Genomic DNA, 1,025,293 nt, shown 5'->3' on the forward strand with positions numbered 1-1,025,293 from the left:
GGCAAAGGTGAGTAGACAATGCTTATCTGTGCTACTATGAGAAACTGCCAGTACAATGTAATCTTGGCATGCCAGTGGCATTGCCCCCAATTCTAAAAGCACTGAGCTACATTCACTCCTGAAATCAATGGAATTACAGCAGAGTGAATTAGGCCTGCTGTCTTTACGGGATTCTTTCATCACATCTCCATTTGGATGTGTGGGGGACGATGAAGAAAATGAAAAAAAAACCCATATAACATGGAACTAGTGCATACTGGGCCAAATCCTGTAGTCCTGACCCAATCCTAACTTGAGCAAATCCCTCACTGTAGTCAAGAGGAATTTGGCTGAGTAAGAAAACCAAGATTTGGCCCTAAGTTAATTTCATGCTCCCCTTGCTTTGGACTGATAAGCACAAAATTAACTTTGTGAGTTAATTAACTATCAAGAAAGTAGAATGTAAAGTGCAAATCAATGATTTCTGCTGATTAGGCTAAAAAAGGAATATTTACACTATTTACACAATACACCAACATATTTCTGCTGCAGTAATTGGTAGTCTTACATTTTAGACTGTCCAGGCACAGAAGCTGGAAGGCTTGACAAGCCTTTTCCCCTCCAAAAAAACCATATTCAAAGCTTCTCCGAATCCATTCAAAGAGCAGCAGGAGGGAGAATCAAATGGAAAACCTTGTACTTCTGCTTTTCCTTTTTACCATATTCAGCACTTGACCTAGGCAATCAGTAAGCAATTAAAAGATTGTTTCAACTCCCCCATTCTGCTCAGATTCTTGTTCTCATTTTGCTTGCCTGATGCTCTGTGCTTTCAAAGGATTGCATATATATAATATGTGTAATATAGCATTGCAGTCAAGTGGTATTAAACAAAGCCTTTTGAGTTCTATCACAGTTCGGTCATCTTTGCAATAAACACATCCTTTAAAAAAATCCTCAGCCTCAATGCTTTTTAGAATGTCTCTAATGATTTCTAATTTACTGACATTTTCCCCGAGCCCCTCATCAATTTGACTATTCAAATTGCTAACACTGTTAATAACTTCTGTCACCAGCAGACCCTCCATAGACCTTGAATTCCCACCGCTGCCTATGCAGGCAAGAACATATCTGGTTGTGCATCCATCTCACACTGGATCAGGGTGTTAGTCTGGCAGTGGAAGCTCATCATCATGCAGTGTGATGATTAACTGCTTCATTTTCATCCTAGCCATGCAGAAAGACCACTCACTGGGTCTGCTTCTCCTCTCACTCCTTTGAGAGGGAGATCAGAATGAGCACCACTATTTCTAACAGTCTGTGAGGGAGATGTTCAAAGTGACAAATGAGAGTTAGGTAACCGGCTCTTCATGACTTTCAGTGGGAGGTGGCACCTAATTGCCCTTGATGCCTTTGAAAATCTCTGTGTGTTTTGTGCTTGGGGGAGGCTGGCCTATTATTTGCTTAAAGGACCACATTTTCAAAGTGGCCACAGTCTGGACTCTATTATGCCTTTGTGATATATACACATGCACATTGTTGACCACATTCATACCAATGGAAAAATTCCCCTTGACTTCAATGGACTCTGATTCAGGCCTTTAGTAGTTTGGCAATTCTATCTTCCAGATGAAGCATCCAGTCCGGGACAGCTTCTACATTGTGTAGCAGATATCCAGGGAGGGTCAGTGCTTCAGAAAAGACTTTCATAAGGGACAGTTCATGGAGGAATATAATGGGCTGTAATCTAGTTAATAGAGCACTGGGCAATCAATTTAAATTTCTGGGTTCTGTTTAAGACTTTGCCACAAACTTCCTTGGCCAAGTGACATAACTGCTCTGTGTCTCAGTTTACCTGTCTGTGAAATTGGAACAGTGAGACCCATCTCACAGGAGTGGCCCAGATAATCAATGTTTGCAAAGGGCTTTGAGATCCTCATAGATCCTTACTGTATAATTGGAAGGTATTGTTATTGCACATACAAGAATATGGGAGGCTTAATGTCTTTAGAGTTTCACCAGAGTGCTGGGGAGCAGCCACATGCACTTATATTTTTGATTCTGCCCTGTTGTCCATAAACTCTGGAAAACTGCAGTAGCACAAATTACTTTGCACTTTGAGTGGGAAATCCCACTAGGTCTAGGATTACTGCTGCTTGGGAAAGGTTAGGCAAATCTGGACCTATCCAAAATACAAATACATGTTTTTCTATTTCCTGATTTTTTTCCTTGAAAAACAACTTTGCTTCCACAAAAAACAGGATCAGAGAGACATCTATGGAAATATGACAGACTGAAGTTTTTCATCCCCACTCAGCAAAGCCTTCAGGAGGAGACCAAAGCTGACAGATTTATAGCACTATCGACTTCCTGAAAGGACTCTTAAATTTACACTGACTATAAGACCCTAAGTGTAGTTTTATCTGTCCAATATTGGACTTAAGTCTACTCTCATTTATACCAATGTAACCATCTTGAGTTGAGTTGATTTCACAGGAGTGATTAGGGTGACCAGATCTCCCGATTTTATAAAAAAGGAGTACTTGTGGCACCTTAGAGACTAACAAATTTATTAGAGCATAAGCTTTCGTGAGCTACAGCTCACTTCATCGGATGCATTTGGTGGAAAAAACAGAGGGGAGATTGATATACACACACAGAGAACATGAAACAATGGGTTTATCATACACACTGTAAGGAGAGTGATCACAAAGATGGACTACAAGCCGTCAGGAACAGTATCCCCGATAATGTCACGGCTAACCTGGTGGCTGAACTTTGTGACTTTGTCCTCACCCATAACTATTTCACATTTGGGGACAATGTATACCTTCAAATCAGCGGCACTGCGATGGGTACCCACATGGCCCCACAGTATGGCAACATTTTTATGGCTGACTTAGAACAACGCTTCCTCAGCTCTCGTCTCCTAATGCCCCTACTCTACTTGTGCTACATTGATGACATCTTCATCATCTGGACCCATGGAAAAGAAGCCCTTGAGGAATTCCACCATGATTTCAACAATTTCCATCCCACCATCAACCTCAGCCTGGACCAGTCCACACAAGAGATCCACTTCCTGGACACTATGGTGCTAATAAGCGATGGTCACATAAACACCACCCTATATCGGAAACCTACTGACCGCTATTCCTACCTACATGCCTCTAGCTTTCATCCAGATCATACCACATGATCCATTGTCTACAGCCAAGCTCTACGATATAACTGCATTTGCTCCAACCCCTCAGACAGAGACACACACCTACAAGATCTCTATCATACATTCCTACAACTACAATACCCACCTGCTGAAGTGAAGAAACAGATTGACAGAGCCAGAAGAGTACCCAGAAGTCACCTACTACAGGACAGGCCCAACAAAGAAAATAACAGAACGCCACTAGCCATCACCTTCAGCCCCCAACTAAAACCTCTCCAACGCATCATCAAGGATCTACAACCTATCCTGAAGGATGACCCATTACTCTCACAGATCTTGGGAGACAGGCCAGTCCTTGCCTACAGACAGCCCCCCAATCTGAAGCAAATACTCACCAGCAACCACACACCACACAACAGAACCACTAACCCAGGAACCTATCCTTGCAACAAAGCCTGTTGCCAACTCTGTCCACATATCTATTCAGGGGACACCATCATGGGGCCTACTCACATCAGCCATACTATCAGAGGCTCGTTCACCTGCGCATCTACCAATGTGATATATGCCATCATGTGCCAGCAATGCCCCTCTGCCATGTACGTTGGTCAAACTGGACAGTCTCTACGTAAAAGAATGAATGGACACAAATCAGACGTCAAGAATTATAACATTCAAAAACCAGTTGGAGAACACTTCAATCTCTCTGGTCACTCGATTACAGACCTAAGAGTGGCTATCCTTCAACAAAAAAGCTTCAAAAACAGACTCCAACGAGAGACTGCTGAATTGGAATTAATTTGCAAACTGGATACAATTAACTTAGGCTTGAATAGAGACTGGGAATGGATGAGTCATTACACAAAATAAAACTATTTCCCCATGTTATTTCTCCCCCCCACCCCACTCCCACTGTTCCTCAGATATTCTTGTTAATTGCTGGAAATAGCCTACCTTGCTTGTCACCATGAAAGGTTTTCCTCCTTCCCCCCACTGCTGCTGGTGATGGCTTATCTTAAGTGATCACTCTCCTTACAGTGTGTATGATAAACCCATTGTTTCATGTTCTCTGTGTGTGTATATCAATCTCCCCTCTGTTTTTTCCACCAAATGCATCCGATGAAGTGAGCTGTAGCTCACGAAAGCTTATGCTCTAATAAATTTGTTAGTCTCTAAGGTGCCACAAGTACTCCTTTTCTTTTTGCGAATACAGACTAACACGGCTGCTACTCTGAAACCCGATTTTATAGGGACAGTCCCGATTTGGGGGGCTTTTTCTTATATAGGCACCTATAACCCCCCACTCCCTTTCCCGATTTTTTTACACTTGCTATCTGGTCACCGTAGGAGTGATTGGCAGCAACATTTTGTCTTCTAAATCCATTATGGATGTTCTGTGAAAATGTAACTTATACTTTAATATCGGGGCAAATCCTGAGGTCCACATCCAGATACCCATAAATCCATGAGAATTTGCTGAGTAAGGAGTGAGTAAAGACAGAGAAAGGGCCTCAGGATTTGGCCAATGGGAGCATGTACTGAATAAAGACAGAGAAAGGACTTCAGGAGATAGCCCTGGATGAAGAGAGGTAATGGTCTAGGCTGATGTATTTGGGCTCTCTGGAGGGCCACATCTGCCAGCTGGGGTCACCCAGGGCTGCACAATATTAGGGACAATCAATTGTTAAATAACAGCATGTGTGGGTGATGGCAGGCTTACAGGCTGGAGATTTGCTGGTTTGCCTAGGGCAGCAGAACTACTAGATCCATCCCTGTTTCTCTTCATGGTTACAATCTTAGATACTGCTGAGACACTATTGCAAAGAGGATCTGTTTCCCCTTATGTATTAATTTGTGATATTAAAAATAGATCCTGCATGCCTAAAGTGTGAGGGAGGTGTTTTCCTCTTTTGTTCCATACCCTCTGGAGAGTCTCTGGTGTCACAGAGCTTTTTCAAACAAGCTGAAAGCAATACGGGGCTCATGACTGAATGCTGGTTAAAAAAGATACTCTTAAACTAGGAGGATGAGGTCAGCCCAAAGGGTGAACTTGTGGATGAAGCGGAAGATTTCTGTTTAATTAATGACTCTGCCACTGATTTATTGTGTGACTTTGGGCTAGATTGTAACCACCCTTATTCTGCCAAACAGATGAGTAAGGGGGGATGATGCCCCCTTAATTCCCTCCTTAGTTCTGCTCAGGTTCTCTCCCCAGAGATAGCAGGGGAAGAGAGCAGTGGCTATTCACTTCATTCTCCTCATGGTAAGCAAGTGGGCACATAGTAGGAAGAGCCTGCCTTTTTCCCCACCTTCTTTCCAGTAAGGCAGAGGAGCTGTCTGGGTTTATAGTGGAAATTAAGCTGCTCCACAAAAAGTCGTGAAGTAACTTACTTCGTCCCAGATCAAGGATGGAGGAGAAGCAACTGTAACTTTCTCTCTCAATTTGGTTTGTTGTTCCTCGGGCACCTTCACTGCTTCCCATCCCATACTCAGGACAGATAGTTTAACTTTAACAATCTTTTAAACTGCTCCGTATATCAATCTCCCATCTATAAAATGGGGGATAATAATACCTACCTGACAAGGTGTTATGAGGCCAACTAATAAATATTTGTAAATGCTCTGAGATCCTTGGATGAAGATGCTACATAAGAAGAAAAGATTAATCAGTGAGTAGTCTAAATATGAGAATGCAAGACACTAAGGGGAAAAAACTATTTTAAATGCCTTGACAAATTTCTCTTAAGGACCGGACAACCTTAACTCTGAATGCATTTGCTCTTGTGTGTGCCAGCTAAGTATGACAAACAAATGTGGTATAGTGTTTTATAAAACCTATCCCCTTTTCATGTCATTGCCTCGATGAGAAGCATTATTGTGTCAGCAGTTACACTTTGGTGGAAGGAAGTGAAAGAAAGCACCAGATAGATCGCATCTGACAGAAGTGACAACAGGGACCGGCAGTTTAACAAGCCTAGTCTACACAGGCAACCAAAGTCATTCTAAATTAACATGAATAATTAGCAGCCTTAGATAACATAATTGCTATGCAGAACTTCCCAGTTTTAGTTAGCATTCTGTATTAACTACTGTGTAATTATTAAGACACCACACTCAGCACCAGCAACTTAATTATCTTTAGTATCGCTGCAGTCTCAAGCTTGAATGCTGATGATTAATAAAACACAATTATTTACATTGTAATCGCAGCATTTTAATTAAATCGAAAATGAACTTAATTTGCTTTTCGCCACAGCCTTGATTTTTTAAATTAAGGTCAGATCTTTTAGTCAATCGTTTGTTTGAGGTTTTTTACATCCCTAATTGCAGGTTGGACAGACTGATCTCTTGTCATCTTAAGAAATCAGAGCTGCTGGTGACAAATGAATTCTGAGTTAGCAAGAAGGCCTCTTTGCTCTGAAGTTGTGTAAATCCTGGTCCCAGTGTACAATTCATTTATATAGTTAAGTAAGTTTGGAGTCTTTACAGCTCAATTATTATTATTATTTTGGAATTGTTCTTTGCAAGGGCATCCTTATTATTATTTGCATTACAGTCGCACATAGAAGCCCCAACCAAGGCCAGAGAATTTACAGTATAAATAGACAGAGTGGGAGCAAAAAAATATTGGCAAAGAGAGGTGTAGTGACCAAGTTCAGGGCAACTGCACCTATATTTCCCCCTCATGGTCCACCACGGGCACCCTCTCTAGACTCCTGGCTCCTCAGCCAACACATCTTTTGGGCAGAGACTCCCGTGTCTCTTTATCCTGACTGGGGGTTTTTCAGGCTGCACAGTCCCCTGCCTACACTGTGATATTCCCAGCAAACCAGTCAGTTTAAACAGGCCAGCATCTGCTCTGCACTTTCTCTTCCAAGGCTATAAACAGCATCATTGCCCACAGTTATACGTTACCATGCTGCTCTTTCTAAGCAAGCACATTTATTGTTAAGGTAAAAGCACAACAGAGAAAACATATTAAAAACAATAAAATAACCTATCCATATGCTAACAAGCTTACCAGAGATCTTCTGCACAACTCCAGCAGGGAGTTTTCTGTGATTACAAAGTTCAGACCAGCTTTACCTCAGAACAAGCATACTCATGGATAGGTTATTCTTCCCTTACTACAGCTCAGGCCTTTGATATTCAGATTCCAGGAACAGTTAAACAGCAGCCAGTGGTCCCCTTTTATTGCCAGAGCTTCAAATGGCTGGGCTTTTGCATAACTGGAGGTGGGAATTTGCACCCACCTCCCCCTAGAGTAGAGGTCTCAAACTCAATTTACCTTAGGACCAATGCCAGTCCTCAAATCCTCTCAGAGGGCCAATAATGTCACTGAAGATGGTGTTCAGAACAGAAAACGTTTATATTGTATTTTTTATTTTGAATTTCTTAGAAATAATAAAACTGTCATACAACTTTATACAATTCTTTGCCAGCCAGAGAGTTTTTAGTGTTTGTCAGACATCTGGCAACGCTTCAGTTCTGCCAGTTTGTTAATGTTTGGCCTCAGTGACTGAGCAGCTGAAACCTTCAGGATTGTGGCAAGATAGTTGTGTTCAGTATTTCGACTTGTTTATATTCATTGTGGGCAACTAATGATGCTGCCTCCATGGCTGATTCTGCCCAGCGACTAGTGATGGTATCTCTATCCTCTCCCCCAGCCAATGGGAGCTGCAGGGGGCAGTGCCTGGTGCAGACAGAGCCAGCCGCGTGGCTGCATGCATCTCTCCTCTGCGGGCCGCAGTGGGGAGGTTCTTGGGCCGCAGATGGCCCACAGGCCGAGACTTTGAGACCCCTGCCGAACAGATTTTTCCAGGAAAGCCACTGAACACTGTGTCCCCAAAATTCCATTCTTATCTGGCCCAATGTTCAATATAATTTTCTAAAGGTCATAACATGTCCCAGGGCTCACAATCATAAATAACCTCTGCATTTAATACAATGGTCTCTAAAGATACTTAAATGTAATTCAATAAGGTTTTACAAGGATAATGCAGGAAATTGCCATACCTGTTACAGCAGGTCATTATTAGAACCCAGGAATTAGAACCAGGTGTTTTGACTCCCATTTCCAGTGCCCTACATCCCTAAATTATATTTTCCCATGACAGAGACCCTGATACTGATTTTGATTTTGTCTTATCTAGCTTCCTGGGAATTCAACTAGTGTACAGGAATCACTGGCTGGCACAGCTGACTCTACTCCACCCCACTTGTGCCCACCTGGCTGGGAAAGGAGGTGCAAATATGGCACTACTGTGCACAAACAGCCCCTAGCTGGTGAAATGGCCGCTATGGGGAGGGAGGGTCTTTGCAGCCAAGTGCAATTTCAAAGAAATCTTGAGACTGCTATAAAGGGCACTCAGGGCCAAGGCAAACTGACCACAGCGGAAGAGTGAGCCCATAAGGTTTGCATAGCCAAAGGAAAAAAAACATTCAGCTTTGATTCTTGCCATGCCTAAGAAATCATCCTGTAGGGAAAGAAATAGGTAGAGTAGGGTGGAAAGAGATATTTGTTTGCCTACTCAATGTTTGTGTGATCAAAAACAAGACAGACACAATAAATATGCCAAACCCTTGAAATGGGTTACATGAGACTTGGGGAGTGGGAAATGAATGCTTATAATACAAACTGAATGATATAAACATGATAAAATCCTAAGAGATTACTATTGGGACCAATCCAACCTGAAACAAAAGACTCCCATTCGATTTCAGCAGACTTTTGAGCAAGCCTGTTAAGAGCAAATACTATAGTGTTGAAAAAAATCCACAAAACCTATAGGAAATCTACAAGCTATTTAAATATTGGGGATTAATTATATAGAGTTATATATTCATAAATAAGGCAAACTTAAAGAAATACAATCTTCATGCACTGAATGAGCTTAATTTTAATAATTAACACTCAGCATAGTTATTAGATATTTTTCTATTACCTATAATTAAAGAGCACTCCATTCTGCCCTCTTGCTCCTACACACATTTTCTTTCATGAAACGTCTGACATGTGATGTACGTCTCCTAATTTTGAAAAACTAATAAAAAAAATAAATTGAAAACATAAATAAATGATCCCATTTCACGGTGCGGTTAAGGCTGAGCACATTCACCTTCCACTTCACAGAGCTTGCTCAGAAGCAGGAGCATTGCAAAGGTCTTGAGATCCATATTTCATTAAACAAGTAAATACAAAGACAGTCATACTAAAAATGCATGGAATATTAAGCCACATTTCACATGAGTATAAACAATATTAGGTTTTGATCTAACCCATTATCAATCAGATGAGTATACACAACTCCATTTATTTTATGCCCAATTGCTTTTGCCACAGTTCCATTATACATCAATTCTTTTCAGTCTATTCATGGGAAAAATGGAGAAGAATGCCTGCAGCTCCTATCTCTTTATTACTATATTTTTGCATGAGGAGTTTGTGTTAATAAGTGTAATTTAAACAGGTCTTTCCTAGTTCGTATATATTTGCTGTTTGTGTTTTTTTTTTGGTGACTGCACACTCCTTAGAGCAATCTTTCTTCTCCAGTTAGCTGAGTAGAGCATCAGTAAAAGCCATTGTACTGCAGTGTAGTCAGCAGTCCTGAGACTACTTCATCCAAACCAGGATTTAGGGCAACTCTGGGCTAGATTCTCATCTTGCCACACTAGCCTGAATCAGGAGTAAATCAATGGAATTTAAATGATGTAAAACATCTTTAGTAGAAGAGGAGAATCAGGCCCTTTGTATGGCAACAGAAGGCAACACAGGCTCTAGTTACTCTGGGACGTAAAGACCCAGAGAACTAGAGGTTCTGTTCATGTCAGTAACCTCAATAAGTAATCCAATAATCCTCTTTATATTTATTGCAACTCAGGACGTTTTTTTCTATTGCCTTTTTTTAAATATACACACATGAGATTTGAGTCTTGTGGCTCTTTGACCTCTGAAGAATAAATGAGGCAGATTTATATGCTTTATAGGCCTCTTTCTGGTTTCCCTCATCTATTCTTTTGTCTAGTGTTGGAATGATATCAGGGTTGAACAATTACAAGGCCCCTTGGAGCTGTTTGCTTTAAAGTATGTTTAGTCACAAGGGCCCAGCTTTTTAAAGCTGTTTAGACATTGCTACGCTCAGCGTTGCAACACCTAACTGATTCAGGAGCCTAAATCTCATTTTCATAAAGGATTTAGGCACTTAGGTGTCTAAATTCCATTGCCAGTTGAAGTGCCTAAATCTCTTTAAAATAATATTTAGTCTCCTAAATCAGTTAGGCATTGCAACACTGAGTGCGACAACTCCTAAAGTTTTAAAAATCTGGGCCTAAGATATCCCTGTGTACTATAGTGAGTTCCATGAAGTGTGATCCCTGGTAAACAAAAGATACAAAGCTGAGATTTGAGCTGTGGGGTAACTGTCGTGTTGATAGTTAGCAGTAGTTGTCTTTAATACATTCTATTTGAGAGGCATTGATTCCATATATAAGAATGACCCCTATTATGATGAGAGGCAGACAATAGGACTTCCCCCTAGTTCTGGCTGCTGAATTCCAACGTTATTTTGTTCTGTGCTTGAACAGCTTTTCCTAAAATCTCCTTGTCTTTTTTTGCTCTTGCTTGTTTGTCAAAGTATCATTACACTGCCCACTATAATTGCTTCTTCGTGGCACTCTTAATTACTTTATTCAGCTTTGTTTGGATATAACACCTGTGTATGTGTTGATATCCTCTCCTGGAGTCACTATTGCAGCTATCTGTGTTTCCCTTGTTGCTAGCTAGTTTCACAACTCTTATCTCTTGCTGCCTTGACAGTCGGAATCTTGCACCACTGCTGTCCAAAGATTTCTTCAGATGGAAAGACTAAGGCGAATAGTTTTCTCCAGAGACTCTCATAGCTGGAGGAAAGTACATCTGGAACATGGTATTGAAAGAGAAGACACTTTAAACTTCTGTCCTACTTCTAAATTTTTGTAACTTCTAACATGTCCATCTAATTACCCAACTGGGAATACATTCCCTCCTTGTGGGTAGGGGAAATACTCAAAAAAAAAATAGCACCTTACAGTAACATCTACAGAAGTGAGAATGGTAGCACCACCTGTTAAGGTTGATTTATATTTCCTAGGATAGGTCTCTGTTTTGAGTTGCTTACAACATTGCCAAACATGAACCATTTGGGCTGAATTTTTCTATGGGATGAATAGAAGCCTCAGGCTTTTTATTTTTTTTTATTTTTTTATTTCAGCTAAAATGGTTCTGAGAATGAGGCTGGTTAGCCCATGTGGAAAAAAAAATCTGGCAGCTTTTTCTTTGAAAATCTTTAGCACCCCCATGCTTTGGAGTAGGGACCTGAAACTTGACAGGGAAGTGGAGGCAAGGGTGTGCCTTGTGCTGTCCCTGTGAAAATCTGGCCAAATTAAAAGTGTTTGAAAAACTGCAATTTGTGCATTCTCATGAGAGACTTCCTAGGGTTTAGCAGCTAAATTATCTGAAGATTCTGTCCACACTGATCAAGCTCCCATGCCTGCAATTGCAGCTCTGGGGCTGCTGCAGGCTTTTCTGGATCTGGGCTCTCTAACTGAGGGCAGGGAGACTTTCTATCCTGGTCTATCAATGAGTACAAAAATATGGACAGTGGGGCCCAGGAAGTAGGGAGGAGAAAGCTGCCTAATTTGAATATAGAGGAGATAAGAGTCAGACATGTGGGGTGAGGGCAAAGAAGTAGTTTGAGGGCAAAGAGCCTGCAAGGGTGGTGGACACAGGCAGATAATAACTGGGGCTGGAGGTTGGCAATAGTGGGAGAGGGGAGAAAGATGGGGAGTGGGAGGGAAGACTGGGAGCTGGGGGAGACTGGCACTGATTGGACAGGGAGACTGAAAGGGTAGGAGACTGGGAATGGCTAGGCAAGAGGAGTGGGGGAGAAACTGTGAAAGGGAATCCACAGGGATTCAATTAGGATTTGCTAGTTAAGGAGGCTGTGACTGGGATGAGAAGACTGGGGAGTGGAGACTGGGACTGGATAGGTGAGAAGAATGGGACATGGATGCGGGAGAGACAGGCAGGGACATGTCAGAGGGGTTGGTGTGGAAGCGTTCATGCTGGGTGGGGGGAAATGAGCACCCTAGAGCACATATCCCTCCAGCATCTGGAGTGGAACACAAGCTTCCTGAGTTTCACCATTCCTCTGCTGAAACCCACTGGCAAAGTGTCCCATCCCCTTCTAATGTTGGTCCACATAATGGAAGACAACCCACTACTGCTGTCAGTTACTCCATTAGCTCATGTGGGAGAGGTCAGCAAGGTGAATCTAAAGGTTCCAAGAAGGTTCTGAGAACTTGAAATAAATCCATTAAGTAATTAAAGTTAAAATTAATTAAGAACCAGGTCCTTCAAGAAATCTAGCATTTGTGCCAGTCTCTTCTTGGTCCCAAATGACCTTAACAAATACTGCAGACACTTCAAACTTCCCACATAGTTAAAATTCATGGAAATCTTTTTGCATAGGCTATGTTTGAAGAAATTAGGTGGTTGTTAACAATTGTTTCGATTATTTAGGCGACAGACAATCTTGGGTCTAGTTAGCCAACATCCAATCTTGGGTCAAGAGCCAACATCCATTTCTTGTTCTTCCAAGATGTTGACAGGTGCTAATGTGACCCAAGTATGTGCCAACATCTGGGAAGAACAGGAAATGGATAGTAAAGAACGGGCAACAATGTCTTAATCTGATCTGGGGAAAGCAACTACTGATTATTGGAAGGGGAGCAACAGCTAGTGTCAGTCCCATCAAAGGACTTTGAATGGGATACCAATACAAAGAGGAAGCCACCAGATTAATGTGTTTTGCTTTACTTTCTGCCAGGTGAAGCTTCAGCCATATAGTTTCAATTATTGAAATTTACCTAGGAATTAATACATACATCAAAGAGGCCAGGTCTGTGTCCTATTCAAATGGGACAATCTTCTGGTCAGTTACATTTAAATAGGCATTGTGCCAGGGGAGCTACTAGCATTTAGGGGGATTCAAATGGCTATGGACCATCTTAATTTGAGGGCAAATGCTCTCAGGAGTTGAAGATGTTAGGGGAATAAGGTTATTTGTGGTGCTTCCCTCTTTCAAGCAGCATCATCTCAATTATTACAAGGTTCAACTTTAGCAAACTATTTTTAATCCAAGTGTTTATTTCAGCGAGGTATTCAGAATTCTGGAAGACGTAGAGCTGGGTGTCATCTACATACCACTGGCACCTCAACTCAGATTTTCTCAACCGTTCTCCCAACAGCTTCAGATATATATTTAATGTGGGGGGTAGGATCTGGTAGTGTGGGACTCTATAGGTGAGGGTCAGGAAGAAACAGTTGCCTGTATCAGTTCTCTGGATTCAGTCTGAAGTCGGGGGGGTCTTGGGAGAAATGTTTCCTTTCACCCTCTAGGTTCCTGAGGACAGTACAGAGATATTTGTTTAATGTCATCAACTGCTGGAGAGAGGTCCAACAGAATGAATATGGATATTCTTTCCTTGTCTACGGGTGGAAGATTACCTACTAGTACCTTGCTAATGCCTGAAGTCCATCCTGAGGGATGCAGGATGCTGGCAGCTCACAGGGCCATTAGAAATTTTTGCTGCTCTTGATTAGCTTGTTTTCATATCTTCAAAGATGAGGGGATACCCAGATTGCTAATGCTTCCACTACTGATACTTGCAGTGAATGGTCCAAATTCTTGGGGAAGGCATTTGTCTACCTTTTTTGGTGGTCAGAGGCTAACCTGGGTGAGGTCAGCTTCTACAGCATAAGCTAATTCCTCATACTAGGATGTGTTCTGGGGTTGAATGCAGACAGTCCAAATTTAAGTGATTTATGCCCCAGCAGGGTGTGAAGTTGTTGCCGTGAAGTCTTTAAATCATGATTTCAGGATGTCAGAAACTCAGCCAAAGGTTAGGGGTCTATTAAAGGAGTGGGTAGGTGAGGTTCTGTGGCCTGTAATGTGCAGGAGGTCGGACTATGTTCATGATGGTCCCTTCTGACCTTAGCGTCTATGAACAGTGATAGCTGGCACAAAGATACATGAGACTAAACAGCTGGCAGTTTAAATGGCTCTCATTCTTCGAGGGGTTGCAGTGTGCTCTGGTGTTGTCTCTTGCTTGTGTCCCTGCACCCTTTCAAATCTTAGTCTTGGAGAAGACTCTCCTGCCTTATCAGCTAATACAATTGTAGCTGAGCTACAGCAATGGGCAAAGAAGAATGTGGACCCTGATCTGGGCTGGCTAATATGTGTTTTGAGGACACTAAGTCTTCCTATGCCAATGCCCATCAAGAGGATGAAGGCAAGCCTATACTTGGATTCCAAGGTGACTCTGCTACTCACAAGAATAGAACTGTGGTCTGTGACGATCCATTACTAATCCTTGTTCAATTTTATTGCTGCCCTTTAATATCCATAGTAGTTACTTTGGATGACCTATACTTTTATAAAACTGAGCCCCCTCCCCAAAGGATCTTATTTATTTTAGACAATTAATTAGTTTTAGATAAAATTAACTTGAAAGCATGTTTGTGTGTGTGTTGCCATTGGGGAGACTTGCTGAGCTGCTCTGAATAGATCTGCCCACAGTGCATATAGTAGGGTTGGGAGAGGTTTACTGGAAGGTTCTGGAAACCTCCTGCCTCGTATTAGGGACCTAGAACTCCTCTTGACTTCTGTGGGAGTTGAGGGCACTGGGAAGTGCCAGCACCTCCCAGGAACAGGCTTAAGATAATACTGAATCCTCTTAAGCCCTTAGTTTAGATCCTACTAGAACTTTCTTGGGGCGGGGTGGGGGGGCAGCTTGTGAGTCCTGTTTAAGGGCTGGGACTGAGACAGTGATTTCTCATGCGGTGAAAAACAATGGAACTGGCTCTCATCTAATTTCACCAAAGTAAGCAATTGCAATCAACCGGAGGGGAATCTGCCCCCAGTGCTTTCATAAAGAAGTTCTAGTGCATACGTTCTCCCCACAAGGCAAGCACAAAACTCCCATGTGTGGGAATAGACTCTATGCAGGCTCAGAGAGAGAATATAGTTGTAAGATCTAATTCTTCAACTTGTATACTGGCATTGTTTCCATTGACATCAATGGGAGTTCTATGCATGCAGTATGCAAAGCCCACTGAAGACAGTTGATTCCAGGAGGCACTAGATTAGGCTCCGTCTGGAAGACTGATGTCTATGTACTGAAATCAGAATAAATGTACACAAACTATTTTATAAAGTGCTTTGAGATCTTCTAAGATTATATAACTGCGAAGTGTTTTTACACACAAAAATGGAAAAGTGATCAATAAAGTTATGGCCATGTTTATCATAAGGCTCAAAACTCTCTGTTTGGGTCACCAATCTGTTTTGGTGTACCTTCTGCTTTCTAAATCATATTAAAAGTGAAGGGTTTGCATATTTTTCACTCATTTCTTATGTGACTGAGTGAATGAAAGGGGAAGGGTTCTACTACCTTAGCCAAGGGAAAGGGATATAAAATATTTATTCCTGATTTGCTTCCGTTTCTTTAAACAAGTCCATCCTCTTTGAACTTAAGCTCCCATTAAACAACATCACCACCTACAGCTCAAACACCAGACTGTCCACTATGTGCTCACTGTATCTTATTTGCAAGGGCTTCAATCACAACTGACTGAAATCTTTAAAATAAAAGATCTTTCCTTTTAACAACACAGAGTATCTCTTTAAAATTATTTTTGCACAGTAGAAGTGCAGTAACTGCTGGGAAACAAAAGTAAAGGACTAAAAATGCCCATAAGCAACTTGCTGTTTTGGTTTGGGTTTTTTGGTGGCGGGGGGGGGGGGGATTTGTTTATGGTATTTTGTTCTCTACCTCTTCATTTTACACTTTGACCTGTTAAGTAAAAGCTTCATACAAGCCGCCTCTGTGCATCATAAGCATACCTCATTTTGAGGGATGTTACTCAGTTTAGTCCCAAAGTCACTCAAGTTCCTCACAAAATTTGGTGAACCTTCATCTTTTATTGCTGAAAGTTATCTACACCAGAAATATACAGTCATGAGCCTAACGCTACAGAAAAAGTTATTTGCCCTAAAGGGATGTACCCCCCAGCATTTTAAGTTTCCTCCCTGAATCGCTTTTGTGCATCCTTGTTTTGATTCTTTGTCCCCTAATGCTTCCCCCCCTTTTAGCCAGGTTAAAGTACATTTACCCCTGGAGTTAGTAAGGGAGAAGCCACCCTGGGGTGTGTAGCAAGCTGTGCTACACATGTGAGGGAACCATTGCATCACCAGCTACACTGAAGGAAAGAGCCCTACTGACTGGCAGAGAAGAGCGGTTGCAGAGAAATGTCATCCTGTGCTATCCTTCCCCTGTCCCCAAAAGATAACCAGTAAAACACATCCTGGGTCAATCTGCTCAGGGACCTTTACCTGTTACACTATTTGTCTTTTGTATACACCAGGAGAATGTGTCTTTCTGTACCCATGTAGTTCAGCTGCTGGGAGGAACCATGAAGCAGTAGCATAAAAAAGGGCCCATGTTTATCCCAATGCATTGTCTGTAACCCTGCCTGTGTCTTTATGCTTCGGTTTCCACCATTGTAATCAGCTGCAGAGTTGCAATAATGCAGAAAGACACTTACAAATTATCCCTGCGTGGCACCATAGGCAGGGGGCAGTTTTTCCTGGTTTTACCCCCAGTCCATTCAGAAAAGGTGACCTGTGCAGTCAGATCTTCTAAAATGCATTGTCACCCTATCAAGAAATTCACAGCCAAAGAAGGCTGTTTTGTCCCAGCTACAAAGTGTCTCATAAGTGTGTTAAGTGCACATTAGGTAGCAGCTGCTATAATGAAAACAGTGCATGAGAGTTTACTGACAGCTTTGTTTAAATATAAGTGTGTTAGGGAGAGATTGGAGCTGGAAATCCACTGGACAGTGGCATTTCTTTGTGAAAAGGGAAAGCTGAACTGAGGGACTAAGAAGCTGAAAAAATTTTCAGCTGAAATACTACACTCCTTGAAGTCAGTGGGGTGGTACTAATTTACACCAGCTGAGGATCTAGCCTTGAGGTCTTGTGGTTCCAGATACGTGCAGTATTCATGCCATGGTATATATTACACAAGTACTGTGGGGAGTTTGAGCTGATAGTAGAAAATTATTGCTGCCAGTGCTGAAGACTGATTGACAGTGGTTTGTGAATAGCTGCAGGCACAGGATTCTCTTCAGCAAAGTGCCACGGCGGTGAACAAAGAGAATCCAGCAGAACTCTGAAAATGCCAGACAGACCCATCTTCTCTGAAAAGTCTCATTACATTTGCAAAGAGGATTCTGAAGCATGTCTTCGCACCAGAGGTGATGGCTATTAAACCTCAAAAGGATACAGGTTGCTCCTGAAACTTAGAAGGATGGAAAAGTGCAACAGAGATGTGTTCACATGCTTATAGACATCACAGCTGTTAACCAAAATCCAGCATTCCCCACATCTTTTGTTCCAAAACACAAGTCTCTGCCAGTGGAGGTAAAGGAGGATCTCTTTTAGGAGTCTCTAATAGGGCAGTGCTAGCTTGTGGTCAGGCCAGGGCATGGTGGGTTGTCTTCATCCCAGGCTTCCCCCTTCTCACTTGGAGAGGGTCTGTCCTTTCAGTGACTCAGCACTCATAGACTATCAGGGTTGGAAGGGATGTCAGGAGGTCATCTAGTAGAACCCCCTGCTCAAAGCAGGGCCAATCTCCAATTTTTGCTCCAGATCCTTAAATGGCCCCCTCAGGGACTGAACTCTCAACCCTGGGTTTAGCAGGCCAATGCTCAAACCACTGACAATGCTCAAACCACTGACCTATCCTTCCCCCCCCCCCCACACTCTGGCCAGGTCATGCTCAAATCCACCCTGTTTGAGATACACAAAGAATCCAATGATGTGGCAATCTTTGGACAGCAGCAAGGACTCCAGGTCTTCCCCCTTGGGTTGGAGTTTTAGGATCTGCACCTTTGCACCTTCAGGGTCTTCCCCAATTAGGCTCCCCAGCAAAGCACAGACTTCTGTCATCCTGTCTTTAGGGGTTGGGAGGGAAGTCCAAGCTCACGCTCTCCACTGGGCTCCAATCCCGGCCCCAGTGGTAGGCAGTGGAGATCAGCACCTTAGGGTGCTCAGCAGCTGCCTTGCAAGGTTGCTTCCTACCAGTGTCCCCTCTTCCCACAGGGTAAATTAAAGAACCGAACACAAAAATTAAAGGTTTCAGAGTAGCAGCCGTGAAGTGAGCTGTAGCTCACGAAAGCTTATGCTCTAATAAATTTGTTAGTCTCTAAGGTGCCACAAGTACTCCTTTTCTTTTTACAAAAATTAAAGTCTCTGACCTTCAAAAGTCACCAGTTCCTCCTGCACAGGGTCAGTATGTTTCAGTTTCAGGCTGCAAGGGTTCCCAGAATGGACCTTCCCAAGAGTTCAGAGCAGAGGTTTGCTCCCTTCCATGGCCTGCCTCCTTCTAAGCTGCTCTGCTTCCCCTTTTTAAGCCCCAGCTCCAGCTCGTGCAAGAACAGCTGGGTCGGGCTGCCTGCTCCTTGACCCGCTGTTCTCTAGTGTGTGATTTGTAAACCCCCACCAGGGGCCTTTTAACTCTGGTAGGGCAGTCATATACATATGCCTAGCCAACCAGTACATTACAGGTAGAGGAATAGGAGGACTACGTGAACCAATTAAATTTAAAGTAAAAATGCAAAAGTTAAGAGGATGGAAGGCTATTGAAGACAGAAGAAGGGGCTGGCCCTGTCATTGCAGATGCAATCTAATTAGTAGAGGCAGGGTCATGAGACCCTGTTTGGACCATTGTGGGGCAGTGAATAATTTTGGGAGTCAAATGTTATTGATCAGCTCTGAGAGCCCACAACTCTGTCAGTCTGATTGTGTGGATATGTTCCAATTAGCTGGCTGCAAATATGGCAGCCATCCCAGAAGTATTGGAAAGCTGCTCAGCATTCCATCCGTTGCTGACGTGGGGAAACTCATATTTTGTTGCATGTTGTTTCTTTAAAAAATGTTATGCAACAACAACAATAAATGTATACGGCACTGTTGCCTGATGCTTTACAGAAAACAAAAAATGGATATGGTCACAAAGTTTACAGTCTAATTCTCTGATCCTGTAGAGATGGACGTGAGTAACTTTTGGCTGAGTTCAACAGGACAATTCACCTGCCTAAAGTTACTTATGTATGTAAGTCTTTGCAAGATCTGGGCCTAAATTAGACAAACAAAGAAGGTAGCAAAGTATATTTTCCCCAAACCGTTATAAGTTATTTAAGATCATTGGAAAGAATTTGAGTCCACTCACGATCACTCGTGCGGACATATCTTTCATCATGGTTTTAATGCATAAGGCAAGAGATTTTTAGTATATGGATGGAATAAAAATTATTTAAAGTGACCTTGTAACGAACACATCTCACTCACTCATTTCTGTACATGAGTTCCTCTCAAAAGCTCACCACTCTCCAAAATGGAAATCCCTGGCCAGGGCTTGCCAGTGGCATATATGTACATGCTACATTTTGGGAAGGACTTTTAAAACATTAAGATTCAGCACAGTTTGTCTGCAGCCTTACTTCATATTGTCTCCTTCCTTGTATATCCTATTCTCATCTGTCTTATCTTGTGTGTCCCTGTTCCCATTTATCTCTGTGTCACCTAGGGCCCTATCCACAGTGCATCTGAGACAGTGCAAGCAACAGCTATCTTTAAACGGAGTTATTGCTAGCACAGTTTCAGATATAGTATGGATGGGAATAATATGTTGGCCCTTTGATTTTTCCATTCTTCACTCTGACTTCGTTTTATTTGCAAAAATCACCTCCTATGAAATTGTGCCAACTTAATTACAAATCCGCAGTAGTCAGATGGAAATTTTTCCACACTCCTGGCTTTATAGTGTATATTACGTCTGTGTGCTTTTGCAGAAAATGTTTCATAATATTTTTGCCTGCTTCTGTGCCCTCCTGAGATTTCTTGATGAACAGTGGTCTTGTGGATAAGGCAATGGGCTAGGACTTAAGATCTGGGCTCAGTTCTTGGATTGGTCACAGGCTTTCTGTAAGACCCTGGTAAATTATTTAATCTCTCTGTGCCTCAGTTCCCTATCTGTAAAATGGGATAATAATCCTTCCTTTCTCCCACCCTTTGTCTATTTAAATTACAAGCTCTTTGTGGCAGGGAATGTCTCTTATTATATCTGTAGAGCACCTAGAATAGTGGCATCCTTACCTTGGTTTGGGCATCTAGGTGGAATCTGTGATGGGACCCACTAGCCTTCGTGAGCGCCCCACCAGCTGGGTGTGTGGGCATTTTCATTCCCTCTGTGCTGCTTGCAGTGGCCCCTGCTGGAAATTAACCTTCTCAGGCAGGTTTGTCAGTGACTTAGCTCATATGTGAAAGAAACACAAAATAGTTCCCTCTCAGTGTAAACAGTCCAACAGGGACTATCACAGTTGGTCTCTTCCTGCAGCCCTCCCAGGCTCAGTTCTAGTCCAGTGAGATCTATCACAGTACCCTCCTTTGGCATTGGCCTGCAGCCCCATCCTTGGACTCAGGTTCTCAATCTGTCCAACAGGGCCTATCACAATATCCTGATTATTTCCCCTCTTGGGCTAGTTTTCAAAGTGTCTCTTAGCCCCTCCTGGGCCTGATATGGAGCAGTGCCCCCAGGGCTTCCTTCCTGGAGACTCTTTGCTTGGTGCTCCAGCTGAGTCATTCTTTATAGTTCAGCCCCCTTCTGGGGGTAGGGATAACAAAATTCAAGAATTTCTGACCCTCTTCCATGTCCTCAGACTCCTCTCTCTGGGATATCCCTTGTTCAGGTTTTTAGCCACTTCAGCTATGGCTGCGGGGGAAGGGGAGACAACCTAGGCCCATCCACTGCTGTGGGTCCTGATCCAGAGACCTTACAAGTAGCAGCCGCCCATTGCTTCCCTTAAACTATTTGCTACTGCGTTTCCCTGGGACGCTTCCCTTCTTAGCCCTAGTACTTTTCTTGCAGGCCAACACTGATCTCTCCAGCCCTACAGACAGCCAGAAGCACCATCCTTGCTCCTCTGGCTCCAGCCAACACCTGATCTCTTCTGGCCAGCAGCTCCTTTTTATATGAGTCTGCTGGTCTCTGATTGGCTGCTTCCCCGCAGCCTCTCTAGGCAGCTTGGGGGGATTCACCTCTACCTCTTTTTCCTGGGGCAGGGTGTGGTAGAACCACAAAGCCTTCAGCAGGGCCTCAGGTCCTGGTATACCCCACCACAGTATCATAATATAAATAAAATAATAATTTCTAAATCATGATATTTAACATGTTTACACAGTGGAAACCATTTGTAAAGTGTCCCCATTCTGAGTAAAAATGCTCTTTTTCTAGTGATAATATTGACCAAAGTGGGACCAGATCTTCAGACAGTGTACCTCCATTGAAGTCAAATTGTGCCAATTTGTATAAAGCCATTTTACACCAGCTGCGCAGGGCCATCAATTGCTATGAGGCAAAGGAGATAGTTGCCCCTCCCCCCAGATTTTGGTTTGTCCCTCCAAGACTTTTCATAGGTCTATATAATGTTCTATATGCTGGCACAATTGGTGCCCCCCCCCCTTGAATTGATGAGATGAGATGAGATACTATAACAGACACAATTATTTTGTTACTGTTTTTCTGCAGAGTTTTAAGTAGAACAGAGGTCTAGTGTCCCATCAGTGCCTGCAAGTAATCTCTATTAACATTAATGGGAGCTATGTGTATGTGTGGACAAGGCCAAAAACTGAATTAAGAGTCTTTATTTCAAAGTGTCATGTAAATGCTGTAAACGCTTGAGACCTTTTTCCCTTTCAGCAATGAACAAGATAGATTTAGCAAACATCTTTGGACTTCTTAAAACCATTTTTTTTCTTTTTGCACTTTATAGTTTTGTGATTACAAAATAAAGCAATTCAGTGTCAGGGACTGGATGAGGAAAAAAAAGTCTCAGATAATAAAATGACACAGAATGGATCTTAGAAGTTTTTATTCAGATCTGCACATAATGGTCTGCAACCGGCCCGGCCTTGGTGTCGGGGTGGGAAAGGAAGGGAAGAAACCTAACCCTTGATCTCCCTTGTGCCTCCATATAGGGGCCAAGCACAATTTCAGTCTTTTCATCTTATAGGTTCAAGGACTGATCCCCTAGCATTTCCTGGAGCTCTAGCCACCCCAAAAAGGTGGGAGGGAACTGGCAGATAACAGAGGAGAGATGTAGCCATGTTGTGGGGAAGAAGGGAGGTCAAAGCACCGTGCTTCCCGGAATGTCCCCTCATGGAGTGTACTCTACCCCCAAGCCAGGCCCAAGCCTAAAAGGAAACCATTGTCCCTAGTTTGTGACCCAGTGAGAAAGAGCAGGTGACCCGATTTAGTACTTCTTTGAGAAAATAATGTTCTTTCCCTGTTAGAGAAAAAGGAAACAACATAGACCCTTCAAATGTGCTGCTGCTACTGCTGTAGAGGTGTAGGGATATCTATTAGGATTAACTGAGCATTTCTGTAAGAAGTTACAGAGAAGCTTTTCAGCCAGAGGATACATAAGTCACAGTGGAACTGACAGAGTTCAAACTAGACAATCTTTCAGTCCACTTACCTAAGTGCTTGTAGTTTCCACGGTGAAACAAAAATAAACAGTGAATGAACAATGTTCATCTCTACAATAGCACTTTGCATTTCTCTAGCATCTTTCATTCAAGGATTTCAAAATCTTTTATAAACATCGGTCAGGCCTCCCATGTCCCCTGTACGGGAAGGAAACTGAGACATAGAGAGGCTAAGTGATTGACCAAGCTCATATTATGAGTCAATGGGAAAGCCAGGAGTAGGGTCCTGATTCCTATAGCTTGGTTATTCAGCCTGTAGGCAGTGCTGTCTCCCTCCTCCTCTAGCCAGAGCATTGTAATCAATTTAATGTTGGGGTGTGTTTTGGTTTTTATATTGCCAGCAGGTGGGGATTTAAAAAGCACTGTGCTGTTCACCTTTTGGTTGGCTTCATAACTTTCATCTTCACACTTTTTTTACTTTGCTACAGGCTTTCCCAGTGGGCTGACGTTACCTCTGAAGAGTTGGGTTAACTGCAGAGCCAGGAACTGGGATCTTCTGCTATTTGAATGGCACTATAAAAATTTAATGTTTTTTTTAAAATATTTATTTATTTTTTAAGAAGTCTTTAAAATACAGAATTTAAAGGAGCTGAAATCCCTTCTCACTGTCTGCTGCTCTGTGGTACTAAAGTGCTTCAGCATTTGATATTCTGCGTAGGCTCTATTTGGTATTCCCTGGGTTTTGAATTCAGGAGACTTTTCAACCTCTGATAAATAGCATCTGTAGCAATAATATTAGCTGCAATAACACACCCTGATAATGCCAAATGTAAATATAGCATCACATTCATGATGTTGTAGTGAAAGTTTCGATTACAAAATCATATTTTCTGGGGTTCATAACCCTAAAACTATCCCACTAAGAAATTTGATTGCCATAGCATCTCAGGTCATGATCTCCTCACATCTCACAGGCTAAATAGCTTTGAGCTTGATCAGTACCCAGAAGAGAGACCTCCAAAGAAAATCCAGCTGCTGCTGGAAGTGGTGTTGGTGACTCAGTAGGTGATCCTCTTCTTTCTGAATCACTACTGGTGAATGAACCGCTATTAGAATAAAGTGGAATAGATTAGAATAATCGTTTTCAAATCATGCCCCACCTAACTTTTTTTTTTACTTGGAGCCCACCCCTGCTTTGAAAATGGGACTTTACAATGTAATATAGATAGAACTTGGGCCATTAATACATTGATTCTAGGGCTGTCAAGTGATTAAAATAAATAATCACATTTAATCATGAGATTAAAAAATTAATCATCATTAATCATGTGATTAATTGCACTGTTAAACAATAATAAAATGCCATTTATTTAAATATTTATGGATGTTTTCTACATTTTCAAATATATCGATTTCAATTGCAACACAGAATACAAAGTGCACAGTGCTCACTTTATATTTACTTTTATTACAAATATTTGCACTGTGAAAAAGAAACAAAATAAATAATATTTTTCAATTCACCTAATATGAGTACTGTAGTGCAATCTCTTTATCATGGAAGTTGAACTTACAAATGTAGAATTATGTACAAAAATATAACTGCACTCAAAAATAAAACAATGTAAAACTTTAGAGTCTACACATCCACTCAGTCCTACTTTTTGTTCAGCCAATCACTCAGACAAACAAGTTTGGTTACATTTGCAGGAGATAATGCTGCCTACCTCTTGTTTACAATGTTACCTGAAAGTGAGAATAGGCCTCACATACAATTCTCCCCCAAAGAGTTCTGTTAAAAATTTAATTAATGCATTATTTTTTTAACGAACATCATCAGCATGGAAGCATGTCCTCTGGAATGGTGGCCGAACCATTGAAGGGGGCTTCCTTGTAACACAAGCTACAAATGTGCCATGCGAATGCCTGTTCTCACTTTCAGGTGACACTGTAAATAAGAAGCGGACAGCATTATGTAAATGTAAACAAGCTTCTTTGTCTTAGCGATTTGGCTGAACAGGAAGTAGAACTGAGTAGACTTATAGACTCTAAAGTTTTACATTTTTTTGTTTTTGAGTGCAGTTATGTAACCAAAAAAAATCTACATTTGTAAATTGCACTTTTATGATAAAGAGATTGCACTATAGTATTTGTATGAGGTGAACTGAAAAATACTATTTATTTTCTTTATCATTTTTACAGTGCAAATATTTGTAATAAAAATAATAATATAAAGTGAGTACTGTGCACTTTGTATTTTGTGTTGTTATTGAAATCAATATATTTGAAAATGTAGAAAAACATCCAAAAATATTTTAACAAATTTCAATTGGTATTCTATTGCTGAACAGTCTGACTAAAAGATTTCTGCGATTAATCACAATTAATTTTTTTAATCATGATTAATTTTTTGAGTTAGTCGCGTGACTTAACTGCGATTAATTGACAGCCCTAGTTCTTATTCAGGCAAAACTCCCATTGGCTTCTGTTTGGAGTCCTTTCTGAGTGAGATCTTCAGGAGTTGATCCTTTTAAACAGAAAAGTAAAAACAAGCGTTAACGAGGACACAAATCAAAGCACTAAACACAGTGCCAGGGATAATTAACCAAAAGATTAACTGCGCGCTTAAATTTATGTTACCTGTTCATTTAAGCACAGGATGACCTAGAATAAGGTCAGGGAAATCATCCTACATCCTTCCCCAAAGATAACTGATGCACCCAATGATGGCAGAGTCCTGTTTTATTCAAAATGTTTCTGGGACATCAAAAACATTTGGATGAACAAGGCTTCAGATAATTGAGGGAATTGTTGTATAAGTAATTCACACCAGGGGGACATACTGTTATTTGAATCTAGGTTAAGTTTCAGATCAAAGGGGTGCAGATAAATGGGATTTTATTGTTAATGAAATAAACAGCCATTTGATTATTCAGGGATCAAGAAATGCCCAAACATTTTTCTAACAGAGTTCAGGAAGAGAGGCCAAAACTGTTGGCTAAATCCAAAAAGCAAGGTACTACATTCCTCCAGTGGAATGAAAATAATAAATAAATAACTGGGACCTCAAGGTTTTTCATATTTACTAGGTTTCAGAGTAGCAGCCGTGTTAGTCTGTATTCGCAAAAAGAAAAGGAGTACTTGTGGCACCTTAGAGACTAACAAATTTATTAGAGCATAAGCTTTCGTGAGCTACAGCTCACTTCATCGGATGCATTTCCGATGAAGTGAGCTGTAGCTCACGAAAGCTTATGCTCTAATAAATTTGTTAGTCTCTAAGGTGCCACAAGTACTCCTTTTCATATTTACTAGTGTTCTGGTGGAGGCTTGCTTTCATCTGTTCAAGGGCAAAAGTGGAAAATAAACCAAGTTTTCACTGATACTCCACCCGTGACACTGATTCTCACAATGTTGGCATCATGTGATGAGCAGTGTGGATTAGCAACAGTAAAATCAATAAGGTGCATTCCCCCAGAGCCCACCAGGAACCAACGAGAGATGACATGAGGAGGACTGTATATGGACAACATTGACTGGTTTCTCACCTTTTCCATTCCATGAAGGCTCATACCATTGTACAGTATCATCAGATATTATTCCCTTGTATCTGACCTTCACTTCCAGCCAAATTCATTTCACTGTCTGCAAATTGCTATAATCTAACACCAAATGCCTTTTAGAGTTAATGGGCTGGTTTTCAAAAGCTGTAGGTGTAAGTATATATCTGTGTTCATTTTCACCCAGCACATCGTTAATGTAGTTGTGTGAACAATTTGGATATTTGCACATGCAAATGGCAATTTAGACAAATAACTGGTCATTTGCACATGCAAAATATTTCTGAAAATCAGGCCCATAATCTTGCATTTTAGAATTTTCCAATGCATTCTTTATGATACACTTTTAAAATTTGGGGGGGAGGGGTGGAAACTCACTATTTAGGTGTGACATACTAAAAACAGTGGGCCAAATTCTCAGCTAGTGTAAATGGCTGAAGTTTGATTAAAATCAAAGCTGTTATACCATTGCACCAGCTGAGCCTCTGGCCCAGTAAACCAACTTATTCCACAGCTGGGCATCATATGCTAATTAACACTCTAACCCACAGAAGGAAACAGTAGGTTTTTGTCCCTCTTTATTGGATGGTCCATGTAAGAGGTAATGAATCTGCTTCAGTTTATTCCTCTAGCTCAGTGGTTCCCAAACTGGGGTTCATGAACCCCAGGGGTTCACAGAATGTTACAGGGAGTTCACCAGAAAAATTTCACCAATGGCGGCCAGAGGGTCCCAGGCATTGGAGGTAGCAGGTGGGACCCGGTTGCAGGGCAGACAGCCCAAGCCCCAGGGAGAGCGCGGCCGGGCAATTTGGGCTGGCAGCCTGAGCCCTGCCCCCATCAGTGGGGGAGCCAGCAGCCCGAACCCCAGCGCTCCATGCAGGGCTGGCAGCCCAAACCCCAGGGAGAGCGGGGCCAGGCAGTTGGGGCGGTCAATGGGGTCCAGCAGCAGAAGCCCCATGGAGTGCAGAGGAAATTTAAACTTAAATCCCTGGAAATATTCATTTTTAGGAGGGGATTAATGAGATTTCACAATTTAGTGAAAGGGGTTCGCGGGCTGTTAAAGTTTGGGAGCCACTGCTCTAGCTCAAGCAGGCAACACTTAAGCTTTCATTACTCAAAATCCTGTGTACAAACCATCCTGATAGCCCAACCAGGGTATGGTATCACTTATCCAGTGATGCCAGTTACCAGAGAAGCGTACAAATGGCAGGCATGTTAGCTTCTGTTGAACTACAGCAAACGTTAACTTTTATCAGGAAGAAAGGTACAACATTCCTTTGTTGTTTTCACTCTTTCAATAGGGTTCTATAAACAATAAGTGAGTAACAAATAAAGGACAGCTCTAAAAGAGAATCAACTGACAATGTCTGTTAAATCTTCAGCTGACCCTCTTGGCTTCCAGCCATACCTTGCTACAATGGGAAGATAAAATCCTGGGATTTTCCTGTTGGCTGGCTCACACCCAGAGACTCACAAATCAGGGTTCTCTCTATATATACTGGAAAAAAAGATGGTAGCAAACAATAACTATAAAATCAGGACTACAGTATCCCCTATTTTAAGTAAATGTAAGGGATCACGACAAGACAGAATTCAAGATCTGTCTTATTTGCAGACCACAGGGACAGGGTTCTTTCTTTTTTACTCCTCTCATCATCATTTTTGTGATTGCGGCATTACGATAATGGCAATTGTAGTGCTGCCAAAAGATCTTAGATTTTGGAGGCAGTCAGGACCCCCCGAGAAGTCATGGAAAATCCTGGGCTGAGAGTTCAAAACCAACAGGCAGATTTAGACACACAACTCCCAGTAAAATTAATAGGAGTGGTGTGTAGATATCCAGTATTAAACTGAAAAATCTCCAGCCAAAAGCTTGAGTTTCAGTAAGTGTGCTTCTTGCAGAAGTCACCAAAAGCAATCAAAACAACTCAACTCCAAACAAGGCTGTCACAGTAGCAGTCTATATTTGGACACACACACCATGAATCCATTCAAATAATATACTAAAATAACAGAACTTCAAGATTACTTATTACAGCTCACCTTGGCTGCTGTCACTGAGAAGCCCTTTATGGCTGTTGGGAAGGAACCTACCCCCGCAGAGAGACATCAGGATTGTCTGAGCTTTCTCAGTGGAGATTCTCGATGTCATTCTTGAAAACCGATTCAATCACAGTAGGTGATTCCTTGGAATCCATGCTGGTTGGAGGGCTGACCCTGAGAGCTTAATATATGTTGAATATTTAAACTGTGCGGTGCCAGTGGCACGCTGTAGACTGGTTAATAAACAGAACTATTACTGTGCTCCATGTGGCATCCTGGTTTTACTATGATCTTTTAATGACTACACTAAGACTAAGGACTAGACCCTTGGACTCTCATTGGAATACTCTATAGTGATGGTTTAACCAGCTACCTGAGGGTTTCCCTAATGTAAAAAGAATTCCTGGGTCATGTACAGCTGGCATAACAGCTCCATACCACTCCTTTGTAGCACCCAAAGGGTATTCATAGATTCATAGATACTAAGGTCAGAAGGGACCATTCTGATCATCTAGTCCGACTTCCTGCGGAACGCAGGCCACAGAATCTCACCCACTCAGTATTGCAATGGTGTGTCGAGAGGAAATGGGGCATGGCTTGAATGTTTCAATGCTCCGGCAACATTCAGCTGCTGGAATTGTCCCATAGAGTATGTCTACACCACACAGTAAGCATAGGTATGTGAGACCCATGCTGCATATTCAGTATTTCTAAGCCCTCACTTCAGCATCCACACTGCATTGGAAACACGAGCTTCACAACCAGGCTGGTGCATCCATACTACACTATGCAGACCCACGTCCAATTTCATCTTCTGTGAGTGTATACCATCATCTGGATTCCCAGCGCTCACACCAGCTGTAGTTGTTCTAGGGCTTGGTTCATAGTGGGCTGTGGGAGACGGTGACTGTCTGTCCTGGAGGAGTTGGCCCAAAGTGGTTTGGGTGGTTTTAACCTGCCAGTATATCTAACTGAGCCACTTTGTGTCCGCACACTTCTAGCAGCCAGAGCTATCAACATTGATCCCAACCTGATGGACGAATTCCATCTCACACTGTCAATCCTATTTTGGGAATCAGGCAGATCATCTGTGAGACACTGGTGGACATTTCGGCGGCAATTTCTGACTTGCCAAAGGCATCTCTCAGAGGGATGTACTGACATATCAGTCATGAGCCAGCTGATGCTGCTCATGTCTGTTGCCCTAGCTGCAGATTCCCCTGTGTAGACCAGCACTTCCAGAGCTGGGCCACAAGCACTGACTGGTGGGACCACATTGTCATGCAGACCTGGGATGACCACCAACGTGGGTCCAGAATTTCCATGTGAAGAAGCAGATATTCCTGGAAGTTTGTGAACAGCTTGTCACAATTCTCCAGCTCCAGGACACCCACATGAAGGAGGCCAGGCTGATCCAGAAGTGGGTCACAATAGCCATTTGGAAGCTGGCTAGCCCAGACTCCTACAGGTCTGTGGCTAACCAATTTGGAGTTGGCAAATCAGCCATGGCAGAGGTTTCTGAGGCAATCAGGACTATGATGTATCCAAAGGTGGTAGGCATTACAAATGTTCCTGAAATAATTGCTGACTATGAGAGAATGGGTTTTCCAAACTGCGCAAGGGGCATTGATGGGATTCATGTGCCTATAGTTGCCCTCCTCAAGGAGCATGAGTACCTAAACTACAGAAAGTAGTACTACATCATTATGCAGGCTCTGGTCGACCACAAAAACAGATTCATGGGCATTAACATGAAACACACTGGCAAGTTGCATGATGCCAGGGTGTTCTGGAGACTGGGACTTTACTTTCATGGACAAGCTTGGATATTATTCCCACTGAATGACATGGTTATAAATGGAGTCACTGTCCCACTATTATTCTAGGGAACGCTGCTTAGCCCCTGTTGCCATGGGTTATGAAATCATATCCTTATTTCAAATGACCTCGCAAAAGAAGGTTCTGCTACAAGATCAGTAGCTGCTGGTAGAAGGTCTGTTTGGTAGATTGAAATTCATTGGGTCTGTCTTTAAAACCGTTTGGATGCCAGCGTCAACGATGCAGTCTGCATTATTGTGGCCAGCTGTGTTCTGCACAATGTGTGCAAGGAGGAGGGGGAACCTTTTTGCCAGGAGTGGACTCAAGACTGTACTGGATTTCTGAACTAGTACACTCAGCCAGACTGTGGACCTATCATGAATGGTGCTGGATCCATATTTGCAATGCAACTCAGGGATGCTTTGTCCACCCACACAATAGATCTGAATAGGGAAATGAAATGGTGTTGGTATTATGAATTTTGTAAACACTTTCGTGAAATGTATGGAGATGTTATGCATTTTATAAATACGCACAATTTATGGAATGCTGTGATGACAGTTTTTAATTTTTATTATGACATTCATTGAGAATCAGCTTCTGATAACATTTATTAAAGTTTGTGCCACTTTTAACATTACATATAATAAAACTTGCCATTGTAGCCTGGTGTGCAAATTCAACACTTTATTTTACTCATGTATTTACATGCCAATCTAAGAACCAGAAAGGAGAATAGCTGCCATCAAAACATACAACACAATATCCAAACTCAGTGCCAAAGCAGTGAAAGGTGCGTGTTGCCAAATGACATGGCCAACTGTTTTTGGGTGTCCCCTGTCCCTCAGTTCTTTTTGGCCTTTCTGGGGATTTTTATACATGCAGGCTTTGATTGGAGTGGATGAATGCACAGGGTACATTTTTCTGTTCCATGTTCTAATGTTCATTGCCTGTGATATAGTCCAGCCAGACCCTGAATTGTCCAAAGCTGCATAATCTTCAGGACACAATAGCATGGAGGGGAGAGATGGTGTGCAGCTTGAGCAGGAAGTGAAGGTGTTAGTGGAGCCTGCAGTTTGGTAGCCATGAGTGCAAGTAATTGCTCAAACAGCTCCTTCTGCTGCACTCAACCTGTGGTCATGCTTCATGAATCCCTTCACCAGTCCCGCCTCATGAAATGCAGCCCCTTTCTCTCTCTATCCACCCTTTTTGCATCCTTATCGTTCTGATACTCAGTCTGGTCCTTCTGGAACTCTCTCTGCTGATTTGTTTTATCTAGAATCTCTCCCATCAACTCATCTCGGATCCTCTTTCTACTTGCCTGCAGTAGATGGGTCTGCTTCCCCAGGCTCCTGGTGTCATGTGTTTCCCTGCGGTGGTGGGGGGCCTTGAAAAGAAAACAAAAGAGCACATTATTATCTGGCCATGATAAAAAATTACATTTTCCACTTTATCAAAGGGGCTGCTTTAATTCAAGGTCAAAAGATGATACTTTTTATCAATGGGCTTTATTTTATTCACACAAAAAACAACAGCCACTTCAGACGGCCTCTGGAGCAGGACTGGAAACCATCACACATCATGGTAATGTACACCTACAAAATTCAATTGAAATTATTTCTGCATCCGCTTCATTTTTTTTCTGGGACGGGGAAGACTTATGTGGGGTCTAGTCACTAGCTATGGTTTTTCAGTCCTTTCAGGGAGGGGAAGCTCTGGAGAACACTGATATTCTGGAGGTACCCTAGTGGAAGTGTGAACTTCTGTTCCAGGCCAGTAGAGGTGATATTTAGGAATCTAGTGACTGACTAGCACATCTTGGAATGGAGGGGGCTTGTGGATTACAGAGGTGGTCCTAATAAGTATGCCCTGTCTTAGAATGTAATCAACTTTCTGGAGTTCCTACTCCATGAGAAGTTTGCTTTCATCATTCGCTTTTCATCGGTGAAAATTTATGGCCAAATCAACAGGATGCAGATTTATCATGAAGACGCAGTACAGTCTCCTCACAAGTACCCTGAGTCCATGCACAGCCTCAATAGACTGCCAGCCATTGGGACTCCTAACACTGCCTGCCAGCCACCCTCTGTTGTAATTTGGACTCATATATTTTAAGCCTGCAATGATTCAAATAGATACATTGGTTTTTTTGGACTCATAACAGCCATTTTTGCGGGGTCTTAGTTTGCAGATGGTCTAGGACAGTGGCCGATTTTTCAGGTGAGCTGTATAAGACAGGAGGGGTACATGAGGCAGTTAATGGTGGAGCCCCAACCCAGACTTACTACAATCAGCAAGGAACTAGTAAAAAATTCATAACTGCTTGTTTAACTTTTTTCCTCATTTGCAGTGTCCATTTTGAATCCCATGTGCTGTCAGGGGGGAAGTGTCATGTACCAGATATGGTTACAGAGCTTCCATCCCAGAGTGATACAAGACATGTGTCTTCCATGAGCTACTTTATACACACACCCCCAAGTATGGCTGAGCTAGTCTTAGGTGAGGTAAGTCACACACAGCGCTGCCTAGTGGCTGAATAGTATAATACAGTTTGGCATTCCGTTACAGGTGTGGGAGGGATGGTGAAAGGAAGAATACCAAAACCCAGGCTTGTATTAATAACAAAGCTGGAAATCCCTCCCATCCATAAATTAATAACAACAAACACAGATGCAGAAATTTACCTGGCTCCGGCTTTAGCACTTACTCTGATGCAGGGTCTGCAGCTGGCAGCTCCTCAGGGCCATCTAGGGTGACCAGATGTCCTGATTCTATAGCGATAGTCCTCATATTCAGGGCTTTTTCTTATATTGGGGCCTATTACCCCCCAACTCCTGTCCTGATTTTTCACACTTTCTATCTGGTCACCCTAGGGCCTTCCCCAAACAGCTCCTCTGAGGGCAGACCTAGGTTGTGCTTAGCCACTTTGGCAACATGGCATGCACCATGTTGCGCTCAGTGCTTGCTACAGTTCTCAGTTCCAGGTTGAATTCCTCATAAAAGAGGCAGGGAGTTCCCGAGGTGCTATTAGAATCTTTGACTTTGCTGTAGTTTGTCTTCAGCTGCTTGATTTGCTGTTTGTATTGTTCTGCTGTTCCAGTCAATTCCCAACACTGCTCAGATATAACTTTGTAGACATGATCATTTCTCATGCTGTTGCTGAAATTGAAAGTTTTTGTTGCCTCGCACCACAGGTTCACCAGAATCTGGCTGTGTTCCTCTCGCCAACTAGCAGCACACTTGATGCAGGACTTCTTTTAGTGCTGGCCATAGCTAATACATGTGAGGGTTTAACTGTACTTCCAATTGAGCAGTCTGTATGGAAATGAAGGGTTAAATGCTGAGTAGCTGTATTTGAACCTAGAGGTTGTTTCTGGATCCTGGAAAGCAAGTGGGAATTTTGAGATGGAAGAGAAGGGAAGCACAGTCCAGGGAATTATGGGATAGCATTGGCAGACTCTTTGGACCCACATCTGGTTACCTGGACTCGAGCTGCATCTATATTGCAAAATGTATGGGCTTCAACCCACATCACAGCAGGATACAGCTCTGATTCATCCTCCTAGCAGGGTCTGTGAGCCAGAATCCAAAGGGGTTCCTGGCACGAGTCAGACTGATTTCTGTGTGGACAGAAGGGAGACCTGGTCTTAAACCAGAGCCAGAGCGCAGGCTTAGTGTGCATGTCGACATACCCCAAGCGGCCACTGCAGCCAGGCATAATATAGAGCAGTCCTGAAGTTGCTCTAAGTAGTACTGATGGCTCAATTGCTGACTGGATGGCTCCAACCACTATGCCCACCCCCCTTAGTTGTGCTGAATGCAGCTGAGGATCTGGCATGAGTATTTAAAGCGAAGAACTAACAATTTGTATTGATGTATTCCTTCTGTCTATGCAGAACTAAAGTAAAACTCCCAAAGCCTGGTCTAGTGTTGCCAGCTCATGATTTTTCCATGTTTTAATATATTTTGTATTTTTCTTATATTCCTAGCTCCTGCGGTCATGTAATTGTTAGAATCTCAGCTTTTATTCTCTTTAAAGTAAGTTTCTGGCCCTCAGGAAGTTTCTGGCCCTCGTGGTTGTGGATAAAAGATTGGAAATGTGAGCCCTAAAGACTCAAAATACAAAAAGCAAATAAAAAGAGCACAAACTGTATGTTTCATTTTAATTTTTTTTTATTTTCAAGGCAGTCTCAAGATGTTTTGGGTTCTGCCTTTCAATGTTTAAATGCTTGTGGGGCTGGCAGTATTGCTGGTTGCAGTGTGCTGTGGGTCTTGTGTATAACCTGGATTAGATTTTTTATGGACTGGTTATAACTCAGCTGTTTCTGTGTCCTGGGAGCTGATTCTGGTCTAAAACTTACTTAAATCAGGAGTCTGTGTAGCTGCAATGGTGTAAGAGGAGAGCAAACCCTATCTGCCTCGATGGGCCTAATTATAGGGGAAGGGATCTCCCCCCCCCCCGTCCCCAAACCCCATACACTTTCAGCATGGAGACAACAGCCTCCCCCCTCATGACTTTGGCTGGGGGAGAAGAGGCAGTGGAGGGATCAGAGAGGGGAATACAGGCTGCTTGGGGCAGCCAAGGCTGAGAATGGCGGCCTCCCTCCCACTTCCCCCTGATGATCCGCTCTTGGGCAGCGGAGGTGCCCCGGAGGCTCCCTGCCCTCAGGCTCCGCTCTGCCTCCCCCCCCCCCCGGTCTGGGCCGCAGCTGTGACTCCTATCTGCAGCCAGCTCCGCTCCTCCCACACCTGGGTCTCTCCCTGGCTGGCTCTGAGTGAGGGTCTGGGGATCAGCAGGAGCCTGGCCCGGAGTGGAGGGAGGTGCTCTGGCTGGGGCAGCAGCTTCTCCTACCCTGTATCCCCCAGTAGGGTTACAGGGACATGAGGGGCAGGGACAAGGGGCACTACTATGGGGAGAGGGGCACGGACAAGGGGACATTACTGTATGGGGGATGGTGAAGGGGGCAGGGACAAAGGGGCACTGCTGTGGGAGGGAGGGACAACAGGGAAGGGACAAGGGGCACTGCTGTTGGGGGAAGGGCAAGGGGGCACTGCTGTGGGGTGAGGGAGAAGGGGGTAGGAACAAGGGGCACTGCTGCTGGGGGAGGGGCAATGGGGAAGGGACAAGGGGGAACTGCTGTGTGGGGAGGGGGAGGTGGAAGGGGCACTGCTGCAGGGGGAGGGGCAAGGGGGCAGGGACAAGGGGGCACTGCTGTGGAGGGAGGGCACAGCTATGCGGAGGCACTGGGAAGAAGGGACAGTTACTGGAGGACAGGCACTAAGAGGCAGCTGTGAGGGAAATTTGGGGAAAGGGAAAAGAAGAGGGGAGGCAGTTTGTGGAAGAGTGAATGAGGGATTTGGAGGTGAGGGAGAGAATGAGGCAAATTTGGGGACTGGCTGAGAATGAAGGGGGTCTTGGAGAGATGAGACTGGCATTTGGGGGGAGGAGAGTCTTGGGAGAAGGAGAAAAGTTACGGTAGGAGTTTGTGGGCAGTGGGGGAGCCTGGGAAGGTTTCACATACTATGAAGTCTGGAAGGGAGAAGGGAAAGGGGAAAGAGGAGAGACTGGGGGACTTTGTGGAAGGGTTGGAAACTCAACACACTGAAGGTTGCTGCAGCAGTATAGGACAGTAGTTAGAACAAGGCAGCACTGTAAAAAGAGAGGCAGGAGAGGGTCAAGGTAAGTGTTGGGGGTCTTGTTTTTGGGGGAGAAAGGAAATTATATTGGGACCTTTTGGGGGTTGCATTCAGATAGACTAGCCTCATATTTCTCTGCTCCTCCCCTCATCTGTCTCCTGCACTTTTTTGGATGTGGTCCACAGAAGGGATCTTCCATGGACTTTACACCCATTTATACATAGGTTTTGGATGACTTACTGTAAAGTAAATTTCACCTTTAGGCATTATCTGAAACATTTTTAGTTTACAAAATATTTGTCTCGCCATGTCTCTTTACTTTTTCTTCCTTTTGCAGGTTTATCAAGCGCTTCCTTTGTGACTGAGGAGTCCGTGCTATGTGCAACACTTCTGCATGCCTTCAGATGAGGGCATTGCAACCTAGGTGCTACCCGGGATGGAGAATGGAGCCTACCTATGGAGAGAAAGTAAATATGGAGGCTTGGGGTGAATTTCACTGGTGCTGAAAGGCATTACCTTGATAGTCCCGGACATTGAAGTCCTTTATATGGCCCTGAATCCACAAGGTACATAAGCATTTGTCTAACTTTAAGCACATAAGTAATCGCATTGACTTAATTGAGACTATCCAGGTGCTTAAAGTTACACACATGCTTAAGTACCTTGCTGGGACCTCTTTGCAGAACAGATACAGCCTGGGCTGCAGCAGGGCAAGCTTTCCCTATGTGGCCCTGCCCTTGTGTCTCAGCCCTAGAGAGACCACCTGTCGAGCTTAAAAGTTTCCATGATTCCAAGTTTCCTCCTTGGCATTTCAGTTGTGATTACGAACTGAAGTACCAGTTGTGCTGGATTTATTTATGTATTGGTCTGTACATTCAGCCCTACATGTTCCCCACTGAAGTCCAAAGCAAATCCTCCCCTGAGTTCATCGGGAGAGTGACCAAGCCCTGTTTTTCATAATAGTCATTGTTTCTGAAAGACTCCTTACAGAAGAAAAAGAACGGGGGGGGGGGGGGCTTGGGGCACCTGAGAGACCAACACATTGATTGGAGCACAAGCTTTCCTGAGCGGCCGCTCACTTCATCGGATGCATTTGGTGGAAAAATCGGATGCCTTTTCCACCAAATGCATCCGATGAAGTGAGCGGCCGCTCAGGAAAGCTTGTGCTCCAATCAATGTGTTGGTCTCTCAGGTGCCCCAAGCCCCCCCTGTTCTTTTTGCGGATACAGACGAACACGGCTGCTCCTCTGAAGCCTCTCCTTACAGAACAACAGGGATTAGAAATGCTTCCCATCGCAGCAGCATCCGTACATCTTCCAAGCAGATTGCTTGCCTCTTATAAAGACTGCCACAACCTCAGCATCATTTCCATGCTCGCTTTTGGCCAGGGACTTGCCGGGGCGAGGTGCCTGGGGGGGGGGGGGATAATTCACAGGCAGAGCCGTGGATGTGTGGGCATATGACTTTTAACACAGCTCCGTCCCTCTGTATCTGCAATGATTTCCCCTTCCCAGCAGGCTGCCGGCCACCGGCTTATTGCCACGGCCATCGGTGAGGACGCTCCCGCAGGCAGGGGCAGCAACCGCGGCGGAGCCGGCTGCCCGGGGAAAGGTAGCGGCAGGGGGGCGGAGCAGAGAGAGAGCGCGGGGGAACGGGGCGGCCGCCGGAGATTGGCTGCCGCTCATGTCGCTCAGAACGCTGGGCCCCCGCCCTTCCGCCGCTCGCGGGGCCCCGGAGCCGCTCCGAGCGAGAGAGCCCGGCGCGCGCGGAGCTGCGGCCGCCCGCGCCAGGCTCCCTGCGCTGGGATCCTAGCGCCCTCCTGCCGCTGGCCCGGCGAGCGGAAAGGGAGCGAGGAGGAGAGCTGCAGCCAAGGGGACCGAAGCGGCAAAGGGAGAGGGAGGAAGGGGCGGCAGAGCGAGAGAAACCCCAGCTCCCCAGCGCCGACTGACAGAGCCGGGGAGAGATGACATCGACGGGGAAAGACGGCAGCGCAGCGCAGCACGCACAGTATGTTGGACCCTATCGCTTGGAGAAAACCTTGGGCAAAGGACAGACAGGTTGGTTCCTTTGCAGCCGCCGCGCTAGGGCGAAGGTGCGGGAGCCGCTGATGGGGATGGGAGAGGTGAGGGTCCCTTGGGCGCCGGCGGGGGAGAGGCTGTTTCTAATGGATTTTGGCCGTTGTTTATTTCGTTCCTGGTTTTATTTTATTTTATTTCAAAATAACTAGCTAACGAACGAACTAACTAAATAAAGCAGAGGCTGCCTTGTGGGCATCACTCTTGCTAACGGGTGTTGTTCTGGTGACTGTCAAAGCGCATGCAGAGGAAAACGGGGGATGCCCTGCTGCTGGTAAATTTCATGCCCCTTACTTCACTGCCCCACTTTGCTTTCTTTTCTTTTTAATCACATTAAATGGGAATGAGAGGTGCACTGTGTGTGCCGGAGAGGAGGGGGGAGGAGGAGGAGAAGCACGGGGTGGGGAGGCGGGGGAGTCACCAGCAGTATTTCATGACATCATGATTGAAAAGGGTGTAGTCCTTAAGGTGCAGTTGGTGGGAGAGAATGTGCACGGTACAGTCTATGGCACTGGCTGCTGTGGTTATTTGGAAAGCATGAACGGATGGTGCTGTTGGGTATGTTTTTGTGTGGCATAGCTGGAATTTAAAAATAAAAAAGTGGTCAGCAGCAGAACCCACTCTAGCGGCTTGAGGTTTTTATTTATTTATTTATGTTCCCAAAAGCCCCTGTTTGTGAAACTGGCCCCCCCATCAGATTTTCCTGAAAGGAACAATGGTAAGAAATATTAAGAGGAAACGTAGTGGGAGAATTAGCAGAGAGCAGGTGCTTGTGCCCTACGTGGCATAATTAGATCTCCTAAATGCATTCAAAATCTGGACTCGCTGGTTGCCTGCCTGGATGTTATATTTACTTCAAGGGCAGGGGAGCAGTAATTGGAAGGAAGAGCAGTTAAAAAAAAAAATCCCCAAAGCCTTTCCCATTTTTATGTTCTTTTTTTAGTAACAGGTGCAATGAGCAATGGGATCTGGCAAATTGATTTGGTTGGGGGACCCCCGAAAGTAGATTGAGTCTCCAGGTTATAATTTAGAAGGGAGGGTTGGTGGAATCAGCCATAGGGGGCTTCTTCGGGCTTGTGGGTGTTAAGTGTTGTTCATTATGGTGGGACAATAAAACATGATGCATTGTGTTTTTTAAAAACCCAGCCAAGCTTTGCCCATCTGTTGTCTAAAGGATTTAATAGGCGTTTCCATCCCCAGCTGCTGCCTCTGCTCTGCCTGCTTCCTCGCTGCCCTGCATGGCAGCAGCTCTGCAGTCTGCAATTTTCTTAGGGACACAGTCAAAATCCAGATCTTTCTCTGTAAGGAGAAATGCTCTTCTGAGATGATTGATTATGACCCCCCCCCCCTTCTCATTCGTTCTTCTCTTCTCCACAAACCCCATGGCAACCATTGGAATATATGGATGGGATGTGAGCATCATATAGTCTTGAAATGAAAGTGACTTTTATTTTATTTCCCCCCCCCCCAAATCTTTAAAATACTACAACTGCTGAAGGTATCTAGCTGCTTTTTTTTTTTTTGGTCACCACCTTTATTCTTCATATTACTGAGTGAACCCGTATCTCTCCAGATGTAGTTTCCATAAAATCCGTCCTGGTGTTGATGATGATGATAAAAATACCCCACCAAAAAATTGCAGTGTCTTGGTGGTGATAAATCTGTATCCTGTTTCCATAGTTAATCTCTTGCTGGGCACTCTAACTGATCATAAAACCAACCCTAGATATACACGTTCATTTTCTATCTTCATCACCATTTCTTTCTTCCTCATCTTCTCGGCAACCCTCACCCCCCAATATATAGATATCAAATTGCGTCTAAGATTCCTGCACATTAACCTTTATGCTCCAAATCACATAACCTGATACTATGGTCCTAAAGGGTTATCTGCAGCTTTGGTTAATTTTTTTCCCCTTGATAATCTTCCTATCTTCCTCGTAAGTGATTAGAGAGAGAGAGAGAGAGGCAGGCAGGCAGGCAGCAGGGTAGGAGGGGAGAGAGTGTGTTTTTGGGGTTGTTGCTTTTGGGCTCTGCAGTTATTTGACCAACTGGATTAGCAGGAAAGTTGCCTTTTACCGTTTTACACTATAGCAAATCTATAGAGACAGGTTTCTGCATTGTGCACGCATGTATGTGCAAACAGGAAACACATTCTATGCACCGTTTCAGGGAAGATGGAGGGATAAAGCTTAAAAGTAGCTGATGCCAGCCTCTGTCTTCCTTACCTTATCCGCCCTTGATATAGATAATGCATGGAGGTGAAATTTGAATTGGTGTTAAATGTACATAGTTAAATACGGGAAAGATGCTTTCTGGTCTTCTGCATTTTCTGTGCTAATCAGATTCGGGAATGTGCAGAATTGCAGGTGTGCATGTAGCTCTCACCCTGCTAACTTGGAGGGTGAATGGGGAACCTGCAGCATTTTTGTTAGATGACAACAGTGCAGTGTGAGGACCTGATTGACCACTGCAATTTGCTAGTGTAACTCCATTGAATTTGATGGAGTAACACAGTGGTGAATCAGGCTGTGAGAATTTCTTTAGCTCATCTGAAGAGTTTAAGGCTTGGAAGGTTAAGAAGTAAAGGCTTGTTTGCTTGCGTGTATGTGTATGTGTGTGTGTTTTGTTTTGTTTTGTTTTTGTAGGGGCCTTTTGAAAGAAAATTTGGCAAAACAAACTTACAAGCAGAAGGAAAACATACAGTCCTATTAGACCAAGTCCTTTACCTTCTTCATTGATCTTCACATCACTCATTTTTCTTTTAAGTGAAAGAATCCTTCACTCTAAAGTTATTTCAGATTTGTGGCTCTTGCTGCTTTCCCATTTGTATTAAATATTATACAAACCTCTTAGTAGCTCTCATCTGCCCTGCACTCAGATTGGATAATTTTTAAGATCAAAGGAAGAGGAATAAGGGAGGGCATCAAGTACAGAATCTGCCACAGTTCATGGCAAACTTACAAAGGATGCTATGAAAGGGGAGCTTTCACGTTCAGTTGAACTCCAAATGGCATGTTTCAGCCTCCGTATAGCTATAGCAGATTTCCTTCTCAATCTCTGAGAAAGAGAAATGTTTACCAACAAGAGCTTGCTGGTTCCTGCAAAGAGGCCCAGATACTCTGCCTGTGATGTCAGTGGAAGCTGGTGACATCTAGTAATGGGGAGGGAGTTGGCAAAACTGACATGGAGAAGTGTGTTCAGATCCAGTTCAAAAACCGTGCTGATTTTGATTTAAAGAAGGATAGCCAAAGCCTGCCCTGAGGAGTCTACAGTGTTGGGACATCAGGCTCTCTGAGAATGACTGATGTCACAAAGAGAGGATTAAGGCCACTTAGTTTGGAAAGCAGGAAAGGAAGGTGCAGTGCAATGCTGAAAAATGTTTGCACTCCAATAATACTGGGAGTGGGACAAAAGCTAAGAAAAAAAATTTTTAATAATTCAGCACAAGAATTCTACATGTGAATAATTTGGAGTGCCGTAGTAAGACAGTTGCCCTTTTGTAGTTGTATTAGGTTCAATTCAAAGTATCTCTGCCATTGTTTCTGGCAGCTGGTCTAGTAGCTCATGGAATCTGTATTAGGAGGGAACAAGAATATAAGAAGCAGTGTAATAATTGAATTACCACACTCGTAACATTTTATTATAAGGAAACGTCATTGTAAAAGATGACAATACAGGATATATAAAGGAGACTATGAAGGGGTTGGTTAATGTAAATTTCATTGAATTACACTGTACTGCAGTTAATTATTGTAGTTTTTCACTGTAATTAACAGTAGTAAGCAAAAAGGTTGTTCTTTGTGTTTCAATAACACACCAGGAGATATTATGCTTAGAAAACAGTTCCGATTTGAACGCTAAGAAGAGATTCAAGTTTATTATTCAGATTAAACAGAGGCTGCTCTCCATTTGCCACTAATTCTGTATGAAATCAACTTTTCATGTATTCCTGATGCTTTTTTTTTTAAATTCCAGGAATATATTTTGTTTGTGACTTTTCTTTTGCCCTTGTTAACCTCTGTTTTCCCCTTGAAACCCTCTGCAATAATTCAGATTGACTATAGTGAATTTTTATTAGTGAAGGCAGAGATGTGGAATTGAAGTATTCCTTGGTAAGTGCTTCAACATTTCAGTGGATCTTTCTGCATTTTCATTCAAAGGCCAACTTATACACTTCAGTACTATTTTTGTTTGTTTGCCCTGACACCAGATGACAACACAGTTAAAATGTCTGAAATGCTCCTTTCTCTGCAAGAAAAGCAACACTATCCTGTGCTGGGAATTTAGTCTTTGATCAAGTTTCTTTGAAAGCAAAGAGCATAACATTGCAAATCCATTTGGTATACTCACACAACTTCTCTGATATTTGGGCCTAATTCTGCAGGCATTCCATACACAGAATTCCAATTGAAGCCAATGGCAGTTCTGCATTTGGAGAGCTTGCATGATGAGCCTTCCATATTGAGAGGGTGCACTCTTTATATACTCTGTTGTATATAAAGTACAATAATTTGTACATATAACACAGTACATATACCAGCCAATAATCAATCATATACTGGTATGATATTGAACTGTATAGCTGTAGAATTATGATCCTGCTGCTCCTTCTGATTTTATAAAAGTATGCATCATCAGTGTTATCCATACTGTCATTAATAGTTTTGTAGACTGTAAGGGTCAGATCCACAGATGATTTAAACTGGCACAGCTCCATTGAATTTGGTGACTCTGACTTACACCAGCTGAGGATCTGGCCAGAGAGATGTAAATCATTTGCAGTTTTCCTGTTTTCCCCAATACATGCAAGTTCCATTTATATTTTTAAACACATTTCTTACTTGGTTTTTAATTAGAGAGTCTATCTTGATAGCAATGAGACTTTTCTGAATCTGCATACCTTTCAGTGATAACCTGTTAGGACATCTTTCACTTAAGAGATGAACTAATTAGTAATCACACAATTGGAAATGTAATATTGGAAACAGTGTCTCAGACAATGGAGGTTTTACAAGCACAAGTTTTTAGTGAAATGTTGCTAAGATATGTTGACATCAGAATCAAATATATTTGTCTGGACCCTCAATGTTAAATAAGGTTCGAAAGGAGGTTGTTATACAATAAGGGCAGAACTTTAAAAAAGCTGCCATTGATTTTCAGAGACTTGGTCTTCGGACGCCCAATGTGAGATACCTCCAGTCTGATTTTCAGAGATGCTGAGGCTCTACATCTCCAATTGAAATGAGTGCTACCATGTTAAGTAGCTCTGAAAAACGGGCCTTTTGAAAGTTTTGTGTTAAAACTATTCTAGCAAACACCTCTTTGCCAAATTTAGTGCAAATGATAGGTAGAAGAGATCTAATTTACGTCCTGATCCTGCAATGTGCTACATGCAAATGGACTCCTATATGCTCTGCACGGGCATAGGGGTCTGACTGCACAAAGCACATTGCTAAATCAAGGCCTTATGACCCAAGCTTATTTCCAACAAAATTCGTGGCATAACTGCCATTGAATTCAGTGGGAATAGAGCAGGCTCTTAGTGTATTTTTAAAGTGACAACTAGCCTTTTGCCCAAGAGTTGTTAAAATTCAGATACTCTGTCAAACGAGTGGGATCATATAACTATTTTTATATCTAAATCTCAGACATCACCAGGTGCTGCAGAAATGGCAGTTCCACAAATACCATTTTCATGCTGCTCAAACAGCTTCCTCCTTTCCATCCCCACTCTAATGACATTTAGTGTCATTACAGTGGCGAAGACCATACATGAGAATGATGAGAGAGGTTGGAGAAATTAAAAACATTTCTCAGTAGAATTTATCTCTGGAGGGAAATTATTTCAGATCTACAGACAACTTGCAGCTCCATTGGAAGAACCAGCATAGTATTTTAAATGTGTCCTTATAACTGCTTTTGTATATTACGATATCCTCACCAGCCAGAGAATGTTCTGGATTCCCCAACATTCTGACGCACTTTACAGTATAGCATACGTCGATTTCATACAGAATCTTTCATGCAACCTGTAATGTTGGATGCTTTACAGAATTAAATAATAGATGCACTGTTTGAAATAATAATAATTAATAATCAATAACATAAAAAAGAGCAGAGAGAAATTAAGTGGCATGGACAAAGGAGAAAAAATGGTTTTCACATGAAATTTGACAGGGTATGGGGAGCCTCATCCAGGTCCTATTGAAATCAAATGAATTATTTTCATTGACTTCTAATGGGAGCTGGATTTGGTACCAAATGAGGAGAATGCAGTATGGCCATTCCAGAGGAACAAAGCTGAAAAGAAAGCTCTTGCATTGACAGTACTGAGATTACATAAAGGGGTAGAGAGTAAGTTGTTTGGCGAATGGAGGGACTGAGGAAGGGAATGAAGAGAGACAGAGGTTTGTGCAAGAGTTTTAAAAATGAGGAGGCTAAGTCTGAATCAAATCCTGAAATGCTCGGGGAACGAATGTAGCTTTTTGACTTTTGGGGGTTATTTCTTTGTATGTTTGAGACTGTGGGCAGCAGATTCTGCACATGCTACAACAAAGCTGGGACTTGCTTCCATTAGTCAAAATGAGAAGATATGGAAACATGGATGATGATCTGAGCGGAGGTGGACTCAAGGCAGGGGCATACCTGGTTGATATTACAGGGGTGAATTTGTAGACATTAATTTTGGGGAGTTTCATTGTGTGCTGCTCTTTGAATGCATAGTCGGGTTATAGGAATAAGTATTGCTCCTGCTCCCACTGCAGTCAATCAATACAAGATATGCCTTCAGTTAACTTCAATAGGAACAGGAATTAAGCCCATTATAATAGGTAAGGGTCAAACTTTTTCCTTCTCGAAGAAACTTCATAATGGAACAACCATCAAGAGTGTGGTTTTTTTGTTACAAACAGTGCAAGGGCATTAACAGTCTTAAATGATAAAACTGTTCATTTTGTTTGTGGGAAAGTGCCAGAATAGCTCAGCTTTTCAGTCCTCATACATGAGATAACACTCTTCTATCACAAGATTTGTAGAGTGAAGCAAATAATTCATCACAAATAATTTGTTCAATAAACGTAGCCTGCCTTCTTCTGGAACGTCCATGAGCAGATTGCGATTTCCTCAAAGTAATTTGTCATTGCAGTTTATTTGACAAATGTTTATTTTGATTTTTTTCCCCCTAAATGGATTGAGCCTGCTTAATCAATAATCAAAGAACTGAGTTGTGCTCTTGGATGCAATCTGTTGGATACGTTACAGAGTACTGTTCTGTTCCCTGGTTGGATGAGTGTGCGAGCATTTCCAGCATGAATATTTGCATATGCAAACATAAAATTTGGTTTCCCGAACACAGTTTCAAGAGTTGTTTCCCATAATGATTTGTGCCAGTATGACTCAAATGATCCAATGTTTGCAGAAAACAAATACAAAAGGGTCACAAATGTGATCAAATCAAATTCACTTAAAAATTCAAGTGAATATTCACAGAACTTTTTTACATTATTCACCCAGCTCCCTTGGCATGTATCATGATCAGTATATATGACTTGTACATAATGATGAGCTGCAAAACTTTTATTTGTTTTTATTTTAAATCTGTTTACATACCCAAATCACTACAGGTGAAATTCACCCCTGTGCAGAAATCTAGCACAAGACCTATGCAACCACCGAAGTCTGTCTTAATTCCTCAAAACTGGGTTTAAGTGAATATTAACTTGAGCATAGGACTTGCGCTGGCTATCTGCATAGGGACAAATTACACTGTAACAGAGCACACTGTATATATAGAGTTATTTCCAAATATTCTTACGTATTATTATTTAGTGCTATTTGTGTTACTGTAACACCTAGAGGCCCCTGTACAAATTCATAGGAAGATGCAATCTCTGTCTGAAATAACTTACAACATAATTTAATTTTTAAAACAAAATATTTGAAAGTGCATTCCCTCTTCACCACATTCAGGATCCTGACTTTTTTTCTGTGACAGCTGATAATATCTCAAAGCCTATAAACAAAGCAAGCAGCAAAAGAATATATTCTGTACAGGTGCTGATGAGGTCATTGGTTTTTGAAGGGTAAACTTAGGATAGTGAGTGGAGGAGGAAATAAAAATTACCATATGTTTATATTTAAAAGCTAAGCTAAGCACAGGGCATGATTCTTATGTAGAATGGGGAGTTTTGTAGTTCTCTGGCAGAAAGCATCCCTAAAGTCATCCATCTCAGCCACTGGATGCTTCTCTTACTATAGGAAGATGTTCAGGTGGTGTAGAGCCCGCACAGTAGCTCATAAATGGTCACCTCCAGCTATCAATGTATAAAAGCACAGTTTAGGAAAAGGGCATATAGCTGGTGCACCCCTTACACCTGACTGACCCCCAGTTGCCACAAAAGCTTCTGGGCCATTGCCAGCCAGTGTAAATTAGAATAGCCCTGAAACTGCTCTGAGTTAGGACTAGTCCTGCATCTGAACTCAAGATTGGGGAAACACAAAGGTGCCTTAAAGCCACCTTTTTACATACATGCCTACCCGAAGGTTCAGCGAGCATTTCTTAGCTTAGGATCTGTCTCATACTGTTACAGTTATGGCATCTTTAAATAAAGATTTTTGTATGGGTCTAGAAAAAAGCCTCAACTACTTTGTATTTCACCTTTATATTCTTATTTTAAGTTTTTATCAGATTATTCCCCAGTATAATTACCTATGGGCAAATGTTAGATAAGAAATTAGAGAGAGGAATCTGTTGCCTCGTTAATCGCTGGTTTGATTAATGAAGGCATCTGATAGTTTGCATTCTCATGATTAACTTGGAGGGGATTTTTGCTGTGACCAACTGTACTCCAAGATTTGTAACGGTTAGAGATTGTGGTTGAATTGATGGCAAAACAGCGTCTGAATAAGGTGGCTCTGTGTGTGTGTGTTTTTTTTATTTTGTTATCTAATCCAAAACTAAATATTGGGATTATAGGTATGGTTGTGTTTTGAAGTGAAGTGTTTTTTTTTCCCCCCTTTCACTTTTCAGAGGTTGGTGGGAAACAATTTTCAGGCATCCATTTAGTAAGTACTTTTCTAGCTGCCTGTACAATTGATCAACAACGTGTCCTCTGTTTCCTGAGGCTCTGGTGATTTGTTTCACTACTGTTTTGCAGTCCAAGCTTTTTGGGAAGACAAAAAAAATCTGTGTGATTTGTGTGTTTTCAGTAACGTTTTACAAACGTATTAACAGGAATTGTTTCCACAGAGTCATTCCTGTATGGTTGCATGGGGCCCCACAGGCCATAAACTCAGCCCTCCAGCCAACATGCCATTAAAAGTACAAATTATGGAGGAACTGGTCTCAGGTGGTGGGGAGTGACAAGGATTGGTCCACAAATGTCCTACTTTTGAGAGGCACTGAGAAACCTACTGATAGCACTGTAAATCCTAATCTGCCTGGAGATGGACTCGGATGCTTTGACTGGAGAGTGATGTGATCATTCTGTGCCTGGCCTTAATTTTGACCCAGGGGTAACTCTAGATATGATTCTGCAGATCCTTCTCTTCTTTCATCCAATTCCTCTCCCCCATTCAATGTTTGGCCAGAAATATACATGTATTTCTAGCCAGGTGCACTGTTGATGATGCCCCACAAAAAGACAATCAGGGAGGAGAGATTCAGAGAAAATCGCATGGGCATCGCTTTCCCATGTCCTTGCCAAGTCTGATGGTATCACCACCAGCATCAGTAAGAGCTTCTCCAGCGGTAAGAGTCTCAAGGTCGCTTCCGAATTTGGGGCTCCCACATACCTCTGCCTGTTAGCACCAAAACACAGGGCCGCTTATGAATCATAGTTATGTTTGAGATAACCCGGGAAAACATATTTTGTTGCTTGGTCCAGACAAAGCTTCCTTTAATAGGTTGGGATGTTTTGAAGTTGCAAGGTGAAATTGGCAGATGACTGCACTTATGAAGAGTAGTTTATTGCAGTTAAATCAAATAATAATAGTAAAAAAGTATAAGCAGCAAGAAAAAGATGACTTCAGTTTCCAGGCTTTTTAATGGGGTGAAATTGATCCCTGTGCAAGAAGCGAGCACAGCGCCTGTGGCCTGCTTAAACCTTCCAGTTAGAGCGTACATTGCTCATAGGCACTGTGCTGGCCATTTGTACCGCGTGAATTTCACCCACAGGGTCTTCCCTCAATATCCTTGGGCCAACTTATCCCTGTGGTAACTCCACTAAGGATACATTTGGCCCTATGAATTTACCAGCCAAGTTTTCTTCAGCTCTTCCAACATTTTCACCTGAAATTCATTTGTCCCTTTTAAGCCATGGGGGTCCTGAGTACTTGGTCCTCACTGAAGGCCTAATTCTGCTCCCATTAAATTTGGGATGTTTTGCCACTAATTTCCCTGGGAACCGAATTGGTCCCTCTTTTTCCTCTTGCCGTTGCTGTACTGATGTTTTTCACCCCTGGGATAGTTGAACTGGAAAGTTGTGAAGTTCATTGCTCTCAAATCTATGTACTCCTGAGGGAATGGAGCAGGGAGAGGAACCATGTTTGGCTTTTTCCATCGTTGCTGCTTCACACAGCAAAGCTAATGAAGACCTAAAGAAGAAAGACCTCTCTAGAATCTTCAGAAGACATTATGGTTTCAGGTGCAACTTTCGTCATCTAACCCCCATGCAATCACCAATAGAATCATCTCTACCAGGGCAGGTAGAAACTTGCAGAGAGCATGGTGTGATGGGTTGGATCACAGAAACCCCCTTGGAGCTGCCACATGATATGCCAAGACTACTTCTGCTCCTGCTTTCTTGCCCAGTCAGCTTAGGACTTCAGTGCCCTGCCTAGTTTGAGCCAGACTCGCTAGCCTGCTGCAAACCCAGACCCAGGTCTGAACCACGTCCCCTAACAGCTGTAGGCTTAACTGAAAGCAGCTTACAGAAGTGTGCCTGTCTTTAACACTCAGGTGCCCAACTCCCAATGGGGTCCAAACCCTAAATAAATCTGTTTTACCCTGTATAAAGCTTACACAGTGTAAACTCATAAATTGTTTGCCCTCTATAACACTGATAGACAGATATGCACTGCTGTTTGCCTCCCTAGTATTAATACATACTCTGGGTTAATTAATAAGTAAAAAGTGATTTTATTAAATACAGAAAGTAAGATTTAAGTGGGTCCAAGTAGTAACAGACAGAACAAAGTGAATTACCAAGCAAAATAAAATAAAACCTGCAAGTCTAAATCTAGTACAGTAATAAAAACTGAATACAGATATAATCTCACCCTTAGAGATGTTTCAATAAGTTCCTTTCACAGACCGGACACGATTCTAGTCTGGGCACAATCCTTTCCCCTGGTACAGCCCTTTTTCCAGCTCAGGTGGTATCTAGGAGATTTCTTATGATGGCAGCCCTCCCTTGTTCTGTTCCATCCACTTATACATCTTTTGCATAAAGTGGGAATCTTTTGTCCCTCTGGGTTCTCACCCCTCCTTCTCAGTGAAAAAGCACCAGGTTAAAGATGGAATCCAGTTCAGGTGATATGATCATATGTCACTGTTAGACCCCAAGCCTTCATTCCTCCCAGCCTGACTCACAGGAAGGCCTGCCTGCAAAACAGAGCCATCCACAGTCAGTTGTCCTGGTTGATAGGAGCCATCAAAATTCCAAACCACCATTAATGGCCCACACTTTGCATAATTACAAGAGGCCCTCAGAGTTACATTTCATATTTCTAGTTTCAGATACAAGAGTGATACATTTATACAAATAGGATGACCACACTCAGTAGATTATAAGCTTTGTAATGATATTTTACAAGAGACCTTTTGCATGAAGCATATTCCAGTTACATTATATTCACATTTATTAGCATATTTTTATAAAATCATATAGAGTGCGTCATATCTAACCCCCATGCAATCACCGATGGAATCATCTCTACCAGGGCAGGTAGAAACTTGTAGAGAGCCAGGATCCAGTCAGAAAGAGATAGTCAGGGGAATCTTGGATTCTATTTCCAACTCAAGTACTAAACTATTGTGTGACCTTGGGCAAGTCACTTCACCTCTCTGTGTCTTTGTTTCCGCCCTCACCCTTTGTCTATATTGTCTATTTAGATTATAAACACTTCAGATGAGGACTGTCTCTTTCTGTGTGTATGGATAGTGCCTAACATAGTGAGGCCCTGATCTCAGTGGAGACCTCTTCGTTCTGCAATAATACAAATTATTAATAAAGCACAAGGAGCTGTTCTGGCAAATGGGGACTATTGCAGCAAGTCTTTTTAGGAAATCCCCCGTACCCTGGTCATGCCCCATATGGCAGATCTGGGAAGAAAGAGTGGGTATAAAGCCAATGCTTGGGGAATCTCCAACTAACCAGCTAAGCTGGATTTCTTCCTCCTTTGTGTTGCCAGAGATGTACAAAGCGGGTGGAATGGAGGCCAGGATCTAGCCCTGTAAATTTGCAAACTGAGGGCTGATTTACATGATGCACTAATCCGCATTAATCTGGTATAAATTCTAGTGTGTACTAGTGTGTTGTGCACTAACCTGGCCTGAATGTAGCAAGATGACATTAATGCACACTAGTGAACTTCTTGTTCACACCAGCAGGGTCCACACAGGCCAGTTAGTGAGCAACATGTTAGTGCCCACTAGAATTTACACTTCTCTAATGTGGACTAATGCATTGTGTAGACAAGCCCCGAGTCTCAGTCATGGGGGAGAGTAGGAAGGAAGGCAGCTCTTTCTGTGCTTTCACTATGCCTACATTTGGGTACAGTGGCATTATCTTCAGTGGGCCTTTCCTGCACAAGGCCATGAAAGAAGATTGAGATCTCTGTTGTGTGTTCTCTATGCATGTCTGTGTAATAATGGTCACTAAAGACAAAGCTGAGCATTATATTCAGACTTGGCAATGACACAAGCACCACAGCTCAGTTAAACACAGGCATTTGTTTTGCTGGAAAGGCATGGCCATGAGTTGCATAGCTTTTGGGAATCCTTATGCTCTGCAGTGCACAGCAGCTGTAAACAGAATTCCTCTCATTTACTTTTCAAAGCATAGTTTAAATCCAAATATTAAAAAGAAAAAATTGGGCTAGATCCTCGGCTGTTGTAAATTAGGGAAGTGCCTTTGACATCAGTGCTGATTTATTCCAGTGGGAGATCTGGCCCAGGGTTTCTGGTTTCTATAGCTTATTTCACTCCTTGTATTTGTGCAATTCTATCTTTGTCACTGATTGACTAGGTCGGCCAAATTCTCTTCTCAGTTACACCGGTACAGTCCTACTAACTGAAAGGGGCTTAGAACAATTTATGAGAGGAGAATTTGGCCCATAAATGCATTTCTTGGTGATATCAGACATAGACTGCTGGCCATGTTCTAGTTAAGAGTAGCTCAGATTTGCATCTTGTTTCCTCTGCAGTGAAGAATTGAACGAATTAAGAGCATAGAGTAAACTGATATTGTGGAGTAGTTCAGTTTAGATTGAGAACATGGTCAGAACTTTTTACAAATTATTGAGAGGTTGATGTCCCTCCATGCCCCCAAAGCTCATGCATGCACTTAAAGTCTGTGCTCAACTATGAGTCCAATAAAGAAGAGCAGACATAGCAAGTAATACTATAACAGAATTGCTGTTACAATAGGCTATCGCACTTCCTCTTCAGTGAAGCCTCCTGACAAGTCTGCACTAGACATTGTTGTGTGAAATTGCCTGCTGTTGATCAAGCAACATTGCAGCTTCTTGAATGGTAGCAATAGTGGGAGCACTAGAGTGGATTGGGTATTGTTGCTCTCACGACCATACCAACTAACTTTGTTCAGAGCACGCCTAGGTGACACTTTGGCAAGAGTGCCAGTGGTTACCTGAGCCATGGTTTTACTACTCCTTCCACCATTGGTTCAAATCCCCCAGTGGTAGCAAACTCTGTGCTCTCAAACTCCCATTGAGTTAAGAGATATTGGAGGGCAATTGCAATTGTCCTATGACACTACACACACAGGATTTTATTTTATTTTAGGTAACTATTGGGAGGGCAGCAGTGGCATTGGTACAGGCAGGTTCTACTGCTCTCTTGGCCCACAGCAGGAAGGCAATGTAGTCTGGCAGAACCAACACATAACTGGGAGTTAGAAGGTTTCAAAGTTCTAACCCCTGGCTCTGCTACTGACTCACTGTGGCCTTGGGCAAGTTATTTCATCTTTCTCTCTTGGTTTCCCCAGCTGTCAAATTGAGATGATAATCATAAGTGTAGTTCGACTTCTATATTTGGGGGGGGGGGCAGCTCCAGTCAGGCCAATGGAGCCGCGCAGAGAGGGGGCAAATTCCATGCCTGACCGAGGCTTGCCGTTTGGGGTGGGGGGCAACACCTCCCTGCTCCCCAAACTATGCTCATGATTGATAATACTTACCCACCTACTTCAGTGACATTGTGGGGATTAATTAATATAGTGATTTGAACATACAAAGCAGTATGGAAATGTAATAAGTATTATTGCAGTTTATGGGTTAGCCTTGCTTTTTTGATCCTCTGGTCCAGTCTCTCGGCTAGTGTTAATAAATGTAGCTTCATTGGTTTATACCAGCTGAGGATCTAGACTATTTCTTCTTTTCCAGGTGAACTTGCTTTCTCCCTGCCCTTTCCCCTGCTCATTCCACAGCCTCTCATTTTGGTGATGATAATTTTGATAGCACAAGTGCAAAAATCTCTACGGATGCAATTTAAAGCTGTTATGTTAGCCCATTACACAAACAAGAAAAATTACTTCGATGTTCCTGGTTTGACAATTCCTGGTCCCATTGATTACCATCATTTCTTTCCTTAGAAGTATTTGTCCCTGATCTCTAAAACAAAATGTCACTGAGTAAACTATGTTTATATGACACTGTGTGTTCTACTTATGAAGGATTTATAATTCGGTTAGTTTTATTTATGGTCCTGTAAAGCTGATAGAATTATACTGCAGTGTTAAAATGCAGAAGCTTCATTTTCCTATAGGCAAAAGCCCTCTGGTTTTGAGAATGCTGTTTGGAGATTCTGACTGGCTGTTGAGAAACTCTGAAATGGCCTTGGAATTTTTAAATGCTTCTTACTGCCATCAGAATAAAGATGAATGCAGGTTAATAAAAGCAGCCACTTTATAATAGTGCCAGGCTTCTCGGGCAGAATGAAATACTTACACCAGATTCTGTTTCAGCGAGCTTTGGCTTCCAGAAATGTCACTGGTGAAGGGTTTGGGTGGGAGTGAGGTGGGTGGAGAGGCTGGTGGGTTATTTTTAAAGGCTGTCTGAATTGTTAAGGATGCAGGCATTTCTGAAGGGGCTGATAATGAACTTGAGAAAACTGAAATACTCAAGAATTTTTATAAGGGATGACCTCAAAAGTCTATATTGCAGATGTTAATGATGGTTATACAACAGCTTGATGGTTGGAGCAGTATTTCTGGTAATGGGAGAAGCGGGCTGGTGGCCCTTCCTTCCCATCAGCACCCTAGGTGTGAAATTCACTCCTTTGCCCACACAAAGCCTAGATATTACTTAAGGCCTATTTTGAGGGATTAAGTGATGAGCTGGCCTTATCATGACTCTTTCCATAGAGAAGCAAAAATGGGAGCTCAGAAATGGCTCGGGAGGAAACAAAACACGGCAGTAGTTTAGTTCCATTTGTGGGATGATGAGCAAAATTCATCCGTGGTGTATTTACACTGAAATCTTTGCAGCAACACCAGGAATGAACTTGACCAATTCCCTTTGTTTTGTATAATTATAATAAATGCCAAAATGAAACAGTAGCTACAGATATATTATATTAAAAGAGACATGAGCAATTTAATATGGCCCCAAATTGAAATTTTCTAACAAGCTTTTATAAAACCCAAGATCAATAGAAATAATGATTTCCAAAGGTTTTTTTTTTGAAAAAACAATTCTGATTAAAACAGTTGTTTTAAAACAACAAATAAACTTCCACCTGCAGTGTTTGAAACCCATCATGAGCGTGAAAGTGAAATTGACTCTAAACAAAAGTGAAAGTGGCTGCATTGATTTTCATTGTCCATGACGAGACTAATAGGAAAGGTAGGCAAAGAGAATTAAGAATGACAAGTAAATTAGATTTTAAAAATTCTTTAAACTTTTAATCATCTAAGATGTTATTAGCAAAATAGGTGCAAATGTGTATATATATATTTTGGAAAAAGGCAACATATGTGGCCTGATCCTCAGATGTGTCTGAGTTGTATTCAGTACAGGATCCAGATGTGGAATGTGATATATGCTTTGCAGCCAGCAGCATAAGTTTGAAAAGTCCCAGGATTTTCCTCTTAAGGGGCATTTATGCCAGCTGAGGTTCACCAGAGCAAAGCAGTGCTCCAGCCACACCACCTCCGCTGGGCATATCCCTGATACCTCTTATGCCAGCTTTACATAAGCCTCCAAGCCAAGGGTGCCTCCAAGAAAAGGGGAGTCTTCAGCTATTTAGTTAGGGCACCTGTATAGGACCTGTATAGCCCATTTGTACTTCCAGAATGGCACACAGGGCCTATTGCTGGGGCCAGAATCTGGTCCATGATTTTTGAATTGGCAGTATCCCTTTAATCTGTACCTTGAACTTTAACACAGAGGTATGGAAAGAAAGTAATTGGAAATGGGAAAGTTAGAGGAGTGCAATGATCTAAAACATGTAAATGATCAATGATTAGAGAAGGCAAAGTCCAATGGGGCCTGTTTTTGCTCTCAGTTGCATTGATGTAAATTGGAAGTAGCCCCATTGAAGTCAATGGAATTACTCAGGTATGAAAATGATATAAACAAAAGCAGACTTTTGCCCTCTATGTTTCAAAGGCCTTAGGATGTCTTGCACTTTTTATTTTACTCTTATGTATTTATCGGAAGAGTGGGATATGAAAAGAAAGTCACATTCTTCCCTCGGGTTGGTGTATCCCTTCCACCCCAAAAACATTGTGGTTTCAATTTCAGTTATTCAGTTTCTTGCTTGTAGCTTAAAATATGAGTTCATTGTAGTGCATGGCTGCAGCAGGTGGCTGGTCATTTAGTGTAAGCAGAGTAAGACCAAACTATTGCCATCTCAGGCAGTGCTATTAGAATGTCATTTAAAAAACTTAGGCGCTGGGATATCTTTTGTTTAATAGGATGACTTTTTGTCAAATTGGAGTTGAAGAGTAGAAGCAAAAGCAGCTATTCTGGCATTCATTAGACCAGAATGAAACAATCTTAACTAAATCCATAACAATGCAAAGATGAGGTGCAGATTTCAGATGCACAAAAGCCAGGACATGGGAAGTTATGGTTTTCACTGCATCTATACTATTATTATTTAATTTATTATTATTTATTTTATTTGTGTTACTGTAGCGCCGAGGTGCAGACCACTCTCCATTGTGCGACGTACTGTACAAACATACAGAAAAAAGATGGTCCTTGTCTTATACAGTACTTTGATTAGAAGCTCTCAGGGACAAGGGACAACAGATGGGTATAAACAGACAAACAGGGGCATATAAGGAAACAATGAGATAATATTGGTGAGGATGCAAGGTAATGGTCTAACAGTCATCATCTGAATCTTTGTTCTGAGTACATATGTGCATATGAATAGTGGAAGATCACTTCTGTGCATGTGTGGTATACAGATATGGGCATGCTTATAGCTTTATCTCCAAACCAAAGGAATGTGTTCATAGTGTTTCTTAAATTACGACTTTGGGCCATTTTTCTGCTCTCATTTATGCTGGTGTGACTAACCAAGGGTGAAATTCACCCTGATGAAGAAGGCCAGCAGAAGGCCATTTTAGTTTCACTTAAACCCTTTAGATTTTGCCCTGACAGCAAAATTGGCCTGTAGCCCACAGCAAGTTCAAAGATTAAAGAAGAAGCTCTTTTTGAGTTATTAGACTGGGGAGGGGGGGGTTGTGAGGAAAGTGAGTCATAGGTTATATTTCACATTTTGATTGTTCTAAATGACAAAATGAAATTTTCTCATGTTCCCAAGCAAAATTCAACTTTAGGCTGGGAATAGGCTTGAGGAATTAAACCCAAAGGGTTTAATTAATGAATATCCAGAAAGTTATAATGACCTAAATAGAGACGGAAGTGCCTCAGTCATGATAGTAACATCACTAGCTTGATGTTTTCTCAACTCTCATTCATTACATGTGATAGCTATGTGTCTGTCTGAAATGCCTTTCCCTTCCATTTCCCATAATCTTCTAACCCTGAAGTACTAAGTTTTGAAAGGAAATGCCTCCTTTGGGTTTTTAGTTCCTCTTTTCCCCTTCCACTCCCCATTTCCATACCTGGAAGTTTGTGATAATGTGGCCTTCCTGACACTTGCCCTGTTAGGGAGCATTACACAGCTGCTGTTTCTCCAGTGTTTTGAAGTTTTGTAACTTGAACTGGTTCATTTGGAAATCAGAAGTCTTTGATCATAGCTCTCACATGGTGATATTACTGTCCCAGACCTTACAGCCTCTTTGGTGGAATGGGCTGCCTTACATGAAAATCCTGCACCAGTCAGGCTTGATTTTGCTCTTACAGTGTTTTTTTTTTCCTGCTGTAACTCCAGTGAACGGTTTCAGAGTAGCAGCCGTGTTAGTCTGTATTCGCAAAAAGAAAAGGAGTACTTGTGGCACCTTAGAGACTAACAAATTTATTAGAGCATAAGCTTTCGTGAGCTACAGCTCACTTCATCGGATGCAGTGAGCTGTAGCTCACGAAAGCTTATGCTCTAATAAATTTGTTAGTCTCTAAGGTGCCACAAGTACTCCTTTTCTTTTTGCGAACTCCAGTGAAGTTACTCTTGATTTACAGTGGTATAAGTGACAGCAGTATTGGGCCCAGGTTGAGCCTAATTCTCTTCTTGCTAACGTCCATGTAATCAGGAGTCATTGTGTTCAAGTCAATGAAGTTATACCAGTGGAAAACCATTGTGAGAGGAGAATTGTGTAATCTGTTTCTCATGATGCTTTATGTAACTCAGAATTTGACAGTTCTAAGTACAGTCTTTCTGCAGACAAAGGGCCAGATTCTCTGCACTGTGGCTGTTTTGTGTTGCACCACTGGAGCTTACAGGGTCCTATGATATCAAGTCAGCATAGTGGCTTCTACATCAGCCCTATCTTGATTGCTAGTGGAGGGTGCATGGCTGGGGGGAGAGTTTTTCCCTGGCAAACCCTGGCTACTGTGTCTGCCCCCTGAGGTTATTAGCAGCTGGAATAAGTTATAGTGGCCCAGAAGTTGCTCTAAGTTACTCCCTGGTGTCTGTCCTGCATAAAACTGGTGGCCCAGTATCATGGGAGCACAAAGGCAGTTTATAAACTAGCTTTGCATCTGCGTCTCCTGAGCTGTGCTCTGCGCTAATCTGCTGCATCTGAGGATCTACGCCAAATACTTTAACATATAGGATATATGTCAAAATACTAGTCAAAAGCAACTTAATTATAACTGAGAGAAAAAAATCCTCTTATTGTCAACCATGCTTTTTATTTAAAGTAAGTCATACAGCAGAAATGTAGAGTTTAATAGTTTAAAACTAAGTGGATGCCTAAGAGAGAACACATTTTTAGCAGCTTTTTCCCCCCTACTTTTGTGATTCCAAAAAATCTCTCTCTCTTCTTCTGTCTGGCACCCATACGAAGAGCTATTGACAGAGTCAGGAAATATCATCACTGTTTGATTTCACTCCCCTCCCTATCCCCTGCCTATGAGGTCTTTATTCCATTGACTGGTGTTCACTGGGTCAGTGAAATAGGATCACTTTACCTCTCACCCTTTGATTTTCCTCTTTCCCCACAGCAACTCTCCCTGCTGGATGCATTTGAATTTAGCTTGATTCCCAGCTTCGCCGGCAGCACTGCAAAATTGAACCACAGCTTTCAAAAGCAACAGGGTCTATTTAAAAACAAGTTGGAGCAATCTAGGCTTGTATCAAGGCCTTTCCATCACCTTTGAAATCTATGTCACCACTGCCAATTTAGCACCAAAGTGTCTGACTGTGAACTAACTTACAGTCAGGAGTTAACTTCATGGAATCCAGTAGAATCACAGTGGTGTAAAACTGGTAAAGGAGCCCCCCACAGCCCTTCCTCTTCTGTGGGCTAAATTCTGCTCTCGCTTATGCTGCTGCATATGTGGCAGAACTCTCCTGAGGCCAGTGGACTTCAGGTTTGTATCAGAATGACTGAGAGCAGAATTTGGCAAGCCACACAGTTTACACTGTGATAAAAAACGGTCTCAGAGGCCAGACTCTGGCCCAAGCCCGAATGTCTACATTGCAGCTTTATAGCCCTGCAGCCTGAACCCTGTGAGCCTAAGTCAGCTGATATGGACTCCGACTTGGTGCAGTGGATTTTTTATTGCAGTGTAGACATACCCACAGCTTCTTTATCAGCCTGATTGTTTTCTCAATTGTACCAGTGTTACATCATTTTCACTCCATTAGCTTCAATGGAGTTATTTTTTATTTATACTGGGGTACCTGAGGGTAGAATCAGGCCCAAAGATTTCATGGGCCAGATCCTCAGCTGATGTAAATTGACATAGTTCCTTTGACTATACTAGGGCTATACTGATTTACACCAGCTGTGTATTTGGCCCTATACACACAGGCCAAAAATATGATTTTAAATTCTGAAAAGAGCCTAGATATTGGATTATTTCATTCCAAGCCTTAGTTACACAACAATTAAGCCAACAATTTTGTGACTCTAAAGATGTAGATAAGGTCGCACATTTTCTGCAAATACATGTCTTCCTAGTATGGTTATGTCATAAATATAAAGGGAAGGGTAAACACCTTTAAATCCCTCCTGGCCAGAGGAAAAACCCTTTCACCTGTAAAGGGTTAAGAAGCTAGGATAACCTCGCTGGCACCTGACCAAAATGACCAATGAGGAGACAAGATATCTGTGTGATGTTTTTGCTGGGAACAGAAAAGGAATGGAGTCTTAGAACTTAGTAAGTAATCTAGCTAGATATGCGTTAGATTCTGTTTTGTTTAAAGAAAAGGAGTACTTGTGGCACCTTAGAGACTAACAAATTTATTTGAGCATAAGCTTTCGTGAGCTACAGCTCACTTCATCGGATGCATTTGGTGGAAAATACAGTGGGGAGATTTATATACACACACAGAGAACATGAAACAATGGGTTTTATCATACACACTGTAAGGAGAGTGATCACTTAAGATGAGCCATCACCAGCAGCGCGGGGGGAAAGGAGGAAAACCTTTCATGGTGACAAGCAAGGTAGGCCATTTCCAGCAGTTAACAAGAACATCTGAGGAACAGTGGGGGGTGGGGTGTGGGGGGGAGAAATAACATGTTCTCTGTATGTGTATATAAATCTCCCCACTGTATTTTCCACCAAATGCATCTGATGAAGTGAGCTGTAGCTCACGAAAGCTTATGCTCTAATAAATTGTTAGTCTCTAAGGTGCCACTAGTACTCCTTTTCTTTTTGCGAATACAGACTAACACGGCTGCTACTCTGAAACCTGTTTTGTTTAAATGGCTGATAAAATAAGCTGTGCTGAATGGAATGTATATTCCTGTTTTTATGTCTTTTTGTAACTTAAGGTTTTGCCTAGAGGGATTCTCTACGTTTTGAATCTGATTACCATGTAAGGTATTTACCATCCTGATTTTACAGAGGTGATTCTTTAACTTTTTCTTCAATTAAAATTCTTCTTTTAAGAACCTGATTGCTTTTTCATTGTTCTTAAGATCCAAGAGTTTGGGTCTGTGTTCACCAATGCAAATTGTTGAGGATTTTTATCAAGCCTTCCCCAGGAAAGGGGGTGTAGGGTTTCGGAGGATTCTGGGGGGAAAGGCGTTTCTAAGTGGGCTCTTTCCCTGTTATATATTTGTTAGATGCTTGGTGGTGGCAAAGTCCAAGGTCTAAAGGTAAAATAGTTTGTACCTTGGGGAAGTTTTAACCTAAGCTGGTAAAAATAAGCTTAGGAGGGTTTTCATGCAGGTCCCCACATCTGTACCCTAGAGTTCAGAGTGAGGAAGGAACCTTGACAGGTTATTTGTTGCCTTCTCTGGAAATCACTTTTCTCCAGTCTCCTTTCTTTTTCTCCCCATTAGTAAACTTTCTTTGAACTGACAGCAGTCTTATTATAGCATCTAAGAAAGAATGTTATAGCTAGGAGTTAGATATTGCTTCCAATCTAAACACCCTTTTTACAAGTACTTACAATTTTGTCAGAGAATTAACCTTTGGGCTGAAATTTCTTATACTTGGTCTTTAGTCCAGAAGTGACTTTTTTCCCCCACTCAAAAATCCTGATAGATAAAAATCTGTTTGGCTGGTTTTAAGTTGACTGTAGGAGGCAGGAGGAAGGGAATAAGTGAAGGTCACTGGTTCAATTCCTTGTTGGAATTAAGTCCTTGAAAAATAGGGATAATCCTTCATTTTATGTTTATTCACATGGGTACTTCCCTATATTCAGCACTCTCCATATCAGGTTTTGTAATTTGTATATATTTTTCCTAAAAAGTCTGGAGGACTTTTAATTTTTTTAAAGTTAATGTTTACCTATTAATAAACTGTTTACTTGGGTGATAAGGTGAACAGGTAGACAAATGCTGTTCTTAGCCAAGTAAAACCTTAGCAAAGTTTAAACCTCAACTCCGAATCCCTTTGAATTTCCAGAGTGTGATGAGGGAAATGGGATACTCATATTTGAGGTTTGAATCCAGCCATGCATATGATTTTGCTCAAGGTCAGATCCAAAACTGGAAGGGGCCTGACTTCTGAATCCATTTTGGATGAGGCCAAAATCTCATGTGAACAACCCATGAGAATTCTGCACCATCAAAATTGTACCCCAGCCTCGCATCCCTGGTTGATCTCTGACCCAGACTCTGTTACATTGAATTTGAGTTCAAACACAGCATCCATAGCCCACCTTTAGCTGTTGTTGGACACTGCAGGAACATAGGAATTGTCATACTGGATCAGAGCAGTGATCCAGTATCCTGGCTCCAGTAGTGGCCAGTACCAGATACTTCAGAGTAGAAACCCTGGGGTGGACAATCAGGAATAAAATGTCAGCAGAAGAAATTTCTTCCCAGCCTCGTTTTGTTAATGGTTAGTTTATAATCTGAAATATAAGGGTTTATACCATTAGATATTTTAATCCTATCTAACATAGGAATGGATATTCTCATCAGCCACATAAATGCATCATTCTTTTTTGAATCCTACTAAACTTTTAGTCTCAGTGATACCTTGTGGCAAGGAGTTTTACAGGTTGATTATTAACTTTGTAAACAAAAAAGGGAAAATATCAATGGGAATGCCTGGTTTACTTAGTCTAAACCAGTCATCATCTTCTATTTCTCTTTATGTCCCCTCTTCTAAACTAAACAATCCTAATCTTTTCAGTCCACTTTCATGTGGAAAATGTCCCTATGCCTCTAATTGTTTTTGTTGCTTACCTCTGAAAATTTTGTTTTTCTGCTGTTGTTATTTTTGAATAACCATAACTGAGCACAGTATTCCAAGTGAGGCTATACCTACTGTTTTTTTTCTGATGGCATTATCATATTTTCAAGTATTATTTTCTATCCCATTCTTCATTCAACCTAATATTTTGCATGGTTTTTTGACCACCTTTGCACATTGAGCATATATTTTTATTAAGCATCCAACGTGATGACCAGGTCTTTTCCTGAATGACTACATTTAATTTAGAGCCCAAGAGTGTTTATGAATAGTTCCCATTATTCTTTCCATTATGCATTTGTCAACACTGAATTTCATCTGCAATCATGCTATCCATTCACCTAGCTTTGTTCTATCCCTGTTTTGAAGGCTTAAGAGGGAGTTCAGTGATAGATCGGCATTATGCTAGCCTCCTGCACAGGGGTGCGTTTCACCCTTTATGAACTGATGCAGCCTGTCAGATTAATTACAGATGCACTGTATATTTCCTAGGGCTACATAAGGGATCAAATTTCCCTCTTAACACTTTCATCCCTGAATTAAACTTTGGCACCACCTCTAGAATGTGCACCACAAATTTGATACATCAGCATCCAGGGTTTAAAGATTCTAGTGATCTGTACCACTAATGCCATAGTGGGAAGTAATAATCTTTTAAAAATTTGATATCTGAAATTTGGAAAAGGTAACTGTTATTGTATCTAGTTGCTGATTCTCTTTCTATTATATATCCACAGTCTAACATATCTTTTCAAAGAAAAAAAAATAGAAAATCAAAACAAAATAGCATTTTGAAGAAGCACTTGACTGAGACCACTGGGTTTTTATATTAAGTTGCTTAATTTTCTACCCATTATATCCCTCTTTGCTGGTACTAGAAAGCTATATTAATTCTTGTTTTCTATTTATTGAAAGGCTGTGTGGCCAAGTAAGTAGGCACTGGACTTGGTCTCTGGAGATCTATTCCCATCTCTGCCTTTGACCTGTTGTGTGACCTTGGGCAAGTCACTTCATCTTAGTTTGCCTCTGTTTCCTCATCCATAAAATTGTAATAACGATACTTCTTAAGCGAAGTGCTTTTAGATCTGCAGATCAAAATTGCTTTCTAAGAGCTAAATGATATTTTTTAGAGATAGCCAGGTTATGACGATATATAACAGGATGCTTGTGGTATCTGATTTGCCACCTTTCCTGTCGCTCAACAAAATATGTATTTGGTTTTCTCTTGTGCCAGAACACTTAAAAAACAACACCCCACGCCCCGAACACTCCACTGTCCCACCTGACAATGGAGCAATATAGCCATAAAATATTTGTCTGTAGCGATTCTTCCTCCTTCCTCCAAAAAATAACCCAACTTAACAAATAAATAGTTGAAAGGGGAAAAACTGAAGAGATGGAAGGTTTTGTTTATCATCCCCTCAAGCTGATTATTTATTTATTTATAATTTTTGGTGGTTCAGTTTGAGAAAGGATGTCATTGGGGGTCAGTGGTCACTGATTGCTTTAAAATCAGCAAACTGTGTCCAGCTGTTCAGTGGATGCATATCTGATCATGAAAATCCTGCTTGTGAAGTACTGTGTGGAGGAAGAGAGAGAAATATGTTGGTATCTGGGTGAATTCAGTTTTATACAGCAGCATCTGCTAAACATACAGTCGCTCTTTTACTTAGCAAACCGGACTAAAAACCATAATTATTTAATGAACAAACTCCCAACCACTTCCCCGCCTAACCATTTTGTCCTTTACTTTCTGCCCCCGATCTATCAGGATGTTGTAAGGCATGGCTTGCCTGCCTGAATGCTTTCCTGTCCTAAGTCTGATGTCTACAGTCCTGATTTATTTATGCCTCTTTATTTTTTAATTTTAATGAAATTGAGGGGGTGTGGGACCCTTTAAATGACAATCCAAAGTTTCCATTGATCACTGATGGATGCCTCTTGACATGGCATTTTCAGGACTTAGAGACTCTCAATAATAATACTAGTGGTTCAAAATTGACTTTGCAGATTGGAAGGTCTTCCTCTGTCATGATTAGAAAGAAAATTAAAATGGATTTAGCTATTTTAAAAAATAGTTGCTAAAAAGAGTGTTTCCCCTGCACGTTCTGATTAGAACAGCCTACAGATTGCGCTGCTTCTTGGCTTTATCTTTGGTTGTATACAAGAAAAGAAACAATAGGACCAGTACTAATTAGATTCCACAGTCTGCTTTTTGTCATATCCTCTCTTAAATGTAAGCAGGTGCTGCAAAAGATAAACCAAGTTCAGGGGTCCATGAAGCTGAAAATAAGAGCTTTGATTTTTTTTTAAATCTCTAGAATGTAGATCCCCCTTCTATTCCCATCCCCAATCCTTTCAAAAGTAAAGTAACTTCAAGGCTCAGTAAATCACACGTGGTTCTTAAAACAAGCCATTTTAGTTGCCCTATGTTTGTCTGTTATTTATATTTACTATTTATTTATCATGTTGGATAGGCGCCATTTGAAAAGCTGTCCCACATCCTTTCCTAAACCTACTTTTCCTTCCATTTATTCAGATTGAGAGGACATAGTCTTCTGCTCCCAATGTCACAATCTGTTGCTTTGGGGATGGTTATGATGTCACAAACCAGGGATTATGATTTAGAGTCCGCAGGAGATAATAGCATTACCCAGAAGGTGTGAGAGAGTATAACTGTCACTTAAGAGCAGTGCCTAATAACTAGCAGCTTGGAAAAATGCCGTTAGAAAGAACAGAAGGATGAATGGATTGGTATTTAAACAATACCTTTCTTTAACCCTTTTGACTGAGCATGAAAGTTCTTCTATTCTCTTTGATATTGGACCGTACACGTATGTAGGGAAGTATTACAGTTCTTATTTCCCAGCGTAGTGCTTGACCTGATTACAGTGCAACTTTTGAATGAATATTTACCACCACCTGTCTCTGCAGAATGCCCTGTATTATGCAGGTAACATCTGCAAAATTCTGACCAGGGGCTGGATTCTGATCTTACTTACACTAGTGTAACTCATTGACTTGAGTAGAGCTATTTCTGTTTTACACTAGAATAAGTAAGATCAGAATCAGGCCCCAGGACTTTGGAACAACTGAAAAAGAGGCTGACCCCAGAGAATTCTTCCCAGGTATTAATCTGAGTTTAGTACATTTTGGCACAGGAATTTTGGAGTGGATGACTGCATGGAAGCTGAGATTGGGTGAAATTCAGCCCTGGGCAGAAGGCCACCATAAGGGATATGCCCCACTTAAACCCATAAAATAGACACTTAAATAACACACAAGATTTGTAATAGCTGTCTGCAAAGGAGTGAATTTCACCCAGAGTGCAGACATGATCAGTAAAGCTCATTGTTTGTAGACCTTCACAAGTGAGTCCTGGAGTCTTGATTGGATGAGCTCCCCAGTAGTTGGGAGCAAAGCTCCACAATGTAAAGTAGAATGATTCTCATTTATGCAAGTATGGAAATGAGAGCCCCACTGAAGACTGGGGAGGTCTGAGGCCTAATAAGTTTTGAGGTGGGGCTGGTATAGGGGAATTCACTGTGTCTAGGGATCAATGAAGGAGTGCCATGTGATATCTTGGGCCTGAATTACTGAAGCCATGAAATGGGGCTGACTATGTGGCTGTACCACTCCTCCTCCTCCTTGCTATGGTTGCCAACCCTCCAGGATTGTCCTGGAATCTCCAGGAATTAAGGATCACACTCTAATTCAAGATTGTCGTGTGATGAAACCTCCAGGAATACAGCCAACCAAAACTGGCATCCCTACTCCTTGTATGGGAAGGAGGAAGGTGTAGAGGAGCAGCAGAACCTCACTTTTACCCTTCAGGTTTATTACAATGAGTAAGATTAATCCTTTACTGAGACTGATGAAAGAGGCTGGATTTTGGCTGTAAATGGCCAGCAGGGAACTCCCTGCCAGAGTAAAGTTAGTGGAGGTGGCTCCTGTGCCAGCTTCCCCCTTCACCGCTGCCCTAGTGGGTGTATCTGGAGAGGAAGGAAGTATATTGGGGCAGACCTCTGCCATGCTGATCCTTCACTGGTGTAGGGTCCATTAATGGTGTATATTACAGCAGCCCCATGTGTGCTCTGACTTTTGCAAGGACTGACAGAAACTGATCATAGAATCATAGAATCATAGAATATCAGGGTTGGAAGGGACCCCAGAAGGTCATCTAGTCCAACCCCCTGCTCAAAGCAGGACCAAGTCCCAGTTAAATCATCCTAGCCAGGGCTTTGTCAAGCCTGACCTTAAAAACCTCTAAGGAAGGAGATTCTACCACCTCCCTAGGTAACGCATTCCAGTGTTTCACCACCCTCTTAGTGAAAAAGTTTTTCCTAATATCCAATCTAAACCTCCCCCATTGCAACTTGAGACCATTACTCCTCGTTCTGTCATCTGCTACCATTGAGAACAGTCTAGAGCCATCCTCTTTGAAACCCCCTTTCAGGTAGTTGAAAGCAGCTATCAAATCCCCCCTCATTCTTCTCTTCTGCAGACTAAACAATCCCAGCTCCCTCAGCCTCTCCTCATAAGTCATGTGCTCTAGACCCCTAATCATTTTTGTTGCCCTTCGCTGTACTCTTTCCAATTTATCCACATCCTTCTTGTAGTGTGGGGCCCAAAACTGGACACAGTACTCCAGATGAGGCCTCACCAGTGTCGAATAGAGGGGAACGATCACGTCCCTCGATCTGCTCGCTATGCCCCTACTTATACATCCCAAAATGCCATTGGCCTTCTTGGCAACAAGGGCACACTGCTGACTCATATCCAGCTTCTCGTCCACTGTCACCCCTAGGTCCTTTTCCGCAGAACTGCTGCCGAGCCATTCGGTCCCTAGTCTGTAGCGGTGCATTGGATTCTTCCATCCTAAGTGCAGGACCCTGCACTTATCCTTATTGAACCTCATAAGATTTCTTTTGGCCCAATCTTCCAATTTGTCTAGGTCCTTCTGTATCCTATCCCTCCCCTCCAGCGTATCTACCACTCCTCCCAGTTTAGTATCATCCGCAAATTTGCTGAGAGTGCAATCCACACCATCCTCCAGATCATTTATGAAGATATTGAACAAAACGGGCCCCAGGACCGACCCCTGGGGCACTCCACTTGACACCGGCTGCCAACTAGACATGGAGCCATTGATCACTACCCGTTGAGCCCGACAATCTAGCCAGCTTTCTACCCACCTTATAGTGCATTCATCCAGCCCATACTTCCTTAACTTGCTGACAAGAATGCTGTGGGAGACCGTGTCAAAAGCTTTGCTAAAGTCAAGAAACAATACATCCACTGCTTTCCCTTCATCCACAGAACCAGTAATCTCATCATAAAAGGCGATTAGATTAGTCAGGCATGACCTTCCCTTGGTGAATCCATGCTGACTGTTCCTGATCACTTTCCTCTCCTCTAAGTGCTTCAGGATTGATTCTTTGAGGACCTGCTCCATGATTTTTCCAGGGACTGAGGTGAGGCTGACCGGCCTGTAGTTCCCAGGATCCTCCTTCTTCCCTTTTTTAAAGATGGGCACTACATTAGCCTTTTTCCAGTCATCCGGGACTTCCCCCGTTCGCCACGAGTTTTCAAAGATAATGGCCAAGGGCTCTGCAATCACAGCCGCCAATTCCCTCAGCACTCTCGGATGCAATTCGTCCGGCCCCATGGACTTGTGCACGTCCAGCTTTTCTAAATAGTCCCTAACCACCTCTATCTCTACAGAGGGCTGGCCATCTCTTCCCCATTTTGTGATGCCCAGCACAGCAGTCTGGGAGCTGACCTTGTTAGTGAAAACAGAGGCAAAAAAAGCATTGAGTACATTAGCTTTTTCCACATCCTCTGTCACTAGCTTGCCTCCCTCATTCAGTAAGGGGCCCACACTTTCCTTGGCTTTCTTCTTGTTGCCAACATACCTGAAGAAACCCTTCTTGTTACTCTTGACATCTCTTGCTAGCTGCAGCTCCAGGTGCGATTTGGCCCTCCTGATATCTTTCCTACATGCCCGAGCAATATTTTTATACTCTTCCCTGGTCATATGTCCAACCTTCCACTTCTTGTAAGCTTCTTTTTTATGTTTAAGATCCGCTAGGATTTCACCATTAAGCCAAGCTGGTCGCCTGCCATATTTACTATTCTTTCGACTCATCGGGATGGTTTGTCCCTGTAACCTCAACAGGGATTCCTTGAAATACAGCCAGCTCTCCTGGACTCCCTTCCCTTTCATGTTAGTCCCCCAGGGGATCCTGGCCATCTGTTCCCTGAGGGAGTCAAAGTCTGCTTTCCTGAAGTCCAGGGTCCGTATCCTGCTGCTTACCTTTCTTCCCTGCGTCAGGATCCTGAACTCAACCAACTCATGGTCACTGCCTCCCAGATTCCCATCCACTTTTGCTTCCCCCACTAATTCTACCCGGTTTGTGAGCAGCAGGTCAAGAAAAGCGCTCCCCCTAGTTGGCTCCCCTAGCACTTGCACCAGGAAATTGTCCCCTACGCTTTCCAAAAACTTCCTGGATTGTCTATGCACCGCTGTATTGCTCTCCCAGCAGATATCAGGAAAATTAAAGTCACCCATGAGAATCAGGGCATGCGATCTAGTAGCTTCCGTGAGTTGCCGGAAGAAAGCCTCATCCACCTCATCCCCCTGGTCCGGTGGTCTATAGCAGACTCCCACCATGACATCACTCTTGTTGCACACACTTCTAAACTTAATCCAGAGACACTCAGGTTTTTCCACAGTTTCGTACCGGAGCTCTGAGCAGTCATACTGCTCCCTTACATACAGTGCTACTCCCCCACCTTTTCTGCCCTGCCTGTCCTTCCTGAACAGTTTATAACCATCCATGACTGTACTCCAGTCATGTGAGTTATCCCACCAAGTCTCTGTTATTCCAATCACGTCATAATTCCTTGACATCACCAGGACCTCCAGTTCTCCCTGCTTGTTTCCAAGGCTTTGTGCATTTGTATATAAGCACTTGAGATAACCTGTTGATCGCCCCTCATTCCCAGTATGAGGCAGGAGCCCTCCCCTCACAGACATTCCTGCCTGTGCTTCCTCCCGGTATCCCGCTTTCCCACTTACCTCAGGGCTTTGGTCTCCTTCCCCCGGTGAACCTAGTTTAAAGCCCTCCTCACTAGGTTAGCCAGCCTGCTGGCAAAGATGTTCTTCCCTCTCTTCGTAAGATGGAGCCCGTCTCTGCCCAGCACTCCTCCTTCATGGAACACCATCCCATGGTCAAAGAATCCAAAGCCTTCTCTCCGACACCACCTGCGTAGCCATTCGTTGACCTCCACGATTCGACGGTCCCTACCCAGGCCTTTTTCCTTCCACGGGGAGGATGGACGAGAACACCACTTGCGCCTCCAACTCCTTTATCCTTCTTCCCAGAGCCACGTAGTCCGCAGTGATCCGCTCAAGGTCATTCTTGGCAGTATCATTGGTGCCCACGTGGAGAAGCAGGAAGGGGTAGCGATCCGAGGGCTTGATGAGTCTCGGCAGTCTCTCCGTCTCTCTGATCTGCAGAATCAGGGAGCCATAATTGTCCCTTGATGCCCTCCTTCCCCTCTGCACTGAAAATAGAGTTCAGCCACAGGAGAGAATCTGGCCTTAAACCTAGAACTTTAAGTGCAGATACGCTGTTTTCCAAGTGCATTTTAGCAAGGCTCTACTGTTTCTCTGTGTGTGTAGGAAAGGTTGAGTCAGTTACCTGGTGCCAGAATAAACCTTCTTTTAAAAGTAATTGTTCTATTACAAAATAAACTGGAATATAAGCTCTCTAGAGATTTGTCTGTTTTCCTTTCTGTAACTAGCAAAGTGTTGTGACATCAGCGCCTAACTCCCATTAATGATCTGGGCCTGTGTTACTATGTATGCCTTTATTGTTTAACATGATCTCAACTTTATTATTTTAAAATGAGAACTGTTATAGTAGTGTTTTGTAAAGTGCATTGAACATGTGAAGTGCTGTATAAATGTTACATATTACTATTGTAGTATAAGCTCTCACCCCTGGGGGTGGCAAATTCCATCAGGTTTAATATTTACTACTTGCTCCTCCTTAGCCCTGAGAGCGCTCATCTGATTTTTGCAGGAGTATGGTCTTCCCAAAAGCATTAGCAGTAACCACACTGACAGGTTTGGAGGTGGAATGTGTCCTGCCTTTTGGGTTCTCTAGGCTTTCCAATAACTGTAGAGCTGGAAGGTAGAGGAATACAGCTTCAGAATGACTCGCTGGCTGCCAGTTATCAAATGGTGAAAGGTAACAATCTCTTGACCAGTTTATCACTTTAAATTAGTGAAATCACTGTCTTTGCTTCTGCCTGTGCAGCATGTGGTTACAAAGCTGCATTGTTTGCATCTTTTATAGCTGATACTTGATAAATAAAGCAGCTGCTGGCAGGGATAATTTTTCTCTGCATTAGGTTTTCTTGCTCCAATTTTCAAAGTTGTATGGATGACACTTAATTTCATGAGCATTCTGCAGTCTTCTGTATATTTTATTTCTTAAGTTCTTTTAAATGACTATAGTAATTATTTTCAGAGTTTATTTTTCTAGCTCAGACGCAGCTTGCATTGCACACAGTCCTAGGTTTCTATGAAGTTGATAATAATCTGCTTCTTACCTGACTGTGTTCCATACTGTCTCGGTGATCAGTGCTTCCTTTGATCTGACATTTGAATTCCAGGAGGGACCTTCTTTGGCATGCTTCTGTGCCTTAGAAATACTGTAGAATAGAACTAGTCTTGTTCCTATTCTTCACATGACAAACTCACCAAATTGGACCCCGATCCAAAGCCTGTTGAAATTACAAGGAGTCTCTGCACTGATTTCATTGGTTTGGATTAGGCCCTTAGTCCTGTCAACAGTGGTAGCTCTTATTTGTCGCAACAGGGAAATAATTGGTAGGTTGATTTTAAAAAAGTGATATAAATGCAGGTGGGAAGGATAAAAAAATCCTCAGGTGGCAGCGTTCACATTCTCATTTTGGATAGCAAGGGCCTGATTTTCCTCTCACTTGCACCAGTGTAAACTAGGAGCAACACCAATTCAATGTGCTTAGAAACAGTGTGAGAACAAAATCATGCCTCCAGTGCTTCCTACAGACTCATTTACACATTGACCGTGTTGAAAGATAATAGTATCTCAGCCATCTTACAATAGTGGTCTTCTTCCAGGTGTAGATGGGAACAAACTATTATACTCATGATATGGAATTGTGTTACAGCCTTGGGGCCCAGTTCTCTCCACCCACCAAAGAACTCCCAGAACTCCCTTTGACTTCAGTAAGAGTTATTTCATATCCTACAAGTGCTGCACACTTCCATAACATGATTTTAACATGGATTGATTCTGTCTACATAGGTGAGAACAAACTGTGTAATAGCATGGTGGGGTCACTGTCTTGATACAGAGTGATCCCTGACACGATCAGTTTGATTGTGAAAATGATTACTTTTTCTCTTTCATTTATCACCTCTCCTCATTTTTGGATGTTTCTTCCGAGAAAATTCATTTGCAGCCAATATTAAACATGTCTGGCTGCACAGACTAAGCTGAAACACTTAGGTTCACAGAGCCGCTGCACACTTCCTGATTTGTCAGAACATCAGGAAGCAAAGCAATAAACAGGCAATTCACCCAGTTATAAATACCTTAGTTATTTTATTTATTTATTATTTGTATTTTAGTAGTGCCTTGATACTCTAATCTGGATCAGTGCTCCACTGTACTTACACACAGTAAGAGACAATCCTAGCCCTAAAGAGCTTATCATTTAAACAGTAAATCTAGTGGACAAAGAGAGCTGTCAAGAGCCAAGCTAACAAGTCTGCAGTGATTTAAAAGTATGTATTTATTTTTGTATTTTTACTTGGTTTGTAAAGCATCTAGCATGCTGAGGTCCTGATCCATAAGTGTTACCATAATACCAACAATAAGCAATAATTTTTGCTTCTGTTAATTTTCTGTTAATCTAATTTTCTGTCCTAAGTATTTGGGCTTTCATGTGCTTTGAAATGAGGACTAGTAGTTTGATAACAGATTAACAGATTGCCTAGTATCACTACCTTCTATCACTCCTTCTGTGTGTTCTCTGCTGAATTGGTGTTTTGTAGCTTCCTGAACTACAGCAGTACTCAGTGAATCGCAACAGATTTCCCTTCCCTCTCACAGCACCCGTACACTTTAGGGGGAATATTTTATCTTCTTCCTTCAGTGTTGCAAGTACACTTGTGTCACAAAAATCATAAGTACATTGGGTATTACCACTTTCTTCATGAATACAAACAGGTTTCTTCACTTATAGTGCAGACCAAAAAGTAGGATTTGGGCATTATACATGTGATTTTATTGGCTCATACCACTATGATTTGCATTTGCTCCCATTTTCAGTTCCCTAATACTGTTCTTGACCCTTAAGAAGTAACCTGTCTGAACAATTTTCTAGTGCAGGAAATCATGTGTTAGTGAGAAAATGATTCTGTCTCTACCAGAAAAAAGGAACTGTCCAGCATCTCCCAGGCTGAACATATTAAAGCACTGGTAAAACTTAAAGTGGTTTTTAAGTTTGTCTTTCAGCCATAAGAAAGCTTCTCATCTCTCTCAGGCCTATCTCTACATGCAGCACACACCTGTATTTGAACTGTGTAGTGGATACATACAAAGCACAATATTGTTTTTAGCTTGGTTCTACACATCGTTGTGTGGAGTGGGGTATGCAAACCCGACACATGGGGTTAATGAGCTAATGTGGGCTCAAATGACACTGCCCCACCACACCTGTAAGAGATGTCAGACTGGGAGGGAGAAGTTTAAAGGGGGAAAACACAGCACAGTTGGTGGCATGCCAGAGAGGAGAGCAGACCTCCAGTGCTCAGCTACTGGAGAGAGGGCTGACAAAAAAAAAGGCAAGAGCTCCTCAGATGACCACTGCCCAGCAGCCCCTCCATGAAGGAAGGGAAGGCCTGATTCTGATCCACCTTTTGAGGGGACTATTCTTCCGTGTTAGCCTGTGAGCCTAGTTCTGGCCACAGCTTAGCAGAAGCCTGTCTGAAGGAAGAGAGCCTTACCACACTAGTGGGACTATTCATTTGTGTTTCTTTTCATGTTGGTTGACAATCCCTCAGGGGGATGCAGGGCTGAGACTCTTACAACTGGACTGGTGTGGTAGAACACCTAGACACTGCAGAGCAGAGACCTGGAAGAGTGCAGGGGCCCGGTCCAGGTAGAGGAACCCAGTTACAGTGACACAAGTTAATTTTTGAGTTTCCTCATGAGTACACCATAAGCTATTGATTTGTGAGATGGCAAAATGTACAGAAACTTCATCATACTCAAAGGGATTGCAGTGCCGTGTTGTGACATGTCTAGGTATTCAGATTTAGCTCTGAAATATAAAGTTGTGCCAAAAATGAGATGTGATATCAGAAAAGCTTATGGGGAAAAATGAAGCGCTCAGTTTGTGAATTCACTTTATCTGAGTTTCACAGGATGAAATAGGTTTTTTGATGGCTGCTAAGGAGCAATAATAATTAATAACTTGCACCTGAAAAATTCAAAACTACTGATATACAAAATTGCCTTCCTCCTTTGTGGTTGATTTTTATCAGCCAGGAAAAGAGAGCATACTATTAGCTGTTAATTCAGAAGGACTCCACAAAGCAATCCTTAAAGCTCCATTGACATCTTTCTGACAATCCCCTAATGCTGCAAGTCATTGGCAGAAACTGCAATAAATAAGCCTGCCATCACTCTTGGCTCTGAGTGGTATAACTTGCAAAGATGTTCTTCTCACTCTCTCTGCAATACACTTCAAAGTTATAGCCTCTGAAGAATGTAACTCAGAGATGTGCTTCCTTGGAGATGATCTGATCCCAGTGTTGACCTGTATTGCAAGTTGGATTGATGGGTTCATCACTAATGCATTCAGTTTTCCTGTAGATGGACTTTATTTCTCTTACTCTAATGCATATGTTATTTGTATATACATTTTGTGTGTGTGTGTGTGGTTTTTTTTTTTTTAATAGGACCTAATCCAAAACCCATTGAAGTCAGCAGAAACATTTCCATTGAATTCTCTGGGCTTTAGATCAGGCTCTTACAGAAAATCTCACCTATAAATTACATGAGAGAAAATTCCATAAAATAAACAAAAGCCTGGAAACTCAGGAGCTGATAGAGCACAGCCCTTAAGCAGATGCTTAAGTCCCCTTAGCTTAAAGTTTAAGCCTGTGCTCAAATGCTTTGCTGAATCAAGGTCTGGTTAACGTTACATATTTTCTCTGATCCTGTCCAACAGTGGGATTCCACCTCAGGGACTTTACCTTGTTGTGCCCACATGTTGGAACATGTGTTTCATTTTCTGTTTTCATTAGCTCTTCATTTTTCTGCACTTTATTTGTGTTACCACAGCCTTAACATGCTTTGCAGTTTGTGTATCTATTTTTAAATAATCTACTTGTCTCTTATTTTCCTTCATCCTACACAAAAAACATGGCCTTTAGAACGAGACTTGCCTTTATAAAGGGACATACTTTTTGGCTTCTTCTTCAATAGAGAACTTTAATGGTGTGGAAGCCAAAGATTGGACTCATTAGTTTTCAGTCAGAAAAATTAATGCTGATTGGTGCCAGCTATAGTCCTGATCCAGCTTCTAGAGTAGTCAGTAGAAGAACTCCCATGCTCTCCAGAGGGAGCAGGATCTGGCTTTATGATAAAATGAAGATGTTGAAGTCCCTCACACTTTAAAGGGGTGCTAGAACTTTTTTGCCCAGGTGGTGTAGCTAATGTCAAGTGTTGTTAATATTAATGGGAAGCAGCTATGACCTATAGAGGTAAAGTTCTTTGTGTAGTTTTCCTATAGAAATGAATGGGAAACTTTTGTTGTTGTTTTATATGGTGTGAAAAAGATTCCCAACCACCACATTTGTTCAGTGATGAGGGAAGGTGTCCATGAACTGTGAACAAAAGCCACTGCAATCGTATGTGAGGTGCTGAGGTGTTCTGTCCCAGGTTGACTGATCCCCCTCTTCTGGGAGTCTTAGTTCAGAGAGAAGAAGGAGCTGGAGCCAAAAGGACTATGTAAAATGGATCTGCCCTTACAGCTGGTGAACTTTAGGTTGTTGAAATGGAAGAAGCCTGTGTGAAAGGTTTTGCTGCTAACTAATTCTTTCATATACATTGGTTTTAGTTGTATTGCCCTTCTTCTTTCTTCACTGAGTCTTCTTTTTTGAGCACCTTGTAAACCAAATATCACTTCACCAATTTCTATGGATGTTTTACTTTGGACAGCTGACTCTGAGATGGGTTCACCTGCTGGTTCTGAAACATGCCTTTTATCATAGTACCACACGCAATAAAGATTTTTCTCTTGCTGAGTGGTACAGTTGTTGCTAGTCTGCCCTCTAATTTCCATGACAAATTGCATAACGAGGAGTGACGTGCTTATATTAAAATGTACCATAATATTCTACAGTAATTGCCCCAAACTCTATAGTCCACAATAATGTCTGGCTGGCTGGCTGACTGTCTACCAATATCTAACATCTGTCCCATGGTCATCGTGGTAGTATCTAAATTCCTGACATTGTCATTTTTGAGCTATAACTGTAGCAAATAAGGGGTGAAATAAATGGTTGAAAAGGTGGGGAGTCGCTGTAATATGGTGGAGTTAGGTACTGTAGGACTTGTGTTGTAACACAGGTTATGTTTACTTTCAATAAGATATAGCTGGGTAAGGAGGAGTCTCTAATTGCAATAAAATATATGCTGAACTGTCATCGTGACTGGTTAATGGCATCTCTGGAAATTGAAATCCTTCTCTCTCTCCACAAGCCAGGCATCATGCAGCCAGCTGGAAGAGTAAAATTTCCATCAATGCTTTGCCAAACACACCTCAGTCCACGAGAAGAATGAACCCACCATCACTCCTCTTCTTCTTTCTAGGACTGACAAGTGGTTCACTTTACATATTCATATGATCCTTGGCTCGTTTTGAGCATAGCCTTCCAGTCATTCTGAATTATGTACATCACTGGTATTAAAACTTCATGTGATGAGCTACAGTGAAATAGATGTATTTTCTACCCCCCCCAGAGTGAGATGTTGGTTTATACCAAAGCAGTCTGGGAGGCAAATTGGCTGCTTATTTCAGTATGTCTTAATGAAACGTGGTGAACCTAAATATCTTGATTAGTATGAGTCAGTTAGACTTCAGAATAGGATGGCTTGCAATGCTGTGCTGTTGTTACTGCCCAACTGTTACCCCAGTAGCCCTAATAACTGAATATTCTTTATCGTGTGTTGGATATTTGTGTATGGAGAGAAGGACGGGGAAAGAGTAGGAGCCAATAAAAGGAGGGGGGAAATGACCACAAGTATAATTTTGGAACACATCCGTTCAGCAGCTTTCAGGGAAAGTATTTTCCTAGCAATGACAAGGTTAAAAAAAAAAAAAAAAGAGAGACTGGAATGATGGTGACATTTGAAAGGGGAAAAGCCTTGTCAGAGGCTTGAATTGGTGGAGATAGAAAATATATATTCTGATGGTGAGGGAGGTTGGGAGAGGCTGCTGTGCTGGGCAGATAAGAGGTGGGTCAGATGCTGGTTTATCTATAAAGAGACTGAGGCCTCTTTTCAGATTTGTAGTGTATTGAATTTAAACCAAAAAATCCCAAGGGATTTACAGCTAATCATAAAGTGGTAGAGATAAAATATCCTCTGACAAAATTTTATAGAGATATATGCTGTACATAAATAGACATAAAACATATATTTATGTATACGTGCCTGTCTGTGTGAATTAAAGGTCATTTTGCTGTACCAGCGAAGGACACATCAAGTGGCTTTTATGGGGAATAAATGCAGGTGTGCCAGGGGCAGGCATGATGAAATGTTTTAAAGGGCTTCAGTACTGTATAATTTCAGGAGCTGTATAATAAAGTTCTTTGCATTCCAAGCCTCCGGTTAGCCTTTACTTTCCAAACCCCATTCTCTCCACCCAAGAGCAGCAACTTCTTTTTGACAGTTCATTCTGAAGTGAGCAGGTTGAGTTAGTGCCTGCTGGAACTTAGGATGTGAGAAGAAGGGGTTGTGGGGATTGAAGAGTTCTCTCGCTTTTTTAATTTAAATTAATTATACTTTTAAGCAAATAGGTTTTGAGTTAATTTCTCTAGTTTTTATTTGTTGGAGGAAAACTAAAATCTCACCAAACTCAGTTTTAATGGCATAAAGGGGCTATAAACTAGTCTGCCCCCTTCCCCTGAGAATCCCACTTAGTATAAGGGGGAATGGTCCATGATGTAGGGTTGGCCCCTTCATAGCCCCCTGTATAGGGGGTATGCTAGTGACATGGCTATTCTATATTGTGGGAAGCCACCATAACTCTGGGACTGCACTAAATTGCATTCAGGTGGTATAAGCATGGCTTAAAGCGGCCTTTCCTCCCCCCACCACCCTATTCATCCATTTCCACACTTAGCAAGGGGGAGGAGTATTGCAGAATTTGGCCCTTCATTTTTCTATTTTAAGTAAAGGGGTTGGTGCATAGGAAAGTTGCAGAATTGATTTCTCTTATTTACAAAACAGGTCCCGCATGGGCAGTGGTAGTATAAACTATCTCACATTGCCATGCGATAACTCAACACTCGGGAGGGATCATCTTTAGACATGAGGGGGCAGTTTAATTTCCAAGGCCCATTCATTCCTTTCTGTGAAAACTGAAAATTGTAGGGCTATTTTTGTGACATGAAGACTTGCTAAGAGCTGAAGTGAGACCACCAACTCACTTCCTAAAGGCCAGTGAACAGCCACCAGTGTGAATATCATTTGGTCATTACCTGCCTGCTGGGATTTGAACAAAAGTACTGGAGGTGTGAGGCCCTGTGTCCCGCTACTAATCCCCAGAGGCAATGATTCATACTTCCTAATGTTGGCATAGCAAAACCTGACAATGTCACTTTCACAGTATAAGAGGAAAGGGAGCATTTTGTTTCAATATAATTTAAAATTCCCTTTTGCTTTGTTTCTTCCACACATCCTTGTTTCCATGCATTCTGCTAACGTATTCAAAGACACAGGTTTAAATATATAATAGTTGCTAGACATACAAACACACACGCATAGACTGAACTGTTGCGGCACAAGTGACTCTCCTGCTTGAATAAAAGGTGAATAATTTTAGTGATACAGTGGGAGAGGTGTAAATTTGTATGTAAAACCTCGGCTTTAGAAATGACTCTCAGGAAGAGCTATGCTGTTTGGTTATGAAAATACACAGCCTGCTTCAAATGCAATAATAATAAAAATGTTTTTTCTCTATTTTTTTATCCTCTTCTCCCTCTTGAAACCCTACAAACCTTATTTATTCCCTCCTTTCCTCTCCACACGTAAGATCCTGCAGTGTACATACTTTGTGCAATCCCTTATACGAGGCCTTGAACCTGCAAAGGATATATATTAGCAGATTCCCTTTGGGCAGAGTCCCATTGACTCCACTCAGGCATAAAAGGACCCCAGGTGGGATTGAGGCCTTTGTTTGGATTCTGTTGATGTCATTTCTTAATCAAGCACCAGGGGTGCTGTTGAGTGGTTCAGAACCTGCTACCTCTGCTGTGTTGTCAGAAAGTGAAGGGCCAAAGCGAGGAATCTAATTTGGGTTTCCTGCATGACAGTGCAGTTCATTGCCATTTAGCTGCAGCACCACCAAGCATGTCCTCCTTATATTATTATTTCTCACTTCATAATAATCATTTTTCAGCATAACGAGATATATTTCATAAGCTGCTCAGCATCATTTGTTTTAATCTGTGTTCAAACAAAAGGAGCAAACTTTGGGCTAGTGTAGCAAGAAGTGGCATAGGAAACCTATCATCCCCTCTGGAAGACATAGTTGTGTGGATCTTGCTGTGTGTCTTCTGCAGTCTTTTTATTTTTGAGAGGGTTTAAATCTGAGGAGGCTGTGATTAGGACAGAGGGCATGGTCTCCTGCTGGTGATTAAGGAGAAGGAACATGTTTCTTAAGAAAGTTAACTCAATGTCTAAATGCGTTTATTTGCTGAGATACACGGTAGCCTGGTGTGGCTGGCATAGTTCCCAGCTCATGAACAAGGTGGAAAAATTGTGCCTTCTATTACATTTCACAAACAAACAGCACACATAATTAGAGGGAGATTTTTGGTTTAAGGAAGAGAGAAAAGGGCATCCTGACTCACTGCAATCTGCACTGTTGCTTGTTCCTTAGGGCCCGACTAGTCAAAACAATGGGATTCATATGTTGACGACAGCTGAGAGACCAAAGGATGACCAGATGGCAAGGGGGAACAGAGCTGTCTGTTTCTGCAAGTGATAGGCACATTGTGGATATTCTCTTCTGGGGAAGAGGAGGTGGGAGTTGGGGGGTGGGGGGAGAGAAGAGAAAGGGGGAGATATTAGCTAAACAGTCTGTAGCCTGAATACATATGACATGTGGGAGGCAAGCTTTGTTAAGTAAGAACTGAAAGCCTCTTGCAGAGCATTAAGCGGCACTGGCTGTGTATTGGACCAAACCAAAACACAGACAAACCTAACCATAAACCTGTAAAACGACAGCAAGGCCAGTGCAATCCACCAGGACTCTGCAGAGGCACCTGGAGCTATGAAAACACCAAAAAGCTTTATAGGCAGAGATTCCTTCACTGCATGGGGCTCAGGGCCGTTTTAAAATAGCCTGGATGATTCACTGTATGCTGCTGAGTTCCTGATTAATTTTTCAGACCAAAGGACTTCTTTTTTTTTTTTTATTTGGAAGGAAGGGGAGTTTATTGAAACATATGCCAAGGATTTCTTTCTGTATCTTTATGACGTATAAGACATTTTATGAGTTGGAGTTGATTCATGAGCTCCATTCCTCTAGATTTTTAGTGTTAGCTTCCTGAATAAGGGCCTGATTTTATGAGGTACTAAGTGTTCTCAGCTGTCAATGAAGTCAGTAGGAGTTGAGGGCACCCAGCATTTTGCAGGATGTGCTGAGTGCCTTGCACAAGTAAGCCTTAATTCCTGGATTCTAAATCTGTGTGGGCTTGATCCAAAGGGCATTGAAGTTGAAGGAAAGACTCACATTTGAAGGACTTTGGATCAAGCCTTGTAAGATTAAAGTGGAGTTTTGTTTTATCGCTTATTATTGATAATTCACTTATCTAGAAATCTGCATCCTCTTTCCTCTCTGTTTCTCTTTCATCTTCCCTTTCCCGCTCTTCTGGCTCAGCACTGCAGTTTGCAGTGTTTGGAAGAATAGTTCACTTGTCCCATTTTCTTCTCATTATGCTTCCCTGATTGTTCTAATTGTGAGACTTGGGTTAATAAGTAACTGGAGTAATTGATACTTGTGTTACACAAAAAAATAGGGAAGATGGAGTTTTAATTATTTTATTTATATGTGAGGGAAGTGCCTGTTATTATGGTAATGATGTAGATTAATGTCTTATTGCCTAGAGAACTAAAATGAGACCATAAAGGGTGTTTGTTTGAGTAGGAGTTAACACGTCCCATATAAACATATGCTAGTAGCTTTAGTTATAGTCCTCCTCCTTGAAGCTTGTCTGACTCATTGACCTTCTGCAGTAGGTACTTCTTGAAAAAATGGATAGGATGATATGAAAGCAGCTTCATACTATTGTTTTCATGATGATCTGCTTCATATGAAATGCCCAAGTGTCCTTAGGGCGAAACATATGAGATTCATTAGACTGTAGCACCTACACTGCTGCTCACTAACCCACTGGTGTGGATTGAACATTGTCATTGGCTTGGCTGCCCTTCTGATCCCAGGATACTTTCTGGTGACATTGATGTGCAGAGAGAGAGAGAAGGGGGCTGATTTATAAATATAGCTTATTGCTTCTAGGGATGGGTCAGCTGAGACATTGCTTTGTGTCTGGCTTTGGGCATAGAGTAATACAAAGATGTCATGAGATCTTCTTTGCCCGGAAAAAGCAGTTGGAAAATTTAAAAAATGCCCAATAAGGCTCTGAAGATGCTTAAAAAAATCCAACAACCTCCAACCAGCTGTTGGAAAGATGCTGGGGGTTCTAAGCCAGTTTTCTATTCATTTCTTGGAAAACCTTTTGTAATTTCATATGGGACACCATCTTTTAGAACGCTGTTATTTTAATTAGTGAAACCTTCCCCCCATCCCAAAGTCCTGCTAGTTGCCAGTGGTTACCTACACAGAGCTCTTTAAACCCCCTTCTATTGTGTAGTAGTAACACTTTAGTTATACTTGCTGTATATCAGAAGATGCTACTGGTTAACTTTTTTTTCTTATGGTTAGAGGGTCTGATCCTGCATCATTGAGGTGAATAGGTATTATGTTCACTTCAGTGGGCAGAGGATTAGGTCCTTAATCTTTACAAAACTTCTGCAAGGCCTCATAAACACACACAACCTCACCATAAGTAGATGTGACTTCTCAATACAACAGTTTTCAGCTTTCATCCTGTTAAAGGACCAACATTCAAGTTAATTGCTTCAAATTTGACCTACTTTAAGGCTGTTTATAATTGGATTTGGAAAATATCCTCAATTATAAATGTGATGGTAGCCTTTGAAAAATAATCTAACATTTTGTTACTGAGCTAATTAAAATTATGCATAGTTTCAGTTTTTGTAGGGTCTACAAAAATAAAAGTGCTCTTCAGCAGCAGTTATCCTATATACATTAATAGAGTTTAGATAATACAAGGGACAAGGAGACTATGGTGAGGAGTGCCTTATAAATGCATGTAATAATGGCCAAGATTTTTAAATATGGGTGCCCAAAGTTAGTCTATATGTGTAGGTACCTAAATAAAAATGTCCTTATTTTCAAAGGCGCTAAGCACCTGCAGCTCCCAAGGACATCAGTGGAAGCTGAGGTTGCTCAGCACCTTTGAAAATCAGACCAATTTTATTTAGGTGCCTAAACATGGATTTGTGGGTCGAATTTTGGGCTTCTATATTTTTTAAATGTTGGCCAAAACTAATTAGTCTAGTGTACAAAAATGGTATAAAACTCTAGCCCTTTCCCATTCTCGTGGAAGTCAGTGATGGTTTTGCTATTGGTTTTAATTGGAGCCGGATGGGGCCTATAATATGTATTTTATTGTGGATGTACTGTAATATAATGTGTGTAAATCTTGCTCAAAGTCTTCTGTCACTTCCTCCTCCCCCCCCCCCAAATCATCATGAGATTTTTTGAAATTTTACGGCAGTCTTTTCTAACCTAATACTGAGTATTACTCCCTGTCATAGGTGTATATGTGCAAATGTCTACCGATAGGAGGATAGGAAGAGAATTCTTCTAAGCCCACAATTTTACCTGGCATAATCAACCACAGACAGTGAGGGCCAAGTGTTCTAAACATGAATTCCATTGGAGAATGTGCAAGCACATACTCTTTTCTGAGGGTCTGTCTGCCGAGCAAAAGCTGTGCATGGGGTAGCCTTCCTAAGCTAGCTTGAATCCAGCTAGTGCAGATAACTATAGCAGTGAAGATGGCACCATGGGCTTGCAAGCAGAATACGTACCCTAGGCCTGTACCAGCTTTTACTACCTGGCTGAAGGTCGTGCTGCACTGTCTTCACTACTGTCATTACCGGCGCTAGAGGGGTTCAAGCTAGCTCAGGTAGGCTAGTGCACAGCTTTTGCTGTGTAGACATACCCTGAACAGCTTCGCCTATGTCTCTGGGAGAGAAACTCTTGTTTCTTGTGCATGCAAGTGAAAGAATTTAGCCACACAAAACTCACAATGGGATTTAGGCATATAAATTTTCACTTACACACAAGGGTGATAGTGCTCAGAGAGCAGGTATGCATCTAATGGATGCTAAGTTAAGGGGCCTTTGGAAATCTAGCTCTTTGCTTTTCAATTTGTCCTTTTAACGTGCCCACCTTCTCCAGGACCCCCACTTTCAAGCTAAGGAAAGCAGGTCGTTTAATGATTGGAGCAAGGAACTGGGAAGTCAGGATTGGGGTTCAATTCCTGTCTCTGCCATTGAGTCACTGTTTGACTTTGGGAAAATAATTATGTCAAGCATGTCAAATGTTGGTGTCTGAAGCTGGGCACTTATATCTGTATTATAACTAGGCGCACAAATGTAACATTTAGACACCTAAATAAAAACGGCCTGGTTTCAATGTTGCTGAGCATCAAGACTTTCAGGAATTTAAATAAATAGTTACCCAAATTTGAAAATTTTAGCCAATATCTAAGTCTCAGTTTCCCATCTGTGAAATGGATAAAACACTCATCAACCTCACAGTGGTATCAAAAGGCTTACTTCATTAATAACTGAAAACTGCTTTGAGAGCCTCACGAGAGGTCAAGTATCAGGGGGTAGCCGTGTTAGTCTGTATCCACAAAAACAACAAGGAGTCTGCTGGCACCTTAAAGACTAACAGATTTATTTGAACATAAGCTTTTGTGGGTAAAAACCTCACTTCTTCAGATGCATGGAGTAAAAGTTACAGATGCAGACATAAATATACTGACACATGAAGAGAAGGGAGTTACCTCACAAGTGGAGAACCAGTGTTGACAGGGCCAATAGATGAGGAGGTGTCAATTCCAGGAGAGGCAAAGCTGCTTCTGTAATGAGCCAGCCACTCCCAGTCCCTATTCAAGTCCAAATTAATGGTGTTAAATTTGCAAATGAATTTTAGTTCTGCTGTTTCTCTTTGAAGTCTGTTTCTGAAGTTTTTTTTGTTCAAGTATAGCTACTTTCAAATCTGTTATAGAATGTCCAGAAAGATTGAAGTGTTCTCCTACTGGCTTTTGTGTGTTACCATTCCTGATGTCTGATTTGTGTCCATTTATTCTTTTACGTAGGGACTGTCCGGCTTGGCCAATGTACATGGCAGAGGGGCATTGCTGGCACATGATGGCATATATAATATTAGTAGACATGCAGGTGAATGAGCCTCTGATGGTGTGGCTGATGTGGTTGGGTCCTCTGATGGTGTCACTAGAGTAGATACGGGGACAGAGTAGGCAATAAGGTTTGCTACAGGGATTGGTTCCTAGGTTAGTTTTTCTGTGGTGTGGTGTGTAGTTGCTGGTGAGTATTTGCTTCAGGTTGGGGGGCTGTCTGTAAGCGAGGACTGGCCTGTCCCCCTAGGTGTCTGTTTTTATTTTTATAAAAGGTTGCATTTTTTTATAAAAGGTGGCAAATACATTTTAAAATCCTTCTCCTTCTCTGATTGTCTCACTCTTTTTTTTTTCCTCTCTTCTTTTTCTTGCACTTTTGTTCATTCCAAGCATGCTGCCAACTAAGTGTATTCTAATATCACCATATTTATGCTGTTACAATCTGAGGCTTTTCATCATTTGATGAGACTGGTAGCTATTAATGGCTACGGGGAGAGATACTAGATGGAGAGAATTCTTTCCCAGGTGTCAGACTGGTGGGTCTTGCCCATATACTTAGGGTCTAACTGATCTCCATATTTGAGGTCGGGAAGGAATTCCCCCCTCCCACGCCCCCCGTTTGGCAGAGACCCTGGGAATTTTTCGCCTTCCTCTGCAGCAGGGGGCACTGGTCACTTGAAGGTTTAAACTAGTGTAAATGGCTAATTCTCTGTGACTTGAAGTCTTTAAACCATGATTTGAGGACTGCAGTAACTCAGCCAGAGGTTAGAGGTCTATTTCAGGAGTGGGTGGGTGAGGTTCTGTGGTTTGCAATGTGCGGGAGGTCAGACTAGATGATCACGATGGTCACTTTTGACCTTAAAGTCTATGAATCTATAGAACTGATGTTAATTTCAGCTCTGTTGTGGAGCTCTGTGGAGTTTCTCTGCATTAACAAGTGCATCTGTGGGTCAGTCCATGTTTGCGTGGCATGTTTCAACAGTAATTTAAACAAAATGGTCTGAAAGTTGCATTGTTTTACAAGTGATCAATATATTGTATATGGAAATGTTGAGCCAAAACTTGGGCTTTCAATAGTTCTTAATGACCGTCCTTTCCAGAGAAAGGAGTAGAGTGATGTCAGTTCATATATAATGGGCAGTCCTTTTTGCGAGAGGAAGGTTTCTAAGTTTTTAGCAGTAAAGTTCTGAATGTTGTAGATTGGTGACAGCTGTGTAGAGGTATCATGTATATTGCATGTTTCTTTCTTGTTTATGTGTATATGGGTGCTCTCTATATATTTTCATACTGTGTACAGATTTCAGATAAAGCTCTCACACATAAATTGCCAGTTTCGTAATAATAATTAATATATCAATTGCATTTCTACAGCACCTTCTCTCTAAGATTTCAAAGCACTTCACAATCATGAATGAATTGAACTTCATGATTTCTCAGTAAGGTAAAGTGTACATCATTATCCATATTTTGCGATGGGAAAACTGAATCAGAGATCTTAAGTGTTTTGTCCAAAGCTACACAGGAGTATATGGCAGAGGTAGGAATAGAATGTGGGAACTTGATCTAAGTTGAAGTCAATGGGAATATTTTCAGACCCATCCAAATCCATCCATCCATCCTTTATCTCTATCTCTGAGGCTGCCTATTATAAAAATGCTCAATTTTTCCCTGAAGTCTTCCATCCTTATATTCCTCATCAGCAAACAACCTTTCATGCCCCTTTAAAATACTGACTTCATTGTAGCTTGCACAGTCCTTGCATTTGAAACTCAATATAATATTGGTGCATGTCCACATGAGATGAGTGAGGACACGGAAACCAGATGGATTGCATAAAACTGGTGTCTTTGTGCAGTCTCTTTAATGGTCGTACAGGAAGTGGTAGTAAATGGGGTCTCTCGTGTGCTTTCTCTTTTTCTTTATCTGTTTATTTGGACTCTGTGTGTAGTGAAAGCTGTCTTGACCATCACACTCTTAAGAAAAACCTAGTCCTGCCCAAAGCACAGGTTTCCAGCTTTACTGAAGCAGAGTGGGATTGGGACAGCAGCAAAATGTCTTCACTTTTCACCAACAAGAACCAGAAAAGAGGAGAATCTACTTGTCCAGGATAGATATAGACCTACAGGAAAACATACATCATAAAAAAGTGACATACATGAGCCCACTCAAGAGAGAATTTCTTTTGAGGGGACAAGCTGTGGCCTCAGAGTAGATGAGAGGACTGAGTCCTCACTTTATAAAAATGGCCTCTATTTCCAAATGGGGACATTGGAGAGGAAGATGGTCTTGTGGTTTAAACACAGGACTAGCACTCAGGGGATGTGTGTTCAATTTCTGCCTGTCACCGATGTTCTCGGGCAAGTAACTTAATCTCTCTGTTCCTCAATCCCCCATTTTTTAAAACGGAGGTAATAGTACTTCCCTTCTCTCACCATTGCCTGTCTTATCCATTGAAATAGTAAGCTCTTCAAGGCAAAGACCATCTGTCTCTTACTATATATTTACATAGTACCTAACACAATGGGGCCCAGATCTTGCATGAGGCTTCTACAGGCTACGGCGATACAAATAATTAAATAATAATGAAATTGAGGGAAGATAGAGACCCTTAGGGGAAGATGGCCTCCCCTGATTTCCATGGAATATCTGTTTATATTCATATTAGGACTTATTTTGAAAGCTTTAAAAGCATCCAAGAAGGCACCTGCCATGTTTATTCACAACAGAGGGTCATTCTGTCAATTTCCTAAGGAGAGGTTTTGAAAGCTAAATTTTGCTTGAGTTCGAAGGGTTCAAACAACAACTTTACTTGTTCCCCTAACAAAGCATAACTAGTAGGAGCAGGGAGATTTGCCTTAAAGTATCAGAGCCTTCCCATCCCTTCATCAATATTGTTCTGTGACTAGGATCATTGCAGAGTTGGAGTCCATGATATAAAATTACAGACCTGATGCCTGGTTCAGAAATGCAATTGATGGAACAAAGGAAGGGTTGGCTCTGTCTGCCACTTTAGGGCTTCTTCTTTGTTTTGCTTCCTGCAGCTTCCATTGGCCGGGAATGGCGAACCGTGGCCACTGGGATCTACGGTGGGGCCATGCCTGCGGACGGTCAATGTCAGCAAAATGTCTCGCAGCCCGCAATCCGATTACCTTGATGGGCTGCACGTGGCCCACGGGCTGCAGTTTGCCCACCATTGCCTTAAAGGGACTTTGAATTTTAGAGAGTGGTTGTCCAGAAAAAAATCAAGGCACCCAAAATCACTAGTAATTTTTATTGTTATTTATTAGTGGTGCCACTTTGACCATCTTATAGAACTAAAACTCAGAATTTAGTGTCTGCATTAATGAAATAGAATGGGGGAAAAGAGCTGTAGTTTTAGCTTTGCAGTGCTTCACCAGTGGCTAATATGTCTCCATCATAACTTTGATTGCACTGTGGTAGTAGGCAGTTGCTTTTACCCATGGCAAGACAGCAAACTTTTCTTCAATCTGAGAGCCTTCAAATAAGCTGTATGGCTGGAATAAACTTCATTCCTTTCTCTCCCTAGTAGCCTCATTTTGTCCATTCCCTTCTCTCTTTATTGAAAATGAAAGGTGATTGGCAGTCAGGGGAACAGAGGGTAGGATTTCGCAATTCATCTTCATTTTCATGGCAGACTGTGTATTCGATTTTCTAAAGTTCCCAGGTCAGTTTTGAGATGTAGAACACAATGAGGGGGCTGTTACTTCACTCTCAGCAAAGTCTCTTATAGATATCACAAAAGCCCTCCTCTGCACCCTAGATGTAGCTGGGGAATGGAAGAAGATGGCGGTAGAATGGAATATGAATACCTTGGGAAGGAAAGAAGACATGAATATTAGCAGCTGGTGGCCAGTGACTGTGCTAATTGTCTGTCCCATCCTTTGCAGAGTCACAGTTGTCTTATATATGCCAAAATCAGTGCTATTATCCAGCTCCATATTTTATGAAGCAGGCATAGTTATACTGCAAATGCAGTGCCATTAATAAACAGCTCTGTTGGCAAGAGAAATTCAGCAGTACTTTTTATTGCCAGTGTATTTGTGTATTGCTCAGTTGTACACCGTACTTGGAATTATCCTGATAGATTACAGCACAGCACGCACAGATCTGTGATTTAGCATAGGGCTGCATGTTAAGTATACTAGAGTGTCTCCTTATGACGGATAAACTCTGCTGCAGCCATTGGGTCAAATTCTATGGTGTTGTAGCTGCACTGATATCAATGGAGTTATATCAGGGATAAATTTCACCTATTGCTTGCTAGTGAAACAGAAGCAATGATTTGTGGTGATGTGGCTCATTTCAGGATTTCATTTTTGAGACATGTGCTCACTCCAAATGCAGAAACTGGCTGCCTCTGGTTCAACTCAATCCAATATGAACATTTCAGCTGCTTTCCCCCACCCCCCCACAGCAATTCTGCTATGTGGATCTTGGAACCGGACTTAATGCCATTTTGTTTCTGTCTGGTCATCTATCTGTCATTAATTAGTGTAGCTGCTATACCTAGCGCAGAAACCTAGTGAGTTTTTACAAGATCTGAGGATGACATTTTTCCTTTTTTACCTATCTGTTATAAAGTGTTTCCTGTTTTCTGATGTTTGAGTTGATCCAGGCCTCTGACCTGTCTTTGGTTTTTCTTCTTGGTTACCTGCTGAGGCTCTGAAGAGCAAGTATTCAACATGAACTTTCCTAGTTAATAACTGCTTGGTTTATCTGGCTGGATCATCTAGGAGCTGGTGGAATAAGGTGCTTGAGAGGTATGCTAGAACTGATCATGAACATGGCTGTCTTTAGACAAACAAGTCTAATTTCTATACCTCAAAAACACAGGCCACATACAGCTTGCACTCTGCTTATTGTGTACCTCAGTCCTGCTGCATGATTGGTTTTCTTGCAAGGGTCCCACTTGGCCATTTAATTTAAAGGCACAGATGCTTCTGCTGCTGCTGTTCTTTTCAGAAGGTGCTCACATGTAATTTCTGATTCTTAGCAGAGATGATGCAGCGAGCAACTCCCGTCTTCTGTGCCAGTTCCTTGAATCAGAGAGAATTCTCCACCAAAGACTCCCAAGTAAATGTCTATATAGTTTACTCATTTAGAAGACAAGCAGTGAGAGTAAGTTTTGACCTCTGTTGTGAAGATTGCCTGCTCCATTTCCTTTTTTACTAACTCAAACTTTGAGGCTTGTCATATGAAGTTTTTGTTCTTCATTAGCTACAGAAAGAAAGAAAAAAAGTGACACCAAATCAAAAATCCCCACAGTAATTAAAAAAACCCCTTCTACTAAGATCTTCCAAATATGAATGCCACTGTTGTAACTGCTGACGATAGGAGTCTCCTACTGTTGTTGACTTGAGGGAGTATTCAGCCTTGCCATTGTATCCATCCCAGAGTTGCTACAAGGAGGCTGTCTTCCTGCTGAGCTTTCATATGGGAAGTAACAAGCAAACCTCAAAGGAGCAAAGAAAAAGGAACATTACGGTTCCAAGTCAGCTGTGGAAATCATTGTGTGCAAATATACTTTGGCAGAAAACGTATGAAATCTGAAATCCAGTTCTTGGCTTATTTAGTGCTAAATCTCCTTATGGGTGGGTTCATTTGTCTTTTTTACAAAACTTTTCTTTCAGTTCTGAATTATTCACTTATTTCCTTCATACAGAATAGTAAGAAGTGTCATCGCCGGAGTTTGAGCTTGACCTTTTTCAGAGGAGTCACAGAAATATGAAGGAGGAGTCTGATCACAACGAAGCAACAGGGCCATTTGAGCTAGAAACCTGTCAAAGCAAGTCCCCTTCTGTGCTTTTCCTCACTAAAGCTGAAGGGGCCTGCCGGTGGCCCTGGAACACCATGAGAGACAAGAGCCTCCTTCTTCCTGCAGCTCAGGAGAATGTAAGTTGTATTCAAGGAAGTTGAAGGGAAATGGTGCAAAGGCTCCAGCTGGCACAAAATGCTGCTGCTTCCCTCCTCCATGGTTTAGACCACAGTGCCCACACCAGGTCTCAGCTACAATCCTTCTTCTGGATCCCAATCCACTTCCCAGGCCTTGGCTTGATCTTCAAAGCCATTAGTGATTCAGGTCTCAGCTATATTGGAGACTACATCCCTGTCTATGAACCACGACACATTTATGCTCCTCTGGGACAAAATACAGAACTAAGCATGTGAGAGTCAGGGACAAAGCATTCTCAGTTGAGCGTATCTGGCTGTGGAACAGATTTCCAGAGGAGATTCAACAAATCCAGAGTCTGAGCACCTTTACGAATTCTGCAAAATCTTCCTAATTTGATAAAACTTTCCCACAAGAATGGTATTGGGAACATGAGCTAGCTCCCTTTCCCCCATAAAAAAAGAGCTACCTACCCAAAGCAGAGCTTTTTATAAACTGAAAAGGAAAAAGAGCCAGGGGGTCCATGAAGTCCATTAGCAATATTGCTATTACCAAATATATGTGATGTGGAAGGTGCTCAGATATTGTGGTGAAGGACGGCAGTACAAAACCCTTAGATAGATACATTGAAATCCAATGAACAAGAGTTTCTTGCACCTTCCTCTGAAGCGTCTGGTACTAGCCTCTGTTGGAGACCGGACACTGAACTAGATGGACCATGGGTTTGATCCAGTCTGTCATTTTCTAGTATTCCTAAAGGGAGCACCTAGTTTCAACAAGGTCTTGCATCCATGAGATCATTTTAATTTGTACTCTTTGAGCTGCAGCTTTAAACATCTATAGTAAAAATCAATGCTGTGTATTTACATAGATTAAAAAAAATTCTCTTCCTTTGCTCTGCATTTCTAGAATGAAACTCAGAAATTTTCCCTGTTTCGCCATGATATGTCTGTGAAATTAGGCATCACTTTCTTTTCTTTTTGCTGAAGACCCCAATCATAAGATCAGGCTCTGGAACCATAGACTTTGGCTGGCATGGACATTCTGTTTGGGAGTGATTTGACTGGGTCTATGTATGTGTGCCACAACAGCGTGCTCAAACTGCTTTTATAGTTTATATATTATGGCTTTTTCTGAATTTGGAAACCCACTAGCCTTTCAGTGCTCTTCTTGCAAAAAGATCATCTAAACATGCTGACCATCTTGAAGATGTGCATGTTTACATAATGACAGTTTCAGAGTAGCAGCCGTGTTAGTCTGTATCCGCAAAAAGCCCAATGCCAACTCTGTCCACATATTTATTCAAGTGACACCATCATAGGACCTAATCACATTAGCCACACTATCAAGGGCTCGTTCACCTACACATCTACCAATGTGATATATGCCATCATGTGCCAGCAATGCCCCTCTGCCATGTACATTGGCCAAACCAGACAGTCTCTACATAAAAGAATAAGTGGACACAAATCTGACATCAGGAATCATAACAGTCAAAAACCGGTAGGAGAATACTTCAACCTCTCTGGCCACTCAGTAAAAGATTTAAGGGTGGCAATTTTGCAACCGAAAATCTTTAAAAACAGACTCCAACGAGAAACTGCTGCGCTTGAATTAATATGCAAACTAGATACCATTAACTTGGGTTTGAATAGAGACTGGGAGTGGTTGGGTCATTATACATGTTGAATCTATTTCCTTAAGTTAAGTATCCTCACACCTTCTTGTCAACTGTCTAAATGGGCCATCTTAATTATCACTACAAAAGTTTTTTTTCTCCTGCTGATAATAGCTCATCTTAATTAATTAGCCTCTTACAGTTTGTATGGCAACTTCCTCCTTCTATCTATCTATCTATCTATCTATCTATCTAAACTTCTTACTATATGTTCCATTCTGTGCATCCGATGAAGTGGGGTGTAGCCCATGAAAGCTTATGCTCTAATAAATGCCACAAGTACTCATGTTTACATAATCTGTAATCACAGCACAAGTGCCCAATTTTGTTTGTGCTGTTATTATTTTTAAGATGTGGAGAGGATAATATTGAAACTAAGCACATGACCAAGAGGATGTTTGCTTACAAAGGCTAGATTCTGCCATCCTTATTCACTCTGAGCAGTAACTAACTCTTCAAGTAGTTCCACTGAAATCAGTGGGGTTACTCATGGAGCAAGGTACTGCTCAGCATGAATACGAGAGGCAGAATCCGGCCCCAAATATTTTTCTTTTTAAAGGCATACTACTATAATAATAACAACAGAGTTTTATATAGCCCTGTTCATCTGAAGATCTCAACGTACTTTACAAAGATGGTAAGTATTATCATCATTTTACAGATGTGTAAACTGAGGCACAGAGAGGTGAAATGACTTGCCCAATACCACACAGAAGTCAGTAGCAGAACAGGGAATAGAACCCCACACTTCCCATCTAAATTCCCATCTAAAGTTCTGTCTAGCTCAGCACTCAGCTATATATCACTTTGAGGAAGGGAAGGCTGTGCTGCCTGATAGTGTCTCCCTAGTATTGCATTTCTTCCTCAGTACATATAAGGCTAAACTTTCAGTCATCTCCTCTGATTTTGCACCTGTGAAGATTGAGCACACGCCCATTTTTCATGTGCAAATGTGTATTTGAAAGGGAGATATGCAGCCAGTGAGATTTGGCTGGATATTAGGAAAAATTTCCTAACTGTCAGGGTAGTTAAGCACAGGAACAAATTATCTAATGGAATCTCCATCTTTGGAGCTTTTTAAGAACATGTTAGACAAACTTCTGGAAGGGATGATCTAAATAATACTTAGCCCTTCCTCAGTGCGGTGGACTGAACTAGATGACTTATCGAGGTCTCTTCCAGTACTACATTTCAGTGATTCTGTGATTTATGCACAAAACCTGGATGGTTGCGTGCACCATCTGCACACTGTTTTGTATGTGCAAAATTGGAGACTGGCTTGAGGTCAGAGGGAGGATCGTGGTTTTTAAATTATAAGAACTCTCCCTTTAATAAAAGAGCTGGGTTTTGTAATGCTATTTCCCTGGTAGAATGATGAGCTAGAGGTGAGAGAGCAGAAAAGAGTCAGATACTGAAGTGAGAAGACTTCCATTCTGAAGTACAATTTTTCTTTCTCTTACTCTCTCTCGTGGGCTTGGATGATGACTGGGACTGTAGACACCTAAGCAGGCAGAACCAGATGACCCCAGTATAAGGGAATATCACAGGCCTTGTCGTAGCTGACTTGCTTATTGTGTAATAACTAATAAAAGCAATCTGTGTAGACCTTGAGGTCAGGCCTCTGTGTCCCCTTCCATGAACTGTGAGAAACCAGTGGCCTGGCTAATGTCCTTCTCTATATGCTGAGTAAGATTTTTACATCAGTTGAAAAATTTCGTCTTTATGACTACAGTGAAATCTGATGCACTCATCCAGTACAACTGGTTTCACTGGTGGGACAGACACAGGTAATGAGGAAGTGTTTGCATAGATATGAGTTGATTGATATTTCCCATAATATTTTCAGCTATCATTTGCTGTATATGATTTTTTGTTGCTGCTTTAAATCTCCATTAAGTCATTTATCCCTGCATGGTGTCTGGTGCTGTCATTGCTATGCCTTTTAATATATTTATTTATTTCAAATCGTGTTAATTTCTCAGTAATGAGAGAACAGTTGCATGCAGTGTCCTGGAATGCCACTGAATCTGGTCAACCATTCAGATCTTTGTGTCCATTTTTTATTTAAAATGAGGAGTTAGAATGAATATTAGCTTTGTATCTGTACACATTGCATTGCAGAGTCCATGCACCCTGACTCCAGAATGGGATGGCGAAGACGAGGAATGCACGGTTTGAGATTGGATTATAGTTTTGGCGGGGAACCAAAGGGACCCATGTGGTGGCAGTATTTATAAATGAGCAATTATTTCAAAAACATGTCGGTGTGGGTGTGAGTGAGTGCGTGTGTGAACCCAGAATGCCACTGCGTGTAAATAGCAGGCCTGTGCTGACTGATGCTTAAGATGGCATGTGCTGTGCCCTGCCCATGGGGTTGGTTCCCATTCAGTGTATAACACAAGAAAAGGCACTAGACAAAGAACAAAACCAGAGGTGTTCATACAGAAAAATAATGTTTCCACCTTCTCAATGTGTTTAGTCTGCAGCTGGGCTGGAGCTATTTTTTACTTGAGTAGTGGGTGGGGGGAAATGGTATAAAATTGCTTCACACATTGAAGTTCCATTTCAGCCCAGTGGGGGTTGTTTGCTGTATTATTACTACATTAATGTTGTTCTTTTGCAAGCAATACCACCTGAATTGGCCCACACATGCATACATACAACTTTTTTAAAAAATCCATTGTGGAGGAACAACCTGGGTTGTTTTATTATTATTTTTAAGGGATAAGTGAGAAGCTTGTAATAAAACATGTTTCAATTAAACTTTCAATGCCTGGGAGGCTGTAGAAACAAAAAGGTGTTAAGACCAAAAGGTTTCAAAACCCATAAAGACAAAAATACTTGGCAGTCGGTTGTTTCCTTATTTTCTAACTATGCCAGAGAGTACATTTAAACCACCATGGTTTCACAGTATGCTGCATTCTCTATGCAGCTCTGTCTTTGAGTGGGCTGGGGATGGCATTCCTTATTAAAGGGAGGAGATTGTAATGGACTTTCTGAAATTATTAGCACAGCTACATTAGCATTACTGTATATATGGTGAGAGTGACAAGTTGAGGGGAAAATGTGTTGAGGGAAAGCGAGAGAGGAGTAAACAGAATGAACCCTTTAGGAAGGCACTGTGGTTTAGGTGGCTAGTTATGGACCAAGCACTCAGGAGACCTCCGTTTTTGCTTTGGTTCTGCTCTCAGCCTCAGTCAGAAGATGCACATGTGTGGTGAGGTGGTGGCCTTTGAGGGAATGGGGGTAGGTGGAAGGGGCCAGTCTGTCTGTATAAGATGGTGTGTTCTGCCACCAATGCTCAAGTTTCCTTCTTTCCAGCTTTTTCTGTTGCAGGTCTCCTGATAATCACGGACCTGATCAGTTTGAGGAGTTGGTGGAAAAGGTGCTTTGGTGCACAGTAGTCAGGGAATAATGGCTCTTCTTCCTTTATTCATCAGCTCTTTGACCTCTTGGTGTTGTAGAGCTTTCTCTGTGTCTGCTTTGGTATTTGACAGAGTTTCATATTTCATGGGCAGATAATGATGTTGGTTTCATAAGAACATAAGAATGGCCATACTGGGTCAGACCAAAATTCCATCTAATTCAGTATCCTGTGGCCAATGCCACTTGTCCCAGAGGGAATGAACAGAACAGGTAATCATCCAGGGATCCATCCCCTGTCACCCATTCCCAGCTTCGGGCAAAAAGGCAAGGGACACCATTGTTGCCCATCCTGGCTAATAGCTATTGATGAACCTATCCTCCATGAATTTATCTAGTTCTTTTGTTAAACTTGTTATAGTCTTGGCCTTGACAACATCCTCTGGCAAAGAATTCCATGGATTGACTTCCCCCTTGCCTTGTAGTAGGGAGAGATTTTACATTTGCCTAGAAGGTGAAGAGATCTTAACTAGCACAGGATGGGAAGTTTTAGAGAGTTTTTTTGTTATCTCCACATCCAGCTTGAGGGTCCAGTTCAGGATATGGCTGGCTGCATGTCTTCGCTCTGGAGATTACCAGGTGGAAAGTTTGAATAGGAGGTTTGGGGCTGTTGTAAGAGATTGTGTCCATTTGCATGTTGAAGTCTCCCAAGTCAGTTGTGAATTTCATTACCATGCCAGGCAGTGACTCTCTCAGCTCCTTTGGGAAGGCTTTAGTGTCTGGGGGTTTATAGATTAGCAGAATGTTCCGGTTAATTTTGTCTCTGGACTTGCAAATTAAGTGAGCACACTCAAAGCAATTTGATTTGAGTGAACTTTTCCTGTATTTGAGTCCAGAAAGGAATAGAATGGCTACTCTGCCTCCAGATCTGAGCTCTCTGGGCATGAAATAGAACTCTCACCCATATGTGCTCAGGGATACGTCGTGGCAGGGTGTCTTTTATTTTAAAAAGTGCTGCTTGCTTTTAAAATGATGCTGCTAGAATGCAATTAAAATAATTATTGTGGTTATTTTTTGTTTCCAGTTATTTACTGACTTGAATAGAGAGGAGGGAGCGGGAAAACCCTCCTCTGCATCTTTTCTGTTCAAAGACCAGGGCTTTTCTGGTCTCTTTTTTTTTTTGTGTGTGTCAGAGGAAAAGATCCAAGGTTGTTTCTGATGCTCTTATTAGGCAATGCAAGGCTGCATGTAGGCTTTCAATAGATAATTGTTGTTGGTTGGCCTGCTGAACCATAAAAATATTAGTTCATTGGCTGAGATGTGAGTATTATTCCACCTCCCCCTCAGTCTGTATTTAGATGCAACTCAGTTGGGACCTGCATTAGCAAATCTATGTGGTGAAACATGAATGGTGTGTGCTTACAGCAATTGTCAAGCTATAACCAATAATATCAGTCCCATGTGTTGCATGATGTCTTTCTGAGAAGAAATGTAAATAACTATTTTCAGTGTTAGAAACATCAGGAATAAACTTGTCATGAGTTCGTAAGATAACAGACGCCTGTTTCACACAACAAGGGCAGATAGTTTTAAAATCTAAGCAACTTTTAGCCTTGTAGCAGAAAGCCTTGCCCTCTGACTATATGTAGTATTTACACATCTACATATTCTGGTCTCTTGTGTTTAAAACAAGGTTCTAATTCTAACTTGGGACACACATAGGTAGCAGGGATATCCATTCTGTTCCATTCAGAACAAGATATTGGATGGTCTATATTTAAGTGCCCAAATTTCAGTAGGACTTGTGCTCCCTAAGTCACTTAAGTTCTTTAGAAAATCCAACCCATAGGTGCCTAAATATGAACATAGGAGCCTAGCTTTAGGATCTTTTTTGAATATTTTAGTCCAGGAGAATAATTATAAATAGTTCTTTTAAAAAATCTTGGCCTAGATTACATGTGGTTGAAATAGCTTTAACTGGAACTATGTTTAAGACTTTAAACATGATTCCAAATGTGATTAAAAGCCAGGGATTTAGTATCTAGTTTTCTCTTGGAAAAGATGAAGGACTTTGTAGTTTTTTACTCCAGCTATAAATCAAATCTCTAATTTCCTTGATTTGCGAGCCTATTGGCACAGGTCTAGGTATGGCTCTGTAATAATGGTAGCTTTTTATATGGTGCAGAACTGTTAAAAGCTTAAAGGAATTTTATGTATAATTGTCTCCTCTTGTTTTCTTTATAATTGGCTGTAATAAGATTTCCAACTGGAGAAGTGAGAAAACATAATAAATAACAGCTCACCCACATGGCATGTTCAAAGTCACCGAGCACACAAGACTTTTGGTAGTCTAGTCTTTTAAAAGACTGGGATTTTTGCAAGCCATTTCATAAAAGATTCTCCCAAGAGAAAAATTTGCCAGTGTACAGTATAAATAACCTCTTCTTTTTTTCTAAAAAAGGTTTTTAATTTGTTATAAAGATCTTTCTCCACCCCACTTTTTACACTATATATATATCTCGTATTTGTGTGGATATGTGTGTCCCTCTCTCTCTCCCTGTGCATATACCTGTAGGTATGCATATAATGTATATATGTAGCCTGAATCTCCCAAAACGACACAGATTTTCTCTTTTTTTCTTGGCGTTATTTAGGGTGATAACTCTAGCTATAAAGACTTACATAATTTTTATCTGGCTACCTGAGAGACATTCTCTGTGTGTGTGTGTGTCACCATGCCAGCTGAAATCAGCTGGGATGCTTGCTGACAATCACTAGATTTGAACATCAAGGAACTGAAGACAAGGTGTTTTCAGTTGCGCCCTCTGTTCCAGTGCTCACTTCCCCTACTGTTCTGCCACTTCCTGGCTTTCTTTGCCTTCAGGATTCATCACTCATCTCAGGGGTTGAACCAAAGGGGTTATTTGGGGGGTGCTCAATAGTTAATGGATGATAGTCTTTCATTATTGACAATGGCTGTCCACGTTAATTTTTAAAAATATTCAGCCCATGAGAATATTCAGCAAGTGAATCAGTTTATGAATATGTATCACTCCCAACAAAATGGGACCCCAGTCTCAATTGGAGCCGTGGAGTACAAATAAATAATAATGTGATCAGGTGTTTATCAATTCAAAAACTAAATACAAATTTGTAACATTAGAAGCGCCTTATTTTATATTTAAAAATTATTTTATAACAGTATGGGATGAAGGGGATTTGGGAAACAAAAGTAGGATGCTTGGTGGACTCATTTGCATTGTCAGTGCCCAGCATGCTTATTTGCATTGTCTGTCCCCAGAATGATTTTTTCAGCCTGTGGCTATTTCATAACAATGCTTTGGTGCCTGTTCTTTGGGAAATTAATAGGAAGGTCTTGTGTGCCTGCATTCTGTTGTTCTGTGCTTTTTGGACAAAAGGTGTGGACAACTTTTCCCATTTTTTGTTTCTATTAAGTAAGTGCTAATAATCAAGTTTTTGTAAACAAGTTAGACCATCCAGGGATGGGGTCTGCCCAGTGCTTTGAGGACCTTGAATGGAAGAGGCTATGCAAGTGCAAAGTATTAGTATTATGTCTATACTTACGTATAACACCCTGATCAAGCAAAATATTTAACCACATGCTTAAGTGCTTTTCTAGATCAGGACCTAAATACAGTAATGAAACAGGTTTTGGTTCTTGGCTCTATTTTGGAAGACTGGGATGTATTTTATTAATATAAAAAATGGAACCTGAATATGGAAAAAAGGGAAAAGCCATCTCTTAAAAACTGCAGTTATTGTTATATTTGTCTGAATCTGGCACTTTTAATAACAGTGCCCTTGATAGCAATCGTTGTATATGTAGGCTTGATAACCTGGTCCCACTGATGATAGTGGCAAAACTTCCATTCTCTCAATGGAATCAAGATGTGGCCTTAGGTCCTTTTCTCCAGAAAGTGCATTAAGGGGCATCCTCCTACAGGTTTGAGGCGCACAAGGCTCACGTAGAGTCTGATCCAAAGCCCCAGTGAAGTCAAGTGAGAGTTTTGCATTGACTTTAATGGGGTTTGCATCAGGCCCATAAAAACTCAAGCATTCTGTTGGGTAAAATTAGGGATAAAGACGTGCCAAAGTTGAAGAAGATGGGTAGGATAGGACACTCCTTGCAAAGACATGGCAAACTGACCATGAAAGTCAAGAAAACGTGATTAGAAATAGATGTCCACAGTCTGCATTTTCAAATGTCCTCATTCATAGGACCTTGGTTTACATAAGCTGAAAAACCCATTGAGAACAGTCAGTTAGAGGACATTTAGCCCTGGTCTACACTAAGCGTTGAGGTCGAATTTAGCAGCGTTAAATCGATGTAACCCTGCACACGTCCACATGACGAAGCCCTTTTTTCGACTTAAAGGGCTCTTAAAATCGATTTCCTTACTCCACCCCTGACAAAGGGATTAGCGCTGAAATCCGTTTTGCTGGGTTGAATTTGGGGTACTGTGGACACAATTAGATGGTATTGGCCTCCGGGAGCTATCCCAGAGTGTTCCATTGTGACCGCTCTGGACAGCACTCTCAACTCAGATGCACTGACCAGGTAGACAGGAAAAGACCCGCAAACTTTTGAATTTCAATTTCCTGTTTGGCCAGTGTGGCAAGCTGCAGGTGACCATGCAGAGCTCATCAGCAGAGGTGACCATGCAGAGCTCATCAGCAGAGGTGACCATGGTGGAGTCCCAGAATTGCAAAAGAGCTCCAGCATGGACCGAACGGGAGGTACGGGATCTGATCGCTGTATGGGGAGAGGAATCCGTGCTATCAGAACTACGTTCCAGTTTTCGAAATGCCAAAACATTCGTGAAAATCTCCCAGGGCATGAAGGACAGAGGCCATAACAGGGACCCGAAGCAGTACCGCGTGAAACTTAAGGAGCTGAGGCAAGCCTACCAGAAAACCAGAGAGGCGAATGGCCACTCCGGGTCAGAGCCCCAAACATGCCGCTTCTATGATGAGCTGCATGCCATTTTAGGGGGTTCAGCCACCACTACCCCAGCCGTGTTGTTTGACTCCTTCAATGGAGATGGAGGCAACACGGAAGCAGGTTTTGGGGACGAGGAAGACGATGATGATGATGAGGCTGTAGATAGCTCACAGCAAACAAGCGGAGAAACCGGTTTTCCCGACAGCCAGGAACTGTTTCTCACCCTGGACCTGGAGCCAGTACCCCCTAAACCCCCCCAAGGCTGCCTCCCGGATCCACCAGGCGGAGAAGGGACCTCTGGTGAGTGTACCTTTTAAAATACTATACAAGGTTTAAAAGCCGGCATGTTTAATAATTAATTTGCCCTGGCATTCGTGGTTCTCCTGGATATACTCCCAAAGCCTTTGCAAAAGGTTTCTGGGGAGGGCAGCCTTATTCCATCCACCATGGTAGGATGCTTTATCACTCCAGGCCAGTAGCACGTACTCAGGAATCATTGTAGAACAAAGCATTGCAGTGTATGTTTGCTGGCGTTCAAACAACATCCATTCTTTATCTCTCTGTATTATCCTCAGGAGAGTGATATCATTCATGGTTACCTGGTTGAAATAGGGTGCTTTTCTTAAGGGGACATTCAGAGGTGCCTGTTCCTGCTGGGCTGTTTACTATGGCTGAACAGAAATGTTCCCCGCTGTTAGCTACGCGGTGGGGGTAGGCAAAATGCGACCTTGTAACGAAAGCACATGTGTTATGTATGTAATGTTAACAGCAAGGTTTACTGTGAAAGAATGTACCCATTGTTCTATAAAATGTGTCTTTTCAAATACCACTGTCCTTTTTTTTTCTCCACCAGTTGCATGTATTTCAAGGATCACAGGATCTTCTCCTTCCCAAAGGCTAGCAAAGAATAGAATGCGAAAAAAACGCACTCACGATGAAATGTTCTCTGAGCTCATGCTGACCTTCCACGCAGACAGAGCACAGACAACTGCATGGAGGCAGACAATGTCAGCGTGCAGGAAAGCACAAAATGACAGGGAGGAGAGGTGGCGGGCTGAAGAGAGTAAGTGGTGGGCTGAAGAGAGGGCTGAAGCTGAAAGGTGGCAGCAGCGTGATGAGAGGAGGCAGGATGCAATGCTGAGGCTGCTGGAGGATCAAACTTATATGCCCCAGTGTATGGTTGAGCTGCAGGAAAGGCAGCAGGAGCACAGACCCCCGCTACAGCCCCTGTGTAACCAACCGCCCTCCTCCCCAAGTTCCATAGCCTCCTCACCCAGACGCCCAAGAACGTGGTGGGGGGGCCTCCAGCCACTCCACCCCAGAGGATTGCCCAAGTAACAGAAGGCTGGCATTCAATAAGTTGTAAATTTTTAAAAGTGCTGTGTGGCCTTGTCCTTCCCTCCTCCACCACCCCTCCTGGGCTACCTTGGTAATTATCCCTCTATTTGTGTGATGAATTAATAAAGAATGCATGAATGCGAAGCAACAATGACTTTATTGCCTCTGCAAACGGTGATTGAAGGGAGGTGGGGAGGGTGGTTAACTTACAGGGAAGTAGAGTGAACCAAGGGGCGGGGGATTTCATCAAGGAGAAACAAACAGAACTTTCACACCGTAGCCTGGCCAGTCATGAAACTTGTTTTCAAAGCTTCTCTGATGCGCACGGCATCCTCCTGTGCTCTTCTAACCGCCCTAGTGTCTGGCTGTGCATAACCAGCAGCCAGGCAATTTGCCTCAACCTCTCACCCCGCCATAAATGTTTCCCCCTTACTCTCACAGATATTGTGGAGCGCCCAGCAAGCAGTAATAACAGTGGGAATATTGGTTTCGCAGAGGTCTAATCGAGTCAGTAAACTGCGCCAGTGTGCTTTTAAACGTCCAAATGCACATTCTATCACCATTCTGCACTTGCTCAGCCTGTAGTTGAACAGCTCCTGACTAATCTCCAGGCTGCCTATGTATGGCTTCATGAGCCATGGCATTAAGAGGTAGGCTGGGTCCCCAAGGATAACTATAGGCATTTCAACATCCCCAGTGGTTATTTTCTGGTCTGGGAAGAAAGTCCCTTCCTGCAGCTTTTGAAACAGACCAGATTTCCTGAAGATGCGAGCATCATGTACCTTTCCTGGCCATCCCACGTTGATGCTGGTGAAACGTCCCTTGTGATCCACCAGTGCTTGCAGCACTATTTAAAAGTACCCCTTGCAGTTTATGTACTCGCTGGCTTGACGGTCCGGTGCCAAGATAGGGATATGGGTTCCGTCTATGGGTTCCCCACCACAGTTAGGGAATCCCATTGCAGCAAAGCCATCCACTATGACCTGCACATTTCCCAGGGTCACTACCCTTGATATCAGCAGATCTTTGATTGCGTTGGCTACTTGCATCACAGCAGCCCCGACAGTAGATTTGTCCAATCCAAATTGATTCCCGACTGACTGGTAGCTGTCTGGCATTGCGGGCTTCCACAGGGATATTGCCACTCGCTTCTCAACTGTGAGGGCTGCTCTCATCTTGGTATTCTTGCGCCTCAGGGCAGGGGAAAGCAAGTCACAAAGTTCCATGAAAGTGCCCTTACGCATGTGAAAGTTTCACAGCCACTGGGAATCATCCCAGACCTGCAACACTATGCGGTCCCACCAGTCTGTGCTTGTTTCCCGAGCCCGGAATTGGCGTTCCACCGCATGAACTTGCCCCATTAGCACCATGATGCCCACATTGGCAGGGCCCATGCTTTGAGAGAAGTCTGTGTCCATGTACTCATCACTCTCGTCACTGCGCTGATGTCGCCTACTCGCCCGGTTTCGCTTTGCAGGTTCTGGTGCTGCATATACTGCTGGATAATGCGTGTGGTGTTTAATGTGCTCCTAATTGCCAAAGTGATCTGAGCAGGCTCCATGCTTGCCATGGTATGGCGTCTGCACAGAAAAAAGGGACGGAACGATTGTCTGCTGTTGCCCTGACGGAGGGAGGGGCGACTGATGACATGGTTTACAGGGTTGGCTTACAGGGAATTAAAATCAACAAAGGGGGTGGCTTTGCGAGAAACTGAGTGGCAGCCTCAAGGATAGAACTCAAAACCTCAAGGATAGAACTCAAAACTGGGTTTAGCAGGCCGTTGATTTCACAGAGAGAGGGAGGAGAAAATGAATACAAAATAAATCTGGTCTATTTCAAACCACGGTAACTCAAGAAAAAAGGCGCAAAACAATTTTCTGCCCTTGCTTTTACGGAGGGAGGGAGGAAACGGGGGCCTGACGATATGTACCCAGAACCACCCGCGACAATGTTTTAGCCCCATCAGGCACTGGGATTTCTACCCAGAATTCAAATGGGCGGTGGAGACTGCAGGAACTGTGGGATAGCTGCCCACAGTGCAAAGCTCCAGAAGTCGATGGTTGCCTCGGTACTGTGGACTCAGTCTGCCGACTACATGCACTTAGAGCAATTGTGTGGGGACACACACATTCGACTGTGTAAAAACGCTTTCTACAAAACAGACTTCTATAAATTCGACCTAATTTCGTAATGTAGACATATCCTAAGTCTTCAAGACTAGTGGTCTGGCACCTTTCACCAGCACTAAATTCATTCCGTAAATGAAATGTACAGACAGAACTCTGTCCCCTGGAAATGAGTTCTTGTACCAGCGTGTTTCTATAACAGGTGTTCTGAAAAGTGGTTCCGGCTGTATTTCCTGATGAGGCAATTCCTGGGAGGTCAAATGGCTAAAAATTTAGGACTGCCCTTTTAGAGGTTCTGAGCCCCGTCTGCTCGCATTGATTTCAGCAGTAGTTGATGCCTGTAATTTGCAGGATAGGGCCCTTGCAGGGGAAATGAGGATTATAATGAGAATGTTCATTATCAGGAATGGGTGAATATCTGAGAGGAGAGGAACGCAGACTACCTCATCAGGAAGATATGCTAAACCCATACTAGCAATAACTCAAGTGTAAACTTGAGTTGTGTCTTTCAAGGTTCTGATCCCAGTGTGGGCTGAGTTCTATACCTCAGTCCAACTCCCATTAAAATCAGTGGATGGAATCCTATTGCCTTCAGTTTGAATTGGGCCCCTAATGAACTATGGAGACAGTTATCTAGCATCTCATTGTTTCTAATATAATTTTTTCTATCTACTGTCCAGCATATGAACTTTGATTCACAGCTGCTGTTTAAAGGCAACCAACAGCAAGCAGAGATCTGGAAGGAGTATGGATCTTGAAATGTAAAAACATTCTTACCCGTGTCAATGTATCTGTGAAGGATACAGTAAAAGAATTTCCACATGTGCGCTCCTGGTTCTCCCACTGCACCTCCACAACACTATGTACTAACAGCATAACACCCCCTGCCAAACCTCATTGTTGTTGTAAAGGCTATCCTCAGGAGTGAGTCCAGAGTCTGATGGGAGGGAGGACTCTTTGAAATGTAGGGATTGGGGAGAGGTAGTGGTTTATCACTAAGGCTACGATTTAGTCATGGGTATTTTTAGTAAAAGTCATGGACAGGTCATGGGCAATAAACAAAAAGTCACGGCCAGTGACCTATTCATGACTTTTACTAAAAATACCCCTAACTAAATCTTAGGTGCTGGGGGAGGGGCTCTGCTGCTCTGGGGTGGGGGTGCTTCAGCGGTCACTGCTGCTCTGCGGGCAGCCAGCCCGGGGCCCCAACACCGCTGCTGCTCCTCTGGGTGGGCTGTTCCTGTTGCTTAATCTTATGATCTCATTATGTTAGGAGAATTTTTCTTAGCATCTGTCTTTATACTGTAGATTTTGATTTAATTTTTTCCTTTTCTTTATTTAATTATCTACATGTTTAATTGAACAAACTTCCTAAATAAATAAACAGTTCTATGTGTGTGTCTGTGTGTGTATGTATATGCCGATAAAATAATGTTAAAAATTATAGGGTAGATCAACTCATGATAGATTTTTATAATAAATCTGTTCCTTTTAAAGAAATGTAACAACTTTTCAGCATGTTTGGTTCATCTGATAGCTCGAAGTATCTTGTTTGACTTGTATATTCGTAATTTCCTGTTTTTTCATTCCCTTTTCAAGACCTGTTTTCCTAAATTTTGAAATAAGGAATATTGATATATATTCTGCTTCTATGTGTATTTTAGCTTACTTATTTCTTGATGTAATTAGAGACTTGAGGATGGTATCCCATAGCATTGTTTACAAAGATCGGGGAGGAGGGGGTTACTCCAGTAATTTGGATAATTCCAGATTACATAGTTGCATTCTGATGGCCTGCATTGCCCTTATATTTTCAAAGAATAGAAGTTAGAGATGGAAAAGGCTTCTTAGATCACTCAGTCCATCACTCTGCCAGCGCAGGATTGTTGCCTAATGTACATTTTCTAATTTTTTGTCCTGTCTCCTTTTAGAAGTTGGAGAATTTGCGACTTCCACCACTTTCCTGTGGAGACCATTCTATAGCTTAATATATCTCATCTTCAGGAGGCTTTTCCTGATGATCAGCCTACATTTTTTCCTTCCTTAATTTCTTCCCATTATTCCCAGTTAATCCCCTGTTTACTACAGCAAATCATTCTTCTCCATCATTGGTTTTACATCCTTCCAACATTTGAATGCTCTTGGCATGTCTCCCTTTTGTTGTCTCTTAGCCAAATCTACATGTTTAGTTAAAAAAATTATTTTTCCATAAAGCAATCCCTTCAGCCCTGTTATCATTTTGATTTTCTTCTGTGGATCTCTTTCTGTTTGTCAGTATCTTCCTGGGAATATGGTATCTAGAACTAACTGAAATACTCCAGCGGAGTCATGCCACAAATACAGTGCCTGATCCAAAGCCCATATTGATTGGCCTCTCTTGCTGCAACTTCACATTGCAAACGTGTCTAGTTTGCTGTTACCTGTAGGCCTCTTTTAGCAATACTGTTTCACAGGTTTCTTCCTTCTATTGATTATTTGTGTTTATTTTCACCAGATGTATGTACTTCCATTTTTCCAAGTTGATTCTCATTTGGTTATTTTTCTGCACATGCTTCGAGTGTTTTTAGGATCCAATCCAACTTCCATTGAAGTCAATAGAAACACTTTCAGTAGATTTTGGATCTTGGTCTCTGTTTTTATTTCTCTGTCCTGATTTTACCCACCTGTCCCCTCTACTGAAGTCTGCATTCTTGGTTTCTGTTCTAAACTGTTATGTAGTGTTGCTATGTGATGTTAAATAGCTGTCAGGTGCCACTATGTATGTGCCTGTATTGACTACAGTAATGGGAAAATGTTTCCTGAATATGTAGTATGTAATTTATAAAGAGCTTTGGGGTACTTCCTGGTGAAAAGTATAAAGTATACGTCATTATTATTTTTGCTGAAGCTTAAGTGCCATCAGCTAGAACACTAAACATTAGATTAGTATTGTGTTGGGGATCATTGCAAGGTCTCAGATTCTAAGACTTCTTCTAAAATAAATCTTATGGTAAATTTAATGTATTTTAAGTACTAAGAAGTATTATCATGCTATTGAACCTAGACTGTAGGCTCCTGAAGGCAGGGAAATCATTACACCATGCACATTTATGGCACTGGAGATATAAATTAGCCAATTACATTTAGTGATCTTGCTTCTCTTTTTTCAACAGCATTTGTTCTCCTTGTGACAGACTTGCACCTTCTTGTAGTCCAGTACACTAAGCCTCAGTCACGCGGTCCACTCTATGTGGACTGGTTCCTGCTTCTGCACAAAGCCCTATTGACTTAAATGGTGCTGTGTGGTTGCAGGAGTATGTTAGCATGAAGCTCAATGCAGGATTTGGCCTAGGTGAAATTCTGCTGCAGTTATGTTGCCTTGTATGATATCCTTACTCTCTGGTGTGTCTGTATTATCCTGGTAAATTACATGAGCATATATAGGGAACACTGACTGGAAACTTGAACCGTCAGCTAACTCTATATTTCTCATAAATAACAAGCTGGTATTGGCTGCTAACTTTTAATGCACCTGAACCGTTTCACTGGGTGCGTTGCAGGGAGGAACTTGCTGCTTCTGCACACCATACTGGGTGTGATTCTGGATCCCTTATATTGCATGGTACTTAAGCATGTAGTCCCACTGAAGTTAATGGGATTACATATGTAAGTACTATATATAATGATAAAGGTTGCAGTACTGTTTACTGTAAGGAGTGATTTGACAACTTTGTTCCTTTATTTGAAAGAAAATAGCACTGCTGTTTCTCTATGGGCCAATAATTTTATCTGTTTGTGGGGACTACAGCAGTATAATATGTTACAGATATCACACCTCCCTATTCCTTGTTCTCCCTAGCTAACGTGGCTATTTTACCTGACATCATTGTGCAGCCCACAGATGTGACTGAGTGAATGCACAAAGTACAATCCCAGCATATATGTAAGTGTCCAGACAGTATGAGGGATGCAGGAAGGTGCATGTAACATACTCTAACCTTTTAGACGTTTAGTTCAGCCAGCAGAAATAAAACTGGTTTAGTTTTGTGTGTATGGAGTCAGGAATTAGATTCTCCTTCCTCAGATTCCCTTTCCTGCCCCCGTTTTCCATGCTTGTGTGTTTGTCGTATTGTGACACAGACAATTCTAGAGAATGATTGGGCAACAGCATGTACTTTGTATTGTCTTATGGAAGTTTTCCTTTGTGCATCATCTTTTTTTGTTTGTGAAGGGAGGTAGAGGTGGAGATGAGGGTGGAGGCATAAGGACAGTTGAATTTGAGGGGAAAAAAATCCTCCTAGTAATAAAATATTTGAGATAAACCAGAGAGGGGCTGCGGTCTAGGCTTCTCCAGAGGCTTATATTGCTGACAATAATCAGAAGAATATAATGCAGTGGTCTGGTTAGCTGAATATTTGCTTGTTAAGTGAAAGGGAAGGGGAAACAGATGTTTTCGCTTTCATTGAATGAATGTCACTTCTGGCCAGAAATGCCCTTTTAATTTTTTTCCCTGTCGTTATGGGCTGTCAAACTCTCTCATCTCCAATATGTTACCCTCCCCTTTCCCCCACCTTTCACTGCCACTATCCTCCTTCATCTGTGTTTGTGGTTTGAGCTTGCCAGCAAGGGGCTTTTATTAACCAGAGGAAGAGGGCAACTTAAACCAGTCCCTGATCAGAGAATAAATCTGTTTTTAAAGGAATATATTCATTGAGCAGTGATTGATTCGCAACCCTGTTGTTACTTAGGAGATTGTATTAGGGAGCTGTCTAATAAAGAAATAACTGTTCTCTTGGGTGGAGATGATCTTAGTCTTTAAACTGCTCTCAATGCATATAAACCTTTTCTAAGTGAATAAATCTAACGAACACCAACTGAGCTCTATAACAGAGAGAGAACTGTGCTTAACTAGTAATAATAATCTTATACTTATATAGCCCCTTTCATTTAAAAAACAAACAAACCCACTGACCCAGAACATTTACAACAGACTATAAATCATGGCAACTGTGCAGAAGAAGTGCAGCCATCTTTGAAATGAGACGTGGTGATGGTTTAACAATGCACAATAGTATAATGCAACAGCTAAGTAGGAAGGAAGTATCAAATAGGAAGTAACAGATACTGTATTCAATCAAAACTGCATGGGAAATGTAAGTACATGGCACCTTGTAATCTTTGATGACTACAGGTGTATCTTTATTTTTGTCTTTTCTGAAATATAGCACCACCCATTGCTCAATGTCCCTTACCACCATATTGGGATTTTAGTTCAGTACTGACACAGGAAAGTATTACCAGTACCACTTTCTTCAGCACCAGAGTTTTCGCTGGAGGGCTCATCTAAGGGTATGTCTACACTATGAAATTAGGTCGATTTTATAGAAGTCGATTTTTAGAAATCAATTTTATACAGTCGATTGCGTATGTCCCCACTAAGCGCATTAATTCGGTAGAGTGCGTCCTCACTACCGTGGCTAGCATCGACTTACGGAGCGGTGCACTGTGGGTAGCTATCCCACAGTTCCCGCAGTTTCCATTGCCCATTGGAATTCTGGGTTAAGCTCCCAATGCCTGATGGGGCAAAAACATTGTTGTGGGTGGTTTTGGGGACATGTTGTCAGTCGCCCCTCCCTCTGTGAAAGCAACGACAGATAATCGTTTTGCGCCTTTTTTCTTGGGTTACCCATGCAGACGCCATACCACGGCAAGCATGGAGCCCACTTGGAGATTCAGTCCTGCCTGGAATATCATGCGAACTGGAGGCTTCTGCCTCAGGCTGCTCTCCCAGCCGGCAGCACCGTGCGGTTGCATCTACCCCAGCCTACCCCTTGCCCCCATGGCTCATGAAGCCTGGACAGTAGTAAGGAGTAGTTCAACTATAGGCTGAGCAAGTGCAGAATGATGATAGAATGTGTCTTTGGACATTTAAAAGCTCTCTGGCGCTGTTTGCTGACTTGATCAGACCTCAGCACAACCAACATTCCCATTGTTATTGCTGCTTGCTGTGTGCTCCATAATATCTGTGAGAGTAAGGAGGGACGTTTATGGGTGGGGTGGGAGGTTGAGGCAAATTGCCTGGCATCCGATTTTGAGCAGCCAGACACCAGGGCGATTAGAAGAGCACAGCAAGAGAGGCTTTGAAAACCAGTTTCATGACTGGCCAGGCTTCGTTTGATAGTTGTGTGTGTTTCTCCTTGATGCAAAGCCGCCCCCTTTGTTGATTTTAATTCCTTGTAAGCCAACCACCCTCCCCCCTTCGAAATAAAGTAACTATTGTTTTGAAACTATGCATTCTCTCTTTATTAATTAAAAAAAAATGAAATAACGGACAAGGTAGCCCGGGTGGTTTGGGGTGGGGAAGGAGTGAAGGACAAGGCCACATTGCTTATTGTAGCCACACTAAAAATCAAACTGTTTGAATGACAGCCTTCTGTTGCTTGGGCCATCCTCTGGAGTAGAGTGGCTGGGTGCCTGGAGTCTCCCCCCTACGTTCTTGGACGTCTGGGTGAGGAGGCTATGGAACATGAGGAGGAGGGTAGGCGGTTATACAGTGGATGCAGCCGGGGTCTGTGCTCTTGTTGGCTTTCTTGCAGCTCCAACAGATGCTTCATTGTGTTTGTTTGCTCCCCCAACAGATGTTTCATCATGTCCATTTGCTCCACCCATTAGCCTCAACATTGCGTCCTGCCTCTGCTCTTTGCGCTGACTTAATCCTTTTCTGGCCTCTGCCACTGAATGCCTCCATGCATTTAAGCTGTGCCCTATCAATGCGGAAGGACTGCATGAGCTCGGAAAACATGTCGTCGTGAGTGCATTTTTTTTCTCCTTCTAATCTGCGATAACCTCAGGGACGGAGATGATAGGGGGAGCGTAGAAACATTCTACACTCTACCATTCTGAGGGGACTGCATGGTCACCTACGCTGCTGATTGCTGCTGAGTTCGCCATACTGACCAAACAGGAACTGAAATTCAAAAGTTCCCGGGGCTTTTCCTGTATACCTGGCTAGTGCATTGGAGTTCAAAATGCTGTCCAGTGCGGTCACAATGGAGCACTCTGGGATAGCTCCCAGAGGCCAATGCCGTCGATTTGTGTCTGCACTACCCCAAATTCGACCCAGCTAAGTCGATTTTAGAGCTACTCCCCTCGTCAGGGAGGAGTACACAAGTCGATTTTAAGAGCCCTTTAAGTCGACGGAACAGGGTTGGTTGTGGGGACACAGTCATTTTTAAATTGACCTAAGGTGGCTAAATTCGATCTAACCCAGTAATGTAGACCAGGGCTAAGTACTGTCCTGGCTCTAGCCTATTTAATTTATATGAGCTAATGAGATAACAAACCACAGCCACGTGACTTCAGATAAAGTGCTGAAACAAGTCATAGAAGGGGTCTTTACCTTTTCAATCTATGATATGGATGTTTTTAATTAGACTGACCCAGCCCTTCACAATTTCAAAAAAGAAAAAATAAAGGTTGTGATTTTTAAGGTCTCAAACTTGCTTTCTTCAAGAGCAGACAAAAATCCTCTGAAGACCTTCTCTGCTATCACTTTGACATCATTGGAAGTTCCTCTCTTTGCCCTCTACCAGTCTATTATACAGTGCTAGGCAGCATGACAATGTATATATTTTCCCTCTGCAGAGATTCCTCTCAGTCCTTTTTGCACAAATCCAGTTTCCATAGTTATATTCAAGAGACTGATGCTGGAAAATATAAAAAGCAAGAGGTCTTTATATGTGTGTATATATGTCTAGGTATGTATTTATATACACACACATACACTGTACATATAGCACCTTAATCTAAATAGAAATGTGAAAGACAATTTAGGAAGTAGCAATCACTGTAATTTTTTTAATTTGTGGGGGAATTTAGAGATCTTGAAAATTAAGAACTGCAGAATTAACACTAGCCTGAACCAAATATAATGGAGGGTAGGTGAATGCAAGCTTCCATCATGTCTCTGCTAGTTCACCTGCAGTCCTGGTTTGCATCTTTCCTGCTGGTCTAATCCTGAGTTTTTTCTCAACAGACACTGCCAGCCAGAAACCAGGATTTGACCACAGATGCAGAAAGTTAGTGAAGTAACCCATTGTGCCAACACACCTTGGACTTGTTTTTTTAATAGATTTTGGCATTGATATGTAGGGCTGTCAAGCGATTAAAAATTAATTGTGATTAATCACGTGATTAATTGCACTGTAAATAAAATACCATTATTTAAATATTTTTGGCTGTTTTCTACATTTTCAAATATATTGATTTCAGTTACAACACAGAATACAAAGTGTACAACGCTCACTTTATATTTATTTTTGATTACAAGTATTTGCACTGTAAAAAAAGAAATAGTATTTTTCAGTTCACCTAATACAAGTACTGTAGTGCGATCTCTTTAGCATGAAAGTTAAACTTACAAATGTAGATCTATGTTCCAAAAAAACTGCATTCAATAATAAAACAATGTAAAATTTTAGCGCCTGCAAGTCCACTCAGTCCTATTACTTGTTCAGCCCATCTCTCACACAAGCAAGTTTGTTTACATTTGCAGATGATAATGCTACCCGCTTCTTGTTTACAATATCACCTGAAAATGAGAACAGGTATGCTCATGGCACTGTTGTAGCCGGTATTGCAAGATATCTACATGCCAGATGCGCTGAAGATTCATATGTCCCTTCATGCTTCAACCACCATTCCAGGGGACATGCTGATGATGGATTCTGCTGATGACACCAGCAGAAGGTTGTTTTGCTTTTTTGGTGGTTCAGGTTCTGTAGCTTCCACATCAGAGTGTTGCTCTTGTAAGACTTCTGAAAGCATGCTCCACATCTCGTCTCTCTCAGATTATGAAGGGCACTTCAGATTCTTAAACCTTGGGTTGAGTGATGTAGCTATTTTTAGAAATCTCACATTAGTACCTTCTTTGTGTGTTGTGAAATCTGCAGTGAAAGTGTTCTTAAAATGAACAACATGTGCTGGGCCATCATCTGAGACTGCTATAACATGAAATATATGGCAGAATGTGGGTAAAACAGAGCAAGGGACATACAATTCTACCCCAAGGAGTTCAGTCACAAATTTAATTAATGCATTGTTTTTTTAATGAGCATCATCAGCATGGAAACATGTCCTCTGGAATGGTGGCCAAAGTACGAAGGGACATACAAATAATTAGTATATCTGGCACGTAAATACTTTGCAATGCCGGCTTCAAAAGTGCCATGCAAATGCCTTTTCTCACTTTCTGGTGACATTGTAAATAAGAAGAGGGCAGCATTATCTCCTGTAAATGTAAACAGACCTGTTTGTCTTGGCGATTGGCTGAACAAGAAAGTAGGACTGAGTGGACTTGTAGGCGCTGAAGTTTTACATTATTTTGTTTTTGAGTGCAGTTATGTAACAAAAAAAATCTACATTTGTAAGTTGTACTTTCACAACAAAGAGATCGCACTCTAGTACTTGTATGAGGTGAATTGAAAAATACTATTTCTTTTATCATTTTTACAGTGAAAATATTTGTAATAAATAATATACACTTTGATTTCAATTACAACACAGAATACAATATATATGAAAATGTAGAAAAACACCCAAAATATTTAATAAATTTCAATTAGTATTCTATTGTTTAACAGTGCGATTAAAACTGTGATGAATTGTGATTAATTTTTTTGAGTTAATCGCATGAGTTAACTGTGATTAATCGACAGCCCTATTGATATGTGTTTTTGTATAAAAATGCTTCATTTGGTCACGTTAAATTATTACTGAAAAACAAACTCATCAGCACTAAGCATGTGCTTATAGTGCTGGCATGTTTTAAAGCTGCTGGAGTATTAAAGATTCTGTGTCATGGTTCTGAACACTTTCTTCTTCCTTGTTTCTCATTTGTATGTTGGAACGTCATTTTTGTGGAGGTAGTAAATGGGGCAGGGTAATGTGGGGAAGTGAAACAATTAATGGACTGTATGTAACTGTTACATTTGCTGATCTGGAACAGTCTTATTTTGCATACTGTGAAAATTATAGTTTCTACTGAAAGTAATGGAAAACGATAAATAAATATTCTGTGGCAGGAAGCATTGAGGCAATGATATCACTTTGGAGGGGAGACTTTTAGGGCAAATCATCTCTTATACCTGGATTATTCACCTGGACAAGATTAGAAACTACATGAGACTTGACTCTGTCTTTACCTGATTACTCCCTGGGGAATAAGGGTCCAGAATAGGATGGGAGTTTGGCACCATAAAGATCTCTGGAGATCTTCCAGTGGTGCTTAGATATGCTGCACCTCTGAGCTTTTGTTATCAAATAAACTATCATCCATCTTACTGCAAAAAACAAACCTCCAACCCCCCACCCCCAAAAAACCACCACCCCCAACAACAAAACCCTTCTCCTTCCTGCACAAGTCCACTAGTTTTTCTCCTGGAAATTGACTTAGAGCCTTGTCCTGCACCACAGAAGTCAATAGGATTTTTGCTGTTGGTTTCAATGACAGTAGATTGGGGCCACTAAGTCTAGAAGCAACTCAAGTCCTAGTTAGGCAATATTTGAAGCAATACACAAGTTTGTGTTTTTTTATTATTGATGCCCAGTTTTGATGAAAATTTGGGTCCATCCCATTGTCAGTGCTGATGGACTGTTGTTTAGGGTGTTCACTACAGAGTCTGTAACCAGTACCACCTCACTTCTGCTTTTACAAGAGGGTGAGTTATGCCTCCTGCTTGTACTAGGAATTTAAAAAGATATTTCACATAACATGTAGTAAACATACATATGACTAGCTTCAATGTGAAAACGGTTGCTGCCCTGACATGGTGAGAATCAGAAATTGATTCTGATGCACAAAGAATTGATTTGAAAACCATCTTTGGCCTTTTGGGAAAATAGTACAAAGAAAGCTCATTTTATTAAAAGGACATTGGGAAAGCAACCAGAAATAATAGGTAGTACCAATGCCAACGAACCTGGAATGGCTGAAGAACATTCAAGTGGCACGCTCAACGTTAAGTTGTTTTAAAACTATCTAATTTAAAAACATTTTTGATAGTGTATCCATTAAGCATTAAGCCCTGACATTAAAAAAAACCCCACCATGATAAAGGTTTTTTTGCTCCCCTTTTTATGTTCAGAAGGGTCTTTTGGGCATGTCTGTGAGCAGCAAACACCAGATGTGCTCATGACCACGGCTTTTCCTCTCTGCTTTCTCTCAGTGCACATGTCCGCTTGCCTGTTAAGTTTCAGCTATGTTGCTTCTATTACTAGTCAACTTTTGCAGGGGTTCAGGATGGGTACGTGCCAGCAATGAAGCAGTAAAACTGGCTATACATAAAGTGCTTTCACAAATACACAATAAACAGATTGAAAAATGAGAGAGGGAAAAACAAAAAACCCAAATCAAAACAAATAAACCCAAACAAACCCCAAACAAAAAATCTTCTCTTATATCTTTCAATTACAGCAAGTTTAGGGTTACTTTTAACAATAATAGGTGCACATTTTTCAGATTGCAAAGTTATTTTCAAGTTGATGTTCTTTTGAATATCACAGATAATTGGGTGAATGCTACGTCTGCAAGGGCTTATAGGGAACTAGTGAGAGAGATAATTGAGGTTCATAGAATCCTATTTTAACATGGCAAAATACTGTCAAAAGTTACCTTTGGAATAATGGAGAAATTTGTTAACCATATAAGATGAAATTCAGTTCTGTGCTGAGGGCTGTACAAGGCCATTGGTGCTGCTGTAAAAAGAGAGGACTGAATGTTTCCATGATAAAACTTCATGATAAAACTTTTTATTGCTCAAGTTCCTTCAAGATGAAGTGGGATGGGAGGGCTTTTCCCATGTTTTAGCTGCTGCATTGTTTGCCTGCCTTAAAGGAAAGGTGTGATGACTAGTTATACCTTAGACCAGTGGTTCTCAAACTTTTGTACTGGTGATCCCTTTTACACAGCAAACCTCTGAGTGTGACCCCACCCCTATAAATTAAAAACACTTTTAAAATATATTTGACACCATTATAAATGCTGAAGGCAAAGCGGGGTTTGGGGTGGAGGCTGACAGCTCGTGACTCCCCATGTAATAATTTCACGGCCTCCTGAGGGGCCCCAACCCCCAGTTTGAGAACCCTTGCTTTAGATTAAACTGAGCCTTTGTCCACACCTGGGAACTGCACCTCCCAGTTGGAAAGTAACTGTGATTCAGAGTCCCAACTCTTTTCTGCTCCAATTTACTGCTGACCTTTCTAGGGTACAGCTTACTTCTCCTGTCTCAGCGCTGATGGCCAGTGCATTGGGAGGGTTGGGGTGAAATCCCTGTCTCTCTCCGCTCACCACCCACTTGCTCATACAGCGAAGTAATGGCCCCATGGTGCCTGAGTAGGCACCTGAGGAGAGGAAGGACTTGCACCCTTTTACTACCCTGTACGATCCTCCCCAAGTCTTAGGCAGAATATAACAGAGAGAATTCAGCTCCTGTTCGAAAATCTGAGAAGCCAGAGATGTTCCCTGGTGTTCACTGGAGCTGGGTTATTTTTTTTTAACTGAGACACACTGTCTTTGAGTAATTTACTCTTTTTTGTAATTAAACATAGCGATTAGAATATCTGTTACATTGCCCTGGAATCTTCCTTTTAAGAGAAAAAGGCAGTGTAGTATTTATGCACAGGTTGAAGGTTCTTTTCAACCATTTACTTCCCTTTTAAAAGAATAGAACCTGCAGAAAACTGATATTCATACATGTTCTTGTCACTTCTCCATGGCTTCTTTTATTATCCTGAGCACAGTGACTGTCCCTCACCTTTGCTCAGGGTCGTTTGAGGGATGTGTGGGGAGGCCTCCTAGCATGCTCTCCTGTTCCTAAGTGCATCCATGCCAGAGCAAAAGAAAATGTAGCCCAAAATAAGTAGTTCTTTGCTTCTCTTGTTAAAATTGGCCATTCCTCTAAGAAACGGGTGGTTCAAAGCTTTGGTAATGGGATACAGAATTTTCACCCCAGGCCATTGGCTCCACTATAAACCTGGCTCCTTTTTAGTTCCATCTGGTGGTTTGAGGGCATATGTGAAATAGGATTTGCCACAGCGGATCAGGCCACGGGCCTATCAAGTCCAGCATGGTAATAGCAAGTTCCAGTTGTTATCTCTCTACACTTTGATGGAGGCATCACTCAGTTTTGTCCCTTCCTCAGGCACCTTTTTGGAGTTCTCTCTGGGGATTGTTTTATGTGGCAATTTTCTCCCCTGAGCATGCAAGCATACTTGTTAGGATTTGATATATGTAAGTCATATATTTTATTAGGGTGGATGTGTTCGTATGGGGTTCTTATTGATTTTTTTTCATGTTACAATCAATGATGAAGTGAAACAATAACAAACTGTGTATGTGCTGGATGGGTTTTTTTTTAACCTCTACTGTGACTTGAACACACAATTGTAATTTTTTTTAAGATATGCCAGGTACAATAGAGAAATATTTTTTCCCCAGGAGAAACAATATAGAATTACACAAGTAACTAGGTTTAGCTGCTTGCTTCCTCTTTTGCTTCTAAGGCTCGTCTGTGTTTTTCTTTTCATTCTCTTTGTTCCTTCTATCGTCTTACTATGTACAAAGATGTTTCTTGGTTCTCTTTTATTAAAGAACTCAGTCCTGCTCGTATTGAAATCAGAGACAAAATTCCCATTGACTTGAGAGCCTGACCTCTAGAATTGATACAGTACAGTGGATTCTATTAAATGATGCTAGTTTCTACCCCACAGTGTTTACCTCTGTATCAATCTATCTATGGCAGTTCTAGAGGTCTCACTGCCATCATATGAAGTTGCTAATATCTGTGGATAGTCCCTACATGGAATCACAAACTCATTGGCCTTATCTGTCAATACAAAGTTAATTTTACCAGTGCTACAAAAACTAGAAGCCTCCATCGTAGTTGTTCAGTGGTTGGGTTGCCTCAACTGCCTTTATGCATAGCATCCATGCAGGAATATTACACACTCCTGATTAGACACATTTCATGCTGAAATCAATCATCCCTCACTTCTCTGCAAGGGGCCCAGAGTATTCAATACTTCACAGGTGATGCAGGATCTGGCCCAGTGGTTCCATGTGGTGGCCAATTCTCTAAGTGTCATTAGAAAGTAAAGTTCAGATAAGATGCTGCATTTGGTGCAATAGTGGGACAGAGGTGGGGCCATCAAGGAGGCAGCACATTGTAAGGTCAGCAGTAACGTGCACCAGTTGGCAATGGACTATCTGCCAGCTTGGCTTACTGGAGATTATTGTGTCCTGGCCATGTCTCTGGCACTGCCCTTCCCTCTCATCTCCAAGAGTTGCGGAGGGGTGGGGGAGAGGTTGGTGGCATAGGAGCAGACTGTGCCATCTATAGGTAAGTTAGGGACTCCCCTATAACAGGGGAATCTCCAGTGAGGGAACTGCAGCCAGTCTCTGCTCCTTTTGTGCTGAGTGGCTCAAAGCAAATGGAGAGGGTCAGAGACTATGCCCCAAAGCTGGCACGTCTCCACAGAACAAGATTTATGTGCCCAGAACATGAAATTAGGGTGCTTACATGAAAAGAGAAACGGTTAGCAGGGTGACAAATGGGGACATTTAGTATAGAAGATAGATACGTATGAAACCAATGATAAAACCAATATTCTGTGGTGCATGTTTCCATCAGTCTGCATGCAAAGAAGGGAAGATGGCAGTCTGGCCTCTCCAAAGGAGCAGACTTAAGGTAGTTTCAGTGCCTTGTTTAAGAAGTGCAATCTTTAACTTTGCGTTTCCTCTTTTCTAACATTTGAGAGTTTTATTAATAACATGGGCCCTGTTGTGCCTGAAAACAAAACATTTTCAAACCCCATTTAAATTTGAAAATAAAATGAGAGGGCAAAATTCTCTTGTCAGTGACATGGGTGCAATCCCAGGAAGATCGGTGGGGTCACATTGATGTAGCTGAGAGGAGAATGTGGGCCAGGAGATGTAACATCCACTGTTACCAAAGTTCTCAGAAGTTAGACTGTGAAAAGAATAAATCCTGTTATCTGACAAGTATGTATGTATATGCCAGGGGACCAGAGGCTCAGCTGGTGTAAATTGGCATGGCTCAATTGAAGTCATAGGTACTACAATCAGTTACACAAACTGAGGATCTAGCTCTCTGACATCATCTGAATATTTAAAAAAAACAAAACTGTCCCCCCTATCCCAACCTTAAGAAAGGAATACCAAGTCCTTCTAGATTCTGACCCACAGGGACAGTTTCTCCAGCGAGGCTTTGTGGTAAACCAGAATTTGCAAAGAACACCCATGCAAAGGATTGGTCGCATATCACAGACACCCGAGGAGATCTTGTTACCTTATTCCATTTACCATCATTGGTAGCCTAGCTCTGTCCCCAAGCTACATTGTTTGGTATTTATTTTGCTTAGGTCTCTGCCAAAGCCACTGAGTTTACCAAACATTATTCTCCTCTCTTTAGTCACACAGATGGAGATTGCACAAGTTCTGTGCCACCTCTGCTTCTGAATCTTTAGCTGCTTGTTTTGCTTTTGTTTGCTTGCTTTGGAACTCTGGGGATTTTTAAATATATTTTTTTTATTTTCCAGTGGATGGAGATTGCTTCTCTTCTCCCGGGGCTCGCTCAGGGTCACTAACAACTTCTGCAAGAACGATTTATTGACTTCTTCTCTCTGACCAGAATTAAAACTGTCACCAAAGGGTCTGTAATCCCTAGACAGTAGCTTTGCCTTCTCAGTCAATCCAAGGGAAAGATGGCTTTGGTTACAGAGCAATTAACAGACTTATTTCGTGGTGGATGATGGAGGCGGAACGGGGGGGAGAGGGGGGAGGACAAAGGAGAGACAGAGAGAACACAAAATCAGTGCCCAAATAGAATTATCTTCTTTCCCCTTGTCTCTGCTTCCTTATTTTCACCCTTCCATTGTATTCTGCATATAACCATGATTTACTGAATTGTCTTTTATGACACTACAGCTTAAGGTTATTGGGCTGAGATGTTGTTTTTTGTTATTGCTTGTAGACAACTGTCTGTCACTTTACAACTTACTGTATGATAGTTTGGCTGTAGACAGACTCATTTACTTACTGTCCCCAACAGGGACTATCCCAATGGAAATCTGTGTCATGTGCATATGGATATTAAAGGAAGTCATGTGATCCCTGGCATTGCGACCAAGCTCATGCAGAATTATAAATCTAAAGAGCTCCCTTTGTTTATGGTAGTTTTACAGTGTTTGGAGCATCCCTCTCCCTTCTCTTGCTATATTCTTCTGTTGTAATATACTGATGAGGGATAGTGCTCCTCTTTTTTAGGGGGCTGGCGAGGATGAGTGACACCCCACCTTCCTTTTCCCCGCAACCCCTTGGAGCTTTTTTTGTTGCTTTATGATTGCAATTTAAGGTAATGGATTGCAGATTTGCAACTCTTACAGTTTAGCATTTAGTATATTTTTTTAAATAATGGGGCTAGATTCACTAATGCAGGCCTCCATAGCTCTGAATTACACCCTTCCTCTGACTCTCTGGTGGAAGCTGCTGAGGAGATGAGCTGAATCAACTTATCTCCCAGCAACCCTTCGTATATCCTTTTCCCAGTGAGCACTTCCCACTTCTTTGGCTGTGCTGATCACTTGTTAACACACTTGCAGTAGGGCACTTGCAGCAGTTTTCTATTACCACAATTGTCTCCTCTGGCAGACTTTCCAGTGTCAGGGACCTGTGTCAGTATTATTTATTTTGTGTTACAGTAGCACCTGAAGGCCCAAGATGAGGTTGGCACGCTCTTGTGCTAGTCATGTTACACTAATTATTTCTGCCCCAAAGAGTTTACAGTCTAAATAGACAAGACAGAGAAGGGAATTACTAATCTCTCTGTTGTCCAAATGGGGAACTGTGGCACAAAGAGATTAAGTGATTTGCCCAGGGTCACACAGGAAGTCTATGGCACAGCTAGGAGTCAAACTGAAAGTTCCTGAATACTCATCCCAGTGTCTTAACTGCAATACCATCCTTCTTCTCATTGTGCCAGTGGTTGTCTGCAGAAGTTGGAGTGAACCACTCCTGATTTAGCCCTGTATCTGGGGGTGAAAACAGATCTTCTTCATCCTATATTTTCTCTTTGGAATAACATTTTGGCAACACATAGCGCTCATGAAAATGAGAGACTGATGGCACTTCATGGAGCCAGGCATAATGTAGGCAGCTGGCATGTAAGGTTCTCTTACCCTGCTGAGTTGATACACCTTAATTTCAACCTGACATTGTTTCATTGCTGGAACCTCACACAGCCCTGCTGATGCACCGTGGTTGTGACCTATAGTAAATCAGTCCCATGTTTCATAAGCAGAGGTGGACAATTTAGGGTTACCAGACAGCAATTGTGAAAAAAAACGGGACAGGGGATGAGGGGTAATAAGTACCTATATAAGAAAAAGTCTCAAAAAATGGGACTGTCCCTTTAAAAATGGACATCTGGTCAGATAGGACAATTGTTCCCGCCTGTGTGGGAATTTTATGTGAGGGAAACAACTGTCCTTCAGGACAAGACTAAGACAACCAAATTCATTTCACTTGTGAACTAACTTGTGATCCAAGCTCTCATAAACTCATTTTTAATACATCTTTTTAAACTCACTAAATCACTGAGTTCCCATTGGAAACTCTCCATTTATTCCACATTGATTAGATCACAATAAACAAAATATAAAAGCTATTTATTGCAAAGAGGAAAGTGTGTCGCATAGTAAATTAGAACACTGGTTTAAAACAATTTGCGGTATTGAATTACAAAATTGTTACTGAATTTAATCAAAACATTGAATTGAGCTAATTTAAAAACATTGAATTGCAAAAAAAAAAAACAGTTAATAAAAATCTAATAAAATCATCAGGCAGAATCTAAATTGGAAGAATGCCCCCCGCTTGCCACCAGTAATGTAGCAATCATGGAATTTGGTCTGCTTGGAAGTTTTTATGCATAGGGTTTGGAGGGTATGGGTGGATGAGTGGGAGAGAGGTCCATGCTGGCATACAGTGTTTGTGGTTATTCTGGAGGTTAACAGGTAAAAGATGAACGAGGAAAGTGAAAAGAAAAGGAGTACTTGTGGCACCTTAGAGACTAACAAATTTATTAGAGCATAAGCTTTCGTGAGCTACAGCTCACTTCATCGGATGAGTGAGGGAGACAGATTTATTTTAGTTTTATTTTTTTTCAAGCAGAACAAGACTTGTAAGAAGTAACAAAGCACCGTTTGCAGCTAAGACTACACGTTCCATTCGTAAACCTACCCATAAGATACTATACACAACCTTAATACCAGCCCCACAAACAGAGGACCCAGTGACTGGGAAATGTCTTCAAAATGAAAACACTCATTCCAAGTGGATCATCAGAAACACAGAATGTTAGTAAATCTCGAAGTGGGAGGGGGATCATTTAGAAAGAATTGTGGGCCCATTCAGTGAAATGGGACAGTGGGGCTGGCCTGTACAGGGCTGCTAAACTTCCAGCCCTAGGGCTCTCTGGGACTCTCACCCCACCATATACAGGTTATAATGCTGCTGTGATGTTTGCTCAGGCTCCAGTGCTGGCTGCATGGTATGGGGTACACGCTGTGAGCTCTGTAAGGGTGATAACTTGATTACCCTGATGAATCGTGATGCCAACTCTGTGTCACTTTATCTTGTCCCAAGCTGGAGTACATCACAGATTCCCTTCTTCAACTTCAACAGGAAACCTCCAAGCACTAATGCTCCTCACAACCACACACATTTATTCTGCATACTTTCTCTATTCCCCCATGCTTCTGACCCCTCCCCACTACCACCTGGCAGGGCTTAAGGGGTTGGAGATGTGGGGGCTGGAGAAGGGACTTATCGCTAAGGATAGAGCCCTGCGTGGATACAAAATTTGTATCTGTATCCAATCCGCGATCTGCAAAAATGGTCCACAGATATAAAGGGGATATCTGCAGATTTGCAGGGCTCTAACTAAGGCCTGCCCGCCCTGAATGTTTTGTTTCTGAATCTATATATCTCCATGCCTACTTCACTATGCCATTCTACATGATCAAAATTCCAGCCACATATGCTTATCCATGAGTAACTATAAAGAGATAAGCAGGGAAAGAAAACAAACAGCAAAAATGTCAGATACAAGAGAAGTAACATCTCACAAGACAGAAAATAAATGAAGGGTTCACCAGGCCCGGCAGCTGACAAAGTTCATAACCAAGTCTCAGGGACCTTCAAAAGCAAATTTTCAGTTTTCTTTGAGTCTTTTTCAAATGTGGACTTGAACACCAACTGGCATCTCCTGCTGAAGAGATAAAATATGTCTTCCTCATTTCTGATTTGAAGTTTTTAAGAAAAAAGAAGGGAATAGAAAACTTCATCTGAAGCTTCCTTCAGAAAACCCAACATCCAAAGAGTTGTTGATTGGTTAGATGAGCAGGGGATATGGCCAGTGGAAGAGAACATAGTTGGAGCATTGCATCACTCTAGAAATGCCAGTTTGGTGGAACAGCTCCTTGAGGGCTGTTAGCAGCTGATTCGACTAACAGCAGCTTTAAAACTCTCTGTGTTGCATTGCTGTCCTGGCTAGCGCCAGGTTGAGAGACGGAGGCATAAAAGTGGCATAAGAATCACTTTGCTCAACTGTGGCTGTGGATTGAGCCAAGTGTCTGTTACCATTTTCCAGTGAGAAGCTGATCCTGGCTAAAGCTCCAAAAACTGCTGCACTGGGTAAAGGGGAGACAGTCTTATTTCGTTCCTGAACCAGTTTTTTTCTGGCGCCTCTTTCTTCATATATTGTTTTATTTTGGTGATTCAGGGAGGAGTAAGCAAGCAAGCAGTAATATTTAGCAGTTACACAATCATCAAAGTGTGTTCCAATCAACGTGTCTTATTCAGCCCTGGTGTAACTCTTTTGACTTTGAGGGAGTTACAGCAGGAATGAAATTGGCCCATTAATTATTTAAATTAGCCCATTCATTATTTTCATCCACACAACACCCTTTATGTGAAGGAGATAAATAAGCATTATCTCCATTTTTGACAGAGGGGAGAGACTGAGATACAGAAGTGAAGGGATTTGCTGCCAAGGCCACATAGCATTAAAATTCAGGAGCTCTAGGTGTTGTGCTCAGACTACTAGCCCACACCTCTTTCTGATTAACTAGCAGTCTAAACATATTGCCTAATGACCATCTCCTTCATGGTATCCAGGCAAACAGCCAATAGAAACCACTGTGCCTAGGATCCACTTGACCGAGTGTTTTCCAAACCCTTGTCAGCATTATTGTAATTTGGAAAACCTCCCTCTCTCCCCCACCACCACACACAGACTCTCCCACTTTTATATCCTCCACGTGCATCCTATTTTCCAGTCGATTCCTTTCTAACCTTTTAAGGGCCTTTATTTCGTTTAAGTTCTTCCAAGGTAATTTCATGTGCTGAAGTTTTACTATCCAGATTGGCACCAAATTCAATTAAATGACTTCAGTTTGTATTCATCCAAGGAGACTAGTCTCTGGCAGAGAGTTAGTTGTGTGTTGCTTGTTGAAATTGTGGCACCAGTTGCCAGCATGAAGAGTTTCTGTAAGTTGAGGTCTCTAGGAAGGTGTGATGAGAAATAGTTTTCATTGTTCAGGTCATTATCTGGCCTGAAATGAAAAACTGCTTTCTTTTGGAGGAGTGGAAAGAGTTGCTTTGCGGAGCATTTTTAAACAATTCCACACACAAAACAAAGAAGTCTAAAAATGTCTGTGTATAAAATAAGTCTGACTTTGTGTGCCTAGTCAGTGCCATTTCTTGAATGAGATTATCATTCTGTTATGGAGGAAATGGCATCAGGGAATCACCACAGCACCTGCGTACTTTCCTTACTGAACCTGTCATCAGCTGTGCCCATCCCCACCCCCCCTTTCTGGTATAATAGCTATGCTCTCATTTCCAAGCAGTAATTGCATGAAAATGCAGCACTGGTCTGGTAACTTCAGGTGTTAACCTAGTATTCAATGTGCACATTCTTAAACAGTCAGTGATTCTTCTTTTTAAGGCCTTGGGCTAAAGAGTTGGTAGCCAGCTCTGTGTGTGATAAATAACCACAGATGTTTTCATGAAAAAGGTCTTTGGCATGATATAGGCAGTGAATTTTGTCTCTGGCTCATAGACTGTCTGGCCTGCTTGGGAGAGAAAATGGCAGATGCTAGCTGGTTCAGGTTTAATCAGGTTATGGGATTCATTATTATTTATTAAATTTCACTGAAGATGGTCACAAGGCCCATAATTCGGATTTTCATCAAGTTTTCAAATGCCCTAAAGTTTGGAGTATTCTTACTGGAGGTTTTGGTTTAGGTCCATCTCTAATTTTAGCAAGGAATGAGTAATATCAAATGAGTAAAATTACAACAAGTATCCTTATTCCTGTGACACAGCTGAGTGGCTGATAAAGGCTCATCTTAGTACTTTAGTCATTGCATTATGTAGTTGTATGCAAGAGCTGAACAAGGTATGAAAAGAAGCAGGTGTACAGTACAAAAAGGGCAAAAGATGAAGGTCTAATATCTGTAATGAAGTTGTGGACATAGATAGTCAATCCGGCACGACAGTGTACAGATGCTTATGGAGGGAAGTAATATTAATTCTGTATGTCCTTAGAGACTAGCATACTGTATCTGACAGTACTAGATGGAGGAAGAGTGTGTGTTGGGTGTACTGGAACCCTGGTTTTGTGCTGTGGTATGGGTAGGTCACTAGGGAACAATAGAAACTATTAATCTTCCTCCCAGACCCTCAGAGGTTGGGGCAGAAAAGAAAAAGAGAGAGGAATATAGAATCTTTTTTCCTCAGTGAGCAAACAGCTCTGGAATTTGTGGAGAGTGTCCATTTTCTCTTTGCACATTCAGAGTGGGTAAAAGCACGGTCTTCCTAAGAGGAAATTGAGACCTGGTGTAAGCGGGTGCAACTTCCTCGAGGCCATTTGAGTTTCATGGCTTATGTTAGGTTAGAATTTAGCACATGGAGTGCAATGACTGGGCTGTAAAAGGGGAGCGATTTTTGAGAGAGAGAAAGGAAAGTTAAACAGGAATGGAAAATGAGGGGCCATTATCATGCCTTTGATATACAGGAGAACTCCTGATTAACACAGTGGGGGGATATACTTAAAAATAAGTGGTCGTATAAGGCCCCTCGAAAGCAGAGTGTTTAATGGGATAAGCCTCACTGTAATTTTTCAGAGTCCCTACAAGCCCCTTCATACACTTCTCATTTACACATTTAAAACGATTCCAAACAAATCTTGCATATACTCTTTGGATAACAGGGGCAGGCACCAAGATGCGGTTTGAAATTAGGGATTTAAAAGCACTGAGATCATTATAAGGTCTGATGGAACAAAATGCCTGGCAGTTGTAATTTATAATATAACCTGGGCTTGAGATTTTAATGGAAAGTGAGCATCCACATCCTTTGAGCATCACTAAATCCCAGCCTAGCAGTGGAATTGAGTTCAGCCCATGAGTTTTGCTTTTCTTTCCTTCTGTGTTTGAGCTGGCTACCATCTCTTTAATCCGAGGCCTTAAAAAGAAGAATCACTGACTTTTTAGGAATGTGCACATTGAATATTAGGGTAACACCTGAAGTTATCACAGAAGATGGGTGGCTTAAGATGATATGCCATGATCGTTGACCCTAAGTTACGCTGTGAGTTTGTGTCCTACCCTTAGATGCTCAGATACTATTGTGGTGAGTGTGAGATATGATCCTATGTAGAATATAATAGAGCAAGTTTCTGGGTGCTCTTCTGAAGCTTCCATTACCAATATCCGCACACTGGATAAGTGTGAAAGACTGTAAACAGAAAAGTACAATTTCTATTGCTACCAGTTCTCCAGCTTTCACAAACTCAAATCTATCTTAGGTTTTTCTATAGTATTTATCACCATAGCTTCAGAGTTCTATAGAATACACTGTGAAACCTCTCTTAAGTGACCATCTAAGGGGGCCACTAAATATTAGTCAGACAGTAAAGCTGCTTTTAAACTGTCATTCAAATTAATACTGGAAACTTTAGGGATACTTTAAAGTGGTCACTTAAGGCAAGATATTCCCTACTGTGGCTGTGTTCCTAGGGTCTAATCCAAGGCTAGTTGCATTAAGTGGAAAGACTCCCACTGACTTCAGTGGCTTTCGATCTGACCTTTAGTGCATATTTTACTTTGACTCCCACTTCTCCTCTGAATTAATGTATGATAAAAGAGAGCAGAGTTTTTAACTTGATAGGATTTTAACTCAGCTGGTGGTGATATTGTTGAGTTTTTTTGAGTGACACGCATCTAATCCCTTGAGGAAAAGGTGAGCATCCAGCCAGGGTTGGGAGATGTCATGTGAAAAGGGTGGCATGAGGGAGGGGTTTCTAAGGCACTGGTGTCATGCTCTGTACTACTTTTAATGAGCTGTAGCCACGAGGGCTGTCAGAGCTGTCAGGGCACCAAAGAGGCTTCCCTGAGTCACATCTCCCTATTATTGACAAGGCAAGGAGAAAGAGTGGTGGTGGAGAGATTAGTTCCATTCATTTTGGAAAGGAAGAAGGAAGATGAAAAGTGCCAAAAAATGTTCTGTTTTCCCTTATAATAAATGCCCCTTCATGAAATCTGTGAAGTCGTGTGCATAGTGAGGCCATTTCTTCACTGTCTCTGATGGAATATCTGGCAGTATGTATATTTATAGATATGTGGGTGTATATTTATTATATATATATATATATATATATATATATATATATATATATATATCTTCGTCCTAGAGGGAAATTTTTTTGTAACCAAAAGCAGGGGTTTCTAATGGAAATGCTGACAAGAACCTTCACTTGAAGTATCTTGCCTGAGGTATTGTAATAAAATACCCAAAGTTCCAGTAATATCAAGCTTCTATCTTAACCTGATTACTATGAGTGAATTCATAATGGACGCTTATTCTCTCTCCTTGCATTATTTGTGTCCCATTATTGTAGGAGTTTCACAGTCATCCACACCTTGTAATCTTTTTAGGGACTGTTTCTTAGCATGTGTAGCAGCCTGGCACAGATGGGCCCTTTTTTTGGTTGGGACCTGTAGGCACTACTGCAATATAAATACATAATAATGAAAATATTTGGGCTGCAGGCCCTGTGCACAATGGAGTGAGTTAAGGATGAAATGATTGTCTTCATTCTGAATTTCCTTGCTTGTGTGGGTTTGCTAGTTCCCTGATGTGGTCTCTGTGGACTTGCCTTTTTGTAGTCAGTTTCCTTTGTTTTCTTATTTCAATAATATTAAAGTATTTTTTGCTGGCATCACTCCTTTGAACAGAGTGGAGTTCCAGCAACATAAAATTTGACCCATACATTTTCAGTAATACCAGTGAGACCTTGAGGCCAAATCCTGTGTTCCCTGCTCAGTTTTTACTTAGTCCTGACTCAGGTAAAACTCTTGTTGGGATAAATGGGAATTTTATCTGAGAAAGAGGAAAGCAAAAGGTTACTAGAGACTCACGGAATGCAAACTGAAAATGTCGGGGGAAAGACATATTGCTTTAATCTTAGAAATAACCGCAAAGAAAGCAACAAATTGAATGAAGAGGTATTCCGTCTTCAGCTACTAATGACTCCAGTGGTGTATGATGTCTTCTTCAGACCCTCATTGGAATTATAACCTACATGATTGATTATCCACGGCTCTTACAGATACAGAGTCATGTACAGACAGACAAAAATGAAGTATGTGCTGCTTGTCCATTATAAGTATTTAGGTTCATGGGGATGAACCTGTCTGAAGTGTTGTACTGGAAGGCTGACAGGCCATTAACACTCTAGTACCATGTTGTATCGGTTTCATTTCTTCTATGAGAGCCATGGTCTCTGCTTTACACCCTGAAGCCATAATCATAAAACTCTTGCGAAGAAATCATGGAGGCTAAAGTATAACGGAAGTTCTTCTGGCTTGAGTTGTGAAAGTAGCATCTTTAGCTCTCAAATAGCTGATCATTCCCCTAGAAAGCTGGGGACTTGGACTCTAGTCCTTCAGAAATTTCTCCCCCAAATCGACTCCTCTAGTGCCATCGCTTAACAATAACTGAACTGGCTTCCCTGGGACTATTTTTAAGGAGAAATCTGTCTTTCATTTCTCCTGGACTCACCCGTCTTGAGGGTATAGCTGTCACAATTTTGAGGAGCTCCCCCTCACTTGTGGAGAATGTTTCTCTGTTCTATTTAAGTCCCACAATCCGGGTCCAGCTACAAATTTTATACATATTCAGATCACTGGATTTTGTGAAGTAAGTAGCAGAAACATGAAGGTGTGAAGTGCTGTGTCTGTTGCCACATGTGCTCGTGATACATTCATTTGTAGGTGTGACACACTGGGAATAACCAGACTTTGAGCATAATAAATAAGGATTAGGTTCTCCTAAGACTAGAAGAGGAATTTTCAAAAGTGCTTTGTGTTGGCCTACCTCTGCTCCCACTGAGTATAAACATTGACTTCAATGGGATCAGAGTTAAGATAAAGCTGAGTGCTTCTGAAAATTCTTTAAAAATGTTTTGTAGGTATTTTTGCCTCCCTTTAGAGTATTAGAGAGACAAAGTGGGTCAGGTAATATTTTTGTTGGACCAATTTTTGTTGGTGAGAGAAGCTTTTGAACTTACACAGAGCTCTTCTTCTTGGAGTATTAGACATTGACTGTTACTGGAAGTAGGATACCACACTTGCTGGATCCGAGGTCCAATTTGGCTTCACAGGCTGTCTTTCCATAGAAGTGAAAAGTTGATTTGTAGCATAAAGATTGGGTGGGATAAATGGAGTTATCCAATGGTCGTAAGGATTTCAAACTTGCAAGTATAGCCGGCCCATTTCACTACTCACCACTGCTGTTGTCTGGTTACATGTGGCTGCTTAAATTCTACCTGGGCAAGGCTAGTGTTCTTATGTGCCTAAATGGTAGGTGTTGTCATTGTTTTTTGTTTTAATAGCAGAAACAGACTTTTGGGCATGTATGAGAATGAGAGCAACAGATAAAGAGACATATGGCAAAACAGAGTGCTGATCATTAGTTTGACCAGACCTCTGAATGAACTCCTTTTTCATTATTCACCTCTTTTATTCTTTCCTTCCTTTTCTCTTTCTCTGTTACCTTCTTTATCTTTCTGTATTACTTAACAAAACTAAAAAATGAAATAGAATAATTTTCTTAATCAATATAATTTTTTTAAAAATATGGTGTAGTGCTGTTCCTGCTATGAAAGGGAAAGTGTCTGCTTTGGGGTTTTGTCACAAAGTTAAAATCCAGCCCAGATTTTGCAAACCCTTTGGTGAATGTAAGCTGAACACGGTCTGGAGGAGACACTAAGAAATGTTGTGGTTTCCTTCAGTTTTGACACCAAGCCAGCTATTTTTGGTAGTTTTAGCTGAGTTTCACTTTGAGTTGTTTTGATTCTCGCTAGGAATTATTATTGGTAATAATTGGCATTGGGATGATGCCTAAAGGCCCCAGTCAAGGGTCAGGGCCTCATTGTTGCTAGGCTCTGAACCCACCAATGATTAAAAGATGGTCCTTGCCCCAAACAGCTTGTGGTCTAGTAAGATTACAATGGAGAGATGGTCTGGATCATCCCCCCTGCCCCTGAATCAAAGACCTTCAGCTGTGGGGGTGGTGGTGGTCCCTAAATAAAATTTAGGAAAATAGGATGATGCAAGCGCCACAGATGTCACAATTGGGAAGAATTTTTGTATGAACCCCTGAAAAGTGAGTAACCAATGAGTTTTGCACATTTCTAATTTCTGAATATGTTTGTTTAGCAAGGAAATTTGTTACATTTGCACTGGCGGCAATACATTAAAAGGAGCATGAGCAAGTTTCTTATCTCAGGTAGAAATGGCAAAACAAAAGTTCAGGTTTATTAAAAACAATTCATCCCTCCATACGCACAAGCATTAATCGCCAGAAGGTGGCATATGCCTGGTCTCCTTTATGCACTATCTGATGCCTCCATGATGTTGTATTACAAGCGCAAATTGAGGGGTCCACATTCAGGTCCTTAGCACAGAGAAATGGTTTAACAGACATTTAATATATTATATTATATGGAAACAAGGCTTCATTTTAAGAGGGTTTTCCTGAACAATTCTCTGTTTCTCTTCTGATTTTTGGACTTCATCCTTTGGTGAGCTGCCCTCCAGAGTAGAGTCATTCAGAGCATGAAGTGCTGAGTGCAGTCTTCATGTCGCAATGACCTGAAGGGCACAGAAAATGGATGCGGTTCCTGCTCCTCTCCTTTTCTGTAAGGTAAGAATGGATTGGTGATGCAGGGGTCTCCTGCTGTTTATTCTGCAGCCTAGCCAGCCATCCTCTCTGTCTGCTGAAACAAGAGCAGATGCTGGACAGCCAGGGCATTCACGCTCCTGCTGCTGCTTAATAATAGAGCATGTTATGCAAATGTTGAGGAGTTGTTCAAATTCCCCTTCCTCACCCCTGCCCCCCCTACAGGAACTGAATATGTACATATAAAGATGCCTGTATTAAGCATGCCGGAGGGTTTGGGCTTGATTAACCATTAGAATACCCTAGGAAATTTGTCGAAGTGCCTGGCTGAATGCCTTGCAAGTTGTTCAGAATACCTGCACACCACAGAAGAGAGGCCCAAGGGCTAGTCTGGAGTGCATTTGCTTTCCCTCATCTGCAGCTGTGCATAGCTGGTGAAACCAAACCATGTTAATGGATCTCTGTGGAGGCTGATAGAGTGAAGTGGTTTTGTCCTTGGACCTTGGCACGGCTGCTGCCTTCACTCACGGTGCTGTCGAGTATATGTGCTTCTATTTATGTGCTTTTATTTAGCTATACTTTCTACCTCCATTCCAATCCTCCAGTGCAGCACTCTGAAAGCAGCCTTTGCCGCCCAACCTTCAGGACATCTGTGACAAAAGTTGATAGAACTGGTGAGGGGGACTAGGGGATGGTCAGCAGAAAGAAGCAGGGTTGAAAGAAGCCAGATGTAGAAGGAAGTATGTCTGATAGGCTGAGCTTACGTATATTGTTTCTCAAAGGAAATAATACGGCAATCAGAAGGGATCACCTTTTTTCACTTGGTTTTGGAACTTCGAGATCCTGAGAAGGATGAGATATCTCTTTTATATTCTGTTATATGGCCAAAGTATATCAATCTGGTATTTTGCCTTCTCTTCTAGATGTATATCTTAATATTTGAAGGCTCTTTTCTTCTGTGGAGTTTTTTTCTTCCTTCAGCCCTCAAAAGGTAAATCCCTACTTTTGAATGTTCAGGGCCACATTTTCAAGAGGGGCTCATCCTCACTTCTAGAATGGCACTTCCAGTCTTTTTGTGACCAAGCTTTGACTCATGCAAAAACATGTGCACTAAATATATATGTACGTGCAGATCAGAGGTACATGCAAAAACTTGGGTATGAAAAGTTATGAGTACAATGACAGAGGTTACTTTTGAAATGTGACCCTTTACGTTCTGTGGGTTGTTGTGTTTGCAAAGTCCATTCAGAGCCCTTTGGCTTGGCTTTCAAATTTCATCTAATACCCAGTTTTCCTACATAGATTAACACAAAGAGGATATCAAATGGATGCCTTGTTGTCATCTAATTTATTTGCAAGCACTAAAAGATGCCACAACTCCTGAGTGGAGATGCCCAAAGTGGAAGCATTAGAGACTTCCATGACCAGCTTTTAATGGTGAACTGCAAAGCCTTTTGGGTGGCAAAATACAAATTCAGTGTTTTTCCTGCAAGAGCTAACAGCACTGGCACCTAAGGACTTGATCCTGAGCCCACTGAAGTCAGTGGCAAAGCTCCCAAGGGCTTCAATCGTGCAGGATCAGGGCCTAAAACAGCAATTTTCTGTCCTGCCAGAGGTGTCAGTATATCATCTGCTGCAGGGTGAAACATGGCATTTTGAACTCAAGCCCTGTCTAGTAAACAATGGAAGAGACAACATTCGACTATGTATTTATTTAAGTCAATGCTGTAGCTTTAGAACAGATTTTTTAAAAAAACCTCTTCAGTTCCTCTTAATTAATGAAAATCGTATATCTAAATGCATCCAGTAGGTTTTATTTACAAATGCTTCCTTGTTCTGCCTCATTATTTTGGCATCACAGATGGTACCAGGCAAAAGGATGAGGAGGAGAGAATGGTAAGTTATTGAGTAATCAGCCTGGGGCAGGTTAGTGAATTAAAATGTGTTTAAAAAAAAAATGTTACTCCAGCACTTTCTAGATGGTTGTTAAAATAACAGGATTTATTGAGCTGAATATATCTACCCTGATGTTTGTGTATAAATAGCCATGCTATAGAGAGATGGGGAGCTGTTTGTGTACTAATATATTCCACTTAATGTGGATTAACAGTGCTTTTGTTGCAGTCTTGGTTGATGATTTTACTGTGTAAGCCCTGGAGAGTGGAGGGGTGGGAGGAAAAAAGTCTGTATCCTGTCTCTTTAAGATATGGCAGGGAGTTTCCACAGCTTCTCATGCACGTTATGACATAACTTGTGAAAGAAATGAGGCTTTTTTGCTCTCTGTCTGATAGGTTAGATGAATGGATAGATAATAGCTCATTGTTTCCTGCTATTTGAATGACATTTCTCCATTGCCTTAAAGCCTCATTGGAGTGAACTTAACATACTGGGCTTTGTTGAAACAAAGAGCACTTGTGCCCTATGTCACCAAGTGAACTACAGTGGAAATGCTAATATGATAGCACTGCAAGCCTTTGAGGTGGAGCCACTGGACTAAATATTACAATCTCAGTGTCAGCTTTTCACAACCCTTTGCTTTTCAGGACTGGACGGGCAGCTTCTTTCATGGGAACATCAATTTTTGTGCCTCGTCATTTCACCGATTGTGTCATGCAGGCGGGCTTCAAATGCCTTCAGAGTAACCATGGTAACTGAGGGTCATTTAAATTGCTGAGGAAAAAGGAATTTCCCCCACACCCCAAACTCCCCCACCTCCTTAAACTCATGGAGACAGAAAGATACACATAAGGCCTGATCGTCAGGTGCTGTAAACCAACATAGCACCATTGAATGCAGTAGAGTTGCACTGATTTACACCAGCTGATGATCTCGCCCAGAAAGAGTGCGGTCACTGGGGGACTAAAATCAGCTCAGGTGGGTGCATCTTTCTCCTGAAGTCAGAGTTGTGACTGCTTGCGTAAAAGCAGATTTGTGTGTGTGTGTGTGTACACAGACATTATTTGAATCCTTCCTGTATTGCCAGACGTATATGTATACTATATCCTGCATAAAATCACTTCTGGTAGTTGAGAGAGAGCTGCTGCTGCTGCTATTGTTATTAGCTGAGCTGTTTAAAAATGTGTAGTTTTGCTTTGAGAGGGTTCCTGTGCCCGATTTAGGCTGGATTATCAATTGAGTTTTAGAAATACTGCGTCAGAGTTTTAATGCAATTTGATAGTCTCAATACAGAGTGCCAAGTGATACACTTAGCTATTCTTTAATCTCCTAAAAACATCATCCATACACTAACAGACAATGTAAGTCAGGTTAGAGCTTTCCCTTTGTTATAATGACCAGAAATAAATCCATACCCCCCCCTTGCTGCCCCTCTCAACTTCAACTATGAACTTTTGTACTATGTCTGTCCCATTTTTTGGTAAACTGAAAATCTGGATGCTCTGTTAGGCTGGAGGCTTTGAATGTTTCATTGAGAGGATTGCTCCAGTCGTTAGCTTATTGATTAATTGAATAATTCTCCCAGACTCATGCTTACATTGATTTCAATTAAACATAGTCCTGGTGGTTCTAAATACAATTCTTCTTTTGTTGTTCTGTAAATTGCCCTCCACCCCTATTCCTGCTTTAGATTGGAACAATGTAAAAGCTTTTTTTTTCTTTTAGTTTAATCGTTGCACTATTATCTTTGATGAATAAATAGGGGATCTAACATAGAAGGAGTTTGTGACTCAAATAAAAAATGGTTCCCACCAAGCTGAGAGAGCTGGTGAAGCAGCAATATATTGAGCAGAAAGGCTGGTATAGAGACATACTATAGAATACAACTTAACAAATGTACAGGCTGATAGTATCTCTGGTAGGAAAGCAAAAACGATTTGATCTGTGAAGCTACTGGAATTTTCCAATCAGATATATTGATAAGAGTTAAAAACTGGGCCAAGGGTTAAGAACATTTGTAGAGATTTTATATTGAGGATATCTGATAACATCTCACATTCAAGGCCAACGTTTTCAAAGATTGGTGCCTGAAGTTGGGTTTATGTGTAGCACGCAGAAGTTGGTTTACGTGGAGCATGCAGAGCCTCTTAAGATCAGGTAGCTTATTTAGATATGATTAGAATGTGAATTTAGGTGCCTAACTTGAGGAGCCCATGCCTGTAACTTTTCCCTCATAATATCTAGAATTTTCCAGTCTTTGTAGGAATTCAAGTATTTTACAAATGCTACCATTGCTTGTGTGCTCAAAGTGTAACAATTTACTACAACAGGTCTTCAAAATCTACACACAGACTCAAGCCTCCTGCTCAGCAAGTTGCCAGACCACTGCTGCTTACTACAGATAATGTTTTTGTCATGGGTGACAGCATCACACTTATTAATGTACACAACTCAGCATTGAAGTTCATTTCTGAGGATCTTAGCCCTTCTCATAGCTTTATGCTACAAAGTGGAGCATATATCTGCATGTATACAGGAATAATTTCCACATAACACTGACATACCACCACATCTATGCCTTTGTTGGACCAGCAGTGAGAGAAGTTATAAGTTGACTGGACTGTCATTTTTGTTCCTTTCCTTTGAATCCAGTCAACCCAGGCACTCGGTGCATTCTGTCTCCTTCCCAAAGCTCATCCCATGCAGGTTTCTCCCGATTTCTCTGTGACTTCATCACACTTTCTAACCCCCCTCACTTGCCACCTCCCCATTTTTTAGACAGTTGCCATCATCACATATTCTCTTCCTGCAACCACTGGAACTTGCAGGTTTCACTTTAGTGCAACTGTAACAATCAATAGCCTCTGTGCTTGAGTGTGATGAACTGGCGTGTTCAACCCAGGGAGTACTGAAGAGAGTAAAGCTCCTAGACCCTGTATAGACTAAAAAGGAAGTAGTGATTGACATTCATGATACTGAGTAGAGTAAGTTAAGGTAAGGAAGGGAGGGAGGGATAGAGAACTCTTAATGTCATCATCACAAGAAATCTGTGTTGAGTATCTCTTCTTCCTTGTAGTAGACATTACTGCTATCACAGTGTTTGCCACTGAAAGTGCCCATTCCTCCGCCACTTTTTTTATGTCACCTTGGTTTGTGATTGAGTTCTCTTTTAGTTTCTTCCTTGTCTGCTTTGTTATCATGTTTCTCCATCAAGTTTGTTTTTATTTCTTTAAAACCAGGAAAGTTTACTGAGCTATTGAGCAAATATGGAGTGTTTATAAAGTTAAAAATCATGGTTTCAATTGTGAAATGGCCTCAGGATCATCCACTCCAGCAAGAAATCCTTCTGGTATTTTTATGGTTTGCTTTTTATGAAGGCAGAGAGAAATTATAGCATCTCTTAGATATCCACAGTACATTTATGTAGAATAAACACAGTTAATTGGTTCTTTGGTTTTGACGTTGTTAACCATCAGAATTATCTAGACTCACTGGTCTAAATTCTGCTACAGAGAGACTCAAACCAAAACCCCAGATCCAAACCTAAATAAAACCTACATTGCTATTAGAGGGGCTGATCCAAAGTTCATTGAAGACAATAGAAAGAGTCCTCTTGACTTGAATGGGTTTTGGATTAGGCCACGAATGCTGGACATAAGAATGCCATGTAATGCAGTAGAGAAGCCTTCTGAGGTAATATCTGGACTCTCCTGTTAATTATTGCAGCATGGGCTGTTGTGACAACAGGAAAGATTGGGGGGGTTTCTTGAAAGGATCAGAGAAGAGCCTTTCATCCGCTTTTTTTCATATAAGAATATCCCAATTACATCAGAGATTGAGGGGAAGGAGATAGATGAAAACATCTCTGACCTTTGATCCTTTCATAAAACACTCCTACTGGGCCCAGTCCATCTCCAACTTCTTCGTTCTAAAGCCCGGCACAAGGCTTTGACCAATCATATTCGAATCACTACTTCTCCCAGCTACTGGAGCTTGTGGAACCAAAACTGAAGAAGTGCCTAAAGGGGAATGTGTTTGTACAACAGACAGCATCACACATATATCACACAAACATTTCAGGATAAAAATAAAAACACACATTTACACTTCCTGCCCCTGATTTTTGTGACAGGGATTTATGACCCTGTTAACATTTGCCCATCAAGCTATCTGCTTTTGCCCCTGTGGGATTGTGTAAACCCTGATGGTAAGTTGCTAATATGTCACTGCACCCTGCATGCTGGAAGTCTTGTTGCATATCTTGGCTCTCTTGTTTTTTGCCTGGAGTATAGCAGCAGATGTGCTGGGTGCACATGTGTTTTCCATGTGGTCAGGAATGCTGTAAATAATCTGAGTTTGGCTGTTTGAGGGTGTTTAAGTACTTTCCTGGTATATTTTATAAGCTGAGATGTGATAAAGTGGAAACAAAAGGGCCCAAGGGGGAAGGCTGGTATCTGTTAGAAACCTGTCAACTGATCTGTTTTTCCTGGCAAAGATGTTCCATTTCCCCAGACCAGTTTTCATGGAATATTGAATGCATTTTGTGCAAATGCAGCTTATTCTCCACTTTGACATCACAATCCTCTCAATGAAATCACAGTTTATTGCAATATAAAATGATTATGGACTAGACTGTATCTTTAGGCACAGTCCTGTGCAAGGGATGTTATGCAAGCTGGACCACAGCAGGTGTAGTCATAGAAGGAATTGTGATTCAGACACATACTTCCGAGTCTCAGTTCTTCCTCTTCTTTCTCTTTCCATCCATGGGCTAGCTAGCAATATACTGCTGGTTTATACCATCGTTCAGCCCTGATCCTACACAAACTTAGCATGTGCTTAATTTTGAATGCATCTTCTGCAATGCATAAAGTTAAGCATGTGTGTATGTTTTTGCAGGTCATCACTACCTGCGGGCAGTCCTATCTGTTGGCAAGCAGGGTAGAAAAGCCAAGGCTCTGTCAATTCCCTGCCCTTGAAGAGGTAATGCGAAGAGTTGCAGAAAGGAAGCCATTTTCAGTGTACTACTAGAAGTAGTTTTATTAGTCCTACAAAGCCTAGGAACTAAGCTACATATTTTGAGTGCCATCTGCTGGTATCTTGTCTATTAACTTATACAGACATTTCTTTTAACAGACCATTCCTGCCCACCTGTTCTGGGAAGGGAGTAAGCAGGCAAGTAGTTGAGCTTACTCTTCTGTGCCTGTAACCATGGTCTTGATAGTCTATAGAGTGGAATATAGGGCGGGGGTTCTTGTTAGGTTTTACTCCCCTATGTTGCAAAACAAGTTTTTGTAATAATCCCCTATTTGTACATACTGAAAAGTTTCTGAAACGTTTGACTTGGGATTGAACTTTCCTATGCTTGAGCTGTGCTAAAGAAGAAATTAGTTTGGAAAGTGTGAGCAACATCCCATTAGCCAGTGTTTAGTTGTTATAGAAAATATATGGTCTATTTCTACACAGTTTTTGCATGAGGTATTTGCTATTCTCGGCCTGATCACTGAGAATGCTCATGCTACCCCAGTCTCTACCCCCTTCCCTCAGTGCTAGCACTGGTACTGATTCAAGTTTGGTCTAGGCCAGGGGTCTCAAACACGCGGCCCGCAGAGTTATTTCCTGCGGCCTTCCATAGCTCCCCTCACCGCCAGTCCCCCCGCCTCCGCCCCCGAGCGTGCCACGTCCCCATTCCTCCGCCTACCTCCCAGCGCTTTCCACCACCAAACAGCTGTTTGGCAGCGCTTAGGACTTTCCAGGAGGGAGGGAGGAGGAGCGGGGACACGGCACACTCAGGGGAGGAGGCAGAGAAAAGGCGGGGCCGCGGTGGGGATTTGGGGAAGGGGTTGGAATAGGGGCAGGGAGGGGGCGGAGTTGGGGCGGGGACTTTGAGGAATGGGTTGGAATGGGGATGGGAAGGAGTGGGAAGAGATGGGGCAGGAGCGGAGTCTCATGGAAGGGGTGGAGTGGGGGCGGGACTGGGGGCAGAGGGGGGTTCTTTTGTATCTTTGTATGAAAAGATATCAGTGATGTGTCCCTTGGGCCAATGTACTAGTCCTCATGTTGCCCTCGTGGTGATTTGAGTTTGAGATCCCTGGTCAAGGCATGTCTCACAGGGAGGCACTAGCTGTGAAAAGTGGGATAAGTGGGCATAAGAGTCAGGAAAAGGGAGGGGGTACAGAGAGCAAAAAAAAGGGGGGGGGAGCTAATATGGAATCCTGGCTTATTTTCATTAATGTGAATAATACTCATTTAATTTAGCATCTTTAATTATTCACAATGTTCAAAGGGTATCCAGTAACTGAAGTAAGACTGCATCCAGGACAGTAGAACGTGGAACCCTTGTGAACTACTGTGTAAAGGAGTTTACTCCTTATTGGGAATAGTTTTATATGTTTCTTTGCTTAATGCAGATCTTGTCAAAAGTGCCATAAATATGATGTGTGTTACCCATGCATGGTTTCTGTCTATCATCATATACATCTATTTAAATGAATACCTGATAAAGGGAATAAACCTGGGTGCATTAAAGTCCTGTAGGCCGATTTCTTGTATCCTTTATGACAGTGCCCCAAAATACTTTTAAAAAAATCACTCAGTGGGAAATGGAGGGGGAGTGTAATGACAATAAGGAGGCCTGTTTGAGGTGGTACAGCAGGCACAATTAAAAAGGGTGTTCCACTTTTAGAGCTATTACCAGTTTCAATGGTTTTCTCCATTTTAGATATAAGGATTGTCTCTGGAATCAATAATACCACTAATACCCAAATGCACTTCTAAAATGTGCCCACTGTACATGCAGTGAGACACCCAGCAATGAAGACTTGTCACGTACACACGTTTACTTGGCAGGACTGCTAGGAGTTCAAGTAGTTTCCATTTCGTGTGTAGCTTATGTTGATTACTCTCATGCATGTGGTGGTGCTGTGTCCTTATGCGACCTCCTGAGTTTCACTAATTGCTGTGGGAGTGAACAAACTCAGTGGAAACTGCTGAGTTTCACCTGGTTTTATGCTGAAACTGCAAAAGTGCATGTTCTCTCCTGGTCAGGCCAAACTTTCAAGTTCACATATGGAATATCCTAGTTCCCCTCCCTACTTGGAAAATTGCATTGCTCCTATTCCTCCTGGTTTCTTGATCCACCTGTGGGTGGGCATCGGAGGCCATAAAGCCTCATAAATAGGTGAGGGAGAAAAGGATTTTGTTACAGCCTGACCAATCTCGGGCAAGCTGGAAATAGGAAGGAGAAGTGAGGACATAGGTGGCAGAGTGGGATCTGGATGGAGTCCCCCCATTCCTTATGTCTAATAAGGTCATGCAACAAGTTGTAGCCAGCCCTTTCTCCAGACCTCCTTACTCCTTCCTGAAAAAGGACTGGGGGAGAAATCATTCAGAGCCTAGATGCCCCCCACACTTGCCCTATCAAATATTTGGGACCCCACAAATTGTATGGTTTGCCCTGCAAGAGAGGACCCTGCTCATGCAAAATCATTCCATCAACCTGTTGTGATCCTTGCTCCCAAATATTCTAGGTCTATTTATTTGTGAAAGCTTGGTGCATGCTTAAAAGCCTTTCCCTGCATCTCTGTGCTGGCTTCAGCATCATACACATGCTGACCATGATCTCTTCTTTGTGATGTTGCCAACCATTCCCCCCAACAACAGACACTGATGTCACTACTAGCAGATTATGACTGCTTAGCAGAACCAGCAGGAGAGAAGGGTTTGGACTGGGGAAAGGGGGAGAGAAACACAACCCTTTATGTAAAGTTTGCTGGCCATTTTTGGGAGGAGACAGTAACAAACTCAGATAACAAGGTGCATGCAGAATTAGCTTGCTGGTGCTTTTTAAAAATTATTTTTCCAAGTGTGGTCATGCAATTTCCATTTGTATTCATTGATTTTTTTTTTCAAAGCAAGGTCATCCCTGCAGGCTTCTTTCTGTGTTACAGCAGGTTCTCTGCTGGGAATCTTGCTTTATTTGCACTATGTATAACCAAATTCCCTTCATTAAGGCCAGGGGTTGCAAGTCTGACTGAACTGCAATTAGCAAGAGACGTTTGGGCGGGAGGGGAAGTCAATAAATTTCTTGGTGTAGATAGCATATTTCAAATTAACTGGGTATCTAAACAGCCAGATTGAGATGTGGTAAATCTACTGGGGAGATGAGGCATGGCACTTCAAGTATATAACCATGTTATTTCATGTAATTTGTGATTGTGGTTATGAAATCAACAAGCTTTTTATATGGCTTCTTATATGTACTGCTCCAAAATCCTATCTTCTTTCCAATCCAGTAATTTAAATTGATCAATACATCCTGAAATGTTCCAGGTCAGGAAAGGCATAATGCACATGTCTCTCTGTTGTAATTAATTCTGAACTCACTGCACCGATGAGGTTCTGCTGTAAATTTCAAATAACTCCATAGAGTAAATCTGGATTTATAGCAGTGTAATTAGAAGAATTTGGCCATGAGTGGGATTTTCAAATGCTCCTAAGGGAGTTAGGTGCCTAACTCTCATCAAAAGTTAGGTGCTTAATTTCCTTCAGCTCCTTTAAAAATCCCACTCCATGTGAATATTGACACTTTCAGGAGGAAATAAGGATAGATGTTGAACCCATAAGTAAGATGATTTGGACTTTAAACTTCTAAGGGGGGAAATATTGTGGGCTAAATTCTTTCGTGGTGTGAAATTGACAGAGCTTCATTGGCTTCAGAGGAGGTACACCAATTTATTCTAGCAGAGAATCTGGCCCAGTAAATGTAGTTTATAAATTGGGGCTGTGCCTCCTAAAATGAGACTCTTGGAAAGTATAAAGAAGGCATGGGGATGGAGGGTGGCGGTGGGAGAGATTAAAGGATATATTTTTATTTTTCAGATACTAGAATTGCCTCCCACTCCTTTGGCTTGAAAAATATAAATGAAAAAAATAAACATTTCAGATGACAGGTGCACAGAAATGCAATTAAAAACAATTTTTGAAAAAGCCTTTGAAAATCTTTCCAGTGAAGAATGTGAAGTCACACACAACACCATCCAATTTCTGTGTATCAATGGAAGGTTCCATAGGGGATGGATGATCTTGTGGCTAAAGCAAAGGAGTAAGAATGAAGAGATCTGAGTTTCATTCCCTGCTCTGCCACAAACTGTTTTTTTGTGGCGTTCGGCAAGACATTTACTTTCCCTGTGCTTTGTTTTCTCTCTCTTTACTATGGGACTCATAAAATTTACCTCACATAGTTGTTTTGAGGATTAATGGTCCAGATTCTTAAATGCAGCCAGAGGGATGTGCCAGAAGTGAGCCTCTTACCCCTCCCTGATCCCAAGTGCAGTCCTACATTGTCTGTAGCTCCAGGGTAGCTTAAAGCAGGAGTTCCATGGAACCACCTGCCCCAATTACCTCTCCACTCACTGGAGACTACCCATGCCAGGAGGATTTGGCTGCTTTCCACTTCCTTTGAACTACAGAAAGGGGCTAGGGAATCTAGCCCATAATGTTTGTAAAGCATCTTGAGATGGAAGGTGCAATGCCAGTGCCAAATATAATGGATAGGAAGTTGAAATAACTGAGTGTTTGTGTTTCTTTAATGTTTTGAAGCTAAGTTGGGTGGCATGGTTGCATCATCCTGCATTCCATACTGCATGACGTTGGTTTGGGGAATAATACTGAATTATTGCACCTGCACCTATGACCAACGGGAGTCCAGAGGTACTTCTCAATACTTTTCAGGATGGAAGTGCAGCGTGAGTCTACTCACCCACTGGATGAGACTTCACAACACTATAAAGAAATTCATATTCCTCAAATCATAGCATAGCTATGAGTTGTTCCCCTTGTTCCTCGGGGAAAGTGCCTTAACAAGACAACGGGTTCCAGTGGATAGAGCACTGGACTGGGATTCAAAAGGCCTGTATTCTATTTCCCAGTTTTGCCACTGAGGTGCTGTAAGACCTCAGTCAAGTCACGTCACCTCTCTGTGCCTGTTTTCCTCCCATCATTCGTCTGTCTTGTCTATTTAAGCTCTTTGGGGCAAGGACTGTCTCTTATTACATCTTTGTACAGTGCCTAGCACAGTAAGGCTCCATATCAGTTGGGGCCTCAGGATGCTAATGTAATATAAATAACAAGAAAGCATGAGATGTATAACTCTGTCAGCATGTCTAAACTCCTTCTCTTCTCCCCTCCTAATCCGTGATGATCAATTTACAAAGCAGCATTTCTCCAATACCTCCTTGTCGTTTTCAAATATGAGGTTTGTATCTTTGCAGTATTTCACCGTGAAATGCTGACCAATTAGTTGAGTCAGATCTGCACCTCTATAATACCTGACAGCACAAAACTAGGGATGGTCCCAGACAAAATACCATATCTAAACACCACTTTGCTTTGGGAAGTTTGGATCTGGGTACTAGCGTGGTGACTCAGGCACATATGTGTGTGTGAAACGCAAAGCCAACTGGTTGATCCCTCAGTTCATGACAGCTCAAGAGACAGATACTGAATCTTTAGTGGATCTAAGTTTGTGTTATCATTACAGAGTTTATCTGTCTTTACCTTAACTGCTAGCACCCTCCTCAAAAGTATCCGAGTCAGAACCAAGAAAAACAGTAGTAAAGCAACCTTCTTGCAAATTTTGTCTCAACAATAGAAGCAGGAAGTGCAAAAGAGAGGAGTTATCTGGGGAAGATAATCATTGATGTATTTCCTTTGAAAGCCCATGTAAGGCTGCAAGTTAAACTGTACTGTTTTTTAATTTGATATTTACTAAGAAACTATCCAGTCTTTCAACTCTGTATCAGATGTTAAATTGCCTGATGACTATGCCTTGCTATGCTTTGATGGTTTTGTTAAAATTTCATGCTGTTGCTATCGCTGGAGCAGCCCCACCAGAGGTAGCAGCAGCAGGAACTTTAATGTAGACTGGCGGCTGTGTTACCTAACCTTGCTCTGAAACAAAAGTCTAATGTAGATACAGCCCCAAAGACTACTACGTGGGTAACTGGGGGAAGGAAAGGTGTGTACTTCCTACTTCCCTCCTGATGGGTTACAGAAGGTCAGAATGGTCCCTCCTAACAGGATGGATTGGACAATGTTGTTTGAATGTGAAATGCACATGAAGCTGCACAGAGAGAATATCTCGAGGCCCCATAAAGGTTGACGTAGCACTTTTCTGATCCTGGCTGCACCCAGTCGAGCTAAAAATGATGGCCTTTGTTTAGTTTGTGTGGGCCAGGTAAGGAGCTCAATCAGCTGTATGCTCATTTCCCTTCTGGTGCTTGGCGTGCTCTCGGCTAAGCTCAGAGGAGAGAGAACTCCACCTACTTAGCGGTTAGAGCTAGGTGAATTCCGTAAATATTTTCCATGTATTTTCTCCAGTGTAGTTCACACTCCTTTTGAGTTCACCTTATACACACACATACTCATGGATGCTCAGAGACAACAAATATTAAATTAATTTTCCACAACAGTTTGGACCAGAAATTTTATTATAAAATTTGTGGCCCTCCAATGCAGGGAACAGACACGATAGCATGTATCTGATTCAACCAATCCTAACTAAATAATACAGCTCACATTTTAGATCTGAAATAGCAAACCACAAAGAAAACAAAAATAGTGAAAAATATCATTGACTAAACAATAAGTTTTCAAAAACCACAGTCATTTGCAGACAAGAAGAGGCATGACATTCACAGAATACCATAGGCATTCTGAATTGTTCTATCTGCTTTGTTAGCAAGAGGTGGGTGTTGTGCATTCTGGATTAGTGGTTTTAAGAAACAGCAGCCTCTCTGGAAGTCCGTTATCTTCTACAGGCAGCTCACTGCCTGCTTTACGCAGCTGCATCATGAAACTCATTGTCTGCAGTGGTGCAACCACATTTAGAAGAGTTGTGTTGGGGCAGGAGGGAGAATGCAACAGCCTTAAAAGCAGAATGAGAGAACAGAAATAGGATAGCAAAAAGTTGTGGGTGGGGGGCTAAAGGCCCATCCATAATCTCCTTAGTGGCTGAAGCTGTGATTGTCTTCATTATTTTTCCATTTTCTGGTTCATGTTACATCTGTAGAGCTCTAGGGGCAGCATTGGGAAACTCTGCATTGCTCCTGTTCTGTAAATAAAAAGTGGGTTCGAGCCTTCAGCACTCAGAGATCTATTTGTATTTAATATTTTTTTCCTGCTCAAAACCGTTCTGAAATAAACCTATTTTGACTTCCCCAAGCTTGTGAGCACAAGCTAAAAGCTCTGTTTCCTGTGCCTGAAAATCCACTGATGCAGGATGAAATTAAAGGCTATAAATAGCTCCTGTCCCTTCAGCTTCATCATGCAAGCTTTGGCTGTGTGCTAGGATTAGAAGAAGACAGAATGGATTTCTGTGTGGCGTCAACAAGAGTCAAGGATTATGCCCACTGCGCACATTGCATTGTTCATTTCTCACAGGCCCTTGCAGGAAAATTAAATCCCTTCTGATACTCAAGGAGCAGGGAGCATAGGTGGCTTTGAGCTGGACACGTGCATTGTGAAGCAATTTTACACAGTGGCACCTAGCTTCCCATGGGGCCACGGCATCCAGCCCTGGCTGCATTTTCATTCAGGCAGACAACGCAGCATGGATCCCAGCGGGAGGGAGTTTGGACTTTCCTTGCTCTGAGCTGGTAGCAGTGAAGTTCATTTCTGCTGAACTGTTTTGAAAGCTGGCTGTTGCCACCATAAAATAATAAATAAATAATGTGGTGCTCCATCACTGCTTGCCTTTCTAGTGATGAGTATGGACTCTGATGACATGAGGTTTTCACTGAGTTAACAGCCAGACAGTGTGTCTGAGTTAATTCCAAATAGAATCTCTTGGCAAATATGAGACAACTGGAGACAGGAGTCAGTTTTTTTCATAATGGAACAGTTCAATTTGGTATGACCCTACTTGTGGTTTAGATTGCAGGTGTTTTTGTGAAATACACCACAACTTTCCTCTTTCCCCCACAGACAGTCTCTGTCTGCTTTATTTTTGTGTGCAGTCACAAGAGTGATTTTTTTAAACATGGAATTATTGTTAATTTCTCTTTAATGCCTTTGAATGTGAGCAGAGGGGACTGGCTTGTCAGGGAAAAAGCATTAGCCAACAGGTAGGTCATCTTTTGGGGCTATCGCCTTTGATAAGTATCCCTTTTTTGAGGTCCCAGTCCTATGAGATGCTTATTCACTCCTGTGAGTGCCCCCAGCTCCCATTGACTTAAATGAGAGTCGAGGGTGCACAGCACACCTTTCGGGTTTGGGTCCTACACTGTGTGTTTATTTAGTGCCTGCATTATAGCTGGTGCTGATAGTCTCTCTGCTGTGTGCACAGCAGCTTCACTGGAAACAAGGGAGAAAGATTAGTAACTTCGGACTGCCATCTCAGTTGCATTGCCGTGTGGAAAGTAGCTGTCTCCGCTGAAAGTTGTGTGTGTGGATATGGCGGTGATGGGTATCATCAGGAGATAACAAGACAACATGTATGTTTTATTTTTTTCCATATAAAGTTGCATCTGTTACAAGCTTTAGGCATATTTATGATAAGAAAAACAACACCACCACCGCAATGTGTCAGCAAACCAGCAAAGACCAAATATAGCCATTCCACAGTGAGTTCTCAGAGCCACATTAAATATATACACACAAATAAGTAACTAAGAGGCAGGGTGAGCAGGGAATGGTTAGGTCATGGGACTGGAAGCCAGAAAATCATAGTTCTGTTCTTCCTTACCCTGTCACTGATCAGCGCCAGATTCTGCCACCCGTACTCTTGCTGGGCACTATCTTATTCCTCTAGTAGTCTCATCGAGTTGGATCATGGCCTAGCCTATGAAGCTGCTCAGTTATATAAGAGGAAGACTAAGGCTCTGTGCTGCCTCTCTGGATCCGTGGCTCTGTGCACCTAGGGGGAGCAGGTGCTGTGTGCCTGCTGCTTCCCCTTCCTGAGTAAGGGCTCAGCTTTGCTCCCCCACTCCTATTGCAGCCATCAGCCACCAGCACAGCGGTGCAGGCCAGTAGCAGATAACTACTCTATGGAGCTGTTCCTGATGTAGGGTAGGGAGGTGTTTTCCCCCCAAGTTCCACTAATCCCAAATGTAAGGGAACTGTTGCCCCCTTACTAACATTCAGTGGGGGTGTTTTAGTTGCTAGCTTCCAGTACTAAAAGGGGAAGGGTCTATGGGAAATCAGGACTCTCAGACTGATAGTCCCCAGGAACAATGGGGAGAGGCCAGTGCTCCAGGTCAGCCTGAATGACAGGCGCGCAGGCTAGTCAGGGAGTCAGGAGCCCAGGGAGCTGGAGGCAAAGCAGCAGCAGCAGCAGTGCTGAGACAGAGAGGGGCCGAGCTAAGGAGAAAGCAAGGGCCCAAGCTGAGCTGGAGAGCAGAGCTGTGCCAGATCCAGAGGGACCAGAAAAGCAGCCCAGAGAGAGCAGACCCTGTCCTGGGAGCAGAGCTGCAGCAAGCAGAGCCAGAGGGGCCAGAAAAGCAGACCACGAAGCAGGTCAGTGCTGGGAGCAGAGTCACAGAAGCAGCCTGCAGAGCAGACCCTGTCCTGGGAGCAGAGGTGCAGCAACCGGAGCCAGAGGGGCCAGAAAAGCAGCCCAGGAGCTGGCGGCAGAGCAGCAGCAGCAGCGCTGAGACTGAGCGGTGGAGCTGAGGCTGGAGCAGTCCGGAGCTGGGTGCGGTGAGCTGGGGAGAGCGAGGGGGACCCTGGGCAGCAGGCCCAGCACAGGGAGACACTTCAGCCAAGGGCTCTGCACACTAGGCTTGGATCGTAACCCCGACAGGGCGGGGGCGACACTGGGAAGAAGGGTCCTACCATTTAGAGCCTGAGAGCGTGTGGCCACCACCAGAGCAAGTGTCCAACCCACAGCATCCCTGCAGCTCAGCCAGGGCCGGAGAAGAAAGCCTGGGACTTACAAGGAACAGACTGTGAACTGCCCGGACGTTCCAGAGACACTGTTTGTGATGTTCCCTGCCACAGAGCGGGGTGATGTTTCCCTTAATCTTTTCCCATTTCCCCCTATTCTTTTTAAAATTAATTGATTAAATAACTTGCATTTGCTTTAACTTGTATGTAATGGTCAGTGGGTCAGAGAAGTGCCCATTGCAGAGAGAGTACCCCGGAGTGGGGACACCCTAGCCCCTGTCCTAGGTGACCACAGCATGGTTGGGGGTTGAGCCCCCCAGGAATTCTGGGCCCAGCCTTGTTGGAGTTACGAGGACTCTGCCAGACAGGAGAGTGGAAGGGGAGTCCTCAAGGGCAGGGAGGCCACTGGGTAAAGGAAGTGGGAGCAAGGACTCAGATCCTTTCGCTAGCCCACTTCACCGGGGTAGTGCAGAAACCAGGAAAGTTCCCCACAATAGTGGGACTATTCCCCCGCTAACACAAGCATCCTGCCAGTGACATTTCCATCCCTTCGTGCAGCCCTTAGGAGAAGAGCCCCAGTTCTTTGGGAATTCATAAGTTAACAAGAAGGAAGCTGCACTCTTATATACCTCTTAGCTTCTTCCTCTTGGAAAGGATCCCTTATTCTGAGCATTCATTGGTTTTGCAGAAGTGGAATTCACTCCTTGTGGACCTTATGAGGTCAGCAGCCTCAGGACTTCCTCCACAGGACAAAGGATGGGAATTGTGGTCAGTGGGAGATTTCTTGGCTAGCAGACTTAAGGATTCACTCCTTCAGCCCCCAGACATCCTAAATTCTGCTGGACTGGGCCACTTTTCTTGTGGACCTCTTAGGATTTGCAAGGAAAGGGCTTTAGATCATTCTGAACAAACAAATGAAAAACCCCCGAATCCCTCCTGCCTCTCCAACCTATAGAAGTTAACACACACACAACTTTTGTTGAGGTGAAGATAAGATTGAAGGCACATATCAGTGATCTGAGTGCATATCGTCTTTCAAATTCATTTGAGTTAAAAAAAAAAAAGGGGGGGGTTAGCACTACAGAGTTATTGCAGAGTTAAGGTTGCACGTGTCAAAAGAATCATCCATCCAAGTTTCATTTTATCAGTGACCACTGCAACTAGAATGCCATGATCTTAATCACATTGTTAAGTTCTGTGTCCTTCTATACAGGCACACACGCTGCGCACAGAAGAATTCTATGAATTCCTATTTAGATAGCTAGGACGTTAAATGCAGTCTTTACATGATCTGCAATGAGGGCTCAATCCTGCCTACTTCTAAAGTCATTAAGCACATTATAGGAACTGTTCCACACTTTATAGGATTGTTACGACATTCCAAGATGCAATCCAGACTAATGAGGGACTGTGTCACCACCTGCCCTACAACCAGGGGTGCTTCACAATGGTTTGCTGCTGTAGCTCCCACCTGGGCTGCTCACTAACAGGAGGCAGGTTACATCCTGGGTGCCTATGTATAGCCACTGCCATGGTCCAGCAACTATGACCCCAGCAGTCTGTCAGCAAACATCAGCAACACTCTGGCTTCCAGCAGCCTTGGTTGCTACTTACGGGATGACCCCCAACACACTCCCAGTCCTGGATTTTCCCAAAAAAACATGTGTGCTGCACTGTCAAACCCTCTTCTGGACAGTCTGGATATATTAGACCCATTGCCCCTCTCAGGATGAACATTTGAAAGGTAATATGCATTCAGATCACGGACATGTGCCTGTAACCTCAACTTCATCCTAACAAAGTTTTTGTCTGAGAATCAGACATGCAATGTCTATGTACAGAGCAGGGAAAGGATACAATATATGTATACAGTGACTAATTGTAAATGTGTAACACAAGCAAGAAGACTGGAAGATGATGGATTATTGATGGAGATATTATTGTTTTTCCCTCTGGAAGGAGTCAGTATATCTCAGTACGGTCCTGTTCTATGGCTACAATAGGTCTTTGTATATTCCTGTTTTTATTTTTTAAATATTTCATTATGATTTTTTACCCGTGGACACGTCAGATCAGACTTGTGTCTCACTTATATATCCTTCCATGGAAACTGAAAGTCCATTTTTCTCTCCCTAGCTCAATCAAAGCCTCCTAAGGGTGACACACTATGCACTGTATCTGACAATTCATAGGTTCATAGATACTAAAGTCAGAAGGGACCATTCTGATCATCTAGTCCAACCTCCTGCACAGCGCAGGCCATAGAATCTCACCCACCCACTCCTACGAAAAACCTCACCTATGTCTGAGCTATTGAAGTCCTCAAATCGTGGTTTAAAGACTTCAAGGAGCAAAGAAGCCTCCCTCAAGTGACCCGTGCCCCATGCTACAGAGGAAGGAGAAAAACCTCCAGGACCTCTCCAATCTGCCCTGGAGGAAAATTCCTTCCCGACCCCAAATATGGCGATCAGCTAAACCCTGAGCATATGGGCAAGATTCATCAGCCAGATATTACAGAAAATTCTTTCCTGGGTAACTCAGATCCCATCCATTTAATATCCCATCTCAGGGGATTAGTCCTATTTATCCTGAACATTTAAAGATCAATTACTTACCAAAATCCCATTATCCCATCATACCATCTCCTCCATAAACTTATCGAGTAGAATCTTAAAACCAAATAGATCTTTTGCCCCCACTGCTTCCCTTGGAAGGCTATTCCAAAACTTCACTCCTCTGATGGTTAGAAACCTTCGTCTAATTTCAAGTCTAAACTTCCTGGTGGCCAGTTTATACCCATTTGTTCTTGTGTCCACATTGGTGCTGAGCTTAAATAATTCCTCTCCCTATAAAAGAAGAGAGACGTGATCAAATGTAGGAAACAGTAAAACTCATAAATGATTTATTCCATTAATGCTGGATCATACCTGTTTCTCCTTTCCTGTAATATTGTACACCAGAAATCCTAACAGACTGAAACAATAAGTGCTGTAGGCAGAGGTATATAAAAAAATTAATTAAAAGCACAGTTAGTGGTACTAGTTGGAAATAAGATACAATAGCTGCCCTGGCGAAAAGTCAACATTTTTGTCAACATTTTTGTTCCATTAACTGCATTAGAAATGGGTTTCTTCAAGAAGGGGAATCAATAGGTTTTGTGGTGCAGGGCCCAGTTCTTTTCCTGTTTAGAAGCCATTGAGTCAGATCTCAGCTTGTGTAAATCTGCATTGCTCTGTTGACTTCAGTGAAACAGGATCAGGTTTGTAGTCTTTAAAATGCTAACACTGCCACAAGAGAAGCCTCTGAATGTCAGAAATGCACTGCCAGTCCACATGTGATAAATGCAAAATGGGGAATGTGAACTGGGAGCCTAGAACTCATTGTGCATCTTGCCAGTGTGTGTGCAGCCTCTGTTCAAATCACCAATATAGGAACACACTCAGCGAACAGACACAGATGGTGTCGCCCACCATGGGACCATCAGCACCCTCCCCCATAGAGGGAAAAAATTTACATTCAGTGTTTTGTGAAGATACGGAGGAAATTATACAACCAAACTCTCAAAGAGACCTCTCAGATGCTCTTCTGCCATTCAGCCTGTGTCCCTGCCACAGATCCCCAGGACATAAATAGTGCAAAATGTCACCACCCCTCCCCAGTGAAACCTTAATAAATGTAGGAAGTGGGAGAAGGAGATAGTGCCACTACTCTTCCTAGACATCTATCCAGTCAGACAAACAGATGGAAAAGCACAAACCGTTCTCAGAGAGAGCAGGAAATATGGATTGATGCCTACAGCTTGATTCTCTTGCCAAACAAACTGTTGTGAAATAAGCAATGGTGGGAGCCTGGTAGGCAGAGTTACAAAATAATGCTCCATATAGTATCTGACAATAGAAGACCTGAAATACCTTGAAAAAAATAATATATTCATTTAGAATTCATCTGCGTGAGACCTTGGTGTTTTAAAAACATTTTTTAAAGAACAAGAGGAAATAAAATTGGACAGTCATAGAAATGGAACAGGTGTTTAGTTTGGAAGGTAGATCATCAAGACACACTTTTGACCTAAAGGATAGGGCTTGTCTGCTCGGCTCTGGCAAAGCACACCAGAGGGGTATGCTTTGTAAAATGCTGTAACATGCTGTGCTCTCACTGCCCCAGACAGACCCTGCTGCTGTACTGTGAAAGGACTATGTTAACACAAACTAGGTACCTCTTAGGGTTTATAGGGTGCAGTTAGAGCGTGGCATGTCCATGGGCTTCCATTTAAATTGTATTTTATTTTCCAGGCTGGCACTTTAAGTGCAAGGCATATTGGTCTCCATGCAGAAGTTGATGGCCCTATACTAAAAGTGACAGCTGGGAAAGTGAGGGGGGAAAAACACATTTCAGAGGCAGTATGTAGCAGGTGAGAATCCACAAAGAGGCCCTGCCCAAGAGTTCTTTAAAAGTCAATAAACCCCCCCAGTAGTTTTTTTTGTTACAGTCAGGATGGGGGTCCATATTCTCCCACAGAGGCTGGCGGTAACATGTACAAATGAGGGAAGGGTTACATTTTTTTCTTGGATGGGGAAAAACTGCCAGCACTCTCCAAAGTCTCCCCCATTATGAGGTAGTATCTATCCTGCCTCCTTTCCCAGCATGTCCAACTGGGAAGGACTATGAATCACAACAGCCCTGGGACCACACTTCCCAGGATTCCCCCATCTCTCTGAGAGGGAAAGGAAAGCCTGGTGCCACCCACGGGTCATGGGTCTGGTCCTAGGCAGTGTTAGCTGAGAACTGCCTGAGTTCTTAGATCACAAACTATCTCCCATGGGACAATTTTCTCTCTCTCGTTGATTGTTCTTTTGTCCCTTGGATTGGTAACTATAGAAAATCCCTGGTAGTTTCTCTCTGTCTTAAATGGTCAGTAGGAAGCAGATGAAGGATGTTCCAATGGTTTGCTCACTAGTCTGGGATATGAGAAACCAGGGTACTGTTCAGTGTGACCTATGAAAAGCCAATAATCTCTCTCTGCCTTAGTTCCCCATCTCTAAAATGGGGATAATAGCACTTCCCTACCTCACAGGGCTGTTGCAAGAATAAATACACTAAGGATTGTAAGGCACTCAGACATCCCAGTGATACTTGGAGGGGGAATATAATTGCTATATAAAATAGATTCATTATTCCATTACACAATGTATGAGCTGCTACAATGCACAAACTATCAGAACAATAGACTGTTATCAGGGAGTTAATGGACTAACGGCAGCATGCTGCATAATTAAAAATATAATGCTCCCTATAATCTGTTTGCTTTACCGCATGGGTGAAGAAATCCAGGAAGTCTTCTGGGAAAGGAGCTACTAGCAGCCATTTTTAAAAGTACCATTATATGCTCTCACTCTCTCTTTCCCCCACTCTCTTCAGGTATTGTATACTGTATGATGATCCACATACAGTGTCTCTTGTTAAATTTTGTATTCTTTCTTTGAGAATATCACATTTATCACTGAGCTTTCTGTGTCTCTCCTGATGAGGTACTGACCACTGGAGCATTTAACATAAGAAAAGTTATTTGCCAGTGTCCTGGCAAAATTTCAGTTTGGGAAAGTATGTTCAGTGTGTATTAATTTCCCTTGCAATTTCACTTGAATATAGTGTTCACTTTATGCCTTAAATTGTGTGGTAATATTGCCCTGTGTTGCTAAACAGCTACTACGTTTTACCTGAGAGCTGGCTGCATTTCAGTGATGGGTGAAGTGATTCCTGTACTTGTACTTTGAAAAGTGCTTTGGAATCCTCTGAGATGAGAAATACCAAATAAATATATGTTGTTGTGTTTCAGTGTGTGGTTTATTTAACCTGCTCTCCCTTCAAACAAGCAAACTCATCTCAGTTCCGACAACAGATGCCAGATATGACTGCAGGTTTACACACACTAGTGCATTTGAGGGCTTTTTTCATTGACTGAGAATATGTCCATAGGTTTAAAAATCATCCTGGCTGCATGCTGGGAATATATATACATATATTTCTGTTAACTAATTGTCATCAGCAGCCAAAGCTTATTTCAAATTTCTTTGTAATTATTTGCAGAATCATTTCTTGGTCTGCAGATTGTGAGCAATTTGATACAAATATTCAATATGCAAAATTGGAACAGGGTTCTTAAGTTTGACAGGACAAGTAGGTCGCATGGTATTACTTCTAGTTTCTGACGGGATGAATGTAATTCTTAGAATTAGCTATCTGGGGTGCATACTCGTATTTGCAGTTTGAAATACCCTTTTTTAAAACATTCTCCAGTATTTGCTTAAAGAAACACTGGCAACTTGAATGTAGCCACTTTAGAACCATCAATTAAAAGTAGTCTCAGGACTGCACCTATCCCAGAGTATCCTTGCCAATTTCAGTGGTTTTACAATCACATTTTCCTAACTTTTTTAAATGTATTTTTCTCCCCTGTTGCTGTGTGAAAGATCCACACAGACTGTGAAACTATCTGATTGAACAGGTGGAAAGAATGAAACTGACTGTACACAAAATACCTAAATAAACAAACTTTAAAAAGATAATTCCCCTCTCCCTTCTAATATCTTTCAATTACAGCAGTCCGGGGCATTGCTTATGACAACAGTATGGAAGAGATTTTCAGACAGAAGTATGATTTTTTAAAAATTATTTTTATTATTTTATTATTTATTAAGTTGATGGTATCCCTTTACAATTTGCTGTTTCCCTGTACACTCCTGCCAATAAAGTAATTTACTAAAATATTTCCAGAGAGGGAACACACAAGGGTGATGAATGGAGAGGAAGAAAAAAATTTTTTTTTCATTTGTGTGAAATTTTAAGGTATTTGTTTGACTCTGGGGTATTACCGGGACTCATCTCCTTTGCAAACAAGTAACACATCTTGATATGCTGTTTGCCCAGCTCCTCTCATAATGTTTAAAATAAAATGTTGGTATTCATCTCAGAAGATCTAGAGAAGAGGGCAGGGGTATGGGGAGCCAGATGGGTAGATTGGTCAGTGACACTTTTATATCACTGCTTTGCATCAGTGTCAGAAGGGGGCAAGCCATAGCAGAACATTCTGCTGTAGAAAATGACAGTTGTTTTGATTCTTCTATAGTGAAGTTCCAAAGATGTGGGAAAGGATGCATTTTAATAGTTCAGGGTGTCTTTGGCTTCTGTTTGCCAGAAGCTGGGAATGGGCGACGGGATGGCTCACTTGATCATTACCTGTGTTGTTCATTCCCTCTAAGGCACCTGGTATTGGCCACTGCCAGAAGACAGGATACTGGGCTAGATGGACTCTTGGTCTGACCCAGTATGGCCGTTCTTATGTTCCGACCCTAGTTAGTCCATTCAAACCCTTTGCGGTGGCAAAGAGGCTGGTGCTCCTGTATTAACCTGATTTTGGAATAGGATGTTTAGCAGTGGCCTTCCTCATAAAATTCATAACTTCCGAGAAACCGCAACCAAAGAGAAAGGGATAAGGAGGCTTTTGCTGTGCTCTGTAGCCTCAGTTGGGAAGAGGCAGCTGTGATAGCATGTCGTCACTGCCATCACAAATAGAACATAATGCCTATGAGGGGGAAGTGGCACTGATAAAACCCTGGGATTGGTTACAATCTACAGAAATCACAAAGCAGATGGATATTGAGCAGATAAGCGCTAATCTGTCCTGGGAGAGGATTAATCAGGTGAAAGATGTCAATCTGTGAGTGTGTGTGTGTGTGTGTGTGTGTGTGTGTGTGTGTGTGTGTGTGTGCTCGCTCCTGTATGGAGGGGAGGTGAGGATGGTGGGCAGCTGGTGCTGCTATCATCTTTTCAGGTCCTGTTTTTGTCACGCTTGTGTGAAAGAAGCCCTATCTCCTGCTGAAGGTTTATTCCTCTAATTTCCACTGTAGAAGCAGGAAGAAAACGTTACATATTTTAAATAGGCTAATCCCTCTTCTTCTCCTTCAGTTCTTTAGCTTTATAGAGCACCTTCTCTTTCATCCCAAACAGAACAAAATTGCAGTGGCATTTCACATATATTGTTTCATCCTGGTTTGGAAGCCCCACTTTTCTCTCCTTCCCCAAGACTAAGCACAGTGGTTGCAGTGTTAGCAATTAAAAATGTTATTTTACAAATCCAATTTGTTTTATCTGAGAATTGCTAAACATTTTACAGGCATTAGTTAATTAATCCTAACAACATTGCTGTGAGGTAGGAAGCTTTAGAGGTCTGATTTTTTTCAGGGCTGTTGAGTATATGCAGCTTCATTGCCTTAATATGAAGTTGAGGGTGCTCAGCACTTTTGAAAGTAAGACCCTATAACCTATTAACAGAACAATAAAACTGAGGCATATAGGGCAATGGGCCTAATCAGGTAGCATTCACTCATGTGAGTGGTCCTATTGATTGAAGAAGGGCTACAGGATGAAGCCGTAAGAGACTTGCCCAGGATTGCAGTGCATCAGGGACAGAGCTGGTAATAGAACCCAAGAGTCCTTGCTCCTAATCCCCTGTTCTAACCACAATATACAACATTTCTTCCTAGGTATTCTACATTGGATTGGTCTTTTCTTCTCCAAAGTGTGCCTGGACCTTTCTTCGCTTCTGCCTTCATGTTATGGCTTGCATGTTTTTCTCTTCTCATCCCACTTCATTCCTTGTCCCACACATTTTTCTTTAGCAGAGATGCCACTGCCTCATCACAGAAGTTAACATATCCTGCCAGGGTTATTCTTTGTATATCGTCTTTGCAACAACGCTGTTGCCAGGCTGTGTAAAAGATCTGGCAGTTTTGGATCAAACTAGAACATTATAAAACTATTGGGGTTACCTAGAGTACATAAGGGCAAACTGTGTTCTGATATTCTGCTTTGGGGCTTAGCTCTGAATGTCCTACCCTGACATCCCTAGTGGGAGGGTTAACAGCATGATTTAGCTTGCATGTGAGATATATAATTGCTTGCCATGGGCCAGATTTTCAAATGGGCCCAACCTGACCTCTATTTTTCTGTACTGTGAGCACTTATTTCCATATTCAAATGAACCTCATAGAAAAGTCTTATTGGACTGATTAGAAAATGATAACCTTTCTATAGAATCTTTAATCTGTAAAATTATACAGGAGGGATATAATTGTCTATTAAGTTATGTATTTAGTATTAGTATTTAGAATTTATTTCTATACAACCCTATTGCTTGCATCACTTATAAAGACAGAGAGAGAGAGGCCACATCTTGAAAATCTGGACCTATGTAGTTCTCTCTCTAAAAGCTTTACTGTGAATGGACAGCTACAGATGTTGTTCAACAGGTGAAGATGTTGTTGAACAGTTTCAATTGCTGTTGTTTTTTAAATGGATGCTCTGGACTGATTCCCTAATGTCTAATACTGGGGTGGCCAGCCTGAGAAGGAGCCAGAATTTACCAATGTATATTGCCAAACAGCCACAGGAATATGTCAGCAGCCCGCCCACATCAATTCTCCCCACCCCACTCCCAGTGCCTCCTGCCCACTGGCAGCCCTCCCCACACCTCCTGATCAGCTGTTTTGTGGCATGCAGGAGGTTCTGGGCGGTGGGAGGGGGAGAAGCAAGGGCATGGCAGGCTCAGGGAGGGTGCAGGAAGGGATGGAGTGGGGGCAGGGCTGTGGCAAAGCCAAGGGTTGAGCAGTGAGCACCCCCTGGCACATTGGAAAGTTGGTGCCTGTAGCTCCAGCCCCGGAGTCGGTGCCTATACAAGGAGCCGCATATTAACTTCTGAGGAGCTGCATGTGGCTCCGGAGCCACAGGTTAGCCATCCCGGTCTAATATAAAGTTTTCCCTATCCTATGTGCTGAAAGGGGAATGAGTTATTTTTGCCACGCAGGTGCTAGTGGTTGCTGTCAGTAGCCTTCTATCACATAGTCTATGAATATCACTGAAGTTCTCAGGATGTGTGTGCTACAATGTTAGAATTCATCTCCCTCCCTTTATTAAATGGGTGTGCCCTTTTATTTGTGCCATCCTGTCACTTTTCTCATTCCCATTTTTCTTTTGTAGTTCCCAATCTTGTTCTGTTTTACATTTGGTTTTGCAAAATTTTCTTTGGGGTTTGAGTTTGCAAAACCAGCTGTGGTTTGAATCCAGCTCCCATTTTATCCTAACCACCAAAGTTTAGGTGAGTTTGGATGAAAGGTTTTGCTTTTGTCTCATCTTTATAATGTGCCAGTTGCAATGGTTTTGGTCTTGGAAATCCTCGTCATCCAGGTTCTTGAATTAGCAATACCATACCGGGGCTGACTTTGATTCATGTTCCATTTTAGTAGAAAGTTCTTTAATTTAGCCGATAAAGATGTAACAAGATCCAGTGGCTGGAAGCTGAAGCTAGACAAATTTAAACTAGAAATAAAATGGAATTTTTCTGAGTGAAAGCAATTAACGATTGGTACAATTTACCTAGAGAAGAGGTGGATTCTCCATCATTTCAAGTCTTTAAATCATAGTTGGATGTCTTTTTAAAATTACATTCTATCTTAACCAGAAGTTACAGGCTTGATGAAGGAATTGCTTGGTGAAATTCTATGGCTTATGTTATGCAGTAAATCAAATTAGAGTATCATAATGGTCCCTTGTAGCCTTAAAATCAATTATCTGAACCACAAAAGTTCAGGGGGATTCACACAAAAGATTCCAGTTTTCAGTTACCTCTGGTTCTTTTCTTTTTAATCCTACCTCTGCATGTGATGTTATGAATGCATTGTACATTTTTATTCTTATAATTTTTACTCCTAGAGTGAGCTTGGAAAAGTTACTTCCCTCTCCTTGCTTCATGCTTTTGAATGTCCTGATGTTGTTTTACAAGCTTCCTGTGGTCAAGCAGTTTGCCAGAGTTTGCACTGACACATGGAGTGGAGAAATAAAAGCTTTTAGAGACATCAGGTTATTAAAGCTGAGAGGCCATGCTGGGAAAATAAATTGCCACCAGCATGAACTGAAGTAGAAATATTTGTTAACTTGTCTTCAGCCATGGATTTTTCCTTTTCCAAGTAAAAATACTTTATTTTTTTCTTCCATTCTGGTCATTTTTTTTGATGATCCAGAAAATTGCTTTGTTTTCTTTCCAGTTTTAACCTGTTTTCTTTATCACCCATATAATAATTTCCTGGGCTGAGAACGCTTATAGACTAAACTGTTGTGTCTCAGCTAGCACTTTTGAGAGATGGCAAGAAGAGAATCTTGCAGCAAAGGAAGATAAAATAAAAATCAGGTAAAAAAAAAAATCTCTAAAACTCCATAAACCCCATAAAGGGCTTGATCCAAGGCCTGCTGTACTCAATGGAGAGACTCCAATGGACTTTGATGTGCTTGGGATCCACCCTCCCTCTCCCTGCCCCAATTTTTTTTAAATGCTATATTCTAATTATCCTTTCAAATTGTTTTCTGGCCTCAATGGAGAATACCAATCAAGGGTTAACCCTTTCTGTTGCTTCTAACTTGTTGATTATTTTTTTACTTGTGATTTGTGTCAAGCTGCATTTGGATGGAAATTGGAATTCAGTTACAAAGGTGCAAAACTATCATTTTATTTTTTTTTACTAGTTACATAAAACTACCTTAAATGTGCTGGATACACAAGAAAAAAGTTTATCAAAATATGTTTTGCATTTAAAACTAACTGATTTATTAAACACAGGAAGTATTTTCTGTAGTTAGTGAACTAAACTGATTATTTATGGTCACCATGTCCCTCAAGATTTTAGAACTAATAGATCTCATCCTCTCACACCTAATTTTTATTCATAGATTGGAAGAAGAAAACCAGCTTTCCTGCTTTTGCAACTCCCAATCTGTTTCTCAACTTTGAATGAACTAGTCATTGAATTGAACTAATTGAATAAACTGAAATGAAGAAAATATCCTTTCTACCCCTGCAGAAGAGGCTGCTGCTGTTAAAAGCTGGTTTAGCACTTCAGCAAACTCCAGTTCCAGGTGCTGAGCCAGTGACTTCTACCAATTCAATTGTCTGACTTTCTTTAAAACTTGGCTATAAATATGTACTATTTAATATTTTTATTTAATTTAAATGATTTTAATAGATTATAATAAGTTTAGGCTTCAGTGTAGTTGGTCATAATTTCAAATTTAATTTTAAATAGGTTTATATTTAACAAAAACTTATTTAATTTCAATTAAAAAGCTGATTTAAATTAAAAAAATCTGTTTATTTTAATATTTTTTTAATCCACCCCGTACTGAAATCAGTAAAAATATTTCTGTTGACTTCAGTGGTCTTGAGGTCAGTCTCCTGCAGAACATCTAGTGGGCTACTGTGAAACTCACAGCGAATCAAAACAAACAGGGATATTACAAAAATCATTTGTGTATTCCTGTGCATGCTCGCTTTTTCCTCTACCAATTACTCATACAGTAGGTTAATACATCACTGGAGCATACGGCCTCCCATATTTTACATTCTATTATATTGGGGTCTAATTAAGGCAATGGGCCTCATTCACCATTCACTTACACTCTTTTACCTCCATTGACTTAAAAAGAAGGTACGCCTGATTGACACCACTAACAGTAAGGTGAGAATGAGGCTGTGACCTGTGGGTGCCCAGGGCAACCCTCACTGAAAATGCCAACATCTGTGCAGGTTGCAAAAGGCGGAGCAAATACTCCAAAGATTGGTGGGTAACACTGAAGTTATTCTCCTCAACCAGTCAAAAAATGTGCTTCTGATTCCCCACATTGGTTATCAAGAAGCAAAAAACAAAACAAAAGCTCACACAGCCCCCTTTATTGCATTCCAGTTCTCTGGTTCCCAATCAGCACCTAGGTCCAGTACAGGGAGAAGTTATTTAAAATAACTCTGCTCACATATACAAAATGTTCTTCTGACCCCAAAGGTTCAGCCACATTAGCAGGTCTGTATAGGTTTGGATCATACCCAAAATACCACACTGCCAGCCAATCCTTTAGTATTGTGACAAAGTTCCTCCTCTAACTTGGTGGGTCTTGTGCTTATTGGTGGATTTGCTTGCCTCATAGATTCACGGCAGCCCTCAGTTTGGCCGTTTTCATGAACCCATAGTCCAGGTCAACTCCTCCTGTGTCTGATCAGGAACTGGGAGGTTTGGGGAAACCCAGGCCTGCCCTCTACTCCGGGTTCTGGCCCAGGGCCCTGTGGAATGCAGCTGTCTAGAGTGCCTCCTGGAACAGCTGTGCGACAGATACAACTCCCTGGGCTACTTCCCCATGGCCTCCTCCCAACACCTTCTTTAACCCCACCATAGGACCTTCCTCCTGGTTTTTGATAATGCCTGTACTCCTCAGTTCTCTATCAGTACGCCTTCTCACTCTCAGCTCCTCACAGGCACACCACAAACTGAAGTGAGCTCCTTTTTAAACCCAGGTGCCCTGATTAGCCTGCCTTAATTGATTCTAGCAGCTTCTTGATTGGCTGCAGGTGTTCTAATCAGCCTGTCTGCCTTAATTGTTTCCAGAAAGTTCCTGATTGTTCTGGAACCTTCCCTGTTACCTTACCCAGGGAAAAGGGACCTACTTAACCTGGGGCTAATATATCTGCCTTCTATCACTCTCCTGTAGCCATCTGGCCCGACCCTCTCACGGTATCTAAAACTAAAGGTTTATTATAAAGAAAATAGAGAGAACAAGAAGAGAGATGGTAAAGCAGTTACATACATACAAAGACTTCAAGGTCCATATATTAGGTTCCTAGCTGTATTGGTGAGATTGCTGACTTGAAATTCCATCTGGATCAGACCCACAGCTTGGATGGGTCATTCAGTCCTTTGTTCAGAGCTTCATTTGTAGAAAGATTACTCCAGAGGTCAGAAGCAGGACTGAAGACAAAATGGAGAAGATACAGCTGCTTTTTATAGTCTTTTGCCATGCGGCTTGTGCTTCCTTTGTTTCAAGCACAAGCTGCCGAGCACATAGCTTGAAAGCCTTAGAGTTCTGTCCATAGACATGTCCCCGCATGCCTTGCTGAGTCATAAGGTGTATCTGCCTTCTTTCAATGGGTCAGTTGTATAGCTGATGGTCCTTAATGGGCCATCAAGCAGGCTAGGCAGTGCCAATGCCAAACTGTCTGGGGGTGTCACCCAGAAGCATAGCACAAGTTTGAAATACAGACATACATACATATCTATATCTCATAATACAAAGATGATACAAACACATACATGAGATGATCATATTTGGCAAATCATAACATTTTTACTCTTACATGGCATATCTGGCACAACTCATTGCAATTTTACAATATTAATATTCATAATATCCTCAAGTGTTCCCCAGATTCCATAAAGCATCACAGAGGCCTACAATATTCTTGAGGAGGGAGGTAAGATTTGTGAGTGGTATGTGTAGGGCTGTAGGCACTTGGATACCAATGTACAAAATTTTAAATAGATACATATACCCTTACATGAGATTAGGGTGACCAGATCACAAGAGTGAAATATCAGGACACATTGGGTGAGAGGGGAGGGGAGGGGAAGGTGCACAGGTGCACAACCCCGACCGGAGCCATGAGAGGGGGCACACAGCCCTAGGAAGCTGCAAGAGGGGTGTACGGCCCCTGCTGCAGCCCTCACCACAAGCCATGGGGCAAGGACTCAAGGACTCATGGCCCCAGCTCCAGCCCCCAGCAGAAGCCACGGGGCCAGGGGCACAGGTTTCTCTTCCCTCCCTCCCAGTGCCCTTCCCCACAGCCCCACCACCACAACTAAACATTGACCCACATAGACCTCCAGTGCCCTGACACACACAGATCTCCCCCACTGCCCAGCACCCCCCAACAGGCCCACACTGCCTAGCACCCCAAAACACACAAACCTCCCTCACTGCCCAGCGCCCTCCACAGCCTCACAGCCCAGCACCCCACACACACCTCCCAGACACTTACTCCATCACACCTGCCCCCTTCTCTGGCTGCACTCACCAGCCCTGCTGGGAAGTCTCTGCTTCTAGGGTCAGAGAGGCAAGGGGGGTCTCCAGACACTCCACGTGCTGCGCCTTCCACAAGCATGAGCTCTGTGGCTCCCATTGGCCGGGAAAAGTGCCAGTGGGAGTTGCCGGAGCCGTGGAGTGGGGCTTGCAGGTGGGAGCAGCCCGCAGAGCCCCCTACCCTCCCCAACCCTAAGAGCCAGAGGGACCTGCTGGGGGTGGGGGGTCCTGGCGGTGCCTACCTGAGGTGGCTCCTGAGAAGGATCTGGCAGGTCCCTCTGGCTTCTAGGATCAGGGCAGCCAAGGGGTCTCCACGTGCTGCACCTGCCGCAACTGTGAGGTCCGTGGCTCCCACTGGCCAGGAAAAGAGCCAATGGGAGCTGCCAGAGCCACAGAGGGGGGCTTGCAGGCGCTGGCAGTGTGCAGAGACCCCCTGCCCCCCACACCCCCCCCGCCACGACCCTAAGAGCCAGAGGGACCTGCCGAGGGGTGAGGGGGGGAGTCCCGGTGGTGCTTTCCTGGGGCGGTTCCCAGGAAGCATCTGGCAGGTCCCTCTGGCTCCAAGGGTTGGGTTGGGTCGGGTGGGGGGGTGGAGGGCTCTCTGCCTGCTGCTGGTACCTGCAAGCCCTGCCCCCCCAGCTCTGATTGGGCAGGAGGGAACTGGTGCAGCACAACTGGTGCAGCATGCGGAGACCTCCTCCGCTTCTGTGCCCAGGGGCTTCCCACATTGCAGGCTCCTGCCGGCAGGAGGGTGCGCGCGCCGCCGGGAGCTGCCCCAGGAAGCGCCGCCATGCTAGCCCTGGGACTTTGGCTGTGATGATGAGCAGTCTGTCCCCGATATTGGGACAAAGGGTGTCCCGACCAATGTGCAGTCGGGACGCAAGACAAATGGGTTAAAATCAGGACTGTCCCAATAATATCGGGACGTCTGATCTCCCTACATGAGATTCTAAAAGTGATTACTTTGATGCAGTAAATGTCAGGATTTTAACAACACCCTTTACTTTTTAGGTATTGCCAGTGCACCCAATAGATACCCAGAGCACCAATATTCACAATATAAAAACAAGTGTTACAAATTATCTAAGTTTATAACCCAACCTTGGTCCTTTTTGTTGTGTATTTGGACTAGTCAAGAAACTGAAATACAGATGCCATATGCTGTCAATAGTTGGATAAAATGACCTCATTACTTAACTTAGAAAGATATTCATGCTGGGAAATACTTAAGATGATGGGCCTTACCCTTATCTGATGTAAATCGGCATAGCTCCATTTAAGCCTCCAGCTCAGGACTAGGATTGATTGAAAAATAGGAAAAAACACTGTGAAAAATGTTTGAAATTTCCAATCTACGTCATTTTTGCTTCTCAGGTTTCAAAAATGAACCATTTTTATTTATGCAAAATGTTTTAATGAATGTTTTAATTTAAAAAAATTGTATTTGAGTTGGGGGTGGGGGTTTCCTGGTTTGGGATGGTTTTTTTTTTATTTTAATTTTATTTTATTTTATTTATGTATTTGGGAGGAGAGAAGTTCAGTTGGTTTTTCCTGTGTCCCTCCCACTCCCTCCCCTTTTTCTTTTCCCTCCCCTTTTCCCCGTTTTTTCTCCTCTTTTTTGTTGCTGAAAATGGAACGAAGGAAGAAAGGAGGGGCAGGTAAGGGAAAAGCCTTTTTTGTTTTTTAATTTTTTCTTTGTTTTTCATTTTCCAATTCTGTTGAAAAACAGCAAATTGCCAGAGGATGTTGTGAGGGCTGAGACTATAACAGGGTTTAAAAAGGAACTAGACAAATCCATGGAGGATAGGTCCATCAATAGCTATTAGCCAGAATGGGCTGGGATGGTGTCCCTGGCCTCTGTTTGCCAGATGCTGGGAATGGACAACGGGATGGATCACTTGATGATGACCTGTTCTGTTCATTCCCTCTGGGGCACCTGGCATTGGCCACTGTTGGAAGACAGGATACTGGGCTAGATGGACCTTTGGTCTGACCCACTATGGCCGTTCTTATGTTCAAAATGAATTTTTACAAAAATTCCAAAAAAAGCCCATTTTTCACCATGAACAAATTTCTTTTTTAAAATTAAAAATAGGTCAACAAATCTTGAATAAAGATAAATTAATTCATTTCACCTTTTTATATGAATTTTTCTTGCTATGTTTACTAATTTAAAGATTAGTGACCTGATTTTCAGGAGTCTTGAGCTCCCATTAAAATACTTCGCTTTTTTTTAAAAAAAGAAAGACACATCATATATTTAGGGTTGTTGGTGGTAATTGAGATATTCCTTCCAATATCTAGGAATGGCTGAGTGAGGCCAAGGAATATCCTTCCGCTCTGACTCATTTTGGGATATCACTTGGTTACCACTCCATTCCCTTCTTGTAATGTCAGGATGAGGTCACCCCAGGGGGAATTAGAATCCTGACACATGGCCACCTCTAGGCCAAGGAGACTTGTCTCCCCTGAGAATGCTGGCTCATAACTTTGAGACTTTACTTGCAGCAAGAGAGATCTCCAGCTTGCTCCTCGCATCCCCCGCCCTTTCATTTTTTTTAATGTAATTGTTTCTGGGTTTCTGCCTTCTCATTGTCAGAAATGTCACATTGTTTAGTTATCAGCACGCTCACTTGGAGAAGTTTATTAAAGGCGATGTGGAGTTTCTGACATACCAGTGGCAGAGAAGTAAAATGAGTTTCACGGCTGGGTTGCTAAAAAGCTCTTTTTTATATGGGTGTATTTAATTTGACTATTTTTTATTTAAGAAAATTGTTGCCCAAAAGGCACGGACTGGGTGGGGTGGGAATGGCAACTGAGGAGTGAAGGATATGATGGGGATGGGGAAGAAGATTCAGTTAAGTAGCACTGTGTGTGATGCATTGAAGAGTGGAAGTTGCCACAGTTAGCTAAAAACATACCATGTTTTATTGGCTTATATACCAGTATTTGGATACCAGATCAGCAGCACTGATCATTTTCAGTTACAGTGTCACACTTGAGAGTGTGGAAAATTACAGTGCCTCCCTGCATGCATTTCTTATTCATTCCTCCTCTTCTATCCCCTCTCCTTGACTTCAGATGGTTGCATTATATACATGCGGTTGGGGACTTATGCATAAAATGGACGCTCACGTATCTGAAATGTGTTATTTGAGAGAGTCTGGAGTCTGCTTACTGTACACTTCAATGCTTCCTGGCCTCTGTCTTCTCACTGAAGCAGGAAATCCAGCAGACTGTAGCTAGCTTTTTGTTTCAACCCAACATTTCTCAGATCAGAAATCTCTTCAAGCCCTGGTGGTTTTGGATAGGCAGAAGTCTACTGTGACTGAAAGCCAAAGTCTGGTTGCTTGAGAGTGAAAGAAGCTTACTGTAAGAGCTTTATAATGAGGTTGTTCGTTAAAAGGGATTCAAAAACCTTGACCTCATTCTTAATAAGTTACATAGAGAAGATAGTATTGGGACCTTTTTTCCATCCTTATTTTTGAGGGCAAAAACAATGGATCAGATTCTGCCCTCCATCATCCTGGGGCAAATCCTGCTGAAGCACATGATGATTGCACCAGTGTATGTGAAAGCATAATGTGGTGTGGTTGGTAGGGATTTACCATATAGTTATATAGTGGTTTTCATGAAAAAGATGCCAAACTATATATAGGAATCACTTTACTCATCTCTGAAATTCACTCAGTTCTGGGGTGAAATGTGGCAGCTGTTCAGCAGCTCTCAGTGGCATTACATAAGGGTTTAGGAACAGACAGGAACAAGAATAAGCATAGGCAGAATATATTTGCCAGGACACCTGCCTTCACATCTCTACTCTCAGGAAAAGAGATCTTCAAAGAGCAAAACCATTGAGGACCCCAGCTTTATATTTCATTCAAAATTAAAGGTTTTAAGCCGTAAAAGAAAGAACACGAGAACAATGGAATGCTACACTGCTCCAAGATGTGCAGGTGGGATTTGAGCCAAGTGGCAGGACCTGATCCTGGAGGTAGGTCCTGTCTATGCCACTGCTGTGCCTGGCTGGCTCCCTATTGTAGGAAAGAAGAGAATGCCATCACTTCTGTCTCCTTGAGATTTCCTAAGAGGTCTTCCATCCAAGTGCTGATCAGGTCTTGACTCTGCTTAGTTTATGAAAGCTGATTAGATCACAGCCCTAAGTGGTATGGCTTCAGACAGGAGCACTCTTAAGAATGAGTGTATTCTGGCCGAGGGCCAAGAAACTGTTCTCTTGGGCAGATTCTGTATAGAGAGTTTGTTCTTGCCTTCCATGCGGTGCGCACTGAACTTGGTGCCTGGGGGTCCCGGCTGCTTGCGCCCTGAGGCCCTGGAACCGCAGCAATGATGGCGTACTGGAGACAGGCTGGGCTCAGCTACATCCGCTATTCCCAGATCTGTGCTAAAGCTGTCAGAGCAGCAATGAAACCACAATACAAAGCTGAGGCAGAAAAAGCTGCTGTGGCTACTATAAAAATAGTGCAACCTAAAAAGGAGTAAGGTGATTGGCCCTGTGATGAACTGTATGGACAAAATATCAAGTGAAGACAAGGTCATGGGTCTGCAGATGTGCAATGTAGTCTCTCCATGTAGCTATAAAATCTGTATGTATGTGTAAATCAACATGCTAATAAACTGAACTTCTAGTTCACCATGACCATAAAAAAAAAATCACTCTCCCAAGGTATTGTTTAGGGAGATGGGAAGGAGGCAGACAGGGAGAACACTTTTCACTGAACTGGAGAAGGCGACCCTGTTGAGATTTGATTGGAGAGCAAAGGTACACGTCTGCTGTGGTTTTCAATCAGTGGTGTGTGAGGCCTGCGTGTGCTTATGTTCAGGTCTGAACTCTGCAGTCAGGAGTCATTCCTTTCAAGATGCTGCACAATGGTGAACAGGGGTTTTTTAACTGCAAAGTTTTCAGCAGCTGAAATGGCTGAGTCAGTTGCTCTTGTTATGGAATGCCCTTGACTAGTCCATCCGCTTCAGTAGAGGAGTCGTATTTAGTCCAGTAGCAATTTTGAATGGGTTTGTGAGATCAGTGAAAACAAGTAATAAAAACTTCAAACAGAGTCAAATGTATTTATAATTAATTTTTTTTCTTTTTTTTTATTCTCACAAGTAATGTGGGCTTTGATAGGAACAAGTGCAGGCACCTGCTGTTGACATTAATCAGCCAGTTGCTCTGAGGACTTGACACAGACCTTGAGTTCAGTAATGTGACAGACGGAGACCATATTATTTTTTGGGCTTGGGATGTTAAAGGTCTGATGTTAAAACAGGGTGAGGGTTTTGTTGTTGTTGGTTTGTCTGTTTTTTTAGAAATTGCATGTGAACATTGCTTATATTATTTTCAGGCATTTGATTCATTATTCTGCATTGCAAAGGCAAATGCTTTCTTAGATAGCCAACTTGGAAACCCATGAACAGTCATGATGTTTTGTGTGGAAGTGGGATATTGGCCATCTCTGGGGTTTTTCTTTTCTAGATTGAGATGAAGAGAGGTTCTCTCTCTCTCTCTCTTTTGGAGGGTGATAGAGCATAGAGAAAAATGCAGAAGGTGAAGAATGGGATGAAGGCCTAGTGTTTCAGTTTTAATGATAATTTAACTTGGATGAGGAATGGTGCTTGGAATGTTACGTTTCATTGTACAGAATGTGGGCAGGAGGTTAGCAGTGATCTTGTTCCATTTCTAAGGACCGTATCATGTAATTGGACACAACTCAAGAATATTCACGAAGAGATATGCTCAGCTCTGTACTGAGATGCCCAGTACCATGCTCCATGAAGAGAAGAAGGCATCAGAGCTTCATACTACAATGATGAATGCTGTATAAAACCGTAAAATAGATGCACATTTACGTGCGGCCACAGTATTAGAGGTAGACAAGGATACAACTCCAGCATAGTCCCCAGTTGAATTCTCTTCCCATCATTGTTAAATGTGTAGTCCTACCCAAAGGGTTGCTGATTCTGAACTGTACACTGCATGCAGACAGTGACAGGATTGAAAGTGAGAAAATGAAAGGTTAATAGAATACATCGAGAAGCAGTAACAGCAACAGAGATACTGGCTGGGCCTTCTTCACCTCAGGAGGATACCACATGTTTCAGAGACAAACTCAGTTTCAGTGACAGACCATATGGATTTAGGAGCCTGACTTTAGGTATGAAGGTTTGATGATTCAGATCTATCTATCTATCTAAAAGTGAGAGAGAGAGAGAGAGAGGGAGAGAGAGAAGCAGAGATAAAGTCAAATTTTCAAAATGTGACAGAGGCTGTGCGTGCAAATTTTATTATTCAAAAGTGATGGTGCACAAAAATTGTGAATGCAAATGATTTCATATGCTAAATTCTGCATATATAGTTGGAGGCTATGTTTGGAAAAATTAACCCATAGATTATCTAACTATTTATCAGACAAGGTGAGTGGGATAATAGATTTTATTGGATGAACTTCTGTTTGTGAAAGAGACAAGCTTTTGAGCTACATAGAGCTCTTCTTCAGGTCTGGGAAAGATATTCAGAATGTCACAGCTAAGGGTACGTCTACACTGGCAGAGTTACAGCGCTGGCAGTTACAGCGCTGCTCAGAGAGCGCTGAAGGGAAACCGCTGTTGTGTTTCACACTGTCAGCTGCCTGCACAATAGCATGTTCACACTTGCAGCACTTGCAGCAGTATTCGGACCGGTGCACTCTGGGCAGCTATCCCACAGAGCACCTTTTTCTCTTCTGCCACTAAGAGTTGTGGGAAGGTGGAGGGGGTTGCAGGGCATCCTGGGTCCTGTCCCAATGCCCTGTAATCCATTGCTTCACATCCCATTAGTTGGTGTTGGTCCTGTTTTGAGTAGGGGATTGGACTAGATGACCTCCTGAGGTCTCTTCCAACCTTAATATTCTATGATTCTATGATCCCAGCAATCCCTGTGCTTCTCTGCGCATTTGGCACCATCTTTCAATGGTTTATGTACTGCGCACTCTGCCTCTTCGGTCTGCAGGAATGGATCCTGCACTGTTGACCAATATGCTGCTCACTCTCACTAACACATCATGAGTGGCAGTGAAGTTATTCTTTAAACTACAAAGGCAAGAGGAGCTTGACATTGATCGTGCCACGCATAGTAGCTACAACACAAGATTGCTTGTGGCATTCACAGAGGTGCTGACCACAGTGGAATGCTGCTTTTGGGCTCAGGAAAAAAGCACTGACTGGTGGGATCACCAGTTTGCACGTCTGGGATGACGAGCAGAGGCTGCAGAACTTTCGGATGAGGAAAGCCACATTCATGGGACTGTGTGATGGGCTTGCCCCAGCCAGGCGGCACAAGGACACGAGAATGAGAGCTGCCATGCCATCGGAGAAATGCTTGGCGATTGAACTGTGGAAGCTGGCTACTCCAGACTGCTACCGATTGGTCGCTAACCAATTTGGAGTGGGAAAGTCAACCGCTGGACTCGTGTTGACGGAAGTATGCAGGTCCATGAATCGCATCCTGCTCCAAAAGACCATGATTCTGGGCAACATGCGTGACATTGTGGATGGCTTTGCACAAGGCTTCCCTAACTGCGGATGGGCGATAGATGGCACGCATATTCCAATTCTGGCACTAGACCACCTGACCACCGAGTACATTAAGTGGAAAGGGTATTTCTCTATGGTTCTCCAGGTGCTTGTGGATCACCGAGGGCATTTCATGAACATTAACACAGGCTGGTCTGGAAAGGTGCATGATGCATACATCTTTCGGAACACTGGCCTGTTCGGGAAGCTGCAAGCAGGGACTTTCTTCCTGGACGAGAAGATCACCATAGGGGAAGTCGAAATGCCCATTATGATCCTGGGAGACTGCACCTACCTCTTAATGCCGTGGCTTATGAAGTCATACATGGGGCACCTTGACAGCAGCAAGGAGTGGTTTAACAACAGGCTGAGCAAGTGCAGAATGACTGTTGAGTGTGCTTTTGGCCATGTAAAGGCCCGTTGGTGCTATCTATAAAGGAGGCTGGACCTGGCAGATGACAATATTCCTATGCTTATAGCCACATGCTGTACGCTCCATAATATTTGTGAAGAGAAGGGTGAAAGCTTCACTCAGGGCTGGACCGCTGAGGCTCAATGCTTGGAGGCTGAATTTGAACAGCCAGAGACCAGGGCTATTAGAGGGGCACAGTGCAAGGCCATAAGGATCAGGGATGCCTTGAGGCAGCAATTTGAAGCTGAAAGTCACTAATATTTGTTGCTATGCTTGGGAATGCAGTGCTTGTAATGCTAGGAGGTGATTGTGATTGGTGCAGACGATTCACTATGAAGGTTTAAGAAAATTGCCTGTTGCTTTGCAGGGCTCTGTTTGCTTTCAGTCAATGGATTAAAGATTGCTTTCAAACCAAAACAATTCTTTTATTAAAAAACAACTATAGGAGGAGAGAGACAAACAAAAAAACACATCAGCACTGAGGGGTATGGGGGCAGGTAGGGTCCCAGGAGGAGGTGGAGTCCCAGGAGAGTTAAAGATTTGTGTACATCCAGGTATCATATCCAACCTTCTCCTCTGGAGTACAGTGCAGCAGGTACTGTACTTCAGCAGGGCTGAACTACAGAGGGACGGGTGTTGAGTGCAGTGGGTTGTGGGAGTCCGCAGTGCTGGACTATGACGGGGGAGGAGTGGAATGCAGCAGGTACAGACTGGAGCCAGGAGGTTGCTAAGAGTGTGTTGGCAGTGTCTAGGGGGGGCGCATGGGAAAGAGTTTTGCGACAGTGGCTGCAGGGGAGGACGGGTGCCGAGCTGCTTGGTTTGCGGTGCTAGTAGCACCTGGAGCATGTCTGCTTGGTGCTCCATAACGTTTAAGAGCTGCTCCGTGGTTTCATTCTGGCACGCCGCATTCTCCTTTCAGTCCCTCTTCTCACTGTCCCACCACTCCTTCAATTCTTATTTTTCGGCCGTGGAGTGCATCATGACATCACGCAGAAATGCCTCTTTAGTTCTTCATGGCCACTTTCTAATTCTGCGCAGCCATTCAGCTAGCAATAACAAAGAGGGAGGCTGGGCTCTCAAGGTCATATCTGTGAAGCCAAAATGCAACATTTTACAGAATCAGTATTGTTTGCAACACACGGGCCACTGATTCAGTGATTTAAAACACAGCCACTATTCACATACCTATTGCTAACTGGCTGACCCCAGGCAAGCACACATGAGCCACAACACCCCCAAAATGGTGAGTAACCGCAGGGGCAGGGAAAATCAGTGTTCCAGGACTGTACTGTACACTGGGCATGTGGCTCTTGGTAAGAGCCAACACTGTAGAGGGGGACCTTATAATCATTACTGTCCCCACATTTTCCATGGGTTGTGTTCATTATGGAAGATATCTTGCTGCTGAGGGTGAGCAGGGAATCAAGGGAGGGCCTTCTCCAAGACTGTGGCTTCCGCCCAGGTCATTATGCGGCTCGCCTGTGTGCAGCAATGGTCCCCCCTCCCACCCCGTGACAGCAGAGTGGCACGGGAAAGTTACCCTTAATGGGGCAAGAAACAAAGCAGCTCTGCCAAATAACCTGTGGCAGCAGATTGCCCAGTATCTCCATCACAGTTTTGTGGAGATCTCTGAGGCAGATTCCCGTGAAGTGAGGGAGTCAATCGACACCCCGTTCCACCGCTCAGACTAGGCATGTGGTGGTACGTGCATCATACAGACACAAGCCTGCTTTCTGCAACCCTCCTGCCTCCACCAACTTGCTTCAGCAATTCCCAAAATCAAAGTCAATTACCAGGGGCCTCCTCTTCTGTTTGCGCTTTGCCAACATCCAACAGCTGTGACTGGCTAGCCTCCTCCAGGGTAGAGAAGAGCTTCTGGCTGCATGCATCTCTGACCTTCGAGTTGTGCTCTGCCTCTGGGTCCCTCTCCCCCTCCACATCCTCGTCCAAGATTTCCTCCTCCTGGCTCAGTCCACTTTCGACTGGCATGTGAGCCACCGAAGTATCCACAGTGGCCTTCGCAGTGGAGGTGGGGTCGCCACTGAGTATTACGACCAGCTCTTTGTCGAACCGGCAGCTCATGGGCGCAGCACCGGAGCGGGAGTTTGCCTCCTGCGCCTTGCGGAGGGCGTTCTGCAGCTCCTTCACTTTGACCCTGCGCTGCAGTGTGTCCTGATCATGGCCCCTTTCTGTCATGCATCATGAAATCTGTCCGTAGGTATCATAATTCCTGTGGCTGGAGAGCAGTTGGGACTGGACAGCCTCCTTGCCCCAAATGCCGATAAGGCCCAGCAGCTCGGCATTGCTCCAAGCAGGGGATTGCCTGGTGTGTGGAGCAGGCCTGGCCACCTGGAAAGATGCGCTGAGACCACTGCACGTGTCACGGAGCAAACAGGAAGGGGACTTTCAAAATTCCCAAGGAATTTAAGGGGTGGAGCTCACGGTTGATCACCTGAGGGCAGGGCAGCAGAGTTCATTTAAGACTCAACTCAGTACCTGGTATATTGTGCACCTCGTGTAACAGTAGTTCCAGTTATCAAACTGTTTGTTTAGTTAGTGCTGTAAATATGAACAGCTCCCTTCTGAACATGTAAAAAGTCAGGATCCAAAGAACTGAAGACTTGAGTCTCTTCTCACCTATATCAGTGCAAATCTGACGAAACTCCACTGTTGTCAAGGGGTTAATATTGCCCTAAAGCCAATTTAAGAGGTAAATTGGATCCTTAGGCTATACCCACACTACAAGATAGGGTGTGATTCCCCTGCTCATGTACAATTACTAGGACTAGCTCTCAGCGAGCTCGTGCAAGTATAAATAGCAGTGTAGCCACAATAACAAGGGTAGCAGCAGCAGTCTCATGGTTCCCCAAAATCCACAAAGACAAGTTGGTGTTTCCAACTCATTTTAACTGTGGAATCAAAACCGAACAGTAGATCACTGTTTAAGAAAGTATTAAAAAATGCCCCACCCAGTTTGAGACAGATAGCTGCATTTTTGAGGTTGTTTTTGGATGGTAGAGTGGGGAAGTTTCAAGATTGGGAGAGGAAAAACCATCACTTATCTTTAGAGCTCTTTTAAAGTGTCTTCATTTCCTCTGGTTTTGTACGTTCACCACCAACAGTCCTTCGTGCATCTGACCAATTGCTAACTGCGATCTAAATGGTGTTCAGTATCGGGTATTATTACTGTAATGTCGAGGAACCCTAGTTGTGGACCAAGACCCCATTGTGCTATATTGTGGAGTAATTCTGTATCCATTAGATATAGGCATGTATCTGTTGTTGTTTTTTAAAGAGTCACTTCCTTTGTGTGAGAGGTGTGTATTGGGGAGGAAGTAGAGAGGAATGGAAAGACCTGCTGGCAGAGGTTCTAGCTGACAAAACATCATATAGCCACAACAGCTTTTCTGAAATAATAATTCAACAGTTACAAGCTTCTTTGACATACCAAAGTCCACAATAATTAATAGTACCCATATTATCTGAGCACCTCACAATCGTTATCCTTATGTCGCCTGTGAGAGGTAGGGAAGTTTTATCCCCATTTTACAAATGGGAAACTGTAGGACATGTTGGATTAAGTGTCTTGTCCAAGGTCACAAAGGAAATTATCGTCTGAGCTGAGACAAAAACCCAGGTCTACTGAATCCTAGTCTAGTAGACTACCCAATACATAATGCTTTCTATCCACATATTGCCACCTGTCATACAGGCCTGTGCCTTACAGGCTCATGAGCCGTTGCCCTTTTGTAACATGGTTGATTCTCTAGCTATCTCATCTTCCTAGGGTCAAGCAGCTCTTTCATTATTTGACTCTTTTTTTTTTAATGTGTGAAATGTTTTTGGATCAGATAAATACATATGTAGTGGGCTAGTAAGAAGGAAAAGGATTGTGAACATATGTAAATATAAGCCCATGGAAAATGAATAAAAGCTCCACACCTTGCGGAACCCTAGCTGAGGGTAATTTAAAATAATATTGCCCTCAACATAATTCATCTCATTGTTCAAACCAGGTAGGCAAGCATGGGGTCATATTGATAATTTAAACAGTCTCCCCCTCAGCCTCCTCTTTCTTCATTCAGAGGATTAGCTCTTAGCAGAACACCATTGTTTCAGAGTCTGAAAACACTTATTGCATGTTTCAAAGAGCTAAGACCACATTCACACACATACTACACTTTATTCATTTTACATTTTCTTCGTAAGTGGGCTAAAGTCAGGTTTGCTTGTCTGCTTAGTGGTGTTTTTGTTTCCAAATGGTTACAAACAGTTTGGTGCATAAAGGAGTTGTCAAAATTGCTTCACATTTTTGAACGCAAGGGGATAGGTTAAGGTCTTGATCCCAAGCCAAATTAAGTAAACAGGATTACTCCCATAGACTTGCATGCAGCAAGTCAAAAAAGCTAACAGAATGTTAGGAACCACTGGAAAGGAATAAACAAGACAGAAAATATCATAATGCTGCTATATAAATCCAAGGTATTCCCACATTTTGAATCCTATGTGCAGTTCTGGTCACCCTATCTCAAAAAAGATACATTAGGATTGGAAAAGGTACAGAGAAGGGCAACAAACATGATGAGGGGTATGGAACAGCTTCCATATGAGGAGAGATTAAAAAGACTGGGATTGTTCAGTTTAGAAAAGAGATGACTAAGGGAGGACATGACAGATCTATAAAATCATGACTGGTGTGGAGAAAGTGAATGGAGAAGTATTGTTTACTTCTTCATGTACTACAAGAACTAGCAAAAAGAAAAGGAGTACTTGTGGCACCTTAGAGACTAACAAATTTATTAGACCATAAGCTTTCGTGAGCTACAGCTCACTTGAGCTGTAGCTCACGAAAGCTTATGCTCTAATAAATTTGTTAGTCTCTAAGGTGCCACAAGTACTCCTTTTCTTTTTGCGAATACAGACTAACACGGCTGCTACTCTGAAACCTACCAGAACTAGGGTTCACCCGGTGAAATTAATAGGCAGCAGCTTTAAAACAAACAAAAGGAACTGGGTCACAGTATCATAGGACTGGAAGGGACCTTGAGAGGCAGAACTCATGGCAGGATTAAGAATGATCTAGACCATTCCAGTGCTTAGCCACCTGGACAGTTAGGAAATTTTTTCCTAATGTTCAATCGAAACCAACCTTGCTTCAATTTAAATCCATTGCTTCTTTTCCTATCCTCATAGGTTAAGGAAAACAATTTTTCTCCCTCCTCCTTGTAACAACCTTTTATGTACTTGAAAACTGTTAACATGTCCCTTCTCAGTCTTCTCTTCTCCAGATTAAACAAACCCAATTTTTTCAATCTTCCTTCATAGGTCATGTTTTCTAGGCCTTTAATCATTTTTGTTGCCCTTCTCTAGACTTTCTCCTATTTGTCCACATCTGTCCTGAAATGTGGCACTCAGAACTGGACACAATATTCCAGTTGTTGCCTCATCAGTGAGAAGTAAAGTAGAAGAATCACTTCTAGTGTCTTGCTTACAGCACTCCTTCTGATACATCCCAGAATGATGGGTTTTTTTTTTTTGCAACAGTGTTACACTGACTCATATTTAGCTTGTGATCCACTATGACCTCCAGATCCATTTCTGCAGTGCTCCTTTGTAGGCAGTTATTTCCCATTTTGGATGTGTGTAAGTGATTGTTCCTTCCTAAGTGAAGTACTTGCATTTGTCCTTATTGAATTTCATCCTGTTTACTTTAGACCATTTCTCAAGTTTGTCAAGATCATTTTGAATTTTAATCCTATCCTCCAAAGCACTTGCAACCCCTCCCAGCTTGGTATCATCTGCAAACTTTATAAGTGTACTCTGTATGCCATTATATAAATCATTGATGAAGATATTGAACAGAAATGGACCTGGAACTGATCTCTCCGGGACCCCGCTTGATATGCCTTTCTAACTTGACTGTGAACCACTGATAGCTACTCTCTGGGAATGGTTTTCCAACCATTATCTTTACACAATGCATAGTCAACCTTTACACAATGCACAGTCAACCTGTGGAATTTGTTGCCAGGGGATGTTGTTAAGCCCAAAACTATAATTAGGTTCAAAAAAGTGTTAAGTTCCTGGAGGATAGGCCCAGAAGTGACTATTTGCCAAGATGATCAGGGATGCAACCCATGCTCCAGGTATCTGTAAACCTCTGGCTGCCAGAAGCTGGAACTGGACAATGGGATGGATTATTCAATAATTGCCCTCTTTTGTTCATTCCCTCTGAAGCACCTGGTATGGGCCACTGCTTGAAGACAGGATATTGGGCTAGATGGACCATGGTCTTACCCAGTATGGCCGTTCTTGTGTTCTTATGGATGGTATTTGGATCAGGGGTTAATAGCTTTGGTCAGAACCAAGCGCTCCTGACATTGTTCTGACAATACACTTCAGTCCTGTCTGGAACCTCCATTCCCCTTATGTTCCAATACTGCCTAATGCCCTGTTCCAGTCTTAAGCTTCTCTTGAGCAGAGAATACCAATTATACTAAATCAAGGAATTCTGTGATGTGGCCTAATGTCTATTAAGGACTAGGGTGGAACCACCAAAATCATTCCCATATATAAGCAAAGCTTTACTTAAACAAAGAGTCTGCAGAGTGGAAAAGCTTGTGTAAATTGACTCCAGTGGTGACTTCAGTGGTGCTGTGCCAATTTACCCTAACTCAGGATGTAGCCTGTGGTGTTTTAATTCAGTTTGCCACCGAGACTGCAACATGTGTTGACTATACGTATATTTCAATTTTGTGTATACTCAGCATAAGAGTATTGGGTTATCAGTAGAGCTGGGTGAAATTTTTCAGACAAAATGTTTTTTGCTGAAAATCACAGATTTGGGTCAACCAAAGCAGCGAATTCTTGTCAAATTTTAGCTAATTGTTTCAGTCAAAAAAAAAACCCGAAAATCAAAAGTCAAAAAGTTGTTTTGATATTTTCATTTTCATTTCATTTTGACTTTTTGATTTGAAATTACTTTATTTTGAATTTTACTTGAATTTTTTTTTTCCAAAAAATTAAAGCAAAACCCCCAAAACTCAAACAAAATAAAATGTTTTGTTTCACATTGAATGATACATTTAACCTGACAAGATATGTTTTTACCTATTTTGATTCCAAAAATTTTCAGTTTGTGTTGACCTGAAACAATTTTAAAAAACACTTTTTTTTGTTTTAGCCACTGAACTGAAAGATTGGTTATTCTCACAGCTCTTGTTATCAATACTTCAGCTAGCCATCTTAGGAAACCATTTGCTGTAGTGGATGTAAAATCAAACAACTGATTTGTGGGTCTTTCTTGCTGGAATATTTGTTCAATCTGCTGAGTCAATAAGCAGAGGTCACTGGGACTCAATAAATATCATTCTTTATCCTGTTCTAGAAGGAATAATTTAAGCCATAAAGATCTCATTGTTACCTGCATTTCACTTATGGAGGCAAGAGGATGGGTAAGGTAGGAGCCCCAGGAGATGACCATGGATCTCCTTCACTAGGCAGATATTAAATGTGGAGAGCTAGAGTAACAGTATTAGCTCCATTCCACCCATACTTTCCAGCCGCATTCTCTTAAATTTGCAATGGAATATTCTCCCTCCCTCTTTAATTTATTCTGTCTCTCCCTATCCCAGGTCTAGTTCCCTTTCTCTTTCCTTGTTGCCTTTGCCCCTTGTTTACATCTGGTGCCCTCAGTTTCCCCAGTTGTCACCAAATGCCATATCTGGAGCTTTCTTTTACTCTTCTTTCACCGTCCTAGGTCTAGTGTTCTCACTTCCTTTACTCCTTTTTGTTATGTTCACAGCATGCAAAAAGAGAAATTAGATTAAAAAACATAAATACTCTTGCTGGAAGGTAGCGATGTAACACTGATATTTCTTAGAATTCTGAATGATAACACCCAAGAACCCAAAAAACAGAGACAAACCAGGCTGCTCCCTAAAAACAGAAAGGCACAGCTTGCCCCACCTTACTGTAATCAGGCTGGCTGCAAATTGACTGCTGCTCCCAGATGCTCCACTAAGGAGTCCCGTAGCTTGCAAGCAGGACTAGAAAATCGCTTCAATCTTAAAGTGATAGTTTGCAACTCCAACACAGTCCTTAATAAATCACTGTCTTTCTTCAGTCCCAGGTGTGGTCCTTTATCCTCCACAGCACACTCCTGATCCAGCCTGCTTTATCTCACAGAACAAATCTGTGAATGTGTCAACAGCTCATTATTGCTCTGTGAGCAGCCCATAGGGGCTATTGTTCAGAAAGATGTTATAATACTTCTGACTCCTGCCAGCACCAGGAATGGTATTCACCATCAGTCTCACTTTGCCCACCTAGTGCCTGATCCAAAGCTCATTGAAGTCAAAGGGAGTCTTTCCGTTGACTTCAGTGGGTTTTGAATAAGGCTGATAGTGGAATGAATTTATTCTTGGGCCACCACATTGAGCACAGGTAGGTATTTTACAGTTTAAGCTTTAATGTTACCCATGTGAACCTGCAAGCTTAGGCTCTGACCCCTTCATATCTTGCATATCCTGGTCAGCACTAGCTTGGGATAACACCAAAGAAAATCCAGATGCTGTTGAAAGTGGGGGCCAAGTGATTCAGTAGATGGCATTTTCCCCAGTGAATCTGTATCAGATCGATATGTGCCAGTATGATGCCGGGGACACTGTGCTTCAGGAGATGGCACTTTTCAGATGATATACTAAATTGAAACTCTGACTTCTCAGGGGCATAAATATCTCATGGCACTTTTCTCAAGACTAGGAATATTTGACCCTGTGCCTAGGATGGGTAAATATATTCTGCCTGTCTGAAATTCCCCCTGCACAGTCTTCTGGATATGGTGTTTTTTTCTTCCAGGACTAAATTACAGTGCAGTGTTGCTGTGTACTTTTAAACATTTCCCACATTTCCTTCCAGAGGTGGCTGCACCTCACTAGTGAGTGAATTGTATGTGTAGGGCCTGTGTCATCAATGTATTACTCCAATTTACAAAGGTATAACTCCATTGGTTTTAATAGAGTTGCATGACTGAAGTATTCTAGCAGTGGCTCAAGATCAGAGTTTGTAAAGCACCTTGAGATCCCCTCAGGATGATAGTTGCTATGTAAATGTAACAAGCTGTTGTTACTTCTTGTAGGAGATTCTAATGCATCTATTGTTTCTTGTTTCTGAATGGCTGACAAGCAGGATTTTTAGAATATAATGTTTCATTACATACTTGTCATGAATAGCTGAAGACACGTATCTGTACTTAGCTGTCCAACTAGAGTCAAGAGCAAGGTCACAGCTGTGCTTGCAAGTGAAATTCAGAAGAATGTTCAATGTTTCCTCAATACTAATAAAAAATAATAATTCTTAATACTATGACACTTCTTTTCTGAAGATCTCAAAGATGGGAAGCATTATCATCCCCAAATTATAGATGGAGAAACTGAAGTGCAGCATCGTTAATTACTTAGCCAACATTACAATGACTGAGCTGTCCCCTTGACTTTGGGTTAAAAATTATGGCCTACAAACAATATCCAAAGTATTCCCATCTCTAGCGGATGCTCAGCCTTCCCCAAATAAAAATCTTGTTCACCTGCTGCATTCACCTGCTCTAATCAAACTTTGTATACTGGGACAAGTTCACAGCTGATATAAGCCCTCTGAAGCCAATGGAGTTGTCCCTGTTTACCTGAGTAGTATATTTGGCCTATTTTCTCTGTAAAGTTTCCCCAAGTTGATTTCCATTCCATTCTTTTGTTTATTTTGGCACCATGTTGGTGCTCCCTGCCCATTAACATTCTTTGAACAGCTTGAGAGGATGGATCTTGTTTAGAGATAGGAATCCCCTTTCCCCCGAGATTTGATTTAGGGGGTTGGAACATGCAGGCAGGCTGCCCTTTGCAACTGTCTCAAATGGGAGCCATGGTCCTGCCCTCTATCCCCCATCCTCTTCTTCCACAGTCCTGAAGAAAGAGCTTCCCCTGTATTTCCCGTGTGTGTGTGTTTTGTTCCTGGTGCAGATGCAGCTGCCAACGAGCTTTGCGAAGAGATCTCCAGATCTCCACTAACTGTGAATGCTAATGAAAGGTTTGTTTTATTTCCACATCTCAAGAGTAAACATTTCCATTGTAGTTGTGCTTAAAAGAGGAAGTTGCTAATTAAGGCTTCTTTTTTTCCTTCCCTCCTCCTGCCCCTTTAGGGTACCTGCCTCTCCCTCTTGGGTAGTTACTGTTGACATAGTAACAGCTTATCCTACTCTCATTTGTATCTCTGCATGGGTATATTTGGGTGATGGAGATGTATAAAAAGAAATTCTGCAAGAGTCTGGGAGCATAGAGGAAGGAATCCGACCTTCTGTGCACCTATCATGTGAAACATTTCACATTTTTAATTAATGTAAGAGATGTCTTCTCTGAGTGCAAGTGCTTGTCCTGAGAGATGCTCTGCCTGAACTCAATGAGTGGAGATAGAGGAATCCAGATTAAGGAATTTAAACAATTAAGACTAGATTTTACAAAGTGTCTAGTGATTTTGGGTGCCTCTGTTTTCATGTGCCCAACTTGAAACACCTTAAAGGAGGCTGGGTTTCTTAGTGATGAGCACTCACCCTCTGAGAATTCGCAAAAAGAAAAGGAGTACTTGTGGCACCTTAGAGACTAACAAATTTATTAGAGCATAAGCTTTCGTGAGCTACAGCTCACTTCATCGGATGCTGTAGCTCACGAAAGCTTATGCTCTAATAAATTTGTTAGTCTCTAAGGTGCCACAAGTACTCCTTTTCTTTTTGCGAATACAGACTAACACGGCTACTACTCTGAAACCTCTGAGAATTGGATCCCTTTAAGGTGCCTAAAGCTGGGCACCAAGAAGCTGAGGCATATGGAAATCACCAATTGCTTTTGGAAATCTTGGCCTGTCAATTGGCCTTCAGGTCTCTGTTGCATGTTTGATGTTTAAGCTCACTCCACACTGCCTCAAAGGGAGCATATCAGCCGACTGGGGAGTGTGGTGTGCTTTTTTGTGGCTGCCAATGCAGACAGGCTCATGGTTCCTCCTCATCCACTTTGGAATGGTTACTGCCTCTAGAGGGTCTGTCCTTGCACCCAAGTGAGTGCCAGGACCACACTGTCTCTTCCTCCTCCTTATGCATCCCATGCAGGAGTCAGGCCCCGTAAAGGATGCAAACCTCAATGTCATATCTTTAAATTAGTATTGTCTTTATAGGGTCAGTGCACGACCATGTTAACACCATAAACAAAGCAGATGTTAGCAAGACAGAAGGGATCCCTTTTGATTTTGTCATCAGTGTAGTTTTTCATTCAATAAAATGCTCAGGATGCAGATTTGTTTCCTTTGTCCAATATGAGTGTTCTTGTTTCACCTGCCTTGAAAAGGACAAGCTTCTTTCACAGAGCAGGGAGGGAGCCAAAGCACTGTCACTGAAGTGGTTAAACAAAAACACTTCAAAGGGCTAGTTTAGAGGACAGTCTTGCTCCTTGCATATGGTAAAACAAAAGAAGACCTCTCAGGTGATTGTTGTCCATGATTCCTTGAAATGTAATGAGATGTTTCTCTAGTTTCTTTGCAGCTTCTATAAGTGACTTGACGTCCTCTGCAGAAAATGAGCTTTTTTTTTCAGTACCTACAGCAACATAATCACAATAAATTTCACTCTGTCTTCTGCAGCATCAATACAATAAGGAAGCAAGGGGCGGGAGAAAATATTTACCCCTTTGTTCAGTAAGGAAAGAGCACCAATGCTACAAAAGGTTGTGCTAAACCAGAACACTGTCCTTTTCTGCACTGGGTACCAGTACATGTTGCACATAACCAAGGGAGCTCAGAGAAAAGAAGGCACATATCCCTAGGTTGATCACTTTGGGCAATCTTTAACTGGGTGGACAAGTTATGCTGCATCATGGTAGTAGGAGCATGTATTCTGAATAACTCAATAGGGGCTGATCTGGTGACATATTGAGTCCCCTCAATTCCCAGTACTTCAGTAGGAGTTGAAGGTGCTTCAGTACGTCATGGAAGGAGCTCCTAAATGCATCCAAGACATTGAGGATATGTCTACACTGCAATAAAACACCCATGGCTGGCCCATGTCATCTGACTTGGACTCACGGAGCTTGGGGTGCAGGGCTATGAAATTGTAGTGTAGACATTTGGGTTTGGGTTGGAGCCCAGGCTCTGGGAGCCTCCTCTCTTGCACAATCTCAGAGTCCGGGCTCCAGCCCAATCCTGAACATTTACACTGCAATTTTATTGCCCTACAACACGAGCTTCACAAGTCCACAGAAGCTGATTAGGGCCAGCCATGGGTGTTTTATTGCAGTGTAGAGATACCTGAACTTTAATAATACCTAATCTTTACAAAGCATTTTTAATCTATGGCTCTCAAAAGCACTTTACACATCAGGTAAATATTGTTAATCCCAGTTTACAGATGAGAAAACTGACGTATAGATGAGCAGTGAAGTGACCTGCAAAAGATCTCCCAATAGGTCAGTGGCAGAGCTGGGCATAGAACCGAGGTACCTTGAGTCTTAATGCTGTGCCCTGTCCAACAGACACACTGCCTCTCTAAAGATCAGTGATATGGAACCTCAGGGTTGCTTTGTGTATTTCACTTTGGATTGAATGTAGCATTATCCTGAAACATTGCAACAAAGATTTCAGCTAATTGCAGCTATAGCTGTTGCATTCCATTTGGTATTGAGAGGGGTAAGTGTGTCCTAAAATTGCTCTTGGTGTTAGAGTGCATCCAGAATGCTAAAGACATTGAACCAATTTCAGACTCAGTATACTTGACTGACTCCACTGAGGTCAATGAAGATATACATCTGCATACACCTGGTCTGAATTTGGCCCTTCCTCTTTAGCAGCAGTATAGCACTGCTGCTTGCTCTGTCAGCAAAAGGATATGTGAAGAGTGGCAGCCTTCCCCAGTTCAGCAGTTCTGGACAATGTGCTATTAAACTGTGTATATTGGTTAGGAAGAACACAGCCCTTGAGAGCAGAGTACAGACACATTATAAAGTGATCTATTTATATTATGGAGCTATACTGATAACCATACAGTACTTCTGAAACCTACCAATCATGGTTACACTCCTATCAAATGTGTGACAGAGATGAATGCTGTGGGTGGCAATAGCTGCTCTTATCTCTAAATAGAGGCTTTCTCCTTTGTCTTTCTGTGTTGTTTTAAGCATTTTGGTTGAATTTTGATGCCTGAGTGATAACTTTTAGGGCCAGGCATACAGTACTGCAGGCTACTATTGTGAAAACTTCTCCCAGGCGGCTCTGTCAAATGTATACCACTCCTCCTGATCTGCAGGCACCCTCCTGATAATCCAGTCTATGCCTCTCTGTGGCAGGGACTAACATGCATGTGGAAGTGTTTAATGGTTTCAAGGGTGGGCAGATATTTCCTTGAGACTGTACCAAGACCCTCCAGATGCATTTCATTTGTTTCCTGAAGCAAGTTTGAACCTAGGTTTCCAGCGGGGAAAGATCAGTGTGTTAAAACTACTGCATCAAATTTCCTGATGCTGTTCTTTTAAACTAAAAAAATATGAAGGCACTAGATCTGTGCAAGACCAATATGAGATTGCAATCCAAAAAACACCGAACCAAAAATTGGTAAGGTATGCATTGAATCTGTATAGTTGCCCTCACCCTGGCATCTGAGTACCTCCAGGAGAGGCTAGCCACCATCCTGTTGCATCAGATTTTTTAACAGTTAAAGCCTTATATCCTGCATGTTATAAGCAGAGAACAGTTACACAAATACCTGTATAGCAGAAAATCTTGGGATGAAATATGTTCATGGCAAAGAAGTATAAAGTCAACTATCAGCTTTGTGGGTGATTAAACACCAAAACATTCATCAAGATCAGCAGAACGGAGGGATTTCCATGATTTTTGTCGCCAACAGGTACTTGTTATATGATTGTATTTTTATAATGAATTTGTGTACAACAGATAAAAGCCTGATAGAACTAGGCATGGGGTCTCTCTGCTTGTCCAGCCCTATGAAAGTACTGCATGTCACTTAGAGGTGGCTCAGGTAGGGGAGGTTTTGTGGGGAGGAGAAAAAGTTTGATGAGAAAAAGGTTGATGAGGAGGAGTAAAGGATTGGGGCACTGCAACTCAGTCTGTTGCTAGAATGTTGAATTAAAATGTAAACGTGATTCAATTGGCTTAATTGACCCACCTCCCTCGGTGCTTTTTAGTGCTGCTGCATATACTTAAAGTTCTCTCTACTCACGGTACGCTCCTTAATGTAACATTTGCAAATGCAGATTGATGGCATGAGCTCTCAGTGAAGGGTTGTTGGTTCCGAGAGGAAACCAATTACATTGTTAATGATCAGGTGCTTAAGCAGGAATAAGCTTGGAGCCCTAAAACAGCCAAAGTGAGAGGCTCAGCTTAGAAAGAGCACTTTATCAGTTCCTGGCCTTACATTGCAGAATGAATGTGAACTGACTCAAGTGATTCCTGAAGGTGGCCTGAGTTGGAACCTGGCTATTGGCCATTCATGCGGTGAGTTTGTTCAGCCATATGTCTGCTGCTTACAGGATGAGAGCTCATACCATGTGCCTTGTGTTGTAGGTTCACTTTGAGGTGACTGCACTATCTCCTGGAGGGGAACTGGGTTGGATCTAGCTGCAGATAATAGATGTTTGTTCAACCTTTATCTGTTTCTGAGGGGGGATGAGAACCTACACTATCACTGCAGTTCAGTCGGGGTGAATAATTTCTAGGGGCAATTTTTCTAGCATAAGAAAGGAAAGTCTTTTTCAAGTGCTGAAGCTGGAAGTGTTGGATAACGATGGGGTAGATTTTTCCATTGCCCCCCTACCAGCTAATCATGCTATTGTATAACACCATGTCAGCAATGTCTAGTGGTGCAGAACAAATAGAGACTGTTGGCCTATTACTTTCTGAACAAATAGGGACTTCTCGGCTTTGTCTGGGAGGCTGTAACTGCACAATTGCATTAGGGCTTATTTGACCACACTACATGGCTACCTGATAATGTCTTTGCTGAGATAAAAGCAGCTGCATGTGTATTTTCTTTCTTAAACTGTAGCTGTGCCTGTTCTCACTGCTGTGAAAAGAGAGTTGGGGACTTCAGCAGTTCAGCAAGAAGAAAGAATTTAATTAAGCTGCATGGATGTTTGTTAGAGCCTGGGTGAGGAAAAGGATGAACACTAAGAACAGTTTCAGTCTACCTTTGTAATGTACCCCAATTTCAACTGTTGATGTAGCTGCATCAATGCTACTCTCTTATGTAAATAAGGAAGGCTGCAGTCTATCCTGGCAGATTTTACCTTCATTTCAAGTAGGGGTGAGCAGTTATCAATGCAAGTTACGGCTTTCTTTGCCTATATAAGGGGTTTGCACTGGTGCAGCTACAACAATGGCTGAATCTGAGCTCATTCCATGTGTAGATTTAACCTACTGGTCAATATGTGTGTGTATACATCCCTCTCCATGCCCGATTCACATGGCAGCTCTTGACTTGAGAGCCTGGTGTCCTAGCTCAAGCTGTAGAAACTCATGCTTTCAGCTTTGGTATTGGCCAAGGTGTGGGGGAAGGCTCGTTTGCAGTTTGAGTTGCTGTGGGGCTCAGATGCCTAAACTGAGCTGATTTTGGGCAAGAGAAGCATGTAACCCCCAGCGTAGCAGGTGTTAGGTATATCTGTGCCTGATCCACAGGGGATGTGAGTCTGTTACAGCCTCCCGATATAGAGCCTGGCTCTTCAGCTCAAGTTCATGCTTCTTAGCTCTGGAGGTCCCGAGTTAATTCCGGTGGTGTCCAAAATAACAGTGATCACATAGGCAAGGCCATATTGTGCTTTAGTGAATGTCGTGTTTCCCACCAGAGAGCCAGAGCTCTCACCCATCTTTTTTCAAGCTTCAGCTGAATTATTTTAGTGATACTGGACCTCTTGTTTTAAGTTCTTAGAGGACCCCCAGAGAGTCTTCTAGGGGGTTCTAGAAATGTGTTTATTATCCTCTGGTGATATTCCTTTGTACTGCTCCAAAGCCTTCACCCTACTGAGTCCTCTTGATTCCCCAGTGGTTTTCTGGGGCTCCCTCAGCATCTTTCTCCTATGGATTTTTCCAAGGCCAGGCCAGTATCACTCAAGGAAGTTGACATTGTGTTTCTTCCACAACTGAGGCACTTTTTAAATTCCTTGAGGAGAGTGATAGTCTTTTACAATGCGTGTCTGTGTTCAGGAGCTGAGGTCTATGTCTGTGGATGGAGTATTTAATGTCCAGTATCTGTGGTAAGATACCCAATGTATTTCATTCATATATTAACCTTCTGGTTGGTTTAATTTGATGTTTGCTATTCAAGTCCTGTGGGGAAGCAGATTTCCCAGAACTACAGGTTTATGTTCACATAGACCAAGTCCCAGAGGCTCTTTTTTGCGTGTTTGGATGATTCTGAGCTTTTCCCCATTCCCTAAATTAGCCCTGTCAGTTTTAAGCTTGAAGAATTGGGCCGTTTTTTGCTTTATAATTGATTTAAAAAAAATAAAAGCCCCACAAATTTCAGGACAGGCTTTATGGATACCCCCCGTGGAAGGAGTTGCTGGTCACCACCCTAAAACTGCTAGTGCTTTAAAGAGGGGGCGGGAGGCAGGGAATGAGAATTGAAAAACAGATTTAAAAATAAAAATTTAAAAAGGAATAAAAACAAGGCAAGGTCCATTGGGGAATACTGTGTTGCATTTTCTGTGCATTAAACAACATCTTCATGCTGCACTAATGATGTTGATAACAAGTCTGTCCTTTTGATATTTTTCAAAACATCAAAGAGATGGCTCCGGTTCATCAGCCTCCAAACCCCAGACAAAAAGAACTTCTTCAGTTTGGTTTAGTAGGTGTGAATATTTCATTACGCTTAATTTTGTGTTTTCAGGGGTTCAGGGAGAGGGACAACCAAGAGTTTTGATGTAGTCATGAATAGAGTTCAAACACTAGGTAGACCTGCAGTTTGGATAATTGTTGAAATCTTGCAAACCACTTTCCATTCACTCCAGCAGGTGCTGGAACCATTTTCAGTGCTGTTGTGTGGTGCCCCGAGATGAGCTGTGTCTGTGGGAGACACACATCTGGACATACCAACAGGGACTGTTGCTTCTTTCAGATCACTTCCTGGCAGCTTCCACTCTTCTCCCTTGCCCAGGCCAGAACTGTAACTGACCTTTTCACTTCAAACCTGTCAGAATCAGGGCCGGGTCCAGGCACCAGCGAATGAAGCAGGTGCCTGGGGCGGCCAATAGAAAGGGGCGGCACTCCGTGCATTATTGGGGTGGCACATCTGGTTCTTCGGCAGCAATTTGGTAGCGAGTCTTCCACTCCCTCTATTCCTCTTCGGTGGCAATTCGGCGGCAGCTCAATCGGGTTTTTCTTTTTCTTTTTTTTTTTTTTCCTTCGCCGTTTGGAGCGGCAAAAAAGCTGGAGCTGGTCCTGGTCAGAATGATCAAATGCTGACTCCTGCAGCCATTCTGATGCACCAGTCCTAGCACAGAGAGACTGGTTTTGTAACCTGGTCCTGTGTCATGTATACAAAGAGAGATAATGAGGCTTGTCTAATATTTGTAAGGTAGCTGGAATGCAGAAGTGCAGATTCTGCCATCAGGAATAGGTAATTTTAATTTTGGAGTAGTTTGCAAAACCCTCCACTGACATCATGAAACACAAGAAACAAAGAGCAGATTCACAATAATGCTTATGGTTTACACTCTGTTGCTTTTTGAACAGCTATGGACCCAATCCTGCACTATGAGAGTTTTGCCCAAGGAAAGGGGTCAGGATTAATTAAGCCCTTTACTTTGACTTTTCATGTCCTTTTTATGCAAAAAGGAAGACAATATAAAGGACATTCAGTTCACAAAAGTCTTTGTGCCCCCTGTGAAGAGCGTTCTCTCAGTGGATGTAACAGATACCTGATGGGTGCTCTAGAAATGGGTGTAATAAATAAATAACCATACATATTAAAATCAGCTATGGTCCAAACAACCAGCAAGTGGGGAGAGGAAGAGAAACAAAAGCAACCAAACAAGAAGAAACATGCAACTTGTGTCTCACTGTAACTTGAAACTAGAGATGGGATGTAGATCCGAATCTTGTAGATCTGACAAGATGAATACAGAGGGTTGTGTCAGAATCTGGTGCGTGGTGATGTCAGTTAATGATTATTCTTAATTACAAACCCCATGCCCATCCCCTCCTCCACTGACAAATGTCTGTCTTTTTACATGGGCAGTTTCCTAAGTGGGAGATCATTCTAATTGGTTTGGAGACATGGGAGTTCTGTGAGAAAATGAGGCTCCTGCCTGAAGTGGAAGGGATAGCAGATGCTGTACAAACAGAAGAAAAGAAAAGACTAATTACTTAGCGCAGCACATACTCAGTACTAGTGAAGGGCACAGAGAAGTAAGCTGGAATCAAGAATCTCACTAGAACATAAGGCCTGTACCGATCCAGTACCTTTTGAAGTTGACTTGAGCGATCTTAGGATCAGGCCCTTAAATTCTTTAACGTTGACCACAAAGCCAAATCTGGCAACAGCGTAGGAATTTAGTCCATAATTGAAAATCTTTTGCATGCTTCACCTTGCCAGCTCCAATAAAGTTCTTTGTGGCACAAGAATGCCAGGTATTTCAAAATGTCAGCACAAAACCATTTCCCCTCCTTCCGCCCCTAAGAATAATAGTGAAACTCCAGCACTGAATGATGGGAGTTAGAGACAGAGTACGCTTGTATCAGTTGTTCTACTCAATCTCCTGCCAATGCAAGGTTATTTGCTACAGTATATTTTCTGGCATACTGAAGCCATCCTGTGAATCTAGTTGAAATGTTATCACCCTGTCTGACATTTTACCTGCTTACAGAGGACCTCATGTCAGCTTTAGACTTTTCATGATGTTCTGTATTTCCAGAAAAATCCAGTAGCTATTGTTAAGAGGAACATTGTTCTGGGAAGAAATTGTGAGCATTGTTTGCTTTACACGGGATGGAGGAAGATATTTTAGTCAGACATTTCTAGATTCTTTTATACTTGTATTTTGAGAATGAGTGGTTGTTTTATTTTTAATGGTGAAATAACACAGATTGTCTTCTATTGTTTGATCGCACAGGTTTAAATGGATTCTGTTAGTGCCTGCCACCTCTAATAGTTGGTTCTGAAGTATGACTTATTTTCATTCTCTGGAATTCTCAAGGGCTTGTTTGTGATTTGGACAAGGTGCCTGCACAGGGGAGTAAGGATGCCATCTCTTACGCTCCTTCACGGGTTACCAAGACATTGGGTCCAGGCACATAAGAGTAAGTGGGGATTACACACCTGCTTACTAGCTCTCTGGAGTAGGTGGGTAGAGCCTTGGCTTTCTCTTTGGTTAACACAGCTAAGCCAATGCAGGGTGGAGACTGGTATAGATCAGTAGCAGATTACTTCCTACTTGTAACAAGAGAGCAACCAAGGAGGGAACTGTAGCTCTGAATTGCAGCATGTCCACTCCTGCAGAGGTATGCTCCGTTCTCATGGTTGTGCCTAACATCACAATCTAACTCTAAATTTCTAATGTGGGGTATTGACATTGTATGGAGGGCTAAGGGTGACATGTCAGGGACAGAAAGTTAAAGATACAAGCATTTTCCCACTGATTTCCATTTGAACGGAAGCAAAACACTGCAAGCTCCCGTCCTTTACAAATCTGTGGTTGGCAGTAAGCACCAGTAGAAGGTGCCTATTACAAAGCTTTTTTTTTTAAGAGTACTTTTCTCTGCATGACTTTTTTTACTTTTTTAAACAGACCAGTTTTCTGCATTTTGTCCCCATTATAATTTCCTGATTGATAAATAAATGATCTTTCCTCCTAAACCTTCCCTGCTCCCTCCATTCTCTGTCACAGTTGGTAACACCATTATCTTTCCTTTCTCCAGGGCTAGCAATCTTGGTGTTCTCAAGTCATCTCTCTCTTCTCAATTCTGCTGGCTCTTCCTCCGTAATATCTCCAGAATCTGTCCCTTCCAGTCTATCACTACAACTAAATGTCTGGTCTCTGTTATGGTCAGCTCTTCCCTCCAGTTTTGCAACCTTTGCCTTCAGCATCACTGCTTTTCACTTTTCCTCTGTCCAGCCTGTCCAAAATGCTCCAGCTAAAGTCATCTTCCACATCACTGCTCTGACCATGTCATCTGCTGATTCCCTACGATGCCTTTCTTTTTCTGTTTAAAGTCCAAGCTCCTTATCCACACTTCCAAGGCTCTGCACAGCTGTGCCCTTGCCTAGTCTCTCAGCTCTCATTTCCCCTGCACCCTGTGTTCTACTCGAATCCTCCCTCATAGGTACTACGTCTTCCACCTTTGGCTTGGTGAACAACACCCACTGTTCTTGGAGCAGCCTCCTGCTTCCCATGCATCAGGCAACCTCCTTTCTCTTCTCCATCAAATCCCTCCTTAAAACTCACTTACTAAGCAAAGCCTCCCATTGTGAATCACCCGTATGAGGTTATCTACTCATACTCCTATGCAGGATCCTTAATTGTTTGTGTTGTGAATGAGATTGTAAGGCTGGGAACTTGTCTTCATAAATATGCATTACAAACACACCATGTATACATATGAGACTCTCTAGCTGAGTATAGGACTAATACTACGTTCACTGGTGATGGGGACTGTTCAGCATACCATATTTGCTTTCATGCTTATGAAGACTGAGAGGGGAATTTTCAGAGTCTCATTGTCACAGATCTCTATGGGTCAGTGAGTTGGCATGTTCATTGTTGGAGTCTTGCTCCACTCACATGCTCTGGTGTCTTTTTGGTCTTTTGTTTAAATGCCAACCCATCAGCAATGCTAAGGGAGGCTGAGCAAACACTCAATGCAGAAGATCCATAGTCACGGTTGGAAACCTAGATGACTGTGAACATGACATTCAGAGATGAGTTTCAGAGAGAAGAAATTAGAGGGCTTTTAAAAAAAATAAATAAGAGATGCTGTCCAGCAGTCCCAGACACAAGTCCAGGCAACAGACTTAAAACCACTGAGCTGTTAACAGTAGTTTTGCCTCCTTTCGTCAATGGCCGCAATCATAGAGCCTCTGATAAGAAAGAGATTATAACTTCCAATGACTGCCCTCTGTGTGCTTCAATAAAGACACTACTGACTTTTGGTGATTGGGAACCTAACATGTCTAAAGACAACTCAGCAAAGCTAACAGACTGACCAGTCAGCTGTTTGATAGCCAGTGGTTGGTATTCTGGGAATCTTAGCATGATGAAAGTTGATATGTGCAGCACAGGCTTAAATGTTACACTGCAGATCATATGGCTATTCTATATCAGCCCAGGTAATTGTCCTCCATGAGCTTTACAACACGCAATGGCTGGTTGCCTTTTGTAAAAACAGATCATAATTAAAAGTAAAACAAAATCCCACAACCCTCACTTCAAAGAAATACAAAAGTGTTAAGAGCACACCCTCACTTCATAAGTAAATAGGAAAGATAGGGTCCCTCTCTCTCTCTGTATTCTCTCTTGTTATAGGTTTCAGAGGGGTAGCCATGTTAGTATGTATCAGCAAAAACAATGAGAAGTCCTTGTGGCACCTTAGAGACTTAACAATGTATTTGGGCATAGCTTTCATGGGCTATAACCCACTTCATCAGATGCATGGAGTGAAAAATACAGTAGGTAGCTATAAATATATAGCACATGAAAAAATGGGAGTTGCCTTACCAAATGGGGGTCAGTGCTAACGAGGCCAATTCAATCAGGGTGGATGTGGCCCATTCCCAACAGTTGACAGGAAGGTCTGAGTATCAACAGAGGGGAAATTACTTTTTGTAGTGACCCAGCCACTCCCAGTCTTTATTCAGGCCTAATCTGATGGTGTCCAGCTTGCAAATTAATTCCAGTTCTGCCGTTTCTTGTTGAAGTCTGTTTTTGAAGTTTTTTTAATTGAAGAATAGCCATTTTTAAGTCTGTTATTGAGTGTCCAGGGAGATTGAAGTGCTCTCCTACTGGTTTTTGAATATCACAATTCTTCATGTCTGATTTGTGTCTGTTTATTCTTTTGCATAGAGACTGTCCGGTTTGGCCAGTGTACGTGGCAGAGGGGCATTGCAGGCACATGATGGCATATATCACATTGGTAGACGAACAGGTGAATGAGCCCCTGATGGTGTGGCTGATGTGGTTAGATCTTATGATGGTGTCTCTTGAATAGATATAGGGACAGAGTTGGTTCCTGGGTTACAGTCAGCCCCCCAACCTAAAGCAAATACTCAAGCAACTACACACCACACAACAGAAACACTAACCCAGGAACCAATCCCTGCAACAAACCCTGTTGCCAACTCTGTCTGCATATCTATTCAACAGGACCTAACCAAATCATAGGACCTAACCACATCAGCCACACCATCAGGGGCTCGTTCACCTGCATATCTACCAATGTAATATATGTCATCAAAAACAGACTTCAATGAGAAACTGCAGAACTGGAATTAATTTGCAAACTGGACACCATCAGATTAGGCCTGAATAAAGACTGGGAGTGGCTGGGTCACTACAAAAAGTAATTTCCCCTCTGTTGATACTCAGACCTTCTGCCATGTACATTGGCCAAACCAGACAGTCTCTACGCAAAAGAATAAATGGACACAAATCTGACATCACAAATTATAACATTCTAAAAACAGGAGAGCACTTCAGTCTCCCTGGACACTCAATAACAGACCTAAAACTGGCCATTCTTCAACCAAAAAAACGTCAGAAACAGACTTCAATGAGAAACTGCAGAACTGGAATTAATTTGCAAACTGGACACCATCAGATTAGGCCTGAATAAAGACTGGGAGTGGCTGGGTCACTACAAAAAGTAACTTTTCCTCTGTTGATATTGACCCCTTCTTGTCAACTGTTGGGAATGGGCCACATCCACCCTGACGGAACTGACCACGTTAGCACTGACCCTCCCACCACTTGGTAAGGCAACTTCCATCTTTTCATATGCTGTATATTTATACTTACCTACTGTATTTTTCACTCCATGCATCTGATGAAGTGGGTTTTAGCCCACGAAAGCTTATGCCCAAATAAATTTGCTAGTTTCTAAGGTGCCACAAGGACTCCTTGTTGTTTTTTTTCTTGTTATAGTTTCTGTGTAGAGCTCACTAAGGTCACCACAGTGCCCTCTAGTGATTTATCATTGAGGCGTGCCTTGGTATCCCTGGCACCTGGCTATTTCTGTAAACATCACATGATGATTAGTATTTGTGCCTGTGCTGTACTTGGAGAGCTAATTACTCATTAGTGGAAAATGGTTCTGGTGGAAGCTTGTACCTGGTATGTTTTTCTTACTGGAGAGAAATCTCCTGTAAACACCAGCCAGAACTTATCAATATCTGTTCTAGGCATTGTTTGAGCTTCCATCTCTTAGTATATGAAGATGGGTAGTGCCAATCTGCTGTAGTTAGAGCATAGGTTGGAGGGAAGGAAGCTGTGTAAAAGGCAACCTTATTCCCCATCATACTTTCTATAAGTAGGTGTTCACATTTGAACCAGGGCTTACTGATAGGTTTATTCCTCAATCTGGACATAATGAAAACAAACAAACCTATCGCAAGAAAATGACTCACAAAATAGACAGCTCTTGTCCTGGGTCTCTGTCACTGATTTAAGATTTTTCTATGAGAGCGATTCACAAATGCTTGGTTTACTTAAGCCCAAGCCAGAGAGCTAAACTTTGTGAAATAACTTCCTTCTTTCTCCTTGCCTACAGACTTAACTCCTCCTGTCACTGCCTAAATTTTTTAAGCATAGTGCAGACTTCCTTGTTGTATCCTTCATTTTTCATACTGATTACTGCACTGTCCTCCTCTCTGGCCTCCCAGACACTTGCATCACGCCCACTCCAGTCTATGCAGCTGCTACTCTGCTGACACTGTCACTTCTTTGAATCCTTCCATGGGCTCCCCATTTTCCAACATATCAGATTGAAGCTTCTTATAGAATCATAGAAGTGTAAGACTGGAAGGGATGTAGTCCATCCGTGGACATGTAGTCCAGTCCTCTGCACTCAAGGCAGGACTACATAATAACTATACCATTCCCCACCTTTGAACTCATCACCACTTGTTCCTCTCACTGCATCACATGCCCTGCCTTCTTCATCTCACCACTGCTATGCCTATTTGTCTGCTTCTCCCACCGATCTTGACACACTGCCCCTTATCGCCTGGATTGCTCTCCTTTAATTAATCCATGACGCTGCATCCTCCTTCAAAACTCTCCTTAACGGTCATTTCTGGTTTACACCTACCAGTTCTCTGCCAGCTAATGATGACTGGGGGGAGTGGCAGGCAGGAATAGTTGATGATATTTATTTATTCATGTATTTTGTGGAAGATTAAATATTCCATTGATTCTGAACAGGCAATCTATATAACTGTATGATCTTTTTATTCTAACTCTCATCTTCTCTCTCAGCTTCCATTCTACTGTCTTTTGCTGTCACTTGTTGCATTTTGTTTCAGATTAGATTTTCATCTCTTCAGAGCAGTAGCCCTATCTACCTAAGTGTTTGTATTCCACAGTGAGGCCTCAGTCCTGACTAGAATCTTCCGACCTTGCTGCAATACAAGTAACAAATATTGCTACTAATAACAATTTTAGGATGGGGTTTTCAAAGGAGTCTAAGAAGACCTCTTTAAGCTCCTTTGATCATCCCAGCCTTAGTCATTATATTTAACGGAATATGTCCATGGAATTTCTCCTTTGGAATTGTGTCAGCATGATTCTTGTAACAGTAATGAAAACAGAGGCAGAAGGGTCTCTGGTGGAGGACCAAATAAGAGACAACTCTAACAGCTTCAGTGCATGAGAAATAGTGTCAGTCCTTTCCATGGAGATGAGCCTGCAAGGATAGCAATACTTATATGTGAAGTACTCGAAGAGACACCATGGTTCAACACTCCTGACGGATGGTGGCAGGGAAGGCTTGATTCCCTGACAGACATGGATCCTTCTGGGTGTTCATAAACTGCTTTGGGCTTGGTTGGATACATCCTGCCTTTCTAATTCAAGTTATAGGAATTACACTGAGGTGCATTTTTTTAAGTGTTGTACATTTCAATGCTCATAAACTGAGGAACTGAGAGTGCTAGATATGGCTAGGTGTATTGTAGACCCAAACTTCAAACGTGCTATCCTAATGCATCTCATTGCTGACCTGCAACATATGCTGTTATTCTATATAGTGGCCCTCTATATAATCCTGGTAATGTATCTGAGTCCTGGGATGCAACACATTTCTATAGTCCAGTCCTTTTACTTATCAGAGGCTCATAATTGTCCCAAATTGTTCAGCAGTTCTGTGGAGAGATGCTCATGAGATACTACACTTCTATAGATTCCAAGGGCAGAAGGGACCACAATGATCATCTAATCTGACCTCCCATTTATAGCCTTTTCTTTTCTGTTGCTACAGTTTCAAGCTCACCAGAGTGAAAATCCCCTCTGGTGCTTTTCTCAAATTTGGCGACTCCAGGAACACACAAAGACCAAGGATAGTGACCAAAGACACAATCACAAGCACAAAGTCTTATCTATACTACAGGTTTTATTAAAGTAATCAAAGTTACAATTACCCATGCATATATTAAATCCTTCAAAAACCCATGCAATGACTAATACTGTAGTCATACTCACGCTCCCAAAGATATTCTAGGGTCTGATGGATCTCTCAACAGATGATCATTGATACAGGGCTGGTTCCTACTGGGGTTTCCTGTGCATCTTCCCACTTTTACCCAACATGGTAACCTCTTTTATATTGTTGTTCTGACCACACCTAATAATTTATGCATATGGATGAGGGTTTCAACACTTTTCCTTATCTGTACTTCCATACCCCCATGAATATTGCAGTGCTCCATTTTTCATTGTTGTTGTTTTTTAGTTCCCCTTATTTTCATTCGTGTTTATGCACAATGTGTGTCCTGCTTTGATTGCAGGTTACCATGGACAGTCTATGATGTTACAGTCAGGTGTCTTGTGATCTTGGACAGTACTTTTCAATATATTTTTCTGGAACATGACCCATTGGTACATTCTTTCCAGTAATCTTATATCCTTATTGGCATAGGGTTATTCCTAGGTCACCTACTCATCTCAAGTGTTATAAAGCCTATGGCCTAATATGGCTAAGCTAAAATCTTACAGGCCTTAGCTTGTAGGCCTTGCATTACCACTATGATTTACTTATATACCTAATACACACTCATCACTCCTAAATACTTGTCGATTTTATACTTCTATAATCCTACAACTTAAATCTATTTATCATGCATTGATTATGTATGAAATAGCATATGAGTTGACCATAACATTAAACACAATGATAAATGGATGATTAAATAACCTCTTGGTTACATGTATAACAGAAGCCATAGAACTTCCCTAAATTAATTCCTAGAGCAGATCTTTTAGAAAAACATCAAACCTTGATCTAAAAGTTGTCAGTGGTGAAGAATATACCACAGCCCTTGGTAAGTTATTCCAATGGTTAATTACTCTCACTGTTCAAAATTTACACCTTGTTTCCAGTCTGAATTTGTCTAGCTCCAACTTCCAGCCATTGGATCAGGTATCTTTCTCTGCTAGGTGGAGGAGTCCATTATTAAATATTTATTCCCCATGTAGGTACTGATGAACTGCAATCAAATCACTCCATAACCTTTTTTTTAGCTACATAGATTGAGCTCCTTGAGTCTTTCTAGAAAAGGCAGGTTTTTTAATCCTTTAATCATTCTCACGGCTCTTCTTTGAACCCTCTAAAATTTATTCACATCCTTCTTGAATTGTGGGCACCAGGACTGGACACAGTATTAGAGCAGCAGTTGCACCAGTTCCAAATACAGATGTAAAATAACCTTTCTACTCCTACTCACGATTGCTCAGTGTTTAGCATCCAAGGATCGCATTAGCTCTTTTGGCCACAGTGTCACCATGGGAGCTCATGTTAAGCTGATTATCCATCATGACCTCCAAATTTTTTTCAGAGAGTCACTGCTTCCAAGGGTAGAGTCCCCCATCCTGTAAATATGGCCTAAATTTTTTTGTTCCTAGATGTATACATTTACATTTCATTATATTAAAACACCTATTGTTTGCTTGTGTCCAGCTTACCATGCAATCCATATTGCTTTGTTTCAGTGACCTGTCCTCTTCATTATTTACCACTCACCAATTCTTGTGTCATCCACAAACAGGGAAGAGTTTGTTTTCTTCCAGGTTGTTAATAAAAATGTTAAATCACGTAGGGCCAAGAACCAATCCCTGTGGGACCCAACTGGAAACACACCTGTTTGATGACGATTCTCTCATTTACAGTTACATTTTGAGGCTGGTCAGTTAACCATGTAATGTGTGCCATGTTTATTTTATATTTTAAATCAAAATGTCCTGTAGTACCAAATCAAATGTCTAACAGAAGTCTGTGCAGTATTGTAGCCATGTTGGTCCCAGGATATTAGAGAGACAAGGTGGGTGAGGTAATACATTTTATTGGACCAACTTCTGTTGTTGAGAGAGACAAGCTTTTGAGTTTACACAGAGCTCTTCTTCAGGTGTGGAAAACTAACTCAGAGTGTCACTGCTAAATACAAGGTGGAACAGATTGTTTAGCATAAGTAGTTAACACATATTTCAAGGGACAATTCAAGGTGAAGTGTCCTGTTAACACCCCTCCAGTCATAGGAAGTAAAGGAAGGCAGGGGACGAGGAGGGCAAGCAGATGGAGATGGAGGGGTTATTAGTGGATTACAGATTGTTGTAATAAGCCATAATCCAGTGTCTCTATTCAGTCCATGATTTTTAGTGTCAAGCAAAGTTACGAATTTAAGCTCCCAGGCTCATCTTTTGAAAGTGTTGTGCAGGTTTCCTTTGAGGATGAGGACAGAGAAGTCAGATACAGATTGATTTGCTTTGTGAGAAGTGTTCACCCACAGGTGATGTGGTGTTTTTGTCTTTTATCATTTTCCTGTGTGAGTTCATCTGAGAGCATAGTGATTGTCTGGTTTCACCCACATAGTTGCTATTGGGGCATTTACTGCACTGGATGAGGTACACTGCTGCTGTGATAGGCATGTGTAGGACCCATGGATTTTGAGAGCTGTATTGGGGGGGTGGGAGGGGAGTGTTAATCATTGTAGCCATGAAGATTTGTCTACAGGATTTGCATCTGTTGTTCTGGCAGGGTCTGGTGTCACTTTGAGTTGGTGTTTCCTGATCTGTGGGGAGCTTGCTTCAGATGATGAGCTTGGAGAAGCTGGGGGGGTTGTTTGAAGGGCAAAAAGAGGGGGTTTCAGGAAAGATTTCTTTCAGGATGTGATCCCCATTGAGTATGGGTTGTAGTTGTTTGGTGATACCTCTATGGGTTCCAGTGAGGGTTTGTAGTTGGCAACTAGGGGTGTGAAGTTAGATGGGTTTTTATTTCTGTATTGAAGCAGGTTCCCTTGGGGTATTTGGCGGTCCTGTTCCATGATGTGATCTACTTCTCTGGTGAAGTGTCCTTGTTTGATGAAGGTGGTTTTGAGTGTGTCAAGATCTATATCCCGGACTTTCTCCTGGAGCATATTCTGTGGTATCTGAGTGCCTGGCTGTAAATAACAGATTTCTTCGTGTTTGGGGTGATTACTGGATCTATGAAGGTAGGTGTGGGGATCTGTGGGTTTCTTGTATATAGTTGTCTGTAGGGTTCCCTTGTTGAAGCTGATTGTGGTGTCCGAGACGCTGACGCTGAGTAGGCGTGTTCTAGAGAAAGTTTAATGGGCTGGAGTTGGTGGTTGAAATGGTGGTGGAAATCTAGGAGGGAGTTTAAATTGTCTGCCCAGAGGATGAAAATATCTTCAATGTCTCAGGTATATCATTGGTTTCATCATGCGTTTATCTAGAAATTCTTCCTCAAGGTGGCCCACAAAGAGGTGGCATATTGGGGAGTCATCCAAGCACCCCATGGCTGTTCCTATGTTTGGACAAAATGTTTGTTGTTGAATATAAAATTGTTATTGGTATGAATGAAATGGATGAGTTTGGGAATGTGTTTGGGGTGCATACCATTGCCATTGTCCTGTAAATATGTATAAGGAAGGTGTCACCTTACTATACACAACATCCCTCACAGTGATGGCATAGCTGCCTGTCTCAAATATTTATTTAGCTTTCTTCCAGTCTTCTGGTGTTCCAAGACTTATTGAAAGTCAACATTGATGATCCATTGAGCTCATCAATCAGCTCTTTTTTAAAACTCTTGGATGCAAGTAATATGGACCTGCTGATTTTAAAATGTCTAACTTTAGTAACTGCTGTTTAACATCCTCCTGAGATACTTGCAGAAAAGAAAGAGGTATTATCATATTGTATGACTACATCATCTATTTTTCCCAAATAAAGAGCAGAAGTATTTACTGAATACTTCCACCTTTTCTGAGTTATTATTGACCTCTAAATTCATTTCACACACAGGTCATGAAACAGATTTGAAGCCATCTCCCTGTGTGTCTGATGGAAAGCCTATTGAGGTCAATGGAAAGGCTCTGATTTGTGTCAGCTGACTTTGAAACAGGCCCTGCATGCATTTGGTGCTGTAACCCTATTGTTAAGTTCCATCTGGACGAAAAGATGCTTTAGATTCTGGGCCTATCTGTGTCAAATTTTGTTACAACTGTGTGCACATGAGTAGTGGCTATCTGGCACATAGTGATGCATTTTCTCATGTTATCCTTCAGTTGTCCATATTGTTTGCAGGCGCACCTGTGGCAACATGGAACAGATTGTCAGAAGCCCAAGGCTACTGAATTTAGCTGCTCAAGCCATAGGAGAAAATACAGTGCAAATCTGTCAAAGATGTAGCCCTAACGCATGAAACATTTTATTTTTTAAATTGTTTTATTTATTTAACAGTTACAAATGAGATTGTGTGTTATATCTGTCAAGGAAAAAACTGCCTTGTATTAAGAGTGTTTCTTCAAGAGGTTAGTGGACTCGTTCTTTCCTTAAGATTCCAATCTCAGGAAAGAAGCAAAATTAGCTCTTGATGAGGGCTTGAAGATTTACAGTGAGGGAACAGAACCTGCATTAGAGCATCTGTTAATATTTTGATTTATTTATGGAGTTTTCTATATCTGGGGTAGGAGGAAAAGGAAAGGCAAAAGTTGTGCAAGGTTCAGAGAGTTATTTCAACTGCTGACTCTGCTTTTTGGTGTGTGTGTGTGCATATTTTTGCAATTATGTAACAAAATGAAAACATCCTATTTTAGCTTCTGAAGGTTCCTAGAAATTGGCTGCTTCCTTGTGTATTTGCTTGCATTGGGAAATTGAAATGCCAGAGTCTTCATCTCATCTGACAACCCCTCATTTCTATCATAAAAGGGAAAAAGTAACATAAAATAAAATTCAATTTATTAACAAAAAGAGAGGGATTTATTTTATTCGTATCTCAAGTGCATCTGGACTATGGCAGGGCTCAAGACATACAATCTTTTCAGACTTCCCATTTTCCTTCTTTTTTATTCATTGTCTTTTTCCATTTGCAGCATCTGTGACCCATATACCACTATAAGTCCTGAGAAATCCCCCCCCAAAACAAGCACCTTGGGGGGAAATTGTGAGGTTAGAGTAGTGCATTCCCAAAGACACTATTGCTGTCAAGTTATTATAGTTTATTATACATAGGATTGACATCATTTGATTTTTATATACAATTTTGGTTTATTTTGTTTGTTTTTTAAGCATTTTTTTCCATTTTTATTAATTTTAAATTTTAGCAGTTGTGGAAAATTATCTATTCTAAGCATTTTTATGGATTTACATTTTCAGAGGAAATTATGTGGGGGCAGACAATAATTATTTAATGATCACAGACAGATGTTGAGATTCAATAAGCTAAAGCTTTATAACCATGAAAACACAAATTGCAAACATCACATGTCAAAATATACAAAGTAAATATCCTTAAATCAAACTCTAATAAGTTCTCAAGAGCATTTTTTTTACTTTACCTATCTGCAAATTTCAATTATTACTACTGGAAATATTTTTGTCAGTTTGTGTGTGTGCGTGTGTACCATGAAATTGACATTTATCAATATTTACTGATAAAAATCTAATCCTTCTAAACCTAATTATATAGCACTATTCATGTCCCTAACCCTTTACAAAGCATTGAAAAACACAGGATCTCTATCCTGAAAATCTCTGAGTTGAACTCAGGCAAATAACGAAATGCACAGGACAATAGTGTAGGCATAGGAATGTGTGGAGACATGGCTGGGAGGGGATCCATTTAAAAAGGCTTCTTAGTAGAAGAGTAAGTCCCAAACTGACTTGAATCAAAAAATGATTCAGCAAAAAATCCTTCCTTGTCCATTATGGAAGTCAAGGGAGAAGGGTTTAAAAATGCTGGAACAAATGCCACATGCCATTAATTCACAAAAAGAAAAGGAGTACTTGTGGCACCTTAGAGACTAACAAATTTATTTGAGCATAAGCTTTTGTGAGCTACAGCTCTCTAAGGTGCCACAAGTACTCCTTTTCTTTTTGCAAATACAGACTTAACACGGCTGCTACTCTGAAACATGCCATTAATTATAATTGTTTGTATTCAGATAAGCTCCCATTCTGCTGGATTCTGCAAAGAGTCCTTTGCACTGGTAGTCTCACTGAGGCCTGCAAGATTATGCATATTAGTGGGAGTTGTAGGACCAGGCACTTAGAATTTGGAGAAGGATGCAGCAGACTGAGGAACCAAGCAGGGCAGGTGCAGACAATTAATGCATGAATTAGAAAGGAAACTCATAAGGTCCTCCAACACCCCACTGTGTTGTACATATGGTTATAGGAAATCTTCCCCATTTTCTCCTGCTGATGCTAGGTGAAGGGAGGTGGCAGCTGACAGAATGAATGATGGCTTCCCCTACCCCACTGCCTCATTGTGATGGAGTGACACATTTAACTTTCCCTGCTTTTGATGCCGCTGGTGAAATGAATTATGGGACCCTCTGCATCCCTTGTGGTGCTGGCCATCTCAAGGGTAGTAAGCAGATGCTGTAATTTGGGAGTTCTATTCCTGCTTTAATGCCAAGTAGAAATCGTGCACATTTCTCTGCCTGAAGACCCCAGGCTGCTTTGAATATGGAACTCATCTTCCTAGGGAATAAGGGGGAGGGGAGGATGGTGATGGAAGATAAGAAACCTGCACGGAATTGCTAATCAGGCTCTGCCTTGTGTCTTCCCAGGCTGCAGATGGCTTCTTGCTGTGTTGTAAGCCTATCAAAGAGAAACACCTTCATTGTCAAGCTCATGGAAAGTGCTTTGTGTTTCTACTGCACAGTCGGGGGTGGGGGCTGCGAGCTGTCCACTTTTTTAGGTTACTGTAGAAGCCTAATTAAGCCAGTAACTTGCTTGTTTGGGAAATGGTCATCAATAGCATTAAGGCTAATAGTGAATGACAATCTGTACCCCCTTTCATCTCCCTTGAACAATTACTATCACCTGTCAAATGACAGTTGCTTGTTATTCTCCCACTGGGCCAGTGCTATGAGGCTTTCTTGGCTTGATCCCTGTTTTTATATCTTAATCATTTGGTTATGCCTGTTATTTCCTTTTGGACTCCAGAGCTAAGCTTACCTGCCCTGAGGCATGAGTAGCAAGAGTGAAAGGGCAAGACGGGTCTGTAACTCTGGGAGGCAGGGAAACAAGAATGACGATACAAGAGAAGTAGGGTTACGTTTTATTCCCTGTAGGAATCCTCAAGAAAAAGTGATCTCCTCACAGTTAGATCATTAAAGAACCTGAGGAGGGGGCATAGGGAAGGTGTTAGTAGTGTGTAATTAATAATTAATTATTAATATGTTCTATATATTGAAATGTTCCATTTATATTCATTACATCCCTTCTTTGGAATGTCATACGAAGAGAATCAAGTACGTAAGTTGTTAAGTGATCATTTATTCTCCCTCACCCCCACTAAGACTAAGTTGGTCAGGTTTCAAGGTTCTTACTAGAGATGAACAGAGAGTGAAAACAAAATCTTCTGCAAAGATTGACTCAAATTCCCAAACAAACTTTCAGTTTGATGGTGTTCGGGAAGCTTTTGTGTTTGCTTTCTGGCAACTTTCAAATGTTTGAGCTTTGCTAGCTATAAATTCCTGGGAAAAGTGCACTGTTAGCTTGAATGTTTCCCAAAAGCAGATTTTGAGCCACAGTTTGTTATATTGATTAGTTATGTGCTGCGTGACACTGCTTCTTTTGTATTTGGTTAGTTACGCCAGTTATGTATGTTACTGCACAGCTTGTGTACTTGCTTGTAATAACTGCAGCTCTACCAACCTACAGACCAAAAATTATTTGCTAAAGAAATTCATGCATAATTTTGTTTAGCAAATAAACTCTGCAATTTGTCAATTTGTTCAAGAAAAGAAAAAGAAAGGGAAAAATACATGAAATAGATTATTTGTTTCTAATAATTTGCTCATTTCCAGTTCTTTATCAGTTTTTCTGGGTCTGTCTCTCTCTCTCTCTCTCTCTGTGTATTATAAAGTCTCCTATTGCCATACTGAGTATTTCTTTAAGTTCTTACTCAAACAAATTCTTATTGACTTTAATGGTGCAAATGGCCTTGAGTAAGAAAAAAGAGAGTAACAATTGTATAATGGCCACAGAATCTGGTCAGAGGAGGTGGTAGTGTTGGAATTAGTCTCCTGGAATTTTGGTTATGAACACAATTTCTTTTCTATGAGATTTGCCTCTGAAGGGTAGAATTCCTTCTTGGCCAACAAAGACATATGAGACCTTGAAATACTCTTACATTACTAACAATCTTCCTCTTGAATGTTTGTTTTATTGCTTAGAACTATGCTTTTTCAGAAAACTGTTGCTCACATTTTTCTGTAATTCCCTGAAATTTCATTAAACATTTTTTTTCTGAATAAAGTGATGGAAGGATACTTCGATTTTTCATGTTTGGAAGATATCTCACCTGAGCTGAATAATGTTGTTCTCTCACTCATTCTGAATTGGGAGAGACTGCCATCAGGAACACTTCAGGGAGCTCTAACTTGCTTTTATTGAGAAAAATGTGACACAGTATTCTACTAGGTGAAGATTTAGTTATATAAAATGGAAAATGATTGTTTTAGATTCTATTCCTGATTCTGCCAAAGACGACTTGTGTGACATCGGACAAATCACTAAAACTCTGTGTGTTTCAGGCTTCCTCTCTGTAAAATGGGAATAATGATATTTAACTATCTCACAGTAGTGTTGTGAGATGTACTTTGTTGATATTTATAAAGCACTTTGTTATCTTGATATGGAAGGTGCTATAGAAATGCAAAATGTTAAATAGGTGGAAACTGATTGATGCCCGTTTTTAGTTTTGTGAGTCCATCTTTTCTTCCTAGGAAGTGTATATTTGGACTGGGAAGGGGGATTGTATTCATTTAGAAAGTCTGGTAGAGAATGTTAACTGGACTAGTCAGAGTTTCCTAACCTTTCTGGGCAACTGTCTTAGTTTATCAGATTTAAGACCTCAGTGGATTCACTGGTATAATCTATCTGAGTGATGCAAAGCAGCCATCGTGTATCACCTTAACCTCACCTTTAATTGTGCTCTCTATAAAATTCCATTAATCTTGGAGTTGTTCAAACTCTCATGATTGTGAAACTGGAGTTAAGAGCAAGGGTAAACCCATGGCAACTTGGAGCATTAGCCCTTTAAGGCATGAAGGATAGCAGTTGTGCATGAGGCTCAACACAGAAGCTCAGCTTTGAGGACCCTATTGTACTAATCATTGAAGCTGGAAGTCTGAGTTCTCACATGCATAATAGTATTTGGCAAATACTGGTCTGCGTCATCTGTGGTGCTTCTACTCCTCAGAGTATGACAAAGACTGAGAAACCCGGGCTTAGGTTCCTTTTGGAAGCTGTTGTCATTTAGCAGAAGAGAATAAAAGAACATGAATTAATTAACAAGAAATGTTTTAGGCTCAATGGCTTCTGCTCAGTCACCAGCTGTCTTGCTGTGTACTAATATCTGTGGAACCAATACCTGCCAGGTGGCATCGCTGAGCCCTGGCTCACCATATTCCAATAATGTATAAGGCAGATATTCAGGGATAAATGCTTTACTTACTTCAAAAAGAAAAGGAGTACTTGTGGCACCTTAGAGACTAACAAATTTTAAAAAATCCACTCCATACGGCTAAATTCAGTGCCTTGCATAATGACAGGTTTCAGAGTAGCAGCCGTGTTAATCTGTATCAGCAAAAAGAAAAGGAGTATTTGTGGCGCACCCGTGCCACAAGTACTCCTTTTCTTTTTGCGGATACAGACTAACACGGCTGCTACTCTGAAACCTGTCATTACTTACTTCAGAGACTCTGCCTTTGATTTTCAGGCTGATCAAAAATGTTTCCCTGTCCATGGTGCTGAAATCGAGTGGTTTTATTCCCCCTATCCAAATGCTTTTCTTCTGTCTTTCTGAAACCTTAAAAGTGGTAATGGGAGCTGCTGGCCTCTATTGCTAGACTTACATGCAGCAGGGCTGAAAGGCGAACATGCTGAACCAGTGATAAATCAATGCAGACTCCTTTGCTGCCCCAATCTTCCCTTTCTTTTGCAGAGCTTCACCTTTCCCCCTAATTTTCTTTTATTAACTATCTCCTAGCTTGCTATCCATGATGAGTCGTTTATATTGGAACACCCATCACAGTATTTTGAAGTGCTAATTATTCAGGCTGTCTAGGACAGGAATGTAATATAGAAACATCCTTTCCCCGGTCCGACGTTGCAAGTTGGGGAAAAGTGGATGAAACTGTTGCTGTTTTATTTATTCATACTTTCATTTCCTTTAGATCTCTCTCCCACTCCTCCCCTGAAATATTGCATTTGAAGTTGTGCTGTGATCTTTACTACATGCAGTTTCTTTTTATTTTAATGATTTTTATTAACAATTTTTAATTAACATCTGCTCTTTCGCCTCCCAAACTGCCAGCAAAGAGAGAGTACCACTCAGGAAACAACTTAGAGTTGTTTGTATTCTACTTTATTTTCACTAGGCAGAGTGCAAGAACTGCTTTAGCATGATGCATTATGGATCATGAAGCAGAAGCACCTTTCAACATTCTGAAGCATAGTCCAGATAAATATTCAAAAATCATTTTGAATATGTATGGACAGCCTCTAGCCCCATAAGGAAACTGTTCTAGTATGACAGATTTTAAACTGTTTTTACCAATTCATTAAATGTTGGTAACTTGTCTGTGGACCAGAGCACCGTGACACATTTCCTGGCAATTGAAAGAGCTAATACCAGTAATTTTGGACCTGGTCCTGCAAGGTTTCTCATCTCTCGCTAAAATAATTGGGGAAGACAGGGCACCAGGAGGCACTCGTACCTTGTGGAATTGGCCCTTTAAGGCTTGGTCCCGTGCTGATGTAGTCAGTGGAAGCTTTGCCTTTGATTCAATGGATGCTGCAGGATCAGATCCTTGGGGACTAATTCTGTCCTGCTGTACACCTTGTGCAACTGTGTTGACTCATGATGGGGTATACATCAAGACAGATCAGATCCTTAGCCTGATATTTATTCAGTGCCACATCCTCAATTTTTAGGAAATTCAAATAGACTTTTAACTGAATAGCACAGGGTCCCCAGTGCTATGGGCCAAGGCTTAAGAATTGTCCAAATGGTTAAGCCTTTGGTTTTGTTTTAAAGTCTATTCTTGTGTCATGTTTAAGTCAAGTCAGTCAAGAGGTGTGATATGCTGTAGCATTACAGAGCTCTGGCTTGCTAGAGAGCAGGGCAAAAGAACACAGCAGAGCTATGGGGTACGTGAAAATTAGGCATGCCAGAGAGATAAGGCATTTGATTTTGGGTAGGGATAGCTAATGCTGACTATTTCACAGACGTTGTTCCATGCAGTGCTGTCACAGCATGATCTATGAAGAATTTTAGGGAGGAATTTCATTCATCCATATCAGCCATTCGCAGCCCACTGCAGGTCTAATGCTTGCCCAACACTATTTCATCACTCCACTTGACTCTATAACCATGACTGAGCTTGCCAGGCGCTCCCTTTCATAGCATTGTTCAGAAGGGAATTTGTCGGACTTGCTAGTTCCACCCTATCAGCTACCACTCAGTTGGTCTGGCATCTATGCCAGCTTCTAATATAACATAACGTTTTCTCTTTTACATAGTAAGCCATCTTGCTTTTCCGGTATTAATGTGATATTTTCAAATTGGATAGTATTACTGTTAATTTATATTGCAGTACTGCCTAGATATGTCATTATTTCACTATGCTAGGCTCTGTATAAATAGAGGGGAAAAAAACAGTTCCTGATCCAAAAAGTCAGACCTTTGGGGCAGGTGAATCTATTGCACACATCACTTTGAGGGATGCTTATTGTGAGCACTAAAGGCTGCACATATGCTTCATGGACTATGCAGAACTCTGGGGTGATGGATCTCCGTTTTTAATTTTAGCCTATCTATTCCATTTTTAAATCTGCAAGCTGAGACCAGCAGAGTTAATTTCTGTTTTACATTAAGAGAAAATAAAGGATTGATGGGGACTTACCTGGGAGAGGGCTGTCTTGGTTTTAATGCAATAGCAAAATCATAGGTTTTCAAAATAATGCTGGCAGTTCTGAAGAAACACTTTACCAAATGGAACCTTATTAGTTTTCCTTTGTAAATTCAGCTTAGTCCTTGTTCCATAAACACTCTGGTGTAAATATACCTACTAGTGGGATACAAAGTCATCTTTGTAACATTGAGCCCCAGATTCCTTTATGGGGCTTTCCTGCATTAATCTGAGAAGGTGAGTTCACTAATGTTAGCAATCACTGCATGATAAGACAGACCCCTTTGGCTTTTGCAAACAGAAGAACGTGGTGTTCATTGCTGTAATTTCTTTTTTCAGTCATGTTTTTCTCCATCTGAAGAGTGTAACCCAGTTTCAGGGTCTCAGTCATAGTTGTATCCTACTAAGTGGCACATAACAGCATAAAGTGTCATTCAAGCCCTTTATCTTGTTAGTTGTTGGAAAATACTCAATCAACAGTTGTGTTACATAATTAAACACAAAATGGGCAAAAAACGATTGCCATTGAGTTATCCACAAGACCAAATAGACTGTATAAAGTACCTATTCCAAGTAAGGTATGGGATGTATTACTCAAGGGTCGGATATTGATACCAGAGATGCATCTAATGCCAGACACCTGTGTATTTCCCTACGCAGTGTGCCAAATTCATCCGTGGAATAAACCCTGGAAATGAATGGAGTTACAGCAGGTATCAATTTGTCTTAAGGAGTCTAGCAGCACCTTGATCCTGCCACCTTCACTCATAGAATAGTACCTTGCTCTATGATTTCAACGCGACTGCTTACAGAGTAAGGCACTGCACAGGCTGAGTACGGGTGATGGAATCATGCCCTGAGATAATTACATATTTTGTTTTGTGTATTGACATCACAGTTGGCTTAGAATGTTTCAGCCTTTGAACTTGTTTCTTCCAGCACTAAATAGCCTTCCTCTCCCATTAATGCCCAAATGCATGTACAGGGCCAATTAATGTTTTCAATTGGTTAAACAAGTACGGTATCTTGAAACAAGGTCATACCTAACCTAGCTAAATATGGAAAACCCCACCTTCCCTGAAACCCTGAATGAAAGACTGGAGTCTTGATCATTCATCTATTTTAATTATTGTTGATTTATGACATTCAAAATGAGATTCCAGTTTTGGCCTTTCTCTTCAGCATTTGAACAGCTGGATTTTACAGCTCTGGAGAGAAATCAGTGGATAGTGGGAAGGATGGGCTAAGAGGTTTTTCTGTTGTTTTTAAATTTCCTTTCTTCTCAAGGGGAAGCACAAAAAGGGGGATAAATTTGAAGCAAATACAAATAAAAAATAACTCCCATATTTTCCTGCATCATTGCCTCCAACCATCAAAAAAAAAAAGCTTTATATGCCACGCAAGCTAAATAAAATAGTCCTACGAAGTGATGGATCCAACATCCTCTGTGGCTCGCAATGGCCTTGTAATTCAAGTCAGTGGATTTTAATGATTCTGCCATCAAGTTATTGCATTCTGCAGTGAGTTCATGGCCAGAAATCCTCATAGCTGGGTTAACTTTACACTCATCCAAGGAAAGGCAGCAGTCTGCAGAACTGATGAGGCAGCAGCCACATGTGATTTGCTTCTTCCCTTCACCTCATTCTGACCAGTGTCCTGTGGCTGTTTAGGCAACAGACAGGATCAGAGACAGTCCAGTCTGCAGTTTTGGACATTCTCAACAGCATTTTATTTTCCTTAGACGTAACCAGAAACCAGTGATTTAATGTTAATTATAGCCGGTGCTGGGATACTTTCAGAACAAATTATTGGCAATAGGAGAGGGCTGCCTCTGCATACTCTGATTACCCTCAACTGTGGCAGACAAGCCTACCAAATCCAAGGCTCTATGCTGGTCTAACTACCACACCAGCCTGCCTGACAATACCGCTCCATGACACGACTTGCTCGAGCACCTTAGAATCTTAACAGAAGTGAGCACTGCCTGCTGATACAACTGCTAGGCAGGGCAACCACTCTATGCCTTTTCCTCCACCACCAGAGCACGTATACCTCCTATGTTGTGCTAAGCCTGAGGTAGCAGAGCAGATAAAGGAACCAGATAAGGAGATGCTTCTATCTGTGACTGTCATTAGAAACCAGGTAAGAGTCTGTCCCTAGTGTATCAGCATCCTTGAAGAGTCAGCCCTCCGTTGTGGCTATTACAAGGGTTCCCCTCGAGGTTTTAAAGTGGATTTCTCTTGCACTGTGGAAAGCAGCAGGGATTCCCTCCCAAGAAGTTTTTCTTACTCCCTCTAGTTGGGTTCTTCTCTTTTTCTGGATCCCCACATAGAGAAAATTCTCCACTGTAGGAGATCTCTCAAACAATTGCTACACAGTGAAGGAGCTGCCAGTGACAACAAAGATACCTAACTCCTTTAACACTTCAGCCATTCACTGGTCCTGGTGTTGGGGTTAAATACTGCAGAGCAGAAAGACTTGGAGTTGGAAAGGGCGCCTATGTCATTCTCTTCCAACCCAGAGATCCAGTTTTAGTCTGCTCTGATTCTCAGCCCCTTTCTCCTTATAAACACATCCCACTGACCCCAGAGAATAATAAGCTAATTAATACTGACTTTGGAGCTTCAGGAGGAGCAAGCCACAACCCAAGTCTTTCTTTCTGCTCAAAGTCTGAGCCATCCTCCAGCAGAAGGTATTATTGTGGCATATTGAGAACACTTTACAATGGATGCTGCTATAACAGGCAGTCTATTCAATTTTACAAAATTCTGTGAAGTCTTCAACAGCTAAAGACACTGTAATTTTCTATGAGGGATTTCTTCCCCAGGGTCATAGAGACAGAAAGATTGGGGTGTCCCTCCAACGAGGAACTTTTAAGGCATCCTTGCTGACGTTTGTTTCTTCTACTGCTTTGCTTGAGCTAAACTATCTTTGGCTGCTTCTTTCATTGCTGATGCTCCCCTGGATGCTGTAAAGTTATTAGTGTGATCCTTTTCCTCTATTGTTGTGGCTAGGGGGCCCTAGTGGCTTCATCTGTAGTGAAGAGATTCCCACACCAAATCCTTGAAACAGTCAGGCTTAGTGATAACAAGTTGTATGGCAAGCCCATCAGAAAGGCAGTAGGAGAATACAGAAAAAGAAAAGCATGGTTTCCAGCTCCAGAGACAGCTTTCCTAGACAGAAGAGTTTGTTACTCCAGTTTAATTTCAGACACTCATGATCTTCTAGACTATGTGGACGCAACAGATATAGAGCCTAGCCAAGACCATATAGGGGAGGCAGCCCTGACTCATACCAAAGTGCCTTTGTGACAAGTAGACCAGCCGCATGACACCAGTCACCCCCTCTTCCAACTATTATCAAAAGTGGCCATGTGCCATCTGATCTAATGGCAGGATAGCAACTGGGTTCCAGAAATAGTCTCTGGGGGCTATGAAGTAATTCAGAATTGCTTCTGCATCCTTTGTTCCACTTGCAAAGTGCAACATTGGTCCCACTGCAAGGCCTGAGTCCCTCAGAGGTTCCACAGAGGCAGGAGAAAGAATTTTGTCCCCATGCACTGGAGGAGAACTAGAGCCACTCTTCAGCTGCTACTGTAGACTTGAGGATCCACAACTCTTGCTCTCTTTAGTGCCAGATCCACCAGGTTCCCTTGCGCAACAATGTGCCAGCCCTCTCCACGGCCAGAGAGATGGGCTGCTTAACCCACAGGGGGTTCACACCACTTGCTCAGGCTCCCCATTGTGCACAAGTATTGTTCACTTGGATTGCTTTAGTGTCAATCAATAACATTTATAAGACAAAGGCCGAGATTTTGATAGGTGCTGAGCACTGTCAACTCCAGCTTGAGTCAGGAGATGCTCCACATTTCACGGGAGCAGGCCAAAAGCATGTCTCTGCTAGCATTAAATTGCGGGGAGATTCTGCCACTGTAAGCCCCTCTCTCAAAATTAAAAAAGCTCCTTGATATTATTATTATTATTTATTTTTATCATCATCAAATTCTTCCATTTCCTCTCCCAAGTGATGACAGCAGGGAAAAACTTTCCAGAAGTGTTTTATTGGCCCGTGGAGGTCCTGTATCAGTAACAATCACCACTTCCTGTTCCCATTACAGCCCTGTGTTTAGTGATCATCTGATCACTTCCTGTTTCCTTTATGGTTCTCTGTTGGATACATTCCAGCCTCAAGTAGTAACAGACCTAATTTTTTTAAAAAAATCAAACCCTAAAACACCCACTAAAATAATTGTGGTTTTATTTTTACCCACGAGGAAATAAAAATTAGACAAAAGTTGGCACGTGTTGTCTCAGAGTTATAAAATGAGTTAAGCAGTATTGCTGCTGGAGAAGATTACACTTCCTTATTAGTGCATATAGCATGTCTGATTGCACTAGTGACAAGTGTCTGCTTCCTGCCAGGTTGTACCACATTAGTATTGGCAGGCAGATTTCTGGGGTCCAAGATGGTGAGTATAGTTATTGTGTTGTAAATAGATGGGCTTTTTATCTCCACAGTGCCTAATCTCTCAAGCCTTCTGTATGAGCACTTAATACTATTCTTTTTAAATGTCATCTGGAGGCTGCATTAGCAGTCCTGGTATTGACACTTGCCTACTGAAATTTATGACACAGAGACACAATTCTGTCACGTGGAAAAATATTTTTTTTAACCTTTTGAATAGCAAAGAAGTGACTGTTTATCTGTGTCAGCTCTCCCTGACTCAGTCCTCCATCTCCCTTTTGCTTACAGTCACTTTAGCATTTCATTATAGCCTCACAGCATTAATGCTACAGGTAAGGTTGAGATGGTGCTTTTCTTCTTAAACCTTTCTTCTCAGACGCTTATACCTTTCTCTGAAAATTACCTTTCAGGGTGAAATTTCTCATAGTTGCTCTCTGCCAAGAAATAAATGTGTGTATATGTGGGATACCTTTTTTTTTTTTTCAATCAGTTAAATTTTTTTCACCAATGTTTCTTTGGAAGGGATTGGATGATTCACAGCCATCATAGTTGGCATGTTTATACGTCCAGAAAGAGGACAAATGCCTTTGCCTTGTTTTAAAAAAATTGTTTGAAAATTACTCACTGACAACCAGATCGTGTCTTGGTCTGACATGGCCATTCAAGGGCTTAGGAAGGAGCGAGGACTTCCCCCTCGCTCCCCCTTGGACATTACTCACATTACTCCCCCTACTCACATTAAGACTTTTTGTGTCGTGGCACTGGATGCTGAGGGGGTGATATGCTTTTCCCTGGGAGCAATTGAGCCAGGAGGGCCAGAGAGTAGGAGGATATATGATTCATAGATTCATAGATACTAAGGTCAGAAGGGACCACTCTGATCATCTAGTCCGACCTCCTGCACAGCGCAGGCCACAGAATGTCACCCACCACTCCTATGAAAAACCTCACCCATGTCTGAGCTATTGAAGTCCTCAAATCATGGTTCAAAACTTCAAGGAGCAGAGAAGCCTCCCTCCAGTCAACCATGCCCCATGCTACAGAGGAAGGCAAAAAAACCTCCAGGGCCTCTCCAATCTGCCCTGGAGGAAAACTCCCTCCCGACCCCAAACATGGCAATCAGCCAAACCCTGAGCACATGGGCAAGATTCACCAGCCAGATACCCAGGAAAGAATTTTCTATAGTAAATCGATCCCATCCATCTAATATCCCATCTCAGGGGATTTGGCCTATTTACCCTGAATATTTAAAGATAAATTACTTACCAAAATCCCATTATATGGTAGGATTAGAATTCAAAATGACCGTGACAAATCGGAGGATTGGTCTGAAATAAGCAAGGTGAAATCCAGTGAATACAAGTGCAAAGTACAGTAAAAGCTGTTTTTATCCAACACTTCAACCAGAAAGTTCTATAAAATGGCATTTCTGATCTTCATTGAATTCTGGTGTATAGTCCAGTTGGCGTAGGGCCAGCAGGAGGTTGGGGCGCAGGCTCTGGGAGGGAGTTTGGATGCAGGAAGGGACTTGGGACGTGGGAGGTGGTGTGGGGTGCCAGATCCAGTGTCTGCTCACCACAGGCAGCCCCCCACAAGCAGCAGCCTGTTCCAGCTGCTCCTATGCGGAGGCGTGGCAGGTGGCTCTGTGCACTGCTCCTGCCACGCCCCGAGCGCTAGCAATGCAGCAACAATTGGCTGGGAACTGCAGCCAATGGGAGCTGTGGGGGCGGCGCCTGCAGACGGAGGCAGCGTGCAGAGCTGCGTGCCATGCCTTCTCTTAGGAGCAGCCAGGACAGGTCGCTGCTTATGGGGAGCCACCTGAGGTGAGTGGCCCCAGGATCTGGCACCCCGCACCCCCTACCGCACCTCAAGCCACTGTCCCGAGCCCCCTCCCACACCCAAACTCCCTCCCTCTTAGTTAAACAGCATTTTTCACTTACCGGCACCCTCCATTCCCCCAATATGCTGGATAAAACAGCTTTTACTGTATTACACTTAGGAGGGAAATATCAAATGCACAGCTACAAACTGGTTGGGCAGTAGCACTACTGTAAAGGATCGGGGGGGTTTAATGGATCACAAATTAAATGTGAGCCATCGATGTGATGCAGCTATAAAAAAGGCTAATATCGTTCTGGAATGTATTAACTGGAATACCGTATGGAAGACAAGGGGGGTAATTGTCCTGCTCTACTTGACATTGTGAGGTCTTAGCTGGAGTACGGTGTCCAGTTTTGGCCCCTCACTTTAGAGTCCAGAGAAGGGCAACAAAAATGAGAAAAGGTTTAGAAAAGCTGAGACCTATGTGGAAAGGTTTAAATAAAACTGGGCATGTTTAGTCTTGGGAAAAGAAGACTGGGTGGGAAGGGGGACCTGATAACAGTCTTCAAATCTGTTAAGGATTGTTATAAAGAGGACTGTGATCAGTTGTTCTCCATGTCCATTGCACGTAGGACAAGCAGCAATGGTCTTAATCTGCAGCAAGGGAGATTTAGGTTAGATGTTAGGAATAACTTGCTGACTATAAGGATAATTAAGCACTGGAATAGGCTTTCATAGGAGGTTGTAGAATCCCAGTCATTGGGGGCGTTTTAAAAGCAGGTTGGACAAAAAACTGTCAGGGATGATCTAGTTTTACTTGGCCCTTCCTCAGCACAGGAGGCTGGATTAGATGATGTCTCGAGGTCCCTTCCAGCTCTATATTTCTAGACCCATTCTCCATGCACTAACACAGTGCCCCCTGGTGCACCCCTATGTACCATCCCTTACTCAAGGCAGCACCTTAGAGACACAGTCTCTAGTCCTAAGAAGGTTACTTTCTATAACTTTATGGACCTGAAAAGGAGTACTTGTGGCACCTTAGAGACTAACAAATTTATTAGAGCATAAGCTTTCGTGAGCTACAGCTCACTTCATCGGATGCATTTATTTATTTATTTATTTATTATTTATTTATGGACCTGATTTAGCAAAACACTTAAGCACGTGCTTAAGTGCTTTGCTGAATTGGAGCCTAAGAGTATATTAAAGCATGATAATCTGCATCTTTGCACGTATATTTTTCACTGACTACAGGGAAGGAGGGAGAGGAGGCTTTGGACCTGGTAAAGTTTCAGACCAAGAAATCTTACTCTGTTTCATCCTGCCAATTTATATACTTACAGAGCTTTAGCGTTTCCTGATCCTTCTCCTGCAACAATAACCTTCCTTACCTTGTCACTTGAAGAGGGACTTGTACAGTTTTAAAGGTGTTGTTGTAACGTTCTGGTTGCATAGCAGAGACATGGATGCTGTGTAAGAGTTACAGTGCATTGCAAGTGAAGAGGCAGAATCAGAATACCTGACAGTGCACTACTTGTGGTGTGAACGAATCTGATTTGAATGAGTTTCAAAAGATAATCGGGTAGTTCTGGACAGTACTCCTGTGGAAGACCTGTAAGGTTAAAAAAAAAGTCTGTTATACATGTATCTTTTGTTCCCTCTCTTTTATTTACAGGTCTCAGATAGGACTATTGGAAGAGAAAGCAGATTTACCTTCAGTTCAGTAGGTTGCTTTACTGCTTTTGGAATCCTAGGTCCTTGGTTCAATTTCTTGCTGGAATGGATTCTTCACAAATAAGAATAATCCTTCATTTGATGTTTACTGTCTTGGTTACGTTTCAGAATTCTTCTTTGTCTACATCTGGCTTTGCCATTTTTATTTCATAGCAGAATGCACTTATTCATGAGTGATTTTTATTATAGTTATGCTTGAGATGGCATTTTCATTCTAAACTTCTATTTCAGTGGCCTTTTAAGATTCCAAAACAAATACCTTTTGTTGTGGTGTTCCATGCTTATTCTCAACACAAAGATGAATTTGGGTTATCTATATTTTATTTATTTATGGAAAGTTTAAGGAGAGTCTGCTTGGCTATTTTGGAGGCTCAGTCCTTCAAATAAATGCATGTGCAGTTTTTAATAGTACAGGACAGTCTTTTATTATGCTTGCATAGCACTTAACATAATGTGGGCTTCTAAGCATTACTATGATATGAGTATGATATGATATGATATGATATGAGATGCATCCGATGAAGTGAGCTGTAGCTCACGAAAGCTTATGCTCTAATAAATTTGTTAGTCTCTAAGGTGTCACAAGTACTCCTTTTCTTTTTGCGAATACAGACTAACACGGCTGCTACTCTGAAACCTATGATATGAGTAATTTGTTTTTTTTTTCTCTTTTTAGTGTGGTGATTAAAACAAACAAACAAAAATAATTAATTCCTAAAAACAGTATTAGTGCAATATTAAGAATGAGATTTTAAGTGCAGAAAAGGATTGATATTCAGATTTAAAGTTCGCACAGAAGCCTCTTCTTTGCTTCTTCAGCCTTGCCTACACTGATATATCTGTAGCTATGCAAGCGAATTCTCCTAGTGGAGATACAACTTATACTGGTTTGTCCACATGCAATAAGTTATACTAGCAAATTGATTTTTTTCTTGTTATACCTGCATCTACACTAGGGCTTTTGCTGTCAGACCTGTTTGGTCAGGAGTGAGGGGAAAATAACTTAAGCATAGACCAGGCCTTCAATTTTTTATTTTACAACCACATTTTTCATTTTTCTGATGTATATGGAGTAATATAATATGCTACATTGTAAACCTAGAGAGACCAGGTGGGTGAGATAATATCTTTTATTGGACTAACTTCAGTTGGCGAGAAAGACAAACTCTCTCGAGTTATACAGAGCTCTTCTTCAGGTCCAGGAAAGATATTAGAATGTGTGCTAACTACTTATGCTAAACTAAGGGACTATTCCGTGAAGTCCCTTAGAATATGTGCTAACTCCTTATACTAGACTATCTGTTTGATCTTGTATTTAGCTGTGACACTGAATACTTTCCCTAGACCTGAAGAAGAGCTCTGTGTAGCTCAAAAGTGTATTTCTTTTACCAATACAAGTTGGGTGAGATAATGTCTTTTATTGGACCAGCTTGTCTCTCTGATATCATAGGATCAACATGGCTACAACAAACTGCATACAACATTGTAAACATCTAAAGTTATACAAATCAAAGAAGAAGGTGAAGTTAAAACATAAATCACCAAGCCCCATTTAAACCTATTTACAAAGCTTTCCTTGAAGAGCAATACCAATAAGTGCAGTGCCTGTTATAGGCCTGGATTCTGTAAAGCATCTAAGCATATACTTAACTCTCATTGAAGTCAATGGGAATTTATTAACGTTTAAGGGCTTTGCTGAATCAGGACGGGATTACTCACTTGCTGTAAATTAAGCACATGTCTTTGGGTCAGAGCCAAATTGCTGACTAATGTCACATTGCCCAGTGTTATCAGATTATTTAATAAAAAACCCTGAGATTATTATTAAAAAATCCTGTATGTGTGTCAGATTTGGGGAGGGAAGGAGTGAAAGCTGCTGTGAGTCTAACTCTTGATGTTAATTGTATTAAAATCTCAATGTCGCATTTACATAGTCATTTACTTTAATCTTTCTCCCTCACACACTTCATGTAGCTTGCTAGATATACCATAGATAGATGCACCCATTCACAATCCAATTCTCTTTTTATATGTGTGTGTGTATATACAAGAGCAAACCTTATTTTTCATCTGGTTAGTTTCACAAATACACTTTTCCCTCCTTCTTTTTAATAGTTAAATTTTGAGCTTTGAAACTGCAGAACAGATCTGAGAGGATCCAGTCAAAAATCATTGAGAGAGCATCTTGTATAATGTTAAAATCCTGAAATATGGAGCCGTTTAGCCAGGCAGTGAAATGGATCAGACAGGCAACTGGGAGTGAGTGCACTAGTGGCAGTGGTTGATGATGGCAATGTGTCAGTGTTTAAATAACTTGTAAGTTGATTTCCTTTGTTTAGGATTTTATAAAAATTGTAATATAAGGCAAATTTCTTGAAATTGCCTCTAAATGTTCTTTAGACTATACTTTGGGAAGAATTGTTCATGTACATATTATAGAGGGCACTGGTAGTTTAGTGTGAAAAGGGCCAGTCCCGATAACCCTTACTCATGCTTGTGGCCCTATTCTCATTAATGAGAGTATTGTTTATTATTTCTAGTGCCTATAGGTCTCAACTGAGATTGGGAAGGGATGCCATTGTGCTATGTAGCATACAACTATATATTGAGACAGTCCTTGCCCCAAGGAGCTTATATTTAAAGTAGTCAAGACAAATAAAGGATGGGCATGAAAAGTTAGTATTATCTGAATTTTACAGATGGAAAACTGAGGCACAGAGAGTTTAAGTGATTTGTCCAAGATCACACAGGGAGTCTAGGGCACAGCTGGGAGTTGAACCTAGATTTTTCTGAGTCCCGTTCCAATGCTTTAACTGGAAGACCACCCTTCACATGAATAAGAAGGGTAAGATTGGACCCAAAATGTTGATATTTTAAAATAAGAATGTTATGAATTCCACTATGATTTACCATGATGACATGACTTTTACTGATGAATGTCAGTGAAAATAGTTTCGGGGAGGCATAGAGTAGACAGCACTGAATTTAAATATTTCCCTGCAAGGTCGGAAGTCCAACCCAATGAATAAAATTTAGTATAAAATAAATATGATGCTTGCTACTCTATTTTCATTGTCCAAGTGGAGTGAAATGTGATAAATAATCAAATAACAGTTGGTAAATAGTAAAAAGTAATTTAGAGTTTTTTAATATTTTTTCCATATTAATAATGTCATGGGATGGCAGTAGCAGAAGGCAATTTCTTTTTAAAATACAGTTTTTATCTCATGTGTGTTTTATAGCTAAATGTGTTTTGTGGGTTGAAAATGTGTAATAAAAATAACATTAGGGAAAAAACCCTCCTGTCATAACTGAGCTTCAGCCCATCCTACAGAGGGGCAGTAAAGGATTTTACTATCCAACCCCGATCAGCAGGACTCAATTAGTTGAAGTAACTACATCAACCACAGAAATTGGCAGCACATCATTATCTTGTCTGCCAATCAAATAAACAAGCAAACACTAAAAAAGAGTGTGAGAGAGAGAGTACACTTATGGTAGTTTGTGAAGCTTTACACCAGTAATTAAAAGAAAATGATTAAGTTTTGGCCAAAGGGTCTTTTTTATTCCTGACACAGAGAGAAAAGGAGGAAAGAAAATGCTTAGTTAAAATGAGGATTAGGCCAGAAGGAAGTGTTGATGATGTTATTTCCCCCCCTCTCCCTGAAATGATGAGATCCCAACAGGCTGAAAAGCCAATCACGGCTGTAAGTGTATCATGTGCTGTTACTGAAGGCAGGACTGTGGTAACAGTTCTAATGCTAAGATAAGAGTTCTTAATGCAAGGTGGCAATTCTCTATCTTGTGGCTAGCCAGCGTGCTGTGAAGGGGTTAAATAAAAATAAAAAAAAAACGCTTGAATTTGCCACTATGTCAGAACATAGTAATGGAATGAAGAGGCATTTTATTTCACTGTGCACTTTCATCATGAGGCTAAGTTACATAACTGCCTGTGACTCTCATGCCGTTGCCAAAAATGTCACAGCACTCTGGCTATGGAGGTTGTAGAATTCCTAGTTGCAGGTGCTGTGGCCCAGCTGTGTGCTAAAAAAATTCAAAATTTGCTGCTCTGGTCTGGCAGGGGGCGGGCCTGGCTGAGGGGGAGACAGCATTTTGCAGCCTGCATGAGCGCTCCTGCCAGCAAGAGGTTGGTGAATGCCACAGGGGGAGGGAGAGTGGGTCTGTGGGTACATTTGGAGGGGGTGAGCCTCTGGGAACTAGAGTTTTGCCAGGGTGCTGCAGCACCCCCTGGTTTTAGGTGGGGTTCTGATCCTGGGGTCAGGTCCAGCTGCCAGCTACCTGGCCTTGCGCGGCAGGGTCCCAGGGTCTGGGTCTGGCTGTCCTGTCCTGCCCCGGGTGGGCGGGGGCTGTGGTCCTATGGTTCTGCAGCCTGGCCCCACATGGTGGGGGCTCGGGGTCCGGTATCTGGCCCTACTGCAGGGGCTGGGGTCCAGCAGCCCGGTCCCACATGGGGGGTCCAGGTCCTGGCTACCCGGCCCAGTGCTCAGGCTCTGCTCCGGGGCACTGGGCATAAAGGACTGTGGGGGGGTTTTGGGAGGGGGGCACTGTGGTTCTCAACCTGCGGCCCACGTAACGCATTGTGGGCCACATATCTGGCCCACAGTGATAAACAGGTTGAGAACCACTGAGCTAGACTAAGTCATGGGTTCTCAGCCTGGGATTCACAAACAGGTACTGGGGATCACAACCATCCTGCCTTTTCCATTTATTGCTAAATTAGACTGGGGCTTCAGATAAAAGGAAGGGGGACCATGTAAGGGGAAGATTGACAACGACTAGAATAGGCCACTGTGTGAACAACAGCGGGAGCTGAAGCACATGGGAACCTGAGAAAGACCAAATTCTTGAAGCGGGTATGGCCGAACGCAAAGTGGATACCAATGTAAGCTTTGACATTAGGGGGCTGTCTCTTCATTGCCTCAGATCCTGTGTTGTTACCTACACTGGTGCAAAGGGGGTGTAAATGACTACAGGAGCTTCAAGACGCTGAAAATCCAGGTGTCTTCAGCTAAACAAAACAAAAGGCAAGTCTGAGGACTAGTGGAATGTGTGAGCACACATGTAGCAAAGGGCAGTTGGATCTTAGAGTGCTGACTGTGTTATGTAACCTGCCCATACACAATTCTGAAAAAGTGATGTGCTGCAGGCCCTGTGAGCCTTTCCGGTAGCTGACTACAGGCCTGCTTTTATCCCTGGAACAGCAATCTGAGAAACTCACCTCTGGCCATATACTAATGCTATCAACTGTGCCATCATTACAGCTTGAAGTTACTTAAGCTTAGTTACCTTGGGTATTGAGTGGAACCATAGCCAGTTCCCTAAATCCAGCTCATGCCAGAGGATATATTGCAATACTAAAACATCAAACAGTTTGAGGTTCTCTGAGCTATTTGCTGGAGAAAAAGGAAAAGAAAAAAAAAGCTCGGCAAGTTTAAATATTTCTTACCATTTGTTCAAGCTCTGTACTTTAGTACCCAGAGGTAAGGAAATGCTGGCTAACATACTGCAGTGGTGTCACACAAGCAAAGTCCCCTTACTTCTGTTCATGTCCCAGGCTTCTGTGCTTACCCTCAGTGAGTATTAAGGTTAAACCCTGGGAAAGACAGATTATCAAAGCAGGGGTATTGTAATATAGGCCGCAACTCTCGACAGTTTCATGTGTCTTTGACCCAAAACCAGGCAAAAGTCAGTAGCTCGTGTCTCTTTCACCTTGAGCTCTTGAGTTGTTTTGTGACCTAGGTGGATCCACATGAAACAAAATGAGAGAAAAGGTCACACGTAAACCACTGTGAACAGAGCCCTTGAAGGACTCCTTCTCTAGCCCCACTCCCCCAGTTCTATGGCTCCACAGCAATTATACAGAATGGCTGTTATATAATGGAAAATAATCCCATGTTTTATAATGATCAAAGAGAAAATACATGAAGGTTTCTCTCTCTCTCTCTTTTTTTTTTTTTAAATCCGTTTAAACTGTTGCTAGGATTTAGTGTTCTATTTTAATACCCACTTCTGTCCTCCATCCCCACTCGATTGTGTCCCTTCAGGAATGACAGCCCTGGTTCTTTTGTCAGATGCTGCATTCATTTCAGAGTTCCACTATGGATTAATGCCTTTTAGGCAATAAGGCGAGTGCTATCTGTTGAGGAATATAGTAACTTCAGTGGGACTTAAGTGTGCTGTCCTGAAATGGGATGCTTTCCTGAACTGGGGGTGTAAGGAAGCAGTATAAAATAAAATGCTTAGCAGAATAAAAGTGGTTCAGAACCCTTTGTATTTTTGGCAGCTGAGTTAGGCTCTGTTTCTGTTCTAATTTATATCAATGGCAATTTTGCTATTGACTTCAGCAAGAGAGCGTATGACCCTTATATATTTCATGGTGGCTTGGTTACATCACTCTTCACTGTAATTAATAATGTTGAGGTAGGATATAATGTATTAGAGGAGGTTCTCTTCCCTTCAAGTTGAACTTGGTGAATCATTATAGAATGCTAGAAATGGAAGATGGAAAAACGTTATTAGGTCATCTTGCCCCTTTCCCAGAAGCTAATGCAGTATTGTTCCCTGCAGTATAGTCTCCAGAACTTTATGTCCAATTTTAAATGCTTGAGCAGTAGGGATTCCACCACTTCCCTTGGAAGATTGTTGTTCAGTCTAACAGATCTTGCTTGTAGGAAATAGTTCTTGATATTCAATCTAAATTTTCTTTTGCTGAATTTAATTCCATTAAACTGAGTTATAACCCCAAACTTCACTAAATAATTCCTCTCCTTTGCCCCAACCCCCTGCCATTTGCATATTTGGAATTGATTTGCAATATATTTTGGATGCAAATAACTGTAAAATGGCAAAGTTGTTAAATCCTTTAAACAGCTAGGCATCCAATAGGAAGGAATAATGAAAACTCACACATTGCTGAAACCTTCTGTATTAGGTGCAATGACACATAGAGAATATAATAGGAATCTTGAGTGGAGTGTTCTAATACCCCTCAGTAGTTTTAAAATAAAGATTCTTGAAGCAGAAAGAAGTTAATATAACTGAAAATTCCATTTTGTTGGTTCCCATCCCTCTTTCTTCCCTCCCCAATAACTGAATTTTCTACCCTTTGGCCTCTTCTCCTCCCACTCTCCTCTCAGTTCCTACCCCGCCAGACAGGTAAGCTGCTGAATAGAAATAATTTAATGGTGATGCAGAAGCTTTTTCTTGTTTACAGAAATGATGTTATAGGCATTTAGCGAAGATCCATCTTGTGCTTCTTTACCTATGTCAACAATAAAAAAAACAGAAGAAATGGCCTTTCCAAAATCTCGCGAGTTAAACAGTGAATTTAGGCAGAGTTTCACCATGTGCAATGGCTTTGCCTGCCCCTCCAAGACACCTGCACTTAGAAACTCCTGGTAATTACAAAGACTTTTCCTTGATATCTGTTTGGTCCTGTAAGGATTTTTGTCTTTCTGATTTTCCTTTTCAGAGTAGCAGCCATGTTAGTCTGTATTCACAAAAAGAAAAGGAGTACTTGTGGCACCTTAGAGACTAACAAATTTATTAGAGCATAAGCTTTCGTGAGCTACAGCTCACTTCATCGGATGCATTTGGTGGAAAAAACAGAGGGGAGATTGATATACACACACAGAGAACATGAAACAATGGGTTTATCATACACATTCCACCAAATGCATCCGATGAAGTGAGCTGTAGCTCACGAAAGCTTATGCTCTAATAAATTTGTTAGTCTCTAAGGTGCCACAAGTACTCCTTTCCTTTTTACTCTAAGGAGAGTGATCACTTAAGATAAGCCATCACCAGCAGCGGGGGGAGAGGGGGGAGGAAAGGAGGAAAACCTTTCATGGTGACAAGCAAGGTAGGCTATTTCCAGCAGTTAACAAGAATATCTGAGGAACAGTGGGCGGTGGGGTGGGGGGGAGAAATAACATGGGGAAATAATGACAGGTTTCAGAGTAGCAGCCGTGTTGGTCTGTATTCGCAAAAAGAAAAGGAGTACTTGTGGCACTTTAGAGACTAACAAATTTATTAGAGCATAAGCTTTCGTGAGCTACAGCTCACTTCATCGGATGCATCCGATGAAGTGAGCTGTAGCTCACGAAAGCTTATGCTCTAATAAATTTGTTAGTCTCTAAAGTGCCACAAGTACTCCTTTTCTTTATGGGGAAATAGTTTTACTTTGTGTAATGACTCATCCATTCCCAGTCTCTATTCAAGCCTAAGTTAATTGTATCCAGTTTGCAAATTAATTCCAATTCAGCAGTCTCTCATTGGAGTCTGTTTTTGAAGCTTTTTTGTTGAAGGATAGCCACTCTTAGGTCTGTAATCAAGTGACCAGAGAGATTGAAGTGTTCTCCAACTGGTTTTTGAATGTTATAATTCTTGACGTCTGATTTGTGTCCATTCAGTCTCTACGTAAAAGAATGAATTCTTTAAGCAGTGCATTTCTGCTTAAAGGCTATGTGGAGTATGGCTATGATTTCTGTGCATAACAACATAGCTGGGAGAGGGAGGAGTGCTGAAATATTTGGGGTATGAATTATGTCCTTTACCAATGTCTCCCCCCCAAAGTAGACATTTGTGGAAAACACAGTGGCATTGATGCCCTTTGCTCTTCATAGATGTATTTGAACCATTGTTTCTAAGTCGTGTGCCTGGTGTCCTAGTCTATTCTCTAAGTCCTGATTTATATTTAAAATTTTGATCGACCTAGCTACTTCACTTGGGGGTGTGAAAAATTCCACATCTCTGGGCACCATAAATAAGCTGACCTAACCCCATTGAAGACATGGTTAGGTTGACTGAAGATTTTTTTCCATTAACCTAGCTGCCACGTCTCGGAGTGGTGGATTAACTACATTGATGGAAAAAAAACCCCTTTCTTGGATATAGGAACTATCTAGTCTTCATCAGCATAGCTGCAGCTGTGTTGCTGTAGCACCTGTAATGTAAACATGCCCGAAGGAAAGATCCCTCCCAAAGAGACCTACTTCATGCTCCAGTATAGTGACATAAAACTCCAATATGGCCCATGAAAACACACAATCATAGACTGAAAGGAGAGGTCCCATAGAAAGTTGTAATTAGGCAGAATGTATTCAAACCTTACCAGTCTAATTATAGAAATAAAATAAATCTCCCATGTTGCTGAGCCAGTTTTCTTGCTTGTTTGCTTCCTCTTGGCCAGTATTATTATTAATGTGTCTTGCAGGCCCCACATGAAGTTATTCACAAAGATATTTAGATTGTGAACCAGTTTAAATTTTACACCATTTTCCCTGCATCTGATATCTGGCAGAGTTAAAGACAGGAGCTCCTCTGTGCTCATTGGGAGACCAAAAGAGCACAACAATGATAGAGTGTGGTGTGGTTTTGCTCTCTGAATGGAACAATCATGGATTTATAGCTTAGTGGAATCCATAGCTTTATCTGCTCTCATGATAGTTTGCTGCTGTAAAATGTAAGCGGAGTAGATAACAGGTTTTTGTTTTGTTTTGAAGTGTTACTGAAATAAGACTGGTTTAACTATGGATATGAAAGCTGTCACACCATATGAATCTCTGTGAAAGTGTCTCTGTAGAGTTGCATATAGATACTTGCTCAATGACTTGCATGTCATATTTGCATGGCTAACTTGTCAAAACCAGTTTCTGCTACCCTCAGCCCCGAAGCACTAACCTGGCTCATGAGAACTGGGCTGTTGTCTTCCTGCTTTGTACATCATTGCCAATAGCCAGATGACTGTGGGGTGGGTAGGGAGAGCAGTTTGGGATTCTGAGTGATGATTGCTGTTCAGGATACAGGCAAGCAAGAGACGCCTCCCTTTGGGAGAGCTAAGGTTTGATCCTAAAGGGGCAGAAAGAACTAAACAACTTGATAGGACTGTTTGTTTTTCTTCTCTCTTCCACACACATTTCAGCTCTTGTTATATAAGGTGTTGATATGACTTGTAGGGAGGAAGGATGGCCTTTTGGTTAAGGTACCTGGAACCTGTCAGGTCTGGGTTCACCTGCCACTAATCCCCTGTACAGCTGTGTTAAACTCCGTTACAACTGTTAAACAGCTGCTTTACAAATGCTGCTCCTGTGGAAAAGCCCCCAGAGGAAGAAGGTCTAATAGAGAGAGAGAGAAGCTCCACCTTAGATCATTTCTTTGGGAGGGTTGGGGAGGAGCATCTGACAGATCTTGCCCCCTTGCAGAAAGGCTGGGCTGTTGGGTTCCCAGAACCTATAGACCTTGTGCTTCCACACCAGCTATGAGCTCCCTGCCCCACTTCCAGCCTCCTAGCTGTGCAGGTCCATTGGAGCTATGCTTCCTGAGTACCCCCATCCCTTGAATCCTTCTGAAGAGAAGTATGGAAGAGGCCCTATATTAAAGGTAATATCACTTAAGGGTGCATTAATTTTTCAGTGGACCACAGATTGTCAAGAGAGCCCTTGTGTGTCCCTCCCATCCCTGCTGCCAATTTGACACTGGCCTCATAGTTACACGTTTGCAGTTCCCTGAAACATGGAGAATGCCTTGGAGTAACTAGAGAGGATGTGGTATGGAAGTGGCTGACTCCACTTCCGTGCAGGAGGGGAAAGATCTCCACATATAGGGGACCTTCTCAGTACTGATCCTGTTGGAGTGACCACAGTCCTCTTTCCCCCACCAGTTCGTTCCTGGTACTCATTTAGGGTAAGTTTTTCTCACATCTACATTTGCTCAGCTCTAGAGATGTTATCGTTGCTTTTTCTTAGGGCCCTGGAGAAATATTGGGGGCAAACAATAAGCCATGTGAACTTAAAGGCTTATAGTAATGCTTTGATATATATATTTGATATATTCTAAAGCAATAAGGAACCAGCCCATTGAACTCTGGACTGGGTGAATGTTCCCTATCCTGTAGTTTTGCATTGAAGGTAAGAGCCTCTTCCTAGGAGACTAACTTCTCTTAGGCTTGACCTACTCTTGAAAGTTATATTAGCATAGCTCTGGTCAGGAGTGTGAAAAAGCCATGCCCCTGACCAGTATAGTTATGCTGACACAACCCCAGTGTAGACCTAGCCATGTCAATGGAAGAGTGCTTCCATCAAGGTAGCTAGTTTTTGTTTTGGTAGGTAATGTTCCTACACCAACAGAAAGAGTCCTTCCACTGGTGTAGAGTGCATCTACATGAAGGGATTATGCTGGCATAGCTATGCTGACATATCTATGCAGGTACAGTCTTCATAGGGTAGATATACCTTTAGATTATTCTGTTGTAACGCTTGGATTGTTCAATTGCAAATTTGCACTGGAGGAGAAAACATTTTGGATCTTAATAAAATGAACTCTTTGTTATTTCATGTTATTGTTTGTTTTATATTTCACTCCATTACAGCATATATTCTGCCTTGAGTGTGTCTCTGTTTTTATTATAGACTCGTGGTTCATCCAAAGGTAGAACCACTCATCTGTGAGGTGAAGTCCCATAGCTTGATCCAGAATTGTAAATGTGATGCTCTTTGTAGAACCTTTAGGGCACCGTGTCACTTTCTACTGTAGAGTACTATCAATGTTTGATATCTCGTAAGTGGAACAAGTTATGCATTAATATTAATTATCACGAACATTGGTCCCAGCTCTGCTTGCAATTGCACTGGGATGATTCCGTTGCCTTCAACAGTGATATTCCGTGTGGCAAGTGCAGAGCATTGTCTTGTGCCTGGCGAATGACTCAAGTTTACACAGGTTTCAGAGTAGCAGCTGTGTTAGTCTGTATTCACAAAAAGAAAAGGAGTACTTGTGGCACCTTAGTGACTAACAAATTGATTTGAGCATAAGCTTTCATGAGCTACAGCTCACTTCATCGGATGCATTCAGTGGAAAATACGGTGGGGAGATTTATATACACAGAGAACATGAAACAATGGGTGTTAGCATACACACTGTAAGGAGAGTGATCACTTAAGATGAGCTATTACCAGCAGGAGAGGGGAGGGGAGAAAACACAGGCACTCTAGGAAGGACAGACCATCAAAGCAGCTACTCCAGGAACAGGAGGAAGATACTGACTCTGAGAAGTCTGGGCTCTGAACTCAGGACTGTGGATCTGAGTTAGGATCCCCGTGCTGGGAACGTTTTTTGGTAAATATCGTGTGTTTTGTTAACTGTTCTTTCTGTGTCAGGCAAAGATTTCCCTGAGGGCAAAGATTTCCCTGAGAGAGAGACATGACTTGCTGGGCCTACACTGGGCTTTTTGTTGCTGAGTTGCTTCACTAGCCAGATTTGCACCAGTGTAGAGTGAGAGCAGAATCAGGCTCATATTCTATGGGGTTTATATCTGGACATTCAAAACACTTAGATAAATTCCACTCTGCCATTTGTATTTGCTCCTTGCCCTCATCTTTGCAACCAGTGTCTTTTTTTGGCAGACACGGCTATTTCCTTGTGAATATCACTAACAGAATCTTCTCATTACAGACCAAGGCCCTGTTGGTTAGATTTAAGTTCTTGGTTAACTTGGATAACACTTACTTTAAAGATTGACTTCAAGGGAACTGAAGCACATGCTTAAACTTTAAGCACTTGCTTTAAGTACTTTTTTGAATAGGGATGAACTTAAAGACGTACTTAAGTGCTTTGCTGAATGGGGGTCTAAATCCTTCACTGACATCAGTAGGGCCAGAACTTCGTAGAAATGGCTCAGATCCCCAAACGGCTCCCACCCTTGAACTTTTCAGATGTGGATCTGAAACCCTGGCTTTGTTTTTCTCAAAACCAACCCCTCCTCTGCATTTACAAATCATTTATCTAAATTCCTCTGCTACCCTCTTTCAACTTCAGTGGTTCTGGTCAAATGGGACCTAAGTCTGAATTCCTTCTGACTTTGATCCAAGCTTTCAACAACCAACATTTAACTGGAGCATTCTCCAAAACCAAAATCACTCCATGCCCCTTCCCATCACCAATTTTGCTCATGTCAATGTAGATTGCATCAGAGAAGAGTGCCTGGCACACCATGCTGAATTACATCATAAACTGAACTCGAGTTTCAGTCTACTGGAATGTACAGAGGGTGCTGAGGTAATCAGAATAACAAAAGAATCCATGGAAAGTCTGAATTCTTTTCTCATCCCCTCCTCCAGTGAAACTGTAAACTGAGAGATTCAGTAGTTCTGACTGATGTAAGATTCATGCTACAGAAGGCTGGAGGGGAAAATTGCATTTTGGTCAGACCACGTTGGAAAAGTTATGCATAAGGAGCAGGCAGAAGAAGTCCCTACCGGATACTTCAAAGAGTTTCCCTCTGATTTATGAATATCTTTTTAACGGAACAAGAACAACACTGCTACCACAAACACAAATTCTCGCAGTGTTAATAAAGGCTCTTAAGCCTCTAGTGTATTAATTACTGTAAAGAAAAGCAAAATATGCATTTATTTTATTTTTAATTAAAATTAAGAAAGCTTCTGAAAATTACGTTTTGAAGGCTTCTTTTGAATTTTACAGGCTGTCCTGTGTACGTATTTTCTCTTTCATTTAATTTTTTAATTGATTTTTTGAGTTGAAATCCAACTAAGTCTGAATCAATGCTCAGTTTGAACTTTGCATGCATTAGTGTAGACTCTACACTGCAGAGAAATAGGGCCATTTTTTTCTTGTATTACAGGTGTTGCAGCAGGTGTGTATGTGTGCACGATAAACTGAGATTTGAAACTCTGAGGCTATAGATTTCTTCTTTGACACATATGCAATAATTATTATTTATCATTATTATAGCTCCCAGAATCCACAACCATTGACCAAAACCCCATTGTGCTAGGCACTGTACAGTCACAGAACAAAAAGATGGTCCCTGTCCCAAAGAGCTTATAATGTAAAGTTTTTTTTATCAATATGTGATAGGATCAATGAAATTTTTATATATATGTGTGTGTGTGTGTATACACACACATTTCAGATTTCCCTCTTTCAAGCAAGGGGAATAAAGGGAGAAATTGTGACTGTATAAATCATACTTCATTCTCTGATCTGCTCCTGAGCTGGTGTAGCTATGCGCCTGTCCCTTTCGCAGAGAAGTTTGTAAGGTTATAGTCTAACTTCAAGTTAGTGGAAAGCTGCAGGGACCTGTTCTTAATAGTGTTGTTCTCAGGATTTTGTCAGATATGTTGCTTCTAATTAGAGCTGGGTAAATGCTGCAATATATGTTGTGCCCCTGTTAGATGAATCGGGCCTGGCTCATCCTTTCTCACTTCAGTACCAGAACTGCCCTGCATTCCCTCTTTGTGGATATGGGTTGCTACTCAGGTGTAACTGGATTTATGTAATAATCCTGGGGATACGAGGGGAAAATAACAGGGAATTTGTTAGCTTATGGACTCAAACAGAATTCCAGTGGGGCTATGACTATAGCAATGTGCGACTTCTCTGACAACTTGCATATTTTGCAGAAAGGGATAAACACCCAGTTGCTGGAGATGTGGGGATTCCCTGGGCTCCTTGAAACATATGGCATGGAACTGCCGATTGACTTAGATAACTAAATAAGATTTGAATTCAACAAACCTTAGTATTTGCAGTATTAAGAGAATTTCCTAGAGCAGGCATAGCAAAATACTGCACACACTGAGGTAACTGGATCTATTTATCTAAGGGGGAAATGAGCATATTTTTCAGTACTATCATTGTATTGTATGACAGGATCATTAATAATAGCTTTGTACGGCTAGATTTATAATAATGGCTGAGCTGAGATGACTTGGTTTGCTATTCTTAGTGTATGAAAAGTAACACTTTTCTTTTTCTGTCTCTCTCTTCCTTCTTTTCTGGTTTAGTATATGAAGATTTACCTCTACCTCTGTCTTCCCTCCCCTCCTCCCCCCAATAATACAGTTCTAGCAGATACATGAAGCTAATGGCCATGTACCTTGGTCTTCCATTGTTCTATTCTTCCTTTACTCTTATTTGTATGAAAAAAATGAATCTGAAATGATAACACCTAATTCAGAAATTTCCACAGTATTGACTCCTATTTTAACATTAACTTGTTTTAAACATTCTCTGTTCCATCTTGGTTTTGCTTTCCATGAACATTTGAACAACAGAATTTCAACTGTGTGCCTCATGTAACCCACTGGTGAGTGTGTGTTAGGGGTCTCCCTCTGAACCAATCTGTAAAGAAGATGAGTTGTTGCTGCCCCCAGATCCAGAATGGTGGTTCTTTAGCTCAAGCTACTGCAGTTCATGCTTTTAGCTCTGGAGGTCCCTGGTGTGTTGGCCGACATGTGGGATGTCACGTAATGGGGAGCTTGTCTGAGATTCGAACTGCTGTGGACTTTAGAGGCTCGGGCCTAGCTTCCTTTGAGCTGAAGAAGTATGTAACCCACTCTTGCATGTCTGTTACAGGTCCACCTCTGTGCCAATCCACAGAGTTGTTACAGACTGGCTCTTTAGCTCTGGAGGTCCTTGGTTCAATTCATGGTGTGTTAGCCAAGATGGCAGCTACCACACTTAAATATTTAGGCATTTTTTCACCAAGTGGTCTGCTTTTCTGGGATGTAACACAGGAGGGGGACAGGGATCCCCAAAGCCCTATTTAGAGCCCTGGAACAGAAGCAATTAAATGAGCTAGAAAAGGGTCTGAGTAGTAACACCAGGCATGAACAATGAATGACTTTGTGATAGTGATAGAGAATTACAGACCAGGAACTGCAATAACTCACCAGGGATATTTTACACACGGTGAAACACCGCTTGACATAGTGTGTGGGTCAGGGTTTTTAAATCTCTTGCTGGAACTCTGGCACATATGCAATTAAACAATTCTAACAGTGATCTGACCGTATCTTTGCATATATGACTTCCCATACACACGCAGTTACTTTGTGTGAAAGTGACAAGAGAAAAATACATTTATACTCTGCATTCAGCCAACAAATCTTATATTAGCTTCATTTTCCTAAAACTGATGCCTTGGGCGAGGTCTGGGTGACTCAGAAAAGTTTGAAATAATATAAAAATCCCAAATCTTGCTTATCTGCTACCTCTCGGTAAACTGCTCTCTCTCCCTGAGAGACGCCAAGCCTCAGTGACGTCTTTAAGACATGCTTCTAATGTTAAGAGTTCTGCTTATCCAGGTTGGGAACAGACCGATTCCTTACGATTTACATAACCCATCACAAATAACATAGTCCGAATTTCAAAAACTGAGTATCAAATACTTACAACAGAGTGTTTGTTTGTAATCTGTCTGTAGAGTAATTAAAAACCCCTAACAAATAACCCACAGCCAGACTATGATACCTGTACTCATATTGAGTATAATCTTACTCCATGAGAGGTCCCATTGACTTCAGTGGGGTTGTTAGTAGAGGAAAGTGCTAGTCAGTGTGGGTAAGAGTGTCACATCATGGCCTTTTGCAAGTAACTTTCTTATAATCAGAGGAAATTACGATCTGCTACTAGACATTCTGCAAGGAAGATGACAGGCTGAATTCATTGAGTACATTATTCATTGTAAATGATTCTCTCAGCTCTCCTGACCCACTGACTATGTGATGATATCAGTGATTTCTGGGTCAAGTAGTCATATGCATACCGTGTGGGCAGGCAGAACAAATCTGCCTATTTTTTATTGCCCGGTATGGCTCTTTGTTCATAGCCTGTCTCTATAATGAATTTCTATCCTTGAAATAACAAGCATGTTCAAATTGATGAAGGCAGGGTTATGATCTAAATGTTTTGCACTTCCACATTCTTAGTTTGACAAGAGTTTGTGAGTTTGTTTTTTAAGCTGAGGTTAGGATCAAATGACCCTGTGACCAGAAATACAGGAGCCTTTGCATAAAGGAATGTTAATGCTGCAGTATGTTTTAGGGAGAAAGACCCTATATCTGAGATGTTTACATTCTATTAGATGTTTGATGTGCTATTGAGGGTGCAATTCATTGAATGTCTGCTGTTTGTAGAGCTTGTCAGACTCAATAATAAACAAAAATCATGGAAAACGAGTAAAGATCCAGGATTAAAATTACATTTTAACAATTTGTAAATGTTTCTATGGGAGCTAGGTGGTGCCATCAGCCTGGGTTAAAAGAAGTGTTGAAATTAACTTGAGAGAGAAAATGTAAAAGACTGAAAATATTTTTGTTATGTTTATTGAAGATGGTTGCTGTCATTTGTATTTCAGTGGAGGCTAGAGGCCTTGGCTGAGAACAAGGTCCCAAATGCGTTATGTGCTATACAAGCATATAGTAAGAGATTATTCCTACCCTGACAATCTTACAGTCTATATAGACAACTCAGCCAAAAGATAGGAAGGAAAACAAAAGCACAGAGGTGTAGTGACTTGCCGAAGGTCACATAGCAGGTCACTTTTTGAGCCAGCAATAGAATCCAGGTCTTCCGATTCTCATTCCAATGTTCTATCTGCTTGACCACATTCCATCCCATTATTAATGAATGAGTTCTTGTTATTTAATACTTACATTATGGCAGTGTCCAGAGGGCTGGATCAGTATCAGGCCCTATTGTGCTACAAATATTGAGGTAGTCATGGTCCCTTCCCTGAAGACCTTATGATATAAGAAGTTCAGCTGTTGGATGAGATGCCTTGGCAGATGGAAGCTAGCACATGTGTAGGGGAAAAGACATTGTAAAAGCATAAATAAAACAGAATGGATTTTTACATCCATGGCCAGTCAAGTTTTGAATGTGTGGGTAAATTGTTTTTCAACATGTACCTTAATATCAGCGTTCTGTAAATGTACTTCCATAGCAAGTGTAAACATAATCATTGTTGGGTGAGTGAAAAAACTCAAGAGGTTAAACTACATAGCAAGAGCATATAGGACCATACATTTATTCTCTATACACTAGTACCTTTCTTTCAATGAATCCCTAAGTGTTTTACAGCATGGGTTTTCACCTGGGGTGGTGGTGGCAGTCATGATCTCCCTCCCTTTCTTTGGCCCCAATACAACAAACCATCCCTGTTCAACAAAGCCATGATTTATTTTAAGTCACATGAACTTGAATGGAATTTCAGCATGTGCTTTGCTGAGCTGAGGACTTTATGGCTGGATGGGAAGGGGTCCCTAAACTATTTTCTGTTGTAACATGGGATCATGGTGTGGATAAGATTGATAACTGATGCTTTACAGTTGTGGATGATTTCAGTAGACCTCTTATATGATGGTGGATGGCAGGCATGAAGCAGTATAGTAGTAATCTTGGTGCCAGTTATGCTTAGTAGGTATGGATCTAAATCGGGGCCTTTTAACCTAATATTTGGTGGTTCAGATAAAATGGGACCTAGATCCAAGCCCTTGGCCCTACCCTCAAGGTTTAGCATTTGCAAAACCCAAATCCTCACAGGCAGTCCATAGCAAAATTCCCCATCACATTTCTTCATCAGCACATTTGGGAGAAGGAGGCTGGGAGGAAGCGAGAGTGAGATCTTCTGCTCATCAGACAAAAATAACTTTTGCTCATAAGAGGTTTTAATATGCCTCTTTGATCAATTTCTGCTGACTTGATTTTCAGGCTTTGGAGCTACTCTTTTGGGGAAGTAAAAATCTCATAGGATTGAACTGCTACGGAGAGGTAATGTGTGATATGCTGAAAAACTGCAGTTATTTTTCTCCTGTGATTATTTTTGGCCAATTCAGCACACAGTGGGACATTCAGCTGCCTAGGAAACTGAATTGTATTGTCTCTTTTTCACTCATCCTCTGTTTATCAGATGAGTTGTTGTTTTGGGCTAGTTTAGGATAATATGTATATGCAGAGATTTGAGGATAGATGGATTTTAGCCCAGTTACATGTAAGGTTGTGGAACTGAAGTCTTAGTTGTTTTGTCAAAGGAAAATCCTTATTCCAAGTTGGCCTAAAAGGATTTGAGTTTGAAGCAATTGCTACTGGTTCTTCTTATTAGGGTGTGCAATGTTGCTTTCATTTATAGACCGGATCTAACAGGAAGTATTATTGTTTGTTTTCTTGCAAGGAGCTTGAAGCTGTCTGTTTTTGGGGCAAGAGCATGTGCTAGAGGATAGCTCTGAGTGGAAGATGAAATGATTATAGATCTGCAGTTGTGGCAGGTGGGAGCAAGAGGGTAATGGGAGAGAAGCAGATTGTACTACTTATTTCAGTTTATCAGCTTCCTGAGCAGAGCAAGCAGAGGTGGGGTTGGTGGCTGCTGGATGATCTCATAGTTATTTATTTAGTGTGTGCATAGTCGGCTAGCTGAGCGATGGCATCTTCAGTGACGTGATGTAGTTCTTCTAGGCCACCGCAGAACCTAATCAGCAGGCATTCATCGACAATGTGCGTCATCATCTGTGTTGCGCCACAGCTGCACAAAGGGCTGTCACAAAGGCCTCAGCAATACTGATTGGCTACACAGAGACCGTGCCCAGTCTGGAACCTTTTCAATGAGGACCACTGGCGATGGGGCAGGTCAAACCCAGGCGGGCAGATTGTGGGGTCGGCAACGAGGAACTGGTTGAGGATTATAACAGATATCCATTCCTCTCGCCAGAGGGTTTCTTCCCTAACATCCTGGTGTGCGGATGAGACCATCATAGGCGACGTGACGGCAAATGTGCATCTGGTGGCTTAAAAAGGTCATTGTGCAATGGCAGGCTTGAGTCGGCGCATACTTTCTCTAGTAACTTGCCAGTGACAACCTCTTGTCTGATATGAGGAGGAGCAATGTTGCTCCGAACTGGAAGCCATGAGAGTGGAGTTGGATGCAGAGTGCTGGAGATGATACGCATAGCAACATGTAACTGCGTATCCACCAGTTTGGTGTGTGACGATCAACTGCAAACCAGTGTGCAGTACTCCACCACCGAATACGAGGTGGCAAGAGTTGACGTTTGCAAAGTTGGAGCCTGAGCACCCCATGACGAACCTGCCAGTTTGCTAAGAAGATTGTTGTGAGTCTTAACTTTAGCTGTTGTCTTCTTCAGGTGGGCATGGTAACTCAGTGTGCGATCTAAGGTCATACCTAGATAGACCGGTTCTACTTCATGTGTCACCTTCTGACCATTCAGATAAATATTCAGTTCTCAGGTTGCGTGATGAAGATGGAACACACTGGAAACATGGTAAAGAGAACAGTTTGGTGGCTATCTCTGCTGCCTACACACTGGCTTTTCTTCTTTTGGACCTTTGTCCAAAAGCTTGAGCCTGGTAGATTGTTTGACCAAAAGGGCTGCTTGCGGCTGCTGTGAAACAGTAATATTCAACCATTGCGGCAACTTTTGTCTGAGAGGGAAGTTCTCTCACAGATGCTGGTGGGGGTGTGTTCATATTCCCTCTTACCTTTGGCGGACTAGAGAGAGGTTTCGGGAAGGGGAGGAGAACCATTCTAACTGTATGTTATGCCTTCTTGTTGCATTTGGCTCACCTCTGCCGGTTTGACTGGTTTGGACCATCTCTGTGGTTTGATCAGTGGGTTGCCATCGTCAATGTTTTCTTTTGACCTGAATATTTTGTTAAGCAGGGCTGAAGCATCAACCACACAAATCACGGATGGAGCGTAAGGAAATGCCCCGCAAACTGAGGAAGTGCTGGTGTGACCGTGAATTTGAAGGAAATCTCAATCAGTGCATTTGTTTTGAGTGCTGGATAGCATGGCTAATTCAAACTGCCTTCACTCAATGCCTGATTTGAGTCCCTCTCGTTCTGAGGAAACCTCTAATAATTTCGTGGGTAAAATCATGCAGATCCACACTGAACTCTCTGCTTCTGGGAATGCAGAGAAGTATCCTGACATGATAAACATGTTGGGATTATTTCCTCCAACAACCTGTCCTTTGGTTCCATATCCTTCCTAGACTACCCCATTTTATCTTGCTTGGGTGCAGCCAACTAGCTATTACCCAAGCCCCAATCTCAGCAAGTTTCTGAACAGCACTGTCTGGGCCTGACGTAATGAAGGCATAGGGCTGTCTACACAGGGAAGTCTACGCAGCCTAAGCTCGGTTGTAAATTAAAGTGCACTAGCTACTCTGCACTCATTCCCTGTGTGGACACTTTTACTGCACACTAAGAGTGTCCTCTGGAAGTGTACTAAACTAAACCGCCTAAGTGTATTAATCTTAGGTGCACAAAGGCATGACTGTGCACTGAGCCAGCAATTGTGGGTTTTTTCCCTGCGTAGACAGGCCCGTAGAGTTGAGTGTCATCTGCATACTGAAGACACCACACCCCCAGTGCCTAACTGCTCTAATGGAGTCTGATCCAAATCCCATTGGAGACAATGGAAAGATCGCCATTAATTCTAAATGGCTTTTGATCAGGCTGATACACATTGAGGAAGTGAGGTAACAGAACGCCATATGGAAGAGCCCTTGGGCAGATGAAAATCCACCCAATACGATCTCCTAGGACCTCTTTAGAAAGTCACTCAGGAGCAACATAATCTGCCTCTGTTAGAGTCTACAGGTGTGTCAACAGCACCTCTGTGGCATCTCAGATCTGAGAGATTTGGCATAGACACTTTAGATCTTTACCCATTACCAGAAAGAAGTACTCAGTTGATGCAACAAGTATAGTCTCTGTACTATAAACAGACCTAAAACCGGATGGACTGGGTGCTAGGAAGTCAGAGGACCCTATGCCAGAATTGCCCTGCCACAAGCTTTGTGATAATATTCCCCCAAAAGAATGATTATTAGTGGTGTTAAAAGGAATAGATAGTAGCCAGCTGTGACATCATTATTTGATTTGTAAACTGAGGAAAAAATGAGGAAATCACAGAGAGAATACATAGGAAATACCAGTATACCACAATGTTATATACCGTCATTTTAGTGGGGCCAATTTCAGTGTTAGTCACACTAATATAAACCTGGTGTAAACTGAAGTCTGGAGTTATTCTGGATTTACACTGGTATAACTGAGGACAGAATTTGGCCCTCTAAGAGCACTTCTGATTGTGGCTATGGGGAGAATTAAGCTGTGTGGTTCAGGAGTAAATGAATACATTTTGTTCGGATTCCTGTTAGTTCTGTTGTTGGCATGTTGGTTGAGATGCCCCATGGGTGCATTCACAGATACTCCCTAAGTGATTCTGAAATGGGGAACCTAAATTCTGTTTTTCAAATTGGTGAGAGCTTGGCTTAGCATGATCCTTGGCTGTCACAGAAAGAGAGCAGCCTTCCTCGCTAATGTGAGCCAGTGTGCAACAGAGTAGTCCTCATTTGCATAATCTTTTATTTTTGTTTGATTTGCATAATCTTGTGTGTGTGTGTGTTCCCTATCCTCCACAAAAAGCTTGACTGTCTCCAGTAAAAGGATCCCAATTATTAGCTGGCAATTTCTTTTTGCACCATACACTGAAACATTTTTCATAGGTTTGTTTGTTTTTCAAAATAAACTTCATATTAGTCAATGCACTGAGCTTAGGTTCTAAAGCAGATTTCCCTGCTGTAAGTGAATTGAGTGCATCCAGCTTTAGCCCCTGGTTCTCTCATTGGGATCAACTGCTTTGCATAGTTTTATCCATTTGGGAGTTGGGTTATCAACCTATAAAGCAGTATGTTGGCGCTGTCATTGTTCAGAGTACAGTCATGGTCAAAAAAGTGACAGTGAAATTACAGCTTCCTTGTCATAGCCGGTATGTACTCCCATTGAGCTAAATTCCTCTCTTATTTACACTGATTTAAATTGTGATTAACTCCACTGATCTCCATTACCTTACTCCTGATTTTTGTCATTTTAACTAAGATGAGATTTTAGCATAATGTGTCTTGCAGAATCCTGTCTGCTTTGTTTACAGACTCCTGTGTTTTACTGGTATCAGCACCACACACATAATGTATCTGTTGTGGAGCAAACCGTATTCTGTACAGGCTTGGACATCATCCTCTACTTTGATGGATAGTGTGCCATTTGGAAAAGGTTTGTTTGCCGACTTCCCCATTGGGTAGGAAGGGACTTGCCCACGGGAAGAACAGAATGTAGAATTAGAGGATAGACAAGTTCAGAAGAGGAAATCCCTCAGCCATAAAGAGGCATGACAAGGTATGTGGTTTATAGTTAGGCAATACTGGGCTATCTCTGAAGGGTAAAGGAAGAATCCACCTCCCATACAGGATATGAGGTGTTCAGGTTGCAGGGCTGTTTCATTGCTTTGTAGACTTCTGGGCTCAGAGACCCTCCCACCTCGCAAGGTCCTATAGCCCAGGCTCCAACCCAAGCCCAGCAGTCTACACAGCAATAAAATAGCCCCGCCGCCCAAGCCCCGCAAGCCCAAGTCAGCTGGCACGGCCCAGCTGCAGATGTCTAGTTGCTGTGTAGATATACCCATGCACACATCTCGTGGGACTCAAAGACATTTGGGCTCTGAGATGCGGGAGAGTCTCAGAGCCCAGGCTCCAGCCAGAGCCCAAACATCTACACTGCGATTTTTAGCCCCGCTGCCCAAGCCCTGCTAGCCTGAGCCAGCTGTCCAGGCTCTGAGACTTGGTGCCGCGGTTCTTTTATCTCAGTGTAGACATATCCATGGGCCTCATGAGTCCCAATTCTGTGTCTAGACCATAAAACCATCTTTCCTCCTCTCTTTTCCCACCTGTAGTCTAAAGGAAATGCCTTCTCTTCTTTGTAGCCCAGAATAAAACATATAGGATAGGGCTCAGCCACATCCCAAAGTAACTAGTATCACATAGATTCATGGACTTGGAGTAAAAAAGATCATAGCTGTTGATTTCTCCCTCTTTTTACTATTTGTATTACAGAAGTGCCTAGAGACACCAAGAAAGATTGGGGCTCCATTGTACTAGTTTCTGTTCAAACTGTTGTGAGAGAGAGCCCCTGTCTGAAAGAGTTTACAATTTATAAAGATAAAATGGATAAATGAGGCTCATGCACATTTCTTGGGGGATCACCTGCTAATCCCTCCATCCCATTTAGCAAAATGCAGGGTTGGTTGGCTCTTTGTGGAAGAGTTCTGTCTCCTTCTTTGCATGGGGACCCTTCCCACACACTGAAATGATAAACTACACCTCTCTTTTCCAGCATGATAGTTCATAGAACATTCCTCAGTGTCAAAGCCTCTCTTTAATTTGAAGCAGTAACAAATTCTGAAATGATTCCCTGAAGCTTAGTGGTTCCACATTAAGAAAAAAAAGTATTTAAAAAAAACCTGCAGCAAGAATGACTGAAATCCTTAATTGCAGAAGATGCCACTATGCCTTCAAAATTGAGCCTTGCTTTCCTGTCAGCCCTCATTTCCATAAAGGGAGCTCATTCCCAGGGCCAGCAGTGCTGGTGTGATGTAGAGTGAGATGAATATGTACCAGGGAGGATGTGAAAGGGCAGAGCAGAGCCTTGACACTGACACAGATAACTGAGTTGCTGAGTAGTTAGTGTAAAGGTTGACTATTTCTTAAGAGAGATGTCACACAGCATTCAGGCTATGGTGAAATTAATTATCCCTCTGGCAGCATTTATACTTGCCGTGTGCCCCTCATCCCCCATTAATGCTCCTAATTCCATTTGGCACAGATTTCCACGGCCTTTTGGAGGTTCCTGCTGTTTACTGCACTTCATTGTGAAAACTGACCATTTATTTTGACCCTTTGTTTTCTATCTTTTAACCAGTTACTGATTCATAGACAAGACTTTATCTCTTATCCCATGACTGCTTACTTTGCTTAAGGAGCTTTTGGTGAGGGACATTGTCAAAGGCTTTCCAGGTACACTATAACAACTGGATCACCCTCGCCCATATGCTAGTTGATACTCTCAAAGAATTATAATAGATTGGTGAGGCATGACTTCCCTTTACAAAAGCCATGTTGATTCTTCTCCAACATATTGTGTTCATCTATGTGTCTGATAATGTTGTTCTTTATTATAGTTTCAACCAATTTGCTTGGTACTGAAGTTAGGCTTACTGGCTTGTAATTGTCAGGATCACCACTTTTTAAAAATCAGTATTACATTAGCTACCCTCCAGTCATCTGGTACAGAGACTGATTTAAGTGATAGGTTACATACCACAATTAGTAGTTCTGCAATTTCACATTTGAGTTCTTTCAGAACTTTTGGGTGCATACCATTTGGTCCTATTGTTAGTGTTTAATTTATCAATTTTGTTCCAAAACCTCCTCTCTTGACATCTGTCTGGGACAGTTCCTCATATTTGTCACCTAAAAAGAATGGCTCAGGTGTGGGAATCTTCCTCACATTTTCAAAGACCAATGAAAAGAATTAATTAATCGTCTCTGCAATGGCCTTATCTACTTTGAGTGCTCCTTTAGCACCTTGGTCATCCGGTGGCCCCACAGCTTGTTTGGCAGGCTTCCTGCTTCTAATGTATTTAAAAAAATTATTGCTGTTAGTTTTTATGTCTTTTGCTAGTTGCTCTTGAAATTCTTTTGGGGGTCTGCCTGATTACACTTTTACACTTGACTTGCCCGAGGTTAAGGACTAGATTGTGACATTAGGTACAGTCATTAAGTAGCCCTGGGAGACATTGTGAATCAGAGTCAACCTGTGGGTCACAGTTTGTTCCCTGATTCCACTTTACTCTCAGGATGTGTCTAGACTGCACCCTTCTTTCAGCGGTGTGTAGTGTACATACACACGCAGTTCCCTAGCACGGGTAAAATTAGCAGCATAGACAGTGAGGCATGGCTTAGGCGAGCAGAGAGCAGGATATGCCTGAAGAATGTGGGTATTGATTCAAGTACATCCCCTGCATGGCTCTCTGCTCACCCACCCCATGCTTCGCCATCTACATGGCTATTTTTAGCCGTGTAGCGCCCTGCTGCCTCCCTGCTGCTGAAGCCTTTTCCCACTGCAAGAAAATACTCTGGCAGCAGGGAAAGACACTGGTGTGGAGGAGGCAGCGAGGAAAGGCCTTTCCCCTCTGCCAGAGCCTTTCCCCTCTGCCAGAGCCTTTCACTGACACATGTAGCTAAGCACTATAGAACATGTAGCTAAGCACTACAGTGTGGACATGTTTCAGAGTGGTAGCTGTGTTAGTCTGAATCAGCACAAAGAATGTGGAGTACTTGTGGCACCTTAGAGACTAACAAATTTATTTGAGAATAAGCTTTTGTGGGCGAGACCCCACTTCATCGGATGCATGCAGTATAGCTACACGTACACTACACGTTGCCACCAGGGGTGTGTAGGGTGGACATAGCCCCAGGGTGTGGTAATTTACTGCTGGCCCATATGAACAGCAAATTGTTATACCCCTGCTCTGGCACAATTACTCTGATCAAGGGTGCAAGCTTTGGCTTCCTCCTTTCGGTGCCTCATTCAATGCCATTCCCCATTCACTTGCTTTGGTGAGCCCTGTTCACTCCTACATTGACAGACCTTGGATCCAAGTAACTCATTCATTAATAATAATAATTAATAATTTATTATATTTGTACACTAGGGCTTACAGTTTAGGCAGGAAAGGTTCTTACTCCTTCATACTCCCTTGTGTGTTTTCACATTTAGCCCTTACAATTTTGCAGTTGCATGAGAAATTCCCCCCTAACATCAAAAAGCAAGAGTGAAGATGCATTCTGAAGATGCAAATCAAGATTACTTCTCTCCCAGAATTTCTCAGGGCAGGGAGAAGAGCACAGCCAAACACATACACACATTCCCCATGTGACATTCTTGCCAATCAGACTAGATGCAGTAAATAAACCAGCCCCTGCCACCAGTTGGTGCGTACTCTTTCAGAAGCTCAAATAACCCTCTGCATCTTTAAGAAAGGAAAGTAACTTCAGGCCCTCTGGAATTCTCCAAGTTGTCTGTGTATGCAGCTAATTATTTTGAGATGGAAACAGCACCTTTGAAGCATGTCCATGAAATACATAATTAAAGTATCTTGTGTTCGATCACACTGTTAGACAGCTAATTGAAAATCACATTGTATCTGCATAATGAGACAAATAATGTGTGTCTGTGCACTAGTGAAATGTCTCGTCCCATAGTCTTTTTCCCTTTAACTGCTATGAAAGCAACTGGCAGGAGACGACCACATGCTGGGCTGCCCTTGATCAGCAAATCTGGACTACATGGAGTCACTGGTCTGATCTCTGGTGGGCTCAAATAAAGGAGGACACTGCAAGATGGGGACGCTTCTTCCAACAAGTCATGTTCAGATGTTAAAGTAGGCTTGCCGTCCGCTCTGCCTCCTAAAGCACATCAGTGGGTAGCATGTCACTTACGTGGCTTCACAGATGAGCAAAATATTGGTATAATGATGGTACTATGCCAATATCATGGCGCTGTGAGATGCAGAACTTGATGCTTCACCTCCTTTTCAGAGACAAAAGACTATAGACAAAACCTATTCTGATCCCTGGTTGTGCTGCCTAAGCATAGTTGTCTCTCTTGCCATCTCTGTACCATCGATACTGTACATACTGTACATGAGAATTTGTGGAAGACATGCTGACCTTTATCAATAAAGTAATCTATAACTTGGTAGTATTGGTCATTCAATGTGACTAGCAGTCATTCAATCAATTTAACAAGAAAAAAGGAAATAGTAATACGATGGGCTGAATTCTCCTCTCCAAACTTGCCCAGAACTCCCATTGACTTCAACTGGAGATAGATGTCACATCTGAAGGCAGATTGTGACCCTCCTCTATGTGCAAAATGGCCAAATTCACTGGTGTAGGACCCTCAGAGCAAATTTTGGTCTTGTTTATTAGGTGAAAATCTGGAGTAACTCCAAATCAATGGAATTACTTCAGATTTACATCTATATAACAAGGGACAGAATTTAGCAGCCCTTTAGCTTTTGTATTTCCTGATTTAAAAAAAAAAGTTCACTGTGCGTGGTCCATTAATATGGGATTTCTTTTATTGTTTTTTTTCCAGTTAATAACAAAAAATACATCCAGCTTGCGTGGCTGTGTTTTCTCAGGGGGTTTCAGTGACTTGAATGCCCCCCTGTTTTATTTGCCTTTACCAATCAAAAATTGCCATTGCAAATGTCACAAGTGTGGAAACGGTTACCGTTTCTCCAACTGATTTTTCAGACTTGCATTGCGAAATGATCTCCTCTGGCTGGTTAACTCTTCACAAACAGTCTGTTTTCACACAAAGGCAAGTAGGAAAGAGTCACAGAGCAGACTGTCATAGAAGCCTGTCTTTAAAGCTACTTTCTTATGCCCCAGTCCATGCTGGAAGCAAAGAGACATCATCAGGCACCGATCTGCATTTTAAACAATGTTGAGGATTAGCAAAGGGGCAGCAGATGCACCTATTGAGCTGTAAAGGAAGAGACTCAAAAGCTGTGTTGTGCAGATGGGAGATTACAGTACTGTAGTTCCCCTCATGTGCCAGTCAGTGTTCCTGCTGCTCTACAGAGCAGCACTTATCATCTCCGGCAGCCTTTCTGTCCCAGGGCACATGCAGCACAATAAACCTGCCCTACCCGTGCATTGCAGGTGAGGGGATATTCAAACCAATCTAACCAGTAATCCTGCTGCTGCCGGTAGAAACGTGATATGTGGATAGGATGATTATTCCCTCTTCCTGCTTCAGTGGTTGAAGCACTTAACCCTCTCCATTTTAATAGCTACATCTTACTATATTGTCTATCAATTTGCTGAAGACCAGCCCTGTTGCTAGGATGGGGCTGGGAGAGTGAAAGTGAAAAGGAAAGAGATTTTCCTTTATGGCTTTTACTGTTTTTTTTTCCACTGTTGCTGCCTCAAACTAACATTTCTTCCCCTGCCTGAAGGTTATTGTCACAATTTACCATTTCATTTTTTTAATGGGACATAAACTGTAAAGTCATTCACCAAGTTCATATATTAACACACACCCATAGAGAGAGAATAGGCCAGAATCTACTCTCATTATGCTGGTATAAGTCTGGAGGAAGTCTAATGACTGGAATGGAGTTATTCTTTCTTTACACCCATGTAACTGAGAGTGGAATTTGGCCCATTATGTGATAGAAATGATGGTCCATTACCCAAGTATTTCCCCTATGACTCTAACTTTTATAATTGAAAATACACTATTACTGGGTCCATTTGCCTTGATTGTTGTTCTATCAGAGCCTCTAAATGCTGCTGTTTGACATTTGTATGCCCCTTAGAGACTAGAGTTTCCCTTCATTCTCTCCTACTGATCTGTCCCTGACCCCCATCCAATATGATATCCTAAACCCACAGCCAGCCAGACATATGGTTATAGCATGGAATTGATTCCCAGTTCCGCCACAAACTTTGTGTGTATACTTTGGCAAATCACTTAATCTCTTTGTTTCTCAATTCCACATCTTTAAAACAGGGATAATAATATTCCCTTTCTCTTACCCTTTGACTGTCTGATCTATTTAGGTAATAAAATTCTTTGGTGTAGAGACTGTTACCCACAGTGTTTCATGCAATGGGACCCTAACTTCAGTTGGAGTATCTAACTGCTACTGTAATATTAATAGTAGTAATAAGTAGATGCAGCACTAATATGTCCAGTGCAGTTTTCTAGCCTATTACATGTTTTTCTCTTTAAAGATATTTCCCCTGAAGTGTTGCCTTATCTTTTTGAGGCTTGAGAGCTATGTCAACAAGCAGTGAAGCAATTGCTTTTCTAAGGCATCCTTTCCTGCTGTGATGCACATTCAGTAAATGCATCACTGCCTTTGGTTTCTCCAATACCAACCTGGTCACCAGCTCCTACTTTGGATAACAGCTCAAGCATTGGTGTGTGGGAGGGAGTACAGATTTAGCACTTATGAAGGTAAGACAGAGCAACAGCTACACTGAGCAGACGTTGTACGAGCTTCTGTGTGCAGCTCTGCCAGTGCATTTCGGTCCTGACCTTCCATTTCTGGACCTGTTGGAAACCGGGTTTGTCGTGAGTACAGATTTCCACTTGGAACAAGGAATAGGCCATCAAACTCATTTAACTTGTGACCTAAGACAGAATTGGAACCTAATGCTTCGGAGGTGAAAATCCCAACTTTAATCTCTTGTGCTGCTAATCCTCCTCCTGGGTTAACTGTGTACTCCTTCCGGTAATTTAGAAAATGGCTTGAAGTGGGGTAGTGAAACTTTATCAGAGTGGGAGAAGAGTGTGTAATGGCTCTTTGACATAACCAACCTTTTGCAGTGCTGAAGTCCATGGAAAAACCCTAGGCAGAGAGATAGCAAGCAGTATGGCCCCATGCCCTCTAGGGGAATGTACCTTGAAAAGAGAGGGAAGGAACGTGAGCTTTGTTTCACAGACTCTTGGTGATAAAAAAAACATGAATTGTCCACAGGACTTGGCCATTTTCTTTGCTTCTTATAGGCAGAGCAGAAGCATGTAAAATTAATTTGAGCCGGTGAGGTCGCTGCTGTAGGAGAGCTTCTATAAATGGATTGTGCCAGGGCTGAAGGGAAGCAAACAGTTCATTCACCCCCACCCATCCCTACCCCCATGTTATACAGCTTCTAACTTCTTGTCACTTCAGTTCCCTTGCTTTGGTGAAAACCAAAGAAAATTTAGGGAAAATGTACATTTGAGCAGGAGTTAGCTTGGAAGGATTTAAACTATAGGCAGTAAACAGTATGTACAGAAGCTCTGTTGTTTAGTGAAAGGTTTATATAGTGACTTGAGTGTATTGCTTGTTCTTAACTGGCTAAAGAGGGGGAGTTGCAAGGAGCCCCCACATGAACCCCAAATCCCGGTATGCACTAAGGAATGTGCCTTGCCCTCACAGTAGTCTGTTGTAGAACAGGGCAATAAGGCTCAGTTGCGCAGAGAATACAGGGAAGAGTGAGCTCTTTAAGATAGCAGGCAGATAATAGCAGATTTTGTTGCAACTGCCTACTCCCACTAAACAAACACAGCCCCATAAAGTGTAAAGACCAGACTTGATTTGCCTGTCATTGATATCATAATTTCTAAACAGGATTTGCCTTGTAAACTTCTGCTACTGGTGCTGAAGGAATATCTCTGCTGGGCTTGTGCTTTGTATAATATGGTAATCCAGTGAATAAAGGGTTAATTAACAGAGTCTGTTGCAGGTGGCTTGATTAGCCCACCAGGTGGTTCTTTTGTTCCTTTAAGATAGAATAGTCTGAGAATGGAAAAAACATGATACATTATTGCAACAAATGTTCTAGCCTGCAGCTGTGTCTAAATCTGGAGACAGTCCTGCAGAATAGTAGCTTGGGGGTTGCTGATGAGAAGTGTGCTAGAAGCTTTTCAGGTGGTGACAGAGTTGCATTTGATCTTTGATTCATTTGCTTCATCCTTTATGTACCTAAGCATTTGTCAAAGAAAGACAAGCGAGTGCTCTGTGAATTTTCAATGCACAGCCCCTTGCATCTAATGGAGAAGAAGGTTAAAATGAGAATGAGTGCATGTGATAAGGTATTCCCCATATGGAGGTGACTTAAGAACTATGCAGTTGCATAGGACCATGTCCTTCCACACATCACATATACCACCCCTTGAGAATGCCATTCTTGATTCTCCATCTGTTATCCTGTCTGACTCCAGCTGTGGTGGGGACTAAATGATCCATCTTCCTTCCTTGTGCCCTCTCCAGCTTAGTAAATTGTGTTACAGCTCGTGCAGGCTCGGAAGATGGACAGATAGGCTGTAGTCCAGAGTGGACTGTAGACCTGTTTCCCAGTGGTGGGTCCTAGACCACTTGCATCAGTTAGTTCAGTCCATATCAGACAGTGGGCTGATCAGTTAGACTCCGAGACTGCATCCTCAGCTGGTGTAAATCATTGTAGCACTATTGAACTCAACAGAGCTAATACACTGAAGTTTTACCAATTTACCAAGTCTTGCTGCCAAGTGTGAATGCTTCCCTCCTTCCTTCCTCCAGCCACTGGTGATAGTGAAAGTCACTTTGCATTTTATTTTGTCTAGAAAAGCTTCTTGAAGTATTGCCCTAGCCCCATTGCTAATTCACCCCAAAGCAGACAATCTGGGTAGGGGATTTAGGGTGGGATTTTCAAAGGGAGCCTAAGGAATTTAGGTGCCCAAATGGGATATAATTGCCTAACTCTCTTAGGCTCCTTTAAAAATCCCAGCCTTACATAGTGCTTAGAGGATGCATAGGGCCTCATTTTGGCTCCCTGAGCTGGAGCGAATTTCTCCTTACATTTGGTACATCATAATCATGCCTGTCTGTGGTCATGTCTTAATTCCCTTTAATCTGACTAGAGCGGACCCCAATGCCCTCTATCCCAGTCCTTCCCTTTTGGCTGCAGCTGTGGCCAGCCTCAGTTTAGACAAACCTAATCTGAGAAATAAATTGAATTTCCTTGTTTCTCTCCCCCTCCCCCCCCCGACTGTCTCCCAGAGCCTGCAGAGGCTTGCAGACCAGTGAAGGGGAAGGAGGAAAATGCCATTGCCTGCAAAGTAGAGATGTCACAGACAGGCAGGAGGTGGCTGTGGGTGCTGGTGAGATTATGTATACACAAAGGTATAGATCAACAAGTAAAAATGGTCCCCATAAAATCTGGCACAGGTCCTTCTGCAGCTGGAATCTATGCTGGAGATAGGCTAGAAGCCATGCCGTTGTTAAGGAGCACAGGGCAAAAGCGTCTTCATTCACTAGGGTCTCTCACCTATGCAGCCCTCTCCATTTCATTGAGAGGCAGCATGATCTAGTGGGCAGAGCACTGGACTAGGACTCAGGAGATCTGGATTCTATTTCTGGCTCTGCCACTGACCTACTTCATAGAGCTCAGGACCAGAAGGGACCATTATATCATCTAATCTGACCTCCGGTATATCACAGAACATTAAATTTCATCCAGATACCCTGACAACTTCAGTTAGAGGAAAACATTTCAGTCCTCAGAAGACTCAACTGTTGTGTGCCACAACAGAGAACAGGAGGGACCGAGGTGCACCAGTGCCCAAGGCCCCTTCAGTTGCAGGGAGTTGATTAGGTGGTTATACCCAGATGATCTCAGCAGGCGATCTGCACCCCAGGCTGCAGAGGGAGGCATAAACCCCACAAGGTCCCTGCCAGTCTGACCTTGGGAAATATTCCTTCCCCACCCCAAATCTGATGGTCAGTTTGACCCTGAACATGAGAGCAAAATGTATCAGCCAGGCATCTAAGAAAGAGGATTCTCTGTACCATCCCAGAGCACTGGTCCATAGTAGTGCCCCACACCCCTGCACTAGCATTTGTGAAGAGGTTAGCATAGGGTTGCTTAGGGCAGCCCAATGCATTGTCTGTGTCAGAGTGTTATTCAGAGTTCAATGTAGAGCAGAATCCCGCCCTCTGTGAGGGAATGCTGCAGATTTTAACTTAAATGCCCTATAGGTTCACGAATAGCAAGAAATCTGCATTTTTAGTAGTTGACACTTACTGGGGGCTATCTGCATTGACCGCTGTTGGGAACAGCTGGGACTGGTATAGCTGTGAGCATCTCTGCAATCAACACTTCTGTCTCATTCCCTCCAGTAACACCTCTTAGGGCAAGCAGGGTCTGGGTAGCTGTGAGTTCTTGACAGAGGGTATGTCTACACTATGAAATTAGGTCGAATTTATAGAAGTCGGTTTTGTAGAAAGCGTTTTTATACAGTCAAGTGTGTGTGTCCCCACACAAATGCTCTAAGTGCATGTAGTCGGTGGACTGTGTCCACAGTACCGAGGCAACAGTTGACTTCTGGAGCTTTGCACTGTGGGTAGCTATCCCACAATTCCCGCAGTCTTCACCACCTATTTGAATTCTGGGTAGAAATCCCAGTGCCTGATGGGGCTAAAACATTGTCGTAGGTGGTTCTGGGTACATATTGTCAGGCCCCCGTTCCCTCCCTCCCTCCGTAAAAGCAAGGGCAGACAATTGTTTTGTGCCTTTTTTCTTGAGTTACCTGTGCAGACGCCATATCACGGCAAGCACTGAGCCTGCTCAGCTAACTGTCATCGTATGTCTCCTGGGTGCTGGCGGACATGGTACTGCATTGCTACACAGCAGCAGTTTATTGCCTTTTGGCAGCAGACAGTGCAGTATGACTGGTAGCCGTCGTTGACGTAGTCCTGGGTGCTCTTTTAACCGGGCGCCTGGGCTGAGTGACTCAGCTAGGTTATTTCCCTTGTTTCGTCTCATGGCGATTGAGTCCTACCGGCAGTGCACTGTCTTTTAATCTGCAGCTAGCAGAAGACGATGGCCAGTAGTCATACTGCACCATCTTCTGCCGAGCACCCAGGAGGTGACGATGGCTAGAGGTCGTACTGCACAGTCTGCTGCCAGCATGATGTATAAAGATAGATGAAGTGGCTCAAAACAAGAAATAGACCAGATTTGTTTTGTATTCATTTTCTTCTCCCTCCCTCCCTCCGCTCTGTGAAATCAACGGCCTGCTAAACCCAGTTTTGAGTTCTATCCTTGAGGCGGCCATTCAGTTTCTCGCAAAGCCACCCCCTTTGTTGATTTTAATTCCCTGTAAGCCAACCCCGTAAGCCAGGTCATCAGTCGCCCCTCCCTCCGTCAGGGCAACAGCAGACAATCGTTCCGTGCCTTTTTTCTATGCAGACGCCATACCACGGCAAGCATGGAGCCCGCTCAGATCACTTTGGCAATTAGGAGCACATTAAACACCACACGCATTATCCAGCAGTATATGCAGCACCAGAACCTGGCAAAGCGAAACCAGGCGAGTAGGCAACGTCAGCGCAGTGACGAGAGTGATGAGTACATGGACACAGACTTCTCTCAAAGCATGGGCCCTGCCAATGTGGGCATCATGGTGCTAATGGGGCAGGTTCATGCGGTGGAACGCCAATTCTGGGCTCGGGAAACAAGCACAGACTGGTGGGACCGCATAGTGTTGCAGGTCTGGGATGATTTCCAGTGGCTGCGAAACTTTCACATGCGTAAGGGCACATTCATGGAACTTTGTGACTTGCTTTCCCCTGCCCTGAGGCGCAAGAATACCAAGATGAGAGCAGCCCTCACAGTTGAGAAGCGAGTGGCAATAGCCCTGTGGAAGCTTGCAACGCCAGACAGCTACCGGTCAGTCGGGAATCAATTTGGAGTGGGCAAATCTACTGTGGGGGCTGCTGTGAAGCAAGTAGCCAACGCAATCAAAGATCTGCTGATATCAAGGGTAGTGACCCTGGGAAATGTGCAGGTCATAGTGGATGGCTTTGCTGCAATGGGATTCCCTAACTGTGGTGGGGCCATAGACGGAACCCATATCCCTATCTTGGCACCGGACCACCAAGCCAGCGAGTACATAAACCTCAAGGGGTACTTTTCAATAGTGCTGCAAGCACTGGTGGATCACAAGGGACGTTTCACCAACATCAACGTGGGATGGCCAGGAAAGGTACATGATGCTCGCATCTTCAGGAACTCTGGTCTGTTTCAAAAGCTGCAGCAACGGACTGTCTTCCCAGACGAGAAAATAACCACTGGGGTTGTTGAAATGCCTATAGTTATCCTTGGGGACCCAGCCTACCCCTTGCTGCCATGGCTCGTGAAGCCATACACAGGCAGCCGGGACAGTAGTCAGGAGCTGTTCAATTATAGGCTGAGCAAGTGCAGAATGGTGGTAGAATGTGCATTTGGACGTTTAAAAGCGCGCTGGTGCAGTTTACTGACTCGGTTAGACCTCAGCGAAACCAATATTCCCACTGTTATTACCGCTTGCTGTGCGCTCCACAATATCTGTGAGAATAAGGGGGAGATGTTTATGGGGGGTGGGAGGTTGAGGCAAATCGCCTGGCTGCTGGTTAACGGAGCCAGACACCAAGGCGGTTAGAAGAGCACAGGAGGGTGTGGTGTGCATTAGAGAAGCTTTGAAAACCAGTTTCATGACTGGCCAGGCTACAGTGTGAAAGTTCTGTTTGTTTCTGCTTGATGAAACTCCCCGCCCCTTGGTTCACTCTACTTCCCTGTAAGCTAACCATCCTCCCCACCTCCCTTCAATCACCGCTTGCAGAGGCAATAAAGTCATTGTTGCTTCACATTCATGCATTCTTTATTAATTCATCACACAAATAGGGGGATAATTACCAAGGTAGCCCAGGAGGGGTGGTGGAGGAGGGAAGGACAAGGCCACACAGCACTTTAAAAGTTTAAAATTTATTGAATGCCAGCCTTCTGTTACTTGGGCAATCCTCTGTGGTGGAGTGGCTGGGTGGCTGGAGGCCCCCGCACCACGTTCTTGGGCGTCTGGGTGAGGAGGCTATGGAACTTGGGGAGGAGGGTGGTTGGTTACACAGGGGCTGTAGCGGGGGTCTGTGCTCCTGCTGCCTTTCCTGCAGCTCAACCATACACTGGAGCATATAAGTTTGATCCTCCAGCAGCCTCAGCATTGCATCCTGCCTCCTCTCATCATGCTGCCGCCACCTTTCAGCTTCAGCCCTCTCTTCAGCCTGCCACCTCTCCTCCCGGTCATTTTGTGCTTTCCTGCACTCTGACATTGTTTGCCTCCATGCATTCGTTTGTGCTCTGTCAATGTGGGAGGACAGCATGAGCTCAGAAAACATTTCATCGTGAGTGCTTTTTTTTTCGCCTTCTAATCTTCGCTAGCCTCTGGGAAGGAGAAGATCCTGTGATTCTTGAAACACATGCAACTGGTGGAGGACAAAAAAGGGACAGTGATATTTGAAAAGACACATTTTATAGAACAATGGGTACACTCTTTCACAGTAAACCTTGCTAACATTATATACATAGCACATGTAGTTTCGTTACAAGGTCGCATTTTGTCTCCCCCCACCGCGTGGCTAACAGCGGGGAACATTTCTGTTCAGACATAGGCAAACAGCCCATCAGGAATGGGCACCTCTGAATGTCCCCTTAAGAAAAGCACCCTATTTCAACCAGGTAACCATGAATGATATCACTCTCCTGAGGATACTACAGAGAGATAAAGAACGGATGTTGTTTGAACGTCAGCAAACATACACTGCAATGCTTTGTTCTACAATGATTCCCGAGTACGTGCTACTGGCCTGGAGTGGTAAAGTGTCCTACCATGGTGGATGGAGTAAGGCTGCCCTCCCCAGAAATCTTTTGCAAAGGCTTTGGGAGTATATCCAGGAGAGCCATGAATGCCAGGGCAAATTAATCATTAAACATGCTGGCTTTTAAACCTTGTATAGTATTTTAAAAGGTACACTCACCAGAGGTCCCTTCTCCGCCTGGTGGGTCCGGGAGGCAGCCTTGGGTGGGTTCAGGGTGTAGTGGCTCCAGGTCCAGGGTGAGAAACAGTTCCTGGCTGTCTTTTTGAATTTCAATTTCCTGTTTGGCCAGTGTGGCAAGCTGCAGGTGACCATGCAGAGATCATCAGCAGAGGTGACCATGCTGGAGTCCCAGAATCGCAAAAAAGCTCCAGCATGGACTGAACGGGAGGTATGGGTTCTGATTGCTGTATGGGGAGATTTCAGAGTAGCAGCCGTGTTAGTCTGTATTCGCAAAAAGAAAAGGAGTACTTGTGGCACCTTAGGGACTAACAAATTTTTTGAGCATAAGCTTTCGTGAGCTACATCCGATGAAGTGAGCTGTAGCTCACGAAAGCTTATGCTCAAAAAATTTGTTAGTCTCTAAGGTGCCACAAGTACTCCTTTTCTGTATGGGGAGAGGAATCCGTGCTATCAGAACTACGTTCCAGTTTTCGAAATGCCAAAACATTTGTGAAAATCTCCCAGGGCATGAAGGACAGAGGCTATAACAGGGACCCAAAGCAGTGCCGTGTGAAACTTAAGGAGCTGAGGCAAGCCTACCAGAAAACTAGAGAGGCGAATGGCCACTCCGGGTCAGAACCCCAAACATGCCGCTTCTATGATGAGCTGCATGCCATTTTAGGGGGTTCAGCCATCACTACCCCAGCCATGTTGTTTGACTCCTTCAATGGAGATGGAGGCAACACGGAAGCAGGTTTTGGGGACGAGGAAGACGATGAGGGTTGTAGATAGCTCACAGCAAACAAGCGGAGAAATCGGTTTTCCCGACAGCCAGGAACTGTTTCTGTCTACCTGGTCAGTTCATCTGTCTACCTGGTCAGTGCATCTGAGTTGAGAGTGCTGTCCAGAGCAGTCACAATGGAGCACTCTGGGAGAGCTCCTGGAGGCCAATACCGTCTAATTGCATCCACAGTACCCCAAATTCGACCCAGCAAAACCGATTTCAGCGCTAATCCCCTTGTCGGGGGTGGAGTAAGGAAATCGATTTTAAGAGCCCTTTAAGTCGAAAAAAAGGGCTTCGTCATGTGGACGTGTGCAGGGTTACATCAATTTAACACTGCTAAATTCGACCTCAACGCCTAGTGTAGACCAGGGCAGAGAAGCTGATCCACAATCCACTGACATTAATGAGAAGTTTTCCACTGACTGTAGTGGGCTTTGGATCGGGCCCTGAGAACTCTCCTATACCAACCTTTCCAAAGAGCCCTGCTGGGAGAGGTGGAGACAGGGCTAGCTGTGAGATCTCCCACAGCCCACACTCCCTCCAGTAAGTGATTCCTGCAGGGAAAAACTGGAATGGGGACATGCTGCCAAGGTACATTTTGATAGCATTGCTTCATGCTCCTGTGCTGTAGTTTAAAAGCCAGTAGTCTCTGCGACTGTGTGTGTGCGTGTGTGTGTGTGTGTGCGCATGCGCATACATTTTTCTTCTGAAAGGAAATTGAAATTCTTTTTCTAGTTTTGCAGGCACAGCTGATCTGGCTCTGGAGGTGATAATATATTGTATTTCATAAGCGCTGCCTTAAAATAATGAGAGCTGGGGCCTTTTCTGCTCTAAAGGTGTACTGAAGCTGACCTCCTGCTCTCTGTATAAGGAACACAGTGAGCCAGGAGCAGTGCAGCTTGTAAAACCTGAGGTGGCAGTTTTTGTTCTTCCCAGCCTAGACAGCGACAGATGTATGCCACTCTGTGACCCAAACCATTACTCCCAAATTAAAAACAGTACATTCGGAAGCTGCGGGAGTGGGTGATATGTCTGTTTTTGCTGTTCATTCAAATGAGAATAGTCTGACTGTTTTGACCTTTAATCCTTTTTTGGTAGCTTTCCTTTTGTAAACTGGATTTGGGGTTTCAGTTCTTTCTTCTCCCCAAGTCAGAGCTATTGTATTATTTTTTGGTCTGTGATCTAATTGTGAGAACTCCATATTTTGGCATTCCTGCTCTTTGTACAGAGAAGAGTCCCAGGGGATGAGAAAAAACATCTTTTACAACTGTGTCATGGGGGCTCTAGCCTCACAACCTGGTTCCGTATAATTAATACAGTCTGCCAGAGAGGCAGGGAGGACGTAAGGCATTTAAAGATCAGTGGGCCTGATCAAGTCCGGATTAAGACTCTATAGGCCAGTGCCTACAGCTCTAGCTCCCAGAATGATGTGATTGTATCAGAATCTCAGGATTCATTTAAAAATATATATATGTTTCTTGGCTTCATGATTGCAAACAAACACTTGTAAATATGAACCAGATGTAACTGATACAGTGATGGTTGCCTGACTCTGAGAGGTCTGAACTGTTCATTCATCTCAATGGGATGTTAACTACTCTTGGGGATCCTGGCATCACCAGTCCAGAGGAGGACTCTGTATGGCAGGAGAACAGTGCATTGGGCTTGGCCTACCGTTTAAGCAGACACACTTTGGCTTCTTATTTGGGGAAAATACTGGAGGCATCTCTGTGTCTGGAGAAGGGACTCCTATTGCTCCTGAGGAAAATGAAGAGGGCCCCATGCAGTTTTCCCTGCCTCTCAGGGAGAGGAAGGAGGCTGCCACCGTTGTTACTCCAAATAGGGACTGGATCATAGCATAGGGGTAGGGCTACTAAGAGGGAACTATGTGGGGGCCCCTGCAGTCGTGGGTTTTAGGCCTGGGATTGCCTTAATCCAGCCCTGTGCCTGATTCTCCTCTCACATACGTCAGTACAAATCAGGAGTAACTTCACATAAGTCAGTGGAATGACACCAATATAAAACTGTTGTAAGTGAGAGGAGAATCAGGCCCAGGGCTCTCATCACTGCTGTCTTGTTATTAGTATTGATTTTTTTATAGGGGAAGAACTAGAGTTGTAGATAAGCCCACTGCCTTTAATGATTATTCCTTGCATTGATAAAGTGAGTTTTTCCTTCTTCATGCAGAACAATCCCAGTTAGAAAGAGATGGCCTCAGCTGTAGAGTGTGGATTTGGTTCCAAATTTCCCCAAAGATCAAGGAAGCTGCTTGGATCCAGGGCTTTGATTGAGGCCATTCTCTACTTTGTAACCTTCCTTCCCTGACAGAGGGGCACAGGTTCCTGTCTAGTCCTGATAAAGGACCCAATCCAACTCCCATTTAAAGTCAATGGGAATCTTTCCAGTGAATTCTGTGGGAGATGGATTGGGCACTTAACTAGGCTTTGGAGTCAAACCCCACACCTCATTGACTCCCAGGTGTCGATTCAGAAACCCAGCAAAGTTGGATGCACTGGGTCAGCTTCTGGTACTTAGCATTTTGTTCATAGCATAGATGCAGGTGCAGCGTATCCATTTTCTCCTGGGTCATTGCTAAAGAGCAGCATATCTGCAGTCGGTGCAAATCCTGTTAGGGATCTATCGGTGGGGGATTAAGAGAAGTCAGAAAGGCACAGCAGGCTATCTCAGCAGTGAGCTCATTGGATGAAGTGTTAAGTGAGCAGCCTCATTTTGTGAAGAGTGCACCCTCTGGCTTTTTTATTGGTTTCAGAGTAGCAGCTGTGTTAGTCTGTATTCGCAAAAAGAAAAGGAGTACTTGAGGCACCTTAGAGACTAACAAATTTATTTGAGCATAACCATCCGATGAAGTGAGCTGTAGCTCACGAAAGCTTATGCTCAAATAAATTTGTTAGTCTCTAAGGTGCCATAAGTACTCCTTTTCTTTTCGGCTTTTTTATTGGGGTCTTCTGTACCAAACCTCCTCTCCTACCTCGAGAGATTTCCAATTTTGGGGAATGCCATCCTTGTTGTGATATTAATTACATTGGAATTTAAAAATCTTCACTTGTTGAAGGGTTGAAAGGGGATGGGAGATCTCATTGGTTTTGTGACTACAAAGTGAATGGTAAGCTTGAATTAGTTCTGGGTTTAAACTAACTCTATGTTGTATCTGCAGCTGTATTTAAAGAAAATTCTCCAGGTTGTGGAATCTTAGAATGAACTAAAGTGAAAGTAGAACGTATATTAAAGAGCCAGTTCTGTTTTAATCCCAGGTTTTTTTCTTTCCTACTCCCTTCATGATTTAGCATTGATTGACCAAGTTACCTAAGCAGGTGCCTAACTTTAAGTATGTGAGTAGCTCCCTTGAAGTCAATTAAGTACCTTACTGAATTGGGGCTGTACTGATTGTGGATCTCAGTGTAAATACTTTACACAACAATAGTTTGCACTGACACAGCATTGTAAACTTTACAAACATGAAGCCCCACTCTTGATCCCATTGAAGCAAACACTGTATCTCCTGTTGTCTTCAGTGAGAACAGAGCCTAATTAAGAGTCAGACCCTAATTATGTCTCACAACATTCTGTGATAGACAAATATTGCTATCCCAGTTTTACAGGTGGGAAACTAAGGAACAGAAAAATTAAATGACTTTCTCAAGGTCCCAAACTGAATCAGAGGCAAAGTCTGTATTTTATATTATTATTATTTTATTACACAGCCATATGATTACCTGGTGCCCCAGAAAACAATTAAAGGTAGATTCTTTCTCCCCACAGAGCTTTCAACCTAAGACAGTCAAGAAAAGAAGGAGATAACAACACAGGGAGCAGTCAGAGATGGGAAGAATGAGGAAAAGACAATATAATGATGCAATCACTGAGGCAACTAATACTTGTGTCTAGAGGGCTGTGATAGTAAAGATTTTCCGTACATTGTTCTATTTAATTTATAGTCTTAGGGGGTTATCATCTTTATTTATTTGTATTGGCATAACACCTAGGCTGAATGTGCTATAAAGGGTTTATTGGTTTGAGTTTGAGATGGGTGCATTGCTCACAAGTGGCCGAGCCACAACTGAATTATTCAGGTTATCTCAAATGAATGATGATCAACCTATGCCTTCATGTATTATTTATATACCACATATGTTATTTTAGGAAGATTTCGGAGCGATTTCAAAATTGCATTGGGATTATTTCTTTTAGCCTTCTGCCTATAAACCCTGATGCCTTAGTTACTGTGAGTTCAGCTGTGTAGGACTCAGAGGAACCTATCTAAATGTCTAAAAATCACCCAAAGTAACTTTTCTATATCTTAAAAATGTCACACTTGTAAAAGCTGATCTCTCTGGCCAATTTTACATAAGAAGAAGTGTCAGGTCCCTTAGGGAAGCTGGTAATCATCCTCCTGTTTCTAGTTCTGTAGAGCCACAAGGTATTAGCCATTAAAGTGATGATATTTTTAGGTACAGAAAAAACAGTCACTTGTGCAGGATTGAATCTTGGCAATTCTAGGCCTCGGAGTGGGAGGGGGGAAAATCCAGCTGTTGGAAATTGCTCATGGCTTCAGAATGCTAAATCCAAGTGGAGTCAGATTAATGGGTAAAGGGCATGTGAAGTGATCAAAGGTTCATGGTAAATAAATGTATCGTATGACTTTGCAATATATTATGTGGTTCCTCAGTTTGTCACATGGCTATCACTTCTGAGTATGTGCTATACTTTCATTTTTATTTATTGTATTTATTTATTTAGTGTGAAGGTGACTACCGTCTATAAGTCCCTTTTTAAAGAGGTGGGTTTTGAGAGGGGATGCTGCAGTCACTAGTGGCTACATATGGCCTAAATAGGGGCTTGGGGGCCTAACTTTAGGCCTTTTAAAAAAAATCTCAGCCTAGAAACTTTGATAGGGTTCCCTTTTAGATTGCAGCTTCTTTGTCCTGGGACCCTGAGATAACGTAACATTACATCATGTGTGATGACATTGAATCATGAGGTTTGAGCCTTGTGCTTGATGCATATAATAAATATTATACTCTTAAATTGCCCAACTGGTTGTGGTTGGAAAGATGAGGGCCCATGAAAATTTGAGATGGGAAATAGATAATTTTCAGACCCTGTTTGCAGTGTACCTGGGCACATCCATTACTGGCAGCTTTTTGCTCTCTGGGAACTTGGGATCCTGAGACTGAAGATGGGAAATGGATGATGATCAAGCACTTCTCTTATTTTTTCAAACTCATCCCACCCTAAAGCCCAGGCTTTCCCTCTGTGCTGCAACTGAACCTAGAAGGCTGGTGAAATTGTCAATGAGATGAACTTGTTAGATAATTACCTGTGAAGGTTCCCTATACTGATTACATAAACCCCACTTGTTGGGGAAATCCTTTTAAAGGAATATCTGCTAATGGACTAAAACTCCTGCATATATTATTACAGGCTACTGGGATGCTGAAGGGTTCCTAGCTTGCTCCCACCAGATAAACCTGGTGCATCTCACCTCTTTGTCCCAAGCATTGCTCTTAAATGGTCCGTTCAACTAAGCTGCAGCTAATATGATGGGTACTACTGAGTTACGTTAAGCGCTAGATGTAATCATCCGCACAGTCCAATAGTAAGCCTCAGTCTCCTTGAAGCACCTACTCCCTTATGCTCAAGAGCACAGGGTAAAAAGGGACAAAGTGTGGGTGGAAGATAGGTGAGTCTGGAAAGACACACTAATCATAATCATACAAATAAGACAAATAGCTGAGTTCTCTCTTCTTTGGCCATGTCTCCTGCCAGTAACTGGGGGACCACACTGTGGTGTTCTCAACAGGTGTTTGCACCAAAGCCCACTGACAGCAGTGGGAGGCTTTCCATTGACATGAGTGGGTGCTGGATCAGGCCTAGATTTAGGATCTGGATCCCCAGTGCTCCCCATCCTGCTCCTTACTTTTGATGCTTGTGCTCAGTGTTCCTTACCTCTGCTGTGCAGGGTCAAGCCTCTCTAGTGCTGACCATGACATGTGTCAGGTATATCCTGCACTCACATTTCCACCAGAGCATAAAAAACTGCCCTTGTCATCTTGTGCCCAAGGCTGCGAGTTGCACAGCTCTGTTGTGCTCTATGCAAGGACTTGCAGGATGAAGAACATTCTGGCCAATTTGAAAACCGTGGGGCTAGTGTAACAATAAGGCCTAGGACTGCATCATTAGACTCATGGATAGCTAATCGCACAAAGAAAATATAAGGCAAGTCCCTGAAATGCAGGAGGCCCTTTGTCATGAGGGAGCCACACACAGGAAAGATGGAAGAAATGTGGGGAGAGCAGGAGAGGTAACAGAGAACATGAGAAATGAACAAAGGAAACAGAATTAAAACATCAATTCAATAAACATATGAAGAACAATCTGTGCCCCATTGTCTCCCTCCCACCCTGCCCCATGATATTCCCTCCTTGTTAGAGCAGGGGTTCTCAACCTTTTTCTTTCTGAGCCCCCCCCCCCCCAACGTGCTATAAAAATTCCATGGCTCACCCATGCTAGAACAACTATTTTTCTGTATATAAAAGCCGAGGCTGGCATTAGGGGGTAGCAAGCAGGGCAATTGCCTGGGCCCTGGGCCAGAGGGGGCCCTGCGAAGCTAAGCTGCTCAGGCTTCAGTGCTGGGTGGCAGGGCAACCGGCCCTGTGCTTCAGCCCCATGCGGTGGGGCTTTGGCTTTCTGCCCTGGGCCCCAGCAAGTCTAATGCCAGCCCTGCTTGACAGCCCCCCTGAAACCTGCTTGCGGCCCCGGGCCCCTGGTTGACAACCACTGTGTTAGAGCATCAGTCCTCCTCAATGGATCACTAGACCAAGGTAGGACGACATGGCTTATTACCCAGATGCGACCTAATTACACTGACATGTTTTTTAAAAGTTATCTTATGGGGGATAGACAGTCAGGGCTCTTCTGTACCTCGTACCACTTTCCCTTGTGCTTGAGAATAGCTGCCCTCTGGCACCTACTGGTAATGGATTAATGAGCTCTGAAGGTGGACTTTGATCTCAAAGAGGTTTCCTCAAGGAGGTGCACAGATCTGGCTGCTATAGGCAGGATGGGAGCCATGCTGGCTTTCTTTTCTCTCAGCTTCTGGGGCTGGCAGATTGGGGTCACAGGCAGAGTTTTCCCCGGGCTCATCCAGAGCTGTGAAGAAGGCGGTTTTCATTCACTATTGCAGCCATGAAGAGCTCTGTAATGTTGTTGTATCTGTTTAATTAAAAAATGAAGCCACTGTCCTCTCCTCTTGTCCATGATGAGCTTTGCCTGGGCGTTTTCACACGCGTCTTCTGGAAGCTGCCACCTGTGCCTCTCCAGTGGCAGCAAAGTGTAGTTCCCCAAGTGTTTTGTGAGGGAATGAAGAGCTGCTCTGAAATAAAAGCCCAGCTGATAGGAAGTCACGAGCTGTCGAAAAATCCCAAGAATCTTCAACCTTGTTTAGGTTGGCTTTTTTTTTCTCCACCTGGTGAAACAAAAGCATTTTAATAATGGTGGCACAAATGTTTCCATTGAGGTTTCTGCTCTGGTTTCCCAGGGGACACTTTGGACATGTGCAGTGTGTAGTAAGTCGAGGAAGGAAGCATGTCAAAGGAACTCCTCAGTCACATTCTCTGCTCCGTGCAGCTGACACAGAGTTTTCAAGAAGTACTGCTATGCAAAATATTATAAGCAAGAGGCCAAGATAAAAATCACTAGAGCTGATCTCAGTTCTGTGTCTTGATCCTGCATTGCTTGGAAGATGATCCCACCATCATCTCCACGGCGCACAGTGTGAAACCTAGCACTGGTGAACTAATGTATGTTCTCCCCACCCACCTTCGGCTCTGAGCCCTAAGAGAGTGAATCCAGGCTGTTGTGATTTGATGTATGCCTCCCCATTGTGTTCTGAGCCAGGAAGTGTGAATCCTGGCACTGATGAGCAGCTCCCTCCATGCTCATGCTGAAAATTTGAACGCTGGCTTTACTTCTACTGTAATTACAGTTTATTTAATTTAGAAGTTATTGCACAGGCTCCTTAGAACAGCCTTCCAGCCCTGGAATTTTTGTAGAACAGCTCATGGTCAAATTACTTCATTACAGAGCAGGATACCTCCATCCACATCTGTTTAGATTTATAGATTAAACCACCACACCCCCCACTTCCAATTATAAACTGATACCATATAATTTGTATGTCACTTGATATAAGACTGTGTTTATTTTAAAGACAATAATTAGAGATAACAATTGCTATAGAAAAATAAACATCTACTCAATGAGGGGACTGAGTAATTAAGGACAATTATTGGTTTCCATAAGCAAGATGCTCTGACACAAACTTATTTCAAATGCAGCTATGAAAGTAGGAAACGTACTATGGAGAACCATAAAGTTACGGGCCAGAAAAACGTGGTGAATGAAATAGGAGCTGTTAACAAGAAATGAAATAGATATTTCTTTTCAGAATTGTATTTTAGATGCAGTTTTGTAATAATACTTTAGAATTTACACAGGGCTTTAGATTTTTTTCAAAGTTCTTTATAAGGATTAATCAATTAATCCCCCTAAAATCCTTGCAAGGTAGGTAAGTAAGTATTATCCTTATTTTACAGCTGTGGAAATTGAGTTGCTGTGGGCCAAATTCTAATCCCTGTTACATCAGTGTAAATCCTGCGTGACTCCATTGAAGTCAGTGTTGCCATCTGGTGTAACTGAGTTGAATTAACCCCAAAGATATTTGTTGTGAGGGGTAGAAGTCTCACATTTTATAAACATTTTCCCCAGCTTCTTCTGTGTGTGAATAGTTTTGTTTGCTGCTTTTAGGACTTCATTTTCAGAAATGCTCTGTTTTGGGGCATGCAGATCTGTGTAAATACCTGTGTGTGTACTTTTTAGTCAGGAACACCTGATAGGATTTACAAACGCAAATCCCAGTTTATATGGGTATGTAAATTCTGTCATTTATATGTACAGGTTTTAGTGCTTGAAAAGTGCATACACAGGTGATTACATACATATACACATGCAGACTTTCAGAGCCATATTGAGGCCCCTGTGAAAATAGGACTAACTGGGGTATGACTAATGTAGTTTTTGCTCTAGTTTTAACTCAGACTAATTCATTGCCAGTGCTAGGCTGAGCCCTGAGGTAAACCACAAACATTTGTGTCCTGGAGTATCTAGATTAGCATTTGCAATTAGTTTATTAATTTATTAAATTAAAACGAGCAATATCTTTAGTCTGGACAGACTCTGAAGTGATAATTCAACTGAGCAGGATACTATTGTCTGGAATATAGCCAGGGCCCCTTAGTCCATTCATCTGATCTGATTCTTGATTCTCTTCCCTCATTCTCATCCCACATGCCCAGGATGTACAGGATAGGAATAAGGTACAAGACAGGGCCTCTCTGGCTGCTGCCTTTGCTGACTAGGCAGGGCAGCGAGCAGACCCACTGTTCTGGCAATCCTAGTGTCGGCATTTCCTGATTTTCATTATCTACAGCAATTTGAATGATGATTGTTTTTAACCCGTGAGTCCCTTTTTCCAGTCTTTGGGTTTCTCCAAAGCAGAGAGTGGTAACTGAGCAAGCTTTTGTGTGAGCTTTGAGATACTGATAGATGTCCCATATGGATTTGAGCAAGACCACCGGTGCTTCTCGCTATGGAATAGCATGGAGCCTCTCAACATTCAAATAACTCTTTCTAAAGTAGACGCCAGAGCATTTAATAATGACAAGAACTTTTTATTTCTATTGCTTCTTTCTGGACACATTGCACAAATCTGAAAGTTCTTACTGATATGTTATTCAGACAAAACTCCCATTGAAGTCAGGCAGAATTTTGCCTGAGTAAGAACTGAGTATTGACATGCTGGTTTTGATCAGTTATGTCTAAGTTTTGTCATTGCTTTTGGTGGGGTTGGAATTTGACTCTGTTTCCAGCAGCCATGAAGTGCTCAACCCTGTGGCCATAAGTAGCTCTTGGGCTTTGGTGTTTCATTTAGAGTTTCCAGAAACTTTAAAGTTGCTTATGTGTTGCTTCTCTGAATATACTGTACAGCATTTGTGCCAATTCATATGCCAGAAATTATCTAGCACAAAAAAGCATTTTATCCACTTAGTTGCCACTAGAGAGATGGTTACTAGCAGTTAATAATAAACTTGTTAATTTTAACAATGCTTGCACTTAAAGTATTATATGGCCGTATTTTAAAGTGTCCCTTTCTTCTCCACTAACTTGGTACTGGATATAATGGCACTGATCTAAATAAACCAAACTGTCCAAAAGCTCTGAAAAAAATTAAATAATATTAAAAACAAATATGCACATATGGAGTCTTTGCTGATATAAATGGGCGCATCTTTATTGACTTCGGGGAAGCTATGCTCGTTTACATTAGCTGATTATCTTGACCAAAGATTTAAAAGGTGCAATAATGCCCTGTATAGGCTGAGGCACTTCCCAACAATTAGAAAAAACATTAAAAACAAATTGGGCAGACAGGTCACTGAGCGGGCTTCTAAAACAGCTCCCAGAATTGGCTCCTAAATGGGGATTGCTCTTCGGTTCCCCATGCTCATGGCAATTTAGATTCCCAGAAATGGACAGTATGCAGTGTTCATTTTATAGGCCTTCTTTTTTAATCAAATTATTTAAAATCTTTTCAGCAGTTCAAGACCCAGTAGTCTTCCTATTACAGGCAATTATCAGTATTTACAAATACAGCATTGATTCATTTTCTGTTTGCAGAGATCTGAACACATCTCCCCTAATTAGTGGGGCATAATTTAACTAAATTGCTATTTATGTTTATAATGCACTCATTTACATAATAGTTTTTCAAAAAATCAGAACTATGAAACACACATGAAATTTCCTATAACACTGGAAGAACGGGAGAACTCATGTGCATCAACACAGAATGTACCATAAATACAATATTTAAAGGACAACATTACTTTTTGATTCATGATCTTTACTTGACCCCTTCCCAAAAGATAATCTGCCTTCTGTTGGCATCCTCAGGAGAGGCCAAGGTTTGAATAGGACTGAAAAAATAACTGCCCTATTACTCCTGGAGTGTCTCTCACAGTAGACAGAAGTGGGGCTAATGGCCACAGAAAGACCCTGTGCTTTTCTCTGGTTCACTAGCTCCTAGGTTAACACATTACACAGGGGTCCTTATTTTCCACTGCCTTGCACCTTGTGTCATCATTTACACCTGTGCAAAAATCACCATTCTGAACTGGTGAGGGTTTATATTCACTTTGTACTGATATAAATGATTATGCAAGGTGCACAATTCTGAAGGTTCTTACTGATATGTTACTCAGACAAAACTCCCATTGAAGTCAAGCAATCAGGCCTAAGTTGGCCTTAAGTCCTGCTCTGGATTGAACAGTAAAGGGACCGCTGACTACACTAAATCCCATACAGATGGGTTTGTGTACACTGAAAAAGAAAGTGTGTTCTTAATTTGGGTCAGCTAACTCAGGTTAGAATAGCAGAGAAGACATAGTATCTCAGCTTTTAACTCCGGTTAACAGCTCAAGTTCATCCCTAGGCTTACGATTTAACCATAGGTTTGTCAGTAGGACACTAGCATTAGGGCATGAAGGGCAAAGATATTTCCGCTCACTCTTCTTGTTCTCCTGTCAGCCTTTCCCTTGTATCATTGGTGGGTTTCCTTCTTTCTGTTTGGTGGAAAACAGCAAAATGCTCTTTTGAATTTTCAGTTTCTGGCTTCTAATTATAAATGAAAAGGTGATGATAGCTCCCCTCACTCCTTTCCTTCTCCCCCAACCTGAAATTAGACAGCTTCATTCCCAGTAAAGCTGAGGCCAAAGGAAGCCTGACAAATTGTCAAATGTCTGCATATCATATCCTCATCTGTAGCAGCCCATTTTGTAGACTCTGGATGTTGATACACCAGAGCTGCTGGGTACTCAGGGATAGAAAGTGGAAGTCCCTTTGGCAGTGAGAAAGGAGGGAGCAAAGTATGCGGGTGGGATGTTCAGATGAATTGTTATGTAAACCTTTTATTTGCACTTGCTTGATTCCCAGTGGTCTCTGTCTCTGCAGGGGCTCTAAAATAAAACACTGATCACTAGTCTATACTGGGGGTTTCTGCCACTGGTATGGCTGCACTGGCTCAAACCCTAAAGGTAGACTGGCAAAGGCATCATTTGCACAGGTGCACCTTGCCCCTGTTTAAATCCTGGATAAGCTGTGCCAATGCAAATTACAGCGTACTGTTACCTTAGGGATTGCACTGGTGGAGCTACACCTGTGGCTGGCCAGAATGTATGGACCACTTTGCATCTCCAAAAGTGTTGTACAAACAAATTTTTAATTAATGTACTCCTTTAACTCAGAATCCTAAGAGCTAGCTAATTTTACTGTAGAATAAGAACTGAACAGGAACCAATCCAGGGCTTTTATAACAACGCCTCTGCCATGGCCTATTAGGAAGGATGGAACCCTGGATCCTCTGCTCCAAATCACGAGTCTCTATCACTTCAGCTACAGGAGTAACTCCTTTAGTTAATTTGCATTATTAGGTTCTTATCCCCTAGACTATCCACTAGAGAGAAACACAACACACCTAACACATTACACACTCTGTGTGGTGGAAGAAGCTCATCCTAAACATCTGAAGCACACAGGTGTTAAAATTCCCTTACAATCCACCTCTGTTTAATAACTCCCCACTATGGGTTATCAGGAAGAATATCAGCCAGGACTTTTCAGCTTCAAAGCATAAGCCTTTACTGCTTGAACTAAAAAGCAACTTGCTTAACTACTAGCAGTAGTTTTGTGCTCTACGTGCTTTACGTGGATTAGCCACTAATAGGCCACCCACACACACAAGTGTCTCTTGCTCGTAGCCATCATGTGACATTGGCAAGCAAAAATCCAAAGGAAAGGTTTAATTTTTCTTTTTCAAATATACACAGTTAAGCGAATTTGGGGCTGGAGAAAGGTGCTGGATTGAGAGCTCTTAAGAATGTCGTCCTCTCTCTACCTGCTCGTCAGGCACAAGACAAGCAGCACTAGGGCAACCTTCCTTTATTTGTATTTTTTAAATTTGGAGGGAGAGAGAAATTCCAGTGATCTCAAATATGTAAGGCCTAATTCTGTTCTCTGTTACGCCAATGTAAATCTTGAGAAATTCCTTGAAGTTAGTGAAGTTAACCCATTGTAGAACCAGTGTGAAAGTACAATCAGGCTCATTGCCTGGTTTCTACAAGGCATGTAGTGTTTCTCCGTGTTTAACATTTATTAACGAGGTAGGCACAATGGTTAAGCTTGAGCTTTCAACGTTGTCTGACAAGTTCGTGGCCAGGGAGAGGCACTGGACAATGAGACACTGATGAGCCCTGAGTCCAGGTACCGCTTCTCTCATTGCCAGGGACACTTGCCTATCCAATATGATGTCATCTCATGTTTATGATCAAAGGCCCCGTTTTGTCTTGTGAGGATGTATGGCTGAGGACAGGGGAAATTTAATTTATAGATTGGGAATGTACAAGGTAATATAGACCAGAAAGGAAGATTCTTGTTTGAGTGCTGGTCCCTATGTGTATTCCACATGAGTATGCATGTGTGCCATGTGCCCGAGTCTGGAGATTCTTAGTAAGCTGTGTCTGTTGTCCCACATATGCGCAATTGTCCTCCTGGGGCTCCAGACCAAGGGCATAAGAGGCAATGCAGGCTGATGCCTCTCAGTTCCTACGTATTGCTGCTGGCCTGAGTCAAAATCCTCTGTGTTCACAGATGTCTCCAGCTTCTTTCTTATCAGATATTTCTTATAATATCTTTTATAAATAGCTCTAATATTTAGCATGACTAACACTGTGATATAGTAGTTTATAGTTAGTTTAGCTTAGTTTCTCCTCTTTCAGGGAGTCCCTCCCTACAGACTGGGACTACACCCAGAGTCCCGGGACTTAAGAATTACATCTCTTGTCTTTGCTCCTTCTTTGTGAGTGACAAGCACCAATGCTGCCTCTCCTTTCTGTGTGAACATGTATCTCAGCAAAGTGCAGCATTTGCCACTCATTTCCCCTGCAAACGCACAAAGCTTGTGAGCTTCAGTTTGAGAAGATGAGTGCCATGAGACCTGACTCTGATTTGGGCCAGGAAGACCCCCTGGTACATCAGCCTCCAGGCACAAGCTTAGGAGTGAAGCCTAGAATTGCTAAAACCAAGGGATCATCAGGACAGATCCCCCTCCAGCTGTGCTGCTAAAAGAAGACACTCCCTCCCCGAATTTGTCCTGGTCAGGTGAGCCTTCGCAAGCAGATTCTAAGGGCTCAGTATCACTTGAGAACTCCGGGCAGGAGGGTAAAGCATGAAATAAAAAGGATTATTCGGTATCATCATTGGTTCCAACTCCTAAACATAAAGACCAGCATCCACTGAGTTCATCCAAGAGTGATAAACCTGTCTCTTCAGCAGTATCAGCCCCCATCTCAAGCAGACAACTTCAGCAGGCAGTCCTCTGCAGGCCATGAGTAGGAAATGCACAACTCTGTCCTATGCAATATATTCACTCCATGGGTTTCAAAGTAGCAGCTGTGTTAGTCTGTATCCACAAAAAGAAAAGGAGTACTTGTGGCACCTTAGAGACTAACAAATTTATTAGAGCATAAGCTTTCGTGAGCTACAGCTCACTTCATCGGATGCATTCAGCAGAAAATACAGTTGGGAGATTTATATACACAGAGAACATGAAACAATGAGTGTTACCATACACACTGCAATAAGAGTGATCAGGTAAAGTGAGCTATTACCAGCAGGAGAGCGGGGCGGGGAGGAAACCTTTTGTAGTGATAATCAAGGTGGGCCATTTCCAGCAGTTGACAAGCACCTCTGAGGAACAGTGCAGGGAGGGAAGGGGAATAAACATGGGAAATAGTTTTATTTTGTGTAATGACCCATTCACTCCCAGTCTTTATTCAAGCCTAAGTTAATTGTATCCAGTCTGCAAATGAATTCCAATTCAGCAGTTTCTCGTTGGAGTCTGTTTTTGAAGTTTTTTGTTGAAGAATTGCCACTTTTAGGTCTGTAATCGAGTGACCAAGGAGATTGAAGTGTTCTCCAATTGGTTTTTGAATGTTATAATTCTTGACATCTGATTTGTGTCCATTCATTCTTTTACGTAGAGACTGTCCAGTTTGGCCAATGTACATGGCAGAGGGGCATTGCTGGCACATGATGGCATATATCACATTGGTAGATGCACAGGTGAACGAGCCTCTGATAGTGTGGCTGATGTGATTAGGCCCTATGATGGTGTCCCCTGAATAGATATGTGGACACAGTTGGCAACGGGCTTTGTTGCAAGGATAGGTTCCTGGGTTAGTGGTTCTGTTGTGTGGTAAGTGGTTGCTGGTGAGTATATGCTTCAGGTTGGGGGGCTGTCTGTAAGCAAGGACTGGCCTGTCTCCCAAGATCTGTAAGAGTGATGGGTCGTCCTTCAGGATAGGTTGTAGATCCTTGATGATGTGTTGGAGATGTTTTAGTTGGGGGCTGAAGGTGATGGCTAGTGGCGTTCTGTTATTTTCTTTGTTGAGCCTGTCCTGTAGTAGGTGACTTCTGGGTACTCTTCTGGCTCGGTCAATCTGTTTCTTCACTTCAGCAGGTGGGTATTGTAGTTATAAGAACACTTGATAGAGATCTTGTAGGTGTTTGTCTCTGTCTGAGGGGTTGGAACAAATGCAGTTGCATCATAGAGCTTGGCTGTAGACAATGGATCGTGTGGTGTTGTCTGGATGAAAGTGGAGGCATGTAGGTAGGCATAGTGGTCAGTAGGTTTCCGGTATAAAGTGGTGTTTATGTGACCATCACTTATAGCATCGTAGTGTTCAGGAAGTGGATCTCTTGTGTGGACTGGTCCAGGCTGAGGTTGATGGTGGGATGGAAATTGTTGAAATCATGGTGGAATTCCTCAAGGGCTTCTTTTCCAAGGGTCAAGATGATGAAGATGTCATCAATGTAGCGCGAGTAGGGGCATTAGGGGACGAGAGCTGAGGAAACGTTGTTCTAAGTCAGCCATAAAAATGTTGGCATATTGTGGGGCCATGTGGGTACCCATAGTCATGCTGCTGATTTGAAAGTATACATTGTCCCCAAATGTGAAATAGTTATGGGTGAGGACAAAGTCACAAAGTTCAGCCACCAGGTTTGCCGTGATATTATCGGGGATACTGTTCCTGACGGCTTGTAGTCCATCTTTGTGTGGAATGTTGGTGTAGAGGGCTTCTACATCCATAGTGGCCAGGATGGTGTTTTCAGGAAGATCATCAATGGATTGTAGTTCCCTCAGGAAGTCAATGGTGTTTCGAAGATAGCTGGGAGTGCTGGTAGCAAAAGGCCTGAGGAGGGAGTCTACATAGCCAGACAATCCTGCTGTCAGGATGCCAATGCCTGAGATGATGGGGCGTCCAGGATTTCCAGGTTTATGGATCTTGGGTAGCAGATAGAATACTCCTGGTCGGGGTTCCAGGGGTGTGTCTGTGCGGATTTGTTTTTGTGCTTTTTCAGGGAGTTTCTTGAGCAAATGCTGTAGTTTCTTTTGGTAACCATCAGTGGGATCAGAGGGTAATGGGTTGTAGAATGTGGTGTTGGAGAGCTGCCTAGCAGCCTCTTGTTCATATTGCGACCTATTCATGATGACGACAGCACCTCTTTGTCAGCCTTTTTGATTATGATGTCAGAGTTGTTTCTGAGGCTGTGGATGGCATTGTGTTCTGCATGGCTGAGGTTATGGGGTAAGCGATGCTGCTTTTCCACAATTTCAGCCCGTGCACGTCGGCGGAAGCACTCTATGTAGAAGACTGTTGTTTCAACCTTCAGAAGAAGTCCACCCAGAATCCTTCTTTTTGTAGTGTTGGTAGGAAGGTCTCTGTGGGTTAGTATGCTGTTCAAAGGTGTGTTGGTAATATCCCTTGAGTTGGTGACATCGAAAATAGGATTCTAGGTCACCACAGAACTGTATCATGTTCATGGGGGTGGAGGGGCAGAAGGAGAGGCCCCGAGATAGGACAGATTCTTCTGCTGGGCTAAGAGTATAGTTGGATAGATTAACAATATTGCTGGGTGGGTTAAGGGAACCACTGTTGTGGCCCCTTGTGGCATGTAGTAGTTTAGATAGTTTAGTGTCCTTTTTCTTTTGTAGAGAAGCAAAGTGTGTGTTGTAAATGGCTTGTCCAGTTTTTGTAAAGTCCAGCCATGAGGAAGTTTGTGTGGAAGATTATTTTTTTATGAGAGTATCCAGTTTGAGAGCTCATTCTTAATCTTTCCCTGTTTGCTGTAGAGGATGTTGATCAGGTAAGAATCAAGTGTTCTTACAAGTACAATACCCACCTGCTGAAGTGAAGAAACAGATTGACAGTCTCTACGTAAAAGAATAAATGGACACAAATCAGACGTCAAGAATTATAACATTCAAAAACCAGTTGTAGAACACTTCAATCTCTTTGGTCACTCGATTACAGACCTAAAAGTGGCAATTCTTCAACAAAAAAAACTTCAAAAACAGACTCCAACGAGAGACTGCTGAATTGGAATTCATTTGCAAACTGGATACAATTAACTTAGGCTTGAATAAAGACTGGGAGTGGATGGGTCATTACACAAAATAAAACTATTTCCCCATGTTTATTCCCCTTCCCTCCCTGCACTGTTCCTCAGAGGTGCTTGTCAACTGCTGGAAATGGCCCACCTTGATTATCACGACAAAAGATCTCCCGCTCTCCTACTGGTAATAGCTCACCTTACCTGATCACTCTCGTTACAGTGTGTATGGTAACACCCATTGTTTCATGTTCTCTGTGTATATAAATCTCCCCACTGTATTTTCCACTGAATGCATCCGATGAAGTAAGCTGTAGCTCACAAAAGCTTATGCTCAAATAAATTTGTTAGTCTCTAAGGTGCCACAAGTACTCCTTCACTTTGTGGGGAATACCTCAATGGGATCTCCTTGCATCCCAAATGAACAGGAAACTTCCCCTGTGCTGCTCCAGAGCAGCTGTGGGCCGCAATCACTAGGGTGACGCTCTGCTGTCATCATGGACAGACCGACTGAGATTTGCCTTTCCTCCCATCCCTCTTCTATCACAGGATGTGAGAAATTTCCATTACAACAAGGCCAGAGTCATTCTCATAGCACTGGACTGGTCCAGACAGTTCTGGACTGGTTCCCAGACTTTTGAGAATGTTACTCCATCCTCCTATCAGGATCCACCCCTTCCTGGATCTTCTTGTTCAGGAGAATGGCAAAATCAGACACCCTAATCCAGACCCACATCATCTCACAGCCTGGTTTTTGAATAGGCATCAGAACTAAAACAATTGTGAAGGAAAGATTCCATGCAGAACTGCTACCTAGCTGAATGGAGATGCTTTTCCGCCTGGGCAAGGCAAAGTCTTTCTTCCTCAGAACCTGCAAATATCCCAGCTGTTTTAAATTATCTTCTGCCATTGAAGAATTCAGGTCTTTCCATTAGCTCACTGTAGGTTCATCTCACAGTAGTCAGGGTCAGTACATAGGCATTCCTTTTCGCTCACCCAATAACAGTTAGATTCCTGAAAGTCAGGCCCTTCTTGCCAGTGGTCAATCCGACCTCAGTCTTGTCCTGTCAATAGGTACCAGACTACCATTTGAACTTTTTGCCACATCTTCTCTATCCCACCTTTCCATGAAGGTCGCATTTTCAGTTGCTATTACTTTGGCCAGAATGGTGAGCAAGATGCTGACCCACCATACACCATTTTTTACAAGGAGAAAGACTCTCTTTGCCATCATCCTTAGTTACTCCCTAAAGTAATTTCTGAATTGCATGTCAAACAACCTATCCATTTACTGGTTTCCTTCCTAAAACCCCACACATCTGTTGATGAGAAAGGAATTTATTCTCTGGATGTCAGACGAGCCCTGGCATTCTACCTGCAAAGGGCCAAACCAATCAGAAAATCACCCAGATTATTTGTCACTATAGAAGAAAGGTCACGAGGACAAGTGATATCTTCTCAGAGAATCTCTAAATGGACTTCTGCTTGCATCATTGTGTGCTACCAATTAGTACATATCCATCCCCCAAAAGGAGAGCACAAGCTACCTCCACAGCCTCTCTCCAGGAGGTACGGATACTGGACGTGTGCAGAGCAGCTACCTGAAGCGCCATTCACATATTCACAAAATATTATGTGATAATTCAGGCCTCCTCTGCAGATGTGGCTGTAGGGACTGCAGTTCTTCAAGCATCTTTACTGACTGCATTCTTGCACCCGCCCACCCATCCCCAGTCTGTATGCTGCTTGTCAGTTACACACAGGGACCAACACTCAAAGAAGAAATGGAGGTGATTTACCTGTAACTGGAAGTTCTTGAGATGCATGGTTCCTATTTGTACCTTCCCCTCTGCTTTGGATTTTATCTGATTCGTGGTAAGAAGAGGAAATGGAGAGCTGTCGGCTTGAACTATCTCTTATGCCCTCTGTCTGGAGCAGAAAGAGAGCAACTGTGCACATGTGGGCCAACGGACACTGCTTACTAAGAATCTCCAGACTTGGATGTGTGGCACACGTTTACCCATGTGTGGGATAAAGATAGGGAACTCGCATCTCCAAGAATTTCCAGTTACACATTAGTAATCTTCACCTCATCCTTAATTGTTAACACATTTGAATTCAGATCCTGCAATCTAAGGTACCAGCAATTCAATATAGTACCTTAGGGGAGAACACTGCTGCTTCAGGTTAGTCTTTTGTCACCTTCACCATCCTCTCGCAGGCAGTGTTCTGCATCGTGCAACCATGCAGTATTGTACCATTGCAACGGTGGGGCTGCTGGGAATCCAGCTATAAAGAATACAACTGGAAGTTAAGCCAGAGTATTTTAGTATGGGGCAGGGGGGAGAGTTAAGGCTGATGCAAACATGATGCACTTTTTTTTTTGTAAAAGACATTCAGAGCTCTGCCTCACATCGGAGCCCAGGGGAAAGCGATGGACAAAGAGTAAATCTGTGCATAGCCACAAGTGATTAGAGCCAAGGAGTCGCTGTCCAGTCAAGGAGTGGAGTCAAAGAGGAGCAGCAGTGGTAGCATTGCAGCTGCTGTGAGAGATGTGCACCAGCAATGCCATTAATTTATTGAGTAGACTGAATTTAGATGTGGGCGTGTGGTCCAGTCCTAGCACAGCTGGATGCAGGGAGTTCCCCAAGGCAGTGGACAGGCTGTTGCTGGACCTAATTTCAAATGGGTTTGTCATTGCTGAGCTCTTTGTTTCTATGACTTGTTTATGTTATGGCTGAAAGTAAAAGTGCTTTGTGCCATGTCAGCACTTGACCAGCTGAGCTTGAACACGGGATGTGTGGTGTGTGAAGAGAAAGTTCCAACAAACCTGGAGCAAAGTGCAGAAGAAGGAGGGAGCTAGAAAGGTGGGTGGGATTCATTTCCTGGGCATAAATAAGGGTATTTTCACAGTTCCCAAATTATGATTTACAGTGATGTAAAAAGTAGGCATACATCTGAGGACAAACCATTGGATTTAGTGGTAGAACCCTCATTAACTCCCCTGGGGCCAGATCTTTCTGAGACATAGGCTAAGATGAGTCCATCTGGATGTGTGGTTTGCCATGTGAAAAGGCCTCCCAAAGTTCATTGTCTCTCAAGGATCCAAATCCGCTATATTCAGCTTATAAGTAAAAAAGATGGATTTTTCCTCCTAACTCTAAACCCCAGTCTGGGCTCTGAATATTAAGCAGGATTTTTTCCATTTTGTGCAGTGCCATTGGTTGCACAGGTCTCACTGATTCAAACTTAATAGACAATTCTGTTGATGATGCACAAGAAGTAATAGACTCCAACATACTCTCCTGCAGCTGTGTTGGCTCTGCAGTGCTGATGGGAGTAAAAAGCAGCAAAAACTTATTTAGTCACTAAAGGCAAGCAGATCTGACTGAATACACACAGGGAGTAGATCTGTTGAGTAAGAAGGTGTTATTTTTATGTTGCTACCTTTCAGAGTAGAACCGTACTTTATGGAAGGGAAGTTGAAAGGTAAAGGGACAAATGCTAGTCTGACTAGTATAATTTGACTAGTATAAATTGAGCGATCTCATTGGAGTTACTCCAGATTTACACTGTTGTAAATGAGAGAAGAATTTGACCTATAGTCTGTAATAGCTATTGATATCCCTAATGCCAGTTACTGGTTGGTTTTATTTTTATTTCTTTAGGTTTGTCTCTGTCCCAAATGTTGTGGTATCATCTAGATAAATGGTTGGAGAGGGATTCCCTCATTCTGTTGCATGTGTGACCATATAACTGCCCTGAAAATTATTTTGGGACAGGAAACCATCAGTGGGTTGCAACATTGCATCAGAACATGTTGATGCTTTCGCATGCTGTGATAACATTGCATCACCATGTCCATTTGTCCGGCAGGAGAGACTGAAATAGAAAGATGACAGTCCCATTAATTGTGGCAGCACTGGGAGAATTTGGAAGTGATCTTAGGCCAGGTCTGCAATTTGGAATTTTGCCAGCACAGCTACGTTAATCAGTGGAGTGAAGAGGTATGATCCCTGATGGATATAGCTGTGCTGGCAAAAGCCCCCTCTTTAGACACAGTTATATGGGAAGAATTGCTCTTGAGCCAGTATCATCATTTCTCTTAGTGGGGCCCAGAATAAGCAATACTGTCAAAAGCTCAGTTTTACCGGTATAAGCTACATCTGCATTAGAAGTGCTTTGCCAGTATAGTACACTGATATAGCTATATTCTCAAAGGGTTCCTAGTGTAGACATGGGTTAAGTCCTAGTGCTGTAGCATCTTCTACAGTTTATTCATTATTCACAGGGTTTTTTTTTTCCCTTGGGAGTAAGAAGGATTAATGGAAAAACATTTGCATATAAATAGCCAAACTGCCATGTAAGACGCTACCAGCAAAGAGCTTAACGGGGGATGTCTCTAACCATCTTTCTCTCTCTATCTCTCTGTTTCTCCTACAGGGCTTGTGAAGTTGGGGGTTCACTGTGTAACATGTCAAAAGGTCGCGATAAAAATTGTCAACAGAGAGAAGCTCAGCGAGTCGGTGCTAATGAAGGTAATTTTCTAATGGGAGATTTTTTTGGGGCGGGGGAAGCATAGTTCTTGGCTCTGTGGCTTCTGTTCCATGCAAAATTAATATCTTTAATTATGTTTAACAAACATCCCTGTCAGTTCTAGGACTGTGCTGTGCATAATAATAATAATAATAATAATAATAATAATATAATAATAATTCTCATTCAGGGGTGGGGGCGGCTGGAATTAAAGAGAAGGAGTATGCATGTGCTTTAATTAAGAACAAAATTAATGGCCAGCCTCAGTGCTGTTACTGCTGGGCTATGGCAGATGCATGTGTTGGGGTTCTAAGTTCCACCAGATGGTGTGTGATGCCTGTTACTCTCGGAGATTGGTGAGAACATCTATTCTCTTATGTCAGTGTTCTTGCTGCTGTTCTGTGGTATGGTTTCATTCTGCTCTTTGATCTAATGCACCAGATCCTCGTCTGGTGTAAACTGGTATAGTTCCATTGATATCAATGGAGCCATGACATTTTAAACCGTATAAGGATCTAGCTCAATGAGTTTAATTACCAGGAGAATCTGCTGTTTTGTTTGTCTGATTTGATGAACATCAGGGCCAAATACAGCCCTGACATGAGTGGAATCAACAGAATTGCACGGTTTAAGACAGCAGTGAATTTGGCCAGTGTATGTGCAGTTTGCGGCCCATTGTTGACCACATATGGCACATTCCACATTAGTAGAAGACACATAAGTCTTTTCACTGTTGTCACTATGAAGAGTTTCATTGTGTGTGTGCTTATGTATAGTAGCTATTTTCCAATACTAGTAGGTACAACAACCTCACTGGGAATGGAAGGAAAATTGGGGATTGAAAGCACACCCTGCTAATTTTAGGTCCAAACTTTAGATTTAACGGAAAAAGGGGGTCAGCATAACTTCAAATGAATGGAAATATTTTCAGCCTTTGTTTTTTGGAATTTCAGTGATATATTTTCTTCAACCACCTGCAGCATTGGGAACTCAAATGGCCATGTACTAGTCTACAAAATCCAGGAACTGAAATAGACTGGCAACAAAACTAGAACTTAAAGGGCAACTGCCCAGTCTAGTTTCATTGTCTAAGAGGAGTAAAATGAAAAAGTAAACAAACTGCATACCTGGCAAACATTAAACTAGACTTTTAATACTTTGATTAATTAATAACATAGGTAAGGAATTTATTTAACATGAGTTTTATGTTAATTGTGAGATCCTTTTAATGTGCAGTGTCTTGTATCAAAGATGTTATTTATCTCATTGATATTTCATTGGGGGGGGGCAAAGCAGAACTTCTAGCACTGCAAATCAATCCCTTTGCTTTGAGCTGATTCACTGTTGTGTTACTCCAGTTATAGTGTAAAACTGGAGTAATGCATTGGTGGCCCTTTTTTCCAGGGATAAGTGTTGAAGAGTGTCATGTTTCCTGTGCAATTCCGCAAAATTCTTCTCTGCAGGACACCATGTATTGTGATTTCCTGCTGAACCTTTCACATCACTGCCCACAGAACTTTCTCTTACTAGGGCTCTCCACTGCATACTCAGTAGGCTGCGATATCATATGGAAGTGGAGTGGGTATCTCATTTATTACATAAATGTAGTGACCAAATGTCTTTTCAGGATTGCTCTATGTCTGACAGTCAGAGGCGAGGTTTTGGTTCTCTTAAATTAAGTTGGGGAGGACTATTAACTATTTTAATCCTCAGTTCTTCAGGGGAAGAATTAGAAAGAATTGGCTGAGAGCCTACAGGGCAGAGTCAGCAGCTACAGGGAAGAAGCCTAAGGCGGGACCTGATACTGTGTGGCTATATGCTGCCAGTCCCACCCTGCAAATGCTCCCTCTGGCTTCTCAGTCCCAATGGCAGGCCGTAGCTCTCTCTGCCAATGGGCCACTCACCTCAGTCAATGGATCCAAATGTTGCACTCTCCACAGACACTCTCCCAAACCAGGGCCCAGATCCATGGAACCTGCCTTAGTCTACCTCTGAAATGGATTTGACAAACATTTTCTCCTGCAGTATTGAGGATGCAGAACTGTGGCCATTTACCCTAGAGCATAAGGAAGAAGTCTGCCCTTCAGCATCTAAAATAAGCACCAGTGGCCCACACAACATGCAGCTGTCTCATGCAGAGGACTGCCATTGTTGTTCTGTCTGTATCTGCTTCTTAGAGCTTTTCTCTCTCCAGTATTTTTTCAGCTAGCACTTTTTTCTGTGTGTGTTTTGTACATTCAGGGAACTGGCCCTTCTCTCCACAGCTGCTCCTCATCTGAGCTTTGCAGAATTGAGAGGCATTTGGTAAAGTGCTTTCTAATCATAGCATAATACTATCAATATTTCTGGAGAGAATAATTCGGAATTGAAGCAGCTGGTCTCAATTAACAGAACTGCCGCTGTGGAGATGACACAAGAGCAGGCATGATGCAGCATGAAGTTGCAGTAAATGTATAATGTGAGCCCCATCAAAGGGACTGGATTGTAGGTAGACTGCTAAGCAGATGTGTATGGGTTGTCTGTAGAGTAAGCACTTGGTGTTCTTATACTTTCATGTTGTGGATAAATCCGAGAGCCGTGCTTCTTGCATAGGTCCACCTCTGTCATGTTTGGAACACTGATTTTAAGTTGAAGCAACAACAATTTATAATGTCTTAGACCTGTACAAAAGACAGAGGGACTGATTTTGACTTCACTCCACTTTTGCACTGGTGTAACCGATTTGAGCTGGATCATCCATTGATTTGTAGACACAGTGGGCCAGATTCTTCTCTCACCCTCGTACAAATTAGAAGTAACTCTGTTGAAGTCAATGATGTTATGGCAGTTTACTCCAGATGGGGACCTGGCTCATTAACTTCAATGGAGTTACTTCTTATTTGTCAACAAGAGGAGAACTTGGCCCAGAGAGTCCAATGTCCATAAATCAGTAGCCACTACTGACAATACAAATTTGCAACCTGTGGATTTGATTTTCAATGCCAACAAGGGAATTGAGCCACACAACCCCCGCTGAAATTAACGTGAGTTGCGTGACTAAACTGCCTAGTCAATTTTGAACATCTCAGCCTGTATGTTGCATGTTAAGTTTATATCCTCTAGAGCTGAGTTACTCTATGAGCTGCTCATTCACAGTCCTCCAAACATGGTGGAGAGATGGAGTTTGTGGCATCCTGTCGCTTTAAATGTACAAAAGACCTTGTGAACTCCATAGCTAGCATTCTGGATTCTACAGCACTCTGTGTGGTGCTGCAGATTGGAAGTTCTGCACCAGCATCATTTGCACTTTAAAAAGGAGGATTTTAATGAATTAAAAATGAAAATGATAGTACAGAATAGTAGCCCTTGTGTTATTTACTATAATATTAAATTCCATTTCATTTATGCTATCCTCGTATTTTCAGGTTTTGAATTTGCGGCAAACTTTTCTACTGTCAGTGCCTCACTGCATCATGTCAGTTGTCAGAGGTGATGCTGGAGCTTTCGGCAGATGGATTGGGAGCAGTTGTGGCTTTTGGCACCTGCAGAGGTGTGGAAAGGATTTAGGGATTGTGAGGTAGACAGAAAAGTTGGATATTTCTGCTAAAAATAATCAGCAGTGAGTTTCGTTCACAGTGGTGACAGGTTATTATTTTTTTGATTTCAGAGTTAATACCCCCTTTGAGATTAATGTGATCATGTCACCCCTCTCAGAGCTATTGTTTCAGCCTATCTGCAGATTCAGGCATGAGCTTATACTTTGTTCATGCGTCTGAGATTTTATACCTGACCATAAGAAACATAGTTATGTTTATTTAAATGGAAGTTTAGATTCTGGAGCACAATTTCTCAGCAGGGGGCCGATTCTACAGCAAGTTCTGCAGCAGTGGAATCACAGAACACATGGGGCCCTGAATAAATGCAGCAAGGGGTGCTAGTAATATTATAAAGAATTGGCCTTGTAGCTGATTGGCTAAATTGCAGCTTTAAGCCACTGCCACAGGGCTGGTGAATGCATCCTATCAGCATGTTATCCTGAAGCTTGACCTGAATCTTTATATATCCCTCCAGAGAAAGAGACGTGTAACAGGAGTATAGGAAAGACTCACAGGACATGATTTCCACTTGTGTTACAGCCTCTTTTCACTACCCTGGCAATCCAAGTCTAAATGAGCTGGAAAGTGGGCATAATTTTCTGCTACAGTGGTGTGAAGTGGTCTTAGTGCAATGGAGAATTCAGGATGTGGTATTTATTCATGAGTAATAAAACTTAAAAGCAAATCATGGTTCTTTGTTCGGTGATCATTATCTTGAATTGTAGCTCAGACCACAATTATTAAACCTAGGGCTCGGGTATTGGATTTCTACAGTTGGAGTGAGAGCTTACCAATGGTAGTATTACCCATTCCCACAAGGAGACTCTCAGAAGAACAGGAAGTAAGGTATGCATCCTGCTTCGGATAACTTCCCAAATTGTATAGGAAGGAGCCCTTCTGGGTTTACACAGTGAGTTGGGGCAGTGTGTGGTGTCACAGGGAATCCTCTCTCTGATATGGCTGAGGTGTATTTGGAAAGTTTCTGTTAGTCACCTGAAACACAGTCAGAATATGCACAGCTGCTTTTTTGTTGTTGTTGTTTGCTTCAATGTGTTTTTGGTGATCCGTCATGTGAAATGTTTTTTCCTGGAAAGGCTGTACTTGTGGAACCAAGAGGAAGGTAAGAGGTGAGTGGGAAAGAGACGGTGGCCTTTGGTTAGTTGCCTAGACACACAGGGATCCTGAGAAAACCACAGGCAGGCACAGGCTTGACAACAGAGAATTGACCTTCACTTGCCTTTCTTTGTGTGCATGTGTCCTTTATTTATTTTGCATATTGCCTTGTGCCTTTTAATAGAGGCTAGTATCTCAGGGGAGTGGACCCCCTTCATCATTTTCCCTGTAATGTCACACATCTAGGAACAAAGAATGTGGCCATGCTTATAGGATGGGGGGCTCTATCCTAGGAAGCAGTGACTCTCTGAAAAAGTCTTGGGGGGCCATGGTGGATAATCAGCTGAACATGAGCTCCCAGTGTGATGCTGTGACCAAAAGGACTCCTGCAATCTCTGGATATATAAACCAGGGAACTTCAAGTAGGAGTAGGGAGGTTATATTACCTCTATATATGACACTGTTGTCAGTATTACTGGCATACTATGTCCAGTTCTCGTGTCTACAATTCAAGAAGAATTTTGAAAAATTGGAGAGGGTTTCGAGAAGAGCCACCAGAATGATTAAAGGATTGGAAAGCATGCTTTATGGTGAGAGCCTAATGAGTTCAATCCATTTAGCTTATCAAAGAGAAGGTTAAAGGGTGACTTGATCACAGTCTAAAAGTCCCTACATGGGAAAGAAAAATTTGATAGTAGATTGCTCTATAATTTAGCAGACAAAGATACAAGAAGATTCAATGGCTGGCAGTTGAAGCTTGACAAATTCAGACTAGACATAAGGCACAGATTATACCATTGAGGGTAATTAGCCAGTGGAACAATTTACCGAGGATTGTGGTGGCAAATTTTAAATTGAGGGTGAACATTTTTTCTAGAAGATTCGCTCCACTTTAACCACAACTATTGGACTTGCGGCAGCAATAAATTCAGGGAAGTCCGATAGCCTGTGTTAAGTAGAAGCTCAGACTAGATAATCTCAATGGTCCTTTCTGACCTTAAAATGTATGTATCTATGAATTTCTAGGCACATGCACAAAAATCTGTAAAACTAACCATACTTGCCCTAAATAACGGATATAGTGTAAACTAATAATGATAAAGACCTTCTACCTGAAACAGCCTTCAGTTCCCCAGCCCGCACAGAAAAGCTCTCCTCAGGAAGAGACTGAATAAATACATTGCCCTGGCAACATGCCCTAAAGGTCAGTCCTGTCAATCCAAGGCAGGGAAGGGAATTCCAGAACCCATAGTCTTCTCTTGGAATGCCTAGCTTCCAAACATGTTAATCTCTGGACTATCAGCTTGGCTGTACGAGCTGACCACCATGGCTAAATTGGGTCTGATCCAAAGCCCATTCAAGGCAATGGAAGTCTCCTGATTGACTTTGATGGGCTTTGGATCAAGCTGTGAGAATACAAAGAAGCATTTGGTCGCAAATTTACACCGAAAGAGAACCTGTTTATGACTTTTCTAGGTTTTTTTTTCCGTTCTGGCATTCAGTTTGGAAAGACTGCTTTTGGTAAAATCTTCATAAATGACGAGGTGATAAGGGACATTTTGTGTGGGTTCAAGACAAGTGTGTCTTATCAACAGACCCAACCAAAACCTATAGCAGGAGTTCAAAAAAACTTCAGGGAGAAGCTAATCTCTTTCTCTCTCTCTGTTTCAGGGCATGTCTATACAATCCTGTAGTCTGAACTGTGGGGCAGTGTAGACATGTCCTTAGAGCTAAACAATGCCATTAGGGCCAAATTCAACCCCAGTGTAAGAAGGTCAATATTCAGTGAAGTCACATCCTCTTACACCAGGGCTGAATCAGGCCCAGTGGAGGGCAGGGGGAGTTCAGATGGACTCTCCATTAGCATAAATTTGCTGCAGTTGCAGTCAGCTGGAGTTTTACCATTTGTGGGGGGGCTGGGACTCTGAGGTGGCACCAAGCGTTCTCTCAGGGCTTGGCTGGCTGGTTCCTGCTCACCTGCTTTCGGTCTATCTGCTCTCCACATGTGGAGTGGGGAAGGAATTTTCTCCTAGATCACACTGGTAGTGACCTTATAGGTTTTTCACCTTCCTCTGCAGTGTTTGGGTTCAAGTCCACTTGCCAGAGTATATCTCATTTAATCATTTCCCTGCCATTGCGGGGGCCTTAAGCACTGGTGCATCTCAATCCCTCCTATTCTCTGCCTGTGGTACATAATGCTCTAGTCACCTGTGGGCTGCAGTGCTTTGGTCTCATTTTGGTTGTTGGTTTAGTGTGCAGGTGCCGGGTGGTGTCGGTGGCCCTGTGATACACAGGAGGTCAGACTAGATGATCTAGTGGTCCCTTCTAGCCATAAACTCGATGACTGTATGACTGCCTTGGAAGCAAAGTTAGGCCTCTTCTGAAAATCTCACCCAATAGGTACAGATTACCAGAGAAACAGAAAATCAGTTTATTTTGCCAATGTACTATGTTCAGATGAATCTAGGGCACTGGGACACAAGAGACCTGGAACATTTGTGTGTTCAAAATAATAAATGAGAGAAAATAATATTTCCTTATTTAAAAAAAAAAGCCTTAAGGAAAACGAGGGTTTTTTAAAAAAACAAAAAACCACCAAACCTGTCAGATTTCCTGATTTAGAAAAACTGCACTGGCCAGTTTGTATTGCTTACTGTTCTCATGATTGATAGATTAATTTTAAGTTTAGGAGGGTTGACTTACCTACAGTAAGCAGGTCTAGTGGTCAGGGCCTGCTGCTCCAGTCTCTCTTTTAGAAGAGTGTGTCCTAAGCCCCTTGAATGGAGTTCATCTGGGTCTGCTTCCTTGTCAATAACCCCCTAGTCCTGCCCATCCCAGGAATCTGAGATGGGTAGGGGGACCTGCACCCTCCTGCTCCACTTGGTGCCAGCCCAGGGCTCTGAAAGTGTGAAACTGTAGGATGGCCTATGTCCAGGCCACCTTCTGTTCACCTTAGAATCATAGAAGATTAGGGTTGGAAGAGACCTCAGGAGGTCATCTAGTCCACCCCCTGCTCAGAACTGGACCAACACCAACTAAATCATCCCAGCCAGGGCTTTGTCAAGCTGGGCCTTAAAAACCTCTAAGGAGGGAGATTCCATCACTTCCCTAGGTAACCCATTCCAGTGCTTTACCACCCTCCTCGTTAAATAGTGTTTCTGAATATCCAAGCTAGACCTCCCCCACTGCAACTTGAGACCATTGCTCCTTGTTCTGTCATTTACCACCACTGAGAACAGCCAAGCTCCATCCTCTTTGGGCCGCCCCTTCAGGTAGCTGAAGGCTGCTATCAAATCCCCCTTCACTCTTCTCTTCTGCAGACTAAACAAACCCAGTTCCCTCAGCCTCTCCTTGTAAGTCATGTGCCCCAGCGCCCTAATCATTTTTGTTGCCTCTCTCCAATTTGTCCACATCCTTTCTGTAGTGGGGGGGCCCAAAACTGGATGCAATACTCCAGGTGTGGCCTCACCAGTGCCGAATAGGGGGGAATAATCATTTCGCTCAATCTGCTGGCAATGCTCCTACTAATGCAGCCCAATATGTCGTTAGCCTTCTTGGCAACAAGGGCACACTGCTGACCCATATCCAGCTTCTCATCCACTGTAATCCCCAGGTCCTTTTCTGCAGAACTGCTGCTTAGCCAGTCGATCCCCATCTTGTAGTGGTGCATGGGATTCTTCCGTCCTAAGTGCAGGACTCTGCATATGTCCTCAGTGAACCTCATCAGATTTCTTTTGGCCTAATCATCCAATTTGTCTAGGTCACTCTGAACCCTATCCCTACCCTCCAGCGTATCTACCTCTCCCACCCTTCTTCTTGGTCACTTACTACCACACCCAATGCCTCAGTTTGGGGTATGGCTACTGTTTAGTTATAGTCCTTTGCTTCAAACCCCACAGTAGAGCCCTGTGCAGGACAATTTTTTTAATCCCACTCTTAGCCCGGCCCACAATACCCACTCCCATCTGCTTCCGCATTGTATCTTGCATTTTTATCCCACTCCTTCCTGCAAAAATCTTAGATCCTGACAGTCCTGCAAGAGAGACAGATTCCCTCATGCTACTAAAACATAAAAAGTTGGTTAATATATTATATATATAAACAGAATTCAGACACAAGTTTTACAATTAAAAGAATACAACAAATTTTGCTTAAACCATGTAAAATACTTTAACTCCTGTTATAATAGACGTCAAATCTTTCTATCCCTCGCTTAAATTTAAGTATTAAAACCTTTATTTTAAAAAAAAAAACTTCTTTTACATTGCTAAACTCTATTTATGACAAACTGCTGTCATGTGTATATCACACGGAATGTCAAAACAAATTGCACCACCATTTTGCTTAAAAGGTGCAGATTTCTTTTCATGATTATAAAAAGTAAGTTGCTTTAAAAAACCTGGATTTTTGTTTAAACCACTTAAACATCGTTTTTAGAACTTTGAAACATATCGTTCGAGTTATTTATATGTCAGGATTATTATTGCTTTTTGAAAAACATTTAACAGAAACATTGCTCACAGCACTAGCTTTTTGATAGTTGGAGCCTCTGTTGAAAATATATTTCTAAGTGAATGATAATAAGGTCAACTTAAACAGCAGGTGTAGCTAAACTTGCATTTTGTTTTCCCACAAATTACTGCAGTCTGGGATTTTTTTTGTCCACCTAATCCAGCCCACAACAAAGTACATTTTACCCACTCCCGCTATTATGGCAGTGGGTCCTGTGGGACCCACAGGATCCCTGTCTTGCTGCAGGTCTCTACCCCAGAGTCTCAGGGCTGATAGAAATGATCCTCTGGTGCCCGTCACAGGTTCTCCCTACCTCTTGGCTAATGCCTAAAAAAACGGTGGGGGGACTCACAACCAGACCTCCTCACTAAGCGCTCCTTTTCCTACTGTTGCAGGGCAGTGTTCCTCCAGAAGCTGACTTCTCTCCTCCCTCTTGCTTTCGCTGCTGGGCAGGAGCTCTTTGCACAGCTCTTTTCCCCAGGAGCATGCTTCCCAGTGCCTGAGGCACAGAGCTTTCCTGGCCCAATACTGCTCCAGCCTTTCCCCTGCTTCGGCCATGGCGTGGGGTTTGAAAACATTTTCACAATAAGGTTGTCATGTTGCTGAAGAAAGAGAACCACCCAGAAAACTTATATCCTTGGAAAAATCCTGATTAAATAGGAAAATTAAATAAAATCCTCCCCCCAAAACACACGCAAACTCTCTCACATTCACATTTACAAAGGCAGTCTCTTTCATGTTGTTGAGTGTGCACACACACTCTCACACAGTCTCAGATTTATATGAAAATCGCTTCCACATTGCTGAATGCATGCACACATACCTGCACACAAACACACTCCAGCTCGCTTTACCACTGGTGGTGTCTTGCAGGTTGCTGAGTGCACTTGTGTGCATGCACACAATCGCACACAAATCCTCTTTTTGGTTTATCTTCGGTTTAAAGAATTACAACTGGTTTTGTCGTCTTTTACCTCTGGAGACGAGCGGATTAGAAGCGTGTGCATTCCTGTGTGTGTGTTTGACAGTGCGTAGGTGGTGAACAAACTGTCAGAATGATTGGCACTCATCAAAGAGCTCAAGTTCACAAACACACATGCAGCCCCCCTCTGCGACCCTAGTTTGTATTCCAGTAACAACCCATTTAGCGCAGCACAACTTCATAAGTGATATTCTGTCTTCTAAGTTCAAAGAAACAAAAAAGTACCTTGCTGTATGGAAAACATGAGGAAATAAAAGGGTTATTTTCCCTGGCTTCCTCCTGCCACAGGGAGTTTGGGAGTAGGTATCTGTTACTGAATGTATAATGGAGAATGTTTTGTTTTAATCTGGAGCTGGTGAGTGGCACTGAAAGCACACTCACTTGTCATGTTTGAGCAGTTAAAGAAGTTGGATAATTGTGTTTTCCTGTGGAGAAGAATCGCTCTCCTCCTCCTCTTTCCACCACACCCACAACTCAGCACAGTTTGAGTTATTCTTTAGGAGGGGAATTAGACAAGAATCAAGAGCACATGCTGTACCTGTCAGAAGAACAAGCTTGTCAACAGTACATGGTGCCTTTCGCTCTCTAAATTTAGAGTGATCAATTGACGCATTTAGGCAAGTTATAGCAATAATTGGACCTATTTTTTCTCCTGCTTTTAGTTCCACAAATTGACATAACAGCAGTCTGGCTCAAACATCTATGGTACCAGCTGCAAACACACACACAATCTACCGCCTTCAGGCATTACTCAGGGTCCTACAATTATATGTGCTTTATGGCCCTGATCCACAACCTACTGAAGTCAACAGGAGCCTTTTTATTCATTTCAATGGGCTTTGGATCAGGCCCATAATGACTGGGTAGACAAATAGAACCTCTCCATGTGGTTGGGTCTCAGAATTCAAGGTTCAGACAGTCTGTATACCTTTAGCTAAGCCTGGCTTTCTATTTTATATCATCTATGTCTTCATACACTAACACCCTGACCTGGTGAGAGCGCTGTAAAAGCCACTTTTTTACCCATTCCTTTTGACTGCCTCCATCATATTCCCACCAAATGTCTGGCCCAGGGAGTAAGAAACCAAAGCTAGGCTTCAGACGGGTTTCTCTAATCTCCAATCAGACTATATTCTCGACAGGGCTTAAATTCTCATTGAGTATTTCCTGGAGCCCCCTGTTGAGGGCTCCAGGGCTCAGGGCTTCAGCCCCATGGAGGACATTGGTGCTCAGGGTTTCAGCCCCACAGGGGGCATTGGGGCTCGGGGCTACAGCCCACGGGGTGTGCCAGGGCTCAGGGCTTCTGCCCCACAAGTTTGAAAATATTTACCGGAGCTCCCCTCCAAACAGCTCCTGCTTAATTTAAGCCCTGATTCTCCAGCTGGAACTACAGTGGGAAATTTTAGGGAGGCCAAATTCTTATGTAAAGCACCATGAGGTTGGTAATAACCACAAGGGGTCAGGACCTCAGTTTTGCATCTCATCAGAAAGACAGACTAGTTTGTCACGTCCTTGCCTTGTTCCCAATTTTTCTACCCAGCGTTAGTGAAAACAAAGTCCAGGATGGATTTCACATGCAGGTAGTAAGCTGAGCACCGTTGTCATAAATATAAAGGGAAGGGTAAACCTTTAAAATCCCTCCTGGCCAGAGGAAAAACCCTTTCACCTGTAAAGGGTTAAGAAGCTAGGATAACGTCGCTGGCACGTGACCACAATGACCAATGAGGAGACAAGATACTTTCAAAGCTGGAGGGGGGGAGAAACAAAGGGTCGGGGTCTGTCTGGGTGATGCTTTTGCTGGGGACAGAACAGGACTGGAGTCTTAGAACTTAGTAAGTAATCTAGCTAGATATGCGTTAGATTATGATTTCTTTAAATCTGAGAAAATAAGCTGTGCTGAATAGAATGGATATTCCTGTTCTTGTGTCTTTTTATAATTTAAGGTTTTGCATAGAGGGATTCTCTATGTTTTGAATCTAATTACCCTGTAAGGTATTTACCATCCTGATTTTACAGAGGTGATTCTTTTTACCTTTTCTTCTATTAAAATTCTTCTTTTAAGAAACTGAATGTTTTTTCATTGTTCTTAAGATCCAAGGGTTTGGGTCTCTGGTCACCTATGCACATTGGTGAGGTTTTTTTACCAAACCTGGAAGGGGGTGCAAGGTTTTACCCCAGGTAGGGAGGTGCAAGGTTTTGGTGAGGATTTTTTGGGGGAAAGCCGTTTCCAAACGGCTCTTTCCTAATAAAAAACCTGGTTAGACTTTTGGTGGTGGCAGCGAAAGTCCAAGGGCAAAAGGTAAAATAGTTTGTACTTTGGGGAAGTTTTAACCTAAGCTGGTAAAAGTAAGCTTAGGAGGTTTTCATGCAGGTCCCCACATCTGTACCCTAGAGTTCAGAGTGGGGAAGGAACCTTGACAACTGTGCTGACCAAAGAATCTAAATGTCAGCCATGGTTGCACCACAACTCCTGTTTAGCATTCCCCTCTGTGCTGGGGCAGAGCGAGTATCCGTTTTGGCTTGATGTAATTTGTGTATCACAGGCAACTCTTCTCTGCTTTCATGTCAGCCATGCCACGAATCATAATGCTGGTATCTGTTCACAGCAAGTTTGTAAGAAGTTACAGGAGACTGGTGATGGCTCAGCATTGCAACAGAGAACACATGCTTCAGGAAGAGATTTCAAAAGGAAGCAAGGGCAATTCAGCCTCAGCTCAATAGGTTAATGCACATTTTTCCCCCTCCACTTCAAAACCTTTTGCTGGTTTGTAACTGAAATTATTTTGGTGGTCTCAGTTCATGGTAGTCCATATTGCACAGCCCAGAAACCTTACCAGCAGCCTTTGTTTGGGAGAGAACCGGGATGGGAATAGCAAGTGTTGCCTCTCAGATTAATGGTGCATTGGTCTTTAAATAGGATGGACTGAGCACAGACGCAGGCCCTGAGTTCTGAGTCCCAACACAAGCATCACAATATTGGTCCAGGCCCCATTAAGAACTATAATACATCCCTGCTTATCTGAGACAAGCCATTGAAGCAAAGACTTTACTTTAGTCTTGTCTACGCTGGAGATTACACAGTTTATTTGGTTCGGGTATAAGCCATACCACTAAAAGAACTCTTCTGCCAGCATGGGCTGAGTCTTCACACTGCTAACTGGGAAAGTTATGCCAGCAAAGCTTTTAAGCATAGACCAGACCTCAGTCTGTCTTTCCAGCACCTGGCCACAAAGAGCTGGCAAGAATTTGAGAAAAAGCTGGAAGGGCTCAATCCCGATCCAGTTAACAGTTAGGCCCAGAACCATCAGATGGAGCTGGAGGCAGCATACTTATCGCTTGCTTTGCCACGATTAGAGCATGCTCATCTGTCTCTCTAATGGCAGATTTTTAGGCATTTGGGTACTTCCTCTTTGCTTTTGGGAACCACCAGATGCTAGGTCTGATCATGTCTCCCTGCATCCTGGCATATTGGAGAAGCTAAATCCACTGTGGATACAATATTGATATATTGGTCTGTGCATGAAGCGTGCTCATGTGGCAGTGATCTCTGTCCATAGCCATTCTTCATGCAGATACTAGTGTCCTCAGCTACACTGTACACACTGCATTGCAGTGGGGACTAGAACTCGTAACCTTCAGTTGCAAAAACACTGGCCGCACCCTCTTCCACTAAAGGAAAATATTTTTTACTTATCAGGACTAATAGGCTCACTTATTCTCTTTTTAGGCCAGCTACTAGATAGTGACATAACTATAGTCATATGTGGGCTGATATATAGTATGGCAGTGGTATACATAATTGACCTGTCTGTATATTAGGACACCTTGCATTCCTGATCTGTTTAATACTTGATGGTAACCTGTGCCTCTGCATTGACTATGCAGTGGCTCCATGCTGAGGGATAACAGTAGCATCAGTTTTCAGAGTAGCAGCCATGTTAGTCTGTATTCGCAAAAAGAAAAGGAGTACTTGTGGCACCTTAGAGACTAACAAATTTATTAGAGCATAAGCTTTCGTGAGCTACAGCTCACTTCATCGGATGCATACATCAATGAAACAGTCATGTTGGGTGGTATTCACCCTAAGTTCACACAGACCACTGGGAAGATGGAAAGGAGTTTAATCTTAAAGTTTGCCACTTGTGCCAGTATCTCACTGCGTGATGTTTGTTCCATAGCCTCTCCAAGGGGTTCCCATGTGTTACCACAGATAGAGATGGAGATTTTCAAAAGCGACTCAAGATCTGTGGATGCACAACTTGAGACACTTTAAAGGGGGCTGCTTTTTCAGAGGGGAAGGTGCTCCAAGTTTGCTGAAAAATTAGCCCCTTTTAAAGTGTTTTAAGTTGGGCACCCAAAATCACTGGTCACTTTTGAAAATTTAGGCCAAATATGCCAGTCTACACCAAGGTCATGCAGTGGTTTCATACTGAAATGCCTGTGGATGTTTTCACCTTTCTGGAAAGTCCGGGCACCTCTAAAATGGGAAAGTCTTATAAGAAAGACATGGGATAGGTCTCCTCCTTCTATTTCTAACAGGTACCACTTGCAGGTGCTTCTTTTAAAACACCTGGCGCGCTAAAGATACGCTTCCCACATAACTCCAATTTTGTGCATTCAGCTAAAAACCCAGCATGTCAATCCTGAATTTTTCCTGACTTCAGCTTTCCCACTGCTTCAACAGGCAGAAACATGCCCAGAACTGTCATTTGCTGGTTCCCAGCAGAAAAGAGGACAGGCCCAAATGCCAAAAAAAGACAACAGTAGGGTTCAGCAGTGGCAAAATTAATCAACAGGACAACAGTGCCGAGTTTCATCTGATGCCTGTGAGCCAGGAAAGCTTCTGGCTGCTAGCTATATCTGGGGTGGTTGCGTTTTAACTTTTCGCCCCAGTTCTTGATGGCTATCTGTTGTGTGTTGCTGGACAGATTGCAGTTCTGTGTAACTAAGTAACCAGGGCTAGCAAGTCAAGAAGGGAGGGATATCACTTGGATGTGTAACTGTTTACTGCTTCCCTAGAAGAATTCGCTCTCGGGTCAGATCCTACAGTTTCAAAAGTACCTCCATGGAATCCAGGAGGAGATTGTCTATATAAGAGACTGCTGTACAGTGCTGATCAGTGGGTGGAAATGCAGAGTGTGGGGGGGGGGGGGCGCGGGGAGGGGTGTTTAGCATAAACTACTTACTATCGAGGAAGTCTGCGCCTATCACCCATCTCTCAAATATTTTGTGCTAAAGCTACTTTTAAAGTTTCTTTTTCTTCTCAGATTTCATTCCTAATGCCCCTGAAATAAATCTCTGCATTCTAATGTTCTTATCTCTTTTCTTTGATGAATTTTCTCTCTACCCTCCTACTCAGCTGTCCCTGAATTGCCTTCCTAAATCCCTTCTGTCCTTCGTTAACCTCCTGTTGGCTCTCACTGCCCAGGGCACCACTTTCAGAGCAGTTTTATAAACCTAAAAAAGAAAAAAAAATATCCAATTTTTTTAATTTTCAGGGTGTTTCACCTAACCCCCAACCCCCTTTTTTTTTTTTGGTCTTTTTACTCCCTCCCATTTTTCACTGAAAAAAAGAGAGTGGGATTTGATAAAGTGGGGAAACTCCATTTTTCAGACCTTTTTAATGTGCAATTAAAACTTACTTTTCCTTACTTCCTAATTGTCTTCCAACTTTTGCCAGTTAGAAAACATTACAAAAGGAGGGAAAGTGGGGCAAACCCCACAAAAAACAAACACATACCCAGGATTTTTTACCTATATATAGTATGACAAAGTTCCTCCTCTACCTTGGTGGGTCTTGCGCTTATTGGCAGATTTGCTCACCTTGGAGCTTCACGGCAGCCCTCAGCTTGGCCGTTTTCATGAACCCACAGACCAGGTCGACTCCTCCTGTGTCTGACCAGGAGTTGGGAGGATTTGGGGGGAACCCGGGCCTGCCCTCTACTCTGGGTTCCAGCCCAGGGCCCTGTGGAATGCAGCTATCTAGAGTGCCTCCTGGAACAGCTGTGCAACAGCTACAACTCCCCCCATGGCCTCCTCCCAACACCTTCTTTATCCTCACCATAGGACCTTCCTCCTGGTGTATGATAATGCTTGTACTCCTCAGTTCTCTAGCAGTCCGCGTTCTCACTCCTAGCACCTCTTGCTCCCAGCTCCTTACATATGCACCACAAACTGAAGTGAGCTCCTTTTTAAACCCAGGTGCCCTGATTAGCCTTCCTTAATTGATTCTAGCAGCTTCTTGATTGGCTGCAGGTTTTCTAATCAGCCTGTCTGTCTTAATTGTCTCCAGAAGGTTCCTGATTATTCTGGAACCTTCCCTGTTACCTTACCCAGGGAAAAGGGACCTACTTAACCTGGGGCTAATATATCTGCCTTCTATTACTCTCCTGTAGCCATCTGGCCTGACCCTGTCACAATAAGTAAAAATTTATTTTTTTGAAAAATTTCAGTTTCTTTGAAACCCTATTTTCCAGTTAAGGTACTCTTTGTCACAAAATTTTCAATTTTGAGACACACTAGTTTTGAACAGACTTTCACTGCAGCTACCCATGTGTTCCTATTCTGTGGCTAAATAGGGAACTTTAGTTTCCAGAGCAGTCAGTCCTTTCATAAACAGCAGAATTCCTCCCACCTATTCAGCAAAGAATCCAGTGTGGACAAGGTGCTGTTTGAATCTGGAATAGACTGCTACTTAGTATGATTATATAATGGTCCAGGGCACTTAGCAACAATAAGTTAGTGGGATGTTATATTAACAAGTGTAGAATATGATCATATCAAAATGTGTGTGTGTAATGTGGTGATTGTTCATAGAAAAGAGAGTACCTCTTGTATATAGGTTCAACTGTATGAGTAGGTAGCTCATTTTCAGAGTGAGCTGACTTGTAAAGCAAGTGGGTCAGATCTTTATGTGCAACTGGTGTAAATTGGTGAAGCTCCATTGATTTCAGTTGAGCTCTGCCAGGTTATACTAGCTGAGGATCTGAACTTGAGTGTGGGTGAATCATGACTTTACAAATAGTGTGGTATTTCCTAATTTCTCTCTTCCTGCCTAAATCATGGGTGATTAGTGTGCTATTTATTATGCAGGATTTCTTTAGTCAGTATTCTGATGTAGGTTAGTATAGGATTATTTAGGCAAAGGGAAAAATCCAACAGTACATGCTTCCAGTATCTGTTCTAAATACTCAATATACAGTGAGACTTTGTCAAGTTAACACTAAGGGACCACCAAAAATCAGTTGCTTAATGGTCTTCTCATAAAGATGGAACAGAATTGCAGTCAATATGGACCTGATCCAAAACCAAGTAAGTCAGTAGAAAGACTCCCCTATATATTTCCTATGTTTGGGGATACTTTAAGGTAGTCTCTTAAGAAAGTAGCTTGCCTAATAGGATGATTTTTCAATATATTTTTCACGACAGTAGAATATTTTGTAATAATAAGAATACTTAGTATTCAGAAAAACAACAAAGAGTCAAGTGGCACCTTAAAGACTAACAGATTTATTTGGGCATAAGGTTTCGTGGGTAAAAACCCACTTCTTCAGATGCAGTATTCATATTGCACATTACATGATCAAAGCACGATACAGAGATTAACTAATCCTTATAACTCCCCTATGAAGTAGGGGTGTAAATGTTGTTATCCCCATTTTACAGATGGAGAAATTGAGTCATAAAGATGAAGTGACTTCCCCCAGACCACACAGCAAGTTTAGTGGAAAAGCCAGGACTGTAACTCAGGACCGCTTGAGTGCCTATAATGTGCTCGTTCCACTAGATGACACTGCCTAATTCTCTGAAATGCTGCACAGCCAGTACTTTCTGGCCTGGAATATACAGCTTTTTTACTTCTAATTTCCCACATTTGCTACTCCCAGTGCAGCTCCTCTGATGGCATAGCTTTTAACCTCACTAGATGGCACTCCAGTGCAGTTTTGCCTTTGTTTAGGGAAAATGTAACTTGTAATTTTTATGTGTGCTTTTTACCATATAAATATACAGGCTAAATGTTTGTGTTTTCATTATCTCTCTGTCTAAGAGCTTATGTAATTTAGAAAGAATTAGAGAGTATTTTCTGTGCTGTTCGAGAACCCTCACATGACAAATTCTGCTCTCATTTATATCCGGATGAATTCAGAGTAACTTAGTTGATTTCAGTATAACTGAAAGAATTTTACCAGGCATGAACTGAATAGAGGACTTGAAAGTAAATAATTTAACAGCCAATCAGAATAACACACCGGGCAAATGCAGAGATGTAGTAAAAAGTTACCTTTTTTTTTTACGAGCAGATAAGATATTGCAGGTTCTAGCAATATTTCATATGATGAGTATTGATAAGTAGCTCTTATCTGCCTGAAAAAGGTTAAAAATCCTTTTTAACTGGGCCCATTGTAGAGGAATCAAGGATTTGGGTTTGAGCAGAATGGGAGGATTCAGGAAGTAGAGGAAGATAGGTCCTTATTGCGCACATGATTTAATCTATCCCTATTCAAAGCTTAGTATGTGCTTAAATGTTTTGCTAAGCATGTACTTATGTCTTATGGGTCTTAAGCACAGGTTTAAGTGCTGTGTTGAAAAGGGATGAGTTTGAACACATGCTTTAAGTGAAGTACGTTTTACTGAATTGGGGTCTTGGTGAGATTCAGGAACTTAAGGACCTGGGTAACTGGAAGTTTCAAGGTTGTTGCTGCGTGCACAAATCTGAATTTGACCTAGATGTTTTAGAATCATAGAAATGTAGGGCTGGAAGGGACCTTGAGAAGTCATCAAGTCCAGCCCCCTGTACTGAGGAAGGACCAAGTAAACCTAGATCAGGGGTTCTCAACCTTTTTCTCTCTGAGGCCCCCCCTCGACATGCTATTAAAACTCCAGGGCCCAGCAGGGGGGTGGGCAGTCTTGGGGCAGGGGCCTTGGGCATAGGTGAAGTTTGACTTCTCTTTTTGGAGGGCAGGGGCCAGTGGGGCTCGAGCCACCTCCACATGGTGGGGTCCAGGGAGGAAGTGCTACCTCTACCCCCTGAGTCACCTCAGCAAGCCACCCACCAGTCTGGGTTGTGGAGGAGCCTTGGGGAGGTGCAACCAAAAATTATAAACCAAAAGTGGGGGGCTTAGCTCAAAAAGTTTGAAAACAGCTTAGGGTGCAGGGAGGGGGTAGCTAGAGGCTGTGTACAGACAGGAGGTAGCCCAGGGTGCAGGGAGGGGGTAGCTGAGGCTGTGTGCACATAGGGGATAGCTCCAGGTGCAGGGAGAGGGATACTAGGGGCTGTGTGCAGGCAGAGGGGTAGCTCAGGGTGTAGGGAGAGGAATATTAGGGGCTAATACTGTACAGTATTGTGTGCTGGGAGAACTCCCCTGCGATCCCTGTTCCCAGAGGGGTCTGCCAGCCATGGAGCCGGATCTCCCCAGCCAGGCGGCTCTTACGGGAGCTCTGCGAGAGCAATGGGAGCTGAGGAGCAGCTTCAACCCAGGGTACCAGCAGGAGTAGAGGGAACGCGACCGCTGCATGCTCCATGGCACCAGCCAGAGCAGCAGCTGCCCCCCACTGCCTAGCTCCAGCTTCTCACCTCCGACCTGGCGGGGGGCGGGGAGAGGAGACAGGGGGAGGAAGGTGTGGAGCTGCCCCCAGGACTGCCCTGCTCTTGCGCTGCAGGTGGTGGGGGGGCAATGCCCTCCACGTCCGCAGCTCTGCCCATGGGCTCAGGGCTTCTGCCTCATAAGGAGCACCAGGGCTCTGGGATTCAGCCCCGTGCCTCCTGGCTTCAGCCCCACAGGGGATGCCGGGATTCGGGGCTTCAGCCCCGCGTCTCCCAGTTTCAGCCCCGCGTGGGGCGCCAGCAATCGTGGCTTCAGCCGCAGGATCGCGGACCCCCGGTTGAGAACCACTGACCTAGACCATCCCTAACATGGACCGTCCCATGTCCAACCTGTTCTTAAAAACCTCAGACGACAGGGATTCCACAACTTCCATTAGAAGCCTATTTCAGAGCATAACTACCCTGATAGTTTGAAAGTTTTTCCTAATATCTAACCTGAATTACCCTTAAGGTAATACCCTTAAGATTAAGCCCATTACTTCTTGTCCTACCTTCAGTGGACATGTAGAACAATTGATCACTGACCTCTTTAGAACAGTCCTTAACATATAGAGAGGTCACTCCTCTGTCTTCCTTTCTCAGGACTAAACATGCCCAGGTTTTTCAACCTTTCCTCATAGGTCAGGTTTTCTATTTTCTTTTATAGTTTTTATTGCTCTCTTCTAGACTCTCTCCTGTTTGTCCAATCTTTCCTAAAGTGTGGCATCCAGAATTGGACCTGGTTCTCCAGCTAATGCCTCACCTGTGCCAAGTAGAGTGGGACAATTACCTGGATATTATAGCCAGAAAATTAGGAATAACTATGTGTTGGTTGGCGAAGATGTGACCAGTCAGGTTACTTTGCCAGTCATCACACAGATTACTTTAATTCATTTTAATACAGCAATCCCATGGGTTTAAAATTCTATAAACGATATTAGGACAAAGTCAGACTTAGCATAAGCAGATGCAGCTCCCAATGATTTAATGGAATTTCATCCACTTGCACCAGGCCTGAATTTGGTGCAAGAGTGTCCACCCCCGTGATGTCTCTTGTGTGAAATAAATCCTGCAGATGATCTGATCCTGTAGCTATAAAAGATGATCTTTACTCACCTCTGGCACTTTTGCTCCACCCGTTACATATATTTTTTCAGACCATAATATCCCTCTTCTCAATGAGATTATTTAATTTTTGTTGCTTTTATTTTTAAGTGAGTTCCAGGTGGAATATCTGTGCATATACAGAGACTGTTAACCTTAGAAGCTGAAACTTTATTATGGTAATGTCAAGTGGCTGGTTTAAACTGCTCAAAGCCAATTTGATTCATTATGGTAAATGCAGCTATGGTTCTGGACACCTTCTTCTCAGTCCATGCCACAGTGATGCAAGAAGAATGCAAAGAGTTCTGTGGCATCTCGACATTCCACCCAAAGCACCACAGGGCATAGATTGCAATAGGAAATGCTTGATTGTTTATAAAGTTAGCCTCTCTTTCTCCACAAAGTCCAATACTCCACATGAGTCTTCTGATATGTTTGTACTAACAAAAAGGGGAGAAAAAACAGTGAAATCTCATCTAATCAAATCTGCTAGGAACTCATAAGTTCAGTGTAAAAATAAATAAGTTATAAGTGCTCTTGGAAAAGCAGTTTAGAAGGGGAATGTGGTCAGAGCCATGGTTGCTAAAATACACTGCAATGTGAGATATGCCCAGTGCGCCACACTTGATGCTATACAAATAACATCATTTATTTATTTAAATAACATTTAAAAAGTGGTTTAAATCCTGAGGTTCCTACTCATCTGAAAATTACTCTAAAAATTGCCTTCTGCCTCACTAAAATGAGAAGGAAGGCAGTTGCCTGGGCTGAAAACACACTTCAGGGATCATAGTATTCTGAATAAAATGGGATGTTATCCTTCTGTGTGTCCACAGTGGGAAAGCCCAAAAAGCAGGCTTTTCCCTCTTCAAACAGGATTGGAGTCAATCTCTAAGTTCTGTCTGCTTGCTCCAAAGACCTTTGACATTTGGTAGTAATTTTGGAATGCATACTGACATTTACCAATGAAAAAGAAATGCATGTATGTTTATAAGGCCTGATTCACCACTGTGTTATTCCACTTTTACATAGATATAACACCCTTGATATCAGTGGAGTTACATGGCATTACACTGGAGTGACAGTGGTGAATTCTCAGCAATTCCAGGGATTAAGTTCTGCAACACAGGATCATAAAATAAATATTCATCCTCAGATGGTAAATAAAAACCTAAAGTATTTCCCCTCACCTGCACTTCATTTCCAAGTTTTCAATCTGATTCCATCTTGCCCCCAATTTACCAGCTCTTGACACCTGCCTGGCTTTGCAGACTCATCCATTTAATTATAGGCTAAACTAAATTTTCTTCGTCATAAAGCAATGTAGCCTCTGATCCTCCCCCACTCTATGTGAATCTCAGTATTCTCATCCTTTTGCATCTCCCCACCCCTCTGCTTAAACTTCCTATCATTCTGGAAGTGTAATGTATTACTTGTGTTCCTTTATTGTTCTTTGACTTGATGAACCAGTGTGAGTGGAAGACAGGAACCAGTTTGTCACCTATGTTTGGGCTTCCAAGCCAGTGTTAGAAAGTGCTTGCCAATTGCATAGTGTTAAACTAGATGCCCGGTGTAAGTATGATATGGAATTCAGTTTTGAAAAAGGATGAGAAATGATTCCTGCCTTGTTGAATTTCCAGGACACTGCACTGGGCCAAATGGGTGTCGGGAGGATCGGAGCAATTTCATTATCACATCTGCTGACCTCAGAGAGGCATAGTGTGACTGATGAAGTGGGCTCCAGGTAGGCTCTCTGCACACATGGGCTGTTACTTTTATTCCCATCTCAGCGAGGACCACAGATCAAACATTTCTCTTAAGTGCTGTGTTCTTATTTGTAACTCCATTTGCCATCAGTGTTTCTTTCAGTTGTATTATTATTCTTGTGTTCTCCCACATCTTTGTGTCCTAACTTCACACTGGTTCCCCTGTCTTTCATCTTCCCCTCTACCACAGTGCCCCACTCCTGCGTAGCAAATGCCCTGGATGTTATTGGCCAGCTGGTCAGCTGGTGTAAATCCGTTCCTTGAAGCCAGTGAATCTACTCTGATTTATGCTAACTCATGAGCTGGACCTATATCTTGTCTTAAGACTCCTACACAAACAGGTACCAAACATAATTTTAGCTACAGTCTCCTGCTAAATTCTGGAAGTAGGGGTAGTATTATCCCAGATGAGATGACTGGGATTTAGGTAATCAGAAGACTGAGATGTAATAGCAAGGTACATAAATAAGAGCTTTATTGTCCGTGGGCTAGGTTCTCCCCTGCACTGAATGAAATTGGGACAGAGGGGATAATCTGACTCATGGACAGTAATGCTGTGAAAAGTGAATGGCATAAAAATGAATGGCATTGTGAGCTTCCCTGTTTATCGTGTCTCAGTGGCTGCCAGACCAAACAAACTCAAGTTTAGAAGGAAAATAGTGGCTTTTCTAATTGCCAGTCTCACAAACTCATCCAGCTGGGGTTCTGAAAGCCAAGTTTGGTTCTTCTTGGCTTATGCATTACCACCAGTGATCTTGACCCAACAGAGATATGCTGTAGGTGTACTTAAGGTGCAACACAGGTGTGCACCTGTGTATACCTCAAGGCAAAGATTCTGCAATTGACCATTAGTTAGTTTTATTGATGGTACATGAGCCAGAACAGAAACCAGCTCCTTCTGTCATGGTTGTGCTAGTTCTTCAGGACTAAGTATTAAAACTCATTTTTGCCCTCGGTTAAGTAGAGAACTAACTCTGAATACACAACAAGCAAGAGGACTTGGTTAAGAAGATACCATTTTTATGTAGTCACTTTTCTAACCATACTACTAACCAACCTCTACTTTAAGCACGCCTGATGCAGGAAGGTACTAATGCCCCCCAAAATAACAGGAGACAGATCTTTTTGGAAGTTCTAGGAGTACTGGAGTAATTTTAATTTGGAGACAGGCATCATCAACAGAAAATACTGCATGATAATCAGACCTTTCAGTCCTGCAATGCAGCAGTATGGAATTGGGGGGGGCAGGAAACGGAGAGGGGGAAACAACAGTTTTTCTCTCTGCACCCTATGGGGAACTCAAAGCAGAAGAACTGTGTATTTGGGTCAATTGAGTCCTCAAGGAAAATTTTCATGCAGTCTTTTCAACCCATTTTCATATATTATTGTAAAAGATGCCAAACTATAAAGGAAGCTGTGCAAATATTAATCAGAAGTAATAATATAATTGTAAACCGGCTGGTTCTGCTGCTGCTGCTGCTGACATCTGTTATTTCAAAGTAACTTCAGCTAAGTCACGGGTATGGACATGAATGTGTTCATTAAGGGCCTGATCCACTACCCACTGAAGTCAATGAGAGTCATTCCCTTGACTTCTGTGGGCATTGTAGTCATCTCCTCCCTGAAGAGTGCCTCTTTCCATGGTATTATGTATGGCTAGAAAGGCACAAACTTTTCATTGATGACACTAGGAAGAACACAATACAGAGAGGAATATGACACTGAAAAACCTTTAAATCAAGGAGGAGGACCGGATAATGTGCTACACAGGTTTTTATCATGTAACAGTTCCACTGGAAGGCCAGGCAATTGAAAGGGATCTCCCACCACTCTCTTCTGTGGAGAGTTTTGGCCTTGGATTGGACCCCCATTTCCTTTCTGGGCCCCAAGTTTCCTCTGCTTCTTTGCATAAGTCCACTTCTTCCAGTTCGCTCCAGCAGTCTTTCTTCAGTCCCATTGCTTCCCTCTTTTCCCAAAAGGGTTTCCACAGCCTTTCCACTTGTCTTTATCTAGCTTTCCAGCCAAACTAAGCCACCCCTGTTCAGGATACTATGTCAAAGTCCCACTGTTGATTTTGTCTGGATTGGTCCATTCATTCCCTGCTCTGTCTCCTTGTGGTCTTGTACCAAAACCAAAAGAAACAAAGACCAAAATAAACAACCTCTTTCCCCAGCCTACTCCCCTGGAGTCTCCAGGTTTCCACAGTGGGTCTGAATCAAGGTCCCAAAATAAACAAGCTTTCCTTTGTTGGGGATTCTTCTTAGTCATCCATCATTTTCTTTGCCTGGCTCCCAGATTCATCACTGGAAAGACCAAAGAACTCCTACTCTCTGCAGGCATCTCTGCAGGATAAGTAAGGGAGCTGTTTATAGAAATTGGTCCCCTTCCTGGCATGACTTGTGGAGACTTACAATTTCCATCTTCCTTGGGAACACCTATTCCTCGCATTTGCCAGGGCTGGGCAAAATGTATAATGCTGGACCCGAGGCCTATCTTAATGGGCTAAACACGCTGTTACACAGTGGCATTAATTTAGGATTGCCAATTAGTAAGAGTAGCAACGCTAAATTATGCCACTGAAACTTCTATATCTAACACATTTTCTGTAGCAAAATTCTGATTCCAAGATCATGCACTGTGAGTAAGAGGTGGAGGTGTGAATAAAATCATGGATTCTGACTACAGATCCTCTGTTCAACTTCACTGCACAGGGGTTGTGCAAACAACAGAGCTAAGAACACAATTGTTTAAAAAAATTAACAAGAAGGGGGCAAAAAACCCCTATCAAAACATTTATTTTGCCATGTGACATCCTTGTAGAACAACGTGGGAGCTGATTGACGACAAGGTTTATACTGTTTGGGCACCCCTGAGACAGCACACAAGCCCATCACTATTATACAGGTTAGGCTACTTGTCTTTTCCCTCTTCAGAAGATGGATGAAATGACAGATGGAAAGAGGCTCTCTTATGTCCAAATCCTGGTTTCATTGAAGCCAGTGGAAGTTTAGCAGATGTCTTAAATGGGATGGTAGAGTGTTGAACATCCACCGTCCCTGTTTAGAGGTTGCTGAAGACCAGTTTAGCCTGTTGACATGGGCTTTATTTATGCCTCTCAAAATAGCCCGCATAGTGGCCACTGCAGCAGTGCAGAGTCATCAGGTTGTAAGAATGCCCATGCCCCCAACATATCCCTGTCCTGTAACACCTAGGTGATGCAGGAGGATCTGCCTGTAATGGGGTACTACTTATGTTTTTGCTGGCACATAGGGGCTGTGAGGCAACATTAACTTGGGCCTGGAGACTCTGACAGTGGGTTAGAGGGTAGTGCTGGTCTATGAACCACCTCTGATTAACATCAAGTATGCCTTTTTTTAGCAAGAAGCTGTCATCTTCAAAGTCCCCCCCCCATCCTGCTCATTAATTTTAATATTTTTTCAGCCTTCCTGTTAAAAATGAATTCTTAATGAATGCCTATACTGTTTGAAATGCCTCGAATTCCCTCCATAATGATGCCTCTCCATCAAATTGAAAACATATTCTTCGTAAACAAAAAACAAAACCTTGTGGCATGCAATTTACATAACTTCTGTGGTGCTTTTTAATTTATATTATTCATTTTTATGTATTTTTAAATGATTTTTTTCTGCCTTCTTTAATCTGATTATGCCAAGTGAACACAAGGGGATTGCTGGGTTAGTTAACCGTTTTCATTTAGTTTTAACTCTGGCTCTGTTGAATCAATGTTCTAAATATAAAAACATTCTCCTTACTCTCTCTGTCTCTGAAGTTTTGATGTGTCCATCATCTTAGTATCACCTTGAGATCTTTTGTATTTCATTTGTTTTGTTTTGCTTTGCGTCCATTCTTCTTTTCAGTGTTCACTTGTCATTTTTTTTTTCAGGTTTGCACTTTGAGTGAATTTCTGCTCTGGGATGCAAGTGTGTTATTCACATTGACATGAGTGGGAACGAAAAGAATTTGCCCTTAAGCTCAGTTCCTAATGGTATCAGAGTAGAGAGAAACTTGGCGATAACAATGTTCTTACACTGCAATAGATACAGGAAGATGAATCTCTTTTTAGTATACATCTTTACTGTAGGGATATCAGCTGTGAATCTCAGAGTAGGACCGGAGGATAAACTGAGCATGAGACCGAGGACCAAATTCCGTCATTGCATGGCCACTCCTTCATACCAAAGGAGCCAGCAGAACTGGCTTTTAAGCCACTCTACCAGTCCCCCTCCCCATGGAATTCACCTGGCCTAGAGGGAGTCCTTGACAATTGTAGCAAGCTCTGTGGCAGCCCTCACTGGGGACTCCAATGCAAGAGGCATGTTGGGAGTGAAGGGTTGTGTGGCTGCAGTGTTCCTATGCTCCCACAGTTCCTGGCAACTTCAGCAGCCTATGGGGTCATCGGCATCTAGGTGCAAGTTAATGCAGCACCCTAGGCTGGCTTATCCTGTGCAAGCCCCAGGCTAGGGGAGGTGGAAAGCCACCTTCATACCTCTACTTGGATCTCTGCATCGAGCTCTGCTCAGTTGCAGAGATAAAATGGCCCATGAGAGCATGGAGTCCCTGCTGTAAATTCTCATAAGTGACTAGTAATGCTGTGGGGTGTCGCGTTTTGGGTAGACAATCTAACTGCCAGGCCCTTTGAAGTTGGGCCTCAAGATGGGCTTCTGAAAACACTACTCGCTTTTGAAAATATTGGTCCTGGAATATTAATCCTTGCTGTGACACAGTCTTTCTGTGGCCTTGGGTAAGTCACGTAGGGCTACATTTTCAAGTGCTGACTGATTTTTAGTGCCCAACCTGAGATACCAAGTTGTCTCAAAGTTGGGCACCTGAAAACTGCTGCACCCAAAATTACTGGATGCTTGAGAATCTGGGCCTTAATCTCTCTGCCTCCATTTTCCCTGGCTTTTGCCCCACTCCCTGCACCCTACCTTGCAAGGAGCCTGTCTGGAGCAGGTTTGCATACCTCCAAGGACATGTAGTGAAACCGCACCTGTTTGGATCCACAGCCCTCAAAGCTGAAGCAGGATCTGCCACTTAAAGTGCAATCCTGAAACGCTGCTTTTAAAAGAAAGGCAAACGTGTGAACCAGGCAGCTGAGCAGAAACTCTGTTGCAAGGCGAAGCGTTAGACATTTTGAATAAGCAGTAGCTCATTTCCAAAGTGGTTAGGCTCCTGGTAGTTTGACAGCTGCCATGGTCTCTCTTGCTCTGTTGTATTGCAGCCTTGCCTCCCTTGCACTTATAACCAAGAGGCAGGAAAGGTTCAGCAGCCTGCCTCCAAGGATAAATACAGACTCGTGTTTCTTTAATAATGATTTTTTTTATATTGGTAATAATGGGTGGTTTGTGTATCAGGGAAACTGTGAGAGCAGCAGAGAGGATTCCTAATGGGAGTCAAACAATCATATGCACGGTGGACAAGGGTGTAATTCCCAATCTGAGGCGCTCTAGGGGCTTTCATCAGCTTTTTTTCCCCCATATACTGGCAAGCATTTCATTTTCAGGAGTTAATTCCACCTGTATCAGCACAGCTGTAATCTGCACCCACTGCTGTGCCAGCCCATAAATCAGTACAGCTGGTTACTTGCCCTGAGTTACTGTGTGAATTCTCAGTGTGCTACCAGGGGCTCTTCTTGCATCGCCCAGTTTGCAATCAGTCAGCCTAATAAATTTATCTCTGCTACCTGTCTGAGGTTTTCCTTGCTGGTTTCCTTCCTAGTTCCTACAATTTAGTAACTGCTTTGGATCGCGCTGCACAATAGGAGCTCCTTGCTGATTGGCTGTCAGTGATGTCATACTCAAGTCAATGATACCTAGTTCTCTCTGTTATACTGTATCCTACCTGATGATGATGATGTGGGGAGGATTCACTCTTGGGTGTATCTCCCGCTCTGAGGTGTGCTCTATTCATTGGATCAGAAAAGTGACAGCTCTTAACTCCTCTTGTCCATCCCACTGACCTGAAAACAGGATTGTTCCCTACAGTATATTGCCCAGCAAAGCTGGTTGAGTTATTCATTGAAAATAAATTATCTGAGGAATTCATAAGTATGTGCCTGCAATTTTCAGCCAAACGGTTGTTTGCAAACCCTTTGCATTAGTCCATTGCTGTTTGCTATTTATTATTTCATGGTGTGGGCATGGTTTCCTAAGTCACATGGGTATTGTTTCAGCGCTCTGACTGGCTGACTGCAATTTTTTAAACAGGAGAGTAAAGAATTAGGGATGATGAATAACAAATAGCAGATGCTCTTGTTCTCACACAAGTAATGTGATTCACACAGGGAACAGCCATTCCCCAAGCAATTGGGCAAACAGATGCTCCTGTGCATGAATGTTTGCAAAGCGCCAACAAAAAAGAGCATGAACATGGCTGAATTGAACAGCCATTAGCATCCATACAAGCACTGTTTTTGCATGTCCCGTCACCAAGCTAAAGCAAAGCAACAATTAGAAATGTGCAGATGCACGGTGCACACGCAAAGCTGGGGGTTGTGTCCTCTCATTATGACGCTGTCCCTGACCTGTCTGTGGCCACAAAGGGTCTGGTTCCACCCTCAGTGTAATTTAATGGAAATTACATCCGTGTTACAGAAAGTAGAATGGGGCATGTGTAAGTGGTTAGTTGGAGGTGCTGCAGCACAACCAGGACCTGCAGCAGATAGAGGCCGATGTCAAAGCCCCAGCAATCCCACTTACCAATCTGAACCTCATGGCTCTGACTCAGGCGTTTTAATTGCCTGACATATTTTGAGACTATTTAGCAACCAGTTCTGAGTAACAGGAAGAACTAAAGATGCAGAAATAGCAGAATGGTGTGAAGGGGACGGGGGAGGAGGTCAGGAGAGAAGGCAGGGAGCTTTCCTTTCTAGCTCATGGACATTGCAGCTGGAAGAAACAGAGAATTTTTCTCCTCCAATCTCACTTACATAACCCTTCCCGCCAGCACTTGGGTTTTGCAGAAAGCCTTCAAAACTTCTGCATCTCTCAGCTCCTCTGTTTCACTGTAGGGATTATAATCTGCTTAGTCAACTCATTTTTTATGATATTTTATGAGAGAGAGAGAGCGTGAGAGGATAATTGGTTTCCAAGTTCTGCTCATCACATAACTTGCCAGACAGTAGTATGAACAGTCTCTCACTCTGCCCCCACTAAACATGAGTAAGACACAGTTGGTCTGTTTTTCAGAACCACTGACCCTAATGAATACCCACTCCCTGCTTGTGTTACCCTTCCCCATTTATGGCTGCTTTCACGTGAAATAATAATCCTATGTGGCCAATGCTTAATTTGTGCCAGGGTTGAGCCCCAGCACCTCTAGGCTTGGCAGTTCATAGCCTGGCACCTCTGGGCTTGATGCATCAGTTATGAAAGTAAAAATAGTGCTTGAGCCCCAGCACCTCTTTCATTACTAATTGTGAACTGTATGTGGCACTTCTTTTTCTCCACATTGTTAACATTCCCCATTTTACAGGTACAGAAATTGAGGCAGAGAGAGACAAGCTGATATTACTCAAGGCCACACGAGGAAGCTTTTGTTAAAAATGACATTTGAACACCGATATCCTGACTCCCAAGTCTGTGCTTCCTCTGTATGTACGTGCTGGTCATTGTGTATGGCCTTGCACAGGGTCTTGGGTGATGTCTTTTTAACTCCTCCCATCCCTTTCTGAATGGAAAGGAGGATAATCTTCCCCAATTCACTGATTGTTTGAGATCTTGGGAATTTCTTTTTGGGGCTTGTCTACACAGGGGAAATGAACCAGAATATCTATTGTGCAATAAGCTAGTCTGTAATAACTATTTCTTAGTAGCTCCCCACGTGGACATCCTTATTCTGGAATAAGAGTGTGCGCATAGGAAGCTATTCCAGAATAACTATTGTGCTTTAAATTCACACCCTACCTTATTCAGGAATAATTTCCCTGGGTAGACAAAGCCTTAGAAGGGGCAAGAGGAAGTGGTGCTAAAAAACAGTACAGGCTTTGCCTTCTGTTCTGGTTGCTAACCTTCTTCCCATTTCTTGGGAAATTTTTGCTCTCTGCATTTAGCTGGGCTGCTCCCAGGAGGCAGGCATGTTCTCTGAGTGTGCTCTGTGAAGCTTTCCCTACCTACATCTCCATCATTAATAAAACACATAGCTGTGGTGTTCTGTAGTCTGTCTGCCTCTCTCTTCTCTGTGGGAGCTGATTTTCCTACAAGCTGAGGTCAGCTTGGCTGTTTGAGAAGTCACTTTTGCAGTCAGAGTCTGGTTCCCACTTGGTGGTCTTTTTTTTGGGTTATGTAAAGCATGTTTTCAGTGAGCTGTCTGGTGCTGCCCATCCAAGACTCTGGTGTGTACTTAAAAGTAATTCTCATTAAAGCTGATCACTTACAGGCACCGTCTGTCACCAATTGCAGCTGTTTGTCTCCTAAATGAGAATTCCCCCATCTGCACCTGCCCTCATTACAGTTGAATCCCTGTGCACCTCATTGCCATGCATGTGTTACAGCTGAAGGTTGAAAAGAAGGATCTCTTTGTCCCTTGGGTATTGCACATGCCATGTGAGAGAATTCACTAGGAAGCCTCACAGTCCAATGGATAGAGCATAGAACCACAAGACTGGAGACACCTAATGCTGCCTCCAACTAATGTTGGCTGAGCCACAGACTACATGGCCTTGGGCAAATCACTTGAACTCTGTGTGCCTCAGTTAACCCAGCTGGAAAAATTGGGTAAAAAGCAGAAACTTTGTTGCTGCGTGTGAGCTGAGTTCTCCTCGGGAAAGATATAAATGGCAAGATGGTGAGTATTTACTGCTCTGGGGTTTTGTGTCATGTGAGGCTCTTGGATGATTGAGAGTGCCAGCCAGTGTAACTAGTCAGTGCACAGGTGCATCTAGAGTGGTGACACACGCTGATAATGTAAATATGTAGAAAGAGCCAGAGGCTGTTTGCATTTTGCATGTGGGACAGGCAGGAGCCCTCATTTACAGTGGAGATGGCGTCGAACGGCAGCATAACCTCTTCAAAATCCTGACAGGTTTCAGAGTAGCAGCCATGTTAGTCTGTATTTGCAAAAAGAACAGGAGTACTTGTGGCACCTTAGAGACTAACAAATTTATTAGAGCATAAGCTTTCATGAGTTACAGCTTACTTCATCGGATGCATACAGTGGAAAATACAAAATCATGGTGTGTCAGTGCTGCTGGGTTTTCTTTTTGGCATGTTCCTCAAGGAGTGAGCTTCCTTTTTGGACACAGTTGGCTTTGCCAAAATGTACAATGACTCTGAGAGGCAGGCAGAAGTCCATGAAGTCAGAGCTTCCCAAACTGGATTCTGCACAACCCCACAAAGGGCTGTGGGGCAGATGTGAAGCAGCCTGGATGCTGTCTCTAAAGGCATGTAAAAAGGGACCCCAGGTAGAAAACTGAATCAAGGGAAGATGTTTGGGGACCCCAGACACTTATTTTCTTTTACATATTTGGGGCGAATTTGATGGTACTGGTAAATCTGGCTAACATAACGGAGTCAAAAAAATGTGCACACTACCACCACACAACTCTGCTTCCCGCACCTCAATCCTGACTAGCAAGATCCTTGCTATTAAAGTTCCAGTCACTGTCCTGCAGTACACCCGTGCTATTCAAGGTGTGAAGGTTCCACCAGCTCTGCTACTGCACCTGAATCTTGACCTGCAGGACCTCTTGCTCATCCCAGAGTGCTAATAGCATCAAAGTATATGGCAGTCCTTGTGAAGTGGCTTGGGAGACTAGGAGGTGACCAGTGGGGAGAGGGAAGATCTGGGCACCTAGCCCCTTCCCTCTGGGGAAGGTGCCTCTTTGACATCTCTGGTCATTCACTGCCAAGTCACGATCACTCCAATAGCTCCAATGGAACCTTCTGTTTTATAGGCAGTCATTGGCTATGAACCTAAACAATATGCATTGCAATTTCTGGGCTCCGTTATATATCGATTGAGAATTGTCAAAGGAGGAGAAGCTTTGTTGGCTACCACCTTCAGTCTCCAAAGCGAAAAATGGCTAGTGCATTAATTCACAGCACCAGAGCTGTGCCACTGTAGCATCTGAAGTATAGACAAGCCCTGAGTTGCTACGTGTCACAAATTTTTGAAACATGTCATTTATCACAGATCTGTCCCATATCCTTTTCAGAGCCTTAGATTGATTTGGGGCATTGTGATGTTGCATAACATCACTGACGATGCCATGAGGTGAGGACAGCCCATCATGATGTAAAGATGCAGATTTGTGGAGCAAAATTCAGGCAACACAAGATGATGATTTTTGCCCCATAGGACAAAGACCAGGAGACATTCCTCTCCCCCTAGTAAAGCATTTAAAAATAGAAATCGGGATTCTTCCATTAGGAGAAATCTGGGAAGTTCACTGGGAAGTATAAGCTTAGAGACTATGGTTTGAGTGCAATCAAGAAAGCTAAGCAATAGATAGGGAAAGACATTCTAAGATGATGGACCATTAAGCAACATGCTAAGACAACTTCCCTTTTCTTCCTCCTCCCCTTCATTCTTCTCTGACTTGCTTGGATATAGGATTTACTCCCACTTCAGGTAGATCTGCCAGCCAATCAGGAGATGGTGTTCAGCATGGTGTTCATGCTTAAATGTCAGCCAACAATTAAATAATTTAAATGGCAGTAAAGATTCGTTCCACTCCCTGCAAATCCTCCATGTGACTGGAGTGGCATTCGTCCGGATGTCACCCCTGAAAGATTCATATTAAGAGCAGACTTGTTTGTGCTATGAAAGTTCATTAATCATTGGCCAAAGTCAGCAGGATAGAGCTTTCATCAGTAGAGTCTGTTGAGCATGTACCATTCTTGGCCTTCCCTTTTTGTGGTCCATCAAACTTGGTTCACCTGCATGTTTCCAAGTTTCCTCCCGTTTTGAACCTAGTGCACTTCTGACATTGCTGAACTTAGAGGCAGGCATTTTATCTCCATGGCTGATGCTCTGTGTCCAAGTGCCAGATTGTCTAATCCAGGGCTGATGCATTTGATTCCAGGCTGTGCTGTTACTTGCCCTGAGCTCTGCACCTGTCCAAGGTGCTCTGCCCATTTTGTTCGGACTAGCATCCCCTGTCTGCCGGTGCCCACTGGTTGTCTGCCAGTGAGAGAGGAAAGAGGGTGGCCTGTGTTACAAGGAGCCTGAGTGAGAGGAGGGGTAGGGAAACTAATAAATTACAAGCTGACATCACCATGAGCCAGCTGGAGAAATCCCCAAGGAAATACCGACATCAGAAGTGTTGCTTGTAAGTGGCACTGTTAACACCTTCTGCAGAGGAAAAGCTTTGTGAGTACTAGTGACCTCGGAAAAGTCACCCCCAGGAAGCTGGGTTTGCAGTAGGTAGTAATCCCATAGGACACCCTGTGCCGGTTAGAAATAGGAGAGTTATTAATCTCCAGAGTTCATGCTGGGGGGCTGAAGAGGGACCATCATTTTGTTTCTTACAGATGTTCATTTATCCAATCACTCTTGTATATGTAACAGAAGGTACCTGAGCAGAGTGATACTGGACAGGGATGTTAATCTAATAGGCTTTTAAAATCATCATTATTATTTCTATTACCTGAGGCCCTAACCAAGATTGAGACCCCCATTGGGCTTGGTTCTGTACAAATATATAGTGAGAGAGAGAGTCTGTGTCCCAGAAGAGATTATAGGTTAAATAGCCTAGACAGATAAAGGGTAGGAAGGGAAATAGAGGTACAGAGAGGTGAAGTTACATCTGTACGGTCATGTAGCAGAGCTGGGAGAATAACACAGGTCTCCTGACTTCCAGCCCAGCATCCTATCGACTAGACCAGGGACCGACCCAGTGACTGGGAATGGCTGGACCAGCGTAACCAATGTAAAATCCAGCCTGAACCATCACCTTCCTCGAAGTTCAAGATTGCTCTGGTTGACTCCATACCACATCTCTCTGTGTGGATCCTCCCTGCAGCTTCCCCCCATCATGCAGAGGCCCTGAGACACCCCACATTCCTGTGCTGCGGGGCTTCTCAAGTGCTATCAGTGCTCTGAGGCATTGCAGAGGGTATTACATTCAAAATGGGCAGCTCGGCACTGTTGCCTGCTGTTGCTGGGGGAAGATAGAGCCACAGACCCTCCTTGAAGAATCATACTGATGGGGAAGAGGAGTCCTGCTTGTGAGGGAGAGAAGGGGGTGGAACGTCCCCGAGAGAAGACTTGTCATTGCAGCGGAACCAGGGTTGCCAGGCCTCCCTAAAGAATGCTGCCGGCAGATGGGGAGAAGTGGAGGTGCTCCCATCACTAGCATGAAGCATTACAAGCATACACTGGTTTTTCAGGGGAAATGCATGTTACTCAGTGAGGAGAAATGTTACCTAAACACCTGCCATCTGCTGGGAGCTGAATTTCAGGTGTGTACCAGCTGCTGTCCCCGTTCCAGAAACTCCTATTCACTAGGGAGCATGCTGCTGCCAACTGACAGCAAGCTGCAAGCTGAGGAGAAGATGGAGATGCTCAGAGTCTCTCTCCTGACCATTTTGGCTGGTCAAAGTGTGTTGCCATGAATTGGATCCCCTGATTATCACAGGATGCAGCTGTGCACTGCGGGAAGGGCACCAGCACATCCCTTGGCCCGCGCCGCTTCCCACAGCCCCCATTGGCCTGGAACGGCAAACTGCGGCCAGGGGAGCCGTGATCGGCCGAACCTGCGGACACGGCAGGTAAACAAACTGGTCCGGCGCACCAGGGGCTTTCCCTGAATAAGCAGCAGACCGTCTTTGAGAACCACTGCTATAGACAGCAGAGAGACAATGGCCTGCATTTCTGTGGTTCTGTGGAAAATCTGTGGTTCCCCAAGAACATAAGCACTAGGGGCCTGAAGTATATCAGTCCTGAGTATTGTCAGGGGCTTCTCTCTCTCTCTTTCTTTCGATCCACATACCTGATTAGCGAGGCAACTTTGAATAAGTGACTTTGCTCCTTTTTCTAATGTTGCCACCTGTTTAGCAACCATTTTCTTGTATTTTAATTAAAATAAATGAGCTGAATCAACAGAATATATAGGCAAATATTATCCCTTAGGGTGAATATTAAGAGCAAGGGGCATAAAGAGCCAAATTTCTTTTGCAGGGTATTATAGGTAACTATATGCAAACTGTTAACAAGTTAATTAGGCTGGTGTAAAAATGAGCACTGTTAGAACTCCTTCTCAGGAGTCTGTTGTATCATCTGTAGCACTCACCTCTATTGTCCATCCTTTCACCTCATTATAGATTCCACCTGGTTACATATACGTATGCAGGCGCACACAAAACCATCCCAGCTGATGGGGAATGAACCCATCAGGTATGGGCAGGCACATGATGGGAAGATAAAAGCTGAGACCACTGGTTAAGAGATACAGCATGCTACAGTATCTAGGGCACAAGATGGGGACTCAGAAATCCTGGTTTCTGTTCCTGGCTCTGCCAGTGACTTTGGGCCCATCACTTCACCTTCCTGTGTCTCTATTTCCCTTCCTACACTTCAGTCTATTTTGGCTGTAAGCTCTTCAGGGCAAGGGCTGTTTTTTACTCTAGGTACATTCAGCACCTGGTGTGATGGGGCCCTGTCTCAGCTGGAGCCTCTAAACACTACCATAATACAAATAACAACAGTGCTTGGCAAATATCTCAAAAACTTCATCTGAGCAGTACTGTCTTTAAATAATCCCACCCCTAATAAAATTGGGAGCTCCCTGCCTCCACCGACTTCATGGATTCTGCTGTCTTTATGGTGATGGTAAATTGAAGTCCCTGGCAGTGATCTTTGACTTTCAGCCATTGAGTTCAATTAGATGCAGGATCACCACTGATAAGCCCATTACTTTGGGGGTGTGCTGCCCATCCATGCCTCTTTATGGATTCTAAACGACCCGGGGAACTGACAAGTGTGCAGAATGTGAGCCAGGAGAGCAATAAAACAACAGCTGCCTTTGATGGCTATAGAAGGTTTCATGCAGTAGATGAGATGATCACTGCTTCACTCTTGTTATGCTTTTGAGCGGAGGGTATGGCTCCTGCCCCTGCACAGCAGTCAAAGCTTAGCGCACAAGCTCGCTGCCATTAGGAAAATGCCCTTTGGAGCACACGATCATTTAGAGGACTCCTTTGTTTGATGAAATGTGTTTGGGGTTTGGTTGAGCGGAAAATGTATTCATTGCGGAATAGCTTTCTGTTGTAATTTTTACTTTTCGGTGGTTTGGGAGTTTATTCCATGAATAAGCTATTTTTGCTACTAGCATCCATCGATGAAGGACTTGGCTGTTTTCTCGGTAGGTTTTTGTTTGGTGCATCAAGTGCCAAATGCTAGTTTGTGTTTGAAATGAGTGATTGGTGCTCATGAGAGAATGGGCTGGTTGCACTGAGGTTATACTGCAGGCAGGCATCCTGCATGATTCCCCTTCACAACTCTTTCAGGGTACCTCAGTTTTATCTTGCAGTTCCCCTGGCTGTTCTAGTCCCAGGATCCCCATACAGGTCTGCCAATGCACCTTCCACCACTATGCTAGGCCAATTTCCCCCACCCCTTCTGCTCTGTCACTACTCCTCAGTTCTGACCTGCAGCACCTTTTGCCTGAGTCTTCCTCCTATGACTAAGGAAGAAGACAGCCTAGTGTGCTGACAGATGCCAGCTGGTATGTGTGTTTTTGTGATGTGAATAAACCTCAAACTGGGTCCAGAGATGAGGCCACCAAACTCCATTCGTCTAGGGTTGGAGCTGCATTTGAACCTACAATTCCAGCCATGAAAGGCTGAAGTGTGAAACCAATGTGCCACCAATGTCTGACTGTAGTGATGTGAGGACTCACCAGTACGGTGCCTCCTGCTGGTTGTCTTGGGAATTAGCCCTTCCAGCCCAGAACACCCTCTGCAGGCCAGTGTCTCACCTGCCACTGGCCCCCGTGTCCCTCCCAGACCCTGGTGCCCCTTTACCTTGGGGTGCTGCCCCCTGACAGTGCCCCCACACTCTGAGTCTCCCCTCCCCAGGGAACCCCCAATCCCCTCCTTTCCTCAGTGGCTACTGCCAGTCACCCTCTAGCCCCTGCTCACTGGGGCAGTCTGTAAATCACTCATCATCAGCAAGGGGGTTGGACCAGCTGCCTCTTCCCAGGCTCCACCTCTGTAGCCCCAGTACCTTTCCTGGCCTTTAGGAAGTCCTGCATCCTGAGGGTTTTCCAGGCTGGAGCTCCCCAGCTCCTCCAGCCTTCCCCCAGCCCTGCTCCACTCTAGGTATCCTGCTCAGCTCCCAGACAGCCCAGTCCTTCTCTCTCTCTCTACAGCTAAAGAGAGACTGCTTGAGCTCCTGGCTCACAGCCCTTTTATAGAGCCATTTGTGGCGTCATCGGGGCGTGGCCCGAGCTGTGGCTGTTTCCCCAGTCAGCCTAGGCTTTTCTCTCAGCTCTGGCCCTTTCCAAGGGCTGGCTTTTAACCCGTTCTGAGCCAGAGCAGGGTGACCGCCCCACTACACTGACAGAATGAGGAGTAATGGTCTTAAGTTGCAGTGGGGGAGGTTTAGGTTGGATATTAGGGAAAACTTTTTCACTAGGTGGGTGGTGAAGCTCTGGAATGGGTTACCCAGGGAGGTTGTGGAATCTCCTTCCTTAGAGGTTTTTAATGTCAGGCTTGACTAAGCTCTGGCTGGCATGATTTAGTTGGGGATTGGTCCTGCTTTGAGCAGGGGCTTGGACTAGATGACCTCCTGAGGTCCCTTCCAACCCCGATAGTCCATGATTCTGTGATTCTTGACTCCCACTCACCATGTGTTCTGGGCCTCTCCTGTGATCTGCATTTCTGCAAACTTTCTTTCCCCTAATGAAAAATGCATCAGAGTTTCAATACACTTTGAAATCCCAAGATGCAGCATAATCAGGATGAGGAATTGAAGAGAGAGGGCAGGGAGAGCCAAGTCCTTCTTATGCCCTTTATTTTGTCCCTTTCCTCTCTGCCAAGGGAACTGGAAGGTCCTTTAAGGGACTGGTGAGCCATTTGCAATGCTTTCCCATCCCCCGATGCACATATGATGGATCACCCTGGCGGCCCACTCTCTCTGCTGCAGTTGTTTTTTTTTAGTCCCATTCCGAAGAGCGGCAGTATTTAGGATTATGCAAGGATACTCTTAGGACAAGTGTTCATTTGCACATAAACCAGGAGGGACACAGGGACTGAAAGGCGAGGGAACAAGAATTGGGTCAAACAAATGCTTCCGAGGATACTTAGCTTATTTTGATCAAAAGAATCCAGAATAACAATTCATAGGACAGTGAAATTGATCCCCACCTCCCCCCCCCCCCGCCCCAGTCATCTTCTCTTCAGGATAAACCTGCTTTAGTCGATAGTGAATATTTCATGCAGTACTGAGTGTTTCCCAAATCATGGTGTCCTAGTTTTTTCCACCTCCAGCCCCAAAGGAATGTTTTACATCACAGAGCTTTATTTTTGGGAAGGGGAGGAGGGAACGGAGGCTGCAGCTTTGCAAAGAGTCAGCAATAAAGAGCAGTGCAGAGAGCAGCGGGCCTCTCTGGTCTGAGCTAAGAATCCCATCCCCTCTCCTCCCTCCAGACTTCATGGTGAGATGGGGCCACTCCCAAAAGCTTGAAGCATGATTCCATTGAGGAAAAAAACATAACTGTAAAAATGGCATCCTTGTCCAGGCTGTGTCTGCCCCCGACACATCTCCCAAGTCATAGCTGCTTAGTTTGCTGACAAAAACAAGCTGTTGTTCCTGTCGGCGCTGGAGGGCCAAGATAGCTACAGAAAGGAGAAGCTTGTTCTGCTCTGCCTCTCGCGTCAGCAGCCAAACCGCTGCCTGAGTTCTCATTCCAGATGCCTTATGACTGCAGAAAAGACCCCTGGTGGAGCTTTGCAGACTCGGTAGTGAGAGTCACACTGGGTCTGTTAAGTCCTGATCCAAAGCCTACTGAAGCCAATGGGCATTTTTCCAATTGACTTCAGTGGACTTTTGATCAGGCCCTTGGTCTGGAATGGAAACCCCCAAATCCTTTGTGGTGATTAAAAAGCAAGATATATGGAGTATTTTCTCTCTATGGTATTGTTCAAATGGAAGATTCCTCCCCACCACTATTTTCAAATTATTTCAAGTTTGAACTTGGTGAGGTGAAAGCTGCCTGGTTGACAGACCCTCCATGTATCCATCCCTGTTCAGCTACAGAACAGGCATGGCAGGGCAAGCTACCCTACTAACGTGCCACAATACTGAACTGCACTGAGGGCACCGAACTCATTAAACATGGGCCACCAGAAAGCCAGCAAATTGTAACGACTTTTGGTCACTACCAAGCTAGCCTGGTTTTGGGCTGATAGTTCAGACTGCTGTAAGACTCTCTATCCCATTACCAGTCCTTTCAGCCCTCCAGTCCCTTCCGTTCAGTGCTTAGATACTACAAAGAAGAGCTCTGTAAAAAATACTCTGAATACAGAGATCTGTGTTATAATTACAGTTGGATCTGAACTAATCCCTCCCCCATCCCAAACTTTGGGGGAATTTGGAATCCAAACCTTGATGTGGATCTGAGATTCACAGCTGCCCCTTCCCTCTGTAGTGGGTTAAACAATCCTGAACTCAAAGATCCTAGATATACTTATTCATATTAATGTCTAAAAACCATGATTTACCTGACTTGCTGAATTGTCTCCTACTCTAACCAAGACAGAAGCATAAATATTCAGAGTCTGACTTGCCCTTATTGCAGATTACAGAGCTCAGCACTTGCACTGTGCTGTTCCCCAGTTGGCCTCCTTTCTGCTGCCTAGTTATGCTCTCCCGCTTCCTGACACACTATCCATTAAGCTGTACATACTGGCAGATCTTTCTCCTCAGACCACTGGACTCTGGCTGCTCTACACCCGCTGCTACACCTACATTAGTACACGTTCTGAAGCAGTTCCAAAGTGGCCTGTTAGTGAATACCAAGGTATGTTCGTGCTCCCTGAAGGACGTGTGGCACAGAGTGAAAATGATTGGCTAGTTAAGGTTGATGGTCTAGGGGCGAGGTTGGGACTGGTGTGGAGAGGTCTGAAGACCTTGGTTAGCACGGCTTTATTGAGTGTACCACTTGTCCCTCTGCTGGTGGAACAATAACTGCTGTCTCTGAGCGCTGTTGTGATGGGAGCCAGATGGATAGGTACGGCAATTCCCCAAGGAGCCTGCTCCACCTCCAAGATGTTACAAAACAGTAGTTCAGCAGAGGATAAGGAGGCACTTGGGGAAACTGCAGCTGAAAACTAAGCAAACCTTTTGATCTACTTAGCACAGCACTCGCAGTTCCCGCTTCAAGAAGAAACAATCCAAAATATCTAGTAAAGGGAAGCAATCTCTAGCCAGAGCATTGTATGGAATGAAAAATGACAAACAAACAAAGGTCTTGTTTTAGATACTGTTAAAAATAAACCCTCATTTCTTACTCCTGTGGCATGTCGCGGCTGAGGAGACCCACAATGTTACTTACCTTTAAATTTCCATGCATCTTGAATTGTTTAAATCTCTCTGTGATCATGAAAAAGCTCCCTGCTTTTCAAAATGAGGCCTTCATCTTTATTAGAAGCCCACCTTCTCTGTGACCTGTCATCATCCCCAAATCCCACCGCACTGTCTTTCCCTGTGATGGCATTGATGTCACATCATGCCTGCTTCCCTGTTATGAGTGGGTAGCATGTTGACTCCTGGGGATTCTTTGTCCCCTGCCTGCCCATGAGTGTGGAACAGGAAACCAGTGACAAGGAAATCCACCACAACAGTGTTTGGTCAAATACTCCTGCCTGGATAGTGTACTTTGAATGTGCTACTTTGGGCCTACATTCTCTGTGGGTTGTGGACTGAAGACTATTATTGCTTCTATTACACTATTGCCTCAATGCCCCTTTGTGCTAGGCAGCGTACATACACAATTTAAGGGATCGTGTCTTCCCCCAAGAGCTTACAGTCTAAATAGACAATATAGATAATGGGTGGAAGAAAGGATGTATAATTTTTCTCCATTTTACAGATGGGGAACTAAGACACCAAGAAATTAAGTGACTTATCCAAGGTAACCAAAAAAAAAAGCTATTAGTAGAGTAGGATTTGAACCCAGGTCTCCTGAGTCCTACTCCAGCACAGCACAGCACCTAGTCATAGTTCAACATCTTAATCACAAGGCTTTCCTTTCTACTAATGTTGTTTTAACTAGATCTGTGCATATCTCTTATAAAGCAAGCCAAAACTCAGGAAAGGCTTCCCAAAAGGTTTCTCAGGGATTGTGACCCTTTACCAAGTTTTGAGACCACCCAGACAGATTTGTTGTTTGAACTGGAGACCATTCAAAATGCATTTGGCTTCTATGGTTTCTACCCAAAACCTGGCAAAATTTGATCATTCAAAGTAAGTTTCACTTTGAGTTGTTGGGTTTATTCAAAACCAGACAAGAGGTTCACATTTAACCTTGCAAACAGAGACTTCCAAGATTTGCACAGCTCTAATTTTAACTAAAGATGGGCCCAGGGGGTCATGCTTGGATGTGGATCTTGACTGAGCTCAAGTCTGAGGCAGAAATGAGACTTAGGTTTGGGATTTGACAACACTGAAATCTCACAAGCTGGTATTGTAAGATTTCAGCTGCATATGAACCAGAACTTGAAACAAGTCCTTTTCCTGTTTTGAATCTGACCCAGAACCAAAATCATAATGGTGGATTCAGAGCTAGAAATACAAATGTGCCTCCCCACAATTCTAGTTCAAAGGGCTCCAGATCTAAGGAGTCCATTTTGGCACATTTATCTAATTTCAGCAGAATCTATTCATTTATAGTTACACCAAAAATTTAAGCTGGGTCCATTTATTTTGGGTGGCTTTGTTTCCAGGTGTTCTCTGGAGACACCTAGTGTCTGAGCAAAAAGAAAAGGAGTACTTGTGGCACCTTAGAGACTAACAAATTTATTAGAGCATAAGCTTTCGTGAGCTACAGCTCACTTCATCAGATGCATTTGGTGGAAGTGAGCTGTAGCTCACGAAAGCTTATGCTCTAATAAATTTGTTAGTCTCTAAGGTGCCACAAGTACTCCTTTTCTTTTTGCGAATACAGACTAACACGGCTGCTACTCTGAAACCTAGTGTCTGAGGTTGTTTTATTTTTTGTTTTTTTTAAGATGATGAGCTCCCACAACCCCAGTGGCAGTCAATGGGAGCTGCAGGTGCTCAGCACCTCTGAAAATCAGGCCTTGGGGGCAAAGTTTTCAGAAGGTGTCAGTACCCACAACTGGGGCCAGATTTTTAAAAGTGTTCAGTACATTTGGTGCACATTGAGTGCTGTGCTCTTCTGAAAATCTGACCTCAAGTGTGAGTGCGGAGCACTTGAAATTCTGGCCTCACGGTGTTTCAGGTTGAGCACCCAAAAATAGTCAGCACTTCTGAAAACATAGGTCTTAACTTCTGCTGCCACCCACAGGACATCTTTTGAAAGGGAAATATATTCCCAGGGGATCCATGTGGAGTGTTCTCAGCATCTTGAGAGGTTTCCCCAGCAAGGGGAAATCTAAAAATGGTGGAGATAGGTCGAAACGCAAATTAAAAATGAATGCATTACTGAAAGCATTTAGGTGTTTTTCAATGGTGAAATCACTTAATACTGTGACTGAGTTTTTAACAAATATTCTTCCTTTAAGGAGAAATTTTGGCTACAGGTTCTTTTGTTTTGATTCAGTGTTCAGCTTCTAAAGCAGGAAAGTCTCAACTATTTCAGTTCAGAGAAGATTTTTTACAAAAAGGATGGAGGGGTGTGCCTTCCAAGAACCTGTTCTGAATTACACCAGCATACGCAGGTTGCTTTACAGGGATTGACAGCAATACCCAACCGGGAGAAGTTTAATGCTAGTGCTTTCCAAAACAAGCTACCCACTCACTTGTTCTGATCTGAGCCTGGGATCTATGGCCACATGATAATACCACTGCTCTGAAGTGACTGCATGTACTGAATGAAAAGAAAGGTGGTTGGAAGGGATGAAGGAAAGAAACAAAACATGGGTGATCTTTCTTGAAAGGACTGGCTCATGCTTGGCTCTTTACATAGCTCAGTATCTAGCAAAAAACCTCATGTGACTGAAGGTTACCACTAATAGGTGGGTGTTTGGATGGATGTAATGTGTGTGTTAAGGTAAGAATAGCCACCATAGTGTATCAGAGTTTACTTTAGCATCTTTCGGAAGCAGCCCCATTCTCAATCAGTACCCTCGGTTTCTCTCTAGGTCCCCATCTGTTTATATTTGTCCTGTCAGACAAAATAATCACATTGTGATACTGCATGGAGATGTCAGAAGCTTTTCTGATTTCTACTGTGTCTGTGCTTGGTGGTGCAGCATCACTGTGTGGGGGTGTTATATACTGACATCCAAAAATAAATGTGGGGCTCCTTAATTATCCTAATGACTAGGCAAAGATTGGAAATATACCTTATATTTTTGGGATGGATGGCAGCCACCTCTTGCTCGCTGGTCCCTCTCCAGGAATGCATATTCTAATCCGCTGCTGAGCAAAGAATCCCCATTGGTACTGTATCCTGTAGATTGCAAAGCATTTACATTTGCTGTAGAAGCTTAATAATAGCAGGAATGATTCTTAGTTACTCCCTTCCAGTGCAAACGATAGGGGAAAATGTGGCTTCAGCTTTAAGAAACTCTAAACATTCTGAGGCCATGAAGGGGCTGCCTGGTCCCCAGTGTAAGATAGGATAGAGTAGCTGTGAGGCCGTTCTATCTTCTGCTTCCCATGGCCCCATACCCTGGGGAAGAGAGAGAATAATTACAGTGCTATACATCCCATCCACACTCCCCAGCATGTCCCTGCCGTGTTCTTGAGCCATACCCTGTGCTGGGAGTTAAGCACAGGGTCATCGCAGAGACCCTACACCAGCTCTGCACCAATCAGGGAGGCCTTTTGTACAGGGAGACCTTCTCAGGTGGGGCATTTCAACATGGTATAAAGCCTCTCAATGCTGCCTGAGACTAAGTGTTTTAAAGGGGTTTCAATGTAACTGAGAATCCAGCCCAGAGTCTGTAAGAGTTGCAATCCAATGGGAATCACGGGTGTCCTGGAAAGGTCAGCACCTCTGTCTCTTTGTGCTGTGGCACAAAAGAAGGGAATTTGCCTTTAAAGGCATTAGAGGAGGGAGAAAAGCAGAAAAGCTTCGTGCAGCCTTGAAGAAACAACATCTTCATTGTTTAGTGAGCGGCTGCAGTAGCCACCACATCTCAAATGATTAATGAGCGGACAGGCTGTTTGTGAGGAAAGGAACATGAGCCCTGATGCAGAACTAGCTGTGAAGATCCCCAGGGAGAGGCAGGCTGCTCCGGTACAGCAGGGGAATGGGGGCGGCTTAGAGAAGCTGACTGCACAGAAGGCAGCAGTTCTTAATGGTGCTGATGTCTTAATTGTCATAGCTGTGCTGGTGGCTCCTGCGAAGACTTATCTCGCGCCCCCACACTGCTCCGTTGAACAAAGGAGTTGAGCAGCCTGGCTTGACCCCTTGGCATTGGGTGGGTTTGGAGATGAAAAAAGCAACTCTAAAGAAAATGCAGGGAGCCACAGGGGAGGGTGGAGGAGACAGGAGAATTCTCCAACCTTGGTTAACAATCAAATGTGAATTTCATTTTAACCCCCTGACGGCTGCGTTCCACTGTTGCAGCTTCAGGGCTGCAAAACCGAGCAGTCTTCTTTTAAAATTAGGCCATTTGTAGATGTGTAACGGATACATGCAGCAGAATTGGATTTTCATTTAGTCCCCAGTATGGTGTATGGTAGACTGGATTAGACAGCGCTGGAGCTGTTAAACGACTGCTGCTACCCAGGGTGTTGGAGCTGCTAGGTCCCTGGTATGCTCTGAAAAGGGAAGGTTTTATGGGGACAGCTGTGAGGCAGAGAGCAGCAGCCTTCTAGCAGGGGCATCTTCGGAGGGGGAGTGAACTGCCCCCAGGAGTCAAAATGTGAAGGACCCATATGGTGAGCATGCATTCACCCACACGTGTCATCCCCCTTGGTCACTTGAAAACCTTTTTGGTTGAATAAATAAGTATGAGAGGATAACTGGGGCTAGCCCAAAAGTGCAACGCATGGGAATTCAAAGTCTGAGATGCAAACTCACTCATTTACTCCTGAGACAGCTGTAGGTTCTTACCTTCTCATGTTGCCTCTCGAATCTTGGGTTCAAATTCTGACTTAGGTCTCAAAGAGAGTGGGAGAAATGTCCCAGTAGAAAGAGAATGCAACAAAAGGGGGAGACAGAAATCAAGATCAAAAGGAGAGCAGTCTTTCAGCACTTGATTTCAGAAGGCAGACATCAACCACGACTGCCAAACCAGGGGCTTGATATGAGAACATCACAAACCTACCGTGAGATGGGTCAGAGGAAATTTTGATTTCAGGAAAGCAGTGGACAGCCATGCTTCACAACATCCATCTCATTCCTCCTCTCACCTCCTCTCTCCCAGTCCTCTAGCAGGATGTTTTTTATATTTAGCCATGCTTACCCAACGTGCTGCTTTTTAATGTTCATTTTGGTTTTTTCTCTTTGTTTATTTTTGTTCTATTTCAAAACTAAAGGAACACTCTATCCCAGCAATGGCAGTTAGTACTATCTACTACTACCAGCTCTCCTATGTTTCGGGACCAGATATATCCTTAAAAGGGACTATAAATGGGCGCTTAATAGCAGAGACACTAGACTGCAGACTGGCTAATGGTAGCAAATGTCCCCATGTCAACTGTAGAACTGGAAACATCCACTCACAGGTCAGCAACACAAAGAGGGATGGCTACTATGCACATGGTGCTTTTGAGAAACACTTCAAGTTCCCCAGAACTCCATGATGACATGAGTAGGGCCCTACCAAATTCATGGTCCATTTTGGTCAATTTCATGGTCATAGGATTTTAAAAATCATAAACTGCATGATTTCAGCTAATTAAATCTGAAATTCCAGGGTGTTGTAATTGTAGGGGTCCTGCCAACAAAAAGAAGTTGTGTGTGTGGGGGGGGGTCCGCAAGGTTGTTGTATGGGGGGGTTGTAGTACTGCTACCCTTATTTCTGTGCTGCTGATGGCATCAGTGCTGCCTTCAGAGCTGGGCAGCTGGAGAGCAGTGGCACAGAAGTACAGATGGCCTGGTATATGGTACTTACTTCTGCACGGCTGCCTGCAGAGCTGGGCCCTCAGTCAGCCACCACTACACTCCAGCCGCCCAGCTCTGAGGGCAGCAGCACAGAAGTCAGGGTGTAATGGCATGGTATTGCCACCCTGGCTTCTGCGCTGCTGCTAGTGGGGTGCTGCCTTCAGAGCTGGGCGCCAGACCAACAGCCGCCGCCCTCTGGCCACCCAGCTCTGAAGGCAGTGCAAAAGTAAGGGTGGCAAAACCGCAACCCCCCTAAAATACCCTTGTGACCCTACTGGAACTCCCTTTGAGAAACTCTGGTCTCCCCCGTGAAATCTATATAGTATAGGGTAAAAGCACACAAAAGACCAGATTTCATGGTCCGTGATGCATTTTTCATGGCCGTGAATTTGGTAGGGCCCTACACATGAAGAGCTTGACAGGACACTGTCAATGTTGGCCTGACATGTTAGGCCTGACAAGTTCACTAGTTTACCTTGTTTCCTTGAAGTGAACACCAGGAATCAGCAAGAAAGGACAAAAAAAAAAGTTGCATTATCACCTGGGAAGGACAGAAATATAAAGAAAGGGAAACAGGGTTATTTCATACACAGGCCAAGCTTAAATCAGAAATAAATTGTACTAGGCATACAGGGGAAAATCCCTGACCCAAAAGATATAGAGGATACCAAAAAGTTTTATCCATTCAGGAAATATCTTGATAAAGTGATACAAGACTAAGCAAGAAGTATAAACATGCAAAAGCCAAAGCAAAGTACTCTCAACACCTTCACCATTTGATAACAGGGCAAGAAAGATCTGATTCGGCCAAAGGGAAATTGACAGAACATGTTTTGTTAGGGACGAGGTTTTCAGAAGTGACGGATTATTTGGATAGCCAATGTGAGACATCTTAAAAGGGCCTGATTTTCAGAAAGTTCTGAATGCTCTCTGAGGTTCTTTAATGGATCTCCAGTTGATCACCCAGAAATTGAGATACCCAAAATAATTAGTCATTTTGAAAATCTTGGCCTAAAAAAAAATCAGTGACAGGACAACTGATTATCATAGGCCTAAATGTCAGAGGAGTCAGTAATCCAGTAAAAAGAGGGAAAATATTTGACCTTTTGAAAAGCATGCACTGTTCTATTGGTGTGCTCCAAGAAATGCACTTGGAACCACAAAAATGCCAGGTACAAAAGGAGCTGAGTGTGACACAATTTCTACTCCTCTCATACTGAATCCAGTAAAGGGGGAGATGCCAATTCTCATTCACAAAGGTACAATCAGACAATTCTGGAAGGAGGATTGAGGGCAACTGAAGGAAGGAAGAACTCCCTTAAGTGTGTGGGAGAGATCTTCATTAAAGGTGTAATTATATATATCCCAAATGAAGCTTTTTCTAACTTTTGCAGCTAAGTGGTCAAGACCCAGACTGGTGGACTGTAGTCTCATCTCACCTGTACCCCAACTTCACTGTAGATAGATTATCCCTTGATCACTCACCAAGTAAGGGATCAAAGAACTTAGCAGACTCATGAAAGAACTAGGTCTAGCAGATGGTTGGGGTACATAAGTGCCAGAAGAAAGGATTGCACCTGTTTATCAGCTGCATACCAAGAATACTCTAAAATAGATCTGTTTCTCATCCTTTAAACAGATCTACTAAAAGTTACTATGTAAAATCTTCCCCATCTTCCTCTCAGATCACTCCCCTGTCCTGTCACTGCAAGCAGCCCCTAGACTGTATAACAAATGGCAGAGGCTAATGAATGCTTCGTTGAAATATGATGTTTTCTACCCATTAGTAATGTCATCAGCCTGAGGTAATCATTAGAAATAGACCTTAGCACCAAAGAATCACCTTAGGTGGCCAGAAAGGGTTAACGTAGAAACCAACACTGCTGACTTGGAATTCCAACACAAGGAAACCCAGCTTGACAAAGTCCTACATTTTCTAGACCGTTCTAGAATAGAATTAACCACCTAATAAGGGCCAGTTTTGCCACCTGTACTTAGGTTGAGTAGCACTTTACGCCATGGTGGTGCCTTCAAGTGGAATAAGGTACTGCCAATGTGAATAAGGATATCAGAATCAGGCCTTGAATGAAAAAAATTAGGCCACTAGTATGGATGTGTAAAAGTAACCTATTCTGAACATAGCAGGCCAATAGAGTTCAATTTGAGGAAACGACAAACCTCCAAAATAATTCTCCAAATCTTCCACCCAGGACAGAATAGCACAATCGAAACCTGGAGGGAATCACTTCAGCTCCCATTAAATGCTACAAACACTCTCCTAACCTCATCACAGTTTCTCATTGACTGAGCAGCAACAAACAGAGACCCACTGGAAACAGGATGAACTTGTCAATGTCACTAAATCTCTTGGAGCAAACCGAACACCACGTGGGTTTAGGGCAAACTTCTGTGAAACCTTCCAAATCTACTATAGGAAGCATTTGCACAAAACCTAAATACAGGCCAGCTTCCCTCAGCCTGGCAAACTGCAGCCACTATGGTGCTACCAAAGGAAAGGATCCCTTTCTATTGTTCTGCTGAGACTGGCAACAAACCGCAAAGGCCAAATCTTGCACCCAGGCTTATGTGGGTTACAAATAGCCCTAAGTCTTTGGAAACAAGACTTTGGGCTTCTAATCCTGAGAGCAAGGATTGCAGGGTGAGGTACAATGTGGTGGTGCAGCTCTCAACGCATGGGGGAGGGGATAAGTGGGTTGGCGGCACTCCTAAAAAAAAAAAAAAAAACCAGCACCCCATGCAAAGCCATATTTTGCAGCTGTGTAACATAACACTCTGACATCATGCATAAATATGATGGCAGAGTGATCAGCCTTCCCCTATGTGTCACTGGTTTGTTTGTGCCCACACATGCAGAAGACTGTAGGGAATGGAGCCAACATCTCTGAGTTACTTTCCTTCGCAATGCATATGTCTGCGTTAGGTTTCTGCACATAAGCCTAGCAGTGTGGCCACTGCCTCCTCCCATCTAAAGAGGTTGCTGGGCTTTCCCAGCATGGTTTCAGACCTCAGCAGATTTTTCACCTGTTCCCTGCTTGTGTGGGAAGCAGTAAAAGCTTCTCATTCAGAGAAGGGCTTTCTCCATTGGAGAGAGCAGCTAATTGTGTCTCGTATGAAGAGATATAATTTAGTTTTCTTTTCTGCTGAGACAGAGACAACATGTACAGCATCCTCTGCCTTTTGATGCTGAAACCCTGATGAGATTTTATTGCTGTGCACAGCTCCCCTGACTCGCAGGCCTGTGCTGCAAGTATTCCAAGCGTCCAGGAGCAAGGTACTCCTCAGCTGATAGATGTGAATGGGGGCTGAAGGGGCTGAGAAGTACTGGGGGATAGAGCTAGTCTAGCTATCCATTTCAGATAATGTTTGTGTCAAGTGTAACCTCTGGTTTGGTGAGCAAATCATTTGCAAACTAATCCTGAATTCTGTGAATGTAACTTGTAAGTATTTGATGAGCATCAAGGATTGTGAGAAGTATCGTGGAAAGGGGGCAGGATATCAGTGCATGTGCAAAAGAATCCTGGCATGTGTTGGGATGATGGAGATAGTGACAGCTAGCAGCATCCTTCTAATTTTCTTCTCCTTTTCTAATGCAGATTCATCTCCCTTCAGTAATAGCTCAGAGACCTGGGAGTCCACTCAAGGCATGCCGTTGTCAGAGACTGGAGATAAACTAGTTTGTTTATCATTATAACTTTTCTCCGCTCTCCCTCCAAGTGGCCTCTGAGTAGTGAGCGCTATCTTCATCAGTGACTAATTCTCTGGGACATCAAAGGCTGCATTCTGCGCTCTCTGTCCTTTGGGGGACAAATGATTCTGAGCCGCTTTGTAACAGGGTGTGTTGTGCAGAGGCTGATAGGAGGCATCTGGGGCAAACACAGGTAAACAGTGACACATAAGGGTACATATGCCATTCTGAGGATGCACTATTCCCAGCTGAACATAGAAGAGTAAAGAAAATGGGACAAAACATTCCTAATGTCTTCCTCTCTCTGTCCTTCTTTGGCTTATGGCATTTTGGTTGGGGCCTTTCCATTGCAGCCATCTATCTGTGATGTGCCTGTAACCTGTTTTGCAACAGTCATGGATAGCTCAAGAGAGAAATTTACCCATACTTCAGTGCTGGCAATCAGTGTGTCTGGGCTGGAGAAGATCATGAAGTAAGTTCTTTGTGGTCCCTTTTCAGCATTGGTTTGCTCTGATGAAGGTAAGGAGGTCTCTGCTAAGACACAGGGACAGTCTCCCATTTATGAAGGATCTCAGAAAGACAGTAAATTGCCTAATGAGTCTGGCGTGAACTGGATCTGCAAAGTAAATGTCCAAAGATGCCTAGAAGCCTCTGTGAAGCTCCAGCCTGCTAGCTAGCGTGGTTAGTTAGTGCTAGTGTGGTTGAAGCCCCATCACTTGGGATGTTTAAAACTAAAGGGTGGTGATTTTCAAAATCATTCAGAGTTGGACTAGCTCAGTCCTCACTGAAGATAGTAGTAAACTTCCCACTGACTTCCATGAGAGCAGAGTCAGGCCAATGCCACTGGGTGCCTTTAAAAATCCCACCCAGACTGGACAAATATATGATGGTTCCATCCTGCATTCTTCCCCCAGGGGATTGTCTAGAAGACCCTGTAGGTCATTCCCATTTCTAATATATATGATTTCATGCCATGGTTAGTTATATATATTCTATTGAAGCAGGAAGGATATTTTTCTTCTGTTTCCTCAGTGCAGCCCTGCTACCAAGCCTCCTACTCACTTCTACTTCTTCTTCGTCCATATGGCTTGGGTAGGTAGCAACGACTACAAATTTATATCTAGGTTTGATAGCCAGCACATTGCCACAGCAGTGAGCTGGTGAATGTCCTTCAGGCCCGTGACGAAAGAACGAAGGGAACACTCAGATATGATGTGCTCCGTTGTTTGTGCCTAGTGACCACAGTTGCATACAGGTGTTTGCCTCATTTTCCATTTAAAGAGGGTTTGGGAGCAAGATGACAACCTTCATGTGGAGCGTCTGTTAAGTGCTGGTGTTTTTCATGCTCTGTGCTTTGTGCAAATTCACTAATATACCAATGTCGTCAATTGGCCATTGAACGTCGTATTACCAACCTCCCAGTGAAAGTAGCAATGAATAGTCTTCCTACTCACATATAGTAAAACGGGGAATGCTCTGAGAGACATGTCAACATTGGAGGGGTTGGAGATTCACATCTGCCCCCCTGTGCCTCATCCTGCCCTCTTGTGCCCCTGCCCAGCTTATCTCAACAAAGCCTTGTAGGGTTTCACTGGCACAGTTATGTGAAAAGCATTGTCTGTCATGTGAATGTCATTGGAAAGGAGGACTGAGAAATTTGCTATATCAGAAATGCATCAAAAGTTTTTTTTACAGCTGTCTGCCTCTGTGCGGTATTGTGTGTGGAGTAGGGAAGAAGGTAGAGGTCTTCAGGTAGCATTAGTTTGGCTGGAGCCACTAAACCTCTTTCACTTGATGCATCTCATTGACCCTTCCGCCAGGACATGCACAAGAGCATTAGGAGCTTGCTTCCAGAGAGAGGAGAAGGAGAGCCAGGGAGATATAGAGCAGGAGCTGTTTGACATGCCCTAAACATCACAGGGCTATTTTCTCTATCCCCAAACACACAACAGCCGCTCTCCACAATGCCACTTTGAGAAGCTCCCATTTATGGGGATACCCTAGCTGCTGGAAACTCTTGTTAATATCGATTGATTGTGGTATGTCACTGGCATCTCCGGGAGCGAGGCAGGAGGGGAAGGATGCACTTGAGAAACAGCAGAGTCAAAATAACCCAGAAACAAAATGATCCTTCATAGCTGCTTTTGATCACTCAGCTCCCTGCCAGGAGAGATCTTGGATGGTGGTGGCAGCAATGGGCTAATTTGCTGCTACTACTGCTGCTTGCACAAGGCAGAGGACAATGTTGTCTTCACTGAGGGGGGCTGGAGGTCTGTTGTAATGTCCTTTGTTGTGTAGTGAACCTGGAGAGATGCAGCAGGTGAGAACAGATGTCTTTGAGACTGATGGAGCGATATGCTATTTTGCCTCTCTTTCTCTCTCTATATCGTCCCTTGCTGTGTCATGTTTAGCAGCTCTTGTGGCACAGTAAGAGCCAATGGAAAACTTGTAGGCTGCACTGAGGCATTGCTGCTTCCTGCTGCTTCCTGTGTCCCTAATATTGGATGGGGGCAGCAGATGTTGCAAGGGTCTTAGAGAATGTATTTGCATCCAGAACTGCTGCTGGGGTCCTTAGCTTCAAAGCTCACACCATTCCTCAGCACTGAGCGCTAATAGAGAGGGGTGAGTCCTGCAGTGTCCACTCAGCTGCCAACCAGTGGAGATTAGCTTGCCAAGCAAGAGCTACAGCGTGTGGCTGCAGGGAAATTGTGTTCCGATGGGGTGTTGTCGTGTTGTGCTGCCCCAGTTTCTACCAGTGGGCATTGTGGTTCTAGGAAGGAAACAGCTGAGGAACAATAGCAAAACCAGGCCATTTCTATTTGTTTGCTAAATTAAATCTGGTGCAACTCAAGGTTGCTGGATTGACCATCCTGGACACTAAAGCCTTATTTATCCTCAAGAGCATCATAGGCTTCTCCCAGGCAACTATACAGACAACATACGTTAGCTGTTAGGGACCACTTTGAGGGCTGAGAGGGTGATTCCGTTTCCAAGCCAATTCAGTCTTTGGCCTCTGTTGATTTTCTGTGTTGCTTGTCACCACAGTATCCAAATGCTTGCACCTCTGCTGGGCCAGCCGGCAAGGGTACCTGGTTGTTGTGATTGCACTGGTGGTTTCTATAATGTGGACACCTCTCACCTGGGAATTGGACTGAGACCATGGAACTCATCTCACAGTGAGTCACGAAACAGCTGATAGCAATGGCTTTTGGACACTATTATCCTTAGCTAGATTCAAACAAGTGGCCTAGAAGCAAAATCATTCAAAGCTGGTTGCTAATCACCTGAGCCATCCAATCTCCCGCAACAAGGTCACTTAAAGAAAGGTTTATTGCAGAAGTGGGCCTGCACTTCAAAATTTAGATCTGGATTTTAACCCCTAAGGGTCCAAGTGTGTGAAAGTAGGGGTTGGGAGTGTTCAGAACTGAGGGGTTTTTTTATCCCATTATAGTAGTTCATCCCAGTATAATTATAAGTATGGGGCCAAATTTTCAAATCCACAGCTGAGACCAAATGTTTCAAAAGGGATCAGCACCCAGTATGCACCCAAAATACTGAGCTCTTTTGAAAAATCTGGCCCCAGCTGTGGAGACTCCAGCCCTTCTGCACTGTTAGAATCTAGGTTCAGATCTCAAATCTCCCTCCTCTCAATAAAGTTAAGGGGTATTTATGTCTGGGAGCCAAATTCATCCCTGAGAGATTTCTAGGGGTTGGAATGGAATCTATCCCTAGTTTATCCTTTTCCCTGTATTGCAAACGCAGTGCAAGAGAGAACAGAGAATGCATTGAACAGGAGACTGCTGTAACAAGGAGCAGTGTCTGTACAGTGTATTCCTCAAACACAGTCTGTGCTTGGAGCACTCACTTTATGAATAAAACTGACTAGTTTCAACATCCTGGGTTGGAATAACTCGCTCCTGGGATGGGTGCCTTTGCCAAGTTGTACTCGGGAGTGCTAATATAGGTTAGGGAGGGGTTAAGTTAAGAGTATGTCTACCCTGCGGCTGAGAACATGCTTCCCAGCACAGGTAGACAGACACGCTAGTTCTGCTCAAGCTAGCAAGCTAAAAATAGCAGCATAGCACAGGTTGCAGCTTGGGATAGCTGCCTGAGGACAAACCCACCCGGATCCCCAAGATACATACTTGGGTGGCAAAGCTTGAGCCACCACCCATGCTATTCCACGGCTTTGCTGCTATTTTTAGCACAATACCTCAAGCAGGGCTAGCACATGTCTGTCTACCCAAAGTGTGAGGCACGCTCCCAGCTGCAGTATAGACATACCTTTACGGGTTACACTTATGAACTGCAGCCTGATCCACTGTTGCAACTTCACTGTGCAAAAAGGGCAGGGCTAGAAGGTACAGTCGGTCCCCATTGAAGACAGAAGTGCTGGCTCCACAGGCTGACACACAACTTCAGCATCAGGTTCCTCTGTCAGTGGCTGCCAGGTCTCCCTTCTGGGGTCCCTGTTCATTGCAGAGAGAGAAGTGCAAATACGAGTTTTGGGCATGCACTGCCCTTGGCCATTTCACAGACCCTGCTTAAAGGTCTGTGGTGCTGTTTGTCTGGCAGCGTTGTCACTGATTTCCCCCTGGAAGCTGCAGTTCTGCTTCAACAGCACATTTTTTAAAAAGGGAATAAAGGGGAAAGCTGTGAGTTGTGTCTGTGTCTGCTTCTGTCAATGCCAGTCTAAGGCATCTCAAAGGATGGTCCTGCTTAGAAACTGAGAAACTGAGTGTCCAGTCACCTGGCTGCATCTCCCCAAGTTTATTCACTAGTATGAAATGGACGTGGGGGGCTGATATATCAAAGGCTCCCATTCCTTTTTTAAAATTGCTATACGTTGTTGTTGTTGTCATTATTATTATTTCTATTATGGAAACAGCCAGAGGCTGCATGGAGATCAGGGCCCCATTGTGCTAGGTGCTATAAAGGCACATACAAAGAATTTACAATCTAAGGGTATGTCTTCACTACCCGCCGGATTGGCGGGCAGCGATCGATCCAGTGGCAATTGATTTATTGCATCTAGTCTAGACGCAATAAATCGACCCCCGAGCGCTCTCCCGTCAACTCCCATACTCCAGCGCCGCGAGAGTCGACAGGGAAGCGGCATCAGTCGACTCACTGCCGTGGAGACATCACGGTAAGTCGATCTAAGTACGTTGACTTCAGCTATGTTATTCACGTAGCTGAAGATGCGTAACTTGGATCAATCCCCCTGCCCAGTGTAGACCAGGGCTAAGAAGACAAGAGGCTGAAACAAAGTAGGAGCGGAAGGATGCAGTTGAATACATACTCATTTTACGCCTATAGTTGCCATGTTTTCAAATTATTGCTATCATTGGATTAAGGGATCCTCCACTGGTGTTGATGAGTCTACATCAGCAGATGATCTGGCCCAAGGTTCCAGCTATCATCAGCTTCCCCTGGAGTCATCATTAACTGGCTGGTTTCTTACAGGCACCAGAGATGGCTTTTAAGGAGAGATGTGAAGGTGCGCCCCAGCCTGTAACCAATCCCTTGGGAGTGACCCCGTTAGTGTGCCAGGCCCCAAGAACACATGCAGTTCCACAGGGGTTGGCCCCAAGACAGCAAAGCTGGGTCTTCAGGTGCCAGCGAAGCTGTCTCCCTCCATGGCTCCTTGCAATGAATCCTGTGGGGAGCCTTGTACTGCGTTTCTTCAGCACACCATGCTCTCAGCATTTCCAGCAGCCTTTTTAAAACATTAGTCACCTGACTCATATTGATTCTCTCTCTCTTTCTCTCTCTCTTTCTTTTGCCCTTAGTCCCAGGTGTGTGTCTGTCTCTCTCTCTCTCCCCAACGGCAGCTCTTAACCTTGCCACATGACACCTTTCTCCCTTGTTCTCCAGCTGGGGTCTTTGCTCTGCTTCCCTGCAGAGAGGTGGTGGAAAATCTCCTTCCTTTTGGCCATTGGTTGCTAGGTGTAAATGTCCTGTCCACTGGGGTTCCCATTGTCTTTCCAGATCTTCCACTGATATCGATCAGTTTCAACCAGTCCTTTAACGGACGCTTTCATGCCACCCTGGACAGATACATGACATAACACCTTATGTCCCCCGCTCTGCCCCAAGAGCAGCTTTTCAACCCTTTACACTCCATGCAAAGCCACACAAAGTACAGAGGGAAACTGAGGCATGCATAGACATCATGAACATATTACCAAAATTCCCACTTCGTCACCACCCTATCGATTAGTTCAGGGAGGCTGCAAGGGAGAAAGCATGGATACGTTTGTTGAAGAAACTGACTGAGATGAACAATGCTGACGTGATTGGTAGAGCAGAGGAAGCGGGGAGGGAGACTGACCCAATAAGAGACTAGATTAGAAAAATAGGTGGTGCTAAAGAGTCAGTTTCTTCAAGCTTTTCTAAAAATCACTTTCTGCAGTTCTCCCTCATTGTCCTTTCTCTTCCTCCCCCTCGCACTGACAGTGAATGCTACCCCCAAAGGGATCCATCCCACCGCACTGTGAGTATCTCTTCACTCTCCCAACCCATCTTTATGCCATCAGAGGCTCCTTTTCCCTATGGTATCCTTAGCAAGGCCATCAGAAGCCCTCCACTCACCTCAAGATCCTGCCTTGGGTTTTGAGAGTTTTGCTGCTTACCCCCAATTCTGCCCAGGTTGCTAGGAGCTTGTCTCCTCCCTACCACCCCATATCCTGCCTCCAGAATTAGGAGCTTCCTGTCTTCCCCTCTCTTCTCAGACCCTGCCTGTGGTGTCAGGCACACTCTCCAAGTGTTTGCAGCTGTCCTTTCGAAAATCCTTAATGTCTGTGCATCTCCATCTCAGCTCTTGTGAAAAGAACTCATCAACTGATATGCTTTAAATCAAACTTTCCATTCATATTTTGTGTGCACAATCCCTTTCTACTCAGTGCATCTGCTGGGCCTTTCCTTCCCATCCCACACCTCCGTACACCATCACACTGAAAGTGCTTGTCTGACAGCCATCGAAAAGATCAGCATCTGCTAACGTAAGCTAGGAATATGAGCTCCCAAGTTGCTCCTCTCTGTGCATTCCTGCACTGGAGCTGTCATGCCTGCTGCACATGTTGGGCTGCCTAGCACATAAATACCTGATCTGGCCCAGGACAGTGACTGGTGGACTTGCTTAAAGGATTGCTCATGAGCCCTGGATCGCAGACAAATGTGGAACTCAGGCACCTGGTGAAATGACCTTTGGTTTGATAGAGGTTGTGAGTGCTGGGTTCCTACATCTTAGTTTGATGGTGACTGTAGGGTAGCTCATGAGTGTTGGACCATAAAGACTCTGGTTTGCCATTGCAGGGTTGTTCTTGGTGGCTGGGCTGCTGCAGGTGGGTTTTTTTTTCCTCCTCAGAAAAATAACAGTGAACATTTTGCTTTGGGGCAAAAGAAGAAAACAGCACTTAAAAATGATAAGGTGGGTAAAGAAAGAAAAGGTCAAATATTGGGTCAGTCGTCCTTAACAGTGTCACTTGGATTTGTGTCCTTTGTTCTGAACTCTTTATTGATGGTAATTGTGACGTGGTGATCACCGGTAACAACAGGATGCACAGAGAGGATAGCTGGCTTCTGGCGTAGAGGGGCTAATTCTGCTGAGTGTTGTCAGAGAGTTGCACGTCTGCCACTTCGCCATGTACCATTGGGCGGCAGATAATCCCATGTACTGAATGAATAAATCCACTTGTTGTCAGCTCCCATCAGTGTCACATGCATGAAAGCCTGATGCTATTTAAAGAGACATACTGTGCAAATAAGTCTAAACGCCATGAGGGAACATGTTTACTGTCTGGGTTGTGATGGAGCACCACGTGTGTTGAACTTCCTGGTGTAAGACAGCAGTTCTGCACAGGGGCTACCATGAACCAGATTAGATGAACTAAGAACCAACACCAAACCAGACCTGTTCCCTTAAGAACTTTGGACTCAACCTATGAGAACAAACCAGTGGATCTCCTCTTAAAGTTCTGGAGCTGTGCTGAAACCGATAAGATTGTTTCACGTGAGGATTCTTGATGTTTCCATTTTGGCTGATTTCACATCCTTCAGATTTCTATCATGCTGTCAGGGGTCTGGTCCTTCAGCAGCAACCTCCTGGGTACTTGACAGGGTTGTATACTCACTTTGGGTCTGGTTGCTCAAGTGAGGACCCTAAATAGCACTCTGAAGGGGATGGAGTCTCAGCCCTTCAGCCAAGTCCCTCTGGATCCTCAGCCCTTCTGGGCTCCTGGGGAACAAACAGACAACTTAGGATCAGGAAAATAAAAGAACGAAAAAAATATACAATCCCAGGTGAGCTACTGGCCTCTCTTCCTTCAGAGAGGCCTTGGACAGGCCACAGTCTGTCTCAAAGTCTGCTGGCTCAGCAGGAGAGGGACCTTTGCCTCAGGGGACTTGGGCCTTCTTTTAGGAAAGGGAGCAGGCTCTGCTCTCTGCCAGACCTCTCCATGGGGGCAACTGGGAAACTCAGCGCTCTGCTCTGCTCTTCTCCCAGAGCTGCCTGCTACTGAGCTGAGTGTACCCCCTCTTGAACTCGTCCTCCATTCTTGACATAACTTTCAGACGCAGCAGGGCAGGGCCACTCCAGCACAGAGCAACTCCTTAACCGCTTCCTGCCTGGTGCGGGGTTTATAGAACCCTCTCAAGCATGCTCATTTTTCAGTTCAAATATCAAGCCCACCTTTGCACGTGCATTCCTTTTTTTTTTTTTTACTTGGAAATGGGCTTATTTTCATTTAAGTGAAAAATTTGCCAAGCGTGGCAATATGATTATTATTTATTATTTGGTACGTGATAGAATGGGCTTATTGTGACTTTGCAGCAAAATGAAAAAAACCTCAGATTTCCACTGATTTCATCTTTTGTTGCAAATATTTCACATACTTCTGTCCAGCAGCTTCTTTTAGGGATTGCCAGTGCCAATTATTATTTTTACTTAATTATCTTGTTGTTTACAGAATCAGTTTTAAACCTCAGATGCTTGGAGGAAAGCATGAAACCCCAGTTAGTCTCCTCCTGACTGTGCAAAACTGTAGAACGGGGCAAATAGATTTCTTTCAGACATCAGCTAATGGTCATTATGGGTCTGATCCAAAACCCATTAAAGTTAATGGAAGTGTTTCCATTGACCACAGTTACCTTTGGATCTGGCCCTATATACACTGAAGCATGAGATTAGTTGCTAATATGTAACTGCGTGAATTAATCTTCATAAATGAGCTAGATCCTGAGATCCTTAATCAGTTTCTACATAGTCCTTATTCAGGCAAACTCCCATTAAGTTGATTGCATGGGTAATAGCCCAGGCCAATTCAGGGTTCGGGGTAAGGTGTGTAAATGATTAATCATTTAAGGCCAGATTCTGCCACCTCTACTCCCTTTGAGTAGTACCTTATTGCTCAAGTGCTCCCAAGTGCTTGGGACTGTTTGTGTAGTATGATACTGCTCCGCATGAGTAAGGTCACCAGAATCGATTTGTCTCAACAATATCCTGCAGCAGTGAGTCCCACATGCCAACTACATGTTGTATAAAAACACTCACTTTTTTCCATGTTAAATGTGTTTCTTCTTTTAATTTTTACTGTCCTGTAGTTTATCCTTGTATTGTGGGAAATAGGAGCACTAGACTAGCCTTTACTAGGCCCATCATTTTGTCCTAGTCTCGAGTGTAGCCTAGTTTCACAAACTCTCCTCAGTCCCAAACCATGCTTATTTCCACTTGGGATGGAAGCAGAAATACCAACATGCCAGGGGGGTGGCTGATTTCGTGTTCTTTCCAGTGTGCCCAGAATGAGGACTTTCTAGAAGGCTTGGTATCATGCCTGGTACCATTCCAGTGCCTGGCACCACATGAAATCATTGACACCTCTGCAAAAGGGGTATAAAACCCCACCACTTTGATTTGACAGCATTTTACACCCACTCTGTGCTCTCATTGCACAGATGTCAATAACACCAACAGGTGCAAGGCAGTGGAGGATCTGGCCCCTTGTCACTGCAAGATTTCTAGCCCAAAGAGCTTCAGGTCCCATCCAAAATGCTTGGATTCTGAACCAAAATTCTTAATCCTTTGAAGTTCACCACACAGCTGACCATCCCCGAACTCTGGGAAAGTTCAGATCTGGATTTGATCTTCCTGGCTTGTATCCATCACCAGTTACTTAGGGGAAATGTGGGGCACTGATAACTGTTTAATTATTTAATTGCTTTGAAGTAAAGCAGGGTCAACACTAAAGAAAATTTCAGGCGAAACTCCAAACACCCCAAGTTAGTGAAGGTTAAGGGAAGTAGGGCAACCTGTAGCCTACCATCCTACCATGGCTTTATTCCCTCCCTCTCCCCCTCTCTCTCTCTCTCTCTCTCTCTTGCTGCTGTCTCAGGTCTGCATTTTACATGATATAGGACCCACTGGTATCAATGGAGAAAAGAATAGGGGCTCACCTTTGTGGGATGATTTGGTGCACTTCTACTGCAAGAGAAGAGAATTGCCTTCCCCCCTTCCCCAGCATTCTAAGTGTAGGGCTGTCAGCTGCAATTCACAGGGAAATATAGCCGCGAAAGGTGACTGTGTAGCGTTTCAGAAGAGCTTGCAGAGAAGCTACCGTCTCGTAACACTAGACAACCATCCAGCCCATTTAGCAAATGCATGCAGCTCCACTTTCCGGGCAGGTGGTACAGTCACAAATACCGGGCAGATGAATGTGAATGAAAAGCAGTTCCTCTGTACTGTTCGGACGGATCCCAACTCTGATTCCTGCTGGTTCCTGTCCCGGCCTCATAGCTACATTCGTGCACAGTGTGCTGTGAGTCAAGAGATGAGACAGGGCAGTGCCTCTCATCGCCAAGAACTAGTCAGATGAGATGGGCTTAAACCCAAAGGGATGCGAGCCCCTCTGGGGGGTGAAGTAGAGATGGAGGGGGGCAAGTGAAGGTTTTACATTACTCCTGCTAAGGGTTACATGGCCCTCGTGCTGGTCTCCATTATTAGCCGAGTTACTGGAGCGTCCTGACAGCTAATCAGCTTCCTGCATAGATCTTAAAAACCAGTGATTAGCACCTGCAAGGTCACAAGTCAGCAACGTGGCTCTATTGGCCTTGCACAGACTTTTGTAACCCCTCTCCCCAGCTTGGAGGATTTGGGGTGCTGCACAGGCATAATCCTCTGCAAGATGAGGGCACCCAGGTTGTGTCTGGGAGCCTCTCATGGAACCCAGTGTTTGTGTGATTATTTGTGTTCTTCATTTACTACAGACTCCCTAAGTCTCTCTGGACAGACTATTCTAGGCTTGGCCTGCTCTCTGGTAATTGCATCCACATTAAAGCAGACCCTCCCCCGACAGGGCTCTCCCTTGCCCTGTCCTTGCCGGCTCAGAGCTGGGCAGTGATACATGAGTTTTGGTAGAGCAGCGATGTGCAAAAGTGATGCCAGTAGCTGGCAAAGGTTAGGAGAAGAAGGCAAAGTTGTGCCCTATTTAAGGCCAGTTCTGTTTTGCTTTATTGCTCTTGTTTGCTAACTGTGTGGATTGCTACTAGTCCCTTCTAATCCATGCATCAATAGAACCACTGTTCAGAGCTACATACTATGTCTCACCCGTATCAATCATTGTGGGAGTGGGAGAGTGGGGTCTGGGGGAGCCGCTCATTACTGCAGTGGTAAGTTGAGAATTGAATATGGTACATTGCAGCTCTGTGGTGCCATGGAGTGGAGGAGGGGTAGGACTCTGCTGAAGCAAGGGTAAGCTATATTTAGGCTGCTGGACAGAGATTGTGTCATTCTCTCTAGCTTCCTAGCACACACAGCCTTCAGAGCCTACTTCCATTACATAGGGTCCTGACATAGACAATAATAAAAATATAATATTTTGCACTCATAAAGCATCTTTCATCAGATGACTGCAAAGTGCTCTGCAAAGGCAGGTAAGTTTTATTGTCCTCATTTTGCAGATGGAGAAGATAAGGGGACAGAGAGATCTTGTGACTTGCCTACCATCATAAACCAAGTTGGTGGCAAACTCTGGAATGGAGCCTGAAAGTATTAATTCCCAGCCCCCCTGCTCTAACCAGTGGGCAGTGCTGCCTTGCAGAATGGACTGCTGAGGCAGCAGTGTGATCCTGCGCCAGATCGCCATTCATTGTTTTGAAATACTGTGTAGAGTATCGAGCCTGGCGTTCGCCACAGATTTGGAGTCTGAATGTAGATAAACCCAAATTCCCCCCTCAGAATTCAGATACCAGAAGGTTATTATGCATTTTCCTGCAAAAATAAACATGGGACCCTCCTTAGGCCTGCACCAAAACTGCTGAAGGTGGCACAAGCAAGGTTAAAGCCGAGCATAAAACGGTGGAGTAGCAAGTGAATAATTGCTTTAATGTCTTATTTTCACCTGTTTCAAGAAGACCAGCTAGTAATATAACTGAATTCTTTCCTCCAAGTGATATTGTCATAAATCTCTGCCTCTTCATGCCCCCGTCTGCTCACACTTTCGGAATAGTAACCAAACAGTACCTTGGGTGAGTGCTGCAATCCATTACTCATTCATGCTGGATGTGTGGCCAGAGCTGCCACAACAGGGTTTTTTCCAAAGCAGTGAATCTCCCTTGTGATTAGATAACACAGGGCTTGTCAACTGCAAGGTGTAGCATCCTTCACAGTCATGGGAGCCCCTAAAGGGAGGACTGTAAAGAGAGATAAGTCCAGCTGTTTAGTTCCGTAGCCAGTATGGTGATCACACTTCTCATGAAATGCCTTGTTGCTCCCTCCACCCCCGGTAAACTTCGTTGTTGGTGTGGTGTCAGTCTCTCAGCTCTGGAGAGCTGGTGTGTTGAATGCCAGTGACTGAGCTCGGGAATGTGCTGAGAAGTTGGGGAGCTTTTTTGTGCCTAGTGTTGGGGACTCAGCCCTGGGAAATGTATGTACGGAAAGGTCATTGTGCTTTTGTGCATGTGTGTGTATGCACAGTGCTGGCATTGGAGCTATAGAATTGCAAAGAAAAGTTAGGTGAGCTTGTGTGCCCAATGCCAAGCTCTGGGGATGCTCTGCATGACCTTGTGAGCCTACAATACAGTTATTTTCTCATCTCATTTGCTGTGGATGTTTGAGATGTCTGAATCTTTGATCTTGCCTTCCCCTCCTATTAATGGTCCATCAGGTTGTGGTACTTTTTTTGTTCTGCCCAATGGAGTGTGCTCTCTGACCAGTCAGGTGCATGTCCTCTGCCTTGCCTCCAACCTCTGTTCGCTCCATTTATCTCCTCACCTGAGAGTGTGCCAGACCCTCATTCTGAGCCATCTGTCAAAGTGCAAGGAGATGTTTGCACTGTGGAGGCAAGAGGACACAATAATGCCCCATAGAAGAGCCCTGCTGCTCTGTGGATGTATTTTACAGCAGTGGCGTCCCCCCCAGTGCTAGCAGAAACAGAACACATGTTTGCAGTATTATTAGCTAGAGCTATTACTATTCATATAGCATAGTGATTCAAGAGTGTCCATGAGGAGAAAATCCCTTTCGCCTCCTGCCCACCTCCCCCGCTAAAACATAGAATGGGGAATAAATTGTGATGTTAGTGATGGACTCTGCCATGGATAGGTGGGCACGTGTTCCGGTTCATCAGGCATTCATCAGAAGGGCTGGCAATTTGGTCACTAACTATGGCATCCCACCCTCCCTCCCTGCTCTGATCTGACCTTGGAGAGTGGGTGGAATGAATGCAGATAGGTTGAGTTGCCATGGAGCATTAGAGGGATTTTGCATTCCAGTAGCGGTATGTCACTATCACTGTGACAAGCCACGCTGTATTTGGGCAGCTCCTTTCTCCGAGGTGCTAACTTGAAGACAGAAGGGGGAATTGATTTCAGAGAAATCTTCCTAAATATGAATGAGTCTCAGGGGGTGTTTTTTCCTTAAATGCAACCTTGTCAGGCCAAGCGCTTGATGAGACCCCTCCAAATACCAACAGGTATCTTGTGAGATGAAGGACATTGGGTCTTTGTGGAAGGGGTCAGAGTGAACCGGCTTCTTCACAGTAGTACAATAGCTGCATTTTTGTGAAATTGTTGTAGGATAAAACTGCATACTGCAGATTTCTGTTTTCATGGATTGCTTTCTGCTTAGTGGTGGTGATGGGAAGATGATGTCTACGAGTTATCACCACCAGCAATGTGTGTCACTGAAGCTTGGTTCATAGGAGAGTTCTATGAGAATTGCAGTACCACATGTATACTTACACACAAACAATGTGTGTGTGTGTGTGTGTCTCTTTCTCTCTCTCGTGGAATGTCATTGATTCCACTGGAGCTGCTAATATATCTCCCCTCACCCCAGCTAGGAAATAGATATTTCCTGAGATCACAAGTGTGGAAGTGGATCTATCAAGTGGCTTCTGATTCTGCAGAGAAGAATAAACACCTTGAAAGAATAAGAAAGGGACTGTCCCAGAGGCACATGTACCTTTTCTTCCAATGTGAGAGAGGCTGAGAGTTTCACTGGTTTCTGTCTGGGAGACGTGACCTCATCACTAAGGCTTGAGAACTACAGCTCCCAAAGTGCCATGCAGAAAGCTCTACCTGTCTGTCAGGAGGAGAAGTTCTATGCTTAATGGTTGGTGGAAGAACATACTCAGCAAGTTAAGGGACACCAAGAAATAAAGCTGTGTGGGAAGAAGTTCCTGGGGGGTTATCAGGTTACTAGGGGTTTGATGCTCTGGCACAGCATTGCAGTGTGTGTTGATTGCGAAGATGACAGCTGCAGGGCAACCAGTTACAGTATTTTTTTTTTGGGAGGTGGGGGGAAGTCTAGCTAGAGTCCATCCTTCTTTTGAATGGTTGGCTAATCCTGCCCTGGTGGACTTTTGAAAACTGGTCTTGCACCTATATATATATTGCCTGGTTTTGTCTGTACACTGCCTGCCTTAGGCTATCTCTTCACGGCAGAGTTAACTAGAGTTAGCTACACTCACCACAAATACTCACTGTGGGCAGGGGTGAAAGTAACTCCGGACACTTACTGGTACAGGGCCGGGGCTGGGCCTTGGGTGGAAGGGGCGGGGCTGGGGGGGTCAGCATCCCCCAGCCAGCCCTTCCAGGCCACCTGGCCCACGCCGACTGGGGCTCCAGTGGCAATTTAAAGGGCCCACGGCAGCAGCATCCGGAGCCCTGGGCCCTTTTAAATCGCTGGCCTCAGGGCAGCTGCTCCCTTCCACCCCTGTCCATCGGCCGCCGAGGGGGAGCAAAAGGGGCAGGGACGTTAAAGCACTGCCTGGTCCTTTGCTGCGGCAGCGTTTAACGTTGCTGTCCCTTCCCCCCACCCCTTCGGCAGCCCTGTCAGTATGGACCCTACCAGCAGGGCTGCCGACGTAGGAGGCAAAAGGGGTAGGGACATTAAAGTGTTGTTGCAGCAGCGCTTTAACGTGGGCTGCGTACGGGCCGGTGCGGGTTCTTAGCAGTACGCCGTACTGGCCCACTTTCACCCCTGACTGTGGGTTCATTAACTCCTCTTCAGTTAGCCTATCTGGAGTGAGAGCGGTCACGCTGCAATATAACTCTCGAGCAACACAGAGTGATTGTATTAGTGGCACAGGGTCTTGATGAGTTGTGCTAACTTGAGCTGCAGCTTGTACGCCCAAAGGGCCAACCAACTCGATTTAAAAGCACCATCACATTTGAGTTAAGGTTTGTGTGTATGGTCAGGACTCAAGTTGGGGGCCACGCTCAATTTATAACTACAGTTAACTCTGCATTGAAGACAAGTCCTCAGAGTAGCCATGTTTTGGATGGGTCGAGGACTGAGAGAAAGGATGGTCTTGTGATTAAGACACTGGACTGGCTCTCCAGAAATCTGTGGTCAGTTCCTGGGTCTGCATTAGACTTCTTGTGTAACACTGGGCAAATCCCTTGCCCTTTCTGTGTCTCACCTCACCTGCTGCAAAATGAAAGTACTTCCTTTCTCCCACTATTTGCCTGTCTTCTCTGTTTAGACTGTAATCTCTGTGGGCCCTGACTCTCTCCTACTATGTGTATGTACAATGCCTAGCACAATGAGCCCATCCAAGGCCCACTGAAGTCAGTTGTAGTTGGGATCATGGGTTAGACGTTCAGTCATCTGAGAGTCATGGCGTGAGCATAGGACTGTGAGACAGGAACCTCCTGCATTCTGTGCCGGTTCTGCAACTGCCTACCTGTGTGGATCGGACATGCCATTTAGTCCTCTGCCTCAGTTTCCCTATGAGCAAAATAGGGATAGTATTATTTACCAACTTTTATAGGGGAGGGGATGGTGAGGATGAATTCATGTTTTCTGAAGTGCAGTATAAATGCTAAGTACTATTATTATAGTTTCTGTTTGTTTGCTCATTAGTGCATGAAAGGGAGGGTCAGAAGGGGTGGGAAATGGGTAAGGGGACAATATGTGTTATGATTTCTAATGTAACCTAAGACATGTCTTCTAACCTTCGCTTCTGTTTCTCTTTTCTCTTCCAGGTGGAGCGGGAAATAGCCATCCTGAAGTTGATAGAACACCCCCATGTTTTAAAGCTGCATGACGTTTATGAAAATAAAAAATATTTGTAGGTATCATTGGCTTTTGCCAGGGAGTAAGAAAGGAAATTGAAGGGAAGGCATTTGGGGGGAGAAATGTTTGGAGACGACATAACAGTGCAAAGAGACTGGAATAGGATTTGAGGTCACTCTAAACTTTGCTGCCCATATGGTGCCTGCTATCAGCACTTGACTGAGAAGAGAATGGTTTTCATTGACTTGGTTTCCTCGTTCCCTCTTTTCTTCTGTTTTTCTCCCTTTCCTGCCTTAAAAAAAATTTAAATTACAAAAAAAGCCTTTTTCTATAATATTTAACTGATATAGAGGGGCAAAATCCAGGTTAGTAGACTCCAAATTTGACCTGCCTCAAAACTGTTATAATCTGGTGGATAAAATCCTCCAGATTCTAAATATTTTAAATTAAACCCTCAGCTCTTTCACCAAGAAAATTAATTTTTAAAATGTCCAAACAATAATAGCTATTGTTTTTGTAAGGCCTACATGTCTATACCCGTCAGTGATATTGGTCCACAGACAGAATTATTTTAGCTTGACAAGGTACCAGATACTTTGAAATTGTTGTCAAACAAACAAGACACATTAATCTTGGCTCAACTGAAAAAAAATCAATGTTTTTTCCAAATGGAAAAGGGCAAATCCAGAAGGTAGTTAAATGTGATTTCCAGGTTTTTAACAGGGAAGAGTGTTTAAGCTATTTTTGAAAATCACGTTCCAGCAGTGACCCCCCTTAATGTCACAGCAGTATAAGGGTGTAATCACTGAACCAAGGAATGTGTGTTGAATGGATGTAATAATCCCATATCGACCATACGACCAAGCTTGTTACTGGAGCAATGATTTCCTATTCCAAGAAGTGAGGCCTCGGCATTCAAGGGTTAGTTTAATAGAGCTGGTAGTAATTTCTTTTGGATTCCGAAGCCTCCTCTGGAACAGAGCCTGCCCAGGGTGGTGAACAATGGCCACCAGATGGCTTGTCACAGGTGCTGGATGGAGCTGGCTCCCATGTATCTTCAGCTACATGCGGTGGGCCAGATCCTTAGCTGGTATAAGTGGGCATGACTCCACTGAAGTCCAGTTTGCACTAGCTGAGGATGTAGCCCCAAGTGTCGTGGCAAGCCAGCCTTCTTTGCAAGGGAGGGGTGGTAAAGGGAGTGTGGGCTGACAGGAATAAAATTTCTATAGCCAATGCATTCTGATTTAATTGAGGAAAAAGAGGCACTGGTAATAAGCAGGGACCCAATCTTGCTCCTGTTGAAGTCAATGGGAAGACTCCTAGTTTATTTCAGTGAGGGATGGGATCAGACCTCAGGCTTCCTATTGGCTGAGTGAAAAGGAGTCTTTTTCATGTGTGAGCCCTTTTTTCTTATATCTCCAACCTGTCCATTGACGGGCAGTGTGCATTTGGGTGATTGATACAATGTACAAATGCCTGGAAAACAAAGGCCAAACTGAATAGTGCAGGGTGGAGTTTGGATTAAAATATCATTATTTTTGCAGTATTGACAGTCATTGTGCATCTCTTTTCTCTTAGATACAGATGCCTTGAACAAATGGTCTCTGCACATGTGTGCAGATATCTGCTGAAGTAGGTTGCATTTTTACCCGCTCCTGGATTCTTTTACTGCATGGAGGATGGTGCTGTTTAATGGTTAGAACGTGGAATTCATGCTCTACTGCTCTACTTCGAGTAGTGTCCCTATGGGTGCTCCACTGTAGTGTGTTTGCATCCCTACACTGTTGATCCGAGAACTTCCGTAGCTGTGTACGGCCAGCATATCCGCAGTCTCTCCTCATGCCCTGCCCCGAGGCTAGCCAGCGAGTGCAGGCCAACCCTCCTCAGTTCCTTCTCAACTGCCCCGGCTAGAGACGGAGCTATTCGCAGTCCGTTACAACCATTACTCTCCCTTTACATTTCTATAGCCAGTTAGTCTCCTAGTACGTAGTTGTAATTGTAGTTTTCTTTTTCTTTCTTATTTTTTTTCCCTGAAAACATCATTTAAAAAAAGAGACTTTATTTTTTGCCACTTTTTCTCGTTGGGGACCCTTCCCTCAACATGATATGCCCAGTTCACTGGGCTTCAGGAAGTACCTCTCCTGCAAAGAGGCGATCCATGTCACAGACAAGCACTCCCGGTGCATTCGCTGCCTCAGGGAAGGCCACATTCCACAAAAGTGTGGTCTTTGCCAGCAACTCAGGCCCTGGTCTCGTAAGGACAGGGAGCTGAGACAGAAGATCATCTTCTTGGATGCAGTATAAGGGTGCATCTTCTCCAGTGGTGAGCTGGAGCCGGTTCGCGTGAACCGGTTGTTAAATTTGGAACCAGTTTTGGAACCAGTTGTTACAAATTGTTACGGCTCCCTGAGCTTCCAGCCGGGGAGGCTCCCCTGGCCCCTCCCCCACCTTCCCCCCTCTCGCAGAGCCTCAGCGTGCCACCCCACCGGCGCCAGCGCTCTGGGCCGCTCCTGGGCAGCTCTGCAGCTCCTGCCACTTTGAGCCGAATGGTAAGGGGGTGGGGCTGCGAGCTCCAGCGGGCCACATGGCATCCATACACGCTGCCCTGAGCAGCGTGGTAAGGAGGCTGAGCCGGGGCTGGGAGGAGGGGTTGGATAAGGGGCAGGGAGGGGGTAGAGGTTCTGGGAGGGCGGTCAAGGGACTCAGAACGGGGGGGGGGGGTAGGTGTGGGAGTTCCGGGGGGTCTGTCGGGCAGGGCCGGTGCAACCACTAAGCAGCTGCCTAGGGAGCCAAGTAGTTGGGGGAACCAAAAAGAGGTGCCCCCCCAAATTTTTTTAAACAGCGGAGCCCAAGGCTGCCGCTGCCCCCCGGCTCCAGAGGGGGCCGCCCATGGTGCAGCCAGTCCCTCCCCCCGGGGGAGCAGTTGGCGGCGGAGTGGGGAAGGGGAGGGTCAAGCCCTAGTAGCTGCGCCTTCTTCCCCACACCGCTGGGTGTCTACTCCACATGCAAGGTACCTAGCTGGGCCGCGGGGAGCCACATGGGCCCGTGGAGCGCCGGGGGGTGGACAGGTCCAGTCCCTGGCCTGGGGAATGGTGTATGTGAGAGCAAGCCGGGCACCTCTCCCCCAGCCAGTGCCACCCCTTCCGACACCCACCGACCAGCTACCTTCTCCCCTGTGCACCCCCCACCCCAACAACCCACCCTGTCCTGCCACTTTTGCCTCTGGGCAACCTCCACCCGGCAACCCCCACTGCAAGCCACGGTCACCTTCACCCCTGCATCAACCTCGGGACCCCCCCCACCTGCCATCTCCCTGCTGCCCACTCCTCTCTTGTGCAAACCCCTCCCTGCCACCTTCACCCCACTGCAACAACCCCAGGCATATACACACCCCCACCTGCCAGCCCTTTGCAACAACCCCCTCCTGCCCAGTTTTCCCTTGTGCCACTCCCTCCCTGCCACTGCACCCACTGCAACGAGCCCTTTTTGCTTCTGTGCAATCTCTTCCCTACCACTACACTCCCACCACCTCCACCTCTTGGCACATCCCTTAAATCAGAACTTTTTATAGGGAACGGGTTGCTAAGATTTTGGCAGCTCATCACTGCCTCCGACCTTTTCCGGACCTGCACCAAGAGCTACCTGGCAGACATGAGTCTCCCCACAGGCCTCAACATCCAAAGGCTGTGGGTTGAAGAAACGAGCAGCTGAGCCCTCTCAGAAGTCCCCACAGTGAGCCCCGAGCTAGCCGTAAATGATCTCCGGCGTGCTTGGTGTCCTCGGTACCCTTGGCACCAAGACAATCCCATCCCAGTACCCAAGGCTCATGAAGATCTACAGCCGCAGATGCCAGTGATGCACCTACGGATCTGATGGGCACAGGCATCGAGTCAGTGGCACCCAGGGGACAAAGACATGAGTTAGCACTCCTCTAAGAAGATGTTGCTGGTATGCAATACTCCACTGGTACCATCATCGATGTCCCATGCTGCACCAGAGAGACCGGGGTGACCTAGATCTCCGTCCTTCCCGGTACTGCCAGTGGCACTGAGGGATCTCCATGTAGCCGACATACTGGAGTCTCCTTTTCTCGGTTCCAAGACCTCTGCACTGAGTCTTCATCTGGCACAGGAGTCTTCCCCGCTGTGTTGCCCTGCCATGCTCCCCCGTTTTCTCAGACTTGGAGAGCAAACCAGAGGAGGCAGTATTGCAGTACCCTTCCCAGGCTCCCTATGGTTCCCAGTACCAACAGAGTCCCTGAGCATATCCTCAGATGGCCCCACCACCACTATCTTGGTACAGTTAACCATGGGCACCACCACTGGGCTCTATGCTACCACCACTCAAGTGGCCATACTGGACCTCTTGAGCTTCTAGCCCCCCTCAAGAACCCTCGAGACGCACCCCGTCAGCTGTGGCATCCAGAGCTTCTGAACCTCCAGAAGAAATCGTGGTGGAACCAGAGGGCAGCACTGAGGAAGAGGTGACTATATCCTCCTCCTCCTAAGATGAGGCTATTATGTCTCCACTGTCTTTTCTGGCTGATGATTTTCTCTTCTTCCAGGACCCAGTGAAGAGAGTGGCAGACACTCTTCATATACCACTAGAAGAAGTCAAGGACACCCACCACAAACTCCTTGACATACTCCATTCATCCTTGTCCTCAAAAATTGCCCTCCCTATTAATGAGGCTCTCCTGGACCCCACAAAAACCATATGGCAGACCCCAGATCAGTGGCACTTATCTGCAAGCAGGCAGAAAAAAAATATTATGTCTCATTAATGGAGACAGAATTCCTCTTCTACCACCCTCCACCCAACTCCATCGTGAGAGACACTGTTAATTCTCATGGCCATCAACATCAGATGAGGTCTACTCCCTATGATAGGGTCTGGAGTTGTTTGTACCTTTTTGGCCTCGGCCATGTTACAGTTTTGAATTGCCAATTTCCAAGCACTATCGGTGAAATACGACTACAGAAACTATTCAAAACTGACAATTTTATTGAACCTCTGCCTGAGTCACACCATGACCAATTTAAAGCCATTATTCAAGAGGGACAGTTAGTGACCAAGACAGTGCTACAATCTGCTGTCAATGCAGCCAACACAGTAGCCAGGTACATCTCCACAGCGGTGGCTATATCTGTCAGGCTGCCTGAAAGAGGTGCAGTTCACGTTGAAGCCCTTCCCTTTGAAGTCACTAAGCTCTTCACGGAGAAGATGGATGCCTCTCTTCACATACTAAAGGATTCTAGGGCCACTCTCTGCTCACTGGGCATCTACATGCCAGGACAAAATAGGAAATATAGTCCACAGCCCCAGCACAAACCACGCACCTCCCAATACCCAACTCAGTGATACTACAAGCCACAGAGGAAGAAAACTAAGTTCCCGAGGCATAAACCATCTGGCCCACAATCTTCCACATCCTAGCCATCCACTTCCAAGCACCAATTTTGATGTATTGATCAAAGTGTCAGTAGACCACTGCCCCCGAACACTACAGCTGATCACCACTATCCGCTGATTTGGCTACCATCTGTCAGTGTTCCGCAACACCTGGGAACGTATAACATCAGACCGATGAGGCTTACAGATCTATCCATTTTACCTCTGTACCCCCTCTACAACACCTTTCCCTGTCCCTCTTCAGGGACCCTTCTCACGAGAGTTTACTATCACAAGAGGTAGATTGTCTCCTCCAATTAGTAGCCATAGAACCAGTAGCTCAACATCTACGAGGCAAAGGGTTCTACTCTCGCTATTTCCTAATACCCAAGAGGAAGGGAGATTGGAGAGCTATAGTAGACCTTAGAGCACTCAACAAGTTTGTCAAAGTTCAAAATTGAGGATGATCACTCTAGCAATGATCATTCCAGCATTGGAACAGGGAGAATGGTTTTCAGCCCTCGACCTTCTGGATGCCTACTTCCATATCTCAATTCTACCATCTTACAGACGATTTCTGAGATTTACCCTAGGACAAGACCACTACCAGTACAGAGTACTCCTTTGGGCTATCATCCGCCCTGATGTATTCTCAGAGGTTCCCTCAACAGTGGCCACGCACTTGCACTCCCAAGTGCAAATCATGATTTACCCCTATCTGGAGGATTGCCTCTTCAGAGCCCAGTCTCTCCATGAGGTCCACTGAATCACCAAATCTGCAATAGACTTTTTCTCAGAACTGGGCCTACAGATGAGCACCCAGAAAACAACCCTCGTTCCAGTGCAACACCTGGAATTCAAAGGCGCCGACCTCGACTCATTACAGGCCAGAGCTTTCTTACCTCAACACAGATTCCTCTCCTTGGCCAAACTCATTGAGACCATTCAAAACAGCCCACAAATATCAGCTGACACTGCCTCCAACTCTTGGGGCATATGGCAGCAGACACAGTGATAATACCACATGCCAGGCTTCACATTCCATGCCTCCAGATGTGGTTCATCTCAGTTTACAGACCAGAGACACACTAGACAAACCCCTGTCATTACCTACAAGGATCAAAAACTCCTTAGACTGGTGGAAGGACTCAGCCAATGTTTGCAAAGGGATCCTCTTCTCGCAACCTCCTCCCCCGCATCATTGCTTCTAACCACCGATGCATCGCTCATCTAAACAGCCTCACAATACAAGGCAGGTGGTCATCCATGGAGATATCCTTTCACATCAACCTTCTCTCAAGCTCAGAGGAGTCAGGAATGCCTGTGCCCATTTCCTCCTGCTGATCAAAGGATTACACATGAGAGTGCTAACAGGCAACACAGCATGTATGTACTACATAAATCAACAGGGGGAATCCAGGTTGCCCTCCCTCTGTGTGGAAGCGATGAGACTATGGAACTGGTGTATCTCTCATGACATCAGACTGTCTGCAGCTTACCTCCCGGGCACACAAAACTCCATAGCAGACCAGCTCAGTCACAAATTCCCACCTGACCATGAGTGGGAGATAAACCCAGCAATACTTCATGACCAATTCAGGAGGTAGGGGACACCGATCACAGACCTGTTTGCCACTCAACTGAACAGGAAATGTTCACACTACTACTATGGAGCAGGGGTAGGACAATATTCCCTGGGCGATGCTTTCCACCTCCCCGGGGACAGGGGCATCCTCTATGCCTTTCCTCCTTTTCCCCTACTGTCGAAAGTCCTATTGAAAATAAAAAGAGAAGGAGCACGTCATACTGATCACTCCCACTTGGCTGAGGCAGACCTGGTACCCTTACCTGTTACAGGTTGCGATATGCCCACCAATCTCTCTCCAATCCACTCTATCTCCTCTTGCAGAACAGAGGATGCACCCTACATCCGAACCTGGGGATTCTTCGCCTCAAGGCATGCCTGCTTCATGGTTCCAACACCTAGACAACTCCTGCTCAAGGGAGGTACAAGAGAGAGTACTACACAGGAGAAAATATTCGACACGCTGAACTTACCTGTGAAAACAGCCCAGTTCTAGATTTGCTGTACTTCCCATTAAAACTCCCCAACATGCGCGGTTCTTCCACAGATCTTAGGCTATGTACTGACCCTAAAAAGATTGTGACTATCTCTCAACTCTCTGAGTCCACCTGGCGGCCGTAGCAGCCTTCCACCAGCCAGTAGAGGGATACTCAGCCAGTAGAGGGATACTCAGTTGTCATATCCAACCACTAAAAGATTCCTCCAGGGTACAGTAAATCTTTTCCCACAACCCCGACACCCTAACCCCATGTGGGACCTAAACCTGGCATCGAAAAGACTGACTAGGACTCCCTTTGAACCCCTGGCCACCTGTTCATTTACATATCTCTCTATGAAAACAGCCTTCCTGATAGCAATCACCTAGGCTAGGAGAATAGGAAAATAGCCGCTCTGATGGCACATCACCTCTACTTGGTATTCTTTCAGGACAAGGTTACACTCAGACCACATCCAAAATTCATCCCTAAGGTAACCTCCCTGTTTCACATGAACCAATTGATTCACCTTCCAACCTTCTACCCAAGCCTCACCGAGACAACAGGGAGGCTATATTACGCACGCTAGATGTCAGGAGAGCCCTAGCCTTCTGTCTGGATAGGATGAAGGTTTTCAGGAAGTCCCCAGGGCTTTTCCTCTCCCTTGCAGAAAGATCCAAGGGCTCAGCAATATCAGCCCAGAGACTCTCCAAGTGGGTCTTGAACTGCATTAGACAGTGTTACCAAGTTCACAATAGGACCACTCCAGATACGGTCCATACACACTCCACAAGATCGATCTCCTCGTCCCTCGCTTTCTTCAAGAATGTCCCTGTCTCAGAAATCTGTAGAGTGGTGACATGGGTGTCAATCCAAACCTTCGCAGAACATTATGCAATCACTGGGGACTCCACCTCTGATACCATCTTCAGCTCCACAATGCTGTCATCTGTAACTGACCCAACTCCGAAGTCTCAGCCCTCCAGTGGTGGGTACTGCTCGGGAGTCACCTAGAGTGGAGTACGAATAGGGATACTACTCGAAGAAAAAGAAGTTACTCACCTTGTGCAGTAACGATGGTTCTTCGACATGTGTCCCTATGGGTGCTTCACACTCCACCCTCCTCCCCTCTACTTCCGAGCTCTTGCCAATGACTGTGGTAGAGAAGGAACTGTGGGGGTTTAGCCTGAATGTGGTGGCTGGCCTCATGGCAGGGCACAAGGAGAGACAGCACATGTGTGGGCTTAACAGACACTGCTAGCAAAGTTCTCCAATTGGCAGTGCAGGGATACAAGCATACCTACAGTGGACCACTCATAGCGACCACATCTTGAAGAACCACTGTGACTGCACCAAGCAAGTACCTTCGCCAAAACTTTCAAAAATAACTAGTGCCTTTTCGTGCCCAATTTAAGACACATGAAAAGGGCATGATTTTCAGAAACTGTGAACACCCTCCCTCTAAAAACCAGGCCCCTTTAAGGTATCTCAGTGTAGACACCCAAAAATGGAAGCACCCCAAATCTCTAAGCCAGGTTTGAAAATCTTGGCCGTGAATCCTGGATTCTAATCCTGACTTGGCGACTGACTCACTGTGTAATCTCGAGTAAATCACTTGCCACTCCCCGAGCTTCAGTTCCCCCGGTCTCTACAATGGAACTAATAATGCCTACTTCAGAGATCTCTTGATTCCTTCCAAGGAAACACACTGACTATGGAAATGCAAGAGATTATTCTTTATTATTAATCTTATTAGTCATATAATTTTAAAGAAATGGCGTAATGCAGGTTCTGTGCCAGATCTCACTGTTCAGAATTAGAACTGGGCATGGCCTTGAGTTGAATTGAGAAGTGGGAGAGAGAGTGTCCATGGAGGGTACAAGTGTGTGGGGGGGGAAGGTGCGTGTATGCACTTATTAAAGGTGGGAACTGGGGTGCTGATGTGACTTGCACTTTATTTGCACAAATAATAAAGCACTGTGATCCCCACCATCAGCAACAAATTGCTCTCTGGTTGCCGCAGCGCCTTTCCATCAAACCTGACATCTTGACAGTGGTGGCTGTGGCACGGTTTCTTAGGCAGCTTATGAATTATGGTTGATATTTCGGATGCCAGAGACTAATCGCAGCGCAGCGCTGGGGAGTATTTCCTCGATAAATGTTAATTTCACAAATCATGTTTGACTTTTGGTTTATGATTTAATTTGTGACAAGGGGCTTTGGTTGAGTAGATTCCTAATGCAGCCATGAATCAAATCCTTTTTCCACAGTTTGTTTAGCACTGAAAATGAGTTTAGAAAGAATAATAAAAATTCGGCAGCATAGCTGTGTTAGTGTAGCAGTCATATCTACTCTGGTTCGGTTTTTTTAATTGGGATATTTAGAGAGACAAAGCTGGTTATAAGGCTTAAGGCTTTCAGTTCCTTTCCAGCATATTGATTTGTCTTATTTAATCACATGACTGCAGAATATCATGCCAGGTACATAGAGCAAAATCACAGCTCCACTGTGTCTCACTTTGTACAGCACCCTCTATAAAAACATTACAGTAGTGGGCCAAAGCAACAGCACTGTTGTTGCCAGTTATTTTTAGTAGTATTGTTTCTTATTTGTTTTACAGGAGCATCAAGAGCCCTCAGCAGAGATCAGGGCACATTGTGCTAGATGCCATACAAACACATAATTAGAGACAGTCCATGCCCTGAACATTTTATAATCTAAATAGATGAGACAGACAAAGAGGGTGGGAGCAAGGGAAGATTATTATCCCCATTTTTCAGATGGGGAATTGAGGCACCGTGGCCTTGTCTAGACTTGATCCAATGTTGTTTAATATAGTTATTAACTACCTAGAATGGAGGGTGAGCAATGAGGTAGCAAAATTTGGAGATGGCACAGTTATTTAGGCTAGTTGAGTCCAGAAAAGACTGAGGAACTTCAGAGAGACCTAAGCAAGCTAGGTGAATGGGCAACACAAAAGCAAATGAAGTTCAACGTTGATAAGTGCTAAGTAATGCTCACTGGAGTGAAATACTTGAACTACTCACACACCTTGTGATGTTCTAAATTAACTGTATCAACTCAGAAAAGGGACATGGGCATCACTGTGGAGTGCTCAGTGCGGATATCTGCTTATTGTGCGGCTATTGTGGACAAAAGCAAACGATGTTAGGATGCATAAGGAAGGAGATGGAGAAAACTCAGATAATATGCCTTATTATAAATTGATAGTGCAGCCTTCTCTGGAGTACCTTGTGTAGTATTCATGCAGCTTCTCTTCTCCCTGTCTCAGAACCCAAGAAAAAGGGGACATTCGATGAAATTGAAAGGTAGCAAATTCAAAACTGATAAAAGGAAATACTTTTTCAATCATTATGTAATTAGACTATGGAGCTCATTCCCACATAATGTCTTTGAGGCAAAGAATTTAGTAAGATTCAAAGAGGGATTGGACATTTAAACAGAGAACTGTAATATCCTGAAGTATAACACTTTGTGCAAACAAAGAGTTTTGAAAGGGATAAAAAATAAAATCATGATTCAGGGCATAAGATATTTTCTAACTATGAGAAATCAGGATGAGATCTGCATAGACAGCAGGTTATCCCATAACTGCCTACTTTGGGATTCTTACACCTTCCTCTGAAGCCTCTGGTGCTGACCACTGGACTAGATGGATCACAAGTCTGATCCACTTTGGCAGTTCCTGTTTTCTTATGACTAGGATAAAGCGTATCTTTTAAATGTGTAACATTAACAAAACCCAACCTTTAGTTTTAGTCAAGACGAGAAATTAAGTGATTTGCCCAAGGTCACACAGGAAGTCTGTAGCAAAACTGGGAACGAAACACTGCTCTTCTAAGGCCCAACTAAGTTTCCTCTCTGCGTTGGGTAAGAGGGGATGCATAGGTGCACCACCCCAGAAGGAGCTCCAGAAAGGTATTGCAACTCACTGACACCCCTCTCAGTCACAGTGTCTCTGGAAGCTCCTGTTCTGCATGGGTGGGGGAGTTTGCTATGTAAACCCTTACCAAACACAGCATCCAACAAGCTTTGCTAGTACCCATTCCTTTCCCCCATCCCCGCACACACACACACACACACACACACACACATACATGCACACCCTGCCCCTTCTCATCCCACTTGTTCTTGGAGGGAGTGTCAGGCACTCAGGCCATATGCAGGTCATCTTTAAATGCCATGGACCCAATTCCAAAATAGACAACTAAGGCTGGTGTAGCTGAAAGCAGAACTTAGTCCTGTTGCTCATAGAACAACAATAGATGCTTTCCATGGATCTAGAGGGGAAAAGCAGGGAACACTGAGGAGGGGTGGAGGCAAGTCGAAGTGTGTGCAAAACCTGGGTCCAGAGCATGGGTCTATGTCATATAAAATAAATAGGTGAGTTGTGTAGAAATATCTGGGCTATATTTCTATGTGGGGTTTTCTGGTGATTTGTATTTCACCCTCGTGGTTTATAACACCATCAGCACCCCGCAGTGGGATTGCAGCCTCATAATTCATAGTTGCCTGCTTATTCCTTTCATAGCTCATAGCTGCTTATGCAGTATTCTCTGTCAAGTGTGTATGTACACAGAGTTTACAGTTACACAAAGGATGTCCACATACACACTAACACCTTTAGAAATCTGAAAGCAGATTTTTTTGCCCCCTCTTACTGTATATAAAGAAATTCCCTTCCCACATGAATTGGCCCTGGAGAGAAATGGTGTGACTAGCATGCAGGTAGAAGGGAGCTGTGTACACACCATTCATAGCACTACCACTGTGAGCTGGGGAATGGTTTCTTGTAAAAAACCTGTTGTGTGTTAAATAAGGGGAAGCAAAAAAACATGCTGCTCTTCACCTGTGGAAGTGGCCAGTGCATATTTTACTAGGGAGCAATTTAAAATCATATTTTAAGTCACTGATATGCATCTTATTATTCAATAGGCCTGGGCTTTCCTGCAGACTTGCAAAAGCAATTAACCTGCTATTCAAGGAGCTCTTAGCATAGCAAGCCCAGTGCCACGATTTAGCCCAGAATGTGTGTTATAATCCCATTTCCAAAGGAACTCCACCTGACAGATAGAACTTAGCAACAGAACCCTTTCAAGGAAGGATGGGGGCACTGTCTGTCTAGCTATTTTACCTATTTATCTCTTAGGTCTTGTTTGGATGTTGGGTTAGCATCTGTCTAGCCAGAACTCTGTTTAAGCATCACCATGAATGCTAACATACTTCTCTAGACAGGCAGGCTGACGACAGTACATACAGGACCACACTCTGACTTCTACTTTCACTCTCACTCTTTCCCTATGGCTATTTTTAAAACAATCTTGTAGCTCAAGAAGGCTAGTTATAGGACATACATTAGTTAGCTCCCCATCTCCTTGTAGACCTAATAATGGCAACTAAGAGTGTTCTTTCCACTTACCCAAATGCTCTCTGTGTTCTAGCCAAAGGACAATATCACTCCATAGCTGCCAATTTACAAATCTCCATCCCAGGTCAATGCCGAGGCAGATACCATGGTGATGTGCATGATGTAAAAGTATAGGTAGAAGTCCCCACCTCACAGCCATTATCCTTTTGGCTAAGGAGGATTTGATTCAATGCCTTCAGCCTGTTGACTGCTGTGGTTGACCATTCAGTGGGGCAATCACGTTAGACACATCACCACACCTCAGGATAAGCGTGCTGCTTCCACAGCACTCCCAGCCACCCCACAATTTGGCAGCAAGAGACAAAAGTATTATAGAGCTCTTGATAGTGAGGTTCACCTGATGTGACCATAACGAAGAGCAAACACACTCCGAGTAAGTCATGGGGAATAGAATTTGTGGTCAAAAAGCACTGTCTTTACTCAGTGTGCCTCAAAGGGTTTCACAAAAACCTTGAGCTATATACCGATCATGCACTGACTGTGCAGGAAAATTCAGTAGCCATTATGTGTCCAGAAACAGAGCATAGGTCTGGAAGACAGGATACCTGGTTTCTATTCTTGACTCTGACATTGAATCATGGCTTGAGCTCGACCAAGTCAGATGACTTTTGGGCACTGTTTCCTCTTCTTTGAAGTGGGGGAGGGATGATAGTATTCACTCACCATTTTAGAGGCCATGGGCTTAGGTTTTCAAGTACACAACCTCTACAGTTGGGCCCACATTTTGAGGAGAGCTCAGCTCCCATTGGGCACCTAAGTAAGGGCCAGGTTCTCAAAAATGCTAAGTACCCAGCAGCTCCGGTTGTGACACACATGGTCAGATTTTCAGAACTGCTCAGCACCAAATACACTGAAGTCGTGAAAACTTGGCCCTTCCAGCTCTCCAAATAAAAGATGCTATATCACTGCAAAGTGCTATTATGGCTGGTGGTGGATGAACCTCAAAGGTTTGGTTCTCTCTCACAGAATCAGGTTGTCTCATGGGAATTTGCTAAGAAACCTGATAAGGTAGAGAGACGTATCTTTTTTTAAAAAAAACATGTTTTAACCTTTACATTTTAGACTCAATTCCCGTTCTCAGTTCAGGTTTGATTATTTCATCCAAACCAGTTCAAGCATGCCATACAAGAACCCGTTTTAATTGATAGGGAGCATATTGGACAAACCACTGGGGTTATTCCCTACTCCTTGGAAAAGTGCCATTTGTTCTTTAACTCCCCCTCCAGGCACCGCAGAAGCCATTCCTCCATCCTGCAGGGCAACGTCACTACTGGGCATGAGCCCAAATCTCATTGCAGGACTTAAAACCCATAACCTTCTGACTTCAGCGATAAGAATGCTACACATTGAGCCAATTAACGAAAACAGAATATTCCCGCCTACCCATGCACAACTCACAAGTCTGGCAGGTGCAGGATCTATGGGCAGCAGGAGTCAAAGATCAGCAGTGTCTGCAGAGGCATTCATGTTGCCAGCCCTCTCCTGATTGTTTTTCTTTTAATTATGATTATTTCTGTTGAAAACTGATGCTCAGGTGAAAGAGGATGTGAGAGAGGAGTGGCACTGTTTGTGTCTTTTTTTATTGGCAGCCCTAGCTTCTGAAATTAGACCCACATGTGGGAAAACCCTGCGTGGATTTCAAAAGAAAGAGTGCAGGTGTAAACAGAGTGCATCTGTGTCACGCTCGAGTGTAGAGCATTGGACTCAGCAAAGAGTGTCTTGATCTTTCATTCTTGGGGTTTCCAAGTGCAGCAAGAAAGACCAAAAACCAGTTCACTTGACTCGAAGGCAAACAGAAAAACCCCAGCCTGGGTTACAACTTCAGTCAGGGGAGCTATACTTACCTAACAATTTTTGCCCCTTTGTCTGTTGCTGATTTGTTTTTATAGAGTGTCCAATAGTCCACCTGAGAGCTTAACTGGGCTTTCAGCTCTGCCATGTGTATCGTCATGGGTCTCAGCAAGGGGTTAACTCCTTGCTTGCCAGAAAGCCAGTTGGACACAGGTCCCTGTGACAGCAGCGCCATGATGTGGGTGAGGGTCAAAGAGAGACATAAACCTGTAAATAAAAGGGCCCCACACTCTCAAGAATAGGAACGAGGGGTGGTTTCAGGGTTCCAGATCAGCTGATGACAGATATGCAAGAGAGGACAATGTGCTAGCTAATCGGTGTCGTCTCAGCCTTGCCCAGCCTGTACTGAGCATCCCTCCGGCCGGATGCATTCCACATTGTGCTCCCACGTAGGAGACGACTGTGATGCTTTGGCATGCACGACTACACACCATAAATAGCAGCCACGGCAGCCCTCGAAACACCTTTCATCCCCAATAAATCAAAGGTAGAAGCAGCACAATGGCGTAACCCACCTCTCCACGCTCCCCCTCCCATCCCTCTATTCCAAACATAATTAGCAATCACACAAAAAATCCTTTCAAACAAGCAGCTTATGGTTAAAATTGGTCTTTTAAAAAAAGCACAAGTGCAAACATTTTCTTGCGGGGGGGGAATAAAAAGCTCCTGGCTCTGTGCCAAATTAGGGTTTAAAAATTCATGCCCACCATAAGAATTTATTTAGCTCCTGAATAATTTATAGGCTGTGCCAATAACAAGGATCTTAATATCTGATAGAGATTATTTAATCAATAGAAAATGGCACAGCAGAAAGCCATCAAAGAATTACAATATGTCAGTCCAGGCTGGGCAGTTTTTAACCCTCCTCCTGCTGAGTTGTAGGTGGTAGAACTTTTTGAAGAGAGTGATGGCCTACAGAAGAAATCTTTAAGCCTGCATTTGGCTGTAAGCTTGTCTCTGGAGCCTGGCATTTGGGATCAGTCTCTCACCAATGCACAGTTGCTTTGAAATGTAATGAATTTTCTAGCTCTCGGTCGAGTTGTTTGGGAGTAATAGTTAGTTTCTAATGAGCAATATGCTGGGAATTTGTTGGCGGGAGGGGAGTGGCTGCTATTTTCTGGTTGCTTGGACTTTTGCTGGGATTACTGAATATGTCTGGCACGTGATAGTTCTGATGCAGCCAACATCTTCACACAGACTGTCAGTGGGTATTCCTGTGGCCTAAGCACATGGTACCATCAGGAAGTTTTAAGATGTGTGGGTATTGGTGGGCTTGGGGTAGGTGAGGGCGTAGGGTTGTTTCTGTTCTTATATCTTGAATTACTATTTGACTCAAGCCTCTGACCACATAGACTGGTTATGTTGGTCTAATTGTGCATCCGTGTCAAGTCTAGAGTGTCCATTGTCTGTGCTGCATTCCTTGGTCTTAGCATTCTTCTCATCAGTCTCTTATAAAAGCCAAATATTAAGCTAGAAGTCAAGGGGGCCAGATCCCAGAGCAGACTTAACTAATCATTGAAGTGTCCTGCCTCGGGGCTGAACATCACCACCATGCTGCCAAATCTTAAAACAGGATCTTCATAGTCCGTCAGTATCAGCTCTACCAGATAAGCCCAAAGCCTTGCCTATTTGAACCAGTAGGAGCTGTGCTAAGCTTTCAAGCTCATCTTGAAAGTTGTTCTTTGCATCTATTCAGAGGTCTTTGCCTCACAGTGGAGTACAGATATCAAGTCATAGATTTTTAAAGTCAGGAGGGACTATTATGATCATCTAGTCTGACCTCCTAGAGCATAGACCATAGGACCTCACCCTGTGAGTCACAGATTGAGACATGCACAGACAAACCACCTTCCTGCCAAGGTTTAAGTGAGGTGGGATTTTTTTTCAGTACCATTTTTAATAAAAATCTCAAAAGCTAATTAGGACCAGACCTGGTCAGTACATAGATGAATGACTTGCAAGGATAACCCAGGTACTGCAGGAAATGGTACTCTTCCCTCTTAGTGTGTAAGCTGTTCCCCGATGTGCTGGTAGGGATCGTGTCTGTCCATCTTTTTGCAGGGAATTTACACAAAGGCCGTGACCTTGCTGATAGTTAAAATCCCATAGCTCTTTTTTTGAGAGTAAGAGTGTAAATCCCGTTGTTATCCAGTTTGGATCATTAATATTCCTCCTACTTAACATTCCCTTGTAGTTTCAGCAGGAGCAGTTACTTTTTTCTTCCTAAAATATGTTGTATAGTGTTGCTGCCACATTTTGCCACAGAAGTTGCTCATTTGAGTAGTGTATTAATGCTCCCTAGCTGAGTGATACTCAGCTCTAGATCACCTTCTCTTCGAATCCAGACAGTATTACTATGTAGTATTATTCTGCCAGGGCCTAATCAAGACAGTGATCTGCCTGAAAATGAACTGGCTACAACTCCTAGACATTGGCAGTGAGAGGTTTTCGGAGGAGTGAGAAAAGGAGGGGAATAGAGAGATACAGTATCTGCATCATCTATTAAAGGTGAATTCTAGCCTTTGCTAAAATGGTTTGCAGAACCATTCCTGTCCCTAGATAGTCCAGTTTGCCTTCCATTGCCAACAGCTAGTCAGGAATCAGTGATCATTCCTCTTGCAAGTGGACATTGTAATGGCCAGCCACACTTTTGTCACCTCCAAGATGGATTACTACAGTGCAAGGACTAACTCTGAAGTATAACCAGAAGCTCTGGCTAGTTCATCACACAACTGTCTCATGTCTACACTGGCTTCCTGTTCACTTCCCTCTGCAGCTCAAGGTGCTGGTAATAATCTCTAAAGCATTGATGGTCTGGAACTCAGTTTAGTGAGAGACCATCTCATCTTGTACACTGTGGTGGCATGGTATCAGCTTAAACTCCTCAGAGTCAAAGGTCTCTGTCTTATGTATTCACTCTCCTTAGCAGTCCATCAAAGCCCAAGACTTGCTTTATGCAAGACATTTCCATTTGGCCTAGCTTTTAACTGATTTGTGTTTTTAGTGGCGGTGGCAGGGGGAAGAAGAACCTGTTTGATTTTTTTCCTAGCCAAATGACTTTGGTTTATTCTTTATTTGCCCATTTGAGATGTTCTATTTAATTCTTTTAAAATGTTTACTATTCATCAGAGGCCTAGCTGCAACAGCCGTAGGCACTTCAATAATCTTTATAATACGCTATAGTTGGACGTTCATCTGAAAAGTGCTTTCAAATTCTTTGGGATGAGAGATGATATACAGTATTGGAACATGAGTCTGTGAGTCAGGAGTTCTGCTCCCACTATTCTGCTGACTTACTATGAGCCCTTGGACAAGTTGCTCCCTCTCAGTTCCTCAGTTTCACCATATGTAAAATGAGGATAATAAAATCTCCCTAATTCACAGGGGAGTGACAAGACTCTCATTATAAATGCTTGTAAGGTGCATTGAGATCCTTTGAAAGGTGACGTAGAAGTGCAAAGTATTGTTATTAAGTATTATAAATTCAGTTATTATTTTGCATTTATAATCTTTCATCCAAAGATCTCAATTTACTTTAATCAATAATAAATGTATGTGTTGCACTGAAGGATCTAATTTGTATAAGGGCAGATGTATCATAAATTGTGTGGATCTATAGGGCTGGGAAAACATGAACTGCATATCCATTACCAAGACTTAATGATAAGCTGCTGTGGGGACACTTAGGTGGCATGCACGTGTTTTTCCTGGCCATGCCTGCTAAGGGTTAGCAAGCAATTTGCCATTCTCTGTAATTATCAGGACTGGGATGACCTCCTTAGATATTGTGCCCTTGGTACCTGGTGATGGACGGATCTGGTTCTTCCTGGGCCAGTCTGCCTTTCTATAAGAATTGTTGGTTTCAGAGTAGCAGCCGTGTTAGTCTGTATTCGCAAAAAGAAAAGGAGTACTTGTGGCACCTTAGAGACTTAGAGACTTAGAACAGTGTTCCTCTGATATTCTTGTTAACTGCTGGAATTAGCCTACCTGCTTGTCACCATGAAAGGTTTTCCTCCTTCCCCCCCCTGCTGTTGGTGATGGCTTATCTTAAGTGATCACTCTCCTTACAGTGTGTATGATAAACCCATTGTTTCATGTTCTCTGTGTGTGTGTATATAAATCTCTCCTCTGTTTTTTCCACCAAATGCATCCGATGAAGTGAGCTGTAGCTCACGAAAGCTTATGCTCTAATAAATTTGTTAGTCTCTAAGGTGCCACAAGTACTCCTTTTCTTTATAAGAATTGTGTTTCCATAAATCACTCCAGGCTAGATTGTGCAATTTAAGCACAGCCCTGCCTTGGGGTGGCACAGAGCTGCCCTGCCCCAGACCGAGCACCCGGAGACGTTCTCCCAGAGCTCCCCAGTGTGCAGCAGGAGCACATACAGCCATTTATGAGGTGCAGCACACTTCTCTTACCCTGCAGCCAGTCAGGAAGTACGGGAGTGGAGTCATGGCTCTGCCTACTCTCCTCCTCTTTGAGCACAGGGACTTCAATTCTCACTCCTGCCGTTTCATGTGCTGCACAAGGTGGGAGGAGGCTCCTTGCTCCCTTCCCCATGCAGTGCCCGTATGGAAGAGCCAGGCAGAGTCTGGCTCAGCATCTGGGATTTGCAGGTGAAAATGAAAAGCAAGCTCATGAATTAATAGTAAATTTCCCACCAATAGAAATGAACCCAAGCCAAGATATACAGAACTGAAGGAAAATATGGCTCAGAATCCAAACTTGGAGGAGCAGGCCATGAAGGACCAACTTGGCCCCAAGGAAAATATCCCTGGGCAGGAGCAGTGTAGGCCCTGTGCTGTCTCACCTCATAGCGCCTGGCGTAGGGGGCATGTTGGGGCCAGGAAAAGGAGACAGTATTGTGCTCTCTGCTATGTCTGTTCTGGGCGGCAGAACAGCCCCTAGGCAATCATGGGGAGGCTACTGTAAGTTAGAACGTGCTGGGAGCTGTACCACCTCCTAGAACAGGCAGAATCTGGGAGGCACAAAGGTGGCTTACAGCCACATTTGCCTCGCACTGCTGCTATCCCTGTAACAGTTGCAAAGTTTATACAGTTTTGTTACCTTAAACATTCTATCAGAGGCTTTTTTTTAAAAGTCGAGCCTCAATTCTTTTCCAAGTTTCATGGGCTTCTCACATGATACCTAGATGCCACGTGAGGTTGGCAGCTTGTTAGCTTTGACTGGGGAGGATGATGAGTCTAGGATACAGATGGAAAAGTGGCCAAGGGGGTAGATAAAATTAATAAAACACATTGGGAAGAATCACTCGGCTGCTGTACATGATCTCTCTGCTCCTCTCTGATGGATGAAATCATTTCTCCTATTAAGCATTCTGTTTCTTTTCCTTTAAACACTGGGGTCTCGTCCCCTTCGTGTCTGAAGCTTTCCCTGAAATTTTTCATTTCATGTATTGGCTCACAGCAGAGGCATAAAGAAATTCTGGGCATGCATGGTGCTGGCATTCTGAAACCATGGCCTTGCCTGTTTGGGAATCTGCCCCACACTTAAGAATTCACCCAGTTGAGGAAATGTTTAATAATTTTTTTAAACTGTATGTGCACACTGCAAATTGGAGTTGTGGAAGCCTGACAGCTGCAGCCTCTGTCCAAATCCACTTGTTCCAAATGGACTCATGTATCAAAAAGGAGAGGCCAGCGCTGCAGTCACCATAATCACAGCAGTGAAAGCTAGAGAACAGGGGTGATTGATGTTCAGGGCTGTGTGGTCTAGTGAACATGAGCACAGGAAATCTTGAGTTCTAATCCCAGCTCTGAGACCAACTTGCCACATAACCTTGGGTAATTCACTGTGCCTCACTCCCCTGTCTGTAAAATGGGGGTGATGACCTTTACAGAGTGTCTCTCACAAGGAAAGTGAGAGGATTAAATTAGTTAACATTTGTACAGTGCTTTCAAGATGGGAGAGCTAAGTGTTCTGGGAGAGTCCTTCAGCCCGGGGTGGCTCCATACTCCCCTGTTACAATTATCACAGCGTGCGGCTATATAGCGCACTGCCTAGGGGCTGCCTCTGTTTTCTCTGCAGTGACTTTTCAGAGAGTGATGCATGGTGTGGTTTCCAGTGGGGAGAGCTAGGTTTCCACTGGGGAGAGCTTTTGACTGACACCATCAGTTTTACCATAGGCAGAGTTGAAAAACACCCTTTAAAAATTGCTGCTTTCCATTTTCTATATAACATGAAACTCAGGCCATGCAATGAATGGAAAGCAATAGCCAAGGCTAGTTTCTGGGAACAGCTGCTGGAGGAAAATGGTACCATGAGGTAATATCATAGTCAGGAAGGGGCAGAATGGGGGAGGAACGGCAGGAAAATCTCCTTTTCCTTGTTCATTTTTACAAGCTATGTATATTCTGTTGCTCATCTGCTCCCTGAATCAGCAAAGAGTCAGGCAAAGTTCCAGTACCGCTGCTTTCTATTAAAGTCATCAAGGGCTGTAGAGCAAGTTGATGGCTGGTCTTGTGCACTCACTGTTTGACTCAGGGAAAGTCACTGAGGGCAGGTCTACACTACGGGGCTCAGTCATAGAATCATAGAATCATAGAATATCAGGGTTGGAAGGGACCCCAGAAGGTCATCTAGTCCAACCCCCTGCTCAAAGCAGGACCAAGTCCCAGTTAAATCATCCTAGCCAGGGCTTTGTCAAGCCTGACCTTAAAAACCTCTAAGGAAGGAGATTCTACCACCTCCCTAGGTAACGCATTCCAGTGTTTCACCACCCTCTTAGTGAAAAAGTTTTTCCTAATATCCAATCTAAACCTCCCCCATTGCAACTTGAGACCATTACTCCTCGTTCTGTCATCTGCTACCATTGAGAACAGTCTAGAGCCATCCTCTTTGAAACCCCCTTTCAGGTAGTTGAAAGCAGCTATCAAATCCCCCCTCATTCTTCTCTTCTGCAGACTAAACAATCCCAGCTCCCTCAGCCTCTCCTCATAAGTCATGTGCTCTAGACCCCTAATCATTTTTGTTGCCCTTCGCTGTACTCTTTCCAATTTATCCACATCCTTCTTGTAGTGTGGGGCCCAAAACTGGACACAGTACTCCAGATGAGGCCTCACCAGTGTCGAATAGAGGGGAACGATCACGTCCCTCGATCTGCTCGCTATGCCCCTACTTATACATCCCAAAATGCCATTGGCCTTCTTGGCAACAAGGGCACACTGCTGACTCATATCCAGCTTCTCGTCCACTGTCACCCCTAGGTCCTTTTCCGCAGAACTGCTGCCGAGCCATTCGGTCCCTAGTCTGTAGCGGTGCATTGGATTCTTCCATCCTAAGTGCAGGACCCTGCACTTATCCTTATTGAACCTCATTAGATTTCTTTTGGCCCAATCTTCCAATTTGTCTAGGTCCTTCTGTATCCTATCCCTCCCCTCCAGCGTATCTACCACTCCTCCCAGTTTAGTATCATCCGCAAATTTGCTGAGAGTGCAATCCACACCATCCTCCAGATCATTTATGAAGATATTGAACAAAACGGGCCCCAGGACCGACCCCTGGGGCACTCCACTTGACACCGGCTGCCAACTAGACATGGAGCCATTGATCACTACCCGTTGAGCCCGACAATCTAGCCAGCTTTCTACCCACCTTATAGTGCATTCATCCAGCCCATACTTCCTTAACTTGCTGACAAGAATGCTGTGGGAGACCGTGTCAAAAGCTTTGCTAAAGTCAAGAAACAATACATCCACTGCTTTCCCTTCATCCACAGAACCAGTAATCTCATCATAAAAGGCGATTAGATTAGTCAGGCATGACCTTCCCTTGGTGAATCCATGCTGACTGTTCCTGATCACTTTCCTCTCCTCTAAGTGCTTCAGGATTGATTCTTTGAGGACCTGCTCCATGATTTTTCCAGGGACTGAGGTGAGGCTGACCGGCCTGTAGTTCCCAGGATCCTCCTTCTTCCCTTTTTTAAAGATGGGCACTACATTAGCCTTTTTCCAGTCATCCGGGACTTCCCCCGTTCGCCACGTCGACCTAAGTTACGCAACTCCAGCTATGTGAATAGCGTAGCTGGCGTCGATGTACCTTAGGTCGACCTTTTGCGGTGTCTACACTGTGCTGGGTCGACGGGTCCTGTCGACTTACCTTATGCTTCTCATTCCAGTCGAGTACTGGAGTCGATGGGAGAGCGATTGGCTGTCGATTTAGCGGGTCTTCACTAGACCCGCTAAATGGATCCCCTGGTAAGTGGAGACAAGCCCTGAGTCTCTCCGTTCCTCAGTTCCCCATCTGTAAAAAAGGACAATACGGTTTCCTTTGTCTTCCTTCTCTGTCTAGACTGTAAGATTTTGAGACTAGGATTCTCTTTTTATATATATATGTACAGCATGAACCATCTAAGCTATAGTGCACTAATCAAAATAATTAACAATGGTGCAATCCACTTGCAACACTTGGAAAATAATTATTATTATTATTTATTATTTTATGTATTGTTGTAGTGCCTCAGAACCCTAGATATGGACCAGGACCCCAAAGTGCTAGGCATGTACAAACACAGAATAAAAAGACAGTCCTTGCCCCAATGGGCTTACATTCCCCTATCCGCAGCCAGATTCAAAACATCATGTGTACTGTTCCCATGCCACATAAAATAACAAAACACTGGCTTGCACAGAGCAGGAGGTAGATGTTGAACTGTGCCATTGCATAATCAAAAATCTCCTAGCTGGGAGTGATCCTAAAAATAAACAATTACATTGCAGGGAATAGGGTTGGTTGGTGACTCTTCCTGGTACAGCAGCAAATCAAAACTATGAACTTCTAGATGTAACATTAACCATGCTGCACTTGTAGAATAATCCTTGCAGCATTTATTTCTTATACTTAACCATTTGGGAATGTGTTTGTCACCCTCCTTGCTCTTGTTACATGAGGGGATCTGTCAGATCAGAATACATTCTCTCTGTGCTTCTTTCTTGTTCTTCGACTCATCTCAGGCACAAATCTTTTTCAGATGTTTCTGCCATTTGTTTCCATTATTATATCTGGTGCTTCTGGGTGGTAAACAAAAATAAATACCTTTGTAAATGCACTCTGTATTTCCATTTGTTTTATTTATCATATGGCATGTTGGTGCACTTTGGTTGAGTATTTTTAATAAGACAAAGTTGATGAAAATAAATTGCTTTGCAGTTCCTGCTGAGGGTGACAGAAATGCTGAGCCTGTAATTTTCTGAAACTGCATTTGAAACTTGTGTAGAGGGGGGTCTGCAGGCTTGTACATATAAACATCTTTATACCATCCTGGAAAAAATTTTCTATTGATCTGTACTATGTCTGAAATCTTTGAGCCAGATTCTCTGCTATATCCTGCTTCTTCTGGGCACAGCAGACAGGAAGAGCAGTCAGAGAACAAGTTACATTTGATCCCAAGGCCAATTTTGGGTCTGCCGTAGGAGAGACTAGACCAGGTCAATCTCTGGTACAAGGAAGAGAATGATTTATATAGGGAACCCTCTTTCCCAACATGCCTTGCTGCCAAGGTCTGGATAGTGCAGGACCACTGAGACTTAAAAGGCCCAGACATCCAAATTCAGTCTCCAAGGGACTATGCATCGGATCGAGATCGCTGACATGCCACTTCTTGTCCCACATCCTGATATGCCCCTACACCAGAGGCTGCAGGAGGGGTGGCACAGGAACCAGCTATGTTAGCTGGACTTCCCCAAGCCAGGGGAATCCCCAGCTATGGAGATTTTCTCCCTTGGCATCCTGTAGCAGTACCAAAGCATTAGAGCAGGATAGAGTGCCTGGTCCTATATCAGTAATATCTCTACCATATAGACAGTGGTGATAGCTATATGATCCATTGAATTTTATCATACTTTTATGATGGTCTCACTGGCACTTTGCTCACTAAAAACACCTCTGTCTGGATTAGAGCGAGTCACAATTTTTGAAAATTTGATTTTTCAACACATATTTTCATCTGATTTTGGATCTTAATGAAAAAAAGAATTGACAAAATTTCCATGAACTTTTCTTGTGGCGTCTCAACAAGCACTAGAGAGCTCAGTCGGAATTTTTCTAATTTTGATTTAAACAAAAAGTGTTCCAACTTTTCCCCATGAGCTCTCTGTCACTGTGAAGTACCTATTCCGCCCCCTGTTACAGTACTATCTGAACACTCCACAATCTTTCAAAAATTTCAAAAAAGGAACTATCACCATCCACCTTGGTTAATGACCTGATGTCTCTGCATATGCAGCCTAACTCTACATTAGCTTTTGCAGCTGCCAGATTATGCTGGAAGCTCATACATAATTTGCTGCCCGCTATCTGTCTTGATCTTTGGAGGAATTATTGCTTTTCAGATATCATCCCTCTACTGGGGATGCTGAAAACTGAATTTGTTCCATTCTTTGGAATCACTGAAATGCCTGGAGTCCAAGCAGTGCTTGACTCCAACCCTGTTAAAAATGTTCACAGCTGCTAATTTTCCAATTCTCTTGTTTCACAGTATTTCACACAAGTTTAATTCCTAGAGAGAGAGAGACAAAGACAGAGAGAGCTGTGTGATCATGTGCTAACAAAGGCCTGTCTTATTTTTTTTCTAGGTATTTGGTGCTAGAACATGTGTCAGGTGGGGAGCTCTTCGACTATCTCGTAAAAAAGGGAAGATTAACGCCAAAAGAAGCCAGGAAGTTCTTCCGACAAATCATCTCTGCTTTAGACTTCTGCCATAGTCATTCAATATGGTGAGTACAGCAGGTTTATAATGGGTGGTGACTATGGCCTGGAAACTCGTAACAAAACAGTCATTGGGGCTGGGGCTCCTTATACTTCTGTTTGCTATTAGCAGTTAATGTTGTAAAGCTCTTGGGGTCCAAAAGTGCTACATAAATGCTGCTGCTGCTGCTACTTCTTGGTTATCTCTGTGAACACGCATCAATCACACATAGATTGTTCATGTAGGTTGTCCATGATTTTCCTTTGGATCTGTTTATAGAATGTGTAGAAAGGCTCATTTCTGATTTCCATTGGAAAGCAAGCCTGCTGTTTCATGGTGAGCATAATGGGAGGGGGCAGCTGCTGTCACCTTCATTTATAGTGAGTGCTTTAACCAAGAAAATCAAATTCCTGGGGGACCAGTGCTTCATTTCCATGAGTCTTGGGGGCACTTGCCAATAACCGAGAATAATATGTGCCTTATCAAAACTAGTCCCTGAAGAAACTTGGGACAATTATCAATACAACAACGTCATTTTATGGCCTCCTTGGGTTATACGGAAATGTGCTGGCAGTTGGCAGCCCTGCTTGGGCCCCTTCTGGGCATTTGAGTCACTGTTGCCTTTAATTTCCTTTCCAGTAGGGAGTAATTTTCTTTATCAGTCTGTTATTGTTACATATTAACTCAGTTGAATGATTTAACCATTGAGTGTGGTTTAACCTCTAACTTGCAGATGGTATTTTAAATTGAACCAGTTTCCACTTCAGCTTTAACAAGTTCGGGTAATTTAAATAATACTGAAATTGAGTGGTTGCAGCCAATCAAATCACAGGGTTTCTGTACAGTTACTGACCTGTAACTGCACGCTTATTTCTCAGTAATACAGTTCCATGCATTCTGATTGGCTAAGGTGCTGTGATTTACATAATGACTGCACAGTTGTGTCTTAATAACTACATACAGCATGCAAATTCCTCCATTCTGATAGGCTGAGGGCCATTGTTAGACAATGAGTGCAGGGATTTGCATAATGACTGTATAGTTATTTGTCAGTAATTGGGCAATGATTATCCATATTCCTCAGGTTTGACTAACTACTGTCCTCAGAATGCCCTATACATACACCCTAAGGTCAAGCGGTTAAAAAAATTAATCGCGATTAATCGTGCTGTTAAACAATAATAGAATACCATTATTTAAATTTTTTGTGTGTTTTCTACATTTTCAAATATATTGATTTCAATTACAACACAGAATATAAAGAGTGCAGTGCTCACTTTATTTTTTATTCCAAATATTTGCACTATAAAAAAAATAGTATTTTTCAATTCACCTAATACAAGTATTGTAGTGCAATCTCTTTATCATGAAAGTTGAACTTACAAATGTTGAATTATGTACAAAAAATTACTGCATTCAAAAATAAAACAATATAAAACTTTAGAGCCTACAAATCCACTCAGTCCTACTTCAGCCAATTGCTCAGACAAACAAGTTTGGTTACAATTTGCAGGAGATAATGCTGTCTACTTCTTGTTTACAATGTCACCTAAACGTGAGAACAGGCATTCGCATGGCACTGTTGTAGCCGGCATCACAAGATATTTTCATGCCAGATGCCCTAAAGATTCATATGTCCCTTCCTGCTTCAACCACCATTCCAGAGGACATGCGTCCATTCTGATGACGGGTTCTGCTCGATAACGATCCAAAGCAGAGCGGACCAACGCATGTTCATTTTCATCATCTAAGTCAAATGGCACCAGCAGAAGGTTGATTTTCATATTTGGTAGTTCGGGTTTTGTAGTTTCCGCATCTGAGTGTTGCTCTTTTAAGACTTCTGAAAGCATGCTCCACACCTCATCCCTCTCAGATTTTGGACGGCACTTCAGATTCTTAAACCTTGGGTCAAGTGCTGTAGCTATTTTTAGAAATCTTACATTGGTAGTTTCTTTGCATTTTGTCTGCAGTGAAAGTGTTCGTAAAATGAACAACATGTGCTGGTTAATCATCCAAGACTGCTATAACATGAAACGTTTGTCAGAATGCGGGTAAAACAGAACAGGAAACATACAATTCTCCCCCAAGCAGTTCAGTCACAAATTTAATTAACACGTTATTTTTTTAACGAGCATCATCAGCATGGAAGCATGTCTTTTGGAATGGTGGCCGAATCATGAAGGGACATATGAATGTTTAGCATATCTGACATGTAAATACCTTGCAACGCCAGCTTGGAGCTCGGAGCTTGGGGAGGCACGTTTTTTGCTTGGGGCAGCAAAAAACCTAGAGCCGGCCCTGGTTCTCACTTTCAGGTGACATTGTAAATAAGAAGCAGGCAGCAGTATCTCCCATAAATGTAAATAAACTTGTTTGTCTTAGTGATTGGCTGAACAAGAAGTAGGACTGAGTGGACTTGTAGGGTCTAAATTTTACATTGGTTTGTTTTTGAGTGCACTTATGTAACAAAAAAAATCTACATTTGTAAGTTACACTTTCATGATAAAGAGATTGTGCTACAGTACTTGCACAAGGTGAATTGAAAAATACTATTTCTTTTGTTTATCATTTTTACAGTGCAAATATTTGTACTAAAAATCATAATATAAAGTGAGCACTTTACACTTTGTATTCTGTGTTATAATAGAAATCAATACACTTGAAAATGTAGAAAAACATCCAAAAATATTTAATACATTTCAATTGGTATTCTATTGTTTAACAGTGCAATTAATTTTTTTTAATTGCAGTTATTTTTTTTTAGTTAATCACGTGAGTTAACTGCAATTAATCAACAGCCTTAATATGCCCATAGCGAAAATGGCCACTTAAGTGTCTGATCTGCTCCCCTCATTGTATAAATAACTGGAAATTTCTAAGGGAATGTATTACTAATGGATGGAAGAGGGGATCTAAGCCTTTCTCAAGGGGCAAGAAGGAGCTGTAGGGTGATATTAAGAAAAATGGGGTAGGGTGGGGAGCAGTTCAGAGGTTGAGCTGACAACATTTGTGGATTTCGAAGTTCTGAGGACAGAACGCAGTCAGCATGGACGGGTTTGTGATAGTCAAAAGAGCATGGAGTGAGCTGACAATGAACAATAATAACATGAAAAGGAGTACTTGTGGCACCTTAGAGACTAACAAATTTATTAGAGCATAAGCTTTCGTGAGCTACAGCTCACTGTGAGCTGTAGCTCACGAAAGCTTATGCTCTAATAAATTTGTTAGTCTCTAAGGTGCCACAAGTACTCCTTTTCTTTTTGCGAATACAGACTAACACGGCTGCTACTCTGAAATAATAACATGAGGGGCCAATCCAAAACCCATTGAAATTAATGGTGAGACACCCTCCTTCCCCCCAATAGACTTTTCTCTGATGGCAAATAATTCTTAACAAATAATCTGTTCTGTGAATGCCACATCTTTTTCTCTTTGCAAATCATTAGTGGGAGAATCATGATTTTCTCAATATATTTCTGAGAATAATTCATGATAGATTATTCAGGAGCAGTTTGTTTTGGAAACTGGATAGTGTGGTTCCAGTTAGGTTTGATTGGACACATAGGTTGTTTTTGTTCATGACTAGCAGAGCATATCTCTTAGAGGCCCTGATTCAGGAAAGCATTTAAGCATTAAGTTCCTAAGCACCATTCCTGAATAGGGATGTTTTCCTGAGTCTGCCCAGAATCAGATTTTAGGTGTCAACAGTCTCATTTACAAATTCAGAATTCATGTTCTGCAAATATTCTCAGTTATTCTCTTATAATTGACGGTCTCCACAAATATTGCTGCTGGTAAATTCATTCACTCGAATATTCACAGGAAGAACACACAAAAAAGGTGCAAACACAACTGATGGTAATTCATTTAATAATTCAAATGCATTAGCTCACGAAAGCTTATACTCAAATAAAATTTGTTAGTCTCTAAGGTGCCACAAGTCCTCCTTTTCTTTATACAGATGTTTGTGGTATTCGCGTGACTTGTGGGAATGTATATGTATCTACTGGCAATTAGGTACTACTGTGACAAGTGTGGCACAGGTAGATAGATGGACAGATGGCTTCTGGTGTCTGCCTTTAATAAACAGGGCTGAGGGTGGGGCTGAGGCCGTAGAAAGAGTGAGTAATTCTGGATAATTAAGGGTCTCTAGCGAATTTTCAGAAATAGCGAGTGCCTCTTTTAAGGATCCCCAGCTACCGTCTTCAACACATTTGGGCATTAAGGCAATATCCTTCCTGTTAAGAAGTGAGTCTGTTTCCATGATCTCTTCCTCAACCCCTACTCTACCACTGTCAGTGCAGAGTCAAACAGTGAATCAGGTCACTATGAGAACTGTGCGGCTCCTGAGACATGAGAGTCTGAGCAGTCACCACCAAAGGTTTTTTAAAAATCAGGTTTGTAAATATATAATAATTTAATGTGCTTTCCTAAGCAACGAAGCTTGACCTTGCCCTGTCGCAGGGCAGCGAGATGATAAATCATCTCATCAAGCGGGTTATCCAGTTATGACCACACTGAGTAATGAAGGCTTTTCCTTTGGCTAATGACTGGAGTGCCTCTAGCATGCTAGCAGAATAGATTGATAGCTTTGTGCCCCCCACCCAATATCATGCCACCTCTTTTTCCACCACCCCCAGGAGGGAGCAACCAATCACAGAGAAATTCTTAAGATTTACAGTTTCTTCAGCATCCTGGTAAGTTCTTCTTTCACTGCTTTGAATTTATTAATGGCTCAGGATTCCTGTATGAGAGAATCTGAAAGGTTTCCCCACAGTGGCCATTGATTGGGGGCGGGAGGGGGAGCTGTGCCTTCAACCACGGATAGAAATTGCCTTTGTCTGATGAAGAGTTTTCAAGGAAGCAGCCCCAGCAAGGAAGAAAATGGATTTGTAATTTTGCTTGTGTTTGGTTTAATGTTATTTTAAATCAGTATGAGTTTCCTGTTCCCATTTATTTCTTTTAATCGGAATGTGGCGGGAGCTTGGAGCGTCTCCCAGGCACAGTCACTGTATAGGATTTTGTAGTAGGGTTGGCTGTGGGAGAATTCACAGCGACCCTAGTTATAGCCCCGCTCAGGAGTGCAGGAAATGGCATAGGACCAATGGCATGTGGGAGCTCATGGCTACCCTAGCCTCAGGAGTCAGTGAAATGTCATAGCAGCACGGACAACATTTTTCAAAAGTGACTAATGACATTGGCTGCCCACCTTGATGCCTACGTTGAAACACTTCAAAGGGAGCTTGTGTTCAGCAGGTGCTGAGCCACTACTCTGAAAACCAAGGTCCTGTAAGGGGCCTCAAGTAGGACTCCTAAAATCAGTAGTCGCTTTTGAACACCTTGGCCACTGATTGTGTGGGACCTCTCAGCTACTCCAGTCCCAGCCGCAGTCACTGTAGGAAATGATACAGGAGCTCCGACCGTGGGGGAGTTTGCAGCTACTCCAGTCTTAGATTTCCCCTGGAGGAGAACCCTTCTATTTAGAAAAAGCAAAGATTACAGAGAGAATGGAATCTGGAAGGAAATAGGAGAGACCAGCTAAAAGATTCCTGATTGGCTGTATGTGACATCACCAACCAATGTTGTGATTGGTCTGAGTTGTGTTTTTTGTGTGTGTTGGGTTTTTATTTTGGTCAGGCTCCTATCTAGTGTCTGTATCTTGTGAGCTGACAAATAAAAATATGATTATGGAAAAGGGCCCATAGCAAATCTTATTAAGCTTCAGAGATAACTGATAATGCCAATTACTGCACAGCACAGTGGTGACATTGAGAGGAAATTCCCTCTGGTAGTGAGCAGCAGGATTATTATTTCATTTTATTTTTATTTTTATTTTGGTTTGGCTTTTTTTTCCAGGAGGGCACAAGGAGGGTTTGAGGGTCTGTATGAATATTGATAAATGACAATTACTAGAACCTCTTCTTTTATCGCCTGAGGCTATATGCTGGTATATGCAGAGGGGGCTCATGCTAAAGTGTGTGACATGGGGAAGGTGGGGGGTTGGGAGCTAAGGCAATGAATAGGAGCTTTGTTTTACTTTGCTTTGTATCCTTCCCACTAGTAGGGTGGGGAAAGGGTCATTATAAAAGTAATACTTCAGGATTCACAGCAATTGCACCAAAAGCTCTTGTGAGAGCACTCTGAGCTGGAACGGTTTATAGAATATCGCAATATACTTTTATTAATGGGGAGGGAGGGTTTGTGAGAAATCATGGGTGACATCAAGAAGCAGAGATGACTATGGCCTCATCTACACTACAAACTTATCCACACCCCTGAGTGACATAGTCATACCGCTCTAAACCCCGGTGTGGACAGTGCTATGCCGACAGGACAGCTTCTCCCACCTACGTAGCTACCACCTTTCGGTGAGGTAGATGAACTACGCTGATGGGAGAAGCTCTTGTACTAGCATCTTCACTAAAGCACTACAGCAAAGGTGGAGAGAGGGGCAGGATCAGACCCCTGCCCCACCTCTGCACCAATCCATGGAGTAGGGCTGGCACACTTTTTGAGCCTGCCTAATGGCTAGCACAAAATGTACACACCCCATGCATAGGAACACTGTGCTTGCTAGCGTTACCAAGGGCACTGTCTCTCTGGTGCCACTCCACACTGCCCCCACGTTGGGCTTGTGACAGAAAGCCACAATACAGCCCTATATGTGGAAGCGATAGCCCTATTTTCAATTTCATTGGTCACACATCTTGTGACTGCTTCACCTACACTCTGCCCACTCATCCATCTTAGTCTAAACATCCCAAATCTCTGAGCTTCAGTTATCTTCGTTCATATTTTCAATCAACCTAAAACAAATTTCCCCCTCTTTTCCTGAAATGCGGAATTGTCCCCCAAATTACACTGGCCTGAGGTCTGTGGGGAATATTTAGTATTGCACAGTGACCAGTTTAAAGATGCACATCTCACTGCCCTTCAGGAGTACAGTGCAGGTGCTGTACCATTGGGAAAAGGGAAATTGACAGCTTTCCACTGGGATACACAGCTCTTGATGCTAGCCTCCAGTAGTTGCAAGATATCAGATCTTGACATTGTGACATTATGATTTACAGCTCTCCTTACAGGTGGAAGAATATGAAAAATGGTACCAGTGTAGGAAGATTCTATAAATAATTTCTAAAATATTGTTTTTTCTGTAAAATACATAGCATAGACAGAATACGCGATTGTGTTTTATTAGCACTTGTTTGGGGTAACTTACACAACTCACTCATAACTAAGGCTAAGGTTTAGTCACATGTATTTTTGGTAAAAATCATGGACAGGTCACGGGCAATAAATAAAAATTCACGGCCCATGACCTGTCCATGACTTTTACCAAAAATACCCCTGACTAAATCTCTACTTCTGGAATCCCGCTGCTCCAGGGGGGCCCTGGTGGAGGGGGGGCCTGCTCCAGTGCTGGGTGTTGTCTTCCCCCCCAGCCCCTGCTCCCAGGGACCCCTCTCCGGACAACCTCCGGGCACCCTAGGGGTCCTTGCTCCAGCTGCTCTGGGACCGCTGCTGCTTGGGCGGTCCCCGGGACCAGCCGCACCAGCAGCTGCTCGTGCGGTCCCTGGAACCAGCTGCTTGGGGCTTCCCAAGCAGCAGCCAGTGCGGCTGCCCTCAGGTCACTCCACCAGTGGCCAGTGTGGTTGGCCATGGGGCCAGCAGCTCGGGCAACCCTGAAATCAGCTGCACCAGCTGCTGCGGAAGTCATGGAGGTCGCGGAATCCGTGACTTCTGCAACCTCTGTGAAAGAATCACAGACTTACTCAGAGCTCGTGAAGGAAGGAGACATCTCTAACACTCATGCTGATAAAACATTTATACCGCACCACTCTGTGGAGCATTATATATGTGCTTTCACTCTATATACACGCATACACACACACACACGGAAAGAGAATATACGATGGTATAGTGTGCATGCATCTATATATAGTAATGTGGTAGGTAAGCCATTGTTCATGTTGCATCAGAGAATTGTGTTTAATGGGCAAAAGAAAGGGAATATCTGCTGCACACATACAAAATAGACTGTAGGGAGGCTTTTAATTTTCTGTGCACTTTGTGAATTGTAGAGGAGTCAAATATATTTTGGAAATAAAAACAGATGGATTTTTAAATTGAGTCCCTAATGCCTCACTCTTTTATGGAACCCTTTTGCAAAGAGTACAATGGAGATTCTACACTAAACTTTGGATATGAATAGCTGCCCTTTACACAAATACAACATCTATGTTTTTTCCATGTTGGAATGTCTCAGAAAAAATGATTGTTTCATAATTGATTTGAGCTGTGCCAATTGAAAGTGTAGTGTGAATGATATGGTAACATTGTTTGCACAGCAGCAATCTGTCTATCCATGGCAGCAGATTCACCAAGTGCTGCCTTAACAATATGATGCCACTATTTACTCAGCAGCAACCTATGTGTGTACATGCTAGCAAATCTGTCAATTTCCAGCAGTCTTATTTACTTAAATGTTGACATTGACTTCAGCACAGGCAAACTGAAAACACCACGTCAACTAATAATGACGTTCTTTGCTTGGTAGTGTCCTAAGTGTTTTACACATGATAACAGATTTGCTCAGTTGCTGTGTCCACTTGTAATCTAATATCGACATTTCTCCATAGTCAAACTCACACTGCAGCCTTTGTGTTCACTACATTATCATGATTCTTTCTAAGGCCCTATATTAATTGCATTTCATATTGCAGCTCCAGTTTGCACAGTTTCTTTACAAACTAGGGAAATTCACACAGAAAAAACCTTTGTTTAATGTTAGTTAAGGTTTCTCTGTTCTACTTTAATACCAGTTTCCTCACAGACTGAAAAGCTACAAATACACAGTTAAGGTCAACAACCACACTTCCGTTTCTTGAGTGACAGCAATATAAAATGGATCAGCTCTTACCTTTTACTGCCTTCCTCGTACAACTCTTTGTCAATACAAAAGCAAGGCTGGATTTACACCTTACACGCCTCTAGGCATAGCATTTTCAGCACCCCCCTGCCTACAGCTGACCTTCGTGTTTTTCATAAAAAATTAAACGGAAAGAAATATAACACAGCCTCCCTGGGAAGGCACCAGACCCTCCGCCATGCAGGGCGCTCCCATCCCGAGCCAAGGCACAGCCCATCTGACCCAGGCAAGGCGCAAGGAGGGATTGTACCTCTCCCCACAGCAAGCTGTCCCCAGGTGTCTTCTGTCTCTCCTGCAGCCCGGCGCAGCAGCTGCGCTCCATCTCTGCCCGTGCAAGTGAATGGGGTGCTGGCCATGCCCCTCCCCAGCACAGGGCGGAGGTAGCAAGACAGCCGGGATTAGGAAGGGGCTGGCATGCTCCCAGCACCTTCAGCAGCCTGCCTGCCCGGTCGCAGCTCACAGCGCACCCAGGCGGGCTGACTCAGATGCTCACCCTGCTCCAGCCCCACACACTGGGCAGCCACCAACCCCTGCCAGGAGCCCAGCTGCTTATAGGAGAGCTGTATGTATTAACTTTTTAACTTTTAACCACTTTTAACTTTTAGGCGCCCCTAGGCATGTGTCTACTGTGCCTATATGGAAATCCGGCCCTGCACACTAGGCTTTAAAAACTACTATGTAATCTTAACTCCGTGTTGAAGGTTATCACCTCAAAGTTGCCACCTTGGAGTGAGAGCAGGCACCTCGCTTACCTCCTATGTCATTCTCTTGGCAGCCACAACCCTGTGGTCTGGTTCTGAGATATGGGGTACAACCCCTCAACTGTGCCTTTTAGTGAGTCCACCCCCTTTAGGGGGATAAAAAGCAGCCCACACAAATGGAAAATAATTCCCCGACCCACTTTCTTGCACAAGGGAGAGGGCAGCAGTCTCTCAGGCCTCGCAGACAGTCTTAGTTCCCACTCCTTTGTGTGAGAAAAGGTTAGGGCTTAATCATAGGGTGGGGAGGGGGGATTTCAGCAAAGAAAACCAGCCTGGTAGTCCTCTTCCTCAGAGGGCTTGGGTAGGTTGCATTCACAAGCCATAGGTCACTTACTGCCACACAGGGCCCCTAGTCTGGGAGCTCTGAGCCCTTACTTTGCTTGCTTCAGCATGTCCCCATTACTGCACTGAGTTCTCCCTTTTAAGGGCTCACATCCAGGCCTGACATACCCCAGAGGTGCGGCAGGTTGGTGCTGATTGCTCCTTAACCCTTGCCTGGGCCGGGGAGTCATCTGCCTCACTGCAGTCCAGCATAAATACAAGGAGGAGACATGTTAAATGTAGGCATACTTACGACTTTGAAGAGATGCTTTCTTTTACTTCTTAGAAGAAAAGAGAACAACTTTTAACATGTTTCCTTCTTGAAAAATCTGCCCTGAATGCAAGAAGGACATGCATATCTACTTATTACAGGCATAACTGGGTGAGGTCGGACTAGATGGTTTAATGATCGATTCTGGCCTTAAAATCTATGAATATATATTGAAAGTTATCCTTTTATTTGTGACCTTAACTGTATCTACTAATTTTACAGAGCTTGAAATTGTTAGTAAAGTAGAACAGAGCAAGCTTAATTAACATAAACCAAAGATTTTTCTGTGTAGAGAAACATACACATACAAATCTCCAATTTACAATAGCTGTTGAGTCATTATTACATTTCCAAGAGCAATGGAAAATGAGATGAAAAGGTTTTTGGTGCTCATGTAAATAAAAAATGGTGTTTCTCCTTATTATTAATTAGTATTTAATACATTATTCATACAGCCACAACAGCATACTCGGCACTTTTTAAAGCCATATTGTTGGACAATTCTTCTGTGGTCTAACTTCATTGGGTGTTTGGGGTCAGTGGGAAAAGCATTTGCAAAGAGGCTAAGATTTTGTGTATTAGAAATGACCTGCAATTTCTCCAATTAAAGGGTATCTTGGGTTAGAAATCTGGGAACTAAGCAGGGTTGTCATAGAAACGAATATGAATGTTTCAGCTCCAAAATCACTTTAAAATAATGGGCCAGTTCATCAGCTAGTGTAAACTGGCATAGCTCCACTGGGCCCAATATTCCAAATCTGTCTTTACCTCCAAGATCTGCTGTCTGCCCTCGGTGACAGTAAGAAGGATAGATTAAACCCAGTGTCCCCATATGCTGTGGCTGCCTGCAGTACAGATGAGTTGGTTTTCAGAGAGTAAGAGAGCAGATACCTCACAAACAGAATGAGAGAGGGATTGACAGCCGCCTGGAGAGCATCAATGAGCGTGGCCAGTGACTGGGGGGCAAGTTTGAACGGTCAGTGCTTGGGGAGCTATGAAGCATGTATGCAAATGCAGATCCTTCTGCTATTCCCCATCCACTAGAATTGTGCACTGGTTCCCCAGCAGCCCTCTTGGAATTCAGGGACACTCACACCATCCCTCTCTCACTCTGCAGGATTTTTTTTAGCACCCTTTTTGTACCAAGTGTCTTTGTGCATCTGTGTGTGTGTGTGTGTGTGTGTGTATATTACAGCAGCACCTTGCAGACTGTCAGACACTGTGTACCCTCCCTGTGATCGCTTGGTTAGTGACTCTCTCTTTTTCACATTCACTCTTTCCAAAAGTCTTGCCTTGTTCAAGCTCTAGCAGCTGGCTGCTTGCTCCACTGTCTTGGCTGAGGGGCTCAGGACGTTATATTGCCATCCTGGATGGGACTATACCAAGCTTTCTGTCATGCCGTGCTGCAGCTCTCTCTTTCATTTTCTTTCTCTGCCTGTGCAGCACACTGTGAGGGGAATTTTCCCTGCTTGTTCACCAAAGAGGCGGCTTTCTTTAATCCTTCTTTCCAGCCAATGTGGAGAAATGCCCTAGGGCATTTCAACCTCTGGAACAATGAAAGGGTAATGAGTCCTCACTTCACCTGCAGAGCGAAGAGGTGAAGCAGGTCATGTAAGACATGGAGTCAGAGAGATGAGCTGGAAGGGGACCAAATTAAGTTCATTTATTCGGCAGTGTTCCATTAAACGCCAAGTAATTATCACATGTGGTGGGGTTTTGTTTCATTTTGGCACAAGAGAGTTCTTGCTGAATATTAATGTGTTAAGCCATCCAGGCTGCTGGGTTCTTCGGCAGATTATAACAGACGCCCCCTGCTCCACATGTCCTCTCATTTCTAACCTGGGCATTTAGAGGAGCTGATGAAAGCAAGGATGGGGAATGCAAATGCAGAGTAGGTATCCCATCTCCACTGGCAACAATCCCAGTCCTGCCATTGTGGTCCAGATTCTCAGCCTCAGTTCTATCCCCTTAACACTGCTGGAGCAGTACAAAAGGGACATCATATGGATAGCTGAGAATTGTTCCTGGTAGAGGGGAGTTCTCACTTGGGGCAGGGCTTGTCTGTTTGTTATATGTGTGTACTGTGCTCAGCACAATAGGACCCTGATCCCTGAGTGGGGCTTCTACTAAACAACCCTAATAACTCGTATAAAGGTGGTAGAGCCAGCCCTTATGCCAACCACCCCTACTATGGCTTAGGGGCACATCAGGGGAAGGAAAGAATGTAACTGGATGAGGAATGAACAGAGGGGAGCAAAGCTCCCCACTATAATTCTCAACTGACTTAGGTCAGGGCCAGGGCTGGGGCATGTGAATGCATGGCTCCCTGACAGCGCCTCCCTCTCTGTACTTCCGAGTGTATCTTGGCACAGGAGAGAATCAGGGCCAATAATTTCCCTTGATGTTATTTTTCCTGATGTCTGGGGAAAAATGATTGCTTGAGACAATCTTGTTGGCAGTCGGGGTCCCCTTTCACACTCGTGCTACCCCATACCCAGAAGTCCCAGTGAATGGCTTCTGAAGTGCCAGCTGTGGTGAGGGCCATCCTGCTATGGCTTTATCAGGGCAGCTGCAGCAGAGGGGACTGAATTCTCCATTGCAATGCATTGGGTACCACTGCAAGGCAAATTCAGCAAAGCCACCATAGTTGGTAGGTCTCACATGCCTGAGTAGGAAGGGACAGAGCATGGTAGCTTTCTTTCTTCCCCTTCCCCCTGCATGTCCCTAATGAAAATGAGTGGCACATTATTATTATTTTTGCTATTTCAGAGGCATCTAATTTTTCTGATTGATCTAATTTAAAAAATAAAGTGCAAGTTGTAGATAATGTGCTACCGTTCCCATAACCCCACCAGCCTTCCACTGCTTCTAACCCGAGGAAGGCAGGAGAGGAACCAGTTGCAATGGGAGTGGGGTGGGAGGGAGTATCTGCCACTAGTGAGCCATGGTTATCCTCTTTCATAGATGGCACCCCTCACCTTCCCCTGCTATCAAGGGTTCGGTGAAGAGATCTTACTGTCGGGGGCTGGGGATGAGTCTGACTTCACAGTTCATCGTGTGTTTCCTTCCCATTGTGAAAAGTGATAGAAATGGGAAAGCTGGTAGATACGAGGCATGGGGAGAGGGTAGAATTTTTGCATGAGTTGCTTCTGCTACATCATTTTCTTGAAATTTCCTTCACTGTTTATCATGGGCCCACTCATAATGGGTATGAGTCCGAGCTTAAGGAACACTCCTGAGTCTTCTGTTTTTAAGTCACCAGCTCATATCTGGCCTAGGTCATTGGGACCGACAGTTGTAACCACATGAAAGCTCTCCAGTGGCTAACATAATGTGGTGATACCAATACACTTCCTAGAGAAATCACCATCACATTTGTCAGTCCTCGGCATCTTCGCCGAAGGCCAAATGACTGAACAGGCACAAATAACGGATTCACTTCGCTCCTTAGAGAGAGATCCTTCCGGTTCAGATTCAGGGGTGCTGGTGGGGAGTTATAGGAGAAGGCTGAATGCTGCCCATTGTGCATCTCATCTGGGAATGAACTAGAGCTGGTCAGATTTTTTTGAATTTTGAAATGTTGATGAAATTCTGAATGTCAACATTTAAAAACGTGAATAAAGCAGAGAAACTGGGGAAATGTTCACTTCATTTTTTCCCATTTTTGATTAACTATAGAGCTGGTTAAAATTAAATTTCTAAATGTAATTTAAAATTTGAATTTAAAAAAAACAGGAAAATAATTTGAAAGCATTTTTGCAAATAGTTTCCCCTAAAAAAATAAAAATCTAGGATTAACACAGAATTTCAGCATGGAAGTCTTTCGCCAACACTGCATTCATTCATTTAAGCATATACAATATATATAAGCAGCACATACTCTATACATTGGAAAATACGTGACTCATATCCGACCAAACAGCAGGTGGAGCTCTTTCATATATCATTCCACTCATATATTAAAACCTAACAGACCTGTGAAACACTGATATGCTTTCTGCATAGCTTCCCCTGAAGTGGAAGAGAGAGGACTGGAATAGCAGAGTTTATTGCAGGTCAGGAATGAAATATATTGACCTAGCTATGATGAAATCCAGAGCGATGACACATAGTTATGAGGGAGAGGTTCTAGGGGTTTGGAATTTAGGAGGCATAGCAGAGTTTGGATTTAGGGGGCACAATGACCCTAACCTAATTCTTACCAGTGCTATTGGCCCTTCGTCTTCATGAGCGATACAATAGACTGAATTTAACAAAACGGAGCATCCCCAACCTCTTGTGCATATAACTAGACTTGGAAGGATTAGATTTTTATCAGTAAATGTCAGTAAACATCAATTTCACCTTACACACACAAACCAACAGAAAAATATTTCCATCAATGATAACTGAAATTTGCAGGTAGGCAAAGTGAGAAAAATAATGCTTGAGAACTTCTTAGAGTGAAAATCCAACGATATAGACTTTTGAATTAGGCTTGTCACAAATGGACTATGCCAGTGGTTCTCAACCAGGGGGATGTGTACCCCTGGGGGTATACAGAGGTCTTCCTGGGAGTACATCAACTCATCTAGATATTTGCCTAAGTTTTACAACAGGGTACATAAAAAACACAAGTGAAGTCAGTACAAACTAAAATTTCATACAAACAATGACTGGTTTATACTGATCTATATACTTTACACTGAAATGTAAGTACAATATTTATATTCCAATTGATTTATTTTATAATTATATGGAAAAAATGAGAAAGTCAGCAATTTTTCAGTAATAGTGTGCTGTGGCACTTTGTATTTTTATGTCTGATTTTGTAAGCAAGTAGTTTTTAAGTGAGGTGTAACTTGGAGTACACAAGATGAATCAGACTCCTGAAAGGGGTACAGTAGTCTGGAAAGGTTTAGGACCACTGGACTAGGGAATGAATAGTAAAAAAAAAAAAAAAAGTCTGATCTGTTGGTTTAAAGATACTTACTTTCTACATTTTGACATGTGATATTGACAATTTGTGCTTTAATGGTTCATAAAATTTTTACTTTTTGAATCTCAACGTCTACTGTTATTACATAATTTTCTGATATTCCCATAATTCCCACAACTGTGAAAATTTAAATAAAAATCTAAAAAAAGCTTAAAAATAAACATTGATCTTATCTGTCAGAATGATCCAAAAAGAAAAATGGAGTTCTGCAAGCCCTACATATAACTAGTCCTTAATAATAGTCCTGTGAGAGCAGTTTCTGAGACTGACGCAAGGATAACTACTGCAAAAGGCAGAAGGAAACATAGTCTGCCTGGAGCTTTGAGAGGTTTCCAGTTACCTTTCATTATATCAACACCACTTACTTTGCAAAGCACTGTTATCACTCATCACCATACCCTAATGCTGATACAGGAAACCTTTAATCCACTCTCCCGTTGGATGAAACCTTCTCAGCACTCAGTTGCAAGATGAGATCGATCCTGGATCCCAGTTAGAGAACAGTAATCAAATAATGCACTGCCATCTCATTATTATCCAGCTTCCATAGCCCACTACAGGACCCTGGCCTCTTCTACTCTGTGTCCTTCATTATGCTGAACTGTTAGGGCAGGCACCTCCCCACATGGGGTCAGTACAGATCTGGCACATGTATGATCAGCTTGTATCTGTCAGGGACTGTTGTCCTTGATGGCAGCATTCAGAGGTTCTTTTCTGGGCTTCCACTGGTCATTCATGAACTTTAGAGTGTGCTGAAGGTGTCAGACCAAAGGATATGTCCCAGGTTACCAGGAGACTTTGATTAATACACAAAGGGCTTGTTTACCAAGTGCCCTCCAGTTCATCAGATACAATTATTTACAGATATAAACGCTACCACTCAGGCATCTAATTACCCATTTGCCCCTGCTGTAAGGCACCTAAATGGCAGCATGTTAATTATGTGTACAAAACTGGAGGTCAACCTTTAGGCCCTTTTAAAAATGAGGGCTCAAGGCTTGATGTTAAGATAAAGAACTAGCAGTTTTACTGAATGTTTCCCATTTTGCTGGAGGTCTGAGCAGAGCTGCCTAATGCTCCCGAAGTGACCTACTGCAGCAACAAGCACTGACTTTTACGTAAAACCTGAACTGAATTGTTCGAGAGCTGTTGCTAATTGATGTCCCCTAGACTCCTGGTCAGGAACACAAAGGAGGTAATTTCCAAAACATTATACCTTTATGTTTCTGCAATAGGGTCTAGAGGCACTGCCCTGTTCCTTTAAACAAGGGGTTAACAGGAAGTGCTCAACTTCCCCTTCCCCATGTGCTTGTTCCCATGAGCAGGACTATCTGAGTGTCTAATACAGGGAGGAAAGGGGAGATAATGCCTTTAAGAAGGTTAAGTTCCACACTAAGGGTCACAGGACTGACCCTCAAGCTGGGGTTTTTATTGTTCGGTTTCTGATTGTAGTTCTTGTCAAAAAACATGTAACCTTTGCTGACCGTGATTGGTTTTTATCTCATGCTGACTCATTTCACCCCCTGACAGCATAGGTGCTGGTACTAGGAGTGCAGGGCGTGCTGCAGCACCTCCTGACTTGAAGTGATTTCCATTATATACAGGGTTTACAGTTGGTTCAATGGCTCTCAGCAGCCTCACGATAAAAATTGTTCCAGCATCCCTGCCTGACAGGTTCCAACAGGTTTATTTTCTGACTGGGTATTGAAAGGGTCCCCCTTAGCTGCAAGAGGAGTTAAGTTCTCAGGTTTGGACCTTTTCTCACCCAGACCCAAAAGACACATATTCTGACCACCCAAAGCAGAGACCATGGAAGGGCAACTGGAACTCCTCATAAATGCTGCCTTTTGTTGTTGTTAAGATGCATCTGCCATCTTGGTGACTCAAAAACAGTTTTAAAACATGACAATACAGACACAAACCTCACAAATTTTGACCAAAATTTTGTGTCTAAATTTTTAAAAATTAACTACTACACTATATAAGAGCTATTTAAAAGTACTTATGCTAGCTAACATGAAAGGGAGGTGATGGGTCTATGACTGCCCCCGGCATGGGTAAGAGAGAAAAGGAGAAGAGGAGGGGCAGGTGTTTATACCCTTTATCCATGGCAGGAGTTCCCAACCTGGGGATCATGACCCAGAGTTCCAGGGTCACCACCACCTTGCCCATCCCCTATTTCTAAGTAGGAAGACAGTCAATGTTAGATGGGAAAGAGGCTTTCAAAAGTGTTGTGAGCCAGTGTTTTGTGGAATTCTGGGCTCAAGGGACTTCCTCATGCCAACTAATTACCCACAGCCATATGCCGAGGCTGGCAACTCCTAAAATGAGGCTCTATAGGGGTGGGGGATGCAATGCATACAGTGGCCTTTCTTTTCCTAAAAATCAGTCACTGAATTTTCTGCCATTCACAGAACATGTTGATACTGCTGTGTCCTGCCTCATGGATTGGTGTCTGATATCCCAGCCTTAAATGCCATCTGAGATCCCACTCCTACTGAGTATCCTGCATTTCTGTTGTTTTCAACGGGAGCTGAAGGATGTTTTGCACATCTTAGGGCATTGCAGGTTCAGGCCTTCAGAGGGTCAGTAATGGTTGGTTAATGGTTGCCGCATCCCAAAGACTGCATCTCAGACGCTATGTATTTTTCTGCCCCAGGAGGAGAAAAGTGAACTTGTGTGAAGTGAAATAAGCAGATGCTGGGGAGCTGCCCTGAATTTTTCTAACCCATGTTCCAATCCTTTCTCCACAGCCACAGGGATTTAAAACCAGAAAACCTACTGCTGGATGAAAAGAACAACATCCGGATAGCAGACTTTGGGATGGCATCACTGCAGGTCGGGGACAGCTTGTTAGAAACCAGTTGTGGGTGAGTGGCTCAGACTGTGTAATAGAAATCAGAGATTGGCAGAGACCTCTTGGAACAGTCACTCACTCTCCCTCCCCAAGTAGAGACCAAGTCGGACACATCTAGCTTTGGACTAACACTTATTTGTAGGATAAAGTGGGTGTGTGCACACAAGCGTGTGTGTGTATGGGGGAGATTATAGATGTATATGCTGTGCAGTATTTCAATTGTGGTCGCTTACATCAAGCTCGAATTTCCTCAGTACAGTAGAAAATCCATAAGCTACATACAAGATATGTTAACTAGACCAATATTCTCAAAACTGACTAATGATTTAGAGTGCCTCAATTTTTGGAGGCCCAACTTGGAATGCATTAAAGGGGCCTGGTTTTCAGAGGGTGAATGCTCAATATTTTCTGAAAATCAGGCTCCTTTAAGCAGGGCTCTGGAGTGGAGCCCACGGAGCAGCTCCGGAGCAGTGGAGCTGCAGGTTTTTGCCTGGAGCTGGAGCGGAGCCAGAGCACAGCTCCAAAGCCCTGCTTTTAAGGTGTCTCTCAGGTGGACACAAAAACTGAAACACTCAAAATCCACATCACTCCTGAAAATGTTGGCCTGTCTCTTCTTTCACTGGCCATATCATATTTTTGGGGAACTGAAAATTGATAAAACAATAGTGATCATTTTTCAAGAGTGATTTAAAAAAAATACCTGGGGAGAAAAAAATTGAAATGATTTGTAAAGATTTTGTGTCCTGCTCAGTCTGTCTGCTGTACATCTCAGTCTCATCACTTTTTCTTCATCTTCCCCACAGTTTGACTGCTTGGTCACAAACAGCACCAGGGTGAAAGGCAGTTGGGTTTTGCGTGGTTACACATAGGGTGGGAATGTAGGATACAAACAATAAATGAGACAGAAGGTTTTAAAAATCTTTTGCATTGGTTTAATTGTCAATGGAACAGCTGATTGCTGATCAAATGTATACCATTCGATATGACAGCCTTTCTAGGAAGTTCCAAGATACTAAAGCAGCCAAAAATAAACACTAAAAATTATTAAAAAGAGAAACTGAATACCAGGTTCCCTAAATACTCTTCTTAAATCACTGAAACACATAAGGATGAGATCCCCCATTTTTCAGGCTTCTCTGAGTGGTAGTGTTTGTAGTGACTCAATTGTAGATTACCCCAGCTCACCACTTGTGGAACCTGCTGTACACTAACACCACCTACTGGTAGTACTAGGGAATTGCTTTCCTGACCACATGCTGTCCAACAAAAGGTCACTTATGAGCTGCCACTTCCTACTGAAGAGATCACATCAAACAAGTGGTAGACTGAACAACAGCATGAAGGGGCTATAAGCTGCATTGTCCATATATGGGGCTTTAACTCAACACAAGTTTTGTATTTTGGTATGAATTTCTCATCACAATGAGCTCAGTGTTTCCAGCTTTGGATAGTGGAATCTGGTTCATGATCTTCCTCCCACACAGCTCTGTTCACTTCTCGCCTTCAGCACTTCTGCAGTTGCAGTGTTGAGGGTCCCACACAGTTTGCCATCAATCCTGCCATCGGTCCCTAATCTTCCAATCTAACATTCCCTCACAGCTATGCCAGCCTGGATGTGCAGCAGCCCCAGCTATTCCAGTTTGCAGCCCCTTTGCAACTGTGTCTGTGCACCTCAATCTGGACATTCAGTATCTTTTCCAATCCAGTCTTGGGTCCCCACACAATGCTGCCACTGCATTTCAATCCTGATTCATTCTACTCTTGTTTCTCCAGTCCTGAACCTCTCCTGGGCAAAGGATGCCAGGAGTGAATAATAGTGTGATGTTTGTGATGTGGACAAATACCTGTTAATGAATTGATTGAGATCCACCAGTTCCTTTACACTTGTACCCCAAGTCAGGATTTGAACTCATATCTACATAGATGAAAGGTGAATAACTGTGAGGCTTCATGTTATTGCTAACTGCTGCTTTCAAACTTAAGTTCTCAGGTAAGAAATAAAATTCTCACTTCAGTGACTGCAACACCTCTATGTACTTCTAAGGAAACTTTCTTTCCTCACCCAAACAAACAATCTTACCTTGCCTTCCAGGATTTTTCAAATTCCTAGGGAACCACTCAGCAAGGATCCAGCGCTTGTTAGCGGATGGCACTGTCAGCCCGGCCTAATCTTGAAGGGAGACCTCCTTTCCATCAGCAGTGCTGGAATTCAAACCTCAGTGCCTCAAGCAGAGCAAACCCCCATGTTGCTGCCTTAAAATGCACTAATAAAGAAATCAAGGGAACGGAAGAGACATGCCTGTAATAAATAGAACACAGCAATGCTGTGATCCCCTGCCTTGCAGATGCATTTTAAGAACGGCGCCAATCACTGGGCCTCCATGTGAGCTATTACACCACTTCATTAATTCTCCTGGCATGGGGCCCAGCATGGCTGATACTGGTGCCTTGTGATGTGTCTGGGTTAGGGATGAAAGAAAGGAGAGAGGAAGGAATATATAATGGCATGCCACATATTCACAAAGAAAGGCAGTAGATTTCTGGCTGCCCTTCCCTTGTAGACTTCAGTAACCAGCATCAGAGCTTTTCAAGGCTACAGTTTTACCTTCACTTGCTCCACAGTGTGTGTCTGGTGTTTTCGGCCATTGTGAAAATACAAAAAATGGCTGAATTGTGGCTGAGTTATTGCGCTTTAACGAGTGGCTTCTTCAGGCATCCATAAGTTAATTTGCAGGGGGGGTTTGTCTGTGCTGTGAACATGGATAATGGCATTCTGTAACATTCTGAAACTGTAACATTCTCACACAAAGAGTCTCCAGCTACTTCAGTAAATGGAAGCATGAGGATCAGATGGCATTCATCGATGTGGTGAAGCTAACTTTCTAATGATGCGGCATAAGGATTTGAGTGTGCAGTCACAGACCCTGATTCGATGCAGGTTAAGCTTCCTAGTATGACATCTAATTTTGATGCATTTCAGGTCAACAAGCTCTGATTGGCATCAGAGGCAAAGTTACACGGCTCTGAATGTTACCTTCATGAAGCTGCTGATATTTAATATTCCATGTCTCAGTTTTACTGTTTGATGGGAATTACTCATTGGATGAGCACAGATTGTTTTCTGTAGCACTGATGGCTACAGATAAAAATGTCCCTGAAGGAAATGATAAAACTGCAATCTGATTGTGTTAATGTGTGTCGGAGGACATGGAAGAGGAGTGGGGAGGTGGACTAGCTGTTTCATTGACATAATTTGTCACTAACTGACTCTGTGTCAGGCTTTGGTTGTAATAAATCCCCATTACTGGAAACTTGTATCTCTCAAATCCTCATGCACAATCCCAAAGGAATAACTGACACGCGTCCCTAGACCCCTGAGACAAGGAGGAACAATGCTTAGGGTCTGCAGGATGATAGTGACACTGCCAACACAACTTGCTGCAGAAATTGTACAACAAGGCAAGTCGTCTTCTGGAGAAACAGTCCCTCAAGTGCAGAAGTAACACAGCAAATCTTTGCATTCCTCCAAGAGCTGGGGAGGCCTATGAGCAGATAGCAGACAGCTGATGGAGCTGGGGACTTGTGGGATGCAGCTTTTATTAGTTCAGATTTCTTCATCTCTTCCTGGTCTTTACCTTTCCAGGAAAAGAAATCCCAGGCAATTAAATACTGAGAAGCTCTCTCATCCCTCTCAGTCATTTCTCCACTGCGTGCTATGTTGTGATATTGTAGAATGGTAAATGTAACTCAATGCATTTGTCTGTCCCTAGCTCAGAGGAATGATTGACTTATGGTTAAAGCACTGTACTGGAACTCAGAAGATCTGGGTTCTATTCCTTGCTCTATCACAGACTTCCTATGTGACCTTGGGCAAGTCACTTAATCTCTCTATGCTCTGGTTCCCCATCTATAAAAGGGGATGATACTACTTGCTGTCTCCCACCCCCTGTCTGTCTTATCTACTTAGCTTGTGAGTTCTATAGGGCAGGGACTATCCCTTGCTCTGTATCATGTATGTATCATGCCTTGAATAATGATGCCCCGGTCTCTACGTGCTACCGTAGTACACGTTATATTAATTTCTACAGAAATCTCAGAAAAGATATGAGGAGGTTGGGGGATTCTCTGGGACCCTACCCCATCTCAAGGTCTTAGAGGGGCAGTCTGAAAAATGGAAGGAATAAAAGGAGACGTTGTCAAGGTATGACTGTGGAGAGTTTGTAATCATCTTTCCTGATTTCCTATTGTTTCTTGTGCTGTTTTAGAAGCCTGGAAATCATCTCCCCCCTCCCCCCAATTCTTATCCCAGCTTAGAAAAACTCAGTCCCTGATGGAAAGGGATTGCTGCAGGCAGCTGGGTGATTGAGAATCCAGCAGCAGTGTTAGTAGTCTCTGTGCTGACTAGCTCCAAATCTCTGTGCCCAAAATGAACAGTAGCTATGGTAAAGTAGCTGACACATAGATGTGTCTCACCCCAACACCTGAAGAAGCAGTCAGTACCGAAACTTATGCTCCTGTTGACGGGTTCTCAATGAATTAGCTGTAAGAAGCAGTCCCCTTCCTACACTATCTCCAAGGGGACTCCCTGCCCTAATCCAAAAAGCTACATGGATGTGGTAAGAATGAGGATGATTATCGTCTCTAATTTTATTTAGAATGAGAAAAGAAGTCTTGCACCAGTCACTTTATAATGAGGAAGAAAGAGCAGCCACTTCAAACCCCAGCTCAGCCAATGCCTCCTGCCCACAGCACTCATACAAGACATTTCCCAATACCTCTTGCAGGCCCACAGACCCCCTGGATCTATCAAATAAGCATGTCTGCTCAATAAGGATGATTATCAGTTGAGTTTAAGCACAGGGTGTGTTCTCTTTATCTTCAGCAATCAAGGTAGTGCTTGATTGCACAAGGCCACAGCAGAAATTCCAGATTCCCCAATACCTATCTTTGGTGCCTGACCACACCCCTTGCAAGGCAGTAATTCAAGACAGGAATCTAGTGTTGCCACCCATCCTGATTTTCAGGAGCCAGTCCTAGTTCTGATGAAGCTGTCCCATGTCCTGCACACCCTTTTTCTGTATAAATATAAATATTACATACACAAAAGCTTTGTTAAAATAACATTATGAAGGTTGTAAAGTCAAGCACTCAGATGTTAGGAAATGTCGGGATTAAGGTTGCCTGTGCAGCCTTAACTCAGCCCCATTCTATTATGCATAAAATTCAGTTCTTAATTACTACTGTTTTTTCCACAGGGCCCCTGCCTAATTCAATGCACAGAAAGGATCTTATTCAATTGATGAGCAAGTGAGGAATTTTTTTTTCTTCTCATTGTTCAATGTGTGGCCCCTTGCCATTTTTACTGTGCACTATTTAGACCCATCTCTGAAGACAGAATTATGAATTTTCTCGTGGTCTTTTCTATGGCATTCATCACTATAATATCTGGGCACTTCACAAACGTAATTTATTTTCACATCATCCCTGTGAGATTAGGTAGCATTATTTTCCCCATTTTACAGATGGGGAATTGAGGCACAAAGAGATTAAGGTCAAAAGTACCTGCTTTCTTTGGGTGCCCCATCTTAGACACTGAGGACCTTATTTTTTCAGAGTAGCTAGCATTATATATCACTTTATATGTTCAAAGCAGAGCTCCAAAGACTTCAGTTTCAGCTTATCACTTTCTGCAAATCAGACCACAAGATCTCAAGTTAGGCACCGAGAAAATGAGGAACACACAATGATTGACCATCTGTGGAAAGTTTGGTTTAAGTGATTTGCCTGGCATCACATGGAAACTCTATTGAGCATATGCAAAGAGCAGTTTTTCAAAGGCTTATAACTTTGCCATATTTGGACAGATTTTCCTGGAGAAAGCAAAAGGCACATCCATGATGTAAAGGTCATGCCCCATTCCAGTCCCTGTTCCAAGCCATGGGAGTTCTAGAGCTTCTCATAGAAAAGGTTGTCAGAAATTTTTAACATGGGAAAAACAATGTATTTTTCACCACCCTTGTTCTTGAAAACAGCTGAATTTTTGGGGCTGATATTTTCCCAAAGCATTCAGCACGAAGCAAACACTAACAATGTATGTTTGGCAGAGTGACAACCAATTGAAAAAAGGGTTATATAATGGGAAGTATCAGCCAACAGTCCTTCTTATAATACATCCTAAAAAGCTGTGTTAAAAGAATGTTTAAGGTTGCAAAGTCAAGCACTCAAAAATTAGGAAATGCCCTATTTAAGGTTGCCAATACAACCTTAATTCAGCCCCCTTATGCATATGCATTATGATACCGTCTTTAATTATGTGATCACATATTATTTTTTCCACTGGATCCCTCTGCCTTATTCAGTGTTTATTTGGACAGTGCTCACTGATTGAACAGCTATTCAATATTTTGTTTTATGCTCATCATTCAGTGTCTGGTCTCTGGCCTTATTGACTGCACATTAATCAAACCTAGCTCTGATTACAGATATATGAATTTCCTGATGGGCTTTTCTATGATGCTTAGTTCTTTCTGAATATTAATGAATTTATCTTCACAACATCTCTGTGAGGAGAGATGGAATTATTATCCCCATTTTATACATTGGGAACTGAGGCAAAGAAATTAAAGCCAAAATTGTTGAGTAATTTTAAATGCCCAATGTGAGACACCTAGGGCCTGATTTTTCATAGTAGTTCATACATTATAGCACTCTATATGTGCAAAGCAGAGCTTCCATTGACCTCAGTTGCAATTTTGAGTGCTTAGCATTTCTGAGCATCCAGGTGTCCCAAGTTGAGTACCCAGAAAATGAGAAACACACAGTACCCACATGTTTAAAGTTTGATTTAAGTGACTTGCCCAGCTTTATATAGAAACTCTGTGGCACAGGCAGGGATAGAATTCACTTCTCCTTGTGGCATTCAGCAGCCTTAACCAGAAATCTATCCTTTCTCTTCCTGCAATTCCCACGTTCCCTGCACACCTTCCAACTTCAGCAACAAGTGAGGCAGAAGTACTACAGACAACAGCCTCACCCACTGAACAACCTGAGAGCACAGTGCATCCTGTGCAATCTTCATTCTGGCATTTTGCTTAACTTTGCAGCCTTATTATTCTTTTAATGCAGGGGAAGGGGAGTGTTTGGGGTTCTGGGGGAACGTTGGTGGTAATTTTCTACATTTTAAAAAATGTAAGTAGTTCTAATTCTGAATTTCCTAGGTTTACAATACTCGCTTTTGGGATAATTATAACATTTCTGTAATTTTTTTTACCTTGAAATTACTAAAATGTTCTCTCAACATTTACCCCATCTTAACATAGTTTTTTGCCTGGGAATTTCCTTGGTTTATTAAAATGTTTATGCCTGAATACTATATGAGAAACTCAAAGAGAATTCTACTATGTGATATTTCTAATGAGTTGAAGATATATGATATCAACCGTCACCTTTTTTTGGTCAATTTTAGTTATTTATTTTAAGACAGATAGCCCAGTGCACCAGATAAGCACAAAAGCATCCAGAGCTCAGTGGTTAACTCAGCTTGATTTACAACTGGGTGAGTGGGCCCAGTAACTCAAGTGTCTCATTGTAGTGGCTAACCCAGTTGCTCAGACCTGAGTAGTGATCACCCAGGTTAACGCTGCAGTAAAGACAAACTCATTGACATGTTCATTTAGAGCAGGGATGGGCAACTGGTGCTCCAGGGGCCACATCCGGCCCACCAGATCATTTTATTTGGCCCACCACAGCCCAGCTCAGGACGGGCAATCTGGCACCACCAGGATCAGGGAGGGGACAGGGAATCAGGAGAAAGGGCCACACTTGCACACAGATGTGGACATCATGTGGCACTGTGGCAAGAGCCAGCGGGCTGGAGCAGGGAGCCAGGCCCAGCCCCACGTTCGAAGAGCCACCACTGCGGGCAAGTGTGAGGTGGGCTCACTCTCCAAACTCACACACACACACACCCCTACCCCCACTAACCCCAGCCTGCCAAAGGGTTTTAGTGGGATATGTGGCCCTCTGCTGCCTTAAAGTTGCCCATCCCTGATTTGGAGCATTGGGCTAGTGTGAGACTGGTGCTAAGGGACAGGAGGGTTGGGAGAGCCAAGCCCCTGAGTCCCAGTGTCTCTGCACTTGAAGGGCTTCTTCTGTGCTCTTGCTTCTGTTCCCCCAATAGTGCTGCCTTCATTGGCAGTGGAGCCAAGGCAACAGTGCCATGGGAAGCCATCGATGCGGAAAGAGAAGTTTAACAAAGAGAAGTTTAAGGGTTACTTGATTACTGTCTGTAAGTATCCAGAGGGAGAACAAATATTTGATAACAGGCTCTTCAGTCTATCAGAGAAAGGTATAACATCATCCAATGGCTAGAATTTAAAGCTAGACAAATTCATATTGACAATAAAGTGCAAAGTTTTATCAGTGAGGGTAATTAACCATTGACCAGCTTACCGAGGGGTGTGGTGGATTCTCCATCACTAGCAATTTTTAAATGAAGATTGGATGTTTTTCTAAAAGATCTGCTCTAGAAATTATTTGGGGGAAGTTCTATGGCCTGTGTTATTCAGGAGCTATGAGTAGATGATCACAATGGCCCCTTCTGGCCTTAGAATCTGTGAATCTATAAATGAAAAAAGCTAGCATGTGTCCATTGAACTTTTAAAGAAAGAGCAGTGACCACCGGGTCAAGTAATCCACCAATGAGAACTCTTGACATGTCTAATATCCTTTATGCCACTGACTTATGTGAGCCAATAGAGTTATTGCATGCAAATTAGCTGTACAGGAAATGTGGAGATTGGCTGAGTTATCTCTGGTGTCAATGGCTCTACTTAAGACAGTGGTTCTCACACTTTTTAATATACTTAACACCATTATAAATGCTGGAGGCAAAGCGGGGCTTAGGGTGGAAGCTGACAGCTCATGACCCCCCATGTAATAACCTCCAGACCCCAGTTTGAAAACCCCTGTCTTAAGAGTTACTTTTGGGTGGTTGACCTGAGCCTGTCTGTAGCCTATGTATAATTAGACACAATTGTTAATAACTTAGCTTAATTACAACTTAATTTCTTATGTACAAGATTTCAATTAATTTTAACTCTATGGACTTTTTGTGTTGAAGCATCTATGTTATTCTCTCACTAAAATCATTTGGGATAGAGTAAAGACTGACACAGATGCTGGAGTTCTTAGAGGACCCAGTTTTTAATACTTTTTAATTCATGAATTAATTAATGGATTTCCTTCATGCTTGAAGAGTAAGTGCTGTAAGGTTGGGGAGGATATGCTGTATTTTTCATACAAAGCAAACAGGTTGAGTGCCTGCTTTAAGTGCAAAACAGAACTCAACCTTAAATATTGAGTTGTTACCAGCACCATCATCAGATAGCCCCTCTCCTAAGCTTAGACCCTGCCAGGCCGTCACTGTGTTGTTCTCCTTTCCAGTATATCTCTGCCACTTTGTCTCTACTGCCTTCCTTCAGTGGGATTTCTCCATCTTCATCTTTCTCCAGCAGAATTCCCCATTCCTCTTGTCCCACCCTTCTGGCACTCCCCTTCCTCTGAGCCCTTAGCACCCAGCCAATAGGAGAAGGTGTGGGAGGCCATCAGTGCTGTTATCTGACTTTCTGCCTCTGAAAGCCAACTGGGAACCAATGAAGAGCAGCAGAGGAGAAGGAGGGGCAGCGTGTGGCAGCCCCAGCAGTATCAGAAACAACAGCCAGTGGCAGGAGGAGAAAAATGCAGCCACACCTGCCCTCTTTAACTGGGGAACTCGGAGCATGAGGACAGCAGAGACAGAGTGAGTGTCTCACGCACTGAGAACACATTCCTTCCAGTTGTTGAGGCCTGAAGAATGGTCACTTGGAGAATCTCTGCTTCCCCCAGAGGTCATAGCCTATAGAATGACCATTCAGAGAATCATTGCTCCTGTGGGCAGGCCATGGCCCGAGGAAGTCAGTTTCACCTGTCAAATAAACAATTCACTGGCGCTTCTTCACAGCAGAGCCCGCTGGCAAAAGCTGCTTCTTGATCTTGCTTAGCGATATTATTATTTGTAATCAAAGACAGATTGTGGCTTCACTGCGTAGAGATGTAGCCGAAAGATGAGGAGAATGGCCTAGGGGGAAGAAGCAGAGAAAGTTGCTTAGACATACACACATTGAATAATTAGTGATAAGAGCCAAGGAAATATTCATGACTCTGTGGAAAGAGAAATAGATTTTTGATTAAATTTGAGTTTTTCTCTTTCAAGCAGTTGAAGTTGCTTTGTGATTGGCAGCATGGAAATGCATTTTCTATGTATTCTGGCTGGCCTGAGGATCCCATGTGGCCAAGATAAAACCACAGATATACAGCTGCCATACACTGGAAAGAATTCAGAGTGGCGATGCCAGAAGCCTATACTCTCTTGGCAGTTGCAGTGCAGCTGTTGAATGGTCAGGTTAACCCAGCTTCCTCTCCCCCAGCTTTATCCATGTACCCTACTTCCAAAAATGCCCCAGTTCCACAAGCATCATTTATTTAGGTAGCCCAGCCTTCTACGAGTATATTGCCAGTTTCTTCCAGTTTAATTGGATTTTTTTACACCTTCCACAGGATTAGTGGATGCTTCCACACATCTGTTTGGCGTTCGAGGGATTTTTGTATCCTTCTCCCCTCCTCTCCTCCCAGCTTCTGGGAGGATTCCAGTAGACTCCAGCAAGGGGGATCCTTTAAGAATCCTGTAAGATTCCCTTCCAATCTGGGAGAGATATGGGGACTGTGATGCGTTTGAGGTGCATGATGGCAGCATGCAAAAGAAGATACGTTGGTATGCAGGTTGCAGTACTGAGGTCCCTCTCTTTTGAAGGGATGAGTGTTGTCATATGGTGTGACTGGGGAGATTGTATTCCAGGCTTGCCTCCCTCAGTAACCATAGATAGGAGTGTTGGCACCTGTCACTGATAAAGTTGCCATACAGGAATAAAAACGGTGAGGCAATCCATATAACTAAGATAGAAAAATGTTATTCTATTCTCTCAATGCACCTGAAAATGCCATGTCCCACCCAGGAAACATTCTGTTCCTACAGAGTGGGAAGGGTGGTGTAGCACCCAGGACACCGAACTGGGGCTCAACAGACCTGGATTCAATGCCTAGCTTGGTTGCTGACTTCCTAGGTAACTGGACAAGTCATTTTATCTACCCGGTGTCTCAGTTCCCCATCTGTAAAACGGGGGTGGTACTTCCCTACCTTACAAGGATGTTATGAGGTTAAAATCCATTGAAGATCGTGAGAAATTCAGGTACTATGGTGATGGGAGCCATATACGTACCTTGACGGTGCCCTAGCATATTTGTTCCATCCTGATGTGCTTTTTCAGGTGGACGTTCCATAGGTAGCTGCTGTGACTCAGCAGCAGAGCATGTGTTCAAACGAACAAGTCCATTATTATAGTCAAGTCTGCACTACTGCGCTACATCGGTGCACCTGCACCAGTTCAGCTGTGCCACTGAAGACGCGCTATGCCAGTGGGAGAGCGCACTCCCACTGACGTAATTACTCCACCTTCCATGAGAGGTGGAAGCGATGTCAGCAGGAGAGCGTCTCCTGCCAACAAAGCGCAGTGTGGACAGCACTTTAAGTCGATGTAACTTTCATCGCTGGGGGGGGGTGTTGTTTTTGCACCCCTGAGCGATGTAAGTTACATCGACTTAATTTGGTGGTGTAGATGAGCCCTGAGTGACTTAACAGAATGGTTGGTTGAACCAAATGTCCAAGATCAGATGTAAATTGTTTTTATGCTCTCTCTGCTGCAAGCGGTAATTGATGTTTTCAATCCTCACATGCACTGACACACATCCTACATCTCCCATCTCGGGCCCTTACGCTGCTCTGACTAAGCACCTCAGTTCCAATCTGCAATTTTCTATGCTAGTCCAGTCCTGGACTCCAACCCGAAGTCTGTTACTGCTCTTCATCCCTGACTAGGCTCTCTGCTAAACCAAGACTGCCAACTCTGCAGTGGTTTTATGATGTGTAGAAATACCTGTCAGGGATTCTGTCACTCACCAAAATAATTTCATTTACGATCCATGGTGCATTTGATCGCTGGTCTGAAAGCCAGTCCGTTAACCCATTGCATCCCCCAAACCTCATCCCATATTATTATTATGAATCTATGACGCAGTAATTGTTCAGTGGAGGACAGCCTAATCAATCTGTTGAAGATGAATCTGCCGCTCTTTTTCTGTTTCCTGACTGGAGGATGATAGGACAGCTAGGAGGAGGGTAAGGCTCCATGGCAGTAGGGAGGACAGTTATAGACTTGGGAGGAGATGATGAAGGCAGCTGTTCCTGGCAGTGGCTCAGAATGGCTGAGCTGTATCTTCTGGAGTTACATGTGTGTGGCTGGGTATATCTTTGTTTAAGAGTAACTGGACTAATGTACCTAGCATGGATAAAAACATGCACTTACCCAAACTACTCTGCACCTTACGCTGACATCAATTTCTTTCCAACCAGGGTAAATGACCTACTGCAAAGCCCTGAAATTAATGGTAGCTTGGCCAAGAATATTGTTATTTTATCACTATCATACATGGGATTGTGATGTTTGAAAGATGCGGATATTTATATAGCAGCAGCCAACACTGCCATGTTCTGGGCCCGTAAGCATCCTCTGTGGAAATATCGAGGCCTCTATTTTGCCATGAAACTGCAGATCTATAAAACTACAGTTATACCAGTGCTGTTGTACAGCAGTGAAATGTGAGGACCAAGGAATGGCTGAAGACAGGCGTACTGATGTTTTTGATTCTCGCCATTTTCGTCAGTTGCTTCATATTAAGTGGGAGGACAAGATCAGTAATGAAGATATTCATAGCAACAGCCTCAGTACTGGTTCAATTTTGGTGGCTTTCTTGGTTTGGACATATTATTAGGATGGAAGACATGAATTTCAAAGCATATTTGCCAAGGAATGAAGATGAAAAGAGGTCTGCAATAGCTTTGGTGCTGCAATAAGATTGCCAGTGATGGACAAAAACTGAATATCCAGCCAGATTGTTATATGGACCTAGCTAGAGATTGATACGCTCCTTTGGGATTTGCCTTGATTATGATGATTATCATCATAATATGTTGCATTTCTATAGCAGTTTCTATCCAAGAATCTCAAAGAATTTTGCAAACATAGATGAATTAAACCATACAACACCTTTGTGAAGTAGAGAACTAATATTATTATTACTTCTATTTTACAGGTGGTGAAACTTCGGCACAGAGAAATTAAGGCCAAATTTTTTTCAAAAGTGGCCGTTAATTTTAGGTGCCACAAAACTGAGGAACTCAAAATCAGTGGCCACTTCACAAAATTTTGGACTAAGTAACTCACCAAAGAATATGCAGGACATAAGAGCCGGCAACAGAGCCCCAGTATCTTCACTCCAACTTCTATGCTTTAGCCACATGACCATCTTTTCCCTCCCAAATAGGCAGCTAAATGCCAGTACCAAATCCACTCAACTATGTAAAGACAGAGCCCGATTTTTATTAAATTAGAATTGAACCATAGTCTGTTTTGATTTAATAATCTAAAATTGCAAGCTCCCTCCTAAATGAAGACCCCCTGAGGACTACTGATCTGATAGCCCTGGTTAGAATGTCCCTTGTATTTGTAAAAACTACCTTCTGTGGACAGTTTCCAACAGTCCCAAACTTTGCTGAGCCTTACTTCACAGGTCTATATCACATTGCTTAAGCTTAGCTTGCAATATGATACGTCTCCACAGAAATCAAACACCTGCAGCTGGCCTGGGCCACCTGACTTGGGCTTGCAGGGCTTGGGCTGCGGGGCTGTAAAGTTGCTGTGTAGACAGCCCAAGCCACAGGAGCCCAAGTCAGCGGACCCAGGCCAGCCACGGCTGTGTCAAAGATCTTTTATTCCAGTGCAGACGTACCCTCAGAATCCTAAATATACCTTGGGTTTATCAAGATTCATCTTCCCAGTGCCATGGTATTGAATCCTCACATTGGGACATTGCGTCTGTATATTGTGTCAGGGTGGAAGTACAGTTCATGCAGTAATATCAGGCTTTAAGATTAAACTCGATAAGTTTATGGAGGAGATGGTATGATGGGATAACGTGATTTTGGTAATTAATTGATCTTTAAATATTCATGATAAATAGGCCCAGTGGCCTGTGATGGGATGTTAGATGGGGTGGGATCTGAGTTACTATAGAAAATAGTTTTCTGGGTATCTGGCTGGTGAATCTTGCCCATATGCTCAGGGTTTAGCTGATTGCCATATTTGGGGTTGGGAAGGAATTTTCCTCCAGGGCAGATTGGAAGAGGCCCTGGAGGTTTTTCGCCTTCCTCTGAGGCATGGGGCACGGGTCACTTGCTGGAGGATTCTCTGTTTCTTGCAGTCTTTAAACCATGATTTGAGGACTTCAATAGCTCAGACATAGTGAGAGGTTTTTCATAGGAGTGGGTGGGTGAGATTCTGTTGCCTGTGTTGTGCAGGAGGTCGGACTAGATGATCATAATGGTCCCTTCTGATCTTAATATCTATCTATGAATCATTGTGCATCAGTGCTGTGTCCCAACACACAGCTACAAACATTGTGACATAAAACAGGCATCACCAACCACATGATTATTTTGGCCCAAAGGGCAAATATACAACTGGGGCAGCCTTATAATTACCAGGAGGTGTCAGTAGGAGAGTTACTGAGTCTTGGGTAAGTGCTTAGGCCAACTTGGGTCCCTCCTGCTTTGTCAGGCTGCCTTAAGTGGATATTATAAAGTAAATAGTCATTGCTGTAATCTTTAGGAAGTCCATCCTTTTTAAAAAAAAAAACAAAGTTGCATGTTAGAATCATGGATTAGCAGTAGTTATGCCCACTGGAGAGGCCGAGAGCAAGTGAAAGATGACATTACACTTAATAATTGCAAAGGTGCAGGGGGATGATTCAGGTGCATGTATCTGATTGGCGTGAAAGTGGTTTTTTAAAAACTAACCTAGCATATGCCATGACTACCTTTAATTTTATACACAGGGCCAGGTAAAAATATCTGATGAGAGGCAACTGGGCTGCAATTCTGCAGGATCAGCGTATAGCTCTCCATTCCTCTTCTCCCTGGCATGTTATAATACAATTTGAATGGAGCACAATGGGTAGAGTTCTTTTCAAATCCTGTAAGTGTCCATCCCAGGAGCCTCTATCCTAATCTAGGTGGTGCAGGAGAATATGTGGTCTTTGGTGACTGCATCTTCACTGCAGAAAAGCGCTGTGATGATGGGTAAATTACCATACTGGGTTTGGCGGGGCTAATAGAGGCTCATGCATTTTTAGGGGTGTATTGCTAGGTAGGAGTTGGGTGGAAAGCTGGGTTTCCCCGAACCCTGACAATACATACAACTATGCCTCCCTCAATATGAGCTAGACCCTCTAGGTTCCAGATGGGACCCCAAGAACATGAGCTTCTTCAACGCAAGACCCTGGTCACAATGGGCCTCCAAAGCCCACTGAAGTCAATGTCTTTTCAATGGCCTTCGTGGGCTTTGCTGAAGTGGGATCAGAACTCAGAAATCTGTTCCTGAAAGAGATGCATCAGAGCCTGAATTAAAATTGCCTCTGTTTCTGAAGGTTTTCTCACAATTATGTGTTAGGATTATTCTTCCGGGTAGCCACTTCCTGGGTACGATTCTGTCTCACCAGCGGGTTTAAGCTGAGGTCAGGGAGGGGAGTGTTGTTCTGCCTCTCCTAAATTATGTAGAAGGCTCCCAGATACTACTGTGGTGGGCAGATTACAAATACATCTAATAAGTATAGGTTTAGATGCTCATTTGATTGTGTTTTGCTTTATAGGTCGCCACATTATGCCTGCCCTGAAGTGATCAGGGTAAGTTAGCTTGTACTCTCAGCATTTGTATAAAAGCATGTCACTCGTTACAAGGATGCAGGCAGGTACCCACTATAGGAAGTGATCCCAAGGCAGTCAGCATTGCAAATGCTTAATATGACTGTCATTTTCCTTCATGTGACAAGGCCCAAAAGCGAGTTCCACCATTAGTGTAAAGGTCATGAACATGTCATTCTCAGAAGGCAGAGGTCACTCATGGTGGCACAGCTACTTCAATCGCTTGACCAGCCAGAAATACAATGGTTCTGTTTTCCATGTTATTTCCATCCAGTGGGCCTCCATGTCCCCTGTGGAGTCCCTAAATCCCCAAGTCCCCTGTGGAGTCCTTAAGTCCCTCAAGCCGAAGAAAACCAGATTGGACTGTCAGCACTGTTACTAGTTGGCTATTGAGCAGTAGGAGATACTCCCTTCTCCTTCTCTTTCTTCTTCCCCTAAGACTGGCTGCGGTAGGCTCTGGTGGCCAAGGGCTCCCTAGGCCAGGCTTCCCACCTGTTGATGCACAGCAGTAATATGAAGCCAAGTGGTTCAGAAAATCAATAAAGAGAATTGCCAGAAAACATTACAAGTTAGCAAATAATATGACCCATTCCGAGCTCCATAAAGAGCTAACCAGGAGAGAATCAGCTTCTTGATATCCTGAAGGCATCTCTGACATTTGATTAAGTGCTGACTCCTCAGTTCTTTTACTGCTCCGTGGCCATTCGCTCCCTTCCCCATATTGCAGGCTTACATCCCTCAGACAAGGACATAACACTGACTTTCACAAGAACCCATGAGCCACTTTGGCCTGCTACTTAGGTAGCTCTCAAGAAAGCAGCTTCTTGGATCAAAACTTCAGGTCTCCCACTCTCCCCTCCCTCATTATTCAAGGATGGCTAATTCTCTTACTAACAAGCATTCATTTAAACTCCTATCTCTGTTGCACAGGGAGAAAAATATGATGGGAGGAAAGCGGATGTCTGGAGCTGTGGAGTCATTTTATTTGCATTGTTAGTGGTGAGTCATCATCCTTGCTACCTCCTTTAAACAGAAAAAAACCCCACAATGCTGATGTATTTCATGTTAAATCTACTGACATCATGTAAGTCTCTCTTGGGTTCCTTCTCTCTTTCTGTATCTCTCAGCTTCATCTTCTATCTGTCAGCATCCATCCCAAAAGGGAATGCAGGACAAATATTTTACTTCGTCTTTGAAGGGCTGCCACCCTGTACAGCAGAGCAGAGGGGATTATGGGAAAGCTGCTTTCCTATATGCTCTTTGCTCTGTTATTGTGGGGCAGCACTTTAAGAATCTGATTCAAAACTCACTGAAGTCAAATGGCCCCAGAGGGATAGGATAGTCAGGGTTGGAACTTCAGGACCAGGAGGAGCCTAGACTGCCCTTCACAGGATCAAGAAAGTGGTTTGGTTTGGCGTATTTTTTTAATTACATGTATATGCATCTTGATTCAAATGGTTTTGTCAAGATCTGAGTGAAATGTAACAGCTGTGCTTCATGCCAATTTTGAGCCTCTGTAAACTGCATTTAGTGCGGTTAAGAATGTAGAATTGAGCCAAAAGTACCATGTTTCAACACAGATAATAATTCCTTTCTTGGCACCCAAAATATGCTGTTTCAGAATTTGTCCCTGGCTCAGTGAAAGGTTCATGAGCTGCACAGAACTTGTTCTGAGTTACACAGATGGTCTGAAACCTCAAAACCAGACAAAAATTGTAACAAAACCTGAAATCAAGTGAGTTTTGCCTCTATTCAGCTTTATAAAAGAAATCTGGCTTGTACTCCCATAAGGAAGAAGTAGGTTGCCATAAGTAAAAAGTAGGATAGACTTAATGTGTATGAAATTATTTGTCTTGTTTGTAATATGTCAAATGATCATCTACAGTTACAAACAGCAAAACTCCTTGAGCCATATTCTGTTGTCCTTGCACAGTTATTATCCGGTTCCCTCTCAGGCAAACTTCTATTGAAATCCAGTGGGAGTTTGCCTGAGTGAAGAATGTGATTTGACCTTTTGAAACAACAGGAAAAAGAGATCCAGAAAAGCTGCCTGGGAGTTATCGGAGTGAGTACTCTATTCTCAAGAGGATGCCCCTTCGAGATTTTGGACTCCACTGTCTCAGGAAAATGTTTTGGGTTGTTTCTAGGTATAAACCTGAGCCTTTAAAGCAGTTGAAACAAGCCCATCACTGATGCTCAGTGCCAAGCATCAAGTTAATTACATCAAGATAAACACCCACTAAAAGTCTTAGGCCATAATAGAAATTGCTAATAATTAGCAGCCTTTAGTTGCTATATCCAGGAAATGCTGCATTTTATCATGAATTATATTACATTAGCCAAAATACCTAACTCTCAATATTGATTTTGCTTTATGTCCTGAATAGTTATGAGGAACTAGGTAACTGGAGGGATTGTTAATGAATATGAGGCCTTTTGCTTCTAGGCCACTAGTTTGAACAAACACAGGTTGGTAATGACTGATGGTTGTCAGCATCAAATGGGCTTTTGGTGGCTTCTGTAAATAGATTTGTTGGCCTCAGTCTGTTGTATACACCGGATTACACTATACAAGCTTATATGCACTGACGTAAATACAGTGTAAACACTGAAATTTAGAGCCTGGCTGTAAGAGTTGCTGAGAACCTGCAACTTGCATGGATTTGATGAGAATTGAGGACACAACGCATCTACCAGGATCATGTCAATAACTTGTGGGGAGAGAGATTCTCTGGTGAGACATGGGCTTGTGATAAAACCATATCATAGTTTCATCCAGTGGACCTCCAGAAGCCTCAAGCTCTTAAAGCATCCTAATTCAATCCTGGGGCACACAGGAAAGAATTCTGGAATAATGCCGATGTCCCAAACAAATTCGTAGTTGATGACCCCAGAAAATAATTTACAGCTTTTAACCTACCCTGGAAACAACAGTCTGCATTGAATCATTTCAGAACATCGCATGGCCGATGTTATCCTCTCTTACATCTCTGGAAGATGAGAGATAATGAACAATGTGACTGTGGTCACCAGTTGCAATCTGTGGATCACATTGTAATCAGTGCCCACTTCAACTGTTTGCTGGTGGCATTTTGGACTTGTGCCAAGCCGCTTCCGAAGCCACACATTCGCTCACTAATCTGAACTCGGTTACTTGAATGTTGCTGATCACCTTTCTGCTACTAAATGTTGAGTTGAATTTAAGTGGATCCCTGAGTCTTTTAAGAATTTGCTTGAGAAGGCAACATCATATTTTGCGTTATATTTGATTTTCTTGTTCATTTTTCAATTTTAAAAAGTTTAATATAAAAAGCTACATCCAAGATTCTATTTCTATGTTGGAAAAAGTAAAGCAATGCTAAGGAATTATCAACAGGTGAAGAAGGTGTGCTTTACTTCTTATAAGGGTACAGTGACTTTCTTAATGTCATTCTTTTCTTTTCTTTTCTTTTCTTTTCTTTTCTTTTCTTTTCTTTTCTTTTCTTTTCTTCAAATTGCTCAACTTTCCACCTTTTACCCTCTCCCATTCCTCTTTTCTCCTCTCTCCCACTCACAATTCCTCCATCATGTCCCTGCAGGGTGCCCTGCCATTTGATGACGACAACTTGCGGCAGTTGTTGGAGAAGGTGAAGCGGGGTGTGTTCCACATGCCACATTTCATCCCTCCGGACTGTCAGAACCTCTTGCGGGGGATGATTGAAGTGGACGCCTCGAAACGTCTCACGGTAAGAGGGTATTCACTGCAAATCATGTGATCAGTATGTTTTCAGGACGTTCTATCTATGTTTCTGTGTTCAGGATCCCCCTATCCTCTCTCCCTATATGTATTGTTGCACAATTAAAGTAACTCTCCACATTGCAGCTGCCCAAAGGCTCCTCTCCCTGAACCATGGATGAAGGGAGTGGATACAGGTTTGGGGAAGAAGCAGACTTCCTTCTCTTGCAAATGATGAGGGCGTTTTAGTTTTGTATTGTTACTCTGCTTTGATTTTCCTTTGTATCGAAATGTGTACGTATTTACAATAAAACTCCCCTGCTGATGGCACTGCCAAGTGGTTGGTGTATTTTGGAATCAGCCTTGGAACTCTGGCTCCTCAGCTTAGCAGACTGTGGGTTTGTCATAGAAGTGATGTACTATTAGAGGGCCAGAACTGCCCTTTCACCCCTTCCTGGTGTAAGGTCAGCATCTTTTGCACTTCTGGGTGAAGCAATGATTCATGCATTGTAGACTCAAGAATCTCATGGTGCTCTGCATTGTATCCTGGGTGTATTATAGTGTCCTCTGGCAGCCTGGATACCAGGTTCTTGGAACCATATCTTATAGAATCCTTATGCTTTGTGTGGTAGGCTGTGACACCCTGTGCCCTGGGCACATCATGTTGAGCCACCTGGAATTCTGCACCCAAGCTGAGTTTCACTGCTCCCTCAGAGACCTTGCCCCCTGAATGCGTTGGAATGATCATGTCCGTCACTGATAACATGTTAATGTTTTGGGGTATTTTGAAAATTTAGCAATAAAAATAATTTTGAAGAGCAAGATTGCCTGCTATTCAGTAGAGGTTTCTGGCTCTGTGGGTATTCTGGCCTTTATAAATCACGTTGTCAGTCCCCAGTGATGATTTTATACAGATTTACTAAGCTCGCAGATTCTGAGTGGGAGTATGTATAAAGAAATGTAAATTTAAAACTCCTCCTGGTTCTTCATTCTGCTAAAATATTTATAAATAAGCTCTCCTCCGATCAGTGCTTGGCGCCTCTGCAGAGACTGCTAACAGCAGAATCAGTCTGCACTGGCTGCGATGATGGCTTTGGGAAGTAGACACCTGTCTGCTAGGAAGTAACGGAACTCTTCCTACCTCCAAATTCCTTACCAAACCAGGTCATGTTCCATTCGGTGAGCCAGAGATGAAAAGCTTTGTATATTCTTACTGATATCCTTCCTGAGCCATCCTTCCCCTACAAAAGAGTAAAGCAGGTCAAAACATTTTCCAACAAAAATGTTGGTTTATTGAAAACAGGCCATTTTTCTGAAGAAAAAAAAGAAAAAGTCTAACAAATTGTCAACATTTTTCATTTTGTGTGTGAATTTCATGCCTATTTTCTATATTTTAATTGAAAACATTATCAAAATGGTAATCAAACCTATCCATTTCCTGAAAATTTTGTTTTCAATAAAAATCGGCAGGGAAACGGGGGGGAGGGGAAATTGGAGGTTTTTTAACAGAAAAATGGCTTAGTTAACACATTCAAACAAAAGCAATTTGGAAAGAGAGAATTTTTTTTACAAAAATAGGCATTTTTCAGCTGCATAAGGCCCTGATCCTGCACCACTACAGGCAGTGGGAGCTTTGGCATAGAGAGGAAGGATGGCTCAGTGGTTACAATGCTAGCCTGGGACTTGGAAAACACAGCTTCAATTCCCTGCTCTTCCAGAGACTTCCTGTATTGCCTTGGGCATGTTACTTAGTCTCTCTGTGCCTCAGTTTTCTATCTGTAAAATGGGAATAACAGTACTTCCTTACTTCACAGGGGTGTTGTGAGGATAAATACATTAAAGATAAGGCACTCAGATACTAAGGTAATGTAAATACCTGAGATAGATGGCATGCTATTCATGTAGGGATTGATCTATCTAGTGTGTCTTTTGCATACAAAGATTACTAGCTTGTTTAGGAGTCCATCACAAAGCTGAACAGTTAAAATGTTCAAACTTTCCTTATAAAGGAAATATTCGATAATGGACTCTTCAATCTAGCAGAGAAAGATATAACACAATCCAGTGGCTGCAAGTTGAAGCTAGACAAACTCAGACTGGAAATAAGGTGTAAATTTTCACCAGTGTGGGTAATTAACCATTGGAACACCTTACCAAAAGTCATGGTAGATTCTCCATCATTAACAATTTTAAAATTCAGATTGGATGTTTTTCTGAAAGTGATGGTCTAGGAATTGTTTGGGGGAAGTTCTCTATATTCTGAGTTATACTGGCTAGAGGGTCACAATGTTCCCTTCTGGGCTTGGAATCTATGAAAAGGTCCTGGTTCCAGTGAACTGAGGGTGATGAACCAGGTATCTGACACTAGACTCTCTTCAGTGTGTCAGGGCTTTAGGTTCACCTTTGAACCAAGCTCATTTTATAGGGCTGTCTCTGAATTTTCAGCATTATTTAATGCAGCAAAGCATATGCGATAAAGGAGAAAAAACGGTTAAAGTCATTCTGGAGTGACTCACTCCTCATCCTGATCAAAAAGCAAAGCTGCTATTTTCATTTTTCCATAGGAAAAAGCAAACAGGTCTGATGTACATTGATAGACAATATCTTGAGGACAGGGAATAAGAATAGGAAATGAATTTATTCAAGAGATAAAAGCTGCTGGGGGTGGGGGACACCACAGAGCTCTTCTTTATGGGACACAATTTGTATTTTCATTATTTTGGGGCTCTCAATTTCCTGTCCCCACCGTCTGCTGATGACACACTTGTCTTTCCATTGTGTTAGCATCTTCATCACTTAGACAGCCACTAATTGCACTAGGGCTAGGATGCCAGTTTCATTCTAAGGAGAGAGCTGGATTCCATGTTAGTTGTGGTCCATGAAGCAACGTATAAATGTAGGACTACATGCTACCCCCAATTCACAGCAGATCTCCCACTCATGCCAATGGAAGGTTTGCACAAAGATCAAGGGAAGAATATGGCTGATATGTAGTAACAAATTTTGAAGCTATTACTATTGTTTATAATTTGTTCAGTACCTTAATGTCATATTCACCATTGCTCATTGGGAAAATATGGTCACGCACAAGAGCACAACTATTTTTGCCCTCTTTACCCCTTCTCTCTCTGTTTTGCTCCTTCTCCCTTATCTTCTGTCTCACTTCTTTTCTTCCCAATGCAGTTTCCTTCTGTACAGCAATTCCCACTTCACACAGGGTTTCACACTCACTCCCTTCCCCATTCCATCTGCTAAAATGATCAACAACAAAAGAGTTAATGTTGACATTTAAATTGCCATCATTGGGCTATAGCGCCAACTCCCCATTAGGATTAATGGAAGGTGGGGCAGTTCACATCTTTGAGATTTAGGAAGATATCACTGCCTGTTTAAATACTCTTGAGCAGAGTTCTGGGCTGGGGATTGGGGTGCAGGAGCGGGAGCAAGGTGCAGGTTCCAGCTGGGAGGTGCTTACCACAGGCCGCTCCCGATTGACAGTGCAGCGGGGCTCAAGCAGGCTGCCTGCCTGCCGTGGCCCCACGCTGCTCCCAGAAGCAGCTGGCTGCTGGCACGTCTCTGCATGCAGCCCCTGGGGGGAGGAGGGGGCAGCGGGTCTCTGTGTGCTGCCCGCGCCTGCAAGCAATGCCCCCACAGCTCCCATTGGCTGGTTCCCCGCCAATGGGAGCTGCATGGACGGTGCTGGGGATGGCGGCAGCGCGCGGAACCGCCTCACCGCTCCCTCCCTTCCCCCAGGGGCCGCACGCAGAGACATGCCAGCAGCCAGCCGCTTCTGGGAGCCGCGTGTGGCCACAGCAGACACGCAGCCTGCCTGAACCCACTGCACCGCTGGACTTTTAGCGGCCCGGAGATTGCAATCGACTGGCCGAGGCTCCAGGATTGACAAGTCGATCGCGATCGATGGGTTGATGACCACTGTTATAGATGGTCTCGTAGTTAAGTCACTGGGAAAGTCACTTTAATTTTTCTCTGCCTCAGGTCCCCATCTGTAAAGTGGGGGAATAATGATATTCCCTTTGTCTGTCTTGTTTATTTAGACTGCAAGTTTTTCAGGGCAGGGACTGACTGTGTGTATGTGTACAGCACCTGGCACAGGAGGGTCCTGACCTTGGTCAAAATATCTAGGGCTTCCCTCTACCCTCAGTTTGAGTTCTGTTTGTCCACGAAAACCCATATTTAAACGTGGTACAACAGAGCAATGCTTGGGACATAAAGCTATTTTTGAATATAGAAGGGACTTGGTAAATGAGTTGGCCTATTAAAAGGGTCAGTTTACGGCACATCAAGGTTTGAAACTTTGCCTCCTTTGTGGCTGAGGCAGATTGGGAACTCTTGCACTAGCGCAAATTAGAGATGGGCCAAACCAGCAGCCCCCACCCCAAGATCCACAAACTTTTGGGAGTTCAGATTTGGATGAGAATTTTGCAGCTCTGGCCTGTCACTGAGACTAAGGCAGTTGATGTGCTGAGCCACTGCCTCTCACGCTGCCAATATTGTCTCATTGGTTCCTTCTGTCTGTATCCAGCTGTTGTCTCTTGTCTTGTACCTAGATTGTAAGCTCTTGGGGAGGACCTTGACTGGGGCTTCTAGGCGCTACTACAGTACAAATAATCAGAATAATTAATTATGAGGGTGCATTTTTCTGTAAAGCTTTGGTATTGGGAAATCCCACCTCCTTCCCAGGGCCACCATTCAAGCATGAGGAAGCCTCCATTAGCTCTGTGAATGTAGAGGTTGTTTTTGTTGTTTTAGAGTTGGCTTTTTGTGGCAAGTGCCTGCAGTGGAGAGGAGATATGGGGACAGAGCATTTTTACAGTCTTCATATAATGGCATTACATTCGGGGAAACCCCTGTGAGAACAGTGAGAAGATCCCTGTGGGAAGAGCTATTAAATGCTTTTGTCACTTAAATGCATTTAAACGTGTTTAAATGATGGAAGAAGGAGTAAGATTAACTCCCACTGTGGTTCACCCTCCCCATACTGCATACTAAAAAGCCTACAGTCTTCTTGTCAAAACCAATTGCCCTCCCATAACCCCTCCTGTCACTTTAATGCAGATGAAAAGCAACAAAGCATTAATTAATTACCTTAAAAAATAAAAAAGTCAGCGAAGATGTTGGCATCAGCAAGCACACTTGTATGGTATCATAATAACAATTCAATGCAAATCAGAATAGCAATTGTTTTTGTAAAGCACCTTTCATACTTGGGATATCCCAAAGTGCTTTACAATAATTATTTCAATATGGGCAGCGCTGCAGTTGTGTGGGCAAACAGCAGCCATTGTGCGCTCAGAGAGAGCTCTCACACAGCTTTGGATCTGTTTTTATGGCAAATGCAAAATGCTGTGGGATCTTTACCTTAAATTGGAATGGCCAGCAGAGCAGACCTCTGTTTAATGTCTCATCTGAAGGTCCTGTTAATGGAACATGAACTTGTGACCCCCTCTGACTGGGAAACTGAAGTGATGTTGCTGGAGCCATACTGACATGTCTGCTTAGCACAGCCACCAGAGGACAACCGGACACAGAGAGACAGAAAGGGCTGTAAAAGAAACAGGCATGAAAGAGACTTGGACATATCTTAGCCACATCATCTGCCTTCCATCCGAAATTAGTAATAGCTGCCCACTCCCTAGGGTGTATATTATGTACTGGTGGAGTATATTCATCCTGTGGGAGTCATCCATGTGAGATGGTAGCTGTTGCAGCAATGTAAAGGGGACCTGTACAACAGGGCCTTCTATAAGTATATATGGTAATTGGCCATGTTAAATCCTTGCTGTGGAGCTCTGGGAGGGAAATAGGAAACAGGGAAGATGTACAAACTGAGCTATCTTTTTAGTCTGTGTTTGTACAGCTTTAGAACAGAGGGGTCCTGGATCAGTTCTGGAGCTTCTAGGCACTGCTGTAATACTAACAGTAAACATTAATTAATACATATGGCTATCTTCTAGAGCATGGGTTCCCCTGGCTAAGAACCCATGGTCTAGAACATGGTGGTGTGTGTGAATTAATTAATTCATGGGGGCAGCTCCCAAATAGGTATCAGGATGTCATGACCCTGCCCTTACCAAAGGCTAAATGGGAGAGGATTTTTGGTGAAGGGGACATAGTATGGAAAAGGTTGAAAGCCACTACTGTTAAGTCCACATCACCTACTCCAACATAACAGGAGGACCAAACATGACTCTCGTCCCTTTTTGAGCCCAAACACCTGAGCTCCAGTGATTGAAAAACTCCAGGTGATAAGTGGAGGCAGACTCACCTACTCTTCTCGCTGTCACACCGGCATGGCTGCTGCTTCTGCTCTGTGGTGGTGAAAGGGAGGATGGGGAATCCAGTTGGAACCTTTTGTGTGAAGGTGGTATTCGCTGGTTAGAAGCAGCAGGCTTAACCCTTCCTTTCTCAATTCTAAAGAAGGTCATTCATCTCTCTTAGCTACTCTTCCACCCTCCCATCAGCTGCGTTTCTTTCTTGTCCTCAGATTCTAGGAAAACCCCTGTCACACTTAACAAACCCTCTCATACACAGTCATCCTGTTCTCTGCTGGGCTTTCCAGGGCGAGGAGCCATTGTTATATAAAACACAAAAACCTCGGTTTCCTCTCTCTCTCTGTCAGTCTCCTTCTCTCTGTCTCCAAGCATCTGTCTGTCTGTCCCTCTCTCTCTTTGGCTTGCCAGTTCTCATTAGCCTGGAAATGAAGTGGAAAGTAATAAGGGCAGGACAGCAGTTTCCGTTCTTGCTGACCGATTTAATGGGCCTCTGATTTCATCTTACAGACATTACGTGAGCTTCCTTCCAGCTCTCCCCTGCCTCTCACTGGTACACTGCTGGAGCCCATGAGTGTACAGTGCACACATATGCGCACACACAGACACACACACACAAAGGTTCCTCATGTGGTACAGTCTTTTGGCACCTGCAAATGGTCTTTTCCTGCTAGGATGCTGCTGCAGGCACACAGGCTTAGATTTGCTGTAGGGGTAAATCTGAGCAGGGCTTGTTCTCTCTGTTGATTAGGGAGAAGGGTTCAGCACTTCACTTTGGGAAGAGTGACTTTTTCCTGTGCTCGGAAAAAATGTAGCCATCACAAAACAGCCCCTGGGGCCTGCCTTCTGTAGGCAGACGTCCCTGCTCTCAAACTTTGGTAACTGGCGAGTCCTCCACTGTATTTATCATTGTCTGTCCAGCACCACAGTCATAGCAACCACTGTCTCACCATTCCCCTGGATGTAGCATGTAGTGAAGGGTCCCTGACTGCAATGGAAACGCTGTTGCAGGACCCAAGGCCAGCGGAGGAGATTGGAGTCTGGAAGATTTGTGCAGGGGCACTAAATTATATTACCATAAACTCACTCCACTTTGCCTTGGTGAAGCTGTTATAATGAACAAATGTGGCCCACCTGGAATGGGCCTTGGTAGAAATCAAGCTGCACAAGTCTCACATTGCCTTCACTTTACTTACCTTTGTGAACATATCTCTTGTCTCAAAGAAAAAACAAATCCTAGAAGAAAAGAGGCTGGAGTTTGGAGTGTCAGCACCATCCTGTAGGCAGGCATATGTCGATAGCAGGTTTTGGCTGACTTCAATTGGATTATGCTCCTCTTAGCTTATTTTTCAGAGCACTTGCCTGTAAACCTAGTGGAAGCTGGGTTCTACACCCGCCCTGTGGATCAGTCATTATGGCCTGTGTGCCTCCCTACATTTCAGGAGATACATTATGGCCCCCCTATATCTATTTAAAAAAATAAACTTTATACCAGTGCCTGGTGATTCCTGCTCCTTTGTTCTTGGTGTCCCAAGCGACAGGACCATTTGGAATTGGGCAGGTGAGCCAGCAGATGCTTTGTATGCAGTGTAAAACTCCCATCATTTGGGTGCAGTAAGATAATTGCACCAGGGCATCACAGCTGAGATTCATACTTCTGGACTCTAAGGAGGGTGACCTAAGCCCAGCTACAGGCAACCCGCATATTTGGTTGCTTTATGCAGTTTTCCTGTTTTTTGCTTTTTGTTTTTTTGCTGTACTAACTCCTTGTTTTCTCTTTCTTTGTAGCTAGAACACATTCAGAAACACATATGGTATATGTAAGTAACATTTTTAAAAATCTTATTTACTGCCTTCAATATTAGTGCTGTTACAGGGAGCTGGCAATCTAGAAATCTGTGAAATGGATTGACTTGGATGACATGAAAACAGCTTCCATACAGGCATAGGCCAGGAGATGAATTAGGGAACATCCAGTGAAGATGAAGCTTTAGCCTATGCAGTGAATACAGTCTCCTGTGTGTAGATTCAGGCTAGGGACTCTCATATACAGGAAAAACCTATGTGACAATAGTTTGAAATGGGCCCTGTTTAACTGTGTGCCACTTTCCATACCAACAAATTGCTGATTTTTTTCTGAATGCACTGTGCCTGAGAGGGTAATTCCTGGGTGAACAGCAAGGGACTAGTAGACACACTTACCTGGATATCCAAGTAACTGGAGGGAATCCCTAGCAAAATCTTAGTAAAACCCTCTTGACAGGCAGACTTTCATGGGTTCCTCTCTGGCATTTGTGGCTTTTCTCCAAATAGTGGGAATAATAAGAGACATTATTAGAAAATAAGCTTTTGTAAACAATCACCTTCTATTTCATAGGCCTTCTTCCCCCTTCTTAACACTGAATTAAGAGGCTGGCTCATGACCTCATAACCTGCTGATGAGCGATAGTTCCATGGCTTGACTGACAGCAGCAGCCTCACGCCATGGAAAAAGAAGTCTATAAGAAAAGGCCATTCCCTTCTGATGATCTGAGTGCGCGGAAGACTGCTAGCTTTTTAAAGTGACCTTGCATTTTTGTATAACTCAAATAGTCCTTCATGAAACATTGATAAATAGGACTTTTTCTTTTTACTGATGATATCCCAGTAAGACTAAAAATAATCCTTTGCAAGTGATAAACAAGAAGGTGGTGCTTTGTTACACACCTCTGGGAGGTCAGCACATCTGGAAGTTCCTTGCGTGTATGCTATAGAAAGCTAGGTTTTGATAGCCTTGCCACCACTGCTTACAAGATGTTTTATAGGATGCTGTTTATTGTTCCTGTCAGTCATTTTATTTTTTAAGCCTTTCACGAGGAGACAGCCTCTTAATGATTTTTCCTATGATTTTATTGTTTGGGCATTATTCATGCACTGGGCTCAGTTGACTTCCATGGGAGCTGAGGATGTTCAGCAATCTGCAGGATCACATGTTTTGTTGCTAGCTGGCCTGAAATGATGTAGCACTGTGTCCACAGCTTTTTCAAGCTCTCTGGAGTCGTCAGTTGACACGATGCTTTTTAATATCAGGAAGATTATACTGAAAGTTTGTTTGTTTGTTTGTTTGTTTGTTTGTTTGTTTGTTTGTTTGTTTGTTTGTTTGTTTTAAACCCTCACTGATGATCGTAGGCCAAATTGAAAAAAGAATTTAGTGTTATTCTCCCACACTGTGCCCCCAAACCAAATCCCACCCCCTGAGATTCCAAACTAAAATGGTGCTTGCAATAGATTGTACAGATGTTCATAATGTGATCATCCCACTTGTTCCTGGCATGCTCTGTATGGAATGACATTAGCTGATTGACATCCCTTTTCCTTCTTTCTTGCATGCTTGGATCTGAAATGAAAGTCTTAAAAGTTAAATTAAATTTTTATGATCATTTATATTTTCATAGTAAAGCATAAGTGTTAACTCCCCAGTGAGATTTAAACTGTTCATACCTCATGAAGCTATCGTTTCAGATTATCTGCGCACTCAGAAAGATAACACTGCATCACTTTAAACAAGGGTCACAGTTTCAAGATTTTACTTTGCAGCCTTAAAAGTTAGACTATTTTCTTTTTCAATGAGGGCCCAATTCCCCACTAACTTGCACCTAATGTAGTCATTTTCACCTGTGAAAATGGAGCATAAAACTCTACCATTCTGATTGGCCAGCGTTTAATGTCCTCTTAGCACTCACTTTGCATGGTCTGTCGATGCTAACAAGAAGAGAATGGCTGTAGATAGAATTGTGTAAAGACCACAAGCTTTGCGAAGCATTTTAAGCTTCTACCTATTTGATTTAATGCACATTACGATCGAATATAAAACCTTTATTCACAGCGATGGATAGTTTAAGATTGCCGATAAATGACGAAACTTGTACTCAGTGCTTGAGAAGTGGTTTCACTTAATTCTTGAAATGGATACTCATGGTCATGTTAATCTATGAAAAACATTTACTTGTAGTTAAGAATAATCATGCACCTGCACACACACACACACACACACACACACATATGTATGTATACACCCCCTGAAAGTTCCTGGAGCACAAGCTCCTTCAAAAGAAAGTACCCACTTACCAAGCTGTCACATGTTGGTCCAACTTGCCTCCTACTAATGTGATAGTCAACGGACTCACGTGTAGATTTCAGAGGGTTTTTTTTTTAAATTGAGATACGTTTTCCAAAATGCAGCTAGATTTTGTGAGAGAAGATTTTTGACCCAGAACATAGCTTGCTGAAAATCAGCAGATGAGCATCAATTCTCTTCACCTTTGCCAATAAACCAAATGGATGGATGAGATGAGCTATCATGGCACACCCAGGGCTGCAGAATCCTGTAACACTTTGTCGGCTACTTCCTGGCTGAGAAGGTGCTAGGTTTACTAAAAAAAAATGGGAAAATAATGGTACTAATTTTGATTTGATTAGCACCTGCATAATTCCACTGAGTTTACACAGTAGTAAGTGAGATCTGAATCAAACTCATTGTGCATATCAGTGAGATACAAGTTAGAAAATTTGTAAGAAGGTTTAAAAAGCCTACCATGAGTTGGAATCATGTCCATTGCATGTACCATCACTCATAAGGGTGGAAGTATTTGTAAAGCAGCATTACATTCAACTGGTCTTTTAAAAAATATGTGTGATTTATAGCAGTCATCCTGTGACATGGTTTGACATGCATGTGAGCTGAAGTGCAACAAAATTGTCATTTGCTCCAGACAAGGAGGAGAACAGACAGTATGGTAATACCAATCATAGCACAGAGCTGGTGATTTTCATTACATGAAGCAGTGAAAGCCTTGTAGGTGATGTTCAGTTTCATCACAGATTTTTCATTTACTTGAAGGAGTCTGAAAGTTTATGAGTTTATGATCAGACAAAGTCATGCTGTATATGAGTACATATACAGCATGACTTTATCTGATCATGATCATGTTCAGGTCACAAGGAGAGGGCATTCCACAGTGCACAAAAGATAGCCACCACTGCTCTGTAGGTATGGCTCATTGCCTGCCACAAACTCTAATGTAAATGAAGATTTGCGACGGCACACTGCAACAGATTAGGGATCCTAGCTGGAAATGCAAATTCTCCGGTGATTTTGAAAAATATTCATTTCTTTTTCATCCCTGTTAATTACACTGAGGTTATCTGCTTGTAATAGAATGAATGTTTAGCTGAGCCAATCCTGACAGTAAGGAACTTGAGGCAGATGAAACAAAAGTAACAGTTGCCTAAGAGCTCAGTCCTGCGGGCACCTACTACTGGGTATAGACTTGATCCCACATAGCTCACTGAAATCAATGACAAAATTTTCATTGACTTCAGTGGTTGAGGGTCAGAGACACAGTGTTTACCCATTTACTGTTCGAGGGCTAGATTCTGATAACCCTTCCTCTCCTTGGACAATGACTTACTCCAGGAGTAGTCCCATTGAAATGATTGGGACTGCTCCTGGAGTAAGGTATTACTCAACATGAGCAGGTGTATCAGAATCTGATGATCAGAATTCTGGTACCCTTAGTCATGCTGAGGAGTACCTTACTCCACAAATAATCCCATTGACTTCTAAAAGATTTTTAGGTGGAGTAGGACTCTACTCAGCCTGAGGAATGGGGTCAGAATCTGACCCTGAATGAGTAGTCTCCGTGAAGTCTGATCCTATTTACACCAGTGAAAATCCAGAGGGCAAGATTCTGTGTTACTTTTACTTGTGTTAAGTAGTCCCTTATTCCAGAGAGAGAGCCACTGAAATAAATGGGACTACTCAATGTAAAGGGTATAGAATCTGGTCCACGTTGATTTAGCATTACGCTGTATCTGTCCCCAGTGAAACTCCTGATCGTAGTAAGTATTACGGGCTAGGTGATGACACCCTTACTCACATGGCTAGCAGTGTCTCACCTCTGTTTGATTTCATTGAGTCACAGAGTAGCCCCCCATTGACTTCACTGGGATTATTTGAGTAATGGCTCACTCACGTGAGTAGAGGCTTCACAACCCGGCAGTAAACACTTGCAGGATTAAGCCTTGAGTGTGTTTTGTGTAAACTGGCTTTACCTGTATCTGCTGCACTGCATCTGTTGAGTACTCTTTTTCCAGAGTTAAAAATGGTTACACCAAGATGGGAGAGAGAGTAAGAATCCCTAGGAAGTCTTTCCAGGTGCGTCCAGTGATCTACGGTAACACCTCCAGTCTGTGAACCACTGCAGAGGATACATCTTTGAAATGAATTTTAGCCACCTCAATGGGCTGGATTGGCACCTTACCACTTGCACTGACCAAGGTGCAGTGCGTAGTTGCACTGCCCCAGCACACAACAGAGGCTGAATTGTGGCTCTGAGTCTCACAGTTCAGTCTCTGCTTTGCCCTTGCTCCCTGGGGGGAAGTAATTTGTACCTGCCCTTTTCCTGGCACAGCTTGCTCCCTACTCAGCGCTGTGTTCCGCTGCTCTGGCTGGTGCCTTGAGGAGTGGAACCTCTCTCCACTCACCTGTTCGGCCTTACCGTGGCTGCCATCTCCTGTGCATTGTGACCTGCAATGGAGGTAGCCCATCCAGGGACTAAGCGTGCACCTGCCCACCCCCCCCCCATCCCTCTCCTGTGTAGATACATGGACCAGCACAAGCCCAGAATGGGTTAAATTGCGTGACTATTTGTAGAACGTTTGGATTATTTCCTCCAGCATCAAAGGGAAAATTCTGCCCCCAACTCCACATGCCACAAAGGGCACGGAGGGACATTTGGTGCAGGTTCCTGTAGCCCACAGTGGGGAGTCTGTACCACATGTGAATCCACTGCCCATGTCCCTCCGCTGCATAAGGAAGGGAGACCACCATACCAAAAGGCTACTATAGACCTCAGGCTGCTATGGCATCCATAGAGCCTCTCAAGAAGGTGCAGGATTTTTCCCTGCCCAACTCCTGCAAGAACCCCAGCACCAAGTCCATCTGTCTGAGCTTGGTGCAGGTTGCAGGATTCGATGCCCTTTGAATGAACTCAAAGGATGCTTGATGTGCTTGCACTTTATATTATTCAGTCTCCTGGATCTGAAACGAAACCTTGGCATGTTATGTATAGCTAGAGTTTTTTGTTGCAGTGAATAATCAATATTTCCTGCTTCTAGTGAACGAAATGAGACAATTATATAAGAAGCTTGTTTTAGTCACCTTTTAAAAAGTATTGTGCTTCTCTTACTGATTGCTTTTGTATTCCTAGCTCTGTCACTGACCAGCTGTCTGACCTTGGGCAAGTCCTTTGGGCCAGAATTTTCAAACGTGGGTGTCTAAAGATAGGTAACTAGCGGTACATCTACACAGCAATAAAACACTTGTGGCTGGCCCGTATCCTCTGACTCGGGCTCACGGGGCTAGGGCTGTGGGCTATAAAATTGCAGTTAGATGTTCAGGCTCGGGCTGGAGACTGGACTCTGGGATCCCATGAAGGGAGCATGTCCCAGAGCCCAGGCTCCAGCCTAAGACTGAATGTGTTCACTGCAATTTTATAGCCTTGCAAGCCCAAGTCAGCTGACGCAGGCCAGCTGAGGGTTTTTTATTGCAGTGTAGACACACCCTAAGAGTATATTTAGGCACCTAAATAAAGAGCATGGTTTTTAGAAAGTGCCTAGCACCTTCCTCTAAAAATCAGGCCTAGTTAAGATTTCTCAGGTTGGGCACCAAAAAATTGAGGTACCTAAATCACTTTAGAAAGTTTGGACCTCTATAGGACTGCTCTGAAGCTCATCTCTGTTAAAATTAGGGATGGGTGATACCAACTTGTTCACAATTCAAACTTTGGAAGGAAATTGTTCAACTTCACTTAGCCCAAGATCTGATCTGCTCATGACACAGCACCTCTAAGCGGAGTGATTTATAATTGTATGGTATCAGAACACTAAGCAGCTAATAGTTCTTTTAGGGTTGGTACGATGGGAGCTCTTACTGCCTTTCTGCCCAAACAGGGAAGTTTCTCATTAAAGGCCCAAACCTGCAAGATGCTGATTACTCTCAGCTCCCATTGAACTTGTTCTGAAGGGAATTTCTGTCTGCCTTGCAAGGCCAGACTTCTCAATGGAATGTTGACACTCTTTTTCCATTTGTTGTTTTCACCTCTATCTCAGAGCAAGGGTTTCACTTGTTGTTCACCTCTCTCGGTCTGTCTCTGTCTCTTTCTCTCTCAATTGCAGAGGGGGTAAAAATGAACCAGAACCAGAGCAACCAATTCCTCGAAAGGTGCAGATTCGCTCTCTCCCTTCCCTGGAGGACATTGATCCAGACGTGTTAGACAGCATGCACTCCTTAGGCTGCTTCCGCGACCGAAATAAACTCTTACAGGACCTGTTGTCGGAAGAGTAAGCAATCACTCAATCTTAACATCGGGTTAACAGAGGGTTAGAGGGGATTAGAAATGGAATATGGAACGTTTTACTTCTAGAGCACTGATACGAACATGGCCCCGATTTGGAGGGACTGAAAGTCATTTCTCCTGCCCTGGCTGTTCAGTGGAAATGAGTTGGGAGGAAGGGGGAAGTCTCAGTGTACTACTTAAAGCATAGGTGCCCCCCATCACATAAATTACGGTTGCAACTGGCATCCTTGTTAGAGAGATATGGCAGGTAGAATTACCTCTCTCAACCTCCAGAATTGATCTCTGCAGGTGAGGACTCACATACATGGGCATGGGGAATTTGCACTGTTACTGCCTGTGCTGTGCCTGCATCTGTTGGTAAATAATATACTTCAGTTTCCAGAGCCCTGCCAGCTTTCCTAAGTATTATGAGGGATCATCTAGTGGGCACCAGACTAGGATCCAGGAGATCTAGCTTCAGTTCCTGACTCAGACACAAACTTCCTGTCTGGCCTTGGGCCATTCACTTATATTTACCCTGTGCCTTAGTTCCTCGTCTGTAAAATGGTGGTACATCTGCCTTCCTCAGAGGGGCCTTGAGAAGATCAAATCTATTGATGTTGTCAAGGCACTCAGATACTATAGTGCTGGGGGCCAGATAAGAAAAGAGATCATTAGATTTGGGTTATTTAGAACATTTGTAACTATTGTGTTTGATGGGGGAAGAGTAATTTGCATTTTTTTTCTCTGTGGCATCTGCAGCAAGTTAGAAGGTTTCTTCCTTCATTTATTGTTTTCAGAGAAAACCAAGAGAAAATGATTTATTTTCTTCTCCTTGATCGGAAAGAGAGGTATCCCAGTCATGAGGATGAGGACCTGCCCCCTCGGAATGAAATAGGTATTTAAATCATGGTCCCAGTCACTTTTGACCCATTTCAGTCTGTTCCTCTTGGGTTTATCTTCCTATTGTTGGCATTCGCCCTCCCCTTTCCCACTGAAACAAGCTACGATAGTACTAATGTTCTGTGAGGCTCCAGCAACCTGGGGAAGTCAGCTCTGCTGTTGAGCTAAACGTAAAGCGTCTGCTTCTCAGCTACACTAAGGCCCTTTTACACCTCTCTGGCAGTGCAACAGACCTTCGTATTTACTTTACATTGCCAGTGTGGTGTAAAGGAGCTTTAGTTAACTGAGAATTCAGAGCACAGTCTAGAGTTTAGACCATCTCCATCATTTGAAATGTAAGCACAGAAAGAGGGGCAATTAATCAATGAGACATGGTATTTTTTCTGCTCAGTAGCTGATCCCTTAGGTCCCAATCTTCTCTAGACTTAGTTTTACACGTGCAGGTATCCCCAGTGAAGTCAATAGAATTGCCCACATGTGTACAGGTAAGTATGCAGGATCAGGGTCTTTCAAGGAAATGACAGCAGTCACCTCCTCCTAGCAAACCCGCTCTAAATGTTAAAAGCAGGTAAAACAAACGAAACTCTGAAAAATTGAAAACTTAAACTTTGCGATAGAACTGATCACAACATTGGGGAGGGTTGTGAAAATGTCAGTTTCCCCCAGGTTTCAACAAAATTTGAAATTTCAAGGAATATTTTTGTGAAAATTTTAAAATTAGAAATATTTCAAAACAATGGGAGAAAAATCCACAAAAATGGCATCCTAATTTTCTCCCTCTCTCTCTCTCTCTCTCTCTCTCTCTCTCTCTCTCTCTTTTTTTAATTGTTGAAATTCAACATTTTGGTGAAAATATTTGTCCAAAAAATTGAAATTTGGAAAATGTTGACCAGCTGAACTTTTCTAATATATGTATGTGTCAATGTGTTCACCAGATCTCTATGAAAAATAGCGTAGGGGGAAAACTGACAAGTATGATGGATATATATATATATATGTATATACATATATATATATATATATATATATATATATACATGATATTCATATATACATATATGAAGGAGAGATGATGGTGCGTTAGAAAGGTTTTATCAGCCTGAAATACAGATGACCACATGATAGTTACACAGGCCATGCCAAATGAGTTCCACTGCAATATTTATACCACGCAGCTTATTACTGTATATTAAAGATATTTTTGAACAATTTTCACGGATTTATTGGACTTACACATTGTATCACTTTGTCTGTATAGCCAGGTAATCCTTTACCACTGTAGTGCTCTTGTAGTACTATTGTTACTTATTATTTGCATTGTGAAGCCACATGCATAGATCCGGACCCCACTGTACTAGATGCTGTACAAGCACAGAACGAAAAGACATTCCTGGCTCCAAAGACCTTACAGTCTAAATCAAGGGTTCTCAACCTTTTTCTTTCTGAGGCCCCTGCAACATGCTACAAAAACTCTACGGCCCACCTGTGCCACAACAGCTGTTTTTCTGCATATAAAAACCAGGGCCACATTAGGGGGTAGCAAGCAGGGCAGTTGCCCAGGGCCCCATGCCACAGTGGGCCCCACGTAACTAAGCTGCTCAAGCTTTAGTTTTGGGCTTTCTGCCCTGGGCCCCAGTGAGTCTAATGCCAATCCTGGTTGTCGGACCCCCTGAAACCTGCTCATGGCCCACCAGGGGGCCTCGAACCCCTGGGTGAGAACTGCTGATCTAAGTGACTTCAACTATACATGACTCAAAGGGAATCAAAAATACATAACTAATAAAATTTTAGAAAAGTACCTGAAATAGCATTTCTGTACTTGTTGTGGTTTTTAAGTCTAGTATCTCATGACCTTCAAGGCTAGAAGCAAGTGCTGCCTATCCCACTGAAATGCTTGGACTCTCCCAGTCCTGCTGTGTGATGAAATATTGAACTTTAAATCTGTCGAGACTTAATTCAAGACTCATGCTCTGGGCCTCAGGTCTGTGCAGTTTTTCCAAGAAATCTCATATGTCGGAGGAAACTATAAAACGCTTACCTAGCAGACTGATTTTTAACAATGTGACCTGCTTGAAGCTGCAGGGAGTATGGAACGTTAGCATGCTTCTGGCGGAGATGGGTTAGTAGGCAGAGTGTAGGTAATGTGGTCAAAGGTGCCTTATAAATGCAGTTTATCACATGGTTCTGTAATTTATCTATTTAATCACATGTACAGTATATCACTACCACACAAGTTTTGTGTATATTTGTGTGTTTGTATTCCTGTCTTCCTACAGTGGCTCATTGACTTTTGACTTGGGTAGATGATTTTGCAACACAGGGACAGGGTTCCCCTATGCCACAGATACTTCTGCTATTGAACAGTAGTAGCAGAAGTGATTGAATCATTACCTCCAATGCATAAGTGAATGCAAAGCCATGCCCTAAATATGTCATATACCTCTCCTCCCATCTCCCAATCCTGTACCTCCCACAACATTTTCACTTGCTGGTTCAAATACTGACCATCTGAATTGGAATTTTCTACACAGGATGAGAAAGAGTTCCCCAACAGCGGTAGGCTATCTTTGAGCCAGATATAGCACTGTGCTATGACAGCACATTGTAGAATCCCCGAGCATTATTATTTGAGTGTTAGTAAGATCTACTTCCTTTCCCAAAGGGGGTTTCCATCTCCTCTGCTCCCAGCAGTGTCTCTGGGAACATGGGGCAAAGTTTAAGTAAGAGTAATCATGCTTTTGATGAATATCTCCTCATTAGCCATGAGCACTGACCTTGCTCCAAGAGAAGAGGAAGGGTGAAAGGAAATGGTAATGGATTTAATCATAACTGCTCTGAGAGATCACATTCCTCAGAGATGCGTGTTGCCTAAGCACTTGCCAAATAAAACTACATGTACACATACTGAACTCTTCCTCTTTCTTTGTATGGTACAGTTTGGAAAGAATGGATGCAGGCAGTGAGCATAGGCTTCTGAATTCCAGTTGAAGCAAAAAAGGGGAGATCAGGCTCTATCTCTATAAACTCCCCTTCCCTTCCTGGTTTCCTTTTTGTGTTTGTTTCACTCTGTGTGCAGATATCTCTTTCTCAGAGAAGTAGGAGAAAGTTTTCTTTTTTTCATCATTTGAGGCAACGTTCTATTACTTTTCTCCCTGCAAAGCTTTACTGGGAGCAGAAGTGCACAAGCAGGAGACCTTCCTCCTTTTGCTCTCTGTGTAATCTTGTTCGTTGGTGATTTGTTGACACCAGTTTAGCTTCTGTGGGGAGGGTTTCTGTCCTCTGACTTTGGAGGTCGCAAATCGGACCTGGGAGGTTGGAAGCTGAGAAACAAGCTGACAGATCTTCTCTTGTGTCAGAGGAACCTTCAGTGCAAAATGATGCTTTGAAGGTTAAATGGAAAATGTGGTGGAAGGGCAGCTGTGGGGAATCTGCAGGGCCAGCCCTCCTATTGTGGCACCCTTTGTAAAGCAGAACATGTGACACAGCTTCCTCCAAATCTACAGTAGTGCCTCCTCAACTCTGCATAACCATGACACACTCCAACCTGCCTCCAACTTGCTTTCAGCTGCCTTCAGCCTGTGGCAGGATAACTGTATTTAATTATCAGTGCAACTTGGTTACTTCATTATCATCATGATCATCACAAAGGCAAATCCCAGAGGGATGTAGCCTCCTTGCAGATTGAGCACACCATTGATCAATCTCTCGGTAGGTCCTTAAGACAGTGTGGCTGAATGTTCGGTCTGTGCCCATCCGTGGCATTCTTATGCATCACCTCAGCTTTTGCTGACAACCTGAGTGGCATCCTGTAGCAATATTCCTTGGTAAATATGCTTCATAGTTTGTTGGTCTTCCATCCTAAGAATATGTCCATACCAACAAAGAGACACCAAACTGAAGTAAGACTCACTGGCCTGTAATTCCCAGGATTGCTCCCTCCAACATTTCCTCCCCTCCAACCCTCTGGTATAGTAACTGATTTTAAGGAGAGATTGAATATTTTAGTTAGCAGCTCAGCCACTTTATCCTTGTGTTCCTGCAGAAGTCTTGGGTATATCCCAGCCAATCCTAATGACTTGCTGTTATTAGTTTTTTGACAGTTCCTCATCTTTAATATGTTTAAAAAAATAGATTGGAGGTAGATATCGCCCCAACATCTTATGTGGTGGAGTTTAATGCAAAGGAATCATTTAGTTTCTCAGCAATATCCTTATCCTCCTTAATTGCTCCTGTTACTCTCTGATGGGCCAGCTGACCCACAGTCCTGTCCACAAGCTTCCTGCTTCAGATATATTTGCAAGATGTCTCATAATCTGTGTTTATCTTTGGCTAATTGCTCTTCATAGTCTTTCTTAGCTCTCTCCTAACTCCCAGCTTACGTTTGACTTGCCGTACTTAATGCTTCATGTTATGGGTGTCACTCGGGCTGGATTTCCATTTGCTGAAGTCTCCTATTTTGATCTGGTTTGGCTCAAATTACCCCTTGAACCTTGCCATTTGATTAGACTGTTTTTTTTTTCCCTTCTTGCTTCCTTTGTTGTTGAAGGTTAGCCATACCTTAGGTGACTCTGTTACTCTGCCAAAGTAACCCCTGTGCCACATCTGAGGATTTTCCTTTCCTTGCTTTTGAGTTAGCCTCTCTCAGACTGGCTTAATCTTTTATTTTATTTTTAAGTCCCCCTTTCTAAAGTTTAGTATCCCCAGGCTAGTCTTTGATATCATCCCTTTGCTGAAAACATTGAACTTAATTAAATTCCAGTCACTGTTGCTTCATGATTCAGCTACAATTACTTTTTGAACCAACAGTAGCATGTTACATAAGACTAACTGGAGAACAGCCTCTCTTCTTGATTTAGCTGTTTGAAGCAGCCATCATTAAAACTGTCAAGAAATTATTTCTGTAAACCTTGTCCCAATGTCACATTTGACCAGTTCATATGTGTGCAGTTGAAGTCACTCACTGTTATTGCTTTATTGGATCTTTCTGCCTCTTCAATTTATTGGTTTGTTTTTCTGCTGCCTTTTTAACAGGAGAAATATTATTGTTAATGATAAATAATAAAAATGATTAGAGGCCTCACACTGGTCGGACCCCATTGTGCTCCACATTGTTTGCATATATAGTAAATAATAGTTCCTGTCCTCTGGGGCTTACAGTTTAGAAGACATAAGAGAGAGATGAAACAAGCAAGTGGGTGGAGGTAGCAGTGGAGGATGGGGTAACAAAAATAAACAGAGTATCAATATTGATGATGATAATCATTATTAATAATAATAATTAATTAATAGAAGTATCAGGAATGTTAAAACTGGGTTCCCCTGGTTTAAATACAGGATCTCTTGATGGGGGAAGGGTCTCAGAGAATGTTTTTTGTGAGCTCTCCAATCTCAATGGAAGAGGCAAACGATATCTTCTCTCTAAGGTATTCATTAGTCATTGGAATTAGATAGGTCTTTACAGCTACAAACAAATGAAGGGTTTTAAAACAGTCTCATTTAAAAAAAAATCCCTTCTCCTCTCACTTGCTCAGCTATCCTTCTCGGTATGGGTTTGCTACCATCAGAGTCAGGATGATCCAGTGATTAGGGCACTGGCTGGGACTCAGGAGACCAGCCCCACCACAGACTTCCTGTGTGACCTTGTGCAAGTCACTTAGGGCCAGATTTTTCAAGGTATTTCAGCAACCAAAGATCCACATTTCCATGGGAATGAGGCACTTTGGTGCTTTTGAAAATCTCTCTAGGCACTTGTCTGCATCTTTAGGTGCCTAAATACCTTTAGAAATCTGGTTTCTAGTGCCTCAGATCCCCATCTATGAAATAGGGATAATAGCACTAGCCTACCTCACAGGAGCGTTGTGAGGATGAACACACTACAGATTGTGAAGAGCTCAGTTACTGCAGTCATGGAGCCATATAAGCACCATATATAGATACATTTCATTCACTCTCCAGTCACCATAGAGTCACCCAGGTTAGACAAGACCTTAATTTTTAATGTAAAAAGAAAGTAGGGGGGAAAGAAACCCCAAAACTTTCATGCCTTCTTCATACATCACTCTCTTCCCTCCACCAGTTTTCAGAGTAGCAGCCGTGTTAGTCTGTATTCTCAAAAAGAAAAGGAGTACTTGTGGCACCTTAGAGACTAACAAATTTATTAGAGCATAAGCTTTCGTGAGCTACAGCTCACTTCATCGGATGCATTTGGTGGAAAAAACAGAGTAGAGATTTATATACACACACACAGAGAACATGAAACAATGGGTTTATCATACACACTGTAAGGAGAGTGATCACTTAAGATAAGCCATCACCAACAGCAGGGGGGGGAAGGAGGAAAACCTTTCATGGTGACAAGCAGGTAGGCTAATTCCAGCAGTTAACAAGAATATCAGAGGAACAGTGGGGGGTGGGGTGGGAGGGAGAAATACCATGGGGAAATAGTTTTACTTTGTGTAATGACTCATCCATTCCCAGTCTCTATTCAAGCCTAAGTTAATTGTATCCAGTTTGCAAATTAATTCCAATTCAGCCGTCTCTCGTTGGAGTCTGTTTTTGAAGCTTTTTTGTTGAAGTATAGCCACTCTTAGGTCTGTGATCGAGTGACCAGAGAGATTGAAGTGTTCTCCAACTGGTTTTTGAATGTTATAATTCTTGACGTCTGATTTGTGTCCATTCATTCTTTTACGTAGAGACTGTCCAGTTTGGCCAATGTACATGGCAGAGGGGCATTGCTGGCACATGATGGCATATATCACATTGGTAGATGCGCAGGTGAACGAGCCTCTGATAGTGTGGCTGATGTGATTAGGCCCTATGATGGTATCCCCTGAATAGATATGTGGACAGAGTTGGCAACGGGCTTTGTTGCAAGGATAGGTTCCTGGGTTAGTGGTTCTGTTGTGTGGTGTGTGGTTGCTGGTGAGTATTTGCTTCAGATTGGGGGGCTGTCTGTAAGCAAGGACTGGTCTATCTCCCAAGATCTGAGAGAGCGATGGCTCGTCCTTCAGGATAGGTTGTAGATCCTTGATGATGCGTTGGAGGGGTTTTAGTTGGGGGCTGAAGGTGATGGCTAGTGGCGTTCTGTTGTTTTCTTTGTTGGGCCTGTCCTGTAGTAGGTGACTTCTGGGTACTCTTCTGGCTCTGTCAATCTGTTTCTTCACTTCAGCAGGTGGGTACTGTAGTTGTAGGAATGCATGATAGAGATCTTGTAGGTGTTTGTCTCTGTCTGAGGGGTTGGAGCAAATGCGGTTATATCGTAGCGCTTGGCTGTAGACAATGGATCGAGTGGTATGATCTGGATGAAAGCTAGAGGCATGTAGGTAGGAATAGCGGTCAGTAGGTTTCCGATATAGGGTGGTGTTTATGTGACCATCGCTTATTAGCACCGTAGTGTCCAGGAAGTGGATCTCTTGTGTGGACTGGTCCAGGCTGAGGTTGATGGTGGGATGGAAATTGTTGAAATCATGGTGGAATTCCTCAAGAGCTTCTTTTCCATGGGTCCAGATGATGAAGATGTCATCAATGTAGCGCAAGTAGAGTAGGGGCATTAGGGAACGAGAGCTGAGGAAGCGTTGTTCTAAGTCAGCCATAAAAATGTTGGCATACTGTGGGGCCATGCGGGTACCCATCGCAGTGCCGCTGATTTGAAGGTATACATTGTCACCAAATGTGAAATAGTTATGGGTCAGGACAAAGTCACAAAGTTCTGCCACCAGGTTAGCCGTGACAGTATCGGGGATACTGTTCCTGACGGCTTGTAGTCCATCTTTGTGTGGAATATTGGTGTAGAGGGCTTCTACATCCATAGTGGCTAGGATGGTGTTTTTAGGAAGATCACCAATGGACTGTAGTTTCCTCAGGAAATCGGTGGTGTCTCGAAGATAGCTGGGAGTGCTGGTAACGAAGGGCCTGAGGAGGGAGTCTACATAGCCAGACAATCCTGCTGTCAGGGTGCCAATGCCTGAGATGATGGGGCGTCCAGGATTTCCAGGTTTATGGATCTTGGGTAGCAGATAGAATACCCCAGGTCCTGGCTCCAGGGGTGTGTCTGTGCGGATTTGTTCTTGTGCTTTTTCAGGGAGTTTCTTGAGCAAATGCTGTAGTTTCTTTTGGTAACTCTCACTGGGATCAGAGGGTAATGGCTTGTAGAAAGTGGTGTTGGAGAGCTGCCTAGTAGCCTCTTGTTCATACTCTGACCTATTCATGATGACGACAGCACCTCCTTTGTCAGCCTTTTTGATTATGATGTCAGAGTTGTTTCTGAGGCTGTGGATGGCACTGTGTTCTGCATGGCTGAGGTTATGGGGTAAGCGATGCTGCTTTTCCACAATTTCAGCTCGTGCACGTCGGCGGAAGCAGTCTATGTAGAAATCCAGGCTGCTGTTTCGACCTTCAGGAGGAGTCCACCTAGAATCCTTCTTTTTGTAGTGTTGGCAGGAAGGTCTCTGTGGGTTAATATGTTGGTCAGAGGTGTGTTGGAAATATTCCTTGAGTCTGAGACGTCGAAAATAGGATTCTAGGTCACCACAGAACTGTATCATGTTCGTGGGGGTGGAGGGGCAAAAGGAGAGGCCCCGAGATAGGACAGATTCTTCCGCTGGGCTAAGAGTATAGTTGGATAAATTAACAATATTGCTGGGTGGGTTACGGGAACCATTGTTGTGGCCCCTTGTGGCATATAGTAGTTTAGATAGCTTAGTGTCCTTTTTCTTTTGTAGAGAATCAAAGTGTGTTTTGTAAATGGCTTAACGTAATGCCTAAATTAACTTAGGCTTGAATAGAGACTGGGAATGGATGAGTCATTACACAAAGTAAAACTATTTCCCCATGGTATTTCTCCCTCCCACCCCACCCCCCACTGTTCCTCTGATATTCTTGTTAACTGCTGGAATTAGCCTACCTGCTTGTCACCATGAAAGGTTTTCCTCCTTCCCCCCCCTGCTGTTGGTGATGGCTTATCTTAAGTGATCACTCTCCTTACAGTGTGTATGATAAACCCATTGTTTCATGTTCTCTGTGTGTGTGTATATAAATCTCTACTCTGTTTTTTCCACCAAATGCATCCGATGAAGTGAGCTGTAGCTCACGAAAGCTTATGCTCTAATAAATTTGTTAGTCTCTAAGGTGCCACAAGTACTCCTTTTCTTCCCTCCACCACTCACTCTCTTCCCATCCGATGCTCAGTTGATCAACCTTGACTGATTTTTGAATGTTTGCAAGCAGCAGCTGAGACATATGCATTGTTTGGCAGCTGTGAAGAGGTGAAATTTGTGACTTGGGAAAGAGGAGATTGCAAATGTTTCTTCCCTTTCATCAGGGGACAATCAGCTCGCTCTCTGTGGGGGCAGGTGTGTGAGGGGGATTGCTGAGGGAGGGCTGCCAGGCTAAAGCACAGGAGATGGGCCACAGCCAGACTCAGCTGACTGCATTCTCTTTGCGCAAAGATCCCCCCAGGAAGCGTGTGGACTCCCCAATGCTGAACCGGCATGGGAAGCGGCGGCCAGAGCGGAAGTCGATGGAGGTTCTCAGTGTGACGGATGGCGGTTCCCCGGTCCCAGCTCGCAGAGCTATTGAAATGGCACAGCATGGACAGAGGTAGGTAGCCCCCATAGCCAGGAAAGATGAACCCCGTACTCCTTGACTCCCCTACTTCCCCTCTACACCCTATACACAGGAGGAGTTCAAGAAAATGTTCTAGCCACACCAGCATTCGTAGAAACATCCAGCAGCACTCATGGTTACTGGCACCATTGTATCAGTTCTATCCATGGCATGAGGGTCCTGTCCATTGAACCCTTTTACTCAGAATCCTACTGAGACCCTTGAAACTGATGTCATGAGAATAGTATGAATCTGGAGAAACTCTACCTTTGGGTGCCTCTCAGGGCTGCTGTCAAACTCAGTATGACCCTGACGCTTGTAGCTCACTGGATTTCTTAAGCGTAGTGGGTATGTATCATTCCAGTTCTCTCACATGCAAGGAAACTGCTGCTGTTGTGGTATGCTGGAGAGGAGTGGGGGGAATGGTGTCCCCAGGGGAACTGCTGTGTGAACTGCCCTTCTGGTTGTGGTATACCATGGAGACGGTTTCCACGCTCATTACAGGAGTGCCACGCCAGGGAAAGGCAGAAAGAAAGCATGTGTATTTGGAACAACACAGAGATATATCAATCTGTATCAAAGAACATCACATGGACATATACTGTCAGTGCTTTAGCTTGTAATTCAGCTTTTGTGACATGGTCTTTTCCCTCAGCTGTTAAGATCTGCTCAGGAAGAGTCTCCTGTGCACAGAAGCTCCTTTTGCTGGCTGACAGCTGGGCGAAGAGCATGAAATAAAGACGTTCAGAGGCCCTTAGAACGGCCTGTGATTCTTGTTGGATGGTTGAAGCAGTTCTAACCCTAGAGTGAAGAAAGCTATTCCCCGAGAGCTGCTAGGATTTATTCCATGGCTGGGTATCCTTAAGATTCAGTGTCGGAAAGATTCCTCATTATAGGTCAGACAGGACATCAGCTTTATTCCCCCCTCCCCCCCCCCCCCGGCCCCGATACTGAAATAGAAGGATCTCTGTAGTGATCAGGGAGCTGTTTCGGGGAAACGTGTGTTTCACAGAGGCCACGGATGTTAAAGAAGGTAGAATGAAGAATAAGGCTGAGCACCCTGGGAACAAACAGTTACCAAGCAGTAGCCACTAGAATCAAACATCCACTTTTTCCCCATCTCGCCTTTAATCCAGTCCCAGTACCTGGAGGTCCTGCTTGCCCATGAAGTTCTCATGTATGAGACAGCCTCTGGTGCAGTGTGCGGACTTCCGCACCCAGCTGCAGACAGTTTGTTGCCTTAGTAAGCTGCTATACTCTGCAATTGCTTGCGGGGAGCATTTACCAAGGTGGAACAACAAAGAGGAACCGGGAATAATGGTGAGACAGACAAACTGAGTTAGGAGCAAGTCATTCGACCAGCCTAAAGCTTCCTGGCCTGATCCCGATGTGTTCTGATAGCTGGAACACTCCCTTCCATCTCTCACCTTTGGCTTGTGAGTCCATAACAAGTTGTCAGAAAGCTAAAAAAGGGGAAATCAAGGGCTCGTATTATCCAGCACATTCTGTTTTGCTTTGAATCTCCTATTCTCCCCCACAATTGGAAAATGTTGCAATATGAGGTGATCAGTGGAAAGAGACACAAGAGGAATGTCTGAGATTATCTCAGAGACACTGAAGAGAGATGCATTGGCGGCATGTCAATAAGGGATGTCTTTAGGTTAAAGAAGGCAGGACTCATGCCAGAGGTGTCAGGGTCAATCAAAAGGGATACACTGGGAGTGTGTGTGTGCAGCAGAGAATTTCAGCTAATGCAAAACATACAGATCTGATGAAGGACAGTGGAGGGGCACACGCTGACATTATGCGGGATGATGCCCAGTTCAGTGATGCATATTTTGGAAGAGGTTAAGGGGAAGGTGCTATTTTATTTCAGGCTTAGGCTTTCATTACTCAAACACTCTCCACATCTGTAGATGACAACGGCACAGTGTGAGTTGCTGGCAGTGTGATTATTTATAACGTGAGCCGGCTTCATTAACACGCCACTGCACAGAGTGTGTCTGGGGATGGTGCATTGCTGATAGGGGCACCATCTGTCAGAACAGTCAGTAACAAAACGCTAGGTGCCTGCGCCAAGAATCAGGTTTTTAAGGCTAGCTGTATAGTATCCAGCAGCAAGTGACCCCCAGACAGTGGATTTTGCAGCATTTCTTCTTAGCCCGGTAACTTTCAGGGGGGTGGTGCTGCCCTGATAGTCTCAGTCTGGGCAGATGGATATAAACTGCTGTATTCCAGGAGGTTTGTACTGCACTTGGAAGGTGAAGAGAGACTGAGGAGACAGTCCTAGTTAGAGATGAATGACTGTGTAAACACCAGGAAATATACACCCGTTGCTTCCTTCACAAGCTACCAGAGATGCTTCTCTAGCTCAGTGGGCAAAGCACTCCCTTGTGACTTGTGTTTTAGTCCCACTGTAGTGAACATCTGTTTATTTGCAGAAAGGGTATGCATGTGATAGGCTCCAGTTGTATGTGGATAAACAACACTCTTGGCACCCAGCCTGGGACCACAGGAGCCTCTAATCTTGATATTATGGGCTTGATATCCTGTTAGAGTAGCCACTCAAGCTTGAAATAGGGGACTCAAACCCAACAGGTTGGTAAAAGAGCTTTTGTGCTGAAAGCATTAGGAAAAACATAGCCGTTCAGTGACTTAGTCCTGGAGAAGAACAGTGGAACAAGTGAAGGACTGGCTTCCAGCTTACAAGCTGCTGCCCATCCAGCGCTGCTTGAAACAATGGTGTTGGCCCCTTAAGTGCTCTCTGTTGTTTCTCTGACTGTATGTGACACACTAAAAGCACACAAACACCCACTGCGCCTACAACTGGTGATTAGATTTGGCTTTATCCTGATTTTAGCCAGCCCGAACGTATTGAAGGGGAGAGTGCTACTGAGCTAAATCATTGCCAGTGCTTTTCTTTCCCACCAATTTCAGACTGTTTGGCTCCTGCTAGAAGCCACAGCTTCACTCCTGCCAGGAGAAACGTCAGAGGGGAGGGGATTGGTGCACGGAACACTGTAGACACCTCCTGGCACTAAGAATCGTGTGAAATGGACAGCCCCTCCTTTAGGTGGTGCCTGTTACCCCTTCAGCAGCTCGAACCTCTGCTGGGGTGCCAGAATTTTCACAGTGGCAAGGGTCAGAGTTGAGAAGATTTGATCAAACTTCCTAAAGTTGATTCCATCAACTATTCATTTTCCTTCCATTCTTTTTCTTGTGGGTTGCTGAGGTGGATAGCACGAATGAAATATCAGCCAGTGCTGGCAGGCTGTATTGTGAAGAGCAGCTATCCACATAACACGGAGCTAACACATAACATAGACCTCCTTTAGTGAGGCTTTTAGAGTCCTGCTTCTCAGCTACTGGGATTCTGACCCAAGTTTGGGAAGCAGAATGGTTCTTTCTGAGGATGGAGAGGGGTGTGGGACTGGCAGGAACAAGCCATGAAGAGAAGAAAAATAAAAGAGGCCTGTAAGAAGATCTGCTTGCAGTTTTCAATCTGTGCCTAGCGTGTGCTTAGTGTTAATGACTTCCCGGAAAGGCTTTCAGATTCCCAGCAGGAGTAAGGAGGGCTTTGCTATTTTCACATTCAAGCATGGTCCATCTCCAGTAAGAAATATGAGCAAGTGGACTCCAGCTGGGGTTGTCAGTGGAGTAATGGGGAGCAGGGTGTTGGGTGTGTTTGTTGGGGAGGTCACAGACCACGAGAGGCTGGGAGTCTACTCTTAGAGAATACTTCTACAGGGGTCTGATTCTGCCATGTGCCGAAGGTCTCAGCTCTCACCAAAGCCAGTGGGACTGGGAGTTGAGGAAGCTCAGCACCTTCACGAGATGATCAGCTCCATTCAGGATGGAGCCATAGTTCGGAAAGGAGTAGGAAAAGTGTTTTGGAGATTTGCTTTAAAAAGGACGTGGGTCGGGAGGGCTTAGTGTCAGGGATGCTTTCAGGTGAATCTCTTTTATGAATGTCCATATTAGTAACTCTGTTTTCTCACTTTGTTCCTGCCATAGTAAAACAATGTTCAGTAAAAGCCTGGATATCTCTGAAGCCAATCCCAAATTCAACAAAGAAGAAAGGTATAAACACTGACAATCTGTTCCTCTCCTCTACCTCACTGCTGAGACCTTAAAGATGCAGCACTTATCTTCTCCATGTGGGGATGCAGCTGCTCATGCCTAGAGAGAGCCAGGGAGGGTGGGCGGTGTTTTGTGGGGATTTGGGGGGATTTTGTGTGTGTCTTCTGCCGTAGAATGCTATGTATTTTTATATACAACCCTTCATATGAATCTGTCCCCAAATGCTTCATGCACCGGCTGTGTCTGTATTAGGATTTCCCCCTAAAATTTCATATTATCTCTACCACTGAATCAGCCCCCCCCCCGGGTGTTCACAATGGTGGGAGTATACCAGTGTAGAAAGGGGACTGGTATTTTAAACCACCATGTTACCTGAACCTGCTTTAAGAAAGGCAGAAAACTCTGTGCTTTAAAGGCCAGCAGCCATGTGGAGCTCTGTCTACACTACACTCCCATCATTGCCAACTCCAGTGCGGCTGAGGCAGTGGTAGCAATGGTGTGAAGTTTTAGGGTCAGAAGAAAAATGCCTTCAGCCAAGGGGCAGGCTCTTTAAGGCTGTAGTAGATACACGAGCCAGAGAGAGAAAGAAAAGGAATATTTATGGGTGAGATTGAATCAGGATGCTGCAGATTCAGTGACTCAGGAAATAGTTGCAGGTAGCTGGGAAAGATGGGGAGGAGGGATAGCTCAGTGGTTTGAGCATTAGCCTGCTAAACCCAGGATTGTGAGTTCAATCCTTGAGAGGGCCATTTGGGATCTGGGGCAAAAATTGGGGATTGGTCCTGCTTGGAGCAGGGGGTTGGACTAGATGATCTCCTGAGATCCCTTCCAACCCTGGTAATCTATTCTATTCTATTCTATTCTATGAAACTCCCAACTGCTGCAGAGAGAGGCAAATGGGGCAGAGAGGCCACCAAATTTGGGAATTTAAATAGAGACTCTTGGGCTCATTTACAAAATTAATTTAGCCTTTTGGAGGAAGAGGGTGCTATGAAACACTGAGCACCAGAGTGATGGAGTTCGTTTCTGGTGCTAACAGTAAGCTATAACACAATGCTATTCCACACCATATTGTAGCCCTCCTACGCTACATGATAAAGACAGTGCTTAAAAACCCTTGATCTTTCCCCAGTCCTTAGCTCTTACACCCTGAGCCAGTGTGGTTATGTCTTTATGGGATTTCCTGTCCACTGGGCCATGTGCACGTCTCATGGGGAAAGTGGGTGGCAGAGGGAACACCCTGTCAATTAACAGTCTGTAATAATAACAGCAATACTGAATATTTATATTGTGACATTAACTCACAAATCCATCCAGTTAAGGGGCCAGCAACAAAAGCCAAAACCAGAAGGATAGAGGCTGCTCCATGGCACTGAAGTGGGAGGAAAGTTGAAGGTTTCTCAAGGTTCCACAAAAAATCTGGAGGAACCCTGCTTCCCTTTATACAGAAACCTTTCCAGTTTAATATAATCATGGCCCTTTAAATATAAATCTTTTGAGACTTCCCATGTGTGAGAGTGACAGTCTTCCTATCAGCCTTTCACAGACTGACACAATCAATGGAACACACTGTTTAAGGGCCCTGCGGCTGCCACAGAAAAGATGCAGGTAGAGCACTGAGTTTGCCAGCAGACGGAGGGACAGATCCTGAGACAGCATGCCAGGTACTCGTATGAGACCCAGCAAGAAATGAGCAGGGGCACCCAAGCTGTCAGGATCTCATGAAAGCTCGTGTCCAGGAAGAGGTAATGGATTGCCAAAGGAGCACGCAAACTTGGTTCCTGAGACTTGCAGCCCTGTTATCGTAGATACAGACCTTTCATATCCCCCACTCTAATCCCTCACTGAACCAGAAAGTGAGATCTGATGAATGCCTGGAAGCTTGGGCATTTCTTTTTAGCCCTATCTAAATTATTCCAAAACTGCTCAGAAAAACAGCCCTTCCACAGCATTTAGGACTTGGTCATAGGTACAGAGAGGCCTTTTCATCTAGTCTGTGATGCAAGAACTGTCTGCTAAGTCTCCCCAGCTCCATTGGTTTTCCTTTGCACTTCTTCTACAGCTGTGCAAAGGGTGGAGAAGATGACACTTCAGGAACTGCTGGGAGAATCCCCTAAAGACACAACTGCACTTCTAGCTACATCACAGAGGAGATGTTTTCAGAGGGCAGGCGGGCTGGGCTGTGCTTCTGCAGGAGAACCTCCTAGGGGCCTCTTGATTGAAAGGAGATCGATGAGGAAAGAGATGGTTTGGCACATTCCCTGCCACCTTCCTCCACATTTTTATCTTTCTGGGTGTTAAGCTGAAAGGGTCTCCATGATGAGAAAAGAAGTGGGAGGCAAAGGGGAAATAGTCTTCAGATCTGATAATGGAGCAGGGAGAGGAAGGAAGGGCAGCAAAGAGAATCCCAGCAAAATGACCCCTCTGGGACTAACTAATCATGGTGGCCACTAAATTCTTGGCCAACATTTCATTCTCTGGTTTTTTTATTTCTCTTGTTTAAAAGGAATACTGCATCTTTAAGGATCCTCCCCCTCTAGATGCACATGATTGTCTTAATAGCTGAGGCCACTGTCCCTCTCCTCTCCTCTCTCTTTTCTCTCTTTTAGCTCCCTCTCGCTCCTTTCAATGCTTTCCTTCTTCTGTATCTGGGTTGCTGCAGCTCCGTAGTTCACTTGCTTCAATATTGCAAGGAATGCACATGTCTGCACTGCTGGGTCTATTGTGTTCTGGGTTTGTTATTTTTTTAACCTCATTTCCCATCTCCCTTTCCTCTAGTCTCAGTTTGCTTTCTGTTCGTTGTTAAAATCCTCTGTGCCTTTCCCTTTGGGGAAAATGACTCACAATGAAAGAAAAGTGGATAAATCTATATACGCACATTATGTATGTATTTCAGTACACTGTGTGTGAGTATGGGTGTATTTTACAAATATGTACACACACAGTAGGAGCCAAATCCTGCTCTCGGTTATATCCGTTTAAATGAATTTTCACTGATATAACTGAGAACAGGGTTTGGCCCTATGCATGTGAATTAGGATCTTATCCAAATTATAACTCGAAACCAAGTATCAATGGAGTGTCACTCATGCATATGAAAAAGCACTCACTATAATGCTTCTTTCCACCTCTCTGTCAATGTACAATATAGTGACATTTTTTTAAATTGTATATGAGTCTTAAGTTTTCTTAAGATCACCCCCATGTTGCCTGGCACAGCGTTCAGAACATTCACATAACAAGAAACACATCTGGCTGTGTTTATAAGTAAACTGTGAAATCGACTTGGCAAATGCTGAATTTGGCATTTATGGTGGGGATCATCTTGTGGAGGATTGACCGGCCATGGGTAACTCTGGCAGCTAGGGAGCCTATTACAGAAACTGGAGAGAGAGAGAGAGAGAGAGAGAGAGAGAATGATGTTTCTATCCTACTTGGAGTTTGGTTTAATATCAAACCAGAGCTTTTCATATTAATCAAACATCAGATTGGAGAAATAATAAGTATGGGTACTCTCCCAATCTAGCTCACAACCCAATCAGGGCATGGAGAGCTTAATAAAAATAATCCTACCTCTTCCTTGCGTGCTTTGATCAGCAGTGAAAAATGAAGTGTGTTGAATATTTGAATTGCTACCATCAAGCTTAAAAATCAACATACCATGGGAATAAATGGACAGTTCACACCTCTTTTAGGGTTGGTTTACACTCTGTTCACATTGGAAGACTATTTCTGCAACTTCTAAGGCCTGGAGACTTGATTTATTTTAAATGAAAAATTAGATTCTGGAGCACAGAATCGCATCCCCAGGGATAAGTACTGGCATGACCCAGCTAATCTGAATCCCTGATTTTAACACAGTAAATGCTCCCTCATGACTATTAAGCTAATATCAAAGCAGGTTTCAACTTTGCTTACAGTCTCACTCACTGGGGCTCCCAGACTGGTTCAGAAATGTGGACTTTAATGACCAATACCTTTCCCAGTATATGCATAGGAAAAAATGCTTCTCGCCAGGCCAGTTTGAGGGGCAGAGGGACACTGTGCTGAGCAAAATGGGTGCAAAGAGATCAGTCTTTTTAACACTCTGATATAACTGTTCTTCATCTAAGAGATGTTATGGAAACAAAACAAGGAACACAACCCCCCAACTCTGCTGACTGTTCAGTTGGGTGGTGTTGGTTTCTCTGAACACCTTAGTATATTCTCTCCCAGTTCCCAAATGCAAAAGTCTGACATTTCTGCATTGTTTGTGTGCAGTATGGAAATCATTGTCTAGTAAATGAAACTGTCCCCTAGCATTCCTGGTCTCCTGAGCGGGAGGCACCTATGGCAATAATTCTGACCATTCAGTTCTCTGAACAGTATTTCACTTTGCTTTTCGTACTCTTCTCTCCACCTGCCTCCACGTCGTCTCCCACCCCTCTTTCTCTCTCTCTCTCTCCCCTCTTTATTTCCCCCTTCCAAGGATGGCGAGTGCAGATGCATTGGGGTAAGCTCCAGTTTTGGATTATACCTGTTGTTGGACTTGTTATATCTTATAGAAAGATTTTGTAACTTGCAGAGTTAACAAATATAGACATATAGACTTGATCAAATGAAACTTTTTAACAATGAGAGAGATGTGGGAAGAAGCATTTTTGTGTGTCGGGGTCTGTGTGTGTGTGTGTGTGTTAGAGTCACACACTCTATATACGTCTCTTCTTCTTTTGTTTGTTTGTTTGTTTTTAATGTGTCAAGAGACACAAAACTAATCTCTGACGCTATTCAGATACTAAGACACTTTGAGAATGAAAACCCCTGCCCCACCTATTGCACTTTTCATGTCTGTATGGCACACCTGATTGATTATTGATATTTGAATAGCAACGTCCTTCCCCCCCACCACCACCCAAGATGAAGCTAAAACCCACACATGGTCTAAAATAATTCCTGGGTATTTTCCCTCCTCTTAGCACAAGTTCTTCTTCCATGAGAAAACAATCAGCTCTGACACCTTCAAAGCACTTTATTTTCTGATACAACTAGGAATATGGTCACACTTTAGATTGTTTCATTTATTAATAATTATTAAATTGACAATAAAGTATTAATATGTTTTAATAAATTGTAATAGATTTTCCAGCAAGTCAGTAGATGCTTAGACCCAGAGGTTATAACCATCTATAGCACCTTCTAATGATATAGCTATAACCACCTATAACGTACTACTCGGGTCAGGTTTCAGAGTAGCAGCCGTGTTAGTCTGTATTCACAAAAAGAAAAGGAGTACTTGTGGCACCTTAGAGACTAACAAATTTATTAGAGCATAAGCTTTCGTGAGCTACAGCTCACTTCATCGGATGCATTTGGTGGAAAAAACAGAGGAGAGATTTATATACATACACACAGAGAACATGAAACAATGGGTTTATCATACACACTGTAAGGAGAGTGATCACTTAAGATAAGCCATCACCAGCAGCGGGGGGGGGGGGGGGGGAAGGAGGAAAACCTTTCATGGTGACAAGCAAGGTAGGCTAATTCCAGCAGTTAACAAGAATATCAGAGGAACAGTGGGGGGTGGGGTGGGAGGGAAAAATACCATGGGGAAATAGAAAAGGAGTACTTGTGGCACCTTAGAGACTAACAAATTTATTAAAGCATAAGCTTTCGTGAGCTACAGCTCACTTCATCGGATGCATAGTTTTATTTTGTGTAATGACTCATCCATTCCCAGTCTCTATTCAAGCTTAAGTTAATTGTATCCAGTTTGCAAATTAATTCCAATTCAGCAATCTCTCGTTGGAGTCTGTTTCTGAAGCTTTTTTGTTGAAGTATAGCCACTCTTAGGTCTGTGATCGAGTGACCAGAGAGATTGAAGTGTTCTCCAACTGGTTTTTGAATGTTATAATTCTTGACGTCTGATTTGTGTCCATTCATTCGTTTACGTAGAGACTGTCCAGTTTGGCCAATGTACATGGCAGAGGGGCATTGCTGGCACATGATGGCATAGATCACATTGGTAGATGCGCAGGTGAAGGAGCCTCTGATAGTGTGGCTGATGTGATTAGGCCCTATGATGGTATCCCCTGAATAGATATGTGGACAGAGTTGGCAACGGGCTTTGTTGCAAGGATAGGTTCCTGGGTTAGTGGTTCTGTTGTGTGGTGTGTGGTTGCTGGTGAGTATTTGCTTCAGATTGGGGGGCTGTCTGTAAGCAAGGACTGGTCTGTCTCCCAAGATCTGTGAGAGTGATGGATCGTCCTTCAGGATAGGTTGTAGATCCTTGATGATGCGTTGGAGAGGTTTTAGTTGGGGGCTGAAGGTGATGGCTAGTGGTGTTCTGTTGTTTTCTTTGTTGGGCCTGTCCTGTAGTAGGTGACTTCTGGGTACTCTTCTGGCTCTGTCAATCTGTTTCTTCACTTCAGCAGGTGGGTATTGTAGTTGTAGGAATGCATGATAGAGATCTTGTAGGTGTGTGTCTCTGTCTGAGGGGTTGGAGCAAATGCGGTTATATCGTAGTGCTTGGCTGTAGACAATGGATCGAGTGGTATGATCTGGATGAAAGCTAGAGGCATGTAGGTAGGAATAGCGGTCAGTAGGTTTCCGATATAGGGCTGACCAACATATTAACCCACAGAGACCTTCCTGCCAACACTACAAAAAGAAGGATTCTGGGTGGACTCCTCCTGAAGGTCGAAACAGCAGCCTGGATTTCTACATAGAGTGCTTCCGCCGACGTGCACGAGCTGAAATTGTGGAAAAGCAGCATCGCTTACCCCATAACCTCAGCCATGCAGAACACAGTGCCATCCACAGCCTCAGAAACAACTCTGACATCATAATCAAAAAGGCTGACAAAGGAGGTGCTGTCGTCATCATGAATAGGTCGGAGTATGAACAAGAGGCTACAAGGCAGCTCTCCAACACCACTTTCTACAAGCCATTACCCTCTGATCCCACTGAGAGTTGCCAAAAGAAACTACAGCATTTGCTCAAGAAACTCCCTGAAAAAGCACAAGAACAAATCCGCACAGACACACCCCTGGAGCCCCGACCTGGGGTATTCTGTCTGCTACCCAAGATCCATAAACCTGGAAATCCTGGACGCCCCATCATCTCAGGCATTGGCACCCTGACAGCAGGATTGTCTGGCTATGTAGACTCCCTCCTCAGGCCCTTCGTTACCAGCACTCCCAGCTATCTTCGAGACACCACTGACTTCCTGAGGAAACTACAATCCATTGGTGATCTTCCTAAAAACACCATCCTAGCCACTATGGATGTAGAAGCCTCTACACCAACATTCCACACAAAGATGGACTACAAGCCGTCAGGAACAGTATCCCCGATACTGTCACGGCTAACGTGGTGGCTGAACTTTGTGACTTTGTCCTCACCCATAACTATTTCACATTTGGTGACAATGTATACCTTCAAGTCAGCAGCACTGCGATGGGTACCCGCATGGCCCCACAGTATGCCAACATTTTTATGGCTGACTTAGAACAACGCTTCCTCAGCTCTCGTCCCCTAATGCCCCTACTCTACTTGCGCTATATTGATGATATCTTCATCATCTGGACCCATGGAAAAGAAGCTCTTGAGGAATTCCACCATGATTTCCACAATTTCCATCCCACCATCAACCTCAGCCTGGACCAGTCCACACAAGAGATCCACTTCCTGGACACTATGGTGCTAATAAGCGATGGTCACATAAACACCACCCTATATCGGAAACCTACTGACCGCTATTCCTACCTACATGCCTCTAGCTTTCATCCAGATCATACCACTCGATCCATTGTCTACAGCCAAGCGCTACGATATAACCGCATTTGCTCCAACCCCTCAGACAGAGACACACATCTACAAGATCTCTATCATGCATTCCTACAACTACAATACCCACCTGCTGAAGTGAAGAAACAGATTGACAGAGCCAGAAGAGTACCCAGAAGTCACCTACTACAGGACAGGCCCAACAAAGAAAACAACAGAACGCCACTAGCCATCACCTTCAGCCCCCAACTAAAACCTCTCCAACGCATCATCAAGGATCTACAACCTATCCTGAAGGACGACCCATCACTCTCACAGATCTTGGGAGACAGACCAGTCCTTGCTTACAGACAGTCCCCCAATCTGAAGCAAATACTCACCAGCAACCACACACCACACAACAGAACCACTAACCCAGGAACCTATCCTTGCAACAAAGCCCGTTGCCAACTCTGTCCACATATCTATTCAGGGGATACCATCACAGGGCCTAATCACATCAGCCACACTATCAGAGGCTCGTTCACCTGCGCATCTACCAATGTGATATATGCCATCATGTGCCAGCAATGCCCCTCTGCCATGTACATTGGCCAAACTGGACAGTCTCTACGTAAAAGAATGAATGGACACAAATCAGACGTCAAGAATTATAACATTCAAAAACCAGTTGGAGAACACTTCAATCTCTCTGGTCACTCGATCACAGACCTAAGAGTGGCTATACTTCAACAAAAAAGCTTCAAAAACAGACTCCAACGAGAGACTGCTGAATTGGAATTAATTTGCAAACTGGATACAATTAACTTAGGCTTGAATAGAGACTGGGAATGGATGAGTCATTACACAAAGTAAAACTATTTCCCCATGGTATTTCTCCCTCCCACCCCACCCCCCACTGTTCCTCTGATATTCTTGTTAACTGCTGGAATTAGCCTACCTTGCTTGTCACCATGAAAGGTTTTCCTCCTTTCCCCCCCCTGCTGCTAGTGATGGCTTATCTTAAGTGATCACTCTCCTTACAGTGTGTATGATAAACCCATTGTTTCATGTTCTCTGTGTGTGTGTATATAAATCTCTCCTCTGTTTTTTCCACCAAATGCATCCGATGAAAGCTTATGCTCTAATAAATCTGTTAGTCTCTAAGGTGCCACAAGTACTCCTTTTCTTTTTACTCGGGTCAGTAACATACATATAACATCTCTTAGTGATTTATTAACCCTTTATAAAACAATTATAAATGGAACCTTAATATAAAGTGTAACTGGGATATTCTAATTAAACAAGATTATGCTGTTTAATATCACTAGGGTGTGCAGAAGGACGCAAGTCCCCTCTCCCGCACCTCTTTTCCCCATGTGTGTCTGTATCCAAGGGCCTGATCCTGCAGACATCTACTACATGGTGTAGGACTTACTACCATGATTAGACCCATTGACTTCACTTTAGCAATTCCGGGTAGCAAATGTGCCCTCTAGTAAAAATTAAGATTGGGGCATAAGACAATACAACACCACACTCTGAGGTGCCATCCTGATATTATATAATTGGTTGTATCCCTGCTATTTATTACTCTTGTGATCAACTTTGCACAGGGAAAAAATTGTTTCTGGTTGATGCTCAAAATTAAAAGCTAAAGAGAGATTAGGTAATAGAGCATGGCTTGGCATGTTTACAGACCAACCAGTCTACTGTCTCTTGGGTATTATATCATGTGGCATTCTGGAGGATTTCAGACCTTTTGTTGTGGTTTAGAAATCTTGATTTTTCATTTAAACAATCAAGTGAAAAACAAGAAGCTTAGTTTTTGTCTAATTTGATCTAATTTGTACTGTAAAAGAAATGAGCAAGTGACTGGCTTGGCAAGTTTGGCTGAGATTTTCAAAGCCACCTACAGAGTTTGGACAAATCCAAAATCTCAGCCACTGTTTGCACCAGGGATGCAAGTCTGACGCATTTACCATATGGTGCATGCATGCTGCAGGCTTCCATTCTTGGAAGCTTCTGGCTACGAACAGCTAAAATGCTGGTTGCAGGACTGTATCCTGCACTCACTAAACTCCATGGGCCGAGCCCATTTTGAAGGCCACAATACAAGGACCTAGGACCAAACTTACCCCATCCCGTAAAACTTTATTAGAAACGATCATTCTCCCAATATGAATTCACCACTGCTATGAGGCACTGAATTTTACCTTTGATCGTATTTTAAAAAATCTATGAGTTTTATTCAAAGAGAAACTGAGTGTAAAGTCTGATGTAGCTTCTACACTGGATTCTGTTTTTAATCAGAAGTAAAGCAATTATTTGGTGGTGCTTTTCAGGAACTGCCGACAGAAAAGAGACAAAACCAGTCTCTTGTCTTTTCTTAATTATAAAGGTTTTGAACAGTTTGAACAAATGAACCCCAGTATACTAGGAGTTAATGAGGTGCTTAGGTTGCTCACTGAGAGAATCAATAGGCCTGTGGTTATCTGAGAAGGTTACTAAGATCCAAGGGTAAATGGCATCGTACAGATTTTATTCGCGATTTGATTGGATGGTGCTAAAGAAGATGGCTTCACCAGAGGATGGGTATGAGAAATAGCAACAATTACATTTTAAAAAACTTTCTAAAATAGCTTGTTTCTGAAAAATATGTGGCCTATACAGAAAGGTGTGGTACGACGGCTAGCGTTTTCAAAAGCACTTCGGAGCAGAAAGCCCTTTGAAAATTAAAGGGACTTGTGCCGCTAAATGATTTAGGTGCTTTTGAAAATCCCACCTTAAAGGCTTTTTTCGGCACCTATTTAGGGTGGTGATAAATCACACCAGACTCTCCTGTGTAAATAGATACAGAGCAGGTCTACGCTACCGCTTAAGTCCATATAACTTACCTCACTCAGGTGTGAAAAAGGCATTGGTGCAGCAGCGCCAATGTAATGGTTCTAGTGTAGTCTAGCCCAAAGAGTGATGCCCAGAGTACTGGCACATGCACTATGTAAAACACTTTGAGATCTACCTGCATGTGGGAATGTAATAGAAATGTAAGGTGTTATTAATTATAAGGAATGGAGTTATTTGAGTAATTATACAAATGATACTTACCTTCCAATGATTCTTAATGGCTCTAGAGACTTTAAGATGGTTACACACTAACAGATATTTTCAGCTAAATAAACTTAGTTCATAATCATAGAGAAAAGATACTTTTCCTGCTCTGGTTTGCCATGTTCCTCCTTTTTCCCCACACAGTAAGATCGTTCGGAGTCTTCATTGTTCATGGGCTGCCTGCGGGGACTTCCACTTTCACTGTACAGTGATATATAGATGCAGATATTTAAATTCTTTCTATGCTTTCATCTTAACATTGCAGCATTGGGCCAGTTTTGATGACTGATGTTTGGCCCCTGCTCTGATTCTGTGCTCCTGGCTGACAGATGCAGAACGGTGCAAAGTCGTCCTGCAGTATTTTTTACAAGCTTTCTCAAAGAAGGTGGTCTAGGAGGGAAAAAAATCTCTCATTCTTGCTTGCTTTTTTTTTGGGTGAGAGCTGAAGAGCCACAAGTGAGTTTCCATAATCACTTGGGAATTGTGTCCCATTGGTAAATGCTGGAATTTGTTAGAAAGAGGAAGAAGCAGGTGAGAATTCTGGAAACTGTCCTTCCCCTTCATGTGAAGGGGAAAGATTTGAAAATGGTCAGCTCTCTTTTTTAAAGAGCATTAAAAATTGATCCATGCGCTCCCTAGATTCTGCCATGTGTTCCCAAACACAATTTCCAGTGTGAAAAAGCCAAGATACATTAAAGGATCTACTTTACCTCTTCTCTTGTTTCTTTATAAACCACCAGTAGCCACTCTGTGGAAATAAGGCTAATTGAATTAGTAGTAGTATGGATACTGAATGCATTTCCCATGAGATTTTATTCCAACCATCTCTTCTGACCTCTGCATCAGGCACCTAAGATTGGGGGAAGCTCAGTATATTACAGCTTCTTGCAAACCACTGTTTATGATAAGGAACAGGGGCTGGGAGATGGCGCCTGCTGTGTTGTTCCCCATGTATGTGTGACCACTTGTTTTTTTAATATGGGGAGAGGTTGGAATAAGAGTGGAGAAATCAGCATTTTTGGAAACAGACCTGATTGAGATCAGGTGGACAGAAGAAGGTTTGAAGCAACTATCCTGAAATTCAGGTGAATGTTAAAGATGAACTTCCAACCACGACTGAGTGTTGAGGGGATCAAAAGGCCAGGTACTTTGGTGCCTAAAGATGCAGATAGAAGCCTATGTGATTTTCAAAAGTGGAGCTCGTGTACAAAGCAGACCATACTCTGCTCTCATTTGCAATGGTGTAAACCCAAAATTACACCAATGTCCGCAATGGAGTTAAAGTGGGTTTACACCGGTAGAAGAGAATGCAAAGATTGGGCCAGTTTGTTTTGTATAGATGGCAGTGATGGATGGGCTGCACTGAGATGCAAGGAATGAATTCCATGGAGAGTTTCTGCACTGGACACAAATTGTCAGAATGGAGCTTATTGTATGTTAATTTAAACCTTCTTCCACTGCTCATCAATTTTGTTTGTAATGTTATAATTTTTTTTAAGAACAGATGGATGTAAAACATTTTGAATCTAAATTTATAATCTTATTCTTATATAATAGAGAGCGATACAATTGATACCCGGGGCAGGGACTCTAAATTAGCTTTGTGTTCTCTAGAAGGCTGTTTATACTTACAGGACTAATATATATAATGTATGTGCACATACCTAATAGGGCTGTCAAATGATTTTTAAAAATCTCAATTAAACTCAAGATTAAAAAAAACTTGCAATTAATTGCAGTTTTAATTGCACTGTTAAATAATAATAGAATACCAATTTAAATTGATTATCAATATTTTTGGATTTTTTTTCTACATTTTCAAATATATTGATTGCAATTACAACACAGAATACAAAGTGTACAGTGCTCACTTTATATGATTATTCTTATTACAAATATTTGCACCGTAAAAATGATAAACAAAAGAAATAATATTTTTCAGTTCACCTTTAGAGTCTACAAGTCCAAGCATGAAGGGGCATATGAATATTTAGCATTAATGGCACATAAATACCGGCTACAACCATGCCATGTGAACACCTATTCTCATTTTCAGGTGACGTGAATAAGAAACGGGCAGCATTATCTCCCGTAAAGGTAAACAAACTTGTTTGTCTTAGTGATTGGCTGAACAAGAAGCAGGATTGAGTGGACTTAAAGCCTCTAAAGTTTTACATTGTTTTGTTTTTGAGTGCAGTAATGTTAAAAAAAATCTATATTTGTAAATTTCACTTTTCCAACAAAGAGATTGCGCTATAGTACTTGTATGTGGTGAATAGAAAAATACGGTTTCTTTTGTTTATCATTTTACTGTGCAAATATTTGTAATAAAAAATAATCATATAAAGTGGCCACTGTACACTTTGTATTCTGCATTGTAATTGAAATCAATATATTTGAAAATGTAGAAAAAAAAAACAAAAATATTTATAATAAATTTAAATTGGTATTCTATTATTGTTTAACAGTGCGATTAAAACTGCTATTAATCGTGACTATTTATTTTTGTTAATCTAGTTAATTTATTTTGCATTAATCATATGCATTAACTGTGATTAATTGCTAGCCCTAATACCTATATATGCTTGTATATACACACATACACACACACCCCTCTATATGCGTGCACACACATATATGGTACTCACGGTTGGTAGGTCCAACTGTGAACAGAGATTTTTATATGTTAGTTGTTGGTTGGGTTGGTTCTCCAGTATAGTTTCCTCCTTCAGAAATTGTTCTTCAGGACCACCTATCCTTCCAGTTGAGGAGAGTTGAAAACAGCAGCCTTTAGAGCTGGTCAACGCTCTGGGTCAGTTGAACGTGGGAGCCACATGAAATGCTTTCTGCTATGAGGGACAGTTTTTGTCACTGCTTCTGTATTAATGTTCTCTGCTGTTGAGAAGTTCCATTGCTGAGCTGTTCATGTGTTTGGTCTGCATGGCCTTTCAGGTCAGAGCCACTGGTTTTGGCCCAAAGCATATGTATATTTTGATTGTTGTTATCTGCAGACAATTTTTGCAGAGGCCTTTGCTGGTGAATGTGATTCTGTATGGGTCACCTTGCTGGCAGGTGGAAGAGCAGGTTGGTCCCATAGGATGGACTTCACCTGAATACATTAGGGCTGTTGATCCCAAAATTGAGATTCTCATCATAGAATCATAGAATCATAGAATATCAGGGTTGGAAGGGACCCCAGAAGGTCATCTAGTCCAACCCCCTGCTCAAAGCAGGACCAAGTCCCAGTTAAATCATCCCAGCCAGGGCTTTGTCAAGCCTGACCTTAAAAACCTCTAAGGAAGGAGATTCTACCACCTCCCTAGGTAACGCATTCCAGTGTTTCACCACCCTCTTAGTGAAAAAGTTTTTCCTAATATCCAATCTAAACCTCCCCCATTGCAACTTGAGACCATTACTCCTCGTTCTGTCATCTGCTACCATTGAGAACAGTCTAGAGCCATCCTCTTTGAAACCCCCTTTCAGGTAGTTGAAAGCAGCTATCAAATCCCCTCTCATTCTTCTCTTCTGCAGACTAAAAGTAGTAGGAGGACTGGCAATCCCATAAGGGAGATCTCACTGGTGGGTAGAACAGCAGGCAATCACATAGGAGAGCTCACTGGTGGTTAAAAAGGTCTGTTATCCCATATGGGAACCCCATAAATGCTAGATTGAAGTGACACTGATCCTGTATAGACTTTATCAATGGCCAGAAAGGTCATTGCTTCCACAGGGCGACCTAATGGGTGGGCAAAGGCCGGGTGATCCCATAAGAGGAGCTGTTCTAGTGAACAGAAGAGTTGAGGTTTCCATAGAGAGGAGCTCTCCAGTGGGCAAAAGGTCCCCTAGGGGAAGTTCCTGAGAGGGCAGAAGAGATCTGTGATTTCAGATGCAAATCTCACTGGAGAGCTAAGGGGATGGCATCATGGTGAAGTTAGAAATGGTGGCTCAGCATCAAATAACTAGTCACTGTAGTCCTGAGCTTTGGTTTCACTGGGACAGGCCTCTGATTTAAGAAAATAGTGTGTCTGAGGCACTGCAGATTTGAACTTTTTTGGTGCCTGGTAGAATTTTCTGCTCTTGAGAGTTATGCAAACAGTGGTTTTCCATATCTCTGGGATCTTTTCCTCGGGCACAGCAAATGGAACTATGCAGAGAGAATTCTCACCACCAGTACTGGGCTTAGGATAACCGCTTTTGCCATGATCTGTTTAGTGTACACCGGCAGGAAGCAGTATCTGGCCATGCACAAATACTCATGACCCCGAAGTGGGTCGCATTGCACAGCTCCACTAACGGGTCACGGGATCCTCTCTGTGTGAACATAATTTCTTAGAGGATGGAGTTGAAAGGTGTGTCATGTAGTGAGAGGGTAAGGAAGAGTCATGTGCTTTTCCTGTGGAAAGCCTCCCTCCTGCTCCTCACCTCATGCCTGTGCATGTGGTGGCTGGTGTTCAATGGATGTTCCTTGCCCAGGGTTTCTGAGGGCCATCTCTCCCTGTTGTGTTCACTCAGGTCTCGGTCGATCAGCGGAGCTTCATCTGGTCTCTCCACCAGCCCCCTCAGCAGTCCAAGGGTAAGTGGCATTACTTCAGGATCTGTGGGTACCATTCCCTCAGACAATCTCAGTGCTTTTTGGCTTCTATGCCTGTAGAGCTGTGGTTATTTGTGGGGTGTTTTATTTTTCCTTGGTTGGTTGTAAATTTGCTTGAAATGGGGAGATATTGATTATAAATTCATGTGCAGCATCTCTTACCCTACATACGTTTTCTGTGCTACCCGAGGTGGTGCAGGAGTCTCTCTATGGCCCTGTCCATCCTCAGCCTCGTAACCACATTTAGGACCAAACATGGCTGGGACATATAACACCCCGTTGGGTTGTCTATAGCACGCCTTCAGCTAATACAATGCTTGTAACAAAGTCACAGTGAAGCACCATACCATGTCACTTTAGTTCTGCTTAGTATAGATCCATGCTTGACTGACATGGGTCTAGCTAGAATGGGGATGTTACTGAATATGGTAGTAAGCACCCTGGTTTGGTGCTCTAGGGAGGAGTGGGCTTCGGGCGGGGAGAAATTATATGGATTTGAGGGCTGAAGAGAAATAAGAAATTGGCACATCACAAGACTGGGGTCTCTGAGGAAACACAGAGTACTCACTTCTGTTTCCTGTCAATGAGCCAAACCCTGAGGTCTTTACTAAGTATTTAGCCAGTCCCTACTGAGGCAAAGGTCCCTTTCATTTCAGTGGCAGCTCACCTACCTAAGGATTGAGTACAACATCAGGGAATCATTCCCCAGGATCGGTGCACACACTGTCCGCTCCTCACATGGGTCTTCCCTTCTTGTATCTGGGGTTGGGAGGAGAGCAGTGAAAGACAGCTCCCTGTATGACACCATCACCACCAGCCTGGGAGCCAGCTCAGGTCTGGAGATCTATGCATGCGTAATAGAAAAGCGATGTGGGATGGCTTGGGGGGACTCACATCCTACCGCAGCCCCCTGCAATATACAATAAACTTCCCACAAAGCTATTATAGTCAGAGGGTGCACTTACTAATGCACAGAGGCCTCACTGTGGGGGGCAGCCTCTCTTGGAGTGGGGATGAGGATTCCAGGCATGGCATCTGGCAAAGAGAGCTTTGTCAATGTAGCCCCATGCCCCAAGCTGCAGCAGAATGATAGGTGCTCATTGAAAAGCTCATGGGGCTATGTCGATGTCTGGCCCAGAATGTTTCAGGGAACCTCACAGCCCTTCCTAGGCCCCACTCCCAGCAGTTGTTTCCATGAGACGGTGAGTGCACTCCCATCCTGTGTAAGCACTTAAGGATGTGTAGATAACTCCAACACCTCAAGCATTTCAGATTGCTATTTTCCCTAAACAGTCAGGTATAATTCATATTTTTATAGGGACATTGTCAAGTACGGGTTTTTAGCTTTGCAGACTTTCCAGCCTCACCATTGTTTCAACTATTTTCTTAAGAGCATCCAATTTCCAAAACCTTTTCCCATCAATTTTTCTCCTGTTTCGAAACTGGCAGACATTTGATTTTGTTCCTCCATGTCTTTAATACACCAGGAATCAACAAAGCTCCATTTCATAAGGTTCCTATTCTGTGCACTGGCCTCTCTGTTGTCAGCAGGACTGGCCAGAATTCTGAGAATAATATTAACTGCTGCTCCAGAATAAGTGGGAAAACGCACAAAAATAGCATCCAGTCCTGCAAACCCTAGTCATGTGAGTAATTCTTTCTCATGAGCAATTGCATTGATGTCAGTGGGACTATTTGGGTGAGTAAGAACTTCTCACATGAGTAAGGGTAGCAGATCTGGTCTACAGTGACTATTCTTTATAATTATTACTTAGGAGCAATTGATTAAATGCTTTTAAAAATCTATTTAGCAGCCAGGTGGCATTCTCAGAAGACCATAACCATTTTAAGGTGGTCAGATTTTGGTCTTAAAGGGACACTGTTGGGTTAAAAATCATATAGTTTAAAAAAAGTGTCCTTACTTATGCTTTTAGTAGCACCTGAGGTTATTGAAAAGGAAAGTATTTTCAAAATCAAATGTTTTTCACTATTTACACTGCTTGGGCTCAGTACTGCACCATGCTGAATTCAAGGACAGTTGAAAATGCTTGAAGCGCCCAAGATTAGGATCATGGTTTACTTTGTTGCACCTCTCTAACCTGAAGCAATGAGAAGACACCAGTCAATTTAGTAGACCAAATTAGGCTCTTGGTTAAACTGGTATAAATCTATTGAAGTTAATGGTATTACTTCAGGTTTTTAGTGGTTTAACAGAGTGCAGAATGGCTTTATTTCTTGTAAGCTTGATTCTCATGCTGTCATACATTGATTATGTGAGCTGTACAAATTGCAGGGGAATGCTTATAATTATTGCTTTTAACCCTGTTTTTGTTGGAATTAATTATAAATGGAGAATGATCTCTTCCTGATAGTGACCAGCATGAATTAGCCACATTCCTCATCTCTTTGTCCTTACATTCCTAATGGTGATTTGGAATTCATCAAAAGAGACAGGTTGTCTTAATTTTAAAGTGTTTTACAAAACCTAATATTAATAGAAATATTTTAATGTATTGGTTTTCCTTTAATTTTCAGAGTCTGATCCAATGTCCATTGAAGTCAGTGGGAAACCTCCCCTTGAATTTAGAGGGCTTTGAATCAGACCATCAGTGCAAACAGTTTTATTTGTTTGGCTTTAAACATTCCCCTGCATTTTTAAACATTGCAGCCTGGTGCTAGTACTTGAGAACCAGTCTGGTTTCCTTTCTGTGATTTGGGGATGCGATTGCTTTTACATCATATGTATGCACAATGAGGCTGGATTAGAGCCTTTAGAGGCTACAGCAGTATTAATAATGAATATAATAAAATATATTTGTTATGGCCACAAATGAGCAAGCTGAGTGCAGGGCCAAGAATAAACAAAGAGTATAAATGGTGAATTTTTACAATTATTTCAGTGCTTGTAATGTAGGATGTTATTACTAGGGCTGTTGATTAATCATAGTTAACTCACGTGATTAACTCAAAAAAATTAATCGCAATTAAAAAAATTAATTGAGATTAATCACAGTTTTGATTGCACTGTTAAACAATAGAATACCAGTTGGTTGTTTTGGATGTTTTTCTACATTTTCAAATATATTGATTTCAATTACAACACAAAATACAAAGTGCACAGTGTTCACTTTATATTATTATTTTTATTATAAATATTTGCATTGTAAAAATGATAAACAAAATAAATAGTATTTTTCAATTCACCTCATACAAGTACTGTAGTGCAATCTTTTCATCATGAAAGTGCAACTTACAAATGTAGATTTTTTTTGTAACATAACTTCACTCAAAAACAAAACAATGTAAAACTTTAGAGCCTACAAGTCCACTCAGTCCTACTTCTTAGAATCATAGAATATCAGGGTTGGAAGGGACCTCAGGAGATCATCTAGTCCAACCCCCTGCTCAAAGCAGGCACAATCACCAATTTTTGCCCCAGATCCCTAAATGGCCCCCTCAAGGATTGAACTCACAACCCTGGGTTTAGCAGGCCAATGCTCAAACCACTGAGCTATCCCTTCCCCCTAATTGTCCCCTTGTTCAGACAATCATTAAGAGAAACAAGTTTGTTTACATTTACAGGAGATAACTCTGCCCGCTTCTTATTTACAAAGTGAGAACATGTGTTCACATGGCATTTTTGTAGCCAGCATTGCAAGGTATTTATGTGCCAGATATGCTAAATATTTGTATGCCCCCTTCATGCTTCGGCCACCATTCCAGAGGACATGCTTCCATGCTGATGATGCTCGTTAAAAAAATAATCTGTTAATTTGATTTGTGACTGAACTCCTTGGGGGAGAATTGTATGTCTCCTCCTCTGTTTTACCTGCATTCTGCCATATATTTCATGTTATAACAGTCTCGGATGATGACCCAGCACATGTTGTTCACTTAAGAACACTTTCACTGCAGTTTTGATAAAACGCAAAGAAGGTACCAATGTGAGATTTCTAAAGATAGCTACAGCACTCGCTCCAAGGTTTAAGACTCAGAAGTGCCTTCCAAAATCTGAGTGGGACAAGGTGTGGAGCATGCTTTCAGAAGTCTTAAAACAGCGACATCCTGATGCAGATATTATAGAAACCAAACCACCAAAAAAGAAAATCAACCTTCAGCTGGTGGCATCTGACTCAGATGATGAAAATGAACATGCATCAGTCCATACTGCTTTCGATTGTTATTGAGCAGGACTCGTCATCAGCATGGATGCATATCTTCTGGAAAAGTGGTGGAAGCATGAAGGGACATATGACTCTTTCGTGCATCTGACACTTAAATATCTTGCAACACCAACTAGAACAGTGCCATGCAAATGCCTGTTCTCACTTTCAGGTAACATTGTAAACAAGAAGCAGGCAGCATTATCTCTTGCAAATGTAAACAAACTTGTTTGTCTTAGCGATCGGCTGAACAAGAAGTAGGACTGAGTGGACTTGGAGGCTCTAAAGTTTTACATTGTTTTATTTTTAATGGAATTATTTTTTGTACATAATTCTACATTTGTAAGTTCAGCTTTCATGATAGAGATTGCACTGCAGTACTTGTATGAGATGAATTGAAAAATACTATTTCTTTTGTTTTTACAGTACAAATATTTGTAATAAAAAATAAATATAAAGTGAGCACTATACACTTTGTATTCTGTGTTTAATTGAAATCAATATATTTTAAAATGTACAAAACAGCCAAAAAGATGTAAATAAATGGTATTTGATTATTGTTTAACAGCACGATTAATTTTTTAATCGTGCAATTAATCGCGATTAATATTTTTAATCGCTTGACAGCCCTAGTTATTACCAATATGTAAGGTAATTCATTTTGTTTTTAAAATGTGTTTTTATCCTGCCAATATCCCTTTAAAAGGATTTTGCTCCCTGAGTGTATGTATTACCCTGTTAACTGAACTCATCTGAACTACCTTTCCTAGACAGCCCCTGCAACTAACTTGTGAAGGTTTTTTTTCTTTTAACAACAACAAAAAAAGTCCTATTATCTTGTTTTTCTCTGTCAATGGTGCATTATGAGTAGTTGTTTTTTTCCTTAAACAACATAATCACTTCCATCATCCACAGAATGCGATACTGGGACTTTGTAGCAAATACTGAGCAGTGAATTTCTGAACAGCAGAATCAGGGTGTCATCAGACTGTCTTTTCAGTGCTGATTGGGAAATCGCCTTCTTTCCCTGTCATGTAGCCCTGCTGGGACCCTCAGGGAGTCTCTGTATAGCTAACTGTTTGCAAACCCCAAACTGACCCGGGTTCAGGGTTACCCCTGGTGTTTTGTGTTCAGGAATGTCCCAGCTAATGCTGAGTGGGTGATGTCACTCTGGAAGGGCAGGGGAGGAAGGTGGATGAAATGGTACTGCTCTCCCTCTTCTCTTTCTTTCCCTCATGGGTGACTGGAGCCTATGTGTGAGTTTTGTAGAGTTGGGGGGGGGTCTCTGAATGGTGTGTGCAGTAACCTGTGTGCCTCCCCCACCACCCCACGTGCACCACACACTTATTTTGAATTGCATCTCTCTGCTGTGTTTGATCAGGGGCACTTTGAGCTGAAAAAATCAAGCATCAGTTTCTGTGTGGCTTGAATGGCTCTTATTACCCCTTCTTCACCTCCCTTCAGCATTGTGCTTTTCTCATCGTGGGGCAATCCAAACAATGCCGGGGACGTGGCATCTTTCTCTTTTTTCCCCCCCTCGGTTATTTTGGAGTTTTTTTTCCCCCTTCTTCCTTTGTGTTCCTTTTCTCCCTGTGGTTTTTCTTTGCTGACACATGGTTGGTTAATATGATAAAGCCTGTTATGACATTGTTGTTCTTGCCGCCGCCACTGCTGCTGCTGTTGATTATGCTGCGTTCCCAGCTAACTGCATGTCTTTTTGTGTTTTGTTTTTTGTTTGTTTTTTGTTCTTGTTTCTTTGCAAACCCTCCCACCTGCCCTCCCCTTCACCTCCATCTCTCGTGTCTCCTTCTGACACATGATGCATCTTTGTGACTCGAATGGGTTTATTCTGACTTTCCTTTCTCTGCTCGCCCGCTGTGTGCGTGTCTCACTGTTCTCGATGTGCATGGACACTCTGTGTCTGTCTTGTAGCCTATCAGGAAGTTTTTCATCCCCCCTCAGACTCCTGACCTCCCTTTCTCCCCCCGACCCCAAGTCTCCTTGGACCCTGATGCTTGTAGGAACGCCTCCAGGCCTGGACATGTTCTCCAACCAAAGCCAACACTTCAGTCCAACCCAAAGACGCAGACTTTGCCATCCAAGAACAAATTGGCTGAGAAACCGCTCCAGTCTACCAAATCCAACCCGCTCCCTGCCAGCAATGCCAACGCCCCCTCTTCTCGCAATCCCCCTGTGCAGAATGCTCAGGGCCGCCCACCCACTGCTGGCTTTAGCCCCCAGCTGGCCATTCCTACAGTGCAGGCCAACCCTATGTCTCCTGTTAGATTACTCCCTTCTAGTACTGACCCAAGCACCAAATCTATCCCCATCATACAGGTCACCCCTCACCCCTCTCCAAGGGGAAGTCCCCTCCCTACCCCCAAGGGGACACCCGTCCATACGCCAAAGGAGAGCCCAGCAGGCACACCCAACCCAACACCACCATCCAGCCCCAGCATTGGAGGAATGCCCTGGAGGACACGGCTTAACTCAATCAAGAACAGCTTCCTGGGGTCTCCTCGGTTCCATCGCCGGAAATTGCAAGGTGAGTCCGTTCTCCAGATGAATATGGATGTCCAAATTGGGGCAAGTATTCAGCAAGGAACTGGCAGCTCAGACTGACTCAGCAAATCTAATTTGTGGAGAAGTGACTATCAGTGTTGGTGCGAGTGAGGTAGTTAATGCAAGGCCAAGACAAGTGTGGACTTGCTCTGTGCTAACTGCCACAGAACAGCTCCACTGCTGCACCTCAATCCTGGGCTGCAGCACCTCTGGCTATTCCAAATCCCCACGCAGCACTGCCTGCTCTCCCTGTCCAGTAGCCCCCTGGCAGCTCTGCCAGTGCACCTCAATCATGACCTTGCAGCATCTCCTGCTACTTCACTCCTGCACCTACCCACCTTTAGTCTTGTTCTGCAGCACTCTTGCTATTCCAGGCCTGGCCCTGTCCCAAGCAGTGATGGTCAGTTGGTAGGAATAGAATGAGATTTTCCTTCTGCAGTGTAGCTTGTTTGTATAATCCTGTTTAATTCTTTCTTTTCTTTTTCTCTTGAGTGTAATTGGTGTAAACTATCCCTTAATGTAATCAGTACTGTCAGACCTGTTTGGGATGTTACAGTTTTTACAGACCCTGGAATTCTAAGATGGACAAAGTTATTTGCTTCAAGATTTGGGTAGCTTTTTCCTCTTTGGCAAAGGGCACCTGAAGTCACATACATAACCCCAAAGGCTGTCAGAATCAAGCCAATTCCTTAGGGTTTTACACTCAGGATATTGGGGTCTGTCCTGTGGGGAAAGGAGAATAGCTACCATGCTAATGGAAGATCTAGAATATATACCCTGATTATCAGAGACTGATAATCTGAGATGGCCAGGGAAGAACTGAGAATTGTGACGGTGATGCAAGGATCCTTCTCAGGGGAAAAGTTGATCAGCTAGTTTTATTTTTGCCTCAGGCACCACCGTCTTCTGCGAACTGGAGCCCACTGGATTCTGTGCAAGGTGCTAACAGAGCAGGACTGATGTAGCAGCATGCCAACTTCTGATTTGCACTTTGAAGAGTCTGCAGGGATTCCCTGTGTATTTTCAGTGGCTATGGGGATTCTTTAGATGAAAGGCACTGTGCAAAATATGAATGTTAACCACTGAGTCTTATTTATTTGTTAATAAGAAAAAAGAATAGAAAGTGATTCAGACAGACCACAATGATAAGCTCAGTCTAAGGGCCTGATCCAAAGCATGTTGAAGCCAATGGGAGACTTTCCATTGACTTCAATGGGCTTTCAATCAGGCCCTGAAAGCATCGATACTTTAGAATAGAGTAGTCATGGTGATCTAGAAACACAAGATCAATATTTAGACATCAGGACTGGCTTGTGGTTTTTAGGAGATGTAAGCACGGTGGAGAGCAAGGGGTATGGTGCAAGGATTATTTCACTGGTATGGAAGGAGGAAGAGGAAGGTCTCTTTATTTACCATTTCCTATTTCTTGCTCCCTCTTTTTGTTTGTGTGCGCATACAGTACCTACACCAGAGGAGATGTCCAATTTAACCCCGGAATCTTCCCCAGAGTAAGTAATTCACTATGATGCTACTTATCTCGCCACTTTATGGTTTCCTTCCCGTGCTAATGGTGTGATATGACCACAGTCCATTCCTGGTCCTGAAAGGCTCTAGCAAATGGTCTAGATATTTGAAAGGGATCTTCCACTGGGGTCCATGGGCCCAATCCATAAGAAGATAAGAATGGCCAAAGTAGGTCAGACCAAAGGTCCATCAAGCCCAGTATTCTGTCTTCTGACAGTTGCCCAAAGGGAATGAACAGAACAAGTTTTCATCAAGTGATCCATGCCCTGTCACCCAATCTCAGCTTCTGGAAAACCGAGGCTAGGGACACCATTCCTGCCCATCCTGGCTAATAGACCTTGATGGATCTATCTTCCATTAATCTATCTAGCTCCCTTTTGAACCTCGTAGTACTGGCCTTCACAACACCCTCTGGCAAGGAGTTCAAGAGGTTGACAGTGCATTGAGTGAAAAAATACTTTCTTGTGTTTGTTTTAAACCAGCTACCTATTTATTTCATTTGGTGGCCCCTTGTCCTTGTATTATGAGAAGGAGTAAATAACACTTCCTTATTTACTTTCTCTACACCACTCATGATTTTATAGACCTCTATCATATCCCCCCTTAGTCGCCTCTTTTTCAAGCTGAAAAGTACCCATTTTATTAATCTCTCCTCATACAGAAGCCGTTCTATACCCCTAATCATGTTTCTTGCCCTTTTCTGAACCTTTTCCAATTCCAATATATCTTTTTTGAGATGGGGTGACCACATCTGCCCACAGTATTCAAGACGTTGGTGTACCATGGATTTATAGAGAGGCAACATGATATTTTCTGCCCTATTATCTCTCCTTTTCTTGATGATTCCCAACATTCTGTTTGCTTTTTTCCCCCAATGCCCAGTGAAGTCAATGCAAGTCAACAGGTGTGTCTAAGGCTCCTCACTTTTTTTGGAGTGCTGAGCTTATCAGTGTTGAAACCCCAGCCTGCTCTCTCTCTTCCTGTGTTTCTCCAGCAAATCATTCTCTGGGAGGAAGGTCTTGTAATTGGCCTTCCAATTAGTGCAGTCACAGCACTTCTACTTAGTATAGCACAGTTTGTGCTACACTGGAATAGGGTGTGAAGAGTAATTCCTGGAGCAGTTCAGAGAAGTCACTGCCTGTGATAGTGAATGCAGTGTTAGTTCCCGATAGCAGCACCAGGAGCTGCATGGGCTATTTAATATTCATCATGCATATTCCTAAAAATCAGTGCACAATTAAACCATTCCATTGCACAAATGTGCATCACTGCATGGTGTGCTTGGAAGACCCTGCTAAAGAGCAGGGCTCCAGACACTTCCTAATATGGGTAACAGATGCCAAATGAGTCCTTTTTATTTTCACAGTTTGTGTTTGTGCACCCTATGCCCATAGAATTTCCCTGCCAACTGAGGCAATTTAGTCCTCTGTCAAGAAATGAGTGTGAAATATTCATGAGTCCTTGATGAAGATTTGGGGTCCAAAGATCTCTAATTAGAGCTAGGGGCATTGCCTTAACACTTTTACTAGTGCCAGGGCATCGTATTGTGAAAGCTGGGCAGTCCATTTCCAAAGCTGCACTAGCAGGGTGAGTGGGGAATGGTCAGGGGGGCGGGATGGGGACTGAGGAGTGAAAAAAGAGGGAGAGGTCCAAGAGGAAAAATAGAACATGTTGTGTATTTAAAGCATGGGGTGTTTACTGCTAGGGGGGACTTAGGGAAACTTCATAAAGAGAACAGGTTCACACTGAAGAAATAAATGAAACACTTATGTCAAATGGTCTTAAGGGTATTAAAGCTGAAAAAGTCTGTGAGTGAAATCTTTCTTTCTTTTGTGTGCCTGTGGAAGCTCCTGCCATCTCTACTTCACACTGTCCCTTTAAGAGCCGGTGTGGTGAGGTAGAGTCTGTCATTTGAGGCAGTTTGGATGCAAGTCAAGTCCTAAGGCCCTCTCTCCCTTTTCTGTATAATTGCTGAATTAATGAGTTCAATTGGGTTGCACCCTGCAGGAAACATAATAAAACTCGTGAAAAAATAATGAACTAGATTTTATTTTAACCATAGATGTCTTGTTTCTCAGTGCCCACTTCCACATATTTTGGGTTTTGTTTTTGTTTTCCCCATAAGAAAAAAGACATCTTCATCAAGAACGCTATTGACTTCATGTACTGAGTGATAAACATGTATTTCCTTTCTCTGTTATGGCATCTTTTAATGACTCTCATTCATTCAGCAGTCCCAATGATTGGCTAATATACCATCACATGTCTAGGTAATGCTTGTTTTTCTCTGATGGAGAAGTCCTAGTTAATTTATTAGTAATGAACCCTAAAGGGATCTATCCTCAGCTGGTGTATTACACCAGATCCCCAATTCAGCAAGGCAGTTAAGCATGCATGTAACCTTCAGCATGTGAGTAGTGTCATTGGTATCAATGGAGCTAATCATATGACTAAAGCAGTGCTTGTGTTTAAGTGTCTTTCTGAATCAGGGTCCAAATAAGGTTTCCAATAGGGTTCTAGACAAATTACTGTAGAAACCTATCGCTTTTTAACAGAGAATGAGATTCTTTCTTTCTTTACCAGCAGGGATAGAATTCTCGATTAAATTTTATATGATCATTCAAAAAAAGCAATGGAAAGTTTATCAATATCTATTAAATCCTACCAAACTATTCCATATGGGATATAGATTGTTCTGTCCTCCAGTGACATCCCCTCCTTTCTCACTGCCCCCTGAAACACACCTTCCATTCTCATCCATGTCTGCCAGTAACAGCTAATTGACTTCTAGCTGTTCCTTATAAGGAGGATGTCTTTACTGCTACACATCTCCAGAAGGACCTATAGAAATTCAGAGCTATGAAATTGGGCAACATGGGGGCAGCTAGAATTCAGTATAAACCAGGGCAGACTCATTAATGCACCATAGAAGGAACAGTTGAACTAGACGTATGCACGGATGGAGTTGGCTCTTGAGAGATGTGGGTTCAGTTCCCTCCTCTTCCCTGTGTGACCTTGGACAAGTCATTTAATCTTTTTATGCTTCAGTGCCTCCATCTGTACGGTGGGGATAAGCATATTCTCCTCCTCACACCTTTGGTGTGTCTTGTGTATTTAGGGCAAGATTGTGACTTAGACTCAGATACTTGTGCAGGGGAGGGAGGGGAAGTAAGAGTCTGTTTTTCACCCCTGACTGGCCACAGAGCAAGGGGGAAGCCAGGAGGAAAGTGTGCCTCTGAGACGTGAACACCACCATTTGTCGTTTTAAATGTGCCTGGAAGGAAGGGGATAGTCCTTCTCTGGAGACCAGTAGGAGCTCTCCATGTGCCCTCTTCTGAACATATCAGAGGACGAGGCAGTAGACCACACGTGTCATGCTTCTCCCAGTATTTCCAAGTCTGTGTTTCAGTTTAAAAAAAAGAGTTATTGCCCTCTGAAACAGTGCCCACTACACACAGAGTCTAAACCATGGCCCCTCCCATCACCTAGAGAGGGTTTTCCATGTATGTGAGGGATCTAAAGACCAACTGGAGTGGAGAAATTAGGCGTCTCACCTCCTGCTGGTCAAACAGCTCCTGATAGGTTTTAGAAGAAAGAAATAGTGAAAGGATCTATAGCATGTGGGTCCATCACAAGAGAGCTGAGAGGGAGAGTTTGGTGGGTTTGTTAGTGAGAGACCGGGGAGAGAAGCGAACTAGAAACAATTAGGGAAGAGGTGAAAGCCTCAGCCCTTGTTATTTAACATAAGAATGGACAAAGCACTGGAAAATCTACTGTAAACTGGGAACTAACCCTGCAGTCAGGCCAAGGGGATGGACTAGAAAGATGACCCTGGGATGTTAGGTCTTTTCCATCTTAAACTTCTACTGCTCTTCAAGCAACAAAAGTATATGGCTCAGTTTTCACACATGGCATCCATTTGGTTAGTTTTACTCTGCAATTGAAGGTCTCATGTGCTTCCCCAGAGGAGTCCATCTGCCTCCAGCCCCACTTTGAGAAGGAGACAGGCAAAGAGGTGAGAGGATTGTCAGTGCCAGTCACTTTTGTACTGCAGGGAGGAAGGGGACTCTAGACTCCCAATGCCAGCTTTTGGGCCTGATTCTGGGAGATGCTTCAACTGAAGATCTCCTTCAAGGTGCTGAGAGCCCTTGACTCTTAAGAACTTCAGTTGGATATCAGACCTTAAAGTGCGGTTTTACTCTGAAAAATGATGAAGTACATAGGGCAGCTTTTTACTTGGCAGGTCTGTTCCGTGGTTATTTGCAGAGACAGATCTGTTGAGTTGGCGGAGAGAAGTCAGTTTGTACTGGTTTCTGATCCTGTGAGCTCTGCAGAGCCAACACAGCAACAGGGGAATCAGCTGGAGTCTATTCCATCTTGTGCATCACCAACACAATTGTTTACTGAATTCCAATCAGTTACAGGCAGTAAGGTGTCGGGGGTGTCATTGAGGTCTTAAACTGGCCTGGTGCAAAGTCTTTTTTCCTGGTGAGAATTCATGAGAAGGAAAGAACTCAGCTGGGCCCTGAGATCTCAGGCTGAGTTTGCAAGGTTAATGGCAAAAAAACCTCGTTATTGTACCTATAAAGGGAGCCCTTTTATCTGTAGTCACTGAGAGACCAGTAAATATAGGGGCCCACAAGGTGATTTTTTTAATGATTATTGTACACAGAAGAGCCACATTTAAATATGTACACCTTGGCCCACCCCAGAAGTGTTGGATACAAGCCTAGGACAACCAGACAGTTTAAATGGATAACTCAGGTGCAAACAGCTAATGAGCAAAAGGCCCTTAACATGCAGGGAGTGGTTGCCCCAGATTTCCAGGGAGGTCTACAGGGTTGTTCTGTCATTGGGAGGCACATGAGCTCATTAGTGTGTAATTTCCTTTCATACTCTAACCTTAGCTTCTTAACGACCCATTTAAATGAGAGGCTCTTTCTCTTTACTGCTCTCTGTGGTAATCTTTGGCTCACTGACTTAGTTACAGCTGCCTATGAATATTTTAGGGAGTTATGGTTTTCCAACCCACTTTTCCTGAGGAGGGTGATTTACCAAACTGCAAGTGAATCCTTTTGCACTCTGCTTTTGGTCACTTGGGACAGATGGAAACAGAAGCTGATTAACACTGAGCTGTCTTCCAGTTCTGATCTTTCCTCTGTGTGGATTAAATGGGCAATAAAAAGACAGTGCTGTGATGCATGGAGCAATCCAGTAGTGAGGGCTGAGTCCAACTGATTTCAAGACTTTGTTCTCCATCCCAGATGTCGAGACTCCAAATGAGTTTTCCAGGGTGTTCCTCTCTCTCCTTAACTGAAGTCTGGCTCCAGGCAGCCTAGATCTAACCAGTTCTGTTTACCCAGTGAAGCAGATCTTTAGCCAGGTGCCTATTGCTGAGCTGTATTAATCCCTTCTCCAGATGGCTCTTTACCAGAAAGACTTAAGGTTAGAGAAACTCTTCTCCTGTTATGTTCTGGAGCATTCTCCCAAGAGAAGTTGTGGAAGTCCATTACTCGGCGCATTGCAAACCAGACTTGACATGGTCACTATAAAATATTCTGCAGGGAATAATCCTGCATTGGCAGGAAGGTGGACTGGGTGGCCTAGTGGGTCTTTTAATCTCTAACCTCTATAGACAATCCATCCCTGGTGTAATTTGACTGGTTTCAATGGAGTTTCCTCTGAGATTAATTTGACTCAACAATGCTATGGCTGTGTCACATGACTGAAGCAATCTTCCCCCTCCACCACACTTTCTATAGGGGCTACCTACTACTCTCAAGCCCTGGCTAACCATGCATTGATGTAAATGACCCTGCATTTCTTCTGTAGTCCTTTTACTTTATTAGTGAATGTTGATGAAGCGGTGCTAGTGAAACCTCCGGAGTACACATTTGATGCTGCTGTCAGTGTGAAAACAACAAAGTAATTTCATTTATGGTGGAATCAGCATTCAGTGCTTGAGGAAACAGCAGGTATTGGCCACCATCTGTTAAAACCAAGAATGGTGGTTGTGTACTTTGATATCTCCCCCTTGATACTTGGTGAAATTCACCCCGGGCAGAAGGCCAGCACAAGGGCCATACATTCCTTAGATTCCCTAAGTGGGATTTAAGTAATATATAGGCCTTGGGCTAGCCCTCTGCACAGGGGTGAATTTCACCCACTGATATGGCAACTTGGAGGGTGACTGAGACATCCAGAACAATGTGGGTGTAATAAATATTGTCACCCCAGGAGGAGATTTTCAGGTTAGGAGCTTCACAACTTCTAGAAAACCTCAAGTGGGCTGAAACTGACCTGGAATGACCTCCAGAAAATCCAGAGTATCAGTGTCACCAGCACCTACCATGATGCCAGAAAACACAGGAAGAGCCTTGCAGGGGATCTCTGAGATCCGTATGCAGATTTTATATGCACTGTATAAAATGTCGTATTGATTAGTATATTTGGTTAGAACTGTGACAGCAACTCCTGGCTTTCCATTGCTGATCACATGTGCTGCTGTAATAAAACCACACAGTCCACAGTCTAGTGTTTGATTGAGTTATATCACATCACCTGTTGTAGCAGCATCACAGTGTAATGAAAGCCCATCATCCTTGTGTCGTAGGCATGTTTGTCCAAATGCCAGGTGTCTAAGAGATGCTTTTCTGTTCTAAACCTACTCCTCCTTTCTTTTTTCTTCATGTCAGGCTTGCCAAAAAATCCTGGTTCGGTAACTTCATCAACCTGGAGAAAGAAGAACAGATCTTTGTGGTCATTAAAGATAAACCACTAAGCTCCATCAAGGCTGACATTGTGCACGCTTTCCTTTCGGTAAGTCAATCTGGCCCGTGCTATAGACTTATCTCACTATTCAATTCCAAGGACATCCTAAGTCCACATATTCTTGGGCAGGGCCCCCACACCCTGGAATTCCTCCAAATTCCCCCACGGGACTTGCAAATCGCTAAAATTAAAGAGTCTTCCATGGACCTGCCGATGCTTGGGGTTTAAATGCAGTCAGAGCCTGAAGTGCTGCTGCAGTGCCTAGAAAGTCAATTCCCTTAATCGACTGTTCCATTAGATTTATGGCACATTATTTTTCCCTTCTCCTTCTGGGGATCCTCAGGATGCTCCCTCTATCCCTTGCACCAGGTGGGGAAATTTGTCTCACATCAGACTTTCTAGTCTTAATTTTAAATCTCCCCTGTATTTTGCACACATAGAAAGCTCATTTTCTCCTACGGCTGAAACATCTGTGGTTGGGGATGCTGTCTGTCTGAAGCTTAAAGTCTCCACACCTGGGATCTTGGGATTAGTGGGGGAGGGGGTATCTCTTCTTCCCAGACACAGAAGCCCTATTCTCTCCCACCCATAAGTACAAATGAAGAAAATGTAAATGAGAGTGAAACTGATTTGAGAGATTTTTTTTGTTCTAAGGAGTTAGGTACATTTTTTTAAAATTTGAGATGTGGGTAGGGCTTAGTTTATTTTATATGTTTTGCTATATGACATTGTTTTTCTGCAGAAAGGCACTAATTTTCGATCTCTATGATATACCTGCTGTAATGAATTCCATTCCATAGAGCAGTCAAGACCCCTGAACTTTTTTGCACACAGCACAGACCTGTAAGAATGGGCTATAACAGAATAGTCTGCATCACCCACTGTAAATGACCACACATTTATTTAAACTATGCCTCTCCCTTACATGAAGTCCATAAATTCAGCTCCGCATATGGGACTGGTATATTGGCTTTTAGTGCCAAGAAGTCACTGTGAATACCCCAGCTGCTCTCTCTCACAGCTAGCTTCCTAATTAAAGATAATGCAGCAACCTGCTAAATGAATCCCTAGGAACAGATTTTCAGAAGAACACCATTCCTATTTAGACACCCAGATAACTGGCCAGCTTTCTAAGATTTTTAGCATGTTGAATGCTGAGCCTGTTTGGAATTCTGGCCCTGACTGTCAATGCTGGGCACCTGAAAACCTTGCCCTGAACAGTTTTGAAACTTTGGCCCCACGTGTGAAGATCTTAGGAGTACCCTAGAGGTCATTCAGAGGTCTGTTTCCTATTAATAGGAGGTGGGGGGTAGTTAGGTTCTTCACAGGTAAACAGTCCCTGTAGAGTTCCCAGGTTCTGGTCCTGTTTATCTGTCCAGGTCAGATATTGAGTATCCCTTTTCCTGGTCTCTTTTTGGTATCCAGCTTTGAATTTTCTACCCCCACTTGTTATCATTTCTCACTGAGCCGTGAGGATCTACTGGAACTGATGCTTTGGAGGACCCACTATGCTCAGTTGTACAGCAGGGGGAGTCCCTAAGTATGTCAGGTAACTTCACCAGTATGCACTCTTTAAACCTGGCTTGATCTACAAAGTACTGTGGATTCCTGTGAGGTGCTGAGTGCCTCAACTCCCACTGATTTTACAAGAGTGCACAGCTCATTGCAAGGTGGAGCCCATAGGCAGCAAAGCTTTCTCTCTCCGATGGCTGGGAAGTCCAAGCGAGAGAGAGAGAAAGAGAGATCTTCTTAAATAGAGCTTTTGCCCTCTAACCATATCATCCCCTACCACCGCCCTGTTTCAGATTCCCAGCCTCAGTCACAGCGTCATCTCACAGACAAGTTTCCGAGCAGAATACAAGTCCACAGGGGGTCCCGCTGTCTTCCAGAAGCCAGTGAAGTTCCAGGTGGACATAACATACACAGAAGGGGGCGAGGCACAGAAGGAGAATGGGATCTACTCAGTTACTTTCACGCTCTTATCAGGTAACCATGCAATGGCTGCAGCCTGTGGGCAGTGGAATATTCACCCTGCCAGTGGGGAGATCGGAGCATGAGGGCAGACATGGGAGCAGAGAAGATGAAAGCCTAGAAATCAGGAAGAGAGGAAGAACTTGGGAAGGGAAGAGGAATGACAATTTAGACCTCCCGCGGTTTGGGCAGTGATAGGCATGCTGGGAGAGAAAGGGAAGGTCAATGGGAGCAACTACCATTGAAGCAGATGCCATCATGGTCAGCCAGACAGGTGTGCTAGAGTCACTGCTGCTCAATGCGTTGGACTTGAAATGCTCCATCTGTCTTGGCTTATTGTTTCAGAATCAGGTGTCTCTGAGCAAGGCACTGGGCAGTCACCCACAGGGCTTTTGCCCTGACTCAGAACATAAGTAACAGGGTAGCCACTCTGTTGTTTTAGCTGGCCACCAGGCACATTGTGAGAGAGGCAGGCCAGTCTGACTCAGAACTGCAGAACTAGGCCCTTGACTAACCTGTAACTCCCACTGAGAATCCTAATTCTGGAGGGCAGGGGAACTGTCTGAGGGAGGAGAGAGATTAAAAAGAGAAAACGAACATCACATTTAGAAAACCAGCCCCCAGGGCATTTCAGATACTAGGATGGGAAAGGAGCATCTAAACTAGACTCTTCCATGGAGTCCTTCACAGCCTAGCTCTAAAGTGGTCATTCAGTAGCTCTTCAGTCACACCCTACCACCAGCCCACAGACACACTATCCATTTGATAATGGGGGAGGGATGGAGATTGAAGGGAAGATGCTTGTTTTTCCTTCCCCTGAGTTATGCCCTTTGCCTTATGTGGGTATTCAGCTCCTGCTCTCTCACGGCTGTTTGCATCTTTTCTCCCCCGCAGGTCCAAGCCGTCGCTTCAAGAGGGTAGTAGAAACCATTCAGGCACAGTTGCTAAGCACACATGACCAGCCTTCAGTGCAGCAGTTATCAGGTATGTTGTTTTCACTGTTCAGTGCTTTGCTTCAGCAAGGACATGAAGGTGAAGTGCCTCTCAGTGGGGGGGGAGAAGGGGAGGGGAGAAAACATGGGGGAGTACATCCCTCTGATTGCAACCAGAAACTAGCTTCATTCAGACAGAACAATAACTCCCCCCCATTCACCCTACTCCTTCCACACTCCAAGTGACTTCCCGAAGTGAGAAGCCCTTCCCACCTCCCACCCCAAGAGCCATCTGTACCTGCTCAAAGGAAGCAGAAGTTCCAGATTTTATGTAGCTCCCAAATAGCAGATTAAAGACCCCTCTAGAATGCTGTAGAACCCCCTATATCCACTCCTGGAATAAAGCTTGGAGCTGCCTTTAGCAAGAAGTTAAGAGCAAAGGCTTTCTGAGCATCAGAAGGTGGCTCCCAGCTATGGGTAGTGGTGTTAGACACCTGGCCCTGTTGATCTATTGGTGTAGTAGATTCAGGTTCTGCAGGATCCCAGCTTTCATTTTTTTAAAATGCAAGTTTCTAGCCCCAATGATTGTAAAAAAAACAAAACAAAAACCTTTCCAAATGGGACCCCAGTGTAATTAATGCAGTCATCTTCCTGAGTCTGCAATCAGCCTGAAATGGTCACTCAGAGGTGCGAACTTCCATTAAGCATCTTGGAGTGTTCGCCCTAGAGTGCCTAACATTGCCTAGAGTGCCACATTAAAATGTCAGCATTACCTCTCATTGCTGATCATTTTAGGAGAATGGAACAGGGAAGAATGTGAGAGTTGAAACCCCTGGGAAGGTGGGAAATTGGGAGTTACCGCAGGAAAGGAAATGCAGCGGGAGAAACAGAGGAGACACAAGAGAAAGAAGGATAGGAAAGGAAGACAAGAAAAGGCAGAAAGAATGGGGAGAATTTTCCCATTTGAATGATGCTAACTCCATTACTGAGCAAATAAAAAATGTTAGTAACTAAAGGATATGTATAAGGGCCAGATCGTCTGCTTGACCTTTGTGTAAACCTGCCATTGCTATGAATCGGGGTTTTGCTGTGGATTTAGGTGGATATGGAGTCCTAAATTTATACCCTGGCCCATGGATTATAATTAAAAATGGAATTTGGCCCTCTTCAAGAAGGAGTTCGATGCCCTTGCTCTAACAGTGTGGCAGGTGAGTGAATTAAATCTGGAGACAGTTTGAGCTGGGAGGGCTATAGAGAGAGTTTTTCACAAGAAAGAAGTTGTCACTCCATTTAGGACAGATCTTTCCCACCTCTCCTCCTCCTGCCAGTATTGCCTAGCCTTTTTCCCATAGTACTGTAGATTTCTTCGCCATCTAAGAGCCACTAAAGGAGATGGGAATGGCTGGAAGTCTAGAGCTAGATTTGTTTTAGGTTAACTTAATCTCAAGGAACCAAGTGCTTTTTTATTTACTGTCCAGTCTTGCGGCATTAAACCAGACACCAGAAAGAAATGAGACCTTTCCCTCACCCGACACCTGGTGTCCTGCCCTCTCTGGTGGGGTTGAGAGTTGGGTGATCAGAGAAGCATCCTGTGGTAGAGATCTGGCCAATTCAAACTAGTTCTGCCATTCCTTCTGCTGTTTGACTAAAGGTCCCCCACTCTCTTGCCACTAAGGGGAAGAAATCCCTTATCCTCAGCTGACCAAACCCTATTAAAGAAATTCATGACCTCTCGAACCAGCACCATGCCCTGGCTCTCTGTGCTTCATCTACTGAGACTAGCTCGAGAGATTTAGACCCTATTTTTCCCAAGTGTTTAAAGCAGCCAGGATGTCCCCATTGGAGAGTCTTCTCAGTGACATGGAACAAAATGCACACGTCTCCCTGAGAGGTGAGGGAAAGCAGTTCAGGACAAGCTATGCTGTGGGAAATGGATCCGACATGCGGCTTTGTTCTCTCTCTCTCTCTTTTTCTCATGGGAAATCAAATTATAAAAGCAGAATTTCTTGCCTCTGTCCAAAGCTTCACCAGAGTATCTCTGCGGAGCAATGGAAACCCAGCCCATTCCTTAACATCACCTCCATGTCACTGAGAAGGGGGGGATTATGCATAGAAATCTAACGTACAACAGGAACAGAATGGGTGGGCTCTTGTAAGTAAGAATGACAATACCCTGCAGAAGGGCAGGGGAAGATTCCAGGCAACAGGACACAGGAGAGACTCCAAGTCAAACAGTCCCGCAGTCAAATATTCTGCTCAACAAGATGTGTATGTTTCTCAATAAGGAGAAAAAGGATGCCCCTTGGAAAATTTAGATTGGCATCTAGGGCCAGGAGAGAGGAATATGCCAGAGGGAAGGAGAAAAGAGGATTGTTTTCATTAAGGTGGCTGCAGCATCTGAAAGCTGGCAAGCCACGGAGCACATCTCCCCAGCTGTACTGGAGCGGGTGAAATGCGATAAGGGGAGGGGAGACAGAGAAAGCAGTGACAGGGTCAGTGTCTATTAGCTAGTCTAAATGAGCTCTGGTGGGGCAGAAGAATTTGTCTTGTTGGGTGGCAGCCGTGCCAGTCATGAAGTCACTTCCCAGAACCTACCACGGGATTAGTCAACTCTCTCTGAGTGGAAAGCAAAGATAATTTTGCTTCCTTCCTCTCTTCCCAAAGCCCGCAAAGGACATGGGCAATTGTGTTCCGAGTGCCTGTCCATGGGGCTTGGGGATGCTGTGGAGGCACAATGCTCAACCACAGGAGTGGCACCAAGCAGATCCGCAGGGAGCTATGCCCAGCCTTGCTCATTCAAAAGGATGGTTTGCCACAGGGTGGTGTCTTAGGGAGAGTCGAGGGGAGGACATGATTGAGAAGGAGAAGAGATTGAGACAGAGCTTGCCCACCCCCCCACTCTCAGGAAACAAAACAGTTCCCTTCCTCTCCCATGGCTTTGAAGAAGCTTCAAGTCTAATGATTGAGGCCAGCAAGACAGAGCTGCTGGTCTCATGCTGCTGAGGTTCTGGGCACAAGGGGGTCTGCCTGATCATTGTTAACACACCATGCTGGGCCTTGTCAGCCTCTCCTGCCGCATGAATTTGTCCCCAGTGCTGCTCCTGTTATCAGGTTAATAAGATCCATTGCACTTGGCCTCTGCAGAGTGGTGCAGTGGCTCACTTAGCTGTGCCTATCTCCCTACCAGGTCTGATCATCCCAGCAGTTGTATTGCATGTTAGATAGTACCTTACTTCACTGGTAGTCCCATTGAAAACAGTGGGAGTCCCAGAGTACAGTGCAGGTCTGCATAGGTACTGACTCCGCGGGTGCTCTAGGGCTGGAACACCCATGGGGAAAAATTAGTGAGTGCTCTACACCCACTGGCAGCCAAGCTCCCCCCCGCCCCACCTCATCTCACCTCCTCCTCCACATCCTCCCCTGAGCATGCCACGTCCCTACTCCTCCACCCAGCGCTTGCCGCCGCCAAACAGCTATTGCAAGCTCCGGGAGGGAAGGAGGAGCGGGAATATGGCACGCTCAGGGAAGGAGGCGGGGCCAGGGCGGGGATTTGGGGAAGGAGTCAGAATAGGGGCAGGGAGGGGGTGGAGTTGGGGCGGGGACTTTGGAGAAGGAGTTGGAATGGGGTCGACAGGGGGCAGGGTAGGGGTGAAGTCACGGGAGGGCCAGGGACAGAGGAGGGTTGAGCACCCACCAGCGCCAGTAGACGTTGGCACCTGTGCAGCTCAGCACAAGTAAGTCTGGCAGGATCTGTCTCCTGCTTGCTGCCACAGACCTACCAACTATGAAGTCATGTACCCTGACTTCCAGGTCAGATGCCGTTATAGGTGGGGCCATTGGAACAAAAATATGTAAAGTGAGAGAGGTGTGGGAGGATCAGTTACAACAGCTTTATTTTAGAGCAGGATTACCCATCACTGAAAGTGTCTCCAATTCCATCAGCATCAGTGAGGATTTGTAAGATCATGATGCTGATGTTTATTCTCTCTCCTGCCCCTCTTTGATCCACTAAGTGACATGCCAGCCCACTAAACCAGCTGGCCTGGGTTTCAGAACAGGACTCACCTTTCTCTGTCTCTCATTTCCCTGAGCTCACATTAGCATTTGTAGATGTTGCACTGTGTGTGTCTCTCTCTCTCTCTCTGGTATAAGTGGGTGTGTTTCTGTGTCACACCTCTGCACCCTCTGGTCTTACTCCCCAGGTAATATCCTCCCTTCATACCCTCATTCTCCTTCTTTGTTTATTCCCTCTCAACATCTCTGAAGCAAGAAAATAAATACATAAATGAATGAAGTTTTTAGTAGAAATTAAATTAAAATAGGAAAAATCCATTCAACATCAGAAACAGAGTCCAATTGGCCAATGTCAGTCCAACACACTCCCCCAGGCAGTGCAGGGAATTAATGTCTATATATTCTAACTGCTGGGGCAACATCAATAAATCCATTATGCTCTGCCCTGCCCTGGAAGGACCACTCTGTCCTGGTTCGAGAGAGAAGAATACAATCTCCATGGGCGTTCAGCCTTGATCCCGTTCCACACACTGCTCCACCTGCGGTACTCAAATTTGACCTAGACAAGACCACCCTCTGCTGGAACAAAAGGATCCTCGTGGGGGGCAAAATCTCAGTTCTTTGCCTTTGTCTCCATCCAGTACAATCTCTGCTAAAGTATACTGCACTTTCCTCTGATGCATTCTTACACAGGAATAATAAATACAGCTGATAAACAGGGGTCTGCAAGAACTAACAGTGATCATTTTACTGTGCATCAGTTTTCCCTGCATTAGCATTTCCTTTCCTTCCTTAGGCTTGTTCCTGGAGAAGGGAGTTCTCCACATACCCTTTTGTCCCATTTTCTGGGCAAACAGCATTGCATCTCTGCAGTAGACTTGCTGCTTCCTTGTTTACTTTTTTCTATTTTATATCAGTTTTTAACTCCTTAGTAACTGATGATTTCAGAACGTTTCAGTGTCACAGCTGAAAATTCCAGCTCCCAACATCAGCGTTAACAACCATATAGATGCACGCGCACACGCGCACACACACACACACACCCCTCCTCAAAACAAGGCCTGTATGGATGCTTTCTGCCATGTCTCTGTACTTACATCCAGAATATACATATGCAGTCTCCTGTTGTACTGATATATGTACTGTGCAGAATAAATGATGCTTAGCTGACTGAAATAGCTTTATTAGTTTATAGGCTTTTCTAGCTGTGCACTCACATTTTGCCCAGGAGCTGTAACAAACCTAGGAAGATGGATATGAAACTTGCAACATCCAAATGTGAAAAAGGAATTGCAGATTTTCATCCTCAGTCTGGAAAGATTGAGTACATAACTGAGCAGCAGGAATTTACAAGGAAGTAATTCCACCAAAGGGGTTCTGGTGAAGCTCTAAACCATAAGAATGAAGTTCAAGCATCCAGATCCTTGATGAGAGAACAATATACTTCAGACAAGTACCCAAAAGCTGGGGAATGTACTTGAACTACCTTGGAGCTGAGCAAACTAATGGCAATCAAGGGCACGCAGCACCTTGCAGGAGATGCTCAGCACTTGGTAGGATCAGATCCTTGATCTGGAAATCTCACAGGCTCTTGCCACAGTCTCTTGCCTGATATTTCCTGGATTAGCAGAAATCAGAAATACCAGGAAACCGGATTTTTTTTGCAGGCAAATATAGGAAGCGCAGAAACATATGAGAATGTAAAGAAAAGAGAAAAGAGTGAAAGAAAAGCTAAGAGAACTTCATCAAAATAATAATTATAAAAAATAAGGTTCAGGGCTGCTCTGAATTTTGATGCAAACCAGGGTATCCATATCCTCATGAAACACACTGGATTTGATTTATAACAGGCTCTTTGTTAAATCAGAAATCTGATTGCCTGCAGGAGTCTCTGTGGTATAAGGAGTACCTAAGATCACGAGCACAGATATTATTTTTTAATTAACATCTATTGTATACTTTAAGAAGTGCAGTTACATGACACACCCACACTGCTCAGATGGCTGAAGACACTTGGAATTCGGCCTCATTTGTCTCACAAGACATCTGGATTGTGCAGGCATCAGGGTCTAGATTATTATCTGTGGAGAGAAAACCAGCTGCGGACAATTTGCTGGGTTGGTTTTCATTAAATGTTCTATGGATAAAAATGCTATTTGTTAGGTTGTGAAACTTTTATAATCTAGAATATGTATTAGAACAAAACATTACAATATGATGGAAAGGACTGAATCTATTCAAACGGTTGTTATAAGGAAGACGGGGAAGGGATCTTTAGCCACTCAGTATTTAACTGATGTCCTCTGAACTACAGTCTCCAGAACGCATCTGTGTAGTGTTCTTTTTTTTTTAAAAAAAAACACCTGATAATGCATGAGGCAGGCATCAGAATGAAATATGGATTCTTATGCAGTTCAAGGTACTATACAACATATAGAAATGCAGTTACAGTCGTTTTGGTTGAACATTTTTAAGAAACAAAATGAGTTATTTGTTTTTGCCCTCCAGATATTTTTCCATGCTCCTGTAATTCCAAAAGAATTTTTGCATTTTTCCTTATCCATCACATACACGTCTATAACCTGCAATTATATTTTTTAAACAAAACTATTATATAATGCCTAAGATATTGCATTGAATTGCATCCACAAGGCCACGTTACAATAATATTTTGTTTTGTGGATTTGTCTTCTTGCATTTGAATCACTCAGTTAATATATTTGCAGCAATTAAACAATTGGATGGATCTAAATCAGATTGCAAAAACATCTATGATAGCTGACCACAAGTGACTTTTAAAAAATAAACAGTATTTGCACAAGATATCCATTGAAAGTAATATTAAGTTTTTGAGCCAAATCCACAAATGCATGGAAATATCCATTTCACTGGAGAAACTCCCCAGTATCTAACCCCCAAAAGCATTACCCAATATTCCCCTTTGTGTGTGGAGTGTTGGTAGCTGAGGATCCAGTCCAATTCCCTTGGAAGTCCATGGAAGTCCTGAAGTCAGTGGCAGTTGGATCAGCACTTACAAGCATGGAAATTGCCATTTAAGAATTAGTTTTCAGTCCTTTAAAGGTCTGGTTCTGCTAATCATTGACTAAATTTCCTGACCTTTAGCAATAGGTGGTGAATGCCCCCAGCAGCTAAGCAGAAGGGGACTATACCATTACACATCAGAGGTTTGATCTAATACCAACTGAAATCAATGGGAACTTTTCCATGGCAGGAAAAACTTTTTTCAACTTTTTCAGGGCAGTTAAACTGAAGATGGATCCAGCCCAGCTAATGTAAAACTATTTTTTCTTAGGTCCTGCAACATCCCTTAAGAACTCAGAGCCAAATTCATCCCTAATGTAAATCCATTGAAGTCAGTGGATTTATTCCACAGAATAAATTATGCCCTGTGTGCCTCAGTTTCCCTCATTGATAGAATGGGAATAATAAAACTAAGCTACCTCCCAGGGCTGTTGTAAGGATTAATGTTTGTATGGCACTTTGAATAGATAACACTATGGCATAGAAATCCTCCAGCCCCATTTGGATCACTGGTCCTGCGTAATGTCCCAGCATGCAATTGTGTTGGTGACATTACTTCCACCAGAGAACACAGCTGGGGCCTGTCCCTGCTCCGTGGCAGGTCAGGTGACTGCCATAGTTGGTTTGATTATATGGTGCAATTTTGTGAAGTTTGTAATAGAAATGGGTCTGAATTAAAACCTGGGAGTTGCCAATCTGGCTCCAGATTCTAGGGCTCAGTCCCATCACTGGTTCGTAATATTATTTTATAACCAAAGGGTATAAAATATCATTAAAAAGAAAACCTTTGTAACTCCAGACCACATAGTAAAACAGGCACATATCTGGCAAACACCTCTCGCCCCAGTCCTCTCCTGTCCCTCAGAACAGGAGCTGGCAATGCAGGTGGGGCTGGATATTGTGGTTGGCGGTATCTGCTACTGGAGGCCTTGGACACAGTTTGCGGCAGCTGAGGGAGTTCTAGCCCATCCAAACCATTTGCAGACTCACCTTTGATGTCCTAGTAAATTCGAAATGTTGTTATGTAATTTCAGTGAGGACCGTGATTTGTGCTGCACATACATAGGAATACATCTAACTCCTACCCTTGCCCTGTCAGGGCCAGGATGGCCAAGGCCCCTAAAGGACGATTAACCCTCCTGGCCCCCCTCATGTGCCTGATCCCCTTCTCTTTGTCCCCTACTCCCTTCCCTTGAGCCCCACACCACCCCTATGCCCTAGGCCTCCATCACAATCCCTGTCCCCTCCTCCTAGCCCCTCTCATACGCCCTATTTTTCCTCTGCTCCCTGATCCCCTTCCTTTTTTCCCTCTTCCCCAGTCCTAACCCTTCTTCAGGAGCCTCCCATGTCTGGTGGGTATTATTTCTCTGATGCCTCTGCCAGCCAGACTCTAACCTTTGTGTTGGGGATCGCTGGAGGTTCTTCTCTGCTGCTCCGACCAGTGCCAATGGACCCAAAATGCTCTCCCTTTTCCACGGTCTCTAGAAAACACCTATTGTGATCTCCCCACCTTGGTTAACATCTGGGGAGCATCTTATTCAGGCACATGGTTTCCTCTACATTCTTTTTTAATTATTTTTCTCAGCATTTTGGGGAAAGGGGAGCTGACAGATTACCCAGGCCTGCCCCCATCTTGGCTGGCATCAGGAAGCCTATCAAAGTGCTGGTAGAGAGTCAGAGCAAGAAGAGAACTTAAACTGAATTAAGTGCATTAGAAATCATCTAGCTGCTTGGCAGGCAGTGGGTGTTCAGGATTGCCCAGCATTCTGAAGCCATCTCCCTGGGCTCTGCGCATGGTTCCTGACAGACTGGGGAGGAGTTCCACATGGTCACGTTCAACCTGACTGGTCTTTCTGCATTAACACTTACATTTACTCTACCTTCTGCAGCCTAGTTTCCTGGATTTGGTTTAGAAGCACTTAGCTGCCATGGTGATGGGAGTTACAGGCAATTTTGATAGAAAACGCACATAAAACAATTTCTGGGCATATTCCACCATCCTTTTATGTTAAGCAGAACTTTAGTCTGTGAGCAATCCCATTAAAATCCATATGACTAAGGGACTACTCCGTCTGAATAAGGGAGGCAGAATTATGTTTATGACTGAGAGGCTATCCCTTGGAGTACATGAGGTGATTTTGTGAGGGGGATGGATGCCAGAAGAGTGTGGCTGACACCTAAATCACATACAAAATAGCATCCTGCCAACATGGTGGTGTTGCACAGATCAGCTGCTTAGTCACCATCTTGATTTTGTAGGGCTACTTTTGGGGCTGGCCAGGTGAAACAATGTGTTTCAAGATTTTTAATTCATTGATAAAGTTGCAAAACATTATTTGCTTGTTTTAAACATCTGTAACTGAGATAAGAGACTGGATAGAAATAGGGGGCAGTGAGGCAGATTGTGCTCTGTTACACCATGGGGGTTCCGCTGGCATAAATGGGGCATAGTTTGGCCTGGGTTCTGGGTTGTGTTAACTCCTAGCTTTGTGTGTTTCCTGCTCCAGGAGATAATGCGCTAAGTGTTTGCTTTGTGCACAGAGGTATGGAAATCTTTTTTTTTTTATTATTATTATTATCTTTTTCCATCCCTCCCTCCTCTTTCCATTCTATGATCCAGACACCACTAACTGTGTGGAGTTGATGACTGGCAGACTTTCCAAATGTGGTAAGAACTTCCCTTCTGCCTTCTATCCTTCCCCTAACCCCTGCTGAATCACATAATGTCCTCCTCTCCTCCCACTCCTTTTGCACATCTGCCCACCCCCTGACAACTCCCTGTACCTTCTGTACGTACGCACACCTACTCCTGTTCCTCCCCATCCATACCCCTACACACAGGGCCCATCACCGTTTCACCCTGCACAGCACACGTGTGCGTTGTTCTACTTGTGAATTTCTCCCCTCACTCTAATCCATGCCTGCTGGCATTTTTGCTTTTTCGCCTTTGACTCAGACTTCACTTTGAAGTCGCCTTTCTGTGGGTGAGGCTGTGCACCGCAATCCCTGCTTTTGAGTTGCTGCCTCCTTGTGTCTCCTGCAACAGAGAGAATACTACTTTAATTCTTCTCCTCATCACTCCCTTCTCCACTCCCCCATGTGTGTTTGGGGTAATCCCCTCTTTCTCCTGGAAGTCCACTGCATAAGACAGATCCCACATTATGGGCCAGATCCTCAGCTGGTGTAGATCAGCATAGCTCCAGTCTGACTCTGAGGATTAATATTGCCCTTCTGGGACCAACCATAGTTTACGCTTTTTACTAGGGATGGATTAACTTGTTTCTCCCAAAACTCACATTTGACCTTGCTTGAGGTTCCACAAATTTCATTTAAATTTACACACACACACTCTCTCTCTCTCTCTCTCTTTTCCTTTCTTGCTGTGTATTTGCCCTTCCTGGTGAGAGCAGAAGTGGAAATGCCTAAATACACAGAGGGAGGTTTTTCCCTTGGTACTTCTGGCCTGAACAGAAACAGGAAGTTCCTGAAATGACACAAGAGAGCCTCTTTTCTTTAGATGTCCAATCCAGAATGGTAGGCCTGAAACTTTCAGATGTTTATCTGAACCTGAAGTCCAAACCTGTTTAGGATCTCCTCACTGAGTCAAATACTGCTCTTGGTTACACCACAGTAAATCCCAAGTAACTTCTTCAGCTTCTGTAAAGTTGCTCTGGAGTTACAATGGAAGTAATAGCAGATTTACAGAAATCTAGCTGAGAATTTGGTCTGTTACCTTTTATCCACATGATCTCTTTCCATTAAATTATAGTTTAGTTGGAAGGAGTTTTTCTGTTTCTCTGAGGGGGGTTCATTTTGAATTATTATTTCAGTTCCTGGGTTACATTGTTCCCAGTCTCGGCCTGGAGGCTCATTTATGTCCTTGGCTGATCTCCAGCCTCTCTATAAAAGCATCAAACAGCAAATCTGTCCTCTCCCTCAAGCTGCAGTTAGTTACCTGGAACCAGCAGCAACATCATTTTCAGATTCCACTGATTGCTTGAAAGTTAATTGAACTACACAGAAAACCAGTCAGTGCTCTGCACTCTCTAAACAGTGTGTCTATTGCTGTTCATCTTCTGCCCAGCCACACCCACCAGCTGTCACAGTGTGAGCTTCAGTACTAGCAAGGGGAAGGGAGACTGGAGCAAAGGCCAGTGAAAGAAAGCATTTTGTAGGCAATGGAACAGAGGAAGTACATGGGCAAATCCACCTATGCAATAATAGGATTTGTGTGGCTTAATGGAGCCACTGTCTATGTGTCACACACACTTACACACACAGTAGCAATGACATATGTTGTGCCAAATTCTACCCTCATGTGTAACTCCAGTGTCATTCCAAAATTTGACACACACACACACACACACACACACACACCCCCCAGAGGCAAACTCTTCGCTGTGGCTTTGAGGACAAGCAGCTTTCTGTGAGGCTGAAGTGGTGGTTCATCAACTAGCCACTAGAGGTATAATAACAAATAAGCAACAGTGTGCAGACCCAAGCATCATACTCCATCTAGTGTCCCAAGTCGTCATGGTCAGAGAGCACCATCCTGAGGGGCTGTGTGGTTTAAGCTTGGTTAGACTGTTTTTAGGCTCCAACTGAAGTGGGCAACATTGCAATTGCTAATGTTGAGCCCCTCACTGTTATCTATACCAGGGGTGCAGTGGCAGAGAAGATCCTGAGCTGCAGCTCCCTTACGCTGACCCTGTAGGCATTGGACAGATAAGTTCTGTTCCCTATGGAATCCCCCCGCCATTTGCTCTGCCCCTTGCCCCCCCGACACAGGGGCACCTGCAGGAACAAGCCTGCCAATATGTGCTGCTCTCCTATAGCGGAAGACATGGCTCACCATGTTTGTGCTATGAGCCTGTACAGAAGGGAACATTTCGGTTTTTGATGAAATCTGATGTTTCTCAGTCTCCTGCTGACTATCAGCCATTACATATATAATTGATGCAATCGGATTGATATTGATACAAACTGTGACCCCAACTATGGGGGAGTGGATTTGGGGAAGAAGTCCACCATTAAAGATCATAATCCAATCAGGATTTAACTATCACAGGAAATACTACAGGCCAGAGTTTCCAAAGAGCTCAGGCCCAGATTTCCAAGTGCTCAATGCCCACAATTGGGGCCAGATTTTCCAAAGGGCTGAGCATCCAGCAGCTCCTATTGTGACACATGGGGCCAGACTTTCAAGTCTCCAACACTAGATATCTTCTTCTCTTAGTACAGCAATATGTCTGCCTGCAGAAAACTCAGAAACGTCTGTTTTGATTAGGAATATTGCCATACAATCTGCACTTTATTTATGTCAGTCAGTGCCTGTAAAGGTCCCATGTGAAAGTCGCAGTGCTGTGCTAAATAGGAGGGGCTTTCCTTTTAAATGAAACACAGTGTTGATGAGATTATGTCACAGGAAATAGGAGGTGAGAGACAAGAGGCAAGGAATGAAATTTTCACCAGTGCCACCTTGGGGACAGTTCAGGGAACTTAGAACTTGTGAGTTCACAGTTGACTGTCTGATAGGAGGAGCCAATCCTGTTCTTAAGTGCCAATATTGTTCTGGCACTGGGAGCATCAGATATGAACAGAAGATGGGGATTGGGAAACAAAGGCCTTTAAGACAATGGACAGTGGCAATGCCCATGATGCTGGTCGTAGCCATGGCTTTAAGAAAGAAAGGAAATCTTTCATTGAAAGAACTCCCTGTGATGAATTTCCTGTGTTTGAAGGCCAAACCATTTGCAATGAGGGTATCTTTCAACACCAAAGGCTTAGGCCCCGCCCCCCCCACCCTCTCCTGGCATGCTCTCTGCATTGCCAGCAGATGTTCAAATGCACACACAACTCCTTCCACTCCCCCCCCCCCCCCAGTCGGTTCACTGTAATGTTGTGTGGCAGTAGTGACTTGGCCGGTGCTAGTTCTTGGTAGTGATTTTTGTTGGCAATGATTAATGCACGTCTCTGGCATACAAAACGTTCCTGAAACGGTAGCAGAAAAGAAAGATGCAAGAGATGGAGAATGTGTGCAAGCCGTAGCAGCTTCCAAAGCCTCCTGACTCCTTTTTGTTTCTGATCATTCCGGAGCTGAGGTTCTTTATGAGATCAAAGCAGACACATTGTTCCTGGTGTAACCACCCGCTCTTCTTCAGTGAAGCATGTCAGCTTTGCCCAGGGTGCCTGTGGCCCCATTGGCACTCAGTCCATGTCAAGCAAATTTCTTAGCCATGGCAAATGAAATATGGGGTCTTGAGAGAGTGTCCATGCAGCCCATCCAGACAGGGTCTCTTCACCTCCTTGGTCTGGTGTCTGTCTGCAATTCCTTCCTCTTAGTGCTGGCTGTACCCAATCCATTCATAGTTGCAGCTTCTCTTGCGGCGTTAGGCAGAGTCTGTGCCGCACAAGAATTACCCTCTGCGTAAAGATATTTCTATTTCACTCCCTCAATGCCCAACCCCTCCATAGCTTCAGTACTTGTTTTCAAGCCTTTTACCCTCTGCAACATCCACCCCTACCATCTGGCTCAGAAATGCACATGCCCCAATCATGTCGCCGCTCAGTCTCCTCTTTCTAATGAATATAAACCTAATCACCGCATTGCTATGATGCTTTTTGCACTTTACCATCCTTGCTGCCCTTCCTCCGGTGTTTGTACTGCATCCACCAGAGTTTGTACTCAGGGTTTAAGAAGCTCCCAGTCATGGGACATTATCTCTCATTCAGAAATATTACACTAACCCTTCGAGACCCTGAGCTGGATTGGCAGATGTGAGATATCCCACTGCTTGTACCAGATACTAATAGCAGGAGACTTCTAAACATAACTAGTGATGGTCCACTAACTGCTGCAGGTTCAGGCCCCATTTTCCTGGCAGTATAAACCCACCCAGGTCTGGCAGTTAACCAGCATTCACCATCTTGGTGTTCTCAACATGCCTGACCCTTCTTTATTTATCATCACAGAGCAAGTATCAGTGCGGGTGCCCTTTACCCAATCCAAGACCATTATCTAAATTAGTCCATGGGTGTCCTAGCAGGCAAGAATATAGATATTGCCTGGCCCTGGGATCAGTTCTTGGTTACTAACAGGACAAGAGAGGATGGAGACAAACTATTTAATTGCAAGCTCAGCTACTGTAAAAGGCAAAGGAAAGAAAGGGTTAGTGAAATGGCCTATTTTTTTTCAATAGCTCTCTCTAAATATCCCTAAGGATTTCTCACTTCCCATTAAAATTTGAGCTGAGAACGCTGATTATAAGGAATTCAGTAGTGATATTGGCAAAGGGGAGGTAGGCTATTAAATACTGTTGGCCCAGTAAATCTCCAGACACTTGAGAGCCAGTAGGTCATGGGGGTGGGGGAAGAGCTGAATATTTAAATAGGAGGATTTAAAATCCTGTATCAGGACTCACCAAATGCAGAGCATTTACATATAAAATGTACTTAACGTTTTATTGGTCCATTCATGCAAATTAGACTTTTGTCTTCTGTACCTGTCTATGCAAAGAACTTAAACCTTCCCAATCCCCATAGAACTCTGCTTATTCTGCCCTCCCCCTTCCCTCTAAGCCTGTGGAATAAACTGCTCCGCTGAATCACTAGAAATACCCCCTCTCCTTCCCTCCCTACCCTGCATTTTTTTTAGTCCTCTCGTCCATTCTTTCCGTCTGCTGACTCCATTTGTGTATGAAGATGAGGGTCCAAAGCCACATAAGAACCTGCCCTGTCCACAATCCTGCATTCAAGGCTGAGTGTTACTTGCAGTCCGTGCCCTCTCACCCGCCGCGTCCACTCGTTTTTCCCACTGGAAGGGAGTAACCATCTAGAAGTAGAGAAGAGTCTGAGCAGAGCATGTGCCCGCAAGCCATCTGGCGAGGACAACTTCACTGAGCCTTAGAGAGGGGCCTCAGTAAAAATCCTGTGGCTGAAACCTCCATCCTTCTGAACTCTGGGGAGATTTCAGAATCCAAACCAGAATGTGTGTGTGAAATTCATGGCTTGTCCAATCTCAGCCACAAACTTAGGATCCAGGCTTCAAATTTCCCCCAAATCTGAAGGTGTCGGTGTTGGAGTCTGAGGTTTTGGTGTGGGCCATCTCTACGACTGAGTCAGGTAGCTAGGTCACACCTGTCCAGCAACTAATGATGGCTTGGACTTGACAGCTGTGTTCAGTGCAAAGAACCAGCACCTGCACTCAGTTAAATACTATACTACCTACCAGACAAAACCAGGCCTATAATTATGCAGGTAAATGAGGGCTCCTTACATAATATTTGTGCCTTTTAAAGTGAGGAAATCCCAAAATTAGAGAGACAAGGTGGGTGAGGTAATATCTTTTATTGGACCAACTTCTGTTGGTGAAAGAGAAGCTTTCCTGCCGACAAAGTGCTGTCTACACAGCGGGGGGTTAGGTCTGTATAACTACGTCGCTCAGGGGGTGTGGACAAAACCTTAGTGTTGTTCCATTGTACAACGTGCATGTGGGACAATGACACTTCATACACTAGAGAATCATATGGCAATGATAATGAAATGTATCGAGAGTGTTATAAAAAGGGGAAATGGCAGACAAAGAGATTTTTTCAGTGACATGAAAGGCTGTGTTCTGACAGATGCGCAGCATCCAATCTGTACCATAGCTTGCCCTAATCTCGTGGCTAAATTCATCAAAGTTTCCTAATGCTGTTGTCTATTAGCGTATGACGCTGCAATTCCTTTGACTCCCAACTCCATAATAGTGATGCTCAGTGGCTGTTTTAAAGAGGGTGGAGTGCAGAGTATATCAGCCTGATACTAGTTCTTGCTTTTGGCACCTTAGAGACTAACAAATTTATTTGAGCGTAAGATTTCGTGAGCTACAGCTCACTTCATCGGATGCATCCGATGAAGTGAGCTGTAGCTCACGAAAGCTTACGCTCAAATAAATTTGTTAGTCTCTAAGGTGCCACAAGTACTCCTTTTCTTTTTGCGAATACAGACTAACACGGCTGCTACTCTGAAACCTAGTTGTTGCTTTGTGGTCCCACCAGGTTAAATCCCAGCCAGAAACCACATGTGTACAGGAGCCTTGTCCTGCAGTCTGCTGAGCATTCTCAAATCCCGCTGTTGTCAATAAGGATTGAGGGTGCTCAGAACCTTGCGGAATCACAGCCTCACACATACTAGCTGAGGCTTGCCCCCTTGCATCCCAGCCCTACTCACGTCTCAAATGCTCGTATTCCCCTGGAATGCACAGGTGTTCCAGGCCAAGTGGCTAGCTGAAGGTGGATGAGTGGGTGTTCAGGGAGAGACCAGTCAGCGTAACTAAAGGAAGGAAGAAAAGCATAATGTCTAACACAGAACTTGCTAAGGCCGCAAGGCAAAGTTGATCATGCATTAATGCCCCACCTTTATCAATGCAGTTACACAGGAACTGCATCCCCTGAGGGTTACAGTCCACTCATAGAGTTGCCAGGTAATTCCAGACAAAAGGTATAGCTGTTTCCACAACGTGGTGCAGTGTGCCAGACTTACGTAGCAATGGAGTTCCCCTGCTAGGTAGGATCTCTGCTCCCAACCACATGGTAGGCAAGTAGGACATTCCCCCCTTGGCACGTTTTGCTCCCAGCCTCTTCACTGCCAGAGGTGTCCCATCCTAAAACTCTTCCTCTTGCTGCTCATCATCTTCATCCTCCACACACCCCCATGCACATGGCTCTGGATCTCTCATCACGTTCTTCTTGTTAAAAACCCCATTGTTCATTTGTTTGTTTGTTCTCTCTCTCTCTCTCTCTCTCTCTCTGTTTCTCTCTCTGTGGTGTGTGTTTTTTTTTTTTGTCTCTTCTGTTTTGTGTACCCAGGCAGCCCATTGAGTAACTTCTTTGACGTAATTAAACAACTTTTTTCAGACGAGAAGAACGGGCAGGTGAGCCATCCCCCCGGCACGCCAACCAAGCATAGCGCAAACAGCAAGCGGAGCGATTCCGATGCTAATGACTATGGGTCTAGAGGAGACAATAAGTACCCCGCTGGCAAAGACAAGGCAAAGATGGTCTCATCAGGCGGCCTACAAGACCAACCTTAAATAAATATATTTAAAAAAATTAAATAACTTAAAAAACAAAAAGCAAGAAAGAATCAAAGAATATTCCTTAGCAAGCTAGCCTCTAAACTAGAAGGATGTATATATCTTTCCACAACAGTACAAAACTGTCTATAGACAAATTTTGTAAGAAGGAATGACTGTATATATATACATATATATATTTATATATGATATATAATATATATCTCAGAAACAAACACACACAAAAAGAAAGAAAGAAAAAGAAAAAAAGAAAGAAAGAAAGACAAGGTAGCACAGATGACATAAACCAGTTCACCAGATCTTGGGTTGTGGCTTTTTTGCTTTGGTTTTTTTTGTTTTTACATCTCCCTGTATTTTGAGTATTATTTTTATTTTTTTCCCCTCCTGATGTTTTGTTGGATTTTTTAAATTATTATTTTTGTTTCTTGTTCTGTTCTTGCTCTCTCTGTTTCTGATGACACCACTTGTTTCCGCTCTGCTACCAGGAATTATCCCGAAAAGTTAACATGTCAGCCACGGCTTCACCTTCTGTGCTCTGCGGACACTTGTTGACGGAAGGAAACCGATGTAGACTGTCCAAGGACCAGTCCTGTTTGAGGTTCCCAGCCTCCCCCTCTGCCCCCAGGAAATGGGTTTCTCCCCCACCTCCTCCCAAACACCTCCCCAACACACACTTTTTCTCTTTTTCTTTTTGGTGCTCCACGAGGGAGATCTGTTCAGTAATGGGATTGCACAACCTGGGCTGGAAGCAGGTTGCAATTGTTGGAGCGACACCATTGCCCTTGACAACATTCATCGGTGCAGGTGAACTCAGACTGACAGGGGGAGGGGGGCAAGAAACAAGGGGAAATGTTACCATGAAACCAGGGAGCACTCTCAGCCAAAACCACCAAGGAGCGAGTAAAAGCAAAGCATCGAACCAAGACAATATCGGGGAGTTTCACTGTGGGATTTTCTCAACCTCCTTCCCCCCCCAACCCAACCCTTTCCTTTTGTTTTTGTTTTTTTTTTTAAATTGTGTTTGTTTTTTATACTCTTATCATTTTGCTTTTCGACCTGCTGGGGGGGATCCCCTCGTGGGGGTGGGGGGAATGAACAAACACAAAAACAAACAAACATTAAAACATAGGGAAAAGGCAACATTCGGCAGCAAAAGAGGTGGGCAAGGATTCTGCCTCGCTGAGAACAGTCTCTTGCCACCAACTGCCGTTGCCCCTGCTGCTGCTCCTTCTTCTTCTTCATCTTCCTCCCCCGTCTTCAACTCCCCGCCTACCACACTGCCGGGTTGGGACGTTTTTCCACCACCTGGATCTGCCAACACACCCTGCATTTGGATGCAACTGTCGTGTCGCTCGTGGTGCATCAATATCAGTATTATTATTTATTTGCTGGTTTTGATTTATTTATTTGATTTATTGGGCTTTTCAACAAACAGAAGAAGAAGAAAAGAGGATAATTTGGGGGGTATTTTTCCATGTGTGTGCATGTGCATACCACTGGCACTTAGTTCATTTGAGTGAGACGAGGAGTCAGTGCTATGGGCAAGTGAATCACGAAGCTACTGTAAACTTTAAAAATTACTGCAAGATATTTTTATAAATCTTTTTTTTTCAAAGGGGGCTGGTGGGTGGGAGTGGGTGGGTGAGGACTGTTTTTTGTGTTTAAGTTATTATTAGGTCTTGGTTATTTATATATACATATATATTTAAAAATTTAAGCTGTTAGATAGATCTTCTGTTTTGTTTAATTACTGTGTAGTGGCAACACTGATTCCTATTTATTTTGGGGAGGGGGGAAAAAAAGGTAGAAAAGACCTTAAATGTTCCTCTTGCAAACTTGACTTTTGGGGGGGGGGTCTTTTTCCCCTGGGAGCTACATGACCAAGTGTAATTTATTCTGGCCCAAGATCAAACAAACAAACAAACATGGTTGTAAACGTCAAAGACAAAAACACAATGAGAAAGACTTCTTTACTGAGGTTTTAAAAATGTAGGGTTAGCAGTAGAGTGCAAGTCTCATATGACCTTCAATTGCTGTTTGTTGGGTTCCTCTGGGTGTATGTTGTACTACAAGAATTTTTATTTTTTCTAAATGATAACGTTGGACAGTTTCTGTTTTTTTGTTGTTGTTGTTGTTTAGTTTGTTTTCCCCCTCTTCGACCAGTTTCACTTGTACATAGGTTTGAAGATTAAAAAAAATAAGTAAGGCACAATTGGGATTAACCCTTGACCTTTCCTTGTCCCCCCAAATATAAGAGATTTTATTTATTTATTTTTGAGTTGTTTTTAATTTATTATTTTTTTCCTATTCTTAAAATTGTATTGCTGTGTGCATGTCAGATGCCATGGGGGTGATGGCTGGGGATGGGGGGGAGGCCAGGGTGCAGGAGGGGGGGCAGTTTTAATTGCATGACATTGCTGTAAATTAGTCTCTTTTGCTTTCGTTGTCTTTCCTGCCTCTGCCCTCTCTCTCTGCCTCTCCTCCACGATCTCCTGCGACCACCTCCATCCTCTTTTCCCTCTTTTCTCTATGTGTATAGATTTTTGATGCTTCTGTTACATTGTACCTCTACAAAAGGCTGGGATTTCGATACAAAATAATAATAATAATTTACAAAAAACAAAAACAAAAAAAAACCTATATCAGCAAAATCCATGCAGTACAAGCAGGAAGGGGATTACTTACACAAGATATAAGAATAAACGAAAGCAATACCTCTTGTTATCCTTCCGATTTTGTACTTTGACGACACACATGCGCGCACACACACACACTCACAGAAACAAACTGACATTATTTAACAGTTTAAAATGGACAAAAAATCTGATGTATCCCTTGTTAAATAACTGTGAGCAACTTTAGTTCAAAAAACAATAAATTCATTCAGTAAAGACACTAGCTCTTGAGTGTCCTGTTTATGTCTATGGTGGAGAATCCATCCCCCTGCCTGCCAGCACCGGACTCAGGTAAGTACTGAGCAAAAGCCTTTCAAACCTAGACAGAGAAGTGTGACTTGCACTTATCCAAGTCTCCTCCTAATCATGAATTAAACACAGGTTTGTTACAATTTAGTAATTTATGTTTTGCCTGACCAAGCAGAGTCCTGCACCCACCCAGCAGGGCAATGACAAACAGCCAGAGTAGTTTAACCGTATGTATCTGTTTGTGTTAACACACATGCGAACACTGGATATGAATTAGAGATCAGCACAAACGAAAACCTCAATCTTCAGGAGTGTCTGCTCATTCTGGGCATCTCAGTTTTTGGCTGGCCAGGTCAAGCTAACTAGCTCCTGAGTTTATCAAAGGTGCCAAGCACCCACTGTTCTCACTGGAGTTTGTCTGGAGTTGTCAGTACTCAGCATTTCTGAAAATCAGGCCAGCAAATAGAAGCACCCAAAATGAATGGACACTATTGAAAAAGTTGACCTTTCATCCAGTGAGCTCAAATCACTTTACCAAGGCGCTGTAGCTATCACTATCCCTATGTTAAAGATAGAGAAAAATGAGCAGACATTGTGACATCAGCTATAACACACAATGCCTCAGTGGCAGAGATGCAAATAGGAGCCCGGTTTCCTGGCTTCCAGTCCATTGGAGCATACTACTACTTTACTGGGACATCTTCCAGGCAACTAAGTTAGCGTAATGAGAGTTCATAGGCATAATTGCTGTTCAATGGGGATAGTATTCGGATTCATTCTGCTTAAGGAAGATGTATTTGATTGGTGCCATGGGATTTAGGGGTGTTTAACCAGCTGTTGAATAGGGGTGAAATTCTGCTCTTTACATAAGCAGGTCTTGAAAGGGAAAATTGAAAGAATGAACACGAAGTGCACCGAATGCTATTTTTTGACTTTTGCATGATTATCGACTATGGTGTTTTGATTCATTTTCAGGCTTTTCCATGGCCTTTTGATGGGACCAGTTGGTTAACAATATGATGGTAGGCTGCTCCCTGGAAAACCCAAATAAGGCTTTTACTGTCTCCCTACTATGCCAAGTCCTGTGGATTACAGGGCCTCCTGCTCCTAGAGCGGGCTGTACTTATACAAAAGATACCTTTAGCGCTTTCCTACAGTAGGGCCATAAACCACTGGGTCTTGCACCTTGAGCTTCTCAGGTCTGTTCAGAGCTTTCCATAAGCACCCAACAGCCATGAGGTATGTATGTCTGCTCAGCCCATTGTGTGCTAAATGTGAGAAGTCAGAAGATAACATGCAGGGGCTCTCCAACCTGATCTTATTGATGGGTACATCTCACAGACCCCCACCCCCTATAAAACCATCATATTGCCATTGCAGTTGTTGCTTATTTGGAGAAGTGAGAGGAGAAAAGTATTAAGTTAATTGTAACTGTTCTGCTGATGGCTCCAGTCCAAGAGATGAATTTTTGCTTTCTCTCCTGCAGATTGAACAGCTAAACTGGCATCTTTTCCATCTCTCCAGCTGCTTTAACATGGATTCACGCTCAGGGAAGAGCTGCTTGAATACCTGTAGAAGCAGCTGGAAGTGGGGAGTTGTAGCCAACGCCATGCAACTTGCCAGCTCTTTGCAGACTGCCAGAAAGTATTCTGCACACTAACAGTGGTCCATAGACCACAGTTTCAGAACCACTGCCACTGAGGGATGTGTTCACTTCTGTAGCTGATGACATCTCTTGGAAGGCAGTTGCTGTATGAATGGGATTATTAAGGGATGGAGGATTGCATTCATATTGGTAGCAAAAGATATTTCTCAGAGTCAGAGAGGGTTATGTTACTTTAGGAGACGCCATCTCCTGAGGTTGTCTTGATAAAGTTGGTAGCACAGGGTATTTTCCAAGGAAGATGCTCACATTAAGTCTCTGGAGTGGATAGCATGATGATTGGGGTGATGCTAACACTGGTAAGATACTCAAGCTTTGTGGGGCAGGACAGAGAGAAAATCTTTAGCAGGAGTTACTTTTTGAGGGTCATAGTATTGTCAGTGGAGGAAGGCATCTTCATTTTAGGGTCAATGGCAGGCTCAGTTTTCTAGGATGTTGTGTTAGTGGCCAGTGGCATCTCTGCGGGGAAGGCTTTTGGTGAACATCTACTGCAGAAGGTGGAATGTGTAGACTTCTGCTGCAGAGGACATCCCCTGTGGATGTCACATTGTACAGCACCTCCTGGGATGAAGGGTCATCCCAAGGTCATAGCGTTTGGTGTTTATGATGATGTCTGATGCTTATGTTGAAACAAAAATATTATCTCAGGAAAAGTCACTGCTGTATTATTTTTTGCAGACCTCTCAAGCTGTTGGTGGGGTGGAATGTGTGACAAAGGCCCAAAACAAGAGTTCCAAAACAATCATTCATGCAGGGAACTTGAAATGTTGTGGAATTCAATCTCTTAGCATTAATGATGTGTTCTATAACCGCAATTCGTGATTCTGCATTTCTGATCTAAATAATTTTCAGTTACAAAAGTGACAGGAGATGCCAGATTGGTGTGGAGTGTAGATGACTGGTGCCTACAATAAGGGAAAGTAAAACTATTTCCCCATGGTATTTCTCCCTCCCACCCCACCCCCCACTGTTCCTCTGATATTCTTGTTAACTGCTGGAATTAGCCTACCTTGCTTGTCACCATGAAAGGTTTTCCTCCTTTCCCCCCCCCCACCGCTGCTGGTGATGGCTTATCTTAAGTGATCACTCTCCTTACAGTGTGTATGATAAACCCATTGTTTCATGTTCTGTGTGTGTGTGTGTATATAAATCTCTCCTCTGTTTTTTCCACCAAATGCATCCGATGAAGTGAGCTGTAGCTCACGAAAGCTTATGCTCTAATAAATTTGTTAGTCTCTAAGGTGCCACAAGTACTCCTTTTCTCTTTGGACATTTGAGAGACTTTGATCACATGCCTTAAAAAAAAAAAGTTTAATTTCTCTCCTCCCTAAAACAGTTGTTTGTAATTTCTTCCGTGTGGTTTCTTTATCCTCCCAATACTGATTTATACATAATTACATGCCAAAACGCGACATTAAAAGAAAGCTAAGTTGCCAAGTCAAGCACTCAAATGTTAGGAAATGCCTGAACTAGGGCTACCTGTGCAACCTTACTCAGCTTCCTGGGGTCATGCATGTCTTTAATTACATAATCACATATAATTTATTTCAATAGGACCCCTGCCTCATTCAGTGCACGGGATGGATGGTGCTCATTAAAAGAGTGGCTATTCAACATTTCTTTTCATCCTCCTCATTCAGTGTGTCTCCCCCTCTTCCCCCCCATTATTTACCTCATACCAGTCAAACCCTGCTCAGAAGACAGAATTATGAATTTTCTCATGGGCTTTCCTACAGTGTTCTCACTGTAGCAAGATGTTTGGGATTTTTTTTTTTTTTAAAGGTATGCTCTACTTCAAACATGAATAAATTCAGGCAGGTCTTATGGCCTGTGTTATAAAGGAGGTCAGACAAGATGACCACAGTGGTCCCTTCTGACTTTATAATCTATGAATCTAGTATTTTAGTGCTTTCCAAACATTAATTGATTTATCTTCACAACACACATGCAAGGTGATATTATTATCCCCATTTTACATATGGGGAACTGAGGCACAGAGATGAAGGCCAAAATTGTCCAAAGTGTCAACTAACTTGGTGTGCCCAATTTGAGCTGCCTAGGGCCTGACTTTCCAGAGTGTTTTGCATTTTATAGCACTCTACATGTTTAAAGTAGAGCTCCTATTGACCTCACTTGCAGCAGTGAGTCCTTAGCAATACTGCAAATCAAGGTATCTCACACTGGGCACCCAAAAATGAGAAACACACAATTAGCAACCACCATTGAAAAGTTTGGTTTAAGTGACTTGCCCAACATCACACAGGAGCTCTGTAGCAGAGGCAGCGAGAATCCGTTTTTCCAGGATGCCATTCAGTTACCTTAACCATCAGACCATCCTCTCTCTTTCTGTCTCATTCATAACACTCCTTACAGCTTCCTCAACAAATGGGGCTGGGGTCCAACAAACAACAGCCTCCTTTAATACACAACCCTGATTCATTCCCAGACAGCATGTTTCATCCTGTGCACCGAAAGAGACAGGAGTCCTGGCGGGGGGAGGGGGGAAATTAATGTAATTAAGGAATATGTTATAATGCATGCAGGCAAGGGGCCTGAATTAAGGTAGCAAAGGCAACCTTAATTCTGGTATTACCTAACTTTTGAGTGCTTACTATCTGGTGCCGCCTGTAATATATATGCACACTTTTTATATACAAACACTGCATCTAACTAGAGAAGCGTAATTGAACCAGAGCATAAATACGTACTGTATAAGCAAGATAATAAGTAACGTGTATTCAACAAATGAGTTGCTTGGGCAGCAATCATAATCCGGTATAACTATTCACCATTCATCAATACGCAGGAATAAGGAAGATTTTGGGTTGAAAAAGAAGTCAATTGTTGCTCACTTGAATGCACATCAGTCCAGGGCTTGCAAGTGAACATGGTTATTTCCTCCATAGTCAGGTTTGCTGTAATGAAATTGAGCCAATACAACGGACGGGATTTATCTTTAACGGTCTAGACAATCAGAATGCACCTCTAGGCCAGTATTCACAATAACAACAAAATGTTTGTAAGGCTGCCAGGTAGTGCTAATTCTGGCAATTTACATGTTATGGACCCAATCCTACTCCCATGGGCTCAAGTAGGAATGGGATCAGACCCAATAGGCCTTTTTGGGGGGTGGGGTGGTTAAACATTGGGGTTGATTCTGCAAACTGAGCAGAAAACCTGCTGCAATTGTCATGCATGGGGAGCAGGCAGGATCGGGCCCAGTGTCCATGTCAGCAACCCTGTACTCCACTGCAGCCCAATGCTAATCCATGCCTATGAACTCCTAATGACAGGGAAACAGATTTCACTTCCAAGTGCTTATTATAGAAAACCATAAATAAAAAAAAATGACATTTAAAAATTGGCAAAAGTCTCAGCTTCTGGCTGCGCCCTTTAATCTTCCTATTTCATTTAAAAAAAAAACCCAAAACACTTCAGCTGCTGCGGTTCTAGTTTTAATTCAGAGAACAAAACCGAGCAGCTGCACTGGCTGGGGACACTTGAGGCCATCGGTGGAGGGGGAACCCACACCCAGGGTAAGTCCTTTTCTTCTTCCTAATGCGCACCTTATTGTGTGGGTTATTTTTAGCACCATAATCTCACTGAACGCCCACTGTGCCGAATCGTGCCTGGCAGGCTTTGAGAAATGGGATTTCCTGGTCCACCGGGTCAGAGCAACTCTGGCCATTGTCAGGAGCTATTCTCGCGTGCGCCCAGCCAGAGCAGATAATGCCGTTTCAAGGGCAGGGAAGACAAACTCTTGTCGAGCAGCAATGTTAGCAGAGAAAAGAGTTCATCTGCAGGCAGAACTAGAGTGTGTCATCCTCGTTTGGTCGAAGGGCTCAAGGGCCTCTTCCTCAGCAGTGGAGACTGCTTCTCGGGAGCATAAGGGAAACACATTTCTCATGCTCATGCCCCAACTTGTTTGTATCCCAGTCAGTCTGGCTGCAGGAGTCACACATCCTCACTGCTGCTTGTCCCTCGCATTTTTGCATGTGAGATTAGGAGGCAGTCTCACTGCAGGACCAACAGAGAAAGGAAAGGAAAGCAGGGTTATATAGGGAAATTTCCGCCCCCACTGCAGGTGTGGGAAGTACTTTCATTTACTGAACTGCTAGCACAACATTGGGCCAGGGCACGTGTTGTTACTGCAGCAAAGTGTCCGGTGGAATCGGGTTCCATTTTCTGTATAAAGCATATTCCTTCCATGCTTCTGATGCGGAGGGCTTTGAATTACCTTTTTGATGACGGTGAAGCATTGGCAAAGTGCGATTCCAAGATTTATTTTGAGGAATTCAGAGAGGTTCCGCAAATAGCATTGAGTAACACACCAGCTTTAGCATTATACTGTAAACAAACGGCCTGATGTAAATCTCACAGAGATGTAGCTCTGTTGACTGTCTGAATTACGGTAATGCTTAGAGGCCCCAACTCTGTTCAAATACGTGATACACATTCCCTGCCCCCACAGAGCTTTGGTCCAGCTTTTTAAAGGTATTTAGGCATTGCTGCACTCAGTGTTGTGATGCCTCATGGATTTAGGAGCCTAATTCTCATTTGTAAATGGGATTAGGGCATTTCAGAGCCAAAATCAGAGGCATAGAGAGGTGAAGCGCTTTGCCTGGCTTCACACAGCTGGTCAGTGGCAGATCTGGGAATAGAACAAGTCCAGGACTCCTGCTGGCCCTAGTCATTGGCCACGCTGCCTCTGCCCGCTAGTGATTTAGCATGCCATAGCAGATAGACCACTGGTCTGGGACTCAGGAGACCTAGGTTCTAGTCCTGGCCTGGTGGGTGATTTCTGTATGCACCTCAGTTTCCCCCTCTGTAGAATGGGGCTAGTGATACTGAGCTCCTTTTGTAAAGCACTTTGAGATCTGCTGATAAAAAGCACAGTATGAAAGCTAGGTAATTATTATTACTGCTCCTGATTCCCACCAGTGTCAGAGAAAGGAAGAGCAGGTCCAGAACATCCCACCTATAATTTACTTTAGAACTAAACAGTTTTTTCTTGGGGTTCTTGATGTGGCCGGCTCCTCCTCATGAGACACACACCTCAGCAGGCATTTCTCTGGTGCTGGTACTCCCCATATGGTGCTCAGATACCATACTGGACATTCTCTCTCATGCTGGTGTAAATCAGTTGCAACTCTGGAGCTATACTAGTGTGAAACCTGCAGCGGGAGAAGAATCAGACCCAGTCAGTGCTGTTTGTAGCACATTGCATGGCCGGGCAGTTTTGCATTTCCTTGCATTGCAGTCCTATAGAAAAGAAAAATGTTGCTTATTTTTTAAATCCCCAGACCATTCACTATATTAAACTACTTAACGTACACACCCAGACTCAAAACAGATCTGACATCACTAGCTTTGTACATGCCAGGGCATTTCAGAAAGGGAATCACTGATCTAGATCTTCATTGGTTGGGGAAAAATCAAAAGCAATTGATACTCCACCTCTACATAGAGCACCGACAGAACAGCAAAGCTGGTGCATTTTTATTTATGCTTCTTGCAGATCACATGTGAGGCATTTTAACCTATAGGCTTGCAGCATACGTACCATTTAACAGCGAGAGGAACCAGTGGGAGAACAGAGTGGGAGAGGAGAAAAGTTCTATGACCAAGTATCTGTTTGTGTAACCCTGGGAGGAAATATAGAGCCATTCTGCTTACACACCCTGGCCACCAGAGCAGGTAGGTCTCATTAGCTCCAAGTCACGGAGGAGAAGTGATTGAGTCTCCCTTATGGAAGAGAGAAGGACCTTGGGACCGCGTTCTTCCTTTGTATCTGATCATACTTAGTGTAAGAATAAAGGAAACCCCCAGGAAGAAGAGCGTGGGTGAGTTTGGGGCACTATCCCTGTGCGTGCATGCATGCAGTGTTGCAAGAGGGGGAGGGGTGAAGTCCCCACTAATTTACACCAGCAATACAGAGAGGCAGCACAACTTTGACCATCCCAGCCTTGGTCTTGGGATGAAGTGCTTTTACACTGAGTGCTTGCTTAGTTTGTCAGAATTTTTTTTTTAGTTATGAAACTTACCTTATGACAGCCTCAATGTTAAGACCACTACCATCGAAGCCAGTTGGTTCAGTCCTACTTGACAACGGTCAAACTGAGCTCCCCAGCAGTAACCCCCCACTAAGCATTATATAAACTTTATGGAGGTGTCCTGTAGCTTCATATGGCATAAATCTACACTAAGAACTGCACCTCTAAAATCCCTCTGTTTCACATGTTTGTGGATGAATTTAGTCGCCTGATAGATAAATATATAGAGCAGGTCTTATTTCGTTTTTATTTTGCAAGTTAGGGCTCGATCCTGGGAGGGGCTGAGCACGTGCAACTCATATTGAAATTAATGGGAGATGAGGATGCTTGGTCCCTCTCTGGGTTAGATCCTGAAGAACTGCAACAAATCATTAGAGTTTTGCTTTCTGACATAGACTTGACAGTCACTACTAACGAGAGGAAGGCTGGTCCAGTAGTTAGGGGGCCAGCTTGAGACCCAGGCAAACCAAGTTCAATTCCGTGACCACAGACCCAAACCCTTGGATCTTAAGAACAATGAAAAAGCATTCAGTTTCTTAAAAGAAGAATTTTAATGGAAGAAAAAGTAAAAAGAATCACCTCTGTAAAATCAGGATAGTAAACACCTTACAGGGTAATTAGATTCCTTTCCCTAGGGGCTTTTCTATGCAACAATTCACCGTTCACAGAAATTTTGCCCTTACCCTCTTGACCTAGGGCTTGCTCTAGAGGAACACTTTCCTGAGCAACAACAAAACTCTTTCTGGGTCTCAGTTACATCCAGAATCACCTCTGGCCCATCAGGCGGATTCCTTCACAATCCTCTTTCATGCAAACTTACAGACTTCCTAGATAAAAGGTTAGAAGCATTCTCCTTCCCTTTGTCACACACAAGTTCAGGAATCTTTTCCTTCTTGCTACAGGTTTCCACACCTTCATAGGTAACACGATCAAATCACCTTTATGCTCTCCTTGTGCCCTGGCTGCTACTCTGAAACCTGATTAGACAGAGTTGCTACACCCTTTCCCAGCCACACATTAGCAACAGGCAAAATACAAGCACCAGAATTGTCTGATCTCTGGGATTTTGCTAGGACACTAACTGGATGCAACCTAGTTACAGCGCCATTCTCCCTAGCAGACACAAATTTAGGACCATTCCCTTCCTGGGCTTTAGTTGAATCCAGAACCAACTCTGAGACAACTGCGCTATTCTCAACCATCACAGGCTGAACAGCCCCTTCTGTCTGCTCCACAAAGAAGAGCCGGAGACGCATTGTCCTTTACCAGACACACAGCTTGGGATCTCTTTCCCCTGGTCCCAGCACACAGGGCTGTTCACAGACAACTGCTTGGAGACCAGGGTAGCTCCCTCCATAGGCAAGTCAATACCCCTGACAGACACAGGCACATTTCCTTCACTGTCCCAATTCTCCACCCAGGTAACAGGTAAGGTACCGGGACACTCATCTTCCACTCTCCTCGCCTTCCCACGCTACTGACTAGACAAAGCCATCAGCTCACAAGGCTGCCTAGGCTCATCCAAACTTTCCTTACCAAGCACCGTGCCACTCCCAACAGATACCCTACCCTGCCCTGCCTGTGTCTCTCCCCACTCAGCTAGGGTCTCAGCTCCCACTGTGCTCAGTGCTGCCCTTGCTGGCCCAGTGGGGGTAGGCAGCGAGCTCGATGCTTTCCTCACTGCATCAGAGCCAGCGTGAGTCCTCCTCTTTGGTGTGCAAGGGGGCAGGGAACATCTCTCTGTCCCACCCAGCCCCAGGGGTCTGGTTACAGGCAGGCAGGCATCCTGAGCCTAGCCTCTCCTCCCCACTGCTAGCCAGGTCATCTGCATTTTCACTAACCATTTCCCTCTCAGCCGATTGATTCCCTGGATTCAAATTCAAACCCTCGGCCGATACAGGAGTAGGACCTGGATCCTGTCCCAAAGAGACACAGTCACCCCCCAACAGGATCTCTCAGCTGATATCCTGGAGAACCCCAACAACCAGCCAGCCTAACCCCTCCTGTATCTGCACAGGGACCTGGGCCATGGGCAGGGTGAGGGGCTTCGTCCCTAGGACCCTCACCCAGCTCACACAGCCTCTCAGTATCTGGTGAGGCTGCACCACCCAGGCCTGACAACAGTTCTCTCTGTCCCAGGATCTCACCGCCCCAGGAATGTCTCCCCATTGACCATCATCTTCCGCTCCCACTGGAGGTCCAAGGGGCCTGGCCCCCAGAAACTCAACACAGACATATAGGTTGGGACAGGGAGTGGGAGCCTGTCCACCTCCCCACCCATCTGGCTGACGGAGTCTACGGCCTTGGGACCCAGCAAGGGAGGTAGACACCGGGTCTTTTCCGCAGGGTCTCCTGGTTCAAATCTCCAGCCTGCTCAAAGGCAGTGAGGTGGGCATCCACATCCCCCCATCCTTAAACAGGGGCAGTAATTTAGTATCGAGGTTCCCTGTTGAACTGGCACCCCGGGGTCTGTCCCCACTCACCCTTGGGAGGTCCCCTATGCCTCTCCACTCCACCATTGCCAGTTCATGCCGCTGCTGCTTCTGCAGCTCTTTCTTGGGCGTTCGCCATCTCTCACAGTCCTCTTGCTCTCTCGGACTCAGCTCCAATCCCGTCCGTCTCCGATCCCCTGATGGGGCACCCGATCATGAAGACCCCCATCTGGTCGGGGACAGGAGTCTTGGGGATGCCTGGCTACCTCTCCAGCTGCTCCCAGATCCTGCTCTAGCCCATTTGGTCAGGAATCTGTTCCTTAGAACAGTCATCTTCCTCCAGCTGCACGATTAACTGTGCTTTGGTGAACTTTCCAATGCTCAACCCTCTCTTTTTGCACAGGGTTACAATGTCCTTCTTAAGGAGACAGTGACAGGCCATCACTCCGCTGTTCCCAAGTTGCTGTGGACTCCCAGACCTGTGTGCTCTTAGTTCCCCACGGTTTCCAGGGAGAACCCCTAGTGTGCCAGCCCTTCTCGAGGTCACCACCTCTTTGCCAGGGCCAAGCCACAGGCTCCTCCACCCCTGAGACTGCTCACCGCAGTCCCCTGGGGGCCCCATTACTGCACAGTCCTTTTTGCTGGTCACACACTCCCAGGGGTTAACCACCCCCCGAAACCGCTCCTCTTTGAGCCTTCAGCACGCCTGGTCCTCGTCAATCCCCCTTCGTTTTACTGCTCCCCAGTCACTTACTGCAGGAAGCGACATCCATGGGTTGCAGTACATCCCACTGCTGCCACCCATTGTCACGGAGTCCACGGGCGATGCTCTGGAATTGCTCCCCGTGAAGCCAATCAGGACTCTGGGGAAGTCTCCTTTCTGTGAGCAGACTCTTCAGGACACACAGCTCATATAACTTCCACCTTCCTGGGTCTGACCTCGGAGCATTCAGCATCCTCTGCCCCTCCATGTGCTTCCCACAGTGAGTCCACCCAGGCGGGCTACTGGGGAAGCCAGAGGGTCCTGCACCCCAACTTCGCAGTCAGACATGGCTCTCAGCCAGCCAGTAAAACAAAAGGTTTATTAGACGACAGGAACATGATCTAAACCAGAGCTTGTAGGTGCAGAGAACAGGACCCCTCAGCTGGGTCCATTTATCCGTGCTCCACCTCAGACTTTGTGTGTTACCCCTGTGTAAAATAGCACATCAGAGGGGTGCTGTGAGGATAAATCAGAGGTGGGCAAATTACGGCCGGTGGGCCACATCCGGCCCACGGGACTGTCCTGCCCGGCCCCTGAGCGCCCGTCCCCTCCTCTGCAGCCTCAGTGCGCTGCGCCGACGACGCTCTGGCCTGACGCTCCTGCCGGGGAGTACGGCGGCATGGCTGCGAGCTCCTGCCACTCTGAGCGGCATGGTAAGGGGCAGGGGGTCCCAGGGGGGTGGACAGGAAGCAGGGGTCAATTGGATGGGGTGGAGGTTCTTGGGGGTGGGCAGTCAGGGGATGGGGAGCAGGGGGGATCCCGGGGGGTGCGGTTAGGGGTGTGTGGGGGTCCAGGCAGTCAGGGGACAGTGAGCAGAGGGGGTTGAATGACGGGAGGGGGCAGTTAGGGGCAGGGGTCCCAGGAGGGGGCAGTCAGGGGACAAGGAGCAGGGGGGATTGGATGGGTCGGGGGTTCTGAGGGGGGCTGTCAGGGGGCAGGAAGTGGGAGGGGGCAGAGGCCAGGCTGTTTGGGGAGGCACAGCCTCCCCTACCCAGCCCTCCATAAAGTTTTGCAACCCGGATGTGGCTCTCGGCCCAAAAAGTTTGCGCACCCCCTGGGATAAATACACTAAAGACGGAAAGGCGTGCAGGTATTACTCTTAGGGGGACCATGTCAGTACCTAACATAGACTGCAATGGGGACCTTTGGCCACCAGCTGGCAGTCGAGTACTATGTGAACACACATCAACCCCCCTGTATGTTTAGAAACCTAATGGAATTTTGTTTAGATCAGTGGTTCTCAAACTTTTGTACTGGTGACCCCTTTCACACAGCAAGCCTCTGAGTGCGACCCCCCCACCCATAAATTAAAAACACATTTTTAGATATTTAACACCAGTATACATGTTGGAGACAAATCGGGGTTTGGGATGGAGGCTGACTGCTCATGACACCCCCCCCCCATGTAATAGCCTTGTGACCTCTTGAGGGGTCCAGACCCCCATGTTTAGAGCTCTGAAACTGACCCCTCTATGAAGGCTAGTTCTTCAGTTCTGACTATGGTCATTACTCCTGTCAAAGTGTCAGGATAACCCTATTCTGTACACTGATATTAACATGGGACATCAAATAGGGGATTATTTAAAGATTATCCAGCCTATTCTATAGTAATCTCCCAAAATGAGAATTCCCTACTCATTATATTAAACTTTATTTACACTCCTGAGTTATAATTCATCGCAAATAATGACTCAGTAGTTATTACTTTGTTAAATAGACACTGCCCTCGTACAACTTGACTGCGCACTAAACCAGCTATATTGTGCAATATGTGATCTGATCCTTTCTAGTTTAATAAAATAATAACTGGGGACTTAATATTTATCTTTCAGGCTCAATCCATATGGTTCTTACATCACATAGGAGTTTTGTGGCTATGGTTAGTGCTCTGTGGATAGTATGATAGACCTCCCTTGCACTAGCATGGAGCCACGTTACAGTAACTGGATTTCCTTTTGGGTGCAGGTCCACCTACATGGATGCAGTTACAGAACCTGATTCTAAGAAGTTTCCACTCTTTGTCTGGTCATGGGTCATTTGTGCATGTTCACACAGAATTACAGGTGCATTCTTTTTTAAACACCAAATCCTGGTATTTACTGTACATATACCATGCATTAAAATGAAGGTGTAACGATACAGACAGTATGGTCTAGTGCAGGGGTTCTCACAACACATTTTTTGGTGGCCTCAGAGTGCGACCACCAACTCTTGCTGGTGGCCGCGCTGACAATTTTTCCTAAAATACTTAATTAACTTTAGGAAAAACAAAAAAAAATGCACATATACATGTCCAAATCATTGTAATTTATTTATGTAGGTTTTTTTCAGACTCAGTAATAAAAATAATGTACAGTGATCTCTATTCTTTGCTGGACCTAAACAGAATAGAAACACAAACAGGGGGCTTTCTTGACTTTTTGTTGTTGTTTCTTTTGGTTGCTTTTTTAAAAAAACTTGCTAGATAGTAAGTCTGCTGCTGTGACAAGAGATATTTGTATGTTTGTTAATATCACTTTTCACAGCAGTTTTACTCAGTCCCAGCGAGCTCTGGGACAAATTAAGCCCTAGATGGGGAGGTGGGCAGGGAGCCCACACGGCCCAGGGACGATTGCATGAGTGGTGAGCCTGGGACCAGAGCCTGGAACAAGAGCCTGCTATGGAGCCCGAAGCCCCATGGCCGAAGCTGGACTCTCCACCCCAGGGAAAGCGGGGAATCCTCCAGCATTTATGTCTCCAGAGAGGGGCAGGGTCCAACCCCCACTGAGCCCTGGAAGAGGGGCCACAGCTTCCTGCCCCCATCACAGCCCAGGAGACTGTGGCTGCAAGAAAAGCCCCTGGTGGCCGCCTTTGAGAAACACTGGTCTAGTGGGCAGGGCACTGCACAGGCAACTGGGAGACCTGGGTTTTAGTCCTAGCTCTGTCATTGACCTGCGTTGGGACCTTGGTTAAGTCACTTACTTGCTCTGTGCCTCTGTTTCCCCTCCCACCTTTTCCATCTTGTCTGTTTGGATTATAAGATCTGCAGTGCAGGACTCTCTCTTACAGTGTGTTTGTAAAGCATCTCACTCAATGAGCCACGACCAGTTGGGCCTATGGGTGTCACCATAATATAAAACGAATAATATTTTAAATATTTCTCATTCCTGGCATTTGAGTAGTGAACAAAGAGAGACATCTGAGCAGGTAAGACCTGCCCATGTTCCACTGAGCATTCAGTGGCAAAATTCTCATTGGGCCAAATTCTGCTCTCAGCTGCACAAGAGCAACCCCCTGGACTTAAGTGGGAACAGAAAAGTAGCCGTTCTCCCAAAATGGGTTGAAGCAGGGAGTGGAGACACATGCCTGCTTGGAAGCAACACTCTGTCCTGAAGATGACACTCTCCTTGGAAAGCCAAACTTTGAAAGCAATCCACTTTACTCTGAGCCTGTGTCAACACTGTGCTGACATGTGGACTACAGGGGTGGGAATCACAGTACGCCCCTAGGAGTTGCACTCTAATTGCCCTGTGTGGGGGCTCTTCTGATGTGAACTAAAAGGTACCTAGTTCATGTTATCATAGTCCTCTGTCTGAAGATCACCTTCCTTGCAGCCTAGAAGGGAGTGTGAGGAGAAAAACTGATCAAGTTCACTGTGTCTGCTGATAACAAATGTCCCTGGGTAGTCAACAGCCTATGACAACAATGGCTGTATTGTCTGTAGCTGGATATTCAGGTAGAATTAGGGGGCTGGGCAGGTGTGAACTTAATCTCTAAATGGGAATACATTGTAATAAGTTTATTATTTCGGGCAGTTCTAAACTGGGCTTCAGATGATGACAAAGCACTGCCCGCTTTCCTAACTGTCAGGAACCTGCCTATCCTTGGGTTGCATAAGAGAAGATGGGTATAATGAATAACGTTAAGTAATGGGGTTGAGATTTTTCAAGTATTGGCCCACCTCTACTTAAAAAAAAACCTCCCCAAATCTTCAATGGGAGCCAAGATAGGCCAGTGCTAAACACTTCTGAAAATCCCACTTTAGGTGCAGCCCTCTGCACTAAGCAGAAATAAGCACCAAGTCTTCAGCATGCTCTTGATGCCCTTAGCTATGTTGTGCCCTTGCTGGCCTTGATTCTGCCAGGCAGGAGGAACATAGTGTCAGTACTGCTGGCCTCTCATTAATGCACAGTCAGGTTCTCCTTACTCTCCCTACATTCATAGAAACTAAGGTCAGAAGGGACCATTCTGATCATCTAGTCCGACCTCCTGCACAGCGCAGGCCACAGAATCTCACCCACCCACTCCTACGAAAAACCTCACCTATGTCTGAGCTATTGAAGTCCTCAAATCGTGGTTTAAAGACTTCAAGGAGCAGAGAAGCCTCCCTCAAGTGACCCGTGCCCCATGCTACAGAGGAAGGCGAAAAACCTCCAGGGCCTCTCCAATCTGCCCTGGAGGAAAATTCCTTCACGACCCCAAATATGGCGATCAGCTAAACCCTGAGCATATGGGCAAGATTCACCAGCCAGATACTACAGATATTTCTTTCCTGGGTAACTCAGATCCCATCCATCTAATATCCCATCTCAGGGGATTAGGCCTATTTACCCTGAATATTTAAAGATCAATTAATTACCAAAATCACATTATCCCATCATACCATCTCCTCCGTAAACTTACCGAGTAGAATCTTAAAGCCAGATAGATCTTTTGCCCCCACTGCTTCCCTTGGAAGGCTATTCCAAAACTTCACTCCTCTGATGGTTAGAAACCTTCGTCTAATTTCAAGTCTAAACTTCCTGGTGGCCAGTTTATACCCATTTGTTCTTGTGTCCACATTGGTGCTGAGCTTAAGTAATTCCTTTCCCTCTCCTGTATTTATCCCTCTGATATATTTATAGAGAGCAATCATATCTCCCCTCAACCTTCTTTTCATTAGGCTAAACAAGCCAAGCTTCTTAAGTCTCCTTTCATAAGACAAGTTTTCCATTCCTCGGATCATCCTAGTAGCCCTTCTCTGTACCTGCTCCAGTTTGAATTCATCCTTTTTAAACATGGGAGACCAGAACTGCACACAGTATTCCAGGTGAGGTCTCACCAGTGCCTTGTATAATGGTACTAAAACCTCCTTATCCCAACTGGAAATGCCTCTCCTGATGCATCCCAAAACCGCATTAGCTTTTTTCACAGCCATATCACATTGGCAGCTCATAGTCATCCTATGATCACCAATACTCTAAGGTCCTTCTCCTCTTCTGTTACTTCTAATTGATGCGTCCCCAACTTATAACTAAAATTCTTGTTATTAATCCCTAAATGCATAACCTTACACTTCTCACTATTAAATTTCATCCTATTACTATTACTCCAGTTTACAAGGTCATCCAGATCCTCCTGTATAATATCCCGATCCTTCTCTGAATTGGCAATACGTCCCAGCTTTGTATCTGCAAACTTTATTAGCACACTCCCACTTTTTGTGCCAAGGTCAGTAATAAAAAGATTAAATAAGATTGGTCCCAAAACCGATCCCTGAGGAACTTCACTGGTAACCTCCCTCCAACCTGATAGTTTGCCTTTCAGTACTCCTCACTATTACCTTGTGCTTATCCATGCAGCCCTTGACACCTGCACTGTGCAGCACTCAACCCAACACCCACTTCTTATAGTGTTACCTCGGTACAAAATGCATTGCTAGGCCTTGGGCAGGACCCACTCTTCTCAGCATGCCTGGAGGAGTCAGGTGAGTGTTAACCAACCTTGCTGTATCAGAAGAAATCATAAAGAGACCTATCTAGTTCAGTGATGGGTATAAGGCACGATCTGAGCCCTTCAGACAGTTCAAGCACAAATTAAGATCACAACTTCAGGGGTTCTGTTAGCTTCTCCAGAGGAATTCATTTCTGTCACGCTAATTAATATTTAGAAAAGGACAAATGATCCATTGAATGTGGATCGGAAATCAGTGTAGCACCGGCTGCAGCAATAGGACATACAAGTGAATAACAACTTGCAAACAAATGTTTTTAAAAAGACAGAGAAATAAGCATCTTCGCAGCTGGTATAAAGCTACAGAGGGCCTTTGACCTCAACAGAATTACACTGACAGCAGCTACAGATCTGATGCTGAATGAGGAAAAGTTCTGCTTTTGGTCTCTCTGTTAACCTCTTGCCTGTCTGTGTTTCTACATCCCTGCTCCATTATGCAATAATCTCAGTTTACAGTACCATAGCGGACGTGAACCCTAGATCATCACACAGTTCCATTGTTCACTTCCTTCCTAGAAGAGAATGAAGATATGTCTGCCTAAAAGAAATGCTCAAACTCCAACACAAGTTATTAGGTTGGATGCAGGAATCACTTTGTACCAGTATGTGGCAGGAGGCAAGTCTGGAGGATTGTAATGGCCTGTTCCGGCCTTTAAAATTTATGAAAAGGCCTTGCTTTAAAGGTGTAAGCTTTACTCCCGCCACACGCCCTCCAGCCTATTCCAAGAGGGACAGATGTTAATGATAGCTTTTGATCCGTGTCTAGAACAGAGATTCCCAAATCATAGTCTGCAGAGAGATGGCTGGTCACACAGGGCTGGTTCTCCACCTAGTTTCCCCACTATTAGAAATATGAAACATTTTCCTAATGTTATTTTTCCATGTATGGATTTGATGTGGGAGTGTTACACAGTTGCAAATGGGAAATTATTGTAGGGTAGAGTGGAGTGTTTTAAGTTGTTGAGTGCCAAGGAATTTTATCCCCCTAATCACTAAAATCTACAGTTTAGAGAAAAAAGAAATGGCAGGCCAAACTTTAATAATTCTTTTTTAATGGCAGTTTAGGGATTTTAGTCATTTGAGTTTCTTTGCTGTGCTGTAGCAGAGACTGCAGTTAAAAGCAGGCAAAATTATCACTATTATTAACTGTGTCCTTATTAAAAAGGGAAAAGAAAGAAGAAAAAATTGCTTGTTTTTAAACAGTGGTTACTTCTGTTACAATCTCTTCTGTCAGCTTTGGGCTGCATTCCCAAGCAACCCGACTCCAAGAAGACCCGGTCCCGGCGCGCCGGGGGCCGCTACCGGCCTCACACCGTCCACAGGCTGTGCCTCGATCAGAAGGACTTGGGCCCCCGAGAGCGGCACCCGGGATCTCCCTCGGCCCCGGGATGCGGCGAGAGCTGCTGCCCGGGGGCTGTAACACTCCCTGCCATGAAGCAGGGAGCCACCTGCCCGCCGGGCCTTCCCAGCCGACCCAGAGCCGGTCGCGGCGCACCGCCACGGTGCAAATGCGCCCGACGGGGGCCGGGGATCCATCGCACCGGGCCGGCCGACCGAACCCGCCGGGTTGAATCCTCCGGGCAGACTGCGCGGACCCCACCCGTTTACCTCTTAACGGTTTCACGCCCTCTTGAACTCTCTCTTCAAAGTTCTTTTCAACTTTCCCTTACGGTACTTGTTGACTATCGGTCTCGTGCCAGTATTTAGCCTTAGATGGAGTTTACCATGCAGCTCTCGCCGCATCCCGGGGCCGAGGGAGATCCCCGGTGCCACTCTCGGGGGCCCAAGTCCTTCTGATCGAGGCACAGCCTGTGGACGGTGTGAGGCCGGTAGCGGCCCCCGGTGCGCCGGGACCGGGTCTTCTTGGAGTCGGGTTGCTTGGGAATGCAGCCCAAAGCTGGTGGTAAACTCCATCTAAGGCTAAATACTGGCACGAGACCGATAGTCAACAAGTACCGTAAGGGAAAGTTGAAAAGAACTTTGAAGAATCTCTTCCATATGCCTCTCTTTGGAGAGCTTTTAATAGAGATCACATGTTTGAGAGTGGGTCCGCTTCTGGTGGAGATGCTCTTTTCTGGGTAAATTAAGACCACAGCATATTATTTTCAAACTTAGTAGACAGTCCTGTTTTAGCATATCAAAATAACTAGAACAGTTTCATAGATGGGCTAAGGAATTTTGTTTAAGGCTAGGTGAGCCCTGTTTGATTTATCATGGATAACGTAAACCATTAATAAATGGGCAGAGATGAGTGATTTTAAACTAACTTCTGTGAAACCAAAGAAAGTATTTAAATTCAGTTACTTAAAGAAGCCATTCAAGGAGCTGTCTTGAGACAGGCAACCTAGTGAACATTAAGAATTTTAAATATTCAATTTAAATGTGCTATTTTTTCCCCCTGTTTTACCAAGGTTAGCGTATGTCTCCTCTCCAGGAACACACAGCCTAAAATACAGTCACCACCCTCTTTATAACATATTTGAAGACTATTACTAGGTTCCCCCTTCTGTCGTCTTTTCTTAAGACTAAAGATGCCCAGTGTTTCTAATCTCTCTTCATAGAACAGGTTTTCTCTTGCTCTTCTCTTTTCTCTTGCTCTTCTCTGAATTCTCTCCAGTTTGTCCAAATCTTTCCTGAAGTGGGGCACCCAGAATTGGGCACAGTACTCCAGCTATAGCTACAGCCAGTGCCAAGCAGTGGGCCAATTGTCTCCCATGTAATACATACGACACCCTGTTAATTTACCCCAGATTGATAGCAGCTTTTTCCAAAACTGTATCACATTGTTGGCTCATATTCAATTTGTGTAACCCTCAGATCCTTTCAGTGATACTAATCCCTAGCCCATTATTCCCAATCTTGTAGTTGTGCATTTGATTTTTCCTTCCCAAGTGAAGTACTCTGCACTTGTCTTTGAATTTTATCTTGTTGATTTAAGACCAATTTTCTAATTTCTCAAGATCATCTTGAATTCTAATCCTCTAATCCTCCAGAGTGCTAGCAACCCCTGCTAGCTTTGTGTCATCCAGAGATTTTATAAGCGTACTCTCCACTCCATTTTCCAAGTCTTTAATGAAAGTATTGAACAGCACCAGACTCAGGAAAGATCCTTGCAGAATCCCACTAGATACGGCCTCCCAGTTTGACAGCCAACCGTTGAGAACTACTTTTTGAAGACTTCAGAGAGTTTATAAAAGGAATCAGAATTCTTTGTGAGAGTTTAAAACTGAGGTTTCGCTTTATACAAGAGAAGAGGCTCCTGTCTCAGCTTTATGTGGTCCTGACAAACAGGTGCTGTACATCCCTTCTTTCTGAGATCCTTCGAAAGGAATATCTCCACATTCCTTAATTAGGGGGAGGCATTTGGCTCGTTGAGAAGGCACTCCTGTTAGGTATTTGCCTTTTAAACCAAACCATCCCCAAGATTACAATCTACAGTTGTTTCACCGACAATTCACAATTTAAAACTGCTCCCAAACACCCTATATGAAAACAAAAATCACAATTCAAATGTAAAGCTTCTAATATTACATAAAACAACCTATATAGACTATCACAACAAAATAGAAGTTATACAAGTGCATTCTAGCATCTGGGAGTTGGACCTGGGAGTGATAAGTACAGATTTATGGGAGAGGAGGAGGTATTCTTGCTGACGCTTCTCATGCCTGTCAGTTATTAGGAGAAAGTTTCTTTAATTAGCTTGAATACGTTGCTTAATAAAACAAACAATTAAAAATAAAAGTATTTTTCTCTAAGCACCACGTCTACGAAAGCACTTAAGTATTTCTTCAATTTTATCCAAGATGCAGGCAAATTTGTAACAACCTAACAAGAATAAATTATAATAAATTTTATTGAAGACCATTTTTGCATCTGTGTTGAGGATTACTACCTACACACCCGTGTGACACTCTATGGAGAGCTATTCCACATGCTGGTAAAGGCTGGGCACAGCTGGTCTAGAATGCCAACCGATTAAACTTAACTCCACTCTAGCCATTTAGCTTAAGTTAAAAGCTGCAGGTACTGAATCCATCTCAGAAATGGCTTTTGGGGACTAGCACAGCAATGTCTTTGTGTGTTTGTAGAGACCCGAACCAGGCCAACCACAACCATTTTAAAACCCAGTTCTGCCAAACATGGTTTGAAATATTCCCACCCACTTATGTTAGCAGAAATATGCTAGAGTGACTACCCCGAACATTGACTTCAGTGGAATTCAACCCACATTGAATTTATCCTAGCACGTGGAGGGAAGTAAGAAAAGAGGAGACCCTTGCTCAGGGACCCCATCCCTGTAGGGGACAAAGGAGATACCCATCTCAGGATCTCATTTGTGAAATGGTGAGAAGAGCAAGAAATCCTACCCTTGGCCTCTGTCTCTCCTTGGTGATGCACCATCCCTCTGTCAGGATGGAATGGGCTAGCTCATCTATGAATGGTCAATTACTGGTGCTGTAGCTCCAATTAGTTGGCTACATCCCGTGCTCAGGTATGCGCGGAGTATCTAGCTCCACTAGCTTGGACCTATACAGCATTGAAGGTTTATCGTTCCAGCCAGGGTCTGAGTGCTCCTTGCTCTACTCAGAAGTGCTGGGAGTGCTTTGCAAATATGTGCCTTGCAAGTGCACTAATGTAGTACGAATGGAGTTAAACCTGTCAGTCCCCTGGCTACTCCCAGAGCCTCCACTCACTTCCCTGCAAAAAGGGAAAAGCCCTTTTCTTTCTCAGTAGAGAGAATCTCAAAACAGAAATAAGCTCGTAGCTCATGAAGACCAACCGAGAAGCAACTGCAGAAGATGGTGTCACTGTGATAGGATGTCGCATGCCCATGGTGAGAAGAGAAGGCACTGGAGAGGTGTTCTAGACCAAGACTTAATGAAGGCAACGCATGCCCTGAATATCTGCCAACCACCTTCAGCTGGAATATTAAGAAGAACAACCTCTAGACTCAAAAGCCCGCTTGAAAGAGAGTGCTCTGCCTCCAGAGTTCTAGTCCAGGGTCTGTAGCAGAGGAGCTGTTTCCTTGCTTTGATCCATAAAGACCTGTATGGTCTGGATCCATTTGTAATTGCACTAGATGCAAAAAAAGGAGGCCACTGCAATGGACCAAATGCAGGTGTAATGTTGTCAAACCGGCTGCCATGTTCTCCACGAGCTGAAACTTCCAGGTAGCCCTTGGGAATTGCATGGTAGGGTGCATTATAGGAATCCAGCTCAAACGTGGCAAAATGCAGAGCTAACCAGTGTGAAATCTGTATGTGAGAGGAAAGAATGCAAAAAACTTCCTAATTAATTGCAGATGGAGAAGGGCAACCACTGTCTGAGAATCCTGCAACAAATGACAGTACGCAAGATCCCCTAGATTATTAATGTATTTATTACTTAGAGGTCACAATTGAGCTCAAGGCCACATTGTGTTAGGTGCTGTACAGACAAAGTCAGGGACTGTCCCTGCCCTAAAGAGCTTACAGTCTTAATAGATAAAACAGACAAGGGCTGGGGGATAGGAAGTGGTGTTATCCTCATTTTTACAGGTGGGGAACTGAGGCAGAGAGAGACTAACTGACTTGCCCAGGATCTCACAGGAATTCTGTAGCAGAACTGAGATTTGAATCCAGACCTTCTGCGTCTCTGGCCAGTGCCTGACTCATAAATTACAAGGCCAGATGGGACCATTGTGATCATGTAGTCTGACCTCCTGTATAACACAGCACATAGAACTTTCCCAAAAGAATTCCTTTTGAACCAAAAAAAAAAAATCCTTAGCCTCAAGACCAGGCTTCCTCTCTCCCCAATTTCAATTGTCCTAGCAGGAGAAGTGTCCTGTTCCCCACTGAGCAGGTTGTATGTGCAGTGGTGTCACAAAAAGGCAAATTTGCTAGCCTCCTTGAGACAGGTGTGCATAGATACCTTAATAGATTCTTCTCCCTTCTCATGACATCACCCTAGAGCAGCGGTTCTCAAACTTTAGCAACCCGAGGACACCCCTTTTGATTTTAAATTTTTCGTAGACCCCCAAGCCCTCCCGCCCACTCAGTGCCAGGCCCCACGCCCACCCTTCCTCATCCCCACCTCTTTCCGCCACTTCCCCTGCGTGTGCCCCATCCCCACTCCTCCCCTTCCCTCCCAGTGCCTCCTGCACGCTGCGGAACAGCTGTTCCCCAGCTTGCAAGATGCACTGGGAAGGACAGGGAGGAGTTGATCAGCAGGGCCGGCGGAACCCCTGGAGTACTCTCACAGACCCCAGTTTGAGAAATGCTGCCCTAAAATATACCCTGTGTATGCAAAATAAATAAATAGGGTACATTCAGTCTTTTGACAGTAAAAGAGAGATCACAGCAGACTCTTGGCACAAGATCTTTCTTCCCCCTTCTGTTATCCACCGTTCGAACAAGCTACAGTGTCACCGAAGTGAGAGGATATGGAGGAAGCCTGAGTTCACACTAGCTGCAAAGCAGCTTTCCTGTTGTACAAGTAACATGTTAAAAACAACAGGAGGCAGCGTGATTCTTCAGCACAGGCAAGACACCATTTTCCATGTGTGGAACAAGCAAAATAAAACAACTTTCTACAAACTATCCAAGCCATTTCTCTGAGCAGCACCTGGATCAGAAATGAACACTAACCACAGATAATTAACCTGTTATAATGGATTTTCTAATCTCCCTTCTGCAGCTGTAATTCAGCATTTCCCTTCATCAGGGAGATTATAATAAAGCAGGGAGGGTTGCTAATTCAATCAGAATCCCATAATGGGCTAGAACATTCCTTACTTTCTTATTTTGAGCAGTAGGTACCCCCATATGATTGCTCTGATTCCCATGGTCACCATCCTGTTATTAAATCCAAGCCATGCTGTGGCGGGGCAGAGAGGGAGTGGGCTCTGGTTCACACCGACCCATGAACGTACACAAATGTCAGTGTCTGGGACTAGGGCTACACTACAGCTTAAGTCGACATCTGTTATGTCGCTCAATGGTGGGACTTAGCCACCCCACCCTACCCCAAGCAACATAACTTATGCCAATTTAAGCGCCGGTGTGGATAGTACGTGTTGGCGGGAGAGCTTCTCCCACCAACATAGCTACCGCCACTTGCAAGAAAGTGGTCGCCTGTCGGCTTAGAGCAGCTATACTAGAGATCTTACAGCAGCGCTGCTGTAAGCTCTCTAGTTTAACCATAGCCCGAGTGTTACATTACCAGGTTGCTGACCAGTGGGTCTCCTTCCTGCCCCGAGTCTGCAGAGCCGGCAGGTGGTGCTCCCTTTATGTTCTGAACACTGAACAAACATTAGTGACAAAGGGTATTAATCATAGTTAGCTGCAGTCATTGGGACTCTTTCCACTGACATAAATGGGCTAAGAATCGAGACCTGGATGAGCCATCTTTTGGCTAAGGCCTTTCTAGCAGTGTTCACTTTGAGGGCTGTGTGTGTGTTAAAGGCCTGGGCTACACACATTAACTTTAACTAAAGGCGTATCTGCATGAGAAAGTTGCACTGGTTTTAATTAAATCTGTTTTAAAAAAGATTTAGTTAAACCAGTGACAGAGTCCATATAGAAGCTCTTATTAGGAAAATGTATGTGTGCTTTCCTGAAAATTTCATTTCTTTGAGTAAAAAAGTCCTAAGGTCCATTCCAATGGGTATGTCAGCCAGTTTGCAGGCAGACCCAGACTTGTCAGGCCCTGGCAGCTGGGCAATGCCCTGCTCCCCTCAATTTCCATCTAGTTGAGAAGGCTCCCACATCCAGGGTAATTCAAATCTACTTTCCTAACGTACCAACTGTGAAATATACTTTGAGAAAAAAGCGCTGCAATTTCTCACCTTGCAGAACTTGGCAAGTTCCATCTAAGGACAACAAACCCAAATCCTTGGGCGTCAATTTCCACCTCTATTCTGGATGATCCATTTGTCTCCAGGAAATTTTCAGGTGAGCACCAATACGTTTTGGTTTTTTTGTGTTCATCATACCAAAGTCTACACATCAATGACAATCGGATTTTTGTAGCACTGTGCCTGTAGAGTGGAAGCAGGCTCTTTAGCCTCCATCTTCTCCTGAGCATTAAAGCATGGAGAAGATTTCTGCCAAAAAAAAGGCATTGGCTAAAGATGACAAATATGTACAATTTTGGTGAATTCATTTATTGATGGCTATGAAGCTGCCTAGCAGATCTTAGTACAGGAGACATGACTTGTCTGCCCTGAGCCGTCAGGGCTCCTAAGGACTGGATTTTGATGCTTAACAGCAGAAGAACATTTCTTGGCTTGACTTGGGGAAAGAACGCAATGACAGATGTGAGGACCACTCATCTGAATTAAAAGTACAGTACTGATTCTCATAAACTCATCTGTTTGGAGATAGTGGCTACCTGGAGGTCTGCTCTAATGGGTGGGAAGTATAACAACTCCTCCTGCAGGAGTTCAAGCTGGGTCCTGTTGTAAGGAGCAGAAAGAGGTTCCAGGTTCAGGCTCTATGGCCTTTTGGGGCTGGAGTAAGCTTTGTGCCCTAAGGAAACCTTTAATGTTGGACTTTGTACAAAACTTCCTCAAACATGCTGCTAACAGTAGCCTACAGAGACTTGACCTTTTCATTTGGACACCTACATTCAGACCCCCCGGAGGGAACTTAATGCTATGTTTCAACTTATTCAGCATGGTAGTTACACTATGGACTTTGCACCATGCACTAGACCAAGGGTTGGCAACCTTTCAAAGAAGAGGAGCCATTTTTTTTTTGTCTTTGACCAAAGTATTTCAAGAGCTGCATCACATGCAAAGCTACTCGTAGAGTTAGAATTTATCAACTAATAATAATTGAACACATTCAAGTTATTACTCACCAATACTTTCAATGCAACTAGAATCTAGGTGCTTCAGCGAGGGCTGCACCAGACTGCCCACAGCCTGGGTATGTAGCCGCGGTGTTAAACCCTGCTGGCTCCACACCGCTGAATCTCCACTGATATCTTTAGCCAGGGGAGCTAGATTAAAGCAAGCAGAGCTGCAACCAGGCATCTGATTGCAATGTAGGCACACCCCCTGCATTTGTACATCACCCCCAGCACAATAGGGACCTGATCTCAGTTGGGGCCTACTGATGTTACGGACATACAAATAAGTTTGAACCCATCTCTCCTGCAAATACTTACATTTAGATTTGGGTTTGTTAAAATGCATTTGCTACAGGGCCTGCAGTGCCATGACAGTCCCTCAAGTGAGGCTCTAACTAAGGCCAGTATCCTGGCAGGGGGTTACAGTAAAATACGTGTGCTCCCTGGGGGCTGAGTGGTCTCTGCCCTGCTGTATCACAGAGTGCCAGGAACTTTGCGTTCCTAAGATGACAATAACTACACCCGTGCTGCAGTGGATTATGTGCTTATGAGAATCTCATCCTGGCTTTGTATCAGACTCCAAATCCCCTGCATGCAAACCTCCCACCTCTTCTGCTGGGTGCCAGTCTTCCTTGATCACAAAGCAGGGGATTGGGGTGCAGGAGGGGTGCAGTGTCTGGGAGGGAGTTTGGGTGCAGGAGGGGGTTCTGACCTGGGGCAGAGGGTTGGGGTGCAGGAGGGGGTGCGAGGTGAAGGCTCTGGCCGGGAGGCACTTACCACAGGGGGCTCCCAGCTGGTTGTGCAGCAAGGCTCAGCAAGCTGCCTGCCTGCCCTGGCCCCACGCTCCTCCTTGAAGTGGCCGGCTGCTGGCACATCTCTGCGTGCCCCTGGCGATGGATGGAGGGGGCGTTCCGCACGCTGCCCCCACCCCCAGCACCGTCCTCACAGCTGCGGGGGTGGTGATTGCAGGCACGGGCAGCACGCAAAGACTCCAAAGGGCCAGCAGCCGGCCGCTTCTGGGAGTGGCATGGGGCCAGGGCAGGAAGGCAGCTTGCTGAGCCCCACTGTGCCACTGGCTGGGAGTCACCTGTGGTAAGCACCTCCCGGCCAGAGCCTCCATCTCGCACCCCCTCAAAAAACAGCTGCCCGCAAGGGGGTGGCCAAAGAGCCGCATGCGGCTCCAGACCCGTGGGTTGCCGACCCCTGCACTAGACTATGTTCTTTTTAGGGTCTAGAACAGCAATCACCACTTCATCCTAATATCCATTTTAAACTTGTCTGGTCCCAGATGGAAGATTGGCTTTGCAGTAGTGGACATCCCCTGTGGGCTAGAGGCAGCAGAAGGTCAAATGTTAGGTGAAGCAGACCTGAGAACCAGAGCCTCTTCGGCCGGGAAGGCCTGCACAGTAGCACGCTGCTCTCTTGGTCTCACATTTTGCATTGTTCTGGGGTGCTGTGGGAGAGGTGGAAAGAAAAAAAAATCATCTCTGCTTTGGGAGAGGTCATTCATTCCAGGTCCTAGCACGTGGCGAGACTGCAGGGTACTTTGTGGCTGTGTCCCAATGCAGAGAGGTCAATCACCAGCTCATCCAATTGGCTTACAGTATATCAGGATATTTCTGGGTACAGGTTACACTCTTCAATCCAACTTCATCTTGATCGGAAGTAGCTGCTGGCTGATTTCATTCACGTCATGGCATTTCTATGGGTTGCTTCTGCGGTTCTTGCACCGCTGGGTACTCTCTGCGGGCAGCGTCCTGCCACCTTGTTTTGACCAACGAGACATTTGCTCCCACATTGAAAGAAGCTGTGGCCCCATTCTGGAGCCGAAGTCCAGCTTGAGCTAGTTGGGAGTCACGCAGATCGCTGGGAGGCAGTGGAGGGCAGCTGCTGTCTCGCCTCAGCACCCTGCCTGCATTTGTTCTAGGCACCATTTGCAAATACGTATTTTCTCCTGGTATTTCAGGGCAGGGGTGAAAGTAACTTAAAGGACTTACCAGTCCTAAGCAGGGGGCGAGGCCTCAACCAGAAGGGGCAGGGCCTTTAAAATACTCAGGCCCTTTAAATCACTGCCAGAGCCCCAGGCAACCGCTGCTGCTACCCCGGGGCTCTGGTAGTGGGGCTCTGGTGGTGATTTAAAGGGCCCGGGGAAGCTGCCCCCTGCCGGTATGGTCGGCTGTGTACCAGCCCTTGCTGGTATGTTGTACTGGACCAGACCGACTTACTTTCACCTCTGCGTCAGGGACTAACTCACCTTGCCATGTGACCTCTGTCTATAACGTTCTGTTAGAATTGTAAGTGGACACCTCTGACGACTCAGCAATAACCTCTACTTTCCCTGTAGCACTAAGAGAATTGAGCACAGATGTGCCTGAGCAGCTGATCTCAAGGAGTGAACCTCCATATACCCATGAGAAACAGATTTATATCCCGCTATCATTTTCAGGGAGAAGGCCTTAAGCCACTGATTGTTAGGTTGAGCATGACCAATCTGCCCACCCTTGTTAGCAATGCTTGTGGAGAGACACAGAGTGTGTAGGATGACAGGGCTGTCTTTTTTTCCCCTATAATGCCACTGGAGAGTTTTCCTTCTGAAGAGACAGGCTTTAACATGATGCCTGCCTGGACTTGGCTCCCCGTGAAGGGCTTGTATATTGAGGTGGCTGTTCTTCCAGGTAAAAACCTCCCTCATTTAGAAACAGAGTCCCTGAGCACCACAGAATTTCGGTAATGTTACCACAATGTGTTTGGATTGGAGCCTACAGAGGAACCTTCTGGCTTTATAGGATGGAAGGCAGTGGTGGGGAGGGTTAGAAAGAAAGAAAAAGTGAGAGGCCAAAAAGGCCCCATAGCATCTGCTTGTTCTTTCACAGCTGGGCTGCTGTCCATCTTGTCACACCCTGGCCAGCTGAGATGAAGCCTGGCAATCTGCAACAGAAGCTGAGGGGAATAACCTGCATACTAGGGAATGGTGACCCACAGCAGCAGGGAAGGACAGCCCAACTCTTTTCCTGTCATTTAGGTGCGGTAGAAAATCCTTTTGTTCCATCTTCATGAGTACAAAGCGGGATATATATAGCTATAGCTCGTCTAGGGTGGCTACAGGCCTCCTAAGTGTAGTTTCACTTTGCCTGATAGAGTCTGACCTTTGGGCGGGGTATATATTTGATCAAATAATATTTATAAAACACCCTAACTCTGCTTTGGACAGCTGCCCTCTTTCCCTGAGGAGGAATCCCATTTTGGGGGTCTGTGCATGCCTAGTGGAATCAGTACCTAGATGTGGCCTGGGTTTTTTCCCCAGCACTGAGCTGCCAACCTGCACTCCATGAAGCTGGATGCTTTATTCATTTAGCTCCTTCTGGGGAGTTTGTCCCTATAATTCTGCTTCAGAGAATGGTCCAAAAATATTTCAAGTGACTAGCTATCACCTGGTCCTCAAAGAGGCTAGATTTATTGTCTCCCCTCCCTTGCATGGGTTTCTCAAGGAAGGCACTGGCTAGGGCTTCAAGTTTGAGCTCCCTTGACCCTCTGCCTTCTCTTGTGCATGGAATCTATTTGGTCTGTTCTTTCAGCAGAGGTCCCAGCCTGGGATATCACTAGGGATCAGCTGGAAGGTCTGGGAAGAGGTGATATCAGGAGGAGAGAGCTGAGCTTGAAAGCCCCATCTGTGTCCTCCATCCATGCCAGGAGATGGTGGCTGAGCTCCACAGGCAGGAGCAAAGGCTCTAAGGACTTAGGCATGAACTTCCATCTGACACACTTTCCTCATGGAAATGATCTGTTCGTGCCTAAAGGCAATTTTTTAATCCTGTCTGGCTACTTTCCTATGAGCAGCAGCCTGACCCCAGAGCAAGTTGAGCTCCCCAAGGAGACAGACCTTTCTTTTAACTCTGGCGTTTTTAGCTTAGATTTATCCCTGAAGCTACATATGCCTCAGAGAAGGGCAAGTGGAACGGTGAGGACAATGTTATCAAAAGGCAGGGACAGCTAGGACCAAATTATTATTTGAAATTCTCCTCCCTAAACCGCTACAGCAGGGAGGTGTGGCTGAGTTGCTGGCTGCTGGTGAGGCAGATAAAATTAGCTGGAACTTCAGGTGAGATGCAGCCTACTGCCAGTGTCTGATAGATCTGATTCTGCCCCAAGCTACAAGCAGATGGGAATGTCTCAGTCCAATGTTCTGCAGACCTTATCACATAGAAGGCTTTTGTTTAATTGTAGTTTAAGTTGGTAAGGAACTGACTTAACCTAACAGATAGAAGGTGCTTTTAAACCAAGGTAAGCGTCTACATAGGCTTACCTACAATGCTTTTAAGACACCAGCACAAGTTTCCTAATAGGCAGGAGAGAAATTTAATCCCATGCTAGATGTAGGGAAATTCAAGCAGAATGGGTGAAGTCAGCAGGAGCTTTGCCCTAACTTTGATGAATGCAGAACTGGGCTCTAACACCTAAATATTCAAAACCAACTCCTGATTTGGGGTGCCCAACTCGACACTTTTATAGGTTTTGATTTTCAGAGGGTGAATGCCAGCACTTTCTGAAAATCAGGCCCCTTTAAGGGGTGTCTTAGGTTGGGCTCTCAAAAACGGTAGCCCCCCAAATTACTGTTTACTTTTGAGAAGTTGGCCCTAGCTAACTTACCCAGAGGTTAGGGGGCAGCCAGGATGAGAACTCAGGAATTCTTAGCTCTCACTTTTGTACTCTGTACTGGCTGCTCTCCTACCAATAGATTGCAATTGAAGACCAAGATACATTTAACACTGTTTAGTCATCTGTCTTTAATGGGAGGAATGTTTTTTTGTTTTAAATGGGGCCAGATGATGTTGTGGGCTTGTGCATGAATACTTAGTAGCTTTCTAACTTTTGTAAAGGCACTAAATTAATGAATTCCTAACTTGCCCTGTGTCCTACTAAACCAGCTTACTGGTTGGAAGTAACTGTCCGATGCTAATTATCCATTAACAGATGTCTCCCCTTCACATGGGCAGGGTACTGTACCTCAGGGCAGAGGCTTTCCCTTTAGATTAAGGACTGTCACTAGCCTTCTGTCCCTGACCTTGAGCAGGTACAGTGTTGTGGGAAATCTACGCCTGGCATATCATGGCATTTCTGAACATATAGCTGTCCAGCAGACAGGGTTGTGAAAGTTTATGTTCAAGGTAGCCCAAATAGATCAGCCCCTACCTTAACTTCAAAATTGCCACTATTTTCGTAACACCAATCAGCGCCTGAATGTCCCTTGAAGCAAGCAATTATTGGTCCAATAGCTGCTCTGATGTTTCTACAATATGGTGCAAACAAGGGAGTACATACAAAAGAACGATGTTTGCAACAGCCTCGATAGGGTATAAGATTGAGTATATCTTAAAATGACACTTTCCTTGAACTGATTAATAAGGTTACTGGTCTCTCCAACTCCCACCTCAAAACTTCTGCCACAGTGCCAACAAGAAATTAGCCAAGCAACTGGTGAGAAGTCTTTATGTAATTAGAAACAATATGCAGACTAAAGTGTGCATGTGCATGAAAAGTTCACACAGGTGTGTATATCCCTTGTCCCCACTACTTCGGAGATCGTAAGCTGTTCAGCACCGATTCTGTACAAACAGATATATGCAGTTCTTATCACACTGCAGCACCCTCTGTGGGTATTTGTTTATATTATGGTAGCAATGCATAAAATGAACAAAATGCAATGTATGGGTTGGAAAATAGCAGGTTTTTTAAAGTTGGTTGACATTATGCTTTCAAAATTAGACTCTGTGCAGGTACCTAGTCAGGCTAACAGTCTCCCATGCGCTCACCTGGCAAACCACCTCTGCATCTTTTAAGCAAACATTTAGTGATTTGTGTCGTTGCAGACAAAAACAAGGCTCGTGCCTGATAGAAATTTTTTTTATTATTATTGAACAGATGAACTAATAATAAGCCAACAATATAATTTTATGCCAACAGCCATCTCTCTATCACAGCCGGTGACTGACCCAGTGCACCCTTCTCCCCCTGACCCCCTTTTCTATGGGAAGTTAATGGTGGTGGCTCTTACAGACCCCAATGATCTCACTACTATTATTTCTGGATGTGTGCCTGGGACGGGAGGGGCAGAGAAACAAGTATATGTATTTTGTTGGAGCAACAAGCAGAAAGGCTTGTGGATCCTCTTGCAGGTTCATAGACAGATGAAGCATCACACCCACTACATTTGTAGCAAGCTCCTACTGCTACTGCAATCAAGCCAGGCATCTCCTCTTCCCATTCCAAGCCAGCAAAGGGCAAGATGCAATTGACTGGGGACTCTATGTAAAACTGGGAGGGGGAGTCTATGTAAAAACCAAACCCCAAAACCAAAATCTGCATTTAAGCCACTTCAAAGTAAAAGTCACTTCTTATAACATCATATATATTTTTAAAATGGCAGTACCACCATCCTAGAAAGACAGAAGTGCTTGCACGCAAGATTGAGGGGAAAAAAAACAAAACAAAACAAAAAAAAAAAACAGCAGCCCAACTCAAACACATGGTTCTTCTCTAAAAACAGCATTCGTCAGCCATCTGACAGGGAAAAGAAAGAAGGAACAGGAAGAAAACAATAAGATAAGATTGGTGCAACTTCTCACCAGATGGTGCATTAACAAAAGCTCCGTACAGTCCCACACGACTACACGTCCTGTGGTGGCAGCATAATTTCTTAAACTTTCATTGCTGTGTATGTCTGTGTGTGTGTGTATTATATACATACACACACCCACATACACCCACCCACCCACCCACCCATACACACACACACACACACACACACACACACACAGAATATACAATATTGTTTTTATGTTAATGTTAGCCAGAGGAAGGCTCATCTCTCCTTCACATGGTTCTGTGCTCCTGCACTGCTGTTGCCACTCCCATTACTACTGCTTCCACTGCTGCTGCAGCAGAGGATCTCCGTGAGATCATCCATGATGGTGGTCTCTTTAGGGTCCACCAGGTTGAACTCCCTGATGAATAGGATGAAGTGTGTATAGAGTGTATTTAAGTGTCCATGCAGCTCCAGTGCCAAAGTCTCCTTAAAGTGGGAGGAATAGATGTGGGCCAGCACATGGAACAGATACTTGCAAATCTTCTTCACTAAGGACTCAAAGGAGTTGGGGAATTCTTTGCCTGTGAAGAGGAGAGAAAGAAAACCTGAGACACACATAGTGCTAGGTGATCAGATCCATCGTTTCAGCCTAAGGGAAGCATCTGTCCCGTCCCTGCCACTGTATAGACTGTTGCAACTTATTTCTTTTTAAAAGGCAGGGTATTGTCTTTAAAGCTGTAATGGAGAAATAGAATTTAACTGGATGGAGCCCATCAGTCAACAGTGCCATTCCTTATTCCCCTTCCAGGGCTGCCAACTCTTGCAAGTTTATTAGGAAGCAAACAAACACCCAAATTTATTATTTTTAGTATCTCAATTTTGGGGGCCACAACTCCAGTGAAACCTGGCAGACAACTCCTCATCGGTCTGCCTGTTCGCCCTCCTCAGTTGTAACCGCACTTCTGCTCCACCCCCTAATTTTTCAGTCCACCCGTCTGGGCCTGGGCCTAGATGATGCAGCAAGTACCCGGAAGCTGCGGGATCTATTCATAGGTGGAGTGGGAACTCAAGGAAGTTCCATACCTGTACCATATTGCACAAATCTAGGCCCTGGTGTGTGTGCAGTACAGCTATAAAGTCCTCTACAAAGTTGTCCATTGCAAGGTATACCATAACCCAGAGCACTAATTTAGACTCGTGATATTAGGATTACTTAGTCCTAGACAATAGGACTTTTTATAGCCCGATGACATGCTGCAGTAGGATCTACACTGCTACAAAACAAGTCTGGAGAAACTAAATGTAAATTGCATACTGCCCTGTGGACAGGCACCTGAGTGCCACGTCCAGAGTCGTGCACCTAACCCAAGATGGAAAAATTATTTTCTTTTTAACAGACTCCTCAGTTTCCTTGTTAATAGCACCAACCAACAGGAGAAACAGATTTGCCTTCTCATGTTGCTACAGAGCTATGTTCCTCTGCTGGCTTGGCTCAGCCAGTGGTACTCCCTAACACACTTTGGGGAGAGTACATGCAAAATTAGAAACATACGCACACTCCAATTAAAGTGCAGGACACAACTGCTGTTTGATGGCACTCATGATGTCAGTTTTCAATTTTCATCCTAACATGCACTCAGGATTTAGGTGCAGACCAGACCAGCAGTCTGGCCTTCATCATCATCATCATCATCGATAGTAGTCATATTGTATTCAGTGCTGTTCAAACATCCAGGGACAGCAAACATACATGTAGGGGAGGACTTAGGACAGTCATACATGCAACTTCTCATTTGGCTCCTTTGTGACAGGCACATTTGCTTGTGAAGTATGCCAATATGAGATCCTGATGACCCCTGTAATAACTAAATTAAAAAATTTCATAGGCAGAAAGGGGTTAAGGAACTGTCTTAGCTAGGACCTAGTTGCTTTGATTGCCAGAAGGATATTCTCACCCCTGCATGCCTCTGGTCCACATTCAGATGCTTGTTATTACACAGCTAGTAGCTCCACACAACATATCTATGTATCAGCAAAGTCTCTCTCTGGGGGCTAAAGCAGCTGTTTAGTTCTTGATTACATCCATCCCCCAGTGTGCTGGCCATTCTAGTGTGCAGGTTCCATGATGAATACAAGGGGACTGTTCTCTCCCCCGTCCCCCCAATAATCTAGTTAATCACATCTAGAAGGTACAGTAATTCTTTCAGATTATGTACATTGTTGAGGCCTGGCTAAGTGGCTAAGATTGCATTTTTCCTAACATTTCAAGTCCTGGAGGGTTTATTGATTCACCTCTCAGTAAGACACAGATATGCAATAAGGTGGCAGGTACATCACTTTCTATGGGGGAGGGTGGGAGAGGGGGCGGTGGAGTTCAGACTAAAAAGGCAAGAGCAACCCAAACTCTCCCCACCACCCTGCTTAGAGTTTTTTGGGTTTTTTGTTTTTTTTTTAAATAGTTGTAAAAAGAAGTTGTTTCGTATCCTTCAGCTGCCTGCTAACTGGTTCATCCCCTTTGAAGTTCCAATGCTCCACTGGCAATGGTGTGAAGGGATTACAGAGGTCAGATGCTGGTGCTATCCAAACAAGCGTGAAGGTGGTCTCTACCTCAGTGAGCTCAAAAATAATTTCCCCCCTCTGAAAATTGGCTCCTCCAGAATAATTCAAAAGGACTTTGGGTAGGTCCACAGTTACGGTGGCCTGTAGAGAGTACAGACACTACACACCCAGCATGGGTGTAAATACAGCACAGGTGGTGAGGTACTTCAGTGAGTCGAATAGACAGGCCAGAACCCTTAGGATATGTATCCTACATGCCCAAGCAGTGCCTGCCATGTCTACGCTGCTATTTTTAGCAGTGTGGTGTCCTGCTGCCAGAGCTTTTCCCCACCCCAGTGAAAGACACTGGCAGTGCGGAAAGGCTCTTTCTAAGGGACACAATGGAGAAAGGTCCCAGCAGCTTCTTGCTGGCAGTCTCCCCTGCCAAAGCTTCTCACTACCACATGTAGCTACACATACCCTACATGCCACTACAAGTGTGGACAGGGCCTACGGGAGTGGAAGAAGATGGAAAGACCTGCTAGTTTGGCAAAAAGGTGGCTCTGCAAATCTCTAGGAGTTCATGGTTTCCTTTTCTCTCCTAGGGTTAAGCTACATGCATTGTGTGTTAATGATTTAACAGTTCCACAGTCCTTAGTCTGCAGAACACTTCCTGGCTTTCTGAGAAGATCACCAGCTAACATAGTGGTAACCCCAACTCCTTACTTCCAGCTACTTGTGCAGTGAAATAACTACTTCCTTGCAATTAAGAACCTAGATCCCTGTTAAAGCAGCTGGAAACAGGGAGGCCCAGCCTTGCTGCTGCATAAGGAGGAGTGGGGATGACTGGAGCCACCAACATGACAATTAGCAGTAAACAAATTGCTTTCCAAATATCACTTGTCTAGGTAGGCAACTGATGGTTCCACAGCAATGTTGTGCAGCTGTGAATGGGAGGGGAGGTGTACCCAGCACTATCCAATCTGTTTATAGAACATGAACCATGCATTGAGAAGCCCCGTAAAAAGTGAACACACTTTTCCTGGATTAACCATGGGACTATGGGTTTTCTGTGACTCTCTCTAAGGATGCAGTGTTTATTTCCTGCTACCTCAAAGGCTGTCTGTCCCCTCTTCTCTGCCTGTGGCACACAACACTTCAGTTTCCTAAGGGCTAAAACGCTTTGTTCGAAATGGAATCATTGGGCTAAATGTCAAGGTATTTGAGCAAAATGCAACGGCCTGTGATACTCGATAATGTAATAGTCCCTTCTGGCTTTCAAGGCTATGAAAATAGGAAATAATGGGATCAAATTGTCCCGTTGTCTCCTGCAGTACTGTTACTAGATCCAAGCTGTGGGAGAGCGTGCAAGGTGTGAAAAAGGAAAATGCTCACCATAGCAGCACACCAGGAGAGACTGAAGGATTGTGAGAATCAGGGTAACAACCCCAATGCACACGGCAAAGATAAACAGGCCATACTCACCACTGCAATTCAGAGATGAATCAGGCCCAGTATTCTCTCCCTCCAATCAAAATGCTTTTGTAACTAAAAACTGGCTTTAGAAGTTTTACTCTAGCTTTTCAAAACATTCATATTTGGGTTTAGACCAAGCATGCAAAATTTCAGCCCAGAAAGAAAAAAATTAGCAAGTACAAAGTAGTAAATTAAGAATAGACAGCACAAATGAAGTACACTTCTGCACTTTTAGTGCAGTTTTTGTGACTTCTGGATGATGAACACCCCTTTCAGAGAGATAGATCAGAGGACATTTCTCCCAGGAACAAACATACCATATTTTGTAGGAAAGACATCCTCGTCCGTCACTAGCTTCTGCACCGAACTCATGACAAAGTCAACGTACTGAGGGGCCGTGCACTTTATCTTCTTTCCCCGCTCATCATACCAGTAGTACTGTCTGTGGAGAGAATTGCCAGTGTTGTGTGTTACACTTAGGACCCTCAGCTTGATTTACACTTATAAAGTACATAGTACATACTTATAAAAGTACACAGGCACATGCTTTTGGCCAAGTAGCTTAACATTCTAACTAAACTATAAGAACTTCAGCAGCAGCAGATAGATTTCTTCTTTTTTTTTTTTTTTTTTTTTTTTTTTTTTAAAGGACACTTACAGATATAGGTTGATATTAAATTTACTTCAAAACCCAATGCCTGGCAAGAGACAACATGTATTTTTTCAAGCTGTTTGGGCTTTTAAGCGAGCCAATAACATTACTGAAGTATAGACCATGGATTCCTATAGCGACTCACTTCAGAATGTTTTCCTAGATAGGAAATCTGGACACTATCTCCTTTATAAAAACAATACAGAACTTTCCATTTACCATTCCACTTCTGCCAGTGAGCTCACTCAATGCTGTCAGCTGTACTAGCAACACCGACAACTTGCAAAGAAAAGTCTTCCATAAGTCAAGCCCAAAATGGAGGCCTGTATCACCTGAGCGTTACTTTCCCCAAACAGGACAAATCCACAGAAAAGGGCTAAAGATAATGCCAGGAGGCAGCTTTGTTAAAGCAGGCTCTCACAGTTCTGTTCCCAGCTTTGACAATGACATATTGTGAGGTTTGGGTAAGTCACTTACCCTCCAAGTGCCTATTTTCCAAAACATTTTGAGGGCTAATGATACCCACCACCCTGTACAGCTTAGTTGTTTGCTAAGTGCTTTAGAAAACTTCCGATGGAAGGCACTATAAGTGCCAAGTGCTTGGTAAAGCACAGCCACATCACTAGTAAATAAAGTACTTTGTCAATTATACTCTGTGACCCTCCCAATGCTTTAAACAAAATTACCAGAACTGGGGAGGAGGGACTCTAGGCCAGTAGCTCTCAAATGTTTTTTTAACTGGTGACCCCTGTCACATAGCAAGCCTCTGAGTGCAACCCCCTGTTATAAATTAAAAATACTTTTTTATATATTTAACACCATTATAAATGCTGGAAGCAAAGTGGATTTGGGATGGAGGTTGACAGCTCGTGACTCCCCATGTAATAACCTCTCAATCCCTAGTTGGAGAACCCCTGCTTTAGGCCAACACAATGTTAATTCAGTGTAATAATATTTGCTGTCAGAAGATGGCACCATAATGCTACGTACCCAGTTTTGGTCTCCCTGCAGTACCTGCTGCATTTCTTTATTAACTAGCATAACAGCTTAGTCCATCTTCAATCTAATTTTTGGGCAAATGTTAGAATCCCTTCTGCATCCCCCTCCATCTAACCCCGTGTTTGCATTTACATTCTCTACTCACTCTATGAACTTTACCATCTCTCCCCCAGCACTATGGAACATGTGAATGATTTGTTTCAAGGGGCATGGGACATGCAAACTGTTTCCAAGAAAAGATAACAAGTATAATTAATTAAAGTTCACTGGCCACTAATCATATCAATTAACAGCCTTCAAATAAATCCATTATTAATATATAACAGGAAATTTTAATAAAGAACCACAGATACAGTAGATCCTCAGAGTTACAAACACCTTGGGAATGGAGGTTGTTCAGAACACTGAAATGTTCGTTTCAGAGTAGCAGCCGTGTTAGTCTGTATTCGCAAAAAAGAAAAGGAGTACTTGTGGCACCTTAGAGACTAACCAATTTATTTGAGCATAAGCTTTCGTGAGCTACAGCTCACTTCATCGGATGCATTCGGTGGAAAATACATATTTACTGTATTTTCCACCGAATGCATCCGATGAAGCGAGCTGTAGCTCACGAAAGCTTATGCTCAAATAAATTGGTTAGTGTATTTTCCACCGAATGCATCCGATGAAGCGAGCTGTAGCTCACGAAAGCTTATGCTCAAATAAATTGGTTAGTCTCTAAGGTGCCACAAGTACTCCTTTTCTTTTTTTTTTTTTTTGAAATGTTCATAACTGAACAAAACATTATGGGTGTTTTCAAAATTTACAACTGAACATTGACTTAATACAGCTTTGAAACTTCACTATGCAGAAGAAAAATGCTGCTTTTCCTTTATTTTTTAGTAGTTTATGTTTAACACAGTACTGTACTGTATTTGCTGCCCCCCTCCCCCCATCTCTGCTGCTGCCTGATTGTGTACTTCTACTTCCAAATGAGGTGTGTGGCTGACTGGTGTTTGTAACTCTGAGGTTCTACTATACCAGCTCCCTTCCACCAAACAGAATGATTAGAACCATTGAAGTGTACGGCTGGAAGGGACCTCAAGAGATCATTTAGTCCAGCCCCTGCACCTAGGCAGGACAAAATATACCTAGACTGTCCCTGACAGGTGTTTGTCTAACCTGTTCTTAACCTCTAAAGATAGGGATTCCACAAGCTCCCTTGGAAGCCTACTCCAGTGCTTAACTATCCTTATAATTAGGAAGGATTTCCTAATATCTAACTTAAGTCTCCCTTGCTGCAGATTAAGCCCATTACTTCTTGTCCTGTCTTCAGTGGACACAGAGGACAGCTGATCACCAACCTCTTTGTAGCAACCCTTAACATACATGAAAACGATCAGGTCTCCCCAGTCTTCTTTTCTCAAGACTAAACATGGCTAGTTTTTTTTTTTAAACCTTTCTTCATAGGGTCAGGTTTTCTAAACCTTTTATCGCTTCTCTTGCTGTCCTTGGAACTCTCTCCAATTTGTTCAAATCTTAAAGTGTGGTGCCCAAAACTGGACACAGTGCTCCAGCTGAGGCCTCACCACTGCAGAGGACAATTACCTCCCAGGTCTTACATACAACACTGCTCTTAATATACCCCAGAATATTAGTCTTTTTCGTAACTGCATCCCTTTGCTGACTCGTATTCAATGTGTGATCCACTGTAACCCCCGGATCCTTTTCAGCCATACTACCACCTAGTTCCCCATTTTGTAGCTGTGCATTTGATTTACAATTATAATCATTAATCATAAATATAATCAAAGAGTGAATCTGAATTCTAATAATAATTGTGATAAAGTAATGTTTATTACCGATTTATATTATGGTAGTACCCCAACCAAAATCAGGGATCTACTGTTCTAGGTGCTGTACATGTATTTGTTAAGAGACATGCCCAAAGAACTACACTCTAACAGACAAAGGGTCGGAGAAAGAAAGTATCCCCATTTTACAAATGGGAAACTTCAACAGAAATTAATCATTTTGACTAAGGTCACAACAAGAGACTTGGGTTCATATTCCTTAGTCATCCTTTAGGAGGGAAAGACTCAGTTCAAGTTCGGGATGCTCCTCAGTTATCATCAGAGGGCTTGTCTTCACTACCAGTGTAAGTCGACCTAAGTTACGGTACTCCAGCTAGCTATGTGAATAACGTAGCTGGAGTCGACGTAGCTTAGGTCAATTTACCCCTGTGTCTTCTCCCATCAATTTACCTTAATCTTCTCAGGGAGCTGGAGTACCGGGGTTGACCGGAGGGCACTCTGTGGTCGATTTAGCGGGCCTTCACTAGACCCGCTAAATCGACCCCCTGTTGCATTGAGGCAGCAGCGGAAGTAATGAAGACCAGCCCTAAGTGTAAGAAATAGATTGAATTGGCGTCTCCCCCATTTCATACTTTAGGATGGACAGGGCTTGCCACGCATAATGGAGGCAGAGTAGAAGCCACCAGCCAGTATGGTTTGTGCATCTGAATTGACCAGGGATATTTTTCCTTACGCCAAGGATCAAGCACAGTCCTTTTGCACACCTGCCCAACTACTGAACTCTTAGCAGTCTTCACTGGACCAGGGAGAGGTGTTATCTGACATTTCTCAGAGAAGTCACTTTTTGAAAAGCATTAAAAGGAGATTAGTGCTGTATCCCTAGCCAAACTATTGCTTCACTACAAAGTTGAACAACCTATGTTATCAATAATCCCCGATAAAGTGGGTGTAATGTCCACCCAAGAACACCCACTCATATCTTGGCTAAGGAGCTGGGAAGACTACATGACAGATGCTGTCTGCCTGCTATGTGCAGAAAAATCTGCACTCAACTGGAAGGATGTGGGGTCACAGGCTGGAAAGTAAAGTTCCATGTGTACACCAACCGGGTGCACAGAACAGTCTCGAAACAATTTAAGGAAAACACTGATTTCAAGATTAAGGCGCAACTGAAAGGTTTGTTCTATTAACAATGAGTTTGTTTTTATTGTCCCAAATGCTTTTCTAGAAACACTAAGGACACTGTTCATGTCCCCAGTGCTAATCAGAAAAAGGAAACCTCATGAGATTCTCCTAGTGGCTGTTGTATTCTGCTCGACTGTAATACTTCAGCCTTCACTGCTACTGTTCTCCATTACAGAACTGCAGTTTCAACAGAGGCTAGCAGTGTCAGTGAACAGAGGAGAAGAAAACGAGGGGGAAAAAATTGTAGGATTTTTCTCAATTTGCAGGAAGTTATCAAGACTTCTGCAGACAGCTTTTTGTTTTAATACACTTATTCACTACATGGTGCTAGTCATTCATATCTTGTTCATAGTTACCTAAAGCAGCATTATTGACTCTAGAAGGGCATAAGGCGGCATGTTCAGGCAGAAAAGCACCAGTTGCAAGTTGCTGTGGAGCCACACTAGGTGTCTAAGACCCACACTTATATGTGGCCTCATTCTTGCACTCCAGAAGGACTATTCCCCACCACCACTTTGAATTCCCTTAAAAACAGTCTGTATGCTTGCATTAAACAATGGGTTGGATCCTGAGCTGCACCAAGCACACGTCATTTACCAGAAAGCCAATCTGTCCCAGGTTCAAGTTACTGCAGCCACAGGATTGGTGCTAACTTATGCTAGCCCTCAATTGCTGGAACACATTGTACTTTAGCTTCACTTTTCTGCCTTGGAACACTGGTGTGCCAAGAGGAGGAGCAGCTGGGGGAGAGCTGGCTATGTCAGCTTTACACCAGCAGAGGATTCTCCCATGCCCCAGAAATCCACAGCTGCCCAGTAAGAGCAACTCCAAGTGCTCTGTGCAGCAAAAAGGATTCTGAGGGATCTGGCCCTATGAGGGATCTGGCCCTATTTTAAAAATGGTCTTTGAACCATGCAGAGGGAACAGTGCTTAAAAGAAAAAAAAAAAGTGTTAAGACCCTCTTGATGCTGCCCTGATTTGTGCATGATGTTAACAGGGTTAAAGAAACTGTACATGTCTTGGGGACAGAGAGACGGGGTGACATAAACCTTTGGTGTCACTTCTACAGATTTCATTTGGCAAGCGAGTGATCGGCAGCAAGGTTTGTTTGTGCTTTAAAAAGAACCTGTGCCAATCCTCCACTGCAACTGCCACAGAGGAGAGACTAAAATTCAGAGGAGAAATTCCAAAAGGTTCAGTTTTGCACAAAGAACCCTGATCACCTTCCAGCTCAGGCAGGGAGACAGGAAAGTCCTGCTTTGAACAGTGCATGGAGATTTTGGAGTCATTGTGGATAGTTCTCTGAAAACATCCACTCAATGTGCAGCGGCAGTCAAAAAAGCAAACAGAATGCTGGGAATAATTAAGAAAGGGATAGATAATAGGACAGAAAATATCATATTGCCTCTATATAAATCCATGGTATGCCCACATCTTGAATACTGTGTGCAGATGTGGTCAGCCCATCTCAAAAAAGATGTATTGAAATTGGAAAAGGTTCAGAAAAGGACAACAAAAATGATTAGGGGTATGGAATGGCTGCCATATGACGAGAGATTAATAAGACTGGGACTTTTCAGCTTCGAAAAGAGACAGCTAAGGGGAGATATGATTGAGGTATATCAAATCATGAGTGGTGTGGAAAAAGTAGATAAGGAAGTGTTGTTTACTCCTTCTCATAACACAAGAACTATGGGTCACCAAATGAAATTAATAGGCAGCAGGTTTAAAACAAATAAAAGGAAGTATTTCTTCACACAATGCACAGTCAACCTGTGGAACTCCTTGCCAGAGGATGTTGTGAAGGCCAAGACTATAACAGGGTTCAAAAGAGAACTAGATAAATTCATGGAGGATAGGGCCATCAATGGCTATTAGCCAGGGTGGGCAGGGATGGTTTCCCTAGCCTGCGTTTGCCAGAAGCTGGGAATAAGCGACAGGGGATGGATCACTTGATGATTACCTGTTCTGTTCATTCCCTCAGGGGCACCTGGCACTGGCCACTGTCAGAAGACAGGATACTGGGCTAGATGGACCTTTGGTCTGACCCAGTAGGACCCTTCTTATGAAAGAGAGCCAATCTGACAGAAAGGACACAGAGAAGTGCTTCAGAGTAGCAGCCGTGTTAGTCTGTATTCGCAAAAAGAAAAGGAGTACTTGTGGCACCTTAGAGACTAACAAATTTATTTGAGCATAAGCTTTCGTGAGTGCTTGAAGACGATGGCAAATTTACAAAGTGCCTAAGAAGCCTAAGTCCTATTTTCAAAAGTCAATGGAAGTCATACACCTAAGTCACTTCTGAAAAAGGAATTTAGGCTCCCAAGTCACTTACATGCTTCTGAAATTTCCCCCAATACGCCAAATTTTGGCTACTCCTGTGCATATGCGCCTGACTGAATTCAGTACTGGGACTCTGAAGAAGTTGTCTGTCCTAATAGGGTCATTAGTGACTTATGATGGCAATTCCAGTAGAGTGGACAAAGCAAAAAAAGTCAGATTGGAGCGAAAATGTTAGGTGAAAGGGAGTCAAAACACTAAACATAGGCAGGCCACTTAGAGGTCTTGTATATATATAAAAAAAAAGTGGGGGAACGGGACATTAAGGCCAGAAGGGACCATCATGATCATCTAGTCTGACCTCCTGCATATCGCAGGCCACAAAGCCTTGCCCACTGAAAGTCAATTGGATTTAGGCCTTGCCTACATGGGGAAATTGACCAGAGTAGCTGTAGCAGAATCAGCGATTCCAGAATAGGTCCCCATTTGGACAATGAAGGAGGAGTGAGAACAGTCAGACATTGCTGATATCAGTCCTTAGCATTGCAATAATAAACTACAGCACCTTACCAATAACTTTCTCTTGTACACTTAGATCTGCATTCAGTTCCTTTTGCCACTTTTTATACAACTGCTGCTTACTTTCTGGCTAGTAGAAAGCTACAGCTGGTAGTCTCTCTCTTCATCTGTTTAGAATCTCATCTAATCAATACTCAGAAATTACAGTCTCCACTGACGCTCCAGACAGAGAGGGCAAAGCACACTCTCGATGAGGGAAGCTATTAAGCTTTTTAGTACTAAAAAAAAAAAAATCCATTAAAATAAATCAGATATGGGACTGGGATGCAGGAAAGAAATTAAAGCACATTTTTAATTTCTTCCTTCCTGCCCCTTCTTCTCATCATTCATGCAAACGCAACTCCCTCTCCATTTTGAGGGGACAGCTGCAGCCGAGAGAGAAAACATTTAAAAACACACGGCATCAGAATAATACCTCCACAACAAGATTTACATGCGATGTTTCTTCATTTATGTCATAGCAGCTTTAGCTACAGCACTCCCTCTGCAATCAAGCAGAGAAGCTGCTGACACTCGCTCATGTGATGGGAAGGACTACAGCAGGAATCAGCACACTAGAACAGCAGTTCTCAACTAGGGGTCTGGGGCCCTCTGGGGGACCGTGAGCAGGTTTCAGGGGATCCACCAAAATAAACCAGCAAAAAACTGTCGTTACTCACTGGGGCCCAGGGCAAAAAGCAGAAGCCCGAGTCCCGCCGCCCATGGCTGAAAGCCAAGGCCAGAGCAGCTTAGCTTCAACGGGGCCCCCTGTGGTATGGGGCTCTAGGCAATTGCCCTGCTTGTTACCCCCTGGCTTTTAATCTACTGGATATGCAGAAAAACAGTTGTGGCACAGGTGGGCCATGGAATTTTTATAGCATGTTGGGGGGGGGGGGGGGGGGGAGAACGCTCAGAAAGAAAAAGTTTGAGAATCCTTGCACTAGAAAACCACACAGCAAAGTTACTGGAGTACCTTTCATCCTGCTAATCAACATCTCCTTTACAAGGAGACAAGCGTTCTCTGTCCACTGATTAACTGATTTCCTAGCTTTTGGACAATTATCCTCATTTTTGTGTGGGGGAGATTTATCACTCTGCATTCCAGACTGCTTTCAGAATGTTCAGAAAGCTCATATTTCTTGGGTAATTGGATCTACGTTCCCTCTTGGTAATCATTAGTAGCAAGGTCCTTTTTTTGAGCCTCCTACTGGAAGTTACCCTGCTGTTAATTTTCACATCTGAAAAAATTATCCTTTATAACTTCACATACGCCATCTTCATGAATGCAGGAGTGCCTCTCAAACCCCCTCCCTGAAACAGTGTCAGTAAGAACGGTTAATACACAACTCTGGAGTTCTTCTGAAGTGCCACAGTATACACAGCAATCACCTATTTAGCATTACATAGCAATACATTGCAATCATTACAGGTCATTTTAATAGAGAGGCCTGTGTTTGCTGTGGATAATCTTTATAGCTGCTGGTGTGCTAAGACATTAACGACTGTTTTGTTTTCCCCTTGAAAACCCATCTTCACTACAGACTGAAGAGATCTCAAGAAGCATAATGGAGAAGGGGGTGGGATTATCAGTGTATGTATGGGGGGGTGAGAGGAAGAGAGGGAGGAGGAAACTACAGGAGTGCATCACACCCTGCTGGAGCTCTCAGATTCCCTCATGTCTGAATCTCTCAGTCAAGAGCAGCAGGTTGCAGTAAAGCCCCATTTTAAAATGGCCACTTTGAGCTAATTGCATTTTCCTCTGCGTCGTGAACATGTTAAAGCACCAATGCTCTCTTTCACATCTGACAGATAGCCAGCCTTAAAAGATTTGATCACTCCTAAAAACAGAACATTTCCTTTGCCCTTTGAGAAACTTCCACTTGTGTCCTCTGTGCCCAAGTGCAGACAATGGCTCACATCAGACTGGAGGTTATCTGTCAAATGGTCTGGTACCCGGTTCACATTCCAACCACAGAAAGGGACCCCTGAGGTTTTTACTATTCTTCTTTTATCCTTCCTGCCTTCTATAGATTCCCATCAGCTTTCCCAGACTACACGGTTTTACTTTCCATCCCTCCCCTACAAGACCCCAAACAAGGTATTTTCCTTCTGCAGTATGACCTTGCTGCTTTTCTGACTGAGCTGGTTTTTCAAGAGGTCATCTCTCCTTTACTGAATCAGCAGGATTTCCCCCTCCCTCCACTGTTTCCAGGAAGGGTGTGCACTTGTCATGTCCTTAACAGATCATAAGGAGATCTTTCCTTACTCCCCTGTCTAACCGCCTCCAAAACCCACACACCCAACCCCACCGAGTCTAGAGGTTCTGTTGGAGCAGTCTAAGCAGTGAACACATGCAGGCTGTCACTTACGTATTGCACACTGCCATGGTCTGACACGACTCTCCTGTGCAAAATTCTGAGATTGTACTATACTGTAAATTGATATGGTGGAAGAAGGTTGTTGCTGAAAAAGAAAGACAGGAAAAATAAAAATTTTAGAGATGTAAGCTACTTATCAAAACACTTACAGATAATCCACAAATGAACAGGTAAAGTGGCCTAACACTCCTGAACTTGGAGATCTTAATGTTACAGTGTACTGAATTAAAATCAGAATTCAAAACATGCTCAAGATACAAATATGTGTGTGCTGTCTGACTAAACCCAAATGACTATTTGTACACCTAACAAAACCAGCATGCAGTTTAGATTAATCTCTCATAATTAGCACACACTACTAAGAAATAAACATGACTGGGTGTGACTGAAGGTTAGGACTGGCAGAGCTATATGAGAAGCAGCAGGTGGTGTTGCAGGTCAGAATAGAGATGCAGTGGGGAACGTACATAGCAATAATCTTTAGTCAGCCACTTCTGTGAGTACTATCTTTGAGCAAACTTTAAAATTCAAAACAACTCCACAAGGGCTAGAAGGGGAGATGGAGAGAGAAAGAAAATCCAGCTAAAAGACTTGTGGTTTTATCTTAAAAAAAACAAAAAACTAACTAACAAAGGAACTTTACTGGGACTTGCCTGCAAGTCAGGGTCTTAAAAAATGATTTTGAAAGACCAATGTCTCCAACAGTCAAACTTGCTGAACCAGCAGTTTTAACAGACCCTTCAAAAGGAAAATGATGGTCCTCAGAGAGACCTCAAAAAAGTTTAATGTCCTCACCAATGTCACAATGAGAGGGGGAAGAAGGGGAAATGCACTAACATTTCCACCCTGTAGAGCAAAGTTGGTTTATGCTAAACACAGCTTAGTTATCACTCAAGATATTGTGACCTGCATTGCATAGTAAACATGCAAAAAACATTCAATGGCTTTGAGTGTTGAAACCAGTAAAAAGAGAACATGTAAATGAAAGCCTCTTTTGGGCACAGGCATCAGGCTGTGTGCTGTGTTCATACTACTTACTATTGCTGGCTAGCCACTCATTGAGGTCTATTTCTCGTGGTAACATCACTAGCTCCTTGAATTCAAAGTCAGTAATTCTCAACTTTGTATATTCTGGCTCTAGGTAGAGTTTCTTCTCTTCTGGTACTGGTTTTTTACCATTTGGTTTTCCCTTGGATTTCCTGCAAAGGGTTAGAAAAAGAGAGAAATGTTACCAAGACTCCTGGTAAGGAGCACACTGATATGGTCTGGGTTATCCAAACTCCCCCACTCATGTACACTCCATGTGTTCTCTTTGTAGTACATAGTCTAATTAATTTTAATATTAGCAAATAGAGAAAGATTCTATGCTATTAGACGCCTTGCCTGGAGCATACCATCAGCACTAGCAGAGAAAAGATATGCAACCCTGCAGGAACTCAGAATTACCAAACTCCAAGCAAGCAACCTTTATGTGTTTTGCTTTTTTCCACCAATTTATTTTATTAAGGTATAATAATAAAGCCCACATAATTAAAAACCCCATACCTAGTGACTTTATAAATCGTTCATAGAATTATGAAAGTTTTTGGATGCTTCATGAACTTCAGATTGTTTTAATTTATACATCTTTCGCACTGACTATTTAGATTGCTCAAGATACTGTGAAAACACATAGTGAGAGACTGTCACTGCCCTAAAGAGCTTGCAAGGAGGCACTGAGCTTGGTTGAGGCCTCCAGAAGCTACTACAATGAAAATTACTACAGTCTTTGCTGTATACAGCAGTATTTTGTATCTGTGATGGGGATGGATGGACAGAACAGATGTTGGGAATGAGCAATAAAAAGATTCAGAGCTAACGAGGGAACGACACAAGGAAATGCTTTGCAAGCTCTCCCCAACCCTTCTCTACCAGTATATTGTAGCTCATTCCTGAGCTGCAGCACTCCTTACTACTCCAGTTCTGCACCTTTCCTGAGTGGGGACTAAGAGGTGTTCTGAACTGAGCACTTACTATGCAGGCAAACATGCACTAAGAACTAGGATAAAAACAGACATCTCACTTTTTAGACACGGGTTCAAATCTGTATGGAGCGGTGATGTAGACCTGCATATATGGTACATTTTGCCTTTTTTCTCATCCAGTTTCACAAAGAAACAACAAAGCCTGTCCCAGTTACCACTGGTTTTCCTCATGGTCTGTCCTTAAGGTTCTCAGATTGAAAAAACTCAACCCAAGCCAACAATCCCATGGCTAGACTTCAGTGAATCATAGTCTGAATGTGCTGACTCACCACACGCTCACTGCTCCTGATGGTTTTTTAAACAAAAAAGCAATGTATGCTGTCAAGCTTTTGTTTATTTACCCGTCTCCCATGTCTCTGCAGTTATACAACTAACCTAACTAGAAGGAAACGGGACTATTCTGGTGCTGAACAAGTACAATAGGCATTGTACACTTAGCACTGGAACATGAACGTTGGGTACCAGATGCTCAGAGTTTATTTTAGCTCAGGCATTCTTGGTTTAGGACAAAATGTTTTTCAAATCTAGAAAACCAAGACAACTTCACCTTTGGAGATCACTGCTTTAAATTGCGCTACTGAAATTAGCCTGGATTCTGTCCCAAGAAAACCTGGCCTTGAAGTCATGCTGTAAAAGGACAGCATATAGACTTCAAAACAATCTTTAAACAGTGCCCGTCTGTGATGTATGTAAACTGTAATTATGGCTGCAAAGGATCAGACAAATCCTTCCTAGAAAGGGCACCTGAAGGTTCAGTAAAACCTGAATGAGGAGTATGAACCTTCCTCCACCAAAGGATGTATGTCTATCAGAATCTAACTCCTTAGGTACTCTAAGTGTACCCCTTTAAAAATGCTTTAAACACTCATGTGGCCCAAACCAATGAGCCAGTGTTCTGCACTGTTGTGTGGGAGACTTGGATTTGATTTCTGGTCTCTTGCTCCCTGGGATGGTAGAAACTAGGAGGCCAACGTAAGAGTGCCTCATATTACCCTGTGCAAGCTGTTCTCAAACTGTGGGTCGGGACCCTGAAGTGGGTCACGACCCCGTTTTAATGGGGTCGCCAGGGCTGGCATTAGACTTGCTGGGGCCCGGGGCTGAAGCCAAAGTCCGAGCCCCACCGCCTAGAGCTGAAGCTGAAGCCCGAGGGCTTCAGCCCTGGGCGGTGGGGCTCAGGTTACCCCCCCACCCCGCTTAGGGCTGAAGCCCTCAAGCTTTGCGCACACGTGCGCGCACACACACACACACACCAGGGTGGCAGGGGTCAGACTTCGGTCCCCCTTCCGTGGGTCATAAAGTAATTTTTGTTGTCAGAGGGGGTTGCGGCAATGAAGTTTGAGAAACCCTGCTCTATTCTGACTTTACATTCAAAGAGTTGTCTCCCCACCCCCACTTACTGGCCAGAAGGAAGGCACTCAAGACTTTGCATGTTATCTAAGACGGTTGTAAGGAAGAGAAAAAAAAATCAGGGAGATCTTCAAGGCTGCAGAGGATGCCTCATCTTGTCTATTTGTACATTTTACACGTATTTATGAGCCACAGATGCACAGAAATCTCATAACAAGTCCCAGTTAGGGAAAGGTCACTTCGTCTAACTACAATAATGAAAGGGTTAATGAGATGGCTGTGAAAGAGGACTTTTGTAACCCCAAATATGTTTTAACTAGTAGGAATGGCCTATAGAAGTAAGCTAGAAAACAGCTATACAAAGACTTTTATTATACTACTTCTCACCTCACTCAGCCTCTGCCTTCCCGTTGTTCAGAACGCTGAATTCAAACGAAGCTTAAAAAAGTCTGCAAGGTTTCTCTTCTGAGTTTGTCTAACAGAACCTGGCCTACAAACTAATTCTTCAGACTACTTTCCAGCCAGGGGACATTGTGTGTCAACTTGGATACATTTTCTTCATGTTAAAATCCTACCTTTTACAGTGGACAGAGGTATAACAGTGGAGGGCTGCAAAGTTAGAACAACTCTGGGTTTGATAACGTAACTCTTGCCTTCATCCCTGCAGCTGCAGTGAACCTCAAAGTATAATGTCAAGCTATAGACAAGAGAAAGGTTCAGGAAAGATGCATTTGCTGCTTTGAGAGACATAAACCAACTTATGCAATGATTACTTGGATGCTTTGTCTCTAGTTCTACTCAAATTTTCACAGAATTTGAAGTTTTCATCGTTGAAAAACTATTTTAACACCAGAAGAAACAGTCTTTTTCAGGAGTCTGTCTTTGGTTTTAATCAAAGTATCTTGACTGTAAACAGATGAAGCAGCTTGTTCGACCTCTTTCTTTTGCAGGAATGCTATACTCAGACTTGGAACCAGTTTATCCTGGCAGTAAACAATATAAATCCAGTTGAAACTATGTACTTAACCCCCAGCTAACCCAAAGCACTCAAGGCCACTGAATTCCAAGCAGAGACCTACATCACCCCACCACTACTCAAACCGACCTAGGCAGATTCTGTACTGCACCTTTACACCTGCAGAGGTTCTCAGTGGAAATTACCATACATGCAAAATAAAAATCATGTTTTGGGATTGTTCAGGGCATTTAGAACAACAGATAGATGGTGTTTTCAAAACTGAAACCAGTTTCAAACTGGAGCAAAAAGAAGCCTGGTGCATTCAATGTCCTCATCCCTGAGAGGCTGGCATGAAAAGTTTCACTAAATTGCTATTGGCTGAGACGAGTGTAAAACAATGCTCTGAGGGAGAAGGGAATCTGACTCCTGTCTCTTCTACAGGATAGTGCTACATCAAATGCCTAAGACATGGAGGAATAATGTATGCCACATCAGGTAAGAGCAACCTTCCATGGGGAGGAGGAAGGGGGAAAGAGGGATTAAGAGGTCAAAGCTGGCCTGTCGTGCAGACAGGCTATTGGGGGGAACCGCAGGAGAAAGCCAGACGTGTGGAGCTTGAGACAGTTTTTCAGTGAGTAAGTGGGCTGTTCCTACTTCATCCAATGGCTCTCCCCATCCAGAAATAATACAATTTCAGTACAGAGCAATTTACTTTCACTGAGTCTGCAAGTTTCTGAACATAGTTTCTTCACACAAAAGGCTATGCTCCATCTGAAAAAAATGTTTACCTCTGCATAGGAATAGCAATTTTATGCTGCTGACCATTTTGTGTCTTTGCAACATTACAATGGGCACCAAATCCCTCTATAAAATGCCCAGTTTAGATTTCCAATAGCCTGGAGATGAACTTCCTGAAGGAGAACTAGCTCCCTTTCCAATGTTTTAGTCCCCTTCTCAAAAATATTAATTTGAGGGAAATGTCCCACTTGCCAAATAGATACATGATCACAAAAAATGAAGTTTTATTCAAATCACCAAGGCTCTTGAATATCAAACTTCAGATGGCAGTAGGAAAAATTTTGCTTACCTTGTGCAGCTACTGAGGGCTTGTCTACACTACCGCTTAAGTCGATACAACTTGCGTCATGCAGGAGTGTGAAAAAACCACCCTCGAGTGACATATGTTACATTGACTTAAAGCTGGGTCTATACCACGCTCTATCAAGGGGTAATGCTCTCCCACCGATCTAGTTTCCACCTCTCGTTGAGATGGGAGTAATTATGCCAATGGGAGAGCATTCTCCTGTCGACACAGCATGTCTTTAGTAGATGTGCTACAGGGGCATAGCTGCATCGATGCAGTGTTGAACCACCACTATAGAAGTTGTTTCTACCAGTGAGTTTTCAGTGTGTATTGATAATAGGTGATATATAATAAAAAATATTATAGTGCACAATAATTAGGCTCAAAAGACTTAAGAACATCGAATGATGGACTGATCAAGCTTGTGAAATTGCAAAGCAATGCTCCAGCCTAGCAACCGAAGCTGAAATAATTGTTTTCATTAACCCCAGATACCCAGGTGCAAAGTGCTGGTTCTAGTGTGGAAGATAATAGCCAGTACTAAGTATTTTACATCTTTATATTCACTGCACCATGCCCCAACACTACAGAAACATTTTTAAAGGTGATCACACTTGAGTAAGAGCGCAAATGTTGATACTACGTTCCAAATAAACTGGGGTCAAAATGAGGCCCGTACATTAATTTAATGTTGACAAATATAGTTACCTACAAATATAGGTTAAAACATTACCTCCTCCTTCCTATCCCAATCCTTCAATCAAGTTTACAGTTACTTCAGCTGAGAGGCTGCTTCTAGGAATACACTCACTATGAAACATTTCCAAAGGCTCTTGATGAAATATTTTTCATGCTTTTTATAGGTTATAAAAAGCATATGTCCAGAAGCCCTTTCCACATTCTTGATTTAATATAAAAAAGCCACAAATAAGTAAAAAATGGCTTATGCAGCCTCTTTCAAGATATCCCAGAGCATTCTCTAGGATGAAGAAAAATACACTGATCATCATATCTACTAACAAATAGGAGCGCAGTAGCTCCTGGAGCCCTCGATGTTAGAAGCTGCTTAAAATAAGAGGGAGGGCGATAACCAGGACACTGGAATTATTACCAGTGTGTTCAAGGAACATCGCAGAATCCACCGTCTACCTGGGTAAATCACTAGAGAGCTTGATCCAATATCTCCTTAAAAATGTGACCTTGGGGGGGGGAAAAAAAAAAAAGATGGCACTTATCAAAAAGCAGCACTCCAAGCCCTGCACTGCAGTGTCGACACCTAGAACAAATCAAGTCTTGATTCAAATCCTGCATCTATGCCCTTCTAGAGAAAGGGCAGAGAGAAGTCGGTAATTAAGCTTTTCTGATATCAACATTTATCAAGCCCTAGCTGCACCTGCAGAGTATGTACATGCATTTGTCTTTTTGTATAAAAGTTTGGTTGGTCGGTAGCTGGATACAGTTAAGGAGGCTTCCTGAAAATTGGCCCCATATCAGTGTTTAAATGCCAGTGGAAAACATCCTTCATGAGGCGTCCAAGCATTTTTTCTTCCTCATCTGTTGTGATGAGAGATCAGTTCACATCTCCTCTGCTCTCTCCGAGGAAACGGCTCAGCTGTGGTTATTCACAGGTAAAGCAAGACTGCAAACTAATTCTTCATACTGCTCCCAGTAAAGGTTATATCAGAAAAGAGCTCTGTTGAAGAAAATGCCACAGGCACAAATCACACCAAACTGGGAATGAGCGCAGAGGGACCTGAGAGGGGTGGGGGTGGGGAGAAGAAAGGACACAGACAGTAGGGGGGTCACATGTAAAAGAAGAAGGTTAAGTAAACTAGCTTGAGCCAGACAATATGCTCATTACAGCTGTGCTTCTTGCAGGGTTTCCATACTCTCTGCTTTGTATTCATCTGAGAAAACATTTTAGCTGTAAGCCTGGGATAGCTCTAGAAAAACAGGAGGTAGAGAACAACCACAATGAGTGACAAGCCATCTGGGTCATTGATCGCTTCCTTTAACTAGCTGCATTTTATTTTTCTTAAAGAGATTTAGTAAAAATAGCTATTTCCCAGGTGTCTTTGTTATATCTGTTCAGTTAATCAAGATGTGAAACCCCATCTCTCTCCCCGACCCCTCTTTCATATCCTCCTTTACTAGAAGCCAAATAACTTCATTGGCCTAAATACCACTTTGGAGCTTTACATGGTCAAAGCACTGAACAACTGTTTAGCCTAAATACCATACGAAGTAAGTATTATCCCTATTTCACAAGTGGAAACTGGCTTGTCTATGTTAAAAAGTTGCAGCAGTTTAACTCAAATTTTAAAACTGATCCAGTGAAACCAACATAACCTCCCTCCCGCACAACATAGATGAAGTTTAACCTTGTTTAAATCAATTTAACTTGCACTGGTAATTTACTGAGTTAAAATGAAGTTATTTAAACAGATTGATGGGATTTTCACAAGTTTAAGCGATACCAGGCCTAAATAACTTCCCTAGCAAATTCAGTAGTTTACATTCATCTAAGTTGAGCATCACACTATTCCATTGTTCCAGTGTTTTATCCAACAAACCCATGGTAGCTATTTCTAAGGTGCTGTTGTGACACTTCATAGAATATATCTAACATTTGGATTTACTTAATAGAGACAAAATCTGCTTCATCACTCCTAACATAAATTAACTAGTTTTGCACAGTCACCAATGGCTTGCCTATCTGAGGTGTTTTTATAAACAACATTGCATCACAACCTTGAAAAAGTCTAAAGTGATGCTAATAGAAAGCAGTGAAAAGGAGCAGACACCTGCATGCAAGGCCCCACTTATTCTCCCCCTCCCCTCCCGCCCCCAGGGGAATGTAATCCAATGTCAAAATTCCAATCCAAGAATCAAAAGTGTTTGATCCTATGTCAATTTCCACTGAAGTAAGTCTGATAGGCATTCTATGCCAGGTTTCCTTCTCCCCATTAGCCAAGCCTCAAAACTCACAACCCATCACAAATCCCCAGGAAAAGGAGAAAGGAAGACAATGGATTAAGAATCTGGAGTTCAGGCCAATGAAATACTGATTTGAAGCTAGTAATTTATGGAGACTTTTTAAAATGGCTAAATCATGATCTCAGGTATCATTCAAGATTAAGGTTGTGCAGTGATAAATCCTAACAAAAGCCGGGAGATTCAGGGCAAAGCACGTCCCTTACATTGGGATCACTTGGCTTTAGTGGTCTGAATGTGCAATTTTTTTTTAAAATTAAGTGAACTCAAAAACTTAAAATAATGGATATAAAAATAGCATAGAAAAAAATCTTTACTGAGCAAACTGAATAAAAAAATCTTTTCAAAAACAATGTTTATCAATTTTTAAAAACCCATATAAAATGTACTAAATTTCATTTTGAAAACACACAAATCTATTTAGTTACTTATAAACTAGTCCAAAATACTAATACCCAAACTCTGCACATTTTCAAATTATTGAACATTTTGAAAATTGTTAAAGAAATGCACATGTGGATTTAAATGCTGGATTTCAAACTGGAACAATTGAGTGGGTTATTTACAAACCCAGCAACCCAGAAATGCTATAATGCCTTACACCTACACACATTTACTGCCATACTACTGTACATATTAACGTCATAAGCCAAGACGCTATACCAAAACATGTTTGTCTGGATTTTATTCTTGAGATTTCAAAAAGAAAAAGGAATGAATACACATCTAGATTTTTTTTTTTTAAATATCCACTGATAAAATTATAGTGTGAAGCATTCTTGTCAGATGCTACCTTTTCAGTAGTCTCCAAAGACACAAGTTGGCCTCTTAAAACATGAGCTAATGTGGAATTATACAGGCAGTGAGCCAATATTTAATCATATCTTCTAGGCCTTGAATTCCTTGATGTTTGATGCTTTGCAGGGAAGAGAACTCAAAAAGGGATGCAATTCAAGACGACAATTTTGTTGGATGTTTTAATTTCAGCTTCTCTCTCTCCACCTCCCTTCTGTGTAATAAATCAAATGGGAGGTGGGTGAAAGGCGAAAGTGAGTATAAACAACTTGAAGAAAAATCTCACGCTTCTATGTGTTCTCTCCGCAGAAGACAACACCAGAGATTTCAGCCATCCACGAGAAAGTCCAAGGCTTTATGGGGAAATGTAAATTAACCATTAATAGATTCCTTCATTACCGTTATCCTTTTCTCAATAATCGGTGTGAGATTAATTAAAAATGGAAAGCCCTAGGCTCCTCTACTGGAAATCAGTTATCAGTTAATTTCTACTTAGGGTTATTCTGCCCAAGTGTCAGAGTTTTGAATCTATTCACAGAAGGAAGGAAACAGTTTATGACCTAACATTTATGACTTCCATTTAAGTTCTAGGCAAGGAACTCCCATCAAGAACAATGAGGCAGCAAACAGCACTGATGTTTTTACAGGACAGAGGCGGCTGCTTTCCTGCTCTCAGCCCTTCCCTTCCCTGTAACTCTCTCCTCTTCCCACCAAACCACAGTCCCATCTACCCTTCCCCCTCACTTAAAAAAACACCACACTTCTTACTTTAGTTAAATATCAAGACTTAAAACAACAACAAAAACTTACTTCTATGGTAGGCAAGGCAACTGTCAATGCTGGGTTGCATTTGAAGAGACAAAGTACACCCACTAACTCTGATCTCCCTTGACAACAGTCTGAGACTATTCTCACATTTCCCTCTCCCTACAAAACCATTACCTATCAATAATGAAAATGTAAGATACAGCTTCTCCCTTCCTCCCCTTCCCCCCTCTCCCCCGCAGGATAGCAGACAAGAGCATACACTATCGTACTATGTATGGTTTCATCATCTGCCAGGATGCCAAAGTGGCAGCTGCAATCTCCCTTTCCTTTGGGTTGTGCTATATTATATATCAGGGCTCTAGTCCTCTCACAGTTGGTAATATTTGGCTTTGCATGTCAAGTGTAGATTTTAAAAGGCTAAATTTTTCTGCAGTAGCATAGCCTGTATTATCTAGAGTCAGTGCCACTCCAACAAGACAGACACCATCTGGTGCTAGATCCAACATATCAAAAGAAGTCTGGAAATGTGCACATTTTCAGTGTTGGAAAGGAAAAGAAAGGAAGAGCATCAATATAGAAGGGCTGTATAAAGTATCGTTACAAAGGAAGCCTAGATTCCATAATAACACAGCCAACTTGTTCGTAGACTGTTGTGATCAGATTATTTCCATGGGGCATCAGGAGGGGAAGGAGACAGTCTTTTTGCACAGCAAGTATTATGTTTTCCTCCCTTTCTAGCCTTGTGACAGACCCCACCTCAGAGTTTCATTCTTCTCTTCTCCCATCCCGAGTCATTTCCAGAACCCAATTACAGTGTAGCTCTAAGGGGGCCGTGCAGAATAAAATGTCTTTGGCAGCATCCCTGGCCTTGCTTTTTCATTTTTGTTCTGTTTTTAAAAGTTACTAATAGTTTATTTAAGAGGAGGAGGAAGGAAGAATGTTCCCTGCATGCCAGGGAAACTTTTTTCTTTCATATTCTCATAGCTGCTCTTTACCTTAAAAGGCAATCTTTACTTAGCCTCCGGATGCTATGCTGTAAACAGCCAGTGCCAAGGCATGGCAAGCATGTTAAGGATGACAAGTGCCATAACACTATTTCATAATGTTGCTTCTCAAAAAAAAGGGTACCAACATTCTATAGACGGATTTTGAGTTTAAGACCAAATTAAGCTCCAGCTGGCCTCACCTAGGAAGCAAGAGGAACAGGGTACATCTGGTACCCACTGCATATATTGGTACAGCAGAATTTCCCAGTCCTGTCTGCTCTTTTCCCCTGCTTTTAAACAAAAAAAGGAAATAAGTAGACAAGTGCTTATCACATTGCTTGCACATAGTGGTTACATGCTCCTGGCAAGCCACATAACTGCCTATCAGAACAGCTGTCTATTACAGAAGAGACTCAACTACAAGTCTTTGCTGGTATCTAGTTTCTGGTACTACTCCTCCTCCTGCCTGGTATTCCCAGCTTTCTCCATTGGTGTACCACTGTGAAGAAGGACTACAAAAGCAAGGCGGAGCTTGCAGAAAGTTCAGCTAATGCTAGAGGAATATGCAGTGTGGAAGAAAATAAGTAGTTAGGGTTTCCTTTTACTTTATCCTTAAATTAACTAAAACATTTACCCCCAAATCCTCCTTTTTCTCTTCTTCCGTTTCCACAGCAGAGTGCATTCTTGTGGAAAAACATACTGAACTAGAGTCTCCTTTTTCCTTCCTGAGCACTATCCACCAGTACCCCTCCCCCCAAAACTAGAGGATGCATCTAATTTCCAGTTATCTTTGATGACTCTTTTTGACTGTACAATCACCATGTCATTCTTCCGTGGTCCCCCTTCCATCAACTCTTCTGCGGGGCCGGGGAGAGCGAGTTGTGTGCATGGGTCAAAAAAGAAAGGTCAGCTGGAAGAACAGAACATTTTTGTGGATTTATTTCCAGGAGGCAATGCTGAAATACAGACGCAGCCACTTTCAACAGCTCAAAAATGTAGGAAACTGTCCAACCCAACAAAAGCATTCTACGTGGCCTCAATGACGTAGCTCTGCTTTACTAATTTAAAAATGTTCCTTTTCCAATGTCTATGACTCTATCCACTAACTCTATCCACTATAGTTAGCTCCTCAGTGAGCCAGTAAGCCTTCGTACGCCTGAACCAATAGGCAAAAACATTAAGGTTCAGCAGGTTCCTTATCCTGAAGGATATTTTGCAGTGCAATCTGTTTAACTAAAACTAAGATCACCTACAACAAAAAAAAACCTTCTGATTTCAGGCAGTGGGGAAGTAAGAGGACTACTACTCTTCCAAATCCTTGAACCATTCTCAAGAGCTCTCTGCACAGAGCTGTGATTACCCGTGTGTGTATACAAGGTAAACGCAATAGGTCACAGATGGAATAGTGTAATACACAATAAACTTATCTGAACTTCCCTAAAATAGAATTAAAAGGGATAACAAAAAAATCAAAAATAGTACCAGTTCCTGACCACCCCAAAATCCTCACATGAATGCCTTTTTTCAAAAGGCAACTAAATGTGGCTTGCCAGGAATGCAAGATTTGTAGTTTCTCTCACTCCCAATAATTTTTTTTGAAAGTAAAATATTATCTTTTTCCCTTAGGAAATACAGTTCAGCTGACTTTTAGTTCTGTATAATAGGTTAATCATAGAATCATAGAATATCAGGGTTGGAAGGGACCTCAGGAGGTCATCTAGTCCAACCCCCTGCTCAAAGCAGGACTAGTCCCCGACTAACTCATCCCAGACAGGGCTTTGTCAAGCCTGACCTTAAAAACTTCTAAGGAAGGAGATTCCACCACCTCCCTAGGTAATGCATTCCAGTGTTTCACCGCCTTCCTAGTGAAAAAGTTTTTCCTAATATCCAACCTAAACCTCCCCCACTGCAACTTGAGACCATTACTCCTTGTTCTGTCATCTGCTACCACTGAGAACAGTCTAGATCCATCCTCTTTGGAACCCCCTTTCAGGTAGTTGAAAGCAGCTATCAAATCCCCCCTCCTTCTTGTTAATAACAGTCTCAGGATTCTTGGCCTTATGTATAGGAGCTCTGACCATCAGTTTGAGGGGCACCCTGACTACAAGGTGGCTTAAAGCCTCCTGGGGCACCTATGTACCGTGCTGATCCCAACAGAAAAGGTACAAGGTTCAGGAAAGTCCTGACTATGCCAGCTACATTCATGATCTGTGCCCGCATCTACCCTGCTATTTGGACCTTCCCCCCACAGGAGATTCCCTACACTAGAATGATAGTCTGCTATGGGACTATTACTTTGCAACAGTGGTGTGGCATAAATCAGGCACAGCACAGTGGAGAATTTTGGCCTGGGTAGCTCTTCACAGCAGTGTCACTGTCTTTACCTCTCAAAAGCCAATCAGTTTAGAACACAAATGCTGGGAAACTCCAGGGTCCCATGTCTTGTCAAACAGGATGCTAACCAAGTAGTGTATTTCAGTAAGAAGTCCCCAGGACATGTACCCTACCTAACCCATCAAAGACCCTTAAAAATCAAGAAGGTAAGGGCACGTCTTCACTAGCAATGTTAAAGCAATGCTGTGGCAGCACTTTAACGTGGCTTGTGTAGTCGCAGCACCAGTGCTGGGAGAAAGTTCTCCCAGCGTTATAAAAAAACCCTACCTCCACAAGGGGAGTAGCTCCCAGCGCTGGTGCACCATCTACACTGCCACTTTACAATGCTGAAACTTGCAGCACTCAGGGTGGTGTTTTTTCACACCCCTGAGCAAGGAAGTTGCAGGGCAGTAAAGTGGCAGTGTAGACAAGACCTTATAATGTTACTGTATCTAATTCCCATGCAGAAGAGCCACTCTCATTAATATCAAATACAGACCCACTCCTCTTCACTCAAAAATATGAGCTGAAATTTACCCAGCTTGCAACTAGACAGAAGGGTTTGCCTAACAAAGACAGATCTTGCAGGTAAAGTTTCTTCAAGAGGGACAGGGAAGGCAGGGGTCACCTTGCATCTACTAATGTTTTAAAATGGTATATGAAACAGGAGTGCTGACCTCTTACATGTCTATTTGAACAAAAAAAAAAAGTCAGAGGACATGTCTGCTTTGGGGATTTTTGTACCAGTGTAGCTACATTGGTGCACAGCCCTAATGTAGATGTGCTGCACGTGTGTAAGCTGGTGACTGGCACCCACACAATTTAGCCCACGTTAACCTGTGAAAATCTACACAATGTCCTTGACTTACTCTGAGGGAGAAGAGAGAAAAAAATTGGATAAGTAATTATCCTTGCAAGTACTATGGAAAAGCTTCACTCCAAGCAGGAGAGACACATTGTTGTGAGAATAAGCAGTGTGTTTTGGCAACAAAATACAATCGTAATTTTATTTTGTATAGTGTTTTTCCCAGCTATCCCAAAATGCTTTACAGAATTAATACAATTGCAAAGTTAAATGAAATAGGGAGAGAGACAGGGATTCAGGCAAGGGTAAGGAGAGGTTTTCAACTGACAAAATGAGTAACAGAGATGCACAAACTGGTTGGGTTACAGACTGCAAGTAGGAAGCCTCCTGCAACAGGAGTACTGAACTTTCAAAGCGCAGAGACAAGCTTGTGCAAACGACCTATATGAAGATTGCTGGTTGGAAAAGAGGTGTTTCAGTCCCCCATGCTTTTGGGAAAGCAAATATCTCCAGATTGCAGCAATCCTTAAACATTCATAGAAAAGTTCCACTCTAAAAAGTGTGTAATCTTAGAAGAATATGCTCCCTTCTGTGTGTATTCAGACATATTGATGACTAAAACAAGCTTTGATATGTTTCCACCCCTGCTGTCTTGCAGAGCCAACACACGTGGGGGGGGGAGGGGGAAGGATTTATTTTGGTTCATTGATCATCAATAAAACTGAGTTCTAATTGTAGGACCAAATTCTGCTCTTGGTTACTTCCATGCAACTCTGTTTTCTTTCAAGACAGAATCTGAAGACAATGATGATGCATGAGTGAAACCAAGGAGAGAATGTGGCATGCAGAACCTATTACTGCAGATACTGTGCACACCAGAAAAGATTCAGTTTGACTCTCAGAACCCCAGATGAGTTTATAGGGCTGGCAGTTAACAAAGCTACCTTTTTACTTATAAACTGAGCAAATTTGATCAGGAAATCTTTGAGGCATCCTAAGTGTGGAATTTCACAATGCCATTTACATAGAGTTGAGAAGAATCACGCTTTAATAGCACGGAATAATTTCACCATGGCAACCTGGCTTTAGCAGTGAGACTTTTTTGCTCTATAACTCAAAACATGCAAATCCAGACAAATAGCTGTTTGCATAGGGTAGCAGGGTTTAGACTGGTTTGTCTTTGTACTGCAGCTGTTTTTCTTTGGCTCTCTGTTGTCTTTTTCCCCTACAAGCAATGATCACATCACACAAGTTTTGAGTATTACACTAGCCTGCAGAAAATTTATTGTAAGGCAAAAACTTTAGAGATGCAGACAAAGCCAGCAACAATCATTCTGACTTACCAACATCTTTCTGTCACAAACTTGATGGAAGACTTCAATTTTAGCTAGAGCATTAGGAGGCCAGGTTTCAGTATGCTAATGAACAATGCATTATCACCTCCAGTTCAGAGAGGAGTGGCTATATAATGGGACATGAGGACTGTGTTTAAACAGATTTAATATCTGAAGACAGTCCTGCCCAGAAAGAAATTTTAAATGTGCTGCTTTTATACAACTTATTGTAAAAAGTTCTTTTGGTTACTATGTATGTTCTTTAATCTCTTTTCTAGATCTGCTATAGAAGATAAAAATCTACCCTACTGAACTGGAGCAAACTAAGGGTGGCTGCAAGACTATTTCATTATTGAGTTTTGGGAGTGGGCAGGGCTAGTGTTCAGCTTTTCCTTATGCTTCTACTGTACAAAGTACAAAAATTGCTGCTGAATGAGATTTTTGTTTAACACACTAATTATGTCAACTGCAACTAATTAAATTGTTAGCCTGATTAAATAGAATATTTGGAAATGCAAAAAAACTCAACATCTTTGTAGGTGCACATAAAATTCTATATACTTGTAATTGGATTTCTAAAACAGTTTCTCAGTTAAGAAATCTGCAAAAATACTTTCAAAGATAATTTAGAACTGATACCATACAATTGAGGAAGATACTCATTCCAATAGGCTGAGCTCTTTGAAAGAAATATTTTTCAACATGGTGCAACATGTCAGCTCTCAGCTGAGCTCAGTCATAGTTGTTTCTCTCTCAAGCTCCCCAGAAAGGAGAAACAGTAAAGGGCTGTCTTTAGCTCTTCTGGCAGGACTGGACAAGTTTAACTATTCAGGCATGAAAAGCCTTGAGCTGAAGGGGTTTGGTTACTTTCTTTTGTGTGTGTGTGTGTGGGGGGGGGGGGGGGTCATTTATTTTTCACACCTGCCCTCTGCATCTGTCTTTCTACCTCTTACCACCCATGACCATCCATTACAGATACAGTTCTACCTTGGATAACTTCATCTCATGCATGAGCACAGAGTAATCAAGTTTGGGCTGTAAGGATCCTTTACACACAAAGGGTATTTTGTATCTGAAGAAGTTGCTACAGAGTTTAAACATTGTATGTACACATTAAGTAAGGAGATACTCAAATTGTAGCTGTCTTGGTTAAGGAAAAAATGCAAAGTGAAATTCTGTCACTAGCTTTAGCTTTGCTGGGTTACAGATTAAAAAACCTTACCTATAGAATCAGGGTTAAAATAAGGAGTGAGTATCTGAATGGCTGATACAATGTAACAGTTCTGTTAGAAAGTTAACACTCTGTACCTTAAAGTAGCATCCTGGACCCCCATATTCTCCACTGTCATATGATGAGGATATGTTTTGTACAATGCATGCCTTGTGAGGTATCATTTTAAAAAAGTCTTGATCTGTTGAACGTTAATATCCTGTTGAACTATATGTGAAGTTATGAAGTCTTGCTATACGTGTTACTGAAATATGTTGTGAGGTTGGGAAATGCCCACAGTTGCAACAAAGAACAGCTATCACTGACCAGACAGGCGTTAATGGCCCAGAAGAATCCACTCTCCCAGAGGCTCCTTAGGAGAGGGCACTTGCGCAGTGGGGACCGCCTGACCTCCAAGTCTGGGCAAAGTTCTTTCTAGCAGCTGGAAGAAAGTATAAATGAGGGACAGTGACATCAGCACTTGGCCTCTTCTTCCCCCCCACCATCCTCAACACCCAGAAGATCATTTGGAAGACAAAGCCTTTGAACCAAGGAGATTGGTCCCAGGCTGGAGAGGAGATCAGTGTGAGTAATGGTACTGAGAACTGTGAGATGCCTGTAACATCTATTAGGGTGAGACACTACTTGATTCAAATCTTGCTTAGTCTGCAGAATTTAGGCTGCAAATTTATTTTTTATTTCTTAAGTAACCAACACTGATCTCTATGCCTGCTACTTATAATCACTTAAAATATATCTTTTTGTAGTTAATAAATCTGTTTTATATTTTATCTAAAACAGTGTGTTTTTGGTTGAAGTGCTTGGGAAATCTCAGCTCAGATTACAAAGGCTGGTACATGTCCATTTTCCTTTGAAGAAGTGGCAAAACAACTAATGAGCTTGCACTATCCAAGGAAGTCTTGAGCAGTGCAAGAAGGTTTATTTCCAGGGTGCAAGGCTGGGGGCTGGAGTGATTGGCTGTGGCCTCTCTCTGTATGATTCATGAGTGCCTCAGGGAGCATTCATGCAATTTAGCTGGGTGTGGGGCTCTACATGCTGCTGGCTGAGTGATCACAGCACCTGGAGGGGTTTGTTACTTGTCACTGGCATAGCTTTGTGAGAGACAACCCAGGATGGAGAGTTAAGGAGGCACAGTGGTCCCACAGTTCCAGGTTGTACCCCACAGATTCCATCACATACACAAACTGGTGAGTGTTAATTGGTTTGAGAGAGAATAGGGATTTACGATCCCAATTAGAAGTGACCCCCAGAGTTTTGTATAAAGTTACAAACTACGGGAGACTGAAAAGAATCGTAATTAATAGAATTTTATAGATATTTACCAAACTGTTAGCAATTAAAAAATGCCTTTAACCTTGGGAAGCTAACTCAAAGAGCTTAATGAAATAAAAGTTCATTCATTTAATCAAATATATCAAGAACATGATTATATTAAAAAGGCACATAACTAGGACAAAATACCTTAAGGAACTGTTTTAAAATTAAAAAAACAATCAAAATCAGGCATATGTTAATGTTGGTTTCCAGACCTTATAAAGTGTGTGCCACTAAACCAACAGTAGCAGTTCTACAGAAAGAAAGTAAGAAAAACATAGGTGATTACTCCACCCACACTTAAAATTGAGAAATGGGTTTTCATTATTGGTCCTTCACTGTAGAGTCCAGTCTATTGTAAACTTCCTCACCTCAGCATTGCCAATAAATCCCAGTTCTGACTCAAGGTATACACTGTTATGTTAGTTTTAGATACACTTGAGCACAGACTGAATCAGGCTGATTAGTGATATGGATTAGAGACCACTAGAAAGTGGATGGAGCCACCAAAATCCTTCTTTAAATTTGATCTAAGTGGCATTTGAATTTCTGCCTTCAGAGAAGAAAGCCAAGTTTGCTAATTCATTGCACCAGCTACTCTATGAGAAATGTACAACTATTCATTCTCTTTGTTCATGATGAACAGATTATTTTGCTCAGAAATTTTTCACTGAAAAGTAGATATAAACACAGGATATTGGTACTTGTGTCGTGGGGTGAGAGGAGGAGAGCCTGTTACTTTCACAGCTGCTTCCTTGTATGCCTACTTTGTATTTTTCCCAACCCAAACACATGCACATCTGCTATGATACTCCTTCTGTCTGGAATATCTTCCCTTATCCCTTTAGTCAGGGAACTTCTCTCTCTCTCTCTGATCTAAGCTGTCCTCTTTGGACAAGCCCTGAACCCCGCTTATCCTGCAAAATGTGTGGGAGGGAACATGGCTAAGATGAAAGGGGAAGGGAGAGAAAATGGGAAGACTGCTCTGGAGTGGCATTTTCTGCTGAACTCTGAATTACCCAGTATCAGACAGATTTCCAGTATCTGTGGTCTCACTGAACCCTATACAGATCATTAAGGACTTACATTAATTCCTAAAACTTCATCATCTTTCTTCGAAAGGGTGGATGCAGGGCTAATCCACATTTAGAGGTTCCCTTTCAGGAGGATAAACACTCACTTATTTCTATAATCAAGTGTCAGTGACCAAAGAATTATGCAGACACACTATGTACTGGCAGTCCACAAATTAAAATCAACGGGTGCAGGACTTCAACTCACTGTTTTCTCTCACCAATAAAAATAAATTCCAACAAGAGAATCGATTTCTCATTTTCAATTCCATATCATAACTGCAGAATCTGTGCACATCAAGACAGGATAGTCTGTAAAGAATGGGCATTTTTTGTCAACGTTGGCCAGCAGCAAGAACACCCAACTCTCATTAATGTTGATGGGCCTCAGACAGGCATTTTGGATCAACTCAATGTTGCAATATTGTTTTCAGATGACTTCAAACTTAACGCTATGTTTCCAAGATATAAATAATGCAGCAGCAAAACCTGCACTAGAACTAGTGTCCCAAAAGTGATGGAACCAGAATGCAGATATTCTGAAGTCACCAACAGACTAAATATAAATTTAAATTTTGCTCGTTTACTAAAATAAGAGTCAAAGCAAGCTGAAGTACTTTAACAAAGCCAACTAGATTTCTGTTCCACTATTAAAGCACCATGCATACCTCTACATTTGGTGATATACACAAATATTAAATACAATTATTTAGCATTTATATAGCACCATAGTAAATAAATGTTAAAGTAAAGGCTCATTTTCTGCACCTTAGGATACAGAAGTCGGAAGTTTTGATGTGCCTGATAAGGTAGAGGATACAAACAAGATTAGAAAGTTGCTTCTCCTAGTTATCCAACACAAGGATTTCTTACCTGCTAATTATTTTCCGTGACTTGGCTACATTAGTGCAAACTGATGTTTGACTGGTGGGCAGGTAAATCCTGCCCTCTCTCTCTCAAAGACAGAGTGTCAAGCAATAAGAGCTCAGAGTTTTATTAAGATATTTCCAATCAGCAGCCTGCCCTAGAGTTATAAAATGTTAGTTAAAAAACAAGAGAAACTGCTCTGTCAAGAGAAAAACAGAACTGATTTTGTGACCTATATACTCTATTGGTAAAGGGTTTGGGAGTGTTTACACAGCATGAGAAAACATGGCACAGATGGACTTTCAGTTCACACAGAATGCTGGATACTTATTTAAAATCTCTGAGATAAAGGCACCCTCCCCCATCAAAGGAGAGCAAATACTCAGTAAAAGGATAGGTTATTAAAACATGGAAAATAAAAGGGGAAATCAAAGATTCCAGGGAATTCTCAAAATGATTCATGCTGCATGTTCATCACTTGTATGCATAGGAGTAGAGAACATGATCTAGGCAGAATTAACCAGTAACTGAAATGTAAAGCAACTCCTATGACACAGACCCACAGCAAGGAATCAAGAGATAGAGGATAGCAGAATGGTTTCAGCGTTTAAGATTATGAACTGTTTAATATTCCCAAAGACTGGTCCCACAGGGTCCCAAAATGCCTCAGATTGATCTTTAGAAAAAGATCAATTTCTGTATCAAAGCTGAGGAAAGAAAGGTTTAACCGTAAAAACTTTTTTTTTAAAAAAAACCACACACACAACTAGTAGGGAGAAAATACAGTAAGGGTTATTTCAACACACACAAACAAAAAAAATTTAGTGGTCCTACCCCCTCTGGCTACCACTTTGCAGGACAAAAAAAATATGTAACCAAAATACTTGCACAACACTGTAAATGCCTATGAGGGAAAACACTGACTCCACTCCATTAAGCTAACTCCAAAAGATGGTACACAAACATAAGCACTTTTATAAATACATATGGGTCATGACATTTCTACAGCAACTACAGATGGAATATCCTTCCACTTATTCAAGTGGAATGGAGGACTGCATGCCTCAGTGGGCTGGTAACAACATGTAGAGCCTCTCTCTAGATCACCACTTCAAATCCAGCCCAACAGGTAGATAAACTTTTTAGCATTCTTTGAAAGAAAAAACAGCATCAGATGGCTAGTAGCAGTCCAGTTCCAAGCAGAAAAACTACCATCAAAAAATCCACTCTTATTACCAGCACTAGAAGCAACTTTGTTGGCCACATGTGCAAAGAAAGTAAGGACTGATAAATCAAAGTAATGTTCATTAGAAAACATAATCCCAACTATATATATAAAATGATGGGGTCTAAATTAGCAGTTACTACTCAAGAAAGATCTTGGAGTCATTGTGGCTAGTTCTCTGAAAACATCCACTCAATGTGCAGCAGCAGACAAAAAAAGTGAACAGAATCTTGGGAATTATTAAGAAAGGGATAAAAATAAGACAGAAAATATCATATTGCCTCTATAAAAATCCATGGTATGCCCATATCTTGAGTACTGCATACAGATGTCATTGCCCCATCTCAAAAAAAGATATACTGGAATTGGAAAAGGTTCAGAAAAGGGCAACAAAAATAATTAGGGGTATGTAATGGCTTCCGTATGAGGAGAGATGAATGAGACTGGGACTTTTCAGCTTGGAAAAGAGGAGACTAAGGGGGCGGATATGATAGAGGTCTATAAAATCGTGACTGGTGTGGAGAAAGTAAATAAGTGTTACTTACTCCTTCTCATAACACAAAAACTAGCGGTCACCAAATGAAATTAATAGGCAGCAGGTTTAAAACAAATAAAAGGAAGTATTTTTTCACACAACACACAGTCAACCTGTGGAACTCCTTGCCAGGGTATGCTGCGAAGGTCAAGACTATAACAGGGTTCAAAAAAGAACTAGATAAATTCATGGAGGATAGGTCCATCAATGGCTATTAGCCAGGATGGGCAGGGATGGCATCCCTAGCCTGTGTTTGCCAGAAGCTGGGAATGGGTGACGGGGATGGATCACTTGATTACCTGTTCTGTTCATTCCCTCTGGTGCACCTGGCATTGGCCACTGTCAGAGGACAGGATATTGGGCTAGACTGACATTTGGTCTGACCCAGTATGGCCGTTCTTATGTTCGGAGTCAATCTAGAGAACTAGCTACATTTTCCCCTCAAGTAGTGGTCTCCCCATCAACACTGTGGGGAAGCCTACACTGCTTCTGCCTAGACTGTATCCATTCTGGGCATAAGTGGAAGAGTTCAGTCTCCAGGGATGGTTGGAAATAGCTCATTTTTGTTAGCACTTGATTCACACACCAAATTAGGAAAAGAGCCACCCACAGAGTCCCCTGTATACTTCTTCCTTATCATGCAATGGCAAATAAAATAAATCTTGCCTAGTCTCTAATGTCAGAGAGGGTTCAGTCCCAGGTCACTCCTTTCTATCTCTTTGCAATGATGTAATGAGGAAGCCTATAGTGATTTTGATTAAAAAGCAATCATGTTTCACTTTAAAAGGTAAGACACTGAACTCCTACTGCAGACATGTCACACATTTCTCCTTTAAACTATTTTAGCACAATGGAAGTTAGAAAAAGAACAAGACAAAAATAATCTGGACAGTTCTAATTGGCCCCAATCTACATTTAACCATGTTAGGGAACACTATTTAAAGACATTTATAGCTAATATAGTTAACATTGTAGTCTGGGACAAAAACTGTTAAAATAGTGTTTTAACCTAGGCTAGAAAAAAAAACTTAAAAAAAAAAGACACTGTTTGGCCTATCTGCACTGCACACGTCAAACCTCATTAAAAACCAGTTGGGATAGCTTTTAAATAAAGCTTGTTAACATGGTTAAAAGGCCAGTACAGATACCACTTAGTTTTCAGGTAAGTGCTGGGGGAAGCAAACTGAGCAACATGAAAAGGTGTGAGGGGCAGGAGATCATTCAATGACAAGAAGAAAGTGCAACAGGAGATTACAGTATGGATACTATCAAAAAAACAAAGTACAATATCAGGACTATGCTTTTTGTTTTCTTTTTAACCTCCCCAATACCATTTGGTGGTGAGAAGGCTAAAGGAGTGCAAGCTTTGTTTCTGAATTCCTAAATATTTTTTGTGTACAACATGTAAACAGATACTGCACAACTATGAGAATCTGACGCCAAGACAAATCAATCTATGAAAAAAAATGCATTCATGTATCAAGCATCAAGGCAAGTTACGGTAGCTTGATAAGAGACCAGACACATATTTATATTTTTCTGCTTGCAAATTGCCTTACATGGCTTACCACAAAGAAAGGGGGGGGGGGGGGAGTTCTAGCCAGAAAGAAAAGTCTAAAGTAGCCTATTTTTACAGACTCTCAGAGATGTGAGATATGTAGGCAGATGTAAAGGACCATGCATACTATGTCTAATAACCGGGGTCGTTAGATTACATAATTCAGGCAAGACCTAATTTACATCATAACATATCTGTGACACAAGGCCACTACCCAGGATGACTAGATTTCAGAAGAGACTTAAAAGGAAATGCAAAGGCATGGGAAGAGATGCTACATGATAAATGAAGTCAGGCATCTCTGAATATTGCCTGCACAGGATCTAAGCTGTCAGAGGAAAAGCAGACATACCACAGACCACTCCTACTCCTGACTCAGGTTCTGAATCACCTTTGGGTGTCTATTCACATGATGAAAATATTTACACAGAGAAAACTGTGTCTTAAAAGTATTAAAACACAGCTCAGAGCAAGTATCAAGAGTTCAGCTGTCCCAGGTCAATTACTAATGGGAACAGAATAAGGAAGGGTGGGCTGGATAGTTAGTGTTACTTCCTCTATTACCTTTTAATTATTCAAGGTGACTAAAAAGAAGGCTTTGATGAACAGTCTATACTAACCTCCTGCTTTCTTGTGCATGGAGTTTTACCAATATTTGAAGAGAGACACATGGGTAAACAGAGTTCAGTGTGCTTACAATATTTTGCATAATTATTTTTGCCTTCTCCCCCCCCCCCCAACATCTCCATCTTGTGCTAAACGGAAGCAACAGTACACAACTGTATCAGTTTAATTTTCTTTCTATAATTGGATAAAAATAACTGTCCAGAGTTCATCTATGTTTGGGGGGAAATATTTAAAATTAACATATTTCAAAAAGGCATTTATATATCAAAACGCCTTTTATCTGTTGCCTGGAAATCCTATTAAACTCCTTGCTAAGTGACATGTGCAACTTCAGGTCAGTTATGTTAAGATGAGTTTATCACTGCTCTAAAGGTATTTTTAATTTGTTACATCTTCAGCAAAAATCAGCAGGCTTTGTACTGGGGCTAGTAAGTTTTAGGAAAAGTTTGCAGGTTATAAGTATGGACAGGATGAAAAAGAGGAACTGAGCCCAGCTCTCCAAAAGACAAGCCCCCTTCAATTTAAAGGAATATTAAAAACACAAGAGTAGGTCTTATTTAAAACAAAATGAAAGCAGACAGACAATACATCGGCCACTTTTGTTGCCCCTACTTTCCCTTCCTGGTTTCACTTGGTTTTCCCCTTTTCTTTCCTATAAAGGATTATGGTTCTTATTTTCTTAAGCTATCGATTGTTTCTTCTTTTTCCTCTATTCACCCACTTGACATCCCATTCTCTTTCCATACTTTATCTTACACCTTCCCTATATATTCTCTCTCTTTTCCCTCTGTCCCAAAAAAATCTCTCTTTATTGTACTATTTTTAAAATGTATACATTAATCTTTCCCCACTGGTCTCTACCCTATGATTTGGAGACATTACCTGACACAACAACAAAAGATGAATTAACCCTAACAGAAGATAAAAACAAAGATGGGGAGGCATTGCAGTGCAGAGAAAAAGTTAATTGTAAAACATTACATTTAAGTAAAACAACATATTTGTCATGATTAACGTGTAATGCATCTGCACTAGAAAGTCTATCACTTGTAATTCTCAGCCTGTGCAGCTCCATGAAAAGTAGCAATGGTGGACTCTGTGTAGACAGTGGAATTTTTACCACTATTTTTTGTCACTGCTGAGCCACGTCCACATCAAAACTTCCAACAGTGGAGCTGCACCAGTGTGGAATTTAGGGTTCTAATTTTGCCAGACAAAATTAGACAAAACAAAAGGTCACAAACTATTTACATACTCAGCACTGGCACACACAAAAATCCACCAAGCCTTTCTCCACCCAGCAAGTAGCAGTCCCTTTGAGGTTCTCCACAAGTAGTTTCATGGCCTGATCTACACAGGAAAGTTACCGGTCACTGCCAATGGGCGTCATTCAGAAGTTCACACCACTTCAACTTCAGTGTAGACCACCACAAACAGAGTTTGGCATGGTTTAAGAAAGCCACATTCATAACTGCGCTGAATACATTTTGTCCTAGACTAGAACACAACAGGGTTCAAAATGAACTAGATAAGTTCATGGAGGATAGGTCCATCAATGGCTATTAGCCAGGATGGGCAGGGATGGTGTCCCTAGCCTCTGTTTGCCAGAAGCTGGGAATGGGTGACAGGGGATCGATCACTCTTTACCTGTTCTGTTCATTCCCTCTGGGGCACCTGGCATTGGCCACTGTCAGAGGACAGGATACTGGGCTAGATGGACTTTTGGTCTGACCCAGTAGGGCCGTTCTTATGCCCTACGCTAAAAGTCAGACAAGTACCAAACCAATGACACCAATCATTGGCAAGAAGAAAATTTTCCTATAACCAGGCCTATGTCTCTTCCACTTTCATCAACATCACTGGCCTCACGTTACTATGAAGTGCTAGCAGACTATTTCTGCAACAAACTTGCACACCTCACTCCTTAGATGAGAGGTAGTCTATTTTTTGTCAAGATCAAAATTTCTTGGTGACATTTTAATCAAGGTCCAAACTCCAGAGCAAATTTTTATACCACAACAACGGTAAGAAGTAGTAAATAAAAAATTCCGCAGTTCATTCAAAGTATCTGGCAGTCCAGATTTGGCCTGTGGTACACCTATTAACTTCCCCTGCCTTAGACCAATCTCAGACCTATGTTCTTACTATCCCCCATCATCCTAGTATCTGAGCTCTTTATAGGGTGATGAATTTATCGTCAACATTCTTAGGAGGTAGGGAAGTATTATTCCATTTCACAGCCTGCAACAGAGCGAGATTAAGTGATTCCACAAGGGCACATGAGGAGTTTGCAGCAGATCCAGGAAATGAACCCAGATCTGAGTCCCCAGCCAGAGTCCAAACAGGCTGAGCTGGGCTGGGCTGCTGTCTGGCAGGGACACAGTGAGGTGACTTCATATTTTCTTCTTTTTGGATGCAGAAGCTGGTAGCCCAGGACAAAACAGGTAAATACAAAAAAGGACAGCAACACACAATAACCATCAATTCATGGGTAGTATTCAAATGTAAGAGAAGAGAAAGTACTTGTGCATTATGACACAAAATATAGTACTTTATCCATACTTTATCCACTAACACCTGTCTAATAGTAGGCTAGGCAAAATAAAATCCACCTCATTTCTTCATCATCCAAGCCCAAAACATTACACATACTGCAGCAGCTTTTCCCTTTTCATGCTAGAGTTATGGTATATACTTTAGAAAATGAGACATGCCATAGCACAAGTAACTTCAGAAGAAATTACTCTGTGGTTACCAAAAATAAATTATACAGAAATGTAATATACACACTCTCAAAATGGGGGGGGGGGGGAATCAGTAAGACTTAAAGTTCATTGTGACTTGTCAAAATTATTCATCTCTCAAACATACAAATGTATATTTATTTCACTTGTAAGTCATGGGAAGTTACCTGTATTTAAGACCAGCTATTACAGATCCTGAACAAAGGCTTTGGCAATACTTTCCTTCAGAGGCACCAATGTATCTACATCTGGGAGTGCTGCCAATAGAACAGCTACTAAAACTTCAAAAAGGTTCACAACATGAATAGCCAGCCACTGGCCAAAGTGTTTTAAGATAGGACTTACTGCATACCAGCACACTGAATTACAGAATCTAAAAAAAAAAAAAAGCTTGCAAACAAAGAATGGAACCTGAAACAGTTCTGAAACACTCAACTAGTTGAAGAGCTGGGAAAGGAACTTACCATTCCTCAAAACTCTACCCCTTAGAAAGTATCAATGAGAGACAAAAGCATGAAAAGAGGAATGACAGAGCAAGCAAAAGGGAAAAGGGGAAGACAGCTGCTATTTACAATTAACAATTTAAAAAAATGCATCCCATTTAACTTAAGCTCAGTCAAGTTCTCTAGCAGAAATGACAGTCAGATCTTAGTCCAGTTTTTCCTGTCTTTACTTAGTTGTTACAAAGCTCAAGTTTAATGAACATCTTCACAGTGCAGACTGTCGTGTCAGAGAACCCATAAATCAAGGAAGGAAGATGTGGGATAATGTTTCTGTTGACAAACGTTTTTAACAATTTGCCATCAATAAGAGGAAACAGCCGCAAGCAGAGGCTTGCCAAATAAAGTTATGTGCATGCAACAAAGCCCCTCTTTGGCACTAAGGGCACTAATTCTTCATTTTAGAAAGATATTTGAGCTCATGTTAACAGAAATAAAAAGCTACATTTTCCCCAACATCAAGCCTGTTTCACCTAATATTTGTGATGAAAATTTCTTCTCAACCCAGAACAGATCAGACCTCTCTCCAATCAAGCTTTTATACTTGCCAAAAGTTTTCCTTTTGGTCTTGATATTTACATATACACATACAATCAGACCCGTAACAGTACGTTTAGAATACGTTAAAAAAATTAGTTCAGCATATTACCAATGCACAGACAAAAAAGTCACGTGCATTATGTAGATTCTTGGTCAAACTACTTACTCAAGTAACACTACCAATGAAGAAAACAAGTACCCATTCACCAACCATCCCCTTGAAACTCAGCACTCTCAGATGCCTTCAAACTTATTTCACTACAGTATTACATTTGACAAAACAGGTTTTAAACACTGGTATAGATTCAAGAAGTGTTTTTGATAGTTTTTGATATGGCTACCAGTTAAGTTTTTGAGACAATCAACACAGCTTTTGATTCCCCATTCCTTAAAAATGTTGAACAAGACCAACAGTTACTTTGCCAGTTGTCTACCTCACAACACTGTTTAAATCCCCCTCTCACAATGTATCTCCACTTTACAACATTGTCTTTACAGAGTTTCCCCCACTACATACTTATTTGTGCTTATGAAATCAAATGAAATAAAATAATGCTCCCCATTGTGCTGTGCATGCCAACTCCCTGCCCTGTACCTCTCCCTTAATTTCTAAAATGATGACAACCTGATTGTTACCTTAGCACTTTACCCACCGCCTGCAGAACCATTTTGCAGCTTAATCCAGTTTTGGGATTCTGGGAGAGTACAGGTCTGTCTCCAGAGAGGTTACAATGATCCCCAACCATGGTACAAAGAGAAAATGAGGGACGGGAGGGAAAAGCTGAGGGGAATGGCCAGTACAGCCTCACCTCCACTCTTCCAATCTCTCTCCCTGTAAAAACTAGTCCAACCACATTCACAGAGTGTACACAGCTTACTTCACCCAGTCCTCCCTCCCTCTTTTCCTCAGCCAATAAGCAAGCAGCAAGAGAGAAAAAACCTCAGCTGGAAAAGACAAACAGCTGCTCTTTAAAAAAAAAAAAAAAAAAAAAAAGCATATTCTGAGCCAGAGCCAAGTCTGAGGAGCCAGAGCCAATAAGGGAGCATCTGAATTGGCCTTTTCAAACCGGCGCCAGCCATGCAGCAAGACAAGAGTAGTAGTGTGGGGGATAAGCAAGCCTCTTTCAGCCAAGCTCTTTGCAGTACTGTGTTGGGAGACATATTTCATTAACTAATCCCTGTAGAGGAAAGGAAGCAGCACTTTTACACCAAACTTCATATTTTATCATTCTTATTCCCAGTGCACAAGGCTAGACCAGGGTGCATTGGGGTACACAGAAAAACCCAATGCTAACAACATCAGCTTCTGAAGTCCTCCACCATGCTCTGCAAGACACTGCACAATAATTTCATAATAAATTAATACCACAAGCAGAAAAACCCAGGCCGAGGGAGAAATTCTACATAAAGAAGTGAAATTGTTCCAAATACAGTGTAACAAATCATCATCATCTACAAAGTAAAAGTTTTAGGTATTTTTAAGTGGAGAAGGAAGGAGCGAAGATGGATGTGAAGGGGTTGGGGAATAGTATCCAAAGCAAAGACACAATTACCTAAGGCCTGATAGTGAAATCCCTAAAAGATATGTCCGGATAGAGTCAAGATGAAGTTCAAAATCATCATCAGCAACAGTCAATTTACAAATTTATAGGCAGCCAATAGTAAACTAGACCAAGTGGGCATTATAGGATCATGGTTGTTCAAGACAGCGAGCAAGCATGCTATTGTTTGCAGCTTGTGCAGAGTCCAATGAGATAACCATGCTGAAAGGCCTGCTAGAAGTGGGAATAATTATACTTCATTATCAGCAAGGTAGTGTGTTGATCTTTAGGGCTTGTCTACACTGGCACTTTACAGCACTGAAACTTAGGGATGCGAAAAAACACCCCCCTGAGCGCTGCAAGTTTAAGTGCTGTAACGTGGCAATGTAGACAGTGCACCCAGCACGCACTGCCATGGCAGCGCTTTAACCTTGCCAGTGAAGGCATGCCCTCAGACACTAGCTCAGCATAAGGGCACAGCCTATCAAAACCACAAAACTGGCCAGGTCAGTCATGTTAGACATAGCTTTCCATATTAAAAACATAACGCACAAAGGAATCCCCTAAACAAAAGGAGGAAGGAGTGTGCAAAGGAAGGGAGAACAAAAACAAAACAAAAACCACCTAGCAGATTATTTCACAATTACAATCTTTACAGCAAGCCTAGTCTTCCCAGATTGAGGACAAGTATGCCAATGGTTTAACTGGCCTTATATTCCTGCAAGACAGAGATTGATCTAACAAGGATCCAAGGGAAGACATACATTGTGAAAAAACAGCAGCATTCAGAATTTAGAAAGAAAAATCTCACCAAGAGTATTCATATACGCATTGATAAGTCCTTGAAGGGATGATGCATATCTGGTCCCTTAACAATGGCAAATGATCATTGATCTGGTGTCTTCCTGTTATTTATCTAAGTGTAATTTATAACTCTGTCCCAGATACCAGTGACCTACTAAGGTAGCAACGTATGGTCAAAATCACAAAAAAGGAAAGAGGGGCTCAAAACGGCCCAAAATATTCAAGGAAACATGATCTAAAAATCAGAGTATTATCTGTGACCCCGACAAGCACAAACTCCTCCTAAAGGCGCCTAGAACACAGACTGAAACCGCTCCAGGGTAGTTTTACATTAATCCAAAAAGTGGCCGTTTGATACAAGGTAACTACTCCCAAGCTCTTTGCCAACAAAAGGTTTCTGAGGAGTCTTCCTACAGCATGCACTTGTAGGACTGGCGCCCTGCCTTAACTAAGCAAAGCACTGACAATGCCAACAATAATGGCCATGTATGCACCACTTCCTTTAAGGATTCAGAATGGACAAGAGCATGTCTGCAACTGATGTGCATCAGAAGACTATGGACGTCTAATTATACCAGGGAGCCTGTGGCTCAGTCAAAAAGCTCAGGGAGAATGCTGTTTAGCATTTATGTAGTATCTTCTATCCACAGGATTTGTAATCCATTAGCTTTAGGCTCAATATCCTTGTTAAGTAAAGGGATGTTATAGTAGGAGGTATTTTTATCCTTGTTCTTCCAAGTGATCCAGCTGAGACAAAGGATAAGTGACTTCTACAATGTCACATAGGAAGTCTGTGGAAGGGCTGGAAAGAAAACTTCTCTCTCCAACTTCTTAGTCCTGTGCCTTAATCACAATATCATCCTCTCTCTTGGAAAAGTCTGGTACTGCCCAAACTTCCTCCCCCCCCAAATAATGCAAACTTGTTATATTAAGTCAATCACGCTACTAGAATGAGGCGGAATCCCCACAAAAGGGGCTCACGGTAGCAAGGGAAACCCACACACTTTATTCACCAACTAAAATTCACACAGACATTTAGCCCTTTTAAATCAGTCGTAAAACAATAAGCATTTAAAAAAATTTACAGTGCACTAATGGACAAAATATTAAGGAAAAACCTTACTGTTTCCAGGTAAGTTAAAGATGATTTCATGGATCAAATGAAGGTAAATATGAAATGCTATGATAACACTGTTACAATTTTAACAAGAAAGCTATCCTCTCCATGCCTCATTAGTAAGCTAAAAGATTCACACTATCAAATAGAGGCCCTCAACATCTTCATATACAGGACTCAATTTAGGAACTTTTGTGACACACCTCTTGAGAAGGATGTCAAACAAGAAACGAAGACTTGAACAATTTGAAAACATATGATCTTTTCCCCTTGACATATGTAATCAGTGATCCATTTGCAGATGGTTAACCTCTGTACCACACTTCTACTTTCAATGCTCTCTTTTGTGAAACATTTCCCCACTCCCAGAGCCCTCTTTCTTTCCTCTATTTCTCCAACTATCAGCTCTCTGTTTGGCAAGCTGCATCCCTTATTTGGGCTGATTGTACTATACAGTTGTACGCTTACATAAAATCCAACAACATCTTTTAGGTAAAGATGCTGTGTCTCAGTTCTTATTTTAGATACCCCAAAATCATGCAACTGAAAGTAAAGGTTTTTAGAAAGCACAACTCCACCACTTTGAGCAGGTATGTTTACAATGTATTGTGTCAAATTTAGTAACTTAAAACATATGTGCAACATGGCCATTAGGTGTCATGGAAAGTGATAACTTTGGACTTTCAGAATTTTAAAACAAGAGACTTTGATCACAAGTTCAATGAACAGACAACAGATTTATCTGAAAACAGTCATATCCAAAAAGGAGTACTCAAATGCAGCATGTTTATTTGAAGGTGTAATAACTGAAAATAATGATGTATGTTCATACTGATATTCACTTGAATTACAACAATGGTGTACCTTAAAGGTCCAATGGCAGACTTCATACTCAATTATATTCTTCCCCTTTAAATTCTCCTGAAAGTTCCTCCTGGATACATAGTCTTCATATGCTATCTAAAATTCTGTACAATTGTTTAACAGCTCCCGAGTTCCACCTTGGACATATGTGCTTTTCAGTAGTGGGAGAAGTGGTTCCAAAATATCCCTTTCCTACAACACAGGGATAATAATAAGGCTTTTTTTGGAAGGTGCACTGAAATTAGAGAATAAAGAGTCGGATCCCCACAGTGGGTGTGAGAGAGGGGTGGGCCAGTTACAGACACTATGCTTTGTTATAGTAGCAGAATCAGACATCTGAGCATAGATTCTCCCAGTACACAAGATAAATTATTAAGGTTAATCTCATAATTGATGACATAGGGTAAGAAAAGGTACCAATCAAAGACAGTGGGAAAGGCAGAGCACCCACTAACATCTATTCATAAAACACATGCATATACTGTATGCTGAGGGCACACTTTTCATAACTCCAGCCACTGCCAGACCAAAAACAAAGAGCTTTATGGTTGATACCATCTACACTCCGGCCAACATTCCCATCAGAGAGGTCTATCAGGTCAAGGAGTGATATATTTAGAATCTTATGAATAATGCTTTGTGTGTGTTTACAAACATTTTATAAGCAACTGTTGCTCAATTAGCTATTTATTTCCCTCTTTCAGGGTTCCATAAAAGCAGCATAAAGCAGGTACACAGGGAAGTATAGTTGTATCTAGAGGCTTGGAAAAGAGCAAGTCAAAACCACTCAAACAAGCGAATAACGTAAGAAACAAAAATAGAGGCCGTTAAAGTGCAACTCAGCATTTATATGAGAAATGAGGGCTTGTAATGTCGGATTGTAAAGTTCTGTTTTAAATTAAATTGCAGTCTATTGTGCGTCTCTGCCTGCCATGTAATATTTTAATTCAGCTAGCTAGCCCCTATTGTTTCACTTTAACGTGCTTGTGCTATTACCTTGCCAAGCAGCCTTTCTAATTACCACAGAACATATCCCCAGTGCTCTGGGACCACTCAAGAATTAGCAGCAGGAACGTTTACATCATTTAGTTTACCTCCAAGTCTTATTTACGTTGGAAAGTAATTTCAGTCTTCATTCTGCTATCATCCCAACAGCAGGAGGAGGGAGAAAGCACTTGGTGTTTTGTCCAAATCCAAAGTCTCATAGCTCCTGACAGAAACTGAAGTCTTGTCCACACAGAGCTGCAATGCGCTCTGCGGGGTTTGATTTACAAAGGGCTCCAACATGCTGTCCATTAACTGGTCTGTGTAGACCATGCTGGCATGACCAAAAAATTCCCTAATGTGCTTTAACATAGTACTGTTTTAAAGTGTACTACGGAACTTTTTGTTGGTGCTAGCAGGGTCTACTTGGGCCAATTAGCGTGCAGCACATGGAGGTGCTTTAGAAACCACACACCCATAGAACACATTGCCTCCCTGTGTAGAGGAGCTAGGGTTGCCACCTGGCTAATTTTTGACTGGCCTAGCCAGTTTTAATGCTGTCTTCCCTTTTACTCAGAGATGTGGCATGTCGCTGTGATGCTCAGTACATTGGGGAAACACCCAGCCCCCCCCATGTTCATCCTTGTAAAATGATTGTGTGGTATCCAATGCAAAGTGTGTCATATCAGGTGTCTTCAGAAGGCTCAAGATGCACTGAGCATTGTTGTTATAGTAAGGTTATAATTTCATGTATATAGTTAGGAGACTGAAAATGTGTCTTTGTGGTTTAAAATAAGCCCAGGCAAAAACTCTCCAAGAGCAGAGAGGCAGTTCACACCTCATCAAGGCATGTATGGGACAAACCCAGACCAGCCTCACAGGAACAAAGGATGCTGGCCTAGGCAGCAACAAAAGGATCTGTCGGACTCTCGAGTGAGTCACCCACTCCCCTTCCTTTGGTCAGTTTGGGATTGCGATGAGGTAATGCTCACCTGACTCTGAAGGGTGGGGAAGGGAGGGGAAAAGCCAAGAGGGAAGAAAGAACATGATAAAAGGGAGAGACATTCGCCATGCTCTTCCTCTCTCTTCCCCCTCCATCTACAGACATCACCACCAAGCAACTGAAACGCTGATCAAAGGGGAGAGCCTGGCTGAAGGGCAACCAGCCAGTCTGTGGTGAGAAGCATCTAAGGGCTAGTCTACACTGGCTACGTTAAAGCGCTGCCTCAGCAGCGCTTTTACGTGGCTTGTGTAGTTGCGGCAGAGCGCTGGGAGACAGGTCTCCCAGCACTCTTAAAAAAAAACAAAAAAACCCACACCTCAGCTCCACGAGGGGCGTAGCTCCCAGTGATGGTGCACTGTCTACACTGGCGCTTTACAGTTCTCATACTTGCTATGCTCAGGGGCATGTTTTTTCACACCCCTGAGCGAGAAAGTTGAAGTGCTGTAAAGTGCTAGTGTAGACAAGCTCTACGTTTGTACGGGCACTGAAAGCGTTAAGATCAGCTTGGAGTGCGTTTTGCTTTTATTTCATTTGACTAAATCTGCCTCATTATGCTTTGACTTATAATCACTTAAAATCTATCTTTATAATTAATAAATTTGTTTATTCTACCTGAAGAAGTGCCTTTGGTTTGAAGCGTGTCAGAGACTCTCCTTGGGATAACAGGCCTGGTACATATCAATTTCTTTGTGAAACTGATGAACTCATATAAGCTTGCAGCATCCAGCGGGCATAACTGGATTCTGCAAGACAGAGGTTCCTAGGGTTGTGTCTGTGACCAGAGAGATTGGTTAGTGTCATTCGGTTGCACAATCCAAAGAGCAGCTTACATGCCAGAGGCTGTGTGTGAACAGCCCAGGAATGGGGGTTCTCACAGCTGAGCAGGGTAAGGCTGGCTCCCAGAGTCAGGGATTCGAGTGACCTAGCAGATCACCGGTCCAGATAACACCAGGGGAACATCACAGATGCTTTTTGTTTTTGCTGCCCATGCAGCAGTCTTGGCTCCTGGGAGTGTCACAACCTGGATGATGCCCTACTCTGCATGCATGCAGCGTGCCAGGCCCTTGCTTCCTGGCTGCCCGGGCCACAACAGCTTCTCTTGGCGCTGGGACTGAAGTGGGGGAAACAGACCCATCATCCAGGGACAGGACTCATCAGCAGCAGGGTTAGGATAGGGCACACAGTCAGTGGCCCACTTTTCTGTGCCTCAGAGATAACAACCCTAACATAGGTCTTAAGAGTGAAGTCAACCCAGAGGCAGTTTAGTGTTGGGGTGGGGATCCTATAAGAAGGAAAGACGTCAGAAATGTACTTTCAATTCCAACCCAGAAACCTCAGGAAGGGAATATGCCCCCTTGACCACACAGTGTGCCGAGACAAAAGCTCATCAACTGATACAAGAATTTCAGAAAATTCATCAAATTTAATACTTTCAAAATGTTGACACGGTACCTAAACTGATCAGTATTTTACTGTATTCTTAAAGGTGTGTGGCAATGGTTAAGAGTCAGTATTTGGAGCAGCAACCACTTTCTTTAGCTTCATCTATTGCTATGCTTTGCTCTGCAACAGGCAGAGAGAAGAGATTGGCACATAATATCTTCACTAAATGTGGAACACCAGAAACAGCCAGCTATTCCGTTGGGGGCAAGAGCAGCAAGTTGGAGTGTGGAAGTCAGAAGAAGCCTAATGTGAACCTGCAAAAATCTTCAAGATATTGTTCAAATGCCAACAGGAATTCTTAAAGCGTTTGAATTGTGGGCAAGACCCACAAAAAGTAGGACAGTCATTGAGACTCAAAGTTAGACCTTACCAAAAACAAGAAAGTGAGTGTTACTGCATGTACTAAGCAAAAATAAATGATGAGTAGTTTGATCAGAAAACTTCTAGCGAGTATGTAGGCCTGCATCCATATCACCTTGTGCAGAGACCACTTCAGATCTCTACCTAAATGAAGTTAAGTCAGATCTGTATTCAGATGGGACACTTCTAAAGAACATGGAGGTGTTTGAGTGAAGATAATGGTTCAGCAGATGGTACTCTTGCCTGTGTCACTATTGAAAAAAAGCCTAAGAGTTGTTCAGGACTGCTATGCTGTTGGAGGGCCAGTCTCTAGAATTAGGATATGTCTTCAATGCAGAGCTAATGCAAGTTATCTACATTCTACAAATTCAAGTGAAAACCTTGCAATGACCCAATGCCAAATTAGACAGCACAGCAGTGTGTGGTTGGAAGGTGCAATTCACTTTAGACAAAATTTAAAAAAAACCCTTTCATTTCTCTACATTCTCTCCCCTTCAAGAAAAGATATCCACATTCTTTCTCCCTCAACAGGAAAAAGAAAAAAAAAATCCACAAACAAGATTTAGTTTCTACTAAAAAGTCAGGTACACTGATGATCTTTTACACGTGTCCTTCTGAAGGCACCAGCACATGGCTGCAACATACATACTAAGAGAAATGAAGTCAGAGGAAGCAATCTTACTGAAAAAACGTATCTGCCTCAATACAGCACGGATGAGTTGCTCCTAGTAGCCAGTAAAAAACGGGGTGCTCAGTTTATGTCATTCCTAACCATTGTTTGTTTTTTTTTTCTGGAGATCATAAGAGATGGGAGTTTTATCTTAACTATTTTAGCTTAACTATTCCTTTTATTTTCTTGCCCTAATTCTGAAGCTTAAATGGCCTGCTCTCCTCCAAGGAAGGATTAGTGCAATAATGTATTTTAATATTAAAGAGCTAAAGTGAAAGACTCCTGTTCTCCTTCCATCCCACAAACACACAAAACCCCTAGCTTCATATAAAAAGGCTGAGCTTCTAAAACTTGGCTAAGAAATTCTCCCCAGGGTCATTTAACATTCTGAACTACTTTCTACACATATGCATAACCTCCCTGTAAGGTGTACAACACAACTACTGTTTTCAGTTTTACGTCAATATGGCGTAGCAAACGAAGCCAAACTGCAAGCTGTCATGGAATTCTAGGCTGAGGGCTACAATGTGTAATCAGCGTAGAGAGGGAGGATCCTGGAGTCAGCAGTTCTCATTGGACAAGACTATCCATGCTTTGGGTGGGAAAGGAGTGGAAGGAAATAAGTGGAGACTGCTTGGAGTTTTCCCAGACACAGAGCACCATTCAAGAAGTACGAGTTTCTCCCCCTACTTGGTGTTATAACTCCAGCCTCATTTCAGTCTGCTCCAGGCAGCATTACTGTAGATGATTTTATCTGATAATGTCACACTTAGATGAGGGCACAGGGAAAACAAGGGTTCATAAAAGTAACTGTGAAATATGCTTGAGGAGAATTCTCTCCAGGCATGCTATATTGAATACATGTGGAAACACAGTTTACATTATGTGAGATTAAACAGTAGAAGCTATTCAGTGCAACTCACAGCACCTAACAAAAAATGTCTTAACTACAGTTATTAAAAGCAAGGTGACAAAACTCTGAAGGCACAAAACGAACTTGGTTCACCCCAAGCCCAGGACTTGTTAGCATCCCTCACAATTAGGCTTATTACAGGATTAGCTTTACCTATAGAACACGCGTGCTGCACCTTCACCTATTTTCAAAACACCCAGCAGTGCCAGCTTAATCCAGTGTTGAGATAGGTGCACATCAGCTCCTATGATGTAAAATATACCATGAGCAGTCTAGTTAAGACCAAAAATTGTAGGAGCTTCTGCGATCAAAAAGTTCCCAGATGCAGCTGGGTCTTGAGCTGTTTTACTGTTGTTTGTATTGCAGAAGACCAGTTTAGGGGAGAAAGGACCACTTTACAACCCCAAGGTAAAACCTGTTTGGACAGTGTGAGTGTAATGGCATGAGAGAGAGGCAAACACATAGCTGCAGAAAGAATTTAACAAGTAATTCATCCCAGTGAACTAATTACTGCTAAATGCAAGTCAGAAAGGATTGGTTAGAAATACAACCCCAAGTAATAATGCTGAGGATTCTTACTTTGAGGGACAAAGAGTCCTGTGGCACCTTATAGACTAACAGATGTATCGGAGCACAAGTTTTCGTGGGTGAATACCCACTTTGTCGGATGCATGTCACCCTCAAGTCTGACATATTGCTGAAATCTTATCGGTTGATTATGAAGTACTTTTGACAACTTACCAATATTTTTTAAAATGATACGGTAGGGAGGGGAAGTAAAATCTTAAAATTAAAAAAATATTTTAAATGTATATTTACAAGAAAACACAAAAACTCCACCTCCATACACTTTGTTATAGTTGAGTTGTACTTACAAAAATAGTAATGACATGGCTCCCACAGCAATTGCAACTTGGCTCCCTGTTAAGCATGTTCTATTTTCTGCACTTGCAAACTTTAGTGCACACAGACTCTGTGCACGCATGCATTTCCCCTTCCCCTCACCCCCATTTTCCATCTTCTTATGTCTCTGAAATCTTAATTACAAAAATGAATTTAGTTTTCACTTTGATGTTAAAGAGGACAGTGTTGGTACACTTGACTGACCACAATTTATCCATTTAATTCACATTAAATGCTTGGAGACTATATAACTCATTGTACCGCACTTTCCAGAGAACACAAAATTTGAACTGATTGTGCAATCTAATACTCACATGTTCAAACAAACATGGTACAGTGGATTCAGATTAAAGAATGACTGGCCAGTATCCAGAGTACTCAAGTGTAAGACTGGTTTATGCTGTATTCAGTATTTCATTCCCCAGACATTGATGGAGCACATGAATCTGGACCACAGCAGTCTGGTATATTAAGGAATTAGAAGAAAACAGAATCCTATGCATACTGTCTTCACATTTTTAAACTTACATAATTTGTAGATAAAAATGCCTTCAAAAAAGGACGACACTAATATTCATTGAACTAAATTCATGCAAAAGTGTAATTTAGGGTTTTTTAATTATCAAAGAGCATCTGAAAGATGGAGTGATAGAAACTACTATTTCTTTCTTCACACTATAATAAATCCACTTAGATACGTTTTTTGAATTTTCTCAAACTGTCAAGTTTCCTCCCTGGTCTCAAAGTTAGTGTAAGTAATTTTAGCCTAAGGGTAACTTCCCCAGAAAACAGTAAATGCTTGGAGAGGAAAAAAAAAAAACACACCCAAAATAAACCCAAACACACACCACTTATGATGCAAGTGCCTCCCATGCTTCTGTTAAAATATCATGCCTGTGATACAAATGTTATTATAGGGACACATGTACGCACTGCTATATACCCTGGTTTTTAAGAGCTTGTAACTTTGATATAGACAATGAAAAATTAAAAACCCAACAGATGGGCTATATCTTTAGAGATTGACCAAAAACTAAAATAAAGAAAGCTTTTAAGAATTTGAGTCTCATCAGGCCATGAGAAGGCCAAAAAAAGTGGCACAGAAAGCATATGGGAAGGTCCTGATTAAGAATCATATTAATTGAGATAAAAAGGGGAAATATGTAAACAAAGTTAGGTGCAGATGTGGATGGAGGTCTCCCTCTTTAAAGAGCTCAGGTTGCTGGTTTTGATGACATTGCTTGATTTGCTACCATTGTCTTGTCCAAACTTTTAAATTCAGATTACAATCTCTAATTCACTCACATGTACTTGACTAGATTTACGTTTTTTTTCCTTGTTAGCAGTTAGGGCTCTGGAATGGGCCTTCACTGGCTAGAGAAAGGAATAAAAAGCAGTGGATAGCAGAAGAGATTCACTATTTGTGAAGTTCTCTATTCATCACTTGCAGTATTTCTAGCTTTGTACTGCAGCAGATGATGTTTGCAGCCAGCACTATTATGTAGTAAAAAAATTCACCTGCCCTAACTGAAACTGGCTGCTCTACTAGAGAGAAAGTCTTGAGGTTAAGGTACTGAACTGGGACTTAGATTGGAGTTAAACTCTTGGCTTTATCAAAGACTTTGTGTATGAATTTCAAATAACCTAGTCTTTGGGCCTCAGTTCCCCATCTGCAAAAATACTACTTCCTTCTCTCATCTGTCTTGTCTGTTTAAGCCGTAAACTATCATCTCCAGGGACTGTTTTAATATCTGTATGTACAGAGTCTAGCACAACAGAATGCCAATGTCCTACCACAATATAAATGCTATACTGTTACCAATGCAGGTAGCAGACCTTCATTATAACCAGAATGAAACAATGTCAACATCATCTAGGCTTCTGAACAACAACCGCCAACCTGAACAGGGGACACTGTGTGAAAGAAAGGGGTTGAAAAAGGGGTTCAGATTCCTCAAAACAAGATAGACCAATTATTATTTACTATTTCATTTACTACAGTGCCTAGGAGCCCCAGGCACGGACCAATGCTCCATTGTGCTATGCACTGTACAAACACAAAATTAATGAGGCAGTGATACCCAACAGGATTGTAGGAGAGGAACAGAAGGCTGTAATAGAAACCTATTTTTTAAATGACTGATGAAAAACGCATTGCTACTAGGAGAAAGCTCTGCAGAAAAGGTTAATGGTGCCAGAATATGTAAGCAGGTGACAGGGAAAAGAGAGGTAATATGTTCTAATGGATAGAGAGTCAGGACTCCTACGTCCCAAGTCCAACTCTGTCTCTAATTGCAACTGACTTCCTGTCAGAATTTAGCATCCATTTGTGCCTCCTTTTCTGCCCACATCTGTAAAGTAGGGATTACCTACCTATCATAATAGGAAGGTTGTTAGAGGTGCATAAAGTAATTTGTGATCAGATGAAATGCACAATATATGAGAATTAACATTAGTATCAGGGCTAGTTCGCTAAAATATTTTTCGTAGGTTTGCCTTTTAGTGCAGAAGAGACATAATGCCAACAATATTTGGGGTGCAATATATGTAACTTATCTCCTACCCACTTACTGCACCTTACAAAGACAAGTTATGTGCATGAGGCAATTAGCCCCAATCCATAATAAGCAAATCTCGTGTCTCCTTGACATTTTGGTCTAAAAATTATGCAAAACTCTGGAAAAACACACTCCCTCTGGAGTATAAATAGCAACCTTACCCTTACAGTTACAATATATTCTGATGAGAACTGCATCATGACCAGGACACTTGCTACGAAGACAAATATTTATAATTATTCTTAGTGTGCTATATTTTTCCCCACATTATAAAAATACATACATGGACACTTAGTCCAAAACTATCTTTTTTACTTGATACTCTTGGTTAAGAAAAAGTTATTTGTAACTTCACTACTTTTTATAAAAATAGCATTATGCTCTCTTCACTTTTTCGCCACACAGGCTCCCATGTCTCTTTAAAGTCTCTCAATAGGAGTGACTTTTTGAAAACTTGCATAAAAATTAGAGTCCTGTCTTTTTCTCAGTCCTGCTTAAAGTTTCATTTCTTTTAAAAAAAAAATCAATCAGTTTGAACTATATGGTTAGCAGGGGAGAGAGAAGAAAAAAGGGGTTCCACTAGCATTCTTGCACAAAATAGGCACTTGCATGTTTGACATCAGAGAGGGGTACAGTGTACTTTTGATGTGTGTATGCACTATGAGCATTAACAGCAGTTACCACCAACAGAATGTAGTAACGTGCTGAGAGTGACATTCAAACTTCACAAGCATTTCTGTTAGTTCTCCAGTAGCATGAAATACCCCAGATCCTTCAGAACAGGGATAGCCCAGTATTATCTTATTTACATGCTTATCCCAGTCAATGCTTGAATCAACCGAAGTACCCATACTTGATTACATAAACCAGCACATTTTACTTTGAATACAAGGCCAACTAGTCTATGGGAGCCAATGACCTCAGTTGTGGTGGGCTTCTATTCAAGACAACAGCAACGATTGATAAGATTGGAGCAACCTTTAATCATGGTGATGCCTGGTCACAGAAGTACATCAACTCCTCACCCATCCACCCAGGTGGAAAAATATAACCGACTTTACGTTATTAAACAATGTACAAAAACATGGTGCAAGGTTAAAAACAGTTTTCCATTTAAGTGCTTTTAGAGCTTCAGAGAATGAATTTATTCTATAAAAACCTTTTTCTGAGGCAGGGTGATGGAGATTACAGTTCCTTATTAACAGGAACAGAAGGAAAAAAACACTAAAAATCAGTCAGCTACAGCTCTAATCCCTAGTATAAAAAAAACTTTGCATTAACCAAAATAAATTTATCACTGTGTAACACCAACTCCCAGAGTAAGGGGAAATCAACTGGAATAGCTATTCCAGAATACAGCCCTGTGTGGACCCACTTTTCTGGAATAAGCAGAATCCAAAATGGATTAAAAGCTAAACCAGAAAAAGGCATTCATTCTGGTGTCCACAGGGAGAGTTATTCTGGAATAACTATTGTGCTTTAAACCCATACTCTGCCTTAATCTAAAATAACTTTAAAGTGAAACAAGCGCAAAGACTCGTAATAGCTGTAATCAGAAATCCTCTCAGTGTACTGGAGGAGAGGGGAGGTGCTGTCAATCAAGAGGATAAATAGCTCCTTAGTTTATTTGTAAATCTTCCTGTCAGTGGGCTTCAACCATAAAATTGTCTCTTATACTGTTTCCCTTGAGTATTCTACAGAATTTCTCTGAATACTAATGTTACTTGTCTCTCTATTAAGAAAAAAAGTCTTTGCATCTCTAATCAGATTAGTAACAATGGCCAAGGCTCAATCCCACACAAGTTTCGCTATATCTGATCAAATATTCTTGAGAAGAAAAATTAACTCTGGTAATCCATTTGCTACCATGGACACTACAGTATAATCACTCAGAACACCTACACACATGGAGACCACAACACAAAATCGGATGTTTTGTTTCAGGCCTTGTCTTCACCACAAAGTTAAGTCGAGTTATTACTCAAAGTGTTACCCTAACTCTAGTCCCTGCCACACATAAAAACTGAACTACAGTGGTGGTTTACATTCAGACTGGCTGGCCCAAGGTGGAGTAAGCGCTAAAGCCTGAGAGAGCAAAACTCATCAGCTCTTAACATGACCACTCTGTAGTATGGACAAAGGCTAGTGCCACTCTACACCAATGTCCTCCCACAATTCCATCTGGGTGCCCAGAAAAGACAAACCAGTTCTCCCATAATTCACTGAGAATTCATTCAGAGCAGCTCACCTTACCACAGCATTAAGAACCAAAGAATATGCCCCTAGTAATTTCAGCACCACATACAAGTATAGCACCAGCATGTTACATCGCAGGGGCTGCTCTCACTCAAGTTATGCTAATTTGAGGAGTACTTTGAGTGTAGATAAATTAATTCTCCAATGAAGATATACCCTTAGGCACACATGTTCAAATGCCTCATCCCTACTTTGTTCTAATTTTTTGGTGAAGGAAATTTGGGGGAAGAGACAATGAACATGTTGCTCCTGACAGGATTACTAAAACTAGTTGACCAGGTATAATGTGGATATTCTCCATTCTGCACAATCCAACTATTCTAGTACTTAGCTTTTCCTGGGCAGAAAGATTGCAATAGTGCAAAATTACCAAACTGCATGGTGAGGTAAATAAGCTTACACTTGAAACAAAATAGATACTAAATTCATCCTAATTGTGAGTACAGTATCTGAACCCTGTATTGAAAAGCTAAATGCATTCAACCACAAAAATAATGGAAATGAAAGCCTCACCAACACAACAAACACACCCCATAGTCTCCAAGAACTGCTGAACCCTGACTGGAGGATGAAAAACAATTAAAGGTTTAGTGGATTGTTAATAGGTAAATCAAAGCTTGCTTATGTAATCCTCCACCTTCAAGATGTTCTATTATTAATACCCGAATGCAAATTGAGGTTAACACTTATTTGGTGCTTCATTTATTGGCTCATCTCCATTAAAATCAATCAACATGATCTTGAAAGCCAGTGTTTCTTCCTCATGTGACAGAAAAAACAAAAACAACTGTTTAACCCCCTCCTGTACAGGCCATATCAGCTTTGATATCAACTCCTATTTTGGCAGATTTAAAAAAAGCAGTCTGGGCAACAGACCAGCAGCTCAGCACTTGTTCTGCTTTTGTAGGCTTATACAAACAGTCTTGCATTTCAGATAAAACAATCAATTTCTGCTTTTCTGAAGGTACAGAGAATGTTTTCTTCATTTAATTTTATTCAACTAGTTCAGTTCAATGACTAGTTCATTCAAAGTTGAGAAACTGATTATAAGAGGAAAACAAATGTTCTTGTTTTTAAACTCCCAGTCTATGAAGAAAAATTAGGTATGAGAAGATGAGAGCTACTGTTGTAAAATCTTGAAGGACATGATGACCAGAAACCATCAGTTCTATTCGCTAATTACAGACATTTCCTTTGTTTAATAAAGCAGCTTTAAATGAAAAACATGTTTTGATAAATCTACTCTCTTATGTATCCAGGACATGAAGGTAGTTTTCTTTAAGTAATAAATTTTAAAATGCTGGGTTTTGCATTTTAATTTAATTTCAATTTCCATACAAATGTCGCTTGACACAAATCATAAGTTAAAAACCTCCACAAGCTAGTAAACAGAAAATGAATGATGCATTTCTTTAAAAAAATAAAAATTAAGAATCTGAATAAATGTTAAAATACATTTTTGCTTAAACAGATGTGTTTAGATATAGTGTACACTTCTGGGTAGCAAAAGAGTAGCAAATTATACCAATGAGAATCAACTCTTCTTGAGGAAAATAAAAAAATTCCTAATGTATAACAAGCTTAAAACTGATTTAAACCAAGGTTTCCCGCTTGTTGATTTAATTCATGATTACAATCAGTGATTTAAATTAATCCACCTCGAAGTTTAGGAGACATCCTTTCAGGGTTAGTATTTTATTGTAGATAGAGCTGATGGTGCCACCTCTAGTTAGACATGGCAGGATTCGATTTAAATCATTTGTCAGTAAACACTGATTCCACAAATCCATGAAAACATATCCATCAATGATAAGTGGCGAGGACAGCCTCCATCATAGCCACAAGGATCTGATGTCACTGGCCTTGGAGCCATGCAGGGAGCCCTCTGTAGCCCCACGGTCATAGATTTGCTCACTCACTGATGGCCAGGAGTGCAGGGGCCACCCCCAGGCAAAAGCCATTTAAAAGCGGGGTGGCCTCTCCCATGCCAAAGGGCTTATCCCTCTTCCCTCCTTGTGGCCCTGGCTGGGGGTCCCTACTCTGCTGGGCCAGGACCATGGCCTCCCCAACACCCAGGTGTCTCAGGCCCCCTGCAGCGTCACTGTCAGCACTGCTCTAACACTAACCCCTCCCCTTATTTTACTGCAACTGTAAAAATTAAAATAGTTAATAAAAATGCTTAAAAATAATCAACATTAAGCATCAGAATTATAAAAAATAAAAATCCAGGTGTGTCGAACCTATCTATAATTAAGGTAGCTAGACAGTTCCCATTATAAAGCTCTTGTATTCAGCAGCTTATACTTTCCCCAAACGTCAACCACTCAGGTTGAAATTTCCCATGCTGGGTGTATACCTCAAGGTCGAATATTTTAAGAAAGTATAGCTAACACGGTTCGGCCATTTCAGAGAATGAGATTACGGAAAAACACATTATGCCCAGGCTTAAAAAAATTCTGAAATCCATTTTGTTGAGACGCTCTAGTGTCTTCGTGCTTTTGGAGCAAGAGCTCAAAATATGGACGGTGGTTACCCTGGTATAACAACTTTTTGTGGTCCCATATACATATCTCCAAATTATGACCATCTGAAAATTCACATATGCTCAGCAGACTTGTTAAGGTTTGTCAGCTAAATTCTCTGAAGAGTGTCTGCACTCAGCATGCTCCATCCCCGGAGTGCCAGGGATGATGAGTACTTCCCCAGTAAATGGTTCTCCCTGAACTAAGATGAGAGATTGTCCGTTCTCGGCCCTAAATGCTTCCTCTCCTCACCCTGCTGGCATCCAGGCCTTAAATACAAACGAGTTAGAAATGGCAGGGAAGGAGAGGAAAGGAAGCTCAGAAGGGTGCGTAGATAGGAACAGAGAGGCTGGGGAAGCAACAGGCAACATTAATCCTGGCATATCCTAACTTCTGAGTGCTTGATTTTGTAACCTTAATGTTATTTTAAGAGTTTTTTGGATGCAATAATCTTATAGAAAGGTTAATGATGTCCATTGGATGCGACGATAATCAAAACATTAATAGAGTAACAAATACTTTGCACTTATGTAGCTCTTCCCATCCCAAAAATCTGAGCACATTATCCCTATTTTACAGAAGGGGTATTGAGGCACAGAGAAGAAAAGTAATTTGTCTAAGCTGTACAACAGCTGCTAGTGAACTACTATGGGAGAGGAAAGAGCTGATAGTGTCCAGCACGGTCACATGGCAGATGGAAGAAGAGAACCCTTACACCAAGGAAGGAGTTCCATTACTGGGTTCACTAAACATCTTAAATGACAGACCTGACAACATGGGGGTCCTAACACAACTAATCAGTAGGTAGCTCCACCATCTCCTCACTTTTTTTTTTTTTGCTTTAAATACTAGATCTACATTTTAAAATAGCTGATATTTGTATATAGAGTAACACACACACACGCCTGTGAAGCATGCATATGGAACTATAACTGTATACCTCATTATGTACAATATTATTGCTTACACAGTTCTCTTAACTGAAGCAGACTTTAAGCACGAATTAGGAGTGCTTTGAGCTACTGAAAGTATCTTCCACGTGAATGAATTTTTTTGTGGACAGAGCCTGATCCTCCACTGCTTTACACCTTGGGGAGTAATCTTTGCCAGCAGTAATCTATACCAATACAAAGTTCGTATGAAACTATCTTTTTGATTTGTTAGTATTTTACATCACAGTGCACAGATGTAAATGTCTGCACAAAGTGCAAGATGGTAGAAAATGAGGGTGAGAAAGTTTAAAGTGGACTGACAGCAGGTTGTGAGCAGGAATTAAGCTTACTGGGCTAGTTATATTTATTCATGTAATAGTTGAATGGTAGTAATGCCACAGCTGTTTTTCCACAGATTATACATGTAGTATATGAAAGGATACTCTGGAAGTTTGAGATAGTCTATTTTGTTATATATTCTTAGTACTGTAATTACAGGAACACAGGTTAGCAAAGGACTGACTGAAAGGCAAGAATCCTTATATGAAGTACGGGGTTTGGGGATTAAAATAAATTTGATTAAACTACAAAATAGGGGGGAAAAATGAGATTAAAGGAGGCAAGGAGTAAGAGGAAGAGTATTGGTCAGTGAAAGATGTGGAGGGGCCTCAGGAAAAGAAAGCTTGAGGTTGAGGCTACCAATATAAACCTGCACTTCAATACAACTTTACCAGACAGTTTTAGTTGGAGATATTATTCTTTACTCGTTGTGTATTGTCACGAACAGAAACAGCTTGTGTTACACCCTAGAAGGGATTATATTTCAGTAATGAGCATGTGGTCTTTCTCCATCCATCCTCCCTTCACAGGCCTGTTATTGGAGAGCTTCCCTAAAACAACCTTGGATATGTGGTGGTACGTTAAAAAGGAGGGCAATGGATTTTTGGAAGACCTGCTGCAAAAATACTGTAAGATACGGTTTTCACAGTTTCAAAGGGAAATTATTTTGGATCTAACTGACATAATAAAACAAGTGTCTAGCCCTTTGTTTCAACTGTCAATTTTTCTATCAATTTATAAAATTTTCAAGAAGTGCCACCAGTAAGATTGATGGGAATAGTGTTCGGTTTAGCGGAAAGCCAAAACAAAGTACTCTATCCTTCTACAGTTTGTACGTTCAACTCAAGCTTGTTTTAGCAGGAGCTGCATGTGCTTGTAGCCATTGCCTTCCATTTTCTCCTTTGTTTCTCAAAACAAGAAAATGCATCCAGATTTTCCCCTCCCTTGTCTGGGAAACAGGAAATAGCAGTTAGATAGATCCAAAAGTCTCTCCCACACAGACTCAGCAGGGAAAAAGGTGGAGTTTGGCACCATTAAGGTTTGTTCTTAAAATGAAGGCTATTAATTATTTGAAGGTAAGCAACAGGATGGCTGGATTTACTGATGTTTACCCCTCGCTCCGCTACAGTTCTTAAATTATTTGTCTTTCATGTAATCCTACTTACAAATTTTTAAAGCTTATTTCATCTGAAAAAAAAAAGTACTTTTGCTTGAATTTTCAGTGTTTGACTCATCTGTATAGAATTTCTCCATCACTCACATATAAACGGGGCAAAAAGCAGTATGGTTTTGAGTTTTGATCCATTACACTGGGCTAACATTTCAAAACATCATATGCCCAACAGAATGTGTCAGGCCTAGTTTGGACCACCACTATATAGCATTTACACAGCAATCTTCATTTTTTAAACCACTGTACAAACTAACTAGTCATTAACACTCCTGTGAGAAAGGTGACAAGACATTCTCATTCTCATTTTACAAACGAGCCTCTGCTGTTTTAGTCCTAGAGAATACATCAGATAACAAGTGGACATGACATTTATTTCTAGGGATTACATCTGATCCTAGAAACAAAAATCTATCTTAAAGAATGGTGAAGCACAGAAATGCTACTAGGACAAACTGTAATATGTTCTCTCTAGAAGGATGTCAATAACTTTCTTACAGAAACTGCTATCCTTCAACCCTTCTAGACACATACTTTGAAATTAATCACCACCTAAATACCAGGAATTTCTGAGCCTGAAACATGCAGCTTCAAAGTCAAATTAACCAGAAGGCAAATTCTCCTTTGGAGCAACTGTATTGAGGAACAGGTTTGAAAGATGTGCAAACAAACTACCTAGGGGAATCCTGAGATGACCAATTAGCAGAAAATCTGAAGAGTTTGACAAACACTGCTTCCACAGCTAAACCCTGGGGGTTTTCTGTTTGCTTCAGTCAAAAGTGCAGATGCTGGTTGGAAGAAACATTGTAGAGAATCTTTTAGATCTTTAACTGCATTAGATAAAAACCTGCCCTAAGAAAATTTCCAAAAACCACCCCAACATATTTTAAAAACTGATTCAACATGCAGGGTTTTACCCTGCATTGTATACAGACCACAATTTGGCTTTAAAGAGTTATTTATACACAATCTAGATTAGCCAAAAGTAGAAACTCAGATCCAAGACTCCTTTACGGTGCTCACATATACTTGACACTGACTGAATAACCAAGGATGCTCCTTTCACAGACCATGCCTCCTGTGTTCAGGACATTTTAAATATCAACAGTTTAAAGGGTTACTAAAAATTAGTATACCTGTTCCAGTCTTGCAAAGTTTTTAACAATTTGAAAATGGGGCCAGATGGGAAGGAAGAGATATGAACTTCCACAACTGCCCTACGTTCAAAAGCAAATAACTAGGAGTAATATATTTTTAAAGTAGCGTTAGCTCTTATTTAAAGAAGAGTTAGCAGATGTGCCTCAATGCCAACTGGCACAGGGTACACCATACTCCAACACGCATCAGGCCTGACGCACTCATTGCCCCAACACACTGTTGTAATAATCTGTATCTAAAAGGTGTCATGTAAATTATCATATGCAGACTGGTAACACGCTGGTCATTAACAATACTGTGTGATGTATGCATGGGCAGTATATAAAGAATTATAGATGTGTGCTGGAAATATGTTCTTAAAAGTTGTTTTGCAAGCAGTGCAGAAGCCCAACCTGTCCTAGACAAAGGACTGTTGCCTGTTTTTCTGTGTCTCCAATCAAAACTGAGTCAGGAAATACCTCAGAGGACAAGTACATCTACATGTAGAAGGTAAACAAAGCAATGGAGTTAAATGAGCAGGAGGAAGACCACTAAACAATCATGATTGGGTAACAGAGCCTGCATCCCCAGGAAGCCTTCCTGGCCCTTAAAAACAGACACGGCACACTTTGGGAAATATAAAACAGAAATAGAAAGCCATTTTGGCTTCCATCTCCTGGAGGACAAAGAGGGAGCAGCGACCTTCGAGCTCATGAAAAGTAAATTCTCTAGGCCTGAAAACCAAGAGAATCTGGAACGGACTACAGGTGAGAAACCTGCTTCAACAAAGATTGTAACTTACTGAAATTCAAGTTTTAGCCACCTGAGAAAGCATGTTTGGTTTTCTTTTACTTATAATCCTATCTGTGTCTTCTGTTCTTACTTATTACCACTTAAATATCTGTTCTTTGGTAATAAACTTATTCTTGTCCAATTATAAAACCCTCTCAGTGCTGTTTATTAAACTGAAGGGTGAGGTCCTCAGCTAAACTAAAAGGCTGGTGTGTGCTCTGTCTCTTTGGAGGCAGCAAGCAACTTCTGTGAGTATCCAGCAAGAGGCGCAGGACACTGCAGGGAAGATGATTTGGGGAAGATTCAGGACTGGAAGGGTTGCAAGGATTAGCCAGGCTGGTGGAAGCCACAGTGAGGCCAATGTGCAGCAAGCACGTTGCTAGTATCAAAGCCAAAAGCACAGAAGCAACAGGGTTAGAGGCAACCAGTGACAGGAACCCTACTAGTCTGAAGAAGCCCCAAAGCGTCATAGTGTCTCGAGAGAGGTGCAGGGTTGTGAACATATTAAATGAGAATTAAACTGACCCCTCACCCAGGGCTAAGAAATACAACCGACTCCAAAGCAATAAAACATTCAGGCACCTATGAAGAGGAGTCAGAATTCAGTGCAATGGAAAATCTTAAAATTGCTGGGGACTGCCTAAGACATGACTAGTATTGGAATCACCTGTTCATCAGCCTCTTTCCAGCCCTTCTGCTGTGCTCCCCCAGGGGAGAACGAAGAAAAAGCACATCTTTGTTTTAGTTGAGCTAGAGGCAGAGTGAAATTACTGATATTGCATCCTGCACTGTGGCAAGAGAGGATGGTTGAGAAGCAGAAGAGAAATTAATAGACTTGCATCTATATTTTCCTTTCATGGCTTTAGTAGAAGAGCCTTGATAGACAGATCACAACAAAGCTCTATCTTTTAATATAGCAGGAGGCAGAGATGCTGCAATGTATATCCCAGTTAAATGTAGGACATGGGATCCAGTGTGAGTAGAGGGGAAGTGAGTTGTTATATTGTTTCAGTTAAACACCTGAATTCACTGAAAAACTATTGAACAAGTTAAAAAGTTAAAGTCTTAGTATATCATCTGAAGAGAAGAGAAGTAAAGAAACTGTCCTGGTCCGTTCAACGTTTACACAGCAAGTGATTACATTTGGTATTCATGATCACTGGCGAAGGAGAGAAGGCAGGAATCTTAGTAGGGTTAATTTGCTGCCTCTACTTCCCTTAGATACTTATAATTTAGGACTTTGGTAATTCTGCTATACACCAATAAGTAAATTAAATACTCAGTTTTAATGAGCACTCTTCCACCTTTGCATATGCATTACCCTGGCTATAAGCCTTTTCCCTTCTCCCCACAACACTCTCCACTGTGCCGGTTACTAGAAGGTGTGAAGTCAACAACTGGAAATGTCAAGACTGGAATTTAGTGATAATCTATCTCCATCACCCTATCCTGAACCAAGCTTGAAATAGTAAGTACCTATTTGAAAATAAAACCCCAGCCCTGATCAGAGCATTTTAATTGGTTTAGATTCAGCATTAAAATATAGATGACAGCTTTCTAGAGGATGCACCATTGCATTGTTTACATAAAAAAGAATACTGAAAGATTTCTAGGTACAACAAGAACTTGCTAGGGGGAAAAAAATGATAAAAGGGACAGAACACATTAACACAGACTTGAGAATTCCTGGGATACCATGAGCTGTGGCTGTGAACCCAATTTCTGCTTCTGGAACCTTTTTAAATTAAGTACATGTTAGAGTTATTGGTAGGTTGTGTAATAATCCATTAGAAAGAATAATCCATGTAAAATATGATCACTGATTTATAATATTCCCAAAGGATGGGAGTGAAAGCTGGGGGAGAGTGACTAAAGCCCAACAAGATTAAGAGGTCTATTAAAGATAAAGATGAGCATCTTTCCATCTTGTGTCCTGATTCTTTCATTTTTTAACAGACTGTACGGTTTGCCTTTAACACAAGTAAGTTTTCCATTTAACAGACAAAAATCTTTAATTTGTTTTTAACAAAGTCTGACACTAAAGGATTACCATTCCAGACCTATGTTACAGTATAAGTCTATATTACATGCTCCGCTGATCTGAATAATTGGCTGATCAAAAGGGTATCAAAGACTATTTGATCATTAAAAAGTATACAGTCCAAGTCACCATGAAGAAGGGCCAGTTTCAAATCCACTTTGTCAAACAGTTTTGTTAATACCACACTAAAATTTGCAGAGCAAGTCCTAGTGAAATCTCATACTTAGGGGCTTGAAGTTTATATGTCACATATTGGAAGGGGACATTAGCCACTTCTGAGTTATGGTAGCTGCCCATTTCTCAAGTAAACAAGCAACGCCAGTACACTGTGGAAACATTCCAAACCATGAACAAGAAACAACCCTTCAGTAACATGACTGTCTGCAGTCATCTCACCACAATCCCAAATCAGAGTGCACTTTGTTCACGCTTTAGCTGGTCAGTTTCCTAATCTAGAATTCCATCCCCAATAGCTCTGTCACCATCTTAATACCAGCTTTCCCATCTTTGTGCCATCTGCAAAACCCCTTGCCCTTGTTGGCTCTCTCTAGTCAGCTTCAGATGGCCCCACACCTCTTTCCACTGCCAGCTACAGGCTCCCTTACCTCATTCTGAAGGCCTTATTCCTGGCTTCAGATACCCTTATGGCCCCTGAAGACTCCTTTTGCTACAACCCAGTCAACAATAATCATACCTAGCAATACTTATGATTATGAGGTAAGTGGTATCTTCTAGCCCTTCTCTGGAGGGACTTACTTCAGCCAATTCAATTTTGTGAAGTGTTAAGATACTATTCAATCAGGCCAGAGCCAATGTGGGCTATATCCAAGTTTATAAATATACATCCAATGTTTTTAGACAACAGCTAAATAAATTTGGCTTGAGTAAGCAAGTCCAGGTGTCTGTACTGATTTGTGGTCTTTAGCTACTCCAACATCACAGAATCATGTACACTGGAAAGTAAACAAGCATCCAGAAAACAGTTTCATCCACCTGAGATAGATCATGAATTTAAGACTAAGATTTTGTCACAAATGTTTTTAGTAAAAGTTATGGACAGGTGATGGGCAATAAAGAAAAATTCACAGAAGCCTATGGGGGATCAGAGCTGTGGGGTCCCTCCGCGGCGCTCGGGGCCCCCCATGGGATGAAGTCACGGAGGTCTCTGGAAGAAACATGGATTCTGTGACCTCTGTGACAAAATCATAGACTTAATCATGATAGGTTTAAAGAATCTCAGGTGGTTGTCAACCATATACACACAGTCTGCAGCGTATGTAGTACATTTTATAATGGTCCTGGGTAGAGTCAGCCCTTGGGTATGGTGAATCAGGGCGACCGCTCTAGGCCCCATGCTTTGGGGGCCCCTGTGGGCTGGTGCGATGGATTCATCACTTCTGCCCCAGCCCCTGCACCCCCCTAGGGACAGCCCTGGTCATGGGGCAGCACCAGGATACATAATGGCAGTGTATGTGTGGTGGTGGTGCTGGAGGAAAAATCAGTTGCTGGATTTCAGAGCTCACTTTAGCACGGAAGATGCTATTCTTTCAAACCATAGGTCTCCTCTCCATGTTAATGTTTCCTATTGTCTTGCTGTGACCTGGTGCACACTTTTCTTTCCTTAAGCAAACACACATACCCCTCCAACTCAAAATCCCTTTCAAACTTTGTGCACATGTTCACACACTGAATACTCTGCAACAACATGGCTCTTTTCACCTAACTGGGAAGCGAGGAAAGATAGTGTGATACAGGAAAAATTCCAATTTTTTGGAAAAGGAAGCTTCAGTGTGCTGGGAAAAATGATGCTAGGATCATTTAGGCAGATCTCACTGAGCTCTACTCTGCAATCAGAGTTTCTTCAAACTGCATAGATTTGGCTCGATATGCAAAACTGCCTGATTCTACTTAAACACGCTTAACCCTGGATCTAAAATTGCTGTTAAAAAAGCATTTTAGTGCCAGCATTTTAGTACAGCATTATGTACAACCCACACCATTCATTTGTAATTGGACTATAAACGAGTTGAGGTCACAATTCACTAGTGTACTGAAAATGGAAAAGCACCTCCCCAAACTTCTGCTAACTCTGGCCCATTAATAAGTATGAAATGGGCACAAATGGCCATTGCTGACCAGGAAACAAACAAGGTTCCCTTCAGCCTGAGTCACTTAACACTCAGTGAGCAGTGCTGGCATTGCACCTTAGCTTATGTCTTTTTGCCATTAAAACCACTTCCTTTAAAAGTCTTCAAAAAAATGTTTCCTAATATAGGGAAACATCTACGGTAGCCACATTCATTGTCATCCCTAGTTCTGACCGTCTACACAAGGTCTAGAAGAGATTAATTTTGGGGGCCAACAAAATGTTTACATCGGCAAAAGGAGTCAGTTAATCACAAGTTACTCTTAACCATTCCCTCTTCTTTGCCCTGACCCCAAAAAGCAGTGCATTGGCTCTTCAAGGTTCTGATTTGTAACTAAAGGCTCTTGATTATGCAAGCTCAACTCTTAGCCCTTTCCAACTATTAGTGAGCAAGGGAGACTGGAAAGAAACAAGCCCTATAAGGCAAAAGCGATACTACTAGGCTGTTGGGCCAACTCAGTTGGAAACAGGGCATCCCAGCACAGAATGTTATTTCCATAGAAATAACAGGCTCTCACTGCACTCATTCTTGCGATGAGCCACGATTTCTGGATTGTTAAACACGCGCTGCAGGGGAAAAAATAGTTTAAACCAAGCAGAAAACTCAACAAGACAGGTAGAGAAGTGACAACTTGGCTGCATACCATACAATGGAAACATACATAAACAAAGCAGTGGTTCTGCTTAGCGGCTTGTGGCTCAAGCTGCCTTACACACACTTCTTCTGAAAGCAGCCACCAACAATCAGAGATCTCCAACCACACGCTGTATTGAAAGGCGCAAACAAGCATTTCCAAACACAAGAGAAATCAAAGTGGTCTTGTCAAATATAGCGCTGGAGAGAGAAAATAAAGTTGCTCTGGTGTCTCAGCTGTTTGAATTTACAACAAAGCGACTTGACACAGCAGGCTGAACAAAGATTTTTCAAGAGTGTAAAATTAATGTTAATCAGCAACTGAGGTGCTAATTGACTGGTTAACCACAAACACTGCATTTTCAAGGCTTCATCCTGCCTGCCCTCTCAATGCAGCACCCCTCTGCATTCCTTTTCTCTTACTAGGGGCTCGTAATACATACCAACCAGCATTAACTTAGCAGCAAGTCGTCAAATCTGGGACCTACTGAAAATAAAAAACTGTCATAACTAAATTAAATTAAATATATCCATTATAGTGCAATGCTCCAATTACACAAGACAGATTAGAAGTTCAGCGGTCCTATAACAGACCAAGAGGAGACCGAGAAAGCCCACAAGCTCTTGCACACTCACTACAGAAAAACAATGGAAAGTTCCCTTCAGTGATAGATATTTTTTTCATTTCTGGGAAATAACCCATCTAAAAATCTTCACGTCTGCCTTAAAGTATAGACCATATAATGTGCTGCAAGATTTTTATTGCCATGAGTTTGGGATGATCACCACACATGAATTGCAGAGTGCACTGTTCAGACAAGCCTTAAGACTTTGCACATGTTTTGTACCTCTGTAACCATGTGAGTTTAGAAACTGACATTGCAATGTAGGTGTGGGCTAACTTTTCTCCAAATAGCTATGCTGGTCAGGGATGTGATGAGGCAGACAAACACAGCTGTGCCAGCAAAAGCCCCTAGCATAGACACAGCTTAAGCCAGCAAAATTGTGTTTTTGATGATACAGCTTTTTGTGCTGCGGGGGGGGGGGGGGGGGGGGGGGAGGAGGAGGAGGAGGAGAGGGAAGGGATGCCTGGAATATGCAATGCCAGCAAAAGCACGATTTTGCTAGTATAAACTGCGTCCACACCACTGGAAGCTCTTTGCTAGCACAGTATTGTAGAGCTATATCAGTAAAATCTTTCAAGAGTTGACTAGTTAAAACGGTACTACCCCATAGCGTGGCACCTTTATAAACAGTGGTACAAAAAAAAAAAAAAAAGTAGACCAGCCCTTAATGATTTAAGGAAACCAATGAGTAAGCAAGCCCAACACACAATTATTTTCAGAGTATACATTCACTCTAGGTGGGTCGGGAATCTTTTTTCACAGCATCCATGCCTGGTCGTATATCCTGCTATAATTAAACAAGCAGGGGAACAATACACATGAGGAAGGAGAGGCAGAATAAATAAAGCTAGAGATTTCCCAGGCCTCTTGTACAAGAAGAAAGGTGCTGACTAGCATGGAGAGGGTATCAGGGAAAAGAAATACTGAAAAACACAGCACTTGCAAACCGAATAAGTTAATGCACTGGTACATTTTTCATTGCCAATAAGTACAACACTAAGCAAATAAAAAAAAGCAGAGTTCGGATGACCTCAAAAGCACACAAAAGGAAAATATGCAATGCAAAGAAATATGGGCAACATACTGCAAACCAGAATTTTAGCAGTAAAGCTGACTTCACAGAAGTGCCAAGATGATGCTGGCAGCTAAAGTTCTGCTTCATTCTTGGCAGAATTAAGGCAAACATCTTCAGGAAGGATCCTTTGACAAATTCACTGAACTAGACTTCATTGCCTACATAAAAGATCTGCCTGCCCATTGCCCACAACCCCAATTTTACTTTTTACAAATACACACACACACACAGGTCCACAACACTCCTGTAATACCAGTTCAGTGAAAACTCTAGAGCCATGTATTTATAAGCAAGCTTATGGCTACTTAGGAGAGAGATTCCTGTTCACAGCTATGATTCTGCCCTCAATTAATGACAAAGTGCAGCAGGATATGTGAGAAGCCTGGAGCGAGCAGGAGCTATCATTTAAGTATATTATATTTAATAGCATTCAAAGGTCTTATTCCAGGCACTTCAACCAAATAATTCTTCCATCAACCTAGCTACTGCATCCTGAGGAGGTAGATTAACTATAGCAATAGAAAAACCCCTTTTGCTGCTGTAGCATCTGCTACATTTCCCCATGTTATCCCCCCCCCCCCCCCCACTGTTCCTCAGATGTTCTTTTTAACTGCTGGAAATAGCCTACCTTGCTTGTCACCATGAAAGGTTTTCCTCCTTTCCCCCCCCTGCTGCTGGTGATGGCTCATCTTAAGTGATCACTCTCCTTACAGTGTGTATGATAAAACCTATTGTTTCATGTTCTCTCTCTCTCTGTGTGATTATGATTTTTATATTATATATATATATATATATATATATATATAAAAATTTCCCCTCTGTATTTTTCACCAAATGCATCCGATGAAGTGAGCTGTAGCTCACGAAAGCTTATGCTCAAATAAATTTGTTAGTCTCTAAGGTGCCACAAGTACTCCTTTTCTTTTAGCATCTGCAGTGTAGACCAGGCCTCTATTTTACTACACCTTCATGGTTTTAGACAGCTTAGGATGGTTTGTATGAAATTTCTAAAGAGGTATTAAAAATCTTTCACCTCTAATAAGAGGCAGTGAAAGACAGAAAAGATGGGACAAGTTGTATTTTAACTAGTGTTAGCCAGTTGAGTTGAGCCAGCCCCTGACCATCCATAGCATGAGACAAGTTCCCAAATTGATTCAAACCTGGGTTTGAAGTTTCAGCACAAAAAGATACCAAGGTCAGCCAATAGTGCCTACATTTCAAGGATTATACAAGCTCACGCAACAGTACAATGACATGTCCCTTAATGCAGTGTCCCCTCCTAAAGTCAAATCTCCACTGCTCATGCCTCAGACCAATTCAGAGACAACATTAACTAAACATGTATCATCAAGGCATGGAAATTCTAGTTCAGCTGTTGGAGAAGAGGGAATAGGGTTATGATGTAGTATTTATAGAGGTCTTTGGATGTTTGTTGATTAGAACTTTAACATTAGGAACTGCTGTACCAACACGCATCAACTTATTCATTCATAAAAAAAAATTAAAAGAAAGCCAAAGTGAAAAGAATTACTACATTGTACATGAGAAAAATTCTGCCTTATGACTTGCTGAAGACAGAAATGGGTTGAATAAGTATCTGTTTACCTTCTTAGCACCAAATAATAAGATCTGGATCTTGATTAACCAATCATATCACAATTGCATCCTGAGCAGCTGTAACAGAGTTTAATGCAGTCTATTAATTTACTTCTAATGAACAAGTTGGCACATCCCCAGACATTTATTTGCATCAGACAGTAATGAAGTTAGAGGTGAAGAAAACAGCTATTCTCCCCTTTGGAATGTTATATTTAAGTGAAATCTGATGCACTTTTGAAGTTTAGTGTCCTAATGGAAAGATTTGTGGGTATTTCTGATTAAAACAGAATGTATGTGACTTAGCATACAGGTCAAATCTTTACACCAAACTCCACAGAAGTCAGTATCTGCTCACTAAATTCAGAAACTGTTGCAAGTTAGACTAATTGTGTTTTAAAAATATAATCTGTTGTTCAAAACATTTAGAGGTACAGTATATACAGGAAACTGCAACCAAACTGTTTTTTTGTTTTAAGGTTAACATTTCAACAAAATTCGAGCCCCCTTCCCCCCCCCCAGTAAATGATATACACAGCATTTTATTTAAATTTTAATCAATAGCTAGTCATTACAAAAATTAAGTATCTATTTCAATGTCTAGTTTCAAAGAAATCAACTGACTTTCAATCAAAAGTTAATTCACATCATCAGTTATACTTGATAACCATACTGACATTTTATTCATTCAGTTTTACACCATCCTGGGTACTCCAGTCATTCAGGATATTTTGAGTGGTGTGATAGAACTGCCGATTGTGGGGGTTATCTCTAAACATACTGAATACTTTTCGATACACTCATCTGGCTGTACAAATCCCCCTTGTAGTTACAAAACATGCAACATTCTGTGCACCGAGTTGAAAATAGATACCTCAGTAGTACTGCCTGCTGTTTGCAGTCATTTGACAGAGTAGCCTCAATTAATCTTTTTTTTTTAAAGTAATTTTTCTAATAGCCCTCATTTACCATATTACATTCCAGCATGCTGACCTTTACAGTTTGCCTTCCAAAGCAGCCTAAACCACAGGTCTGTCAATGCACCTGACAAATAGAACATGGCCTTCCAAACTAAAATGTGCAACGATCAGGAGCAAATCTTTCTGCTAACACACTAGAAGTGTTAGCTGAACATGAAAATAATATTTTCTTTAAAGCTCTGTTTCCTTTACATGGTGTTATTTCCCAGATCTGAAGAGCTCTGTGTAGCCAGAAAGCTTGTCTCTCTCACCAACAGAAGCTGGTCCAATAAAAGATTTTACCTCACTCACCTTGTCTCTCAAATAGCCCTTGTTTTTGTGAGTCTTTCACACAGCAACAGGGGAGAGAGTTTTTTTTTGTTTGTTTGAAACAGAAAAAAAAAATTTTTTAAACACATTTGACAGGGTGACTTGGGCAGTTTGAAGTATCTGAAGCTCTAACTTCGCTTGTTAGCAAACAGCACTTATTCACTACAAAACAAAGTTTAAACTTTTAAAATAATGATGCTCCCTCTAAAGGGAACGTAGTCAACTTGAAATTTAGTTTAAAAACTGAATTTAATCTCATAACTAACAAAGACAAAAAATTAAAACTTCAACCTTCCCCCACAGAGAGAGACTTCCTAAAGCTTTGTACCTTTAACTGAGCAGCTTCCTTCAACCCTCAGAATCACTGCCCCCACCCCACTTCTAGATGTACTCACTTAAAGCTGACTAAAAATGCTAAATAAAAATTTAACTAAGCTGCATGTTATATATTTGGACATCTACCTTTGTGTTTTGTTTTGTTTTGTTTTTTTAAAGACAAAACACTGATTTTTGTTGCAGTTTTACATGTCCTATCACGAGGAAAAAAGGGTTTGATTTTTGTGCAGATTTAATGGCAGAGTCAAAGGAGTATATATGTATGTAGTCTATTTCTTACCTGATCAATGTGTATGACCCATTCCTCTTAAGCCTCATGCTTGTGGATAGAAATCTTAGGAAAAAATCCAGAATGATGGTTTGTCCTCTATTTAGACAGAACAGAGGCACCTGTTTGTTGGTAGGTCTTTCTTTTGTTAATCAAGGGATCTCTTTCCTGTTTCTCTGAGTCATCAATTGGGAACAATGAGAAATAGCCAACAGAGCCAATTAGCAGGAAGCGCAGAGGAAGTCAGCCCAGGCAAACAAGAGCCTTGAAGTGTAAAATACCTCATCCCTCCCTGAAAAATCATAACGCCTCACTTTCAAAAGAGAAGCAGAAATTTGACAATTGGATAGGAAGATTAAAAAGAGTTGTATGGTACCCCACCAGATACAAATGTCAAGGGAAAAAGCCTTTGGAATAACGTAGTTTGTTGGTGGAATTTCTCTTCTTCCAGTTAGTTGAAACAACTTCAAATAGTCCCTCTTCCTCTTGCTATGACATATTACTCAAATATTCATCTCAACCTCAAAAATACAAGGTAATTCAGCAACAAGCCAGAGTAATAGTGTCCATGTTCCTTTAAAGTCATAAAAAAAAAATCAAGCTGAAGACAGCTGTGTGGAGGGGGGACACATGATAATTACAAAATATTTTAAAAAAAGGTTTATTTTTTGTAGGAGTCTAGTTTGAAACAAGCAGCTCCGAAGTCACACTTGCACACTGCAGAGAAAATCATCTTCCAGCTGCCCAGTCCTGGGCAATCTGCCCTGCATAAATCACAGGATCTACAGTGTCTCTGATTAGGTTGCTTTGCTTCCCTTCCTATTCAACCCACCCTTCTGTGATAGCTAGGAACTATACAGCTGCCCTGTGTGACGCCTGGAATAGTATCGGTTAAATAAATTGAAAATAAATTTCTCTAGATATTTGTTATTTTACCACCTGTGAAAGGATCAAGACGTTATGACACAAATGGTGAAAGTTACATGCTTTCCCCACAAATACTGTAAGCTTGGAAAATATTTTGTACTAAATAGTGAAGTAAGAACAACTGGAACCCTTTTAATTTCTTCATTACAGCTAGAAAACTGCATACATATGTGGGAAGATGGAATCTTTATTCTCATTGGGGAGAGACCTGGAATAGTTTTGCCACTTGAGAGGTTTCTCTAACTCATTAACATTAAAAATATATCTCACACATGACTTTGCATCTGCTGTACCCGTAACAGTAGCAAACTCTTCTGGCTATTTCTCCAGAAGCAACTATGAGACCAGTTTCCAAATTGTTATTTTAACCGACGCTATTACGAAGAGCTCTGTGGAGCTCAAAAGCTTGTCTTTACTAGACCAACTTCTGTTGGCAAAAAAGACATTACCCCTCCCCGGTCTCTCTCAGTATTACAAAAATTGCATTTCATAATGCACTTAATGAGAATCACCAGATGACAATGTATGCGTCTATGCATACTCACGGGAGACCCTCACCACAATCACAAGGTATGTGGTTCCACCCAATAACCTCATGCCTTAAATGTGCAAGGGTACCTCAACCCTGCCATTTAAGCCTGGAGTTAGTAGAACTATAGTTAGACTCTGCGTTTGTTAACCTAGGGCTGAGTGTCCACATTCATTTGTAACCCCAGATTTGGAATTTTTGAATCCTGGGTCCCAACCTGGGGTTCCAGCATCTACATAGCATTATGGGGGCCCAAGTCCAACCACCCATATCCCAGACTTCCTTGCCCTACAAAAAATGTGGCTGCTCTAGCCCTTCATGTGGGGTGTACTATCGGAAAAACTTGACTGTCTACGAAATTTGACTATCCAGAGGACAAAGTCAACCCACGGGATTATAGAATATTTTTGGCAGAATCCAAGGGCACAAGTCCCGTGGGGCTGCATCTACACTGCAAAGCAATAGGGCTACAGCCTGGGGTCCCGGCTTGACTTTGGCTTGGACTCTCTACCCTGTGGGGTCCTGGGACCTTGGGTTAGCATGATGTGTGCAGACAGAAGAGGGGTTTGGCTTGAGCCCGAGTTCAAACCCTGGGTTTATACTTCAGTGTAGACATACAGAGGAGTGGGCAAGACTACGTAATGAGCAGGAGTGTCAGCTCAATGGTGTTTGTCTCTGCACGAGGAATTTCCTCTTGCATACATGTTAGTACAAAAACTTCAAATTAGAAATTCACATGCAAGTTATGGTGGAGAAGAAGAGATACATGGGGGCATTAACTGTTTTACTTTACACATACTGTTTTCCTTTCTCTCATTCCCTCCTCTGCCTTGACATATCAAGTGTTCTGTTGTGCTACAAGTTGTTCTGATGTACATACTTTATACCGCAGCCACCTGTTTTAACTGACTCAAGTCAGCTGTTTTAAATAACTTGTGATGGTGAAAGTATGTACAGAACTATGGTAAGAGAGGACGACAACATTTTGCACTTCAAAACTATTTGAATCAATTTTGATTTTAAAACAAATGAAAATTAGTAGATTAAACCATTGTACTGTTTATAGGAATAAGTTGGCTCCATCTCACTCGACTGCACTAATCATCATAGAAAACGTACGCAAAAGAATACTCTAACGAATAGAGGCTACGGTAGCTTTTTTATGGTCATTTCTTAAATGCTGTATGCCAGCGTTTCTCAAACTGGGACCTGTGGACCCCTGGGGGTCCGCAAGGGTATTCCAGGGGGTCCGCAGGCACTGCTGATCAACTCCTCCCACTGCCTCTCAACATTTCCTGCACAACGGAGAACAGCTGCAGGAGGTGCTGGGAGGGAGGAGGAGGAGTGAGGATGGGGCACTCTCGGGGGAGAGGGCAGAAAGAGATGGGGCAGGGGTGGAGCGGGGGCAGGAACAGGTGGAGTGTGGGTGGAGTCTTGGGAGAAGGGGTGAAGTGGGGGGAAAGGCCTGGGGTTGAGCGGGAGGACTTGGGAGTCGGCCAAAAATTTTAAAATCAAAATGGGGGTCCGCGGGTTGCTAACGTCTAAGAACCGCTGCTGTATGCCAGTACCTCCATGGCACTGGAGGTTGACATTTAGCACTCCAAAACACTTGTAGAGGAGCACTTCCTTTTTTATTACACTTCAGTTGTATTTCACTGAAGGAAATTTCCTAACAACGAAACCAGTCAGGTACTAAAATAGCAAGATCTACTTAAAGGAGCAGTTATAAATTTAAAAGGTCAGTACTACGGGGAACAGATTTCACCTCAATCTCCCCATCCTCCCAAGTCATATAGGAGCCTAGATATGTTAACCCCTACACAGAGTATGGTATCTGTTCTGATTACCAGCTTTTCTGGATCTAACATCAGGGGGCTGTTGATATCAAGAATGAATTTAGGCTTGTCTACACTGGCACTTTACAGCACTACAACTTTCTCGCTCAGGGATGGCTACTCCTCTCGTGGAGGTGGTTTTTCTTAGAGCGCTGGGAGACCTCTCTCCCAGCACTCTGCTGTGACTACACAAGCCATGTTAAAGGGCTGCCCTGGCAGCGCTTTAGTGTTGCCAGTGTTAGACTAGCCCCAAGAGATACAAATACTGGATCTGAGCCAAGATCTTCATATACCAATTTGCTGCAATTGTTGGCTGGAAGCAAAGTGAGAACTGTGCCAGGTATCCACACATCAGACCACCTAGTCCAGGAGCTGACTGAGAGCCTCTTAAGAGAGGTGTGCTAATGTTTGGCTAATCAGACACCAGCTCAGTAAGTATCTTTTGAAACAAAGACAGTCTGGGGTGATACCTTTGATGCTGGAATTTGAGGACTGTAATAGTCCCTTCACTTGTTCACTCAAAACCGTGTTTCTGAAGGCTTTTAATGACTGTTAAGGGGCCTTGTGTAACACAAAAAGGTTGTCAAGGTTTTTTTGTATTCAGATTTGGCACATGTGCGTGCGTGAAGGGTTTGACATTTCATTTTCTAAAGACACAAATGTCTATGAAGTCAGACTCATTTGTGCTTAAAGGATTAAATTTAGTTGAGAGTCTGAGGTATCTTGCTCAAAGCTCGAGTTTTAGAGATTTCTCCTTTTTAGAGGAGAGACTCTTATGAGAGGTTTTAGCACTGTGTGTTATTCCTTTCACAGCTGATTCTGAGCAATATCCTTCACAAATCCTTGGTCCAAACCCCTGAGAGAAAAAGACGGAGGGATAGGAGATTACTAGAGAGACTGAAAGGACACCTTGCAGGTATGTATCCTGTTGGTCTCCTTAAGGAAAAGGGTAGCCACTTTCTAACTCACTGTGGGATCTCCCTGGAATCGGGAAGTGGAAAGACAGGTCAGTCTTCCTCCCAGGGAAGGGGATGTTAATAATTTTACACCACGTCCCCTGCTCCTGAGTCCAAGGTGAGTGGGAACTGAAAGCACAGACTTAGTGAGCTTCAGCCTTTGGAGACAAGTGACTCACTAGCATCAGAAAAATCATAGGAGCTGACACTTCATGACTGTTGAGGACTTGCAAGTTTAAAAAAAAAAGTTTTGGGGCCATCTCCACAATCTTAACATGGATCTTGCCTATATGCTAGCTGGGAGCAGGAATGTCTTCCTTTGGATTGCTACAAGGGAACTTGCCTGCTGTCAAGATTTGGTGAATACAGTTTCCATGTGGCCTGCTCTACCATCTCAGCATAGGCCTCACCCACGCTTTATGGCAGGCAATTTTACTGTGGTCCACTTAACTGTCTTGGCACAGATCTCTGCTCACATCCAAGCTGAAAGCTTGTTTCCTGCAGCCTGCTGTCTGCCAGCCATTTGAGGGGGAAAGAGGAGTTAATGATGTCCTTCAGACCTGCCTCAAAGCCCACAGGGTTTTTTGTTTTGTTTTGTTTTTTCTCTTCCCCTTTTAGTTCTACTTCACTATTTTTCTCCTCAAAATTGCCATGGAAGAAAATGAGGCAATTTAGTTAATCTTTCCAAAAAAAAGCTGTGAAAGCTCTGCTATACCATATGACCTAGAGTTTGCTGTGTGTGCCACCTGGCAGAGAAAGCTAGGAAGTCCCTCCTGATGTGCAGTCCTAAAGCCCAGGCTCAGAGCAATGATATGGTCCTCTGCCAGCTGTCATGATGACAGGAAACACCTCACTGAGAAGAATGACATGGAGAGGACGGAGAAATGACTAAACACTGCACGTATAACCAGTCGGAGATAACGAGAGGCCTGAAGGGTTTGGGGTGCATGCTAATTTGCACCAGCAGTAATAATACATGGAGTTGGAAGTGACTTTAGTTCTGATGACTATTAAAAACCACTGTAAAATTCCATACTGTAAGACGTTAGGAGAAAGATCAGAAAGGTTTACCCCAAAATGGACATTTTTTAGCTGTTCCTTAACTTCTCTATGCATGCACATTTAAATTAAGCTACCCACAGATTTTTATGAGCTTTTTGTTTTTACTAGCTATCTCACTACTTTAAAAATAAGTTTTAGCATTCCATTGCAGCAACCAGCTGCTGGCGATTCCAAACTCTACTCCTGCTGAAACCTATCAATGCTTTTTTCTCTTTCACACCCTCCCCCCAGGCTCTTCTGGGGATTACAGAAGCACAAGGGTATGCGTTCTTTAATATCTCCATCTGAAAGTTATTATAGGACACCAGCAGCTAAATATAAAATGCCCAATCAGAATCAGAGCTAACCACGCTGATGCTGAGGTCCCCGAGTGCTATCAAGGTCAAAGTATCTGCCACAAAAAAGACCCCAGTGGTCAGTGTAACAGTTCTTAAAATTAACTGGCTCTGCTAGTCCACTCTTGGTACATGAAGGAGATGTTGCTTCAGTTTTCAGAGCTAAGTTTTCTTTACCAGATTAGCTAAGAAATATCATCCTGTAGATCTGGTGTCTGGACTGGTATAGAAGATAAAAGATAAAGCTTTGCATCCATGGTTCAAGAGGGTTATCATGGCTGTGAAAGCCATTAGGTGACATGTCCACAGAGTGCATTCAGAGAGTCTTATTTATCTACACTACTTTTAAGGGGAGCACTTTTTAAACTAAATACAATGGGCATTCCTGATTGAAGGTAAAGATGCCATCAACACTGAAAAGCTTACTGCAAGTGCTTCAGAATGAGCAAGGACAGCGTCCAACGAAACAAAGGAACTGAAATAATACAGAATGCTCTGCCTGGAAATAGAAAAGGGTGGGTCCACACTATCCCAGGATAAAAGCCACGATTTTATAAATTTAGAAGAAAACCACAAAAAAAAACAAAAAAAAAAACCTTCTCATTCCGGAGCTTAACTCAAACAAAACTAGATTTAACAGCCTTTTTTCATCATTTGCCTAATCGTTCTTAGCAGGCATCTGCCCATGCACAGGAAAGAACTAAATTTTCAACATGGGCCAAACAGTACCAAAAAAGCTGCTTTGATCCCACACTTTTTGCAGCATACTGAGGGGTAGGTTCGTGAGTGAATGAACACGGGCAGCTTCTTTTTTTGGAGGGAATGTCATGAAGAGTTAAGTAATGCAAAATTTAACGTCAGAGCTGAAGCATACTTCACATGGCTTAGAATGAGGTTGACTTTGATTGCAGCTTTATATCTAAAAAGTACACAACAAGCAGCTAGGTGGACCTGAACACAGATTCTACCCTGCTGAAAAGAGGCTACACAGAGTTAACACAAGACACTAAAGAGAATCTTTCACATTTTTGGGCTAGATGTGAAAAAAGTTGCTGTGCTTCACAAAGACTGGTGATGTAATTGGGCATGTTAACAGTAGCTTACGCACGTATTTGTAATAACTAGCTGAAAATTAACTGCATGAAGACACCTATTCAGGTCAGCACCCAAGATCCTGACTAAGGAAGCATGTTCATAAAATGGTGTAAATAGAAAAAACATGGGAAGACTGATTTTTATATTTTAATTTTGTGCAAAAGCAGCAAGCAGGTAATTTAGAGCAGGCACTGCCCCTTCAGTCCAACAACAGGAAGCAACTGTATGACTTGCCAAACTGCTCCACCCAAGTTTTCCCAGTTGGTATAAGAGTCTTTGCTGCAAAATTTAGCCAATGATACTATCCAGGAGGAGGAAAGTCTGGAAGAACTGCAGAGGGAGAAAGAAAAGGAGTACTTGTGGCACCTTAGAGACTAACAAATTTATTTGAGCATAAGCTTTCGTGAGCTACAGCTCACTTCATCGCATCACATCGCTGTAGCTCACGAAAGCTTATGCTCAAATAAATTTGTTAGTCTCTAAGGTGCCACAAGTACTCCTTTTCTTTTTGCGAATACAGACTAACACGGCTGCTACTCTGAAACCTGCAGAGGGAGAGTGGGCGACAGATTTCTGAGAATGAGACTTCAGCTAAAAAAAGCCAGGCCAAGACAACCACTTAGAAAACCCTGAAGGTTATAAACCCAGTGGAAAAACACTAGGAAGTTTTGGATTACACATTATAACTTGATCTGATTTTTTTGGGGGGGGTGTTTAATTTAGCTAAGTGCTCTCACTACTAGGTTGATAAAATCTGCCGTACTGTACTTCTCCAACAAAAAAGTTTGAAACTGATATTAAAAAAAATTAAATCTAGAACTTTCAGTAAAAATAGTACATGATTCTCAACCCAGAGAGAGGGTGGGGTCTTTGTGTGTGCATGTGTTTGTTTTTTTAAACACTAGTAGAGACCCATTAGAGGGGAAAGGGAGAGAAAGATTTAAAATGTCAACAAGGAGGCTGTAATGTTGATCAAAATAAAGCTTAAATCTGAAACAGTTAGACAATGCATATGGATAATGTGTTTATTTTATAATACACTTAACGCAACAACACACATTAATATTAGCAGAACACTCCGTGTAGACTTTACACATTTAACAGTCTAATAGTAATTAAAAACATCATTTTTTAAATATATACACATTAAAATGGAGGGAACCCTCACCTCCAATTCATTGCCCTTTCAACTTTTTCTTGGCTTGACAAACTTTTCACCCTCAGCCCCCCCCGCACCCTCACCCATTAGCGCTACTGCAGCCAGAAGAGATTCTCAACTTCTTCCCTTCCTCTACCTAGGGGAAGGAATTCACAACAGCCATAGACTCAGACCTCCAACAGAACCACAGCTGCTTATTACCACACCCCAACACATGAAGAGAGCAAGTGAAGGAGTCACTGAAGTGGTATTGGATAAACCAACCAGGCAGGAGATACACCCCACCTAAAAGGTTTCATATTTGGACCTATGTTGGACAGATGAAAAGAAATTAAGCTTCCCCTAGATCAGCAAAGTGGCCCATGTGCCACCCCCTAGTCAGGTATGCCAAAAGTGATGGAGCACAGATCTTTCTGCCCCAAAATGTTTGTTTGGGGAGAGGAAAGGAGGATCAACTGTCAGCATAATTCACTGCTCAGCACAGGAAAGGTCAACCTACAACTAAGTTCTGCACCACTCAGGTGAAAAATCTGGGAATTCTGAACCAGTTTCAGATACATTTACAAATGGAGATTGCGATGGAATACACTCTTGTATTCACACACTCCATACTATTGTAGTAAACTTTGTACAAAACGTAAGGTATCATTTTAAGGTATCATTTGAAAACTCAATTTGCTGGTCAGTACTGTCCTGGTAAAATGTGTGGGGCAACATTGTATGTGAAGTTATAAGATTCCCCCTGTATGTTATTAAACACATGTCCCAAACCCCACAGCATTGCCAGGCAGAAGTCAGGTCTGCTCTAAACAAAGGAAGGAATATGTGTTTGCCTGAATTTGCATTTAAGCAGTAAACAGTCATCAAGCAAGGAAGGAAAACAAAGGAAGTCCAAACAGGTGTAAAAAAACCCACCAGAGAATATCCTTCCACATAGATTCTTTGTTTCCTGGGTCTCAGATGGAAATTATTTTCAAGAGGGGGACTGAAACTATAAAAAGGAGGGACAACCACCAAAAGGCAACCCTCTCTGTCCTCCTGCCCATTGCTTTCTTGGCACTTAAGACGACAAAAGGAAACAGCCATTGTACTTTGGGGGAAAGGGTCCTGACCTGAAAGTTTTGGTCAGTAACCTGCTCGAGCATGTGATGAGAAAGTTGCTTTGCAACTAAGATAGTTTCTTAAGTAGATACTAGTAAGCATTTTATCTTTATTTTTCTTGTAACCATTTCTGACTTGTATGCCTCATTACTTGTACTCACTTAAAATCTCTTTGTAGTGATTAAACATTTTTTACTGTTTTATCTAATCCAGTGAGTTTAAATTGAAGTATCTGGGTAACTATTTAAGGTAATAAACTGGCATATTATTCCCTCAAAGGAATAACAGACTTAATATATATATATATTTGTACATTCCAGGAGAGGGCTGGGCTATACAGTACAGGATATATATTTCTGAGGGAAGATCTGGGACTGGGGGAGCATTGGGGTCATCCTGCAGTATAACCCAGGCTGGGAGAGCCAGGACATAGCTGGCAAGCTACAGTTACATACAGACACTCAGGGTGTGGCTTACATACTGGAAGGCTGTTTTTGAGAGACCCAGGTGGGAACTACTTCAGCAAGGCATTGTAAAGCACTCACGATTGCAGGGCAAGGCGACACCCCCCCCCCACTAGTCCAAATTCTACCCCTGATACGTCACAGAGATTTAATTAAATTAAATACAAAAAATGAACACAAGTGAATACAATTAGTACAGTAACCAGTTTATTTTATGGTACACTGCACTATGTTTATGAAAGTGGCATTTTATATTGAAAAATGTATAACTGCCTTGTAGAAACTACTGGGGGACTAGATACCTGCGGACCAGATGGTTGGGGCTTTTGGCAGTTCAGTGGACATTTTGAAATTGGGGAGTAAGCACATTAATAGGGTGTTTCTGCAAAGTTTATCAGCAGTGACTTAGTTAACATGGACATTTCAAATCATCTTTAAGTTTCAGAATCAAATAACCCCTCAGATGAATGGGGACAATTCAACCCTTTCAGAACCATTGCTGCAAACTTCCTGCAAACTCAGACAGAAAACATTACATCAGTTAAACCTGAACATGTGAACAGAACTGTTTCTTCACAACAGTAAGGAATAGAAGGCTTTTTTTTTTTTTTTAAATTCTGGAGCATAAACCTGCAGCAAGGGAAGTGTTCTGCAGCCATGCAATACTCTTGGCCCTAACCACAGGGAATTACATGTCAGAAGAGTCTTATCTCCCAATGTATTTTATGCCCTGGTATGTGTGTCCACACACACAGTGCGAACTGTGCCCCTAACTTTCACCCAAGATAACTGCAATTTCACCCACTAATACAGCAATAAACTAAAAAGGCACGTTTAGCCTTGAATGATTATGCTTCTATAAAAAGTATCTCCTTTTCACTCTTAGGTCTTCATTACATTAAGATTTGCACTGGTTTAACTACATCAGTAGTTTCTTAACATAGTCAGGGCCGAATATTTGGCTGACAAGAAGAGCAATGTTGTACTGACAACATAAGAATTAATCTTGGACATGTCTATTTGTCCCTTCCTTCTCCCACAGCCCCAATTTCTGCGGACTATTTTAAGAGCCTTGCTTTTTAGCATACTATTGTGGATTTTGATTGTTTGTTTGCCACTGTTCCCTTTGCTTTAACATTATAGAACCCTGTAGCCTTATATGTGGATGCATCACTATCATGTCAGCCTTTTTAAAAACTGCAAGAAGACTTAATATAGCAAAGTCATTTTCTCAGGTTAAAAAGTAGAAAGAAAGCACCATTATTATTTGCAAGAACAGACATTGCCTAGTCCAAAAAACTAAAATAAAATAAGGTAAAAGAATCTGCTTAGCGTCTTCAGTGCATTGAAGAAAAACACATTTGTATGCCTTCCCAGGGAAAAATCGGTTTCTGTTTCTGGAGGAAAATCTGACAATTTTTTTTTTTAAACCACCACACAGCAGCATTTCATTCCTTTTCTTGCTCAAAGATAAATCAAACTTGAATAAAAACACAAAAATGCAAGGTCTCAAATATAAAGATGGGTGACAGCAGCAATAGATATAGTGAAATCTGCTGCTGAAGCATTTTTGTATAGTTCCAGAGGACATTTCTCACCTGCAATGATCCTGTACCTATGGCAGCTATTCTAAAATCAGCAATCCATTTGACATGGTATTCAGTAATAAGCTTGAGCAGCCACATAACTGATGGCTTGTCTATATGAAAGGAATACGAACAGTTAGTATGCAGTAAGATGGGGTGTAAAACTGCCTTGCACTAGCCTGCCCCACTCCAGCTGTCTGTGTGGATCCTGCTGCTGCTATAGGGAACTTTTAGTGTAGTGTGCTTTGATCTATCCCCTTTCAAAGGCACTAACCATTCTTACAGATCAACACTGAAGTCAATCACATTTGAGCCTCTGCCACCAAAATAATTCTTATCCCAGAGTCACATAAGAGATTTGATTTCTTAAAGCAACTTGGAGCTATTTAAACAGAGAAGCACTTAGAGGTCCCAATCAAGACTGGAACACAAAGACAATGTCCTGACCCCAAAGAGTTTACAATCATGGGGAAATCTTGGTACTATATCCATGAAATTTAAGTAGTTTAGCTGAACACAGACAGTTGACTATAGTGTTATTTGTGATTTCCCTTAAAGCTTTTCAATAAACAGATGTGAAAATCTGAGATCAAGTTTGTAGAAATTGACCCTTGCAACTGTGTGTCGGGGGGGGGGGAGGAGGGGAAGGAGAAGTGAGTGCAAGATTGTACTTCCTAGAGCTTTTAAGCGCGCTAGCATACTATTCCTTTTCATGCCACTAGATCAAAGGTGTTACGATTCTTCCTAACCAGTTGTGTACAGTTGCCAGACTTCTTAAAAAACAAAGTATTGTTTAATCATAATAGCAGAAAAACTATTTAGTGAAAAAGGATTTTAGAAAAAAAAAAAAAAAAAAAAAAAAAAAGACAGCCTATACATGTCTAACTTACCTAAAACTGTACACTAATGCGATAGCAGTCTAGCTTTTTCAGATTCCCCAGCGTGTGCCAGCGTCAGTCTTGTTTCTCCAAACAGCTCCCGAATGACTGCCTTTTCTCTTGAGAGAGCACCTTGACATTCAGCCTTTGGTCGGGTCAGTTCCCACGCTTTGACCCTGCTTGTCAAAAACTAGACGAGGAGGCTCAGGAAGTCAGGCCAGACGACTCAGAGCTAATGGCTCTGCCACTGTCTCTTAAAACCCATAAAGTATTTGCTAAGCAGTAGCTCTTTTACATTCCTGCTCACTTTTTCCCCCCCTTACAGCCTGCTGTTAAACTAAATCAATATATATTAATACAGTAAACATCTCAATAACCGGGTCAACAAACAGTATTCATAAATCACAGACCCACATCCATCATAAAGAGCAACTGTCCAACTGCTCCCACCAAGAATCGATATAAAAATAAGCCTGGCTAAACAAGTAGAATGATCAGTCATTCGTCTGTACCAATCCTGAATGGAAGATGAAATCCTTTTTATAGGAACACCTAATTGACAATGCAAACTTGGCAGGCCCTGGTTCTTTCAAGTTAATATACAGAGAGAAGTTACTGTACCTTAAAATCCAAACAAAGGACAAGCCAGTTGTAACAATACATTTACCTTCCTTCAGAATCCCTAGACTGAACATGCTTCCATTGCCCTAGCAATTCCCTCCCTTTGATAGCGAAATAAAGCCTGTGGTTTATTTAGCAGTAAGCCCAGGACCCAGAGAAAAGAATGAACAAATTAAACAAACAACAAACTAAATAGTCCAATACACAAATCAAAGCAAGAGTTTGAGTAAGAAACAAAGCTCACATAATAAAGCTATAAATGGAGTATAACTATTCTAACTATGAATCAAGCTGGCCATTAGTCCATCTCTGAAAGAGGATGGCCCATCACCAACAAAAAGGCATTCTTCTGTTCTTGCTATATTGTAGTCTGTGCGCCTTGATCAAAAAAATAATTTTTTAAAAAAAGAAGTGTACCATGATATTATTTGAGGCAATCAAAAAGCTATTGAAGCCAGAACTATAAGATTGCATTTTCATAGTCACACTCCTGTGTTATCTATCCACAAAGAAAAAACTTTAAAATGTCTAAAAACATGCAGAAGCTATTATATTGTATAAAACTCACCATGAATAGCAGTTTTAATCTTTATTTCACTGTAGTTCTAAAAATAGACAGGCAACTGCTTTTAAAAAGGAACAAACTGCAATATGATACCAAACACCATACACTTATCTTCCACATGCAAGCCATATATCAGACATGTTTAGCATCCCATCTCAGAGGATGGGAGTATGAAATTGACATCTAATAAAATAGTTAATTTCAGTGGTGGTTTTACAGTTTATCCATTATTATTATGTCTGCACACACAAAACAGCCTTTTATGTGAGCACAGAGTGAGCGATATATTATGCGTCAATGACACAAGCAGCAGCATGAATCACCCAAATGAGCAACACTGGCCTTTTTATGAAACTTACACTAACAGACCCGTCACTGAGTTGGGCTTTGGCCGCTATTATTTATATTTTCACAAGCACTGAAGTTTCCAGTGCAAGATGAGGTTTTTGCAGACATATTTAAAAACATCACCCAGCCTTCAAGGAAAGAAAGAAATGTTTCACCCAAGTCAGAGTCTAGGTGTCACATAAGGAAATATGAGAACACAGAACTCTACATTCCCCCCCACCACCACCACCACTGTACAAACATTAGTTAATCTTCACAGTGCCCCTGTGAGGTAGGTAAATATTATTCTCAATTTACAGATGGGGAAATTGAGGTAGGAAACAGCTGTGGTTCAGCAGAAAGGGCAGAGGAAAAGGAATTCCCATCTCTGCCACTGACTCACTGTGTAACCTTGGACAAGTCACTTGGGCCTTGTCTTCATAGGGGAAAAACACAGGCTCTTACCTCATGTTAGGTAAGACATGGCAACCAACAGAAAAAATCCTAGTGAAGACAAGACAATTTGTAGTTTTCACACAAGTTAGCAGGTCCAGGCAAAGACTGGCTCCTCTATAGTCTTTGCCTGTGTGACTTGTGTGAAAACTACAAACTGTCTTGTCTTCATTAGGATTTTGCCTTGTGTTTATTGCCATGTCTTAGTTCATAGAACGTAAGAACACTTTCTAGTGAAGAGACACCCTCAACCTCTATGTCTCAGTTTCTTTAACTGTAAAATAGGGATAGTTATACTTTCCATCTTTGTGAAGAACTTCGATATCTATGGATTAAAAGGGATTGTATCAGTGCTAGGGTTTTATTATTAGTGACCTGTGTAAAGCCACACAGAGAGTGAAAGACTCAAGAACAGATTTCAGAAGTCCTCAGGTTCCAGCTCAATCCTCATTACTCTAAAACACAGCATCTTTCAATGGACCTCTAAATCTAAAGTAATAAAAAGAGAACTCTTCAGCTCTGGCTAGTGGCATTTTTCTTCCCCCTACAATTTTTCAGCAGAAATCTTTAGTTTAAAAAAAAAAAAAAAAGCAGCAGCAGCAGCTCCACTCCCAAGGCAGGATATTTAGTAAATTGTAACCTTAAAAACCTAACTTTGTATCTTCCCAACCCTAAGTTTTAAAAAACTAATTCTTATTGCCAGCACTACTTTTCCCCCAACTGCTGTCTGGTTCTACTTCCTGCATGATAACCCTCTTAAATCCAATGAAAAGCAGCCTGACTTTGTCATGAAATGTAACTCAGGAACCTATCCTTGCAACAAAGCCCGATGCCAACTCTGTTCCCATATTTATTCAAGTGACACCATCATAGGACCTAATCACATTAGCCACGTCATCAGGGGCTCGTTCACCTGCACATCTACCAATGTGATATATGCCATCATGTGCCAGCAATGCCCCTTTGCCATGTACATTGGCCAAACCGGACAGTCTCTACGCAAAAGAATAAATGGACACAAATCTGACATCAGGAATCATAACATTCAAAAACCGGTAGGAGAACACTTCAACCTCTCTGGCCACTCAGTAAAAGATTTAAGGATGGCAATTTTGGAACAGAAAAGCTTCAAAAACAGACTCCAACAAGAAACGGCTGAGCTTGAATTAATATGCAAACTAGATACCATTAACTTGGGTTTGAATAGACTGGGAGTAGCTGGGTCATTACACATATTGAATCTATTTCCTTAAAGTTAAGTATCCTCATACCTTCTTGTCAACTGTCTAAATGGGCCATCTTGATTATCACTACAAAAAGTTTTTTTCTCCTGCTGATAACAGCTCATCTTAACTAATTAGCCTCTCACAGTTTGTATGGCAACTTCCAACTTATCTGTATGTATATATATTTCTTCTTATATATGTTCCATTCTATGCATCTGATGAGGTGGGCTGTAGCCCATGAAAGCTTATGCTCTAATAAATTTGTTAGTCTCTAAGGTGCCACAAGTACTCCTGTTCTTTTTGTGGATACAGACTAACACGGCTGCTACTCTGAGATCTATGACTGAATACATATTTTTATTCTCCTTCCCCACTTACATAACATCCCCTCTCCTTGCATAACAGTTTACTATTCCTAAAGCTCTTCCCAGGCCAGGATGGCTGATCTAAGATTCCTTTAGAGGAAATGAGTTATCTGATCAGATTCGCCAGTAGGTGTGTCCTGGCAGAGCAATGCAAAGTCACTCTTCCTCCAGGGCTAAAAATTATATTCCAAGTAAGTGCTGGAGTCTGTGTGTGTTCCCTGAAGTAAAATGCAGAACTCCTCTGGGACGCCACCAAAATTTGTAGCTTTTTTCTGTGCTTTGGCCAGACTGCATCCAAGTACCTCACACCCCTCTCGGCCCCCCCGCAAGTGACATAAGTTCCACCAATATAAGTGCCGGCATGGAAAGCGCTATGTTTTCAGGAGAGCTTCTCTCACCAACATAGCTTCTGCCGCTCGTGGGGGCTGGAATAATTAAACCCATGGGAGAGCTCTCCCCAGCCGGCTTAGAACAGCTACATTAGAGCGCTTACAGCAATGCAGTGCACCGCTGTAAACTCTCTCATGTAGCCGTGCCCTTCGTCACAAAATTTCATGCCACAGATTGAAGTTGCCACAATGTTTGTTGTGGTCAGAAAGGCTCTTGGGTGTTGCTGGGAAAGTTTAAACAAAAATCTTATATTCTAGGTTCAGCCATGTCCTTGCTTGCCCTTCTGGCCAACCAGACACTTTTTTTTTTTTTTAAATTCTCCCAGCTTTCAGCTCACATACCTACAATATTTGATCCAAGTTTTCCAGTAACGCGATCCATGCCTTGTATGCCAGGCAATGGGTCCAGCCTTTCCTCAACACAGAAAATTCTCTCCTGCCCACCTTGCCAAACTAGTTTAGGTCAAATTGTGTGTTCTTCCGCTTCCCTTCTCCATTTAATCTGATCTTCACTTCTCTGAATGGAAGTTCCTTGCGATCAGTTTTTATCACCTTCTAGCCTGCTTGGGCTAAGGGTATAGACTTGTAACAAAAGGGTATTAGGCTAAAGCACAAATCCATTAGCTGCAGTGGATGAACCACAGATCTGAATAAAGATACACCAGCAAAGAGGCAAGGGAACTCAGCTGCAAGGCTGGGGTACTGTGTGGGCATGTGAAAAGGTCTCCCCCACTCCTACAGAGTTGGAGTTCAAGGTTGGGGAAACAGAGTACCCTAAATCTTTTCATTGCTTGGTGGGGGAGTACTGTATAGCCAGAAAACAAAACTATTTAGATTTAACTAACCTAGATCTCTTCATAATTTAGAAGAGTGATATTGGGTGCAAGAGCCTTTCATAAAAACTACTCCGAGAGGAAAGGTTTTTAGGTTGGCCCTTTGATGCCCTTTCTGTCATAGTTCAAGACAACTACACCAGTATTCCTATTCTAGGCTCCAGGCTTCTTAGCCATCACGTCTCTTGGGTGAAGACAAGCATCTTTCCCTCCTGACTAGTGCATGTGCAGGCTGCTCAGTCCCCTGACAATACTAGGATATCTTCCAGCAAAAGACAGACTGCCTAAGCAGACCTGCTTCACTTCTCTACTCAGAGAAGGTAGACATTGTAATTGCCACAGTTAAGTTACCACACAGACCTTTATAAGCAGGCACATTTATTTTTAAAGTGAAAGCATTAAGCATTACAGACAAAAACATTAAGAACATTAAAACCTATACACATACTAATAAGCGGACCAGAGATCAACCCATCACTCCAACAGGGGTTCTGGTTGGTGATTAGTCCTTCAAAAGGTCACACGGGGTTTCTCCTGTGGTCACAAGTTCATCACAGTTCAGCTCAGAACCAGCAGCCAAGTCTTGTGGGGCCTAAGTGGGCCAAAGACCATTGAATCTTTTTCTAAGTGTTAGAGCCCCTGTAAACAAGACGTGCTGTCCTTTTGTTGGATCAGAAAAAAAGCCCCAAGTCAGTTTATCATCAGGTTATTGACCCAAAAAAATCTGATGGTTCCTGGAGAATCCAGTTTGAACTAACAAGTTTATGTGAACCTCTCCAGGGACTGGATATTCCCTGGAAATGTTACAACCGGAGTGACTTTAACTAAGTCACCACCCCACACTGTTCTCAGTTCCTGGAGGAGCTGTATTTTTACTGTTCCCATGGAAATACATACAATCTGAGGATCCCATAAACAATTGCTTTTTAATACAATGGGCTCCATGATATTAGGTTTAATTCAATGATGTTTAACTTAATTCAATGAGGTTTATCCAGATATTGGGGAAGATTACCCTATTTGTCAGACTTGTATAGCAAAACCAACTGCACAATCATTTTCTTTTGAGTTGCTATGTGGAGTATCTCTTATCTATGTTTTTGCTTTTGTTTTTTTAACCTGATTTACGTAAGAGAAACACTACCAATTAGAGAAGGTTACTATTTTCAAAGCTCTTTGCATACAATTAACCAACAATCCTTATACACTTCTGCAAGGCAGGTGAAATATTTCCTACTTCACAGAAGGGAAACGGACGCAGAGAATGAATTAAATGGCTTAGGATAGCACTAGTGAATTAGTGGTGGAGCTAAGTTTACAGCTTTAGAGTGGCTGGCCACCAGGCCACACAGTCCCATAGACAACACTGTATCTTTGTCCACCCCTGTATGTCTCCATCATATTTGAGAGAGTATGACCATTCACTGCAAGAATGAAACTGGGGCAGCAAGAAATATTCTGCATTGAGGGTGGACAAACACAAGTTAACTTATGCTACAATTAAGCCTCATCTGTGTTATCCAGAAAAAAAATATACACATGAAAAAACAGAACGTCTCACGTAGCCTCCTTGCAGACAGACAGCTCAAAAATACAAGCTAGTCTCCTTCAACATCCTCCAATCCTGAATAACCAGTGTCTATACACCTCACGGTTGAAAAATATATATACATGCGTCTCTGTGTGTGCGTGCGCGCACTCTTCCCTAGGAACGAAACAGTAAAAGTCTGTGGCTGGAAAATGATGGGTTATGGGAAGAAGTCAGAGAACCTCAGGTGAGCCTTTTTTCAGATTTTGGGTAGGCACAACCCTCAATCGGATGTCCGAGGGCAGGATTTGACACACAGACACATAGCACTGGGTGTCCTAGGTCTGCCCAATACTGCTTCTCAGTCAGTTGTCAGAGAACAACTCTACAACAGGCACATCCTCAGTTTATTATACTGCCAATGTTTCTCCAATCATTTATTTTTCTGGTTTTCCAGCTTTTAAGATAATATAGGACATCCAAAAAAATTACATTAAAAGAATATTAAGGCTGCAAAGCAAAGCACTGAAAAGTTCGGAAATGCTGGAATTGAGGTTACACAGCACACACTCTGTCAATGAGTTTCAAGCTATTTGCTGGTGGCAGTAGAATGCAGAGACTGAGGAGAATACTGTAGTGGTTGGAGACCCTGTGCTCTTCCCTTATTCAGCTTTTCCACTGTACCCCCACACTTCAAACCCTCCTCTCCCTGTACCCCAGTCCCCCAAGCTCCGGCTCTTTCCCTCTCTGTGTCCAAGTACTTCCCCTCCCCAGTTCCCTGCTGCTCTGCTCCCTCCTTCTCCCAGCTCCTGCAACCCCTTCTTCCTCTGCCCCCCCCCCCCCCCCCGGCCTTCGAAAGGCTGTTTCTCCCTTCTCCTTGGTGCTATAGGGAAAGAGACAGACAGACAGACTCTTTTCTCCTTTGCGGTGCCCAATGCCACAATGGCCCCAGGTCAATAAGAGGAGAAATTACAGGGGGAGTCCTGCTCAGCCTCAGGCTGCAGCATACTCAGTGCAGACAATCTTTGGAGAATTTAGCTGCCAAATTCTAAACAAGTCTGGGCATGTGCAAACAGCTAACTTTCCAAGGCTCATAACTTGGCCACATTTGAGTAGTTTTTAATACAACTGCAGAAGGCACGCCCCTGATACTAGAATAACCCCCGGACAAAATTTCAAGTCCCTGAACCAAAATAGAGCTCTAGTACGAGCTTCTAAATGAAACAGTTGGCACACAAAAAACAACCAAAAAAATCCCACAAAGGGCAAAGTAGTGGTGTTTTTCCTAATCTTGTTCTCAGGAACAGGTCAATCATTTTACCTGAAACTTTAAAAAAAAAAAGATTCAATTTGAGACAGACACCCAGCATGAAAAATTTCAGCTTGAACTGATCAAGTTATAAGCAACCGATAACAGGGTCTTATAAATGGAAAGCGTCAGGCAACTTTAACTAGAGGTGGCACTAGCAATGCTGCTCCGCCTTTAATTATATGTACACCCTGTGCCCCCTATGCCACCCCCTTTACACAAATCCCCTTTCCTCAGCCTCTTTAAATTCCTTTAAGAGAATCTTACAGGCATTCAAGAGAAACTCCCCATTTCTTGTTAAGTTCAGATCTGAACTGGCTCCAGAATAGATAACTAACTGTTACATTCCTGGAATGACTGTTTACATTCACATTGCCAAGACATGAACATCAAGAGTTCTTTAACCCAACATGTTACTTACAAATCCAATCTACTGCATTGTACTCAGGTAACTGAAATCCCACCTCTCATCTGAAAATTTCCAAATCACCATTCAGAAAACTATTCCCATTGCACTTTGCCTTCTTTCTTCTAATGCTATTTTGCTAATAAATTATTGAACTCCCTACACTCCCTCTGACTCCGTTACAATAACGGGTTATGAACCACCCCAGTGCACCCAAAGCAAAACTCAATTTACAGCCGTGAATTGACTGGTTGGATATCTGAGAAACAGTATGATCTGAAGACAGGGCTAGACGCCGGAACCTCCGAGTTCTAATCTCAGCTTTGCCAATGTCCTTGCCTAAATCTTTTAACTGCTGTGCTTGTCTCCCAATCTGTAAAACGGAGGCATATTAACTAATCAAATACTGCCTACTTGGTAGGTAACCTTTGCAAGGCAGTTTACAAACACAGAATTATATATTTTTTATATAATTTATAACCTAAATTACTTTGAGATAGCACAGCATGGTTTTCAGACATATTAAACAAGTCCAAATTGAAGGTCACTTTCCCCTGCTCCCTACCTGCACGCACACCATTTGACACAGTCACAAAGTGATGACTAACTCCTTTATCTCCGGGCACTACCCAGCATCCTCACTATCACAGAGAATTCGTCAACAGAAAGAGGCCACTCTCACACAAGGGTTGAACAGAAAATGCCCAAGAACCTTTTCCCACCACCTAACAATGCAGCATATGGGGGAAACTGAGGCACACAGTATTCATACAAAATATTACAGAAGACTCCCATTCTGTGACAGACAGCAAGTCACATTTTTAGACCACTAAGGTGTGCACGAGGTACAAGAAAACCACCACTTTTCTTTGGGCTAAATGTCAGTAGTACATCTACACAACCTATGGCAGCGAGTTTCCCAGTCTGGATCAAGAGACTGGGGTTTGTGCTACCACACTAAAAATAGCTGCATGGACAGTGCTTTGAAGTTGTGGCTTGGGCTGCAGCTCGGGCTTTGAAGCCCACCTGCCTCCTTAGGATTCAGACCCTGAGCTCTAGCCCGAGCCTCAGAGGCCACACTGCTATTTTTAGCAAGGTAGTGTGAGCCCAAGACGATCAATCTGGGCTGGGAGATCTGCATACCCAGTGAATGCAGCAATTTTAAGACTGTCTAGTTAAAGAGAAAAACATGGTGTTTTAAGCACACACACCCACCCTTCAGTACCAAGCTTTGCTTTGCAATACTGTCCAGTCACACCTCTTTCCTCTGGACTCCAAAACGCACCCTAACCGGAGAGCAGTTTACTACTGAGCAGAGTTAACCCTCAATTTATTTTAATTACAGCTCCAACATTGGCGGTGTACAAAGCCACTGAAATATTGATAGCCCTTCCTGATAAACAGGTCTGTGACAGTTATATACAGGCATTACAGGGAAGAGAAAACAAAAGGCAAATCTTTCAGCAGCAGGTAAGTCACTGTGGCAAATGTTGTAAGGTGCACAGTGCATGAAAGGCTCCCCCACCCCCGTCCCCAGCTCTGTTGGAAGAAGACAACAGGTATGCATTATTTATATGGTTTAAAGACTCAGAACTGTAGATCATTTGACAATTAGGAGTTCACAAGCATAAAGGATTTTTGTTGATTCAATTTGAGCTTTTAGCTACATAAGAATACAGGGGTTTCAGGTAGGACAAAAAAATTAATGGGGCAGTTCTTGATAGTATACAGAAAGGTTCTCTTTCTGTACCCCCACTTTCCTCTCCTACAACTACGTCCTCTTCTACAGATTACTAGATGTAAACAAAGCCACACGGTTTAGGTCTGCCGAATCACGTAGGTCTGCCAGTTGGATCAGAGGGCACTGACACAGAATCAGTTAGTGTTAGTCATAGCACCCACTAGAAATGGCATCTGGTGGCACAGAGACATACGCATTGCAATATCTTGAGAGAGGAATAACCTTACCTCATTTCAACTTCTACCTCCAAGAAAAAAAAAAAAAACAATACACAAAATAAACATTTACCAGATTCTAGTAGATTCCCCTTAATTAATATAAGACTGTGTGGAAATGAAAACATATCCATTACAATATTTCATTGCAGGTGGAAAGAGGTTTGAAAGATTAGGTGAAAATTTTGCTCCAGTGCATTATACATATAAACCACACCCTTTAAGCACCATTCTCACAAGTCAAGGAGGAAGAGTATTGTTCACTAACGTTAAACCCCCATTTACTATCTCTTAGTACAATAATAGACCTTTGTTCGTTAGCCTTACTATGGGAGGGGGGGCGGCGCGTGGAGGAGAGAACATGAGTATGTTAGAACAAAGAAGGCAGCACACATTCTGCTACCTATGAGAGCATCAGGCCACGTTCCAGCAAGTCAGGCCTGATGCCTCTTCTAGACATACAAACCCAGTCAAACTTTTTGTTTGGAGGGGGAGGAGGGAATGCAGAAGCATGGAAAAATTAGGTTTATGAGAAAGAAATGATTTATGTTAACACATTTAAGTACCAAAATTCCCTTAAACTACTGGTCTGCTAATAGCTAAGCATATAAGAGCTTTAAAAAGCTTGTTTATTTTGGGCAGATAAAGGAGGCGTTTCTATATAGGAAAACGACAAGGTAGGTAAAATAGTTCCGTGACTTAAAAAAACCTGCGTGCACAAGCACTAAATGGATTCTATTTAGGCCTGGAAAGGAAGGCTGTGTGCTTGTTAGAGCAGCACAGTGGTTTTCCTCATCTGCCTCTCATCCTTACTGCCATACTGACCTACAGTACAGTAATGCTAAGCAGCTCTCCTCCTCTATCCTTCCATGTCTCAGACACTTCCTGTCTCCACTGGACACAGTGCATTTATTTTCATGCCTCAAGATTCCTTTCTATATGTTCCAGGAATCCTTTAGCATCCTCTGTCCAGATGGCAACCTTCAGCTGAGGGGAACAAGGTCTTGGAGAGTCTTTTCTTGGCCTGCTTCTCAACAGGCTGTTGGAACAGCGAGAGGCAGGCTGAATATCACACAGACTCAGCTCTGTTGCACTGCAAAAGCCCTCTCTCAATTTCTCTAAAACTTTCCTCAATACCCTCTGTGTCTTCCATCAGTGTTTTAAACCTTTTAATAGCCTCTGCTTTCCAGGGCCACGCTTTGTATGATCAACTCTCTACAAAGCCCTGTAGACATCTGATCTGATTCTCTAGCAAAATCCAATAACAAAGCAAAGGAGCTCAGAAACCAATGTGAGGCATCCAGAGCGTCTGCTTCTTCACAGCATAGGTAGCTGTTCCTGTCAAAGCAGGGTTTTGCTTTCAAAATCATTAGTTCTTGGTTCCAGATTTAGTGAACTCCATCCTCTGCAAGAGACCACTCCGGGGGGGGGGGAGGGGGGGGAATTTATGAACTACAGATAACTATTACTCTAGTGAGCAAATTTTAATCTGACCATCCCAGATAACCATCACCTTCATCTCTAGTTTAGGACAATTGCACCAGATGGCAAAACCTGAAAACAGACAGAAGCTTTTTCACCATCCAAGGCATCATGGAGTGACCTTATATAGGTTTCATTCCACCATTTCAAAGGTGTGGCAGCAAAGGCAGGAGAAAACCTGCTAGTATTTTGCGTCTGACTGGGACATCTTGGGGAGATTAACAGAAATGCTACAGTGTTTGGGACTGGGATCATGTTCTCCTTTGGAAAACACCTAGCACATTTTAGCGCTACATTTGTAACATTACAAATATTCTCTTCTGTTATTTAACAGCTAAGTATTAAGCTGAAGTTTGGAGATCCAGTTTCATGCACTTCCTGTAGATTGTCATTCAAAGTCACATACTATTTCAGGAACATTTTGAAGAACTAATCATGGCTACCATTTTGCCACCATTCATCAAGCAGGCATCTATGCACCTTTGCTGGTGCTTAACTCACCATTCAGGAGTTAAATCACACATCTCTGTTAACAAGCGGGCAATCCCCAGCCAGCTCACATTTGTTAATTTTGTCATTTTGGTCTTCATGTACAAACTATTCATCAACCTCACAGCCCCAGTACAACAGCATCACAATACATGCAAAGCACACTGCTTTGAGAATGGCCAAATTAGCAACTATATCCAGGAAAGACAGGTTAGTCAAGTCATCACCCCAGCTCTAAAAACCAGACCAACTCTGACTTCCCAAATAAAGAGAGGACTGCCTTAAATCATGGTTCCAGCAAGTCATTCATGTTTTATTGAGAACAACTGTTAGAAAAGGAGCATTCCTACGGGGCCACTCAAATCCATATATTGTTTCATTATAATCACTTTAAGCCTATCCAAATGGTCTACCACCACTCAAGGTGGTGTTATGAGGCTTGTCCCTGAACAATCAGACTGTACTTTAAGAACAGCCTATTGGGACAAGTTCTCTGGTGAGTGAAGCACAGTCTTATACTTGCGTCTTGTACTTCACAATCAAAAATTCAAATGTTTCATTGGCGCTACTCTAATGTGTTGGATCATATTAAAGAAGTTCTGTATTAAAATCACAAATGAGCTTGATGCCCCATAGTTTAAATTCCAGGGTATTACTAATTAAGAGGTCTCTTGGTTATTGGTACTGTTTCTCTCCCTGTGTGTGTGAAACTTGCAAACTGCGAATTGTGTTAGTACATTCTAAGACAGAGTCTGTTCTCAAAGCAATTTTGTAACAACAACTACTCACACAGAGACTCAAAGCAATACTCTATAACAGAAACAGCACCCAGAGACTCCCCGCCCTTTTGTTGTATTCATCTCGCTTTGTTAACAATTGTGATTAAAATAGAGATAGAGGATGTATGTGGATGGATGCTTGGTGTGGATAATAACTGAATGATCAGGGAGGTGCCAGCCTAAGATTCCAGTGTCCATCGGCTGAAGAAAGCGTCAAGTGGAAATAACCAGAGGACCCCCGGAGGGCAGACTGGAATCCACCCAACAGCCTCAAGAATAGGAGAACCAAAGAACAAGATAACATCTGGCAGCATGGAGCCGTCAGGAACGTGCCATCTGCTGATTGATTCAGCAACAGCATGATGAAGCAATTCCCATAGACTCGCATAGGAAGAAATTCCTATAAAAATGGACTCTAGAAAGTGAGAACTTTGGGGTCTGATTCTGCAAACCAACTTCCAGGAGCGTCAGATGAGCATCTGACAAGGCCCTGCTCCCTCCCCATGTCCAGACCACTGGCTTGGCATGAACAACTCTAAGACTGGTAACTATGATAACAACCTTACAGAACCTCTGTGGGAGTGTGTGTATGTGTGAGAATGAACGAATGTATGAATAAATATGAAATTGAATGGAGTGTTATAGCTATAACTGCTTACTATGATTCTTTCTGTATTCACAATAAATGTGGCATTTTGCCTTTTCCCCTTTAATAAGATCCTGCTGGTTTTTATTTTATTGGCATAACAAATGTATTTAAATATTGAACAGTGTTTCACACATTTCCTTCTGTCTGAAAGTCAAACAATGCCAACTTTGGAGTTAACTGCATCCCATTAATGACAAGGCAGTGCAGCTGCTATTCAGGTGCAACATTAGCAGGCTATCACCACACAAGTCAATACACTAATATCAGTACACCTTTCCCATCCCATCTCATTATATTTAGCATTCTACCATCAGGTCCTTACTTGATATTTAATTGTTAAAATGCAATGGGGCTTAAAGGCAAGCTTTTACAGATTACAACCTCCCAAGGGGCCTTATAGAGTTTGCTGGTGGGCAGGACAGCTCCAATGCTCAGCTCTCCAGTTCTGCCCTTGCTACTTCCTTCAGTGACCTCTTCCCAGTTGGCTGGGCACAAGACCAGAAACGGGATGCGTTTCCTGCCAGCTCAGGAGACTCCCTGCCGAGACTGTACCTGCAACTATAGACAGGAGCAGAGAGAATAGCCTGAGTGGGCAAAGAAGTGGTCAAGCCAGCAATGAAGAAATTGAGCTTCTGGCCCAGCAGCAGCAACCAAGCAAGTCCAATTCCTACTCCTTCCCATAGCAAGTGTGGTTCATGGGGGAGATGGGGAGAGGGAGACAGGAAAATTCTTGGGGTGTTCCTCAAGTGCATTTGTTTATATTGTTATGCACCCAACCAAAAAAAAAAGCTAGTAATGGTGAATAAAAAAATGCTTTTATTGAACTGCTCTAATCTAGAAATGAATTAGTTTGTGTTTCTCCCTTCAATCTGCTAACCCATTTGAGTATGTTCAAATTACAAAAACCTACCAAATATGCTATGCTCTGCTTGTTTAAATTGTACAGCTTGCGAAAGGGGTTGGAATGACAGCCCTGTAAACTGGACTTCTCTGCTTATTCACACAATGGGTGCAGCCATAGTGCAAGCTTCCCCAGGATGCCTTGCTAATGAACTTAACCCTGACTTGGAGGAACAATCTCCAGGAGGTGATCAAATAGGCAGACCACCACTACTCTCCCTGCAGACTCATAACAGTACTAGAAGGTCTCACCCTACTGAGTAAGGCCATATTTACATTAACTAGCTTACAGCAATACAGCTGGACCGATGCAGCTGTACCACTATAAGATCGCTTGTGTAGCTGCTCTATGCCAGGAGAGCTCTCCCATCGACATAATAAAACCACCTCCACGAGTGGTAGTAGCTATGCTGGCGGGAGAAGCTCTCCCCTGCCAACACAGCTGTCCACACCAGTGCTTTCGTCCGTGTAACTTATGTCACTTGGGGATGTATTTTTCCCAACACTCGCGTGACACAAGATATACAACAAAAGTGGTAGTGGAGGCACGGCCTAAGTCTTATCTAGTAAACAAACTAATACCGATCTACCGTCAGGTTCCTGAGTGCCAAGGAACCATTTGAAAGCAGAGGAGCCACTCCATTTACCTCCCTCGTGCCGCTGGGGGATTAGAAGTTAAAAGCTGACAGCATGATTTTGATTCACAAAGTGGTCCTGTAAATTTTAAAAAAATACTTTATGATTACTGGGATAATTGGAAGAGCAAAATTTAAATAACTACTCCTGAATGCTGGTTAGTAAATCACACTGAAGAATTAGGGTGAATCCAGAAGCAGCTCTGGACATTGCTTTATTTAGGATCTTTTTGGCTCCATTCAGGTTAAAGGGTAGGTCATCACCAGGTGCATATTATTCATTGCTGTGAGACACTGTTTCCAAGAATCCCTGCTGGTTTTAATGCAAATTATTTAAAGCTACCAGCTCTGAATGCTGTAAAGTCTAACATTATCTGCTCCAAAACAAGCATGTTAGACCAGTGCCTGCTCTCCATTCAGAATGTGAAGCAACAAAAGATGATCTTAATGTAGTCCTTGGGCAGGAAAATCCTCATCTTTGACATGCAGGCACAATACAAAGAATGAAATTGTAGCATCCCAGAAAAAGCCCTTGAAAAGAAAGATGAGTTTGGGCTAGAGCCTGTCCGAGAAGGAAAAATTTCTCAATTTCAAAGGAAGTGATAGAACAAGTACATGCAATATTTCAAGTCCAAGATGGGGCTCTTCATCTCTCTCTTTGTTGAGGAGAAGATGATGGGGTTAAGTGCTATTTCCTCATATAAATTAAGAGAAGACAATATACAAAAGGAAACGTATGTATTGCAGTATTATGAGTCTTGTTCTCACTTGTTAAAGGAATTCAGTTCACATTTCAACAAACAAAGCTTTGAGTGAACTCTGGAGCTCAGTTAGCATTCGCTGCACAGGGGGGAAGAATGACATCAAGAGTATTTAAAAGGGTGGCCCTGAAGAGCTACAAAATAGACCTTAAAAAGATTTTAAAATGTCGACAGTTGTCACCTTTTGCTCCTTGAACTCTGTTGCCATCTGTAGTCCTTAGGCATTTCCTGTATCGCACAACAGCACTGCAATAGACACCTTAGGAGAGGAGATTCCCTTGTGTGTTATTTGGACCAAAAACCCTAAGTGGGGCACACTTTATAGACTCTCCCTTCATTTTGTCTCCTTTTCTCTCTATGGAACGGTTGGAATGAAATTCCCAGACCGTGTGGTATAATTAAAAACAAGATTTCATTAAGAAATCGGAAACAAAACCAGATTAAAACGTAAAAGGAACTGAATATGCACAACATGTTGATTCTGACATTTTGCAAGGCTCACTGAGATAGGCATCCCTTACTTTTAATTATAGTGAATGAAACATCACCTTATATTTCTAGAAAGCAGTCTTCTCTCTCTGATCCATTTGGTGAGCCAGAGATGAATCGATTCTCAAGTACCTCCTCTTTCAGCTATAGCCCATGATCATTTTGATTGTAAGGGCACTACCAACTTCAAAAGTAAAATCCCCCCTCCCCCCCCAAAAGGTATTACAGAAACAACTTCCTCAATGAGGACATCACTGCCTCCTAAGAAGTGTCCACATTATACTCCCTGTCCTTGGTAAATCACTTTGAGGTTCCTGTTTTTCCTCCTTGTTGCCATTATTTTTTCAACTGTTTGAAGGTGTAGCCCCTCCATGGATGATTTCAGTCCACATTTACATCTCCATACCCTGTGGATGATTGTTACTGAGCTGCATTTATTTACATCAGCGGAGGATCTGGCCCAAGAATTATAGTTCTCTCATACCAGTATATGAAAAGTCAGTTACGAGCAGATTAAAACCAGTTATCATAATACCAACCTCAGTTGAAGAAGATCGTTAATGAAGCATAGGCAAAGTGAGCCAGATTTCATTCGCTAGGATTGTCAGTGCTCTAGCTGCAGAGTCATTAGAGCACAGGCAGACACAATAAACTTCCCCACCATGACCTGGAGGGATCACCTTCTCCTTTTCTACAACCATAGGGAGTGGGGCTTTAAATTTATCAGTTACCTACTAACAAGAAACTACAGTAATATGAAAGTTGGAGTCCCCAGGCAGGGTTCATAGACAGCAACCTGGCAGGAATCCAACAGAGTACGGCATGACGAGGAATTTAGCTTGTGACCTGGATGTTCTCCCTCTCCACCCCACTTGTACAATTTCATATCAGCCTTTGGCTAATAGGTTTAGTCTTTAGCCTTTAGGTATCTGGAAAAAAATTCCAACACCTATGTGAGAACGAATGGTGAGAAGAGGGAAGAGGTACCATTTAAAAAAAAAAATAATTCCATCAGACATTTTGAGGAGGAGGGGGAGAAACAAGAAAAAAAATACATTGTACTATGAGAAAGAATATATGGTGTAAAGCCACAAAGGGAAAGAAGGTAAAACAAGAAATGATTACTTACCTGTTTCTGTAACAGTTCTTCAAGATGTGTTGCACATGTCCATTCCACTGTAGATGTGGGTATACCCAGTGCACCAATGTCAGATATTCTTCCATCAGCAGTACCATCAGGGCAACCCGAACACCCTCTGCTCCATCAGGTTACTGTGTCCAGGTATAGAGGGCAGAACCACCCTGATCCCTTTCAGTTCCCTCTTACCAAATACAAAGAGGAGGGAGGGCTGGAGAATTGACATGTACAACACATTTCAAAGAATCACCGTTACAGAAAAAGGGCAAATAGCCATTTATTCTTTAAGTGATTGCACATGTCCATTCAAGTGCAACTCAAGAACTTTAAACTGGAAGTGGGCTCAGAGTCTACTCGAATAGGGAATGGAGACCTATTTTTCCAAATCTGGCACAATCTCTAGACTGCTGATAGATAGCGTAGCAAGAGACAGCCATATGGAACGATAACCAAGTTGCCACCTTACAAATCTCCAAGATATGCATGAGGGCCAGAGAGGCTGCAGAACTTGACTCAGATCTGGTTGAATGAGCAAATTCTCTATTTGGGAGCATCACATTAGCCAACTGGTAGCATAAGCAAATACAATTAGATATTCAAAAAGAGTTCCTTTGGGTGAACACTGTCTGTCTGCAACTGCAATGAACAGTTGCACTGAAGACCTAAATGGCTTAATTTGATCTGGGTAAACAGCTTTGGCTTATCTCACATCTGCAGTGTGGCGCTTTTCCTCATCTTTATGCAAATGAAGCTTTGGGAAGAAGGTTCGTAGAAAGACTGATTGGTTAATGTGAAAACCCCTTTAGTAGGAAACTTCAGGCGAGGATGAAGGTAAACTTTGTCTCTACAGAAGATTGTATACGGTGGTTCCGATACTACCACTCAACTCCCTCACTCTTTTTACCTGAGGTAATAGCAACCAGAAAAGCCACTTTCATTTAAAAGTGTGGCAGGGAACAGGTCATCAGCATTTTGAAGGGAGTGGCCCATCATCTTTGCTAAAACTAGGAGAACAGGAGTGTTTGAAAACTGGACACTGAAGACAGCAGAGATCAGTGGGAGAGAAGTAAAATTTTTCACCCACATTCCGCCACATCTACCATAGAAGCTGACAAAGACGACCATACTTCTAGTTCATAACATCACCACCTGCCTGATACTGCTCCATCTTTGCTAGTTAACCTTCTATTCCCAATAGATTATATCTGTGTCCTGCAACCAACATTGTATTACACAGGGCAGAACTCTATAAAAACTATCCAAATGAAATCGCCTGTCACACCCTTCATGCTGACAGATATTTCTACTCGGACAGCAATGAACTGATGTTACAACATCTGGTGAATTTGAAAAATATAAAAAACAGAGGTGAGGGCATAAAAATTTTATTCTTTAGTAACAGTCCTGTGATAAAACATGTCGAGATAACGATCGCACTGTCAAAAATTAGTTTAAAGAAAGAAGGGCTCCTTGTCTAGCTCTGCCGAGGATCAAAAGGAAACATCAGTGACTGACTTGGACACCGCCCTGCTGGGTGACCTAGGCACATCACTTCATCTCTGTGACTCTGTTTCCTCATCTGTAATATGGGGATAATGATGCTTTTTCTCCTTTGTAAAGTGCTTTGATATCTGCTGAAGAGCGCTACATAAGAACATAGGTAAATCCAGAAAGCACCTTTGGGCCATTGCAGTTAGTCAGCCATATACACTCTGTTCCAGTGTTTTAAACACAGCCACCTTGTACTGCTCCCACTAGCCATTTGTTTATATGAACTACTTTCCCCTTCCCCTCTCAACAAGATCTAAAGAATTAGTAAATGTTATAATAAACAATGTACTGTTTTTTCCTACAGTCTTTACATGCAGCCTTGCTGCCTTTGTAGTGAATATACTTATTTTTTTGAATCTCATGCAAGTAGGTAAGACTTGCAGGGGAAATGGAGTCCGATTACACAGGAATGGGAAAATTACATACAAATATCCTAAATCGCACTATCTGCTGGCAAATATAACCCAGAAGTGTCATCAGAAAACAAAAATGCACTCCAAATTCATAAGTTCCTTAACATTAACGCCATACATCCCTTATCCAACAACACTGGGAGCCAAAGAACAATTGAACTGTGTCAAGTATTCACCTTTGTGTTAGTGAGGGTGGAGCAGGTGACAAACATTTCTAGTCAGAAGTTCTCATCCAAGTTGTTACAGTGTCCAGTTTGGTGGCCTAGTAACAAGAGTTCTGTACTGCCAAATGAGGAACTGTGACTAACTTCCCATCTCTTGCTCACTAACACCTTATCTGACCAATGCTACTGTCACAATGCATATAGTCCTAGGCGGGGAACAGCCCCGCATGCCTGGTTCAGCTAGGGCGCTGTAGCTACACCTCTGTAGTGCTGGAGTGCAGATGTTCCCTACAGTGATGGATGGGGTTTTTCCTGTCAGAGTAGGTAATCCACCTCCCCAAGAAGTGGTAGCTAGGTCAATGGGAGTATTGTGACCTAGCCACGTCTACACAGGGGTTAGGTCACCATAGCTACAGCACTCAGGGGAGCAAATTTTTTACACCCTGGAATGACGTTGATAAATGCAAAGTAATGCACATTGGAAAATTTAATCCCAACTATACATATAAAATGATGGGGTCTAAATTAGCTGTGACAACTCAAGAAAGATCTTGGAGTCACTGTAGATAGTTCTCTGAAAACATCCACTCTATGTGCAACAGCAGTCAAAACAAGGGAACAGAATGTTAGGAATCATTAAGAAAGGGACAGATAATAAGACAGAAAAATATCACATCGTCTCTCCATAAATTCATGGTATGCCCACATCTTGAATACTGCATGCAGATGTGGTCGCCCATGTCAAAAAAGATATACTGGAACTGGAAAAGGTTCAGAAAAGGGCAACAAAAATAATAAACGGGGTACAGAACAGCTTCCATATGAGGAGAGAATAAGACGACTGGACTTTTCAGCTTAGAAAAGAGACTACTAAGGGGAGATATGCTAGAGGTCTATAAAATCATGACTGGTGTGGAGAAAGTAAATAGGGAAATGTTATTTACTCCTTCTCATAACACAAGAACTAGGGGTCACCCAATTAAATTAATAGGCAGCAGGTTTAACACAAACAAAAGGAAGTATTTCTTCACCCAACGCACAGTCAACCTTTGCCAGAGGATGTTGTGAAGGCCAAGACTATAACAGGGTTCAAAAAAGGATGAGCAAGGATGGTGTCCCTAGCCTCTGTTTGCCAAAAGCTAAGAATGGGCAACAGGGGATGGATCACTTGAGGATTACCTGTTCTATTTATTCCCTCTGAAGCACCTGGTATTGGCCACTGTCAGAAGACAGGATACTGGGCTAGATGGACCTTTGGTCTGACCCAGTATGGCTGCTCTTAGGACATCACTACGTTGATCTAAAATTTTAAGCATAGACCAGTCCTCTGACTCCTCCAGCCAGTTAGTAAGTGACAAGACAGATTCCAAAGGATTCGCTATTTAATTCTCTTTTTTGACAAAGGAATGTTAGCTGCCACCTAGGACCTCACCAGTGGATGGCACAGAAGTGAGGAAGTGGGTCTTGTTGACTGAGGATCTCTTACATCAGAGCATTTAAGAGATGGAAACTACTATCTCATACAGATGGCAAAATTGTTGGTTACGATAACGCCGCTAGCACTTATTACCACAAGAAAAAGCTAGTTTGAGGCAGCAAAAACACTGGCTAAGCATTATGCTGACTGTTTTCTTTCCCTTCTACTGCTACACCACCACCAGACAGTTTTGAGCTAACTCTCTTCCCAGTTTTTGCCTGCCTAGGGAGTATCAATACATGCCCATACATGTCTGCAGTAGCGAGTGAATATAAAGAATCCTCTTACCAACCCCGGCAGGATGAGCAGATGATGAATTCCATTCCAACAAATTTAACAGCAGGGATTTTCCAATACGATGGAGGTGGAAAAAAAAATAAGGATAATATTTCAGACTGTTGTGCTAAAGCCTCAAGGAAAAGGATATGGGAGGTGCAGGAGTCTGTAGATCCTTGAGATCTGGTAAATTGAATAGGGCTTGAAAGATCACTTTTCCAGGTTTCAGCAAGACAGAACTTCTTGCAGGAGGGGGGAACTGGGAGAAGGATTATCTTCCAGTAAAAGATACCTTCCCTGATCTCTTCTATACAAGAGAGCTGCTCCAGAAAAGGGAAGGTGCAGCTTGCCTTTCTTTTCTCTATCAGAGAGCTGTTATCAGTAAGTTTCCTAATGGGTACTAAAATTACAGGCTCATATTTCAGGACAGCCTGTTCCAAGAAAGCACACTGCTCCCATCAGAAAGAATATTTAGCAAACTCCTCTCTGTACCTTTGTCCTCTTCCCTCCTGAAAAGCATTCAAAGACTCTCAATAGTGGGCAAAGAGATAAAACAGTTCTCCACAATGCTCAAGGCTAAGGTGGCAATAGAGTACCTAGAATAATAGATAAATGGTCTATTTTACACTTTTCCAAAACCTCACGTTAGGTCATGGGTCCAAAGGGATTGATACACTATTGAAGTTCAAAATATTTACTGTATCCTTCTGACAATTTTCTAACCCCTATTCCCTTACATTTAGGAAGTGCTAAAGTGCTCCAAGCCTGCTTTTCTTTGATGAGATTTCAGGGAATTCCCATCCATCTCTCTCAGCTTGTTGTTTAATTTAGGAAGATCTTTGATTGAAGATCTGTAAGGCATTAATGGCAAAAAAGAACCTGAAAAAAGATTCCAGGCACACCTTACTTACTGTAAACCAGAAGTGGGCAAACTATGGCCCGCGGGCTACATCCAGCCCTTGAGCTCCTGGCCCCTCAACAGCAGCCTCAACTCACTGTGCCACCAGTGCTCTGGGTGGCAGGGCTGCGAGCTCCTGATGGGCAGCGTGGTGGCATGGCTGGCTCTGGTTGGGCCACGCGGCTGCCAGTCCTGCTGCTCTGAGCGACATGGTAAGGAGGCGGGGGGGGGGGGGGAGGGAGAGATTTGAATAAGGGGCAGGAGCTCCCGGGGGGGAGTCAGGGGACAGTGAGTGGGGGGATTGAATAGGGGGTCGGGTCCCCAGGAGCAGTTAGGGGTGGGAGGGTCCTGGGAGGGGACGGTCAAGGGACAAGGAGCAGGGGGGGTTGGATGAGTGAGGGGTTCTGAGGGGGGCGGGAAGTGGAAGGGGAGGGAATAGGGGGCATTGGCCAGACTGTTTGGGGGGGGGGGGGGGCATAGCCTTCCCTACCCGGCCCTCCATACAGTTTCCCAACCCCGATGTGGCCCTCAGGCCAAAAAAAAAGTTTGCCCACCCCTGCTGTAAAACAAACAAACTATCAGGGGAATTTCTTCATGCAATCTACCAGGTGCCCAAATGCCTGTCTGCTGTTTCAATGGCATATTCACTAGAGAGTCAGCATTGCAACCTGCTCACCCATAGCAACAAGTACATTATGCTCCTGGAGTCAATATTTGTGTTTACTCTAGCACCAAGCAGCTGTGATTATACTCATGCTTCCTGGACGTAGCGTGTAGCAAGCACATTGCTTCCAGAAGCGGTGGCACAGCATTAAGCAGGTAGCTACTGGGCTCAATACCCATGCTATCCAGAGGTGTAAGGATGGGGAACCACAGACCTTTGCAAACTGCCTCTGCACGGCTGCCTGAAAATATGGCAACCCTAACTTTAAAGGCCTAAGAAGGGCACAAAAATAGTTAATGAAATCTATTTGTCTTGTAATACTAGACCAGTGGTTCTCAAATTAGGGGTGCCGCTTGTTCAGGGAAAGCCCCTGGCAGGCCAGGCCGGTTTGTTTACCTGCCGCACCCGCAGGTTCGGCCGAGCGCGGCTCCCGCTGGCCACGGTTCGCCGCTCCAGGCCAATGGGGGCTGCGGGTAAGGGTGGCCAGCACATCCCTACGCCCGCGCCGCTTCCCACAGCCCCCATTGGGCTGGAGCGGCAAACCGCGGCCAGTGGGAGCCGCGCTCGGCCAAATCTGCGGACACGGCAGGTAAACAAACTGGCCCGGCCCGCCAGGGGCTTTCCCTAAAAAAGTGGCGCCCCTAGTTTGAGAACCACTGTACTAGACCAACCCCAACCTTACCTGAGAATTCCGACAGCCTTCACAACCGCTCCCTAGGCTACTTATTAAAACAAAATCTTAAAATCACATTGAAAAGAAAACGTGCATAAAATTACGTTCTGTTCTTGCTAGACTGTGTGTAAACTTAACAACGGCCAGCAACAGGCTGTCTTCTATACACACTGCTTATAGGTAGAACCCTGTGTTTTTCACAAATGCAAACTAAATTTAAAAAAAAAAAAAAAAAAAAAAAAAAAAAAAAAAAAAAAGAGGAACTCACTCTGCAGCTGTGACTATGCTGTGGGGCTGGATCCAGCTCTCCACTCCAGGCATTATGACCTGGCACACAGGGTCACAACGCCACTCACTCAAATTTGGCCCAGCCACCTCTCTGTCATCACAGAGGGGCAGCCAGGCCAAATCTGAGTAACGCTGCAACCCCATGAGTCGAGAACAAAACCCATGTCAGTGAGCCAGGCCCAGCCCCACAGGACACAAGGTGCTGCTGTGGGATAGAGTGTGGGGCAGGCTCGCTCTGCAACATATCCCCCCACCTCCAAGGCAGTCCACCCTCCTGGGGGCAGGAACTTACCTCTCTATCACCAACACCCTGAACAAAGATAAAATGTAAAATGAATCCCCCGCAAAAAGTTATTAAAACAAAAAATTTCACAGGGCTCTACTTACAACTATTGCATTTCTTCATTTGAAAGATAATTGGGCCAGTGCTGCCCTCTAGTGAACAAAGTATTCATGTAAAAACTAAAAACTGTGAAAGCTACACCCTCTTCAGTATAGAAAAACTGTGTGTATAGCACTTCCCCTTTTTGCTGTAATCCCTTGTGTTTAGTAAATTTTAGCGGCTCTCTTTCCCTAAGGGAATACTGAAGCTTAGGGGGTAGGAAAGCTATAAACTTACATACTGCAGTAAGAAAAGGAGTACTTGTGGCACCTTCGAGACTGTCTCTAAGGTGCCACAAGTACTCCTTTTCTTTTTGCGAATACAGACTAACACGGCTGTTACTCTGAATACTGCAGTAACTGCATCAAAAGTTTTTACTTAGAACTTTATAGCGCAGTAGCACCTAGATGCCTCATCAAAGATCAGTGTCCCATTGTGCTAGGCATAAAATGATGGTTCCTGCCCCACCTATGACAATCTAAGTATATGATGTGGGAACAGGTAGATACAGACAAAGGAAGCACAAAGAACTGGTGTGCACACAAACCCAAAAGGGTCAGATTTAAGTCATCTAGTGTCAGTGTGACTGAGCCTTCAGCAGTTCTTTTGGACAGCAATGAATGAAATACCTAAAGGAACAATGTATTAAAGCAACACCATCCATTTGAGATTCTTATAAATTTTGTTTTGAGATTAATGTAGTTTCAGATAATCTATCTGTGCTAGAATCCTCATTACTAATGTTTTGTAGTTTTGCCACCCACACCTGCCTAGTTATCAATTTTAATTTTCTCTTTGTGTTGCTTTGTTAAAGACCATCCCAAACAGGGGAACAGTCTATACAGGAAGCACTGTCAAATGCAGAAAGTAAACAAAATGACAAGCTTTTCCCCGCCCCCTAATCTTTCAGTTATAGTAATGTTAGCTATTACTTACATAAATAGTGAAAAACTTCTTGTAAGTGTGAATTTTTTTTAAAACTGATACGTCTCTAAATGCCATGAAATAAAGTCAATACAGTATCAAGGTTCAGAGACCATGTACTCAAAAGTCAAGAAATTCCAGTAGTTCAGATTGAATTATGCAAGACCAAAAGCTTATCAGAAATTGGGGAAGAAGTGTTTTCCTCTCCCTCCCATAGCAAGATAATAATTCAAACCACCAGAATTAAGCAACAAAACAACAACAAAGAAAAATGTCAACCTTTGGTATTATAGCAAGCAATGAAAATTTGCACTCCAAGAGGAATTTCCCAAAAGGAAGTTATGAATAACTAAAATGAGCTAGGATAGAAATTGGAAGTCAACCTTGCCTGCACTGGCAGCTATTTGCAGCGTTTTTCCCAAGATATTTGAAAGAAGGTGGGTGAGGTAATATTGTGACGGGTTCCCCACCCCCCATTAAGGTGCCACCTGGTATACTGACATACCACTGAGCCCACCTGTACTGCCAGCCTGGGCCCCCTTTAACCTGTCTTGCTGAGCCAGGCTCTTAAGCCTCCTCTAGCACACATACAGGCAGGGCCACACCCAGCTGCAGAAAGACACTGTCACTGAGATCAGCTCTGGGAAGACTCAGCTTAAGGGACTTGCCCCAGCACTCAGGTGCCCACCTCCCTTGGTGTGCAGACCCAAGGATATATTGTCTTGCACTGTAGAGAGAGATCTGTACTGTGCAAGCTCATAAAAATCGCCCCCCCCCCTCAATGTGGAGGGAGATATGCACAGCTGTTTTTCCCCCTCCCCCCAGATCTGAATTGCACAAACTGGGTTTTGAAATAAACAATAAGTTTATTAACTACAAAGGGTAAATTTTAAGTTATAATAAGGGATAGAAAATGGAAAAAAGCAGATTACCTTCGTAAATGAACAAAAAATGCAAACTGAGCTTCACACACTAGATAGGTAGCATATAAATTAGCAAATTCTCACCCTGAATGATAAAGTCTGGCAGATTCTTAAGGCACAAGTTGCCTTGGCTTTCCCACGTTTTCATACACAAGCTAAAGATCCTTCTAGCCTGGGACCATCACCTCCCCTTCCCACCGTTCAGTCTTTGTTCCTCAGGTGTTTCCAGGTGTGTTGTTGTAGGGAAAGTGAGGTACCCCCAGGATGTCATTTTCCCCCTTTTATATCTTCTCCCCACTTGCTGGAAAGCTATTTTGCTGTGACCTGGGTCAAACAGTTCCCATTGAAACCTCTGAGAGGTTTCTATTGTACACAGTTCCTGGGGTAATCCTTGTGTGCATTTCCGCAATAAGCCATCAACATTTTTTGGCCTTTTTACTGTCGTACCTGAAGAGTTGCTTGTGGGTGTTTTCAACCTCAGGACATGTTTCAGTAACACATACAGAGCCAAACTTCATAACTTCACATACAACGATATCACATACAATCTAACAAGATATTACTGTCTTGCTGATCAAGACTTCTAGAACGACACCCCACAGGGCGTACTTTGTATAAGACATATCCTAATTACATTAGAGTGGTGAATATTGCAGTGTCAGGGTGTAACAAATATCTTTTATTGGATCACCTTCAGTTGGTAAAAGAGAAGTTTCCAAGCTACACAGAGCTCTTCTTCAGGTGCTATTTGTGCCAATAGTAACAGGTCTTTGCATTAGTTATGCACAGGTCAAGTTATTATCCATTCTTAAAAAAATAAATCTGCAAAGAGCCCATTTAAGTACTTGATGAAAGGTCACTACCCAGCTTTGATCAATATCCTTATTTTAAAGATTTATAAACTGTTCAAATACATGCATTTTATAAAAAAAAAAAAAAAAAGTTTCACAATGAAATAAGAGTCTTCCTACTACCTCTGTAGTCATTAGGCATTGTTGGGAAAGTGAATACTTCACATGCTTTTTCTTACACACCAATGTCACAAAACACATGCAGCTCGAGTGAAAGTGATCTTTAGCAAGCTCTCCATAACTGAAAATACCCTGCTCAAGGTCTCGAATAACAGTGAAAACTTGACTCCATGGTACAAATAAAATAGATGCCACTTTCATTTAATCAGTATCAGAACTAGAGCTCTTATCTTCCCACTTAGTTAGCAAAAGCAATAAAGAGATTTTACAATGGGTACAGCTATTCAGCAGTAATAAGAGGTATATTCCTCGAAAACCAGAAACACTTGAAAATTGAAATGCTCTCAATTTTACACACACCTTACCAGTGCAAATATAAGGCCGCATTTTCCATGCTCAGAGAAAACTTTCAATCGTGTAAGCTCCCTGGGGCAACTTTAATCTCCTGAACAGAATGGAATTCAATTAATTTTTACAGGTTTTATCATACTTCAGTTGCATTATAAAGAGGTTTCTTCATATAAGTCCTTAACTCACTTTTAGGTATTTTAGGGCACCTATTACCATGGTATCCAAGCAGTGAACTTTCTAGGACAAGTCCTAATGTGACTTTGGAAAGTCGCATAGTGTTTTCCCAATTTTTATGAGGAAATGAAGCAAAGTCTGTAAATGTTCATAAAAAAGTACTTTAAAGATATAAAGACACTATGAAGGTGCTAAGCAATAACCTCATTGACATTTATTGTTAAAACAAACCAGATCCAGTTACTTGACTTCTTCCTACATCCAAGCAGGAGACCTTGGTTCAGTGTTCTGCTACAATATCTTTGTATAAAGGAGATATTCATAGACTCCCTTAACAAAACTCACAGCAGAAAAAAATTTACTGAAATGCACACAATTCTTCAAAAAGCTGCAAGTTATTCATTTCCTCTCACCCCAGAGACAGAGTTTTAACAACCACTGAAGTATCTTATTGTTGGGAGATGTGACATGGTAGCCAGGCTCCTAAGGGTAGTACTGCCTACTGGTCAGTCCTCCCTATCATGCAGCATGGCCCTTTAAGACTTTGAGATGCTCTGATACACCTGGAGTCTTTCAGAGAAGGTGGGGCTGGGCTCCCCTCTCACCTTGCCAATAAGGTATGGGCTGGGAGAAGGAGACAGCATAAATGTTGCCACCTCCTTCAGCAGACAGAGCAGATACCTACAGACACTGCAGGAAGAAAGAAGGCTCTTGCAGGGCCCTGAGTGATCAAGGAGAAGACAGCAGCAGAGGAAGGTCTGCCTGCTGAACTCTCCTAGCTTGAGTGGAGAAGGGCTGGTAAGGAAAAGGGCCATCTAGAAAAAGCTGCACGAGACTCTACAGCTGCTCTAAAGTACAACTCCAGCTCCAAGGAAGAGAACGAAGACATTCCTGTCTTGAGGAGAGGGACAGAGGGATTGTCTAAAGTAAAACCCAGCTCTGAGAGGATGGCTGGGATTTCCTGAACAGAGAGGAAACAGACCAGGACTCTTACATGCACCCAGAGTAGGCATGAACTTGAGCCCCTCAGTAACTTATGACTGTAGGAGTCTCTTAAATAGATATGAGTGTACTCTATGAAAATCAGTAGTTTGGGATTGTTTGAGATTAGTCATTGATCATTTTATCACACACGAGAAACCTAAAAACTTAAGTTTTTAAGCGTTCATAATAGTCTGAAATGTTGGATACCTGAAGTGCTGAACAACCCTACAGTGCTGGAAAGCAGAACATTCCATTCTCAACAGCACAAAATGACATTTGCAGAATGATCCATCTGCTGGGGATGTTAGGGAGTGTAAGGCTTGGGTTTGTTGAACATGAGGTCTTTGAATTCATGAGAGATGCAAGCACAACATTTTCCAAACAGAGCTAAGCATGTCACTTTGGAAATATATTTGGCTTCTGCTGGCCTGGAACTTGAGAAGCCTGAATCTCATCCCTCAAGCCCAAAATCCCCAGCTGGCAGCTGCCAGCAAAAAAAAAAAAAAAAAAAAAAATCTTCCAAGTCAAAGGAAGAACATTCTGTGCACTTCGGCAAGTTTCCATAGCTGCAGGCTGATTCCATTCCCTAGAAATCATCCAAAACACACTTTAAGCCACATCATACTGAGCTGATTCCATAGAAGCACTGGCAACTCGCTGGCTGCAGAGGGAGCCATTTGCCTGCTTTCCCAGCTGCATGAATGGTGAGGCATGAAGTCAGCTTCCCCGAAAGAACAGGTTGTGTCAGGCTAGCTAGAGTGATTAGACCTATTTAGAATCCATTGCTTAGTTTCAGTCTTCTGCAATGACTGCACAAGAGTTCTACAAGTGGAAAAAGAGCCCGTGGCTGGTTGTGGAGAAAACAAAGGCCTGATCCTCTGCAGTGCTATGCAGTGATGAGCTGCCAGAAGCTGAAGAAGCGGGTTCTTCAGTCGCTCCGGGTCTTCGGCGGCACTGAAGGAGCCGCTGCTGATGGCGTGGAGCGAATGAAGGACCCATCGCCAAAGTGCTGCAGAAGGCCCACAGGGCCGCCGGGTGAGTAAAAATTCTCAGGGGAGCCTCCCCAGCTGAGAGCTCAGGAAGGACCGTCCCACGGGCTACATGTGGCCTGCAGGCCGGAGTTTGCCCACCCCTTTAACAACCGGTTCTAAACCAGCTTCAAAATTTAACAATCAGTTCGTGCGAATCGGCTCCAGCTCACCACTGGTGCTATGCATCCTCAACATCTATTGGTGTCAATAGGAGTCAAAAGTGCTCAACACCTGATGGAACTGGTCCCTAAAAATAATGACGCTTTAGTATTCCTCCACCATTTGGGAGGTATACCAACTCTTGGGCCCAAGGAAATTTCATTTCATGCAAGACTTCTCAAAAAGAAAGAAACCTATCCTTTCTACAAAGTAGTATATTTTGTGGCTTTGCAAGTTCATTATAAAAACCACACCCTAGAATGTTCAAGATAATTAGAACACTTCACTAGCTGAACATTCTGACATCTGCTTCAGAAAACAATGGGTCAGCTTGTATGGTACACAAATGGACCTCTCCATATCTTACTGGGGAAGATTTTAAAATACACTAAAGAGCTGTAACTCTTTCCATGTACTCACAATTTTAAAACTCCCATTTTATTCCCAAATCCCTACAACCCTCTCCCCGACACACACAGCAACAAAAGGGCCAAACAAAAAAAACCTACCCCAAGCAGAATTTTCACCCTGAAACAGTGGAGGTACCAGAGACTCCATTAAATCCACTGGGAACTTCACCATTGCTATTGATTTTATATGGAAAGTGCTCAGATACTATGGTGATGGATGACAGCATAAATCCCTAAAATACACAGAAAACTTAAGGAACTAGATATATCCTACACAAAACTGCATACCTGGACTTTTTTTCATTGCATCTCTTCTTTTAAAAAGAATATGGTCTCTGGGGAAAGAACATTGCATCTTCCAAGCAAGCTTTTATCTGAAAATACAAAAAACTTATCCTTCGGCCTTAGTTGGAAAGGAAAATAAGGATCCAAACTACTGATTCCAACAAGCAGACCAAAGTACAGATGAGAAGAACTTTCATCCCAGTAGCAGAGAATCTCCCTTCAAAGTAAGCTTCACCTATGATTCTTCATAATGAAGCCACAGTGAAAGTGGACTTTCTGTTCTATCTATAAAAGGAGTACAACATAGCATATATAGCACATGATGTAGTTTCAAAGACACATTCACTGTAGGCCCATGTAAGTGCATCATCAAAGTAGCTAGCCCGATTAAAACACTTTATAAAATTGTGTGAATTCCTTTTGTTCTCACCTTACCTTAGTACCTTCAGTGCTGCCGGTATTACCATTTTGGACATGTAACCTTAACCCGCCTGGTTACCATATGAGAGTGATTATTTGGATTACTTTGCTTGATGGTTATTCCCAAACACAAAACACTTATTTCACGCAAAATGTTTTAGTACAGATCTACAACTGCATATTTCTGAAACTATCAATACTGAATTCAGGATCTCAGCTAAAAAGTATTTTTAAAAAAGAATTCTTAAAGACAAAAGAATACAAGCGGAGCTTCATAAAATACATGCAGCCACGTGTGTCCTCTGAAAATAATAGCAGAACATCCATGTCAGCACAATAAGGATGAGACAGAACTGCTAGACAATCTATCCATTTTCTTTCCTTCATACACACAAGAGTTTCAGCACAGGTATCTGTAAACTTAGAGCAGGGGTGGCCAACCTGCAGCTCTTCAGAGGTTAATATGCGGCTCCTTGCATAGGCACCGACTCTGGGGCTGGAGCTACAGTTGCTAACTTTCCAATGTGCCGGGGGGCGCTCACTGCTCAACCCGCTGCTCTGCCCCAGGCTCCGCCCCCACTCCATCCCTTCCCCCAAGGCCCTTGCCCCTTCCCCGAGCCTACCATGCCCTCACTCTGCCCCCCCCCCCCGAGCCTCCTGCATGTGCAAAACAACTGATTGCAGCAGGTGCTGACTGGTGGGGCTGCCAGCAGGAAGGAGGCACTGCGGGGGCGGGAGCCAATGTATTACTGTGGCTCTTTGGCAATGTACATTGGTAAATTCTGACTCCTTCTCAGGCTTAGGTTGACCTCCCCAGCCTAGAGGATCACCACATGCTTTGTCACTGTAATAACATCTTTCTGCTTGGCAGCATCTCCATACTTTATCACCCTTTAACTCCAGCACCCATAAGCTTGGTTTCTCCAGCTGCAAAATAGTCAGCCTGCTACAACACCACTCCTGCACATGCAAGAGCATGTGCCATCAAGGAAGTCTGTGGACAAGGAAGTCTGTGGACAAAGCAATCCATTTATGCTGGTTGTCAATGCACCATACACAGTAGTGCTACGTGCTGCCACTTAGATTTTATGTATATTTATGTTCTGTTTCCAAAATCCACCATTTACAGAATTCCCACTAGGATAGCTCAACCTTGGCAATTGCACATTCATTAAAAACCAGACCAAAGATTCCCATGAGGCGCAGCAGTAAGTGACAAAGACTCAGTGGACCACAGAAGCGATGTGCTTGTTCAAGACGACCGGATATTGTATCCGCTTCTTCCAGCCCCTCAACCACGAACACAGTGAAAGCAGTGAAAATGGCAGCTTTGCTCAGACCTCTGGGCTATATAAGGCAATATAAGCAAGCAGCTTGATTACAAGGAATGGGGGGAGGAAAGATTCCTCAAAATTATGGTATGAAAATATGATAGAACAGGATAACACAAATCCACCAGGAGAAAGTGATCATTTTGAATTAAGCACACTCATGCAGTGTTCATTTTAGGATTGCCCTGACTTCACCTATTTAGCATAAAGAGGAACCAATTTAATTTGCCCTCACTAATACGACCATGCAGCCCATAACAACTAGGAACCCAGCATGTTTTAACTTGACCTGCAGGTATTTGTGAAGCAACACATCCTGGGATTTTCAGTCCCTACAGACTGCTGCTCTATATTGAGGAGAAGAGTCAGGTAAGTTACATGCTGCAACATAAGGCTCTAGATAAACGACACTTTGGCTATCCTTATCCTCTAAACCATGATGTTTTGAACTATTTGACACTTTTTCGTCATCTTTAGACAAAATCCCAATGGTTACATGCTTCCTGAGGTAGAGAGTAATGTGGAGTTTCTCTTACTACGTCTGTGGCTCTACGTTAAAAAAGGTTCACACCTTCCCCAGGGTCTCCTCTCTGCTGCAGCAAACTTTGTTCGAGAGTTATAAAACCTGTTCAAAATAGCATCACAATATACTGGTCCTTGTACAGTTTAAACCAGTCATCTAGCATAAGCTTCTGTAAGGTTACTCCTATTATTCTGTTGGAGAAACTAAACAGTTTCAAAAAGAAAAGGAGTACTTGTGGCACCTTAGAGACTAACAAATTTATTAGAGCATAAGCATAAGCTTTCGTGAGCTACAGCTCACTTCATCGGATGCATTAAAGCTTATGCTCTAATAAATTTGTTAGTCTCTAAGGTGCCACAAGTATTCCTTTTCTTTTTGCGAATACAGACTAACACGGCTGCTACTGTAAACAGTTTCAGTCAGTCTTGTTGACAACAAGAATTTAAGGGGGGAAATGCACACAGATGAAGAACCCAAACAGCAATGGTATGTATGGCATCAAGTAATCTAGAGTTTGACCACGTTATGTACCTATTAAGAAAGATGATCTATTTTTCCTACCTGATTAGTTTGCTCTTTGAGATCTTCTCAGGCTTCAATGATAAGACTGAGAGAAACTGCTAACTCCTTACCGACTACAACGCAATCAGAAGGCTGTGTGTTCTGTCTTCATCTGCGCTGGGAAGGAACTATAACCCAAGTGTCTGAATTGGTATAAAAGAAGTCCAAGAGAACCCCATATTTTATTATACATACTTGGGTAGAAATAGCTCCAACTAAAATCTTAAATCCAGGCACAAGAGAAATGGCTGCACACTCAGTCATCCTAGTTGATAGTCTATGGGGTAGGAATCACTTCCTGAGCGAGCCTTTTCAAGAGAAAGTCCTGTGCCCTGAATCAGTATAAAACTGTTGAGAACAAAAGTAGGGAAAAAGTAAGCGTTGCCTGCAATGAACTCCTAACCCAGGGGTGGGCAAACTATGGCCTGTGAGACCATCCTGCCAGAGTGCCCGGCCAGGGAGGTTACCACCGGTCCCTCCCCCCCCACCCGCAACTACGCCGCTACACGGGCAGCACAGCTGGCTCCAGCCAGGAGTCACGGCTTCCAGTCCTGCCACTCTGAGCGGCATGGTAAGGGGGCAGGGGGTTCCAGGGGGCAGTCAGTGGACAGGGAGCAGTGGGTGTTTGGATAGGGGGTGGGGCGGTTGGATGAGTCAGGGGCTCTGAGGGGGGCAGTCAGGGGGTGGGAAGTGGGAGGGGGTGGATAGGGGGCCTGGCTGTTTGGGGAGGCACAGCCTTCCCTACCAAGCCCTCCACACAGTTTCACAAACCCAATGTGGCCCTCGGGCCACGAAGTTTGCCTACCCCTGTCCCATTCATAAGATCTCTATTTCTTTTAAGACCAAGTTTAAGCATCTGCAAGGTTTAAAAGTGGTGTTTGAATACACTTTTACAGTAGTTACCTCCTGCACCCCTCACAACATTCTATGTGGGGCAGCCATGTGCTATTTCACTATCCCATTGCATGTGAGGCCAGACTGTTTTTTGCACCGTTTATGTATTTTGAATAGCAGTGCTCAATCTGTGATTATGCACTGAGGTAACCGTTTCATTTGTCCACCTCACTATTATAAACTTGCTTTCAGTCGGTGGTAATTCAGCAGCCCCAGTGAGTGAACTGTAGCTCACGAAAGCTTATGCTCCAATAAATTTGTTAGTCTCCAAGGTGCCACAAGTAGTACTCCTTTTCTTTTTGCGAATACAGACTAACATGGCTGCTACTCTGAAACCTGACATTAGGGGACTGGTATTCACTTTTTTGGTTACCCCCCATGATGTATCCTTCAGCAGTGGTGCCACTGTACTGTATTTAGCTGCTCAGTTTTATTCAATATTGGTGTTTATCCAGTGACAAGAAACACAAACCAAAGCCTGAAAATAGAAATGCTGAAATGGGCAAATGCAATACAATATTCATTAGAACAGTGTCCTTAGGAACTATTCATTCCTCCATCCATTATAGCGAAGGTGGCTCAAACAGGATTTTGTATGCTCAGCGCCAAAGTGCAAACTGCATAGGACAATTTGTCTGATGCACATGTATTGATTTTGGTTGAGGAGCTCTTTCCAGCAGGAAACTAAAGTAAGCTCTTGACACTGGGTGAACACTGGCAGTCATATTCATGTCAGTGGCTTGTGCAAAGAAAAAATGTCTTTTCACATTAGGGTTCATATCACTACTCACCCTCTAAATGTTTACCTATTGTTACTTAATGGATATTGTAACATGCTGTGTGAGCCTCCCAGCTGATACAAGGAACATGAGACCCAAAACATACAGCTCAGTTGCTTAATGCAGTAGTCCATGTCTGCGTGTACCCATATATTTGTACCCACGTGTCTGAGTACGTGTATTTCAGCCACAGGTATGGGAAGATTAGCAGATACAAGTACATTTTTTAAAGTAATGTTATGGAACCAGTTTGGAGATTAACAAGATTCAGGAGCAAGAATAAGGAGCACCAACTACTCTGATTCAGGCCTGGATTTAGCAGTCTTAGGGCTTGGCTACACTTGCGAGAAACAGAGCAATAAAGGAGCCCCGGGTGCACTAGCTCATTACCTGTCCACATTGGCAAGGCACGTAGAGCGCTCCGACTCCATGGCTACAGCGCTACTGGTATTCCACCTCGGCAAGTGGAATAACATTTGCTGCGCCCCCACTGGAGCGCCGCGGCGCCAGTGTGAACGAGGTGTTGCTTTACTGTGCTCTGATCAGCCTCTGGAAACACCTCATAATCCCCTTAGATTAAAGTAGCCACTCGTCATTGTTTGGAATCGGCTGTAGGAATGCAGAAATGCCCGTTGAAAGCTCTGTTTCTGACAGCCTGCTGCTTATCTCCTCCTAGACAAAGCAACCATTAGTGTGGAATGCTGTGTGTGAGAGCGAGGCGGTGTGGGGGGAGTCTGCTGCTGCTGAAGAATTTACAGCATGCTGACATGCTCTCAGCCCCCCAAAAACCCACTCTCCCCCCACGTACACACAACACACTTCCTGTCACACTGCACCCCCCACATTTGAAAAGCACGTTGCAGCCACTTGCATGCTGGGATAGCTGCCCATAATGCACCGCTCCCAATACCACTGCAAGTGCCACAGATGTGGCCATGCCAGTGCGCTTGAAGCCGTCAGTGTGGACAGACTGCAGCGCTTTCCCTAATGCGCTCTACAAAGGTTGGTTTAACTCAAAGCGTTCTACATCTGCAAGTGTAGCCATGCTCTTAGAAAACTGGCATCAAAGATCTGCAAATAAGCAATGCTGTAGCTCAGCACATTTCTAAAGCAACAATTTGCAAAGTAGAATTTCACTCTCCGGTGCTACTAAACAGCAGAAAAGTAAATCATAACCAATAGAGATTCTATGCATTACCACTCCATATGCAGAGACTGCTTTTCAGTTCACTTTCCCCATTCCTCTACATCCATGGAACGTGAAGGTACACTACTGTGTGAGTACAAGGTACTGTGGGTATGTCTACACTGCAAACAAACAACTACTCATGGCACCGAGCCTCAGAGCCCGGGTCATCTGACTCGGGCTTGTAGTGCTTGGGCTGCATGGCTTAAAATAGCAGTATAGGCATTCCAGCTCTGGCTGGAGCCCAGGCTCTGAAACCCAGCGAGGGGGAGGGCCTTGGCACCCAAGTGGGCACATCTACAATGATATTTTTAGCTTCGCATCACAAGACCTGGTGAGCCTGTGTCTTCCGACCCAGGCTCTGAGACAGTGCCACAGGTTGTTCCCCTCCGCCCCCCAGCGTACCCTGTGACTGTAGGTTTGGAGGACCATGCTCAACATCACACACATTCTTTGTCTTCAGTGCTTAAAAAGGTAATGGTGGGGGATTGTTTTGTTTTTTGTTTCTATACTGTGAAAACACATAATACTTATCTTGCTGTAAAATCTTAAGTGGAGACAAGATACTTTTAGAGTTTACTGTAAAATAGTTAAGCAAGGTCCGCAATATTCCCCTCCTTGGCCTGTGTTGAATTCTCAAGCATACCTCACAGAAAAACCATAGTGCCTTGTCTCCACTATGTTTTTACAGTGGGATAGCTAATGAATGTTAGCTATCATGCATCTGATGAAGTGGGTATTCACCCATGAAAGCTTATGCTCCAATATGTCTGTTAGTCTATAAGGTGCCACAGGATGCTTTGCCGCTAATGAACATTAGTATCCCCGAGTAAAGACAAGCCCTTAGTGTTCTAGTCTGCATGGATTCACAAGGGGTTATCCACAGCTACCATAGGGTTTCCCTTATGAAGGAAAAAAATCAGCCAGTCTTATAGTGGTAGCATTTTGTTTGCAAAAGTTAGCTAGGAGCATTAAGCCATTTTCATACATAGCAATCATCTTTTGTGCTGAAACAAACAGCTCTAAAGTATACTATTGGACTCTGCAAGTGATCCATTTTACTGATTACTCTGGTCACCCAAAAATATCAGTGTTAGACGGGTAGTCCCCAATCATTAAAATCAGCATTAAAGAACAAGATAAAAATGCTTTATGATTTCTGAATGAATCACATTGCAGGTTTGACCAACGGCAATATAGTATTTTTTATCTATAGGTTTAAAAGCGCTTTACCAAGGTAGCTAAGCACCATTATCGCCTTTTTATAGGCTGGAAAATTGAGACAGAGGTTAAGTGACTTGCACAAGGTCATACAAGTGAAATGGAGCATACATCGCCTTGCTCCTTGTATGGTATGCCTCATTCACCAGACCCAAGTTGACATTTCAGCCAAACGGACACTGCCAGCAGAAGGCTCAGATAGGCCAATCTGAATTTAAAAAAAATGTAGGCAAGGACTATTCACAGATTTCTAAGATATGCCCCATTACAGTCCTTAGGCAAATTTACAGTAAATCACAAGTCAGAAATAAGAGGCAGGAGAGTACATACGAGAAATTCTTTTTCCATCTGAAGTTTCAGAATGATGCAACTCAAACAGGGTACAGCTTCTGAAGTTAAACTGCTTTTTTTTTTTTTAACCAAGTTTTGTGGTATCCCAGAATTAAATAAAGCTGTGCTACTGACTGAAAGGAACCAAGCTGGGGAGAGAACCAAGCTACTGCTGCCGATTAGGGAACTACAGACACAAACGTAAGACTACTTTAAAAGGTGTGAAGAATACAGGACATTGAATGCAAGATCAACATGATTCTGATGAACAGTTACGTCAGCAGTCATACCACCAGCCAAAGGGCAGAGATTATACACCACAATTTCACTGGATTCAGTTTACAAACCCTGGTGCAGCAGTTATGACAAATACCTAATAGCTGTCCTCATAATCTGATCTAGGACAGCAATGAGTACACTTCAACAACAATCAAAGCTATTTGTATCTATAAGGAAAAGCAAATAACTGTTCGAGATCTGTCTACAGATGCTGTACTGTGGTCCCAACTACACTCACATCTTTCCTTTTTATTAATATTTTTAATCACTGTGCTGCTTAAAGGCCCCAATCAGGGATTGGGACCTTATATCAGATGCTGTGTGCGCGCACGCGCACGCGCACCTGCACGTGTACACACACACACACACACACACACACACACACACACACACACACACACACACACTTTAATGCCTACTTGATGCTCTTCCCACAAGGGTGAAGCAGATTTTAAAGATGCAGTTCTTATAGGATGTTTTTAAGCAATAATGCATTATGGTTTTAGGACTTCCTAATACCACCTTTGGAGACCAAAGCAAAAAGACAAGCAGTATACTCTACTGGTCTAGCAAGTCATCGTAACTGTGTAGTTCCAACTTCTTCACTAATACAGCATCCTAAATATGGCATGTAAACAGATATCAAATGGAAATATGCTGCTTCACAACAAAGACTTATCCCCAGTCTGACAATTTCTATTGCTTGTGCAACAATTTGGAGAATCTCTCCAATCATCACAAGAACTAATGCAGGAAATCCTCCACACTTCCTTCCATTCACATGAACTTCCATGGTTATGCTATTACTCTGGTGATAAAAGCAGTATCAGCAGCATCCTCTCTGTTCAACATTTCTGTTCTTGATTCATTTGAGGCAGTGCAGTGTACTTCTGGGCAGATGTGACAGAAACTAGAAATTTGAGTTACAACTCCAGAACTGACTTCCTCGTGGCTGGACTTTACAAAAACTAGACAAGCCATCTACAATACACGCTTTGCTTCCCTACAAAAGAAAAAGGACACTAAACTATCTAAACTACTACATGCCACAAGGGGCCACAACAGTGGTTCCCTTAACCCACCCAGCAATATTGTTAAACTATCCAACTATACTCTTAGCCCAGCAGAAGAATCTGTCCTATCTCGGGGCCTCTTCTTTTGCCCCTCCACCCCCACGAACATGATACAGTTCTGTGGTGACCTAGAATCCTATTTTCAACGTCTCCAACTCAAGGAATATTTCCAACACACCTCTGAACAACATACTAACCCACAGAGACCTTCCTACCAACACTACAAAAAGAAGAAGGATTCTGGGTGGACTCCTCCTGAAGGTCGAAACAATAGGATGAACTTCTACATAGAGTGCTTCTGCCGAAGTGCACGGGCTGAAATTGTGGAAAAGCAGCATCGCTTGCCCCATAACCTCAGCCATGCAGAACACAGTGCCATCCACAGCCTCAGAAACAACTCTGACATCATAATCAAAAAGGCTGACAAAGGAGGTGCTGTCGTCATCATGAATAGGTCGGAGTATGAACAAGAGGCTAGTAGGCAGCTCTCCAACACCACTTTCTACAAGCCATTACCCTCTGATCTCACTGGGGGTTCCCAAAAGAAACTACACGATTTGCTCAAGAAACTCCCTGAAAAAGCATAAGAACAAATCCACACAGACATACCCCTGGAACCCCGACCTGGGGTATTCTATCTGCTACCCAAGATCCATAAACCTGGAAATCCTGGATGCCTCATCATCTCAGGCATTGGCACCCTGACAGCAGGATTGTCTGGCTATGTAGACTCCCTCCTCAGGCCCTACGCTACCAGCACTCCCAGCTATCTTTGAGACTCCACTGACTTCCTGAGGAAACTACAATCCATCGGTGATCTTCCTAAAAACACCATCCTGGCCACTATGGATGTAGAAGCCCTCTACACCAACATTCCACACAAAGATGGACTACAAGCCGTCAGGAACAGTATCCCCGATAATGTCACAGCAAACCTGGTGGCTGAACTTTGTCCTCACCCATAACTCTCTCTCATTTGGGGACAATGTATACCTTCAAATCAGCGGCACTGCGATGGGTACCCGCATGGCCCCACAGTATGCCAACCTTTTTATGGCTGACTTAGAACAACTCTTCCTCAGCTCTTGTCCCCTAATGCCCCTACTCTACTTGTGCTACATTAACGACATCATCATCTGGACCCATGGAAAAGAAGCCCATGAGGAATTCCACCATGATTTCAACAATTTCCATCCCACCATCAACCTCAGCCTGGAGCAGTCCACACAAGAGATCCACTTCCTGGACACTACGGTGCTAATAAGCAATGGTCACATAAACACCACCCTATATCGGAAACCAACTGACCGCTACTCCTACCTACATGCCTCCAGCTTTCACCCAGATCACACCACATGATTCATTGTCTACAGCCACGCTCTAAGATACAACCGCATTTGCTCCAACCCCTCAGACAGAGACAAACACCTACAAGATCTCTATCAAGCATTCTTACAATTACAATACCCACCTGCTGAAGTGAAGAAACAGATTGACAGAGCCAGAAGAGTACCCAGAAGTCACCTACTACAGGACAGGCCCAACAAAGAAAACAACAGAACGCCACTAGCCATCACCTTCAGCCCCCAACTAAAACCTCTCCAATGCATCATCAAGGATCTACAACCTATCCTGAAGGACGACCCATTACTCTCACAGATCTTGGGAGACAGGTCAGTCCTTGCTCACAGACAGCCCCCCAACCTGAAGCAAATACTCACCAGCAACCACACAACAGAACCGCTAACCCAGGAACCTATCCTTGCAACAAAGCCTGTTGCCAACTCTGCCCACATATCTATTCAGGGGACACCATTATAGGGCCTAATCACATCAGCCACACTATCAGAGGCTCGTTCACCTGCGCATCTACCAATGTGATATATACCATCATGTGCCAACAATGCCCCTCTGCCATGTACATTGGTCAAACTGGACAGTCTCTACGTAAAAGAATAAATGGACAAATCAGATGTCAAGAATTACAACATCCAAAAACCAGTTGGAGAACACTTCAATCTCTCTGGTCACTCGATTACAGACCTGAGAGTGGCTATCCTTAAAACAAAAAAACTTCAAAAACAGACTCCAACCAGAGACTGCTGAATTGGAATTAAATTTGCAAACTGGATACAATTAACTTAGGCTTGAATAGAGACTGGGAGTGGATAGGTCATTACACAAAGTAAAACTATTTCCCCATGTTATTTCCCCCCCCCCACTGTTCCTCAGACATTCTTGTCAACTGCTGGAAATGGCCCACCTTGATTATCACCCCTAAAGGTTTTCTTCCTCCCTTCCCCCCCACCCCGCTGGTAATAGCTCATCTTAAGTGATCACTCTCCTTACAGTGTGTATGATAAAACCCATTGTTTCATGTTCTCCGTGTGCATATATAAGTCTCCCCACTGTATTTTCCACTGAATGCATCAGACGAAGTGAGCTGTAGCTCACGAAAGCTTATGCTCAAATAAATTTGTTAGCCTCTAAGGTGCCACAAGTACTCCTTTTCTTTTTGCGAATACAGACTAACGCGGCTGCTACTCTGAGAACTGACACTGACTTCCTCTGTGGCCTTGAGCTAGTCAGTATCTCAGTATGTTCATCTGTTAAATGGGGATAATATCTACACCATAAGAGTGTTGCGAGAAATATTATATTGCTCTTGTAAAGCGTTCTGAAGTTATGAAGAGCTATATAAGTGACAACATATGGAGGCATGCTTAAAGGGCAAAGCAAGCGACAAATGAAAGAATAGCTTCCTGTTTGGTAAATGCCTCAGTTCCTTCACTGAAATGTTATGTTCCAATGAGATGTATCTTACCACGTTAGATGCTATTTTTATATTTTGACAATGAGAAATTTGGTTTTAAATCAAAAATCCCACCCACAACCACTCATAAATCAGGAAGAAATGAGGTGATGTTTCATAACCACAGCACTCAGCAGCAAAATCTCTCCCTCAAAAAGGAAAGGAAAGTGATTCAAGGCTGAAAATTTAAGTTCTTTTATTCTGGCAGAGAAGGTAAGACCCTAGAGTGTTATGTAAATAAGTGAAGGAACTCCATGTGAGGGTTAAGCAAAAAGCATGCTTGTTTGTGGACATGCATACATTTGAACAACTCACTACAAGTGTCCTATGACCAATAAATGGCATCATTTTCTATGCTCTTGGGCTTCTGTTCTGATAAGGGGGTCCCAGTAAGAGATAAGATGTCAGTGAAACCCTTTTTCACTGTTACAACATTCAAAAGTTAATTGTGGTCTAGGATTTTGTGTAAAGTTACCTCTGGTTTACTGCCATTTTAACAACCACCATTCAAAATCATTTTAACCTTTTATAAAAACATACAGAAAAAGGAAAACATGTAATGCATTTGGAACTTAAAGAATTAAGGCAGGCCTTTTTAAAAAGCAAAAGAGATTTCCCTTGTAATTTTTTCTTTTCTCCTTTTTGAAAGAAAAGGGAAAGTTAATTACAAGTTTCTGAGTTGCTGAAGTCTGACCCCGTTGCCTTAAACATAAAACAAGGCAGCCACCATAAAGAGAAAGGATAGTAAAAAAATACCTGATGTGGATTCAGTCTGATACCTACTTTTGCTTGCAACCTAGCTGCTAAGAAAAATTACAGTCATGCATGTGGTTTCTCTCAGACTCAGAGACCTGGCAAACTTTTACCAATGTTGGACTGTAAGACATTGCTTGCAGTTTGCCTTTCTGGTCACAAGATCACAGCATTGCTGCAAAATGTGGAGTTGTCTCAGCATCTAAACCAGACATAGAGAGAAGACAAAGATATGAAGGAGACATAACATGAAGAGGGAAAATGACTAGGGAGGGAATGAAAGGAGGAACCTCAGATTCACATTTAGTTGTAGCTCAAACTTCAGTTGAAGCCAAGGGAGCTGGTGATGTCATCTATTTCTTTCTCCCTGGCTCAGGCCAAAAGACTGTGGTGGCAGCAGTAGTTATAACAGGGAAGCTCACTTCTTACCACAGTTTAATTTATATGATCCAGTATTTCTGTCTCTAACTTTTTACTTCTATAAACAACTTTGTAAGATGAGCCAAGTTGGACCACTACCTTTGACAATTTAGAATATAGGTCTTAGCACACCCACACACTTGTTTCTTGGGCTACAGCATGGTTGCTACTTATTTCAATGTACACATCTAAAGTCAAAGTGCAGCAACATTGACCACCTGGCTTTAAAAATCCACTTCTAATTTAGAGAAATGATTCTGGTTGCACATTCTTGGTATTGAGGAAGCCCAGATGGAGACATCCGTAGACAAAAATTTCAGCTTGTTTCCTTTAAGTGATTTGTTCCTTAACCCTTCCATTTAGTTTACTTAGAAAGATTTAATGCTGTCACTGCAGTACACATTCAGGTCTGGCACTAGCCAGTTCACACTGTGGCTGCAAATATGAGACAATAAGAGTGCCTGGGTTCTTCATTACTGCGTGAAGTATTGTTTCTTCAAATAAGGCTGTGCCCCAGCATTAGAATTGCTGCTTAAACCAAATGGTGTAAAAGCTGTTCAGAACATCCCCTTTTAAAATACGCTTCCTATTTAATTTGCAAGATTCCTTATAGAGGCTGACAACGGAGTTTATATCACAAACATAATTCCTCCTTTGGGCTTCTGGAACAGTGAATCTGGGTTTACAAGCCTTCTCTTAGCTCCTTCTCTTGCATTCCGCTGAACTTTCCCTTAAACGATTGTTATTCCCTATTTAAGATAGAAAAAATACTGCTGCTACATAAAAATGTACTTCATCCCCTCATCTGCTCTTCCCTCAAATACCAAATTGAATTAATACCTGTTTGATACTCTCCAAGGGTTAGGCTCATCTTCTTGAATAAAAGAAGACGGTCCTGATCCTGCTCTTTAAACACAATTTAAGTGAATTAAACGACTGATGTATAGTTTATTCTAGAGCATTTCTGAAAGGTGTGGGCACTGCACTGACAGCACCTAAATTGGAAAACTAAGTTGGTAAACTATCCTCAGAACAGGTATTTCACAGGCATCAGTAGGACAAGCTTCCACATACATTTTTGGGACAGGTTTCAGAGTAGCAGTCGTGTTAGTCTGTATTCGCAAAAAGAAAAGAAGTACTTGGGGCACCTTAGAGACTAAAAAGCTTTTGTGAGCTACAGCTCACTTCATCGTGAAGTGAGCTGTAGCTCACGAAAGCTTATGCTCAAATAAATTTGTTAGTCTCTAAGGTGCCACAAGTACTCCTTTTCTTTTTGGGACAGTTATTCCTAGAAAGGATTCCATCACTGAACAAGGATCAAAGCATTAAGATCAGTCTTGCAGACCACTCAGTTCTTTCCCAAGACTTGCCAACAAACGCATCAAATATAGTAGGTCGTATGATCAGTGAAACTGTCAGCTAGGAAGTGAACTGAGACCATCAAGCCATTTCTGAAGACACTGAATAGCCATTTGTCATAGGTGGCCCCACCTGGAGTGCTCTCTTGTGGCAGGCCATGGCATGTCAGGTGTGCTTGCCTCAGCTTCCCTTCAGTTCACCAATTAAACAAAAAAAAAGTCTCCCCCAATGTCTACTCAAAATCCTATCTTTGGACATAGTACCACGTACATATAAAATAATCCATAAAACCCTCATAGTAAAAGCCATTCCCTCAATTCCCCACAGTACAACACAGAAATGTACAGAAATTTTTCATGCTCCTCATGCACGAGTAGACTAGCACTCAGTTCCCAATTGCTCTCAGCCCTTGTTCCAGGTCCCCATTGTCCAGGCCATCCACCTGAAAGTGATCAGTCCCATGACTTATCTGCCTAAAACATAGTCCAACAACTCAGCCCTTTCCCCCCCTCCCAGAACTGGCTCAGGAAGGTCCACAAACCAGCCCCTTTGCTGGTCTCCTAGCCAATTCCTCATTATTACCCAAGTGAAGGTCTGCAGAGCTTCCTGCTCTCTGCAGACTGTCTCTCCCAAGCAGTGATTATCTGCCCTTTTCCTTTGCTCCACCAATCCATGATCTCAGATTCTTCTGAATCATGAGGTATCTTTCTCACTGACTCTCTCATTGGGAACCTTTATAGCCTCTAGATGCCACCCCACCCTTTTAAACTGACAGAATGGGAACACCTGTTCTGACATAGGGGAACAGGACCTACTTCAATTACAGAGGTCAGCCACCATGTGACACCATTAGAGTAAAAGCTCTTGTATCTGATAAGGACGCTGCAGCATCTCATCTGTTCTCTTGTGGCTGTATGCTCAGATTTGCAAGGAGGATTTCTCAAGAACAGAGTGTAGGCTCCCACTCAAGACTTGGTATGACAGTTGGTCCTTTTTTCAATCAGTTTTTCACATCTGTCTTTCTCAAAGTGTTCATAATGTTTATTGATAATTGCTATACAATAGGATCTGTCCCTGGCTGTGTCTTTGAAGTTCTCAACTTATGCAGCATAAATATTGCTATTCTGATTAAGGGGGAGGGGTCTTTGAAACCTTTACACTGACAACCCCTACTCCGCTTTCCAAGTTTCAGCTCACCATAGACATGAAGAATCCTCTAGCACCATCCACTCTGATGAGACTGTCCATCTAAGCTGAGCTTCAATCATTGCCTTGATGCTCGTTGGTTTTGCTCTTTCAAAGGACATGTGAAATTTTTCAAGTGGATGAGTCTTCAATGAACTGTTCATGTTTCACACCATAATAAAAGGGATGCTATCATACTGCACAGTACATCATCCATTTTGGCAGTTTGATGGTATGTTGGTTGAATATCCTATAGCGAAGTCGTCCAAAAGCCTGGATTGCCTTTCATATTTTGTTTGGTATTTCTTAATCCAGGAAACTGTCACTTGAGATGGTACTACCAAAGTGACGGATGCTCTTTAGTTCTATACCACCCTAACGCCAAGTGTAGATGCAGCCTTAGCATGCTGGGAATGGGCATTTATCCCTCATAGTTACACTCCACCTGGTTTAGACAGGCAGCGGAAGCAGTGTTGCCATGCGTGGCCGCTGCCACACATTTAACAGCTCCTTGGAGGCAGAGGCGAGAGCTGGATGCAAAGTGAGGACCAATTAAACAGAATCATTCAGCGTACTCCACACTGCAATTAAAACCTGCAGCTGGCCCAGGCTCCTTGGGCTGTGGAGCTGTTTAACTACAGTGTACACTTGCCGCCCTGGACTACAGCCCGAGCTCTGGGGCTCTCCCACTTTGCAGGGTCCTAGAATTCAGGCTCTAGCCTGAGCCCGAAATTCTACACTGCAATTAAACCAGCCCTACAGCATAAACGTATGTCAGTTGGCCCAGGCCAACCATGTGTGTAACTGAAGAGTAGACATACCCTCAGAGTGAAACTGTCCTCGCATTCAGAGATACTACCTCTCGTTCTATACCCCATATATATATATGTGTGTAGATTTAAAAAAAAAAAAGGTAGATAAGCCATCCCCATTCAACAGACGGGCAAAACAAGGTGATTTCAAGGTCAGAGTAAGTTATTGACAAAGAATCATGTTTAGCAGTACTCTGCAGGCAAATAAAAAAAAAATTAGCTTCACCACACAAAAATTAGGACTGTCAAACTATTAAAAAAATGTAATTAATGTATGGGAGACGATGCGATCAGCTTCTTATTTACCACGTCACCTGAAAGTGACATGGTAAATAAGCATTATCTTCCATACATGTAAACAAACTTGTTTGTCTAAGCCATTGGCTGAACAAGAAGTAGGACCGAGTGGACTTCTGGCTCTAAAGTTTTATATTGTTTTGTTTTTGAGTGCAAGTTATGTAAAAAAAATTTATGTTTTTAAGTAACATTTCCACAATAAAGAGATTGCACTACAATACTTGTATGAGGTGAATTGAAAAAATACTATTTCTTTTTTACAGTAAGAAATATAAAAAAAAAAGTGAGCATTGTACACTTTGTATTGTGTTTTAATTGAAATCAAAACGTAGAAAACATCCAAAAATATTTGTAATAAATTTAAATTGACATTCTATTATTAACAGTCTGATTAAAACTGCGATTAATTGCAATTAATTTTTAATCAAGTTAAATTGCTTTTGAGTTAATCACTTGAATTGCGATAAATTGATCACCCAAAAAAAAAAAAAAAATAGCACATGGTAAGTAAGTGAAAGATTTCAGACCTCAAGCAATAAAACCTATAAGTTACAGGAGCTGATTCCCTTAACTCATTCTCTCTGAGGAACATGAACAATACAGAAGCAGGTTAGTTTATCACCCTGCACCTCTTTGCTGATTTGCAAGTCCGTGCATGCACATTTATAAACATATTTCATGAAGCAACATCAATAGGATGAAGTGTCATGACCAGGCCAGGATGAAAGGGAGAAAAGTAGTCAAGTCAATCTATTCACGGAGAGAGAGACTGACACACGCACACGCATGCACACACGCAGACAGCCTGCAAGACTTCATGCTTCTCCAGAAATAACAGATAAATGCAAAATTTCTTCCAGAAAACTAGACATACCTTGAGCCTAAGAAGGTTTGCAGATTGTTTCACTAAAGCTTAACTGCAGTCTCAAACTGAAGGACATCTTTGCCATCACCACAGTATCATTCTGTCCAAAGCTGGATGAAAGTCTTGTGTGATAGACAGATGTTGCCCTCACTAAACAGAACCGACTGGCTGCCACAAAGGACCCATCAATTGGCTGATGGTCCTTGCTGTGCCTGCCAACCATTGATTTCTACCCTGTTGGTGTAGTGAATCTTCCTTCTGCACGTGTGGTATCATTTATCCCAACCTCTGCAATATGCTGCACCCTGCAGTACCCTCCGTTTTTGAAGAGTAAACCAAGATAAGTTACCTTCTGAAAAAAGTAGCTCATCTATCCATTCCTCTGTCTAGCTATTTCTCTCACACATTAATATCAAAGCATTCTTATTCAATCAATTGCTTATCTAGTTGATATTCTTAGAAGTATGAATAATAGCGACCACCACCTAGCTGTATGAGAGTCGATGAAAACAGCTATACAAGTACTTTACAAAGGAGGTTCCCCACTTTACTGACAGGGAAACTAAAGCACAGGGAGTTGAAGTCACTTGCCAAAGTTCACCCAGCAGGTCAGTGGCAGAGCCAAAAAAGGAACCCAAGTCTCACTGCCAGAAGCTGGGAATGGGCGACGGGATGGATCACTTGATGATTACCTGTTCTGTTCGTTCCTTCTGGGGCATCTGACAGTGGCCAATGCCAAAAGACAGGATACTGGGCTAGATGGACCCTTGCTCTGACCCAGTACGGCCATTCTTATGTTCAATTCCCTGTCCAGTGCCTTAATTGTTCTTCCTGTTGTGTATTTCATAACATCTTTTGATTTTAAGTGCAATTACCAGGAGAGAACCACTGTGGGATAACTACAAAAATGGTATTACCTGGAGTCTAGTTTCTAATATCTCCTTCCTCTTCACCCCACTAAAAAAAATATTCATATCAATCACCTGAATTGGGCTAGGGTAGAAATCCTTGTTCTAACAAGCCATGCAGCTCTTTCCATCCAGCGTCCCTTCGCCTGCCAAGTCAAGTGAAAGGGGAGATGAACTGCAGCTATTCTATGTACTTGCTCATAAATAGATGCATTCTCACTAGCCAGGGTTTCCCTTAACTTTCTCTTGTTAGAAGTGTTCAGTTTATATGTTGTTGGATCCTGTTGGACAGGTAATGGTAGTCTACCTTCTGGTGGAACTTTATGCAACAAAATAGTATATTTCTCTATCTGTAAGAAGAAATATAACAAATTAGTACATAAGGCTGATTACTTCGAAGAGCTTCTTTTTGATTGTCAGATGGCTCTTCAAACCCCTTATTTTTACCACATTTTTCTTCTTAACTATATTTAGGAGATGATACTTTGATATAAGAGCCCCCACATGGCCTGTACTCATGTATACATACATGGTAACCAGTAAAAAACTCAGACTTGCATAGTAGTATTAAACTTAAATTCTTTGTACGCTACAGCCACTACAGGGCAAGACTAGCAAAATGGAGTGTCAGATATGCACACATTGTATGTGTGCATGCTCTTGCACAGGTAGTACAGAGAATTTCAGAATGGATATTTGGGAAGTTGGTTAGGTCCAAAGTTTGACATACCTTTTTCTCCCCCAAAGAAATGGGTCTGTATTCTTAAACAAAAAGACCTGAGAGAGTGAAGGATGAAACATTTGAGTGTAACACTGCCATCAAGGTTTTTACTATAAATTGGGTAAAATAAGCCCTTAATCATGGAAGATATTTGTGGACTTACTTTGAAGGAAACCACTTCCTGTTATAGGGTATATGGGTCCTCTCTCAACACTGGCCGTAAGTACCAGACTATGCTAGCCAGGTCACTAGAGAACTGGGGCACCAATTTATATTCAGTATGTTATAAAGTAATACATGCAATCTCCAAGAGATCTTCTGAAACGAACAGCTGCACAGATCCAGGAATGAGAGCTGATGAGGCATGTTGGTAATGCTATTACAACACAAAAGAAAACTGGCTTTTCAAATTCAGAGGGCCTAATGCAAAGCCCACTGAAGTCAACGGAAAGGCTCCCTTTACCTTCAGTGGTTTGGACCAGGATCATACATCTGAACGCTGCTTCCCCCCCCCGCCCGGAGATATGCTAATGAGCCACTTCACCTTGAACGGACCCTTGAAATGTGTGTCAACTGCTTATGCTAAACAATCTGTTTTACCTTCTATTTAGCTGTGATACCCTAAACACATGCTCCAGACCTGAAGAAGAGCTCTGTGTAAGCTCAAAAACTTGTCTCTCACCAACAGAAGTTGGTCCAATAAAATACATTACCTTACCCACTTTGTCTAATACTTGACTAGTGATACAAGGAATCATTATTTTGCTATCAATTCTCTCTCAGGATTTTAAGATTAGGTTGAGTGGGGTAAACAATACCCAAGTATTCCAGTAACTTTTCACAAAGTGATCCTGCCCCATCATTTCTATTCTATTTACTTACATACAGTAAATAAATTGTTTAGTAACCCACTTACATCGTAATACAATCAAACTTCAGTAGATTCTCTTCAAACTTATAAATTTTGGTAGAAGACTTGCGTTAACTGTGATTGCCTGAACCCTCTTAGCTCTGCTCTGTCATTTCTCTCTCAGGTTCTGGTTATTTTTCCCCCCTTTCTTTTTTTCTAATCCATACTGCCAAAGAGTACTGCAGTGTTCCAGGGTCAAAGCACTATACAGGGAAAGCTGGCAAAGTATTGCAGCAATGTTCCTGGACTGCACAGACTGGTTGTCCCTATAGTCTGTTCTGTAAGGTGCGTCCAGGCAGAAGTCCTATAATCATTGTGCGTAAGTGCTTTGGAAAAAACATTGAATAATGTACGATGTTCCGAAATATAATGATAAACATTTTAAAATTTAAATATTTTCCTCTCTTATTTTTAATGTTGACAATTGTTGAATTTGTAGCTCTAAGAACAGAAGTTCTCTATCCACAAAATCGGCACTGCATGGATGGCAGAAATGCATCTTTTTACTCCACCATGCTGGCAATATATTGTAGCCTTGACCTGGAGGACCCACCATGAAAGAATAGGTCAGTTCCCATGGTCATTCACCCCCGGGCCCTCTGGTGAGAATACCAACAAAGGTTTCAGTTTTGATGCTGGTTATTACCAGGACACCTTTCTCCTAGGATGGATACTCTCCAACCACCATTTGATGGTGGTAACTTTAAGTTCACTTCCATCCTTAACTCCAGTGAACAAGGTGAAAGGCTCTGTATCCGACTACCAGTCTCTTAAGTTCTCCAGTTCTAAGAATTACTTTTTACGCTTCCTTTTACTTGCTCTCCCCTGCAAACTTCCTACCTTAGGTTGGAGAGAAGATGTTCCCTCCACATTCTACAGCTAGCTAGTCCATGTTGTTCCAAGCGTCAGTCAGAAAGGAACTTGCTAAGAAGTCTCGTTAGATAAATCCTCCCTTTCCCTGCACCCCAGCCCATACTCAAGATTAAGACTGTAGTCCTGAATATGGCAATTTAGACTAGGGAGGCAGTGTGGCCTGGTGAATTAGGTCAGAAGATGACCTGAAGAACTCTGTGTAAGCTTGAAAACTTGTCTCCCGCACCAACCAAAGTTGGTCCAATAAAAGATATTACCTCACCCACCCTGTCTCTCTAATCTCCTGAGACCAACATTGCTACAACAACACTGCATATGAGTTTACAGAGATATTCAGCACAGAAGCTTCTGTGAACACAAGAGATTTTTAGGACTCTTATTCCCAGGAAGGTATATAAAAACAGTATCAAAAGGGATTTAAGAGATTCGAAGGTGGAGCTGGGGGGGGACTGCATGGCAAAATGAAATGCTTTAAGAAACTGCTGGGCTAAGGGCTTTGTTTATTTGTACATTTCCGCTTTGAAACAAAGTGACACCTAAAGTAAATTTCCTAAAACAATGCTAAAATATTTGACATGCACTTGTCTTTATCCACAGGAAGCACCAACAAAATATAAACATTTCTAACTGCCCCAAGTCACAGCACTCAACCTTGACTCAAACTCAGCTGTCCAAAGAATCAACATAATGCTTCAGATCTGCCACCACCAGAATGTGTTATTGTAGGCAGAGGAAGATTACTTCCTCCCAAAGTGCTTTGCCACCTCCCCATGCTCCAACAGAGCAACGCACTTAAACACATATTTAACTGTAGATATGTGCTTTACTCTATTGGGGCCTTAACCATAAATGGTTAAGTACAATCACTCATGTCATTCACAAATCTGGAGCAGGGCCAAGTGTAAGCTCTTACTCCTGGGGAAATTCTGTGCCACTGCACGCATGCACAACTCATGTCCCCTACAGATTTCTTTGCTTCCCCACAGAAAAATGACTTTCTGGTGGGGAAGCAAAGGGACGCTGCAAGAGCAGCCACACCTCCCCTCCCTCCCCCGAGCAGCAAGGTGCATTGTTTCAAGTGCCCAGAGCAGCCAGCAGAGAGGTAAATTGCCATGGGGGAGGGAAAACGGGACACATCCATGGGTGTAGTTTGCAGGGGCAGAGCGGGCACTGCCCTCCCAAAGAGGGGAGAGGGGGCACGCAGTGTCACTGCCCCTGCTCTTTTCTGCAAGTGCTGAGCTACTCAACACTTGCTCTGCTCAGCCTGCCGGGAGGGAGGGTGCTCAATCATTCCCACGCTTCATCTCCCCCTGGGCATGTTTCTGGCTCCTCTCCCCACAAGCTGGGCCTGAGAAGGGAGCAGAAGAGGTGGCATAGAGCAGCTCCTCTCCTGCCGGGTGAGGGAGGGTGGCTGCTCTGGCTCACTGACTCTACAGCAGCCTCCTGGGTCCTAGTGCTGGTCATCTTCCCCTTCTGTGAGTGCTAGGTGCCCTGCATGGCCACCCTCCTGGTTCCAATACAATGGTGAGTGCCTCTGGTGGGGTGGGGTGGGGCGGGGCAAGAGAAAGGGTAGAAAGGGGGAGCCCAGCATGTGGCATCTCCTCAGCTGTAGCTGGGGCTCCCCCATTAAAGCAGGCCCATCCTCTCCAACACTGACAGCAGAGGTATGACTCCAGGCAGCAGTAAGGGCCAGTCAGGCAGGGGGAGAGAAGCCGAGAACTGGCACATACACACACCCCCTCCCAAAAATATAGCAATCAAACTATACCTATGATGCCCTGTCTGGTGGTTTCTACCCTGCAGTGGTCTCAACTACTAGTCCCAGTTGGGCTGAGGGTAGGGAAGGAGGAGACTTCCTCCTCCCCTGCAAGGAGCAGCCAAGGCTAGGACTGCCCCCAGAAACCTTCCCCGGCTGCAGGAAGAGCCGCACCCTCCCACTTCCTGCCCCCATCACCCATCAGCAGCAGGGGGAGGGGTCAATGTGTGGGGAGATGCTCCTGTCCACTCAACCCCCATGCATGAGGACCTTCCCCCATACCCAGACCCCCTTCCCCATGGAGCCTCACCCCTCCACACACAGAACCCCCACCAAGCCTCAGCCCCTGCACCTGACCCACCCCAACTAAGCCCCACCCCCCTGCATCGAGACCCCTCCCACCCCAAGAAGCCCCACCCTCTATACCTGAATCACCCAGCATGCTCCACTCCCCCAACACCCAGACCCCCTACTGAGCCTCCCACACACAGAGCCCCCTGCCAAGCCCCATCTTCACCTGGACCCCCCCTGCAGAATCCCATTGTCCCTGCACCTCGAATCCCACAACAAGCCCTTGTGGATCCAGATCCCCCCCTGCACTGAGACCCCCCACTGAGACACCTGCATCCAGACTGCTCCACACAAAACCCTTTCATCCCACATATAGACCCCTCCACACTTGGATTCTGCTGGGCTGAGCCTGCCTGCCCACATCTGATGCACCTGGCGCAGAGGAATAGCGGCCTGGGGTGTTTCTGGAACTGGCCCAGATCTTGTGCTGAGTCAGGATTGGGGCACAGCCTCACCATTGAGTCCATATCCCGGGGGGAGAGGAAGGCATGGGCTGCAGGGTCATCTCCCACCTCCGTGCAGCCTGTGGCCTGTGCTTCCCCCCGTCGTGCTGGAGCCTCCACATTTATTTCTTAACAAATAATTTGCAGAATTTTAAAATAGTGTGCGCAGAATTTTTTATATTTTTGGCACAGAATTTGGCAGGGCTTCAGCCAACTAAGACATCTAGTTCCATCTCCACACCTATGACTAAGTTCCTCTAAACTCATGACACTACACTGTCTGCCGCCACCACCACCACACCAGAGGCTGTTCTATATGAACCAGGAGGTAAGGCTGCAAGGGGAAAGAGAGGGATGGATATTAGGGAACACCTTCTTTGTTGCAGCCCTCTGGCAACAGGGATGCGTGGGATGGTGCTCAGGCTGGGTGTGCTCATCTGTTGTGGGGCTTTATGCAACCATGTAGGTAGCACAACCCTACTGCTGCCACTGTTCCCTATGAGAAGGGTGTGTCGTTGTTCTGTTTTTAAAAGACTTTATGGGAAGACAACACAATTTCCTAGTCAAATGCCTAGTCATTAAGTATACACTGAAGCTGTTCTCCACCTCCATAACTTTATTTAGGTGTTTGTATGGATGGGGGGGGACATTTTACAAATTCTAAATGCATACAATGAACAGTCATTTCAACTGGTTTTATGGGTCAAGTTCTAGTATTTTTAAAAGATTTACTCACCAAGACTGTTGTGGCATCAGCCCGTCAGGTCATTGCCAGTGTTCTTTTTATAATTACTTCACTTGACAAAGTTTAGCTTCCCCCTTTAACTACCACAACAATACACGACTCTAAACACAGCCTGCTGGATAGATATAAAATATCCTTACCACATCTTTCAATTAAAAGTAGGGCGTTCTGCTTCCTTAATGGTGTCTGAACAAACATAAAAAGCTACAGGAAAGGAGAAACTGTCAACTCTCATGCTATCTACAGAATTGATCAGCACACCACCAGAAGTTGCAAACCCAATTCTCTGTGGAAGGCTTTACTTAAAAGCAACCCAGACAAGCACCTAATCTGGGAATGCCTGATTGCCTGGAGAAGAAGTGTACTACCCTAAAACTGATTTAGAGTTCTGGACTTTCAAAGTCTCTGTTTACCGTATATTTTGCTTGGGCTTGATCGTAAGTTATTAATGCATGATGGTACCCAAGCCTAGGTTCATGGTATCTATGGAACTAACTCAGACCAGAGGAAATCAGATTTTTCATGGCCACAATTCACTGACTCTGGAAGTACAGCAACTAGCTGAACTCAGTGCCTGATCAGCACTGGTATTTGCTGAGCTGGGGCTGTCACCTGATCGCTCTTATAGGTGGAGGCAAATTGTTTCTCTTTAGAGAGGAGGAAGGTGACTGGCAGAAAAATGGTTTTCTTCATGAGGCTCTCTTAAACCCATTTAGCCTGCCCTTTACTCAGATAACCTATTGGCACTCTGTGGTGAGGCACTTCATGATAGAGCTCTTCCTCCATCAACACAAACAAGCCCACTGGTATTTATCTGGTGCATAAGCCCAGGATTCTCTTAGACAATTAGGAGGGAAGCTAATAATAACCCAGGAGACAAAACTGCCATGTATTTTTTTGAAATACGAAGTAGATTCAATTGACATACTTTTCTACGTTAGCCTTTGCTCTATATAATCAAGAGAGCAGGACTGACAGAGTGGCATTTTCTCCCTTGGCCACTGTGGACTGATTCCAGGCCATCTGTGTGGAATGCCAGACAGGACAGTCTATCTTTCCTGCAGAATAGCATAGTGGTGCCAGCCACTTCACTGCAACAAATGGAGGGGAGAGTGAGGGAGGAAGGAAGGGCAGGCAGGGAGCTTCTTTTGTTTTCCTTATTTGTTTGTTTGCTTTACTTGGGTAGAAAACAGAGTGCTTTCCTCTTGCCAAATTCACTCCCATGGTGAAATGTTCCCAATTACACTGTGGTGGAGAGAAAAAACGAAGTTTGCAATTAGAGCTGCAGGAGTTTGAACGTCACTTCTTAGGCAATAAGTGAGACTGCCAAGTATGCTGCATCTCTGCAAAGAACTCAAACCTGAGCAGATCAGCTACTACAATTATTTCTTCAATTACTTTTATAAAGTGCCTTTTCTTTAACAAAATACTCCAAAGTACGCTGAGTACTCATTATAAGCCTCTGTTACAAGTCAGCTTTCTATAAGCCATTTCACCATCTTTCAACTCTCCTCAGTTTTATATTTGCAACACCTGCAAAGAGCTGGATGGCTAATTCAGGGTTCTATAGAAACATAAAACTAGTTCTTACACTTTCACAGCGCACAGGGAGGTGGTTTTACATATCCTGTGCAAGTCAAATACTTCTCCTTGTGGGATTCTCTTTGTTGGAGCCCTAAAATCACTCATCCTTCGTATGTCTCAGAGCCCCAAATTGCAATGGTCTTTCTTCCACTCTCCGGAGACAGTCAATTCAGGGAGGAAACCTAAAAAGGCATTATACCTCACTCACATAAGAGAAGGAACTCACTCCCTGCATAGCAATCTCAGCTCCTGCCAGACCAGGAAACAAGAGTGTGGAATGAGATTCTAACCTGGACATTGCAGAACACTGTCCATGCACCAAGACAGTCCCAGGTGCTGGACTTTTTACATTATATTGCAAGACAATAGCCTCAGTTCCTTTCAATTTTGGTGCAATGGTGAAAGTTCCATTTGTTCCACATGCTGAGCAAATGGCAGACAGGAAAAATACAGATACAAGAGTCCGTTGGAGTTGAATGGTGAATCAACAATAGGTTCTCACAGGGCTGCAAGCCCCACCCTAAAAGATACAATCCCCCCCAAATATAAATACAATAATTCTGGGAGTTGCACAGCTGTTTAAGACTAAAGCAGAGCCAACACTAAAGATTTCCATTTGCAGACTAGGTCCTGAAGTCACACTCACCTTGATAAGTTTCACTGGACTTATCGTCCCTCTTTATGACCAATGGTTAGCCAGTGTATGTTTGAAGAAAAGGGTTAACCGGAGAGAGAAGGAGAAGAGAAGAAGAATGGCAACAAAAGCCAATGTTTAACCCCCACCTCCAAGGCAAAAAACAAAAACAAACAAAGCTACTCTATACCTACTGTAAGACCTCTGTCCAGTTTTGATTTTCCATGCAACTTCTGCCCACAAAAAGAGTGCAGCAATACACTAAAAGTAAACATATTTGGAAGATAAAACTTTGCCGTTTCCCACACAAATGTTCCAATCTTTTCCAGCAGAAACAGAGCAAAAAAAAAAAAAAAGGCTGTTTAAATCAGTTTGCCTAAAATAACCCATCTCTTATTACATGCCACTCCCTCCCTATGCTGAGGGATTTAGGAAGCATGTATTGCCATGATCTGACAAGAAGTAATCCAATAAGCCATAGATCCTCTCTTTCTCCTGGAGAAGGACAGAGCTGCTTTGACCCCTCCACCAAGGTCTTGTGTCCCCGCCTCACTTTTGCAACACACCAGCTTGCTGCATCGGCCACAGCTGGCGTTAGACACTCCTTTAAACAGGGTTATAGTAAGAACAACATGCATAGATACCCACATTCTGAAGGTTTCTTGTGCCACAAGAAAATCTTAATAGAATGTCTTACTTTTCTTCATCCTCCCTTCCCCCCTTCTACCTCCACTGGTCTAGTACTGTTCAAACTTGGTGGGCTTCCCAAGCAAAAAACTCTCACCTACCTGGTCTAATCTGGCTCTAGAGCTACCAGCTCCATTTACTCCCTCCTCACCACCAATGGAAACATTTAAAGAACAAAAACAGCTGCATCAGGATAAACCTACAGGGCTGCAACTCCCAGTACACTAGAGAGCTGTGAAACACTGTTGCTGAGCACAGTACACTTAGTTCTGCAACAAGTGTATCGAATCATTGCCTCTCATAACATGGTGCATAGGAATAATAAAGATAAAGCAACAAACGCCAGAATGTTTAGAAGTGGTTAAGAGAAAGCTCTCTGAATGGAGGCCAGGTTGAATGAACCTATTTGCACCCAGCAATTGCAGGCATCTTCTGTGAATGGATCTTACATACTGTACAAGAGGGGGTTCTCAAACTTTATTGCACTGTGCCCCCCTTCTGACAACAAAAAGTACTGCACCACCCCGTGAGGGGGGGACCAAGCCTGGGCCTGACCAAGTCCAAAGCCTCAGGCAGGGGGAGGAGCAAAGCCCAAACCCCATGCCCTGGGCTGGCGGGGGGGGGGAGGGGGGAGAGGGCAAAGCCAAAGCTCCAGGATTTCAGGCCCAGGCAGGAGGCCTGTAACCTGAGCCCCACAACCCAGGGCTGAAGCCCTCAGATTTCATCTTCAGCCCCGGCGACCCCATTAAAATGGGGTCCTGACCCCACAGTTTGAGAACTGCTGCTGTTGCACAATATGTTGCAGCACACCAGGAGGAAGGGGGTGAATTAACAGTTTCTATTTCTATAAGTTTAAGACAAGACCTTCCCCCTTAGAAAACAAACCCACTCCCTACTGTAGGCGAGTTAAGACTCATACAGCCACATAGCAAATCTTCTGAGAACATAATGCAGTGGATACTGTTAAATACTGCACATCCCAGTTTCACTTTCCCAAGTCATGTGACCAGTAGACTACCACCATGTGGTGCACAAAGGAGAGATCTGTGATGGAGGGGGGTTCTTTACCATTGTTCTTCTATAATCAGGTACTCTTATCAAGATTTCACTGCACATATAAAAGCAGCAGCAATCAATAGGCAAAAAGAAAAAAAGGTTGTGCGCACCAGGTCTGCTTTTATTTACATCTGCCCAGTCACACTGCATCTGATCCTAGAGCCTTCCATCTGGACAGAGGGAATCAATTCCTGTGCCCAATACATACCATATTCTCAGTTTACCAGCCTGATGTCTTAATACCAAGAGAAAGACCAGCGAGTGGAGACAACTAGAAGTAGGGACTTTTGTTGGATATCCTCATAGGTGGTGACAGAGCAAAGCAGAGATGGTGATGCTGCCAGACCAAATGATCATGTTGGTCCCTTCTGGCCTTATAGTCTAGGAGTCTAATATTGCAGAGTTTAGGTGCCTTGCTTTATTCACTTAGCAGCAGAACAATTCGTTGCACACATTAAAAACAGAATACTAATCTAATCTTATTTAAAATAATAATAAAAAAAGACTGAAATGCCATGCAAACTGCTGCTCCAGTCCAAAAATACTAATCAGTTTACAAAGCCTGAATCTTAACCTAGTGCTGTACATTTCTGGATACTGTGCCAGAGCTTATGTTAAATACAGCCATTTCACTATCACTTTCCAAAAAGTGCCCACTTTTAAAACTTTAATATTTGGTCAAATATTAAACAAAGTTTTTCCTTTCATTGGAAACTGGTTTAACAATCTGACAATGGATGCTATACTATTACCATCAGAAATTGTCACTTCCAGCAAGAGAATCACCAGCAGCAGGCAGCTTAGTAATGCTTAGTAATTCAAAGTTGTATATTCACAGTATATCTATACTGAGTAGTGCAGCTAACCTGGATTTTGCAGACTTGCTCACCTCAACCAGCTGCACATATAAAATACATAAATAGAGTCATATGTAGGGTAAAATTTAAGTTTCCTGTCCTAGACACTTTTTCTCTGCACTTACCTGCGGTTATGCAGTTTCATAATAAGAGTGAATACTCACACCACTGTCAGACTGTTTTATTCTTAGTATGGTATGCTAAGGCAATCCCCAAGATCACATGCTAACTGAAACAAGATTATATACCCTGGAAAAATTTCAAAACAAGCTAAAAATCAAACCCCAGCAACAGGCAAGAGTATTTCCATAAACCCATAAGCAGCACATGAACATGTGCATTTCTATACCAGCACTGAACAACTATGTTGGCTGCAAGAATGAGACTTCCTCCAGCTACATTTTTTACAGAACTGTTGTAGACAAGAAAACAGCAAACAGGATGTGTGCAGGAGGTATTCTGCACACATGTTACCAACTTGTTTCTGTAAGGGAGAGATTCTGGAGCTTTGGAAGGGAAGAAAGGAAGGACAGCTTCAAGCCTCGAGCTTTACAGACTGACAACACAGACAAAATATTAACAAGGGGAAGAGTGTGATAAGATTATGCTTAGAAAAGCTGTTGGCTTTGCCTTCTGGTTAGACAAGTAGCCCTACAAGAAATATAGATTTTAAGCAGGCTAAGAAAACACACCCCACACATTCTCAGTATGCATAAATCAAGATGTCATTGGCATTGGAAACACAAACCCAGCTTAACTCCATAGCTACAAGGCTTTTGTTAATCCCCCACTAACATTCCCACCAGGGTCCACAGCCTTCCTTTACTTCTATCACAAGACTTCTTGGTTTTATAACACACAAGGAAAGACCACCAAGTTCTCTTCTTATATATTCACTTATGAATGTTTCCTTCATGGGTATGACAACAAGTCACCCAAGGTTATTATTACAAGACACTTACAACTACTCCAATATCTTTACACATTAATTCATTGTAAATTCTTGCCGTAGCGCTCATGATTTTGGGTACTAACACAAGTGTAATTTAAAATACACCAACACAAAATATCCACATCCAATTGGTCTGATCTTCAAAAAAAAAAAGGATTAAGTTTTATTTATATATAAGGTTTGTTCATTCATCAATTACACCTTTTAAGAGATTTCAGTATGCAGGTAGTATTTACACAACAGCATTTAGCACACATTCATCTTTAGAGGTTATTTACAACAATCTCCCCCTAAACATCTTTAAAATAAGGCTGTTCCTTCAAATTAAAATATTTAGGTCCCTTGACCAGGTGTATTAAGTAACAAGCAATACAAACAGCATGCTGGAGAGGTAAATCAGAGTGATGGCAATCAACAACTCTGATCTGGTAAGTTTCTCTCTTGGCATTAGGCACATAAGATAGAAAACAAGGAGAGAGGGTTTTAACTTCCTTTTGACAAGATATGTAAGGAACATACCCTTAGTATGAAATCCTTAGGAAAGATACAAACAAGTCATTGGCACAAGTGATCTGAGAAAAAAGCCACTGAACCCTTTCTTCACATTTCATCTCCTGTATATGTAAACTATTTTCAAACACTTGCAGATAAGTTAGTAGCAATTTCATATGAGCTTCTTAAACCCCCTTTTGCAAATTTTTTGCAAATTTCGCAAATGTCTAAGTCCCAGAAGGAAAGCAAAGTGGTTTTACAGAACGTAGATGGATTTTCATGACAAAGGCCCATATGAGTTGCTACCTGAGGTCTGGTGCATTTCTGTTGAGAAGGTACCTCACATCTTTGTATGTACAAGAGTAGTGGCATAAGAGATATAGGGCTTTACGTTGTCTTACATTTTACATTTAGCTAAATGAGTGCAAACCCTGCATGAACACACTTAAATCTGTTTACAACTGGTTATCAATTCATCTTAATATAGTAATTTCTTGAGCAGGAGCGGGGAAGGCAAGGAAAGTTGTCAATTTAAAAACAAAGTTTGTAGTGAGGAAAGAATTCTAAGGAACAAGAAAGGGTCATCTTTAATAGCTAAACACAACCCACTTATCTTATGATGTGGTCCTGTTTAAGGCAATCTCTGGCTGATTAGTTGTTTGTGCTAGCCTTGCCATCTACAAGAAAACTTAAGTCCTATGCCTACCCCGATTCAGCCAACTGAATTTCATTTGGTAGTGCAAGAGTGTCATATATACAGTGTTGTACAGCAATGTTGGTTCCAGGATATTAGAGAGAGAGAGAGAGAGAGAGAGACAGACAGACAGACACACAAGGTGGGTGACATGATATATTTTAATGGATCAACTTTTGTTGATGAGACAAGCTTTCGAGCCACACAGGGCTCTTCTGATCTGAAGAAGAGCTCTGTGGGGCTCGAAAGCTTGTCTCTCTTAACAACAACAGGATTTGGTCCAATAAAATATATTGTCTCACCCACCTTGCTTCTCACATATACACATGAACACTTTAAATGTTTACTATGTAATAAGACAGTTTTTCCAACATTAATATAATCAGTGGAATGAAATTATACTTGGCCTGCTCAGTTAGGACTGGCCAATAACCGCATAGCTTTTCAAAACATATAGATTTCTTTTATGTTTTGAGTCAATGATTATTCTTTATATACAACAACATACTTGCTACGGCATGAAACTAAGAGTTAAAAGTAAGACAGCTACTACATTTCTTTTCCCTAAAGGCCTCTCCCCACCACCGCAGTTGGAAAAAAAAATAAAAATTTACACTTCAGTGTTAAAATGGGGTGATCCCACATAGTGATGTTATTTTTAGCAAAAGCACCCCCAGCCCAGGATCTCATCCCTGAACTGGATCTTCCCGGATGTAGATTCAGCCCAATTGAGGGATTACAATTAGCTAACTGTGCTTATAAAACAAACATTCAAGTGTACAGAGATTATGATTAAACAAAAAGAAATGCTGACTGATGCCAAACACTTCAAATTCAGATATAAAAGTCTACTAAAATCTGATCTTGTGAATCATCAAAAAGAAAAGGAGTACTTGTGGCACCTTAGAGACTAACAAATTTATTAGAGCATAAGCTTTCGTGAGCTACAGCTCACTTCATCGGATGCATTTGGTGGAAAAAACAGAGTAGAGATTTATATACACACACACAGAGAACATGAAACAATGGGTTTATCATACACACTGTAAGGAGAGTGATCACTTAAGATAAGCCATCACCAACAGCAGGGGGGGGAAGGAGGAAAACCTTTCATGGTGACAAGCAGGTAGGCTAATTCCAGCAGTTAACAAGAATATCAGAGGAACAGTGGGGGGTGGGGTGGGAGGGAGAAATACCATGGGGAAATAGTTTTACTTTGTGTAATGACTCATCCATTCCCAGTCTCTATTCAAGCCTAAGTTAATTGTATCCAGTTTGCAAATTAATTCCAATTCAGCAGTCTCTCGTTGGAGTCTGTTTTTGAAGCTTTTTTGTTGAAGTATAGCCACTCTTAGGTCTGTGATCGAGTGACCAGAGAGATTGAAGTGTTCTCCAACTGGTTTTTGAATGTTATAATTCTTGACGTCTGATTTGTGTCCATTCATTCTTTTACGTAGAGACTGTCCAGTTTGGCCAATGTACATGGCAGAGGGGCATTGCTGGCACATGATGGCATATATCACATTGGTAGATGCGCAGGTGAAGGAGCCTCTGATAGTGTGGCTGATGTGATTAGGCCCTATGATGGTATCCCCTGAATAGATATGTGGACAGAGTTGGCAACGGGCTTTGTTGCAAGGATAGGTTCCTGGGTTAGTGGTTCTGTTGTGTGGTGTGTGGTTGCTGGTGAGTATATGCCACAAGGGGCCACAACAATGGTTCCCGTAACCCACCCAGCAATATTGTTAATTTATCCAACTATACTCTTAGCCCAGCGGAAGAATCTGTCCTATCTCGGGGCCTCTCCTTTTGCCCCTCCACCCCCACGAACATGATACAGTTCTGTGGTGACCTAGAATCCTATTTTCGACGTCTCAGACTCAAGGAATATTTCCAACACACCTCTGACCAACATATTAACCCACAGAGACCTTCCTGCCAACACTACAAAAAGAAGGATTCTAGGTGGACTCCTCCTGAAGGTCGAAACAGCAGCCTGGATTTCTACATAGACTGCTTCCGCCGACGTGCACGAGCTGAAATTGTGGAAAAGCAGCATCGCTTACCCCATAACCTCAGCCATGCAGAACACAGTGCCATCCACAGCCTCAGAAACAACTCTGACATCATAATCAAAAAGGCTGACAAAGGAGGTGCTGTCGTCATCATGAATAGGTCAGAGTATGAACAAGAGGCTACTAGGCAGCTCTCCAACACCACTTTCTACAAGCCATTACCCTCTGATCCCAGTGAGAGTTACCAAAAGAAACTACAGCATTTGCTCAAGAAACTCCCTGAAAAAGCACAAGAACAAATCTGCACAGACACACCCCTGGAGCCAGGACCTGGGGTATTCTATCTGCTACCCAAGATCCATAAACCTGGAAATCCTGGACGCCCCATCATCTCAGGCATTGGCACCCTGACAGCAGGATTGTCTGGCTATGTAGACTCCCTCCTCAGGCCCTTCGTTACCAGCACTCCCAGCTATCTTCGAGACACCACCGATTTCCTGAGGAAACTACAGTCCATTGGTGATCTTCCTAAAAACACCATCCTAGCCACTATGGATGTAGAAGCCCTCTACACCAATATTCCACACAAAGATGGACTACAAGCCGTCAGGAACAGTATCCCCGATACTGTCACGGCTAACCTGGTGGCAGAACTTTGTGACTTTGTCCTGACCCATAACTATTTCACATTTGGTGACATGTATACCTTCAAATCAGCGGCACTGCGATGGGTACCCGCATGGCCCCACAGTATGCCAACATTTTTATGGCTGACTTAGAACAACGCTTCCTCAGCTCTCGTTCCCTAATGCCCCTACTCTACTTGCGCTACATTGATGACATCTTCATCATCTGGACCCATGGAAAAGAAGCTCTTGAGGAATTCCACCATGATTTCAACAATTTCCATCCCACCATCAACCTCAGCCTGGACCAGTCCACACAAGAGATCCACTTCCTGGACACTACGGTGCTAATAAGCGATGGTCACATAAACACCACCCTATATCGGAAACCTACTGACCGCTATTCCTACCTACATGCCTCTAGCTTTCATCCAGATCATACCACTCGATCCATTGTCTACAGCCAAGCGCTACGATATAACCGCATTTGCTCCAACCCCTCAGACAGAGACAAACACCTACAAGATCTCTATCATGCATTCCTACAACTACAGTACCCACCTGCTGAAGTGAAGAAACAGATTGACAGAGCCAGAAGAGTACCCAGAAGTCACCTACTACAGGACAGGCCCAACAAAGAAAACAACAGAACGCCACTAGCCATCACCTTCAGCCCCCAACTAAAACCCCTCCAACGCATCATCAAGGATCTACAACCTATCCTGAAGGACGAGCCATCACTCTCACAGATCTTGGGAGACAGGCCAGTCCTTGCTTACAGACAGCCCCCCAATCTGAAGCAAATACTCACCAGCAACCACACACCACACAACAGAACCACTAACCCAGGAACCTATCCTTGCAACAAAGCCCGTTGCCAACTCTGTCCACATATCTATTCAGGGGATACCATCATAGGGCCTAATCACATCAGCCACACTATCGAGGCTCCTTCACCTGCGCATCTACCAATGTGATATATGCCATCATGTGCCAGCAATGCCCCTCTGCCATGTACATTGGCCAAACTGGACAGTCTCTACGTAAAAGAATGAATGGACACAAATCAGACGTCAAGAATTATAACATTCAAAAACCAGTTGGAGAACACTTCAATCTCTCTGGTCACTCGATCACAGACCTAAGAGTGGCTATACTTCAACAAAAAAGCTTCAAAAACAGACTCCAACGAGAGACTGCTGAATTGGAATTAATTTGCAAACTGGATACAATTAACTTAGGCTTGAATAGAGACTGGGAATGGATGAGTCATTACACAAAGTAAAACTATTTCCCCATGGTATTTCTCCCTCCCACCCCACCCCCCACTGTTCCTCTGAGATTCTTGTTAACTGCTGGAATTAGCCTACCTGCTTGTCACCATGAAAGGTTTTCCTCCTTCCCCCCCCTGCTGTTGGTGATGGCTTATCTTAAGTGATCACTCTCCTTACAGTGTGTATGATAAACCCATTGTTTCATGTTCTCTGTGTGTGTGTATATAAATCTCTACTCTGTTTTTTCCACCAAATGCATCCGATGAAGTGAGCTGTAGCTCACGAAAGCTTATGCTCTAATAAATTTGTTAGTCTCTAAGGTGCCACAAGTACTCCTTTTCTTTTTGAGAATACAGACTAACACGGCTGCTACTCTGAAACCTGTGAATCATCAGTTCAGCATACAAGCCAGAAGCAGTATGTGAGCTGACAGTACATAAACTGTCCAGAAAGAAATATAGAATGAAATGGAGAGGACCCAGGTCAACATGCCATCTCAAAAAGTGCTGCAATCAACCCAGAGGAATTCTATATTAGACCTTATCCTAAAAGATAAAAAGAAACTGACCATAGAACTAAAAGTTAATGGTACCTTAGGAACAAGTGGTCACTACTTGATCACATTTAATATGTGCAAGTGGAATCAAGTCCAGATCAGTAATATGAAGGTGCTTTAATAGGACCAACAATTATGAGCCAATCTGGGAGGAAAAATTTATCAAAAAACCAAGTCAGTGATGATGAGAATAATTTAAAACTACCTTTACTAGATGCCCGAAAAGTCACAGTCCCACAAAAGAAAAAAAAAAGACTGTGCTCCTTAAATAAAAAAAAAACCACCACACACACTAGTTAGAGGGGAAGAGAAGGCAGCTGTGAAAAATTTTTTTTACAACAAATGGAAGAAAGGAGAATCTGATAGTAATGAGTATAAATCAGAAGTTAAGAATTGTAGAAAATTGATACAGGAAGCCAAGGATACAAGAATAAATCTACCGCCTGTAGCATTAAGGACAATAAGGAGTTTTTAAAATATATTAGGAACAAGGACACCTGACAATGGTATTGCTCCACTGCTTGATGGAAAAAAGAGAATTATCAGTAATAATGCAGAAGAGGCAGAAATGTTAAATATATCTCTTCTGTATTTGGTGAGAAAACAGCTAATGTATCTCATTGTATGGTGATAACGTTCTATGCCACTAATCTCTGAAGAATATTAAAACAGAAGGTACTAAACTTAGATATTTCAAAATCAGGTGGTCCAAATAAACTCTTGGATGCAAATTAAGAGGGGATAGCTGAGGAGCTTGCTGGACCACTAATGTGGAACCTCTCTGGAGGTGTTACAATCTGAGTGAATTTACCTAATCTCTTCGCACTGTTCCTAGTTCCAGGCCCACAACCATAACTAAACTTATTACAGTAAGAGCTCCCAAAGATATTGTAGGAAACTGCCACACCTGTCACAATGGAAACAACTTAAATTTAAATACCACAGTAATTAAGTGTCACAAGAGTCTGGGATACTTATTCAATCTCCAGAAAGTCCAACTGGATCTGGTCATGAGGTGGGGTGGTGGAAAGGGGAGTGTTTTAAACAAAACAATTCTGTCCATTCCCTTCCCCTAGTATCATGAAATCATTACAAGTTTTAACATATGCTCATTGACAGACAAGATCTCAAAGTTGTGACAACTTTGGGGACCAGTAAATATCAGGAGCATAGACTTATCCTGGCATCTTTATGGACCAAGATGCTGTAATTTACCTTACTTACAACATGGGAGGGATGAAACATAACAACAGGAGACCTGACCCATAGCTCCATAATAGGGACACTGTCAGAAGTTCACATTATCTGAAAAAGCATGGAAGGAGGGATAATTGTTTCTTAAGCCTCCAGTATGAAGACCTCAAGGAAGCGCAAATGCTTGGAGAGTCACAGACAGCACCAAGAAACATGATACATGAAATTGCCATTTTTTAAAACTTCCAGATAATAAGTTAATGAACTAGTGCACTTAATACTACTGTAAAAGTAGTAAAAATATTTCAGCTTGCAGCTAAATTGCAGGAGAGGCTATTCTCAAATAGGAAGAAAGGCTATTTCAATATATTTTAGAGAGATGTCTGAAACATAGGTCCAAACATACTGAAAAAGACCAACAGTCCACTGAGTCCAATATCCTGCCTCTGACAACAGCAATGATGAATTGATTCAGAAGGCAGCATAAACCTCTGTAGGGGAAAGTTTCTTGCTGGCTCTGGCTGATCAGCTTATGCCTTGACACACGAGGACAGAACACACTTGCCATTTTTATCATAGCTAACACAAATGCAGAGAACACTCTGGTTAATATGATCTAATCTTTACAGAATTATACTAAGCAAGTTGCTTTAGTGGTATTATACAACTTTCAGTTCCACAGGTTTATTAAGTATTGCATTTCATTAGTGTTACATCCTTGCAGATCCTTTTAATCAATCAACGGCACCATTGTACTTGTCTTATGGTAACAGTAAGCTGGAGCACAGACTAGCCTCCAAAATTCATTTCGGACTCTTCCCTCTTTATCCTTTTCTTTTGATCTTGCTATTGTGCTTCCATACTGTGAAGAGAAGCAAGCATTTAGGTGAAACTTTAATTCATATAATCTGTTTAATAGTAAGCGGAGCATAATGGAGAAATGACCACTGTCCTATTTCCATTGCCACTGACCTCCCTTCCGACACAGGAGCCAAATACCCAGCTTTATAGGTTGTGTGAAGAACTGTTGCCCTGACTAGATTCTCTCCCCTATGAGAACTTGCCTTCAGCAGCCAAACTGCTTTTCCCCCCCACCCTTTAAAAAAAAAAACAAGGTCTTTTTTAAAACTCTTTCTGTGCTGCTATTGAATGGTTAAAGGTCAAAATGACAAGTGTAAGTCTGAAGCGAGGCAATTTAGAACTCCTGAAGAAGAAGCTGTCTCAAGAATGGGGAAACTTCTAGGAGTCCAATTGCCCAAAATGTGTGAACAATCTCTGGCAGGAACATTTAATAAGACCAAGTTTATTCTTCATTCACTAGGGAGAGCTCGTGTGGCTCACTGATTTAACAATCCTCAACAGTACTAAAACCAATGCATCACTGCCAAGGCATCACATGCCTTCCTTACAGAGCCTGCTATGGCAAGAGAAGCAGCCTCAGCTTTTTGTATTCCAGAATAAAGTGTGTGGAATACTACTAACAAGGATGTTTAAAAACGGCATTCAGTAAACAAGCTTCACAGCCTCCTCATCTTGTTAACTAGGGAGCGGAAACAGTGCACTTCAGAAAAGGATACACGGCAATAAACTAGTTTACTTCACTAACATTTCACTGAGACCTGGATTAAAGTTCTGCCTTTGATCAACAACAGCCCCAGCATATGCAGAACTGGCAAAGGAGAGTTCAGATTTGCTTAATGCAGCTGTTTAAAAATCCCACAATCTCAAAGTCCATGGGCATCCAATGATTCTTGTACACAGACTGTTAGTGAATGATGCCACAAGCTTCCCATAGTGGGCAAAGCCATGCAGACCACCAAAACTTGAGCTGATCCAAACTGCCACTTTCTGAAACTTGTCCTGGGCAGGATTGCTGCATTCAGTCAAAAGCTCCCAAACCTCCATCTCCCCCCAGATTCATTACACACCTGTTTTCGCTAGGCAGAACTTCCTTTAGATCCATTTACAAATTTTTAATTACTCTCATGACAAACAAATATCCAGTTAGTTATCACCACATTTACTGTTTTGCCACAGAATGATTATAACAAAGATTTGAGGCCATCTCTTTATTATCTACTGTGAGATAACTAGCCCCCCAATAATATTTGTTCTTGGCTAGTCAGGGGCTCTCTCCAGTAGCCCACTAAGCTAATAGAAAAGATACATGATTGGGCAACCAGAGAATCAGCTCAGTACATTTTGTTTCAATGTGTTAACTGTTTGTACTTTTCATTGCAAACAGCTTAATATAATGCATGAATTGCTTCTAATATTTGCCATATGCGCAGATGCTATGGAAATGGGCAAGTGGAAGTCATCAAGAGTTACAGCCTAGAATGAATCTTCCCAGGTGTATCCATTGAAGGCCTGTGTCTGGGGAGGTCATTTGTGGGATCTAAACCTAAATTAACAAGTACCTGCTTCCTCATACTCTGCTCTCAGTCAGAAGAAAACATTGCCAACTGCTTTAAGAGTTTATTTACTTGTCATCATTGCATATGACACCCAAATGGAAGCTTGAAAGATTTTTTTTTCCAGAGTTACTTATCAGTTAGTGGAAATATAGTCCATACTTAAAAGGAACCTAAGTGACAGTGGCTCTGTTTATGCACTACTACTGATGTCAGAATAGTTCTAGGAATAGGGGTTTTATAGTAAACATATTGCCAGTAGACTGAAGACAGAACTTAATTTCTGCTTAAATTCAAATACCTTAAAATGCATCATTAGTATGATGAAAATATATGTCATGTTATTCAGAGAAAGGGTCAAGAGACAGTAAGCGTTTTCAGTATTTACTGAGGGCCACAGTCATCCCAGATTTACACCCTGCAGTGTTGCAGCACTGAGTTAGGAAAGAATTTGAATAAAAATCCCCAGGTTTAACAGATTAATTAAAATGAACAGATGCAGGGTGGATCAAGATATGAACTCCAAGCGCATGAAAAGCACAGTTCCCCCTCAAGTACATTTAATTCAGTTTTAAGGATCTGTTTACATATTCACATGCTTCTGTAAATGTTTTGTAGGAATGAGCATCCCTGTGCTGTGCCCTCTACAGAAAGCAAACAGGAAAGAAACTTAAAGAAGGGCCAAGTATGGCTGGATACAAGCAGTATTGAGAGTATTGGGTAGAAAAAAGCAAAAAAGCAAAAACAGCTTCAGACACATTCTCTCTTTACAGGAAGCCTTAATTCACTTATGTGCAGAGTAGTGCAGCTGCAGTGACAAGAGGAGGAAACAATTCATCAATAACCGAAGCTCAACACAGCATGCAAAGTCATTAATGTCTCAGAAGCATAGTAGAGGACACCAAGCTTTTTCTGATCTCCCTAGCATTGTAATTGCTGAATTGCCTCAATACCATCAAACTGCATCCTAACCCAAGATCTTAGCATAATGGCTAATTATTTCCAACACTGGAAACTTAGGGGGGAAAAAAAACCATGGGGACAGCCATTTTATTGTTCAGATGGAAAGCAAATGCCAAACTCAATGTGCAGTTCTGTAGTGAGAGTGTCAGCCATGAGGCTAACCCAAAGTATGTCAGAGTAGCAGCCGTGTACTCGAAAGTATCTTGACATTAAACTGGACCAAAGTTTGACAACATCTCATGAACATAACAATAAGATCTGGTCTCATGTCACGCTTATCGGGAAACTGGCCAGAACAGCATGGGGCTTCAGTCCACGGGCCCTACAAACCGGAAGTATATATTCTGCGGCTGAAATACTGTGCGCAAGTGTGGTCTCACAGCAGTCACACGATTCCTTGATATTCAACAATGGCATGTGCATAGTGTCAGGAATGCTCATATCTGGCTCCCAGTTCTATCGCACATCCAGCCTCCACAGATTAGAAGAGCTGCCCAGACATTTTGCTTTCTCAGCCATGTCAGGGCAAACATGAGGATCCCATTGCATAATGCATCACCTGCAGAACCCGCCAAAGACAAGATTAAAATCCCACAACCTTTATGGAACTGCATCAAGGCCTTTACACTCAACTTCAACACTGAGGCTCAATGGAGAGCCACATGGAGCATTTCGACTGCTCAAAACAAACAGATTGTCGTTGACCCTGCCGAGGAACCACGCAAAGTACTACACTTAGGAACGAAAAAATCAAATACACAGTTACAATATGGGGAGTAACTGACTTGGTGGTCATAATGCTGAAAAGGGTCTGGAGGTTATGGTGGATCACACATTCAATATGAGTCAACAATGTGATTGTTGCTAAAAAGATGAATATTCTGGGGTATGTAAGGCTCGGGAGGTAACTGTCTGGCTCTACTTGGCTCTGGTGAGACCTCAGCTGGAGTACTGTGTCCAATTCTAGGTGCCATACTTTAGGAAAGATGTGGACAAATTGAAGAGAGTCCAGAGGAGAGCACAAGACCCATAAAAGGTTTAGAAAACCTGACCTATGAGGAAAGGTTAAAAAAATTGGGCATTTTTAGTCTTGAGAAAATAAGACAGAGGGGGGGACTTGGAGGGTTGGACTAGATGACCTCCTGAGATCCCTTCCAACCCTGATATTCTATGACTTGATAACAGTCCTCTATGACTTGACTGGTGTAGATTGAATCTCATGGGAGATGTGGACAAACCCTGTTTAAATGGAAAATGAGGCAAACACTTGTATGTGACTGTGGTCACCAGGCACAAACAATGGAGCACATCATATCTGAGTTATTTCGCTGGGGGGTCTGAAGGACGTTGCCGCAGCAGTGAGCTGGTGAATGTGATAGCTATCAAATCTAGATATAAATTTGTAATGGTTGCTATCTACCGAAGCCATACGAAAGCAGCAGCAGCTGTATTATTAGTCTCTTTCCCATGCCTTCACTCGCCAGAAGAGATGCAAAATCCCACTGTGACAGTCTTGATAAACTTTCGGTTCCATTATCTGTTTCTTTCAAGCAAAACTATATTTAGTTTCACTTTAATAGAGTCTAGAGATATTTAGAGTGTCCAATGACATGTACAAATTTTATTTGGGTGCAAAGAGCATAGATTTAACATGTCCTTGGGTATTGTGTGTGTGAATGGAAAGTGAATGAGGAACATGTGACTCTTTGATAGGACCATGGAGATCTGTGTTTTATGAGTCTAATTTTCAACTCTCTCCAAATAGGGAAACAGCTCACGAAACCCTGATTTTGCAGAGATTATACAAAAGGGAAACACCTGTTGTGATGTCAGTTGAAAACCAAAATGAGCATATATTTGTGTATCTGAGAGGTTCAGCAAAGCTCCATGGGGGCGGGGGGGGGGGGGGGAGGAATCACCTTATAAAAGCAGAAGGGGAACGAGGGGAAACAAGTTAGCCTCCTTTTTAACGTCAGCTGATGGAAATGCTGGTACTGCAGTGTACAGAACTGAGGGTAGAAATGTAGTGTTTTATTTTATCCATACTTTGGGGATAGGGCATTCTGTTATAATTAGTTTCAAGGAATCCCCAAAATTAAAATACTTCCTTACACAAATGCCTGTTCTGCACAGGCCAAGAGTATATTGCTTTTAACCTTAATCTGTTCAATTGTACTGGGGAGCAGCCAACCTGAACACAAAGCATGCCACATACTTCTTCACTGTTCCTAGCTATATGCTGATTTCCTTACATTTAATTTATACTGTCCAAGCACACCCAAAGGGCTTGTCTACACTACCACTTGCGGTCGATTTAAGATACGCAACTTCAGCTACATGAACAGCGTAGCTGAAGTCGACGTACTTAGATCTACTTACCGCGGTGTCTTCACTGCAGTAAGTCGACAGCTGACGCTCTCCCGTCAACTCCGCTTGTGCTCCTCATTCTGGTGGAGTACCGGAGTCGACGGAAGAGCACTCAGTGGTTAATTTATCGTGTCTATATGAGACGCAATAAATCGACCCCCACTGGATCGATCACTGCCCGCCAAAGCGGCAGGTAGCGTAGACAAGCCCAAAATTAAATCTAGCACAGCTGAAAGTTAGCATATTTGATTCTTATTGGCTTGTAAAGTCAGAAGTGTTACAACTTAAGTGTTATTTGTATACCTTTAGTCTCTAGTTATTAGCTATTTAAAAAAGTAGCTCAGTGTTAAGACCTCTCCCCATAATAGGAGTCTGCATATGCTGATGAAGTTCATTTTCAATTAGACATTACCTCAAGAATACACAGTTTTCTAATAAAGAACTGCATTCTCATAAGCCTTCTTACAGTGCTATAGTTAGTAATATGCAATTCTGGTTTTGTTAACTAGCTTCTCAATCTACAAAACAGCAATGCTACCACTCCACAACTCACAGGATGTTCTAGCCTTCCACATAGTGGCCTGAAGAAGGAAGAGAAAGTCGGTCAGAAGCCTGCTGGTGGAAGCGAAGGTTTGCCACTTCATTTTAACTTAAAAATACATTGACCTTATCCAGGTAAAGGTAAGATCATGGAAACCTTCTACATTAGAGGACTAGATCTCTGCACAAGGTTACCATTGCAGCAGAGAGTCTCTTTGACTGATTCTTCTTCAGATGGATTAGTGTCCACACTAAACAGTTGTTTGTGAGGACTAATACACTGTGTCCACACATAGCACTTGCACCAACCTGTGCATTGTGCTACTTATCCCATAATTCCAGGAATAGGTATTTGTGGTAGCAAGTGTGTGCTAGGCAGGGAACTGTACGTACTGTGTAGACATATGACTGTACGTACTGTGTAGACATATGACTGTACATATATAATTTTTACACAGTTGCATGTGAGATTTAGAGAGAGAGGTGTTAAAGTTATGTTGGATTAAACCAATGAAATAACCAAATGATTATGTCCAATAGCTCTCCCCACTGTGAATGTATCATGAAGAGCAAGGGCTTTTCCCTCAATTACATTCAAAACACAGAAGACCACGAGTGCTTAGGTAGAACTGTACCTGGTGTCTTATATGAGCATTGCTGACTTCAGGTACCAATACTCTAAGATAAATGGCTTGGTTTATAGTCTCTAAATTCTCCATATTTTGGTGAACTATTTCTTCTTATCACTTCTAAAAGTCAGATACACGAGTGAAGGGAGGGCAGCCCTCCAAGCTGCCTAAAAATTCTTCACTCCCACAGCACATGTAATAATGTCCATCTCCTGGGGAAAGTACTAGGGGAGAGAGGTCTGAGTAGTGGCTACTGAAATACCATGGATATTTATGAGCGAGGAATTAAACCAGGGCATACAGTGCCCTCTTCAGATATTATAAGTCTGGGAGATACTGCTGAGGCAGCCACTTCACTGCCATGCCATTTCAACCCACAGTAAGGCACGCATTCATTTGTTGCTATAGAATTGGCATGTGTACATATGTATTTTTTCCAGGAGCTAAAGATCCACGGGCCAAAAATTATTGTAAAGTTTTACTGAATAATATTTATTGTAGAATAAAAATCGCACAACTAAATAGTTACTTTTAATAAGCTGTTGTGTGCTGCATTTCCCCCGGGAGAGAAGCAAGGGGTAGACAGTAGGAGTAAGAGCAAAAACAAGACCAGGTTAGTATCACCTATTCTGTATAAATCCAGGAATTGGTGGGAAGAAGTTGTGACAGCTTGGTGGGAAGATCAAAGGAAGCATCGTAGCTACAATGCTATCATGCTTGCACTGAAACAGTTCCAACTGAAGCAGTCTGGACAAATGCATTAAGATTTAGTCAGAGATTCTACAATCTTACTGGTACTAGAAATACCTTGAGAAACATCTGGACACAATATTGGGACACTGCATTTTACCAGCATTCCAAAGGACCACACTGGTACCGGGAATGCCACAATTCTCTACTGTGGATGGAATACGGATACATGGTCAACAGAAAACAATATCCACACAAGTCTAAGGACAGCATTTGATTGCGGCAAATTGACTTAGGTTGCAAGGTCTTTCACGTGGTAAAAGATGACAGCACAAAGAAAAATTAGTCAAGGAAACATTATAGCTTAGTGCAATACAAAGACGTTCTTTTTAATTAAACAATTTTCACTCATTTTTCTCCCTCCACCTCAGTCTTTCCATTAAGCAGTAGCTTGTTGTTAACAGGTAGTTTGTTGGCAAACTGATTTTTCTTTTTAAATGTCTATGTAACAAAGCTGCTCTGCATATTCAAAGTCATTCTTTGGATGACATAGATGTTACAATTTATGTATCAGAACCCCATATTTAAAGAGTAATCAAGGCTTGTGAGATTTACAACTGCATTTTCAAAAAAGTTTTTGTCCTTTACAATTAAGAGTTTTAAATTCAAATTAAAAAGGTTTCATAACTGAAGGAACAATATCTGTCTTTGTTGCTACTTTAAATTTAGTGTTACAAATAGAGCCAAAAATCTTTAATAGCAAATCAATCCTCTTTCAAAATGGAATACTAAGTGTATAGCCTGGATTCCTGTCAGATGTCAGTGAACACCACCATCCAAGCATCTGTGGTCTCCAGTCAAAGCCATGGTACATATTTTCTATGTACAATGGGAATACTTTTAGCTTTCTCTCTTCTATTTATAAAGATCCAAGATATTGCACAACTTATTGTTTTATTCTTTCCAGACAACTCCCATTGTAACTAATAGGAGTTCCACATATATACCAAAGAGAACACACCCTTCTATCAGTAACTTTGTTACGGCCATGTTCAGGAGAAAGATAAGACATTTTCCAAGGGAAAGGAGAGACTTAAGATTTAATTGGGTCTTAAACTAACATGCCAATAGCTCAGTTATGCAGCTTTCTCCCCTAGAACTTCCAACAGCTTTAAGGCATTTGAGAGAACAACAATTAACCAAGCTGATCACAGTGACGCTCTGGTGTGTGGCCAGCCAAGCTTACTGTTATTTGCCTATTCTTTGACAAATTCATCATTGTTTATAGGCTCCAGTTTCTATTTCTGTATTAAGTGCTCTGTGGCAATCTGAGACACTTAGGCTGCTGCCCTCTGTGGTATGATTAGAACTTCCCCTTCCCCCACTTCCCAACACAACACTCAACTGTACAGGACCTTTAAGGAATAAAGAGGTCTAAGTGCAATAAATGTGAGATGAGCGGGAATAGTGGGAAGCTAGAACATGGTTAGCTGCAGTTGCTGCCTAGTTTATATTTTAAAACAAAGAATTTTCATTTGCCTTTGAAAGCCAGTTTCTATAACGATACAAAGTTTAACATGTAGAGCACTTTCCAGTCCAGAGCATTCAAGAAAAAAATACAATTGACAACATGAGGAAAAATGGTCTTGGGAGTACTAATACATTTGACACAGTATTCAGAGTTGATTAAGAAAGAATTGTGCTCTTTCCATATTAGTCTCATTGATACACAGGGACATCAGAAAACAGACTGATGCAGCTCAATATGCAGAAGTGAGAGAGGAAATTCATTCAAAAAAAACTGTGGTATTCCAAAGTGCAACGTTTTGTTCTTCCCTCTTTGGGTAGGTTTTTCTGCAGCTCCTCCTTTCCCTTACAAGAAATTGGAAACAATTGCAGTTTTAGTTGAAGATAAGGCAGACTGACATTTATTCAAAGCTCTGCTGTAATAAACTGAATACCATAAGTTTCTTTTTCAGTAACCTGAGGAATGATTTCACTTAGACACACACAGTGCTGCTGATAGAAGCACCCACTTGGACAGATTGAGGCCTGGTCTACACTAGGAAATTGGGTCAGTAGAACTACCTTGCTCAGGGGGTGTGAAAAATCCAGCCTAACACCCGGCAAAGACAGCACTAGGACATATTCCCCTCTCAATTTAGTTACCACCTCTGAGGAAGGTGGAGTACCTACACTGATGGAAGAACACCTCCTGTTGGCATAGGTAGTGTCTTCACTGAAGCGCTGCAACAGTGCCGCTGTAGAGTTTGTGTAGACAAACCCAAGAGGTTGTTGTCGTCTTCTTCTTTCTTCCCCACATACCCACTGTTTTCCTTCCCCTTATTACCCACAAAGTCCACACAAAACTTCTACAAACTTTGAAAGAAAGAATGCGTCTCCAGAGTACAGTTAGCTGAAATTAGTACACTTAGATCAGGGGCATTGAAGCTAACGTAGCTCGAGTGAGAGTAACCACATTTCCAGACAACGTGAGTTACACACGGTGGATCTGATTAGCAGCATAGAATGACAAGACTATCTTCTGATGACATGTTGTAACTCAAGTTATTGCATCCCCACTGCGTTCCTAGCTCAAGCTTCAGCAGCACTCAGCTTCAGTCCCCCCACTGGCTAGCTACCGTGAGCTTAAAGCAGTTTTCTCGAACTATAGATTTGTGTGTGGGGAAAGGGGTCAAGTTAGGGGTAATATTTGAGTTATAACTTGATCTTTCTGTGCTGTGAAGACACACCCTGTGACAATGCAAAAGACTGCAATGTACACAAAGTTTGGACATTAACAGAAGTATCAGGTAACAGCAAAGAACAAACGTAATCCACAGACAAGCCAAGATCAATGAAAATTAATGTAGGCAAAGAGACGTTCTCCATTCCAACATGAGTTCACCCACCTTGGAAAGTTTACATGTACAGTGGCAGCAGTAATACATAGCAAACTTCCAACAAGCATAAAAATATGAATGATGAGAAAATTTACATTCTAATACAAAGAAAGTCTAGTAACATCACAAAGTTTGGTTTTTGGCTAGTTTATGATAATAGTTTGTACAAAATGTGTGCGAAAGGACCATTTTAAACCGTTTAAGTACAGGGATAAGCTTTTTTTTTTTTTTTTAAATGAAGCTTCCTTTCACTTAACTCTCCACAACAATACTCAAGTTTCTTTTAGATTTGTTTATATCAAGTAAATATGGTAGGCTCTAGTTGCCTTAGTAGTTGCTAAAAACACAATAAAAAAAACCAATTAGACCAACATCTTCATTAGTAGTAACAGTATTTCCTTCTAACTCGCAAGATGCCAGCTTTCCAATGCATATCACACAAAAAGGTCTTGCATGTCTCAAACACTATACTTCTATTAATTAATTTGTTGTAGGAAAGCCATATTAACAATCTACCCAGAAAATGTGCAGGACTCCATGCCCATCTTATTAGTCAACATTACAGTTAATACTAGTTATAGAAGTCTTGACAATTGGATCTAGAATTGGACATATCCAGTCCAAAGAAATCAGTCTTCTTAATAAAAGAGCAGAGCAGACATATGCTCTCAGTTTACCAACTATCCAGTTACTTCAGTTTCAGAAAAAGAAGTGGAACTGGGTAGTTTTTCCATGTAAAAAACATACTACCTGACCTAGCAACACAGATAGGCTGTGATCCCATTTTCCAGTGCTGTCATACTCTGGAGGATGTAACACAGATGATAAAACATCACACTGAGGATCAAACTACTGTAAAAAACCAAAGACCAAGTGTCACTGAATTATAAATTTACCACCCAACTGATTCTGCAACACAGTTATTCAGTCCAGATGAGTACAGGTCATCAGCAAAATTCTTGCAATAAGCTATCAAATCTCTTTCTCTGGGACACTGACAATATATCAGGTCACTCCATTCTACTGTACAGGTGTCTCTCTTGCTAAGATTTTTAAACATAAAACCAGTAGCAAATTGCTTTCTACTTCTGTCTCTGTGTAATTAGCACTATTAATCCCATGCTATCCAAGTCCCCTGGCACAGCACTGATTTGGTTTTAATCTCTGCTGAGGCGTCTTCCCCCACTCCCCAGCAAGCCATTCAGATTAGATCTTGGCAAACTCCTAGGTCAGAACTAAACTTCTGCTGCAGAAATAGCAGTCTCACTACACTGATAGAAATGTGTTGAGACTTCCTGCCTTTTTTATATCCAAAAAAAGGAAAAAAATTAGTTGCTTTTATAGAGATTAATGTGCAGAACAGCAAAAGTTCTTTTCTGCATCTCTCCTATCCTGTAAACCAGTAAACAGCCAATTGCCACATAGCAATCAATAGACAAGGTACCCAAATATAACCCCAAACGTTTTACAAGCTTGACATGGTGAAGCCCTATAAGCACATTCTAATACAGTATTTCTCCTCTCAATGTCACTGCTGGAGACCACACATACTGTCTTTTCAGCCCTGAACAATTGATTAGTCATGTATTTCTCTTGTCCCTTAGCAGGAAGAGGAGTCCCATGCTATTTCACTGTTTCTCATGCTTCCCAACCTGGGGAGCCCATGCTTCTCAGCAGGATAGAGTCCCTAACCACCCCAGTATGCTCCCCTCTGTTCACCAACTGCCACCTTTGAGGTGTAGCCAACAGTCTCTATAATGCATTAAATTTTATGGCCACTATCAGACGGCACTACATAGCTCAGGGACAAGTTAAGAGGCTTTTCACTCTGAGGTTTTTCGCTAATTCCTGTGCTCTCCGTGTCCCCTGGTATCCCTAGGCACTTCAAACTAGGCCATAGGGTCCCCATGTCACCGTATTCCTTGCCACTCAGGGACCAGCGGGTGGCCACCAGCTGCTCAGAGGCACCTCCTGACCCCAGATAAGAGGGAAAACTCCTTGCCACTCTTAGCATCCCCTGCATTCACAGAGAGGCAAGAAATCCCCAGGCCTCAGCACGCACCCCTTGCCCCTCCCGAGCCAGACGAGTTGAGGAGAAACGTGCCAGGGACCCATCGCTGGCGCGCTGACCCAAGAGCCTGCCTCCACTGGACAGAGCAAGAGGCTTCCCCGCCTAGGGCCACCTGCGCTTCACGCCCAGCCTCCCAGGCCAGCGCCCTCCAGCTGCACCCGCCCCCCCAGCCCCAGGCCAGCAGCCCCAAGCTGTACCTGCCCCCCCGGCTCCGGCTCCAGCTGCTGCCCCCCCCGGGCTCCCAGCTGCACCCCCCCCGGGCTCCCAGCTGCTGCCCCCCCCGGGCTCCCAGCTGCACCCCCGGCCCCCGCTCACCCCATAAGCCAGTCCATGGCTCTCCCGGATGCCTCCTGCTCCGCCGCTGCGCCGCGCGCGGGGCCGGGGCGGGGCCGGGGCGGGCTCCTGCGTCCTGCCCGAGCTCACCACCCGCTCCGACCTCTGGGGCTGCGCATGGGGCCGGGGCCCCGGCCCCGGCGGCGGGGCTGGGGCTGGCGCTGGCGCCCGCCCCCACCTGGCCCCTCCCCCCCCTGCGGACGGGCGGCTCGGCCGGGCTCACGCTCCTGCCACCAGGCTGCGCCGGGTCCCCTTAACCTCAGCCACACTCCCAGGGAGGCCGGAAGTAAACACACAGGCCCCGCCCCCTGCTACTGCTAACCCGGAAGTGTCCCCCCTCCCTCACCCGGGGCACTATGGGAAATGTAGTCCGCGCCTGCTGGTGTCCAGGCTGGGGACACGTGGAGTCCCTGCTGTGCGGAGCGCACCAGGCAGGGTGTCTCCTCCGCAGCCAGACGCCCCCCCGGATCGGGACTGTTGAATGACTGTTATTCCATGTATCAGAGGGGCAGCCGTGTTAGTCTGTATCCACAAGAACAACGAAGAGTCCGGTGGCACCTGAAAGACTAACAGATCGAACTCTTCGTGCACGCATCCGATGAAGCGAGCTGTAGCTCACAAAAGCTTGCGCTCAAATAAATGTGTCAGTCTCTAAGGTGTCACAAGTCCTCCTGTTCTCCTTGTTTTTGTTATTCCATTGGCTTCCGGTTTAATAATTGCATGGGGCCATCCCTGTGACAGGGTTTTACTTTATTACTGATCTGCCTGTTAGGGGATTACCCAGTTCTTAGATATGCTATCATTATTTATTTAATTATTTGCCATCCCTTAGGGGTGTTTTAATATTAACTATAGTTATATTGTTAGTTATCTATTGTTAGTAGAAGGCACTGTGGCCTAGCTGCTGAAACCCAGTGCGAGGAGCTAGGACTCCTGAGTTCTCGTTAGTGGGGCGTGGCCTTACCCCCTAAGAAGAGGCTACATGCATTTCCTACAGAGTAGTGGTTTTCAAACTTTTTTTCTGGCAACCCAGTTGAAAAAAATTGTTGATGCCCATGACCCAACAGGGCTGGGGGTGAGGGGTTTGGGGTGTGGGAGGGGCTCAGGGTTGGGGTGCAGGGGTGAGGGCTGTGGGGTGGGGCCAGGAATGAGGGGTTCAGGGTGTGGGAGGGGGCTCCAAGCTGGGCCACAGATTAGGATGCGGGAGGGGGTGCAGGCTCTGGGGTGGGGCTGGGGAGGAGGGGTTTGGGGTTCAGGAGGGGCCTCCAGGTTTGGGGGGGGCTCAGGACTGGGGCAGGGGTGTGGGAGGGGGGTCAGGGCTCTGGGCTGGTGTTGCAGGCTCTGGGGTGGGGCCGGGAATGAGGGGTTGGGGGAGGCTCAGGGCTGGAGCAGGGCATTGGAGTGCAGGTTTACCTCTGATGGCTCCTGGTCAGCAGCGCAGCCGGGGTGCAGAGGCAGATTTCCCACCTGTCCTGGCTCCGCAGACCGCACTGCGCCCCAGAAATGGACAGCAAGTCTGGCTCCTAGGCAGTGGTGTGCAAGCCCACAGGCCCCAGCTCCCAACCAATGGGAGTGCAGAGTCAGTGCTCGGGGCGGCGGCAGCGTGCAGAGCCCCGTAACCCTCCTGCCTATGAGCTGGACCTGCTGCTGTCCGCTTCCGGGGCGCAGTGCAGTGTCAGAACAGGTAGGGACTACTAGTTTTTACTGACCGGAAACCAGGGTCCCTGCGTGCTAAGCAAGGTGACCCAGTGCCTTGTATTCCACAACCCAGTACTGGGTCATGACCCGAATTTTGAAAACCACTGCTATAGAGCTGTGTCTCTCAACTTTCCAAACTACTCCTTTCAGGAGTCTGATTTGTCTTACGTATGCCCAAGTTTCACCTCACTTAAAAACTACTTATAAAAATCAGACATAAAAATCAAAAGTGTCACAGCACACTATTACTCAGAAATTGCTTACTTTCTCATTTTTACCATATAATTCGAAAATAACTCATGGGAATATAAATATTGTACATACATTTCAGTGTATAATATATTGCGCAATATAAACAAGTCGTATGAAATTTTAGTTTATTCTGACTTTGCTAGTTCTTTTTATGTAGCTTGTTGTAAAACTAGGCAAAAATGTAGATTAGTTGATGTGTCCCTTGCAAGAACTCTGTGTAGCCCACGGGTACACGGACCTCTGGTTGAGAACCACTGCATAGAATATGTGAGACATCCCAAGGGCCTGGGTTACATGTGCTCACAAAGAAAATGCAGTTGGGGGACGGGTGAATCTATTCATTTGTTTTCCACATTTCCTAAAACCAAGAAAGAAAAGTGTTTGCTCTCAATATTTATACTTGGTTTCTGAAAAATACATTGATGATGCTCCAATGTTTACACACATGCTTATAGTTAATGGTGGGCATAAGAGCTTGCATGATCAAAGGCTGCATTAATAGGGCTTGCAAAATGCTCAGCTACAAAAATTGTGAAGAGTTGGAGGTGAAGACCTCCATAGGGAAAGGCTTGTGGGGTTTGTTTGTTTTTTTAAACATCTGTCATTTAGTGCAGGCTGATCAATTCCAAAGGCCACAAAATTTCTCTTCAGAAGAATTTCTGTGAATTCCAGCAATAAATAATCTCTGGCTATAGTAAATTAGCAGTATCCAGTCTAAGAATGAGTGGGCTAGGGAAAGCATCCAAACCGTCCCTTCAGAATGGTATCAGAATTTTAACAAAGGACTCCAAGGTACCACTAGGAATTCTATTCCCAGCACTGCCACTGACTTTTTATGTGACCCTAAAACAGATCACTAGGGCTCACATTTTCAATAGTATCCATTGATTATTGGATGCCAAATTTGGGACACCTATGGCCTGATTTTCCAAGCTGCTGAGGAGAACCCACTAATTTAGAACTGCTGTGTTGTATTCTTGGTTTTGCCACTGACTGAGTGTATGATCTTAGCTGAGTCATATGGCTTCTTTGTGTCTCAGGTCACTTTCCGCAACTACAAAGAATATAATCATAGTTATCTATATCACAGGTATAACAGTAGCCATTCAAGTCAGTAGATCTTGACTTTTGCCGTGTGATGGGAGCATTAAACTATTGTAATCCTGACCCATGTCAGGCGACTAGATGAACAAATAAATACTAGTCTCCTACCAGCACTCCTGCCCCATCATACATTTTATTACAAACAGGAACATAGAATTATAGGACTGGAAGGGAGTCAAGGCAGGACTAAATATTATTTGGAGCATCCCTTACAGGTGTTTGTCTAACCTGCTCTTAGTGAAGACCTATTAATTAGCCCAGAGGCAGATTTACAGTGAAACACAGGGTGCCCGGGCACATGGCCCACCCAATGGCAGGGGGCCCCAGGGCTGGGCAGCTGCAGGGGCAGAAGCTTGGTCCTGCTGGCTCCCAGGGCTCCTGCTGCAGGCTTCTTACCCACCAGCAGCAAAGCTCCCCCCCGCCTCCTCCCCCTCCCCTGAGAGCACCATGTTCCCACCCCTCCCTATCCCTCCCAGCACTTCCCACACCACCAAACAGCTGTTTGCCGGCACTCAGGTCACTCCAGGTGGGAGGGGGGAAGAGCAAGGCCCCAGCGCACCTGGGGGAGGAGGCGGGGGCGGGGCCTTGGGGAAGGGGGTGGAATCGGGGCAGGGCGGAGCAAAGGTGGGGTCCCCGCACTCCCCCTACACATACCCCACCTGCCGTAAGCCACTCAGGGCAGGGGGCTGGGAACACCCCCACGACTCCAGCCCACACTCCCAGCCCCCTGTCCTGACTCCTGCACCCTCCTCACACACCCCCAGCCCCCTGCCCTCCCTGACTCCTGCACACCCCCCACATCCTTTCCACCCTGAGCACCAAACGGGAGCTCCTGACCCCCCCACACATTCCCACCTGCACCCCTTGCACCAAATGGGAGCTGCCCCAGGTAAGCACTCCACACCCAAACCTCCTGACCCAGTCCTGAGCCCCCTCCCACACCCTAACTCCTGGCCAGACCCTTCACCCCAACCCCCAGCTTGCTCCTGCACCCTGACTTCCTCCCAGACCCTGCACCCCCAGCCCGGAGCCCCCTCCTGCACCCTAAGTCCTGGCCAGACCCCACACCCCAATGCTTTTTTACGTTTTTTTATCCAAAGCGCTTTACAATCGTTAGCTAACGGTACAAACAATATTTGGAAAGATCTTTAAGCGGGCTGCCAAGACCCCCAGCAATTTTCAAGTGGTCTATGAAAAAATAAGGAAGACTACAAAAACAATCAAGGTACCTCACTTTATTTTCATTTACTTCCTATTACTTATAGGAGGAGGATGAAGAAAAAAAGAATGAAAAACGGGAGCAGAGGGGAGGTAAGAGAGAATGTTCTTTTTCTTGGCTGGGTCCCAAGGAGGGGCCCCAAAAATGAAGCTGAGCACCGGGCCCCACTAACTCTAAATCTGCCACTGAATTAGCCCCTTTATGGTATAAGAGTGTATAAAAAGAAAGGCTTGTGATTAAAGCACTGGACTGGGACTCAGGACATCTGGGTTAAATTCCTTGCTCTCCCGCCAGACTTTCCTGTGTGACATTGGGCAAGTCATTCTGCCCAGATTTTTAAAGCTATTTAGATGTTCTGGTGCTCAGCATTGCAAAGCTTAACTAAGTTAGAAGCCTAAAGCTCATTTTCAGAAAAAAATTAGACTTTTAAGTGCCTAAAGTTTTGAAAATGAAATTTGCCTAAAGCAGTTAGGCTTTATAAATATTGAGCACCATAATATGTAAATACCTTTAAAAATCTGGGCTCTAGTCTCTCTGTCTAAGATCCAGTCTGCAAAATGGGGATAGTTGTGCTGCCTTACTTCAGAAGGATGTTGGGAGAATAAAACCATTGCAGACTGTGAGGTACTTTGACACTATTGTAATGGGGCTACTCCAGTACCCTAGATAGAATTCTCAAAACTTTCTCTAAATTATTCATTTCGGGGGCTAGGTTTCCTCTCTCCAAACCCTTAACTCATAGTGAGTCCATCCACTAAACCAATTAATTTCCCTGGATCAGCATTAGAAATCCCCACAGAGTTGCAAAGGGGGACACCAGGTTTGAAGTGGGCTGGCTCATGGTTGTTCAGCAAGCTAGTACTTTTCCTTATGAGCTTCATCTCACGCTCCAGAATCTAATCTTTCATTTAAAACATTGAAGTCTTTAGCCCTTCTGGTTGCAAAGATAACCTTCCAAATGTAAACCAGATGAAAACAGATGCAATGATACTGCCCAAGTCTGCAGACAGCCTGGAACCATAGCTCGTAGGCATGGTTACCGCTCTGTTCATTTTAAGGAAGGTAATCATTTTGAAGCCTAATGACCACTATTCAAATGTCAACATTGTTTACTATTTAACTAACCACATACAAAAAGAAGGACATTAGTTTCATGGATATTTGCACACTCCAGGACTGGTCCAGGCACTGTTTTTGCAGCCATTTAGCAGATTCAGCATCCTCTCCATTCGCAGAATCAGAGGGGAGGATTAAAGGTGTCTCCAGTGGTAATAAATACTCACATGACAGATGCAATGGAAGTGTATAGTGTTATCATAAAGCTAAAAATAAATTGCAAAGGTAAGAATACATGTCATCCTGGTGGTGGTATTTCTCCCTTAGCTGAGGAAAGATGATGGAATTATTTTCCACCAAGGGCTATATTGTGCCATCAGTTTTTAAGCAGAACCCTCCATTTAAGTCAGTTGAGAATCTGTTGACATAACCTGGATCATTTACTTTGCCTCACTCCCATAATAAACCTCCTTACTGGACATTATTGCCATATTAGGTAGAGTGATAGAGACAGAAAAGACCAAAGCTCAAAGAGTATGCTGTATGTTGTCAGATAAAACATTTTTTCTTTATTGCCTTGAGTCTGTCTTTCCTGTTTCTCATTTGTAAATACTTGACGTGGGGTAGGAAAAGTTTCCTTTCTTTCTAGTGAAATCTCATATACCTAATGCAAAGCTGGTATGGGGATTTTTTTATAATTTGTAAAATACCAGATCAAATCATCTGTGGAAAAGAATTACACTGTATGCAGACCCTTGATTCAGTCATTATCTGCAAACATTGGAGAACAGATGTCCCTCATTTGAATGATGTTTTCTTGTTTCTCTTTGTTAAGAGTACTTTTGGCAGGGTGGTTAACGATGAATTCTATCCAATTTCACTGTGGGGTGCATTGTTCCAGGAGTTGGGTGTTTAGTCATATGACACCCATTTTAGTCCAGAGATGACTCCTAATACAATGAGTTTGTCATGGCTGATTAGCTACTTCCTGCCTGTTCGTAGCAAAGAAAATATATTGCAAATGGCAAAGGAAAATTACCAGCACAATACGAACTCAGGAATATTAACATCTATTTTATTAATCCTTTATATCACATCTTGCAATACATCACAGCATTAGCGTATATGTCACTAAAATTCTAAATATATATTTAAAAGGCTCCTAGGAGCCAAAATACCTAATAATAATTCTTTTCTTCATTCTGTCCCTAGGCATTGGGAACTCCAGAAATACCTCTGCCAAGCAAAATGTTTCACATTCCCATACCTGGTGAGTCTTCCCCTCACCAGCCCAGGAAAGAAGGCAATGCTTTAAGGGCATAGTGTTCCCTCAATTGTTATCCCCTTTGTCCCTTTTCTATTTATAAACCCTCTTAAAAACCCAACCCATTTCTTTCATGAAAGCTTCCTACACTGATCTTCTGGGCCATTATTATTTGTGTGGCAGTAGCAATCAAATATGACAAACAGAAGGAAAATAGTGAGATGGTCATGTGTGATATAATGGGGTCTCTGCACTGACTCACACCTCAACTGCTGCCCTTGGTCTCTATTAGGACCTGATGTACAAATCCTTCAGTGGCAAGTCTGTGCAAAAAATCAATAGGTGTTCCATGCATGCTGGATTTGCAGGATCTGGACTGTAAGTAGGGTGACCAGATGTCCCGATTTTATAGGGATAGTACCGATATTTGGGGCTTTTTCTTATATAGGCCCTTATTACCTCCACCCTCTGTCCCGATTTTTCACACTTGCTATCTGGTTAGGGTGTGTAAGCTCTTTGGCTCTTGCTGTATTCAATAAACTACCAAGTTTATTGACAAGGGGATTGATTCATCATTGTCCTAAGGTCCCCTTTTTCCCAAGCTAGCTGGGACAAAGGGGCTGCAGTGCAAGCATAAACCCTGGCCCTCCCGCAGGCACCGTGAGACCAATATGTCCAGGTACAGAATGGCTTCTCTAGTTCTGCATCACCTCTGCAGTAGTTCTGGGCACAGGGGACATTGTGGAATAGGCCAGAGGAGGGAGGGAACAGATTTGGGGGAGCGAATGGTAGAGGCACATGGTCAGTCCAGACCTGTGGCATGATGATTCTGCACTTGTGCAAAGCCCCATAGGGCTCAGTAAAGCAGAAGCACAATTAATACCGCCCTGAAGACTGTCTTAGTCTGAGCTGGGGGGCCACATCATCTCCCATAGCCCCAGAATAGAGGAATCCGTCAGCCCACTGAATACAGCTCAGCATGGTCAGAATTACCGTGGAATCAAACAGCAAGTGTGAATAACGATGTTTCCTACTTTCCTCCCCCTGTGCATCTCACAAACCAGATTTGTACAAACAGAAGGTTGATAAAAGAGCAGGTGTTTCTCATATAGAACTCTCACCTGATCTTTGTATTGGCTTTTAACTAAGCTTCTCTATACTTACTGGATAAAAAAGGGTATCGTAAAGGATGAATTGTCATGATGAATTAATCAAGGTGGTAGGTTTTATGAGGCTATGCCAGCTCACTGCTTTTATTTAATTGCTCTGTATTTTATCATAATTACTGTACTTTTTGCACCACAGTGAGTGCAACAGTTGAACAAACATTGATTTTGCATTGCAGGCTGCTAAAGATTGGAATTGAACTTTGCCCCTTTATTTGTTTATTAAACCAGGGAAGATAGGCCTGCCTCTCCTTGTGTTTGGTGCTTGCCCAAACTGCCCCATATATGATCACATGACGTGTGAAGGCAGAGAAAGTGGGCCAGATTCTCCAGAAGTCGAGTAATTATGAGAAAAAGATATGGGTTAAATAGATTTAGGTATTTCCTCTTCTCTCCCCAAATGGCTAATGATGGTATTTGTGGGCAAGGATTAGAGTAAGAGGGAGCAGACCTAAAAGCAGAGTGAGAGCTCCCCTTCCTTGTTTGAGGGAGCAGTGTTCCCATGGAGACCCCTCCCTCCCCAATCTCCTGGATTAGTGAGGGGAGGACTCACCAGGCCGTGAATGTGACACACTTTGCCTGGCTGAGACCTTTCCAGGGATCCCACTGTTCCTGGCAGTGGATGGAGAAGCAGGAGCATGTGAATGGTGTCTCGGCTAAGAGTTTTCCTCTGCAAGTGCCTCCACTACATGTGCACGTCAGCAGTGTCAAAAGACCAGTCCTACCTATATGACACCTTATTGATTTGGGGATATCGCTGCCCAGATAACAGGAATGGGATTAATATCGTACCTGAGTGTGCATTATCTCTGGGGTCAATTCCTGCCTCTTCAAAGGCTGTGGAAAGGAACCAAGAGTTTGGGCCTTGTGAGAGGCAGAGTTCCTTAACCCCAGGCATGGGTCTTTGGATTTGGAGACTGACCAGGAGCAAAATTTCAGAAAAAAATCTTGAGGGGGGGGGGCAGAAGCTGCAGTGGGAAAGTTCTGTCAGCATATAGGCCATTATATGTGAAATTATATTACATCCTGCAAAGACAGAGGTGGTGGAGCATATTGGCCTATTAAAAGTCAGGTGGTGGAGGGCAAACCCAGGTCCTTCTACTACCTAATGTATCTCACTGTCAGGAAGTCTTTTTTCTTAGATCCTGATTTTCCCTTTCTTAATTTCATACCACTACTACAAGCTATACAGTCAGACCCAGACCCTAAACTGGTGAAAATCAGCATAATTCCACCAGTAGAGCTACACCAATTTATATCATCTGAGGTTCTGATCCTCAGATTTTGATATTCAATAATGGAAGAAAATAAATATTTAGTAGAAGTACATAACAATTTGATAGTTTTGGGGTCAAAGAGGATATTTTGCAGTTTTCTTGAATGTGGCAGTGGCTCTTTAAATCAGCACCGTCCACTTATTCCTTCCCTAGTACAAAATGTCTTTGTCTGTGTGCATTATTCATGTTACGATTAAAATTCCTGCATAGCCATTCGAAAAAGGCAAGTGCATGTTGCTTGCAACGTGGGAGTGTCTGCAACTCAAATGTGATTGTTAATCATGCTGGATATTAATAACAACATCTTTTTCTAGGTGGAACATTTGATTTTTTATAAATAACCATCATGACTGGTTGTAAACATTGATTGCTGCCTGTGATAGTAAGAGTACTATAGTCATATAATAAACCTAGACTAGGGCCATATTTTCTAAAGAGCTGAGCAAGCTGGGTACTGGCTTTTTTAAAAAACCTGGGTCTTATTTAGATGTCTAAATGGGAGCTGGGACTTTTGAAAATCTGGTCCCGGAGGTGGGTGCTGAACACCTGAAAATGTGGCCTATAGGGGTCTTATTTTCAGTGATGCTGAGCATTTATAACTCTCATGGACTTCTGCGGGATTTGTAGGTGCTCAGACCTTCTGAAAGTCAAGCCCATACTACATGTAAGAACAGCAACATCTTAAAGTAAACCTCTGGGGGAAATTGTCCCCAGTATCCCAGTCAGAAGAAGAAAAAGAGTAATAGATGCTTCCTCTTTTGTAGAATAATTTATTATTAGTGATTAAACCAAGGGACTGGTCATAAGGACTTGTGGGTTCTATTTCTGTATCAACGACTCATCGAGTAATGTAAAGTAAGTAACTTTGCTTCATTTTCCTCATCTGTAATCTGAGATGATATTACTGAGGTAGTATTTCCCTACCTCACAGAGGTGTTGTGAGGGTGTTTGTAAAGTGCTTTCAGATTCACAGATCTAGGAGTGCCCAGTATTAGAATTATTTATGCACGTCTTACACCTGGAAAATGATGTCCTCCTACAAGAAAATTAAATTATTTTTTTTAAGAAGCGAGAGTGATCAAGTGAATAGTAGGTAAATGACATTTGGTTTCAGGTTTGGGAATTAGCTAGAAACCTTAGTGCATTTTGGTTCTCATCGCCAAAGTCAGTTTGCTGGCTTAGAACTGCTTGTACTGTACAGCCCTGTAGAACTAGTATAAGTGAAGGTGGTAGGGGAACATGGGTGGCAACATGTCACTGTGCAGTGGCCAGATAGGCTCCACCCAAACTCAGACTCAGATTTAGTCTGCCCAACACTGACCCATCTGAATGATCTTTCCCCAACCTCTTTACCCAGTCCTAGTAATGAGTCTCCTCAACATCAGCCTGAAGTGTATCTGACAGCCCTCTTCTCATCCAAGTACGCTCTGGGGTCTGAGAAAGAAAGAAGTCCTCTCCAAAGCCAATCCTCAATGTAATGGGCCAATGCAGTGCAATGACCAGAGCTGTGGTGGGTTTCAGTCAGGTTTTACCAGTCAAAACTCTTGCAAAGTCAGGGAAGGGTGGAACCAGAGTGGACTCCTTGGCCCTAAAGACAAGGCTTATGTTTAGGATCCATGTTTAGGATCATGTTTAGGATTCTTAGGCCTGGTGTGCACTAGAAAATTAGGTTGGTTTAACTTAGTTGGTCAGGGATGTGAAAAATCTACACCCCGAGCAGCACAGTTAAACCAGCCTAAGTACCCATGTAGACAGCGCTAGTTCAGCAGAAGAATTCTTCTGGCAACTAAGCTACTTCCTCTTGTGGAGCTCGATTACCTATGCTGATGGGCGAATTTCTCCCACCCACATAGATAGTGTCTACACTAAGCACTACAGCAGTGCAGCTGGGTCACTGTAGCGTTTTAAGTGTAGACACGCCTTTTGTCTTGCTGCTCATGTCCAGCACTGGAATACATACAGTCAGCAGATGGGAAATTGTGTTAGAGCCTGAATCTGCATGATGTTAAAGTCCCACAGCTGCCACTGATTTCAATGGGAATCAAAGGGACCACTCAGCACCCCCAGGAGGTGCTCAGCAACTTGCCTTTATGTGTCTTCCCAGGAATACAACCAGCTGCATGCTACAACCCAAGGACTTTCATACCCAGGGGATAGAATTCACAGGGAGCACTTGCTCCACACCCCAGATTTGTATTTGCTCCCCACCACTGTATCCCACAAGCTACAGCTTCTATGATACAATGTAACTCACTGTGGTTGGCCCTGCTTAATTATCAACTATCATGTGTTATTTAACCTGTCACAGCATCTATCAGGGAAAGAGGAAGGGCATATGGTAAGAAACAGAGTCTGTAACTTTAAATTAAGGACAGGATATCCGTCCCTCAATGAGGGTGGAATGTGAGCCCCCATCAACTGAAATGGAGCAGAACCTATGATTTTCCCCTCCCAGTTTTAGAGGAAGATGGAGACACTGGATTTTTCCCAGAACTTGTTCGCATTGTTTCATTACTGCAACATCCCTCTCCCACATGGCAGAAACTCCCCTGGGTCTCAACATAGAAGATACACCAGGCAGCAAAAGGAGCAGCTAAAGAAAGTTTTATCCTTTTTTTCAAGGTCCTGAGTACTTTTAGCCAAACTGAGCCTAGGGAACTTTTGCAGAGGCAAGAAGAGGGTTCGGATATTTCCTTCCAGTAATTTGCCACTGCAAAACCCCATAAGTAACTTCAGATTCTTGACACGTCTCTTGGAAAGTTAAAGAAACAAGGTTGGTGAGGTAACAGCTTTTACTGGATCAACTTCAGTGGAAGATAATGAATTTAGCCATCTTATAAAGTTGAAAGTCTGGTGATCTGCAGACTACCTTCCCTGTATTGATGCCAGCATCACAACCTATAGCATAGCACCCCCTTAAATCATGCCCTTGGGATTGGAACAGTGCTAAGCCAGAGAGAAAACACCCTTTACTGAGCCACCTGTACCACCTTTTGAAGCACAGCACCTCCTAATGCCAGAACTAATCTAGAGGGATGCATGCACCAACTGCATGCCCTGAAGCATGTGGTGTTTCTTACACATCACCTTTTCCAAACTCTGTCCACACTGACCATACTTAGCTTCTGGGCTCTGATGAGCGCACAGTGCAAGGTGGTGTTGCCATAGGCTCAGTCCTGCCTCTGTATGTACGAACATGTGCAAGCTGCCTATCATGTAAGACCAGTTCCTGTACCTGCAAGCCCAAATGGAGGACTTGGATTGTCAAGCCACATGGAGGTGTGTGCGATTCATGGTCCCCTGGACAGCATCTAGCCCAAGGGCTTGATTTATTGACATGCTGAGTGCCCAGAGTTCCAAGTGAAGGAGCTGTATGTGCACATCTCCTCTGACTGTCAGCGGCACTTAGTTAATATGTAAGAGGACAAACAAAGGGCTTGATCCAGTAAGTTGCTGGGCACCTGAATTACCACAGAAGTCAATGGGAACTGAATGAACTCAGCACCTTCCAAGTGCACCTCACAGGACTGGACCCAATGGGATCAAATGAGGCTTCCCATGACAGGGTTAAAATATTCCCACCCATCTCCTATCCCCATCCAATACAAAGAAAGCCTGGGAGAACAGGAGTCTGTCTGAAATGCTCTGCACAGACAGCTTCTTCTGTAACCACATCTCACATGAGCCAGTAGCCCAGAGAATAAAGAGGGTGCCATTTCTGCAGATTGGATCAGGGAAACATTATTTCATTGGCAGGGGACAGGGTCTAAATTGAAACAATTCTCTCTGCCTATTTCAAACCCCTCACTCCTTCCTAACTAAGCATGGGTTTGACTCTACAGAGCATTCCCTTTAATTCTCTTAGCCTCCTTGCCCTATAGGATGGAAGTAAATGGCCTGTCTGCAATGCATGTGACACTACCATCACCATTCTCAAAATAGCCCCCAGATGACAACTCAGCACCAAGTGTTGGGGAGAGGCACAGGTTGCTGTTTGGGCTTCTGTGAGACCATGGCACATTGAGAAGAGAAGTTATTTTAAGGCACACAAAGGTTTATGCTGTGAAATTGAAGTAGGCTTCCACTGGGCTTGGAACTCATCCAGCCCTGCCCAGCAGCCATTTGCATCACTGGCTAAACTCAATTTTCTCTCTGTCTCCTCCCCCCACCCCCACCACCAGTCCTCTCAGCCCCTCTTATATATATATATATATATATATATATATATATATATAATATAGCAATATATCAACTATTTCTTTATTTAGGAAGTTTTAACAGGTTTACAAATCCTTATGTAAATATCAGAGACAAAACAATAATCATTACAAGAGTGAGCTGCTATATTTTTTACTTACATCATGGACAATAAAATCAACCCTGAAAATATAATAACTATGATTATTTATTTGTATTGTGGTTGTGGCTAACAGCCCCATTCATAGACCAGGGCCCCCATTGTGGTAGGTGCTGCACATACACGGAACAGAAAAAGACAGTCCCTTGCCCAGCAGAGTATTATCAATACAAATGGCCGAGAACATCTGAACTTGTCTGGAAAAAAGATGTTACAGTTGGTAAAAGCCTCATGCAGTGTGTCCTGATGCACAAATCTCTGCATCTGGTCATTTCCAAATTGTGCCCCATGGAAAGGAAAGGAGCAAGAGGAGGCTGGGAAGTGTGGAAGCTACATCCAAATAGGAAAATGTGTACCATCTGCATGGCTGTTCCCCAGAGTGGTCATGGGTCTGGAGAGACCATGCTCCCTCAAACAGGAAGGCCTTGTCTTCACTAGGAAGAAAGGAGGCATTTTTACCCTATGTTAGCTAACATGGTCACTAACAATTAAAAACATAGTGTAGACAAGGCAGTTATTTGGTTGAGGTAAATACTAGTGTTTACCTCAGTGGTCTCCAAACTTTTTATCTTGCCCCCCCCTTCCCCCATCTGTGCCCCACCCCCCCCGCACCGGGGACAGGAGAGGGGTGACGGCTCCGGGAAGGGATACGGACAGAGTTATGGGGGCCGAGGCCCTGCCCCTCAGAACAAAAGGGTCTGTAGGGCAGGTATAAGGCCCTTGCCAATCTGAATAGCTCCCAGTTGAGGGGACCCTTACACCAGGTAAAGTGCCAACTCCTCCAGTTCTAAGTCACCTCGGCAACAGCTCCAAGACAGGGATGTTCCAGCATGGAGCGAGGGCAGATGAGGGGCAGCCAGAGGAATGAGGGGCAGATCTCTGGCCAGGGCATGCAATTCTGTGTCTCTGCAAAACCCAATAGGAGCCTCTGCAGCACAAATTAGGGTAGCACTGAGGGGTTGCTTCAGTCTGCATGGGGGCAATGCTATGCCCCACAACCCCTGAACAGAGGAGGTGCCAGCTGTATCTTCTCCATCCCTGCACTGGTTCTATTTGAGCCCCTTCTTCCTGGATCTGGGCAGATGTTGATGATGATGCTAGTGCACAAGCAAGGGAGTAAATAAACATCCATATTGCATCTCCAGCTGCTTTAAATGCCAAGCTACTGTTGGGGGGAGGGGTTATTTGAAAAATAGAAAAGGCCAAAACCAATAAGGAAAGAGAAAATACTTTTGACCTCCTCCAAGAGGAAAATGAGAAAGTAGTGCCCAATTGTCTCTTTAGCACTATCAATAAGTCATGAGTCAGCAATGCAAGCCAGTCTAACAGCTGATGACCAGAGCAAACAGGCCAAGAGACCGGGAGGGAAATGAAGCATTGTTATTATTGTTGTTTGTATTGTGTTAGCACTTAAGAGTCCAATTCACAGACCAAAGTGCTAGGCGCTGTACAAACAAAAGGAAAGGACACTGTCTGTCCCAAAAGCTTACAATCTAAGCTGTAATTGTTATTGTTATTTATTATTTGTATTACCATAGCACCTACAAGCTCTAGTCACAGACCAGGACAACAGTGTGTGAGGCACTCCCGTTCCTGTAGAGTTTGAAGAATAATTTTTACACTTACTTTAAAAATCAAAATGTGCCATTGATTATTTTCAATATTGAACATAAGAAATATTTTAAATGATTTTTAGTCATCTTAATCACCAAGTACGATGTTACAAATATTTAATTTTTAAAATAATATTAAATATTTCTTATTTCAAAAGCAGAAAACAACGAAAAATAATTTTCAATCAAATTACAAAAAAGTAAGTCTCTTGAAAAAAAAATGTTAAAAAAGGCATTTTGTTGGACAAAAAGAATTCTCATTCAACATTTTTTTTACCATCTTTTTACCATAGAAAGAAAGAAAGGAATTGGACTAGAAGACTTCTTAAGGTCTCTTCCAATCTTATGATTCTATAATTCCATGATTCTAAGAAAGAAAGAATAGAGAAACCAGGGTAAGTCACATCAGTGTAAGTCAGTGCTTAATTTGTGCCAGGACTGATCTCCAGCACCTCTAGGCTTGGCAGGTCATAGCCCTGGCACCTGTGGACTTGCTCCATCAGTTATGAATGTAAACAAATTGCTTGAATCTTGGCACTTCTTTCATTACAAATTAAGCACTGGCATAAGTCCTGTATTAAAACAGTGCAATATAACTACACTAGGGTTTCACTAAAAATCAAAACTGCCTGGAAATCCAAAATGTAAGTCTAGTCAAGAAGCAGATTTTGATGGGTCATTTTCTTGCATCAGTAAGTACTGTATTGGGCGGCTCTGATGGGATTTTGTTATCTTGACAGCCAGGGAGGAATTTATGTACCAAAGAAGACTCAATAGCGCCATCTGATGGTTATATAAAAAACAGAAACTGCAAATTAAATACCAAGATTTTCCTCCTAACCTTAGCGGGAGGTGGGGTGAGAAAAGCTGCTTTGAATATTTTCAGCCAGTTCATTGTTTTGTCCCAGGCCTTGAACAGGGCAGTGGGTGTGATGGGAGGGGGAGTGCATGGTGGAGAGCTTTGGTGGGAAGTCAGGAAGGTGCCTGTGGGACAGTGGGAGGATTTTGGCAACTTGGGGAAGGCAAAGAAGGGGTCTTAGTTCTCTCCTGCTGCAGCTCAGCAGGGCTAGGGGCATCTCTGAAGAAGGTTTACAGAAAGCAGGGGTCAGGAGGGGAGGAAAACAGGCATTGTAAAGACAACTTGACGAACAACTCTAAAAAAATGGGCAGGTCAGGACCCTACTCAAGGGGGAGAAAGAGAAGCATGAAACCAACATGTCCGGCTGGGTAGCAGCCAGGGGTACCTACCTTGGGCCAGGCTCTCCTGACTTCAACTAGCCTGCTGCTGTCAGTTTCACCAGTCAACTGGCCGATGGCTCTTTCAGGCTGCCTAGTCAAAGCTTGCAGGAGAGCATGCTGCAAAATACTGTTCATTTTTTAAATCAACAGGGACATTCATTATTTTCGGGCCACATGATCACCCTCACCTTGTTGGAAGGGTGATCATCAGGCCCTCAGTATAGACACACTGCGACTGGCCTTTCGGAGCAGCTGGAGTGGGGGAATTGGCAGTCTGGGTGCTCTATGCTCCTGTGTGACTTAGTTTCAGGCAGTGACCGATATGTGTTTTATTCTCTAGCAAATTCACAGAATATTTCGACTCCTCTCCCTGTACGTGTTTTACTGTGTTTACTCCACCTGTAGTTCTGAGTGTTAGCAACCTGCCTCTTTGTATTCTCCTTCTTTGATAATTCATAGCTATGAAGCATTATAATTGTAAGGGGTTAGCCTAAACGTGATCATCACACCTGACCATGCTACAGGGTTAAATCTAACAGAAGGATCAGAGGGAAAAAGCTTTTGCCCAGTGTAATTTATTCAGCCAAATTGAGGAGTCTGGTGGGATTGTAATTATATTTACATTACCTCACAGAGAAAACCCAATGAGGTTTGGGCTAGAAAGGGCTGGCTAGGATATTATTCTAGTTGAAAACAAGCATTGAGAGTTTTCTCTAGATTGGAATATGGGAGGATAGGAATCACCCTAGTCTGGATCAGAGCAGTGGCCCCTCTAGGCCAGTTCCCATCTCCAGCAGTGGCCATTACCAGCTGCTTCAGAGGAAGATACAAGAAACTCTGCAGTAGGAAGTTATGGGATTATCTTGTGTATTGTGGTTTTGCTCAGAGGCCCCAATCAGGGATCAGGTCTCCATTATGTTAGGTGCTGTACACCCACATAGCAAAATAATGATCTCTGCCCCAAAAGGGTTTACAGTTTTAACATGTCCCCACTTAAGGAGAAATAATGACTGTGTTAACAATAACACCACTAAACATTTGGTGTCTATGGAAGTTGTCTGTATATAAGTTACTATGACAAAAGAAAACACTTTTAATATCCTGGAATTCACTCCTTCTTGTGGTTTCCAAAGGCCGTTTAGAATTCCATGCATTTGTTCTGAGTGCTCCTTAATATGGCTGCTGTCAGGAGCATATTTATTTCCCGGGTGGAGCTAGTAGACGCAGGGGAAGATTTGACCTATCTGTTGTTGGCAACAAGTATTTGTGCTAATATCTGCAGCCTCTAGTTATTAATTTATAAAAGACTGCCCAGGCACTGAAAGTCTTTGAGGGCTTGTGTGCAGGGCCAGGCAACAAATCATTGTGTAAAACAAAGGTAAGAAGCCCAAAGCTAAGGACTCGCTGGAAATACAATTGACTTAGTTCCTCAGCACAGTAAAAGTATGAAGGAGTAAACTCCATCTAGCGAGGAGGGGAGGACCTGTAGTTAAGACACTAGACTGGGACTCAGCAGTTCAATTCCTAGCTATTTCCACAGGTTTCCTGTGTGATCTTGGGCAAGTCACTCACTACCTCTGTTCCCCATCTGTAATATGGAGATAAGAACACTTCCTCTCTCCAAACTTCTCTCTATTTAGAGGACAAGCTCTTCAAGTCCGGGGCGGTCTTCTTATGTGTTTATACCGCACCTACTCCATTGGGCCCTTTTGACACTGCACCCCATATTCTTCACAGTGATATTATTATGAGAGGTTTATGGCATAATTATGATGCATTTTGTACAAGATAAGTCATGTGAGATGGTAACTGTGCCTTTGTGGGTCACAGATGAGAATACCAAATTCTGGACAAACTGCTGAGAAATAAGGCAGCTACACCCCAAAACTGATGGTTATTCTTCCATAAGATATACCAAATCAGCAACAAAAGGAAACTTCTGTCTCACCACACTGGCTAACAAGAAGTCATAAAAGCAGTTTCCTTAAGTATTCCAGTCCTCATACCACCCCCCAAAAACACTGGATTTAAAGATGAGTAGTTCTTTACAACCAGTCTCATCAAATAAAAGGACCAACCACACACCCCGGACAATATATAACTCAGATCTTACCCCAAAAATCACACTGATGCCAAATCTTTAGTATCTAAAATCTAAAAGTTTATTTATAAAAAGAAAGAAAGGTGAGAGTTAAAATTGGTTAAAGTACTCAAATACACACAGTAATTGCAAAGTTCTTGGTTCAGGCTTGTAGCAGTGATGGAATAAGTCAAGTCTCTGGCTGCTTCCAAATCATTGGAAGGACCTCAGTCCATTGGTTAGAATGCTCCCATTTGCATAAGTCCATAGTCCAGAAGTTTGAGCAGGAAAGAGGCAAAATAGAGGTGTTTCCAGGGCCTTTTGTAGCTTCTTCCATGTGGAGGGAAACCCATTGTTTCAAACAAAGCCCTCAACACAGCTAGCGGAAAATCACAGGTGACCAGATAGTGTTTCGAGTCACATGGGCAAGTCCCATGTCCATGCATGATTCCGTTTGGACATAGTAGAAGTCATTACCTATACCCAAACAGAACGTTTACAGGACAGTCCATTCCATATAGATGGGCGTCTCCCATGGTCCATTGTCAGTTCAGTGTTGCTTGATGAGCCACTTAATTTGAATAAAGAAAAGGAGTGCTTGTGGCACCTTAGAGACTAACAAATTTATTTGAGCATAAGCTTTCGTGAGCTACAGCTCACTTCATCAGATGCAACTGTAGCTCACGAAAGCTTATGCTCAAATAAATTTGTTAGTCTCTAAGGTGCCACAAGTACTCCTTTTCTTTTTGTGAATACAGACTAACATGGCTGCTACTCTGAAACCTGTCATTAATTTGAATAGTCCTTCCAAGATGTACAGGCTAAATACCTTGTGGGTGTTGCCCCAGCAGCAAACATTTGAAATCCAGGTATAGAGCCAATACTTATAACTTCAAGTACAAAAATGATACTTGCAAACAAATAGCATAATCATATTCAGCAAATCATAACCTTTCCATAGACATCTTGCATTTTGCATTTTGTACAAGATTTGTGCAAATATAAAACAGTGATTGCAACAATGATCTATATAGTCATATTTTAATCAGATAACATCACAGAGGTATCATTGGAAAAGCTATGATTTTCTGAATATGATTATCCTATTTGTATGCATGTGTCATTTTTGTATCTGAAGTTATTAATATTGACTATGTATCTGTATTTCAAATGCCCACTAGACAAGATGCTGTCAGTCTAGATAGCTGGTTGGGAATAAACCATTAGGGAAAACAATAGGCCTTAGGAGAAGCTGATCTCCCACCTGGTGAGCTTTCCTGAGAACACTCCAGACAGCCTGTGAGTGATGGCTGCTATGACCAGGCCACATGATGCTGGTCTCCATCTTGGGATGTCAGTTTTTTTCCATAGACTGGTCTGGGAACCAAGCTTTGGAACAAAGTGTTCCCACCATATGCAAAAGCTATATAAGACAGGAAGTGACATCATCTGTGGTTCTTCATTCCCATACAAGACGACTCCTGGAAACACCTGAGGAACAAAGACTGAACTGGGGGAATTGCTGGACCCAGGCTAAAGGGATTTCTAGCCTATTTATGAAACATCTGGAGATTCCAACCTTAAGAATTTGCAGCCTGCTTGTATCATCTCTTAGGGTCATAATCTGCTAATTCATAGCCTATCTATATATTAAGCTTAGTTTGTGTTTTTTGTTTATTTGCTAGGTAATCTGCGTTGATCTGTTTGCTATCCCTTTAATCATTTAAAATCTATCTTTTGTAGTTAATAAACTTGTTTTTGCTTTAATCTAAACCAGTGAGTTTTGACTGGAGTGCCTGGGGAAAATCTCTGCTTGGTTACCACAAGTGTGTATTGTTCTCTTCACATTGAGGGAGTGACAAACCGGGTATTAAACACATATACTGGCCAGATTTGACCAGGGCAGGATGGTGTTGCTCTGGGCCCACAGGGTGGGAAGCTGGTGCTTAGAGAGCCTGTGTATAACTACAGCTGGGTGTGTCCCTACCTGTTTGAATGCTGGTTACTCCTGAGGGTATTCTGCACCAAAAAATTAAAAATTCTGCACACAATATTTTAAAATTCTGCAAATGTTATTTGTCAAATAAATGTGGAGGCTCCAGCCTGGCACTGGGGAACACAGGCCACTTGCTGCACAGAGGTGGGAGACCACTGTGCAGCTCCTATCCCCCCCAATGAGGGTGCACCCAACCCTGACACAGCTCAAGGACAGGGCCTGACCCAGTGACACCATATTGGCAGCTTCCCCACCCTGAGAGAGGATGCAGCGTGTGCTGCCACCCCTCCTCTCCCTGGGCTAGTGCAAGGTGGGTAACCCTAGCCTTGACACCCCCTTTAAAAAAGCTAGAGTCACTGACGGTGGAAGGTGTGCAGTGATCATGCTGCCCAGCCACACTGTTGCTGGTCCTGGAGCAAGGGCTTGAGCCTCCTCTCCTTCACTTTGCACAGGGCTTAGCCATGAGTTGGCCTGTATTGGCTGACACAGGGATCCTGAATGACCAGGTGTCCCTAAAGTTCCCACCCAGGGCTCTTCAATGCAGAACATTAATTCCATCTTGGTTGACACACTAGGTGGAAAAATGTGCTTCTCTTTTATCCTCCCTTAGTGGCAGAACACACCGCCAGGCAAACTATACAGACAATAATTGCCAAACAAACCCCACCCCTTTGCAGCTCTTCCAGCTACTGCCCTTTAAGTGCTAGTCCCAAGGTCTCCCTGAGAGAATACTGCTAGAGGATGGGGGAGGAGGGGAGACAGAGATTTCCTGAAACTGAAGCCCTGAGGGGGAAGTCTAAGTGGAGGAGATCGATAGCCACACTTCCGAGAGCCTCCCAGACACTCTAGATCAGCTATAATACAGAGATGACTTCATTGCTAACAGCTCTGGTGGGCACTGGAGCCAAGGGCCCCGTGCATGTACAGGAAGAACTTCGGTCTCTTTGCCTCATGTCTCCATTAGTCACTACTGTCAGTGGCTCTGCCTGCCCACATCCTTGGGAGACAGGCAGCCAGAGTGCCGTGCAAGGAGGAGATAGGGTATGCCCTGCCCAAAGTGTGCTCTGGGAGTTACATGGGGTAGGGACTGTCTTCTTCATCACTCATCTGCACGGCAGGGGCCCTGGCATCCCAATGGCTGGGACTAGCCTTGCCAGGGAATAATGTCCCTCCCTTACTTAGGAGCAGAGCTGCATTGAACTCAGAGCTTTGACCTTACAGAGGTCCTTAAATAATGAAAGTGAGTCTTCTATAGCAGTTTTCATCCACAGATCTCAAAAGGATTTTACAAACAAGGTAAGTATCATCAGGGGAAACTGAGGCACAGAGCGACACTGTGGTTTGCACAAGGTTGCAGAGACAGGACAGAACCCAGACCTCAAATTCTGGTCCAATCCCTCAATCCCACTGGGCTATAAATGTTTACAAATATTTTTTTCCCATTCACAGGCCTTCACACCCTGCTGAGCTTCCGTTTGAGTGCTGGTCTCAAGTGAACCCCACGATGTCCAAAAACTCAGCAAAACAGAAAAGTTTCTCAACTGCCTTTTCTACCAAAACCCTACACCACCACTTAAGTGATTCTGACACAAACCCACAACATAGGCTGTTTGACTTAAAACTTGGCCCAGATTCATTCGATTCAGCTCATGAGAAAACTCAGTACAAGGTTAAGTTTCCTGTGGTCTAGTGTTTCAGAGCCAAAATTTTGTACAACTCAAAGGAAAACGTGCACTTGCATTGGACTGTCACTAGGTGTTGCTGTCATGCTTCTTTTAACAGGTCTGGTCTCTTTCAGAGGGATTGATTGAGTTCTGCTGCCTAAAAACACTTCTTTTTCTTTGTCAGGTGTTTGACCTGCTAAGCGATCTTGGGCAAGTCATTTCATCTCTCCGTGCTTCTGTTTCCCCTTTATTAGTATTTATAGTAGGATTTATTAGTATTATTCTTCATAATTTGAATTACGTAGTGCCTAGGCACCCCAGTCATGGATCAGGGTTGCTTGTGATGATGGGTGCAGGGCTCAGCAGCCCTTGGGCTCACTTCCCATTTATATCTTATGTTCTTTAAGATCATGCTTCAGGGTTTCAGCTGGCCACTTATAGGGGTCAAGAAGGGATCCTTTTTCTCCGCCCAGTTTATTCTGGTTTTGTTTGTTTGTTTTATCTCCTTTCTCTGAAGCCTCAGGGATGGCCATGGCTGGTGATGGGACATTGGGCTGGGTGGGTCATGGCTCTGAGCACTGTCACTCTCAGGTGCTAGCTGGCTGGTTCTTGCTCACATGCTCAGAGTCTAACTGATCATCACATGTGGAGTTGGGAAAGAATTTTCCCTCAGGTCAGATTGGCAGTGAGGTGGGTTGTTTTTTGCCTTCCTCTGCAGCATGTGGGTGTGGGTTACTTACCAGGATTATCTAGTTCTCTCTCATGTAATAATTTCCCTGACACTTCAGCAGCCTCGGGGCACTGGGGCACCTTGGTCCCTCCTATTCTCTGCCCGTGGCACACACTAGTCTGGTCTCCAGTGAGTTGTAATACTTTAGTATAATTTTGGTTGTTGGGTTTAGCTGGGTGATGTTGATTGTCTGTGATATACAGGAGGTCAGTAAGGTCACCACCTTTGAAATGCAAAAAACCTGCCACCTCTCCCCCCCAACAAGGCAAGTCCACTGCAACTCCAACTACAAGGCAATTCCACAACCCATCTCCTTCAACAGCCACTTCTAGTATCTAGAGAGATAACACATATAGATAATAGTGATAACATTGCTTGTCTCCTCCCTCTCATGTGACTCAACCCCTCTCTCACACAGGTGCAGTGTACTGGTAGGAAGACAGCTGCTGTATATTCAACAGTTTTGATCTGTTACTGCTTAAACTGCAGAAGTGGAACACTGCAGCATCTTTAGCTGGACACAGAAACTTTTAACATTAGATATCCCAGTGTATTGTGATAATAATGCAAATCTTTATACCCAAGCAAAGAAAACAGCAGATTAAATTATTTTTCTGGCAACTGGCAAATCCAGAAAAAAATCCAGCCAGATCAAATACTGGCCAGGTGGTAACCTTAGAGTCCAGACTAGATGATCTAGTGGTCCCTTCTAGCCTTAAACTCCATGACTCTAAGGGCCAGGATCCCATTGTGCTGGGTGCTGTACAAACACACCCCAAAAAGACAGACCCTGCCCTGACAAGCTTACAATCTAAGCATCAGACAAGAGACAACAGATAGATACAGACAGACCAATGGGGCAGTACACGTGAACAATGAGACAATACTGGTCAGGATGATAGACAGTGATTTCTGTACACCGACAGCCTAATTGTTGTCAAGTTTTTTGTAGGCCTCTTAGCAAAGAAGAGTTAAGGAAGGATTTGAAGGAGGATAACGAGGCAGCTTTGCAGGTGTTTATGGGGTGCGCCACCCAAGAGTGTGAGGGCAGCCATAGGCGCCGACTCCGTGGGTAATCCAGGGCTGGAGCACCCACGGGGAAAACAGCAGCTCCCCGCCCTGCCCCAGCTCACCTCTGCCTTCTCCCCTGAGCGTGCCTTCCCCGCTTCTCCCCCTAGCTCCCAGTACTTGCCGCCGTGAAACAGCTGTTTCGCAGCGGCAAGCGCTGGGAGGGAGTGGGGAAGAGGGGGAATGCGGCACGCTTGAGGAAGAGGTGGGGCCGGGGCGGGGATTTGGGGAAGGGTTCCACATGGGGCAGGAAGCGGGTGGAGTTGGGGCAGGGACTTTGGAGAAGGGGTTGGAATGGGAGTGCGGCAGGGGCAGGAGGGGACTAGGCAGGGGTGGAGCCTGGGGTGGGGGGGTTGAGCACCCACCAGCGCTGGGAAAAGTTGGTGCCTATGGGGGCAGCACGGAAGAAAGCATGAAGCTGCTTGTTTGAAAATGTAACAAGTAGGCAGTGGGGGCTGGTGTAGTCAGCTAATCACAGGTGAGTATCAACGTCTCGAAATCTTCACCTTCCTCTGCAGCCTGGGGCACGGGTCACTTGCTGGAGGATTCTCTGTTCCTTGAAGTCTTTAAACCACGAGTTGAGGATTTCAATAGCTCAGACATAGGTGAGGTTTTTCGCAGGAGTGGGTGGGTTAGATTCTGTGGCCCGCGTTGTGCAGGAGGCCGAACTAACTGATCATAATGGTCCCTTCTGACCTTAGTATCTATGAATCTATGAAAGGTAGGGTGGGGAGCGACTGTGAAGTCCCTGAAAGTGGATATATCCAGCTTATGTTTGATGCGGTAGAGAAAGGAGTGTATGTACACTGTAAGCTCTTTCTACAGCATCAAGCACAATGCAGCCCTGATTTCAGAGCCTCCAGGGACTATGGCAACCCAAGTAATAACAATGATCATGTACACCCTTGAAAATAGGTGTAAAATGTGACTATTCTCATTTGGTATTCTCATTTATGTCACCTGGGCACTCACTTTACTCTGATGTAAGTGACCGTCCAAGATGCAGGGCAGTGGAGAATCAGGCTCCTTGACTACTATGGGACCACTGGTGGAGAAGGTACTGTTCAATGATGGTGCAGAGGTCAGAATCTTACCCATGGTGATTCTTTTAAGAGGCCCCCCCTGCGGTATGGGCATGTGTTAGTTGCCAGATAAATGTCACAAAAGCTTGATTAAGGAAGGGATCATCCAGGAGGAGGAGCAAGATGACAATGAAGAATGTTTCTCACCGCACACAAATATTATGGTAACTGGCAATAAACAGGAAGAACATGCAGCCTGCGGGCCTGATTCTCCTTTTACTTACACACAGCTGAATTCCACAGCGAGGCCAGATCTGCAGCCAGTAGAAGTTGGTGTAGCTCCACTGGCTTCATTCTTGTTCATGAAAGGCATTATTAATTATCTGATTCGAGTCAAATAAAAATAAAAAAAATCGGAAATCGCAGTCGCTTCCTCATGGTCAGGAGCAGGAGGGGTGTCCTGTGTTCCCCCAGTGCAGCACACGTGTGACTGCAGAGGGGTGACTTCCCTCTCCTGCTTACCAGCCTCCCCTTACCCCTCTGAAACACTGCATCAGCTAGTCACCGCCAGCTTCCCCTCAGCCCACAGTAAGTAACGTGGCAGCTGAGGACTTCCATGGGCTCAGCCGTACTGAGCTAACACACTCAGTTCAAAGAGACTTTCCTCCCATCAGTCAGTGACAGAAGATTTCTAGTCAACCACCACTCCCTTGCAGGTGCTCAGTGCACCAGTAGAACGAATGGAGGAGCTCTTGGGGCCTGACCCAAAGCCCACTGAAGTCAGTGAAAAGGCTTCCATTGGTTGTAAGGGCGCAGGATTAGGCCCTTAGAGTTTGATTTACGTAGCGGGACTTAGAACTGTGTTCCACCCCCCTTCCTTAAACATCAATCCACATTACTCCTAGCAGGCAGGACTGACCCTGGGGAGGGGTGTGGAGGCGCAAGGCACTGTCGCAGCTCGGCGGCCTGGCAGAGGACACTGTTGGGAAAAGCAATTGCTAGGGTGGCTGCTGTGTGCTCACCAAGTTGCTCCCATCCCGTTGGGTATGAAAATCTGATTGAGGATTTACCAGAGGCCATCCCGAGCAGAAGATGTTAGTTAGAGCCCATGGCCAGAGTTGGTCCAAATAGAAGGTCACCTCAACTGGCAATGTATTGGGAATCAGGAGAACTAGCACCTAAACTGGAGTTCTGTGATCAGCTGGACTGGACTGCAGGTGTAGCTCAGGAGAGAAGGACCTGATCCCAGACTCTCCTGGAATGGACGCAGGGCATAGCCTGCGGGAGAAGGGCCTGAAGCTGGGTGCTAGGTTTAGCCCCTGGGATAAGAGTTTGAACTGGAGTTTGGGAAACTGTCTTCCTCTTCCTGTACCCATGCCACTCCCCACCCGTCTGGATAAGCCCTGGCTTCTCTTTGTGCACTTTGATCCACTGACTTACTGCTAACTCGGCACATAAAGCTCAGAAAGACATTTCCTTGCTTGACTTGAATCCTCCTCACCTTGCACTGGGGGCTATTCCAAAGGAAGGGACAGGTATGGGGAACACATTCACTCCCTTAGAGAGAGCGAGACTCTAGTCATAGGAACATAGGACTAGTAGGGACCTCCTGGGCTATAGAGCCCAGTCCCTGGCTATTGCAGGCATCCCTGTCATATAAGCCTGTTAATAAACTTAGCAGGCTCCATCTTAAAATCACGTAAGTTTCTTGCCTCCACTACACTTATTGGAAAGCTGTTGCACAACCAATGAGACATTATGACATTTACCTCGTCACAGGGTGCACTCTGTTAGTGCATAAACTGCCCATCAGATAAACACAACAGATTAATTATGGCCCAGAGTCTCAAGTTGGTGTAAACACATGTAGCTAATTGGAGGTCTACAAAGCTACACCTATTTACATCATCTGAGAATCTGAGCCAAAATGCGTGGCTGGCTGGAGATGCATGTATAGACACACACATGGGGTCTGTGTGTGTGTCCCTGGCCCATGCCTGCTTGGTGTGGTGCTGTCTCCCTCTAGTGGCACACAGACCAGCTAGAGATTGATGAGTCTGCTACAGCCGTGGCTAAGAAAAAGGTGGCTTTTAGCTCATGCAGTAGAGGCTCATACGCTAAGCTTTAGAGGTCCCAGGTTCAATCCCATCCGCCAACAACCTGGGTCTGTTAGTGTTACATATACACACACACACACACACTTACTGACCACGCATATGTTTATGTGGGGTGTGTATATATTCATATGCATATGTTTACATGGGGGTGCCTGTATGTAGGTGTTGGTGCCTGTTTTCTTAGTGAAGTAATCCTCTGAACTGGAGTGATATGATGAGGTAATGTCAGCCCATTACATTCCCTGAGTAATGGATTCCAGTCTGCACAGATAACTCCTGGGGTCTGCATCAATGTCCCCATAACAGGCAGTGGGAGATGTGTTTTTAAAGCTGCAAATAATTTTTTCTGCCTTAAACCAATGATCCTTCCATTTCCTCTGCCGATAGTGACCCACTTCTCGCCCACCCCACACTCATTGCTGACTATGAATATGTTTGTGTGGGGTGTGTATATATTCACATGCTTCTCCTCCACCCACTGCCGACATTCCATGTGGCACAGGCCATCTTAAAGGTGCTGAATAACTGGTGATCTCCTTCTGTGTGTGCGTGTGTATGGGGACACAACGATGACCATGGGTACGGGTGCATACATGCACCAAGAATCAATCAGGCCTCCTGCGGGATGAACACTTCCCAGCTCTCATGACTGAAGGAGTGGAGCTGCTCCTTGCATCCCCAGCACCAGACATGCAGTCCGGTGATGCCTGGCCTTTTTGGAATCAGGATCTCTGCATTCAATCCTGTTGCTTCCCTCCAACATTCTTGCCCTGTACACTGAGAGCCAGACTCAGTCCTGCTCTAAAGGGGTGCAGCTCATGGCAGAAGCAGAGACACCTGAGGCGTTGAAGCCACTTACACCAAGTCTCTGTTTGCTCCTATGTGTATAGACATGAGTATTGAGACTTCACTTGTGAAAGAAAATTTCTGTGACCCTGACTGTTAGTTACTGCATACCTGCGCTTGTAGCAGGAATGGAGTGCAAATGGGGCAAGGGAGTTTGCTTTCCATATTTTGGGGTAATTTGGAGGCCTGTCCAGGCCCCAGTGCAAGTTTAGAGCAGACTCAGGGCTGCTCTAATGTATGCTCTGCTTTCCATGGCCCCTTATGGGCTTTGGGAAACGGGAAACAGCCATGGCACAGTGTGCTCCTGACCTGCACCCTCCACAGGGGGCTGAGAGCAGAGCCCTTATCCTAGATCAGAGGCCCCCTGTGCAGGGGGTATTCCTGGGGGCCCGTTTACATTCCAATTAAGGCCTCTATATGTCATCATAGTATATCTGAGAATCTGGCCCTGTGAGAGGGGAAACAGCAAAGAGAGAGCGGGAGAGGAGGCAAGTGGGGTGGAAAGAGTGAGGAAGAGGAGGAGGAGGACAAAGAGAGGGAGAGAGTATTAGAATGAAGGAGACAGAGAGAGAGCAGGAGGAGAAAATGACTGATACGGATAGAGAGGAAGAGAGGAAATGACAGGGTGTGTGTGAGACAGAGTTGCCTGCCCTGCTTTGCATTGGCTTTACAGTGTTGTTTACACTGCGCAGACCTATTACACTGATGTCATCTGTTTCTGCTGAAATGAGCCGACAATGACTTCACTGCAGTCAGTTCAGCAGCCAGAGTGCTAGGTGCTCATTTAGCCACGAGGCAGAGCAGAGCCATAAACATCGGCCTAGCAGATCGATCCCCTTTCAGACCGCTAATCAAACAACGACAAAGCTGCCTGAAGAGCCAGCGCACACGGACCACTGGAGCCGCTTTGGATTATTGGGTCATTGTGGCTCAGGGAAGGTAGGTAAAGAACAGAGGTCGACTGATGGTGCTGATCAGAGAAGTGTCTGAGACACCAAGAACACACCAACCTTGGGATCTGAGCTTCCCTCAAGATCGGGGTTATGCAGAGCTGAGGTTTTGGTTCAGGCCCATCTTTAGAACTGTTAACAGTCAGACAAAGAGTATATGAATACAATGTAGGGGAGGCCAGCACTGCGCAACTGGAGAGGAAGGACAGTCCAGTGGTTAGGGTGCTAACCATAGACCTGGGTTAGAATCCCTGCTCTGCCCCAGATTTTCCTGCCTGCCTTTGGGCAAGTCACTTAGTCTTTCTGTCTCTCCCTAAAACCCTTGCCTCATGGGGTGTTGCGATGATTAGAAAAGATAGTGAGGTTCTTTGATATGACTGTAAAAGGGGCCATGAAAGTGCCAAAGGTACAAGTCCCCTTCCTGCAGGCCCCCATTCTTCCACTGATCTCCCTATGCACTTTGATCCTGAGTTGCAACATGAGTTTCGTGTCCCACCCTTGCAACCTGCCAGCCTTGTCTGCTTCCAGGTCCTCTTCTGCACAGCCCCTTATGCATGCTATGACACCCCCTGCAACTCCCAAGCTCATGCACAAGGCCCCTGCCTGCTCCATTTTTCAATCCTTCGTAAAAACCCACCTCTGCCATGGTGTATCTTCTGGATTTGTATAGAAAAATCCTTTTTGTTGTTTCTTGACTTCATCTGTCGAGTCTGTGAACTCCTTGGGATACAGAGCTGGAAAGTGAAGGCACTACCACAAAGTATACCTCAGACCTTGCACCCCTCCAGGACTGGGATCCCACAAAATAGGGGGCAATGACTTTGTGGCAACAGCTAAGGATGAAGCCAACCACCTCATTCTCAGTTCTGACCTCCAAGCAAAAATGAAAGCTCAGACTCCAGAGGTTAAAGGTTAACTTCCTGCATACTGCAGCATCCAACCCAATTCCTCTGCCCTTCCCTCGGATTGTCATAGGCCACCGCCAATAGCTGGCAGGGCAATTAAGGAGTCTGAAAATATCTTTGTCCGACTTATTAGGCTGCCCTTATATTCAAAGTGCCATTCAGTTTTGACAGTGGCATTGGGAAAATAGCATCACGGGGTCTTAAGTCTATTGTGTCTCAACAGCTTCCAGAGCAAATGTGCTCATTTTACAGGTAAAAGTATGCTTTTTCTAACGGACAGCCCTGGAAATTCAGCCTGCAAAATCAAGCTGGGCCCTTCCTTTCTCCTGCGTCAGCACCGGTAATAAAGGTTCTGAAGGATAAATTCTTCCCTCGGTGACACCTGTGCAACCCCATTGTTTTCAGACTATGCCCTTCGCTGCACCTGTGCTGCCCAGTGGCTGCCTGTGAATTTGCACAGGTGTGACAGATTGTCCCTGGAATCAGAACTGGGTAAACAGTTCTGTTGATGAGGCACAAGCAGGAATCGAAAGCAGCTTGCTTTCCTGCAGCTGTGATGACTCTCCAGGGCAGACTGGTGCAAAGTCAGAATGGATCTTTGCCACTAATATGAGTTTCATAGATCCAGCTTTTAAACAGTCTCTTGGAGGAACCCCTTTGGTATGGTAGACCTCAGAGAAAGCTCACACAACCTCATTGCCTCCTAGATGGAGCCTCTGGGTTCCTGCTCTCCTTCACACCGAGTGAGTCCAATTGATACAAACCCCCCCAGTCAGAGACTTGTATGCTTTCAGGGACTAATGCACCCCACCCACTGTTTGCAGTGACACCTAACAGCCTTTTCAAAAGAGAGCAGGATTTGTTAGTCAGGTGGAGCCCAGCATTGGAAGTCCTGACCTTAGCACAGAGAAATCAAGGTTAAAGCATAGTCCATTCTGGTCAAGCCAGAGCAAACCACCAGCCAAGCTGTAGTGGATTCCATCTCAGTTTCTCTATCTCTCTCTGACCTCTTCAGTCAGGGGAGCAGTGGGTCATAGGAGATAGCAGACAGCTTACCAGGAGCCCACACTTTATCCCCTGCTGGTGGTGCTCAGTCCTTTGTTCTTGAGCTGGTCTCTGTTCAGCTTTCCTGATGAGAGCTGGGGGGAAAATCTCTTTCCTCTGGGTGGCTGTTTGTTAGGGGTCAATGTTCTGGCCATTGGGGCTTTTCATTGTCTCTGTGGGATCATGCATTGATAGGAGGTTGCTTTCCATGGGTTCCAGCCAGTTCCTTTATGACTGAATTGACTACGGGGATTGGTCCTGTTTGAGCAGGGGGTTGGACTAGATGACCTCCTGAGGTTCCTTCCAACCCTGATATTCTATGATTCTAGAGTCTATGAATACTCACATCTCGTATCCTGCACTGCCTCCAAGTACAGACTTCAAACTTTTCCCTCCACTGGGAAAAGTGTAGTGGGAAACTGAGGCATACATAGGCTTCATAAATATATTACAGAAAATTCCCACTGTGTCCCAATGAGCAGCTGTGAATCAGAATGCCTCTAGGGAGCAAATCAGATGCATATGAAGGGTTCCTTTTTTTCAGAGTTGTTTTTTAGAGTAGAAGTCCATTTTCATGTGGAAGGGTGGTTTGCAGAGAGGACAGTTCCCAGCATGCAAGGAAAAGCCTGGTTGCTGGGATCAAGGTGGAGCATTGCACGCTGGGAGCTGTTAGCTCTTTAATATTAAATATAGAGCAGTCCTGACTGCACTGTATGACTCCAAGAGCTGCATCTGGATTGCAGGTCACACTGTGCCTTCTCCTTCCAGAATTTATTTTTGAGGAGGGGATTTTATTTGCACATGGGGCCATAAAGCCTGATTTTGCAAGCACCTGTCTTTGCCCCACTCCCATCCCGACCAATGCTCTCTGGCATGGAACTGACTAAGAGAAGCATCATGAGGCTGTCAGTGTACAAGGGTGAAGCTTCTCAGCTTTGGGGCAAACAAATGGTTAGTGGTAAATCGTCAGATGGATAATTAGCTCTGCTAGCAGAGGGAGGCTTTTGAAACAAACAAGCAAGTAAAAGTGCCTTGAAGGGAGTGACACAAGCCTCATCCTTGGGACGGTGCAGACAGATGAGTAATGGAGCCCTCTGAGTAACGGCGTCACCAGCCAGCTCTGAGTCACTGAAAAAACAGAACCATCCTGGAGCCAAGGATGTGGCTCTTCTTAACCACACTGTTCCTGAGAGACACCTTGTATGGTAAAGAAGTAGATTTAGGGGCACAGGGAGGGGGATGTTCTCTCTGAAACTGCTGGCCATCCTCTTTTGTCTTATGACCATTCTGCGCTCTGCCTACGTCTCCAAGATGGTCTCCCACTGCTCACCTGCCTGCAGTGGTGCTCTGCAAGTCTGCTTCTCCCACTTGACTTTACAGGGCTGACCCCCTCTACGGCATCTGCCTCTTTGACAGATATTGCTGCCCTGGACTGTATCACTCTCTCTCCTCCCGCAAAGGAACCAATGGGACATGTATGCAGCAAGCTCTAACTCCTCACACTCCTCTTTCCCATACCCCCCAATTGCCCTTTGCTTGTCATCCCCATCTGCTTTCATCTAACCCAGGCCACTACAGTGTGGCTTTTTGGCCCCCTGCTAGTGCATCTACCATGTACAGAGCTTAGTGTATGCTGCTGGGGTGGGCTTAACAGAAGTGGTCCTTTAGCTCAGGCAGTAGCAGCTGATGCTTTTAGATGCAGAGGTTCCAGGTTCAGGCCTCCTAGATTACCCACCTGTGGGTATCATTACACTGTATCTCAGGTCGTCCTTGACTCTACCACCCTTCCGCACATGGAGTAGTACATGACTACGGGAACGAGCCCGTCCGTGGCAGGACATGGTTCCACTCTGTTAGTCAAGGTGGCAGATCTGGTTCCTTGAGATTACAAGCAGAGTTTGGGGTAGGGAACTGGGAGGCACTAGGCCACACCTATTTCCCTGCAGAGGTGAATAAAACAATAGGGGACCTGATTCAGCCCTCATGGTGAATAGCACCTGGCTCCCCAAGTAGCTCTGTTTGTTTCAGTGAGCCAGATTGCAACGGGCTATCCTATGCCTCCAGGCAGTAAGGGGATGTGAAAATCAGCCCAGCTCCCTGCCTCTTCGCTCAAGCACTGGAGAGCAGCTTCTGTGGGCACACTCCACCCCACCCAAGCAGGTGGGCAAAGTGGGTGGAACCTTGGCTTCAGCAGCATTGCCAGGGGGAAATATCAGGTTACACTTTGTGAAGGGCTCCCGAAAAATCACACCCCTGGGAGTGTGTGTGCCTGAGTCACAATTCCTTCCCAGGGGTGGCACAACTAGTGCACTTCAGAGGAGGGGCTGGGGCAGACATGTACCAATTCTCCACTGGGGAAAGACCCCTTAAGGACTACTCTGACACTGGGGCCAGATGGTGCAGGATCAATGACGTGCAACCAGCTTTCGGATGGCCTCGCCAGTCCTATGTTAACTACCATAAACTAGCTTAAGTAAACAAGTATAAGTTTGTGTGCAGTCAAGACTGAAGACCCCAGTCTTGCAATGAGCTCCACATGAGTGATCTTTCATTTAAATGGGGCTTGAGCTATTAACTGCTTTGAAGACTAGGGCTAAACTCTTGGTATCAGAAGCTGACTGGAAGCATAGGTTTGATGTGCACACAGAGGCCTGAGCCATGATGAAAGCAGGCAGCCGCCTTCTGTCCCAGCTGGAGCCTGTGTAGCATCTTCACATTCAGCTTCAGGTACAGTAATCCAGTCTAGAGGGGACAAATGACTGCAGCTGGGTCCGTGTCCAGGAGGAGGGGATGAAGTTTCCTAGCAAGCCAAAGGTGAAAGAAGGCATTTTTAGATACTGATGCTACCCAACCTTAATGAGGAGTCACACGGGACCCCACTGGGCTGTATGTGTCAGGGCCAGGCCATGGGCAGCCTGTGCGCAGCCGCTAAATTGCAGTCAGGAGATAAGTAGCGGGGTTGGGAGCCAGCCAGGTCAAAATGTCAGAAAGTCAGGGTCAGGCACCAAGTTGCAGGCAGTAGGCAAATAGTAGAGTCAGAGTCAAGCAGTGCCAGGATACCAGGAAGTTGGGATCACGCATGAGGTTATAGACATCAAGCAAATGGCAAAGTCAAGAACAAACCAGGGTTAGAAGCTGGAGTCTGGGGCAGGGGCAGACAGACAGTCTACATTGTTGCTCAGAAAGCTCCCCATGCTAGCTTCCTGGTTTAAATAGTAGCATCCGCCAATCAGTGGGCTATAAGGGGCCACTAATTTCTGACATGGTACTAGTAGTAGTGATGGTGGCTGCATCAGCTGAGAATGAGATACGCTATTGAATATCAGTGGCATCCAGTTGGCAGCTGAGCTCACTTTGTCACCCTGTGGTCACATGTAGATATTGAAGAGAAGTGAGGACAGTACAGATCTCTCTGGAACCCCACAGGCAAGGGGCTTTGCAGTGGAAGAGCAGTTACCCATCACCATTCTGAGTTCTGCTGGAGAGGAACAATTGGAGCCACTGTTGTGCTGGGCAGGCCATCTACTCCTGCTACATCATGTTGGTGTTTTAGTAGCATCTGTGATCCACCGTGTCAAAGGCTGCAGAGATTCCAGCAGTATGAGCATGGTGATTTTCCCCTGTGTCTATGGCCGTGATTTCAATGAGACTTCTATGTGCTTAACTTTGAAAGTGAGAGCAATGAAAGGGATCTTGAGAAGTCATCAAGTCCAGCCCCCTGTGCTGAGGGAGGAGCAAGTGAACCTACACCATCCCTGACAGGTGCTCGTCCAACCTATCTGAAACCCTTCTGTGATGGGGCTTCCACATATCATATGTAAGTCTTTCCAGGATCAGGGCTGATAACTCAGAGAGCTGTGGTCTGGTGATATAAACACAGCACAAGGAGCCAGAAAGTCCCAAGTACTAAGCTCAGCTCTGACACTGATTTTCCTCTGTAGCCTTGGGCAAATCACTTGACCTCTCTGCTTCAGTCCCCCATCTGTAAAACGGAGATAATGAGCATGATTCTCTTCTCATTTACACCAGTGGAACTCCATTGATTTTACAGAGTTCATTCAGATTAATATGGGTGTAAGTGAGAAGAGGATCAGACCCAATAACAATAATAATTACGTAGCTCCCTCCCATGGGTGTTGTGAGGATTAGTTCATATTAGTAAAGCGTTGTATATGTGCTAAGCATTATTAATGTCTTGGATTGCTCCAGGAGTGGATATAGCTTTCCAGAGAGTGACTGGGTTTTTTCCTTTGCTGGCATGGGTCTGCAGTAGAGTCATCACAGTCCAAGGTAAGCAGGGTCCTATTTCTGTTGGCCTTGGAGCACAGAGCAGCGCCTGCTTGCAGTACTAATGCTGCAAAGAGTTCTCATCTTTCTTTCCTGCTGTATTTTCTGCTTTGGAATGGGGGCTGTTCCAGAAAGATGCAGCTGTTACATCAATGCATAACCAACACAAATAATTTTCTGTTTAATTCTCGCCTGCTTATTTAGTGAGCTAATCACTTCGGGTGAAATCCACTCCTGTTCAGCATAAGCCAATGAACCATTTAAACCCGATGGGTCAGATTTGTGGAATAAATTCCCCTTTTTATTGTTATTCATATTACAATAGGTCCTAGAGGCTCCAACCAAGATCAAGGTCCCATTGCGCTAGGTGTTGAACACACACGCAGTAGAAGATAATCCTGGCCCTGAAAATCTTACAGTCTAAATAGACAAGATAGACAATGAGTAAACTGAGTCTCAGCGAGGGGAAGTGACTTGCCTGAGATCACCCAGCAGGTCAGCGGCTGAGCCAGGAATAGAACCCAGGTCACCTGCATCCACTGCCCTATTCACTTGGACACACGGCTTCTCTCCCAAATTGGTGAGTTCTACTCCTTAACCAGTTACAACCGTGTCCTGACCAGCTGAAGCTCAGGGCCTGAGGCTCCTCTCAGTTACACCTCAGTCACTTCAGTGGAGTGGCACAGATGTAACAAAGAGAAATCTGGCTCCTAAGCGCCAATTCTTCCTGCACTTAAATGGAGCAGCAAATGAGGAGAGAATATTTCCCCCACCACGCATCTCTTATACAACCAATGACACCAAAGATGAATTTGGCCCCTCCATACCATGGATCATATGGCATCCTGGAAATGGGGTAAATCCCCTTATACTGCAGAAAAAGGAATATCATTGTTTCATTAATGTTTGCACAATGCCTTGCAGATGTCCAGTGCTCTGTTAGAGGGAAATATCACGCTCTTTTCCAGGTTAAAGAGGAATGCTTGGCTTCTTCATTAAGGGTGATTTCCTTGATTTATAATAGTCTCACGGCAGTCCTCAGAAAGTATGAGAAGATCATATTAGGAACATAGGACTCACCAACCTGGATCAGCCCCGTGGTCCATCTACTCCCGTATCCTGTCTCCAACAGCGGCCAGTGCCAGAGACAGCAGAGGAAGGTGCAAGAAAAGCTGCACTCAGTAGTTACGACCTAACCAATCCCCAGGGATAGCTTCATCCTAACCCCCCTGTAGCTAGAGTTTGGCTTATGCCCTGAAGCCTGAGGGTTCATAACCCTTCCAAACCCCAGCTATTTTAAAATCCTTATTATCGTAACACTAGCTGTTCTTGCAATCCATATAACATGTCTGATTATTCTACCAGTCCTGTTAAGCTCTTGGTCTCAATGATACCTTGTAGCAATGGGTTTCACATGGAAAACCTAGCAGCAGTTCCATCGAGGTCTGTAGCGAGTCATGACTTTCTAATGGGGGTAAGGAGGCACTCCTTTATGCCGGGTAAATATGGCCAGTCAAGGGTGAGGTTAGGCATTTCCATGGAAGGCCAGGCTCTTTCTCCTGCTCAACCCAAGGTTAATGGCCAACAACCAAACTGGGAAGTGTGAGGTCCACTGTCTCTGGCAGGGAGGGGACAAGTGCGTGGCAAGGCCAGCAGCATTACAGTACATTATGAGTGCTGGAATGAGACTTCAGATTCCATTACAGAAGGGGAGTTCAGCTTCCTGCTGTTAGTCTGGAGCTCTTTATCTGCAGGGCAGCCGTCAGCTCTGTACGCACAAGCAGAAAGGAGAATGTGCTACTCTGCTAACCTCCCCTCCCAGTGGGAGGGTGGAATATGTCACACAGGTTCTCCTGGGAGACCCCAGCTGTCAAACCACTTTTTCCTACCCAAGAGATCCCATCTCCCCGGGAGCAGGAGTCCCAAGGCGTCTCCCCACATGTCCGCCCCCAGAGGCTACCCCAAGCCTGACAATATTGTCCCTGACATACATGGGCCCTGGAGGCTCTGGAAGGGAATGCCCGACAGAGGCTTTTTTGCTCAACCCCTCAGAAACGTACGCTACTTTTGGTGACCCTCTCTCCCTGCATTGACTCAATCGTTCACCCTCCATGGGTGGCCACAGCACGGTGTGGGACAACGCTAAGGTAGAATTAATCCTGGCTGGCGAGCTTTCAAAGAGTCCACAAGCTAAATAAATGGGCTGCAACCTATTTCAATGGCTGCTATATTTAGCACGAGAACATTTATTTATAGGCTTGGCAGCCCGTCTGAGTCAATAAAAGCCGGAGCGCTGGAAAAAGGCCGTTCCTGTGTTTTGCAGGCAGTAGCAGTTGCGGCATGTGGCAGGCAAGACGGGGTGTAGGAGCCCCCTGCCTTGGAACTAGGGCAAAGGTGACAGGACAGTCCTGGACATGTCAGAACGCACACACACATCCAACCACTCCCATCTCCTGCCCCACACGGGTATGCGGGCCAACATGTGTGCATGTGTATACACCCTGAGCTGCGCACACATGACAACCCGTCTTCACGTGCACCCCCAGCATGCACACAAGGAGACACATGTTGCTATGGGTGCCTATGCACCCCAAGACATGATAATCACATGTACATAAGCACACTCCTATTGCCATGGCTACACAAATCAGACGGTTACACTGAGAGCTGATTTGCTTCAACAGTATTAGCAGAAAAGAAATGCTTTGTCTTTCCTAGTTACAGATGGAGCTGGAGCCGTCCTACTGCAGAAGCCATACTCCAGTTACACTCCCAGGTCTCGAGTACAGTAGCATTTCCACACCTGGGCACTAGTCTCAGGAGTTACACTGCCAGCCTCCATGGACTGCAGTCTGCAATCGGTTTGTTACATGTGCTTCCATGCACTTATCCCTGCCATCTCTCCCCGGAGCAGAGGCATTTCCAGCATGGAGGCAATAGGACTGGTTAGTCCTGACTTTCTGTCTGATCCCTGACACATAGCCTCAGGACGTGAAACCAGTTCTTTAGCCTTAGAGCCAAGGACCTCAGGTAGCACAGACCCTCAATGGTGCCATTAGTGCCTGTGTTAGGTATTACTAATAATACAGGGTGGATCCTGGGAAGGACAGATGTTTGTGGGGCATGATACCTTGTGGAGACTGCTCATTTCCCCGGTTCAATGAGGGCAGGTACCTCACATTTATGGTATATTCCCTGCAACAAAGGGTAGCTATAGGTGAGAGGGGAGGGCTGCCAGCTCCTCTGTAGTGCCAGGCTCTGTGGCTGCCTGCCAGACTGTCAGTACCTGTGATGCAAGGGAGAGACACTTCCAACTGACCAGTTTACACCGCAGCCACTGGCTCAGCCAGGGCCAGATGCCCCTGCCATGCAGCTGATGGAGCTGCTGCCTTCTGAGCACAAGGGCACAGATTTGATTCTCACCTGAGGTGGTGTCTGGGTTACCCAGCGACAGACACAATCATTCCTAAATTATCGAGTTCCCCCCAAGCCTGTGGAGATCTGCCATCTCCTTTCGCAGCCCACTGAGCAAAGCTGGAGCGCAACCCTGCCTTTTGTCACAGAACTTGCGTGATGCAGCCACACAGATTGCCACATGGGATCCCAAACACACAGGGACTACTGTGCGTGATGGCAGGTGTTCTGTATGCAGTGGCAGGGAGCCTCCCAGTTACCCAAAGGTGAAGTCTGCAAGGCACAAGGGAAATGCCTGTGTGCACATGCCTGCATTAGAAGAGGCTGGTGGCCATAAAAGAAAGATAACCCTGGATAACCCCATATGGCTCTACCAATGCACTGCCATCCAGATCTGTGATACTCCCCTCTGTGGCACCAGTGAGTCTCCTCCCAGCTCTGCCAGACCACTGACGTAATAGGTACGTGCTTGCCCCTGCTGGGTGAATACTCATACAGGACACATGGCATGAATAAGGGCTTGCACCACTTTTCCTTTGTGCTTCCCAAGTCACACCCACTCTTAGTCACGTTGCACTTGGAGGGTAGGGGCCTTCTCTCTGGAGGAGCTTTCTGGAGCTCCCTCGCTTGGAAAGATGTGTGCACATGAGAGAGATAGAGAGCTCCTGCCCTTGCCTAAAAAACTCCCACCTCCCTTGGCCATGGCTGGACTTCACTGCATGGGAGAAAGAATGTGTCTGGCCCCTCTGAAGGTATAACTGATGGAGTCAGCCAAGCAGTGGGGCAAAGTTTTGCTCGCTGCTTCTGAGCCTGCTCTGTTGTTAAAAATCCCCTGCCGCTCTAAGTCTGTCCTCTAACTGCCCAGACAATGGAACAAGTATCTACCTAGGTCCAGCCATTGCAAAGTACAAGGGTGCAGGATCCCACTGTTGCTCCAGAATGATTAACTGAGAAAGGTGGTAGCCATTCCAGGTAATCTGCCTAAGGACTGTGGGAATGCATCAGGATTAATGATCTCCTGGTTTGACAAGGTTTGATTTGTACAAGACATCGAGATTTCACTGTGCCTGCAGTTACAGCTTGGCAATGGGTGGTGGCTCCAGATGTTACTAAGGCCTTGTCTACACTACGAAATTAGGTCGATTTTATAGAAGTCGATTTTTAGAAACTGATTTTATACAGTCAATTGCGTATGTCCACACTAAGTGTATGAAGTCGGCGGAGTGCGTCCTCACTAGCGTGGCTAGCATCGACTTACAGAGCGTTGTACTAGGGGTAGCTATCCCACAGTTCCCGCAGTCTCTGCTGCCCACTGGAATTCTGGGTTCAGCTCCCAATGCCTGATGGGGCGAAAACATTGTTGTGGGTGGTTTTGGGTACATGTCGTCCAGGCCCCTCTCCCTTCCTCCGTCCCTCCATGAAAGCAATGGCAGACAATCGTTTCGTGCCTTTTTTCCTGGGTTACCCGTGCAGACGCCATACCACAGCAAGCATAGAGCCCGCTCAGCTCACCGTCACCGTACGTCTCCTGCATGCTGCTGGCAGACGCAGTACTGCATTGCTACACAGCAGCAGCTCCTTGCCTTCATGGCAAATGGTGAAGTAAGACTGATAGCTATCAGGGGGAGATGTTTATGGAGGGGTGGGCGGTTGAGGCAAATCGCCTGGTGGCCAATTTTGAGCATCCAGACACCAGGGCGATTAGAAGAGCACAGCAAGGCACGCTGCACATCAGAGAGGCTTTGAAAACCAGTTTCATGACTGGCCAGGCTTCAGTGTGACAGTTGTGTGGTGTTTCTCCTTGATGCAAACCCGCCCCCTTTGTTGATTTTAATTCCCTGTAAGCCAACCACCCTCCCCCCTTCAAAATAAAGTAACTATTGTTTTGAAACCATGCATTCTTTCTTTATTCATTAAAAAAAAAATGAGATAACCAACAAGGTAGCCCGCGTAAGATGGGGGAGGCGGGAAGGACAAGGCCACATTGCTTATTGTAGCCACACTACAAATCAAACTGTTTGAATGACAGCCTTCTGTTGCTTGGGCCATCCTCTGGAGTGGAGTGACTGGGTGCCCGGAGCCTTCACCCTCCCCGCGTTCTTGGGTGTCTGGGTGAGGAAGCTATGGAACATGGGGAGGAGGGTAGGCAGTTATACAGTGGATTCAGTGGGGGTCTGTGCTCTTGTTGGCTTTCCTGCAGCTCCAACAGATGCTTCATCATGTCCGTTTGCTCCCCCATTAGATTCAGCATCGCCTCCTGCCTGTGCTCTTCACGCTCACTTAATGCTTTCCTGGCCTCTGCCACTGAATGCCTCCATGCATTAAGCTGTGCCCTATCAGTGTGGGAGGACTGCATGAGCTCGGAAAACATGTCATCGCAAATGCTTTTTTTTCGCCTTCTAATCTGCGAAAACCTCAGATGATAGGGGGAGCGTAGAAACATTCTACGCTCTACGATTCTGGGGGGACTGCATGGTCACCTGTGCTGCTAAGTTCGCGACGCTGACCAAAGAAGAACTGAAATTCAAAAGTTCCCAGGGCTTTTCCTGTGTACCTGACTAGTGCATCGGAGTTCAAACTGCTGTCCAGAGTGGTCACAATGGAGCACTCTGGGATAGCTCCCGGAGGCCAATACCGTCAACCAGCAAGGTCAATTTTAGCACTACTCCCCTCGTTGGGGAGGAGCACAGAAGTCAATTTTAAGAGCCCTTTAGGTCAACAGAATGGGGTTGGTTGTGTGGACGCAGTCATTTTTAAATCTACCTAACGCAGCTAAATTTGACCTAACCCTGCAGTGTAGACCAGGCCTAAGTGTGTTAAAGTCAATTAGTGCTTTAGTTTGCTGGAGTCTGATTGATACAGTGCCTGCTCATGCTCTCTCCCCCATGCTGAGAATGGAGGGATTTTGTTTCAGTTTAATAAAGTTCTTCAGAACTGGTCACTGATCTACACATCTCAAGGTTTTAAAATGAAGTGAGGACAGGTCTTCAGCTAGGGAAGGGATAAGTTCCAGGTTGACTCAGTATTGTGTCAGTCCTGGCTGGATCTACATGGGTAGCTAAGAAATAACTATCAGACTTAGCAATTACTGAATTACTTTGCAAACACTAACTAATTTATGCTCACAATGACCAGGGCAGGCTGTTACAATATCAGGCAGTGCTAGATCAAGAGGAAGCTGGGAGTGTTAGAGGTCATTGTTGGATAAACAACTTCTCCTTCTCTAATTTAGAGGGGGCATAGTTGGGTTGCATTACAAAAATGTAAACAGATACAACTAAACCTCCTGTGTTCCTGTGGCTGTTTGGAGTGAAGTATGTTCTGCCTCAATTATGACCAGGAACACCTCCCACCTCCCAGTCCGAAGCAGAGACTGGCCAGCTTTTCACATTGTGTGGGTGGGTGTTGACAGAGTATGTGCGTGAACAGATCATGCATTTTAAAGCCAGAAGGGACCTTTATGGTCATCTAGTTTGACCTCCTGCATAGCATACGTCACTCAGTAATTGCTGCATCGAAGCCTAACTTGTGGCTGAGCTAGCCAGCGATGAGCTGCCAAAATCTTAACAGGTTCCTGCTTCACCCCACGAGGGGGTCGTTGCCCACCCCTACCCCCGGGACTCCTGCCCCATCCAACCCCCTTGGGTTCCTTGACGCCCCCCCAGGACCCCTGCCCCATCCAGCCCCCACCCCTGTCCCCTGACTGCCCCCAGAACTGGGCAGGAGGGTCTCGTGGGCCAGCATAGTGGGGGCCCACCCCACCCCTAAAGAGCCAGAGGCACCTACTGGGGGGCAAGGTGGGGAGTCCCGGAGGTGCTTACCTGGAGCAGCTCCCAGGAAGCATCCAGCAGATCCCTCTGGCTCCTAGGGGTGGGGGAGCGTAGCTGGGGGCAGCAGAGGGAGCGGCCGCTCCCCCACTGATCACATCAAAAGTGGCGCCTTAGGCTGGAGCACCCACAGGGGCTGGAGCACCCACGGGGAAAATTTGGTGGGTACAGAGCACCCACCAGCAACTCCCTGCCCCGCGCCCAGCTCCAGCTCCTTCCCCGCGCCCAGCCTCACCTCTGCCTCCTTCCCTGAATGCACCGTCCTGCTCTGCTTCTCCACCCCCCCCCCCCCCAGCTTCCCGTGAATCAGCTGTTCAGTGGGAAGCCAGGGAGGGCTGAGAAGCAGGGTGGGGTGGCGTGTTCAGGGGAGGGGGCGGAGTGGAGGTGAACTGGGGCTGGGGGTGGGGCAGGGAGCTGCCGGTGGATGCTCTGCACCCACCAAATTTTCCCCTTGGGTGCTCCAGGGCTGGAACACCCATGGAGTTGGCGCCTAAGGCACCACTTTGGGCCCGTTAAATTTAGAAGCCCTTTTAGAACCGACTGTCCCTCGCTGAACAACCGGCTCTAATAGGGCTTCTAAATTTAACAACCGGTTCTAGCGAACCGGCTCCAGCTCACCATCGGAGCTAGCGCAAGACATCCAGTCTTCATTTAAAGAAGTCAGGTGATGGAGAATAAACCACATTCCTTGGTAAGTTGTTCCAATGGCTAATCACCCTCACTATTAAAATCGTGCCCCAATTTCCAGTTTGAATTTCTCTAGCTTGAGCTTTCAGCCAATGGATGGTATGTGGACAGATCTTCCAGCAGGGCTTACCTGGGCCTATGGATCCCACCCAAACCCATTTCTGTGCGCAACAGCCACAATTTGAGCTCTCCCAAGAGCAACTGTTCAGGATAGGATCCCATGGCACCCTCCACACGATGTCTCACCATCAAAGAACAAAGCCAACAGCGGCTGTTAAAACATCTTTGTGGGCATTTATTACAACACATTGTTCCAAAGTACAAAAGAAAGGAAAAGAAAGAGGGTAAAAAAGCATTGCTGTTTACAGCCTCCAGTAATTAATAAATAAAGACAGGGCAGGGCAGAGCTTGTCTCTCGGTCCTGCCAGGCACCATCTGACTTCAGCATTGGTGTAACAGGCAGGAGATGCGTTTGGTTTCAGTGACTAACTGAGAAGGGAATGGAACACAGTGGGCTGGTTGCAAGATACTGTCTCCCCACCTAGCACTTACAATGCATTCCAAGTGCCCCTGTCCGTTCTGGACCCAATCTCTCTGCTGAGGGGCGCTGTGTGTTTGCTAATGAAAGGCCTGGTGCTCTCCTGTACGGTATTGCACACCTCCTGAGCAACATTAATGGGGGCTAAGAATGCTCAGCCCCTCACATGATCAGGCCCCAAATCCACAGCATTGTCTGCAGGGCAGGTGATCCTCCACCTGCCCAGCCACATTTAACCCCCTAGCCATCTCTGCCTGGAAATGCACTTGAGAGAGGAAGAATGGAGCCCAAACTGGATTTCTAGAAAAGCTGGAATGGATTCTACATATGGCTCATGAGAAGAGATAAAGCCTGAACTGGATTTCTCTGCTCCTCTAGAATGGATTTTGAGCAACAAAATAAATTCAACACAGTACAAGGAAAAGACGACTCCAATCTATAATAAATCACACTCATGTTTGAGACGATAGGCCATTGCATGTCTGCTCTTGGAAGGGCAATATTAATCCCCTTGATTTAAAATGACTTCTAACTGGGCTGGCTAAAGAGATAATATTTGATACTGTGGTACAGAGAGGATTCCCTTCTTATTGCACTGATACTTTCTCCCAGCCCTCCTCCCCACCCAGTTGATTGGGTACTTATAAGCTTCAGGACCAGTCCAGACTATGAGTACAGGAACCACATGCTAGGTTTTGGCCACCAAGGTTACTCAGAAATCTTAACCCTGCTTCCTGTGAATTCTTAATGCTGGAAAACCATAGTTATTTCTGCCAGCAATGCATGCACTTATGGGGCTGTTCCCCCTCTCTTCTTGCATCTCTATCATTATTAGAGACCAGTCTGATCAGATCTCTCTTTGCCCACGGGCTGGTCTTCCACCAGGTCCCTTCTGGGCAGTCTGGAGCTCTGCTGCCCTAAAACTGAACATCCTCATTCCCTAGAAGGTGTTGCTCCTTGGACAAAGGAAGATCATCGGGCAGCTGGGAAACTGAGCCCAAGAAAGCCCAGATTGCTCCCTAAAGTAAGGTATGGTGGCTTTGGGCAGTGGGGAGAATGCTGCCAAAATAGCTGGTGGTGCCAGGCCATCAAACCATTGCTGGTAAAGATGAACTTCCTGGATTCAGCCACCAGAGTGGGGGACCCTAAGAGCATGTGTGCATTGACTGTTTCCTGGAAACCTGGTCAATTTTCCTTTAGTTTTAAGCTTGTGACTTTGAATTCTCCATTCCTGCTTCCTACAAACTTGAGTAGACTCCAAGGCATGCATGTGTGGGTGTGGGGGAGAGACAGGCATTACCCTGGGCTTTGTAGGTTTCAGAACCTTTGGAGTTTTCACCCTTACAGATCCACTCACATAGGCCTACCAGTGTGGGTGCCTTCTCCAGGGCAGCTAATGAGCTAGGCCTGGCACAGTATAGCGCAGCCAGCCCCAAACTGGTGGGGCAGGTACAGGGTTGATTCAGGTGGGGAATGGAAGGGTGGTTGCGGGGGTGGGGTCTGCACTTATTCACAACAGAGAACCAAAGAGCAATACACAAAGATTAAGAAGAAAAAATTACATAATAGTAATAATAATAATAATAATTAATAAATACTTAAATCTATAATTCATAGATTGCAATTACAACACTGATAGTTTATTATTGGTAGTTTAAGAGAGAAGGAAAAAGGGGTTTCTTTTGGGGTAGGCTTCCTAAAACAGAGACATGATAGGGATGCATGGCCAGAAAAAGAAACAAACACAGAGAGACAAGAGGTTGGGATCACAGCACAAGCTAGGAAAATACCTTTGGGCTTCAGTGTTGCCGACTCCTTTCCTCCCAAGCTCCCTCCTTTGCCAGTTCCATAAAGCTACAAAAGACATGGGGATGCTGCAGGCGGTCAAGGAGTTGGCCAGTTATGCCTGACTGAATGTGGCTCAGCCTTGCACTCCTTTAGAAGCTGGGAGATAAGGGGCACTCTGGAGGAGGGTCATCTGGGTAGCTTTACAATCTGCCCTTAAGAAGGCTGAAAATCTATCGATTTGCACCTGCACTCCAAGCAATGCAGCTAATGCAGAAAATGATTGGATGTTCTAAGCAGCAGGGCACCAATCAGATGCTTTATAAATTCATTCAATTGTCCAATGAGGGGACTCATTTACTCTCCTTAGGACCAATTCTGCTTCAACTTAAATCAGTGGGACAGAGTCTGATCTCACTTACACTGCTGTAAATCAGAAGTAACTCCACTAAAGGCAAGGGTGATACATCACTGTGAACCAGGCCCAAGTGAGATCAAAATCAGGCCAACGACTCTGTGGACCAGAGGTTCTGGCTCACAGAAACAAATGCAGTAAGGAACGGGGACCAATTAGGCAACAGATAAAATCCTCCAAGGTAACTAACCTGTTCCTTGATACAAGAGACAGAAAAGATCTATTAAGCCATGTAGAGCTTCATCCAAAGCCCAATGAAGACAATAGGAAGACTCTTATTGAGTCCAATGGCTTTGGATCAGTCCTACCGCTCGAGGCTAGAGGAGGAATCTTCCCTTAGAGGAAATTTTTTTTGTGTTTTAGCTTTAAAATGATCCAAGTGAGGGGGCTGCCAACCTCTCTCACAAGGACCATCAGAAAGGGCAGGGCAAATGCAAGCGTATTCACAACACTGATAAGATGGGTTATAAACGCTCCATGGCTCTTAAAACTTTTGGCTTACATGCAGAATGGACAGCAGAGTAGGTGTCACTGCAGTGTGTGCAGACACAGCACTGCTGAAAGACATTGCTGACAGTCTAGGGTTCTTTGGGGGAGATTAGACAAAAAAACAAGAGACCTCCATTTTTGCATGCACCACAACAGCCATTTCTCTAAAACACCACAAAATGGCAGCTGTTCAGAGCCCTGCTGCTATTTCTGAGCAGGCAGCTACTCATGTCGTTCTTCTTCACTGACCCTGTCTGCTTGTTGTTCGTAGTTATAAAGGTTGAGATTGCAGGGTCAGGCTGAGGATGGCCTGGATGTGTCCTAGAGCACACTCTGCAGTGACTTCATGCAGGACTAAGGGGTTGAGCTCCATCATATCTCATATCATGTCTGTCATTAGGATATGTCTACACTAGATTTTTAACCCCCAAATTTCCCACCATTGCAGCTCTACCAGTGGTATTAGTGCTGGGAGGGGGGTAATAATGTGGAGCTCATAATCCTGTGTACCACTGTGTCATCCAAGTCCACCCAAGTCTTGAGGTCATAGTGGTAAAAATGCCAGTGCCTTGTCTACTTTACAACTCTACTATAGCTATCATGGGACGGGTTGGACCAATGCTAGCAGTGGTGGTAAGACCCACTGCAACAGGCAAAGGGAACTCTTAATTCTCTCTAACGCTGTAGGGTTAAAAGAGGGGAGATAGCAATTCTAGGCTGAGCTGGTGCTGACAGCTATGAAGGGCCAGTTGTGGTGGAAGGGAAATACTCCTTATGGTCCCCTCCCTGGATCTCTGCTAGCCTCTGTATTGTGTCTTTGGGGTGCTGTTGCAACTGCTGCAGCTCATACTTCTCCCAAGCTTCAACCAATAATATGTGAATAGGAGTGAGGGGCTGCCTGGAGGCACCCTTGTTAGCGCCTCCCTTTGCACTGCAGTACAGCTGGGTCACATGTCATGGAGGAGAAGCTATCATGAACTTCACAGCTGAAGAGGTCTCTGTACTAACTCCAGTTCTGGTGCAGCAACCCTGGGAAGATCAAGGGCAGACCCTACATAAACAGATGCCTGTGTGACTTGCGGAACAAGAGTGAATCATTTACTGCCGCTAAGCAGCTGGATGGCTCTTCCCCCATCATAAGGCAAGTATCCTTTAGGAATGCTGATCGATACTGTTGAAATCGTCTAAGAAGCTGTGTTTCTCAATGGAGACACTTTGGTACATGACAGCCCTGCTTTCAGGTCAGGTTGATGGCAACAAGGATACACATGGGGATTCTCCATTTGTGGTGCATGATCCTGTACTAGGCTCATGGAACATAGGTAAGATGTGAACATGGAAACACTGTCCTGCTGGCATATTTCACAGTGTAACCACTTGCTGTCTGGGGCTGATCAGCCAATTGACCTGGCTTGGCTGAGAATCTCTGAATTTATCTGTTGAAATTTAAAAAGGGGAAAAAAAATGTAGACAAACATTTGTTCTCTTTTTTGTGACCAGCTCTAGGGCTGGTTGGAATTTTTCCAATTTCACTGAAAATGCAGCACAGAGAGAGAGAGAGAGAGGCAGACCAAAAAAAGGGTTAAAACACGAGACAGGTCATATTGCAGCCAATGGTTATTGGGGGTCCCAATGGTTAAAAGCTGAGTGGGAAAAGCTCAAGAAGCAGCTTGGAAGCTTTTCTTTGTTGTAAATCTCCCGATCTAGCTGGGATGCTACGTAATACCCTTAATTCCCTTAGAATCGCCACCTCCCCATGGTCTCCACTCACCATATCTCTACACTGGATGGGGATGCAAGAAAGAAAGGGGAAGGGTTCCTCCTACCTCCTAAAACATAATGGTCGGCAACACTGATGCTGATTTGAGGTGCTCACTGGAAATATGGATGCTGTGTTTTTTTAAGAGAGAGAATTGAAATGAGCATCTACCCCCCTTTCAAAACAGCTGTAGGAAAAAGAGGAATGGGGTAAGCAGAGGGATCCAACCATCAAAACTTGTATTTTATTAGTACTTCAACATGGAAAATCAAATGCATTTAATCACCCAACTTTCCCCTGCCCCACTACCAACTCCAGAACATTTTGGGGTACCAGAAGGGATTATTTGAGGTTTCCATGCTTCTCACTTAACCCCTTAAAAAAAAAAATCAAGAAGCTTAATGCCAGTTATAAGCCTCCTTGGAGATTCCCCTCCCCCGTCCGCCTAGGACACGTGCACATCAGCAGAGACAGACAATGGTCAGAAGGAAAGTGACAATCCGATGCCACCAGAACATTAGAATTATTATTGCAGCTCCTCACGGCTTCGGTCTGTGGTTAAGTTTTAAACCTGAGATCATTATTTTTGTCTTGTGTAGTTTGATTTGAAAATAAACACAAGCACAAAAGAAAAAGAAGGGAAGGTGAAAAAAAACCAAAGAGCTGGTTGGGGGGTGGGGGTCTAAAATTGCACACAACACACACATGAACAAAAACCCCTGAGGTATTGGCTTGGAAACCAGCATGATACTAAAAGGAGGAAAGCAAAGTCAGCTACAGAGAGCGAAATGTGCTTTGCAGCAGAGATAGATCTGTGCCCATAACACCAAGCAACGGCTCAGCAGCAAGGTCTAAGCATGTGTAGGAGAAACACTGTTTTTGGGGTGAAGGCTTTGCTCCCCTTTAAAACAGGGACTTTCATAAAGGGGAGAAGCAGCCAAATGTGTCTGAGAATCAGAACAGAAGCCACTCGCGCCCCTTTATCGTTTTTCTCTTGACTGCGCTTGCTAAGTGATGGAAGCTTTCTGCATTGTGTGCTCATTGGCCTGCTTGAGGGCTCCCTCTTGCATCCTTGGCTTCAGTAACAGCAGGACCTGGCCCTTCCTCAACACCTGTGTTAGCTTAAAGATCCCACCTGGGCCCTACGCCACCTCTAAAAAAATAAATCAAAGGAAGAATCCCATGCAGGAGGCCTTCCCTAGGAAATCCTCACCCTTTACCCACCCGAACTCCCAGAGGGAGACGGGTTTTTGTCAGGGATTCCCTTGGAGGCTGGCATCCTACCTTCTGCTGGGTAAGAACAAACCATCATTTGCTTCGTCAATTAAGAGAAACTCTCTGAAGCAAAATCCCAGGAAAAGAAAAACAGTGAAACCAATCTTCTTAGCAACACACCTGAGTGTGGGAGGATGCTGCTGCAGAGGGAAGGAGGGAGTGGGGGTTGGAGATAGGAGACTGGAGTGGGGTAAGGAGGGTTGGGTAAGGACGGAGGGGCATGTCCTCACACTAACATCCCAAATCTTGGGTTTGGTCCTTAGCCTTTCAATGCATTTCCTGGTGTTTCCTCTCATTCTTTTCCTTCCTGATTGGCTTCACCTCTGTCTTTGGACTGTTTTCCCTCTGTCCCATGTCACTTGCACACCCTCTGGAGCCCTATTATCATGCTCTCTTATACAAACACACACACACACACAGAACTGGTGCTGGAGTACTGAGCAATATTGTATGCTAAGCACTCAGAGGTAACTGTCTAACTGTCTCGCAGTGGGAAACCTGTCGCTGTCCTCAGGGTCCCCTGGGGTTCATTCTGGTACTATAATATAAATAATTCTATTTGTTCCTAAGGATGAGGTCTGTATTTTCCTCCAGGGTGCAGCCCCTCTGGACAGCCATGTGGAGGAACACTGGGAGAGTGAAAGCAGGGCCCTGAGGGCTTTTCATCACAATCTCAGCCATGTACAAGGGTGAGAATTGTTCCCTATTTCTCCTGGACCCCACCTCCTCCCCAGAAGCACCCTGAGCTAGTGGGAAAGGCAGTTGCTGATGGGAGTTCACCCCGCACAGAACCCCTCGAGCATTATTTAGGGAGTAATTTTTTCTCCAAAAGGATCCAGTAACCCCCAAATTCTCCAATACAACCCAGTATGGGGTTGCTGACCCTTTAATGAAAAGCCTCCTCTCCTCCCTCATTCCCCACATCCCAGATCCCATCCTCTGTTTTTTTCATAGTCTCACCCTTCCCCCCTGGTTTTCCCATAGACCAGTGCCAGCTCTTCTGTCCCACAACTGGGAGAGGAAAAGATTCTATGGCTTTGATGGAGACAAGAAAGAATCAGATAGGAACCAAAAGGTAGAGCAGCAGCTTTCAGGAGAGAATTTCCTGCTCAGTTTGTGTTGAAAGAAGATGTTTGTTTTGTTTTGTTTTTTCATTTTTAAAAAGTGCATGAAAGATGTTTCCTGCCCCGTTTTTGCTTTGTGCGCAGGGAATGGGGAGTCTGTGTCGCCGACGTACGCTACAGAAGGAGTCACAGGCCGCGGATATTGCTTAGAAACTCGTGTTTCAGATTTAAATACCATAGACAGTAAAAATAGAGCTGAAAGTACCGCCCCACAATGTTTGCAAATCATTGCCAGAATGAACAGCTTCAATAAATTAAAACAAAACCATTGAAATATTATTTACGTCTCAATAAAAATTGCAGTAAAACCATTTGCCTTTTTCTTTGTGTGGTTTTTTTATATTATATATAATATATATTTATATATGTATAGGGCTGCGGTAGTGCAGCATTATTAAGATACTTAGCCAGAAAAACCATAGGCAGAACATGTTTAGTGCACCAGGATGAGAAAAAGGCTTAGGGGGAGGAGCTAATGCAAATGTCCCCGCCCCACCTTTGAGAGGGAGCCACCTACGTTCCGTTCCCGACCCCGATACAAGGGACAGAGAGCTGGGGTGAGCAAAGCCTCTGCCATTTCCCATTGGTCAGGATAATGCTCTCTTCTAAATGAAGACACCCCTACTTTTTGATTGCACGTCTGCAGAGAAAATATTAACCCCCCTCTCAGAATTTTAAGCTGAGAATGACACAGCGGGGTGCTCAGATGTCTCCCCCACTTCAGTCAAAGATCAGCTCTTCCATTACCCCAGTGAGTCACTTTCTACCCAAGGGGCAGAGAATCCAGGGGTGAAAAGGTTAATAGGCTCCTCCCTCCCAAAAGGGAATGCAACCAGGGTGGAGGGTGAGGAGGGGAAAGAGAGACCAAGCGGGAGGGGCACTAAGCATGCACGGTCATGTTTCCTGACTTTGGATTCATTCGTCTTTGTTTCATTTTGGCGTGTGTGCACCTGGGAATACACACACATGGGTATAAATACTGTCCCCACCCCACCCGCACCTTGCCTATTCCCAGTTAAATATCCACCCCTCACTCTCCAATGCCCCAGGATGAATGTCAGGACACCTCAATGATCTCCATGCTGCCCGAAAAGCTAGACTGTTTGCCTATTTTGCCCAGGTCTTCCCGGGACCTGCCCTCTGACATGGTCTCCTCGAACTCCATCTGGCAGCTCCTCCTCTTGAACTGCTTCTCCGTGGCGGCATCCTCGTGCCAGCTGTGCCGCCCGTCCCTCTGCTCCACCCTCTGCTTGTCCCTCAACCTGATCTCGCAGCTGCCCTGCAGGGTGCTGCAGCTGAACGAGGAGTACGAGGCAGCGCTGGCAAACAAGGCCCCGCTCCCTCCGCCACTGCCGCTGCCCACCGCCGAGTCTGTGCCAAAGTACCAGGGATTCTCCGACGACGGGGTGCTGGGTGATTCCAAATGCACGCCCCAGGCACCTACCCCCCCTCCGCCGGCAGAGTTTGGTGTCGCAGCTGGCTGTGTGGGCTGCTGTCCCACGCCAGGGAGGCTCAGCCGCAGCGTCTGCTTGAGATTGTCCTCCACGCTGGTGCTTTTGTGCACGGCACACACCCCGCTGAAATTGAGGCTCATCCCGTGGGCAGGGGAGCCCGCCTGATGCCTGTGTTTCCGCCTCTGCCTCACCTTGGCTTCCAGTAGGAAGTCCGGCCCGCTGGGCCAGTCGGGACTGTCCGGCACGGGCGAGAACTGGCACAAGCCATTAGGTCCAGAAGGGCTGTCCAGCTTGCAAAGCTTGGGGGCTTCCCCGGTGTCAGCGGGGCCTGGGGTGTCCTGCCTCAGGCTGGGGGAGTAGGCTGATTTGATGTCGAGGGAGAAGGAGCGTTTTAGCCGGTTGGTGTCTTGGATGCGCTCCGAGGACAAGTGCAGGCCGTTGAGTCCTTGCTGTAGTGCTGTAGGTGAGAGAATTTTGGGAGCTCCTGCTGGCCTCTCGGGCTCACTGTGGGAGGGTGCCAAGCTTGTGCTTTTTGATAGGTCCTCGGACTTTTCTGAGGTAGAAAGCTTCAGGTGCCTGTTGCTCTCAGGCACTTCAGCTGGGTCTGGCTGGGCATCCCCCTCACTCCTATCACCTTGGGCCTTCAAGGCCTTGAGGAGCTTCAGGCTCCTCTCATACTCCAGGAGCTGGCCCAGAAAGTTGAAGTTGGGCGATATGGATGGGCGCCGGTCTTTGACAAACCTGCAAGGGTAGACAAACAGATGGGGTCATCACTTGGTCTTTGGCCCACCACCTAGGCTACCTTAGCTCTGCCGGCCTCCTCAGCGGGAGAAGCTAGTGCATTCTACCAAAAGCTTAGAAAGGAACAGGTGATGGGTGATCCACAGTGCCTCAGGGCAATCTGCAGAGAAAGCCAGGACTGCTTAGGCTCTAAGAAATTTACCGCCTCATTCTACTTTCCTACGGGCGCCACCCCCACCCCCCGTGGCATGCCGTCCATTGTGATATTTCAAAACTGCTCCTGAAGGACAGCCCTCTGCCTCCCATGAATGTAGGGCAGCACCAACCAGCTAGGCCAGCCTAAACCAGATTTCAACCTAGTCAAGGGTTTTGCTTCTTGAAGCTGAGCCCTTCATTTCCTTTGACTAGGGCAACAATGAGGGCTGTGCACGGGCACTGCTCTGTGGTAGGGCACACAGCATATACCCCACCCAGAGCCCAGTGTCAGCCTAGCAACATGTAACTCACTAGCACTCAAGAGATTCATTCAAAACAATTTTGAAGGCTTTGAAACCCTTTCTGACAGCTTCTCTCCGCCTGCGCCAGCCTGCTTCCCTTTACTAGAGCAGGGGCACATTCGCGTACTTCCTCATTCCCCTCATCCAGTCGCACCTACCTGTAGGCGTCGTCTGAAGACATGCCCATGGTCTTCATGATGTAGGCGATGGCAATGGTGGCTGAGCGGGAGATCCCTGCCAAGCAGTGCACTATCACTTGGCAGCTGGATACCTTGGCCTTGTCTGCAGCATGGTACAGAAAGAACAGCTTTCAGAGGGGTGTCCCTAGAGGTTGGACAGAGTCATTTCATCCTCTGTCCCTGTGGAACATCTTTGTGAAGCCGTATGTCTAGTGGCCAGCACAGAGGATTGGGAGACAGGACTCCTAGGTTCTCCCCCTGGCTTTGTCAGTGACTCGTTACTTGATCCTGAGTTAGTCTCTGCACCTCTCTGTGTCCCCATTTCCCCGTGCATAACATGGACATAAGGACACTAGCCTGTGTTTCTCACTGAGACCCTCAGATAAAAGGCTGTCTTACAGGAGTGGAAAGTATGATCATTTGCACAACGGTCACACTTTCAAATGACTTTGGTGCTAGTCGAGGTGCCAGGTTTTCTAAAAGAGGAAAGGCTTCTCCTAGTGGCTGAGTGTGCATGTTTCACTGTGGGTGAAGGGACAAGGGCTCTCTGGACTAAGAGAGGAGTTGGGGGAAGAAAAGCCTGGGTTTTGTTGGCTGGGATAGGCAAGGAATGAGGAGTCCAGCTCTCAATGTCTGGGGCCACCACAACAAAATCAAGACTGGAGCTGGAAGAAGTAAAGAAAGGCCAAGAGAGCCAGGGAGATGCCTCACCGATGAACTCAATGGACTTGTCCAGCCAGGGAAGCAGCTTCTCACAGTAGTTGTCATTGACAGGAATGCGCATGAAGTGACTGTCACAGATGAAGTCTGGCTTGGGGCAGGAGTTGCTGGCGTTGAGGACGTAGCTTATTCCATTCTGAGTCATCAGGTCCTTGTGACAGAGAAGACACAAATGATGTGGGCTCAGTCAGTACAAAGTGGGACCTTCTCATCTACACTCTCATAGGCCTCATGCACTCCAGTGTTCTTGCCCTGCAGTTCCCCCATAGTTGCTCTAGCCTTATTCAAAGTAGCAACCTGGGGAGCACCAGCACAGATGAGCCAATGAGGCATAAGCCACTGTCATATGGACCTGCTCTGGGCATGGTTAAGCTGCCTGCAGTCTCTCTGCACTAGTTATCCACCATTGCTCCTGCATTGTGCTGGAGCATGAGGTTCTCACATTTGGGGTCCTGATCAGGTACTGGGGGTGCTGACCACCTTGCCCTTCCCATACTGGTAAAGAGAAGTGGGTCCTGGCTAGATGGCAGGGAGTGTGCTTGGGGTGCGGGGGGCGTTCCTGGTAGGGGAAAGACTGAGAACCCGAGAGCTAGAACAATGGTGGGAAATTTTAAGGAGGAAAAACAGAATAGTCTCAGGGTTACATCTACTGTAGAAGAAAGCTTAGAGGGGCCAGGTTCAGGGGAAGAGAACATCTTACTAGCAGAGCTAGTATTCACTGAATGTAGCCCTCTTTTCTGTTCCCAAATCACCTGGAACAAGTCATAATTTCCCACAGATTTGTTCACTGTTTGAAACTCTCCACTGCATGATTTACCGGAACCAGTTTCAGTCTATAAGAAACTTGTAAACTGTTTACTGCTGATATCATTTCCAGCATAGGAGACTGGCAATTCAGAACATGAGCTGTTTTGTTTGGGACACATTTAGGTCATATAATTTCCTTTTGGGATGAATGTAATCATGGCTCTGGAGTGAACTCTTTGGACTAACCAATTGAGAAGTAGCTTTCCATTAGTGTTCTGCCATAGTCATTACTAGTCACCATTTCTTCCCAGCGCTCCTGCCAGTAACCTGACTCGCCTGCATGTTTACGGAAAGTGAATGAAAAAGTCAGAGGGCTAGATCAAAATGTCAAGTGAGTGTTCATGGATCATTTCTTGCCATGTTCTGCTCATTGGGCACACATACGTGACCTCTCATCCTTCCCTGAGACAAGGTTAGATTCACCAGTACGCATTGCCAGAGCAGCATAAAACAGCAAGAGTGTAGTGGTGAATATGACCCGTTGTTCCCCCTGAGAGCTGAAATCCAAGCCAGATTATGTCCAAAACTAGGGAGATGATCCATACCAAAGATCTGATAGTTCTAGTCCTATGAACGCCTGTTCTGTGCTATTTTGGGGAGAGGTGGAGGAACACAGAAATGAATGGAAGGAAGGAGTTGAGAAAGAAATAAAAGTGCCATAAAATAGACAGTGATTAGGGAAATGGAGAGATAAAAGAAATCTTCCCTGCCACAGGCTGAGCCCTGTAGCATGGCAGCAGTGAGGTGCAGAGCTGCGTAGGGTGACCATACGTCCTATTTTGGCCAGGACAGTCCCTTTTTTAAGCCCTGTCCCGACCATCCCAATGGTTTTTCCCAAAAGAAGGCATGTGTCAAGATTGCTCTTGCTGACTTGATCAGCTGGCAAGAACAAACAGGACAAATGGCCACTTTTGTCAAAAAAGTGGGGTGTGGTGCAGAGGGGGCGAGCAGAGAGGGGGGAGGCAGCGCTGGGGGGAGGAGGAGAGCATCATTCCAGCATGTGGGGTCCCCCGCTGGGTTTGAGCAACGAGGCAACAGCCTGGCGTGGGGGTGGGGGGTTTCCAGTTCCCCGGCATCAGCATTGGGAGGGGGGCAGCCTTGGACAAGTGGCTGGGGGTGTCCCGTTTTCTCTTTGGGAAACATGGTCACCCTAGGTTTGCGTGCTCACAAGGGACCGTGCTATCCCATCACAGAGGGTTGTTCTCTGCCAGCCCTGCCCTCTAATGCCCGAAGATACGAGGAGGGGGTGTCTCTTGTCCTCAATAATGATCACCAGGGCCCAGAGAGGGAAGCAAACTCCTCTCAGAATGAAGGGGCGAGCAAAAGGTCGTGCTGAGATGGGGGTGGGGGGCAGGGTTGAAGCCCAGTCAGTCCGACGCCTGACGTGGGGCTCTCAGGGGACACGGCCGAGATTTCCTCCCTGAATTCCATTTAATTCACCCTGTGGTTCCTGTCATAACTAAGCTTACATAAGAGTCTCTTCCTCAGCAGGCTCCCTAGAAGCCTAACCTCAGCTCCTAGGAGCCAGCCCAGCTCCTGAGCTCACATTCTTGGCATTTTTCTCTTTTATTTCCTTCTACTCCCTGTATCTAAAAATTTCTCTCTCCTCTTTCTGGTCCACCCCCTGCTCCTCTCAGATGCCTCTCCTCTGGCCCTCTCCCCAGGCGAGAATGTCTGACTGGCTCCCTCCTGCCCATGGTAGGCACTCAGCAGAATTTTAACTACAATTTCTGTTTCTTTCTTCTCTCATTTATTTTTTTCTTCTCTTAAAACAGAATTCCTTCCCCGAGATGACATCACTTCCCAAGCACTCCAGCACCTTTAAAAGGACAGTACCCCTCTTTTCCCTCCACCCTTCCCTTCCCGAAGCAGATCTTTGTCTATTTCCAGGCCTCTTTAAGGAGCTCTTTGCCTTGGACTGTGGCTGCTGGCCCCCTCCTCACTCCCCCCGCCACGATTAAACATCCCAGCCTAACCCCTCTCCCTCTGGCTGCCAAGCTGGGCATGGAACAGCTGAAGTCAGTGTTGGGAGCCCAGCTGGCAGGGGGGATTAGTGGGGAGAAGCTGGCTCCCTCTGTGTGAATCTCGCAGGGGATCCCTTGGGGCGAGGCACCCTGGCAGCTCTTCTTCTTCCCCCCTTCCCAGCTCCAATGTGCCCCTTCTGTCTCTTTCCCCATTGCTCCTCTCTGCCTTTCCAGCTCCCCTGCCCCTTTCTGGATTGGATGCCTTTGCCATTCACCAAGCCCAAAGAGCTTAAAACTTTTCTATGTGCATTTTCTTGGCCATGCTCCTGCACGCTTTGCCACTGCCAAGCATGGCAGTCAGGGGAACCGAGCAGCTCCCCTCAGGTTGCGGGGGGAAGGACGGTCCTTCCTCACACATCCCTTTAGGACTGAATCAAACCATGGCAGGACAACCCCTTCCAGCCAAGAACTCTGCCAGGCTCCTCCTGCAGATGTTCTCCACAGCCCCCCCCCCCAGGTCTTTGCATGTACGAGCCATGTCCGTAGTGCCATATTCGGCCAAACTAGGCAGGACAAGCCATTGAAAGTTACACAAGGATTGTCCTCAAAGAGGAAACATACAGCTAGCTTCTCTCACGTGCCACCTTGACCGGATAGGGCCTGTTCTAATTAATTAGGGGCAATGGCAACATGGAGCGGGCATGTCACCCCACCAGGAAGGCCATACCTTGTTTAGGACATCTTTCTGGGAGCCCAGGTAGAGATGAGGCAGGATACGGGTGGGGCCAACATTGGCTACTGGCAAGCACGGCTGGGAGATGCTCATTGGCAAGATGGCAGCTGGTTTCCCTTCGCAGAGTCCTGGGAAGCAAGATGAGAAGGTGGCAAAGCCCCCTGCAGACAGAAGGAGGAGATTTAGACTATGTACAACTCTCCAGGACAGAGAAGGTCTCTCACTGGGTGTGTGTAAAGCACCTGGCAGAACAGGATCCTGATCATGGTTATTGCTTCTTGGTGCTAGCATAAAACTGGAAGAAGATACCAACAGTCAATTATAACCAAGTCAGCCCCATAAGAGACCTGTATTGAGACCTGTAAGAGACCTGATGTATTATGTGTGTTGCCCCACTATTTCCATCTTGAGTTAGTACCATCTCCCCATGTAGTCACAGCGGGGTAAACTGTTCTTCATATATTTACCCAATACATTGATCACCCCCACTGTTGTTAGCAAGTTGGATGGGTGTGTAATAGTCTGCTGGTATTTAACTGATTGTAGGCAACCAAGTAGCTTAGCGATGGGCATCAGTGTCAACTTACAGATAAAGAAAATATACTAAAACTGCAGGGGGCTGTGGGGGAACGCAGAACTAAATGACCTATGTTAGAATTTGGCCAGGACCCCAGGGCTAACCGTCTTCCTCGTATGAATAGTTCCATGGGATTTTTAGTGGCTACAAGTGGTCAGCGCCAGGATTTTAGGTCTGATCCAAATGAAGCAACCCCAGCAGCACAGTGGTTTGTTAGCACTGGACTGGGCAGCGGCTCAAGGGAAGAGGGTCAGCTAGGGAACATGGCAACTGCTCTCTGCAGTACTTGTGTGTTCTTTGGAGGTCTTCAATCTAACCAGTCTGACCCTGCTTAGCTTGTGGGTTTTGACAGGACCATAGCACAAATAGCTGCAGGCCTTTGTACTTGAACAGGATCAGCATCAGAGTCATGCAGCGTTTTAAGTGGCATTTACCCCCCTTCCCCCAAACACACAGCTCCTGTCTCTTTCCTAAATGAATGGCTGCCTGATTATGCAGCCCTGTGTACAGTGCTAATTAGAAAAATGAGTCCGCACACAGAGGAGGAGGAGGAGGGAGGTGGGCGGCTGGGATGCAGAAAGAATTTGGATAGAGAGGGTGGAATCTGACTTTTTTTTTAAACAGATTCCTGAGCAATTTTTCATGGTCAGATGTTGATAAACGTGATAGCAAGTAGTGTCCGATTCACTGCGCCAGCCCCAGCTGCAGCCCTGTTTGTGTCTATTTTGCTCAGATGGCCTCAACCACCAGATTCAGAGGAACAGCTATGGGGTAGCAGAAGCAGGTAGAGGATGACAAGTGAAGCTAAAATTCTGAGAACTCTAGTCTGAATACAGAGCAGCTCTTCAGAGTCTGAAAATTATCACCAGGCTTACACAGCAGGAATGGTGAAACAGGGCAGGGAATCTTGTTGCACTTTCCAGCCAGGGATCTCCAAGCGCCATATGAACCTGTACAAATCCTCACCTCCCCAGGCAATTAGGTAACAGCATTAGTTCATTTTGCAGATGGTAACACTGAGGCTCAGAGAGGTGAAGTGACTTGCCCAAGACCAGTAGCAGAGCCAGGAATGGGAACTCAGGTTTCCTGCCGCCACACTTCTGCTAGGCTGTAGCATAGCCAAATGCAGGATTTACCGAGAGGAGCACACAACACGGTCCCTCCTTGCATTGCTTTAACTTTGTTATATATGCAAGAGACCTGCATTCTTGAGGGAGTTTCCTAACACCCACCGACCCCTTTCTCCATACACAGAGTTAAGCCTAGCAACCCTTAGCGAGAACTACATCTGTCTAGGTTACCAAGCTGAGTGCTGGTGTCAATACGAAGGGTCCCGAGTGGTGTAAGTCCCCACTCTGTGATTTTGATAGTTGGGACTATAGATAGAGTAATACAGACTGGGAGTTTCACAGAGGCTGAACAAAGTTCCTGACTCCCATTGATTTTCATAGAGATTTGGATGTCTAAATCCATTAGGTCCCATTGAAACTCCCAGCCATTGTTTCTATAGGGACTGGTTCTGTTTCTATAGAGATGGGTTCAGTTAAAATAAGAATCCCTGCCATTGAACCCAATCCATCTCCATAACTGTACTAAAACTTCTACTGAAGTTCACTTAACGACCTTCCACCAACCCCTCCCCCCAGGTCATACTCAGCAGGGTCCTGCCAACTTCCCAGCAAACCCCTCCAGGAGTCCCCATTCTTATCTTATTGGAGCCCAATGTGGGGCTCTGATGAGCTCTGACTAGTACTGAAACCAAATCTCCAGTGCTCTGGGGTAAAGTGGGGGAGGGGTTGACACAATGGTCTCTGCAATGCTTAACCCTCATGCAGACAATGTTTGACAGCAGCAGCCAGGCCTCACAGACTGAATGCCCAAGTCCTGGGCCCTGTCTCTGTTCGGATGGGGAAGAGGTCCTCAGTCCTCCAAACAAGGGAGATGCCTCATCTTCCATGCCATAGGACCCCAAGCTGCTTTGGACGGACACCAACCTCCTTGCCGTTGGTGCTCACTTTGAGTCCTTTGAAGAACAATGCCTTTTCCCAACACAGCCACACAGCAGGTAGCCCAGTTGTACTTGCCCAAAGAAACCACCATATTGGAAGAGAAATTGATCTCCAACCTGCAATATGGTCCTCTGGAAACTTAAGCTTCCCTGTCTTGCTGGCAGTTGCACAAGGACAGCTCCCAAGACTTTGGAGACGTGGGATATAAAGAGTTAAAGCACCTTCCAACACTTCCTCATCCCCGGTTCCCTCCAACATGACATCACCCTCCTCAATTGGGATATTAAGTCAGAGTGAAAGAAAGACACTTGGCACAGGTGCACACAAGCTCTGGTTACTTCTGCTCCCTCCCTAGCCACATCAATCGCACCAGGAAGTATAAATCACGAGGCGGAGTGGGGTGTGCACATGATGATTTGAGTGCAAATAGCCCACACCTGGAGGCTGCAGAAGAGGTTCAGTGGATACATGCAGCCCTCTGGGCAGCCAGGCGGAAGGGCTACCTGTTCCTCACTCCCAGAGACACCTTTCCTTCTATCAGTGCATCGGAGCCAAGGGAAGGAAAACAACCGGTCTCCTGGATTTTCATTTGGAGGGTGTATGTGTGGGGAGGTATAGCCTTGCAATGAATGCATGGCCTACCAGGGCCAAGCTTGGGCCCCTAGTCCTGTGTCCACTCAAAAGGCTTAGGAAGTCTTGGTAGCACAAAAAAGGGTGTTTTTTTATCTGGAGCAAGGTGTGCGCCATTCCCCCGGAGTACAGGCTGGGAATGAATGCTTGCCTCCCCGCCTCTCTACTTTGCTCGTATTCATTATTGGCCCATACAGCTCGAAACTCTCTTTAGGAGCCAGGCGTGTTAGAGGTGACATCATAGCAAAAGCAGGCTGGCACTTGCTGTGACTCTCCTAGCAATGCTCCCGCTCCTCTTGCCCCGCCAGCACTTGCCTGTCCGCAGATCCTTTGCTGGCTCTGCTGGGGAAAGCACAAGCAAGTGGCACAGCGGGGTGGGAAGTATGCACGGGGAGATTCACTGAAAGGGACAGAGTCACCCTTGCCTCAAGTTTGTATGTCCCAACCACCCCTAGGGAGGAGACATGCTCCTTATATGGCCAACAACAAAGCATCTAAGCACATGCTTAACTTTAAGTACGTGAGTCATCCCGTTGAAGTCAATTAAACTACTCTCGTGCTTCACTTTAACATCACACTTCTGTGCTTTGCTTGACAGGGACCTATCTGAGCAAAGCATTTACCATTTTCTGCTCTGTCCCTTCATAAACCTCTTCCCACAGCATTCTGATGGCGCTACAAGGCTGTCCTTATTTCCCTTCCCAAACATCACTGCTCACAGCTTTTGACCAATCCCAGGGTTTCAAAGGGAACTGCGGAGACAGCCTTGAGCTGAGGACACCAGGCCTCCAAACTTTCAGGGATACAAAACCCAGCCCTAGAACGTGCAGCTACAGCAAGTCTTTAATTTTTGGAAAGCAAAGCGGCTTCTTAAAATCACCCCAAAGGCAAGAACTGTCCCTGGCAGCATTCCAAACAATACTTGGGCTTTCCCTTACCTACACAATACTCCATGTATTAGCATTAATTCAGAACAAGAGGAGGCAGTTTTAGTATTTTATTTGTAATGCTAACACCTCCCTGAGGCTGGCAGTGGGATTCTCCTGGCACGTATGGAACTAAGAGTGGGGGTGAGAATCTGTATTTGGGGTGGAGTGGGTGGAAAGAGATCTCAGGTTTCTTCTAGATGCTCCCTCAAGCAGGAGCACTGGCTGAGGCTTTTGGATAAGGAGCTGGTCCCTTGCAATGCACAGAACCTTATCCTTGGCCTGGACTCCAGCATTCCTGAGGGCTTTAGAAAACATTCCCTATTAAATCCAATGTTTTCCTGGCTTCTAGAGTTACCTACATCATGCAAGGGTGGAGCCCAAGTGAACAGAAGGATGTGTGTGGATGTGGGGCCTGAGGCTAGGAGAAGTGCTGATACCTGCTACTCCCACTGAAGTGGAGGAGAGAAAATTACAGGAGATGAGCGCATCACAGGATCAAGACGCTGGTGGGACTCCCCACTTATCCCCAAGCTTCCTGGGTCAGTCTCTCTGAAGAAAGAAAAATCCTTCTAGCTGAGGCTCTCAAAGAACTTTACAGACAGTAAGGAACTTAGCGCCCCTGGGACATAAGGAATTGTTATTGTTCCCATTTAGCAGACATGGAAACAGAGGCACAGAGTGCTTAAGTGACTTGCTCAAGGTCACACAGCAAGTCTGGGAACAGAACCCTGGTCTCCTGCCTCCCAGTCCTGTGCTTTCACTACTAGGCCCTAGTCCTAGGCCCTCTCTCCCTTTGTAAAACTACCCAAGCATCCCTGTAAGAGGCTTTTCTCAATGCTCTAGACAGTTTGCTGCTGGTGGCAGGAGTCGTGCTCGCCCAGGGGTGCAGCATGAAATTCTTGCCTACTGTACACTGAAAGGAAAGAAGCTATTTCTTACTTCCAGCCCTTCTCCTCTTCCCCTGCCCCACATCCCAGACTCTCATCCCCCTCCCCCTGCCACTTCCTCCAGCCCCAGATTTTCACAGAGGATATCAGTGACAACCGCCCACTGAAAACAAATTTCACTGGGAAAACTGTAACAGTTCAAGGGTGAGGGCAGTGGGCCTTGGAGTTCTTTAAAAGCCCAGACATTTGTCAGAGAAAGCAGTTGCCGTTCTCTTTGAGTTGTAACATCTTCATATACCACCTGGCCCACTGGTAGATTGCGGAGAATCATGACAGTTTCCCCCCTGGGACGACAGGCGGGTGATAAATACAACAGTCAGCGGGTTACAGAGAGAACAAGGAGAACTGTACAATCATCTCACTACATGCCTGGATAATTAAGAGCCAATGCACAAAGAACATCTCAGCAAACACCAAGACAAAAATAGATGCACACTCGTAATGGTGCTTCGCTGCTTTGAGCCACCAACACAGGGGAAGAAAATACATTCACAGACATAGCCTAGGAAAGAGAGAAATATAGGTGAGGGTCTCCATAATCACTGCTGAATAATTATCAAATCTGGGATCTCAGGATTTAAAAGAAGCGCCATTGCCTGTGCTAGGAGACAAGCTTCACATGTGGTCTACCCACTGTCCTCAGCTGGCACAAATTGGTGTCGCTCTACTGAAGTCAATGGAGTTGATTTACACCAGCTGAAGATCTGGCCCATGATTTGAACAGTCATAGAAATAACAGTCGAAGGACTTTTCTCTAGACACCGCCACACATGATCCAGAACACCGTGGGCATTGTTCATGTTGAAGAATTTGGGGATAGTACAAACCTAGTGGGCCATCCAATCCATCTCTCTGCCAGTGCAGGACTGCTCCCGATGGTGTGCTCCATATGAACCTGTGCAAACTGTAACAAGTTCTAGGTGAAGGTAGGAGCAGAGTCCTATTGTTTCGGCTCCTGGGTGGTAAACCCCAGCTGTGTGGATATATACATCCATAAAGGGAAGAGTACTGTAGAGTATTAAGAACAGTAATAGACTAAGGTGCAGCAGAACAAGAGACATCCCCTGCTGTCCTTATTCACACTCAGCCAGGCAGCATAGAACCACTCCATCGCCGCTCTCACTATGATCACAGGAAAAGCCAGCAGTTGTGAAAGCAGCTGCAAGGGCAGGAGGAAGGGGACTTTGATAAAAGGTATGCACTCAGAATCAAAAGATACCAGCGTTTGCCATCCCAAGGGAGGATGGGGAGAGAGGGAAATGTGATCCTCATTCTCCTCTAGGGATTAAAGGGCTTGGAAAACCCTCTGAGATATGAAGCCAAGGCAGAGAAATGCGGGGAAGTGCTGAAGTGAGATCAAAAGGGACGTGTGGTACGTTAAACAGGGCCATCCGCATTCCCCACTGTTAGAACCAGGGGGACATTCCACTCGGGCTTATGGGAGCGTGTTGGGCCTTGTTAGCCGTGATGCTTTGCTGCTCCCAGTCAAGTTTCCTTGCAGGCTGGAAACAACACCTGATGCCATGGAAGGCCCAGAGAGAGTAACGGGGTCATCTTGGCTTGAAAACCTGTTACCCCTGTTGTTTTGAGGGCCTCGAGCTCCCTGTTTATTTCCCACCGCGTGGGCTCACCCCTCCAAGTCTCCACTGAAACACCATGCCTATCTGTGCCACTGGGGCCTCGGTCCTGCTCCCATTGGAATAAAAGGGAAAACTCCCACTGACTTCAACTGGGAAGGATTAGGCTTTATATAAACAAACAACCCCCCGGTAACAAGCGCCGAAGCGATGCTCTAACACAGAGACAGTGCTTTGCTCCTGGAGGTGCTCTCTGGCACTCTCCAGCTCCCATGGGTGCCTCTGATGAACTGGTGCACGTGCTTTCCGCAAACACCCCTCTCCCCTGAGGGCATAAGGGCTGTCTGTGGTAAGCCATCCTGGATAGCAGAAAAGTGTCCCTCCCTTTCTTTTGTGCATGCAACAGGGAAGGAGGGCTGCACTTTCACACCAGCAAGAGCAGAGCTGTCCTTAGCAGAGAAGAGGAGGGGGACGGAGGCACAGCCACAGAGCGGCAGCCTCTGTTTGAGCTAGCTGGCTCACGGCCATTCTGCCCCATCTTCCTCTCTCTCCGGAAGCAGCCTTGGAGCAGCCAGTAGACACTAGAGGTTTGTTCTAGGGGCAGGTTATGGCTGGTCCCCATCTTTCCAATAACTGCTGTTTAACCGCAGCGGCTGCTGTAATAGCCTTCCTGGTATGGCTGTGATGTTGGGTACCTGAGCCGGCACTGCAGCCTGAAGCCCTGGCTTCTGGTATGACCCAGAGCGGCACAAGACCTCTGCCTGAGAGATAAAAGGTGCCTCCACCTGGAGGGGCTAACGCGCATCCGCTCTAGGGCGAGACAGTCCCTGCCCCGCAACATCTCTGTGCCTTTGAGTGGGAGAGTCACCGCAGACTCCTCCCTTGCTGGGCATTGGTGCCAGTCAATGCAGGCGGCGGGCTCAGGATTCGGAGATGCTCCCTGATGAGCACGTGGAAAAGGTGCAGCAGTGCATGCAGTTGCACACACAAGTCAGGTACGGTCTTATGAACAATTAGTCTCATGTTGCTCCCGTACAACCCTGCCAGGGCTGGCTCTCACTCCAGGATTACATAAAGCCGCCTGCTTCCAGATCTCCTGCCCCTCGATAGGAAACAGCTCTTCATGCTGGTCCCTCTGGGATACTGCCATTTAAAACCTTAGTGCTCATAACTGTGCCTGGGGTTCCCAAGCTGCTTGGCAGTGCCAGCAACGAATCCACAGCCTCCGACGTGCCCGGGGATATTCATTACAGGCTTTTAATCCGCTGGAAGCATTAAGCACTCGTCTTTGAGTAACAGAGATTTCACTTTCCTCCTGAAGGGTCAAGGCCTCAATTCAGCAAGGTATTTAGACACATGCCTAAGTGAAAGGATGAGTCCCACTTAAGTCAACAGGAGATGCTTAAAGTTAGGCATGTGCTTAAGTATCTTGCTGAATTGGGGCACAGACCCGATAGTCCTTGCTTGGGCAGCGAATCAATGAGAGTTCAGTCTGAGTAAAGAACTGAGAACGGCAGGATCTGGCCCCTAAAAAATACCAGCCCTTTGTCTCTTATTCAGTCTCAGCTAAACCCACCCTGTTCTCCTAGTCAGTGACATGACTGAACATGCTGGCCAAGATTCCTTCGAAGCAGGGCAGAGAAAGGGAGAAAGCACATAGAGCAGAGGGGCTGGAGAAGGACAGCTGCCTTCTGATACCAAAGTAGCATCATTTTCTCGGCCTCTGGGAAAGTCCCTCACTGAAGCATTACCTCCCCGGCTCCTACCTCACTCTTTTGCTTGGTGGTGGCCCAGTCATGCCAGCTGCTGAGTGAGATGATGAAAAAGCATTTACTAACACCCTTACTCATCACCCTTTGGAAAGTTTCTTGGTGTGGGTCAGGGCTTTCTGCTCTCTGGGAAGTTTTAGATTTCCTCTCCGCCCTGCCATCCTCATCATTTCTCCATTGGACGAGATCCCATTTTGGCCCTTTTGTTTTTGCACAATGACTGTCTCAATGCACAAGAACGACTCCCACCCCACCAAGCTTCCTGCTGAAATAAGTGTTACAGCCACGGCTGGGTCTCAAGGGCTGGGGGAGCAAGTATCACAGTTGGTCAGGACCCAGCACTGCAATAGCAGGGGTGGCTGCAGGTCAGGACTGAGGTGTATGGGCACCTGCGTGGGAAATTTGTGGCTTTCTGTCATCTTCTCCAGAATTAAGAAATGAGTTCTGATTTCCCTTTTTCCCAACTAACTAAATATCCTGCCCTCCGCTCAGTCAGGTCAACTCACCCTGTGCTGGACAATGACTACATGTGTCTCCAATATTCGTTTTTGTAGAAGACATGGCCAGAACTCCTTAGAGCATTCCAGATGTGGCCTCACTGATTCCTTACACAGGGGCTAGACTAGAAGGCCCCCTCAGCTGTGCTTGCTGGCTCCCCAGACCCTCCTTCTGCTCTGTGTTTTATGGTCTACGAGCATATATTCTCTATTCAGGGTCTTCCTCCCTCCAACCTTATCACAGTGGAGAGAAACATACATCTATCCTCTCTGCTCCTAGTCACGCTGGATCTCACAGTGTTGTATCGACTGACCTCTCTCTTTATACCCTCCCACTCCCTTAGTTTGGCACCATCAGGAGATTTCAACACCCCATTGCAGGATCTTTCTTCCAGGCTGTTGGTATGAGAAGCAGATAAACTAGCGCCCCATTATTGATCCATGTACATTCCCCACTAGTCCACTTCCTTCCCTCCCAAACTGCTGCCACCCACCAACCTTGAGCCTGCTTTAGCTGTCCTGGCCATACTTATTCTTGATTTTTATGCCAGCAATTGTTGACCTCGTAGATTCATCCTACGAGCCTAAAGACCAGGTAAGCCTTGTTGCCTGCTCCTCCCCTAGTCTTGCCAACTGGTTTTTTGGTATGTCCTTAAAAAAGAAAGCTCCAGCCCCCAAAGTTGCTCATCCTGATTTTCCCCTGGTGACCATGCCTGCTCTGGACCAGCTTTACTTGTTCTAAGTAAAGAAGAATGTGTCATTTCCACGACTGACCTATTACTAATTACACCATCACTGGGTTATGTGGCTCACACCACAAAAACATGCCAAGCTCATTTAGCAGATTCCCATTTTAAGGGATGACGATGGTTGGGGGAGGGGGGGAGACGGGGAGCTGCTTGATTAAACCATTTGGTAAACTAGGTCATTCAAGGCTAGGCATATTTTAAGACGCTCTATTTAATTTCCCCCTTTCCTCCTCTCACCCTAGTGCTGTGGAGCTAAGACACTGCAAAATCGCTTTTTTGAAAAGACACTTGCAAGGGGAATTCAGTGATTGTCTCAGTTGGGGAGAAGTGAAACGGCAGCAGGGGATATTTGGTTGGTTGGAGGCAGGCTGAAGCAGTGTCATTTTCTTAATATTGTTTCTTTGAACACCCTGTCCGCAATCCTCACTTTCGTCTGGGGGAATTGCTTCCTTTGGTCCCCACCCCATGCCCACGGAGGACAGATGACAATTGCTTCACTGGCCCCTAGCAGCCCAGCAACTAGTGCACGATGCTGCTTAATGCTTGGAGTTGCCTACAGGAATGCACCATCTCCTCTGTGTCCTCCTGTCCTGGAGGAGTGCAAGTGGGGGTACATAAGGACGGAACCCCCCACCACTTTCCTCCTGGGAGTGTTCTCTTCCACCCCTGCTTAGCTACTCCAAATTTGCAGGATTTAGTCCCAACTTAGCTAGTTCCACCAAACAAGCAGCACTCCTGGTTTCTAGATGGGAGCCCAAGCAAGTCACAGGGGGAAACCCAGCTGACACCACCTCCTAATGCCAGTCGCATCCTTCCCTCTCCCCTTGCAGTCAACAGCAGAACTTCTGCCATGCTCTGCAGCAAAATATCTCATTTCTTCTTTTGCCACCCCCTGAGTCCCTGGAGGGACAGGCCAGATGCCCTCCAAAAAGCTTCCTGAAATTGCAAAGGTTGAAAATTCCTGGTATTCCACCCCCATCCAAAAATGTTCCCTGGATTCCTCTATCCTCATGCCTGCAAGATGCCAGCTGCCTGACACCTTTACATTGCCTGGACATAAGCTGCTCTGCAAAGACAGCCTCTTACAGCATGGGTCAGGCTCAACAAACAGCCCCCCCAGCCCCCAAAGGAAAGGAGCTGGCCAACAAACCTCGCATGTCCCTGCTTTCCTTCATCCTCCGCACCCTGATTTTCAGCTTCATCTGCCCCTCATGCATGTCCATCCAGAACTGGTCCTCGGAGGGCACAATCATAACATCCAGAGGCATCCAGGCAGCTGGGCTGCGTCTCACAGAGGCACTGCTTGCCCTAGCAAAACAACAGCTGACAGGCAAAAATAAAATAAAAAAAAAGCCTGAACTGCCCCCAAAATCCAGCATCCAGGAGGAATTAAAATAAGGGGGGGGGGGATGATGGGGAAGAGAGAGACCCTAACACCCTTTTCCAGCACTATAGCTTCTTTTCTCTCCCTTCTCTCCCTGCATGTGTGTGCGCACCTCCAGCTCCAGCGAGCCTGAATGAGCTCAGCACATGAGCAACAGCCCTGCTGATCACAGCTAAGGGGTCAGGCATGCAACCGCATTCCTTACTCAGCACATAGACACGCAGTTTAACTCATAGGCTACCCACTGACACATGCTTCACTCAGCTGCTTAAAGGGGCAACATCCCTTTTTTTCCCATTGACCTTGCTTGCTCTCCGAAATAATTGCTCCCTGAACGCCTGCAGGGGACGGCCAGCTCCCTGAAGGCAAGAGGAGCTGCAGCAAACAGACCTTTGTTCCATTTGAAGTGAGCATGATTTACTTTGATGAGTTAATAGTCCTACAGTGAGTTGAAGATAGAAAGCTCTGTACTGTCTATCTATTGCAATTATCCAGGGTCTATTGCTATGGAACCTAATCACCAACACAAACGCTAAGTGCAGTGTTTTTATGGTTCTGGATGGAGCACAGCAAACCTTTCCCCATCACGCAGTGTTCTCAGTGGTAGATACAATGAGGAGACTGGCTTGTTTCTTTTTAACTCTTTGATGTTCTTTTTCACTGAAGCCTGAGAGCAGAAGGTTTTTCTTGAGAAAAGGAACTGGGGGGATGGGAAGAATAATCTGGCAGAGATGTAGGCTGCAGGTGAGGGTTGCTTGGAGGCCCATCAATGATGAGAAGGGAAGAATGGTTCCAGCAGTTAGGGCACTTACCTAGGATTTGGGAGACCTGGGTTTGAGTCCCTGTTCTGTCATGGAGTGTGTGACCTTGGAGGAGTCACTTAGTCTCTCCGTGCTTCAGCTCCTCATCTGTAAAATGGGGATAACAGCACAACCCTACTTCACAGGGGCATTATGAAGATAAATCCAAGAAAGATTGGGAGATGCTAAAATACTGCAGTGCGGCAGGCCATATAAGTACCATAGAAAGAGCAAGAAGAAGGGGTTGATCTGGGATTAGTGGCTACACTGGATTTAAGTGGCAAGTCATGACACCCTGACTGATTTTGCGGAGGTGGGGCTGGAGTTTGAGGATTTGGTGGATCTGTTCAGTCTTACCACACCCCTAACCTCAGTGCCTGGTGTAACTGCTTACCACTAGACACAGGGTTCTGCTTGCTTCCTCTGTCAGAAAATCCTAGGAGGGTTCAGAGAAAGCAACAGGAACAGATTCTAAATGATTCTGTGGGCAGTGTTGTTGTAGCTGTACTGGTCCCAGGATATAAGAGACACCGCTGATGAGGGAATATCTTTTAGTGGTGTTAATGAGCCACTTCACTTTGAATGGCCTATAAAAAGGTGTGTTAAATGCTTATGCTCAACAATCTGTTCCATCTTGTATTTAGCTGGGACACTGAGTACGTTTCCCAGACCTGAAGAAGAGTTCTGTGGAGCTCAAAAGCCAGATCTACACTATAAACTTACATTGGTATAATGCCATTGCTCCAGAGCGTGGATTTTTCACACCCCTGAGTGACACAATTATACCAACCTAATCCCCAGTGCAGATGGTGTGATGTTGACAGGAGAAGCCCTGCTGTTGACATAGCTACTGACGCTCACACCGGTGGATTAAGGACACTAATGGGAGCTCTCCCGGTGGGGTGGCGTAATAGCATCTTCACTGAAGTGCTCCAGTGGCACGGCTGCACTGGCGCAGCGTTTTACATGTAGACCTGCTCTGAATGACTTGCCCAGGGTCACACAGGAGGTCTGTGGTAGGGCAAGGACTTGAACCCACTCTCCCAAGTCCTAGGCTAGTGCTCTAACCATTAGGCCATCTTTACTCTCTCCCCCCTCTGCTTCTTGGTCTCTATACCGAGTGGTGACACAGGCCATCCACACAAAGGCACCAATGCAGCCCAGTTACAGTGGTAGATTTTGTGACATGGTCAAGCATTCATTAAGACCTGGACTGAAACCTCCGAACTCACACGGGCCAAACACTCATGAGAAGACTACATCCAATAACTCCCAACCTGCAGTGGAGTCAAACCTGCAGGCTAGATGCAAACAGCTCCCTATTCCATCTGCATTCTCCTAAGCCACAGCCTCTTCTCTATTTGAGACACTCCTCCATACATACACCCTACAGTCTCCTGGAGGAGAAGCACACATTGCCTAGGCTTCTTTTCAGGTGTATGTAACTTTTCACTGTATTTTACATGAATGGTCTGTTGCCATTCATAATGCGGCTTGATTCATGAACTGGGACCTCATGAGCAGACTCTCTTCCTCTTTTGGGGGAGGAGTATTCGTTACCCTTCCCTGGCTCCCACAAACCCTTGGAACTCTTTAAAACATCTCATCACAGTTCTTTAAAGGTTTCTTGTTCTGAATTCTTCCCAAACCTCCAGGAAATTGCTCAGGATTAGACTAGGGCAGATGGGACGCATTGTATCTTTAAACTCTGAAGATTTACAGGCAGAGAAACACAAGGCTGAGTTATACATGGGAGATGTCAATGTTTTTTCTTTAAGTGACATCATGTGAGATGAGGTCACCAGCACTAAATGAACTCCCCTTCTCCCCATTCCACCCACCAGCTCGTGGAGCCAGTGTTTTAATGAGGCTTGTTATTGTGAGTTTTATTATTATCAGATGTGGGTTAGAGCCTCAGGTTGGATAATACTCAAAGCACATTCAAACCAGGTTGGAAAAAACAATCAGTGTTCAATCAAAAGCAACACTTGGGAACCTGGGAAGTTGTTCCCACAAGACAGGGTCTCTTCCCACCAGGCATGACATTGACTAGCAAAGAAGATGGGGACAAAGATGCTGTTGCGCTTCGTGGTGGTCCTGTCCATGCTACACTTGAAACAGTGATGGGGGAAGTGTAAAACATGCTTCCGTCACGTAGTGCAGATTTTCCTGTCTACCCGGGTGGGCAGCTGAATCATGGGGAAATTTCGTAGTCCTTTCTACATTGCATGGTCTCATCTATGCTGCAACCCTGTTGGAGGACAACTCTGCCGCAACCAGTTCTTCCAACACACTTGCATTTGCAGTATGAATGGGAGTGAAATTACACCCAGATGGCAGCACGGGCAATGGCTGGATAAATCCCATTTCCCTTGAAATGGTCTAATTACTTCGTTGGTTGCATCAGATGAAGTGGGTATTCACCCACGAAAGCTTATGCTCAAATACATCTGTTAGTCTACAAAGTGCCACAGGACTCTTTGCTGCTTTTACAGATCCAGACTACCATGGCTATCCTTCTGATACTGGTCTAATTATGGACTCCATGCAGGAATTACTGCGTGAAATCCTATGGTCTGTCCTAGGATACATGATCATAATTGTCCCTGTGGGCCTTGAATCTATGAATATATTGTCTTCCTTTACTACTCTTTAGTAACAGGAGGGGCTAACTCCCTCATGGCTGAGAGAGGCTAAAGCTAAGTTATTTTTGGGCTGCGGGTTCCTTCAGGAAGAGTTCGGACCTGCTTTTTGGCTCTGCCCAGCACCCTGGGGCATCTCTGGCTGAGATCTGTAATGCAGGATGCTTTATCGGAGCCCTTCATAAGAAAGGATGGCCTATGCTCTGCATCCCCGCTCGCCCTTGTAAAACACAAATGCGCCCACAGGCAACAGAACCCGTCTTCACGGGGAGCAGTAATTAATCCAATTCCAACTGAAAATTCCTCCCTAGAAATAACATCTCTAGCTCTCCCTCTTTTGAGTGGATCTACACTGCAGCTGGGAGGTGCGGGCTGATAGATATGTGCTACCTCCAGCAGAGCTAATGTGCTAAAAATAGCAGTGTAAATGGGATAAGGTGGGCGGGGGCTGGAGCATCTGTCTACCCCTGCTGGGAAGCATGCTTCCAGCTGCAGTGTCGACATTCCTTTAGAGGTGCCTCTCCCCTGCTCTGCTCCTGAACCTCCACTCCTTTCCTTCACCAGGTATGACCCTCGTTCGGGGGCTAATATGGGGGAGGAAGAGAGATTTCCTCAGTGCCAGAGACAGCCTCTCTCATATTTACCATTCCTTTTAGATCATTCTTCATAGACACGAGAGATGAAAAGAATCCCTCAGCCTGCCCGAGGCTCTCTCTCAAGGTGGCCACTGCAGGACTGGCCCCTCCGGTGTATGCCTCAGCATGTGGTTCTCTCTAGTTTTTAGTGGCTCCAGGAATAGGACTTCTTACAGACAGGGCTCTCCTGTTTGTTAAGTATATAATGGCAAGGGCAGTAATGCAACATTGGGGTAGAGGGGCTCTTCAAGAAGAGAAGGGGGAAAGATAAAATGAACCATTTACAAAGGAAAAGAAGTACTTGTGGCACCTTAGAGACTAACAAATTTATTGGAGTATAAGCTTTCGTGAGCTACAGCTCACTTCATCGGCATCCGATGAAGTGAGCTGTAGCTCACGAAAACTTATGCTCCAATAAATTTGTTGGTATCTAAGGTGCCACAAGTACTCCTTTTCTTTTTGCGAATACAGACTAACACGGCTGCTACTCTGAAACCCGTCATTTACAAAGGAGGTAACACACACTAAAATGATGATCAGAGAGAAAGCATGGTCTTGTAGGTAAGTCGCTGAGACTCAGAAGATCCGGGTTCAGGTTCTACCACTGCTCCAAACTTCCTGTGTGACCTTGGGAAAGTCTCTCTTTGCCTCAGTTCCCCCATCTGTAAAACAGGGACAATTCTTCCTTCTTGCCTCTCTTGTCTATTTAGACTGTTTGGGACAGGAACTGTCTCTCCCTAGGTGTGTGCCCACTGCCTACCTCAATTGGGTCACCTAGGTACTCCTGCAGCATACATTATCATAAATGCTAATGAGGGTCAGAGTCATCCTTGGTGTAACTCCACTGAAGTCGGCAGCATTATACTTGGGAGGAAACTGGCATGAAGCGTCTGCAACACCAAGGAGCAAAGAGTCTGTCTTCAGCACTTACACACATATGCAAGGATTGGCGATAACCCAACCTGTTAGTGTCCAGCTTTTCCCTCCCCCTTCCATCACAGGGAGCTTATAATCATCACAATTTCAAACCTTTCACATGGGCCTCAGGAAAAGGGGATGATGGGGGGTGAGGGGGGAAGCAGGCGTGGGGGAAGGGAGGGGGTACTAGGTTACTCAAAAGGAAGGAAATCATAACTGGGCACAGGTTCCTGTCCATCAGGATCCCTTACTGGGAAAAGTTTCCTTCCTCCCCTTTAGCTTTCCAGAAATGAGATATGAAATGACATGATGGTTTTGTAACTCTTGGCAACTTGTTCTCCCAGTCCCGTCCCCCCCCGCTCTCTTTTTCCTCCCCCCACATCCTTGTCTCCCCTTCTTCGTCCAATTGTTAAACATGCAGTGCGGGGGGCAGGGGGCTGTAGATCCAAGGAGTAATTATAGAATCAGGAAAACAAGTCCTCTGACGACAGTGTTACTAAACAGGGATGTTTAGAACATAGGCCAGGAATACAATCAGCTCATACATATGTGACCTAGCTTAACCCATCCCAGCAATGCAGCCACTGCTCCCCTGGGAAGAAAACAGGCAAAGATATCCATGAGTTCAAATGCAAGGGTGGGGTGTGATGGGAAGGGGTGAGAGCTTACCAGGATGCTACACCTCAGCCTGGAGAAACCACTCCTTCCTAGCACCCAAAAGGGGATTTGGATATTACGCTCCAATCCCCACTCACTTTGCTTTGATAACAAGTGACCATAGCTGGATTTAGGTCCCTACCAGAGCAGTGGTTGTGGGGTAGCGTAAGGTAGAAACCTCCATGAACACTAGCCTAGAAAGGTTCCATTTCCAAACAGCCTGGGCTCACAAAGCAGGCAGAGCATTCAGGGCCATAGCATCTCTGCCCTGGCTCAACCTAGGCAGTTTTACAGGACTTTGCTGCAGTAAAGAAAGCAGCTCCTCTCTTATTTTGAAACTGAGAACAGCCATGTGATAGAGTTAGTCAGTCAATGGGGCCACAATTGTTTAAAAAAAAAAAACAAAAACAAAAACAAACCACACACACACACACACACACACACCACTAGTGCCCACAGTTAGGATTCTAAGACCATATTTAGACACAAACTAGTGATTTTTTTTTTTTTTTAAGTGCCAGGCTCCCAGCATTTCATACTATGTTCAACTGTTATTCTGGATGCCCGGTCCCTCTGAAAATCAGGGGCTTGGGGAGAACCAAGAGGAAAAAACACACTGCAGACAATTACCACTCCACCAAACATAGGCATCGTCATAGGACATCCAAGTGATAGACGACAATTTCCTGCAGTATCTCCTGCATGAACTTTATTGAATTAGGTTTATACTTTTGGGGTCCATTGCATTAAAAAGACAACTGTATATTTGTTATTGGGGTACTACGTATTTCCATTGGAAGGGTAAACTACTGAGGTGGAGAAGTGCACATATACTGGTTCAAACTAGACTCTCCAGGGAACAGCAGACAAAGAAAGGTTTTTTTTTTTTATTTTTATTTTTTTTTTTTGGAGAAATAGCCTTGTTTTAAATAGGCTCAGGGCCAGCTTCCTGATTCAGAAAGTGGACAGGATCCCCGGGCGACAGAGGACCCCAGCTTTAGGGTAGGATTGGAAGGATTGGGCCTCCTGAGGCAACGTAAGAATGGGTGCTTGCTCTGAGCTTGAAGTTGTGATGAACTTGTCACCACAAGGAATCACCCTTGGGTGGGGATCTGAAGGACTGTTCCTGCCAGAATCCATGTTAAGGGTGGGGTGAATTCTGCTGAGCTTAATACATGCATGTAGTTTCTTCTATTGTTTCTAATGAGTTTTATCTGTAATGTTTTTTACCTTAAGAATAAAGTAGGCTGGCATAGGATATGCTGTGTGGAACCTTGAGTGTAGCCATTTCACCTGTTAACTGACTCTGAACAGACACCAACCAGTGTCCTGGGCAGCCTCTTTGTCCTGGGAAATACACACTGAAGGGAGGGAACTGGCAGCCTGGAAATACCCCCGTCAGAAGGGAGAGAGCTGAGGATCTTCACCCAAAAAGAGTGGGTGGTGAAGCGTGAGCGTACGTGCCTTTGCTGGACCGCTGAGGGGAAATACTGGTGCAGCTGCCCTGACCAGTGACACGCCACATCTAGACACCTATGTAGGTACAAGGGGGTCTAAAACTGGCACCTGCATTGACGAACACCCATGCAGGCATCCTAAGATGGGAGCTAGATGTTCTGTTAAGGTGTCTGATCGAAAGCTGAACTTCTTGCTATATTGAGTGGTATATTCTTGCGCTCTTTTTTACACACAGCTGAAGAGCAGTGTCCTAAGGCTGGTGCAAGCAAATTAGTTGGGCTGGGGTCCTCTAGTAATTATCCATAAAAAGAGCTGCACAGATGTACTGAAATGAGAGGGAGGCACATTTCTGAACAGGTTCAGAGGCACTAGTTGGACTTGAAACGGGGCTGCATGAGTGAAACAGAGGGCAGAATTTGGCCCAGTAACTGTAAATGACCTGGACAGCAAACATACCCTACAGTAATTGCACCGTGGGGTATTAAATCATCAGGACTAGGCTTAACATGTTAGCATGTGGCCATGTATTTTCAAGGTCCATATATTAAGTGCAGGCCCTATTTGCATCAGAGGAGGGCCACTGCCCTGATTTAACAGCATTTATGATTGTAGAAAGGATCATAAATGCTAGAGAAAGGAAATACAGTCCCTGCGTAGGAGGTGCAGGAATATCTGTTGTGATTCCTGCAGGAGCACAACAGTAGCTAGTTACACAAGGACATTTCAGCAGAGGATATAAAGATATTTACAGAAGCTACCCTGGAATTAGGTGACCTCTCAATCCGCTTAGCACAGTGCTGGCAGGTCTCCATTCAATCAAACTGCTCACACTTCCCCCTTCAAGGCAAATGAGACAATAATAAATATTGGGCAAAGTTATTCTGTGTCCAGAGCGTTTCATTAAGTAAACCAGTAGAGCCCTATGGGCTCCTGACAACTCCTAATGTTGTCTTTTTTCTGGCAGCTCCCTAGTGCTGCATCTACAGAGCCTTGGACAGGATACATCCCGCTTCTCCCAGACACCACCACTCTCTATGACCTCCTGCAACCGCCATCAATGGGAACAACTAAAAGAGCTCAGAAAAAACTCATGAGCTCAGGACAGAAAGCGTTCCCTGCAGTAGACTCTCAGCTGTGGAACTCCCTGCCACTAGATATCAGGCAATGAGTCTCTGCACCAACAGAGCCAAAAGGTGCCAACTTCTCCTGGCGCCAGTGGGTGCTTGCATGCCCCCGGCCCTGCCCTGACTCCACCCCTGCCCCATCCCCATTCCAACCCCTTCCCCAAATCCCCGCCCCCGCCTCCTCCCCTGAGTGTGCCGCGTTCCTGGTCCTCCCCCCTCCGACCCACAGCTTGTTTCGCCGCAAAACAGCCGTTTTGCGGCGGCAAGCCTGGGAGGAGAAGCAGGGACGTGGCGTGCTCAGGGGAGGAGGTGGCAGAGGCGAGGTGGGGAGGAGGAGTGGGGTGGGGTCAGCGCCTATGAACAGAGCTAAGAACCAGACATGCCTTCCAGAGCAGTCCTTCACTCATCTCACAGACAATCTGCAAACATAACTGGGCAACATCTTTAAAAATGTGATGAAAATCTGGTATTTTGAGAAAGAGTTTGTGGGGCAAATCTCCCCGCCCCTTTTCTTTGACCAACAACCTGGCACAGACTAGCTAGACACTGCTGAGTGCATGCTTGGGCTCACAGAATGAAAAAAACTCAGGCTGCTATGTCTAGACACTGCCATACCAGATCAGACCACTAGGGCGCCAACTAGTCTGGAATCCTGGCTCTCTCGGTGGCAAATACCGAACCCTTCAGAGGAAAGTGCTCGAATGTCCGCAATGGACAATGATGGAACAACCTGCCCAGAGGGCAGTTTCCTCCTCAGTGCCCCCATTAGTTAATTTCTGATTTGTGATTTGAAACAGGAGGGTTTTCATTTTTTTATCTTATCTAATGCTCGGTGGTTTGAGCATTGGCCTGCTAAACCCAGGGTTGTGAGTTCAATCCTTGAGGGGGCCATTTAGAGATCTGAGGCAAAAAAAACTGGGGATTGTGCCTGCTTTGAGCAGGGGGTTGGACTAGATGATCTCCTGAGGTCCCTTCCAACTCTGATATTCTATGATTCTAATGTCAGTGTGGATGCTCTCATTATCCACAGAAGTGCCCTGACCCTGGTTTTCAATCCTGCTAGGCTCTTAGCTTCATTGATACCTATCACAGTGCGTTCCGCAGCTTGCCTAAGATCTGTGTGAAAAAAAGTGTATTTTTCAGTTTTAAACTTGCTGCCTTTCCAATTCAGTGGCTGAACCCTTCTTCTTGTTCTGAGAGAAATAGATGTGCCTGATTTCCCATCTCTACCCCACCGGTTATTCTGACGCCTCCAGCATGTCCCTTATCCATCTCCCCTCTGAACTACACAGTTCCAGCCTCTCCTCACATGGCAGCCTTTCCCCATCTCTGTTGCCTGTTTCTGGACTCCTACCCTGGCCCTATCTTTTTTGAAACAGGGTGGTGACCAACACAGAACACCATATGCCAACTGAGGGCATACCACTGATTTATATAACAGCACGATAACAATTTCAGTACATTAGTCACAAGCAAATCCTCAGTTAGCATAAAGGCTTGTTTGCCTTTTTGCCCATCCACACCCACTGAGCGGAGGTTTTCATGGAGTTGTTCACAGTGACACACAGCTCGTTCCCCCTGAGTGTGTACATTTAATTCAGAACTCAGCAAATGTATGGGCAGTTCAAACTCCCTTTTATCTGTCACTGGTGAATTTCATCTGCCAGCGCATTGCCCATACACCTAAATTGGCTGGGTCCCTCTCAGGGTGGATAAAAATCAATGATTAAAAAAATAAAAATAAAAAATCGGATTTTTTTTATTTAAATGGGATTTTTTTGATAAAATGCTTTTTGAGGAAAAAACTATCTGAAGATAGTTTTAATTAAAATACATTATAGCTCAAAGATATCTCATCATGAAACAGGGATTATAAATTCTAATTCTATAGTGAGACACAATATAGTCATATAATGTTTAAGTAAAGTTTTGTAAATGAGTTCCAATATTTCATGGATTAGGGACCCAGTCTAATGGGGTTCCAAGGGCTTCTGTATAGATTATTTAGGTTAATCTTTCTATCTATCTAATGGGGCTCAGTCTAGAAGATACCATCAGAGATGCTTAGTTTTGCAGTTCTCAAAGTGTGGATTTGTGTCTCCAGAGATAACATACTTGTTAACAGCAAAAATGTTTTAAATAAATAAATATATAGAGGTGAGAAATAACAGACCTCAACCCTATTGTCCCTCTGCAAATTTGTGTACATAGAGTCAATCCCTTATCTCTCTCTAAAAGTGCAAAGTTTCAAAAAGTTCAATGAAGAGAAGATTGTTGGGGGCAAAAAAGATCTGGACAAGGAGACAAAGTCTGGAGATAAATGTGAGAAGAGAGGGACAGGCAGTAGAAACAAAAGTGAAACTGCTTGAGCAGCATATTCCAGAAGTCTTGAGGTCTTTCTGAGTGTAGCCTTCATTGATTTGAGATCTACCATACCATTCTCTCTCTAGAAGGGAAAACCTATAATGGCAGCAGGCCGTAAGAGAGACCCAGTTTGGGCATAAGAACCATTCAAGAAATACGTTTGCTGATGATGTTTTAAAGAAAGTCACACCAGCAAACTGGTGAAAGTCACTTAAGCACTTGGATTCAGAGACTGTTGGAAGTGATAGTCTCACTTTTAACAGTGGTAGCTTCTTCTGCCGGTATAGAAAGAATATTTTCTTCCTTTGGACTAATTCATTCCAAATTGAGAAATCGTTTGGGATCTGAAAAAGCAGGAAAGCTTTTTCTTCTTTTCCAGATTATGAACAAACAGGAAAATGAAGGTGAAGACGACTGAGTTAGCTGCAGAGCCAATATTTTTAAGTTTCTCATGTTGACTTGGTTGACATAGCCGATTTAATTTTTGTTTTTCTTTAAAAAATATTTCACTTAAAATTGTTTAACTAAAATAGTTAACAAAAACAAATTTTAAAAAATTTGCATGTTTAACTAAATTCAGATTTCAGAGTATCATCCGTGTTAGTCTGTATTCGCAAAAAGAAAAGGAATACTTGTGGTGCCTTAGAGACTAACAAATTTATTTGAGCATAAGCTTTCGTGAGCTACAGCTCACTTCATCGGATGCATTCAGTGGAAAATCCACTGACATGAGCTGTAGCTCACGAAAGGTTATGCTCAAATAAATTTGTTAGTCTCTAAGAAAAGTACTCCTTTTCTTTTAACTAAATTCAAAAATTCATATGCTTGTTTTGTTAAAATATTGTAAATTTGCTGTTGAAGAAAAAAATCCAGAATACATAACGTTGTTGTTTTAGTTAAAACAAACAATTTTAATGTCTGTTTGGTGATGTTCTCCTCCTAATACAGCATGGCAAGAAAATCCTCCAAATATTAATGATAAACCTGTTGAATTGAAGATATTTATGAAGTCATTGGGAGGTGAACTATCTGCTTCAATTACCTTTGGTAAATGAAATAACCAAACAATCATTCGTTTTCGGATATAGCTGTTAAACTAATCTGAAAATTTTTTAAAATAAATCAATGTTTAAAAATGTATAGTCTGTACCTTCTAAAAATGAAACCTGCATCTATCTCTGAGTTCTGAAGAATATGTATTAAGGTTATAACAACCAACAAGAATGCACTTTAATGTAGAAATCCATGATTAAAATCAAGTATTCCTGACTAGTGACTTAAATCATGATTTAAATAAAATCTACCCTGGTCCCTCTGGAGTTCTTCAGTCCTCTTTAGTCTTGACTATCCCACACAATTGTGTGCTTTCTGCAAATGTGGCCAAACCTTCCCTGTTCATCCCATTTTTCAGATCACGGATAAGCATATTAAGCACCATCACAACCTTGAGACCACTCCACACTGTTAATATGCTGCCATGATGAAGACTGGCCCTTCATTCCTATATTGTTTCCTGTCTCTGAGCCAGGTCCTAGTCCAGTACAGAACTTCAGCTTTCACCCCATGGCTACTTAGCTTCCTTAATAGCCTCTTGGGAGGGGCTTCATCAAAAAGGCATTTGGAAAGTCCCAATAAATCATACTGACTATTTTTCCCACATCCACTATTTCACTGACACCTACTCAATAAAAATAGGGCCCAGACAGCTTGTTTTTACACCAAGCTAGAGGGCAGACTCCTGCTGAGCATTCTGGCTAAAAAGGGAACAATTAAATAGACCAACCCAAATATTGGAGCTAGCTCGTCAAACCAGCATGAGAGGCATCTCCAAGGCTCTTAACACACCACGTGGACGCCTGCAGCCTTCCCCTAGTATTTATCTTCCTGCAGGAAGCAAATGAGAGGGTGAGTCGACGTTTAAGCTGCTCCTGTGGAAGATGCAGGCTTGCTACTGTACCATTGGGGCTGTACATGATCTGGGCCCCTCGCCAACTCTGTCAGGGCCAATCTGCTTGCCAAAGGGGGAGGGGAGATTTCTCACCGCTGATATTGCTACATTCTTTACGAATCCTGGGAGTAAACAGACGCTCCAAATTTAGAAAGAACAGGACTGGAAAATTTTAAAAAACATTCCTTGCAGACCTGGGACAAACTGAGGGAGTTGGGGACTGGGGATGATCTCACACAATACATCAGAGCCAGATGAAAAGCTAATGACTGGAGTTCAGAAAGCAAGTGAGGGGCCTGTTTCAGGTTAGTGCACAAGATGGGAAAGAACAGCTCCCCTCTCTTAAAAATCGAACGCCTATAATCCTAGTGGGTCTATAGAGGCACTAGGGTCTACAGAGGTCATGGCAGAGGGCCCCAGGGACAGCCATCACTCCATACCCCTAGTGCAGGCAGGCAAAGACACTATTTGAATGGGCACAGAGTCCCCTTTGCTTAATGCTGGCACCAGTTATAGCTTATGGTGGTTATAGGGGTTTGTACCAGCACAAAACACCAGCAGCTTGAAATAGGGCAACCCCTCAGCATAGACAAGGCCTAGATATTTCTTCATAGGATCCAAACACCTCCCCAAAATTAAAAATCACGCCTCTGCCCCGGCTCTTTCCCTCTTCTACCCTACAGGGGCAAGGCTCTCAGTCATCCCTCGTACATCTGGAGTAGCTTCCCTGACTCGATGATCTGTCAAGCACCGGGGGCTGTTCTCTCTTTTGCACCATGGAGGTACAGCTCGCCTTGTAAGCAGCATATCCATGCTAGGGGTTTACGCTGGTGCAGCAGCCTCGGAGTAAATCAATAAGGTCCCCTTTAAGTGGTAATTGGGAAGGGGTCACCGTGTTGCACAACTGGCTGTGCACCTGCCTTATTAGTCAGGCGAGTGGCTTCAGATTTGATTTTCAGAGGGATGTCCGAGGCCAGCCAGGAACAAAGCTCTTAGCTCTCGGCTTTGGGGAACGGGAGGGACTATAACAAACCGGTATAGGCTGTATGGCAGCGTGGGCCCAGGCATGCAAAGTGCCATGCAGATGCAACCAGCGGGGGAAGCTTCCCAAGCACTGGGCTGCAGATGCAAATTGTAAAATGGGAGAACACTGACATGGGAGTCTGCCAGGGACCCCCTTAGTCCCACCCATCCTTCCCAGGCGAATGCAAAGGGAGGAGAAGAGCAGGTGACACCCAATGGTGGCTCAGCCCCAAATAATACACTGGCTGGTGTCAAGTCCTCCAGTACGAGAGCCTGCAGTCAGAGGCCATCAAGAGCTCCTGCTGAACAAACAAACAGCAGTCAATAAAAAACAAAGACGGAGTTTGCAAAAAAGCAAGAGTTTTTGCTGAACTAAACAGAGGTTAAAGAACAGTCAGGCTCCTGCTGGAATAGCACAGTTTGGAGGGGAGGAAAAGAGGGCATTACGTAATGCAGGAAAAATGCTGGCTCCATTCAGTTTTCCACCACTTCATGTGATGTCAGGAAAACCATATAAATCAACAGGCTTTCTGCTCCCACGGATAGAGGGCAGCGAGCAGCACTATTTATACATTTAAAAAAAAAAGGAAAAGAAAGCAACAAGGAGATGATTTCCAAGACTGGGAATAATGGACTCTAAGGTTCCACCCCCCAGCCTCTTTGGAATCATCTTGCCTTCTGGTTTGTTAACTCTTTAGGGGCTCCCGCCCTCTATCTCATTACCCCCTCCTCTTCCTTTCAGGCCCATCTGCGGCTGCTGCTGCTTTCATGCACAACATGGCACTTCTTTGCAGAAGACTGGTGCTGAGGAGTCATGTGGGATTGTAGTGGGGCAGCTGCCCCACTCCAATAAGCAGGGGGTTAAAAGCCACCAAGCTAGGCTGATTGGGGAAGCAGCCACAGCTGTGGCCAGCTCCATTAGGGCCCAGCTGGCCCTGATAAGACGGCTGTGGGCCAGAAGCTGGAGGAGTCTCTCTCTAGCAGTGGAGAGAGAAGGACCTAGCTGCCTGGGAGCGGGGTATCAGAGGTAGAGTAGTGCTGGGAAAAGGCAAGGGGAGCTGGGGAGCTCCAGCCTGGTAAAACCCCAAGCTGCACGCCTTGTTAAGGCCTAAAAAAGGTACTGGGGCTGCAGAGATACAGCCTGGGAAGAGGCAAAGGCAGCAGGTCCTACCCCCTTGCCAAGGATGCGTGGCCATTACAGACTGCAGTCTGCCCCAGGAATGATGACTGGCGGTAGCCACTGAGGCAAGGTGGGCTAAGAGAGTAGGGGGTTCCCTGGGAAGGGGAAACCCAGAGTAAGGGGATTCTGCTGGGGGCAGAACCCTGAGATAAAGGGGCACCGGGGTCTGGGAGGGACACGGGCCCAGCGGCAGGCAAGACTCCAGTCTGCAGAGGGTGCGCTGTACGCTGGAAAAGAGCTAATTCCCAGACGACGAGCAGGAGGCGCCACACCAGTGAGTCATCACCTCGCTACAGGGATAAGAAGAAGAGGGCAGGGCTCTGAATTTACATAGCACGGGTAAACTCTATGTCTACACTGCAATAAAGGACCTGCGACATGGCCACACCTGGCCCAGGTCAGTTGACTTGGAATCACAGGGCTCAGCAGAGGAACTCTAAAATGTTCAGGGTTGGGGTGGAGCCCGGGGTCTAAGACTCGTGAGGGAAGAGGCTCTCAGAGCTCGGGCTCCATCCCTTCCCAAACATCTACACTGCAATTTTTAACCTGCGCCCAAGTCACGCAAGCCTGAATTACCTAACCTGGGTTCCGAGACTTGGTGCCGTGGGTTGTTGATTGCAGTGTAGACATACGCCCAGGCACAGAGAGGGGAAGTGGCTTGCCCAGCACATCACAATGAGGAATAGAAGCCAGCCAAGCATCTCCAACCTTGCTCAAGCTACTAGACCATGCTGGGAAAGCAAAAGGGGGAATTTTATCTATTTATATATTTATCTGTAATGGGGGAATTCCAGTCTGTCCAGGACACTACTGCAAGTTTCATTAGCCACCATGTTTCACTAGTGTCAGCCACAGGGAAATTCCAGCCAGATACTGCTGCCAGTGGGAGTAAGTCATCGGTGGGAGAACAGGACACATAGATTTAGTCCTCATCAAGGATTGCTCTCGATACACCTTCCCCATGAAGGTCACAAGTGCAATGAGTTTAGAGGTCTCATCCATGCCCCTTGAACCAGAAAATAAACCAGATGCAATTTGACTTAGGTTTTCTGTTTCACCTCAGCAGTCCTGAGCCTGTAAGATTGCACGGGGTGGAGGTCTTGTCTACACTGATATTTACCCTGCCTACAGTCTCCAGCGTAGCTGCACCAGTACAAACTCCTAAAGCAGATGGGCAAAGCTGCCATTTGTACTGATGGAGATAACCTGCTTGAAACCAGGGAAAGCTGCACTAGGGGCTTATATCCATGCAGCTATGTTGGGTCCAGCCACCAATCAACATCCACAGTGTAGACAAGGCCTCAGCACAGACTGAAGCGTCATTCTTTGGAAACTGAGGCCCAAAGCTCCCATCATCTCCAAAAAGCAGTGGGGGAAAATACACCTTTACGCTCCAAGGAGATGCAGGAGAACACCCCAGCATGATGCAGGCGTTAATACATCACGTACAGGAAGGGACCAAAGCTGAGATTGGGAGTGGGGGGGGGGGAAGGGGCGGGAATTGGTTTTTAATATCAGAATTTGTAGTTTTGATCTAAATGCAAAGCATGAGTCAGACCATCTGGGTGAGTCTTCCCCACTGGGACTTAGGTTGGGTTAGTCCTGCAGCTGGGACTTAGGTTGGGTTCCCCTGCATTTGACCAAATGCCTGGGATGAGATTAGCTTTCTTTTCTCCATTTTAAACAATGATTTCACCTCTCAGAAGAGCAGCGGCAGCAGCTTTGATAAACAGATGGAAAGGTCTGGCTCAGGTCACAGAGCTTCTGTCAGTGTCAACGTGTGCTCAGTTTAGCCATCATTATATAACGGCTCAGAGCCACACTCTAAAACACAGCAGATACCCCCTCTGTGCCCTAGCACAACGTGCTATTGAGAGGTCCTGGGAAAGGGGGACTATTCTTCCTTTTACCCCAGCAGTGGAAAAATACTGCAGCCCCTAAGCTAAAATCACAGCACTGGCATTTTCCGGGCCCTTTTTGACTTTGACTGGGAGTGCCGCTGAGCAGGTCCACGAGCCACCATTTTTCAAGAGTGACTAGTCATTTTGGGTCCCTTCATTGAGACACCTTAAAGGGGTCCAATTTCCAGAAGTGCAGAGCGCCCACCCTCTGAAAACCAGGCCCCTTTAAAAGGTGTCTCGCCCACCCCAAAATGGAGGCATCCAGAATCACGAGTCACTCTGGAAAATCTTGGCCCAGGTCTTTACCCCTCTGGGAAGACCCAGGCCTGCTATAGCACTAAACAACAAGAAGCCAGGACCAAGAACACCAGTTTCGAGAAGGGATCAGAGGATGCTTTAGTTATTTTCTCTTCCCTTCTCTCTTCAGCCTCTCTGGCGTTCTTCTTTTGCAGTTTCTTGAAGGTGGGTGTTTTGGCAAGTGAGATTGGCTGGCCAGAGATGGGTCATTATTAATTATTATTATTATTACAGCACTGCCAATTGGCCTCAACTAAGATCAGGATCCCACTGTACTAAGCACTGTATAGAGACACAGTCAGACACTATCCCTGTGCTAACAAGCTTTCAATCCAAAACAGACAAAACAGGACGACGATCCCCATTTTACAGATGGAGAACGAAGGCAGAGGATGAAGTGACTTGTCCATGATCAAACACAGGACGTGTGTGGCAGAACTGAAACACAGATTTCCTGAGTCCAAGTCCAGTACCTTAGCAACAAGGCCAGCCTTTGCAGGAAGAGGTTCAGTCTAAAACCTCTAGGAGCAGACACCCCAAAACCTTCACTGAGAATGAGCAATAGGATGTGGACAAAGGGTCAGTCATGGGCAGCAAAGCATGCCCCTAAGACACTTTCACTGGAGAGACTAAGGGCTTGTCCCCAATTTCACTCATTCGAGTGTAAATCCAGAGTCCAACCACTGAAGTCAGTGAGGTTATTTTGGATTGACGCTGGCATAAACAAGATGAGAATCTGGCTCCAAATCTCCATTGGAGGCTACATTTCTGAGCAACCCCCGAAACCTTATATACAAGCAGGAGAGGGGGCTTCATTCTGGTCCCCTTTACGCCAGATTTGCAGGTGGGTGATGCCACTGCCTTTGGTGAAGTGCCTTGCCATTGGCATAAGATCAGCATCAGTCCCAGCATGCACATCCCCCTCAGACCTCCCAAGCGCTGCTAACGTGCATCTAAAATAACTGGCTGCTGCCCACACTACAGGAAGGAGAAAACTGCATGTGTGCGCGCGCTTCGCCCCCCTACCTCCCGAATGTTTTTTGGCAGTATTTCTGAGTCACGATTTCCATATAAAACTCAGCAGCAATGACCCAGTGTTCTACATTTTGGTTCCTTTTTTCCACACATTAGTGGTCTGTGCTTCCCATTAGCGAACTGGCAGGCTCCAGGGGGTGCAGCTCACGATGCCACAGCAAAAGGAACGTGAGAGGCTTTGCCAAATCCTCAGCAAGGCAATTACCAGCCACTTCTGGGAACACGTTCTCCCCCCACCCCGCCGGCTGGCTGGAACTTCTCTTCCAGGGTTTCTTGTACACAACTATTGTTTTGGAGCTGGAAATGCAGAGGGCTAGACTTGGCCCATGCTACCGAACAGACCTATCGCGGCACAGAACCTAATGCTTGCTGTCAACGAGTAGGGTGAGTTTTAATTTACAAACAGAGTGGGCAAAAGGAGCAGCTGTAGTGAGGAGGGGGAAAAGAGTGAGACACACACAAGTAACGGGCACTGTAGGGAGGGTGAGGGAACAGGCCAGCTTTACGATTTGCAAACAAGACCCAGGATAATGGAACAGGCCCATCAGCACATAGCTTAATTTTATTTCCATTATTTCTTTGCTCCATCCTCCTCCCAGCCAACCAAGCTGTCGCTCACAGAGGTTAGGTCTATACTGGAGCTAAAGGTGTAAATTTCCAGCTTGGGCAGAGATACCCGCGCTCGTGCTAGATGGAACTACCGTGCTAAAAATAACAGCGTAGCCATGGCTGCACTGGCTAACGGCCCTGCTGCTAATCCCGTCTGACACCCTAGGGACGTACACAGGGCAGCTAGCCCTTCCCGCCACTCATGCAACCCCAGCTATACTGCTCTTTTTTTAGTGTGCTAGCTGGATCAGAGCGAGTGCTGGCATATCTTCTCAAGCTGGAAAGGATACCTGCCAGTGCCAGTGTACCCCTAGCGTGTGGCACCGGGGGGGGGGGGGGGGGAGGGTGGTAACAGGTAGTTCCGTGTAGAGGTAAAAAGGGGAGACCCATAAAAGTACTAAATGCTGTCCCGTAGCTGAGAAGACGCAAACCGAGCTCTGCCAGCCAGACAGCAAAGAGTATGGTGAGAAGTACACTGCCCCCAGCTAGCCATTCCCTAGGCACCTGTACAGCACAGGAGAGTTCGCATTTTGTACTTCACCTTATGGAATCTGCGAGCTAAAAAGAGAGGAGACGTGCACGTTAGCACAGATCCTCAGAGGGGCTGAGACACCCAACTCCTATTATTTGCAATGGGAGTTAGGTTCCTAGACACCTTTGAGACTCTGTGCCACTGTACTACCTGGTCATGCAATCCAGTACGAGGAGGGTGACACACCTTTCTGCTCTCATGTGGGTTACTCACTGCCTAGCCAGTGGCATGCAAATCGCTACACATCTGGGAATAGGGCAGCATTAGCAATAATTACTGCTCCACACCTGGAGCTGGGTCTCTGTTCTGGAGAGAGGGCTTGGGCGATTTTGCCAGCTAAATGCACTGAAAATTCCTCCTCTTCAACCCTGGGAAAGCAGAAGTGTTGCTGGTGCGTTAGGGGTCATGGCAAGGAGGATGCTCCTGACACATCCCCACTGACTGATCTGGCTCCTGCAGAGGTTGGTAAAGAGGTTTCTTTTCACCTCGTTGTGCAATTTATGCAGGGCTCTGCACTGATTAATGCTGCAGTGACCTTGGAGCTGCAGAACAGGCCCTGCTGACCACAAGCCTGGATTACTGCTATCTCCTCTCAACTAGGCTTCACTGCACTGGTGAACTGTTCAAGACGCAGCAGCATGCTTGCTCATTGGCCTGAGGTCCTCTTTCACATCACTCCCACCCTGTGCCCTACTACACTGGCTGCCTCTGAAGTGATGAGGGGGATTTTAATGTTGGCTTTGCTGGTTTTTAAAGCCCTGAGTACAGTCAAAGCCTTCTCCTTGAGCATTTCTTCTGCATACGACAGTAGCACCTTGAGGGCCCAACTAAAATCGAGGCCCCCTAGGCTAGGCACTGTACAAAGACAGCCCCATGAATCTCAGAGCAGTTCAGATTACTAAGGTCATATATTCATCACAGACTTGTCCATTGTGACAAAAGCCTATGCTTGCTATGTTGTTTCCACAACTAGATGCAGCCTTTGTACCTGGCCAGGATGGAACTGAGCCAGACTCTTCCATAGGTGCTAACAAATTTCATCCACCTTGCACAGAGGGCAAAACTGAACCACACTCGTTGCCAAAAAAACCAACCAACCAAACAAACAAAAAACACCACCACAGCATGCCACTGACAGAGTAAGGAATAGAAGCCGGGGTCCCCTGCCTTAACCTCCAGAGTGTGACCTTGAAGGAGCCAATGCTATGGCGGCGCCTACCAGCGCTAATACAGCTTGAGTTGCTGCACGGGTCTATATGTGCCTTGCGTCCAAGGGCAGGAGCAGGCTACCTGAGTCCAATGCAGCAAAGAATGCACAGGATGGCTACAGGATGGGAAAGAAGCCAGGCAGCCCTGCCTTCCTAGCTGCCAGAACGAACAGGAGTTTTCACCCTCTCAACACCCGCTCACCATCTCTTTATCCCCTTCTTTGTCCTGCCGGAGAGAGCATTTCATTCATTCATTCCCTACGCTGCTTTTCGTGAGCTTTGTCCAGGCACCGGGAGAACGCTTGCTCTGCAGCAAGGCTATAATTAGAACATCATGCTCATTTGCTCTCATGTGCTCTGTCTTCTTGGATAACACCCAGGGGACCCCGATTCATTCCAGCGATAACTCCTCCACCTCCACTCCTCCTTTTCTGAATGAAGAATCCCCCCCCCCCGCCCGTGTTTTTTTTTTTTTAAATAGGCGCAAGAATGAGTGGTGCTCTGGAAGGGGTCCTGGTCATTCATTCACTTTTTAAATATTAAGCAGCATGGGGTGGATGATTTCATCTGGGAGAGGGTAACTGGATACTTTCAACAACCTCCCTGCCCTCTCCGCCCACATCTTCCCATCCATGCTCCCTCCTCAGCAAAGCTATTCTGTTACGTAACAGCCCTGCTGGCTGCTCCGACTGTGGGACTGGCTCCAAGCAGGAGACAAGTGGAGAACGTCCCGTAAAAACACTGAGAGCTAGAAGGTACAAGAGGAAAAAGAGCCAGAAGAGCAAACAAACCCCTATCCCTACAGCCGCCCTGATGTCCAGAAGCCTTGCGCTTCTTCTTGTGGGAGCTTGGATGGAGCTGTTTTGTGTTGATGGACAACACCGCCCTCTACTGGGGGGAACACATAGAACAGACACCAATGTTTAATCAATGAGTTTCCTTTACTGACTGAGCTCGCGGAGCTGTTCCTTGAGCTCAATAGACAACAGCCATGCAAACTAATCCCCACATAGTCTAGAGAAAGACTGTATCATCCATGTATGTGCGCGCCCAGGAAACATTACAAGCTGCCATGCTGCCCTTCCACAGGGAATAATATCACCAGCCTACGGCTGGATTTGCCGTGCACTCCCCTGCCAAAGTCAGCCTTAAACCCAGGTCTCCCCTGTGGTCGCACACCGTGCTACCAGCCAAGCCAAGCTAGCACAGCCTTTGGCCCACATTTGTTTCCAAGTGACAGCTCCCTGGGGAAATGCAAGCTCAGGTGGCAGCCCAGCTTAACACAGAGGGAACAAGTGAAGAAGGGCACAACTGAGCGGCACTGGCAAATACCTCAAGAGGGTGCATGGCCCTGAAGCCCATTTACAAGAGAGACTGGAGACATCTGGCAAGCTCACAAATGGCCCAGGAGAAACAGCTGTAAAGACTGCAAGGTTCTCTGTGGGAGCAGAACTGAGCTGGCTTCGCCCATGCCTTGACACGCTCACTCCCAGCAGGGTGCTAGTGTTTTTTCCCCAGAGCAATGTGGGCAAGGGCTGTGCTGTGCTGGAACCAGGACATACACCCATGGCCTGGACAGAATGCTTACCAGGGAAGTGTGCAGCATGATTTACCTAGGACAGAGTTTGGGAAGAAAGAAAAGAAAAAAAAGAAAAAAAGACACCCCCCCCCCCAGGCCCATCTACCATTATGATGTATTCTATTTTGAGTGCCAAGGTCTCTCTGGAGAAATCATGCTAAAACCATAGCAGAAACAGTCATGGATGAACAATGCTTGGCCTAGCATTATTCAGATCCCACTCTGGATGGGGTCTCTGTCTGTGTGGAGCAAAATGCAGGCACTAAACAAACCCAAGGAGTTTTGTTCCAAGTGAATCTGGTCCTTTGGAGCCACCCCCAGCTCCCTCCTCTCACTCACACCCACCTTCCCTTGCCAACTGTATCTCAACAAGACCTTTATAGAGTCCCCTCTTTAGGGCCACGTTACCAATGCCTGGGCACTATGCAGAGGTAACAATCCCCGTAGTAGGTTTGACATAGGCCAGCACTGTAAGGTATCAAGGAACCATTAACACTCAGCACCTCAAGACACAGAAGACTGTCCATATTCACCCTCCATTCCCGAGCCAAGAGTAGAGACGGCCCCCTCAAACATTTGACAGCCCTGCATTGCTAATTGTGGGGTGTGTTAGTGAGACCCCGGGCAGCAGATCCGCACCATGGCACATGGGTCCCTCTTTTTGATATGTGCAGCACTGGGTGTGGCTGGGTTCCATGGGGAACACACCACATTTCTTCCCTCTCTCAAGCTGCTGAGCTCCCAGCATTGAGCCCAAGCGCTCTCTTTAAGAGCAGATCTAAAGAGGGTGTGCCGAGCACTTGTTGCAGATCCCATGGCGCAAGAGAAAGGGTGTTAATCCTATTGCCCAGGCCACATTCGAGCTCAAGTAATTACATCCTGCCTAACGCAAACTTCCTCTACATTTTCAACTGTGGTGATGTTAGTCTTCATTCCCTATCCTAGAATTCTTCACTTCCTGTCTTAGAAGCACTCTGGTATTTTTCAGTGTGGTATTAAACAGCTGCTGGGTTCCACCCCAGAAGTGGTTGCCTTACAGTGGCAGGCGAAAAGACGGACTCTCATACATAGACTGAGAAGTGCGTTGGGATGAGAGACTCTACAGATGTCTCAGTCCCCCATTATAGCACCTGCCTACAGGTTGCGGCACCCAAGGCCGGCTTCGACAGGGGTATGGATGAGCAGCACTGGTGATGAACCAGATATATGCTGCAGCCAGCGTGCCTTCTTGGTGCTATGACACCCTCTAAGGATGTCCCATCTCTGGGAGATGGCACCGTTGATCCAGGAGTGTCACCTAAAGGCATGGAGGCACTCCCATGGGCACCCTAAGGTGCTGGTGACCCAGTGCCTGGCCCGGACATAGAAACACTCGTACTCAAGGGAGACATCCTCCCCGTCCCCCTTCAGGGGCAGAGCTCCCACTTCTCCATGGCATCCCAGCCAGATCCTACCTGTGAGGATGGAGACGCTGTGGAAGCAGCTGTCCAGCTTGCCCAGGAGGATGGAGAGGAAACTGTCGGCAGCCAAGCCACTCACGTCCCGTGTGCTCTGGTCATAGACCACCACGTCCTGGTGTTCTTCCGCCTCCACCTGGGGGGGGAACCACCACAACAGAGCATTACAGCATGTAGGGAGCAGATAGCAGAGGGGCCAGGGATTGGGTATGGATAGTTCTGCTGCTCTCCACTTAGGCTCTGTGTTGCCAAGGCTTTCCTACTTCAGTGCTGGAGAAGAGTCCCCAGATGGAGGTAGGATGGAGTGAATCCTCCTGCTGCCCACACCAAAGGAGACAATGGTCCCTCCAGATCAGGAATGGAGCAAGAAACAAGCAGGGAAGCTAGAAAAGGAGGGAGAAGAGGAGCTGGTGGCCACAGTAAGTCATGGAGCTGATTAACTTTGCTCCTCCAAACTGAAGGAGCAAGGAGACTTGGCTCCCCCACTCACGCCTGAGGATGGCGGCTCTGCCAGAACAGGTCTGGAGTCTACTGGCAGAAACTAAGAGCTGAATGGACATGGAAACTGAACTCCCCAGGAGAAGATGGTTCCTGTAGGTCAGGTCTCAGGATCTACTGAGGCAGTTGGATGGAGAAGGCCTGTCCTGAATGGACATGGAGAGGGAAGCCCCCTGACCTCCATTATAATTCATATGAGAGATGGGAACTAGTGTCTACGTAAAGCAGAGGAATCAGACGACAATGACATTTACCTCAGCCCTGCCCCTGCCACCTCAGCCCGTGGAGGACTCTGTCCTATCCCAAGTGAGGAGGCTTCGCTCACCACTCCCCAGGCTAGCAGCTCTTATAGACAGGAAGGGTGGGGTGTTCTCACATGCTCAGCATTGGCCTCACTTCGCTCCCAGCTCGGTCACTGAGTGTTTTGCCATGGACTCCAGTGGGAGCTATCAGGCCAATTGTGAGCATGTCTGAGAATCCCACCCTCAAGCCCCCCCTCCCGCCTCCATACTCTGCCTAAATTTTCCATTCCTTCACTTCATCCCCATCCTCCAGTTATACCCACACACAAACCATTCCTCCCCTGCAGATCCACAGGACAAACACTCACGTCCCTGTTTAGCCAGCTTTGAACTGTCCAGCTCTTTCAGTAATTCCTCACAGGCAAACCTTCCAGTCCCCCATTTCCCTTGTCCTGGTCTACTCCAATCAGCCAGTCTCTTTCTGGTGCCAAGGTAGCTGGGACTGAACCCTGCACAGCAGAGATGCTCTCAGGGCCAGCCAGAGAGAGGGAGGCATGGGCTGTAATTGCCACCTTACAATCTCTGCACAGCCAACCTCAAGAATCACATCTGTTTGTTTTGATAGCACATCAGCTCATATGCGAAACAGTGTAGTGGACTGGGCACTGGACTGGGACTCAGGAGCCCTAGGTTTTATTCCTGGCTCTGCTACTGACCAACTGTGTGACCACAGGTAAGTCACTTCATCTCTGCCACCTTGGGCAAGTTATTCCCCCCCCTCCCATCCTCCGTCTGTCTTGCCTATGTCAACGTTAAGCTCATTGGGGCAGGGTCTCTCTCACTTTGTGCATGTACAGCACCTAGCACAAATAGGACTCCCGCCCAGGTGTTACCACAATGCAAATCAATTATAATTTGCCATCTGCTCTCACCAGCTCTCTGAGTTTCCTCTGTTAGGAGAGCTTAAACCAAGTCAAAGTCTCCCGCAGACCAAGCTTAGCCCTAGTACTAGAAGTTGTGGAAACATCCCACATCAGCTGTTTGCCATGTGGCCTCTCATTTCCCCCTTTCCCTAGGCATTCCTAACAACAGGGACTGCACACAGAGAGCACTGTGGGGGGGTGGAGGGGGTAGGAGATCATCAGCCTGATGCTCCCATGCACTTTTCTGTGCAGTGAGCAGTGCACAGACCCAGCTGCTGTTCCCAGATCCTCAGGAACCCACCCCAAGATTTGGTGACTTTAGGCACACCAGTGAGACGTGCCAGCTTTCAGGGCTTGCGCTTGGGGTTTCAGCCATTCTCAGGAGGGAGGGTGGAGAGAGGAAGAGATCACTCTCTGATGAGAGGTTACATGGTGCCCAGTTCATGGCAGGATTACAGAGAGAGCGGGAGGCACGGCCAGGGGCCGCTGTGTCTAATGAAAAGTTAACGCGTTAAAGGCTGATAAAATCCTTGCGATGCCATGGCTCAGTGCACCTGCTGAATAGGCTGATGGGTGGCATACGCCTGCCTTGCGAGCTAGCAGCCTCCCGCTCTTTGGGGCGAGGCACATTTATCATTCTGCGGTAGGTGGAGGCAGCAGCTGTGAAGCAGAGCCAGCATGAAACCTGCCAGCAGGACTTGGGGGGCAGAGGGAGGGAGGCAGGGAATGAACAGCCCTTTCCATTATATCCCTAAGAGCAGTTTATCACAGACACTGTGCAGCTGGGCAAGGAGTTTACAGTCTAGGGCTGTCTGTGTAGCGAGTTTGCTGTGCTCTGCAATGCAGGCTTGTATTTGCGTTGGCGATTTCAGTTCCCCAGGTATTGAGAGCTGGGACTGTCACTCACCTGCTCCAATCCAGTTTCGGGGCAAGCATGGGGAGGTGCCTGCCATTGTGCCACACTCATGAACCCTTCAGAGCTTTGATTCGGCAGCAACCGCCACAGAACGACACGCTTACCAGAAGTCCCTGGCCAGCAGCATCGCCTGACAAGCTACTGACTGCCCTGCAGACAAACATCAGAGCTGCCTTTCCCTGGCCCACCAAGCACTTCCTGCCCCATCTCTATCCTCAGCCATCGGAGACATCCGTGACCTTGCCCCGGCCCTGCTCATCACCCCCAACGGCCACCTGAGCTGAGAGCAGAGCCTGATGGATGGTAGCTCTTGCCACTGTTCTCGCAGTGACTTCTGCAGTCCTGCCCCCATCCCATGGTCTTTGGTGCCACACGCGGGGCTTTGTGCCAAATGACAACTGCCTTCAGTGTCGCCAGGCATACTCCACCTCAGCACCTCCCCTGACGCCCTGTCTGGTGCCCTCCAACCCATCTCACCCTGGGCTGCTGAGTGAAGCCAACTCCCCCGGGGCATAGCACAGCACTCAGCTTCCACCCCACACCCAGCTTCTTCAGCTCTGGTCTGCAGCACAGGGAGCTGAGCACTGTTGCTCTCCAGTGTCCTGAACAGCAAAGAGATCCACAGCTGCCTACATTGCCAGGCTCCAGGCCTGCAAGAACAGGAGAGGTGGGAGGTCTCTGGAGGCCAGCTTGTGAACTTCTGAACTTAGGACGAGTGGTTCCCCCGCCCACACAGAAGGGCTATCAAGACTGAGTGGGCCATCCGGGAACATCACAGCACAAAAGCTGGTTTAATGGTCCCCTCACACACGTGAAGGTGCTTGTGTCAGAAAGCACATCCCATCAGTTTGAATTCTACGAGAGAGAAATAAAGATAGCGGGCATGAAAATTATTCATCACTTTCCTGTTTAGTTTGGACTTCCAAGGGCTGGAGCTAAGAAACAAAAAGCAGAGATCTCAGGGTCAGCCCTAAAAGACATTCAGTGTGGACAGATTACTATATCTCTGTCACCTTTTGGAACCGCGACTGAACTCAGTTGTGTAAATATGTTGCCTGCTTTAACCTGTAAATAACTCTCTCATTTCCTTTTCCTAGTTAATAAATCCTTAGTTAGTTTACTATACAATTGTCTTTGGTATGAGATCTAAGGCACAACTGGATCTAGGGTAAGCGACTGGTCTCTTAGAATGGGGAGCAACCTGAATATTTTGTGCTTTTTGGTGTAAGAGACTATTTATCACTAAGTCCAGCTTGCCTGGGTGGCAGGATAGACTGGAGAGCCCAAAGGGACTCTCTGTGATTCTATGTTGCCAACTCTGTCCACATATCTATTCAGGGGATACCATCATAGGGCCTAATCACATCAGCCACACTATCAGAGGCTCGTTCACCTGCGCATCTACCAATGTGATATATGCCATCATGTGCCAGCAATGCCCCTCTGCCATGTACATTGGCCAAACTGGACAGTCTCTACGTAAAAGAATGAATGGACACAAATCAGACGTCAAGAATTATAACATTCAAAAAACCAGTTGGAGAACACTTCAATCTCTCTGGTCACTCAATCACAGACCTAAGAGTGGCTATACTTCAACAAAAAAGCTTCAAAAACAGACTCCAACGAGAGACTGCTGAATTGGAATTAATTTGCAAACTGGATACAATTAACTTAGGCTTGAATAGAGACTGGGAATGGATGAGTCATTACACAAAGTAAACTATTTCCCATGGTATTTTCTCCCTCCACCCCACCCCCCACTGTTCCTCTGATATTCTTGTTAACTGCTGGAATTAGCCTACCTGCTTGTCACCATGGAAGGTTTTCCTCCTTTCTCCCCCTGCTGCTGGTGATGGCTTATCTTAAGTGATCACTCTCCTTACAGTGTGTATGATAAACCCATTGTTTCATGTTCTCTGTGTGTGTGTATATAAATCTCTCCTCTGTTTTTTCCACCAAATGCATCCGATGAAGTGAGCTGTAGCTCACGAAAGCTTATGCTCTAATAAATTTGTTAGTCTCTAAGGTGCCACAAGTACTCCTTTTCTTTTTGCGAATACAGACTAACACGGCTGCTACTCTGAAACCTATGGTAAGACTGTTGCAGTGATCTAGGAGTTCACATTTGTTAGTGGATTGGTGAAATCTAATTATAGAATTTATCACCAGTTTAGGGTGTCTGCCAACCTCATGGCAGAGGTCCCTTGCACTTTTAATAATCTAAGGAGCTATTGTTAATAGAGGTTCAGAGTTTCATACTACAGGATCAGATCCTCAGCTGACATAGTTTGGAATAGCTCCAATGATTTCCAGGGAGCTACAATGATTTACACCAGCAAAGGATCTGGCCCAGGATTTTATTTGATTTTTTTTTAAAACATTAACTACATCCCTTTATGGCACTGTTTAATAACCAAAATCCAAACAGAGCCCAAGCGCTGCTGAGCCATCTGCAATATGAGCTCAGCCTCTCACGGGGCTAATAGTATTCTCCAAGCTCCTTCAGGAATGGTTTAAAGGGAGAACTTCCAGCCTCAATAATACTCAACGCTCCCTATAGTGTCTCTCATCTGTGGAGCTCAAAGCATTGGAGAGAGGCTAATTAAGCCTCATAACATCCAGCTCAGGTAGGGAAGTACTGTCCCATTTCACACATGGGAAAACAGAGGCAAAGAGAGGATATGTGACTTTCTAAGGGTCACACAGTAAGTATGGGGCAGAGCCAGGGATTACAACCTCAGGCACCCAACTCTCAGGTCCCACCTCAGACTCGTAGGCTGCCCACCTTCCCTGGCTGTTGGACAATCGACAGTCTGGCATAGCCAGCAATGAAGAAAGGAATGGTCTCATGGTCACACTGGACTAGGACTCAAGAGCTGTGGGTTCAATTAATCCCCAGCTCAGTCACAGTGTGACCCTGGGCAACTTCTTAGTCCCTCTGTGCCTTGTTCCTTTGTCTGTCTTGTCTATTTAGATGGTAATTAGGAGCAGAGGCTGTTTCTTGCTCAATATTTGTACAGCACCTAGCACAACAGGGCCCCAACCTGAGCTGAGGGTCTCATGCCGCTACTGTAACACTAACAACAACATTACAACCCATGCGGGTGGAACCTCCTGTTCAGAGCCTGGTCAACTCCCAGTGCTCCATGACACAGGAGGAGGAATAAATGTGGACCAAAACATTTGGAGGGGGAAGGGGCAAACAAAAGCACAGGACAAGGCAGCTGCTTGGCTTTGAACACATTTCCTAAAGCCTCCCGTCGCATCCTGGATAGACACTAAATGTCCTCTACTCCCAAAGAAGTCATACCCTGATCTTGTCAGGAGCCCATCAACCCTAACACCAGGCATCGAAATGCTCCAAATGATCCTTTCCCAATAGGGGAGACACACCCTGCCATAGAACATTATACCCTTAGCCTCGCACACCAGGGGTGCCCACTCAAGTGGCAGGGGGCCCCAGGGAGGAAACCGCTTGCCAGCAAAATTATCCACAATAGGATTTAGTGTTCCTCCACACCGGGAGGCTTTAGTTTTTGCCATCCCATTAGTGAAGCGTGCAGGGCACGGCAGATAGATGTGAGAGGGGTTTACATCTTCTTAAAGTTATAAGCTCTAGGGCAATATAACCGCCAAACAAGCCCTGGCCTTGCATGGCCTAGCTGCAATAAACAAACACTGCGTTTGCTGGGGAGAGCTCGGAAACAGGCTGACAGGAGGGCCGGCTTTCTTAAATATATTAAAAATTCCTCCCCTCCGCATTTTCCTTTGGGGCAAACAACAAGGGACAAATTCAACCCTGAGCTGGTGCTTTGAAGGAATAGAGGACAGACAGTTTGGGCCTGCCCTGACCAGCAGCTGCAGGCTCCAGTACTCCCTCAAGCAAGCCTCACTGCTGCCTTAATTACCTGACCCAAAAGGGCTTTGCAGGGTTATAGAACTGCTGGGGGACAGGTCCACCTCAGTCTTTGTTCTGTCCCCTGCCGCAGTGGGCAAGGGGACAGGGCTGGATTGATATACCAAGCTGCGTCATGCCGCTAGAATTTTAAAGCCTCTCATGGCACTGCTGTGGGGAAGCTCACAACGCTGGCAGAACCTCTCCTAGCACAGCTATAAGGAAGAACACAAGGCCGGAGCCTTAGCTGGCATTGTGCAAGCGTTCAGCGGAGAGGCACTGGACTCCTGTCTGAAGAGTCTGGAAGCGGTGAGATGGAGGAATCCGAGTAGATTATCTTGGCCATCCCTAGCCATGCAGGGCATGAGTGCTGTCTACAGTAAAACACACTTCTGACACTGTGACAGGCTAGGCCACCTTTGGGCCTAACCATATAGAGGGGAAAGTTGATAGGGGAGCCAGGTGTTGAAGCCAGGATCTGTGTCTAGATGGATACTATTTGAACAAGCATAAGCCTAGAGGAAACTCTACAAGAGAGTTAAAGAGGAGGTGACTCCTCCTCGAACATTCTCCAGGGAAAGCTGCAGCTGCCTGGGAGGTGATCCAGTGCTGCAGAGGGATCAGAAAGCACTGAGGCCAATTAACCATTTCACACCAAGTGATACACCTTGCTCTCCCAAGGGCCAGTCTTCATCTAGCTGGGTCCCGACTGCCTGAAATTATCATTCGAATGGAAGGACGCTCTACCCCTAGGATTCTGAAATGCCCATCATCATGGTAATCCACTGCCAGAAAGTGCCCCATTTGACACTGTCAAAGGGGTTAAGAGATCACACCCCAAGTGCATCCTGAATTACTGTGCGAAGACAAGGACTAGCGCCAGCTTGCAAACAAGAGCAGGTATTTCAAACCTTCCCACCCCACCCCAACCGCTGATTCCAATAGGTGCTTCTTTTTGTTTAGGGGTCATTGCCCGATACCAGACAAGACATCCTGTCCAAGGTACCCGTTGTGGCACCAAACAGGTGATCACCACTGGACAGCTGTCCTCTACTAACTGAGCTTCCTCAGTAGCTCAGACAGTAGTCTACAGTCTTCCCCAACATGCCTTGGCTCAAGACAAAGGGAAGCCCCTTTTTCAACTGGAGGAGGAACCTATTTCTCTCCCCCAAGACCATGTCTTAACTGCCGGAGGAATCCCAGGTAATGGAGACTTCCCAGAGTTTGGGAGACATTTGGCACAGCCAGCCATTTAACGCAGTTCCACACATCACAGGCAGCCATGCTGACATTTCCAGACACAAAAGGATACAGTCATTGGCCAACCAGTCAGATGGGACATGGAGACAGGGAGTTTCCTCTCTCTACACAATTGATATGAGCTAAGCTTATTTATGTCATGATTGCCTCAGCAACCCACGTCCTCACGAGAAGGATGTTGTGGGCATTCAGGATCACATGACTGCTCTACTGTATCTACAGGGTGCCCTGCAACGGGGCAGGGAAGGACTTTTAAATGATCCAGGCTGGAACCTTCTCAGTGAACCAGGACTGATGGATGTTTGCAGCCAAACACCTTCCACCCACAGTCCCATAATCTCATTCAGGTTCCTGTACTGAAGCCTTTGAGGAGGGGGAATACAAAAAAAAGCCAACGCCCCCTCAACCAGCTGCATTTCTGAGCGTGACTCAAAAGGTCTCCAGCTCGGTGGCTTTGGTTCAAAGAAGAGTTCACCTCCCTTTTCGTTCCAGCTTTGAAAGAACCCATCCGTTCAGAGTCCAGGTGCAGCTCAGCAGAGGATAAAGCCACAGCGGTGAGGACAATGCTTTTCAAACTTCTTGTGCTCAAGCCCCCTTTCCTCAGCATGAAGACTCAGACGCTGCCCTGCATCAAACAGTCACTGTCATAAAACTGACCCCACTTCCCACTTGCTGGTGCTGAGGATGGGGACTCTTGCAGGGCTTTTCCCTACAGGCTATTCTGCCTGCTGCAGCCTGGCTTAGGAGAGTTCTCTCAACCAGCTGACAGGATGCTGATCAGTGCTTTGCAGGGGGGAGAATAAAGCCTTTGGAGGGCACTTGGGGACATCCTTCTCTAGGGATTATTATTATTTAAACCCGCAATATAATAATCTGGGCCTTTGGAAAGGGGAGAGGGAGGGAGCACAGAATGGTGCAGAAGTGCCTCATCAGATATTCTCACATCCCTCCTCAGCCAGCTGTGAGAACTCTCTTATAGAGTCAGTACGCAGGTAAGAGGAGGAATTGTCAAGAAGTTGGGGTGCCAGCCTAAGACTTGGGAGACCTGGGGTTCCATTTTCTGCTCTGCCACAGACTCCCTGTGTGACCTTTAATGGCTTTATGCTCACAACACCCCAGAGAGGTAGGATAACAGCATCGGCCTATCTCTCTGGGGTGTTGTGAGCATAAATCCATTAAAGTTAAAAGACTGTATAGAACTCAGATCCTATGCGGATGGGGGCCATATAAGTACCTTAGCTAGGCAATAGCCTGTTTATCCCCACCCCGTTAAAAAAAGTCTAAACACTATTCTCTCAGAAGTGTTTTTGATTTTCATAGCACTCCACACCCAAGCAGGAAGCTGACGCTTTTACAAATGCTGCCAAGGTGCGTAGATTCTTGCAGCCACTTTTGGCATGATCCTGCCAGCTCTCACAAGCTTCCCAGAGGGCGGTCAGACCGCTTGCTTAGATAGTAGACTTCCACACAACACCCAGGGGCTACTGGGACTTCCCTACAAGTCAGTACTGAGCCAGTGCCACAGTATCATGGCAATGAAGATTTCAGATAAGATGGAGTATGTAAAGAATCGTAAGAGTCAGGATGCGAGTCCAAGAGCTTTAGCCAAATTCTTGCTAATCTAAACTCCCCCTGAAGTTTCAGTTGAGTACAGCTCCTAGCCCAAGCAGTTGAGTAATTTTATATATTCATTGGTTTAGATTACAGAATGACATTGGACTGGGGCTTCAGACCTGGGCGCTGTTCCCAACTCAGCCACTGGCCTGCTGGGGGACCTGGGACAAGCCACTTCATTTCTCTCTGCCTTGGTTTTTCCATTTGTAAAAGGCGATAATTATACTTATCCCTCTCGTTAAGTGCTCTGAGATCTACAAATGAAAAGGGTTACATGAAAGCTAGGTATCATCCAAACACGTTAGACACCTCATAACAATATTTCAAAACACAGTGACTCATTGTACCAAAGTAAACAGCAGCTCGGTATCACTTCATGACGTGCAGGCAGCACAAATAAAACGATCCCCCGCTTTCCCTATACGCATCACCCCTAACACAATAGTTATTTCCTCAGCAGCCCTTCAAAAAGATGACGGCAACATTAAACAAGAGTGACCATTGTTTAACCGCTAATGCAGTTCCACCCCAGAGGCAGCCGTGTTTCCGAACTGGGTAGCAGGTGGAGCTGGCTGCAAAATACTAAGCATTTCCTGTGAAAAGTTCCAAAAGCAATTAAATTTTCATTCCTCCTCCCTCCTGCCCAAGAAAATTAGCTAGCAGAAATTTTCCTTTAAAAAGCAAGAAACAAAAATACAACCATAAAATGTTGTTTGTTGTTGAAGAAGCTGTAAAAGTTGAAAATTTTGGTAACCTTTTAATTTAGTGCAAAGGCCATTTGTTAACTGGAAAAAAGGGCTCCAGACCCAATTTTGCAAACAGCTCTAGTAGCAGAGCTTGATGTTGGCTAAGAGGCCACACGGGTTGTAGATCTTCGATATTTCTCCTATTTCCCGGGCAAGAGGATCATGCCCTGTTGGTGGGTCCGCTGAGCACATGGGGTTGGGAACCTATGGCTTAGATATGGTCTTTCTTCTTACACTCACTCAGGCAGGTCAGGAGAAGCATATGCACATTTCAATACAAGCCCCAGAAAAAGCTATTTTAATTTTCAAGTACCTGCTGTCCAGCCAACTTGCCCCTTTGCCTGACATTTTAACAAGGGAAGCCAGGTGTCAGTATTACTCATCCCTGGCAACGATCCAAAGCAGGGCATCTGAAAGCATTTGTATGGGGGGGGAAGGAGAAAACGTTCCTGATGCCAAGATAACATGGCAGAGATTATTACCCTTCTTGCTGCAGGGAGGAAGGGACGGAAAGAGGGTGTGTCAAGAGCAGAGTGGGAACATCAGGACAGCCACACTGAGCACTGAAGAGGGGACCAGGTGTTTGAATGCAGGCTGGCACAGAGCCGGAAGAGGATACATGCCCCTCTCCATCAGCTCCCCTCTCTCACCAGCAGCCATGCCTACCTAAAAGAGGAGTGGCAGGTGGCTTCCACAGTGAACTTGCCCTACCTCCTGAGTTCTGCAATAGACGGGAGAGCATGGCACGGCAGGGGCTGCTGTTCTTGGAGTCGGTGCCTCCCCCTACTGCCCAATGAGGCAGGGCAAAGGCCACACCAACGCTGGGGCCAGCACCAATCAGGGAACCACACAGGTAACACAGGTTTCAGAGTAGCAGCCGTGTTAGTCTGTATTCGCAAAAAGAAAAGGAGTACTTGTGGAACCTTAGAGACTAACAAATTTATTTGAGCACAAGCTTTCGTGAGCTACAGCTCACTTCAGCAACCCCCCTCCTCCCTCAATGAGCCGGACAGCAAGAGAGGACAAGGCAGGATGGCGGGGGAAGGTGTCAGGGACACCTCCACCCCCAAACCCAGAAAAGTACAGGGGAGAATTGGTGTGGATCCCTGGCTGGCTTTGTCTCTCCAGCTCCAAACTATGTCAGCAGGAAACCAGCGAGGAAGGCGGGAGGCTTGTCAGGAAAAATAATGGGGTAGGACAATCAAGCCTATGATGTCACCCTTCCTGCCATCTGCTACTCAGCAGCAGCTTCCCTGGCCCCAGCCCCCTCCCCCACCAAACACACACCCACATGTGAGGGTGAGCCATTCAGCTGGTGCTCCCCCTCCAGGGACCAAGAAATAGTGGTGATCGGGGAAGGAGCATGTATTTAACACACTGGGCTGATATTGTTCAAAGTGCCTGGGATGGTGCATCAGTGGGGGGGGGGGGGGGCGGCGGCTGGGGCCAGGGAAGCCCATACCTTGAAACAGACAAGGCGGGGGACCTGGGTTGAACAGAGACCCAGAGGGAGCACCCACTGTGCATCACCTGAACTAGCCACCAGAGGGAGCTGCTGTTCCACCAAGGCCCAGCAGCTGGTATCATTCTGCGGCTGCAGACAACAGGGGAGGACAAGCCAACCCGACCCTGTCCAAATCCTCGGCGGTAAACCCAGCTTCGGGTCAGAGGTCATAGCCAGGGCGGGCTCCAGGCACCAGCGTTCCAAGCCGGTGCTTGGGGCGGCACTGTGAAAGGGGCGGTGTCCCCTCTTTCTGCGGCAGCTTTACTCTGCAGGCTGCACCTTGGCGGCCGTTCGGCAGCAGCTTCCGTCTTCAGACGTCCTGCTTGGAGTGGCAAAGATGGCAGAGCTGGCCCTGGTCATAGCTCAAGCCTCTCTGTAAGGGACAGCCTACCAGCTGGGAATTCAAACTGGGATTTCCAAACCTCATTCAGCACAGGAGGGTTCAGCTCTAGGGGCTGAGTTTGACCCATTAGAGAAGACTGGGGTGACCAGACAGCAAGTGTGAAAAATCGGGATGGGGGGGAGGAGCCTATATAAGAAAAAGAACCAAAAATTGGGACTGTCCCTATAAAATGAGGATATCTGGTCACCCTAGAGAAGATCCAGAATTCAGAGCTGAACTTAGCGGTGATAGCTCTGAACCTAGTCAGGCAACAACCCCTTCCCATGACTCGGCCCAGACCAGTCACCTCGTTCTGGCGTTACATTCCAATGCCAGTTTCCTCGGACAGATTCCCGGCCGCTCCACCGTGCGGCCAGCTTTCATAGAATATCAGGGTTGTAAGGGACCTCAGGAGGTCATCTAGTCCAACCCCCTGTTCAGGACCAATCCCCAATTTTTGCCCCAGATCCCTAAATGGCCCCCTCAAGGATTGAACTCACAACCCTAGGTTTAGCAGGCCAATGCTCAAACCACTGAGCTATCCCTCCCCCTCCATGGACCATTAACCCAGCAGGCTGGGCCACTGGCTTGTACATAGGACATAGAACGGGAAGGGACCTCCTGAGTCATGGAGTCCAATCCCCAGCTATCACAGGCAACCCTGTCTTATACTCCTGATCATAAATGTATCAAGCTCAGTCTTAACACTAGTTAGGCTGTCAGAAACCACTATAGGAACAGCGAGCAGGATTACTGCATACGCAGACAGGCAGCAGTTTCTCCTCTGGAAGTGAAGGTGGGTTGTTTGTCCTCATTGGTGTTTGCTCTGTTCGCGCTCCTGTCCAGTGAGATGGGGAAGGGAGTAATGGCTAGATTTTCACAAGTGCTCAGCAGCTTCTATTGTTCTCAATGAGAGCTGACGGCCGTGTGGAGGCCTTAGGAGAACTGACCTTAAATGCATTAATGCTCTTTTGTAGGGAATTAGAGCTGGCAAGAGCGTTGGTTTATTTATTTAATTTTTTTAAGAGTATGTATGTTTCCTGTTCTAGCTTTATGCTTCTAATTTGCAGTCACATTCAATTTCTGCTGCCCGTTCTGCCCATTTGTGCCAGCAGCCAGTCCCTACACCTTCCTTGCAACCCCAAGATCCTGATCCAAGTCCCATTCCCTGCCTCAAAAACCTCCTCTTAAAGGTCCCCTGCTATCCCATCCCATCCACCTGACAAGTGCTCTATCCCCAGCCCCTCCCATCATCCCAACAGCTTTGATGGGAGGAACAAAGAGGGACACTGGCAGCTCCTCCCTTCAGCCCTGCTCTGGGGGACTCCGGAATCTTAATCCTTAGCCCTAAAGGAGCAATCATCATCACCTCCTCTTCTGCCCCACTGGAAGCAAACACAGTAGCTCCTTCTTTCCCCAAGGGGCCAGTTATTAAGAACCACAAAACCCATAAGGCCCCACTCCTCTTGTGGTGCAATAAACCACCAGGTGGAATATTCAGCACTCCCCAGCTCCCAAACCGAGCAACAAAACTGAGATGCTCAATAAAAATGGAAGTGCTCAGCACACAAATTTAAGGGTTGGTGGGTTCTTTGGTGGGGGGGGGGGATTTTAGATTTGGGGTCTAAAATATGCTCTTAAAGGGACATCAGCAGGCTATAAAGCCCAGTGCTGCTCCTATTGAAATCAGTGGCAAACATCACTTTGACAGAAACTACTGAGAGCAAAGTGCATTCTTGACTAATCAGTTACTGCAGGCAGGCTGTTTTCATCAGCCCAAAGTGCACTTCCTTAGGAGAGGCACAGTTCAGAGGCCTGATCACAGGACTTGAAATCAGGAAAACCATGGCCACATCTGCTGCTGGTGCACAAATAGAGACAACAGAGCTTTACACTGGATTTATACCAGCAGAGGATCTGGCCCCTGGATCTCTAGTCCTAGCTCTGACAGGTACCCTCCGTTTCCTGGGACAAGTGGCTTAACTCCCCAAAGGTGCCTTGAGGTTTAACTCCAGTGCTATGGAGGTACAGCATGCCAGAGGATATTAACAAATGGCTCGCTCAGAAGTACAGCAGAAGAATGTTTGCGTCCGGCTTGGGAAGCACATGAAAATTTCAGCCTTAAAAGAGGTAAGAAGAGAAGCTAAACCAATGAACGTCTCCTCTCCCAGCACCGCAGTGTCATTCCCATGGGGATTATAATTCTGTCTCTGGTCAATGCCCACATCGCTATGTAATTACCCACTAGGGGGGTCTTCTGCACCTTCCTTTGAAGCAGCCACTGTTAGAGATGGGATACTGGGCTAGATGGATTATTGGTGCGAGCTGGCCAGCAATAAAGGGCTATGCATGCCCTGCATCAGTCTGAAGTTTGTGTGCCATCGGTGACTTTAAAGTGTCCATTGGGGGGGAGTGAGGATGGGAAGAGAGGAGCAATGGGGAGTGCTGGCCCAGTGCTGTGGGGATTTCCTCAGCCTGGCTGCAGGGATGCTGTGCTCCTGAAACCCTGCAGGTTTGCAAGCAGAGGGCACCGGCTAATCACCAGGTTAGGCTCTTCCCTGCCTAATACTGGTCACCGCCCCCATGCAGAGCATCCGTCCTGTGCGTTGCTGCTGCTGCACGCGACCATGCCCACTGCAGAGGTAACCCCAGCCCAGGGGAGGGTGGGTACACACCTCTCGCTCTCTCTTTCCCAGTTTGTAAAAACTGCTTATTCTGCCTTATTCACCAGCGGACTTAAGAACAGCTAAATCTGTGCAGGAGGAATTCTCTGCAATCCGCTCCAATCCTCTGGCCTGAAGCATCAGTAAAGCAGGTTGGAGGCAAGGCTCCCCCACTCCACCCCGCCGTGCAAACCTCCTTGATCCAGGCAGGGTGATGTCACCGGCAGCCAATCAGGAAGCCCGTGCGCACGCGGTGCATGGGGAGGGGGTGTGAGGACGCCACAGATGGCTCCAGCTGGGCCTAGCATTTGATTAATCGCCTGAATTACCCTCACTTTGCCATAAAATGGGGGGGGGAGAGAAAGGAGAAGAATGAACAGTAAAAGCAGGAGCAACTGCAGAGAGCAAGCCACAAAACAGAGAGGCCTCAGGAGAGAGCTTATTGTTAAACGCCCCAGCATACACCTGGGTTAATGCAAAGCATGGGGAGGGAGCAGTCCCGCAGAGAGAGGGCGAGAGAACAGCGGATGAACCGGGTGGCTGAGCAGTTGCTGCTGCTAGGATATCGCGTGCCCCCAGTGCGGGCAGGTTTTCAGCTGCATGTTGGTTTAAGCCAATGCCAGGGCCACCCTGCAGGAGGATGTACCCCTGGGGGGGCCTCTGGCATGTTACTCCCGAGGAGCTGCGTCAGTGTGAACGCTGCCTTGGAGGTCCCAGTCCAATGAGCCCCACGCCTGGCAGAGCAAGGAGCCGATCCCATGAAGCTCAGACACGGCAAGCAGCAGCTGGGAGAGATTACGGATCTCAGGAACAGGTCCTGGCGGAAGGGGCCAGGGCACCCCCTTTAGAAATGGGCATATTAGTACCAGGGGTAAATAAGCAACAAATGGGGCCCAATCGGTTTGGATTTTCCCCAAGGCCCAGAATGCCTCTGTGGGTGGAAGGGGGAAGGTCAGCACCAAACCCCACCAACAGAGCCAGTGTGGGAGGGACCACCTCCTTGTGGGCAGAGGTGAGGCTCACTCCTGCCCCTTAGCCCGATGGCAGGGCACAAAAAAGGAGCGGAAGACTGGCATGGCGCCCCATCAGCAGCCCAGCCCTGCCCCTGCCGTTTACCCTGCAAGCAATTAGCTCTCATTGACACGAATCCCACTTGAAAGGATTATCCCCCGCTTAGCCCCTGGACTCCCAGAGGGACAGCTGCTTGCAGGTGGGTTTTGCACAGCTGCTTTTGCAGGGGCGGTTCCATCAGGCAAGGAGCTAAGAGAAACAAATGAGGTTTGCACCATTCAGTGCGCAAGAAACTAGAGTAGTGTAACAAAGAGAGCTTACAGAAGGGTAAGTGCAGCAGCCAGCTGACTGGCTGCAGGGGAGCGAGGAGATGAACAGAGATCGCGTGCAGCAGTGCTTCTGAGCCTATTGGCAAAGTCCACCCGGGTGGGGGCAGGACTTGCTCCTGCCAGCACTGAAGCAACCATCAGGGCACCAGTGCCATTTTAAATCGAGGCGGGCCTGCACCCACACAGTTGGGGGCAATCAGAGCCTGATCCAAACTCCGGGGCTCAGCCCAACAAGGGGTATAAGCGAAAAAAAAGCAATGCCACTGGATAGGAGCACCGGCGTCCCAAGGGGGGAGGATTGCTGGTCCCTGAAGAGGGCTAGCAATGGAAGAGGGGCGGGAAGAGTTTTTAGTGGGGATTAAGTACTAGCTATGAGGGGGCTGGTTTGCTAATGCAATGCCCCTTGCCCAAGGCTGACACACCATGGCAGCCTCAGGCGAGGGGACAGTAAAGCAACACGAAAGGGCAGCCTCCTTTAATGGCTCAACCCCCCTCCTTGCCACATTAATAGGCAACACCTCTGTGGGCCGTGGATGCTGCGAGCGGGGGAGGGGTGGGGGGGGAACACGACTGCTCTGCCTCTGTGAGATGACAGGGCCGGAGGGCAGTGGCTGGGTTCCACTCAAAGGGACAGGAATAAGCAGCACAGCGAGCCAGCGGCAGGCACTTCCATCCTGATGCTCCATAGGACGGTCATGGGCCCTCTCAGGCCAGGCCCCTATCTGCTAGGTTGAGGAGCCCTAGTGGAAAGGCAGGCAAGGGCCGGATTAAGTACCTTCATCTTGGAGGCTGGCTGGATGAGCTCCGTGATGCAGACTTTGTCCTGCTGAAGCCGCCTCTTGACCAGCTTGGAGCAGCAGATGTTGACAGAGCTGAGGATGTGCCAGGAATTATACTCCACAAAGGAGCGGCTGTCAATGACCAAGGTGCCCTTGGCCCCATTCCTCAGGAGACTGGCCAGCTTCTTCGCATCCATCACTTTGCGTGGGAGTCTATCCCCGGCCATAACAGGCCCGGAGGGAATGCCGGGGCCAGAGAAGCCAGCACCAATCTCCCAGAGGAAAGAGGGAGCGGGATACAGCACGAACAGGGCAGCACCAATCCTGATCTTGCCACGCTGCTAGAGCCCAGGATGCCAAGTCATCGTGCCGAACCTGTTGAGAAATGAGGAGAGGGGAAACCCAGAGTCAGCTGTTATGAAAGCACAGGCAGCCTTGGGAATTCACCTGGAAACAAGTTTCCAAGAGCCAAGTCCTATCTCAGCCACATGGGCCAGAGGCCGAGTCCAATGGGGTTACTCTTGATTTACACCAGAGTAGCCAAGGACAGAACCTGGTGTGGACGGTGGCACTTTCTACATGTTTCAGAATAGCAGCCGTGTTAGTCTGTATTCGCAAAAAGAAAAGCAGTACTTAGACTTAGAACAACGCTTCCTCAGCTCTCGTCCCCTAATGCCCCTATTCTACTTGCGCTACATTGATGACATCTTCATCATCTGGACCCATGGAAAAGAAGCTCTTGAGGAATTCCACCATGATTTCAACAATTTCCATCCCACCATCAACCTCAGCCTGGACCAGTCCACACAAGAGATCCACTTCCTGGACACTACGGTGCTAATAAGCGATGGTCACAAACACCACCCTATATCGGAAACCTACTGACCGCTATTCCTACCTACATGCCTCTAGCTTTCATCCAGATCATACCACTCGATCCACTGTCTACAGCCAAGCTCTACGATATAACTGCATTTGCTCCAACCCCTCAGACAGAGACAAACACCTACAAGATCTCTATCATGCATTCCTACAACTACAATACTCCCCTGCTGAAGTGAAGAAACAGATTGACAGAGCCAGAAGAGTACCCAGAAGTCACCTACTACAGGCCAGGCCCAACAAAGAAAATAACAGAACGCCACTAGCCATCACCTTCAGCCCCCAACTAAAACCTCTCCAACGCATCATCAAGGATCTACAACCTATCCTGAAGGACGACCCATCACTCTCACAGATCTTGGGAGACAGGCCAGTCCTTGCTTACAGACAGCCCCCCAATCTGAAGCAAATACTCACCAGCAACACACACACAACAGAACCACTAACCCAGGAACCTATCCTTGCAACAAAGCCCGTTGCCAACTCTGTCCACATATCTATTCAGGGGATACCATCATAGGGCCTAATCACATCAGCCACACTATCAGAGGCTCGTTCACCTGCGCATCTACCAATGTGATATATGCCATCATGTGCCAGCAATGCCCCTCTGCCATGTACATTGGCCAAACTGGACAGTCTCTACGTAAAAGAATGAATGGACACAAACCAGACGTCAAGAATTATAACATTCAAAAACCAGTTGGAGAACACTTCAATCTCTCTGGTCACTCGATCACAGACCTAAGAGTGGCTATCCTTCAACAAAAAGCTTCAAAAACAGACTCCAAGGAGAGACTGCTGAATTGGAATTAATTTGCAAACTGGATACAATTAACTTAGGCTTGAATAGAGACTGGGAATGGATGAGTCATTACACAAAGTAAAACTATTTCCCTATGTTATTTCTCCCCCCCACCCCACCGCCCTCTCTTCCTCTGATATTCTTGTTAACTGCTGGAATTAGCCTACCTTGCTTGTCACCATGAAAGGTTTTCCTCCTTTCCCCCCCCCCCCCCCCCGCTGCTGGTGATGGCTTATCTTAAGTGATCACTCTCCTTACAGTGTGTATGATAAACCCATTGTTTCATGTTCTCTGTGTGTGTATATAAATCTCTCCTCTGTTTTTTCCACCAAATGCATCCGATGAAGTGAGCTGTAGCTCACGAAAGCTTATGCTCTAATAAATTTGTTAGTCTCTAAGGTGCCACAAGTACTGCTTTTCTTTTTACTTTCTACATGGTCAAGGTACATTCACCAGTCAGATCGGCCAGCTGGGCACAAAGGTGAAAATGGAGACTGCAGAATGGAGCCAAGAGTGCTGGTCTTCTTGGTCTCTGCAATACCTGCTACATCACCTCCCTACCTGACTGTATCCCTCCTCAGGGCCCGTTCCCTCTCACAGCCTGCCTTTACCACCACACAACAGCTTCTCCCCTCACAAACACACAAAACTTCCTCCTCAATCCCTCTCTCACACTCCCCACCCCCCACACCAGTCAAGGGTATGGAAGGAGGCAGCTCAAAGGAGCAGGGTTCAGCATACTGGGGGGAAGTCTCGTTAAGCGCCATAACCAGAATCTTTCCGCTCTCCCGATCACTCTAGTCTGGCGGTGGTCCCCCCCAGGCCAGCTCACTGAAGCACACTGTCAGAGGCAGGGCCCGTGTCATGTGAAGGGCAGCAGTTGCAGGGCCCCCACCACCGTGAGAGTAACGAAGAAGTTAGAGGGACGTGGACCAGTAAAGCCCAGCTCATGACCCCCTCGTCCCCACCCTGTAGCTGGCTGCCAGGGCGTGCTGTGTTCTCAGCAAGTGCTCTCCCTTCCTCCAAGGAAATGAAGTTATTCAGCCCAGATCTCATCAGGAGCACCCCTGCAGTGACCAGCAAGCATAAGCCGAAGGCCAGCACACAGCACGAGCAGCTTTTGCATTACCTTAGCCCTGGGGCCCTTGGGTTGGAAGAAGCAGCAGTCCAGCAAACTTTAACGCGAAGTTAACTGGGGAGATCAAGGGGGTTTGAACCCAGCACTTGGGCCAGAGTGATTAGCTATTCTGGGTGCCTTAAAAGGGGCCTCCTTTTTAGAAGGTGGGCGCTCAACACCTGCTGAAAAATGGGGCCCTTTCAGGTGTCTAAACTCTGTGCACCCACAAATCACTAGCAGCTTCCAAAAATATTGGACTCTGAACATTATTCCTGGCTCTGATGTGCTGTGTAACCTTGGGCAGGTCACTTAGCTGCTCTGTGCTTCAGTTTCCCCATTTGCAAAATGGGAATAATACTTCACTCTCCCCCAGGGCTGTTTTGGAGAGGGGCTCATTTGTGTTAGTGACGTGCCCAGAGATCCTCCAGGGAAGCGTCCGTAGAAGTGCTATACAAAGCCCAGAACTCAGCATCTGGGAGCATTCTGCTCACATCTGCAGGATGTCTGCCTGGTAGACACAGGGGAGAGGTTCAGGTCTCTTCAGTTTTAATGCCATGCATCACTGAAGGACACAAGGAGAGCCATTTAGAAATAGTAACCAGGTTATTACAGTGCAGACCACACTGTATAGAAAACCCACTGGCCATACCAGGGCAGCCCAATGTGTCTGAGCTGGGAAAAGTGAACACCACTTCTAGAGGGGCCAGTTCAGGGCAATGTCAAGATACATGCATCCGATGAAGTGAGCTGTAGCTCACGAAAGCTTATGCTCAAATAAATTTGTTAGTCTCTAAGGTGCCATAAGTCCTCCTTTTATTTTTGCGAATACAGACTAACACGGCTGCTACGCTGAAAAAAAGATACCTACTGACTTCCTTGGAGCCAGGATTTGTCGCAGAGACGGTAGCAGGCATCTCAGTCACTCAAAGGATGCTGGTTGTTCTCAGCCATTTCCATATTCTGATCCCATACACACTCTGATGTAGCAATTCAGAAAGGGCAGAGCAAGGGTTGTTATGTTCTCCCCCACGCCCCAAGGTGGAAATTCATAGATCATCAGACTATTCACATTTTCCCACGCATAGCATTACTCCAAGAGAGGAGCCTTTCAAATGACAAGTGGTACGTGAGTCCAGACACACAAAGGGAACCATGTAGACTTCCAATCTAAGTCCCGGCAGCCAAATCATTAACTCTGCCATCATTTTAATAGTAATAAACAGCTTTGATGTCAACTCCCACTTAAAGCCAAAAGGAGGGGGGAAAAAATCATTCTTCTACTGCTGCTGCTGCTGCTGCTGCTATTTCAGTCTTTACTGTTTATTTGTATCATGTTAGTTGCAGCTTCCAGCTGTCCCAAGCGAGAACAGGGCCCCATCGTGCGAGGCACTGTACTAAAAACATATGGTGAGAGATCATCTCTGCCCCAAGGAGCTTTCCATCTCAGTAGACAAGACAAAGGGTGCAAACTCAATATCACATCCATTTATATGGTGAAGGCCCTTCCTCAGCCAGGGGGAGCGAGAAATCCTTGCTCTTTAAAAGGTAAAAAGGTAAGTGATTCTAGAGAACACACTGAACATCCAGGAGCACATAAATCCTCAGAGCATGGGGCTTTATTCAGCATTGGAAGGCTTCCATTAGTCCTGCTGATGAACAACCCTACAATAATAAATCCCCTCTTCTGGGCACAGAAAGACCCACACCTCAAAGCACTAGAATCTATATCCCCAAACCTCCAGTGCCAAGATTCATGCTGCCAGCCTCGGGACATAATAGAAATGATACACCAAAAAACCACATACCCACAGCCACCACTACCACCCATCGCCATATTAAATTTAGCTTAAAACCCATCAGGAACTGATTGTGGCCCCCTTACAGCACAGAAAGCTTCTCACAGCTTTGTGCAATCGTCCCCTGTACATTCCCCTGCCCCATTGTGTGCTGGTATCGCTTTATACCTCAGCACAAGGATTCCAATCGGAGCTCAGCTACCCTTCCTGTAGTCAGCTCACAATCCCTCCCCACCACTACTGTTCACACACTCCCTCCTGGTATTTTTTCTTCTAGGGAGGGTTTCAAAATTGAAACAGTTCTAATTAAGAGGCCTGGAGGGGAGGGAAGGCTGGCTCGTGCTGTGATATGACACACCTCATTATGCAGTAACAGCCTCGCCAGAGACCCCCCGCTGCACTTGGGCTATAGAGCATGGGCAATCAGAAAGGATGCAAATTAGCCAGCTTTTGCTATGTTTCTCTCCCCCTCTCTGCTCCTGTCCCCTCTCCCTCAGGGAATACAAGCTGCCAATTCCCCTCCTGATTCCCCAAACTCCAGCCAGGAAAAATAGGAATTGGGAGAGAGAGAGAGAGAGACAGAGACAGACAGACAAAGAGGTGGAGAGAAGGTTCAGACTGAGGGATAAGTATGAAATGCTGGAGTGGGATGGAAGGGTGATACAACAGAGATGGGAAAGGGGGAGAAAGATAGCTTGTTATCCAGGCAGATAATAGGATCCATTCCCCTCACTCTCCAGCCTGCGCACAAGGGGTGGCTTTGGGGTTTTCAAACACAATCAGAGGGGCCTGGGGAAGATAACAGCCCCTTTATCTCCTCATTGCTCAAAGAAAAGCCTGTTTGGAAGAGGTTGTGCAGTGTTCAATTCCGACAGGCGAGCAAGCATTTAGATGGACAAAGCCAGAGATGGTGGGGAAGATGACGCAGGGAAAGGCAGCCAGGTCCAACCTATAACCCCCACTGCCCCAGAGAGGACTTTGGTGTACACAGGTGGCGTGCTCTCCCCACACGCTAGTTCTTCCAAAAGGAAGGCTGCAAGGATCGCCCAGCAGCTCAGTCCAGACAATCCACAATCCCTTGACACCAAGAGAGTTGTTTATTCTAGTGCACGTCCCACCCAGCCAGCATCATAGGAGGCAGAGCAGTCTATTGGATAAGGTAGCACTACACTGGGCCATGGGACTCAGGAGAGCTGGGCTCTTTTCAGGGCTCCACCTCTGACCAGCTGGGCGACCAGGGACAAGTCATCTTACCTCTCTGTGCCTCCTTCTCCTCCCCCACCCCTTGTCTTTGGGGCAGGGATTTTTTCACTATGCATTTGTAGGGTGCCTAGCACAATGAGATCACAATCTCAGATGTAATCTCTGGGCGCTAAGAAATACAAAAGTTAAATATGCTGGTTGTGCCAAACGAGGTGCCAAACAGAAGCTGGCACAATCCCTAATCTCCCCACAGAAACAGACGCCAGGAAGCTATCCTATCTCGGCAGGCATCAGGGCAGCATCCTCTTCAAGTGAGGTTCTGCTCTGGAGAGAAAGCTATGCAGAAGTAGATCTGCTTCCCGTATGATTCAGAATCACAGCTGCTGACTTCGATTGGACTACAGCAAATTTTGAACAGCTTTATTTATTTTATTGCTGATAGTCCTGCAGGGTCAATGGAAAATGGAGAATCAAGCCCAGATTTTTGGCTGCCCATTCAGGTCTGCTAAGGAGGTGAGCTAAAGTCTGGTCTGCTGGAACATCAGACTAAGTTCCACTTGCGAATCTTATTGCTGCTGATGCAGGAACCAGAAAATGCTGCATCTCTTCACTAGTCTCCCCCATCCCAAGCTTCCCACCATTGTCTACCACCTGGTTCAGCGTATCGGATGGTAACAGCAGCAGTAGTGCTAGCACAAGACATAAGCCGCTGGCTCTAGTTATTCACCTTACAGAAACACCCAGGAACCGTGACCAGCAAGCAGGCCCCATTGTACTAGGCCTGTACACACGAAGAACAGAGTTCCTGCTCCAGGAGTCAACCAGGAAGCAGCAGAAAGGCGGTCAGTGCTTTTAATCACTACACATGCAGCACAATGAGAGCGTGTCTCAGTGACATGGTGGTAAAACAGCACATGGCTGCTGCTATCTGCTCTATGCTATTGCTCCCAAACTTGCCAAAACCAGTGGGGACAGCAATTGGAGGAAATTGTAAGGGAGGGATGCAGGAAAGCTAGTGGAGGCAAGGCCAACAGAGCCCAGCTCGACTCTACATTACGGCTGGGCTTGCTTGCAGGGCTGGCAGCTAGAAGAAAAACTTTTATTTGTAACTAAGGCTATTTGGTCTACAGTCACTGAAAGACACTGAGCCGGACACCCTGCAGTCTGTGTTTTAGGAGAATCTTAAGAGCACAACCAACTTTAACATGAAGTTAATGAGGAGATACCCAGAGAGAAGAAATAAGGGAAGCGTCTTCTTCCTTCTTGCCAACTGGGTCAAAGTGAAGAAGCAGGAACGGATAGTGGATGCTGCTGAGCAAGATCCAGAGAGGTCTCCCATACCTCACCACCATGACAGGAGACCACAAGCTCCAAAGGAGGGGAAAAGTTTAACCTGAACCTAAATTGGGGTTTCAGAACAAAGCTGTGTCCCCTCTCTTATCAGTTTATTAAAGCTGCCTTACTCTTCTTGAGCATTCCTGAAGAACATTACCATAATCCTTTAATCCCACCTCTCCTGAAGTGCCTTAATGAGGAGATGGGACACAGGTTTAGCTGAAGGGGCAGCAAAGCAGGAGCGCACCATGCTGCCGCTCAGGGACAGAATGACAGCTTAGTGTGCATTATGCTCCCCATGCACCCCATCTCAAGACAGTGGGGTAGATTCGTCCCTGGCATGCAACTCCATTGAAATACACATCAGCGGAATCGCACAGGGGTCAGCTCCAGGAGTTAAACCACACGCAGTAGGGCGTGTCCTTCAGTGTAAGCCCAAAGTGGGGGCCAAACATTTCTATGCAATAACTTGGAAACACTCAGCTCCCTGGGCCTGAATTGTGCTGGCCCTGAACCTTGGGTGCTCATTGCTCAGGTGCACAATGGCCATATCCATGGGGGTGAAATGGAGAATCAGTCCAGGGTTTTTGGCTGCCCATTCAGGTCTCCAACTCCCCCATCAGCCCTCATATCCCCTCTATTACCTTAGGGCTCGACTGCTTCTTTTTCCTGCTGCTGGTGCAGGACCCTCCCGAGAACACCTTTCACAGATTACAGGTGGTTTCTTGGGGGAGACACCCAGCCAGGAAGCTTCAAGATGAGAGCTGTGGGAAATCCTGAAGAATGCCGGAGAAGGTGGTACCTGGCCTTCAGAACGTGGAGTTGGGTGAGGATCAACGGCCAACAGGCAGTCATCTGTCCTAATCCTTCTCCCCCCATAAAGGGCCCACAGGCATTTCTTCAAGGAGGAGGAATGCATGGGCAGGTATTTAATATTAGCAACACCCAGCTCCATTCAGACAGTATTGGCCCCCGCCCCAACATCCAAATCAGATTATTTCCCCACAATGGGAGTAATCAATCTCTCATGCCCCCCCCCCCCCCACATATACTATAGCATAGCACCTGTTCACACACACAGTTCTACACACTTAGAGAAGCCAGGCAAAGGTTCATGTGCCCTAGATGCGCACCTGTTTTGGCAGGTAAGGAAAGCACAAAGCAAGCTCTGGAGAAGAACAGAGCCTGAATTCATCCCTGTGCCATTGCAGAGACAGAGCTCAGCCTCTCAGGTCTGCCCTATCTTGCACCCTGGCTGCAATTAGGCACCAATGGGCAATTGCAGCAGCACAAAAAAGAACCCACTTGATATAGCAATGTCCTGGCCACTCCTGCTCCTGCCCTTAATATTTCACACACACCCCCCCCGGCTGCCTCAGAATGCTCCCTGCACTAGACCTCCTACTAGGGACATGTGCCTAGGAAGGGTGCCAAGCTGGTTCCTGCAGAAGGTCTCACGCTCGGGGGTGCTAATGAAGGGACCTCTGCAGATGTGCTGGTGTACCAACCATTAACCAGGCCCCAGGTAGCCAGTTTCAGGTCACCACATTGCTTTGCGCTAGCACTTGGGCCTCCATGATGGCTCTTCCCATCAGTACACTGGTCTAACTCAGGAACCCCCCCCCCCCCTTGCTACCTTTGGCAAGTCAACTGCGCTGCAAGAAGTAGTGGGTTCAACACTGTTCCTGCCCCAGCCTGTTCCTGGCCCTTTTGTTCCTGCTCTCCCCCATCTACTCCTGCTCCTTCCCTGTGTTTTCTGCTCCCCTTTGTTGTTCCCGTAAGTCCTAAATATAGATGGAAGCAGCCAAGGCTCAGGGAAAGAGAAACAATCTGATGGAAGGTTAACTTTTCCCTCGCAAGGCCAACGACTAGCTTGTGTTTCTCCTTCTATTTTCTCTTCCCCCTTCCCAGCCAGTAGCAAGCACAAGGGCCATCAATGGAAAGGGCTCATCCACACACTGCTTTCTACCTTCTACCAGAGATCTCCCTTGCTGGAGAACCATACTGAAATGCCAGAGACTATTGACAACCCAGGATCTGACTGTACTCCCATCAAAAGCAAAACTCACATTGACTTTGAAAGGGGCAGGATCAAGCCTAAACGTTGGACATGACTTTAAAGTGGTTAGCTTGGGCAGAAACAGCAAAAGCAGATAACTCCAGCCTGGATATAGTGCTGGAGAGAATACTGGAGAATATACCATAAGGGACAGCCCTGCACTGGGTGGACTAGACAGAAAACAAGTGATGGAGCAAACAGTTTTCCCCATCAAACACAGTCAGTGCACATCTTGACGCAAAGAAGCAAAAGGGCAAGGTGAATACCACCTAGATCTTTCCATCCATGAACTCAAAGTGCTTTACAATGAGAGGAAAGCATGATTATCCCTGTTGGGAAAGCTGAAGCACCGAGCACTGAAGCAATTTGCCTATCACACAGTGGCAGAACTCGGTCTTTTCACCCTCTGGCCAGCACCGAGCCCACCCACTGGGCTACGCAGCCTCTCAAGGGGCACCCAGGGCAGGTTTTGACAGAACTTGTCAGTAATTCTTGGCTCAGCCATCGGGGAAGGCAGGAGATTATCTGCCGGAAGGATTGCTGAGAAAGTAACTGTCAGCTTATGGCCTGAAACACTGGCAGGAGCATTAGCTTCAGAGCTCTCCAGGTGCTATTAAGATGTAAATTCTGGCACGGTTGCCAAGAATCGGCCCCCCACCCCCCATCCCCATCCCTCCTAGTACTTAGGCACTTAGCAAACTCCCTCTACCAGCTCACACTGCATGAGGGATCCCTAAATCATGGGACTATTACTAATTATTAGTATTTTGCAGCCACAATCAGAGATATGGGGCTCATTAACAAGTTAGCACCTCTGGTTTCCACAGCAACCATGTAGCTGCCAGGCAACAGCTGCGTCTCAAACCCCACGGAGACATTAACTGGGTTTCTCTGCAGTGAAGGCACCTAACAAACAGCAGGAGCTTTGCCCCAGTCTTAACTGCACTGGCACTTCCTGGGAGACTCCAACCAGCCTAACAATCTGCTTGGGTCGGGGGGGGGGGGGGGGAGTGAAGAGAAAGGAATGCCCTGACTCAGACTTGAACACACAGAGAGGACTACAGGCTGCTTCCACCCGCTTGTCACACACCAGCCTATCTGCAGTTTCTCTTTTGCTACCGAGGCTAAACGCGTACAACCTAGGTTAAATGGCAGCTGCGGCTTCCGAGAAAGACACCCAAACGCGCAGCTAGGATGGTATATGTTAGGACTATGGGGTGGTGATCAGAGGAGGCAGCATCAAGTACCACAGCTAGGATGGCCCTTGGATATTTGTCAGCAGCCAACTTGCGATGCCCTTTAAAAAGGGATTCAGCATCACTTCAGGGAATCTCCCCTCAGAAGGGGAGAGGCATTTTAGTTAACATATCCCTGGTGAGGATCTTCGTTAGCGGAACCTTGAAACACCGTCACCAAGATCTGTCAGCTCAGGCACAAAAATCGACTTAGCCTCTTCAAGGGAAAGGTGGATAATGAAAACAAATGGCCATTAAAAACCCACAGATGATATTTTACTTTCCCAACAAGATAAAATGACTTGCCTCAAGGTTGCATAAAGGGACAGATCCCTCAAAAAAAAAAAAAAAAAAAAAAAAACCAAAAAGATGGCCGGGAATTGCCTTTCCGCCTCCAAAATTAGGATATCTACCAGAGAGCAAATCCCCATACAGGGATATGTAGGTACTACAGTGGGACCTAGAGACCCCAGCCCAGCTCAGGGCCTCATAGTGCTAAGCACTGTACAATATATAACAAGAGCTTACAATCAAAATAGATCAGATCAGACAAAGGGTGGGGGTAAGGCAACCTGCCCAAGGTCACACTGCAGATCAGAGAGAGATCTGGGGAAAGAAGAGAGATCTGTCTCACAGTCCAATGCCCTACCTAACCTTGGAGAGGATTCTCCCAGGAGACAGACAGACAGAGGAACCAATAAAGAAAGGAGAAACCACCACACTCTCTCTCATTTGAGACACTTTCTCACTTGGTCCTTTGTACTGCCTGACCTCCCCCACCTTAAGACCAAGGCCAAGCACAAGTTGTAGTGCTCTCACTGCAGCACACTATCTGTGCAAATAAATCTCAGAACGCCTTAAGAAGATTGGAAGAGGAGCTTCCATTTTTGGCCCAGCACGGCAGCTCAGTGGCAGTTGGCGCATCTCTTGAACATACGCAGGCCCAGCTGCTGGATGGATCTCTTCCCCTCCCCCTCCTCCCACGCCACCCCTCTATGCTGCTGCATTTCTTCTTGCTTTATAGTTTAATTCCCACCCCCAAGTCTTATAATGATTTCTTTCTGGTGTTTTAATGCTGGCAGGAACACATGGTGGGAAACAGAAACCTCCTAGGCTTTACGTATGCCACTCTATGCTGCAAATGGATCATGGTCAATCTAGATCTGTACTTCTAAGGTTTGAATTGTGCACCAGGAACCACCAAATGGTCAACACACATTTGCATTCTTGGACACTGGGTTTTCTGTAAGAGTCTAATTGAGCCCCTAAGTCCAAAGGCACAAAGGTATTTCTGGTCATAGGATGTTACATGCACTAAGGAGTTCTAATCCGCTCAATGTGATAAATGGTGCATCACGCACCATAAAGAAGTGGCACGGAAGCCTGCCAAAAACTCTGGCACATACTTGCATAGGTGCAGGCTTTTGGTCTGAGACAGGGGTTTTTAAGGACTATCGCAGGCTTGCCTCAAGCACCTCAAGATCAGCTCAGCTGCAGACAGTCATAATTGTCAGATACCACTGAGCAGAGAAGGGGAGCAACAGGAGGAGGAGGAGGATGAGCCCTCTCCAGCCAGGCTATAAGAACATCTTCCATGTGTGCCCCTTAGTGGTCAATGTGGAGTACACATTGAAATCAGAAGGGTGCAGGATCAGGCGCTGCAGGGAGAACAGGGTATTTAGTGGGGGCCTAGATAACATGCCCCTTCCCACGTGTGGCCATAAAAGAAGTCATGATCTTGCACTGTCTAGAATGGGAAAAGCCCTTTGTGTGAACAGGACACTCATGTTTAAAACATGTGACAGCAGAGACCCTAGGGTTTGACATGACCAGCCGCCATGTTTTAACCACACGCTCAGGGCAAAGCTTCCTAGGACATTGTGCTAGTTTCCATGTTTTCTAACACAAGGCTCTCCCCACACTCAGAACAGGGAACTCCCATGTCTCAGAGCTGCAAGCACTTCCTACTCCAACCCACTAGTCGCACACCTTAGCTGCGGTGAGGGAATGGGCCATAGTATTTGTCCTGCCTGTACATAGCACTGTGAGGGACAAAGATCATTCAGACTTACACTTCGTCACTTCTACTATACTGGCTCCCGTTGCTTGATATTTTATAAGCTCCCTGCATCTTCTTTGGGTACCCACATGTTATCAGAGGGTTCATCTTGGAGGGTTTCAGTGGCTTGACCACCATGTCACAATGGGAATGGTTTGATGTATTGTGATGGGACTGGCCTACTTCTCTTTGTTCAGGGGCCCTGAACACCCTAAACATACACTGGATAAATTTTCTGCCTCCTGGGAAAAGAAAAGCTCAAAGCTCTGTTCATAGCTGTTCCTAAGGATATTCCCCACAATGTTATTGTATGAGAGGTAGTGATGCACAAGATTGAGCTGCAGGAGTCGAAGATGGAAGCTCTTCAGGGTTGGGTGATGTAGGTGAGTAAATGTCTCAGCATTTCACCACAGAAGAACAATCACAGGTGAGATGAGTTTGTGGGTCTCCACCCAGTCCCAAATGTACATTGTCTAAATCAGAGCTATTCAGAATGAGTGACGGTCACTAGTGAACCTGGGGACTGGAAAAAACAGAGGGGAGTGCAGCAGGTTAAGATCGAGGTGCAGTGATACATGTAGCCCATTTGCACTGTACAGCGTCATTAGTTCCTCACCTTTATGAGGAAAAAGATAAAAACTGAATCCACTGTTTAGCAGAAACAACAGTGTAACAGCCTTGCTCCATGAAAGGTCTTACACAGTTTCTAATGACACCCATTGCAAACAATGGACTTCAGCTTGGGTTCTTTGCTAGTGTAAGTCAGCATTCACCATTTCACCATTTTACATTATCTGAGGATCTGGCCCTCCATTTCTAGGCATCATAAAATCCAGAAGTTAAACTCAACTCCAATAAATATGCTACACTAACCTTCCAAGGGATTGCAGATCCACAAACCTAGTCACATGTAAGAAGTTTGGCTCTGTTTACATCCTGCCCAACTCTTCGTAGACCAAAAGAAAGTTTATCCCAATGCAGGGGAACAATCTAGTACTTTTCATTTCAGATTCTACCCTCCTATCAGAGCCACAAAAAGAAGCCACCATTCCTAGATTTTGAGTGGCTCACCTATATCTAGAAGAATACACCAGGTAGGACGAGGAACATCTGGTATGCAGTCATATCCTGTTCTCACCTTTTTGCTTAGGGCTTGTGATTTATTATAGGGTGGTTTTGTTTGCTCACTCAAGTCATGAGGTCAAACCAAGTGACTTCTCATCTCTTCCAACCCTCCTGTCCAACCCAGACCAATTTATGGGTAGTGGCCACACACAGTCAGGACTTGCTCTTGTCATGAGGCTCTCTTTCCTGAATAAGAAATCTCATTGTTTGCCCCATTGAAAGGGGGGCTGGATATTGCACATTTTCCAGAACAGACCATCTCCTGAGGAGCCATTAGTGTAATAACTGGCAAAATGTGTTTTATTCATTAACCAGTTCACCTGCAAAAGAAGGAGGGGGCTACACACCTCTATTCTCCCCTCCCAATTCCAAGGGGCGTTTACTTTTCAAGGCACACATGATTTTGCCATATTGTTTCAGATAACAAGGTGAGTAATACAAGAGTGACCTGATTCTACATCATGATCTGGCCAGTTCCAACATCAGTGCTTCAGTGTAATGAAAAGCATTTATGAAGTTTTGTCCTTTAGGACCCATTGCTGCCGCCCCAATAAGATCAGTTCTCTCTCCTCCCCACTTCTCTACCAGAGAGTCCTTCCGAATTTAGCCATAGCTCAAGCCCACCTTTGTGTCAATTACTGACTGGGGAAGGATTGCGCTGGCACCAGACACATGGAAATTGAGAAAGAAAACAAAGGCAGCCAAAATACAAAGAGACGTGAAATTACACGTGTCACTGTTTAGCGAGCGAACAGAATACCCGCCTCCACCTGCATTTAATGGTACAGCACAACTGCTTTGTGAGAATGTATATTCAGTGAGGTTCTGCACAATCTGTAACCAGATGCAGCCATCTAACGGGATGTATTAGTTTTGTGGGATATTCAGTGCAACTTAGGATTCGACAGTTATTCTGCCCTTTTCCTGCCTTCCACTCAACAATGTATAACAATTTTTGGGCCTAAACAGGTCGACACCAGAGTCCCAAGCTCCTTTTGACCATTTGGCTGTGCAGCTGCATTCCACCAGGATCAGTACAGCATCCGCTGAACAGCAAGCAACAAGTAAAGAAGAACTCAGTCAATTTTGGCATAACAGAGATTGTGCTTAAGTTCGGGGTCTCAGCCAAGGTGGACTGGCAGAGCTGTGGGAGACTACTGTATAGGACTCAATCGTGGCCCTGCTGAAGTCAATGGAAACAAGACCAGGTCCACAGCATGTGCCTAAACTTTGCTAGGCATTAGCCAGGTGAGTGCAACCCCATCCTCACAATCAAGGTGGGGAAAGTTGAACAAAGAAAAATAAGTGAAGCGTTTTGGGTTTCCATGTACATATACATTTTCATGCATTAGTTTAGTGGCCTGAAGTCAGCAGCGCTGGCACAATCTCTGAACCATCTCTTGACCCAACAACTTGGGGGTTCAGCATGTGGACAACTGTATTCCAAGGAGGGCTGCTGGCCAAGACAAATGAAGTTGGAATAAATACACACTCCAGCTACAACTCCAAGAAACAAGTCATATTAATAAGGAGTTCAGAAACAAGGGCTGCTCAAATCCTGCCCATCCACTGATTCTTCCTCCATTGTTTGTCTATTTATTAGACTGCTCTGGAGACCAGTAGACCCTCTTTACTTCAGCTGTAAAGTATAAGAGCTATCTAAGAGAGTTAGGAAGTCAATGGGAGTTGAGCAGCTTACGAAATCCCAGACTTGCATGCATTCTTGTTTCACTGGCCTTGACACAGGGACCACAAGCCCTTGGATAAACAGATTGAAAGCTTGGTATAGTTTCACCATAATTTCTGCCAGAGCCTCTGTAACCAAAGTTGAAATATAATTTGCTAACTTTTTGTAGCAGCAATATCCTCAAAGAATTCATTTTTTTAAAGATTTATTATAAACAGTGGATGTAGGCATGACACAACCCTACTAGCCAGATGACTCTCACTGCTAGCCAGAGGTTAAAAGGAAAGATGTGGTAAAGTCACCAGCAAGGCTCAGGGACAAGTGCTGGGAAGGAGGGCGGATGTCAAGAGTTCCAATAGGGTGCTCTTATTGGATCAGACCAGTGGTTTATCTAATCCAGTACCCTATCACTGACACTGGCCAAGACGAGGCACTTCTGGGGAGGGTAGAAGAAACGCTGCAGTAGGCAATTGTGGAATAATCTGTTCCTACACTAAAGTTGCCTTCTAACCTCCAGCTGGAGATTGGCTTATGCCCTAACATGAAAGTTTATAGTCTTTCCACAACTTCAGCAACTTCCTTTTTACTTTTAGAACTCAGGATGTAAATCCCTTGAGCTCATCACTTGGAAATGGAGAGAATTCCTCCTGCCAATTACTGTTACAGGACCCCAAAGTGCTCTACAGGCGTTCCAAAAGAACAGAAGGTCCCAGCTCCAAGGAACGGATAGGTTTATTTTACATGAGACGATAGAACACACACACACACACACACACACTAAGGTGAGGAAAGATGAGTTACAATCAGAGCCCAGCGTCCCTAGTTTAGGCATGTGCACATTTTGATGGCCACGTAAGTATGGGCTGGGTATGACCCAAACTTCTCCTGGTAGGTAACCTGGAGGAAGTGAATACATAGCAAGGATGCGACTGTGGAGAGGGTAGTGGCTTGGCAAACAGGAACCATCTGGGCATTTTGTGCCTAGGGAGCACTTGAAAGACGACATGCAATGAGAGTGGGAACAGGAAACAAAGAGGGTGTCAAGGAAATGCTTCCAGCACCAGCCCTGTAACTAATACACTATGGCTATGTCTACACTATGGACCTTACAGTGGCACAGCTGTACCATTGTAAGGTCTTCTGTGTAGCAGGTCTGTGCCAGCGGGAGACACTCTCCTGCTGACCTAGCACTGTCCACACTGGCGCTTTTGTTGGTGTAACTTATATCGGTCGGGGGTGTGTTTTTTTCACCCATGGAGGAACAAGCTGTGTTAAGACAGAGACATATTATCACACAGTGTCTTGGTACTCTGTCTTTTGCAATGTAGATGCTTTGTAAGCCTGTGGTTTTCAACCTTTTTTCATTTGCAGGCCCCTAAACAATTTCGAATGGAGAGACACCTTTTGGAAATCTTAGGCATAGTCTGCAGACCTCGAGGGGCCTGTGATCTACAGGTTGAAAACCACTGTTCTAAAATAAATTACTACCACATTCCTACATACATGGCACTTCCCAGGCATGCCTGAGAAAATCTCTAAGGAAGAGCTAATTTAGTTTCTTATCAGATGAATTATCTTGGCCTGTTCACCTCCCTTCCCCACCCCACTTGATTAGGTCAGGCGTCTCTTCCCACTTTGCATCAGGCGTGACAGGTGCATCTTAGAAGAAATTCGGAGCTTGAAAAACAGGTTTTAAAACCCAGCAGCCATTAGGATGCAAAAAGCATTTTCAATCAGTGCATACTTCTTCCCAATATTAAAGGCAATCACTACAAAGGTTTTGCACTCAGCAGTTTCAAAGCCATTAATACACCTGGGCATTTCGTGTGCAGCATTTTGCCGAACAGAAAGGAAGCGAGAAAACTTCTCATTGCTGTTGATTCTTGCTATCACCTTTTACTGTTGCCATTAAACTCACAACCCAGGATAAAAGATCTACAAAGGCTTTAGAATATTTTCATCCACCACCACCACACCCCTCATTAGCATAAACCATTATTTACTAGCTCCCTTACTCAATCACCTCCTCCTTCTCAATAGGTTTCAGTTTCCAATAGCTGTTCAAATACAATAGTGACAGGTGCCCTAGGAGTGGATGTCATAAATCAAAGGCACCGAGAGCCAGAATACTACTGCCTTTTTCCAAGTTTCATTCAGGATCTTTAGTTCCTTACAGATCTGCTCCATTATCACATGCACCTTAACACAGCCCACTCCCCACTTTTGGAGCCAGACTTCAATAGTGCTACCCAGCTTTACAGCAGCTGAGGATCTGTCTCAAACAGCCTGCTAAAAAACCCAGAGGGTGCCACCTATAACCAAGCCATGTGTGTATTATCTGTTGATGGGGGGGAGGGGAGGGGAGGGGAAGTGAGATGGAACATTGCTCCTTCCCACTCATACCAAGAGAAACTTCTTCAGTTTGCGGGGAGGAATACATTCAATCTCCGAGGGATTTGTTTGGTTTTTAGATCTAGGACTCTCAAATTTATCGAGAAGTAGTTTGGGAATAAGTGAGATGGATGACCAAGAAGTCTCACCCTAACACCGACTGTATTTTATTATCAGTAACTGTATGGGTGTCTACAGGTAGATTATAAACTCTCTCAAGGCAAGCACCAAGCATTATTTGTCTGCAGGATACCTAGCACCCTTTCTTGGGTGCTATGTAAATAAGTATTAAGGGCCATATTTTCAGGTGTGCTCAGCACCTAGCGGCTCCCTTTGCTGAGTGCTTTTGAAAAATCTGGCTACTTATGTTCATACCCAAGACCTTGTGTAGGCTAGGGATTTAAAGGCATGATGTTAGAGTTGACTAGAGTTAGTTAGCAGGCTAGCAAAGACAAAGCAATCTAAGGGCACGTCTTCACTAGCAACATTAAAGCACTGCCACGGCTTGTGTAGTCATGGCATAGCAAAAAAAAAACCCACCTCCATTAGGGGAATAGCTCCCAGGGCTGGTACACTGTCTACACTGGTACTTTACAGTGCTGAAACTTACAGCGCTCGGGGAAAGGAGGTGTTTTTTCACACCGCTGAGCCAGAAAGTTGCAGCACTGTAAAGTGCCAGTGTAGACAAGCCTGTCAGATGTGATAAGTGCCGGGGGTTAAAGCCTACCAGCGTTCAGTGTTGGTGTCTTAGAACAAATATCCGGTGGAGTGTCCAAACCACATTTTACAAACATTAGCCACCCTGAAAAAAGAAAAGGAGTACATGTGGCACTTTAGAGACTAACAAATTTATTTGAGCATAAGCTTTCATGTTGCATCCGATGAAGTGAGCTGTAGCTCACGAAAGCTTATGCTCAAATAAATTTGTTAGTCTCTAAAGTGCCACATGTACTCCTTTTCTTTTTGTGAATACAGACTAACACGGCTGCTACTCTGAAACCTAGCCACCTTGAGTTAACTTTAGGTCAAAATTCAAGTTTAGACTGAAGCCAGGTGTATACTAGAAAGTTTTACCAACATAGGTTACGTCAGTAGGGGTGTGAAAAAATAATCACACCCCCAACCAACATAACCATACAGCAAAAGCCCTAGATGCAGTTACACTGGCAAAAAAAAAAATCTTATTAATTATTTGTATTAACATAGTACCTGTACTAACACAGCACAAAAAAAGACAGTCTCTGCTCCAAAGGGCTTCCAGTCTAAGTTTGCCAGTACAGCTTATTTCATGCAGAGTACGGTATAACTCATACCAGCAAAAACTCCTTTGCTGGTATAAGCTGCATCTGCACTAGGAGGACTACAGCTGCAACAAGAAACCCTTTCTGGTGTTGACAAGGCCAAGCTTTTAAGTGGGAGCTACTGCGTTTATGGGCAGGTCTTGTTTTAATTTGTAGACAGCCATGCCTCCAAGGCTTTTGCCTTATATGAAAGTAACTAAGGCCAAAATAAGTCAACTGATACTGAAACTCATTGCAGGAGTGACCTCACCTGTTATTCAGGGGCAAAAGTGTATCAGATGGCCAATTAAAATCTTTAGCATTCTGAACTTAAGACCTCACTGGTTTTATATGCCTAACAAAGTCCCCATTCACTTATCACTCTGCCTACCTGCCTGAAACCTCTTCAGTGGCGACAAGTCTGCAGTGTATTTCAGATTGTAAGCTTTTTGGGACAGGGAGCATCTTCTTTTTGTCCTGTATGTTCACACCCCCTAGGACAATGGGGCCCAGATCCCACTTAGGCCCTACCGCAATACAAATAATAAACATGCATCATCATCTGCACCCAGCAAATCCAAACGTCCTTAACAGAAAGCCGTGCTGCAGCACCTCCTTCCTTACAACAAAAACCACAAATTACAGCCCTGCATCTCCCCTCATGTAGGCTGAAGCACTGACGTCAGCTTTTAAGTATTGACCAAGCATTACTTTTTTTTTTTTTTTTTAAAAAAGGGGTTTATTAACTAATAAGCAAAAAGACCCAAGAACCTTTCATCTAAACTCTTCAGGACATTTCAGTGCTGAACCACTGCACAAACACCACCATGGTTGCAAGCTTATGCTCCATCCGCGCTAATGCGGGGGGAATCATTTTAAGGGGCAAATTTAACTCCTTCATCGCTAGCAGCTCCCTCCGAGCAATGGCAGGGAAGCACTGCAACCCCCCCCCCCCCGCTGACCACACGCCCCTTTTCTTGGGTTCCTTGAAACGCCAAGGGCATAAGGCGACCCCCCAAACTCTTTCACCGTTGGGAAACCACAGGGCTGTTAACACCAGCAGCCTCCCCAGCATTGAGCCTGAGCCCAGGACGGAGAACCTGCCTGCCAAGCCCAGCCAAATTGGAGCCCGGCTCTTTCCCAGATCTTCTGTCAAACCCCACGGCATTAGAATAGCAAACCGCAAACATATGGTCCCCCCCCCCGCCGCCGCCACACACATGCTTTTAGTTCACGCGGGAGGATCATGTCATTTTCTCTGCACCCAGCATGAGCAGGATTTCGTTTAAACTCCTATCTAAATAAGCACGCTGTAATAAGCGTGCCGTTCCCTGTCAGCAGCTGCTTGCATTACAGCACCCAGCACGGGATTTGGTTTTTATTTGTGTGTGTACGTGCGCAAGGTGCGTTTCCCGTCCGTTTTGCAAAATAAGGATGCTTTTAAAAGGTCCATCAGCTCTGGGTAATAACACCACACACTCAGTTACACCTCCAACCATTCCCTCCAACGCCTGCCTTGCAATCACCAATTCATGCACCCCTTACTGCATCTTCCTGATCCCACCCCGCATGTATAATACAAACGCACGCAATGTAAATATCTCTGTGTTGCATTATATATAATTGGTGTCAGCATCAGGAAGATGCAGTACGCAGCTATATGAAAATACACCTCTGCAACAGAATTTCTCCCCAGCTCCAGCCCCTAGGATTTATTGCAGAAATCTGCAGGTCACTCAAATACAAAGCATGATTAAAAGCCCTAGGCCACCCCTTCTTCTTCCCTTACATTATAAACACTTACCCTCCCGTACTTCCTCTGCAGCCGGGGGAATCAGAGCTCCTGAGGTTCTCCAGCTGATTGCAAATTTCTGCACATTCGTCAGGATAATTAAACGCAATTACAGGATGATCAAATGAGAAGCCCTGCAAGGCTGGTGCCAGTGCTGATGATGCAAGTTCTAGCCTCTTGCAAACACATGCAGGTACCCACACTGAAATGTAGTCATAATACTAGTCCAGTAAGTGAGGGGCAGGCATGTCCCTGCACAGAGGGGGTGGTGGGGGTGGATGGCACAGATAAGCATTAACAGGGCTGAAGGGATCCAGGAAGACAGAAGGTTGCACTTTAGAACTAAAAATGAACTGAGGATGAGGTCATGCCTTGAAAAAAAAGCACCTGACGTCACCCCCAGCCAATCAGAGAGGGAGGCTCAGGGGCAAGGTGACGTCAGCCTCAGATCCTGGAGCTTTGGGTGCAGATTAAAGGGCGACAGGCAGGCAGAGCTGCAGTTTAAAAGGGGTAATGGCCTAGTTTCTCTCCCCCCCCCCTCGTTTTATTTATTCCTTCCTAGGCTGTAAGCTCTTAAAAGGGGAATGCACTGTCTTATCATCCACTGAAGGAGATGGGAGAGCGGTGCAGGGAGTTCTAGGCAGCGGTGTAAAGCAAGCCACTCATGCTAAATCAGGTTGGCATTTATTGTTAGAAGGGAAGGGTGTTTCATCAGCACACAGATATGCCCTGCTGCTCACAAAGGGGAACTGGGGAAACATTTTCCAATGCCAAAGGGAGCGGAGAATATTATTGACTAGACCTTCCGTACAGCAGCCTTACGTTTTCAAATCAGATTTCATTTTGGAATGATGCACCTAGAGTCCTCCTATGGGATTTTACCCTTAAAAAAATCCCACCACCCCCAGAGCCTTCCTTTTTGCATGCAGGGAGTGACCCAAAGCTGCCTGCTCAGTTTATGGTGCGCTGGGAGGAAAGAAAAAGTACAATTAAATGATAGGCCTTTAAAATAGCAAAGGAAAGGGGAGCAAGGAGATCCTGCTTTGTGGGTGGAATGTAATTTAGAACCTGAGATTATCCATCCCTTTCTGTACAGGAATTCCAGACGTCTGCCTCCTGGAGTTCCTCTGAAACAAAGGCCTGATTTTTTTTTTAAGTTTCCCTTACAATCTAATTTATTTCCCGTAGGGCAGGGGCGTTTTTCTCCTGGGCATTTATTTTTATTGCCCACTCAATGGCTCAGTCACACACACCAGGGAGCTAGAAGATTTCATTCTTTCAGTGGTGCTGCTATAACACTAGTGTGCCTGTTGAAGCACTTACTATGGGATGGGGACTCCCTTCATCTCAGGTACCCTGCTCTCCAACCTGCCAGGGTTCAGCCTTGGGAACACTGGGCACTGTTAAAAAGACAAGAGGACAATTTGGTGTTTGCTTCCCCAACTCTCCTTCTTTACAGCACTTCTGTCCCCCACGCCTCAGAGGCTTTCCCCCACATCAAGCAACATGCTGGCCAAGCAGAGCATGGTATTTCCATCTCACCCTAAACACAGGATAGCACCGATCACTCCCCCATCTGCAGCTGTGGGAAATTTCCAATAAGCACCTTCACCTTCCTCCCATGCTGTTCCAAATGCACAGGAGAGACTCTCTGCAAAGCCATTATGTTGCCTCCTTTAAATCTGTCCTGTACTGCATGCCTAAAACACACACTACCGTGCTTGGGCAGCTGGGGTGCTGTGACCACATTATGATTGGTGTAGTGAACAAACTGTCTCATCTACCTTCTACTCCCCCTATTTATTTGATCCACTTGCTTTCTCTCATCGTATAATTTGATTTAAAGTTATTTGGGGCAGGGACTGTTTTTTTCCTCATATGTGTGCAATAGTGCCTAGACAATGAGGCTTTGTTCCCTAATTGGGACTTTTAGGTACTACCATATAGAATGAACATTCATCAAAGAGATTGGTCCAAGCTGCAACGTTCAGGTTTGGATCTGAACTCCCCCGAAATCTGGAGATATGCCCTTACAAACCTCTAATTACAAGCACTGAAGACTCTAGACCAACTTCCCAGGCCTGCCCAAGATGTGCTTGTTGTAGGAATTAGGGTTGAGAGAGAAAGAGGGCTCTCAATTACAGCTATTTGTGAATTTTCCAACAGAACAGTCTCTCCATAAAATTTGATAAAACTGAAACATTTTGTTTCAGCTTGATTGCTTTGACTTTTCCATTTTATAATTTATAAATAAGAAGAGTTAAATAAATAAAGTTGAAAAATGTTTTGATAAGGTTGACATGTTTTGGGGTGTTTTGTACATATTTCTGAGATTGACAAATCTGGGGCAAAACCAAAATTCAAAATCTCAAATTTTCCCACAGGACAGAATTTCCATTTTTTGATCAATTCTACTCGTTACCTTTCTGCTTTGCTGATCTTGAATCTGAACCACCACCTAGATTAATTTAGAGCAGCCCCCTGCTGCTCTAAATTACATCTCTAAGAAAAGTTCTATATGAATTCTAAAGTGCAGCATACTCTGATCATGACCCCTGCCACCATGAGCCATGTTTCTGATCAGCTCAGGAATGCCTCCTACTTCTGGGTAGGAGGGGTGCAGAGGCAGAGATGCAATCCCCAGATGCCTTGTTTATGTGAATGGGAGGAAGCTCAGGACAGGATCTGGCCCTGTGGGCCCAAATTCTGCCTTCAGTTACACTGGTGCAACTTCCATGGAAGTCCGTCAGAGCCAACCCCATTCAAGCGAGGGCAGGATTGGGCCCTGTGTGATTCAGGGGCAAATTACTATTTTTATGCCATGAATTATTTTCTGTATGTAAATAGTGAACGCTCCACACAGGAGCCATGAAACCAGTATGTGAGGGGAACAGACTCTGGGGCCTGTTGTCATTTGACTGCATCGATTTAGAAGGGACGGGGAAAGAGAAAATGAAGGCAAGACTGGGAGAGAGATGAGATTCAAGATATCTGTTCCCAAGGCCCTCTGTGAGGGCCCACCAAACCCAAAAGCTAGCTCTCAGAGTCAGCATACATTTGGGCCCCTTGGAGAGCTAACATTGTCATATGATGTTGCACCGTAGTGGGCACAGAACCACCAGCCAGCCAAGATATCTGCAAAAATAGCAGTCATTTCCTTTGTGCCGTTGGATGTGGCCTGACAGCCTCCATCTTAAAGAGGGATTACATTTTAAAAGCTGAAGTTTTGCTAATACTTATGAAATCAAGGAAAGACTCCCTCCCCTTTCCTGCCTCCTTACAAGGACAGAGAAGGATTTTTTTTTTTTAACTTTTTCCTCTCCAACAACATGTACTGATCAGCTGGCCAAATCAGGATTTCAAACTATTACAGTTACTTAGATTGCAGGGGATCGTATTTTGTTTATACATTTGTGCAGTGCTGGCCTTTAGGTGCTTCCATGCTGCAAATCACCACCACCAGCTGGGAAGGACTGTGGTCCCCCTTTACAGCCACAAGAAGTTGATCACGGGAGATGCATCCAGGGCACTTGGACAGAGAAACCATCAGTGGGAGTAGCAGGGGCAAAGTTATGGAGGAAAGTTTATTTTATATGAACCTAAGATGCATAACTGTGCTAGTTACAGCTTTGATTACTCCAGGGATCACAATCATTGCAGGCCAGACCATTGTAATCACACTTCAAACTGGACAGTCTCTACGTAAAAGAATGAATGGACACAAACCAGACGTCAAGAATTATAACATTCAAAAACCAGTTGGAGAACACTTCAATCTCTCTGGTCACTCGATCACAGACCTAAGAGTGGCTATCCTTCAACAAAAAAGCTTCAAAAACAGACTCCAACGAGAGACTGCTGAATTGGAATTAATTTGCAAACTGGATACAATTAACTTAGGCTTGAATAGAGACTGGGAATGGATGAGTCATTACACAAAGTAAAACTATTTCCCCATGGTATTTCTTCCCCCCACCCCACCCCACCCCCCACTGTTCCTCAGATATTCTTGTTAACTGCTGGAAATAGCCTACCTTGCTTGTCACCATGAAAGGTTTTCCCCCCCCCCCCCCCCCCCCCCCCCCGCTGCTGGTGATGACTTATCTTAAGTGATCACTCTCCTTACAGTGTGTATGATAAAACTCATTGTTTCTTGTTCTCTGTGTGTCTATATCAATCTCCCCTCTGCATCCGATTAAGTGAGCTGTAGCTCACAAAAGCTTATGCTCAAATAAATTTGTTAGTCTCTAAGGTGCCACAGGTACTCCTTTTCTTTTTGCGAATACAGACTAACAGGGCTGCTACTCTGAAACTTCTGGTATGAACCCCTAGCACCAATAGGCAGAGCTGCTATTAAGGTGCAAATCATGGTTTACAACAGTCCTAACTGTCTGCACTAGGGGTTTGCCCTGGCGTAGTTATACTGGTAGCTAAAATCCCCAGTATAGCCAGCGCCCTCATTTCAAGCTGAATTTATATATATTCTCTCTCCCCGTCCACCTAGTTTCAGCCTTGTAGCACATTCCAGCAGCAAAGTGATGGGGTTTAATTCTGTACTGCCTTGCAATTGTGAAGGCAGCCCTTTATACCTGGTTAAAGTCCACGCAGCACATTGCGAGTCGAACGTTTCAAACCAACAACGGCCTTCTCTCGTCAATGAAAATTCATGAAGGTTTTTTAGGTTGTTCTTAGAAAATTTAAACCAAATGAGTTTGTCATAAAATGGGTTGGGTTTCCTCCACCCCCATACACACACCTTTTTTCCTTCTTCCACACCTTTTTCCAGTGGTAAATTAAAAAAACCCAAAATCAAAAAAAGGCAGCAGGGGGGCAGGGGAAGGAAGAACAATCTGAAAATGTTTGAAATCAAGGAGTTTAGATTTAAAAAGTGTGAAAAATTCAACTAGATGAAAAGTCATTGACTTCTGAAATCTGAGGAAGATGATTTCAAAAATGTTATAGAAAAAAAATTAACCATGATTTCCAATCAGTTGTAGCAAGATGCTATCCAGATCAGAATTCTCCATACAGCTGGCTGAGATGAGGACATCATGGCAGGCATCATCTGTTCTGAACCAGAGTTGCGTGAGCTGGGGATGAGGACGCTGAGCTTCCTATTTGCAGTGGTAGGTGGCTTCGGGTCAGAAAACAAGGAATAGGGAGATGGTAAGAAAAGTCCAATGGGGCAAGGGGCCCTAGGGGATTGTGGGAAGGCACTGCAAGGCTAGTGGCCCTCTGCTGTGGTACTGGCTTGCTGCATCTGCACTGGACGTCGTGAGAGGGAGTAACTCAATGTCTTCACTCTGCCGCCAGATGTGTTAGCTCTCTCAGGAGATGCCACCCCTGCACATAAATGACTGGTGGGCACGTCTGGAAGGGGGTCAGAGTAACAGGGACACTCATGCTTCAGTTCATGCTAAACCGCTAGAGAGGACAAACGCTTGGGAGACGAGATACGCCTAGCGCTGGGGCTCAGTTGGTGCTAGCAGGGGGTGGAGCAGAAGAGACCAGTCACAGATACTTTTCCCAAAGCTTCATGCCAATGCTCTGCACTAACATGACTGGCCACTGCCCTACCAGTGCCAGAGCAATGGCGGGGAAGCTTGTTAGTGGCAATAGGGCTGTCACACAAGGCACTGGAGAATGAGGTCCTTGATCCCACCCACTTCACTGCAGCAAAACACACCCTTGGGAGAGTCCAATACAAACGATTCACGGACATTAACCTGTTCTCAGGACATCTGAGGTAACAGCCAGATGGTGACATGGGCTTGCAAAACCTGTTCAATCGAGTTGAGGCTTTGACAGCCTAGAGCGGAACCTCCCGTTTTCAGGAGATTTGGACCCATGCAGGGAAAATGGCATCCTGAGTGAATTTGTATTTTGGTGCTCCTGGCCCCTGCGGGTGTGGCACCCCCCCATTTCCCCTGGCCCCTATGGGCTCCCCAGGTTCCCCATCCCCTTCACTCCTAACCCCTGCACTATGCTCCCTTTGTCCCAACCCCTACACTCCCCTCCTGTGCCCCTAATCCCTGCACCCTCCTTCACTCCTAACCCCTGCCCCCCCTCCTGCACCCACGTAGGGAAACTGATCTGGATGCATGGAGCAGCTGGCATTGCTGCTTGCTCTCCCCCACCCCACTGCTCCTTCGCATCCCACTAGGGGATTGTGAGGGAGGGGAGCGAGGAGCAGTGTCAGGGCTCCCTGCATCCAGATGACATTCCCTACCTGGGATTAGGGTTGCCAACCCTCCCAGTATCTCTGGGAATCTCCCGGAATCGGGCTCTATCTCCCAGAGGCTACTGAAGCCAAGATGGGAGATTTTAGGCGCTAAAAGTCCAATGGTGCAGTGGGACTAAGGCAGGCTCCCTGCCTGCCATAGCCCTACACCGCTCCCAGAAGCGGCCGGCACATCCCTGCGGTCCCTGGGGGGGAGCCTGGGGACTCCGTGCACTGGCCCTGCCCCCAGAGCCAACTCCATAGCTCCTATTGTCCGGGAACTGCAGCCAAGGAGAGCTGTGGGGGCAGTGCCTGCAGGCAGGGGCAGCGCGTGGAGTCCCCCCACCACGGGGCTGCACGGACATGCTGGCCACTTCTGGGAGCAGTGCAGGGCCAGGGCAGACAGGGAGCCTGCCTTAGCCCCACTGCACTGCCGAGCGGGAGCCGCCTGAGGTAAGTGCCTCCCGGCCAGAGCCATCACCCCAACCCCCTGCCCCAGCCCTGAACCCCCTCCTGCACCCAAACTCCCTCCTAGAGCTTTCACCCTGCAGCTACTCCTGCACCCCAACCCCCTGCCCCAAGCTCAGCCTAGAGCCCACACCCCCTCCCGCACCTCAACCCCCTGCCCCAGCCCTGTAAAAGTGACTGAGGGTGGGGGAGGGGGAGCGATGGAGGGCTGGGGGCAGGGCAAGGGTGTTTGGGTTTGTGCGATTAGACAGTTGGCAACCCTACCTGGGTTGTGTAAGCGGAGGACAGGAGAGCAGCAGCCCAGGTGGGGGAAATGATTTGGATGCTCGGAGCACTTGGTGTGCTCCTTGCTCCCCCCCTTACAACTCCTAAGGGGGCACAGAGGAATGTTGGGAGGGTGAGCAGAATCTGTGCGTCACCACTCACCCCTCCCCCTGCATGTTCCTCCTCCAGAAGAAGCAGAGAGAAATCTGGGTGCCCCCCCCCCGTGGCCCTGTCCTGCCACCTGGGAGCAGTTTCTATCTCTACACCAGCAGCGGGCACTTCTGCACGGCACCCCCTTGACCCCTAAGGCTGGCCCTGGACCCATGGCTCTGACTCGGGCATATTACAGGACAGTGACTCTGTAATAGTTACTATTTGTATTACATTAGTAGCTAAGGTCCTAACTACAGCAGGGCCCTGTTGCACTCGGCACTGTGCATACACACGTAAGCCCCTTTTGTCTCTTGCTATCTAAATAGACAAGTATGGGGAACGGAAGCAGAGAGAGAATAAGTGACATTGCCAAGGTCCCACAAGAATGAGGGAGCAGTGTCATGAGGTGATCCCAGAACTCTCAAGTCCTTGTCTATTATCTTAATCACAATGCCAGCCTCACTCCATTTCCCACAGCATACTCATAGGGAGCTTGTTCAAAACTGTTTACGAGGTGGATTGTTTGTTACTTGAGAGCAGGGGCAGGGTTTTGTTTCAGACAGACACAAACACACAATTCCCCCCATAAGCAAACAGCAGCCCACCTTACTTTTCTGTTCTCCCCCCTCCCCCCGCCATTTTTCCTATTGCCCGAATTTCAGGCATGTCTGAATATTGACTACATGTGAACTGTATGTCTGGAATACAGATTATGCACTTATGTGTGTGTGATCCTTTTCTTCCAATGATTCCATACATTTTATCAATTTAATCTCAATTCAAATGTACAACGTGAAATCTGGGTCACTTATTATTTTTACATTTAATAAAAACCTCAATGTGATCATTTGGAAAGCTAGGTAAAGAAAGCTGGTTTGCCAGGAATTCCTCAAAAATTTAAAGTAGGGATCTCAAACTCAAATCACCACAAGGGCCACATGAGGACTAGTACATTGGCCCAATGGCCGCATCACTGACACCTTTTCATACAAAGATACAAAAGCCCCCACCTTTGCCCCCGGCCCTGCCCCCATTCCAACCCCTTCCCCAAAGTCCCCACCCCACCTCTTCTCTGCCTCCTCCCCTGAGCGCGCCACGTCCCCACTCCTCCCCCCTCTCTGGAAAGTCCTAAGTGTTGCCAAACAGCTGTTTGGCGGCAGGAAGCCCTGGGATTAGGCAGAGGACTGGGGACGTGGTACACATCGGGGGGGGGGAGCGGGAGTGAGGGGAGCTATGGTGGGCCTCAAGAAATAACTCCGCAGGCCACATGCAGCCCGCGTGTTTGAGATCCCTGGTTTAAAGGAATTACTTCTCAACCTGACCATTGTTACCCCAAATTACGGGGGAGTGGCCCAGTTGCAGCCAGCTGTGTAGCTGCATCAGTGCAAAGACTTAGAATTGGCAGGCAGAGCTGTTGCCTACATCAGCTGGAAACCAGCACTATTTGGGGCTTATATCACCGTACTTCAGCTACACTAGTTTGTGCCACTGCAGCTATACTAGGGCTGAAATCAGGGCAAACAAAGTTAAAGAAAGTTCCATCAGTTCCCCTGAAGTTGTTCTCTAGTCTTCACTGTGCTCTGAAGTCTCCAAAATAAGGGCCCAGTCTTGCACCGTTTCAGTCAATAGGGAGCGTTGCCATTGACTTGAATAGATGTAATGTAGAGTCCTAGAAGAGCAGGCCAGCCCAGCATGGGGAGGTGTCAGCATAAGCAGCTCTGGGTTTCCTCTTACTGTAGCTCAGGGAATGCTAGCTCACATGGAGATCAGCCAGGAATGGTCCCACTGGAGTGCAGTTCCCTTTGCTGGCTGGCAACCTTTAAGGGCCCACAACAAAGCTCATTGAAGTGAGGGGAAAGACCTTCCTTGACTACAACGGACTTTGAATCGGGCCCTATAAGAGCCAACTCTCCCAGTTAACTGACTCCCTATTTACATGGAGGTTTTCAGTGTACTTCAGTCTACAGATATAGGCGGGGGGCTCACTCTTTTCCAGCCTAGCAGCAGGCCTTGGAATGGAATCACAAGGCTATATAAGAGCTTCACCAGGCTGGAGGTAAGTGGCAAGCCACCCGTATGTACCATTGCAAGGCAACTTTCAGGCTGAAAGAGAATGTGCCACGCAGCTGATCTGCAGGATGCCGGTCCAAACCCTTTGTGTACAACGCAGAGGCGCCACTCTAATCCAATGGCAGTAATTTGCTTGCTAGAGTGCCCATGCTAGCCTCATCCTTCAAGGGTACTTAGCCCTAGCTTAAGGGCCAGTTGTCAGTTTGGTAGCTTTGCCTGAGGAAGTTGGGGATCAAAGGAGCGATTTATTTCCCCTGTAAATAGAGGCCACCTGAGAACATTTTTACCTGTTAATTAAGTTGGGGAGGGGGAAGAGACCCTAAAACCTTGGGATCCCCATGCCCAAATCATAATATAGGATTCCCCCTGCTCACTGTTGCAGAGCAAAGCAAATCCTTCCTCCCTCCACTCACCAGGGTCTCTGACCACATACAAGTTGGGGGTGGGGAAGCTTCTCTCACCCCCACAAAAGAGCCATCAGTTTGACCATGTGTATGTCTGAGAATGGCTTTAAATCTCCTCGCCCATTTGTACCCCTGGGTGAACCTCAATAGCCAAGTTTTTGGCCTTTTCCCCCCGCAAATCTCAGATGTGTCATTTTCAATGCTGAAAGTGTCTGCCACCCTCCAGCCTGTCCTGTCTCTGCTCTTCGTTCTCCAAGATAGCCATGGAAATGCAGCACAGTGCCCTGGTCCTCAGCACATACTAATGGATTTGCAAAATGCCACTAAAATGGATACAAAATCTCAGCCCACATTGCCCAGGCAGAAGCAGCTTCCGCCAATACTTGTATTGTTGCTGGCTGCAACGCTTGCACTGATTTCCAATTATTAGTTTTACAATCGCACTGAGAGGCCCCAACTAAGATAAGGGCCCAGTGGTAGGAGCTGTACAGACCTCTAAAGAAAGAGCCCCTGCCCCAGGAAACCTACAGTGTCATCTGACAAGACAAAGTGGGGGAGGAGAAACTGAGGTGAAGTGACTTACCCAAGGTCACATAGCAGGTCAGTAGCAGAGCCAGGAATAGAATCTAGGGCTCCTGTATCCCAGGCCCAGCCCAGCCTATCCAACCAGACGGCCTCTAAGTGCTGCTGCCTAAGGGTCTCTCAGAACATCCTTCACCGAGCAATAGTGGAGCTGATGGCACAGTGGGGAATGTTTTTAGTGAGAAGCCATACGGTTACGATGCCAGGGGATGGTTGCATTGTTTATTGACTACCCAGAAAACAGGAATTAGATGCACACGTTATGTTACCTTGACAGGCCAGCCTCAACTTGTGCAGAGTTCAGGCCGTTGAGGGTTAAGTCTGCTGCTGCCCGTCCCTTGACTCACCAAGCTTTTCCCTGGCACTACAGCACACCTGCAACCTCTGACCAGCTCCAGGGTAGGCATTGCCCTCTCACTATGGGACCTAGACTCGACGGGCCGAAGGGCCAGATTCACAGACTGTGTAATTGACTCCAACCATGCTCAACCAGTTTGCATTAGCTGAGAGAATTTGACCCAGGGTCTGGAGCTGGCTTGACAGCATTTGCAGCAACCATGGCATCATCCAGAACTGAGCATTTGAGGGAGGAGGAAGGCAGCCAGCCAGCAGGGAAGTGGCCAAGCCAAGCATTGCATAACAGTAGTATGTACTTTTGTGCACATGCCTGACATACCCAGTGCTCCAGTTGGCCTTGGAGACTGCGGTCCCCACCCCGAATGGGTTAATATGTAACTCCACACACTGTCCTAGCGGATGCATGACAACATCAATACGTACATGTATGTGTTCAGTACAAACATGTGAAGTCAGTGCGGTTGAAAGGAACGGCAGTTGTCACATATTAGCCAACTCCTGGATGTTTGCACAACATGAAAACCGCCCCATTCCAATAGCTGCCAGTTACACAAGCCTTTCGCTCAGCCAACAAGCTTTCCCTGTTCTCTGGCTCAGGGTACGTATGTGCTTTCCCTGCACACACAGGTGCCAGAACAAGAGGAGGAATCACCTGTGAACAGCACAAGGGGGTGTGGGCTCCTCAGAGTAACGTAAACAATGATGGGAAGGGTGTTAAATGCTGGAGGCTGGGGCTATACTCTGAGTCTGTGCCAGGTAAGCAAAAATCAATGTCACGTTCTTCCCTGAGCTCCTCAAGGCTGGAGGCCTTTCAAGGTGTGCGCAGAAACCCAGAGCAGGTTCTGTTCCTCGTGTGCACATTGAACAGGCTGAGGGGGCCCTCTGTCTGTTCAACAGAGAACAGCTGTTTGGTTGGTGCTTCTCCACCAGTGACAAGCCCACGTTGGAGTTTTAACCTCATCCTCCCGCCAAGACAGAGTCTCTGCAGAGAAACATGCAGGTCATTCTGTGGCACTGTACAGCCAGAGAGAGTGGAGTAGGTCCACACAGGAACTCAGTGGAAATCAGCTGACTGTAGAAAACACTCCACTGAAAACAGGAACGGAACATCATTTTTAACTGGTGGAACTGGCCAAAGTTTCTCAGCCAAGGTGCCTCAGAGGTGGCTCCACCCCCCTCCAGGTAATTTCAAAACAATGTATATGAAAAACCAAAAGCCTTTCAAAGGTTTGAAATTCTGTGTCTCTCCCTAGTATCTGTGCCACTGTGTGCAATAGAGGCCATGTCTTCACTGCCAAATAAGGCAGGTTTTTACAAAGAGATCACTAACTTGAGTCAGCTCTTATCTTGATGCTGGTAGTTGCGATAAATCCCAGGTGGAGGGAGCATACTGTTGACCTTGACTAGCTACATCAAGGTAAGAACTACCTGTGTCTTGTTTCCTCTAGGATTTTACAGCAAGATAGTTAACTTGCATTATCCATCTTGCTGTAAAACACATCTTTTTTGGCTGTGAGGACATAGCGAGAGTGAGCTTGGCTTCACTAGGAAAAAAAAGTATGTTTAACTCAAGTTAAAATCCAAGCAAGGACAAGGCATGTTGTAGCTCTCACAAGAGTTAGCAGGTTAAGATAAACTAAAAATGTCTTGTTTTTGCTAGCAGTGTTGTAGCCATGTCGGTCCTAGGATATTAGGGACAAAGTGGATGAGGTAATATCTTTTATTGGACCAACTTCTGTTGGTGAGAGAGACAAGCTTTCAAGCCACACAGTGCTCTTCTTCAGGTCTGTGGTCTATGTAGCTCAAAAGCTTGTCTCTTTCACCAACAAAAGCTGGTGCAATAAAATATATTACCTCACCCACTTTGTTTTTGCTAGGTGTTTAACTCCAGTTATCTAACCTGAATTAAGACCACACCTTGATTTCCTGGTGAAGACACAGCCAATGAATGATTCCAAGGGTTGGCTGTCTGTTTTGTTTCCTGCCCCACTTTTGGAGAGTTTTTAGATAAAGCGTTGAAAAGTTTTGAGTGGCAAAAGGAAAAAGTGAAAGATAAAAACCCCAGAGGCCCAGCAAACAAACAGAAGTTGAAAAAAAGATGTTTGGTTGACTTTTTTTTGTGGCGAAAAAAGGAATTTCCAAGCAGCTCTAATAACTGGGTAGCAATTTGCATCTGTACAAAACAAATGATAAGGCCTGTTCATATTATTTATAAGGGTAGCACCTAGAGGCCTCAGCAGTCATCAGACCCCACTATGCTAGGCATTGTGTAAACACGTTGTAAGAGACAGTCCCTGCCCCCAAAGAAGTTCCTATCTAAGCTGACAAAGGAGGAAAGAAGCACAGAGTTGTGAAGTGACTTGCCCTTTCACATAGCAGGTTAATGACAGAACCTGGAATAAAACCCAGGACCCTTGGTCTAAGGCCCTGTTTACTAGACCACACTGCCTTTTAAGCACAAGGGCTTAAATTATTATTTCTTTCAATGCATAGATTTTCCCTCCCCCTCTGCCTTAGTTCTGGGCACTTTGATACAGTTTAAGATACAATAGCCACACAGTTCCACTCCAGACATAATGGGAATCTCCTGCAGCAGGCCTGCTAGGAGATAGAGCAAATCTGGGAAGGTTAGCAAATCTAGGCTCTGGCAGATCAAGGGTCAGAAGCAAGTTCCAAAGGCAAGATGGCTTTATTGGGAATGCCCTGTTAGCAGGCCTCTCATTTAAATTGAAGGGAACCAGCTTGAACACCTCCACTGAGAGGTGGGGGCCTAACCACCCCGACCTCCACTTAGACCACTGATGAAGCCCTGTAAACAGCTCTGGAGAGCAACCTCTCTTCTGTACTTCTCTTAACAGCACACTCAGGCAGTGTAGTGCTGCCATTTTAAGGGGCATGACCTTAATTTAGGGTCCCCCCAGACAGGGAAATGCAGTTAATGCAAAATACATGAATTCTACACTGAGGGATCCTTTGCATTAACACCACATCACTTTTCTCACTAAAGATCTGGACCTGCGAGCAGAGATACTGGAATCCACAATGGACACATGTATCCATATGTCATGTAGCTGTTCCAGGACAGGACAGCTGTGCTCCAGCTCTCCCTAGTGGTACATTTTCCACCAGAGATCTGTGTGTAGCAAGTCCTTTCCAACCCTCACACATCTGCATATAGGGCAGCCAGGACCCTAGAGGCCTATGCGCTACTTTCCTCTCACTTAAACCCCATTGTGAAGGCTGAAGGGATACATAGGTCTTGTTCTGACCCTCTGTGCCAATGTCACCCCTTGAATGAGAGCTGGTCAACAGCAAAGGTACTCGGCTAGGCCGTGATATGGCCAGAACCTCATGCCTCTCAACAAACCAGCTGGAGATCCAAAGGTGAGGATGGAGCGGGGCATGCTGAACATTCAAAAGGAAAGTGATGGAATTGCTCCTACAGAGGCATTTTGCCTGACCCAGTACTCTACAACCAGAAGAAGGGAGGGTCCAGCTGTTACTGGCCTGAGAAACCCGGGTTCAGTTCTGTGCTCTTGGGCAAGTCGCTTAGGCCCAGATCTTCAATGGCATTTAGGTGGCTAAATACTTTTGAGGATTTGGGCGTACACTCTCTGTGCCTCACTTTCCCATCTGTAAAATGGGGATAAAAAGCACTTGCCTACAGCACAGGCATGTTGGGAGGATAAATACAATAAGAATTATGAAGTGCTCAGATACTATGCTAATGAGGAGCACATAAGTACCCTGGATAGAATGACTCAAGTTACTATTACGAATGAGATGTCCTCAAACCACTCCACACCCCTGCGTGGCTCTGGCTTTAAGAGCCACAGTCTGTTCCATAAGCCATACATCACTTGCAGAGTTATAATAGGTTCTACTTTTCTGTCATCCGGTGTGTCTTGGCCTCACTTTGCCCTCTGATCCACATTCTTCCTTATGGGGCAGGGGCAATTTGGGTCTTTTAGACTTTGGCTCTCTGGATAAAGCAAAACTTCGCTCCTTCTACAGAAGTCCAAAGAGTACAAAACAATTCAAAATGGTCCTTTTGTCCTCACTGTGCTCAACAATTGCAAAGCCGGGCAATTGCTGCTGCTATCAGTAATAAAAGCATTGGGAGAAGCAGCTCCTGGCTACCTGGGCACTATGGGGTTCGGTTTCTCATTCATTTTAGGTTTGTTTGTTTTTTTTAAACATAGACATTTGAGGCACTGTTGGAGGGGAGCATAACTAGGCATGGGTGCTACAGGAGACACAAGGGCAAAGTCTGAGGCCTTTCAGCCCATCAGGAAGTGGCCCTAGGACTATGTCTATACTGGGGATTTGTCCAGATTCCAGCAACTGGTGGACAACATCACACCCATGCAGATGCATGGAGTAAACAAGGAAAGCTGTGATTTTCACTGGTGGATCTTACACACAGTCTATATTAGGCCTAGTAACACACACCTTAGTGCAGCTTATTGTGCAGTTAGAACAGAATAAAAAAAAAAAAGGGGTTTGCAGCATTAATACATATTTGGTAGTTCCCACCCCTCCACCCCTGTAAACCTCTTCCCCCAACTAGCACTCCCATGAGCAAGTACATCAGACAAGGGGATTGTTCCTGAAGCAACTAAACAAACTAGAATCTGAGGGAAGAAGTCATGTGCATCAAACTGTGAAAGAAGACATTGAGTAACTTGGTGGATAGCAGGTAGTCCCTTAGCTCTTCTTTGTCACGTAAAGTGAGTCAAGCGACCCTACAGAAGGTTGCTGCAGGAAGAAGCAGTAGGGACAGCTGTCCTGCTGGTTGTTAGACTGGGGCAGAATTCACTGACACATCCTCTTAGTGGTGAGGTCTCAACTGCGTATTCTTAGGAGTTTGGTGCAGGGCTGGAACATCACTAAAGGTCCAACTGGGAAATTAGAACACCACTTTGGGCAATCAGTGTGGCAAGGGCACATTGTGACTGAAGTAACAGGGCCTTGCCTGCCACTGGCAAGCCTGTATATGAGATAGGCCAGGCAGGTGAGGTAACAGATTTGATTAGACCAGTTTCTGTGGGTGAGAGAGACAAGCTTTCAAGCCCCACAGAGCTCTTCCTCAGGTCTGGGAGAGGGGCTCACTTCTCAGGACTTCCCTCTGGGCACAGGTCACTAACTCAAACACAGACCAGTCCCTTTGCTCAACATGTGCTATAGCTCCCAGATGATTTTTCCCCTGACTTCTCTCAGTGCCACAAGGACAGCACCAACTTCAGCACAACCCACCTGTTTTCTGTAGCTCCTCTCTAGCTGAGCCACTTGCTATGGTGTGCTGGCTTTTGTAATCATTCCATCCCTGCCCAGCTGGGTCTGATAATTGACCAGGGTTGGCTGGCCCCAGGCCCCCCTACCCTCTTGCCTGGCTATTAAAGGGTGGACCGCCCTGTTACACCAGAGGTATAATGAATGCTAACAAAAATGTTGGCAGGGATATTAATTAAACCTAATTTTTCCAGACTAAAGTTAATCCAGAACTGTTAGAGCTCAGGAGTCACAGATTTCAAGGCCAGAAGGGACCATTGTGATTAGCTCACCTGATCTCTAGGGTAAGACCTAAACTGCGGGGAAGGTTATTCTAGCTCTGCCTCTTTAGTGATTCTTACACCTTCCTCTGAAGCATCTGTCTGAGAAAGGATACTGGCATGGCTGGAACCTAGACCTCAGGTCTGATCCAGGCTTGCAAATCCTTCGTATGGAAAACACCAAACGCAGTGTAGATGTTACTGCAAACAAATAACAAATCTGATGACTATTATTACTACTAATAATAATCCACCCTCTCAGTCGCCAACAGTTTATGCATAGAGAAAAGATGAGAAGCCAGTTCAATATTCCCTGTAGTTCATTAAAACACCATCCTTTGTCTTTCAGACAAGACGATCCATCACAGAAAGAGACGATCATAACTCATTTGTTGCACTTGTTAAATGGAAGGAAAAGCTTGGTTTGGGTTAGTTCCAATGTTGTGTCAGCTTTTATTTTATCTGAACTGTGTCATTCATTCCCTATACAAGGTATGCCTGCCACCCAGTGCTTAAGCACTGTCACCAGGTGCTTAAAGCCCAAACCTAAAGATGAAGACAGCTGCGGAGGTAGCACTATTTCTGCAAGAGTTCATAGACTGTAATGCAATATGATTTCTGAATGGAAAGCATCCTGCAGCACAATCTGTGGCACTACAAGTCCCAAAGCATAACAGCACATATCAGCTAGTAGTATTCCTCTCAACTGTCCCTCCTTCCATTCAATCCCACAGTTACCTACATTCCAGACCAACTTGGTATCTCCTCACTTTTGTTGTGGTAAATGGATTACATCAGAAATGCAGAACTCCGAGGTTATAGTCATTCATATTAAAGGAACGGATTCATGCAGGACACAGCCGTCAGTGTCCTGCATGAATGATTTATTTATGCTCCTCATTTTGGATCTTTGTCACACACTGCGTTCTATGTTTGGGCCTTGGCAGGCAGAGCGGTATGACTTGGGGCGGGGGTATAGTTCTGCCCTGACTGGATAAAGAATATTGGGTTAGAACCTTCAGTCCAGCTGAGCTGAGCTTGGTGCAGGGCTCCAGGAGAGTAAAGGCAATGTTCCTCCACCTCTCTGCTCCCCTGATCCTAGGCAAAGATGAGGGGGGGCCAGTTCATACCCTGACTTAAGCTGGAACAGCTTCAGGGATGCTTTAATTTACACTGGCGGGTAACAGCCCACTCGATTGCAGCCCAGGATAGTTAGAGTGCAAGTCACTCTCACCACACTCCCAGCTGATCCCTGTCATGCCCTCTGAATGCTCCCTACTCCAAGGACGCCAGAAACACGTGACTACATTAGACAGGATAAAAAGGATGAAGGCTATAAACCCTCAGGCTTTGCTTCAGGGAATTAGCCAACTAGGAAATGACAGAGGTCAGGGAAGCAACATCAGCTCTGGGCAGATTGTTCCATAACTGTTCACTACAGGGATTCTTACATCTTCCTCTGAGGCACCTCGTGCTGCCTTGGGCTGTCAGAGACCAGAGCTGTGTGAATAAGGACTTGTCTACACGTGAAATGTAACAGTGGCACAGCTGTATTGGTGTCGTACTTCAGCGTAGATGCTACCTGTGCTGATGGGAGGAGTACTCCCTGAGAGGAGGTAGCTAGCACTATGTACACCCAGGGTTAGGTGGGCTTAACTACACCACTCAGAAGAATGAATTTTTCACATCCCTGAGAGATGTAGTTAAGCTGACTTAATTTTCTAGTGCAGTGGTTCTCAAACTGTGGGTCGGGATCCCTGGGGTTGTCAGGGCTGGCTCAGACTTGTTGGGGATGGGGCCAAAGCCAAAGCCTGAGCCCCACCACCTGGGACTGAAGCCAAAGTCCAACGGCTTCAGGGGCTCAAGTTACAGGCCTTCTGCTTGGGGCTGAAGCCCTTGGGCTTCTGCTTTGCCCCCACCCTCCGCCTGGGATGGTGGGGCTCAGGCTTTGGTCCCCCCTCCTGGGATTGTGTAGTAATTTTTGTTGTCAGAAGGGGATGGCAGTGCAATGAAGTTGGAGAACCCCTGTTCGAGTGTAACCCGAGCCTAACACATTTTTCAGTTTTGCTGGCTGTTTTGAATATTGTTTTAAAAAAGCATTTGGGGTTGACTGGAGACAAGACAATATTTTGGCAAGCCAAAAAGGACAAAAAAGGAAAAAAATCATATTGGGTCCAACGCAACACTTTGTTCGACCCAAAGTGAAATGTCTTGTTTTGTTTGAGCTTTTTTAAAAGGGTTTAAAATAAATAAAAAACCACCTGAAGTAAATATTGACATAAAAAGCCATTTCAAATAGAAAAAAAATCAAATGGTTTGTTTAGAAAATGTTGAAATGAAATGTGCTGTCGTTTTCAGATTTGTGTGTGTGTGTGTATGTGTGTGTGTGTGAAACAATTTGGCAGATTTGACAGGAATCAGTGAAATGTAGTTCACCTCAATCTGCATTTTTTTTGTGAAAAAAAGTTTGGGGTTGAAAAAGTTCACCAAGTTCTCCCAGAGACAGGATAACAGTGTTGATACTGGACTTGTGATCCAGTATCACCAATTTCTTCTTGTCAAGCAGGAAGGTAGATGGCTCAGGTTATTAATGGACTTCCATCTCTAGGTTATCCATTCAAATGCTGCCCAGGCTAGAGCTGGGGCATACTGGCAGGACATTAGAGAGAAGCTAGAAGAGCTGAGCTGTAACTAGACTTTATTCTCCAGTTTGGTCAATCTGGTGCCTTTAAAAGAGTGATACAGTCACTTTAGACCAGAACCCGGAATTGTCTGAGAAGAAGCTGCACAGAAGGGGCTCTGGTGTGATCGTTCATGCAAAGGCTATGGGTAATCTTACTGGATTCTACCAGAATGCATTTTATAGCAATGGCACACAGCATTGTTATGAGCATAACAGAGCACTCTTGCTGAGGAAGGCTAATGAAGGTGGTCTAATTAAGTTTTCAGCGAGGTACCCTTTCATGGTCTATTGGTTTGGCCATTTCAGTCTTAATAGCACAGCAGCGGCATTGTGCTGATATGATTGAGCAATTAGCGAAGAAAGATTAGTTGAAGAAAGCTAGGTGCCCATCCCATTAGTGGCTTGGGCACCTACCATGCAGGCGTGAATTCGTGTTGTACCTTGATTTCCTGCTCCTGGCGATGATGAGTCTGACCCAGATGCCCTGGGTCCTTTAGTTCCCAGCTTGAATCAGCATCTTGTCTCCATTAGGGATTTTTGCACTGGTGGAATGTACAGTAGTTAGAATGCTAAGACTGGCTCTGCTTGTTAAAATGATCAGCTCTCTCCAAGGCTGGGGCAGTGCCATGGGCATAGCCACGATTGCCGGGGCAGCTGCTGGTAAAGGAACACCCCTCCTGCATCCTCCCACCAGTCCATGGGGGTTTATCACATGGGTCCCATCCACTGGCCACTGCACGAGGCAGAGGAGACAGGACTGAGGAGTGGCAGCATTGAGTGGGAGCCTTGCAGGCTGAATCTCCTCAGCAGCACGTGTCCCCGTCTGAAGTTTGAAGAGATGGTACTGGGGGGGGCAGCCTGGAGCTGGGAACCCCATCCTGAGCCTCCCCACAAGCATCCTGGGGAAACTCCCTCCAATTCCACACTGGTTAGCGGAGACTGGAAACAAACAGGGGAGACATTGGAACCCAGGAATTTCTATATTGGATCAGACCCAAAGTCCATCTAGTCCAGTAGCCTGTCTCAGACAGCGGTCAGCACCAGATACTTCAGAGGAAGGTGTAAGAGCCCTGCAGTAGGCAGCTGTGGGCTAATCTCCTCCCCCACCCCCCACTTTAGGTCTCAATTCAGGCTCTAATAGTTCTCAACCAAGAGGATCCATTCCCACTCAGGGAACCCACTGTGCATCCAGCCAATCATTGCATGCCCACAGGATAAGTCACCTGCCATCTCCACTCCAGGCAGAGGCGGCAAGACACCTGCCTACCTCTGCTGTTGCTGTGTGGAACAGCTGCTAGTCCGAGGTGCCACTTGGTGGTGCTCGTGTTTCTATGACGTGCGGGAAGGGCAGGGGTCAAAAGGGGTGGGGGGTGGAAGGATTGATGGGTTCCGAGAGGAGGATGATTTTCAGTGGAAAGCACATTTTACCTGGGGAATGTAACATTTCCAGCTGAGCGAGGTGGCATGTTCTTAAGGGAGCTCCTTTGTTAAACTCTCAGCAGCGGATCACCATCACTGGTATGACGACACATTCCAGTCCATGTACTCCAGAGCGGCGTGTCCTCACTAGGATGGCGATGAATTTCACATGTGCCTGGTCAGGGGATTTAGAAGCCCCCAGATTTCCCCTAGCTCCTGGCACCTCTTTCCTCCCCTCTTCCAACTCCAGTCCCGACATTTTGCTGATACACAAGGTGGGAATTCTTATCTCCGCTGGGTTCTAACCGGCACCATCCCCTCCCATGCCTGCCACTGTGGTTGCTGCTTGTGTATCAGTCCCCTATTGCACTGCCTGTCGAGCTGCTCCCTGCCTGTTATTTAACTTTCTTTCACTTTAAGTGAGGCTGCCCAATACTCCGGGCCCATCCACATAGCCATTAAAGGTAGGGGATTATGGCTGTAGAGGCAAGTTATAGTGTCCAACAGGAGTTTTAATTCTCTTCTCTGCCCCTCATTGGATTAATATGGGACCGAAGGGGGGAAACCCCCTAATCTGTGGCAATCTGTGAAATTAACCAGAATGGCATCGGATGGGCAGAGGTATTATCATCTTTATTGAAAGTTTACAGAAATACAGTAGGAGTCGGTATACAGGATATATGCAAGTTCTCCAAAGGTTGCCTACGTTCTCAGCATTTGCAGGAGAGTCCCTGGAGGAGTTTTGTTTTATTTTAAATCTTTGGGGTTTATTGGGAGGCTTTAGGATTCTCCACTATGAACTCCCAAGGATAAAGCTCTCTGGGGACGGGGAATGGTAAGCTATTCTGGCCTTCAAATGAAATTCAATGAAAAAAATGTATAAAAAGAGGAAAAGAACAAAATATCCATGGGAGTGAGGGGAAGGGGAGAAGAGAGAGAGAGAGGACGTGGTAGCAGCCTGAACACATTTGATATGTCCTGAATCTGCCCTGTGTTACTCCTCAGTTTTATCTGGCAGTAGCAGGCATTTTCCCTCCCTCTCTTGAGCTCTAAATCAGCGCCCATGCTTCCCGGTAGATTTGCAGTTCAGCTCTCCCAATAGGCTATTTGTTGTTTTCAATCTAAAACACAGCTCAGCACTTGGGCTGTTTATGTAACTTTAATCAGCGGCTTGTTGATGACACAATGTTCTCTCTGATTCCTCGGCCACCACCGTGATTGCAGTGTCTAGCTGCACAGCTATTGGCTCATGTTGTGGTTAGTTCTAAGCGTTGCATGTTATCACATACTTTTGTTTATCATGAAAATAAATATTTTTCTGTAAAAAATGTAAAAGTAATTTCTTTTTCTACAGAAGTTCAAATACAAGTCAGGGTGGGGGGGGTTGCTTGGTGGGGTTTATTTTGTATTTATTTTTTTGCAATCAAGATGGATTGTTGTTTCATATCCTTGCTGGAGGAAATTCGGTGGACACTTCTGGCACTGAGGCATTTCGGCAGCGGCTGCTGGCCTCGCTCTAATAGTCAGTGAGCGGATAGCGCAGGAAGATGAAGACGAGGATGATGCAGAAAGTGGCGAGTGCCGAGCTGGTGATGTTAAAAAGCCGGGCTGTCTTGGCATCTTCGACAGCTCCGTTCAGGTCATTGAGGAGTTTCTTATCCCGGACCTGAGACAAAAAGAATTTGGAGAGACATATAAAATAAAAGACAAACAAACTAACCAGCTTAAAGTGATATAAACAGGGGTTAGTGCATGTGAACACTTTGTACCTGTTTTTACTGCATTCAGAGGTTGAGTGTAATTCCTGGCACTATCGTGCATTCAGGTATGGATCCTGAGTGCACTATAGGGTGAATTCTAGCACTAGTGCATGCTTCCTATTGTATTCCGAAGGTGGGAGTGTGAATCCCAACACTGATGTGCTGGGGTTTGGGTCCCACTGCCTTTAGAGTGGGAATGCTGGCACTTGTTCCATTGTGAATGTGCTTTCTACTGCATTCAGAGGCCGGGAGTGTGAAATCTGGCATTGACTCCCACTGCAGTTAGAAGCCATGCACAATCCTACAGCATGTTAATATGGCTGGGTTAACGCACTTCTTTGGCAGGTCCTATGCAGTTTACACCTACCAAGGCTACAGTTTTCAGCTGTAATGTCATGGTCTGATGTGCACCCTATTTCAGAGGCCATGACTTTAAACGTGTCCATGTTGGGGGAGGACAGGATGGCTCTGAAGACTGGTAATGACCTTGTACACTCATGAGGTTGACAACAGTCCATGCTGATAGTGACCTAATGGTGTTATCGCCCAGCTGCTGGTCAGCAGTTTATAATATGCTGGTGCTCTCAGTCTAGTTTGTAGCAGATGCATGTCCACACCACAAAATCACCACCACAACTGACACTGATTAGACCCTGGCTGGTAGTCTCAACAAACAGGATAGGGACAGAATGGGCCTGGAGATTTACCTCTTCACTCCCAGAGGTGGTCAGAGCGGGGCAGCATGGGAATGCTGTCCTTGTTGCACCTGTTCCGTGGATGGAGGATTTCAGCCTCCAGTGCCTGCTGCTTCCGGCAGACCCTAAATTTGCTCTCAGAAATGTGAACACGGTTACGGTGCTCCTGTCTGAACACCAGATGTCGCTGGCAAGCCACATAAACCCGAGCCTACACCACAATCCTACCTAGAAAGAATCTAATGCTTTTATCCAGCAAGAGTTTCCCAAAAATATACCAGGATTGATTTAAGTCATTTTTCAGTGATTTGCTCTGTAACTCTTGGAGCACTTACAACCCGACGCTGTCCTGGGAGCTTGACATGACTCATGGGACACAGGGCGGTAACGGCCTCCTCAATCCCAGCAAATTGCTGTGTGATTCCAGCTCACGGAGGCCTGAAGCTCATTCCAGACCTTGGAGTAACGTCCCATGCATTCTAATATGTGGATTCTTCCACTCTGTTGCCGTGGAGGGGAGCGTCCTTTGTGAACGCGCTCCCTGCTTTTATAACGCTTCACCCGGGCTTCTGGGAAGGAGTCTTTCGCTGACGTAAGAATGCATGCAAGAACCTACTGCGGCGGTCAGTCAAACACGTGGCACATGTACGGTAAGCATCTGTCCCTTACTCCCCCACCCCCCAGGGTGCATCTGGACCTGGAGAGCATCTAGTGCCACGACCGGACTGTCACACACACCCAGCAGCAACAACTGAGAATAGCAGCAGCCAGACGGAGAATGGTGCAGCCAGAGCTGGGAAGTGAGCCACTCTCGCATGGGGCCCGTTGCTCTCCCTGCAGAGCACAGTAAGCACAAGAAAGCTCCTCCTTTTCAGTGCAGGGCCCTCTGCAAAATCAGGGTGTAGGGCTTAAGGCAGACAAGCCCTAGTCGCTGCACACCTGAGGTCTGGGGAGGGAGGATTTAGCAGGTTAAGAATACAGGTTTCATTATCTTGGGCAGAAGGGAGTAGGTGTGGGAATCAAGCCCCAAAACACCATGTAGTGAGGACCAGAGCCCGCCCCAGAGACAATCCTAATCTGTTGGCAAAGCTGCCAGCAGGGATCTCCCATTATGAAGGGAGCTGGGCAGTATCCCACGGGGTCAGCCCTGCTCACCGGAATGAAAATCATTCAAGGAAGGTCCTAGGCAGAGCTACACTCCTGAGAGGCCGAGGGAGAGAGGGGACAAGTATTCATTGCATGAGACAAACTCCTCCAGGGACCCTTCTGCTCCTCCACCTCCCTCCTACTGGCCTCCCCTCACCATTCTTCTCTATTTCTCTCCAGGCCTCTGTCTCCTTCCCCTTCACCCCCCTATTCCCATTCAGATGCTTCCCACTAGTCTCCTCTCCCTCCCCTCCCTTTTCCCATTTTTTCTTTCCTCCTTTTCTTCCTGCCCTTCTCCACCCCCCGCCGCCTCAGCTTCTAACGTCTCTCCTTCACTCAGCTCCCATCTCCCCCCTCACCCAGAGCTGCCCTTTCCTCTCTTCCCCACCCTTGGCTCTTCCCTGCCTTCGCTCCTTCCGCTCCAGTTCTTGCACCGCTGAGCACTTTCACAGAGAGTCCCATGACTGCACAGATTGCTGCTCTCCTTCCACCTCTGCCCTCCTCCCAGCTCACAAGATCTGCTTCTTCTCCCTTGTCAATTTCTGTGCTCCCAGCCCCTCTCCTCACACTCCCCTGTACCAGGAACGCCCTCCTGGACCCCTCTTCCCAGCACCTTCCCTCCTCCACTTCATCCTCAGCTCCGGATCTTACCAGCTTGCACATGTGTTCTGAGTGAGAATATCCATCAAGGACTCGCTTCTGCCACCTTCCCCAACCCTTCCACCACCTGTCCCACACTCTCCTCCTTCACCCTTGTTTCTGACTCTGATGTCTAACCCTCAGTGTGCCTTTGATCACTCAGCCTGTCCTCCTGTCCCCATCTAGTCCTCTCCACCCTGGTTACGTCTCTGATTCCCTCCCTTATCACACTCTCCCCTCTGTCTCCTTCCCCTGGAGTACTATTGATTCTACAGTCCCAGCTGCTTCTCTAATGTCCACCTTCTCCTGAAAACTCCGCCAGCGTGCCCCATGCTCTTGCCCTCTCCACTCTGGCTTATGCCCTCTCTGCTCCACCAAAAATGTCTTGATGGGTGGCATAATATGACCTACCTCCTCCAAGCAAATTCACAGGGAGTCTTCTCTATCCATACTTTGCTTGAGCTTGCTACTGCCTTCAAAATATCTGAGCTTTCTTTTGCCTTCCGCTTTCTCCCCAAGTTCTCTTCTGACTTCTTTGATGGCTGCTTTGGCCTTCCCTTTGTTGGCACCTCATCCTCCCCTCTCCCTCTGTCTGTTGGACTCCTTCAGGGTTCTGTCCTTGGTTCCCTTCTCTTTTCCCATATGCTCATGTGGCATCAGCTAGCACCTCTATTCAAACGATTCATTGTTATTCATTATCATTTATATTGTGGTAAAGCCTAGAGGCTCCAAGCAACAGTCAGGGCCCCACTGGGATGAGCATTATATTCCCATATAACGAAAAGACAGTCTCTGCCCCAAATTGTTTACAGTCTGATTAAGCTTCCTACAGTTTTCTGTCCAGGCCTCTCCTCTTCTGTCTGGGCTCACATCTCCAATGCCCACTTGGCCATGGCCCCAGGCAGCACATCAAAGTCACGCTCTCTAAGAGTAGATGGACATTTCCTCCCCTTCCCTTCTCTGGCACCAGTAAGGAGTTGCCCATCCTCCTTGTATCCCGGTCTCACCACTGTCTCTCTCGATACTCACATGACCATTACTATGATATTTCAGTGCTCCACAAACATTAAAGCCTGTATCCTCACAACTCCTCTGGAAGGCAGAAGAACAGGATCTCAGAGGCACAGAGATGCTAAGTGACTTGCCCAAGACCACATAGGAAGGCTGGGGGTAGAGACAGGAATTAAAGTCAGAGCTCTTCTGTTCACATCCAGTTCCTTAATCACAAGTCCATCCCTTCTCCATGTCACTATACGAATGATAACAGCAATTCTAGAAGAGATTATACCACAAGCCTTAAACCAACCTCTAATTATTGGAGATTCGGCTAAGACCTAATGTGGGGGGCAGATTATCCCACATCTGCCTGCTGCGCGGTCCCTATTCCTTCCTTTGAAGCATCTGGTGGCTAGCACTGTTAGAGACGGGATACTGCACTAGATGGGCCTTAGATCTGATCCCGTATGTCAATTCCTACGTTTCTCTCTCCTTCCTCCCCACACCTCCATAGCCAGCCTTTTGTTAAATCCAGTCTTGCACTTTAACTTCACCAGATCCAGGTTCTCCTCTCCAGCTCCACTAATGGAACTTGTGCCTGCCTTGGCCAACTTTCCCCTGGACAGTTGTCACCGCCTTCCCTGGCAGCTGCTCACCTCTTTCCCTTCAGCATATCCAGAATGCCAGCACTAATCATCTTCCTCTTCTGCTGTTCTGACCACATCATTGTCTGTCCTCTTCCACTCCTATTCCTGGCTTCCTGTCTCATAGTTCATCAGCTCCAAGCTCCAGTATCTCTGATCTCATTTTCTCCTACTGCCCAACTTTCTCCTATGTGCCTCCCAATCCTCTCTCCTCATCTCTCCCCTTTGTCTCTTTCTTGCACTCAGGCTTTGCACCTTCATGTGTTTTGGACTTGGAAGTCTCTTGTCTACTTGTTTGCTCAGTGTCCACTATCTTCTCCTTTTGACACTCCCTTTCTTCCAGGGATCTTTCCTGCCTTGGTTTCCTCAGCAACGCTCTCTCCACAAACTCCTTTCCCTGCTTTTATGCCAGGCCTTGTCCCCCTCAGATCCTCAGGAGCAGGGGACAAGTCACATTGTATAGCTGTCAAGTACTGTGTCAGCATACCATGCAGATACATGCATTTTAATAATAATAATTCTGATATGACTATATCTAATGCTGCTTGGGCTTTGCTATCCAACCTATTGCTGGTTGCATGTAGGCTGTGTGGACTGGCTGGGGGGCCTGTAGACCCATCTCCTCCATATAGTACACCAATTTCTGCTTCCCTGCACACAAATAACTTCCCATGTAGGAAAGGAGGGAGAGTCTTGGATTGCTCTACAAATTGGTTGTAAGACCTCCAGCTCATGAGCACTTCTGGTACAGACTTTCCACATGGACTAACACTAGGATCTTGTCTCATTAGCTCACTCTGTCACGGTACTGCTTGGGAAGCAGCTAGATTTAATTTTAATTCCTGAAAGCTGTTGGTCTTCTAAGACAATTTTTCTTAACGACCAACCCCTGAGATCTTCGGGACTGGCAGGTGCTGGTCCCTGAGATCTCCCTGACACCGTTTAGGCAGGCAGCAAGCCGGTCCCTGGTATCAAAAAGGTTGAGAAACACTGTTCTAAGAGGATAGCCTGAGAGGCTGATATCTTTTCTCCTGGAGTCATTACTTCCATACACCTGCCTGACCACTCAGGAGATGCACCCTCCTTCATTCCACAGAATCCCAGGAGCTAGACCTCTTCGGCCATTCTAATGCCTTTCCCTCAAATGCAAAGATGCAATAGTCACACCCCCATCCCCATCTGCTTACACGCTAAATAGACAAGACTGACAAAACATGGGAGGGGACACAGAGAAAGGAAGTGCCTAAAATCACCCACTGGGGCAGAGCCAGGAATAAGACCTAGGTTTCCTGATTCCCAACCTTGTACCTACTCACTACACCTCACTGCCTCCCTATGGTTAGATGAGCACTAAAACCTGATCTCCACTGGGAAGGAAAAAGAAAAGGAGGACTTGTGGCACTTTAGAGACTAACAAATTTATTTGAGCATAAGCTTTCATGAGTTACAGCTCACTTCATCGGATGCATTCGGTGGAAAATACATCCGATGAAGTGAGCTGTAGCTCACGAAAGCTTATGCTCAAATAAATTTGTTAGTCTCTAAGGTGCCACAAGTCCTCCTTTTCTTTTTGCGAATACAGACTAACACGTCTGCTACTCTGAAACCTGGGAAGGAAACAGGCTCTACAAAGTAAGCTCTTTGTCAGACACAGGTGTTGTTGCACCACTGTTGTTCTATTCATTTTCCTTTCCACTTTAAACTGCCATTAGTAGAGTTGGAGCAGTAAAAGGTACAATCAATATGGCTCCAACACATACATTACTCATATGCAGCACTTATGTTCATTTAAAATGGAAAACAGACTATATAAATGCAAGGATCTCAGATGCCCTGTAGCTCCCACACACTCGGTGTGATGCATCTTTTGGTGGTAGCATAGGATCACCTGATGGAACACACACATGGGAAGGTATTTTTTTAAATCAGTAAAACCCTGGAACTATGGTTTGACACAAAAAGGAGTCTAGGTTCCTCATTTTCCTGATGTCCATATATGCATCCTGAAATTAGACTTCCAGAATAAAAATGGACTGTGATCCCAGCCTCTCTGATCTACTGCCTTTTTGTGTAATTGGTACATTGAAGGATTTGGCTTTCCCCAAAGGTCTCTTGTGATAAAACTGCTGGTGATTGATCTCTTAACTGTAAGTGCTGATGCATCATTTATTAGTGCTTAGAGCTGGGAAATAGGAGAGAGGGGGGAAGCAAGCTGAATATCCTGTGCAAAAGTCAAGGCCTCAGAATTTGCTTTTGAAAAAAAAACAAACAAAACTCGTCTTCCTAGCCAATTTTATCAGGTAGTGTAGGCATCTGTGCTGTACTTGTACTAATGCTAGTGCTGACATGGGCTTTCAAATCTCTCTGCACCCACCTCTAATCATTCCCTCCACCCTCCTCCAAATACACACGTCCATTCACAATGAGGCACAGTTTTCCCTTTCCATCTCGCTGATCCTACAGACCAAGGAGTGCTGGGGCCAAATCCTCAGCTGGTGTAAACTGGTGCAGCTTCATTGTGGTCAACAAAGCTAGACCGATGTACACCAGCTGAGGATCTGGCCCCCTATGGGTTGAAAGAGAGGGTATAAGTAAAGACCAGGTGTGCAGATACAAAGCTTATATCAAATACTTGGCTTGTATGTTGTAGCCTGTGCCCCCTCCCCACTTGGTATGTTTCTCTGACTGAAAATGTAAGCTCTTTGGTGCAGGGACCAATGCACATTTTAGTGCTATTGCAGTCTAACAGTCTACACACAGCGAGAGATCTATAGAGCTCTCTCTCCACATGCACCCTGGGAGGCATGAAGACAAAGAAAGATCAGAAGTGAGTGTATTATTTTAGAAACATTTTTAAAGGCAATATTAAAGCACACGAAAGGCCCTGATTCATCAAGGTACTTAAACATGGGCTTAGCTTTCAGCACAAGTAGTCCTAATGAAGCCAATGGGACTCTGCATTTTTGTTATTTAAAACAATGTTTCTTAGGGCTTTTAAAATGTTTACACTATTTGAAGTAAGTTTAAAGAACAAAATCCAGGGACCCTAAAGCCTTTAGCGCATTGGCTGCACCCTAGCCAGGAAATCACACAGCTGTGGTTCCCAATGAAGAAACACCTTGGTTTTAATCATAATAGCAGCCCTGGTCCCGCAGCCTCATTGACTCCACTGGGTCTCTACTCAGCATGGTGCTCCTTGAAGGACTGGGGCCTAAATCTGCGCTTCTAAACTTTGTTTCAGGGGACAAGAAGAAGGTCTAACTAACAGGACATTTTTCCCAGATATTTTCCTCATTCCAGTCTTTTCTTACCTTATGGGAAAGCTCTACAAAATGTAACAGAGATAGAGATGAAATCAATAGGGCTCTGTAGAAATGATTAACATCCTAGTCTCTAGTTAGTCTCTAAGGTGCCACAAGTATTCCTTTTCTTTTAACATCCTATAGCAACTAATAAAGAGTGTAGGTCTTTTACGCACTCGTGCATACACACGCACACTCAAAATAATTCTACAGCAGGGATATCATTCTCTATTAAATTCTATCGGATGGTTAAGACGATAGAAATGAATACATTTTCTCTTCCATTCTACAGGCCTTTCCCAGGGGAGTTATTTTGCTACATCCAGATATTCCCCCATTTTCTCTCTTATGCTGTCCTCTCCATCATGGACTGAAATATTGTGGTCACTCTCTCCTTGCCATTCCCTGACTCTGTCCTGTATCTCCAAGGAATGTTATGTTTGCTGTTTTTATTCTGCCAAAGAACTGAAGATAGCAGAGATGGGAAAGACCTGTTGGGTCATCTAGTCCAGTGTTTCTCAATGACTGGTCCATGGATTGGTGCCAGTCTCCAAGATCTCCCTGATACAGTTTAGGAAGGCAGCAAGCCGGCTCTTGGTATCAAAAAGTTGAGAAACCCTGGTCTAGTCCATCCCCTGCTGGAGCAGGACTGTGCCCTACAGCTAATTCACCACTGTCTGATTCAGTTTAGTTGTATATTTCTCAAGTGATGGGGATTACTCCACTTCCAGCAGGAGACTGTTCCACAGACTGATAGACCACGGATTCCAATAGATAATGCCATCTCCTGATCTTCAGTTTATATTTTCCTTTTCCTGAGTTCAGCCTAATTCTCTTAGTCATTCCTCCCCGCCCCACCAATGTTTCCCTTGTGGGGGAGAAGCATCCATGTTATTAAAGCAAATTTAAGCTAATGAACACATGGGGTAGGGGGGCAGGGGAGAGGAGAAAAGCCTATTTCTTGCCTTATACTGGTGTGCCCATCCCACAGACTGTTATGTGGTAAGCGAGACTTCCATACCATCCTTGTTTGATGTTGGCAGTGTCCCTAAATGTCCTTGGGACAGCCCTGGCAATGGTAATGCTCAGCACTTGTATAGTCCTTTACATTCAATGCACTTCACAAACAGCAGTGAGTTAAGCCTCCTGACACCCCTGCAAGGAAGGTGAGTGAGCATTCTCATCCCCATTTCGTGGATGGGGAAACTGAGGCACAGAGAAGGTAAGGGACTTCCCAAGGTCACCCAGTGAGTGGCAATCAGAGTCCCTGTGCTCAGTGGCCTAGGCCACACTGCCTCTGCTATAACAGAGTCCCAGGGCCTGGCTGGTTCAGAAACAGCCTCCTTGTATTCTTGTGGAAATCACAGTCACTGGAGTTAGATGGGGTTAATTGATCTGTTTCTGTGATGAAATCCCTCTGTACACTGGCCTTCCTGTAAATGCTACCTGCCAAAACACATCCACTAGATTCCTGTCCCTGAGGCAACCCAAATGATGACACATTCAGGGCCACCCAGGAGCCTGGGGCTTGGTCTCATTTACATATATAATTATCTAATTGCTTTTATGAAAAACAACAACAACAACAAAAAACCCTCCAAACCCTCAGACCCTCTCTTCCTTGACAGATGATTGGACACTGCTTGCTGGCTCAGTTCACCAGCAATGAAATCCTGCAGCCCAGCTGGTCTGTTCTCATCTGGCAGTTACAAGGAATAATCACGGAAGGTTTCATGGACTCAAAGGATAGCGTTACCTTATGAGAGTGTTACCTTACAGACGTCTGGAGCCCTCAGAGAAGAGTAGCAGATTGGGGCAACTGGCCTCTTAGAATCAGACTGACTCCATTTCGAGGGTGATCCAGAAAACAGAGACAGGATACAGGCTGGACATCCCTGAACTATACAGGTCCCATTCTCCGTGGGCTGCACACTGCATGCTGGCTCCGAGTTCATTCATGCATCTATTTCCATGCCTTCCTTATGAAGCCCTCCACGGTCTTCCATCACCTTAGTTAGCAGACCTTATTTTCACATTCCTGGCAGGTCTCCTGGCCTTATGATTTAAGGGATCCTGGGGAGAATCAGGCCATGAGCTGCTTTCCCCACAGCTGCTTTAGCCAGAGCCAGGGAAGGAAACAAGTTGTATCATACCCTTCTGGTCCCACTGCTAGAAGAGGAGGTGGGGCCGTGCTCTGAGTGGCAGAACTTGTAGAGGATGGGATGGGGGGAGACACAAAAAGAGCTGGGACACAAGTGGCTGCTTGGTGTGTTTGTGCTTAAAGCCAGTCCCATCAGTCTCTCAGGTCTTCCAATTTGCACAGTTGCTCTTTTTCCCTCCTTCTCTTTGGAGCCCTCTCTATCTCCATACTCCAGAAAACATTCACTAAGGACCTGATCCAAAGCCTGCTGAAATCAACGGAAGGACTCTCACTGAGTCCAGATTTAATAAGGCCCCTAAGGACTTCTTAAAAGACTGACTTCCTTTTCCAGTATTGGGCCAGATCTTTGACTTAGCATAAGTCACCAGAGCTCCACCGCAGTCAGTGGAGTCACTGATTTACACCATTTGAGGATCTGGCCCAGTGCCTTTAGCTAAACCACCTTACGTAGAGCCTCAGCATGCTGGTACCAGACTGATGTGAGAGGCTTTAGTGCGCTGAACACAGGACTGCCAGCCAGGATTTCCCGGACTCTATTCCGAGCTCTCATATGGACTTCTTCTGGGACCATCACCAAGTTGCCTCAGTGTTCTTGTCTGCAAGATGGGGAGAATACTATCTCCCCCCTACAGAAACATTGCTAGGCTGAATTAAGTTTGATTTGTAAAGTACGGGGAGGATGTAAAGTGTTTATCATCATCATACACCTGGGAGCCCTCAATAGCCTATGCATTCAGGATTCCCCAGCACCAGTTGAAGCCCTCTCCTATCGTGATGGGGGTTGCCCCACACAGGTCTCCAGATGCTGAGGGATTCTGGTTACCTGGAGAGGAAGTTGTTTGTCCTCCTGTTAGAAAATTCAACTGTTCTAGTTCTCAGAATTACGCTATAACTAACTCTCAGACGAGTGAGAATTGTCAATATCCAGTCACAATAAAAGCCAATTCAGAGCCATTGTCACTGATTCCTCTTATCTCTCTATCTCGATTCTTCTGTGGTGCCCATTACCTTGGTATCTGAGTGCCATGGATACCCACACCATGCACAAAACAACATTTCCATTCCCAGGATCTCCCCTGACAATGCGTATTAACATGACAGGGCCTGATCCTCCACAGGGGTAAACTGGCATTGCTCTGCTGACTTCAACAGCCATGACACCGACTTACCCCAGCTGTGGCTCTGGCTCAGTGCGTTCCCCACAGGGTGGCTTGCAATCAGTACTTACTTTCAAAGAATAGGCCAAGGCGATGAAGCCGAGACAGCAGAAGTTGAGGTATACAAAGTTGAAGATGGACCAGAGATAGTAATCGTTCACCTCGGTGGTATCTGGGTAGATCTCAATCACCGTTGTGGGGTTAGTCATTGTCTTCTTCTCGACAGAGTGTTTGCACTGGACAGCTGGCTGCAGGCTGTCCCCTTTGCAGCTCTTGTTCTCCATGAAGCAAACAGCAGAAGAGGGAGATAGGGCAGGTGAAGCTTGCGGGATGGCAGGGGGCTTGGGAATGCCAGCAAAGCAACCCTGCTGGGGGGGTCTCTGAATCCAGAATGCTCCGTCAAAGGGACACGGCAGGCCCAACGGGGGTTCCTGTGTTCTCTCCGTGGTGGCTGTTGCAAATTTACCAGATTGTATCCTGGCAAAGTGAAATCCCCTGTGAAAGATTGGGGGTGGGGAGGGGAGACGGTGAATGACGGGGATGGAATTAAGCAGGGGGGGATCGAGGAGACAGAGGGGGCGAAATGGAGGAGAGGGAGAAGAGAGAGAGGAGAGACAGAGGGATAGAGGAGAGATTGGGGAGAAGAGAGAAGGAATAGGTGGAGGGGAGGGAGGAGAGCAGGGTAGAGGAGGGGGAGGAGACAGAGAGTAGTATTTACACTCGTGTATCACAAAGGAGCATTCTCCTGAACACTGAGCAGTCTGTAATGAATGCAGCAGTGGAACAGTCCCTGCTCTCCATGCAGCTGGGTGTCCCAGCTCCTGCAGCATGCTCCGTCTCCCCCCACTTGCAGAATAGCCGGAGAGGTCGAGGAGCTTCTGACATCTGTCACCCTCTTCCTCTGCTCCCACTGTCCTACATTATCGTCGCCAAAAGCCTCTGCAGGAGCGCCCCAGCAATAACGTATGTGGCTCTTGCCTCACTTGGTCCCCCAACACCCTCCCCCATCAGCTGGAATGGGAGACAGTGGCTGCTTTCGTCTCTTTATAAGAAAGAAAGAAAGAAAGAAAGAACAACACGTCCGAAGAAAGGGGAGGGGAGGTTCCAAAGAGAGTTTCCAAACAGACGCTGTTCCAGCGTTTCCCTCCCCCCTGCCACCCTGTCCATCCATCTATCCATCAGGGCCCTGCTGCTCTCTGTCCCACTCCAGGATCGAAGCTGGTTGCTGGAGGGAGGTTAAATTATTGTCAATCCAGCTGGCCGCTCAGCTGCAGCAGAGCTTCTCTCTCTGTTTTTCTCTCTCTCTCTCTTTTCTTTTTTTTTGCTGAGTCCTCATCTCCCTGGGATTCCTGATGTAACTGAATTTCCCATTTCCTTTCACCTGTCAGCAGTTTTTCCTGCCTGGCCAACCCCGAGGCAAGAGGCGGAAGAAGGGGCGAGGACAGAGGGTGGACTGGTAAGAGGCTGTCTCCTGCTCCCCACCCCATTAGCTGTGTAATTAGCAGGAACCCCCATCTGCCTCTAGCCACCGTCTGTCCATCCGTCCGTCTCCTTGGGAAAGGTGCAAGAGGAGAGAGCGAGGGATACTCACAACGAGGAACGCAGGGAGTTGCTGCATCTCTGGCTCAGGACTGCCTCTGGCTCTTCTTTCTTAATAACTGGAGTTGGTGAAGGAGGGGAAGCAGGGGGTGGACAGTGGGGGGGTGGGGGCGGGGAGGAAAGAGGTCAACTAGCATCCCCCTGAAACAAACAGTTCAAGGTGCACATGCTCATTACAGCCTTTGGGCAGGAGAGCACCACGTAATCTCAGTCACCAATGCTCTTTTCTCATGCCCTCCCGGCCCAGGAGCATGACCTTCTGGTTCACATTTCCTTGCACCTACCTGCCAGGAAGGCACATCTCCCAGGTGCATGGCTCGAGGGCGTGGGCATTGGTGCCCGTGCTCGCCGGGAAGATCACCTCAGACAGATGCCATCCACAACCCCCATCGAGATACTGAAGGAGAGATTTTGATGCAGCCTTAACTATGGAGCTGCTGCCAAGGCCTTGGTAACCTAGACCAAACATATACACGCCATACAGGGCTCTCTGGTCAACCAAACGCTGGGAGCACAAGTCTAATGCGGGGAGGGTGTTCAGCGGTGTTTGCGCTCCAGTCACAGGGAATGGAGAGATTCTGCATGCAAGGAGAGAGACATACACACGCAATCAAAACAAGAGAGAAGCACCCCCAGGCCAACAGCAGCTGAAAGCACATAGGAAACAGTGCACTCAGCTGCAGACAGGAGGAGATGGATGGACGTCATTAAGGGTGGGAAAAGCCAGGAAGGGTTGGGATCTGGGTCTGGTTTTCTGCGCATCCCTGTTGTTGGCAGGGGTTCGATTAAACGGTTCCCATCTCTGCTTTCTACCTATTCCAAAATCTACTTTGAAACAAACCAGCTCATCCAACTTCACAACCTAACGACCTCACTTTGTGGGGTGGCCAATGCAGCAAGGAAACAACTTTCAGGTTGTCCTAGAGGGGACAAGCCTAAAGGTGGTGCCCAACAAGGCCACTAAAGGTGCTCTGCAGTGGTGGATTGTGATGAAGACAGATTGCATCTGGTCCTGTTTGGCTGGAGGGCTGGTGGCTCCAATTTGTGGCACTGGGTAGGGCAGGGAAAGCCGTAAAAACGAGGGGATGCTTGTGTTGAAATGATAATTAAAGAAAGGATGGTAAGACACGAGTGACTAGGTTATGAGAAAAGAAAAGGAGTACTTGTGGCACCTTAGAGACTAACAAATTTATTTGAGCATAAGCTTTTGTGAGCTACAACTCACTTCATCGGATGCATTCAGTGGAAAATACAGAAGGGAGATTTATATACATAGAGAACATAAAACAGTGTGTATGGTAACACCCATTGTTTCATGTTCTCTGTGTATATAAATCTCCCCACTGTATTTTCCACTGAATGCATCCGATGAAGTGAGCTGTAGCTCACGAAAACTTGCGCTCAAATAAATTTGTTAGTCTCTAAGGTGCCACAAGTACTCCTTTTCTTTTTGCGGATACAGACTAACACGGCTGCTACTCTGAAACCTGTCATAGGTTATGAGAGTGATTCACCAGCACGGCTTCTGAGGTAAAGTTCTCCTGAGGATAACATAATGGCTAATAGTGAGAAAACAAAGAGAAAGAATATTTTCAAGATGGTGAAAAATTAACAGCAGGGAGCCACAATTTTCCATGTAAGGATTCGTGCCTTTAATATTATCATTTATGATCTGGGAAAGGGAATGAACAATAAGGTGGCAAAATATTGCAGTGACACGCAATTATTTAGGTAAGTCAAGATGAGAGAAGGTACATGGGACCTAGAAAGCGAGGTGAATGGGCAGATGATTATCACTATTGACCAATGTAATATAATTTGCAGTGTTGTAATTATGTTGATCCCATGATTCTTCAGGTCTGAAGAAGCACTCCGTGTAAGCTCAAAAGCTTCTCTTTCGCTGACAGAAGTTGGTCCAATATTCCCTCACCCACCTTGTCTCTCAACACAACGTAATGTACATAAAAAGGGATACTCTGAAGTACTCATACACACTGCTGGGTTCTAAATTAACTTGACATCTGGAAAAATACCTGTTGGTAACTGGACAGTTGAATCAAAACCTCTGCTCAACGTAGAGTGGAAACAAAATGTTGTGATGTATAAGGAAAGGAGTGAAAAATAATATTCAAACTATTGTTATGTTGAAAGGTGCTAACGGCTGCCACCATGTGAGTCTCAGGCTCTGTCTACACCAACACTTTTGTCAGCCAGACTTTTGCCGATCGGGGGGGTGCGTGGAAAAAACATTCCCCTGACCGACATAAGTTTCACCAACAAAAGCACTGGTGTGGACAGTGCTATGTCAACAGGAGACGTTCTCCAACCAACATAGCTACTGCTGCTTATTGGGGGTGGTTTAATTATGCTGGCAGGAGAACTCTCTCCCATCAGCATAGAGTGGCTACACGGGAGACCTTATAGCAGCAGAACTGCAGAGGTACAGCTGAAGCTCAGTAAGCTCTCTAGTTCAGCCATAGCCTTAGATCCAAAGGCAATCACAGACCTCATTAAAGCCAATGGGTGTGCCAAGTACTCTCAACAGAAGGAGCAATCAAGCCGCTTTATGTACTAAAAACTACTGCAGACTATTAGGGGTGGAATCACCCAAGGCAGTAGGCAGGTCAGAGCTAAGCCATGTGAATTGTGGGTTGCTCCTTCTGTATTCAGGGGAACAGGACTTTTGTGCACACTCTTTGTAAATAAACAGAATTGCTCCATTGATACCCGAGTCCTATCATCAATTTCTCCCCATAATAGAAAACCCCCTGCAAAGTCCCAAATACTGGGCCAAAGGCAACAATATTATATACATGAGTGGGATGTCCTCATTTTGAATATTGTGCTCAGTTCTGGTCAATCCATCTCAAAAAGTATACATAGAAGGGGATGAAATAAGGGCAAGGAAAATTATTTGACATATGGCGAGACTTCAGTAGGAGAAAATATTGGAAAGACTAGGATAGTTTAAAAGTATACAGAATAAATTGATCAAAGGAAATACTTTTTCATACTATGTACAATTAAACTGTGGAACTCACTGCCACAAGATGTTATTGAGGCAGGATTCATAAAAGGATTAGACATTTATATGGCTAATGAGAACATCTACAGACACATTAGACAGGGAAAAATTATACGGGATATAAATTGGCAAGGGTTAAAAAGAAACTTCCCATTTCATAGTTGTCCTTTATTGCATTATTTGCACCTTGCTCTGAAGCAGCTGGTACTCGCAGTTGTTGGAGGCAGGATGCTAGACTAGATGAAATACTGCTCTGATCTGGTGATGTAGTCTTTATGTTTCTATACAGACAGGGCCATCAGTTCACCTGCATTTGGAGTGCAACATACCAAAAATTACTCCATCACCCATTCATCCTGTGAAACCTGGAACTTGTTCTAAGGAACAAGTAAGGAGGTGAGGCAAGAAAGCTGGAGAGAAATGATAGTAGTGTGGAGAGGGGACTGGTGCAGAGACAGGACCAATAAACTGCTTTAGAAGTTGAGAGGAGAGAATCAAAAGTGTGGGGGCTGAGGAAGAGGGGAAGAGGCTGGCACCGAGAAAGGAGAATAGGCGGAAAGAAAAAAACACAGGTGAAAAATGGACTGGGGAACAGAGGCCAGATCCAAACATGTTAGAAAGCAAGGGAGAGAAAGATGGGCCTTTAATCAAAAATAATCAACTAACGGAAATACGGGCACTGAAAACTACTGAATTAAAACCTGAGATGGAGAAGAAAACCTAATGAATAGGAAGAATAAAAGGAAAGAAGAGGAAAGAGCATAGCTAGGGAGACATGAGAGGATCTCCTGTCTAAATATCATGGTCTGTTTGTTTTATCCAATATTCTGGCCCAGTAGCTGGATATTGTTAGAAGCCGAGGCTGGTTCCCCCCAACGAAGCGAGTCTGATGTGACGTTGAAGGTAAATCAGGGAAACCGGTTTATTTCTGTGAAAAGCCTAGACAGAGAAAGGACTGAGCTCTGCAAGACAGGGGTGTGAGCCGCCCACGCTCCACAGCCACAGCTACCACCCTTTCATCAGACAGCCTGAACCCTTATGCTGCCTGGCAGACAATGAGTTAGTGCCCTTCCATGCAGGGCGTCTCAGGTGTTGCACTATCAGATGCGATCACAGCAAAGGAGTTTAGGCCCCGTGTTCCCATGCGCTGGAGACAACGTTCATACAGAGCAGCTGTTGATGAGGAAGGAGAATTCTGAAGTGCACGTAGCTACAGCAGCTCAGAGAAACCCTGGCGCACTCCAGAGGGATGCTGGAGCTTGTTTGTGGTTGCAGAGATTATCCAGACTGGACTGACCCAGACTTATAATTGGACAGTGACCTGTCAATTTTCCGGGGGTGCAAGTGGGTACAGGCTCTGGCAGGGGAGGAAGAGGCTCAAGGAGATAGCCTCCATTCCCCCTTGAGCTCCTAACCACAGTGCTGCCTGCGGGCAAGGCTTGGAGACTACTGCTTTTGCCTGCCCCTGGTGGCTGGGTGAGCACCTGTGGGAGAAGCATTGAGGGAAGATGAGGAGAGACTCTCCCTGCCCTCAGGGCCAGCCCCCACCAGCAGGGAGGAGTGACTGCCTGGGAATCCCTGATCCCTGCAGCCCTAACTGGACGCACGAGAAACCAGCTGCAGCTGGAACACACACACACACACACACACACGTAAGACAAAAACATATTCCTCAGGTAGCCATTTGCATTTTCTTATTTTCCAGATTCTAACAAAAAAGTAAGGCAAGAAATTCAGGCCCCACCAGGGGGACTCAGTCCCATGACCTGGGAATGCCTGCTTAGGGGATCATTATGGCACAACAGTTTACGACAGCAGCAAGAGAGAACGTTTACCTGGGTAGGTGTGTGGAGGAGTGGGGTGACATCGCCTGTCCAGATCTGACTCCATTCCTTTGCTATCCACCTCCCTGGTTTTCTTTTGTGTAAAGTTGACAGCTGATCTATGCTCTGAGATTTATGTGGAAAGCCACACAAGGAGAAAGCAGCGAACAGCAGCCATGGAATATCAGGCCGTATTTCCATTCCAAAGCAGGTGTGGGATGCCATCACAAACTATGGGAGCAGAGTCTGAGTCATGGGAGCCCCTGAACTGCAATCTCCTCTTCTGTCACTGCTGCAGCTCTCATTTCCTCCTTTCACTAATATAAAATCCAGCATGTTTCCCTCAGAGAGTTAGGTTTCCTTTAACTATCTATTGCTATCGCTATGGAACTGAACGTTTACATTTTACAAGAGTCCCTAATGTGCCATTGTGCCAGAAGATGCATAAAACTCTATAGGCTTTCTGGAACCACAGGTTCAATTGCCAGCAGCATCGACTCATGCCTCCTATAGACTCCATAGGCCTGATTCTCAGTTACTCTGTCCCTGTGCTTAAGGCAGGGCTGGAGGAGATGGGGCATGGGTGGCTTTACGCTGTATTCACACACTCGGTCCTCTAGGGTTATTCTGGGGCCTACCTGGTAGACCCACCAGTGTAAGTCAGAGCAGCCTTAGGGTTGCTTGACTTACACCTCTGCTTCCCAGAGCCTTCTATGATGTTTGAGAAGCAGAGAATAGCCGGAGAGGGTAGTGTACCTTGGCCATTCCCCTTCCCTGCCCTCCACACTAAGAGCTGGGAATGGGGCAGCAGCAAAACTCTGATGCCAGGCCTCCCCTCTTTCTTCCCGCCCATGCACAGTGGATATTCTCAGAGGGCTCTTTCCATCCCCTGTAAGGTCCCTTTATGCTGCCAGTGTGCACCTAAGAATGGGGTCCAATGGAGTTTACTGAATACATGTGGCTTTTTTAGATGAGATTTTAAAAACCAAGGTCCTGTCTGCTCTGCCTAGGTACCACAGCACGACATATGTCTGCTCATTGGCTCTAGATTCCTGGCCAAAAAAAATCACCCTAGTCACTGCTGTATAGTACACTAGCACCAGCTGGCTGCCACCATCCCATGCCAGAGGTGGCAGCTTTTCAACGATGCTGTATGTCCTGTAAACAAGGCCTGAGCCAAAGCCCACTGAAGCCACTGCTGTGTTTCCTCCCCTGAAAAGTTGACCAGTTCAGTCCTACATAACTCTGCCCAAGAGAGTTATGTAGGACTGAACTGCTCAACTTTTCAGGGGAGGAAACACAGCAGCAATGCTATGGCGCCCCTTTCCTAGCCCCACTCTTTGAAATTCTCCCTACTGAATGCTAAGCAAGCTGAACAATAATATTGTTTGACGTTTGGAAGGGCGAGGCTTCCTCCCCCATGCTTTCTCTCTCCTGTCCTCTAGCTTTTAAGCTGCATTCCACTTCTCTTCCCCTCCCAAAGGAACCTAAAAATAAAATTAAAAAAAATCAGTGGAAAAAGAAAACAACTAACCCCAAGACAAAAGTGCTTCATCATTTGTTTTTAGTAAAAAGAGTTTCTAAAAGTAACAGATTGTCTTCTAGATACTGCCCGAGTGTCTGAGAGTGTTGCCTCCATGACCATGGGGACAGATCTTCCATTCGTTTACATGAGCTCTACACCGGTGTAATTGCATTGACTTCAGCTGATTCGTTGCTTAGTATTTAGAATTCACTGCTTTGCAGCAGGGTCAGCAAGAGGAGAATTGGACTCTTGGAGCTAGAGTATCATATTTGCTGTTCTGTACATGTTGTGTGTATTGTTTATCTTCTCTGTGTTAAGTGGAAAATTTTAATACAGATGAAGTTATCAACTAAGTCAAATTAATTTAGTTGTGGAGAGACAATGCAGTAAGTGGAGGGAGGTGGCAGGGGAAGGGCAAATGAAGCAGGTTGTTAATGTTAAAATTGCATTGCAGGAATTAATGAAATAATGTTGCAATGCAGGACATAGGTTGAGAGTGGTGGTGGGCACTGAGCCAACTGGCCAGCAGGGATAGAGAACCTTGCCCCAGGTGTAAATGAGGTGCAGTGTACTGGAGAATCAGACATTGTGTGGGCATTCTGGTGAATTTCAGGGTGCTTTGATATGAATATGGGAATGATCAGGGCCTCCCAGTGATGGGCTGCAGTAGTTGTTAAAGGTTGGGCTCCTCTACAAGACCAAAACTGCACTAACCCCACCCTCCTCCGCTGCCTTGGTGCTGTGGCCCAATGCAACATGCCTTGGTGTTTTGTCACAATGCAAGTTGCACAGACGTTTTAAAGCATGAGCTCAGCATGCCACTGGCACAACACTACACCTGGGAGCACCCCAATAGGGCGAGGAAACATCCAAAAACCTCTGCTGGGGGGTACCAGGCTGCACAACTTTCCCATCTCCTCCCGCAATGGGCCCCATCTCCTTCTTACCTCTCGTCTCCGGAAGGCAGGCTGGCATGCAAGCGTGGGACAGGCAGCGGCCCTCTGGCCCCTTCCAAGGCCTGTTCTCCTCTCCTACAGCTTTGTGAGCCCTCCCCTCTGCTCTCCCCATCCTGTCACTTTAATGGCCTGATTTTCAGAGGGGCTGAAAATGGGCCGGCAGTGGGAGCGGAGCACCGTTGAAAATCAGGCCATTGTTGTGACTCCCCTTCCCTTCTCCCTCAGCCAGCTGTGGCCCCGCTCGTCCTTTCCTGTCTTGGGTCTCTCTTCCCCTTCCTTCTCTGCCCTTTCCCACTTCCCTGAAGGAAGCTGAAACCCCACTAGGTGCTGAGGATGGAGAAAGCACTCAGAGCAGTACAGCCAGGCCAGGGAGCGGTAATTACTGCCAGCCTCTGGAGGCTACCGCAGAGAAAACAGCATCGCCTAGTGGCAAGATGAGCAAATTGCTGTGGGGAAAACCTGTGTTTTCAGGCCTAGCTACCTGGAATAAACAGCCTGATCAGAGGACAGCTGCAAAAACCCAGTGGCCACCAAATGGAGCAGGTTCGCTCATATGCACAGTGGCATCTAGGGGTAAAGATGAGCCGGGCAGAAAAAAGGGAAAAGGAGGAGCTGTGCCACTTGGCTAGGTTGTTTTTCACTGGCTCATCCTTTTTATCAATTATTGTTATTTATTTGTGTTGTGGGGACTACGTTGGAGTCGTAGGACCAGAACCGCGACCGCATCGGGCTCAGCGCCGTACGAACAGACAGTCCCTACCTCAAAGTGTTTAAAATCTCTTTGGTAGCAAAGGGCTCCATCAGCTTGACAATCCAATTTCAAAAGTCAAACATCACTCCCTTTTCAGAGTAGCAGCCGTGTTAGTCTGTATCACTCCCTTTGTCACTAATTACACCAGAAATAATTAAAACCAACCACCCAACCAAAACAAAAACCAACCCCCATAAAAATAAAATAAATCTAATTCCCCATTTCTTTTACTGTGTGTTTATTTTTTTGCATTTCTCGCCATGTAGACTCTGAAATGAGTTTAGGGCCAGATTCTGCAACTAGATCCACGCAAGCAGGCTCTGGTGCCTGTACTCATCCCCAGTGGATCAGTTCCAACCTTGCTTACAGCTAGTTTTGTAATTTAGCTCTCATGTACTAGCCCAATGCAGCAGAGTTTGGGGTGCCAACACTGCACAGATGTTCCAAATCCAAACAAGAAATCAGGTTCATCAAAGGCTAAAAAGATCAGGAAACCATTTCTAGTATGTTAGGTTTTGTTTATGCTTTTTTTTTTTTTTCAACCTAAATTTTGGGCCTAGTCTCAGACAGTCCCTTTTTAGGTGAATTATTTTCTTCAGCAAGGCCTAGCAATCCTAGCTCTCCCCTTAACGTTAACTAAGTAGAGGGTGACCAGTAGGAGAAAAATCAAACCGAAACCAGGGACCCAGTAAGGCATGTGAACATCGCTTCTGTCACTTGCTTTCATCTTTCCTTCAAAATGTAACTGCTTTGGCCTCAGTTCTGCATGAGTTCATCTGAGGAGCTCTTTGTAGGATTAGGGCTTTAAAAGGTCTTTGAGGATGGTACCTTGCCCTCATATTTATATTAATAAACATTTGGCAATTGAGTACATCTTTTTTCCTGGGCTGAGCATTGGGTGTTTGATAGGTATTTATGGGGACTCCTTTCATACTATAGATGCTAATTTAGGGAAAAAGTTGATTTTGTGGTTAAGGCATACAGCCTTCCTGTGTGACCTTCGCCAAGTCACTTAAACTTTTTGTACCTCAATTCCTCATCTGTAAAATGGGGATAATACTTCCCTTTGTCTGTCATGGCTGTTTAGATAATAAACTCTTCAGGGCAGAGATTGACTCTTACTGTGTTTGTACAGCACCAAGCACAGGGGAGCTTCATTTTTGGTTGGGGTCTCTAGGTACCACCATAATACAAAAAGTAATAATATGGGCAAGAGGCTCAGATCATAGGTTGAATTTTTTATAAAGCTGAAAAAATGAATAGTGCTCTTCCTAGATCTGAATCCTTTAGTGTCATCCCCATTTCATACATCCTTCAACTGAGGCACAAAGACGTTGGTGTGTGACTTACTTATAGGCACACAGTGTTTCATTGATAGAGCCAGGATTATAAACTTGGGCTCTGATCTGTGGCCATTAGGGGTGTGTGTGTGTCTGTGTGGGTTTGCTTTATGACATATCTCCAGCATAATTAGGTCCTAACGCTGGTACAGCTGGTCATGAGAGGATTATCTTACAGTAGGTGGCTCCTTCATTGTGTAGTGCCTGTGTAATATTTGCTGTACTGCCCCTCTTCCTGAGGATCACACAGTCGGGGTGGCTGGGTATTCCCTTCCTCTTGACTGTTATGTGGCCGAGAGGCTCAAGAACTGGATTATGGCAGTTCTGTTCCCAGCTCTACTACTCGCCTGGTGGGTGACCTTGAGCAAGGCCCATTGCCACTCTGCACCTCAGTTTCCCAATCTGTAAAATGGACATAACCGCACTGCCACCCTTTGCAAAGCACTGTGAGATCTACTGCTGATAAGAGCTAGGTGCTAGTGCTATAATGGTCAGGGGGAGCAGATGTAAATTAAAGCAGGCATTATGTCAAGCAGAACGGTGCACACTGGGGTGGTTTCAGAGTTCCAACTGGGCTAGGTCAGGGGTGGGCAAACTTTTTGGCCCGAGGGCCACATCTGGGTATGGAAATCGTGTCGCGGGCCATGAATGCTCATGAATTTGGGGGCTGGGGTATGGGAGGGGGTGAGGGCTCTGGGGTTGGGCCAGAAATGAGGAGTTCAGGGTGCGGGAGGGGGCTCTGAGCTGGGGCGTGTGTGTGGGGGTGCTAGCTCTGGGATAGGGCTGGGGAGGAGGGGTTTGGGGTACAGGAGGGTGCTCTGTGCTGGGACTGAGGGGTTCAGAGAATGGGAGGGGATCAGGGCGTGGTAGGGGGTTGGGGCACGGGAGGGGGTCAGGGGTGCAGGCTCTGGATGGTGCTTACCTCAAGCAGCTCCCAGAAGCAACAGCATGTCATCCCCCCTTGACTCCTACGCAGAGGCATGGCCAGGCGGCTCTGCCCGCTGCCCCATCTGCAGGCACCGCCCCTACAGCTCCCATTGGCCATGGCTCCCAGCCAATGGGAGTTGCAGAGGCAGCACTTAGGGCAGGGGCAGCACGTGGAGCCCCCTGGCTGCCCCTACATGTAGGAGCTGGAGGGCGGATATGCCACTGCTTCCAGGAGCTGCACGGAGTCACGGCACGCACAGAGCGGGTCAAGCCCCCGACCTCGAGTCCCAGCTGGAGCTCTCAAGGGCCGGATTAAAACATTTGAAGGGCCGGATGAGGCCCCCGGGCCGTAGTTTGGCCACCTCTGGCCTAGTTTGTATTGGGTCAGCGATAGGAGGTTAGCATATTGTTCTACCGAATCTTAACCTAACATTTTAATAATTTAAAAATACAGGAGAGTATGGTTCTATCCCTAATGGCTGAGAGGTAAACCTTCTGTAACTGACACCGTTCTGCCTGCCTCTGTTTGCAGACAGCCTGAAGCAATAGGTCTTAAATGTGACCTGGCCTCTGCATCTCAAAGGCACGTTACCTCAGATTCCCAGTGAAGATAACATAAATGTCAGCAGTGTTAAATATTTCACTCCTGCTTGAACCCACGTAAGAAAGGCAAGTAAGGAGCCCATTGCAATGCTCTGCACAATCTGCTCGGATTGACATTTCATAGCCGTGCCACAAGTGGAGTTATCACAGCTTCCTCTGCCCCAATCCTCACTCCCAATCTGACCTGTGGAATTAGAAGGTCAGAGCAAAACCCAGGCGGGCCTCTGAGCACCATTAAAGGGGAGCCACTCCTGAAGAGCCCAGTGGAACATTCAACCCCCAGCATGGGGAGCCTACCTGGAGAAGCCCACCTGAACATATTTTGAACATACACACAAACTACTGTGAGCAGCGTTTCCTTTTCACATCTCAAGGAAGCGGAGCTTGTTTTTTTTGGGCGGAGCTTGGGAGAATATCTATTCCCTCCCGCCCCCATTTTAACCGAGTGATTTTAAATTCACCGGGTCCTCCACCCTTCCTGCTCTAGCTGTTGTCCCCCAGCCCCTTAACGTAATGCCCAACCTAAGTGAAATGCTCACTACACCTTGGCAATTCCAAACCACTTGAAAGAAAACAGCAACACGGTAAAGGGGAGAAAAGACATTTTCATTTCAATTTTCTATAATAAAACTAGAGAATTCTGACAGCACATCAGATTGCCCCAAAAAGAAAGTCAAAAAGCATTTCAAACTCCGGTTGAAAAAACACAAAGTAAAACAACAAGGGGAAGAGACTGATTTCAGAAGCGCCACAATCTTTGCATTGCAAATGTGTTACATCAAATAAACCACTCCTCCCCAGCCTGTCTTAAGATGTGTCTTTTAGGGCATCACTAGGGACCAAATTCTTCCCTCAGGTACAAACGTCCTAGGGCATTATATGTTTAACAGCAACTATTGTACAAGGGCTCCTTCATCTAATGCACTCTGCCTGTTTTGGAAGGGGTTAAAAATAGATCCTTAATAAAATCTAACCTTGCAGTCAATTCCCTGCTAGAGTTTTTAAACCTTCCACCAAATCTAATTAACGGGCATCTAAAAAAAGTTCTACGTTTAAGTCACTGTATGGGATAAATTCTTCAGCTGAGAAAGGGTTTAACAAAACTTTAAAGAGCTCTGGGCACTTGATCAATTTGCCAATGGGACTCTCTGGAGGGCAGCTGAGGATTTGTGTCTGATGGTTTTGGGGAACACACCGTTATTCCCCAGCTAGGTCTTTAGGCTGTAACAGATGCCTTCAGCTTCTAATCCGAGGCTGTAGCTGAAGAGCCTGCACAGATGGCAGGCCATGGTGGGAACAGCATATTTATCACTCCTGGGGCTGTCCAGACCGACACATATATTAGCGCTACTACATTCACACCAGCCACAGCTGCCTCAGGCAGCCCTTCCAGGTGTCTGAGTAAGGGTAATGATTGTGAGCATTAAGTATGCACCAACGAAACCTGTCCCAGTCTGAGCAGCAGAGGTTGTTATTAAAGCCTGAGTCAACGTTAGCAAACTCATCACAGGGGGTGTGATGGACTGGAAAAGGGTGGCGCTCAGCAGGCTGATGTGATGGGAATCATTTTAGATCATCTCTGCCCCATTCTCTCTGAACATCCTGATTAAGTGGCAGCCCTTTTCTCTCCCCAGATGGCAGGCTCAATGTTGGCTTGGTCCTGGGGAAAAGTGTATGCTCCCTTGTGCGACTAGCCTCCTATATGCCCCCAGGCACATTACTGCTCTCACTGCCTGCTGCTCCCTGGGGGAAATCCTGGCTCCATTAAAGTCAGGGGCCAAATTCCCATTGACTTCAGTGGGGTCAGGATTTCACTCCCTACATTACTCCCAATCCTCTCACCTTACTGCTAACATTGGTGTTACACTGGCTCACACCAGGGCACGATCTGGGTCTTCGCTTTTCTTTTTCACCCTCTGTGTTGTGCTCATGCTGCATTATACAGCCCACTGAAGTCAATGAGAGTCTCCCTGTTCACTTCAGTGGGCTTTGGATCAAAGCCTTGAATAACTCTACCAAGCTCACTCTCTCCTGCTTCCTCAAAACCCTACTTAAAATCCACTTTATCCTCCTTCCGTCCACCACTCGCTCCTTGCAGTCCCTCCCCTGGACTGCTGCCCCATGTTTGTCTTGTCTAAGGGCCCAACTGGGTGAACAGTTTTGTATACATAGCTGACAGCTCTTAACTGGAAGAGTGCGGGCCCGTGCACATGACTGTAAGCTCTCTAGAGTGGGCAATGCGCCTCACTCTATATTTGTATAGCACGGTGTACGTTTACACGGTTTTTAATACGAAAAGTAAGCCAGGGTTCAGAATAGGGAGTGTAGAGTAGAGATGAATTGGCTTCCAAAGGTTCAAGAGGCTTGGTAAAGAGAAGCACCTGGAACTTGAGATGCTTCCCCAAACCTCTTTGATCTGGAAGTCTTGCAAGTCTCTCGTCTGACTACTAATAGGCTGGTTTGATCAGATCAAAAATGCCATGAGTAAAATTTTCAAAAGCATCTAAAAAAAAGCATTCAAAAGCTACTCTGAAAAAAGCATCTAAGTGTCTTGAAAGCACCTAAGCCCCATTGACTGTCAGTAGGACCTAAGGCTTCTAGATAACAAACGCTTTCAAAAAAAGTTACCTCCCAGATCAATAGCTCTGGACAAATTTTCCCAAACCGTAGGACTTTAAGAAAAACCCCAACCAACCAAACTATTTCAAACCTACGAAAAGTTTGGATCATCTCTTATTTATCTGATCCGGTTTGCTCAGCCTTAAGCATAAAGATGGGCTGTTGCAGACATGAACTCAAAGACCATTATCAAATCCTACCAGGGTCCCCTTCCCGCTCCCTGAAGGTTCTACCGGCTAGAGCCCCTGTTGTCATCCTTGCCACGTGAGACACTTCAACAGGGATGGTCACACCACGCCAAGTGCTCCCATTGTGCTGCCACAACCCAAGAAACTTGACTAATGTGTTTTGATCCTAAACTGTCCTTTGTGCGTTTTAAGGGATGGCTCATGCAGCCATCACTTGACCACCCTCCTCAGCTCCACAAGAAAAAAATCAGTCTCACAAGGAAGCACGTTAAAGCAGCACAAGCTTACTGAGAGCCACCAGACTATTGCTTTTCTTCCTCATGTGACTTGGAGCAGCCGTAAGATGAACTCAGCTCCCGCACCCTGTCATTGGTCAGAGAAGAGGAATAAGGAGAAAGTTTTCTGCATTTACATTGAATCTAATGTGGGTTCTCTGCAGGAGGAGTGGAATCATCGCATGGATCTCATAAGCTGGCTCTGCTATTTGCGAGATTGGTGCTTGGAGTCAAGAGTGGGCATTGCGCAGCTTCAATAGCAAATATTTAAAATGGAGCTGGAAGATCTAACAAGACAGGGGCTGCTCTAGATTGAGTGATCCGCTACAGCTCTGATTATCACTTATTCAAGAGACGGCAAAGAGTCATTAAAAGGGCACAAATATTGTTTCCTTTTTAAATTTTAAATCTATTTTCATTTCTTTTATTTCCTCATTTGCTTCCTAATCCTGGTACTCACTCTCTACAGTGCATGCGTGTGGCAGGGGTGGTGGGGCAGGCGCTCAGACACACTTGGCAAAGCCAACAGAGTCATTATCACGGTCAAACACGGTGTAGTAGGGGCCAATGAATACATCTCCCAGGATCCACAGCGGGCCCCCGGGGGGTGGGATGTCCAGGGCTGAAAATCCACTCAGGCAGATGGTCTCTCCCTGTACAGAAATCTACAGGAAAGAGTGAGAAGGTCAGTAGAAGGACAAGTCTTTCATCCCTTCCCCTGCCCTCCCACAAGCTCCACTCTAGGGCACCGATTGGTGGAACTGACTCTACGTGGGGTGAAGTATTAAACCCTGATCATCATCATTACCTATCACGACAAGGACTGGCCCTGAGCTCTCCAAACCCAGTGGCAGATGGACTGCAATAGTACGAGTCACATGATGTCCTGTCCATTATTGCTCACTCTGCCTCCCTAGTTTCATCCACTGCAGGGGCTGATGGCTTTACTCAGTGATCTCCTACTACTGCAACAAACCAGTGGAGGTCTCCATTGCTCTCTACAGACCCAGCAGCATGACAACATCCTGATTCTTCAGACTCATGCTTCTCCCAAAGTCCAGCATGCAGGGGTCCCAGCTGGAACTGTACTGCATGGAACCAATTCTGATCACACACACACACACACACACACACACACAGGTCTCATTCTCTGTAGAGTTGCTCCTGATTTAGACCAGAGTGAGCAAGGTGAGTGTCAGACTCGGTGATTGAAGCTCTGGGCTGATCCTGCTCCACGGATCATGCTTTAGAATCTTGCCTGCTCTCTTCAAGAGAGCAGGTTACGATGCGGACTCAGAGATAGGACTGGCAAACCGCTAACCTTGCGGCAGTGAACAAGCACTATCCTGGCAGGACTCACGTGGTCATTGAGGTGAAACCCCTGCTCTACTGAAGTGGTACGACTACCACTGACTTCAGAGGGGCCAGGATTTCACCACGACAGCCCGGCCTCCTACATCTAGGTGAGAACAGCTAGCATAGGAAAGGGAGCTGGATAGAAGCAGCTCTGGACTCACCTTGAAGATGTACTGTTCTCCGGTGAGCTCATAGGGCTTTCCTCCTAGCATGAGAGTGACAACGGGAAGGGACGGCACTTTATCGCAGGGGATCACGTACTGAAAAGGAAACAGCAGCAGCACACGGAAGCATGAGACCCCATGGGCACAGAAAGGCAGCTGGTTGGCAGGCTTAAGGAAAAGGGGAGGTCACTAGGGGAGATGGTCAGGCCTCTCCTTCTGTGCTCAGACAACAGCCTTCTGCAGGTTAAGGGGGAAAAAAAAAAGGAAAGGAGGCAGCCTATGGTAATTGGCACCCTCCAGCCTTAAATCAAATCCGAGTGGGTTCCCTGCTGAGGCATGGGCCCCTTACAATCAGCAGGGCTCAGCGCAGTTCATTGTGCAGAGTTTCAGACACCCAGGGGGAGGACTAGATCAAGAGGCGGTGTGGTCCTGGGGGTAGCACACTGGAGTGAGAGTCACAAGACCTTGGTTCCACTCCCAGCTCTGCCACGGATCCGCAGTGACTTGTGGCAAGTCATTCCATGACTCTACCTGGCTCTCCTCCCACCCTTTGTCTGCGGTGTCTCTTATGCCGATTCAATGGGAAATGGGACTAGAATGCAGTTGGGCTCCTTTGAAAACCCCACTCTCAGAGCTCTTCACTTTACTAAGTGCACACATGGCGCCTATGCACAATGAGGCCCCTAGGAGCTGCTGAACTATAATGAATAAAAGCACAAAACACTGGATGAGCAAAGCAGGAGCAGTGGCAGAAATACAGGGGTTCGAGTGCCTCAATCCCTTGGCCAGCCGGGCCCCAAGTTGCTCTCCACAGACCCAGTTTTGTCAATGGGGCTTGTTAGGGGCTATGCAATGGGCGAGTATTTGTTTCATTGTATGTCTGGGGAGATTTTTTAAGGGCTTGTAACACCATATTCTTACATCCTGCCTGGGACAGCTGGGGGGTGGTTCTGTTCTAGCACTGGGGAAGCCTTTGGAGGGAGACACTTTCAACCCCTTTTTGGCATGTCCTATTACTTGCATTGTAAATGCTTTGGGGCAGGCGGTGTCTCTTCATTAGGCATTTGTACAGCATCTAGCACAGTAGGGTTAGGCCCTTCTAGCTGCTACTGCAATAGAAATAGATGGTGTTAAACAAAAAACCCTAGAGACTATGGATAGGTGCAATCCATCTAATTATACATAAATTCTCTGAGTGCTGTTGATGGGGCCTGGAGGAAGCCAGGTCCAGAACGAATGTCACTACATTACAGACACCCTTATCCCTGCAGAAGTTAATAAGGCTGAACTCAATAGTGCTCTATACACATTGTTCTAAAACCCTATAGAACTTAGTAGAGAAGGAGATCCTTCCTAGACCTTTATTAACCACCCTACAGAATCCTATACTGGGGACTTGATTCTCTACTCGGTTCTATAGGATGGGGGAAAAAACCCTGGGAAGATTCTCATTGTATATTAAAGCCTGTAGGACTTTTGTGCTCTCAAATGTGAATTTACTCCTGCCCCTTCCCCCACTGCTACAGGGAGGTGATACAGGGTCTGAACCAAATCCTACTGAAGTCAATGGGATCAGGCCTTAATTCTTGTCCCAGCTGGCCAACAAACAGCGCGGGAGACTATTAAACTCCAGTCCATTTCCTCACTGGCTGCTTCCGTCTTAGTTTATCCAGAACTGGCGATCACGATTCAGGGGGGCTGTGATTTCTCCATGGCAACTTGTTCCTCCCACACAAGAAGGTTAGTTTCCAAAGCAGGAGAGAGAATCCAAGCTCACTAGCTGCGATTCAGGATAGGGAGGAACAGTGTGTGTCCCTCCCTCTCCCAGGCTGCTGCCCTTAATTCTCTGTATGGGGCTGTAAAGTGTACAGCACCTGGCTCGCCATGCCAAAGGAAGGGCAGGTCCCAAGGAGCTCGCAGTCTAGAGGCACAAGCAGGCATGACGCAGGACAGAAAGACTTACGTGCTGATGGAACACTACCATTGGGTTTCAGGAGCTATGGTCAGGGAGAGGGAGGGGATTTGGGTCATATCAGGAGGCTTTTCAGGAGTAGGAAAAGGAGAAAAGGAATCCCCCCCAAGAGAGGCTTCAGCAGAGCACAGAGAGTGGGAATAGGCTGTAGGAGGAAAGATAGGTAGAGATGCAAGGAAGAACAGAAATAAGATCTACAAAGTAAGGAGAAGCTTGATGTTAACCTGTCTGAAGAGGGGAAGCCAGTGTAGAGATTCCAAGGAGTGGGGGCACCAGTATTTTGGAATATTCTGCCCTCCCCAAGTTTCCAATTCATCACCCAGTTTCTCTGCCAGGGTTTACCTGTCCTTTGATGAGTGGCTTAGCCCCAATGGCAGCCTGCAGCGCCTTCACCTCCTTCGTTGGCCCTGTAATGAGCGAGGTTCCGGTGTCCACAATGGCTTCACAGCCCCCTTTGCACAGGGTCAGGCTGTTGGCAACATCCAGTCTGTGTGAAGAAGAAGATTCCCAGATAATAAAAGCCCTTTGTAAGCTGGAGTCCAGGTTGCAAAAATGAATCAGTTACTTAAACAGGGGAAAAAACCCTTAATAGAACAGTATAAAAATACTGGCAAATTTGTGTAAGGGAATTAAGAGTTAAAACTCCCAGAATGTGGTGAAGTATGGAAAAACCTAGGTCTTAATGCAGCAAAACACTTGAACAAATACCTCACGAAGTGAATAGTCCCATCAACTTCAATGAGAGCACTCATGTGATTGAAGTTATATGTACTTTGCTGGAGCAGGGCCAGAGCTGCATTTGTCCAGACATCTTTAATTTCTGCCTGGTATCCCACAGCTAGCCGACATGCTAAACCTGTTACCATGGTGAGGTAACCAGGATGACGACACATAAATCTGTATGTACTCTGGCATTTCCCCTGCAGAAATCTGAATCTGTTTCCATGGTGGTTTATGCAGTAGTATGTACCACCGTGGATGGCAAAGGGTTAAAAGGGTTGTGTAACATTTCCTACTTCAAAGGAAGTATATTAGACAAGTGAGATGGGGTCTGGTTTGGCCTTTGCAGATGTTAAGTATCACAATACTCTGCACTATTATAAAACCTTCCTGTCAAGGGTCTCAATGCACTTTGCAAACATGAAATAAACTTGGGGATAATGATACTTAACCCATGTGCCAGGGAAGGGTGGGAGGCACCTGGAGATCCTTAGATCCTGTCTGCACTACAAAAGCTTTGCTGGTGAAGCTATACCAGGAGAGGCCCCTAGTGTAAACACAGCATATGCCCACAGGAGTTTCTCTGTTGGCATAGTGACAGCACTTCCTCTAATGACATTAGCTATGCTGAAAGATGCCCTCTTCGGTCACTATCACTGCAGCTACACTGGGAGGGGGTTTACAGTCAGAGCTGTGTCAGCTGTGGCTCTTTCCACACCCGATTGACAAAGCTACGCCAACAAAACTTTGTAGTGTAGACCTGGTCTAGAGTTTGGAATAGAAATCAGGGCTTCCTGGCTAACAGCCCTCTGCTCGGACCACGCAATCAGGCTCAGTCCCTCTCTCACTTCCCTGAGCAATGCAGAGTGATTACTACTGCATGCCTGTAAGAAGAGGGCCCCTTCCATCAAGTGCTGAATTCTTTGAGCCCCATTCAGGCCTTACGTACAAGTAGCTCTGGGGCTTCGTCCCCTCTGGGAACGATAGCAATTGGTGTAGTGAGGCCCCGGGGGAGACAGGTAAAGATGCCAAAAGCCGTGATTTGGTGGCTTGAAGCTGGTATAAGCTGCAGCTTTAAGTGTTGGCACTGGTGGCTTGTGCCCAGCACAGAGCAGGCCTGAATGAAAACAATGGGACTTACACCCATGTATTCAAGGGCAGAATTTATCCCATTGTCTTCTGCCTCTCTCTACTTCCCAGGGACTAATTGGCTAGGTGTGCTATGGGATTTTGAAGGGTACAGTCCAGACGTGTGAGAGAGAGAGAGAGAGAGAGAGAGAACGCGGAAAGGGAGGTGGAACTCACTGATCCATGTGGACCTGCCAGTATGCCTTGCGTGTGACATTCACCCAGTTGAAGTCTCCGCTATAATACTTGGGGTCAGTCCCCCCCAATAGCAGCTCCCCTCCGGGCTGAGCTGATGGGTCCCTGAAAGAGAAGAGACAGAAAATCAATTCAACTAAAGCAGAGGGGAGGAAGACACTGCTTCTCCAAGCACGCTCATTCCAAAAGGGATCCCTGTGCACTCATGCTGGGGGTAGGGGTTGGGGGGGGGGGGAGGAGGAGGAGGGAAGAAGAGAGAGCAAGCGCACAGGGCACCCACATATAAATGGTATAAAAATATTAAATCACCAACATTGTGGCTTAGGCAGCGAGGAGAGAGGGGATATAAGGGGACTCTAGCATGTCTTAGGCTAGCTGAGGGTGGAGCTATCCTGTAACAGCTATGGATGTTGCGTTGAGACCTGGAGAGACTCACTGTACGCAAGAAAGAGCAATGGAAGAAGGATCATTGCTCACTGACAGGCTAGATTGGCCAACTTCTTTTACCACTAGCTCCAGGACTAAAGAGACAGACATAGACAATTTCTTTATCTCCCTTGCATTTGGGGCTAGGGCAGGGGCAGAATAAGCTCTGTCACCCTGTGCACTAGTACAATACCCTTCATCCAGCCAACAAAATGTGTTTATGTGGGCAGGGACAGAGCTGATTAAATGATCCGTTGTTATTGCCTGACTCTCGGCCCAGAGAACCAAATTCTCCAGGTTATTTCAACACACAGATTGCAGCTGAATAGGTGTGAGGAAGCATTGCTATGGGGGATTTTTAGCCTTAACTGAACCAGAAACCCACCCCCCAATAAAGACAGTTTTCAGCCCAAGGAGTCTTGTCTCTCCCATGTAAATGGAAAACCATGCTCAAGTCTGAAGGGGTGGTGATGGGTATGACAGAACAAGCCAACACCATGGTGTCAGGGCCTCCTGCTGCCATGATCCCAGTCCTTCTTCCGTATGGTCTTCTCCCACTCCCCTTGAAACTCAAAGCCTCTCTTGGTCCACCACAGCACCACATTCAACCCCTCCTCTTAGGAACAAAGCCCCTGAATCTCCCCTCCCTCACACTGGTTGCATACCAATGTTGCTCCGTGGAGGTACTCCCAACAGTCACTGGTTCAAGGGAGAGGAGAATCAGGCCTAAACTCAGCAAGACCCACCAACGATTCCCATCACTACATGCATAGGGCTAATGTGAACCAACCCAGAAGGAATCCACGACTCCTTCCCAGTCCAGAGTTCGACTTTCTATCAACATATACGCAACGGGTAGAGTTCTGCAATGAGACTCCATTTCTCTACCCCTTGGGTAGGCATCCGGGTATACTTGGTCCTGCCTCAGTGCAGGGGGGTGGACTAGATGACCTCTGGAGGTCCCTTCCAGCCCTACTTGGCTATGACACTATTAATGGCACCTGTGCAAAGTGGATGTGAAAGGCTACCATTTTGATCAGAAACAACAAGGAGTCCGGTGGCATCTGAAGAAGTGAGGTTTTTACCCATGAAAGCTTATGCTCAAATCAATCTGTTCGAGTCTTTAAGGTGCCACCAGACTCCTTGTTGTTTGTATGGATACAGACTAACATGGCTACCCCCCGATGCTTGCCATTTTGATCAGATGGCATGAACACACCCACTTTGCACAGGTGGAAGTGACTTGGAAAAGATGGGGATCAATATGAACATCAAAAGGTGGATAAGGAATTGGTTAAAGGGGAGACTATCAGGGGTCCTACTGAAAGGCCAACTGTCAGGCTGGAGGGAGGTTACCAGTGGAGTTCCTCAGGGATTGGTTTTGGGACCAATCTTATTTAATCTTTTTATTACTGACCTTGGCACAAAAAGTGGGAGTGTGCTAATAAAGTTTGCAGATGATACAAAGCTGGGAAGTATTGCCAATTCAGAGAAGGATTGGGATATTATACAGGAGGATCTGGATGACCTTGTAAACTGGAATAATAGTAATAGGATGAAATTTAATAGTGAGAAGTGTAAGGTTATGCATTTAGGGATTAACAACAAGAATTTTAGTTATAAGCTGGGGACGCATCAATTAGAAGTAACGGAGTAGGAGAAGGACCTTGGAGTATGGGTTGATCATAGGATGACTATGAGCTGCCAATGTGATATGGCTGTGAAAAAAGCTAATGCGATTTTGGGATGCATCAGGTGAGGTATTTCCAGTAGGGATAAGGAGGTTTTAGTATCGTTATACAAGGCACTAGTGAGACCTCACCTGGAATACGGTGTGCAGTTCTGGTATCCCATGTTTAAAAAGGATGAATTCAAACTGGAGCAGGTACAGAGAAGGGCTACTAGGATGATCCGAGGAATGGAAAACTTGTCTTATGAAAGGAGACTTAAGGAGCTTGGCTTGTTTAGCCTAACTAAAAGAAGGTTGAGGGGAGATATGATTGCTCTCTATAAATATATCAGAGGGATAAATACAGGAGAGGGAGAGGAATTATTTCAGCTCAGCACCAATATGGACACAAGAACAAATGGGTATAAATTGGCCACCAGGAAGTTTAGACTTGAAATCAGACGAAGGTTTTTAACCATCAGAGGAGTGAAGTTTTGGAATAGCCTTCCAAGGGAAGCAGTGGGGGCAAAAGATCTATCTGGCTTTAAGATTAAACTCGATAAATTTATGGAGGAGATGGTATGATGGGATAATGTGATTTTGGTAATTAATTGATCTTTAAATATTCAGGGTAAATAGGCCTAATCCCCTGAGATGGGATATTAGATGGATAGGATCTGAGTTACCCAGGGAAGAATTTTCTGTAGGATCTGGCTGGTGAATCTTGCCCATATGCTCAGGGTTTAGTGGATCGCCATATTTGGGGTCGGGAAGGAATTTTCCTCCAGGGCAGATTGGAGAGGCCCTGGAGGTTTTTCGCCTTCCTCTGTAGCATGGGGCACGGGTCACTTGAGGGAGGATTCTCTGCTCCTTGAAGTCTTTAAACCAGATTTGAGGACTTCAATAGCTCAGACATAGGTGAGGTTTTTCGTAGGAGTGGGTGGGTGAGATTCTGTGGCCTGCATTGTGCAGGAGGTCAGACTAGATGATCAGAATGGTCCCTTCTGACCTTAGTATCTACGAATCTATGACTGACTAAGGGGCCAGACAGGGAAGAAACTTGGGGCTGGACAAAGGGAGCTGCTAAGCATCCTCAAGTCTTTTTGGGGATGTTCATCTCCTCAAAGGATTGGGCCATTCGAGTGTCAGCGCCTCGGGGCAGGACGTGCACGGACTTGCCCGGTGACAAACACACTGTAGGCATTCAGGAAAGGGAAAGCTCTGCAGACGATGTAAATCAGCGGAGCTCCAGAGAACTGAAAGAATCAGTTTGTTGTAAAAAAATAAAAAAGCAGCTATGTTCAGAGCTCCTCAATCAGTTGCCCGATGTCAAGCAACTTGTGGGAAGTAGATACAGGGAGAGATGAATGCTCACTCTCCCTGCAGGAATAAGGGACCCTATTGCAAAAACAGACCCTATTGCAGGAATAGGATTCTTGGGGCCAGGCCTTCCTCTGGTGTAAAGGGATGCTGATTTCAATACAGCTGCGCCCCAACCAACTGAGGATCTGGCCCTTGGAATGAGGGTGTGAGGACAGGAGGTGGCCCACAGGTTGGAGACAGCCAGACCCGATGTCTCGAGAATGAGCTCTGTGCCCCCACAGTGTCACCTGTTGAGGTAGAAGGAAAAGATGTTCTTCTCCACCAGTTTCTGCTGAATGATGTTATCGAAGAAGGGTGTGACTTTGTCCACAGAGATCTTCGGGAAGGCCATGCCCAGAATGCCGTCGAACTTGGCAGCGATGAAGGTTATGCCAGGCTGCTTGGTTGCTTCACCAAAGATCTGGTCCTTGACAACTAAGTCACCAATCTGCAGGGGGGGGGGGGGAGGGGAAATCCACCAAAAACCAAGATGGTTAAAAAGAGACAGTCTCAGAGTACCTAGGTGGGAGAAAGCACTTTCCTGGAAACAGGATGGAGTCAACGTGCGAGAGCTGTTCTCTAGTCTAGCCTTGGCTAGAGAGATCCTGCCCCTCAATGCGTGCCTCACAGAGAAATCATGGGTGGGTCTCAGGTCAGAACGCTATGCTACAAGTATAGGCCACTGGAGATACAACTCCCATCTACTGCAGGCAGACTGACATTGGGCCCTCTTAGCTCCTTGTGAATGGCATGACAGGAAATGCTTATGCTCCCTTCCCTGGATCAGACTTACTCATCTAGCTGCTCTCTTATTTCTCTTGGCTCGCCCTCCTTGAGCCCCTCAGCTCGATCTGTGCCCCCTCCACTGCAGGTCACCAATAGCTTAGCTCCTTGGGGCAGGGAGTGTCTTTTTGTTCAGTGTTTGTACAGTGCCCAGCACAATGGGGTTCTGGTCCAGGACTGGGGCTGCTAGATGCTATGGTAAGACACGTAACAGTAACAATAATAAATCCCATTCTTTCCTGGGCTTTCACCTCATAGCTTCCCTGGCCCTGCGCTTTCCCGATTCTCCTCATGTCCTCAGCGTGGTTTTTTAGTAACTTCTTGGCCTCCTCTCTGCCCCACACGATTCTGTATTCTGTCCCCGCTTTGGCATCCCCTAAAGAGAGGGAATACCTCTCCCACCCATTCCCTCACCTACCACAGCAACCACCACCCCTACTGCCCTCCTCCCTAACCTCTGCACTTGTGTGTCCAGCTCCAGTTCAGACTGGCTCTCAGGTCCCCCCCCAACTACCTGCAGTGCCGAAATCCTTCCTGTCCCCACACACATCTGGCCAATTGCTGAGTCCTGTAGCTTCTACCTGCCTTTCCTTGCTATCCCCTTATTGAGGTCATCCCCTGCAACCCGCTCCCCCGCCCCGACAACTGTCTCCTCTCTGGCTTGACTGCCTCACTGCTCTCCCCCATCAAAGGCATGTCTGAAGCAACCACTGCTAATGGGAGCTCCCATTCTGACCACATCACTTCTGCTCTTTCAGTCTTTCACTGGTTTCTGGTCACTTGCTGCCTCGTATTCAAGTTCCTGTTCCTTACCCTCGAGGCCCTACAGAATCCTGTCCCCAGCTACAACTTCCCCTTTCATTCCCAATGTGCCTCCTCACCTTTCCCTTCCTTCCGCTCTCAGTGGCCACCATGCTGCCCCTACTCCTGAAACAACCTCCCCTCCCACACCGCTCTCTTTCCTCCTTCCAAACCCAACCCAATCTACCTTATTTTCCTAGCTAGCATCTGCAGCCTCCCCTCATGAACTGTTGCTCTGAGCCACATGTTTGTCTGTCTAGTGGGATTTGGATGGCACATCCCTCAGTGTAGGGAAAGTTTCCCCATCTACATTTACGGCCCTACTTATGCCCTTTGAATTAGGAGACCCCAAACATTCAGAGAGCAGGCACCACAGATGCTGGCTCCCACATTTCTCAGGAAAGCAGGTCATGACATTGAGGTGGGCACTGAAGGGCTGTGTTGCAGTGGTGGGAGGGGCAAAGTGGTAATCAGACTGATGTGAATTTAAGGTTAGTGATCTTGCCAGACTCATTGCTAGAAAGACTGACATGGTGTAAAGCACTAGGAGATCAGTATGTTCCCACTGAAGTCAACGGAGCTACAATGATTTACACCAGATGGGGATCTGGCCTTTGGTTTCTATCTCTAGCCGTTCACGAGATCTCATGGCTTAAAATGATCACAGGCAATTTTACCAATTGGACCAGGATGCTTTCAGAGTCCTAACCATCTTTCCTCAGTCCCCCATGGTTGGGTCTGAAACTCCCATTGGCAGCATTACAGTGAGATGAACTGTACTGAAAAGGAAAAGCTCAGCCTCTCTGACCTGACATCAGAAAACGATCCCTTGTAAATGACTAAAATCCCCCTAGGGTTAGATAGTGCATCGCTCTGTGTCAGTATGTAAGGGTGTGTGTGCAGGCCTAGTATGTGTGCAGAGAGTTCTTATTTTAACTGCACTAAGGACACTTTTTTGTTTCAAAGTGCCATTTGCGTCACAAGAGAGAAAACCCACAGAGCAGGATGTGGGGCAGAAAGGACCCGAGTGACACATCCGATAATGCACTAAGAAGAGGGAGGCGTTTTCAGAAGTGATAAATGCACCACCACAGCACTTAAACAAGAGCAATGAAATATTTGATGGGCCTGTTCCCCAGCTGGAGCAATGCTGATTTACGCCAGCCGGGAAGCTGACCCAAAATTGCGAACATTTTGGCACGCACCAAGGTAGTCAGGCGTGCATGCACTTTCACGCTTGACGCCTCAGAGCATCTTTAGCAGAGCAAAGGCATTGGGTTACAGAACTTTCCCTCCAAGCCACTTGTTTGGCTCCCATCCAGGTACATAATGATCAAAAATCATTACTAGTGGATGCCTAGTTGGTGGCCTCGCTCCAATTCCTTGCAGAGAGGTCTCCCGCATCACATCCTGCAATTGGCACCCTAGTTAGCAGCCTCAGCAGAAAGACCAAAAACTGAAAGGGGCATGAAGGCTGAAGGCCAAATCCACAGCAGGTGTAGGGCAGGGTAGATTCAATGACTTCAGTGGAGTGGGGTCAATTTACCCCAGCCAGGAATCTTGCCTTGAACACTCCCTTCCTGCTGTGTGGCTAAATGAGGACTTCACTGTGCAGGGCCATCAGCCTAGCACTCAGCTGTCTGTGTTTTCTGTCCTGTTCTTGTACAGCACCCCCTAAGCTCCCTATGAAGCTAGAATCCCCTTGCCAGAACTTGGGATCGCTAGCACTCTGGGAGGCAGGGGTTCCTCTGCTACAGCTGCATTCATCCTTTGTTACTTGGAGTACGATTCCCACCTCCATCAGGAAGTCAGAAAGTTTTCTATAAGGCTAGTGAATCATGGGAATAGGCTTCCAAGGAAGGTTGTGGAATCCTCCCCACTGGGAGGTTTTTTAAGACCAGACTGGACAAACACCCGTCAAGGATGGCTTATCTTAAGTGATCACTCTCCTTACAGTGTGTATGATAAACCCATTGTTTCATGTTCTCTGTGTGTGTGTATATAAATCTCTCCTCTGTTTTTTCCACCAAATGCATCCGATGAAGTGAGCTGTAGCTCACGAAAGCTTATGCTCTAATAAATTTGTTAGTCTCTAAGGTGCCACAAGTACTCCTTTTCTTTTTGCGAATACAGACCAACACGGCTGCTACTCTGAAACCTGTCATTATGCAAGGCACTGAATTTAGCTGTATAGAGTGGAAATCTGTCAACTTCATGAAAAAACTCGCACAGATACAGACAGACATCATCTTCCTCTCCAAATGCAAACAGATGGACATCATACCGAAAGGACTGAAGGTAAAAAATCCATTACAATCTACATACCACACAGACTATGCTGACAGCTTGTGCCACACACTCTCAAGGAAACTGCGGAACCACCTGATTAACATCCTCTACAGCAAACAGGGAAAGATTAAGAATGAGCTCTCAAAACTGGATACTCTCATAAAGAACCAACCTTCCACACAAACTTCCTCGTGGCTGGACTTTACAAAAACTAGACAAGCCATTTACAAAACACACTTTGATTCTCTACAAAAGAAAAAGGACACTAAGCTATCTAAACTACTATATGCCACAAGGGGCCACAACAATGGTTCCCGTAACCCACCCAGCAATATTGTTAATCTATCCAACTATACTCTTAGCCCAGCGGAAGAATCTGTCCTATCTCGGGGCCTCTCCTTTTGCCCCTCCACCCCCACGAACATGATACAGTTCTGTGGTGACCTAGAATCCTATTTTCGACGTCTCAGACTCAAGGAATATTTCCAACACACCTCTGACCAACATATTAACCCACAGAGACCTTCCTGCCAACACTACAAAAAGAAGGATTCTGGGTGGACTCCTCCTGAAGGTCGAAACAGCAGCCTGGATTTCTACATAGACTGCTTCCGCTGACGTGCACGAGCTGAAATTGTGGAAAAGCAGCATCGCTTACCCCATAACCTCAGCCATGCAGAACACAGTGCCATCCACAGCCTCAGAAACAACTCTGACATCATAATCAAAAAGGCTGACAAAGGAGGTGCTGTCGTCATCATGAATAGGTCGGAGTATGAACAAGAGGCTACTAGGCAGCTCTCCAACACCACTTTCTACAAGCCATTACCCTCTGATCCCACTGAGAGTTACCAAAAGAAACTACAGCATTTGCTCAAGAAACTCCCTGAAAAAGCACAAGAACAAATCCGCACAGACATACCCCTGGAGCCCCGACCTGGGGTATTCTATCTGCTACCCAAGATCCATAAACCTGGAAATCCTGGACGCCCCATCATCTCAGGCATTGGCACCCTGACAGCAGGATTGTCTGGCTATGTAGACTCCCTCCTCAGGCCCTTCGTTACCAGCACTCCCAGCTATCTTCGAGACACCACCGATTTCCTGAGGAAACTACAGTCCATTGGTGATCTTCCTAAAAACACCATCCTAGCCACTATGGATGTAGAAGCCCTCTACACCAACATTCCACACAAAGATGGACTACAAGCCGTCAGGAACAGTATCCCCGATACTGTCACGGCTAACCTGGTGGCAGAACTTTGTGACTTTGTCCTCACCCATAACTATTTCACATTTGGTGACAATGTATACCTTCAAATCAGCGGCACTGCAATGGGTACCCGCATGGCCCCACAGTATGCCAACATTTTTATGGCTGACTTAGAACAACGCTTCCTCAGCTCTCGTCCCCTAATGCCCCTACTCTACTTGCGCTACATTGATGACATCTTCATCATCTGGACCCATGGAAAAGAAGCTCTTGAGGAATTCCACCATGATTTCAACAATTTCCATCCCACCATCAACCTCAGCCTGGACCAGTCCACACAAGAGATCCACTTCCTGGACACTACGGTGCTAATAAGCGATGGTCACATAAACACCACCCTATATCGGAAACCTACTGACCGCTATTCCTACCTACATGCCTCTAGCTTTCATCCAGATCATACCACTCGATCCATTGTCTACAGCCAAGCGCTACGATATAACCGCATTTGCTCCAACCCCTCAGACAGAGACAAACACCTACAAGATCTCTATCATGCATTCCTACAACTACAATACCCACCTGCTGAAGTGAAGAAACAGATTGACAGAGCCAGAAGAGTACCCAGAAGTCACCTACTACAGGACAGGCCCAACAAAGAAAACAACAGAACGCCACTAGCCATCACCTTCAGCCCCCAACTAAAACCTCTCCAACGCATCATCAAGGATCTACAACCTATCCTGAAGGACGAGCCATCGCTCTCTCAGATCTTGGGAGATAGACCAGTCCTTGCTTACAGACAGCCCCCCAATCTGAAGCAAATACTCACCAGCAACCACACACCACACAACAGAACCACTAACCCAGGAACCTATCCTTGCAACAAAGCCCGCTGCCAACTCTGTCCACATATCTATTCAGGGGATACCATCATAGGGCCTAATCACATCAGCCACACTATCAGAGGCTCGTTCACCTGCGCATCTACCAATGTGATATATGCCATCATGTGCCAGCAATGCCCCTCTGCCATGTACATTGGCCAAACTGGACAGTCTCTACGTAAAAGAATGAATGGACACAAATCAGACGTCAAGAATTATAACATTCAAAAACCAGTTGGAGAACACTTCAATCTCTCTGGTCACTCGATCACAGACCTAAGAGTGGCTATACTTCAACAAAAAAGCTTCAAAAACAGACTCCAACGAGAGACTGCTGAATTGGAATTAATTTGCAAACTGGATACAATTAACTTAGGCTTGAATAGAGACTGGGAATGGATGAGTCATTACACAAAGTAAAACTATTTCCCCATGGTATTTCTCCCCCCCACCCCACCCCCCACTGTTCCTCTGAGATTCTTGTTAACTGCTGGAATTAGCCTACCTGCTTGTCACCATGGAAGGTTTTCCTCCTTTCCCCCCCCTGCTGTGGGTGATGGCTTATCTTAAGTGATCACTTTCCTTACAGTGTGTATGATAAACCCATTGTTTCATGTTCTCTGTGTGTGTGTGTGTGTGTATATAAATCTCTCCTCTGTTTTTTCCACCAAATGCATCCGATGAAGTGAGCTGTAGCTCACGAAAGCTTATGCTCTAATAAATTTGTTAGTCTCTAAGGTGCCACAAGTACTCCTTTTCTTTTTCCGTCAAGGATGTGTTGGTTGGTCCTCCCTCACTGTGTGGGGATGGACTAGAGGACCTCTTGAAGTCCCCCCTACATTTCTGAGTGTCTATTACCTCTCATGGGGTGTGTTTCCCTAGGATGTTCAATAAAGGTTCAGGACGCCCAGAATTACTGTTTAGGGGCAGGGGTTTAAGGGGAAAGCAGAGAAGGGAAACACACAGTCCTCCATTCCCTCTCAACTAGTCAGCTGTCCTAGCCAAACACCTGCCAAGGCAGACCCACATCTGGCAAATAGTGACTTTGATGGAGCTTTGCTGATATCAACCAGCTGAGGATCTGGCCCAGCTTGATGGCTGCATTTTAGGTCTGGGCTCAGACATTGACAACGGCCCCCATTTCACATCTCTTGTGCATCCCAAGCCTCTTTCTGTGGTCAGCAGGAATTTGGGGTGTGCCATGAAAGCAGGAACAGGCCCAGTACGGTTCCCAGCATTTAGCGCCTCACCTCCGAGAGTGCCAGGAACCCACTGCAGTGCTCCCTTGGATTGTAAACTCGGCTTATCACAGGACAGACTTTGATCACTTCCGCACACAGGGAAGCTGAACATTGCAAGTTGCAATGGCTGCAGAGAGCCCTCCCTTCCCCGGCAGGCTCAGGAACAAACTAATTAAAAAGAAGGCTTTCCAATGATAATTAAAAAAAGCTGCAATTTTCCTTCTGACTCATTTCACTCCCTCCATTAAACTGAGAGCACTGAAACCTACCAACACAATCCCATAAAGCCAGCTGCTTTGGATCACTGCCCCACTCCATCATTGGAGCAGCTCCTATCAAATTGCCTCTTCATCTCTCCAGTCACCTGCGCCTAGCTCCCCCCGCTGCTCTCTCCCTGCAATCCTTCAATCCCACGAGCAGCAACCGACAGCACAAGGCAAAAGCAGACATCTCTACTGGCACTAGACTTTTTTTTTTTTTTTAAGCCTAACAGAAGTGGAACATTTCTTACTAAATGCAAAATGACTTCATTTGGCAACAGCCATAAAATCCTTTGAAGGAGTTTTAGTGAAACCTAGAAGCTGCAAGGTTGAAATGGAATGACTAGGGTCTAGAACAACTCCTAGAGGTGAATGTTGCGATGCCAGGGATACAGGTATGGGAGCAGGGACAGAGAGCTAGAATGGAGGGGTACAGGGATAGCTTTGGGCTCTGCAGATCTCCCAAGACCAGTGCAGTACTTGGGGGTGGGAATGGGGGGAGGAAAGATCTACTGGTTTTGAAGGTCAATCCTTGCTTATTGTGGGGTGGCAAATCCTCTCACTCGTCCGGGCAATACTGACAGTGAATCTTAGCAAGGGGAAACCTCACTCATGGTGTCATCTGACCTCAGTGAGACTCTGCCCATTGACGATTCATTTTGAATCGGTCCCAGAGTCTCCTGTTGCTTACGGAGATAACACCTACAAGGGGATGTTCTGGCTGTAAATCAAGTATTTCTGCACTAGTCTAGAAAAGACTCTGGCAGAGTCTAGTCCAAGCCAGATGGGAAATTCAATTCAGGCTGTTCTTCTGCTCGGTGAGGTGGGGGAGGGGAGGGAGGGAGAGAGAGAAAGAGATCCCCTTCTTTTGATACCAGCAGACTTTGTTAGCCAACACTTTTCAACTGGGACAGACACAGAAAATACCAGTGGATTTCTGGGCCTACCTAAAATAGGTTTATAGATATATCTATTTTGCTAAGCAAGTTTAGGGCTCTCAAGCCAGCACTGTAAACTAAGGCCCAGATCCTCAGAGATATATAGGCTCCTAACTTGCATAGATTTCAACACCTTTGAGGACCTCGGCCTACGTAATTTGGAAGCCCATGTCCCAGTGACTTTCAACAGGACTTGAGCTCTAAGTCACAGCTGTGCTTTGGAAAGCCCGGAGCCCATGTTTTCAAGAGTGAAGAGTGATTTCGGGCATCTCATTTTCTGAGTGCCTAACTTGAGACACACTGAAGTAGCCCGATTTTCAGAAGGCGGATACTCCGCACTTTCTGGTAATCAGGTCCCTTTAAGTTGTCTCAAGTTGAGTGCTGGGGGAAAAAAAAAAAAAAAAAGATGCAGCCCCTCCCCCAAAAAAATCACAGGTCACTTGAAAGTGTAGGCCCCAAGTTTCTACACAGAAGCAGGACTAATGCAATACAGGCAATAGCAAGGCAAGCTTACAGGCAATAGCAAGGCAAGCTGGACTGCCTCAAGTCTGATATGATGGAGCTACTCTTAGTGGTGGTAGCGTAATTTAATCTCCATTCTCACTCAATGCTTAGCCTCGCCAGTGAGATCTGCCAATTGCAACGTGGACATGTATCCCTGGGAGAGGTGGACTGAGATCCCCAACTAAGGCCCGGACTCAAAGAACTGAAGCATGTGCTTACCTTTAAGGAATAGTGGGATGCAGTCTTTCCTAGTGACTAGAGAACTGGACTGGGAGTCAGGAGACCTGGGTTCTATTCCTAACTACTACTGGTCTGCTGGGTGACCATAGGCAAGTTGATGCCCCTCTCTGTGCCTCAGTTTCCCCACCCTACAATACTGACCTGTGTAAAATGCTCTGAGATCTGATGAGAAGAAGTGCTAGGTATTACTAAGTCCCATTGAAATCAAAGGCACATGCCTGAATTCCTGGCTCAACGAGGGCCTACTTGGGTTGCAGAAGTGAAGTGCAGTCAATACTAACCCCCACAACATCCTGGCTGAGGTATCCAGACAGGCTCCCGGTTCCATAATGGATGGCGAAAGCTGTGCCGTTCTTCTGGTATGTACTGGATTTGGAGGAGTCGTATTTGTGATGGATCACTGCAGGGAGGAATAGGAACACAGGAGGTACACACAATGTTAATGCTGCTCAGCAATTTACACAGTGTGTTGCCTGTTTGAAGCACTGGTCAGGCATTAGCTAATTAACTGAGTGGGTCAAAAAGCTGTCAGGAAATCCTAAAATTAAATGTCACAACCTGCCTGAGAGATGTGATAGGGGATCCCCCTTTTACAAATGGGGGGAGGGGAAGAAGCAGAGAAGTGAAGGTCACACTAAAGTCAGTGGTGGAACATGTATCAAAAAAACCTCAGGACTACCAGACTCCTAACCCCACCCTCATAGCTCCAGATCATGCTGCTTCCCTTGCTCTTAGAAGTAAATGCATGTTGAAGGAGAGGGTAAGCAGAACCCTCATTCTTACATATGCCAATTCCAGAATGCCTTATAAAGCATTTCTAACATGTGAGCAATTCAGTGATGAGATCCAATTTAGCAGGATTTGGCTACTGTATTTGGAGACTAGACTACACATGGCTGATAATGTCAGGGGACATTAGAAACCAAGAGAATGATGCTCAAGTCACCATAATGGCCCCAAGAGGAAGATGCTTTGTGCTCCGGAGAGTTTGGGTGAATTTAAGTATATACAGGTATTAAACATTAATTTTTGTATTCACTCATTTAGATCACAGTGTCTCTTTCTTAAAGGTAACCTGAAAAAGATTTTTTTAAAATACAGGTTTTCTGCCCTTCTTTATAAGGATAGCCGGGAAGGTTTTAGTTTAAAAAAAAAAATGGAGGGGGGGGGGGAAGAAGAGGGAAGAAGGATGTCTTCCCCCATTAGGGTGACCAGATAGCCGATGTGAAAAATCAGGACAGGGAGTAGGGGGAGGTGGGGGTGGGGGTGGGGGTAATAGGCGCCTATTACAAGAAAAAGCTCCAAATATTGGGACTGTCCCTGTAAAATTGAGACATCTGGTCACCCTATCCACCATGCCTATTTGTTTCATTCCTTAGAAAGTTCAGGAATTTTATTTATTTCTTCCCCAGTTTTGCTCAAGGGTCTAAATGGATGTCTCAGCAGACATTGATTTGTCGTCTTCAGCTTTATAATTAAAAACAGTCATTAGCAATGACATCCTTGCTCCCAAATGTTTTTACATCCCTGGAATTAAATAGGTCAAAAGACAAACAAGCCAAAAAGACAGCATCTGATACATCACTGCCTGGCACCTTGTGCATAATCACATCTGTGCAAACTCAATTCCAGTTTGGGAGCATTTTACATTTGCTTTGCATTAGAGTAAAATGAGTGATGCAAGGTGCAAGTTGAGAATCAGGACCACAGAGCTCTGAACAGACCAGCTAAAAATCTCGTCCCCTCTCAAATGTGCAGCTATCTTGCTCTTGGGTTGTTAACATTTCCCTAGTTCTCCAGTTGTACAGAATCTCCAAGATAGACCAGTCCTGAATCAGAGAGTCTCCAGCCTAGACAGGGCCCAAATCTCTAATATATAAAAACAAATGGAAAACAAACCCACTAAAAAATAAATAAATTATTTATCTATATCCATCCACCTGCCAAACTACTATGAATCATAAAGGGCACAAGTCCAATATTCACCTGCCACCCCCCTCCCCCAGCTTTGCAGGTCACCTTTCATGTTTGTATATTTGTTGACTCCACTTTCTCCCTTCTGCTTAAGTAGCACATTTGGTGGCTTTTAAAAGGCATTTTACCACAGTTGGGTTTGACATCTTCTTCTTTGGAGATTTATTATACTGTAACATCACAGGGCGAAAACCTTGTAATTTCTAAGCCTTTGGTTCTAGCCACAACATTTTTAAAAACATGGTTATTATTAATTATAAATCCATAAACATGTGCATGCATAGTCCGGGCAGTAATAAACTAGAAACTAGGACAGTTGGTATCAGATCTAGCAAGATAGGCTTTTTTGACAGCATTGAGCAATAGGACAACACAGCTATAATTTGGGCAGAAGCAGAGCGACACATGGAATGGCTCATTACCCAATCAAGGTCATTCCGAAAAGAATTAATGTGAGTGTGTGTGGGAGACGGGGGCGGGGAAAGAGACAGAACAGGGGGAGATATGGGAGAAGGCCATTAACTTGATAGCTCACGGGACTGGGATTCAGGACACATGGGTACTATTCCTGGCTGTGCTTGTGACCTTGGGCAAGTTGCTTCGCCTTGTGTCCCCCATCTGTAAAATGGGGATAATGATATTGACATCTCCTTTGTAAAGGGTTTGAGCTCTACAGAGGAAAACTGCTGTAAGAGTTAGATATTATTGGCGTTTTCTATTTCACTCATCTCCCACCACCAATGCCACTTCCACATTTTAGGTTAGCCATTGAAAAACCATCAGCATAGACTTTACTTGTCCCTTGCTCCTTCAGTCAAAGGGAACAAGGGCGCCAATGCCCAGATATCAGCACCGTGCTCCAATAATGCAGTGAAACTATCATCACAGGGCAAGAAAAGGGCTTGCTCTGGTGAGCCTGAAAAGTGCAAAATATAAAAAAGACTACATCTTCCAAACCCTTGGGGTTGGACAAACTTAAGGGGAAAGAGAAAGGGGATTCTTATTTTGAAGACCTAGTGGCTGCAAGTGCCAAAGACAGGGACTGTCTCAGTGTATTCCCAGAGATGTTCTAGCTTAGCCATGCTGCAGCTGCCTAAGCTGGGGAAGCTGTTCTGGGGACTGGCGTGCAAATGCGAACACAGAGAGCCCTAAAGCATTCAGTGCTTCACTTGGGTTATTCTCCCCAACTGCTCCAGCTGGCCCACTCATGGGCCAAGAAGTCTGCAGGACAGACTTGTTTGGAGGATGCCAGTTGCCTTCTGGGTTTCTCCCTTGGGTGGTCTGACCTTCCGTCCCTGGTTTTCAGGGCGGCTCTTTGGTGTCTGTACCGGATATGCAAGGAACAGGAGACTGTTAAAGGTCATGAAGCCAGGCAGCTATACAGCACAAGAGCTACTTACAGCAGGCGATGTCCAGGAGGTTGCAATGGACAGAGGGCACCCAGAGGTTGGACGATCCAGTGTCAAAGACCACAGTGAACTTTTGCGGTGGCGTCCCAATGCCAATCTCGCCATAGTACTGAGCCTGAGGGAGAAGAGGAGCACAGATAGGAGTGTTAATACAGATGAAAGTTTCTGGAGACAAGGAAGGTATTCCCAGGCGCTCTGGCTCAAAATTGAATTGAGCTGGATAATCCTCTGAGGTTGATGCATAAATAACTTAGTGGTGTAAGACTGCAATTGCAATCCCTACTTCCCCCAGCAGGAGCAGGGAATGGTGTAGACAAGTGCTGGCAGTAGCGAGCTCATAATCACTCTAGTACCAGCCTCTTCCAGCAGGAATCACTTATAGGGAAGGGCACAGTAGTGGTGAGCTCACAGCTGCTCCAATCCCAGCCTCTCTCAGGAGGAATTAGTGTAGGAACATGGGCTGTGGTAAGCTCACAGATCCTAAAAGGTAACTAGGAGCCTAACTCCCATTGACTTCAGTCCTACAGCACTCAGCTTCACACAGCAAGAATCACTGAAAGGAATAGCAGGGAATCCAATAGATACAGAAGCATCCGAAAAGGTCACAGTGTTTGCAGGTTGTGTAGGAGTCTCCCTCTCTCCTCCACCCAAGCCACACAGTTCCAAAGTGATGAAAGGAGAGATGTACTGTAGGGCTTTTATCACAAGCCCAAGTCATAAGATCTGGGTTCTGTTCCCAGCTCTGCTACAGACTTCTTGTGTGACCTTGGCCAAATCACTTAATCTCTTGGTGTCTCCCTTCTCCTTCTGGAAAAGAATGGCGGTAATAATATTCCCTTCACCTGTCTTGTTCATTTAGAAAGTAAAAGAATCTGTTTTTCACCAGGTATTTGTACAGCACCTAGCACAACAGGGTCAAGGCCTCTAGGTGCTACCATAACACAAACAATAGAGGGAAATTCCTCAGAGAATACCTGGAAGTTACTACACTTAGGCACTGAGCGAGACTAAAAGAAATATTACAACTGGAAGTAAAGTGACTCTGTCATCTCCCAAGTACCCCACCGGCTGTCAGTTCTTAGCAGGTAGTAACTAACGTCAGCCAGGAAAATCATGTGCGAAACAGAACAAGTCCTTCTAAATCAGTATGTGAAACCCCTGTGTTCTATGCTCTTCCAGGTGCCTCAGAATGGATATGGGGCTGTGGCCTCCTAGCTCCTCCCAAGCATAGCAAAACTGTACATAGATCAGTTCCTTTGGCAGATGGATGCGCACCTCTGTGGTGCCCAGACAAACCTAACATCCCTCTAGTTTCTTACCAGCTCACTCCCATTCATTTTTAAAAAACATTTATTTTTTAAAATGTAAAACAAAAGCATCAGCCACAAAAAGTTGGCTGCCCGCAGACAGTACCTTGGGCATCCACCTCCCTGAGCTTTTGTTCTAACCCCAAAGTGCAACTGTAAGTAGGGCTAAACAACACTTGCTTGCTCCTGTGTGCAGGGTAGGTAGATTTCCCAAGTTAGGGCCATTAGCTTCTGCTCATTTGAAGTTTTCATTAAAACAAGAAGTTTACAATTAGGACAGTGAAGAGAACCCTGCAGCTGTGAACCAAGTGTGTACTGATGCAGTGCAGTCTGAGTCTGTAGACAGCCAGCTCTGGTGCCTCTGCAGCTGATCTCCACTCTGCCAAGCTGCAGCAGAGTGAAACTGGACCACAGGTTTGCCAATTTGCATTGTTGCCATTCCAAGAATCAGGTTAGTTTCAGCCCTGCTGACACTGGGGAAAGTTGTAAGTAGTAGCAGCATACATGGAGCTATTCACTGGGCAGTGGAGGGGAGTCAGGACTCGTAAACAGGCTGGGATAGAGGTAGAGTAGCAGGGAACTTTCCAAGCACCCTTGCAGCTTAAAAAAAAAAAAAAAAGGTAGGTATGAGAGTCAGATATGCTGTTTCCCTTCCACAAGGGAGGGGATAGGTATAGTAGGGAGTACACAATGATCACCTACTAGACCTGCAAGCCAGGGAATGGTATGAAAGAAGCCCTTGAGCAGGGATCAAAGACAGAGATTCCAAGTAGGACTCCAAGGAGCTAGACATGGGGCTGGCTTCTCACATGGATAATGCCTTCCCTTCGTTCTTATCAGGCTTTGGCTAGACAAGATGGGCGAGGTAATCTCTTTTATTGGACCAACTTCTGGTAGCTAGTAGTTTTAGTCCAATGGTACACAGAAGTCTGGAAAGATTTTCAACCCCTATTTGTGAGTGAGTGGGAAGGAAAAGATAAGTTAGGAAACTCACAGAGACAGGATGATTTGTTTATTGCAGGGAGGTGAGGGGGAGGGAGAAAGAAAGCAAAGACAAAAAATAGAGGGGAGAAGGCAGAGAAGTGGTGGAGGGAGAGAAAAGGAAGATCATAGACAAATGCTGAAGACACACCTTGAACTACTATAGGAAAGAAACAAAAAGGTGGAGTGAAGCCAGGAAGGAAACACAACTATTACAAAATGAAAAGAGGGAGTAAGGTGAAAAAAAAAAATTAGAAAGCCAACTGGCATTGTGACAATTCCCGCAAATTGCAAGGGGTAGGAGTGGCAGCACAAGTATTTCCCACCCTGGCTGGCAGGCTAGTAGGGAACAGAAACTTTTCAAGCAGCAGGCGTAGGAGAATACAGCCAGGGGGAAGCAAGAAATCGCACCAGTTGTGCCTGGAGTTGTTTAAGCAAGGGGGGGTGGAGAGGTGTTGTCAGTGTTGTGGGGAAAAGAGCTGGACCAGCAGTTTAGAAGCAACCTTGGAGTCTAGTTTATCAGCCAGCTACATGTGCTGGTGGCTGGATGCCCTGGACTGCAGCGTGCTGAACACAGAGATGGCGGTACAAAGTACACCAATTAGGCAGGGCTGGTGCTCTTGTTCATGCAGCATAGATGGCATCCCTTAGCAGCAGCAAAATTTTATTTATTGTTATAGGAGCGATTGCAGGGAGGGAAGGGCACTCCCCCTCCAGTTTAAGGCAGAAGGAAGTTGAGAGCTGGGGCAGCCCTTAGGTGCGAGGCGCACAGATGCTCTGGGTTTGCTTACTGGGACTCTCACATGATGGAGGACATCTCCCCACCTTCCTAAAGTTTATTTCTGTGTTGGGAACTATCAGGATTGGGGGCAAAGGAAAGCCACACACCATAGACTGCTGCACTGTGGGGAGGGAGTAAAATGGGGTCCAGCTGGAGCTGCTCTTCCCCCTAGCACCTTCCTGGACCCAGAACTATGCAAGGAAACTCCTCACCCCAAAACACATACTCCAGGGGCACTAGGACGCAGATGGTGACTTCCCCTGGCCCTTCCTCCCCCATATGGTCTTGGGGAAAAATGCAGTGAGAAAATCAGCCAGAGGCTCAAGTCCTGCTGGTAGGAGCAGGTACTGACGCAGCCAAAGCAGGGACCAGACATACCAAGAACTTCCTCTGCTGATTGGGTGGTGAGATAGGGTCGGAGCAATCTCTTCATCCCAGTTCACTCTACACCTGCTCCTCTTAGCCTTTTGTTCCTTGTCCTCCCCCTCACTCCTCTGAATTTACCCTTCTCCCACACTACACCGGTCTGGTCGATTTGGATTGAAAACTTGTTGGGGCAGGGACCATCTGCTACTCTGTGTTTGTACAGTGCCCCAGGCTTGATGGGTCCTTAGTAATAAGGGAAGGCTGGGCAACTTAAAATAAAAATCTCTGTCCATGGATTAGGGCCTATCAGGGCCTTAGAGGGAAAGCTATGAGGAAGGGAGGTCAATATTTGCCCTAAAAAACCCTCCAAACCCTCAGGGTCCTGATTAAAAAGGACACTGCATTGTATAGCCAGCTGCAATGAGGCAGAGTCCTAAATATTTAGCAGTTTTGTAAGACAGCTCGGATCATTAAAGAGTTAATGATCCATTATAATAAACTGTAATGGGAAGGCAGTGGTGCTCTCCGATTATTGCTAGAACTCGAAAAAAATTAACCCCTTGTGTGCAGGCAAGGAGGGATTAGCACAGGACATGTGCCTGACTGCATCAGTTTATAGAAACCTGAGCATGATTCTCTACTGCCCTTCCCCTGGTGTGCTCATTTATACTGCCCCCAAGTGCTAGCCAATAAACACCCCACTAGCTTACAGTGGAGTAGGATTTGTACGGCACAGCCACATAAGGAGCAAGGTAGCACAGATCAGTCTTCCCCTGACCAGCAGTTCTGGGAGATGGACCAGGAAAGCCCATTACTAGCAGTATGGCCGTGGGCTGAATGGAAGCATAGCTAGAGCGCAGCAGGGGAGGCTGAATAAAATGAAATGAAATGCATATGGAGCGATGTTGGCTTTTTTTTTTTTTAAATTGCCTTAACTAAAGGGGTTTCCACACACAAGAACTCATCTGATCAGAATAGCCCTGGACCAGCTTTCCACCGGCTTGCCAGCAATACGCTGACTTGCAGTCACAAGGGAAGGCAGCGTAGATGGGCCAATGTTTCAGCACTTTTCCTGTGTTGTTTTCAATGTTTTTTGTTTTGCACTGTCACCAAAGTCTGTCCAAACCCAGCACGCCCCAAAGGTCACCCAACAGCTGTGCTGAGGATTTTCACTTCTCTGCATTCTTCCAGTGGGGAAAAGGAGCCATTAGACAGTGACCCAAAGATCAGCTTACTTTAAAGCACTTCCTTAATATTAGAGGAGAATGACACTGGGTCAGTGCAAAGACCTCATCTACACCTTAACTAAAACCAAGTCAGGGGACCCAGTTATAATCTTGTCCCATGACCAGATTACAAACACAGAGACTAGTTGGTGTAATCAACACGTAACCATGTAGTAATTGGGTCAGGTGACCAAAGTGTTGCAACAGGTACCTGACTGGGTTAAAAAATAGAAGTGGTCACAATCTTAAGAGAAAAACCTTCTGGTCCTTTCTCCTTCATTTGATCTTTTGAAGCATCCTTCTGTAACTCTACAAATACCCCTCCACTAAGAGTGACAGATTTCCACCTTGTCACTGACAGTCACGGTCAAATCCCCGCCATGTAATGGGCTATTTAAACTCTTGCACATTGCCAGCCAGAGCACTGTAAAAGCCTAATCTGTTAGCAAGTCAACAAGGTGGATGAGGTCGTATTTTTTATTGGACCAGCTTCTGTTGGTGAGAGAGAGAGAGAGAGAGAGAGAGAGAGAGAAGCTTTTGAGCTACACGGAGCTCTTCCACCAACAGAAGATATCCCCTCACACTCCTTGTCTTGCTAATATCCTGGGACCAACATGGCTACAACACCACTGCAAATAGTAAGAGGACAGACAAGAAAAGCTTTGCAGACTCCCTGACCTCCAAAGGGAGCTTGAACTTTGGAAACGGAGCAGAACCTAAAAAAAAAAAAACAAACAAAAAACCACACACCAAACACACACACACCACATGCCAATCCTACAAGGCTGACTTTGTACTGAATTTGCAGCAAATCCAGTAAAGTACTTAAAAATTAACAGATAATAAAGTGCTTCACTGGGTCAGTCTCCCTCACAGGATTAGCTGGGCCTATATGGACCTACGCCTTCAGTCACATGACTGTCACCTAATCAAAGTGTAGGCTAGGCTTGTGGGCTTGAATTTTTGACAGGCTCAGCTCACCCCATGACTGGGCCACAGAACTTAGACTCAGGGTTTCTTTAAGTTCTGCCGGCTGCAATGGAGCCCCACTGGGCTGTTCTGGGACCTGAGAATTACAGGAATGCAGCTGTACACTAGCCCCACACCCCTTCTGTATGTCATACCCCCATGCTGGAAGTGGGATGGGCGGCCCACAGCTGCCAGGCCAGTTCTATGCCATCTGGAGATTCCTAAGGGGAAATTCTTAAGGTAGCCGGTTAAGCCGGCTATAAGATTGCACCAGTCTAATAGCGCAAAGCAAAGCAAAGCATTCTCCATGTGAGCCATGATCTGGCCAATAGTTGCTGCTCAAGGAACTAGACAGCTAAATGTATAGACTAGAACCAAATAGATGCTATTTGCTTTAATACTGATGAGCTTCACAGAAGAGGTGCTTGAAGACCTGAATGCAGAGAGATACTGCTTACTGCTCAGCCAGGGAGGGCATCCGAGGTGTAAGGATGCAGGAGAACTAGGTCAATACAGTTAAGAAAGCCATGGAGATACCATCTGTCATGTCACTCTCATGACACGACCCACATCTCAATGGCATTGCAATGCAGGGTGTGCAGTCTCCATTGTGCATCATGCCCAAATGGCTACTTCTGCTGAGGAGGTTTAGAGGCTCCCCCAGTCTCCTAGCACTTTGGGTGGGGTTCTGGAACACCGTCAGGGTCTCCCTACCTGAAGGCAAAGGTACAACTGCCCCCGCCATTCCCCACTTTCTTGCACCAGAAAGGGAAAAAACCAAAACAAGCCATTGGAAACAATTCAAAGCCAACTTTAAGGCATGAGTTGTCCATTAACAGGAACAGATGCAGAGTATCCCCCTATGAGTCAATACCGGGTACCATTCTGTGCCATCTGTGGGCCACAAGCTCTGGGGGGAGGGGAATGCAATTAGTCACTGGCATCCTGGTCAGTGATGACCAAGACTCAGAGGGGCTTCTTGGAGAGACTTGGGCAGGACCTTCTGCCTGTCTAACCAGGGGACACTGGTCCAGATTGGGGTGACAAGCAGCGATGAGCGGTAGAAGGAGGGTGTATTTCAGGGGAAAGGGTGAAATCTTGTTATTTTTAAACTCTTCATTCATAGGGCATGCAGAGCTGCATGGGAAGGAGAGGAGGCATTGCCTGGAAGGAAAAAAAGGTGGGGGTGGACTAAAAAGGACACAGCTGATATCATGCACGAGAACTACAGAGATCCCTTCTGTGAATCCTCTCCCACCCAGTGGTTGTGCCTATGCTACATGCTCTTTCACATAAAAGAAGAGAGTGTGGTTTGAGCTACATCACATTGACTAGTATTGTCTCATTATTTCCTTTAACCATCCCACGCTCATCTGTTTCCACCTGTTGTCTCTGGCCTTTTTCTTAGATTGTAAGTTCTTTGGGGGCAGGGACTGTTTTTGATGTGTTTGTACAGTGCCTAGCACACTGGGGTCCTGGTCCATGATTTGGGCTGCAAGGCGCTACAGTAAGACAAATAATAAATCTGCCCTGCCACAGCTCCTGGGGTCCAGTGTTCTAGCCTGATGTCATAAGAGCAGCACAACCAAATCTCTGACTTTCTTGTGACTTGAAAATAAACCAAAAAGGGAGTTGAAATCATTTCTAGCAACAAGATTTGAAGATGGAAAAAAAAAAAAAAAAAACCCAGCACCTGAGAAGTGACTTAGTGTCAACTTCCAACAGGCAAGAGCTGAAAATGAGGAAAAGGTTTTTAGAAGAAGCCAGAAATATTTCGGAATCGCAGCCCCACTGTTGGTTAATCAGCAATGTCGAAACAGAGGGAGGTGGGGATTACAAAATTGCGGTCCCTCCTTGCTGATCCCAAGGAAGTTGGGGGAGGAAGAAATTGGAAATCTGACAAGAGCCCAGGGGGGCCGGGGAGTGCAAGTGAAAAGCTGCCAAGATATTCCCGCTCCCAGGAGAGCACTCCACATATGCAGGACGTGGCATGTATGGTGGTTCATAAGTCTGATGCCTTCAGGTCTGGGAGCTTTAAAATTCCACCTGTCCCGTAGGAACAAAGACTGAATGGCCACTGAAATTTAGAGGCCTCATGTTTTGGATGCCTAACCTGAGGCTAATTTTCAGAAGTGCTGAACACCCACAAATTCAATTGAAGTCAACAGGAGCAGGAGTTTAATTTTCAGCACCCAAGTTAGAATAGTTCGGCATAACTAAACAGTCTAAACCTCCTGTCTGGGGAGCAGCGTGTCTGGAAGGTCTGACAAAGTGAGTGAGAGAAGGAACTGGGTAGGGGTGAGGCTAGCACAGTTGTGGGGGGAAAAAGGTGCAATGTGATACGAATCAAGGGCAGAAACATGGGCAGGGCCAGAGCTGGGCAGATCCTCGATGGGCAGAACACCGCAGCTGTGCTGAGCCCTGTTCTGGTTACGTGAAGCGGCTAATAGGTAACTTTCTAGAGGACAGCAGCATGGCTACTACGTAGGAGAAAGAACCTGCTTCAAAGGTGGGCCCTTCTGGAAAGTTCTGCCTGCAGTATGAGAGCTGAGTCATTTACTGAGGGTGGATAAAGCCCTTGAATGAGAGTCTCTCACAATGAGGCCCTGTTTGAAAACACCTGATCCAAAGCCCATTGAAGTCAATGGGAGTCCTACATTTTTAAGAACCAGGGATAATGCTAGCAAGGGTGATTCAGCAGGATCCAAGCTGCGGAGGTGGGAAATGACCTCTATCCCGGCGGAGGGTTGCCTCTCCTATCCTCCCCTACAATTCAGGCACCCATTGCCTCCCAGATGTTTTCCAGGCATTTCCTTTTCCATTTGCAGGGAAAACACTTGCCTAGATCTTGATTGACAGTGTCACACAACAGCCCTAATCATGTTGCTGATTCCCCATCTCCCTTTTGTAATCTGTTTCCAGTCATGTGCCAAGAGGAGACTTCAGTAAACAAATGCTTGGGGTTTTTCCCCTCATGCTAGTGTCAGCACCACTGGTATCAAGGGGTTAATATTATAATGAGCCTGTGTGCCAATGCCCCCTACTGGATGGAAGAGGACTATAACCATGTTTCATGGACCCTATACTGCTAAGAGCCAATGCAGGTTCCCCCTAATCCACAAGGGGTCATTTCCTTTTGAAGTGGGTTCTGAACCTCCCTCCAGCATTCAAGTTACATAAAGATAGGCAGCTTCCTGAATATCCAACATGTAATTTGCTCCATTAATGAACTACAAAGCATCTGTGTGTGTCCAATGCAAACCCAGGTAGTGAGCTTTGATGAAAGGAACCCTGCACTCTCAAAATATATGCAGTGTTTTACTAAAGCAAAGCGGCACATACATTCTGTTTCTGGATTCCCTTTTTACATCAGTACTGACCCTCATCAGTACTGCTGCCAGTGTACGGGTGTGCAACATCTGCCTTGTGGTTTTCTTGAGTGCCCACTCTTAAGTGCACTCAACAAGCCAGACTTTCCAAAGAGCTCATGGCCATTTTGACAAATGCTCAGCACCCCAAACCGGGGCCATACTTTCAAAACAAGTCAGCGCCCATTGTGATTCCTATGTGCTCAGGCTCTGATCCAGCAAATGATTTAAAGCACATGCTTAACTCTAATGGGACTGCTCAACAGTTTAAAGTAAAGCAGTAATGCTTTGTCGGATCTGGGCCTCCAACAAACAGCAGCAATAGTTCCTTTCATCCATAGATATCACCGCACTTTACAAAGGAGATCAATATCGTTATCTCCATTTTATGGATGGGCAAATCTCTTCCCACCTCCATTTCCCCAGCAGCTCAATGACAGAGTTGGGTTCTAGTCTTGGCTCTTACAGATTCCAGCCCAGTGCCCTGGCCACAAGGACTAGTAATACTAACAGCTACCTCTCCCTCCTGCTTGATGCATTCAGTGAAAACTACAATTTGTTATGCCCTTGCATCACAGGCAGCGGATTGTGGCACCACCAAATCAGGCAAGAAGTGGAGAGGTCTGATTACAAAGGAGAAAGCTTCTACTGACAGTCATAAAGTTTGGATAATTAGCAATGAGGGGAAAAGAAATAGGTTACTAAAGCTGTGAAGACTGTTTTAAAGCTCTCTTGGGTGTGGCAGCAGGTTTATTAAAACTGCAAATAGCTGTAAATAAGAGGAGCTTGCCCTTCAAACTGTGGCTCCTTCATTCCCTGGAAGTCTGCACTGCATCTGTGTACTTATGTAGTGCTACACTTAAAGGCCTTCTCCTCCCTCTGAAGCCAAATGAGGCATTGCCATTGATGTCTGTGGAAGCAGGACTGGAGTCTAAAGGATCAAATCTTCAAAGAGAGTTAGGCAATCTGGAGCTACGGGGCTAATCCCTGCAACAGCTCTGTAAAGGAGGTATTATCACGGTTTTACATACGGGTAAACTGAGGTAGAGTAAGGAGCTTGCTGCAGAACTGAGGCCCTGACTTTGGCAGGGTGAGTTTCCTTGGGAGTGGATTTCCACAGCACTGGATGAGAGTATAATGTGTCTGCAAACACTGCTCATGTGCAGGGGCTGTCAAAGGGATAAGGCCTGAGTGCGATTCAATATTCACAGCAAAGAGTCAGGCACTTGAGGAGCATTTGCAGCAGGATGAGTCAGCTATCACTGTGGGCAAGCAACAGCCTCTTTTTCCTGTCCATGCATGTGGCAAAGAGGTGCAGATGACAACAAGTTTCCAGGTTAATGGTAGACCCTATGCATTGAGACAGGGAACTCCCTGCAATACCATGCTGCCAAATAGAGCAGTGACCCTGCAGAATCAGCTGCTGTACTTACATCCATGTAGTTCTTGAGGGTCTCTGGGGTGGGATCTCCTATGCCAGGCACGCCCAGCTTGTATTTCAGGAATTCGCCCATAGCATTCAGATCGGGGATTTCGCTTCCGGCTTCATTTAGGACGCGGCGCACTGAGGGGAACTTAGTCAGTGGGATTCTGTTTGGGAACGAAAAAAGCACATTGCCAGTTAAAGCAAGTAACCCTGCCAATGCCACATGACAGCATCCACCTTCCCAACAGGCAGGGCTGGGCCCCAAGCAAAGCAAGTGATCCTCTGGTACACAAGGAGCACTCAGAGGTTCAGTAGCAGTCTTACAAAAATCCAGAACATGCTGCTGTTTAATGTTCTGATGGACAGAATTTTCCCTCCTACTCCCCTCTCCCCAGGGTGACAGCACCTGTTTCTGTTGATCTGTGCATACAAATAAATGCACACCAGGGCCTGTAGGGTTCTCAGGAACACATCTTCTGCTGGTGCAAAATGGTACAGTTCCATGGGAATTAACGGATCTGCCAGTTTTCATCAGCAGAGAATTTGGCTCCTAATGTCAGCAATGTTTACAGCGCAACTCCCAGCCTGGGCAAGCTTCGACAAAGTTTATATTTTTCTGAAGCCTACTGTCGGGTCTTCTTTCTGGAGCATTAATAAGAATACCTAGCTCTTGGTGCTTTTCATGTGTAGATCTCAAAGTGTTTTACAAAGGAGGTAATGGCAATTATTCTCACAGATGGGGAAATTGAGGTAACTGAGGTACAGAGACTGACTTGCCCAAGGTCAGACAGCAGGTACGTGGCAGAGCCAGAAAGAGCACCCAGGTCTCCCAAGTTGAAGCCCAGTGCCCTATCCGGAGAGCCATGCTGTCTGTCTCTCTCAATTCCCAAGGCCTGTGCATGAAGAGAAGCACTCACTGCTTTCCATCCGGGGCATGTCTACTACACTTCCAGCTGGGGAAGTGTGCGTCCTCGAGCTCAAAACGGCATCCCCAGCTCCTAGTGTAGACATCCCTGAATGAGCCAAACTTAAGGTGTGTCATAATCCAGCATTTCAAGCATGTGCTGCTTCTAAGAGTTGGAAGCTTCAGCTCAACTTCACTGACCCACGTGAGTTTGTCTGTGCGTGGAGGGGAGGTGGGCTACCAGCACCAGAAGAAAAATAAAATATCAGGACGTTTGGGTATCACCGTTCTTCCCTTCTCCTCCTTCCTTCCATCTTTGGGGAACTCCCCTTGTTCTTTAAGGCCCTCTTCATACCAGAAGCAGAACCATGCTAGCTCTAGCTATGTTCCAACACACAGAACATGACATAGTTTTCATGACAATGGCCTGATCCAAAGTCCACTGATGTCAATGAGAGTCTTTCCATTGACTTCAGTGGGCTTTACACCAGGCCTCCCATTAACAGGGTGCTGGATGAACATAGAAAACAGACCATTCTTGCCCTGAAGGGCTTATAAAACCATGTTTGGGGAGGTGGCAGGAGTAGTGTACAGCGCTGTTTAGTTTGGGAAAAGGATTCCCTGTTCATTTGAATTAGGGAACCATGCTAATATAGTTACTGATCCAACCTCTGGATCCCACCATAGGCAACATCTTAGACTCAGACTAGCAACTGCAGAAGAGCTGAATTAAGTGCAATGTTCCCAACTGCTAGGGATGTCCCAGCACCACTGAACTCAAGGCCCTCAGCAATTTCACTCAAATGGGGAAAGCACTTTAATGCTCAAGGCCCCTGTGCTACTAATGATCTTCCGGAGCCAGTGGCTTTGCTCAAGAAAGTTGCCTGCTCCTCAAGGTGTGGTAGCCAGCCTGCTCAAAACCAGCCATTCCTCTCTCCCAACGAGGCCATCCATTTGGATGCTGCTGTTTGTAAGGACTCTGACAACTTCTTTCTGAAGTTTCTGTATTTCAGGCCCTGTCCATGCTGGGAAATTGACCGTGTTCTTGAAAGCAGTCAGATACCATGGCTGTACTGGCTGCTGATGGCCAGCAACAAGAGTACAATTTTGTTAAAACAGCTGTTGAAAACTGCTCAGAGTCCAGAAAAAAATGAAGCACAGGAGGGGCTCTATGCAACAAAAGACAGCTCCAGTATCAGGCCATTTCCCTAGGATCGAAGAGTGGTAAAGTCAATACTTATGTAAAGGCACTCCCTTTGTTGGTCATGATCCAGTGCAGATAAGAAAGTTGGTATATTGACAGAAAGCTGACCATAGCTCACAGAAAATGAAATTAAGGAAGACAACTTACAGCTATTTTGCTTATCATGATTTAGAACTTTGTAAAGACTCCACTGAGGTTCCATTTGTGAGGACAACTGTCCCAGCTTGGCACTCCCTAGATCATACTCCTGACTCCCAGGGCCTCATTCACTGCTGTCCAGCACCTAGAATAGTCATTTTCACGTGTGTGTGTGTGTGTGTGTGTCACTACTACTATTCTGATTACAAAGCATTTTACACACACTTTGCGCTGGTGAAACTGACTATGCAAAGTGCAGGGTCACAATGATCAGGCTCCTAATGTGTCCGCAAACTCCCACTCCTGTATTACAGATCAAAAACAAACAGACTTCAACAAGAGGGCACATTGTTCCCACACCACAAATCCTCTGGTCAAGAGCTGCTTGAAGCCGACAAACCCCGCAAATTCATTGCTACCTAGTTCCAGAGTAAATGTATATTTTGTGGAGCGTTTTGTTTGAAGTTAACATATTGACTGTCAGTTTCAGCAACAAGAGGAGAAAATTTGTGACCACTAAATAACCCCTCAAATCTTGATGATCTCTCAGAAGTTCCATTGGCCTTCACAGGAGCCAAACCTTCCAAGCCCTGATTTTCAGAAGGGCTGAACACCCACAATTCCAGCTGAAATCAATAGCAGCTGCCCAGACCTTCTGAACAATCAGGGCTTGGAAAGTTTTGCTCCTGTAAAGGTCAATAGAACTTGTGAGAAATCATCAAGACTTGAGGTTTTACTTAGTGGTCAGGAATTTTCTCCTCTTGTTTTTGAAACTGATAGTCAACAGGTAAGTGAAGAGTAACTCAAAACAAGCTCCACCCCGTAATATACATTTACCTTGGAACTATACAAAGAATGAATTTGGGTGAGCGACCTGAGCCCGACAGGTTTGTTTTCTGAGGGCCACATCCTGCTCGATGCTGTGCACCCTCAACTCTACCCAGTTTCAATGGGAGTTGAGAGTGCTCAGCCCATTTGCTGGATTTGGCCCTGCGGATAGGGGAGTGGGGAAACAGCTGCAATACATCCAGGGTGGCACACTACATGCACCTAACTTCTGCTTAGCAGTAGGAAGACACTATAAAGCGTGCTTCATGCCTCTTCATGAGCCAAATTGTGCCCTTGGAGAGGCAGGTGCATCTCCCAGGGGGGGAAGCCCATAGAAAAAGTCCAGATCTAGCCCAGGACCAAATTTGAGCTCATGATGGGTGAGATTTTTTTTTTTTTCCTTTTTTGCTTAATTCTCCCATTTCCCAACCCTGGCCGAGAGTGGGATGCAGGGAGGCTGGCTCTTTGGTCTGGTAGGAGTTTACCTGAGTCTGCAGCTAATTCCTCACGTTAAATCCTAATCCCCCGGCCCCCCCCCTGAGCTCATGATGGCAGAGAGAAATCGCAGCCTCCAGGAGCAAGAGTAGCAGCCGCGTTAGTCTGTGTTCGCAAAAAGAACGGGAGGACTTGTGGCACCTTAGAGACGAACAAATGTATTTGAGCAGAAGCTTTCGTGAGCTACAGCTCACTTCATCGGAAGCTCACGAAAGCTTCTGCTCAAATACATTTGTTCGTCTCTAAGGTGCCACAAGTCCTCCTGCTCTCCCAGCAGCAAGGGACACGCGCCCATTCCTAAGCAGCAAAGACCCTGCTTTCCCTGCGACCCTCCCCAGTTACCGCAGGCAGCCGGGCAACGGGCAAGCCCAAGCAGGAGGACTATTAAAAAAAAAAAAATAAAAATACGCCCCCAGCAGCTCTTCGGCGGAAGGGGTGAGCAGCTGCTGTTGCCATCGGGCTCCCAGCCAGCACCTTTGTTTGCCAAGGACCCCACCCTGGGGGCCCCTAGCGCCTGCTGTCCAGCCGTGCCCAGCTGCAGCCCTTCCCTCACCTGATCAGCGCCGAGCACGGGGCCGCAAGGGCCAGGAGCAGGAGACAGGCGCGGAGCCCCATGGCTGCGGCGGAGCTGGCTCCCGGCGGGACGTGCGCTGCGCTGCCCGCTCGGTTATCCAGGGCAGGGGGGGGGCGGAGCATGGAACCCTGTGACTTTGGGATCAGCTGACGGGCTCAAAGTGCCACCCCGTGTGACGTGATCACCGGGGCGGGGGCAGCGGGGGCAGGGCTTTACCCCTGTAAACGCCACAGTCGGGCGGAGGGGAGGCGGCTTGGGGCTGCCTGCGGCCAGACTTTCCGGCAGCAGCGTCGCGAACGCCAGCCTGCAAACACCATGCCTCAGCCCCCTCTCCCCCGCCCCAAAACTCCCACGAGACTGCCTTGGATTGCTTTGCTGGCTGGCTGTTCATTTGGAGCTTGGGCGCAGGGCTTTTCTCTGCCGTGGGGGAAGCTCAGACCTTAAGGAAAAGGGAAGCGTGAGCTGCTGGTGCACTCGTGCTGTTTACGAAAGCCACCAAACGGGACAGGACTTGCGCTGCGATTGCAAGAATTTGCAACACGGGTGGAGAGATTGTGCCATGTCTGCCTCCCCCTCACAGTCATATAACCTTGCTGTGGCAATCAGGGCAGCTGCTGGCATGGAAAGATGAGAGCAGGAAAGTGTTTAATGTATTTGTACCTGCCTGTTCGTCTCTCCCAGGGTATGCAGTGTGCCCAGCCATTTCATAGCCTCGTTATCAGGCAGGTGAGGAGCCCGTAGCCCACTGTGGAAATAAATCAGGGGGCACTCATCAAGGATATGCCACATAGCCCGAAATTAACTGGATCTACCACGTGGTGGGTCGTTAGAGGAACCCCCTTGGAAGAGACTGGCTGCACAATGGCCCTGTTCTGTTCGAAATCTGTTCAGGGATGACCACAAGTGGCTTGGCAGGTCAAAACGTGGTGGGCAGATGGCAAGGGAGTGATTATTAATGACGGTCGTCACTGACCTCTCGTTACACCACGCAGATTCCACCATGTCTTGTGGTGGCCCAAATGACCATAAACGGCGCCTAGAAGATTGGTGAATTGGCAGGTGGTTGAAGAGGTCAGAGTACTGAGGCAAGTTGCTGTTCTCACAGCTCTTGGCCAGGAGCATGATGTAGGCCCCTTCATGGCGAATATGGGGTGGTGCTATGTTGCTAAGTATTGGCAGCCATGGCAATGGAGTTGCACAAAAAGTCCCCATAATGTGCATAGCTTTGTTAAGCTCTACATTGAGCAGCCTCATGTGAGACAAGCGACACCAGACAGGAGCACGTACTCTGCAGCTGAATAGCAGAGGGTAAGGACTGACGTTTTAAGCATCCCTGGGTTTCGAACTAAACATTGTTAGTGCAATTTAGCAGCTAGAAACGAGGAGGAGGAGGAGAGGACAGCAACACGTGAGCTGCTAACTCCCTGCAGACCACTAGCAATGGCTTTGTGGGACACCCATGGTGTATGAACCACAATTTGGGATCCTTGCCTAGGACCTTAGTAAAATTGCAGTACTTAGACTCCCTGGTCCTGTAGGTTTGAGTTTTTGTCGGGCAGCTGCCCCATTTCAAGGCAGATAAACCAGATTCCCTGGATCTTTTAGAGAATCCCTGAAAAGCCAGGTGTAGTCTGTTTAAAGGTCTTAGAGCACTTTTTAGGAAGAAAGGGGCCTTTGACCAAAATTTTACCCACTCTGCAGTTAGGGTGGGGGGGGGGAGAAGGGGTTGTGGCTGCTGCCCTCCAATCTAAAGATAGTAAAACAAACCTTGGCTGCATAGACTGTAAAGGGATCCATCAGGATGGGATGTGCTTTATAATGGCTAGCTGCAGGCCCCCTGCTGCTGAGAGAATTGGGCTCTAAGCCCATCTGCGAAGCACTACTAGAGAATCTGAGTGCAGGGAGGGGAGAACCTCCAGCCTTGTCCACATAGAGACTCCTATGCCACTCCCCTTACCTACCTTGGCCAGTGTGGGGGCTGGAGGAAAAGGAGTGTAGCCAGGATGCTCCCCTACATTACATTGATCCTGGGGTCTGTTTTCATCCTCTTGATTGCTTAACAGCCAGCACAGAGGAGTAAGAAAAACAGCAAATATAATTAGGGACTGGGATTTTCACAGCCTGAAGCACCCCCTGGAAGCATGGCTCCTTTCCCACACCCCCACCTTGCTATTATATTTTTCTTGGAGTAGTAGAGGAGAAGCCATGGAAAGGATTCTTTTTTCCCCTGCACAGTTGCATTTGGAGACTTACTTTGCGGTCAGTGAGAAAAGCAGGACTCCCAGCAGGAATAAAGGCTTGGCAGGAGATGCGGCTTTGAGCAGCACCAACTTTGCAAGGGGGGCTTTCAGGGATGAAGGGGCAGGGGTCTAACAGCTGGGAGGATACTTCTGCTAAGGAGATGGTCTGTGAATTTAAAGGATAGCTAGTGGTGCCAGACAGGCAGTCATGGCCCTTTTTAAAAATCTACAGCACAGGTAGAACAGGGGCTTCTCCAAACTTATGGGAGAAAAGGGAGCTGAGTTTCCAAGCCCATTTCAGTTTCTGGCCTCTACTGAGGCTGCCAACAGGGATCTCCATTAGTAGCAATTGGGGTGGTGTGCTTGGTGTTATAGATACTCCATTCCCTGAATCCCTTTATCAGCCTCCATCAGATTCAAACACCTCATCGTGGAAGGCCCTACAGAATCTCACCCCCACCTCCGCTGTCATTTCTTCCTGTTCTCCTGTGTTCCTTCCAGTTCACTCTCCTTCCTTTGCCCTTTCTTTATACTCCCCCACCATGCTTCAGAGAGTCAGCCAAGTGTCCTTCCTCCACCTTCAGGCCTGCTGCTTCAAAGAATCTGTCCTGCCTCGCTCTCCGTATGATCTGTGCACACCCTCCCCTGTATGAACTTTTATACCATCTTTTGCCTGGGGTCCCCTTGTCCAGTGTAATCTCTTCAGGGGAGATAACATGGCTCCTGCGTGTTTGTAAAATGCTGGGAGAAAGAACAGTTCTATAAAGATTAATAAAGCAGATAAGCCAAGATTCTCAGAAGTGACTAATGATGGGTGCTCCCCTTGGGATTAGAGCCAAGCATGACAGATATGTCATATTCTGGATAAACCCTCTTGAATTAGCAAAAAGAAAAGGAGTACTTGTGGCACCTTAGAGACTAACAAATTTATTAGAGCATAAGCTTTCGTGAGCTACAGCTCACTTCATTGGATTAAAGCTTATGCTCTAATAAATTTGTTAGTCTCTAAGGTGCCACAAGTACTGCTTTTCTTTTTGCGAATACAGACTAACACGGCTGCTACTCTGAAACCTCTTGAATTAGGTTTAATACTATTGGGGGCCACTGTATTAAAAATGCAATTGTTTGTGTGTTATTGTGAGATCTGGTCTGCTCTACACACTTACATGGATATAACTGTCTCTCTCGGGTGTGAAAAATCCACACCCCTGTGCAATGTAATTATACCCACCTAACCTCTGCTGTAGATAGCACTAAGTCCGTGGAAGAGCTTCTCCTGTTGACATAGCTACTGCCTCTCACAGAGGTGGATTAATTACGCTACCGGGAGAGCGCTCTTTCATTGGTGTAGAGTGTCTTCATTAAAGCACTACAGGATGCAGCTGCATCAATGCGCTGATGCAACAGTTTAAGGGTAGACCTGCCCTGAGATTGTGTGCAACTTCACTAGGAGGCAGGGGTATGCTAATGTAATCCCTCCAGTTATCAGCCCTTTGAAACTTTGTCCTGGGAAGGGGACCTATTGTCTGGCTCATTACCTAGTCACACTCTTCAAAAGTTCAAACTGGATTCTCTAGAGACCAGCCCACAAAGAAAGGATGTTGGGATAAATCACCTGGTGGTAAACAGACTCAGGGCCCGCTTTCTGTTCCAGAAAATGGACAGGACCTCTGGTTGACTGAAGGTCCCAGTCCTTAGGGAAGAGTTGGAAGGACTCTGGCCTACTGCGTTCCCATAAGACTGCTCTTGTGCTGAGCAAAGGGTATGATGAACTTGAAACTACAGGAGAATCCCTAGGTGAGTTTTGAAGGACTGCTCCTGTCAGAGCCCCTGTTGGAAGCAAGGGATGATCTTGGGTAAGCTTATTAGCATGCATGTAGGTTCATTTATTGTTTTTAATATGTTTCCTCTGTAGTGCTTTTGCATAAGAATAAGATAGGCTTGCTTAGAGAGAGCTGTGTACTAGCTTACAACTGTAGCAATTACATGGTGTACTGCCTGTGAGGAAAGAGAAGCAGGACTGCTTAGAGAGTCTGTCTTTTGCTGGGAATAACAGAGGGAAGGCAGGGAACTCTTCAGCTTGGAAATAACCCAGTCAGGAGGGGGAAGAGAGAAGTTGGTTTCCGTCTAAGAAAAGGACTAGTTAGGGAGCCTTTGCTGGGCCACTGAGAGGAAATACAAAAGTGCAGGTGCCCAGAACTGTGACCCTGGGCAAATTTTTTCGCATTAGAAATTGGCTATTTAAGATTTTTGAATTTCTAAGCGAAATTAATGAAAAATGCAATTAGGGTTAAATAAAATGTTTTATGTTTTTTCAAAAAGTTTACTTAAAAAATAAAATGTAGGCACATTCCAAACAAAAACAAAAACACAAAACCATTTTTCAGAAACATTTAATTTCTGAAATGCTGAAATGAACCATTTCAGCATTTTTTGGGGGGGGACGATGACCAGAACTATTGGCCAAAAAACAAGCTAAATTCACAGTTTAAGTTGACCTGAATCTGGAGACCCAGGTTTGAATCCCCATCCTGGAGCAGGTGTGTGCCTTAGCCACTAGATGTGGAGTCATTCTCGCCCTCTGCCCCAACAACTGCTCAAGTATTTCATAGAAAGTGTAACAGATTGCACAGGAGAGATTGCAAGCTACCTAACCCAGAATACACAGCCCAGTGCTTTGGGCATCACACCGGGCTAAGGGAGACATGGCTTCAAATATTTGTGTGGGGATTCCAGCCTCAGTCTTCCCCATTCCAGATGGGTACCTGAACCATTAGGCTAAAAGTTATCAGGGAGGCACCTCTTCCCCTAGCTGTTTTGTGAATCTAGCCCCCAAAGTTCTTTCTGGCCAAACCTGTTCAGCCAGTTTGTGTCCAATTTGCAAATAGTTTCAGGTCAACTAAAACTGCATTTGTCAGTGAATAAACTATTTGCCTAAAAACTTTTGCCCAGTGCCAGACGAGAGCTCAGCACTGCCTGCAAATGTAGGCCCTTGGCAAGTGTTTCAGGCTGGACACCCAAAAAATCATTAGTCACTTTTGGGGGGTGGGGGGAGGGAGGATCTTGGTTCTCAACCCACACTGAGCCCCCAGACTAGAACTTTGCTGATTTTAACAGATATTCATCCCCAGCTGCTCTCGGACATTAACAGGAGCAGAAGGGCTCAGCCCCTCTGAAGGTCTTGCTGCTGGTTGAGATGCCCGGAAGTAAGTGGCTTCCCAACCCCAGCCAGCACAGAACTGCACAGGTGTATAGTCAGGAATCACCCCTCTGAGGTCTGACTTATTAACAAAGAGTGGCTGCCAAATAGTCCTACATGAAACTCCCATCTTGGCTGGCTGGCGAGGTCCTTCAGCCTCAGGCTTCTCCCCCACCTCAATGCCCTTAGCATTCCTTTCCTCAGGATGGAAGTGTCTCAAACCCCAGTTCACGCATTGCCTGAGAGAGCAACTCCTACCTCCCTTGTATGCCTGAATGCATCATCATGTGCTTGCTCTGCCAGTGACTCAGCAAAACCCTCAGCATGCAACTGTGCTACACCCTAGCGCACTCTCTGTTCCCCATGTCCCTTGTCTGCTGTAGCAATGTCAGCAAAACCCACTTAAAACTTTCCCAGAAGGCTCAAGACCTGCCAACAGCTTGGGGCATCTCAGGCAAACAGTGCCAGCCTGTTACATTCCTCCCTGCTTGAGCAAAGCCCAGGCCATCCTCCTTAGTTTCCTCTCTGCAGTGATCAGATGCAAGCACCCCACAATGACCCCTGGAATTGCCAGAGAACCTGGCCACCCTTCCACCACTGACACTACTCAGTTCGGGGCCGTCAATTCATCCCCTGACCCTCAGGATGTGTGAAAAAGGTTTTCAGGTGACATCCCACAATCACAGCAAAGGGTAACATGGGGGCCACCCCCTTCTGAGTCAGACTCAGGTCCCTTCTCTGTACAGCCATTGGGAATTACAGCCAAAGGGTATGAGAGGAGGACTCCCAGGACACAACAGGCTCCTCAAGCTGAAGGAGCTCATGGCAACCACTTCCTCCCACCTCAGTGTGTAGTTGCACCCCAAGTCCAGCAGGCTATTTACTCTTTCTCCATCCACCTGCATGGGCACAGTGACATCACCAAAGACCCCAGACTCTCATATTGGTCAGTTGCCTCAAAGTTAACCTCAGTCTAGGGCAGAACTGAGAGTGCTACAGCAGGAACATACAATCAGAGGTGCTTGGGGCTCCTGCCTGTGGTTATCAACCTTTCCAGACGACTGTACCCCTTTCAGTCTGATTTGTCTTGTGTACCCCAAGTTTCATCTCACTTAAAAGCTACTTACAAAATCAGACTAAAAATTACAGAAGTGTCACAGCACATTATTAATGACAAATTGCTGACTCATTTATACCATTATCAAATAAATCAATTGGAATATAAGTATTGTACTTACATTTCAGTGTATAGTCTATAGAGCAGCATAAACGAGTCATTGTCTGTATGAAGTTTTAGTTTGTACTGACTTCTCTAGTGCTTTTTATGTAGCCTGTTGTAAAACCAGGTAAACATCTGATGAGTTGATGTACCCTCTGGAAGACCTCTGCATACCCCCAGGGGCATGCATACCCCAGGTTGAGAACCACTGGGATAGGTAAGCAGCCTCATCTGATTTTGCTGCAGCTTTGAGCTCACCAAGCCCTTCTGTTTCCTGGATAGTTCTTCTGCATCAGGCACTAGTGTCTCTCGCCAGTTGCTCTGCCTGCAGATCCTTCTCCATTACCAGGGCTGCCTCAGCCAGCACAGACTGTAGGAGTTAGTGCACCAAAGCCTGGACCTTCCCAAGTAGATGGTCTCAATACTGCTCTGCAGGCAGCAGCTCTGTTCGCTCCTCTCAACCCTCTCTGCAGCTTGAGCCACCCAGTCTGATGTCAAACCAGTGTGCACAGTAACGTCCCCCTGAACAGTCATCAGTGCTCCTTTTCTGAGAGTCCCAGTCTAGGGGGGGATGGCAGCTTTCATAGCTCAGTCGGGCTGCCTCCTCACCTAGGAGGTGATATGTTGCTTGTCTTTCCTTCATTAGGCACAGGGATAACTGGATTGGACGGGACTCCTCCTCTCGTTGAGCTGCAGTAGCCACCCATACAGACATAACCAGATATGCCCCTGGATTATCTTCCGGCTCCCTTGTGGCTACAGATGGGCTGGGACTTCCAGGCAGCCTGGACACTGCTCCAGGTTCACACATTGTTGCCTCCAGTTTTCTTCCTGGACTGGAGAAGAGTCTCCCGATGGTACCAAAGAGCTGCCGTTTGAGCTTGCTGCTGCTGTCCTCCCTGCTGGTCCATTAGCCCCTTGTGTCTCTTTTGCAGAGACAGTCTGAAAAAGTTTAAATTAAGGGCAAATCCTGCTCACTCATCCTCTCAGTCCCAACAGAGCCCCATGGGTCTGCTGCATAGAGGGAGGCGGGCAGCATCCTTACCCCCGTCCAAACAAAACTACACTCAGAGTCTAAATAAAATCACCCTCTGTAATGGGCAGAGAGTCTTCCCCATTTAAGGCAACTGGGCTGATCGCAGCCTAGCACAACTTCCAGAACTGCCAATCATGGAGGCATGCACTCATAGCTGGGTCACTAAGGAAACAAGCCCAGGTATAAAGGAAGGGTAACAGAATGAGATGGGGAGGCAGGAAGGCCTGGGATAGTGGATGGGCAATAGCCCCATGCCAGGCTGTTCCTAGGAAACAGACAGAGGAAGACTGCAACCCCTGGAGTTTAAGGGTTGATTGACTCATTTTAGATTAAATTAATGGATTGGTCTAATTTGAGATGACTAGAGGGAGACCAGTTAGGATCTCTAGAGAGACTGCTCCAAGAACAGTTAGAAATCTGCTTTATAAACAAAAAGGGACTTCCAAAATAAACCTATGCAAGGCCCCATCCAAAGCAATCACCCCCATCAGGGTAGTAAACTGTACCTTACTTTACCTCTTACCATCTAGCTCACACCTTAACTCTGTGCCCAAAGGCTACACCCTCACACCCTTCTATCCAGGCAGGGGAACGGGCCACAGGCACTACTGACTCAGCAAAACCCAGCAGGATCATTGGGGGGGTGGGCACTGGAACAGATATCAACCATCACTCTTCAGCATCTAAGGGTTTAAGAGAAAAACAGTCTCTGTGGGCAAGTGTAAAAGGCACATGTTATCCCCATCCCATCCTCCCTGTCGTAGCCTCCCCAATTGGGTCATCAGTAAGATCAGCCAGACTTTCATATATTAGACAGCACCCCTTTTCAGAGGGTCTCACTTATTAATAGAAAGCTCAACAGAAATACAAGGCAGACCTTCACCTAGGCAGATTCCACCTGAAGTTATCAATCTCACAGCCAGGCCCTTGACCCACAACTGCCCAAAATGGCTCCCAAGGCACTCCTTCCCTGGAGCCAGGGCCTTCCCACAGACTGCAGCTCTTCTCCAGGCAGCATGGAGCTCCGTGAAGAATAGGTCCTGCAGCAGTGATCTGGGAGGTCCATTTCCTTGAAAGTTGTCCTGCTTTAGCCCTTGGGAACATCTCTGACTAGAAGCACCTCTCTCCAACTATGCTGTGGTAATCCTTTATCAGGTTCAAATACTCATTAGTATTTATAATACCCATTTAGCTGCCAATCAGCCACCTAGGCAGTTAATTACTTACAGGTGGGTGAAGATGGGCCTCTTCTCTTTAAAGAAGTCTGTCACAGGTAGACTGGGCCCTGACTCCCCTTAAAGGGATCAACCCACTGTGACAGCAGACCAGTCCATAACACGGCGTGACAATCAGGATCCAGACACTGCAAGGGGAGACCTCATGGGGAGAACAGCCAAAAATAAGCAGGTAAACCAACTGATTGCATACTGTATTATTGTACTATAAAAATATATTGAGTAAGGTCCTTTATGAATGCTTGTCATGTTCTGAACTTGATGGTCATTATGAAATATGTATACACACTGGTTATGAATTATGTATTTGTGTACATAGAAAACAGTGCTCACAATCTGGGGTGCAACTTCAGCTGCACTTCACAGCAGGACGGTGAGCAGTCAAGCAGGGAAAGGCACGTCCCGAACATGAAATTGGCATCAAGTAACTATCCATTGGCCAGCCTAGGAAAAGACAATGATGGACCATTAGAGTTAACTGAAAGTTAACTGAAAGATATTGAGACAACTCCAAATTGTGAAGAACATTCCAGCTCTCGAACATCCTGCTCTGACTAACCGTGAGTCTAAAAGGAAAAAGTCTTTTAAAAGCAGGTTTGGAAGTGAGGTGGGTTTTTTTAAAATGGGGGAGGCTGTCTGTAAATCCTGGATCCCTCCTATAGCTAGGGGGTGTGCTGGAAAATGGTCATAGGCAAATCAGTAACTTTTATTAGAAAAGGGATTTTATCTAATATGAAAGTGTAAAGCCTGAGGTTGTGTCATCATTTGTATTTTCTATGTAACTGGCATATATTTGCTTTCCCTTACTTTGATTTTTCTATTAAATACTTTTTTTTATCCCAGGCAGGTCTCTGGTGTGCAAGCCGTGTGGAGTGTGTATGCCAGAGGGAGCTGATAACTGGGGGACTGAGGTCACCTTTGGGGGTGATGAACCACAGAGGAATGGTGTGAGTGTCTGGGGTTAAGAACTCAGGAGGACGATCTGGGGAGACTCAGGACTTGAAGGTTGGTGTTGGTGTCACAATGCAAAGAGTAACAGGGCTGGTGGGAGCCAGGGTGAGACCTTATGGGCTGGCTACTGGCATTAGGGATCTGAACCATAGCTGCACAGCACGAAGACCCCCAAGGTGACAGGTCAGGCAGTGATAGAACCCCTCACTGGTTTGCGTGATACCCAAAGTATCACACAGGGGTTTTGTTTTTTTCCCCACCTTCCACTGAAGCATCTGGGACTGGCCACTGTTAGTCAGGATACTAGACTAGAGGGACCCTGGGTCTGATTTGGTATGGCAGTTCCGGTGCCAACAGAGTGCTGCATTTCAGGTTCATTGCAAACCTATCACAGTGCCTAGAAATTATGGAGCTGGCTTCCCAAATGTGGCCTAGAACTCTGTTTGATAGAGGGTCTTTGCATTGTTAAATAAAGTATTGAAAAGCAAACCAAATATAAAGATGCAAACAACATGACAAATCAAACACAGTACAGGAGACATTCAGACAAGGGAGGGATGCTGTATCCCTCGTATACAAAACAAAGGAACCAGGATGAATGAGTAATCTCTGAAAAACAAAAATAATAATCACCCCAAAAAACCCAAACCACATACAGCAAGAAGAAGGGAGGAGAAATTGGAAAAGAAAAAGTCGGTAATCAAGGTGGAGAATGTGATGGCATAGGAGGACCTGGATCAATTGCAGCTAGCTAGTTGTGGAACTCAAAGCTGTCACTCTTATGCACAATAAAAAAAATCATGGCTTTAGGCTATGCCTACACTACAGACCTTACAGCGGCACAACTGTGCTGCTGCAACTGTACTGCTGTAAGGCCTCCCATGTAGCCGCTCGATGTACCCTCAACGTGCAGCAGTATCTATGTTGGCAGGAGAGTGTCTCCTACCGCTGTCCCACCCTAGATCAACATAAGTTTCACTGACAAAAGTGCTAGTGTAGACAGAGCCTATGTCAAAAAAGAAAAACTAATATGTCTGATGCCTATTGTACGATCCCAGGAGCAACTTTCCCAAGATCCAGGAGTGCAGTGCTTCAGAACTGGCTTGTGGGCATTTTTTTTAGATTTCCAAGGAACTTCAGTATCATAGAATATTAGGGTTGGAAGAGACCTCAGGAGGTCATCTAGTCCAACCCCTTGCTCAAAGCAGGACCAACACTGACTAAATCATCCCAGCCAGGGCTTTGTCAAGCCAGGCCTTAAAAACCCATAAGGATGGAGATTCTACCACCTCCCTGGGTAACCCATTCCAGTGCTTCACCACCCACCTAGTGAAATAGTGTTTCCTTATATCCAACCTAGACCTCCCCCACTGCAACTTGAGACCATTGCTTCTTGTTCTGTCATCTGCAACCACCACGGAGAACAGCCGAGCTCCATTCTCTTTGGAATCCCCCTCAGGTAGTTGAAGGCTGCTATCAAATCTCCCCTCACTCTTCTCTTCTGCAGACTAAATAACCCCAGTTCCCTCAGCCTCTCCTTGTAAGTCATGTGCCCCAGCCCCCTGATCATTTTTGTTGCCCTCCGCTGGACTCTCTCCAATTTGTCCACATCCCTTCTGTGGTGGTGGGATCAAAACTGGATGCAATACTCCCAGTGTGACCTCACCAGTGCCGAATCATTTCCCTCAATCTGCTGGCAATGCTTCTACTAATGCAGTCCAATATGCTGTTGGCCTTCTTGGCACAAGGGCATATTGCTGACTTGTATCCCGCTTCTCGTCCACTGTAATCCCCAGGTCCTTTTCTGCAGAACTGCTGCTTACCCAGCCGGTCCCCAGCCTGAAGCGGTGCATGAGTTTCTTCCGTCCTAAGTGCAGGACTCTTCACTTGTCTGTCGAACCTCATCAGATTTCTTTTGGCCCAATCCTCCAATTTGTCTAGGTCACTCTTAACCCTATCCCTACCCTCCAGCATATCTACCTCTCCCCCCTAGCTTTGTGTCATCTGAGACTTGCTGAGGGTGCAATTCATCCCATCATCCGGATCATTAATAAAGATGTTGAACAAAACCGTCCCCAGGACCGTCCCCTGGGGCACTCCGCTTGGTTTTCTATTGGGAAAGCTACATGACTGTGTTGTGTCAGCCTTATGTTATTATAGTTGAAATGCTGGGATATTTCAGGGGATAGTGGCATTATAATTCTAACCATAGCTGGTATTTGCAAGGGGATTTCTCACCAGAAAAACCTCTGCAATTCAGGATGATTCGGTCCTACTCACCTACCCCTTTCTCAGCCGAGTCTGTGTGGTTCTGCTGTCCTTGAAAGAGATATGCCCCCAGCCACTCTGCAGAAATCATCTGCAACAGACACTGTGCACTAGGGCGTAGGTCAGGTTTGTGAGGCAGAAAACCTGCCTCTGAATGGTTCCAAGTGCTGTGACCAGAGAGCCCACTCCATCTCCTGGACTGAAATGGTGGCTACATGGCAGACCTGCTACTGCTCTGTAGAGGGCAGGGGTGATGGGAGCAAGTAGGATTCCCTCTGCCCTGCCCCCATAGAAATACTCAGCACTCCTCAGTTACTTAGAGCTTTCATGAGAAAAGAGGAACATATCAAGCTAATTCTCCTCTTGATGCCCATGACAGAGACACAAGGCAGGTGCCTCTAGCCAAAGGAGCCAGCCGAAGAAGAAATTCATCAGCTGGTGACTAACATGGCAGGAATTCCAGGCCTGCTGGAACTCATCTCCTCAGCCAACCCAATGGCATTCAAGTTCAGATCATTTGTCTAAATGCAGCATCTCTTAATTTAAGAGTACAAAGGCTGATGAAGAACGTGCGGATCCTAGCGATTGGACGAGGCAGTGACTAGTACAGCGTCCTCCATATAAACGCTATCCCAAAATACTTTACAGTTAAAACATTAACATGAGAGAGGGATTTTAATACTATCAGACATACACCTCCAAATATCAGGAACCTCTTCACTGAAGGTCAGGCAGCTGTCACCTGGGATAGATTGAGTTATGGCCCCTTACCATCACCTGGTCTGGGCACTGGGATAGACACTGTAAAAAACACACAACAACAAGAAGGTTTAGAATTGTAACAAAATGGTGGTTAAATAAGGAATTGCAGACTCCGTGGGCCAGTATGTTAGGTCCTTACTTCACAGTGTTTTCTGATGTACTCGGGATAAACTCTCACTGACATCAGTGGAAATTTTTTTGAATAAGGACTGAATGAACACCCGAAGCTGCCAGCTATTAGAGCTAGTGAGCCCAAGCTCCACTATGCAGACCGTGATTGTTCTTGGGGTACCCAGGACTGTGCGTCACTTTGTTTCCCCCCGTTTGTGTGAGGAAGACATAGTGTGGTGTTAGCTCCCTGCCACCGCCAGCTTGTGAACCACCCGAGCACACTCCTCTGGGCTAGGCCAGCTCTTGCTTTGCCTTGCACGTTCCCAATAGTTGCACTCAAATTCTCAACTTTGAGGAATTCCCCTGTAGTACCCAGCCCCTTATCCACACACAAATACCTGGTCTGATGTCCCCAGGGGAACAGTATACACACCAGCTTGTGTGAGTCAGGATCAGCACCTTGCTTAATATCACCGCACTGACATATTTATCATAAAAACAAGGATAAATTTATTACCAAAGATTCAAGAGATATTGAGTAAGGATAATAGGAAAAAAAAAGTTACATATAAAACAAAATCATAACGTGTTCTAGAGACCTAGCTTAACTATTAGGTTGATCTTTTGTCTGATGAAGTCTATCTCACTCAAATCCTGCAACCGACTGGTTGTGATCCCATTTTTATGAATATAAATGCACTGCTTGTTTGCTTCCTACATGCAGGATGACAGGGGGTCTTCTTTGTTCCCCAAGTATAGTCCAGGAAGCCTTTGAAGTGTATCTCAAGATAAGGTTCTCTTCCCCTAGGTGTTTCTATACCTGTTAGCTCCTGTCTAAAATTCTTACAGTCCTTCATCTGCATTCAGTTTAGATGGGTGATAGGAGACCCCTTGCGAATGAGACAATATTTAATTTACATGCCGACAGAAAGACAGGCAAATAAACAGCTTTTGTCTGACAGATGACCTCTTTTTCCACCTCTTCTATGACACAGAATCGAAGAACATATTTTCAGTATACATACAGACCTGCTTATATAATATCTGTACATACATTTCACAATGATATTAATGACCAGCATGACCCTGGCTTTCGGTTAAGACCTCACATGACATTCTTTGCTGACCCAGAATGTACCTACCAGAATCAGGACATTCTTGTAACCTCTGTGCCAGTTGGCACCGAGAAGTTCTTGGGTCACGCAGACACACCAAAGTTCAGAAATGTTTGGCTCTGGGATGTGTGGGAGATCAGCAGAGATGATCTTAGTGCTCACATCTGACCTTAATGTGTGCTGTATATTTAAAATGGAGGGTGTGGGATGCAGGTCATTACGCAGACTAGATCATTCCAGATTGCACAATGTTATCTTCAAACATTAAAGTGGCTCCATTCAGAACACTTCTTGGTGCCTTGAGTTTTCTGGATATCTCCCCTTGTTTACTAGGGAGGGTTTAGAGATCTGTAGAGATAGTCACTGGGCCAAATTCAGAAGTGATGTGTAAGGTAGTGTTAGAGGGTGACCATATTTCTCCGTGCTGAATACAGGACACCTGCTAAAATTACTCGTATTCAAGTGAGTTCAACGGCAATCAATCAGAACTATGCAGTACAAATGTTCAAATTAACATCAAGTTGACTGAGCTCCTGTTAAAAAGAAATACTGCAGAGTTGGATTCTTTTATCTTCTTATCTTTAAGGCTTTAGGGTTCACATGGGGAGGGGTGCCCCCCCACACGGGGAGAGGTAACAACCTCCACCCCCACACTCCTCCACCTCTCTCACACAGAAGGGGGTGACTGACCAATCCTCCCTTATTGGTGCTCACAAGCCACCATGCTTGGTTGGGCTCCCAGCATGGCCCCACCTCTCCTGGCGCCGCGTCATCCCAAGTCAACAGTAGGGGGGGCATGCAGGGTGCCATGCCCCCCTCCCCAGATTTCTGCCAGGGTACACACCAGAATGTGGCCAGCAGCAGCCTGTTGGCACTGTGCGGGAGGGAAGGGATGGGAGCTGCTTCCAGGGGAGGTGGGGTGGGGGAAGGGATGACCTGGCCCGTGTCTTTGCAGAGCTCATCTCTTCTTTCCTCCCCCCCCCCCAACAGCTAGAAGCAGCTTGTCCCTTCTTGCCCACATAGTGCTGCCACTGGTCACCAACATAACCCAGCCTCCTGAAGTGGGCGAAGAGGGTGCTAAGCCTCTGCCCAGGGGCCTGCTGGGGAGCCTGCAGGGCTGGGGCGCAAACAGGCTGGAAATTGCTTCCCCTCCCGCACCCCCGCCACTCCAGAGCTTAGCTGAGGAGCGGACAGACTTCCCCACGCCAGTGCTCTGTGGGGCTATGGCACATGCAGGGCTCGGCTCTTCCTGGTCAGTGCCCTGGACTTTCCCAAGCCCAAACCAGAGGCAGTGGGGGAAGGAAGCGGAGTACAAACCAGCCTAGATTGCATGGGTATGTACTTGGCGCGGCTAGCCTATGCTGCTGCTTGCTGCTGCCCTGGCTATGCTGCCATTTTTAGTGTGCTACTCGAGGCGCGCTAGCAGGAGTAGATCTACATGAGTTGGGAGTCACAGCTCTAGCTCCAAGTGTAGACATAGCCTAAGACACCCTGACACTCCAATTCCCTTAGATCTACTTGCTTCCACTTCCCAGTGTGCAAGGGAGATGATGGGAATACATGCACCAGCACCAGAAGGAGCTGCCAGGAGTGGCCTCCTTTAACTACTCACATTGTTATTCACTCTAGTTCATTGCTTTTCTTGCTACATGTTCTCTCCTGGCCACAGGCGGGATGTAAGGGTGGGGTGGGGATGGAAACTACAGGTTGGAAAGTGGGTGTGTGCCTAAACCTAAGTGAACTTAGATGGAATCTAACCTGATATAAAATGAACATTGAGGGGGCTGCAAGAAGGCGTGAATTACACAACCCTAGACTCCCTCTAATCAGGTTTGACTCACTCACCCTGAATTTGGTCCATCGTCTTAGCTGAGATGCCTTTTAAAAGTTCTTTCTATTGAAGGCACAAAGGCCCAGATCTTCAAAAGGTATTTATGCCTACAAATCAATGGGAGTTAGGCACCTAAATACCTTTAAGGATCTGGGCCGAAGTGAATGCAATCCATGACCAGCCATTGTGAATTCCGGATTAAGGGAGACTCAGCTCTTTCCATTTAAATTGCAAAAATTCTTGATTAATTAGATCTGCAACAAGTTGCGGTATCTCTCTAGTAACAGTGACCCCAGCTATGACAGCAATGAGCATGGAATAAGAAACCACCACTATCTTGGTCATGACTGGGAACCTCTCTCTGGAGCAAGGAGAATCAGTTGTAGGACTGGAGGGCACCTCAAGAGATCATCTTGTCCAGTCCCCTGCACTCAAGGGAGGATTAAGTATTATCTAGATCATCCCTGACAGGTGTGTCTAACCAATGATGGAGATTCCACAACCTCCCTAGGCAATTTATTCCAGTGCTTAATCACCCCTACAATTAGGAAGTTTTTCCTAATGTCTAACCTAAGCTGTCTTTGCTGCAATTTAAGCCCATTGTTTCTTTTCCTATCCTCAGAGGTTAAGGAGAACCTTTTATGTACTTGAAAACTGTTATGTCCCCTCTCAGTCTTCTCTTCTCCAGACTAAACAAGCCCATTTTTTTCAATCTTCCCTCATAGGTCATGTTAATCACAGCTTTGGTGATGGAGTTCTCGGAGAGGGGTGTTTTGGAGTGGAGAGTCTGAAGGATTATTGCTGCATCCAGAGGGTCTAGGAGGCTGGGCAGCAGGTTCCAATACTTGAAGGAGGGTGACAGATAGAAGGTCTGCACTTGAGAGTGCGCCTAGGGACCCTGAGATTGGGGCAGTGGCTGGACTTCATTGAGGTTCCAGGAGTTGAATACACCCCTGGGAATCCAGAGTTCAGAGGCTGCGATTCCCCTTACAGCAATCCTAGAGGGTGGCCAGGGAAGGGTGTTTGCTAGGACCTGTGACAACAAGTACAAACAAGTGTGATGGGGCTGACACAGAAAAAAAATTGGTAACTAGACTGTGAATTGAGTGTTGGCTCTGAGCACTGGGAATCAAAGAGCTCTCCTACTGCACCATGCCACTAGAGGTCAATGGAGTTTTAGCAAACATGATTCCAACTGAGTGATGAAAAGATCATGGGCTCAGAGACCCTGGGATGTCAGTGCAGCTCAGAGAGGCTGTGTGTGTATAAAGGAGGCTAGAAGACAGCTCTGAGACCCTCTCTGGCTGCCAGCCCAGTTCCCAGCATAAATTGGAGTAGCCTCAATGCTGCTCTCACACAAGCAGCCAAGGATCACGGGGTGTAGTGACATTCCAGCCATGACTCCTTCTTTCCATGCTGGAGCAATGGGGATCCTCAAAGAGCCAGTTAGCCTGGCTCTCTGGCTGCATTGTACTACCGGAATGGTGCAAAGCAGCTGGAATCAGGAGGTGGATCTGGCTCAATACGCCTTGAATATCTGAACCCAAAGTTTGGGCCAAGGGTGGCTTCCCCTTATGCATCTGAATATCCCAATGGGCTTACTCCTGTGATCAGGGGAGCATGATTTGGTCCTTTATGTATTCTTCTAGGCAAAGCAAGTCCAGGGGAGCATATCTACCTATCACACATGTCTAGGACAGTGAGCTGTTACTTGCAACTTCCCTGGTGTCAGCATGGGGGATGAGGAGCGAGAGAGAGAGAACAAAAGTGATAGCACCAAACGGTGGGTGCTTGCACCAAGCTACAGTGCAGAGCACTGGGGATTCAGAACTTGCTGGCCAAACTGCTAGACTTGTGCAAAAGACACCCACACCCACACACCAGGGACTGAGCATGAGCTCACTCAAAACATTACAGAGGGGCCATCAAGGAGTGGAACTACAAATGCTCCCTTTAGTGGAGGAGTCATGTAGACAACACACAGTGTGGCAATCAGGGAGGTGTGTGTGTGAGGCTGTTATAGCAATTCTCAGCAATATCCTACACAAACCTTACTAAATTACCTACGATACCCACACGAGGAAATAAGGAAACAGATCAACAGAGCCAGATGTGTACCCAGAAGCCTCCTGCTGCAAGAAAAGCCCAAGAAAGAAACCAACAGAATTCCACTGGCCATCACATACAGTCCTAAGCTAACACCTCTCCAATGCATCATCAGTGATTTACAACCCATCCTGGACAATGATCCCTCACTTTCACAGGCCTTGGGAGGCAAGCCAGTCCTCGCTCACAGACAACCCGCCAACCTGAAGCATATTCTCACCAGCAACTACACACTGCACTGAGTTAGTAACTCTAACTCAGGTTTCAGAGTAGCAGCCGTGTTAGTCTGTATTCGCAAAAAGAAAAGGAGTACTTGTGGCACCTTAGAGACTAACAAATTTATTAGAGCATAAGCTTTCGTGAGCTGTAGCTCACGAAAGCTTATGCTCTAATAAATTTGTTAGTCTCTAAGGTGCCACAAGTACTCCTTAACTCTAACTCAGGAACCAATCCATGCAACAAACCTCGATGCCAACTCTGCCGACATATCTACACCAGCGACACCATCACAGGACCTAACCAGATCAGCCACATCATTCACCTGCACGTCCACCAATGTAATATACGCCATCATGTGCCAGCAATACCCCTCTGCTATTTACATCGGCCAAACTGGACAGTCCCTATGTAAAAGGATAAATGGACACAAATCAGATCTTAGGAATGGCAATATACAAAAACCTGTAGGAGAACACTTCAACCTCCCTGGACACACAATAGCAGATTTAAAGGTAGCCATCCTGCAGCAAACAAACTTCAGGACCAGACTTCAAAGAAAAACTGCTGAGCTTTAGTTCATTTGCAAATTTGACACCATCAGCTCAGGATTAAACAAAGACTGTGAATGGCTAGCCAACTACAAAAGCAGTTTCTCTTCCCTTGGTGTGCACACCTCAACTGCTAGAAGAAGGCCTCATCCTCTCTGATTGAGCTAATCTCGTTATCCCTAGCCTGATTCTTGCTTGTATATTTATACCTGCCTCTGGAAATTTCCACTACATGCATCTGATGAAGTGGGTATTCAAACACGAAAGCTTATGCTCCAATACGTCTGTTAGTCTATAAGGTGCCACAGGCCTCTTTGCCGCTTTTACAGATCCAGACTAACACGGCTACCCTTCTGATACTGAATTAAGTTAATCCTAATTAAATTAAGTTTAAGTATCTTAGGAGCAGATTGTATTAAAATGCAAATGTTTGTGTGTTATTGTATGTAACTTCTCTAGAAGACAGGACTAGACTCATGTAAACGTTGGGAAATGCTATGAGCTTCAAAGGACTCTTTGAAACACTGTGCTAGACAAACAAAGACAAGTGGGTTTCTAGGAAATATGTAGTGGTACAGGTTATGCAAAACCCCAGCCTTTTGAAGCTTTGCCCTGAGGAGGGGACCTTTGTCTACAAATTATGTGTTCCCAGATCAAAGGCCCAAACTGTATAAATGAGAGACTCACAAATTCATGAGTGTTCTCGTTTGCAGTGAAAGGAATTATGAAACTATAACCACACAAACACCTCTTGGTGGTGTTTGAAGGACAGTTCAGTGGTCAGAGCCCTTGGTGGGATCAGAGGATGATCTCTGGGCATCTTATTAGCATGTGTATAGGTTTGGTTAGAGTTTTTAAAATATGTTCTCTGTAAAGCTTTTACCTAAAGAATAAATGTGCTTGCTTAGAAAGAGCTGTGTGATAACTTATATATGTGGGAAATTATGCAGTTTATAGCCTCTGAAGAGAAAGCAAGGCAGAGATTTAGGCCTGCTGAAGCAGTCTGTTTTGCTGGGGAATTCATAATATAGGCAGGAGACTATAGCATGGTCAGGAGGGAGAGAGACATGGGTCTTCGCCCAAGAGAGCTGATGGCTGGGGAGCTGGAAGCCTAAGAGCAGGTGCCCTCATTGGACCACAGGTGCAGTTGCTCTGACCTATGAAAGGGTATCCACATGCAGGGGGTAACACAGGGGGCCAGATCCCTGCTGGAACAAGTGGACACAACTCCAGGGTAGACAATACAACTACACCTGCTTCAGCCAGGGGTGAGTTTGGGCCAGAATGTTCTATCAAACCAGCAAAACAAAATACCTCTGGTCAGAGCCTCAGCCAGTGTGAATGGGTGCAGCTGCATTGATTTCACAGCTCTCTGCACTTCACTGCTGATTTACACCAGCTGAGGATCTGGCCCATGTGATTTTGCAGCCTTTTATAGAGAGATCTAAGGGGAAAAATAAAATACCACTCGGAGGGTAAAGCATCGCCTCCTACACATTAACAAATTATGTGGAGGACAAGATGAAACAAGCCCTGGTGCTACATGGGTGTGGGAACATTCACACACCAACCAGAAGAGCACCAAACTACTCACACTGAAGGGAGAAACTGGCTAAAAAAGATAAAAAAGTACACAGGCAATCTGCGAATCCCATCGCAGATTGCCTGTGTACCAGCACCCAACAGACACAGGGATAATCGGAGGCTATGTCTACACTAGCACTTTTGTTGGCCAAACTTTTGTCAGTCAAGGGTGTGAAAAAACACAAACACACCCCCGACCAACAAAAGTTTCACCGACAAAAGCGCTGGTGTGGATAGTGTCTCCCACTGACATAACTACAGCCTCTCATTGGGGGTGGTTTAAGTATGCCGGTGGGCGAGCTCTCCCCACCTGGCACAGAGTGGCTATACAAGAGACCTTACAGCAGCACAGCTGCAGTGGAACTGTGCGACTGTAGGGTCCACAGCGTAGCCATAGCCTGAACCTGGTTCCCCAGCTCAGAAGTCAGAGTAAAGTTGTAGTGATCTCTCCAGAGGGTCTCAAGAACCACTCCCAGGAACTGTTCCAGTCACACTCAGGATCAATGAGGGGGAGGAACATTTTGAGCCAGCTGCTATCAAGTGACCAGCTGTTTTATATCAGCGGAGGATCTTGTCCTTTGTGTTATTGTTATTTGTATTAAAGTGGTATCTAGAAGTCCCATCTTGCTAGGCCCTATACTCAGACAGAGCGAGAGAGAGTCTGATCTGAAGAGCTTACAGTCTAAATAGGAAAGAGACAAAGAGCATGACAGGAAAGAGAAGCACAGGGAAGGGGAATGACTTACCCAAGTTACCCAGCAGGCTGGTGGCAGAGCCAGAAATAGAATTCCAGGGCTCCTGAGTCCCCATCTAATGTCCTGCTCATGGACCATGCTGTTTCTTAAAGGTAATGGGTTTGCCTAGACCATCAGAACTGAAACTTCAGCCTCTTTTGTAGACCAGCTATTAGTGGGCTGTGATGACTTAGGGTGGGGAATACGATATGTCAAATTCAAACATGTTCAAATTAAGCTTCATAGAGCTCCTTCACCATGCAGCAAATGACATCTTCCAACAGAAACAGAAGTTCTAGCAGCAGTTTGGACAAGCAGGCATCTTTCTCTCAATGGATATCAGTGGCCATTTATAGCTTATTCAGCTCACAAGTCACTGTTTTTTGTATCTGAAAATCCAACATCCAAACCACCAGCTAAAACTGAGACTGGACATCTCACCTCCATCTGTATGAGGTCACCATAATTTACAGGACAGGTACCAAAAGCCCTACAAACAGGTATAAACAGAAATGCTGCTGAGGAGTAAATCACTTACACTGCTGTACAGGTGATGCCCCAAACCATAACATTGGCTAGACATTAAGACCCCATTCCTCCAGTACATTGGGGCTGCTTTTGTGTTGCTCCAGTTGTGTAAAGCTGGAAGACCTCACTGTCAGAAGATTCCCCTGGTACAGGGGAATCTTTGGGTGGCAAAGAGCCATGGTGTTAGTTCATATGCCAGCCTCTGTCCCTGCAGTCTGTGCAGGAGGGGTAGCCATGGAAAAGGGGCGGTGGCTGGGGAATCCGGTCACCAGCTGCTGGAACAACCACTTATGGCAACCTGCACAAATCAGAGCAGCCTTCAGCTTCAATTTCAACCTAGATAGCAGGGAGTAATGACTGGACACTGATGGAGGTGGTAGCAGCCCTGCAACGAGCACTTTAAGTCAGTTCTATATGGCACATGGCCTGCTAAAGATCCATTCATTAACGCCACTGGGCCATATTCATCAGCATAAGGGGTGAAGTCCTGGGGACAGCCAAGGGTATGGGCAGTAAATGTTCTTCCACATCATGGGCAGGGAAAGGAGAGCCAGGCGGGGACAGGGGACAAGAGGCAAAGTCCAAGTCTCCCTTTAGCCCTATACAGTGTCCCTCTGACACTGACCAATTCTCCCTCCAGCCTGCTGCTGAATCTTGTCAACTCTGGGAAAGCAGTGATCTGTGCCTTAGGAAGCATCATCTTTGGCAAGTAGAAACTAAGGGTCACCTGCGAATTGTGGTGAGGATGGTCAGCAAAAATCTCAGTGCTCACAAGAATCCCTCTGTAGTAATTGCCTCACATTATTATGTAGCCACCTGCCATAATAGCCAGGACAAGAACAGTCCCTTTAAGGACTAAATTTCCATTTAAATCCCTGGGATTACTGCTTAAAGCTTCATTTGGGATCAATACTCTTTCTCCTATGCCAAGAGGTCAGGAGTGTTGGGGAGTGGCTGCCATAGATAGCCAAGTGCTTTGATTCCTTGTGACAGGGTGCTCAACTCACCACTAGGATGGCATCTCCTCCTGGTCACTATGGGGAATAGCCCATGAGATCAATGCCCCTTCCCGCCATTGCACACCATCCTCCGCCTCTCTCTCTGGGTCTGCAGCACCTCTCTTGCTCCTCTTCGTGACTCAGACCTCCAGCCAAGTCACTCCATCCCTTTTCCCCTTCCAGGATACTAAAGTCTTCCTTCAGCAGTCCTCCCATTCACTGCCTTGTTGCGCTACTCCCTCGGTGGCTGGCAGCGGAGCCTAGGCCTGCTCTCTACTCCCGGTTCTGACTCAGGGACCCTCTAGCCAGCAGTCCAGGCCTGTTCCCATCTAGACCTTACTGCCTTTCTCTGCGCCTTGTTCTACCCTCCTAGCTTCCCCCACTCTGGGTTTTCCAACCCAAAACACACCTCCCTTCTCCCAGGGAGGAACTGCAAACTTTCCCAGCAGCCTCCTTCTGCTGCCAATTTCCCACCTTTATAGTCCCAGCCCAGCTCATTCCTCCTCAGCTGGGTTTCCTCGTTCAGTCAGGGGATTGCCTAGTCACCTGATTCCCCTCAGCTGTGGCCTGTTGGGTTAATTAGCCCCCGTCTCAGTCTGCCTTAACCCTCTCAGGGCAAGTGTGGGGTGAACACCCCATCACACTCCTAGATATATCCTGGGTATCTGATCCGAAGTCTTAATACTGATTTCACTGGGCACTGGATCTGACCCTAGGAACTGATCCTGCACCAACTGAAGTCATTGACAAAATTCCCATTGGCTCCCATAGGTGCAGTGTAAGGGGTGAAGGCACATAGCCAATGGCTCACCTACACACACGTTAGCGCAATCAGATTTAACAAAACAGGTTACCAAACCCACGCTCTGGACATTGAAAATACCTGACGTGACCCAGGATATTTTAAATATGCGTTCAATCCCTTTTGGGGCAATGCATGGAAGTTTCAAGAACTGTTCTCCCCCAGGGGAGGCATGCAAAGCAGGAGGAAGAGCATATGCTGTGGACTCCCCTCCTTTTTTCTGGAAGGTATCACAGAAATGATCTGAGGAGAAGCAGGACTTTGCTGAATAAGCGTGTTCAGTCCTGCTCCCTAGCCATAGTAATGTATCCCGTTCTAGCAGGATCAGCAAATATCAGGGGCGTGTTGCCCAAGATAAAGTTAATTGCTTACTATGATTATAACTATTTCTATTTATCCCTCTGTAGTGCTAAGAGGCTCCAGCTGAGATCAGGGGCCTCATGAAGCGTGGTGCAGATTTGCAGCAAAGGACATTCCCAAAGAGCTGACCGTTTTAGTTGACGCCAACACGTAAGGTGCGAGAAACAAAAACAGGGCATGGGGAGGGAAGGGAGAATGAATTAACAGCAGAACAAGGATGTTTTTTTCCTAGACTAATTGTAAGCAGATCAGTGGGAGTGCTCTCCCCTCCCTGCCTGTCTGATCGTTTTCATCTGGTAACATTCCACAGTACATAGCCGTGAGTCCCAAGCAGGGAGCTGATGGAGGATAATGTGGTGGGCGTGCAGGACCGGATTTCTAAGTAGGCACGTAGGCATGTGCCTAGGGGCACCGGCGTTCTAGGGGTGGATTACCTCTCTAAAACTGTGTGCAACACGACGGTTGACCATAGGCAGCGGGGGCGCTGAAGATGCTGTGCCTAGAGGGGTGTAAGGTGTAAATCCTGCCTTGTGGATGCATGGATTGTATCAAGGAGGACGTTCAATAGGTATGGGGTGATATGGAAGGAAGGGCAGAAGTAGACAAAAGTCGGCTATTGTCCAAAGCAAGGGCGAGAGCAGTTGAGGATGTGATAGGTGGGGTGGAGCTAAGTAAGGAGGACAAGAAGCTTGTGATTGGTATAGTGGAGGAGGGGGAAGGACTCAGGGAGGGAGGCGATGTGGTCAGAGTGATGGGTTAGGAGGAGGATCTTAGCAATGGAGTTTGCTGGAGGGGGCTGCAGGCATGAAAGCCAGAGGGAAGGGGGTTGCAGTAGTTGAGACGCGAGAGGTGAAGGGCCTGGATGAGGGTGTTGGTGTTGCACACACAGAGGAAAGGCAGGATCTCTGAAATGATGAAGGAAAAGCAGCCAGATTTAGGATGGAGGTGCGCTGGCCAGAGCTGAGCATACGGGGGACAGATGCAGAAGAATGTTGGCCGCTCGAAGTGGGAAGCTGGCCCAGCACCTGCACGTTTCATACCTGTGCTCTCACCTTTCCATCAGCCTTCCAGTCACCCAAACTTTAAGGGGACAAATAAGTTTGAAATAGATGTGCATATGCAGGGGTGATATATTTGCTTTGCTTGTACCTTTTGATAACAAACGGAGGGGCAATGTGATGATTCTGTTTGAGATGAGCTAACTTATATAGATAGTTGTGCCAGATCTTCAGTAGCTATGTGGAAGTCAAAAGGTCTGCACAGATATATTCCACCTGGGAGAGGGCTCCCAGAATCAAATTGGACTCCCTATGTGACCCTGTTGAAGTTAGTGAGAGTGCACAGGATATCATTCAGAGCAATAGTTGACCCTTAGCTGGGAATCTAGCTAATTCAATGCCCTCTCATTTCCCTAGTGTCCCAGCGGCACTGTCGGCTTCCTGGCCTTTCCTTGGGCCAGCCCCAGAATCCATTAGGACAACTGATTTCTGCAGGGGCTGCAGAATTTTCCCTCCTGTCTCCCCTGCAGGGATGACCTGCTTTTTCTGAGGGTGGGAGTTGGCCATCCACACAGACAGCTTCAAAGAAGGTTTAGCCCTTGTTCTGTGTTTTGGAGGTAAAGGCGTTTGACCAGAAGCTAGTTCTTTGATGTCTTGCTCCTGCTAGATAACTGGCTGGTTGCATCCAGTTCTGATACAGACCTGGGGATAAGCCTGAGCAAATAGCTACTCTCAGCAAGAACTGCAATGACCTCGGCGAGTTACTAAGAGTAGCTGCCAAATGCTTGTGCTGGATCCTAATGATCCCTTCTGTATCTCTCACACTGAGGGCCCAAGGTTGCTAGTGGCTCCTAGTGCTGAATGGCCTTCATTCCCACTGTCATCACGTGGGTGGAACTTTCCCCGGAGCAGAGGACCAGCACCAAGCTTATGTACCACTTAATCTCACCTAAGCCCTCAGGGCACAGAGCAGCCTTCTGAACAAGACTGAATTTCACATTGAGAGTCAAAGGCTCTCAACGCCTCGTGGGATTGGGCTGTATAACACAGCTGATATGCCTGCTCCTTTGAGGGGTGCAGTTGTGCCTCCATTTCCCCTCCTCCTGCACCCTTCAAATACTCCCATGCTGGCATTTCAACCCCTTTTGGGTTCTGTCTTATTAGTGTTATTAACAATAACTATTCACCCTTCACCCTTGTATCTGGTCTCCTCAAGCTGTTTCCAGCCTTTTCTCCCAAGGCGTCACAGTCACTTCTGTATCAGAGCTCTGGCTAGTCTTCCTTCTGGTCTGGGTTTCCAGCCAGTTTGGACTCTAATCCCAGACCTTCTGGCTGGCCCTGGCCTCTCCCAAGATCCCTCTGATATAGTCCCCACAGGAAGTTACTTGATTCCCTGGTCATTTTACTTTTCCAGTTGTGTGATCCCTCCAGTCAAATGCTTCACCTGGGAAGCTACCATAGGTAGAATTTGATCTTTTAAAGAGTCATTGTAACAGATGTGTTGTCCAAGCATGTGCTTAAGGACCAGTGCCTCGATTAGCATCAGGAGTTTTGTCTTCAGATGAGTGATGCTGGGCTATTATTGGCAACAAGACCTGTTTTTGGCAATGGCTGGCCTTGCTTTAATGTGTGTAGATGGGAGTGGGGGATCTATCCTCCATGACAAAAGCTTTTCCAGAGATTGTGCATCCCCTGCTATGAACTGTGCCAGTGCTTTATGGATGTAAAATGTATCCAGCAAGCTGACCCATACTGTGCCCTTAAACATATGTCAGCATCCAAAGCATCTTCAAGTCCATTTGGGGTAAAGCCCCAAATATTACAAATGCATATTCATATGCCTCCATTCTATCTCCTTCCCCTTCTCTGTCTGTGAGGCAAAAGAGTTTCTCTCATGCTTCCTCCATGACACCACTCTGGGCCTATTTAATGCCCTGACTATCTCTACTTCCCATCACCGACTCATTTCTTGTCAGCCTATGGCACCCAACACTCTAATTACACCCAAAATTAACTCTAGTTAAATCCACTCATATCCTCCTAGCCTTGGAGCTCCATGAAACTTGGCCACTCTGCTTTTTTTGCCCCAAGAGCTGCCAAAGATACAGAAACTGCCTGAAGGACATATTGTCTCCTGGATAGCTCTCCTATCTCCGCCCAAAACAAAGCTGCCAGAGAGCTCAGATACTATGGTGATGTGTGTGAACATAAGCACATAGCTACCTAATCTTCCTTTCCCCCTACTCAGGCCATATCTCCTTACTACTTCAAACCCTGCACTGATTTCCCCTGCTCTTCTCCATCAAGGCCTCAGTCTAGCGAAACACTTAAGCATATGCTTACCTTTAAGTACATAAGTAATCCGGAAGACTTCACCAGGACTATCCATGTGCTTAAGTGCTTTGCTGGTCAAAGTTCCAGGTTCTCTTCCTGGCTTCAAAGCTCTCCACAATTCTGCCCTGCTAAAGTCCCCTCGACTCCTACTATACTCACTCCTCTTCCCTCCATTCTGCCTTCGCATCCTCATGACTCTCTTTATCTTTCTTCCATGCCACCGCCATAAACTCAGAACAGCTCCCACGCAATGTAGGCTTTGCTGGCTCCCAGCCTTACTTCCAAAGAATGCATCTGAAGACCCACCAACTGTGGTAAGCATTCCGGCTATAATGAGCTGACAACATCCTGTGTTTGTTTGGCTTTGTTCTGTCTTGTGCTTTCTGATTCATCCACTCCTTGCGGCAGGCTTTGTTTGTTTCGCTGTATCTCTTGTGGAGCAGTAGGTAGAATGATGGGATTGTGTGCACAGTTAATAATAACATCATCATGTTATTGGCATGTTCAGTCTATGGCTGGACAAAAAGCTACTCTGTGATCATAATGAATAAACAATGTTGCAGGACTATAAATGGTAATGATTGTTTATCTTGTCTTCTCCTCCCGTGATGTGATGGCAACCATTTCAAAGCTAAGTAAGCTCTAAACCCACAACCACACCACCATGTCCATGGCATGCTCCTTCAGAAGGCCTTGTCAGATTGCACTGTGACAAGTGACGCAGCCAACAGTTGGGTTGATGTTGCCAATCTACTCTGTGAAATGGATGGATAGACGTTTGTATTCAGCCATGTTCCACAACTTCCAGCATGTACCTCATACAGTCTGACACATTCCCCCATTTCTAATGTGCACCTTGCTTCCCAGTGTATCTCTCTCCATTCCGGGTGACTTCCCCCGTTATCCAGTGTGTTTCTCCATTCCTGACATATATCCCCTATGAACGCTCCATTCCCAGCACATACCCCCTATTCTCTCATGCACCCATATTCCTGACATGGACCCCCACACCCAGTGTATTTTCCCACTGCCATCACATTTCTGTGGCGTAGAACAGCTAACTCTCAGCCCACATAAGGACTAGGGAAGTACAAGTCAGTTTAAATACAATAAAAATGGCTTGACTTTCTTCCCAGAATTTCAACCAACCCTGAACTAATCCTTTCTGCAGGCTGAAGGCGATTTGGGCAATTCTCCTCTGAGTATTTTTCATTCTCGCATGTCTCTAGTTCCAGCTGGGACAAGCAGCAGAGATCTATGTGTATAATCCACACAGATTACATGGAGCCCTGTGCGGATTAGCCTGGCAAAGTACAGTTTCTGGGCAGGGGGGACCATTACTGGCATGGGGAGTGAGGCAGACTCACCTGCTGTCTCAGCCCCCGGACTCTGAAATGTGTAACCGTGACCCTCAAAATGAGGGAAATGAGGAACACAATAAGGGCCATACATTTTGTTATTTGTTATTGATCACTGTTTTATTTCAAAATATATGTAGGAACAAGCGTGCAAGCAGCCTGGAACAATTAGAAAGAGACTAAATGCTGACTCTGTGTGCTAGAAGCATGCTTTCCGCAGAAAGCCACTTCTTCCAATAAAAGAAACCATTCATTTGCTCTAATGCTCACTACTGTTGTATTTTATGGTTGCCTTTTTTTTTTTTTGCCAACTCCAACACTTCCTTTGGTTGTGGTGCCTCACGAATTTTGTTCATTTGAATAGAAATTAGTGGGTTAAGTATTTTTACGTTGAACCTTTGTCTCAGCCGGTACATTGAAAACTGATTCATTAGCTGACTGGTTTCTTCAGCACTACTTGTAATCCCCAGTGTGGTTCCCAAATCAGACCCAGCTGTGGCTGACACCTGCAGCTTTGATGTGGGATCAAGGAACATGTCTGCATTTTTTTTTAATAGTTGATCTCTTAAGAGGAATTTTAAAGTCATTCTACCCCATACTGTTACATAAAATGATGCAAAAGTACACCTGTACTTTTCAACAGAAAGTCCATGGAGGGCATCTTCATGCTGGTGCATATAACCCTCATTTTCTGGACTGCCATAGAGATGGTCCAGAGATTGAAAATTTTCTTGGCTATCCAAGACTTTGCAGTCGTCCTGCAGCCTCTGGCTTCAGTATTTTTCTAGAAAATGGTTGGACAATCCTAGAGGTCATTATGCTAGGTCAGCATTTGAGTTTTTTGAGCTTGCATGCTCACATTGAACTGAATAAAGAAAATTAGATAGATGCAACAGAACTCCAGCAATGCTATTTGTATATGGCCTTTATGCCTGTACTGCCAGACATGGTATCCATAAGATGCTAAGGTGAAAATTATGCATGCTCTTGACACTTTAGAGCCTGGCACTCAGCTGCAGCTGTTGACCTTCATATGCCACGTTGGCTGGCCTTGCTCCATTTGCTTGCAATGCGGCAGTGACTAGTTGTGAGCGTGAGACATGAAGACATCATGCACCAACACTTGCTGAGCAGCCATACAAGGACTTGGCAATGGGCATGCAGGACTGTGGAGCAACTTTAAAAATAGAGGCCAGATGCGGGCTGTGCCCCGCAATGTGGGACACTGGAGAGGTATGCCTGGGGCCATGCGGCAGTGGGAAAGGCAGGCTATGGGAGAATGGACGCACCCAGCAGGGTGCAGTGGTGGGACAGGGAGACCCTCCCTTGTAGGGACAATAGAGAAACAGGATAACTAGATTCTCCCCACCAGAGCAGACATGTCCAGCATAATGCAGTGGTAGTAGACCTTTGCTGGCGGAATAAGAAGAGCAGACTTGTCCAGTACAGCCAGGGGATAGCTGAACCCTCATTGACATGAGCTGCAGAATAGATTCATCTCACAGACTACAGCCCAGCTTGTTCTTTGATAGAGTCCAAATTGGTTTCTTTCGATTGGTCACAGTAACAATACCCATTCCTCCTAGTGCCCCCCAAGTTCACCTCTGCTCCACCCAGACATGAAGCTGACCCAACCAACTTTGACTTTGGAAATGTTGAATCATGACCTGGAGGGGACAGGAAATGCTGTGTCTGTTGCAGAAATGAAGCCCACAGCATTTCCAGTTTCCTCCTTATCTCGCTGGGATTTTTTTTTCTTTTTGCTGCGTCATGTGCTTCCAAAGGGCTGAAATTTCTGCCTTGGGAACTTGAAAGCAAGTGCTCAAGGCACTTTGTTTTAATTCCATCACATCTGGAAACCAGCAAGGGAGGGATTGAACAGCGCCAGAGGTGCAGCCACTAAAGAAAAAAGTTATGGAGGAGCTGAAGTGAAAATGCGTGGCCATTCCCAGAAAGCAGCCACACGCTGAGTGGATGCAGAGAGAGAACTACCTTGTCACACTTAGTGGTGGTTCTGGCAGGAAAGTGTGGGGAATCTTAGCCTGCTAATGCCTGTTCCGTGGAACATTTGCCTGTAGCCTCCATGGCTGTCAATCCTTTGCTATTTGCCAGCACTAAATTCCCTTTGACATTTTCCTTTAATTTGCAGTTAAAGTTGTCCTGAAAAAGATCACAATTTATCCTGCCAAGACTCCTCCACACTGAGTAACACCAACCACACTGCAGCTGGGACTGAGCCTCCCAGATCGGCTAGACAGACTCACGGTAGCAGAGATTGAATGAGCGCACTAAAAATAGGCACGTGGATGTTGCAGCTCAGACTGGAGCTCTGGCTCACAAGCATAGGGGTCAGGTCGGCTTGACAGCCTGAGCTGCAATAGCCACATGGCTATTTTTAGTGCACTAGCTTGAGCCCCATTAGCATGGGTCTGTCTACTTGGTCTGGGAGGCTTGCTCACCATCATAGTGTAGACCAGCGGTTCTCAACCAGGGGTCCGGGGCCCCCTAAGGGGCCGCGAGCAGGATTCAGGGGGTCTGCTAAGCAAGGCCAGTGTTAGACTTGCTGGGGCCCAGGGCAGAAAGCTGAAGCCTCGCAAGGTGGGGCTGAAACCCAGGGCTCCCAGCCTGCTACCAGGGGCTGAAACCAAAGTCTGAGCAACTTATCTTTGCAGGGACCCCTATGGCATGAGGCCCTGGGCAATTGCCCTGCTTGCTCCCCCCTAATTCTGGCCCTGGCAGAAAAACAGTTGTGACATTGGTGCGTCATGGAGTTTTTATAGCATGGGTTGCAGGGGGAGCTCAGAAAGAAAAAGGTTGAGAACCCCTGGTGTAGACATCCCCACTGAGCCTTCTCCAGAATGGAAACTGGGATTGTAAAATGAAACCACTTAGGTTTCAAAGCAGATGTTTGGGATAGGGGATAAATCACAGCTAGACTCAGATGGTCCCAGGACTGATACTGAATTTATTTCCCCATGTTAAGTATCCTCACACCTTCTTATCAACTGTCTAAATGGGCCATCTGGTTTATCACTACAAAAGTTTTTTTCTCCTGCTGATAATAGCTCATCTTAATTAATTAGCCTCTCACAGTTTGGATGGCAACTTCCACCTTCTCTGCATGTGTATCTATATCTATCTATATCTATATATCTATATATCTATATCTTCTTACTATATGTTCCATTCTATGCATCCGATGAAGTGGGCTGTAGCCCACAAAAGCTTATGCTCTAATAAATTTATTAGTCTCTAAGGTGCTACAAGTCCTCCTGTTCTTTTTACTAATCACTGCAATTCACCCTCCGGCAGAGGCCCAGAACAAGGCCCACCAACCGTTGGAACAGCCTCTCTACTCAGATGAATTTCACTGGAGTGAGAGCAACAGTCAAATAATCTAGATCCTGAGTCAGTACCCTTCTCTGGGCACCCAGGCATATTATGGAAATTGCCACAAGCTCATACTTGATGGCTCTGGCCAAAAATGTCAAAAAGTGACCTCTAATTTTGCATGCCTCAGTTTATGGGTGGCCAGTTTTGAAAATTCAGCCTCTGTGCCTTGATCATGTGTCATTTCCTGAATATGAATTGCCTCAACTAGTGTATATACTTGTCTTCCTCAGTATATGCTTGATTGTATACTGTGGCCAAGATTTTCAATCCTGGATGCCTAAAGTTAGCCTCTTAAATTCATATTTAAGCACCTAAATAAATATCGGAGGGGCTTTTCCCATTGCTTCAAAGGGATTTATGAGTATCTCAGCACTTGCTCAATATTAGGCCACCTATGCTAAGGTGCCTAAACATGGTTTGACTATTTATATTACAATCATGCCTGGCGGTCCCAGCCGAGATTGGGACCCCGTTGTGTAAGCACACATAGTAAGAGACAGGCCCTGCCCCACAGAGCTTACAATCTAATAGATCCCAGGGGAAAACAGGCACAAAGAGGGGAAGTGACTTGCCCACAGTTGCATAGCAGCAGAACTGGGACTAGAACCTGATGCTCAGAACGCCTAGCCCAGTACCCATGCCATGTGACCACTCTCCCTATCCTCCATGGGTCCTCCCTGATGACCATAGTAGTAGGCACCCAAGTTTGAAAATCTTGGCCAGTGCATGCCTGTAAATAACCATTTGAAACACGAACAATTATCAGGTTTCAGAGTAGCAGCCGTGTTAGTCTGTATTCGCAAAAAGAAAAGGAGGACTTGTGGCACCTTAGAGACTAACAAATTTATTTGAGCATAAGCTTTCGTGAGCTGTAGCATCTTTGTTGATTATTCACCAGGAAAGGAGTCTAAAAATTGTCTTTAATTGTCCCTGCTCAGGCTCTGGTTTTACTTTCTGCCTCTGGTTGCAGGCAGAGGTGATGTCTTCTGCTCCCATGGCTATTTGGGCATCCTCTAGCACTGAGGAGTCTGAGGCAGATTCCATGGCTGTGGACTGACTTCAGCTGACGGCAAATGCCCTTGATAGCAGGGGAGGTTCATTCAAGATCTTCCCTCTTCTTACCAGCATCACCTCTGTGTTTCTGGGTTCCCCATTAGCCCCCTGCTCTTTATCCAAGCCTTGGTCTACACTACGAGTTTAGGTCGAATTTAGCAGCGTTAAATCGATTTAACCCTGCACACGTCCACACGACAAAACCATTTTTTTCGACTTAAAGGGCTCTTAAAATCGATTTCTGTACTCCTCCCCCAACGAGGGGATTAGTGCTGAAATCGACCTCACTGGGTCGAATTTGGGGTAGTGTGGTCGCAATTCGACGGTATTGGCCTCCAGGAGCTATCCCAGAGTGTTCCATTGTGACCGCTCTGGACAGCACTCTCAATTCAGATGCACTTGCCAGGTAGACAGGAAAAGGCCCGTGAACTTTTGAATCTCATTTCCTGTTTGGCCAGTGTGGCAAGCTGCAGGTGAGTGCAGATCTCATCAGCAGAGGTGACCATGATGGAGTCCCAGAATCGCAAAAGAGCTCCAGCATGGACCGAACAGAAGGTACAGTATCTGATCGCTGTATGGGGAGACAAATCTGTGCTATCAGAACTCCGTTCCAAAAGATGAAATGCCCAAACATTTGAAAAATCTCCAATGGCATGAAGGACAGAGGCTATAACAGGGACCCGCAGCAGTGCCGCGTGAAACTTAAGGAGCTCAGGCAAGCCTACCAAAAAAACAGAGGCAAATGGCCGCTCGGGGTCAGAGCCCCAGATATGCCACTTCTATGATGAGCTGCATGCCATTCTAGGGGGTGCAGCCACCACTACCTCACCCCTGTGCTTTGACTCCGTCAATGGATTATCATACAACAGGGATGCGCATTTGGGGATGAGGAAGATGATGAGGAGGAGGAGGAGGAAGAGGTTGAACAGAGCGCACAGCCAGCAAGCGGAGAAACTGTTTTCCCCGAGAGCCAGGAACTGTTTCTCACCCTGGACCTGGAGCCAGTACCCCACGAACCAACCCAAGGTGGGCTCCTGGACTCACCAGGCGGAGAAGGGGTCTCTGGTGAGTGTACCTTGGTAAATATAATATGTAACCCTTCTGCCAGTCCGAGTTGATGGCAGCAAGGGCCGGGTTCAGTACATAGGGGATCCCTCTCAACAACGCAATGCAAAACTAGCTCGAGCCCCCACCCAGTGACCTGGGAAAATCTTACACACACCCCTGGGTGCCTCAAAGAGGCAATACTTCCCTTCTCGCAAGCACAGAGTCTCGGTGTAGCAGAAAATCTTTAATAACATGAGGTAAACAACATCAGCATTAAATTGGGAAAACACCACAACTAGAGTTCATAAACCAAACCATGAGCAAAGACCCACCCCAGCAAATTGGGCTGTGTCCTTTCCCTTTGGTTCTTGAGTCCAGCAACCCAAAAATCACCCAAAGTCCCAAAAGTTCAACAACCAAAAGTCTCTGTCCCTGGTCAGTACAGCCCCAGAGTTCAAAAGTTTATCTGCAGAGTTTTACCACCCAGACTGGGTGGAAATGGGAGAAGGGGGTGTCAAGGGGCACCTTACATGGTCCGAGGCCGACTGCCCTGCTTCTCCATGGGGTTCTGCTACAGCCTTCACCACCAGCTGGTCCACTCCGCTCCACCAGCCATCCTGTGAACTGCTCTGCCAGCCACTCCATAATATATCTCCAGGCCCCCCATTACTTAACACAGCACTCAATGATTTCAGCTCTTAGCAATTTCAGCTTGTAGTAGGGGAGTCTCAGTACTGGTACACCCTTGGCCCAAAGTGAATTCAGCACAGCAACCTGTAATTAGACTCCTAATAGAATCAAAATTAGCTCTGATATTCCACAGTAGAGAGAGGAGGTAGTGCAATTGATATTTCAGACCCTCAAAACAAGCCCCCCCCCCCTTTCTCAATTCACTGGGTTTTGGAACCCATGTCCCTTGTCTAGCGAGTGCTACTTAGTTGATGGCAAGTCCCTCCATCATAAAACAGTTCCACTGTCCTTGAGTCACACAATCAGGGTAACCACATTTTATTCTTCCTGCCCCAATAATAGAGAAACTGGGGATCCCACAGCAGCCAAAGTGACCATTTGGACTGCTGTGGGATCATGCTAGATGGGGTGGGTGTGCATATGCAAACAAGATCAGCCCCTGAAGTTCTTTTCCTCAACTTGCCACAATTCACCACCAGGGTAGAGCTCATCCTGACTCTGCTTACAAATACATGGTTTAAAAGCAAGCGTGTTTAATGATTAATTTGCCCTGAAGACTTGGGAGGCAGTCGCAGCCAGTACAGCTATTGGAAAAGTCTGTTAATATGTCTGGAGATGGAGCAGAAATCCCATAGGGACATCTCTATAAAGCTGTCCTGGATGGTCACTCCTCATGGTCACCTGGTTGAAATAGGGTAATTTTATTAAGGGGGCATTCAGAGGTGGCCGTTCTTGCTGGGCTGTTTGCCTGTGGCTGAAAAGAAATCTTCCCTGCAGTTATCCACATGGTGGGGGGAGGGGTGACGCCATCATCCTAGAGAATTGGGTGTGTGTGTGGGGGGGTGGCCATTCCTGCTGGGCTGTGGGCCTGTGGCTAAACAGAAATCTTCCCCGGTTAGCCATTCAGTGGGGGGAGGGGTGAAGCGGTCACCCCAGAGAATTGGGTGAGTGTGGGGGGGGCGGGAGGGGGTTAGTTGGATTTGTGCTGCACATTAAACCCGAAAAGCACAGCCCCTCCTTTTAAATTGCCAACCCATTTTAAATGGCCAACCCAATGGCTGCTTGGTATGGGAAAGGAGGGTGCTGCTGTTTGAAGCCATTCCCACACGTTATGAAGGTTAAAGAAGCCAAAAGACTGTGGCTTACCATGGTTGCCTGCAGGCTGAATTCTGTTGCCCGCCGGCCCTGCGTGTGTGATCTCCCACACCAAACTGGCAGACCCTCAATATAAGAGGCAAAATGCGACCTTGTACTGAAAGTACATGTGCTATGTAACGTTAACAGCAAGGTTCACCGTGAAAGAGTCTACCCATTGTTCTCTAAAATGTGTCTTTTTAACTACTACTCTCCCTTTTTTTCCCCCCTCCTGCAGCTGCAAAGGTTTCAACGCTCACACTACCATCTCCGTCCCAGAGGCTAGCGAAGATTAGAAGGAGAAAAAAACGCACTTGCTATGAAATGTTCTCTGAGCTCATGCAGTCCTCCCACACTGAAAGAGCCCAGCAGAATGCATGGAGGCAGACAGTGTCAGAGTCCAGGAAAGCACAATGTGAATGCGAGGACAGGTGGCGGATTGAAGATGACAGGTGGCGTCAGCTTGCTGACAGAAAGCAGGAGGCAACGCTGAGGCTACTGGAGGATCAAACTGATACGCTCCGGCGTATGGTTGAGCTGCAGGAAAGGCAGCAAGAGCACAGACTGCTGCTACAGCCCGTGTAACCAACCACCCTCCTCCCTAACTTCCATGGCCTCCTCACCCAGAAGCCCAAGAACGCAGTGGTCCTTTTCCCCAAGCACTCCACCCCAGAGGACTGCCCAAGCAACAGAAAGCAGGCATTCAATAAGTTTTAAAGTGCTGTGTGGCCTTGTCCTTCCCTCCTCCCCCCCAACCCGGACTTCCCTCCTCCCCCACCCCTCCTGGGCTACCTTGGCAGTTATCCCCCTATTTGTGTGATGAATTAATAAAGAATGCATTAATTTGAAACAACAATGACTTTATTGCCTCTGCAAGCGGTGATCGAAGGTGGGAGGGGAGGGTGGTTGGCTTACAGGGAAGTAGAGTGAACCAAGGGGGAGGATTTTCATCAAGGAGAAACAAACAGAACTTTCACACCATAGCCTGGCCAGTCATGAAACTGGTTTTCAAAGCTTCTCTGATGCACACCGCGCCCTCCTGTGCTCTTCTAACTGCCCTGGTGTCTGGCTGCACATAATCAGTGGCCAGGTGATTTGCCTCAACCTCCCACCCCGCCATAAACGTCTCCCCCTTACTCTCACAGATGTTGTGGAGCGCACAGCAAGCAATAATAACAATGGGAATATTGTTTTTGCTGAGGTCTAACCGAGTCAGTAAACATCCAAATGCACATTCTACCACCATTCTGCACTTGCTCAGCCTATAATTGAACAGCTCCTGACTACTGTCCCGGCTGCCTGTGTATGGCTTCATGAGCCATGGCAGCAAGGGGTAGGCTGGGTCCCCAAGGATAACTATAGGCATTTCAACAACCCCAGTGGTTATTTTCTCGTCTGGGAAGACAGTCCGTTGCTGCAGCTTTTGAAACAGACCAGAGTTCCTGAAGATGCGAGCATCATGTACGTTTTCCGGCCATCCCACGTTGATGTTGGTGAAATGTCCCTTCTGATCCACCAGTGCTTGCAGCACCATTGAAAAGTACCCCTTTTGGTTTATGTACTCGCTGCCTTGGTGGTCCGGAGCCAAGATAGGGATATGTGTTCTGTCTATCATCCCACCACAGTTAGGGAATCCCATTGCAGCAAAGCCATCCACTATGACCTGCACATTTCCCAGAGTCACTACCCTTGATAGCAGCAGCTCAATGATTGCGTTGGCTACTTGGATCACAGCAGCCCTCACAGTAGATTTGCGCACTCCAAATTGATTTCCGACTGACTGGTAGCTGTCTGGCGCTGCAAGCTTTCACAGGGCTATCGCCACTCGCTTGTGAACTGTAAGGGCTGCTCTCATCTTGGTATTCTTGCACTTCAGGGCAGGGGAAAGCAAGTCACAAAGTTCCATGAAAGTGCCCTTACTCATGCAAAAGTTTCGCAGCCATTGGGAATCGTCCCAGACCTGCAACGCTATGAGGTCCCACCAGTCTGTGCTTGTTTCCCGGGCCCAGAATCGGCATTCCATGGCATGAGCCTGCCCCATTGCCACCATGATGTCCAAATTGCTGGGGTCCGTACTTTGAGAGAAGTCTGTGTCCATGTCCTCATCACTCTCATCACCACACTGCCGTCGCCTCCTTGCCTGCTTTTGCAGGTTCTGGTTCTGCATATACTGCTGGATAACACGCGTGGTGTTTACAACGCTCATAACTGCCGCGGTGATCTGAGCGGGCTCCATGCTTGCCATGGCATGGCGTCTGCAGGAGAACAGGAGAGCAGAGTGGCAGTGGAAGCGACGGGTGGGTGACGATGCTGACAGCAATATGGCGCCCGCACGGAAAAAGGCGCGAAACTATTGTCGGCTGTTGCTTTCATGGTGGGAGGGAAGGGAGAGCAAGGAGTAGGCTGGCAGCAGACGGTGCAGTATGACTGTCATCGTTTCCAGACAGACTGAATCTCCATGAGACAAAACTTCAGAAGAGAATGACCTGGAGTCACTCACATTTATGTCCAGGTGCCCCTGACCGACCTCACCGCGGTCAGCCAAGAGCACCCAGGAGACGACGACGGCTACCAGTCAAACTGCACCATCTGTTGCCACAAGGCAATGAGCTGCTGATGTGTAGCAATGCAGTACTGCTTCTGCCAGCACCCAGGAGACGTATAGTGACGGTGAACTGAGTGGGCTCCATGCTTGCCGTGGTATGGCATCTGCACGGATAACCCAGGAAAAAAGGCACAAAACAATTGCCGTTGCTTTCATGGAGGGAGGGAGGGAGGGTTGGGGAGCCTGACGACATGTACCCAGAACCACCCGCGACAATGTTTTTGCCCCATCAGGCATTGGGATTTCTTCCCAGAATTCCAATGGGCAGCGGAGACTGCGGGAACTGTGGGATAGCTACCCACAGTGCAACGCTCTGGAAGTCGACGCTAGCCTTGGTACTGTGGACGCGCTCCGCCGACTTAATGGTCTTAAGTGGGGACACACACAATCGACTGTATAAAATCGATTTCTAAAAAATCGACTTCTATAAATTCGACCTAATTTCGCAGTGTAGTCACAGGCCAAGTGCTGATGTTGGCTCAGCAGTGAGAAGCTGAGAGGCGATGGTGCTGTTTATGTGTCAGTGGAGCAGGCAGCCAGCTGGCCTGTTCTCTCAACAGCTTTCTCAATAGATGCTGAATACTATGAAGGAGAGAGTGGCAGCTGTGGGGATCCCCAGGTTAGGGCTGTGAAGGTGGAGGAACAGTCACCCATAACAATTCTAGGGGTTCCATCACAGGACGAATGACCTGAGCCAATGTCAAGGTGTTTGCATTTGGCCCTGCAGCTTCTTGGAGGCAGGACAGGCATAGTTTTAAATGCCACAGAGATATCAAGCAGGATAAGTGGATATACCTCCCATGTCTCTGGCCTGCAGGAGGTCATCCACCAATGCATGAAAGGCTGCCTGAATCCCATGCGCTAGCCTGAAGCCTGATTGAGATGGATCGAAGACACTGGCTGCTGACAGGCAGAGACTGTCTTTTGCTAGCTCCTTGATTAGCTTGCTTAGAAAATGGACGTTATACACCAGGCAGTAGTTTGCAAGGTCTCCAGTGTTTTGTAAAGATTTCTTTAGCACTTTTCAGACTGCTGCATGCTGTAGGGCCGGGATGGGGGAGAATCCTCTTTTCCAAAAAGAAGATTTTTAGTTTAATTCAATCCAAAGAAAAAAGTGGTTTTTGGACCCTCAGCCTGGACCATAGGGAACATCTATTCATATCACGAAAAGTCCTGCCACCCTGGAATGGCAGGGGTGAGGGTGAATTACAATGGTGAGGTCCACATCAAAAGACAAGGTCTCAACTTCTCAGACAGGGCTAGAGGATAATGAGAATTCCTGGCCACAGCTGTTCTCCAAGGCTCTGGGAGCTGCTGAGAATCCAGTAAGACCAGTGGGTAGGGTGTGAAGCTGATTATTAAAAGGTGGGCATCATTATTGTTATATAGTATATAGCATGTTATATTAGATGTATAGCATGTGTCAGCCAGCTTGTCCTCCTCCTAGTCGCTATCCAGGGAGACACTGGGAACCTCAATCAGCAACTCCAGCCAGCTCTGATGAAATGGAGACTTAACTATGTGTCAGCTGCAGACTGAAGGCACCACATCCCACACCACCAGATTCTCTCCCATGACAGCTTCACAGAGACACTGGACAGGAAGCAGATGACAGTGGTACCTGAGGAAAAAAAGAGCTCTCAGGGGAAACAAATGGTTACTTACTATCACCTCCAAGGAGAGGAAAGGAAAGGAAAGAACAGAGCCATTCAAAAATGACTGCCATTGGCGGGGTCTGCAGCCATCTCAGAGAGACCTCCTGGACAATGTTACCAAAGGCTGCCAATAGATCTTAAAGAATCAGAATGGATGCTTGCAACTAGATCTTCAGCTAGTGTACATCAGCAAAGCTCTATTGACCTCAAAGCTCTATTGATGATGCTGATTTATATCAGCTGACAATCTGGACCTTGATTTCTGTCCATTGCCAGGAAAAGGGTACTGATTAGTGAGATAAGTGCAGGCTCCATACTATATCCAGACCTAAAAACCTGATTGACCGGGGCCAGGGGAAGCTGGGCACTCCAGTTATTGCCAGAGTTCCTTCTCTGCTTCCCTCCGAAAAGGGAGAGAAGAAGCTGGGAGATAATCAGCAAGACTAACAATGTCAACCAATTGTTTATAGTTGAGCAAGGACCTGTGTAATAGGGTTTCCAAACCCCACACTAAGCATGGGCCAAAGGGAGAGGAGACTCTTCTTTGCTTATAGGCAATCAGGCTAATCCCATGCCCAACCAGCTGCCAGAATTGCCAGTGGTGGAGACATGCCCCCACAGCTGTGACCAATAAAGACAACAAGCGGAAAGGCCTGCATAGGAGAGGGGCAACAGCTCCATGCCAGGCTGCCTGTGAGAAACCAACCAGGAGATGAAAAGAGACTAATCTATGGAGATTAGGAGCCGATGGACTGAATTTAAGAGAAGAGTTTACAGATAAGTCTAATTGCGGATGAATTGAAAGGGACCAGTTAGGGGAAAAAGCTGGGCCCCCTAGGAAGACTGAATCAAGTGCAGTTGACAGCCTAACAGTACCTTCTTTAAGAGATGCGGTCCCCTGCCCTCTCAAAGGGAAGTACTGACAATCTGCACCAAGAATGGACCCAGTGGCTGCCTGTTAGATTCTAGTAGCCAAGAGGGACAAGGCCCAGGACTCTTGAATGATTAAAGGGATGCATTGCTGAATGTGTTGCAACCCAACTACTCTTGTAATTAAACCTCTAGCATATGCCACTCACAGTACTAGCTAAATTAAATGAAGCCTGAAATGCCATGGGAGTTAAAGAGACTGGGGCAAGTGGGCGGATAGTGGGGGAGTAGAGAGAGGATAGATAGGCAATGGGGTAACCCCTGATACTTTAGCCTATTCAGAGAGTCTCCAGTTCAGTACAAATACAAAGCAGTTTTGGAAGCCTCTGCTTTGTTTCCTAGGGAACATGCATCCAAGTTGCAAAAAGCCCTGCTCCAAATGGCATGTATGGGCAGCCTTTGAGCCACAGAGACCCAAGACTAGGTGATTCAGATGAAGGCTAAATACCCATAATGCACCTAGCAATACTGCTCTTAGGGGACAAAGGTCCTTTCTATCCCCTGTAGGTGGTCATCTTATGTCCAGAACCACAAGATTTCTGCCTGTTTAATGTTTGGTGTATGGTATCCACAGGGGTCTCATGTTTTGGCTCCAGACTTCCGTATAGTTAGACTTCATGTGATTGCTCGGCCTACTCTGAGCATCCAGGCTTCTTGGCAGAAGGATATGGCTGTTTGCTGTTCCTTTTGACCATGGCTTTTCCTGCAGCAATGGAACAAACATAAAACGGCTTCACGTGTATTGGAGTAAACACTGCTGCTTTAAGAGCCAATGATGTAGCCTCCATGATGATCCCTGATCTCGGCAGCTGCTTTTAGACCCAGTGACTTGGGCCAGCAAAAATTCAAGCTGACTCACCGAGAGATGACTGGCACGTGAAGGACTCATTGAGTTCTTTCACAAACACAACAGTACTCTACTCTCTGTGCTAAGGGGTGTGCTGAGCTGTGTCCTTGAGCCCCTTATTAACAGGCTGTCCTGTTACTAATCCCTGGAGAATGCTGGGAAAAATCTTTGTTTGAGAAAACTCTTCAGAGCACAAGGCGTAACTATGAAACCCAGCTGTGGCCCTAGTGAGATGCCCAGTGGCAGCACAGAGTACGGCGGCTGCAGGTTTGCTGTGGGTTCAGCACTGGGCTGCTCCGCTTACTTCAAAGTGGTGCAGTATTGGAAACTCAGTGCTCAGAATCATTTCAGCTCTTAAGTGGGTTACTAGTGGATTTTCCACTATTACTCTAGGATATTGCAGTGTTTTACCAAGGACAGTATTTCACACTGGCTATAGTATTTTACTGGCTCAAGCTCTTCTTTTGTCTTTTATCTAGGAAGGCAGGAGGGGCTCAATAGACACCACTTGTAAATGTTTTCTATAATGAATTCAAATGATGATCTTGTGTGTGAAAAAAGGTAAAAACACACATCCACACATGAGCACACACCCACCCAGGGACACACACACTATGTACACATGCACGCACACACACAGAGTATGCATATATATGCACACACAGATGCAGAAATAGTCACATACAAAGAGTACATATGTACATGCACAAACATAGTCTGTCTCACAGAGTACACATGTATGCTCACAGTCTCTCCCTCATACACATAGTACACACGTACATGCACACATAATCTCTCTCACTCACAGTACACACGCACATGCATGCAAGTACTTAGTTACACACAAAGAGTACAAACACACACTGATTACCCACATACACGCAAAAACACGCATATTACCCACATACATGCAAAAACACATACATGCAAAAACACACATACATGCACTGTCATACATATAGCGACAAATATAGAGGACACACATACAAAGTACACACATTGAGAACACACTCACACTTGTGCATGCTTACATAGTCACACACATATACACACAGAACACACAAAAGTGTACACACACACAGTTTCTCTCTCTCTTTCTCACACACACACACGTCTACCTGCTTTTGCCTTGTCAGTTTTGTTTCCAAAACAGTCTCAAGTTGCAGCCAAAAGTTAATAAAGCTCTGAAATTTCTTGGACACCATCAATGCAGCTGTCAGTTAGCATGTAAACACCTGGTGTGCTGCCAGGCCCCTCCACAGTGCCACCATTTCATAAAAAAGGAGCCAGTTTTCCTTCTTTTTCTTTCAAACTGCAACACTATTGCAACACTATTGCAACAAGCCCAGGATAACTGGTACTAATGGGGCACCGATGTGGGGAAGATCTCAATCGTAGGAGCCAGAAGTGGTACTGCTGTGAGGAAGCCCACACTCCTGGAGTGCCATTTATACATTTGACATGCTGTCTTTGCGTGTGTGTATGTGAGAGAGAGAGAGAGTGAATGAGAGACTTTAGGAACACTAATCTCATGTGCCAAAGTGCTGGGGCAGCTGGCACCTCCTCCTGGCATCTGGATGGACAGGGTAGTCAATGTTTTCCTCCAGTTTTATGGTGACTAGGAATAAGGGGCAAAGAAAGGGGATTGGGGACATGCCTTAGGCAAGGATCCTCTGTAATCTTCCCTAGTCCAGCAGAAACAATATCCTACTGAAACAGGTTTCTTCTGATTTCTCAGTGAGCCTGTCACATGCCTCCACAGAACAAAGCCGGCTTGTCTGGCTCTGGCTGAGGAGATCAACTCAGCCTCTTAGTAGGTGCAAAACGGAGCATATCTAGGGAGCCAGGATTTCAAATACCAGCCAATGGCGCACTTCTCGCAGGCACCATGGGTGTGGGCAAGGGGTGCCAAGGCTGACCTCATGGGGAGTGTCTTTAAAACACACAACTTGCCCAAATGGAGTTGTTTTGCTGTCCCAGGGAGAGTTGGGCAGAGCACATCTCTTTATAGGATCGGTGTACAGGCACGGTGCGAGTGTCTGAGGGGGCAAATGTGCACTATTCGTGAGAGAAATGAACTCACCCATTCAGTGCTCCCTAGAGGCCCTGGTGCCCCCAGCAGGCCATGCACGATCCTTGGGTGTGCGTGGTTTGCCCTGGCTTCCTCCTAAGTCACTGCTGCATGCAGCCATGTGGTTGGAGAGCCCGGGGTATGGTGCAAGTCTAACCACCGGGTGCTAAAGTAAGGGTGGCTGCAGGGCAGTACAGCTTCTCTTTCTCTGCTAGTAGAGAGACTGTATTCCCTGTGTAACCCACACACGCTCTGGGTGTGGTGTTCTGTCCCATCTAGTGGCACCGTGACCACTTAGAGAGAGTTAAATGAGTCTATGCTACAGCCTTAGCTAACAGCTCATGCCTATGCTGTAGAGGCTCATGGACTAAGCTCCAGAGGTCCCCGGTTCGATCCTGCCCACCGACAACTTGGGTCTGTTGGCGTTACACCTGCTCTCCTTCCTGCTGTTCTCAGGCAGCATTGCTGCCCCAGCACTGCCTTTCCATGCTGCCCCTGCAGACCCTCCACCTGGTGATGTGAGGAGCCCATATCAGGCAAGGGCAAGGAGAAGTGACCCTAAGTCCCTCTGCTTGCTGTCTAAGAAAGGAGTAGAGCATTTACTTAGAGCTCAGCCTGACTCTTGCCAGGGTTCCCCTCTTCTGGGGCTTTCACACTAAACCACAGCCATGCAACCAAATTTGGAGAGCTCTCCTCCTCCACTGACCTGGATCTACTGCAGCCCCACATGAGAGGATCCAATGGGATAGCAGAGATGCACATGTGTGTGGGTCACTGCTGGCGGCGGGAGACTAACTGAGCCGTTGAACTCTCCCAGTATGGCAAGCCCAATGTTCCTCCCTGTTATCCAGGGCTGGTGAATTGGTGGCGTTTTACAACATGGATCAGCATTAGGCTATAACCTCCATTGGGCCTGAAATTTACAAAATATGTTGGTCCACGGAAAGGAGATGTGGCCTGTTTGAATTTGGGGAGGGTTAGGATTAGCCCTAACTCCTTCTTCCCCAATGTAGCTTCATTCCCACCCAGATGGCAGATTTTGATAGTCCGGTCCAGTGACCCAGAGAGTCTCAATTGCAGAAGAATGGGCTAGTGAGTGTGGTGATCATTTGGCTCAGCTTTATGTATGTCACACTGATACACTTTAGTTGGAGATGGTGGAAATTTCCCACATATGAGTTTGTAACAATGTTTTTCATCACAAATTAGAGTTCAGAGGAAAACTTTCCCCCTCCGTGCCCCCCCCCGAAAGCTTGGATGAAAAACTGTGTTGCAAAGTTTGTGGGGGTTGATCAGCTATCCAACTGGTCACATTTGGGGGGGGGGAATTCTTTTTTTTTAATTAAAAAACAAAACAAAACAGTGCCTGATGGGGCAAAAACAGTAAAAATCTTTCTCCTGCAGCTCACAACTGCCTCACCCCTTCTGCTATGGCTAGCAACCTCCTCCTCTTCTGTTTGTGCTGAGCCCTGATGCGTGGTCCAGCAGCATGCGCTCTGAGCCACTGGAGTGCTAAATAGTTTTTGGAGCAAGCTAAAGGTTTGGTCACTGAAGATCTATAACTTAAAGACCAAACACGAAATGTTCATCTCCAGGTGTCTTTGCACCTTAACATATGTATGTGACAGCTGGAAATCCACCAAAGGTACCGGCAGATGTCTAAATGGCTTTAAAAGAAAATGCCTCAGGGAAATACTAGGTATTAAATGGATTGAATTTATAACAAATGCTGAGATTGGTCAGAGTGTCCAAGAACCACTTATCTTTAAAGTTATCCAGAAAAGAGAATGGACATATCTGGGACGTGTATTAAGAACGAAGCCAGAGGATCTGCCATGGTAGGCATGCCATTCAGCAGATGGAGGAACATGTAAAAGGGGCTGACCGAAAGAATCCCTCCATCAGTCACTCTGCAGAGAAGGCAAAAATGTATGGGAATTAACAAGAGGGAAAACATGCAAAGAGCAGCCCAGGATAGACAGGGATGGCAGAGCCCTGTTTGTGCTACGAGAGACATCTGATGGCTCAGGAAGGATTCAGATCAGGAAGTTCCATTAGGTTTTGGAGTGTGAACAGTTCAATAGTAACTGGGCCTAGAATCAGAACCAGCAATGGAGGATGGGCCCAGAGTCCCTCACTTAGGGGAGGAGAGGTAACCAAAAGCAGAAGTGCTAGCATGGCTGGTTTGGGATGAAGCAAGACCAGTGGCTGAGTGTTCCTTCCCCTTCTCTATTGCAAGCACATTTTGCCGCTTTCAGTCATCACCCCTTGTGCTGACAGCACTGGCCTGAAAGCACATGGCTCCATTATCCAATCCTTAGCAGTTTATGCTGTGTAATAACCCACATGCATCTCTGTTTATTCAGGGTGAGCAGAGGCACCAGATTACCCACCCTAATTGTGAGTGGTTTCTCTTCCCTCATCATGCATCTGGATAACCTCCCAGTGTCCTGCCTGCCTGCCAAAGATTCATATCATTCCTGAGTCAGCTAATCCTTACTTGCTGAGATATTTGACTGTCAGTGTTAAACTCGGCACAAAAGCCTAGGGAATAGGCATTAATTAAGAAGTCTCATTCAGTGCTATGTGGAAATTCTAACTTCCTAGCAGTGTTAGCTCTGAGGTCCCAGCCTGGTACAGCTGAACGGTGGTGATAAGTAAGCTGGTGTGGCAATGTAGTGGGGGTGTGACACAGCAGCATCCTTCCTGGGAAAGGTGGATGAAAAAATTCACAAGGCAGCAAGAACTAATGGTTAGAGCAGGGGACCATGAATCATGATTCCTAACTTCTAGCCTAGTCTCTGACACTGACTTACTATGTGACCTTGGGCAGCTGCTTAAGACTCCCTACAGCTCAGATTCCCCCCCCCACCCCACCCCCTGCTTGCTCTTTGCATTGCTTAGGTGATAGAAAGTGGCCCTGGCTGGCCAGCACAGAATTCTCTCTGGACAGGGGAGGTCTTAGCTGGAGTTAACTAGCACAGCCTGTGCCTGCACCAACTGCTTTTCACATCCCTTAGTTTCAGAGAAGATTATAAACAGGCTCGGATGATTTTGACTTTTTTTATAATTTTGCTGCATAATAGTTATGCTTATTTTAAGCATCCCCCCCCATTTTTATCAGTTTAAATTTTCACAATTGCAGGAAATTATGGGACAATGTAGAGGTTAGACAATCATTCAGTGACAATAGATTGAGATTAAAAAACTAAAAGATTAAAAGTAGGGGTGAGTCACAGTGCAGCAGACCACAGTGGCACTCTGCCAATTTGGAACTGGCATATGGTCTCCTAGGGCTCATAGCCAGCTAGCGTCAGTTAAAGCAGCTGTTAGGCTGTTCTAACTTCTGCTGGGGCTGAGGGCCGTAGCAGGTGCACGCTGAGAAGCAAGGGGCCAGTGAGTGCTGCCTCCCTGCCTCTGCCTCTCCTGCAGTGAACAGAACTCAGTGCAAGACAGAATCGGGGCGTATGTCTCAGGTTCCTATGGTTAAATCTGGGAGAAGTATGTTTACTTACCTCCCATGGGGTGGTTTGCTCAGTACATTGAAGAGGAAAAGTACTTAGCATTATTAAGGGTGATTACTTGTGGGTGCTATTTGAAAATAGCTAACATCTGCACCTGAATTTACAAATTGTAAAGTCAAGAGCCAGACCCTCAGCTGGTGCAAGTTGGTGTAGCTCCACTGATGTCTCTTTCTATAAGCTGAGGATCTGGCCCTTCTCTATTTATTTTGCAGATCTGTCTTTAAGCAAATCTTGGGATCCAAACGTGCCTGATGTTGTCAGCCGGATCTGAACTTGGCAGCCAGTCCCCCATCACCTTGCATTGTAAGACATGTAAAAAAGGAGAGTGGCACCTACTGGTGAAACTATAGAACTGAAAGTGATTTTCACGAACAAGAATAGGTTTCAGAGTAGCAGCCGTGTTAGTCTGTATTCTCTAAGGTGCCACAAGTACTCCTTTTCTTTTTACGAACAAGAATGTTCACGAAAAAGACTGAGGTTGGGGAATTATTTCAAGTCCAGATGTTCCTAAAGAGATGACTCCATATTTGGCTTTTACGTAATCGGAAGCGCTGGTAGAGACACTTCTAGCTCAAGTTGCCCAACATAAGATCCTCTTTTCAGTTGCTTATAACTTCGCCAGACTTCAACTGGTTGAACTGAAATTTTCCATGCCGGGTGTTTGCCTCAGGTTGAATTATTTATTTTTTTGAAAGCTTCCGCAAAAACAATTCAGCTGTTTATAAGAACAAGGTCAGGGGAAAATACATTATTGTGCCCATGTTAAAAATATTCCTACAAGCATTTTTGTAGAGAAGCTCTAGCACTTGTGTACTTCGGAGTAATGGCTTGAAATTGGACAGGAGAGTGGCCCTGATGTCAGAAATGTGCCTTTGACATGAAAAACTGCCTACATTTGGCCACGTGAGAGCCCTTTGAAAAATCTCAGTTTGCAAATGCTCAGTATGAACTGATTGGGTTTTGGCAGCCATCTGCACCCCACTCAGGGACACAGGAGCTGAGCAGCACTTTCTCTGCAATTGTTGCTCCTGTGGCACCACGCACCAGAACTGAAAGCAGGGGTAGATGGTCTCTCCTGTGTCCTCAGTGTTCCCATGGCTAGTATCAGGCAGGATGGAGTAAGAAGCCACCTGACTTGAATGCAGAGCGTGTGCAAGAACCAGGACAGTGGAGGGCGTGAATTGTGATAAGGAGCCAGGAAGTGGGGAGGAGACTGAGGGTATGTCTACACAATGAAATTAGGTCCATTTTATAGAAGTTGATTTTTAGAAATCGATTTTATACAGTCAATTGTGTATGTCCCCACTAAGCGCATTAAGTTGGCAGAGTGTGTTCTCACTACCGTGGCTAGCGTCAATTCACGAAGCGGTGCACAGTAGCTATCCCACAGTTCCCGTAGTCTCTGCTGCCCATTGGAATTCTGGGTTAAGCTCCCATTGCCTGATGGGGCAAAAACATTGTCGAGAGTGGTTTTGGGTACATGTCATCAGTCGCTCCTCCTTCCCTCCCTGCCTCCCTCCCTCCATGAAAGCAACAGCAGACAATCGTTTTGTGCCTTTTTTCCTGGGTTACCCGTGCAGACGCCATACCACGGCAAGCATGGAGCCCGCTCAACTCACCGCTGCTGTTGTGAGCATTGTAAACACCTTGTGCATTATCCTGGAGTATGTGCAGAACTGGGCTAGACGCCAGCACGAGGACGATTGTGATGAGGACATGGACACAGACGTTCCTGCAAAGCACAGACTGTGGCAATTGGAGCATCATGGTGGCAGTGGGGCTGGTTGATACAGTGAAACGCCAATTCTGGGCCCGTCAAACAAGCACAGACTGGTGGAACCGCATAGTGTTGCAAGTATGGGATGATTCACAGTGGCTGTAAAACTTTTGCATGCATAAGGCCACTTTCCTTCAACTTTGTGAGTTGCTTTCCCCCACCCTGAAGAGCAGGAATACCGAGATGAGAACTGCCCTGCCAGTTGAGAAGTGAGTGGCAATAGCCCTCTGGAAGCTTGCCAAGCCTGACTGCTACCGGTCAGCCGGGAATCAATTTGGAGTGGGCAAGTCTACTGTGGGGACTGCTGTGATCCAAGTAGCCAATGTAATCACTGACGTTCTGCTATCAAGGATAGTGACGCTGGGAAATGTGCACGTCACACTGGATGGCTTTGCTGCAATGAGATTCCCTAACTGTGGTGGGACGATAGACGGAACACATATCCCTATCTTGGCACCGGATCACCTTGCCAACCAGTATATAAACTGCAAGGGGTACTTCTCAATGGTGGTGCAAGCACTGGTGGATCACAAGGGACGTTTCAACCTGACATCAAGATGGGATGGCCAGAAAAGGTACATGACGCTTGTATCTTTAGGAACTCAGGACTGTTCGAGCAGTTACAAGAAGGGACTTACTTCCCAGACCAGGAAATTACCAATGGGGATGTTGAAATGCCTATAGTTAATTTTGGGGACCCAGCCTACCCATTGCTCCCATGGCTCATGAAGCCATACACAGGCAGCTTGGACAGTAGTAAGAAGCAGTTGAGCTACAGGCTGAGCAAGTGCAGAATGGTGGTAGAATGTGCATTTGGATGTTTAAAAGCTCACTAGCGCTGTTTGCTGACTAGGTTAGACCTCAACGCAACCAACATTCCCATTGTTATTGCTGCTTGCTGTGTGTTTCATAATATCTGTGAGAGTAAGGGGGAGATGTTTATGGAGGGGTGGGAGGTTGAGGCAAATCGCCTGGTGGCCAATTTTGAGCAGCCAGACACCAGGGTGATTAGAAGAGCACAGTTAGGTGCGCTGCGCATCAGAGAGGCTTTGAAAACCAGTTTCATGACTGGCCAGGCTATGGTGTGACAGCTGTGTGTGTTTCTCCTTGCTGCAAACCTGCCCCCTTTGTTGATTTTAATTCCCTGTAAGCCAACCACCCTCCCTGCTTTGAAATAAAGTAACTATTGTTTTGAAACCATGCATTTTTTCTTTATTAATAAAAAAAATGAGATAACTGACAAGGTAGTCCGGATGGAGTGGGGTGTGGGAGGAGGGAAGGACAAGGGCCACATTGCTTATTGTAGCCACACTACAAATCAAAACTGTTTGAATGATAGCCTTCTGTTGCTTGGCCATCCTCTGGAGTGGAGTGGCTGGGTACCTGGAGCCTCCCACTCTGCGTTCTTGGGCATCTGGGTGAGGAGGATATAGAACTTGGGGAGGAGGGCAGGTGGTTATACAATGGAGGCAGCGGGGGGGTCTGTGCTCCTGTTGACTTTCCTGCAGCTCCACCAGATGCCTCATCATGTCTGTTTGCTCCCCCATTAGCCTCAGCATCACCTCCTGCCTCTGCTCTTCACACTCACTTAATGCTTTCCTGGCCTCTGCCACTGAATGCCTCCATGCATGAAGCCATGTCCTATCTGTGCAGGAGGACTGCATGAGCTCAGAAAACATGTCATTGGGAGTGCGCTTTTTTTGCCTTCTAATTGGCGATAAGCTCAGGGACAGAGATGATGGGGGAACATAGAAACATTTGCACCTGTGGGGGGATAAAAAAGGAGAGTAAAATTTAAGATGATACATTTCTGAGAACAAAAGGGAGACTCTTTCACAGTGAGTCAAGCAATTCACAGCAGACAGCACATGTACTTTAGGTACAAGGTCGCATTTTGCCTTTTATATTGAGCGCCTGCCGGTATGGTGACACATCACACACGGCTTGGCAACAGAAATCAGTTTTCAGGCAGCCTTTTGGTACACGGGGTTGATTTCCTCCGCCTTCATAACATTGGGAATGGTTTCAAACTGCAGTGCTCTCCTTTCCCATAGCAAGCAATGCCAGTTGGGTTTCACATTTAAAAGAAGGGACTGCGGTTTTTGGGTGGATGTGCAGCACACACCTCCCCCCACCCCACTGCATGGCTATTGTCTGGGATGATCCCTTTTCCCTTCCCCGCGCCATGTGGCTATTCTCCGGGATGATTCCTTTTAGCCAAGCACAAACAACCCAGCAGGGTCCTTTTACTGTTCCCTTACAAAAATTCCCTATTTCAACCAGGTGACCATGAATGATATCACTCTCCTGAGGCTAACACAGAAAGATAAAGACCGAATGTTGCTTGAATGCGACCAAAACGCAGGACCATTCGCTGCCATGCTTTGTGCTGCAATGATTCCAGACTACTTGCTACTGGCTTGGTGTGGTAAAGTGTCCTACCGTGGAGGATGAAATAAGGCAGCCCTCCCCAGAAACCTTCTGAAAAGGCTTTCAGAGTACCTCCAGGAGAGCTTCATGGAGATGTCCTAGGAGGATTCCCGCTCCATCCCCAGATATGTGAACAGACTTTTCCAGTAGCTGTACCGGCCGCGAATGCATCCCAATTCTTCAGGGCAAATCAAACATTAAACACTATTGCTTTTAAACCCTGTATTGTAGTTACAAATGTGCACTCACCAGAGCTGCCTTCTCCGGCTTCAGGGTCAGGGATCCCGCCTTGGGAGGATATTGAATTCAGGGTGATGAAAAGGTCCTAGCTGCCAGGGAGAACAGATTCACTGCTTGCCTGCTGCACATTCTCCTCCTCCTCCTCCTTCTCCTCCTCCTCTTCTTCCTCATCCACAAAATCCTCCTCCCTGTTGTATGAGACTCCCCCCTCACAGGTGTCCACGGACAGTGGTGGGGTAGTGGTAGGGTCCTCCCCTAGAATGCCATGCAGCTGTTCATAGTGGTAGAGTCCTTCCCTAGAATGCCATGCAGCTGGCATGTATGGGGCTCTGACCCGGAGCGACCGTTTGCCTCCTTTGTCTTTTGGTAGGCTTGCCTGAGCATTTTGACTTTCACGTGGCACTGCTATGTGTCCCTGTTGTAGCCTCTCTCCACCATGCCCTGTGCGATTTTGGCATATATATTAGCATTTCTTCTTTTAGATTGGCATTCGGCCTGCACAGATTCTTCTCCCCATACAGCAATCAGATCCAGTGTCTCCCTTTCGGTCCATGCTGGAGCTCGTTTGCAATTCTGGGGGTACTGCATGGTCACCTGTGCTGCTGAGCTCATCATGCTGACCAAACAGGAAATGAAATTCAAAATTTCCTGGGGCTTTTCCTGTGTACCTGCCTAGTGCATTGGAGTTCAAAGTGCTGTCCAGAGCAGTCACATTGGAGCACTCTGGGATAGCTCCCAGAGGCCAATACCTTCAAATAGCGTCTGCACTACCCCAAATTCAACCTAGCAAGGTCAATTTTAGGGCTACTCCCCTCACCGGGGAGGAGTACAGAAGTCAATTTTAAGACTCCTTTAGGTCGACGGAACGGCGTTGTGTTGTGTAGACGCATTCGTTTTAAAATTGACCTAACGCGGCTAAATTTGACCTAACCCCTAGTGTAGACCAGGGCTGAGACTGGGAACTAGTGGGTGGCAAACTGAGATAAGATAAGCAGATGGGAAGGAGCCTGGGACTGGCTGGGCAAGCAGACTGGGACAAGGAACCTAGAGTGGGAGACTGGGGCGGGGCGGGGAGAGTGAGATTGAATGAGTCTGGGGGTGGAGGGAGACTGGGATGAAGAGTCTGAGTGGGGAGAATATTGCAACTCTGCCAGGGAGACTAGATTGGGCAGGCAAGGAAACAAGGCCTAGGATGAGGAGGAACACAGGGGGATGAAGACTGGGAGTAACTAGGGGAGGAGACTGAGCTGGAGGAGGAGGCAGGGAAGGGGGGTGGGAAAGAGACAGGATTGGGACAGGGACAGACTAGAATAGAAAGGGGCAGAAGGGTCTGTGACCAATAAAGAACTCCCCCCTCAGAGCTGGGAGTGGAGGGAGGAAGGAGACAGAGAGGGGAGCAAAGTGTGTATTTCTTAAACTACAAAGGCCCAAACGTGGGACACGACGCTTGACAAAGACCAAAATGATGAACAGAAAACAATCATTCATGCAGGAAACTGAAAATGTGGTGAGAATCACTCTCTCTACCTTGGATTTGTCATTCATTCCTGATGTAAATAGGAGTTTCTGAGTTTATTTGTAATATAGGCAACTTGGGGACTAAAATGATTTAGTCAGAGCCATGGCACCTGGGAAAACACTTTTTAGGAGCAATGTTACATCGCCAGAGGTTTTATGTACTTGCCTCCTTAAGGGGCTGATCCAAAACCATTTGAAATCAATGGAAATCTTTCCCTGGACTTCAGTGAACTCTGAACTTAATAAATTGCCTGACGATGTGCATGTATTTAATAAAAATCTTGAATAAACACTCAACTTTCCTTTCAAGTGTACAACAGGATCGTAAGAAATGTTATGCTGTTTTCCACCTTTTTATTCACACACACACACATGAGTGGGGAAAAAATTCTTCTCACCATCAAATGATGTTCATCCATCTATTTATTTATCCGAGAAAATGGCATTGGCAGGAGTGGAATTTGTAAATCATTTTTCAAAAGTTGTTTTCTGATCTCATTGAAATAGAAACCATTCACCTTTTTTCCTCCTCGCCCCATGATCCTTCTCTTGTTTATTCACTGGGGCTAGAAAGTTTGTGGCTAGAATCTGCTGATGTCATGTTTCCATGTTTTTCTCACGCTCATGTGCAGCATTTTGCCTCTAATGCACGACACCCTCCTCGTTCCCTGGCACTGTTAACATTTCGTTATCAAACTCTGACCAGTTCCAAATGCATCGATGCCCACAGCAGTGTTACCATAATTCTTATCCATGAATTTTTCTCGGCTTCTGTCATCATGAAAAGTAAGACTAAAATTTAAATACAAACAGCAAGCAACATTCATTTCTGATGGCAGCAATGGTTGATCGTGTGCAATGTTTTCCTATTAGATGGACATAAATATGCACCAGATGGAGAGACACCGTGTGGCCCTTTGACACTGAGTGAATATGGGATGACATTAAGAGAAGAAAAACTTAGGCTGAATATCAGAGAATATCCATATTCACCTATGGAACAATGATGGAAACCTGATCCCCTGGCACATTTTAAAATAGGCTGGATGAAAGACGAGACGCTGTGCGGTAGGGAACAATTCTGCACTGACAGGCATGACCTAACAGGCCTTTTCCATTTGTGAAATTTATGATTCACCTCCTTTTTAGGGACTGGTAGAATAAAACCTTAGATTTCACTCAGGAGATACTCAAGTGATTCAAAGCTGAAATAGAGGCAGAGTGAATTTGTTATCTCATTGGACAGTAGTCACTGCTACTAGTGACTACAGCTGGTTGTAATTTTTCAGTTGAATTTTTTTTCCCCCCCAACCAAAAAGTACAGTGTTGGTGAAATGTGTCCCAAAAATGGTTCAATTTCCACTAAATTGTCAATGAAAAAAATTCAAACCAAAAATTGTCATTTGGCTTCATTTCTAACTGCAGTTTTTGTTTCACTTTGATTTTTGAAAACCAAGGCAAAATGCAAATCTAAAATCTGAAATGTACCAAACATTTGTTTTGATTTTTTTTGGTCAAAAACTTGACATTTTCCATGAACCATTTAAAGACAAGATCTTTGTATTTGACATTTTTGCTGAAATAAAATGAGATTTTTTTCAATCAGCTCTCCTGTGCCATGCAATAGTCTATTACTGGTGAAGAATGGATGTCAGAGCCTTTCTGCACAATTGCCTTCAGTTCATCACTTGTCAGCAACACTGCACAATCAACCAGAGAAGGTGCAGGGAAGGGCTACTGTGATAATCAGAAGAACCGAGAGCCTACCTTATGAGAGGAGCTTGGTTTTTTTCTGGCTAAACAAGCCAAAGGCTGAGGGGAGATATGATTGCTCTCTATAAATAAATCAAAGGGATAAACACCAGTGAGGGAGAAGAGTTATTAAAGAGCCACTTCCAGCTCAAGAACAAATGGGTATAAACTGACCATCAATAAGTTTAGCCTTGACATTAGACAAAGGTTTCTAACCATCAGAGGAGTGAAGTTCTGGAACAGCCTTCCAAGGGGAGTAGGGGGGAAACAAAACCTAACTTGTTTTAAGGCTCAGCTTGGTAAATTTGAGGGGTGGTATGATGAGACTTCCTGCAATGGCATATGGCCCACCTGTGATTGCGATTAGCAAATATCCCCAACGGCTAGAGATGGGACAGTAGAAGGGGAAATCTCTGAGTTACTACAGAAAATTCTTTCTCAAGTGTCTAGCTGGTGAGTCTTGCCCACATGCTCAGGGTCTAATTGAGTGCTGTATTTGGGGTTGGGAAGAAATTTTACCCCAGGTCAGATTGGCAGAGACCCTGGGGTTTTTTGCTTTCCTCTGCAGCATGGGGCACAGGTCACTTGCTGGTTTGAATTAGAATAAATGGTGTATTCTCTGTAATTTGAAGACTTTAAATCAAGATTTGAGGACTTCCGTAACTCAGCCAGAGATTATGGGTCTACTACAGGAGTGGCAAGCTGAAGAATACAATTGCTTTAGCCATCTGTTAAGGTTCCTTCCCCACTCTGAACTCTAGGGTACAGATGTGGGGACCCACATGTAAGACCCTTTAAGCTTATTTTTACCAGCTTAGGTTAAAAACTTTCCCAAGGCACAAACTTTGCTTTGTCTTTGAACAGCATGCTGTCACCACCTAGTGATTTAGACAAAGAACAGGGAAAGGACCACTTGGAGTTCCTATTTCCCCAAAATATCCCCCCAAGCTCTTACAACCCCTTTCCTGGGAAGGCTTGAGAATAAACAAGATGAGCACAGACCAGCCTTGAATTTTTAACACTCAAAAAACCCAATCAGATTCTTAAAAAACAGAACTTTATTAGAAGAACAAAAAAAGATAAGAGAACAACTCTGTAAGATTAGAATGGAAGATAATCTTACAGGCAGTCAGAGTCAAAACATAGAGAATCCCTCTAGGCAAAACCTTAAGTTACAAAAAGACACAAAAACAGGAATACACATTTCCTCCAGCACAGCAAATTTCACAAGCCAAAACAAAGAAAACCTAATGCATTTTCTAACTAGATTACTTACTAACTTTACAGGAGTTGGAGGGCTTGCATCCTTGATCCATTCCTGGCAAAGGTATCACACAGACAGACAAAACCCTTTTTCCCCCCTCCAGATTTGAAAGTATCTTGTCTCCTCATTAGTCATTTTGGGTCATGTGCCAGCCAGGTTACCTGAGCTTAACTCTTTACAGGTAAAAGGACTTTGCCTCTGGCCAGGAGGGATTTTATAGCACTGTATACAGAAAGGTGGTTACCCTTCCCTTTATATTTATGACAGGTTTCAGAGTTGCAGCCATGTTAGTCTGTATTCGCAAAAAGAAAAGGAGGACTTGTGGCACCTTAGAGACTAACAAATTTATTTGAGCATAAGCTTTTGTGAGCTACAGCTCACTTCATCGGATGCATCAGATGATGAAGTGAGCTGTAGCATTCAGAGGATGCATCCGATGAAGTGAGCTGTAGCTCACGAAAGCTTATGCTCAAATAAATTTGTTAGTCTCTAGTCTCTTTAGTAAGAAGAGGAGTACTTGTGGCACCTTAGAGACTAACAAATTTATTTGACCGTATATATTTATTTATAAATAAATACATTTATTTATTAACCATGAATCCTGGGGATACTTAGGCACTTGAAAACTCTAGTTTTTTGGCAGATAACAGCAATTAGCTGACAGGAGCTCTGTACCTAATTCCTATATAAAAGAAAGAAAATTAAATAAATATTAGACCCACTCAGCTCTAACAACAACGTGTTCTGACATCTTGTGGTAAGTCACTTAAGGAACACTGGTTAGGTTTAAAATTTAATGTATATTCTGACTTTATTACTAACTCTGTGAAGAGAGACCCCATCAGGACTCCTGGGTTCTATCCCAGCTCTTGGAGGAGAGTGGGGTCTAGTGGGTTACAGTGGGGAGCAGATACATCTGGGTTCTGTATAAGAACATGAGAATGGCTACACTGGGTGAGACCAAAGGTCCAGCTAACCCAGTATCCTATCTTCTGACAGAGACCAATGCCAAGTGCTCCAGAGGGAATGAACAGAACAGGCAATCATCTAGTTGCCCTGTTGCCCACTCCCAGCTTCTGGCAAACAGAGGCAAAGGACATGCAGAACAGGGTGTTGGATCTCTGCCCACCCTGGCTAATAGCCATTGCTGGACCTATCCTCCAGGAACGTATCTAGTTCTTACTGGAACCCTGCTATAGTTTTGGCCTTCACGACATCCCCTGGAAAAGAGTTCCACAGGTTGACTGTGAAGAAATACTTTTTTTTTGGTTTTAAATCTGCTGCCTATTAATTTCATTGGGTGACCCCTAGTTCTTGTGTTATGTGAAGGAGTAAATAACACTTCCTTATTCAATTTTTCCACACCATTCATGATTTTATAGACTTCTTTCATATGCCCCTTTAGTCATCTCTTTTCCAAGCTGAAAAATCCCAGTCTTTTCAATCTCTCCTCAGACAGAAGGTGTTCATACCCTTAATTATTTCTGTTGCCCTTTTCTGTACCTTTTCCAAATCCAATGTATCTTTTTTGAGATGTAGTGACCAAATCTGCATGCACTATTCAATATGTCGGCGTACTGTGGATTTATATAGAGGCAGTATGATATTTTTCTCGTATTTTGTCAATTAAACATTGTTTTTCACCCACTGCTTGTAAAAGCCCCCTTGAAGCAAAAATCTAAGTTCCGTTTGCCCTGATTTTGTGAGCTGGCCGCATGCCACAGCAGCAATGGGATCAATTGGCCACCATGCCTGTTTCAGTAAGAAGAGGAGTACTTGTGGCACCTTAGAGACTAACAAATTTATTTGAGCATAAGCTTTCGTGAGCTACAGCTCACTTCATCGGATGCATCCTCTGAATGCTACAGCTCACTTCATCATCTGATGCATCTGATGAAGTGAGCTGTAGCTCACAAAAGCTTATGCTCAAATAAATTTGTTAGTCTCTAAGGTGCCACAAGTACTCCTTTTCTTTTTGCGAATACAGACTAACATGGCTGCTACTCTGAAACCTGTTTCAGTAAGGAGCAGCATAGTGGCCACTGGTGGTGAATGTGTGCATACACAAATGGCTGAAGTTCAGCACTTGGAAAGAAACTGCAGGTTAGTAAATATAAATTAGGCTCCATCCTACTGCTTCGTGCCCAGTAAACAACCCAAAATATCCAAAACCACTCAGAACAGGCTTCAGATGCACCAGCGCCAGCAAGAACAATGCCCCAGTGTAATCAGCTGCCCCTGTTACAGCCAGCAAGAACAAAAGCTAATGGCCACTTATTCCAGAAGAAACAAGGAATGTGTAACGCAGCGTGCTTACAATAAGGCACTCAGCTAAGCCCTCTCCTACCCCAATACTCTGCTGTTATTTTTGAATCTTCCTACCCCTTTTGAATAGTTTGCTGAGATTCAAGCACTAAAATAGAAGCGCTGCTGCTGGCAAGAGCACACGGGAACTGATCAGATTCTCAGATAAGTTGGCATAGCTCCTTGAGTCAAAGGAGCTACCACAGATTTACACCAACTGAGAAACTGACCCATAATTTATATCTATCTATATCTATGTAAATAAACATACACACACATACAAACACACACACACAGAGGATATAACCCTAGTATCCTATTATATTACGTCTATACGAGGGCTTTGCATCATATTTGTGTGCAGATGTAACCAACCCAGACTTAGTTCTTTAAAAAAATTATTACAGGAAAATAACACTGAAATGATTTGTCTTGGATCCTAAGTGTGAATGACCAGATATACTGTGGGGCTTGCCATTCTTACCCTATTCTCAGCACAAACATACTTGAGATACTGCAAGAAAAGCAGCTTTGCAGTGTTGTGCATTATAAATTGACAGTGACTTGATCTTTCTGTGCCATTTAGAGGAGAGAGCGGCAGAGAGGCTGTGTGGCTGGCAGGAAAAGAGAGAACTGAGCAGAAAAGAGATGTAGAAGAGAGAGAGAGGTTGACATTAAATTAACTACTAGATATTATGGACTGGATTCTGATTTCACTTACTCTGGTATAATTCCACTGATTTTGTGGAGTTACTCCTGATTTATACCAAATGGGAGATCAGAATCAGGCCCAATGTAAGGTATACCTACAAACTAGAAACTATGAGAAGACAGATTTCCTGGTCCCTGGCACTCAAATCCTGGGAGGTGCTGAGCATCTGGAACTCTTGCTGAAGTCAGCGGAAGATGCAAGTGCTCACTAGCTGCTCAGCACCTCTCAGGATTTGGCCCCATATTATATAAAACATACACACTAAAAAAAATAGTTTCCTTTGAAAAAGCACAATCCCCAACAAATACAGCGTTTAGAGGGCATCTTGGCATTTGAATAGCAGTACTGGCCCAAAGCACCAAAGACCAACCCCCATGTCTGAGTGCAGCCCGAGCTTACACTGCCTGCCTCTTACGACAGTGACATGCTGTCTTCAGCTCACATGGTCTCATCGCTAGAGCTGTGGTTTCAGTGCTCGTATGACATGAGTAGTGGAGCACATTAGCCCTAGTGGCTGGAAGGGTTGCAGTCATTGAAGAGATGGCTAAGGCAGATCAAGAGATGGGCGTAATGGTTACTTTTCAAGCGTCCTTCCTATGGATTTTTGGCTTCTGTTGCCACATCCCCAAGTCAGATGGACCTTGTCTTTGGAACTAAGAGAGGGACCCAAGAGCAACAGATCCAGCACCACATCAGCACACAGCATCTTCTCTCCCTCTGCCTCAAGCTTGCTTAGCACAGGTTTAGAAATCCTCCCTTATCCCCTCTGGCAGAAGCTTTGTCCTGGTGTTCTCCCATTGCATTTTGGGAGGCCTGATCCTTGGATGACCTTTGCCCTTTCATCCCTGCCCATCAGCAGTTACAGGGGACCAAGGCAGAAGGTATGCCAATATCCTGAGCCCCCTGGATGTTATGAAGGCCATCGTCAAAGAAGATGTGGGGTTGGATCTGGGAGAGGAGAGGGCCCTTGGGAGCCCCATCCATGAAGAAGGCTTCGTCAATCGCCAGCCCCCATTCCCGGAGGGTCTTGATAGCACGGAGGCCCATATCACGGCCGCTGCGGGCAGTCACCAAGTAGATGCGAATAGGGGAATTCTCCTGGCTGAACTTCTTACGCATTTTCCCAAGATGCATGGCAAATGCCTTCAGTGGACCCTGGAAACCACACAGAGATAAGAGGTTGGGAGTACATGAGGAGGGGTTAATTTCACCTTTGCACAAAAATAGCCAGAAAAGAGAGATCAAGGAAGATCAAGCAATTTCTCATAGAGGCTAGGAATATAGATTCCTTACAGCTGCAGATCTTGAACTTTTCCAGTGCCTGGACCACAATTTACGAGAGGGATGGTCTCGTGGACACTTCCCCACTCATCAATCATAAAACATCCCTGAGGCAATGACAGCAATTTCTTACATGGAAACGTGACTTTAGGAAAGCAGTTTATGCTTTGAATAGCATAAACCTGTCATAAAGCCAAATAGCATGTACCTGTCTTTTAATGCAACTTAGCAGCTAGAAACAAGAGGGAGCCAGCACTGTGCCACCAGTCAGCTCTCCTCCGGCAAGTGGTCGGCAGAGCACCAGTGGTCTGTGAACTGTGCCATAGGGTGAACTGTGTAGTAGCACAGTGGGTTAGTGCTCTAGCCCTTCACTTTTGAAGACTTGATGTAAACCCCAAGTAGGGCAGAAGTGAATGTTGTGGCCTTATCTCAGTCCCAAGTGCACAGATGGACATGTTCCAACAAGCAGCACCACAAAAGTAGGACCAGTTGATTGTGACAAATGACAGTGAATTTGCTAATAAAGGTTTGCAGACTGGGAAGAGGGTTAGAAATAGAGCAAATATTCACAGGCGTCCCATCTGATTGCAGTGCAGGGCCAACGTCACAAACCTCATCTACAGGAGAAGAGACCTATGGTCTGTTACAGCATTCACTGCAACCAATGGGGGACTCTCCAGTGCCTTCAGCGGGGTGTTGGATCAGGCCAAAGCAGTCAATGCATAGGCCAGAGGTCACCCATGAATGTTTGTACATATTCTGCTACAAGGGGTTATTGGTGAAACCCTAGCAGGAGGGCTCACTCACTGGTCACTGTGGGTGAGTGTAACACAACCAGACTGAGCAGGTTGGAAGCAAGTGTAGGGACTGGGAAGCCCATTAAGGCCGGGCAAGCAAACATACCTCTCCCATGGGCATGGCTTCCATTGCCCTCTCATACTCCAGAGCCCCCGACAGCCCCTTCTCTCGAAAAACCCGGTCTGTCTCATCCGAGAAGAGCACGGCATCCCCGTCAAACACCACTCGCAGTTGGGTGCAGGGGGCCTGCACCTCCTGCTGGAAGATGAGAGCCGCTGACACTCCTGTGGGACAGAAAGAAGCGTCACTGCCCAGCTGAGAATGGGAACCAGAGAGACTGTGTCCATGCTCCGGTGAGGGCCCCAGAGTATGAGTCCTGGCTGCCTGGTGATGCTGCTCACCTTTGCGCTTGCATGCAAGGGAGGGCAGGTTGGGGAGCAGTCAGCATAGGCACAGCTTCTTCCAGGAAATTGTTACAACCTCGTCCAATGCCTACTGACATCCAGGGAAAGATTGCCCCTGACTTCAATGGGCTTGGGATCAGGCCCTCGCAGCTTCCGGTTCCCCAAGTGAAAACAGACGATAGAGCTCTAAATAGGGCTCTACTAGACATCTGCAGAGGCAGAGCCATTCTGGGGGTGGGAAGGAGAGGCAATGGTCAGATGTCACTGTCTGGAGACACCTCCGTAGGTGCTGTGGGGAGCATGGCTTGCTGCCCCTATGCACCAAGTACACCCAGCACTCTCCTGCCTGCACTTATACTATCCTGCCAAACCCAGATATGCTCCCTTGGTGCAGCTGGTGAAACTGGCTGGCACCTCCACTATATTCTTCTATGCACCTGTCTTAATGCTGGCCCTCTTCCTGCACTGGAGAAAAGGGGTTCTCTGCCTGCTCTCACATACTGGTATTATAGCCAGGAAATGGGTTTTAAACAAGGAATGTTACTCAATCAGGCAGCTTTAGGGTTTTACTTCACCGCAGAGAAAAGATTTCTTGTTCAGACGTAAGTTGCTTGTGGATTGTGTTGTTTGCCTGAAAGAAGGAACCTCGACAGCTGGGCAAGGTCCCAGTCAAACCAGCATTGTTCATGAAAAGAGACTCTGGGCCTGATCCCCCTGAAAGTCATTGGAAAGACTCCTACACCCTGACTGAGGTTAAGCGCATGCTTATGTCCATCCCCATTCAGGAAAGCACTTCAGCATATGCTTAATTTTAAGTGAATCACAGAAAGCAAATTTCCAATTTATAATCATAGCGCTCTACAAACCTGATTCTAACAGTGACTCATTCAACCCGGGAGCAGGAACAGCTTGAATCTACAATACTGGATGCTCGTAACAACCAACTTGTGACTGAATTCATGAGCAACAATTATTCACACACACTATTTGATGTATAATTTAGAATAATGAATACATCTGAGAAAACGCATGGTCTGTTTGTGGGTATCTGGTAAACAGAAAGAGACTAAACTCTTCAGCAACAGATGAATTATGAGTTACTTGCCCAGTTGCACTGGAGATCTGCTAGTTCATCTGACATGCACCACCAAACAGTTACAAGATGGTTATGTGTGACTTCTAGACACTGCTGAACTGTTAGGACTGTTCAGAACTGTTCAGAAACGAATTGTTTCTAGGCTGAGACCTAATGTGTCAAGGTCGAGCCCAGAACCACTTCTCTGAATCGAGTAATAAACTCCTCTGAAAAAGCAAGTCTTGAAGTAACTTCATCTTAGGGGAGCTGGGGGGAAGTGGTGTAGGGCCCAGGTGTTAGAATGAAATCCCAGGCTGGGTGCAGGAGGAGAAGAAGAAAGCACACCTCGTTGCAGTGCATTGCACACGTCCGTCCTGTCGGCCGAGAGGAAGAGCTTGACATTATGGGATTTCAAGTATTGGGTGGAATCTTCATCACTGACAAAGCAAAACTTGGAAATCTCCAAACCTTAATATCAGAAAAAGTAAATGAAATCAAATGAATACCTAGCTCTTACACAGTGCTTCTCATCCGTGGATCTCAATGTGTTTTACAAATGAGGTCAATATCATTATCCCCACTTGGGGGGAAAGCCAAGGCACCGAGCAGGGAAATGATTTGCCCAAGATCACCCTGCAAAAAAGATCTTTAATTTCTATTTCCAGCCTGCCTTGTGCTCCAGCCCACACACTGACACAGCGCTCCCTACATCTCCTGCCATGGCCGACACACCCTAATGCAATGTCCCTTTGTGCAACTGATGTCATGACCCTGTCAGGACAATAGCTGCTCCAGATATCAGGGCAATACCCCTTTCCTGCTGCCTTCCACTCATGCAGTGACCCTCAGCACAGCCACCATTATCTTTCCTCCCCACCTCAGCACAAGGTCCCTCACAACGTTAAATCTTCACTCCCTATCTCCCACATTCATGCAACATCCTTCTCAGGATGCCAGCCATTTCCCACAACATCCCCTTCACTTCATCCCCTTTTTGTGCTACCATCCCACACATAGCCTGTGTCCTTCCTCTTTGATACCACCTGTCCCCAGACGGGCGTGTATCCCCCCTGGACCTACCTCATCTATTTCACAGCAGTCTCTGGAGGACCAGATGACAGTTTTCCCCCATTCACTGAATGTGGGCTGACTTCAAATGAGAGGTGGGATCTCCTTACCATGTTGCTTAGCACTGTTGATGATGCGCATGCCACTCTCTGGGCTGTTGTTGGAGAGGATGATGACATCAAAGAGGCCCTTCTCCTCTGGGTTTCTCTCCAGGAGTTTCTCATTCACAAACTGCATGGCCTGGATGAAGCAGCCGGAGACATGACACTGTTTTATAAAGGGCTGTTCTCTGAGTTGTATACTTACAAACGTACCCACAATCTGCTGCCACACAATTTCCAGCACTTCTCCCCTGCATCCAGGAGACAGAATCGCTCTTGTTGGTGTAGAGAAATGTAGATGACAGTGGCCCTCTGCACCCAATGGGGACTCACTCAAGGAAAGGCAGACAAAAGCATTGCCATGTACTTTCCCCTCAGGAATTCTGTTGTGGAGGGGATGGCTTTAACTTGCCCTAGGGCATTACAGGAGTCCTGCGGTGGATCGGCTAACATTAGTGATTGTTCTAGCAGTGTCCCCTCCATGCAGGGCACCTGGATGCAGAGAGGAGATTGCAGCCTTTCCACCGCCAACACCCCTGGGCTTAAACCAGAAGAGGCCAAATTTAACCGTGACCTATTGGTTGCCATTACCCTCTCAGTAATTTGGTTTTTGTACTTTAAGCCTCTGGCTAACCCAAAGCACTCCACTCCACTGGGGTAAATGAGAGTCCAACACTGCTCCCAGTTTCATTCCTTGGATCACAACCCTCCCCTGAGGGTCTGTGAGTCTCCTCTCCTCCCTCGGGGTCAACTGCAATGCCCCCTGCTTTGCTGCTCCGTCTGACTCAGTGGAGTTCCTGCCCTCTCTTCTGCAAGCTCCAACCTTCAGGCCCTCGACAGAGAAGCCGGTGTCAGGTCCGACCACCAACTCTGGCACCGCTTCACTTCCCCTTTCATGCCACTTCCTTCACTCTGCAACAGGCACCCCCTCGTTGGAGTGATTCGCCCCATCTGGCTGTCTCATCTTGGGCTTCTTCCCAGGCCCTTTGACCAGAGAGACCTGGAGCTCTTGCCCTTCTCCTAGTGTCTCTCTTTCTCCTAGCAGGGAGACAAACAGCAAGTCTTATTCTCTCCCCAGTGTATCTCACATTGATGAAAAAGGGACCTCCTTCTATCCTTACTCTTTTCCCAGCATGCATTGCTGTGTGGCCTACAGCTCCCCAGATTCCTTATTCAGGGCCACATCCTTTTCCATTGACATATGTCTGGCCTGAATTTAGCCTATTTTGTCTATTATACATAGTCCATTATATATGCACTAAGTATATATAATTCAACTTGCCTACCCACTTTCAGATGTCACCAACCTCTGCTGGTGTCATCTTCCCTCCAAATTGCTGCTATTACGTCCTTGCTCAAGAAGTCACTTCATGGTGCTGATTTTGCTCTGACTCTAACCTTCTAAGGTAAGGTTATAGGATGGTTGTGATGAGGAAACTAGTGTCATATGAAGTCCATAGTTTTCCTTGATTCCTCACAGTCTGTCTGCCATCCTGGGTATGGCAGGAAGGCTGGCATTTATGCTTTAAACACTAAATGATTTTTTAAAATACCATAGTGATGTGGTGCCATCCAATTTGACCACTGTCAGTTTTGGAATGGTGCCTGATGGTTTATGTGTCCGCAATGTATCCCTTCACAAAACAGAACAACACACAACTCACGTGTATATTTCATTGTTCCAAATAAGGGCCAAGAGTCACACTCCTATGCATGTCTGAGGAAGCACCTCACCTTGACTGCAGCAAAGACCACACCTTATACTGATAAGAGATAAGGCTGGAAGCATCTTGACCTCACAAAAGCCAATTCTCACCTGGCTACGGGCAAAAGCCCAGACCCTCAAAGGTAGGATCTGCTGTGGCGAAGGTACCCCTCAACAAGGCAGACAAGATCGTCTGGCAGCTGGTGAAGAAGTGGCTGTTCCTTCCCCAGAGAGCCAGCAACGAGCTGGTCTATATCGCCCACAGGCATGGCGGTGCCAACGTCGCCTGCATGGGTGACCTGTGTGATATCGTGGTGATCACCCACGCCTTCCGCCTGCTGACATGTCCCGATGCCATCGTAAAGAACATCGCAGCAAATGCCCTCCATGATGCAACAAAGAAGCGGATCAACAGAGCCCCCTCCAACCAAGACAGCGCCAGATTCCTGAGCGGTTCTCTGGATGGCGAATTTGGACGGGATGGTGGCGACATTGCTTCACTGTGGTCCCGCACTCGCAATGCCACGCGTCGCCTGGGCAAGCGCATCGGCTGCCGCTGGGAGTGGTACAAGGAGAGCCAGGAACTGGGAGTCCTGGTACCGCAGATCAGGTCCGACGACAACACCATCGTCACCCCGAGCACCAGGGGCATGCTGGAGAGGACCCTGAAGGCAGCCATCCACTCGCTGTACATGGAAACCCTGAAGCGTAAACCAGACCAGGGTAAAGTCTTCGAACTGACCAGCAAGTGGGACGCCAGCAACCACTTCCTCGCCGGGGGCAGCTTCACCCATTTCGCCGACGGACAGTTCGTCCACTGCGCCCAGCTCAACTGCGTCCCGCTCAACGGAGCCGTCCACCACGGGAACCAAGACAAGCGTTGCAGGAAGTGCGGCTACTCCAACGAGACCCTGCCTCACATCCAGTGCAGCTGCAAGCCCCACTCCAGAGCCTGGCAGCTGCGCCACAACGCCATCCAGAACCGCTTGGTGAAAGCCATCGCACCGTGCCTGGGGGAGGTCGCCATGAACTACACCATCCCCGGGACGGACAGTCAGTTGTGACCTGACGTGGTAGTTACTGACGAGGAACAGAAAAAGATCATCCTCATCGACATCACAGTCTCCTTCGAGAACAGGACCCCGGCCTTCCGCGAATCCCGAGCTCGTAAGCTGGAAATACGCCCCCCTGGCTGACACCCTGAGAACGAAGGGCTACGAGGTGCAGATAGATGCCCTGATTGTCGGAGCCCTGCAACGAACGTATGCTGCAGACCTGCAGGATTGGTCGACAGTACGCACGGCTCATGCAGCATCTCATGGTCTCGGACACAATCCGATGGTCCAGGGACATCTACATTGAACACATCACCGGCCACCAACAGTACCAGGAGGTGTGAGCCAGTACAACATCATGCATCAACCATGGGAAAGGGACTGAGAGACTTTTTTCATTGGACCATATGAACTGGAACCATAAACTCACTGAACATTAAATCCCACCAAATGAGGGTAGATCCATCCTCATCATGGTATTCACTCATTATACTCCACACCTGAATATAACCATTATATGGACATATCTCAATATCTGTACCCGTTAAACTTTTACCCCCAATCGGGGAGATTGCAGATTATGTATTCCTTATGCCACCTGCTCCTAAACTGAATTTCGCACCCCTTGATAATCTGCACCTTATTTCCTGATAACCAGAAACTTCTATGCCTAAACTGTGTACCGTTTTCTTTTTTCTTCAACATTATCTTAATAAAATTATTAAATCTGGGCCAAAGCATCTCACCTGGATGAAAGCATACCTCACCATGAGTGAGGCACAACTCTTTGCTTACGTCAGGGAGAGATGCCCCAGCCAAAAGCACAAGGCTTGAAGGAAGTGGGGGCCATTGCTGGCGTCTCACCTGAATGAAAGCGAAGGCTGTACCTTGCTCCAAGGGCTTATCCTCATTGACTTGCTGATACTTCACATACTCTTCCTTGCCCTTTGTCAGGAACAGCTGATGCTCCTCCTCCAGGTTGAAGATGGCCCTGGTTGTCACAGCGATGACCAGCGCCTCATTTGGGTCTTTCTGCGGTGGGTCGTGGGAGATCCCAAAAGAAAAGAGGGGTGGATTTAAAAGAAAGAGATGGCAATGATCAATCGGGAGAGGATGCTGCAAAGGAGCAGTGGGAGCTGCAGGCTTTGACATCATCTCCCTTCTCCCGCACACTTCCTGGGGTCCTAATTACCTGGGTGAGCCTTGCAATTGACCCAACCCCCCCACCACAGGCAGCCAATCCCTGTGGAGGTGGGGCTGTTCAGTGACAAGACTTGAGCAGGCACAGTGATTGACCGTTTCCGTCCAGCTGATCTATAGAGCACCACCAGCGTCACAGTGTTGCTACACACCTTCTCTCACCTGTGGGTGTTGTCTGCGAGCTGATGGGTGGACACTGATAGCGCACTTTCCCAGTTAGTGGAGTCCCCCATTCAGAACCTAGATGGTGTGTATACATCTTACACATTACAGCAGCTGGGACAAAGTTTGTTTCAGGTGGAAGTTATTGGATGAACAGAGCTGTACACTGGGGTCAGACCAGGCAGGAGTAGATGTGGGATAGGACATCTATTCTACCAACAGCTCATTTGTTACATATATTTGTTGACCAGGATGAATTAAAGCATGATGCCTGAGATTCAAATCCCACTGTGGCAGCTGTGCGCATTGGATAGCATGACACACACTTGATTGCTGTTGGCCCTGCACAATCCGGGGAAGAGAGGGACCTAGGGAGAAAGAGATGCACCCTGGGTCTATGGTGTTCACTCTCAACCCCTCAGATCACAAAAGGTAGGGCAGGCAAAGGTTGGAGGTCATGTCACTCCCAACTTGGCAGCATGCATAGCGCATACTGTTGTCTGTCTGTGACAATTTTGGGCAACGGCTCCATAATTTTGGCTGATCTGGACACAGTACAGCCTCATTCCACTACTTGTGCAGAACTGTAAAGAGGGGACACATGCTTTACCAACACCATCCACGGTTTCGTGCCAACACAGACTAGCTTCACTGCACATCACCAGCCCCGCCTCCCTTCACAGGCATGTTTCACCCCAGTTTGTCTCCACGCTTACAAGAAAAATAAAAAGTCAATAGTGTCCTTCATGGATGCTACCACTTGCGAGTTTTCATTTTAGCCACTGCAAAGGCAGGCTTTTCCAAACAAATCAGTCTCACCCTTTCTTTATACGACCAAAACCAACAAGGAGCCCTTGTGGCACCTTAGAGACTAACAAATGTATTTGGGCATAAGCTTTCGTGGGCTCTTATAATTTCATTGGGAGCTTCAGGTGCTCAGTAGTTCTGAAAACCAAGCTGCTTTTATTTAGGGATTCTGAAAATAGGGATTCTTTATGAATCGGCATGAACATTTTAGCTCCAACATTCGAATCAAAGTTAGATTTCAAGAGTTCCTAACTCTCACACCTGTGCTCAGGGCCCTAGATCTCGCTTCTCTTTGTTGGTGGATTTTGGAATATCACATTGACGATAAGTGCTTGAACAATGAAATATAAAGTGGTGTAACAAATAACTTCTTACCTGTTTCACACTGGTGTTTATAACTGTGCTTTCAACCTCTGCCATCTTCTATCTCCAACCTCAAACAACGGAAAATAAATGATTCAACTTTGACAACAATATTAGATAAAATTCAGACTCAGGAGATGTTTTACTCTTTTCAAATTTTAACCAACAAGTGGCATCGCAGTAGGGGACATGGTGTGGGGAGGGTCAAGGTCACCACCTCCCCCGATTTGCTGCTTACCTTGTACTGAGCATGCTCAGTAACACTGCAGAAGCCACTGCCCTCATTCCACCCTCCCCCACTATCGGCAGGCAAGGGTCGCCTACAAAAGAATAAGTGTCTGATCTAACCATTTCCGTCTAATCTGATTATTACCAAATTGATCCACATTGGCTCCTGTTCAGCCAATGCCAGATCTGATACCTATGAAGGGTTGGTTAGCTTCAGAAATCCAGTAAGTAGCACTAGAATAGAACTAGTCACTAAAAATAGTCAGACAACAGAAGTTGTGATGAAAATAAAAAATGGACCCTTTGCGTTTCAGGCCTCTGTACATAGTGTTTTTAGGGCTAAGCCTTTATATTTTGAGATAGACTGGGATGGAGGCATTGGATGGAGGAGATCCAATTTCAGTTCCTGGCTCTACCACAAACTCCAGTTGTGACCCTGAGGAAGTCCCTTAAATCTCCTTCTGCCTCTGTTGCCATCTGTAAAATGGGGATAATACTTCCCTAACTCACAGGGGCATGTTGGGTACTATATAAGAGACTAGATTGGGTTAAATGCATTGAACAGCTAAGAGACAAATTCTGCTTTGATTAATAGCCCCTGCAATCTCCACTGGTATAAATCAGGACAAATATTGAACCAAAGGTTCTGGTTCCCTGGATCTTTCTGCCTCTTTCTCAGTAAGAGGAAAGGTGCTGGTGCAGTAGGCAGGGAAATGTAGAAATGAATTAAGCTTGTTAACCTTGTACTTTCCTAAATTGAAAGTCTTTTTTTCAATTTACTGTGCAAATCTATATCAGACATTTACCATGCAAATCTATATTAGATCACACCCATTTACTGATCCAGTACAGAACACAGACAGTAAAAACATGAAAAGAAAAGGAGTACTTGTGGCACCTTAGAGACTAACAAATTTTCTGTGAGAGTTTTTTCATGAAGTTGACAGATTTCCACTCTATTTGTGGAAATCTGTTAGTCTCTAAGGTGCCACAAGTACTCCTTTTCTTTTTGCGAATACAGACTAACACGGCTGCTACTCTGAAACCAGTAAAAACATGGACTGAAATCATAGATGCACATAAGTTGGTAAAACTCCCATTGACTTCAATGGGCCAGTCTTTCAACCATGGATCTTATCTAGGGCTGGTCGAATACTTTACAATGAAACTAATTTTTTATGCAAAATTGGGTTTTTGACTGGAGACTTTTTTGAAGAAGCATGTGCTTTCTGAAGATAATTTCAATTTTTCATAAAAAAATAAACAACTGAAAACTTAAAAAATTTCACTATTCAGCCAAAACCCAAAATACTTCAACTGAAAACCAAAATATTTTGATTCTAAAATGCCATTATGGTGCCGCATGGGAGTTGTAATTTTGGTGCCTCATACTCTCATTCTCCTCCATGGGCTAGGCTGCCTACCTGGACTTGATCTTCCATGATGCACTGTTTGCTGTAATCAACCATAAAATATTCAGCACTTTCATTTCTAAAAGTCAATAACCTTGTTATGATTTCACTGGGCAAACATGTTTCACTGCAAGAGTTTCATTTTATAGGTCTCCTGCCAAACCTGAGAGTACTGCAACAGAATAGAGCTGTCCAAAAAACAGTTTGCATCCAATTCATTAAACAGGGTTGTTATTATTATCATTAGTATTTGTTATTTGTGTTACTGTAGCACCTACAAGCCCAGTCAAGGGCAAGGGCACCAATGACTGGAGGATAGCTAATGTGACACCACTTTTTAGAAAGGGCTCCAGAGGTGATCCTGGCAATTATAGGCTGGTAAGCCTGACTTCAGTACCGGGCAAATTGGTTGAAACTATAGCAAAGAACAAAATTGTTCTTTGTTCACATAGATGAACATAATTTGTTGGGGGAAGAGTCAACATGGTCTTTGTAAAGGGAAGCCATGCCTCACCAATCTACTAGAATTCTTTGAGGGGGGTCAACATGCATGTGGACAAGGGGGATCCAGTGGATATTGTGTACTTAGATTTTCAGAAAGCCTTTGACAAGGTCCCTCACCAAAGGTGCTTAACATAAGAATGGCCCTACTGGGTCAGACCAAGGACCCCTCTAGCCCAGTATCCTGTCTTCTGACAGTGGCCAGTGCCAGGTGCCCCAGAGAGAATGAACAGAACAGGTAATCATCAAGTGATCCATCCCCGGTCGTTCATTCCCAGCTTCTGGCAAACAGAGGCTAGGGACACCATTCCTGCCCATCCTGGCTAATAGCCATTGATGGATCTATCCTCCATGAATTTATCTAGTTCTGTTTTAAACCCTGTTATGGTCTTGGCCTTCACAACATTCTCTGGCAAGGAGTTCCACAGGTTGACTGCGTGTGTTGTGTGAAGAAATACTTTGTTTTGTTTGTTTTAAACCTGCTGCCTCTTAATTTCATTTGGTGATCCCTAGTTCTTGTGTTATGAGAAGGAGTAAACAACACTTCCTTATCTACTTTCTCTACACCAGTCATGATTTTATAGACCTCAATCATATCTCCCCTTAACCGTCTCCTTTCCAAGCTGAAAAGTCCCAGTTTTATTAATCTCTCCTCATACAGAAGCTGTTCCATACCCCTGATAATTTTTGTCACCCTTTTCTGAACCTTTTCCAATTGCAATATAACTTTTTTGAGATGGGGTGATCACATCTACACACAGTATTTAAGATGTGGGAATACCATGGATTTATATGGCGGCAACATGATATTTTCTGTCCTATTATCTATCCCTTTCTTAATTATTCCTAGCATTCTGTTTACTTTTTTGACTGCCACTGCAAATTGAGTGGATGTTTTCAGAGAACTATCCACAGTGACTCCAAGATCTCTTTCTTGAGTGGTAACGGCTAATTTAGACCCCATCATTTTATATGTATAGTTCGGATTATGTTTTCCAATGTGCATTACTTTGCATTTATCAGCATTAAATTTCATCAGCCATTTTGTTGCCCAGTCACCCAGTTTTGAGAGATCCCTTGGTTGCTCTTCACAGTCTGCCTGGGTCTTAACTATCTTTAGTAATTTTGTATCATCTGCAGATTTTGTATCATCTGCAAATTGCTTAAGCAAAGTAAGCTGTCATGGGATAAAAGGGAAAGTCCTCTCATGGATTGGTAACTGGTTAAAAGATAGGAAACAAAGGTTGGAATAAATGGTTAATTTTCAGAATGGAGAGAGGTAAATCGTGGTGTCTCCCAGAGATCTGTACTGGGACCAGTCCTATTCAACATATTTATAAATGATCTGGAAAAAGGGGTAAACAGTGAGATGGCAAAATTTGCAGATGATACAAAACTACTCAGGTTAGTTAAGTCCCAGGAAGACTGTGAAGTGCTACAAAAAGATCTCACAAAACTGGGTGACTGGGCAACAAAATGGCAGATGAAATTCAATGTTGATAAAAGCAAAGTGATGCACATTGGAAAGCATAATCCCAACTACACACAGAAAATTATGGGGTCTAAATTGGCCGTTCACAGGTTTCTATAGATATCAAAGCAGAGGGAGATTTTAAGGGACTAATGTGGTGGTTTCGTGAATTCGGATGGTCCCCATGCATACACAGCTAGTTACATGGTGTCTCTGGACTGCAGAGATCATGGCATAGTTTTGTGATTTCAATTTAGTGGTCTGTATAACCCAAGTGGTTTGTGGGTTGTTGCTATATATACCTGCTTGTGAATAAACCACAACTCCTCAGTGCTTGAGCTCCACCCTAGTTGTGCAAATTCCTCTATAACTCCCTCTGGTGAGTCACAGAAAATAACTTGCCAGGTATGAGATACATTTAGGTCTACAATCAATGGTGGTCAAGGAAAAAGTCTCTAGCTCAGTGATCCTCAACCTGTCCCGACTACTGTACCCTTTTCAAGAGTTTGATTTGTCTTGTGTACCCAGTGGCACTGCAAAATTTTTAATAGTTTTTTAATAATTAATTTAATTTTAATTTTTAATAATTTTTAATAGCTGAAAGCCAGCCCCCTTACCCTTGTCCAGCCCCGAGAACTGAGGCTGGGAGTAAAGCCCCGTGCACGGGGTGGCAACCAGGATCCCGGGTGTGGGGCCGGCAGCTGAGACCCTGGGTGTACAGGGCAGCAGCCGGGACCCCAGGTGTGGGGCTGGCAGCTGGGAGCCTGGGGATGCTCCAGCATGCCCTGCACCCCTAGCTTCCGTGCCTATGTGTGTACTCCCAAGTTTCATCTCACTCAAAAACTCACAAAATCAGACATAAAAACACAAAAGTGTCACAGCACACTACTACTGACAAATTGCTTACTTTCTCATATTTACCATAGAATTATAAAATAAATCAATTGGAATATAAATATGGTACTTACATTTCAATGTACAGTATACAGAGCAGTATAAACAAATCGTTGTCTATGAAATTTTAGTTTGCACTGACTTTGATAGTGCTTTTTATGTAGCCTGTTGTAAAACTAGGCAAATGTCTAGACGAGTTGATGTACCCCCTGGAAGACCTCTGCGTACCCCCCCCAGGGGTACAAGTACCCATCATTGAGAACCACTGCTCTAGCTTAACCAGAATGGTACATTCTCTCAGGTACTGTAGGTGCTGGATGGTGCACATAACCCATTGGGTTGGCTCACATGTTGATCGTGAACTGTGTGTATGAGTACCACTGTCCTCTAATAGATGGGGTACATAGGGGTATATCAAACAGCTCCTGCTCTCACAGCTCTTGGAGGAGAAACCTGGGCTGAAGCCAAAGGGGGTGAATCCTGTTCTCTATGACACATGTAAACAGCCACTGAAACCCAGTGTTTTATGTGCACAACATGGATTGGTACAAGGCACATAGGCAAGAGCTGCCATTTTTGATGTTATAACAGCACGGGAGGCTGCTGAATGCTGGAGGGAGATGCCCATTAGACGTTGGATTTGTCTGTGCGCACACATGCATCTGCAGGGGAATTAAATCAAGCCTCCATTATAATGTAGAAGGAATATTGTTATAAACATGTAGCAGCAAGAGAGGTTTCCCACCACAGAGCTTCACCCAAGCAGGCAACTTGCATCTAACCACATCAGCTGAAAAGGAAAGAGAAATGAACCAGAAGAAACAGATCCATGTTCCCCTTCCAGCAGCTGAACTGAAGCAACAACAGGGCCCGTTAGGCTAAGTCTACCCTTAAAAAATTAGATGGACCCCGGGCTGTGAAAAATGTTGTGCCCTGTACGACATAGTTAGGTCGACCTACCCCTCATTGTAGACACAGCTAGGTCAATGTAAAATCCTTTCCATCAATGTTGGAAGTGTCTATATCACAGTGACACAGCTACAGCACCCTAGCTGTACCCCTGCAGCAGCTGCACTGTAGGCATACCCTTGGTGTCTCTGATGTTACTTTGTTCTTGGAAGTGATGCTGGACTTTGCCTCTGCTCCCCCTACCATCCTTGGTCTGATTGTTCTCCTGTATAAAACCAAGTTTGGTTAATTTCCATGTTCCTGTCCTACTACACGCACACAGGGGCACTGGAACAATTTTTATAGCAGGGGTGATGAAAGGCATTCAACAAAGCTGTAAACCCCCGCCCTGTATATGATGGAAACTACTTCAAGCCAGGGGGTGCTACCGCACCCCCAGCACTGCTAGTTCCAGCACCCCTGCACGCACAAACACATACACACACCCAGAGACCAGCTAGGAAACTAATTCATTCTTATTTGGGAAAAAGCATCTTTCTTACAGACTGCCCTCAGGACAACATACAAGAGCTGTCTATAGACACATATAAGCCAAACTCACAGTGTGTGCTCCCTTCACTCTCCAGTGCAGCTTGTCGCAGCAGTGGTAGCAGCATTCAAATTTAAAAAAAAGACACTGCCTCACCTTTTATATTTCCCATCCCGTGGCAGGAAGCAGAAAAGAATGTGGCAGTGCCCATGCTCAGAGAACCCGCGCAGCATGCTGGGATTCATAGTCATCTCTGCAGCCTGGCATCCTCTCTGCAATGCAAACAAGAAGGGTTAGACTTCATTTCCCAGGCTGTGCAGCATGGCAGGCTGCCAGGTTGTGGGGAGAGGTTTTTAGTCTTTAGGGTGGATCCCAGGATACTTCTCTAGTAATGAGAGGTTCTGGGCGCAGCCAGGCTACTAATGAAAAGGCAGTGATAATCTCAGAATCAGAGTGCAACTGGGCTGCTCTGTTACTTTTCGGTGGTATGTGTGGTCATTCCTGCAATTCCTTCTGTTTTTAGATTCAGAGCTATTTGTAAGTCACTTTCAGCTCTTTCATTTCATGGCCCTTGAAAATGGAACTGTCATAATTTAGACTAATATATATATATATATATATATACACACACACACACAGCTACCCAAGAATACAAGTCATTCACTATGCACACACACACACACACACAGGAATGGTGAGTTTGTTGATTACTCAGGCAAAGGGGCTAACACAGAATATTAATAAGATGCCAAGAAAATTTGTCTGTTCATTATGTGAAGATTTTAACATTTCCCACAATTATTTTTAACATTTTAAAATGGGGATAAAAACACTCTTCCTACCTTCCACGCTGTTGGAGGTTTAAACTTCCTGTCCAGCAAAGCATTATGCTGAAGTATCTTGAAGTCAATGGGTCTACCCACATGCTTAAAGTTAAGCAAATGTTTGAGTGCTTTGCTAGATCAAGGCCTAGGTGCCATAATTAGTGCTAAGTATCATTATTGACTCTTTTTCTGAAATGTGTACAAGAACTAGACTCCAGTTGAGGCATTGTTCTGTTACTCTGAGGTAGCTAATCTCTTCATCTGACCTGCTAAAAGAGTCTATTTGAGTTTTTAAAACATTTTCCTTTTGAGAAACAAAGTAAAAGCCTTTTAGTCTGTCATGCTATTGGCATGACACACGGCATTCTCTGCTGCACAGAAGCAGACCAGTTCTGTGTCTCAGGATATTGCAGGTCAGAATCCGATGCACAGATGGCCTTATTAGGGCTGGCAGCTATGCAGAAGTGCTTATGTCTTCATCACAGGGTGTAGCAGATGCAACACTTGGGTGAGATTGCCTTCCTGTATCCCTAGGTTTTTTAACCCTTTTGTTCCAGGCTGTCTGACTGGGCTGTTTTCAGGCAGTACACAGCTGTGTAAAGACACTCTCGGTTTTCAGGCTCACATCTCAATCTTGATTCTTTCACTGAATAGCCCTTTCTCAGTCTCTATTATTACTTGTATCTGTGTCTGTTTCAGGGGTCACATCCCCCGCTGAAATCAGCATAACTCCAGTGCAACCAATGTAGCTGTGCCTATGTACATCAGCTGGGACTCTGGCTCTGCATGTCATGTGTGAACCACTTGCGCATATGTTTATTAGCCACTGTTTTTGAGTACATAGCTTCTTTCATTATTGTTTTTATGAATAGCTCATCCCTTCACTGGAGGAATCCTCAGGTTCTACCTTTAGCCCACCAAGCACCCTGAAAAGAGGTTGTGTTTATTACAGTTTCCATGTCCAAGTGCTGGGTTGTTCTATACTCCTGCCAGCTCCCACGTCACTATGACATCACTCTTTGTTTGGCATGTTGAATCCTTTGCCATGTTATTTTTTGTAAGCTCTTATGCACTTCCACAGGGTGGTTAATCATGTGGTGAAGGGGCGAGGCTATGCTAAAGGCGATCTGAGTTCAATACATGGCTTTGCTACAAGCTTCCTGTGTCACTTCAGGTGAGTCATTTAATCGTCCTCTACCTCAGTTCCCCAACTGTAAAATGGGGAGAGTGGTGACATTTCCCTACCTCATGGGGTGGGGGGATGGGGAGAAAAGCATGCAGTCGTTTGTGTTGTGCTAAGAGGTAGGTCTATAGCCAGAATGTTTCAGTCACATGCTATGTTTGTCTATACATCTGTTTGCTCTGGTTCTTGGTTTATGAATATTGCCTTTTCAAACGTCAGGTCCACCCCTTAAGTAGCCTTTCATTGCTGTGCCCTAAAGCTAGTTGGCCTATACCAAGACAGTCTTCTAACATTCCAGATTCAAATACTGTGGGTCTGATTCTCCTTTCCTGAATCCCTGTGTCTGGAGTAGAGAAGAACAGGGGCAAAGGAATTTTTAAGCTGCCTTGTGCTCCTCATATTCTGGGACTGTGCAGGGGCCTGCCTGTTTCCCTGTATCAAGTTAAACTTTGTGTTGCATCCCATAGGCCTTTGGGAAGGAGAGACTAGCACTAAGTGCAGTGTATTCTGGCCACACCCCCAATCCACCCCTTGCACCAGGGCCTGGGAGCCGGACCAGAATTGAGCCCATATGCAAGCCCAAGGAGAGGCCCTTAGCGCAGGGGTATTCTCAGAGGGCCAATTCTGCAACTTTTAAGACCCCTTTAAGCTGCCAGAGTGGCACAGAGGGGCTTTAGTGTTATGGAGAATCAGGCTCTGGTTCTTTATCTTAAAGTCTCCTCTGCTTTCTTCTCCCCATTTTGCTCCTTATGCAGAAAATACGTCTTTAATTGCTAACATTTTTTGCCAGGGTATAATGATCGTTGCACTTATTCATTACTTCTTCAGAGCTTCCTTCCCCTTCATCATGCTTGGTATGAAATGCACTGTATAGATGCAGTGCTACTGCACCATCAATAACTGGGCTTTTCTTTTTTTCCATTTGACTCACTCCCTGGCCCTTGTATGCAGCTCAGATTGCTTTCTGAGCCTTACCTCAGATCTCCTTAGCATTCTCCAGGAGTTTTAGAGCAAGTGGAAGATTTATGTGTCAGTCACATAGCGTGTCTGGCAGCTGATTTTATTGTGCCCGTCTCCTGTTGGAGTCAGCATCCCTTTCATCAGAGAGCTGCAGTCAGGTGGAGTTTTCCAGAACTCCATTTTTTTTCCAAATCTGGTCTCATGTAATATTTCAGTGATGACACAGGTAGGTTTTAGGGTAACTTATTACAGCACCTGCAGTAATGTATTAATCTATCTTGGCTGTACTCTCTGTCTCATGCTCTGCAGCTGGTTCACATCTCTCCGTGTGTGTGTGGCGTTGCACAGCCTTTCCTGAAGCACATTTGGCAATTTTACACTTAATTCTGAAGTTTACCTCTTTATAGCGCAGGTGTCAGTAGAGAGAGGGGATAGCGCCCTGCTGTAGCACATCCTTTTGTAATAATGGAATTGTTTGGTGGGGAAGGGATAAGAGGAAGTTGTGTTAATACGAGGGCATGTCATGCCCAGCCAGGGTTGAGATGTTAAATGAAAACCTTGTTCACTGTAACAACATTAAATAGTTAAATGTGGCATCTCTGTCAAGTTATCACTAGAACTGAGTGAACAATTGATTTTTAAGTTCAGGGACTGGACAGAAAAATATGAAAAAAGAATTTGAACTGAAACTGATTTTTTTTGTTTGTTTTTCTCACCCAAATGAAACAAACAAGCAAAAAAAAATCATTAAAGACTGAAAACCACCTGAAATGCAACATTGGAATGAAATGAGATTTGGGAGGCGGGATGGGATGGGGTGTTGTTTTGATTACATTTTAGGTGTTTTTCACCCTTTGTAAAAAAAATAATTTTGTTAAATTTTGAAATTAAACATCATTACAAAATGAAAACTTGAAATGTTACATTCTGAACCGTTTGAAACCAACTGGACTTTTTACAGAAAAAATTTTTTTTTGGCAGCAGCTAGTCATTGAATTTGACTTTAATTCACAAATAGTTTTGATGCCCCCCGCCCCAAATGCATTTTTGTGGAAAATTTATTTGCTGAAGCTAATTTTTCCAGCTCTAGTTATCACTGGTTTACTCCCATTGTAACAATCACCATTCAAATCATTTTAACATTTTATTAAAGACACAGAAAAAGAGAGAAAAACAGTTTAACCATTTAAAATATTAAGTGTTAAAACAGGCTTTCATTGTAACAATATTCTTTGTTCCCTTTCCCTTTATCTATCTCTCTCACCAACAGAAGTTGGTCCAATAAAGATATTACCTCACCCACCTTGTCTCTCTATATAGGGGAAAGTCTTGTCTGACACTTTCCGATGGTATTAAAAACAGAATTCACTCTCCTTTTTTGGGGGGAAAGAGAAAAAGTTAGTTTAGATGGTCTCAATCTGCGCGTGGTATACTTGTTGCTGTCTGATCCTGTTTTCTTTCGTGCAAGACAAACACAAAAGAGAAGAGAAAAGGCAACTTCTGTCTTGGGTGCTGACGTTACCTTGCAGCTTCCCAGTTGGGGCAAAACACAGGCCCAGCACACTCTGGTCAGCCACTCCTAGACCTGGCTAACTCATACGAGTGTTGGGACTGTTGAAGGTGGTGTTTTTAGCTACCTGTCTGGTCATTGGTTCACAGCAGTGTTGCAAAAGGTGGAGCTGTCTTGGACGGCTAAGCCACACTCTTATTAGACAGGAGACAAACGGAGAGAGACAGGAAAGAGGAGAAATAAGGTGAGGAAGGAAAATGACATCTGGGGGAAGGAGTGACGGCAGGAAGCCAAGTCTCACCAGAGACATTTTCTCTCTTTGCTAAAAAAAGAAAAGGAGTACTTGTGGCACCTTAGAGACTAACAAATAAATTTGTTAGTCTCTAAGGTGCCACAAATACTCCTTTTCTTTTTGTGAATACAGACTAACACGGCTGCTACTCTGAAATCTCTCTTTGCTGTTCTCCTCTCTCCCCTTTTGTTCAGGATTTAGCTGAAGATGGTGGAAGTGGCAATGTCATTGGGGTCCCTCTCTCTAGTCAGGATGTCTTTCAGGATCAGGATGATGACGGCTCAACGGTGCCATGGTGGATCCCAGGAGACAGTGGAGTGGCAGCGGCTTGACAGTGAAGCTTGCTCCTTCAAGTCCAAGAGTTTAATTATTCCTCAGTCAACAAGAGGAAGCAACCACCTCCCATTAAAATTAACCAATCATTATGGTAATTTAACCATCAGCATTTATTTCCTCCCATTTTGCTAATCTTTCATGTTGTTATTATGCCAACCTGTGACTTTCCCTGGAGCTTTGCAGACCCTTCATCATGGTCCTTTTCAACAATCCGGTTTGTATCATTCGATTTGCCTCCAACGTTAATAACAATTTTATCTAACAACCTGATTTGGAGTTTTGTTAACTAGGCCTCTGCACAACACCCCTTCCCACAGCCAGCTATTCCTGTAGAAGGTGCAACGGTATCTGTTATGATTCACCAAGAGTCCCTGCAATAAAGATGCTATAAAATAGCTTTGGAGGCAGAGACACAGAATCTACCGTCAAATGGGCCAGCCCAGCAGATTAGAAGCCATTCAGTAAACTACCAAGAGGGGGAGACAAAGCTCCTGAATAATTTTGTTCTGGGGCTGTAACATACTGGGTCCAGGGGCAGTAGCTGGTTAGAGGCTAATATTCCATCACCATTTTAACCCCTAGCAACTGCATCTTTGAACCATTAGATATCTCTGTGTGCTGTGCAGTGTTCCAGAAAGGTGTGGTCCCTGTTAAAGCAAGGAGACAAAGCTGGAACCAAAGGTATGGGGAAGTCTGTTTATTTGTATTGATAATTTGTAGTTTTCTTTAACAAATACCTCCTGCCTCCAGACTGTGCAATTTTATATGTCACAACACAGGCCACTACATCTTGCTATTTATTGACCCAATGTTTCTTTGTTTCTCCCCCATCCTCTCTCAAAAAAGGCTGTACTCATTCTGAATTTTTTGTAGCAAATAACTAGAGACAAGCATAAACCAAACCCACTCCCCCACTTGTCCCCCTTCCCACTTCTTCATTCCTTATTCTGAATACATTAAATCCTGGGGGAATTCAAAAACCAGATCTGGCTCTGAATTTTGTGGCGTGAGCCTGTTTCTGAATATGACAAAGAACTGGCTTAAAAGCTTGACGTGTTGTTCCCCTGGCCTTAACATTATATATCTAAACATTTGTTAAACACCTTACTGTCAGCATTCCTGCACAACTAAGACACAGCTTTGACATTTACCGTCTGTGAAACCATTTTCCGCATCCCAGGTGATGACTTGCTCTCCACGGATTTCCTGACTACAGTGGTTATTATGGTCCAGAGTTAATAATTAAGCAGTCCTGTTTGCTCTGGGCTATTCTCTTAAATGCTGCACAGAAGAAGACTACACTAGGCATGATATACAGAGCAAAGTTGACAGAGAAAGAAAACTCCCTCTCTCAAGATAAACCCATGAGTCTGATGTACTACCAGTTCACTGATTTTTGTGACATGCCCAGTTGCTTGTGAACTTTGTTTGGATGGATTTATTCTGCTGGAAGGATGTAGCTCACTGGCCACAGTCTTGATAATTTAGGCAGGGAGAGAGAAAGAGAGGGAGCGTGTGAGTGTGAGTGAGGGGAGTAGGTGGTAAGGGCAAGATGGGGAGGCTCTGATGTTCTGATTCTCACAGTATCACATCTGAGAAGTGGATTTTAAATGAAAAATAAATTGTGAGCACACTTCTCCTGGAAAATAATATCTTGAGGAATAAGCTCCCACACACAATACTGAGCAAGGAATGATGTAGGAGCACTGGCTGCGGAGACCCCACAGCCTCCAGCCCCACCAGGAGTCACACTCAGCCCTGCTGCATCTCAGTCATTTAGAAACTTTCCGCACAGCCAAATGGCTCCTGTGGGCAATTGGGTTATGACACAATTGCAAGCGGAGAGTTTTACAGCAGGATTTGACCTTGTCTGTGTTAATGGGACCAAATCGTAATACAAGAATATTATATTTTATTACAGCTCTGGAGCCTGATTCTCCGCTGTGCTCCTAAGGATGGGGACATACGTGCCTCACTGCTCTCCCAGATCCTGGCGGGTAACTGGGGACTGAAGCCTCCGAGCTATTTAACTAGCACTCCTGCAGAAGCCCCCAATGGCCAGCTTGCTATGCTGGCTTTACACCACCTGTGTATTCTGCTATGCAAAGGGAATTGCCATCTGCCCTGCCAAAGCAGCTCTCCATCCCTTTATTGCAAAATGGATGGAGCAGCTGCCAAGGATCTTGCATGTAATTCAGGGGTTCTCAAACTGGGGATTGGGGTCGTGAGGTTATTACATGGGGGGTTGTGAGCTGTCAGCCTCCACCCCAAACCCCGCTGTGCCTCCAGCATTTATAATGGTGTTAAATATATAAAAAAGTGTCTTTAATTTATAAGGGGGGGTTGCACTCAGAGGCTTTCTGTGTGAAAGGGGTCACCAGTACAATAGTTTGAGAACCACTGATGTAATTGTTCCAAGCAGGCTTCTAGTTAGGCCAAGTCTACACTGCAAAATTAAGTCGAGCCGCTGCAGTAACTTAGTACAGCCACTGCAGTAATTACGTCTTTTGTGCATTGCTACACTTTGACACTTGTGTCAGCGGCGCACATCCTCACCAGGAGCACTTGTATCGATTGTACTGTCAGCGTGGGGCATTGTGAGATGGCTTCTGAAAGCCAGTAACAGCCGACGTAAGCAACCCACTGTCTACACTGCCACTGCGTCCATCTAACTGCATTGACCATGAGTCTATGCCTCCCGTGGAGGTGAAGTTATTAAGTTGGTATAACGGGGCAATTACATTGGCGGGAGCAAAATTTTAGTGTAGACCTAACTGTGTAGTGTAGACCATGCCTTAGAGTCACTCTTGGAAATAGAAAAGGAGTACTTGTGGCACCTTAGAGACTAACAAATTTATTAGAGCATAAGCTTTCGTGAGCTACAGCTCACTTCATAGCTCACGAAAGCTTATGCTCTAATAAATTTGTTAGTCTCTAAGGTGCCACAAGTACTCCTTTTCTTTTTGCGAATACAGACTAACACGGCTGCTACTCTGAAACTCTTGGAAATGGCGTAGAAGTGCTGGTTGTGCAGAGCTCGTGATAACTTCAGTCCCAGCCTCTTCCAGAAACAGTCACTGTAGACAGTGGTGTAGAAACGCTGGCTGTGGGGTAGCTGCTAATGACTCCTTCCCCAGACTTTCCCAGTGAGGAGAAGTCTATAACACAGTGGTGAGCAACCTGCAGCCCCACCACTGGTACAGCAAGTGGTTTAACAGAAGGTGTGGGTGTCAGGTATGCTGAGGTAGGTCCAAATAAGGAAGATCATTAACACCAAATTTAATTAAGCTTCCCACTTCAGAGGTTCCTGTCCCCCTGATGCAAACAAGCAGCAGAATAACAATACCTGTTGCCTCCAGTTTCTTAAGCCTGTTAGCTTGTCCCCAGGCAGAGAGAGTCTCTTGATTTTGCTTCCTGGTCCCACTGGGAGTTCCCTTCGTGGCTTTTTGTGTGTGCAGGTGAATAGTTTAATGCCTGAGGTGGGGCTTCCTAGAGCTTTTCCAATCGGTCTGGTTTCGCAGCTCGCAAAGAAGAATTTCCTGTTTGGGCTGCACTGTACAGAGACACAGTGATCCCTGCTGTAAGCCACCAGCCCTGTGTGCTGAGCTGAGGGTTAATGGCCCCCACAACAATGGGCCCTTTTCAGGTTCTGAGGTAGAGAGAAGAATAATGTACCCAGAAGAAGGGCTCAGCTGCTGCTAAAGTGGGAAAAAAGGAGGCTAGAAACAAAGAGGTAAGTGTTTCCTTCCTCTTATATATCCCTTACCTGCTTATCTGATACAAAATGACTGGCCAAATTCCACTCTGTGCGCAACCCCATTGACTTCTATAGGAGCTGTAACCTAGATCCCAGTCTGGCCTCAAGCTCAAATGTATCTTCCTCAGTGATAACGAGTGTTTCTCTCCTCGGAAATCCCAGAACGAAGCCAAGCTTTATCCCATACAATCAGCTTAGTGCCCTGTAGTCTGGGTATATTCATTCTTGTGCACAGCATGCATTTCCTGCCCATTAGGGGACGGCTGAAGGGGCTTGCTTGCAGAATGTTAAGCGTTCAATGGCTGGTGGGCAAGTATGGATTTTGGCTAGTGCCAGCTCTATTGTTTACTGCAGTCACCCACAGGATAAGCAGAATTGTTCATTGTCCAACTTTGGTGGTCTGAATAAAGGTATTTCCTGTATATTTATTCTGTCTCCGATCAAATGCTCTGCAAAGCAAATAGTACTATTGTACAATGATGACGTAGCACCTTCCATCTTGATGGGACCCAATATTCTTTACAGACAATATACATACAGCTCTGTTGAAATGCAGCCATCTCTCAGACTGGCAGGCCAATAACTATCTAGCAAGCAGCATACTGCCTGATGGGGTTGAGGGGAAAGGAGATTTAGGGAAAGGAAATCTGTTCCAAGCTTGACTTCTGTGCAAACTATTGAGGGAAGTTTAATGGAGAACCAATAGGACTTTGATGGTTTCATCCAAAATACTGCATAAGCTTTGTGGAACTCAGTATATTTACATTAGCAGGATGAAGAGCAGTTTTAGAATATATTACAAAACAGTATAAAGTTGGCCATTTGAGGAAACATTTAAGAAATATGTGTTACGACATAACATTTTACATGTCACTGCATATTTTATATATCATGGGGCCAGATCCAGCACAGGCATAAATCCGCTTAGCTACAGATTGGAACTACCCCATTTTTCACCAGCTGACAATCTGGCCATTGAATGCAAAGATTCTGGGCCAGATACTTGGGCGGGCCCATGATACACACAGCACAACTCAGGGAGAGAGGGAGTGAGCGGGAAGGCGTCCATAAGAGCAAGCTAGAGCAGTCTGAAGGTCGCTTTGATTTACACCATTTGTCCATGGTACTAAGGGGCCATTCCAGCACCTGGGGAATCACTGTGGGATAGGGACACCCTGACTATGCCCCTTTTTCCACATGACCAGAAGTGGGGGCAGTGTATGAATTGTTACGGCAACTTGGCCCCTGAAGATCCTCTGTAGACAAGAAGAAAAGGAGTACTTGTGGCACCTTAGAGACTAACAAATTTATTAGAGCATAATAAATTTGTTAGTCTCTAAGGTGCCACAAGTACTCCTTTTCTTTTTGCGAATACAGACTAACACGGCTGCTACTCTGAAACCTGTCATTCTGTAGACAAGAGAAGTCTTCAAGTAAACAGTTAAGCCAGCTTCAGGGCTGCTTTGAACTGCCAGAGCCGCACAAATCAGCTGGAAGGTGCAGAAGGTTGGGGGCCTGTCTATGGAGAATGAAAACTCATAGTGGGCTTCTATTTGCTAGTCTTGCCATATACTCAGGGTTTAGCTGACTGCCATATTTGGGGTCGGGAAGGAATTTTCCTCCAGGGCAGATTGGAAGAGTCCCAGGAGGTTTTTTGCCTTCCTCTGTAGCATGGGGCATGGGTCACTTGCTGGAGGATTCTCTGCTCCTTGAAGTTTTTAAACCACGATTTGAGGACTTCAATAGCTCAGACATAGGTGAGGTTTTTCGTAGGAGTGGGTGGGTGAGATTCTGTGGCCTGTGTTGTGCAAGAGGTTGGACTAGATGATCAGAATGGTACCTTCTGACCTTAGTATCTATGAATTTATGAATCTATGAATGGGATTTACTTCATTATATCATGGCAGGAAGCAACCTGTTCAAACCAGAGAAAATCCAACAGATACTCTTTAGTTACTAGTACAACTTAGCCATTAATGCCTTATGAAGCATTTATTCCACATAATTCTCCTCTTTTTTCCTGTTTGTGAATGGCTTCACAAACAAATTGTGATTTTCTCCAGTTTATATATTACTAAAGGTATTCACTGAATAATGTCTCCAAAGAATTCTTGTTCTGAAGTCTGGTCCTGAGCAGTTTTATTGCAAGTGTTAAATATTCAAATTCATACTTCTCTGACTGGACACATAGTACTTTCCTGTTACCTGCTCAGATTTAGGGTGGCAATTGGGGGGGCATGTAGGGGTCTTGCCCCCAAACTGTATACCAGAAGTTTTCAAACTGGGGGGCATGCCCTCTCTAGCGGGGGCATGGAAGAACATTTGGGGGGTGAGCGGTGATGCCAGGCAGCTCAGGCCAGCCTCACACGGCAGGGCTACTCGGGCTGGCCAGCCCCACACAGCGGGGCTTGGGGAGGGAGTGGCCTGACTCACTCATTAAGTACACTGTAATTTAAATACCACTAAATCGGTCAATCCGGAAGTTAGACCTATACCTATTATTAATAGCAGTAAGTCCCTGCCCCCCTAATATAGAAACCATACTATGCCTATGCTCGGATTGTATTGTGCAAATGCACATAACTGTGAATTCTTAGTTTGATTTCAGTAAATATTCTTCAATTTTTGCTTAATATTCCCTGTTTCACCAGAATCTTTGCAAGAATCATAATTGTTAATTATTTGTACTACAGTAGCTCTGAGATAGAGACCCCATTGAGGTAGGTGCTGTACAAGTACATACGAGACAGAACCTGTGCCAAAGAGCTTACAATCTAATAGACAAGTCAGACAGCATGTGGGAGAAAGAGAATGATTGTCTCTGTTACAGACTGGGACCCGAGACAGAGAGAGATTGAATGACTTGCTCATGGTCACACAGGAGGTCTGTGGCAGATCAAGATATCCTGGGTTGCCAACCAATGCCTTAAATGCAAGACCATCCAGGAAACTCATTTGTTAGACTATTCATGGAAAATAAACACAGAAAAGCCTGCAGTGTGAGCTGAAATGAGTGCAAATAGTTGAGAAAATATTGGCAGAAAATATTTTGCAGTATTCACTCATCTCTACTTACTAGCCCAGGGGTGGCCAACCTGAGCCTGAGAAGGAGCCAGAATTTACCAATGTACATTGCTAAAGAGCCACAGTAATATGTCAGCAGCCCCCCCCGCCCCCCTCGTTCTCCTCCCACCCTGCTCCCAGAGCCTCCTGCCCACCGGCAGCCCCACCGATCAGCACCTCCTCCTCCCTCCCCACACTTCCCGATCAGCTGTTTTGTGGCATGCAGGAGGCTCTGGGGGGTGGAGGGGAGAGGAGCCTCAGGGGAGGGGATGGAAAGGGGTGGAGAGGGGGTAGGGCCTGCGGCAGAGCCAGGGGTTGAGCAGTGAGCACCCCCTGGCACATTGGAAAGTTGGCACCTGTAGCTCCAGCCCCAGAGTTGGTGCCTATACAAGGAATCACATATTAATTTCTGAAGAGCCACAGGTTGCCCACCCCTGTTCTAGCCAATCAAAAACCAATCAAGGGAGAGCAGTCCCTCCACATCAAAATCTCAGCACTAACTGCACCTGCACTTCTTCTGGGTCCTCCCCTGCTATATCAATGGATGTAAAAGACCCTCCTAACGTGAACCTACAACCTACCAAAATGGCCTAGGTATAAAAAACTTTGGCACCACCACCAGTGACCCATATTGCACAGCTTTCCAATTCCTTCCACCGTGACCACTGTCTTCTACCCGGCCAACCGAAACTGGAGCAACCGTAGTTCAAGGGAACACTTCCAACTGGGTAGCAGCTTCCCCCATCCCCAGAGATCCACCAATAAAACAAGCCAGGATGGAAGGGCCTGCTGCTGCTTTATAAAGCTCTGAGATTTATCCCTACTCTCCTTACCAGAACAGCAGAACCCCCTCAACTCTGTACTAACTTTCTCCTACAGAAACGGTATTGCAGTGTAATATATTTCTTTCACCTAATAGCAGTAATTGAAGTCAGTGGCAGTTGCTCGGACACAGTGGAAAAAGAATAGGACCCTGGGATTTGAAGCGTAAAGAGGGAGCAGAGAAGTAAAAGGTGGCTAAAATGCTTTGCTTCTCAGTTCTTTCTGCTTGAGGGGAAATTGAGAAAGTTGAACAGCTCTGCTAATGCATTAGGGCAAATCCCTGCCCCATTGCACACACACTGACCACATGTGACTTGCTGGTTTTTATGGATATTAAGCCTCATAAAATCAACCTGGTATCCTAGCTATCACCAAAAAAAAAAAAAAAAAAAAAGAAGAGAGGAAGAAAAAGACAGCCTATCACTAACTTTCTATATAGAGGAACAGGCCCTCAGCTGTGTTAATTAGCAGAGCACCATCACCATTGAAGGGAATGCTGATAGGCTGACACCAATTAGGGAGCTGTCCCTGTATATAAAAGTCAGCATCTCTCCACTTATGTCAGTGGTGTGATGCTAATTGACAGTAGCTGAGGAGCTGGTCTATAGTGTTAATAGAGGCCTTGGGCTACAGAAGGTGTTGGGAGGAGAATAGCACCAGAAACCAATTTTCTGCAATGTTAAGAAATAAGGTGCCTGGAGAAGCTTTTTGGGAAGGTGGCCTTGGGACACTAATCTCTGACCTTTAATGACACCCAGTAAAGCAGGAGCATTGCCAGGCAGTGGGAAAGAGTTGCTGTGGACACCTGGTCCCCACCTTTGTGTATACACACACCCACACATTAATCTGTGACAGGCGCAAACCCATTCTCAGGCTGAACGTCACTCCGGGGTGTGTAGCCAGGCATAAATGTTGCATTTATGGCAGATGAAGCATGCCCCTGAGAAGAAAGCTGTCCCAGGCCTGGAGGAGTTGGGTGCTAGTGAAGGAAAGGTGAAGGAGGATAACAACGGAGAAGCCAGCAAGCTTCCCACACAGCCCTGTCCCTGAGCCTCAGCACTGTCCTGCAGTCAAAGTATTTGAACTTCTGTGCCATTTTTAGAATGAGCAGGGGTGTGGGACCCTGCTGTCCTAACCAAATCCCCATGTGGTTTCAGTGGGATACATCGTTCTTCACCTCCTATCCTAAACTGTTGTGTAGTATTGTTGTGTGCTGTTTAGTAGCTGCTGAATTTCCACACCATAGGTGGAGGATGAGATCCTTTAGCGCCCTCAAAGGAGTGTTGTAGAGCTAATTTTACATTGTGCTTTGAGATCTGGTGAAAGATGATACAGAAGTATCTGTGGTCTTTCCCTTCTCTTACTTTATTGTTCTCTACCAGTGATCCCCAGCCATTTGAGCAAGGGTTTTCCTTCCTTCCTTCCCATTTCTAAGGCCCCTGCCAATAAACAGTCAGACCGTTTGCCTGGTGAATGTAGCAGTGCATAGATGCAGACCATGAGCCTGATTCTCTCATACACTCAGGCCCTTTTAAACCACTTTGGCAGTGGTGTAATGTATTCCTACTTTAAGGCCCCTTTTTGCTGCCAGAGCAATATAAAGGGACTACAGTATAAATGAGAATCAGGCCCTGTGTGTATGCATGTGTATGTGTATAGAGTATGTGTGTGTGCATTTGTATCTATCCATGACACGTTTGAATGTATTTGTAAGTGTATGCATGTCTGTATGTGTACATTCAGTATATACAATATGTGCATACGTGTGTGGGTGAATGTTTACATCTAGTGTAAGTATCTCTGATCAGATGCCTGTCCCTGTGCATGCTGGCATCTGTGTATGCCTGTTTATGCACTTGTATGTGTGTGGACTGGATACTGTGAATTTGATAAAATCCACATCATTCAGCGCAGTGGGACATTTTTCCTGATGCTCTGTTTCAGATGCTGAGAGATAACTCTGAGAGTTATCACTGTTTGTTTGCCAGAGCTATCTCGAGGGCGTGGCACATGCCAAAGATCCATTTGTTCCATGTTTATAGGAGGAACCAGCTTATTGTCCCACAACTTGTGTATTCCTAGGGTTAGATTGTGACTCAAGCTCACAGCCCTGAGCAAGGGGTGAGTCCAAAGCTGCGTTAACCAGGGAGCAGCCCCAGGAGACATTTTGCCTTAGAGACTCCACTTTGAGTCCGAATGCTTCCTTCTTGCTCTCCTGTAATAGGAATTTACTTTGCCCTCAGTAAAGTCTACTGTCCTACTTATCCCAAACTGGCTTAGTGAGTAGGGAGCTGGAGCCAAGGCTATGCTTGTTCCTCACCCATTCCTTGCCCACTTGCTCCATGGAGGGAGTCCGCAGGCAAATAACCTTGCTTACTCCTACATTCCTGTAACAATCTTGGGGTTCATTAAATAACAAGCCAGTGAATGAGAAAGGAATACAACTTTAATAAAACAAACTGGAGAGCTTCTGTAGTGAGCTGCAGCCCACCCTCCCAGGGTACATCTCCAAATTCCCACACTCACAACACTGTCCCTTATGAGGGAGCATCTCCAAATCACAATCTTTCATAAACGTATCTCTACAATACCTGGACCCAGTATCTTGCTGCCTTAGGCATAGAGGTGTAAGTGGTGGTTTTGTTCCCTCCTATGGGTGTGTGGTTTGAGCCACAGTCCAGAAATTTGGGCATCACTATAGAAGTCTATTATGCAGCAAAGGCAGTAGAAATTCCTGCACTGGCTTTCTTAAATTAAGTGAGAATAGGAATAAATTTCTAATCTGACAGTTTACACAGAGCTTTGAGGGGGGAAATGCACACGATTAGAAACCCAGTGTTCGTTACCTGGGGTACTGAATACACCAAACTGGATTATTAAAAGTGCAAGATCATTAAAAATCTAGGTTTCAGAGTAGCAGCCGTGTTAGTCTGTATTCGCAAAAAAAAAAGGAGTACTTGTGGCACCTTAGAGACTAACAAATTTATTAGAGCATAAGCTTTCGTGAGCTACAGCTCACTTCATCGGATGCAAATCTAATTTGCTTTGCACCATTTTTATGGATTCTCTTTTTGCATTTCATGGAAGTTGGAGGGACATAACTGTACAGGTTACTTTCACTTCTGTTTACAGTTTTCACTTTCTAATTCACAGCACTAGCAGCTGGTTAGGGTTGCTGTCACTGCAGGGGAAGATTTAAATTAAAGAGAGGTTTTTCACTGAAGTTAAAACAAAATTAATTAAAGTACTTTCTAATGGCTGCTTTGGAGTAATTTTACTTCAGACAGATGTGTGCTCAGGATTCTAAAATGCCTTTCTTCAGCACTGAATAGAGTCCATTCTTTGTTCTGCCTGCCTGATGTTTGGAATTTACATGGGATTTTCAAAAGTGCCTAGTGTTATCTGAACTCTGATCTCCATTAGGGTTTCTAGGTGCTATTATACTGCAAGTAATAATAGCCTTGTAATTAATTAATTAATTCAATCCTTAGCTGTGGTTTGTGAATCACTTTGAAAACAAAAAGCTCCGTGTACCTTTATTAGTGTTATGAAACATTCTCTACAAAACTCAGTCAAGGGAAGTTTCTCTTTAGGAATATTCTTTGCCCATTACTTGTCTCTTTGCTGAGTGGCGGGCAATATACACTTGCATTTTCTCATTAAATGGAGACATGCTCACATTCAGCAAGTGGCTGCTGGGAGTCAAGGTAAATAGGCACATACTTCAATCTGGCATGGCATTTATTAATATTATTCCAGGGAGGAGAGCCACACACCTGGCTTTGATTATTGACTGGCCAGCACCCAGCACGTTCATGAATGGGTGTTGCGCACCCTTGCTTGTATATTGTAACTGTGTAGACATTCCTAGTAATAATACTAATAATACCTAAAGCTTTTCAGCAGCAGATCTTAAAGCACTTTACAAAGGTCAGAATCATTACCCCCTTTTACAGATGGTGAAACTGAGGCATAGAGGTGAAGTGATTTGCCCAAGATCACCCAGCAGGGCAGTAGCAGAGCCAGGAATAGACCAGGTCTCCTGATTCCCAGTCCAGTGCTCCATCCACTAGCACACACTGCCTTCTGCTGAAGTCCCTACTAAGGATTTCTCTAATTGCTGACTCACTATCTCAGCAATTTTTCTTGTTGCTTCCCACTCAGCCAACATTAGGCCAGATTGTGACCCCTTTGTGCACAATGCTGAGCTATTATTCATGGCTACACCCAGGGGAGACAGTATGGTCCAATAGCTATAGCACTGGCCCAGGAGAGGTGTGGTCTATTCCAGGCTCCTCTGTCACTTTTCTTCTCTGTGTTTCTGTTTCTCCTCCCATCCTTTGTCTGTCTTGTCTATTTAGACTATAAGGTCTTTGGGCCTGGAACTGGCTCTCACTATGTGTATGTAAAATGACTAGCACAATGAGGCCCTGATCTTGGTGGCACTTCTAGGTGCTATAGTAATATAAATAATTGAAGTAAATGGGACTAGTTGTGTGAGCTACTGCTCAGCTGAGTAATGGGGCCTGGTCCATTGTTAGCAGCCTCACATACACACGTCCCGAACCTCTCTTCTCCGTGTTTATTCATTTAATAATAAATCTCTTCCTGTTAATTCTGGGAAAAAGGATTATGTGTGGTTCCTGGATATTCATGGATGACACAACTCTTCTTTCTTTCCACCTGTCCATGCTGTAATGTCCCACTGGCCATATGACTGTGTCTCTGCACTGGTAAGTGCCAGGTGCAGTGCTCTCATTGAACAGCGGTAATGCAGTCACAGCCTGGGGATTAAGGGTCCAACACTAGATGCCATGGTGCACTTCTATAAAGGTAGTGAGCTGCTGTCTCAGTGCTGGAGGCTGTGATTAACATAGCAGAGGTGAAGATGCAGTCATGTCTCAGGCCTGGAGGCTCCCAGATCCTGCACAGCACCATAAAGTAGATGGTGTACTATGATGCAGTTCTTAGTGTCTAGTTTGCTCCAAGTTTACTAACATGCTGTAGTTTTAGTTGGACACAGTGTTCTCCATTTCCTGTGCTCAACTGCAGTGTGGAGTTACAGCCTGCTACTAATCCTCTTTTACGTTCCACCCCAGAGGGGGCTGCATTTCAGTGAGTGAAAACAGAGGTCTGTCTGCGTGGTTTGCAATACCGCCCACATACATTGGAATCCTTAGGGACCTATGGGTGCAATAGAAATGCAAGGGGCCCATGAGAGTTGGGCACTCCATGCATGGATCACAGACTTTCCACTATCTCCCCCTCCATTGCTTCATGCGGATACTCATTTCCACCATGAATGGAATTCAGGAGCAGGGCTGGGGAAGGAAGAGAACGGAGCAGGAGAGAAACTGCTCTCTGTGGCATCATGTATTACCTACCGTGGGTCCCCTCTGAGGCTGCTACTGAACAAGGGGATCCAGTCAATGCAAACAACTCCTGCTCCAGCCATGCTGCCACAGGGAAAGGTCAGTGCCAAATGGCTCCTGTTTCTGTGGAGAAGGAAGTTTCTTTCCCCCTGGATCCTTGAAGTGTATAGGGTTGGGAGGGAGCATGAACTCCTACGCCTACAGCTCCTCACATCTCTCCCACCTAAGGCAATGGTTGCAGGAAAATGCCCTGAGGGCAAGTGGAGCTTTCATCCTCTCTGTCCTTTTCCCAGTAGTTTCTCTGCAGGAGGAGACTGTCACATTACATAGAATCACAGACTTTCTTAAATAGGAGGCATTTATTAAAGAAAAGCACAGATGACAGACACAATCAAACAGACTTCCGCATAGCTTGAGTCCCAGCTTTGTCTCTGTTGTTTATTAGGGACTACAACCTGTCTGGAATTCTGTCCAGCACACAGAGACACCTAGCGGTTGAATAGTATAATGCAAATTAACACATTATTACAGAGGTGATCTGGTCCAAACTACTCATATTTTACTATGTTTGTTTCATATATGTATTTAGTCTTACTAGAGTCTGGGATTGGAGAGACAAACAGTGCAAAGGAAATGAATTTCCCAATTATTGTGTTTGTTTCTTCAGGTCGCCCACACTTACTCATGGCTAACAAAATGAGTTCAAACATCATTACTTCCCCCAGTGCCCTCACGACGACCGCTGCTCTGACTACTGCCAAGCCTGACTTCATCGATGGCATTATTAACAAAATACCTCGTGAGTAAATTAAAGGTGGCAGAGTGGGCACAAGTGTTGGGTTCATCAGGGATTAATTTATTTGCTGAATCCATTGTGAGTCAACCGTGCTTCCTCTTGGTCTTATCCTTGATCTCACAAATGGCTGCCACCAGCCAAGGCTCCATGGCTGTCACCATAAGCTTTAAAGCCCTCAGCTCTCCCGAACCCCTGCCAGCTCCCCCGAACCCCAGCCAGGGAGGGAGGGAGGTGTACCCTCCAGACTGAGGACACTGCTCCTGACCTGAGTGCCTAGCGGTCCCTTCTCCCAACCAGCTCATTTGCCTTTTTCACCCCTCCAGCTCCACTTCATGGTGACCTGAAGTGAAAAGTCAAAGATAAGATGGCTTGATGTGATGACTTTGTCCTAAATTTGTTAATATCTAAGGTGCCACAAGTACTCCTTTTCAAGTTTGAATGGTGGCTCCCATAGCCACTGGGCATCTTACAAAGAGTAATGAAGAAAGGGGGAATTTAGGAAATGATGTCAGTGCCACCTAGTGGCACCACAGTTTCAGGTTGTGCTCACCTGTACAGTATAAGCGTGGTGCTGGGGGGGGGGGGGGGCATGGCCAGGGGAGGGCCTGAAAATTCTGTGGCCTGATTCCTGGATTGTGCTGCATTCCAGTGGCAGTTTCTGATACATTTTAAAAATATAGGTAGCTGTTAACCCGATTAAATCTAGCAACGACTCGTACATTCAGGGTTTATTTTGGGGGGGCAGGAGGAGGCATTTCACTGGGTGTTTCTGCTAGAAAGATCAGCCAGGAAAGAGTGAACAATGGAACATGGAAACTGGTATCTTTAGGTTTCAGATTTAATAGCCTAGTGGTTCATGGCTGTCGGAGAGTGATTGTTCCAGGCTGTCTCTGGACTCCTGGAGGCAAGAGTGCAGCTGTTACATCCAGTTATGTTCTGTACCATGAGTTTTTTCAGTCATGAACATTTTTTTCCTCATAGTGAAAGTTTGTATTTTGCAGCAAATTCCTGCATCAAGGGAGTGAACTCCCAGGCCAGTTCTATTGCTGCAGAACTGCAGGCGAAACTCGATCATAAGTACAAGAGCTTAGCAAAGCCGATCTTCAGAACAAGGAAAAGATATAACGCAGCTGGGCGCCCACATCTCAACCTCTAAACAAATATGAATTCCCATGGATACAATGCTGGTTCTGTCACACTGACCTGCACTGATTCCTCAAACAGAGGCACCTCCGCCATCAAAATGACACATCATTTAATGATGGCTGGGAACATAATGTGTCACTGCTGGATCTGATATTCACAACCCCTTCACTACTTCTTGGTCTCTCCCAAGCACATGATGATCAGGAAGCACATAAAGGGACCTGCCGGGGTGTAGGCAGTGGGATTTAAAGACCATGGCAGTGTTTGTGCAGGATGTGACCTGTTTGCTTACTGCTGTCTCCTTGTGAAGATGAGAACAATCAGCACTGCAGTGCTAGCAGGATATACTATATTGGGATAAAACAGGCTGCGAGGGATAGTGAATGCAATATCGGAGTCGCTATTGGCTTGAACGAGTGGAATTGCTTCTGCATTTGGGTCTTTCCTTCTCCCTATGGCACAAACTGCTAACCCAGTCAACCAGTGGATGAGATTTTCAGAGCAGCCTAGGAGATTTAGATAGATAGCTCCCATTAATTTCAATAAGAGGTAAGTGTCTAAGACCAACTTGACACTAAACAGTGAAGTTGCCCCAGCTATGTTAAGCTGACCTAACCCCCAGTGTAGACAGCACTAGGTCGATGGAAGAATTTTTCCGTCGAGCTAGCTACCACCTCTTGGGGATGTAGATTAACTATGCCAACAGGAGAACCCCTCTGGTTGCTGTAGTGAGCATTTACTGTAAGACACTGCAGTTGTGCCGCTGTAGCATTTCAGGACTTGCCTACACTTAAATGGCCTAGATTGCTTCGAAAATCTCAGCCAGTTTCTCTACCCAGCTACCCATGTTTGAAATGAACTTACATTGATCGTTTGGCCTTTTATGATACCTCTCACTTCTTCCATTGGTCTCAAAGCACTGTACAAACATGAATGAATTAACTCTCACTCCATCCCTAGGGGGTAGTGGAGTATTATTCCCCCCCCACCCACTCCTGACAGCTGGGGAGCTTAGGCACAGAGAAGATAAGGCCAGACTTTTCAGATGGGGGTGCCAAACATTAGACAATTAATTAATCCATATTCCAGCAGATCAGTCACAGTGGCCTCAGTTTCAGAAGTGCTGATCACACACAGCTCTGAGTTAGTTTGGGGGTGGGGTTGCAAAAGCTCAACATCTCTGAAAATCAGGCCACTTTTATTTAGGTGCCTAAATGTGGATGTATGTGCCTAAAGTCCACCATTTGGGCCTTAAGTGATGTGCCCAGGGGTCAGATGATAACTCAAGAGTCCTGATAACATTCTCTCCCTAGAAACAGGGATTATCTAGACAGGCATTCCATAAAAAGTGATCTAACCCCATTTCTATCTCTCTTTGTCTCCAAAACGGTGCAACAGTACCCAAATGGGCTCTCATCGCCATTGCAGTCGCGGCAGGCCTTCTCCTCATCCTCTTCCTCATCTGCATTATCAAGTGCTGCTGTTGCAAGAAGAAGCACAAGAAGAAGGAGAAACTCAACTTGCAAAACATCAATGGCTCCACCACTGCCAGCCTGGTATGCTCCTCCCATTGCCCCTCCTCCGCCTTACTCTACAGCATGCAGAGGCACTCAGAAAGCAGCAGCATGTTCTAGTGAACTGAGCGACAAGGCTGGAGAGCCAAGAACTTACGGGTTTTGCCACGGACATACCACTGGGGCAGTTTCTGTTCAGAAACGACCTCAAGCTAAGTTAGCAATGTCTGCTGCAGGCCAGAATGAGGATGGTTTAGCACAGATGTGTATGAGAACTTCCTCTGCACCAGTGCTATGAGTAACTCATTTTCATGAGCTCCATATTAATCAGCTATGGAAAGAGAGGAAGAAAAACGGAAGTACTGACTGTATTTGAGTCTGGGAGCAGCCAGCATGAGAGAGATCTATGTTTAGTGTGGCAGAATAAGACATACCAGTGTCCCTTTTTGGACTACTGGGGCTTATTGATGGAGCCTTGCATAATCCTGAGGCTGTCCTGATTTTTGTTTCCTTGGTTCACTTCAATGTGGCCAGTCTGCAGACTTATATTCCCAGAATGTAATAGGGATCCTTTCATCATTTGTCACAATCTAAACATGACTTTAAAACAGTGACCTCCAGGATTGCAGCACACTGCAGTACAGTGTAATGAGCTTGCGGTTCACTCTTATCTGCTCAGGAAGGAGCAAGCAGCTTGGGATGGCAGCATCATCTCTGGAATATGGTGACATGGTTAGAGAACTGCATTGTTGTCCCTAGTCTCCAGCCCTGGAGAAATCCCAGAGATCCCAGTCTTGAATCTTCATGAGCAATGATATTTTGTAAGACATTCTGCTGCTTTCTTTCTGTAGGTCCAGCCAGATATGGAAGATTTGGAGTCTGGACTCGAGAACGAGAAGCGAGGAAGGCTGCAGTATTCCCTGGAGTATAACTTCCGTAGCCAGGAGGTAGGACTCGCTAAGCCAGGGTGAGCGACCTAGTACTGATGGAAGAGGCAGGAAATGCCTTTTTTTTTGTATCGTCAGATTCTCCTCTTTCACAGCATCCCAAACCCCCTCCTTTCAGAGCCAGCTCTGCACCTCTTCCCTTTGCCCATCACATTTTCCACCCCCACAACAGCCAGCCAGCATGCTGATCCTCTGTTGTGCACACAGCTCCAGTTCCTCCCCTAAACCTATGGGCACAGCTGCAGATTCTAAATAGGTCCTAGCCCTCCAGTTGGCCACCAGGGTCCCTCCTATCTTCCTGGCTACTGACCCATAACAGCACCCCCAACATTGCTTCCTACAACAAAAAGCACCTACTGTGCTTTTCTGTGTCCAGTTGCAACAGACTTTGAGTACAGCCACTTGGAAGGTTGCAAAGCCAAGCCAGATGTCTCTCTTTACATGGAATAACTTTTTGCTGTTGATATTTTTCAGATGAAAGTTGGAGTGAAGCAGGCAGCAGATTTAAAGGCCATGGACAGCAGGGGGACCTCTGACCCATACGTTATTGTCTACTTAACATCTGATATGAGGAAGAAGTATGAAAGCAAGGTTTACCGGAAGACTCTGAACCCTGTCTTCAATGAGACCTTCACCTTCCAGGTGAGAAACGTTCTCAGCTACTCCCTTTCATCCAGATCGCTGCTGTAAGTTGCTCTTGACTCACTGTGAGCTGAAAGCAGACCTCACATAGCGAGTGCTGATCCTGCAGAGCGCAGATACAGAGTGTGGCACGTACGAGGGCAAGGTAAACAAGTGAGCAGGATGAGGACATGATCCTGTTAGGGAGAGCATTGCTGCGCCTCCAACAAATTCCTCCTGCTCTCTGGCAGGAGTGAGGCCAAGGAGGAGAGACACAGAAGACGGATGTCTCCTCAGGCCCACCCATTCTTACCCACATGCCCCCTTTTATGCCCTGGATTCTTGAGAATAAAGAAACAGGGTCTGAGATTTTCTTACATTCACACTTACTTTTCCCCCGTCAGAGGGCGGCTCTGTGACTACCCAGTGTGCCGTACTGCCTGGCCTGTTTCTTGCTCTCTTAACCATCCCCTCACACCAGATTGTTGCCCTTTTACCACGTGGGTATTTATTCTTCACTTACACAGTATAACAGAATGCATTGCAGGCTTACACAGTGGGAGGAGAATTCTATCCAGCCATCTCTCCTCAGCTCAGGCTCACCCTCTGAGCTTCCCCCTAGCTCCTGTTCCTCCCACTTATATCTTACCCATTACTGAGCCAAATTGCCTCTTTAGCCCAGCAATTACTACCCAAGGGTCATTAATCCTCAGCAGAAACTGACTAATTGGCTTCAATGAAGCCTGCACTCTTCCCAGTGCTGCAGCAACCAGGGTGCTACTAGTAGTGCCCTGCACACTCCCCTCCATTGCCCCGATGAATCCCTCACTCATGTGTGTGCTGGAGCATGATCAGTTTGCTCTCCCGGTTGTGCAGCACCATACACACACTTGCAGGAGTAAAGCTTTGGTCTCCTGCACAAACACTTCTGTGTCCTGCCAGTTTCTTCTGCTGAGTCTGAGTGGGAAACGGGGACTTGCCACCTCTCATTGGTCCCTCCTGCAAATGATCACAGCAACAAATCTTCCCTCCTTCCTTTGGTTTCCAGTACTCAGGGGTCCTTCCTGCTCAGGGCTCAGGGTTTAGAGTGTTGGGAATCCTAGCGCTGAATGACCATGGAGGCTGACTCTCACTCTGGGAGAGGAGGAGGGCCTGCCCAGGCCCAGATGTGCCTTCAGTGCAGGGGGAAAGGGAGTGGCAATGAAGTGAGGGAAGCTCTGTTACAGCTCTGCTGCCCCAGACTCACAAGACTGAGCTCCAACAGAAAAGCACGACAGTGATATTGTTAACCCTCCCACTGCCATTCCTTTCTGGTCTCCTCCCGGACAGATTCCCGAGGCGGAGATGTCTGAGTCCACCCTGGTGATGCAGATCTACGACTTCAACCGCTTTGCCAAACACGACATCATCGGTGAGGTCCGGCTGCCTCTGGGCGACTTTGATCTGCAGCACGTGATTGAACAGTGGCAAGAGCTCACCGCTGCCAGTAAGATGGAGGTGGGTATCCAAGTCAAATCCTGGAGTGAGGGGAGCAGCAAGTGGGCAAAGGGAAACCGAACCAGTGGCAAAATATCTCACAGATCTCCCCATGGAAGTCTTGATTCCACCACCTTCGCTCCTCTTGAGCAGCACCTCCCTCGTCAGCAAGTACTTCTGTTGAAGTCCCACGGGCTAGGACTGTTGCAGTACTTACTCAATTGCACAGAGGAGCAAAGCCTGCCTGGTTGCTCAGATTTCCCCTCTAGACACAGCGAGGAGAGCAGCGGCTACTCCCTCCAGATCCCCTGCAATGAGCCAGTAAGCAAGGAAAGGATGGAGAGAGGTGAAGAGTGGGAGGAGCCTTCTCCCACTCACTAGCCAGCATGGATGGCCAGGATTGTGGGCAGTAAACTGCTCCATGAGGCTGGGTGAAATAACTCGCTCCTCCCCCAGAGGAGTAGGAAAAGCACATTTGTAGCTGGACTATTTGCCAAAATATTGTTGAGTTGCTCTGTTTGATATATAACAAGAGAACTGCAACTTCTGCTGAGATGGTTGGTTACAAAAGCAGGATGGCCAAGCCAAGCAGTCAAAAGTCATGAGTCAGCACCCCCCAAATCATTCCTGGCCTGATTTCAAAATCATGAGATTTTTCAAAATAATAAACATTGGGTTCTTTTTATTTGTCTTGCTTTTTAAGCCATTAAAGCTCACATTTTCAAGCTTTCCTCTATAATCATGAGGGCCAGAAGACTAGAACTGTACTTTTTAAAAGTTATTTGAAAATGGAAATTTTCTTATAATGACAGAAGTCCAGGAGCTGGGGTTTTAAGAAAAGCACCAAATATTATAAAACTCATGATATAAATCACAAGAATTGGCAATGCTGTCTAGTCAGGTAGAATAGAAACAATTCCACGTGACTAGACAGCATTGCCATGAAATGAAAAGAAAAGCTACTAACGAAAACAGCGTGAAATGCAAATGTTGAAGATGACAGTCAAATCTATAGTTCAAAATTCATGCTGTGCTTGTTATTCACAGTAAATTATACCACTTATGTAATTAGAGTTACATAAAATAGTTACATAAGTTATGTAAATGAGTCCCATCAGTTACAGCATGAACAATAGTTTATAGCCCTGGTTGTAATACTCCTAATTAACAAGTAGAAGTTTGCTATTAATTTTGTCTAGTTATAAAACTGGACAGTTTCTTGGTGTGTCTGAAGATTATTTGCAAATAGGAAAAAAAAGGTAAAATTCAGTGAATACAAGATTAATTGTAAATTATTTATTCACCTGATAAAAATCCACAATGGAGTGTGTAGCAGACCTGATCAAAAATTTGCAAATTTGTCAAAATTTCAACCAAAAACTGGGACAGTATTTTCAATGACATTTCCATGAAAATGTTGTCCCACTTTTCAACCAGATGGTCAAAGTGTTGAAAAATGGACAATTTCATCAACATTTCAACAAAAAAGAGACAACATTTTCAACAAACTTTGCCCCAGAGGAACATGGCCTTTGATGAACTGTGGCTTGCAAAGTATGAGGCTATAATTCCACACTAGAGCAGATCAGAAAACGGGACATCATTTTCACAAATGTTTTCACATTTTTCACCCTTTCTTTTCATTGCAATTTCAACCAAAACATGTTGTTTGAAATTTCAAATTTGGATGTTTTCTCCCACTTCTAAACCCCTGGAGCATGAGGTGTAACCTGTATCCTTACTGTTGTGGTCATGTCCGGTGGCCCCCTTCTGGGAGAATTGATTATATGCAGGTAAAAGATGCTGCATTCACAGGCCAGTTCCTTTGTGTATCCACAGGATAGGTGCAGCAGAGGCAGTGATGGAGAGCACTTGCCTTAGTCACCCAAGCCTGGACTGGGGACCAGTCCTGGCCTCAGGGCTAACCCTAGCCAGGGAAGCCCTATCAACCTGAGGCCTAACCCTAGCCTGGAGGGGCTCCCCTTAGTAATGCTAACCCTAGCCTGGGGAATCTTACTGGCCCCAGGCTTAACCTGATACCAAGGACCCCTACCCTTAGTAGCCCTAACTTTAATATGGGATTCCCTACCAGCCCCAGGCCAAACCCTAGCCCAGAAAAGCCTACGTTTAATAACCTTACCTCTACCCCAGGGAGCCCTACTCTCAGTAACCCTGACCTTAGCCCGGAGAGGCCTACTTTTAGAAACCCTTATCCTAGCCTGGGGAGCCCTACAATTAGAAACTCCTACCCTAGCTCAGGGAGCCCTACCTGTCCAGTATAACACTTGCCTGGAAAGCCCCACCCATAGCCTGGGGAGCCTGACAGCCTCAGGCCTAACTTGACCCAAGAGGGCTCTACCCTTGGTAATTCTAACACTAGCTTGGGCAGTGCTACTGGACCCAGGTCCAACCCTAGCCAGTGATGGCCTATCCTTAGTAACCCATGCATAGCCCTAGTCCAGAGAAGCTTATCTTTTGTAACTCTGAGGGCATGGCTACACTTGCAGATGTAGAGCGCTGTGAGTTAAACCCGCCTTTGTAGAGCGCAGCAGGGAAAGCGCTGCAGTCTGTCCACACTGACAGCTGACAGCACACTGGTGTCGTCACATTTACGGCACTTGCAGCGGCACTCGGAGCAGGGCATTATGGGCAGCTCTCCCAACATGCAAGTGACTGCAACGTGCTTTTCAAATGGGGGTGGTGGCGGCATGGAGTGTGAAAGGGAGTGTGTTGTGTGTATATGTGTGGAGGGGGGAGAGTGTGTTTTTAGGGTGCTGAGAGTGTGTCAGCATGCTGTCTTGTAAATTCAGACCCCCTCCCCCTGCCTCTCTCTCACTCACTCAAAACAAACAGTAAATGTTTGCTTTCTCCTTGGGAGCTGATAAGCAGCTGGATTCTCCGAAATGGAGCTTTGAAAGGGCATTTCCGCATTCCTGCAGCCGATTTCACAACAATGACAAGAGTGGCCACTTAAGGGGATTATGGGACTTTCCGGAGGCGGGTCAGAGCGCAGTAATGCAACATCTCGTCCACACTGGCGCCGCGGCGCTCCAGCGGGGGTGCAGCAAATGTCATTCCACTTGCCGAGGTGGAATACCAGCAACGCTTTAGCCACGGAGTCAGAGCGCTCTACGTACCTTGCCAATGTGGATGGGTAGTGAGCTAGTGCACCTGGGGCTCCTTTATTGCACTGTAACTTGCAAGTGTAGCCAAGCCCTAAGCCTACCTTGAAGTTTCCTACTGGCCACAGGCCTTATCCTACCCTGGAGATCCATACCCTTGGTAAACCTATCCCTATCCCTGGGAGTCCTACTGGCCCCAAGGCTAACCTTAGTCCATAAAGCCCCACCGGCCCCTGGCATTGGCCGGGTTGGCTATATTGCTCTGATCCTGCCATCAAGCATTCACTGATCACTTCTCTTTTGACTTTGTGTTTCTAACAGCAAGAGCGCCTTGGGGAGATCTGTTTCACACTCCGATACATCCCCAGCACCAGTAAGCTCACTGTGGTGATCTTGGAAGCCAAGAAGCTCAAGAGGATGGACTCAAGTGGATTATCAGGTAAGGCAGAAGCAGCCACAATGGTTGTACAGTGTGGGATTCGGGAGTGTGGGGCACATAAGGAAGGACACACGATGACGCTGCATTGACAGATAAGCGCCAGCTAGACAGGTTTGCCTTAAACACAGGTCTCTCTCTGCTCCAGCACAATTCAGGCTTGACTCCTATTGCTATAATGGGAGTGGAGATAAGACAGACAGAAATACAGAAGGCACCAGTGGTAAGAGTTGTGGATTCAAATTCAGCCTCAGGTGATGAGGATGAATGAGTTTGATTGTCTAGTTCCAGTTTCCAACACTCACACCATATATTTGCAAGAGAGATAAGGGGTGAGGTAATATCTTTTATTGGACCCACTTCTACTGATTAAAAAGGTCACCCATCTTGTCTCTCTAATACAGGGGTCGGCAACCTTTCAGAAGTGGTGTGCCGAGTCTTCATTTATTCACTCCAATTTAAGGTTTTGCGTGCCAGTAATACATTTTAACAATTTTAGAAGGTCTCTTTCTATACGTCTATAATATATAACTAAACTACTGTTGTATGTAAAGTAAATAAGGTTTTAAAAATGTTTAAGAAGCTTTATTTAAAATTAAATTAAAATGCAGATCTTATCAGTTTAGTGTGATCCTTGCCCTTGCTGAGTTTTCCAATGTCTGGCACGTATTTGGATACTTTAAGCTGCACACAGGCTTCTGAGTGATCAACTGTTAACTGGCTGTGAGAGGGACAGAGGACAGATTTCATGTGTGAAAATACCTGTTCACACAGGTATGTGGATCCAAATGCTGAAAGCATTGCAAATGCAGTTTTCTTCAAACAGTTAAATTTCACGGGCAGGGACATCCAGCAGGTCAGGATAGAGGCTCCATGATCTCTCTCGGTAGGTTCAAGTGCACTCTGCAGATCTCCAAACTTTGATGTCCACAATTCTGAACTTTTTAACTGAATGAGCTGCATTTTGAAATCTTCAACACCTGTCCACTGAAATACAGACAAATCCAAGTCGCTTTCATTGAACTTTTCAGCTTTAATTAGAAAAGAAAGCATTGGGCCAAATTGCTGGAAATCTTGAAATTTGTCAGAAAATTCTGATTCCAGTTCTTACATGTACATTCTAATCTCAACATCAAACGTAGTGCACTGTTCCACGTGGCATGATAGTGATGTAAGCAGCAAATCAGGACTTAAAAATATCCCAGTACAGTGGCACTGGAACAATTTTTAAGGTGGGAGTGCTGAGCTGCACCCTCTCTTGCCCCTGTCTGCACTCCTCACTGCCTCAGGCTGGGGCCAGTAGGCCACAGCTGGGGGCGATTGCAGAGCACCGGGCCAGCAGCTGGGATCCCAGGCCGGCAGCGGAGCCCCCGGGACTAGTGGCTGGGACCCGGGGCTGGCGGACGGAACCCCTCCTGGCAGGGTGCTGGCGGCCGGTACCCCAGGCCAGCCGCGGAGCCCCCGGAACCAGTGGCCAGGACCCGAGCAGTGTGAGTGCCACTGAAAATCAGCTCGCCTGCCGCCTTTGGCACATGTGCCATAGATTGCCTACCCCTGCAGTAATATCCTAGGACCAACATGACTACAACAACACAGCAAACATATATTTGTAACACAGTTTGGCAAAAGCTTGTACAATAGGCAACTTCTGCATTTGTCCTCAGCAGAAGGGCTCTTGGGGCAACCCCAAACAGTGTGTGTGGGGACTTTGTGTCTGTGGGTGGAAAGGGCTCAGGGTTAACCTCCTCTCTGTGTATGGGGCTGGGAGCAATTCCACTCTGTGTTTAAAGGAACCCCCTAGCATATGAGGTTAGATGCCTCATATCCCGTGCCTCTCCTTTGCATCTACCCCTCTTCCTCATTTTGCTCCATCACAACCACTATGAGGAGTAGCAGGAAGACTGGAAGTTGGGATTCAGGTGCATTGGCAGAGCTGTGTGGAATTTCAAGAGATATCATAGATCAGGACTGAGGTTGATTGGCTGAATTGTGGGGGAAGCTCGGGACTGGAAAGCAGGGGTTGCTGCAGGTCATGATCGATGTGCATTGGCAAAGCCATGCAGAGGCCAGTTAAGCTAGCAGAATTCTGAATGTCAATGTTCCATGAAGCTGTTTCATGGGCAAGCTGTGGAAATCTTTGCGCCAAGGGATAGCATTAACGATACTGGTTGGTCATGCCCTCCACTCCTGCCTACGTTCTCTTTGTTTCTCAGACCCCTTTGTCAAAGTGCAGCTTATCTTGAACAAGAAGAAATGGAAGAAGAAGAAGACAGGTGTGAAGAAGGGCACTTTAAGCCCCTACTTCAATGAGGTGTTTAATTTTGAGGTGCCTTTCAACCAGATCCAGGTAGGTTTCCCCAGCCAGGGAGAGCATTCAGTAACAGACAGGCACCACTAGCAATGAACCCAAAGTCACCAGCTGTGAAGTGGCTGCTATAACTGAGGGTACTAACAAAAAAATTATAAGAGTCCTGTTGGTGCCAGGCACTGCCATTGTGGTGGGGGCTTAGTTTTGCTCAGCTGCTCTGCAAGGCTAAGGGAAATGAAGTGATGTCTCCTACAATACAGGGGTCTCCTGCAATACAGACAAACAAGGAGTTTGGAACTCAGGGCGGTGTGGACTGAAAGGTTTGAGTGAGTGGCTGATGTCATCATCCTCAGAGGAAATCTCTCACCCCAGATTTACACTGGGGAAGTGTAGGGGACCTTGCTGATTGCATTTTTCATTCCAGACCCGGATACTATATTTCTCACACTTTTCTGTAGCATGACTGGAAGCAGGGGAGTGGTCAGGAGGTAATGAAAAGGAATGGGGAGCATCCCAGAGCGGGTTCTCCCTCTCCCCGGTGTGAGCATGACCCTCCCAGCCCAACCAACTGAACCTCCAAGCCCTTCCCTTTTTAGGGGATAAGCCACATCCCAAATAAAAGTTCATGCTTTATTTTCAAGAAGGGGTGGGGGGATGCATGTCAGTCAGTCCGTCCATCCAATCAGCCCATCCCCAGTCATGGCTGGCTTCTTCCTCCTTTTCTACATGGCCACGAAGCATGTGGGGTTAACAAATCCAACTGCATCGACTCTACAGTAGCCACTTTACCCTTCCGTGACTGATTCTATACACACCTCTGCAGAGGCCTACATGCCTCTCCGTAGGCAGCCCCAGCCAACCTGCTCAGGGGCCAGCGGTACGTTGTAGGAGACAGAGAACATACCCCTCACAGAGAGAAGGGATTCAAACATTTTACATAGGCCTCCCTATGGAGAAATCACCCTTCTCTCTCTAGCTATTCACCCTCAATTTTCTTTTCCTCTGAATCCTTTCGCCCACCATCTTCTTCTGCTTCCTTTACTGTCTGCCCCCTATTATGTTTATTCTCCCTTTACATGCACCCCCTCCTTCCTTCTCTCTCACCTGTTCCATTTGTGCCTTCCCTCCAGAACATCGACTTGGTGATTTCGGTCTGGGATCACGACAAGGTGACCAAGAATAAACAGATCGGCAAGGTGTTCCTGGGCTGCAGAGCCACGGGCAACCAGCTGCGCCACTGGTCAGACATGCTGGCCAATCCCCGTCGACCCATCGCCCAGTGGCACAGCCTGCAGCTGGTAGAAGAAGTGGACAATGCCCTGGAGCTGAAATCCCACTTCAAGCTGCCTTTGCCTGGCAAATAAAGGGAGGCTTCTCTCTCTCTCTCTCTCCACTCGGGATCATAAGGAACCCGAGACAATGGGCATGCTTGGATGTATGGTCTGGAGTGCCAAGGAAAGGCAAAAAGAGCCCGGGCTGGGAGAGTTGGGGGGATTTTGCTATGAAGAATCTGTATCGATTAGTATACAATCTGTATCGTTTGTAGCCAAAATATAAGTGAGCAAGAACCGAGTTCCCCAGGCCATGTTGGGCGCTGGTCACTCATGCATATGGCACCTTAGGCTAATGACAAGAGCTTTGAGAGCACCTGAACCTACAATTCATCCCCAGCATAACTATCCTCTGTTTCGAGCCAGTGGAGGGGACTGTGTGGAACATGTCTCTGTGCTAAATTTTGGGGTTGGGAGTTAATGCAGAGACAATTATACCCAAGGCAGGGTGGGTGGGGATCTGGAAAGAGCCTGGCCTCGGGTGAGGAGGGGAATACTGGAGATGTACGGACACATGGAGTGGGTTATTTCCACCGTGTCTAGGAGGGAGAAATACATGCGACTGAAAATAATGCAATAACGACACTTCCTTTGACACAAACCTGCAAAATAACAACACCACAGTTCAATGGATCACCACGGATGGATGGGCTGCTTCTTACTGGAAGGATCCAGGAGGGATGATCATCCATAATCATATTTTATGGGGGGGAAGGGCATTCCTAGAAGATTTTTATTCAAGCCAAAGATGCTGAGTCATGGCAGGCTAGGGAAAGATGTGATGTCAAGGAGTCTGGTCCTCAAATTGAGGGGCAGAAGGACAGACTTGCAGTCAAGGCACTGGAGACCTGGGTTCAAATCTCTGCTCTGCTATAGGCTTCCAGTGGACTTTAGCATGTCACCTAGTCTCTCAATGGGAATACCAGGGATGCCCTACCTCCCAAGCATGCTGTGGGACACGCACTTTGACACAATGGTCATGGGGCTATATACCTAGTTAGACAGACCTCCGACATTTGCATTTCAAGGGGCCATTCATTCTGAGGATTTTTAAGGGGTTCTTTGTTTTAGATTAAAACTTTAGGTGAGTTTTACCCTGATGCCACGGGGCACCTGTGCCAGCCTTTGCCAGCCAGGGCTTCTCTTGACAGAAGATGGAATTGGCCAGGTATCAAACCGCATCTTGGCAAATACTGAACACTGAACACACTCTTACTCTGTGTGCATGTAGTGCCTAGCACAATGGGGCCCCCATCTCGGCTGGGGCTGCTAGGTGCCTCCATAATATGAATAATTCTTAATAGTAATAATTAAAAAAATCCCTATGATGGAAAAGCATCAAAGGTACAGAGCAATAAAATCCAGAATGTTAAAACAGTTCACTCTGCCTTCTCTGCTGTGGAGAAAGCCATCCTGGGCCATATGTTTTCTTGGTGTAGTTCTGTTGACCTCAGTGGGTTTACAGTAGTAGTTCTTACTGTAACCAAAGGGAATTAGGAACACAGGTCAATGGGATTTGTGCTTCTGACGCCCACAGGCACTCTTGAAAATCTCACAGTAAACAGTTTGAGTCAGATCACTGTAAATGATAAAGTGAAAGAATTTAAAACAGAACATTTAAATATCATATCCTCCTTTACTGACCTGCCATGCCAAATACTAAGAGGACAGGATTCTGGGCCAGATCCTTGGCTGATCTAAATCAGCATCACTCTAATGACATCAGTCCGTGGAGGATCTTGTCCCTGTAGCAGTTGTTAATGTTGCAGACATACAAACCTTCAGGTGACTGGTGCCATCATCTTACGCGTGACATGAAAGCAGCCTTTCAATTGTTTGTGGAGGTTTGTGATGGCTATTGTTCTGTCATGTCCTGTGAAGCCAGAATGCTTTTGTTTCTGGATAGGTAACATCCCTGCCCTGAAGGATCCTGCAGTGCTGGAGTAAATCAGGGCTATACTTTTGTAGCCCTAACTTGGACTAGGGCTGGGTGGCACTGAATCATGGAAACCCCTCTCTCCAAGTAGAGCAAATTTTTTAATTAATTTCCTGATTCTGCAAGGCACTCAGATGCCATGGGAATGGGTGAGGAATAAGATCCTAAAGAGAACAGAATGTTCTCCATCTCCAGCTAGCCAGTGGCTGGCCCCAGCAAGCAGAAGAGCCTGCTAATTACTGACAGCTAATGGGGCTCCAGGTTTGATCCTCCAGCATAAATTAGAACAGCCTTCAGCCTGCTCCAAACTATGCCAAGGATTGTTCCAGTAGCTTGTGTCAGCAGGACACAGACACACCCTGGCCACCTTCCCTTTTCTTTGGTCACACCCTTGTGCTGGGGGCCAGGGTTGGGGGTAGGCATGGAAGCTTTTACAATGGCTCTGCACCATCTGGGTATCTCCCTATGAAGGAGGAATCTTTTAGGTACCTGATCCTGCATTGTACTGCCAGAGCAGTGCAGAACTGCCATAGCACATTGGAAACTTGGAGCCATCATCTCTGAACTTGGTCCCAAAAATGTAAGGAAGTTTAAGTGAGTCTAATTTACATGAACATCACATATTGCCTCTGATTTTGGCTCTTTATTTCTTATGGCGAAAGACCTGCAGGGACAAGCAACCTGCATGCCTTTGGGGAGGAGAGAACTGAAGACATTAAAGTATTTGATTTATAGGAGAAGGAAATTAATCTTAAATTATCTGGAGCTCCACTGAATGGCTAGCAGAAAGCTAAACAAATACCATCAGGGTGTGAAAAGCTGAGATAAATCATAATAGAGATTAATAACCTGAACTTGACTAAAAAATCCATTGTCCACGATCCTTAATAAATGTTCTGAGTTTAATGCTACTTACTATGGAACAAGCTGGAAAAAACTGAGATGATCATTCTGAAATTGATACAGCAAGTGGAGTGGGGCCTATAGTGGGCAAATTGAATATAGTAAGTACATTTAATGAACTAAAGGGTAAAATAAATCAGCTGAGAAATGCCTGTAGAATGGACATGCAGCAAATTAAAGCCTCAGGCTTAAGACATGATAGACTGGACTATACGAAAGGTAACATTTATAAATGGATGCAGGGTTCAGAATTCATCTCAGGGAGAGGACGTAGGGTGTTTAAGTCCAAGCTATAAGGGTAGTGGTTTCAGGTGGTACAGTGGCAATGAGACTGTCAGGGTCACTAGAGATGGGTGAATTTGTGTGCCTAATTTTAAATTCCTTTGTAAATGTTGGCCTTGAAGGATCAACTTGGCTGTTACTGGGTTTTTGTTCTTTTGAGGAGGGTCTGAGAAAAGGAGAAGAGGGAGTGGAGAATAAAATATTGATCAGTTTCCCAGCAGAGACAAAATCAATGATGCAGAATCTGGGCTGACTCTAACTGTAACTTGCTTTATCTACACATATACACCAGTCCTGGAACAAAGGTGGTCAAAGAACATGTACATCAATCGCTGCTTCCAGGAACTTCAGCCCAACATCATTGGCTGGTTCCTAGGAAGCAACTCTGCCTCAAGAATTGACTATTCAGAGACAAAGATAATGAGCAAGCTTTCCTGCTGCTTGCCCAGCACCCTCTTTCTTCAAGCTGCCCCTACACAGAACCTTGCATAACCAAAACCTAGTAACCGGACAGCATATCTTCCTAGTCAAAATTTGCTCACTGTGCTAAGTAAGTAAGGGAAAGGAACTTAGACTTCTAAATATATGAGCACCACTATCTGCCATAACAATACTTACTGAAAAAAGAAGGTGAAAGATAGAGTGAAGAGCTGGGCAGTGTGAGAAAAGCCACAGAGAGTTCAATTCAATGTTATCCCATGGCTATGTTGGGTCCAGGTGAAAACACCCTGTCACTGTGGGCCTCTATGCCAGGTGAGATATGCTGGAGTGGGAAGGGGATGGGCAGTCCAGGGTGTGACCAGGAAAGTGGTGTGTTTGAGGTGTTCACTGTGACTTCTCAATAGTTCTGTGGATACTGGCTGGGGGAGCTGAGGTCTTACTTTGTAGAACTGGCAATTTGCCTCAGCTTGTGGACAAGCACTGAACTGGAGAAAGACAGGGCCTCCTTACCCTTATTCAGTCTGGACCTGTTTCCTTGTGAAGTAGCTTGTATGAGGCCTGTGGTTCTGAGGCTTCAAACAATTGTCTGGCATTTTCCATGGATCTTTAAAAGTGAGGGGCATCTGCATGAGAACAGAAGGGAGTTAGTGCTGTCAGACAATCTTCATCCAAGAGTCCGAAGGAACTCAAATATGAAATTGCAGAACTACTAACTGTGGTTTGTAATCTATCGCTTGTTCCAGACAGCAGAAGGTTAGCTAATATAGCGCCAATTTTTTAAAAAGGCTCCAGAGGTGATCCTGGTGATTGCAGGCTGGTAAGTCTAACTTCAGTGCCAGGCAAATTGGTTGAAACTATAGTAAAGAACAGAATCATCAGACGCATAGACGAACACAATACGTTGGGGAAGAGTCAACATGGCTTTTGTAAATGGAAATGATGCCTCACCAATCTATTAGAATTCTTTGAGGGAGTCAACAAGCACGCGGACAAGGGTGATCCAATGGATATAGTGTAGAACTTTCAGAAAGCCTTTGATAGGGTCCCTCACCAAAGGTTCTTAAGCAAAATAAGCAGTCATGGGATAAGAGGGAACGTATTGTAATGGATCACAGATCCATGGTTAAAAGATAGGAAACAGAGGGTAGGAATAAATGGTCAGTTTTACAGTGGAGAGAGGCAAATATCTTTGTACTGGGACCAATGCGGTTCAACATATTCATAAACGATTTGGAAAAAGGGATGAACAGTGAGGTGTCAATGTTTGCACATGATACAAAGTTACTCAAGATAGTTAATTCCAGAGTGGTCTGTGAAGAGTTACAAAGTGATCTCACAAAACTGGGTGACTTGGCAACAAAATAGTGGATGAAATTCAGTGTTGATTAAGTGCAAGTAGTGCACCTTAAAAAACATAATCTCAATTATACATACAAAATGATGGGGTCTAAATTAGCTGTTACCATTGAAAAAAAGAGATCTTGGAGTCATCGTGGACAGTTCTCTGAAAACATCGCTCAGTGTGCAGCAGCAGTCAAAAAAGCGAACAGAATGTTAGGGACCATTAGGAAAGGGATAGATAATAAGACAGAAAATATCATAATGCAACTATATAAAATCCATGGTACACCCACGCCTTGAATACTGTGTGCAGTTAAGGTTGCTCCATCTCAAAAAAAGATATATTAGAATTTTTAAAAGTACAGAGAAGGGCAAGAAATTGATTAGGGGTATGAAACAGCTTTCATATGAGGAGGGATGAAAAATTCTGAGGCTGTTCATCTTAAAAAAGAGATGACTAAAGGGGGGATATGATAGAGGTCTATCAAATCATGAACAGTGTGGAGGAAGAGTCCCTTTACATAACAAATGAACCAGAGATCACCCAGTGAAATAAATAGGCAACAGGTTTAAAACAAACATAAGGAAGTACTTCTTCACACAATGCACAGTCAACCTGTGGAACTCCTTGCCAGAGGATGTTGTGAAGGCCAAAAGTATAACTGGGTTCCAAAAAGAATTAGATAAGTTTGTGGGGGATAGGTCCATCAATAGCTATTAGCCAAGATAGCCAATGATGTAACCCCATGCTCTGGATGTCCCTAAACCTCTGACTGCCAAAGAAGGGACTGGATGGCAGGGGATGGACAACTTGGTAATTGCTCAGTTCATTCCCTTGGAAGCATCTAGCATCTGCCACTATCGGAAGACAGGATACTGGGCTAGATGGACCATTGGTCTGACCCACTATGGCCATTCTTATATAGGGAGGAGAGGGGGTTCTTTAAACAAGGTAAACCCAAGGCGGGGGAACTGAGCCATTTAACTGTGAGAGAAGAATTCAGCATCATCTCTGGCAAGAGGTCAAACCACCTACCCTTTAATTTTTAATGCAGTTTTGAAGGATTTTTCTCTTCCTCTGTATTTTGATGCTGTTTTCCACCTGGCTTTAAGAACCTCTCAGTGCATTGTCCTTATGTTCTGGCTAGGTGCTTTTTGCTCCTGCCTGCTGCTGCTTGGAGCATGGCTCAGGGAGCTCGTCTTCTTCTGATTTCTTCTCCCTGAACACAAAGAAAAGGCCTCTTGCTGTAATGGAAGGATCCACCAGCCTGAATGAAGCCACAGTAGATAGTATCTTGGTAAGGGGAGGGAGGATGGCCTGGTAATTCAAGTAGCAGTCTGGTAACAAGAGGGGCTGAGTTCTTATTCTGGCTTGGCCTTAGATCCTTTGTATGACCTTGGGTTAGTCATTTGATTTCTCTTTGCCTCAGTTCCCCATCTGTAAAACAGGAATGTTAATCCTTCCTTTCTCAAATGTTAATCCTTCCTTTCTAACATTTAAAAATATGTTTCTAGTACTTGGAGATTCCCCAGACAGAAGACAATACACTATTGTTACTCTTAATTAAATGGTAGGGAAAGAAATGTTCTTCTCCAGCTTTTAGAAAGGCACTTCTAACTCTCTCTGGCCAATTTCTAAGGCCTCTGTCCCTGTGATATCTACCTGCCATTGTATATTAGTGCTAAACCATGCAGTCACAGAGTCAAAATAACATAGAATTAAACTACACAAAAACAGCTATCTTGAAAGGAGCCTTTTAAATTCTGATGAACAGAAGGATGCTCAGCCAGTGTGCCATTTTGCTTGTTGCATGTCACACACCCACTCGTCACAGATCTTTTTTTTTTACTATGAGCTCTACCCTGGAGAAATTCAAGCAGCTTGAGAGTGCTTTGGAGTCCCAGCCTGCAAGCTACACATGAGACAGTGTGAGGAAACAGATGGTGTTCTCCAGGGAGTGACAAATCCCATCTCTGACCTGTGCAATAGAAAAGGCTTTACTACACAAGGGGAGAAATTGGCATTGTTCTCTCTAATCTGCCACACAGCAAAGGGGGGCAATATAAGGGCTCCATTTGCCGAAATCTTAACTTGTACCCCGCTGCCCGATAGCTTCTATAGACCTTGTGACAACCAGGGAATACACAATGTGTAGAACTCCTTCTGGGCCTGCCTGGGGCTCTTGCAGGGGGTAAATATATGTGTGTTGGGGGAGGGTTACAGAGCTGTCTCTGCACATGGCAGGAAGGGCCTGCTACAGGAGGGAGTACTAACAGAGGGAAGGAGAATGTAGGGCAATCCCTGACACTTTATCCTGGAATTACTGGGAATTTTGTCATTGATTTTAGTGGGAGCAGGAGCAGGCCTATGAAGAGAAGACCAGCAGATTGCACAGAGTTCACTGGATGAACAGAGCCAAAGTGGCAAGTGGAAGGTAATTCAGTTAGTTAATGTGGGCCACGCAAATGCAATCAAACAAAGCAGTTACGGTTCCCCCTGTGTTTAAAGTGCTTCAGAAGGACTGGTGCAAGGTTCCTGAGCTCTGACACCAGCGGAGCTATCCCCTTTGGGGAGAGAGTGGGAGTCAAAAAATTTGAAAATGCTAGAAACCTGTGATGTTCTCCATAGGATTTAAAGCAGGGTTAAGGGTCCGAGCTATGAATGTTCAGGTCTAAGGGAAATATTCCTTCGAGAAATCTGTGTTAATCTCACTGAAAAACCTGCACTGAGAAATTAGCTTAATGCTAAAGTCAGTGGGGAATTGCTACACAGAAATTACAGGGTGCTAAACCATCTAAGAAACCAACACCAGAGAGGTTTCAGAGTAGCAGCCGTGTTAGTCTGTATTCGCAAAAAGAAAAGGAGTACTTGTGGCACCTTAGAGACTAACAAATTTATTAGAGCATAAGCTTTAAGCATCCGATGAAGTGAGCTGTAGCTCACGAAAGCTTATGCTCTAATAAATTTGTTAGTCTCTAAGGTGCCACAAGTACTCCTTTTCTTTTTGCCAACACCAGAGAAACACTGATAAGTAAGGATACGGTTCTGTCATGGATTCTTTGACTTTCTGGGACTGGGCTGGAGCAGCTGTCAGTGCCAGGCCACCAAAGCAGGGCTGAAGCAGTGGCTGGAGTGGGTCAGTACCGCTGAGGCTGAAGTAGCAGTGGTCAGCCCCTGACGCAGGAGCAGTGGTGGGGCTGGAGCAGCTGCTGGCAGACAGCTCTGGTGCTGCCAGAGCAGAAGCAGCGGTCCCTGGGCTGTTGGAACAGCGGCCAGCCTTGGGACCGCCGGAACAGTTGACTGGCAGTCAGGCCTGGGCCCGCCAGAGCAGCTGCTGGGCAGAATCTTAACCTTACTGATAAGAAATATAAACTCTTTTGGGCAGGGAGGATCTTTTTGTCTTGCGTTTGTACAGCACCTAACACAGTGGAGCCCTGGTTCATGGCTGGGGCTCCCAGGTACTACCGTAACACAGATAATAAATATTCCCAGTATTTGAAATCATTGATGCTGGCACCAAGCTGTGAGCAGTTCATAGCCTGGAGAGTGACATTTTAGAGCTAACAGGTGCAAGGGACTCTTCTAATGCATTAGTGAGCCAAGTATAGTACAGAGAGTTGCTGTATAAATGTGCATTACACAGTTCTGCCGTTGCACTGCAGTTATACATTGCTGTTCTAGTCCCCCTCCCCAAGTTTTGTCAATACCACTCAGTCCCAGCCTGCAGCAGCCAGTTATTCCAGTCCTGGCCGTCTCTTGACTAGAATCTGTATGTCGTGCCAGACGCTGTGGTTTTTGCAAAGTGACCTAACCTCCACTCGGGACGTGGACGAGACCAAATCCTTCCATTTGTTCCTCAACTAGATTTGATGCTGTGTCTCTGCAAGTTAAAAGTTGATAGCTAATGCACTGACCCGCTGGGTCATCCCTGTTGGAGCTGTCAGGTTCTAACCCCTAATGACCTCCTTAGCCTTATCACAAACCTATTTCATGAGAGCCTTAGGTTAGATGAGAGCAGATAATGGAGACCACAGTGTATTCCACCCCTCCCCACGCAGCGACTCCGTTTCCAGGGAGTTCTATTCCCAGAGTCATGGGTGACACCGTTTTCTCTCTCCTTCCTCCTCCACCCTGGCCCTTGGTTTTTCTAGCTATGGATGGGATTGGAGACAGCTGCCAGAAAGAATCAAAGTAGGGACTCTCCAGAGGAGGAAGAAACCTCAATTGAGGGTCAGCAGGGGTCTCTCTGAATATATGTGTCCCCCACTTTGTTATAGAGTTGTCTCTGGTATAACAGCTTCATTTAGAGGCAGGGCCCTCGGGGATCCATTAAACCCTGTCAAAAGCTTCTCACTACATCTGCACTTGCTTATAATGCTCCCACCCAGCATGCCGAGCCAGTGAGAATATTGTTCTAAAGAGAGGGAGGCTGCAGGTCTGCTTGCAAAGCAACCCCCACTGGGGCGCAGAGTGCAGGAGTTGCCTCCCCTCTGCAGAGCTGGAAGGGTGAAAGGGCCCCAGCCAGAAAGTACAGGGCTGAGGGCAAGATGTCAAAGCAAGGTCCTCCTTGTAGCCCCACCCAAACTGTGATTGCCTAAACATCTTCCCCTACCCACTGCCCTGCCTCCTTCCCCCATGGGCTCACTTCCCCATTAGATTTATTCACCTCCTCTCCCAACACACAGTTCCGAAGCTTTTATTTCAGCCCTGGCCGGAGATGGGACTCTCTCACCTGTTGTTCAAATTCCCCTTTGCACGTTGCATCCCCTGATGAGCTACCCACCCATGCTGAGACCCAGATGCATGCATGCATTCGTCCAGGTGCCATGGCAAACAGTCAGCCAGACACAGTCATTGCCCCCTGATTCTCATTCCCTAATTCCTGTGCTTGGGGGACAGGCGGGCATAGCGAAGATGGCGTTAATGTATCTTGGATCTGCTTGTATTCTGGAGAAACAGAGCGGAGCTGGAATGTAGGGGACTCCAGCCACACCCTTGACCTGCCCCCGAGACTAGAGACTGGTAGAAAGACTTTGTCTATGTTAGCATTAGTAGAACCCAGACCTGGGCCCACTGACTGCAGTGGGGGTTTGCTGCTGTAAATCCAGAGGCACGGAGAGTGGATTCAAGCCCTTACTCTGGAAAAGTGAGATGCTTTAAAAGTAAAGGTTTCAGAGTAGCAGCCGTGTTAGTCTGTATTCGCAAAAGAAAAGGAGTACCCGTGGCACCTTAGAGACTAACAAATTTATTGTTAGTCTCTAAGGTGCCACGGGTACTCCTTTCCTTTTCTTTTTAAAAGTAAAGTTTGCTGTAACGTGCTTTGCACATTCCTTCCCTCCCCTGCCATCTGCAGCTAAGCCATCCTAGGGGGACTTATTGCTCATAGATCGTGAGACACTGAAAACTGTCTTTTCTCAGTTATACCACGCCACCCTCTTTCCAGCAAGGAGCCTGTGAAGCACGCAGCTGCCTCTCTGGATCCTAGGCTGTCACGTGTGGCTCCATCGAGAGAGCAGTATCCAGGATACCCAGAACCAGCAGAGCCAGCCAATCGCAGCCTCTGAGAAGCCAGTTCCACAGAGGAGCAGACCCTTCATAACTGATTGAGCCATGCCTGTTCGTTTCAAGGAAACCAGTGCCATTGAAGTTAGCCGGGAGTGTTAAGAGGAAGAGATGGAACAGCTGAGTGCCAGTCGCTGGTGATGCCATGTAGCATTGCTTGATTTACAAGGGCACACAAGGTAAGTAATTCTGTAAACTTTGTTTCAGCAGCTCTTGCTCGGTGAAAAGGAGAAACACCGGCAGGATCCACCTCTTTACTTTATGGCCCTGGCTGCTGTAGTATCTGAATGCCTCATGGTTAGGGCTGCAGATTTGTCATGGTGCAGAAAAAGTCAGGGATATCATGATTTCTCGGATTGTCCATGACCTCCGTCAGGAAGGCTCTAGGGGGGTTGCTGGCTTGGTGTGGAGAGGAGGACCAGGGGCTGGGGTGTGTGGGAGCCCGCCCCCACCGCTGTGGCTCCTTGGTCCCACTGGCTGGACCTGGCTCCCTGCCCTGGGTTGCGATCTAGCATGTGGGGATCACAGCACCACCCACTCAAATTTGGCACTACGGCCCACCTATCATGACAGAGGGGCCATAGGGCCACACCTCAGCCGTGCTACAATTATGTGCACCAGGTTGCAACATACAAAGGGAGGAGCCTTGGCCCAGCTCTGCAGGACACAGGAGCTGCTGCTGCCTGTGTCTGGGGTGAGTGTGGCACAGACTTGCTCTTCAGCCCCCCTATTGTGTCCCTGGAGTCTCCCCTCCTCATCATGCCAGGTTAAGGTTGTGGTGCCGGGGTGAATGGTGCTACTGTGTGTGGTCGGTGCTCTCTCATTTGTCAAGACACTTTTTATAAAAAATCACGAAGCAGCTGCTAAACCCATGACTTTTACTACATTTACCGTGACTGCGCCGTGATTTTTGATTAAAAAATGCTGTGACAAATCTGCAGTCCAACTCAGAATCGTTAATGGATTTTATCGTTATCCAGTGAGGAATTATCCCCATTTTACAGATGGGGAACTGAAGCACAGGGTAGATCAAGTGAATTGCCCAAAGACACATAGCAGGTCCATGGCAGAGCCAGGAACTGAATCCTGGTCTCCTGAGCCCTGTTCACTAGGTCACCCTTCATACCCCAGAGCTCCACTTGGTTAAAGCAAGGTAGCCAATAGGCTTTGCAGCTGTATTAGCAATGTAAGCAGAGTAGCATTTCAAAATACTGGTGTCAGAGAGAGAGGGACTGAATGTGCTAAGTGTACTGTGGACTGGGCAGAGAAAGCTGGTGGAATCCTGCAATGTCCTGATCTAACGCTTCTTTACAAAGGAAAATTTGATCTGGTGTGAGATGGCAAGAGGTTCTGGGCTTTGTTCAGGAAGGGACACTTTGACCACGACTAGCCTCTAAAGAAAACTTGATCACTACCCAGCTGGACACTGCTTGATATTCTTATAACTGCAGAGAGACATTCCTTGGAACTAAGTAAAATTACTAGCTGCAGATTTCATTAGAACATGTTCACTCACACCCTGGAGAGCAAATTGTGAAAGAGGCATCTGCAACTTGGAGTTCATGAAAGATGGAAGTGCCCAGCACCTTGTCAGTTTTCACCCTGAGAGAAGATGGTGAGGGCATCCCAAAGTTCTGTGGCTAAATGTTGAAACTGGCTGTACAATCCCTGAGTGATGGCTACAATGATACCTTGGTACTTTGAGCTCAGCAGAACAGTATTTGCTTTCAGTTGTACAGACAGCTGCATTGTACATGCATATTGATTTGACATTTATTAAAGCACCCTGAGTGTGATCAGTTTTGCAAGGAAACATTATTATCCTTTCCAAAAAATTAAATACCTGATTGGCTTATGGAAATCCAAGAGGACATTGGAATAGGGCGGACAGGCTCTTCTACAAACGGTAATGGTCTGGGTAACAAAGGCAGTCAGGAGTGGATTAAGGTAAGATTCTGGCCTTATGTCAGCAGAGGGATGGACCCACCTGGAAGACAGAGCAGTAGTACAGTGCACAGATGTTTGCTGCAGGCTGGCACCTGTTGGGATGGGGATGGACTGCTTCAGTTGGGAGGAACATCAAGGATGCAGGATTGGGAGGAAGGTAAGTCTTCAGGGGGGCTGGAAGGAGCAGCTTGTCCCTGTAGGAGGAGGCCAGGAGATGGTACTGGGAGCAGATATTGTTAGGGGAAACAAAGCCCATTTGGCTAAGCTGCAAAATTTGAACCTAGATTTAGCACACTGTAAAGTTTGGGGTGTTTGGATCCCAAGGTAGGGAGTAGGAACAGGCTCAGCTCATTGGAGAGAGAGGGATAACTTGCAAAACTGCTCTGTGCTTCTGGTGCTGGATTTCCAATGCCATCATAGGTCTGGGTTTTTTGCATCTGGAGTTTTGTTGTGAACCTGTCTCTAGCCACCCTCGTGACAGTTGTAGAACTTCTTTCCTGGCATACAAACTGATTTAGCTGGGGCTGGAAGGCTAGGGGTTTATGGAAACAAGGCTATGTTGGCACTGGAGAGTTTAGCATGTAGAATTGCCTAATGTCTTAGACCAGGGGTTCTCAAACTTCATTGCACCATGACCCCCTTCTCACAACAAAAATTACTACACAACCCCACGAGTGGGAGGCCAAAGCCCCACTAACCCGGGCCAGAGTGGGGTGGGGGTCAAAGCCCCAAGGTGAGGGGCCTGTAACTTGAGCCCCGCCACCCAAGGCTGAAGCCCTCGGGCTTTGGCTTTGGTGCCGGGTGGTGAGGCTTGGCCTCTAGCAAGTCTAAAGTCAGCCCTGGCGACCCCATTAAAATGTGGTCGCGACGCACTTTGGGATCTTGACCCACAGTTTGAGAACCACTGTCTTAGACGCTATGATATATGATGTCAAAAAGATATGCATTCTCCATGGGACTTGCATATTCTGCTGGAGTTGGTCACACACAATGCTGGGCTGTCTCACTTGGACACCTGTAAAACAAAGGAGCCAGTCCTAGTGGAACTTGCATCTCCATGCTGAAGACTCCTGCCGTGTGACAGCACTGAATCTGAGAGGTGGCATGTAGTCACGTCACATGCTATGGGAGGCTCCAGCATGCTGTACTGTGAGGAGTTAAAGAAAGCCACGTTCACTGATATTTAAATTTCCCCTGAGCATAGGCCGGCTTCCAGGGCTGAATCCCAAAATCCCACATTCAGTTTACACTTGGACAAATCTCCCACAGACTTAGGCATCACTCAGGATCTGTTTCTAGACATGGTAGCAGATGGACTGTTAATAACTGAGACCAGTTAATAAGACCAGTTAATGTTACCTCTGTTCCACATGAGAAACCTCAGTTGAGCTATAAAATGGTAGGTTATTTAGAGGATTCATAGATTCCAAGGCCAGAAGGGACCATTTTGATTATCTAGTTTGACCTCTTACATAACAGAGGCCATAGAACTTCCCCAAAATAATTCCTAGAGCAGATCTTTTAGAAGAACATCTAATTGTGATTTAAAAACGGTCAGAGATGGTGAATATATCACAACCCTTGGAAAGATATTCCAATAATAGGCTAAGAAGCAGGGTGCTCTTTGTGAGGGCCCTCAGCTGTGGAATTCACTCCCTCCCTGATCTGAAATTGTCCTAGGCCTGGTCTACACTACAGAGTTAGGTCGAAGGAAGCTGCCTTAAATTGACCTGTTAATGTATGTGTCTACAATACCGGGTCCTTTACGCCAATCTAAGTTGCCTCTAATGTTGACTTCTGTAATCCACCTCTGCGCGAGGTACAGCGCTGAATTCGATTTTCATGGATCGACTGTGAGGTAGTGCAGATGCAGCGTTCTGTAATTTGACTTAATTGGCCTCCATATGGTGTCCCACAATGCTCATTTGTGACTGCTCTGAATATAGGGGACCAGGTAGCAAGTGTGAAAAATCGGGACGGGGTGGGGGGTAATAGGAGTCTATATAAGAAAAAGCCCCAAATATCAGGACTGTCCCTATAAAATTGGGACATCTGGTCATCCTATCTGGAGATCATTCTCAACTCTGCTGCACTGCAGCCAGGTACACAGGAAACAGCCTCTCCCCTGCTAAACCCTGGGAATTTTTGATTTCCTTTTTTCTGTTTGATCAGCATTGGGAGCGTACCAGCTTGAGCACAGCTGATCCTGGAGACTACACACCCCAAACGCGCTCCAGCCTGGTCTGCACAGGAGGTGGTGGATCTCACTGGTGTGTGGGGAGAAGAGTCTGTGCAGGCAGAGCTCCGATCCAGCAAAAGAAACGTGATATATGCAAAGATCACTCATGGAATGGGGGAGAAGGGCTACACGAGGGAGACACTGCACTGCTGTGTGAAAATAAAAGAACTTCGCCAGAAGGCCAGGGAGGTGAACAGTCATTCTGGTGCTGAACCCCACACATGCCAGTTCTACAATGAGCTGCATGCGATTCTCGGGAGTGACCCTACCAGTACCCCCACAAGCAACACAGACATCTCACAGGTGTGTGAGTCTAGGGACAACAGGGAGGACAATATGGTGGATGAGGAGGAGGAGTAGAATAGGAGACAGGTGAGCAGTGGATCCGTTCTCCCCAAGAGCCAGGAAATATTTTTTAACCCTGGAGCCCTGGGGGTTGCAGGACATCATGGTGGCCGACCGTGATGCTGGGGAAGGCACCTCTGGTGAGTATACAGTTACAATCAAAGTCCAGTTAAACTTTAGTGGACACACACATTCAATGGTATTGGATGTTTACTGTGAAGGAAAAGCAAGGTGCTGTGGTTCTCTACTTAGAAGAGGGTGCTCCAGCTATGCAGAGGGTGGCCCCCGAAAAAGACTGTTTATGTGGACTGGGATAGCCTGGGAATCCTCCATGGATATATTTAGGAAACTTTCATGGAGGTACACTGCAATCCTTTGCAGAAGATTTCTAGGCAGGGCAGTCTTAATTCTTCTACCAAAATAGGACATTTTCCCACGCAACTCCTGAATTAATTCTGCTGGCATCATTGCAGTACACAGCTTGGCAGCATAAGAACCGCGTTCATACCCAGACTCTTGCAGCATCTCCTTCCTTCCTGCCTCTGTTACCCTCATGTCAAGGTTCATTCCCCCTCTGAACTCTAGGATACAGATGTGGGGACCTGCATGAAAGACCCCCTAAGCTTATTCTTACCAGCTTAGGTTAAATGCTGCCATCACCAAAGTGTTACACAAAGAACAGGGGAAGTGCCAACTTGGAAAAGTCTCCCCTCCAAAAATATCCCCCCCAAGCCCTACACCCCCTTTCCTGGGGAAGGCTTGATAAAAATCTTCACCAATTTGCATAGCTGAACACAGACCCACAGCCTTGGATCTTAAGAACAATGAAAAGCAATCAGGTTCTTAAAAGAAGAATTTTAATTAAAGAAAAAGTAAAAGAATCACCTCTGTAAAATCAGGATGGTAAATACCTTACAAGGTAATCAGATTCAAAACATGGAGAATCCCTCTAGGCAAAACCTGATGTTACAAAAAGACACAAGAACAAAAATATACATTCCATTCAGCACAACTTATTTTATCAGCCATTTGAACAAAACAGAATCTAACACATATCTAACTAGATTGCTTACTGACTCTTTACAGGAGTACTGACCTGCATTCCTGCTCTGGTCCCGGCAAAAGCATCACACAGATGCTTTGTTTCTCCCCCCACCAGCTTTGACAGTATCTTGTCTCCCCATTGGTCATTTTCGTCAGGTGCCAGCAAGGTTATCTTACCTTCTTAACCCTTTACAGGTGAAAGCGTTTTTCCTCTGGCCAGGTGGGATTTAAAGGTGTTTACCCTTCCCTTTATATTTATGACACCTCAGGAGACTGATATCACATTGGGTCATCTAGAGGAAATGGGGGAAGTTCTCATTAAAAGTGCTCTTACAAGAAAAAAAAGAGCATGTAGACCCCCCACACACACACATTCCAGATCGCCAAACCACGTGGCCACTAATGTGCCTTTACTGTGCTTGTCATGGGTCACCAAGTAGTTTAAGTGGGGACTGGGGCCCCACATATGATATTCTGCAATTTGGGAGTGAAAACGTCCCCACCCCTGCTCCGTTTGTAAACAGCTTCCCATGGTGCTATGAAGAGGGGAGATTGTTCGACTAGCTACCTCTGCTCCCAACGTGAGCCTGCCATAACCTTCATTAAAAGTGCGGTCACCCATGACTCGGCGGGGCCTACTCACCATGCCTGGAACAGCAAAATGGCACAGTGAATGGTTACAGAATCTGATTATGTTGTGGCTTGCACCTAGTGTAATAAAGGTGGGGTGGGGGTTTGGTTTTTTTTAATGAAAACGGCCTTGTTTTGGAAACATTTTATGCATGTACAATAGTCCCTTTCTTTTTTCCCATGACTGACAGCTGGAAATGTGTCCTTTGGCATGTCATCAGCACCTGAAAATAGACTTTCGCTGATTAGGAGGGGAAAGAACATGGGAGGACATGTACACCGAGATAATGAAGGCCTCTGGGACAGTTGACACAGAGCTGAGAGCGGGTTTCACTGTCCGAGAAGTTAGACATGGACATGGAGAGCAGAAAAGCTTCCCATAAGCATGAATGTGCGGTGCAGGATGACATGCTTCGGATTATGAGGGACCAATCAGACATGTTGAGGCATTTGGTTGAACTGCAGGAACAGAAGCAGGAGGGTAGATTCTCTCTGCAGACCCTGGTGGACAGCCAGCCAGCATTGCCTGGCGCAGAATCACCCTCCTGCAAGTGTTCCATGAGGCGTGGAAGAAAAGTCCATTATCCCTTCCACTTAACTCAGGGGGAGGGTACAAGGAACAGAAGGCACCCTTTCACAGACCTTTGATGGTCTAGAGTGCGGTGTTATGTTACACAGCTGAAAATGTTTCTCCCGTTCCAACTTTACAACCCCTTTTCCCCAAGGCTAACTTTTTTTTTCTGTTCTCCCTCTTTACTTATGCTTGTTAAATAAAGTAATGGATTTGAGAAAGGAATGTTCTTATTGCATAGAAGCAGTGGGCTTGGGGGGGTTGGTTTTACAGGGACAGGTATACCAGGCAGGTGAAGGTTTGGGAAAGCACAGTGCAGACAAGCAGCTCACATTACTGTGACTTATTATTAAGGCTGGGTAGGCTGGGTCCCCCAGGATAACTATAGGCATCTCAACGTTGTCAATGTTCATTTTGTGGTCTGGAAAGAAAGTCACAGATTGCAGCTTTTTGAACAGACTCCATTTCCTAAAGATGCATATGTCATGAACCTTTCCTGACCATCCTACCTTGATGTCGGTGAAACGCCCTCTGTGATCCACCAGCACTTTCAACACCATTGAAAAGTATCCCTTTCAGTTTATGTATTCTTTGGCAAGGTGGTCTGGTGCCAAGATGGGGATATGGTGCCTCTATTACCCCACCGCAATTAGGGAACCCCATCACGGCAAAACCATCCACTATGTCCTGCACGTTTCCCGGATTCACTACCCTTCATAGCAGAAGTTGATTAATGGCCCTGAACACTTGGAGCACAGGAGCTCCCATGGTTGATTTATGTACTCCAAATTGATTCCCCACTGACTGGTAACTGTCTGGTGTTGCAAGCTTCCAAATAGTGATCGCCACTCGCTTCTCCACTGTCAGAGCAGTTCTCATTTTTGAGTTGCTGAACTGCAGGGCCGGGGAAAGCTCTCCACAAAGTTCCTGGAAGGTGGCCTTATGCATTCGAAAGTTCTGCAGCAACTGCTCATCGTCCCATACCTGCAAAACAATGTGGTCCCACCAGTCAGTGCTTGTTTCATGGACCAGAAAAGGCGCTCAACAGCGTGCAGCTGCTTTGTGACTGCCAGCAGCAACGGTGAATTCTTTTTTTCAGTGGCTTGCAGCAGGGCTGCTTGCAGAACTTCGCTATGTTCTGTGCGGCAGACCCTACTTCAGCTCTGGAAATACTACAGGAGAAAGCGCGAGGTGTTTGAGATGCTCACAGCAAGAGTGCACAACTGAGCAGGCCCCATGCTTCTGGGTTTATGGCGTACGTGCTGTGGTTTTAAGGCACGAAAACCACTGGGTTGTTTGCCGGTGTTTGAGGGAGGGAGGACAGTGCATCATGGGA

At 44.4% G+C, this 1,025,293-nt stretch overlaps 8 protein-coding genes and 4 long non-coding RNA genes across 41 annotated transcripts; 5 read left to right on the top strand and 7 right to left on the bottom strand.

Moving 5' to 3' along the window:
- The first annotated feature begins 37,497 nt into the window (after positions 1 to 37,497).
- On the top strand, positions 37,498 to 488,195 carry BRSK2 (BR serine/threonine kinase 2). 15 transcript variants are annotated; one of them, XM_038404500.2, is made up of 23 exons: positions 37,498 to 37,843; positions 275,188 to 275,282; positions 342,312 to 342,397; positions 367,687 to 367,827; positions 385,813 to 385,929; positions 401,775 to 401,808; positions 402,757 to 402,825; positions 405,405 to 405,551; positions 413,620 to 413,651; positions 420,049 to 420,213; positions 421,010 to 421,107; positions 430,559 to 430,709; positions 434,730 to 434,795; positions 439,264 to 439,287; positions 450,165 to 450,225; positions 456,744 to 456,951; positions 458,428 to 458,476; positions 465,188 to 465,311; positions 467,069 to 467,249; positions 468,129 to 468,218; positions 477,843 to 477,890; positions 485,071 to 485,135; positions 485,783 to 488,195. In XM_038404500.2, the coding sequence occupies exons 1-23, from the start codon at positions 37,750 to 37,752 to the stop codon at positions 486,815 to 486,817; spliced, it is 3,180 nt and encodes a 1,059-aa protein (XP_038260428.1). In that variant the 5' UTR covers positions 37,498 to 37,749; the 3' UTR covers positions 486,818 to 488,195. The 15 variants fall into 15 exon arrangements, with proteins under 15 accessions (XP_038260428.1, XP_043373714.1, XP_043373710.1 ...); XM_043517779.1 differs by adding an exon at positions 343,921 to 343,974 and having other exon boundaries at positions 485,071 to 485,918; XM_043517775.1 differs by lacking the exon at positions 439,264 to 439,287.
- LOC119856676 (ATP synthase subunit epsilon, mitochondrial-like) lies at positions 165,890 to 166,216 on the top strand. The gene has a single exon (XM_038404512.2). It carries the CDS (start codon positions 165,972 to 165,974, stop codon positions 166,125 to 166,127), a length of 156 nt encoding a protein of 51 aa, XP_038260440.1. The 5' UTR covers positions 165,890 to 165,971; the 3' UTR covers positions 166,128 to 166,216.
- On the bottom strand, positions 282,987 to 299,712 carry LOC122460850. The gene is made up of 3 exons (XR_006282415.1): positions 299,702 to 299,712; positions 291,299 to 291,305; positions 282,987 to 283,221 (listed from the first exon to the last, which is right to left on the bottom strand). It is a non-coding gene; the product is annotated as an uncharacterized LOC122460850 (long non-coding RNA).
- A 3,278-nt stretch (positions 488,196 to 491,473) lies between the features above and the next one.
- Positions 491,474 to 506,829, top strand: LOC122460852. The gene is made up of 4 exons (XR_006282417.1): positions 491,474 to 491,486; positions 496,923 to 496,927; positions 497,865 to 497,871; positions 506,643 to 506,829. It is a non-coding gene; the product is annotated as an uncharacterized LOC122460852 (long non-coding RNA).
- Positions 506,119 to 506,825, bottom strand: LOC122460851. Its single transcript, XR_006282416.1, has 2 exons — positions 506,738 to 506,825; positions 506,119 to 506,255 (listed from the first exon to the last, which is right to left on the bottom strand). It is a non-coding gene; the product is annotated as an uncharacterized LOC122460851 (long non-coding RNA).
- Positions 506,830 to 519,606: 12,777 nt separating the features above from the next.
- Positions 519,607 to 685,972, bottom strand: MOB2 (MOB kinase activator 2). 8 transcript variants are annotated; one of them, XM_043517791.1, is made up of 7 exons: positions 685,708 to 685,972; positions 680,536 to 680,626; positions 535,199 to 535,359; positions 534,152 to 534,245; positions 524,636 to 524,760; positions 520,502 to 520,885; positions 519,607 to 520,471 (listed from the first exon to the last, which is right to left on the bottom strand). In XM_043517791.1, the coding sequence occupies exons 2-6, from the start codon at positions 680,571 to 680,573 to the stop codon at positions 520,581 to 520,583; spliced, it is 723 nt and encodes a 240-aa protein (XP_043373726.1). In that variant the 5' UTR covers positions 680,574 to 680,626; positions 685,708 to 685,972; the 3' UTR covers positions 519,607 to 520,471; positions 520,502 to 520,580. The 8 variants fall into 8 exon arrangements, with proteins under 8 accessions (XP_043373726.1, XP_043373723.1, XP_038260438.1 ...); XM_043517788.1 differs by lacking the exon at positions 680,536 to 680,626 and adding an exon at positions 683,331 to 683,387 and having other exon boundaries at positions 685,708 to 685,932; XM_038404510.2 differs by lacking the exon at positions 680,536 to 680,626 and having other exon boundaries at positions 685,708 to 685,924.
- Positions 685,973 to 730,728: 44,756 nt separating this feature from the next.
- DUSP8 (dual specificity phosphatase 8) lies at positions 730,729 to 815,409 on the bottom strand. 2 transcript variants are annotated; one of them, XM_038407499.2, is made up of 7 exons: positions 815,066 to 815,409; positions 794,284 to 794,662; positions 777,520 to 777,658; positions 743,082 to 743,248; positions 739,575 to 739,734; positions 738,843 to 738,966; positions 730,729 to 738,187 (listed from the first exon to the last, which is right to left on the bottom strand). In XM_038407499.2, the coding sequence occupies exons 2-7, from the start codon at positions 794,512 to 794,514 to the stop codon at positions 737,050 to 737,052; spliced, it is 1,959 nt and encodes a 652-aa protein (XP_038263427.1). In that variant the 5' UTR covers positions 794,515 to 794,662; positions 815,066 to 815,409; the 3' UTR covers positions 730,729 to 737,049. The 2 variants fall into 2 exon arrangements, with proteins under 2 accessions (XP_038263427.1, XP_043373728.1); XM_043517793.1 differs by lacking the exons at positions 777,520 to 777,658; positions 794,284 to 794,662; positions 815,066 to 815,409 and adding an exon at positions 753,922 to 754,331.
- A 20,430-nt stretch (positions 815,410 to 835,839) lies between these two features.
- Positions 835,840 to 856,623, bottom strand: IFITM10 (interferon induced transmembrane protein 10). Of its 4 annotated transcripts, XM_038407318.2 has the most exons (5): positions 854,185 to 856,623; positions 852,536 to 852,656; positions 849,609 to 849,902; positions 847,797 to 848,220; positions 835,840 to 836,891 (listed from the first exon to the last, which is right to left on the bottom strand). In XM_038407318.2, exons 3-5 carry the CDS (start codon positions 849,791 to 849,793, stop codon positions 836,742 to 836,744), a joined length of 759 nt encoding a protein of 252 aa, XP_038263246.1. In that variant the 5' UTR covers positions 849,794 to 849,902; positions 852,536 to 852,656; positions 854,185 to 856,623; the 3' UTR covers positions 835,840 to 836,741. The 4 variants fall into 4 exon arrangements, with proteins under 4 accessions (XP_038263246.1, XP_038263247.1, XP_038263241.1 ...); XM_038407319.2 differs by lacking the exons at positions 852,536 to 852,656; positions 854,185 to 856,623 and adding an exon at positions 849,317 to 849,383 and having other exon boundaries at positions 849,609 to 849,786; XM_038407313.2 differs by lacking the exons at positions 849,609 to 849,902; positions 852,536 to 852,656; positions 854,185 to 856,623 and having other exon boundaries at positions 847,797 to 849,242.
- A 4,236-nt stretch (positions 856,624 to 860,859) lies between these two features.
- CTSD (cathepsin D) lies at positions 860,860 to 899,781 on the bottom strand. The gene is made up of 9 exons (XM_038406145.1): positions 899,434 to 899,781; positions 895,319 to 895,475; positions 884,879 to 885,002; positions 881,786 to 881,904; positions 872,597 to 872,796; positions 868,874 to 868,996; positions 867,191 to 867,335; positions 864,874 to 864,972; positions 860,860 to 864,021 (listed from the first exon to the last, which is right to left on the bottom strand). The coding sequence occupies exons 1-9, from the start codon at positions 899,574 to 899,576 to the stop codon at positions 863,860 to 863,862; spliced, it is 1,272 nt and encodes a 423-aa protein (XP_038262073.1). The 5' UTR covers positions 899,577 to 899,781; the 3' UTR covers positions 860,860 to 863,859.
- Positions 899,782 to 933,365: 33,584 nt separating this feature from the next.
- On the top strand, positions 933,366 to 935,608 carry LOC122460853. The gene is made up of 2 exons (XR_006282418.1): positions 933,366 to 933,501; positions 935,546 to 935,608. It is a non-coding gene; the product is annotated as an uncharacterized LOC122460853 (long non-coding RNA).
- A 21,640-nt stretch (positions 935,609 to 957,248) lies between these two features.
- LOC119858043 (cytosolic 5'-nucleotidase 1A-like) lies at positions 957,249 to 975,148 on the bottom strand. 5 transcript variants are annotated; one of them, XR_006282420.1, is made up of 8 exons: positions 975,056 to 975,148; positions 968,968 to 969,026; positions 967,288 to 967,455; positions 963,673 to 963,802; positions 962,840 to 962,962; positions 961,121 to 961,299; positions 957,933 to 960,091; positions 957,249 to 957,672 (listed from the first exon to the last, which is right to left on the bottom strand). XR_006282420.1 is itself a non-coding variant. In XM_038407870.2 (7 exons), exons 2-7 carry the CDS (start codon positions 969,010 to 969,012, stop codon positions 959,789 to 959,791), a joined length of 948 nt encoding a protein of 315 aa, XP_038263798.1. In that variant the 5' UTR covers positions 969,013 to 969,026; positions 974,972 to 975,121; the 3' UTR covers positions 957,815 to 959,788. The 5 variants fall into 5 exon arrangements, 1 of the variants encoding a protein (XP_038263798.1); XR_006282419.1 differs by having other exon boundaries at positions 974,972 to 975,121; XR_006282421.1 differs by having other exon boundaries at positions 974,959 to 975,095.
- Positions 975,149 to 983,499: 8,351 nt separating this feature from the next.
- SYT8 (synaptotagmin 8) lies at positions 983,500 to 1,007,317 on the top strand. The gene is made up of 9 exons (XM_038405901.2): positions 983,500 to 983,737; positions 993,686 to 993,817; positions 996,359 to 996,516; positions 997,326 to 997,421; positions 997,896 to 998,063; positions 999,372 to 999,539; positions 1,002,962 to 1,003,079; positions 1,005,290 to 1,005,423; positions 1,006,515 to 1,007,317. The coding sequence occupies exons 2-9, from the start codon at positions 993,703 to 993,705 to the stop codon at positions 1,006,746 to 1,006,748; spliced, it is 1,191 nt and encodes a 396-aa protein (XP_038261829.1). The 5' UTR covers positions 983,500 to 983,737; positions 993,686 to 993,702; the 3' UTR covers positions 1,006,749 to 1,007,317.
- Positions 1,007,318 to 1,025,293: the final 17,976 nt, after the last annotated feature.

This window comes from Dermochelys coriacea, chromosome 6 (assembly GCF_009764565.3).
Source record: "Dermochelys coriacea isolate rDerCor1 chromosome 6, rDerCor1.pri.v4, whole genome shotgun sequence".
Lineage (NCBI taxonomy): Eukaryota > Metazoa > Chordata > Testudines > Dermochelyidae > Dermochelys > Dermochelys coriacea.

What these genes read in the sequence shown, in the direction of transcription:
- BRSK2 (XM_038404500.2), top strand. Translation starts at nt 37,750, where the DNA reads ATGACATCGACGGGGAAAGACGGCAGCGCAGCGCAGCACGCACAGTAT. An exon ending in GCCCCCTCAGCAGTCCAAGG is followed by an intron (nt 450,226 to 456,743) that starts GTAAGTGGCATT and finishes CCCATCATACAG; the next exon opens with GTCACCCCTCACCCCTCTCC. An exon ending in CCATCGCCGGAAATTGCAAG is followed by an intron (nt 456,952 to 458,427) that starts GTGAGTCCGTTC and finishes GTGCGCATACAG; the next exon opens with TACCTACACCAGAGGAGATG.
- LOC119856676 (XM_038404512.2), top strand. Translation starts at nt 165,972, where the DNA reads ATGATGGCGTACTGGAGACAGGCTGGGCTCAGCTACATCCGCTATTCC.
- MOB2 (XM_043517787.1), bottom strand. Translation starts at nt 560,455, where the DNA reads ATGAAGTCACCTCACTGTGTCCCTGCCAGACAGCAGCCCAGCCCAGCT. An exon ending in TGAGTGGCTAGCCAGCAATA is followed by an intron (nt 534,246 to 535,198) that starts GTAAGTAGTATG and finishes TTTCTTTTTCAG; the next exon opens with CAACAACCTTCTTCCACCAT. An exon ending in TGTCTTTCCTACAAAATATG is followed by an intron (nt 520,886 to 524,635) that starts GTATGTTTGTTC and finishes TCCTCTTCACAG; the next exon opens with GCAAAGAATTCCCCAACTCC.
- DUSP8 (XM_038407499.2), bottom strand. Translation starts at nt 794,514, where the DNA reads ATGGCCGGGGATAGACTCCCACGCAAAGTGATGGATGCGAAGAAGCTG. An exon ending in CAAGTCCATTGAGTTCATCG is followed by an intron (nt 738,967 to 739,574) that starts GTGAGGCATCTC and finishes ACCATGCTGCAG; the next exon opens with ACAAGGCCAAGGTATCCAGC. An exon ending in TCTTCAGACGACGCCTACAG is followed by an intron (nt 738,188 to 738,842) that starts GTAGGTGCGACT and finishes CTACCCTTGCAG; the next exon opens with GTTTGTCAAAGACCGGCGCC.
- IFITM10 (XM_038407313.2), bottom strand. Translation starts at nt 848,555, where the DNA reads ATGCTGCAGGAGCTGGGACACCCAGCTGCATGGAGAGCAGGGACTGTT. An exon ending in CCTTGGCCTATTCTTTGAAA is followed by an intron (nt 836,892 to 847,796) that starts GTAAGTACTGAT and finishes TTTTTGTCTCAG; the next exon opens with GTCCGGGATAAGAAACTCCT.
- CTSD (XM_038406145.1), bottom strand. Translation starts at nt 899,576, where the DNA reads ATGCTCCGCCCCCCCCCTGCCCTGGATAACCGAGCGGGCAGCGCAGCG. An exon ending in CCCTCAAGAACTACATGGAT is followed by an intron (nt 885,003 to 895,318) that starts GTAAGTACAGCA and finishes CTTCTCCCTCAG; the next exon opens with GCTCAGTACTATGGCGAGAT. An exon ending in GAGAACAGTACATCTTCAAG is followed by an intron (nt 864,022 to 864,873) that starts GTGAGTCCAGAG and finishes TCTTTCCTGTAG; the next exon opens with ATTTCTGTACAGGGAGAGAC.
- LOC119858043 (XM_038407870.2), bottom strand. Translation starts at nt 969,012, where the DNA reads ATGGCAGAGGTTGAAAGCACAGTTATAAACACCAGTGTGAAACAG. An exon ending in CAACAGTGCTAAGCAACATG is followed by an intron (nt 962,963 to 963,672) that starts GTAAGGAGATCC and finishes TCTGATATTAAG; the next exon opens with GTTTGGAGATTTCCAAGTTT. An exon ending in AAGCCATGCCCATGGGAGAG is followed by an intron (nt 960,092 to 961,120) that starts GTATGTTTGCTT and finishes TGTGGTTTCCAG; the next exon opens with GGTCCACTGAAGGCATTTGC.
- SYT8 (XM_038405901.2), top strand. Translation starts at nt 993,703, where the DNA reads ATGGCTAACAAAATGAGTTCAAACATCATTACTTCCCCCAGTGCCCTC. An exon ending in ATGAGACCTTCACCTTCCAG is followed by an intron (nt 998,064 to 999,371) that starts GTGAGAAACGTT and finishes CCTCCCGGACAG; the next exon opens with ATTCCCGAGGCGGAGATGTC. An exon ending in CCGCTGCCAGTAAGATGGAG is followed by an intron (nt 999,540 to 1,002,961) that starts GTGGGTATCCAA and finishes TGTTTCTAACAG; the next exon opens with CAAGAGCGCCTTGGGGAGAT.